The 1,135,825-nt window shown below is 38.0% G+C and overlaps 98 protein-coding genes and 3 long non-coding RNA genes across 178 annotated transcripts; 45 read left to right on the top strand and 56 right to left on the bottom strand.

The window, feature by feature from the left end:
• Positions 1–17,843: 17,843 nt before the first annotated feature.
• Positions 17,844–24,699, bottom strand: Pvf1 (PDGF- and VEGF-related factor 1). The gene is made up of 6 exons (XM_066742067.1): positions 24,218–24,699; positions 20,884–21,004; positions 19,127–19,350; positions 18,935–19,045; positions 18,457–18,641; positions 17,844–18,003 (listed from the first exon to the last, which is right to left on the bottom strand). Exons 1-6 carry the CDS (start codon positions 24,377–24,379, stop codon positions 17,844–17,846), a joined length of 963 nt encoding a protein of 320 aa, XP_066598164.1. The 5' UTR covers positions 24,380–24,699.
• Positions 24,700–27,084: 2,385 nt separating this feature from the next.
• On the bottom strand, positions 27,085–51,804 carry Pld (Phospholipase D). 3 transcript variants are annotated; one of them, XM_066741875.1, is made up of 17 exons: positions 33,061–33,119; positions 32,890–32,973; positions 32,546–32,773; positions 31,928–32,127; positions 31,460–31,820; positions 31,260–31,380; positions 30,772–31,195; positions 30,467–30,702; positions 30,030–30,297; positions 29,789–29,951; positions 29,467–29,724; positions 29,108–29,384; positions 28,823–29,043; positions 28,520–28,756; positions 28,216–28,456; positions 27,823–28,152; positions 27,085–27,736 (listed from the first exon to the last, which is right to left on the bottom strand). In XM_066741875.1, the coding sequence occupies exons 4-17, from the start codon at positions 32,103–32,105 to the stop codon at positions 27,635–27,637; spliced, it is 3,417 nt and encodes a 1,138-aa protein (XP_066597972.1). In that variant the 5' UTR covers positions 32,106–32,127; positions 32,546–32,773; positions 32,890–32,973; positions 33,061–33,119; the 3' UTR covers positions 27,085–27,634. The 3 variants fall into 3 exon arrangements, with proteins under 3 accessions (XP_066597972.1, XP_066597973.1, XP_066597975.1); XM_066741876.1 differs by lacking the exons at positions 32,890–32,973; positions 33,061–33,119 and adding an exon at positions 51,740–51,804 and having other exon boundaries at positions 32,546–32,778; XM_066741878.1 differs by lacking the exons at positions 31,460–31,820; positions 32,546–32,773; positions 32,890–32,973; positions 33,061–33,119 and having other exon boundaries at positions 31,928–32,026.
• On the top strand, positions 45,980–62,726 carry LOC136782528 (mucin-2-like). The gene is made up of 22 exons (XM_066742015.1): positions 45,980–46,084; positions 46,362–47,613; positions 47,688–48,358; positions 48,752–48,814; positions 48,976–48,981; positions 49,127–49,323; positions 49,941–50,069; positions 50,156–50,165; positions 50,270–50,553; positions 50,628–50,634; positions 50,707–52,656; positions 52,734–52,892; positions 54,737–58,299; positions 58,771–58,933; positions 59,074–59,148; positions 59,403–59,582; positions 59,691–60,062; positions 60,151–60,219; positions 60,957–61,806; positions 61,853–62,073; positions 62,302–62,583; positions 62,679–62,726. The coding sequence occupies exons 1-22, from the start codon at positions 45,980–45,982 to the stop codon at positions 62,724–62,726; spliced, it is 10,656 nt and encodes a 3,551-aa protein (XP_066598112.1).
• A 13,173-nt stretch (positions 62,727–75,899) lies between these two features.
• Positions 75,900–109,816, top strand: Ets98B (DNA-binding protein Ets98B). Its single transcript, XM_066741882.1, has 6 exons — positions 75,900–76,229; positions 100,868–101,262; positions 101,364–102,013; positions 102,644–102,798; positions 105,863–106,079; positions 106,158–109,816. Exons 1-6 carry the CDS (start codon positions 76,194–76,196, stop codon positions 106,517–106,519), a joined length of 1,815 nt encoding a protein of 604 aa, XP_066597979.1. The 5' UTR covers positions 75,900–76,193; the 3' UTR covers positions 106,520–109,816.
• Positions 109,817–141,221: 31,405 nt separating this feature from the next.
• brat (brain tumor) lies at positions 141,222–207,058 on the bottom strand. Its single transcript, XM_066741879.1, has 4 exons — positions 206,938–207,058; positions 206,010–206,087; positions 165,486–165,571; positions 141,222–143,901 (listed from the first exon to the last, which is right to left on the bottom strand). The coding sequence occupies exon 4, from the start codon at positions 143,880–143,882 to the stop codon at positions 141,459–141,461; it is 2,424 nt and encodes an 807-aa protein (XP_066597976.1). The 5' UTR covers positions 143,883–143,901; positions 165,486–165,571; positions 206,010–206,087; positions 206,938–207,058; the 3' UTR covers positions 141,222–141,458.
• Positions 207,059–285,961: 78,903 nt separating this feature from the next.
• Positions 285,962–287,853, bottom strand: LOC136782653 (odorant receptor 10-like). The gene is made up of 6 exons (XM_066742248.1): positions 287,724–287,853; positions 287,139–287,499; positions 286,835–287,065; positions 286,586–286,699; positions 286,362–286,517; positions 285,962–286,012 (listed from the first exon to the last, which is right to left on the bottom strand). Exons 1-6 carry the CDS (start codon positions 287,831–287,833, stop codon positions 285,962–285,964), a joined length of 1,023 nt encoding a protein of 340 aa, XP_066598345.1. The 5' UTR covers positions 287,834–287,853.
• Positions 287,854–288,974: 1,121 nt separating this feature from the next.
• Positions 288,975–290,137, bottom strand: LOC136782654 (odorant receptor 85b-like). Its single transcript, XM_066742249.1, has 5 exons — positions 289,976–290,137; positions 289,562–289,792; positions 289,381–289,494; positions 289,156–289,311; positions 288,975–289,093 (listed from the first exon to the last, which is right to left on the bottom strand). Exons 1-5 carry the CDS (start codon positions 290,099–290,101, stop codon positions 289,043–289,045), a joined length of 678 nt encoding a protein of 225 aa, XP_066598346.1. The 5' UTR covers positions 290,102–290,137; the 3' UTR covers positions 288,975–289,042.
• A 1,272-nt stretch (positions 290,138–291,409) lies between these two features.
• LOC136782527 (uncharacterized) lies at positions 291,410–301,245 on the bottom strand. The gene is made up of 13 exons (XM_066742014.1): positions 300,865–301,245; positions 300,430–300,778; positions 300,120–300,350; positions 299,930–300,043; positions 297,058–297,288; positions 296,873–296,986; positions 296,655–296,810; positions 296,548–296,591; positions 292,369–292,543; positions 291,963–292,193; positions 291,778–291,891; positions 291,565–291,720; positions 291,410–291,496 (listed from the first exon to the last, which is right to left on the bottom strand). The coding sequence occupies exons 1-13, from the start codon at positions 301,134–301,136 to the stop codon at positions 291,446–291,448; spliced, it is 2,238 nt and encodes a 745-aa protein (XP_066598111.1). The 5' UTR covers positions 301,137–301,245; the 3' UTR covers positions 291,410–291,445.
• On the bottom strand, positions 293,566–295,770 carry LOC136782652 (odorant receptor 13a-like). Its single transcript, XM_066742247.1, has 6 exons — positions 295,337–295,770; positions 294,904–295,240; positions 294,504–294,734; positions 294,315–294,428; positions 294,102–294,257; positions 293,566–294,037 (listed from the first exon to the last, which is right to left on the bottom strand). Exons 1-6 carry the CDS (start codon positions 295,609–295,611, stop codon positions 293,987–293,989), a joined length of 1,164 nt encoding a protein of 387 aa, XP_066598344.1. The 5' UTR covers positions 295,612–295,770; the 3' UTR covers positions 293,566–293,986.
• An 800-nt stretch (positions 301,246–302,045) lies between the features above and the next one.
• On the bottom strand, positions 302,046–304,364 carry LOC136782650 (odorant receptor 82a-like). The gene is made up of 7 exons (XM_066742243.1): positions 304,291–304,364; positions 303,921–304,214; positions 302,972–303,332; positions 302,676–302,903; positions 302,485–302,598; positions 302,261–302,416; positions 302,046–302,180 (listed from the first exon to the last, which is right to left on the bottom strand). Exons 2-7 carry the CDS (start codon positions 304,196–304,198, stop codon positions 302,127–302,129), a joined length of 1,191 nt encoding a protein of 396 aa, XP_066598340.1. The 5' UTR covers positions 304,199–304,214; positions 304,291–304,364; the 3' UTR covers positions 302,046–302,126.
• Positions 304,365–304,671: 307 nt separating this feature from the next.
• LOC136782526 (odorant receptor 13a-like) lies at positions 304,672–307,330 on the bottom strand. The gene is made up of 8 exons (XM_066742012.1): positions 307,038–307,330; positions 306,149–306,459; positions 306,036–306,114; positions 305,560–305,973; positions 305,252–305,473; positions 305,061–305,180; positions 304,843–304,998; positions 304,672–304,774 (listed from the first exon to the last, which is right to left on the bottom strand). The coding sequence occupies exons 2-8, from the start codon at positions 306,418–306,420 to the stop codon at positions 304,724–304,726; spliced, it is 1,314 nt and encodes a 437-aa protein (XP_066598109.1). The 5' UTR covers positions 306,421–306,459; positions 307,038–307,330; the 3' UTR covers positions 304,672–304,723.
• Positions 307,331–307,497: 167 nt separating this feature from the next.
• LOC136782651 (odorant receptor 13a-like) lies at positions 307,498–309,448 on the bottom strand. 2 transcript variants are annotated; one of them, XM_066742244.1, is made up of 7 exons: positions 309,330–309,448; positions 308,962–309,245; positions 308,430–308,790; positions 308,133–308,354; positions 307,932–308,051; positions 307,710–307,865; positions 307,498–307,635 (listed from the first exon to the last, which is right to left on the bottom strand). In XM_066742244.1, the coding sequence occupies exons 2-7, from the start codon at positions 309,231–309,233 to the stop codon at positions 307,585–307,587; spliced, it is 1,182 nt and encodes a 393-aa protein (XP_066598341.1). In that variant the 5' UTR covers positions 309,234–309,245; positions 309,330–309,448; the 3' UTR covers positions 307,498–307,584. The 2 variants fall into 2 exon arrangements, with proteins under 2 accessions (XP_066598341.1, XP_066598342.1); XM_066742245.1 differs by having other exon boundaries at positions 308,962–309,364.
• Positions 309,449–311,387: 1,939 nt separating this feature from the next.
• On the bottom strand, positions 311,388–317,276 carry Etf-QO (electron transfer flavoprotein-ubiquinone oxidoreductase). The gene is made up of 8 exons (XM_066742242.1): positions 316,845–317,276; positions 316,047–316,154; positions 315,638–315,986; positions 315,263–315,569; positions 314,954–315,195; positions 314,488–314,882; positions 314,194–314,415; positions 311,388–312,169 (listed from the first exon to the last, which is right to left on the bottom strand). Exons 1-8 carry the CDS (start codon positions 316,888–316,890, stop codon positions 312,006–312,008), a joined length of 1,833 nt encoding a protein of 610 aa, XP_066598339.1. The 5' UTR covers positions 316,891–317,276; the 3' UTR covers positions 311,388–312,005.
• A 2,394-nt stretch (positions 317,277–319,670) lies between these two features.
• wal (electron transfer flavoprotein subunit alpha wal) lies at positions 319,671–322,656 on the bottom strand. Its single transcript, XM_066741939.1, has 4 exons — positions 322,272–322,656; positions 320,585–320,914; positions 320,045–320,497; positions 319,671–319,959 (listed from the first exon to the last, which is right to left on the bottom strand). The coding sequence occupies exons 1-4, from the start codon at positions 322,314–322,316 to the stop codon at positions 319,783–319,785; spliced, it is 1,005 nt and encodes a 334-aa protein (XP_066598036.1). The 5' UTR covers positions 322,317–322,656; the 3' UTR covers positions 319,671–319,782.
• Positions 322,657–334,287: 11,631 nt separating this feature from the next.
• On the top strand, positions 334,288–450,778 carry LOC136782500 (cell adhesion molecule Dscam2-like). Of its 6 annotated transcripts, none has more exons than XM_066741958.1 (27): positions 334,288–334,570; positions 355,331–355,423; positions 392,031–392,351; positions 395,137–395,298; positions 404,283–404,432; positions 413,729–414,054; positions 418,117–418,366; positions 423,068–423,212; positions 424,564–424,826; positions 428,175–428,336; positions 432,692–433,048; positions 436,353–436,658; positions 437,261–437,560; positions 438,066–438,197; positions 438,440–438,579; positions 439,133–439,296; positions 441,137–441,351; positions 442,770–442,885; positions 443,065–443,542; positions 443,633–443,902; positions 444,135–444,589; positions 444,806–445,079; positions 445,507–445,644; positions 445,921–446,075; positions 448,041–448,260; positions 448,636–448,726; positions 448,812–450,778. In XM_066741958.1, exons 2-27 carry the CDS (start codon positions 355,366–355,368, stop codon positions 449,068–449,070), a joined length of 5,907 nt encoding a protein of 1,968 aa, XP_066598055.1. In that variant the 5' UTR covers positions 334,288–334,570; positions 355,331–355,365; the 3' UTR covers positions 449,071–450,778. The 6 variants fall into 6 exon arrangements, with proteins under 6 accessions (XP_066598055.1, XP_066598053.1, XP_066598054.1 ...); XM_066741956.1 differs by having other exon boundaries at positions 445,486–445,644; XM_066741957.1 differs by having other exon boundaries at positions 444,806–445,085; positions 445,486–445,644.
• Positions 450,779–451,251: 473 nt separating this feature from the next.
• On the top strand, positions 451,252–453,696 carry LOC136782535 (actin-like protein 6B). The gene is made up of 6 exons (XM_066742025.1): positions 451,252–451,285; positions 451,358–451,552; positions 451,933–452,370; positions 452,557–452,897; positions 453,077–453,172; positions 453,237–453,696. Exons 1-6 carry the CDS (start codon positions 451,261–451,263, stop codon positions 453,399–453,401), a joined length of 1,260 nt encoding a protein of 419 aa, XP_066598122.1. The 5' UTR covers positions 451,252–451,260; the 3' UTR covers positions 453,402–453,696.
• Positions 453,697–453,824: 128 nt separating this feature from the next.
• Positions 453,825–461,862, bottom strand: Cln3 (CLN3 lysosomal/endosomal transmembrane protein, battenin). Its single transcript, XM_066742024.1, has 12 exons — positions 461,610–461,862; positions 461,293–461,532; positions 460,032–460,197; positions 459,600–459,795; positions 459,079–459,516; positions 458,808–458,999; positions 457,669–457,810; positions 457,042–457,200; positions 456,117–456,453; positions 455,886–456,035; positions 455,681–455,821; positions 453,825–455,502 (listed from the first exon to the last, which is right to left on the bottom strand). The coding sequence occupies exons 6-12, from the start codon at positions 458,971–458,973 to the stop codon at positions 455,377–455,379; spliced, it is 1,221 nt and encodes a 406-aa protein (XP_066598121.1). The 5' UTR covers positions 458,974–458,999; positions 459,079–459,516; positions 459,600–459,795; positions 460,032–460,197; positions 461,293–461,532; positions 461,610–461,862; the 3' UTR covers positions 453,825–455,376.
• Positions 461,863–463,163: 1,301 nt separating this feature from the next.
• LOC136782479 (tRNA (cytidine(32)/guanosine(34)-2'-O)-methyltransferase-like) lies at positions 463,164–464,804 on the top strand. The gene is made up of 5 exons (XM_066741933.1): positions 463,164–463,422; positions 463,493–463,562; positions 463,639–463,841; positions 463,910–464,304; positions 464,380–464,804. The coding sequence occupies exons 1-5, from the start codon at positions 463,302–463,304 to the stop codon at positions 464,692–464,694; spliced, it is 1,104 nt and encodes a 367-aa protein (XP_066598030.1). The 5' UTR covers positions 463,164–463,301; the 3' UTR covers positions 464,695–464,804.
• Positions 464,805–464,807: 3 nt separating this feature from the next.
• On the top strand, positions 464,808–467,895 carry fs(1)Ya (female sterile (1) Young arrest). Of its 4 annotated transcripts, none has more exons than XM_066741930.1 (6): positions 464,809–464,964; positions 465,242–465,485; positions 465,622–466,019; positions 466,113–466,359; positions 466,424–466,993; positions 467,062–467,895. In XM_066741930.1, exons 1-6 carry the CDS (start codon positions 464,953–464,955, stop codon positions 467,394–467,396), a joined length of 1,806 nt encoding a protein of 601 aa, XP_066598027.1. In that variant the 5' UTR covers positions 464,809–464,952; the 3' UTR covers positions 467,397–467,895. The 4 variants fall into 4 exon arrangements, with proteins under 4 accessions (XP_066598028.1, XP_066598027.1, XP_066598026.1 ...); XM_066741929.1 differs by having other exon boundaries at positions 465,622–466,040; XM_066741931.1 differs by having other exon boundaries at positions 464,808–464,964; positions 465,622–466,359; positions 467,040–467,247.
• Positions 467,896–468,272: 377 nt separating this feature from the next.
• LOC136782482 (probable U3 small nucleolar RNA-associated protein 11) lies at positions 468,273–469,294 on the top strand. Its single transcript, XM_066741935.1, has 2 exons — positions 468,273–468,425; positions 468,520–469,294. Exon 2 carries the CDS (start codon positions 468,528–468,530, stop codon positions 469,275–469,277), a length of 750 nt encoding a protein of 249 aa, XP_066598032.1. The 5' UTR covers positions 468,273–468,425; positions 468,520–468,527; the 3' UTR covers positions 469,278–469,294.
• On the bottom strand, positions 469,265–470,866 carry LOC136782481 (uncharacterized). Its single transcript, XM_066741934.1, has 5 exons — positions 470,524–470,866; positions 470,317–470,451; positions 470,155–470,241; positions 469,989–470,079; positions 469,265–469,931 (listed from the first exon to the last, which is right to left on the bottom strand). Exons 1-5 carry the CDS (start codon positions 470,603–470,605, stop codon positions 469,403–469,405), a joined length of 924 nt encoding a protein of 307 aa, XP_066598031.1. The 5' UTR covers positions 470,606–470,866; the 3' UTR covers positions 469,265–469,402.
• A 777-nt stretch (positions 470,867–471,643) lies between these two features.
• LOC136782525 (uncharacterized) lies at positions 471,644–472,816 on the bottom strand. The gene is made up of 3 exons (XM_066742011.1): positions 472,492–472,816; positions 472,266–472,414; positions 471,644–471,948 (listed from the first exon to the last, which is right to left on the bottom strand). The coding sequence occupies exons 1-3, from the start codon at positions 472,814–472,816 to the stop codon at positions 471,754–471,756; spliced, it is 669 nt and encodes a 222-aa protein (XP_066598108.1). The 3' UTR covers positions 471,644–471,753.
• Positions 472,817–473,495: 679 nt separating this feature from the next.
• LOC136782483 (uncharacterized) lies at positions 473,496–474,920 on the bottom strand. The gene is made up of 5 exons (XM_066741936.1): positions 474,794–474,920; positions 474,638–474,708; positions 474,404–474,545; positions 474,029–474,316; positions 473,496–473,890 (listed from the first exon to the last, which is right to left on the bottom strand). Exons 3-5 carry the CDS (start codon positions 474,480–474,482, stop codon positions 473,544–473,546), a joined length of 714 nt encoding a protein of 237 aa, XP_066598033.1. The 5' UTR covers positions 474,483–474,545; positions 474,638–474,708; positions 474,794–474,920; the 3' UTR covers positions 473,496–473,543.
• A 455-nt stretch (positions 474,921–475,375) lies between these two features.
• On the bottom strand, positions 475,376–480,880 carry LOC136782478 (aspartic and glutamic acid-rich protein-like). Its single transcript, XM_066741932.1, has 6 exons — positions 480,751–480,880; positions 478,471–478,559; positions 478,109–478,300; positions 477,810–477,899; positions 477,127–477,295; positions 475,376–477,044 (listed from the first exon to the last, which is right to left on the bottom strand). The coding sequence occupies exons 2-6, from the start codon at positions 478,544–478,546 to the stop codon at positions 475,826–475,828; spliced, it is 1,746 nt and encodes a 581-aa protein (XP_066598029.1). The 5' UTR covers positions 478,547–478,559; positions 480,751–480,880; the 3' UTR covers positions 475,376–475,825.
• Positions 480,881–484,374: 3,494 nt separating this feature from the next.
• Positions 484,375–489,807, top strand: LOC136782664 (uncharacterized). Its single transcript, XM_066742263.1, has 4 exons — positions 484,375–484,985; positions 485,941–486,168; positions 486,284–486,491; positions 487,249–489,807. The coding sequence occupies exons 1-4, from the start codon at positions 484,910–484,912 to the stop codon at positions 487,751–487,753; spliced, it is 1,017 nt and encodes a 338-aa protein (XP_066598360.1). The 5' UTR covers positions 484,375–484,909; the 3' UTR covers positions 487,754–489,807.
• A 135-nt stretch (positions 489,808–489,942) lies between these two features.
• On the bottom strand, positions 489,943–519,939 carry LOC136782662 (uncharacterized). Of its 3 annotated transcripts, XM_066742262.1 has the most exons (8): positions 519,636–519,939; positions 515,176–515,451; positions 511,831–513,131; positions 508,070–508,072; positions 492,247–492,483; positions 491,201–492,084; positions 490,805–491,087; positions 489,943–490,689 (listed from the first exon to the last, which is right to left on the bottom strand). In XM_066742262.1, the coding sequence occupies exons 3-8, from the start codon at positions 513,041–513,043 to the stop codon at positions 490,502–490,504; spliced, it is 2,808 nt and encodes a 935-aa protein (XP_066598359.1). In that variant the 5' UTR covers positions 513,044–513,131; positions 515,176–515,451; positions 519,636–519,939; the 3' UTR covers positions 489,943–490,501. The 3 variants fall into 3 exon arrangements, with proteins under 3 accessions (XP_066598359.1, XP_066598357.1, XP_066598358.1); XM_066742260.1 differs by lacking the exon at positions 508,070–508,072; XM_066742261.1 differs by lacking the exons at positions 508,070–508,072; positions 515,176–515,451.
• Positions 519,940–525,532: 5,593 nt separating this feature from the next.
• Positions 525,533–528,479, bottom strand: LOC136782524 (glutamate receptor ionotropic, delta-2-like). Its single transcript, XM_066742010.1, has 8 exons — positions 528,394–528,479; positions 527,805–528,301; positions 527,205–527,531; positions 526,838–526,994; positions 526,527–526,735; positions 526,288–526,377; positions 526,056–526,216; positions 525,533–525,884 (listed from the first exon to the last, which is right to left on the bottom strand). The coding sequence occupies exons 2-8, from the start codon at positions 528,279–528,281 to the stop codon at positions 525,533–525,535; spliced, it is 1,773 nt and encodes a 590-aa protein (XP_066598107.1). The 5' UTR covers positions 528,282–528,301; positions 528,394–528,479.
• Positions 528,480–532,831: 4,352 nt separating this feature from the next.
• Positions 532,832–535,808, bottom strand: LOC136782522 (glutamate receptor 2-like). The gene is made up of 8 exons (XM_066742009.1): positions 535,610–535,808; positions 534,698–535,137; positions 534,153–534,479; positions 533,906–534,071; positions 533,623–533,831; positions 533,462–533,545; positions 533,211–533,371; positions 532,832–533,093 (listed from the first exon to the last, which is right to left on the bottom strand). The coding sequence occupies exons 1-8, from the start codon at positions 535,806–535,808 to the stop codon at positions 532,832–532,834; spliced, it is 1,848 nt and encodes a 615-aa protein (XP_066598106.1).
• Positions 535,809–538,848: 3,040 nt separating this feature from the next.
• On the bottom strand, positions 538,849–543,433 carry LOC136782489 (glutamate receptor ionotropic, delta-2-like). 2 transcript variants are annotated; one of them, XM_066741944.1, is made up of 9 exons: positions 543,327–543,433; positions 541,898–542,008; positions 541,330–541,829; positions 540,792–541,115; positions 540,549–540,714; positions 539,997–540,205; positions 539,724–539,813; positions 539,490–539,653; positions 538,849–539,372 (listed from the first exon to the last, which is right to left on the bottom strand). In XM_066741944.1, exons 3-9 carry the CDS (start codon positions 541,819–541,821, stop codon positions 539,045–539,047), a joined length of 1,773 nt encoding a protein of 590 aa, XP_066598041.1. In that variant the 5' UTR covers positions 541,822–541,829; positions 541,898–542,008; positions 543,327–543,433; the 3' UTR covers positions 538,849–539,044. The 2 variants fall into 2 exon arrangements, with proteins under 2 accessions (XP_066598041.1, XP_066598040.1); XM_066741943.1 differs by lacking the exon at positions 543,327–543,433 and having other exon boundaries at positions 541,898–542,533.
• A 208-nt stretch (positions 543,434–543,641) lies between these two features.
• On the top strand, positions 543,642–545,978 carry ref(2)P (refractory to sigma P). The gene is made up of 4 exons (XM_066741946.1): positions 543,642–544,040; positions 544,180–544,791; positions 544,888–545,414; positions 545,513–545,978. The coding sequence occupies exons 1-4, from the start codon at positions 543,833–543,835 to the stop codon at positions 545,738–545,740; spliced, it is 1,575 nt and encodes a 524-aa protein (XP_066598043.1). The 5' UTR covers positions 543,642–543,832; the 3' UTR covers positions 545,741–545,978.
• mRpS29 (mitochondrial ribosomal protein S29) lies at positions 545,978–548,286 on the bottom strand. Its single transcript, XM_066741947.1, has 7 exons — positions 548,161–548,286; positions 547,628–547,838; positions 547,141–547,470; positions 546,954–547,046; positions 546,748–546,884; positions 546,321–546,668; positions 545,978–546,249 (listed from the first exon to the last, which is right to left on the bottom strand). Exons 2-7 carry the CDS (start codon positions 547,641–547,643, stop codon positions 546,013–546,015), a joined length of 1,161 nt encoding a protein of 386 aa, XP_066598044.1. The 5' UTR covers positions 547,644–547,838; positions 548,161–548,286; the 3' UTR covers positions 545,978–546,012.
• A 36-nt stretch (positions 548,287–548,322) lies between these two features.
• On the top strand, positions 548,323–552,126 carry Tace (ADAM 17-like protease Tace). The gene is made up of 13 exons (XM_066741942.1): positions 548,323–548,809; positions 548,883–549,021; positions 549,095–549,195; positions 549,256–549,377; positions 549,456–549,606; positions 549,689–549,867; positions 550,105–550,299; positions 550,367–550,505; positions 550,586–550,740; positions 550,820–550,900; positions 550,972–551,419; positions 551,497–551,612; positions 551,683–552,126. The coding sequence occupies exons 1-13, from the start codon at positions 548,746–548,748 to the stop codon at positions 551,989–551,991; spliced, it is 2,199 nt and encodes a 732-aa protein (XP_066598039.1). The 5' UTR covers positions 548,323–548,745; the 3' UTR covers positions 551,992–552,126.
• A 157-nt stretch (positions 552,127–552,283) lies between these two features.
• On the top strand, positions 552,284–553,726 carry cni (protein cornichon). Its single transcript, XM_066742264.1, has 4 exons — positions 552,284–552,931; positions 553,022–553,090; positions 553,163–553,419; positions 553,493–553,726. The coding sequence occupies exons 1-4, from the start codon at positions 552,851–552,853 to the stop codon at positions 553,515–553,517; spliced, it is 432 nt and encodes a 143-aa protein (XP_066598361.1). The 5' UTR covers positions 552,284–552,850; the 3' UTR covers positions 553,518–553,726.
• Positions 553,727–555,006: 1,280 nt separating this feature from the next.
• Acf (ATP-dependent chromatin assembly factor large subunit) lies at positions 555,007–563,557 on the bottom strand. Of its 3 annotated transcripts, none has more exons than XM_066742258.1 (14): positions 563,076–563,557; positions 562,583–562,721; positions 562,286–562,500; positions 561,999–562,209; positions 561,689–561,918; positions 560,948–561,621; positions 560,401–560,877; positions 559,803–560,278; positions 558,947–559,720; positions 558,659–558,873; positions 558,395–558,573; positions 557,983–558,096; positions 556,827–557,172; positions 555,007–556,063 (listed from the first exon to the last, which is right to left on the bottom strand). In XM_066742258.1, the coding sequence occupies exons 1-14, from the start codon at positions 563,186–563,188 to the stop codon at positions 555,898–555,900; spliced, it is 4,329 nt and encodes a 1,442-aa protein (XP_066598355.1). In that variant the 5' UTR covers positions 563,189–563,557; the 3' UTR covers positions 555,007–555,897. The 3 variants fall into 3 exon arrangements, with proteins under 3 accessions (XP_066598355.1, XP_066598354.1, XP_066598356.1); XM_066742257.1 differs by having other exon boundaries at positions 555,007–556,075; positions 563,076–563,556; XM_066742259.1 differs by lacking the exon at positions 557,983–558,096 and having other exon boundaries at positions 555,007–556,075; positions 563,076–563,556.
• A 730-nt stretch (positions 563,558–564,287) lies between these two features.
• Positions 564,288–566,094, bottom strand: Polr3F (RNA polymerase III subunit F). 2 transcript variants are annotated; one of them, XM_066742086.1, is made up of 4 exons: positions 565,632–566,094; positions 564,859–565,477; positions 564,626–564,787; positions 564,288–564,530 (listed from the first exon to the last, which is right to left on the bottom strand). In XM_066742086.1, exons 1-4 carry the CDS (start codon positions 565,664–565,666, stop codon positions 564,456–564,458), a joined length of 891 nt encoding a protein of 296 aa, XP_066598183.1. In that variant the 5' UTR covers positions 565,667–566,094; the 3' UTR covers positions 564,288–564,455. The 2 variants fall into 2 exon arrangements, with proteins under 2 accessions (XP_066598183.1, XP_066598182.1); XM_066742085.1 differs by lacking the exon at positions 565,632–566,094 and having other exon boundaries at positions 564,859–565,614.
• Positions 566,095–566,184: 90 nt separating this feature from the next.
• On the top strand, positions 566,185–566,756 carry LOC136782521 (uncharacterized). The gene is made up of 2 exons (XM_066742008.1): positions 566,185–566,247; positions 566,391–566,756. The coding sequence occupies exons 1-2, from the start codon at positions 566,185–566,187 to the stop codon at positions 566,754–566,756; spliced, it is 429 nt and encodes a 142-aa protein (XP_066598105.1).
• Rpt2 (26S proteasome regulatory subunit Rpt2) lies at positions 566,747–568,814 on the bottom strand. The gene is made up of 5 exons (XM_066742082.1): positions 568,683–568,814; positions 567,897–568,458; positions 567,437–567,823; positions 567,121–567,356; positions 566,747–567,042 (listed from the first exon to the last, which is right to left on the bottom strand). Exons 1-5 carry the CDS (start codon positions 568,683–568,685, stop codon positions 566,908–566,910), a joined length of 1,323 nt encoding a protein of 440 aa, XP_066598179.1. The 5' UTR covers positions 568,686–568,814; the 3' UTR covers positions 566,747–566,907.
• A 491-nt stretch (positions 568,815–569,305) lies between these two features.
• Positions 569,306–570,894, top strand: LOC136782499 (uncharacterized). Its single transcript, XM_066741955.1, has 5 exons — positions 569,306–569,443; positions 569,517–569,857; positions 569,920–570,113; positions 570,203–570,508; positions 570,587–570,894. Exons 2-5 carry the CDS (start codon positions 569,557–569,559, stop codon positions 570,632–570,634), a joined length of 849 nt encoding a protein of 282 aa, XP_066598052.1. The 5' UTR covers positions 569,306–569,443; positions 569,517–569,556; the 3' UTR covers positions 570,635–570,894.
• Positions 570,895–570,958: 64 nt separating this feature from the next.
• Positions 570,959–573,373, bottom strand: LOC136782498 (putative nuclease HARBI1). Its single transcript, XM_066741954.1, has 5 exons — positions 573,154–573,373; positions 572,608–572,967; positions 572,176–572,462; positions 571,551–572,100; positions 570,959–571,137 (listed from the first exon to the last, which is right to left on the bottom strand). Exons 2-5 carry the CDS (start codon positions 572,952–572,954, stop codon positions 571,128–571,130), a joined length of 1,194 nt encoding a protein of 397 aa, XP_066598051.1. The 5' UTR covers positions 572,955–572,967; positions 573,154–573,373; the 3' UTR covers positions 570,959–571,127.
• A 2,169-nt stretch (positions 573,374–575,542) lies between these two features.
• On the top strand, positions 575,543–579,417 carry RNaseX25 (Ribonuclease X25). Its single transcript, XM_066742087.1, has 3 exons — positions 575,543–575,936; positions 578,275–578,815; positions 578,895–579,417. Exons 1-3 carry the CDS (start codon positions 575,848–575,850, stop codon positions 579,060–579,062), a joined length of 798 nt encoding a protein of 265 aa, XP_066598184.1. The 5' UTR covers positions 575,543–575,847; the 3' UTR covers positions 579,063–579,417.
• A 368-nt stretch (positions 579,418–579,785) lies between these two features.
• Positions 579,786–581,661, bottom strand: LOC136782574 (UBX domain-containing protein 1-A-like). The gene is made up of 7 exons (XM_066742084.1): positions 581,483–581,661; positions 581,363–581,416; positions 581,150–581,305; positions 580,839–581,090; positions 580,534–580,774; positions 580,271–580,451; positions 579,786–580,204 (listed from the first exon to the last, which is right to left on the bottom strand). Exons 1-7 carry the CDS (start codon positions 581,536–581,538, stop codon positions 580,158–580,160), a joined length of 987 nt encoding a protein of 328 aa, XP_066598181.1. The 5' UTR covers positions 581,539–581,661; the 3' UTR covers positions 579,786–580,157.
• A 179-nt stretch (positions 581,662–581,840) lies between these two features.
• LOC136782577 (histone H2A-like) lies at positions 581,841–583,347 on the bottom strand. Its single transcript, XM_066742088.1, has 4 exons — positions 583,190–583,347; positions 582,930–583,037; positions 582,654–582,861; positions 581,841–582,329 (listed from the first exon to the last, which is right to left on the bottom strand). The coding sequence occupies exons 2-4, from the start codon at positions 582,949–582,951 to the stop codon at positions 582,152–582,154; spliced, it is 408 nt and encodes a 135-aa protein (XP_066598185.1). The 5' UTR covers positions 582,952–583,037; positions 583,190–583,347; the 3' UTR covers positions 581,841–582,151.
• Positions 583,348–584,259: 912 nt separating this feature from the next.
• Positions 584,260–618,751, bottom strand: LOC136782572 (uncharacterized). The gene is made up of 16 exons (XM_066742081.1): positions 618,444–618,751; positions 616,334–617,221; positions 615,170–615,426; positions 614,714–615,101; positions 614,138–614,390; positions 613,854–614,045; positions 613,080–613,764; positions 612,909–613,008; positions 594,209–594,459; positions 593,144–593,391; positions 592,900–593,052; positions 592,603–592,748; positions 586,782–589,469; positions 586,480–586,686; positions 586,026–586,406; positions 584,260–585,935 (listed from the first exon to the last, which is right to left on the bottom strand). The coding sequence occupies exons 2-16, from the start codon at positions 617,112–617,114 to the stop codon at positions 585,736–585,738; spliced, it is 6,930 nt and encodes a 2,309-aa protein (XP_066598178.1). The 5' UTR covers positions 617,115–617,221; positions 618,444–618,751; the 3' UTR covers positions 584,260–585,735.
• Positions 618,752–619,622: 871 nt separating this feature from the next.
• Positions 619,623–622,233, top strand: atms (RNA polymerase II-associated factor 1-like protein antimeros). The gene is made up of 8 exons (XM_066741927.1): positions 619,623–620,024; positions 620,110–620,202; positions 620,272–620,596; positions 620,681–620,824; positions 620,903–621,006; positions 621,089–621,305; positions 621,387–621,630; positions 621,711–622,233. Exons 1-8 carry the CDS (start codon positions 619,951–619,953, stop codon positions 622,157–622,159), a joined length of 1,650 nt encoding a protein of 549 aa, XP_066598024.1. The 5' UTR covers positions 619,623–619,950; the 3' UTR covers positions 622,160–622,233.
• A 184-nt stretch (positions 622,234–622,417) lies between these two features.
• Positions 622,418–625,954, top strand: Sec8 (Secretory 8). 2 transcript variants are annotated; one of them, XM_066741981.1, is made up of 4 exons: positions 622,418–622,670; positions 622,788–622,949; positions 623,025–623,194; positions 625,719–625,954. In XM_066741981.1, exons 1-4 carry the CDS (start codon positions 622,575–622,577, stop codon positions 625,726–625,728), a joined length of 438 nt encoding a protein of 145 aa, XP_066598078.1. In that variant the 5' UTR covers positions 622,418–622,574; the 3' UTR covers positions 625,729–625,954. The 2 variants fall into 2 exon arrangements, 1 of the variants encoding a protein (XP_066598078.1); XR_010824129.1 differs by lacking the exons at positions 622,418–622,670; positions 622,788–622,949; positions 623,025–623,194 and adding an exon at positions 625,279–625,487.
• LOC136782509 (trans-1,2-dihydrobenzene-1,2-diol dehydrogenase-like) lies at positions 623,182–624,819 on the bottom strand. Its single transcript, XM_066741980.1, has 5 exons — positions 624,663–624,819; positions 624,359–624,560; positions 623,989–624,280; positions 623,525–623,922; positions 623,182–623,456 (listed from the first exon to the last, which is right to left on the bottom strand). The coding sequence occupies exons 2-5, from the start codon at positions 624,558–624,560 to the stop codon at positions 623,347–623,349; spliced, it is 1,002 nt and encodes a 333-aa protein (XP_066598077.1). The 5' UTR covers positions 624,663–624,819; the 3' UTR covers positions 623,182–623,346.
• Positions 625,955–626,070: 116 nt separating the features above from the next.
• mahj (LisH and WD40 domain-containing protein mahjong) lies at positions 626,071–634,339 on the bottom strand. Its single transcript, XM_066741978.1, has 16 exons — positions 634,260–634,339; positions 633,463–633,736; positions 632,025–633,377; positions 631,734–631,943; positions 631,480–631,646; positions 630,450–630,690; positions 629,652–629,774; positions 629,274–629,573; positions 628,994–629,185; positions 628,657–628,904; positions 628,320–628,583; positions 628,059–628,248; positions 627,698–627,991; positions 627,205–627,613; positions 626,889–627,125; positions 626,071–626,802 (listed from the first exon to the last, which is right to left on the bottom strand). The coding sequence occupies exons 2-16, from the start codon at positions 633,721–633,723 to the stop codon at positions 626,591–626,593; spliced, it is 4,701 nt and encodes a 1,566-aa protein (XP_066598075.1). The 5' UTR covers positions 633,724–633,736; positions 634,260–634,339; the 3' UTR covers positions 626,071–626,590.
• A 423-nt stretch (positions 634,340–634,762) lies between these two features.
• Positions 634,763–649,834, top strand: LOC136782467 (zinc finger protein 729-like). The gene is made up of 10 exons (XM_066741909.1): positions 634,763–635,813; positions 637,226–637,360; positions 637,429–637,624; positions 637,692–638,085; positions 638,445–638,905; positions 638,971–639,290; positions 639,369–639,631; positions 639,712–639,979; positions 640,066–640,251; positions 640,323–649,834. The coding sequence occupies exons 1-10, from the start codon at positions 635,679–635,681 to the stop codon at positions 644,016–644,018; spliced, it is 6,054 nt and encodes a 2,017-aa protein (XP_066598006.1). The 5' UTR covers positions 634,763–635,678; the 3' UTR covers positions 644,019–649,834.
• Positions 649,835–669,750: 19,916 nt separating this feature from the next.
• Positions 669,751–671,375, top strand: LOC136782520 (uncharacterized). Its single transcript, XM_066742007.1, has 3 exons — positions 669,751–669,901; positions 670,001–670,148; positions 670,472–671,375. Exons 1-3 carry the CDS (start codon positions 669,751–669,753, stop codon positions 671,244–671,246), a joined length of 1,074 nt encoding a protein of 357 aa, XP_066598104.1. The 3' UTR covers positions 671,247–671,375.
• Positions 671,376–675,643: 4,268 nt separating this feature from the next.
• Positions 675,644–676,903, top strand: LOC136782484 (actin-related protein 2/3 complex subunit 3-like). Its single transcript, XM_066741938.1, has 4 exons — positions 675,644–675,824; positions 676,016–676,195; positions 676,260–676,455; positions 676,525–676,903. The coding sequence occupies exons 1-4, from the start codon at positions 675,819–675,821 to the stop codon at positions 676,677–676,679; spliced, it is 537 nt and encodes a 178-aa protein (XP_066598035.1). The 5' UTR covers positions 675,644–675,818; the 3' UTR covers positions 676,680–676,903.
• Positions 676,904–678,315: 1,412 nt separating this feature from the next.
• Positions 678,316–683,523, top strand: LOC136782471 (uncharacterized). Of its 3 annotated transcripts, none has more exons than XM_066741917.1 (11): positions 678,316–678,895; positions 678,981–679,106; positions 679,175–679,414; positions 679,622–679,803; positions 679,932–680,088; positions 680,192–680,233; positions 680,359–680,500; positions 680,570–680,961; positions 682,196–682,497; positions 682,902–683,009; positions 683,073–683,523. In XM_066741917.1, exons 1-11 carry the CDS (start codon positions 678,821–678,823, stop codon positions 683,152–683,154), a joined length of 1,848 nt encoding a protein of 615 aa, XP_066598014.1. In that variant the 5' UTR covers positions 678,316–678,820; the 3' UTR covers positions 683,155–683,523. The 3 variants fall into 3 exon arrangements, with proteins under 3 accessions (XP_066598014.1, XP_066598015.1, XP_066598013.1); XM_066741918.1 differs by having other exon boundaries at positions 678,981–679,113; positions 679,188–679,414; positions 683,089–683,523; XM_066741916.1 differs by having other exon boundaries at positions 678,319–678,895; positions 678,981–679,113; positions 679,188–679,414.
• Positions 683,524–683,672: 149 nt separating this feature from the next.
• On the bottom strand, positions 683,673–685,635 carry LOC136782474 (uncharacterized). Its single transcript, XR_010824127.1, has 3 exons — positions 685,448–685,635; positions 685,290–685,370; positions 683,673–683,866 (listed from the first exon to the last, which is right to left on the bottom strand). It is a non-coding gene; the product is annotated as an uncharacterized lncRNA (long non-coding RNA).
• A 175-nt stretch (positions 685,636–685,810) lies between these two features.
• On the top strand, positions 685,811–689,869 carry Sec15 (exocyst complex component Sec15). 2 transcript variants are annotated; one of them, XM_066741915.1, is made up of 13 exons: positions 685,811–686,212; positions 686,633–686,798; positions 686,883–687,169; positions 687,233–687,335; positions 687,412–687,654; positions 687,746–687,913; positions 687,974–688,045; positions 688,139–688,273; positions 688,330–688,700; positions 688,766–689,000; positions 689,066–689,207; positions 689,274–689,460; positions 689,533–689,869. In XM_066741915.1, exons 1-13 carry the CDS (start codon positions 686,145–686,147, stop codon positions 689,654–689,656), a joined length of 2,301 nt encoding a protein of 766 aa, XP_066598012.1. In that variant the 5' UTR covers positions 685,811–686,144; the 3' UTR covers positions 689,657–689,869. The 2 variants fall into 2 exon arrangements, with proteins under 2 accessions (XP_066598012.1, XP_066598011.1); XM_066741914.1 differs by lacking the exon at positions 685,811–686,212 and adding an exon at positions 686,374–686,528.
• Positions 689,870–690,220: 351 nt separating this feature from the next.
• On the bottom strand, positions 690,221–693,369 carry LOC136782472 (eukaryotic translation initiation factor 4B-like). Of its 2 annotated transcripts, none has more exons than XM_066741919.1 (12): positions 693,215–693,369; positions 692,851–692,979; positions 692,462–692,643; positions 692,275–692,382; positions 691,995–692,202; positions 691,618–691,914; positions 691,293–691,539; positions 691,164–691,215; positions 690,957–691,083; positions 690,770–690,860; positions 690,616–690,691; positions 690,221–690,522 (listed from the first exon to the last, which is right to left on the bottom strand). In XM_066741919.1, exons 1-12 carry the CDS (start codon positions 693,222–693,224, stop codon positions 690,454–690,456), a joined length of 1,596 nt encoding a protein of 531 aa, XP_066598016.1. In that variant the 5' UTR covers positions 693,225–693,369; the 3' UTR covers positions 690,221–690,453. The 2 variants fall into 2 exon arrangements, with proteins under 2 accessions (XP_066598016.1, XP_066598017.1); XM_066741920.1 differs by having other exon boundaries at positions 692,462–692,640.
• A 374-nt stretch (positions 693,370–693,743) lies between these two features.
• On the bottom strand, positions 693,744–698,580 carry LOC136782417 (tubulin alpha-1 chain-like). Of its 2 annotated transcripts, none has more exons than XM_066741843.1 (9): positions 698,392–698,580; positions 696,185–696,407; positions 695,820–695,924; positions 695,423–695,619; positions 695,251–695,343; positions 694,987–695,172; positions 694,505–694,753; positions 694,228–694,391; positions 693,744–694,148 (listed from the first exon to the last, which is right to left on the bottom strand). In XM_066741843.1, the coding sequence occupies exons 1-9, from the start codon at positions 698,392–698,394 to the stop codon at positions 694,022–694,024; spliced, it is 1,347 nt and encodes a 448-aa protein (XP_066597940.1). In that variant the 5' UTR covers positions 698,395–698,580; the 3' UTR covers positions 693,744–694,021. The 2 variants fall into 2 exon arrangements, with proteins under 2 accessions (XP_066597940.1, XP_066597939.1); XM_066741842.1 differs by lacking the exon at positions 698,392–698,580 and adding an exon at positions 696,478–696,891.
• Positions 698,581–699,399: 819 nt separating this feature from the next.
• Positions 699,400–703,986, top strand: Msh6 (DNA mismatch repair protein Msh6). Its single transcript, XM_066741983.1, has 10 exons — positions 699,400–699,627; positions 699,847–700,002; positions 700,079–700,170; positions 700,247–700,315; positions 700,388–702,322; positions 702,401–702,619; positions 702,691–702,870; positions 702,954–703,131; positions 703,223–703,374; positions 703,453–703,986. Exons 1-10 carry the CDS (start codon positions 699,486–699,488, stop codon positions 703,714–703,716), a joined length of 3,387 nt encoding a protein of 1,128 aa, XP_066598080.1. The 5' UTR covers positions 699,400–699,485; the 3' UTR covers positions 703,717–703,986.
• Positions 703,987–704,376: 390 nt separating this feature from the next.
• Positions 704,377–746,220, bottom strand: Jupiter (microtubule-associated protein Jupiter). Of its 7 annotated transcripts, XM_066741985.1 has the most exons (6): positions 746,136–746,220; positions 745,828–746,032; positions 707,372–707,784; positions 706,570–706,593; positions 705,380–705,696; positions 704,660–704,824 (listed from the first exon to the last, which is right to left on the bottom strand). In XM_066741985.1, the coding sequence occupies exons 2-6, from the start codon at positions 745,881–745,883 to the stop codon at positions 704,810–704,812; spliced, it is 825 nt and encodes a 274-aa protein (XP_066598082.1). In that variant the 5' UTR covers positions 745,884–746,032; positions 746,136–746,220; the 3' UTR covers positions 704,660–704,809. The 7 variants fall into 7 exon arrangements, with proteins under 7 accessions (XP_066598085.1, XP_066598086.1, XP_066598087.1 ...); XM_066741988.1 differs by lacking the exons at positions 745,828–746,032; positions 746,136–746,220 and adding an exon at positions 720,823–721,281 and having other exon boundaries at positions 704,377–704,824; positions 705,380–705,466; XM_066741986.1 differs by lacking the exons at positions 745,828–746,032; positions 746,136–746,220 and adding an exon at positions 743,566–744,088.
• Positions 746,221–746,428: 208 nt separating this feature from the next.
• On the top strand, positions 746,429–754,006 carry Dcr-1 (Endoribonuclease Dcr-1). The gene is made up of 20 exons (XM_066741907.1): positions 746,429–746,650; positions 746,726–746,841; positions 746,935–747,097; positions 747,185–747,843; positions 747,912–748,090; positions 748,159–748,379; positions 748,473–748,656; positions 748,724–749,054; positions 749,126–749,267; positions 749,344–749,574; positions 749,667–749,846; positions 749,924–750,137; positions 750,223–750,398; positions 750,467–750,645; positions 750,708–752,127; positions 752,201–752,773; positions 752,853–753,084; positions 753,147–753,367; positions 753,512–753,677; positions 753,749–754,006. Exons 1-20 carry the CDS (start codon positions 746,591–746,593, stop codon positions 753,994–753,996), a joined length of 5,895 nt encoding a protein of 1,964 aa, XP_066598004.1. The 5' UTR covers positions 746,429–746,590; the 3' UTR covers positions 753,997–754,006.
• Positions 754,007–754,395: 389 nt separating this feature from the next.
• On the bottom strand, positions 754,396–756,663 carry Nprl3 (GATOR complex protein Nprl3). Its single transcript, XM_066741908.1, has 6 exons — positions 756,190–756,663; positions 755,848–756,119; positions 755,693–755,788; positions 755,074–755,626; positions 754,828–755,004; positions 754,396–754,768 (listed from the first exon to the last, which is right to left on the bottom strand). The coding sequence occupies exons 1-6, from the start codon at positions 756,349–756,351 to the stop codon at positions 754,397–754,399; spliced, it is 1,632 nt and encodes a 543-aa protein (XP_066598005.1). The 5' UTR covers positions 756,352–756,663; the 3' UTR covers position 754,396.
• Positions 756,664–757,034: 371 nt separating this feature from the next.
• wls (Wnt ligand secretion mediator) lies at positions 757,035–761,361 on the top strand. The gene is made up of 12 exons (XM_066742291.1): positions 757,035–757,370; positions 757,616–757,803; positions 757,871–757,976; positions 758,044–758,168; positions 758,246–758,401; positions 758,483–758,660; positions 758,794–758,921; positions 759,022–759,027; positions 759,104–759,265; positions 759,463–759,690; positions 759,763–759,916; positions 760,009–761,361. Exons 1-12 carry the CDS (start codon positions 757,265–757,267, stop codon positions 760,107–760,109), a joined length of 1,638 nt encoding a protein of 545 aa, XP_066598388.1. The 5' UTR covers positions 757,035–757,264; the 3' UTR covers positions 760,110–761,361.
• Positions 761,362–762,224: 863 nt separating this feature from the next.
• Positions 762,225–772,627, top strand: UbcE2H (ubiquitin conjugating enzyme E2H). Its single transcript, XM_066741851.1, has 6 exons — positions 762,225–763,438; positions 766,589–766,665; positions 766,848–767,015; positions 767,075–767,203; positions 767,273–772,140; positions 772,576–772,627. Exons 1-5 carry the CDS (start codon positions 763,386–763,388, stop codon positions 767,407–767,409), a joined length of 564 nt encoding a protein of 187 aa, XP_066597948.1. The 5' UTR covers positions 762,225–763,385; the 3' UTR covers positions 767,410–772,140; positions 772,576–772,627.
• Positions 772,576–773,216, top strand: Ssb-c31a (single stranded-binding protein c31A). Its single transcript, XM_066742270.1, has 4 exons — positions 772,576–772,626; positions 772,702–772,930; positions 773,001–773,078; positions 773,188–773,216. Exons 1-4 carry the CDS (start codon positions 772,576–772,578, stop codon positions 773,214–773,216), a joined length of 387 nt encoding a protein of 128 aa, XP_066598367.1.
• Positions 772,969–775,443, bottom strand: spict (magnesium transporter spict). The gene is made up of 4 exons (XM_066741849.1): positions 774,459–775,443; positions 774,246–774,368; positions 774,032–774,174; positions 772,969–773,966 (listed from the first exon to the last, which is right to left on the bottom strand). Exons 1-4 carry the CDS (start codon positions 774,556–774,558, stop codon positions 773,235–773,237), a joined length of 1,098 nt encoding a protein of 365 aa, XP_066597946.1. The 5' UTR covers positions 774,559–775,443; the 3' UTR covers positions 772,969–773,234.
• A 27-nt stretch (positions 775,444–775,470) lies between these two features.
• Positions 775,471–777,183, bottom strand: fy (fuzzy planar cell polarity protein-like protein). Its single transcript, XM_066741848.1, has 5 exons — positions 776,919–777,183; positions 776,451–776,843; positions 776,183–776,380; positions 775,911–776,110; positions 775,471–775,849 (listed from the first exon to the last, which is right to left on the bottom strand). Exons 1-5 carry the CDS (start codon positions 776,994–776,996, stop codon positions 775,477–775,479), a joined length of 1,242 nt encoding a protein of 413 aa, XP_066597945.1. The 5' UTR covers positions 776,997–777,183; the 3' UTR covers positions 775,471–775,476.
• Positions 777,184–777,348: 165 nt separating this feature from the next.
• On the top strand, positions 777,349–787,939 carry LOC136782669 (uncharacterized). Its single transcript, XM_066742269.1, has 17 exons — positions 777,349–777,733; positions 777,927–778,082; positions 780,516–780,769; positions 780,846–781,174; positions 781,250–781,523; positions 781,628–781,893; positions 782,000–782,095; positions 782,242–782,273; positions 782,432–782,625; positions 783,034–783,210; positions 785,815–785,959; positions 786,032–786,186; positions 786,254–786,656; positions 786,827–787,035; positions 787,097–787,271; positions 787,364–787,609; positions 787,680–787,939. Exons 1-17 carry the CDS (start codon positions 777,593–777,595, stop codon positions 787,818–787,820), a joined length of 3,393 nt encoding a protein of 1,130 aa, XP_066598366.1. The 5' UTR covers positions 777,349–777,592; the 3' UTR covers positions 787,821–787,939.
• Positions 783,085–785,606, top strand: LOC136782598 (sensory neuron membrane protein 2-like). The gene is made up of 8 exons (XM_066742128.1): positions 783,085–783,203; positions 783,328–783,482; positions 783,548–783,710; positions 783,780–784,028; positions 784,116–784,327; positions 784,395–784,569; positions 785,111–785,356; positions 785,436–785,606. Exons 2-8 carry the CDS (start codon positions 783,433–783,435, stop codon positions 785,568–785,570), a joined length of 1,230 nt encoding a protein of 409 aa, XP_066598225.1. The 5' UTR covers positions 783,085–783,203; positions 783,328–783,432; the 3' UTR covers positions 785,571–785,606.
• On the bottom strand, positions 787,859–794,029 carry LOC136782596 (proton-coupled amino acid transporter-like protein pathetic). 3 transcript variants are annotated; one of them, XM_066742126.1, is made up of 8 exons: positions 793,910–794,029; positions 793,637–793,841; positions 791,060–791,125; positions 789,726–789,818; positions 788,933–789,572; positions 788,667–788,845; positions 788,235–788,404; positions 787,859–788,155 (listed from the first exon to the last, which is right to left on the bottom strand). In XM_066742126.1, exons 3-8 carry the CDS (start codon positions 791,116–791,118, stop codon positions 787,914–787,916), a joined length of 1,383 nt encoding a protein of 460 aa, XP_066598223.1. In that variant the 5' UTR covers positions 791,119–791,125; positions 793,637–793,841; positions 793,910–794,029; the 3' UTR covers positions 787,859–787,913. The 3 variants fall into 3 exon arrangements, with proteins under 3 accessions (XP_066598223.1, XP_066598222.1, XP_066598221.1); XM_066742125.1 differs by lacking the exons at positions 793,637–793,841; positions 793,910–794,029 and adding an exon at positions 792,732–793,453 and having other exon boundaries at positions 787,860–788,155; XM_066742124.1 differs by lacking the exons at positions 793,637–793,841; positions 793,910–794,029 and adding an exon at positions 791,917–792,661 and having other exon boundaries at positions 787,860–788,155.
• A 2,287-nt stretch (positions 794,030–796,316) lies between these two features.
• jvl (javelin-like) lies at positions 796,317–806,507 on the bottom strand. Of its 6 annotated transcripts, none has more exons than XM_066742118.1 (10): positions 806,036–806,505; positions 805,803–805,958; positions 802,482–802,634; positions 801,743–802,390; positions 800,851–801,672; positions 800,683–800,781; positions 799,861–800,613; positions 799,238–799,325; positions 797,775–797,927; positions 796,317–797,713 (listed from the first exon to the last, which is right to left on the bottom strand). In XM_066742118.1, exons 2-10 carry the CDS (start codon positions 805,848–805,850, stop codon positions 797,607–797,609), a joined length of 2,871 nt encoding a protein of 956 aa, XP_066598215.1. In that variant the 5' UTR covers positions 805,851–805,958; positions 806,036–806,505; the 3' UTR covers positions 796,317–797,606. The 6 variants fall into 6 exon arrangements, 5 of the variants coding, with proteins under 5 accessions (XP_066598215.1, XP_066598216.1, XP_066598218.1 ...); XM_066742119.1 differs by having other exon boundaries at positions 806,227–806,505; XM_066742121.1 differs by having other exon boundaries at positions 796,317–797,945; positions 799,254–799,325; positions 799,798–800,613; ... (1 more) ...; positions 801,458–801,672; positions 805,803–806,507.
• A 290-nt stretch (positions 806,508–806,797) lies between these two features.
• L2HGDH (L-2-hydroxyglutarate dehydrogenase) lies at positions 806,798–809,225 on the top strand. Its single transcript, XM_066742127.1, has 8 exons — positions 806,798–806,926; positions 807,249–807,439; positions 807,521–807,719; positions 807,855–808,067; positions 808,139–808,330; positions 808,410–808,681; positions 808,771–808,950; positions 809,030–809,225. Exons 2-8 carry the CDS (start codon positions 807,351–807,353, stop codon positions 809,223–809,225), a joined length of 1,341 nt encoding a protein of 446 aa, XP_066598224.1. The 5' UTR covers positions 806,798–806,926; positions 807,249–807,350.
• Positions 809,226–809,515: 290 nt separating this feature from the next.
• Positions 809,516–811,030, bottom strand: LOC136782599 (post-GPI attachment to proteins factor 2-like). 2 transcript variants are annotated; one of them, XM_066742129.1, is made up of 4 exons: positions 810,363–811,027; positions 810,033–810,279; positions 809,725–809,940; positions 809,516–809,652 (listed from the first exon to the last, which is right to left on the bottom strand). In XM_066742129.1, exons 1-4 carry the CDS (start codon positions 810,549–810,551, stop codon positions 809,525–809,527), a joined length of 780 nt encoding a protein of 259 aa, XP_066598226.1. In that variant the 5' UTR covers positions 810,552–811,027; the 3' UTR covers positions 809,516–809,524. The 2 variants fall into 2 exon arrangements, with proteins under 2 accessions (XP_066598226.1, XP_066598227.1); XM_066742130.1 differs by having other exon boundaries at positions 809,560–809,666; positions 810,363–811,030.
• A 434-nt stretch (positions 811,031–811,464) lies between these two features.
• Gyc88E (Guanylyl cyclase at 88E) lies at positions 811,465–819,887 on the top strand. Of its 3 annotated transcripts, none has more exons than XM_066741860.1 (13): positions 811,465–812,380; positions 815,103–815,284; positions 815,362–815,575; positions 816,659–816,932; positions 816,997–817,120; positions 817,190–817,331; positions 817,414–817,540; positions 817,636–817,840; positions 817,898–818,044; positions 818,135–818,291; positions 818,353–818,580; positions 818,760–819,086; positions 819,161–819,887. In XM_066741860.1, the coding sequence occupies exons 2-13, from the start codon at positions 815,117–815,119 to the stop codon at positions 819,583–819,585; spliced, it is 2,538 nt and encodes an 845-aa protein (XP_066597957.1). In that variant the 5' UTR covers positions 811,465–812,380; positions 815,103–815,116; the 3' UTR covers positions 819,586–819,887. The 3 variants fall into 3 exon arrangements, with proteins under 3 accessions (XP_066597957.1, XP_066597958.1, XP_066597956.1); XM_066741861.1 differs by having other exon boundaries at positions 811,465–813,549; positions 818,159–818,291; XM_066741859.1 differs by having other exon boundaries at positions 811,465–813,549.
• LOC136782432 (uncharacterized) lies at positions 813,546–815,207 on the bottom strand. 2 transcript variants are annotated; one of them, XR_010824124.1, is made up of 6 exons: positions 815,076–815,207; positions 814,932–815,001; positions 814,739–814,854; positions 814,572–814,652; positions 814,084–814,183; positions 813,546–813,871 (listed from the first exon to the last, which is right to left on the bottom strand). It is a non-coding gene; the product is annotated as an uncharacterized lncRNA (long non-coding RNA). The 2 variants fall into 2 exon arrangements; XR_010824125.1 differs by lacking the exon at positions 814,084–814,183.
• A 1,098-nt stretch (positions 819,888–820,985) lies between the features above and the next one.
• LOC136782516 (FMRFamide-related peptides-like) lies at positions 820,986–823,626 on the top strand. Of its 3 annotated transcripts, none has more exons than XM_066741994.1 (4): positions 820,986–821,284; positions 822,092–822,309; positions 822,402–822,593; positions 822,678–823,626. In XM_066741994.1, exons 2-4 carry the CDS (start codon positions 822,092–822,094, stop codon positions 822,877–822,879), a joined length of 612 nt encoding a protein of 203 aa, XP_066598091.1. In that variant the 5' UTR covers positions 820,986–821,284; the 3' UTR covers positions 822,880–823,626. The 3 variants fall into 3 exon arrangements, with proteins under 3 accessions (XP_066598091.1, XP_066598090.1, XP_066598092.1); XM_066741993.1 differs by lacking the exon at positions 820,986–821,284 and adding an exon at positions 821,461–821,557; XM_066741995.1 differs by lacking the exon at positions 820,986–821,284 and adding an exon at positions 821,978–821,995.
• Positions 823,627–823,926: 300 nt separating this feature from the next.
• On the top strand, positions 823,927–830,195 carry trp (transient receptor potential). Its single transcript, XM_066741992.1, has 17 exons — positions 823,927–824,448; positions 824,530–824,674; positions 824,742–824,837; positions 824,985–825,127; positions 825,434–825,635; positions 825,818–825,988; positions 826,059–826,293; positions 826,368–826,520; positions 826,614–826,759; positions 826,838–826,944; positions 827,123–827,256; positions 827,324–827,447; positions 827,730–827,925; positions 828,001–828,165; positions 828,225–828,447; positions 828,747–829,178; positions 829,248–830,195. The coding sequence occupies exons 1-17, from the start codon at positions 824,294–824,296 to the stop codon at positions 829,847–829,849; spliced, it is 3,429 nt and encodes a 1,142-aa protein (XP_066598089.1). The 5' UTR covers positions 823,927–824,293; the 3' UTR covers positions 829,850–830,195.
• Positions 830,196–831,098: 903 nt separating this feature from the next.
• LOC136782461 (pro-resilin-like) lies at positions 831,099–832,742 on the top strand. The gene is made up of 4 exons (XM_066741901.1): positions 831,099–831,181; positions 831,594–831,794; positions 831,881–832,175; positions 832,349–832,742. The coding sequence occupies exons 1-4, from the start codon at positions 831,161–831,163 to the stop codon at positions 832,489–832,491; spliced, it is 660 nt and encodes a 219-aa protein (XP_066597998.1). The 5' UTR covers positions 831,099–831,160; the 3' UTR covers positions 832,492–832,742.
• Positions 832,743–832,827: 85 nt separating this feature from the next.
• LOC136782460 (protein-L-isoaspartate(D-aspartate) O-methyltransferase-like) lies at positions 832,828–835,058 on the bottom strand. Its single transcript, XM_066741900.1, has 6 exons — positions 834,655–835,058; positions 834,468–834,569; positions 834,196–834,335; positions 833,653–833,878; positions 833,251–833,336; positions 832,828–833,146 (listed from the first exon to the last, which is right to left on the bottom strand). Exons 2-6 carry the CDS (start codon positions 834,520–834,522, stop codon positions 832,955–832,957), a joined length of 699 nt encoding a protein of 232 aa, XP_066597997.1. The 5' UTR covers positions 834,523–834,569; positions 834,655–835,058; the 3' UTR covers positions 832,828–832,954.
• A 540-nt stretch (positions 835,059–835,598) lies between these two features.
• On the top strand, positions 835,599–837,525 carry LOC136782549 (facilitated trehalose transporter Tret1-like). Its single transcript, XM_066742054.1, has 4 exons — positions 835,599–835,912; positions 835,983–836,550; positions 836,621–836,822; positions 836,884–837,525. The coding sequence occupies exons 1-4, from the start codon at positions 835,840–835,842 to the stop codon at positions 837,523–837,525; spliced, it is 1,485 nt and encodes a 494-aa protein (XP_066598151.1). The 5' UTR covers positions 835,599–835,839.
• A 402-nt stretch (positions 837,526–837,927) lies between these two features.
• On the bottom strand, positions 837,928–844,067 carry LOC136782550 (WW domain-binding protein 4). Of its 2 annotated transcripts, none has more exons than XM_066742055.1 (7): positions 843,927–844,067; positions 839,347–839,554; positions 839,183–839,281; positions 839,011–839,091; positions 838,700–838,940; positions 838,233–838,593; positions 837,928–838,153 (listed from the first exon to the last, which is right to left on the bottom strand). In XM_066742055.1, coding segments are annotated over exons 1-7 (1,212 nt in total). In that variant the 5' UTR covers positions 843,929–844,067; the 3' UTR covers positions 837,928–837,933. The 2 variants fall into 2 exon arrangements, with proteins under 2 accessions (XP_066598152.1, XP_066598153.1); XM_066742056.1 differs by lacking the exon at positions 843,927–844,067 and adding an exon at positions 840,578–841,000.
• Positions 841,141–843,223, bottom strand: LOC136782551 (calmodulin-lysine N-methyltransferase). The gene is made up of 2 exons (XM_066742057.1): positions 842,161–843,223; positions 841,141–841,681 (listed from the first exon to the last, which is right to left on the bottom strand). Exons 1-2 carry the CDS (start codon positions 842,830–842,832, stop codon positions 841,316–841,318), a joined length of 1,038 nt encoding a protein of 345 aa, XP_066598154.1. The 5' UTR covers positions 842,833–843,223; the 3' UTR covers positions 841,141–841,315.
• Positions 844,068–844,851: 784 nt separating the features above from the next.
• On the top strand, positions 844,852–846,951 carry LOC136782552 (AN1-type zinc finger protein 2A-like). Its single transcript, XM_066742058.1, has 2 exons — positions 844,852–844,992; positions 845,057–846,951. Exon 2 carries the CDS (start codon positions 845,071–845,073, stop codon positions 845,716–845,718), a length of 648 nt encoding a protein of 215 aa, XP_066598155.1. The 5' UTR covers positions 844,852–844,992; positions 845,057–845,070; the 3' UTR covers positions 845,719–846,951.
• A 750-nt stretch (positions 846,952–847,701) lies between these two features.
• tutl (turtle) lies at positions 847,702–884,419 on the top strand. 3 transcript variants are annotated; one of them, XM_066742051.1, is made up of 17 exons: positions 847,702–848,263; positions 859,602–859,671; positions 864,443–864,574; positions 865,975–866,121; positions 866,596–866,978; positions 867,287–867,405; positions 869,057–869,282; positions 869,370–869,645; positions 869,820–870,107; positions 870,192–870,601; positions 870,824–871,095; positions 871,179–871,351; positions 871,514–871,585; positions 871,897–872,082; positions 872,168–872,395; positions 872,516–872,609; positions 877,826–884,419. In XM_066742051.1, the coding sequence occupies exons 4-17, from the start codon at positions 865,994–865,996 to the stop codon at positions 879,306–879,308; spliced, it is 4,338 nt and encodes a 1,445-aa protein (XP_066598148.1). In that variant the 5' UTR covers positions 847,702–848,263; positions 859,602–859,671; positions 864,443–864,574; positions 865,975–865,993; the 3' UTR covers positions 879,309–884,419. The 3 variants fall into 3 exon arrangements, with proteins under 3 accessions (XP_066598148.1, XP_066598147.1, XP_066598146.1); XM_066742050.1 differs by having other exon boundaries at positions 869,051–869,282; XM_066742049.1 differs by having other exon boundaries at positions 867,287–867,417.
• A 282-nt stretch (positions 884,420–884,701) lies between these two features.
• On the top strand, positions 884,702–890,006 carry bdl (borderless). Its single transcript, XM_066742053.1, has 12 exons — positions 884,702–885,399; positions 885,473–885,615; positions 886,334–886,565; positions 887,037–887,203; positions 887,386–887,530; positions 887,604–887,878; positions 887,952–888,086; positions 888,171–888,430; positions 888,535–888,710; positions 888,936–888,980; positions 889,075–889,263; positions 889,384–890,006. The coding sequence occupies exons 1-12, from the start codon at positions 885,339–885,341 to the stop codon at positions 889,608–889,610; spliced, it is 2,055 nt and encodes a 684-aa protein (XP_066598150.1). The 5' UTR covers positions 884,702–885,338; the 3' UTR covers positions 889,611–890,006.
• Positions 890,007–891,192: 1,186 nt separating this feature from the next.
• On the top strand, positions 891,193–898,917 carry LOC136782559 (protein croquemort-like). Of its 2 annotated transcripts, none has more exons than XM_066742065.1 (10): positions 891,193–891,759; positions 893,381–893,620; positions 895,081–895,247; positions 896,105–896,249; positions 896,409–896,615; positions 896,708–896,919; positions 897,073–897,484; positions 897,604–897,677; positions 897,737–897,950; positions 898,038–898,917. In XM_066742065.1, the coding sequence occupies exons 2-10, from the start codon at positions 893,504–893,506 to the stop codon at positions 898,164–898,166; spliced, it is 1,677 nt and encodes a 558-aa protein (XP_066598162.1). In that variant the 5' UTR covers positions 891,193–891,759; positions 893,381–893,503; the 3' UTR covers positions 898,167–898,917. The 2 variants fall into 2 exon arrangements, with proteins under 2 accessions (XP_066598162.1, XP_066598163.1); XM_066742066.1 differs by lacking the exon at positions 891,193–891,759 and adding an exon at positions 893,223–893,307.
• A 1,910-nt stretch (positions 898,918–900,827) lies between these two features.
• Positions 900,828–905,630, top strand: LOC136782462 (protein FAM151B). The gene is made up of 5 exons (XM_066741902.1): positions 900,828–901,111; positions 902,820–902,948; positions 903,590–903,819; positions 903,952–904,094; positions 904,186–905,630. The coding sequence occupies exons 1-5, from the start codon at positions 901,066–901,068 to the stop codon at positions 904,577–904,579; spliced, it is 942 nt and encodes a 313-aa protein (XP_066597999.1). The 5' UTR covers positions 900,828–901,065; the 3' UTR covers positions 904,580–905,630.
• Positions 905,631–907,656: 2,026 nt separating this feature from the next.
• On the top strand, positions 907,657–920,737 carry LOC136782536 (sarcoplasmic reticulum histidine-rich calcium-binding protein-like). 3 transcript variants are annotated; one of them, XM_066742028.1, is made up of 6 exons: positions 907,657–909,509; positions 915,163–915,427; positions 915,487–915,719; positions 918,992–919,188; positions 919,294–919,425; positions 919,478–919,695. In XM_066742028.1, the coding sequence occupies exons 1-6, from the start codon at positions 908,289–908,291 to the stop codon at positions 919,548–919,550; spliced, it is 2,121 nt and encodes a 706-aa protein (XP_066598125.1). In that variant the 5' UTR covers positions 907,657–908,288; the 3' UTR covers positions 919,551–919,695. The 3 variants fall into 3 exon arrangements, with proteins under 3 accessions (XP_066598125.1, XP_066598124.1, XP_066598123.1); XM_066742027.1 differs by having other exon boundaries at positions 907,667–909,509; positions 915,166–915,427; positions 919,495–920,737; XM_066742026.1 differs by having other exon boundaries at positions 907,667–909,509; positions 919,495–920,737.
• A 78-nt stretch (positions 920,738–920,815) lies between these two features.
• LOC136782533 (A-kinase anchor protein 200-like) lies at positions 920,816–952,860 on the bottom strand. Of its 3 annotated transcripts, none has more exons than XM_066742022.1 (8): positions 952,592–952,860; positions 933,131–933,424; positions 930,910–931,092; positions 930,705–930,818; positions 925,244–926,806; positions 923,760–923,921; positions 923,422–923,496; positions 920,816–923,345 (listed from the first exon to the last, which is right to left on the bottom strand). In XM_066742022.1, exons 2-8 carry the CDS (start codon positions 933,371–933,373, stop codon positions 923,298–923,300), a joined length of 2,388 nt encoding a protein of 795 aa, XP_066598119.1. In that variant the 5' UTR covers positions 933,374–933,424; positions 952,592–952,860; the 3' UTR covers positions 920,816–923,297. The 3 variants fall into 3 exon arrangements, with proteins under 3 accessions (XP_066598119.1, XP_066598118.1, XP_066598120.1); XM_066742021.1 differs by lacking the exon at positions 952,592–952,860 and adding an exon at positions 936,886–937,371; XM_066742023.1 differs by lacking the exons at positions 930,705–930,818; positions 930,910–931,092; positions 933,131–933,424; positions 952,592–952,860 and adding an exon at positions 927,454–928,127.
• Positions 952,861–953,673: 813 nt separating this feature from the next.
• On the bottom strand, positions 953,674–955,209 carry LOC136782565 (radial spoke head protein 9 homolog). The gene is made up of 3 exons (XM_066742075.1): positions 954,608–955,209; positions 954,247–954,412; positions 953,674–954,138 (listed from the first exon to the last, which is right to left on the bottom strand). Exons 1-3 carry the CDS (start codon positions 954,964–954,966, stop codon positions 953,674–953,676), a joined length of 990 nt encoding a protein of 329 aa, XP_066598172.1. The 5' UTR covers positions 954,967–955,209.
• Positions 955,210–955,384: 175 nt separating this feature from the next.
• On the top strand, positions 955,385–956,308 carry LOC136782567 (ankyrin repeat domain-containing protein 49-like). The gene is made up of 3 exons (XM_066742079.1): positions 955,385–955,657; positions 955,733–955,893; positions 955,973–956,308. Exons 1-3 carry the CDS (start codon positions 955,513–955,515, stop codon positions 956,306–956,308), a joined length of 642 nt encoding a protein of 213 aa, XP_066598176.1. The 5' UTR covers positions 955,385–955,512.
• Positions 956,309–956,852: 544 nt separating this feature from the next.
• Positions 956,853–976,317, bottom strand: mv (lysosomal-trafficking regulator mauve). Of its 3 annotated transcripts, none has more exons than XM_066742070.1 (21): positions 976,198–976,317; positions 973,049–973,342; positions 972,223–972,308; positions 971,638–971,900; positions 966,291–968,651; positions 966,150–966,215; positions 965,095–965,252; positions 964,759–965,012; positions 964,515–964,684; positions 963,909–964,445; positions 963,715–963,819; positions 962,950–963,636; positions 962,682–962,878; positions 958,977–962,586; positions 958,752–958,892; positions 958,449–958,666; positions 957,996–958,347; positions 957,776–957,912; positions 957,479–957,717; positions 957,124–957,405; positions 956,853–957,055 (listed from the first exon to the last, which is right to left on the bottom strand). In XM_066742070.1, the coding sequence occupies exons 2-21, from the start codon at positions 973,121–973,123 to the stop codon at positions 956,854–956,856; spliced, it is 10,140 nt and encodes a 3,379-aa protein (XP_066598167.1). In that variant the 5' UTR covers positions 973,124–973,342; positions 976,198–976,317; the 3' UTR covers position 956,853. The 3 variants fall into 3 exon arrangements, with proteins under 3 accessions (XP_066598167.1, XP_066598165.1, XP_066598166.1); XM_066742068.1 differs by lacking the exon at positions 976,198–976,317 and adding an exon at positions 974,208–974,764; XM_066742069.1 differs by lacking the exon at positions 976,198–976,317 and adding an exon at positions 974,208–974,764 and having other exon boundaries at positions 971,707–971,900.
• GABPI (zinc finger DHHC-type palmitoyltransferase GABPI) lies at positions 975,793–978,382 on the top strand. Of its 3 annotated transcripts, none has more exons than XM_066742077.1 (4): positions 975,793–977,099; positions 977,182–977,358; positions 977,741–977,784; positions 977,869–978,382. In XM_066742077.1, exons 1-4 carry the CDS (start codon positions 976,570–976,572, stop codon positions 977,931–977,933), a joined length of 816 nt encoding a protein of 271 aa, XP_066598174.1. In that variant the 5' UTR covers positions 975,793–976,569; the 3' UTR covers positions 977,934–978,382. The 3 variants fall into 3 exon arrangements, with proteins under 3 accessions (XP_066598174.1, XP_066598175.1, XP_066598173.1); XM_066742078.1 differs by having other exon boundaries at positions 975,794–976,836; positions 976,939–977,099; positions 977,741–978,380; XM_066742076.1 differs by having other exon boundaries at positions 975,796–977,099; positions 977,741–978,378.
• Positions 978,383–978,474: 92 nt separating this feature from the next.
• Positions 978,475–982,833, bottom strand: LOC136782564 (coiled-coil domain-containing protein 191). 2 transcript variants are annotated; one of them, XM_066742073.1, is made up of 6 exons: positions 982,776–982,833; positions 981,673–981,861; positions 980,886–981,359; positions 980,580–980,814; positions 979,387–980,364; positions 978,475–979,151 (listed from the first exon to the last, which is right to left on the bottom strand). In XM_066742073.1, the coding sequence occupies exons 3-6, from the start codon at positions 981,056–981,058 to the stop codon at positions 978,531–978,533; spliced, it is 2,007 nt and encodes a 668-aa protein (XP_066598170.1). In that variant the 5' UTR covers positions 981,059–981,359; positions 981,673–981,861; positions 982,776–982,833; the 3' UTR covers positions 978,475–978,530. The 2 variants fall into 2 exon arrangements, with proteins under 2 accessions (XP_066598170.1, XP_066598171.1); XM_066742074.1 differs by lacking the exons at positions 980,886–981,359; positions 981,673–981,861; positions 982,776–982,833 and having other exon boundaries at positions 980,580–980,618; positions 980,687–980,782.
• Positions 982,834–982,946: 113 nt separating this feature from the next.
• On the top strand, positions 982,947–1,013,988 carry Itpr (Inositol 1,4,5,-trisphosphate receptor). Its single transcript, XM_066742071.1, is given in 44 exon segments — positions 982,947–983,515; positions 988,130–988,355; positions 996,390–996,460; positions 996,534–996,649; positions 997,320–997,406; positions 997,734–998,228; positions 998,348–998,489; positions 998,716–998,927; positions 999,093–999,419; positions 999,508–999,956; positions 1,000,040–1,000,157; positions 1,000,234–1,000,409; positions 1,000,485–1,000,640; positions 1,000,726–1,000,876; positions 1,000,945–1,001,092; positions 1,001,258–1,001,284; positions 1,001,704–1,002,043; positions 1,002,129–1,002,294; positions 1,002,375–1,002,591; positions 1,002,663–1,003,204; positions 1,003,269–1,003,384; positions 1,003,469–1,003,604; positions 1,003,670–1,003,927; positions 1,004,584–1,004,598; positions 1,005,568–1,005,645; positions 1,006,591–1,006,711; positions 1,006,827–1,006,969; positions 1,007,044–1,007,231; positions 1,007,356–1,007,467; positions 1,007,888–1,007,998; positions 1,008,871–1,008,988; positions 1,009,078–1,009,310; positions 1,009,399–1,009,540; positions 1,009,613–1,009,911; positions 1,009,994–1,010,963; positions 1,011,032–1,011,204; positions 1,011,282–1,011,446; positions 1,011,507–1,011,687; positions 1,011,751–1,011,846; positions 1,011,926–1,012,083; positions 1,012,170–1,012,335; positions 1,012,413–1,012,573; positions 1,012,642–1,012,803; positions 1,012,902–1,013,988. Coding segments are annotated over 43 exon segments (8,421 nt in total). The 5' UTR covers positions 982,947–983,515; positions 988,130–988,257; the 3' UTR covers positions 1,012,983–1,013,988.
• LOC136782568 (uncharacterized) lies at positions 991,901–1,002,906 on the bottom strand. Its single transcript, XR_010824133.1, has 3 exons — positions 1,002,841–1,002,906; positions 1,001,670–1,001,817; positions 991,901–992,243 (listed from the first exon to the last, which is right to left on the bottom strand). It is a non-coding gene; the product is annotated as an uncharacterized lncRNA (long non-coding RNA).
• A 3,815-nt stretch (positions 1,013,989–1,017,803) lies between the features above and the next one.
• LOC136782519 (tolloid-like protein 1) lies at positions 1,017,804–1,032,584 on the bottom strand. 8 transcript variants are annotated; one of them, XR_010824130.1, is made up of 18 exons: positions 1,032,269–1,032,584; positions 1,031,876–1,032,188; positions 1,030,258–1,030,318; positions 1,029,870–1,029,968; positions 1,029,047–1,029,142; positions 1,027,959–1,028,136; positions 1,027,667–1,027,693; positions 1,027,333–1,027,544; positions 1,026,930–1,027,137; positions 1,026,620–1,026,828; positions 1,026,314–1,026,545; positions 1,025,785–1,026,216; positions 1,025,485–1,025,705; positions 1,025,213–1,025,395; positions 1,025,009–1,025,138; positions 1,024,732–1,024,916; positions 1,023,718–1,023,857; positions 1,022,976–1,023,117 (listed from the first exon to the last, which is right to left on the bottom strand). XR_010824130.1 is itself a non-coding variant. In XM_066741999.1 (17 exons), the coding sequence occupies exons 4-17, from the start codon at positions 1,029,958–1,029,960 to the stop codon at positions 1,022,807–1,022,809; spliced, it is 2,715 nt and encodes a 904-aa protein (XP_066598096.1). In that variant the 5' UTR covers positions 1,029,961–1,029,968; positions 1,030,258–1,030,318; positions 1,031,876–1,032,188; positions 1,032,269–1,032,584; the 3' UTR covers positions 1,017,804–1,022,806. The 8 variants fall into 8 exon arrangements, 7 of the variants coding, with proteins under 7 accessions (XP_066598096.1, XP_066598102.1, XP_066598099.1 ...); XM_066741999.1 differs by lacking the exon at positions 1,023,718–1,023,857 and having other exon boundaries at positions 1,017,804–1,023,117; XM_066742006.1 differs by having other exon boundaries at positions 1,022,989–1,023,857.
• A 1,120-nt stretch (positions 1,032,585–1,033,704) lies between these two features.
• Positions 1,033,705–1,062,634, bottom strand: Syp (Syncrip). Of its 11 annotated transcripts, none has more exons than XM_066742273.1 (13): positions 1,062,392–1,062,634; positions 1,054,701–1,055,086; positions 1,054,493–1,054,600; positions 1,054,223–1,054,399; positions 1,052,938–1,053,073; positions 1,048,134–1,048,339; positions 1,047,902–1,048,051; positions 1,047,657–1,047,802; positions 1,047,460–1,047,575; positions 1,045,743–1,045,757; positions 1,044,848–1,044,996; positions 1,040,201–1,040,366; positions 1,033,705–1,038,933 (listed from the first exon to the last, which is right to left on the bottom strand). In XM_066742273.1, the coding sequence occupies exons 2-13, from the start codon at positions 1,055,082–1,055,084 to the stop codon at positions 1,038,686–1,038,688; spliced, it is 2,001 nt and encodes a 666-aa protein (XP_066598370.1). In that variant the 5' UTR covers positions 1,055,085–1,055,086; positions 1,062,392–1,062,634; the 3' UTR covers positions 1,033,705–1,038,685. The 11 variants fall into 11 exon arrangements, with proteins under 11 accessions (XP_066598370.1, XP_066598375.1, XP_066598376.1 ...); XM_066742278.1 differs by lacking the exon at positions 1,062,392–1,062,634 and adding an exon at positions 1,057,133–1,057,578 and having other exon boundaries at positions 1,033,705–1,038,930; XM_066742279.1 differs by lacking the exon at positions 1,062,392–1,062,634 and adding an exon at positions 1,057,133–1,057,576 and having other exon boundaries at positions 1,040,210–1,040,366.
• Positions 1,062,635–1,063,523: 889 nt separating this feature from the next.
• Positions 1,063,524–1,067,629, top strand: LOC136782457 (uncharacterized). The gene is made up of 12 exons (XM_066741898.1): positions 1,063,524–1,064,571; positions 1,064,641–1,064,759; positions 1,064,845–1,064,989; positions 1,065,076–1,065,205; positions 1,065,279–1,065,444; positions 1,065,516–1,065,696; positions 1,065,780–1,066,138; positions 1,066,229–1,066,385; positions 1,066,458–1,066,589; positions 1,066,667–1,066,784; positions 1,066,869–1,067,023; positions 1,067,094–1,067,629. The coding sequence occupies exons 1-12, from the start codon at positions 1,063,889–1,063,891 to the stop codon at positions 1,067,197–1,067,199; spliced, it is 2,451 nt and encodes an 816-aa protein (XP_066597995.1). The 5' UTR covers positions 1,063,524–1,063,888; the 3' UTR covers positions 1,067,200–1,067,629.
• A 91-nt stretch (positions 1,067,630–1,067,720) lies between these two features.
• Mpc1 (mitochondrial pyruvate carrier) lies at positions 1,067,721–1,068,575 on the bottom strand. Its single transcript, XM_066741899.1, has 3 exons — positions 1,068,389–1,068,575; positions 1,068,204–1,068,304; positions 1,067,721–1,068,046 (listed from the first exon to the last, which is right to left on the bottom strand). The coding sequence occupies exons 1-3, from the start codon at positions 1,068,442–1,068,444 to the stop codon at positions 1,067,889–1,067,891; spliced, it is 315 nt and encodes a 104-aa protein (XP_066597996.1). The 5' UTR covers positions 1,068,445–1,068,575; the 3' UTR covers positions 1,067,721–1,067,888.
• Positions 1,068,576–1,068,772: 197 nt separating this feature from the next.
• On the bottom strand, positions 1,068,773–1,077,548 carry wts (serine/threonine-protein kinase warts). Of its 4 annotated transcripts, none has more exons than XM_066741894.1 (5): positions 1,076,616–1,077,548; positions 1,076,072–1,076,408; positions 1,073,698–1,075,957; positions 1,073,278–1,073,555; positions 1,068,773–1,073,197 (listed from the first exon to the last, which is right to left on the bottom strand). In XM_066741894.1, exons 2-5 carry the CDS (start codon positions 1,076,345–1,076,347, stop codon positions 1,072,766–1,072,768), a joined length of 3,246 nt encoding a protein of 1,081 aa, XP_066597991.1. In that variant the 5' UTR covers positions 1,076,348–1,076,408; positions 1,076,616–1,077,548; the 3' UTR covers positions 1,068,773–1,072,765. The 4 variants fall into 4 exon arrangements, with proteins under 4 accessions (XP_066597991.1, XP_066597992.1, XP_066597993.1 ...); XM_066741895.1 differs by having other exon boundaries at positions 1,076,636–1,077,548; XM_066741896.1 differs by having other exon boundaries at positions 1,076,774–1,077,548.
• A 915-nt stretch (positions 1,077,549–1,078,463) lies between these two features.
• LOC136782630 (serine-rich adhesin for platelets-like) lies at positions 1,078,464–1,081,428 on the top strand. 2 transcript variants are annotated; one of them, XM_066742184.1, is made up of 6 exons: positions 1,078,469–1,078,539; positions 1,078,647–1,078,913; positions 1,079,009–1,079,142; positions 1,079,227–1,079,616; positions 1,079,703–1,080,006; positions 1,080,081–1,081,428. In XM_066742184.1, coding segments are annotated over exons 1-6 (1,545 nt in total). In that variant the 5' UTR covers positions 1,078,469–1,078,538; the 3' UTR covers positions 1,080,530–1,081,428. The 2 variants fall into 2 exon arrangements, with proteins under 2 accessions (XP_066598280.1, XP_066598281.1); XM_066742183.1 differs by having other exon boundaries at positions 1,078,464–1,078,913.
• A 7-nt stretch (positions 1,081,429–1,081,435) lies between these two features.
• On the bottom strand, positions 1,081,436–1,084,522 carry CD98hc (CD98 heavy chain). Its single transcript, XM_066742268.1, has 7 exons — positions 1,084,232–1,084,522; positions 1,083,460–1,083,838; positions 1,082,775–1,083,375; positions 1,082,513–1,082,693; positions 1,082,206–1,082,432; positions 1,081,597–1,081,746; positions 1,081,436–1,081,511 (listed from the first exon to the last, which is right to left on the bottom strand). The coding sequence occupies exons 1-7, from the start codon at positions 1,084,520–1,084,522 to the stop codon at positions 1,081,436–1,081,438; spliced, it is 1,905 nt and encodes a 634-aa protein (XP_066598365.1).
• Positions 1,084,523–1,096,003: 11,481 nt separating this feature from the next.
• Positions 1,096,004–1,133,686, bottom strand: Calx (sodium/calcium exchanger 3). Of its 2 annotated transcripts, none has more exons than XM_066742179.1 (9): positions 1,130,822–1,133,686; positions 1,124,240–1,124,512; positions 1,115,688–1,115,779; positions 1,105,110–1,105,301; positions 1,104,764–1,104,940; positions 1,100,699–1,100,857; positions 1,098,206–1,098,377; positions 1,096,382–1,096,666; positions 1,096,004–1,096,139 (listed from the first exon to the last, which is right to left on the bottom strand). In XM_066742179.1, exons 1-8 carry the CDS (start codon positions 1,132,183–1,132,185, stop codon positions 1,096,462–1,096,464), a joined length of 2,634 nt encoding a protein of 877 aa, XP_066598276.1. In that variant the 5' UTR covers positions 1,132,186–1,133,686; the 3' UTR covers positions 1,096,004–1,096,139; positions 1,096,382–1,096,461. The 2 variants fall into 2 exon arrangements, with proteins under 2 accessions (XP_066598276.1, XP_066598277.1); XM_066742180.1 differs by having other exon boundaries at positions 1,105,110–1,105,292.
• Between the last annotated feature and the right edge of the window lie 2,139 nt (positions 1,133,687–1,135,825).

Raw genomic sequence — 1,135,825 nt, 5'->3', positions numbered from 1 at the left:
GGATAAGCAAAGCTTGGTCGATAAACGATCCAACTTCAAATTGATCGGGGCTGAAGTTTCAGCTTATTTTCCTGGTAAAAGACTGTTATTACTGGAGCAAATGGCGCTGCTTTACACGGGACGAACGACCGACAGAGTCTCGCCAACGAATAACTCGCATATATTCTTTTGGCTATTTGGCACTGAGAGGTAAGTCTCGACCGAGTGGCCGAAAAAGCGAGATAATTGCGACGCTGGCGCTCGTGTAGCAGCAACATAATTCGACGGCCACATTCTATTGCTATTCTTTTCTATCCTAGCAATGTCTCTTGTCGGGATGTAAGTTATCACGAAAATTCGGCAGTGAGGCAAAGCGGAAGTTGCCATGATGACGTTGCGCCACACAGATACTGTTTGGCCTCATTTCCCGAGTTGACTATCTGCCAGTCTTTCCTGGGTTATGCGCAAAGTTTTTATTGTACCAAGTACCATTCGGAGCGCTGCCAGAAACAAATTATAAGCATAAGTAGAACGGTGTTAATGCGATAATTGAAGAGCTCAACTTCAAGTTGCACCAAATGAAGATTTCAAGCGGCTATTGTACTGGCAAAGCCACGGTTAAGAAACCCACTTAACATCGAATTAAGTCGACCGTACGTCGAATATATCCAAGCGGTAATTTAAGGGCCACTCGTTAAATGAAACTTTTGCTTTTTTACTGAGAAAATCAGATCTATTCAATTGGAGCTCGCAAGGCATTGCTCGCATCATAATCGCGCGAATCTAGATTTTTTCTTCCTCTCGCTGCAGGGCGAGGTTTATTTTCGAGAGAGATTCGGAAGAATCGTGGATAAAGGTAAGTGGTTTCTGCGGTAAGCGTGCAGAGATTCGAAAAGTTTGGTATATCGTTAGGATGGCTTCCCGAAGACGCGAAGCACGGTAGCTCGTTGGAGTGACGGGGGTCTATGGGTGGAGGATGAAGAGGAGGAGGAGGAGGAGGAGGGTGGCCGTTAGGCGGAGAGGTCTTCGCCACTGTATTTTTGGTCGAGGAGCAGTGTTCCTGGAGATCTTACAAATTGCGCCACGTGTGCAACGTACCTGTTGTTTACCACAGGACGGGTTCAAAGCCCGGTCAGTGCAACGGTCCTGCGGCCGCTCATCTCTCTTCGCTCCCCCCCCCCCCCTCTTCCGCCATCTCACCAACAGAACTCGAGGACGGGCCCCGATCCATCTCATTCCTCCGCTCGTCGCCAGGAGTCGAGACTGTCGGTCGAGGCTCTCCAGAGTCGTTTCCCCCCTGTTACACTTCGACTCCAAAGGATGCGCAACACCGGCAGCACACCTGCAACACTCTCTGCAGCTTCGTGCCGGAAACGCTGAATATAAATGAGCCGCTTAATCCTGAATTTTAATAGCCACTTTTATCTCCGACATACCAAAATTTTGCCACGAGTCTTTAATGAATAACTTTGGAAAAAGGAGGTTGTGGAACGCGGATCGAGCGAACCGTATACCCGCGAGACTTCCAGTTTTCGGGAAATTTCGAGGTTGAGTTTAAGGAGAATTTTCAGAATGGGTTATCTCGGTTTTGATAAAAGCGGCAGAGGAGCATGGTACCCTGGCATTGCGAGTAAGACCTTAAAGGCCTGCTGCTTCTTTCGAGGTGATAAGGTGAAGGGCCAGCAGAGAAGAGGGAAGAGCGATGATGCAGCGCGAGAGGAGAGAGGAAAGAGGGATTATTGTTAGGCCTGTGTGTGGTGAGCCAAGGAAGCTGGACGAGGCAATCCGAACGAGTTTGTACTACGACGTAGTACTCCAAAGGGACCAGGGTTCAAAGCCCGGTCAACACCATGCCTCTGTGTTCCTCTTTCTTTAAGATGCGCGCGGCCATCTTTGTCTCTATCTGTCCCCTCCGTTCCCCCTCTACCTCTCCTCTGCGCGTTTCCCCCTCTCCCGTTTTCTCTCTTTCGCTGTCCATGTTGCTGCCACTGCCACATCCACACCAGCCAGCCAGCCACTTTCTCGCATCGCTATCTTACTCTCTATACCGACTTTTCTTCTATCTCTTTCTCCCCCCCCCCCCCCCTCTTCTCTTGCCCCTCGTATCCTCTAAGCCCTGCTACTATGTGCTCTCTCCATCACTGCGTTTCACGAAACGAGCATCGCCATCGGCGTAGCTCGTCTTGCCTTGCCTTACCTTGCTTTGCCGTTCGTCGCTCCGGTGAATCACCGGCGACTCTTCGGAGATAAGGACCCCTTCGTCCTCCCCCTCTCGCCTCCTCACCAGAAAAAAAGGAAGCGCAGGATAACTATACGTGCCTCCTCTACTCTCCTTTATTCCCCTCGAATGTTATTTCGTCTATTGACTATATCGTGTGCTCGGTTATGAACCACGAATTCACTCCTCCGCGTCACTTTCTCACATGGTCAACGAGTAATGTTGATAATATTTCATCACCTTTCAACCTCCATTAATCATTCCTCTTTCCCACATTTAGTAACTGTCAATTACTTGTAATCAACCGTGCTTCAATTTTATTCATCGAATAATAATTTGTAGTTTTTAGGGAAATGAACGAGAGATTTAAAAAGCGAAGCGTCAGCGAGTGGAATATTCAGGAGATTTCCAGTAAAAATCTTATTATGCAGATGCAGCACGTAGTAAGGCAGCGGCCTTGAGCGTAAGCAATCTGTTTACGAGAGGGACATCGACCCCTCCAGCTCCAGCACCCGCAGCCTCGGTGCAAGAGGGCCTTAGGGCTCACACGCACACGATGGCCAATTAACGTTGCCCATTGCCCGACGACCAGTTATATTTTCACTCTAACCTCACAATATAAATCTCCAAGGGGACGCCATTAAAAAGCATTCGAAAAATTCTGTTTTTACTGCAAACAATCTTTCTAACCTCAAAACGCACGATTATCTAAGCGATGCCATTTTATTCATATTATAGAGTTAGCTTTAATTCACAATAATTCTAAATTTCATTATATGTATACGCGTTTGTATTTGAAAATATAAAGAAATATCATATACTATATAAAAGAGGCTTTGTTTACCGTTCTATTCGGCGCACAATTGCTCCTTTGTACCGTTCGCTTGTGTTTATTTGTAAATGTCAACACTATTTTGTGAGACTATAATTTCTCTCTTAGAGCAGATTCGTCATATACTTTGAATATAATTTTCGTTATAGTCATCGACTGTGCCTGTGAATAATTACTACGTTCGAATATCTATCGGCTTTACTGGCATTCATTGTTCATGCTTTTAATATAATGTGATAAGTATCTAATCTCGTGTGCGTGGACGTTATCAGTGTCCTTATTGACATTAGTGTGAGGCTATGTTGATTTATTTCCCGCCAAAATCTAACCGAATAGAACATTGAGATTCAAAAGTTTATCCAGAGTGGGATGTTGTGAAATAATCGTACATTTCATTGGAAAAAAGTTTCGAGTTAATCGTAGCAGCTTCTCAGAATGCATGCACATTGTGGTATACGTTTAATTAAGATTCTTTCTTTTTACTGCTTCATCGATGAACGAGAATGTCAGCGGGTATATAGAGAGAAACCACATTGCTCGCGAACGTACGCTACGATGTAAATAGTAAACACACGATTCCAAAAATAGAACTCATATTTACTAATTCGATCGCATGACACGCGAAATATTGTTCAGCAGTATCAATACTGCTTTATTTTGAAGCTTTTACAATTGATAAATATGAGATGAGAAGTGTGCATTAAACTCTATTGAGAAGGATAGCCTTTCAGTGTCGGACTAATGCCACAAATTGTGACTTTACACGCCTTTTTCTATTCAGCTCTGTTGAGCGTGGAAAAAAAACTTTTGGTCGTACAATGTGGCTAGGTTTCACTTTTGAATCGTAACCTTGCGTGAAGTAGAGATTTTCCCCTCATGGGAATTTTGAAACCGGATTTTTAAATTGGGGGAGGCAGTGCACCATAGAAATTCTTCTAGGTTTGAATCCCTAGGCATTCACCAAACCAAGTAGAAAAAATTTTGTCCACCTGCTACGTGACTCCACATTGTTCCCTCATATTGTGGCAACGCTTCGTCCGGTTGGGACGCATCTCGATTTCAAAGTTTTTTTGTCCACGTCATCGATACTGCGCGCGGTTACCGATACTACAGATACCTATAAGTTATTTGAGAATATACACTTTTTTCAATTTTTTTTTCAGAAAAAAATAACCCTTTCAAAAGAGCAACTTTGTGCGCGCAAGATCCACATTGTTCAAATGTATCACATTTCTTGTATTAGAGAATAGAATTTTGGTGAAGAATAGAGTTGGTAACAGAGTTTTAAAAATGCTGATAGCACATTAGCTTGTTTGATAACTCGTATCAGCAACCTCGATATATAGCTAACGGGTTGCATTCTGTTTTTTCAGCTTTACAATCTATCGGACTAAACGATTTTAAATATTTACAAAAATACTGCTTTCTAAGATAAAATTAATTTTGTAATATTTTTCGAGAACTGATTTTTTCAATCGAAGAAAAATAAATTTTATTATTTTTCACAATTTAAAATTATCCTTCAAAGTATAGAAATTGCGCGTTTATCTTGAAAATAAATAAATACTATTTTGTGAATTTTTCACTATTTTTAATATTAATTTTGTTGCAACCAAATCGAATTATCGGTATTTACTAAACAGATTAAGCACGGGTATCATATTGGCCGTGGTTAATTCAGCGTGAAAGTCAAGAGAAGACAAATGCGAGCATTGACGCTGAAAATAAAAATATCAACTTAGTGAAACTTGAGAGTAGGTAGGTTTTTGGAGATCCTTGAATATTCTTTGGCGGGTCGTAAAACTAGTTTTAAGAGCCTACGGGAGGTGATTAAGGAGTTTTCCAACGCCTTTTCACTCGGGCGGTGGAGAGTTTTCATCCTCGCAACGTTGTAGAGGCAACATTTTTTGTTGCTACCCCCGAAAACCGGTCGTTGACCGGTGCTATCCGTCCTCACCCGCATAGAAAACTGGTTTCACGATGTTGCGCTCGAAAAAGCTACATTGTCGAGGGGTTAAGAAAACTCGAGTGGAATTCCAACACGATTTTTCCCAGGAAGGCTATTCAACGATTCGAGAAAAAATTCTTCGTTTCTCACTAACCTGAATCGCTCCGGCCGTATAAATTTACAATTTTTGTAAAACAAATAAAAATTTCACTGACAATTAAAACATATCGATTCTATTTCGAATGAACGAATAATTAACGAGTTTCTTTTTCCGAATAATAACATTGACAAAATTCGTCGTGGGAGATCTCTACACAATGTGGCGCGTTCGAAAGGAATACGACGTTCAGGGGTTAAGAAAACTTCAGTTGGGCAGTTCTAGAAAAGATCGTTCCCGGAAAAAGTATTGGAATGGACACGCAGGATAAAAAAAAATTCCATAAAGTCCACTATAACCTAAATGTCAGCTATCAAATACTGGGAACAATCGTAAAAATACGTGATTTATTTCCCGCCAAACTTGTATGATTTTTTTTACTCCCGAAAATAGTGGACGGCTATTTATTGCACAAAAATCAATATAACTTTTTGTACAGATAATATCTTCTCAAGCACGCAAATAACCAGCGATTATTTATTGAAATAAGAAAAATGAGATTATCTTTGCGGGAGATAATACGTTGTTTTATTTGCCTCTTTGCTCGATAAGAATCGTCCAATTTATCCTTTTTTTATTAACCATATGGTTGAGCGAGTGGAAGGGGGTAAAAAACGGTAATTGCAAGGCAGTGACTTCGCTGCAGAAATATACAGCGCTGGTGGAGGAGGTCGAGGCAGGGGGAGCGAAAGTAGAAATGATGATGAGGAACGCAGTTTCATAGGTTAGAACTCGTATGGGAGGATCAGAGCTGAGACAAAAAATAGCAGTGTTCAATTTCACAGATCATTTCTTTTCGCGCAATTTGATAGCCTAATCGGCTTTATAAAAATCCATCTCCCCCCCCCCCCTTTCTTTCTCGAGTGATTCGACCTAAGACAAGTTGCAAAAAAAACAAGATTTATATATCTATAACTTGTGTAAAAATTAAAATTGATGCTGCTACTAGAAATACAGCGCCCTCTAGAGCAGTCGGATGAAATTACGAGAGAATCGAGGATCGCGATAATTGCCAAGTTTATCGCGAAACGCTTGCTATGATTGATGAGAAACGCCATTAAAGGATCCGCGTGAAAATCAAGATTACTCGGATAAATCGCGATTATAAAGCTTAGAGCGTCTCGAGCGAGTATCGTATATATAGCCATGCACGGTTATCTCGAAAATTTTGAGGTTAGCTTTCTTTCCGTGCACGTCCGAGCGTAACTTTTTTGCTCGAATTATGCATCGCAACGATGTTTGAATTTTTTTCTGCGAAAAAAAAGCAAAGCTGGCAAGATGCACGAAAGCCAGTCGACCGTGAAAACGTGAGTCGATCTGCATCGCCATTTTTAGTCACGATTACCGGTCAATCGCCTTTGTGCGCATCCCCGGCGCATTTCAGCCTCAATAATATCGCCCTCTCTTCATCTCGACGTAGCTTGCAGCGCGCGCGAGTGAAATTTTTCTATCAATATTAATCGCTCTTATTAGCATCGAGGAATAGCGAGAAAGGCTTCCGTACCTTTTGCACCTCATCCATCATATTTCTCTCGATATAGAAAATCTATTTTTTTCTCATAGTCTCTGAAACGTTGCCAAACGTCTCATGGACTCAATCCAGATACCATTCGATGTCAGCTTTGAAATTATTAAAAAAATAACACTTTCTGCAAGAATATTTTCTTTCGTCAACCTTAACACATTTATTTTTAACGTATACTGCAATAGCCCCTATATAATTCTCTTTATAGTCAAGCAGAGTATGTGTGCACAGTTACACGATATAATTCGTATTTTCTGCGATCGTTTACCGTTAAATTGACGATATTAAGGGAGAGGGTTTTTGAAAACTCCACAAGGCACGCTAATCGGTATATGTTTCGGGGTGGGGTGAGTGAGGAAGAGAAAGGAATTAGGAAGAAAGGGTGAAGGGAAGGGAAAGCACGGGCGAGGGGTAGATAATGGCGAAGGAACGTAGAGAGAGAGAGAGAGAGAGGGAGAGAGGAGGGGGGAGGAATATTCTTTTCAAGCAGCTTAACATCCAGCGCCACTTCGCATATTTAAAATGCAAATCCGTACGCCAATAAATCTCTGGTACATGGTTCGAAGTAGTCTGAGAGCGCTAGTGGACCTCTTCCAGTCTTTCTTGTTCCTCTTTTCAACCTTCCTTCGACTCGGAGCAGCGTTATTTTTTGCTGATCCTCATGCGCGAACGTCACTTCCCCTTAATCGCTCGTGACCGTCATTAAGCAACGGTGAATTTCATCGGGCGTCCATCCACCTTCCAACCTCTTTAAAATCCTGGAAATCGACCCTTTATTATCCCATCAGAATTTTTTCTTCTTCCCCCCTCCCTCCTGACACTTCCATAATTTTAGTACTACCCAGGCAAAATCAGATTTATCAATGACTCCCCCCCCCCCCCCCCGGGACCCCACAGTCCTCTGCGATTTGACGTTAGGAAAGAGTTATAGACGGTGTGCATCAAAGTAATTAGAATGCTTTTTTTACCGCAGGTTTTTACTGCAAAAATTGCAGTATTCTTATATCGTTGTAATTCGATGGAGGAAATAAAAGAAGAATTATTGGGTGTTGGAAATTGTTGATCGCTTATGGAGGTTATGAGGCCCTTTACGAGGTGTAAATCACGAGCGCCAGCTCTAAAGTGTCCTCCTTTTACGATTCCTCGTCCATCCCACCCCCGCAAGTAGTCATTGAATTTAATTATTTCATAAATTTAGTCTCCTCGCGAAATTATTCAAATTTTTATTTTGATACTTAGCCCGTGCTATTTTTACAATATTTCCATCGAGCTATCGGAGCTTTTTTCAGATTAAATCAGGATTGTAATTATTCATGCTCAACGAATAAGGAGAGAAATTTTGATGCCTGTCGTAAATTCGAGCATAACATTAAATATATAGATAATCTTAAGAGTCACATGGGTTCGAATCTTCTTATGTAGACTTTTTTCACTTGTTTATCCTGCTTTATTACTTTGTGGAGATATTCGAAAAATTCTCCACTTTGTTGGAAAAAAAAATGAAAAGTGAAAAAGGTAACTGTTACTTTGTTATTGACGAGTGCAGGGGAGCAACATTTACCACTCGATTTTGTCGAAAAATTATAAATCACGATTATTTACGATTGACGGGAAGCGCCGGTATACATATTATCGATAGTGATCTCAATCTGAAATTCCTGGTTAATATTTTCGTGGTTATACGATTGCATCTGGCCTTCTTCTTCGAATCAAGGCCCGTGACTAATGACCGTAATACACGAACAAGTCCAAAGAGTCCTTGTGCATCGGAATCACATACTTCGAAAGATCATTTATTTCGTATCGAACATTTCTTTCGAACGCCCGAAATAATTCCAAGTTTCATCATTTTGCAAGGGAGAAACACTCGCTCAAGCCATTTTTGTTGTTTCATTTGGAAGAAAAAAAAAATGAAGGTTTGGTTTGATGAAGCGAGCAAGAAAAATATGAATAGTAAATGGAGTATAAAGCAATATCTCCACTGGTTGATTTAATCTGTTGGAGGGCCTCCACTTCTGGTCTTGGCGAATCTTCTTTTTCCAGGGCCCCTTTTCTTCGACTCACCCCCCTCTTTCAAAATGCTATTAACCGCTCTGGCTACCGATCGGACGCGAAACAGGAGGAGCTCGGAATTGCTACTAATTCTTCCGATCGGCCCCCAATCTCATATTTCATTTTGCCACCGTATGATTTTAATGGCCATCCTTCTCCCGCGCGCCTTCTCCCAAAAATCACTATTTTCTTCCGTCAATTGACAAGTTTTCGTAGATCCTTCCCGGAGATTCGTATAAGATTACGACTTACGAGGACCAAAATTGGTGAGTAAAGCGATCGCCGCAAAAGTTAGTTCGGTACAATACCACCGTGGGCACCGTGGGCTGTGGCCCGGTGGCCGCTGCGGCGGCGGCGGAGGCCAGAGTCTGCAAGGAAGGTTAGGTTAGATGCAGGTTCGTAAACTGTGGAGGCTGGTGGGGATGAGAGCTTGACATTCAGTGGATATCACCTTTGGTCCGTGCATGGAGAGAAAATGCATATAGGAGAGTTTATGCGTGCCGGAGCGAACGCACACGAGTTTAACCAACGAAATAAGAAGGTAGGGAAGAAGTCGAGAAGGCAGAGGGCGTCGTATACTACGTCTTAACGTATAGTACACGGCAAACGCCGAGGTAGGAGGGAGAAATGGAGGGAGAAAAAACAAGAATCCATGCACGAGAAGGGACAGAGATGGAGGTTTCGTTTTAACGTGCTGCTTGGCCAGTGTTGAAGAAAGAAGGTGGGAAGAGGGGCCAGAAGGGGGAAAAACGAGAATTTCACGGAGCGACGAAGATGGAGATAGGGATAGGGCTAAAGTTATGGCGTAGGGAGGAGGATGAAAGTATTGCGGGAGAAAGGGAAGATGCAAAAGGAATAAAATCGTATAGGAAGAGGAGAGAGAGAGAGAGGGAGAAGAGAGGGACGAGCAATAGTAGCTTTGCTCCTTTTTGCCAGTTTTGCCTTTTTCTCTTCCATCCTTCTGGATTCTCCTCTTCTCTCTCTCCCTTCTTCTTTTTCATCTCTCTTACCATCTATCTCTACCCATGCCTCCTCTCCCACTCTCTTTTTCCATCTCTTGCCTTCTTTGTGCGTTATACTCGGTCCAGGGACGCATCGGCTAACGGAGCTTGACCTCCAAAGAAACTCCATGAAAACCTCTTCTTCCCAGTTTACATATCTGCAAATTTGCCACTCCTTCAAATTTCTTATCAAATCGTTTACACCTTTCTTCGATTCACCATTCACACCGATTTTCTTTTATTTGCTCGACTGATAAAGCCAAATTTTCGCTAAATGTTGGTATTGCTCTTCGTGGTAACTATCAGTTTTATCGGATAAGTAACATAATCGCCTTCGTATTTCAAGCAATTTGCCTCCCCTATTACTGATAAGTCAGAAGGAAGTTGGTAAATAAACACACATATATAGCTAATGTTGGATGGTATACACAATCGTTTAACCATAATCAACTGTATTATGGTGATAGAGACTCTTCAGAGTAATTATGATATCCGATCATATAATAACTTGGTCATCGTAGCCTCGATTCTTACGGACGATAGAATTTTTATTGCATCATCCAGAAAGCCAATAGAGGACTTTTAGAATAAGGTGATTCGATGAACTCGGAGAGGATTAGGTTGCATCATCAATTTCGTGATGTTCAATGGACAGAGGGCAGTGATAATGCAACATTGTGCTGCCTCGAAAGGATCATCGCTCTTCCAGCTTTATACCGATGAAGAAAAACCTGCCTATACTCTAAGCCATCTTTATTCATCCCACTAATCCAGTTCTAGCAAGCGTGCTAAATATAGAACGTTCCAGGAACATAGCAGAGGAAAACTCTAGAGCATTAGAACACCATAGCATATATATATATATATACATTCAAAACCTGCCTTTCTCGTGCTCCTCAAAATATTTTCTTGCACTCGCAAATGCGAGCAAAGCAAAATCAAAATGTTTAGCTTGGCGAATACGTGGAGTGAGAACATAGCTTGAACGAAAAAGCGTAAATAATTATGACTATGATTTTATTACGAAATAGATAATGCGTAAGAGAGTGAGAGGTGTAAAAATGTTTTTGGGTTAAGCGTACAGTGAATTTCGAGGTATAATGTTGTGGTTAATGATTAGCGAGTCGGTGCAGAGGCAGGATGATGCCATCTTGATTAATACTGGGTAGAAGAGCAAACGATTTCACCTTGCATCCCTGGGACGCTGGGCCCCTCCCCAACGATCCCCCCCCCCCCCCCCACCTTTCTTGTCCCTACTGAGCCTCAAGGGTACGGTGCCCTTCTCCACTGCCCGAAGGGCTGCATCCTTCGTCTTTTTTTCTCCGCCCTTTGTTTTGTTCATTTTGCACGGCGTCACGGCTACTTTTGTTGCTTACCTCCTGCACCCCCTCCCCCCTACTCCTCACCCACCAACCTTCTTCTCTCTGCCCCGCTTATTCTCCACCATCCGTAAATTGCTTAAAACTCATCTAATTTTCCACTATTTATATCGCGGCATATTTCATTAAGCGAAAATCAAATAACCCTGCACTCTTCTACCGAAATAATAATTAAGATATTGGTAAGATATGGCGTATAATATTGAGATATCAGGTTATGCGGGGTTCGATGCTTTTATTATCGGACGCTCGATTTTGAGAAGGGGAGGACACAGTTTTGGGTAAACGTATAAATTTCAATGAAGTTACGGTGATCTCGCGCGGTGCATGCATGGGAAGGGACGTTGGTCGAATAATCTTATCCAATTTCAGGCCTGAGCCCATCAAGGGTGAAGCCTGAAAGTCGGCTGTGAAGAGACGCACTCGTAATTCTGCGGTGGCCATTAATGTCAAAGAGCTGGCATAATGCTGAAACCTGGACCGCTTGGAGCAAGTAACGTAGCTGTAATGAACGGTAGCAGCCGGCGAAACTTGCAAATACGAGTCTCCTCCGAGTGCCTCTGACCATTCCCATCCGCGCGCTACACTCCCATTCAATTCTTTTCTCCCTATCCTTTTTACGCAGGACCCAACACACTCCCACGGTTAAATCAATTTAGGAATAAGACTTCTTTTGGCTTATACCAATCCTTTCTGGTTCTCTCCATTCATTCATTAACATTCAATAGCGTTTATTCATTAATATTTTTCATATAACGAGTGAGTCGCGAGGCATACGCAAAGCAAAAAATGTAAAAGGCATTCCAACCCTTTTCTTTAGGTAACACATTCTTAGACTTTAGCCTATTTCTCCTGATCCCTCAAGTTTATATACAATGTGGCTTGTTTTAATATATAATAAGATAAAATGTGGTTCAATATAGTACCTATATAGATACGTGATGATGTACATATAGTGAGTGACGATGAAATTATAGATTTGTATATTATTTTGGAGAAATCAAAATAATCTTAGATATTACCTTCAAAGGATCTTTCAAGGTAAAATCAGTGCCATCATCTTACGCTCCCCTCGAAAGCACGTAACTCTTATTTCAAACCTTCTCTACCTTGCTTTCCCTACAAGATAATCGAGTTTATATATTAAAATGGGTCACCCTGTGTATTGTATAATGCATTATAAGATTATGCAAATTTATTCCACGTGTAATAAATGCGAAATTTGATCCTGCCCTTCGGGGAGTATTCGATCGACTAGTTTAAGTTTCGAAATATTTCAGATTACGATACTTAGAATTTTACTACTTATCATTGTTATATCCACTATCGATAGTTAAGCGATATTCCTCCAGCAATTTGATCTTCGAAAACCAATCGTATTCCGATTGATTATGTAGTAGGAATGAAACTTAATAGACCGTCGAGTCATAGAGTAAGCAATCCTTGGATAAATTGTTTTCCAACAGTTGCACGCTGATAGACACCTTCGTTGTCTCTCACATATATCAATATGCCATGCACGTCAAGTGCCAAACTGTTATAGAAATTTTCAATGTACATGGAAAATGTTAAATTAATAAATAATCATGGCAATTGTGCGCTCCAAATTTCTTGAGGCTTCGACAGGAAAATTCATGAGTGGCGATGGCTGATTAAATAATGAAATAGCTGCAGCGTTGATGGGCTTGGTGAGATTTTTCAGGTCGGGCTGAAAGCGCGACTCGCCTTCTTTCTCGAGCAGGCGATAATTTACAACTGGTGCGTGAGAGCCTTCAAATGCTTCGTAAACACTGCGAGCTTTGTGCCTTCTCATTTGGCTCTCTGCACTTGTAGCCTCGCGGGAGATCACGGTTTACCCCAATCCAGTTGTTTCGCATAATCCAAAGCAAACACCTCTTCCGGCTAATTATTAGCAATACCCCTATATATATATATATATATATATATATATATGCGTGTATGTATCATTTCTCCCACTTGTTATTCTCACTCGATTTAACTGTTTCACTAAGGTTTTCCAGCACTTATTTTTATTTCACGACTTCATTTCTCAAGGCAGTTGGATTTGTTGGTCCGCTCTGGGTGGACCAGGGGGTAAAGAGTTAAATTAGGTGATTTTTTGGGATAATAAAAAAGTTAGCGAGAGAACAGCAATGGTAGAGGAAGCATTCGGGGAGGAGAGCACACTCGGAATTTAATGGCATGTATTACTGGACGTCTATAACGTCTCCTTTGCACGAAACCCCTTGCGAAGGGCGGTACCGTGTTATTATCATTAGTCGCTATAGGAGAGTCGAAGAAACGCAGAGTTCGCCTTTCCACGTAGCTCCAATAATGATCGTGACTCTCTACACGTGGGATCCCGGCAATCATTGCTCGCTCTCGCTTTTTATCTCATCCGTAAATCCGCGAAGCTTAATATCACTTTAAAAAATTTCTTGCTGCAGCCTTATTTGCACTCGGAGCGAGTTAAAGGTCCGGCCGTACACCATGATGTAGTTGATTGCTGGAATTAGCGGAAGGAAGCGGCAAAAGTAGTGCGGGCTGTATTTATAAGCGTGCGGAGGACGCTCGATAGGAACGAGAAGAGTCCTTTTGGATTTTCTAGTTTGCTATTGTCGCGTGCGTTGCCACTGACAAATTATAGCTGTAGAGCGTGACGAGGCTGGGCTGGGCTGGGTCAGCATTCAATTGGCCCAACAGGAACGAATGGAGAATGACAGAACCGAGGGAGACATGGAGATAAGGGATCCAATCGTTCAGCCCAGCTTCGATAGAAACTACTAGCCTTCTTGCCTCGTCACACTCTTTCAAAACTATAGCAGCAAGGAAACCACATGCAGTTGCGATATGCAATTTCATACCGAAGAGTGATTATATCGCATTGTTTTTATATATTGGTGACAAATATTAATTGGTTAGTAGAAATACTTAGAAGGATGTTTGCGATGATGTAAAATATAGTGGCATGTTGTATTAGGATGCGTTAGCAATTTCTTAAAGCGATCGGTCTAGGACTCGAGCAGGCTGACTCGGAGCTTTGTTGGTGCCTTATCAGGTCGTATCTTGTTCAAACATGTTCCACCTGGTTCGGGGTTACGACTACCCACGCTCTGCCATTTCCAGCAAGGCTGGCCAGTGTGTTTCATAACGTCCCACAAGACCACTTTATCTCGCACGCTTCTTCTTCCATTTTGCTCCTGCCTACCCGCGCGATAGGTCTCTTTTAAACAAACCTCTACACCTGCTGGTTCGTCCTCTCTCAACCTCCAACCTGTACGAATAAGCCCAATAATTGGCTTCGATCTTTCATCATTTTTTATACTACCCACGCTCATAATTTAATGCGAGTTTTTTGTCCCCTGAAAGTTGTTTCATTTAAAAGTTAGGTTAGGTGTGTGGGTAGATCTTTGAAAGGTCCTGCAGAGTAATCTGGGCTTACCTTTGGCCGAGCTGGACGTGCTTTAATATGATTTAAACCCACCGTCACTCGCTACCGTGTTACGATCCCCTTGCCGGAGCCGGGCCAGCATCTACACAAACCTCTCTGAAAGTCCTTGAGATGCGAGCCTTGGAGGTGGAGGAGGAGGAGGAGAAAATGAAGAGTGGAAGAGGGAGAAGCGAAAGAAAAAGAAGGGTGGATGGAGAGGAGGCTGCGGAGAAGGAAGAGGTAAAAAAATGAAAACGTACGAGAGGAGGAAGACACGCGCCTCCATACGCGTAAGAAAGTGGCGTAAAATACGTAGGCGAGCCAACAGTTTTTGTCCTCACCTCTTTTGAATTTCAAATTTTTTCCACTCGCGTCAACCAGTCAATACGCCATCGTGTTTAGAGTGTGCACTCGATGCCCCGATACCAAGGTGTTTCATCTTCCCTTTCTATTTGCAGACTTTCAATGGGTCAACGCATAGAAACTTGCTGAGAAAAACATTCGTCTATAAAGTCATTTTCTGTATTGTGCACGGTTTTCACAGAGGCTTTATTATGAGGAAGCCGATTCTTTTTGGAGAAGCTGAAAGAAAATGGTCGGAAAATTTGCTTCGAGTTATTTGAGTAATTGGGCAACGAGAGACCAACGAGTCTCGCGAGTGGTCCATGAGAGGTAACGTCGACAATTTACAGTCATGGGCTTTCTTCTCCTGGCCTGTGACTTTTCCCATTTCTCATCGTCGCCATTTCCATCACGGGCCAAGATCCTTTTCTTTGAGACTGCCGCCTTAGTGACGAGGGTACCCCGCGAACGAGTTACCGCACTGTATATCGCACGGCACAAGTGACAAGGCCTCGGCGATTATAACGGGTGGCGCAAAAAAATGGCGCCACGACTCAACCGGTCGGCGGTCGGTCTCGGCTACCGTTCCTTCTCTCCTTTCATTTCTCCCCACTCCACCCGCCTTTGCACCAATATGTATCCGTTTCTCCAGTTTAATCATTCAGCTGTTACTTCGCTCCTCATTTTCTGCTACTTTCATTCCTTCCAAATTTTTTTCGCATCCTACACACCATTGCTAAAATTATTCGCGTAAATATACCTTATCTCTTTGCAGCTCAATGTTTCTTCATCAACCTTTACCAAATCCTACTCGTATGATTGTTCCCTCAATGATTATTCCTTTCTCACTAACGAATAGAATTAATTCTCCACGAAGATACGAGCCACATCAGGCTCGGATACCCGTGGATCATCATTTTGACAAAGCTTTCATGCAAATATTCTGCACCAAAAAGATGCATCCGCATCTCGAGAAGAGGCTAAATAAAATCTATATTGTCCATGGTACGAGTAGATTTTATCGATGAATGTTTACAAGCTTCGAACTATGCTAATAAGCTTGACAGATAGAGCATTAAATTGAGTTACGGACAAAAATCTATAAGCCAATACGAACATTTTGCATATTTTATTTTTAACATCCAACACTGCTTTTTATCTATTGTTGAGATTTAAGACGTAAAACTGGTCATACTCTACTCGCTTATATAATAAATAATTGTTTATTCATATTTCATTAAAGAGATCATTAACTTGCAAAATTCTTATCATCCAGCATTTCTCATGACCATGTTCTAAGCTTAAATGTATAAAGTAATAGTTTTTAACATAGTATATAATTTTAATAAAGATAAAATGCAAATATGTGTGTGTGTGGATGGGTTTCTTACATGAAGTGAGGCAACTGAAATATCAGGCATCAGTGCCATCTACTGGTAACTCAATAAAGATTTACTCAGTAGAGGGCAGCACTATTCAGAGAAATTTTTATTAGAATTTAATTCTGCGAACAAAGTGCTACAAAAATTACTATTTCGTTTTTTACTTTGAAATAGATCCAAATAAAATAAACTTAAACATTTGCTGAATCTATTTGGCTACATCTAGATAACTGAGGACATTGACATCTGTTACAAGAAATACAAATTTACATTAAATTTTTCGTTTGTTTTGACTAGTTCTGTATTTTACTACGTGAATATTTAGTCTGAGTGTCTGACCGATTGGGCATACATTTTCCCGCCATTTCTCTGTCAACTTAAGAGAACTGCTGTACGTTTCCACAAATGTAACCAAAAACAGTAGTAACTGGAGCATTATAAGCAAATTTAGATTTGTTTTGCAAGATGGAGCGGTCGGCTAAGCGACCTCAGACATCAAAATCACAATTGTCAGCAGATCCGTCAATTGATGGTAAGCAGAAACACCTGTTGTTCCTAGAATATTCCATTTTTGCCTTGTGTGAAGACTTATTATTATTTTTATATAAAAACTAGAATATCGCGTGAAACGTCGTTTCAGATAAATTGATATAATAGAATTATTCATTCTTCATGCATTGTTGTATAGCTTTGCTATACTTATTTGCTTAAAGGTGTGATGCCACTTTCTTTTATTTTGTTGAAAAAATAAGCATACTTCACTATTATGTTAGAGTGTTGGAAAAAAACTATTTTGTTAGATTTTGCACAAATTTGTATTTATATACATATTTCCTATTTAGATAAATAAAGAAGCTATTTACATTGCAATCACATAAATAAATATTCATTTCCTAGATAAATATATTATTCCTTTTTAGGTACTGCATCTATATCAGGATCCTCCTCCTCTGACCATGCTGCAGAAAAGGCAAGAACCTTGGTATCAATATCTAAATCTTTGAAGTCAATAACCGAGAATATGAAATCAATAAGTGCTAATGAAAACATTATTCTGAAAGCCAACAGAAGAATAGTCTTCTATCTAAAAACACTTGAAAGTAAGGAAGAAGAAGCTACATAAACATTCTAAACCCTCAACTGCTTAAATAAAGGAGGAGTAATCTTAAATATAAGCAATTTTTAAGAATTAACAAGTATGGACTAGAAGCTGTCAACATTCCAAAACAAATATACTTATTTAAAGATGTTCTTGAAATTTAAAATTTGTAATATTAAAGTAGCTCTAAAAAGGAATCATGTAAAGATATTATATCTAGATTACGTAATGATATTAATGCTGTAATTATGTCATTATATCACAATAGAAAGTCTTGATATGTAAAAATCTTAACAAGTGATACTAGGAAATATTTAACAATTAACATTAAAATATCTTACAAGCTAAAGAAAAACAAATTGTAATGTATGAATGTTGTTATAAATGGTAGTTTCAATTGCCTCTCATAGGATGGTTGAGAAACAGTTTGGTATTCTAATTATAAGGTATGCAAGAGGTAACCAGTGATTTTTGTATGTATGTTCAAAGTTTATCCTGATTATTTTTCAGGATCTTCTTTTGGTTTTCTTCTTGGATCTCCTGCATCAAGCGTGACTATTACAGGTGGTACACTTTCAGGTCTTTCCGTTTGTGTAAACCTATATCCAGTTCTTCTTGAATTTCCAAAAAACTTTCTGTATAATGGTACTTCTTTACAACTGAAAAAAATGTTCAAAACTTCCATTCAGTCCTTGTGAAAAGATAGCCCAATAGTTTGTCAAGGAAAAAAAGCAAATTCCCAGTCAGCCATGGAGTGCAAAAATAGAGAAGTAACCCAAGGTAATTAAATTAGCAGTTGTGTGTCAGTTAAATCCAGTATTCAATTCTCACACCCTTAGGATTACAATTTACAGGTATATTATTCATGAAGTTTTGTGATTAAAGACCAATTGTAAAAGCAAAATAGTAAAGAAGCATCCTTGTCCGTATTTGCAGATATAGAATTCATGATGACAAAAAGAAGAGAATTAAAGTTGATGAGAAGGTACACCATGCATTTTCTGCAAACGTGCCATGCGTGCATTTTATAAGATGTAAGAAAGTAAAGAAGAGGCGTGTAGTGTAAGTTGTGCCACAATCCTATTTAGTGCTCCTATTGTTTCCATTCACACCTGCACGTGTTTTGGTCAAAATAGAAGCCTGTTGTACATTCACGGTAGTTCCGACAGAGGCAAGTACACGCATCCGGTTCCCATAATTTTGTGTCATTGCTATTTTTACACTTTTCTTCCTCGTCCACGTTACTGCAGGCGCATCTGCACTCGTCCTTCAGGTACACTTGTTTTTCCGTGCAGTCCTGTGTTAAAGAAGCATCATTTTGTAAGAGGGTGATAATCAGAATAATTATATGTTCGCGATGAATTAAACGTTAACAAATATCAATGAAAAAATAATGTTAGGTATAATTTACTATATTTATTGGTACTTGAAGATCGAGATACTTCAATTTGCTTTCTTATGTTTGTTGGACAATAACGATGGAAGTAGATAGTGAAGGCGTTTGAGGCAAAGATTCGCGAGTATCTAGGACATTCTCTTAAACGGGAAGATCCTACTTATGCTAGCTATCGCAGCTCTTAAAGTAATTACCTCCTGCTTGATTCTGCAGTCACATCTGCACTTTGTGTGTTCCTCTATCGGTACAATTTCCTTCCCTCTCAGTGATAATCTCATGTCCTCGTCGACCCTCGAAACAATCACCTAATTAAAGAACGAATGAAGATTAACGTCAATTCCTTTACCAATGATTTTAAACAAAATTATATTACAGCAAAGATTTACCTCGAAATTTTTTATTTCTGTAGCAATAGGTTGGCAAGAAAGTAAAGGGTGACTGCAGCATCCACCACAGCGTTTTACGCGGGTGCAAGAAGGATAATAGATTACGGAATGATCCATGTCATGCTCACTTTTTATAGGAACTGGTTGCAATTCTGGAATACATTTTGCTGGTCTGGCTATTTCCGCATTGGAACGTTCCCCCGTTTCACCTATTCTTCCTGCAACTAAAACAATATTTAAATGAAAAGTTTCTTTTAGAATAAATTTCAACTCATAGTAATATTGTTACAAAAATATTGTAATCATAAATAAAAGAGCTGGTTACAATGCCATTGGACCGACCAACTCTCATTGCTTCAAGTTATCGTTTACGGTTTAGAACATCATCTTGCCTTAGACGTGCGGCTTCTAGATGGTTCGGAAATACTTTGAGGGAATAATTGACTTTTGCAAATTCCCTCAGAAATCACTCCTAACAGCAAAGCTTCAACGTTGTTATATCGATTAGCAATGTTGAAAAATGAGGAGAACAGTCTTATAGATTTTATAGTTTGACCTATCGTTGTCTATAAAGAGAAATGTGATTTGATTTAGCAAAGCTGCAAAGAAAGTGGTTGTTTGGCCAAACAATTATTTTCGTATGAAGGAAAAGGCTTTTAGAGAGGTCCTCCACTATCAAAGGCGAGAATGGATAGAACGATGTAATTGTCGGGAGTGAATTACGCATTGATAAAATGGATAATGGCGATGAAAGGGATCCGTGCCTGACGATGGACGACGAAATGACGTACGACCTTAACGAAGATGATCTCAGCAATCTTTTCAAAGTGGAAATGGAGCCTACGAAGATGGTGGAGTTCGAGGAGAGCATCAATAGAACCAAATTGGAGGAGGAAGTCGCACCGTCGACCATTAGAGCAGTGAAAAGGGAGAGTGGCCAAGGTGACGCATCCGAACTCGTTAAAACCGGCTCGCTCGAGTTTCTACATACTAACGGACGAATCCCGCTTTTAAAGAAACATCGCAAATCTGCCAATCGAACCTTTTCCACCTTATTATCCGTAGATTTATGCTTGTCTTCATATACAGGATGTATTATTGAAGACGCACTAGGGCACGGATGTAAAAACACTCACTTATCCCTGAGACTATGAGATATCAATTTTTTCCTTTCAAGATCCTTCACAATGTAAATTGGTAGAGTAAAACCTAAAAATTTGTTAGATCATTTGAGCGCATCTTAATATTTCCATTAATTTTAAGTTGCTAATTGCATGGTTTTGTATTGAAAAAAGCACTTTAGGTAATATCTTAAGTAATGGCTAGCTTTGAATAAGTTTGTGACAGTTTAATAATTGAAAAATAAAGTTTCCATTAAAAGAATGTTTAAATTGTGCAGGTTTGCAGGATGATATCATTCCCAGGGTGATAATTAATTGGTCGTACAAACACGTGCAATAATCCTTATCCAACTTATCTATGGTTGTAATGAGAATATTTGAGTTGGTGTATTAATTTATGTCTCATAAATTAAAAGGGGGTTAATTGTTCCGAGTAATGCAATCTACTGTAGCAGATTAGGTTTTTTTTAGAAGGTATAATGAAGTGTAAGAGATTATGTAGGAAAACACTTTAAGGCTGCAACAGTAAAAATGTTTATTTGGTTACATTATTAACATAAGAAAGCAGTGTTCGGTACGTAGAGAATTTTCTTATATAATAAACTGAGTTTATGTTAGCTTTTGATCGATACTTACAACCGGCTGTTTGTAGAGTATAGGTTACTGAAGAATCTGGATCCGTTCGACCCTGTAGCAGGTTGTAAAATTCATCGATGCTGTCAATGGAGTTTAATCTCCTGGCAAGTTCCAAGCCTACCTGAAATAATCAAAAATATATTTGTGTTAAAAAAAGACAGCATGCCAGAGAATCCGAAATTTCATATTAAGGTCATTTCGATTGGGAAAGAAATCAAAAAGTAGGAATCTTGCGCAAAGCCAGGATGACTACATTGATAAAATAATCTAATCAAGAATAATCTTATCGATTACTGCATTAAACAATAGTTATTATTTATATCTGAATTTTGGCTTAGTATCAGAATTGCCCGATTCTTCATAAAAATGATTAATAATGTTTTTCGTGCAGCGGTAATATTTCGTCGATGAATTAGTAGGATGAAATCGACTTTCTCGCAGATGCAATAACGCCTTGCTCAGGAATTCTAAAGTTGTCCCGCGAGCTGTAATTCGTAATCAGTGACGCACTTGGCGATTGCTTTACGAGACAAATTCCTGCTTGCTCATTGGAGGGTGATTGCGGTTTACCGCGCAACTCAACCTTGTTGAAAATCAGTGCAATCGGTGTCCAAAAGGAAATGAACGCTGCTGCTTATTCCTTCCTTGTATATTGAAACTGCGCAAGTTGAACGGAAGAAATAGCAACCGGCATTTCTAAACCGCGCGCTGTAGTTTCCCTAATGTCTTAGATGTTTCCTCCTTAAATCTCGTCAATTTTCATTGATCAAATTTGGAATCTTTCCATCTTAAGTAAATTTCAGTAATAATCTAATCTATGGACGTGGAAAAGAACTTTTCTGGTATATCAGAGGGATAATGCTCTCCATTAATAGATTATAAAAATAACAGATTATTGCAAATAACTATAATCCATTTGAACGACGGTTTATCAGAGCGGTGTCTCTTATTGAGAAAGAAGTTTCTGGAAATAAGGCACTGGAAGGTGTTTATATAGTCAGATACGATATTTGCGATAAAATTCTACAGGTATAAAAAGTAATTGTAAAGAACTGGCTGGTATCAGGGATTCCCGGAATCGGCCAATCATTGAATCATCGAGAGATTACGGATATAGGAGTGACTAAGGTGTTAATTATCCGAAGAACCTTAGATGGGTCAACAGTCTAATAAATTGCGGTTGATTTTATTCTAATTTTACGCAAACTGATCTTTTCACAAACGTTCAATTACAATAATTCCTATTAACCCCTTTATCGTTCTCTCCCACTCTCGTCCCCATTAGTCCCGATTCATGCTAAATTCCAACAAGTTTCACAGGAAGCAATATCATTGTCTGGCGAGAAACGTGGGTGGCTAATATATCCGAGGAATTTCTACAACGTTTAGCATTTGTCAAGTGAATTATCGCGAAAGCTCTTATATTCAATTCCACTTGAACGTTATATCATCCATCAAACCATTTCTTACCTAACTTTAATCGCTTCTTTTTCACGATTCTCACAAATCTGCATGCTGAATTCGCGAAATTTTCCGACTGTTCCACTGGCCTCGTTAATTTTGTTTACTTTGATTTAATCCAAATCTCAAGAAAAGACGCGGGGCAATTATTCGACGGTCAGTAATTAAAAAAAAATATCTCGCGTAAGATAGCACCTACTTATAAGCCAGTTTCGGTCACTGTAACTCATTAATTTTTATCTCGATGTTTCGATTAATAATTAAGACGTTTTGTTTAATGATAAACAGCGATACGATTATTATTAACATGAATCATTATTATACAGTTGGAATTGATGCTGTGGGAAAATACTTCAACGCGGCAAATTCGTCGCTCGTTTAGTTAAACTGTTATTTCAATTGAGTCTCGCAGTTGATATAATAATTGGCTGAATGCTGAACGTCTTAACGCTAAGTGTACCGGCAAATTTTTGCACACGTGTGTTTACATTTAAAAGCGGTCATTGGACCGGTAAATGGATGCTTCAGTCTTAATCTCTACGGTGATTTGATTAGATTGTTGGATGATAATTAGAAAAGAGCCAAAATGCAGGGAGAATTTTTCATAATTTGGATGCGTTTGGTTTCCAGCGAGTTTTCGAGGTCGAGGCCAAGTTTGTTTGGTAAATTTGTTCAGTATGCCGCCCATGAAATAGTTGTTGTCATCGTGGCCTTGCAGCAGCAGGCAAGGTGACGCCTTGCAGGATTCGAGGGCTCCTATATGTTTCATCAATGACCACCACATACAATTGTTCACTCAAGCTAAATGAGCTTCATTTAACACCCTTCCTCAATTCTTTAAGGATATTTAATTTTCCATTGAGAAAAAAACTTTTCATGATTTCTAAGTATAATTGGAAAAAATATCTTATGTAGAGTTGACATTTGACTGGCAGTCGATATTTCGGCCAGGCCCGTTCTTAAAGGATTAAAGAACAATCGCAGTTCCGTTAGAAATGCACCGGTGAAATGCACTTTCCGAACGTTCTCTAACAGCCTTTACAGGTTTGTCCGGTGGAAAGTGAGAATTAGGAACATCGTTGAGGGATCCTGTTTTTCATGAGCGTTACGGACGTGCGAAGCTTGATTGATTTTCAAGGCACTTAGGTTCAGTAAAAATGATAATTTGCATCGACACCTGCCAGCAGTTTTCCTGGCTCAATTGTTTTCAAGTGTACTGTACACGCACACGTAGCCTTCGGGCATTATTTCAAAACTTCTAAGGTAAACTAACACTCAATGCCATCTTATACTATATATCAGGGCTCTTGAAAATTTAATTATTTTACCTCGTAGGTAATCTAGAAACGAATTAATTTGCATATCTGGTTTTAGTCTCAAAGTAAAAAATGAGAAAAAAATACATTACAAACGTGGTCGTTTGATCGAACATCAAGGATGCTACAGTTTCAACGCAGCTACGTTATTTTCTTTCCACATTTTCATCCACAATGGCGGACGAAAATCCATTGTAGCGTGCAGTGATAAAACTATTATAATTATGCACTGTGGAGCCGCATTCCTATCTTCTTTGCACGAATGGAATGGATATAGCGGCAGCTGGAGGAATCAATGGATGGAAGGAAATTAATTCAAAGGCCCGCGCACGTAGAATTAGTCGCACAAAACCACTGATAAAAAGGTGATTAACGAGAGAAATCGTAAAGATAAGAATGGGTATATGCAGAACTGTACACTGCAAGATGCAACGATAAGATGTAGGCGATCACTGGATAGCGTAGCACAATTAAAGGTTCGTCGAGAATCGAGGAAAAAAAGCTTGCGCGTTTTCCTCTTGCTACTGTCGTCTCCCTCGTCAGACTTATTTATTTACCGAAATATTATTTTTGCAAGTGGCAGCATGGCATGCACGTCCAACGGGTCCTGGGAAAACAATGGCGTCGTCATCCTCGTATCCCGATCGGAATTGGCTAAGCACTTGAGCAAAGACCAAGCCAAAAATTAGCAGAGTGGTACCGAAGCAGAGTATATTCATGATGGCGAATTTTCGGGCCCGATCGTCTTGGCTCTCCTCCCTAGCGACTTCTTCGGGGGAACCGGAAGCTCTGCTGCCAGACCTACCTCCCTGCCCAACGAACTTACTGAGATTGATCGTCTTGGCAAATTTTCACGGCGCGCGCCGTCCTTGCATCGCACGCGGAGAAAAGAGAGTGGGGAAACGCGTGAAACACCTGGAAACAAGCTTTCCGACTGTCGCACTCGCTTGACTGCTTCGGCCGATCCCCATACGACGCCTATTTCTTCACACTCACACGGCCACAAGCCCCCCCCGTCCTCACCTACGTAAGAATCTACCAACGTGCTCGGTAAGTAGCGACCGTCCTATCAACCGACCACTGACAGCCTGCTCTTCTCTTCTCTATTCTTTTATGCCTCCCTCCCTTTCTCCCTGCACTTTTCTCCCAATCATCTCTCCTAGCAAATCACAACCTTGTTTTCCTTCGCCCTAATCTCCATCCTTATCAACCGACTTTCCCGCCAAAAGCTCCGAGACTTCCGGCAGTTAGTCATTTTCTCTCAGAGCTACCAGGAAGAATGCGTTCGAATAGACGTCTTTATTTCATTTGTTTTTTATCAAATTGTTGTCAGGATCCAATCACCGGGTGCCGTATTAAACTGCACACACGGTGCCAATGCGGGACACACACACAGCGTGGGCGTTCAGATTTGCAAGACAAATTATTCGATTTAGCACATCGACAAACTGGAACGAACATTGTCTCTTATTGCAAGTTGGAAAAGGCTCCTCGTTTTCTATTGCACCCGCATGACAACAATTTCCAGTTATTCCTCCTGAGCCTCGCGTGTGCTAGATCTTAGTATAGAAAATCAGGAGTACCGCCGCCAATGTTACCTGAAACGTATTGTTAATATTTTTGTATGGTTTTTTCAGTTTGCTGTAAAAGGATCGTGCAGTTTATTGGTTCACCATAGAGGCAGTTCCATAAGTCAGGTATCTGTAAAGTTTTCCCCAAAATTCAATATCGCGTCTTATGGGAATGAGGCAGCCGGTACTGGGACTCGTATAGTTGAAGCTCTCTATTATGAATTCTTCGCTGATCTTGGAACCGGAGCTACAGGAATCAGGTATGACGCAGCTGTCATTGCGAAATATTTGTGATGGGTCGTTGCAATAAGGTATGCACCAATCTACTTTTCTTATCACTCCGCAGCAATTGTACTAGCAATAAAATTTTGGTATCCTTTTTATTCAAATGGACTTCAAGGGTAAAGAGACTATCTTCCATATAAATAATGCTACAAGGTTATTACTGCTCTTTGAATTTCGTCCCAGCCTAATCTGGATGAATGCTTGTTGTGATAAATGCTGCACATCATGTGCTGCTGTGATTCAGCGATTATTTTCACCTCCAGAACGTTTTCATAAACAGGCAGGGATAACAAAATGACAGCAATAATAAAGGAGTATGTCGAATGCTGTATAAAAACAAGATTATGATTCGAGTGATTATCTATAATGGTCGCTTTTAACGGATTTTACTCACCGTAATTATCTTTCGTGGCTTCTGATTGATACGACAAATCGCAATAGTAGACAAATTTAACAGAGCTACTGAGGTTGCTATTAAAACAATCAAGATCACGAAGAATTTGTTGTACGTCATTATGATTATAATAATTTCCTTATAGATAAATAAAACGATATCTGCTCCTAAATGTAATAATCCGAGTATCTGAAAGAATGTGTTGTTAATTGCTGTTTTGCTGTCAAGTAATTTGTGAAAGGTCAGTTTTCATGTAGTACTAGAATGATAACGTTGAAAGCGATTAATAAGAATTTGTGAAAGTCTTCCGAAAAAATTAAGGCTATTCTTGTGCCACGATACTTGTCATACTGTGGTGGATCGTTTGGCGCGCCATTTCCATAATATTTCAGTTCCGGCGTAGACGCAGGTTTTCCAATTGGCCAGGAATGGTTAGCTGTATGAGTTTGTGTACCATTTTTTATCAAATTTTTTTTCAACTAAAGTATTTACGATTGCTCAAAAAAATTACTATCGGGAAATGTTGCTGACTTGGTTCTTCTCACTGATCGAACCGAAAGCAGATTGGCGACGTCGTGCTTAAACGAATTGAAAATTAATAATAACGAAAAAAAATTGTTCTATTTATTTACTTGTCCTCTTCGTAAACGCTTCACTATTGGAGTAGTTGGATAAGAGCGACCAATTTTCGATGTGGATTCATTGAAAAAACTGTAACATCATTTTCAAGACACTTAGAATTCTGTGAGCTCACTATTATTGAGTGATGTGACTTTACGGTTTTCTCTGTCCTTTCGGGTAAAGAGATGTCGTTGATGGAACGTTAAAGGTATTTGAGCTATTTGCTTCGTCGAAGAGCCTAACGACGGAACAGTTTTTACATAGTGTAGTGCGAATTTTTTTATTTAGATATCCGACTTTCAGACAAAATATTGTACCTTGAATGTGCATTATTTGCCACATCCTCCGGACATGACAGTTGTTTGGTTGATGAGCTCATGTTAAAAAACTAAAACTCTCTCCTCCTCTTTTATTAAATACGTAATCTTGAAAACTTTATAGGCCACTTGTTTTTTTCCTAAGGAGCAAGAAGCAATTCAGATTTCAAAAGAGACCTTTAAGGCTAGGCTAAAATAAAGGAATATCGATGTAATATCAAATGTTTTTCAATCTTTATTGGTACATTCATAATAATTATAGGTATAACATACACTATGTGATAAAAATAAATATCGTTTATAATTTTATAACAAATATCTTTTATACTTTCTATAAAAATCACGATTAAAAATATCTACAAGTCATTTAAAAAGCTTGATAGTGTGTTAAAGGAAAGTGTAAACACTTTTACATAAGTTATTTTAAGTATGTTACAATGTCATGATTAAAAGGCTTCGTTTCAGAGGTAGATAGTATCGGAATGTTACCATTGAAGTAATTTAGTTATTGAATCTCACGATCATGTTAGGCAACAGTATAATACGACTAGTATTTTAACGCATAACAATACCGCTGCCTCATTTTTTAACTGATAATTAATTCTTAACAATTAATTGGTATAAAATAAACAAATTGCACGATTAAAATGCATAGTAAAATTTGAAGTTATTTACACGATAAAATTAATTACATTTAAGATCTATTTTGTTATTAGAGAAATACTAGCATTTGGTAAATAAATCATTAAAAAGTTAAAAATATCAATACAATTATTTTAAGTACATCTATGTCCAGAGTGAAGTAGGCATCATACCTTCAACCGTACCAGCTGCCGGTTTTAATTCTTCGTTGCATAAAAATTGGAGCGGTAGGTCTACCAAGTGGCCCTATACAAAACAGAAATAACAGCGGAACTTGCATCTTGCTAATTTTAACAGGGGGAAAATAATTTGTATTATTTCAATTAATTTACCTTAATATTAGCTACCGTTTCACGGGCTAAAATTGGATCAGATGTACACAATGGAATCTCATCTTGATATTGCTTCATCATGGAAAAATTGACGACTTTATCGGTTGGAATACAATGGAAGACTTCCTCGTATATTTCTGTATTCTGCTTGCTCCTAACGCACCATATATCTTTGTAAAAGGATTTTCTAATAATATCAGTTAAATCTATTTTTTCTTTGCTTTTCAAAATTCCTAAATGTTCCTGGAAAAGCTGTTTCCTCAAAGAACCAGCAAACTTTCCGCACGGAAACCCAATTTCATTCATTCTACCGTCATCAAACTCTTCATCCTATAAAATTTATGATGCAAGTTTTGTTTTTACAAGTATTGATACGAAAAATTAAAGACTTACGTGAATAATAACTGCTATTTCACTATCTCTCGTAGCAATCATACTTCGATCATTTATGTTAGCCGATCCACAAATCACAGTCTTGTCGTCTACTATCATAAGTTTACTGTGAACGTAAATTAATTCAGTTACCATTGTCCCATTCAATAATGAATGTGTTCTCAGACCATGAAATGTTATATATTCACTAGGGTCTTCTATTCCGGAATTGATTAGTTGATTCAATATTGCATCTCTACCCCTACAATAAAATTTTTGTCTTGATTTTTCTGATATACAAAACACTCTTTTTCCCATAAGTCACCTTGATATTGATGCATAGTTCCAATGAGTGATCGCACGTAGAGCAGTACCAGAGGGGCCACCAACGTCACCTTCAAATCCTGGTAATAGAGGCATTATTACAAAAACCCTAAATACCGAGCCTTCTCTGTGCGCTCTTAAGATTCTCTTCAACAGAGTTTCACCAATTCGATTTTTAACCGAACTTCGTTCCATCGTAGCTAGAGTTATAAAGAATTGATTTTCAATGTAAATGTACCTAAAATAATGTTTTATTAGACTGGTCTGATTTATAGAGAGAAACACGCATAAGGCGGTAAAATACCTTTCAGCTTTGCTAATAGCTTGGATATAAGCTTCCTGTATACTTTGCTCTATGGTCTCGGCATCTAAAAATCCCGCAGACCACGAACTAACGGACCTTAATACCTGGCATCTGACTTTGTGCGAATTACTAGGATTTATGAAAGGTGCATGGCTTGTACAATCTTTGTACGACTTTGGTAGCAGAAATGGATAACCAATATTGAGTTTAGCTTTCTCTAACTAAAATTGTGAGTTCATCCATTGTTACAGTTTATATTTTATTCAACTAAAAAACAAAGCTAACCTTAGTTGCGTTCCACCGTTGAATGAAATGTCGTGCAACATCTCTTGCTGAAGCACCTTGAACCATAACTCCAATATCATGCCAGGGCATTCTAGGGGTAGTACTTCGATCTACTAAATCTTGATATGGTTTCTCCAAATCATTAAAATCTTTAACAATGAAATTTGTATAATCCTTTCCTAACCATAACTTAGCTGCCCCTGATAAATCATAAACCAAATCATCCTGTCTGAATAACATTCCTTCGCCATCGTCAATGGGTGTACGAAATGTGGCACTATGAATGAAAATTAATTCATCAAACTTATCGATCGATCATGATTAACGTTGAAAACAAAATTTATGCAATTTTTTCTAACTCATCAACGACGTCTTCTTCTTCGTCACTACTCCCTTCATTTGGACTATAAACCATGTTTATCCACTCCTTCCTCTTCATTTTAATATTAGTTTTTACTTTATCCACCGTTGTTTTTGCCATGTCGAACAAATTTTTTCTCTGGGAATTTGGAGTATTGCATTTTATAGTATCCATGTCATTTGGAGGTGAAATGAGGAGAGGATCTCCAGGATTTAGCTGTGGCAATGATAGTGTTGAAAAGTTTTCTACCATCGGTCTATCAAAATTCAATGATTAGCGTAATCGATTTGAATAAGCAAAATGTTAAATTAGAAACTTACAGCATTGGTATGCATTTAGTGGTTGCCATCACAATTGTATTCGTCGCTACTGCCAAAGGTAATAAGACGTGTTGCTGAGGATTAGCATTTCCCATTCTTTTACTACTGGTACTGCAAACTTTTCCTTTCGATGGTATATAAATACTGGATTGATGAACGGATCCTAGTACATTGAATTGTTTTAATCAGTCTTAGTATACACATATAAGCACACAAGACATAAATAATACATTTATATTACCTAAATCTGTTAGTCTATGTTCATTGTTATCCCATCGTCCGTAACAGAGATCGATGCCACCAACAAAAGCCAAGGACTGATCTACCACCACAATCTTTTCATGATGTGCCCAGAGGAAAACGCCGAGTCTCGCATGATCAGGATGCCGTAAAACTTTGATATTTTCCGGACATTTTTCTACTAGTTTTTGCTTACTATAGTAGCTATTAATACCCAATGCTACCTCGACCTCTTTGTAGATCATCACGAAAACTTTAACACCTTCGAACTAAATTTTGTTTACATAGTAAATGAGTAGTAAAAATAGTGATATTAATTGAAATGAATATATTTCAATTTTCTTACCAGCGGAAACAAATGATTGCATGAGTATTTTAAAATATTTATAAGTATGAAGTATTTTTCGGTTAATTTTTCTTGATATGTTTAGGTCTTACCGCTTTTCTCTGTAAAATTTTATCCAATCTCCAATAATCGCCGTCAAGGGCAGGCCTTTTCATGTATATTTCAGGCGAAAGCCACCAGTCCGCAATAAAAATTTCTTCTTTAGCACTTTCTAAAGCATCGGCCACCGCAGACATATAGCTCGCTCCATCAACAAACCAGGATGCTTGGATAGAAAATCGATATGGGGCAAACGAATTATGAGGATTAGCTTGTATAAAATCTCGTCCTATAAGAAAATAAATAGATAATTCAAAATCCAGATGAGGATGAACGTTTCTAAGCAGGCGTTAATTACCCTCGCTGCTACTGATATTTTGTATAAAATCCATCCATTCCTTAGCTTTTCTTCTTGTCCAGCATTTAATAATAATATGTCTGCTTAAATTCATAATTTGCATTCCATTTCTCAAACCAGTGGTATACATGCCAAAACTGACCCCAAAGCCATTGTCCATTAATATGACGGTTTGTAACTTGCCATCCTTTGGCCTGATGTATGCTACAAAAGTATCTTTAACAACTAGATGCCTGGAATGCCATTTGCCGCACAACGAGGAGCAAAAGTGATTACAGCGAACGCAGCACATGCCTTCTAACAATCCGCAAAAATTGCAAGTTGGCTTAGCACCTGAGCCAGTTCTCTTTAAAACTAAACCCTCCTTCCCCTTTGTACCCAAATCGGCAACGAACGATAAATGAGATAGCTCCATAAAAGTTATCTATACAAATTTATTAAAGTTATTGGTTATTGTACAATTGTAAAAATGTAAAAGACATGCTTACGGTGTCTGGATGGTGTTTATATAGATCGATTTTTAATAAATTAGTTAAATAATTTTCTAATGCTTTCATTCTGTGATGTAACTGTTCATAGGGAACTAGAACATCAGGCTTATTTGGAAACCTAAAAAAAAATATTATTATATAAAATATTTTTAATCATAATCTTTTCATTTATGAAAAAAAAAAATTGCTGAATATACCTTGGGAGAGCACCTCTACGTAATCGTTTTTCTTTTTTAAGCTCTAAGCTTTTTAAACTACTTCTTCTTTCTCTATGGCTTTTTGTAGGAAAAGGTATATTCAAGCTTGCACGATATATTTTTAATTGATTGTGTAAATGCTGAATGTGCTTATATCGTTTTCTGATTGTCCAAACAAAAGGGCCATGCTCAAACTCAATAGTATATAGATTGGGATTAAGGGGATGTGTTGTAACACTACGTTCATTATCTATGATTTTTACAACAATTTCTTCACCAGGAATAAACACATTACGGTTTTGCCCTCTTATATTAGTTTGTGTCTTGTGTAAAGTAGTGAATGGTATTACACGTAGACGCTCTATTGGAAGCAAAAAAAAATAGGATAGTTGTTAGACATTAAACATTCTAAGGAAGACTAAACAATTAAAAAACATTAAAGGCTGTTAGATATAAAAATTGATTTACCTTTGCTATCAGGAAATTCACAGCTCTCTTTAGTGATATTTATAGGATCTCCATTTTCATTAAGAGTCACTTCTAAAGAATCTGGTACTCCCAAATCATCATCATATTCTGAATCATGAGACATTGTGCGCTCCATTCCACTGTCATCCACAGGATTATTTAATGCTTCATCAGCCATTCTATCCTTAATCTTTTAAACACTAAACAACAGAAAATTAATAATCACAGTCTGTCTTTCATTTTCAAATAATGATTATTACAAAAATATTTGTTCTGAAGAAACTTGGTTATATTAGATCTAAACAAGTATTTCAACGTATTGATAATAAATTGAGCAAAACGCAATTCACTATAATAAGACTAGAGTCAGCGCTCATTAAAAACCTTTCATGATACAATACTAACTTTGCCTTGAAATCAAGGACATTGATTTTAATGAAACGAGCTTGCTGTTTACTTGAAATCTCACGACGGTACAACTAAAACTGTTTAAATAAAATACTGAATGGAACAGATATGAGAAGCATCTGTTCAAAATGTTTAAACTAACAAAAAATACTGTCTCGGATATGTAATCAGCTAATTTTGTATACTTGTCAAATGCAGTTGTCAACATACCTTGGAGGTTATGATAAACACGTAAGCACCTCGTACATCAAGACAATGGATCGTTTATTATCTTGGAAAGATCCTTTGATAAATTGTTTTTTAATCCCATATCGTAAATGACCGAATATCAACTCAACATTGCTCCGATACGACTGATGTCAATTTCTTTAGATACGTGAAATCATCTTGCCGCGGGTTGTTTAGATGACTTAAAGTTTCCTTCCGCCGGAGGGCGCGCTGCGCTGGACCAAAAATGAAAATTTTCCATAAAAAAAAAAAATTACTATACTTAAAAAAGTACATTTGAATACAAGCAAATACAAAAGATTAAATATTAAAATGTGAAAATTTACAGACGAGCCTCGATTTGAATTTTTCTCCATTTATCCCAGTTGATAAAATAAATCCCTGTTGAATTTCAATCGTTCTCTGCTAAGCTACAAGAAGGAGAGGATTTGTTGATTAGGGATTTTCGAGAATCGCTGAAGAAATAGAAGAAGAAACTAATAGAAATCGATAATTACGAGGTTTTCCTTGAAGCTTTTATTCATTAAGTATTTTCTCCATATCCGCGTGCACGAGGGGCTTTACTCTCCTTAACACAGATCAATCCACGCGTGTAATTGATCATGATCAATCGGTATTAACCGGTATTAAGAATGGACAGACCCCGGCGTATGAAAGTTACGTTATGGGTGGTTTAGTTTTTACGTAAAAAAAGGATGCGTGCATAGAATTAGGTACTGCGCACGATTATTAGTCAAGTATATTATTCTTCCTTCTTTTTTTGACCGACTTTCGAGTAGATCACATAATAATATAGTTTGCTTGATATTCTGTCCACTCTGCGATCAGAATTTTAAGAAAGCGATGCATTTCGTACGTCACGATCTTGTCAAAGTATTCGTGATCGAATATATTTTTAGGGGCTTTCGTTTTTCTACTTGTGTGTCGCGACTTTCTTAGAAATGAAGCTTGCTATATATGTATATACGAGCAACCATTTATCATAAGATAACGCGAGAGGTTTCTCCATACATGCGAATTAACAATTTTTTGAACGAAAGCAGCAAATTATGCCGATAAAATCGAATAACGCTTAATTATATTCCTTGCATATTCATGAGGATCCAGTCGCATTAAATTAACCCGAGCTTTCGTTTTCTCTATTATCTTGAAATTAATTCTGCCATATGTGTGGGGTTCCATATTTTTAAAACTGAACTCGCTTGCTGAATCAGCAATCCTCTACAACGAACAATCTTAAAATAATGATGTTAAAATGAGAAATTCAAAGTTATCGTCTATCATTTTACTAAAACTAGGCCGAGAAATAGATTAAACATATGGGAGAATTTTTATTTTTAAAACAATTCTTGCTGATTCAGACTTCATCAACGATTCTGGATAATAAAAATTAAAGAGATTTATTTCTCTCCTTTTGCAAGATGTTAAGCCGACCATACGCGAGACTATTATTTATTAAGAACGATGTTCTCTGATAGATCTCCCAATCAAAGATTCAGGGCCATACTACTGGTAGAAGGATAATAACAAAATAAATCTTTCGAATGCCCATTTCTCCATGTCATCGGAAATCAAACTAGACAAGCTTCAGACACAATTTTTGCTGATTCAATGATTTTTCCCTCGAAAGATCTCTCACCGTAGGTCACTTAACTTCGAGTTTCGCGAAACCAACTGAGTCACACGAGAAGCCACTCAGCTTCCACACTGGAAGGAATAACATTAAATCTCCAATTATTCTACACGTGCGCGCGCTGATTGGTGAACGTGCAGAAAGTTATGCACGTTTATCCCGAATTAGAAATTCGTCCAGTTCCTAAAATAAATGCACTATTAAATGTATTTTCTGTAGTATCTTGGAAACGGAAGGTGGAAGTTGTGCTTTAAATGTGGAAATGATAAGAGTTATCAGATCGCATAGTGGATATTTTTATTATTATTCTAGAGGGTGGATAAATTCTCATGGAAAAAAATTAATAAATAATATGTGAATAAAAAATTGACAGAATTGATTACTTTTTTCGTAGCGTTTTGGAAGGTGGGGGGGATAGTGGTTGAAAGGTGGAAATGACAGGAGCTGGCTGGTCCAGGAGTGGGTAATGTTGGGTAGGGATAGCGATTAGCTGTCGGCGATGGTGGTGGACCAGCGAAAGGGAAAATGCTCGAGTATTCCTTTTTTTTTTCTCCCCCTTTGCACCTGGTTTTTTGACACAGTCGACTCACGATCGACTTCCATTTGTCTTCGAGCGTTCCGCGGACCAACGTCCAACGTACTCGTGCGTGGTCATCGCAAAAATGTGCCAAAGTCTCAAATAAACTTTACACTATCGGTGCAAATCATTCGATTTTTTTCCATCCACCAGACTGCGAATTCGAGTGGTCCCTCTCGAGCATCGTTCGTGAAACTGTGAGTGGAAACGAGGGAATATCGGTTCGACGCTTGATATGACACCTGAGCTGGACTAGCAATTCCCAAGGTGAACATTATTCTTTTTTTAATAACTCATTTACACTTTTAGGAGCTCGATTGACGAGATTGCGATGCTTTAGAATAGATCAATTATTTCGAGCTTTTCTCGAGAGTAGTCCTGCTTAGCAGTTTCGCAGGATTCGTCTAAAAAATCTCAAGCATATTTCAGCAGTGTCAATCGATATAGACAAAAAAGTGTTTGAAAAAAAAGATGACGTTAGAGGGTTTACGAGATAAAAGTAGCAGAAAAGCGAGTTGCGTCGGTTTGCTCGGCTCAAACAGTCCACTTTCACGTACGAGAACCGCCAGATGTGTTTGCTCTCTTACGTAAAACTCGGCCAGCTGGTCAGTGCACCAAAATGACTGATCGAAATCCCTTCGATTCTATCAATTATTTCTTGTAGTAATTTCAAATTCACATCGGAATATATCATCTTATATTTTTAATCAATGATACAATATATCCTACCCTGCCTATAACTTTTCCTCCTATATATACACCCTCTTATACTTTCTCTCTCTATCCTACCCTTGCGTTAAAATCTCCAAAAATTTTACCGCGTAGCACTCGTATTTCCATACCATTCTGGAAAGAAAGAAATTTAAATTTCTTATTTATCTTAATTTATGATTTTGAAAAATTCCAATTTATTCTTTATGAATGAAAATTATGAGTTTTATTATGTATTATTTTAGATGGTTGGAATGCTCGAGTTGAATAATAGTTGGGATATAAAATTAAAAGTCAGTTATGGATTATCGTAAAAGCATAATTAGGGATTGGTCGATGGACGATAATTAGGAGAGAACTATTTTGTGCTATTTAATTTCCAGTGAATACGATCCAGTGTAAAATTCGTGGCAGGATCGATGAATGGTTAAAAGCTGATATGCTTCGCGGCACATAACTCGAAAAACATTCACTTTCGATCCGCGCGCGTACGAGTTTAGCATGCTCCAACGAGCTTAATCGCAACGGGAAATTAGCCGGCGGATAAATTTCCAGATGTTCCCTGCATGGAAAATTGATGGAAAATTTGTGAGCAGAAAAATTATACGAAACAACGTGCGGGATTTCCTGGATTTGCTCAACAAGGCTAATACGAGCATTTTGTTTCAATCGTATCACCATCATCATTATTATCATTTCAGAATAATTTTTATGCTAACTTATACTAGTAAATCAACAAATTAAATATATCAGAGTCACAAAGTATAATGGTTAGAAAATAAAAGATTGGATTATAATATTGCTATATTATATATTTCAGAATTATTTTATAACACATGTTTACTTTATTGTATTCTTGACACTTTGAAATGTGGGATTTTTGTTTGAAACTGTTGTTTTCTTAAAAATGATCGAATTATTGAAAATTTATTTGATTTACAGTGTAACGATGTGTCTTTTATTCTTATATGTTTGTGCAGTAAATTCATAACCATTATTAATTCTATCTGAGATCTTGATCAACCGGTGATTCATATATTGCTTTATCACGGTTGAGCGGCCCGTCATTTTCTCATACCATTCTGCCTTAAAGTTAATTTGTAAATCAGGAGTCACGCATTCTTCGGAAACAGCATCGGCCAGTCGTGACAGATCGGCTTCTGGACGTCAAAATAAAAGCAGTCTTGTAAAAATTTGCGTTTCACCGCCAACGCTATAAAGAGATAAAAACTGAAAGTCGAAAAATGGGTTCAAGGAATAAATGAATACAGAATTTGCAAAGACCGGTATATCAAGTTCGAAGTGGTTAACCGGTAGATACACACTCTGCCGAGTGGCAGAAAGCAAAACGAATAAAGTAATCAGGACACGCCTGGTTCCTGTCTAAAAAGTAAAAGTAAATCTCATTAGTGGCAGAGACACTCGGGATTCGCATGCATTTGCGCTCTTAAATTTTAAAAGTTCCTCCTCCCTCCCAAATCCCTTGTTTCCTCCTACGCTATCACTAAAAAGTACAAGGAGAATTTATTTCTTTTTTAATAAAGTTATCTACTTTAATTTTAAATTTTAAAATTATAATGTTTTAAAATACACAATGTTCTCATAAATATTGATATATTATTGAAAATTTTGTTTCAGAATGAAGCGGAGATTCTCGTGGTGTAGGATAGTGGCGGTTTTTCTGCTGCTGTTCATCGCGACAGAAGCTCTTCGTGGATCCACTCAGGCTAGTAATAAATTTTTGAAGGGCGTCAAAGAAGAGAATAATATAAGCAAAGTATACACAAGCTGCACATTTTAAGTGAAGCAAATGCATAATAATAATACTAACCATTGCAATCTATTATTTCTGTACGCTCCAAAGACTATTGCGCCAGAATCGCATTGGCAATCGTGATAACGCTGTGCACGCGCGCACACGCATATGGCTATACTATTACTCTTATTACAATTATTAACATTTAATTATAGACTCGATGCCATTTTATTGCTATACAGCGCGAAAAACTGCTCCACTCGTGCTCCTTTGTTGCTGGAAACTTGTATTATGTAAAATAGCAAATAGGAAATTTTGTTTTAGTATCACTTGACTCTTTTATTGGCTAAAATCTTGCTAGCCCATATAAAGCATACACATAAGAGGCCTCTTTTTGTTACCTGCACTTTTTGTACTGTTCAAAAAACTGCGTGTTATGTATTATCTGAAAAGTACAAACTTTTAATGAAAAATGTAGAAAGTGTATACTTTGTGTAATACATATATAGTATATTTTACAGTTTTTTAAATACAGAAAAAGCAGAAAACAAAAGCCGTCCCATAGAAACATAGTGTACCGTAACAAAGTTTGGTATGGTCGAAACAATACAGTCAAGTGCAAAGTTTTGTAATCCATGAGTATCGTTGCAAATTTAGATTTTTAATATTATAATAACCTCGTAATAATAACTATTAAATCGTTCTTTATCAGTCCAATGTAAATTTATAGCTTCAGCTGTAGGTTACGAAGCTGCTCACAATTGTTGTTGTAGTTTACAAAAAATATTTATAGTATATAATTTCCTATTTCTTACTAGCGATATAAATTCATTTGGATAGAGCCAATTAGCGTTGAGAGTTAAGAGGTAGAAATTGGAATTACTCGGCAATCGAGATGTCAATTTCCCTTGCTATATACTAACAATGATTATATATTATATCACCAAGAGATCTCTTATTTCACAATAATTGTTTCCCTCGTTTCTATTTATTTTTCTGCTTCTTCGTTTCATTTGACAAGTCGTTGAATTTCGTGTCAAGGATGAGCAACGATGAGCTTATTGTCGTAACGTAATAAGTTGTAGGAGGGGGAGGGGGGTTATATGCACATTTGTGCAGTTTCTGGTTTTTTATTTATCTCCTTTTTTATCGACGAAGGTCACCGACCCAACGGAACGAGACGATTACACGTGCAAATCGTATAATCACACATTTGAGGGAGGATGCGTTGATGATCTAAACAAATAACGGGGATTACAGGAATCTTCCTTTATTACAGGAAGAATCGTAAAAATTACACATTATTTACCCCCTCCAAGATCACGATTTTCGACACCTTTTATTATTTGAAAAAGCGAGCAATTAAGAACTATAATAAAGAAAAAAAACGAATTAAATAAATATTTATTGGAGATTTTATGGGATAAAAATTGATGTGTTTTAATACGTATAGTAAATAGTTCCAACGTTAAGGTAGCTATCTGTTCTCGAGTAAATCGCAGCAACCATGCCTTCTCCCACGAGTGTTATCTTTTTCGCGAGAGAAAAGAAAAAATTAGTGTGGAATTCTCAGCTCCTGCTGAGAGATCATAACACGTGGTTCGGAAGACATTAAAACTGCAGCTAGGGGCTAGGAAGGAAGCGTACGTGAGACCTCTAAATGGACCAGTAGAAAACTGAATGCAAGTGGGGATAGCTGGATAGAAAAGGGACGGAGAGATCGAAGTTTTGCCCGAACCACGCCTTGTCGCACGCCGTTCTCGTTTCACATTGAACACACACGTGGTGTTCATGAAATAAAATAAAATTAAATCAAACGGGTAATTTTACTGTCCAAGCAAAAACATTAAAATAATAATCATTTAACAAATATTTATTTGACAAAAACTAATGAAAAGTTTTTGCTAATATACTGGGCATTTTTTGATCGAGAAAAGTAAAAATATAAATTGCTTAGACGCACCCGGTATATATCAATATGTACAGGCTGTAACTGTTAATAGTCTTAACATGTATTATTCTCTTTCACGAGTGCGGTATAGTTATCCGGTATCTGGATTGCGTTCCGGATTGCTACAGATAGACACCGTGTGTGAAAACAGTCTCCATATCGGTTTACTTCGACACGGGTCTATCGCGAACAGTTATTATAAGAGCAAAGAATCAATTCTAAGCCAATTTCCCTTCATGGAAAATCAAGGCGTGATTAGAGCAGATTACTTATCTAATTTTCGCATCCTTGCTCGAGCCTTTTCACTTTTAATCGATGGAAAATCTGTGCTCAAATAATACTTTATTGACCAAGAAAATATTTCAGACGCCTCGCTTACGACGATCTTACAGGTCTGATCTGTATGTCTCGCTCGTTACGCGACTTGCATCTCGCGTTACGACAATTGTTCATAGCTGTAGTTTAGATTTGCGCAACGTTCAGACTTGCGCAGGTTGAAGAAACGAGGCGATGCAAATGATTTTCCAAGCTGCCAGAAGCGGGTCACGGTAAAAAAATTAATAGTATTCCGATCGAAGAAGAAACTAATTTGGTCACAAAAAAAAACATTTATTTAATATTAATAACAAGAAAAAAAGATGTTTTTCCTGTCGAATGCACGAGGATCAAATCGTCCTTGCGCCGAATAGGATCGTTCGAGGTCGAGCAGTGTCTTTCGTGATAAGGATAAAGGCGATTCGAGAATTATTCGAAACGGGAACGAGGAGAAAGGTTAAGTGCTCTGCCCCTCCTCTCTCTCTCTCTCTCTCTCTCTCTCTCTTTCAATCCTTTTTCTCCTCTTCATTACCCCTTCCCCCGCCTCGCTCGGTGCTCGTATTTTCCTCTTTGTCAGTTTGCAAATCAATGATACAATTTTAAAAAAAAATATATTCAACCAATTAAAAAATTCCATTTCGTAAATCAGTCTTGCTATTTAGCATAGAAGAAAATGTACCAGTTGCATAATAAATAGTTCATCAATTGAAAAAAATGCCGCGTTCAATTTAAATATATAATCCTTGGTGATGGCGATTCTGCAATCGGTTAAGAAAATTCTTCGGGTGTTCTGCATTAATATTCTTAGGAATTTCTCGTGGATAATTGATAGGATTTGCTGTGTGGAGAAGCAAAATAGCGTGCAAGAGCGCTGATCTTGCCGGATGACACGAATATGAAAAAAATATCGTGCGTCGCGAAGGGAAAAAATTGTCCGGCTCGTTGGCGGAAAAAATCGTCTAGTTTAAAGAAAAGAAGAGGAAGGGGGGGGGGGATTGAAAAAATCTAGAGCGAGATTTAAATGCAAGATTGCCGCGATCGGAGCGTGAAAGTGGAAGGACGATGAAAATTGTACAGTAATTATAATCATGAAAAGTCTCGTTTGTGTTGTTTTATCCGCTGAAAAGACGTCGTCGAATATTACGACGATGATTCGATCGGAAAACGATACGAAACAGTTTCGTAAACGATTTCGTTAACGAACCAATTGGCAAAAAATTCAATACCGTGAAAACATTGTCCGCATTATTGCGCAATACTATCGCAATATTCTCCAGGGAGAATTGAGATTATTTACGGTGCAAAAGGAAATTTAATATTATCGCTTTGATTAGCGAATTATAATATAATTTACACTTTTTCCTCACTTGACTCAACCGAAATGATAAATTTCTTTATATTCGTCTCTCTATGTTTATTATCTTATTTAAAGATGATCAGCAAATTAAATTTTCATCAAATTGTAGATTTATTCTGTATTGTTTTGTATAGCACGCGATTCGCTGTCTCGAAAATTGATGCGAGATCGTGGTGCTCGTTCTTTTTTATTACACCTGGAACCAAGTTTGGTAAGCTTGACTACTTAGAATATTCGCAGCTAGTTAAAGGTAGGCCATCGACTCAGGTGCTAATTTACCGGAGGACTTTCGAGCCGCGGCGTCGAGTAATTGATCGTGCAACTTTGTTGGTTTTAGACGAGATAGCTGGACGTTAGTTGGAGTCGGTCGTGAGATCGCTAACTTTCCAGTGGTTATTACGAGCCATCGAGAGTTACGGAGAGTGGTGACCAGTCCTTGCGCCTGCTGGATGCCACTGATTTGCGAAACGAGCACGACCCCGTCACGCGCCGGGTCGTTCCACGAATAAATAAAAGAAAATATAAATAAATATAAGATTGATATCTCGAAAGATAATCATGTATAGATATACTGGATGTGATCGTTTTGCCAGGTGCTACCATGCTGCACAATATTTCATTGTGCTTTGCTTCCCATCTTCTCTGGGATTCGCAAATTCAATCGTCAGTCTGACAAGCATTCAAGCCGCGCGATCCAGATATTCATCTCTTACAATGCAATCTTAACGCTTCAACACTCTCCTTCAACTTCCTCCCAAATCGATCGCTTGGACTTGTGCTGAAAAGCACCGATAATTTAATTTTAATTTGCATTTTTAATCCATTTTACTTTCTTCGCTTCTCTCGAGTGCATTTATCGTGAAACTTTGCAGATTTCTCGGAGATTCGATCGACCTATCGAGACTCCACTCATCAAAGTGTGCACAGCTGCGTCCGGTCAGCCAGTGCAATGCGTTTCAAATCTGCTTTTCCTCCGGAGAAAGCGTCTCTTTTTCATTATTCCCTTTTCCCGAGCTTCCATTGTGAGAAGAATTCAGCTCATCTTTGAGGGATGAGGGGAAGTTTGCTATGCGTGTATCATTTTAAATTCTAACTGACTGGTGCAATTTGCCAACCGGTTGTGCGTATTATTTCGTCATTTAAGGTCTCGATATGTCAGAGTATCGTGATGTAACGTGAGAAATGATCAGGTTCTTTTTATCCGTGGCGATAGCTTAGATTCCACCTTGCCTATAAATTACACGGTGTATTCTCTCTCTCTCTCTCTCTCTCTCTCTCTCTCTCTCTTCTATACACGCACGCACGCACATTCTCTTAGAAGATCATCGATTTGGACCTATATAGTGATGTGTTTGAAACGAGCTACGCGTCCAGAAGTGAAATTGTGATTTGATTTATTTGTGCTCCTATTTAATATCGTCGTTAATTAGGTTTTATTTGAAACTATTTATTGCAGTCTTATAGAGAGATTGTAAAGTTTATTGCAAGTCATCCACTGGTTGATGTTAACCTGAAATTATTAGTCATTCCAATGGAGTATTGCATCCTTTCCTTTAATCATATTTAATCATCTTTCCAGCAATAAAAACCGTTACCTCTCACCCTTTCGCTCTTTCCCACTTTCTTCGTTTGATTTTCAACTTTTAGGCTTCCTGATTTCACGAATCACACAGTATTTATTCCATTTATCTTTTTCGACTTTTTCTCTGACAGACTTCCTTGCTTATGTAAAGGGAGTGTGAGCAATTTTTCTACGATTCTTTATAAGAAAGTAGGAAGTGTCACAGGAGGAGCGCAGTTCGAACGAAAGCCACGAGCCATGCAGTGACTCTGCGCGATAAGTTGTTTAAAAAATTCAAAAGAGAATCTCCCCGTTTAGGCAATTACTAAAAATGCAACAACTTTCTCCGATCCTCCGGAAATAAAGCATCGATTGGAATCATTAATTTTACCACTGGTCATCCCAAAGGTCAAGATCAACTTTTCTCGGAGAAATCATGCATATTCAGACGAATTCACCGAATTCACCGAATTACAATTTAATTAAGCCAATTGGAAACACGCGATTTCGCTGAGAGGTGAAGAACCTTCGTCGATTCTACGTTTATCTTTCTGCATGCATTCAGAAGTGTTGTTCCGAGCAGGCAAAACGATAACTCGGCGAAAAATTGGTTAATGGTAATTAGTCGTGGTTATGATTCGGAGGTTTGATAAGTGCGCATGCACGTCGCGGATGTTGCGTCGCAGGTATTGGAGCCATTGGAGGAAACACAAGAACCGCGTTGGCCCCGAGCAAGGTAGAAAGTAGACCCTCCGCTACCGATCGAATCCTAAAGGTTACCAGGATTTTGAAGGTTAATAAATCCAGGACTAGCTTTACCTGCAGTAATAAAAAAGAGAATGCTCGTACTGAAACGATATCCTTCGCAAATTTTATCACCTCTTTCTCCGGTCAAACCATTTAAAATACATCTTTCGTCCGAACGAGAATTTCACAGTTATGAAATCGGCCGAATTTACGAGCCCGAAACATCGGTCTACTTGAAAATAATAAAGGTCAATTTACGGTAATTCAATTGTTAGCGTATAACAGAATAACGATTAAAATACGAATAATTGGAATTTCATCCAACTTGCGGTTTCACTTTTCAACGTGCGTCTTTTAATACGGCTATAGGGAGGTAGATTTTCAGTACACTTTCTTTTGTTCGTTATTACGAACGTGAAAGGATTTCGTGACTTTGGCCGAGGGGCAGACTCTGGAGTCTGGACCACGCCCGAGCAAGATTGAACCAGTTTTTTTCAGGTCGCGTCGAAGCCGTTGCGAAGCCGACTGTGGGCCCCAAAAGTAATATGCACTTCATAAAAATTTTTGTTGGTCCAATAATAGATATCGGCCGATTATTGCGTCACTCGATTCACTGGAACTATTTTATCAACCAATTCCGCCTTTGACTCCGTTCCACTTTATAAATTTAATGCCGATGTTTGTTTCATTGTTTTTTGACAGGCCATTGATCAGCCCCGGTAATTATACAATATAAACAATGCATACGTGCGAAGTACACGTCGTACGATAAATTTATTAAACTATGTTGGAGACAATGCTGCTCGAGTTGACTTAGGTTGTAACTGAAACTAAGTATACGACCTAACATATCTAATGTGTTGGAATTTAGATTTTCAAAGCTTGAAAAATTTTGTATCGGATATAGAGTGTTTTCTAGTTCCGTTCAAAGTGGACACTGTGCGTCACTAAAATGTTGCATGCGTTACGCAAACTCTACGTGGCAAGCACCGTAAACATCCGGTTCGACCGGAAAAAGATGTTTGTACACTGAAAAACTATCGAAACTCAAGCAGGAATATTAGCAGGACGTTGATAGGCTTGATGAAAAAAATCTTTTCTCACCATCGTAAGATTTTTCACAAACGCAACTCACGCACGAAGGTTAATCTCACTTGGAAATGAAACGTAATTAATATTTTGCAAAACGTGACGCTTTGTTTCCTACTCTGCATTATTTTTTCCTTACTCTCGAATCCATTTCGTATCCAAGCAACGGAACAAATTGCCACGTTCCATTTTCCCGGCCTTGAAAGACCTCGCGAAAAAGATCTCTTCGTCAGATTGGATAACCCACGCCTTTCGTTGCCTCAAACGGGGAACTCCATAAACTTACTACAATAAATAGAAATTGCAAGCTCGATAAAATTTAAATCCCCCTCCTCTCTAACACCTCCCTCGACTCCTTTAATATTTTACGACAATTAACGATTGACAAATACATTTTTTTCATGCGTGTATTCGTTTTGAAAAGAGTGAGGTTAAATCGAAAGGCTTTTCCGGTTTTCCAGTCGCTTTATCACGCATAGACGTTATTTTAAACAGTATGCACGGCTGCACGCCTCCACCGGCCAACTTTTACTTTCAGAATCGATTGTACAAACGTCTTAGGAACGATAAGGACAACGAACCGAGCCGAGTAACACGGCAAAACCGCGATCACTAGCTTATGAAAAACGATCGTTTAAAATTCAAACTCTAAAATTTCCTATGCACTAATAGGAAAAATGCTTACGGCGATATTGAAGTTACCGCCTTAAAGTAGTAATTGTAAACGAATTTCATCATCTTTATATTGGTCCATTCCTACTTAGGAATCTCAGCTATAACTATAAGTGCTGCGTGGATCGTCATATTTGGCTATTGTGCATCATAATTCACGATTGTGGGCAGTATAAAACCAGATTGTTTCCGGAAACGTCACACTAACAGAAAATAGAACAAACTAACGAAGAATGATGATGGACGAATTCTTACTTATTCTTGCTTATATTATGATATAATAATTACTCTCCTTCTATCCTTTTTTAACGATTATTTAAAGATTTTCTAATCGTCTTAAAAGAATGTTTCACCCTTGCATTACATGAAATTTTCTTTCTTCTTCTTTCGTTAAATATCGGACGAGAATCAGTGAATTATCATTTTGTTCCCAGACCTGGGAACTCGCTAATTGCGACCAGTGTAATTACTGATGGAGTCACGATGTCCAATATAATTTGCCATCCATGGAGCTGGATTTAATGGCATAGTTATAATTGTTCGGAATTATAAGCTATTGTCAACGATCGATAATTGACAGGATTATCGCGTGATCCATAGTGGATTATCTGAAAATTGCGGAGCTTCCATCTCGTTTTGCCAGAGGGACTGCCCGCAGCTTTGCCATCACAATTCTCTTTTCAGTGATCGATCGTTATAGACTTTGACTCGAGAAACCTTTGGATTTCGCAAAGATTTTAATCGTCCTCCAGTCGTCAGATCCTCGCCAATCGATTTTCTCTCAACTTTCGAACGAATTATTCAAATAAATGTTTTATTTGAGTATTATTACGAAACAATGGATAACATTTTGTAATCCGTTATGCACCAAATTTCCGTAGAGCAAACATAACCACCGTAATTCAGCAATGCGGATGGATTCGTAAGATCCGAATAAAATAATAAAAGTGTAATACAAAAGTAGATGTTAATAATATGTAAATACGGTAGTGGAACAATCGCATTCCTATTTTTTACGACAAGTGGATTTTTACAATGAGCATGTAGATGTGCTCGGGTAATAAAGTTGAGCGATTGTTATTTGAGAAGGGAATTACGATGATGCTTTCACTGCTGAATCCGTTTGGACTTCCTTCCTCCTTTCCTGTTGACGTAATAATCTGTCCAGCTCCACTTCATCGTCTCGATCGCCACACATCGTTGAAAAGTTTGATGAACGCCAGTGAAATTTAACACTTTGCTCTTAACTTGCTTACCGCATTAACCAGATCGCTTTCTTTGGATAATTTTCTAATTCTTTATGAAATTCCAAGAATTGCTTTTATATCTACAGAATACTTCGAGAAATTGCCTTAAAACTTATTTTTATTCATTATTGAATTCTACTTTTAAATCGCATCAATGATAAAATATTTTTGTTTAATTTTAGGTCGATAATGGAAAGTTACGCGTGGCTATTGGAGACCGTAGTCATTCGAGGTTCCCAGCAAGATCAGCGGAAGAGGATGTCACAACTACGATTAACCCAAACATTAGATCGAGAAGTAGTAGACAAAGGTCGTTAGGACCAAGAAGGATTCAGCCAGTACAATCCGAAGAAAAAACTCCAAGCCCTCCAATCGATTCCACCAAACCGGAATTGACAGTAGTTCGTAAATCCAGATTCCGTGCCACTACAGAAAAAATTATATCTACGACTCATCAAGGGGAAAAAATCGAAACTACGGAGAAGCCAGATGCTGCTCATTTTAGACGAAGAAATTCGAGAACGCGGATAGAGTCTAGAACGTTGAGCAATGATGAAAAATTACATACACCAGAACCGGAAGTTCTTAGGAATCGGAAGGAGGAAGAGAGTCCGGAAATTTCTCAGGAAAATTGGTCCTCGAGAAGGTCGCCATCCAGAGGATCCAGAGCGTTACCATCAGGAGAGACTTTCGATGACGGAAAAACTGCGGTACTGCCGACTTCCGGTGAGACTAAGACAAGACTGGAGAGAAAAGTACAAAAAGTATATTCTTCGGGAGAGCTGAGGTCTCGAGTGAGAACTTCCGGGAGATTTTCTGGTAGAAGTGTGGAAGAAATTTCGAGAAACCAAAAATCTGAAGATGGCGGGCTGCGTGCGGAGTCAAATGGTAGGATCGGAAGTGTGGTGGAACCAATAGCCGAAAGGAGGCAAGATTCTGCTATTGCCTTGGAAAGCGTCAGAATAAATATGAAGGCTGACGCTTCCGAGGTAGTCGTAGTCAGTGAAACTCCGGAAGTGGCCAGATCGTCGCCCCAAAGGCCATCGAGGGATCGTAGACCGAAGAGTCGCGATAGTTTGGAAATCACCACGGTACCCTCCGGGAGTTCTCGAAGGGGATCGTCGAGGTTTCAGGAAACAACAACAGATTCTTCCGAAAGGTCCACGACTCTCCGGTCGAGAGGCGAGAATCGAAACTCCCGTGAACGTACGAGGAGCCCCGAGGTGAAAAAATCCAGCGATGCACGGACCAGATCTCGAGGAAGAGCTACAACTGTAAGTAGCCTTGGAGTCACGGAACCTCCCGAGGTTAAACCAAAAACTGTAGAGGGTAGATCGAGAGGTAATCTACGAGAAGCTAGAGTCTTGGATCAGGAAACTCGAGGGCGTTCGAGGATCAGAGTTAGACCGGAAGTTACCACACCAGCATCTTCAGGTAAGGAAATTAAATTTCGCGGATCGAAGTCAAAAATAATCATTTTAATTGATTGATATCTTCTGCATTTTCAGAAGGAACTACAACCTTCATTCCTGAAACCACGTCTTCGGCACCAGTTTTAACTTCGGCTCCAGAAACATTCTCTACTTTCCGACCATTGGTACTGGAAGAGATCTCGACGACAGGAGCACCATCGACGATTATCACCACTTCTACCAGTTCGTCACGTGGAAGGGGTAGGATTCATCCAAAGACATTGGATCTTCAGGCTAGAGCCAACACTCAAAGGGAGGATTTTTTTAATCACGGGCTGGGATTTCGCGGTAGAAAATACTCAACCTCGGCTACGACCGTTCCATCGGTAAATCTCGAAACGGCGAACGAAGCACGACGTTCCAACGAATCGTCGAACAGCAGTAATCTTGGCTGGACGCTAAGAAGAAGGCACCATGCGACCAAAAAGGACGTTGGTTCAAGGTCAACAGTGGCAACTTGGATCGACGAACAGAACAACGAGATTTCCAACGAAACCACTACGACCAATTCCACACCTACTCGAAGTACATCAAATCCAAAAACGGATGACGTTACTACAACAACGGAAAGCACCACTAAGGCAAGACTCAGAGGAAATCGAAATTTTGACAAGGGCTCTGGTAGCACTGCTTCTTCCAAAAGTCACAAGGAGAATGAAGAGAGTGATAATTATCCTCCGGAATTCAAGGCTAGACTGTCGCAATTGGTGATTGAAAATTATTTTTATTTTCCAATAATATTAAATTTTAACGACAGTTGTCCGATATTTTCTTTAACGTTTTACAAAATTAGCATCAGAACGTTAAACTTAAGGTAGCCATTTTATTGCCATCACAGTAACGTTAACAACCAGTATGATTGCATAAATGATTTCTGTCGGGATTGCATAAATTGTTTTGTATTTTAATGTTTCCTAGTGAAAACCGGCGAGATTCGCTTATGAATAATATGTATATCGCTCTGTTACAACATTAACGATACTATCTCTCGAGATTTAATGTCAGCCAGTATCCTCCGCAGCCTCCTATTTAGATTACTTGCAACTTTCACTAATTCACTCAGACTAATTTTGCTTCGTTTCATAAACATACGCACTAAGATTGGAAATTTGTCCTTTCAGAAGATTCCTGTGCCCAAGAGCACCCCAAGAATACCAGTGGAGGTAAGACACTATTAATTACAATATTAAATTAATGAATGCTATTGAATTCACTTTTCACATATCGCTATTAATCAAACTTATATGCTATTAATTCTCATGCAATGTTGAAAGTTTGCTTCAAAATTTGATCTAACATGATTGATTCACAATTTCGAAAATAGTATCTTGTGAGATTTTTAACCTCACTCACTCTTAATTTGGATGAATTGGATCGGGGATACTTAATTGGAGACTACTACTTTTTTTTATTTAAATTAAAGCGTTAGGATATTTAGAATTTAAGCTTGGCATAAAAACAGGAATTGATAATAGGAACGTCTAAAGAAGCTCCTCGTCCATCCTGTAAAAACCACAACGAAGCCCAAGAGTGAGGATCTTGAAACCTCTGCATCGGGATACGTACTCCCCTTGGAATTACCTCTAATCTCCGTTTTTACTCCACTAACACCGTCAGGCCCACCCCACGTAAGAAAATCTTACATCAGGAAACAAATGCATAGCTTTTTATCGTTTTCACCTCAAATTTCTCGCCATAAATCATTCTGTTTCAACAGCAATTGATCTACGATTCATGCCATTCCAATTACAGTCAAGATAATATATGAAAAAATAAATTAAATTTTTTATATCCAAACACAAAAGCCCAAGCTAACGTTTGCTCGGTGATCGACACCCAATTGGGACTGAAAAAAGGCACTTAATTAGAGCATTTGAGTTGCGGAACAAAAAGCTAAGAAAAAACGGAGACGAGGATAGTGAGATAGGCAGAAAGTAACTAGGGCGTATTTAAAGTCCTCGAAAGGACACTCTCAAGGTCAAATGAAAGGTCGATGAAATTGGGACGAATCGTAAAACAAGAAAAAGATTATAAATCAGATTCCATCAAGCTCATTGTTCTCGTACATATCACAGAGAGTTTGAATCCTTGACGAACTGGTTTTGAACCTCACTTTCTCATTTTTTGGACAACGAGAGAGGAGAAAGCGAACCCATGCTTATACCCTGCTGCCCACCCGATGGAAAAGATGTTTCCAGAACGAGCGAGAACAGTCCACGTGACTTTTGCGAGACACGATAGACGCAGGATTAACTTGTCTATTTATCTATTTTGATTTTGTTTTCAAAGGACTGAGACGAATCGCGGCGAGATACCAGAGGTAGACCGAAGTAGAAAGTGTTGGAGATGGACGTACAGTGAATATAGGATGTGCTTAACAGTGTCCTTTTCGCAACATATAGATCTTATCACTCACTAGTAAAGCAAATTTTCACGCAATCGTAGCTATTTTGGCAATGGTAGACCTTTTCTCTAATTTCTCTTCCAATAAAACCAATTCGTAGTAAATCACGAGTAGTTTTTATAGAATTTTTCTTACTTATCGTAAAACGTTGAATTTCTTTCCTTTTAGATAGTCGCTTAACAGTAGAAGCCATTTGGTTGAAGTTTAATCCAAGAAAGATGTTATTTGTTTTTGCAAAATGATGAGAGTCATCGATCTTTCAGTTGTCGAGTGTGTGCGAATGGTTGAAGCTTGTAACGAGCCAGCTGGCCTCGTGGATCGACTCTTTTCTGCGTTACTTCCGGCTCCTTTTCGTCTAGAAGAAATTCGAGCCCTAAGCTACCTTGAAAATTCTCACGTTTCATCTGCGAGCAGGTCTGAAAATTCTATCGAGACCCAAAATTCACTCAAAACAACCCTTCCTACGCCAACGGGCCAGTCTCTATCAATTCTTCTCCAGTTTCAACGACTTCACGAATGACCTTGAGACAAAAAAGAAATATTTCTAACTTAACAACAGAACTTAACAGCAGAACATTCGCAAGCTTATCACGATTTTTAACGAAGGATAAATTTATTCTTGAGTATTGATGATTTTTGGCGATTTTTTAGGGTAAAAAATCAGCAGCCGCCCTGTTCGCTGAGAGATCTAGAATGAAGCTGGAGCAAGCTAAAAAATTAATAAAACCGGATTTGAATGCTGAGGAGAATGGTGTGGAAATCACGACAGTGATCTTCGAGGGACCTGAGCCAATCGTTAACGAAAATAAAAAGGAAAGTGGTAAGGGTGATCCACAGAATGCGGGAGTAAGAAGCAATTGGAAATTATCGAGATCTAGAAAGGGAATTGATGATAACAAGCCAAGGAGTTTGAATTTATCAACGAATAACGGAAAAGTCAAAACAGAGACGGTGACTTCGTCTTCTGATGTGGAAGGTCGATCCAGGTTCGTTCCGGTCACGAGAGTCTATGGATCTTCGGTATCGAGACGAGTGAAAACTCCGAGACTCGCATCCACTACGGAGAGCCAAGATAGAAGCGACAGAACTGAAGAAACTTCACCATCCAGCAAACCAAAATATCACAGACCAGTTTCGCGTTACGCAAAGCCACGTAAAATTGAAAATATCGCTAAACCGAAGAAAAGCGAGGGCTACTCGCGTGTATCCAGGGTGGATTTTCCGAGAAGTCAAGGACCAATTGAGGAAGAAATCGCCACGTTGAAATCTGTAAAGTCTTATGTATCGATGATAAAGGGTTTAAAGATTTCCGAAGAGGAAGCTTTGTCGAAAAAGTCCCGCGGAAGCAAAACTTACGGCGACTCGATAACTACCACTAGCACTCAGACCGATGATACCACATTAAGCCCAAACGACCTTGAGAGTCTGCCACGTTCGAATTTGAGAAGATCAAACGGTACCTCAAACAGAAAGGACGCTGAGGAAAAAGGGAAAGACTATGTATCTATTACGAAAAAGCCTAAATCATACAATAGCGCGAGTAAAACTGTTGTCAGATCGCGATACATAAATAAGAATAAAAGGAAATTAGAGAACGGAAGAGTGGATGGTGAGGATAATTTGAAATCGGTTACTCCGGGACCAACCAATAGATATTCTAGGAGGAAAAATCAGATTTTCAAACCTTTTGAGAAATCGGAAAGGAGGTACAACGAAACTTCCGGAATTTTTGTCCACAGACAAGACTTTCGGTCTAGAACATCCACTTATAGAAGACATTCGGATGGTTCCACTGTGGTACCGGAGGTTCAGAGTAGAATCACAGGATTACCACAGTCTCCTTTAATTGTAAGAACTTCAAGCAGCACACCACAGCCCACTGTGGTACCTTATGTTTTGCTGAACACTCATACAACCCAATCTGCATTGGTACCAAAAGTCTCCACCGAGAGCACGCCATTACCGGTATCTACTGTGAGGTCAGAAATTTCCACAAATAACATAGGTATAGCGGAAGTTACAACTAAACATCCAATATTGCTACGACCTACCTGGATACCGGAAATTCCGACACAATATATCGATGTCTCACAGTCACCCTTGATACCGGAAGTATCCCCAAGATATTCGGTGGTAACACAGTCTCCGTTTTTACCTGAAGTTTCCATGACGAATACAGAAGTAACAGGTACCATCTTACTGCCGGAAGTATCAACGAGTACTTCGGTAGTAACGCAGACCACTTCGGTACCGGAAGTTCGACTTAAGGATGCTGATGGAGTTGCTATAACTCCTCGGAATCAACGCTTATTTCACGCAACTATAAAATCGGCTGTTCCACAGTCGGTAACACAGGAACCGGTAGTAAGTCTGCAGATCTCTAACGATAGCAGCACGTCCCAGCAACAAGCTTCTGGAATTATCGACAGCAGTAACGGGGACAGTGGTAACAGCAACATCTTTAATCCAACCAGAAGCCTGTTCCTGAACGGAAATAGTACTCTTCTGGAGCAACTTCGCAGCACTGTGGCTCCATTACTGGAAAATCTCGCTACCAAAACACCTGTATTTGCTGGAACTTATAAAAATGTCAACAGTGCCGTAAGAATTTTTATTCTTCTTTAGTTATTAATTAATATGAAGCATCACAATTGAGGTATAAATAATGTTTCTTATAGAATTCGGCATCTAGGATAACTCCTAACGGTTCTCCGCCGAGATTCAGTGCGAGGTACAGGGGCGCTGAACTTTTTCTGAGAAGACCAACACCTGGTGGTTACCAGCCGACGGTACCAACGGTTATTAGATCATCCAGCACAACATTTCCATCAGTGGAGGTAAGAAAAAATTTTCTGTTATTAACCATATAGTTCATTTAACCAAAATTACCACCACGACTCTCCATAATCAAGAACATTAAACATTGTGTCAAAATGCATGCATACTGCTATATAATCCTCCATAGATATTTTATTGCTTCCTAATGGAATGCAAGGTTTCACAGGATGGATCTAGAAATTAATTTAGTATCAGGTCGAGAAGATAAATATGTTAATAGGATGGTATAGTAGCTTTGGTAATAGATGTGAGGTTATCTGGCAAGGTAAGAAAGATAAGTCCGTATTGTCTGATTGTCAAGGTCAACCAGGGACCTGCGGATGAACTTCCAGTTCCGCCAGCATCGTGGAACAACCATTTTGGTACCACCTCGAGATCCTCGACAGAATCAATTGATCTATCCCTCGAAACAAACAAATTATAATATATTTTACAATATCTCTCTGATTATATTTGTAATCCATGGTAATGATAAAATTTGTGATATATACATCTTATAATACCATTACGTGATATATTTCAGTGTCTTTGATTTTCAAACAGCTTTATGAATACAAAAGAAAACGATTATTTTACAGCTTTTAACACACAATCGCCAAAATTCCATTCACCAGTCTATTAACACATGATTCTCATCTCATATTATACATTTATAATATATTGTAGTGTGCAGCTTCTCGCAATTGTATTGTGCAAAGTATACATATTATATCGTTTTTAATAAATGTTTTATGAGACGCAGGTGAAGTGTCTTGAGGAGAAAAAACAAACCTTTCAAGGATTTAAAAATAAAATTACGACATTTCTTAGGTCTAAACGGGGCAGATCTGATGTGACATTGATGCCTCAAGTTTCAAGGCAATTTAGCCTTGCTCTAATTTGTTCCTGCAGCAAGCTTAATGGAATTGGTAACAGAGAGAAAGGATCAATCTGGACCATGCCTGATAGAATTGTGATGCAATAATCATCCATAAATTTAAAAATCCATCCATGTTAATCGCTCCCATCGATTTTCAATTTTTTTTTCCTAAGTAAATGATGGAGTTGAAATAGTTTTGGATTTTTTTTCATTTAAATATTTCGTCAAGTCTTGTATAGTCGATTCTTACAAGGCCTTATACTACATCCATGGTTTATGAAAAAATTGGGACAATGTCTTATTTGCGCACCCTTCGCTAAATTACTCGTATTTTTCGTCAAAACCGTAACTGTATTACGTTCAAGAAGTATGAAATGCAGAGAGTGAAAGCACAAGTTAATACGTAATAACTGCAAACTATAGTGGTTTTGGATTATTTTTAGTATCTGGAAAATTGTGGGTGGTCAGAGACTTAAAAAAATCGATTATTAAAAATCATTAAAGAAATACGTAGTATTTGTAACACTGTAGACAACTCTATGTAGAAAGTTTTGCAGATAGTTAGTTTTTATGAAGAAAAAAAACAAAAACGATCGAACATTCTACTTGGTTTCTCCTTCCTCCATTTATAACACGTGAAACGAGTTTCCTATTGCCGTTCTATCTCATTAAGATTTTAATTTATATCATTGGTTCTTGGGGGAAATTATGGTTTTCCTTTTCTTCAGGTAGTTCTTAGCCTCTCCAAGAGATGGTGCCCGATCACTGATTTAAAGCTACCAACAACCGCTTCAAAGTCGATAACAACGATTGTTTCTCTATTAGTTTATATGTTTAAATTTTTCAACAAATATATTTTTGTTCTGGATATAGGCGAGAGACAAATATCGGTAGAAATAGAATATGAAGTATATCAGGAAAATTCACGAAGCACAGACATCATTTTTGTACAGCACCTGCACGCACTTGAATTTTTGTTTCCAGAATTCCGGCTCACCGTCGTTGATCGATATCTCGAGTCCAGGCGAGCCAAAATTTTTGACCTTTTATCACGCCTTGGAATCAGCCAGTATCAAGAACGAACAGCCAGGATTGGTACCAACGAGTCAAGGACCCATGTTAACGCAGGTAGAAAATAACGCCACCAATATCGAGAGTAAGCTAAACAATGACACCACAAGTCCCACAGTACCGTTTTCAAACAACACCACCGAAAACACAGTCACCCTACTGGACACAGCATTATCGTCCGATTTATTCGGAGGAAGCCCCACCACCCTCACGAGGAAGAATCAATTGGATGAAACCCAAGAAATCAGTCCCACTCCAGAAACTCTAGATGCTGTTATAGCAAAATCCTTAAACGATGCAGACACGACTACCCTGAGAGCAGAGCCCATAATTCGTGAAAATGACAATTCCAAAATTTCAATCAGTACGACGATGGACAGTATCGAAGAGCTAGTTACAAAACCAACCGCAGAAACTGATATGGAGAGTGGAACGAAAAGTTCTTCATCATCGACGTCAGAATCCAAACCAGAAGCTGACATTTCTTCTGTGTTGGAATTCAGTGTAAATGAAACAACTGTGCAGTCTACAATTGACACAAAATCGAATGATGAAGTTTCTTCAGCACTGGAGTCAAGCTCCGATACCAGTACAAAGACTGTAACCTTAAAATTACAATCGAGTACTGTAGCTTCGTCAGAAATGCCAGAAGCCATCACTATTTCGTACGGTAAGAAAATTGCTTTAGACGAAATGATGAAGGATGAAATAACTGTTTCAAATTTATCAAAAGAGAGTTATTCGCCATCTACGACAGCTGAGAATCTCCAGGTAGTAACAGAGACTGCAGAATTCTTGGATGGAACAACAGTGGAAACTTCTGGACCAACTATTGTTTCAACCAATGAGGTAGAGAACAATGCTACTAGTGAATTCAATGAGGTTCCAGTTACAACCGAAGGATTCATCGAGACCAGCAGCTTTTTGAATAACGACAATTTTGAGAGCAACGTTATATCTGAATTAGACGATTCTGGATTCAGGAGCCCCACTGTTATCCCAGCATTGGCTGCTGTAACCGAGTCAACGACTCTGGAGTCAACTACAGAGGCTTTTGTAGGATCAACGACTCGCAGTAAACTGATTGATTTTGCCGAGGACATTCTTAATCGATTGGAAGCTACCATAGGTGAAAGCACAGAGCCAACGAAAATACAGCAGGTAACCGAATGGAGAACAGCGAAAACTACCAGTAGTCCGAATTTCACTAATAACATTGACATATCGAAAGAAGCTGTAATCAAATCTGCTAGGAATGAAACCACAAGTTTGTGGCTTAACGGTACTCATGCTACTAATGACACGTTGCTAAAGGAATTAATGTCTATCGCTAAAACACTTTTATCCGAAGCCATGAACGATACAACCGAATTGCCTCTGGGTGATGATAACTTCTCTGCTGGAATTGGGAGGGAAGGCGATGTATCGTTAACAGACACGGCTGAAATGAATATGACTTTGGAACCGGTGAAAATGGTGAACGATGAGGTAATGCCTGACTTGGTTGAAACTGTAGAGACATCGACGAACGATTTTTCGAGCGAGAATGAAATTGAACCAACTAAACCTTCTTCGAGGCAATCGGAAGGAGAGGGACAAATTGCGGATCCGAAGTCTATTAGTGTAAAAGATGAGAATGTATTCATAGTTACTGCAATCTCGATTCCGAGCACGGATGGTACAACTCAATTCCAGCCGCGAAACACGGAAAGCTCCTCCGATGCAGTAACTGAATTAATAAGTAGGTCAGGCTTTAAGGCAGAAGGCACGACTCGACAATCTATAGTAACGACTATGCAAAGCAGGGATTTATCAGTTTCTGTATCGCCTGATATTAAGTTAGAAGCTAGTACTGAGGCCCCGACACAAACAACACCGATCACGACACAATCTGATTTAGAATCAAACGAGAATCCAACAACGACACAATTTACCTTCGGAACAAACGAAAATCCAACCACGACACAATTTGGCTTAGAATCAACCGAAAACCCTACTACCTTCTTTACGCCAATGGAAAATTCAGTAAACAACGAATGGTCCACCGTAGAAATGGAATTAACCACTACGAACGTCATATCAACCCAAACAGAGATACCGGTAGCGTCTCTGACGAAAGAAAGCATGAAAACAATCATTAATCGTGTACCGGATGAATTAACAATTATTAATAGCTCCAAGAAGAATACTCCCTCGCTAATTTCCAGCTCCACCGAGCAAACGACTAAACCTGCCCCTCAGGACCCTACAAGCACCACGTTAAATTCGACTAACAACATAATCCGTTCAGAATTCAATACTGATTCCACCATTAACGTCATCCAGCCAAGGTTAAAGGTCGAATCGATCCCAAAGATTAACGAACCATTCGATAACGCTAACCCTGAAACAACCAGCACCCCGGGAAGTCCCGAAAGCACAACTGACCCAGAAACCAAGACTGCAACTGTTGCCCGTTTGCAGGATGCGACGCTACCAACCGCCCAAAGGACGGCAGGTTCAGGAACCACGAATTCCGATGAAATCATCGAATCCACGACCCTTTCGCAACCTCCGTTAACCACACCCCCGGTCCAGTTGACCGAATCCTTGCCCACAATTAGCCCAAAGTCCCAAAATGCTGATACCATCATGACTGTGACGAGAACCACGACGCTTTTGGTCGGACGAATTCCTGTGACGCCTATGGATGAACTTAGTTCCACTGAAGTACCAACAACCGTAGACCCAAACGAGAATCTGATTTTTATGGACGAGACTACTCCAGAAGTAACAACGGAGATGTTCGAAGACTCACGTTCCGATATCACCCTGGTCCCTACAATTCAGGCTGATACTACCGAGCCAACTACTATCACTGTTGGTCCAGCTACATCAACATCCACCGTTCCAATTACTACTTCCGGTAAACCAGCTCCACCAATGACAACGCCTTATCTTGGTAGATTCGGTGGTAGTCGTTTAACCCCAGCACCAAGGTTCAGCTCCAGTTCAACGACGAGGGCGCCATTACGGGATTATCACGTGTATGGGATTTACCCCAACAAGACAATAGTGAGAAAGAGACCCGAAGACAATCTGATCGACGCCAGGAACGTGGACAGCCCTTATGTGATCTTCGGTATCTTCCCCGATGGCAGACTGGTCCGGAAGTACCCGAATGGCACCGTAATTCCGGATCCTCCTAGTAATCCGGTAGAAGTTGTGTTTACTCTTAGAACTACGACGACTAACCGGCCCGTGGTACCACCGATCTATAATCAGGCTAACCAAGCTGCTTTCGATCGGCCCCCAGCCCCTATCAACAATAACAATCGTATTCCCGATTCCGGACTGGCTGATAATGGCCAAGGCACTGTTGATCCGGGCCTTTCTGCCAATGCGATTTCATCCGGAAGCGGTGATCTCGCCCCCCATGGCCCCCCTGCTAGCCTCACGACCAATCAGCAAACGGTATCGGTTTATATTTTTCTCATGTTTCGAATCTTCTATTTCTACCCCGAACATCTCTTTTAAAACTCGGCTCGCTATCGAGATCTTCTTTTATTCTCTTATATACTCGCGACTCAAGTACCAAAGATAATTTACCTGCTAATTACGCAACTAAATTGAATGCTTCAAGAATCTCACTGCTTTCTTTTCATATATCATTCGTCATATCATTGCATAATTTTCTCTCAGTTTATCGTGTTTGGTATCATTAATATTTTGTAAATTTGTAAATATAATGGCACTGCGCACTTTATTCGCACGATGCACTCTCAGTCGTGTATATTTGTAAATATATAAATGTATGTGATTATCCAGAAATAATTTAATTTGACGTGCATAAATGAGAAGTGCTATATTAGTTCATTATGAGTACGGTATTTCAACTAATGAGAGATTTTTGTTTCTTGGGGGTGGCTTGAAAAATAGATGAAGGCGGTTGGGGGTGGTGCTACGAGTAGTACAACCGAAGGCGCCGCGACGGTTGCTTCGAATTACGGAGCGCCCGTTGGGCCACCGAGCGTTGCCCAGGGCGGTCGTATCGTACAGGATCAGCAAAGGGACGAGGCCACCAGGACGAGCGAGGCCGGAGGTCAACGCAGCTCCGTGTACATCGGACAGGTAAGCGGAGAGAGGAGAAACAAAATGATTTACAACTGCCCAAGACTTTAACAGGCGCCATCTCTAAACTCTTCCTCTCTTTTCAACTCTTTCTTATTCTTCTATTTCCTTCCTTCTTCTTTCCTCTTTTTCAATTTTAGGAAAAGTTTGTCAACTACTGGAACAATGGCGCCGCGAATCCTCCAGTTCACAGTGTCAAATTGAATTCCGTTGCAGTAAGCATAACATTTAAATTATTTCAAATTATTTTTATCTAAGCAACCATTAAAGTTACACGTTTTTACTTTGTGGTTTGCGAATAGCGTGGTTTCATTTTACTGAGACTTTATCGAATACCTGAAGTGTCTGTGTATTCACAGTTTCCGGCTTCACCGTTATTCGGACAATCCCTTGTAACACAGAGCTTTAATTATTTAAAGCTATTTATAAAGAACAAATGAATGATCGGTTGTTGCTTTGTCCTTGTTAGAGTGGAATAAACGAGGGTCAACGACCATCGCCGGTACCATCTTTCAAGAATTTGTTGAGCAACCAGCCGGGTCAGGTCACAGCACCTCCAGGATTTCCTTGGGTCGATCCTTTGGATCAGATCTTTGGCATCACTACAAATTCCCCTGTGATATCCGCGTCCGTTGGCTCCAATACTCTAGTCAGTTTCCCTAAAACAAATTACAGCAATAATTAAAATCATGACTTTTTCTCAGTAAAAAGAAAAAAAAATTTAAAGTGACAAATTGTTGAAATTGGTATATTTCAGGATGATTCGAGAGAAACGAATCAAGCTATCAAGGCACAGCCAGTTAATCCATTCGTCGAAGTGTTTCCTCCAATCACGAGTACACTTAATTCAATAACAAATACAATACCACCTAGCGAAAGTCCGACAACAATGGCGGAAACAACGATTCCACCAACAATCGCTACACAGTCAGCTAGAACTACCACTACAGCTGCATCAACGACAGCAAGCACAACAACCACGGTTAAAAGCACAACTACGTCCAAAGCTACAACAACCTCGAGCCGAATAACGATACCAACTGGGCTACCAACCGACTTACCAATGAGTCTTCAGAAACAAAATCCTTTCGGTACCAGTTTCGATGACCTTGCCTTCTTAAACTCACTGGTAAACGATAATCTATCTCTCAATGATAATAAACCAATATATAGTGAGAATATGCTTTCGATTATGAAAATTTGACCATCAGTTACAGGCTCCATCCAACTCCATAAGCACGACTCCCAAAACCTTGACGGAAGTGGAACAACTACTGGCGAACAGAGTGAGTATCCGTAGAAGGCTGGAAAACGATCGAAATGATTAGTTTTTGCTCAATGGTTCGCTCGACATAAGCCAGACTTAATTAAAGGTTGTGCCACGAGCTAACGCAGATCTTTATTAATATTAAAACGACTCTGGCGGATATGGTTTTTCAGTGGATTTCGCGTGGCAAATCACGAGAATAGCTATTAAGTAACGACACGATTGTGAGCGGGAGAGCAGATAAAATTATCGGCAACGGTCTCGCTAGAACGAAAAACAAGAAACATCAAGGAGACCCCGAGCTTCCTTTCACTCTTGGCGCAAGCCAATCTCGTCGTTGCGTTTCGTATCAGCCATATTGCATTTTCCAGCTCGTAGCTCCGAGTCGAGATCTATCTCGTGCGGGTCGAGCGGAGAAAAATTGGATTTACGTCAGTAAGGCGGCTGCAGCCTTTCTTGGAAAAACTTCATGACGGATCGCCTTGCCCGATCATTGTTTTTCCACTCTTGGTGAATGAACTGTCGCAACCTTGCCAACGTCCTTACCAGCCTCCGATCAACCCTCTCGTATTTCACGATACGATAAATCTCTAAGAGATTGTCGGAGAGTGGAGCAATGCGCGTCTTATCGCTCACTTAGCGGTTTGTCTTGCTAAATGTTGCAATTGTAAAGTCTCGGCAAGGCTCGCCGGTTAATTGTTCCAGCAATAATTCAATCTCAATAGCGATCCCATTATTTTGATCTTGTATTTGCAGATTTTACATCTGGCCCTCGGTGGAACAGCTGGACCAACCAGATCACCAAAAGCGATTCAAGCAAACAATGCATCGCCCAATCTGGTTCAAGGATCTAATCCTTCGTTATCGGCACCGATCGTCATCGAATTGTCACCACAGTTTGCATCCTCCGCTCCGAACGTTGTTCGAGTCACCGAGAATCCAAACAAAACTCATACTACGTCGAAACTATCGACACCTACCACTACTTCCGCTCCAAAACAGAGCCCGGTTACAACGACAGGTATACCAACTACCACTAGTGCAGTAACTACTACAAGAGCTACCACTACAACCGCAAAACCGAGCACGAAGAAACCAGTGGCAAAGCCAGCGACGACGAAAAAACCAAAACCGAAAACAACGGTAGCGCCTCCAAGGCAAGGCTTTGGTGCAAACTTGCTCCAAGTATTGTTTGGTAATAATATCTTCTCACCCCCGACAACGCCTACCGCCATTATTAATAGGCAAACTCCAAGATCTGTTATTACTCCAAAACCAACAACAGTTAGTAAAAAACCCATAACTACGACTGCACCAGTCACCACTACGGAGAAGGTACTTCAATCTACCCCAGTTTCCCATCTGGCGCCCCTCAAGACATTCGAAACATCAACGATCGTGGCTCAAAGCTCATTTCCAGTACCAGAAGTTTCCAAGGTCTTGGATATTACTCCAAGGCCGATAAGGGACAACGTGAAATCAGCATCTACGGTGTCCTCGAGTTTGGCATCCTTCACTCAAACTCCTGCGACATATTCTCCCGAGGAGGATGTAAAATTCCTTGCAGCTTTGTTGAACGCAGCACAACAATTAGGTAAGTGCATTCGTATCTCTCGTCGTTAAAATATTTCAACAAAATGTTTGAATTGCAGAGACAAAAAGCACAGGTGTCAATGGAACACCTGGAAGTCCTTCGAGGGACGACGAGGCTTTCTTACGCTCGATTTTGGCTGGACAGGCTCGGGTGAAGACTCCATCTACGCCCACAAACCAGGAGCCAAACGAAGCTGCGTTAATGGCCGCACTCTTGAAGGCCCAAGGAATAGAGCCATCCACGCCTTCCAATGATATTCGAGAACAGCTGCGATTAGCCGTGAGTCCATTTCTTCTCAATGACAATCTTTGGTCTCGAGCTGAAACAAGATTTAATCTACAATTATTCTAGTATAACAATTTGAAACTGGTAAATTTGTGTTTAAGAGAGAGAGAGAGAGAGAGAGAGAGAGAGAGAGAGAGAGAGAGTCCTTGATGAACCTTTTTGATGAAGTCTCGAGCAATCGGTAGATTCTGCGGTTTGACAAATGTAATTTCCGCGTTGCAGAGTCAGGGCGTCACCGTGGCGACTCCAAGGTCACCGTCAAGCGCCAGGCCAAAAACCGTTACGAAGAGACCAACGTCATCAAGACCGAGACCTCGGACCACAACGTGGTCCCCCAGCTCGACCTATCCACCTCCACTCTTCAGCTCCTTTAGTTTCGGTAATTCGCCGAGAGGACCAACGGACGATTCTACCGGGGGTGGCGAAACAGTCAGGAATCAAGTGGTAAACGCTGCCATAGGCGTAACCAGAGCCTTTGGTCAATTCCTCGGAGCTGCAATTACGGTAAAAATAATTATTATTTCCCTCTACTGTATTTTAATGAATAATTTTTCCTTTTAAAAATAATACAATTTTTCACCAACTCTTCCCGAATTCAGGGTGCGGCTCGTCAACTTCAGTCCTTCGTGAGAAATGGAACGAGGTAAGTTAGACTGATGATTGATTTTGTATTGAATGAACTTTTGCTAATTACGGATTTTTCAGGTGAATGCTGTACTTTACCAGGAGTTTCCAGCAAACCAGTGCCTTACTAAGCTGTGAGCTTTCACTGTTCAAGGACGATACGAGTCAGCGAGTTTTAGCGAATTTCTGCTAATCGCTTCCTGCTACGGTTATTTAATTATCATAATGGTAGTAATAATAATGATGTGCGAGTTTTAATACGGGAGAGATAGAGAGAGAAAGAATTTTGTGGAAAAGTGAGTCATCAGGAGCTTTGCAAAGGTTTCCGTGGTAAAGCCCCGCCGGTTTACGGGCGTACCTACCGAGACATTTGTAACGTTCGTTGTAATTAATGCAATTAATGCAATTAATCGAGCGCGACGCGCCTCGTCACGATCTTCGCGGGACGAGACGATTCGCGCCAGGGCCGAGACGGGGATGCCCACCCACGTGGATCAAATTAAACAAAGAACCTTTTAGATGCAAGAAGGAGAGAGGGAGAGAAAGAGAAAATGTGTGGCTCGTAATTTCAGATATCCAAGCAAAACAAGCGAGGAGGTTTGGTAAAAATCATTCGAGTGATTAGTGATAAAGAAATAAAACGATTCTTCCTTTTTTGTCTCAATAGATATAGTAGCTTTTGTACAGTCTTGCATGCCTTTCTCGATAGGCGTACTTTGAATCTCTTTATTGTAAAACTAAAATTGTAAATAAAACATTCAAGAATTTTTGTATCATATCTGATCACGTTGGAGCTTATTAATTTACACTATTTTTACTGCAAATGTTTGTATATTGTTACACAAGGTCTAATTTAAACTAGTATAATAATAAGAATTTTTTTAGTTTTTATACCTTGAGAAACTTTGACTTGTCATCAGTTACTTCTAGTATTGGGAAATCGCATGAATTAATCAGAAGTTATCCCTTCACCAATATTTTTTTTTTCAGAGCTGCAGTAAGTGGATAATAACGATAAGGCATATTTCTATGTCCAGGTCTAACAGATTATTTATTATACTATGTGTATAGACACTTATACATTTATATATAATATGTTTAAAAGGTCACGGTACATCATGTTTATACTGCAGTAAAGAAGAAATAATATTTTTGACTCGGCCAATGGCAACGGATAATTTATTCACTATCGCGTTAGGTTTTAGCGAAGATTGGACCGAAAGAAAAATGAATATATTGGACGAGTAACGGAAGCTTTACGGCGCCAGACCACTTTTAGCAATTTAAATCAGTCATTCCAGTCAAATTAATTAGGCCCGTTTCCATCCATCTCTTTTCTTCCTTTTCGCGCAACAAATAATTTGCAACAATAATCCAATTCCACGAATCTATCTGCCAAAATCGATTTGAACGATTTTTAGAATAAGATCACTGATAATTTTGACACACACTGCGAGAGGTAGAAAAAGAAATGTCTGAAAAAGAAATATTAAGGCCCATCGCGCCAAGCCGAGATTAAACTCGATTTTACAAAATCCATATAATATGATTTACAGTTTTCAGAAAGGCTCCGGCGTCCCTCTTCTTAACGAGCTTTATACGATTCGGTAATAAAAAAATATGCGCTTCCTTCTTCATCGATACTCGGGTGCTTCGATATAAGATTGAAGGAATCCGCTGGAAAAAAGACTTTATCCCGATTTTACGATCTTATAAATTTTACAGTATCTCGTGTCAATTTACGATCCACGCTGGATATTTTCGTCTCGCTAGCAGTGACGAGAGTATAGCAATAAAAAAGATGCCTCGTGACGATCGTCCGAATGAGAAAAAATAATTGGATCGCGAGAAAGAGTCAGTAGTTGATCAACGAGGAATTCCAGGCTGAAAAATGTTGGAAGTTTGCAAGACGCAGCGTATCCGAAGAGGCGCGCGTCTCGGATTCGTTGCAAACGGCATTCGCGTCGAAATCATTGAAACGGTGTCCCGCGCCAATAAATAACAAGGGGGCTCCTGGCAATGGCGGACCGAATCGGTTTGGTCAACCACATGCCACTCGAGTGCGGCAATTTAAATAAATTAACGCAGACCAGCGTGAGTTTGTTCAGTGTCGCATTGTAAGAACAAGGGGGGAGGGGGTAAACGAGAGGGGGAACGAATGAATATTCTAGGAACCATAGGCGTCGCTAGGGGGCTTCTACATTTCCCCCCTAAGTAACTACTCCCCTTACTCCCCCACCCAGAAGCAAAACTCGAATTACTTTCTCAAAATAATCGTTATTTGCGTTAAAAGGACAAACTGGAAATAGAGCGATATTTTTTTATAAAATTAGAAAATTTAGAAGAGACACGCAAGATTTCCTCAGTGCTTCGCATTTGATTCCTTATTCGTAATTATTACCATCGGCAATTACGGTTATCCGCAAACGTCTCGCGATCGAGTATTCGCGATTCATTAGAGATTCGAATTTTCTTAATGGCGTCTCCGACAAAATCGGCGAGGCGTAATGAAAGATTTCGAGGTTACGTCTACCGCATTAAATCCCCGGGAAACCGCACGATTGCTTCGTAGCGAAACAAATTGACATTGCTTTCTTTTCAGGCTTCTCCGGCTGAGAGAGTTTCGATAAATTTGCATGGTCCTAGAATTTTAACATAGCTGTCTATACGTTTGCTTTTCTCCAAGGGGCATTACCTACCGACGCCTATGGACCGATTGTGAGAGAGCGGAACACCCACGCGTGCCGGTTCTGCCGCGATCATTTTTTTCACCGGATAATTACAGCTAATGGTAGTCATTGCGAATGCGAAATGCACACCCGCAACGAGCTATTCCTCCGTGTTTGTGCCTATGTTCCAAGGGGCGAGAGAGAGAGAGAGAGAGAGAGAGAGAGACGATCCTCGCAGTCGAGAGACGATATTTAATGCCGGCCATAATCGAATCGTGCTTCCACGGATCGAACGCGATACGATCGACCAAGGATTGAGATGTGTTTATGGAAGACACTGTCGGAATGCGAGAGAAGATCGAGGAATGGACAACAATTCTTGCCGAAACTCTCTGGAATGCCGATTGACTTTTCAACGCAATATTATAAGAACGATCGAAATATCTACAAATTTCTTTATACTCCCTTGACGAACGATAAGAAACATAAACAGATTATTATTCAGTCGTATAACCCATGCATTTATTTTTTTCTACTTTATTTTTCCTCGCATAATTCGTACAATGGTACCTGTCGACCTGCAGGTATATCCCACCGATATCAGTAAGTTACCATTTGCATATCCAGCATCACGCGGAATGATCGGGGATTTTTTCCTCGACCCTGAAGACGCAGACTCGCGCGAGTATGCGCGAAATTTCGACAGTCCGTATTTGTTCGCGGCAGGGATGGGTGCATGCCGCATGGGTAGCGCCGAGGGCCGATCAAGCGGGCTGTGCGAGATTGAAACGTAGCTGCGTAGTCTCGTTAAAAAAAATTATTGCGGTCTTTAATGGCAGCAATAGACTAGCGGTGGACGAGTAAATAACATGGATTTGGCGAATCTAGGATGATGCGCGCCGGAAGACAAAGTACAGCAATTTCACGCATGGCTCTTCGACCTGATGAACGGCGCACGCTTAATAATCGATCAGCCGCAAATTCTCGCTATCGAGACGAGCGCTTTCCACGCTGATTCACTGAAAATGTAGCAACGCGTGACTCACCCTGTCATCTTTCGATCGCGTCCATAAGGTATTCCCACGGTACACACTGTGCAACGACTCTGCCGATTCAGGCTGATCATGTTCAGCTCCCGTTGCTCCCTCTTCCTCTTTGCCCTCTGCTTCCACTAGTTTCGACACATAAGCATACGCGCCACTGGCCTCTCCAACGGGTTACTCCTTCTTTCTTACCCGAAGCCATCTAAAGAAGGAAAAAAAATTATACGTACTTTGTGCAGAGGAATGTATCTACTTTCATTGTGCCCGGTCGTGCCCTATATAACTGAGAGTTGCTCGTTTACGTCGACGAGATACGTACGTCTTTGTTCGAATTTCGTCGGGGAAATAACTGGGCTAGGGTTTCGGTGACCTTGGAAATATGAAAATACTGGAACGTCATTGATGCATCTGGCGTGACTCGTGCAAAAAGGTCGGTAAGAGTCGCTTCGTATCACGTGACATAGGAATTAAAAGCTCGTCTGCATAATTTTGATTCGGCCGCATAAGCCCCGTTCCAGGACTGATTTCCAGGAAAGCGAAACTGGTTTTACATTTGGCCGGATGGCAAATGCTCATTTTCGAAGATTTATGCAGGCGTAAAATGCGAGATCTCGCTGCTATATTGGTCACGGTATACGACCGAATGATCGATGATCAAGACGAGTGAAATATCTCACGGAATTTGTAACTGTTTAGCCTGGCGTCGCCACGTGCGATACAGTATATCGTCGTTGCAGTGAAAGTGCCAGTTGAAAACATATACATCATCGAAGCCGCGAACCAACGGGGACATCTTTATGCACAAAAAAGGAACAAGGGGGAGACCCTTTTGAAAAAGTAAATAAGCAGTGTTGTGTGCCTCAGAAATACACCGTTCCAGTACTTCCAGCTAAAAATCATGCTATGTAGAGACCTCTTTATACTCTTCATAATTTTCAGGTTAAATTTAATCTTTTCGATACACTTCTGCATTATTCTCTCAATTTGACACGAGACGCGAAATTGGAGGTATAAGTTTAATAATCGAAAATCGGATCTAGGAAGTGGAGCATGATCGACAAATCGGGCCAGTGAATTGAACCTTTCGATGATTGCCGGTCCCAGGGATCAACAAGGTTCAGGATTGGCGCGCGGGGAATAAACGTGGAACAAGAACGGGAATATCGTTAAGCGGATCGTTGCAAGATCGTTAGAAGCAGCAAGAATAATCCAAGACTATTCCATCTTAGGAAATAGCGATTCGTAGCGTCCGATATATTTTACTATTCGATATATCGCTCTTTTCTAGATCTACTCGCGCGACTCCCTGTTTTACCGACAGAGTTTCAAAAATCGGTAAAAAAGGATTACAATGTATGGAGAAAAAGATTTGCGTTTCGACGAATTTCGTTAACGTAACTTTTCGTCCGAACGACCCGTTGCGCATAGCTATATAATATAATTTCCTCGCTTATTGGTGCTTACCGATTGCTGTATATAGCCTTAATTTGCCGTTCCGTCTTAGGTATGCCCTGACGATCCCGGCAATCAGTACGTACGTTGATAAGCATCTATCTGAGAATTGACGGCAGCCAGATATCCGTCATTAGATGAATATTTCGAGGAACGCATCGGCACGCAATACGCAAAGGGTGGAGCGTATACGAAAGTTCTCGCGCCACGCTCTTCTCTTTAATTCGACGGGGCGAGAAAAAAGCAAACGGCAAAAGAATGAGAGAAAGGCGGGAGGGAGAGTGAAAGAGGAGTATAAGGTGGCGAGATAGGAGGGACAGGCGGGGTAATGCAGGAGCAAAAGGCAGAAAACACCGGTAGGCAGTTTTGTAGCTGTTTTTATCAGCTTCTGGGCATCGGGGGTCCGACCGTGCCAGGACGCATCTTGGGGGGTTCGTGTGGGAACGTACGTCTCTTTAGCGGGTGCTCTCTCTCTCTCTCTCTCTCTCATACCAGTGCGCAGTGCACTATAGCTCTTTCTCTCCGCCTATCATTCGCCTCTCTTCATCCTTCTTTCCTTCTCCCTCCTTACTCTCTCATCCCCTTCTCCCTCAGCCGAGTTTTTCATCCTACCGGCCCCTACTCTCGAGCATCTCTCAGCTCTCTTTCCCGAATTTCTCATCCTTCTCACACGAGTGCTCGTCGCAGTCGTCGCAGCTTCCTTCGCTCCGCGCTCTTCTCTCGCGCCACGTCCTTTTCTTCGCAGAGTTTTTCGTCTTTGTTCGCCTGCCCCCTTCTCCTCCTCAACCCTCGTGGCCTTCGTTTTTCCTTCGTTCGCCAGCTCGGCGACTTGTTCTTCCCTTTCCTCCTCCCCCTCCCGCACTCCACCTTCCACCACCCATCCTCCCTTCGGATCCACGGCAGCCCCAGGTACCTAAGGTCATCAGGGTCACCCTCCGCGGTGCACTCGCTACGTGGTGTGCCCTATATTTACGCACGCTAAGAGAGCCTCTCCCCCCTCTCTCTCTCTCTCTCTCTCTCCCTCTGTCTTTACTCCCTCCCCCACTCCTCGAGGCAAACTGCTCCTCAATAAGCGCCGATCGCCTTTAAGATCGACTCACAACGACGCCGATCGGTAGCACATACGTACTCTGCAAAACTGACTATTCTCTACCGTCCCCCGCGTCCCCCTCCCCTCTGAAAACCTCCCTCTCCTTTCCGTGCAAATCACACATCACCCCGAGCGACACACAATCCTTGATAAATAGTAAATGGATAATGGTGAGAGAACGTCGGTGCAATCGAGACACACTCTCGTGTCCCAATTCCTCCCATATGTATTTATTTATTCTTACTCCGCAGGTTTTCTTCACCCTCCAGCTGTAACATGTATCGCTATATTTATCACGCCATTCAAACGTCCTGATAAATCATTTATTGGGAAAATTTCTGCTCGCGCGGCGCACAAATCAATCTCGCACGGTACGGTGAAAAAGAGTCAACCGTGCATGAAGCCATGAAAAGTCTATACCACTTGTAATATTGTACCTGCAAAAAATTGCAAACAATACGTACCTTTGATATATATATATAGTATCGACATCATTAAAAGGCAGCTGTTTATTTAGCCAATGTATTTTTTCGATGCTGCTCGAATGAAATTAGAGGAGGCAGTTTTCGTATGGTAATCGCTTGTTTGTAAACGTTGTCGTTTCGGCTCGGTAGTCGGTCGTCCGCAAGTTGGCCGATTCGATTGGACGATAAATTAGAGAAGTAAGAATGTAGCGGAGGAATTAATAGCTGCGCGCGAATTAATTATCGAAGCTCAGGTCCTGCGCGGCCTGCTGAATTTTTTCCCTGATCTTGTAGCAGAGTGGGGGGGGGGGGGGGGGGAGGGGACTAAAACACAAGCGCTCGTTTCCCTTCGTTCCGTAAATCAATCGGCCGGAGAAAAGTGCGGGGCATTAATTTATGCGATAAATATAACCGGCACGGAAAGTATCGTAAAGGTTGCGAAAGTGCCTGGCAAAGGTTACGGTACGAATTGTAAAGGCGCGTTATAACCTTTACGGTACCCCCGAGCATTGCCAGCGTTTAACGCGGCCCGGCGCATTATCGCTTGGATTCTAATTAATCGACCGGCGACTCCAAGATTCGCGCCTTTTTCAGAATTTCTCCCAAACCTTTCATCGTCGCGACCGCTATCCGTAAACTATACTCCCGGGTGAGCCCTGGACAACTCCAACCTCCCCAACGACCCTGTATAACCCGGCACCTAACCTAGTCTATGCATCAGCGAAATAATCGGAGACACAAGCAGCATCGAATTTCATCGGAAGACCGAGTCTCGTCGGGACGAGGCAGCATGTGTCGTACATATCCTTTTTCTTTCTCGCCCCGTACGTATGTATATATATATATATATATATATGCTTGCGAAACAATCGACTTCTGCCACACTATATTGATGCTGAATCAAATCTCAATGGCAAAGCACAGCTCTGTGAATTATTCTAATTACTCGGAATCCACATCGGGATTCGCACCGTTTCTAGATCTCTCTCCAGTGAATTTTATCGTCGATTGTAGCGAGTGCGAAATAAATAAGTACCTACCTTGGCGAGGCACTCGTGTGCTCGCTCGTTTTTTTTTTGTATACATCGGCTAATATGGCGATATATTTATTGCCAATGTTATGGCAGACTTCGCGGAAAATCTGGAATATAATACTCGGCGCTATAATTTACCCGTTGACACAGTGGGAATTTGCAGGCTGCTGTTGTATACTCGACATAAATCATGAAATTGAACAAAAAGTCCTCATTTCCCCCCTCTTCCTCCGTTTACGCGGCTCGATCGAATTGTTGCATCGTATGTACGTAGTAAGGCATCGTGGAATGCTCGCTGGAATATTTGTCTTTCCGCTGAGAGATTCCTTCAGCGATTTCGGGAAGGCTCATTGTTCGTTTATTTTTCTGCTCGCGGAGCTACTTTTGTGCGCAGTCGCGCAGATCGTTTTCGTCGAGCTAGTGTGTACAGGGCCTAAAAGTGGCCGGGAGACCTTACGGGAGATAGCGCGGGGTGGTCGCAATACGCGAACCTTACGAAGATGCCAGATGATGAAAAATACTCGGTATCTCGAGCCAAGATCCCTCGAACAATGGGATATCTTCAGGACCGACTCGATTCCAGTGGACAATTATTACTCGATAATGTTGTGTCGGCAGCGAAAAAGTTTTACTTCAAAGGCTCGAGCTACGAGACTACAAGGACAAGATATTTCATCCCGATCCTCATAAATTTAATCTATCAAGTAACTAAATATCAGATCCCATATAAGGAGAAATTCACCCTCTTTTATTTCCTCAACGATCCGATTGCTTCTACTTTACCCTCTATCGCCACTACTCTTCAACAATAATATCGCTTGACTGATGTACAGAGGCTCATTCAAAAAAGTCATTCATTTATCTTCTCTCCTACATACTTACATATATATATGTACCATTCACATTTTATATCGACTCATTGGAGCTTGTTGTACTGGGAGGGATAAAAAATCTTTTATGAGATAATTCAAGGGTTTACGACTGTCTCTGTTAGAAAAATATTCGCTCGACACTTTGCGGCAATGTGCGTGGAAAGAAAAGTAGGGGAGGCCGGAGTATGGGGACAAATTCACATCTCTTATTTGTTTCTTCAACATAACGGGATTTGCTTGGGGGATCGGGGAGATGTTTTTTTTTTATTTCGACGTAAATGTCCCTTCCCTCTCCCTCTCCCCCACTACTTTTTCGGCAAGCTTTCTCACAGCTGAACGACATGAGTCGACGATTCGCACGAGGAGCAGCGAGCTTTTATTTTTCATTTAAAAGATCTCACACGATTTTGCACATTGCAAAACACATCGAGAGAAGTGCTGCAAAAGAAAAAGATTCAAATCCGTTCCCGGTCATCCCCTTCATCCTCTCCCTCCTCCCCAGCCTCATTGACGCAATTCGAGTAGTAATTTATCCTTCCACCCTGGGAAACAAGATTCGGAATGAAAATTTTTTGCTGAAAAATAATCAAATGATTTTATCTCTTTGCTAATTAATAATGGTATTCTGGATTGGCAAAAACAGACGGTAAACAAGATCAGCGACATTTCTCCAGCTATGAATCATGGAAAAAGCCGAATGATGCAAACGACGGATTACTTTGAGTTATGGTAAGAAAGGGAGTGGGGGTGAGGGGGCGGTACCGGGACCACGCTATAAGTTATAGAACAACTTTCGACGATTGAAAAGAGGTGGGCGTGGTCGCGGATGGCTAATTGGTTCGATTTTCCATCATAGACGATAGGTCGACACCTGCGCAGCCGCTAATTAAGAATTCGAGCCAATCGAGCAGGGTCAACAACGAGGGTAAGATTGAATTTTTGCAGGTCCGCCGAAGTCGCGCCAATGACGTCAATGGAAACTGTGTGGTTTTTCTCCCGAGTCCCAACCGGACGCAAAACTTTCGCAACTAGGAAAGATCACTGGGTTGATCCAACCATGACCATGTAAGCTTTGTAAACGTTTTTTTAATCTTTGTATTTGTGCGCGTATATTTTTGCTCGGCAAAATAGATTGTCAGCCACCGATTGTGCAACTCCCTTTACTCCGACTCGCTCGGCCGAACTGTTCGCGAACCTCTTGGAGAAATTTCAGCGATGCGTCATTCGTAAAAACATTTCCACTCCACTTCCGCTTCGCTCTATTCTACCACGATGTATATTAATTTTCACTTTTACATAATCTCTTCGTCTCTCCACAATACCATATTAGAAAAGACTTTTTTATTTTTAACTTTTCAACTTTCTGCATGAATTTTTATCACCAGTTTTTTTAAGCGAAAAGTATCCTATTACGTTGGAACTTAATTTGATTTCGGTAAAAAGAGCATTTCTTCAAGATATTAAGCTATAATCTAGCCTTTCTTCTCATTTCAGGGGATCGTGTGATATCGTTACAAAGTCGTGCGATAAGAAGGGATCTTATCAGGTCCGTGCAAAATTATTGATCAAGCATCATTGGGAGAATTGAACAACGAAAGCAGATTAAGATCTACATCGGTGGAAATAATCTTGCCAGTCCAACGCAGTACCGTCGATAAGTTGCACAAGAGGAATTCTCCCAGAGCCCGTTGACGCAATTCTTAGGGGGAACAAAAGTAGTGGGAGTGGACGATTCGAAAATACGTCAGCAAGGAATCCTTCTCGATCATCGCGCGACGAAAGAAAATGACGATCCTTCGGAGGACGTTAAATGTTGTCACAGGTGAAAAATTTGGAAGGATTCTCTATATACATATATATATATATATATACGAGGAAGGGGAAGGGATGGGTTGGATAATATCGCTATTCCGATCTAGTGACGCAATTTGCATGGAACGGATCAGCCGTATAGATGGATATATAATTCAATTTCCCATGCAGCAGGCCTATTGATTCCGCAGCGCCTTGGAGAGTTGGAGAGGCTCGAGTACGATAAAATATATCGCCGGGCTCTCCTTTTATCTCTGCTTAATCGTCCTTGCTGGCTGTTTAGACGCGTTCAAATCACCGGCATTTGCGAATGTTCGTCGACCTCGCTCGTTACGAAACTCTCCATCGAAGTCTCCGCTTCTCGCGACCAGCTGAACCAAACAATACGTTTATGCATGTATTACAGCTACGTATAAATTCTATCTATATATGTATATTTGTTGCTCCGTAAATATACAGGCTATAGCTCAACGGCGTTACATTGTATAGGCATATAGGGGGCTTTCCCGCTCGAGAGCGAAGTGAAAGATTCAACCGAGCGCTGCTTATTCCAATGGGAAAGTTTAAATGTGTAAGGAACAAAAGAGAGTTATATGTATATTTTTGCTATATAGTGTTCGATTAAAAATGTCCTGGGACCAGAGTTCAATACTGGGGAGAGAACAAAAATTAATGTGCATATTCTCTTTCGTACTTTGCAAAGCTCTGGCAAATTTAGATAAAATCTAGTAGCGGGCAGTTGAGTAATGAAATGAAAAGTTTATATATATATATAAATACTCTCTGTACAATAATTTACACATTGAAATTCATATAATTATTTTGCACATTTAATGTTTATCACAAGAAGCTCTTGTGTAATTAACCTTTAACTAGCGACGTGCTAATTTACCAGCGTAACTACAGACATGTAGTCTGTCATAGTACGACAAAACAACCTCGTATAGCTTTAGTCAATTATGTTTCGTTTGGTAATATAACATTTTTTCTCGGCGTAACTAATACGACAGCGTCACCAGATTATTCGACCGTTACGACGAGGCGATTTAAAGTAATGCACGTACATTCTACAAAAGCGCGAACCTTTTGTTTCGCGATTTTGCTTCTTTTATCCCTGCCTCTCTTCCCTTTCTTTTCAAATTTACCTCAAAGGGACAATAACGTTCCATGATGCAGCCAAAAATAAAAACCGAGTATACGCGTCGAATATTTGAGCGAAAGATGCGATGAATGAATGCAGGTGTGATTTTTTCCGTGCCGATCTCGAGTCGGGATGAAATAAGGTATGTGGAAAAGAAATCGGTCACGGATCATTTTCATTTAGGACGGCAAAATCGATACACGAAGGGGTACCAGAGATACATCCGGAAAATCGATAAGCTTGGAATTCATTGCGAAATGGCGGGGAGTGATAGACTACGGCGCCTTGGACGTGCAAACGCCATAAGTCACAAAGGACTATTGTGCGTATTTTTGCTTCGGGAGCGGATCTAATCGGTGGCTAATCGCCCACGCGCGAATAGCTGTGCGTGCTCCGTGTTGCGCAGATCGTTAAATCGGTTTCGTAGCGCGTTACGCGCACCAGGTATTTGCCGCCGGATCAAGGCTGCCGATTGTGCATTGCCAGAAGAATGCTCGTACGCCAAGTGCGATCCCATAAATTGTCACCGGCCGAATCCATGCACACAGAGAGACGCTCGTCGAATTATCCAATTTTGCGATAAGCGTGCACACACATACACAATACTTTTGTTATACCGATCGATTTTCCTCTCCCAACATTTTTTCGCGTATTAAATTTTAAGAAAGTCTTTTACAGACTAGATAAAATTTTGAATTTTAATTGCAGGTTCACCAACGCTGAGACCTTTAACGGAGAGCTCGATACGCTTAATTTTCATGGATATTTGATCTCTCGCAAAACGTCTATGACGAGAAGAATGATAGTGGTAGTTATAGGAGAGGGAATAAGAGAGATGGGAGAATGAAGATGGTGAGGAAAATTTAGCATGGCTAAAGAACAATGAGAGGAGATTGCAATTGTGTCTGAGTGAGCCGAAGGTATGTCGGACTCTCCGTTATTTGATAAATCTAGGGATGATAGGCGAGAAAAACCACGCGACGGCTGTATCGGAGGTTAAAAGGAGCAGGGATACTGCGCACGCGCGAGCATCCTTAGTAGGTCGCTCCATTCGCTGGTACCGACTCGCTTCTTAAACTCACCGCCGAGGAATATGCACATTACCATCCAACGTCTCGTCAAAAACATCCCCCGACTTTAAATTTTTATTGCAAACCAAAATCCTACTTAAAATTTTAAGTCAGAACAAGCACTCGTGTTAAAAAAAATGAAAAACAGCGTTCTACTGAGTTTATAAGTAAAAACCGGATGACTTTGGCAATTGTCTCTCAATGTTACTTGCAATCCAGGGCGGGGGTGTGGGAAAAATTTAGGAGAAATGGTTCGAGTGGCTTACGGGTACTTGAAGGTAGTATACAAGATATTTTTGATAAATTTTGAAGGCGACGAATTAGATGTAAAATGATAGAAACGATTTAGGATAAAGAGGAGTGCGTCGATGTTTGAAGAAGAGCGCATGCGCGAACGACAGTTTAGTAGGTCGCCAGTGCGGTTGAGTGGGATCGGCAGGGCTCGGTTGTCGCTCGGGTAGGCTCGTGAGGTACCGCGAACCAACGTGGCTCGCGGATCGCATTCGTAGTCAGTTAGTTAGTCAGTCAGTCAGTTGCGCGCGGCAGGGGAACCTCGGAGTACCGGAGGTTCTACTCGCTTATCGAAATTTCTTATCCAAAACGGGGAGGGAGGAGGTGGAGGTGGAGTGAAATTTTTAGTTTATTCATATCCCTTTGCGTCTCTTCTGTTTTACAAAAACTTAGTTTACCCGTTTATTCTTCTATTCCCTCGCTTCCCCGTTTCTCCCGTTTTCACTGAGTTTCTCTCCTCTTCTCTCGGCTGACCAGTCGAGAGAGTGACGAGATTCGCGAAAAAGGAGCACCGAGGCTAAGTGACACGCGTAACCAACGAGATTCGCCGAAATGGTATACGGAGGAGGTTTCGATTTGGTGGAAACGGTGAGTCCTCGACAAATTTATTTTACATACTTTTATTTCATCACTCCGATTTGCCATATATACTGTCCCAAAATGCGAGCTCTTCGACCGAACAGCGAGATCATCTCACTTCCAGAATTCTCCATTTCTCTTATCGCACCCTTTCCTAAATTGTACAATATTTTATTATCTTGCAAGAAGGGTTAAAATGTTTAGTCCCCTATCTCATGCGTTATAATTTTCTAAAATTCTTTAGTTTTGTCTCATCCATCATTTTAAACTTTTTTCACTTGAATCAGAGATTAGAATTTAAGAAGAATTGTATCGTGTCGAGTTTGATCATTCGATGATCGTCCGTAATAATTGTACCCGAGTGTATTTCCCAAGCGACAGTTGGTCAATGAGAAATTAACGGGATATCGTTTTTCCCTTAAAGCAGCATCACGAGTCAGATCACGTTTGTTCCATTCGCGTTTGAGCATATTACTCAATTTTGTTATTATCAGTTTTTGATGAATCATTGGAAACTACAACTATTAATAAGACATTTTCTAGAATTAATTCGGTGCAAATAGTCAATCCCTCCAAATAACATGCATTATTTTTGTAAAAAAAAAAAAAAAAAAAAATTGAGTTCCAGAGAACAAGAGATTACATTGATTGCCTTAAACAAAATATTCATTTAGAACAATATCGATTGATTGGCAGAAATATTAGTACTCGTTTAAGAAAAATCAAAGTACGTGGTTCCGACTGATAGTTTGGTGGGGATTGGCAATGTTGATTTTGGAGAAGAGTCTGCCTCGGCACGAGCTAGAAATAATAGTGTAATGGATATAGTAAGTGTTGGGGAGTCTCGTGAGCGTATAAAGAGAGTTAACGGGATGGTTTTGTTTCCCCGCGCGGGGAATTTCAAACGGCGTTTCGGACTTTTTACGCACCGGCACGTTTGACGAGGCGAAATCGCGCCCGCGCGCGTTCGGGGGATTCCACTTTTGCACGCTTAACGGATTAGCTTTATAGGTTCGCAGAATTTCACGCTAATCATTTGTGTATTTCGCACGTACAATGCTGGATCGACCGCTCCTTCGAATAGCAACGCGAACCGTTAATTAACAATCGTCTATTCCCGCGATGACTTTTCAGCCGAATTGCTGACTGCTATTTTTTCTTCTCTCTATCTCTTTGCCTCTCTCTCTCTCTCTTCCTTACTTTCAGCCTGCTTATATAATACTCAAGAACACCGATGAGAATCGTAAAAGCTAAGAGATATTTATGGTAATGACGATATTCTGAATTGCTAACGCTTCTTGGATCTCTTCCACTATTTTTTTTTTTTTTTTTTATTAATCCAATAAATTAGATTCTGGTACTCTTGGTCAATTATAAACTTTGAGGTAAACAATTTTATGATAATACCGATACGTACCGATGACTGGGATTGCAAGTAGCTCGTTCATTCCGTACGATCTCTGAATTACAAATCGATGCGAGTTGCCAATGAAGATTTATATACCAAAGGAAATAAAAAAATAGTGTAATTATAGCTTCTCTCATAAGTTATTGCAGAAATTTTCATAATACCGCATTTGCGAATAAAGTTTGCAAATGGGACGAAGGCTGTGCAAAGAGAAATGGATTTTCGCGTGAATTTGGTGGAGAGTTTGTCTCGCGTGGAAAACTTATTCGGGCAAGGATGAAGATTGAAAGGCAAATCCGGAGGATTATCCTGTTGCTCATTTCTTCGATGCGTTTAGCGCAGTTTTGCGTCAGGTGCAGTAGATACGGCCCTGTTGTAGAAAGACACGAGCTGTGTGGTGACTCGTTCGTACGGAAGGCTAACTTTCGAATCTACTACCACTAAAACCTCGGTGCTGTCAGTGGCGAGAAATTCACTCGGTCGGTACGTGATGGAAAATTTCGCGGTAAAAACATCCAAGATCGAAGAGGCGCGCGTTCGCTTATCGTTCTAGCAGGCTCCAACCAAATCGCCAGCTCCAATATACCAATACAACTAAATTTTCCAAATACTTTGCCACTCTACCGTGTCCTCGTAAACATTTTTCAAATGACCCACTATAAAACGCTACTACTTTTTGTCCGAGCAAACGATATTCTAACTATATCGTAAACACAAAATAATTTGCGACAAACTGAAATTTTCAAATCGCCCTCCTCTCGGTTTATTGCATTACTATATATATAAGACAGAGTGAAAAAAGCGTAATCTTTTCTTCGACTAAATCGATAGGTGAAATTTTCTCTTTTGCGCGAAACGTCAATAGACGCGATATTTACTGTTTACTTAATTTTTTCCCCTCGACTACCCAGCATTATCGACGATTTTTTATTTGGCATTGGGGAGAATGGAGTTTAAATGGTAATTTTCGATGGTAAGAAAGGTTGGCGTACAAAGTGTAATACAATAAAATCGACGTAAAATGGGAAAAGGGTGGGGAAATGGTACATCGAAGCTTATAGGTTAGGCGTTAAAGTGCGCATACTTTAAGCGGAGTGTGTACGCTTGGCTGGGGGAGTTTCGCTTTGGTGAAATCAACCGGGGTACCTTACGCGCGGGCCCTTCGAATTTACGATTCGCCTTTTTGGTATTAAAGCCTTTAGCCTTTATCCCCGAGCCGCCAAGGACAGCGACAACGTAGAATCCTGCCGTCGCTTTTGCCGTCCTGCAAATCTCGCGTCGAACGACTTTTTCCAATTACTCGTCGCGACCGACGAAAAAAGCTTTCGCTATCGCAGATTATACCGTACAGTATAAATAAATAGTATATAGCTACGAATGCTCGCTGCGACCTACACTTGAGATAAAGGACTATCTTAATGCGAGAAATGAAAATATCCACCGTATCTCGACTCGCCCTTTTTTTTCGAGGATCCCGATAGGAGGATCGACGATCGATCATCCATTATTCGCAAATAATCGACGATATAGGCGGATATCTCGAAGGGGATTTTGCGCGGGAAAGGGTTATTTGGGCGCTGCGAGATAAGTTGAGGTTAGGTTGGGTAGCTCGCTTGCTCACGCGCAATGGTTTTCGGGGTGGGAAGCGAATGAAGGGAGGGGGGAAGGTCATAGTTCTTTGTGAGTTGCGCGGGCGCAAGTTGACGTCCTTGCCAGGCTCAGATTCGAAATGCCGTCGCACATTAGCGAGGGCGTGGTAGCCCGTTGTACTGTCTCGTCGTGTTCCTTGTCTCCTCGTTCGCGAGGATAGCAACCTCGTTATAATTGCTCCCCGGAGCAGACCAGTCGTCGTCCGCACTCCGCACCCGCGTGCCACCTCTCTCGCCTCGCTCTTTTTCGCTATATACAAGCGCGCACCTACCGATTGACGTCATCGGCCGGTACAAACCTCCCAAACCCATTTTGCTGCCCCTTCTCCAATCCGTAATCTCATTGGTCCGTGGACACCGCTCCAATCCTCCGCCACTTCAAACAAACTCTCTTAAAACGGAGAAATTTTTAGACGTCATTTTTCGTCCACTAAACGAGTTTCGATTGAAAAAGTAAGAACTGATTTTATCGAATAATTAATTATTCCTATAGCGAGAAAACAAGAGACAGGGAAAATGAGGGGGCAAAGTGGCCTTTCTCGTTTTCCAAGAATCTCGAGGGATCTTTGCTCCCTGATCCCCTTTGTCCTCTGCTGCCTTACAAAAGCTGATCTGAGACCAATTAGCGTACGTCCATTATAAACTCTTACCTCTCTTCCTTTAAATTCTCAAGTAAGCAAACAATTTTTCAATTTCAAGATTTCTAGCCAAACACGAGGTAATCGTCTCTCTCCGGATTAAGAGCTTATTTTTCGGGCAGAATGAAAACTCCAATTTAACTTGAAGAGAAAATGTCATTTGGCGAGAATCTCTCTTTTGTAAGAATATAATTGCGTACATGGGCAGCCATCATCGGGTATCTATACCGACTCGTATATATTTATTTGCTAGACCCGCGTGAGCTACTAAATCTCAAGAGTTAGAAAACTGGCAATATGGCAGCGTGCAATTAGAATCGATTACCAAACTGTTTTTGATCGTGGCGTTTTTCAGGCGTGTCTTGACCTTCGACACGAGTTGCTGACCTCAGCTAGGCAGCTGTGAAAGTTGCGGTAGGTCACTGCGCTCTTTCCTCCTGGCGGAAAGTCAACGTAACTCTCCATCACGACTTGGAGAAGTAAAATAGTAAAATCTGTGCGAGAGTACTTTAAAGTACTGTAAATTTACGAAAAAGTGAGAAGCCAAAAGAATACAGCAATGAGAGAGACATATAGTGCTTCTTTCATATGTTTACTCCATAAGAGAAAAATGACTTTGCATACAGCTTTATTGATTCACGCCAATGAAATCATCATCACTCTGACATCATATCTGACCGTAAGAGAATAGTTTTTAGGGAGGAGCATGTTTTCTGAGAAAAATATTTTAACGTAATAATTACACCAATCGGACTTGTCTATCCGTCACATAGAAAATCAAGTTTTGCAATATTATAGACATGACTCTTTCCAGCGTCGTAGTGATCTTCTAAGAGTTAACACAAACCGTGAGCAAAAAGAGCAAAATTCAGTTGGTTTTTGGAAGTTTTGCAGAATAGTATATATGCTATGGGAGACCAAATTGATAGTCCCGGTCAACCAGGAATCTAAGATCAGGATCGATCGAAAATCAGGTCCATTAATCACGGAGCGGACGACCAATGGCGCACGTGGGTGGCCAGTGTTGACGCAAATCGCGCAGATTTTCGAAAGGCGATCCCGAGACGATTGCGGCTGGAAAGTGAACGCGCCGCGAACCATAATTGCTTATTGTCTAGAACGAGGAAAATTCCTTGAGAAATACCGATAACGCACGCTCCTTCAACGATACATGGCCTCACTTGCCATTGTCCGCCATTTTTTCTCCCCTTACCACCAACCCCTTCTCTCGGTACCATTATTGCTATTTATACGTATCACAACAATCGAATCGCTAAAGCAGATCACATGGTATATATATATATATACATATACCGATCAAGCCTCGCCATCTTGTCATTTGTATCGGGTACCATTGGACGATTGGATTAAAACAATGTGGGGAAAAAAGTGAAATTACGTCATGAATGTTTTGGTATTTTGGAAATGGATAGAAAAAAATATTGAAATGAGAAAATAATGAAGCGATCGAGCATGGTGCAATAAAGCAATAATAGTTTTTGAGGTTAGATATAAGAGTGAGTATAATGGAGCGGAGTTGGAAGAATTCTCGCACGTGTGTAGGCGGCTTCGATAACAAACAAGTAGGCTTGTCGATCGGTGCGGCGAGTTTGCAGACGGCGATTGTGAGAAATTGCTAGACGGGAGCGACTGGACTCACGTAATCTCGCTTTTCTCTCTCTCTCTCTCTCTCTCTGTTCTTCTTCTCTGGTTCACCCTTCCTCCCCTTTCCCTCCAATTCCATATTCTCGCTGATGGAATAGGCGCCGCAGCACGCGAGAGATCCGATAGCCTCTCGCGCGTATAGAACGGACAATATTTTTCAAGGTACGCGACGCGTTAATTTTCTCCTCGAAGGACGAGGTGAATTATCGGAAACAGCATTGAGCGTAATTAATGCTTCTGCTACGCATCCAACGCTTTTCCGCCCGCGGTGATTTCCACTCGGCTCGCCTCGCGCGTACTCTGCTATTATAATACCGCGCCTATTGTCTTTTCCATACAAAACGGAATTGCTAGGAAGAGGAGAAAAATTTAAACAAATAACAGATCTCGCCTTAGAGAATTAATAAATAGCGAAGAACAATGACGGAGATTGCGAAACCAGTCTCGGAGGCGATATATTTGATGGATATTTCTTCTGTTTATTGAATAAACACGAGCCGTCCTGAAGAACGAGCGCGCGGCCTATCGGTCAAGCTTGGAATTAGTTTTCTGAAGAAAAGTCGGAGAGGGGGGAGGTGAGGTTAGGTCATAAAGTAGCGAGACGAAGGTTGGAATGAATTTCGTAGACAAACCGTGTGTTTCGGACTGCGCAAGTTGAAATTTACAGCGGCCATTACGCCATATTCTTTGTCTTGTCGCTCAAGCTTGGGCCTCTCCGCGTGCTTGCGTTACCGGTGAGCGCGCGCGCGCCCGCGCGTTACGGCGTTAACCCGCGGATCCTGCCTGCAGATGCGCTTCTCAGCTTCTCGTCGAGGGATTCGACGACCCCTTTTCTCGCAAAGAATGCGTCAGCTCCAAACCGAGAGAATTTCGAAGTAATTGAGATTCCACCACACGCGATACGCCGCCGCTGCTCTCTTCCACTCCTGCAGCGCGTACCTTGATGCAAGAGATGCAAGATCAATCGGCCTCTAACCTAACCTAATCCGACCTATCCCTTACCCACGCTATCCATTATACTTATCGACAGTTGAAACTTATTTTTCCGATACTATACGCTTTGCAACTTCTATACGGAACGATTCCAAGGGTTTAATTCATTTGTTACATCCCTCACTGCGGTCGATTGCTGCTGAATAAGCTTCGTGAGAGGCACAACAATTTTCCGACGGCGAATGATTTTCAGAAATGACCGCTACAACCTTTCCTCGTTGTTCCATATATTTTCTTTCTATACAATTTATTTAATGGAAAATTTCGCAGTTACGTCGAATTTCTTTTCTAGCCTATTAGCCTTCCACATTTTAAAATTACACGAAATTATCGCTACACGAATTTTAAGCAATTTATTCGATCAACTTTCGAGTTTGTTTGTAAACACGATAAAGACGAAGAGAAATATTGATCGGTCCACAAGATTCCAGCGTTTCATCCTCGATCCACATATTTCATTAGGCTCCAGCTCTTACTTTCACCCGGCCGATTTTTTCCCCCGTCTCTCGTGTAAAGCGAGAAATTCTCCCGTGACATCGTCTGTGAAACGGCGCATTTCAGAAATGTCGGACCACCGTTATATCACGATAAACACTAACGAATCCATTAAGGCCCGCGCAAGTAATTACGGTTAACGTTGTGTGACGTTCGACGGATAAACCGTAAGAAGGCCATAAATTGGAAAAAATTCTATAATTTCGGTTCACAGACTCGGGTAGAAAATAAAATTTATACGTGCGCGTTACGGAGCAGACAAATAAGAAAGCATTCAAGAACAGGCATTTGATCCAATTTGTATCGCCGCACTTTCACAAAGCAACTCGAGCTTCGCTTCGATTAAAGATGCTAATTAAATCCCATTAGCGATACAACGCTACCGAATTTATTCAATTTAAGCCATTCCTTCGTAAATCATACGCGTCTTATCTTCCTTAAGGATCGTTAATATTAAATCCCGATTTATCTCGCCAATTAAATCTTACAGTTTGATCAATAAGCTCGACCGATTCGAAAAATCCATATAGCTTGGAGGGAATTCGTAATAAACTCAGTAGGCTCATTGTCGACAAGAAGGGTGCAAATTAGACATTTCCCATAGAAAGACTGCAACTCGTAGTTCTCTCAAGGACAACTACTTCCTTTACTCCAGTCTCAACAATGCAATCCACAATGGTCTGCAGGTCGTGAATTTGGCAGCGTTCCAAGAAACGTGTAACAGCAGAGGAAAGTGTTAAAGATGCAGGAGTTGAGGTTATGACTGCGCGAGACTTGCACGGATCATGTGCGCCAGGCGCGTGGACGTTTATCGTTCTGGTACAGAAGATAGTGGGCCAATAGGCGCAAGCCTCGACCCAGCAAGTTCGACAAAGAAAAAAAAGAAGCGTATAGGAGTTGGATATAGACGCGTGCGAGTGCAAAGTTTTGGATTCTTACGATCGGATAGAAGTATTTACAAGTTGGAGAAAAATACGCGACTCTGTCGAGTAGAGAGCAGCAGCGCCCCAGGAGTCGCTCGAAGAAGCAACGAGCAACTGCGTTTCTTTGGTACGTGACTTTACCGTTAACCATGTTGAATCGCGCTGCTGTTTCTGCCGAGTCGCCTACATACGAGGAGCCACCGAGTCTCCGTAACACACAACACACAGCCTTAATGGACGAGTTTCCACCTCCCCCCCCCCCCCCTCCCCATATCCATCCCCAATCGCCTACCGACCGTCTCTTCCTCTGCTATTTTAACAGTAGAGGGGGGAATGATCCGCGTCGCAATTAATTCGACATTCGTACTTGTTTGTTCGCGATATACGAAATCATTCACAATATTCGTGACCGGTTATCGATCATTGAACAATTAATCGGCTATTGGTCGAAGCCGAGAAGAAGCGAGTCGTTGGTTCTGGGGGGAAATTTTGAAGGAATTGATGCGCGTACATGTTTGTTCCGGTGCAGAATGAAAAGGATCGTTGACTGGAGAAAATGATATTTGTCGGTAAAGCGGAAGTGGGTGGAGGAAAAAAGGAAATAGGAAAATAGCGCGATTCTCTGGTCGGATGCGCGGGCAGCTCGTCTGGCGGGTGCAGTTTACCGTTTTACGAGTGGTCCCCACCGGTTAGCACCTTCCTCTACACCCTGTTATCTCGGCGGCACCCGATAAGTCAAGCGACTTTATTGCCGTCGCCGGCGTTCTCTCTGCATCTCCTCCTCCCCTCCCCCCTCTACAGGTTCCAGGAGAGGCAACCGAACGGTAATTCGAGACGATTCGGAAAAACAGCGCGGACGCGTTGAGATGGAGCATGATTTTTTGCGAGTGACTTTAATGAATTAACAGAGAGACCGAACCACCTCGGGATGAAATAGCCCCCCGAGGATAGCCTCTCCAATCCAATTACCGCCAAATATTTCGACAACCATAATCACCGCGTTAACATACCTTCCTTTTTTTCCACCTTCATATTTACCCCCCCCCCCCCCCCTCTCTCTCTCTCTCTCTCTCTATTAGCTCGTCGATAATGTCATCTTTTAAGGCTCTCATCGTTTTTATCATTACCACGATAATGATTATTGTTATTATTATTATGATAATTATTATAATTCTTCCGTTTCGAGCACACATACGCCGCACTTACCAAGGCTGGCATTTATTAATTCGTAATTTGTCCATTATCGTTTCCTGCGCAATAGCGATATAGAAGTCTCGGTGTATTTCTCAAGATCGTTCCGCACTTTATTTATCTCACATGTGTCCACTGATAATGTTATTCTTTTGGCCTAACTGTAAAATATATGCATGTATTTGTATAGGTAAACCTTTGGCATTGTTGTTTGGTTACACAGTCGCAGCCCATTAATTTGAGGGAATTTGTTCGAGCGGCGCGAGCGATCTCGTTTGTGGATTTGCCACGACAGGATTTATTTATGGCGATACGTAGAAACCTTACGGATAGAATATTTGTAAATCAAGATACAAAAGCAATTGGAATCTGGTTGCTCCTTATTGGAAAGGAATTATCCACGGTTTGTGATAGAGAGCGGGGGGAGGGGGAGGGACGTAGTATATATTCTAGTATAAAATAATTATAGCATGCGGACAAACCAGAATAAGCGGCTGTGGGCAATTAAAGTACAGTTAAAAATACAATTATACGCGCAGTGTAACGATTTATCAGGTTGGAGTTGTACAAAGTAACACTTGCATTCATAAATAGGAAGATTTTATATCGATCTCTCGGAGGAACCAGTGGATCTTAGAAAGGAAAGTTTATTGGTGGCTGATTGACATTAATGATCCTACTTGGAACTGCCGTTTCGCGCGCCAAGCTGTGAAAAGTACCGATCGATCGGGCTTTGCAGCAGCACGTGCTCGATGTAATGGAAACGCCGTTTGGTAATGGCTGAATTACCGCTCACGATTGGGAAGGGAGGGGAGCGGGAAAATACACACATGGAAATAGAAAGGAGTAGAAGTAAGATAATGCAGGCAGTGAGAGAGAAAGAGACGTGGAAGGAAAAAAAAGAAAAAGAAAAAAGAGAGACGTATGAGTCCCGAAGAACTGGAAGTTTCATTTGAATAGAATAGCTCGATACTGATTTACGATATCCAACCCTCTCACCATTCGTGACCGCAGTTTTCCATCTTATTTTTCTACTCGCAGTCTCTCGGTTCGTTTCTTTCTCAAACCTTTTTTCTTTTACTTTTTATCCACACTCGATCATGCGCCATTACTGCCCTCTAGCGGCTGCCTGAAATCGACTCTTGTCTCTTCTTCAAATTCTCCCACCGTCATGTTTTCGACCCTTCCTATATAGAGAGTCCATTATACAAAAGAAACATACGTTCTCCAAGCAAATTCTGCCAGATATCGTCGCGAATACGTCACTGCTCCCCTTCGATCTCTCACTCTGGACACTATTAATCACGTGATACGTCCGTGGAACTTGACCTCTTTGAAAATTCAGAGTCGAATGGCGCTGGTAAATTTTAGCGAGAAAGAAAATGTCTTTGGAAAATAACAACAATTACTGTTTTCTAAGAAAATAAATTACAGTCGGTTTATGCCGGAGCATAAAGTAAATATAGTTAGTAATAATGAAGAATGCATGCGCATATAGGAAGAGTTGAAAGAAAGTGAATCGGAATTGGTAGTATAGTTTTCGCGCGGTTAAGGGGAGGTGGAGAACGGACAAAGGGGAAAAAGGACGAAATGGAGAGTGTTGCGGGGAGGGGATGGAATGAGTACATTATGTAGGGACCACACGGCGTACGGGTGGCTGCATAACGCGAGAACGAGAGTGCGCGTATCTGCTCTGGATATACACAGGAGGTTCCGAGAACGAGGGGCCATTACCGGTGCTCGGGCCACATACTGATATCTCAATACAAACCCTTAGTTTGAATCCATTATAATACCGGGACCAGTCTCGTCGTGCTGCCCGCTGCCCCGTGTGCAACGCCAATGTTTATAGCGGGATTCCTCCATTGGTACTCGGAACTAGGGACCGAGTCGACGTAGACCCGAAGTCGAAGCCGAAGCCAAAGCTTTCTTTCAACCACGCTTGTCAACTCTGCACCCATACGATACTTATGAATTATTTACATCCACTCGTGTCTCATCCTCCGACTCTCGCTCCATCCAGCAAAATTAATCCATGCCCTCTATTCGTTTTTCCTTCGATGCTCGCTTTACCTTCGGCTCGAATCTCTTATTCTCATTCCCCCATCCTATACTTTTTACTAGGAAATACACTCGGCCGCAGCATCAACGAGTTTGCCAGCTTCACAGCGAGACGAAACGAACATTTTTGACCTTGCCAAAGGAGAGAGAGAGAGAGAGAGAGAGAGAGAAGTCAAACATTCTCAGCTGCCGAGAATTCTTCTCTTTTTTTCACACACTTTATTATCAACGAGTTTGCAAGGCCATGAATTTCTCGAGATTACATTTATTGACTACATTGCTCATGAGAATGCAATACGCGTGTGCGCTTGAGCGTGCGCGCTGGCTTTGATATAACGGTCTGTGTTTTGTAAGGTCTTTCACAATGCTGGTGGACCGATAGCGAGAGTATAACGATTAAAGTGCCACTTGGAAGATATTTGTCGCTACGCGGGCGCGCGCGCCAAAGGCACGCCCTGCGGAGGAGGCAATGTCTTTTCTTTCTTCTACGAGATCGCGACTGCTACACTTCGCCCACCCTATAGCTCCATCCCTTTTGCTCTTTGCAGAATAGCTAATACCAAAACCTCCAATCGACACCCACGCGCGAAATTCGGTTTTTCACGCGCGAAATGACATCTTTACCACGGCCGATCCTATATAGGTATATGCTATCCCTTGTCCAACATTGTACAAATTTTTGCACCGTTCGTATAACGAAAAAAAAAAATCTTTTGTCGATACTGACACCAAGATCGCGCTTAAATCAACGTGGAAAAACTGCATTTTACAGCTCTCCCATTCTGAAACTTGGTCTATTCTCCATTTTACAGCACCATTGCGTATTTTATACGAGCAGCCGTGGAAAAATGGTTCGGATCTCATTTGGCTGGTTCCGCTGGCTGAAATTTATCTCTTTCTTCACTTCGCCGTGGAATCTTTCAATTTTCATCCACTCGAATCTTCGCGCGAAAAACATTTTTCCTTCGTAAATTTTGTTTTGCCTCGGAAGTGTCCATCCACTCCTCTGCAACGTATATTTGCGCGCGCGTGTGTGGGAGAAGTTATGCTCCTCCCACGCGATTAAAGTTTTCTCTTCTGCTTTGGGGAATTGTGTTTAGAGTCCAAGTGCGATCCGACCGTCGCTGCGCGGAATTTTACAGAGTTTTCCATTGGCGTTAAACGTTTTTGCCGCGATTAAGGCAAATCCTCAAAGTCTAGAGATATTCTTACAACTTTCCTAGAGTCGAAAATGGCACACAACTGCACCGCGAGACTTTCTCTTTGTTCATTCATACTTTCTTTTAGCTTTGCGTTTGTCAGTTATAACTCGTCTTCTCGAATACCATAGATATAAATATACAGGGTGTCATTCGAATACCGTCTATATATTAAGATCATACCAATGATGAGCGACAGAAGCCAATTAAGAGTGTATAGAGTAAAATTTATTTGTTTTTCTAAATAATCCAAAACTATTGTATCGATGAAAATCCAGTAGGAGTATGGTGTTATATATATATATATATATATGGTTTGATTAAATTTTTCGAAAGATCGCTTATTCCTCCGTCGATATAGGAATTTTGTTGGAACATTCCAGAAATTCCTGTCTTTCCTCGATTCCCAGAGACAACGACTATATGCCAAAGCATTATTTCGATTAGCGATGACTCGTGACAAATATTCCTCGATCTTTCAACCGAGCTATTTTCATCAATTACGATTCAAGATACTACTACATAAATATGTATTTACCTTATCGACAAAAAAATCTCTTAATTAATCGAATTATCGTTCCTCATTATTCTCTTCGTCCTTATAACAAATATTACCAAGACTCTTCCACTTGTGCGTGAGTAAAAACTAAAGAAATACGCTGGGACGAATAAAGTATTCGAGTAATAAAATTGTATACGTGTGTTCAGATTTAACGAAAATGTTAATTACAGAGTTGTACGATGAGGGGGTAGGAGGTTGGAGGGGGAAATGGAGCAAGCAAGTGACGAATTTGCATTTGTGTATGTCGCGGTAATAACCGCTGGGAGGAATTAAAAGAAGGATCGTTGAATTATTGAATATTTTGAATTCGTTTCAGGGATTTTCTGCATATCGCCCCTCTCTCGGACTTGGGCCAATCTCTGCTCAATCTTCCCGCATTGGCCGTATGCGAACTGCGAATAGCACGGTGTGTTTCGCTGAATTAAACATAAGTCAGCGAGTATAAAATATGCCGTGAACGTTACCCGGCTGAAAAATAAAACGCGGACCCGTACGTGTACGTGCCACGTGCACGCAGGGCGAGTGCGTTGAGTTTTCGATTCTCGCATCTCTCTCGGCTTTCTCGCTTCGCGAGCGAGGCGTCTCGAGGAGAAGAGGGGAAAAGAGCGAAAAATAGAGAAAGAGGAAAAGAAGAGATCACGCGGTGCTTATATATGCCTCTTCAGCTTAATTCAATTTAAATTTAGGAGCGCCGTGCGCGAATCTTGCAGCTCAAATGAATATCAAGCACGATATACAGTTAGATTAAATCATTTTCATCGCTAAATCCACTTAACATATATTTCAACGTTTTTTCTTCCTTTTCCCTCCTTCGTTTTCTCTCCTCTTACCTACATCTCGGTGACTTACTCTCGCGCTCTAATCAAGTTTCAGGTTAGAATTTATTTTCGTTAAATCTCTATAGCCATGCACACATATGTATAGTTTATCCCCTTGATATTAATAAATGTCACTGTTTCTTTCTTAGACTTTTTATATGTTACGAATTCCGAATCCCTCCAATCGCACACGCACACAGAGGCAAGCAATATGGCGGCCGGGAAGAGATCGAGGAACGTTCTCCATTCAAGGTCCAGTTTTCTTCGAGCGTCTAACGTGCGCTGCCAGCCAATAATTAGCGGCAGTAAATTATCGCGAATGCGAAAGATCTTGCGGGGAGTCCGTTAATTTTCTCGTTTATCGCCTCATCGATTGACAATCGTTGCTGCTAATTCCCAATCACCATTAACGAGGCTCGCTAAAATGCTAGCGTTTATTAATCCGACCCGTTTGGTATCCGCGAAGCTTTTCATCTCAACGGTTCGGACGCGAGAGGTATACTGCAGTACCGTTAGTGCGTTTACACCGTGATTAAAATAGAAACAAATAGCGGGAAAACAATCGGAAGATTTTCTATCGACATAACCTCAAATATCTTAATAGCAATTTTCGAGCTTTTACTGCTGCAGCCTCTTGAGAAATCCCGTTAATCCTGCAGACATTTGTCAGCTTGCGTACTCCAATCCGAATTCTCGTGGATCAAACTGAAGCTGAAAAATGTTTCTATCTCGAATTCGTATTGTGTATGACGAAGCGAGTGCAAGGTAATTTAGCGTTTAATCTGGTTTTAATCCTCGACCAACGGGATGAATTATAAAGGTAACGGTGAGGCGGAGGCGAGGCGAGGCGAGGCATTTGAGAGAAAATTCAGAAAATGCGTGTAACGGGGAAAGGAAGTGGATGGCGCTGAAGATACGAGAGAAATAAAAGAAATATGGCGGATCGAGCGGGGAACGATAATGGCGGATTTCTAGCGTTATTTGCATATCGCGCCACCTGATGACCGCTCGTTACGAATAATTCCCGGATGGCTAGTAGAAATTGAACAGGGACACGTGCTCGCGTGTTGTTTTAATTACGACGCTTGCATGCGGGTCGCTTTAATTAATCACTGATGGCTGAGCAAGAAAAAGAAAGAGAGAGAGAGAGAGATAACTGAGCGAATCCCAGGATTAGCGGTCGCTCTACGGAACTAATTGTGTATATTGCAGAAAAATATTAGCCACGTCCAATAAACATTAACATTCTCCGATAAATATGCCGAGTGCACACTCGACGCTCCATCTAATTAATGTAAAAATAATAAACACGTATTCACATACGAGTGGTTCATTGATATAATAATCCAACAACGCCACTCTTCGCGTTTATCCACTATTTTTTAAGATATCGATAACGGAAAGAAAGATTTCTATACGCACGTGTTGTTTTATGGCAAGGTAACAGCTGTTACTAAATGTTTTAATCCGGCGTTTAAAGCGAACAAGTGGGCCGTTTGAGGAGCGCCAATTGTAAGGATTGCCAGGTGAGCAGGAGGCATTAATTCTCCTTGGCTTGAATTGTAGCATGAGGTGCAATGCAGGGTATGGGGGAGGGGTGAGGATTGGAGGAGAGTATCGGCTCGTTTCGCAATCCCGGCGGCAGCGGCGGTTTATTTAACGCGTCGAGCGCAATTTATCGTGCCGCTCTGGAAATCGCGAGTAGCGCGAAACCAACTCGGCACGACTTACACGCTCGGAGAACAAGCGAGAAGCGCCGGCGATGCCTAATGGCGTCCACTTTACCGCTTTCCGCGTGTCACGCCGATTTATGGGCCAGCCCTACGAGCATCCTTCCATCTCACTTTACTCTCTCAGACATCATTCTCTCCCAACGAAACTCATTTCTCACCTGCATTCGAGTAAAACGCTCCGTTTTCTCCCTTTCACCCAAACATTACCCCCCCCCCCCTCTCCTCTCACTCTCTCTCTCTCTCTCTCTCTCTCTCTCTCTCTCTCTCTCTCTCTCTCTCTCTCTCTCTCTCTCTCTCTCTCTCTCTCTCTCTCATTTAACGCAACTATCCTTCTATCTCTCCTCGACTCTCTTCCGCAACGACTTTATTTCCAATTTCAATATCTTCAAAATATCATTTTGTTATCCATGTGCCACGAAAGGTTTCGCACACAGCGTTAGCCTGTTTAACCGGTAGTTTATTATTATACTTTCATGTCCAATTTACTTTTTAACACTAATAAAGTAATTTTTGCCAATATAACAAAGTCGTCTTATTTAGGACACTTTTCGGATGGGGCTTTTAACCCATTAGTCGCTTATAATTCTCTTTAGCTGCGCAGACGTCGATTTTTCTCCTTTTTTTGTCCGATCATTGTATCTCTTTCCACTTTAACGCAGTTCTCTCATTATTCTCTCTCCCTCTCCCTCTCCCTCTCTTTCCGATATGGGCTACACTCAAGCATCTATCCTGCTCTAACGAAGATATAATTTCCTTGAATTCCCTTCCTCGTTCCGGCGCGATATACGTCAGTCCATGAAGCAAATTGCTCAATCCAATACCAATAATTTAATGTGTCTGTATACTAGATTTAGTTCCTTTTCTACTTGGCTGAATCGTTTGCCCATGGTTCGATCCACGTACGCGCGTCGCTCCAACTTTTCTACCGCAACGATTTTTTGCTCAGCGTTAACGCGTCGAAAAGCCAAGTGGTACGAGCGCGTTACTGATCAGACGTAATTTCAGAGGGATATGATAGAAGATTTTTCATCGTTTTTTACAAACGGCAATATTTCTCACGATGCAGAAACGCAAAGTGGACAAATTGCAGTTGGTGGGTGACACGTATGCGTTGCAATACAACGAAAGACGCTGCTGTATACGTTGGAACAGGTGAATCGCCGCCAATACGTTCCCCCCTCTAGCCTTTCGCTCGGAGAACGAGCTGACACTTTCAAGGTCGGCCACTTCGGGTTTTCCAAATCGCCGTGGCACATGACAGGCAACTTCCTACATTCCTCCTCGTTGCTCCTTTGGTGAGAGGATCGAGCAAGAGAGTGGGGAACAGACGGGCAAGAAGCGAGAGCAGTGGGGATAATCCAGAGGGAAAGAGCGAGATGCAAAGACGGAAATATAAAAATACACGAGAGAAAACTGGAAATACGATTGTACAATAGCTTAGAAAAACTTTAATTATCCTTCTTCGCAAATTGCTGCTGTATTTTTTTTTCTTTTTAGTGGAAATATCTTTTCGAGTCGAATAGAGAAAAGCGTTAATTACGAATAATTATTGAATAGATCGATGCTTCGTTGGGGTGGAGAAAGAAGTGAAAAGAAAATCGAGATTGCTTTTGTCTTGGCGATGCGTGAACTGGTCAACCGGAGAGTGGGGAAGGGGTATTAATCCGATACCGAATACTCGCATGGTTGACCTTGTTTCCCGTGCGAGATATACATGCGAGAGCAATATTAATTTCAAGTTTATTCCTTCGCAATTAGCCGGGCGCATTAATGGAAGCATGGAAACCATTTTAATATCTCTCGATGGAAAGATTAAAATTTCGTTTCTTTTCTTGTACACATATATTTCACCATTTAACGATTCTCGTAATCGTCTTTGTGTCCGCAGTAAAATCGTTATGATTTTTTGTCGAATTTTATCGCTTCATCTCGTCTACCAGTGTTATAAACTTTTTTCTACGGTCGTTCTTAAAAAGCAATTTGAGATGTATAGAGGAGGCACTCGACTCGGAGCCACGTGCGATCTTGTAACTTTTGCTCTTTCACTACGCGCTAATAGATCAATCGACCGTTAATCATACGATTCGAGATAAAAATCTGCGAATTTTCGCTTATTAGGCATTCATAGGTTTCCTCTTTATCTCGCCGCATCAGTTGGTACATTGTGCAAGAGACACGGGTCTGTTTGATAATTAAGGTTAACTTGACGTCATTCGATTCGCGTGCGATGCGCCATCTTTCAGATTTCTTCTTCAACATCCACCCCCCCCCCCCCTCCATTATTCTTTACTACGACTATCACCGTGTCAATATTATTTCTTCAATTAACTTGTCAACCAAAACAGTCTGATTTAAAAAAAAAAAAAAAAAAAAAAACAGAGTGGAAGGATTCAGAATTCAAGGGGAACCACGAGAGGTTAACAATGTCTTTAATCAACCAGTTAACACAAATATCGCAAAATAGAAATGAGTCGAAATTACGCAATCAGCCGTACATATTATCATCGTAAAACCGGATGCGGTCACAAGGAGTCGACAGAAATCGATCGTGAATAGAGATACATCAGTTTGAACTATTCCAGTTTGGACATTTCGCTCTGTTATTTTTGTCAGCCACTCCTATACGTGTCGTCCAGTTATTTGCTTTTTTTATCTACGATTAATTATCGTGGAGGAGAAAAAAAATTAACTCAAAAATTGAATCGAGCGATATATACAAGTCGATCGCGTATCGCTGTATCGATCGACGGAGTAGGAGAAATAAAAGTTGGAGGGAGGAGATGAAAGAGAGAGAGAGAGAGAGAGAGAGAGAGGGGGGGGGGATGTGGAGTAAAAATCCTTCGACGGCACGGACTTTATTCCGGGCGGTGGTTGATTAAAATATCGACGTAAAAAATCTCATAGGGAGAGCGGAGAAGAGGATGCTGAAAGAAAGGGCAGAGAGAAAAGTTGTCCCCGCCCCCCTTAGACGGGGAGTGGGAGATAGGGGGATGCAAGGGCAAGGCGTTATCAGCATTCCCGTGTATATATATGAACAATAGAAAGGAAGCATCGTGCTCTGTTAGTTCGTGTGGGAACAATCGAAGTCGATACGATCGAAGCCTCGTTCGATTCCTCGGAATACGCTGGTCCGACTCGAAATCGAACTTGGCCTGGATTCGAAAGGGCATCCGGATAAGATCGACCCTAAGGATCCCTTCGCGGAATTGAATCGTTCGATTATGCGGCTCCAGCTTTACCCTCCACAGGAAAACGAAGGATTCGCAGGCTTTTTTCGAAACCGTGCGTCGCTTCAGCCATTCGCATTTTGGACCAATGGGCGTGGTCATTTGTAGAAAAAAGCTTGAGTGACGACCTGCAGCTACACGCGTCATTTATTAAAATTCGCGAATCGAGTGACCAACTTTGCTGAATGTAAATAGTCGTTCAATCCGTCTGGCAAAAATTGGCCGATGTATCAATGATGCGAGTAGAATTAGCCGACTATAATTTTATCATCTGTACGATAGGATTTGAATGTCTAGAGATAGGAATGGGATAGAGAAAGAGAGAATAAGAATAGAATATTGCGAGAGAGTGAGAGATATCAAGGGTAAGAACGGAGGAAGAGGAAAGGCTGAGACTGTAAGGAGCGGGTATAGGACAAATAAATAGGGAGCCGCGATAGCGTAAATAGTAACGTGATACTGCATAATAGGACATAAAACGGCGCGTGTATCAAACGGCAAAGAGCTGCTTTTGTCCGCTGTTGGCTAGTTGAGAAAGGAGTAGGAGGGGAGGGGGGGGGGTGCATTGTTATCAAATATTTCGCTACCACTAGTCGCGCGTCCCTTCGTTCCAAAGCAAACTATAAATCTTGCGATATTCGATGTTGGAAAATGGAGAAATCGAAGGAATGTTCGACTCATATCGAAAAATCATAAATTTGTGCCTTTTCCATAATCTCTGCGTTTCTCGTTGATTTTTCCTTCTTTTGAATGATTTTACATGTAGCATGCGTATGCAACACGAAAATCACAAAGTAAAAGTGGACCTCCGGCTGCACGGACGGGTTCTCCGTGAAAAGGAGGGAAGTACGTGGGCGGAAATAGAACATTTGTAAGAAATGAAAGCTCGAGAGTTTAAGCAGCGATAAAGTCGCGATGCTATTGTTATTGCACTTGCCATTCTTGGACACGCAACACGGGATGCGTAGGACGTTATAAGCGTCGATCGATAAATTATCGCAAAAATCCAACTCGATTCCCTTTTAAACTCTCGCAGCTAGAGCTTCCATTTAAATTTGCCAACTCTCCATATATTATTCGTATAGCCATTCAAAAGTAGGCTGATCCTTTATTTGCCGCAGAGTAGCAATTTTTCAATTCCCCAAATAAATCTCCCTGTATTTTTCGATTTCCTATGACAATAATTAATGGTAATCACAGTCGTTATAAAAAATCAGTATATCGACTGTCTTTTATATTTCCCTCATTTCTCACGGAAAAAATTGGAAGGGAAAGGGATTTGCACGAGTCAGGAAGTGAAAATTTGACATTTCTCGACGATTAATCTCTCGGTCAGAGAGCGAAGGAGAATCTTTCGTAGCACACGATGCGAGTCATGTCGACTCACGGAGCAGATTCGTCCTTGTCACTGAAGATTCTTGGCATGGGAGGAGACGAGAGCGTGGAAATGGATGAATATTGGTGAGAGGGGGAGGGAGAGGCGTGGGTGGAGAGAAAAACGCATTTGTAGAGGTCGAGAGATGTTTAGTAACGGGTAAACAAGATGGATACACGCAGATATTATGAGACAACTGTCGTACGTACAGATCGAGAGATAAATGGATCAGATATCTCTATAGTTCTGTTTTTTTTTTTCTTTTCTCATTTTCAATTTATCGATAAAGAGAAAGAACGATCTCTTCCTTTGGTATAGACGACGATCATTCACCGTTCTATGAACACAAGTTAACCGATTAAACGATGGTTCTCCTGTGCGGAAATAATTTTTCTTGTATTTTCTGTCAATCAATGATTATTTTATACTTTAATTTGTGGTTTGTCCATCGTTTGATGGGCCCGAGTGGCTGGTCAATAGATAAGATTTTGGTATACTCAAAATATTGAATGAAAGGGGAAAATGTAAACTTTCACCGAGAAACAATTTTAAGATAGCCTTAAAAATTGTCTAACGAAATACTACAAAATAAATGTATATAATTCAGCAATGACCAGCAAAAATTACTAATCCTAGAACTCTTTCCTATTTCAATGACGTCAGATTTTATTTCACATGCTTATTAGAGTCAATGAACTCTCAGAGTCAGAATTCACGTACGTTTGGAATTTTGATGTGCCAGGCGAATGAAAAAGCTTGAATTATAAAGGCGATAGAGAATTTTAGGCTTTTTTTTTTAAAGAATTTTAGTTAAAGTTGCAGCAATAAGTCCTTGATTCGTCCGCTTGTAATTTGCGAGGTCAGCGAACTCGAAAACTTTCGAGCGTTACTGGCCATAGGTTCGATGTTCGCGCGTACCAGATTTTTATTGTCCTATTGTAACAAGTTCCGGTATAAGATTCGTTTGAATCAAACTGAATTTTCTAAATTGGAGTCATTTCGGCTCTCAAGCTATTTGGCACTGCGAGTGATACTCTCGGACTTTTTAACTTTCTCTGAGACGAAATTGGACAAATTAGAACATTTCAGGCTGTTTGACCCAGAGTGGCGAGACGACAGTTTGATGCTCGTGTGAAAGAATTGTCTGTTGGGCCATTGTAACATATACTCCAAATACTAGAGTCAATCGAGTCAAACAAATTTTCCGGATTAGAATCATACAAAGTGTAATTTTGCATTACAAGCGAATCTTTTGGATTTTTTTGACCTCTCGATGTGACGAAATCTGGCGAATTGAGAGATCGTAGGCTATCTTGACCTAGGGTCGCGAGACCCTGACCAGCAGTGTCAGCTGGAATGGCCATAGTCCGAAAATGTAATTATTACAAAACTGAGATAAATTAATCGCTGCGAAAGTAAACGTAGTTTTACCTCTCTCGATAAGGTCGATAATAGACTATGCTATCGTGTAACCCCTCGAGATAAAAGTATTTTTTTAACAGTCATTAAAATTAGCTGGAGCATCAAATTGTTATTTTCAAGTTTCTTTGATTCCCTCACTACTGTTCTTTCGTCTTGCATCAATCGAGCTGCTCTTGCTCTTAAGAAGTGTTTAAAAAATCAAAGAATCATCCAAAGAGAGTGTTAATCCTTTTCTAAGAAACAGTAAAATTCAAATGAGATTAAAATTGAAAAATTATTCAGGAAATATTAACATTTTCTCTCAATAAACAATTTTTGAAGCAGTCGTTCCTAGACGAAGCGTGCGGCAAGTTTGAATGAGTCTGGAAATAAGTGATAAAAATTGTACACGTGAGTCAGATTATGTTTTCCCTTTTTACCATCAATAAGCTCCGAGATAAAAGTCTGGCGCAATAATCGAATCTCTTACGAAAGCAAATTGCACAATTTCGTTAAGCGTGCAGCTTAACGACTCTAAATCAACTTAATTATCCGAACGTGCACTGTGTACATTCAGAAATCACTATATAGATTCCATCGAATACCTGGTAAATTTTCTGTACTGAAAAATGAACGGTCGGTTGAACCGATAAATTAATACAATAGAATTGATAAAGGAGCAAAAACTCGAAATTTATTTCACAGCAAAGCTGTAACGAATTAATCCAATTAAATGTTAAGCAGGGGGAAGAATGGAGTTAGCGTATAAGAAATCCTCTATACTACATTTTTGCATTCCAATACGTGTATATTCACCACATAAGACGTGTGGGCATTTCCTGAGAAACGAGCGTGCTGCACTGTCTGGCCACGTCACTCGTATGACGTCAGAGACCAATCCTACCAGTCATAAAAAAAACCACGTGATACGTGGAATGAAAAAAAAGATGGTAGAAACTCGTATTGCAACTATCTCGCTTATTACCACTACAACGCAGCAACAGCTACTACTATTATTACTACTAAACAGACATTTATTATTCGCTTAATTGTTGCTTCTCGTTATCTTCAATCACTGCCAGCCGAGTAGCATCGTTCTATTATTAGATGTAATCTTCATTAACCTACTAAACAGCCAATAAACAAGCAACGCGCTTGCAGATCTCCGTAATATCACAAAAATATGCCATCGTCTCGAAATGCGTGCCGGTTGACTCGAAAAACTCGGCAAAAAATCTTTTTTGAAGCAATAAAAAAGAGAGAAACTTTTAAAGGAAAAAAATGCTTGCGGAGATAAAACGCACGTCGGGAATAGCATTATTGCGAATGATTCCAATCGGTATTATTGGATAAATGATCGAAGTATCATTACGATGATTGGACGAGATTGGCATGATGGATTCTTTGCTGGATCTCGAAATAAAATCTCTTAGCGGAGGGAGGGAGGGCGTGCACTTTTCGGTGGCGTGAATTGGAGTGTGTAGAGTAACCTCCAGGGTCCAGTCGCCGAAATTAATAATTCATACGCGAATGCTATCGGCGCGAGTCTTTCAGCGTTCTATACCAGAAGTGGCCCGTTACCTTCTTCTCTTCTCCTTGCGAAAATGCCGTTCGCCGATTCTATCAGCATAGATAAACACTCTCTTTCTCTTGGGAAGCATCATTGGGGACTTTCGTTCTCCAGCCTGGGTTAAATGGCTTGAATAAAGAGGGGGAACTACTAGAGAAATAAAATTGCAGGGGGAAGACTCGGAGAAGAAGAAACTGGAGAGAAATCGAGCTAATATAAGAGTAACAAAATTAAGACAATGTTGGAATTTAATAGTTTTTTCGTGAACTTTGAATATTTTTTTCTCGAGGTAAATTAAAGAAAGAGGGAAAATCAGAAGTAGAAAGTGTCAGGGAAATACGAAGGTGTAATATAGACTGACAATTTTTTATAAAATTATAAGAACAATGGTGGGCAATTTTGTGGTCCATGTCTATTGTTTTTACACCGTTAAATAAAATATAGGGAAAATTTGAACGAAAATTGAATGGAATTTATTAAAAAATAATAGTAACAAATTTTTGTCAGCACAAGTCGATTGAAGTGACTCGATGTGAATGGAATAAAGAGAGAGTGAGTGACTAGTAGAAAAGCAAAAAGTTGTAGAGAGAGGGAGAATTAAAAGAAGAAAAGGGTAGGGAGATATACAAAGGTAAGGTAGAGAGAAGAGTAAGAAAAAGATGACTAGCTTTTGTGTCTACTTCGCTATCTGGCGAGACCGATCGTTTTGCTGGGCGATGGTGGGGGATAAGAGTGGGGGTACAATATTGCACGCTTACCTATCCTACCTGTGTGTATGAGTGTAATCGTTTATTTCGCGTCGACCTTTGCGGGGCACTACGTCAAAATGTCAGACGCGACCCCGCCTGGCCAAGGAAAGATGCACTGGGAACGTTGTAATGGGCTTACAAAGCGTAACAAACTGATGCGAGGTCAAACACACGACGAGCCATAAACACACGACGAGATAAATGGCCTCTTAGGTCCACCTACCCCGGGGAAAGTGACCGGGACCCCCTTGGCTGGCGAAAAAAAAATGCTCACTTTATCGGTTATAAGCCTCCCCGATCAAGGAACGCCAATTAAATCCTGCGCGGATAATCTCGTCTGTAGCAGCGATATTCCTTAAGCAATATGAAACTGGTCCACGTTATATTCGTTTCTCGAGATCTCCCTGAGCTCCTCCCCGTGAAAAGCAGAGTAAATTTCGTCCGCGTCTCCTCAGGGTCCTCCTGGAATCCTCGGAGAATCATTTGGTTGCTATTGGGGGAGAATTCAATAAGTCGATGGTTTTTCGTGGTGTTTGAGCGTGAGATCGCCCCAAGGGTCGCGCGTGGAGCGTAACTGACGCGAGGTCAAACGCACGATGGGCAATAAACGCGGCCCAAGATAAACGGGCCCTTAGGTACGCCCGTGTCTGTCCATCCAGTCGAGCAACAGCCAGTGTAGAAAGTGTTTTCTCGTATAGAGAACTCGCCCTGGGCTTTGATCTATATAGCCATTTTATGCTCCACGCCGCCAACTCCCATCAAACACCCCTCCACTCCGTGGATACACTGTATAACGTAGAAATTCTTTCCACCATCGTATTTCATTTCCTTGCATATTTATCCCCGTTCACTCGCGAGACCGGCTCAACGCTATCTTGATGAAAGAAAAGAATCCTACGGCCGGCCCCGGTCGGAACCAGTAAGAAAGACACAGAGGGTCCTGCTTTTATAAACAATTATTAATACTTTATTGTTGAATTTTTCTTCCAGATGCCACAGACAGTGCCTTCGGCAGCCGGCTTCTCGCCATCCTTCGATTACAGCACGTTCCAATTCGATTTATCACTGCTCCCGGACGATTACGGGATCTCCACGGCTCAGAGTGCTCTTAAACCCACGCAGATCAAGCAGGAAGCTCGTTCACCGAGGCCAGGATCGCCCAGCGTTTACCCAAGTCCTCCTTATCCCGGAGGAACTCCAAACGAATTGCCCCTCTCGCCTAATTACTCGCTGGACGCTTCGCCAGGATACCCCACCAGTCCCTACTACGTTCCCAGAAGTCCTCAGAGTGCGCAATTCTACCCCACCAGTCCAAATCCGGAAACAAAACAGCCCGTCAAACGCGAAAAGAGCCTCGATCTTCTCGCCATACTCCAAGAATCCAGGTAATTTTTTTTTTCCTCCTACCTATACCGGATAGCTGTAGGAAGTATAGAGTTTTATGATCGAATGGAACCTGAAGAGAGATTTTCCGAATTTATTGCAGACTTTTGGCCGAGAGTCTCGGTTATAGGGAGGACTCGACGGACTGCACGGTTCCGTGCACTCCGCCCCGGACGGAGGAGGATATTTATAACAGTTTGGATGCGGATTTCTTCGGGAAGAAGGACGAATTGGGTGGTCAGGATCATCCTTTACTGAAGGACATTTTGTTCAAGGAGGAACCACGTTCGAATAGCAGTAATAATTCATCGACGTGCTCGTCGTCGTCCTCAACGGCTTCCTCGTCACCAGCACCATTGGAATTCGAAACTACGTCACCACTGAGGGAACTCCTCTTCAAGGGGGTCCGCAAGGACTATCCAGAGACAAGGAACCAAGCCCCGAAGACGGACAGGCCTCGGAGCGAGGGTACCGTTAATCCGCTGCAGAAGGAGGAAGAATTGTTCAAGGACAACCAAAAGAGCGATCATCAACTGTTGAGAGAGGTCTTGAGAGACACGAGTTTCCAGCGGAAGTACAATCTGCGTCCGGTTGACCTGGGAGGCGTTGGCACCGGATTCGTCGAGGACATGGAGTCCGGCGAGTGCGTCGGTGACCTGGCCAGGGAACAGATAGAGTCGGTTCTCAGCTTGGCCATTCAGCAACTCCAAAAGGACTTTGACAACACCTGTGTCGCCCTTGGCATTCATCCAGGTCGGTAAATATATATTATATACCGCTCACGATCCTAGATCCGACAGGAAGCCACGAGTTACGACCGATTTTTCCACTATTAAAATCAACAAATTCAATTTTCAATCCCAGCAACGCTATACACCGACTGAACGATGACAGAACAAAAAGAACAACAACGGTTGTTCAGTCACGATTAATCATAAACTCGGAAACAATTTGTTTCGCCCATTGTAACATTTGATAAATCGCTACTGATGCTACTCGGATAAATCGTCACCGATAACATCAGCTGAACGGAATCGCTGAAAATTCTCACGAGCGTTTGCTTTTTTCCTCTCGTACAAAATTCAAGCGACGAAGAATAGCGATTTCCCTAGGCGTAATTCCCCGTTAGACCTTCTTGCTACCTTGCCGCAGGCCAGCTATATAAACGACGCTTTTTAGATGATGTCACGTACGGAATAAGTTACAAAGTCATCAAGGCGTGCTTTCACGCGGGTTACGAAATTTCGAGGCCTCTCCCAAGGTCGTTTAGAGATTTTCCATCGTGTACATCCATGTTGTTGCTGGAGATGTAATAATGTTGCATGGGAAAGTTTCCTCGATGATTTTCACGAAGAATCGCATTTGCGTTGATTTTGCTTGCAGAACCAAGGCGTTGGAGTGCTGCTGATGTGGCTGCGTGGGTCCAATGGGCCAGGCGTCAATTGCAATTGCCTTCCGTTCCGTTGGAGAGTTTTAACGTCGATGGTGCAACCTTGGCCTCCCTCACCGAGGAAGAGTTCTGCCAGAGGGCCCCGCAGGTAATCATCAATTAACATTTCTCACCCATAATCCATCTTACCCACATCACCACTGCTCCTTTTTTATGCTAATCTCCCATTATCATTCTTCCACAATAATTATGCCATTTTATTTATAGCTCATTGCTATCTATTAATAATCCCATTCTTTTCTATCATCGCCTGCCTCGTAATCTATATGCATGTATATGTATGCTGGATACAATAAAGTGTACAGTATAGTGCGTGCATTAATCGTTCCGATTAATTCGATTTATGCCGTCCATTAGCAACAGTTTTTATACATTCGCGTTTTTCTCTGTAGTTTTAATTTCATTTTATCGAGCTTTGTTGTTCTTACAACGATCTGCATTTGATCATCCAGGCCGATCTATCCCACGCGATCTGAACATTTACCGTTAACCGATTTTACCCGCGAGACAATAATTAGCCGTAAATTGGAACGCAGATTTAACGAAGCAATTAATAACTGCACGCATTCGCCAACACAATAAATCGCCGGTGCGAGGAGAGCTGTAGTATCGTGGAAACGCACAACGCGAATCTTTCATCAGCATTCTTCGTTACTTTACGAATTTCTTTTTATTCCTTCAAATCATAAAAACTTACGAATAAACAAGTTACATTTTTGTGTCTGGAAAAAAGAGTGGTGGCTGAAAAAAGTGAGAAACTTTGTTTTTCAGAATCGTAATTATCGTGCAACTAGCTTAAAAGCGACGATAACCTGAGGAATTGAAATAATAAGCGAGCGAAAATATGCGCGACAAAAATTCGAAAGCGAAGATAAAGATAAAGTTTGCTGCTTTTCTCTCGCATCGCCCACAACGTCGTCGTTTGGTTATTTTCACACTTTTCGGTATAGTGTAGTACAGTATACATAACGTGGCCATTTATTTGTATTCCTTAAAATGGGATAATATACAGTACCTACTTCTTCATTTTTTTCTTTTGCTGTTGTTTTTGGCTTACGCGTGGCTACTACCGGTTTTCGCTTATATTTCGCACAATTTCTGTAAATTTCTGAAAATGGGACATTTCGGGATCCTGAATCTGTGCTGGGAATAGCGTAACATAACGTTAGCATAAGTGTAGAGTGTGTATAGGGTAAGGCACTTACCGCACCTTGGGGAATAGACGAATAAACGTATATAAGAAAAGTGTTATCTCGCCAACTATATAAGAGATGTCAATTTTGTTTGCACATAGGACCTTTCTCAAGTTATGTATTTGCATTGAAAGGCACCTTAAGGAAAAATTGATATCTATGGAGTTACGCAAAGAAAATGAATTTTTACGTTTTGTGATTCTGGAGCGTCACAATAGTGGCTCTGCTGATACATAAGAGAGTTTTCGGTTACCGGAATTATGGCGTCTCTATCATCCGTGAAAAATATTTTATTTGGCCTTTGTCGCTGGCTCGAAGCAGTTAACGCGACAAATTGATGATCACGTCGGAACGTGTTTTGATTTACGGACGGTAGAATCGTGGGTGAAAAAAATTGTTGACGTTCCTCGACTGAAAAGTTCGAAACGAGCAGATTCGTTAAGCTCGCTGGCTCTTATCTCGATCAGCAGTCGTCAGCAACATTTTTCGGAAAGGTTATCTCCGCCCGTCTCGAGAATTTACAACTGTTCGTTCCCCGTACGAGCTACACCATACTATAATACAATATATGTATACATATGCCAGTCCAGACGTTATCAATGCTCGGAAGTTTTGTCGCGCAAATAATTCGACGCTTCGAGGTTATGTTTGTCCCCTTTCCAGCCAACTTGCAGTGTCATTCCACTATCCATGTCGTTGCATTAGATGTCTCGAATATTTACCAAACACTCGCACACCTTTTTATGGCCCGATAAAGTTTCTCAAATAAACGCTAAAACCATACAATTTTTCTCCTCCCTTTTCGTAATCGACGAAAGTTGCTGAAAGGTAAAGTGGTCGATAGGAAAGAGAAGTTTGGTTGCAAGGAGCAAACGGAAGGTTAGGGGCAAGAGAAATGTGGTGCGCAGGCGCAGACGGAGAACTGGAGTTGAGAAATGGCCGACCAGGTCCGGTGAAAGTGAATTTCCTGGAAATGATCGTGCGTCTGTCCGATTCTGCGTAATTCGCGTCGAAGGGCGTGCAAGAGAGCGGCGCCGCGGCGTGTGAGTAAGCACGCAATAATGTAATAGCCACATTGCACGCCTAACGGTACCTGCGCGGTCTCTCCAATCAAACCACTCTCGACCTTTCCAAAATTCGTCCCGGGAATTATTTCTCGCTGCGGTTTTTATCCAGCCAGACCGAAATCTGGCTCAAGGTCGGCCGGAATTCCTCGAAATCCCCTCCAAAAATTCGAATCCGTGTAAAATCTCGACGGATTTCAAAAAAGATACATATATAGATTATTGGGAGGTCGTACGCAAGCGACTTTGTTCCAGAGGAATTTTGGGGGACCGGACGGGAGAACACGTGGTCTCCGTTGGGGAAGGGAAGGAGAGGGGAGGCTACATTGCTCAAGAGCTCAGCTAGGTAGGCTCGCGCGGCTCTTTTCGTTGGCGCAGGACTCGCGTAGGATTTCGAAAGACATCTGAGACGCGCGTGGTGCACACGTGCGTCACGGAGGAGAAGCGTTTTCTCGCGAGCGATGAAGGAGTAGAAGAAGAAGAAGACGCGCGGCTGCGGGGAAGTCGCATAACTGCATCTTAAGGTGCGTTCGAGCCCGGAATCGCGCGGCTGCCGATTGGTCGACGGCTACGTGCGAGTCGACACGATTGGTCCTCCCCGACGAGCTCCGGACCAAAGTGGGTCAACGGCTACACGACTGTTGCGTCTTAACAGTCTCGAAACAGCCGCTTTCTCTTCGACCGCCGCGCCACAGGAATTCTGACAACCGACGTGTTGTTATCTACTATCCCCCACTCTACTCCTTTATTCTATTCTTCTCACCTGATCTCGAACCAATTCAAATCTGTCCCAGAATCTTTGAAAAAATAAATCAAATACTCGCACATTTTAATATATTATCGATAAATAATAAGAATCTCTATAATGCAACGCGACAAATTTGCTTTTCCGTAGTGCGGAAGTATGTTGCACGCCCAGCTGGAAATTTGGAAAGCCGCAGTGGAGGAGTCACCGAGGAACACTCTAGCTGCTTCCTGGAGCCCTGCGGGAGTCGTGCAGACTTCCGGAAATGGCGGCAACGTCGTTAACACACCTGTCACCGCAGGAGCCCTTGCTTCCGCGGCAACCCCAAGCGTGAAAGGATCCACGTGCAGCATGGAATTTTCCGATGGTACTTTTTTTTCCTTTTCATAAATTTTCACAATTTTTTTTTTTGTTCCTCGTCGAGCAACGGTGTCTCTGATTTTAGATGAGGACGAGGAGGGCGATCAAGGGCAATCCGGCACTGTTGTTGGGGGAGGAGGTGGTGGGGGAAAGATACGAAACGGTGGTGGTTCACACATACACCTGTGGCAGTTCCTGAAGGAGCTCCTGCAGAGTCCCGGGATCCATGGTTCCTGCATTCGCTGGCTGGATCGAAGCAAGGGTGTCTTCAAGATCGAAGACTCGGTCCGCGTTGCCAGACTCTGGGGCAAGCGGAAGAATCGACCAGCGATGAATTACGATAAGCTTAGTCGCAGCATCAGGCAGTACTACAAGAAGGGTATCATGAAGAAGACGGAACGCAGCCAGAGGCTCGTTTATCAGTTCTGTCATCCCTACTGCCTTTAAGAAAGCTGAACCCTTCGGCTCCGTTATTGCGCAATCCCAAAAATTCGCGATCCACGCGATTTTTGCTCCAAAGATTCCTCCAGATTAAAAAATATTTTCAAAACAGAGGCGGACGGACGAGAATCCTTTGTCCGGGATTGTGGCAGCAGCGGAGCGCGGTGGATGGTGAGTGGGGGCTTCCGTCTCTTTCCTAAAATGAGCGTCTGCGCAAGCGCGGCGGTCACGTGACCGACGCGCGTAGCTGGGAATCCCCGGCAAAGGCGGGAAAAACTGGTCGACAACGGAACCAGTGCGGTTACGGGTCTCGCGTTGGACTCAAAATGCCGCCGGCTTTTCCCAACTACTTGTGTGAATGTGAAGCGTGTCTCTTTCGCGTGTTTGAGAGTTGAGAATCAGCACGGAGGTCGGAAATCTACGAAGATCCGTCGTGGACTTCGTTATCTGTTCGGATAACGTACGGCCACCCTCGGGTATCATTACGTACGCCCGTATTGGGCGAATCTTTTTTTTCATCTTCTTCTCTTCTACTCTATTCTTTCCTATTTTTTGTTTTCAACTTTCTCTCTTTACCTGTCCGATTCTCTATTGTAATTATTGTATCGTACGCGTAAGGATGTCGAGCGCTCTCTTGTTTCACGCGAACCACCCTCCCGAGAAAAAGCAGCGGAATGGCTTTACCTGGATCAGCAATGAGACTTTCGCAGTTTAAGCATTTGGAGTGTGTTACGGAATCTAATGGGACGATGGTAATTATCGAGTGCTCGAAGATCGAGGTAAGGCTGGTCCGGATGCTTTGGACCTCTCGCTGGATGAAGAATGTAATAGGACCGGAGGGGAGGTACGTCCCCCAGAGTCCGAATCGGTAGAGGATGAGGAGAGTCTAGCGATGAAAGAAGGGAGTAGCTGCTAGAGAGAGAAAGAGGGAGAGAGAAAGAGAGAGAGAGAGAGAGGCAAACTGGCGGAACTCGAAAGGAATCACTCTTTCCTCTCTATTCTTACGATTGCTTACTGGCCACCGCCGCGAATACCTCGAGTCATTGCGATTGGTGAGATTTTGGCTCGCGGAAATCTTCGCGCTGCTTTCTTCCACCCTGTCGAATCTCGCTTGAATCGCTCGCCAAACTCCACGAATAAAGAAACCACCGATCAATCCGAAATGCATACCTACTTCTTCGAATCGTATTCGATCCTTCCTGCACGAAATTATCCATGCTTCTTCGATCCGTATCACGGATCGATTTCCATAGTTTTTAGCCACTGCCGTCAAAAATGTTGATCCTCTTGTGCTCCGTGGTGAAAGAACCGTAACTTTTGTCCTGCTTTACTTTTTAATTTCTGGCAAATCCTACATGCAAATGGGGTGTGGACGGGTTTTCAGGTTTGATTGATCGGCTGCGGAAAAAGTTTCTCGGTCCCCTTTGCTATGGATATCTCGAAGGAATGAAGAAAAAAGGAGCTGAGCGAGCTATTCGGAGAAAAATTGACGATCGCTATTAGGCCGAGGTAGCCGATTTGCGCGGTTGGTGTACGGTGAATTTGGTCCCATATATCTATGATATATTAAACTTTGTATGTTCCATGAACGACTAGCTATTAAGGATTTCTAGTTTTTTAAGAGGCTCGCGTGAGCCAACTTTATCAAGTTACTCGATTGAGATTTTACTCGCTTTCGCGATTATCTTTTTCCGTCTTTTGTCTATTATTTTTAACATTATTATTATTATTCTATTTTGTATACACACACACACATTAGAGTTGTATGGTTATTAAAAGAGGAATATTTTTATGGATATAAAATGGAGTATATTATATATATATATACAAATGATATTTAAAGCTAATTCGCGAGGTTTTAGCCAGAGGCGAAGCAAAGCTGTTAATTATGCAGTTGTAGGTAACCGTTTTGTTCTGTTTTTCACGTAAGGTTATTTATAATAGGCGCTCCGAATGCCTGTTAAGTTTATTCGAACGTTTCATTAAAAACTCCTTGGTAGTTGACCTTCCTTTCTCTACTTCAGCTCACCATACGGTTGTACACTGGCGGTGTAATCGCTCTGTACCACCGTCCTATTTATTGTTTTCCCTTACACCAATATAGCCTTATCATAGATACTAAGAGCTTCTGCCTTCTTGTAACGCTGATACCAAAAAGAAAAAATGTACGTGTGAAAATGCTGTGTAGAATTGTTAATTTTACTCCAAGAAATATCGAGACAGAGCACGAAATGTTTGATTAGCACTCTACTTTAATGCATTTTATTGCTCAATTTTTTAATGCGGAAGTTTACAATGGTTAAAGGATTTTGTTGAATGATATTATGGCTTGATTGTGCTAGACGATAATCGAATAGGATGAATAGGAGATTAATGGGATGCTGTTTTATGTAATCCAAGCACGAGGGGGAGGAGGAAATGGGGCTTTTACACCTGGCGATTTCAGCGATACAAAGAAGGCACTCGGGTTGTTCTATAACGTTTACAGGGACTTGGTAGCCGGGCTTTCCGACAGGTAATAAGAAATGTATTGCCAGTAGTACCAAAGTATCCGTAGTATTCCGAGCCACGTGAGGGCATTTCCAGCCAAGACCTCATCTATTCTCGCTGTTCGAATCCTACGGATAAAGTTGGTTGCGTATCGAGAATCGATTTCAACACGAGATCCTCTGTATTCCAATACTTTTAATACATTTCTTATCCACGAGGCTCCGACGCTCAATCCCATCCAACTCGATCGATATTTATTGCCTATCTTCTTCATTATTTTTTATTTCCATTATTATTATTTTTATTATTATTATATCATTATTATCATTATTAGTCTTACATTATACAAGCACAAGTGCAATTATACATATTTTCATGCTAGTTTTACGGGATGAACTTTCGAGAAACACTCTTTGACGTTGAGGAATTATTTTCCACGTCGTTGAAATATTTTTTATATGAAAATTTTGATAATCGGGTGCTTCCATTCGAAGAGATCGCTTTAACTGTACATATACACGCATACGATACGTGGAAAGACGGCTATATCTTTTAGATGCGAAACATTCGAACATCGCACTTCATTAACGCGACCATTCGAGATAAGAGATTGTTAAAACTATGTATATTTATAACAAAAGGCACTCCATCTGTCCTAATGAAATTAGGCTTCGTTAACAATAATTAGTAACTTTATAACAATAACTATTATTATTATAATATATAATATACATAATATATATGTTATTTTTTCAATACATATTTTATCTCTGCCAAATTTCGGAGCGAGGTACTAACAATGTGCAAATATATCGAAAAATACAAAAAAATTATTGCTGTTTTGTTTCTATCACCTAATATCCCCGTCCTCCTATATAAGCAATTAGGCTCTTTCATTCGACGCCAAATAGTCAAGACTTTCATTTTTATCAATAGCGTAATCAGGCCCGTGCATGTGTCACATCGAAAGTGGCCGGGTGATGAAAAGTGAAAGTTTTTCTGATCACCAATCGTAGATGGAAACGTGAATCACCGCGAGGATTTACGTGCGTATTTTTGTATATATATATATATATATATATATATACGGCATACGCGTGATTCAACGGGCGTTAAAAATTTCAGGGAGGATCTTACACGCCAACCGTTATTAAGATTCCAAATCTTGATATTCTCACAATTGTTCGTGCAGTATCAAATTTCGTTTGAAATAAATGCGATGGCCATTTAACAGCGATGCCTCATTTTGAGACTCACCCTGAGGTTACCAAAGAGATTCACGAGATCCTAAGGTGGCTCTCGAGTCGATTTAAGGGGACGAATGGTGAATTAGCGCAGTTTATGTATTTTATGGAGTATCGTTAATGGTGCTGAGGCAAAGAGAGGTGGACGCAAGTGAGAATAAGAAATAGAAGGAGAAAATCTCGCGGCCATAAAGATTCGTATCGGTCTGGAAACGTCGAGAGGGCTGCCACGAGCGGTGGGCGTCCCTTTTCGAGATTTACGATGATTTAATCGTACAATTAATCTAACACCTTGTTGCAACAACACCTCCGAGAGCCGCCAAGAAGAGGGTTCTGCTGAAAAGATCGAGTCCCGAGTCCGCTGGATCGCCATTGGTGATCGCTTTAAGAAAATTGCGTGCGGTCAATTATAAAAACACTCTAAACCGTATTTATATACCAATGGCTCGTCACGCATTTTCAAATCTACCACCTTCGTAAGGTCTTGAAAAAAATCCTCAGAAAAATATTACGGATATATATTTTAAATTGCAATTTTTTAATTTTTTTAAACGGAAAAGATATCTCTGAGTTGAACTGATCCACGCGATGGATGTCGAAGAGCCTATAGAGTAGGATGGATTGAAGAGGGTGGGAAGGTGTTTGATGTAGTTGCTTCTGGGTATGGAGCACGATTTTCGCGAATTCTCAGCTGGCTGGCGCTGAGGGAAGAAGGCATATCGTGATGTATCGGCCGGCAGGATCGGAGTCGATGCAAAATGAAGTGTAAACCAAGCCGCGGTAAGAGTTGCCGAAGAGGAATGGGTACTACTTATGATACCGCCGTGCCGATAACTCGCAAATATTACCGGCCTTTATTCCGCCACGCCGTTTCTGGATCTTCCATCTTAAAAGTGAATTCGTCTCTTTTGCGCAAGCCGATATATACGAGCTACCTCCCTCTCGTTGTTTGTGTTAATCAACCCAACTGCGAAGTGTGGAAAATTATACGGTTTTACCGCCTCTACTATTTTTCAACCCTACGTCTCACCCCAATTTATCATTTCTCATCTTAATTAACCAAACCTTCGCTACGAATCTCAGCTTAAGCTTACCTCCATCTCTTTACATCTATATATATACATCTCATCCGCGTTTCCCTCTTAATGTACAGTCGAAATTGATCAAGATCGGAGTTTAAATAAATTTTGAGGTACTGATTTTCTCAAGCCCTTTTCCGCAAAGTCGGTGATAGATGCTGTAATATGCAGAATATAGTGAAAATATCTGGATGTACGTGAGAGATCTCTGCTATCTACCGAGGAGATTCACGAGTCAAAAACTAAGTTAGAGGGCTGTCGTAAGCTATAAGTATAGAGGTTTATTTTTCTAAAATGTCAAGTTCTCCTAGTGCATGATTATAAAGTAATATATTGTTAGGGTAATTCGAAGCCACAGACTGACTTTCTTAAAACTATTGAAATTAATTAGCCTCGAGTAAAAAATGAGACGGTCTCTCAATAATGTATCGTTAATTTATGGTTTAGTCAGTCGGATAAAGTTTAACCTAATTTCAGCATCGGTAGCCGAGCTTATTGAATGCGATGGCAGCCGTTGTCTGTACACACATATTTATCTGACAATTAGTTTCGCGGAGAATGTTGTTGTCCTTGGCTGGCAGCGCGCGCTGGTACGCTCATCTTGCGGGGGTGTATCGTGAATAGAGATTGAGAGGAAGGAGTGTAGAGGAGGAGGGGGGGGGGGGGTGGGGTAGTTGAGGCGAGAGGCGGATGAAGAATAGAGGAAACGACACTGCAATAAGGTGGAAAAGAGTGCACGAAAGATCGTAGGCTCCGCGGAATGCGCCTTATTTTCGTTATAGAAAGCGCGCGTCAGCCGATGCGTCTAATTGTGCGTATTAAAAAGGTGGATCGCTGCAGGTCGCATGGCGGCTGCAGGCGCTACCGAAGAAAGAAAGATGGCGGTGGATGTAATGTGGCTTTTGCGGCCGCGGTCGTCGAAATGAAGTACGGATTACAGTGGTTAGAAGGGGCGAGGAATGACAAGTAATGACTGTGGCACTGCCAATCACGCTTTTTTCGCCACCCATCGGCCTCTTTGACACCCGCTTTGCACTCTCTAATCGCGATAATCTACCTTAATCATTCGTCCAATCTTCTCGTACCCACATCCCGCGTTAAATTCGCAAACCGGCCGGGTAATTGAACGCGCAGGAACAATTTCTCGGATAAATTATTTAACAGCCCTTGGATAGCAATAATTCTTGCACGCTGATTCGCGCTCGGCGCTGTATATACGTCGGAATGGGCAACGTGTGCCTCGCATGCCGGTTTGGTCAGGGTAGAAAACGTTTGAGCTCCTCTTAGGCGCTAAATTTCCAACGAAAGGAGGAAAAGGAACGATAGTGGATCTCGTCCGACGTGCGAATGCGAACATAAATCCAAATTAGCGGCAACATAACGCGACCCGACCTCCCCTTCCTCATCCCCCCCCCCCCTCCTGATGCGATGGGGGGCCACTGGTGTTGGAGAGAGCAACGAATGACAGTAAATCGCAGTCTGAGTTATCGACGCGCCCGATCGAGACAGAGCCGTCAGCGAACAAAAAATACTCGCCGACCAAACATTCTTGTCTTCAGAAATTCTCCCACTGACCAATACATTATTATGCACCTTGATGCACTTTATATCTCTCTTGCCATAAATTTACAAACATTCGTAAAGCTTCGGACTTTTTCAACATTTGGTAATCTGATAGAGCTTTCTTTCGTTGCTATATGGTCAATATTTTGTGATTATTTTCATTACGTACTTTACGTTTAAAACCCGTGCCCCCCTCACTTCTCTTCAATTAATTTAAATTAAAGTTTCTTCGACTATTATCTGCCTCCGAGAATTCATGTACCTCATTTTATCATTTTTATTTATTCTCGAATGCAAACACGAACAGAGGTTCTTTTTCGATCGTTATATTTAAATTAATTCTATTAGATATTTTTATAGCGATATTCCTAATCAGATCATGTATAGAAGGGCGTGCTTAAGATATCTTTTTTAGCACTAGTAAAAGAGAGACAAAGGACACTCGATGCTTAAGACTGTCAGTATTCAGATGGCAGAAAATTGTTTTCGCAGAACGTTATTCTCGAAGTAAAACGCTAACTGCAGGTCAATTATATCCCATTTGTAAGCTTATACCGGCATGATATATAACGAAGACTTCATCAGATTTTTCATTAATTTAGTTGATCTCACAATATATTAATCGAAAATAAAATTAGGTATAGTTTAGTTGGATATTCGCTTAAAAAGGTTTTTTTTTCGCTCGAAATGACTGCCCTTAAGACCGTACTGTGTCTCTTGATCGAGAGTTAGAAAGTGGTTGCTTGAGTTTTACGATTGACGCGACATCTAGCTAGCTGTAACAACATTGCACTGAACTTTGTTACCGGCTGAGTCGATAGATTGTAGGTAAAGTAGAATTATTGTTGGATAGCAGCTGGCACATTACCTTTCTTAAAAAGGAGAGGGAGGGGGGAGCACTTACAGCACAGCAGAGTGCGATAGGATTTACCCAAGGCGCAGCGGGGAAATGTGAAGCTCTCTCTTGAACTTTGACCGTAGTCTAAAAGAGGCCGCGCCTCACTTCGCGCGGTACAATCTTAAAATATCAATAAAATAGTATAGATATTTGTAGAAATATAAAAAAATAAATAGAGCTCATTCATATTTTATGACGGGCTAAACCTTGTTCAGGTGTTTTTCATGTATCATTTTAGGGGGAATGATAAAGAAGAGGAGCAGGAAACCGAAAAGAGAGAAAAAAGTTCGATAACCTGTGTAATTCGCATTTGTGATTTCCCAAGAGAGCCAGTCCCGCAATTTTCTTCGGCGAAATAATATTTTTCTTTCCCCGTTTCTTTCTGACCTTTCCCCCTTTGTTCGCAGTTTAAACATATTTTTATAACGGTATCGCGAGAAAATTGAAAAATAATTGCTATGGGAAAATTATGGTATATCGAGTTAAGACTCGGATATAGAATTAAGAGTGTGGGATTATTCGTGGCTCGATGGATAATTTTAGATGAGCCTGAGAAAATTCGTCTGTCGTCGAAAATCCATCACGAAATTCTGAGCGAGCTGAATAAGTGCTTTTGCGGAAAACCAGTGGCGTAAATATTTGGAGATTTGTCTGATGGAGTAGTTAGAGAGGGAAATGTAGGAGAGCGAAAGGGTTAGGGATGGGAAAACGAGCACGTGGATTATACAGAATGACACTCGAAGACGTGAGAAGAGATGCCGAGAGCGTCTCTAATAAGATTTGCGGCGTCGAAATCCTCCAATGGTACTTCCCGTCATTGATAAAGGGTAACCCGAATCTATATGAGTGTGCTTAATTCGTAAATACAAGAAAACTTTGAATCATTCATTCTTTCGCCTAAAACCTTTTTGCACTCGAACTCTATTCGATCCAACACTCGAAGCAACATTATTTTTAATACTTCAATAATATTGAATCTCGCATTAGTTTTACGAGGGGATAAAATCCCATTTCAGCGTAGACGTCAGAAGGTTAAAGCAAAACGACAATAGTATATAAGCCAGCTTGTAAGTGGCATCGATTACTTTCCGCCACGCATTAATACGTTGTATGATTCCTTTTCGATTCACTTGAATTAGAAGACATTTAACGCAACAAATTAACAGTTGGCGCTCAAAGGAGTCGCGATAAAAACTATTGCCAAGCTTTACAACAGGGAAAAAAATTATTTACTTTAATGACGAGAGCCAACTAGAAAAAGCAATTAAATTTTTAATGACAGGGGATAAGAAGAAGTGCTACCGGTGAAACCTGCGAGTTCGATATACAAGCTTAAAATGTAACTCTATAAAAAGCGCAGTATCCAAGTGGGAAAGATTGATGTATATTTCGCTGTTGCTGCATAGAAGCTTTATAAAAAGCTCGGTATCCAAGTAGTAAAAATAAGTAGTATAAAAGTGGGAAAATGGATGGGGTGTAATATCGGGCAGATAATGAGGAAAAGCGAATAATCCGGATAGGAAAAATATTACATTTCGAAAGGCTTTGGAATTCGTGGGTGTTTGAGTTGGCGTCTACATTTACAGATATTCGCCGACAGAGTCGACAGGTTACTCACCGCGGGCGACGCTCCATCGATCGCGTCGCGTGGGCCCTTGTGGGGGGTTAGGGCTTAGAGGGGCGGGGAGAGGAGAAGGGAGAGGGATATGATGCGTGGCGGCGGGATGAGGGGAAGGGGAGCGGAGCTGGGTGGAGTTGGGATACCTACCTACACCAGCCAAGCCAGTCATCCCCCCCCCCCGCCTACCCCTCACCTGCCAACGGGGGTGGCGCACCAACGTGGGAAAGCCAAGAGGATGATTAACTGAAATGAGTCAGGTTGGGGGTAAACAAATATATAGCTTGGCGTGCAGGGGCTAAGTGGCCGAGGACTATCTCTCTCTACCTCTGCTCTGCCTTCTCTCACGGAAGAAGCTAAATTTCCCTTCAACCGACGACAAAGGAATAGACTCTGCAACGCGATACCAACAACATTCATAACAATTTATTCACATTCGGTAACATCGAATCACCTCAACGTTAAAAACCATGGACTAGAAGCTGCTGATAAACGCAAAACGAGCTAGATATTTTAATAAAATAATAACCAAAAAAAAGAAAATTTAATAATCCACAGTAAGATAAGCTAGTAGCGTGACAATTGAGTGTAACGACGCTTTCTAGTCGACTAGATGTAGCTAGATAAACGATGCGATTTCATTAGAGGCGGGTAAACAATGCTTGGGGTATATTGAAAGGAGTTCTTATTTTCTATGCGATTTTTCGCGAGATACCAGTGAAAAATTAAATTAGCAAGTGGTGAGGGTCGACAATAGGTCCGGCATCTCGTGTTTCTTAGAGAAACGTTAAACGACGAGTCGTAATAACTGAGCACAGTTTTATCTCGATTAGTGATTATAACGTTGAACTATAATCCCAACACAGCAGCACGATTCGTTCGAACAATGCAAGGTTATAATCGACACTGCGCGTGCATGTGTGTATTTGGGTTTTGCACAACATATAGATATATACATATATATATATAGATGTACGTTTGTTGTCGAATTGAAAGCTGATGCTCAAATGTTTCATGCAGAAAAAGTAAATAATGGCAGATCGCGGCATAAATAAAAGCTAGCGGTCTCTGTGGATGTTGGCTGGCAAGTGTTCCACGGTAAAATTAATAATATGGAAAACTGGGTTAAAATGCTTTCCGGGCTGCACTGGCATTTTGATATTCTTTGAAAAATTTATGGCGGAGCTTAATGCACTCGTAGCCCTTTAAGGCGACGGGAAAAGAGCAGCGACAGTGGTACAAGGCCATCATTGCACCGACATCAGTGGCGCCATCAAAGGATTGCCCTTTAACCATGCTCAACTAATAAGCTATTTTAACTCTCTGAAAACTCCCATTCGTATCCACTCGAGATCTTGCAATCTGCCGTTTATTATGGAGAATCGCGCGAGACGAGTCGATTGTTTTTCAAAATAAAAACTAAAAACTAAGCAGCGGGAAAAGAGAAGAGAGGACTGAAAAATGCAAGAAAAATGTATACCATTCTTGAAAATAAAAGAAAACAGCTTTTTCCTCGGTATCTCTGTTATCCCTGCGAATAAACAAATGAAATATGGTTTTTATTCGTATTTTTATATATGCCAGAGGTTTTACCTTTAAAAGTGTGATGTTTATGAATCTGGCCGGGAATTAAGCAGGATTTTTCGAGAAATGAGACATCGCTGAAGCAAACAAAATACTTTATTGTTAGATATTATAGTACAATACGTGTAGCCCGTGACACATTAAAACAGACCATTTAGTTATATCCTAAATAAATAGCCTCCTTACTCCATAACCAACCTTGATATGACCCTTAACCTCTCTGACTCTCTCACACACAGGCGAACGCGCGCGCACAAACACACACACACACACACAGTTTCATTCCGTTCAACACGCATTTTTCCACAAGCCAATCATTAATAGCGTCTACGTGTGGCGCGTAACAAGGGACTTCTCGAAAGGGACAAGAATTTTTCGTTAGAAAAAATATTTTTCGCTCAACTTTCTCTCACGTTCACTCTCTCGCTCGCTCGCATGCCTTCTTTGTCTCTCCACCCACAACGATCATTCTTTTTCTTGCTTTCTTCTTGCATTTTCACGGACGAGAAGGCTTTCGCCGGCTGCTGCGCGTTTTTTTTCCGAGTGACGGAAGGGAAAAAGAGATTCTTACGTCCATTGACTCTATTCCTCTTTGAAACTGATCGGCTTGTGGCCAGAAGAAAGCAAAAAAAAAAGTTTGCCGAGAGCCGTCACACTTTGGTTGGCGAAGCGCGAAAGAGCATCGCTAGGGGTTAGAAATGGACTCTCTCCCCATCCTGCCCCCTCTCCCTTCCACCCCCAATAAAAATCGAAGGCTGGAAAATCGTGAAATCCACTTTACTTTATTGCCCAATTTGTTTCGTTATCGGGACTCGGTTTGCGTCACGCCAGATTCTCTCCGTGGGAGCGCCGAAACCTTTCTTTAAGCCTTATAGCGTTCGCTAAACAGTCGAAAAAGGAATAGAAAAAAAAAAAAAAAAAAGAATTGGTTGGAGCGAAGTGTGTGCGTTAAGTATTATCAATCCCTTTGACCGAGGGAACGCTCAATTTTTCTACAAAAAGCCACGAGAAATATTCTTTGAACCCATAGTCGTCGCTATTTGTTAATATTTATTGTATAATCAATATAATATATTTAGCATTATTATAATACGCAGTCTTACGAAGGTTTTGCTAAGTAAGTTTCGGAGGATCCCTTGGGAGAATATCTGGATGTAAGCTGCAAACGAGCTTTCCAAACATAACCTAACTTTCATGATTCTCGGCGTTGTCCAATGATAATGCTCACCGACAGTTTCACAGATGGCAAAACCTACATATATAGACACGTATATATATGTACGTATGCGTATGTTTTTATGCGTGTACGGTACGTATGTATAATAGCTACAAATATAGTCACAGGCCAACATTTCGTAGTACAACACAGCACAATCATTGTCGTATCATTATTTATTTATTTTATTTATTTTTTTCTTTAATTCATGTCCGATAGGTTTCACATTGTAATATTACGGTATCAAGTTAAATAATATAATTGTAATAATATATAATATATAATATATATATATAATATTAAAATTGACCAGATATATTCTATTGACTAGGCACACTTAGTTCATAACAAGAAAAAAATTGTCTTTCTTACGCACACCTTCGTTCCTTTACCAGCTCTCTCTCTCTCTCTCTCTCTCACACACACCCTTTACAATGTCCATGAATTGGCTGTCGATATTTCCGCAGGACCGCAACTCGTATCATTCAGAGTTGTGTTTTTCCTTAGTATAAATCAGCTGCGATATAATCATATAGCAATTATCGATATTGTTAATGCTGTTTCGTGTTCGCTTAAGCTAAACTGGTAAAACAAGCTTCATCCACGATACTGGTTTTTCAATATTAACCGCAACATTTTCCAATTTTTTCCTTTCTTTTGTACCATTCGCTCTCTCCCACACATTCATATATCAATAGTAAATATTATCGCCCCTTATCGTATTATGGAAAAATAGAAACTTCTGACAATAAAAACCAAACAAACATGAATCGGCGACCCGTGGGGTTCCCGATTCGTATGCACCTGCCACAAATGGGAGAACTCAACAATGTGAGATATTTATTTTTTTCTTTCTTTTATTTCTTCACATTTTTTGGACAAAGAGACAAAGAGAGTACCAAAGGTGCAGCTTAGCTCTGGCGAGGATTCGGGTTTTCGTGTGTAGCTAAGTTTAATCGCGCGTCGCTAGCTTGAAATGCTCGACATTTTCGTTGGATATTCCAATAACGGCCACGATTGGTATGCATGTATGTACGATTGCTTACTCTCTCTCTCTCTCTCTCTCTCTCTCTCTCTCTCATTAGGGGCTTTCCCTTTTGGTGCAGCTTTCTCGAAAATACGGAAGAGGTCGCTAAGAATGCTCACGCTTACCGGGAATCTCACGGCGCTTGCTTAACCGTTTACAGTATATCGTCATTATTATTATTTCATATTTTCGCCTTCTCGTCCCTTTTTCTCTCTTTATCAGTCCCTCTTCGATTCGAACAATCTCTCAAAAGCCCCGTTTTTTCTCCTTTTGTTTGCCCATTGTACACGCTATCCTTCCCAACTCGTCGCAAAAAACATGCAAATTTGATTCTTCAAAGTAGCAACCTTACGTTCTACTTCACCCTTTTGATAATAAGAAATATATGTTTTATATGTATATTATATTAAGAGTATAATAGTTATTCGTGTGTGTATACGTGCGTTCAAACTTCATATATAGTATTCGTTTGAATGCCCTCGTATGTATAGTGTCAATGTATTGGTTCTTCATACGTGAGTCTGTCGAATGTATTTTTGGATACTCAGTTCCCTTGCTAAAATATAACGTGTGCCGTATAGGTGAGATTTTTCAGGTTATATATTTATATGGAATGTATCAGAGAGAATAATACGTGGTGAGCGCGCGCGGCTATCGCAATCGCATCGAAAAAGCTTATCAATCGGATGAAATATATATATGCGAAGGGAGAAATTGATTTGGTTGTTCAGATAATTCTTGCTGAAAATACTCCGAAGGAAGATTATCATAAAAAATCCTTTTTCAAAGTTCAAGTATCGAGGTGTACCTTGAGGCTGCTGCAGTGTTAGCTTAAATGAACAATAAGTCAGAAGACATATTTGATTGGTCCTTTAATGTCGCGTGATAAACTTTTCTGATTGCAGTATACACTGAAAGTAGTATACATTATAGTCGAGCGTTACCACCGTAGTGGATTCATAAAAACTAGCCTATATTAATTTCAATCATCCAATGATATATCGTTCTCCTCGTTACTCAAATATGAAAATTTCGAGAAAAATCCGAGATTTTTTGTTGAATAATATACAATGTGTACATGTAGGTTTAAGGGTTGTGTGTGTGTGTGTGTGCATGTACGTGTGTCCAGTGTGTTTGTGCCAAATGTTACAAGAGTGTGCATTTCCTTTGGCCGATATTAAACACTAAGACTTAACAATGTCGTATATCCGCGGTATAAAAAGAATTGTCTGTGCAGTCGAGTAAATGTCGGGTTCGCGCATAGCTCGCTGGAATAGTAACGCTCTTCTTCGGGCCTGACAATTGCCATACATATATCTACATATACAGATATAGATATATACAGGAGATTCATCTGGGCCACCGACGTCTCTGCTCCTTCGTTACACACACATAACAGTACAGACAGACACTCTCTTTGCCACCTATAGCGCTAGCGTCGTCCCCGTTCCGAAGTCGTTCCTCAAGCTTAATTCGGTGCAAATGTCAACCACAACGAGTGCTTTCGCTTATTCTACGAATGGAAATTGGTGTTTCACTGCGGAATACACGAAGAATCCTATAATGAACGGTCTTCCGCCACCGCGGAAGCTTTTGATTTGTTTGTGTTTTTTACTTTTTTTTTCTTTTATTACATTTTAGAGTAAGAGTGCGTCTCACGCGAGTTCTCGCCTTGGAACTAGCCAGTAGCCACGATACAGGTTAGCTTTGTGAGGTTATGTCGCGCGGAAGGTTCCCCCCGACGCGATAATTCATTCACCGAGGTTAGAAAAAATGTATTTTCAACATGGATTTTTAGAGGAGAATAAGGGTGGGGTGGGGGATAAGAAACGTCGATCGCAAAAATGCGACCAAGTCCAATAAATTCGATCTGTGCATACACATTAGATGCTTATGAACATGACTAATACGTATAATACGTGTATGTGACAAGAGCCTTAAAAATAGTTGTGTGTATTGATAACTGGCAGATGGTAATATTACTCCGTTTCTTTGCTCTTTGGAAAACCAATCGGTTTTAAGGTGGAGCGTGATTTTTCGGCTAATAAAAGTTAACGAGGACAATTGGTTAAACGAACTAGATCTTTGGGGAGGGAGGCGTGGGAGGGACTAATGAGAAATGCAACTTTAAATACGTCCTCTAGAGTAAACTACTTTTTTTGCTCAACTGTTTTTATAAACATCCTCCCATCCGCGCGCTTTGTGAATAATCCCTTGCAGTTTTATTATTCGTTTTCCCGACTGTTTTTCTTATTACCCAGCCCCCCTCCACCGATAACACGAAAGCGCTTGGTCGTTTAGAGCTTACAATCCAACGTACAAATATAATAGAAAAATATAATCGGTAGAAGAATATAGAGATAGAATTAGAGCTAGAGTTATAATCGTTTGCTTATTAATCTTCATTTTTTTTTTCTTTTTACCCTTCGCAACAGATTCCTTAAGTCTTACCGAACATTATACATACACAGCTACGATCATTATAGTATATATGCTTAATTTTTGTAATCGCCCGACCTTTTCTCGCGTCTCAGTGTGAATTTTTTTACATTTCCACAAAATTCTACTGGAATTTCACAAGTTTCTTTATTAAACGTTGAAGAATGATGCTTTCGCCAAAATGAAAAGCTTGCCTCGTCAAACTAGGCTTTCCCCGCACGAACATATTAAAAGACGATCGCCAAGTTTTATATTAACGTTTCGAGAAAATCTTAGTCCCCGATGCGTCCGCGTGTGCGATCCTACATTTGAGTCTTTCTTTCTTTCGTGTCCGTGTACGTGTGTGAGTGTGCGTGCGGCCGGCGAAAGTGAGAATAGGATATTAATCGTTTCGATACCAACTAGTACCATTAAAGATTACACGTAACAATTTCGATCTTGAGCAAAATAAAAGATTTCTCAAAAAGTTAACCAGTTATTCGTACAATAAAACTTATTAAAGCAGCTCCATTGCGAGAGAGAGTATCGAACAGTTCATTTCTACAACATTGAAAGTTTTCTTAAGAATAACAACTGTCTCTGGAACTAACTTTGTTTCTAGAGTTTTCTTATCTTTCTTTTTTTTTCGGGGTTTCCTCTCGTCAACGTTATCTCATTTCCCTAACTTTCGATACTCGCCTTCCAACTCTTTTGTTTTTCCAAGAATATATTACAATCATTATGGGGGAAAAAATGGTTAAATCGAATAAATAATTTCTCTGGTAAGCAGAAAGAAATCGAACGGGGTTAATAACCCCTGACTAGCTTACTGTTGCGTGTAAGGTATGGACATCTCGATAAACATGTGTTTGTGTCTGTATACGAATGCGTGCTTGCGTACAAACGAGTGCATTATATAGAAAGACGCGTAGAGAGCTCGCGCGATAATATCGTGTGGTTAGAGAAAAATCAGTCTTGCAGAGTGAGAGGAGACCTTTTAAAAATCCAATCCCCCGATAACATTGTCGTTTCTTTTTGCCAATCGAAAATTTGCCTCCCGAGTCTTTGCTTACTCGTCGGAATGAGATTCGCAATTTTAATCGAGAGAGAAACGAAAAAAAGCAACCATGTCCGGAAGATTGGCAAGGGATATTTGTGATATAAGCTCCGTTACGATGAAATGAGAGAGATGGGGATGACAGGCTGGTGAAAAGTGCACACAGGGAGTAATTTATAGCGAAAAGTTTGTATTTCTTTGGTATAAGACCGAATATCTAACTGTACGAACTAGACTCCTGTTTCTACAGGTGGTCGCGTTTCCGTCTCATGGAAGATACATACATGTGTGTTTGTGTATACATGTATAGAAGAAACTTTGCGCACTGGCAAAGTAAACCATCGAGCGAGTGATTCCATCTCGATAAACGAACGTTCGAACAATATTGTACAAGCGGATGAGAAAACTCGTCCATCTCAACCCCCAGTTACAATTCATCCTCCATTCACTCGAAAGCCTCTTACTTAAATACGATCCGAGCCCTAATATTACTTAAATATTAAACGAGCATTGCCTTGTTAGTTTTATTCCTCCATCGCCTCGATCGTTAAATAACAATTGGGCGAAGAATCGTCTTTCGCAACTTGACAGGAATTTTCAAATTAATTTGCCTGATTTTCCAAGGGAATAATATACGTAATGGAGCTGGCTTTAACGTCACGTGATTTCTCAGCCTTCTTTTGTTCAATTTCTTGACAAAGCACGACGACGAAGATATCTACACACCGATTGATAAAGTGTGAGTTTTTGAGGGGGAATGGGCACTAAGCTACGAGCACTATTGCTAAGCTACACACGGGTCGAGCCTGAGAGCTACCTCCGTCTAAAAAGCTATTCCACGACGTAAATTCAAATTTCCCTCTATACCCTAACGAACCTTAAATCCTACGATTATTATTACACTATGAAAAACTACTCTACCACTAACACGACAGACAAATCGACCTTCTCATCTAAAATTACGGCTTGTTATTCGTTGATCTTTGACGAACAACAAAATGCACAGATTGCATAATCGGATACCTACTCTAAACTTTCGCAAGATGAGATCCACTTGTCGGATTTTAGATTTCTATAAAAACACTCTGAGATTTAATTTGTATATTCTCTTTCTCTCCCTCACACATTCTCTCTCTCTCTCTCTCTCTCTCTCTCTTAATTTCCAAACCCAAGACCATTCTCCTTATCGATACGATTCTTTGAAAAATATAAGTCAGTGTTCTTGCTGAATTTTCTCGCCTTTAGCATAGGTGTATCTACATGTATACTAATTATATCTCTCTCGCTCTTTTGGTTTGAATTTTCCAGAAAATGCCGTGTCGAAGGATGACAAAATGTACTGGAAGGGAGAATTTTTTTTTAGATAAATTGGAAAAATTAAATGTAGGTTTTTTTTTTCTAAAGGAAAACTCTCTTTGATAGTAGGTTAACTGAAAAAAAAGGTTAAGGGAGAGAAAGAGAGAGAGACAGAGGACAGTTTATGCAGGCGTTCCTTAAAACTTTGCCTTTCGTCAAATGTGTACTTTATCGATTTTTAAAATCACGCCATAAAAATAAAATATTGATAACGTTGGAAATATCAGTGGAGAGCTGTTCGAGTCTCTCTCCATCTCTCTTTCTCTCCTTACTCCCACCTATACCTCCCTCCCTCCCTCTCTCTCTCTCTCTCTCTCTCTCCTCAAACTAGAACAAAATCAATTAAACGTTTCCAGTCTTGAAATTCAATCGGTGAAATACACCCTAGTTGAAAGAGGAGCTGCTTTGTGCATCTTAAATTATGATGGATGAAATTTTCCAATGAGATTAATTAAGGGGATTGTACAGATACGGTCCTTATCTCCGAGGAGCACACTGCATGATTTAGCAGCGAGAAAAGAATGCTGGACTCGCGGTTTAGCACTCTCTGGGGTGAATGCAGAGAGCGTGAGGCGAAAAGCAGAAAGTGTTGGTGAGAGGATGGAAATTGGAGGGAGATTTGTTGTAAATCTCAGGAGAAAAGTGAATAATGTTTTGTGGAAGAAACGATAAACGTTGGATGGAGGGTAAATTAAGGTTGGCTGGCCTAGAAAAAAGATGTTATCGATAGTGAAGTGCGCAGCTGTCAGGTACACACTTCTCGATTACACGGCTATCGATCTATTGACATTGGCTCAGATAAAAGCTGCTTCCATGCATGTAGGTGTGGGAGGGTGTGTATGCGTGGCATAACGCAGAATCGTAGGAAATTAATAAAGCGCGGGATGAAAGCAACGAGAAAGGTGAAAGAAAGGACTCCCTTTGACTGGCGCGAGGCTCTCAAATGATCCTAGCAAATTTGCAAATTTTCATCCAACTCTCGTTTCCCCTTCCTTCTCCTCCCCCACGTATACACAAATAATTCCATAAGCAACGAATCTCCCCTGCACCTCTACGTTGATTAAATATTTGCTGAATTGTCGGATTTTCGCAATTCTTCGTTTTCTCTTTAATTCTTGTGCCTATAGCTAATCGCTATGTAAACATTAAAAAACAACGTCAGTTAATAACAAACACACTAATACTACATTCGTTCTTTGATTATTTGTTATTTTTGGTTTTTTCTTTTTGTTACGTTCCTTAATTAGTTTTATGCGTTGTACGTACGTTTTTAATTCGCAGGTTGCACAGAGAAAGCAAGGAGAGAGAAACGAGGAAAAACAGAAACGTCGATAATTTGTACAAAGTGAGAAGACAAGGGAGAAACGAGACACGAGGCGAGATGAGACACTCGTCGAGGGACTCGGATTGGTTGGATTAAAACTGTGGATATTTTTGAAGGAGAGAAGGGGTGAGGATTAAAATCGATTACAATCTACCACACCGCAGTATAAAAATTCCCTAACCTTATTGCCTAATCACTAATCAATAATTAATTATGATTGTTCGGTTCACAATTACAAAACTTATCACCTTATTAAGATTTACTTCAGCAAGAACCTTCAAGCCGAAATGCTACGTAATTCAAACAACATTTTCATTGCGTATAAAAAATAAAATTCGATGAAGAGTGCAAAGTCAACAAAAGGGATTCTCGACAAAGGGTATTTGCTGGCATTCTTTTGTTCTCTTGTCATCAAGTGTTTCATTCTACTTTTTTTCTCTTTCCTCATCGTCATCGTCATCGTCATTTTTTTTTTGTCTTTTTCATTAGTTTTGAGCAAAACGATAGACGCCCTAGTCCACTGGTGAGTAGTCTAACCGTCCTATAATAATAATATATATATATATATATATATATATATATATATTTACAGATAAGAGAGAATACGATAGGATTGTTCAATAGTTTATAGGTGGATAATTTTTAATAGGCGAGTCTCCAAGTGTGGCCAGACTCGGGTCTTTTTTTTTTCTTCAGAAAATTGTTCAACATGGCTGCCGAGTTTTGAAACTTCGAAGGACTCGCGTGGTTTACAGTTTTTGGTGTTCGGTTACAGTTTGTCTAATTGGAAAATTTGTTACTTTACTTTAAACCTCTTTCTCCGTGATTGGCGCGCGTTCCTGGTAATCGAAATCTATACGGAAAGAGGTTTTCCTCCGATGCTAATAAGCGAGGGTGGCTCTGTGTCCGCGCGCGTGTGTGTGTGTGTATGTGGGTGTGTTTTTTTGATTTATCGTTGATCTTCGTCTTTGGAAAAGCTCCGTTGAGTATCGATCATAAATCCCAGCGTAGAGTTGTCGAAAGGGGAGTCTTAGAGTTCTCGCGATGCGAAAAACTACATATTGGAGGGTAAAAGCGATATTCCAAATCGATAGCATTATATCGATAGTAACATAGAGATTAGTGTGTTCCCAGTACAGCTGCGATGGCTTAGGCGACGTATTTACACATTGCTGCGCCAGTGTGCGCGTGTGCACACGCAAGAAACCCGCGACTCGCATTTCCATACGGTCTGATAAAATTGCAAAACAAACAATGTCCCTTTATCCTCGAAGCAAAGTTCTCGCGAGGAGAGCGACGGGAGACTGAAAAACCTCGGGTGGGGACGAAAAAAAAAGTCGCGCGGAAGAAAAGTTTCAATGCGAAAATAATTGAAAAAATATATGAATTTATTGTCTTTCTCCTTACAGAAAAGTAAACAATAAAAATCCAAGAATGAACTGAGCAAAAATCAATGAATGTTTCGGTGAGGGGTAAGATTTCGTCACACGTGTAAATGCGAATTGGAGTGTCGACTGGTGCATAAGATATATCTCAGATATATAATCAGTAGAGTGTGCGTAATCGTTGTACGGTCGATCGATATTAATCGATTCCGCAGCCCTCCTGTAGATAGTACATATACATATATATATGCATACAAAAGACTATGTACACACATACACGGATAACGCTTAGCTTAATTCATAAAAAGTATAATATTTGTTTTATAATATAAATCTATATGTTACATATATCTATACATAGGTTTTAATAATAGTAATAATATATCAGTAGTATTTGTTTCGTGTTCCTGTATGTGTATGTATTAAACGTGTTTTTTATTGATGTGCGAGTCACACACTAGTTGGTATTGCAAGACTGATGATTGAATTATAATTGAAACGATCGTAATAATATATTCTGTAACCATAATATTTAGAATAATACAGTCGCGTAAGAAAAATCCTGCCATAAATCGTCAAACGAGTTTTTCTCCTCTCTCTCTCTCTCGCAACAACAAATCTTTATATCTCGATAAATATCTGAAAGGACTCATAAAACTTGTTTCTCTCTCTCTCTCTCTCTCTCTCTCTCTGCTATATCTGATTTGTTGATTTTCTGCTTATATTTCATTGTCAGCCACGTTTAACGAGAGCTGCGACTACTCTTATTTTTCCCCGTTACTTTTCTCTTTTCCACTTTTTACGTTACATTCCCCCTTGACGCAGATGGGTATCTGGTATTGTATGTGTGTGTGTGTGTGTGTGTTTTGCTGTTCCTTTTCATTGCGGAGCGACAATTTCGTTTATCCGTTGTTTTTTCCTCGCTCCTCCTCCCTACTGGATGACCCATCCTAAACGAACCGCGGGGATACATCTTCTTACAAATTTAATATCAGTTAAACTATTATTCAAACTATAACATTTTCGAGGTAATCCTTGTGGCAAACTAAAATTTACTTTTTCCTTTATCGCGTATACTTAAAACGGTGCTTCGCTTGGTTGTTTCTTGTTGGGTTTTTTTTCAATCGCGTTCCGAAGATCGAGATCGACAAATCCTCGTGGATCTCGCACATTCCGTTTAATGTCCGATTCGAGTGAAAAATACGCGCGATTCCACGAGAAGACCAGGCGACATTTCCGGTGCGAATTTTGGCTGCAGTCTCTTCTTGTTTCTTGGAATAAATACGGAAAATAGAGAATGCCTTTTTTAACACTCTGTAAAATATCACAGGTTAGACTAGTTTCCGGAGATGGTCCTGGTATATCGTCGAGAATTCGTGCGTTTCTCTATGTCCCTCTCTCTCTCTCTCTCTCTCTCTCTATCTCTCTCTCTCTTCGACTACTCTCGTGAAAAAATAATTTCCATTTATCTCGAGTATAAAACGATCAACAGTCCTTTCCGTAAATCGCACGCGCTTCTATTCCCGTCGATTTTCGACCTTCGCAGTGCAGAAAAGAGGACAATGAAAAAGCTTGAATCAGTTTTTGTTATAACGATATCGATGAAGGAGTGAAATATTGGCAAGAAATCGTACAATTTGTTTGAAATGAACAACACTCGAAAATCGGACGATTATTGGCAAAAATTTCCTTTTCAAGTTTTCAGCTTTCCGGATAGAATTCTCCCCTCCCCCTTTTCACTCTTCCTAATCGCCGTTTCTCCCGATAGAATTGGAACACCCCCTCCCCCTTCTTCTTAACATGAGCAAAACGCAGTCAATTAAAAAATACAAACACTTTACAATACATTCAATAATCAGTATATAGTATATCGTATCAATGATTCATATATTATAATAAATATGTGTCTGTGTATTAATATATATAAGTATTTATATATTATCGGACAATAAACGCTACCTTGCAAGATAATTATCAGAACTCCTGCCTCTGCCACACTATTTTACCTGCTTAAGAACGCTAATAATCAAAATGTTCTCTTTGGCTCAGGCAAGAATTCTTTTGCTTCTCGATTGAATTTTCGTAGGCCGGAACTATAGATCGCACTTCATCGGAGAGAAGTATGTTTACCCATTGCCCTTTATCGTCGATTTTTGCCGATTATAGCGACCACTTTGGAAATTGTGAATCGAGGGGATCCATCCTTCGCGATAATCTAAAACTATAGTTTTATTATTCTTCTGACGCCTTTTAGTCCCCCCCCCCTTCCCCCTCAACCCTCGCGTCACTACGAATAGCCGTAAATCAAGGAGAAAATGTACAAATCGATGAATGCAAAATTCACGCAACAAACGAAAAATCGCCGATGACGTGCTCGTATTTCCCGTCCTTCCTCTCACGCGTGAAGGATGAGTAAACGTGAAATCGTTTGGAAAAATATAAGAAAAAAAAAGAAGTTTTGAAAAAAGATTTTGTTGGATTTGTTATTTATTCATTCTCACTTTACAATCAACTTATATAAAAATATTTTATGAACAATTTTCAAAGCAATGTCAAGAATAGCTGCCGCATGGCGTTGAGTTCGATACAAATACAACGTCATTGACGATTTTTCTCTAAAACAGTTAAATTCGTTGCACGGGTCGAATCCAACAAGGAGTAATCCACCGATAACCTTGCTAAACGATGCTGTTCAAAAATTATATTCAAGTCTCCCATTCTTACAAATCTTCCTATGGATATCTCAGCGCTCCACTACGTCTATAAAAAAATACTTAAAAAGCTGCATATCTGCAATTCTAACAATAATCTCTCACGCTCTCTCTCTCTCTCTCTCTCTCTCTCTCGCTCTCTCGCAACGATGAACTATATCCGCTGGTCGACCCTAAGCCAATTCGTCGTAACATCGTCAACGCGTAAGTTCTTCCTTCGAGAAGCAGAACTCGAATTATATCGAACATGTCAAATTTCGACAATCTTCTCCACGTCGTAAAAATCATTCGAACCATCAATGAAAAATAGTACTTTGAACGAATATCGACCGTTCCCGAGAACCGGCTGCACGTTCGAAACTTTACAAAAATCCGGTGAGACAACAATGTGTTGATTTTTATTTTTACATAAAATATTTGCGATATATATTATATTCAACTGTTCGTATTTACAGAATGAACGAAATTGGAATATCGGAATACACAAATGTAACATTTCATTATTATAATTATTATTATTGTAAAAACCAGCGATCGTGCGATATTTTCATAAACGGATGAGATTGAACTGTTTAGCGTCTTCTCTCTTCTCATTCTACTCTAATTTCTCTCTTAACCCCCCCCCCCCCCTCCCTCACTCACTTTCTTCTTCCACCCCTCCGAATAATCGTGATGATTGTTGCAAGATTCGTTAAGGTTGCTTATCACACTTTACTTAACGCGATTAGCTGCTCAGATATGCAATTAAAGTCCTACTACCATTAATTACAGTAATTCGATCGTTCAACGAAGCGAGTCATTCAGATCTGAATTTCGCAAAAATTCCTGGGAGATCCGATTTCGTTAATGCGGAGTTCTCTTTGGGCTTCAACAGTAAAAATCGTCGTTATAATTGCGATATGACCGTTACGATTACGTAAGAGAATAAATTTTTAGTAACAATCGTGCCAACTGTAATTTGTCTCGGTAACAATTGCATCAATCCTGAGATTAACTGCTCTTCCGATGGCGAATCTATCTGGAAAATTCAACGTCCCTGGCGCAACGCAACCTCGAAATCGCGTCCACGCAGAGATTCGTGATTTTCCCGCTGTGGACGTTGACTTTTCGCCACAGCTTCCGTCTTTGTGTACGAGCGCAACATGATTGCGCCCGAGGGCCAAAACGGCGAATGAACGCGGGGAGAATAATCCCCGCACACCTTGGACTTTCTATCAGTAAAATGTTTTTCTGCCGAGAAGAAGCAGCAGAAGCAGTGGACGAATCGTTATACAAGAGTGGATGCTATATAGAGATAGTAGACAAGGTGATAGAAAAAAGACTTGCGGAAAAAAGATTTCCTCGGTGGTTTGCAAGGTTTGCAAGGTTCGCTTGGCCTTGATGTTCCCTAGAGTAATTGACATGAAGATACTTATACCCCCCTCCCTCTGCCACCCGCCTCGTTTCGGATGAGCCACTCGCGCGCCGCCTCCGGTTCGCGCGAAATCAAGCAAGTCGAAAGAAGAATCAAAGCAAAACAAGACTTGGCAACGCGAAGAATAAGGGAGACAAGGAGAAAAGAGACCCTTGCACGCGCACGTCTGACTAGAGAAACGCGACGTGATGTCGAGCGAGTCTCACCGACGAATTTTTCCAGAAATAAAATCACTCGAAGAATTCGATTGTCCTTCGCCCGTTCAAAAATTTGTATGACCATCGAAAAAGAGGAATATCGAGAATCGTTCCTTCCTCGCCTCTAAAACTCTGATATTTCTTGACTTTTTTTTTCGTCGTCTTTTTTATACAAGAGGGGAGGGGAAAAGGAGGAACTGGCGGCGCAAGTCGGTCAGCGAAGTGGCTCTTGGATAGAAATTTCGACCTCGTTGGTCCTGCGCGATATTATATACTTTGGTAGAGGGATGTATACGCAGTATTCTGCTAATCAGTCGTAAAAAGTGTGTGTGAATATGTTGTTTAGGCGGGGAGGGTAAAGAGGCCGGAAGTTCCGGCGCTGATAATGGTTCGCTCGATTCGCTTCTCAATTCCGAATCGAGTCTCTCTCTCTCTCTCTCTCTCTCTCTCTTGTTTTGCTTCTTTCGTGTATGCCTGTTGGTGTGCATATACAATTATTACTGTGAGAAATATCCTGCCGATATCTCTCCACTGCTAATTCCGTTTGCCGAAACTCGAAGCTCCGTCGAACTTGACTAGCCGTACGGCCGCGAGACAATTAATAAACGGTGAGTGCGCATTCGCGAGAAACAGTGGCGCCCTTCCTCTCGGTACACAGTAAATAGTTTCAATAATAACCTACAAATAGTTCTGTTCCCAGTTTTTTTTTCTTATTTATTCATCGCCGCCTGCTCTAACCTCTTTTTTTCTTCTTTGTTTGTTCAAAATTTAAAAAAATACATATATATCTCAACCGGACGTTGGATCGCGGGGCTTTGACCGCGCGATCGCGTCTCTAATTATTATTTTATTTTTTAAAACTTGTCAAACAACGCTTTTCGTCTGTGCACCCTCCCTCACTGCTCCCGTTTAACTTCATTAATAAATCCTACCTAATCTATGTAATAATAATAATTAAATATATATTTATATGTATATATGTCCATATACGAATTCGTGCATCTGCCTGTGTACGCGAGAACAGTGACCACTTGTTAGCGCGTATACAGGCAAACCCACGTATTCGGCATATATCGTGTGTAATAATTATATATATATATATATATATATATATATATATATATATATATTAATAAATATTACGTGTTTGCATTATGTCAATTAGCAAATAGATATGAGTAGGGCTATACGGAGTATAAATGACGACGTTTAATGATAATAATAATTCGTAGTCGAAACGAGCTGTAATAATAAATATATATGTATATATATATATATAAGAGCTTTTTGCTATTTTGCATATCAATATAATTACCAATGCTCGAAGCTCATCACGACAAAGTCGACGGCGCGATTGTCGACGTGGCTGAATAATATAAGGTTTTCAATAAAGACAATAATAATAATAATATATTAGCAATAATAATAATTCTCAATAATGCAATGGCAATAATCTTAATAGTGGCAATTGACAATGATAAAGATAATAATGGTCAATAATGATCAATAATAAATAGTATATCTAAATCGTATTTGGCAAATAGCGTCGATGATTGAGAATTCTCGTGCCGATATAATATTAATTAATAGTAATATAATATAATTTAATATAATAATAATAATGATAATAATAAAATATTAATAAGGAGATGACGTCACGACGATACACGAAATAGTAAAATGTTATTACTACTCTACGGTATCTTAATTGTTCGTGTATACTTTGTACGTTATTAATGTGTAAATTTGTTTGTCTGTGTGTGTGTGTGTGTGTGGATTCGTCCGTATATTATAATGTCCGCGTGTGTGTACAGGAGAGTATTTGTGTGTCCGTCGTTATAATAAATAATTGTATTATATAAATACGTTTAGTGTCTTCTTAATAACACGTAATGCGAAGTAGCAAAGGTTCGAGAGGCCATGACTAGACATTCAATCGTATGAGTTTACCTCACGTCTTACAATTAGTAATAACAAGATGGCGGGCGACATCACAAAATGGCCGACGAATAAAACACTTGACTTAAAAGTTATGGTTTCTTTTTTTTTGTATTGTTTTAAACCCTACTGCGCTACCTTACTTTCAATATTAACTTCTTAAGTACTAGGGATGATGCCTAACGCTTCGCTTAGCTCGTCTTTAAAAAAAGGTTAAGAAGAGAGAAACGACTCACGATTACGATACAGACACACCGTAGAATACTGGAGACTTCTTAACGTTTAACCATTTAGCAGGTCTCTTCTTGCCTTATCTTCTGCTCTCTTGCACTCATTAATCTCCTTACTTACTTACTTGCTTGCCTCCTTCCTTCCTTCCTTCCTTCCTCATTTACTTCTTCGACACTTTTTCCCTCTTAACGGAACGCCTTTTCTCGCGCAGAGCCAACCTTAAAAACGAAGGAGCCCTAAATCTACAAAATGTATCTTACGCTACGACAAACACACAGACTACGTGGCTTTACAATCTCGACCATTGGGTCTTGCAACTTTCCTCTCAATCATTACTCTTTATCCAACTCGATTCTCCTCGAGTCCTTTTTCCTATGAAATGCAGGCGCAGCTCTTTGAAAAAAGGACGACCGAATCTTCAACAATGTCCATGTCATTTCAACTTAACTCTTATCAATATATTTTTTCTCGCGTTTATCCATTACTCTTATAGTTTATCTCTCTTTGTTCATTGCTCGTGTACGCTCCTCGCAGCGAAAAACAACGAGGAAAAGTGAAAAGAGAGGATCGTCTCTCTCTCTTTCTCTCTCTTCCTCTCGCTTTCCCTTTTCTTCGTTTCTCTTTCGACGACTAGAATTTCGATATCAAAGATAAGCCGATCGTTCGTGAAGGACTTGGAGGGGAAAACAATATATAACAGTGATTCTGTTTTCATTCTACCAATATAACAATTCGACTTTGCTTTTTCCTGCATCACTCTCTCTCTCTCTCTCTCTCTCTCTTCATTTCCGATTGGCCTCATCTCTCTATCCCCGTATCGATATTACAGTTTAACTGCTCGCCAATTATCCATGCATCTTATACACTATGGTCAGTAACGAAACGTCGTAGCCACTGAATCTTCCATCTTCTTCTCAAAATTCTCTCACTTTCACTCTCTCACTCTCTAAACCCCTGACCAAACTTATTTTCGCAATTGGCTCTCCATATATTAACAATTTAAAAACAAATAAGATATGCTTCGCGTACAAAGGAAAACATAAACGTTCTTAATAGAAAAATACAATTAAATCTTACTATATAAATATATATATAATGTAAATTTAATTCACAAAGAGGACTAGAATGGTGAATGCTGGCTGCCCAAAGCCAAAATAAGTCTCGAGGTTCGCTTTTGCGCAAAATTAACAGAAAAAAAAAATAAATAAAAGCCGCGAGTACTTTCTTCGTTACCGACCTACGCCAATCCGCCAATTAACGTTACAAATATATAGTTTATATACCATATGTATATGTAATATAAAAAAAAGAGAAACCCTCTCGACAATTACACTCGGCCTTTTTACACTGTGAAAAATGTCCGTCAACAGCAATGGAAAGCACAAATGTCATCGCGCACTTAAAACTCGGCACGGATCGCCAGACATCGCGGAGCCGGATTGTTTCTCCCTTGGGGGGGGGGGGGGGGGGGGGGGGGAGGGGAAGAGAAAAAACAGTTTTTTCTCGCTCGAATTCAGTGGGAAACACTCGATCGAGGAAGAGAGCCGCGAACTCTGTTTTTTTTCCTCCTTCTTCTTCTTCTTATTTTTAACAGAAGCCTCACTCTCGATCCGCTAAAAGTTGGATTTTCTTCAAGAGCGATCATCCCCTCCTCGCGGAGTCTCGCAGCGATGAAAACCCATCCAGACGTCGATCAACGCACGTTACGTATACACAATGATAATCATAATACGCATGGATAGAGTAATAATGAATTGCGCGTATAACGCTTAGAGCTGGGAAAAATCATCAGTCGCGCTACAAGCGAGAATTATTCGCGATTCTTAAATTATATACATAAACACGCGTTACAGACTACTCTCATCTCCTCATACTTTCTTCCTCTCTCTTCCTATAGTCTATCGATAATCGTTTTCTCACGTTAATACGATATAACTAGGCATGCAACAATATGGAGTGGTAATCGAGTTAAAAATAGCGATTAACTGTTCGAAATACATTCTCTCTCTCTCTCTCTCTCTTCCTCTACGCGTCATTTTCTCCATCGATTGATACAACCCCTCTACCTCTACCTCTCTCTCTCTCTCTCTCTTTCTATCGAGTCTTCCTTCCTTTTTAAGTAACATTACTTGGGCCCAGGGAGAGTGTATTTTTGTTCTCTCGTAGTTTTACAAAGAGTGCCGCACGCCGCTAATATTATTTTTTGTTTGTTTTTGGAGGGGGATTAACTCTGTGGGGAATTTCGTCGTAAAGTATTTTTTTTTAATGAATACCGAAAAGCGACGAACCACCTTAGGAACGCGTCGCTCTCTTTACATCCAATCGAATCGCATTTCATTTCTCTCTCACGTTTTTCTTCCTCTTGTCGAACCCCCGTGGTTTCGGCGGCTATCAATGCGGTCGTTATACAATAACGCACACTGCGAACGTACAAAAATATAGTATATCTATAAGTCTCTAAAAAACTCGTAATTTCCTATCCTTCCTCGCTTCCTTCAATCGTTCCTGTTCCTTTTTTTGTGATTTTTTTTTACTTTTTTCGATTATCGTTTTTTCATTTGTCCACCGGCAATCGATACCGCCGACGCGATCGATTTTCAATCTCATTAAGCGCCTAAAACACGAAAGAAACGTTGGAACGTCCTCCTCTTTTTGGTCAAACGATTCAACTCTCGAATTTCTCCCACAGGACGAAGATTCTTTATCACGTCAGTCCTTATCTTTGAATTGGTAAGATTCGGCGACGGATGCATTCGTTTCTTTTTTATTCCAGTCATCTAAACCGTCCTTCCCGTGAGTCTAAATAAATAAGTGTAATTCCAGTAAGAGCATCGACTGATAGTATATGCGGAGAGGATAGTACAGGAATATTTCAATGACACAATCAAACCACTAATATATGCTTAATCTAGTTTCTAAGTAAGAAAAATAACAAAAAAAAGTAAAAGAACACAGCGCTACGATAGAGATCACGTAAATGGAATGTATACGTTGATAAGCTAGACGAGCTACGCTTAACTAAATGTTCCAATTAACCATCAACTCCATGCCAAAATGAGAGTCAAAAATAGTTGTAAATTTGTACAGTGTGAAAGCTCTGGAAGGTAGAAAAAATTGTGGAGTCTGAAGGTTTTATAAAAATTTAAAGCAAACAAGAGAGAGAGAGAGATAGATAGATAGAGAGAGAGAGAGAGAGAGAGGTTGAGCGGAATTGAGGGAGAACGTTGATTGGGATGTGGTTGGTTGGATGAGCATTCGAGAGAAAAAAAATAAAACCAAAGCTACGTCATAATGTGAACTGAAAATATTATTAAAAAGCATTTTACAACAAAAAATAACTAAAAAACAAACAAAAATACGATTTACATTTAAATTAAGAACAATCGGGTTTTATCGTTTAAAAATAATAACATAACAAACCAGTACAAAAAAGAGAGTCGCGAGGGGGAGGGTTCGGGGGGCTAATCGTGTTCATTAATTCTCAATGCAAAAAATAATGGGGTGTTGGGAGGTCTCGTGGCGCGTGATACGCCAACGCACGCGTTGAGATTTTCGTATTTCACTTATAATAATATGTACACACTTATGCACACACGCATACAGTCCGTTCCATTACTTTGGGAGTAGCAGTGCATCGTAGGAATGGGTCGTCTTGCCTTGTTCTCCCGTAAGAAGAGCTGGAAAGTAGCTATCAAAGGGGAAAGGGGTAGTAAAAAAAGAAGAAAAAAAAAAGAAAGAAATCAATCCGCGAAAATTGTATGATAAATGGCTAGCTGGCAAGGGGTTGCCTTCTACAATGAAAACTTCGTACCGCTCGAAGGACGATCGTTAATGATGTTACTCTCTAATGATAATTACGAATCAACACACTCATACGCGATGATTTAAGTGCTAATGGACAGATAGTTGAGCGATCTCGGCTCGAACAGCTGATTGGCCTGTCGCTCAAAGCGCTCTTCTGGTTTCTTTGAAACTCGAAGGGGACGTACCTACCACTATATATACCGATATTTATCATCCGCGCGCCTATCTCGAAGCAGCATTCTCTTATAGCAAGTCTATAGCGTACGTCCCTTTCGTTTTCCCTCCTACTTTGCGCCTTTTAATATCGATCAAACAATTCTCATTGCGAATCGGAAAGAAATTAATCATAGCTGTGCATAGACGCGCGAGTACACGTCGCTTCGCGTTTTCTCCACTCGTGACACGTGCTGCCGCTTCCGTTTTACAGGTCTTCCCGTGATCCGAGTAATAGTAGTAGTAATCCTTGAGAGTTCTACAGTTAAGAAAGATAGCCAACGGAAGGTAAGTACACGCGAGTCCGACACGTTAAAAAGGAACAAAATTCGGTGGAGCTGAAAAACGGAAGCGTGCGAGATGTCGAGATCGGTCGATTCAATCATAATCCTAGGACCTTGTAAATTTCTAACGATCCACCATTCGCCAATTGCCGCGGCCAGCCTCGCACCCCGTTTTCCCACGAGCGACGGCGAATCAACGTCAGAAGTCTCAATTGTTTGTCTTATTATCAAAGTCGTAAAATTGCTGCGCCGTCTTGTGGGTCGGAGCGTCGAATTGCAGGGGCAATTGGCGAACGTATCCTCGCGATGAGTCTGGCATGCGAAAAAATCTCAAGTTCAACTTAAAGGAAAATAGGGTCTACGAGAAAATTCAGTGCGATTAAAGAGTGCGAGTACAGGCAATATATAAATATATAGGTAAACCTTGCGATTATTGGATCTTTCTTAAAAAATAACAAAAACGGTGTCTTTGGAAAATGTGCAAAACTTGCGCGCGGATCTTTCTGGTAAACTGTAGGAACGATTGTCGCGTATTTTCTCGTTTAATCTCCATCGACAATTGAATACTGATGAGGCCCGGAGGTTCTGGACTGGCCTTGCGAGAGGAGCTGTCCACAACTTCCGGGGCATTTTGGGCCAACAATCGTCGTCGTCGTCGTCGTCGTCATCGTCGTCGTCGTCCACCGTCGTCCACGTCGTCGTATCGCAAGAGGACAGCACTTTTCCAAGAAAACTTTGCAGTTTCGAGTGTGGAGCAGAGATCCTTAAGATTCATGATTTCAATTGATTCTCGTCAATGCCGTGCGTTTAAACGCCTACGCGCGTATTTCTCACGCTTACACATGCACGCACACACACACACACACGCACGCACGCACGCACGCACGCACGCACATTCACACACATTCGCGCGCACTAACCGGGAGAATCGCGCGAAGCCAGCTAGCCCCGTGTGAAAGATTCTTCTCTCTGTTTGTCGATCCTGCAAGGCCTCGATATCGCCAATTTTTCGCTCCGGAATGACGAGGCTCATTCTCGTAGTGAGTTGATGAAAATAAAAAATCATAATACAATTATAATAATACATACAATAATACAATATAATAATAATATAATAATAATAATAATAATAATAATAATAATAGAATAATAATAATAGAATAATAATAATAGAATAATATAATAATAATAATAATAATGTAATAATAGTAAACATGCGTGACAACGATTTAAAACCAGGTCACACTGACTCCCAGCTTCAAAGATCGCGTCATCCAACAAAATATATTAATACTATGCGTTCTAATGGAGTAAAACACGAGTGCAATTGATTTTCAAGGTCGGATTTGTCAATAATAAAGATTAGGACGATGAATTTGGTAATTAGAGAATAACGATAATGTTTGGACGATATGTGTTCGTCGTATTGGGAGACGGGGTACGTCGGATGGAGAGGGGGGTGGTGAGCCAACAAAAATTGGCATTGGCAGGCTTCTTCTCGATTGGGCTAGGATGGAAAAAAACTGATGAGAGCACAAAAAAGTGAACACGGAATTTTTCCAGACGGACGAGAAGAAACGAAGGAAATCTTACACGGTACTACGATTCACTACGTCTACGTGCTACGTTTAATACTACTATGAGATTAAAAAAAAAGGTAGGAGAGAAAAAGAAACGAGAAACGTAGTTTTGTGTATTTTTCTCTGTATGTATTTACGTGTGCGCGTGTGTGTATGTGTTTGTATTTGTTGAACCAGGGAGTGTGCGGTGGGGTGAGTGGAAAGAATGAAGAAAGATCGGCAACGAATAGGAGGCAGAGCGCTCGAACTAATTTAGCGTAGGAGTTGATCAGCAATTTTGTTGGGATCTTTTGATTAAATCGGCGCTCTTTCCTACAAATTGGGACAATTTGTGCGTGCGTTTGTAACGGTCCATCAAGTCGAGCTTGGAGCATGCGTCTGCTGTTATCGGTCTCGACGTTCAGTCAGCTTGAGAAAAAAAAAAGCTACGATGAACCCCGAACAATCATCCATTATTTGTTTGGTCATTGATGATAATTCATCTGTCTGCGTGTGTATGTATGACGAGTTCCCCACCTTTTTTATTTCTCACTCCGCGCATATTCACCCCCCTCCCCCCGCTCCCTCTCTCTTTATTTTATTTATATATATATATATAGAAATCTCATTGTCGCTCTCTCGTCGTTATGTCACGGAGGTAACGATCATACCTGCCGATCGTCATGGACAGAAACGAAGAGCTAATAAAAGAGGAATGTGCAAGTGCTCTCCATTTTTTCCTTCTCTTATCTTTGTTTCCTTTTTCCTTCTTTTTTTCATTCAATTGATCAAGTAAAATTAGTCACCCGGCTAAACGCACGCTCCGATTCTCTACGCTCTGGCATTGAAGAATGGAGGAGGAGGAGACAGTGGGAAAGAAAGAGTAGAGTGTGGATCAAGCGAAAAACAAACGAAGCACTGTAAGAATAAAAATTGAAGAGAGGATGTATCGAGTAGACAGAGATAGAAAAAGAGAAGTTGAGAGAGGAGGAGAAAATAAAGAGAAAAAAAAAACAGGAAAGATAGAAGAAAGTCGTTGCTGTCGTACTTGAAATGCACCTCTGGGCGAGCGAATCTCCCTGGGTAGTCGTGATTGGTCGGAAAATAAACGTGAACCATCGGTGACCTTGGTTGCGAGGGTTGATTTTCCAAGGAGGAGAACGATCTCGCGTTTGTTAGGTGGGCGGGACGAGATTAAGAGTCGATCCATCTGAAATTGCGCGCGACCTTGAAGGATTGAACAGTGGGCTGTCGAAGGCCGCGCTCGGCAATCGAACTTAATGGTACGCGCGGCTGTAAAAGAAAAAAATGTGTGCGCGCTGATAGAGAGAGAGCGACGAGGCGAAAAAAGTCTGCGGACTCTCCGAAACTGCTCTCTCAAGGTGGTTCCTGGTCGATGGAAATCGCGCCTGGACTCGATCACGGTCCGAATTTCGACGAAATTCTCACTGCGAGGGAAGAAAGGAGTCCCCGTGTGCGTGAGCGGAGATTTTTCTGGAATGGAGAATGCATGGGATCAGGAATGGGGAGAGGAATTGGGGAGGAAGAGGCTGTGCTGAGGGCTTTTACAATGATGGGTCCTTGAAAAATGGATAATCTGAGAATTGCAGAGTGTTGGTGGTGTGTGGAGCTAGTAGAGGGGATGGGTGCGGTTTTCCGGAAATGGACGAGGACTCGGTCGGAGAGGGGAAAGTGACTAGCGGCGGCAGAGCTCTACAACTAAACAACAACAACAGTATTTTCAGTTATAACAACATTAACAAGTAAGTTTAGTTGCGCCTTGGCGCTTGCGATAGCAATTATTGGCGCCAAACGCGTTTTTAGCGGCTAGGAGCGGTTGCGAGCGGGTTCCGCTGGTTTCGTTCGGCCGGTGTACGCCGGGGTTTTCTTGGAGAACGAGCGTGGCTCGGCTCGCGCACGCAGACACGCACGTTCTCCCTCCCCTCCCTCTCCCTCCCTCTCTCTCTCCCTCCTCTCTCTCTCTCTCTCTCTCTCTCTCTCTCTCTCTCTCTCTCTCTCTCTCTCTCTCTCTCTCTCTCTCTCCTATCTCGTGATCGAGTGGACCTCGAAGTCGCGATGGATTTCGGCTGATCTCGAGTGGTCGAAACTGGTGGTTCGGTAGTGACGATGATGGTAGTGTTGATTGTGTTGGTGGTAGTAGTTGTAATAGTGGCAATGACAATGACGGTGATGACGATGGCGGAGCACAGAAGTGAGCACCAGCAGTGGTTGTTCCGGTGTTAGCGATACTCATGGGCGAGGAGGAGAAGATGGGCGAGTCTAGGTAAAAAAGATGCGAGGATCATCGGCGTCGCGGCGGCGCATCCTCGATGCTCTACATGCCGATCGGTGGAACCTGCACGTAACGGTAGATGTAAAGCCGGTAATCCTTGCTCGCCAGCACGACGGATCCGTCGTCCATGAGGGCAACGTCGAAGCACTGAGCGTGCTTGACCTTGGACTCCAGGGCGGAGACCAGCTGACCCTCCTGAGTGAAGATGGTCAGGTTGAAGTTATTGTGATTGTCGGCGATGAGGATCTCGCCTGCCTTGTTGATGCCCACGCCAATGGGATAGTTGGTGATGCCCTCGCCGCCGATCTGTCTGAGGTACGCACCCTCGTAGTTGAAGACCTTGACGCAGTGCGCCCGGTTGTCGCTTATGAAGATCTCCTGCTTGTCGTTGACCACCACACCGTTCGGGAACTCGAGGTGCTTGGAGCAACCGAATTTCTGGAGAACGTTGCCCGCCTGGTCGAAGATTATCACACGCATGACTTTGCACTCGACTACCACTATGCGACCCTTCGAGTCTACGGTCACGCCGCGCGGATGCTGAAGAATGTTCGCGCCGAATTTCCGCACAAACTGACCGTACTGATTGTAGATCTGTATCTGGTGCGTCGGAGAGCGTTCCGTCACGATTATGTCGCCGCTGGTGCGTACCACGGCGACCCTGTTGGGGTAGAGCAGTTGTCCATCGCGTTTGCCGCACTCGCCGAACTGAAACTTGAATCTACCCTCTTTGTCGAACATCTGGATGCGATGGTTGTTCGTGTCCGCTACTATTATGTCGTTCTGAGCGTTAACGGCGACTCCGGAGGGTTCGGTGAACTGGCCCTCCATCACGCCAAACTCGCCAAACTTGCAGTGGTAGATCATCTTCTGCCGTTTGATCTGAGACTTGAGGGGGAAGATCGAGGCGGCTGACATGAGTTTGGAGGTGAGGTCGAGGACGTTGTCGCCGGGTGCGGCGCTGGTGGCAACCGCCACGCCGGTTGGCATGGGGAAGTGGTCGTTGCTCGTGACCACGGGATAAGCGTCGTTTCCCCCGTTGCTCCACTTCTCGTAGGGGTTCGCGTTCATTCCGTTGAGGTTGAGATCACTGATGGTGGTGGAGAAGGGGCCGAGGCTGTTGGCCGAGCTGAAGCGTTTGGTGATGACGCTGCTGGTGACGTCGAAGCCCGATGGCGAGGTCGACGAGGCGCAGGTTGAATTCGACGAGGAGATGAGTCCGTTGCTGTAGGGTCTGTCGAGCAGGAGTCCACCGAGGGAAGCACCGCCGCCTCCGTTGCCAGCCGCGCTGCTACCGTTGCTGCTGGTCCCGTTGCTGTTCAAGGTCGTTGGTCTGGCTATCGGCGGCTGCTTCCCGATGGTCCCGGCGTTGCTGTCGCTGCTACTTCTCACGTAGCCAAAAGTGTTCCTAACCCCGACCTGAATGGCCTGGTAATTGCTGACGAATTCCAGATCCGCCGTGTGACTGGTGATGTCTGGCGTGTAGCTGAGCAACAATTGCAGTTTCGAGTCGAGGATCTTCTTGACCATCAGCACCTCCGTGACGGTGGTGTGCTTGGTCAGTTTGTCGACAAAGTCGCAAGTCTGTTGAATCTTGTCCGCCATCTCGTTGGCCTTCTGCGTGAGCACGCCCAGAGAGATCTGCTTGGTGGAGAAGACCGACTCCAGTTCTTTCAGCAGCTCCTGTTTCCTCTCCTCCAACATGGATCTGTAGAATTGGAAGGTGTCGTTGATCTCGTTCTGCGCCTTGTGGTACTGGACCTGGAGACGGGCCGCGCCATGGTCGGCGGCCTTGACGGCTGCCCTTACGTCGTTGGCCTTGGCCCTGCACTCCTGCACGGCCCTCGAGACGGCCTCCAACTGCTGAGGACCGACCTCCGATATGTGGGCGCAGTCGTGCAACGGACCAGGGTGATCCGTGATGGTGCACTCTTTGCATACTGGAATGGTGCACGCTCGGCAGAAGTACTTGAGCAACTCGCTCTTGTGTCTCTGGCAGACGAGTACCTTCTCGCCGTTGTTGGTACCACCGTTGATCACGAGGTTGTTCTTCGGCAGCTGATCAGCCGCGCCGGAATTGGTTCCATTCCCGTTCATGGTTGTCTCCAACTTGGATTCCGCTAGGTTGCTGAGTCTGTGTCCTTCGAAGCAGTGCATAAACTGGTGTGCCATAACACAGTTGGGGCAGAGGAAGTTGGCGCAGTCGAAGCAGCGCGCCACTGCGTCGGACTCGGTGGATTTGCAGCCGGTACAGCGGACGCCGGCGGCCTCACCTCCAAGCCGACAACGCGGGCAGGGTGCGTCACCCGGTTTCGATGAGTCCAGGCAGAGGTCGCAGCTGTCAACGTCGCAGATCGCCGAGTCGCTAGCAGGAGGCGAGCTCCCGCTCACCGTAAGCGGCGACAGCGAGGCCAGGGACCCGAGGGAATTCGCGCGCGATTCCAGCGAGGGTGTCGGCGAGGCCATTTTCAGTCAACCGGCATCCCTGCGAACAAAAATTATTCACCAATTACAATCACGCTCCGACATTCCTTCCTGCTACGCGATTCCTCCATCATCGCTCGTAAGCACACGCAACACACATGTACTACATCATATTATATATATATATATTTAACGATAAACGCTACTTTTATCGGCTTTTACTTAAAAAATCCAAAATGGCGCACAGCTTTATTACCCTTAATTCTCGCCTCACTCTCGTAATAATTACAAAGCGACTCGTTAATTCTTTTCTCGGAATCGGGTTGATGACCCAAAGAGATATCAGTTTCTCTTCCAAGCGGTGCGTCTCGAGCTAATTCGTGACGCAAGCTTGGTTGAATCTAAACTATCGTTCTCTCCTGCTGGCTAGGCGGTCCGACTCTGATCTCTCTTCATCGACTGTACATATATGACTCAGTCGTTGAAGCATATCTCTCTGGTGCGCCTCGAGAAAATCTCTCCTACTGTGACGATTTCCTTCTTTGGGAGTCAAGGTCGTCTGACGTAAGAAACTTTCCATGTCAGTCGTTCTCCGCGAACCACTGACGTCACTCGGCACTCGACAACGTCTCCCGGTCGCTCTTTTGCCACCAATTACGATGGAGCGAGTTGGCAAAAACCGTTCAATTTCGTCGGCAGACGTTTAGCCGAGTGAGTATAAAAATGGAAAAGTGATGGTAGCTTCGTGAATGAGGTGCAAAGAATGAGGAGAGCGAGGAGAACGAGATCGAGAGAGGTAGAGGGAGGGAGGGAGGGAGGGAGAGAGAGAGAGAAACCGGCATCCTGCGAGTCCAAGGTCACGAATGCGAAGGTTATCGCACTTCTCCCACCAGTCGAGCGAATTTGCCGAGCTCCACGCGGAGGCGACACGCTCGCTTTTTCCGGGGAGGACAAAGACGAACGAGCGGACTGCGCTGGGTGAGAGCCACGAGTAGGAAGGAGAGGAGAGGAGCGCAAACTCTATCTCTCTCTCTCTATATACAGTGGATGAGAGGCAAGGGGTCGCGAGAGGAGAGAACAAAGAGAATCTCGCCGCTCCAGGAAACGTTCCCGGTGTCTCGCTCGCGTTGCCCCTTCGTGCAGGAATTTCGATCGAGCCCGGAGATAAAAGGTGAACGCTCCTGAGGGAAGTTACTCGTTGCTCTCCCTCGAGGTCGTACAAAAGCTGTACTCGGATCCGCGAATCGCGCGATCGCTCTAAATGCTCCTCGTGCACTCGCTCTTCCAACGCGCACACCGATACAATCCACCCAGTGTCTCCACACGTGTGTGTGAGAGTGTGTAGCAAAGAATACTTTTGCAAAACACGATTGATCCAACGATCCCCCGTGAATACAACGTCCACCCCACGTGCGCCACCCCTCGCGCCCCAGGTAGAGTCGTCACTATACCCCACCCAACTCGATTCGTTCGGTCGAATTTAATCAGGACGAGGATGAAAAAGCTGGCTCGTTGTTGGTGGTCCCAAAAATCGATGGGAAAGCCAATTGTCGCAAAAGGGATATGCGTTTGTTTTTCTTGTCGATTCGAGATACTTTTGTCGCAATGGAAATTGATCCGCTGGCATTTTATTTTCGGGGAATTTGCACGCGGAGTCGACGGTTGAAAGCGGCGAGGCGCTCGCGCTCGCGCGCCCCAGGTTCGACAAACTCGCGTCGGACTTATTTAACAGAGAGCGGTATGCTGCTCGCAGAGAATGAGACATTGGAATGGCGCGGAGGTGGGAGGAGAGTCGATGAATTCCGGCGGAAAATGCGAGGTTAACTGTAGCTTTTGTTTAGCGTTTCCGACAAGCATCAATTATTGTCCGACAAAGGAAAGCTATTCAAGGTTTTTTTGCTTCGTCAGAGATAGTGGTTCTGGCAGCTGCAGCAGATCCTACCCGTTAACGGGCGAGCGTTTTTTCTCTCCATCCATCCATCGATACCAGAGTTCCTATCGTGACGAGTGAGCGTTGTTTCAGAGGTGAATTTAATTAGAGAAAAATCGATGGATACGAGTGTGCGATAAATGTGCGCGAGGCGTTCCGACGAAGAAGATGATCGTAATACGTGCGAGAGTCTTGCAAAGCAGCTCGGGGGAGAGGGTGCAACCCTCGATCGATGCCCGTCGTTCAAGGGTCACGCCGCTTCCCCCCCCCCCTCCCCCTCCTCTACCACCCTATCGCAGCCTTGTACTGGCGAACCAGCGGTAGGGACCAGGACAGCACACGCCGCTCGTCGTTGTGTGCTGCTTCCTCAGCTGCACGACCTTGGACGAGAAAGGTCTCGAAACCAACGCGAAAGTCGTGGGAAGCCCACCCCCCCCCCCCCCCCCACCACCCTCCCTTTCTTCGAAACTTTTTGCTTTCGATGCTCGTCACTCGATCGGGGGTAAAAAAAAATTCTTGTTTTCACAGCTTTTCCACGCTTCGTCGAATTAGCCAGCTGGTCCATCAACGAAACCCAACCTCTCTTTTTTCTCGTTCATCGTTCAGACACCAATCATCCTACTACGTTAATGAATGTACATTCCGACCTTTATTATTTTATTTTTCAGTCAGATCAATTCAAGGTTTGAGCTTCGCTCGAGTATTTGCGAAATTACAATTTTGTATTATTGGTGGATGATCGATTAGCTATTTTCGAGTATTGAGATTTCACAAATTTAACCAGCTACTTTATTAAAACATTGCATACAGTTGTTTGTTTCTGATAGCACTTTTCAGGTTGAAAAGATAATTAGTAAAATTTTATTTTTTGCATTATTTCTAGAGCAATGGATGAACTATTCTCAAATGGTAAGACTTGACAAAATTAACCGACCATCCATCAAAAACTCAATCCTCTTTTTCTCCTTTCCATGGAGGAAAATTCCTGGTAAAGCGTTTAAACTTGATTAAATATTTAACAAAATTATAATTTGGTTCAGTTTCTTCGGGTCAACGAGCTATTCTCAAATAGTAAAATGTAACAAATTAAGCCTGCGAGTGATCCATCAAAAAGCCCAAAGTTCCTCTCCACCTCCACTCCACACAGATAAATCCCGCGTAACGTTTAAGGTTGACAGAACAATTTGCAAAATTGTAATTCGCATTATTATTAGTAGAGTCAACGAGGCACTGCTAAATCGTGGGATTTAATAAATTTAACCAACCGGTGTTAGAAGTGATATCTCTGCTGACCTGCCGCAGCACGATAGTAGTATTTGCGCGTGCATGAAAACGCATACCTATACAGCTGGTATAATTAGCCCAATGTAATTCAGTCGACGAGAGAATTGCAAAACGTTGAATGGAGAAACGTTCAAATGGAAAATATCCGGTCGTGAGTCGTTCGGGATTCAATAAGCTGGGAGGAGGACTCGCGCGTTCCACGATAAACGAAGCAAGTTGCCGCTAGAAATATATTTTGGCAAATGCGAATATTCCCTGTGGTTTGGAGAACGATGAAAAGTCGAGACTTGGAGAAAGGGATGAAATAAACAAACAAAAAAACTAAAGAAATATATAAGAATACAAAGTCGAATGGTGATTAAAAAAGGTTTGTCGAAGATGAGGGAAGGATGTTTTTGGAACGTAGCTTGGTTACTATGGTGCTGCTGAGGGGTGTAAGTTATTCGGACGATGGCGGCGCCATTGCATTTTCGACGAGGGAAGATTGCAACCCGGTTGAATGCACTGTGGGGATGGAAGGGAGTGGGATGGGGGTAGGGGAGGTGGCGAACGACGCGTCTGGTTTCCATGGCGACGCTGCATCGACCGGCGTAACTCTTCTCGGCTGTTCGGCGCGGCGCGGCACCGGCGGCGGTGGTGGTGGTGGCGGCGAACGGGGTGGTTTTGCAGGGTGTAGAAGGGGAGAGGGATCGTGGCTCGGGAGATTCGCGAGGGTCGAGTTCGCTGGGGGCAGGTGGAGGGGCCGAGCAACCCTGGGGAGCGAACGACGACGGCTCGGTGCATCGGCCCCTTCGACGCACGCTCTCTTTTACCAGCTTACGTATTTCCTGCGTGTTTCCAAGCGAACCTGTGCATCTCTCTCTCTATATGTATACATAGACACGTATACGTATATGCATGCACGACGAGCGTCCAGGCCAAACGTAAAGTACCGCAGGGTAGGTCATATACTCGACTCATTTGCCATAATCCAACCCTCGCTCGATAAACTCCTCGTAAACCTAACAACCTCTTACGCTCATTGGAAAAAGCCCCATGACTATCGAGCATTCTCAAGATTTACAACTTTAATAATATAGCGATCTCACGTGTACTCGCAGTGTTTTCAAAAAGAGCCAAGCTTCATGGATTCTATATATGTGTGTGCGACGTATATATGGAATATATTTTGCAATGTCTCGTGGTAATAATTACGAGAGATTGGAAGATTGCGGAATATAATGGGACAAAGTGTTTTAAGGTGAACGTCGGGTTGGGGGTGGAATGCACAGTTTCAATGTCACTGTTGAATTATTTTCCGTGGAGGAGGAGGGGGAGGAGGAGAGAGCGTCGAATCGATAGAGTCTCGGTCTGCTGACGGGCTCTGCCCTTCGGTCGGTCGCATCCCCTCTAGAGCTTTCGTTTCATTAACGTTATTCCGGGCGAGCACGGCCATTGGCCAATCGATAACTGCGGCACACAGGCAGTGTACAACACGCGGAACCAGCGAGACGGCGCACTTTGTTTGCCAGGCCATCGGCCTGCAACACCTCCGCTCTCTCTCTCTCTCTCTCTCTCTCTCTCTCTCTCTCTCTCTCGGCTGGATATGGAAAAAGAATCGACCAAAACTTTCTATCCCATCCCTTTTCCCGTCCAGACAAATCGATCCACCCTGACGCCCCGCCGGAACTCGTAAATTCCCTCAGAAATTCACCGTCCCGCCGTCTCTCTTACTTTGCAAAATTTCCAACAGCCAACTTTATTCCAGCAACTTTGCTTCGCTCACAGTGATATTCAGCCGAAACTTCGATATCTTTATTTCTAACTAAACTCTGATCAATGCTTATATTGATCAGTGCATGAATATTTTTTTCTACAATATTCGCTATATAATCAAAGTGGAATATATAAGTATAGAGATATTATCCGTTGTGGCTCTCGCAAAAGTGAGAAAGGATAATGGATTCTTCATTATTGGACTTGAAGGAAAAACTACCAAATTTTTAGAACCGATAAAACAGATATTCGTTTAGTTTTAAGTTATTCTACATTTCAGACTACTACAAGTATTGATTCCTATAATTTTGATCCACTTTGATGCAGCTCTGGAACTTTACCAGAAATTCATCATCATTCCTATCATTTGGCAAAACTCGGAACTATTCGATCAACTTTTATTCATAAAGACTGACAAATCCAGGCGAAATTTAAGTATCTTTATTATTTTTTGCTAAAGTTTTATCAAAACTTATTGATCTATGCAAAGATCTCTTTTAGAATATTGAGTATAATTAAAATGGATGATAGAAGGGAGGAATATTATCCTTTGTTAGTTTTGCGAAAATTGAAAAATAAAAAACAAACAGTAAATCCATAATTTTTCAATTAAAATGAAAACTGCAATGCCATATTTGGCAAGGATAAAATTCATATTCGTCAGTTTCCAAAATATTCTGCGCTTGAAACTAGCGAGTATTAATCCTTGCACAATTTCACTGCTTCTCGTTTCGCACTTCCTCCCTCTCTCTCTCTCTCTCTCTATCGCACTCAATTACTACCATTAAACCATACATACACCTTCGGAACATTTCCCTGTGGCCAATCAACAATAAACTCGCGCATTCCAAAAACATTCTCAGCAAAATCCCTAAATCGTTGGCTCGCCACCGATGATGACGATTGCTCAGTTTTGCAGATTAACAAGAATTTAAAGGCACTGTACGATTCCGCATCGATTCGAGCTGGTGGATAGCGTAATTGCATAGAAACGAAAAGGCGGTACGCTCGTGCATTAAGCCGATAGAAACTGAATGGTGCGTCGCTTCGGTAAAACGCATGAAGCCACGATCGAAGTGGTATATATGGCCGGAGTGAGAGAGTGAGAAGGGGGAGGAGGAGGGGGAGGGGAAGATCTAATAATATTTGAGGCAGAATCGCTTTAGCAACGAAGCATTGGAGAGATTAATAAAAATAGCGTTACAAGTTTCTAAAGAGAATCTTGATGCGAGGTATATTGAATTTCCGCTGTAAAGAAACACAGTCGGAGGTGCTCGGAGCTATGATAGGAGGAGTTTAGTTGGGAATATGGGCTTTTGATCGTAAAGAGAGCAGAAAGAGAGAAAGAGAGGATTATACTGGATAAAAGTGGAAGTGCACGAAGTTGATGCTCGAGGTAGGAAGGAAGGCTGCTTCGGCCATGCCAGCGTGACGACTCGCGCGAGTTTCCGGAAGTGGCGGTCGTTCCGCTGCGGAGCTTTACGAGCGCCAACTTACAACGACGACAGGATTGCGCTAGAGCTAGGGCGTACTTGGGAGGGGGAGCCTCCAGAGGAGAGAGGGGGGAGGGGGTCACTGCACCCGGAGAACTTCAAACGAAGGTCGCACGATCGGTCATTTCATCTTGGAGCCTTAATCACCAAGATTACCAGCAAAATTACTCCACTTTGAAAAAATCCCTCTATACAAAACGTATCCTCCTGCTACCTACACCAATTAACAAATTAATATTCTCCGGAAACTCCTCTGGAATCGCTCGCTCGTGCCGATCGCTCCGTACACAAGTTTTTCACGCACAACACTGTATGCAAACTCGAATGATAAAATTTTCTTTCTGGCACAGACTCGTCGGGTCTTCTCGTGCAAGTTTATTGCTCTGGTCGAGCGTGTTTCGTCGTCGACAAGAGCGGCGGGCTTCGGGGCCGAACGAGGACCACGAGGATGAGAGATAAGGAGGTATATATATATAGAGTGGGTGAGAGAGGATGGTAGGAGGATGTAGGGTTCAAGCATCATTTGACCGGTCTCTGAATCATCGTTGAGCGACCGTTACGCGACGGCTGCTTAAATCGTATCGCAGTGCGAGTGGGTGGACCGATTCGCACGCTCGATCGTTGCGTCATCGCAACTTTAATTATTTTTCCAGCTACAAAGTGGCCAAGGCAGAGACTAGCGGCGGAGAAGACGCATTGTTGTATCGAAGAAAAATCGAACCTTGCTGGGTAAGCGACGAAACAGTCTGAAATATAAACGGACAGAGAGGGGGAGATTTGAACGACTAGTTTAGCTTGGCTCGGTTTGAAACCGCAGCTGTTCCCCCCCGACCAGTTGTCTCGGTTTATTCAATCAATATGAAATTACGAAGGCTAAGAATATTTTGGAATTCAATAGAGATATTCATGAGGAATGTTATGGAAAATTCCATGCTTATGTCCAAGTGCTGAAAATTGTAGGGAAGCACTTGCCATACTGGCTGATAGGAATTTCTCGCGGGTCGATGCCGAGGAATACTATATACATATATATAGGTACTGATGGGTCGCGCACGTGGGGCTGGAGATGGGGGAATAAAAAACGATTGAGAGCTTCGCACGGGGTCACGGCGAATCGCAGAAACAGGTCGAGAGTGGACATTCCCTCCGGTCGCGAGCGAGATCCTCGGACCCGGTACCTTCGCACCGGCTTAATTAACGCGTTCCGAACACGCACCGGAAGATTTTTCCAGACGGAGTCGCTGCTGCTCGACGCTATCGACCCGGGAATAGAATTATGATCGAGCCTGAGGCAAATTAGGCTAATTAGCTGCGTCATCCCTGGCAAAAAGTCGAGAATTACCCAGTCTCGAGCCCAGAAGGCTCATCCTCGCCATGCTAATAAGCGAGAAACGAGTGTAAAACGAGCAATAAACCTCTCTCTCTCTCTCTCTTGCCTTTTTTCTAATTACAATTCTTCGCCAATAGTGATTACAGGCCTCGCGCGGAACAAGACGGTCAAATTATAGCGATCCGTCGACAATGTTTTCCCTCCTCTTCCAAAGAAGCGTCCATTCAATTTTCTCTCGCTTCCGTTATTTTTTTCCACCTTTTTTTGTCCGCTTGAAATCGCCCGTATGCCTTTTCGGGAGGGGGAGGGGGTGGCGTAGGTGATAGTTGGGATGAAAAAGGTGCGAGAGTGAGTGAATGGCGGGCTTGAGAGTGGCGCGATGCAGCATTGAGAAGCGAAACAACGATATAGTATGGCGGGCGGGCGGGCGAAGAACAACGGTGAGAATGAAGTAGCGGCACACGGACGGACAGGCAGGCAGTCAGTCAGTCGGTAAGAGAAACGCAACAACGGCCTCTTTGAGAGTGGTGAATCCTTGGCTGCGATGGAGCAGGCGTTTCCATGCTTCCACCGTGTGAATGCAATTTCTTTCTCTCTCTCTCTCTCTCTCTCTCTTTGTCCACCGAAGGAAAACACCTGTGGCGTCCCGACGATTACCGACAAAGCGTCTAGCAAACTTGAAGCGACGCAAAACTCAACAGCTCCCCTGATTTCTTGTTAAAAACCTGGCGCGCACACACACACACACACACACACACACACACAGCGTCTCGACTCCTCATCCCGCCGTTCGAGCCAGACGCGCTACTCATCATCATCATCATCGTCCTGCGAGTAATCAGTAGAAAACGCCAACTCGTCCTTGTGCCAAGACACAACCACTGCGCTCTCGTTCGGACGTGAAAATTGTTGACGAAATGAGAAATTAGAGGCGAATCCTTGATTAACATCCAGCGAGATTTATCGGGGTCGACTGCTTTAATAACAACGAAGACGCGAGATTCCGTTCTGGGAAGAAGCGAGCGGCCACGGGGATTTTAATGAAAAGCTCTGACTGGAATCGAGGGACCGGAAGCCAGCTATTAAGCAATTAATAAACAACGAGACGCGATGGTGTTAACAGGAAAAAATTAGTCGCTCGCTGTGGGATGAGATTCTTGCTCGAATGAATTTCTCTAAAAGTCACTCCTTGTATATATATATATATATATATGTGCTATTTTATTATTGAACACTGCGATCCGCACCGCTCTCCTATTGGTCGAAACGTAATTAGTTTGTTCGAAAATAGCCTCGGAGGAGGCTTGGTTGATTAAAAAGTGTGCAGGAGGAAAATATGAATAAGCTGGATGCTCTCTTTGAGAATTCCAGCGATTCTCAGCAACAACTTACTCGTCACGTTTCTTCTTTTTTCCTTTTTATTACCGCTTCTATATAGGCGAACGACAAAGAGCACGTGGAAAGTGGATCTCGCCTTTGGATGGAGACAGAAATGCAATACTGCGAAATATGAGGGAACATTGTTGTTCACCCGCATGTTTGGAGGACACCCGGTACATACCGGATAAGTGTACGTGACGTGCTTATGTGCTCCTCTCCGCCGCACTATTAACATACACGACAAAAGCGTCGAGTGACGACACTATTCAAGACTCGAACAGTGAATTTGCGGCCGATATCGATTGAAAACGATCGCCAATGGATCGAAAATCTATGGAGAGCATTTATTTACCGAAAATAAATGTTTTTCTCGTACAGATGTATTAAATGTAGGAAGCGAATTAAAGCGTAATTCGATCAGTTTGATACGAGATATTGAGAAAGAAAGCAGCTCTGCTTTCAACGTTCACCTCGATACCGGAAAATCAATAGAAGCTTATAGCTCGTTTTAGAAAAGTATATACAATTTGCGATAAGATAGATAAGCCAATCGCGCAGTCGGATAGATTTGTGCGTTTTCGCGCGTTACGGGAGGAGTCCTTGAATAATTGTCTCTCGATGGGCTTCGACGATTAGCGAATGAGGGACTTTTGAGATAATTTGGGAGGGAGGCAGGGGAGAGGGTAAAAGAAGGAGAGGGAGGAAAGAGCGAAAAATCAGGCCGTGCCTTTGATTTCGGTCGACGGAGCTAGGAAAGATAATTCGAGACATTCTCCGCGCCTATATGGATGGAAGGAGAGACGGTTTGCAGGAAGTGAACCCCAGTTAACTCTAGTGTCGTCAGCGAATCAATAACTTGGCTCCTACCGCGTTCTCCTACTTTCTCCCCTATCGCCATCTTTTCCTTCAGGAAAGTTTCCCATCTCGACCTTTGCAACGCTCTTCGGGCGGAAAACTCAATCGTCAATAACCACCTTATGGAATGATCCTCTCTCAAGGGAATAAACCAAATTATCAACGCAAAACTTTAATAACGTCTAATTTAATCTCGCGTAAAACTTCCGCTCGCCTTAATAATGCTCTTTGACGAAGAGCTGGCAATTTTATAATCGGCTTTCCTCCATAAACTTCAATTCTGATTTATATGCAAACTATATAGCACGCTGCTGCTTGAAAAATCTTGCTTCTGTATATTATATATATATATATATATACAGTGTACAATACAGAGCACTCGGCGTATACCGACTGCGTCATTTATCGCCATTGTCGAACGTGATATTATCCAAGTTTTCGGTTTGGCGATGAAATATTTAGAAAGGCGGCAATTGGTCGGTCGGGGCACGGAGGGGGGGGGGGGGGGGGAGACCGTAAGTCACCGGTGCACAATGCGAAATCCGGCTAGCTATTTTCGTGGTGTAATATGCCGGTTAAATTTGCACTCGGTTAGCGCGCCATTCGAAATCTCGCGTCGAATATCTACCGCTTAATATTTATTTCTTCTTTGCTCGGCCGAAAGGCGAATTACAGGAGGGATTGTTGAGCGAAGGCGCGTTTAAAGGTGCACCGTATATAGGCAAGCTTTCATCGAGATACGCCTTGTTAAATTGGTATTAGAAATAGCCGATAAAAGTTTGTCAATATTAATATTTGATCTGTCGAGCAGCGGAAGCACCGTGCTATAAATAAGGCTTTATTGTTAAAAGTAGATGGAAAAGTTTATTAACCGGAGCAAATTCTCGTAGGTCAATCGTGGACGTCAGATAAATCTTGGGAGTATCGTTAGTCGGTGGAATTTATTGGAGCGAACTGGAGTAAGCACCGGAAAAAACGAAATGGCTGGGCGCGAAGAACATAAAGAGGGGGATGCAGCTTTAATGCATCGCGCTACATGTATAAATATATATCAATGCTGCTCGGTACATCCAGCTATATCCCCCCAACACGGACACACATATATATTTTTCCCTAAAAAATTTACTCCCAGCCACTCGCCTATTGATCTTCCATATTTCATTCGGTAATTCTTATCGATACCCAATTTTCACAAGAGCGGAATAATTTTTACCCATACATCTGGCGCGCGTATGTCTAATGAAAATTTCACAGACTTGATGGATTATAGAAATTTGCATAAAAATTGCACGAGCTTCGATAACACGCCTGATCCCTATGAACGTTATTGAGGAATAAACGCGATATCTTATATAATGATCAATTTTAAGAGGATTAAAAAATGCATGGGGACAACAATCTTCACCCTCCTCCCCCTCTTCCTCCTCCATATATAATTCCGTTTCGGTATCAAGATTTCATAGCTCGCTATATGTATACCTGGAAACTTTGAAATACCAATTCTATGCCTCTGTTTGAAAGCATCGGGGCTTGGGAAGGGGTTATGATCAAATTTTCTAATCACAATAGAATTAGTATGCATTACCAGGTAACGTAATATGCATGGTAATAGCTGCGAAGGTGCTTAACCAAAAATTACACGGTAATATAAATCCCAAACAATGTATGTAGTAGTGTCGCGGGGCGGATCGGTATTATAGCAACGTGTGCGAGTCGCGCTTAGACATCCTTGATAAAATCTCGCGTCTATGCGAGAAACCACTTAATATCGTTCATCTTTCCTAATGACACGTCAGCAGCATTGCTGCTACCGGCCATAGATTTACGAGCTTCTCGCGCTCTACCCTGGCAAAAACAATTAATGACAGCTTCATTATATCGTATATTAATTCGCGCGTAGTATCAGCTTACATCGTCGCGGAAAATTGCGTCTCCGAGATATTTCATCGATCGCCTCTTTATCGTCGGGGTTGTAATCTCAAAATTCAATATCCACGCAAAATAACGCTATCGGTCCTCTCCTGGACTCTCATACAGAGTGCGCAACACACACACACATGTATAATTCACATTTAATATATTTCCAAAGGGTAGAGATTGCGATCGTTAAATTTTGATACTGCAAACTGGGACAAAATCATTTACGTAATGAGAAAGAGTATATATTGCAATCTCTACGAGATGAATAGGTTTGGCGTTAGAGATAAGTCCTGGTGCATCGTGTTTGGGTTGGAGAGAGAGTGAGAGAGAGAGAGAGACAAAGAGGGGGAGTTGTGGATCGATGTCATTAGAGGAGTATCGACGTGCATGATCGGTCGATAAGACTCTCGGTCGATCGGAGTACCGAGTCGTGAGGGGGAGTAGGCCACTTCCGGTCTGGAGCACGACAGATGCCTTAATGAGTGGGAGGCCATTGCAAATGCTCGTTAGACGAAAAAAAAGAAGAAACACACACACACACATGGAAGAGAAGTTTTGGCGTGGCGAAGCCGTTCGATTGGCGCAACGGGCTTCTCTCCCGTGAGAAAATAATTCACTCTCTGGAATAACAATGGCCTTCCAATCCTGTATACACCACTACAGTATTAAACGCACATTGAAACAGTTACATACTGGAGTGTGTAACACACTGTAGCTCGCCCGAGATTCCCATTAATGGCGAAATTAATTCGATGAATTTTCAAGAAACGTTGAGTAACCAGCAACGTTCTTTGTTCGAGATTGTGCAACTACGTGTTCCCCTCCTCCACTCACTCTCACGCTCTCTTTGCTCGCACTAAACACGCTCGGCTATTTTCAATGGAAAACAAGTAACCTGGCTAGCTTCAACTCGAGCTGAATTCATTTTCGACTCGTGTGAAAATCGACTTTTGATAATTCCCTGCTATGCAAATCAATTATTCGTCGTAGCTGCTTGGAAGATTGTAGAAAGGTGTTTAAGAGTCTCTCGAGGTTGTCGAGGAGGAATAATTATCTTTGCTGGATCTCTTTGAGGAGAAATTGTAGCAGGGGGGGGGGGGCGGATGGTTGTGCTTAGATTCGAGACTCGCGCGCGCCAGAGAGAGAGAGAGAGAGAGAGATAGTAGGTAAATTTAGGTTGGTAGAGTGATAAGCAAGTGCGGGCAGCCCAACCGGAAACGAGATCGGCATCCTCCAATGACATCCCGTTCGAGTGGCAATAATTGATAGCGAGACTGAATGAGGGGGTGCAGCAGCAGCAACGGCAGAGTGGGAGGCTTGTATAAATACTTATTTGCGCGCGCTAGCGCTATATACTCGCCCCGTTCGCCCGCTCGCCCGCCCACACCGCCAACTCGAAGCTCCCTCCTCGACGACCCGTTCAATTGACTCATCGCGTCCACAAGATATACGTCGATCCAGACCGAGGAAATTCTCCCATCGATTTAATCACGCACCGGTAAAATTCCATTTCCAACGCTGCTTCGATGTAATAGTCACGCTTCTCGCGCCAAATCGCGCGCGGACCTTAAATAGTTAGCCTCGGGTTTACGACTCTAAAATAACCGACGTTTCGAAGCACGCGGCTAATTGTAACGCATATAGAACATTTCAGGAGTCTCCCGTTGATTTTTCTATGGAAAATTGAGAGTCTGGAGAAATTAAAAATTGGCGGAGGGGAGAAGAATTTGAGGAAAATGGTATAGTATGACGTGTATGGTTTATTTAACGATAGATGGCGATATATACGTTGGAGAGGATGATGAGTTTTGCGAATCTTACCAAAGTAAAGCGTCGAGTTTAGTAGAGTGAGAAGTGTCCACCGGTTGGAGACAAGAATTACGGAGGCAGACGCATTTGTCTTCCGTTGGGATGAGACGGCAAGGACCCCATAATTTAATGACAATTTACCGCGATTCGACCAAGAATCCCGGAACAAATCAAGCAAGAACTTGTCGAAGTAATTCTCGAAATTTTCGGCTTAAAAAATAATCGTACGAATGCAGAGTTTTTGTGTTTTTTTTTTCATGAAGCTGTAAATTAAGGAGGAGGGGGATAAAGATTAAGGTTGTTTCCTCGTTCGCAGGGAAGAATATTCGAGGCATCCTCATAAATTTTCATCAACTCTTCGGGGCATGTGTATTCTCCGCTGATGCTAAAGACTCCCTCCCCCTCCTCCTTTACACCCCTTTTAGCATGGCGTCGACGAGGCATCGGCATACTCTTTTTCAAGAAAACGCTCCGTTTCTTTATCGAGCGAGTGGAGCGCCATCTGAGCATTATTTTGAGCGAGTGTGCTGGAAATAGTGCCAAAATTGGAAAGTCAAGGGGAAGAGAAGAATTTTTATAGGGAAGATTATGTGCTACGAGAGAGAAAAAAAGTATAAGAATGATGAAACACGAATGCGCTTAAAGAGAAAATTTAATAGAAAGATGCTCGTTTTGTTTTTCGTCGAAGGAAAAATAATCTTATAATAGAAACACAGAGAGATATTGTGAAAATGGAAAATGAAGGGGGAAAAGAATTTTTATAGACGCAGACCTTCCGTTCCGAGAGAGTGAAAAAGTGTAAGCAAGATGAAACACAGGAATGAACCGAGCGAAAATTTACTAAAAAAATGCGCCTTCTGTTTCTGGTCGAAGGAAAAGTAGTCGTATAATAGAAACAAAGAGATGTAGCGAAAAAAGAATTTTTTTCAGGTACATAACGTTTGTTGCAACAGTATATAGAAAAAGTGTGAGGATGATGAAGCGCGAATGCACCGGGAGAAAAATGGCTTCGAAAATAGGTGCCTTGTTTTTGGCCGAAGGAGGAAAAATAACCTTATGATACAGAGACAAAGAGACGTATTGAAAAATGTGAGGGAGAAAGAAATTTATAGAGGCAGATCGTCTGTTGCGAGAGAGAGAGAGAGTCGAAAAAAGGAAGGATAATGAAGCGGTAGAAAATTCACTTGGAAGATGCGTCTTCTCTCTTTTGGTTAACGAAAAAATAATCTTATCGAGGTCGGAGCACGGCACAGAGTGTATGCAAAAGCGTTTTCCGAGCAGCACCTGCGTTTTACTACGACCATATTGTATACGATATTACACTATCGGTCCATCGCTGTAATCCAAGCTGTCGCGATAAATAAAGCGTCCTCTTCATCAATTAAAACTCCCGCTCTGAATATATGCGCCACACAACCACAAATATCTCTCATATTAATATCTCTCCACGGTCGAAGCGCAGATTCCTACAAACAAAGAAGAAATCTCTCGTTGCTCAACGAGTTTTCCCATCAGAAAACGAGTGTCTCGCTTATGTCACAAACGCGATGTAGAAAAAAGAAAGAAAGAGAAAAACTGGTAAGGTTTCGTTGGAAGAAAAATGGCGAGAAACGAATATCGCAGGAGATGGAGAGAAAGAAAAAGAGAGCTAATAAGCAGCACAGACGTAAGGTGAAACTTTTGAAGGTAAAGCGATCAAGCTCTAATGCGAAATAAGGATAAAGTGGCACGAGGCGGGAAAATTACAGAAATCTACGTCATACGGGAGTAAAATTACTCGTATCCTCTTTCATTTAGCAGCTGCGCTAATGGGACATATACTCCATGTGTGTATATGTACGTGCGCCGAGGAAAATTTCTTTCTGCTCGAGGAGCAAATAAAGGGAGAGAGAGAAAAGCTAATGAAAATGACGGAATGGAAGCTTAACGGGGGAATTATGGTAAGACGACTAAAATGGTCGTTAGCGGAGGTTTCCGACAGGAAAAACTTTCTCCGTGGTGACACGCGAAGCGTTGTTTGTTTTCGTGGACCTTTGTAGAGCGTGGAAAAACGATTGGCAGGTCAAAGGTTTCTTATTGAAGGTGCACGAGTCGGTAAATCTCGCTGTGCTTTTCCGAGTGGAAAGTCGCGCGCGAGAGGGAGGGGGGGGGGTGGAGGACGAGGCGGGAGAAAAGTTGCGAGCGCGTTAAGAAACTCGATTGTAAAAATAGCGAGTGTGGGGAGTAGTTTGGTTTTCTTGTTTTTACTTTGGAAATGATTTTCTCGAGCTGTGTAGGAGGGGGTGGCACACGTCAGTCGTGCAAACGATGGTTTCCCCACGGGGATTCGTGCACGCGATGGGTAAGTGCACTTTCCTTGTGTACTCGGCTCTCCTCTCCACTCCCACGTAAGCATCTGTACGTGTGTGTGTGTGAGTGCACCAGGAGGAAAATATTCGTCCCACACCCACAAGCGCAGCTTAGCAGACCACACGACGCGTCACGCGCTTCCGGACTGGCTGAAACACGTTTGAACCATTCCCATGCAGAGACTCTATATAGTATACCTGTTTATACTACCCCCACTCTTTCCAGAACATTCGCGTATATCTCACCGTCCCGCCGTTCCTCGCGCTACACCTTTGAACACACCAAAGTATCATTTTATTTTCGTCCGCGAACACGAAACAATGGAACCGAAATAACCCGACTAAGGATCTCGTGCTAAGGTCGTTTATTATTTACCAAGAAACTATATACTTTAAAAACTCGTATCAGGCCCACTTTATCATTTATGCCTTGTACATGTATATATATGGCTGCGTGATGGAAGCGTCGATTATCAATCGGATTAAAATGGTAAAAAAGTAGCAGTTGATGTAATTTCAAGGAATTTAATTGTCGCGTTTCGATTGGCCGAACGAACAGCCAGAGGCCGATAATCCGGCAAGTTTTGCTGGATCACTCGGTGTATCTAATTTTCACGAGGTGGTGGGGGTATATCTTTCCTGCGGTTAAAATAGGCCCGTATTTTTAGATGGGCAACGTATATCGCGTAGGTGCCATTTTCCACCATGCACGCGACGCCTGTCCAAGGTATGTTCACCTCCGTTTGACCTTCGCTCGTTCCAGTCGACGGCGTCGCGACGCACGTGCCCCCCGAAAATGCCTACGAGTCACGAGAAACGATCGATTTTTTACACCAGCTAACGCTGCAATATTTTTTCAAGTGACAATTTTTTGGTTGTGTTTAGCACGTATGCGAAAAGACTGCAATGTGTGTGTTCAAAATAAGAAACTTTACTGCTGGATTCTGCTATATAGTATGCACGTCTCGACTCCTTCATATTCTTATTTCACTGTCGTTGTGTTAACGTGTACAGTTCCTAAATACCACCAGCATTGTCTGTCGGTGAATGTTGACATTTTTGCAACTAAAAGCAGAATTCGTAATATTCGACTGATAGAGACGTAAACACAAATTCGCTGAGTGAGCACCAACACAGTGATAAAGTGTGTACTATCAAAGCTATTCACTAAAAAAAAGGGACTTTTTCGTACAAAAGTACACTGGGAACGAAATAATTTATACAAAATGAAATTTATACAATTAAATTGCATCAATGTAAATGAAATATTTAATTATTGATATTAAAAATCTGTAAATGATTTTTTGGTCAGAGCAGAGTGCTTCACACACGTACCTGTACACTGTAAAATTCTCGTTTCATTGTCATCGCGTTAATATTAGTAAGAAGAGAAGAAGCTCGCGTCACCACTTGGATTGCACTCGACGGTAAGGTTCAGCAATTTCTTCTTATTTTGTCGAAATACGAATGGGGAGTCGAAGAGCAGTGGGCAAGAAAAAAATCGTTAAGATTAACGAGGTAAGGAGAAGATAAAGTGCGGTTCTCGCATAGATAAATGGTAAGGAAATGTGCAGCCGCGATGAAATAAAATAGGGGAGAATGAAAATGGAGTCGGAGGATGCGAGGAAGAAATCGAAGTGTGCGCGGGGCTGGAGGAGGGGGGCGGGGAGGACGGCGAGTATCGCGCATTTCCATCGTCCCTCCGGAGTTTCAGCTTTGGATGCTGCTCGCTGGTAGCACGGCAGCGTTTCGCCTTGTTCGCCATTTACTCCTTCAGGCGATTCGTTGCTGCCGCCCGAGTCTCGCTCGCTCGCTCGTGCTGAACTCGCATAGATTTATGCATCTTGTTTGCGTGTGTACCTATAGATACGAGAAGGAAGGACAAGGGTAGGAGAGAGGGGGGGGGGGGTATCGGTTGGAGCAGCGAGGCAATAAAACACTGTTCTAAGCCTGGAACTCTCTCGGTAATAGATTGTTGCTAATGCAAACACTCGTTGGATAATTACTCGGCTGGCTTAATAATGATTTACAAGACAAGCAGTCGACTATTTTTCGTCCTGCCTGGCGATATTTCCAAGAAGACTAAATTAAATAGTAGACTGTTGGATAAAGAGAGAAGAGAGTATAGGTCGAGGCTCGGTTGATAGTCGAGCATTAATTACCGATAACAAGATATTTCGCATGCGGCCCCATTAATTATTATCGAAGGTCGAACACGGGACTCTAGCGATAAGCCAATTAATCAGGAACATCAGTCTTGATCTATGCTGTGTGAATTTCGTTGGAATAACACACACACACATATATATACATATAGGAGTTTTTATCGTAATTTATGTAATGGAGGCAGGTAAAGCGATGGTTTTGGGAAGAGAAGGGAAGTTGTTGAAAAACTGGTGGTTCGCCGGTGCGGTGGTTTCTGTCGAGGAGAAAATTCAAGTTGGCTCTCTACGGCCTCTCTGCATGTGTATAGGAGCAGAGAGGCGAGTGTATCTCTAGGCTGAAAAAAGGATCGCGTAGGTGCACCGTAGCGGCTCTGTACGTTCTCAGGGTCTTTGGGAATGCAAAAGGCTGAAAAAGGACTCTAGGCGAAGGGTTCGCAGGGCAACAGGCAACTCGCCGTGAGTCAGAGTAGGAGTGGAAGAGGAGAAATGCGGGAGGCGGGGAGTGAGAGGGGGGGGGAGACGAGAAGAAAAGGAAGAAGAAGAGGAAGAAAAAGAGGAGAGACGAGAGAGGCTTGTATGGACTGACTGCCGGGGAGTCCAGGATCCACCATCCTCCCTCTCTCTCCATATAATGCAAACTACCTGACTGAAACTCGAGTAGAGCCAATGCTACACAGCTTTGCTTCGCTTATAATAATGCTCTCTGATCCGAGCCTGGCTACAACATTTAATACTCTCAGAAATTACTCCGAGAGAGACAGAGAGAGAGAGAGAGGGAGAGAGAGTGACCTCTCTTCTCTTCAAACACAATGCTCGCTTGATATATATATATATAAAAGTTATTCCTCAAAAGAGAAAGAAAGCAATTTTGAGAATTTTTCTCGTTTAATAATTCTCCGGTTAAACTGAGTAGGTACGAGTGAATATATTCGAATTTGATATATATATATATATATATATATATATATATATTTGAAAGGAGATTAGAGTTTGCGCGGAGGAAAGTTAAGAAATGATATTGGAGGGTCCAGGTCGCTCGGAAGAGACTCGGTCACAGGCTGCCGGCCATGGGTTTCCTGGTGGTCCGTGTGTATTGTGGTCCAGCAGCATCCGTTCTACGTATTCCACACTCGGTTCCCGTATCAGAGTCGAGCTCCTTTGTTCCTTCAGGAGCGTACGACCGCTCGCCAGCAGCCTCGGGCACTCTTGGAACTCTCCTCTCCACTCTGCATGCCTGGCACGTAATAAATTTTAGGATTCACCGGGAAAAAGACCAAAGCGATCTACAATTGGATCACCGAACAAAACAGATATGCTCTTTAACCAATTCAATCGCAGATTCTAGTCTGCAGCAGTGAAAACAAGCATCGAGAACTCGTTCAAAGAAAACCGATGCGAATATATGTACACGGACGGAGGAAATCGTTTGTAATTAAAACAGATAAATTCTAATTAAAGCGTGCTATCGATTAGCAATATTGTTTCTCTCTCTCTCTGCGAGGTTTACATATTTCCTTTACTGTGTACAACTGATGGATATTTATTGGCGTACAATATTATATAGGCGATAGGAGGCGAAATTACAAGTGTAGCTCGTATTCGCGACCACCCAAGTTTGCAGCGCACGCAAAGGGCTGTTTTATACACCCACCAGAAAATTTCTTCCACCCTGATTCCCTCGTGTATACAATTTCAAGCTGGATGCATCGTGTTACCCCCACGTCAGAACGAACAAACTAACCCAATTATATTAAAGAGATGGTAAAAATATCTATCCATCTCTGAACAATTAATTCGACTTTTCACTCCAAGCTTTGTTTCGCATTTTATTATTTTTCTGTAAGCGTAAAATCGGGGCTAATCAGAGATCTTATCGAGAGTGGAATTGACTTCCGGTGAGAGTCGGTCGAAAGAAAATATAGGAGGAGGAAAAATGAAATAGCGGATGCCCGCCCGTCCGCGGCCTCGCTATATATTAATTACTGCAGCGTCTTTCAAGTCCCGAGGAGACGAGGCAGCGTGAAACCTTGTTAATTGTATTTCCACGTGTCTCCCGCAGGAATAAGCCAGAAACTCGATCCGAGTTTCACCAAAAGGGATCAGACCCTTTTATTACCTCGAAGCTTCCCCGAATATTCCCCACTAACGCTTATGCTCCCTTCATATGCGAGAAAATTACAATTTTATTCCAAAACCTTAATAAACAATTCGATTTTTAAATTGGCTCAGTCTCGCCATTGTTCTCGTAGTTTTAAGTTTATTTGCAACTGTGTGTGCAGCAACGATATTCGATAAGAGCTGAAAATAATAGGAAATGGGTAAAAACTCGCTCAACTTGCGCGACAAAATTACAATTTTATTCAAACGAGTAAAAAATTCAATTTTTGAGTTAGCAATGCAATTGTTATTTCCCATGATTGTAAGTTTATTGCGAGCTGCGACAACAGAGTATTCGATAAGAGTTAAACAAAAAAAAATAAGGTAAAAAGTTGGTTAACTTGCGAGAAAAATACAATTTCATTCAGCAAAAAAAAAATGAATTTTGAAGTTAGCAGTGTAATCGTTATTTTCATGCATGTAGGTTTATTCGGAGTTACGACAGCAGTGTTTGATAAGAGTTGGAAAAAGAGGAAATAGGTAAACTGGTGGAGTATTATCAGAGCGTTAGCAGGATAATGCGTCGTTGTCAGTTTCCTGTAGATGACGATTGAGAATAACTGGAAAGGCTAGCATATATACATATATACACACATAAACGTAGTTGAAACGGGCTATTATTAATTATTCGCGTGGCGAGAGGCACGAGAGAGGGAAAAGATGATGAAGCTGGGGCGAATTGGCGTTAATTGCGAGATTAATTGGTGGCACGTTGGGGTCTGGTGGGGCCTGAGCGATCGAGGATGGCGCACGGTGCGGCTCGTCAGCTGTTCCTGCAGGTAAAAAAGGAAATGGGAAGACGTCGAGGAGAGGAGAGGAGGTACACTGACCCGTTGGCTCGTCCTGTAATTAAAGTCCGGTACTCCGATATGAAAGTACCCGCGGAATAATCGATTATGCCGCGCACGTTGCCAGTAATGAAATGTCCGCCTAGCCAGCTCTCGGATTATTCCGAGAACGCAATATCCCTCTTCTTCATCCTCCGCAATGAAAGCTATATTGAAGCATGATTACCGCATAATATCTTCATCCTCAAAAACGTCCATTCCACGCTCTGCGGATAAATCCTTTCATATATATTAAGCACGCATATATATATATATATATATATATATATACATTGTCCGAACGTTTATTTATCGAGCTAGTCTCCTCCCTGAGAGAGCAGTAATATTTGCCTCTTTTGAAAATCTTAATAGAAGACACGTGGAAAAATTACCTTCACAGCGAAACTTTTAAAACTGCACGAGGTGCAGCGTGTCGTACCGGTGTTACCGTGTGGACCAGCAATTACACAGGACTCACCTGAAAAATAAAGAAACAACGGATTGTAATTTACCAGACGTGAGAAAATAATCACTGATGCGAGGATAAAACAGATCGACGTCGTGCATAATGCAACGAATCGACGGATCGCACTGTGTTAGTAGTAATATATATATATATATATGTATAGTTTTTGCGTCAGCCGAAACGAGGAATCATTGGAAAAGTGTCTTCGGTGCATGGACGCGGACGTTAATAAAGCGAGCGATGCACGAGAGATTGGATGGATCGTGGCAAAAAGCAGCTGCTGGAATTCCCATTGAACGCCGTTTATGGCCACTGGCATTTTCGGATTACATTTCGCGCGTCCATTACATAATTTAATTGCGAATCACAGTTTGTCGGAAAACAAAGCAAAATCCTCGGAGAGGCTGGCGTAATGTTCCTCGAATCGATGCGGTGCTCTCCTCGTTAATACGCATTTCTTGCCCCTCGCTATTTGTTCGTTCGATGGCTGAGAGAAAGAAAAGAGGGAACTGCGGCCATTCGAGCCAGTCTCGCGCTGCACGCGCGATACGGTACCGGCGCAGGCTTGGTGGATCGATAATACAAAAAAAAAAGGAAAAGGAAAGCCGTGCAAAGTTTTCGTTTGGTGGATTGGAAAGCGTCGCTGCCGTTTATGGATTTATTGATTCGGTATAGCGCGAGCAACTGTTGTACCAAGTTTTTTATACAGCAGCAGCAGGGTGCGATTCTGGTTAAGATTGATGTCGGCAATAAATCGGAGGATTACCTAAAATTAGCGCGTATCGCAGGTGGTAAGAGAAAACGATCGGCCGTAACGTGGGACAAATATAGCCAATTTAACGGAAGCGAGGGTCGATGACGTATAACGAGGAGCTTCTCGTCGTTTTTCGTGCCAATTATTAGAGGGGGGGGGGGATATACGATTACGTTCGCGCAGTTGAATAAGAAGAGCGTCGAGGTGCACGGCGTTACGCAATTACGGTGAAAGCTGCTCGCTGATTACGTTTGGCGATTATTTCGACGATCGAGCGAGTCGCGTGGTGGTCGTCGTCCCTCGTCGGTCGTCGTCGCGGGAAATCCAGCACGGAGAAAGCCGAGAATGGCCGAGCTCGTAAACTCCCATGCGGTTTGTCGCGACGGCGAACCTTATGGGTGTCAGTTTCGCCGGAAGTTGCGCTTCGCTGCGCGTTTCCGGCTATCCCGCAGGCATTCAACAACGCGAGCGTGAAGCCTCGAGAGAAAGTTCCAAGAGTGCGACGCACTTTGTGTGCCAACGTCACCACCGCGACACCAAATACAAATTTTCCCTATCGATTCCACCACGACTCGACAATGACAACGTATACACATAGACATATACATATATATAATCTGTATACGGTGCGCTATTCGATCAACGCGCTCTTCCCGCCCCACGAATATATATATATATATATATCCGAGCGAGACTTTTCGTCGGTGAAAAAACCAACGAAAAACTGACGCGTGGGTCGAAAAAGTTTTTGACGAGGGAACACTGGAAATCCATTAAACGCTCGCTAAGAGCCAACAATTTTTGCTGATTTTTTTCGGCGGGAAACTACGAAGGTAAGGGAAGAGGGGGTGAGGGGGGCTGTGCGCGCCCGGGAAACAGGATTCTGCGGGGGAAAGTGAGTCAAGGTCGTGCGATGAGCGCAGCTGCTCCAAGGTTTGCGAAAGACTCACCGGAGGCTACCACCGAGGAGAGAACCACCAAAGAGAGAGGGGGGGGGGGAGAAAAGTTCGAATCCTGCGTATTATTCCATTATATTCTATTTAATTAAACTTATACTCGTTTCGTTGAAAATATATAGCTGCGCTGCTGCTGCTTCTCTCGGGCGTGGTATACTTTTTTAAGGTCGAGTATATACAACGGACGATTTTTCTTTTTAATTGGACAGAATTTGGTTGTTTCGCGTTGGTGAATAAAAAGATGCGAGGAGTTTTTGTCGGAGTTTAAAGTCGCGGGAAGAAATTATCACGCCATACTTTTCTCTTCTCCCGCCTCTTTATGTGTGTGTGTGTGTGGTCTCCAGTGTTTTCTCGCTTTGGTAAGAGGGAAACCGACCACGTGCTGCTGCTTCGCGAGGTAAATTCACGAGTCCCGGAAGCAGTAGCCACCGTTGTACAAATGGAGAACGTATGTATAAGGTTTGCACTTTTCGAAGATGGCAGCCCCTAAGGACGAAGAATCAACGTCCAGTGGAAAAGTCGACGGTTGGAAGGGTTCCCAAGGCCCCGGTTATCGTTCCGCATTCTTTTACATCCGTTCCATCTGCTCCCTCCTTTTCCGCCTCACGCACACGACACACGCTCGCTCGTAGAGAAAAAACCAAGCGCACAAACGCCACGATCAAAGTCGACAATTTTCATAGCGAGAGTCCAGCGAATTTTGCCAGCTCGATCGAAAATGCGTCTCTTGGCGCGCGCACACACGAGGGTTTTGCACGCGTGGGCCTGAAAGACGAGCACGCACACGTAGGCGTACTCTCTGGCTTTGTTACTTTGTTCCCCGACGCCTGTAATTACCGAGCAAAGATTGCACGTTGCGTCGAAACGATGAAAACGCGAGCGCGGATGTGCCGTTTAAATTTGCAATTCGTAGCAAGAGAAAAGCGATAAGGAAGGTGATAATAATGGAGATTATATGACGACCACCGCTCTTCGAGGGTAATTTCGTTAAACGAGATGACGTCGATTGGATGCGAATGCAGAAATTCCGCCATTCTCGCGTTTCCGTTCTCTCCTCGCTTCCGCAAATCCACCAGCGCGACTCGGCCATTTATAAATCTATCGGATACACCGATCAGCGCTCCAAACTCTTCTAACAAAGTGCCTCGACTGGTTGTACTTGAATGGCAAACCTCTGCTGCTCTCGCTCTTATCGGTCAGACGATACTTTTGCTTGGCGAAAATTTTATCGAATTTTTGCAAATCAGCAGCGACTCAGCAATTTGCGAATCTATCGGATGCACCGATCGCTTCTTCCAAGTGTTTTAATAAAGTCACTCTTGTATTTCAATGATCAAAAAGTGTGGTGTTGGATCATCGCGAGACAATGCCTCGTTTTGGCGAAAATTCCATTCGACTTGCGCAAATCCAGCAATGACTCGGCAACTCGCAAACTAACCAGATGTAGCGACCAGCGTTCGACACTTTTCAACGAGGGAAAGAGCGTCCCATCTGAATTGGAACGAGGCAATTCTCCCAAGCAACTAACTTCCGAAGCACATTGTAATTGGACCGAGTGAAATTGAAAAGTATTTTGCGGCGGCGAGGAACGCAAAGGCAACCGATGCATGGGCCGTTCGCCAATTTAGCGCGAATTTCACGTTATTGCTGCGATAATGGCGAGCGACTGAGAGACAGGTGTCCATTATCGCTGCATTTTAAAGGCATTTAACGAAGGCGCGTGAGCGCGAGCGAGGCAAGAGTCGATCTATGAATATTCACACAGGCCTATACGACTACTATATATATATATATATATGCACGATAGGTCGGTGCATGGCGAGACCGCGCTTGAATTTTTTCAGCTCTCAACCCCTGCACCGGCACCGGCGGATGCGAAAAGTGCGATTCTCGCAGCTGGAAAACCGCGTCGAATCGCAGCTGCGTCACTGCGTCACTGGCGAAACGAGCCCTTCGCGTGTTAATAATAAGAAACGAACAAAACTCGAGCGATTCGAACAAACTCATTAAAGTAATACGCCAAGCAAATCCAACGTTTCAAAATGATTCTGCAATTTCTCGAGCGACCGTGTTCCACTTGCATGACTTTTTTCCTCCCAAGGAAATTGCAAAGAAAATCAGGAATTTTTTTCTAATTTGCCACTCTAATATAAATAACGACGCGGATGTGTTATATACATAACGCATTATACTATTTGGGTATGTGGGATGCCAATGAATACACGGCGCGTTGCTCGGGAAATATCGAGAGATCGAGTGTCCCGGTAAAATGCCCAAAATCGCCTGCAACACTGTAGCAGCAGCTGCGATTCGCAAACTCCGAGGCACGCGCGTGAGTTTTGCACGCGGCTACCCGAATTCCCACCTATCTTGTAAATTCACTGGGGGAAATGCGAGAATGAACTTTGGAATCTTGCAGCGCTGCGAAGTTTGCGCCAGAGTAGAGGAGAATCCGTGCCAGACGCGAGAACGATATCTTTCAATAGGAGCTCGTTCGTTAAATGTTTGCCAGCCAAAAAGTTGCGCGGAACATCCCAAAGCCATTCCAATTCAACACAGCACTGTACATACATAGCTACGCTACAAATTTTCAATTCGATCCAATTGAAACAACGGAGAATCTACGACAGAGTTGTTTCCGCTGCTCGAACACAGTTTTCTATATATATATATATTGTGAGTCTCTTTTCGCCAATCGTACGGTTCTTTGACGTCCACGACACGTACACACGCACACGAGCATTTTTCCAAACCGAATCGGTTAATTATCAAACGCACGAACGAGTGAATAAACAATATTGATGAAAGTAGTTAGACGCGCGAGTTTGTTCGTGGCTTTGTTTAAAGGGCTCACGCGTGTATCGGAGCTTTAAAATACCACAAGTAAAATTGATTGCTGTATAGACAAAGAATGGAAATAAGCTAGAATATATATTCTTTATCCTTGGGGAAATCTCTGAATATACATATACATAGCGTTCGACTTAATTCGCCCTGGAACATGAACGTGAATTTGATTTACCTTCGAAACCATGAATGATATCAATTTTTCGCGTAAAACTTTTTGACTCGGAATAAAAATTATATCGAGCAAACTCCTATAAAAAAACTCATATCTCTCGTATTACCAAGGACGAAACAATTATCAAGATCCACACACGCTCGGATTTGAATCAAATGACGGAAAAGAAGAAAAGCTTGGATAACACGTGCGCGGCGAATTAATTGAAAAGTCACGTGGGGGGGGGATCAAGCTCTTATAACATATCCCTGGGGAAAATAAGAAGAAAGAAAGGGGAGACTGCGTGGAAGGAAGGTATAAAAGCAGTAAAGATTTTAGGGGGAGGAAGATGTGGATAAAAATTGGAATAATTCTCTCTCTCTCAAGAGAAGGGCCGTATTTATTAGTTGGCCCGAGTAACGCAAGCCTCGTATATAGCCGGACAACGCTGCAGCATTAACTGGAAAGTAACTCGATACGACCAGTTAGCATAAGGCAACTATCGCCGTAATCAAGACCGGTTTATCAAGCGGCAAAATCCATAGCGCAAGAGAGTAATCAAAAAGCACGTTGTCACGCGGAACATAATTAAACAAGATTGCTACCACTTAATTCAATAATCGAGCGATCCTATGCACACACATATTTACAGCGAATTAGCAAAGCCCGTTACGCGTGTATAGAGGAGGAGGAGAAAGGACGACACGAATTTCATAATAGACGTTGGAAAATGGGTGAGAAAAGCTTCAGCGATGATTCATTCGAGTTTCTCACACCGGACGGACGGACTCTCGCTCGTTGCTTCGCGCGCGCGTCTCGAGAATATCCGCTTACGATTTAATAGCGACTCGCCGCCGACAAACGATTCCGGTACATCGAAAGGTAAACACAGGCGCGATCTTATCGCGATGGTCGAGTGAATTTCTAGCCGCGAGCCCGTGAATTCCGTTCAAAGCCCTCGGCTCGCTCTCTGCCTGTGTGCCTCTCTACCTATATATATATATATATATATATTCACCCCTATGGATCAGCACTACTTTGTATAACTGCGTGTTTTTCGCGACGCCTATCTTCTATCTTATCATTACGACGCTGATAATTCCTCGGAACAAGCGACTTTCGATCGAATAAATCACTCGAAACACAATTGGATTATTATACCCTTTTTTCAATGACCGCTGTAGCGAGAGATGAGAATTCATTTAGAAATTGTTATAGCAATATTATTTTTACGTTCTTCCGTAATTCCCGCGAGAGAAACACTACAGCGTTAATGATTTATTGGAGCAGGAAAATTTTATTAACAACTAAATAAACGCGTTAAAAAGATTGAATTATTCGTTTAATTAGTATCTATTTGAAATTAGGATTTATAAATTATGGCAAGTGCGCTATTTTATGCCGGTCGGTAATTTTATGGGTAAAAACGGTAGTATGGAAGGTTTATTTTCTTTAGCTGTAACAAAATCTGATTAACAAGTGGATAAAGGTATTAAAAATATTGGATTATACGTTGAATTAGCATTTATGCGAGATAAGAATTTCTAAATTATCTCGAGAGTATTTTTATGTTAGTCGGTATAATTAAAAAAAAACTCTGTAAGATGTTGGAAAGCTCGAGGAGCGAATAGCGGAAGTCCCAATCGCATTTCCATTAACCCCGATGAAACTGAAAATCTCTCTCCCTCTCTTTCGATGCGGATGAAGCATGAGAAACACGCGAGCTTTGCTTTACGCGACACACTTTCCTCGCTGCAAACTCGCCTCTCCACGAGATTAAAATGTGCCAAGCGAATCGTCGTAAAATCTTACACGCGTGATAAAAATAAAGATTCGTATCGTTGTAAAAGCGAATCGGTCGATCGAGGGCGCTCTTGTGACTCGTGTACATTTTTTCGTACATTTTCTTAGGTTTAATTATGCCCACGTGACCTTTCGACCTACCCCAGAGCTTTCTCGATTGGTTTTAAACGGTGCGATGCGCGAGCTTTTCGTAGAAAATACTCGGATCTCTTATCACCCGAGGGACTTTCCTTCTCCGATATATATATATATATATATATATATATAGGACCAGCTAGACTCGACGAGCAGAGAGATAACTACAGCCACACCTATTTGCACTTTAGTGACAAACCTTATTGTCAGCGAGCGCGGGGACACATTTCTAGCAAATCTTCGAGACACGTAGGCGATACGAGGCACACGACGAATGGAGCTCTCTTTCGATCGACTCTTCGCACTTGAAATATATCGATAAAGAGAGCAGTAACTTAGCTGCACATACACGAGGAGCTATTCTATTTTTCCTCTATAATCAATAATCGATATTCTTTTGCAATGGAAGAATATATCCATAAGATAATTTTGTTTCACGTTGACAAATACATTTGTCGGTACGAGGGTTAAATTGTTTAGCAAATATTATTGCATATATACATATAGGCAATAACAAGAAGGAAACAAAGTTTTCTTTACAGGGAAATACCATGGTATTTTTCGCGTTGAATAATTATATTCGCAAAACTGTTTGGCGATAGAAAATGAGAAAAATATTCGTAGGAAAATTGTTTCGCCAGAGGAATAAATTGAAGGAGTGTTTCCCAGCCTACAACTGGAGCTTCGTAACTGTTTCTCCAATGACTCTTTCAGAGAATTCCCACGATACTCCTCGGTCTTTTTCTCTTTCCCCCTGGCTTCCTATTCGCTCAACTCGAAAATCGAGTCGAGCGCGATAAATCCCTAGAATATTCCATTCTCGCTCTTTGTGATTTTCAGCTGCGTTCTCAAACGAGCCTATCCTCCACGTGCTTTCGTCACGGATCTTCGACGCTCTCGAAGCGTCTTCGCGAATCGCGTTATTATATATATATATATATATATATATATATATACAAATAAGAGAGAGAGAGAGAGAGAGAGAGAGAGAGAGAGAGAGACGAGCAGGGGCTGTTGCACCGTTTAAAGCGGTGTCGAAGGTCAGGGAAGATTTTGCAGAGTCGCGAATCCAAGTTTAAAATAATGCGATTAAATTGGCAAGTTGAGTCGGAGGAAAGTGAGTGTAAGGGGAGGGGAAGGAGGGTTCGTCCAAGCCGGAAAGGTTCTGATGGCGGAGAGTCGAAAGAATGGCCAACTGCGAAGAAGCTAAGAAAAGGGCAGAAGGGGTTGCTCGATGCTGCTGCTGTGGAGGGGTCGTTAAGCCCTCTATATATCGACCCTCCGAGACTCTGGGAGATTCGCCACCCTTCTCGTCATCGGCAAGTCCAAAAGGGAAATTGCTCCCACGCGTTTATTTATTGACGAGAAAAACTTGCAAACTCTAAAACATTACTTTCGGTAACTCGATAAACCAAGCACGACTCCGGTATAGCTACTTCCTTTCGCGAAAGGCCTCTCTGATCGATGTAGTTTGCTGAAGAAATACGCTCAGAGAAGCTAGTAAATATTAAAATCTATAGGGTGTCTCATAAATAACGGTCAACTTGGACATTTCTCATCCGAGTCGATTAAAAAATATTTACTGTAACGTATATACCGCGTGTAATAAAAATCACTTCTCAATCTCGAAATAAAAACACGAAAAATAATAAATCTAACCAATTTTGCTATACAAATTGGAATAAACAAATTCTAATACGTAAAGAAACGTGTATAGTATAGAGATGACGAGGAGAAAGGAAAATGTTGCTTATGGCCAGGGTGTCAGAGAAGCGAGTACGAAGAAAGTTGAAGGGGGCTGACTGTCTCTATCGAGATTGTAGCGGGTAGTCGTGGTTATCCATGGACTATGTGACGTAATCGTGCAAGAATTAATAGCCGCAGGCATGCGATAGAGGAGAGCAGGATTACGTGTCGTGGATACACGCATGCCGCAGTACGAGTCACGGATATCTAAAGGGATCGATGACCGGGCATGCGTTAACGTTCCTCCTAATCCTCTTCAAGCTCTCCTCCAGCTTTGCAGAATTCTCTCTCTCTCTCTCTCTCTCTCTCTCTCTCTCTCTCTCTCTCTCTCTCTCTCTCTATATATGCCGGAATTCGATTAGGCCAACATACACCGCGCGCTGATTACATTCGGACTGCCGATCGCGACTAACCTAATTAAACGCCCGTTAAAATTTAATTAGTCCACGCACCATCGCCCGTATATTAACATTTACAATTTGCGCATATATTATACAACATAATTTAACGCGACGCTTTCTACACTCTAGCGAATTTTTGGCCAATTCGCTAAAAAAGAAAAAATGAGAAAATACAGGCAACGTGGAAGCACACAAAGGAGAGATTTTACTCCGAGCGAGAAGAACGCTCGGTGATTCTTATCTCGATGAGATAATCCCAATTCTGGGATATTCTCGGTTGAGCAGTTTTAGCTACCGTGACCTTGAGGCCACTGCATTCTTTCAGGCACGAAGAAGCTCGTGAAATCCTCGTTAATGCCCAAGTGGCTGTTTACTGCAGATATATTATATGTATATAAATTGTAGGGGTTGGTAATTGCATCGAATCGATTGCATCCTTACTGAATGCACGTGTATAAGTATATGTGAGGGGGAGGGACAAAGTTGAGAATAGCGGAGTCTCGCGCTCTCCGCGAGCTTTCCCTAGCTGCTACTCGCTCCGTGCTTATGAAATATCTCTTGAAACGCTCGATTCGAAGCCTCGGGCTAAATTTATTCGCGCCTTCAAGATCCTGCAATATCATTGTAATTCTACCATGTGATTTTTTCTCCAGGAAAATTCGACAAAAATTATCAAGCTAAATCCAATGTTTTAACCGATAGAAAATTCAGTGGTACAGGAGAGGAGTGAAATTTAAGACTCGTTCGCCTCGCTCGTTGCACCAAGCTTATGTAAACGATTACAATTCATTTGGAGGAATCTTGATGGACGTGTAATAGTATATTTTCGTCGGGACCGAGTCTTATTATCCTTGTATATGATTTTTCGTCTGGGAAAATTGCACAGAAATTAAACGAGTTAATTATATAGAATGAAAATAGGGTAAATCACTATATAGTAATAATATTCGAGCATTTCCATTCGTGTTTATGGAAACAACGGGATAATTAATTCAACACTCTCTGGGTAAATTTAATAACACGATTTTGTGCAAAGACTATACATATCATTGTCCCAGTTAACTCTTTGTGGAGGGAAATTAGAGAAAAACTACAAGCAAACGAATATTTCTGATAGAATTTTCGTACGAAAGGAGAGGAAAATTCGAGACTTTGTCTCGCTCGTTACAGGACGTTTATTGAAAACGATGGCAATTAGATCGGTGATCTCTCGATGGAGACGTAATAATAATATCATTCTGCAAAATCTACATTCTATACATGTATTTGCACAATGTGATTTTTCACGAAGGAAAATTGGGGAAAATGAATGACAGCGAACGCAATATTCGGGATAAAAATTCGGGTATTAAGGGAGAAGAATAAAATTGGAGATTTTAGCTCGCCCCGGGAATTACTATGGCACGTGTCAGTGGATTTTATGACGGAGGGCTATATCCCGTGGGATAGAGCCGAGTTATATTAGATCTCGATAAATTAACGCTTACTCCGGGAAAAGTACACTTTCGCTTTTACGACGAAATTTCCCAGAAAGTATGTGACATCTGTAGCGCTCCTTGTAGCATGGCCAAACTCGCCAACGCTTTTATCTTTCGCCCAAGTTCTCTTACCAAAGTAAATAGAAGACTTGGTTTCTCATTAACGACTATATATATATATTATCGTAAGAACGAATATAGTTAAAGAATAACAACAAAGAAATATAAAAGAGACAGTTTGAGATTTTGCTCTCGAAATTTCATTCCGCGATCCCGAAAAATAGCATCGCCATCTCTCCAACGATTCTCAATAATTGATCCAACGTTGGCCAGGTTTAATTTACACGCTGTATACCAAAGTATCGGTTGAAACAAGGTATAAAAGTACGATCTTTGTGTCGATATTAAAGAATAAAAGGCTGCAGGATGAAAAAAATATTGGTAACAACGTAAAATTCTAGTGTCCAGGATAAGTCCGGCTTGTGCTCGGAGGTTAGAGGGAAAATTCAGTCTTGCTGCTAGGTGTGTGTGTGTGTGTGTGTGTGTACATACGTGTGTTTGCCAGTGAAAAACGCGGGATCGAGGGCCGAGTGGCCATTTTAGCGAAACTGACGGGAATAAAGGCGAGTTAAGGTTGCAATTACCGCTCGGTGACTTAATGAACTTTTCAAAGAAGTGGGTGACGTCAGCACGAGGCTTCAGTCCCTCACTTCATACACTGGCCACTTGGCTCCTAATTTCGCTCGTGCGGGAAAAACATAATTTTCTCTCAACGACGAGGCATTTCCGCGTGGCGGAGGAAATGCGGGAAAATTTGGAAATTTTATGGCACACGCAAACGGGTGGTGGGTCGAGCAGCATCCACACAGGCGCGTTTCTTGGAATAAAAATTCATCGTTCGGGGCGAGCATCCTCCGGTGGCGAGGAGCAGCGTCGCGCAGTTCTGCGCACCGGAAAAAATAGTTGGCGCGAGGGGCATAAATTATTTTATAGTTCTTGTTAGTCGAGAGTGCGGATAGGAAAAAATGAACGCCTCTAGCGCGCAGTTTCACCCGCTGCTTGCTTCTTCCACAGTCCAACTTCTCTCCTTCACATTCACCGCGCGGTGCTTTATAGCGCAATAAAACTTCCTATAAATTACCATTAGCCTATGGATTTTTATAAACTATCATATATTTATACGCGTATATTCACGAAGGTGCAGTTGTACGGTGAAAAAAAAATAAACAAGAAATATCACATGGAACTCTCTCTTTTTTTTACCCCGAGCAATTTTTTTATCTGCGCGGTATTATTCGTCGTTTTCTATTGATATATACAGGGTGTACGAAAAATTGTCATGGATTTCTGATACTTTGGTTATAGAAGTAGCCGCAGGAATTATTGGTGATCGAGTATCGAAGAATATTTCGTAAAGTGTCACATAGGATAAAGAAGAAGGCAGCGATTCGTGGAATGGACGATGGCCGTGGGGTCCTTCGAAAGCGGAAACGCGCGGCTCGAATCGTAAAGTGACGTTCACACGACCATCTTTGGCATGCTAATTTCGGGACAAACGCGGCTCGAAGCAATCTTACGAGCGACCCTCGGCCGGGATTCCAATTTGGTGAACTCATCCAATGGGTAGCAGTAGCAACGGCAGCAAATCTCGTTGATCAGCGTCTCTCGGAGTCTCGTGAAAGTCTCGGGAAAAAATTAGCGACACTCTCGTTTTTTATACTAAACTTTGATTAAAAATTAATTGAAAGGGAAGTAAGAGAGAGAGAGAGAGAGAGAGATGTTAGGACGGAGATAAGGAAAAAGCTTTGCTCGTGCACCTATGTAAGCAGAGTAAGGGAAGTCTATATTAGTGTGTGTGTGTGTGAGATTGAATCACGCAAGGAGTGGTATACAAAGTTTGCGTATAGCGAAAGACTTGCGTGGCCATTATGGCCCCGTGGAACGATTGTCACGAGCGCGTGGCCCAAATGATAATAATATACCAAGGTCTTAAAGCAGGAGCCCATTTCCCGTGATAGTGTCGTTTCGGCTCCTGCTGTAAACAGACCCTGACAAATAACTTGTTTGATAATCCGAAAAAAGCAGCAGGTTTAACTAATTTCTCCAATTCACGTAACGGCGAGTCACGTTTCTTTACTTCCCCGCTAAGGAAAAAATAAACAAAGAGAAAACATGCACTGCTATTTTCCATCGACGCGATAAAATCATTTTTCAAGAATGTGGCGGTCGAGGAATCAATGACGAAAGTAAAAACAACAACACCGAAGTTGCACATCTCGTTGAAAGTAATAAAATGTGCAGTTGCGAGAGAAGAATACGAAAGAAGAGATCGAGGTGTACGTGCAGTGTGCGCGCGCGAATCAATGGTATAATAAAAATAAGGTATATAAGCTACTAGCTGAAGAGCATCTAGTTGTTATAGGACGCTTATGAAAATATTGATTTTAGAGGGGAACCATCATCGTGGGATAAGTAGGGTAGTCGTTTCACCTTTTTAAACACGCTTTAGCGATTTTCCGTCAAGGAGTCGTTGACACGGTGGCGGTCCGCTCTAGCGTAGAGCTCGGCCCCTCGGTCCCTCTTCTGCTCGAGGAAGAAGAAGGTGCGAGGCTCGTGCGGCGGGCGCAGAGCGTACTTGAAATATCGACTGGGCCAACTTATCCGTTACAATAGATAGCACCGGCGAGAAGCTTAATTGACGTTTCTGTCGATACGTCGATCGCTCTAAATGGCGGATATGTTAACCACGGGGATTCGCCACCGACTAATTCGCGCTAAAATCCCATTAAAAATCACTGCCCTATCTAAATTAGATTGGATTTTAAGGCGGAAGCTCTGATGGTCGAAGAGGGAGGAGGAGGGGGGGGGGGGATGACGGACCTTTGGGCTCGGAACGATAGATCGAGTTTCCTCGCGAATAAACAAAATTTTAACCGTGCGTTCGTGTGTGTAGAGACAATGAGGAATTGGATGACGATGACCCACTTTGATGTTTGTTATCACAGATGATATATTTGGGGATCGGCTGCTATGGTAACTGTTGCAAGAGCCGGAATACGATTCTCTTCGGTGATCTTAACGCAAATGTATCACTAATACGCTGCATGCATCGCAAAGTCGGTAATGCGATTACATGGGCCCGAGGCTGTGTCGCTCTTTAGTTCAGTAATACACTAGCTATATATCTATTAATTTTCAGCCAACTCTATGGAACACGAGCTTTAACGTACACTCTGCAAAGCCCCTTTGCTCAATCTTCTCTCTCCCTCTCCCTCTCTCGTAACCGAATCGTTGCACACACTGGCCCCGAAAATCATGGTGAAATCGAGCGGAAAATTTAAGTCGATCGTTGAACAAAAATTTCAGTCCTTTTACACCCACTCGATCACATTAGCTGTATTTATATTAATTAATACAGTGGAATCAATGGAATATACGAGCGTTAACTCGCCTAATATCCAAAGCCTCTTTGTAAAGAGTATCTCCCCCCCCCCTCTCTCTTGCAAATGGATTATTCAACATCATCCAAAAATCATTGTAAAATTCCAGACCATCGGCGAGGAAAAATTTCAGCCATTCGCAGCGTCCGAATGAAAGTTTTGCTAATTATAACGAAGCTTGCGTAGTTTTCGCAGGGAAATTATCGAGGAGAAGGCGAGGTTCGTTTAATTTTCTCGTGCGCAAAGAGCTAGTCGAGCTTAATGGTATGGAGAGCACGAGCTTAGCCGTGGGTAAAGTAGCTAATGAATTTTAATGAAGTTGTTTATTATTTGCAAAAATGATTGCAATGCAAAAGTGGCTCGGTGGCGAGTGGCGTGGAGCAGGGAGACCAGGAGGAGGAGGAGGGGGAGGAGGGGGGTGGTACGAAGGCGTACTCGAGTGCGTCTGAAAATAGCAACGATTCGCAATTGCAAAGCTCGCTTTCGCCAAGTTCGCGCTACTCGCTGCGCGAAACACGCGATTTATCGCTAATGCGGCGCTTTGCTATCGCGCTATGCTTTTACAACGGGAAATTAAATTTTACCACCGAGACTCTTGCACTATCACACCGTAGTCGTTTCTTCTCCAGCGACTAATATTCGCCGTGCTCCTTTTTCTTGCGATATTTTGCGAAATTTGCAAGCCTGCAGGAGAGCGGCCGCCGTCCAAGGAGAGTCACGCGAGATGATGAATTGTCCTCGCGTTCCTTTGGAAATCTCCAATGGGGTTGATTTTGCGATAGCCGACTCCCCTATTGCTTCTATTATTTATCGTTTCTTCATTTGGTAATCCCGGATTCCCTACCCTCGCCCCTCATCGTATATTGCAGCATTGGGACGCGACACAAGAGTGATCGATGCTATACGAAGGCATTGCACAGTTGGATCGGAAGGACAAATACCATTTCTGGCGCGACCAACGCTGTATTCGTCAGAGCCGCTGACTTTCTTCGCGGTTGCGCATGCGCCGTAGATCGTTCCGCAAAGTTCATGTTCGCCCACAACGTTCCTCGGGCACGCCGGTCTTATTAGGCTGGAGTCGTAGCTTCTTCTTCTTCATCCACCGCGAGAACTCGAAAATAATCCAAGAATGGGACGTGTTTATCTCGTATCGTACCTCTTCCGACGCGAAAGGTCAAAGCGACGTCGTTTAATATAAAACATGCAAATCCCAGTGATTTACCACTTGTCAGGATCAAATTTCAGATTTGTAGAATTCGCGTGGAAAGGAGAGTGGCGAGAAATTATGCTGATTTATGATTATTAAAATTCAACTGCTTCCTATTTTATTTTTATCCGAGTTCCAGTGATACATTCAGGTGCTCTCTGGATCGGAGAGTGAAGATGTCGGGCGAAGCGTTTATTAGGCGAAAGGAGAACATCTCACTGCATGGTTTCGTAAATATTATGATTCGTTCTGCACTAGTGTGAAGTTGGCACCTCAAATTTTAAAACTGAAAAAAAGAACAAACAAACAGTTGTAGTAGCACCGGGAAAAGTTCTACAGTTTCTTGCTATTTTTGAAAAAAGTTCTGCAGATTGAACTCGAAAAACTATAAAATGATGATTTGGGGTGCCAACTTCACATTCTCTAATATTCAAATGCTCATATCTTTTAAACTAAAAGTCCTATCGATAAAAACTATTGGACATACTTATAGAACTCTTTGGGGTGCCATCAGAACTCTAGTTAAAAATCGAAAATTAGCACAAAAATGTTTTAAAAATTAAAAAATTAAAAATTGTTCTTGTTAATTTTCGATTTTTAACTAGAGTTCTGATGGCACCCCAAAGAGTTCTATAAGTATGTCCAATAGTTTTAATCGATAGGATTTTTAGTTTAAAAGATATAAGCATTTGAATATTAGAGAATGCGAAGTTGGCACCCCAAATCATCATTTTATAGTTTTTCGAGTTCAATCTGCAGAACTTTTTTCAAAAATAGCAAGGATCTGTAGAACTTATCCAAGTGCTACTAGAACTGTTTGGTTTTTTCCCAGTTTTAAAATTTGGGGTGCTAAGTTGACAGTGGTTCGTTCTGTATATACTTGGAAATACGTAGAGAACGATCTGTCCGAGTACCGAGCGCGTGTTTGCAAGTTCTTTTGAGAAAAAGGTGCCTCGAGCTCTGTTGTTGTTGTTGTTGCTGCTGTGAGCGATGCCTCGCGTTCGACGAAGCAGCGGACGACGAGAGACTAACAATGTGCAGGGAGAAAGCGTGTCAAGGTCACGTGGCACGAAGATCTCGAACATCGCGAGTATCGCAACGCGTTCGATCATCTCGATTCGAGTGTGTGAGGAATGGCGACGGGAGGCGTGTGCGGCAAAGGTGTAATAAACCTTGCGTGAATGAAACTTTGACGCAGAGCGAGGCTCGAACCATCCAATCCAACGAGTGGAAGATAAATAGCGGAGGGAAGGGTTGTGGAGCTTTGAAAGAAGCTCGTGAATTCATAGGGAGAGGGAAAGAGAGGAAAACGCGCGTGGGTTAAAAGTTATATACACACAAAGAGGCCTGGAAAAGGCACGAATTAATGTTGCAAAAATTGGGCCAAGGTTACTGAACTTGCCTCGAGCACAATATTAAAAATAGCAACATTATCGCGTTTCTTCGGTTCGTAGCAATCGAGCGGAATGCGGCGTGGAGAGATTTTTATTTCCCAACGAGAATAGCGCCTCATTCTCTCTTTCTTTCTCTCCGTCGAGTCGCTGATTAAAGCTAGCAGGATGAACCAAATTTTGTGGACCAACGCCGGCGAGAAAGGCCTGGCTGCTGGTTGCTGGCCCAGATCAAACGGACCAGCGGTGGATAAAAGCACGTAGGCCGAATAAGCTGTCTCCCAGCTGAAAATCAAAGGGAGCTTTCTCCATGATTTTTCCTCTTATTCCCACGCCTACTTAAATCCTAAAACCACGCGACTGTCGTGTTAAACGAGACCGAGGTCACCTTGGAAATTATCCGAATTCTAGTTTCGCCGCGATGACAATTATTTCTCATTAATACCGTTTAAGGCAGAGGATCGTTTCTCGCGGAGTATGAAGAGTCGATAGAATTTTCGAGCGACTGTGCTATATAATAAAAAGGCATAAGGCTATCCTTGGCACAGCGCGCGCGCAGAGGTCGCTGAGGATTTCGCGAGCGAGGCGTCTCTCTGGCACGACACGAGAAAACGCGACGCGACGTGCGTGGACGGATATGTTCGCGCGGGCTGGAAAGCAGAACGTGACTCAGTGTCGCCAACCACGCCATAATAATTATGTCTTCGCCATATTCGCCACGCCAACATCCAGCCGTGATTTTCTCGTGCCAACTACCTTCGCGACTCTGCCATTTCCACGAAAAGTCACGCTAACCGAGCCGCAAATAATTCCACCAGTTGCGATATTATTGGTAAGAGTGTTTTTCGCCTTCGTATACACGAAGGAGATTTTCAAGTGGGTATATTGTGGAGAGGACGAGAGAAATTGAACGATGATGACGCGAAAGGAGGTGACGAAGAGTCGGAAGGAAGGAAGCAACTGGCGGCCGCGACGAAGCGAGCCAGTTGTGTAATTTTATGTGTAGCTTCGTTGCGTGGCATTTTTATGCAAGAAGGTACTCGACGCGTGCGTGTTAAATTTCCGCAGGATGCATGTGGTAAGGCGAGGCTCGATTAAGGAGGACCGGTTCGCAATTAATCGATCGACCAGATCATCGCTCGCCGCTGCTAAGACCGTCGTCCTTAACCCACTTACCGTCACCGTTATCCATAAACTCTCCGATATTTCCAACTCGCTTTTTTCATCTCCCCCTCCCCTCCCCCCTCCCCCAACCCTCTCTCACACACAAAAATAACAGTCCACCTCGCAGCGGCGCGCTTGCCTTCTCCACTTTCACTTTTTCACATTTTCGTCGCGTTCCACCGGAAATGAAAGTTCGCGAATCGACGCTCGAGCCAAAAGCACAGAGGGAAACGAAAAAAAGGAGCTACGGCAAAAGCCGAAAATCCGGTTTCTTCGAGTGCGCACCGATGGAGAAGAAAAATTCGCCAATGCTATTCCGTAGGTCTTTGTGTGTGTACTGGTGCTTGCTTGCGTAGCTTGAATACGAATGGGTGGTGGGTGGATAGTAGTTGCAGTTGCATTCTCCAGTGAAATACGAGGGGGTGTGGTACTGCTGCTGTTGCTATCAATTTGGAATATCAAAGTGCTCTTCGACGATATATATATATATATATATATATATCGATAAAAGTTTCAGCTGGCGTTCGCGCGAGAGTCCAGGGAATCGGATGAATTTCGTAGTCCCTGGGGGGGCGGGGGGGGGGGGGGGAGTGAGAGAGGAGCGTGTAGCAAAGTTGAGAAGCAAATCGGCTAGGGGGGGGGGGGGGGAGGAGGACTTTCCCCACCTACCAATCCGAGATGCGTTCGATGCATTGAAAGAACCAATTGAATATTGCGAATCAGCAGAAACGCGATTCAACGCATGTTTTAACGTGAAAAAATGATGGAAAAATCGTGCTTGTTCGAGGGAGAGGCGAAACTAATATCGATAAGAGGTCATAGGTGAGAAAGTACTGTATAGGAAAGCGGAGGGTTAAAGAACCAATTGAGCGCGATTTCAATCTCGCACCCTCGAACCAACCGCCATCTATATATATACACGCTGACACGCGTGCTTTCCGTGAGAAAAGTGGAAAAAAAGACTTTGGCAAAGTACGTTTCTACGGTCCCGGCGGATGTGCGGATTCCGTGGAATGGTGTGGGCGCGTGCCGATAAGCCGTCAACATCTGCAAACATTCGCCAACTGACCCTAGCGTACGTACGACGTTCCAATCTTTTCAAACTACCAACGACACGCGTCCCCGAGTATCGCCGTCGTTCTATGCTACAATAATCTCGTGTGTTTTTAAGAAGAAAAAAAACATACACGGGAGAGCAACTAAAAAACTCGCTTGAAACGCGGGGAAAAATTTAAATACAATTATGAAAGGGGGACATTTGGATGAAGCCATTTGCGCAGGAAAACTCGAGATTAAATAATAGAATTGAGCAAAGTTGGAGCGCTAATTGGGTATTGCCGGAGGCGAGTCGAGCCGAGTCTAGCCGAGCCGAGCCGAGCCGGGGCGAGGCAAGCCGAGTCGAGTTAGGAAAGGAAAGAGAAAAGTGGAGATATGGCGAGTCAGCCGGTTATTTATGAAGGGCACATGCGAAATCGTAACAATTGCTAGACGGGTAATGGCCGGTTGCGTGGAGAACTATGTTGCGGCAGAAAAGTCTGGAATTAGAGTCGTTTGCATGATGGCACGCGAGACGATTTCTAGACGAGCGCGAGTCGGGGAGAAAACGTCGACGTACGCTGGTGAAACGTCCGGTAGAAAAGGAAATTATTTCTCTTTCTCTCTCTCTCTCTCTCTCGCTCTGCGTGGCCATTGAAGAATTCGAGGATCGAGGTCCAAGTGCAAATTTCCCATTGGATTGCGACACGGACACTCGGATGAATAATCGTTCACGATTCCGAACGGACTCTGATTTGCGAGGCAGCACGGAGCAGCGAGTTACGGGCAGGACGACGGTCGATGAGGTAAGAGCACGCATGGGAAGACATACCCTTTCACTTGGGCATTTCACTCTCGTAAGATGGAGAGCCGTTAAGAGCCGGCACGAGTCGCTTGTCAGCGAAAGTGCCGAACCCAGTCGAATCCCGAAGGAGCCTGCTTGCTTGCAGCTGCCTATCGACCACGAGCCTTATTACGATTTTACATCCAACCGACGATTCTATATTCCCTCGTATCACCGAATTATTAAGAAACTCGATAATTTCATCCTATAGAAAATCATTTATGCACGGTTAAAAGATTTTATTGAGAAAATATTCTACCCCCCCCCCCCTCTCTCTCTCTCTCTCTCTCTCTCTCTCTCTCTTGTACCAAAAATATACAATTTATTATTAATCTTCCTAAGAAGGTAAGCACACAACTTGTTCCTATAATCTCCTCAAAGGTTCTTCCTTCGAATTAAATTCTTTTAATATATTTAAACGACTTCTTGATTCGACCAATTTATATAAATTCTTCTCGATTTAATCAACTTATATTCCTCTACGTACGTGCGTACACACAATGAATGCAAAAATATATATATAGAAGGAATATAAACCTCGAGGTTCTTATTATCGATGTCCCTATAACGCAATTTAAATAGCAAGAGTAACCGAATAAGGAAAAATGCGAAGAATTGGAAGAGAAAAAATCTCATTAAAATCGCCGCGCTGCCATTTTTCTCTCTCTCTCTATCTCGTCTGCGGTTTTTGTTTATACATACACGCGTACGCGTATCGAGAGGGCCGGATCGTTGTCGCGTTTACTACAGCAGCAGGGAACACGTAATTGTGCATTGTGTGTCCGAGGGCCGTTTGCCAATGCGCAATTGTGGCCGGTCATGCGTTAAATCCTCGAGTGATCGCGCCGAAGAAATTCAGCGACCGGCTAAATACCCAATATCCGGATTGGATCACGATCGCGTTTCACGCCAAATACTTACGGGGACAAGGCTGCGCGCTGCTCTTGCGACAGAGTTCCGAACTCTCTCGATAAACCGAGCGATTGCTTTCCACGCTACGCGACGTTCTCAAGCAAATTTTTAGAGCCATAAACACCATTGCACGGCGAAACACTGTCCACCCCCTCGCCTTTCAGCCGGTGCAGCAGCATTTTGCCAGAGAGAGAGAGAGAGAGAGAGAGAGATGGTTCGATCTGCAAGTTCCGTAACAGTTCAAGTTGGCCATTACGGGCAGGTAAACGCGCCGCCGGGCCAGGTATATATGTACACTAGGTACACACGGCTCAATAGGCAGAGCCGTTAGGCTTTATTCACAACGCGTAGGCCTGCCTCTACACCGGCCTTTCCAGCCTACAAGGAGAGAAATCGCTGTGAGAAAAATTCTTCGAAATTATATATTCTTCCGAAATCAAGCGGTTTGTAAAATAATTAAAGAAACATGGAGGCAGCTGGATATAGACACGACGGTTTTATGAGAAATTCTGTAGAACCTCGTACGCCGAGAAAATTATTGTAAAGATTCGGCGCTGGGATGTCCCTGTAAGAAAGATAATATTCAGCGGGAGGAGATTTGTTATCGAAAAACGATTATCGAACATTCTCCGAGATTTTGTGGCGTTTTGAGAATTTTTTACAGCGTAAGAGCGCTCGTTTCTTGGGAAAACATTGCGCAATCTTGCAAGGAAAGTGTATTATATTAGAAATTCTCTGGAATATTGGCAAGATTCGGTGTGGCATATTTGCAGGAAAGGAAGATAATTTTGGGGAAACATTTGCTATGGAAAATTGATTATCGAAGATTCTTGGAGAGTTTTTGGTGTTTTTGACGTTAAAGAACGGTCGGTCGATGGATTTCTCGGTAAAGGATTGCGCAATCTAGCGACGACGGAAAGTGTATTTTGAAGCAAGCGAGTGTGACTGGTGCGAGATTCTTTGGTCTTTGTGCGGCGTGACGGCAAGAACCGGCGGTAGGCATTTACTTTCGCTACTTAAGGCGCGTACACACGTCACACACACCTAAATAAGGAACGCTCGGCGCTCAAACGGATTTCGCACAAGGTAATCTCGTTAATCGGATATAGTACGTTATTCTCGTTTATTCTTCGGGATACGCGTATACGTTCTCTCCGAGGTTCTCTCCGAGGTTCTCTCCGTCCATGCTCCGTAACCAAACTAGAAACTTTAACCTCGAAAATATCCATTGATTGATATTTATTCCGCTGCTCGCGGCATTTTGCCGGCTGGAAAACAGACTTGTAAAGCCGACGACGAGGAGTTTACCAGCAACTTTTCGCCATTTCCACGCCCTATCGAAGGAGCTTTCTCGGGATACAACAAGGGCTGGCCGGCCACTCCTCGACCCGGCGCGCAGCGACGGACGGAGGGCTTAATGAAAATCTCGGCAAGGTTCGACGACGAGAGGAGATTCGAGTGAGAGAGTGAATTGCTGTAGGGTGGCGCGCACGCATACGCTGGAGGGGAAAGGGAGGCTCTTTAGGACAGTGGTCCTTGGGAAACCGACCGTTCTCTTCCGAGAAAAACCGGTTTTCCTTGCCAAGCAGCGAGAGAAAAACTTGTGGAATTCAGACCTGAATATTCCGCGCGTCATTCAAGAATGCACCTTCGACTTCCTTCCACGGAGCCAACTTTTCGCCGAAAATCCAACCAACGAGCTATGGCACTCTCTCAACGATTCACCCAAAGCGTCTCAGGAATATCCAGCAGATTCCTCCCTCTGCTCGCTTTCCAACAGCCATTCATATTTTTCAACTCTGCTTTATACGGATACACATCCAGATAAACTCTAGTTCTCCACGTAAATTTACGAATTGATATCAAAGTATTACAACTCGAGTGTCACGTTAATACCTTTAATAGAAAATCTTCTCAAGAACATTTCGAAGACGCTCGTTTATTTGCCTTTGAAAAGCGGTTGATATTCTTCGAGTAAATTTAGAGATCTGTTGCAAAAGGACTAATATTTCATGCAGAAATATAAATCTTTAAATATCAAGTGAACGTACGATATAATCCTTACGCATCTTCGTGCAAACACCCCTTAACACTTTCCAATGCAATTACGAAACATAAATTTCTCTACGTAATCAAACAGCAGCAGTAGTAGCAGTGTTAACGTTAATATTTTCAATGAAAGAGCAACACGAGCTCCAGCTTGAAAGTATCAATAACTACAAAAAGTTGATACAAGCTGGATCGTCCTTGTCGCTCGAAATGTCACCGAAACTTTAGGATCGATCGAGACATTGGAAAAACAGCCTCGAATTGGGTAAACAAAGAGAATGGTACGAGGAGAGGAATAAGGCATTCGAAAGAAAGAAAGAGGTGATCGATAATCGGGCTTAGACCTGCACTACGGCTCTATTATAGCACACGCATACGAGATTTCCAGTGGCGCGTATACATATATATATATACATACACGTGTACCAACCTGTACGATCAATGTGCGTTCTTATTTCCTACTTTGTCGAGCGTTCTAATTTTTACTGGTTTCTTTTCGTGATGGAATTGCGCGGAAGTGTTGTAAGGAAAAGGAATGGCTCTAATCTAGCATACTCGAGGATAATAAGCCGGGCGAGAGAGAGAGAGAGAGAGAGAGAGAGAGAGAGAGAGAGAGAGAGAGAGATTTCAGGCTGAGACGATTGAGAGGCGAACAAATAAATCGGTCCCGTTCTCCATTGTACTCTCCCACCCCCCCCCCCCCCCTCTCCACCCACGATATTAGAGGCGAACGTGTCGTATAAATAAAAATCACCGCTGAATAGAAGTGTCGTCTCCTTTGTGAAACAAATCGGACGACCGAATCACGAGGGAGAAGAATGTCCCAGTAAATTTTCCCTTCCCATCGAACGATTTGTGCTAAAATCCTCAAAATAATACTCTTCCGTGTGATTACAAATTTTCTATTTTTTTTTTCTAACATTACAGAGCAATTAAATAAAAGAGGACAAAAGGGGCCTTCGTAAATTTTCCAGCTTTCCTTGTACTAGCCGTTTAGCTTAAAAATGAAATAACTTTTGAAACGCTGTTCCTCGTGACTATAAATTTTTAATTTGTTTTTTCTCGCGTTATAGAGCAATTAATTAAACCGAGACAAAAGGACATGCATAAATTTGTCTTTCTTTATACCGGGCGTTTAGTAGAAAAACGCTATCTCTCGCGTAATTCGACATTTGAACTTTTGTCCGACTCGATAGAGCAATTCTGTTACCGGATTTGGCTTGAGCGTAAAAAATTCTACAAGAAGCAAGCGTTTCCATTTTTAGGAAAAACCTGCCAACGACCAGTGTAATCCATTTGCGAATAATCTAAATTTGTAGGTTAGTCCCACGCTTTTGCCGTTAATACCTCGTACATCCAACCGCGTATACTCCAGCGCCGATATAATGGACGATTAAAGAAGGAAGGCAAGAAACACTAACACTGGACAAAAGAACGTTCGTAAATTTCTTTTTCCATCACATTTCCACATACGAGACTTTCAGCGCAAAAGCAAACTAACCCTAAAAACACACACAACACAATGTTATATCCGCCGCACGCAATTCCAAATTGTTACACTTTCTGACGCAACAAAACAACTCTAGCTGTTACCGGATTTAAATTCGACCAGAAATACTCGTTTGGATTTTGAAAAAAGTCGCTCGAAAACCCGCGACGTAATCCATTTGCGAATAATTCAAAATCGTAGGTTAATCCTTTTCCACTGGTTTTTGCAGGTTGGCCCGGTTTTGCTGTTAACGCCTCGTATGTACATCCGAGCGTATACTCCTGCGTCGTTATAATGGACAATTAAAGAAGGGAGGGAAAAAACTAATTTGATATTCGCGTAATCGTCGGGAAACCTGCTGAAGAAACTCGTTTGTCAACGAAGATTTTCCTCGGCTTAACAGTGCTCTCGAGTCAACTTGATCTACCGTTAATTTCAAATGTTTTTCGCGAGAAGGAACGAACAATGCATTGCGCAATGCACGAGTAACGTTTCGTTTACGGAAAATTTAATGAAACTGCTTATAGTTTGGCTGCGAGACAGAGAGACAGAGAGAGAGAGAGAGAGAGAGAGAGAGAAAGAACCTTGCGCTACGCGGGGCGGTATAATGAGAGTAATACACGTGTACTTGGCAATGGTCGTGGTTTTTTTCCCATCCAGTCTCGCGGTTTAATTTAAACGCTTGCAATTCCTGCATAAACCGTCTCGTAATCCTGGCAACGCCGACGACGACGACGACGATGACGACGACGACGACGGAAGTACACGGCTCATGCTCTATCTATCTCGATTATCATTTCTAAATCTGCTCTAGCATTTTTTTTTTGCCCTTTTCATACTCCGCTGTCTATATAGATTACAGATGGGAGATTGTTCCGTCTGCTGGAGAAGAGCCACGGCTACGTTTTCGTCGCCTTTCGAGGGAAACGTTGATCGTCAACGAGCATTTCATTGGCGCTTGAATTTTTATAAAATTTTACGGCTCGCCCGTCGATTAAAACGGCTGGCTAAATATTTCATGTGACGTAGAGCAATTAGAAGGCGTCCCGGTGGTGCATCGCGTGTACCCAATTACGCTTTAATACAGAATAAACCTTTTTACATAAACCGATCGCTTGTTTCGTAATCATTTCATTTTCCTTTTTACATCGACCACCACTCGTTTCTTTCATATTTTCTAGTTTCCTTATGCTTGTATCGTTGTTGGATTTTTCACGTAAAATTACGTAAAATGCAACGCGTGAGTTAAGGCCTATGAATTTTTAATCCAAGCATGGAGGGGGGATAGATAAGATTGTAATGATCCATTGTAAACGATAAGTACAAATAAAGCATTGGTCATAGACGCATTAACCTGTTAAAGACAAGCTATTTTAAAAGCATTTTTTTTTCGTATATTTAAAATTTAAAACTGTCGTTCGTATTACAAAATTGCGATGCGAGAATAGAGAATTTTTATAGAGTCTAAAAAATGACTGTACGTTCTGCTAAATAATTTACTAAAATTTTATAATTATTACAAAATACATTATTAAAAGATATTTAAAGAAAATCTACTAAACTCTCATAAAATCTTGACTAAAAGCAGGGCGATATAAAGTAAATAAAAGACACTTGAGAGTGGCGCTTCCCATTCCTCACAGATTAATACCGAAAAACCTGTTTACGTAAGCAAATCGCTTGTTTCACTACCCCCCCCCCCCCCTCCCCCCGTTAAATTTAAAATTAAAATGACGTAAAGTATGTAACGCGACGAGTTAAAAGCTGGGAGTTTATAATCTGTGATAGATAAGATGATCGTAATGATCCATTGTAAACGGCAAGTACAAGTAAAGCATCGGTCATACGTGAAATTGCCTTGGCGCGTGTTTATTTTGTGGACAATCAGAGGAATGAATCACCAGATGACACGTGGTGCTGCTGTAGCTAGGTATAGTATGAATGAAGTTTTCGTGGAATTCGAATAGCGAACATTCCAAGAAGAACGTCTATACGCACGTTGCTCTTTACAAATTGTCAATCGACCATTGTCCATCCGTTCTGAAACGCTGAAAATCAACGATTCGTTACGCAGTAAGAAAAAATAACACTCGGGACGTATACCTTGGGTTAAAAGAAATACAACCGTTTGGCAAAATATTGATCTATAAAATTTTGTCCATTTCTTCTAGTAAAAATGAAAAATCCTGATTTTGTGAAAAAAACAACCAATAGTGGAAAAGGAATGTAAGTCGATGATTTATTAGAGAATCGAGAATAAAGAAAGTTGAGAAAACGTCTGAGGAAAATCGACGTATATTATAGTAGACTACATAGAAAAGCGGTAGTATGATATTTGTCTTGATTATATATAAAATTTACTATAGCGATACACGAGTTTTTCTTTGTCACTCGTTGCCGTGGTTGTACTGAAAAAATATAATTTGGTGGAATAATGAAAGCGTAGAACGAATGTAATTGGACGATTCATTATAGAATTAGGAGTGAAAAATTAAAGAAATTTAGCGCGCCAGGTATGAAACATTGATCTAGATTAAATAAAATTTCCAAAAGGCGATTTTAGACTTTTCTTTGTCGATCGCTCTGCGACCGTTATGAAAAATGATAATTCTGTCAAAAATGGAAAAGCGATAAATCGAGCGAAGAGAGAGCGATATCCTATAAATTTCGCTTATCTCGAGAAGTTAGCGCGCGGTAGGGGGGATTTGCGTTATTGTTTTGCCGGAGGAGGCCGTTCGGGTGATTATAATAAGGCGGGCGAGCGCCAGAGCCCGTTGAAGAGGGAGAAGGAAAATTGAAATTGATTTGGAAAAATGCGACTCGTGGCTTTGCAGCGGAGCAGAGGACCCGGTCGTTGGTGTGGCTCGAGGTAAGCACGTAGAGAGAGAGAGAGAGAGAGAGAGAGAGAGAGAGAGAGAGAGAGAGACAGTCTTTGAAAATCCTAATAGGATGACCATTTGTCAGGCACGACGCACCAGCGATATGGTACTTTGCTTCGGGAAAGATACAAACGATGCTGAGTCTGACTTGGTGAAATCTCATCCACTGCCGCCGAATAAGTGGAAACGGTTGGCTTTGGTCCGCTCTTTTCTTTTCTCTCTCTTCTAGCACGGGAGAGAGAGAGAGAGAGAGAGAGAGAGAGAGAGAGACGAAAAGTTCGCCGACCGTTGGAAGAATCAAGGTGTCCGAGGTCGTTTCCAAGATATCTTCAAATTCAAGGTGGACGCGTCTAACGCATGGCTATTATTATAATTAACCGTCCTGAAAACTTTGCGTTCCCGTCGCCATTAAAAATAGAAATGACTGAAATAAAGTGAAAAAAAAAAGAAAAGAAAAAAAGCAATATCATTCTCTCATCTCGGACCATCTCTCTGCCGGTCCTGCTGACTTATTTTCGAGAGAACGACATTATACATTTTTCTTTTGTCACAATTGAAAATGCTTAGGCTTTTCTCAGGCTATTTCTAAATTCAGATTCTTATGATCTATGAAACGGTTAATTCTGCTTATGTAAGTGAAAGGCTTAATGGGATTAAGTCCAACAAAGAGTCTAGAAAATCAACGGACGCTAGGTAGACACGTCTGTTATAAAATCTGTGACTCGAACATGTTACACTTCCTCCATGGACGGGTTTATTTAATAGCTTGACTTTCTAATATATAATTAGCCGCTGTCGTTCTCGGCCAACAAATGTCATGAATCACCAAGCGACTTTGTCTAATTAACCTCGCGCGATCAGAAGCCTACAATTGACGAGGCAGCAATAATTTGGCCACTGTCATTTTGTCAGAATGGGACTTTGATTCGCAGCTCGAGCCCGAAAATTCGAGTTTCCGATGGAAAAACTCTGCGAGCACCGTTGGGGAAAAATTCCAGACGAATTAATCGATAATTTACCGGCGAGCGAACTTGTGTAAACAAGCTACCGCAGAGAGTCCCGAAGCTTCCACGCCGAGCTTCCAGACTCCACCGTGGCGTGTACAGCAGAGTTTCTCTAAACTAAAATATTCCACTTTATCTCGCCAGATTCGTGTGTGCGCGTCGTCCCAACTTGTTCTCCTCTTTCCAAACTATTTCACAATAGTGGCGAGGCTGCAGCTTTGCGGTACGTGAAAATTGTCGAGGTTTAACCGACGAGAGATTCTTGATACTCGGGACAATGGACCGTTTGTAGAGGGTTAGACTTACCGAAAGTACGAGGATAATCCGTGTGTAGTCGAACGGAAGAACACTCTCTCAAGGCAAAAGGGATCCTTTCCTCTCAAGTGTGCACCCAATACCCGTTGCACATTTCACAAAAACTCGAAGCAGTGAGACAAAAAAAAAACAGAGAATCGCTTCGACACAGCGACTACAATAAAACGTTCGTTATTTCACTTGGATTTTTGTTTACTCTCCGAAGAATTTCGCAGTCAGTCGCGTTGTTACGTTAGGTTAGGTCATCGGTAGTTCCGGTCTGAGGCACTGAACACGACACTCGCAGGGGCGCTCGATAGAAAAATCCCTTTCTTCCAGTAGCTCTCGACTCTCTGGAGCAGCCTCCTCCGTTCGCTTCTAGCCACAGAGTGTCGTTGGATTGGAAGAGGCCGTTCAAGCCACGAAGGCAGCGCCTCTCGTGGGATTTCTCGACACTCGGATGTAGGGGTGCGCGCCAACGCGAATGGCTGACAGGGAAAAGACCGGGAAACTCTGAAAAACCGGTCCCGATCGAGTTTCGGCTGGATAAAACTGTTTCGGCCTGTATAATTCGCAGGATCAACAGAGACACGGGATGGAATTCGAAGCTGAAAGTTTAAAAGCGTGGTGAGATGGGATAAAGCGTGTTGCAAGTTAGCACGCGCGTTTCGAGGTCTCTCGGGAAGCCTGCGTTTCTTTGTTCCTGACGGCACGGCTGCTGCTACGTGACTGACCGCTCGGTGGGCGCCTATGCCACACGAGGAGGCCCGAAGACTAACGAACGAGGAACGACGATGGTTCGTCGATCGGAAACGACCCTCGGTTAAGAGCCGAGCAGTCCAGTCGAGGGAGCCTTCCTTTGTTCAGACGAGACTGAGCGGCACGACTCGTAACATCGTTCTCTATCTCGAACCTTCTTTCTCTTCAGTTTCTTCTTCTTCTTCTTCTCCTTCTTCTTTTTAACGCTTCGCGCTATAGCTTAGTTCTCTATCTTTTTTTTTCCTATTCCCATCCGTATCCCTTCTCGCTTTCTCGCGCGCGCACGCACTGCCTCTCTCTCTCTCTCTCGCTCTCGCTCTCGCGCGCTCTCTCTCTCTCTCTCTCTCGCTTTGTCTCTCCCGATGCGAACGATCGCGCGGTCTGTTGGTAACTGAAACTGAGACGAGTCGACGCAGGAAGGCGCATTCACACATCGGCGTCCCGACGGCGGCAACGAGAGGGGAACGATGTCGTCGTCGTCGTCGCGTCGCGTCGCGTCTAACGATGGAAAGGAGGAGGAGGAGATGATAGGGCCACGGGAGTGGGGGAAACGCAACTACCCTAGCTCCACGACACCCTCCCCCCGTTCCTCCCTCCCCACTCTCTCCATGCAATTCTCCCCGCGTGTCGTCCGGGGTCTCTCCATCCCCCGGCACACGATCCCCTCCGACAAAAACCCCCTTCTCGCTCTCCCCCTTCCCCCTCTATCCACCACCTCCTCCTCCTCCTCCTCCTTCCCTCCCCTACCTCCCTTTTTCTACCAGAGTTGTTGCCTGCCTGCCACAGCCTGCCCTTGGCCACCATGCCGTGCCGGGGTAACGGGTGTCTCGCTTGAAAAATATTCGTAGCACGAACTCTCCATCTCGCCTCGACTACGTAATATTCTACTCTCTCTCGTGTACACACACACACACACACACACACACATATATATATATACAGGGTGACGCGCTCGAGACGACGCAGAGTTTTCGAACGTACAAATTCGTTTATCTGTACGCACCATCAAGAGACATCAATTTTTTGCCAAAGACCTCTTTCGATGCAAATAGAAAGGGGATTGAAAAAGTTTCTTTAGAAAAATTCATATCTCTTACAGTTAACGAGATAACCATTTATTACGTCCGTGATTCCGTAGTCTGGGACGCGCGTTAAATGGCTCACCCCGTGTACGTATATATAATACTTGGTACACACATATATACATTTAAAGAGGGAGAGAGAGAAAATTACCGGTGTCAATTTGAAAACTTTTCGCTCAGAATGGACACTTTTCAATATTATCTCCCTTTTCAGCAAAAGAGTCTCGTCAGATCTCATCCATTTCTCTGCCATTACAGCTTTTTTGCTTCTTTCAAGAAACAGAGTTTTTAGGTTATTCGAGCGAAGCTTTGGAGCGACGAATTAAAATGCTAGAGGCGAAAAGCAGTGGATGGAAAAGAAAGGTTTAGCTGGAACGGTGACTTGATTAAAAGGCAAGAGCGATTTATAGTGGGTGTGCGGGCGTCTAATATATTAAAATAAGCGAATGAACCAATAAGAGTCCGGTATAAATTACGTAGCTCGTTCTATACGTGTTTTCGAAGCCGCTGTCTCGCGCCGAGTACATTTTGGCATTCTCGCCTTCGATTATTGCAGAAAAAATTATCTCTTTTTTTAATCTACTGTGTACAGCAGGTACTTCCAGCTGGATCAATAAAACTTTACCCCTATCTCTCACACATGGAGAGATCCACTATCGTACATTGTATTCCCTAAGAAATTTTTTCGCGATTGTTGTAACTTACTCCCTTCCACGGAGAGAGGTAGGTTGGTCATTTCATTATCCGAAAGTCCGAAAGAAGTTTTCCACTCTCGTTACGTAGTCGCGAGAAATTGGATAGAAAATTATATATAATTTAGGGAGATAATAGAAAATAGTTGTCGGCCCCGGTGAATTAATACAGGATAATTAATGAAATTTATCACAGTGGCTGGCTTAAATTTGCTTTTATCTCTGTCGCTTAGTCTGGATGTATGCTGGCATTTTGCTTGTTAGCAAGCTTTAAAGTTCACCAAGTAAAATCGTTTTCCACAATAGTGATCCTGAATAGAAATTTATTCGCGTGCTGTACGAACGAGCGGGTCGGTAAAGAAAGGGACGGCTAGTTGAGCGAGCGAACGAGCGAGCGAGCGAGAGAGAGAGAGAGAGGGAGAAATTTAAAAGTCCCCTAGGCTTATGAAGCGATAAAGACTTAGGGTCGATGGAAACTAAATTAAAACTTGTTGCCACAGAGCAATAAGAATGCCTTGAGCTGCTAATAAATAATTAACTTTGGACATTCGTGCGGGAGAACCTTTGTGCAAACACTCGTTTGATTCGACTATTTAATTATTTTCATCAAACTCGGCTCTTTCCTCGCTTATCAATAAAAAGCACATAATTAAAAAACGAATTATTGAAAAAGGTGGACTCGCTTCCAAAGCTTAATATACATGTATATAGCAAAGCTTCCAGGGGCTCTCGTAGATTTAAAGTTCGTCGACTCGAAGTCAAGAATGGCATTATTCGCGAGTGTAAGGAAAATGTTTTCAGGCCAGGTGGATTATACTGCAAGAGGGTAGATACTACTTGGGAGGGGAGGAGAGAGGGCTGGGGGTGTTCGCGCGAGGAAAGAGACTCGAAAGAACAAGGGACCATGGAACAAATAGCCGTGCTTTTTGTGGATTTTAAGGGTGGCTTATCTCAACGTGAACGCGGAAAGTGTCATTTGGCCAAAATGGAACGAATTACCAAACTTGACTATAAAAGTTGACGATAGCGTAGACAGTTTTGCATAGTATAATGTGTGGAAGGAGGAGAGGGGGGGAGGGAACTTGAAACGGAATCGAAATTATACGAAATAGAATAATGGGGAGGACAAAGGAGTCACTCTTGTGCTCTGCCGATAATAAAACGTTTAGATTCTTTCGTCCCCCCCCCCCTTCCTCGACTCAACCTTTTTCCTCCTCTCCCACCTCAAGAATTCGCTTTAATTACTAAAAATGACGAGCTACCGAGCAAAAAAAAAGAGTCTACACATTTTCTACTCATTTGCAGACTTTTTGAAATCATGCTCTTGTTTATCCGCTCGTTTCGTGCTCAAAATACGTACGGTTATAACAAGGTGTTTCTGCTACTTCGTCCTGAGCCAGCTATTCAGTTTGTAATTGTTCGCACAACATCCTACGCTATTCTTAATTAGCTCGCGTAAAAACTGAAGTTTACACTCCTACCGTAGCAATTAAGCCAGATAGACGTTTAAGCATTCGTCTTGCAAGAGAAATGACGAGGATATAAGAGAAACACGGCATAAAACTAGTCGGAGAGGCAAGCTTTAAGGTCCGTGAAATTTAGCAAAATTCACAATTAAATAAAAAGAAAGAAAAGGATTGGTAATTGTAGGAGGAGAAGTTGCTCGATGCGATTTTCGACGCTCCTTCCTTTGTCGAAGAAATTGCTGCAATGTGGAGCTTAAAAATGTAGGAGAGAAGAAAGTTTGCGTCGGGGAGTGGATAAGGACAATGAGAGACCGATGGAAAAAGTGGGTAAGGGGGGGGGGGTAGTGGAAAAAGAAAAAGCAAGAAGAGAACGGTAGCTTGTTGCTCTTAAAAATAGTTGAAGCAGCAAGAGAATTTTACTCAGCATTATTACTATTCGAAGATCATTCTTTATTCCTCTCCTTCCTCCATGTCGCAGTTCTCCAACAACTCCCGTCTATACTACATCGACCACGAAGCGAAAGAGCGCGAGGGATACGAAGAAAAGAGGCGAACCAGACGAAATTCTCGAGTACCCAGTGCAACGATCACTCGACGTGCTTGAAATTTTTAAGACCGAATGCTTCTGTTCCGGATATTCTATATAAATAAAAATGTATTTCAGAGCTCGTTAAAAAAATCCCCGACAAAGGACAAACTTTCCTCCCTTTCGAGCCTTTGTCAAACGTTAAAAGTTCCTCGTTATATAATAACAATATCGATATATATATATATATAAGCGGGTCAGCGAGGGAGATTTTTCCGAGTGAAATGGTATTTGAATATGAAGGAAAAATTCCAAGTAACGTTCGGTTTAGCTTTACGAGCCGGACTGACATACGGATAGAGGGGGGGGGGGGGGGGGATAAAAGGCAGAAACGACCCCACGTGTTCTCGTACCACGGCATAAAATAAAAGCTGCGCGCCACCCAGGGAATGCAATTGACTCGTACGTACGGGCAAATACAGCGGATAAATCAGTCAAGACTCGCTACGTCATATCCTATATATATATATATATATATGTGTGTGTGTGTGTGTGTGTGTATTGCAATATTTGCCGAGCATCGCCTTTATACGTAAACCGATCGAACTTGGCAACGCGGGATAGAATCCTCCAGCAGATTCGAACGCTGCAAAAAATCATCCACGATCATCCTTTAGCAGACATTTCTAGATCACCGGTCGAAGAGGCCGGCCAATCGCAGTCATTAATTCTCCACGATGCAAGTCACTCGCCACGGTACAGCCAATCGTAAAAAAGCAACAAAATCGCTTCTGCCCTTTGAATATTCAATATTCAACGAGCTCGCTGAAACTCGGACTTGTGAATGAAAAGAAACCGTGAAAATAATTAGAATGACGAGAACGAGGTTCATCACGGAATGATACACCGAATATTCAATATTCAACAAGCTTGGTGAAAATTGAGCTTGTACGAATGAATGCAAACTGGCACGTTTATTGCAAAAATTACAGAACGACGTGCAATTGAATCGTAATCAACGTCTCGATAGGTATACTCGAAACAGACGATTACAAATTACCGGCTAATGGACAAATACGGGAAGAGTATCTCTTCGGAGAACGCTGGACATGGTGTAGGCGAAATAATTTAGAGGAGGTAGGTATATTTTTAGAGAAAAGTTTGCCAAACGCAAGCAGAGCACTTATTAAACTCGGTCTTGATAAATGGACATCGTAAAACTTGTGTCGTAAAATGGATTCAGTTGGGAGGGAAAAGTATTGGGGAGGGTGGGGTGGGAGGAGATGTATTGGCAGATAGACGGATCGTTATGCGAAAGGAGCATCGATCGGTGGAGTAACGAGGCTGCTGATCTGTGTCACCGTGGATCGATTATCGGTGATAAAGGATATAGGGGGAGGGTTGGCCGATAGGTTGGCGAAATTCGTCGAGTGGTGTTGTAAGAAGAAGAAGGAGGGGGGGGGGGGGGGGCACCTGCTCGACGAGCAAGAAGAGACGTTACGTTACGCGTAAGCAACGTACCCCATGCATTTTCTCTGGTCGGTTACGTTCCATTTCGTTCCGGGCAAGCGGATACAAAGAACAGTGGCTCTCATCTCTGGGCTCCCAGAGCGTCAATTCCCATGAACAATGGCACACGCTTGTTCGGACCAAGAGTGTACACGATACGTGCGATACAGCTCTGGGGCAAATCTACGATAAAATTGACGATAAAATTTTATTCGTTATCCATTTTGTCCTCTGGATGCTTCTCTGTCCGTAAAAAGCTTCGAAGGTTAATCGTCCAGAGGGGAATTCATTATCTGCGAGAAAGATCGAGAAATTGGAAGGTTTCCTGCCAGGAGTGCGACAATCATCGTGCTTATCTTTACGAGCTTTCCCTCGTATTTCTCACTTTCCTGCTATATCTCTTTATCGGGATGTCCGAATAGAGCGGTCGTTACGGCATGTGCCACATCGAAAAACAGCTGACTCTCCTTGATGAGCGGACAGCTGCGCGCTCCAAGCGCCTCGGACACGAATATTTTCCTCCGGACGACGCGGCACGACGCGACTCGACTTTGTCAAATTTCTCCCGAGTAACACCGACCAGCGAGTAAGGATGATATTGCCCGGGATCGATCATGTGACTCGCGGATGGGAATTATACGGGGTTTTGGCGAGATAGCATCTGCCAGTGTAATTTAGCAGTTGACCTCGAATAAATGGAGCGCATCCGATGGGAAGAATATGTCCATTATCCAGTGTGAGACCACCTACTGTATATGTACATATATATATATATATATATATATAGATCGTAGTACTATCTCAGTTGCAGGTTCTATTCATTTTCCATCTAGTTTTTGAGCTCGCTGTACATCCATGCTTGACCTATCGAGACTGCTTCTGCTTCTCGGCCCCAGCGAGTGTGGCGGCTCGTGCCGGAAAACAGCTGACTTTTATTTTTTTTCAAGCAAGAAGCAGCTGGCCTCCCAGTCCCATGGGCCAAAGGCAGTCTGCGTTCCTTATACCGGGTGCCTCGATCACCAACCACAACTTCTTCTTCTTCGTCTCCTCGTTCTTCCCTCCAACAAGCTCCACTCACACCTTTCGCAGGTTGCTCGCAAGGTGCAGGTCTGCGATCCTAACTGCCAGGGATTCTTTCGTCCTAAATACCTGGCTAATTCTCTTTCACTCTTCGGAAAAACTTTATACTGGACACCACATGTTAGTAATTTGGTAATTTTTTTAAATCGAGTAAATTCTCTGGTGTAATAAATAATAAAAGTGTGCATTCGTCTTTTTCAAAAATAAAATCAATTCTCTTTCCCTCATTCTTGAGAGAAATGTGTACTTGATACTGTACATTAGCAGCTCGTGCATTTGTACAAATCGAGTCAATGCCCTTATATAATAATAAAATTGTTTATCCATCCTCTCTCCTTCTCTTCCACTCGTCTTCCACTTATTTACAACTCAACCATATACCTAAAGCAGAATTGTGACCAAATCACCAGCAACGTTATCGATACTGAAATGTGTTGCAAAATATAGGAATGAGCTCGTGTAGGAGAAAAATATACTTATCCAAACGATAGGAGGGAATCTCTTTGGCGGAAGGTGATCGATTTGCGCTTATCGCGTAATGTGGATAGCTCGTAGCAGGATCGATTATATCGATACTTATAGCGATATAGCGATTATTATCTGGACTTGACCGAATAATAAAACGATGCTTGTAAAATGGTTTTAAACCTACGATTGACGCTGGCTATTTTTGGGCTTGGCGCAATCTTTCAATGGAGCCCTCCCCCGGGGTCAATAAACAGGAATCGAGACGAGATATAACTGAAACGAGTAACAATGAAATTGCTGCGTCCGGTGAGTCCGTAACTATGAAAGTTTCGCGCAATCGACATCAGCTATAGAGAAGAAAAAAACATTTCGAGAGAATTTACGAAGGTCCATTAGTCGCTCGAGGCTTATGGTCGGACGGGACGCTGTAACCATAAAAAAAGAAGTTGAAGCAGCTTCTTAAGTTACGCAGGGACCCCGAGACCTGCACTTTCACTTCGGACAAATTCCAAGACCATTTCCGCAGGCCGATGCGAAATCGACGAAAATCTATTAAACCGTACGATCTTTGTGGGGGGACCGGCGAGATATTTGCCAATTCCATCCTCTATATCGTCCACTTTATTCACTTTCTTTTATAATAAATCTACAATCCAGTAGATTTGCAATTATCCAAATTGATAAATTATTTGGATCCATTTTCGACTCGACCGGATAATTCTACGCGAATCAATCAATTTCTTGCGAGTTGGTAAATATTTCTAATGCAACGATAAAGGGTCAATGACCGACTGTTCTATGGACGGTTATTAAAAAAAACTTATCGAACCGCTGAATCTTTGCAGGGACCGACATGTCGTAAGAAAATTTAATCATACTGTAAAAATTTAAATTTGGCAACGTTGGTGGATAAGAGCGCCACCACTATCATGTATAATAGAATAAGCGGCAGTTGCCATTAAGGAGTCGGACAATAAAGTCGTTATTAGAAGCCTGTGAATTGGACTTTTGGTATCTTCAACCTTATTAGAGGGTACAATAAATAAGATATTCGCTAGTCTCGTAATACTTGGCTCAATATTTTTAGCCAAATTCACATTGGAGTCTCCAATCGTTATAACAATAATAATAATAATTAAAAATCAGTAATCGATGTGCAAGAGCTTTGCCATGTTTTATCCTCGAGCGAGATAACATTTTACACAAATCGATCAAACGATTTGCGCGCCATAAATTTTTATAAAATATAAATACATGTGAAAAGGCGGCATATGTATTGACCAAAAGTTAATTCTTGATATTGGATTGAATGGTTCGGAGCGTCAATCCTTGGGTCGACCGTGAGGAGGGATTTCCAAAGACAATTTTTCGATAATCTTCGCAGTCGAATGATTTACAATCAAAGAATTGCGCGTGATATCGTCGGATCGACCTTCATCCGTAACAGTCCTTATCAACAACTGGACAAACACGAGTTTCACCTTTAATTTCTCTTCTCGCCGATGGATCGGGGCGAGTGACACGACGACCACGACGACGACGAGGACGGGAGAGAGAAAAAGTTTGGGAAAAATTTAAAAACCGCGAGATGCCGTTTCATTCGTCGGAATAAAGTGCTTGATTATTTTTTAATTGAGCGGGAAACGAGGGAAATGGCCAGCACACGCGCACACACAAGAGGCGCGTGTGTGTCTACCTCTGTGTTTCCAGTGAGTTTGCAAGACCGGCGTGGATATTCTCGAGAAATATATGAATAATAAAGCGACCATCTAACGAGAACCACTTCCAAGAACAATTGCATGCACTGTTACGGTCCCTGCGTTTAATTGCGGGCGAAAAATATAAAAATGCATACGACCTTAAAAGCGTAATATGTTAAGCGAACGATAAATATCAGCGAGACGAGGCAAACTTTCTTCTCCTGCACATTGGCTCGTAAACAATTCAATTCGATTCAATTATTTCATAAGGTTAATAATCTTCTAGGTGGAGCATGCAAAGTCGGCGAAGCTTCTCCGAGCGATCCTTCGACGAGCAGAGGAGGAGGGGGAGGGGGAGGAGCAGCTGGCGAATACGAGTTTGCAGAAACCTGCCAGTTTTCGCTGGAATAATTACATCTGTCGGAGAGCGACGCATTACGTTCATATAATTATTACGTCGAAGCATTCGAGTAAAATTCGTAATTTTGCTAGCAACGCTTCCGAAATTACGCTTTGACGGAGTAAAAATGGAATTTTATTAAAATTGTATCGCAATAATACATATATAGAATCTCGTTGGTTCGAATAGCAGGCTGCGCGCAGCGCACTGCTGGATCCCAATGGAAATTCGATAAGGGATACATTATCCACGCTGCAATAAACATTTCGAACGATAAACATTATACATGCTTCGCGAGAATCGATCTCGCTTTCAAAGCGTCCGTGCAACAATGATTATCCTATTTAGGAGGAATTTTCTTGCGCGAGACGGAGAAAAATTATAGAAAATTTGTACGATTCCTCTTGAAAATGTTTTATGTAAATCTCGTTCTGGACGCGAACGACGCTGGGAAAATAAAAAAGATTTGATTCCGTTGAAAGCAGAGTTGGAAAAGTTCCTCGCGGCTGAATTTCGCACGAGTCAGCTTTATGATTATTTCAAGGGATTTATGTGTACGTGGTGCAATAATGGCGATGGCTAGCCTGACAATCTCTCACGGGCGTTTTTCAAAATTACCACACTGGTCCAGCACCATTCCCACCCCCCCCCCCCTCCCCCACGCTCGATTCTCCCCCAGGAAAATCGTAGAAAAATGCAGCCCCGAGGCTCCGGGGACGAGAGAACGCTCTTGGATTTATGAGCGCCCGCTTGGAAATCCAATTAGGGCAATAAAAGGGTAATTTAGGTTCAGCGGGGTGGACGGGGCGCGCCGATCGAAATTCGTTCGGCCCGAATTAATAATAAAGCGCTTTCTTTCCATTTTGGCGCCCCGGACGATTGAAAATCAGCGATAATCCTCCAACGCCTACCCTTCGCACGCAATCGCTTAAAATCTAGCGCAAACTCTGAATTAACCGAGCCTGCTCAATGGGACAGCAAAGGTCCTACAAAGATTTCCTCTCAAAAGTTTCACGGATAAATCCCTTGCGGGCCTAAACTGCACGATCCAGTTTTACAATTTTCTACAAATGGATTTTCCGCTCAACCAAATCGCTGAGAAACAACCGTGAAAAATCCCCAAAAGGGATAATGCTTGTAAACAAGCCCAACGCATTCTTGAATTCTCTCGGTTGTTTCTCATCGATGTACAAAAGTGAACGATCGATTGCGGAGAGCGCTGACAATTTTTGTGTGACACGCAGAGTCAAGCGAGTAGTGCGAATGAGCGAGCGTAATTGCAATAGTCGCTGGGATAAAATTACATTTGCTTCGTCGAGGGGAGTTCTTATCGAAGAATGGACAACACTGAAACGATGAATCGCAGCTACGAAGTTTGGTTGTTGTTGCAACAATCAGTTTTTCGTGCGCGATTCATCGATCGATTGCGTAAGTTGAGCTGCCAATTAAGCATGCTGCTTATCGATCGATCGTTCCATGCTGTTGATTAAGTAGGTATCTGTTCGCTCGATGCCAAGGTCGTCGCAAGAAAGGGAAGTAAAAAGGAAATCGGACCAGCAACGGTGAGAGTGACCGTGTCCTGCCTTCTTTTCATGATTGTTCTTGCGACGAAAACCAGCCAAGGCTACAATCCCTTTGTGTCACGTCGTACTTACACACTGTAATCCTTATGCAATCATTACCAAATCGTAGGAAACTCGAATGGACTGTGAATCTGTAATAGAAAACTTTACGGTTTGTTATTTTGCCAATTTCGCTGTACAATGTCATAAAAAAATCTGTAAATATTTTTACGTGCTTTTTTCGAAGGATGACATTCGAGAGTGCCCCAACGATATATATATATATATATATATATAGGTGAGAGCAATAACGTTTTCACGAATCTCTGTAATGTCTCACTTAACGTCGCAATCCTTGTACAATTAAATACTCGAATAAACTACAAATCTGCAATAGAAATCCTTGCAATTTAACATTTAACCAGTGGTGAAAATTTTCACAAGAAGCGTTACGAGTCCTATTGGTAATTTTACCAGTGAGACCATAGAAACTATATTAAGATGCTTTTTAGTCGAGTTCGTTATTTGTTTCCATTTCTAAAGGTGAGACCGATACGTCATTTTGATGAATTTTCTTATAACGAAAACCAGTCAAGGTTACAATCCCTTTGTTTAATGTCCCACTTACCATTGTATAACGATAATTCTGCTAGTATTGGCAAAAGAAAGCTGAAATAAACTGCTAATCTGCAATAAAAAATCTGCAGCTCGATATCTAGCTACCGGTGAAAATTTGGGCAAAAAAATTTACGAGTGCTGTTGGTAATTTTATCAACGAGTCGATAGAAAATATATATATATATGTATGTATACGTGTATGTAAGAGATGTATTCAAACGTCAATGCTCGGAGGGTTTTCATTGGTATAGGTGGAAGCGATAAAAAACGTGCGTTGGTAACTCGGACGAGAACCGTTGAGTTTTTGTCTTTCGACATGAACGTCGCTGGATCACGGATAGGGGAAGGATAGTAACGCGAGAAACGTTTATCGCTCCTATCCGTCACTCTTGCTGCACATACTGAAGAAATTAAAGTTTTTTGTTCGTTTCCTAGAACGAAACAGCCACCTCCATGGGCTTGCAGCAAAACGGTATGTGTATATATGTATAAATACATAGTATATATGTACACAAGATGAAAGAAGAAAAGCAAATATTTCATGGACAGGACCATGAACCCGCGAGGGTTTCGAGAGAATTCTCATGAATGAAAACTCGTACTTACCAGTAGTCGTGTATAGAGGGACGAAGCTTTCGTGACTTTGATGGCAGATAACGGCTAATAGCTTGCGCCTGTACCCACCTATAAAATGAAAACACGAAATACAAGGTAAAGCAACGAACGATAAAGATTTCACGCTTGCTGTATTTATACTTTGCTTTAAATTTTAACCCTTGCTTCAAGGGAGGGCTTACAGATTTGAAGAAATTATCGGTTATGGGAGGAAGGGGAAATGTAAGAGTGACTAAATTGTGCATGTCGCGTTGACGAATCAATCAAAAGCAGCACCGAATTTCTACGAGTGATTTGGAAGCTGGAAATTCAGCAGTTGAAATTCATGCGGTCGAAAAACAATACTAGAATAATTTCTTTCAATGTTTTCATTCCGACCTCCGAGTTCTAAAAACACCAAAACATGTGGGTTATGCCCGTACGGTATTATTGTACGAATGATAAAATTAGATCGTACTAAAAAAAATTTCACGTTCCTTCATTGGAAAAGCGGCGAAAAGCAACGACACATTTTAATATTACTGCGATAATTAAAAGGATAGAAATGCAGGAGATGTAGATTCTGATTAGTATCAAGAGGAAATTGTTGGGGCGAAAAAACAGTAAACAAAGCAAGATTTTCAAAATGGAATAAATAAGTTGAAAAGAAGCTTAACGGCAAAGTTTCGACAAGATCTTGCAGGTTTGTAGCGTCCGATATTTCTTGTAACATAGGTAGGTAAGGAAGAAACTGGAACTGAGAGATAAAAGGGATACAGCGGTTTCTAGATGAAATTAATTTAGAAACGTCGCCACGCTTGTCAACTGCAAACCGCCACGGTGTGGTTCCCACTCAAGTTTCTTAGGTTAGGATTTTGCCGGTAAGCTTTAGCGAGCACGTGTTTCCGAGAAATCATCAAAACTTTAGTAAAATACACACCGTTCTTCACTCAAAACTCTCAGCTGACTCCTGTATTAATCACTGGATAGGAAAGCACTCGCTTGGCATGTAAAACTTAATCGAGTGAACACTTTTTGACCACAATTCGTGCAACTCTTTTGCCAGGGGACACCACACATACTCGAATGTCTGACGCCACTCGCACGCCTTGCGTCGTACAGCTTCGTGCAGCTTCGGCTTTCTTCGGCCCAGCCAGGCGCGTACCACAAATTTCACAGTCGAAATCTTTACGTTCCGTACCATACATACTACTCTCTCTCTCTCTCTCTCTCTCTCTCCTTTATTCCTACATTACCGCACGCAAACTCAGTAACACAGAGACCAACTGAAATTCGTGCATCGAAAAATGCATTTTTCCTTAGACAATAAATACCAATAATAAAACAATGCAATCTGAATATTTTTCAGAAATAACATATTTTGATAATGCATCATACTTTGCTTAATATCATATCGTATGTTCTGCTTTAATTGTGGAGGTTACCGGCGATTTCATGTGGAAATTCGTAAACTGTAATAGAAGCGGGAAACTAGCGTAAGTGGTTTATCGATTGCAGAGGCCAGAAATGAGGAGAGAGAAGAACACACGAGAGTAGTTTGGTCCGTGGGCGTAGGCGGAATATAGGCGTCCTTTGACTTTAAGTTTGAGTAGCGGATGGTGCGTGATACAGAGGCACATACATGCCTGTTTCTCGACTGCGGTGCGTGTACGCAAATGTACGTTTACGCATACACGCGCACATGTACACATGTCAAGAGGCAGTAACACGAAGACAGAGCTGCCGTCGCTGTCTCTCTGTGCATCGTCAAGACAAGCTGTGCTTTAAAGAGAGCCCTCGTGGACCTCGGTGGAATGCACCGAATTCTAAAAAGAAACTTAAGAGAGAAAAGAAGAAAGAAAAAAAGAATCTCTCAAACTTCTCAGACTTTACGAGCTATATCGTTCTTTCTGACAAGTGCAGAACGGTCTCTTTGTATAAAGCTGAGTAATACAAAAACCGTGCGTAATACTCTTACCAGCGAAATAACATTCTTTCGTTGCTTTAACCACGCAGCTTTGCGTGTTTGCCCTCCAACGAGTATATATCTCCTTCCTCGAATAATCACGATAAGTGATACTGAAAACTAACGAGTTATATCGATAGGAAAAGTATTTGTTGCATAAAAATAGCAAAATAATAGGCTTACGTTTGATAAGGCAGGTTTTCCATCGACGTCGAGTTCCGCGTATGAAACGCGAATAATATTCTATAATCATTCGATCCAGTATGGCGACTGTCGCCTGTTCAGCGTAGCGTGTTTCGTATATATCTTGCGTAAAGAAATATTTACGATGACTAGTGTGGGGAAGTGCATTTGCAATATACTATGCCAAACTCGTATAAATACAAAGGCAAATGTGGAAGGCCCTATCCTGCTGTTTAAAAGCTTTCTGCTTACTGCATTACCGGCGTACCTAACCTGACCTATTTCAACAAAGAGTAGTTCAACATAAACTTTTCACGCCGGCATTTCGCCCAACGCTACTCGCTTCTTTATTTTAAAGGATCGCTTCCTACCATTGTGAAAATTTCAACTTAATCATGATTAATGGGCCAATTGTAAGAGACGAGAGTGGGGATAAGATGGAGAGCTCGCTAGAAATTATACGAGTGTAGAACGCTTGACGCGCGGCAATATGAAAGACAAAGAATCCCTCATTGGCGTTAGCGACACATAACAAACGAGTTTCCCTTTCGCGTATACAACGAGAGTAAGAGTAATCTTGCAACTTTCATTTATTCTCGTTCGGCCTCGTGATATCATAAATATAACCCCGTATCGTAATCCCAGGCAGCGATCGCATGGTGAAAGGTTCCGTTCGAGAAAAGAGGTTAGCTCCGCGAGAAACAAGAACGAATTACTTACCACCGGTGATTAAAAGTGCGTTAATCTATGCTCACGTTAAAAGCTACGATTAGCCTTTTGTGTCTCCCACCAGTTTTTCTTTCTCCCTTTCTTCCTCATCCTAACCTCTCTCACCGTTTCCTTTTGTTCCATTCACAAAAGCTCCGCAGCACAGTCTGGCTAAAAAATATTTATTCTCCAGTGTGGAATATATCAGTTGAAATTTCGTGCATTATGGAATAGACGGATCGATCTCCTGACTCGACCCTTTGAAAAAAGCATCTCTCATCTATCGAGAGACTCGAAAAGTGAGGTTATGCGATGGGAAGTTGAAGGAAGGAGATCCATCTTCCGTCGGTCGCTACGAAAATTGAGAATATTCCGTGGTACGATGTTGGGGGGGGGGGGGGGGGGGGGGAAGCAAAATAAGAGCTCCTTTATCCCGAAGAAATTGTCGAATTTATTTTATCGAATTGAAGAGAGCGCTGCACAAGTGGGAGAAGGAACTGAAGGAAGCCATTTTTCGTCGCAACTCCGTGTCATTATTCGGCATATCATGGCAGTCGGTAGCACAGATCGACTCCTCCCCCGAGTCTTCAACGATAATGGGCAAACGAAGCGCGAGGAGCAAAAGAACTTTTAATCGATAATACAGCGTTGAAAAGTGGCGGACTGCTTCGAAGCGAGTATTTTACGGCGGATCTTCCTGGATTAAATTAATCCCCTTAATTCCTTCCCGTAAAGATCGCAACGACTTTGACGAGTACCGTCTTCTCAAATCCTCGGCTTGACTCGATAATTTAATATCGACCAAATCGACTTCCCCCTTCATCTTTCTAATACAAGTCGAGTGATTCGTGGAACCAACGCGCGAGTTCCTCGCTCTCCTTCAAAATTAATACTTTCGCTCGAAACACGTTTCAGGCAAAACTACGCAAATCATTCGAAATACTTTTGACGAGAGTCGTTAACCCTAGATCGGATCCTGGCAAAATCCTCAAAAGCCAAATTATATTTCGCACAATACTGCAAAATGTATCCCACCACATGTAGAGCGAGAACGATTTCTCGGAGCACACACACACACACACACACACACAAAGCAGTATTTACGTTGACAATGAATAACAGAGGGAGGAGAATCCGGTGTTAAAAATTTCAACAGCGGGGCAGAATATCTGCTTTCGAATTCCGGTTTAATAATTTCCGGTGGCGGAAGTATGCGGTTACCGTAACGTCGATAACCAACCGGAAGCAGGTACGCAAGGCTTCGCAGAGTCGAAAAATCACAGGTGCGAGCGAAGATCGATGAATTCCTAGTGCAGCGGACAGGGAGCAGGGGGCAGGGGGTACATCGTCGTCGTTTTACCTCGCCTCTGTATTACGAGCTCGAGCCGACTGGAGGAAAGCTCGAAGCACGAATGCAACCGGTGGCTGTAAACGAGGTCACGTGCACTCGGTGCCACGTTAAAATGGAATTCATAATGTTTCTTTCGAGACGGCAAATATTTGCGGCTAACGAATCGAATCGTCCCATCTAAATACATAGCCAGGTGCAAGTTTCCGTCGTCTAGCGTGCTTTTTGACGAATTCCCAAGATACAACGAGACTCTAATTGAGTTTTCTCCCGGTTTCCGGTTCTCCGTGCAACTGGTATACCCGATCGGATCTGCGCCAAACCAAGCCCTCCTTTATACCGCGGCTATATATTCCGATGGTGAATATTTGTCGGCGTCAAATCGATGTCACGCTCGATTTGTATCTTTGACAAAAGCTGTTCGGTACTAGGATCGAGATTCGATGGTTCGTACGACATTGCTGGATAGATTGGATCCATAAATCGTAAGGATAGAGTATCGTAAACAGCTGCGAGTCACGATTCCTCAGCGTGTAAGCATGCTAACTGGGCCAAGTAAGGATGCTTACAGAATATAACCTCGTCACGACAGCTTTTCTTTCGGAAAGAGCTAAACTGGTTTGGCCTCGACGAGGCTGTCGTGTATATCGAGCGCAGATTCTCCAGAGGACAAGATCGATTATCAATAATTAAAATGTAACCATCGTTTCGTCGGGCCACTCCTCCGGCGAATCTTTTCTTTCTTTTTAATCTTAAAAAGACTTATAAAGATTAGAATCAGCCACTCGATCCTTACATGGATGTTGAAAACAATTGGAGTGCGCGATTGATCGACAATCCTCTCTCCGAGGACCCTTCTATATAAATACCCACCTCGCGTCTTATCACTCGTCGTTAATCCGTACAACCAGGAATTCCGTGGCTGCAAAGCACAGGGGACTGCGTATAGAAATTAAATATTACAGTTGTGCAGTTGAAATGCATCAACGTCTCTGATACACACGCACAGTCCGAGGGTTAATAGATAAACACTATAGCAGCAAATCCCGTTTAATAATTCATGAAATATGATCGGTAGCAGGGCAATTGGCCAATTTCATTAAATTTCAATAATTCCACGTTCCATTGGATATCGCACCGGTCTCGATGCTGATATCACCTGTTAAACCGTTACGAGAGATTTACGACTGGTTTCTCGCTGATTTTTACACGTCGATTCTCCAATCTCTGCATTTATATCTAGTTTTCATTCGACCATTGGATATTTCAAGCAGGGCGTCAAGAAAGTTGCTTCGGGTAGATTTACAAACAAGCTCGATCGAATGATGGATCGTCATCCCCACTACCAGTCGATTCTCCGGTTCCTTCAACAAATACCCACCCTTTAACTGGTACAACAGGTCCAAAGACCATTATTCAGCCTGGTCGTCTGGCGAAGGTTTCACTAGCGTTTGCCACTTGGATCCGCACGAATTTCGAGCACGCTACCTAGGAAACGATACTGGTCCAATGTCGAAGAAACATTGTCCATAAGAGCTTAAGAGAGTAATGGAGGAACGGGGAGCGAAGATACGAGACTCATGGTAGCTTATGGCCACACTAATGGATAGTAAAAATTAATTAAGGCAAGTTTATGGAAATTTCAGTTATTCCTGAGATTATTCGAATGGTCTGGTTTATCCTTGCTATACGGCACGAGTTGATTCTTGCATTGGTTTTAGCGGAGGAGTAGGAGTAGTAGAAGAAGAAGAAATGGAGGAGAGGTAGAAACGTTGAGGATGGTAGTAGTAGGAAGGGCACTGACACGTCCCGAAGGAGCCGAGTTGGCGCGGCGGCTTCAGCTCCTTCGGCAAGATTAAGCAGCCCGCGCCGTGATATACGACGAGCCTCCATATAAGGGCCACAATAATATGAAGCTAGGCCATAATATCGTCTGTTCAAGCTGCACTCTGCCCGGGCTCTTCGTAGAAGTCCCACACAACTGTGCCCCTCTCTCTCTCTCTCGCTCGATCCTTTCACTCTTCCAATGCCACCACTCCACCAGTTCTTCTCTGCCCCCTCCCCCCTCCACCTCGTCCTCCTCTATTTCCTAACCAACTCTCCTTTCTCCACCACTTCCCGTCTTTACCCATCCCAGCTCCTTTCTCCTTCTCAAACCTCGCGCGAAACAATCCCTCCAACTATCTTCCAAATCGCTATTGGTCAATTCCACCAATCCTTTGTTTCCTCGACATCTAAACCACAGTAACGTTCTCCATTGTTTCTCACTCGTCTGCTCGTTTTCCAACGACTCTCTTTATCCCTAAATGTACAAACAGAGAATTTCAATGGGAACGATAATCCTCTTTGACCTTTGCTGATTCGTGGAAAATTTTTCAGATGCTCCGTTAATCCCGTTGAAAGAGGCAAGCGGAGTGCAGAGTCCTTGGTGTGTTTCTGCGATAAATATGTAATATATGTGCGTGTACTTGTATTATAGCGTATACTATATAGTGTATATAAAGTATTATGTGTACATCTATGTCCGAGGCGGAATGGCGGCTACGTCCAGGCGTGGGTCGCATTCCGCCGAGGTCGGGCCCACGACTCACGACTGATGATGCACCGTGCTCTTTCGAGGAAGGAAGCTATTATGTCCGCAGGCAATCGGCAAAATCGTTTCTTCTGCCTGCGCTTGCCTTTTTAGAAAAACCGCACCAACGCGTGCCTGCCTCCCTAAACCCACCGAGGAATTCTACGACCGATCCCATTTGTTTACTCCCATATACCCTCTGCAAAAATCCTCTCTATTATTATATATATTTTCTATTATTTACTTTCAATAAAACAATCAGACTCGACAGAGTGCGAAAGAATTTATCGATTTCATCTCTAATCCCCAAGCTTTGCTTATCAATAATCAGTCGGGGATTAATTTCTCGTCGATGCTGGAATTAGCTCGATGGAAAATCGCACAAAAGCTTCGGAGAATCGCTTTTCGATATTATACCCGGTTTATTAAAATTCCAATAGAGCTGATTCCGCGACGTACCTTATAAATAGTACACGCAAGGTGTTGATGATATCACGAAGGAAAATATTGTATCTAGTATTTATCGAAAAACTGTATAAATTGACTAAAAATCAAAGAACCATTGTAGGACAAAGTAAATATCTGTTTGAAAGCAGTAAATGTTGATCGAATTGATCATAATTCGCTCGAGTTAAAAATTATCGTCACGCGAGGATGAAGAATAAATCCTACATAATTCAGATATTGAGGAAATTATTTTCTTTTTCAATAATGATACTTGATAAACAACTTCACACAAAAAAAAATAATATTAAAATAGTTTTCGCAACGTCAATCGATATGAATGTACAAGCGCACCTCCCTTGAATTCACTAATATCGAGAGTTTGAAAACAGTAGGTAATATCCTAGAGAGAATGCAGTAGAGGGCAACGATTATGCGCGTAGATGAATTTTGTGGATCACGTTCCATTAATTCCACTTAAGTCCAAGTTTCAGCGAGCGGTCCGTGAATTTTTCCGTTCTGGTATCGACGGTTGTGATCATAATTCACGGGGGTTTAAAGAATTCGTCTGGGGATTAATTGGCGAGTTGCTTCTTTTTCATCGTAGTGCTTCTGGTGGTATAGCTATATATATATATATATATATATATATATATATATATAGCTCATAGGAAGGAGCGAACGCGAGGAAATCTAGGAAGAAGGGTCTGAGCCGTGAGGGATCCCGTGGGCTGCGAGTATCTCGCACCGTTTCCGAGCAACAAATCCACCCCGGGACTCAACCGCCACAAAGGATCCCATTAGTTTAATTTTCCCCATCGCGTTGCACCCTCTCAAACTCGATTTGTGCGGCCGCCGGGACGACGAGCGATCAATCAGGATGCCGAGATCGCGTTTCCTTGCTCGCGCGTTCGCATCCTCGTTCTCCCCCCCCTCCCTAACCAAACTCTCCCCTTGCGACGCAGTCGTATACAGCAGCTCGAAAAACGCGTGAAACGACTGGCGCGGCCGCTGATTTTTCTCTACAGCTTCCCAAACGTGTACTACGTCGCCCGACCACTGAAATACGAGGCTCCCGGGGTGTACGGGGCTTGTCGCAAAAAATCTTAACGACAACGCTCGCATCAAGGCATATATATATATATATACATCCTCGCCGTTATGGCAGCAAATGATCGCTGCGGATCATTCGCGAGGATAAAAAATCTCCAGGGAAAATATCTACTCGCACCTCCATAAATCCACTTGATAAATAGACTTACCTATATCGATCTCGGTGCTCGCATTATATCCTATTCTTAGCCGTTCCACCTTCTTAAGCCTACACAGAAGCGACCTGTATTTTTTCCAATCCCACCTGCTACAGAGTCGAGGCGAAAAATCACGGCAATCTTTGGATACACGCTGGATCATGCACGTCACATTTTTATTCCTAGCTTATTTTCTCGAAAATTCTTAGATTTGCATGAGAAAGGGAATGCGAGATGCAAATTGCCTTCTCACTAGCTTTCAAAGAGACGCGTACACTGTACACCTATAATAACTTTCTCGTTTTCTGACAACTTCAGCTAGCGCTAAAGAGAATGAAAAATGAGAATGCTTTTCTGGCCTTTTCCAGGGATTCCCTTTTATTTCGTCATTATTTCACGATATCGTGGATAGAGAGAGAGAGAGAGAGAGAGAGAGAGAGAGAGAGAGAGATCTTTGATTTTTGTCCTCCATTCGAATATTGGGATATTCGTTAAGAGCGACGTCATTGATGGACATTGGCGCGAGACGCGTGATCGTTCGGTTCAGAGATTTTTGTCAAGCCGATCCAGATCGATCCGAATAGTTTCACGCGTGTGTGCTTATAAACTACTTTGATGGTGGTATTAGATTGAACGAGTTCAAAGGCATACGCCACCCTTAAACTATATACGCGCGGCGTTTTACCTTTGTAGCCGGGCGAAATAAAAGAGTGCTACACTCTCACCCCCTCGTATCCCTGCGAGCTCCACTGCCTCCACTGAAATATTCATCCCTGAGAATCTAACGGATAATTTGAAAGCTTCGTTAAGTTGTATTACGCTCGAGCCTTTCAATCTTCCATTCGACCAATATTCTGTTCCACTCGTATATTTCCTTTAAAGTCTCGCTGAAATTTTCATTTTGTCCGAGAATTGCACAGTGAAACATTTATTCTTCGCTCGAGTCTACGCAAAGAGGATTTTTGAAGAAACGTCGTTTTATGAATCTTTACAGAGTGGCTTGACATAGCTGCCTGCTGCCTTCTGCCTCCTGCGAGCACAGTGTATGCGTGGTGAATTACTGAAACTTATATATGTAAGAGGGTCGTTTTAGATTTTCAACTCTGCAGTATATACGCTAATGTCTATATGTACAGGGAGTCGCGGCGGAGAATCTTTTGTGAAACTCGAGGAAACATGACGTAAGAGCGGAGAGACAGCAGCTTGGATTTCGAGTTACGTTGCCAAGCTCCTCAGGGATCGATCAATCAGGGACGTTCTTCATATTATTCACCTTGGCGAGACAGCGATTCATTCGAGTACGTAGCGAGCGAATAGTCTGCACTTATCATTCATACCTCTTGAAATAAATAGCGACGCGTCTCTTTTCATCGTCTATTTTAATAAAAGGGTTGTACCACTAACGAAATTTCCATTCATGCACCTTTCATGCTGTATTCTTCGCACTTATCAAATTTCCACACACTCCAAAGTAACTTCATTTACCCTTGTATCGTCGCTCAATTTCCGCTTCAAATTAAAACAGTCCAAATATTCCATTGGATTATCCGTCAAGGTCTTTGAAATTGGGAAGTGATTTGGTTGATTCGCGAAAAATACTGCTGGATAATAAAACGTTTTAGGCTCTGTTCATTCGTATACACCGTGAATCAACTTTGGACAATCGAATGTGTTTTTATACAAGTAGCAATTTTAAATACTAGATCGATCAAGCGGAATCGTTATGACTTTGATACATAATTACAGAGAGAGCACACAATGAGAATGCGTCGAATGTGTGAAACGACCCTTAACTGACCTACGTCTCATTCGGCAGGAAGTTGAGGGAATACGGTGCGACAATTAGTATATATATCCAGCTGAGGGAGAGGGTAGGAATTCCAGGGCGAATCCTGGCAAATATTTCTTGGGCGTTGCCAAGTCGAGTCGGCCAGGTTGGAATCGAACAATGGAGACCGTTAGGCTCGGTACGACGAGTGGCACAGGGCCGGCATGGGAATCCTTGACACGGGGTGCAAGGACCCAGTACCCACCAACCAGGCCCTCTCCACCACTGCCACCAAACTGGTTTACCCCTACCTCCCTCTTTTTCTCTCTTTATCCTTCCTACCTTCCCAAAAAGCCAGTCGAGTAAAGAAGGACGATCTGCCTCTCCAACCACCAAATAGATTCCACATCCTGCGCAAATTCCTCCTCTCCTCACTTTTCTCACTCGTCAAATTTACCTAAAAAACCCATAAGCCCTTCAACCGTCTCTCGTACACTTTGCCACTACTGTGCAAGTGAATTTCACGCTGACCTCCAACATTACCCCCAGCTTTTCTACGCTCCGAGAGACCCTTTAAGCGTGACACTTTATTAAGGGCGTCCGAAACGAGCGCTATTATCAACGCTGCTCGAGTCGCATAATCCTATTTTGGCGCGTTCTAATTACCATTTGCAACGTTTTTCAGGCCGGAACGACGTCGTAAACGAGGCCGAAATTCATTCGCTCCGCCTCGCGTCTCTAACCAACTTTCAGAGCCGAAGCTGAAGCCGAAGCCGAAGCCGAAGTCGAAACCTTCTACAGTAGAGGAGATTGGCTATTTTTCCCGGGCTCAATAAAAGTCGATGGATAACCGAGAGAATTGATATTTTAATTATATTTCTCTCTCTCTCTCTCTCTCTCTCTCTTACAGACATACCAAGATCGAGTGCTGCTAAATCGTTATCCATATACCTGCCGCAAGAGAGAGGGAGGATTTTCAGAAACTTATTAGGTGGATGCTCTTTCACGAGGCTTTGAGAGCCCCGGGCATCAATGACGACGAACAAGAAGCGTCAAGTTGTGAGTTTCGGACCTCGGATTTCCGTGAAACTTGAGATTCTGCTGGTAAGAAAATCCTGCTGGTTCCTACCTGCCTTTGTCTCCCCAAAAGAAAATCCACCATTCACCACTCGCTAATAGAACAGTTTCGTAAATATTTTATTATCCTCGCATGGGGTCCAGCGTCTCACGTCGAGCTGAAAATCTCTCTCCGATGCTTCTTGCAAACTCTTCGGAAAAAGGATAACGAGGATAATCTGAGATTTTTTTCGTTGGTTCTTATACAAATTCGAAAATACATAATTTTGTTGATTAAAAATCTAATAATATTTTCTCTCGTTAGGATTGATAAAGAAGGGGTTGTGTTTAGCCTCGGTGGAGAGTGCATTTTTTACGTTATATATTTCTGGAATTTTGTCGCATAAGCGGGAAATGATTGGCGACGCGGGAAGTCCGAGGGAAAGCTGGAATGGCGAGTTGTACACGTGCAGCACTGCATATGGTGATATAGCATTGTCTGTAAAATGCATCTCATGTTTATATGCATCACTGCCACTCGTGGAGAGAGCCACCCCTTTGGTTCCCGAGGATACTTTGTATACACACTCGGATATTTATTTATCTGGACGGATGGCTTCGCATGCTGAGAACCGCTGCACGGCCACCAGTCATCGATTTACGACTGCATCTGTTTACCTGTATTCCCCTACCGATTTATAACAGGAGTACACCGCATTTAACTACCGAGAATTCATACGAAAACCACCCTAAATAACTATAATATTCCCAAGGTAAGAAAATTTCTCGAGTGCACGATGGAAATCTCTGCTGGATATTGCTGCAAGGTACGCATTACGAGATTTATCGTGCGAATCTAAGCAGAAATCATCATAAAGTAATTTATTGTTATTGAATCATATTTTTTTCAGTGGAAAAACTGAATGGTTTACGTAGTGGAATCTTTTCCAGGATAATCTCCTGATAGAGATGAGATCTCGATAAAGAAGGAGAAACCTCCAAAGACTCATCTTTCTCTCCCTCTCTCCCACTTCGATCTCAATTCTAATACTGTGAATAATTAAATTCCTCGATCCTTTTCTTTTCGTCAAACCAACTTCCTCTCCGAACGAGTAATCCTCTTACAAATTGTTCCAATAATTCATTAATGCTCGTTTCCCCACTAACAACGCTTTGGCAGATTTTTAATGGAATTTTACAGTAAAATTGATAGATGGTAATAACAACGATTACTATATGGATATTTTCAATAACGAAAATTAAATGCATTGTATAGGGGAAGATTGAACCTTACATTATTACGCTGCTTCCCCTATTTACATTCGTTATTACATAATCGAGTTGCTATTTGATGTTTGGAAAACCACAGTGCAGCGAGGTGGTTGAAAAGCTCAGGGTTCGAGTGGGTATGGCGCGTCCTCCGGTTCAAGGTCATCGAGGTGGGGTAGAGAGGGCCAAAAATAGAAGCGTCCTCGGTTGATCCGGGCAAATGGCTCGTACCATTTGCACTTGCCGAGTGCGCGAATTCTCATCGAAAGCCGCTCACCGCAGCAAGCTTACAATTAGCATCGCGCGTCTCTCTCTCTCTCTCTCTCTCTCTCTCTCTGTCTTTCTCTCAACTAAAAGCGTCGCATTGCGCAAATTTCACGACGCCATATAAATTTTCCCCATGCTAATTCCTCCTTCGCTCGTGTTTCTCTTCTGCGCGCGCAAACTACACCGTAAATCGATACATGCAATCCTATCAATCAAACTTTTCTAGTTACCTTAAAAAAAAAACACAACAAGAGCTTTATCATAGCAGGAAAAAAGGAAAAGCAAAAAAGAGGGATTATTTTTCCGAAAATCCCAAAAGTAACAAACGAGAAATTTGTTAACGATGAGGTTAGAAGGGCTTCGTATATACCGAGTGGGTTACAGATATACCGTAAGACTTTGCAGGTGCACGTGTGCGAGCGCACACGTGCGCAAAGATCACCTGCTTCCACCTCCTCTTCGATTGGAGCAAAAAAATCCTCTTACCGAAATTCAATTCCGTTAATTCTTCGGTTTGTTTACTCTTCTTTTTTCTCTCTTAAGGGAATTTGAAAGAGTGGATCGAGTGGAATTGCGAGTTTGGACCGCAGGTAGCACGGCGTGCCAAGAGGTATTGGCAGCGGAACAAAAGCGGTTTTGGCACGGCAACAAGGGAATCCCCGGATGGTCCCGGGGTTATCTAGCAAGGCGCGCTTTACAGTTGCCAGGATCCTACAAGTGGTTGACCCTGGCCGCGACAGTTCGCCGCCACTGACAGGTGTAACCGCTCGCGCAGGAATATACTATATATAGATATACTATACTGTATACCTGCAGAAAATGGATCTTTCGATCCCCCCACTCCTTTCCTCCTTCCATTAAACCTCCTCGATGCTTTTATTCCCGCACTATTTTCTCTCGTCAAACGTCTCGGTAATAAGAATTAATTACACTCGTTAACAAAGATATCCCTCGGATCGATATGGTAATCGTGTCAAAAGATATATTGCTGGAGAATAATTAATTAATACGTTATCTTTAAGAATTTTTCTTCATCGCAAACTATTTATCCAGACGGATTATTTCGCCCCAGAGATTCCTCCGTGATACTCGTATCCCGGATACCAGTTGCTCAAGGTCACCTTGTAGATCCTTTTTTAGTAGGAAATCCTTATCCGTGGGTGAGACAGGAGGAGGGGGGAGGTCGAGAACGATGCAGCCCTTCCTGCCAGGATTGCCTGCCTATACCATTTAAGTGGAGTCTCGAGAAGCATCGTTCGAGAGAGCGGAACTCTCAAAAGTAGAGCTGCGTCTACTCGCGCACCGCCTCGTTCCAAAACTTTCCACTAAAGTATAATTTAAATGGAATGTCTGGACCAACCTCCCACCATCATCCTCTGTCTCCCACGAGAAAATTGAAAAAACGTATAATCACGTGACGAGTGCTTGGGAAAAAGATGTGTATAACGAGTGTAATCACACCACCGACTGTGCTATTAAATGCATATATAATATATATATATATATATATATAGGTTGGAAGAATGCACAATTTGCCTCTCTATTGAAATATTTTGCGGCAACTCGATCGAGTTTGGACGTCCAGCAATAATTCATCCTACATGATTTATGTATCGATGGTAGATAATTTTAAAATGTAATCGATTGAATTTCCAAGAGAAGAAAATAAAATTTCCAACGAGATTGAGTTGTTGGAACCGTTTAATTTCGTTACGCTTCGTAAAACCGATGTACCTATCGGGTCGAGCGATTAATATCCGGGATAAAAGGGACCGGACATTTGTCGTATTTACCATGGTATATATAGTCTATATATATATAGTAATGTAGATGGATCGCAGTATCGATAAGGAGCGTACGTGATACGTGCTAATCGATACATCTGGGACAGAAAATCATGGGAATCATCGAAGGATACGCGATCGTGCCGAGAGAGCCAGTTTATTCCACGGTGATTGTTCGAACATCCTGGGGACTACCCTCATCCAACGATACAAATACCACCACCACCACCTTGATTAATTCACACGTACACTCCTATTACGTAACAGCGAGTTTTATAACGTTTCCCGGAACCCCCAGCTTACGTACCAGTTTATTTACATAACGATACTTGGATATTTTTCGTGTACCGGACAGCTGAAACTTTTATTTTTAGAAACATTTCCTCAAAAGATTCCCTTTTGTTTATTTACTTCACGAAATATTTCCTTTTTCACGGAATAATTTTATTTATCGTTGCGTCTGTTGGAAATATTTTGAGCGATTCTTTTGTTTATCCGATTTTTCAGACTGTTTTCCTCGGGTTTTTATTGGTCGCAATCCCTCGGCATGGGAATCCTTGGGACGAAGCGCATAAAGCGCACGTGCACGTATGCATAATATACATAAACATATGGGAGTGGGAGGTTGAAGGGGCACGATGTGCATTACACGTGATCGGCTTGGCTCGACTCGACTCGGCTCGGCTCTGTGAGAAAAGAGGCGAAAGAGCGTCGGGGAGTACGATTAAACGCTCGTTCCTTCTTTATCCCAGCGATTTACATTCCAATCGTGCCGCATTGCGATCATGGCGATCTTGTCTAGTGTAGATCGCGCTCGCCTCCCATGCAACTACCTTATCGATCTACAAAACAAACTGGCAGAAAACTCGAGCCTCGCTCGCCTTTCATTCACTCGCTCTCCACCACTTTTTTCCACCCATCTCCATCTTCCGATAGTTTTAATGAAAAATTGCATGGGTTTATCTTTTCTGAGCATCGATCCCGAAGCGAGTTTAAATGAAGCGTTATCGCTGCATGAGAGATCGAGCGTTATTATTACAGTTCGGTCCGCGCTCAGAGTCCCTCGCTCGCTCGCGCGTCCCTGCGCTATTTTACACAAAGCTCTGCGCGAGGCTTAGGGACGATCTCGAATAATTTAGCATAGAAAGGTGCAATGCAAGCAGAAACGTATAGGTATAGCGCGTGAAAGGCGTTACTTGCGTTTGCGTTCGCGGAGGGCAACAATACGAAATTCACAGACGAAGCCAGAGCATTAAGAGAGGTAATTTACATTCCGCTCTAAGTTGTGAGCAGCTCGTCAGCGTTCCGGTAGATTGTTCCGAAACATAAATCGTCCCTGCGTTCTCTTATTAATTGAGAGCTGCCGCGATGGAACTCTCAACAATCATTTTACCCTCGCTCCTTTCTAATTAGTTCAACCAAAAGTCACTACTATGAATATGTAGTTATTAAATGACTTTGTCAATCTTTCCATATTTTTATCGCCACTTGCTCGTTACATCGGATCTGTAACGGAAAATGTAATTATTATGAATTAACTTAGGGGTGCTTTTGTGTGTGTGTGACATGGTGCGCTATAAATCTATACTGTAATATTTCTATTATTTATGAACCTCTGTTGTAATGTGTATTACGAGTAATTTAATCGGTTTATAAACAAGTTTTACAACAGCTCGGAGATTAATGTTGTGAATATGACGTATGTTAGTTATAAATTTTCATATAATTTGGTAAAATAAAAAAGAGACAAATGTTCCAATTCTCTATTATAATTATTAATGAAATTACATTCCTCGTGTAAACATTTCATCTCTATTTGTTCGCTACATTGCAACTCTTGCGCGAATTTTTCTATTCCCTATTGGTTCTCGAGTGAAATCGATGCACGGACGAGGACTAACTTTAATAATGTTGGCCAAGTGGCTCGTTGGCTGAAAAGCTAGTGGGGGAGAGCATTAAAACTTGGTATTCGTGAAGAAGATCATGGGAAGAAGCATAACTGGTGGTAATGACGTCATCCCTGCCTTCGTTCAACATCTGCAGTACACCTGCACTTTAGCCCACAAGCATGTTTACACAGTGACCGCAAAACTTACACATATTCAAAACGTTTTACAGCATTGGACGCTTATCACCACCACTTACGAGATCCGTTGGCTAGAGCAAAGAAACTTATAACGTTTGGTTTTATCATCCTCCAAATTCGCAACTCGTTTCTCTGGTCGTGACAATAATTAATCCAATTAACGAGGCGTTGTTTGATTTTTCAGTTGAAATTGCAAGGAACATTGATTTTTCTATATACGTTACCAAGGTGTAGTGGTATAACCGCGCGTTAGTAGAGAGCCGGAGGGATTTATTTTCTATGTCATTAGCGTCCCTTGCAGGGATTTCATCAAAGCTGGGAGAGTTAGTCGAGGATTCCCGAGTCTAGTCGGGATTCTAATTGAGCGTTAAATTGTCAGCATCAACGGGTCATCTGCAACGTCCGGGGTACGAAACTTGTACCACCGGCAGCGGCAGCAGCAGCAGCCAGCAGCCAGCGCCTCCCCAAGATCTAATGCAATTGCACTCCTCGGTAGCAGCTTAGCGCGCCGGAAGTCATTCGCAGAGAGAAATTGCTATTTTGCCTCCTCGCCGACCTCGCAGCTCACCCATAAACCACTCGTTCGCGCGAATCATTATTTTTCTCTACACCCCCATGCCACCCCCTCCCTGATGTAATCTCCACGATATTTCGCGTGACTCTCGAATTGAATTAAAGTCACGTCCCTTGCTGAAGAGACTGTGGAGAAGACGGAAAAGAATAACGATTGAAATTTAATCTGATAAAACGAGGAAAACCTAGAAAATCTACAGATAGGATTGCTTTGAGCGATCTTACGTGAGAGTTTTGCATTTTTATCAGAAACAAATGGAACGATTGAACTTTTCCTAAATTATACAGCGTTGAACGTGAGCGGGGTGTAATTGTAAGGGCAGTTTAGTTGGGTTAGGGAATATAAAGAAATTTCTCCGCAATTATACGTTGTAGAATTTCACCGAGCTTTTTAACCCCTTGCTTTTTCCCACGTCTCTGCTTCGATTTGAACAAACCACCCCCTCCCCCCCAATTGACGAATCGCGTTTTTCGTCAGCTCCCAGTTACCAATAATTAGTATGCGTCGTCGCTTTTTTTTTATCGTCTTCGTGAGTCCAATGAACAAGTGGTTTGGAAAGTTCAGTGATTTTCTTCTCCACCCCTTTTACACTCGTTTCACGTACGCGCGCGCCATGGGACTGAGGATTTTCCACCGTTCCATTATGTATACATGTACGTGTACTATACTATATACATATACATACTATAATATACAGATTCCAACCACGTTTAATCGCTGTCTCCCTAAAGATCAACTCGAAACCCTCCACCACAGATAAAATCAAAATTATTAATTATAAAATTAACTCGAGAACTTCTATTTTATTAAACTAGTTCGTTTTACCAATATATATATATATGTATAAAGTATAACTTTTAAACGAGCTTATCTAGACTCTACCTTAGGATAGCGATGACAGTGATCGATCATTGTTGAAATTTAAAAAAATAATAGCTCCTCGAGATTTGATCTTATAATTCATAAATAGAGTATCAGAGAGATTCGACGCGTGTCGGTAAAGTTGAGGAAAATTCAAGGACGAAGGGTCGTTGGAAAATTCAACCAACGCCAGTGAGTTCGTTTAAACATTATGCGTGTTAAGAAGATAAATAACAGCAGTAATCTATATAACTAAATCGTATATAGAGAACCGTTGTTTACCATAGTGCAACTCGATTATTCTAACAGACCGTTGTAAAACATAACGTTCTCGTCAACAATGCAACTCGCTCTCGTGATTTATGCCCCTCAAAGTCCATTCACCGCTACATGCAAATTCATCCCTTTTGCACACCTCCCTCATGTTTCTTCCATGCTTCAATTAAGAACTCTACTATTCGTTAAAACCACCACGAGCTCTCTTTCCCCATCACCCCCCCCTTTTTTTTACACCTATCCACTATTATCGCTTTATCTATTATCCATCCAACGACGGAAAAATGATTTTTCATATCGATTATCAAGAAAATATCATTATCCCCTTTAGATAAATTCATCGCAGCAAAATTGTTCGTATTGTATCGATCTACCGGCAAAATGCAATAACAGTATCAACGCTCCAAAAGTTTTTATATACTTCCGCATTCGTTCGTTCTTCTGTTTAACGCACTGCTTTGGCGGAAGTATAAAAAACCTCTTGTAGCTCGGATATCGGATTTTCATCGGATAAGCCTGTAAACGGATCAAGTTCGTTTCTATACAACAGCGTATATCTGCTGGGTCAGCGAATCTTTTCTTCACTTTGCAAATCCTACATGCCTCGACTTTTTCACTCTTTTATCTTGTTCTTGACCGATACATTTTATTTCAGCAATTTATCTATAGATATATGTATAACCATCAATCGCATTCCCCATCCCTGCCTTTACGCCTACTCGTATCAAGGTGCAAATTTAATATACCACTGGTAAAAATCAATGGCGCTCCTAATGGGACAGCTACTTAAGTTTCACTGACATTTAATATGATTGATTAAATTCCATGCTACTTTTACTATACTTTGTATAAGCCTACGTCAGCAGGAAAATAGGTCGTGTAATTCAATCAATGATTACCTTATTCAGACTAATCGCTCAAATGATACGCTGAGGTTGATTAATGAATTTCCAGTGAGATAATTGCAATGTCATATATATTTATTAATATAATATTAATGATTGAACACACCTAAACAAATATACAATTAATTAGCTAAGGGCATTGAACTGGAATTTCATAAATATTTAATAATAGTTAGATGATATTTATAGAAATAACCTCAGATTGGAAAAATGGCTGGAGCTATTTGAATTTTTCTGATAACAAGAGATCTTCGGAGTAATGACATTAAATCCATTGAATGATTTTTTAATAAAGACACACGCATATTAATGATTAACCATGCAAAATTATAGATTAAAAAGTGTTAATAGTATCAATTTTTTCGAGTTTTCTTATCAGCAGGTAGCAAAAGATCTCTGCAGCAATGATAGTGAATCCCCTGCATAATAATATAGGTATATATGCGTGTATCAGTGTTGGTAAAGCGGTTAGTTAAGCTCGTCCTACATTAATCATCTACTCAGCTAACATTTCTCCCTCTACGTCTGCTTACAACCATTTCCATTGAGTCATATAGCTTCTCTTTTCTTTTCTGTTTCTTCGCGATTCTCCATTTTTAACATTCGGGGCGTTTGCCAAAACTGAGAAGGAACAACCGAGTATGCAGACACCAGCGTTTGCTCTTCCGGTCATTCATCTCCCCCCTCCCTTCAATCTCCTAACAACTATAGATATCGTATACTCAAAACATCTCATTCAGCAATAAAAATTCAGCAGGAAAAGATGCCAGAATTTTTCGAGAGAAAAATTTGATTAATTCGATCTAAGAGATAACGAAAGAGAGTCTCGAGCCAGTGAACGAAGAGTCGAAATTTCCACGTTTGAGTTTCGAAAGTCTGGAAAGTGAGAAAATATCACCAAAGTGGCAGAGAAATTTTCAGTAGGGGCTCTTCATATTCATGGAGCGCAGCATTATGACTCTGCGTCCATCGAGGGTGAAGGGAAAGGGGTAGGATTGGATGAAGAGAATAGGGTAGAAATAACAGAGCCAAGTGTTCCTTTTACCATATGTCACTTTTCACCATCTCATTTCGACTACAGTGCTTCTCGGACGTTCAATTCCTCTCTCGTTTCCTTTTCTCCATGTAGCTCTTCCTCTCTTCTCTCTCTCTCTCTCTCTCTCTCTGTCCAACTGAATCTTATACTCCTCGTGACGTTGGAGCATCTCTAAAGTACATATAGATGGAGCATCCAGTAGCACAAGAGCCACGTGGCCTCCGAAGAGAGGCTTCTCTCCTCAAACCACCATTATCGGTTACACCAGCCACCAAGTGCATTAGCTACCACCCTTCAACCCTCACTCCATGCCAACCGAAGAGAGAGAGAGGGAGAGAGAGAGAGAGACGAGTTTCATTACCATAACACATTGTCATCCATATTGCAACCTACCTCGCCAATTATTTCCAACACAAAAAAACTTTAACCATTTCATTAATCCGTGAAATATTTAACCCTAGACCTCGAATTTTCCTGAATTTTTTCCATGCGAAACGAGTGGACGTTTTATTTACGACGAATGGGAATAGTCGTTTGGGGAATAATTTCGCGATGCCAACTGGACAGAAAGCCGTTTCACTTCCACAATACGTAGTCACTTACATCCCAGCCTTGCTCGCCAATTATTACCGATGTAACAAAACTTTGACCGATTCATTAATTTCAGAAAATGTTTAACCCTAGATTTGCAATTTTCCAGAAATTTTCCATGCGAAACGAATGGACGTTTTATTTACAACGAATGGAAATAGTCGTTTGGGGAATAATTGTGCAATAGCAACCGGATAGAAACACGTTTCACTGCCATAATACATTGTCGCCTACATCCCAACCTTGCTCGTCAATTATTAGCAACACGGCAAAACATCCATTTATTTCAGCAATATTAATTTTCCACTTATTTTTTCCATGCAACACGAGTCGTAGTTTCGTTTACCGGTGGTCGTTTGGGAGATAATATAGCAGGAGGGTCGAGTGGACGAAGAAGTATGGAACTGCTATGAGCTTGCGAGCAGTGATCAGCGAGTCGCAAGGTGGCATTGGACCGTGTAAGTCGGCTCATAGAACAGTGATGCACATCACTCACTGGACGAATGGAATATGTTAGCCAGCTCGGAAAAACTCGGCCATTCAGCCACTCTTGTTAATTTACTATACACTTACGATTATTGCCAATTAATACATTTCTAATCCTTATAAAAAACACAGCTTTGTAAAATCTGGAGGAAACTCGAGAAATAATTTTATTTATTTCTTGTAATTTTGTGTAGAAAGTTCAGAAAATGTCTTCCAATGGATTATTTTTATCGTCAAGAGCATCGTAACTCGGGTCAATTAGAACGACCTAGTAGTCATCGATGAAACATATTAAAGACAGATAGAGGATCGAATGAGCTGAATCGAGAGAGAGAGAGAGAGAGAGAGAGAGCAGCTGGGATCGACATATCGGAACAACGCGGAAGAGCTGTAATAGAAGACGACCAGTCGAGCTAGCAACTCGGGGGCCAATCTATAAATACGAGTGCTGGCAAAGCATCGTCGCGAGCTTTGCTTTATTAATTCAAACTTCCTCGTGCCTCTCGAAAGCATAACTCGAGAGCTCGTCGACCGTTTGTTATTAAAACACTGCTTCGTTATAATTCGAAGCCGGATTAATCAGAGCCTGGCAAATGTTTATTAGCAAACTTTAACGCGACGCTCGAGACGAAAATTGCTGGAAATTTCTCGGAAATTTTCCGCGTCCCTCGGTGAAAATGAGAAAAATTTGATAATTATTTATTAAAAACGTCTGTTCTTCTCGTGGCGCGTTATTACAATGAAACTTGGGTGCCGAGAGTGCAGAATCGCTTCGGTTTCCTTGTGGTTTTATCTGTATCAGGGGAGGCGGGGGGGGGGGGGGGGGGGAGGGGGTGAAACGACGAAGGAAAATTGGCGGGTGGTGAACGCGCGGCGGGTCACGAGGGGCATGTGCGGGGGTGTGAGAAAACCGGAGATGAGGAATCTCTGATGAGCTTGGTAGCTGATGACGTCACTGGGACTCGGCAAGGATTCCTCGGATACCACGAAGCACGCGTCGAGTCTCATGATTGCTTCAAACTCACTCAGCTACCTGGCTCCTTCCCTCGAAACTCCGCTATGTAGACGAATTCGGTTAAAAAACAGCAGCAGCTATTTACGGGTCAATATGACAGAGTAATTATACACTACTTAACAGTTATAATTTCATTACTCCACGTGCCTCGTTTCGATACTCCACTTATAGCTCGCTTTAAAAATCTCAAACTTTTTCCTAATTAATTCTATTTATAATTCCCTCCGCGTGAAACTTTCATTATTTCATATTTCCCTTCGAGATATAATTTCGTTTATCCAGTGGACGCCAATGAGATTGCAAAGCTCCTCGAGGAAATCTGGTCTCTGGCCAATTTCTCCCATTTGAAAATCAAATCACTCATCGGCCCGCGTGAACTACGAGATAAGGTGGTGGCTCTCTTCGAGTCGTTCATTCGCGTACGTATAGGAAATTGTAGGAGCCTTGAGAATAACCCAGATTCATCGACCGGGGAGAGTTGGGAGCTGCGCTCGACGAAAAGAACCTGGAATAATTTCGCAGCAAGACTAGGAATGATTTGCGACGAAACTCCAGATTTAACAGCACGAAAATGCTCGAGGAAAAATCATCAATTCGCATTTTCCACCATTCCTCCTTACCTTATATACTCACTCGTTTATACCCCTAATCGATTTTCTTCCCACTCGAGTCTTTCGCAATTTAATCCTCAAAAAATATTGTCCTCGTTAAACTTTCGAGAACCGTTATTTAGTATTTTTTTAGGAGAGTGTTCGAGTTGATCGAAATTTATATTCAGCAAGCCTGGATCGGTAAGGAAGAATCGTATTTGTATATTTGGATTTTGACTGACATTTTCTTTCCATTATAAAATGGAATTTACCCCCAAAAAAATATTACCCTAGTTTAACCGTATTTTCTTGCTGGTAGCAAAATTCGTATCGAAGAAAGCAGATGGCTGTAATAAAGTGCGAGACACAGAACGGTATACACTCGACGTTCGACTTTGATTTTCACCTATTACCAAATCAAACTTATATGTACCTCTCAGGTCTCATGTCAACGATTGAAAACTTTCACGAATTGGAGGCTGAGCCACGCGTATAAATGTGTTATATCTCAGCGTGAGATTGCCAGGAGGGAAACAATGGATTTTGGCGTTACGTGACAAAGTTTATGGTGAGCAACGACAATACAGACGAGAAAGCTCTGTATTAGCCATTTTCTTCGTACAGTGGAAGAATGGAAAAACCTCTATATACTAATACGAACGCGCACGTTACAGGGTAGCCCCGTAAAAGCTAGTCGTTTTTATTGCGAAAACTTTCTTTTCCAGGTACGATCATAAATCATGAAAACGTTTGCCATCGCGGATAGTTTTGATGTCCACTGAACTTTATAATTTGCAAACATTTCATATATGTACCGTGCGAAACTTGTCGAGTTGATAATGAACAATTGAAAATATCCTTCGGCTCTTCGAGCGCATTAATCATTTTTATACGAAATATATGGCGTCCAGTTTCGCATTAATCAACGGGAGATAATCGATCATGAATTTTGCGAGTTTAATCAATCCTAAGACCCAGCTCCATTGATATTGGGTTTAGAAACCAATCATCCGGAAAACACTAATACATATCACTGTATACATCCGTAGAAATTGTCGGGCGGGCCCTCGAAGAATGGTCCGGTGGTTGATTAGTGCGAGCAACTTTCTCACGAGAGTTCTGTGCGCGAAATCTCATTAGGGGTCACGTGACCGTTTTCAGGAGACCCCCCCCCCCCCCCCCCCCCCGCTACCACAGCCACATCGGCATTCGGCGCGGCAGCAGCCTGGGAAAGTGTCATTTTCACGCGTTGCTCCAATCAGTCGAGCATATGTATTCGCAAAAATTGTTTAACCTCGAAAGACGCTATAATTTTACGCTCGACGAAATAAAAGCGGATTCTGCAGAAGCAGATTTAATTGCGCGAGAATCATCAAGAGGCCGAAATTAGCCATCAGTATTACGTAATTTTTCACCTTTACTCGAATCGCCGTATTAAAGCCTCGAATACTTACGCTTTGTGGGGGAGGGAGTCTCATCGTTTCACGAAGCGTTTATTTTTAATGAAATCCTCGGATAATGCAATTCTGCAGGGCTTATCAGTGATAATTAGCTCCGAAACGGGCCAATCTCAATCGAGCATCGGCTTTCGCTAGCTCCTCTCGGTCGATTTCTCAATATCGCAATTTCGCTAGTACATATGTAGATACGTAAAATCACCATTATTTCTCCACGATCCTAATGCACCTGTACTTGGTGCGTTTGGAAACTCCAATTACGCAGTTTCCGCGCCAATCGTACAATAAACTTTAACGCTGTTTCGCAATTATACAGCTTCATTTTCCTTGCGTCACTTTTCAAGCAGAATCCAACACTTTTCCGTGACGTTAATTAGATAACTTTCCGACGTTCGAAGGTCGATGGGGTCTCAATTAAAATTACGCTTAATGGGCGAAACGAGGAGAGAGAAAAAAATGTGTAAAAGAAGGAAGAAGGAGGCTGGCGATTTTGTAAAGAAACGTTGGCAGATCAAAGGGAGCTCTAACGATAGAGTTTTCACGGAAAAGGAATTTTCCGCTGCGCTACCGTAGGTCTAATTATCATCCGTATCGCGTTGGATAGTGCAGCGTGGTCGTCGTTATAACCAGAAAATGCGGCCTTTGTCTCTTGGAGCAAGCATCGAAAAACGCTCTCTAAAAAATGCCTACTTTCACCCAAGAAAAAACAGTCAATTTTTTTCTACCTCCTGACGATTTAGATAATGGACCGAGTGAAACGTTCGATTCACCACCGCGCGAGTCTCGGATAGCACATAGCACGTGGCTATAATATCGCTAAGAATAATTTTAGCTCGTGTAATTATTGGACCAATCAAACTGGCAGCTGGGTAACAGTTTTCAGAGGAACTCGATTATCGATGTAAAATTAAACGTCTGCTCTCGGTCCTGGAAAAATTCTCTCGGGACAATTTAGAAAAATCAGAGAAGCGAAGGTTATAAAAATCTCAAGAGAATTACCATTAAGAGAAACTTTTTTGTATTTTTAGAGTGTGCAGGGAAATTATGCCGAAAGTCAGTCATGGGAAAGTGGGTCCTCGGAAAATTGGAAAAAAGGGATGAAATATTATAAACTTTTCGGAATGTTTGATTGCGTCCGTGGGAATTAAGCCCTGATGGGAAAATTTTCCAAGAAAATTGGGGAAAATGGGAAATGCGAGAGAGTTAGAGTCACGGGAAAGTTTTTAGTATTTTCGTTTGTATTCGTGGAAAATGGGATGATGCGCCAGAACGAATCAGGGAGATTTGATTGATCGCACCGATGGTGCAGCATATATACTGCAGTTTTCTTGGGTAAGTTCTGGTGTTACGTCAGAGCTAGGCTGGCCTGCCCAGTTCTACGCGGTCAGCGAGCGTTGCGAGGCTCGTAAATTTCGCGGATGAAATCTTTTCGCCGTGTTTCGAGAGTACAGTGAAAGAGCCTCTTTCAGCAACGCACAGCGACGTCTTCCATTCCGCGCCGCTGCGTTTCCGTGTGCTCGCACCCCTTCCCCCCCCCCCCCCCTCCCTCCTCCTATGCAGAGTATATATTGTACTCTTTACACGCTGCACAACCGAAACACCACTGATTTATTCCACCATTTCGTCTCTCTCGTTGCATCGCCAACGAAATCAAACTCCTCGGAAATTTTTCCCCTTTGATTTTTGGCTCGGACCGATGAAAAAATTCGTGAGAATATTTAAAGCAGAAATGGATTTGAGAATTTTCGACGATTCGGTGTTTGCACAGTGGGTTTGCGTGGCAAAAAGAGCGCCGATTACAGAATTCTCGGCTCTGGCTCGCTACTCGCGTATCTTATTTTCCAGAGCGTGCGTGTTTGTGTGGGTGCGCGCTGGGTTTCTCGTAAGAGCAACTTTCTCTCCACGGCTGCCGGCCGAGAATTACGCAACGAAATAAACTCGAGCTGGCTGTTCGAACCATTGCTGATTTCAATTTTTCACCTCCAACACCGACGCCACGTTTTTCCCTCTAATTTGTGTCCCATGAAATTATAATTTATAACTTGACAATTTTATTCTGACGAAAATACCAGCGAGGCTCGTTATTTTTTAAGGGGTGTGTACATTTAGAGGGGAGGCGTTTGGAAATTGCATAATTAAAGCAAAGCTCTTTTTGTAAATTGTATAGAAAACTATAAACGAATAATTCGCGTTGGCCAAGAAAACTATATATATATATATTTACCAAAGTAGCGTTTGATTATTGCATGCGTTAAATTAAAATAACGATGACAAATTTATCGATAATCTTTTGGCAGGACAGAATTAACGAGCGATTCTGACTAATCATCGCAAGCGCGTCGGACCGAATTGGAAGCCATTGGAATCATTGATGAATTCAATTTTTCGTCTCTAAAACCAACGTTGGCGACAATTTTCCTGCTAATTTAGGTTCCATGAATTTTAATTGCCGTTATTACTCTAGAACATCGAAAATAACCCTAATGATTGATTATATTATTAGAGAGGAATCTATTATGAAATTAAAGAGGAAGCGTTTGAATATTGCAATTAAGGTAAGATTTTTTGATAAGCTCTTGGTAGGAAAGAATTAATGAGCGATTCTCGTTAATCAGGGAACACGAGTCAAGTTGAATTAGCGTTTCCAGCAAACCAAGCGAGTCTGCTGAAGCTATCCAAGTGCCATTAGATTCTACAACATGGCCTAAGTAATCTAATGGATAAGATGATCCAACCTAAAGTTGGCGAACCGAGGAGATCTAGCCTTCTCAAAGTTCCAAAGTACTTTTAGCAGGACACTTGCTCATCCGTGAACTATACACCTGTTAATTTCATGCTCACGCGAGTAAAGCAGCATTCTATCTTTTATGCAATCCTGTACGATATATACCTCGACGTCCCATTAAAATCAGCCCCTGTATACCCAACTTACATCCAAATTTCCTCTCGTCATACGAAACTTCCCGAAAGAGGGAAAATTTTCACATGGATTTTTCCATCGGGAAGAGTATTAATTTCTCGAGCTTTCCAACAAGTTACTCGATTCATCGGTTCGTTTATTAAAACCACCGGTTTAAACTTTCATTCAACTTCAATAAGAAGCTGCTTCGATTATATCAAAGAACTTTTAGCGTCCTCCATTAATTCCAAGTTCCTCTTTAACCACGAGTTTCGGATATAACCAACGGAGATCAACGCGATATCCAGCGTAAACAAAGTTTTATACATTCGTCCCTATCTCGGCACGAAAAACTTTGAAAGCTCAAAGAAAATTTATAAGAATTAAGATTTTCATTCTCTTTCAGCTTCGTTCTTTCGTTTTTGCTGAGTAATTAACGTTTCACGGATGAAACGTGCTATTGAAAAGACTCTTTGTATAATTTCTTGGGTTTTATATAATAATCGAGGCGGGAAACGAGTGGTTCGTACCTCGGATCACATTTTGATGCACCCCCTCTTTCTTTATAGTATGGCCGTCTTGCCTGGCTCCCACAGATGCAATTCTGGACGGGCTATTAATATGTAGAGCTTATTTCGAGCGTGCGCTCGTTCACTGTGTGTTTACAAGTTCGAGCTCGGTGTGCAGTTAACGGAAGTGCCGGTGAATCACTGATGCATCCAGCCGAACGATACACTCCAGAAGGCTAATGCTTCCTATGGAATCCTTCACTAAACTCCTCCCCCCTCCCAAAACCCATCCCCCTACCACCCCCTCCTCTATACAATCTCTTTAATTTTCCTTCAGAGTTTTCACTTGAAAAATCTTCCCTGAAATTCCCTTCGCTTTCTCACTATCACCTTCACTCTATAGTTTTGCAGTATTTTCTCTGCCAACTACTCGCACGTATGGACAGCCTCGCCTCTAATAATTAAGCAGCGATGTCATACAAGTTACATCCTCGCCCGTGTAAACCAGCTTCAATGTAGGCACAGCTAGCTACTGATTGGACTATAAATTATGCTGGCTCTGGCTCCCGGTCGTAGCATAAATACCAGTAGCCTTTTGATGCTGCTTGATTTTACTGCTCTAGTTCATAATCGAGTTGCTATTGATCGTGCAAGGGTGAGAGAGAGAGAGGGAGAAAGAAGTCGGTTGATTTGTTCATAAATAAATGAGCTTCGAGCGAAATTAGACAGTGGAAATCACGAGAATTCCATTAAACTTCCGAAATTTCGTGATTTATGGTCAATGAGGTAAATGTGTAATTGTAATACATGTGTGAATTAACTTTGAACTCTGCTGGATATTTCAACGCAACCCCTCATAGTCTCTCAACATCAGTCAACTTTGGCTGACAGTAAGGGCTTTCTGGGCCACCGCAAATTAGCCGGAACGATCGACGTCTTGTCAGGAAAGTCTTCACAGTCTTTCCCTTCGAGTTACAAATTGGGAAAAGATACCGTACTCTTTTTTTACTGAGTATATGCTCCAGACTTCAGCGTTGTAATTTAACTCGACTCGAAAGCTGTGAAAAACTATAACTCGTATTCTTCGATATTCAGCGATTTTCGATGTTCACGGAACGATCCATGAAGACAAATCTGGATCCGCTATCTATCTGGAATATCCCACCGAATTGCCTCTTGAATATTTATGAGTTTCGATCGATCTGACAGACTTTTCGTTATTTCGCGCAGAGAGCTTATTGCATGAAAAAATCAATCTGCTTGGTCTTGAATCCGTGTTTCTACACGAGCAGAATCATTGATAATGTTATTAGCTAATTAATTTTTGTAATTATTGAAATTTGTAAAATTTAATAATTAACCTCTTAATTTCATCTTAATCGTTTAATCAATATTTATTATTTGCAATCAGATATTTATTTATTATCAAAAACGAATCTCTTATTTTATTAATAATAGTCTACATTTCTTTCCGTGTATATATACCAAGTAACAAATTGTTTTACACCAAGTTGATCGATTTCTAATTTTTCGAGCAATTTTGTAGACTTCCCTGGTTTGAGAAATACGCTTAACGCTGGGGAGAGGGTGGATTTCTGCGAAGGAAGCTGAGAAGTTTGAAAAATCTTTTTGTCGATGGAGGATCAGCGGTGGTGGTGGATCATTGGACGATTTAAGAGAATAATATGGGATCGGAGAGAGTCTGTGGTTTGAGATGCGAAGGGTCGAGCCAGTCCTGGAGAGATGGAAACGAGGCGAGACTGCAGCGTCTGCAGCGAGTGGCTAGACTGAGAGAGAGAGAGAGAGAGAGAGGGAGAAAAATATTTGGGAAGCCAGGAGAAGCAGCAAAATCCGTCGGTCGCGTCTGGCAGCGCTCGTAAAACGTGGAAAAAAGTCTTTGACGAGTGGCGGCTTGTGTGCGGCCGTGAACTCACTCACCTTGGAGCAGCCATGCGATGACGTTTCTTCGTCACATTCGCCACGTGACGTTTTACCGCCAACTAGCGAGAATTCGAAATCTCGCCACGTGAAACTGACACAATTTTTAAGCGAATCCCACGAGACGGCAAGATGGTTCGATTAAAATAGCTGTCGAGAAAAACTTTCCACTCTGGATGGTTTCTCGTTAAAGCTGCACTTTTTCGACGACGATACAAATCTTCAAAGAATAAAGAAAGAAAAAGGATGGAAGATACTTTCGAGTGAATTAGCCAAGTAAAACGATGCACGTGTTATCGGGCCGGGTGTCGAATGGGGAAAATGTTAAATTTGCTGCGATAAGCGAGTGTGAGTGTAAGGGTAAAGTGGAGAATTAATGAGAGATGATTTTTGGTTTGATCGATAGAATCGTTTTAACGTGGCTGGATTTGTTTCTCGTGTCGTTTTCGGTGGCCGGAAACCGACTGAGGGAGAACCGGAAGTAGAAAGCTACGGTTGACGGTTCTGGGAAGGCTCTCTCGGGGGTGTCGAGTGACGTGGCCAGGCGGGCCAATGCGAGAGGGGGTTGGCTCGGAGTCTCGGAGGGTAGATCTAGGCGCAGGTTCGCGCAGCCCACATCACAGTGCTGCACGTGAATCTAGGCCACCTGTTGTGATGCAAACTGCACGGCCAGAAACTGGCACCAGCCGACTTTTTTTTTTCAATATATATATATATTAACGGCCGACTGACGAGCCTGATGAAATCTGTCCGCGTGATTATTCTCCGGGAAAATCTCACGTTCGCCCTAGCTCTTACTCGTCAGCCAGCAATTTTACGGACCATTCGTCGAGCCATAATCAAATCTCCCACGCAACGCATAAAAAGAAACTCCGACGTCCAACGAGCAAACAATAAACTGACGCTCTTTAACCCATAATTATTCGTTCACGACTTCATCCTTCGTATTTCCAGATAGTAAAAAGTTTTTTACACGCCAGATTCTACGCGCTCTCCCTTATATATATGCTTTTCTCCCGCACGTTTGAACTTTGGGAATTTATACGAATGCAGCCTCGCGACTGCACAATTTTATTTTTCCCAAAGACTGATATGCGACGGAGATTGACGAGGAGAAATAATAGCCTTGTGAATTTATAGTGTAAATTTGTCCGTTTTGAGGAATGTACCCGGTTTTCTTGGATTTTCCGGAACAAAAATTTTCACGAAACTTGCCGAGCTATTCCGACGAAGAATACCTGGTGAATTAACGCCTGCACGTTCTGCTAACGCGGTGTTAGCTAATTTCCAACATCAACTTCCACCTTAACGCAAAATATTCCCTGCTAACTTCTTCCACCTGGCGAGAATGGCAAACTTGATGATAAATATTTTGCCTCATTTGTTGCTCCAACTGCGCAAAACTAAAGCGATTGTCGAAACCGAGTAAGAATTATTCGCTCGGCAAATATTGTGCTAATTGCCTCCATTTGCGTACACATAAATTTATTATAAAAACCTTTTTTGTATTTTACATTTGGTAATTATTACTAATCGATAATCAATGTTACAGTTTTTTCTGCATTGATAAATTTCACATTACACTCTATTAACTCCATAAAGAAATTCTTTCTTTGTTCGTTCCTTACATTGTATGCATTTTTAATCAATCCAGGTTTCAATCAAATTTCTGCTTTAACGTCACGTTAAATTTGCGGTTATATAGCATAGCATTCTATGCAGCATAGAGATATTTCGTTCAAGAGAAGTTAAAATAGTTACTTTGACAAGTTTGAATTTGAAAGTTATAAGACTTGATAATTAGTTGTTAGTATTGAAACTGTTATTAATTAATTGTACAGAAAGCTCTTCCATTTTATTCCCAGCGGAAATGTTGGTATAGTCTCCCCACCGTAATTCAGTTATAGTTTATCGCGCAACGTTATAAGTATAATCAAATTAAATCTTCATTGGTACAGAGATGTATGAATGCAAAATGTCCGCGTGCTTGCCGTTCGATTGTTAAATATTTAATCGTATATATAAATAAGCTATTTGTTAATTCGGTGAAAACACGATTTACGTTTCATAATCTTCCACGGATACGGTAAAAAGCGGCAAATTTTAAGCTGATTACCAACTATAATTTTATTCATATAATTCAGGAGAGGTTTTGATGACCCTAAAGTTATTATCTCGGTGTACACACACACACACACTATACAAGTTTTACTTACGAGAGGAAAGACCAGTGAGTTAACGAAGCAGCCTAATGAAACGTTAAATTTCCGGAACATCGTCGATTATGCTTACCCTCTATGAAAAGCCAAGATAGTCAAGCAGTTAACAGTATCATCAAAACTTTTCGTGATAACGTCGACTCGAATAATTTCAACCAACGAGCAAAATTCAAACGTTAAAATCAAATTAAATTAGACAAGAATGGCAGGTCACCCATGCATGTATATTTCCGCAATTCCCGCTGCCTTTGTACTTCACAAATTACCGACTAATTATATCAAAAAGTAGGAGGGAACAAAAAACTGCGATGAAAAATTTGCCAATTTAAAATTTTCCAAAAATCGGAAATAAAAGAAAAAGTTTTTCTCGTTGCAATTAAGCGTTGCCAATATAAATTCACTAAAAAATGGCGCAGACAATAAATTCAGAAGTCTTTTGATCGTGACGATCTCCATCTAGATAGTCTGCAGTTGGTCGGGCAATTATGTTTCGCGAGTTGAATATAAAATCTCAAATATTTCAAATCTTCGTCGAGGTATAAAACATTTTTATTGCGATATGCTTCACGAAGAATTCACTAGCGAGCCGATATATTGGATATTTTCAATATACGCTCGGAAGTTTATAGGAGCCTCTGTATTTGGGAAGTCAGCTGTCGAGGATATATATCTCGATTGGTGACCAAGCAAGGCGAAGATAAACTTACCGATAAGCGACTCCAATCTGGCGCGAAATGCGATTTCGAAACCACCAATCACAGAAGAACTGCTGTCCTTTATATTCCTTTTCCTTCGGATAAGTCTTCGCGGAAAGCTCTCCATTACTTTTCATTCTACCACCTGTCGAAAGTTTCTTTATACCAACTTACTTCAGCATTCATAATTGCCAAAAATATTTACCAAAGGTAAAACGAACGGGAAGCACAGATGTTCGATTCAAAATAATAACATATGGATAAAATCAGTATTTACAGTAGAAATAAACGCGATCGAGTTGTTTGTAGAGAAATAGGGGTTGAATATAGGTATTAGTCGAAAAGCGGAATTAAAGCTATATATATATAGTAATGACATTATTTTGAATATTAGTAGGAAAATCGCGCAGAGTTGCAGAAGGTTGAGCGATTTCTAGAAGCGTATAGAGCGGAGACAGAGTTTGCGCACAGTGATGGGTGCACGTGGGGGAGGGTGGAGGGGGTGTGACGCCAGGGTCTTTTTTGGAGGGTGGCCGACGAATATTGACGTGTCGTAGGCGAGCCAGGGGTTAAGCAGGTGGCAGGAGCTTTGAGCGAGGGTTAGGAATCTGTGGGCTGCTGGCAGGTGAGGAGGGTGTAGGGGTTACCTCTTTACATCCCCATTGGGGCATATCCCGCTCGTTTACTACCCGGAAAACAGTTTCTTCTTTCCTCATCCTCCCCCTTCTCACTTTCTCTCTCTCTCTCTCTCTCTCTCTCGTCCTCCCTCCTCTCTATATAGTTGGAGCGAAAGAGAAAAGAAAAAAAAGATCCAAAGACTTCCGCGTAATTACTTTGTTCGACGCGCTTTCCTGCCTTGCCTTTCCAAGAATGAAAGCTCTACCTCCGGTAAATGCCACCCTTCTCTCCTGCACAGGCAAATTTAACTTGGGAATTATTTCTTACTTAGTGCCGCTTGCTGATTAGAAACAACGTCGCTTGGAAAAGTGCTTTTATCAAAATTATTTCGTAAACGTTTTATGTAGCTTTTCACCCTCGTTTATTTTAACCTTTATAAAAGAAATTTGTATATATATATATATAATATGCATTATAAATTCTCTTTTAATCCAATGATTCGTACGTGAAAGTTTGAGCGACGGTAGTAAATGTTTCGTTTGAAATGGAATATATATACTATAAGTAGAGGGTGGAATTTCAGAGACGTCCCGGAGGAACGATGCAAACTGCTGTGGACTTCGTTATTGTGCTGTGAATTTCTTACGAGCCTGTTGGCTAAGTACTTAGGTACAAGTGTAAATTTAAACGAACTTTCCCTGTACCAACTTTAATGCTCGCTATACCTTCAAGGATTTGCGCGTTAGACTTGCTGGGCTTACTACCCTGATTGATGCCACACTGCTATCATCATTTTGGATAAACTCTCTCTCTCTCTCTCTCTCTCTCTCTCTCTCTCTCTCTCTCTTTCTCACACACACACACACACACACACACACCATTGTATATCTACATTTCCCTCTTATCCTTTATCTCGACGAGATTGTTACGAAATCGTCGAGAAAATCTTATCGTCGCACAACATATTCTGCAGCATCTTGAAATTCAATATTAAACATCCGGAAAGAAAATGGTCTATGACGAAGTATCTCGAAAACTCATGCTTCAAGATCAAAATAAATTATCGTGTCCTATGTATAATATATCATGGAATAACGTTTCTTGTTTGCTCTGCGAAATGAGAATCGTAAAGATAGGCTCGTCGAACTGTTATTTGGCCAAACTATACTTATCGAGGAATAATTCGTACAGCTGTACTATATTATATATGTATAAGAGTTGATGGAAAAAGGGTTAAAAGGGTTCTGGCAAACACTGCAGTATATTCCCGTTGAATATTTGAGGGCTGCTCGTTGTTGCTCTCGTGGCGAATCGGTCGGAACTGTCTAGCTGGCTGTATAACTGCTAGCCGTTTGGAAATCAATGTTATAGGTTTGCTTTCGCGTGCACGTCCATCCAGAATATAGCGCGCATCGCTTTTGGCTAAACCTCGTAGCATCAATTTTGACTCTTCGAACGATGCAGCCATATAATTTTGACCCGCATCAGTATCGCCCTTGTCATTAGCCATTCGCCATTCGAGTCACTCCGAGAACCTGGTGTTAATTTCATTCGCGCCTCTCTGCTCCTGAAAATTAATTAGACGTTAATTAAATCTCCAGGATTTCCCTGAGATAATAATAAGAGGTTACGAGTTTACTCTAGTTACTATATTAGAAATTATTGTCGGTGCACTATAGGCTTCGTCGTGAGTCAGTAATGGGATGCATTTGCCTCGATCGTATGAATATTTGGTGGTTCTATATAGATGGGAGATGGTAATATGGTTGAGGGGGTGTACTTTTCTTGATTTATTATCGAGAGTAGTGGAGGAGAAAGGAATAATAATTGGCGTGGCAAATCGTCTCGAAACTCCAGCTGGTAGATGAGGTATACACTGGAAGAGAGTTTTAGTTTGGTTAATGGCAACGTTAATTGCTACTTGATGCGATTAATTTTGCGGCAAGCTTTCGTAGCGAGTCTAGCTTTGATTCTTTATTTTGCTTTTCCTCCGCTGATAATGCCCCCGGCTCGAATTTACCGTGCTGAAGAGGCTATTGTTTTGCGCATTTAATTCCCCGGTGTAAATCTGAACTATAGCCCGAGGCTTGCTGACCCAACATTAGGATAGTTTAACTGGTCTCCGACAGCTTCACGAACATACCCCGATGGTTACTCGAAAATTGATAACCACGTTAGACTGCTTTGATTGATTTAACCATGCAGCACTACCTGCAATATCACCGCGGAAATTTAACTCCTTCCAAATATCAATCTCTTCGACCAACCAGCCTATAACCTCATTGAAATCTAGCCAGTTTTTCAGCCTCGATTAAAATTTCACGTGTCAGTCCGTTTAAATGGATAAACGAGTCGAAAACGAGAATATTTCATTAAATATACTGTCAACGTCATATCGTATTCATTGAAATGTACCATAAACTGATGCAAAAATATTGGAAAAAATCGCAGCGATCGCATGATAATTACTGTAATCGCTTATTAAAATATTGAGAGAGAAAAGCAAGCGAATATTGTGAAAGCTTATACAGGTTTATCTGCATGGGATAGATAAATAAATTGCAGGGGAAAAATTGATGAAGGGTGGAAGGCAGGAAAAATTTTGGGGAAAGACGGTAATGGGGGATAATCGAAAATAGGTTTGACCCTGTTAGAAATGTGAGGGGGAGGATGGTTTATAGGTTTAATTAACCTAGATGCCTAAGCTGCTTCGATGGACGATGGAAGGACTTTCTGAAATATAGTCTGAGATCTGTTAGGATCTGCAATGCCGGCTCTGACGAATGCCTCATATTTTTCTTCCAAGCGGAAGGGACAGAGGACTCGAAGCAAAGGACTCTTTGATTTTACCAGACTCTGTTTTCTTAGGATACGTCAAGCCTACTTCTCACCTTTGACCTCCCATTTCATAAAAAATACCAAATTTCTTGTACCCACCTGTGTCTTGATTTCTCTAATATCCTTAAAACTTTACAATTCTAAACAAACAATCATCCCCTTGATACAACGTATATGAAATAAAAATTCAGCCGAATAAATAAAAAACTTATCGAGATGCATGCTCCATTTTGGGATTTAAATTTACATTGTAATCTTCGTATAAATGGTAGGGTTATAGGAATATCGAGGATAATTCTAATTCAATGAGAGATGCATGTGTATGTGTGTGAATGGGGGTAAGAAGTTTATTGGTGAATTTATCGCAGCAATAAGACAGAAATGCATTGTGCACGAGTTGGTGCTTGCACGGATTTGTGTTTAGCAGTAATACACTTGCTCCCTTCATTGTGTGTGCGAATGTACGTTTACTAGTATCGATTACTCGGTGGACCTAACGTCAATTTCGCGTGACGAAACCTCGTAGCACCACAGATCGAGCTTTAGAGAATCTGTCAGTCGGTAATCGTGCGTCTACAATGAAACCAAAACCATTCTGCCCCCTCTTTCTTCTCTCTCTCTCTCTCTCTCTATATATATATATATATATATAATACAATTTCACCCTGTTCCTATTCGACTTCAGTAATAAGCCTGTCCTCAAACAACTGCACCCAACTCTCAGCCAGCCCAACCAATACTGCGATATTAATTCGAATCAATCAACGTAATGCAATTAAATCCCAAACGTCATTTCCTGCTACATTGCAAAATCCACTAGAGAATTTCAGTGCAATTGAAACATTCGACAATTATTACAAACCTTCTTTCAATTAATATCCGTCCATATACCACAGCTAAATATATCATCGAATTCTACCTGAAACACAATAGACCGATATAAAAGTAATTTTTTGTCCTTCGTGCTGCGTCTCGATTGAACGAATTCTTACGGTAGCAATTAATTATCCCACGTTTTTATCGAGATGGCAAGTTTATCGCATGACTTTTAGCGAGTTTGTTCGAAAGGCTCGTAAATCACCGTATGTAAACTAATTAATAGGAGTTACCTCGTTATGCTAATTCGAGACGTTTATTAGCATTAAAAATATAGCGGTGATTTATCGGACGCTTTTAACTGGGCGTTTATTGCGGCTTCAATGGAAGCGCGGGGCTTATCGATCGAGCTTTATCGGAGTCGAACGAAAGTATAGAAATTAACGCTATTAGGGTCCCCCGAAAGGTATATCACGCGTATGTTGAATTGAACTTACACGGGGCGAGAGTGTGCGTGGTCGTTCAATCGATGAGGGTGAGGAAAATCGTAAAATAGAATAGGTACTTGCCCAGCTTATTACCTAATTATCTTATCCTAATCTAATCAGGAATCACCGAAAATCCTATAGTTTTTACATCGCATTGCAAAATTCTGCCACTTGTGTATGTATCTTCAGTCATCACTCAGGACAGAACTTTAACCTCTCCTCGAGTCATTCTCTCAGACAACGAGCAAAACAACTTTACTGCTCCTTTTCAGAACGCGAGTTTCGTTGTTAAAACCTAAAGGCACTTTAGTTTGTTCGCGGACTGGAAAATCTGATGCAAATTTAGCTAAATTATTCCTTGTAAAAATTGGACATTTTTGCAGTATTTTGGTCGATGAGATTCGTGAGTAATTGGGTCGAGGATGGGTCTGAGATTTAAATTTTGAAATGGTGGATCGCTGTCCTTCATCCTGGGGATGAGACAGGATCGATAACGTAACAAGGCTTGACCTTGCTTAGACGACGACGCGTCAGTCCTGACCTACGTCAATAGGAATGACGCGCTTATTCGATTAGTCGAAAGTCCTGCGTCGAGAGTTAGCAGGATCGAAAGCACTAAAAGCAGAGAAGTGCGTTTCTCGGTAAAGGAAATTCAATTACCAGCAAGGTAAAACGGATGAAGGACGAGGAGCATTTTCACGAAAATACATTTCAAAGATCACGCAGCGCGTTGGACGTTATCACTGGTATCAACCATTTCCTACGTAACCTCCGGGAAGCTAGAGTGGGAGAGAGAGCCGAAGGACGACAGAGACGGAGGAACGAATAAAAATACCAGAAAAGGACGTTGAAACCAGTCATGACGGATCTTTAGCAAAATACTTATTCGCACTCTACGCTTACCAAGCTGTTCATATAGATATACGATGGAGACTGGCGTGAATATAAAATCGAATTTCAGGAGAGAGGGAGAGAGGGAGAGAGAGAGAGAGAAAAGGAAAGCTCCAGGAGCATTCTTAAATAAGAAACTGAATCCCTAAGTAAGCCAGTTGCATTATTGAACTTTGAATTTCAGTTTGGCATCTCATCTCGCTATTCGGGAATTCTCGCTGAGAGAAAAGAAATTTACGAACATTGGGAAATTCTTGTTTAAAAGTATTTTAGCAACTGAATGAGAAATCCTATAGCGTTATATATAGTATAAAATAGAGATGGGAATAATAATTTTTGAAAATGAGGTCTTACGGAGAAGGTAGGGTGTAAATGGGATAAAGACTGTAGGGATTTTGGGGTAAATAAGAGAATAAATAGTTTATGGTACAAGGGGGAGAGGTGAATCGTGAAACGTACTGGTGGATGGAATATTGAGAATCGAAGGGAGACGATGGGATTGGAGTGTGGATGACCCCTTGGTGGAAACTCTTTTATTCTATATGTAAAAAAATGAGATGACGAGATCCTAATGGATTTAACTCCCCGTGGAGACTCGATGTTTTGGCTTTTGAAAGCCGAGAGGACTCGCTCGTTTCTGTCGATGTGGGACTCGCGATTGAAAAGTGAATAAGTAAAATCGTGGGAAATATTCCAGAAGCTGACACGAGACGTCTTTAGCCTCCCCTGTAGGCACCCAAATTACCTATGTACTATTACTTTATTTCTTTCTTTCTCCAATATATATATCGACTCACTCGTTTTCGAGCCAACATTCGAACAAAGCATACTATCTACGCTTTGCCACGATTTCTCAGATTGCCAGAAGCTGCCAGAGAACAGTAAATTTCTCGAAACTTTTGCATCGTTGAAACTTTGCACAATTAATATTGCCTCTATAGCCGTACAATTTTTATCAGCGAACATTAATGTCAATATTTCAAAGTTTAACGTTTCTCATACAGCAATAATTCGTCCACATCTATCATCCACGTCCCGCATCTAATTATATTATGGAGAATATATATATATATATATATATATAGTTAAGAAAATTCTCACGGAAGATTAATCGTAATAAATGAGATTTTTATCGCTCGACTCTTGAATAATTATGAAAAGTTATTATGTGGAATGCCAAAGAGGTTGATGCATAATTTTCACGTGTATATATAGAAAATTCGTATTCTAGCGGAGGAAATATTGTAATTGCCGAGAATAATTTGCACTGCGGGGGTGCTGTATTTAATATTTGCATGGGCTCCGACACTGTTCGCCAGCCGGAAAGGAGCTTCGTGAGCCGTATTAAGTGAAACATCGACTTTTCTCCCGCATCGTAAGATTTATCGTTCAAACAGAAACGCAACTTTCCAACCGTGATTCTCTTTCGAGGATCCTTACGCAATGATAAATCCACATCTCTATTTAAACGCCCCTTTTACACGCACCTGACAGTCGATGAATTCCTCGAGAAAGGGATTTCCTGAAATCATTTTACAAAATAACATGTCTGGGAATGTAATTAATTTCTTGGCTTTAAAATATTTCATCATCCTCGAGTAAACCCGAAATTTTCTACAAAATAATTTCAGAAATTTCGAGATTTACTATATTGGCGTGAATTCTGTTAATTCGTGAATTTCTCGGAGTAATATTTTCGTGAACGTGTGTATATACATCTTTATTAAATCGAGTGTAATTTTTCCTTGCAATCATTTTAGAGATTTCGTAACGCGTCTGACTGTGAATTTGGCTAATTTCTTGGCGTCGCGCTTGGAATAGTTGGACCAGCATAGAGTGGGTAATTCTGTGTACGGCGTAATTGCAGGTTATTGTTCGCTGGGCGGGGGCGGCAACGTGAAAGGCTTTTACGCGTGGAATTACATGGCTTGCTCTTCCGGCAGTTCAACTGGCCTACCACCAGTACAACTATATATATATATGGCGTACTGCAAAATTCAACCGTAAAGCCCTCCTTCAATTGTATCGACTGATTTTTCCCCCCATTATCCTCTCTGTCTCCTCTCTACACAATTTTCTCCTACAATCATGCTTGACTCAATTTTAAATTAAGGATATATTTTAATTGTTTTTTCGATAAAGGTGATTACGAAAAGCTGCATATTCGTAGTTTACTTATTTCTTTCACAGAATATTAATTTACTCTGAAGCTATCGCAGAGTAAAAGCTGCAGTTGGGACGTTGCAAAATCAAAAAAGGAACGAGAATGGAGGAGAGATTTTTTTAAAGTGCAAGTGCCAAGGGATAAAAATTTGTCTAAAAGGATTTTTTCCATGTCACCATGAACGAAGGGTAAAAGAGCTTTGTCGAGTGACGCGATTGAATAAATATAGCATATATCTATCTCGTATCATCTTTCAGATCACCCTTCAGCTCACGACACTCGCTGTATCATCCAGACACTTCAATCCAGTTTAACAAGAATTTTTTACCATCGTAATATACTTTATAGTTGGAGTTGTTCGACGACTTTATCTAGAAAATTCATCACGCAATTTTCCATCGACAAGGAAATTTATCACGACACAAAACAAAGTTATAAAATAATTTGCTACGTTGAACACTTTTTTTTTGTTTTTATGTAATTTTATCGAAAAACGCGAGCATCCAGAGTTTTCTCAACAGGTTCGACCAACGCGAGTTATTCGTTGCGAGGGTGTTTAGTGAAATTTTGCGGGTTGGAATAGAGGAAAGGGATGGTCGAGGGTAAATCTTGGCGGGAGCAGTGCGGGCTATTCAATTCGATTCGCTTCAAACCGGTTCTCGAAGGGGTGGTCTGATTAAATTCCTCGTCAGGGTGGAACGCGCCAAGACATCCTTGAGCCCCCTGCGATCGTCGGAATAAGGCGCCTCCGTCTGATTTCAGACAGACGTCCGGATCGATCGTGAGAATGGAATGAAACACTCCAGAATTTCCGATCGTTCGATATAAATCTGCGAAAATGGACACCTTCCGGTCTCGCGATCCACTTATTCCTTCGCTATTCCTATCTGTCTGCTTTTCAAAAAGTAAGAGAGAGAAAAAAACTCACATACACACATAGATAAAAAATTTTGAATGAAATCCCAGCGCTGACCATATTCCATCGCCACTATTCGTCGAGTCAAAATTCCTCGTAGATCCTGCTGGAATTTTTCTAAAATAATGAAAGTGAGGGGTTGAGTCGTGCTTCTCCTCGACTTTTAGCTTGATGAATTTTTTTTAGCACAGTGAAAAAGCCGAGGAGTTATCGGGGGTAGAGCGAGGTGGGCTCGTAGCTGGCAATAAGTCTGTGACCTGCAGGCAATCGTATTAGCCATCGAGTGGCCATCGGGTGTGTCTCGGTAATTACGAAACACCAGGGTCTCGACCGACCTCGTTGAGCATCTCATGTATTTAGTTGAACGAGTGTTTCTGGCAAAACGGGTCATTAACCAATTGCCGCGGAGCACACCAAACTATTGCAATTAATTCAAAAACTCGCTTGGCGAATCTGCGCGAGAACGAATCCCGTCGTCGTTTCATAATTTGCTCAACGGAATAAAGGCTTTGGCTGCGGTTTGAAATTTGAGCTTTTAGCGAATTTCCAGCGAATCACAGGCTTTCGGCTGGTCAAAGCGAGAAACTGTACTAACACTTGAATATATATATATATATATATATAGAGAGAGAGAGAGAGAGAAATATTGCGAGAATCTGCAGGAGAGGATAGCGCACACGGGGGTCAATTTAAAGACTCCTCGCTCGCGATATTCAACTTCTTTGCGCGGTAAATTCCCTGCTGCAAATATACTGCACTGCGGTAACTAAAACCGACTGCGGCTCAACGGTTAAAAATAATACGAGTTTTCTCTATATGTGCAGGGTGCCAATGCAAATCCTACCTGCAGTGTCATCCACCAATACGAAACTTTTACTCGTTGGAGCCTCGTCCCTTTGGTAAAACCACCCCACGCAAATATTTTAGCAATTAAACCAGTCTTACTATATAAATTCATTCGAACAATATTCCACCCTTTTCCTCATCGTTCCTACCTTATTCTCCAACCATTTTGATCTTTGCCAACTTTTAGCCATTTCTCTTAAATAGATCATTTATCTTATAGAATTACTCTCCCTTCCACTGCTTTTAAAGTTGGAACGCAGCTTAATTATTTTAGATTGGTCGCAAGAAGGGTGCATTAAATTTTTAATGATTTTTTTGTTGAAACTTTTTATTTCACTGGAGAAATTAGGACAATTCTGATGCAGTCCATCTCGCTGGATATCGCAAAGCAATCCGTTGCCGCAGAAAAGACTGCATTTCGTTCAATACTACCTGCATTTCTGGTTAAATTTTGACCTGTACTCCTCTCGCTGGATGACGAACGCATTCGCAATTGAACCAGTCGACAGGCGCGGTAGGCCAGGCGTTCGAAAATTAACTCTTTCCAGCCAGCTTGCTTCCTCCGACGTCCCCAGCTCCCCGGATAATTTTGAATGCGCTAGAACGTTCTTACAAATTTTAACCTCCAATTAAGATTCAATATCTTTTTAGCAGAGATAAATATTTAGAAACACGAGAAGAGCTCCGAGCCTCCTTCTCCGTCAATTATCCCACGCGAAACGAAATATCTAACGAATGTAGTTTTTGCTAGTTTATATAAATAGAGAGACTTAATTATTAATGAATAAAGTGTAATGGCAGAGAATCCGTTGGTAATAAAAGTGTGTACACTCATTCCAGAATTGACTCGTTTCTCTACTGAAGAAATAAGAAGAGGGTATCAGAGTGCTGCGTGACGCGATTGCCTTTCCCGTAGGAATTCCGATAATTGCGATCGCTCGATGAGAATTCGCTAAGAAATAAATAGCTAAATTTCGAGCTCGCTGCAGAAATTCGATTAAGGATGAGTTGTTACGTTGCGAATAAAAGGAAGACCTTGAAACGCTGACAGAATTTAGGGTCCCCGAAACTCTCGCGATATTCGATCTTACCAGCTCAGTTTCCCTTTATCCAATTATAGTTAATTGAATGATGAATTGCATGAACGACCAACCATTTGTTTGCACAAGCGTTGGAGATTTGATACACCAGTGTGCCGAAGTAAAGTATAGTATTTCTTGTGTATTTGCCCATTGTTTTGTGGAGCTTTACAATGAACGATAAAAAATATTTATAATTGCTGGTCGTTTTTCACGTAGTAGTTATAAAGTGATTCATTGGTCTGAAATAAGGAATGCTGTACTGATCGAGTTTTACTGGCTTTTTACAAAGTAAGAGAGAGAGAGAGAGAGAGAGAGAGAGTCTGCCTGACAGATAATTAAGGAAGGTTAATTCGTCGTTAACGCGAAGTAACGAGTTTGTGTACGTGGAGCAAAAGACAAGATGTAGATTGCGGGATAAACAATGGATAGTCGTTCTCCAGCTCCTGTGGAATGATGTCTTATTTCAAGGACAAGTTTGGCAAAGTACAGCAGAAAGAAAACGAAATTGCGAATTAAATTGCAATCAAGAGACGTCGCGAATTCCTCGCTCATCCTAATTGACGGGTACTATTGCCTCGTCGGTGTCCTATAAACTTGGCGGATGTTTTAAACGCTGCCAGCAGCCTTCAGGATCACTCCGGAAGCTTCAGCAAAGTCCAAGTTTAATTAACACCGACACCATTTTCGCCTCAAAGCTCCATTTCCCCTCCAATATCCTCTACGTTACAAAATCCCCCTCCCCCTCCCTATCCTTTCCCCTTTTATTCCAATATCAATTTTACGCTCAATGCTACGTACTGAATTATCAACTTCCGGCTGAATAGAAAAAATTCCAGTTTTTGATTTCGCAGTGGGAATCAGGCGAGAGAATTTTATCGAAGAAAACCAATCAATATGTTGCGTTTCTCTCCTGTATAACGTATTTGTATCCACACAATGGACAGAATGATTTCACAAACCTTTTTTTTTGTCCCTCGTAAAGGGCGCTGTGGATTTTTTTCCAGTCAACTGGATGTCCGGTGACACTCGAGAGCACCAACTTCGGGTTTGCTGTATTTCAACCTTTCCACTCGTTTGTGCGAGAAAAAATCAAGCTTCGATTGGACAGTTTATTAGACTGAATTGTTCTGATAATTCAAAGAATTAGTTAAGTGTTTTGCCCTGAAGCGATGAATTCGTCACCGGCAATTTTGTAAATCATTGCAGATCGAACCGTTTTGGAGATAATCCGAGGATCGGGGCGCGTGCTATTCGAAGCGAGGAGCTGTAAATCATCCAATTAGGATAATCTGACAGGCATTGCGTGCGCTTGCTTCCTCGCTGCTGCCTATATTGCCTACAACCGATGACTCTATAGTTACATCGTTCCAATTTTCTCTCCCTAACTACTGCGAGTGCACACTATACGAGGCCTTCATATATATACATATATATAAAACTCTGGTCGATCTCATCTGACCATTTTTTCTCGATTCCTCTTCCGTTGGATTTCATACAAAAAAAACACGATAAAGAGAGAGAGAGAGAGAGAGAGAGAGAGAGAGAGAAAGAAATATCGAGAATCGAGGCAGGGTAATTTTTAATTCCAAGAAGCCCGAAACCCGACGAGCTTCTTCACCAAAAGTACGATTGAATTTCTCGAGGTAGGTAGTCCCGGGAGATGAACCTACCAGTCTCTTCGTGTCTGGCCTGCGAAAAAACTTTCGTCCCCCTTCTATCCGGAGCTTGGAGAATTTCACGCTCGCAAAATTCTGCATTCTACGCACGAAGCACCGGAATCTTCTACTCCCCCTTTTTTTCGCTGAAATTCATATCGTGAAAAATACACGTGGCCCTTGGAACGAGCAGATCATTACAGCGAAGCTTTGACCCATCGATCCACTTGATTTCCGGTTTGAGATAAATAAGAATGGAGGGGGGAGGAATTTGAAGAGGTATTATATCGTTGAAACGATTGCGAGGAGCGTACAGTCGTGGAGATTGGTGGGAAAGTGGAAGAAAATGTTGGATGGGAAGTTTTATCGTGAAATTAAGTGATCTGTGTAAAGCGAATCCCAGTGGTGGAAGGAAGTAGGTATTCTCGGTGGAAAGTTAAATGTCCCGAGTGACGTCTGCGTTGTTGGGCCATCGAAGGAAGGGTGAGCGTGCTCGGAATGGTTCGGGGACGATCGTGAGGTGGTGGATTACCACCCGCGAGACAAATATATATAGCAGGAGGGATAAGGAGTCTCTTGTCTCAGGAAGCCTTGGCATGCAACGCTCTTCGTAAGGGTAAAAAAACCCTTCCGGGTACCTAGACCATTTTAACCGAACGCTCCCCTCGACGAGCGTCAATAAAAAAGGCACCTTTGCCTCGTCCTCTTTGACCTTCGATTAAAACTCATCCGGTTAACGAGAGCTTCGCTGTTTCTTATACTTCTCCCCCCTCATATCTCCCCCTACCATCGCCTCTGCTCTAATTAATTCTAATTCTGATCTAGTCGATATTGTACCCACGTATTGGCGCTTCATTCGAATAAGAAGCAAATGACATTAATAAAAAGCGATTTGTGATCGAGGCAGTTTGAAAATTCAGCTTGAATCGGCGTCAAACATTCTCCTCTTCGAGAATAATTTCCAGGACAACAGTTTTTATGATGATAGGCGATATTCAAAAAGCAGAATAATTCACTGGCAATTGGAGAACGCCCAAGTCGTAAAAAGAATTATTAATTGTTTAGCAGTTTTATGAGTCAGTAGGGAACGATCATCCCCTAGACATTTACGTTTCCAACCCCTCTGTAATTTCGTTCTTTTTTGCTTGGCGAGGCTCTTTTCGAGACCAGTGCGAAATCATCAGTAATTGGTTTGCAAAGTTCTAAAAAAACTTGTGCAATTAATTTTGAATGTTTATAGGAATAATTTTGGTTGGAGCGGCTAAAATCGATCGAGCTGTTAGTATATGTTGAACGGACCCTGTTCGGCGCGCGTTTCATCGTATTGTTGGACGCTTTAAAACAGATTCGAGTAACGTCAGCTGTGTCGACTGTCGTTACACTGAATGTGTCAAGTTGCGGTTTACAAAGGAGCGGAAATTTTCGGGCGGAATTACAGCGTTTAATTGGTGCACAAATCTGGAATTACAGACGACGCTCGTTAATTTGTTTACGGGAAATTAAAGTGACGAAAGGGAATTGTGAGCTGTTGAGTATATATTTTAGTACGCAAGAGAGTTTGATGTGAAGAAGAGGGGGGGGGGGGGGGAGGGGGAGAATGACGAGCGTCGACTGCTTCAATCGGATAGCTTACGTTTGGTTTAACGACGCGAAAATAACGAAACGCGAATAGCAATTTTGCAAACAAACCAGACGCTCGACGAATTTCGGCGTTGAATTTTTACAATCTCCCCTTTTCTATTCTATATAGCTGCTGCTATTTTTTTGATAGCCTCCCGATAAATTCGTTCCAACATTGTTCCCAAAATATGTTTTCCCGATAGAACGCCGCTATTCTCATTCTGCAACTTTTTCTTAAACTTTCCAGCAGCGCTATGAAAGATTTTACATGAAACTCTCTTTCCTTACGTTATATCACGAAGTGGAAATACCGAATCGGGTCTAACTTTTCGGATAAAGATACTACACTCTGTCTTTCGTGTAAGTACTTCTAAAACTGTATCTGTAAACGTTCAATTGCATCTGGAGAGAAACTCAAACTTCTCTTGAATTTTTATATGACTTTTTCGTCAGGAAGTAATATTACAATTGCTTGTAAATTGGGACGTGGTTGTTGGCTCGAGGTGAGGAATTGTTGGTTGATAGGATCGATACGTCGATGAAGATGACGAACGGTTGTTTGTGGTGGTGATATGCGGCGATGTAAAGGGATGATGGCAGTGTATGTGTAATGGAGAAAGGAAGGAGGAAGGAGGATCGAGGAGAACTTAATAACGTTCGTGAGACACTGTTCTGTCATTATCTTTAAGAGCGTATTCCCTCGAAAGTGCCACGAGCCTCTCTCTCTCTCTACAATAGCTCCATGTCAACGTTTGGGAATGGGATAGGGAGACACAATGAGTAGAGGAAAGGAAAAAGTGACCAAGAGAGAGAGAGAGAGAGAATTCATGTACCCAGCTGTAATAATCTAAAGAAAATTGTAAATTAAGCTTGTTCCTCTCTAAGCCACGTTATTTGCTTCTCCTATATAGCACAAGTCTCTGGACAATTATTCCTATTCAGACGCAATTAAAGCAAAAGCTTAAACAACCAATTATAACTTCGGTTGTGACGCGTTCACTGTGAGCATGGTGGATCTTCGAGATCAAATGCATCAGTGACTACGCCAATGGACGATTTTCCGACCAAGAACATTCTCTAATCACAGAATGAAAAGCGTGAAACCAATACTAATACCGAGCTCTCTAAATTTCATGATCAAACGCAACAGTATACCTATAATATGTTAATGGACGATGTTCCGATTAGAAAAATTGTTTAATCATAAAATATAAAGAATTCATTCAATTTTTCCTAACATATCACGTGACGATTTCCCAGCTAAGAAAATCCTTGAGTTACAGACTGATAAACCTAAAGTATAAACTGATATCGAGGAATTTTGACTTTCGCGAGGAAAAGTATTAGTATAGCTGTATACACCATCTATGATCTTTCGAAGACGAAAATTCTCTAATCACAGATTCTCTGATAAGAGAATGAAATACGTATCGATAGGAAGGAGCCATGAATTTCTTCGCAAACATTTCAGGCGACATTTGCCTCCCCCTTTTCCTATTCCCCTTTGCACGGGAGGATTCTCTCCTAGTTCCCGGGCTTCAGTCACGTCGCGTCGTTTTCTTCCCGTAACGCCGAAGAGTAACTGCCTGTCGCACGGTCCAACGCTCACGGGAAACGACGCAGTCGTAACGAAGCAGCCAGAGTTTCTTTCCCGCTCGGATAACCTCTCGACAAGACGAAATTGACATATAAACTTGCGGCTTTTCCCAACAAATAATAACCGTTCGAAATATCTACCGGAAACTTATACTTTCACCCCTCCCCTCTTCAGCATTTTTTCAACATGCTTTTTACCTTGAAAATTTCACAAACGGATTCCCAGCTCGATAACGACGATGATTGATCATAGAAACGATGCAACGATGGATCGTGCAGCCTTCGTTTTCTAAGAAGTGATTAATGTTTATGGTGGATCAAGAGCATACTTTTTCTATTAATACTTGACTAATTGGTAATTACTTCTAGCTGCTAATTAAAGGAGGATTTAATCCTGAGATAATTTTACTTGGCACATTGGCGACTTAATTATCTAGTTTGCGTCGATTTGCATATGATTGCTATTATTATTGTGATAGGGACAGAGAGAGGGAGAGAGAGAGAATGGTAATTGGCTAGCGTAATCATATTTCCACAACAGGATTGTCCCCCCCCCCCCCCTCTCTCTCTCTCTCTCTCTCTCTCTCTCTCTCACTCTCTCTAGGTAGAACGTCGTGAATCACGGGATCAAGCACTGACTGCTGACACAAGATCGCAGGGAACACCTGACGTGAAACACTCCGATGGAGTTTACTATACAAGGTATCATTTGAATAATGACCAAGCCGGAAACCATGCATAAATGGCACCGTGTTGAGTGAGAAAAACTTTCTTGCCCTTTCTTGTCTTCCTTCAATCATAAATCTGTATATCATTCTCAACCCAGAAAACTTGGATTTTTAGTTAAAAATTGAGGTTTTTTAATAATATTAATATAATAATATTTTATCATAAACTTTCTGAAAAATTCCATCCCTATTTTATATAAAATATAAAACGTTCGTAAATCGAATGCTTCGGTTTAGTAATATTCAGTCACGAGGCAAATTTTTGTGACCATGCACGGTTAACAGGATGTTAAAGGTTTAAGGGTCTGACATTCAACGACAGAAAGGAATTTCCCTTTTAATCCTTAAACAAATAATCCTCCCATTTGGACCTTGTCCTCTCAACAGTTTATTATTGCCTTGAAAAACAATGCCATGTGCCACGACGCCATTGTAAATCTTTGCGGCCGTTTCGTTATTTTCCAAATCGAGTATGCTCATATTTTATTATCTTTCGTGCATATAGCTGTATTTGGTTAATCCGTTTGACTCGTAATTAAGGTTTCACTCAGCGAGAAAAAATTGGGTTTTCAGGTGAAGCTGGTGGTGACCTCGAACGGGTAAGCAGTCCCGGTGGCACAAAAAAGGGATAACGGTTGGGTTCTCAGAGGCAGTACCAGTAACTCTTAAGTCCCTCTTATCTCAACCACCCACGAGGAGCACCACTAAACTGTGTCTCGCTGACGTAAACATCAGCACGTGTAGCCAAGCTGCTGTCACGACGCTTCTTCACTCTCCCATCTCCCTCCGAGAGTCCTCTGGACCAGTGCGTGTATACTGTACAAGATTCTATTTTTGAGATAGCCAACAGGCAGAGAGAAAAGTCCCCTGGGAAGAAGACCTCCGTGATACGATCCTGCCAAAAATTCACCAAACTCGACCGGTTCACGAACATTCAACTTTTCACGATAAATCCTGCTCGTATATATATATATACATATATCTTGAAGAAAATACAGGGAAGAAAGCCCAGGGAGAAAGAACTTTCCTTAACCTCAAAAAATCCAATCTCATGGTTTATCGTGAAATTTCTCTAATGAATTACCGACTCTCTTTTACTAAATCAGAATGATTTTTTTAGCAGCGTTAAAAATACGATTACCAGTACGGGAAGAAGAAAGAGAGCAAGGGTGCGAAGCGCAAAGTTTATTCAGGGCTGTATAAAGTTACATTATAGCGAGGACTGAGCAGATATTAAGGATTTATCGCGCACTCAGGATATTCGGCGCACGTATTGGATGGCGTGTAGGTCCGGTACCGTGGACATTACTTTCTGCTCGGTCCATTAGCCATCTAGAATTTACGCGCGACCGTTACGAACGTAATTTCTGGTCGCTTGGAGTGCGAACGCCGTCGAATTGATACGAGGCTCTCCATTGGCTAATCAACTCGGGCCAGGAATGGTCTAACAGGAAGCACGCAGTTTTGCCGTTTATCCTTCGACTGCGCTCATGGAACAACAACATTCCTTGTCGAAGCATCAATTTCACTAGGAAACGCGTTACCCTTCCTCCCAACAATTTATCCATCGTATAGTAAAAGCGGTGAATTGTCACGACATCCGATACTCGTCAGTTTAATTGGAAGAGGATTTTACAGGTCAAAGGGTCAGAGAGCCAAGCGATTTCCGGAATATTTTGACAGGTGGATAAAACAGGAGTGGAGGGCAATTGGAACGCGTGGTCGTGAAGGAGATGGAGAACGGACCGTTGAACGTCAGTGTTTGCGATCTTGCAGCTGCAATTGGGGTTCAGGAAGGTCTCGTTGGTTCATGGTGAGCGATACGCAGCGAGATATGCAACGCTGGCATTGACAGTGGCATTGGAGAATATTCGTATAGGTTTGTATCTCCGGACACACATCAAAGAGAAGACTGCGGACGCTTGTTAGCATGCCCAATGCTGGCCTTATACCTATCGTTCCCGGTCATCCACTCCTCTCCACTACATCCAAACTCCGACCCCCCACCACCCCCTCGTAGTCTGCGCGAGGCCAATTCCTGCTGACTTCTCCCGTCTCTCGCCAACCAGGGCCCACTGCCCACTCCAACAGCTGCATCTCCCGAAGATTTATTGCAAAAGCAACTTGGCTTGTTTATCATCCCGTCCTTGCACCTATCCATCCTACACTCACCAAACTCTCCCTCCTCTCCACTAATCTCATATTTTATTTTACCGAGCAATAGCACGATTGCGATGATTAATATTTCCATTGGCCCATTGTGCTCCTTGTAATATAGTATCGAGAAGATAGAAAACTGGTTATAGCGTCGAATAAAACGTTCGAGAGTAAGATGTTTTAGGAAAATAACAGTAAAATACACAGTTTATAATTGAATTATCGTGCTCTTGGTATCCTACTCCATCGGAGTAAATCTTGTGAGTTAACTTATTTATTTATTTTTTCTTCTTTTTCTCCTCCAACGCTTATGGCAGGGCTCGCAGAATTACGCAACTCTATCGAAATTGCCTTGAATATTGCCTCCCTCTTACGCCAATGGATCGATGCTTCGCGAGGCATTCTGGTGAATTTAGATCACCACGAAATTATCGAGTCTCGATTGGAATTGATTCACTGTGAAAGTTCATTCGTAAGAGGGCTTTTTACTCGCGTTTCGCATTAGCGAAAGAGCTAAGAGCAGGGATTTTTAGGATATACGATGGGAGAGAGAGAGAGAGAGAGAGAGAGAGAGAGAGACGGGAGGAAACTTATTGGAATTCTAGAGGAGGAGCACCTATGTATATCTATATGTATAGTAATACTACAAGTATTTCTCTTCTGGGTTTCTCTGGAAGGTTAATCGTAAACAAATGTAGGGGAAGGGTGTGTTTGCACAGGATAGATTGGAGAGAGTGTAAAGGTGTAATGGGAGGGGGATGGAATGGATGTTGGAGTTTACGTGCATGTAAAGTGGTGGAGAGTCTCGAGTTAACGATAACGAGTGGTTAAGTTGAAGCCTTTCCAGTCGGTTGATCAGCCATTGGCATCGATACTACCTCCCTCCCTCTCCCCTCCTCCTCCACCTCCCGCCCGCCTCCCTTACCCAAGCACCTGCACTGCTAGCAGCTTATGGCTCAAAGCTGAAGCTTTCAAGAACGCAGTCCGGAGGCCACTTGTTGCTACCTACTCGCAGTACTTGCACCGCTGATTAACGCCTAGTTGAGAAACATAGCAGCAAACTCAGAGTTTACCTTATTTATCTCCAAGCATTTGGACAAGCTGGCCATTAAATCTGCCATGCTCGTTCGAATCGATCAACTCCAATGATTCATCCATCTCGAACGTTCCGCGCTAATTAAATTGATAATTAATATGAATTCAATCCTTCGAAACATCTTGTCGATTAAATTGGAAGGAAGCCAGAAAAGTAGATCGAAAAAGCAGATTTTGCAAGGCAAGTGGAGCGTGTCAGCGATTTATTGGACTTTTTCTTTCGTTAGATTATTGTAACAGAGAAAAGTTACAATGATTTAAACTTTTATGGGACTGGCGCGAGAATGGGATGTGGAGAGAGTGGAGGGTATCGAATCTGGAAGTGTTTGCAGGAATAAGGAGATTGGGAAGAGCGCTGTGGGGGACAGCGAAGGGTGTATAGGTATGGAAAGGTACGGTGAGAGAGTAGGGGGTGGCCGCAGAATCGTAAAATCCATCAGGGAGAGGCGAGAGTAACGGTGTTTCCCTATGTTTATGGGCCACCGTAAAACCAGGATGACTTTCTTCGGAGCTTTACGGGTCCTGCTGCTTCGTACGTCCTTGCGTACTCATTTCTCCTCTTTTTTTCTTTCCTTTCCAAACCATACCCAAACATTTCTAACCATCCGTGCCTGATATGAAATGGATTTACAGCTGTTCGTGTACTTTCAGTTTTATTAAACCGTAATGACCCTGTTCAGTTTTCGAGCACACGGTTCTTCAATCCTATATAAAAACTGTAAAATTTCGCGAATTATTTTCGTCCTTCGTCACGTTTCCGCGTTTATGGGAATTTTTGCAAGCAGCTGCAGAGAGGCTGATAAAACGTTTTATACACTAGGTGGACTCGTGCGAATGGGCCGGTAGCAGGAGGTAGGAGCTGCAGGGAGCCATTGCGATTATGCATGACACTGGCGCAGGTGACCTAATCGGCCGAGTGTGAAATGGGAGACAGATCTGTAACACGAGTCGTATTATCTCGTAGCTTCGCGGTGGGCATGGGTCAGCGGATTACACCTCGTCGAGTGGAGTAAAATTTTATCGTTTCGCATAAGCAGGTTCGCCGAGTGAAATTGGGAACGGCCGGATTAATAATCTGGCCAGTGAGTGATATTTAACGAGTTTTCGCAGGAAGAATTGGCCGTTGAGTGGAAAAAAGTGGCACGAGAAAGCACGAGGCTTTTAACTCTTTTTGCGCCGAGCGGATTTAATGGAATTAATCAGGACGATAGGACGGAAGAATCAAGGGGTTGCAAGGGCTAAAAATGTCCGGAAACGAGTCTTCGGGACTAATTTACATGTCTCTGCGACAGATGTTCCTGCTCGTCCTAAAAAGCTGTCGCCACTCCTCTCTATTTTCCATTCAAGCTCCATCTCGCGCGCTAATAAAACGACGTAAACCAACATGAAAAAACGTACAGAAAAAACTGCACTATTGGAGAAGCGTGCTACTACCAATGGTCCCAATTTGATCTCGTCCTGATGAAACATTTCGTTTAAAGTTCTGTGCTCCATGCGTGCACCTTTTGTGCGAACGTATATATACCTACAACATATCGAACTCTGTGTGTTTGTTTTTAGCCTCAAAAATTGTAGAGATTTTCTCAAGTTTTTCCTAACGAGAACAAAGAGCATTGGCGTAGCAATTGAAATAATTGGAGGATTGGTAATTTAAGGACCGGGAGAGCCATTAACGATCCGGAGATTTAATTATTCAATCAGGGATTAAATTATCGATTGGATGTTGGCAAGGAGCCGTTAAACGCGAATAGACTGAGAAAATAAATTGAATGGGTTGTGGGAAAGTGGATTCCGTTGTGGTACAAGTGGAGCATGAATCGATTATTCCCCGGAAATGCAAAATGTTTACGCGCATTTGGCAGTGGGTGAGCGCTATATGGAATATGATTTGCAATTCTCCTTTAGGTTTGGGATCGAGGTGCGACGTGAAATTTAGCAGCGTCGACCATCGTATCATCGACGTGATATATCCTGACGCTTGAGAGGATACACGTAGCTCGCTTCATAGGATTGCAGTGCTCCTCTGAGAAATGATCCAATCGTGGCTAGTGCATCATGCACCATCGGACGATGCAATTATCTGCATAGATGCACCACTTGAGATATACGTCACTCGATACTCGCCATTGACCACACTGGCTCGCTGAACCTGATATCTCTTCCATAATACCTGTAAAAATCCAATCTTCCCATAAATCTCCAACCTTCTGAAATTTTCACCCATGCATTTCTGCGAGAATATTAACTTTGATAAAACGTTACGTTGACGTACGAAAATTGTTGAAAAAGAGGGAGGGAGATAAGGAGGAAGGGAGTTGAAAAATCTGATTAAATAGCAGGAAGATGATGATGATGATGTAGGTAAAGAGGGGGAGTTGTAGTGGTAGTGAGGTGGGATTATTGCTGAAGCAATTTAAGCGAGCGTAGAGATAGCGAAGGCAACTTCGTGTAGGTTCGTGCAGCGTGGTATAAGAATCTGCACTCTCAGCTCTGACAAGAGCAAGTGGGGGCCATCTTGGGGTCAAGGTAGCGAGGGCGTTAACCAGAATTATCCCATCTTCTCTTCTTCCTCTTCTTCTTTCTCCTCTCCTTCTTCCTTTTGCACCGCAACATCCGTTTCCCCTTCTATTTTCATTTGCATATACATACAATCCGCACCAACTCACACCAATCCTCCATTAATTCCATTATTTCCAAATAAATTTCTCCCCTCATTTTTTCCGAAATTCACCAAGGCCCTGCTTCCAAATTATTTATCGATGACAGGATGTAGGTCGATTCATTCGAATTTCAGATTCCGCAAAAATTTCGGATTAGCAACCAATGGAATTTGTGTATTTCGAGGAAATTTCTCATTTGTTTCACTTCGCTCGTGCTCGTCGATATATTTTCCGAGCGAACTCGATAATAATTAATCTTTCTGCTACTGTCAACGACAATACTGAATTATATTCTAACGATGTTCTATAGCCATTATTCGGTTGGAAGTGAATACTTTTAGACGCGAAAATTGCGAACAAACAGTAGGGTACATTTTTAATCACTTCGTATACATTCCGCGTCAGGTCATGCATTAATTTTATTACGTAAATATCCTTCTCTCCCTCTCAAATTATGCTTGTCGTCACTTTTCACATTGGAGTAATGTTTCGGGGAAAACACGTTAAAATGCTGATATTCTCCAGATAAAACCTTTATTTTCACTACCTTCCGTTTGTTTATCGCACCAACAATATTTTCACTACTGAAATCTACAATATTCTTTAACTATTTTATTTTCATATATATACATTTTTTTAATTCTCTTCTAGCAATTTTATTAAACATTTTAGTAGACACTTTTGAAAATACTCGAGACAAGTCCAAAAAATTATTGCACGATTATAATTCGAGACTCGGTAAACTCGGAGATCTAGCAAGTTTTGGCCGATAAAAAGCCAGGGAATACTCGACTGTATATAGGAATAATTTGTTTTTCCATTCCAGCAAGCCTGTTATTGCTCACAGTCGCCAGGCTCTCGATGCTTATACGTGGAATAATACGTGAACTAAAAGTGTCTTAAACAGGACCGATTCCTTTTACAAAGAAACCTTTAATGGAAATCTGGCAAAGTTATGTTGCGAACTCCCTTTGGAAATATATGATAAATCGAGTGTGTGCAGAAATGCAAAATAATTGGAGATGAGTTTCTTTGACTGAGAGAAAAATCAGTTAAAGAGGAGTATTGAGTTCGACGATTGGTTTTTCGAACTAAGAGACAGAATTTTTGAGCAAAGCGCGTTACTACGGAGAATTATTGGCAATGAACCAATCGATTGAAATGGAGAAAAAGGAGGAAGGAAGAAAAGATATTCCAGGAAGAGGAGCGTATATCACGCCAAGAGCAATTTTAAGTATTTTCGATGAAAGGGGCCGTGCTCATCGCTTCAAGCTGAAAGGACGAATTTCAATAACCGATCTTTTTCTACCCTCTCTGTTCTTCTCCATTCGCGCAATAGCTTCTAAGCCCCCACGATAAATATCCAACCAATGACAAAATATTCCTGTATAATTTCTCTCTGTGAAACATCATCCAACGAAATCCATTTTTCATACAATTCCACCTCCTGCCCTCCCCCTTCTTGCACGCTTCATAAAATCCCAGACTTCTTTGCAACCTTTTAAATCAAGTCACACAAAGCATTCACTATTCTGTGATTTTATTTCTTTTTCTTATCCGAGAAATTGTTATTGATGCGATTGCGTTATGGATATATAGTATTGCTGAAATTCTCAATTGTGGTGAAATTTACAGATACTCGTGAGACGATACACATTAATTATAGTCGACGAGGTTTAGCAGGAATATTAATTACTGGTAAGCATCTTATCAGGATAGTAATAAGCCTTCGTTGTAGTGCAATTCGGTCGGTTGGTTGGCGAACAAATTTCGGAGGGAAACCGAATTGGCAAATGATCTCTTCCCGGATGATATTGATGATGAGTGACGAGACAAGGAGGTGGAAGAAAGAGACTTTAGTGCTTTTGGCTCTGGATAGGATAGCTCTCGATTCGATTCACATGGATTGCGCAACATCAACTGTTATCAATCGCCATTATCTGGACTTACGTCACATTCCTCCTCAATTGCGCTCTTTCGGGAGATCTTCGATCGTCTTCTATATCCTAACACTCTTGTCACTCGTCAAACGATCTAACTGCAACAAAAATATCAAATAAAAAAATTCTGAATCCTCCTTATTATAGAAATAAAAACCATAGATAAAAAAGTTGAAAAAAAGAGGAATATTTATAAATGTGTAAAGCTTCGTTTATTATTAATGGATTTTACAATCAGGAAACTGTATTTACCTTTGTAAGTTTTTCCAACGTTAAGTCGAGTTAATAGAATTCAAATGGATTATCGAGAATCACTGCTGTTAGCAAGCGCAATATTCGATGGGAACGAGCGAGTGTTGCCTAGCGAGAAACTTTCTCCGCAGAATCCATGGTCTTTCGAAAATCTGCTGAAAATTCATGAAAGACTCGATAATTATTGTGTCCAAGCCATTGAATATCCCAACTCGCAGTGGCTCAGACTCTTGCTCGGCTACGCTCGAAATTCCCTCAGGCTGTTTTCAAGATAAAATTTGCAAATTAATTTTGCCAAGTGGACTATCGAACAGAGAATTTAGATTGAAAGAAAGTACATCATTGAAACGGGCAGTTTCGATTAAAAGCTATTTATGGGAGATTATAATTTGAGATTGCGATTGATAGATAATAAAGGATATGACAGAATAACAATTGGATGAGAGAGTTGCAGCACGTGGGAGTTGGAGATGTAAGCTTTGCCATAATCCAAGGGAGTGTGTGTATTGTATATATATATATATACGAACACCAACACAATTGAGCAAACACGTATTTACAGGCTTATTGAGCGACGTGTAAACGCATTAAAGCCACTGGCCTTATCGAAAGCGTCCTTCAGAATTAATTGATGGTATCAGTATAAGGAACAAACTCATCTAACATTACCGCCTTCTCCTCTCCCCACCTCCTCCCTTTCCCGCACCTTCACAGACGTTGTGACGTCACGTGCCTCTCGCATTGCGAATCAGTCAAGATTTCTTGCACTCTTTGAAATTTTCAGTAGCAATCTCTCAGCTATCTAGGTCTTCTCAAGAAACTACCAAGATTCTTGCTTTCAAATCAATCATTTTATTCTAATTTGGAAAAAAATTCTTCTCCAACGAACGCTCGAATTTATTTTGAAATTATTTTTTCATCAAGAACCTCCAATAACAAGTGGTTTTCATAAAAGATCGAGTATTAAGATTATTGGCTATACTATGGATAGAAAGGAGGATATGGCCAGAGTGTATTCAGGGGCGTTCTTTATCGTGTAATGGGATTTTGGATTTTGCCTTAGATCTTTAGCATGAATGGGATGGCGTTTAGAAGTCGGATAGTGGCTGGTGCAGTAAAAAAGGATATCGCGGGCAAACTGTACGCTTTTACGAGGTTTCCGTTTCTCGATCCTGGTTCCCTTCCCATTTCCAGTCGACCATCTCTAATGTATCAGACACATTCGCATTCAGAATATGCTATGCATGCGGTTAGCATACTTAACTCCGCCTTGGCTCAGGGAGATTTCGTATCTTTGGTCTCGATGCGAGCTTACGTAAGATTATTTCACTCTTCCGGCATCCCACATTGCCTGTTTCCATCCCTCGACCCTTCCTGCACCCTCCCTCCTCTCTGCTGCCACGCGATATATCAATCCTCTTCTCATTATTTCTCTCTCACCACCCCCGAGCTCCTTATCTTTATGAAATAATTGAAAAATTATCACCATTGTCACTCGAAATCCTATATATTAAGAAAAAGCATTTGAAAATGTTGCTATTAAGTGGAAAAAGACTTTTCCAATGAACCACACATTTTGGCTGGAAGCAAGATTCGGTATGGCGGAAAATAGCAAAAGCTACACTAATTCATCGAGATAATATTAATGAAGATAGATTTTGGATTAATTAAGTGACTCTATAGCGTGGCGAAACTAGCTTGATCCGTTATTACAGTTAGAGTTGCGAAAGCAGAATGCGGTTACGCAACATTATCACGAGACTAGTCGAGTTTAGATGCGGGTAGCTCTGGCTATATTTCACCGTTAAGCTAGCTGCAGTCGGATTCTCTTGTTATTATCGCTAAGACACCTAGGAAAGCCTCTCTCCACCCTCCTGTGGCAAACTAACGATAAATCGTCATTTGGTTCCACTAAATAACATTCGTTCGAAAAATTGTAATTATATATTCCAGCAATATTGAATTTATTCGTAATTCGTATGACTCTACGATTAAAGTTTTCTCAAAGATTCTCTAATTCATATGAAATATATATATATATGCAAAGAATTTTCCCTTAAGAATTAAGATAAATGGCAAGTTTTTGAAATCACAGTGAAATTGGTTGAGAATGATTTCTCAACGCTGACATTAGGAGGCTTGAAGAGCAAAGTCCCCGTAGAGTACAAGTTTTCAGGAGACTTGATGAATTTTAAATATGACAGAATCTCGACGTGTATACGGACAGAACTTACAAAGCATGGTGCAGTGCAGCTTTGCAAAAGAGCTTGCGTAGAAAGTGGGTATTTTCCTAGTAAGCTGTGTTCAGCAAAACTTTCCACAAATTCCATCGTATCTTCCTCTACGTTATTTCTCTTTTACTTTCTTGCAACGAAATCGAAGCAGCAGCACGGATCGATGGGATTTGGAGCTGAAATCACTGATATGCAGAAACTACCATCGTCGTCGTCCATGATGTGCAGTATTGGATGAAAATAATCGTAGAATTTCAAATGTACACTTTTGATAGATTTTTCGATTTGATCGAAGGACATTGAAATAAGGATAAATAAATATATAGATAGATACATGCTATTACACAGGAGAATCATTTAGCTTGTATATACAGAATAAAAGCTAGGGAAGAATGTAAATTTTAAAGTAAAATATATAAGTGGCAACATTAAAGCTGTGTGCTAGCAGCAAACGACACATTGTGACATTTCAGTAAGACAATATTAAGTATCCTTTCAGTAGAATTTATGTAGAGTAACCTATTTCTTCGGGTGAAAACGATTCGCAAAAGAGATGCAAAAAATCTGAAGGAAAAAGTTTCTTAAAAATTAATGTAAGGTAATAGGTAAGTCCAGATAACGAGAGTCAATTTAGACTAAGAAATAAATACATTCAACCATACCTCCGGTTGAAAATTGAAAATCTGAAACGATAGCTTGTGCAATAATAAAGTATATAAGAAATTTGATATATATTGATATACATCTGGAGTGGATTATCGTCGTCGCAGGCTGTTTAAACGACCACTGTAGAATTTGTACTTAAAGTAATTTTAGAAAAGTCACTGAGTCACTATTATTTTTTACGTTAAAATCTAACCGCGCTATAGTCAATTTTATTTTTGATGGACCAGGTGGTCGTGTAAATTTAACTCGAAGTAACGTAGCAATTTCATTAAGAGAGAAAGAGAGCTGAGAGGGAGAGAGATTTTTTGTTCATTGAAAATTGGTGGAATAACGCGTGAAAAATTGTCGAGTAGCAAAAGAACACACGTTGAGCGTGAAAATTTTCTTGGGCGTCTTCCGCCATGAATAGCGGTCGGGCAGTAAAATCGTGCAGTAAAAAAATAATGACCATCCACTCGTTGGAGTTTCGCCCGCTTGTCTTGTCCGCTTCTTATCCGCCATTGTGCGCGCTCAGGCGCGATCAACGGGCCTCATACTTCGTCAGAAGACAATGGGAACGACTGGCCTGAAAACCAAAGGCAATGGGCGTGAAAAAAACAATGCTGGACATGCGAGAAAATCATCGAACAACGGAATTCCTTTTCTCGCGCACGTCCAGCGAGTTCTACTACTGCCAGATAATTCGATATACTTTTATTTATAATTAAATTTCACTCCGTGGACTACACCATGTAAATTTTTCCGCTGTGTATACTCCCGTGTACACACATTTGCCTTAAACTGCTTGGCAAGAGTAGGTATAGCATTCCCTGGAAGAGCAGTTTAAAATTGCTCGACCGATAAGTTCGTTTCGCTTGAAAAGAGGAGCAAATTCCATTCTTCCAGGCTGTCAGACGGGAGACTAATGGGGAAAGAACCAACTGACAAGCGTTCTTTTACCTCGGGACTCTCCAAGAGAGTGGTACGTGTTTTAAACTAGTCAGACTCGCGGAACTTTCGCGAAATCTCCTTTGACCCTTCACATACCGAGGACTTAATCTCGCCTATCTTGCTTTTTCAACCGACTGCCCACACCAACTACTATTTTTTGCCCCTCTAGAAGAATCTTCATCCCCTAAGAGGGATCTCCGCGTTCGGCACGCCAATATGGCAAATTTCGTCGACTTTAATTTGGGATTGATTGTTTTTTTGCGGAAGATTGGAAAATTGTTTCGATTTCTCCTCAAGGTCAATGCGTTGGTCTACGGAGACAGCGAGAGAGAAAGAGAAAGAGATTCCAGTCGTGGTTCTCGAAGCAAGGGAGGATAAGGAGGTTGAAGACGGAGAGCACAAAGAAAAGCCTTGAAAGTCCAAGGACGAAAAATGTGTTGGTTGGAGGGGCAATTCGAATGGGCTGGTCTGCGAAATAATTAGATAGGAGAAAGGGAGAGGGTGATAGAGCGAGGGTAGAAAGAGAGGGAGGGGAGGGGAGGAGGTAGAGAAGAAAAGAAACGTAAATGTGGAGATCGAAAGAGAGAGAGAGAGAAGGCAGCGAGTGGGAGTTTAACGAACTCAAACAAAGAGAAGGACGAGCGAAGGGTTTGATGTAGTGGGGGTGTAAAGGGGGAGGAAAGGGAAATTGACGAATGGGGTGCTGACGGAGAGTCAGGGTGCATTGGGTGGGATAGCAACGGCCCTGTGTATTACAGAGCCACCCCCATAACACTACCCTCTTGATGCTGCTGGCTGGCTCTGCTTTCCTCTGCTTCCCTATAGATGTGTTTCGCTACTGCTACTGCTGCTGCTGCTGCTCCGCTGCTGCTCCGCTGCTGTATCGATCCACTACTCGTCACCCCTCTTCCCTTCCCCCTTAACCCCGCCAGAAACTTCGGCACGCCGCGTGTGCCTCCCGCGAACAAAGGAAACGCACAGCCAACAAAGATACGAAGCTTCGTTTCTTTGTCCCATACAGCACACCCCATGCAACAGCACTTAATTGCCTGGCAAGGCCCACTACTACCTTTATTAGCTCGGCCATCCCTACGAACATCACGCACACCGATCCTTCCTCCCTCTAATCATTATCGTCCTTTGCTCTCTATAATTAAGAAATTTTTGCCCCGATTTATTATTACAGCCGAATGCTGGCCTTCGCGTTATTATTTCATCCTACATCGTCTTGGGTTTCAATTGTCATCCTTCCAGAGGTACTATGTAGGTGGAGCAATAGAAATTTCAGAAGGTATTATCGATGGAAATAAAATTTTCAAATCTCTCTTGATTGAAATTGCCTGGCGAACAAAGGAAATCCATTGTGGACTAAGGTCATTGCTTTTCTTTCATCGTTAGTGCCTCTTGCTGAGGGAAACTTCGCTTTATAGCTGGACACTGAAGCTAATCGAAGACACAATTACTATCTACTTTTGTTCCCTGCGTCCCTTCATTGTCCATTACTCGAATTCGATTCGATCTATCGTTTCTTAATCAGTTCTTACGTAGGAAACTTTTCAATTAATCGTAATTAGTAATTTGAGGAAAAACTTTTTGGGAAAATTGTGTACCAAGATAGAACTTAGGTACGAAACAATATCGAGGTCTTTTGTTCCAATTCGAGTGATCCGGAACAACCATGTAGAATTCTCCTTGGCCTCGAGATTTCCACCCTTCTTGGTCAGTTTTGGGCTTTGATCCTGTCAGCTCGAAGCGATGAAATCTTGACGCAAGCTCGCACGAATACCCTGCCTCCAGATAAGATTCAATAATGCAATCGTATAATTGCATGGCATAATTGCCAGAATCCTGTCAATATCCTTCGAGTCTTTGTTCGAAGTTGCCAACAAGTTTACGATCGCCTTTGATTCTTCCTCCATTGTAACAGTTTGCCTTGGCCTGATGCGATTGTTCCACCCCGAGATATCTCAGCAACCCTCTAATAAAGGGATGATACTTCGCTTGGTTAAACAAAACAATTATATAAGACGATACTGTTTTTATTGAGCTCGGTACTCGAAAGAATATCGCTGACAAATTGTCAATAGGATGGTATTAATTAAAATTAAAGTGGAAGAAACCTTCGAAAGCCAAGTGCGTGTTTTGTCAACTGGGATAGCTGGATTTTGTCAAGAACAAGTCCTCGATGGATTTTGCGAATCTCATGACTCGTTAATCTTCGGCCAGACTAGGCTTTGTCACTTTTTCCCCCATTTTTGTCTCCGCGACGTCGACTACAAAGGTCAGCGTGAATCTTGCATTATTAATCATAGTCAACTAATACTCCCATTATCAATCTTGTTTTTTCTTCTGCGCACAAGCGTTAAAGATAACGCGGAGGGCGTGACAATGGACGGAATGGGTGGATAATACAGTGCAGAATGAATCTTGTTGCTGGACGTTTCGTCGTAGTTGAGGAAGAAAATGATGGAAGCTATCAGCAGAAGAAGGATATTACATGCCACGTGGTAGTTCCAGTAGGAAGAATGTTTCGTGCGAGATAAGCATAAGCAGGGGATGAAATATTGAAAGAAAAGAACGGAGGGTGCCATGTGCGCTAGGAGGAATTAACACAAAGGGAAAAATATACATCCAGTGGATACCTTCCACGTCTTAGCAGACCCATTAAAGCACCCTCATCGAGCTTAAAACCAACCAGCGATGATCAAACCTACATTCACCTAAGCGTCCCTTTATCCCTCTCCGCCTTTTTCCAATCATCCTACAGATAAGCCAAGTTCGCTAATAAAAATCACCACTCCCTGGATAACTCGCAGCCGTCCATTAAAATTCATTGCCTTCTTCCAATTGCCACTAAAGGGATGCTACTACTTTTACCAGCGTTTCGTGCAAAGCCCACTCTTTGTCCTTGACTGCTGGATCGTTTCGTTTCTTTAGTATAGGTATAGCGTGTCGCGATGATATTGGGCAAAATTTTATTCTATAGGATAGGAGAGGTGGTGTGTATTTCAAATGTTATTGATAAGAGTATGACGGGACACGTTAAATTATAAATATAGAAAAATAAAGTATTGAGTTTTGGATGTGGCAGAGTCGTGGAGTATTTGTATCTGGCGCCCGAAATTGTAGGCATTGTGGCAACGTCGCAAAAGAGGCAAGTAAGTGCGTAGCGGAAATAGATGGCGTAGTATAGGAGGAGGAGAAGACTGAGGAGACGCCACAGCGAGAACACGTGCGTCAGCGATTGATAGCAATACGCCTTTTTGTTTCTCGTCGTCTTAATTCTATTTAAAAGATTTTGTTCAATAATACAAATATTTTATATTTTCTTATTACATTTCATTTTTTTAATACGTTGAATTGTTGTAATTATAGTTTCATTGACCCCTATGTGCGTAAAAAATTTGCAATACTAATATCCAAAATTAAAATTGATGAAAAGTCTTAATAGAGTTAAATTTTTTTTAATTTTCATTTAACGTTTCCGAGCCTAAGTTTATTACGAAAAGCTCCTTTGACATGTTGTACAGAAAAAGAGAGAGAGAGAGAGAGAGAGAGAGAGGAATCAAAAAATGTTGATTCCGGCGCTGAGAACTCGATTAGTAAACTGGAAAAAACTGGCTAGCGTATTGCCAGCAATACGTGCGTCACTGCGTTCCTTTGGCTGACATTCAGACGCACTCGTGCCGAGGCAGTGTCCAAGTGCACGCATCTGTCAAATAACCATTTTAAATAATAAATCTATATACAGCGCTTCACCCGTCAAAAGCCCCAGACATGACGGTCAGAAAAATTCACTTAACAAAACCTGCACTCCAATTTTTTCCCAAATAACTGATATTTCCTAATCGAGATTCAAAGTTTTTGTAAATTGAATCGTTTTTATCAGTTTCAGCTTATCGTGCAATGTGACAAATAATATATTGTTAATATAGAAATCTTAATAAAAAGCTTTTGTTCAAATTACAGCTTTCATATGTTATAAGGATGAATCGTGTTTTGGAGATAGTTATAATTGTGAAGTGTCGAATGTTTTATGTGTATGAGGTTACAAGTGGGAAAAGTACAATGGCGTGAAATGTGTAAAATCCGGGATGGTCAAGGTTGGCCTTGACACTGACGATAAGATGCTGGTAGTGGGTCGTGCAAAGCACAATGGTGTCGTGCTCCCTGCCAAAGTGAAATCGGAACACGGTATTGCTTATGTCTCATATGGCGGTGTGGAGTATGAGAAACGTGATTTCGAGGTAATTCTCTCGCTCGACATAGCCCGGTCTAGATAAGAACTCTGTTTACATCAGCTCAGCTAACTTCTTATTTTATCAGCAGAATAATACTGCTTTACAACGAAGCATTGCTGTATCTGCAGCAAACGCAGAGTTAAGAATATCAAATTTTAAAATATTACTAGTATTTATTACATTACTTGTATCATATTACCCTGTATATTCAATATCTTATCGATGAAGAAAACTGTCGCTTCAATTATTAAACATACATATCGGTAATCCTTTAAAATTCTTCTTTCTCGATATCGTTTACTACAGATACAGCATTGTTCGTTGTATGACAGAATACTAACGTATGAATAAACAGCTGGTGTATGATAACGGTAAGACGATGACAGAAATCTGTTTTTAATTCAAAGTTATGTGGAATGCACAAACGCTTTTAAATTTGTTCCATGAAATGTTATATCAATAGCATTCAGCCTATACAAATAACTCGTATGATGAACAGATAAGAAAGAGTTCTTTGACGGTCGAATTTAGGGTTTTGGAATAATTGCTGTACTGCTTTGCTGTTATCGATATATCTTTTGGAGCTAACTCTGATGGTATAAAGAAAAAAAAATTGCATAGAAATTTTTGTGATCGTAGGTCCTTATGCCATGTACGTTCGAGTGGATTGAATGTGGGTACGAAAAGGTGCCGCAGCATGGTGTGTAGGGAGGCAGGACTTCCGGGGGGGAAGTCCTATACGTTGGTAGAGGTCATTACAACGGCGTACCTATGGTGGGAAAGGTATAGATATAATCTACCCAATCGTTTCAATTCATTTCCTATCATTTATTCATTTTGTAAAAATCGTTAAACGTTTCGTCTTATTTTATTTTTTAACTTTATCTATTACCTGGACAATCTTCGAAAGATCTTTCTGTCAAGTTAAAACAAACATTATTATATTAACGTTATAACATTCCTCTAATTGACTCAATCTACGTTAGTGTAAGTCGTGTAATACTAGTCACAAAGCTAAACATTAATAAATTATAAAATTTTTATTAGACAGTAATAAAAATATAATTAAAACTCAGGTAATTAAAAATCCATCATTGAAAATTTAGTTTGTAAACTGAAGAGGACGTGCCTGTTTTAAAACTGCTGGATCTGAAATTAATGCAAACGTCTACTTAGAGTTAGATTTAAACAAGAGTAAATTGTTTAACGACCTTGAGGAAAGGTTTAACATTGGTCTTACGAGAACTTTAAAACTCGACTGGGTAGTCTTTGTCTAATCACCACAGTGATTAAAGTGGCTCTTTATTGTTGAAGGTTTTAAATGGGAGAGGCACAGTGGTGAAAATTGTGTGAAGTCTGGAATGGTCGAGGCTGCAATTCACAGCGATTGTAAGACGACAGTTGTGGGTAGCGCAAAGCATAACGGTGATGTACTGCCTGTCAATGTGAAGCTTGAACTCGATGAAGCTTGTGTCTCCTATAATGGCCTCGAATATCAGAAAGACGATTTCGAGGTGAGATTCTGACCAATTTTACTGTACCTATGTAAATCGATCGGTACACTCCTGGTCTCAACAACAACTTTCCAACTTAAACTTGTCCCTGAAAGTTTAAAGCAATAACATTCAATTTTAATTCCAATTATCAAACTTGGCTTAGAACTTCCAATAGACAAATAAAACAAACATAAATACAAGTTTCAAATAAAGATGCCTGTTGACAATACTTCGGGTCAATGGCGATTATTAGCTTTTGTCCATATCCTGTTTCATTCGTCATCTTATTTCCATTGTCCAGAGTGTAGAAGAGAGAAAGAGAAAGAGACTTTATATTACACTAGGGCAAAGACCCTATGTATATTATCAAAAATACAAAGGGTATGACGATGTTGGTTGAGTTGCGGTAATTATTTGTAAAGTCTGGGATAATAATATCATAATAAAGAAATAAACAAACCAAACGTAGGTCATGATGGTGTCCGAGTTTATGTGGACTCCTCCCGGAGACGGGAACGTACCTGAGCATGCTGTCGAGGTAGACAAGACTTCTGATGGCGAAATTCTTTACGCTGGCAGAACTTACCACAATGGTGAAATTACAATGGGAAAGGCATGAATATTTTCGTGACTCAAACTTTTTTATCCGAAATTATAAAAACATATTTTTGCAGGTACAGAGAAGTAAGGACTACCTCTATATACCGTACAGTGGTAAAGAATTCACTTACAAGGTGTACGAGGTTCTATTACAAAAATAAAGATACATATACTGCACGGATATAAGTAAATACTGGCCTTATTCGCGTTTCATTCTTACAAAAGCTCGAAGGTAAATAAAGGAGAGTCAAGACAGGGTAGAAATCACTGGTGTTTACAATTAAGAAGTTTCCTGGTGTAAGAGTCACACACACACAATTGGAAAGAGGAGGGGAGGGGATTGGGTTGAATGGAATGGAAATGTACAAAGTGTCGAATAGCAGGGTCAGCTCGCAGATGTTTAGGAGCACGAAGCTATTCATTTACCAAGGTGAAAGTGGCAGCAGGCTGAGAAGTTGGGAGTGGGAGAGGGTGAAATAGTAGGTTGGAGCAATCGGTGGTTGGTTCCTCGCGGTACACCCGTTATTCTCGTGGCACGTGGCAACCGGCGTATTATATTCCCATGGTCGACACGTGGCCAGCTTCCCCCTATTATGCTGACTTAGGCCTCGGACCGAGAGAGAGAGAGAGAGAGAGGGAGATTGTCGCACTATTTAATATTTTGATCGAAGAAGCGCGTCTGCGAAACTGCGAGGGTTGCCCACGTGCGAGTCGTCGTTCCCTTTTGATTAATTTCAGTTCGAATGGTCTGGCACGAACACGCTCAGGGGTGGGAGGGGCTGCGAGAGGGGAGGAAGCGGAGAAAAAAAATTGCAACAGCTGGCTCAGGACCAGAAACGTTGCGAACAATGAGCTCTCGATTCGTGGGGGGCTACGCCCCCCTTTCCTCTCCTGCAGCTCTTCTATTTCTATTACCCTACTATCCTAACACCACCCCGCCTGCTTTATATCCCCTTTCATCGAGCTACAATCGCACGCCTCTCGCTTGCTGCCAAAAAAATTCCTAATTCACGTAAAAAAAATCAACTCCACCCAATTGCGATTTTCTCCCTTAGATTCCAAGTTTTCCAACGCGTTGCTGAAAAAATTGTTTGCCTGCTACAAACACGTATATAGAATAGAAAACGTTGACTCTCTTGCAACGTCGAAAAAATCGAAGCGTTTTGTGATTTTCGCACAGCGCGTACGGAAAAGGTGAGAGAGGATTGAAATCTAAAGGAAGATAGGGGGTAGAAGGGATTATTACTTGGTCGAACGAGAGGGTGCAAAGTAACAATTTAATGGACACTTTTAGCTAAAGAATAGGATTGATTCTGCCTGCTGTGTGTAAGGGGACATTGTCATTCGCAGTTCAATGATAGCTACCGGCACGCGTCATCCGAATCATGTTTTGTAGTTATCAACGTTTTTCAAAGCTTCTTTATGCATGGTTTTTCTACTCGGGGTGCTGGATAAGAGGGATAAGGGGAGGGAGGGGGGGGGGGGATGAATGGGAGAGAGAGAGAGGGATAGGGTCGAAATCCTGGTTGGTTTTGGTGCACGCGCGAATTCTGCACATGGTGGACGTGATAGGGGGAATGCCATTAACCGTGCTGTAATCGAGGCAAGGGGAGGGAGGAGAGACCCTTCGAGTCTCGACCACCCCTAGGAGCACTTCGGATACATGCAAATGATGATCCCGATTTACCAAGTCGCATCCACCTCAATGTCCACCGAGAGAATTCCCCAAAACGTCCATTGTCCTCGATCTCGTTTCATTCTCCATTCTCGCTTTCACTTTTTTTTTACCAAATCCCCACGCTCGCCTTACTCATTCATATCCATGAAAATAATATCCCAGACTCAATAATAATCTTGCAGAATCCGTACGATATAAAGTCCTCCGGAATGGAAAATTTATCAAGAAAACAAACGACGAGTTATTCTCTTGGACGGATGAGGAATAACGAAAGTCTCTGGAGCTGTACAGTTTTTCATGAATTTAGGGCCGCACGCGTCGAGTGGTCCGGTCGATTTATTTTGCGGCACGCGTTTCCTGGAACGAACGTCCATATGGCTTGTACGCTAGACACGGAAACCAGAAGCGGAGAATCAGGATCAGCCGGATTCGGCAGCCACGGGGGGACAGCTGCATCGATCCGAAAGAGACCGAGCGAGACTCTGTGCTTCCATATACTATATATACGTATATAGTGTGTACACAAGAGACACAAGGGGCGGTAGAGGGGTGGACGAGAGGGGGAATTCTGGGGTCCTGCAGCTGCCTAGAGATCTACAAATACAGTCTCTGCAGTTGAAACTGTACAACTGCGTCTGACACTCTTGGAATATGATAAGCCATTTATTAACATTTCCAAGAGTGGCCCATATACTTTGCAAACTCTGCCAATTAGCTTATGAGAATTCGCGTTGCACCGGCACGGGAGCAGCGTTTAATTAAATTTCCAATGTTGTTCCTCGACTTTGACGCTCAGTGGAGAAAGTCCGAGGAGCGCCAAATCGATAGAATATATTTGGCAGGAAAAAGCGTGCAAAGAGTATTTTCGGAGGATCGCATAGTAGGACCGATGGAGGAAACTTGTTGCTAGGGGGATAATGGAGAAAGGAAGAAACCTGTTGTTTCCCGTAGTGGAAGGTACTGGGTTTCCCGTTTTGGACGATCAAGGGCTGTTTCTGGCTGTTCTTCATTAAGCAGACGGCACGGGCCAAACCACCGACAGGCAGGTTCCCTCGTGGGGTTAGAAAAATCGTGAGGGGGGCTAGAACTATATCGTTGGGGTTCCTCTCCCTCGATACGTGCTTCGTGCCCTCCCGACTCTTTATCCCCCTCCCCCCCCCCCCCCATCTCTCTCTCCAAAATGCAGCTGCTTGGCACACGGGCCCCACACCATCTGTCATTACAGCCTAGACGCACACATACACATGGAAACCCTGAAAAGCCCGCACGCACCAAACTAATACACGAGCGTAAAAGCGCCTTCATGAGGATTTCAAGGTCCGTAATGGCCCTACAGAAATACACAGGGTGTACCGTAATTTTCATGCGGTGCCAGCGATTTGCTAAGCACCATAATGGACCGATCCGGGTCTCTCCAACGTGAAATTATTGCCGATGTACTTTGGAATGTTCTCCGGAGAGCTGTCGAATCGTAACGTTACGTCCGCTTATCCCGGCAAATTCACCGAAAGATTAATCGGCTACGACTGTTCTATTGGATATTAACGAGATGCTTCAGAATTGGCAGCGAGGCAGAAATCGATATCGATTTCACTGTTGTGCCTCCATTTTGCAAATACAGCTGTGTGTGTACCAACGGAAGAGTGCAGTGTTGTCAATGTTTTTTCTTGGTAAGAGTTATAATAGTACAGAGTCTGATAAAAAATTGGTAGGCTGCTGAATCGTCGTCGGGAAAAAAGGCGTGGACGAAAAGCAGCCGGAATAACCGGAGGCGGTTCGCCCTTGGCGCAAGTTTCGCCTGTAATTTTTGGCCGAGGGAGTTGCATAAAAATTAGCATAACGAGACGGGCATGAGGCACGCAGCCGGCACGCGACTAAGACCGAACAATGGCCCTGGCCATCGATCCTTCTTTAAAATTCCTGTCCGGATCTCCGGGACTAGTTGCACTCACGACCACTTTTCATCCAGATCCTCTCCGAACGGCTTAAATATGAATCCGTCAATCTGCAAATGCCGCCCTGAATGTTTTACAAGCGGCAAAAAACCCACCGTCCACTCTAACAGCATCATTTTTTTCTCTGACCCTATACGTATACACCTCGCTACGCAATTTCCCAAACCGTTTATTGGAAGAGACGAAAAATCAAGATCAAAATCAAACTTTCGCAGCGATAGTAATTCGCCGGTGATAGCGTTTCCAGTCATTAAAGAAATATTATTAGCGCTTCGTGCCCAGCGGATATATATCGAGGAGGAATTGGAGAATTAAATGTGTAAATATCGATGGAAAGGACGAATAATGACGAAGGGTGGATGTAACGATTATTGATTCTGCGGTTCGGAAAATTCGGAATTATCGACTGGGACGACGTATGGGTGGAAATTTACGTTGTACGTGCATTTGGGGTTGGATAATTTAGTGTCTCGGGGGGTGGAGAGTTGGAGAGTCGTGTGTTTGCCCGTAGCTACGTGTGCGTTGTGTTATAGGAGTGTAACGAGTGTCGAAGGTTCGCGTGTCAGGCGGCACTGGCGCTGGTGGGCAGTTTTGGCGGGCTTCGTATATACATCCGGCACCCACTCGAGACGCCACGTAACGTTTTTAATGTAGTGTCGAACGGCCATCCGCAAATGTCGCTGTTTCGACAGGAAACGGATAAACTGCTGGGGATCCACTGCAAGACAAAACCGCCTCCAAACGTTCGTGCGATACGCGTTTCTCGCTTCACGGAGCGCTCGGCTCCCGTGAAATTAGAATTTTCTAACCTCCACGCGTGACACCCGTGTGCTGTCAGGTTACTTCATAACCGCCACTCGTCAAAAATATGTTTGCCACGAGATACTCCGTAAAGCAACAATTTTACCACCGAACAGGAATACGATGCTAAAAACAGATACTCGTTTGAGCAACGTGGCTGGAATGTTATAAGTAACATGCAGAATATTTTGGAGGAAAGAGTGTTGGTATCTTTCGAATAGAGTAAATAACAAGATTGCGAGGAGAAAGAAAGAACGCCCGAGTCGAGCAGGTTTGTAAACGAAACGCTCGACGTGTTGTACGTTTGGGCTCGGTACTTCTGTGTGCGTGCGTGCTTGTGAAGGGCAATCGATAGGAGAAGCAGACGGCGCGCGCTACAAAAACAGAGACAGAGAGAAAGGAAGGAGGTAAAGTGAATTGCGAGAGGCGGATAATGAAGGACAGAGTCGAACGTGGCTTGGTGAGATAAGAAGAGGGAAACGTAACTTCTCTCTCTCCATCTGTTCCTGCTCTCTCTCTCTCTCTCTCTCTCTCTCTCAGTTTTTTTTTCGTTTTAACCTCCTGCTTCCCTCTGCTGGAACGTTCTGGAACTCCGTCGGTCGTTCTTCTTCAAATTCTTTGAAGAAAAGCTCAGACACCTTTGAAGCACCGCGAGTCCTGTGTCTCGCTCTTTAAAAACCCAATCTTGTTGATACTCTTGTAAAAAGATGAAGCAACAGTGGCAACTACGGCACATGGGACATGCGAGATAACAATTGCAGTTTTCGATGGTTCATGTATTTGGCTATTCGAAAATAAAATCGATGTTCCAAAAGAGGACCGTAACTTCGTTTATCAGTCTTTCTGCTTTTGATATTCGGCCTTAATTTAAACGAGGCTTCCATCCAGATGGGAGACGGATAATCGAAGTCTGTTATCGTTAGTGTCGAGGAGTCCGGGGACTCGTCGGCATCTAGCAGACAGATTTCGTCCTTGGAGGGTGACTCCCCATGTAAATTACGGAGAAATTGGCCGGGAAAGGACGATGTCTGTGCTCTCTAGCTTTATTCGCGGCTCTCCTACTTGTTCTTCAGTCTAGTTCAACTACTCCCTTCTGGAAAATCCAACGTCCGACGCTGATATTAAAATCAAATTCGTCCTGTTCTGGCCATGTTTCTATTTACCGTATACACAAATTTTTTGTTCAAATGCGACTATCTCTCTCTCTCTCTCTCTCTCTCTCTCTCTAACTTGAAACAATATTATTAGAATGCGAAAAATGCTCGAAACTCTGTGCCAAAACCAATTGAATAAAATCAACAATTGAATTATCGCCACGTTTTGTATCATCAGAGACTTGATGCATGCTGCAGTTTGTTTTCGAATATGTAGTATGTATATAGCTAATGGGGAATTGCGGTTCGTTGAACCAGGGATTAATGTTTTCTTCGGATATGTGAAAATAAGCTGAAACTTCGCAAGCTCTTCCGCGTGGCTAACTGCAGCACGTTGATTGTTTGTATAATATTCGTAGCGCACAGGGATATTGTATAAAGCAACGCACTAAGCCATTACGAATGTAAACTCAAAGCGAGTGAGAGAGGGAGAGAGAGAGGAGACGGTAGTAATATGTGCATTCTACCATGAGCTTATATGTGATATTTTAAATTTGGCTTTTTATCTATTTTCATTAAATTATATAGTTAGCTGTATCCATGGGTCTACTTGATTAAAGTGACCTGAGAATCATTAAGAAACTGGATGTGAAAGCCGATTGGTCTGTTTGGTAAAAACGGGCATCGCCAATAATTGCAACGATTCAATCAACGGCCTGTCACTCCAAGTTTTTCACTCCATTCAACCTTGAACATTACTCTGGTATGCGGATCCTCTTTTCCCATTTTCCTCTCAAGCTCGTTTTCAGCGCTGCACGGCTCACCCTTTAATTAGCACTACGTGGAAAAAAAAAGAACCTGTTGCTTGGCGATTTTTCGATTCCAGCGTCATACTCTTAATTAAAATCTGAAATTCGACTCCAATTTCATTGGAATCATTCTGAAAAAAAATCTACTGAAAAAAGTTACTCTTTTCGTGATACACGCAATAAAATTTGTTCATCCTTTCGTTCAGTCTGAAAGTTTAATTAATTATAATACATTAGTATCATAATTGTCATTACATTGTTTCAAAAACATTTGTCAGGAAAACAAGTAAAGCGAAAATTCTCACTGACCGTAATAAATTTGATTTTTCCAAGGGTTCATTCCAGTCGCAAAGCGAACTTTACGCTGACATCAAACAATTCCGTTAAAATTTAATAGAACTTTTAGTAATTAGCTTTTACCCTGATAAAACATTAACCAACAATTTTAACATTCGAAAACACGAAAGATTCAATTTAAGTGAAATGGCTATTTAAATCGCTTCGACTCGCAGTCTTCTATAAACATTAATAAAAGAATTCTACTAGCCCAAAAAAAAAAACTTTTCACTGCTTTCAATAATAAAAAAGATATCCATAGCAGTAAAAAGCATTCGGCTTTTGAAAAATTTTTACAGTTGAAAGCAAGCTAGTGAAAACGTTTGGAGTTTCGATCTCTGCGGAATATAGTGCTATAAATCCTACAAATCGTGATAAAAACAGATTAGAGTTATTTACGATACCAAAAGATCAAGTTTGAAAAGACTCTGGGCTATTTTGAGGGAGCCTTGAAAGAAAGTAGTGTTTTTTTGAAAAGGGTACATGTGATTTGATGAAATGAATAGGGGTGAAAGGAAAATATTGGAGAGTATTCGATGGTTTTGAAAGTTGGTTGCTGGATTGGACACGCAACAATGTTTGCAGGATTGCGTGCTGCCAGGCACTTGGATGCGGCAACGGCGGCAGAGCACGGCGTTTCGAGAGAAAGGTGAGGGGGTGAAGTCTCTCCTTACCCCGGGTAGCCTCGTTGCTCCTCTCGGAGCGTGAGACAGATGCGGTGGCTGTAGGGGTGGTCGAAGGGGGTGGTCTCGCTGCTCGACAGGGGTAAACGTACGTACGAATGCAGCCCGGGTCGGCTTCAGGGTGGTTTCCATGGTGACCGCTCTGCTCGGCCCGGGGAAGGCTACCACCATCGAATCCCCTTTAACCCCTCCCCCTCACCCTTCCCTCAGCCTCCATCCACCACCCTCTCATTCTCCATCACCCTCTTTCACATCACACAACCACAGTTTCCACGCGCCACGCGTCTCACCGACCAAGGATCGACGCATCTTGCGCATTCGTACAAAAACCCGCCAAAACAAACCCTTGCCTCTGTCTGCCATCGAATCCCGAATCGAACGCTTGAAACCAGAATTAAAATTGCAACCCTATTATATTCTTGAAATTTCATATCATATACTTTCACGGAGGAATCTTCCGCGATAAGAATAGTTACAAAGCTGAGAGACGAGAATGGGAATATAATATCAATTTGGTTGGCTGTACGCTGAGAATATTCCCTGCTTGCTCTTTTAACATTCGCTAGTAATGATGATTTATGAGGGGTGCAATCTAAAAATAACGGATGAGTGAATCCATGTACCTTTCGGTTTTGATACTGTATGTTCTCTGTTGACGAATAAAGATTCGTTGGATTTTACATCTTTTTCATTTGCCTCTCCCCCCCCCCCTCCCCACCATACCGACGCGCTCTGTCAATTTCCAAAAGCGAATTCTTCCTTAATCCTCTCTTTCAGTGCGATATTCATTTCGCTCGAAAGATCAACCGAACCTCGCAATTTTTAATGCCTACCCTTATCGTAAAGCGGCTATGAAACAAGCCCTAATAAAAACAGCTCGTATTTCACTTTTCACCGTATATAGCAGTCTTCTCTGATAAATATCTCACAAAGCATAAAATATTATATTACTACGCAAGGGATTTTCGAAATTCCATTCGTATAAATTCCAAAAAGTCTTACTCTAATTATTCATAAATATTCCTTTTGCTTCGAATTTTTCATTTGATGAAGAATTCGATGATATTTTAGAAATTTCGATGAATTTGAAGGTATATAGCAACATTTTTTGGCTTTATAAGTGGGGAGGAAGAAGGGACGCATGGTGGGAGGAAATGAGTGGATATGCTTGTCGTTATTGGAGTATCATCGGGAAGTGGGTAGATCAGCAAGAAGCTTGATTGGAATTGGTGTAGTTTCCTGAGAGATTGGACCGTATATACCATCTATCCACGATAACAATAAGAATTTCGCGTAACCGGATATTTAGGGAGAAGCTATAGGGAAGAAAAGGGAAAATCTGTTGGAAAGCGAGCGAAGCAGTCGAATCTCGGTGCACGTTGCTAATGAAGCAATTTTGCGGATGTCTAGTCGCTGATCCTTCGGACCCTTGCTACAGAAGGAAATGGCGCTAACTAATCCTACTGCCGTGTCAATTCGATCCTTTCCAGACCATCTGTCGACTCAATCGTGCGCCCGAAAAATATTCCAATAGTAGTAAACTCACCCTTTTACCATCAAAAACCTATTAAATTTCATTCTGCCAACCACTCTGCCTACATACAAATAAAACTGTTCACTCCAGTCCTCCTACGAAGTTAGGTTTCCTCTGAGATATACACAAATCGATTGCTATTTGAAAAAAGATTAGAGAAAATTTTCGGATAATTCTCAATGTTCTTTTGAAGGTAAAACTGCAGATATTTACTGATATTAACGCCAGAATATTTGCAATTCCCGAAGAGACGAAAGTTTTGCAAGGTTACGAATTCACTGGCTATAGAGGTACATAAAAGGGAACAGGGGATGAGGGGAAATGGGAGAATCTTGTTGAATAAGGCGAATGGAGCGAGTCATTCCCATGCATCGTCACGTCACTAACGAAGCAATTGAAGCAATTCTGTACATGTCCTTTCGTAAATTCGTAGTGAACTATTGCTCACTTGAAAGTAGCAATTATAATTTACAGCTGCAGGTGAATTGAACCTATCTTTAAATTGATCATATTTTTTGTAAGTGGAAAGGTAAATTTCATCGTAATTTGCATTTGGCTTTCGTGTGTTACTTTAATGCATTTATAAATTTCTTATTCTCTGTAAACTTATATTGAGACTTATATATTTTTACACGCTTTGAAGCCAACGTCTCTATATATATATTTAAACAAAAAAGTTAAATTGTATCATATTCATCACACAGGTCACACACACATACATCCACTATCTTAAATGTGAATTTCTCTATAAAAACTTGTGTAAATATATATTAAGTATACAATATATAATGTTATAATTAACAGAATTTATTGTATAGTAATACACATTTTTTTTCTTTCAATCACCGATAAACGTTTCAGTTTGTAAATATCAAACGCACGAAGTAACACACATTTAATCCTAATTACTACACGTTATATGTATAAAATACACACTTTTGTTTGTTACCTGATCGCTTAGTTTTGCTATATACGTGATTGGTAGAAATGAAAATTAATTATTAATAAACACCAGAGAAGAGCTACGAAATGTTTGTTCATGAAAAAATCAATGGAACGAGCGATAAGCGACAGATTATTTGGAGCGCATAAATGAGAATCAAATAAAATTGGTAATCCAGTGGGTGTTAGAGGTATTATATTCAACGGGCGGTATATTTGAATGCAAAACATTTAGATCACTTGGTAGGGAAAGTCTAAATATTATTTTCAAGGTTATACTAATGCAGAATCGTCTTCTCTAATATATTATTCCATATAAATGTTTATTTTTTTATACTAATTAGCTTGGATCAGTCATGGTGCTTATTCGAGGGTGCATTATTATTAGTTACGTGTTTAAATTTAAATGCTTACCCTAATGAATCGATGATTCAAGAATTCCGTCATCTTTCCTATGATTTTCATTAATCGTTTCTGAGATTATAGTATCTGCATAGTTGAAGCCCGTATTTTCCTCATATATCGTAACATATTTATTCGTATATACGTTGCCAGTACTTTTACCCTAAAAATTATAAAAAATTAGGAAAAAACATTTCCTATTGATAACATAAATCGTTTTAAGATTTTGAGATTTTTAAATAATAAAAATAAAAATTATTTAATTGTGTGAAAGTGATTTAGAAATAATCGAAAAAAGGTTTCAGATTAAAATGAACGATGTTAGACATTTTTTTTAGAATAGATATTAACCAATGAAGCAGAATAGAAATAATTCAAAGTTATCAGAACTTAAATTGAAACAAATTCGATCATTACCATAGGATATTCCAAAGTAGACTGATTTCATTTTTTTAATAGGTACAGGGAAAAAGGGGGATAAGGAAAAAAGTAAAACGAAATATTTATATTGGGGGTAAAGGTAGGCAGCAACATTATATTCATTTTGTTTATGATAATTAATTTAACCAGAATATAATTCCAAGAGTTATTCGCTACATTACACATTTTGGATTGTGAAATAACGGATGGTTGGGCGTTTTGTGGAATTAATTAAATTCAGATGGACAATGTTTGCAAAATTTCACTTTACCAATGTCATAATCAACACGTTGAGCGTTCCTATACTAATGACTTTCTCATATGTAAATCATATAAAGAAATCATTGTGCAAATTGTAAGTTTAAAAATGAGCTACCATAAAGTATCATTACAATGATATTTCAATTTCTTTTGCAATTCGTCGTCCATTGATTTTCCTTCGATTTATGTTTTTCCAATCTGCACCATAACTCATACAATGTGCAGAAATATTTTGTCAAGTTGCTCTTCGGTTTTTGATGATCAATAATGTTTAATAAAATTGATTTACTCCTGCGAATGAAAAAAAAACAAATATATAGACTTGAGAAATGTTAATGTATACAGGGTCTACAAATTTAAACTCCCCAAGCACAGATGCATGAATCCGCATATTCGACGTATCAAGAGACACGATACTGTCTTAATGGTGAGTACCTAGAACACAAAAAAATTGTCGAGGCACCACTTTCTCTTTTAAAAAAGATTGTCCCAACCATAAAAAAAACTTTGACCTTATTTATCTCTCATAATATTGTAAAAGATGCTATATTTATAAAATAGGCCTTCTTGAAATTTTTTATTAGTTGCATTTGATCACAGAGAGGTCTTATGGAAAATTTTCATATTTTAATTTAATAGCCACAAAAATAAAAATAAACATTTTCTTATGTGCATGATTTAAAGTAATTTAATCACTGATCCTGTACAGATACCAAGAGTATCCATGAGTACCGAAAGCTCATTGGTTGCTATTTAACTGTAAACGTAATGGTACTGACACGTTTGCACGATCAACACACATACGGCTGAGTACAAATCTGCACCAAATTGTGTATGCTGCATTTGGCTAAATCCCAACGAATCGAGATAAAGCCATTCGTTAAAATTTCGCTTTGGTGATATTTTTATTATTATATCTGTCATTGAGATCTATATTATGGATAAAAGCGCTGAAAGTTTTTTTTTTCAATTGAACGGAAAAATTAAAATTATAGTAGATTACAATATTTGCGCAGAATTGAGCAAACATGATATAACCAAATCGACCACTCATTCATTATTGGCCATCGCGAAAGCTGCTGTTCATCGACTCGAACTCAACCAATGGTAGATAGGCATAAAATAGTCATGATGGGGAAAGTCGAAGAAACTTTAATCAGACTAGCAATGATTACAGAGTTCAATAGGGGGAAATTTTACAGCAACCTCCCTTGCTCTTTCTCAATTCACTGGTGGGAAACTCTTGAAGGCTTTCTTGCATGGAAAAATCAAGTTTTTTCTACTGAGACCCTACCAATCGGAATAGGATATTAGAGAAACTCTCTTTGTAAAAATACTCCTACCTCAAACATAATTGCGACCTTTTCAAGGAGAATTTAGTACGTTTAAATTTTTATTTATTTGAGATCGTGCGAGTTTTGTTGCGCCTAAAACTAAAAGTATTTGCTTTAAATATGCAAAGGTCGCGCTACACGCAAGCTCTCTTCGAACCCACGGACTTGGGGTTGAAACATTCGAGATATATGGTATTACAGTACATATATATAGGTAAACTATATCTGCAGTCGCAGTGCTACAGCAGGATCGCACGCAACTTCCTAACATCGATCAGCAGATAATTTATAACACTGACCGATTTTTCTCATTCTCTTTCTACAACGAAACTTCATGTACGATGGTGAAAAAGATCCTAATGCATTGCTGTTTCTAGAATATCTTTAATACTTCTTTATACCTTATTTATAGGAACCTAAATTTTATTACAGTTTCAATAAAATGCGTACAAGACTGATATGTACGAAACGGAGGCTTTCAAGATCTGCAAAAGAAGATATAATATATTCAGTAGTTCAGTAAAAAAAAGACTATAACATAAGTGTCAAAATGAAAAATGGGGAGACGAGGCATGAGAGTTTAAGCAAAGAATTTATAAGCTACACTTGTGTGCTTGTAACATGAACTTTACCCATATTTTGATCATGTAAATATACTCATCTGAGAACTTTCACACTTGATCAGATAGGTGTATAGTTTTTAAAATATAAATCGTTTTTTACAAGTGTTAAATTTTAGTGTACGTTGTATTTTTATTTAAGCTCTTCGTTACTAAAATTCTTTAATTTATGAAAAGAAGAAAGATTTCATAGAGTGTCTCTGATGAATCTTACCGTGGTAAAACGTTCCAAGGATAGTTCCATAATTTTTCCTATCGTGATAGTCAGTTGCCTCTGAGATCTCAGGATCACTAGTATCAGAACGCTGGACTCTTTCGGCTTCAATTCGTACCAGAGAGATTTATATGCTGCTTCTCCTATCAATTTACTCTGAAATATTGTAAAATCCAGTAACTTTTCACACTGATTTCTAGACCGATCTGTGTAAGTGTTCGGACCTTGTTGGTGAGGTATTCACCAGCAAAGCAAAAAATGAAAGCCTCCGTAATGATGACACATATGAATCCAAAAAATTTGAATATGATCAACGTGTTTTCCATAGAACTGATAGACTGAAAAATTGAAAATCGTATAAATCGAAATGATCGCAGATAATATGTTTAATTTCGTGCTTTTTAATTTGCTGTAAAAGTATAGATTTCGCATGGCATTCGATAAGTTTTTTTGTAAAAAACGCGTTTACTAACCGTTATAATTACTAAGCCCAAAAAGCAGATTGTTAGAGTATTTATGACAAATTCCAGAAGGGCTATAAGGGTGAAGAGATTTTCCAGATTTTCTGCCATGGTGATAATTTGTTGATGCTTTCCGATTAAAGAATTAATTACAGTGAAGAACGATTGGTCGCTGTCAGAGGTAGATACAGCCGTCGACAATCTTTTTCGAATTATATCGATTTGACCACCTAGGTGAAGTATCTAAAAATTGCTATTCTTTAAAAAAGGGGGAATAATTGGATCGATTGTAGAATGATGAAATAAAAATAGATACGATCGCTAAAAGTAACGAGGTGAGAACCCCCACGACGGTGGCAGCTGCTATTTGGTGTGCAAACTGTACTGCTATGACGATTTCGTAAATTGGCGAGTGGCTGCTGTCAAATGGTAGCTCCATTTGCATGAGCAGCTGTTTTTCTCTCGAGGTAACATTGTCAGCTAGTTGATTATTCGAATTGAAAAGAATACTTGACGAGTAAAACAGAACCGATACGAAGGTAGTTAAAATCACAACTTTGACGAATTTGCCCGACGTAACTGAAGTTTCTCTCATTATATCCTTGGCCCATTCCGATTTTCTCGCAATCTGCTCGTTCCAATCCTGATTCATCGCCTCGAGAATTTCATAGAAAATTCTGCGGTATTCAATGGACCACGAAAATACACTATCAGTTCACACTTAAATCCTTCTTCCGTCTTTTCATTTTTTACGTCGAAAAAAGAATCTTTTCTTGTTTTCGAGCAAGACTTGACAAAAATATTGAAAAAGAAATCGAGCGTTCAATGATTTTTTTTAAAGAAAAAACAAGCATATAGAATAGTTTATTATACTTTTAAAAAAATTAGAATAATATCTCACCGACTATTTTTCCAGAGAATGATAAGTTTGAAATACATAAGTGTATAGGTGACGGTAACACTCAAGCCATCCATTAAATAAACAAGCTCATTGAAATTAAAATGCTTCATTACAAATCCATATTGGAAAATTTGAGCGATTCCCATTGAAATAACCCAGAACGATCTAAACCACAAACCATTTGGGGCATTCGGCCACAATCCTACGGATCGAAGTCCGATCTCGAGCCACACGTTGAAAGGTTTAAACTCGTCCATTATCAATTATAGCTTTGCAGTGTTTAGCCAAAAACATTCAACTCCAATACTATTTACCACCAATTGTACCTCGATATTAACGCATTGTTGTTATATAATATCAATTTCATACGCTTTTCACGCTCGGAGAAACTTGAAACGAGAGATTTTACAGACACTCCTTTGTACCGATTATTATATGAACGAAAAATAAGTGCTATAGTTCTTTTTGCGATAAATTGCAAAGTGAGACTGAAGGTTCGGTGGTCTTGGAAAAATGGGAAGTGCCTCTTGAGAGAAAAACTCCACCCTAAGACGATGCTTGACCAATCGTCGATCGGCATTATAAATTCTTGACAGTAATGAAGAAAGTATATAATAACAGGGTAGGGGGTAGAATTACCCTTGGATAATTGCTTCTTCTAGACGAAAGGGAAGTATGTTGCACTTTTAGCATTTAGATCGCGACTAAGTTTACGAGACAAACTTATTTATCTTAGAAATTCAAACGTCTCATCGTTCTCCCACCCCAGCATATTGCAAGCTCCCTCGATTATAACGGAACTTCGGTAAAAAAAATACAACTTTTTTTCTATTTCACGGCGAACCTTGGCAATGGGGAAACAATCTTTCACCGAGCATCTTTGGTGAAAAAAATCAATAATTTTTATTCAGTATAAAATTCTATTTTTTCTCTCTACGTTTTTATATAATTGTTGCTATTATGCTTTGCAGACGATAGGTGAATTGATCTACTGTACAATGTTAGTATCTACATCTTTCAAAATCAATTATAAATTGACCGATGAAAGTTTATGAGTTTACGCAGTGAAATTGATGGTGAGAGTTTTCAAGTTGAGAAAAAGGTTATTTACCTGAGCTTTTATTGACAGCATAGATGCTTATTGCTATTAAAGTAATTAGAGATAGAGGGGAAAGAATCAATATTACTGCCTTCAACTATCTTCCTTCTGTTTAGCTTCAGGTGTAATAATTAAAGTTTCAATATAAAATTACAATACAAAAGGAATGAAAGAACTTTGCTATATTGCAATCATCATTACAGCATTGCAATAATTAAACTTAATATACTGCTAATAATACTGATATATAAGACACCGAAAGTTTCATGATCTGAAAAAATAATTTATTTTTAATAATTAGGTTACTTTTTAGCGAAAATAAATATTGCTTACGGAGGTGAAGCGAGCGAAGGACAGATCCATAAATTTTCCGATGGTTAGACATAAGCTTTTCTGGGATCTCAATACCAGCAGTACCAGCATTCGACTTTCCTTGGCTTTTAAATTATACCATTCGGATTTGTATGCTGTGTCACCAAAACCGGAACTCTATAAGTTTATCAAGCATTAAAGTTTCGACTTTTAATGGAGAGAAAAAAGTATGTTCTTCTCTCTTACCTTATTATTGAGATATTCACCTGCATAGCAATAGATAAAGGCTTCCATAATTAACACACAATAATATGCTATTAATTTAACAACCACAACTGTTCCTTGGTTGGTGCGTAACGCCTATAATTTCAAATTAATTGTTAACAATAGAATGATTTTAACAGCAGTTTGTAATTTGGATACGAACAGCGGCTATGGCGAATCCAACAGAGCATATGATCAGTATGTTAAATAAGAAGTGCACTAGTAGAACGTATGTGAATAGGGCCTCTATGTCATCAGACATTGAAATAATCCTCTGGTGTTTGCTAATCAGAGATCTTATTTTCAGTCCAACAGATTCTGATTTTTCGCTCAAAGTGGAAATATTTTCTATGGCATGACTTATTATGTCTAACTGTCCACCAAGGTGAATTACCTGTGCAAGATCTTACGTTTACACTAATTATTATTGATAGAAGCAATTACCACAATAAAAGTTACATTTTCATAATATTAAAACAGTATTTTTGGCTGTTAACAAATATTGCTGTGTTATTATTTAAAAAATCAATTTCTTACTATGTGCGAAAAGGGAGATGAAAAGTTTACTCAAATTTACCAATGTCAGCACCAATGACATAATATTTCCGAATAATGTCGTGTCATAAAGTGTTATCCAGACATATTGAACAAGCAGAATGATTTTACGATTAGTAGATGAATTTACATCGAAAGGTAATGCCATTGCTATTATTAGCTGATCCTTTGAACTGGAAATTAAAAATCCTATTCCATAAATAATTAAGGATAATACGAAGCTAAACATGACTAGTCTTGTGCAGCGATAGCAAAGCAGAGCGTTTTTATTCATAATACAGGAAACCCAATCGAAATTGCTCGTTGCACAATCATTCCAATCTTCAGTTATTGTATTTATTATTCTTTGAAAAGTCCTAAATAAACAAAGAGCTGGTACAAACAGAATAGTACAATAGGGAAATATTTTATTATTATACGAAATAGAGCTCACCGACTTTTATACCATATAATGATTAGTTTCAAAAATCCACCAACGAAATTCAATGCAGTGCCAAAATCTTCCATAAATTCAAGTAGTTTTTTGATGCTAAAATGCATATAAAAGTAGTAAAATTCACTGGAAATTGTCAGAGTAAAAACAAATGCCCAAACGATTCTGAGACATATAGCATAATTATCATTAGGCCAGATTCCAGTTAAACGAAGACAAAAGGTATGGTAATGATTGATCGTTCTTCTCGACTTCAGCTTAATCGTACTCATTTCTGCAGTCTTGTACAAACGTTCGATTTAAATCCGATGAAAAGTTTTGTACAAATCGAGGGTAGAAATATTTTAAGTTACACTAGTTTCGATAATTAGCAAGTTCATCCATCGACGCTTAAATCGTGACTGAATGAGATTGTCGAGTTTTGAAAGTAGGAGGAGCAATAAGGAAAAACGCGGATCAATTACTGCATCGTTACAAATTTATTAGGTAGGGTGGAAAACTTACGGTTTCGTCGGCAATTATGAACTTTTTCTCCTGTATACTATTCTTTCATTCTGGTCTCGTGCAGAGGGTGCAGTAAATACCACCTAAATGAACATTGACTATTGATCTGCATAAAGCTTAAGGAAGACATGTAACAATAGGCTCTGAGAAATTTTACCGGAAGTGAAAAATAACGTGATATTCAGTAATATTTATATCTCATATATTTCTGGTAACATCTTTTAATATTTCTGAGATTATAATTTATTAAAACTCTTTAAAGGTAATGCAACCTTCAATCTTTTATTTTAACTATATTCCATTACAAATTTGAAGACAGTAAAAAACAAAGAAAATATTAATGTTGAACACTGACGTTTGCCTAGCTTTTAATACTGAAGACAATAGTAGTGCTCGATCATTATATCAACTATTCTAATAAAGAAAATGTATTTGTAGTATATATATCTTATAGAAATGATTCTAGGTAAGAAGAAGTCGGAGAATACTTAATTTATTGACTACTGATTTAACTAAATAATATTTCTACGGTGGTAAAGAATTTCATCACAAATTTTAGTACACTGCTAATAATACCGATATGTAAGACATTGATAGTTTCATGATCTGAAATCATATAAAGATATTTGTATAAAAAATAAACTTTTGCTTTTTTTTTAAGTAATAATTCTTACCGATGTGAATTGTTGTAAGGACAGATTTACAAATTTTCCAATAGTTAAATGTAGAGGTTTTTGTGATCTCATTATCAATAATATAAGCAGTCGACTGTCATTGACTTTTAAATTATACCATTCATACTCGTACACCATGTAGCTTATAGCGAAGCTCTATAATTTTATATAATATCACAAATTCTGAATATTTACTAATTTTATCCTTCATACCTTATTAATAAGATATTCTCCGGCATAACAATAGATAAAGGCTTCTAAGGTTACTGGAAAATAATATGATGCCAATTTCAGTAACATTCCTATTTCTTGATTGGTGCTTAGCGTCTGTAATGCCAAATTATTTATTAACACGAAGGGTCTTCCTTTTATCATTAATTTATAAATAGAATACGAACAACAGCTATGACGAATCCTAAACAGCAAATGATCAGTGTGCTCGATAAGAATTGCGCGAGTAGAATATAAGTGAATAGACTCTCTATATCAGCAGCCATTAAGATAACCTTTTGGTGTTTGCCGATCAAAGATCTTATTTTCATTCCAACAGATTTTGGTTTTTCGTTATTAATGGAAATGTTTTCTAATGCATGACTTATCATATCTAACTGCCCACCAATCTGAAATACCTATAAACAAATTTAACTGCATCCGTCAATGGCTAAGGCTTCTTCCAAGAAAAACCTTTACTTAGAAAATTTATAATTCTCATTATTGTTTATTGATTTTTCTATGATACTTTTTATAAAACCATACAGGTTTGCAGTTTAAAAAAAAGTAAATGAACGTTTCCCTCAAATTTACCAATGTTAGTACCAGAGTGATAATATTACCGATCCATGCAATGCCAAAGGTTAATAAATATATATATTGAAGAAACAGGACGATTTTATAATTTGACAATGATTTTACGTCAAAGGGAAATGACATTGTTATTATTAGCTGATAATCTTTTGAGCCGAATATAAAACAGCTGGTGCTGTAAGCAGTAATGGATAACGTAAACCACAAAAGAATGAATTTAGAGCAGCGATCGCAAAGTATCGCGTTTTTATTCATAATACTGGAGATCTGAGGCAAATTGCTCGATGCACATTCATTCCAATCTTTGGTTATTGTATTTATTATTCTGTGGAAAGTCCTATATAAACAAAGCAAATAATGAAAAAGTTCAGTACACAACTGTACAACATTTTTATAAATATTTTTTATTACATAGAAGGAAGAAGTACTTACTGACTCTTATAGCTAAAAATGATGATTTTTATGGAGCCTATCAGGAAACACATTGCAGTACCAAGGTTTTCCATAAATTCAGGTAGCTTATTAATACTAAAATGGTTATAAGTGTAATAAGATTCACTAATCAACGTTATCGATGCTAAAAGTAACCAGGTGAGTCTAAACCATATCGCGTTTGGATCATTGGGCCAATTTCCAGATAAACGAAGAAAAAATATTTGATATTTATTTAGCAATTTTTTCTCTTTAACCTTAATCATACTCATTTAAAAATACTAATAAATTTTTATTTTCAACCCGATAAATATATTTGTTCAAATCTCCCAGTGTATATCACAGATGAAATACAAAATAAACTAATTCGAGGGTATTAATTTCACGAGTAAATTATACTAGAAGTAACAATCAGCAAGATCATACATCGGCGATTGGATTGCAACTGACGGAGATTGTCAGGTTTAAAAAGTGGGAGGAGCAAATTGTAGAAGAGGCGTGGATGAGTCGATACTTTGTTATAAATTCATTGCTTAAGGTAGAAAACTTGTGATTTCGTCGGCAATTATGAACTTTTTTCTCCTGTACACTATTCTTTCAATCTAATCGTGCAGAGGGTGAGTAAATACCACTTAAATGATCATTGACAATTGACCTGCATAAAGCTTAAGGAAGACATGTAACAATATGCTTTGAGGAATTTTAGTGCAAGTGAAAAATACCGTGAGATTCAGTAATATTTATATCTCATATATTTCAGGTAACATCGTTTCATATTTCAGATTATAATATAATATAATGTTTTAAAGGTAGTTCAATTTTCAATCCTTTATTTTAACTATTAACGATTAAAAATTTGAAAACATTAGAAAATAAAGAAAATCATAAGGTTGAACGTTAAAGTTTGCTGATAGTTTTTAATAATGAAACGATAATAATTTAATGCTCCAGGATTAACCTTTTGCACTCGAGAGGTGATTCTCAAGCATCACTTTTCGAGGAATAAATAGTTATTTCGAGCACAAAGGGTTAAATCAAATATTCTAATAAGGAAATGTATTTTCAGTGCATATATCTTTTAAAAGTGATTGTGGGTATATAAGAAGAAGTGGGAGAATATTTGATTCATTAACTACTGGTTTGACTAAATACTATTTCTACAGTGATAAAGAATTTCGTTCCAATTTTAGTACACTGCTAATAATAGCGATATGTAAGATATTGATAGCTTCATGATCTGAAATCATATAAAGATATTGGTAAAAAATTAAAATTGTTTATTTAAAATAAATAAATCTTACTGATGTGAATTGTTGTAAGGTCAGGTTCATAAATTTTCCAACAGTTAGTTGTAAAGGTTTTTGTGATCTCATGATCAACACCATTAGCAATCGACACTCGCTGGTTTTTAAATTGTACCATTCATACTCGTATGCCATATAGCTTATGGCATTGCTCTATAGTTTTAAATAATATCAAATTCTGAATGTGTACTACAATTTGATCTCTCTTACCTTATTACTAAGATATTCGCCAATATAACAATATATAAAGGCTTCGAAGGTTGTTGGAAAATAATAAGATCCCATTTTAAGTAACATTCCTAATTCTTGATTAGTGCGTAAACCCTGTAGTAATAAATTAATTCTTAAGAATTAAAATATTTTGTGGCTGTAATATCAATTTCTATATTGAATACGAACAACAGCTATAACAAACCCTATACAGCAAATGATTAGTGAGCTACATAAGAATTGCACTAGTATGATATAAGTGAATGTCGCCTCGATGTCATTAGACATAGAAATAATTCTTTGGTGTTTCCCAATTAGAGACTTTATTTCAAATCTAACGAATTCTGAGTCTTCACTAAAATTAGACATATTTTTTAACGTTTGACTTATGACGTCGATCTGTCCGCCTATGTGTAATATCTGAAAGCAAAATTTGATTCATCATTAATTCAAGCGTTTTTCAAAAACAGCCTAAAATTAGAAAAATTGCAGAATGTTTCTTTGCTGTTTTGTAAACTTTTTTATATTATTTGCTGTAGTATATATTATAAGTTTTCGAGAGATAAATTAAAGCTTCACTCAAATTTACCAATGTTAGCATGAAGGTGGTAATATTTCCGAACCATGTAGCGGCACAAGTCGCTAAATAAATATATTGAGCTACCAGGACAATTTTATAATTTAACTGGTTATTTATGTCGAAGGGAAATACCATTGTTAATATTAGCTGATAATCTTTCGAACCGAAAATATAACAGCAGCAACCAAAAACAGTAACAGATAGCACGAAAAATACAATAATGGATTTCGTACAACGTTCGCAAAATATCGCATTTTTATTCATAATATTGTAAATCCATTCCAAATTTCTTGACACACATTCATTCCAATCTTCGATTATCATATTTACTATTCTTTTGACTTTCCTGTTTAAAGAAAGAAAGTGTAAAAAAGGAATAGCACAATTGTATATTTACAGTTTGGTGAATAATTTATTTTATATTATATGAATTAATACTCACCAATCATTACACCAAATAATGATAAGTTTTATCAAGCCAATCAGAAAGCACATAATAGTGGCGAGAGTTTCCATAAATTCGGGTAGCTTGTTTATGTTAAAATGTATATAAGCGTAGTAAAATTCATTGCTTAACATCAATGACAGCAAAAGTGTCCATGCGATTCTAAACCATATTGCATTAGGGTCATGAGGCCATATACCAGATAACCGGAGACAGAATATTTGAAAATCATTAAGCGTACTATTTTTCTCCTTCACCATAATCTTACTCATTTTTCAAAACTAGCAAATGTTTATATTAGATCCGATAAATAAGTTTATGCAAATTTCCTATTATATTTGAAGAATTCAATAAAGAGATAATTACATATATAGGTATAAATATTGCGAGTAAATTATACCTATACTAAAAGTAAAAAATAGCAAGCTCATCCCTCGACAGGTAAATCGCGACTGAGGGAAATTGTTGTTTAAAAAGTGGGAGGGGCAATTATAGGATTAGTGGGGATGACACAGTCGGCATGATTAAAAATTAATTACTTAGGGTAGAAAGCTTGTGTTTTCTTGGACAATTATAAACTTTATTTTTCTTGAATATATTATTCTTTCATTTTGATGCCGCGTAGAAGTTGCCCGGTGCAGTATAATTAACCTGCCTACATTAGCGATTGATCTGTTTGAAACTTTCAAAGGTTTCAAAACTGAAAGAAAAGAAAAAAGCAAGCAATAATTACTTCCAAGAGATCTCACGAATTCAAAAAAAAAAAATAATACAGGTATGTTACAATTTAGTTTTTACTGAATCTCCGCGTAGAAAACAACTCACCTATTCCAATCAAAATCTTGTGACATATTTAATGATAATTTAATTTAAGATTTAATAGTACTCAGAGTTTATTCAGGATCTGATCTTTTATATTAACCCTATTACTTTAAAGTATTAAAAAAAATGACGAAGCTAGCATATATATTTACCATTGACAGAGAGGTTTGCCTTGCCTTTAGTTTTAAAGTGAGCAGCATCTATTATGCTTTTTAAATTATATATTGTAGTAAAGAAAAAGAATTTTCAAGAAGTATCTGATCAAAGTGTCTAGAGAGATAAATAGAAGAAAGATGAACTTTACTTAATTTATTGACTATTAGTTTGTCTTTTCACTAAAACACTGCTTCTTAGGTGTTAAAGAATTATAGGTCAAATTTTAGTACATCGCTAGTAATACCGATATATAAGACATTGAAAGCTTCATGATCTGAAATAATGGATACATTCAAAATCAATTAGTTTCCATTCAGACAGGATAAACATTTCTTACAGATGTAAATTGTTCTAAGGACAAATCCGCAAATTTTCCAATAGTTAGACGTAGAGATTTTTGGGATCTCATGATCAGCATCATTAGCATTCTGCTCTCCCTCGTCTTTAAATTGTACCATTCACTTTCGTAGACCGTATAGCTGACAGTGAAACTCTACAATTTTAGAATAACATCAAAATCTTCACTTTATCCGAATTTAATTTTTTTTCTCTTACCTTGGTACTAAGATATTCGCCGGCATAGCAATAGATAAAAAATTCTACGGTCATTGCGACATAATATGACGCCAATTTAAGTAACATTCCTATTTCTTGATTGGTTCTTAACGTCTGCAATGCCAAATTAGTGATTAAAAAGAGGGATTCACTTTTTATTATTAATTTATCAATTGAATACGAACAACAGCTAAGACAAATCCTATAGAGCAAATGATCATTGTACTGGATAAAACTTGTACTAGTAGAATGTAAGTGAAGAGACTTTCAATATCGTTAGACATTGAAATAATTCTTTGGTGTTTTTCAATCAGAGATCTTATTTTCAATTTAACTGATTCCGATTTTTCGCTTAAAGTGGGAATATTTTCTATTGCATGACTCATCACATCTAATTGTCCACATACGTGCAATACCTATACAAAATTTTAGTATCATCTGTTTAATAGAGGAATTCACTACCAAAATGGCTTAAGATTGAAAAGTTAAGGCAAATAATTTATTTCGCTGTTTATACAATATACTGTAGCGAAAAAAGAGTATAGTTGTAAAAGAAAAAAATATTTTTTATGTTTCATATTAATTTTAAGTCTGAAAAATATGGTACAAATTAGTAATATGTAGTGATCTCTTACTCCCTCTTTCCTAACAAATAAATTCTCTTTTCAATGTTTAATACTTTTTAAAAAATTAATCTTTTCATGTGATTTTGAAATAAAAATTAGCGTTTTACTCAAGGAAGGTTATGTTAAAAGTAAGCCAATTTTGGCCAATAAGGTCGAACATAATTTAAATAAGGTTTCTTATAGCTTTCTTTAGCGTAAATTCATAAGTGATGCAGAGAATCTATATTTTACTGGAATCTGCATATGAAAAAAAAAAATGAGGAAAAATACCATTTTTGATATAAAAATTTAAAACATTTGTACATTCGATCTTTTTGATTTGTTATTCATGACGTTTGTGTAAATAATAGGCTTTTTCTCACATAAGTTCAGTATACTGAAAAGTATACAAAAAATTGTATTTTGTTATAATATTGTTTCGAATGATCTCTTAATTTTTTCCAGGATACGGGAAAAACAGATTTCACTTCGCGATTCTAAGGTAAAAAGACTATAAGAAATCTTATTTGGTTGTGGCTCCATCCTTAGCCCAAAATTGACGAATGCTTAACATCCCTCTTTACCAATGATAACATAAGTGTAATTATATTTCCGATCCATGTAACGCCAAAAGTTGTCAAACAAATAAATTGTGCAAACAGGACAATCTTGTAATTTGACGGGTCATTTATGTCGAAAGGAAATGCCATTGTTATAATTAGTTGGGATTCTTTTGAATTGAAAATGAAACAGCTGCTGCCGTAAACAGTAACGGAAAACGCGAACCACAAAAGAATGAATTTGGCGCAGCGATCGCATAGTATCGCGTTTTTAATCATAATATTGGAGACCCAATCCAAGTTGCTCGATGTGCACTCATTCCAATCTTCGGTTATCGTACATATTAATCTTTGAAAAGTCCTATAAAAATAAGGCGGGTAATGAAAAAAGATCAGTATGGTTTTATAATATTTTGACGAATGACATTTGATGTATTACATAAAAAGAAGAACATACCGACTATGAAACGTAAAAATTATAATTTTCGTCAAGCCTATCATAAAACACATTGCAGTGCCGATATTTTCCATAAATTCGGGTAGCTTATTGACACTAAAGTGCATATAAGTATAATAAAATTCACTGATCACAGTCGTTGAGAGCAAAAGTATCCAGGTGACTCTGAACAATATGGCTTTCGGGTCATTGGGCCAATTTCCGGACAGGCGGAGTAAAAATATCTGATAATTATTTAGCGTACGTTTCTCTTTCATTCTGATCGTACACATTTCACAAACTTACAAATGTTTATCTTAAACCCAATATGTACTTTTGTACAAATCTTTCAATACTGTAGCAATTAATTAAAAATGTAAAAGTTATGATACAAATATGATGAGTAAATTAATAAATACTAGAATTAATAGTCAGCAGGCTCATCCCTCGACGGGTAAATCGCGACTGAAGGGGATTTTTGCGATTGAAAAGTGGGGGAAGGAATGGTAACAGAGGCGTGGATCTGTCGACATGGTTACAAATTCATTACTTAGGGCAGAACACTCGACAATTATAAACTTTATTTTTCTTGAATATATTATTCTTTCGTTTTTGTATCGCACATAGAGGGTGTAGTATAATTAACCTGCCTGCACGGTAGATACATTTGCTTGAAAGTTTCAAAGTTTTCAAAACTGAAAGAAAGTAGAAATGGGGAGCACTAATCCCCTCCAAAAGATCTACCAGCTAAAAAAAATGCATGGGACATTTCAGTTTACACCGAATCTTCGTGTGGAAATGAACTCATCCACTAACAGTGAATTAATTTAATTTATGTTTGATTGTAATTTAATTTAAGTTTTAAAGATACTCACAGTTTGTTCAAGCTTTGATCATTTATTTGACAATGTTATGTTAAAGTTTTAGTTTTAGTTTTAAAGTTAGCTGTTGCTACTATGTTCTTTAAATTAAATCTTCTAATGAAGAAAATGTAGTTTGAAAGGACGTACTTCATAAAAGTGATTATAGATAAGTAGAAGAAATATGATCATTATTTAATTTATTGACTACTGGCTTGACTTTTTACTAAAGTCACTGCTTTTTAACTATTAGAGATTTGCAAGAGGCAAGTATCAATACATTGCTAATAATACTGATATGTAAGACATTGATAGCTTCATGATCTGAAATGATAGATGCTTGTAAAATCATTAAATTTTCTGTGAATCGGAATATATAATTCTTACAGATGTAAATCGTTCTAAGGACAGATTCACAAATTTTCCAATAGTTAGACGTAGAGGTTTCTGAGATCTCATGATCAATAATATTAACATGCGACTGTCGCTGGTTTTTAAATTGTACCATTGATAATCGTAAATCATGTAACCTATAGCAAAGCTCTAAAATTTGATTAAAAACTTATTTTTCAACTTTTTAAAATATTTTCTCTCACCTTACTAGAAAGGTATTCACCAGCGTAGCAGTAGACAAAAGCTTCCATGGTCATTACACAATAATATCCTGAAAAACGAAGGAACATCTCTGATGCATTATTCGTTACAACAGCCTGTAATGTCAAATTAATTGTTAATAAAAAATTTTTATTACAGATTATTGGTGAAGAATGAAATTTTGTTACGAACAACAGCTATGACAAATCCTACGCAACAAATGATCAACGTATTCGCAAAAAATTGTAACAATAAGACATAAGTGAATAGAGTCTCAATGTCATCCGATATGGAAATAATTCTCTGATGCTTGCCAATCAAAGATTTTATTGTCAATCCAACGGATTCAGATGTTTTACAACTAGTTGGAATATTTTCCGTTATTTGCTTTATGATTTCTATTTGTCCATCGATGTGAAAAATCTGCGTAAAATTTCACGCTGTTTGAATTCTTGATAAAACTCACATTAAAAGTAAGTAATAAAATTTTACTTAAATTTACCAATGTTAGCAAAAGTGACATAATATTGGCAGTAACCATGGTCACATAAACTAGCATGAAAATATATTGAACAATCAGGACTATTTCATAATTTGGCGATGAAATTGCATCAAAGGGTAATACCATTTTTACCAGAAGTTGAGGCTCTTCGGATTCCTTCGTGCTAAAAATTAAATAGCTGCTAAGCCCATAAATACTCACAGATACTCCAAAGCTGATGAATAAAGACTTTGTAAAGCGTAGACAGGTCGATGCCCTTTTTGTCATAATATTCAAAATCCAATTCAAATTACACGACGAACATTCCTTCCAGTCATCAGCTATAGCATTTATTATTCTCCGAAAGGTCCTGCATGAAATAGAAACTGATTGGAAAATTTTTCATTGGATAAATTTAGCAAATTGCCTGTATTAAAAATTTTGCCAAAGTCTCACCGGCGATAGTGCCATAAAATGAAGAGCTTCAGCAAGCCAATCATATAATTCATAGCAACACTGAGAACCTCTATAGAATCAGGCAAATTCTTCGAGTTAAAATTTGTGTACAAATAATAAAACTCACTGATTACTGTCAGCGAAAGTGAAAGTGTCCAAAATAATCTAATCCATATCGTATAAGGCTCCTTCGTCCAAACCCCAATTAAGCAAAGGCTAAATTTTTGCCAATTATTTAACGTGCTCTGCTCTTCATAAGCACTGGTACTCATTTTTTACGAAACACCGGAATTTTTCAATCGTAGATATTATTGAATTAAAACGTAAACAAACTATTATGAATTTTTAATAAATTTAATAATTGACAGGTTTTGCTGCCAGTGTTTCATTCGCGACTGTGGAAAATTGACTAAAGAAATTGTGTAAAGCTGGCTCTCGACTGCCATTGGCTAATGGTTACATATTGAATGGTCAGAGTGTGGGGAGCTTGCAATTATCTTAAAAAAGTTAAACTTTTTATGCTTTCTCATGTTTTTGCGGTTTGACGAACATATTAAACTCAGCAAGCATAGATTATTAATATTGCGAGTAAGGAACCGCACTTGGCAGCCTTACAGACTAAAAAGAACAATGTTCCCCTTGGTTTAAACTTAAACTTTTGTCGTAGATATCAAATTATCCAAGTCTCGAACAAATAATTACAAGAAATTAGTCCTAAAGTCAGTTTTAAGTTCTCTTAAAACTATTAACTTGGGTGCTGAAGAAGTATTCGCATTTCAGAAAAAAATTTGCGTATTATGTTGAAGCAAAGGTTTTTCAAAGATAAGGCAGTAGCGAAGAGCTCTTACATCGTCAATGGAAAGACCGATCAGCTCGTACTTTTAAAAATGCAGCAACATTTTTTCTCAGAGTGTATAAACAGTGTTTAAAATGAAAGTATGTAATAACGAAAAAATAACTTGATAAATGAGGAGACGCTTGATTTTACGATTTAGTGTGAGAACAAAATTTGCAAATTTATATTTTATCAATTGAAATCGTAAGGATACTCATGGTACTTCACGTTGTTTAACATAGGTTAGTAGTAGTTTTCTTAGCTTTTCACTGTGCGTTAAATTTTAACACTCAATTAATTAACGATCATTTAATTATTATAGAATTCTTGCACAGTGAAATATATATTTATATATGCTAATAATAATTATAGCATTGAGACCATCGAATTTTTATTGTTTTTATCAATACTTGTTAATCATTATTTCTTATGAATATATAGCGAGTAGCAATGACAGGTAGGATGCCGATGTCCTTGTTATCTGAATAATAATTATAATATGATTTCAGCGATGAATTAAGCGAGATAAGAAGAGGAAAATATTAAAGACGTATTAATAACCTTGGAGAAACACTGTAATGACAGCGTGATAAATTTTGCTGCTGTAATAACAAATTGGTGTTGAGCACGTAACGTCATAAGCAGCAAAAGCTGGTTATCACTTCGATTCAAGTTGTACCAGCAAGAATTGTAAATCGCATCAACCACTGTTAAGCTCTACAGTTTCAAAAATAGAATGGTTTCTTTGACAATATTTCAACTAGATTGTCTAATCGTTTACGTACTTTGTTACTCAGATATTCACCGGCATAGCATAAAACTAAAACTTCCAGGTTGCTGACAACGTAGTACATAGCAAATTTCATCAAAGTTATGAACGTAAAATCTGTGGTAATTGTCTGTTTATACGTGAATTTCATATTTTTATTTAAGTTTAGTAAGATAATTGCTTACCAAATAAAGGTATATTACTTACTATTATGATAATGAAACAAGAAATACAAATGGCCAATGTATTTATGATGAATTGCAACATTGCAATGTTGGAAAAAAGTGATTCAATTTTTTTCGATAAATAGATAGCCTTCTGATGTTTTTCGATAATACGTGAAATGATTCCTGTGATATCCTGTTTTGATTCACTCGATGATATATTCATCAGTTCTTCGTTGATTATTTCTATCTGACCTCCCACGTGAAGTACCTAAATTTTACAATTCAATATAGATATATGATATAGAAAACATTAGTATTATTAGTTGAAACACTCACTAAGACTAAAATCAAGCAAAAGGTAGAGGCGCTTATTGCACTCACTAGAATAGTGTTAAATATTTGAAAGACTATGATAAATTCGTAATAGGGTGATTTGTTCTTATCAAAAGGGAACGACGCTGAATAAAGAAGTAATTTTTCATTCGTACTTGAAGTCGTATGAGAACTCGTATAGTATACCGAGATGACTAGAAAAAGTAAAACGTAAAAGAATCCACATGACACAATAAAATACAGTATTAACTTGCAGCAATAATCCGATATTTCGAGTTTTTTCAATATTATGTTGACGCCACGATTAGTGGAGAAACTTTCGTGTATATCGTTTCTCATTCTTATCAAAATCTCCTGAAAGATACTGAGAAAAAATAGATTTATTCCTTTGTGCATTCTTCCATTAGTTTAATTTTAGTACACTGAGAAAAAAATACTTAATTCTATTAAAAATATGTAATTATATTCAGTTATTTGTTCCAATCATTTATTCCATTAAATTGACGAAATGAGAAATATTTAAATAAATAATAAATTAAATTCATTTATTTACTAAAATTTCATGAGTCTCGATTACAGAAAAATTTTTATTAAATACATTGAAGTTATTTTGGTATTATGTATCAAATAAATATTATTGTTTTCAAGGATAATTAATATGAAATGCAATATATTTTCGTTCAGTGAAAGTTTAATCAAAGCACCTAAATAATATATAACTAATTGCAAAATTTTACGACATTTAATTTGCTGTATCAACTATTATGTAATTTAATGAACTACATAATAAATTAGGGCAACTATTTATTTACAAATAATAAGTTTGCTAAAACAAATATTTCATTCGTCACTCGTGATAATATCATCTCTAGCTAAATCAAATAAATATCAGTTGACTTGTGTATTTTTTTCAGTGTATGAATTATTTCAGATTTTTGAGAGTAAAATTTACCTTTTGCCAAGCCAAAGTAGACATAGTTTAAGGAGGATGATGGTGAAGAGCATGAACAGACCGAATATGTCGATCCAAGTCACCCAGTCTACAACTTTAAAACACGACAGAAGAAAAGCAAATTGACTAGCTTGCATCACCAGCATATCGACAGCCCAGAATATTCGAAGTACATTTCCGTGCGGTTCATCTGGCCAAATTCCACTAATTTTTAACCAGATTTCAGTGACTTTAAATTGGTTTACCGTGGTGAGTAATTCTGTCGACTGATATTTCATTTTTCAACAAATTCTTCTGCACAGGCAAAAGTTACTAATTTGTCAAAGTGTAATAGATCGAGGCTGATGTCAGTGGGAACTATACCTACTACCTTCAGTGATAAAGGTCTAAACTGAGCCAGCCGAGAAAATTCGCCCCACCCCACCGATCGCTAACCAATCGCTGATCTGTCGTAATTACGCGGGGAGAGAGAGATATAACAAAAACGACAAGAACCATGAACTATTATCTACGCGAGACTGTGAGCAATTTTCTTTAATAATGCACGCGCATTTCATCTTTGTGCGTAGACAAAGTTTACCCTGAACAATTTACTTTGAAAAGTTTCGTCGTTCGAAACATATAATTACACGCAAAATAAAAATAAGTTACTGGAAATAAGACATGAGATAGAACTTTGAAGAAAATAGAATTTTTTATTCGGCTTAAAACAAAAAAATAAACACTTTTAAAGTTCAATATTTGTACATTTCCAGGAATCGTTCAATTTGGCATGGAAAATGAATAGTCTCACGAATGAAGATTCAATAAAGGGCGTAGAGCACTGACATGTATGATGCCGAGGCCTTCAAGATCTGTACGAATAAAAATTGAAAATTATATTCTAGAAATTATAGAAGTGTGGTGAAATTTCTATACGAACAGCTGCAAATCTTCTTAAGGATAGATCCATGAATTTTCCAATGGTGATTCTCAACTGTTTTTGAGATCTCAAAATCAAAGGTAACAAAAGACTACATTCATTTTTAGACATATTGTACCATAGGCAATTGTAAGCAGCATCCCCGATAGATTTGCTCTAGCAATTCAAAGAATTTTTTATTATTTTTTTTTATTTTACATCTCCTATTAAATTCTTACCTTTTCACTGAGATACTCGCCGGCGTAACAAATAATAAATGCCTCCATGTTCTTACAGAAATAATAACCGAATAATTTCAGTAATGTAACTGCCAAATAATCTTGCTGAGTATCCAACGACTAGAAAGTATATTTTTCATAAGAAAACTGGTAAAAATATTAGTCGTGAAACGTATGAAATATTTACGTACAATTACGAGTCGCAGTCCTATACAGCAAATGAGCAAAGTAAGCATGAGAAATTGCACGAGAGCTATGTAGGAGAAGAGACGTTCGATATTTTCAGAGAAAATAATAATTTTGTGGTGCTTGTTGACCAAAGATTTAATAATGGCTAATGTTGATTCACTACTGTTATTCATCGAAAGCAAACGTTCTCGAATAATGTCAATTTGGCCAGATATATGTAGTACCTAAAAAGAAATGATCTAGGAAGTTTAAATAAATTGAGATTCGCGTCGAAAGTTTTGTTACTTGAATGGTTAACGATTTAACTTACAAGAGTAACGACAACAGCGTTAACTGTTGCCCCAACAGCCACCATGGCTACTTCGTGTGTTAGTTGAGCCACTACTACAAGTTCGTAAATCGGAGAGGTTTGACTATCGAAAGGAAATTCCATTTTAAGGACAAAAGTTTTGGTGAAGTTGACAGAGTCAACGGTCGTCGGATAATTGATTGCCTCGGCCATGATTATCGCAACTCCGTAAAAGAATGCTGCAGACACATCAATCCCCATTATCCAATTACTGCAGATCTCCGAAAGTTTGGTCTTTTCGTAAATAATACGCCTGCTCCAATCAGTGCCAACGTTTTCCTTCCAATCCTCCTCGATCGCCCTCAGAATCCAATAGAAGATCCTGCTCATAATTACTCTATCAAATAAAATGCCAGAAATTGAAGGGGACAGTGTCTGAGATAACAAATGATTTATAGAAAGGAAATATGGCAAATAAAAGTAAATATAATTCATACTTGGCCCCAGGTCTTGATCCAGAAAGCCAATGGGGGTTTTTTGAAAGATACTCGATCAAGCCCTGAGAGTAGTAATTTGCTAGAGGTTAAATAAACAATTTTCTTTTTCTTACCTTCTATTTAGCCAGAAAAAAATCATTTTGGAAAAAACGACGACGTAGGACAAGCTAGTACTGAAGCAATCAAGAAGGTCCAGCAAATCGTCCACTTCTATTCTGACGATAATGTACGAAAACTGAAAGATCAGAGCCATAATCATCCCAATCGCCCACAAATATTGGTACAACCTGGGGAACATGGAGTCAGGCCAGACGCCAATTGAGCGGAGACCCAGCTCCACTGGTCGACTAATCATTGTCTTGTACACTTTTTCCTTTGATTTCATCCTTACGTCGTCATAGTTTTTCAGTAAAAGTTCACACCCCTGCAATATTTGTTCGAAAAGAAAACCTCCCTCTAAATATACAGTTTTTACATTCTTTATGTGAATTTTGTGTCTTATGAAATAACTGGAAAATTTGTTTCTATGAAATAAAAAATATTCTTATGGGGAGAATCTAATCAGGATATACCGCAGTCACAACAGTACAAATTTAACTGACGGAGGAAGAGAACGTTAAAAAAATGAGCTTGCGCATTGAGTTTTCTACTTTTGCACTAGGTCTGTAATCAAAGAACGTTTATCTTAATAACAATGTGCTGATACATCACGTGCAACTGCCATTAAATTTTTCACGCTGAAATTATTGTCGAAGTTTCTAACGTAAGCTATTGTTAATTTTTGTTGGTATGTACTTTTTTCATCCACCACTACCAGAGATGCTTTAAAAAAACTCTCAATGATAATTTTATTATTAGTTATACGCGCCTATTTTTGCTGAATAAAAACAAAATATATCACTTAATATTTTATATTATATATAAAAAAATAAGAAATAGAAAACAAATAGCAAAGTATATGAAAAATGAAACAGATCTGGTTAAATTTTTACAAAAACTTACACAAATTCTATTATCAAAATTAAATTTAGGAGTGGAGAAAGAAACTTGATATAAAAACTAAGAAATGTACTGGATAAAAATGAATGGTTATTGTCTAATAGTGGCTTGCTCATTGGTCAGGGAATAGAACTTACAATTGCTTGGGCTAATATAATTTGGTTTTTTCTTTTGAATAGAAGAGAAGATTCTTTGCCTTTGTTCTCTACTTCTCCCTATTATTAGATTAAATGGGTCTAGACTGGTCGACTGATTTGCTTTAATAATGCAAATACTCCATTAATACTGCAAAAGGCAAACCCTCTGCTATGCCCCTCCTAGTATTCGGAACCAGACCTAAAAATGTTATACCATAATTGACGAATAGAATTATAAAAGTTGATTTAAATACTTTGAGAGAAGCGAGGAAAATATATAAACATTGACTACACGAAAAAATAGCAGAACATTTAAAATCTCATAACTAAAATACATTTTTATTCATTATTAACATCATATTGACTGAATTTCTATTTAATTTATCAATATTTGCTGGGGTCCTAAATTGATTTCAGTACAAAGCATACAATACTGACATGTACGATAACGAAGCCTTCACGATCTGTATAGGAAAAAGTTATAACGATAAATATTATTCTATTCAAGTATTACATGTGATAAAGCTGCTTCACCCACCGATGCAAATCTTTCCAGAGTTAAATCCATGAATTTTCCGATGGTGATCTTCAATTGTTTTTGAGATCTCAATATCACAGGTAATAAAATGCTACATTCTCTTTTTGTCATGTTGTACCAAGGTATATTGTAAGCAGCTTCTCCGATAGATTTGCTCTGTCAATTAAATTTAAATTATTCTATTATATCGTTTCTTAAATTTTCATTTTATTCATTGTTTACCTGTTCACTGAGGTACTCGCCAGCATAGCATATAATAAAGGCTTCCAGATTCATTGTCAGATAATATCCGAGCAGCTGAATTAATATCATTGCCAAATAATCTGGCTTAGCATCTAAAGTCTAACTCAAAATAATTTTCTTTACGTTATTTATATGTGGGGGCAATAATATTGAATAACGATCTGTGAAATATTTACGCACAATTACGAATTGCAGTCCTAAACAGCATATAAGCAAAGTAAGAAAAAGAAATTGAACGAGAGCTATGTAGGAGAAAAGGTGCTCAATATTTTCTGAAAAAATAATAAGTTTCTGGTGTTTGCTAACCAGAGATCTAAGAATGGAAAATGTAGAGTCGCTGTTGCGGTCAAGCGAAATGAAACGTTCGCGAATTATATCAATTTGACCAGATATATGAAATATCTAAAATATAAAGTAAAAGAATGATCCTAACTTTCATTCCTTTTTTCTATTTTAGTTTCATAATAATTCACTCACGAGAGAAATGACAACGCAATTGACAGTTGCACCAACAACTACCATGGCCAATTCGTTCATGAACTGTGTAATTAGTACAAACTCGTAAATTGGCGTTGCTTGACTGTCAAACGGGAGCTCCATTCTGATAACAAAATTTCTGGTAACATTGGCTTTGTCAGCGGCAGTCCAATAATTTATAGAATCAGTGGTGATTATCGTCATTCCGTAAAAGAAACCAGTGGACATATCAATCCCCATTATCCAATTACAATATACCATCGCAAGTTTGGCTTTTCTGTAAATGATACGTCTGCTCCAATCAGCGTCAATGTTCTCTTTCCAGTCCTCGTGGATCCCCTCCAGTATCCAATAGAAGATCCTGCTTATAATTACTGTATGAAAAAAGATGCCAAATCTTGCAAGGGACAAAGTTGGTAATAACAAATAATTTATAGATAATAAGGTATGGCAGATATAAATAAGTATAATAAGAAAATGATTTATGTTCTGAGTATCGCACTACGTTAAACAGATGACCGGAACTTTGCACCTTCGATTTGCCCAGAAAAATATCAATTTGGAAAAGGCGACGATGTAGGTGAAGATGGTGCATATGCACTCAAGAAGTTCTGGTAGACTGGCCACACCAATCCTGATTATGACGTACCAGAATTGGAGGACTAGAGCCAAAATCATTGAAATTGCCCAGATAAATTGGTATAACCTGGGGAAAGTGGAGCCTGGCCAAACACCAAATGAACGGAGACCCAGCTCCAGTGGTGGACTTATAACCATTTTAAACACTTCTTCCCTCGAAATCATCTTTTTGACCCTCTACAAACCCAGTTAGAATTGAAATCTGCCTGTCTTTCGTTTAATATCTTATAGATACAAGTTAGTAAATATTTCAGATATAACCTTGTAAAAAAGAAAGATTTTTATACGTAAATATAATAGAGAAATAAATTTGGTGAAGAAAATAGAGAGGTACGGCTATGTGATATTATCTTGAGATACTAGTTAAGACATGGTGCAGCTGTGACCATGCAAACTGAACTGAATGACAATAGGAGGACGTAGAAAAAGATTATGAACCTGCGCACTGATTTTTCCGCTTTAACACTGTAATCGGAGAACGTTTATTATAATGAGAATGTAGCGGTAAATCGCGTGTACCATTAATTTTTTTTACGTCGAGATTGTAGCCAAAAGTTCTCAGTGAGTCTCGGCAAACCCACCGAATAATCTCATGATACTAAATTATTTTGAGAATAAACCACGCACGGTAAATTAATAACTTAATGCCAAAAATCGTAAGGCAGTGTTGAAAATGTGTACTATACAAATTTATAATTATGACGGGAAATAAAGATTTCATGAAATAACGTATGCACGCGCGATGAAACTATTTAAAACAAAAAACTGTTTGTTTGAACAGTCATGTAATTGTGTTAATCATGTAGTGAAATGGATAGGATGAAATAGTTGAAAGAAATATTCGACAATGTATTGTGAAAAATTGTCGCTTTGCAAAAAAATTCTGGAAAATAAAAGGTCGCGTCCGGGTGGTGCGTTGAACTGGATGAGATTTCAGCGACAGGCAGTGTTGCAAAGCCGTGGTGCTCCGACGTTGCTGATCTTTTTACGGACACTATTTTTCGGCTCGGAACAATAAATCGATGGGACTCCCTAGGCAGGAGAGAATCGTGTAAATCCCTGGAGGCAATCCTAACTGGGGGAGCTGCTTCAATATCCTTTCGTACACCCCTTGCTCCTCGGATTTTGCTTCCAGCAGCAGGTCTTTCCGTTCTCGCCCTGAAACACAGACAAAGGAAGTCGCGAAGGGATCGAAATCGAATTCCGAGCATCCGCGAATGGGGCATCTACCCCAAGTGTCTTCCTGCCAACCTGGATCCACCCCCCTGTCATGCCACATTAGCGGCTTTCTCCGAAAGACACGCGTGACACGTTCGACATTTTTAAACTTGACTCCTCCCCAATAGTCCTTAGTCCTTTGTGCGCGATCAAAGCACCTCCAGCCCATAAAGATCCAAATTAAGGAAATCAAATTTATTCGCCTCACTTATACAGTTGTCTTGTTTTATTCGGTTTGAGTACACGAGAAAATGGTTCCTGCATCAACTCGAAGGAAAGTATGATATAGAATAGGAAATCGATCGATCGATGATCGATCGATTTAACGAAAACTAATCAATAAATTGATCGATGAAAATTAATCGATCGATCAACTTTGATTGACTGGAAAAAAAATGTTTGAGAAATTTTAACAAGTTTTTTACGACTGGCGGTAAAAAGTAGAAAATATACAAGTTATGAGGAATTTTGCTTGGACTGTAATGAAAAATGTTCTATAATGTGAGAGGTAAATGAAAACGGTGATAGTAGGATTTGAATGCAAATTGCTCGACTGGTGAATAGACTGGCAATGCGCTAACGAGGCTGACATCGCCGGCCTCGGTCTATGCGTCTTTTTTTAATTTTGCATTATCAAAAGAGCGCGAGCAAGTGAGACGCAGAAATAATGCGTTCGCGTTTTCCATGTAAGCCCTAGGCCATTTTCTGCCTGTTGCAGTGCTTCCGCGTGCTGCAGTCGAGTCAAAATAATACGCGCGCTCATAAACGGCCCTGGGCACTGCAAACTTCTACTCACCTACCACTGAAAAGTAGTCCCGACAACCCGCTACTTCATCCAACCCACACAAACCCTGAATAGTTCCATTCTCGTTGTCTCAATCCTCACATTTAAAGAACAAATTAATTTTTCAAATATATCTTCTTTATATAGAGTTTTTGAAAAGAAATCGCACAATTTTACAGTAATAAATCTTTAAAGGGTAAGAATTAATATATAATCTCCTTAAATTTATCAAGTTTTATCAAATACTCTATATACTCTTCAAAACTATTTATTGGTAAGTATTTTTTCTAGGACAATTGTTCAATAATAGACATATGTGTTTATTTAACAATTTCAAATATATATTTTTTACTAAATTTTGTGTACAGAATATATATTCGGCTTATAAAAAATATTTTACTTATACATATAAGGTAAACAACAGTCACATACAAATTCCTGGCAATACAGTGTGATAATAATGAAACTCTAAACTTTTTCCGACGCTTCACGAATATATCGTATATAATATATAAAAATAGATATCTAAAAAATTTTATTGTTACGTTTTGCTTGTATAAAACTTTTTCACGTTCGGAAAATAGAGGAAATAAAACTCTTTTTATTCTCCATTTAAAAATTTGTCAATTGAAAAATATTTATCCATGATTAAAAATAAAAACTACCTTGTTTAAGCTTTGAGTTCGAGTTAATTAGTTTCGTAGAATGAAACCGGTTAATTTGGGTAATATAATAATTGCACTGAAATGTTTGCAATAAAAGATTCGCTTAAACTTAATCTGAATTATAATTCACAGCCATAAATCGCAGCTAGTGTTTTTACATTTTGTCTGCGTTCGCCAGGTTTAATATTTTCATTCAATCTTTTGTTCTCGACATGTTTATAATCATTTGCCAACAGTGAGGTAAAACAACTTTTTTCAATAGATTTTTCACTACATTCCATTGTAAGCTGGACCACCGCCACCCTCAGGCACGACCCAATTGATGTTTTGACTCGGATCTTTGATATCGCAAGTTTTGCAGTGAATGCAATTCTGTGCGTTTATTTGCAATCTTTCACCAGTTCCATCTTCCAAAGGTACGAATTCATATACACCTAAAACACATTAAAACATTTTCATCAAGTTGCCTTATAAAATTATTTTTATGAATGTTTAATTTATTGAAAAGTTTTAATTATCTAGTTTATTAAGAATACATAATTAAAAGTCAACTAATTGTAATAACTTTACTATTGTAATTAATTTTGCATACTTTGTACATTCTCTTTTGGAAAGGAAATATTTAAGTAAAGCAAAGTTATTTGGGTGGAGCCATCTTTTGGTACGTGTGCCAGGCTTTTGGTTCACGCGGAACTAAACTCCTGGATAACTATATAACTCATATCGATTTTTGGCTTCTACTCAAAGAACAAATAGAGAATACAAACTTCCATTGAAAAAAGTAATACTACTATGATTTATTTGTTATAAAAGATAACTTTGCTAAATATCAACTCTAATTTACGGATATTGTCGTTTTCATTTCTCTCCATTATGAGCTCCTGTTTTTGTTAGTATTCATACAAAGATCGACGAATCTTTTTTTTGGAGGTTGAAATGGATTTGCGTCTCTTTCGTCTCGCCGGTTAACAATCGTTCAAATTTCTTGAAGGGCTGCTGAACTTGCAAATGGATTTGGGGATAGAAACATATTTTATGGTAGAGAATAGCGAACTAAAGGAGTCCTAGCTCGAAGGTCGCGCAGTGCCCTCGGCTAGACAGTCGATAACCCGGTCCCCACCACTCTCCAGTCTTCGGAGGAGTTATCCTGTGGGGAAAACAGCCCCCTTTGTATCCCGTCTCGACGGAGATGCTAGGGAGAGCCAATGGTAGAGGCAGAATGCGAAAGCAGGAGAGTTGTGGGGAAAAGAAAGAAAGAAATAAAAGTTTCCAGGAACCAAGCGTGAAGCTGCGACTGCAAAAGCCGTCCAAAGAAAAGACGAAGAAAAGCTGATGGGGCAAAGAAAACCATGGAGAAAATTCATATTCCGAGCATAATGTGCAGGAGAAAAATGTGGAATTAAAAAGGCAAAGCTTCGTGGTAGATGCAGAGAAAAAAGACTAAATGAAAAGACGAAAAGGAAACTTGAAATAAAAGTCCGGTAGGAAAATAGCTCCAATAAAAAGAAAGACAGAAAGTTTCTTAAAATTCAAAGAAAAGGAATCAGATATAAAAATTCATTTAATTATGAACAATCTGAGTCAACAATACTGATGTCGGGGTATCAAACAAATGAAGAATTGACAAAGCTGGTAAAAACTCTTTTAATTTCCTTTGAATCCTTGCACTTTCAACTCTCCAGACATACTTTTTAACATTTTTCAAAGATCTCATTAAGACACTTTTACCAAGTTTTTCTAGATTAAAAGAAAAAAAAGGAGAAGAACGTATTTTAAATTTTAGGCAAACTAGCCAGCAAGTTATAAAGTTGGTGTTAAATTTTGCAAGTTTAACGCGTTGAATAAGAGATTGTTAGATATTTGATTAGAAAACCATAAATGTAGTCTAGACGGTAAGAAAGAGGTTTTTGGAATAGCTGTTGCGGGAAGGCAAAGTATTTCAGGGTTGATATTCGAATTCCTAAGGGTCTCCAATGTTGGTATGTATGGCGGGAGGGGGGGGGGGAGGGTGGAAAAGGGGAAAACGACCCTGCTGGAAGGTTGTTGGCCGGAGCTCCGCGCTCGGTTTTGGGGGTTGAGCTTGGTCGGGGGCTGTCTAGCCGAGCGGGGGCTATCCGGGTAGCTCAGGTTCAAGGACATATCGGTCGATAAACTTCTACGAAGGATGGAAAAAGAGGGATGAAATCTCGTCTTTGCGCTCACGGAAGAGGAAGAGCACTCACCAACCGTGGCGACCATCCGCGACTATCATTATAAAATATTTCGTTCACATTTAATAGCGGACCATTGTGATAAAAACGAGTAGAAGATAATGCGCTAAGCAGTTCGAATATAAAATGAAAGACAATTCTAAAAAGTTTATAATTTTCACGAAAACTCACCTGACTCATTAAAATTATTTATTTAGTAGTACTAATTGTGTAAATAAAATGCAAGGCAAACATATGGAAATACATACCAGCCGGACAAAATCGACCTTCTGGACCATCGTAAACGGCCAAGTTTTGTTTTACTGGAATGCTATCATCTTGTAATGTGAGATGAGGTGGCTGATCTGCTTCGTGATTTGTACCAGTTAGAGCAACCGAAGACAATAAATCAAACGAAACTTCATTGTCTGGTTTTGGGTATTCGATAGGTTTACATTGAGATGCTGGTTTTAATTTAGCATGATCAGGACCTAGATTGATAAAAGATAGATTAACATAAAATGCATTAAATTATAGGACATAGTAATTTATTTGATAATCACCTCCGTGGGACAATGTCCAAGGTTCCCTTCCTCCGAGTAACATAGAAAATCCTGAATAAACCAAACCACCATACAATCCTAAAGATGTATGGAAACTCGGCCTGAAATTTCTAACAGCCTTCAACTCCTTATACACATAACTATTTTTAATTTTATCTGTATAAGATTTCGGCTCCAAGCCTTTCGTTGATTGTGGATTACTCTCTGCTTCTACAAGAGCTTCTATAGCACTTTCCGCAGCTAGCATTCCACTTTTCATGGCATTGTGGGTACCCTTAATCTTTGGCACATTCAGAAATCCTGCAGTGCAACCAATTAAGCATCCACCAGGGAACTGCAGTTTTGGAATAGATTGAAAACCACCTTCCACTAGTGCTCTAGCCCCATATGCAATTCTGCAAAATGTTAAATTTTAAGTACGAGTTGAAATGTGTTATAATTCAATAAATAAAAATAATTTATTAACCTTTTCCCGCCTTCAAATGTTGGCCTTATAGCAGGATGCTGTTTAAATCTTTGAAATTCTTTAAAGGGACTTAAATATGGATTTGCATAGTCAAGTCCTATAACAAAGCCAACAGCAACTAGAGGAGTTTCTTCATTGAGGTGATATAAAAATGAGCCTCCGTACGTATTTCTTTGTAATGGCCATCCAACAGTATGTTCTACTGCACCAGGCCTATGTTTCTTGGCATCGATCTCCCAAATCTGGAATAGAACAATATCGAGTTATTTGGAATATAAATATTTTTTAATTTTAATTTTATGGACATACTTCTTTTAATCCAATGCCATATGATTGTGGCTCACAGTCTTTCCTAAGGTTTAATTTTTTCGTTAATTGTTTTGTCAGGTGGCCATGACAACCTTCAGCAAAAATAGTACATTTTGCATGAAGTTCCATTCCCCTTTCGAAATTATCTTTAGGAGCACCATCCTTAGCTATGCCTACATCATTTGTGGCTACTCCTTTGACTGAACCATCTTCATGATATAAAACCTCTGCAGCTGCATAGCCAGGATAAATTTCTACACCAGCAGCTTCTGCTTGCTCTCCTAGCCAAGATACAACATGTCCTAATCTGCAATTTAATATTCTATATAATATGAATATTAAAAATCAACATTAGAATTATAAAATTAATCCAACCTAACGATGTAGTTGCCATGATTATACATTGGCATTCCTTTAAAGATAGGAATGGGAATCTTGCCATTTTTGGTAAGAAAAGCAAATTTATCTTCATTTACAGGAGTATTTAGAGGTGCTCCTAATTCTTTCCAATTTGGGAATAATTCGTTTATTGCTATTGGATCTAAACAAGCTCCACTGAGAATATGTCCACCTATTGTGGATGATTTTTCTATGAGAGTAACTTTTATATCTTTTCCTAGTTTCTCAGCTATTTTTCGGGCTTGTATTGCGGCGGACAGCCCTCCAGGACCTCCTCCGATAATTAGTATATCTGTTTCGTCTGCAAATCTTTCCATATTGATATCTGCAAAAATATGTATTTATTTATTTGACAAATTAAATCATGAATGATTATATAGCATACCTTTCCATCTTGAATCCTTGTCCCTAGGATAGATAGTATAATGACTCGTAATTTTTGGGTACGTCGTGGTGGAGTTGGCTCTTTGGAAAACTTGCTGCAGCCTCTGTACTGTTAAATGGAATTGAGAAATAAATTTAATATTCGATAATAGCGTTAAGTAAAAGAGATTATATTAAATTTTTGTACAAATATGTGAATTTTAAATATTGCCACGTGTTTTGACAGAAATGGATCTTACCGACTGTAACACAGGTTGTAGTACGAGAAGATACAAACCCTCCACCGTTAATGGCATTCTCTTACAAGTTCTGAGCACAAGAGAAAGCCACCAATGGCGCTGACTGTACAGTCAATACAAAAATAAAATTCTAACCTCTCTTATTATTATCATGCTATAAAAATAAACATAAAAATAATAAATATATAAGCAATAAGCAATTTGAATTGGAAGTTATTATATTAATACTTCTCATTTTGTGAAAAGAAAAAAAAAACAAAATCCACATGTCAGGTTGTTAATGATTTCATAACAAGGGCAAAGTTCAAAATAATAATTAATATGTTAAAAGTAATGTAGAATTGAACGAAAACCATACAAAGTGAATTAATATCAAATAAAGTAAAAGTTTTGACGTATAAACTCCGCAATAGTTATATCAGATGATGCTTTAAAGAGTCGAAACATTTTTGGAGTATGAAAAATAACAGAATATTCAGTAAAAACAACTGAAATAATAAACTACAGATGGTTAGACTGAATTGTATCAAATTCTCGAATGATTAAGAGAACATTGTTACCTGCTGTTTTATGAGAATTTAATAATTGGAAGACGGAGGAGGCCATGATCTGCTAATTGTCACTGATTGTAATAACGAAAACAACAAAACGACGACTTTATTATTTTTTCTCTTTTTTTAGGTTGAGTCCAGAGGCAATTCTAGGGGCACTAGCTCACTGTAACTAGAAATGACGACTCGATGACGCTTCCAACTAAGCACAACTAGTTAAGCAATGAAGCACAAGTGCTCCTTATTCCTCAGAAACATTAAGTAGGAGAGGAGGGGGAGTACAGATGGCACACATGGACACAAGGCAGGAGGAGAATACTCTACTCACTCACAGGAGTCTCAGGAGATAGCTAGGGGAAGCTATCGTTGTGTAGGTTGACTCCGGTCCTTGGTGGGGGAATCCTCAATTCTTGAATTCTCCCTACCGCCTAGGTTTTGTACAGTACAGAAATAGTGGGAGAACCACGTGGTCTTTATTTCAGTCCTTTTAAAAGTATAATATTAAAAGTTGACTGCCTACATAAAATTATGTGAATATCAATTTTAAGCATTATTTGATAATAAATAACCTGTAGGAAAACATACTAGAAATTTAAGATTGGACATGAGATAGTTTTGAAATGCAATTTTCTAAAGTGCAGCTGCTTTTTGATTATAAATGCACTGAAGCTGTGGGGTTGAAAGGCTTTCTACCATGAAATTCTACCGGTTCTACCTGACCCTAACGATTGCAGACAGGGGACACTGGAACCTCTGGAACTGGAGAAGCAGCTGAGCTGAGCGAGACTGCTCCAAAACCGGCCTACTCATAGATTGGGATCTACGTCCTCCGCACACTATAGCGCAAGCGTAACAATTAGCATATATGGTTGACTTGGCGCGAAACTACAAACTTCTTAATGTTACAGATTCGCTAAAAATCTACATTGTTAAATATGTTTGACTATATAAAAAGTAGGGAATGATGCAATGCCTATATTATTAGGAACGCTACTGTCGCTACTACTGCTCATCAAGAAAATGTAAGAGACAGGGCATAAATAACCCAAAATTAATTCTTTTCAAACATAAAAATTACTGTCCATTCTTTAATATGATATAAATATTTCTTAAAAGTTTAAAATATATTTAATGCATTGGTTTGTTTAAGGGGGTATCCTGCTTTGGAAGGCCTAAAAAACCGTTTTTTAGGGAATTTTTTTAAGATAGAAAAAAATAACCAACTCCAGCGAACTTTCAGGAATATTTTAGTATATAATTGAATATTATAACAAAATTTTTTTAAAGAAAAATATCAAAATGCAGCCGATTATTAGACACATTTGTTGGGCAATCCGTAATCCGAGTCTTCTATTGACGGGAGTGATAGAGCTTTTAATTTTGATCTGAAACAGAAAGCCAAAAAAATATTTCATTTTCATACATGTATTTTCTATTTGAATCAAGAAAAATCCGAAGAAATTGTGAAATTTGACATTTTTTCCGAATTTGAAGCAAAAAGTGCTTTTTACGAGAAAAAAAATCTCTTCAATGTGCTGAAAAAGTCTTTTAGAAATTTATTTCCAAAAACCTTTTTGGTTCATATAGAAGAGTAGATAAAACTGAAGCTAAAAAACTTCGGATCGTTACGATAGCTTATTTTTTTTTTTGCAAACACGCCCGCCCGTTTAGAAAAAGTGGAAAAACGAAAACTCGAGAAAAAGCGCTTTGAAGTTTATGAACTGGAAAAATGTTAATTTTCGACTACTTACGGCAATAATTCGCTAATCAGCTATTCCTGCGCCATACAATAGATCTTCAGCTTCCTCATGGAACTCATTTTGTTGAAGTTGTTCAAGTCTACGGGCCGTACGAGCATCCTTACTGGAAAGAGACGAACGTCGTCTTTCTCGTTCAATCCGTTGTATATCGACGTTATCCGCAAACATTTTACATTGCTGGCCAATTTTCAAATTGAGTAATTGCATGGTATGCAGAACTGCTGAATATCCTACATTGAACATTCCTGCAGCCATATACGCAGCAATTTCTACGATTTTTTGACCAGAATTGAGATGTTTCAGAGTTATGCGCTTATATATACCGATGACACATACTAAGGTTCAAAAGACGCTTCTATGAAAGCAAAATATTATTTCGAACAGCTGCTGAACCTTTTCAGGTATATAGTTTCGAGTTTAGAGACGAGGGGAGGAGCGCGCGCGTTTCAGTCTGACCGAGCACTAGGGCACTTGCTCGATGCCTCGCTGCGTTTAGTGCTGTATCTTCGGATATATGTTCTTATACATATAAGGAATAGATTTAAGCAATAAAAAAAAATCGATTTTTTGAACGTTCTAAAGCAGGATACCCCCTTAAAGAATTTCTGAAAATCACCTTTTTTCAGGCAGTAACAATGAGGTCATCCTTAATATAATAGTTATAAACTGAGAGGATTTCTGTCAGTTACATCCACGTTACGATTACAGCAAATTACGAAAGGCATATGTGTGAAATCAGATTACGGACGCTCAGACTCACAGCAACTATGAGACTGAAGGACTTACATTAATAGACATAGCTGGATATGCGAGTATTTGCAATCTAGTATTATACACACACACGCATAGATGGTTACGAATAAATCTGTATTTTCAGTCTAGGAATGGCCATACTACGCACTTTTTTTTTTTTTTTTGAAAATATGTATTTACACTGTAAACTTTAACCTCGATTCCATATCTTATATACATTATTCCGTTCAACGTTCACTTATGCATCCATGTTTTGTATTAACTATAATAACAGTGATATTATTTTGCTCCGAAATAAATTAAGTAAAAGGCTTAAACAAAATAATGATCGGATATTAATAAATTTATTGTCCCATGTGTATATAAAAAGTGTGAATTAACAACAATATCAATAAAAAATATTCTTCTATTTACAGTATATCTTACGATTATATTTATAATTTTTCTGTAAGTTCTGGCACAGCTTTGAACAAATCAGCCACCAATCCATAATCTGCAACTTGAAATATAGGCGCATCTGGATCTTTATTTATAGCAACAATTGTTTTCGAATCTTTCATTCCAGCAAGATGCTGGATTGCTCCAGAAATTCCGACAGCTATGTATAGATCCTGAACATAATAAGGGACAATTAGTATTTGTAAATTAATACATGTGCTTGTGTGTGTGTGAAAAGCTTATGGAAAGTATACAGACCGGAGCAACAATCTTTCCAGTTTGGCCTACTTGCAAATCATTTGGCACATAACCTGCATCAACCGCAGCTCGAGAAGCACCTACTGCAGCATTAAGCTTGTCAGCAAGAGCGTACAACAATTTAAAATTGTCACCGGATTTAAGTCCTCTTCCGCCAGACACTACAACTTTGGCTGATGTTAACTCTGGCCTATCAGACTTGCTTAATTCTTGGCTGATAAATTCAACCAACTTGGACTTATAATCTCCAGCTGGAGCGGCCTCTACTTTGGCATCTCCACCCTCAGCAGCAGTTGGCTCAAAGGACGTTCCCCTTACACTTACTACTTTCACTGGATCCTTTGCTTTTAACGTTTCAACTGCATTACCAGCATAAATTGTCCGTGTAAATGTATCTGTTGACTTTATTTTGATAATATCACTTATAGGCGATACGTCTAATTTAGCTGCAACCTAAAAGAAATAACGTCTTATTATAATGTCTTTGCTTCATGTTACCTTGTTTTAATAATAAGTTGTAATTAATCAATTTCTACTAACTCTTGGCAATAACGCCTTGCCAAAAGCGCTAGCACCAGCTAAAATGTGAGAAAACTTGTGCTCCTTTTGAGCAGCTAAAATAAGAGGTGTTAAGCTTTCTGGAGTAAAACCTTTAAAGGCTTCATCTTCTGCCACTAAAATTTTTGATACACCTGCTGCTTTTTTTACAGTATCCGTAACCGGACTACAGCTGGTTCCTGCGACCAAAACTGTTACATCTCCACCAATTTGTTTGGCTGCTGTTATTGCATTGTAAGTGATCGGTAACAATTTCTCATTATTGTGTTCCGCAATTACTAAAGTTGATTCTAGTCTTCTTGCTGAACAAAACTGCAAATTAAAATGCTCTAATTAGACACTGTTTTATAGATTGATAATTAAGTGCATAATTAGTTATCGAACAAAAATTACACTGGACGGCAGTGATGAGATTCTTAACTGCTTTCGCTTGCTCGCTCAGTTGCATTACCCGTCAATTTCAGTCGAGTAAAAAAATACGGTGATGGAGCGCAGGTAGAACTAGATCCATGCCTTTATCTTTCAATCGATTAAAAGTCGGTAATGACAGGACCAAGCGAGCAAACGTAAAACATAAGTCTATTAACATGCATTGTTTTGAATTAAGTAGGTTATACATATGTAATAATCTAAAAATTTATAATATGGTAGTATAAAATATAATTGAAGTTTCTATACTAATTTACACATTAAAAATAATTATTAGCATCTTCTAAATTCAATAAAATTATACGAAACTCATGTTAAATTAATACATTTTCTGTTTGAATCAAGGGCTAATGTATAGTCAGTACTGACAATATTGATTTTTCAATTTTTATATTTCCTAAAACTGGTGAAATCTTCTAGAGGTGTTTCCCGAAAGCATATGTACTTCAAGTGAAAGTTAACGAATTGTAGTGGTTAACGGGATCCCTCACGCCTACTTTACCAACTGTTCAAGTCAATAAACAATTAGTTTAATAAAATTCAAATGCGAAGCAAATTGAACAATCGGGCGTTTGTTGGACAATGTGCCAGTCCTAACGAGTCAAACGAACTTAAAAACACTCAAATTAGTTGAGAAATAACGCTGTACAATTGTGCCGCGTTCTTGAAGAGAGGTTACTTTTGGTTATTTCCACTTCAAGAACGCGGGACAGTGGTACAGCGTTATTCTTTATCCGATTTGAGTTTTGATAAACTCGATTGACTCGTTAGAATTGGCACCTTGTCATAAAGAAGCCTGTTTTTTCAATTTGCTTCGCATTTGAATTTTATTAAACGAATTGTTTATTGACTTGTACTGTCGGTAAAGCACGCGTGAGGGATCCCGTTAATGGTTTGCAGCTCAGGTAGGTTGACCCTCGGACAGCTGCTCTCTAACTGTAAATTATTTACTGATACCTGGCGAACCTAAGGAGAGGACGAAATAAACTACGGAACCGCATTACTTGTCTGAAAATATTTTAATGAAATCGTAACAACAATTTTGTTGATTCATTTATGAAGTCTTGAGTCAACAAAATATCTGAACTGTATTTGTCGGTAAAGCAAATCACTACATTTATTCCGCCCGTAGTTCAGCAAGCTGGATTTCCTTTGATAATAAAATATTTTTGTCTCAGTGTAAGTTTTGATCGAAATTATTTTGTTAATATTGGCAACACTTAAAAGTAGATATACTTACATTATTGTGCAATTTCGAAAATGTCCTTAAACGTGAAGTAAACATTGTTAGTTTTCTCAACAATTTATTCTAAACAGACTGTATATAAAATTAATTTTTACTGATATGTACAGTGAAGTATAATCGATTTCGATTATAAAAATCCAAGATTTCTCGGATTAAGACTTCCTATAGGTCTCTTTTCTGTCGCTGCACTAGATAAATTAGAGTGATATGATAAACTCTTGTCTCTTTCACCAGTTCAATGGTATAACAATAAAAAACAGGTCCCTTTTCTATGATACACTTTGACGCTAGATTCCCGAAACACACGCACTTAAAATAATTTGCTTCTACTTCCTTTGACTGATCGTCCACTTCTTCTTCCCTGTATTAACCCGGAGCATTTACGGAGTATACTGTTGGAGGGGATAGCGATGTGTAACACAGCGCTTGCAGTGTTGGAATTATGAGTTATTCAACGTTCAAAGTACAAACATTTATATAATATGTTATGCATAAAAAATTAGATTTAAGTAATCGGATATGATTTTTGAATTTAATATTTTTTTTTATTTCTGCGTTTATTTTGTTAGGGCTTTTACAATATTAATCGTATATTTACCTACAGAGTAGCAAACGCATAAGAAAGGAAATAAAAGATTGTAGATAGATGAAGCATAGCCTGAAGTAACATATGATAGTGACGGAAAGATATCTGATTTGACTTCAAAAACAAATTTTTGACTTGCATAGTACATACAGCATCTTCCGGAGCGGACGTATATGATGATGTGGTACCATCGGTATCATTTCTGTTAGAGAGGTACCGTAGGGTGTCCCGAGATGGCTTAAGAGATTTCAACTCAGTCGGGACGTCTACTGATAAACCAACTTGAAATTCTAGTGGAAGATGAAAATAAAAAGTTTTTCTACTTTGACAGCTGAAGCTAAGGAAACTGTGATAGAATTTTGAGAGTGCGTTTGGCTCAAAATTTATGTCGGTAATTTCTTCTGCTACTACATTAAAGAAAGACAGAGATAAATTCGATAAAACAGTTGGTAACGTTATCCATGGTTGGTAAGAAGGTAACAAAAATTGTATATAGTCATAATTAGGTAATAAGAAATCACTGAAAACATCTTCAACCAATTTCATCACTGTAATATTAACTATATTCAAATTCAGTATTGGATAATTTTATAAAATCTAATTGCACTGTCAACAGCTCCTTTTCAATTGAACTAAAAATATTATTAATATTTGAGCATGCAGCAAGAATGATCGAGACGTCCACAAATGTTGAAAAACAAATTCATGGTAGAAAGATATAGGAAGACGTAAAGGGAGTAAGAATCGATGAATGGATGAAGACTGAATTTTAATGATTTTACATGGAGAATTATCTTAGGTTCAAAAAAACTTGAAGGGTTGTGGGGTGTGAATGTCAGTGTTACTTGATCCAGTTATACTCGGGGGGATTTTGTGAATGGTCAAGGGGTTTACTATCGTCACGTACGTGCATAGTGGAATTGTAAAAGATAGGGGGGAGGCTGGTGGAGTAGAATGGCAAGGATGATGGCCTTTGTGTCAGTAGCCGAAGAACAAAAAAGCTCGACTCGCGCGCTTTCACCGAGACGCTAAAATATTCATTGTCTGAAAATGGGCATTTGTTAGAGTTTATATAGGCGCTATGGTCGAGAGTGTCGAGGACTTGAATATACCCGAGCCGAGCCGGAACCAGCCGAGTTGAGTCGAGTCGAGGCTCCCAGCTATTCCATTATATCCCAAGCCACGATTGTGATGGACTGAGGTCTGGTGTTCCCAGCATCAGCGAGAAATTCAATATCTTCTTACGATGTCTGAAAATATTACCTTGGTTATCAAAAAATCCTGAGATTTTTAAACAGCAATGCATTTTTTTTTAATTTTCTCTCATTTCCTCCTTCTATTCCTCGTTTGGTTCCATGAAAAGAGTCACGGTGAAAATTAAAGATAGACCAAAGTTACGAATGTCCGAAGGAAAATGGAAGATGATTGATAATCGAGCGTGGATGAAAATGAGGATAGATTGACGATTAATGGACGAGTGCTGACAAAATTATTGCTGCATTGGATTGATGGTAAAGGGGTACTATATATAATACACTTTGATATCTTTGGGGTTATCGTGGCATAAAATTTTGCGGAAGTATAGGACGGTTGGTAAACTATAAATATGATAGAATGGGTGTGTAAACAGCAAGATAGACGTGCTTGCGCATGCAGATTCGTAGGTGCTACGTGCAACGTGTGCATCCCTTGTGCTAACGGGTTAAGGGTATAGTTAGTATATATAGTACAATACAATATATATGTATATGTATATGTATACTATAGTCATGTAGGGCCTCCTGTAGGGCATAGGGTGTAACGAACGCTTGACTCTCTTCATCTGAATTAGTCTGCACGAGGGTGAAAGTGGCAAGGCAAGGCCCTTCCCAAGGGTCCCTCTCTCCTTCGAAGAGATCCTCACTTTATTCATGCATACGATCCATATTCTTCAAAAGAATGCTCAACCCGCGCCATACTGAAAAATTAATTATCGTAGAGTGAAAAATACAGGAGAGATTTCTCGTAGTTAAGTTGAAATTCCATAAATATGCCTGGATTAGTCTTGGTGCAGGGGTAAGGGGTGGAAGAGGGGACGGGAGAAGAGTAGGGGCTGTTTTCTTTATTCATGCATAAAATCCATATTCTTCGAAGAAAACAACGTACTTCCAGAAGCTTCGTCGTGGTTCGCCAACAAAACAATCCTTTTCGTCCTAGTCGAGAATCTTGCACTCTTTTCACTCTCACCCCTTTCATCCCTTTTCATCCGTCCTCTCCTGCCTACTGCCAGGCCCCAGGCAGTTTGCTCGAGACCTAGATATATCTGGTAACCACCTCTACCTCACACCCCCTCTCACTTGCACTCCCTTGGATTTTCCTAAATATTCACGCCTACTCCACTTATTATTCATACGAATAAAATCTATTTTATGCGCCGACTACGTGCGGTACGCGAAAAACTTGAGAAACACTAGCGTAGCGATTATTCCTACCACTCTTTCATGGATCGGGGGTATCTCGCTTTATTTTTAGGGTATTCCCCGACCTACCCCATCAAGCAGCACGATCATCGATTCATGTAATTTCGTTTATCTCGATCGGTCCAATTAAAAAATACTCAAGCGCGTTTTAAGTACAAGGTGATCCTTCAGTGTCTAACGAGCGTTATCAGTTTAACGATTTTATTACGGAAAAACTTTCTCGGCGTTATTGTAAGAAATGGCGTTAATGATGAGAGGGACTCTGCAGAGAATTTTATATTAATTTCAATTGCACCTATACAAGGCTTTTTTATCTATATATACGTACATGTGCATAATATTTATAGAGGATAATGGTTTTTTATACACAATTCTTATTCCTAATCTTCTGATTCGTTCAATTTCTCATTGATTTCTCGCAATCGTCTGTTACTATTATACCAACTAATTTAGATCGACGCTGTCCCCGATACAATAAAGCTGTGTGATACACTACCAGCGAAAGCTACTGTTTAATTGCATGGATACGAGTTAATAAAAGCTTCGGAAACTTATTTCTTTTATTTAGCACAGGATCGCTTTAAATTATCTACGGTATAGGATTATGTTGAAAAAATTCTTTCAACAAATTTTTGTTTACCCAGACCCTTTTTAAGCAGGATTGCGAATAAAATTTTCTGTCAATAAATAGTTAATATGGAAACACTGGAACAAGCTTTTAATGCAATTTTAATCAATAATGGGTGATGTTTCGGTTTTATGAGCATTATAAAGGCTAAAAGCTCTTACATTTTATAAATAAATTTAGCAGCCAGTAAATATGGGGTCATTATTATAATAGGTAGTCCTTTATATCTTCCAAATCAACTGACCAAATTGTAAAACTGAAAATTTCAGGAAACTTTCGTGCAAGCCCTCACTATTTTCGGGAAATTTGAGAGGAGAAATTTCGAGAGAAGCATTTACAGATGTATGTATAGTACATCCAGTTAAAATGTATATAGGCTGTGTTCTGTGGCGAATGGTTGGTGGAAACGGAGAATTGATTTATGATTCAAAGGATTACTCTTATACAGCGGAATACGCTGTTCTCTAATCACATCTGACCCACGTTATATAGCAAATTGATAAATTGCGGCGTGGAATGTACGAGTATGAGCGATTAAATTTTTTATTTTGAGCGTCAACTATTTTGTCCAACGCCAAGAACTATCATACGCTTTTATCGTACGATTTATGAAATCGATTAATCGTAGCATTAAATCATACCACAATAATTAGTCGTTTCTTCTATAGGAAATTAATGGGTAAGTAAAAAATCTAAAAATCATAGAATTATGAAAAAGAGAATGATAGTATTACTGTTTTTCATTTACATAAAAATTGACTATATTACGAACTCACTGTGTAAAGACTGCTCTTTTCAAAAAGGTGAGACTTTACAAGAAACATAATAGCATTTAGAATTCAAAAACTGGAATTTTAAGTACGAATCTGTAAAATAGAAAATCTTCGCACGAGAGACACGTCTAAACAAGTGGCTGGCAATGATATAAAAAAATAGGAGCAGAGAAATTTCTACAAGGGAGAAAAGGAATGTTAAGACGATTGATTTGTACGATTTTTGGTTGTTGAGGAATTCTCGAGGCGCCATGGGGATATCGCGCGTGAATTTCGAGTGATTCCTCCATCGAGCAGGTATAACGTTGAATTGATTTTCGATTCAAAGAAAAGTTCTTCTTTTCTGCGGTTCACCGTGAACCTGTCGCCGGAAGGCTTCTTGGTATGGGGGTTACTGAAGATATAAGAGGAAGGATTGGTAGAGAGAGGTATGGCGGGAGGGAGGACAAGGAGTTGCAGAGTGAGAAAGGGATGAGGATGGGAGGGGGTGGAGAGTGACTAGAATAGAGTGGAAAGGGGAAGAGATTGATAAGAGGGGAGACAAAATGGAAGTAGCATCAGACTGGCAAGAAGGGATACGCTTCACGGTAGTAAAAGGAGAGGGATAGTGGGTGGGGTGCAGGTATACCGCTGAGAAATTGATTAAAAGGCTTCCGATTAAAAAATAGAATTTCCTTCTAATCGCAGGATAAAAAATATCTTCTAGTATACTGTATTAAATTATTCCCATTTGTTGATAATTTAATAATTATTACTAACTTCGAACTCCTCTCTTAAAAAGAACTCAGGTAAGGTTTGGTCATGGAATGAGATAGACTAGACCAAATATTGAAGCAAGAGTATTGAAGAGAAGATATATGCAAAGTGACATTGACTGGTAAAAAAGACACTGACAAGGCATGACAAGAAAATAAGGGAAGGTAAATTGTTTTATCAATGTAGTATATAGCTAATGCTATTGCAGTCGATTGGATCTGCCTATCTCGAGTGAATTTAATAAAAAACGATAGTTGAGAATAAAGTGTTGTCGCAAAAAATGACTTCATTTATAATATGAGGGTGTAAGAGCAGTGGAAGGACGAAGGCAAAGTAATATAAGGAATTATGAGTGCAGGGAAAAGGAATTGTTTTGTGGCAAACATGTAGAAGGATGCCTGGTGGTATTTGGGGGATAGTATAGAGGGTTGACTAGAGAGAAATCACGCAGCATGGAGCGTCTCTATTCAGAATCACGCCGCACGGCTCGTAAATGGAATAATCAGTGACACGAGGGTACATGGAATACGCTGTTGTCCCATTCTACCCCCTTCAACCCCTTACTACCGCCCTACCCAACAACGCCCCCTCCCATTCTCCGTCTTTTGCCTCTGGACCTATTCTCCACCCCCCCACCTATACCTCTCACTATGTATTCGTCACCCACCCCCCTCCCTCTTTCACCCCAATGTGGAAACCACCACCCCTCGCTTCTTGCGGTGATGAATAATCACCGGCTCTGAGCCGAGGAAATTCTAAGTTGTAAGGTTAACGAGTGAAAACGCTGGTCCGAGAGAAGCCTTGCGAAACACCGACGAAATACCAGCTTTTCCACGTTTCCCATTTACCTCCGCACCAAGAATTTCCTGTTTTGATGGAAAAATTCATCTTCTTGGGTCTTCGAGGTAAAACTAATGAAATAAAATTATACTTACCACAAGAAATTGTAATATTTGATTTTTCTTTAAGGTCGAGGGTTTGTGGGAGTGGTGCGGTTGCACAGTAAAATTCCGTGGTACTAATCGTCGGTAAATATGGTGACAGGGGAGGACGAAATGGCAGCTTAGAGCCCTAGACAAATGCGAGAGAAGGCTTGATGGTGAAATAGTGAGGGGATAGACCCACACTTTCAGACGTAAATTGCAAATGTTCCGGGAAACCGGATAATCGGGTAATCAGCTAGACTGTTCTGCCTCCGTTTGCCATTTCCAATATCGCTCTCTTCTATGAGGACCGTTTGATCATCCCGGAATGAATTACTGTCATCCTAAAAAGGATACGTATTTACGTTCGATACTCCCCCCTCCACTCATCCCCGTATAAACCGAAAGACAATAATTCTGTACAACAAACGTTCAAAGTTGAGTTTATCAGAAAGAGAAATATTTTGATCGAAGCATCGACTTAAACTGGCAATTATACTAATATCTCTTACAAATGGAGTTAATATAATTTGTTCGAGATGAAAAATATTTTTACGGGGGCAGCTAAGGGGTAATCCGGTCAGATTTTAGTTAGGTGGTCTCCTTGTTTTCTGAAGGGATCTTTTTGTTGATTGTTTGTTGGCCAAGCTGGTAGGAATCGATGGAACTCTACAGTTGTTCTCAGTCGGTAATGCAGTCAGGATTGAAGCTTTCCAAATGCAATGGAAACTCTCGAGTATTTCTACGGTTAGCCCCTGGCTTACTCTCTTTGTGAGAACAACTGTTCCGCTCTCTAATAGGAGTGAACTGGCTGCAATTAATTATAATTGCAGCCCTGGGCCAGAATTGTTCGTGTACCGCGCGCGAGAGAAGTCCTGTGTGTCAGGTAGCGCGATTGTTCGCGTTCGAGTGACGAAATAACACGCTCCACTCCCCTTCGGCCACTTTGCAACGTTTCTCAACTCACTTCAAGCTATTCTCGCGTTTCTCTGTTGTTCAATAATAATAATAATATTACCGGAAACGCTGTTCATTAAGTCCATACGATACCGACTCGGTCGGTAATCTTCAGATTTCCGACCTCCCCTGAATTCTTCGCGAAAGCTTTACATAGCATGCTACGTTTGATTTATTACCCCATAAAATATCACCACTATTTAATTCAAGCTAAACGCTGTGGGATAACGTCTTATGTTTCTAAAACTCCATAAAAGAAACGATCTTCGTTTTAATTGGAGATAATACTGCTTGACAATTGGTTATTTGTGAAGAAAATATAGATATTGACAGGTGGTGAAAAAAGAAGTCTTGCAGTAGAAATGGGAAAACGTTTTTAATCCGGAGTATTTTATAAATGTGAGAGCGACGAATCCCTTGGCGGATATTTGGCGTGGTTGTTTGAAATTGCTACCGAATAGCGCTATATACATCTGGGTCCCGGAAATTACGCGGGTGCCGTCCCGAAATGTATGCATGCCCTCGAATTATTAGCATACTAAGTAACAGTAATAATAACACACCTTCAACGCCATGAATTACCCTACATATGTAGGTATGTATACACTGCAAAATACACAAGGATATTCTAAAATATAGAAACTGTAATAAATCAAGTTTATTTTTTTCACCAATTTCAGTATGAGCTGCTACAGATTTCCTCTTCACCTTTTTCATTTGATTTCATCCAATTTATTTTTCACTCTCATTTTTCAACGACTTTCATCTCTTTCTTCTCCCGGTTGCGTTCTTCTTTAATAGGTTTGGATTCCAAACGAAATTACTTTATGTGGGTTTACAACAAATATTGACCTGTTGGCTTTTTAATTTCCAATGCGCTAGGTCTTATCGGCTAACTCGATCGGTAAATACGATTTGCATGGATGACAGTTTACAAAGTGGTCGACCGATATCTACGACGCTTTATCAATATCTCTCCTTGCATTTAATTTTTTTATCCAATTATTTTCGTTTATATTCTCTAATTTACGAGGGTGAATTTTTTTATGAACGTACAAAAATTTTGAAAGATTGCGCGTTGGCTTGTTTTGGTAGGAAAAAACAAATGATTTATATGATTAATTAAAGGGAAAGATGTTCGTTAATCCTTTCGCAGTGTAGAGCGGACATATACACTCTCGGAGAAAGTTTCTGCCACCTGTATGTGATGCATGGCTACGGCTGTGCATCGAAACTTAACAATTTAACCCTTATATCGATTTCGAATCCGACATGATATTAAATTGTCCGATCCAGAGTGTAGCGAACATTAATAAAATTAGAAAAATAAATTAACTTTTTTTCAAACTTCGTTTCACTTTTTTATTTTTAAAAGTATCCTTAAACAATTTTTAATTGTATTCGTGCATGCTTTTTTTTATTTTTTGGCATAACTGCTATAGATAAAAGTAATAATAAAATTTTATATTTACTTGTGATACCTAACCCAGGAAATATGATTCATAACATAACTTACACTAAATTCTATAAACAATTCAATAGCTTGTGTAATTGTTCATAAAGTTGCTGATTCCGAAGTATACATTTGAATTCGTTGAGATCTTGAAAAAACAATTTTAACACACTAATGATACTATTTTTTTTCTGATGCTAAAGTGTGCAGAAGGTTTTACACTCACACAATGTGGAGAAAGGCAAATTTGATAATTGATCATTCGTGTAACGTTGGTGGATTAAACGTTTATTAACAGGGAATAATAATGATACCTCCACTTTTGTCCCACGCTTCGACATTGTAAATTTCATCCAGCAATAATGAACTTGTCAGCAATTATTTTCAGAGAAAGCTGGGAGCCTCCGGTAAAGCGGAGTTTCGCCCCGACATAAATTCGTTTATCATCGATAAACAGCGAACAGCGCAATCAAAACTTCGACAGGGCTGAAGTTTATCTGGAATTGCTGAGCCCACTGCGCCAGACTGTTCAGAAATGGTTGTTGAATGAAGTTGGTATCAGTCGAGCTTGTCGCAACACAAAACTCTGTTAAAATGTCCCTAAAAACTATCTCCTTGTTTCACCCCATTCAATAAAAATACAGCTGAAAATCATAGTCATGTCGAACCTGTACGTTTTTTTTTCCTTTATTAAACTGATCTTAATGTACTGTTGAAGAAACTAAACCTTTAGGTAGGAACAAACCTATTATTACAAAATAATTGTATATTTATTCTAAGCTTAACCATGGACCTTACCATTTTAGTATACGTTATTATTCAATAACACAAACCGCAGAGACCGCACATCACAAACCAAAATAGGAAATCTCTTCCGATGCTAAATCATCGTTGATTGGATATTCGTGTATTCCAGCTGTATCTTCAATGGGTATTTGCTTAATTGTGTAAAATGGAGTGTATTTGCTGTTACACGTTGGTTATGGAACTCCTAGAGATAAAGGAAATTGACAATAAGAAGAGTTGGATAGCAGAGGACTGAAAAGCAGAAAAGTTTTAAGAGTAGAGGAGGTGGGGGTGGTTGAGGAAGTTAGAAATATCTTTTCAAAAGGGTCTGTAGGGTAATGATGAAGAGAAAAATTAGGTAATACTGCGGCGAGCCGGTTTCGTTGTCAAACAGGAAAGCGAGCATTTTTGAAGTACCTTATATTATTAAGGTTTAGAGGTAAATGGGCATACAAATGCGACCATTGGCCCTTCGAATTATAATCGACCACTTTCATGGTTCTTTGAACCGTCTTTATAAAAATGCTCGTGGCTATAACGAATAATTGTAAACAAATATTTCTCGATCCTCTGCTATTTTCTTTTACAATTTGCATACTTCAAACACCAGTGCAGTCTTATTTATATTTTTGCTATCACGTCACGTGTTTATGCAATCCTGTTTACTTTTGGAAATACCAGCATGGTAGAATAATTTTAAAATACATTCACCCTTTTCCATTCTCTTCCCCCTTAACCCCGTTTACTATCCTGTTCAGTTCGTTAATATTTTTACACTATAGAATAGCCACGTTAATTAGTGCAGGAGAAAAAATTGTTCATTAACCTCGTGTTGCTTTTGCCACTGCTTTTTGCGGAAGCTTTTGCAAGCGAAAGAGAAAAATCAGACTCCACTGAATATATGAGCTCGTTGCTTATTTCCTTGGTATGTATTTGTACAAATTTATTATTTAAAAATTTTATTAGGTTAATTACTCTTATTGTTCCTTATCAGATACTGTTAATTAATATTTTAAGCAAATAATTAAAATTTGATTCTGCCTACAGTGTTATAATGACATCAATTAAATTTGCATCGTATGTTTCATTATTGAAATCGAATTGAAAAATGATTCTGGTCACGTATACTGTAAAAGGAAAGCCTTTTCTTTTTTTAACGATTGTCTGATTTTATAGTGGAAGCTGTAAGAAAAGCACGATGGATCGTATAAGTAAAAAGGGAAAACGAGGCATGGAGACGATAAAAAGTTCTAGAAACGAATTAAGACTGGCAGTAAAGGACGTTAAAGTGGAACACACGTGAAAATCACCTCTGCGTTGGCTCGGAGTCACCCCTTTACTCGTATCAGCCTCCGCACCCTCACCTTTTCGCTTTCCCTCGCGTCAGCCAAGCCAAGGATATTAAGGGGTTAACGGGTGCACTGAACTTATTACTACTGAATCAAAAGCTCGATAGTTCAAAAAAGCCCAGCCACTCTGTATAAATAACTTTGATATTTTAATTTTCTATTAATTATATATCTCTCTTGTCTTGCAGTAAATTCAATAACATCATATTTATTATTTATTCATTCCAGAATTTTAAACCTTAATTTTCTATAATTTTACTATCGATAAATTATTTATTTATGAAAAAGCTCGGTTTTGATGAAATTTGTTAGAAGAAAAAAATCGTTGAAGAGGTAGAGCCTTTTAGCTCTACAATAGGAAAGTTCAGCGAGCCTTTAACATCTGGCAAGCACGCGCGAAATTTCACCCCCCCCCCCCCCCTACCAACTTTCGAAACTCAGGAACCTCTTTACAGCCCCATTTTACCCATACCGACACCTCGCTCCTACGACCCCATGCAAGAGGGTTGAGGGGGCATGAAACTACTCCCTGCGATAATTACCGGACTGGCCACCACACATTGTACCCACTGATGACCAAAACTCATCAAATAATTATGTGTTCAACGCAGTAGCTCATCCCTGGCCAATCTCGATTTGCTTGAATAATAGATACAATCACTTAACACCTTATAATTATTCAGTAAACTTTTCATATTCATTTCACATATTTTCTTTCTCCATATTACCACAACATAATCTGCTATTTTTTAAGTGGTTATATAATTTCGAGGTGCTTTTTAATAGGATGATATTATAATATTTTATAAAACAATTACTAAATATAAAAGACAATATTGATCCAAAATGACTAATTAATGTGGTGGAATAATTAAACGATGAATTAATTTACGTTACATAAAAAAGACATAAACTTAATCATTCAGCAAACAAATAAATAATTAATAAATTTGATTTTAAAGAATACAATTTTTGATGCTCTCTAATACAGTTAATTATTTTCGCGAAAAATAATTATAAAGATAATTAAAGTACTATATAGGAAATACTATAGCTGTAATATAGTACAGTAGGTAGAGTGTTGGGATAAATTTGAGAATAGAGAAAAAAATCAGAGGGAGATGAGAGAAATTGGCAGATTTTCAGGTAATTATCGGCAGGTTCGCTTTTCGCTTTACCTCTTGACATCCTTTTCCGGGCGACATTTGAAAGGGGTGTTTTTTGGGGAGGGGGTTGGAATTTCGCGCGTGCTCCGCTGTTTCGAAGCTCGGGGCTGGATGCTGGGGGTGGCTGGACCGCCGGAGCGCGTGAGGTGTCAGTTGTGCGCGCGTTCTCCAGCCTGAAGGTGGCAACTTACCCTTACAAAGTGCAACCCCTGACTACCCCCGTGAACGCGTGTTTTCAGTTTTTATCCCTCCATCGCCTTCATCCAGGACCGGTCGTTGTGCTTCAAATTTCCCGGGCTTAATTCTGCTGGTAACACAGGAATTTCAGCTAATATCAAATTCGAGGTTGCTCAAGGTTTTTCCATTCTGCCTACTTCGCTACGCTGAATTCTCGGCAAACACGTGACAACGACTGGTAGAGCCTGATATCGCACTCGGCATGGCCGGAAGCTACAATGTACGTTATTCCGGTCCCATATTTTTCATCTTTTCGTATATGTGTACATATGTATATCTCTTCAGCATCCACTCCTCGTTGGTTTTATTTTTCGTAAAGGACGCAAAGTTTTTTGGCGTCGCACTATACTAACTCAAATATTTCTACAAATATTTCATTAGTGTGGATTGAAGACTTTTACTGGCGAGAGCGGGGACGGCGACAGCCGTCCCCTTGATGAATGCCCAGAGTTTATTGACGTCTTAAAGCAAAAGTTCAACTATTACAGAATTTAATTCATGGAATATTGTACTTTCTAATATACATTGTCAGATTTGGTATCGTCCTTTTGAATACTTTTTTAAACTTTAAAATATGATAGATATTCGAATTTATAAATGCAAATACGAATCATGCAATAAAAATTAATTTCGTGCTAATGCTTAAAATTGTAAAATAATGAACAAATTAACTCATTTTATGTAGTAGCTTTACTATACGACATAAGATTAACCAGTAGTATTTTATTTAATTATACTTAGTGGTTTCATTTTCGTTTAAAGTTACAAACAGTAATCATTATTTTGCTTTAAATCAACTGAAATGTTAATGAAATTACAAACTGTTGAGTGTTTACTAGTGTTTCTAGTGCTAATTAAGTGTTGTAGAAGACGCAATTTCTTCCTAAAAATAAAATGAAATAATACAATTCTTCTCAATGAATACTGCGAGATTTCCATGAATTTTAAACGATAATGAGTGGATCTAAAACTAGTAAAATTTCAATCTTATTAAATATATATATATATATATATATATATAAACTATTTTCAATAATTCATTTTTAATCCTCCGTGAGTAATAAAACCAAAAGAGGAACTTGAAATGCGGATTGCTTTCCGAAACATTTGGAGGATATTAAATTTGGATTTTATCTTGATTTCTATCTTTTGGGGGAGATTTTGCCAAGTTTCAGGTGAAGTGAATGCGACTAAGAGTTTAAAACTTTCTAGTCAAGTATGATTGTGAGATTTAAAGATTCTGGCAGATTTAGTGAAACTGGTGCTTGCAAAAGAGTCTTTTGACTTTATCTTCATACGTCACTTTTACCATAGTCTAGTTGGGTAGCTGGATAACTGGATGAAACATTCTCGTCAGGATGGTTGGGAAGCATGCAATCTGCTCGAAATGCCACTTGCTAGTCCATGCATTTTATTAAAAGCTCAACTGTCCACGTGAGCCAGATTTTTCCACAATTTCTTCTTCCTCTTCCCTTCTCTTCTTTTCCTGCCTTTCATTACCTAACTCGCAATTATCTTTTGTTCACATACGATATCACGATAAGTCTCATTTTCATCAGAAGAAAGAAATTAATTTAAAATTCAACCCTAACCTCGATACATTTCTATCATTTTATATTAAATTTTTACTCAATTTGATAATATGGTAAACCAATTAATCACACAAATAAACTATTAAAGGTTAAATTTATATTTCTATTGTTAAGAAAATATTGCAATCATTTGAGATAGCTTTCCTCCTCGATTTAAGTGAAATTGCACTATTTTCCTACTTACTACTGGGTGTCTAAAATAATTCATAGCTTTCTCAAGTATCCAGACTCATTAACATTCCTCGGTGTATTTCAATCGAGTTAATCGCGAGCATTTAATCTAAATTTAGCATGGGTACTTCTAGAATTTCTGGTGAAAAAGAGAAGAGTTTACCAGGTTGACTTCTGAAATACCTGTGACTGGCAGGGTCTTAAAAAAACTGTGACTCATGAAAAACTTGGGCTCAGGTTAGATGAAGATCAGCTATTCTATTAAAAATCTTCCAGGGCAGGCTATCTAGAAAAATGTCGTCCGCTAGATGATCGCCAGTTTCGATTAAAGTAGGACACTGCGCCTTGTAAAATATTCGCTTCAGGCTTCACCACTTCGCCAAGATTTCATTAATACACTATCTACTAAAAGGTAAATGTACCAGGACTAGTAAACTTACCTTGTGCATATAATAAAGATTTACTCATACATTTTTGTATATATTTTTAAATAATATTAAATTATATAGTACCCCACACCCAAATAAATATTAGTTTATCCTAATTTAAAAAGAATATTAGATAATATTACTACACACATTGTTTATCATTTGTTTTGGAAATTTTAAACGAATTAAATTATTAAGCAATATTATTATTATTATTATACGCTATTTATTCAATATTAAGAATCATCATCAAAATACGATATTGTTTTAAAATAATAAAGCGTTGCTTTCAGATTTTATCGATTTTGCATGGACACAGATATTTATGCATATGCTTACTACGTTTTCATTAGTTAATCCCATTTAACAAAGTTTTTGTTAGTATGCTTCAAATTATAAGCAATATGTTAGGGAATATTGTTCGAATATGAATTTAATAATAAAAACCTTGTATCGATGAAACATTATTGTTTTGGAAAAATAAGTTTTACAGGATATTCTTCGCTTTACCTTGCCAGGATATTACCCGTAGCAACTCAGAATTTATTGATCCTGCACGATATTTCTAGCCAGTGTTATCGGCTTGTCTTTCACGATCTCTTTGCAGTTTCACGACGTAATCACGTTCCGGAAAATGGATTTCCTGTTTCCCCGACAGACCTGCTTAATGTTTAAGCAAGTAAATAAACAGACATTTTCATATCCTTGTGGCTTTATAGTCTAAAAGGATCGATCGTAAAGATGAGACGTCATTCTGCAAAACTCTTATTCCATTATTTCAACTTGCTGCTTCATTGTTCATCTATTCAGCTGTTTGTTTTGGTTGGCCAATCCCACAGGCTCAGCCGCCTTCCCTATCAGACCCATTCATATCTCGTAATTGCAATATTAAGTTTATTCACTTCCTGGACATTATACATTTGAAAAGCTCCGTCGTAGATAAGGATGATAAGTTTATTATTTCTCAGTCAACTCCTGTTCACTTTTATATAATTCCCTTCGCCGACTAATTTGGAATAAAAAAATGTGGTAGGATTTGAATCATTCTTTCTGCTGTACTAATCACTCAACGGTAGAACATTTATTTCTTTTCTTTCCTATTGTTAAACGGAATCCAACATTCCTTTTAATTAACTTCGATTAATTAGCTCCATAATTAAGTTCCTCATTCGATCAATAACCTGTACGTATACGAGAGTTTTTGATTTTATTTTAAAAAATAACTTTTTAATTAAAATGTAATGCGTTCGTTGTATTTATTTTTTAGAGTTATCAACAAAACTAATTTTTTCTGGTGATATCAGGACTAAGAAAAGTTTTTGTATGAAAATAGTGGGAGGGGGGGGGGGGCAGAGGGTGGTATACTCTTTATTACTGTCAGGATCAGGTGTCACGGGCCTCTTTTTTCTTGCGTCGATGATGAAGATAGCTGTTCGACGACCTTCATTGTTCCTACTAGCTTTTCCCCTATCACGATTTACGGTGCCGATATTATTTATGACTGGTTCTCAAGCTTTAACCCTCTGCCTCATCCATTTTCCACCCCCCGTACTGGATTTAGAGGAAAATACGAATGTACTCTATAAATTATATATTGCACAATTTTTAGAATCGATTTTTACGAACAAATGAAAATTTTCTAGTAGAGAATTGAAAATTAAACCCTTAGGGAATAAAGCGAAACAACGTAAAATGAAATTATTGTTCGAAAAAGATAAAATCTTTCGTATCTTTGGGTTTCGAAAACAGGGGGAAAAAGCTGGAAAACCTGGAAGTGACAATAATTAATCATCCAACTAGCCAGTTACTGGAGCCTGATGAATTATCGCCCACTGAATACCCCTTCTACCCTAGCCCCCAACTACCATACATTTCTTTCCCAGAAAAATCCTTCCGTTACCTTGAATAAAATTTAAGAGGCTGGAATTGAAAGTGGCAGAAATTTATATTTCTTCTTAATGAATTCGTATGACTCTATTTCTAGATTAATTCGTTTCAATTTCCCTGCACCAAATTCCAGTTTATTTGATCATTGAAAATTATTTACAAAAACAATTGAAAAAAATGGTTGAAAAAGGCCTATCTAATTTTAATAAGTTGATACGAATATTTAGAGATAAATTATTTATATTTAAAAAATGTAAGGGTGAGAGGGGGAGAGTTTACTTTTTGGTTACCACTTAACTCATAAGAAGCCTACCAAGCTGTTCTTTGTATATTCCCCTTTACCTCTTGTTTTAACCTCGTACAATTTCATATCCGCTTCAACTTACTCGCGCAAAAGACACTTTAATTTCATACCCATAATCTCTCTGTAAACAAAAATTTTTTAATACCAGCTCGGTTGGCTTCTACAGAGCAACTAACAAACCAACTGAGAGCTCTTTCCGGTTTAAACATTTCCAAGCCAAAATCGTTTAGAATCAGATTATTCAAACAAAATATTGTTATTGTATTTAGTTTATTTAATAACGTTTTGTAATAAAAAAATGCTGAGCATACAGTAAACAATAATAACGATGCGTTTTAACTTCACTCAAAGTTGGCAAATATTTTATAGAATATATTTGCAGTATATCGTAGAAAAATGTCAATATGACTATACAATTTTCCCTAGTTTCCTCTCATATTTAATGGCTTATTTTATAAATGAAATTTAATTATTCTGATTAATTATCACAAAGTACTTAACCTGTAATTATGGTAATTAGATATAAAAACTTTCGTTAAAGTTAGTGAAATTATTTAATTTGTATCAGGGTTTTGACTCTTACTAAAAATAATTTCATGTTTTTGGTGTAGCAGTAAGTTTACAAGTATTATTGCAGGAGTAAAAGTTGTGAGACTAGAGTGGTTTGATTGGATTTAATACAGGCCTTTTATATGAATAAATCATTGAACTATTTGCTATTTAATTATTTTCCTTTGCGTTGGAAGTCCACAGTCTGGAAGAAGGTAGAATTTGCGGGCTACGAGAAATTGGCATGGCAGAATAATACGGAATTAAGCTAGACAATTAACTGCAGGTGCGCCTTAATTACCCGACAGCTAGAGTGTTGCGCCAATATTTTCTTACTCCTCAGCAGCTAGATCGCTTTTCGGTCATTAACTATTTAAGAGCCGTTGAACGCATAGCAAATCGAAAAATCTCATTTCTGATACTGCTAATTCCATGCAAATACTAATCTCTTATAGTATATAAGTATGTAAACTAAAAATTGTCGCAACTTTTATAGAGAAAAAATCAACTAGATTTAACTGTTGATATAATTCGCAGTTTTACCACTTAAAGATAAACTTTCTAATATTTTGATAACACTTCAATTAAAGCTAGCTAGTCTATGCTGTTTCAACGATGCAGGGCAAGGGTCGATTATAGATATTGTATTCCGAAATTGAGAGTTATCAAGATTATTACGACAGAGTATATTACTAATAAATATCATTAATAAAGTCTAGTGGTTAATCGCATTATCGATTAAATTTATAATTAATTGCATTGGCTTATTACATGGCTCTGAGGAAAAGTTCTTTTAGGCGAAAGTAATTTTTAAATAAAATTAATAGAGCCTGTAAGTTAAATTAATGTAGCCCATGTAATCCAAGAGACGAAAAAGGCTAAGTTACAAAGGGTTTAAGGGGTTGGTAAGAATTCCTCTCTTAGAGCTCTGTTTAAGAAGTTTTATGAGTTTTCGGAATCCGAGGTATGCTGAAAGGTTAATCAATTTTGCATTGCTGGGTTTCTTCGGCTTTTTTCTCCAGTCTTCAGCGTTTCTCCGTTGAAAAAATTAATTTCGTTAGCTTTATCGCATTTATCTACCATTAGCTTGAATGATTAGGCTCCGTAAATTAAATAAAGTTAAACGATATAGGAAATTCGTAGCTGAATATGTTTTTTAAATAGCACAGAATTTTTTCTGAATTTTACATAACATTTTTAAAGTATTCTTGGACAGAGGTTCAACAATAAAAATGTTTATGACATACACTAATTACGAGAAAGGTCCATGGGTATGTGAAAACTACGAGTATGAAAAAATTCTAGCTGCTTGCTAATATTTGGTTTCTTCCATCTGATGTAATATAGCACAAACACACGAGAGCAATTCTGCAAAAAGTTTGAGGAAAATAGTACTATTTACAGAGAAGAAGAGGAAACTGAGTAGAGTGGTGCGTGTATAAAAGTGAACAAGTGCCGTTTTGTTAAGTTTCGAGGAAAGTGTCTTGTCTTGATCCATTCAAACAACTTTTTCCTTCCTACCACCCCTTACAGTCCCTCCCCCATTCCAGCTATCTTCATCCTTTCTGCAAGTCCACTCAATGTTGTACATCGAATTTTCTACGAGTGTGCGTTGAAAAGTTTTCCGCGTCGCACAGACTGGACACTGTTCACTTTCCGCTTAGCCCACTTGAAATTTGCATCTCTTACCCCACCCCCTTATCTCACGGGAGTATTTTTCAGCCCGTGGAGAACGGGCCAGAGTTTATCTCAGCAAGTTGTGCCATTTCCCAGTTCTTGACAGTGCATGGCATTCCTTAGTCTGGAAAGTTGGCATCTTGAAGGCATAAGTGAGAAATGTGCTCACCTCAGCCCCCTTCAAACATTTCCTTTTCTAACTGAAATCGCCTGAAATGCCCTTATATGACTTAGCAATAGCTCCTCCTAAAACAAGAATGAGGCATTTCCTTCCGATTTGACTCACTTGCCTCTCTTACAACATTATTCTATCGATACACTTTATGATATTATCCCCTCGTTTTTTATCCTCGGCCCCCATGTATTTCGATCAGTTCGTATTCACGAATGTTACGATTTTCATTTAATACAAATTTTATAATCACACAGGTTTTTTATACCTTAAAGATCGATCCGGAAATATCTACCAGCAGGAAGAGATTGTGATGCAATTCTGCCTTATCTCAAGGACTGAGACATGACTTTGCATTCCAAGGTGCCCGGAGCACTCCCTACCAACTCTTTCTCCCTGAAGGGTGCAGAATTAACAAAGTTATTCAAAAAGATACGACGAAACTTTCGTAACGGCCGGGTAGAGTTTTGTAATTTGTGTTATTGTCAAAATGCTGTGGAGAAAAGTTGCCTGCGGATACCGCTCTGTGACAGGACGAGTTAAATATTCAGATCCTCATACCCTCTACGATATACCTTAACTGCAAACTTTCGAACTTGGCCACGATTTTATTCTCCGCAATTTGACACGTAATCTTGTCGTTTTCTTATTTTACCAGATCGTCGATAGATTGACCAATATCTTCATCAAATATGTCATTTAATTTGCTAAACTTTATTTCACTCTCAAGCTAATAAGATTGGTCGATCTATTCTTTGAGTATTACTACTTACTTCACATTTTCGCAGCTATTGCGTAGCGGCGATTGAAAAGAAGAAAATTTGAGCGTATCTGTATGTTGGTTAAATAAACATCTTCAAATGGTGAACATTTGTATCTGGAATTTGCAGAATGTTAGCTATACAGCGACGAGAACTGTACAAGACAGCATAATAAACTCGGAATATCGTACGGTATGTTCGAAGTTACGTAGCAGAATAATTTCGTGCCATACTCGACGTCTATTGTAACCCTACATCTAACCTTGCCTACGCGTAAGATGCTTCAGAACAGAAAGCAATTATATCTTGTTTAATTAAATTTTATATTTATGTAAGAAATCTTTCGCTACTCTTTTAATAGGGCATATAATTTAATATATTCACTCATCGATAAAATTGATCCATCAAATATTGGAGGGTGCGTCAAATTCATCTGCTTACTTCACCATTAATCGTGTATAAAAAAATCATTTATTTGGAAGAGAAACAAATTATAAGCTTATTGTGAGCGAGAAGCCATAACTGAGTCTGGAAACATTCGATTACGATGAAACGAAACGATAGGGATGGCCATAAATCCATTATTATCAGCAATCGAACGCATGCTAAAGCTGGAATTGGAAAGAAAAGAGAACGTTACGTAATGGAGAACGATTTTGCAGAAGCTGTTACGCGTAACGGTATGCTGGTAGTTGTTGGAAAGGAGTTAATCTCGTAATATAGCATATCGCGACATAATAAAATTGGAGTTCCACTAAGCGTGTGTTAAATACCATCCTCAAAATGTATACTTCCTACAATTTTCACCCAGCATTTTTATTGAATTTTTCTCGAAGACTATATACATAGATCAATCGTTTCATTTCAGAAGAATTCTGTAATAGACTCTTTTTAATTCCATTAACACCCGGTGGATTTATTGATTTTAAAAAAGGAGTACAGCCTTAAAATTCTACTGAATCATTAAGCGAATATTGCAGCATCCTTGAATACCAGGAGTCGATCGATATCAACTCTGTTATAACCCGAATCGGGCGTTGAACAGTCTGACCCGCAAAGCTGCTATGGATTTAGAGCTCCAACGTGTCCCAGGTGTATCTATGTAAACGCGGAGCTCTGCTTATAGAGATCGAGAAAGGGAGTGGGAGGGGGTGATAAAGGAAAGAACAATAGCAGAACCAAATGCAGTAGCTCAAATTTTCATTTGGCCTAGTTGAAGCAGAAAAACCTGAACAAAATAATCTCGATAAAAATAAAGCTACGAAATTGAAGAGATTAAACTAATTCAGCGTATAAATTATCACCTTCTTGATTTTATCTTTTAATAAGTAGTTTTTGTTATATTTATCTCGACCTGTCACTCTGAAAAGATTGTTAAAAATTTAGCTCTAATACGGTTTTAATGAAACTGCTTTATCGATTATTAGCGGCTACGAGTGATATTAATGTGTTTATGAAAAGCAACATAGGGTTAAGAATTTGAAAGTTTTTAGAAAGTCTGTTGGTAAAGTAGAGCAGTTTGGCAAAACGTGGGGAGCGATTAATGGAGGCTTAGCTAGAAGATTGGCGGTGGAAGCTAGCTCGGTAGTGCAATGTAACGCGCGCTGCATGCAGCATAATGCGGCATAATAAAGCGGGTTGGAGTTCGTTGATGAGGGGGTGGCAGTGTCGGGAGGAGGGGAAGGGTAGGGTCGGCGATATTGCTAGAGGCACGCAGCTGCATGGCATCCCCTCTCCCTAGGATCCCCCTAAACTGCACGTTTTCCTCGCACACCCCCTCATTATCCGAACACAATGAACGTTCTCGTCCGGTATTGGCATTTGCGCGAATTCCAATAGAATTTAATTGGAGAAGATTGAGCCGCTATACCGTACTACCAACGTACGCTCACATCGATCGAGCAAAAAACGACTGGCTTCGTCGGTATTGAATTTTGTCTGTGTGCGGCACACAATTAAATCGCTGATTCGCAGGTGTGGTTTAATTCCAGCGTGATGGCATTAGACTGTGAGAGAAAGAGAGAAGGGAAATAGTCTTAAGGGTCTGCAGAATTGCAAGGTCTATACTTTAATGAGATCTGATAGTATGGTATTACTAACAAATCTATATTTCAATCTATATTTGATAAGTATTAGCTCTAATGTGGATATTAAGGGGATGTCGAAACTGCTCAGTCGGTAATTTATGTTAATCCCCCATTGCTCCTAAGCTTGAAAGCTTATGTACATTAATTGGGGTCGCGTGTGAATGTCGAATCTGTCTTCTCCAATAATAATTCATGGATAACGATTTTACCTATTGAGCATTGCTACGAGATCGTCTTAAACCTAAATGTTGTCATTAGTTTTTCATCGCTTTTTTTACTATTGATGTTATTTGTTGGTCCGAGATAATTGTATGCAATACGCTTTACAAGGATTTTTTTACCATTAGCGTTAATTATACCAGTCAAGCATCGAAAGGTACGATTCAATTTACTTTTAATTTACGTGTCCGGCTTAGTGCAAATAAAGGTTCGATTAAATGACAGCATATGCTCGCCTCTTGTTTATTCCGTGGAAAGCATACTGGAGCTTTAATGGATGTTGCGTGTGCTTGCGGTAAAAGCGCCTCTTTTAAAATGTAATTCCGAGGCGTGACGCTCCTAACCAGCATGGCCGAATCAATATTTCCATTCAGACGTATATATTCCAGACCATAATTCACTTTAATATGAACGGATTCCAATTTCTAAGAGAAATGAGCTTGAAATCGTAAGAGAACCAAAGTTGGTTGTGGCTGGCGTGGCGAAAGTTAAAGGAAAACTCGCACAAATGACATTTACCATTTTTCCTCTTTTTATTATTCTTAAATTAATAAATAATTTTGTTATTCTTGCTGCTGTGTATATACTTTGGCTTAAATAAAATTCTTATTTAGCTGCGAATCTATTTTAGGATTTTGCATCAAAAATATTTTTTCGTTGGCTAAAAGCTAAAACAAATTGACAAAGTAGATTTCAGCGTTACAATATTGGTCCATTAGATGATATTGGAGCACTTACATGTTTTGGGATGAAAAGAAGAAAAAATATTTAAGTCATATCTGTAATGATAAAAACACTCGTGACATGGAGTAGTCTCGGTATAATTTCGAATTATTGCTTTTCAGTAGGATAGACGTGTGTAAATTAATATCGTACATGCGTGAAAAGCGGATGTCCGCCGCAGGCTTTATTTGACTAGCAGAATCAATCTGTGATTCCAGATAATGGATTTTCATGAATTGCTATTCCACTTTATAAAATTTAAAGGGACAGACACGAAGTGTAAAACAAAGATTAGCTGTAAAACTGAATAATAAATGGGTTAATTATCGATTGATGGTAAAACAGAGTGTTTTGGAGTTTCCCTTAAGCATAAACGATAAAATGTGCATTTTTACTGAAAAAAAAAGGGAGGCTGTTGCGAAAATTCGTTATTGTAAGAGCATGATGAGAATGGATATTCAAAGCTGCTTGTCATGTTTCGTATAGAAGAGTGGATTTTTATTAGAAATATCGAAAGTAATATGCATGTTTGTCGATTTTCTGGTTTTCCGATGCTTCTAGCATAGCTAAAAGTAGTCTCGTCACGCGCACTAACCGCCTTAATGCACCTATCGCGGGGTGCCTGCATCATAGTCCTCTGCAAATGACATCTCATCCATTCAGAGCGTTTTATCCGAGCTTGCATTGTTCGCTGGGCTGCAACACAAAAGCGCAGTAACCATTTAATAGGGAAAAGGGTCTGTCTTCTCCTGACTCGGATTTTTGTTTTGCGCGCAATAACCGACGTAAATACGAACGTATTATGTCCCTTAATTAAGTGTCATGCTGCGTGCATCGATAGTTCAGCTGGAAAAGACTCTTCACTGTCATCCCCCGAACAAATTGGCTTCAGGCAAACTTTTGTTTGCTTCCACGAGCCGCGATTCTTCCATTTACACGGGATCCACTAATGATCTCGAAATATGCTGGGATTTCTGTTGACTCGGCTATTCGATCAATTAGCCTCCTTTAATGCCAAACCCGCGTTTTACTTAACTTTTAATACGTTTCCAACCCTTCATTCCTAAACGAAACTTTGCCCGGCTAGACAATTCTATAAACGCTTGATACTTAAAGCTTGAATTTAAACAAGCAAGCGACTATTACTCGAATGGCTCATAAAGGGTCTGGATAGAGAAAGGCTTGGGAAGTCTGCGTAAAGAGTGGAAGGGAAAGGACAAAAATTAAAGAAGGGGTGAAAAAGTAGTAGTGCTGGAATGGGGAAGTGAAAAAAGAGTGTGAAGTATCTGGGAAAGTAGATGAGGGGAGGGGGAGGGGGAGGTTGTTTGGTAGGAGTAAAATATCTGGTGGAGGATGGGGAAGGGAGTAAAGCTCGTAGGAGAAATGGATGGCTGAAGGTAAAATGCAATGTGAGGGAGGGAGGGTGTAGCAAATATGCAGGCTAGCAGGAAAAGGGTTTAGGGGGTGCACAAATGGGATTGGGGGTGGTGGACTGAAGGGAAGTACCGATAAAGAGAAGAGCCGTACGTGTGTTCTTCGACAATCAAGCCAGCTGAACAAAAATTCATCCCGTAGCTTGTCATGTTGGTAGTGGAAAGAAGAAATTTCTCGCGAATTGAGACGCCAAACGAGGGAAACGTATGAGATCACGCGAGAACCTGACGTTCGGGTCTTTCAACAATTCTCCGCCAAATGTTTCGTTCTTGTTTTCCACCCTGAACAACCGACTGACATTTCAATTACGAATTCTCACCCTCTTTTACGCCCCTTCGTTAAAGCTGCTTCATCTCATTGTACAATTTCTGTTTCATTCCAATTATAAGCTACGTCTTACTTCAGTAATGCGTATAATGTCTCTTATTTCATAAATATAACGATGGAGGTGATAATTTTAGTGTTAATAAATTTCTCGGTCATTAATACTAGGCTATTTAAAATAATTTTGGGAAAGGAATTCGCATGTTTCGTTTTTGTCCATTTTTTTAATTTAATATTGTGTTCTATTTACTAGATTTTTTTTTCTTTTTGAAAGTCAGATGCTTTGAATTTCGGAGACTCTTCTTTGTCAAACATATAGTACTTTACTAAGCTTGCATATTCCCGCATTGCGACCACTTAAAGCTATCGGACAATCGCTAGTCGATTTCAAGATCTCTCTTACGTCCTTTCTTCAGGCCCAATATGCTTTTAAGGGAAAAAAAGAAATATAATGTTGCATTTTATGTCAAAATCGATCATACTGGAAAGCATAAATTTATTTCTCGTCCATTAAACGTTGAACAGTTTTCACGGTAGGTATATATATATATACATAGTTTTATAGTTTACTGATACTTTACTTTATTAAATTAAAGTTTAAAGTATACATTTACACCTAAGCTAATCTGCTATAAAGATAAATAAATTATGTGCTTGTATAAACATGGTAACTGTGCTTAATTGTTAATTGCAATCTTTAATTTATTTACAACCGTAATTAGAGTTAACTGTCACTTATACCAGGTGCAGTAAATTTTTGGTGAACTTTTGTAGCGTTGTAATGAGCTAGCTAGTACAATTTAGATACATAGATAGCAGTGCAGTATGCTTGAATTTTCGTTGTACCGCTATTACAGGGACTTAACCCAGTTACAGAATCCGGTCGCGATTCACACAAACCCCACACTTACATATTACAACATTTCAAGATCCTTCAAGATTACCCGTCGCTATTTCCCCAGTTAGAATATTCTCAGTGACACTGAAGACTGACGTAGAGAGACACTATTGTCTCAATATTCGAAGAGTCTCTCGAGTAAAATATATTACTTCACTGTAAATTTATGCTATTTCTCTGTGAATAAAATAATATTCCTTCGGCTTATAACAGGAGGGTGTAGCAATGAGCCTTGTGCTATTTATAATCAAAAGAGATACGTTATAGTGTTTAACACTAATAAATTATACAATAATATATATTTAAAAAGCAAGCATTGCATAACGATTATTGTATTTTATGGGTTAATTAAATTTTTCATTATAATTATTAGAGAGATTTAAAAAATCGTTTATCGTATGTTATACTACACGTATACACGTGCTGAGATGCACTCTAGCATTTTGCACTATAGGGTGCACATCAGATAGCGGGCTCTGTTGGTAACTATCGATGGAGCCGAATTAGGAGAACCAGCTATTCACTTTATCGAGACACTGGCAGCCACTCTCAAGTAAAATTAAGCATATCGTCCCAGCTACAAAGTGCGAGCAAATTGCAACACTAATCATCTCTCTTCAGCCTCCCACTTGCACTTCCACCTTCTCGTTGAGATGGCTCACCCTTGACAATAATTTTCCTATTCAAACTGTCAAAGCACTCGAAACCTGTGGAATTTCGTTCGTTTCACATATTTATAACGCATTTTCATAATCCGATAAAAACCATTCAGGATATATCAAGGTTAGACACGCCCATTTATCTTGTTCGCAAATTACCTGATTATTTAACTACTTACACTGCGATCGGTATAAATTTTCAACAATTGTTAAAAATTGCCATGATTCTTCTCGATTGTCGAACATAGTATATGTATTAAGAAGAAATTAGTTTTAAGTGGTTGAGATGTTGGGATATTGGTTGAGTGATATCGCCTGATCCAGAGAAAGAAAAGGGGTAAAATATAGTATATCGGGCGTGTGGGTAACGCTCGGCGAGCGCAATTACTTATTCTAGTAAAGAGTCGCTAAATTGCAAAGCACTTTGCTAAAACGATTACTCGTTGGGAAATTGCTTTTAGCGCCACAATTACGTCGTGCATAGTGTCGGTAGTCGCGGGTTCGGTGGCTTCGCTATTGCAAGATCCTGCACACTTACTGCCTGCTTTTTTTACACTTATCACTTTCGAACCTTACGAATTTGCAATATTCATCTTTGTGTATAAACACTATTCACCAACAAGCCCTTTATCATGGTTTTCTCTTGTTTTATAATATTTTCTGTTAATTAACGAATCTATATTTACTAGAAAAATATCCTGTTTTTCAAATTTCTTTTTTTTTTCAATGTACTCAATTCCATACCCTTTGAAGAAATAAGTATACTTTTTACGTTCTTTTGTTTGATATAATGTATTCAACTCGACTGATATTCTTCGTGAATTTTCACATGGATATATTCTTCTTTTTCTCAATTTTATTCTTTGAATTTCTCGAAAACTAAACGACTAATTGCATTTTTTTACAATCTAGTACTTTAACACCGAAAAGTAAACTTTTGAAATAAACGTATATGATGTATAATATCCTTGTATGGTTTTCGACGAATGCTCTTCAGCGAGGCCATTCGTGCTGGATGTTCGTCTCTTTGTAAACTTAACGACGAACAGTGGAATTAACTTTTGTTTTCCACCTCACCTAACGCGGACTAGCCGATACATTCAATCATTCAACAACAAAATTGGAAAAAGATCTAAAGATCATTGTCAACGTGTTACATCGATGTATGCGTTATTGTTAAATGGAATGGTCTTGTTATTCAGATTTAAATACGAAATCGAGAAAAGTGTCTACGTTTGAGAACAATACAAATAGATTTACATTGAAAAAAAAAATGTTTTCATAAAGATTTATTGTATTCGTCTAAGAGCAGCAAGAAAAACACGTTTGGTCTATTTTCCAGAGGTAAAGAGTTTAGATAGTACGTGAGTAATTGTCAGAGATTGGCGTTGAAGCTTAATTTATATTTAGAGCATTCAACTTGTTAGTATTTTTGTTAGAGGTGAAGGTATATTTAACCGCAATGTCTTGTTCATTTGCGTGATCTTTGGGGGGCTGCAGAGTCGTTAACGCGTGATTCACCGTAATCGGGCTCATAAATCATGAAATGCGGCTGGTCGCAGTAGCGAAAAGCGTTGCAGGCCCGACCGACCCTCCTCTGCAATTTACGCGTGGCTGGAAACAAAACGACGCGGTAAACTCACCCTTTTAAATCATTTCCGTGACGGGGAACGTCTGAGGCCTGCAATGCACCAGTAAAATCCACCTAGCAGACGCCCATCCTCACTGATAAGCCGTGAGGAAATTTGCAACGTCGTAGAAGTTAAGAAAATTTTTCCACGTTCCTAACTTTAATTTAATTACCGTATAAATAACTTCTATTTCCTAAAATTCATCGTTTCCTCGATGTTAAAAATTTTTCTCTTAAGAATATAGTTATTAAAAAGTTTATAATAATATTTTATCGAAACTTAGTGATAGATATATAAAAATACATATCTTAATAGATACTCTAATATTATTACGTTTTCATTAAGCTATTTCAGATGAAATCTTTTGTTAAACAATCGAATAGATAAGAATAAATTAGTTGGGTTTACAGTCGAGCAATATTGATAGTGATAAAAATTGGATGAAAGGGAAAAAAATCTGCAGTAAAGATTTTTAAGGGGAATATTTCGCTTGGGGCTAAGGACAACATTATCCTGGAACGTCCCGAGGGATACAGTTCATCGCTGTCAAGAGCATTCTTCTCGCCGGTAGGAATTCTTATCCGGGAATATCTCCGGCTTCTTTTAACGGTCCCATTCATCCACGTTCTTCCATTTTGCTATCACGAGAATGGTGTTGCTTCTATATTCTATCACTACTGCCCCTCATAAAATGCACAGCGTGCTTGTTACTCCCAGAATTAGTATGTTCTCGTCCTTCCTTTACTACTTAATGCTAAATTCCTTCGTTTCTGTAGTTGCCCAGTCATTCACCGCGATCCCCACCAATTACACCAAATAGTACTTACTCTTCGCTTATGCTTTTTTATAATACCACATAAATAATTAACTATTTAAAAAAAGTGTGTAAACTCTGTATTAAATAACTCGACGATCGAATTGCTTGGTTTGTATGTCGTTTGGAAAATTAATTCAAGTTTTTTCTCACGAAGTTAGGAGCTTTGTACCGACGAAAGGATATATTTTTTTATTATACTTTGTTATACACTATTGCTATTCGTATGATATGTGAGTTTTTGCAGTTTATTGCCAGAGAACAAAGGTATTTTTGTAAATAGCGAGAAAGCGCCGGCGGTAAAGTGCTGTTGAAAATTTCAAGCTTATCCCCGTGATGGCACGGAATTTTCCGCAGCTACTGTTACGCCAAAGTGATACGTGACAAGAGCGTTTAAACTTGTGGGCTAAGACGGAGTAGCGTTAATTTTCACAATGGCAGTTGCTCTCTCTCTCTCTCTCTCTCTCTCTCTATCTCGACACGTTCTACCTCTCCCCTATATTTCAACTATTCCCACTCTCGAAGAAAATCATTCTTCGCAGCTTCGCATCAATTTTAAAACTCTATTCCTTTCACACTCACCAGAATATTCCTTAATGAGATTTGGAAAGAACTTATCATTATGGTAAAGGTTTAAATAGTTGCAAATAATTTTCGACGTGTATAAGCAAATTTTATTTAGTAATGAGGCCTGTAAATTCATTAGACGCAGATGATGGCAGCCGCAATAAATAAATAACCATTATAAATGACGAGAAGTGAATATAATTATACTGGAGTTTAAAGGGTCGTTAGGAAATTAGCAATTGTAAATATTTTCGTCGGAACGTAAAACAAATAATGGGGAGATATTTGCGAGAGGTTGTATAGTGTTAATATTATTGCATTAGTAATATATAGGTGGGGTAATTTTGTCCAGTGTCTCCCATTAAAATTATCAGGGAGAGTGAAAAAGAGAGAGTGAGCCAGGAAAGTCATATTGCAAATAAACGAACTAGCAAATTCTACTCATGGAATATAATACATTAAAATTAACCGTACGTTGCGTTTTCCACGTAACTTCGTTTTCCCAGAACACCGTTGACGGGGAACCGTCGAGTTTTGGTCCCGACGATAGACACTTTCATGATGCAGGAGGCAAGCACGAAATTATTGTCCTTAAGGACCTTTAATGCCAGAACATCGCGGCACAAGCCAGCCAACAGTCAGCTGCTCTTGAAACTTTTAACTTTAAACTCGAGTGACGCCCGGGGATTTTCAGTTATGCGCCTCGGAGTTTATGGTCGTATTATTTCTGCGGTGCTTTCAAGATGGCGCCTCATTTTCATCTTTCAACTAATCATCCTTTCAACAGTGTACGTTCCATGTGTACGAAATACCGATATATAAACTCCTCCGTCGTTAAACGGCTGACTAAATATTTACCTCTTCCCCTTGGTGTATTCCAAACACACAATTTTTTAAACAATTAATAAAACGAGAATAAATTAGGAACGAATAAACGAGTTTAAGATTTTCCCCTTGGAATATCGCCATACGGAAGAAATTATTTGTTTCTTTCAAGCAGCAAAATTGATCGTTCTTATTTTTGTCGAATCGTCACGCGTGTCTAGCTTTTGGACGAAAATGAAATATAGGTAGCGCATGTACGTCCCATAATGGATTTCTTTACGGGGTTGGAGCGTTATATTTATCGTACATTGAAATTCGGGGTGTGCGGACTGCAAGCGGAATTTCATTAAAATTATAACTTAGATATTGGAACGCCGGGCAACGCGCGTGAAGGATCGTTTGAAGAGAAACCTGACGAGACTCTCGCGTTAGGCTGCCTGGCCTTTCTCTGGCTTCACTACTCACGTGCGATGCACGCACGTGCATCGGGAATGTCGTGCCGGGAAGCTGCCGTCGCCGCCGCAGCGCGCCTTCGCAGCCGAGCCATTGAAAGAGATCGAAAAATACCGGGACGGAAGGAGCCCGAGAGGAAAATTCTCAGGAGAAAATGAACGCTGAGAATGAACAGAATGTGAGGAAAACTGCGTTCTAGGAATCTTCACAATTTATTAATACAAACGAAACGAAGCAAATATTACAAATTTTCAGTTATTCGAATTATTCGCGTATACGCAGGAAATTTCAATTATTTGTCTCATATATCTCGCATAATTTATCACTCCGAGCTTTAATTACTCGCGACGATAAAAATTTTAATTAACCGTATATATAATCACTGAAAATCTCGATAGTTTGTTATTCCTACTGAACTATATTTTCTTCATGCGGCAATTAACAACCATGAAGATAAAAAGTACAGATGAATAAAGCTCATCCCGCTGTCGACTACGACTGAGCTTAATAATGTTAGAAATGCATAGCGCGTTTTTATCTCGACGATGAAAAAAAAGTAGGTAGGGCGATAAAAAGCAAAGTATATATAAGAAAATGAAAAGTGACTGTAGAAGCGTAAAAGTGGATGGCTCGATATTAGAAAAAAAGAAAGGACGAAAAACAGGAGAAGAGCTGGTCGAATGTTTTACATGGAACTTGGCAAATAGTTAGCATATTTACTCATTAAGTGGAAAAGGGTTGTTGGTACACCAGCAAACGTTATTCAGCCGCATAGTGATCACGAACCATTCATGTATTTCCACCGAATCTGTTTTGCTGTTGCAAATAGCACAAACAAACACGCGAATCAAGGATTTTTTGGGGTAAAAGCTTTAACAATACAAACACAATTTAGCATTTTACATATTTATTAACATCTTTCGTTTCGCCAAATTGACCAAATCAAATTATGTAGCGCCCATAGCTAATTATTACCAAATTTCGCCTTATTAAATATTTCGATCAGCGATAAACATTTTTTTTATGCAATTCTTTATAGCATTCTTTTTGCAATTTGATATTTCGAGAGGAAGATTTTTGGATGGAATTTTTGTAGGTGGATTGAATGCTACTGCGTCATTGGCGCAATAATGATAATCGTGAAATTTGATGATGGGTGATAAAGGAGGCAAAAAGTCAGTAAAATTTATCTAGGATCGAGTCACTCGCTCGGAAAGTCGATCATTTTTTATCAGAGCGCGTAACCCGTCGACTTTTGAACTGCGGGTTCTCAAAGGGTCGGTCACGACGTGGGAGAGTTGGACAGTGGGGGAAGAGTGGACCAGGAGAGGGTAGGAGGAGGGGGGAGGGGAAGGGGCGGAATTCGATACGCGGAATACCAGCCGTTCAGCGAAAGCGAAATGGCTGTAGTTTTCGTTATTCCTCGCAGCATGCAGCGCGCAAGGTTTGATTCAAAAAGGCAAAATCTGGAGCGTGAAATCGTTTGATTCAGTTCACGCCTCCCCTTTCGTATCTCCTGCTCATTCTACTCACCCCCTCTCCGTCTACTGTTCTCCAACTGAGATTCACAGACCTCTCGCGTACAGCAGTCGCAATTTCGCGTTTCTTCAGCAACTTTCTTGAATTTCCTCCCCCTACCCCTGGAATCGGAACAAAGAACTTTGTATCAAGGGTCTCAAATTTAACAGTGCTAAATAGATAAGGCGAATTTCAAAAATTCATTCACACAGCTGAAACAGAAGTTAATGTAATTAAGCGAAAGAGGAAATAAATTTTAATGAAGTCGATGCTTAAAAATAAGGGAGACTCGTAAAGATGAAAATTGGCGAGAATTACGAGGGTTTTAAAGAAATTTAAGGAGAACGTGGTGAAGGATGTTTTAGGGGTGGGTGTGGTGGATGAAAGAAGATAGCGGAGGGATAGTGGTTTACGATGAAGGAAAATATATTTTTACAACGAAGCAGGATCACTGGCCAAATGACGCTGGCAGTAACCCGCAGTGCCATTCGCGAGGAATCCGCGTCGTTTCACTTTATCGCCACGTTGTCAAAGACCTCAAGTCCGGAAAAATCGCGCAGAAACGGCAAATCGCGCCCACGGGAACCGCCTTGCCAGCGCTCCATTCAAACCGATACGCTAAACTCTACTGTAAAATTTCAACTCCTGCCAGTCAGACATTTCGCAATTTTCATTTTATTAAATTCACCTCGATAAACGCAAGCCTAATCACCCTCAACTTTTTTATTCCATTACTATTCCAATAAAATATCTTTTACACCGAAACTTTTCAATTGCCATAGCCATTGATTCTTTAACTTGCAATGATTGAGAGTCCTCTGACTCTTTTGCAATCAAAGAAATTTTTGTGGAATGGTAGGGTAGAAATAAGGAAGAAGAAGAAGAAGAAGAAGAAAGAGAAATCCAGAGAAAAGTATATACCATTGAAAGAGAAAGAAGGAGAGTACAGGATAAAAGTATCTCGTCTCGATTCTGCAGGGTTTGATAATGCAAGTCACGCATATGTGGAGATGACTTTCATTGAGGGATAGAGAGATGGGACATGGGACTTTGGTAAAGGGTTGTAAAAGTGGTCGATACTGTTGAAAGGAAGCAGAGCGAGCAGGTTCATCGCTTGAAGCCCTGCATCGTCGAATGTGGGCAGGCTGCCAGGAAGGATGGGAAAGGGACGTTGGTGAAGGGGGTGGAAGTGGGGTTGGATGTTGAGGGGATGAAAAAGGCTAGGCTGAGCTGGCGGATTGGGACGGATAGGCGGTTGATTGATTGAGCACGCTTGTATTGTTTCAGGAGGAAGCTGAATCGACGTAACGGTCCACGTCAGGATGGCCAGTTGGCCGCTCAGAACCACCCTACTGTTCAGCGCCCTCATCCTCGTTCGCGGTGAGTATCTATTCCGCCATTTTGCCACTTCTACCCTCCCCTCTTACTACAGTTATACACCTATCCTACTTATTGTCAAAACAACCCTCTTATACCACTGCCAATTATTATAATACCGAAATATCACTCTATGTAATCACAAATATTGGTTTGTTCCACTGAACGCCAGAAAGTCTCGACAAATAACTTCAAGATTTTTAGTTGCAAACATTGTTTTTCATACGGTTTTTCATTTGGTTCAAATCGATCCTGGTTTTTATTTTCTATTGATTAGGCTCGTAAATTGCATCGTATGAGTTTATAAATAATGAAAAACAAAGCTAGCAAAGCGCACCTGCGAAATCCGCGCGAGCTCGTCTGTCGTACGATGAAACACGTAAAATTTATCGGCGCTTTAATGCCTTTCGTGACGTTTATAGGAGAGTCATAAATAAAGCCGATCGCTGCTTCGAGCAATGTCTCTCTCGCTTCTCCCTACTATTTTTATTCCTCCTTTCTTTCCTCTATTCGCTTTTTCCTTTCCCATCCTTCCCTCTCTCTTTTCTCTAATTTCGCTACAGCCAGCTCTCTCACTGCGGCGAGGCGAAATTGGCTCGGAAAATGCTTGCCAAAAATTCAAAGCAAAAATAACAGCCACGTTTAAAGACCGGCACAGCGAAAAAATATGACTTGGCACGCATTTCTTCGCCATATTGTTCTACTGCGCAAAAACGAAGATCGCAAAATTAACACCGTCGCGCTTTAAGGTATTAGAAACATTGCAAACAATTAGAGCATGATGTAATTTAATGCTAAACTTATAAACTAGATTACAGAATTCTCTAACTGCTTGAACAATCGTGAAGCATCGATCAGAGACGACTTTAATTTATTTAAATCTATGCGAGTACCCATTATGCTACACTAGTTACTTCGTAATTTGTAATTCGATTTGGGGATAAATTGCGGCTGCTTTGTGACTCGAAACGTGTTACTTATGTTCTCCAACTTTGGCCAGAGCTATCACTTTTCGATTATCTCAATAATTGATAGAAATTATATTATAAATTGTATCAGAAAATTAGTCAATGTTACACCTGATGATAGCTTCAATTTTAATCAAAATTATTTCTAAACAAAAAAAAATAGATTATGTGGTTAGCGAAATAATTGAAAATAAGAAGTAACGAGGAACTAAACTAAAAGTGACGAGTATTGGAAGAGTAGCAAGCAATTGTTGGAGTGACTCTAATAAATCAATGAGTTTTACAAATCGAAGGGAGGACTTTCTCTTTGTATCTGCAGCATTGAAGCATCTGCCAAGTGCAGAGTAGCAGTACTTGGTCCGATAGGATGAAACGCGCTTGAGACCAGTGTTTCTTGGGTGAAAAGCGTCTAGTGCAGAGAGTGGAGGGCCCATCCGAAAGCTTGAATCCATATTAATCTACTGGCAACTACGGGATCTTAGGTACAGTCAGGTGATACGCTTTGGAACTGCGTAAAGGAGCTCAAAGTGCGTACCCTTTGAATTACCAAGAACCTTACAAAAACAGTTAACCATTGAAATCATGTTGAAAAGCTGTGAGTGCTCCAACCATTCCATTTATATATGTATATGACGCCTTTAACAAATTTTCAAACTAGCCCATCCACTCTCAATTTAATTCCTCCAATTTGAATAAGTGACAACTTCTATTTAGCCGTGTGAATAAATTTAATTTCTGTGTCTTATCGTTGAATCGAAGAACCTTTCGTTATTAAAAATTATTCTAATATCAATGCGTAAGTAATATATATTTATTCAGTCTAACCGACCCAAAGAAGCCAACAAAGTATCGAACAAAAACTAGGTTCTAGAGTAAGAAGACTAAGAGAGATAAAAGAAAGAAAACAAGTGGTATAACAAATATTTGTACGAGCAATTCTTCAACATGAGCTGCAGTGTTCAGAAGTTGGAGCTCAGCTGCTGGGCGGAAATGTGGCAAAATGCGGGAGTGGTAGAGTGTTACTCGTAAGAATAAGACAAACTGGGAATAAGTAAGTAGATGGTGGGGGACAGGAGGATACAGAAGTGGAGCGAGATGCTGCATGGAGGCCGCGTCGATGGAAATTTCTGCTATGGCCACTTTCTACTCTTTTGGTGAAAAAGATAGAAAAAATAGAAGAAAGTAGCAAAAAGAGGTATAAGGATCAAGCTGGGCTCCTGTGGGAGTAGGGAAAGTCTGGGAAAGGTAGCTGACTGGTGGCTTTAGGGGGTTTTCGAGGGTGTCTTGGGGTGAGTCGGAGGGGGTTTCTTAAAGACGCGAGTGAGGCGCACTTGTTGCTCGGCAAAAGAGGAAAAGGAAGTTCTCTAGGAAGGAAGAAAGGCAGGAACGTGCCAGGTCGAACGCCCTCGTGAAACTGCGGAGGGTTGAGGTAAGGGGTGGGAGAGGTGAGGAAAAGATACGGCGCTGAGCACGGCTAGGGAATCGAATTGATTCTCTTTTATGGGCTCGCGTTACTTTCCTTTACTGCACTGCCATCCAACTCTTGACCAGAATACTCTCTTTTTCACTCTCTTACTCCACCAACAATCCACCAGCTATCCTGCTTCGCTTTCTTACTCCTCTCTCTCTCTTTCTCTTTCTTATTTATTTATCAGTGCACGTAGTCGCTACTCTTATTTCCGTTTCTCGCTCACTCTCTTAAACCTTGTACACACTTGGACAACAACACCGTGTAAATTGCACTCAACACCGCCCCCTCTCCTCTTCACTCTTAATTATCATATTAAATGGCTGCTATCAATTGGATTGACTCTCGAAACGGACTTGATTCCACGAGGTAAAATTATACGAACCGGATAAATTACACGTCTTAAATAAATTGACTGAGGTGATGAATATTTCATTAAACTGCTAAGATAAATATCAATCACTGTACGGTAATCAGATTAATTTTAATGAATTCAGACAACCATTTTGAAATCTTAGATCTAATTAATCTTGTCTGTTTTAAGCGAAATAACCAATTTTATCCCTCAAGTGCGTATGGAGCTTAAAACTCTAGTTGAGCAGAAAATCATTCGTCTGACCATTCCTAGTATTTTCTCCTTGGAGAACACTTGAAGAAAATTCGATTGGATTGGCTAGATGGAGTGGAGAGAAGGAAAGTAGAGGAGAGCTCCGTTTTCTTCGGATGTTCCTAGAAAGATTTCTGAAATGGTCACGTGATTCCCATAACGTCTGGTTACTACGTTGAATACTAGATATTAAAGGTAGCGATGAGTAACAGGTTTCTACTTTGCCAATTGAATCTCCGATTTTCTAACTTTTCATTAGTCTGAACGATCCTATTGATTTCAGCAATTGCCTTCGCCATTTCTAACCGTTTTCTGAGACTCAGATTAAATCTTTTGATTTTTCCAATTTCCTCTAGCTACGAATCTAAACTTTCTTTTATTTCATACGTCCAGAATAAATAAATCAGCTATTTAATAATAGGATAGATAAAGTTGATAGTGGACAATTAATTTAAAGTACTGCAAATGAATTGAATGAAATGGCTGCAGAGATATGAAGGGGAATGCTGCAAATTAAAGACCATGACGACGCGTAACAGGTCCTCCCAGCTCCTTCAACGAGGGTAAGATTACATTCCAAATTGGTTCCTTAAGATTAGACCGGTCGATATAAGGACACCAGCAAAAAGGTGTCTAGAGATTTGCTTTAATTTACTTTTCCTCCTTTTTTCCACTTCAACTCATTATTTATCGAAATATTGAAAAAAAAACTCTTGCAAACATTTTACCACCTTCCTTTGTCATAAGGTAAAACCAAACAACAAATTTCACACGAATTTCATTATCACTTCTTTGTAACGACTAATATAATTGTTACATGTATTTACAAACAAAAGAGGGAAAAATAGTAAAATGCATTAAATACTTGAAAAGGAAATACGGTATAAAGGTGCTGCGATTGATTTTTTATGTTCGTTTTTTAAGTAAGTGAAAAAGGATAAAGGCAGAGAGAGAGAGAGAGAGAGAGAGAGAGAGATATTAAAAAGAAGAGGTGAAGAAGCAGTGGAAGGGTTGGCAGAGTGAGAAAAAAGTCAGCATGTATGCACGATTAAGGAGATGAAGGAAGAAGAAGGCCACTCGTAGGAACGTCAAGTTGGAGAGGCTCGCAATTATCCGGTGATCCATGAATACAATGCGAACTTTATCAGACCTTTTGGGTTAGCCGAAGTCACGTGGAAAGCGGAGTGAGCGCGCTAAAAGAGTCGCGATAATCTTGAAATCAATAAAGTGTTACCACGCTAGATATCTGGCGTAAATGCGTTCTGCGCAAGTCCACGTCATCCTAATTTAGCTCTCCCGTAGCTCGGCTAATGACCCACATGCGCCATCAAACCAAAAAAACCACAACCCACTATCCTCAACGCCCCGAAATATTTTACAGGCTACTATCAAATCAAACAAATATTTCCACCAATTATGCGTCTCGTCAAAATTTTCGACGTTTGTTCCTTGTAACATATTCCACTCGTTAAATTTTACTTTACAAACATTCGAGAGTCATTCTATATTTACAAAATCGATGAATATATACCAGATAGATACATTTGGAAGACACTTTAATAAGTTATATTTCAACAGTCATTATATGAGGTTTTTATTATTCATTAATTAAATATTCACTGATAATTAACATACTCCTGCTGCAATATTATACGCAACGATGTATTTGCGATAGATTTGTTTATCAATATTTATGACATCGCTCAGTTTCTCTCACAAATAACAGAGATTTGCACAGCTGGATTCATTAATGCATTGCTCAATATATTGTAGAGCGATTAAAAGCTGATTAACCTTTGAAAATGTTGTTACAGAGATTTTTTAGTCTCGGACAATAAATAAGGGAAAGGTGTAGGAGTCTTTTAAACCCTCAAGAAAGACGGGGAAAAGAGACTAAAAGAATAGAAAAAAAAGTCTCAATAAGTTTTACTCGGAGCTTCGATTCAATCGTGGCTTCTGATGCTCTCCATTCGTGTGGGAGCGAGGATGGTCAGTCGTATCCTTTACAAGAAGGATCAGGATTTACGGCGGATACTGGTAAATAAGAAATGCGACCACTTATAAATAAGTCCTTCAAAGCTCGGATACACCACGGTTTCCACGTTTCATTTTCTTCTCAATGCATTACTGCGAGAGGAAAGAAAATTAGTACAACGTCAATATTTACGACGTTAATCAATCTAAGAATAATTATATTTGACCAAGCATTTTCAATATCCTGATAATACACGAATGGTTCATTTTCCGTTAGTGTTAGTTTATAGAGGCAGTATACAGTATATTTACCGAGTTGCTCGACATATGTTTCAATAACTTTTTCGAAGAGACAGGTCGAGAGATAAAAGTGGATTGTCACGGGATTGCAAAGGGATTTGTTGTAACTGGAAGTAGCGCGGAAGAGAAGTAGATATCCGCGTAAAATTCGACCTGTTGCGTAATTCAATTTGGTGAAATAATTAATTCTAAGCTCCCTACTACCGCGGAACTCTTGTAATTCGGTGAGCACTCAGGCTGAATGTCCGGAAATGGAAGAGGAGGACGGGGATTAAACGGCCAATTCAAGAGAGGCAGAAACGCCTAGATAGTTGGTAGGGGCTTGGTGGCGGGAGGGGAGGGGGAGTGTTGGAAAAAGTACAGGAGAGGGGATGACAGGGGGTTTGCGAGACGGAGAATCGCTGAATAATGCAAAGTCCAGCATCAAAGAGGCCAAGGAAATCGATAGTGTAAAAATAAGGCACACATCCACTCGAGGTCCGCACTTTCGAGGGACTCGAAAATTTTATCAGCCCCGCTAAATTCCTAGTGTCGGCTAATTTAAATTCTTTTATGAGCAAGTCCGCTATTGAAACTTTCCATGAAAGCTCGCCGAGCTTTTTGACCCTTTCTTATTGAATCCGAACTCGATCGCGTTTTATAATTCCAACTTCGTTTCTCGCTCCTATACGATACCATTAACGCTCTTATCGTTCTTCAGCCATAACGTCTTACGAATAATTGCTCATTACACGTTTACGTCGTCTACTCGAATCGACAATTTTATTTTTCTGAAACTTGTTCGATCCGAATAAAATTACAAGATTTAATAACGGTTCGCGAGTTTACTAATAATCGCTATTGTTGGATCGTATATATATACATGCACTATACGGAGGGATGGTTGGAAATTTCTACTCGGCTGAGTGTTCAGTGGAGGAAAAGGGAATAATTGAAAAAAATTTTGCCGTCTGTCTCGGTGCAAATGAACTCTCCGTCTGGCTTTGCGAGTCCCCGACGAGTAAGGTGCATTCGTAAGTTTGCTCCTTTTGCAGGTAAAGTGTTAAATAAACAAATTTGCCGGGGCAGTAGTTGTTTCTGAGGGCTGATGGTTTGAAGGTAGCTGGAAGAAAGGTTTTCAGGAGGGTGGGTGGTACGATGGGACGAAGTGGGGGATGGAATGCAGGGTAGAATGGGGTAAGTACACAGGTGAAGAGGGGGTGGAAAGGAATAACGAGAGTTTTGCGAAGGTAAAGGGTAGAACGGGGTAAGACAGGGGTGGAAGAGTTTTAAAGGGATGAAAGGGGTGAGAGGGACTGTGGAAGGTGACAGTATCAACATAGGGATAGGGTCTCTCCTCCCCGAGGTAACGTCGGGTGCGATCTTCGCTTTCAAGTGTCTCAGACGTTTAACGAAAGAGCTGAAAGAAACGCGACGATAAACTTGGCAAACGTTGCGCCGTCCTTAAGCCTGATACACACTCGACGAGCGAAATGGAAAAAACTCCCTACTTTTTCACGTGGAAAGTGACGTTTCCCCCTTATCTGACGTTTTACTTTGCCAAAGAAACCAAAATGCTTGATTTTACTACAATTTTTCAGCATTCCAACACGAACCCTTCAAGAAGCTTTCAATCTCTAAAATACTGTGCAGATGGTGCTAATAATATTAATTTTTATATTTGAACTCTAAGATAAAAATTTTTATTGCTTTAGATTCTAGACTTTCGTATATTAGGTACAGTGACTAATAATATTTTTCTCATTTTATTTAATTAAATATTGGTTGACTGATAAATTAATTAATTCCAGACATGAATTTTACTACAAGGAAAGGATTGAGCAAAAGAGCTCGAGCTGGTAAAATCCTTTTTTTTCGACATCCTTGGCTTGTCAAAGAATTCGAATGAATCAAAGACTCGTGGCTTTCTAGCTTGAGATTTAACATTTAATAGTCTTTTCTCGCCAGTCTCGAGCAAAGGAAGTGCTAGAGCATTTAAATCAACGCTTTAAATCTTTTTTCTTTATTTTCTTTGTAGAGTACATATAACAAATAAGTACAATATTATTATCGAAAAACAAATTCCTATAGGAATAATTCTAGAATTACAAGAAACTTTCAAGGATAAATAAAGTTTGATTTTCGATCAAAGCGGGTGAGGAAAAGGTGAAAATCACAATTTCAACATTTTTCTACGACAAGTGTGTCGATTTGTCTTTAGATATTTGGAGAAATTGTCGGGAATCCAAGTGTGTGAAAAGTTGGAATTGCTTGGTGGAAGAAATTGGGAAAGGGAAGTCGTGAAAGAAGAAGAACAAGGAAAAAAGGAAGAAGTTGGGAAAGGATAAAGAAGTGGTAGCTGAAAAAAGGGCTCGTTTTGTTTTTGAACGTAGAACCAGTGGCAGTTACAAATTGAGCCCACACGTTTATGTAAATTTCAGTAGGGAAATCTCACGCTCTCACGCCAAAGAGAATGTTCGCTTAAAAGTTTAACTTAACCGGGCACATGGGGTGAGGTAGTGGTATGTGCGCGCAGCCAAATGTACGATCGTCCAACTCGAAAAAAAGAACTTTATAAACGTCGCGCGCAGAAACCTCGGAATATCCTTCCTTATCGTTTCTGACGATCAGAAATGTGAAATTCAGTAGAAACATCATGAAAAACGTTCGTTCTGTCAAATAAAATATTTTTTTTTTCTACATCCAATTTTTGATACGTTCCAAAAAATTCTGTAAATCGTAATTGCATTAGCAAAGTTTTTATTATATAAACTTTCCATTTAAATAGAGGCACCTTTAAATATTTTACGATAATTTATCCCGTTGATTAAATGAACTCAATAATAATCTATAGGAATAATTGAACAATGGCTGGCAGCAAATAGAAAATATTGGAAAGCACAGCTTTTTGAATGATTGGGTTCTTGAGTGGAAGTGCGCTTCGTTTGTTCGTGGATCATTTAAAGTCGAAGGGGGTAGCATTTAAAAAAATTACCACACTCTTTTTAGTAGGATTTATTATTGGTTAGGCTGGGAAATTGAACTGCACGACTAGCATCGCCAATACATCAGAATACAACTATTGAATATTGTGCTTATTATATCACGTAGTCGTCCGATACCATTTAATCACCCATATTGTTTATTGAAAACCCAATAGAACGCTCTCGCACATATTTCAATAAATTTCCAATAACTCCGTTAAATGCAGGAAACCATTGAATACCACGGAATGTACCTTTTTAACGAGCCAAACAAATTCAATTGTAATAAGTAGTGTAAATTAAGCTACAAGCTAAGTCCGTTCATCGAAAGATAATTAATTAGATCAAAACTATACAAAAACTGTTTCTAGAAAAGTAAAAACTTTGAAAGAATTCAGATTTATTGTCTACAATAATAAAACTGGATGGATTAAAGTGATGACGTTATTATATTTGATAAGGTGTGGTAAATGATAATTTGTATTATAATAGATTTGAAATTGTATATAAATTAAAGCTCCACTGATAATTGTGCATATTAGAAATAAATTGTATTTGTACGCGTAGGAACAGTTGTTATAGATTCGTTAAAATATTACAGTTGAACGATCACAATGGAGCAGGTACATTGATAGTGTGAACAAGTTTTCAACTTAAATAGGATTCGTTAGGTTCACGCATTTTAGCGGAAATTTTCTCCCAGTTTCCGTGAATTGGTCCGCCGTAAAACAAGAACTTCTTGTGCGCGGTTGAGTTTGTAATGACTTATTGTAGGTAAATTAAATTTATAAGATTTGTTTACCCAATGACGAATCCCTTTCCTCATTATCTTTGCAGCAAGACTGTTACAGATACGCAGTGTGAGCGAAAAGCACAAATGTTCTGGGAGTCGTTCGATGCACATGGTGTACTGCTTGTTTCTCATGGAAACTTGTAACGCGTTAAACACGAAACTACCAATCTGGAAGATGAACACTTGCAAGCAGCTACTCGTTAGTTATTATACCATCTGTTACATTAAATTTCATCATTTACGTTTTTCACGTGAAATAGGAATTTTCCAGAAATTGTATATCTTTACCTCCTAAAATTTGATTCAAAGAACAATGAATATTGGAGCAGAATATATCATTATTAAATCATGCCAAAATTAAATCGTCTCATACTCATATAAAAGTAATTTTAGTCCCCTCGTTATTCTAGTCATTCAGTGTCGAAAAGTATGACTTATTATCGAAAATCTGTCCGATTTATTTTAAACCAACCATCATTTATTATTATTACGACACTTTTTGATAACTAACTGATTTTCCAGCATTTTACTTCTTTCCATAAAATCGCTAATTATATATTATTATTTTCTAACAACAGTTTGATTTAATTAATCTATAAATAATATTGTTATAATGAAATTACATATTATCGCGGATGGAAGCATCAAACTACCGGGGAAAAACAGTGAAATACTTTTAATTTCTTTTATGTGACTTTATGATGGACGTATTAAAATCGTTTGACCGTTCAAAGCGTATTCAAACTTTGATGCTAATAGTCCTGTAAATGTATAAGGGATAGTAGCGTGTGAAGATTATAGATTTAATCAGGTCACGTTCCTCGTACATGAAAGCTGCTAGCTGAATGCTCTCCAGGGTTTATAGAGCTACTAACTTCGGAAGCATTCATGCCGTTATCCTCTTTCGCGACTTAGGTGAAATTAATCGATAATAAAGCGCCTTGAAATTTCCATTTCGCACAGAATACCCTTACGATTTTCTAGTCCAGTCCGACAAGAACTTCATTTTACTCGGAAAATTAACGACGAAATAAAATCAAAAACAAAAAGTAGCGAAAGAAACTTGGCCGGAGAATGAGTTTTCCACGTAACGTCAAACTTCTATATACATACTAAATGAACGCAAATTTTTCCCTTGTCGGCTGGATGAAATCGGATTACACCGAAACACGCTCTCACCGTGCAGCTTTTATTTTCAAGAATTTTCCATGAAACGAATGCATTCTTTACTACTGTGTCATAGCCGTAGCTTCCATGCAATTAAAAGCCTTACCCGTGACTGGTTAAAGCGGAGTTAGCATTCATTGTTTTTACATTTCGAGGGCTACAGCCTTCCTTACCAATTAATCACGACGCAAACCCACCTGGAAGCCTTTTGACGAATTAACAAAACCCAAATCAATTTTGACTGCTGTTTCAGGAAAACACACAATTATACAAATAAACTGTATATTCCTCATTCTTCGAATTAAAGCTGTATTTCAATATGTCATTGATTTTCTCGGGTTTCCCAAATTCCCCAGCGCGGAATGCACAAAGTTGCTGGACGCTGGTGCATTTGTTGTCACATGGATTGATTAAGGGAGATGAGGGAAGAAAGATACTTGAAAATGCAAACTTTTCTCGTTAACAATTAGCCGGGTGCTCAGGGATCTCAGTTGGCTGAGCAAGAGGTATCAGAAGTGAACAGAATGCTAGAAAAGAAGGAAAAGAAGGGGGTGAGAGAGGGTGTGTAAGAGGGAGGGGGTGTAGGGAGGATGGTTAAGTGACTTGACTGGCTGGCTTGTTAATTATCGGCTCGCTCCGACGTAGCAAGGGTGACGCTCGTACTCCCCGACCTAATCACCTTCCTTTTTCACCCTTCAACCCCTTGTTTCCAACGCGTTTCATCTCCACCCCCTCCTGGTTTCCGACTCAGATCCCGCCTACCAGCCCTTTTCCAACTCTTGCTCGAATTCCAGAACATCTCCAGACGTCTCTCGGGTTCATAGCTACACAATGGCTTTAACTAGTTAACGAGCCACGCAGACGAATACGTCCCTCCCTTCAGCTGTCTCTTACCTCTTTTACCCAACACACAAATATCCATCGTTCTAAACGCTGCTCGACCTGTTCGCTCGCTAATCCGTAATAATCTCTGATTTCGCATCGTACCTTTTCCTCGTGCTCTGTTGCACCCTTCGCGCTCGTTTCTCCCTTCAATGTACTTTGTACAATGAAATCTCTCCTATAATGTGATCTTAAAGCATCTCTTAAATATTGTTACATCACCCTTTACATTAGAGGATCCATCATTCTTCAAACAACTGTGTTAAAAAATTAAATTAACGATATATATACCAGCGTAAATTCCTTGATCGCATTTCCCTCTCTCTCTCTATATATATATATATCGGTTTAATTTTCCAGTTTATTGCAATTTCCCTAAGAAATATATTGCGGAATAGTCCAAGATAGATATTTCCTGAATTTCCCTTGATTCCAAATGCTTTACTTTGTTAACGAGATTTGTAGATGTATATAAGCTTTATTACACAATAAACGAGAATGTAATATCTGTTTCTTTGAATGATGACGTAGCTAAGTCTTCATGCTCAAAGCGATCTATAAATGTACAGTTGTGAAACTCAGATAATAATCAAAATGTTTTCGTTCTCCCTTTGTTTTATTATAAAGAATCTAAATTTTCAAAATTGGTATGTTTCAACAATGTGACCTATTAATTGGTATAACGAAAAACCAATATTAACAATATCATAGAGTAATTTTTTCAAGTATTAGAGCAACTCATAATCTAGTATACATTGCATGAGATATAAATAAAAGCACGGGAAAGAGTATAGAATTTGATTATACCCGACAATTCGAGGTTTTGTGGTTTCTCCTCTTGTGCTGTTTATGACAGCGCTAAATGGCTGTTTTTATACTCTAACACGCGTCACGCATATTAACGATTACGTTAACAGCTTCAGTATTTTATAGTAAGAGGAGTTACAATATACCTCTTCATGAGATATCCTTGCTTTCCCTATTTAAATCTGGAAAAAGGCCAGCATTACTGTCCTTTCCATGCACGTATGCTAAACTATAAAATTGAACGCATCGTGAACATTTTTCCGCATGCAGAAATTCTTCTACACACGAGTAAACTTATATGATTAATAGCATACAGATTCACGAATCGCTTAACCTTTCTACAAGCATTTTTTAAAAGATCAATGACTCTTTATTTTATAATTAATATCATTAAACGAAGTAAGGTTAACACCTAATTCGAGAATAACTCAATTCGCTATTAACAAATTATTTTATTCGACGATTTTCAACAGCTTTATAATTTTTTTCATTCCCATCTTAACAAAGTTAATAAAGGTCATTGACCATCGTCCTAAAAACGAACTAGAGCCTTGCACCGGAAGTCATATTCCGCTTAGTAATTAACGCAACTCCTCTCACGGTAGCTGAACTATTTAGTCCTGCGAGAGAGGACCAACGTTATTATCCTTTTACGAGCGAAGCCATAAAATAGAACGACGTATGAAAATCTACGTACACATTTACGATACTCTCAACCACTGTGCAAATGACGTAGCGTAACAATAATACTTGGACGAACAATTTTTTATCTTCGAAAGATTCGAATCAAATATGGAATCACGTGAGTGGTATTTTGAAATTTGATTTTGTTTGTCCATATATTAATTGGCTCTCGTGAGTCGATCGATTGATTGATAGAGTGAAATTAGTGGAATTTACGAGACGTCATCTTTATTTCAATGGTATATCGCAAGGGGATTGTTAGCGTAAGCACAGAGCGGCATTCCGGTAGGAGCAATATCCCAGCATGAAATAGCACGAGTGGAAAAGGAGCAGGGATGATGATTACGCGCCAATGGAAACTCGGTGCAGCGTGGCATGGCGTCCTCTCGAAAATAATTTCACCCGCGGCTGGAATCGCGCGCTCTTCAGCCAGCAACTATCGATCGCTCGCGATTCGTCGCGAACAATAGACGAAAAACATCGAGAAGTAACAATTAGGCTTGCTTGTTTGCAGCGGAAAATATACAACAACGAGCAAAGGTTGAAACGCGACGGGCGTGGACTCGGCGAAGGATTCGTGGGTGTATAGTGGTGAAGAAGGGTGGAATGGGGTGAAAAAACGGTGGATTGTGGAAAAGGGTAGTGGCGAAGGGGTTTAAAGGGTGGGAAATGAGTGTCACGCGTTAACGAACAGCCACGACACTCGCGTGTGCTTTCGGAGATCTTTTATTTCTGGTTACTGTACCCCCTTTCATCCCTCTCCCTTATCACAATTAAACAACCCTTTGTCGCTCGCCGTTTAAGCTATCTTTGCTATACCTTTGGACTGCAATTAATTTGCTACTTTTGCTAAAAATTTAAAATACGGTCGAAATATTCAATACAAATTTTGTAGATTCTTGTTCGTTTGTTCCTTGCAACTTTCGTCAGGCATTCACTGATAACTCGATCGTCTGTTCGCGTTAGTGGAAAACATTTCAATACGCCGATAAGTTAATTAAGTATTGGTCGATTAGTAAGATTGAAAAATATCGGAGTCTTGTTTACGAACATTTACGCAACGTGACGTGACGTGACGCGATGTGACGTGACGTGATGCAATCACCACTAGCAACGATATAGATGGAATCGTTTCTAGTCCGAGCAGTGGATTCAAAAAATGAATATTCCTCTTCAAAATTGAATACACTTTTTTAAATTTCGAAATATTTGTCATTACAATGTAAAATGAACACGACTGACTTTATTAAACTCAATGATAAAAAATTGAAGGAAATTTAATTTGCGAGATTACTTTGACCAACTTCCTAGGGATATTCAATGGATTAATTCTTTTTTGTGTGTAAAATGGAACGCGACTGCTTTATCGATGACATCGTTTAAAAAGGAAAATTAAAATAAGAAATAAATACGAAGCATTTGATAATTATGAGAGATGGTTTAATCAGGTCGAGTGGGATTGATGGGTGAAAAAAGTGGATAGAGATGAGATCTAGCATGACAGGAATAGGGAGGGGAGTGAATATCGGTTCCTTTTGAGCTTTTCGGCCGAAGCTTTTACGGTGATTACTCCTCGTCGCGGTTACATTCGCGCACACAGCATCGGAAATGATTTCGCGCCCAATTAACCCATGAAAAGCTCAATTGCAACCAACCCCTCTTCACTTATACCCCTTTTCATTCATATAACCCCTCCTTGCTCACCACCTACCCTATCCCCTTCCTTTTATTCATATTCGTTATGGATATACTGTACTTGCATCGTTACACGTTTTGTTGTCGCGGTCTAATTTTCTTATTACATATCGTTCCTAGTACTTGAATAGAGTAAATTTTGCTTTCAAAGAGAATTGTCAAGTAACAAGTAGGATATCGATATATCCAGTGAATATCCTTTATCTCCATAAAAATAAGCATTGCATCCCAATTTTGGAAGTGGGTAGGATCGCGGTGAATTTTGGTGTATTTATTCGAATACTTTAATAATCCTTTCATATTTACAAAACACGTCATTATTGATAATTCGTTTGTTCGTTGCTGATTTTAAATAAATCCTATGGTTCAAAATGAAAATGGAAGCAAAATTTTACATTTACCAACGAAACTGGTCTATATTTTAATTTTTCTCCATGATTGGTTTTGTTTCTGCTTCACGTTTTTCTCTCACATTGGCTCGCCCATTTGATTCGGATGGTATTTCAGTATAAAACATTTTTATATTTTCTTTTAATATTTTGTCCCTCCCCAGTCACCCTTCTGGCCTAGATCCGCTACACGAATTCAATTCCAACGGTGCTTGAACATTTTGTTTATAAACTGCACATCTCATTTTTTGCAATCTCATCTTAAGCGACGGGTAGTTTCCACGGTTGAGCGAGCACCGAGGGATCATCTGGATTTTTGCCGGACTATCCAGCAGAGCGTTAAAAAAGTCTGTCGTTATCGGATTGCGCTTGGAGTTACAAGCAGATCCCGCAATTTCGTTATTTCACTCGACATTCTCACCCCTTGGCAAGCCTCGCCACACCACTGTGGAAATTTTCACAGGAGGAGCACAGGAAGAAAGAATTCACTGTCCTGATTGCAGAGAAAAGGAGATGTTGTTGGAATTGATTATGCTATTTGCCCCAGTCATTTCTCGTATTTGTCCTTGCATTATGGAGCAACCTGACTTATTCGAGTGCTGGAGCAAAGTATCCCATACAAGAAGCTACTTCCTGCACTTTTTAGCTGCGCCGGAAGTTGCTTCAGGAAAGCCCTACTCTCTTCCTCGATCCTTGTCCGGACTCACGTCGATACCCACCCTCCCCCTTTAAATTATCCAGGTTACTATTTATTCGATTCAACCTCTCCAACTACTGCAATTTTCATCCGCATCATCATCTTTACTCAAGTAATTCACATCCAATGTCCAAATATTGTTTCCGAAAATTCCCTTTGCCAATAACGCGAACGAGAAACGAATGAAAATTAAACCATTGTTTTCCATGAAAACCCATCGAACTAACCGAACTTAAATCGATATTTGGACAGAAGAATTTAAAAAGTAATCAGCTTCGTAGCGATTCTTTCAATTTTCGTATTTTATCACTTGAATTTTTCCTTATGCCATATTGCTGTAATTTCCTCAAAAATTTAGGAACTCAATCACGTTCGGGAAGGAAATTTTTGAGTAAATAAAGAGTAGCATGCGTCAGGAAATAAAATTATTGACCGAGAAATTGGAGACATTTCCAATCGAAATTTGGCGAGGGAAATTCTTAGGAAAAAAGAAGGAGTTTACTATAGAGGCTGAAGAAGCAATCTGCGTGGGTAAATAAGTTTAACGGGCTACAAGCAAACTCTTAGCAAAAGTTGTACGATGTCTGGGCTATTCGTTGAAGCTTTTTTCCACCTGAAATTAGGTTCTTGGCTGGTTTCATCGCTTCCATTACATCAGTTATGGCTCGACATATTTCTCACGGCTAATGGACCCCGAGAAGCAAGTATGCAAGTACTTCAAGCTAGCTTGTGCTTCTTCCGAGTTCATCGAACTTTCCTATCAACCGTAAACCCGTTCCAAAAATCCACCCTCTGCATCGTTCTCCACGATCGTTCACCATTATCGGTCTCGATCCTCGATAATATTCGTTGCCGTCAAAAAATTTGCCTGAGTGGATTAGAAAGAATCTTGCAGCTCCATTGAACTTCCAACTAATCTCTTTACGTCAATTTTGCAAATTGCATCATCTGACTATTTGCGCGTGCATTCATCATTTCAAAATATAGCTACTATCTAATACATTTGAGATACGTCAGTTTCTATCAAGAAAAACTTTCGTCTTCACTCAAGCTGCAAATGAACAATTTAACGCTACCTCTCTGCGAGAAATAACCACTTTCTTACATTTATAAATGATTTCTCGTAGTCCCTGATTATATAATCACGAAAAATTCAATTTGTTTAAAATTATTATAACATACATATAAACATGGAGACTTTGGAGGAAGAGTTTGGGACACGTGTTGGAGAAAAAGTCGGATTTGTCAAGCGAAGCGGATGCAATGAACATTTTTCGAGGCCATTGGGACTGTTTCGGTAAAACTTGTTCGGGTTAAGTTACTGGAGAACACGAAGCATGGAGCGCGAGTGGAGAAAAATATATTCAACAGACTTTTGGAAGTCCAAACAAAAGTCGTAAAATCGCGTGTGCAGCGGTAGTCGGTGGCATTTTCTACGGTCATTTTTCTCACGAGCAGTTATTTAAGGAAAATATCTGCGCTTGGTATATAAGGAAATATCTTTTATAGTTGAGTGGAGTGTGGTGTGCGCGCGCGTGGACTCCATTGAGCTATCACTGGAAAAAGTAGTTGCGTCTGGTTATCGGAATGAAATGCAGTCGTTCAACGTGGAGGGCAACTTGGTGCAGCTGCTACCTACTACCCCAAACCGTCCCTTTACCAACGACGATTTATGCTAAGTGAATTAACATTGATTCGCCCGGGAAATATGGTTCATTCCCCTTGCGTGGCTACAACTTACACTGGCCGAACCAGCTTTGCATATTATTCCTATAACTCTTCGCATTATTCCAAAATTCTTCTCATGAGAATTTCCACTCCCAGACAGCTGCGTGCATAAACTACTTCTCTCTACTTAGATCCACCGCGAGGATAATAATAACCTCCCTATTTTCCACTTTCAGTTTATCGCACTGACACATAATTTCTTTCCAGAATTCTGCTAATTACTTTCTCAAATAACAGAAATTATACGCTGAACGTCCGTCTCACCAATTATTGAGATTAATCACTGAAAATTTTCACAAAACTTTCCAGACAATTCGTTCTTTTCAAAAAGTCATTTCTCTTTATCCGACTCTACCTTCGGTATATATACGTGAGCTTTTTGAACCGTCTATTACAGTTTCACAACGAAAACAGTAAAACTTTGTTGGATTATTTCTAGTATTCATGACCAAGTCTCTCCTTGTAAACTATATAGTTACACACAAATTAAAACCTCGAAAATTTTTTTCTAACGTTCGAAATAAAGTACTCTTACCTAAGCCATATCCTCTATGACGGAGTAGTTTTGTTCTCGGTGCTCTCGCATTTGTCTCTGGGAATCCTGTTTTATTTTCATAATTACAATTTTAAACGACTTGTCAAAGATTAATATTTTCCGAGGAAACTTATTAAAGTTTTCCTTAAGATCAATTTGCGGAACGAGGAAATGTTTAAAGATAAACAGGCGCGTGCGGTAAGCGTACACCTTAAAGGGGGTGAAATTTGGGGAGAGTATGGTGGATATAGAGGAGGAGAGTAGCAAGTTATTTGGCATGGAGTTTTGGCCGTTGCGTGGATTCTCTCGCACGGAAAGCCACGTTTATCCGGATATATCCGTGGATTTCCAATTGGTGTGCATCTGCTACTCTCGCGTTCCCTGGGAACCCTTCCCCCACCCTCCATCCTTTCCAGGGTGGTTCCTGTTAGTGGATATTGATTGGTAGGTGGGTTTGACAAGGCACTATCCACCGTTGCACGTTCCTAGCCTTCGACGTGTTACGTTAACGGCCAAATCCACGCGTCCAACTACCACTCTCTACCCTCGTCTCACCACCCTCATTGTAATCTACCTGAAAAATGAGTTTTTCGCTCGATATATACAGTAATTGCACTCGAAATTAACACAAACTTATATAATTCACGGATAATTTTTTCATACACTCTCCCTTCCCACCTTTCATTACCCTAATTTGTTCACAAATCAAGTTATTGGAATAAATTTTGCAACTCTCGGTAAATTTAATCAATGCTTTCATTTGAACTCTTTTCTCTATTATAATACAAACATATATACAATATAATGCTTCTGTATAATTAGTTTTTTGTTCTCTATACTTGAATATATTTTTATAGAGTTAATTGCAATTAATTAATTTGCGACTTTATATTTATTTATTTTGAACATCAATCGTTGCATGACTTCGTTAGCAGGAGGACAAAACGAGTGGGGAAAGAAATGGGAAGATCTTATCAATCTTTTCCGCACATTTTGCATTGTCGTGGTATTTGATTCGTGGGGCAGGAGTCACTGGAATTGCAAAAGGTGCAGCTACCTCGCCGCTCAAGCGTACAACAAGAACAGGAAGCTCAATTTATTCCGTAGCTCGATTCTGGATTGGAGTGGCTTTGAGAGTGAAAGGGGTTGGAAAAAGAGTTGACAAAAAAGCGCAAGGACCTGGAGAGATAGAGATAGATAGGTAGAGGGAGGGGGGGGGGAGGTTAGGGGTGGCAACGTGCCTTTTCCAGATCAGAAAAGTATTTTTTTGCCTAGGCATTCCGCATCTGTGTTAAAATGGTGCTTTAAATCGATTCGTGCTCTTATATTCCTTTTGTACTTCACAGCTTCGTGACCAGAGGGGGGAGGCGTTGGATTTTTCTAGGGTTATGCGAAAATAATTACAAGCCGCGCTTTGACGAGCAGCCAAATGCACGTGCACGCGCTTTCTTTGCTGCTGAAAAACGTGTACCATCTTGCGTTTTCGATACGCTCCACGAGATCTGGCCTGGAATTCACGGTTCGACGCTTGTGTTTCTGCTGTTTCCACTTTTTTAACCAACACCCTCCCCCCTCCACATCTTTCTCTCATCTTCTTATACTTATTCTTTTCTTTAAGCTTTTCCTGCAACCCTGCAATATTCGGATGATCGATGGAATATAGATCTGAGTTTTAACTTTCAACGACATCCTCGATCTTAGGCAGCAGCCTAAAGTATTCGAGAAATAGAAAGCAATTAATTGGATAATTAGAATTTCATGGAGTATTTTGTGAAGAAAATAGAATGATGCAAATTACTTTTAATGTTTGTTGATATGCTCTTTTCTCAGTCCTGAATCACGAAGCTTGACATTTGAAATAAGGCATGGCATATGGTATAGAGAGAAAGAGAGGAGTCTTTTACGTGAGTGGAAAACGTGTAGTTCATGCATAGGTACTTGGAATAGATTTGGCGAACATCTTATTGACCTAACAATCACGTTCACGATATGCATTCTGCGGATTATGCGACTTGGTACGTGGAATTCTCAAGTCAACTGGGATACCTGTACCTACTCTATACTCATCCAGAATTTACGCAGCGTATATAAAATTTTCTGCAAATCTTTCTATTCTGATAAATATATTAATAAATTTTAATAATCTAATCAACCATAATCCTCTATTTTTTATGAAAAAGAATAATCTATATGTTTTTATTAAAATAAAAAGAAATACAGCTTTTTCTATAAAATACATTCAAATAGGATAGAATCCTATGGTTGAATATTGTAATGAGAAGATGCTGACATTCGATCTGTATGAAAGCTGATTTTTATATTACTAAATTTAATCAATACATTAGTTGGAATAAATAAATTGGAAAATATCATTGTATTATCTTATAAAAATTTTATAAATATTTTATGAAATCAGATTATAATGTTACTCGTAAAGTGCAAATATTGTTAATTGTGTAGAGACAAGGGGAAAACTTTTTCTTTTTACTTAAATAGCGCGAAATGTGCTACAGGGAAAATGGTAAAGTATGAAAATATTAATGGCTCTGGCGTGTCACTTAAAAATTGGATAGACGTCACTGTTAAAAAGCTGAGTAAAGGATATTAAACAGGAAATTAAGTTTCCACTTGTAGAATTTTTACGTCGTGCTTTGCAGATTCTCTAAAGAACACGTTTCTGTAAACAGCGATGCACATCGTCAATGGATTTATCACACACATGCACCTATATATTATCCTCACAAAATCGTCTCTTGGATCATCAGTCTTGGTCCAATTGATTGTAAGCATACATAATATAATTTCACCAACATCTTCTTATGCCTTTACACTTTTCGTTCAGTTAAGTTTTGAAACACTATAAGCAAAACTCTCTGATAGAAGAATCCTTTGAGCAATTTTTCTTATTCTGACACAAACAGGTAAAAGTTCTCCAAATTTTTAGAAAAGCAAGTCTATGAAGCTGCTCGAAAAGAATTTGAGTAGAACTATTCGAAGCTCTAAACTATTCAAGGAACGTTTAATTAGACGCAGTTAGTTTAAAGGTAAATTTTTGCCGTAAGTAGCTATGCAGGCGTATTTTTAAAGTGTAGTAAAAGAGATATTTAATTAAAAAAATCTTTGAAAAAATATATAGGATTCGCATAGGAAGAGAATGTTACTGTTGTTGTCGTTTAAGGGAAGGTAAATAACCGGGTGAAAGATTGAATAATGAAGTGTAGCTGATATCAGGTAAATACCGGTGTATTGATCGACCGTGTTTGAGAATGGCGTCTATAGAGAGTTCTGGTTAATGAGAGACCGTGACGTAACACCTTATAGTTGTCTACATGACACTTACACGATGCTCAAATAAATTTGGCACAAAATACTCGTGTTCCGTTCTAATTCTGTTAAACATTCATGGTATAATTTGCACCCTACTAATATTTCTCTTAAATTCACATACTCTCAGCAGTATTTCTATTAAAAAACTGTATTTTTTAAATTTATAACCTAATCCCAATATTTTTGGCTACATAAATTATGAAATGTATGAAATTATTGGAAGAAGTCCCCTAATGCTAGATGTCATCTAAAACATGTAAATACCGGACATTAGTAATATCCAAGAATTTAAAAACACATTAAGTTTCCTAAAGTTTAAGTTAAAAGCAATAATTCAGTAAAAAAACGAGAATACAAAAACATATGCTACGTGCTATGCGCCTTATCGAGAAAATCCAGTCAGCTGTATTGTTACTGTCCACTGTCTGCATCTGGTATGATTAGAAGCGCTGCAGAATTAAAGACATATAACTATATAATACGTGTTAGTTTAATTAATTACTATAATTGTGGTTAAATGTAAAATAAATAATATATCTCTGTTATTTTATTAAAAAGTAAATAATTACCATCATTTAGTTTACCTTTGACTTTACTTTAATAACTGATATTGTTAGCTACTACAAATAATGCAGCTGAATAAAAAGTGGAAGGTTTAAAATGTATAGTAACCTGGATGTATATTTGGTGTAATCTTGTCGATTTTTAAATAATAGTGAAGTCTACTTGGAAAGCACATTCATTCAGGATTGATCGATGACTGGAGAGGAAAAGAGAGTATAGCAAATACGATTTATTCACGGGGATTGGATTCGCTGAAACAGAGGATTTACCTTTGCGGTGCAGGTACTTTGATAAACCGCGTGTCCAATGAACGTCACGAAGACACCAAACCGGAACGATGATTATATATAAACGAACGAGTTTGCCGTTTGAAAGTTTTCGAAACGCCATCAACCAATGGGAAACAGGCAAAAACCGACCTCTCTGAAGTCACCTTGCGTGAAACCGTCACGGGTCTTCCTCAAACCCCTCGAACTTTGCTTCTCTCACTATTCTCTCATATTAATTAGCTTTGTTACTCTCCAAAAGTACCTCAAAACTTGAACCCGTTTGACATTACTACCACGTAGAATTCATCTATTCTACACCACTTTGTCAAGTGGTTCGACCAAAGTTTCGCGAAATACTCGGAGAATAATTGTCAAATTTCTACCGCTTGCAACGATTTATCGCAGATCTAATTTAATTATCTGTTTGGTCACAGTTATTCGTTGAGATAAATAATATGGAAGTTTGGAGGGATTCGAGGGTAAGGCGAGGTAGATTTTGAGCATTGAGCAAAAGAGAATGGTAGGCTCTGAAAAAAGCGAGGGTCCAATCAGGGAATGGGAGGATGGGGAGAAAGGGGGTGATTTGGGTGGCTGGGAGATCCAATCTGGTAGGCTAACGAAGCGCATCGGGCAATCTGGAAATTTAGGACAATCACGATAAACCTACTGACCGGTTGTGGGGGCTGGTCGATCGTAATTAAGTCAATGCGATAGGGGATGCGAACAAGCGTTACCCCTTCCAATGAATGCCGGTCAAAACCCATGAATGCAGTTGGCGTACCATAGAAATGCGTTATGGTGTTGGAATCCGATACACTCGTGATAATAGCGTATATGATTTAATTGTATTTTGATACTTTCACTGCATATGAAATTTCAAATAAAATATGATACTTCGCAACATAATAAACTCATTGTAACCCATTGCTACAGGAGCTTTATTAAATTATTCTGTTTTTATCACTACTTTGATTGGTCACTTTTGCATTCTTAATAATGTTTTTTATGAGGGTACAAACTCTGCTAAATCTTTCTATTTTTTTGCTCAATCCTACCAAAACAACAAACATTACTTTATTCAGTATTGATATAACTATTTTAGAAGCGGAAAACACATAATTAATGAAAGTAGGAAAATTTAGATGACTATAGGGAGGAAATAGAAATGTGAAGGTAGTAAAAATTTATATGACTTGATATACAATGAGGAAATAATTAATTAGAGGTGACTAGACTAGGGGAAATTCAAAATTTAGTATGTATCAATCGGCAAGTGGAGAGAAAGGACGAACGGAACGGAATCATTGCGCCTGCTTGACGGATCGATCGTAATTAAATCAATAGGACGCGACGTGGGCTTAACTCCAAATCTAGAAACGAGGTCGTTCAGACTAGAACCCGATGTATTGTGCACCAGCAAAAAGGACATTTTATCATTCTACCAAAATACCAACGTTTCTCTTCCAACCAATACTTACTCTCTGTTCAATCAGCCCAAAAAATTCCTCCCTTTGGCGAATCACCAAATGCGTTTCATTTCTAACGATATCTCTCTGCTGAACCAATTATACAGATTACTACAATTATTCGATAACGTAGTTTAGATTTATTATGTATTGGAATTGTGTTGTATTTAATTCAAATATTATTAATATCACCATCAATGAATACTGGTTAATCCATTCAGCAGCTGCTGCTTATACATATTAACAAATTAGTTTAGCTAATTATTGATGCAATCGTATACTGGCTGTGACGTAATGAATATAAACCTGGCAATTATTAATGATAAAAGTTTATCAAGTGGCAAGAGAGAAGCAGCAAACTATAAGAACGAAAAGGATTTAGCAATATCATATATATACGGATGTCGCTGGGGTTAATCGTTTACGATTTGGCTTAAATTATAAATCGTGAAATTAGGTCGAACGAAACTTCAATATTATGATTTACTAGAATATTACGTTAAGTAGTTAAAAGTGAAATGTACCAGGCGTAAGCGGCGTAGCTATAGAAGCAGCGCACTTTATGTTTTAACGCGTGAACCGTGAATCGTGGTGATTAATTAATACATAAAAAAAGCTTAAGATCATTTTAAAAGGGAAAGCCAGTTTCAAGAAGCGTGATTGGCTTCTACCTCTACGCTTCCTTCATTTTATTATCCACCAGCAGTTTGTAATTTTCCTTATCGAAAGAAATCGCTTCGTGCAGCTTTATCATTTTATTTTTATATCATCATTTTTCTTTTCTCTCGTTTCTTATTATTTCTTCCTTGTTTCTCGCATTTCTGAAATTTTCCAATGAAAATTCCCTTCGTCCTTTTGAAGTGCTAACGAGAAAATCTTCCAACTTAGGTAGCAACCGTTGATTCAACAAAGATTGTTTTTAAGTAAAGTAAGAATTTAATAGTGAATATATTACTTCGCAATATAATGTTTCATAACGTTTTCGCATTCCAACCTATATGGGAAGAAATTCTGCTCACGAAAGGCATTCTCGCGAATCGAGAAGAGGGGGAGGTTATAGCCTGAAAAAAAGGTGTTTGACACATTCATATTACGGAATATAAAATTTATTGAGCTGAGGCAAGAGTGCATTTCATTTCAATTGATGAAAAGAGTTGGTCTCTATCTCTTTTCATTCTTACCCCCACCCTTCTACTTTTTTACTCTTTCTCTCTCTCTCTCTCTCTCTCTCTCTCTCATCCTCTATTTCTACTTTCTCCACTGAATATGCTGAGATTTATTATTATTCGTGCGAAAACTCTCATGCCTTTTCTTTTGAAATGTTCATATTTCGCACGTGGATTTTTGAGAACAATGCTTGCTTTTGGAAAAAAGTATCACGTGTCAAGCTATCGAATAAACAATATATAATTATTGAATTTTGTAAAAAGGATTGAATTGTGTTTTTGTTCTTAAATTCCGTGCAACATAAACTATAAGAATTTTGAATGACGTTCGTGTAAATATTTAGGATTCTTCAGTTGGGTAAGTTTGTCCTCGTTTTCCGTCAACTGGCAGCGCATATCAGCGATAGTTCAGTTGAGAACTGACAACGTCAGGTTCAATGAACTTTCAAAGGGTAAAGTTTTGCAATTGAGTACTAGCAATGGCAATCATGGAGCTAGCTACACAAAATACTGCTTGATTGACAGTCACTGTGATAGCCTAAAGGCTTTTAGTCAACTTTTACTTAATCGATTAACCATTATATTGCAAAATGTTTAATTGTTCGACTGAGTACACTACTATAAGGGGTAATCACTGCACTATGAAATTAATTTAGTAAGAAAATTATTGTTAAAATAGTTCTAACGTTTACTTTTATATAAATCATCTATGTATGGTATACCAATGGCAGTTGCAGGTATTTACCTGCACTCTATTGTAGGAAATTTCTTGGGACAAATTGCTATTCCGTTAGGTACAGCAGTGATGTTACAAAGGAAATGACTAATTATCCTTTGGAGCATCGGTTAAGGCAAAGACAGCAGGAGTGAAACGCAACTATTTCGAAGACAGCGGTTTCCTGTAACCTGGTTAGTAGAGTAGAGATAGTGGAGGCAAGTTCTTTCCCCATTAGGGTTAAAGGGGCTTAGGAAGGGGGTGCGACAGGGTAACTTTCTTAATCTCCCTCTTAGCAGAGTTAATCGGCTCGATTAATGCTTTGCCAAGCTTCTTCCCAGTTAAGTTCAACCACCTTCTAGGGACTCAACTTTTCCAGTTAGACCGAAAATTGCGATTTACCAGAATAATCTCATTTTAAATACTTCATGAATAATATACCGGTTTATTATCCGATGTAATTAAATCTATTATATTTCGCTTGCATCGACCACCAAGCTTCTCTCTCGCTTCCATTAAATAAACTCGACTCAGCGAGTTCCAATTTTATTTCTCATTCGATTTAATATTATCGAAAGATTTCAAAATAATTCGTAGAGCGAGAAATTGTCACGACTGTAGAAAATATTTTTAAAGATCGATTTATACACTTTACTGAACAACCACTATATAGCCATCGCTACGGATATTGTGTATTGATTTAAATAACTTTCAATCACCGATAAGTTGTGTCTGCAAGTTTTATGAAAGCTTTCATCTTAAAATTATCTTACTTATTCACGATTTCCTATTTGACGAGAATTATAAATAGGTGCTCTGATATATATGTTGACTTTACGTCGCTGGTTCGTGACAGAATAAATACTGTTGCAATTTACTTTTAGCAAAATTCATTTTAATTTAATGATAAACAGGATTAAATTGGTTTGTGCTTATTAGTTTTCTCAGGTATAGTGTGGTAACTGGTGAGAAAAAGCGGTGAGAGGAATGTTGGCCAGTTGAAGTTTTGTCAGTACGGCGTTCTATTTGTGCAAGAGCCACCGGCAATTGCGGCATTGAAAATTAATTGCTTGGAAAAACGGGCTGCGTTGCAACGTGACTTGCCTTCCAAAGTGACGATACTCATAACTGCCTCCTTTTCTTCACTATTTCAACCTCAGTTGCAGCGAATGTTTAACTACTTACCCCAAACTATATGAACTTTTTACACCTAATGCTTTACATCTACTACTTAGTGGGTATACTATACCTAATTTCCATAAAGCAAATGTGAATATCACTTTAAACACTTTAACCCTTGTTTGTATTTTTTAAAATTAAATTTTAGTTAAAATTATGAGAAATCTTTGTGAAGCCAAAATAAATTAAAGATGACTTCAATTAACAGAGAATTGCATTTTTCTTTTAATAAAACTTTCAGTTTTACTATTCGACTTTTACGTTCCTGACACTTAATTTCAGCTAGTTCTACGAAAACTTTTACGACAGATATACATTTATTAGGTACCTCATGGCAATTACGTTGTCGGTTCATTAGAATTATTGATTTCTGTAACGAGAAGGCATTCGATAAAGCAGCGTTATTCTTGATTCAATAATTCGTAAATCAGACAATTCTCGGTAATTGCAATTTCTCACACCGCGGCATATGTTTCCAAATACTTCACTACTTTAGTCGTAAAAATCACCTCATAAAAAGCATTCTAATTAACTTAAAGTATAAGGCAAATAGTTAATTTTTTTTCAGTAGTTATTAATCAAATTTTGACAAAAAATCATATCAATAGGATACTATAACAGACCAGTTAATACAATAAATTGACAAATGAATTAAAATTCATCTTTTGAGAGGATTTTTTTTAAACACTGTAAGTTGATTCCACCAGATTAGAAAATAATTCTCTGTAATTATCCGAATGTATCAAGAAAAATGAAAGAATAGCAGTTTTTTTTTATTTAGAATTTATTTCTGAAATGCTCTTTGAAATCTCGAATATTCGAGATTATTTCTTTGATTTAGAAAATGGAGGGTCAAGAATTCAACGTACTTTAAATAATGCGTTGGACTAGTTTTATTTTTAGCTTTTATTTAACAAAAGCTGCATATGGTGGGAAAAATTCACAGCAGCCTGATTAAACTCGCCGTTATAATTTCGGCTGGCGAACTTTCGGCGTTTTTGGCAGTTGGCAGGAAAAAGTGTTTTTGCATTTTAATTACAGGTCGTCCACCCTCCCCCTCCTTTCAACCAGCACCCGCGCGAGTAATTGCAAATTATTTTCAACTGGCGACTAAAATATGGAGAGAAATGCTGTTGCTGCTTGCTTTAAATACATGCAGGGACGCGTATATTGCTAGTTACATCCATTATTAATTATCGTAGATGTAATTAAATAAGAGGAATGCGATTTTTCATTATTTTAGAACGCCTATTCTAATTTAAGTCTGTGCATGGCCATCATTAAAGACGTATAATGTCCATATGACTCCATTAAATATTATTTTCGTTGGAATGCAAATTACCGTTTTATGCTTGTCTCTTCGGCATTTTCGGAACTCAGCCAAGGCAATTGAAAATTTTAATTGTTCAGTTCAATTAGAGATCATAATTTCAACTAAAATGACGCTATGATATACTAAAACTTCATTCACCGAGCATCGAAAATTTTCTGCTGCTATCAACCCTTTGACGTAACGATAATTTATTTACGTATCGTGTTAATTACTAACACATATTTTAATGGTAATAAAAACTTTAATATCAGATTGATATTGATTTTTATTTATTTTTCTTTTTAATACGACGCAGGCTATATATTCATTTAGGGAAATGATTTGATATGGAAAATGTTGATAATGAGAATCACTTAAGAAAAACATTCTGATATAAATCAAGAGGAGTATTATAAATATCTATTGAAAATTAAGATCTTTTCTGTGAAGTAAAGAAAACTGAAAAATCAAATTAATAGCCTTAATTTGGAAGCGTTGAAACGTAGCAAAAGTATAATAAAACTGATAAAAGTGTTGGGGCGAAGATCTTATTGGTATAGAGCTGAAAGGGTTTCGCGCAGAATACAGTATTAAATGGTTTTAGTATCGTTTTATTGAGTTCAGTGTGGTTGGTGAAGTAAGCAATCCTGGCTAGAATTACAATAACCGTGCTGGGGGTGTGTCCATAAAGGTCGAAGGTATATATATGAGAATTGTAGGGGTCGAAGTCCCCGTGAGAAAGAGAGACCTCTCTGGCCTATAGGGTCACGTCGGTCCTTAAATAAACCAGTTTCACTTCACGCATCGATTCAATGTGTCTATGAAAAGTCACTGTCTTCTCCTGGGATTCTCGTCTCGTGTTTCATTCAACGAAAGAATCAGCTGCATACCGTTCATATTGGTTCAATATTTCAAAATAAAAAAAGCAAACGAAAAAGTAAAAATCCTAATGTCTTCAGAAAATATTACATATTATCCACAAATACACTGATTATTTAATTTATCTTAATTCTAAAAACTAATTTATTATTCGTTGATCAGACCTGTATCTAATTTTTGTCGATAAATCAGTGGAAGCTATCATCACTTGTTTTTCACTATCCGCATTTAAAATCTAAATTTCGATACCTCTGATCAAATCCATTCTCTCTCTCTCTCTCTCTCTCTCTCTCTCTCTCTGCCCCTGTGGTTGGAGTATTGGCGTGTGTGCTGTGCAGAGGGATTTCAGTTACTAACCGATGTTCTGGATTCCTGGAGCATTACGATCAATTTACGCCTAGTTGCGCGATTCAATAATTAAAATTCAAGTTGGCCAATCGCAAAATGTCAATAAGCTTTCTCTGAAAATACCCAAATCATTCAGCACCAACAACGTAAATTCACACAGGCACACTAATACGTAACAGCAAAAATATTTACACGAGTTAAATTCAAGTGGCATGTTACCTCTGATTAGCAGGATTTATTGATAGCTTTATTTTTCATCATCGATTCTTACTTATACAATATTCTCGATCATTATTTTGATCGAAAGCATCCGTTTGGAGGAAATAAGCGCACACCCACACATTACAATAATAATAATAGAGCTTTTCAAGTTGTCGTTAAAATATGATACGGATCAGACATGGAGTTGGTTTTTTTGCCAGGGGTAGATTAGATTCGATTCTCATTTCTGTTATAACGTAATAAGAAAGCGAATTGATTATTCCATCCTGTATGCATCAGCTTTCGATTTGTCAGTGGTAGGGGTGTAAGGGGGTGGAAGGTGTAGGATCGGCAGGGGTACGATTATCCGGATTCTCGCAGTATTACGATCCATTTACGTCGGGTCTCGCGATATTACGAATCGGCAAATCGATTTGGAATGATAATATGTGGTCCGTGGGCTCCGGCATGAATCCTCCTCCCCACCCTTCCCTATCATCGCTCTCTGCCTTACAGACCCGCATACGTATGTACAAGCGTGTATATATATACACGATGAAGATCAAGACGCGTACTTACGGATATAGAAGTTTGCGTGGCGAGGCCAGAAGGCACAGATCCATGGAATTGTCAGCCATTCCAGGCTCGAGGGATTAACTCGCCGAGGAATGCTACCCCAAACCCACCCTCTAACCCAACCCCTTTACCAAGCTCTATGGAAACCGCAGGAGAACTCGCAGTCATTTTCTCCATTTTGCGATTCGATTTCCGCCGATATTGCTCCGTCTAGATTCTTCCATTCGGATGAAGACGAGACGGACGATATAATAAAAAATATATAGTATACTATATGGTATATGCTATATAGTTTTCACGATTCTAGCCTGCTGCACGCGGTTCCACTGCTAAAAACGGCTCGTCTCGACCACAAAGTATAAGAGGATCTTTTTGCTTGGTTAGACTAACCTCGCACGATTCTACTGGATTCGTAATCTTTTTACTCTTCCTAAACCTTTCTCCATTCAAAAATGATTTTTAATCAATTTATTAAACATTTTGTTGATAATGTTTTTATTCTGTTCGAAGGACTAAGATATTGAAATTTGTTTAAGCATAGTATATGGTTAATAACACTAAGAATTTTTTATTTTAGAACAACAAATAGTCGAATCTGTATCCTGCCCTTTTAAAAAAAAGTTGGTAATTGTTTTGTCGATGTTTTTTTAATTAAAGGCTGATGGCATTGGAACTGCTGGAGTTTCGAGTGAGACGAATTAATTTTAGCAGGTGTTCACCGAGTGAGCCTCTGATGGGAGTTGTTAAAAAATCGATAAAGAGGATTGCTGACGGAAATTAGATGACGATCGGTAGTAGACGAGGATGAAGTTGATTATTCGGTTATGAGTACCTGATTTTAGACGAGTATGATACTCACCAACATGGTGAAGACTCTTTTAACAACGAACTAAGTAGACTAAGTCGTTGCTAGGCGATAAAAGCCTGCTCTGCATATTTTTGTTATTTGGAATTCAACATATGTTGTTAGAACAATGATGCAAAATAACAATGAAAATATTTCTGGAAAGCGCTAAGAATAAACAATGAATAACATTCATAGAAATATACGGAAGAGATTTTTATTCATAGAAGCACACTGTTTTTTCATTCGAAATTATGTTTCGGCAACAATATTTTTAAATTGAAGTTTTAGCACGTAAAATGTGAGAGCTACAGGAAGGTAAACTCAATATTCGTTTTGCACTTCAGTAAATACAATGATCATTTCATTGTAAATATACTTGCTCTGTTTGATTACGTATCACATTTCAGTTAGTTTTCAGTAAACATTCAATTGGAGATTCTGGAACACGAAGTTTATTGCTCAAGAGTAGAAAGCTTCGTAATCTTCACTTTTTTTGGTTAAACTCGTTCTTTTGAGAAATAAATCATTTCAGCCGTATTCTAAGAGAATCTCTTGAAATATCTCACTAAAGTCTATCGAAATACCAAGAATCCTTTATGTGAATTAAACACAATATTATTTTATCAATGGATTATTATACTAGATCCAGTAAGACCGTTTTGTTTACATTACATTTCCATTAAACGGGTATCAAAAACTTTATGATCCTTCGTAAATTTTCACTATGCTTTTATTTTCAAAATGTTTGAGATAGCGACTTTTCGGAGCTTATTTAAGCAAGGCGAGAGATAAAATTAAAACAACAATGGCGTAATGGCCTAATGAAGTTTCATAAATTCTGTGAAGTAACAGAACTTGTAGGACCATAAACTAAGCATGACAAACTTGGAATAATATTCAGAAGTAGACCGACATTTTCCAGCGTGACGACAATGGGTGCTAAAACGGAAGTAGTTCTAGTGGAGATGTTTCACCGAAGTTTGTGAGTTTTGGGAACATTAGATTATAATTAGCACAGTATACGTGCTGCATGCTAATTTTACGAATAAATCCCAGGTGTATTGGATTAGTCCAGTTTGAATGCTTAATTGCTGGTCAGTTTATTTAAATTGATCGTCAACCAAGATTATTTATGAACGTCTCGTATTAAGATTATAGATTAAACTATTTGCCACTAGTTATAATGCCCGGATGAATAATTTATCAGATATTATTAAATACTAATAAAGAGAAGAAGGTGATGTTTAACTTGACTTCTTTTTCGTCGAATTGGTGCCAAGATAAGCCGTTATTAAAATTCCACGTGTAAAGTTTCGTGCAGAGAAGTGGGGCATTCAGTATCGTTTCGTGATAATTCTTGGGGCAGCCCCAGGCAACGGAAGGATCAGATACTGAATAATTTAACTGGCAAGGACAAAATGGAACGGGGTTATTACATAGAAAAGGTCCAGTAATACCTGGGAACAAAATTTATAAATCGACTGTTGTTTTCTGTTCTTACATTACCATCCAGATTTAAAGTTGATTCTCGTAGCAAATATGTAATAATAATTACGAAATTGAGGGATGTTAATTCTTCAAATTCATAGACTAAGAGAAAGATAAATGGTAGCACTTGCTGAAGAGTATCTTGGGAGATGATAAGGGAAGTTGGTCCTAGCGGTATCGCGAACAAGGAAGTGAGTTTGTTAATTTGTGAGTGACGGAGGTTCGTATACCGGGTGATAATACGCCGGGAATAAGTGTGTATGTGTGTGTGTTGTGTGTAAGAGAGAGAGAGAGAGAGAGAGAGAGACAGACAGAGATGAGAACAACCGGCGTGCACCGTAACGTCGGGGCTCTGTAATTAATCAGAAGCCGGAGAATACAGGGCACTGACATACACACACACACTCGCATCCTCTCCTACCCTCTTCCAGCCTGCGTGCAACAACACAATCCCACCGGACGAAACACAGCTTCCCTTTACAAATGCACACGTGTCTATGTTCATATACTGACACGCATTTTGCTTGTGCGAGTTTAGGAACTCATCCACTGATATCATATATACTGCACCACGAAATCAGCGAGGTCAACATTTCATGTATTTCGCGAATACACGCACAATTTCCATGTGCGTTCATATAGAAATTCATGTATAAACAAAATACTAGTAAAAGCCTCATTTTTATAGATTTTATCTTACACGTTTATACGTCACTTGTTCCCTGTCCCATTAATTTTTATTATAGCGTATCACTCGCACAGATGGAGCTCCCTTACACTTCCATACGTTCTCGTAATTGATCGTACACATTTACGTTACTCCCGTGAATTTTTACTACCCTGGCAAGGCGTATGGGTGTATTCGTGTCACAGGCTGAAAAATGTTATGTCCACCCCTGTGAATTTTCAACACCTCTCTGTGTATGTGTTCCATACATATAATCACTTATTGGAGTTTATTGGATGTGAAAATACGCGTAGCGCAACGCAGCAACATTTTTCCTGTATTTTAATTACAAACAAACACACCTCGAATAACGCAGCTACAGTGCATTTTCAACAATGAATATTTGTACACCAAACATTCGTGTTTCTTGAATCTTATAATAGGTTTATTGTTTCGTACGCAACACACAAGCTGGATTCAAGAATTTGTGGATCGCACCATTATTCTCACGTGTTCAAATGAAAAGCACACAAGAAGCTCGTGGAGACTACCAACGTATGTTATACATTAACGCAGTACACTAACCTCCCTATGCGGGCTTCAACGAAAAACAACAAATTTTTACTGACAAGAAAGAAGAGCCTTCGGGCGTGAAACACTAGCGCTCTCGAATATTTCAAACTGACATTAACCAGCAGAGATCTAAAACGCATTTATTAGAACGTTCATTTCTTCATTTGGGAAGACTGCAATTTTTCATTATAATCTCGAAATCCGGATAGCCGGATTAACGAAAAATAGCGAAGTATATTGCTGGATGAGGTAACCAACTCGATGATTCTTAAATTTACTTAAATCTACACTTTTTAATTTTACGACAAGAAAATATTACGGAAATTTGCATATTCACAGATACTTTCTCAAATGAAAAGGCTTCTATTGACAATAGCATTAATCATAATATCGATGAAAGGGAGTAAAATAAAAATAAATGCACGAGCAGCGACATGCGTCATGAAAAATGTTATACGTATACTGCTTAATCATCACGAGTGACTTAGTATGATTTATTAATCGTGACCGATAATTGTGCGCTATTCGCGCACCGGTACCACTAATATCACTGGCGATAGATCAATCAGCGAAGGATGGGGATGAAAAAATGGGGTGTAAGAGTGGGCGTGAGGAGCGGATCGTGACTCGTGTGTGTCGGATAAATTGTTGAGTTGGAGGAACTCGCATTAGCATGAGAATGCATTACTACAACATGCATAGCGATGTGCATACAGACAATCGAGCTTAGTGGAGCCGGGAGGTTAAGCCGGGACGGAAATCATGGGGATGAAGGGGTTGGGGTGTTGGAGGGTTGGAAGAGGGGGTGAAAGGGGGTGCTGTATAAATGGAGGCAGTGTATAGTTGTAAAGCGGGTCGCAGGTGCAACGAGGACGTAGAACGCAGGAAGCACCGTGCATAAACGTCACTCGGACAGGCATACGTATATGTATGTGTATAGGTATAGTATACTTTACGTGTGCTATATATGCATAGCTGTGCTATAGTACAGTATAAGGGCAATGTAGCTATTAGAAACGTGGCAGAGACGATGCACCACGAAAATGTCATTTGAGGGGGTGAGGAGTGTACGATAGTGGTGCGAAAGGGGTGAGGGGGTTGAAATTGAGCCACCCCGATATGCACTCTTAGCGATCCACTCTTGCAACGCTCTGGTCCACGTTATCAAACGGTCGTTCATGCATAATGCACTGGACTTTGGCAACGCAAATGCTACCAGATCCTATCAGACCGTATCCACCCCAGCTGCACTCTTCTTCTCTCAGCCCATCCTTTTTTTCAATTATGCACCATATATCACACTCCTCCTCAAATCCTTGTAAATCATTTGTCACTGGATTCAAGGAAATATGTGTCGGTACCCTCGGTCAGGAATGATAATTATCCTTGCTTGTCTTCTATAATATTATGTCATACGTATGTGAACACTGCAGGGCAAGCACGAAGCACGAATATAGGATTTTGACCATGGAATTCGTACGTGAATTGCGAACAAGAAACTCGTCTACGACATTTGGATGTGAAATTCGGTGATGAGTTATAGCAAAGTTATAGCGCATGAAAGTTAGTTGTGAGATTTGGTTAGGTAATTTGGTCAATATAATTATGGTATACGTTATTCTGCTGTAGGTTTTCAAGTGGAAGCATATATCAGGAGATGCAATTATATATAAAATTCATATAGGTAATGTGATTTGAAAATTCAGTCATACATCGTGAAAAAATTAGGTGGAGATATTCCGTAAAATTGGGATTGAGATGGAGTGGTGGGGGTCGCTCTAGGGTGGCCGATAATACTGACGTAAGTCGTATAGTTTAATGGGGGTTGGCAGTTGGTGGCTGGTGCATTTTTATAGATGAGATGCACTTGAGCAGCTGCGATGCAAGCTCGATATCAAACCGACCGGCCCCCGCATACATAATGCGACCATATCCGCTCTGCGCATTCTACCATATCTAACCTAGCCTAACCTAACTTCACCTGACCCTGCCACGCCTCAGCATTTCTGTTCAGCCTGTTCCGAGATCGCTGGAAAACATCTTACCCACGATCTGGCGAAAGCTTCCTTTCATATACATATACCTTATGTCAGATTCCACCGTGGCAGCAGCAAGATAGGCAAAGCGGTTCCTAAAGAGCTTAGCGCACGCGAGCAATCTCCCCCACTTCCGGTTCCTATAATTCTTCAAAAATATTATATCTCATTTAGTGGCTGAGTATACACGTGGATAAATCACTTGGACGAGTTTGACGTGCCTGATCATTATACGCGAGAATGATAACTAAAGTTCGAATATTGGATATAGGGTGTATCGTAGAGAATATATCAGTAAACCGTAGGACCTTGGTGCAGAAATGATCCAATTCCATTCAGCTGGATCGTTCGATATCCTAAAGAGCTTAGCACTCACGAGCAATCTCCCCTACTTCCGGTTCCTATAACTCTTAACAAAATATTGTATCTCGTTTACTGGCTGCTTAAATATCTGGATAAATCACTTGGTGGAGTTTTCGTGACTGATGATTAGTACGAAAGTAATAATTGAATTTCGAATATTGAATGGGGTGTATGGCAGAGGATATATCAGAAAATGTAGGACCTTGGTGCAAAAATTATCCAATTTCATCCAGGTGGATCGTTCGATAAGTTTGTATTTGACGATACGCGGTAAGAATATCGGGCTAAGGAAATGGGATTGTACAAATGCAATATGTTGAGAATACCGGGTTTGGTTTTATCTGCTTAAAGTGGCGTGCGTGCTCACCGTAGAAAATATCGTTTTACCAGTAGTATAGCGATACGTTGAAAAAGCTGAGTTTTATCTTCTTAAAGCGACGCGTGCCAGCCTATATCGATCATTTTCGATCTTCCTGCTTTTTATTCAATTCCCCGAAGCCGATGACAGATGCCCGACTTGTCCACATTTCAGCCTCGAGGTATCACTCACGGTGATCCCCATTCTCCTGCGAGCTTTATCCATCTTCTACAGTCACGTGTCCCTTTTTGCCCTCGGTCGAGTGACGTTAACATTAACGTCTTGAAAATTTGTAAAATTTTTAATCCTGAAAAAGCTCTTTGCTAGCTCAACATTTATTAAAAAAGGGAGAAAACCCAGAAAATATAACGAGGAAAGCTTTAAGAATTACCGCGGAGTGTCGACGATACATAATTAAAAAGTACAAGAAACAATTTTATAATAAAAGTTTTACAAGCTCGGCTCGTCTGATATATTTCACGCTATACTACTTGTATCTTACTAGTTTTCTGTTTACAGTAAAAATTCCTTATTGTTAAGGTTATAATTGTATTTGCGATTGTAGAAATTTTATAGGAAATTAATTGGAGTGACTATATGGGTGATGTTATTGTTTCAGGACGAGGAGTGGTGCTGGACAGTCAGGGTCCAGTTTTGGTTTCGGAGCCACGTAGTTCGGTGGAGTTTTCCAACGACACCGGTGCGATGATTCACTGCGCGGCTCACGGTAGTCCAACGCCGAGGATTGATTGGCTGATGGGCGATGGTTCACCGGTCCTTCCAATTCCACACATTCGCGAGATATTGGTCAATGGATCCATGTACTTTTTGCCCTTCGGCGCCGAGAGCTACAGACACGATGTTCACTCGGCTGACTACAGGTGCCAAGCATCCAACTCTGTCGGCAGGGTACTCGGCCGTGAAATCACCGTAAAGGCTGGTCAGTTACAATCCCTTATCGTATTCACCACCTCCAACCCCTTTCAACCCCTTAACCCAAAACCACACCACGCTCCGTTACGTTCCAAGTTTAAGAAAATCCCTTTCCTTGCAGATACCCTTTCTAGAGTCTTCTTTTGACAGACTTTCCCTATTCATGCTCCATTTATCGATTACTTTGATTTCTTTGCTTTTCATCACACCTAAGATGCGAAAGGATGTATGTTTTGACCTATAACAAAAATTTACATTCTTTATATTTTTGTTAAACTTGAAAAGTTAAATTTATATAATCCTGAAATTTTAATTCTGGGGTAAAGGTTAAAAATTATCAAGGTTAGATTGAGCCAACCTCAAAAATTAAAGATCAAGAAGTTTTATTTTTTCAAAGATATCCTTCTTGAAGCTTTCTTTTAACAGATTTTTTTTCTTAGATTTTCTCACACCTAAGAAACAAGATAGACGGGTATCCCGTTATTGTCGAAACGATTTTCCAAACCTTGATTCTGGGGTAAGGGGTAAGAATTATCGTGGTTCGAGTGAGTCAAGCCAAGTACATTTATTTGTTGCATCGTACACCAGTTTTCTTCGGTATCAACGCAGATTGATGGCCCCGTACGTCCGTTCGCTAACAGCTGGCATTCACTGCCAACATCAACTTTCATCCTTTTAACCCAACACCAACCATAACTGATATTTTATAAACAAATTTTTTAATTCTTTGAGAGACTTCCATTGAAAAACATGTAATTTCTAATTTTATCCACCAAACAAATATTTCCTTTAATCTTCGACTTCCATCAGAAGGAATATTCACGTGTTTTATTTTTTTTTTATTAATAGTACTATTTTTCGGATTATCTTCCAAGCCCAGACTCGTGCTCAAAACATTTGTCGTTTCTCGCAGTCGAAAGTACGAGTAACTGTGTAGAAAAACTTAGGATAGTTTCAATTTCATACTGGTTTCTTGGTAGCTCTTTTAATAACACTTTTATCACTTTTCTTCGTCGTCGTTTCGAAGCTATACTTTAGCTTATTACTCTTGTTATTATTTTCATTTATTTTTATTACAATAAACTCCACTAATATACCTTCCACGCGAAATTGCTTTGTATTCCAAAGCAGAGTTATAATTCGTGATTGAAAAAGTTTCCAAGTTGTACGGAACCTGCTTATTTAGTAAATGTTCATTTCGAGCTTTTGTCTTCCTCAGAGTCACTGGGAGCTTTCAAACGATTTTCGGTTGGTTGTGAAGAAGAAAAGCACTAACCATAATTTTTGCAGCATATTTTTCGTCCTCTCGATTAAAATTTTCAAAAAAACCTTGGCTCTCCGCTAGGACCGTTAAACTTTCTCATCTAATTTGTTAAAGTGTGAAAGCACTCGTTGCCAGAATCAAGATTTGCGGTCGCGGTGTTTTCTGCCAACTATTTTATCTGTAAATCAAGTAGCCGTGTGGGCTCTCGCGTTAGTGTGTGTGTGTGTGTTCGTTTTTGAGGGGGACAAACGAGCCGCGAGATTCTTTCGTTCTGGTTGCGCGTCTGTAAAATCGCCAATCCCTGCCAAGAATCACTTATCGCGTTTAGCGGCTCGTGAATCGAGAACGAACGGGCCAGATAAGCTTCGTCTCAACTGGGAAAATGGCGGAGCTCGCTAATTGCCATTGGCGGAGGCTCCGTCGAGTCTGGAATTCTTTACCACTATTCCCACTGGAAAGCTACTTCCGCATAATTTCACTCTTTTCTTCTAAAGCGGTAAATACTTTTACTCTTTCTCGTAACGAAGTCTTTTAATTACTCAGTTCAGACATTTTATTTCCTAATCGATTAACGAATTTATAACTACTGCATTAAAATATTACATGGATCAATGAACCGATTGATTCGAGAGAATATTATTGCAAAAATTCGAATTTAAATATTCAGATGAATATAATTAACAAAAATCAGGTTTATATTTAGTAAATTATTGATCTCATGACTTGATTTCATTGATAAGTGAAGAGGTAAAGCTGTGGCCAGACGTCTTAGAGTTTGTAAGTAGCGTGAGTCTGGAATGGTCAGGCATAGTCAGAGAGAAACAGCAAGTGGTAGAAATTTTTTGTTTTTCAGTGCAGCTGACAATCGTTCTGCCGTTGTCTGACGAGAATCACTTATCGCATTTGCCGACTGGAGAGAATTGTGTGCCACCAAGCGCACAATAATGAACGTGGAAGGCTCTTAGGGGGGCTAAAATCGCGAGGGGAGAACTAATTACTAAAAGTACAGCCTTTCCTGACTGGTCCCGAAGCTAACACTCGAGTACTAAATTGGCTTTCTGGGGATTCCTGATATTTAATGGAAAAATCAGAAACCTCTATCACAGCTAGTAATTACATCTGTTCGTTAATTGCATGTATAGGAAAAACAATAATTTGGCCAGTAGTATGAGTCAATTTGAGAGAAATTCAGCTAGTTAATTATTGTGCCTCGTTTTTTAAATTATGATAGAAATATATATTTGATTTGTGGAGAAATGGAGAGCAAATGCTTGTTGAATAAGAATGAAAGGACCGAGATCGCACGCTAGAGATGAAAAGTGACAGTTATCGAAGTAATGATTCTTGGCGAATGCTGGGAGCCATTCTCTCCATTTGGCCCTGCCATTTTTCTCTCTCGGCCTACCCTCCTACCGACTTGCAGTTGAAGTATAATTTTTTCCTCCCCCCCCCCCCCCTAACGCTCTCACTCTTTAACAAAGCTTTCCTTTCACCGACTCAAGTGGTTCGGTCGTTTTATTGTTTTCAGTGGTTCGTCAAAAGTACGAAGTTCAAGTGAAGGACACGTACGTTTTAGCTGGGAATACCGGAGTCCTCAGGTGCGAAATTCCTGCCTTCGTCAAAGAATATGTTTCTGTTACTTCCTGGGTACAAGACTCCACCTTCAATATCTTTCCCAGACCAGAAAGCAGTAAGTACTCATTTTATGTAACATCCACCAAAGTTTAAAGATTTTGTTTTTTGTGGTTTTGCAATAAAAGTAAATTAACAGAGAATTTATTGTATTGATTAATTCTTGGGAATTTTTATGGTTTGTAATGTTGCTTCGAAATTCAACTTTGATTAGTTAAAATATAAGGTTTAAGAGGGTAGGCTTCGCATACGAAAACAAATGTGGGCGACGTGATATGCTGGTCTGGTCAATATTCGAGTTAATTAAAGTCTGAAGTGTACCTTTATATATACACGGCTTCACAGGCCCTTTTTCATCCTTTCAGCATATAAGCTTTGTATGAATTGTGGAAAATTGTACAAAAAGTTCCCTTTGAGCTTTGATTGACCTTGCGTGCATGTAGATCGCACATATCTTGATTATCTCAAAGTAAAACAAATGTGTATCAACAGAGTGTAAGAACCCTTGAGAAAAGCAATGGGATATCGACGAAGCCGGTAAGATTAGTTGATTGAGAAAATTAATTAAAGTAGATATAATTAGTAAGGCTAATCCATAAGAGTAAAGTGAAATAGATGATATTAGAGAGGAGGGAAGAAAGGTCAAGAGTGATTAGATTAGATTAGTTTGACTCGATCAAACCTGGATTAGATCTCAATTTCGAAACCAAATGATCGTCTGAATCTGCTTTTAGATCTAATGAGATCTTCCCAAATTGACCAAAGATTCGAAAGTATCTAGATTTTCGTAATCCTGAGTCACAAAATTAGGATCTTATCACACTCAATTTTCCAAGACTCTAATCGAATATAATTGATAAGACGTTAAAAATTTTATGAAAAAGTAGAAATATTTCAATTTATATAGTTTTTGTTTTTTAATGAAGGGAAGTTGGAATAATTGAGATTCTCGTTGTGAGAAAAAGAAGGAAGTTTTTGATTTTACGAGCTAATTCATTTTCTGCAAAGTTTTATTGACGTTGGCTGGCAGGGGCTTCGAGTTCAGAGTGAAAACTCGACGTAGCATAGAAAGCTAAACCCGTCTTGAAGATTGTACCAGTCGTTTTGCCAAAGACCGAATGTAACAGGGGATGGAAAGGGTGAAAGGGATGAAAAGTTTTGGAAATTTTGCTGCATGCAGTGGTAATGGGAATATTGTGCCGAGGCAGTGTCGCCTCCCCCAAGTCAGTTTCGTCGAAAACTTCACGCATTCCACGTTGTTCGAGATCCCATTTGCCATTCCCACTTTTCCCCAAAATGTAAACCCGTACACACACCAACTTACTACGTTCCTCCAGCTTTTTCCAAGTTTCATTTTTTCCGGTAAACTTGCGCAGCTCGTACCTTCCTCTGTAAAATTACACTTGAAAATGCACCAAAAGTTCCATATTTCTCTCTTTTCGCGACTAGCTCCAATTTTTCTTTCACCGCTCGTCTCATTTTACCTCCTCCTTGCAAGCATTTCCCATAAATTTTTCATCCCTTACTAATCTCTACTAGCTTTTATTTAATATTATTTTTTCCATTTATACAGATTCAATTTTATATTTTATACCACGTACTTATTCAGGTTCAATCCTATCAAAAGTTTTCTGCACTATTGTGTTTTTTAACCTACAATAATTTCTATTTATGGTTATAGTTTTTTGAATTGGTATCAACCTTTTTTTTAACTTTACTTATTCATGCACGTAGCAAGAAGTTTAGGATCGGTAGACAAAGTTTTCTCCATCGAAATTATGCCGAAGCTACAAGCTTCTCGCGTTCAGCTGATCTGCACGCATCTGAAACTTTCCGAGCGATTCGTTTCCCATTTGCCCTCCCTTTGCTACCCCCCTTTCTACCCTACCTCAGTCCCTTCGCAATGTTTGCAAGTCTGCACTTTTTCAATTGCGAGATTGAATTGCACCTGAAGTCATCCGATTTAACTAAGCTAAGAGCCACCCCTCCCCCCTTCATATCCATCCATTACTCTGTGTAACATTGTTATATTATGTAAAGTCACTCTTTTATTAAAAATAACATAAAACAAGCAAAATAGTTAAATCAGTGTCTGGCATTATATTAAGTTTACAAGTGAGTTTATTACAGAATACATAAAAAGCGAAAAAAGAGCATTACAACAAACAAATTAATCTATATACATAAATAATTCCGAGCAAAATCTTTTTCCTCCTATAAAAAGAATGTCTTTCTTAATCCAATTAAAAATGGCGAGTCTTCTCGTGCCCAACAATACTACTGAAGAATGTTTATCGTCAAACAGAGCGGAAGATTCGTCGAATTGGAAAATCGGGAAATGTCAAATATTTTTATCCCTCGATGAACAAAGTTTGATTATTTTGGCGTGGAATTAGTTTCGAACTGGAACGAACCAGAGAGGTTGAAGGTGAAACACACATATAACAATCACATCTAAGACTGGTCTATATACAAAGAAGAGCTGTAAATATTTTCAAAGTAGAAAGCTGATTGGTTTATAAAGTTTAAAGAAACATTGATATTATTCAAACGTGTGGCAACTTTTTCAAAACTTAATCGTGTCAATGCTTGGAGGAAACTTTGATAGTATTGATATCGATATACACAGCTGTTGTACATTATAATGTGTAAATTTCAGAGGTGCAGCTGAAATTGCTACATGGATAATATAGTCTATGAAAATATGGTGTTGCAAATTAGGCAAAGAACCAGGGAAACAGGTTGTTTCAGGATGATTTTGGTAGCTTATAGTGGAAATATATGTACATATAGGTATACGTAGTTTGGTCTAGACAAGGGGTGAACAGTTCGGATGAATTTCCATTGTGATCGAAAGCCCGGAAGTTATATAGTTCAGCTCTCCCTCTCCTACCCCTTACCCCCTCTTTCTGTTCTTGTGCAGCAGGTGCTTTGGCTTCTCAGTAACTTACTCAAAGCATTTTTACTCTTATTGAGACTCGGTCAAACAAATCGATTAATTAGTCTCGGAAGCCAGGTCAAAATAGTTTTAGCGAAACGAATCGATCAATCCAAACTAAAAGCTGGATGAAATTAGTTCATTGATTAATTGGAACAGTTTGGGTGCGACTCCAATTTATGATTATCGTTGTACCATTTCGTGAATCCACTTGAATTTTCCAACAGATGATACGATTGAAAACGAAAGATAATTTCTAGGAAGTTTCTGGTGGAAATAATCGAATGCAGTTTTAGCAAACTTTTCGAGCTTTTTGCCAACTGTAAAGAAACAGAAATACACGAACATTGATAGATTCTGGAATTAAGTAAAACTCCCTGAGATTAATTTCTACTTAGTTCCTTATAATCGTATTCCACAGCAACTACGCGCAATTTAATAAAACGAGGCAGTACACAGTTCTAACAGGTAAAGAATTGCGGAGTGCTGAGAGGAGTAGAAGGTGAGTCACTCGATCAAAGCGAGCTAATTCCCGGTTAACTTCTAGCGGCCCGCTTGGCGCAGATTATGAAAGTTACTTCCGGTTATCAGCTTTGGCAGCTGCCATTGGACTCGAGATGCACATTCCTATCCTCCACCTTCCTTCCTGTTTTCGAGAACGATTTAACTTCTCGAGCGCACAAGCAATTCTTAAGTCCCTCCACTGAATGACACAAAGCAGGTCTCAAATTAAATTGGATTAAACGATTTTGTTAACTTATCAGATTAATCATAACTCTTGCCAATGCTAGAATCACTCGATTGATACTGAAAATATTTTAAATTCAGATTTGGTTACTGTAATAATATTTGTCATTATTTCAGACAGCTTGAAATATATTTCCTTGAATTCTGCAACATCGTTTGCTTACATAACTACGTTATTTTTCTTTTTTACGTCAGACGATAAATCTTTGACAGGAGACTCATTTCAAGAACTTCTCTTGATCGAGATTACAACAATGATTGAATGAAATATGTGGGGAAAGACATTGCGAAGTTAGAGAAACTATGCTGTATATATAGTATACTGGATGCGCTTAAGGTGGCCCAGAACACCTTAAAACTTTCCAAGTGTCAAACTCGGATTTGCACACCCATTCCTACGTAAACTTCTCATCGAAACTTTCTGTCCATATTCCTCTCAATTTCAAGATACATTGTTTACCTTGCGTCGAATCTAACTCAATATTTAAGCCTGTCCATCATGAAAATTGGCAAAGCTGGTACAGGGATATCGCTAGAGGGTGAAATAGAAAAATTTCGATACGTATAAAGGAACGAGTGCTTTTTGTTATGTAAAAACTTTCTCGCACAGACGCTAATTTATCCATCCAACGAGAAAGGAGCACGGAGAGGAGGAGGGAACTATAAAAATTGGTCGGCTAAATTGTTGCATAATAAAGTATCCGTTTCGAGGCTGGAGATGAAAAACCGAAGAGGGAACAAGAGGAAAAAGTGGTGAGAGCGGTTATTGAATAAACGGGCGACGAACTTTGTAATTAATCCGAGATTAAAAAGGGGAGTGAAAATTGGAAAAAGCTCGGGGGAGAGATGCGCTTGGTTACGTCTAAGACTTTGCAAGAGTGTCAAAGTGGGATTTGCGCTTCGATATCGGAGGCCTAACTTCCGGCTAGACAAACCGAAAGTTCTAGGAGATGGCTAGGGGGTGAGAAAACAGCTTGGGGCTGTTATCGCTACCGCGTATAGCTATCCTGCAAAGCTTAGCAAACCTTACTTGTCACTGAGCCGTTTTCTTTCAAGCTTACAGTGAGATTTGTACAAACTACTTTTTTTTTAAGACAAGTTTCAGGCAAGATCTTATGAATCTCAAATAATAGCTATGGAGAATCAAGAGCCCACGAATTTCCATGATTTTTACCCAAGTACCATTGTTTACTAATAATAATCTATTAATTTAAGAGTTTTTAACACATTTATAATCCTACTACCTTCTCCCTGTCACAAGTAGGCAAAACAACTATTTATTTATTACACATAATATTATATGTACTACCAGCAACATAAATCCCAAGTTTTTAATGCTTGAAAAGAGAGTGATTTAATGAGAGTAGCATCGATTGTGAGAAGATATAGGCAGACAGGTACGCGAGCTCGAACAGGATTAGGATGATTTATTATTGGGAATTCTCAGGGGGTGTCGATACCAAGGAAGGATGAACGAACTTTCCTTAAAACTAGAGAATCTGAGGCTGGGAGCACGACACTCCGGAGAGCAGCTACTCCAGCTTGAAATAAATCGAGCTTGAAACATATTTCTATAATGGCCAGCGTATACATAAATCATCTGATGCTGTATTCTCGTGTTCGCATCTCCCATCGGGATAGAAATTTTCAACGTTACGCCTCGCTGTGTCTGATTAATGAAAAATCTATTTCCATATTAATCATATCTGTAATAAGCTCGTCTATGATCCAAATTTAGTCTTTTATTCATCTTAATATGTCGATAGCAATTATTCGTATGCAGATTTAAAAGCTTAACGTCAAATAATGGTGTCCACAATAATCAACGATTTTTTAAATAGTCGATTTTGTTTCGTCTATATGCTATGCTCCAATAACCCAATCTACTCGTTAATGTCAGCCTTAAATGGATAAATGTGATCTAACCTTATGGACAGAAATTTTTACGTGCAGTAATTTCTCATTTTTACTAGTGAATTTAATGAGAATTTATAAGGGCGAAATAATACAAAACCCTATTAAGCAATATTCTCTCGCGCTACATATTTCGCCTGGCAGCTCCCCTTTGAGTTTCAAATCGAACGCAATTCAATGTATATATTTATCGAACTTCTGGCCCCACGCAAATGCGGACAAAATTACTAGCGAAATTACTCTTTGTTCCACGGTTAGGCGCGCACGAGCGAAATGCGTAACGTAAAACGCATTTATCGGGCGAAAAAATACAATACCGCACATATATATATATAGTATGCATAGATACAAAAACAGACGTGAAGCATCGTTCGTCAGTCTTTTTTCCTCATCGAAAAAACGAAACACCGTATTGTTAGCTGGTTCACCAAAGTTTCAATTCGTTTGCTGCCATTTTTTGTTAATACTCGATCAAATGCAATCAATAAATAACTAAAACTAATAGTTAAACTTGAAATAGTAGACAATAAAATTTAGTTTCGATTACCGACCGAGCAATCAAAGCATCGTTTCAATGAAAAACTTTACTTTTAGTAAGTCCGAGTTTGCAGTAGAAGGATTAATCAGTACTCGTGGAAATCTTGGCGAACTTTTCGAAAAGTGATTTGGTACATTGAAGAATAAACAAAAGCTAAGAGAGATCAATGATGGAGGAGTTCCATTGCGAATTACCGATCGAGCAGTTTCGAAATCGCCTTAATGGAGGTGCTTTAATTAGAATTTTGAAAAATTGGGAGAAAAAATAAACAGTTATGTTTCCAGTTACATAGAAATTCTATGGGTAGGTTCGACGACTTCCTTTGGCCAGCATTTTGACGCGATCCTTTTCGCGTAACATAGCCATTCACGTATATTATTTCAGCGAGATGGGTAAAAATGTATGTACGTTGGTTAAATCCGGCAGCATCAGCCAAATAGATGCGTCTTTCATTATTTGCATCCACGATCCATTCACACCTCTCTCCTCTACTCGCTTTTTTACACCCGTCGACATGTTTTGTTCGCCCCTTCCACCCCCTCCCCAGTCAGCTTCAGGCTGCGGTCCATTACACTTATTAGCGCGAGCCGTCAGTCAAGCATGAATGTCGGATAAAACAAAGTTTTCACCCAGTGAGAAGGATCTTTGCCCTATCCAGGCCTTCCTGTTTTCGCATTTTTAAGTCCAACGCCAAAAGAATTGTGCCGTTTGCAATCCCTAACTTGAATATTAATAAAGCTGACGACGATGAGAGGAAAGCTCATTAGCGCCAGACTTTTATTTTCCTTTTTACGCCAAAAATTAAATAGGTCAATCATAACGCTCCTCGCTAACGAGTTGTTTAAAATTACCGTAATTAACGAAAAATTGATCATTATTAATATTAATATTTGATCGTAATGTTTTGTCTGTTTATTTTATGGGAATAATAATAATATATAGCACGAATGAAATTAAACATTAATCTACTTGATATTAGTTAGGGATAGTGATTTCGCGATAATGCAAGTAGTACGAGTCAATCGCTGCTCTGACATAAGAAAGAAATTTTTGTATTTAATTGAAAATCGGTGTATCTGGGCTATTATTAGGTAGCAATTTCAACGATGATCGATATCGATGGGGAAATTGGAAGTTTCGAGGGGCTTTGCTCTCGAATGGGCATTTCAGTGCAATATCGGTGGTAACGGAGGCATGTGGCACATCAGCCTTAAGGTAACCAGACTTAGGTGCATACTCACTCGCAGCACAGTCGACTGCATCTCACTGGGATGGAATTCCGCGCGATTTCCCTTGGAATAAAGTGCACAGGGAAATTCCCTGTCAAAATATTGACGCCGTATGCAGTTGTATCGTGCGAATACGCTCATTAGTCGCTACAATTCTGTTGATTCGTAGCTCCTATATGTACACATATATATATATACACTGTATTTATTATATACTTTATACATGTAACACGTGCTAGCTTCAAAGCCATTTCCACCGTAAAACGCGTATTTAAATTACGCTTTCCCATTTACATTAAATATTCCACGCATTACGATGATTTCTCCAACAGAATTATTAAATTACACTGCACGCCTGCTTTCAAAATACGCTTTGACGGCAGACTTTGAAGCATATTTCACAGATCTTGAAGCAAAAATGCCTATCTAATGTTAAGGCTATTCTACGTAATAACAAAGCATCAATCCACGACTCCATTCATACAGATGAACTTTGAAAAAAAATGAATTCATTTTCTTTGGAAAATTTTGCTCTCACGTTGATATATATGTATACCGCCAAAATTTGTATACTTTTTAAAGTTCGATCAATAGTTGAATACGTCTGGGTAATCTTGTTCGTGAAAATGAAATGAATATTTCAATTCTAATCGCTGATATCTCATTATTTATTATAGTTTAGGTGAAAACTTTGCTAGACTGAAATTGCCATGCGAAAATGGTACAATGCGTTTAACTGATTGCGATCCAAATATTTCAACGATATTTGGTTAAATTTATTAGATATTTATCTAATATTGCATTATACTCCAAAATCTGTGCTGTATTATTAGATTAATTATTTATAATCATGTGATAAACTATTTTATTCGTTTCTTATTTAAGAAAATCGACAAAAAAACTTGTTACATGTACTTATTTAAGTTTTTATCGATCGAAAGTTGGATTTTTCGAAGGCAAACCAAGCTCTTGCTTCTATAGTTGACACGGTTTGCTAATGGTTAGTCAGTATGGCGACTTTATTACGGTGAGAATTTTATTTTCAACGTCGATTTATACCTCGTCGGGTGAGGACAACAGGGAGAATTTTCCATTAAAAAAATTTGCATATTGATAGAAAGCGAGGTGGCCAGTGCCACCGGCAGGAGCGACTGCTAAAAATCCTCCTGAGTCACCAGTCGTGTGAAGATTTGCCCTTTTTGTTTTCCATTCTAATTAAAATTAGCTTGTTAATTGCGAGATAAAATTGTTCTAAAAATATTTTACGTTTAGTATTAAAAGGAGAATGAGCTGCATTATAATTGCGAAATTATTATAAATCGATTATGCATATATACAATATATAGATCACCTATCATACTGAATGCACTAATTACAGTCTTTCTAAAGGGAACGATACATTGTAATTTATTGATACGAAAATGGAATATGTATAATTAATGAACGCATCAATATAGATAAATTATTGTCTTAAATTGAAAATGTTTCAGATTTTTGAAATATAATGAAAGATAAGGAACAAAAATATTACAACCAATTTTAATATATTCAACTACAGTGTACAGTAAATGAAAGAGAAACGGAGAGAGATTTCTTTTTTCAAGAAAATTGGAAAGAAGAATGGAGCTTTTGTCGGGTTTATTGAAGGATTGTAACAGTTTGGTGAATTTTTGCAGGTGGGAAATACCATATGCTGCCAACTGGGGAACTTCTCATCTTCTCGGTGACTTCAACGGATGCGCATTCGACCTATCGCTGTCGTACAGTACATCACGTGACTGGCGACAACGTCGAAAGTTCCTCGTACGCCAGGCTGATGGTCACCGGTAAGTTTTCAGAATGGATGGCAACCCGTCCGTTATTCCGTCTGCCGCGTCCCACTTAACTGAATATTTAATACTTGCGAATGTCGATGAAACGTGACAGCATCGGAATAACACTGAAATATCGACCAGTAAGATTCTGAAAATTGACAGTAGTATTTGACTTTCACTTGAAATCGATTCCATTACTCTTATCGAGTCAAGAAGCCTTCTTCCAATTTCATAACATTTTAATAAGATACGGGACTCTGCAAGATGACAGTTGTCTAGGAGAACCATTATTAAATTAGACAGCCTCGATGTAATATAGCTTTGACAAAACGAATATATCGTGTAATTAATTTACATAAATATCATGCAAAAGCTATTTCCATTGATCTGGAAAACTGGCCTGATCGAAGCTTGCTTGCATCGCGTCGCGAGAAAACTTTTGTATTTTATTTTCATTAACTTCGCGAGTAGTGAAGGTAAGCCGTTAATCAGACATGTGCCGAAAATTCTTGCGTAATTGACGTTACAAGATTGTTGCCCATAAATTAAACTCGTGAGGTGGAGCAGTAATTAATGGAGAAGTGGCTTATCAGAGCAAGGGTATTAAGTGGTATGAGAAGAGAAGATGTTTGGAGGGTGGAACGAGCTTACGGGACTTTTGCTCTGACCGGAAGTAGCGAGTTTCTCACGCGTTGACCAACAAAGCCGGCGCACATTTTGTTTAGTAACGGGGTAAGAGCGTATTCCATGGCGCAACTCTCCCGGACGTTTGGCCATTAGCATTTCGGACACTCATGATTTATTCATGAAGAAGAACGACGTAGCACGAGGTGGCTACGCAACAATGCATTATGATTTACTATGCAAAAGGTATGCGCGAGATCGTTATATAAACGCGCCCGTTTAAGTAGATGTGCCTCCTGCAAGCAAAATGAACGCTACTCCGTACCCTGGCCCAGCCCACCAACTTTAATCACTATTACGCCGACGGATCCCTCCAACTTCCGCTGAATATTCGATCTTGAGATAATCTTCTAAAACTGCGAATTTTGTAGTACAAAAATAAACCATATATACATATAGCTGGACATTTTTAAATGACTCGATTCTTTATTTTCTAAACTGGATAAGTCTTTGGATATTTTAAATATTTTTTATTAGTGGGAAGATGTTGAATCAAGCGTTAAAATAGCTTACTTCCGGTCTGTTGCTACAAATTGAGTTTCTTTTTTGTGTCTGAAAAGCTTAAGAACAGCTTGAGAAAATAATTTTTTTTATCCATAGCAAAAACTCTTGTATTTTAGCCGACTCACTCTGACTGGCTAAGATTTCGTTGATAAGGCATGGAACTGCCCGATCTTGGATAAGCGCTTAAGGCACAATGGACCTAATGACGCGAGTGCTCCTTGAGATATTTTCAAGTATGAGCCCAATACTGAAATGAACATATTGTTCATCCATCATCATTAAAGCTTTGTAAGATATGTAGGTTCTCTTGCGGAGTTTATGATTTCAGCATTCACGTCTACTGATTGAAGTTGCATGTCCAGAAAATATAAATAAAAAATTCGTTAAAATCTTCCAGTATCTTTATTCGTCAAATTAATGATTAAAACTTAACAATTTTAGCTGCAGTGAACGGAAAAATTCACATGAAAAACAAAATTTTAAACGGGGCAGTGGTTTTCAATAGTTTGATATACATATATATACATGCATATTATTAGATTATTGTAGAGAACGATATTATAAGTTTTTTAATCGTCAGAAAGGGCCTGGTTCATTTATACTACTTAATTAGACCGGCTGCAAAGGAGTGGAGTTTTGCTGATGCGAACAGTATTTTTAGAAAAAGTTTCGGTTTTCAAGTGGGGCAAAATTCTGTGGGTAAAAGGTTCCTGGAGCGAACGATAATTCTATTTAACGTACAGCAATTAACTGGCACAATGTGGCAGTACAGGACTTTGTCGAAATTACAGAGTTCTCGACGTTTTTAAACGTTTGCCAGTGGTAGTGGCAAGCGATAAATCAGACTGTGGAATTTTCTCACATCGCGTTATACATTGCTGCGTGTTACATGGCTGAAATCCTTCTAATACATGTAATAATATACTCAAATAAAATAAGTTTTATAATTTGCAGGACATTTTTAAAAAATTTATATCTTTATGACAGAAAAGTTAAACTGTAAAAATTTCATATTACGTCCCAATATGTCGCTTCGTATTTCGCTTAGTACGATAAGAAGATTGCACGCTGTGTCATCATTTCCTCCTCTAAAAGAAAAATCTTTCAGCGCCATCGCCAATCTGTTTCAGCAATAAATTTGCCTCTGCAAAATATTGTTGATTTTACCTGACGATGCAAATTAAAAAAAAAGACAAGGTGCTTGTCATTTTCAACGAGGGAGATTATTCTCTTAAAATTTTTAAAGAGACTCTAAGAAAAATATTTTTTAATTATTTCTCATAGTCGTATAATGGCTTATACCTCTTATAAGCTTTGATGATACAAATTTCCTCGTTTATTTCACTTGCCAATAATTATTACAGAAAAAATAAAAGTTTCCTTATACGGGTAATGCAACTCCTTTTTTCGATCTATAAATCAATTAGAATGAAATCTATCTTAATAAAAATAATTATTGAACTCTCACACACAATTGTCAGTTTACCATGAAATTAGTAAAAGTATAAATTTTAAATTATTCACAAGTCACAGTACAAATATGTTAAAAATAGTAATAGTACCTACGCATTAATTTTCTTTGTCAACTAATATTATTTGGTCGAATTAAAAACGCTTTAAAGTTAATCGGGTAGGAGAAAGCTTAACGCTCTCGAGAAATTTGTCTATGGAGAATGATTCGGAGATAGCAGCTTGTCCGTTAAACGGAGCGTTAAATTAGTTTGAGGTCGAATAAGGCGGTTCCCAATAGTTTCTGTGGGAGTTTAGCATCTTTGGCCACCGGAAATCGATGGTTTCAATATAGGAATCAGCTTGCAGTTTGCAGTTTCCAGTTTGCGAACAAATTAAAAATTTTCACTTTTTAAAGCTTGTTTCCTGCAAGCTATAACCATGCACATACGAGAAAAGGGTATTATATAATTTTGTCATCTAAAAATTTACCATAATCGCGTAACCTTTATCTTAAATTAAAAACAATGATACTTAATCTGAAATAAACTAATTAATAATTCCCCTGCAATTCTCTTTAAAACATTTTCAAAGTCTGATTTATCTTTTACCCTAACCACTTTTCAATACTAACCTGAAAATCTATTCGGTCAACCGTTGCTTTTGTACACACTATTTAGTTAGCTAAATCATATTTTCCAATCAATAATAAAAGAAACCTTTTAAAATGCTTCACAAAGCCGTAAAAAAAAGCAATTCTTTTATTTCATCAGTGAAAATAGAAACTTCCATCGTATAAGAATCGTTAAAATAATTTTAACGATTGAAACTAATAGCGGAGTTTAGCAGAGTTCCAAGCTAGGTACGAATGATCGATTCCTTTTAGCAAACAGTTAAGAGCTGCTACATCGAAAGTTCGTTATGCAAAATTCAATGGGAGGAAGTAAGGAAGAGAAATTCCGGAGCGGATTATAGAGTTGGTTTGGCAAATAATTCCGGTCGTTTAAGCTTCCAGGCAACCGGTCCCGACACGAATTATGAATGATCGTGGGACGTGTATCTGTGTATGTAAATATAGCACCATTAATTGCGCGTTATTATCGATAGAATAGCTCGCCGTAACGTCATTTGGAAGTTCCGAAACCGATGGGGCGAATATGTAATTTAATGCTAGACCAGCTCTGATTGCCTGAGAATTCAGGTCACATCGTATTACGACCTGCTTCTCTCTGTTGCTATTTGTGTGTGCAAGCTAACACAAATTGCATACATTTGCATTATTCTCATAGACGATACCCTTTCTCCAATCATCCCCTCATCCCCCTTCTCTCATCTTTCTATCCAATTGTAATCCCAAATTTCGCATTTAAGCCAATAGTTACATTATTCTCGTATACTGCGCCTCCGCGCGTAAATTTATATCACTGACCTGTCGGTCTTCGTAAAAAAAAAGATAATCGAATACGGGTTTAAATAATATACGTTTCTTTCGAGCGTTTAATCAAAATAATCTTCGCATTTTACTTTTGTCCCGAGATTGCATAATAAATTGAATTTGCGAGCGTGATTTTTATAATATAATTTCATTGCGGTGTCTCTGCGATATTTTAGAATAGAATTTATGTAGAAATCAACGTGGGTAGGTAAAAGATTTCATTTGAAATTCTCTTTCCGAGTTCGGTCCTGTCACAACCATTATGGCCACCCTTATTTGGCGAGAGAGAGATTCTGGCTATGAGCTACAACACTTTGCAGCAGCATTTTCCAGAGAGAGAGAGAGAGAGAGAGAGAGAGAGATTACACCTTTTAGGCTTGCTCTGACCTATCCATTAGAGTGAGGCCAGCAGCACAAAGTACAAATCCGGTTAAGCCTCGAATTCCTTAAGCCGTATGCACACGTTAGACACCCCAGTACGTGACGAATGTTAATCATCCTCGACCAAGAATCTTCACCCTAAAGATATATTAATCTCCACTTGAAATAATATTTAGTTACACTTCATCTATTCCTCGATCAGACTCTCCGCATCATTTCAGTATCGTGTGCAAAAACCTGGAGTTTATATTTTCAGAGTAAATAAAAAGAAATTGCTTTTAATCTGAAGAATACATTATGTCCATTGTACCGATTTGAAATAATAGAGGAATTAATTAATCAGTCGCTTCAGCGAAGAAAATCTTAATAAAGTGGCGAGCTTGTTGCAAAAACTTTCTTGCTTCAAGATTTTCAGCAGTGTCTAGCAAAGCTTCTTGGTGAATGAAGCAAGAAGTAGATTGTCTTCGAGTCGTTTAAGTCGATGCTTTTTCGCTGGCGCTACTGCAATTCTGCATAGATCTTTTTGCAACTTTTTTAACGAGTCATCTTGTTTACCAACAGAGCACTCACGGACTCTCTTAGGATTACTTCCCCCTCATAATCCAAAATCTCAAAAATCTTTTTTTATACTCCACCTTGAAATTATTTCTGAGAAAAAAATTGTAAATCGAAATTTTAATTAGTGAAATTAGAGAGTCTGATTCGTTATGGGAGAAATGTTAATATTGAACATTGAAAATAAGGTCAAAGTGAGCTTGTTTAATGAATGGGAATTTGCGAGAGAGGGCTTTTGGGAGTGGGGTAATTAACGTGGGATGGGCGTATGAAGTCAGCTGGAAAAGGCAGCTTGGACAAGATTTGGGGGGGGGGGGGGTTGATTCGGAGGGAAATATTGTATGGCTAATTAGCGGCGACTTCATTAAGATAAAGTTGCTCGTTCTGGGAAAATTGGAAAGGGTGGGGGATTTCAGGGCTATACTGGTTGAAATCCGCTTTGATGAAGAGAATACGAACGGTGGGTGTATATTTAATAGAGTCTTAATTGGACTAGCCAACTCGAAAGGTTTAATTGGACATTGCTGTGTCTCTAATCCATATTATTCCACCCCCAGCACGCACATTCGCACACTCGGTGGATCAAAGTTGCCTTTTTCCACAAAGCTCCGCGTCTTTAAATATTAGTCCCGGATAAAAACTCTCTCGTCATAGCTAATTTAACTCTTTATTTCCCCTCATCACGAATCGTCATTTCTTTTTAACCACTTATTTCAAACTTTCATCTCACTGTTCAGACCCCGATAGCAGCTCTCGCAACATTGCACTTAAATTAATACTCGTTAAGCTTACGAACGTATGAAAATTATATTCTCATATCAATACCCGTCACTTTCAATTCAACTGAAACTCTTAAATTATTACAAGCTCCGAGCACTCGCGTTTTTTTACGAGTTATCATTCGGCAATAAAAATTTTGACTCGAATCAAGTGAAAGGAGAGGGAAAGCAAGAAATAAATTGGAAGTTCGAGGAGGGGGGAAATCATGAAAAAGCAGAGATTTCAAAGCTCACAAATTTATCGATAAACATTGGCAAGACAAATCCTATTTACAAAGGAGGGAAAGAAATGTGAGGTGTCGTGTACGTGTATTAAGGGATGAGGAAGGGGGGACGTGGGAGCATGGAGAATGCAGGTCTGGTAATGGGACGTTGGAAGGAAATCCAGAGCGAAAAAGTGAGAAATAGAAACAAAGGAAGGAGAGAAAAGAGAGAAAGGGGAATACAGCCTGCAGAGTAGAGGGAAAGTTGTTGATGCTGGGTTGTAGCAAGGGAAAGAGAGTGATATAAAGGAAAGAAGAAAGATTGGGGTAAGGGGATGAGGAGGGAAGGGAGGGAAGGGAGGGGAGGCTCGATAAGATTGCGGGGTACCGAGCGAAGGGATTGGAGCCGTGATGGCTGCATTGTTTCTTGCCGACGTTGCTCCGCAGACTGGCTCGCCGGATTACACTTTGCGTTTTCCACCAATCCCCTCCCCATCATCCCCCCCCCCCTACCACCCTTCTGCAAACCCTCGCGGCTCATTGACCGGCTAAAAACCGCGGTCTTCTCGTAAAACCTTGCTGGCTTCCCAAGCCACGGTTTTCTACCCTGTTGAAGAACTTTTGGCACCCTCCTTTGACCTTTTTAACCCGAAATAACCAACTCGTAATCCGAAATGACGAAAGATACTTTCAAATCGCACATATCCAACGAATCTTTATACTTTATAACTTAAAAATATCCCACGTCTACACGACCCTTTTAAGTTGAGATTTTTTTGTACATTTCTCTCGAGCTTTTGTTATTTTCGAGCAATGAGAAAAATGACCCTGAAACTCTATGCTTGAAATAAGATGCTTGAATCCTCTTGAAGGATGGTTGCTAGAAAGTTGATATTATTACGGTTTAAGGTTACTGTAATGTAAATGAATGAATTACATTTATTTCTTCTTTCTTGAAAAAAGATTATTTTCTTTCTGTTTTTATCTCAACTATAAGCCCCATCTGAATTACGTTGTTAATTGGGTCACAGTTACCTGGTTGAAGGAAACATCGTATCGTCGGGGAGACAGATAAAACTTTAGTAATACTTATTTTCTGCATAGTGACCAAACGTACGATAAAGATTAATCCAATTTCTTGTATTATTTGCTTAATAATACATTTTTAACGTGTAAAAAGTTTCATACCGTATTCCATTTATTATCCCACCACAAAGTTTTTTAAATTCTTCCACTTTTGTTGAGATATTTAAAAACCTTTCCTGGCTGAAACTTTTTCCCTCTTAGAAATAACGGGAATAAATTTCCCGAGATAGCTGATACAAATATTTATATTACCGGCTAATTACAAGCGAAAATTTTTAAAATATCATCCACTAAAAGTTTAATCAGAAAACTGTACGATTTCCTTGACAAAAGAAGTTGTTTAAATATTTAAAAACCAGAAATGTCTGCTTCTAACAAATATTAGCTTTTTTCTGTAATGTTACTAATTGTATTATCTATACAAAAATTTTGTTATTATTTAAAGCATCCTTAAAACAATTATTAATTAGAGTTGAAGGATAACAAAAACATTGAAATGACGATTGATTGGGGGATACAAAAAAAAAGTGGAAATGAACCGAATGTTCTTTTGAGCAAAGTGTGTCTTCTATCTCCTTCTCTCTGTTTAAATAAATATAACAAGCAACGAGACTCTTCTAGCTCCGCATGCTCGGCAAGACTCTGCGTTAACAGCACACTTGAAAATTCTACATATATAGCTTCACCATTAATTAAACTTCCCTTGCTTGCTTAACATTTTGCAGTTGACACTTATCCAATTGCTCTATTTCCCAGAGAGAGAGAGAGAGAGAAAATATAATCTCGCAATTTTTATTCGGACTTCTCACAAAGGAAACCCTTTAATCTTTTAATAGAGTTAATTCAGCTTCTCTGTAAATATGATAATAACGTACGGCATTATAATTCTTTGAATTTTTTTCCAACCTTATTTTGGCTGAGTTTTTCACGTAAGAGCTTTTTAGCGTCTCTCTGTGAAAATTTATTGTGATTATTCGTTATTTATGGCCAATTTATTTTGTCAGGAGAATGAAAGTGATGGATTTCATAAGGGAAAGAAGAAGGAATGGTCAGACGAACGTAAAATTCTGATAGGAAAAAGATCGATGTAGCGTCGGGTTAAATTGCAATAATAAAGTAAAGTGGGAGCGTGGATATAAAATAACGAAACGCTAAAAAGCATTGGCGTCGTGCTGTCCGGCCAAACACGGCTGGAAGACAAATAAAATTGCCATTTCTTCGACGGACGCCGCTCAAGAAACGCACACGACTCTTGCAAACCTCGGCAAATCTCATTTTTATTGCTCTCGACCCCCTCCCCCACCCTCCCCTTTTCTCCTCTCTCTCTCTCTCTCTCTCTCATTCACTGTTTCTTTATCAAAGTGTTAGAAGTCTGCTCGCATCTGCCTATCAAGTATGCACAATTTTATCAGTCACAAATCTTGTCGCATGCTTTAACAAATTTTCATGAAAAAATTGAACAATCTCCTCTGAGTCGTAAATGCTAGCTATCAAATATATAAAATATTATTCTTTATAATTACTACTTTTCAGAAATTCTGACACTTTAATCCCAATTAAACACACACTTTAGTCCCTCGTTGGAGTTAATTCCTTTTCTTTTACAAATTTAAAATAAATAAATATAACAACGAGAAATGAAAAAAAGAAATTAAATGGAGTATCGAACGAGTAGTTTACACAATGGTACAGTTTACAATATACGATATAAAAGCAATCAGGTTTATCAACAGAGCATATTATTTATAAAAAAAATAAACTCAAACTGTAAATATCAATATAGATATATATATTGAACCGATGAACGCTTTAGAATTCTGAAGAAAGCAGTCGTTGATTTTGCTTGCGTTAATCACTGTCACGCTGTCGTATCGTAAATTATGCAACGTATCTTTGTCCGACCACCAACAAAAGGTTAAATAGAGTATAAAGCCCAAGGATTTTCATGGATTTGTTGTTGCCAACGAAATACCGTCCTCTCGTTTCAACAATAAGAAATTTTCAGTCTCAAACTCTCTATTTTCTTCCCTTGTATTGATGATACTAAACAATTTAACCACGAAGGACCACGATCAAATTTTATCAAGAAACCCCAATCTAGGCTGAATATATCGATTAACACAATTACCGATCCTTATTTTGAGCCAAGGAATATTTTCTTGTAATTTTTAAATAAAAATGCGAGCGAGTTGTGTGTCAAAGAGAAGATAAATTGAATTAATTATTTTTCAGATCACAGGAATCCAGTGCCCCCTAGGTTTAACGAACGAGTGAGTCCAGCACCGGTTCGCACAGGAGAAACGATCGTATTATCGTGCATCTCTCAGGGTATACCACCGCCGATGTATTTGTGGTTTCGGGAATCGGTGTCGGGTACAGCGATGATCACGAATACGGAGCGCGTGCACGCAAAAGCAGGAGTGCTGATCCTGCAATCCGCTAGAGCCGAGGATGCTGGCCGCTACGTCTGCCACGCGAACAATACAGCCGGCTCGGAGAGGGTGGAGCTCGAAGTCTCCATCATCAGCAGCCTCTCCATCCATCTGGCCCCCCAACAGGTTCGTATTACCGCCGTGCAGCAGCTACCTCCTTTCCTTTAACGCCCCTCTAACTCACCACATTATTATTACCCCTATCCTACAAAATTTCCCATAATTTCACTCATACCTCATTTGCTCCCGTCAATTTTATCCCGAACGACTGATAAGACCGGGAGAATTAATTACAGCTCGATCGATTAGGCCAATCAAGGGTAGTCTAGTGTCAAACTATCTGAAATTTTCACTTTATACCTGATTTAGGCACACTCGTCTAGTAAATTACCCTCTGGGGATTGATATAAGACGTTGAAAATAAATTTCGATCGTTTATAGAGGAGATCCTGCAGGATTACTCGCAGTCGTATTACGCGATTAAGAAAATTGAATGGCGAAAATTTATTCCAGTGTCCAGGACGATTAATCTTCCAATAAGAACGCAAGCAGCAGCCTTGTGGGGAGAGCAAGTTTGCGGGAAAATCCAGTACGATTTCCATAACGTGACCAGAAGGCTTTGCACTTTGCGGTGGCATAAATCCATAATGCAACCCAGCGACGGATTAAGTGGATTTACCAAATGCACTTCTATGGCTTGCCAGACCAGATATTAATTAGAGCAATGCTGTTTTTTTCTCCTTAGCGGATTCCGCTTTATTACTTTCTGCAGCGAAAAAGTGAATTCAACAAATTTTATTATTCGCCATGAAGCTTTTATCTCATTCCTCCCCTGCACTTGATGGAAAAAACAGCTTTTTGACTAACGTCACAATTATACCATCAATTCTTTTTCCTCTCATTGTTTTATCACTCTCCTCGTTACTGGGGTCGATTTATGAAGGTTTGCAATTTTAATGAATATTTCGAAAATTTCCAAGTTTCGAAATTTCTAGAGATGAGTGAATTATGAGGTTCCCCTTCATTATGCCATTTCCCAGGGGCACAAGTCGCCAAGTAGACGTACTCCTTTAGGGATTCCTGGATCGGATTTTGCTCAAGCGTACTGAAACGCGACTGCGGCTCTTTAGTCTCCGCGGATCTTTCGACATCATTATCAGTCTTAAAGCTGTTGAGGTGGTTCCTGGGGATTTTGAGAAATATCCAGGGGTCATATTAAGTCACAGTAGTTAAAAAGTTCAGTATTCAAATTATATTTATTGATTTTATTAAGGACATTAAAAATTAAGACATAATTAAAGGGAGCCTTTAAAAGTTTCGCGACGAAGGTATATATATATATAATAAGAAAAGAATATGCAAAGTAAAAAGAGGATTATAGTAAGATGGTGCAAGGAGGTTGTTTACGTACTGAAAAATGTATAAAGAGATGTAATGGGTCGTAAGGGATTTGGCAATGGTGCAAGGAGTATAAAGTAGTGCGGTTTGTGTACCTATATCGTGTGTGTAAGGGGAAAGGGGTTCTACTAGCAAAGGTGCTAAGGTGCTGAGGTTCTTAGAAGGGTCGGGGTAAAAGTGATGGGGTGAGAGGACGGTTCGTTGGTTCGTGACTTTGTTAAGCCGAGTAGACGTTCCGGAGGCTCCAAAACGAACATGCCAAGGCTGTTGCTGCTGTCTTATAAACTACCAACGAATTCCTGTCGCGTCGAATAATTGTCAACGACGCGAGATAATCGGTCGCTTCCCGAGTAAACACTCTCTGAGAATAATCGCAGCCAGCCGGAAACTCTATTTAGCTAACAGCCGGCTGACTGTGTCCCGAAGTAGTTTCGCAAATTGACGAGAAACTCGCGTGCTGCTCTATTTACATGCCAGCCAGCTTCCATAGTATTTTACCTACTGCAGTCTGCAGATGTTTTCCAGCAAGTTTTCTGTCAGCCCAAAACAAACAGGCTCCTTACGCTCATTACGTTTCTTTTCCCATTTTCTCTCTACTTGTGTACATATAATTATTGATTATTACCACTAGTTAATTTTTCCTTGTTCTTTTGTTTTTTTTAATGTCTTTTTTTTTAAACTAGTTTGTTACCAGAAGAAAGTTTTGTAACCTCAGACGATTTTGTTAGATAGTAGTAGAAAAATTTCGTGCATTTCGTAAAATAATGGACGATACGATTGAAAATATTTTATAACCTCAACAATTTCCTAATAAATTCAACAGGAGTGAAAGTTTGAGAGTTTTTTTCCTCATATAAAAACCTACAAAAAGAAAAGAATGGGTAATGTACCGAGGTGGTCGCATCCATTTCAATTTTACTGGACAGAGTCGTGGCAAAACTTTTACAAAGCAAGATCAATGTTTGATCATAAAATATTATAGAGTATTTAAGTAAATGCAGTATGTTAAATACGATGTATTATGATATTAATATTCCACATGTAGTATATAATTAATAGAAATAAGATTTATTTGTATAGTCAAATTTTAATTCAATTTTCTTGATAGAACGTAACTGATTCGATATGCTCGAATCGAAGAGTCGTAGTTCCCTTGTTCTCGTTAACCTGTTTATGTTGAAATTCTTTAAAGGACAATGGCATTTTAGCTAGACTCGTCTGGTTTTCGTTGAAATGTTGCTTGAAATCCAAAGTTCTCCCTCGTTAAGCATTTGCCGCACGTTTCGTCTATTTGCTCGGGTCGCGCGAAAAAAGTTTGCTCTCCCTTTCAAAGGGGAAAAAATTCCTCTCGCGAATTACGTCAAATGAATAATCTTTCCAAATTCATGGAATGCTTTTAATAATGGAAATCCTTCCTCATAATACTATGTACTGTGAGCATTTTACGAATAGTTTCTGAACAGAGCAATCTTTCATTGGAATTATATTGATAAATTAATCATTTCAAAACCTTGAAAAAAATAAACAACCAACATTGACATGAAGAATAATTAAAAGAACAGAGGAGAAGAGTTTACTGAAAAGGATAAAGACTACAAATTATCAGGGAGGCAGAATATAAGAGTATTTTCAAGAACATTGTAATGATATTGGAAAGAGCAGCAGTTGTGAGAAAAATGAAAGAAGTTGATGAAAGATAGGATGAGTTTAGTGAAAAAGTTTGACGTTTGTCGCGTGACGGTTTTCACAGAATGTTTCCCATTCAATTAACAGGAGTAAGATTGAAAAGGCTGGGAAAGTTGTTTAAGGATCCTGGGGCTGTAAAGAAAAATGCACAATATGGATGCAGAGGGAACAAGTCTCATGTAGCAATAACGGCTTGTGCGTGATATTGTGAACGCACATGCAATTTACTATAATCGTTTTGCTAGGCGATATCATTCACCCCTTAACCGACTATGTATTTATTCTCTCCTCCCCCGTATTTATCCTTTAAAGAGGACGAAAAAATGAAATATTAATTCATACAAATTAAGTGTACACTTTCAAAATACAAAATAAATTGTTTTATTGAATATGCAGGGTATTTCCGGTTCGTTTACTAAAATTCTTTGTTTAATTTTTCGCAACTACGCTAGTTTTACTGACAAACCCAAAGGTTATACCTCTGAGCTTGAATTATGTAGCAGTGAGCAGTCACAGTTGAAAAAATGATGAAGATAAGGTTGACATGTTTTCTTTCGACTCGTAAAGAGTCTGCAGACTGGTCATTTCCGTTTTCCCTTTTTCTACCATTTCCTGACTATCGAAGGAGACCATATCAAAGGATGTTTAAAACTGGCATTGGTTTCGAAGAAAGTTTCGTTTAGAATATCTGAACAAAGCGTGCGGCAACTGTACAATATCCTCTTAACGATATTTAATGGCCGCCTTCGATTTCTCCAACTGTCTAGAGCTAAGGAATATCCCCTCCTCCCATTCTGAGATCCTATTCCTTTTCCTATCTCCCTCGTCTACGTCTCAATCTTCACCCTCAGACCAGACGAGATAATTTCCTATGCAAATTAAACGCTGCGCCCGAAATCTTAATCCTCCCTCGCATCCATCTCATCGATTCGTCATCGATTTAAAGGAGATCAGCAGAGAAGCGATTCTCGTCGAGCTTGAAATTCGTAAAAGCAGATGAGATTCTCCGTGAAACTCTTTGTCGAAGGCTCCTTTCGTTCCCAATAATATCATTATTTCTTCCAGATTTTTAAAATAAATATTCACTCGAATTATTTGTCGTAGGTTACGGTGGATCTGGGAAAGGACGCTGAGTTCCAATGTTCCGTCACTGGACAGCCACTTCCGGTAATTTCCTGGGCGAAAGATGGACTTCCGGTGAGGGAAGGGTCCTCCAGCCGGAGCAAAATTATTGGTATCGGAGGTTCGACCCTACATATATCGTCTATCGTCAGGGATGATAAAGGGATGTATCAGTGCTTCGCCAAGAACGACTACGAAATGGTCCAGGCAACCGCTGAGTTGAGGCTAGGAGGTAAAGATTATCCTATCAAAAATAATAGAGAGAACAAACGTAAAAAATGGTACAATTATTACAAGCTTGGTTTTTGATCAAGATCAAAATGAAGAGCATTGTCGTATTGGAATTTTTTCATCTTTATTTATTTTTTTAAATTATTCTAGTAAAAGTTAGATTTTTACGATAAAATTTAAACTAGTTTAGCATTGAGCTTTAAATAAGGGGGAGAGGGGGTATTTATCGTGCGTGATTATATGATGTAATGATATCGTTGCCAGTGGGCTCCAAGTGGGCGCGTACATGCCCTCCTCTTCTCCCAATGAATCTCTACAGCTGTATATTATTTACAGCTGCGATTCGATGCATCGTGTGCGTTTTACGAGGCAAATAAAATGGAAGTTTGCCAGGATCCAGGATAACCATAGCGAGGATAACATTGATTTATTTACCAAAAATCGCTCGAAGTAGCTATAAGATATAGAAAAATATTGTAGAATTATCGCCCATAGATTTATAAGACCGACATCTTTTGCTATTATACTGAAGAATAGATATAGTGGATTAGATTATTATTTATTACGTTAAGCAATTTATCGCATTTGTTGATTTTTGAAGATTCGATTAAAGATTCGTTATAATTACTGTAACAAAAAAAGTTTCTCGACCTTTGCGCGCAAGTTATATGACCATAACCTCAAATTTCAAAGCTTGCGGATTTCTCTCTCTCTCTCTCTCTCTCTCTCTCTCTAGTTTTTCGACAATAGTTTTTTTCTCGAGAATTTTAAGCATCCCCTTGACTGAGACAAATGGGATATATTTATTTCGCAGCGGATCTTTCCTCCCTCCTCCATTATGCAACGTTCTCGTTAAGCATTATTTTATCTGCCGTCAGAGCTTTTTCAACCGCCATTTTCTTCTCGCGCGTCTCCCGACGCAAATAAATAAAACGAGAAAGAGGTAGAGCCATAATGAAAGAATTCGGCTGCAGCCGACGTTCTGGTCGACCTTCCGGAAGCGAACTAAGAATGGTAGAATGGTTGGAAAGGACTGAAATAAGGAGCTAAGAATTCCAAGGGCGCCGCTTCATAATAGCGTCTGTTGACCCCCCAGCACTTATTAGATTCCATTAATTAATTTCATATACTAATACTCTTACACTCATTTCTTATTATTCCTATGAAAACGGTTCGCAATTGTCAGAGAAATTATCTGTTTATCACGAAATCTTATTTATTTTGTTAATTTATGTTTGCATTTAAATTGAAAAAATTAATATTAAAATAACTTGTAAAATTTATTACTCGAATCTTCAATTTACATTTATTATTCGTCGTTTGATGTATTAAATAAAATTGCTTCAAATTAATCCGTGATTAGAGATGAGGAAAATTCTTGCCGTGTGCCAGTTGGTGAAGTTCTTTTAGACGAGAAAGATAAAAATAGCGAAATGTTGGAAAAAGTGAGACAAAAGTTTTCTGATAGAGTCTTTCAAGCGTGGTTAATGGCCGACTCGTAATGGCCCTAATTTACCCTTATTATTTCCGCATAGAACTTTTGCGAAACTTTTTGAAGAAAGTTACGCATTGAATTATACAACGTAATACAGACTTATCCGCCTGGAAGCGTGTGTACCTCGCATTTTACTTCATGATTTTCCCAAAAACCAGTTCCTCAATCTTCTCATCTCTTCAGAATAGTCCTACATAGAAGTGTATGCTTTCCTTAATATAATCATTAACAAAATTCTATGTATAATATTTTTATCTAACCTTACAAGAATTTTAAAAATTGATCAAATGCTATCATTACACCCATTATTAAAAATATGCAACGACTTGAACAAAAATTCACCTCATAAATTCTTGTATACAATAAAATAGTTTCACAGTGAAAAATAGAAGGGACAGATACAGTGAAAAGAGTATTTGCTTGTTAAATTAAATATGTCAATGTTTTATGTTTATATATTTATTAAGTGGTATGATCATTACACAATATAATATAACTGCTGGTTGAAAATGGGGCGTGGCTGTGTGCAGTAGGACATTCTGATTTACGCTTTGGGCAAACACTGCATGTCGGTGCAGTTTCACCCCCCTATCCTCCCCATTTCGCAGCCCCTCTCAGCCCCCTTTCAGCCACTGCATTGTACCCCCTATCACTATCTCTCTTGTCTCTCACGTCAATGTGCAGCCTAGCTCACTTTTGCCCTGCCCTTCTGTTTCTGTCTCTTTTCCAGTTTCTTTCATTGTTTTATCACGTTTCGCCTTCTCCTTCCAAACTTTCCCTCATTGTTTTATCGCATTCTGCCTTCTTCATTGTTCATCGTTTTCCTTTCTCCTCTTCTTTCCGTTTTTCTTTTATACTTTTATTATTTTAACTTTCCCTCTGTTTCTCACCACCAAGCCCCTCCCTCACCCCACTGAATTTCCTCTCTTTCTCGCTCCAACAACCCAATCCCAATTGTACCAGCAAATATTCTATTTCTTTCCAACTTTATTTTCACAGTTTCATCACTCTCCGTTCGTTCTCCACTTTTCTTTATTGTCTCAACCTACCCTGGCCTTTTTTTGTATTTTATCTGTTCACCCAACCCACTGGTTCTTTTTCCATAATTTTATTCCTCTCGGTACTCGGTAGTATTTCTTTCCTCATTTCGTCGTCCTCTCCTCGAATCCTCCTTATTATTTTACCTTGTTAATAATCCACACCTATACACTGATATACTTGCATGCTAATCCAATAAATTGTCTCGTAAAATGTTCAAAAATTCACGCTATACACTCTCTTCTGTTTTGAATTTATACTATTCAGCGCCGCTGTCCTAACTATAAAGTATTTTTGACAAATACAATTAACTCGATGAAATTTCTCATTATTTGTAGAATTTTGAACAGGTCGCATAAAATTTATATACATATAAAAACCAATTTGCTAGTTTTCCCAAACGCTTTTCACGAGCATATTTCGCTAATCGCTTTATGCAATTTTCATTACACGACAGAGAGAAAGAGAGAGAGAGAGAGAGAATTTCACTAAACTGATGCATTACCTGCTGGATTTCCTCTACTGCATTTTTTCTCCTGCCTGGTTTTTCATTTTCACCCATTTTAAGAGGATTTGTGAGGACGGGGTGTTCACCTTGCACGGGTTATTGTCGTGGCCATAATTTGGGGTTAATTCACTAGGCGGCACTCCAGTTCAGGCGTCAAACCGCAGATCGATAGTTCTGCCCGCGTACAGAGGCTTGTCATGCAAATGTTGCGTGCATAATACCCCGCCACCCCAACCTCCTTGGTCTGTTCACCGTCATCCTCTGCGGCATGCCAGCGCCTCTCACTTAAGCAACGCCCAGACCCCTGCGTGACTACACACGCGCACCTGTGCACTTTACTCACCTGGTACGCAGCTAAGAAACCCTAAATCCCCAACCCCCTCCTGTATTTATTTAAATTTATACGTTTAACTATTACATCGCGATGCGAATCATTCTCTTTATCGTTGTGCCAATTATTCGGCCGCAGTTTCGCATCAGCAACTCCATTTTTGATCGATTCGCTTGTTCAGCATCAACCCCCTGTAACATTAATAGGCTCCTCCCCTTTTTCCCCGTAGACCTGTAGCGATACACATTCGATCAATTTTTTTTTTACTCAAATCAAAAAACGATATTTGTATCTGTTAATTGGCACTCAAGCTCTTTTTGAGGGCCATCGCCATCGTTAGTTTCAGGCGTGATACGTTCGTTTGGCAATCTATTTACGGGTGTGGAAAAAAATTGCATCTTCGGATAGGTCTAAAATTATTTTTGTTTTAGTATGGAAAGCAAATGGGTGTACGTGATAAAACTCATTGACGAATTCTGAAAAGCTTCATCAACCCAATTTCAATTCCAACCCCCAAGCACACACCCATTACCTCCTTCCCCCACTCTCACTCTCTCCTTTACCAAATAAATGACCGAATTACCAAACTCCAATATCATTCCTAATTATTTCAGATTCATTCAACTATTGATCGAATCGTCCCTGACATTATATTCGTCGTAAGATTATTATTACCAGCTTAAATGCAATCTAAAGTGATTTTAGTCGACTTAAATTAAACAAGAGATTTGATATATTTGGAAGAAATGCAAATAGGCGACCACTAGCTTGGTTACAAAAACCCGATGTGTTTAGCAGAAGGTTAACGCGAAACTCTCCAGGGATCCCATCAAGCTCTCTGCAATCCCTGAACTACAAACCGTATCCACCCCTCACCCCCCTCACTTGTCTCACTGACCCGGTAACCAAATTTTCAAATTTAAATTCCAAGTCCAGAGCACGATACCCCGTGGAGACCCTTAATCAACCCCTCTCCAATCCTCATTAACACTGTAATCAATCCTTCTCCAACACTAAAACTCTCTGATACGAAAAAGTCTTTTTTACGTCTTTGATTGGCGAATAAGTAACTTTAATTTATATCTGTTTTAAAGTTCTGGCAACTTTGAGTTTGTAAAATTTATACGAGCATTATTTTCATACTGAGTGTAGATAAGTAATTTTTTATTTCAATAATATATGATATTTATAATAAATTAATAATCATAGACAAACGCGTTACAGTAACTATATATATTAAAATTGGTTTGTTCTATGGTGGTAGTTTGAGATTTCGGTAGATTACTTCCTTGAGAACGAAATCTATAAATCTAGAGAAATTGTGTTTCAGACGCGTCGCCACAGCTTCTGTACAAATTCATTGAGCAAACGATGCAGCCTGGTCCTTCGGTTTCTCTCAAGTGCATCGCAACCGGAAATCCGACGCCGCACTTCTCCTGGACTTTGGACGGCTTTCCACTTCCAGAAAACGACAGGTATGAACATACACTTGGAATACATGTGCTAAATAAAATCACAAAACTTTCCTTTCTTTCCTGTGAACCTTAAAAATCAATAAACCCTTCTTACAGATTCAAAGTTTCGTCAACCAAAAACTAAACGTTTACACTGTCGCTCAGAGACAAATTTATTTCATTTAAATCAACATAAACCATGTCCATTTAAAATTACATTAATCCTCCATTGAAAAATTTTTAATCTCTAAGATGTTTTATCTGCCGCACTTATAAATATAAGTTATACAGACATTGTTTTCTAAGAAAATCTAAACAAGGTACAGAATCAAACCACGATTATAATTATTGTTTATTTTTCTTTAGACTCAATTTTGTTTTGTACTCAACTTTCAATAATAACAAATCATAAATTGTTGTGATTCGTGGAGAACAATTTAACAAGGTTAGCTTGGATATTGCAATATGGGGAAAATCATGGAGTACATTTCTCCTTGGCCTTGTGATTTTGCTTTTGGTGGTGGAGTCCTGCGGGAGTAGCTTGCGGGTCTTCGATTCTCTGGACCAATTGAGGGGAAAATTACCAATCGTGCAGGGACTCTATCTAAACTTTTTAACTTCCCCTCTACCTCATATCCCTTTCCAGAATTTTTCATATTTACGATAATTCAAACTGCATTTTTTTTTATACCTTATTAATTTTTTCTGCAAACCAGACACAAGATTATACCTTGATATCTCGCTGTTCGATCGATTGTCTGTACAAGCACAAAAATATCCTTAGCCTGTGATTGGTCCAATCCAGACACGACACTCTCCTATAGTATAGTAACCTCTGCTATCTTTAATCTCAACCCAACTCTATTATTCAGAACTGTTATTTTATCTTTTGTGACAGTTTTTAATAAAATTCAATTTTTTGCCTACTTGTACGTTTCAGCTTTATATAACACTAACAAAAACTACTGTTGAATCTGCTCTCTCAATTTCCCCAGTTTCAAATTTAAATAATATTTGTAGAACTAAATATTCTAGCTCTCGGTTGTATCGACCTGAAACCGAATTAAGTCGTAGTTCAATAATACTCCATCTGTGTTTGTTTCTCTTTCAAAGTAAACAGACAGCTCAGAGGTCGATGCTACGTGACCCAAATAATTCGGTTAACACTAAACCTGTCTCCTCGGGTCAAATGATCGTTTGTATTATGCCAAAAGCAAATATTATTTTCATTCCAAAAGTGCACAGGATGCCACCTTTATCGACAACAGAATTATCAGAAAAATTGGCACTGTTTCTGAGAGGAAATTCGTGTAACGCGATGATTTTGCGCGTATGGAAATGATGGGAATGATTGTTTTGGCGAATGCTGCAGGTTCATGAAAGGTCAGTACGTGACGGTGCACGGGGACGTGATATCGCACGTGAACATCAGCTCCGTACACGTGGAGGATGGCGGAGAATATCGATGCTCAGCGTCGAATCGAGTGGCGAAAACTCATCATTCCGCGAGACTCAATATTTATGGACCCCCGCGAGTTCGACCCATGGACAAATACGCAGCGGTCGCTGGAGAAACGACCGTCATCAAGTGCCCTGTTGCTGGATTTCCCATAACCAGTATCACCTGGGAAAAGGGTACGCGATGAACTAACTATTTTATTTTCTTTCGCCTCTCTCGATCCACCCCAGCCCATTTATTTCCAATTTCACCTCCCTCTGATACAAATTGCTTAAATATACAACCTTGTCTCGGTTATTGTAATGTACTGTAATTATTGCCAACTGGTAACTCGTACAATTTTTTTCTACTATTCATTTATTTCTGCACAGTAATTTTCTTTTATTCGTCGAAATATTTCCAAGGTCGACGAGTGGTAGATCGATCGCCCTATTTTATCCAGCTCCATTCTGTGATTCTTGAAATTTTAAATTCGACAATGATTTTTCTGCGCTTGTGACCAAAAAGCTTGATCTTCTTGCAAAATTTATCATTTTTAAATATTCTTAATTATACTTTTGGTAATTTTATTTCATACTGGTTCATTAGCATAAATGCTGCCATAATTCAGCGTATATCAAGTCGATATTGTTCGAATGTAATTTTGATAGTCGCGGGGTTTCTTGAAATTTATGAAAGACGAGCTTTGGACGCGCTAGGTAGAAACTATAAGGTTTCCTCATCCTGACAAAGGTACGTTGCGCCCGTTGCAAAGTTCGAGATATCATTATCTCGAGACAGATGCGGCGCTGCAAAACTTTGCTAAGCGATACAAGTACCTACACTATTTTATACAACTGTCGCACGTCTATTATAAAACCAATAAACTCACTTTAAAATTCCCCTCGACAAATAGAAATAAAAATTGTGAAATCTTGATTTTTCAATAACGAAACTAGATCAAATATTACTTTAAATCTCAACACTCTGTTGCTTCTTTTCTTTAAACTGTAATAAGAGTTGAAATATTGTTTTTCTTGTTATTATTTTTTTAGGATTTAAAATTACTTATATTTACATCGTGAAAATTATTTTTTTGTCTTTTATTATATTAGTCTTTTAATCGGTTTTAGGCAGACATTGGTTAATTTGATAGTTTTATTAAATTAAGCTTCAACATAAAAACAATGAAGCTTACATGATGTGATATGAAAGTCCTTGACACTTTTGTCTTTGACCGTTGCTACCAAGAACCCAACACAAACACACGCATTTATCACTGTCAAGATTCATTAGTATTTCATTTATTACACTAATTTTTAGAGAAATAAACTTTTTTGACATCGCTAGACACTGCACCTCACTGTTATAACAAATTTTTACCGAAATAAACGCTTTTGATAGCACTTTGCACCTAACTTCGATATTCTACCGTATTTCACGAGATTTTTCACTTATTATTGGAGAAAAATGCGAATCGCAGTGAAATAATGAGGAGATCATAGCGACGAAAATACGCTCGCGCGCGAAAAAAGTGAAAATTCGGGACCACTCTTCACTCGCGGGCGCGTAAAGATTTCGAAAAACCGTCGCGACGTCCGCGGTTCGAAAAAAGGTAAACAAACATGGCGGAGGGATATCCGGGAGAACCTGCTCGAGCAAATCCGAAGATGGAAATTTTTAACTTCACTATATACGCACTGCACCTCAATATTCAATGGAATTTTTACAAATATAAACTTTTTTAACATCATTATACACACTGCACTGCAATACGATGTGAAGATTTTGGAGAATTAAGCGCTTCCGGTAGCACTTGACACTTTACCTGGACCAGTTTTCGGATTTGTGTGTGTGTGCGAGCAGGTTCTACCCTCTCCCCGCTTCGGCGCCATTTTTTTCTCCAACATAGCGGCCGCGGCGAACTTTCGAAATCCCTAACCGCGCGCCAGCGAGAGTGACCGGACTTTTCGCTTTTTTTACTTTTTTTTTCACTTTTCTCACGCGCGAGTGCAATCTCATCGTTTTACGTCGAATACATTCGATGGAATTCGCATTTCTCTTCGTTTTTAATTAGAATATAGCTTGAAATACGGTAGAATATCGAAGTTAGGTGCAAAGTGCTATCAAAAGCGTTTATTTCGGTAAAAATTTGTTATAACAGTGAGGTGCAGTGTCTAGCGATGTCAAAAAAGTTTATTTCTCTAAAGATTAGTGTAATAAATGAAATACTAATGAATCTTGCCAGTGACAAACGCGTGTGCTATGTTTGTGTTTTGTTTATGTTGTCTTCCTGTGCTTGCAACGGCCAAAGACAAAAGGGTCAAGGACTCCCATGGCCTGTAAGTTTCAGTACAATGTATTTAACCCCATTTTCCAAAATAAAATTATAACTCATTGAAAAATAGTCTAGAAATTTTCATATTTTTAAGATTTAAATGGTCATATTGATAAAATACGTTGGGATAAATAAAAATTTAAATATCAACAAATATTGAAAGAGCACGTTCCAAAATCGTACGACTACATGCGACAAAAAGATCCATTTATACTTTCTGTCATTTTGAGTAATGCAAAAAGTAAATAAAATTGTTGTCGTATTGAGCCAAAACGGATTAATATTAAAGAAAATAAACAAGTTATCGTGAGTCGGTAAGCTATCAATGGATAGCACCGTAAATTTCAATTTTCGCTTATCGTCGCTGAGACGAGCTGTTTCGGTGGAGAAAATGAAAGTTGTAAAGTTTTTCAAGGGCTTGCTTCATTTTCCGGACAGAGGGTTGAACTTAACTCGCTCCTTTTCGCTTTAATGACGTGCCCAACTTCTGAACGACTAACTTTATCTCGCAACAATATAGTGTACTGCTCGGTACTCTCTCTCTCTCTCTCTCTCTCTCTCTCTCTCTCTCTCTCTCTCTCTCTCTCTCTCTCTCTCTGTCTTTTTTTTTTCCAAAAGGAATTGAAAACTTGCGCCAAAAGCTTCCAAGCGCCAAATACGCGTTAACTCATTCCTATATATTTACGAAAACAGAGAAAAAAATCAGTTTCGCTCTTTATTGAGAAGAAAAGTTCACTGAAAAATAACAAATCAGATATAGTTTTTACTAATTAATATTTACATATATTGAATACGTGGAATGAACAATGCCTGCATGCGCAACTTAATTTCACATGCCTAGGATGGCTTTTTTAATAATACTGTTCCATAAAGGATTGTTAGGATTTCACAACCAGTTCCAATAACAGAGATTTTCCATAATGTTAGGTTCCATCGAATATTATATCACAAATGAGAACATTTCAACTAATGAAAATTTTCTCCAATTTCTGACATAAAAACTACAGTTACACGTAACGCGAATTATAGAATCTTTTCAGAGAATGTTGGAAATTTTATTTCCTGGAAAGTTTCGAATAATAAAAAGTTTAAATAACGAGTTACCAGCGGAATAAAGTCTGTGAGTCATCAAGAAACTTTGTTGTTGTGTAAGTAAAATGATGGACCAAATAGAATGAAAGAATTATTTAATGAATTTTGTCGTTAGATGGCCAAGTGTTACCAACTAGTCGTAGACAGGAAGTTTCGTCAAATGGAACTTTGGTTTTACATCGAGTTGATAGTGCCATCGACCGTGGTGCTTACACATGTACAGCGAAAAATCAACAAGGACGATCGGACTCTCAAACAGTTCACATTGAAGTTAAAGGTAACTGACGTTATATTTTTAAAATTTCACGAAACGAACGTATGCAAAACTCGCTTGTAAAATAATTTATGTGACAAATTTTACCATCAAATCAACAAACGTATAGAATCCAAAACATAAAATAAGAAAAATGTAATAATATCTAATGTGTACAATAATCAAAGGTTATTTGATTAAAAATAGATTTCAGATATTACACTAATAATGTTATTGATAGGCAGGATTTTCGCGTGACACATTAAGAAATAATTAACAAGTTGTGTTTTAAATAAAATATTAGAATTTTAAAGGAAGGTATATGAGAATTATACAAGTTTGAGTTTTAGAGGGGTGAGAAGGAATGAGTTTTCCTTTTTGTCGAGTATCGCAAAGCACAAACAAATCGTTGAACGCCCCGGAGACGTTATGTAAATTTAATATTCCGGGAGTTCGTCAGTGGCCTTTGGTCGTTTTAATAATTGCCAAGTCGAGTATATTGTTGAGGATCTGTTGCCTCAGCAGCCAATTGCATCTTGAAAAGTGCCATGAAGTTTCTTCATCACGGTGTCAACGATTTATCCATATTTTAATTAACTACGATCCCTGGAGGTTCTCTTTATTTTCAGAACATCAGCAGGTACAGTATTTACTAAGGAAATACCACGCAAATGAAAACGGACGCTGGACAAATACCATTCACCATCCCTGACGTTTCAGAGTTGAACTTTGCAAATGACTCCTTGGGGATCTCGCTGGTGCATATAGGAGTCCTAAAAAAAATTGACATTTTAGTTGTTTTCATACGAACGAATTGTCTCCTTTGATTATACTTTCCTTCTATATATATATATATATATATATTTGTCCAATTTCTTCGTCAAAGCAAAAGTAACTTTGAAAAAACTTTTACATCCAAAAAAATGTATCGTTGCAATTTCGAGGTGGGACAGGAGTGAAAAATCGGGAAAAATTGGCATGAATTTGCAAAAAACGCGAGAAGGTGGAAAGGTGTCAATCGCATTATTATTCGGTACGGTTGGTTGGTCCCGAGTGCAGCTTAACGAAGCAGACTAAAGCCAAGCGTTGTTGGGAAAAAATGGACGCTGGATGAGAGTGGGGGGAGGGAGGGGGTGGGCATTGCAGCAAACCACGCGAACTGGCAAAGATTTACGAGCAATTTTAAAAACGAAGCCGCGTATTTTATGGAGGAAAGATTAAAAGATTTTGAAAAGTTGCGTCGTCGTTCCTGTGCGAAACGCGTGAACGTTAAAGGTTGGATAGTGATTATTGGATAGTTGGAAATTTTAAGGGTTGGAAGGGCTCGTAGGGGTGGGATATATCGATTTTTGTAGAGAAAGGTGGTTGATTGGCTCCGGAGTTGGAATAAATAGGTGATTTGGTGTAATTTGCAGTACCGCCTAGAATCGATCCATTTAGTTTTCCCGAGGATATCCAGGAAGGTACGCGAGTCCACGTGACCTGCGTGGTTCGAGTGGGCGATGACCCGCTACATCTAGCCTGGTTAAAGGACGGGCGACCTCTGGAACCATCGGAAGCAACAACCAACGAAATCATCGAGTTCCATGCCATTGCACTTATGATCAAAAACGCAACCACTGCCCATAATGGAAACTACACTTGCATCGCCAGCAACGCAGCAGCCAAAACTTCTTACACAGCCTCCTTGCTGGTCCATGGTACTTTCTTCTAAAATCCCCTTTCATCCAAATCTCTTCTTTTTCCTCCCCCCCCCCCCCCTCTCCTCAATTACTACTTATTATTGAATATCTATACATCAACTTGTGCAAAATTAACAATAAAATATCACTTTTCAAGCTTTAACTTGAATTTCGATTTCTTAATCGAAGTCCAATTATTATTGATTCTCTCAATTTTTCTTCGAGATTAAGAACTATGTCGTTGAATGATAAGTATTTTATTAGAAGATTTAGGTAGGAAGGTTTTTAAGAATTGATAAACTCTTCGTTTTTGGGTAAAGAATTGGATTAGGAAAGGGTGGAAGGGGGTAGGTTTTACGATTGTCGCATTTGAAACATGTTATTCGCGTATGGCGAATCCTTTCATTCTGAATTTGGGCTTTTATAGCAAGAAGGAGAGAGAGGGTCATGGGATGCCGCAAAGCGCCTTTACTGACTTGTGGCCTCGCGATAAAGGTTGCCAGGAGTTTCCGAAACTTCTCCCACAGGACTTCGAGTTTAGTTTCGAGCAACGCCAAAATCCTCGATGGAATGAACCAGCCAGAACTGATTCCCCAGGCCACTCAATTTATAAATCATTGGCTATTTGACCAGAACAATAAAGATCATTGAAGGAATTTCAAATAGAAACGTGATAGTTATTTATTACAAAAATTTAAACAGTAGAAGCATATTAATATTAGACTTTCGAGATGAAAATTAGGTTAGATAAGGTTACTAATTCCAATTATCATGAAATTTGTAACGAGAAAATTAGTGGTATCGATTATACTGAAGCAGGTTTGAGCCTGTGCCCTCGAGGGGCAACTTTCAAGCTCCATTTATCGAAGCGTAAACAATTTTCTCGGGGCCAAAGGGTTAAAGAAGATTAAAAGTCGAGTAACTTTAGTAAAATTCGAGACAGGTTCGATTTGATCAATTAAGTTGGTTGAAGGATTTAGGGAAAAGTTGTGAATAGTAGAATGGGTATAGTGATTTTGCATGTGAAGCTCGCGTATAAACAGTTTATGAATATTGAGCGAGAAAGTCGCTGACGTGAAAAATTTCTACTTTCAAAACTCGATCGTTAAGATAGAACACTCGTCTTCGTTAGTCTGAAAGTTGGAGCGAATGAAAAAAGTCTGTCTGAGGGGTGCACGCACATGGGGTGCCTCAGGGCATTTTTCATACGATGCATTATTCGAAAAGTTTATACAGCACCATTGAGAACTACGTGTTAAAAGCTTAAAATTATCCTCGATAGTTTTGCAATAAAAAACATTAGGATTTATTACGACAAACCTGAGAAAAAACGTACGAGAATTATAAGCTTGAATTAAAACTAGTTTTCCCTTTTAATCTTTCAAGCTTTAGCAATATTAAAATACATTGTGCTCTTTACTCTTTCATCCGGGAGGTTTGGTTAGACCATTTAATCGCAACGTCCATCGCAATTCCTGTCCCGTTTAGCAGAAAGTACTGACAGCTGCTAATGGATCCGCCAGAAGTGAAAATTCGCGAGACACGAATGTCATTTCCCGCGGTTACTGTCACGTTTCATTGAAGCGCCGCAAGATTTTCCAGCAAATTCAATGATTTTTCCAGCGAATTTCGTTGAAATGACAATCTCCCGTGCAGAGAAAAAAAACAATCTGTATAAATTAAAAAAATTGTTTTAAAATGATTTTTAATTGAGAGAATCAATCACAAGCTAAATTATAATTAAATCAATTTATAAAGATAGTATACACTCCTGTGTTACATTTTTTGGAAGCTTAAAGGAATCGTAAAAATGAAAGATTCGATCTTTTCTGTGAATAAGATTTTTTTTCCAAGAAAGATTAAATGTAAAGGGCAAAGAAAGCAATAAAGTAACCACTTCGTACATTCTTCAAACTCCAAAACTCTGTAGAGTCGTTCGATCCCCTTATACCCACTTCTATTCACTCTCATACACAGACTCACATATCACAAAACCTAGTACACTTACAATGTACATCCCGAGGACCTGTTGGGTCAAAATAAACATACATTTTTTCCATTGGAATATGATAAAGGACGACTTTTACACACTGTAAAACGTTGACACGAATGAAATATTTTGTCCCTATTTTGACGTATCATTTCGACATCAGTTCAATACTATTCTAACATGCAAACAAAAATCAAAAATTGATGATAATAATTCGACTTTAACAGGAAAAAATATTTTTAGAAGTAATACTAACGAAATTTAATTCATATCAAACCAAACAGGAACTTTAATCACTGGGCCCAATCTACACTGTTAAAAAACTAATTCTCTTAATTCTTTCTCAACAAATTCTCAGTTATAGGAATTGGGCAGTTTAGAGATTATAGAAAAATGTATATAAAATACTTATGAAGATATAATCATTTATTTAAATTCCTTTTATCAGGTGTAAAAAAATGGTGTATGTAGGAGCTGTTTCACGAATAGTTCCCACAGGACATAGCGGTTATCAAGACGAAATAATGTTGAGATTACAATAAGAAGTAAATAATAGATAATCTATTTATAATTTGAAAATGATTTCTTCCACAGAGTTATACCAGATGCAGCAGAAGAAAAATTTGAAGCGATGTGGATGAATAGAGAAATTTTCATGTAGAAGACTAAGGACTGGATATGAAATTTGGTTATTTTTTTAATTTCAGTTCCACCAATGATAGCCCCATTTAGCTCAAACATGACGCTATCGGAGGGCGTTCGTGCGCAGGTTCACTGCGTTATTGAGAAGGGGGACGCACCGTTCACAATTTTGTGGTTTAAGGATGGAGAACAAATTGGTCCCCCTGGTAGCAGCGGCCTAGTTGGAGGGGGGGCCAATTTCGGAGCTCCCCAAACACGAAGGAACCCGATACCACCGGGACTTCGGGTTACCAGCATTGACGCCCATTATTCCAGCACTATCGCCATTGATAACGTGACCGCAGCACATACCGGAAATTATACGTGCGTCGCGCGAAATTCCGTTGCCGAGGTTCACAGAACGGCAGAGATTGTCGTTCACGGTAAAGTAGTCATTTCCACGTGATTATGTCAATTTTCGCCGAGCACCAGCACCACCACCACCAAGCACCAATTCTTTAAGCTGCATCTCGTTCCGCACTCGTTATTTCAATCGCACCGACGCACAACGTCTTGCAAACGACCACAATAATGTCATTCTCTCACTCTCCCTGCGACAGTCTAGCTCGCATTTAACAATTCAAATCACGTCTCTCTTTTGCAACAACTGTTTTGTGGATCCATCAAAGTCTCTTCATTTGAAAAACACAAAGAGAGTCCTTGACTACACCATTATTCTGGTCGAGCTCTTTTCCAACTGTACTTCAATGTTTATGTTATTAAATTAAGCTATTTGTTGATTAAGCTCAGCGATTCGGCAGCCTCAGCAGCCAGCAGCCAGCACCATCGCACTTCGGCACAGCAATCACTGTATTTCTTATTATTCTATAGATAGACAGATATGTAATTCACTATCAGTTTAGCACCATTTGTTTTTGTGTAAGCCTGATTGTGTGTGCAATCGGATCATTTGTAGTTTTTAAATACTCGAATCATCATTGCTCCTGCTGTTTATTATTTAAGAAAATTACACAAAATGAAAAACAGGGTAATGCAATAAAATTACGAGAAATGAATCGATTGTAACATACACGCACAGCAATCAGTGCATTTTTTATAGCATTTTTGTGTATTCGTTATAAGTTTCACGCTGTTTGTATTATTAAAACCTTTCAATCGGATCTAAAAGTGTTTGAAAATTTTCGAAAAGAGTAAATTATTGATTGTAAACTGGGATAATACGTTGGTTGTATTATTGAATAAATTTGTAAATTTCATAAATGATGGTTGATAATTCAGAGACGACTGTAAGGTATATGCGCACCGCAAGATCTGCATGTCATATAAAAATAACCACCATTTTGGTGAAGCTTTCACGCTGCACCATATAATTTTGCACCGAGTAGGTCAGCAATCTGGATGTGCTCACTTTGGAGCTCGCGTCACTTTTCATTCAGCACACGCATACTAGATCAGCACACTTTATTTTATTTTCTACCTTCCACTAAGCACCCCCACCCCCTGTCACCGTTTTGCACCACACAAATTCAATTTACAAATATTCACTTCACATATAATTTATATATAATTAAATATTTATTGGTGATAAAGATTTGTTCACTCTGTGAAATTTATATGTACGAGCAAAACGTGGTACGATGCTTGGGTTAAACTAAACCATGCACATACATTTACCAGCGCCTAAATTGTAAAAGCTTCACTTTTGTATTATATTAAAGTAATATCTGGGACTCTGAAAACCATCGATCACTGAAAATTATCAAGCTTTTATCATATATTCGCAAATCAAGATGTATGTATGTACCTTTCACCTTCCACATACCTTTAAACATAGAAGCAAAGTTACAATATTTAGGCATTTGGTACAGTGTGCAAACTAACTTTAACTGTACACATGTTTACATGGTATAATAAACTTTATAGAAAGTATTTTATCCGCGTATTCGTGGGAGTATTATAAGTCGAAAAGTCCTTTGCAAACACGTGGTCAAAATATTTCCTATCGAGTTTGTTACAACCTGCATAGTACATACAGCATTAACAAACTGTACAGGACGCTTCAAAATTATAACACTGCGTTAAAAGGTTGTACCACTGAAGTTATTTTACGATTAAAATTGCTTTTGTTACTGTGAACTCCGAACCTTAATTCTCGCGCTTTAAAGCTTTTGGCTTACGAAATATGTGACAGAAAAGGCAATGACGACGGAATTAAACTTTTTTGTAGCAAATAGACGAATAGTGCGGGAAACATACACGCGCAACAAACGCGCATCTACGCGGGAACGTGATTGTGTTTTCCTGCAAAAAAGTTCAATTCTCGCATCACTGATAAAAGGTCGCGTTTGACGTCACGCTCCGCGAATGACGTTGAGTGCGCAGTATCGTAGCAACCAAAAATTAGCAAAAGTTATCGATAAATAATTTTCATACCTCCCGACGAAATTAAATACTAGTGATTTCGTACAAGAGCGTCCTTTAATAACGAATCGGACTGCAAAGTTTTAACGGTCATTTGCTTATACAGTGTAACAACTAAAGTACAGTGCTTTATCGTTGCGTTGAAATTCTGCAACGTCCTGTATATCACATGATTCATCTCGTAAGGATTTCTAAAATGTCTCTCCAACTTTTGCATATAATATTTTGCAAAGTGACAAATTCTTTTTAATTACCAAGTACAGTAGGGATGTAATTTGGGAGAAAATATTGCAGATGAATATATGCCCATATTATGTGTACTTTATGATACGAAATACAGCACTTTACACTTTGGTTACTGCACTGGTGACCGCACAGCACTAAATATAACAAATATGGCAAGATTAATACCAGTAAAGTCTTATTGTGGTTATTATCTTTTTCGAGGCAAATAGAAACTCACGCGATTAATGGCGCCATCTGTTTCTCTCGACCTATCTATTTCAAATGTCTCACCCCCCACTCCACCTTTTTCTTTTTTCTCTCTGATATCTTTCCCTATCTTTTTCTCTACGACCTTGCCCTTCCTTTTCTCCCTCTCCATCCAAACTTTTCGCGCTAACTATAAATTACGAGGGAGAGGGCAATTCGCCAATGGCTTTTGCAGGATCTGTCCACAATATTTATCGTTTGCAGTTTCCACTTATTTCTTAATGGAAATACATAGAAAGCCACTCGATCAACAGCTTCGTTAAATTAACTTTACCAAATTTATTGGTCACTCGGATCGTCAATTAACATATGCAATACGTATTATTTGTCCTTTCCATGAATTTTCTTCAGCCCTGAAAAACGAAGCAGAAGCTATATATTCGCGTTTCAATAAATAATTAATAAAAACAGAACTGCTCTCTCCCATATAGTAGTCGGCTTTTATTCAGCTAAAGTAGGAAGTTGCAGTAGAGCAATCGAAGAAATTCGCTGTGAGCGCGCAATAAACGTATATAGAGGAGCGAGAAGCATTACTATTGTCGTCCGAACGGTGTCTCCTGTTAAAAATAGAAAAACCTAGAAACTAATGCAATATTTTTACGCTATAAAATCCAAACTTGTCTTAAATTCGTGGGAAATTATTAATCAGTATAAATTAATGAATTATCATTTATTATTTTGATCGTTTCGCGAAGATTTGTAATTATATATTACGCTTGGTTTAGAGCGAAAGTAGATTTTTCGGAGACAGCGTTTGGAAATTTAACGGTGTGGAAATATAGAAGAATTAACGTTGCTGGTTTGGGGAATTAGTTCCACCGAGATGGGTGACGGAACCTCAGGATGTTAGAGCATCGGAGGGGATGTCGAGGGTGGTGTTGCACTGCGACGCTGAAGGATTTCCAACGCCTGGCGTCACGTGGCGCAGATCCAGCGGGAAGAAGCCCGGAAATTATCAGGACATAGCCAGTCACAGCCACGGCAAGGATCTCAGCATCCACCCAAATGGATCGCTCATTTTTGGCAGAGTTCAGGAAGGGCACGAGGGTTTCTACATCTGCGAGGCTGTCAATGGAATTGGCGCTGGACTTAGCAAAAGGGTCCACCTTACCGTTAATGGTCAGTTTTATTTTTCTTCTTTGATGTCGAGACAAGGAACATTAATTTGCAAAAATAATAAATTAAGGTATTTCTTGCTCAACCGACATTTGATAATTTCTTGATATTTGTCTACTTAGTGGAAAACCACGTAAAGTGAATAATATTTGTCAAAGAATAATTTTTGTTAATAATTGTGGGAATTTGGTGACAGGTTCTGAATTTGATGGCTCGTATAGTCGATGGTATGAGATGTCTGTGCATTAGAGGCTTCTAGGAAGCACCTAACGTTTCAGGCAGCAAGTTTCCAAATGGTTAATTGAGTTCGAGTCAGTTCGCTTGTAGCAGTTAAGAAATTTGACGGAACTCCATGGAGAGACACGAATGTCACGTAACTGAAATCGTTCATTCAAATAATTCGTTTGTGAAAAGATTCGAAGGAATAAAGTTTGCAGTAAATTCAATCAACGAGATTCGTTAAAATTGTTTAATTAATTGAGTAATGGTTATTTTTTACGAAGCAAATGGTACTTTGTTTATATTCTTGATCAAGTAAAATAATTTAGAATTGTATTCGGGTTGAAATAGTGAAAGGGAATAAAAAATAATTGGTGGAATTGCAGTGCCTGCACATTTCGTGGAGAAGCATCGGAATCAAACAGCGAGACTCGGATCGAACGCATCGTTGCGTTGCGAGGCAAAGGGCGATCATCCATTAAAAATTGCGTGGAGAAAAGCTGGCTCGCCATTGGAGCCAGCACTCTCGGATTATCGTTACACAGTGAAGGAAGAAAATATTACCGATGGAGTAGCGAGCATCCTCGGTTTTACGAGCACATCCAGAAAGGACAGTGGAAAATATTACTGCACTGCTTCCAATCCCTATGGGAGGGACGAGACGACTATTCATTTATACATACAAGGTACTACATTAATTAATTTTCAAACTAATCATTCAAATATCCTCTCCGCCGAATAACCAAATAAGAAAAAAATACAAATAACCACCCATTAAAAATATTCATGATTTTTTTTTTGTAAAACTAAAAATCAATAATTTCTATATTTTCCTTCGTTCGTTCCAATAATTGAATTTAAACAATGGAGAGTTTAGCATTGATCGATTAGAATTCCAAGGCTTGGAAATACATATATTAAATGGGATTAATTGCATGAATTAAGACGCTTCGATTCCCAAGTTAATTCCTTGATACGGAGGTTACGTCAGGCTTGTATTATTTCGACAATTGGAGGCAGAAAGCAATTCTCTCGACGGTGTCGCGTACAACCAAGGCGTAAGCACGAATTCCAACTTGAATATCAAACGCTCCGAGCTGAATTTCAATATCAAACGTTGCGAATGTGATTATAACCCCGGCGGCTGAATCAATCGGCTGAAATTCATGACTATATTTCGCATTCGTTCAGAGCCACCGGATTTTCCGCGGGATCTCCACGTGATCGAGAAAGGAAGTCGCTACATCAATATCGGATGGACCACCAGTCAAGACGGAAATAGTCCCATTACTCAATACATCATTGAGTACAAAACTGATTCCGGTGAGTCTCGTTCCTTCCACACTTTCTCCATTGTCCACTGGAGGCAATTTTAATTTCTCTCTTCGTGCATGAATTATTTCGCAAGTTTTCAAAGTATTAGAGAATTATTTGAGAATTTAATGTGCGAGAAAAATTGATTTTTGTGGAGAATTCATGCAAGAACATTATTTTTATTCTATATAAAAATAAAATATGGTAATAATAACTTTGAGAGCGTTGTAATGGATTGATTTCTTTTGTAGAGGTCTGGCACGATCATACTTTCCAGACGATAGTACCCGGAAACCGAGCATACGGTCACGTGAGCACTCTGAGACCTGCGGTCACATATCAATTTCGGATTTACGCCGAGAACGAGCTGGGTCGAAGTCAAGCAAGCGACGTGGGTATCGCACTTCATCAAACTAGCTTCTCTACTTACCTTTCACCATCATTTCTATCCCTATCCCTTTCTTTCTTAGGCCAGCCTCCGACCCTTCCACTTCAACTGAATTTTCCTTTCGAATTAAAATATAACACTTTTTCTCGATACATTCTTCCCACAATCATTATCCAAACAGCAGCGACAATTTATACGTCAAAACTTTAATAAACAAATCTTCCCTCTATTTTCCAATTTAAATCTCCCATTTTGTTGCGTCCTGAGATAAAATAACTTTGGTTCGGATGAAACTTTCCTTAACAGCATAAAAAGTTGCAGATACAATTCTGCACTGTTCTTCTATAACTTTGTAATATTGTAGAGAGCAATTAAAAAGAAAGTAGTTTTTTGTGCTGCCAGTGATAAGCAGTAGTTTGCAATTATGACGAACGAATCGAAGTTGAGGCTAAAAGGAAGTTATACGGTACTACTTATAGGAGTTTGATAAGAGAATGGCTGAGATCAGGTGAGATTGTCAAAGGGATTGATGAGAGATGGATGATGACGTTCACAGATTTTGGAGGCCACGACGGAGGGTGAGAAGCCAGGTGGACCACCGCGAAATCTCAAAGTGGATCCTGTCAGCTCGACTGAGTTCAATATCACATGGGATCCGCCTGATGATGATTTATGGAACGGGGAGATCCTCGGTTACCATATCGGATACAAGGAACACAGGTAACTACCAAACTGTACCACTTTTTATCGACGCTAACCTTTCGTCCTTATCGCCAAGCCCTGCAAGACATACCCCATTAAGCCTCTCAACTTTTCACCCTAAAAAATGTTACTTCTCTCAAAATGAATTTCCAAACTTTATTTAAATACCAATTTATCCAAGCCATCGCCTCCCTGTGCACTCGAGACTCTCGAAGCTTCGTTCTTCCACCTTCTCGCACCCCAAGGTCTCTCCTGTAACTCCAATAAGGTACGTAATATTCCAAGCCCCAGTGGAATTTCAAATCGCGAAACGCAATAATCTCACTGATTGATTTCTCCTAACTACAAAAAAGATATTAAAAATACATTGCCATCGATTGCTCGGTATATTATCTGATTTTATATCACGTCAGGGAGAAATACTGCTGCGGGTTATATCGACAAACTCTCCGAACGATAAATCGTCGTTAATTTCGGTGGAGTAATATTAATATATCATTGGTTGGCTCCTGGAGGTCATTTGACAATCATCGACAGCCGTTTAAAAATTGTTTGGATGGGTTTTAAAAATTTTACGAGCAATATTGAAATGCGTGTGGCAGTTAAGCTCTCTCTCTCTCTCTCTCTCTCTCTAGCGAGGTGCATCCTTTTTCAATAAGGCTGCACCTTTGTATTATTATCGAAGTGAATTAATTCTTGGGTTATTGTGAGGGTGGCGGGTCCAGACCGGTGCCATTGCTCTTTTTACCTGCGGAACGCCGCTGGATTCATGGAAAATATTGACGCAATGAAATTTATGGAACGCTTTGTCACGCCAGTGTTGTGCAGCGCAACGCTGCACATTTGCATGGCTGCTTTCGCCTGTTTGTATGGGAGCCTGTATAATGGGCCGAGTTTCTGCATACGCGAACTTGTGTGCGTTAGGGGAGCAAAGGTTTGTATTTGCTCCCATACTATCGAATGAACTCTGCGCAGAAATCGATACGCATATTCGAATATGCTCGATCCACACCCACACTGCAACGCCACTTTCGGCCGGTTCGCCAGTTTCGAATAAATAGAAACCTCATTCCTATACTACTACCCTTTATTCGCCCTCTCTCTCTCTCCCTCTGATCTTCCAAATTCCCGATCGATAATATTGTGAACCACCCGTGTGAACTTATGAAACTAAAGCCTTCGCCTAATTTAAACGATACTCACCCGATACCCAATAACACAAACTGTCAAATATTGAATTTTTCCTCTAGTTTCGTAATTAACGGCACTGCTTTATTTATCCCCCAAAATACTTTAAAAAGATACTCGTGATATTGGATTTTTTACGCGAATAAATGGATTTAGTAGAAATTTTAATTAGTTTTTATTATTGAGTTCTATTCTGCGTTTAATTTAAGGTTAAATTTGTATTACGCAATATTCAATAATATAGAAGAGCTATTCGGAAAAACTAAAATATTAAATATTATTCGTAAATATTTCACGTTTAGATATGTAGAGCGCATATTTTGATTTACCAGCTCGTGGGTAATAAAATTCATTTATCTTTCGTACTATCAGAAATATATTACATTTTTCATAAGATTTTTTCCAAATTTCTTTCTAGTTAATTTCAGACTGCAAGATAATGATATTCCACATAACTTTCGAATTAAGTGAATATTTATATCTGTACTTTGACACGTACGATTTTTAATCCTTTCCGCATTATTCAATTTGTATTCATCAAGCAAACCATGAGTTTGACTCTTCACATTTATAGAAATTGATTCTCACTAATTATTTTGAGATATGAAATAAATTTATCCCCTCTGAGTTTGCGGAGAATGATTAAAGGAGGATTTCCTATTAATTTCAGATTGGCTGCAGAGCAGTACACTTACAGAACGGTGGAGAGACGAATTTCTACAGCAAGTGTCGTTTTGGGGCTAGCCAGAACTTCTATGCCAGGTCGGCAATACCTACTAACAAACTTGAAGAAGTTCACCAGGTACAACGTGGTTGTTCAAGCGTATAACTCTTTAGGTCCTGGCCCAATGACGCCTGAAATTGTAGCAACGACCCTCGAAGATGGTAAATATTCATCCATCTCTTATTCAATTTCCAAAATTCGCTTCTCCTTCATGTCAGTGATCAATTAGAGGAAAATACAATTTATCTCTTACTCGTCAAATTATATAATTGATATAATTTATATATATATATTTACCTTAAGAGTAAATGTTGGCACGTTAGTGCATAAGAATTTTCCCCGAAGCTCGGAAAGCGCCACTTCCTGTTACGTTAAACTTCCGTTTACTATGGGATAGCAGTGAGCTCTCCATATTGAAGCTCCTATCGCGGCAAATATTCGCATTTCAGTATAAAAATTCACGAAGCGAATAATGCCGGAAGCCTATTGCATATTGCGCCATGAATGCAAACTGGTTTCGTTCGGCTTTCGAATAAATAATAAATTCAACGTTAGATCCACGCGGAGAAACTGATCTCTGTGCAAATAACATCTTGCTTCCGTTTCGTCTAGTCTCGTCCGGTATCTCAGACTCTCGAAACCCTGTTAATACCTGAGCCCAAATAGCTTCTTGAGTTTTTCATCATCATTTTTCATTCGTAATTCTCTCTCTCTCTCTCTCTCTCTCTCTCTCTCTCTCTCTCTCTCTCTCTCTCTCTCTCGCTTTCTCCTAACTGGTTTTTATTATACGGAAATTTAACGATACGACATGAATGTTAAAAGATATTTTTTGGTTTTCATAATTTTAATAATATTTTATAAAGTGACTTTGTCCAGGTTTTATTACATTTTTACCGAAAATTAATAGTGATTTGTTATGTTATACGAACATGCTTTTGTCAATTTTCCATTCTCAAAAGTAATGAATCTTTCTGTTTCATTCCAATTTATCTCTATAAATTCAACAGATAGAACTAATAAATAAATATGTCCAATTACACAGAGAAACGAATTATTTCACGAATGCAAGCGGAATTCGATTGATTTTGAATAAATATAATAAACTTTAAGCATGGTTTATAACCTGAAAACTGATTTTCGTGCAAATAATTTTCTTCTTAAATCTCTTCTGTAATCCGTTAAAATTGAGTGCTTTTCTACTCTTTCCGAATGTTACCAACGTTTCGAATCATTTTACATTCACAGTTCCAAGTGAATTTTCCCACCTCTGAAAGCTCCAGCGCCCTATTTTCCTTTTCCTGCCACTACGTCTCATTAAATGAAACGCGCGTACAAAATCAAATATTATATACTATTAATAAAATTTGCCTACCAGCAGTAACACAATTGTAATACATTGGAAAACCTATCTTTTATTATTGATCATCATAATTATAGCAAATATTTAGTAATAATGACTCAGAAGTGAGAAGAGATAAACGAAACGTTGAAAATGATAAATAAGACAATATCTCTGGAGCATTGGAGGAATTTAAATAAGCAGCAAGCTGTATCAGATTTTGGCATGTAAATTTTTTAGTTCCAAGCAGCCCACCTCAAGACGTAAGATGCACCGCGCTGTCTTCCCAGTCCCTCCAGATTTCCTGGGACGCCCCGTTGGAATCCACTCTTAACGGGAACCTAAAAGGATACAAGGTAATACTACTACTTATTTATAAACTCTATTCGATTCTCTTGCTTCGTCAGTTTCATCCAATGCGCATTATTCATGCATTCCTCTCGAATTAAACACCAATACCTCTTCCACTCCGCATCATTCTACTCCAATGAAAAATCTCACGATTATTCGACGATTGATTTTTCCTCGTCAAAAGGTAATGTGGGAGAGCATGGACAGCCTGACAGAGTTTGCCAAATCGGAAACAAAGGTGACCTCGGCCTTGACGATGGTGATCCACGGTCTGGAGAAGTTCACCAACTATTCGGTACAAGTGTCAGCATTCACGAGGGCCGGTGACGGGGTGGCCAGCTCCCCGCTGTTCTGCGTGACCAAGGAGGATTACCCGGAAGCACCAGCCGGTGTCAAGGCCGTCGCAAGCTCGGCGAATTCCATTATCGTCTCGTGGCAGCCACCCCTCAGGACCAACGGCAATATCACATCGTACAGCGTGCATATTCGCAGTCTGGGATCCGAGGGGAAATTCTACAGGAGGACCCTGCCGAGTCATCAGACCAGCTACCAAGCCGACAATCTTCACAAGAAGAACCAGTACGAGTTCAGTATCGCTGCTGTCACCTCGGTTGGCGAGGGACCACAAACTCCACCCATCATTGTCTCACCGTCCAGTGAAGGTAAAAATCTTACCCCCTCCTCGACCCAATTAAACTCTTTTATGCTTTATTCTCCCTCGTAAAAAAATGTACGAGAGAATTTCTCAACAGTTCGTGCAGCCATTTATTCCTTCGGAATGACCCTGGTTGTACCATGGAAACAAGACGTATCTTTGCCTTGCCAAAGCGTGGGAAAACCAGAGCCCACAGTTATCTGGAAACAATGGGGCCAGATGGTCAAGCAATCCGCTAGGGTTTCCACGCAACCCGACGCTTCTTTACAGATTACAGATTTGCACAGGGAAGACAGTGGAAATTACACTTGCTTCGTGGAGAATCGCCATGGTACTGATCAAATCACTCACCGTCTGACCGTTCAAGGTGAGCCAATTCAACTTCACAAATCTTTATCCAGACTTTTCAACAATTTATCCTTGCATCCTAATTCAACTTTAAGGTGGAATAAAAAATAGCATTATTCTATAAGTTTATGGAATAATTCATATACAAGAGGCTGATGAGGAATATACAATGGGATTAATTTTTCAGAATAATACTGTGGTAAAGTTTAGTGGAACGAACGTAGTATAGGAGAACGTTTATTTGTTTGTAGTGCCACCAGCAGCTCCATTATTACATGCTCCAAGTACAACTAGTAACTCCATAAATGTACAATGGAAGAGCGGAGACGATGGGGGTGCCCCCATAAGAGGCTATATTCTCCACTACAAACGAGAGGCTGGCGAATGGGAGGAAGTAAAAATATCCAATAAAATGAGTAGTTTCCTGTTAACTCGTTTATGGTGCGGCACGGATTACCACATGTACCTGACGGCGTACAATCGGATTGGGATGGGATCACCCAGTGAAATTGTCAAGGCCACCACAGAGGGCTCCAAACCGGAAGAGTCACCGTCCAGCGGTGATAAATTCATAACGGTCAATGTTTCCTGGATCACTCTTCACCTGGGAACCTGGAACGATGGCGGATGCCCTATAACGTACTTCGAGCTGGAATACAGAAAGAGTGGGGAGAGCATCTGGACGCTGGTCTCCAACAACATTGAGGTAATCTTCTCGTATAATATTTTTCACGATCGAATCAAACTAAAATTCAACAAATTCTTTTTCTTTAAATATAATACTATAAAAATCATGAAATGTCGATATAAACTACTGTGTCTCTTATACCTAATACGAGATTTGTAGATTTTTTAACGTTGGAAAAAACATTCACTGCAACTCTGAAAAAGGACGTTGAATAAATTCTCTACAATTTTGTAGGTTCAAAGGACGTATACTTTGAGCGAACTCCAGCCAGGGTCAACTTACGATATTCGTATACGAGCACACAACAATGCGGGCTCGTCAGTGGCGGAGTATAAAATTACAATGTTACAGCAGCACAGCAGCTCAACAGTGCCGGCAATAGAAATCGATCACTACATTCCACAGCACACGCCGGTTTACTCCGACTTGAAACTGATCGTTCCGTTGATACTCAGCTCGCTGGCGGTTATCGCAGCTGCAGGCGCTGTCTTTTACTGCTTCCGCAAACGTGAGTGTCTTTTACCGTCCTTTACCTCTCCTCCGACGCTTGATTGCTTCGCCGAACAGTTTATTTTTTCTAGAAAACCCCCCAGGAAATCTTCAACTTCCTCTCCAAACCCTATCATACCATGACTCGCTTGGACGTTTCGATCCTTCCCCCCATTCGGACAATCTCTCTCCGTTCTCTTATAAATTTTACTTTAAACAAAAACATACAGCTTTGATTCTCAACCATCTGCAATAGTCAATACATTGTTTTCCCCTTGTGTGGATTTTCTCAATATTGTATTAAGCAATAATTTCTCTACGTACGAGCTTAACTCGATAGGGATAAGTTCATGTTCATCATTCGTGAATGAAGTATTGAATGAACATAAATGAATCCATGGAGTGATCTCATTATGACTTATTAGGTCCTTTTATGGGTGACATAGGAAGTTTACACGATGCACAAACGGCGGCGGCTTTAGACAATAAACAAAATATGAAGCAGCGTGAACAGTATTACGCAACCGTCAGGAAGCCACTGCGTTCGCCTATTCACGAAGTGGCAATGTTAGAAAAAATTCCAGGTAAGATTTTACCATTGCTTAAATCAACATAATTAAAACCTTTAATTTGTATGCAAATATGCAATGTTTTTCCAAATTAACTTAATTGATATGAAGTAAATTTATAAAATTTTTTAAAAGTTCTATATTTATTTAAAAATCTTCAATGCAATCATCATTTGGCGTAATAACAATTAAACATATTTTGTTGTATAGTCTGTTGAATGTAGTATTGGAATAAAAAATGGTTGTAGATCGTATAGCAGTAGTTTAACAGAATTTTATGTTTGATCGCAGAATATTCGGAGGACATCTATCCCTACGCTACGTTCCAGTTGGAGGAAAGTGTTCCCCCGGGAGGAGACAATCGTTGCAACTCGGCAGCTCCTCTCCAGACTTTTGTTTATCACGACCCCAGGCTTTCCGCTGCCGATACGCTTCAACTACGAGAGGTAGCGCATCTTCAGCTTCAACTTCACAACTTTATATTCCCTTGCCTCGTACCATCACTGCTACCCACCCCCCTCTTCACGCACCCTTGTCAAACTTCACGCACTGCACGCTTCTTTATCCCAATGAATCTCTGCATTTCTTCCTACGACCTTTCAATCTTCGCTCGAATGTCAAAACGACCTTAATTAAGTTTCGATCGACGATACGAGCACTACACCGGAAACGACCCCTCGTCGGCTATGCATCAGCGACCTGAAAATTCCTCAATTTTTTATCAATACACTCGAGAGATGAGAAAACCTTACCAAGATTCATACTCACTATGCGCATTTGCTGAGATAAGCAGAAGAAAGAGCTCGAGGATTGGTAAAAATTCGCATGTTTGCCTTGGAGCTTTCTCGTGTCAGCACATATATAGTATCGCTTCGATCTTAGATCTCACGAATTTTACGATTTTCTCTCTTTTTTTTTTCGCCCATATTTTTTTTCTGGTCAAAAGAGTGGTTTCGGGGAGGTGGAACTATCGAAACGCGAGGATAGTCTCATATAGCTGAGGAATAGAGGGGGGTCGAAGTGTAGAATTTCGGGTTTGTATAACGAATCGAACTGCTGGTCCCGGCTTGCTTCGTTTGGCTCTCCGTTGGTAAATCAAAAAACCCTTTCCCCCTCCATCGAGCAATAAAAACACACACTTGTCTCCGTGTTCGTGCTCTCTCGCCATTTTTTCACGTATTTCGCCATAGTAGAATAAGTATGTCATTCCAAAATAGCGTGAAATAACGGCCAATCAGCCTTGCAACGATGTACACAGGATTTCTGGTCTAAACCAGTTAAAAAAAATATAGAAAGAGAGGAGTGTCTGTGTGTGGGTTTTAAGAAAACTTATTTTATAAATTATTAGGTCAAACTCGTAAAAAAGACATTAGGGATTAAAAATTCTTTGTTTCGAGGCGTTTTATTGGTCGAACAATTCAGTAACTCTGCTCTACTTGTCAAGTATCTTCAGCAACAATTCTTTAACTAATGGGAAGCCTCGAATCAAGAAAGTTTCAAACCTTAATAACTTTTTAATTAAACAATAAACCTAAAAAATTTATAACAATTGCTTTCTTAAACCCTCCCTATTTTCCATCTCGGTGCCTCTCAATCGAACACTCTGTATAGTATATTCAGATTTACATCCACGCTCTTCAATAATTACGGAGAACCGATGAAGAGCTGCATTCATAAATTCACGCCAGTTCCACAAACACAAACAAACGTACAATGTAACATAATACACACACGTAGAGAAATAAAAATCTGGCAGTGTCTGTAAGAACGCAGCTCGTGCCAAGGTGAGATTGGTCGAAAACACGATTCGAGCATTTGTAAATCCATCAAAGTAGAGAAAGAGACAATCAGTAGAGACCCAGACTGCATCAGCATCGAATTTGCTCAGATCTAGCTTGAGGAAAATGTGTAATTTTGTCGAACGAAAGAAAACTGGAAAAATGATTAAACGAAGCTGATGCGGTGTGTGACACTTTCCACCGGAAGTCGTTACTTTTTGCATAACGTCAAAGAGGAATGAGTCGAGTCGATACACGAGCAATAGCTGCGAATTATCGGTGTAGATTTTTCCTGCTCGCACAGCACGGTAATCGTAGGAGGTCGATTAAGGGACGATAGCGTTAGTCCGATCAATCGCATCAAAGTTGAGAGTGAAAAGCTATTGGATGCTGCAATTGCAATTGATAAATTATATTTGCATAGAGAGCTCAATAATAATAATAGGTAAAGCATCAGTCTGTCTTCTGCTTTATCGATATGAGGTTGTTGGTGCGATTGGTGTATCGCGAGGGTATAGAGGGCGTTTGGACATTGGACCAACGAACCGGATGAATACCGCGGCGAGTTGGTTGAATGTTGAAAGTTCCTCGTGCGCAAGTGCCATTGATCGAATCAATTCCGTCTGATTGCAGTCGGATTGCAACCGGTACACTAAGGTGCGCGGAGGCCGTTCGACCTCTGCGCCTTTGCACAAAACGCACAAGGTCAGTCAGGGCAAGTCCGAGTCGGAGGAATACGACACCCTGGGCTCGGACAGCGACACGGAAGTCGGGACCAGCAGCCGAACCGAGTCTTCCAATCACCTCGTCGATTCGCACCACTCGCAATCTGCGGCTGACTCGCGCGTTCACAGTATGCAGCCTTTTTCTTTCATTCTCTTAAACTTTCTCTATTTTCTCACATTTCTTAATTCTATACTTGTCTATTCTCTTTCTTTATTTTATTTTTATTATTATTTTCTCTCTCTCTCTCTCTCTCTCTCTCTCTCTCTTAATCTTCTTATTTTCTCCTTTTTCGTTGCTATTTTCAATGATTAAATCTATATCTGTCTCTGTCTTTCGCTCACGTTAAACGCACGAAACACTCTGTACAACGCGTCGTTATAATGTGATCGGTGCAGAAACTGAGTTGTATTTACGAAATTCACTGCCAGATTGAAAATCGAGCATAGATTCGATAGAGCGAGCGTCGATGCATGACTGAAAATTGTTTAATTGGTAATTGCAGACTTCCTGTACCATGGACCAGAATCTAGCACGTCTACAGAACCCTCACCGATTTTTGAGAGAAAATCGTTTCCTGGAAGGGGACGACTCAAGTAAGAGCATCGTTAGCTACGAGTGGTTTTCTTTATTCTTTCTTTGTTGGAGAGAGCGATTGTGATGGGAGAATTTTTCCTTCAGGATGTTACAGTTGGCGCGTTATAGCGAGGAGACCCGTGCCCACTTCGGGGCAATCCCAGGGTTTGGCCATTCCAAGCACCAGTCGAGCAATCCCTGTGCCAATCGGGAGCAGGAACGTGACGGATCGGGAAACCTGTTCGTCCCCAAGCTGGACCCACCCTCGGGTTTCTCCGACGCATTTGAGCTAAGCGAGGCTGAGTGCGACATCGATCGCGGCCGCAGCCAACGAAACGTCCGTGACTTCGTAATAGCGGTGTAAATATACTGTATGCCAGACTGTGCGATAATCGTGGCGAACGAGGAAACTTTACCGAGACTCATCGGCAAATACCTGAAGATCAACGCGAGAACGCGCGGCGTACCAATGATCCAGTTTATAGGTTAGGTTCTATTAGGCTCCGCCATTTTTGGCAACCCCTGCCACTGCGAAAAACTGATATTGCGCGCGCAGTAAGAGCAACTGCAAGAAACAATCGATATCTGCCAGATCCGTCAATCGTTAACGCCATCCGCTTCCCCGGGAGACTCACTTCGATAAATAGATTCGCTCGATTGCACCTTTGCACTTTCCGAAATGAGGGAGTGTGTTTTGGAAGAAGATAAAAGAGGCTTGAGCGAATTAAAGCGACGCGACGACTCTCTCGGATTGTATTCAGGAAATTTTAATCCAGTTCGAAAAACTGCCACATTGAAATCAATCGAGGAACGCGAGCGTGCGTTCTGCGAACTGCCATTTTCTCTAGCGTCACGTGACCATTATTTGCCAACATGGCGACGGCCAGGTTGTGTATCGAGAGTCCATCTCGACTTTTCTTTGGCGAATAAAAATCAATCGGTGGACTTTTCCGATTGGAACCCGACTATTTTCAAATCCTTACATTGGCAAGTTTCTAATAAAAATCTGTCCCGTGCCAAAATGAGTTTTAATTCGTTGATTGAATTCCGTCTTCCAGTGCGCGACCACGATCGCTGTTTCGCGTGATGCGCAGTCGCGAACTTTTACGCGGTTACCGATTATTGAAATCACGCGATTTCTTCACTGTGATGATCCCTTGGAGAATAAAATTCCACGCCCAGACGATTCCTGTCCCACTGGACTAGAATGGTCATCGACTGCTACCATACATATATATGTTATATTGCCATCACAGTATCCCGATAGCCGAGGCTATCGTTATCACTTGTTATCGAGAGCTGTTAAATTATGTCTAAATTGATTTAAGACCGCAGCGTTATATATCAATCAATTTTTATTGGCTGAACTGCCTGCATTTACGATGCGAGAAATGAATAGAGTTGGGTTAAACTTGACTCTGTGTATATATTATACTATAAATGTATTGTTTAAGGAGTTTTCTGTGTATAAATAAGATACAAAAATTAGAGAAGAAGCCATTTATCCTTGTCGATCGCTGTCATCGGTGTCGTTTTAACTGCGAGAGACTGAAACGTTAGCAGAGAATTTTAATTAACATGATTCAAATAAACAAAGTATTGTCTATGAACTGTCTATACTGTATCTATACCGTAATAACTCTTCCGCCCGTACGTTAAGGGCTCGGAAGAAAACCGATCGATACACAAATTATTTCGTTTCACAGTTAACGATCGACGGACCCAGCGTTGAAAAATTTTAGAGCGCATCAAGCTCTCGAAAGCCATTGCGAAGCTCCCTATCTATATGTTTATCACTAAAAAAAAAAACAAGCAAAACGAATAAAAGATCGGTTAGCATTGTCATTAACTCGACCACGTGGCGATGATTTTTGTCAACCATAATCGTTATATTTCGATCTTCGAATTTAGTCACGCGATGAGTGAGAGAGAACGCCGTGTGAGAAGTTACCCTGTTGATATATCGTCTACTTTATAATATAAAATGATTTACCACGAAATTCGTACTATTGCGTTTTAGATAACTTTAGATTGTTTATATTCTATTTACTTTGTAAAATATACAAATACCAATTCCACATTGGAATTTTCATTACGCCCCAACCGAGTAAGAGCACTTGTAGGAATTTTCTTCGGAGTATCGATCGAGCAAGGACGAGAAAAAACTTGATGAAGGACCACTGTCAGCAGGTAGAGGTAAGAGAAAAACTCTTTGATACCGATAGGCTCGAGTGAAATGTATCGACAGAGTAAAGCCAGGGATAATTCTGATGCTGTGACGGAGAGAGGGGATGATAGTACAGCGAGCTTGGGGTCTTCGTATCGGTAGAGCAGAAATTTGGGAGGCTGTATGCATCACAGGCTTTCAAGGTGTGGGGTTTGAGAGGAGGAAGGAGGGGGGGGAGTAGGTGGAAAGAATAGAATTTTAGGGGTTGACTGAGGGTTGGTGGAGCATTGGTAGATGTTTAGGGGAGGATGATGGTAGGGTAGGGTGAATGGACCCGAGGAGGAGGCAAATGGGACATGCGCCCAGAGTCGATTCCTCTCAGATACTATGAGCGGTGGTGTCTACGGTGGTGGTGAGTGCTGCTCAATCAACTAATTTCAGGGAAAAACCTTCTCTCATTAATCGCAAACTCTCCTTACTCCAGACGAAGTCGGTGCTATTATCTTCGACGCTGGACACGAGAGCCTTCGCGTTGGATATGGCGGCGAGGATACTCCGAAAGCGGAAATCCCAACGAACCTCGGGGTGTGGGAGGACCCCGCGGAACCGCCGGATTCCAACAATGTCCCCAGGAAGCACTACAACATCGACGTCAATGCGATACAAGTGCGAAAGAAAGGTACACACTTCTTATTCTTTTTTACTTCTCGGACGATCACCATACATTTTATTGCAAAAATCAACAATTGTTTCCTTTCGCATTTAAAATTAATACATAGTCTTAAATGTGTTCCGAAGAATTTTTATTTTTATAATTCAATATTATTTATTTACACGAGTTCTTTTACACGATAAACAATACGTAGATATAATTTTTATATAAAATAACTTGCTTAACAAATTATTCAATGAATATATAATAAAAGGATAACTGTATTAATGTTAAAATATTTATTGAAAAGTCCATATATTGCGTGATCATGACTTATTTTATAATAATTTTTAAACGCTTATTATCAATTGAGTTGTAAAAAGATGTAAACATTTGATCGAACACAGATATGGAGATAGTGAGTCTGATGAAAGACGGGATGATAGAGGATTGGGACATGTTCGAGCGTCTGACGGAATACACATACAAGCAAAGATTGCACGCCCTATCGGAGCACCATCCAATCCTATTGACGGAGTGTCCTTGGAATACCAGGCTAAAGAGGGAGAAGCTTTTGGAGCTGATGTTCGAAAAGTTCAATGTACCAGCGATGTACATTTGCAAGAACGCGGTTCTGGCAGCCTACGCCAATGGGAGATCAACAGCGATGGTCGTGGACAGCGGGGCTACACACACAAGCGCAGTTCCGGTTCACGATGGATACGTCATCACTCAGGGAATCGTCAAGAGTCCTTTGGGAGGAGATTTCCTTACTATGCAGTGCAGACAATTCTTCGAGGAAAGGGACGTGGAATTGCTTCCTGCTTGTTTAGTTGCGAGCAAAGGCAAGTATTTTGCAACATTAAAATAATTTTCACATCCTTGAAAATTCATAAAAAAAATAACACTATATTGATACCCATTGAAATAAATATTGTTTAATATTATTTTTACAAATAGAATTGAATTTCTTCCATTGATGGAAAAACTAATATTTTTGGTATCGAGATGAAATGTCAATGTTTACATAGATGCTGTGAGAGAGAGGGATCCACCCCGTTGGACAAGACGACCTGGACCTACCCCAACTTCATCTTGGCTTAGTTACATGGTACGAGAGGTACTTCAGGACTTCCAAATGAATTGCTTGCAAGTATCCGATAGCCCGTACGACGAGGATATCGCTAATACCTTGCCAATGAAGCATTACGAATTTCCCACTGGATACAATGACGACTTTGGATCGATAAGACTGATGATTCCCGAGGCTCTCTTTGATCCCAGTAACGTGAAAGGGGTTGGAGCAAGTATTCTTGGAGTTGGGCCTCTAGTCACAACCAGTGTTGGAATGTGTGACATGGATATCAGACCTGTAAGTGTGCCATCTCTCTACTATTTTTCTGTATTATCTATAATCGTTATTTCAACAATTTCTGTACTTTATAAAATATCATAACGCGACCTTGATCTGGTCTATTTGATATTGCTCGTTTATGTATATATATATAGGAATAATGATAAAACGACTGATAATAATATCTTTTTTATCAGAGTTTATACGGAAGCGTTGTTGTTACGGGAGGAAATTCCTGTCTTCAAGGTTTCAGTGAAAGACTAAACCGTGATTTGGCTAGCAAAACTCCACCGGTAAGTTGATTCTTTTTAAATTTTGATCGTTATTGAATTTTTCTAAAGTTGAACGTTTTTTCAGAGTATGAGACTGAAAATAATAAGTGCGAACAGCTCCAGTGAGAGGCGTTATGGTGCTTGGATCGGTGGGTCCATCTTAAGCTCTCTGGGGTCTTTTCAACAAATGTGGCTGTCGCGACAAGAGTACGAAGAATCGGGAAAACTCATCTTGGAACGATGCGCCTAACCTTTGTAAAGCTCTATGTAGAGTATATCAAAAATTTTAGTCCAATTCCTTTTCCAATTTTTCATATTCATCACGCGAATTGTCAAATTATCATTAGATTTCTATTTAAAAAAATAAGAAATATCAAATGTGGAATATTAAACAATATTTCCAGAAGACTAAATCAAAAAAGTAACAATAATTTTATAGTAAGACAAGCAGCCTTATGCTGTATGCTTCCAGAATAAATCAAAAAGAGATTTTACGCAGCAAGAGTAATAAAGTATAAGTTCCTAATCACATCATTTTGGCTGAAAAATGTTAGATTTAGCAGCAGTTAAAATTCAAACGTAAATAATTATTTTGAATGTCGTGAAGTTGCTTGATCAGATCACAAATGATGAGTGGAAAATTTACTTTTGATATCATGTAGTAGTATAAGTCTATACATAATCATTTTTTATTGAATCAACAAGAAAAAAATAATTACTTTTATTTCAAATAACATTTTTATAAATATCACTATGTATCATAGGAAACTTTGATATCTGATATCTCTAGATCTTGTCATATAATTAATAACCATAATTTAGCAAAATATATTTCACTTAGGATAAGAAATAAATTGCTAAAGATAAGACTAACGAGTAATTATTAATACTGGAATCGCTCTGAGTCTGTTAAGTAAGCTCAGATTCGCTAATTATATTACGACCTTCTCAAAATATGCGTTTTTGCTTTATATCGAAAGTAATCGCGTGACTTGCGAACAACGCTCAGCGATATTTGATGCTCGCAATGACTCATTGACACTTACTTTTCAGAATAGCTGTTTTTTACAGCTCTCGATAAAAATTTACGACAACGAGAAATGTAGAAAAATATTGTTCCTAATTTTTTAAGTATTTGTACAAAAATAAATGGTCAAGTATTAACACCCACGTTTATCCTCAATTAACTTATCCCTTCAGAATTTTCCTTAATTACAAAAGAATTCGTTAATTTTTACCGGCGAATTTTGTTAAAATTTTAAAATATCACATTAACTATCACTCAATTATTCTAATTCTTTTGTAACTTTTTTAAACGGAAAGAAAATTATAACATCTCATGCCTGCCTGCTCATTAAAATTTAGATGAACTGCAAATATATGGAATACACACCTTATAATTCCAACACACACACACACACACACAGCATCCATTATTATTATTATCATTTTATGAAACAATAAGACTGAACCACACATTTTTACTCTCATATCAAGCTACCAGTGATTGCTACCAATCACTGGTGTAACAAAGCTAGAGAATTCTTAATCATTATCTACTTTGCTTTCATATTCAATAGCAAATCGATTATACTATTTAATTGAAAAATACTAGTGGAATGTGACGATTTATTTTTAACTCCGTAAAGTCATTCGGACAAGTATGCATAATTTGTACTTCCAAAGTCTCGTAAATAATAATCATTAAATATATTGAACGAAAAATATTTGCACGAAGACTTAACTAAGGATTGCAATCTCATTATAAAAATAAATTGTCTCTTTAGTTTTCAAGCACTTAAAATAAAGTCGTTGATGTAGATTGCTTACACTTGCCTTCTTTTGCGGGTAAATATACACACACTAGAGGCATAAATGTACACATCGAGATAAATTCTATGTAGATGACTAAAAGTAAACTAGCATCGATCATAGATTTAAACTTTTTGAAGGGTATTATTTTCTCGAACGAGTTACCAATATAAAAAAATAATTAATCCTATTTATCGCATTAAAAAAACTGCTCTAGGAAGAATTAGTTTCGATTTTTGTGATAAAAGATAAAAATGCCAAGTAACTCGTTACTTTTGTTTACCTAAAATCATTTCTCTATCTAGCTCGTTTGACCTGCACTAGTTGGACACTGTGCTTCTTCCTTCGTTCGAAGAAATAAGGAATGTGCACACTTAACCATGGGTCATATATACCCTATGACGCTGTGGTCGTTAGGGCTTTGGCAATTTGCAAATGGCATTGTGGACTGGCATAGATATCCATCCTGCCAATGCTATACCGATTGAGTCTGCCATAGTTGTAATTCCTAGAGAAGCCTGTCGTTCTGCTAGTGGAACCTGAAACAAGATTTTATTTAATCTTGTAGTAAGAAATATTCATTTTTATTTTAAAGTTATAATTGTCTCCTTAAAATGTAAAATTAAGAACCATTTGTAATTTATAAAATTGATAAGTTAAACTCTTTAAAAGTCATATGAATTATGCGTGAGAATAAAAAATAGTAAAGAATCTCACCTCTTTGGAAATTCTATAAAACGTATTGACATATGCCGCACCACCTAACAGGCCTTCCCACAGAACCAGAGCCAAAACTATCCATGCATTGTGCATAAAATAAAAAACTGATTCGCAGGTTAGGATAATCACATTGATCAGCTGGAAAAGAGATGAAAGGTTGAAGGTAATAAAGAAAAAAATAGTATAATAATTAATCAATTACCTGCAGCACAGACATGATCCAAATTTTATTGATAGTAATCAAATTAACAGACGACCTTGAAATGAATACTCCTATTTGATAATCTAGATTAAGCCAGCGATATAGGTTCTGGCCTTTAAGCCAGTCAACTTTCACATCAAGTAGCTCGAACTGTAATTAGAAAACAATAAAAATGTTTATCGATTTACCAGAAGTCACTTATTTCAATTTTGATCTCGATTTGCCACTCACCAATCCTTGGTTGATAAAATACTCGAACAAATATACAAGGCCAAGTGGTACCATGAATTTTAAGAGTTTTGGGACCAGCCTCAATTTTTCAACAAAGGTCATTTCACGAGTTTCAATAATTTGCTCTTGACTGTCTACATCATTTTTGGTAATAGAGTGTCTTCCTGGACTTGGATGTACCAGCAATAACCAGAATGTTGCTGCTTCCACAAAAGGAACTATCAACATTAGCATTAACGTATCCTCGTCCGACATCAATAATGTTAATCCTGCGTATGATCCTGCGCCAATCACGCCTGCTCCACCTGTACCCGAGGACCATGTGGATATCACATCTCTGTAAATAAAAAAATATGACACTATAGTATAAATTAACTAATTTTATAAACATATATTATACTAAAGGAGATGTATCGATGATAGTATGTTATTATCAATTAGTTAATTTTCAATCAGATTCCACAATATAAATTGATAAATGCTCTCGTACTTCAGTTTTGACGTTTACATTTTTCTTGTTAACGAGCTAAGCGAGTTTATTACATTTTCCTACTTTGAACTACAAGGTCTTCTGGGAACATTTATCTTATCTATATTACTTTAGTACAACTGTCTAAACGCCAATAACTCTTACCAAGCTAAAGATACCTGCATTGATCGTACACATGGTCCTTCAGAATTTTTTGCACGGTTACAAATGCAAAAAGTAAAACGAATTGAATCATAAATCACAAGCCTTTGCATTGATTGAAAAACTATCGACTGTACCATACAATTATTTATTCAATCAAATATTTTTAATGCAATTAATATCTAATATGACAATTAAATTCCTTTTAATTATTTTCAGCATAAATTTTTAAATGTGCAATATTGCAATAAGTTACAAGCTGAAAGCAGTTGAAACTGTACTTGAAATACTTACTTGGAAAATTGATGAGAATATGCCAGAAGTGTAACTTCACCTAAACCGGAAGAAAGGGACGTTAGAACCACGCCAAGGAGTGCCATCCATTGAGCAGTGCCCAACGCTACCAAAATTAGTCCTGCAGCGGAAAATATCACACAGGTAGCCAGTCGTGCGCTGCAATTAATTTTCGATTAATCAACCAGCATTAACAACATACGCAAGAATAAATGAAGGATTTTCGCGTGAAAACTTACGCTAAGTCCCATTCTCCATTGCACTCGCGATTAATCAAACTTTTTGGAGGATGATAATTATTTAGAATAAATCGTTAGCTCACTGCAAAAACAATCCAAAACATACTAAACTTCCTATATACTCATACTGTTTTTGCAGTAATCCGACGAAATATGGAAATTAAGAAAGAATTAAAAATTTCCTACTTCAGAATTTAATTACTTTAAATGTGCAATTTTTTGGCTACTAATCCCAATACTTAGTTTGGTAATTAATAAAATAAAAATCACTTATTAATCATTTAAAAAATCCTGAGCAGAACGTAGTACATTTATCTTTTCTTGTTCTGCAGAAAATATTGCCACGTGTTCTTTTTTCTCTTGCAAATTGATCATAATTTAAACTTACTGTATTAGGTATGGTAGAAATGGTGCTACAAATTTTATTAACAAAGCTGGCAAAATATCAGCCAGTAAAATAGCCCCTGTCGATACTGGATTGCAGTCTCGTATTGTTGAATTGTTCGATATGTCTGATACATCAGTGTTATCTGCTTCTTTCTGCGCAAAAAAATCATTACGAAATTTGAGTAACAATGATCATCTTTGCTTAAAAAAATTAAGTAACTAGAGTTTTACTATTTTTATTTTCCATTTTCAATTTATGATTTCTGATAATAATTGTATCAAGAATTCATACGTAAGTGCTTATACGAGCTACTTCTAGTCCCTTATTAATATTGTTTATTTCTTCAACGAACATAATTGCAACATTCTACAATTTAAAGTAGTAAACTTTAACATTCCATTCGTATCTTTCGTGCTAATTGTTTCGTTACCTATCAAGAAAAATACATTTTTGTCTGCTCCACCACGAATTGTGTATTTTAAACTCAGCTAATTTCCTCTATCACGCAACATATACAAGTTTTATCATTACGTAAAATGTATTATTCTATCAATATTGCATTGAATAAATTATTTTGACTCATCATTGACAAAACAATTATCTTCAATAGTCTAGACTAGAAAAACGCGACCATTCAACAAGCCCAATTAATTGACTCTGTCTCCGATAAAATATACTAATCTTCCCATTGTTTCTGCTAAACTTTAGCTCGGTGATTTCAATAAAATTTTATCTATTTTTGGTAAAGTTAATTAATTACTCGATTTCAAATAGTAAATATATTTTATTGGTAGCATAAACATTTCAATCCCAAATTCACTTAAAAGGAAATTAACTTCGAGAGGAAAAATACAATGAATCTTACGATGTTACTTTACTGATAATCTATGTTTGCCTTAAGATAAGCAATTAATTCCGCTAAACTCATTTCCAAATAATTAATTGAGCTAATCACTCGTAATTTGAGAAAAATTCAACCACTTTTACGATGTTTCATCTTTAATAATGGAAATTATTATAAATATATTCAATAAAAATATAAAGCAAAAAATATTTTAATAAGGAAACAAAATTAAAAATCGAAAAATGGAAAATAATGAATACGAAAAAATTGTAGCTCGGAAAATAAAAAATGATACTTGCAGCACCAAATCTGTTTGACAAAATAGTGTGAGCTGCACTAAGCATAACTACATATCCATAATTATTGCAAAGTCCAAGGATCCAAAACGCTGCAAGATTCCTCCATTTGGTTCTTTTCGTGGAAATATCGTCTTCGTCGGTAATTGGCAAGCTTTTCGTCATTTTCCAAACAGATTAAGAGGGCTAATCTGTGTAACATTTTCAAAAATTTAATTTTTTGCATATTTCTATCATCTGAAACATGTGATAATGACATTGTGAAATAACTTTTATTTATCCGGCTTAGCTTCTGGCCCACAAGTTCTGAAAAACGCCCACGCTTCGTTTCTTGCATCTCGTGGTTAATCTTTAAACGCATTTTTCACTCAACATTTTTTTTTTTAATTGATTTGCATAATTGTAAAAAATATATTCAACAAATCAAGTTGAAATTTTTTGTGTTCAATTTTCACTTGATACTTGAGGTACTGACTTAGTGAATTTTTTAACTTATTCCCCTACGTTTTATTAATTTATCCAAAGCTTTGTTCAGATTCTGACTTTAAATTACCAGCTTTATCTTCCACTAAGTACCAATTCCATTCACCTATACTCTAATCTTGTATCTACTTTAAAAAGGATTTCTTCGCATATTCACTCACTTCTTATATCTGCATTTTCGTCACACCATAGTTACCCAAACAAATATTTTCTTTATTACACAATCTAGAAAATCATTATTTTCGCCTTTTATTTTCGATTTAAAGTATTTTTATGTTTTTATTCATATACTATCAAACGCGTCTCACCTCAAAAATGATCATACGTAGACCACTAAATCAATTTTTTCTACCGACTATTCGAGTAAGTAATTGCTCGTTGATAACACATTTTTCAGTATCCTGTTTCACTTCTCAACTCTGACGTTTCAAGAATCTTCCTTTGCTACTCTCACACCACCTCAAGCAACTTTAAATCTTTTTCCATCCACGTCACTGACAGAATCTGCTAAAAACACACGTTGCTATTTCACAAATTGATAAAAATTAATAGTTTTTAATTTTAGTCCTAGTTTATCCATAAATTATTAATTCCTCCGTTAAAAACACATCGTACAGAGTAATTTAGTAAATAATTCGTGTAAGTTATTAATTTATCGATCTACATATTTATCAGATTTGATAACTTTGTTTAAAAAGCTATTCTCATGAAATATTGTTATGATTCGTGTGGATACTAACGGTAAAACTGTGGCGTTGTTGACGATCGATGACAGAGTCGATAATAGTATTCCACTTTGTCCAGCAAGGTCCAATTCGTTCTGCACGATGAAGTAGAAACTTGGCGATACCTTAATTCCCCCCACCTTCCATTCGAATGATAAGAGTCAGCTATTCTCGAATCTCCCTGAAATAAAAGACGATTCAATTTCCAACAGGCCTTCATTATTATTATACTTTTCAAATCAGCTGATTTGTTTTCTATATATATTATTTTATTAACTTCTTTTTTTACAATTATAAAAGGATACGCCAATTTTCCGCTTTAAACATTCAAAATTTAATTTATTAGTATTTATCTAATAATTATTAAATATAAAAACACAAGCTCGTCAAAACTTTGTTTTGAAAAATGTTCTGATGAAACTTTTATATAGGAGAGCTCTTATTTAGAAGCTGGGATCTTAAGATAAGTTATCTTAGTTTTCCATTATGAAAAGTGCTAACAGTCTCTGAGTAAATTGAATAACTGACATTTCATAATGAAACAGTTATTGAGTATTGTCATACTCCAAATGTAAATTAACCTCAACGCTCGTCAATGATGCAATATTATTTATGTTATGTTCCTCCAAGTTCTGTTTCTGCTTTCGTCATTAAAGACCAGCGCACGAACTCTTATCGCATAGCTTCCCTTTAGCTACGTGTGAAATCACTCGTTTATTTTTGGCGGCCTCCGACAATTTTTAAACTAGATACCCGATAGAATATAAAGTGCGAACGTACTATCTCAAAAAATCAAATCGAATTTTCCAAACTTTCGCTTAATCGATTGATCGAAACTGTCATTTAAATATTCGTCCATTATTTCATCCCACTTTAAATACAAATGATGTGATTATTATGCAAAGTTTACCATAAACACTATTTGCATGCTAAACTGAAAAGACGATTGAAATTTAAAAAAAAGAACTCAAGTCCATAAATAGGTAATTTAAGTCATTACAAAAGTGTTAACATGGTATAAAAAATTAGAAGCACTATTTTTGGTTCTATGGTTTTTCGAAACAAGGGTAATCTATTTTGAAAAAATTCACAGGATATCATTGGCCTTGTGCAGTCAATATTATTTTTACGATAAATAAGTGAATTTTTCTACTGAACGACCTTCTACGCAGCGTATTTTAAATTGAAAATACAAGAAAAGTGAGAATACTTTTAAGTTTCTGAAATTAATTAGCGTACTCCTCTTTAACTATTTATATCACAATATTCGTGTTACCATATTATTTATAGAAAGGTTAATGCGCTTCATTATAATCGCAGCCTATCTTTGGAGAGAAGAAAACCATCACGCCATATCACGCTTCAGTTTGTCCACATTCTTATGTCAAGCGCTTTGAATTTTCTTATTCCCTCAACTTTGTACACGAGCACGTGTCACGATCAACAGCAATTATATGTGTACAAACAACGATGCATCCCAGTCGACTACATAACACAGGTGAATACATCTCCATCACTTAAAAAAGGCAACGTAAAAATAAATTCAACAATAATTATTTGCTCTCAATATCACTCGATCAAAAACAAACTCACATCTCTATAAAATTTCTTCAGGGTAAGTCGCAGTGGAGGTTCTCCAAGTTAAATTTGTGGAAACTTTTGACAGATTTGTTAAATATACATATCAGCGAGTTTAGTGATTGCTTCGAAGAAGGCTAAAACTTATATTGAGGAATAAAAGTTGAACTCCGCGCATTGAAAAAATAATGTGGAAGGTAATTAAGTGTTATTGGGAGATAATGGTTGAACCAGTATAGGAAATTGACGATTGGAGAGAATTGAATGGTAACACGTGTTAAACGGTGCAAATGTCTGGATATAAATAAACAAGAAAGAGGCAAATGTGCGAGTTATAATGCGATACGGACTATCAACTACCCCCTTCCCCCACTAAATTCGTCCCTGGAAAGTGTCGATTAGATTTTCTCGTGCAAATTGCTCACAATTTTCTTTTATATTACTTAAATAATATAATTTTCTTTTTCTTAAATTTCAACTCTAAACACGTAAAAATTGCATCACCTAATCACTGTGGAATAATTTTACTAATCTACTTTAACGTCTTTGGTAATATGTATAATCAATTTCAAGATAACTCCTTGCAATCCTCAAAACTATCTTCACTAACCTCGTTTGCACCAGCTAAAACAATTATTGATAGAAATATTGTCCAATTGCGAGAAATTGAATAAATCCTTGATGATTCCCTTTTGGCGAATCTTGAAGGATACACATTGCAAGGTCATTACTGTGACACTGCTGGCGTAAGGCTTTGTTGCGTAGGTATATACGCTTCGAATTTTAATAGTTCGACCTTCCAAGTAAACTAATGCTATTGCAGATTTTTAAATTTACCTCTAAAATAAATAATGTGGAACAGATTTAATATTTTTTTTTCATTGTCTATGCCCAACGAAATCATATTCGCATTTTTTATTGTACCAAAGATGTACAGGGTGAATTGAAAATAATCAATCTCTATGTAGCTGTGGTCACCATAAAAAGATCTTTCTGTTATAACGATTTGTTGCACCGTGGTCGATTAAGGCCAAAGTGGTTAAGAAATATTAAGCCAATATGTATAGCTTAAAAGATCTTTATATTTAGAATGTTGGATGAAAGACAGCAAGAGATCTATTCATCAAAATGTGTGAAACGAGATTTATGTCAGTATAGCATCTGTTCTACTTCTGTCCTTTTATGTTGGCATTGAATCGAACATTCTAAGGTCAGAAGTGAAATTGGCTTTAGAATTTCTAATATCAATAAATAAAATCTGTCTCTCTAATTATTATTGTATTAAGAGTTTCGGGCAAATAGATCAATCTTCAGTAATAATAAAAATCAGTTCTTGAATAATCAATTCTGACAAACTATCCTAAAAAATTATAACAAAATTTAGGAATTTTTTATAAAATTTAAACTATTTAATTGTATATATTTTTAATTAGATTCATACTTTAAATTTAAATAACTTTATGAAGCGATTTAATTTAGGATTTTTTATCATTATTTAATCGGGAAGATTCAATTGTCCCGCGCGCGCGCAGTCGCGGAAACTCGCTGAGGCACGTGGTGCTAGCAACGTCTTGTGTTATCATATAATTTCACATTTTAAATTTTAACCTCGATAAGTTACCAGAGATTAACTTATTTTAAACTACATTTACTTTTTATAATCTTAAAGAAATCAAACTAAGTTGTTGTTGATTGATAAAGAAGAATATGGGAAAAACATCCAAAGACAAACGTGATATTTATTATAGACGAGCAAAAGAGGAAGGTTGGAGGGCAAGAAGTGCATTCAAATTATTACAAATTGACAATGAATGTCACATATTTGATGGTAGACACAATATTTAATATAAATAAAATCATGATATAGATTGTTGAATTATTATATTGAAACTTCTCAGGTGTAACCAAAGCAGTAGACTTGTGTGCTGCGCCAGGAAGCTGGAGTCAAGTTTTATCTAGAAAGTTGCAGTATGTAGAAGTAAAATGATGTTTTAATGCAATATTTCATCAAGTATTAATATCATAGAGGTTGTTGTTTTTTCAGTGAAAATTACACAAAGGCACTTCAACATAAAGATACAGCAATTAAACCAAAAATTGTTGCTGTTGATTTGCAAGCGATGGCACCTCTGGATGGAGTGATACAAATTCAAGGTGATATCACAAGCTCTGATACAGCAGAAAAAATTATTTCATATTTTGATAATGAGCAAGCTGATTTAGTGGTATGCGATGGAGCACCAGATGGTAAAAGTTATTATTGATTCTGATTGATAAAATTGAGTATCATTCTAGTGTAAATTAATTGTTTTTAGTTACTGGACTTCATGATATGGACATTTATATTCAGTCACAATTATTATTAGCTGCTTTAAATATTACAACACATATTTTAAAACCTGGAGGATGTTTTGTGGCAAAAATTTTTAGGGCTAAAGATGTTTCTCTTTTATACTCACAATTGAAAATATTTTTTCCATATGTATATTGTGCAAAACCAAGTAGCTCACGTAATTCTAGTATAGAAGCATTTGTAGTATGTAAAGATTATTCTCCTCCTGAGGGATACATACCTCACATGCTTAATCCTTTATTAACACATCAACCATGTAAGTTTAATGAACTGACAGGAGTCAATAGGGTCATTGTTCCATTTGTTGTTTGTGGAGACCTTAATCAATTAGACTCTGATACTTCGTATCCGTTAAATGTAAGTAATTTATAAATTTTTATATCTTTGTAAGCAGTATTTTGCACCAAGTAAAAAATTTTGTCTTTTTTATAGTTTGATGGTAAAGAATATAAGTACCATGAACCAGTTCAAACACCAATATCTCCACCCTATGCAGAAGCTTTGGCACTACTTGAAACTCAAAGTACAGATTTCAGGAGATCTGACAAATGTGTAGTGATCGATAATTCTCTACCTAAGAGTTTATCAGATTTCAAGAGCTCATCAAAACGAAACAATGATAAAGAAAAAGAGATAAACCTTGAAACAAAACCAAAAGATCAAAATACTGAAACTGATGCTTATTTAATCAATGAAATGACTAGTTTAAATATAAGTGAACCATCAACCAGTACCGAGAATCATTAATTACTTCAGTTTTCTTATCATTTGTAAGATTAGTTAAAAACTCTTTTAATACGTTAAAGATTTTAAATTTATGTATAAATAGAAAATAAAATATTTACAAAATAGCGAAATATCCTGTTAAACAAATAATATTTACATTTAAGTTTATGTAATAGATGATTTGAAACTACCGCGTTAATTCGATGGAGATGGCTCCATCCATTTGTTTGACACCTGAAATGGTAAACAATAAGTGAAAATAGAGTACGCGGTTGAAGCATGTCTTCTCAGGTAACGAAAATTATAATTAATTATTAAGAAACAACCGTTAAGTTTTCAAGAAAATAGTTATTTAATAAAAATTTGTAAAAGCAAGTAAGTAGTATCATAAAAAATCGTTTTAATACCTAGAATTTATTATGAAAAAAAAAACAAATTAAGAGTTTAATAAGAAAAGAATTTTTGTGATGAGCAAAATGTTTATTCCTTAACGAGTATTTAGAAATCTTATACGCGATCAACAAGAATATGTGAAAGTGATCTTAACAAAAAATGAACTTTTTCGTAGGTCAGCTGTCGCTCGTGCTCCATATGCAAAAAAATATTTTGCTGCGTTGAATGTCGCATCCGTCACGAGGAAAACAAACATTCGAAGCGACAGTTAAATTGCCCTTTCTGTGCGTCGGAAAAGCTACCGTTTAAAGTTTTTGAAGATAAGAATTTACTGTGTCATGTAGTGTTCAACCATCTGCCTTTGTTTTGCTGTTTGTGTGGAAAGATTTTCGAGAAAAGTGAAGATCTGGAAAAATTTGGTAAAGAAAAAATGTGCATATTTCATGTTCTTCATTAAACTATTTTTCATACATATTACAATAGAAATATTCCATTGATACATTGAAGCAAATCTCTCTGATCGAATAATAAGATTGTGTAAATTTCGCCCTACAGAACTTTGCAAGTGGTGGTCGATATCAACAAAAACAAAGTCAGTTCTATCGAGCGTAAAAGCAGGGGAAGAGGGGGAAGAGGTAAAAACGCCATCGCCTGTGTCTTCAGGAATAAACATCAACTCAAAGATAATTTCACAACGTTTGTCCATTGACGGAGCAGATTATAACAACAGTAGTGTGTTTATCAGCTTTACATCTCCACCGGAATATAACAGGAACACGAGTACGCCCATGCACGTGGACTTAGGGCACCAGAAACCCTTGGCATTCGAATTTAAAACTCCCAGTTTCGTAGCCTTGAAGACTCCAAAAACGACCTTGGCTGCCTCTAGTAAGAGTCTAAAGCCTCACTGGCCAACGTCCTTGGACTCCAAGGATAGCAATTTCCATGAATTCGTGAGCTTTCCTTCATCTATGGTGGATACGGATAGCTCTAACAATACTTCGTTCAAATCGATGGAATACGTAAAGTCTTACGTGGAATTTCAGGAGTCCAAAAGAAACTTTAGTCAGAAGCTTGATGTTATGACCGAGATAGATGAAAATGAATTATCAAGCGAAGCTCGACACACCGATGCGAGGAGTACCGTAGACCCGGACGAGGATGTTGGCAGAGCATCCCCTAATCCCATAAAGATGACCCATAATGTGCAGAGCGATGACATGGAGTTAACCAACGTCAACGATGAATACTCCTCTCATAAAAAAGACTCTCCTGATTCTAAGAATAACGAAGGTATGCGGGCTGCGTGCAAGCTATTTATGTAAACAATAATAATGCAATGCTTCCATTTTTTTAGCTTTTAAAACTCCCACGACAATGGAAAAAATAAAGATGAGTACGTTGATAAGCACGACCAGAAGCATCGAGAGGCGATCGGTCTACACCCGCAAGTGCAGATCGACTGCAGGTTTGTGCGAAGATTTTACGACCCCGGATTCTCAGAAGATTGAGGTTCTATCAGAAAAAATGGAGAAACGCACAGATTCTGTGAAAAGGGTCAGGTTCTCCGATAATTTCGACGATGATACTTTTTATGAAGCACTTGATACTTTGAACGAGGTGCCAATGATCGAGATGAAACCTCAGGAGAAACTGGAGAACGTAGAGGAGGAAAGAGGTAATTCCGAGAAATCAACCAATTCTCAGCAGCAGCAGCAAGTGGGGTCATCGAGAGTTGTGATGGTCTTGGTTGCGGAAACTACTAATGCAGCTTCGCCATTGGAGGACCTGAAGCCCTTGATAAGTTCGAGTTTGAGACAGTTGAGTCTGGATGAATCGTCCATTGATAATAAGGAAAATGCCAATAGCAGCGGAATCTTTTCTAGCGTCGCTCAAGCTGTAAGACAGGCCTTTAGAAATTTAGCAGGTAAGTTCTCCAACGTTTATAGCATATATTTAATTAGAAAAATAAGATTTTTGCTGTTTCTTGATTAGGAGGCAGCAGCCCGAAGAGCTTGACGACTCAGCAAACAGTTCTTAATACTCATGTAAGCTCAAATTCAAGCTCAACTGTGAGTAGGCCGAATAATAAACGATCGAGGGAAATTGAAACACAGGACGTTGCAACGAGCAGCCCGATCGCTAAACGTCCACGAGCATGGCCTAAAATTAAAGGAAGACCACCAATCTCCAGAATGAGGCATGAAAATCCGACCACCTCCAGAGGCGTTTCCTCTGATACCCAAGTCTTCAGCCGTGGTTGTTTATCAGTGGGCGATACCGTTTTACCAATCCCGTCGAGAGCTCATAAATCAACTCAAACACAATGAAGTATCAAAGTTTTTACCAGTATTAACAACAATTAATTCATTCCTACCTGTTATTTATTTCACTTATTTAAAATTGTCGTTTAGTTAGCTTCATTTCTCATAAGGAAAAGACTCGTTAATTTAGTTCTATTAAGAAAGTTTTATGAATAAACTCATCATGTAATTACAAACAATTTTATAGACGAATAATGAAGAGGGGTAAATTTTTTGAAGCTTATCTCACTTTTATTTTATTCGAATTGTATAATTGATAATTTACAAGTGACGATGAATGCTCGTTTCTTGAATGCAAATACCCTCGATATGTGTTAATTGATTAAAGAGTGTCGCATTTAATTGTTTCGTTAATCACATATTTCTTTACATAATTTGAAGACAGTGATATAGTATTTAAATTTTGTAAATATTTATTGATATTATACTGTGTAAACTCAAAAAGCTTTAATGAGCAAAGTAAAAAATACTGTTTTATCATTTCACAAATACAATAGAAAATTGTACAATCGTTTGTTCTTGGTGATTTGTTATAAATCATACATAATGCACTAATTTCCTTAAATAATTTCTGAATACAATCTATCTTCAAATTCATGCACTTAATTTGCTGGATTTTATAACTTAAAAATGTAAACTGGTAAAAGATATAGCTTGTTTATCAATTTTTTAAAATTACTATGGGCTTTCAGTTTTATTAGTAATGACCAATAATGACAATGCCTTTATGTAGAGGTATAATTAAATCAATTAACGTGGTTACATAAATAATGCACTCAGAATTCAAAGGATCATTATTATTTTCAACCATTTTGTTCTCTCTCTTAAATATTGCAAACTTTTCAAAATACGGTAAGCGCGCGGCACGCGTATCAGCAATCGAATTATATCGATCTTGTATCGATCATCTTTCAAGTCTCGATGGAACGGATCGGTTTATTATTGTCATGTCAGCTATAGTTAGGACTTAGGATAGAGAGGTTAGGTTGGCGACGTTGGCGTGTACTTAACGACCACAAGGAAGGCAAATATTATGTACGTATTCAAACAAAAACATCAAATATTACATTAATAAAAGTAGAAGATAAATAAATAAAAAATCTGTTAATTATTAATTTTATTTTTTTAGAAATAAAAATGTCATCCTGGAAAACGTCTCAAAAAACGCATCGAGAACGACATCAGCCCGAGTCAAGAAGGCATTTAGGAATATTAGAGAAAAAGAAAGATTACAAGTGTAGAGCAAATAACTATCATGAAAAGCAAGCAACACTTAAGCTTTTACGAAAACGTGCTCTTAACAAAAATCCTGACGAATTTTACTTTCATATGATTAATTCTAAACTGGAAAAAGGAATTCACAGGGAAAAGGTTAAAGATGATGAACATACTCCTGAACAACTCAAATTGATGCAGACACAGGACATGAAATATGTGTCTTACAAAAGGAATATTGAGGCAAGAAAGGTTGAGAAGTTACAAAGTAGGCTTCATTTAATAGATGCAGCCAATGAAACAACTAATCAACATATTTTTTTTGTGGATGATAAAAAGGAATTTAAAAAGTTTGATCTAGCAAAGAAATTAGACACTCATCCTGCTTTATTATCAAGGCGTACAAATAGACTAAGATTAAGTAAATTAAAAGAATTAAAACTTCCAGAAGTTAATGAACGTACAATAGCTAAAATCGAGCAACAAAAACACATGGCTTATACTGAATTAAGTAAAAGAATAGATAGGGAACATGAATTGACTGTTGTACAACAAAAATTAGAAATGGAAAATGCTTTGAAGGATACAAAAGTAATAAAACCAAAACAGATTAAGCCTGGTTCAAAAACTTCAGCTCCAATTTATAAATGGAAGTTTGAACGAAAAAAATAAAATAATAATTTACTATATACTGCTGTTATATTAATAAACATTTTTATAGTTACTATAATATTCTTATTAATAATACTTATAACATCCAATCTTTAATTTATTTAGCTATTTTATCAGACATTATTTTAATTAATTGACAATACAGATTCTGTTCCAGTTGCTCTTATTACCGATAATTCAGTTGATAATACTGCCTCTGAAGGAATAGTTGTCAATGTTAATGGCTTTATAGGAATTTTTATTAGTCCAGAGGTTACACACCCTACTGGTTTTACAGTTGTTGATTTAATTTGTTCAGATATTACTGGTGTCACCAATTCACTTAATGTTGTTGGGGGCTGTAAGCTTGCTGCTCTAATTTCTCCAGACGAAACTTTTTCCTCTGATCCTGAAGATACTTTAGCTTGCTCTTCTAATAAGGTTTTCCTAGTTGTTGAAAGTTTTAACTTTTCTAGTTGTTCTGAAGGCATAGCAGGTGGCATTGCTGGTGTAGGTGGCATAGATGATGGCATTGCTGTCATAGCAGATGACATTGTTGGTGACGTGTTTGCATTCAGTAGTGATAATTCAGTCGATATACTAATACAAGTATAGTTTATGTACCACTTTTCCTTCTTTGCTAAGATATCCATTCTCAAACAGGCAGTGATCGATCTAAAAAATGACTATTTAAAAGTACCCAGATTCTACAAAACTATATAAAATAATTACCTAGGAAACTGATTAAGTTCTAAAATATTCATACAAGCTATAGAAAAAAGACATCCTGGGACTGGGGCACACATTTTCACTGGCTTGTAATCTATAAAATTATAATTCCATTAAAACAATAATGTATATATTAAAGTTTAAAAGATATTGTAAAAAATTGTCTTACTCATAATAGTCATTGTTTTAAATGAATTTGAATTTAACGAAATATCCACATTTAAGCCGCTCACATTGTATACAAAATTGACACACACTAAAATTAAAAATTATTATTGGATATGCTTTTGATAAATTAATAAAAATAATTGATTAATAGCTTGAAACTCACATTTTTTTCGTATACTTTGATAAATTATAAGAACATTTTCACAACAGGAACAAACAGAGGGCATACTGCAAGTGCAAACCCTTTGATTGATCATGTTAGTCCTATATACAATAAATGACTTTGATGGATCATTTCCTAAAAAGTTAATATTATAAGAAAAATTAATTTATTTGTCTTTCATCCCTTAATAATTAAAAAAGAACTCACTTTTGCGTCCTTCAGCTTCGGGCCAAATAAGAATAATAAGCAACCAAGGCAAAACTAATAAACTGGGTACTCGAAAATTCATTTTAGCTTAAGTGTAATTTAAGTCATGGTATAATGAACGATATAGATCCTCTGCACAGCTCTGCACAACTGTTTAGTGACCACTGGTGCCTGTGCTGCAAACGGAAAACAATACACCCGATCTATGCAACTTTCTTTCAGGAAATACTAATTGTTATTGTTAAATAGGGTGGTAAAGAACATCCGGAACGTTTGTCCAGTTCAACAATTAATTTCGTTCAAAATGTGTTACAGATAATGTACTTTTGTGCATTTGCCATTATTCGACGTTGTTTACCTATTATATTTCCTGTAAAAATTTCACTTCAAAAAAGTAGGACAAGAAGAAATAAACTGAGAACAACGGGATATATACAGGATTTGACAATATTTTATTTAGAAACTATCTTAAAGAGAATAAATCTTCACATATCGACTATAGCTTTCAATATCTCAACTCATTATATTCATTGACTATAATACATATAAAATTTAAAAATTATGTTAGACACATTATTAATTTAGATTGGATATTTGCACTTAAAGTGGAGTGGCTCAATAAAATCTTATCAGTGGAACGCGTTATTCATTACACCGAGGTCACCGATCATTCGATGAGCAAAACGAAATAGCGGCAACTACACAATTTTATCATTCGACTTCAACAATTCTCAGCATGATTTGTTACCAGCTGAAGAACACGAACAACGGTTTATATATTTTTAACTTCAGTATTTCTCAATGTGCAGAATATTTTGTGAAATTTTGCAAATTCTGGGAAAACATCGTTCTGAGACAATTCATCGTTGATCTTCTGGAAATTGATTATATTTAAGGGTATGGTAGACCACAGCTCGAATAATATATTAACTATTGCATGAAGAAATAAACTCATTTTAAGTCGTAAAATTTCATGCAAGAGTGTGAACATTCTGTGTATCGAACTATAATGCACACCTCCTAGTGAGAATACTCTTTAACATTGATATTATATCAATATCGAATTGACAATATTTTTTTGTTGGAATTCTTACTGTACGTTACAAAGGAAACTAATAATAGGACAATTTTTTTTAATCTTCAGGTAAATAAATATTTATATTTTTCTTATCAATACAAATAAATAAAAAATTTTAAATAAAGCAGACTTTACATATCCGATGTATTATTTTAAAAATAATCATCATCGTCATCGTCATCGTCGTCATCATCATCATCGTAGTCATCATAGTCATCGTCATTCTGATTATTGCTGTCCCCACCTATTCCTTCTGGCAAAAGTTCTATAGCACCTAGTCCACCACCGTCTTCCGGTTTGACCACTGCAAAGCCTCTGTCACCAAATCGAAGACAATCCAAACCAACCTTTAAGCATTATTATTAAACAAAACTTATTATAATTCCAGGAATCGCTCTAGGAAATCTTTAATAAAAACAATGACAGTTTTCCACAAGTAAAAACTTTCAACTAGGAAGTATAAACTTCTCAGCACAACTTCGTACCAAGCGCACAGATAATAAAATACATATCACTGTATATATTTTATCTTCTCAGATCTCTTTTAGCTATTGCAATAAATGATATTTAATAGATAAAAAAGATGTGAATTAATATTTGATTGGCAAACTAAGGTAAATCAAATTTTTATATTTAAACAAATACAATTAATTAACAAATTTACCTTGAATAGGGTAGTATCGCTAAATTTCCCTTCCATGCTAACACAAATATGCATGTTCCTCCCTTGAAAATAAATATTGTAGAATCTAACGCAAGCTTTAGCTATTGGTATTTGTGGAACTGGTACACATATTGGTCTGGGATTTTTTCCTAGTACAGAAAGTAAATGTTGATCAACGAACGAAAAATATTTATTCACATAGAAAATTCAATAAAAGTTTTCTCACCAGAGTAAGTTCTTGTAAACAAAATTCTGTTGTTCATGTGTACGTTGGCAGTGAAGCTAAACTCGTCAGGATCGTAAGATATATTGACACAGCCTTTTTGCTTGAAGGTTTCATAGAGAATCCTAGAGCAGCATCCACAAACACCACCCCCACATTGACAAGGTCTTTTATTTTCAACACTAGTACTATTTGTTGTTTCTTGAACCGTAGTACCATTCTGTCTGGCCAAAGGATTCAGCGCTCTGAGAAATCCGTGGAACCTTTTGAAATTCGGTACACCGGAAGTGGCCGCTACCAGTAGGAGCAATACTATAAGGAATCTCATTTTCTTCTCTCGGCCAGGGTCCTCCAATCTTATTGTATATGTGTGTGTGTGTGAAAGAGAGAGAGTGAGAGAGAGAGAGAGAGAGAGAATTGGAAGGATTATTAGCTTAAGGTTGATTCCTTCGGGTGTTCCTTACTGAACGAACGAAACTCGACTGGTAGGTTCACGTTTGTCCGAGACTGACCTCGTTTCGCGGAGAAATTTAGGTTCTCGAGCTGCTCTTCCACGTTTTGTCTTCGATTAGATCGATCTTCTTAGCGAAGAAGAGAATGATTTACCTTTGCAAAGATAACGTCGCGACGTATTTAAAACTCGTCCTTACCGTTAAAAACTTCGTATTCCTTTATATAGTGCACGAGACTCTCAACCAAGAACCGACCATAGAAATAAATCATTTTTTCTTGACACACAACTTGTCAGTATTTTTGGCAATTTCTCCCGCATTCCTGTTCATCGAAACGATATGATTTACGTATGACTTACCAGTCTTATCATGAATAAATTATAAACTATATATACCAAATAAATTCAACGCTTGGAACCTATTCAATGTACAGTAATTATTTAATGAGTAAATGAACTATAAATGTATAATACATAGTAATTGCTGCATGAAATAAATTAAAGAAAATATATTAATTAAGATCTACTTGATCAATAGCTAGCTAAGAGGTAAATATTTACAATTATAAATCGCTAACGATAAAGTCTCAAGAATTCATGTTACTTATCGTAACTTCAATTGGCCAATCATAGCTTCTTGTTCCGGTGTGAGAGTAGTGGTATCGTTGATGGGTTCGTGATCCTCGTTCTCAAACTCAACGTGGTCATAGACGACGACTTCACTGATTTGTGGTTTTTCGCCGTTTTCCGGTCTGAGCCATTGAAACCCATCGTTGCCCATTTTCACACAGTCAAAGTGTAAAATTAGAATTGGGTTCTGAATTACTCTCGTTTCGAAGTCAATGCAGGCATGGAGATTCTTTCCTGGCATGTAAATATCGAAGAAACGAATGCAAAAGCTTACGAATGGCAAATATGGCATTGGCATACAAATTGGGGGTGGATTTTTTGCTGAAAAAAATTCCACACAAATATTAATCGTTTAGAAGATAAATCAGTGGCTCTTTTAAATCAATGAATTATAATTTATTCTACGACCGATTTCTGAAATATTTAATTTTTCAAAAGTGTTCAATATGTGCGTCTTACCAGACAAAGAATTGCTGAATATTTCTCTCTCGTTCATGGACACTTGCATCTTGATAGCGAAATCCAAAGGATCGTATGTAAAATTGGTGCAAGCGCGGCGATCAAAATTCACCATGGTAATGTTGACTCCTGCACAACAGCCACAACTTAATCCCGAGCAATCGCATGGTAGCCCTCTAAACGCAATTTTAGGGGAAGATAACGGATCTCTTCCGGAATCCTCGAGCTCTGGTCTCAACCCAACTCCAGTTTGGGGATTGTAATATGCGGAATAGTATTGAGACACGTCTAAAGTTCAATATTTTATTTGTATTAATTTTTTTAAATAATAATAATTTTATTATTACACTGAAATTTTGAAGAAAAAACTTTTACCAATAAAATATGAATCAGTGCTGTTAGCGCCATGAATGACGATGGCCACTAGTCCCAAAATAGCCACTTTTAAAATCATGGCTACGTCCGATTAATGGTGCTTCACTGTTCGCTTCCTGAACTGTACTGAAATTGGGCGTGCCTTGGACCAGAACGTGGTATGGTGTCGAATCATTAATTATGCATAAACTTTCGATAGAAAGTTAAAGATCAACGCACCCAAAATTATCCTACCTTTGCTTTTGCAATTGTGACTTGTCCCCAGAATTTTGATTGACGCAATGGTCCCACCAAGTTGTTAAGAGCTAGCACCGAAAGTTCATTGGATTAATTGAAATTAAAGTGAGATACTGAGAAACGAGCAACAGTAAACGGCAAAGAAATATTAACCAGAAAAATGACGGAAGTTGTTCCGTTTCGCGTTCGATCGATACTTTTTGTAATTCTAAGTTGATGGAAGCGCGTGAAAAGTCGTTACGTGCTTAACTTTTTGATGCGAGAAAGCTGAGCCGTGAAGAGACATTACAATGACTACTCGGGGTCTACTGGCTCCTAATTTAAATTGTAGGAACAATAAAAACTTGTTTAATCATCCACATATGCTGGATTACTCAACGAATGGAACATGCTTGGGGCAATTTATGGCGACATGCATATAATGGCTAACAAAAGATAGATAAGAACTCTACGCATCTAGATAGATAAATAATATCATACCCCAGATGCCATAGCTTACTCAATAAAATAGAAATATTTGAAGTAAAAGTGATAAGTCGTGTAGAAGAAGAATAGAACAACTATGAGGAAATATCTCGATGAATTCCAGAACTTCAGCATGTGTAGCTGCATTTCTTAACGTAAAAAAATCTTGCAGCCTACAGCTACTACAAATTTAATAAAATGAAATTTGAAGAATAAAAGAACGATAAAAAGAGATGCTCATCTCAATAATAAAGTTTGTATATTTATTCAATAAACTTAATTATACAATCAATAAATTACTTAAATAATAATGTTGAGAATAAATATTTGATTTACTTTAAATAATGCTTTATGCTATTAGAGCAACTGTTTATGGCTGAGGTCGTAGACTCCTACAATCCAACTTGCAATATTAATTTGGACAATTTAATTAATGAGCAATACTCAATCTAATAATTTCCAATCAGTCTCGTTTTAAACATCCGGCACGAAGAGTCCTCTGCTGAAATAATGGATAGATCAAAATGAGTAACGTTTCACTGGATCAGCAGTCAGGAATCGTTTAACGCAAAAACGTCCAAACATCTTTTCGATGGAGAAGTTTTTGGAATTAAAGGATTCAATGGTTTTTCAGTTCTTGCAAAGAACTCGTTTCATTGATGCAGGATGCAAAGGACCTCTTCTGAAATTCAATCTACTCTATTGACTGACATTGGATTATCAAAGCCTCATGATTCTGCTCTGACGATTACTCGGGGTCTGTGCAAGTTTCCTCGTATGCCTGTTTCTAGCCAGTAACTCGGACAATCCATCATCATAATCGGAGTCATCTTCATCACTCGCATTATGGTTGTTGACAACATCCTTTTTCGCTTCCTCCTTTTCATCATCCACCAAAGCACTCAAAACAACCTCCTCATCATCCTCATCTTCGTCATCGTCATCATCGAGACTTACGAGCTCCTCGGATTTCTCATCATCGTCATCGTTCTCGGTATCCTTGTGCTGATCTTGCTCCTGATGCGGCTGCTTGTCGTTCTGGATTTTATCACCATCCTCTTCATCATCGTCGTCTTCGTCATCATCTTCCTCGTCGTCGTCTTCATCGTCATCTTCATTCTCCTGCGAAGTCTCTTCATCATCATCTTCGTCGTCCAAATCATCCGCTCCCAAAATATCGTCATCATCGTCATCTTCTTCATTATCGTCATTGATCGGTTTTGTCACTGGTTTGTTCTTATCTTCGGTGTCCTCGATCAAGTTGATGTTAGATGATGTAATAGCAGGCTTCTTATTGGTCGTAGTAGTCTTCTTTACCTTGTTGACCGTTTGTTTGCTGGGTTTAACGATAGGAGTAATTTGATTGGTTACTTTTTTTAATTGTTCATCGTTCTCAGGAATTTCCTCTTCTTCATCGTTTGGTACGACCTCTGCAGGAGAATCCGTGTAAGACTCTTCAGATTCTGTGGCAGTATCCTGTAACTCTGACTCTTCGGTAGTTTCAGAGTCTTCAGCTTCAAGGTCGTGCTGTAGAGGCTCGGTGGTTGATTGATCGTGACCTTCTAGGAATTGGTCGGACGACGTTGGCCTGTTCAGTAGGGGAATGGTGAACTGCAGCAGAGGTGCTTGAGTAGTGGCCTTGGGTTTCTTCGTAGTGGTGTCTTCCTCGCCAGTGATAATGTCCAAGAGTGCTCCGAGTCCAAGGACGTCATCATCCTCTTCGTCGTCATCATCGGCGTCTTCGGCTTCTTCGGAAGTGTCGGATGATCCTGGTACGGAATTTCCTACAGGTGTATCTTCAGCCTCTTCCTCCTCATCTTCATCCTCGTCGGATCCCAAACCGAACAAATCATCATCGTCATCATCCTCTTCGGATACTTCCGCTTCTACTACCGGAAGTGGTTCTGATGGTCGCAATTTCAATCCATCAGGGCCAAACCTAAAATCAGTTTCAAAATTATTTTACAACACAGAACGTATTACATATTTAAATAACAGCATTGACTTCGCTGTATTCTTACCTGAAGCAGCTCACTCTCAAACTGGCTTCAAGCTCGGTAGCGGACTGAAGCTCCAATCCTAGGCACGCCTTAAAGTGCTTGTTGGCGTCTCGTTGAATCGAGTAAATTCGTCCACAGAATTTCGTGTGCCCACCAGGAAGAGGCACGCAAACTGGTTTAGGACTTTTACCTGAGGCCAATGAGAAGACGAGCGTCAAAGTAAATTATGCTAATCAATTTAAACACGGATTAACCTAAATCCTATTTTATCTAAGGAGCCCCGACCTCTCAGAACTATAATATACTCCTAATAGTCGGTACGAGATTCTCAAAGAATTTTGTTTTCTGCCTGTGATGGTTTAGAAAAAAAAAGAGTGAATGTAGCACTCGAATAAGTCATTAAATATAAGAGCGATCCCTTTCGTTAAAAATCACAGCGAGATTCAAAGTGACATACGGTGAAAGTTGCTTCGAGCTTCCCGACGTGGTATTAAAATAGATCCGAGTGTGCCTAACACACTTTTACATCAATTAGCACACTTTTCTCGACAATAGTTTTCGATACGGTAGCATAAACTCGACAGTTCTTATCTTGCGTTACAAATTGACAATTGCTTTATTTAAACCAATATTGAATAGTAGAAAAAATCTTTGATAAAAATGGAAAAAATGTGAAAAAGAATGGCAAAACTTGCCTTACTTACCGTTAACAACTGTGCTTGTTAAAATGTTGTCACCGAAACTCAATTGTACTGCCAAATTGTCTTCTTGCATATACTGAAGCGAAGCACATCCTGAAGAAAAATTCTTCGTGAAAATCAATCAGAAATTTTATAACAAGTTTAAAAGACATTTGAAAATAACTAATAAATCTCCCATAATATATTATATTATCGCAAGAAAAGTATCAAAGATATAAGTAAAAATTGAGTTGCTTTTGAATACTTAGATTATTATACTACAATTTATATAAAATTGTTGGGATCCAGAAGCAAAGAATTACCTGGGCCTTTGAGTTGAACAAGCGGTATATGGAAATCTCTGCAGCAATTGCAAATAATTTCATTGCAAGTGCAGTATTTGTTTACGCTGTCAGTAGCTTGTTTCAAAGATATCGATGACATGCCCGGGAAAGCTGAGACAATTTTTGCTGCCCTAACAGCCCGGTGTTTGATCTCGCTGATTTCATCTCGATCTGCAAATATTTTGAGAAAAATAATGGCGACTGGTCAAAATAGAAAGAAGAACCCTGTTTAATTAACTATATTTTCAAATGAAACGATCTTGTCCAGTGAATTATCTATTAAAATTCATTCGAACGAATGAATAATGGAGTATGCATATTAGAGGGAATAAATTTCTTACCAATGACTCTTCCATAAGCAGCAAAAGCCACCAGCAAGAGAATAAGTAAAAGCTCTATGACTGTTGAAAGCCGCATCCTCCTTGCTGTTCTAAAAAAAATTGAAGAGACAATGTGATTAACATGTCTACTAATAGGCCGAGGAAAGGCATAATATGTTTCATTTGGTATGCACCAGCACGCATATTCCATTTTATTCCTGTGATCTTACAAACAGAACCAACGACCATTTGCAATTATAGCCATGAACGAACAATAGTCCTCTTCGTGCCCGTAGAATGCCACTTTGAGCACCTTGAATAATACGCTAAATAGCTTCAATGATCGCGATAAAACCCGTAATTCACTATAACGTCGTAAAAAGAGAATATATGTTGGAGCTTGAAAATGACACATGTATATGCATAGAAATAACTCTGGAACACGCCTCGAAACGCAACAACTGATCAAATAAGAGTCGAAGGTTTATTATTCGAAGCCAAGGAGCTATCTGGAAACGTTTTTGCAAAATTGACATATTGCCTAGATAAATGAGAAATATTTTTTCTGCATTTATCATCTATGCATATCTTATCAGAACGCTTTGAAAAAACGTGTCAGTGTGAAGCTTTGCTTCGTTAATAATCCTTTGTTTGGATCATGTTTGGACTGGAGAAAATTTAAAACCGTTCGTAAAACCAGCATCTAATTTGCTTGTAGAAATTTTTGAAGGTAAGCGAGCATTTTAATTGCTTCTCGGTATACTATTGTTTTATTCATAAAAAAAGTGAAGATGGAAAGATGGACAATTTTCTGCTCTGTAATTTGCTTGCAACGTCGAGTGAATAAAATAACGAGGGCCAGACTAGGCTTGGTCAATCCTTGAATGATTGTCTCGATGTTTTCTCAAGTGGAAAAAATAGACCAATCCTTGTCTCTATTTATATATTCGCCGACAGAAATTCTTGCTTATTCTTCTTTTTAAGTTAGGCCCCTTTTAAATGAAAGGGGTTTATGTTGAACGTATAAAATAGTGTGATGCTAAATTATTTGTCATTTGGTGCTTGAAAATGTGTTGAAAATTTTCCATCGCCTCACTATAATAATATTTGAAGCTGCAGTAGGAAAATAGTGTAAGACAAAGAAAAACAAGAAAAATGCGACTCGATCAGTTACACGTGCATAAAATATTTTCTCAAGCTTCTGAGTTATTAATGCAGATCCACTCTGTTGGCCAACTTCATCCGGCAATCAAATTTACAGCGTTGGAGACCAAGCAGTGATATTTCGACTATTAGAGCGTGGACTCGGCTTTTGAGAAGGAAAGCGTAAAAAAAAGAAAGGGGTCGTTGTGAGTGAACGTTCGAATGTGGTTTTATTGTTTTCTAGTAATCAAATTTTCCGATTCTAAAAAGCAAAAAAGTAGCACTAATAATGGAGGCGCGGAAGACGTGTACGTGCACTCGCACAGACGTGACTCACGCACACACAAAGAAGCCTCGGAAATCTTCAAGTTCTCGGCTGCGACCGGTTGACCTAAATCCCGGTCACGGTCAAAGGCATCTGCGGCTATACCACATGCCTCCTCGCACTCGAGCAAGTGATGAAATTGCGTCCTCTTCCCATAAACTCTTTTAAAAAACGCCAACCGGAAGGAACAATAAAAAATACATCAAACGTCGAAAAGACTCTAATTTTGCAAGTTACGATTTTTGAAGAATTTTTAATTGAAACTTTCGTAGATTACAATTACAGTAAATTAAGAATTAGTTGATTTATAAATAACTGAATATTCATATGAACTATTTCGTAAATAAAATGAGGAACAGAATTCTACATCAAATTTCAAAGTGAAAGATATAACAATAGAGACCACAAATAGTTGTCTTCTGTTTTTCTATTATAAAAATACTAGATAGTATTTTACCATTTGTTCAACATAGTCACGATTATTCCATATTTAACTTACTTGAAATAAAGAAAGGTTAATGACTCTAAAAATTGTAAAATTCACAATTTTAGCTTCTAGAAATATCGCGTATCTCATAACCTTACAAACTTGCATATATAAGCATCTATGAAATTCCTATTTGACACAAACTACATGAATCTAAGTGAAATAGTCAAGCAAATTTCATGAAACTAAAATAACTTTCAAAATTTGTTCCTTGTTAAAGAAAAATTGGTAAGTGAGTGTCATTAAAAGGGAGGCAAAACATTAACGAAATGACAGAAAGAAGGAAAGAAAATGAAGTAAAGTGTGCGAAAAAGCAGTAGAGAGTAGTGATAGAAAAGATGCTCACCTTGCAATCGATCCAAAATTATAGCGATTGGTTCGATGGAGTCGTTGAACAATTCAATCTCCTTTGCACCCTTCGGTTCTTTTCCGGACTCTTCGTCTTACGGAGGCCAATGTCCAACTGAAGATGCCGCCCAACTCCCCCCAAGGTTTCTTTAAAAGTCGGTCAAGCCACCTCCACCTGCCTGTCGAGGCTGCTGTGCTAGGATTATTAAGCATTCTAATGCCTTCTAGGTAAATAAAACTGGATATCGACACTATCCCCACTCATTTCCTAGCTCTCCTTACAATTAAGGAAGGGGACCTTGCTTCAACCAGTATCACAGGGTCAAGTACGACATCGAATCCTCTCTATAGGGTCATCACTCCCCCCCCCCCCCCTCTCCCCCTATCACTCTCTCTCTCTCTCTCTCTCAAATTTCGATCGTTCCTAGTCTTTCAGTCCCTCGCGGTACCGCTCGAAAAACACGTTGCTTCTCATTTGTATACTATATATAACTATAAATAAAGAAAAAACCACACGTCTATTAAAAATTCCTCCAATTCATAGAAAATTCGATTTAAATTCTTGCGTAAGGTCATTGACCCTTCGTTTCGGTGCCAATGCCGCTGGCGATCCTCCACTTCCGGTAGACCAAGGGGAACCAGCGTAACCGGAAGTTGCCCCGTTTTATCGAAAGTTATACGGTGCAAGGAGCGACAATAGGAGTGACAGGATAAACGCATCTGATTTTTTTGTACTGCTTTTCCGAGGCATAAACACAATTTCCTTTTCTTATATGGTATGTAGGTGAATTAATTACGGTGAAATTGCTGGACGTTTGTCATCATACTTTTAGCATGATTCGTCACTCAGCTCTAGCAACTGGATTTAATGCGTTTTGTATTACGGGAAGTAATAAGATTGATTGGAAAAATTATGCTCCAGCTTCTCATTCATTCCACTTGATAAGGAGTGAAACAATTGGTTGGTAATGACGTTTGGATCATTGAATGATTTGGCGAATTTCTTTGTTCAAGGATATCGTCAAAGTTATTTAGAATCATGGTACTTCGATAGAGCAAAATATAAAAATGAAATTCATATTATACTTTTTAGTTGAATTCATCAGAACCGTTACAAGAGTGTAACGACCAAACATTGTTAATAACGAACGATCGTGAGGGCATGCACTCTGTTCTTCTTCATCCTACTGCTTCTTCTTTGTTATGCATAAGAAGTCGTTGCACCTACACACCTGTCGCTCGAAATCTCGGCCACGTACACTTATTAAATAAACTCATGTTTCAGCCTTATCTACAATGCCAATCATACTTAATTACAGCTAATAAATTAATTCGAGCAATCTTACCATTAAGTTCAGTGGAAGCGGTATAAAATAAAATAGTTAATAATTTATTAACGCATGCCGCATTGAAACTCATCAATGAATTTAGTCAATAATTACCAAGCAACGTGAAATAATTGCTGGAAGCGTATAAACGAAGAATGAATTACCAAGGAAGAAATTGAGTTGGGTAATATGTAAATACAGCTGGTGTAATTGCAATTAGTTAAGAATTAGTTGGGAAGGAAAGAGTGCGGTTAAAATATAATAAGTTGAGTAAAACTTAATGCATCTCTCATCCTTTCAAATCCTATCCGGGATGGCCTGACCGAGCTGGACAATTATTAACCAAGGCAAACCACTCGTGGCCACAACTTTCTTCGACCCACTAACCGGAGAAAGGCCCCTCCTTAACCACCAAAACACGATTCTCCACGGATTTGCTCGCTCCGTGCCAGTGAAAACGGCCCATTCTGTCTTTACCGCTTCGACGCCATTATAAAAGTTGTCATTTTATAAAAATAATCGCCACTAACGATAGACTCTCTATACATTAATCGCCGCGAACTACTTCGTTAATTGTAGAAAACTAAAATCGATCCATCTTCCAGAAAAAAATGATTTCCTCGCTTTTCCAGATATCGCCATTCTTACCTAATGAGAAAATTATGCAGTCGCCTTATATACATTTAATCGTATATTATTGATCATTTTCCAATCGTGCTTGGTTCATCTGCAATTTCATCATTGTCGAGTCATTGAATAACCGAGAAGCCAGCACCTTATTTCTAACTGTGCAAATTCATTTGTTTCGCGTTAAATAAATAAACTGGCGTATCGCGTCAATAACTTTACGTGCTCAAATCAGAGTGTTAGAAAACTGATCCACGGCAATTTTAAAATGAATCATTCGTTTGATCGAGCGAGTGATCCAATTTTAGGGTGCTAGAGAGAAATGGGAGCATTTCTTCGGTTCTTTTCCACGAAATTTCGTATCAGGATGTGGACGAAAGATTTCACATTTCGTGGTAAACATCATATTCTCACAAAGGATCCAATATGGCGCCTAAGATGAGATAAATGACGCAGATGTGGGTCATTGGGGATAACGAGTTTTTACGTAACGTCATTCGGATCTTCTGCTCAAGTTTATTTCCCCCCTGCCAGGCTCCTTTTTTCAACTTTGCTTCTCTGCACCAGTATGCTGCTATTCGGCCAGCTATTGGTTCCTGCCAGACACATAACAATTTTATAGACTAACTTATTCTCATACAGTTATAAATTACAAGAACCAATTCTCTTTCAAACTCGTAAAGATTAACGGGTTCCTAAATTGTTCTCCCTTCTTACACCCATACAATTACTCGCTATTAGTGCAATAACATACTTTTACAAAATTTTCACCATTTTTTTAAACGCTTTATTTTTACTGGGAATTAACGTTAACGGGATTACGATTATAAAGATTGATGCGAATCGATTAAACGGCACCTATCTTTCATGATCGAATGACGATTGAACTTTTCTCGATGATTGCGGTGAAAGGAGGCGACGCAATAGAAATATTCGTGCGTGTCTAACCAAGAGAAAAGTTCGACCTTGAAGGAGGTACTCCATTTCGGTTTCAGAGCAAGTGTCCGGTAGTGGAGTGACGAGTGCACGGATACGAGTATTTTCACTGAACGATCGATCGATCCTCCAAATGATTTCGATAGCAAAATCAACTTACGTCGAAGCTGGAATTACAGAAAAAAAAAACAAGATCGTACCGCGAAATACTATTAAAGAAAGTTAATCGACACGACTTGAAAAGTAAATTTGAATAACGACGTTGTAAAAAAAAGGGAAAAGAGAGTTTTGGGAGAATGCTTTTTTTATGGACAAAGAGATCGAAGAGTGGAAGAAAGGACAAAGGAAAGGAAAGGTACAAGTAAGAGTTGGAAAGGTTTACATGAAGTTCAGGGTTAGTCATGTGGAAAGATAGACTCAGAGCGAGCGAGAGAGAGAGAGAGAGAGAGAGAGAGAGAGAGGTGGACATCAGTAGGGGGCAAGGTAAAGCAAAGTGGAGGGGAGGTTCTTCGGCGCCAGGGGACCGTCTGGTATGAAACTCAAAAGTTGGTCACCCGGTGACCCAGATGAAGTTCCTTAACTCCTGCTGCGAGCTCTCCTACAGCGACTGGCGCTGCTGCTCGTGAATGTTCGGCCGATCAAACTCGGCAGTTTCCGCTGTTCGGCCCTCGCGAACACCGAGTCGACTTCGAATCGACGTCTTGTCCAGATTTAAGCCTCTTCCTTCGCGGGCAGGATCCTCCGGCGCACCGGCAAGGCCTTTGTCCTTCAAAAGCTACGCTGAAGCTTCCGCGGCTCTTCCGGTACCCGCCGGTCTCCGGCCGAGAGACATCCGTGTAAACGCATCTCGGACACACCAAAACAGAGGGAGAGAGAGAAAGAGATTCGTAAACACGGAAAAAAGGCGAACTAAGACAAATCCAAGCGAGGACAAAGAAGCCAAGGTGCCTTATAAGCCAAGGGATCTACTGGATTCGATCAGACACTGGGCTATTCGTTAAAAGGACGACCCGAGATACGTCATCGGAATCAGAAGCTCCTCGACGAACAAGTTTTCATCAAGGTCAAAGGGACTACAGGCTTCGCGCAGGAAGAACCAGTTTGACTAAAGTTATCATTCGGTTGGAAGTTCAAGGTCATCGAGCATCACCAACGTCTACTTCTACCACTTGTTTCTCTTCTTATTATTAATCTTCTCCTTCTACATCCTTATCTTCTATTCTTCTTCTTCTTCTACTACTACTACTACTACTACTACTCACAAAAATGGCGACTCACCTCCAACGCAGCTTCCTGGTGCTAGTGGCACTTTTCGCAGCTGCCAATTCCGCAGGATTGCTCGGTGAGCGATTTTCAGCCCGTTCCGAGCTAATAACTCCTCCTCTTCGTCATCTTCTTCCACGATGTCTTGTTGTTTTCCTCAACACGCACGATCGCGCACAGTGAAAGTTTCCGGATGCACGCGAAATTGCGAGTTATCCTTCCCAGGAATAGCCTGGATGGAAAGGGGCGCCTTGAGACTCCTTTTCTTCCTTCCGGTCTCTTCAACATCCGATTTTTTCTACAACTCGTGAAGTCCTGTGTGTTTGTTTCTTTTTCTTTCTACCTAAGTGCCACGATTTTTTATAAATTCAAATCGAAGAATTTTTTTTTATAAGTTTGTCGAGGAAAATTCGGACCTCTGTGCATCGTTCAGTGTCCTGAGTCATGGCTATTTTTTATCGGTAGATTCGTCAGTTAATCTCGTGAATCGTAACGACTTTAACATTTTTATTTCAACGTTTTACAGAGATTTTAGAATTTATAAGTAAATCGATGAGTTTGACCGTGTTTTTTTTTTTTTTTTTTTATTGAAATTGTCAGATTTAGTGAGAGTGGAGAGTTGGCAGGATTCGAATTGAATGAGAGAAACAATGAAAGAGGAGGAAGTGTTAATTTGACAGAGCGATACTTGTTATGCATCGAGAAGAACGAAGGTGTCGTACGAGTCTTGCTCCAGTAATTTAAGAAAGTCCGTCGATAGAAATCCTGCAGTTGGCACACTTATTATGCTATAGCTTTTAGCGCGCCTCGAGCTCCGCCAATTTTCTATACTGATGAATCGCGCGTGCATCCGCTGAAACATCCGAATTCGTGAACGAACGTTAAGCAATTCTTATTTTGCAAGATTTTTCCAAATATTTTAATCATCACTTTCAGTCACTAATCCCTCATTAATTAAATCATAAAATATATTACAATTATTTTAATAACAGTCGATGCATCCCTCTTACGATTTATCAACGAATACTTTTCAGAGACTTTGCTCTCGTGGAATCTGCCAGAATCGGAGGGCAGATCGACTTCACCGCAGTCCCAGTGTCAGTGTCAAAATCTCAGCTGTTTCTGCTGCATCGATCTGAATCTGACCACGACCATCGAACTGGATGGTCCTGCCTGTCTGCACGTTCAGCAAAAGGAACAAAATGTTTCCTTAAATTTCAGATATAAAAGCAGCCTTCGTCATCAAGCCACCATAAAGATTGGTGAGTTAATAATATTAATTCATTCGTGAATAATTAAAATAATTCTTAAGCAAAAAAAACATTTATACGACTTAAAATGATGTTCAAAGTTTTAATTTTGTTTTGCACGTTTCAGTCGACGCCGCAAATAAGCCGACTTGTATGAATTTATTGGCGGATCTGGCGCAAATGTGCGCCAAATTCATTTCGATGAAACAGGTGGACAACGGATTCGATGGTTGCTTGGTCCTGGAGCCCGTTCTGCTTAGCTCGCCTCAAGAGACTTATCACATGGGCTGCTTCAACTTCAACGGTGGTCGCGTTAGTGAAATAGAAGCATCCGCGTAAGTTTAACAAATTTCTTATAAAAATTAGAACATTAGACGAATATAAATAGAATTGTAGAATAAACGTATACAGAGGGAAACTAAATCATAATGAAAACAAATTTAAAATAGGCTGCTTGAAATCTAACGATACTATCATTGATACTAAATAAAAGCTGTTGCATAATTCAATTCTTTCGCTATGCATAAACTAGAAATTTATAATTGACACGAAATGATGATCAGTCTAACGATAAAAAAAATATAAAAAAAATGAATGGAGAAACATGTATTTACTATAAGGAAATAAACGTGTGTTGAAGGAAAAGCATTACGATAGGTATGGGAATGAGACTTTCATTAGGATCGAGTTAAACAGGAAAGGAAGCTCGTGGAGAATTTTCTCTTTGACCAAGAAACAGCGAACGGGGCCACAGCAAGCACCGAGAAAGTTGAAAGAATCAGCTCGATTTTTCTTTCACGAAGAATGAAAGTTATTTGAGCGGGCGTCGTATAATTTTCTCGTATCTATGAACCCGCGTGTCCCAGATGAATAGCGAGGCCTCTATATAGGCACGAAAATACTGCGAAACCGTTAGTGAAAGCCCGGCTTATCGGCGCCCTCCATTGAGTCCCAAAATCATATTCCACTTGGATCCATCATAAATTATTCATGCTATATCCAGATCAACATATCTCTAAATTAATCCTGACTAGAGATATTTGAAAATCGACTGGTCGATAATTGGATTATATACAGACTGTCCATTCGCAGGATTCCTGAAACGACGGAGGGAGCCGAAGCTGCGGACGAAGAGGAGGAGGAGGATGGTCTGAACACCGAGGACCTGATAGCAGCTGTATCAGCTGGTGCAGAGCAGGGAATCGCTCTGTTCTCCGAATGGCTTGGCTTGAGCCTCAATCCGAGGCTGAACTTCACGAGCACCACTCCCTCTCCCCCAACGGAAGCTCCTACCAGCTCAAGGTCATCCCGAAAAATGCAGGATCTGCAGGACGAGAGGAACGACGAGCGTTTCAAGCAACTGCTGAGTGCACAGGACAACATCCAGAAGGGCTCGGCGACCATTGGCAGATCCCCAGGGACCCCAACGACGTTCATCTATTCCAGTCCGAGCCTCTCGGAGAATCCTTCGGCCACTTCCGGTACCGAGATCCCGCAAGCTCAACCGGTGGTCCCGTCCCACTTGGTCGTCGTTCCCAAGGAGTCTAGAAGGGGTGGTAGGGCTTACAACATACACCAACACGTCAACGAAATCTGAAGTATCTTCCGATGATACCCTTCGAGATGGATTTCTTAGAGTTAGGATACCGCGCACGTAGACTGAACTCAGCAGCAGAGTTGGACCCTTTCCTTACCTCATCCAGAACACGCAGAGATCCTTTCGAAAATTCCCGATGATTCGTTGACCCTCCCAGCATCAGAATCCCTGCCGAAAATCTCTGTAACTTCTTCATGATTTATCCTCTAACTGTGACGTTTCTACCGGAAGTCTCATCATCAGATCTTTCAGCGATTATCGAAAGGGAAGCGAGCATCGTTATCGTTCAACGCCGCATTTAATCTAAATGACGTCTTGCCGAGATTAAGTACAATTGACAATATAAATACGAGCCATGAGTTTTCTCGTCCAGCTCTGCCCGATCTCTCGAAATTGTGATCGCCGTAAAAAGAAAGTTAGTCAAATTCTTTGATTTCATTGACCGGATGTAGCAAGGAACCAAGGGAGTACACGCAGTTGGTAAAAAAGGATAATTATACTACTAAGCTAGGCTTTGGGAAGACCAAAATTTTACCCCTTGATCACTTCCATTGATTCGTTATCGGAAATTATGCTTTTTTTTCTATACATAATTAGCTTATTTCATTTAAAAAGTAAAAGGCTTTTATGCAGTTACTCGGGGGCTTCCCGGCTACTCATGTTTTTATTTCGAGTTTATGTACTTGTATAAAAGTACCAGACAATTCATCGTTTCTTTTTTTTTTTAAGGGGAGTTTCGCTTTTTCGAATATTCTAAGATTGCCAGTAAAAAATTTTTATTTAGCAGTAGAGATAGCGCGAATTTTTTGTACATCATCGGAAAATAATCGTGCGGAAGTAGAAACAGAACGTGCAATTGTCCACTTCTAAGTCCCACTGATCCCCGGCTTCGAGTAGAGTTGAAAAAAAAAACTACGTATAAGTTCCTTTTCTCCATTGATTTGTGTAAAATACTTATTTATGCTGAATGCTCGACTTTGTAGTGTATAACGTTAGAGTAGTGAAACCAAACGCATTAACTTTGCACCACAGGTAGCCTGGGCATTGACAAAAAAAAAGCAATAAAATTTTTATTCAAACCACTTCCTCTCATTTGCATTTCCATTATTCGTATATATGTATAACCGTCACATCATCTTTCCCGCGAGGTTCTTGTCATTCTCATTTTCATTTATCAGTTGCACATTTTATTTTGCCTAGAAATTCATACAAAATGAGTTTTAGTTAAAACAGGGTGAAAAAAACGTGGATTTGTTGAAAAAGTTCTCTCCTGTTTATTATTTTATTACAAAATGGAATGTTTTTCCAAGGACGCTCTTATTGCATAATTAATTCTGATTAGTGCAACGACACCTTAATTCTGATCAGGTTTTACAGGAATAATTAAATTTACTGGAAGACAAAATCACTCCTTGCTGTATTACTTGTAAAAAAATGCATTAAAAATAGCTGTTCCGTTTTTTGCAGGATTAATTATCGAAATTATTTAGAATAATTTCACCACTCGTTCTATATGATATTACGAGCGGAAAACTAACTTTAATTTATTTATAAATGGATTATATCTCGCTAATTCAAAAGCAGATATAAGATATATTATATATCGTTATGTTTATCACCTTGTATATTATATAAATTTTTCGCTCTTATATTTATAAAAACAAATGCAGAAAAGAAATATGATGTGGACTAGATACTAGCAACATTTTATCTTAAAGTAAAATTAATCAGAATATATAATATACAGATATATAATATATGCTTCTTTTTACTTTTTTTTCCATTGTAAAAATATTTTTGGATTTCATCTTTGGGCGGTCTCCGTTAGTCTATGGTTAAAAGATAACTGATTCTTTCTGGAAGAAGCACGGGCACTCTGACAAATTTTGCCCGGAGATACTTTAATTCTATAAAACGGGGTTTGGTTCATTGATTTGAAGCACGTTTTAAAATTTGTCTTATGATACGATAAATACCTGTACTATAAGTTTCAAAATTATTAAAATTTTTGCAAAATCCTAACAATCTTCACTCCAATAGCACTGTGATCTTTGAAACCGATCTGGAAGATATGCAATTTTTTGATAAAGCTACAGATCTCGCTGTTAATACTAATCTAAGGTAATGATAGATGATAAATAGCACTAGTAAATATGTAAATGGTATTATAAACGTAAAAAGTCGATAAATTACGAAAAGATTGCGAGAATTTATTTTGTTTCGTCCTTTGATTATTTTCGATCTTTCTACTCGTCACTTTGGCAACATTGAAAATGTTTCATTCCCTTCGATGTCTTATTCATCTTAGATAAGTGCTAAAAATCACTTTAAAGCTTTCACGTTATTGTCCAACTTTCTATTTGCACTGTAAGTACCCCTCAAAGTATATTATTCAACGACTGATATATCATCGTGAAAATAGAATTCTTTCAGAGAGTTCAAGGTCGTTTTTGTTTGAACGACAGCCTCTTATAAATATAAATTAATGTATTCCAATAACGTTGCAAATTTACATGAAATTTGCAGTGTCCCAGCCTGCGATACACTCGCTTCCGGTGATATCATCACATTCAAGTCTTATTATTGCCAGCAATAATAAATGATATATTGCCCGAAGATTTCAAGCTCCGCCTATCATTTATTTCTCGAAGAGCTGAAGCTGGAAGTCGATTCTTTCCATATTTGAGGGAAAACCAAGATTCGGTTATTAGGAAAACTGAAAAGTCTCAAGTTTCAAGGCCGAACAGTTCACTTGACGGGTTGTCGAGGCGCCGGAGCAGTTGGGGGTAAAGTCAGAGAGTCTCTTTTCTTCTTGTTAATTCGACGCCCAACGTGCAACACCACTTCACCCATTTTCACAGCCTTGAACTCTGCTATTGCCTCCGCATGTGTCATACCATGAAGAGGTTTCGAATTTATGGACAAAATTTCATCCCCTAAACCAAAAAAAAAAAATATTATTCGTAAAAATCCTTGCATCAAGTACTATACCAGTGATAGCACGTATCAAGAAACATCCAGGGGCAAAGCATTTTTAATATCTGCACGCACCTTCTTTAACAGTTCCAAGGTCAGCAGCTTGGCCGTTAGGAAAAACCGTCTTTACGTAAATTCCCATGGTCCCTCTGGGACTATCCGTGCCACCGACTATACTGAAACCTAAACCTTTCTGTCCAGGACCCTTGGAGAATCTCGCTGTTAGTATCGTAAAAGAAACACCATTTTTCCCCGGTCTTGGCAAGGTGCAGAACCTGGACTCCTCCCCCTCGTTCGCCTCATCAATGTCCTCCAGTTCTGAATCGGTATTCAACCCTTCATCTGCATCTTGCGTGCCCTAAAATTAATTCTTCGCGTTAGTTTTGAACAAATATCAAAGAGCCATTATCAAACAAATACTTAACTCTTGAAAAAAAAATTATTTACATTAAGAAATAAATACAAATTTACCTGCCAAACTTTCAGATGAGTCCCAGAGGAACTGGGAATATTGGCAACACTGCGACTGGCTACTTTTCTCGTGGTCTTCTTACCAGGACTCCTTTCAGAGCCGAGACTCGAAGGCCCGTCCTCTTTCTTGATCGTAGAGTCAGACACAGGATAATTGGCCACCTGACCACCAACCTTGAAGTCAGTCGACCTTCTTCTGGGCACGATCCTGGGGATGTGAATCTCCTCGAAAGACGACTCCGAGTGGGTTTTGGTCCTGTGATTCTTTTGAAAGTGGACATTTTCGTAAGAATGACAATCCCTGTTCTCCGAATTGCTTCTGGCCAAGTGTCTCTCGTGGTAGGGGTTCTCCTGAGTGTTTATCTCGCCACCATGACCCCTATAGTACTTGAGGTTTTCGTAGGGGCTCTCCTGTATCCTCGAGGTCTCCCTGTTCTCGGAATTGCTCCTCTGGAGTATCCCCCGAGGTCTGTTGCAGCGATTGGGCGAGGAGCTTGCAAAGATTACGTTTTCGTAGACATCGGAGCACTCTTCACCAGGAGACGCCACCTCGTAGCTGCTTTGGTAGGAGAAATTCGGTTGGCTCGTTACGGGAGCTTTGAAGTTGGGCGAGTTTGGCACGGATCCCTCCGCCAAGGTCTCCAGATTGTTCTGATAAGGGAATGGTGGCAGTGATGCTGGCTCGCTCGAGTCGTAACAGCTCCCTTCGAAGGGCTGACTCGTCGATGAAGTCAGTGGACTCGGTACGTAGAAATTCGACGCGTTGTCCTTCGGAGGAAACACTTCAGCTACGCTGAGAGCTTTCCGCTTTCTTATGCCTGCGTTTATTTTGTTGAACTTGCTACGAAGCACGTGTTGAATGTCGGCTATGCCTTTCGTGGTTCCTGTAAAAATTCACTCTCGTTACAATTCGTCGTTCATTTCTTTTATTTATATATACACTTTTCATTCATCAGGTTAAATTATTTTTAGTTATACCGGGAGAATAAAAGGACTGTTTGGTGAATTTTAAAAAAAAATAAAAATTCATTGAAATTTTAACGAACCTGGTAGTCTGAGTGAACTTGTCTGCAGTAGCTTCTTCGGCGAGTTATTCTCCTGAAGACTTTTGGCCGCTGGCGATGCCTCCCTGCTCGCTGGGGTCGATCTAACGGCGTGAATTATCCCGTGAGTCGTTCCACCTTGTATGAGTGCTTCCTGAGGCTCCGATGATTCCTGCACGGAACATCGCCTCCTTAATTTCCTCCAGCGTTGACTTATGCTCTTGTTCCACAAGTTTAGATCTGAAATTGAAAAAGAAACAAAATTTTAGAGTTTTTCCAATTAGTTTGATTCTTCCTTAACAATAACAAGCAAAGTAAAGAAAAATTGAGATAACTGTTTCTTAGTTTGTAGATTTAAAAAAAACAAATAGAATTTTATCATTACATTTTGGAAACAATTCACTAATGGTAAGAGAGAAACTCATGATGTACGAAACGTTTGGCAAATGTTGCTCTAGTAAAGACAGTTTTTCCAGGATCAGTTTAAAAGGCGTAGAAGATAAGCCGGAAACGTTTATCTGGCTTAAGATGGAGTTGTTTAAAAGTTGATAAGATTGCGAGAGGAGTTAGAGAGTAGACGAGAGAGAAAGAAAGATAGCTAGTATATTATAGATGGGTGTGTGCATTATATGTATATATATATATATATATATAGTATATCCTTATCAAATTATCAGAAATCAAACGAGTCTTTGATTACAATTGAGAATGGTCTCCATGTTGTTGTGGGGCTTCCAACACGCGACTGTCAAGGTCAGGTATGGGGTCGATGTTAAGAACCTGCGCTTCACCCCCTTTTTCCGGAAATTTCTGCTGGGATGACCTTGAGGAAAACGCATGCATCACCGGCTGAATTGACGTTTCACCAGACGAAAAGTCACCGTTATGAATTATTAATGCACATTAAGAACCATTCGTGACGGATGTAGGTGTCAGGCCATCAAGTTCACCAACTATAACTTCGTTTCAGTAATTAAGCCAGTGTCTCGTGTACACGTATCATTATATACACCCAGCTAATTGACACATCAAAACACCTTAGACGTAAATTGGCTACACACAATTAACCGATAGACACCGTACCTTCGGAGCCAATTAAAAAGACCAATTATTCCCTCCTTTTTAGATTGATAAATTTATCTCGTTTAACGGTAAGTTGCACTTGAAACTTCCATTAACCATGTCCTATTTAACAATTCGAATTTTTCGAATTCCCTTCCCATCACTCGAATCCATGAATAATTATGAAGCAACTCTATTCGAATTCATTGTCAAAATGGTAAATAACAACAATATAATGACGCAAGGCAATCGACGATTCGATACATTCATCCATAGTCTTGAATATAGAATTCGTCTATTGTAATGTTGCTAATAGGACTTCCTCGTTTCTATGTAACGACGAAAAATGATAGTGACAATGTTATTACGTAAAGTTAACGTAATGTTATAAATTTGACATTAAGTACCGATAAATATTTAGATCGCTACGAACCTCCGATTGTGGACGAGACCGATTTTTCATTTGAATATTGATAAATGTCCTACACTCAGTTATTCACTCCCAAAATTTCCACATTAAAGATTTTTTCAGAGTTTTTCCTCAATGTTTACAGAAAAATGTCTATAATTATACGCAATTTTTGATCAAACGAATATTTATCATTCAGATTCACAATCTCCTTGAAACTGTTACAAAATTCATGAGAATATCTATATCGAATAAAGCTGCTCATTCTGAATAATCCAGATTAATAACAAGTTTTGTTTTATCAAAGATTCGTTGTTATACCGATCGGTATGCATCGCTCCTTCGTCGGGTGTAGGCAATGACGTCATCGGCCGTGTCCAACTAGACTATTTATGAACACTTTGTGAAACCGTCCAAGTAGTAAATTCCCAAGACAACGGCTGCTTTTTCTCAAAGATTTTTTATAATATCGATATAAATCTTCTATAATTCTTCGGCAGCTGTGATGACGTCATCGGTCTCCCGACACTGGAGAACGTTCCGAGGGAACGAGTCTGTTAGACCTGACCCAGTTTGTGTTTGTTTCATCGAATAAACAACAGGTTTCTAAGGAGCGTGCTCTCTTTGACGAGTACCATGTCCGCACAGATGTTTATCAGCCTAGGAATGTGGAGAGACTCTTTCTTATTGTCCACTGTCTTGTATATACATATATAAAAATTCCCCAATGAAAAGCTTCGAAAATGTCTGCACTGGATACACCACGAGACCTTGTTCCTCGAGATGGCTGTGGGAACGGTATAGTTGATTATTCAGATTTTCAAGGAGAGTCTGCTGAAGCAAAATTGACAAGGCTCATTGTTACCAGAAGTCTACAGTGGCAAAGTACATCCTGTGGTATCCGTAATGGTCCGATTGCAAAATACACTTTCACTCCTCGTTTAACGCACCATCCCATGCAACGATACGCCCGATTTTGTAGATTCCTCCTCGCATTCCAGAATTTCTGCCAGAGACATTACCAACTAATTACCTCGTTCACTCGTAATCTTTAGAACCCTCGCCAAGCAACATTGGACAATTTAATTGATTTTTTAAGAGATAAACATTGCGTCGTTTCTATACAAGCGATTTATCAAAGTTCTCCATCGATATAAAATCTATCCTCCACAGGGAATGGTCTATCTAGGATTTTACATTGGATGAAGAGAGTATAAATTAATCCTTACGAGACTAGCTTGAGAACGCTATATTGTCTGTTACGAAAGACGATTCTGGCTCGTATTAGCAGCTTTGACGTTTTTTTTCCTATTTAACGGTGTTAAATAATGATCTATTGTGCGGAGTTTTCACGCGAGGTGGAGGATAATATAATAGCAGCCCGTATTCGTGGTGCCACGTGCGCCAAGCCCTGTTTTATGTCGCAGGAAGCTCTGTAATCCCGTGAAGCTGGCGAGGTTGGCGATAAACATCCAAAAGTCTGCATTCTCACTGCACGTTCAGGCCAGGTCAACGCCGGAAGCAATAAAAAGAGCCAATTCCCCTTCAGCTTAGAACTCGTCTCACCAGCGCAAAACCGCGTCTCTAGCCACACTGCGGGACCTTGTCATTTGCTTTTTATATCATGAATTTGGCCAGCTTGTATTCTTTCGGATGAATGAACATTTGGATCTCCAGGCGAAGCATCTCGGCGTAAAAGTAGAAAAATCCAACGATGTAAGCTAGCATTATCAGATTTACGAAACTCTTCACTGATGTAAATCCTGCAGATGTATACAAGCTTCTCGGAGATGCAACAATTTCTTGATTCCTCTCAAGGAAAACTCTTGATTCGATTCCAGTCCTTATATTGCACGGATAATCCTTAATAAGAGGATACAATTTTTAGACAACTATAAATCTTCGAATTTCTGGTGAAAGAATCGTGGAAAGCGAGGTGGAGGAGAACGAGATGCAGCGTTGCACAAGTGTCTGTCGACTGAATAAAAATCGCGCGGGCAAAAAGTGGAATGCAAGAAACGTTGAGCAAAAAGCGAGGGAAAATTTCAGTAGACGAATAAAAAACTATGCAATTTCGCGTGATAAATTAATAATCGCAGCGAGGCGTGGTATAATTTTGGTGGACGAACGCGAGGTGGAAATAAGGTTGGGCGAGTTGTTGTCGAGTGGAAAAAAATTCTGCTAGCAAAAACTACGTGCAAGAAATCTCGAGCGGAGGAAAGTCCCGAGCGAATGAAATTCGGTGTTGTTGTCCGATAAGGTGATAATTGTATCGAGGCGTTTTAACGCTGATAAATAAAGTCGAAGAGTCTTGTAGCACGAGCGAGGTAGAAATAAGGTTGCACAAGTTTCTGCCCACTGGAGACACTAAGCTAGCGAGGTAGCACGTTGTATGCGCCGAAGAATTAAGCGGTATTTTGAAAAGCATCGAGTCTACACGGTACGCGGTCTCGACAAGGACTGAAACTGAAAGACCCGGCGAGGTTTTACTGTTGTTCGTGTGTGTGTGTGTGTGTGTGTGTTAACCTACGTGAACGCTGGTGTGCGTAAAGCGTAGAGACTCGCATACTCTTTCGTCGTACCTGTGCATACAGGGTGTTCCTCAAGCAAGCGAGTACTATTGTAGCGTGAGTCACCCGAGAACTCTCAAATCAATTCTCTCCATTTGCATTCCGATACGATCTGCCAGTACCAATCTAATAAAAATACTTTCAACTATTTGTCATGCCAAGTCTGCGAAGAAGCTCCTTCTGTACATTTAAATGGCCACTTTTGCTTTTTTAATTGCGAAAGCACCCTTTAACCCTTCGTTCCATTCTAACTATACATATATTTTTAATGGAACAATCCTGTTAGAGAATTTTGGTCCAAATACTTTTGTCATTTTGATTTTTATTGCTTTATTAAAATAATTGTAAAATATTTTATTTCGACGTTAAATTTTGCAGATTTTTAGCGAAAGGAAAAAACTAGTAAATTATTAAGTAGATTTAGATCGAGACGAGTCTCGACTCGAAGAAGGTTTCAGCTGTCTTCTCGTTAATTCGTTTGAACGGGATTTAATATACCGTTTAGAACAATAAAGGGCCTTCATGAAATCATATCACGAGCATAGATCAGCTCATTTCGCAGATTCGATATGAACGGCGTTCACTTAATTAAGCGCTCAGTCGGAGAAATGGGCCATTCGTATTTTTTCCCTCGCACACCATGTATGTGCCTCGAGTGCGATTGTATAGCAACGGTGGGAACCTTTCGCTACGTATTAGTGAGCAGCGCACGTGTACAATAACTCACACGTATCAACCAACAGCATTGGAGCGAGAGTACACGCATGCACGAAAAATAAGTGTATAAGTTGGGCTGCACAATTAAGCACGTGTCTGTGTAAATAAAATCCAGCGTAGAGTATCGGTAAAAGCAAACATTAAACCAATCTGCCTTCGTCCATACAAATTACACAATTTCATTCAATTCCATTTGCAATCTTTCCATCAATTTTCTCCCCTTTCACCCTTTCCATGCACCGCGAGGTTCTGCAATTACTCAAATTTTTCATCTCGTCCCATTAATTTTCATTTCTATCCCTTCGTTTATTTATCAATCGACCTGGCCTTCGTTACCAATTATTAACTACCCCCTCCCTTCCCCCACCTCATAGTCATTAATAATCCGATATTCCTATCAACTTCTCCACTGGCGAATTCCTCGCTTGAAATTGCAAAGAGGGTCTATTTCTCGGTTTGCAGTTTTGCTAGGAATTGCGAGTAATGGGGAGTAATACCGTACGTAAACGCGCAATAAGATGGTGGTACTGTGTATGTGTGTGTGTGTGTGTGTGGGGCATCACGGCTGCTTGCACACCCTACAGGAGAGCCTCATGGTCAGGGCGGGTCGTATTATTTTCTGCCATAATGCCACTGTCCTTTGTTGAATGTTGAATCGTCACGCGGACAACGCACTGGACACGCACACACTCATACGAACACAGTCGCGCACTCGGACTTCTTTGCAGACCGAGCAGGACTAGACTGAAATCGCTGTGATTTTCTGACGCCAGTTTAAACTTCTGACGATTGGCCCACCGCCAATCTAATTGCCCTCTGCACACACACACACACACACGCTCGCGTGCAGTTAGTTTTCAATATTGATAAATTCACCCACGTATAATTCCATCCTTCTCACTCCTATACCTTTCATTTCGTTCCTATACCTCTTCGCAACGTTTTGCTTCATTCTGCAAATTATACCGTCCATTGGGTTAATTTAATTAACACCTGTTCCTTTCACCCACGTGAGGGAATTTTTGTTTAATTTTAAATAAGTTTTTGCTGCATTTTTTGTATTTAGCAGATTCAACTGTTATTTGCTTACCGTCTGCGTTCGAAAAAGTCGTAATGGCCATTCCATGTGAAAATACAAATTTTTAATACAAATTTTCTAGTTTCAATTCAGTTACTTTTATAATATTTTTTAGAAGGGTAAATTAAAAAACAAAATAAGTGTATGAAAACTTCAAAGAACTTTGAAAATTTTCAAAAATTATAATTTAGAAAGTAAAAGGGCCAAGTTATTAAAATTAGTATTAAAATAAAAAAGAAGACGATGATGTTTGATAAAAATGAATAAATAAACAAATATTTTTTATCTCCATCTGATTAAAATTTCGGCTCCCTTCATCGTACACTTTGTCCAATTCAATTCAGCGTTTTATTGCGGTTTTAATATCTTCCTACTTCGTCCCTCGGTTTCATTCTCGTTTTACGTCTTCATCAAATCGAAAGGTACGCGTGTATTTGGTTGGTGGGTGGTTGTAGAAGATAACTTGTAACTAAAGAGAGATAAAGGTAGGGAGGGAGGGAGAGAGAGAGAGAGAGAGAGAGAGCTAGCAAAACTCACAATGAGCAATGGAAGAAACATTCTCCAGGCTTTTGACTTGACCTCACGCGCGACGTGTCATTTAGTCACGCACACAAACACGCGTGCACGCACGTGCTACGCCGGGAATTTCGTGCGGTAAGCGTGAATGCGTCTGGGAGCGTGTGTATATCTCTCGCGCGCTACGTGTTTGTATATTGTTGCCCGACCACCAAGAAGCAAAGAAGAAAAAGGGAAGAAACGATATTGAAAGTGGTTGAGGAGCGCGACGTGATATGCACGAGCGTGCATCACAATCATCATCCAACAATGTAGCTTCCTTGTGTGTAAACTGGTATTTCTATTTACTCCGTGAATTGGTAGCCTACGTCTCATTTTTCGTAATGGCTTACACTCTGCTTCGTTTGGCTGAAGAAACTGGAGCACTTGCACGGCGATAGCGTGGATAATCGAAAAGACGAGCGAGCAAACTGAGCCAGCGAAGATACACCAGAGACGCGAAATAATACCAGCGAGGAAAATCAAGAAGTTACATGAGATAGCTGAGAAAGAATGCAAGGTCGAGACAAGGGATGAAGCTGCAGATAATAAATCAACAACGTTCGTAGATCTTTTTATACTTTAAAACTAAGTGTGAGTCAAATATTTAAAGATAAACTAATTGTTTTATTGGAACAATTGAGTGACTAAATGAAGCAATCATGATTTTTTCAAATTGATTCTCCTCGGTCGGGAATCTTATCTCAAAACATTACTCCACGTTTACAGTCTCGGATTCCAATGAGAAAATGCGTAATGAAATTGGTTAAAATAAAGAGGAAAGAAAATAACTTGATTGAGAAGATAATAAACGAAAGGTCGAATAAATTAAATGACAAGATTGAGAGATAAAACGACGAGCCGCTTCAGCAATAACAAATAATATTGAAGAGAAGAATTTGAGGATAAAGAAATTGTGAAATATAGTAATTAGTAGGCGAAACAGAGGAAAGCTTGAGTTGAGAAAAATAAGGATAAGAGAGGCAGTTCCATGTTTTGTAGGATCCGTACATGGCGAGTGGCATACAAATTTTGTATCTATGCCCGGAAGTATCGTCGACTGCGTTCTCCAACTAACGGTACGTGAATTAAAAATCCTCTCTCGGGCGCAATTTCTGCGTTAAAGCGAGCGTGGAAAAGATTCCGCGTGGATTTTGATAAAAAATCGAAAATTGTAAGAAGCGAGGTGAGTTGGCAACTGTGGTGGCTGCGAGGAAGCATGAATGATGAAACGGTAGCAAGAAAATTCAGTCGTGGAATGTTGTTGATGGATTTAGCAGTTTCAGTGTTGCCGGATAGTTCCGAGAATCCGCGCGAGAGATGGCCAAATTTCACCGTCAAAGGGAATTCTGAATTCTCGTTGGATATCCATATTCGTTTGTTGCTCGATGCTCGAAAAATCCATGAGAGATGCAGTTGTCCTTATATAGATCGGCTGGTTGTGTTGCAGAGCGTTAAGAGTGGCTGGGGCTGTTGGCTGTTGCCTGGCTGGTTGGCCTGTACTGGCATTCTTCTTGCCTAAGTCAGCGAGCGAGGACAAGGAGAGGAGTTTACTCGACTCTGCTGAAAGCCTGCCTGTGGTTGGACGCTATAGTCTCTCGAAGAAGGACGGAATATAAACAACTCCCAGCTTTGGTGCGAGAGAGACGCAAATAATGACAGAGCGAAGAACGCAAAGTGACGGGAGATTAGACAGAAAAACGTTTTGCCTGACTGTCTAGTTTTCCTTGCTTCTATATACACGCGCTCACCACCTATTGTCCACTTACTTCTAACCAAAGATATAACCTCGGCGATCCGTCAAAAATACGCAAATATATCATTATAACGATATTTACCTTCGTAACTGGAAGATCATGCTAAAGGTGAAATCTCCATTTGAAGGATGTAGAAAGAAGGAACGATTTATCAAATAAGAAGAACTCGTAAATAAATGTCTTAACGCAAAGACGGAAGAAAACAAAATATATTTAAATGTTTGTAGCGGCATGTAAGAAACTGATTAGGTAATGTTCCAGCAAAATTTATATACTACGCGCTACAGAGTACGTAGAAAACGATTCAATTTCCCACATTGCAGGAGAAAAAAAGTGATAGAGTGGAGTGTTAACAATTATGAACGGTGGAGGTTAACGGGGGATGGAAGTAGAAGCGAGTTTTTATCATTGGGAAAGAAAATCGAAATTAGCGTCGATTAGATCTGGAAAGGAGTCGTTGGGCGGTTCGACTATAACGTTATTGCATTATAGGAGCCGGTGTGTCTAACAGTTATTATAGTATAGCAAAACCCCCGGTAGCGTCAGTGGCTGTGTAGTCGACACAGGCGGGGAGGAGAAAGGAAACAGGCATGCATTGCCAACAAAAGTGCCGTTGCTGCATTCCCCCTACCCCCTTTTTTTTCACATTTTCTCCCCCTGACCCCCCACCGATTGTCGGGGAAAATGATACTCTTCCGCAGATCTCCATCAATTTTTTTTTCTTCTCCACTCTGATTATTACTCTTTCTTTTTTTCTCTCCTCAATCGATTACGTGCTCTATTCTTATATCCATATACACAAATCATAACGTATTTTTTTTTTATAAAGCTGTTTTCAACCAAGTCCTTAGAGTGCGGAAAGCGTGACGTAATATTGGAACGGCATAAAAGGGGTGGAAATTTTTGATTCTAGCGAGATTAACGGTTTGTTTGGATAATTTATTGCTGTTTTCGGACAAGGTCAACTATACACAGCCAATCACGCGTGTTTGTACAGATCGTTGCACCGTCGATAAGAGTATCGCGTGTCCCACTCACGTTTGTTATGCTCGATTCACGCTGGGCTCGCCGTGATACGACCGTTCCCAGAGGAGCTTCCTATTTCCTAATACGCACGTTGCATTTACGTCGCGCACAATCGCAAGTATTACTGATATTACTATCACGCCCACCCCCTCCCTCCTTTCGATTTAAGAGTGCGAGAAACACTGCGACCTCCTTTTACCTCCGATCGTCGCAAATTTTACGACAATGTTCTTCAACATACTATCGCAGCAAATCTAAATAATCTTTCCGACAGATTTTTAATTTCAATCATAACCTAATTTTTCATTCAATTATTTAATCGTCGATTTGATTCGAAGAGTCAACACGAATATCGAGTTTTTTAAAATTTGCTCATTGAAAATCAATATATTACCAAATGAAATTCAATGTAGTTTATGGAAAATTATGAGAGATTGAAATGTGTCGCCCTGAAGAATGACGTATAATTTTCGCGTTGGAAAACGGGTTTAGTGAAAAGTTAAATTATTGGGGATGTGTCAGGAATGAGTTTGAAAATAAATCAACTGAGAATAAAATATATAGTTGAGTAGAAAGAAACTGCTGTGGCGAATGGTTGAAAACGTGTCCGCTGAATAATCGACTAACTGTATGCAGACAATGGCTGAGGTTACTCGGTACGCATCGTTGACTCCAATTATGCAAGGAGTTCTCAACTTGGCGCCGCAGCATTCATCGCCATTTCCATTTGGTTGGCATTAACCTTATCACGACGACCACTACCCCTTATCTTCTCTTTACGTAATAAATCTCGAATTATTTCACAACATAAATTTTATTTCCACTCAACATTTAATTTTCGACGAAAATACATTTTTTAATTTTTTCTTAAAGTCCTCGGTGTAAAAGAAAATTGTTCAAGTATTCAAGATTATTGCAAGAAACCATTCGTTTTATTATTGCGTTTTCTTTCGTTAAATCAATCTTCCTACACTCGCCTCTTTTCTTCTTTCTCATCAATAACAAGTAGCGTTTGCTTTTGATATTTCATAATTAATTTATTTGCGATAAACGACCTCATTTATGGCGCAATCCTGCTGATGTTATTTCTCCGGGAATATATTGGAGATTTTACGAAAACGCGTGGTTCGAAACGTACACGAAAAGGAACTTGAAATTGTAGTAATAATAACGGTAAATATCTGGTTTATACATCGAATGGCATTATGACGATAAATGTGTATGCATGGGATAAATTATGGTATCGGAAGAAATGACCTTTGCGAATCATATTTATTGACTATTGAAAGTGCAATGTAAGGCAAAAAATTTCGTGATTTGTTGTTGGGAAAGCAGAAAAGCAAAGTATAAGTTCGTGGTTGCGCTTGGTTAGCTTTGTATTCTCCAAGTTAAGCTGGTGTGAAATGCGTGAATGTGTTTGGTTCCTGTAAGAATGAATGACTCGATGCATATGTATAGTAAACTAAAAATTTATCAACAAAATTATTCTGTTATTTATAAACTGGAAAAAACATAATTTACTAATATTTATTTTGTAAGATAATGATAAATTCTTTGCAATTAAATCACAAAAATAAGGGGCATTTGGATAAGATATATTGACTAGAATATAAAAAGCTTAACATTGGTATTTAAAAATTTAAAGGAATAAGTTAGGATATCCTGAAGACCTAAAATTGAAACTGCGATAAGGAGTGCTGATGCACACAACACAATAGTAAAGCGAGTCGAGTCGGTAAGTCGGTGTCAACGATCGCTAAGTATAAGAACATTCAGCAGGAAGCTCTATCTTTACGCTGAATTTCAATCGGATAAACTACCGTTTGACTGTTCAATAATCCCTCTTGAAGAATTCAATTACTTAACTTCGTCCTTAACATTCCTCTTGCATAAAATAATAATGACACAGATTTTTAAATTTTATAATTTACAACACTAAATGTTAAAATATATTAATTCCTATCAACAATGTAAAAATAATAACGTGTAAATCTCCTGAATTATATTCCTTGCTTCATTAGAGCAATGATAAAACAAGTGATTAAGTTGACATTAATTAACTTTCAGAAAAATAAATAGTAATACCAGTTTTTATGAAATTATTTTTTGTAGGGAATAAAATAAATATATTAAATTTGTCATTTATATATAATAAAGGAATAATAGCCGTAAGAGAATGTTAGTTTTTTATAACATATAACTACCTGACGATTCGCTCTCACCGAATGTCATGCACAGAGCAAATTGTCACGCACAATAGGGATGAGTCCATCCCATGAAACCATCGTGAGAATTTTATTGTCCATCTTCCCGGAATCTCGCCACATATACGCTGCGGGAATATTGTGTGCAGACCATTATTCCCCATATTTTCCCCATGAATAAATACTCTCATGGATTAATAAAGATATACTACCCGTTCAAGTGACACGAAAATCTCAATAAGTTTCAATAAAACACTGACAAGTTCAATTCCAAATCGATCTTTATATAGCAGTTTTTTAATAAGATAGTCAAGGTTTTTTAATTGAAAAAAACTAATTTACAATTTATAAATTATATGTTAAAAGAAAATTTAAATTGAATGCTGCAAAGGGACTATCGAATAAAGCTTGATATTTTTTTAAATGATAAAACATTTTTCCTATGGGATAAATCGTGATAAGCAGGCGCCTGTCTGCTGTTTAAAGTACATTCATCGACAAAAGTTCATTGTCTACCGAAATTCGCAAGAATTACCACGCATACATTTCTATATTAATTTTTTTACTCGAAATAAACTAAAAAATCGTTCAAACGATTTATGCAAATTTTCAATGGCAAACATTATTTTTAAAATCTAAAAAAATATTGAATTCCGATCGATAGGCGTTCCGAAATGAAAGAACCTTTGGTGAACTTTATATTTGACTTTGACTGATATTCTTGTTGAAAGATTCGTCGAGTTAATGTACGCCGGAATGGCACCATAAATTCCGTTCTGAGAAGAGTCAGATTAAAACGACAGACTAAGCTGCTCTCCGTAGATTACGACGACTGACTTGGCGTAAACAAGCCTCGTTATGCACTTAATTAGGGATCGTCTGCGCTGCACGTGCTCAAAAACTTTTTTATCCCTTTTTCTCAATTAATTTGCCATTTTTTAATTTCAACAAACTCTCTCGTCAATCGATTTTCATCTCATTTTTGAAAAACAATAAAAAAGCAATCGAGATTAATGTTTAAAAAAGTATAGTAATAGGTACAAACTGGGTGGATATAAGGTTTTAAAAATGGAGCATGGACAGCTAAAATAACTGTACGACTTGAACGAGTTTCCGGTGAAAAAAAGAGGAAAGGAAAGTGTTACATGGGAAATTATTCACGTAAGGAAACTATGAGACCATTTAAGTTGTGAGCAAAGTCCAGCTACGGCAAAATCACTCCAGACTATTTATACTTGTACGTGATAATGTTAGTTTAATCGTGAAACAGATTCTTTGTGAGTATACCATGCACCATGGCGGAAGGCCTTCTTCTCCAAGCAAGCATTCGTAATTCTAATTATCGCTCAACGTCAATCTGCGAATTTGATTCATGACATTTCCTCGATGCATCACAATACTGAAATGAAACTCGATCTTTCCGCACCGAATCTCGAAACTTCATTAAAAACCTACAATAATCTCCCAATAAATAAATCTCAACATTCTTATTCGCATAGCAATTTTTATTAATAAAACTAAATCAAATTTAAAGTTTAATTTTCAAGTGAATTTTTATAGCGTAATTTTAACAGTATAATAATAAGGGTGCGAGGCAAATGATATTTAGACACGAAACGAAGGGAATGAGGAGATTACAGTGTAGTGTGATGGGAAAAGTGGTCTAAAATGAAAGTAAACAAGAAAATGATTGGTGTTCGATTTTCGAGTAAGAAATCGATGGGACAGGAGAGAGGAGAGGGGAAGTAGATGAGGTGTAGAAAATCGTGTTACTATAGCGTGGAGAACGTGAGCTTGGTATTTTACGTAACGGTAATTCATTAGAGGAAGCGATTTCACGTGGTAAATTCGCCAGATGCACACACGCTAGACACGCATTGGATTCCACGTGAAACGATGCAATAAAGCGTGTCCCAGTCCCTGTCCCACCCCGGTCTGGCCTGGCTTTGACTGTTGCCTTTTGAGCCGAGACTGCCCTGACACGAGAAATTCAATACAGTATCGGATTAAAAAAGCACGGAGCCCCCACAAAACTTCGACTCCTCTTTCATTCTTCCAAACAAAAAATGGTCCGTAGAAATTCACTAAATCAATTTTTTTATCGCAGCGATGAAATCACTGATTAAACTCGTCAAATAAAGTCAGCAGGGGACGAAGAAATACTCGTCATTTAAAATACAAAAATTTAGCACGATCTTCTATGTAAAAATTCTAAAAAATTATTTTATTCGTAATGTGGATTAATTTTTGAGTATGTGTCGTGGTTAAAATCTTCTCTATTAAAAAACAAGAGTATTTTAAATTATTTGATTATAACGCTTTATAGTATAGACTGAATCTCATGAATCAAACGTGCCAGCACAAGCAAAGTTATTTCGCGCTGAATAATCGCAAAGTCAGAGAAATTCTTAAGAAGAGTAATATGATTGCTGCATTCTTGTTTGCCATTTAACTGATAATTATTAGTGCATCGCTCCTATTACGAATAATTTTCTTTTACTTTTCATACAATTTAACATTTTCTTTCATGAGGCTAATAGCTCTTGTTACACCACACGATAAACAGGTCTAATCTATAAAAGATTTTGAAACAGCATGAGTAAATTGAATGTCGAACAGTCTTTATCGATTTCTCACAGATTTTTTCAGAATCGTGGCGTTAAAGGTGAGAGAGAAATCTTGCAGTGGTCGCTCTTACGTATAGAATGCCTGACATTTTCACCCCAGTCCAGGAAGAGAATCTAACAAGTTAAAGACCCAGCTTGTGTATAGTGATTAATCCATTAAATAATGCAGAGGTTAATTTCTATTTAATTATCCTACTGTACTATAGTTTTATCAATTCCTACTGTAATTTCAGCATTCAAAAACTTTTCCGCATAATAAAAGAGTTTAAAAATTAATCTCGTAATCAAATATCTATTTATGAATCAATATGAGCACTGGAATCAATCAGACGATTTTTTAGATCGACAATTTTAGATGCAAAATCTATTCTAAGGTCTTGCGACTCGGTGGCGATTTTCCAGAAAAACGATCAGAGAAAATGCAGCGGCAAACGTTAACGAAGAAAACCTTGCAGCATATCGATATTCGATTTGAATTTCAAACACTCGATAGACCGTAGAAAAAAAGCACAAAGCTACCAATAATTTCACCGTTCTACTTTTAGCAGAAGAAAATATTTTTTTATCCAAGAATACTATTGGAATATTTAAAATTTAAATAAATTGGAAGTGAGATGGATGAATTTTCATAATTATGATATTATTGGTTGATTTTGCTTAGCAATAACTCAATCTTTGACAGAGTGCTTGGCGTATGAAAGGTAGAGTTGAAAAGGTGTGACAGTGAGGACAGCGTAACGAGGGTGGGGTGGGGGAATAGTAGGGGTGAGAAATAAGCCTGCTTCGGAGGCAACCCGTTGTGTACGTGAATACACGTGCTTATTGCACGCATAAAAGCAACGATCAACTTCCGTCCATCCGTGCGAAAAGACGCCGCCGCCCACGTTGACCAAGCAAAATCCCACCAAACTGGCTCCACTGTACTCTCTAACACCAATCTTTCTTCACGCTCCGCTTAACGAGATCTGGTTCCGAGCAATTGATAGGCCAAGATTGACCAAACGGGAATGACAATTTTTTCGGGGATTCGCGACTAGTTCGGTAAGAATCAAACACCCCCTCCCCCTAAAATATTGAGAAACATTTGTAACGAAAAATAAACCAGCGAATATAAAACAACTAAACTTTAAACGAGAAATAAAATGTCACTTTTTAAATAAAAAATATACTGCACGATTACAGTCGATACGAATACACTTATATCAAGTATAGATTAGAATTTCACTTCACAAATTACCCCCTCTCCTACCAGAAAAATAAAAAAAAATCAAAAAATATTTTTTTTTGAGTGAGTAAAGCGTCAAAATCATTTTTTTTTCTTTTGTTTGACACTCACCTTTGTTATCGCAGACGTCGCACAGGACCATTTCTAAGGTCACCAGAATTCAGGGTCGGTGAGGGTTATGAGTCTTCATGGATGGTTTTCATGAACTTGGCGAGATAATTTGAATGGAGTTTCTGTGGGAAAATTTGGCGATGACAGAGAGAGTGAAGTGTCGTCGGTTTGACAGCTTAGATTGAACTGGCTAGTGGCGGATCGTGGCATATGGGCAAACGCGGGGGGAAGGAACAGGGGAGGTCTGTATGGGGGGAGACGTCTGCTGGTATAGAGGGATAAAAGAGGGGTAGAGAGAGAGAAAGAAAGAGAGAGAGAGAAGATATGGTTCATTGTAGCAATGGGCCGCGCACGAATGAGGGAGAGGGGGGGGGGGGGGAGCATCGTAGGACCCGGGATCAATATTAGGGCGTAGACTCAAGGGCAAGGGCCCCTCGTGCCAATGTATATACACCATAACATTTTACCATTCTGCACCATAGAACCCTCTACGTGCCTTCCTTCGGTCTGCCTGCGATCTCTCATGGCATATACACTCTCATTTGTATGTCGTATCTCCTCCTATGACGTCACGTATGTACGTATTTTTCCGCGAGAAATACGCCCCACCGTCACGACAGAAAATAACCTCGTACTTTAATCATCGTTGAAAATTTCACAAAATTTTCTAAAGGGACTATTCAGCTACCCTGTTTCCTATTTGATCTCGACATATTCGGAATGTGATTGTTGTCTGATTAATTATTGACCGATGTTAAATTTTGAGCTAGTTCCTTGCATCGAATTTTTTTTTTTTTGGGGTAACAGTTAAAATAAAGATAAAAGAATACGGGCAGATTAACGAACCAACAGTAGGGAGGCTCGCAAAGTTCAATGGACCCGATTAGTCAGGCGTTTTACGTATTTCCTCCAACGTCGAATTGAAATTCACGACTCCTCGGATGACGATCGTTCATTTTCCAGCGGGATCCGGGGAAATAAATGCGAATGAGGTTTTTGAACCTGAAACTGGGATAGACGGTTAGTGCCCTTGGCCTTGAGACTACGCCCTGATATCGATCAGCAAGGTATTCTAAAAATATTGGGGGAAATCAGGAGCCGATGCTGGAGGATAAATTTATTCCTGTCGTTTATGGTTATATTTTGAAGTCAGTCCTGATAGTTAACATATTCTTCGTTAGTTCGCCCATTAACTTCGTCTTATTGCCTTATCGGGTCCCCGTATCGTATTACTGTTAATCTCGTTCAGCTGTATGTAAGTTATATACAAGGTGTCCTGTTAAATCTTGCTAAGCTGATAACTTCGTACAAAGCTAATTATTTTATATATAAAATTCTTAGGTCGTATTATTGCAACTATTTATCCGGTAATTAGAAAAATATTAGGGAATAAAAATTCCATTTTAAAAATTATTCATCCTGTTTGAAATTATCAGTTTGGCAGAAACTAATTAGACACCTTGTACATGTAAGCTTATTTTCAGATCTGTCATCGAAATTTCATCCGAAACCTTAATCAATGATCACCAAAGAAACTGCATTGTTTGCTTCGATAAGACAAAATGGAAGATTTATAATTTTATAGGAAATTATGATATTTAATTTATTACATTTATCGATTAATATGTTTAATATAATATAATCAATGAATTTGACTAAAATTGCAATGGGGAATTAAGTTTTAATAATTGATTGTAAATTTTGTTTTAATGAAAAAAGTAAATTGATTTTAAATGGTGGAAGCTAAATGAGATCAGTCAAAATCGGAAGTGAAGGGCCATTCAGGAAATGGGAAACTCCCTTTTGGTTAGAGCTGAGGGTGGGAACAGAGGGAAAGGAAGAAAGAAAGGTTAATGAAGCGTGAATCAAATGGATTCGTCTCCATGCATGAGGAATTTCCGGATTCACCATAGATGGTAAGCAAAACTATGGTGTATCGCGCGTGTATAAGGTAAGCAACACAACAAAAATTCTTCAATCCTTGAATTATTCATTCAATTATTTCAGTTTCTCGACAATGCCATTTGTTCGATTTTTTATAATGCAAGTACATCCATTCGCATTGTTTATTTTAATTTTTCATCTACAAATCCATCAATTGTAAAAATTCATTTTTCAAAAATTTGTGGATTTTTAATGTGTAAAATTACAATAAATGAAACGAATTAATTATACTAATACATACAGTAGGAATAAATGTTATTCTCTCTGCTAGATTTTTATAACGAAGAATGTGACGTTCCTGGTAGATTCCTAGGTGTTTCAATAAAATGCTCTATGTAGTTTTCTAACGGATAATTTTCTATCGTAGAAAGTTATAGCGAAATAATGAAAGGGAAAAAATATTAAATCTGCTGGCAAGGTTTGCTAATAATATAAAGGGAAAATATTGGAAGGAAAAATGATTGTGCGCGTCATCGATTCTGCAATGCCCACATATAATTTCTTATAAACTCAATCCACTACGCGTTCTTCGTACATTATTTGATTATCGAACTTTCCCTTTCGACTTCCGTGAGAATTTGCATACGATGACTTTCGCACTATATTTCTGCGCTTCTTATACATTAAAATTATTCCATTATCAAATATTAGGTTATAATATATATTATTTTATACACTCTAGAATTAATTTTAATAATTTACTGAATAATATTTAATTAAACAATTATTTTGATGCTTCAGATTCATCATTATCTTAACCATCTCTTAAGTTTTACTTTTTTCTACTTCCTTGAATAAAATAATTTTGTTGATAGTTTTCCTTTTTTAATTATTATTTAATGATAATTATTTTTCTGTAGAGACTCGACGCAAATATTACAGATGCGCATAGAAACGGTAAAACTTTCATCGCTGAATTGCCAAGTGAGAAAAATATTTATAGGAGGAAAGAAAAAGAAGATGCATAAAATTTCTGTTCCTGCGAGTGAGCTTCGTGTTTGCACTTGAAAGAAGGAGAGAGAGAAGGTGGCAAAACAGTAGCGTGTAGGCAGCTACCAGCATGAATATCAAGAGTCTTGCAACCCGCTATTATTTAACGAATGCATCAAGCTGCTCACCAAATGCGCTTCTAATTCTAATTAATGATAATTCTTATTACGCTTTATTTTCCAGGTCTATAAATAGAATCAATTGCTGAATTATACGAAATTAAACTCTAGCACCGGAAACTAAGCTCGGACTCGTTAATTCTGCAATAATGCAATTGTACTAAATTTTCCAAAACGAGATGATTCAGCGTAAAACAAATTATAGGAAGAGAGAAACTACATATATCCTCTTGGCAGAGTCCTTTCTATTATACATAGAAAATGCAAATTTCGATGGCACTTTATTATAGAGGGTGAACATCGACAATCGGTTAAATAAGAGGGGACGAAGAAAGTGTTGCTTTCAGATCGAGTTAATAATTCTGATTTTAATATAGGGTTAAATTAATATCACTTGAAGGCGTTAATTAGGCTTGGACAATTAAGATTGATGGTAATCTTTTTAATCGTTAAAATTGCTCATTTTATCTCAATCGTTAAATTGAAATCGACGAGAATTAGATGGGCATTCTGGAAAATAAAAGGATGATTAATGAACTCTGATTGAACAGTCATCACTGACATATTTCAAAATGCATCTGCTGAGGTCGTTCAACGCGGTTGACCGTTTAGTTTTTGGGGGAGGATTTTTGTGATGTTTTGCGGTGGAGCTGATGGGTGCATTCGATTAGCAACATTTACAACGAGCTTTTTAAAATTTCAGACCAACTGGTGTGACGTAGGCACCCCTATTTTTAGAAGCTTCTTCCCTTTCTCCCCTTCATTACATCCCTCTCCTCCCTCGTAACACACACTGCTAGTGCAGGTCAGGGTAACACGAGCAACATATGCTCACCCTACACGTGTATTTACTCACCAACCAGTCCTACTCCCTCTTCACTCTCTTTTTCTCCCCTTCCTAATAAATCCCCCTAAAATAACCCTTAAAAACTATATACCCTACATTTCTTTGGGATTTAATTCCCCACTACAGCTTTTAAATAAAATATTTCTCACATACTCCCCCTGATTACTTAAAAAAACATTGTTAACATATATTTATCCACTCTTGAAGCATCATATGTATTTCATTAAATTTTCAAGCCATCCTCTTTTATGCCATAGGCTTTGAAATGCCTTCGGTAATATTGTATTAAAATTCGAGAACCAATGGTTAATGTAATTTTGTTGAATTACTTAAAATATCCACTTACTTTTTTGATCCTCGCTGTCGGAATGTAATTCGACATCGTGTAATCTCATGGATTGTACGAGTCCCCTCCAATGACTCCTGGATCTCCCCACACCGGAAGTATCCTGCTTGAGGTCCTCCAATTGTTTATCGGACTCCTTCAAGAGGCCATCGAGAATATCAGGCCTAACCAATCTGGTTCCATTCTCGTTGCTCCTCGTCGATTCTCTCGATACTCGTTCGGATTCGAAAAATTCGCACTCGCTGCTCCTTCGCGAGTCCTTTCTGTCATTATCCTCATTCTTCGCGCGATTCCTCGACTCCCTCCTCTTCCTAACCGGTGGCCTCGGCCTTGAATCCTCCAAAGCCTCCTTCCTAACATCCTCAGCCTCGATCTTCCTGTCCAACTCGTACTTCTCATCCCTCCCACTACTCTTAACGTCCTGCTTCCTACCAGTCGCCTTGCTGCTCCTTCCACAATTGACCTTTGACCCTGAATATTTGTCCTTCAAAGCTTCGCGATTGTTCCTCGAAGCCTCCAGCAGTTTCTGAGCGATCAGTTTCGTCCTGTTTATTTCCGGAGTCCTCTTCTTGTCGTCCTTGGTCTCGCCCCTCGTTCTCCCATCGACGATCCTGCTGCTCTTCGGCGAGTCCTGGAAGATCTGTTGGATCTTCATGATGTCCGATTTGATTTTCGCAGGATTCGTCACACTGGTCCTCCTGTTGCTGGCCAGTTTTACCTCGGGCTTGTCGACTCTACTGGATCTCGAGGTCCTCTCGACTCGGGGTGTGTTCCTCAGCCTCTCGAGGTCCTTGAGATCCGCCAGCATCGAGCTGGAGACCCTGGACGACCTTCCCAGGACCTCTTCGTGGGTGATTGCGATGGTCCTTGGCCTGTGCCTCGCTTCAACTCTATGACTGACCGGTGTAGCCATGGTTTCTCGTATCTGACTGATGTTCCTCAGCCTCGGGGCTTCGATCTTGATCCCGGTGGTCCTCATGATGACCTTCTCCACCGATTCTATATCACGCTCGCGGTTCAGTCGACGCTCCTCGATTATTCTCGCTCGTTGAGCGTCTATCTGACCACCGTAGGACGAGTACATGGAATTGTTGACGGAAATGGGCCGTTGTGACACCTGAGCGCAGCCTCTGCTCGTTCTCAACGGCGAAATTCTCACCAGCTTTGGGGCGTCCAGTGGATCGTCCGTCTGTAAACTTCCTCGATACACCATTTTTTTCTTCGATCAACCAAGGATTTGATCTAATTTCACGACCTTTCGATTCTCGATTCTCCCTTTTCAATCATTATTTCTCCCCTACCTGAAGCAAAAATCATCAAATTTTTCGTTAAACGAATTTCCAGTAATGATTCTTTTTAAGAATTATTATCGTTCATACTTTGGATTAGTATATAGAAATCATTATGATTTTGTTTGGTTAGTAGAGATGCAACGAATTAATGCTATTTCCGCATGTTTGCTTGTTACTCGTAGATTTAATAAAATTTGTATTCATAGGAGCTGTAATTGTATTATAATGAGATTTTTATGTTCTTCTTTGCACGACTGTGCTTGAAGGAACAATTTTACAGCCCCTTAAAAGTAAGGTTGTTTAAACGCCTTTAATTGGCAGAGAACCAGACCAGAAGCGATTTCTCCTTAAAAGCTTTTCCGAGTCATCACAGAGCGTATTCCCTTCCTGGAAAAGTAGTCTCGTTATCTCATCCAGACATTTCGATACTCAGATCAAGATCAGACATAAACATTGATTTATCCCAATTAAATGCATTCATCGATCAAATTTATTCAATAATTTCTCCAATCTACTACCTTATACCTCAATCTTAAAAAAATATTTATCAATGAACAAGAGTGAACAAAATTTTCCTATATAAAACGAGTAATTCCATAAATCTCCGGCATCATTAAAAAATAACCCAAGTAAAAATAAAATAATCAAGCAACGACGTTAAGTAAATTAATTACTGTATTTGATGAAACAGTCGCTAGGAAATGAATAATTCAATGAATCTATGAGAGATGACGAAAAGAATGAAAAGTGATTGTTTAGGACGAGTATGGAAATTGGGATGTTATTAATGGACAGGAGGATAAAATTTGGAGATTTTGTAGGTTATTGCGTGATTTTGGAAAAGTCGATTGGGTCATCGAGGCTAATGGGCTATCGTGATAAGTTTTATGAATGGATGGAGAGTGTTTAGCGATGCAAGTCTGTCTCGTAACTCGTAATTCGAGGTGGTAAGTGGTAAGTAACGTTCCGAGCGATTGCTCGTGGCCCATTTATGGCGGTTCGATCACGGCAATGATTAGAATAATTCCAATACACAGCGAGGCAGGTAGCTGGCACAGGGACGAACACACCTACACGAAACGTTTGCGTGTGTCGCAAGATGGCCAGGTCGCACAACCCACGCATCATTCGACACCCACTAGATTCGCTAGCCTTCGCAGCCACATGTCACTTTCAGTCGTAATTCACCACGATTAACGATTATGCCAATAAAGTGCACCTCCTCTTTGCCAACCACCAGCGATGACTACCTCGCAAAATTCACACCTTTTTTCTACCCTTCCATTTACAACTTTATTAAATCCACCCCATTAAATGGTAATCCACTCGATGACAAAAAACGTCCAATTTATAATTCAGAAATTGATTAGGTATTTCTTTGAAAATAATAAATACAAATTTATTATACAATTCTAAAGCTTTCTTTGACTCTTGATACTGAAAGTGACAAGCACGTTGAAAGCATCGACATTTTTCTTTCGAGCACCAGACACTTCTTGTACTTTTATCCAGTTCTTTTCTAAACGTCAAACTTGGATCCAACACTCACAATTTTCTTGATTGTCGAAACAAACGGAGGACCATTTTAACCATTATAATCGAGCCTCCCAAAGAATCTCACCGATTCCCAAACAAAAGCATCGAATGGAGAACGGAGAGATCTGTTGTATGGGATTTTAGCACAAGAAAGCTAATTTGTAGCGCATGCAAAGATTCACAGGCTGAAACGAAAGTCGAACGTAAAGAAAGTGAAACTCGTGTTCAGAGACGAGCCTCCGAAATCAAACGTGTGGCACAGGGGAAGTAATAACTTTGAGAAAAAAAAACAGAAACATCGAATGATGAATCATCGCGAGGAGCGAGCTAATAGAGGATTTTACACAGAAAAAAAAATCAAGCAACGAGTAAGATTGAGTAAAGATTTTTTGTGTATTAAAATGATGAAAACTGATATCGAGTGGGTCGTTTGATTGCGTGAAAAATGTGAGGATTAAAAGAGGAATAAAATGTTTGTAAGGAAATTGTGTTGGATGATGGGTTGATTGCGACGTACCTCGTGGTTCCTGGGGCGATATCGAGAGAGCGAAAGAAAGAAGAAGAGAGAGAGAGAGAGAGAGAGAGAGAGAGAGATGGGAAGAGGGGGTGAAGAAGAGGTGGCGAAAGGCAGGATAGCGCGAAAACACGTCAAGTGCGATTATCCGCGATATCCCGAGGTCGACTGAACGTTCTTGCCGCTTTGTAGGATCCTAATAACGGAAATCGTTCCCCTCCCTCGGAACAGGACGCCCCCCAGCATAGCCAGCAGCAGCTCACTCGTAACTCGTTGGATCTGCAACAAAAAAGTCATGCATTTTCCATCGAAAGGAGCGCGCGCGTTGGCAAACCGCTATACACGCACACACCTCTCTCTCTCTCTCTCTCTCTCTACATGCTTCCTTTTCTTCTATCCCATTTTACTCTATCTCCCTCTGTACTCTCCACCCATTAACGTCTTTTATTCACGCAAAGCCAGTTTTCCACGAACGATAACATAATTTTACAACCTCTCCCTATCGAACATCACTGGTTTAGTCCTTTAATGGAAGACTCATCGTTAATTTTCATGCGATCGACGCTACCACGTGATTTTCCTGTTTTTCCCACCACAGCTACAGTTACCTCCACCAGCGTTTTGCACCATTACCATTCCTCCTCTCGAAAAGAACGCAATTTTCTAAACCTCCGCACCTCTTCGACAAATCGCACAACTTGTAATTTCAGAAGTTATCACTCGCTTGGATCATCTGGAGTTTTGCGAAACCGTTATGATGTGTGGAAACAGGTATAGGGATCGCTGTCATATGATGGGATTTTTCTTCCCCTGCTATGACTCCCAGATGCTATACTGGTAAACGTAAGAGAGACATAGGGAGGGGGAACGAAAATCCCTTGATACGACAATTTTGCGTAGGGGTGGATTTACAGTGAGAAACGAGCGAGGAGATCGCATCGCGAAAGTTCCAAGCTGATTCGTAGTACATGATCGGGGGGGGGGGGGGGGGGGAGTTTTTAAGTCGAACGAGTCACGAAACGGAATGGAATTGTTAAGGATCGAGCTGGGAGAAGGTTCTTGGATGAATCGATAACTCCCCCGCGTAATAGCAGGGAAAGATTATCGAATCGTGATCGGTGAATCGTCGTTGAATGATTCGAACAAGAGAGAAATGTACGATCTCTCTCTCTCTCTCTCTCTCTCTCTCTCTCTCTCTCTCTCTCTCTCTCTCTCTCTCTCTCTCTCTCTCTCTCTCTCTCTTACACGGATCGTTCGCTCGTTACAGCTCCGCTCGAATAATGTTTCTCCCCTTTTTCAATCTCCTTCCATTTTTATCTCACCTAATTCTTCAGCAGTTTCTCTCGCGGGAAGTCACGAATACTGATAAATAATTTCTTCCATATAATTACTTTGAACCCACTGACACAATTATATAGTTTTCCTCGTTGCCTTTAACTTGTTCCATAAAATTAAATCCCATAGTGAAAAAGAAAAGAGCGCGACTGTCTCACGTAATTCAATCGCTTCATTTTCAGCTCATTTAATTAAACATTCTCTTCAATTAATGCATACGAATAATTGTAGCTAATATTACAAATAAAAAATTCCAAAGCATAATTACGAGTGAAATATACAAAATTTTATCAAATAAATACATATTAGACCTGTCCAGAACTAAACGTGTTGCAAGGACGATAACAAAATTATTTCGTTGCGTTCAAAGTAAAAGAAATACTTAAATTGATTATTCAACGGATCGTTGCAATAAATTTATAGCGTTGAGGTTTGAGTAAATGTCCGAGGATTCGAAAATGAAAGAAATCGCGACGAATCGGATGCCGAAGACACGGTTGATCGGACCAGAAGTTTTTAGGGGGCTGGGGGATGAATTTGTACCAATAGAATCTCAGCATCCGATGAGATCTCGGCAAAAGAACGTTTCATCATTGCAGACGATGAGTCGCGTCGATCGTGGATTCTCACGGCTTCGCACTGTCATAAAGCTCTAGCATGGATCAAGTAGTTGTTGTCTTTTCGCACAGCCAGCGCTGTTCCACCGTGACGGTAAGTCTGCCTAAGCGCACCCAAGGTCAACCGCAGAACCAGGGACACCGTCGTTTCAATTCCAAATGCATTTGTCTCTTTTTTTCACTCTTTCTTCCTTCTCATCGCATCGCACAATTATTTTAACAACATCGATCGCACCTCTCTTCAACAACTCCTAGTTTATTTTCATCCTGAAAACCTCTCCTTCGCGAGTGTGCGTCCATGATATACCAGTTTTCTACCAAATATGACGTATGCAATTTTTTATTCGCACACGTGCGCGCGATCCTTCATCAAAATTGTGTAACTCCAAGATTGAACGTAAACTGGTGTGAGAGAATCGTTACGCTAGATTGTTACGGCCTTTTTACCAATTTTATTCCGCAACCTAATTATATATACGAACATCGCGATGTTTTATGGTTTTATCCTTCTCGTCCATTTTTTGCAATTTCTCGTCAAACCTTTCTTGAAGCAACTTTTCGGTGGCAGAAAGTACAGTTTTTCTGAGTGTGGGACTCTTGGTGAAAATTTTAGTAATGTTCGAACTGTGGTAAAAGATTGTTACGCTTGATTATTTATCGTGTTATTACGCAAATAATAATTCTTCAAATTATCACAGTAGGCAATGGAGTGCGTGGTCAAGTTTTTATTGCAAGGATCAAAGACCGAGGGTATAAACGAAAGCTTGTGATTTTTTTATTGAATCTTTCTGTTCTAGTGATGAATAGGGGTGAGAAGAATACTTTGTGTACTTGACTATTATTATTATTATTGTCTTTCCACTAATTTTATGCTAGAGGTTAATTAATTTTATTGTGCTGTCGTATTAATTCTGTTCTTTTCTCACATATCATTTTCCATGCTGTATTTTAAACTCGTTCTTTTTATGCCTAACAATTTGGTTTGTTCGTGTGAAGAAAACTCGATTATACTTGACTTCGTTTAGTTTTTACGTCTAAAAACTAATTATACTTCAAGCAAATTACCCCTGCTTATTTATATATACAATAATTATAATATTTCTTGCAATTTTATTTTGTTCTCTTAAATGAAGATATACTTTGTGTACATCTTCCCATATTATTGCAATCATCGAATCGTGGATTTTTATTCGAATGTCTAGAAAATTTTCAAAGTTTACGGAGAAACGGAACAAACTTGTGGAAAGACTGGCGTTTGTTGAAAGGTGTTCCGCAAGGTAGCCTCTTATGGCATCGAACGGCAAATTTTATTAAGCGTGACTGCATCATATACGAGGAAATAGCAAATTCGCAGCAGACTCGATATTCACTGCAACATTTTCGATGAGATTTCTCTGTTATTGCACAACTCCATCGTTAAATTTGGCAATGGGACTTCAATAATTCACCGAGAAAATAGCTCATTAATTACCACTTACACCAGTATAAATTTTACTGTTACCAATAATCTCATTGGCAACCTAAATACTTAAAATCGATTCGTTCCCAATTTGCCAATAAATCTCGATTCAAATAAAATTTATCATTCGTACTATAAAAATGCAAAAAACTTAATTAATCAATTTTTTATTTCTTTTCACTGTGACCATAATTTACATTTTTGTTTAAAATAATTCTGTATGAATTTTAACTTTGAATCGAGGAGAAGCAGATCGAGGAAGTGATACTACACAAAAATGTGAAAAATAAGCACGTTTACATAAAACGAAGCATCGAACGTGTGTGGCGAGGACTTTTAATCGATGGCGGAATTGGCGAGCATGTTATTTCCAGGTTGAACGTTTCTCACATAGTCGGAGAATTTCGCTGGTTCGATGACATAACGCGATGGAAAGTACTCGGAGTATCACGAATTCATCTCTTTCAGCCAATTACTTTCGAGCGGTCATGCCTCCCGATTTAAATCACGTCTATCACGACTCCTGCCACACGAAGTACCATTAAAACGCTGCATTTATTTACATTTAACATTTCTTTCGATCGGTCGCCCCATTCACCCCCCCCCCCCCCCCCCACCTCCTCGTCCCTCGCAAAACTTCACTTTTCTCACCACCGATCGATCTCTCCGCTGGACGATCAAATCGCTGTCCAAACTATATGCCATTCTCACCCTTCGCTTCCCTCTACAATTCCCTCCCCTTTTACTCAAACAAACCTCCCCCTCTCGTAAAACTGAATCTTTATCGCGAAGATTAACTCGCTTATCTCCGGCAACACACAAAATTTCATAAAATATTTATTTTACACACGTAGTTTCTCTTATCAAAACCAGAAATCGTCGCATAAAATGCCTCTTTTTATTCAGCACCTCGCAGCTTAAAATCAACGAGCTTATCTCGCCTCGAGTGACGTAACTCGCGATACCTCTCCAATAATAATAAAAAACACAAAATACTGAAAATTCGGATTCGAGCGCGTTACGGAAGAGGAAACGTCAAAGATGGTTCTCACCACTTCCGGTTGTTCAGCGTCCACTTCCGTCCTGAGTATTCCACAGGCAGATTGCAGAGGGCAAAAACACAGAATGGGGTGTTTGTTTCTCAGCTTTGATTTTTTCGAGGATTTGATTTTGGTATAAATAAATAAATAAAAAAAAATAAAGACAAGGAGTGGGAGTCAGATGACGCAGATTAGACTCGCGAAAGCACGTGGCGTTTGTCAGGAGCTTCGCGTCGCGTCGTGTCGTCTCGTACAGTGGCGTGAGAAGCACTGAATCTCAATGGTATCGTTCCAGCCAGCGAAGAACGAGCAAACGTACAGCTGGTCTCTCTCACCTCTACACAGGCCACACAGCTCTGTCTCTGATCTACCGCGGCCTGCTGCCTTTTCCTTTCAGCGGTGGGGTGCACCACTACCTATACAATCGCAACACTCGTACATACACGTATCTCACGCTCACAAATAACTTGTGCGTTGCGTTCATCCGTGTCTATTGTGCCTCCTCCCCCTCTCTCTCTCTCTCTCTCTCTCTCTCTCGTACATACCACACAAAATCCTCGCAATATATTTCCTTTCCGAACAATCTCTCTCTCTCTCTCTCTCTCTCTCTCTCTCCAAGCGTTCCAAACATTTCACTACCGTACGTGTAAAGGGTATAGATATATATAGTATGCACACGCGCGTGCCACGTTTCCTTTCGCCTCTCTCAAAGCCTCTGCGTGGGCAGAACCTGCCATTGGACTCTGTCAACCCCCCACCCTCACTCCAGATCATCCTTATTTCGTAAAAGTAAAAAATGTGAAATTTTAATCGTTTGTGTCATCGATGTTATATAGGCAATTTGCTCTTAGTTTTCTATTTTTATGTTATCTTTGCTATTTTTTTGATAATAAAGTTAATTTCATGAAGAATTGTAATTTGAATATTTTTTTTAAATTAACTCAGCGAAGGATTCCACTGATCTGAACTTTTTAATATTTCTTTGGTTTTTAAATTTGTATAGTACTTTTTTTTGTGAAAGGGAGGTTCGAGGATTATTTATATAGAGATTAATGCATTCTTTGGTCCTCGCTTCCTCCACTTTTTCTTACGAACGTGCTTGGTTAAAGCTGGATTATTCCTGGCCTCCGCCTAGTGCATCCCGGACAGATAAGGTGGAATTCGGGCCTGGACCCTTTCGCTTAGGATCGGCTTGGGAAAGTTTTATGTCTTTCACAGGATGGAACTACCACATGGGGTTGTATTTTTTCTATTTTATCGTCGGATATTTTCAGGTTTGATTTATTCCTCACTATTTCCCTGCTGATTTATCTCACTCCCTTGCTCCATGTCAAGATTTCCTTTTTTCACGATGATTCTATTTTTATTCCGATGCATGTTTATCGTTTATGCATTATATACCCATAAGCAATGCATTTATTATGCGAGAAAAAAAATGTTGAAGAATAATGCATAATTTTTTTTGGCAAGCAAAAGACTTTTGTGCCATAAACTCTCTCTCGGTGAATTTGGAGAATCCGAGTCGATTGGTTTTACGTTGAAGAACAATCGACGCGTGTCCAAATTTCAATTTAGCGAAGGTTCAATTTGCCGTTGCGAAAGTCGAGCGAGCGACGACGATTCCGAAGAAAATTGAGAGCTGGTAGAAAATTACCAGCGTGCAAATGAGAATTATGCGAAGGAATTACTGTAACAATCACTTCTGTCCGGATCGGTGACCCATTAAAGTCGACACGCCCATTCATATTCCCCTTCCTTGCAAACGTTAATCATATATATATTGCAATATGAACTGTGAAATCATAATTGAACCAAATTCAAGTACACTAAGGCAATTAAATACGTTTACCATAAATGATAATCCCACGTTCAATCACCGTCATACTATATGTTTTCTTATTCGGTATTTATAACAATGCAAGTCATAAACGCTAATCACACAGCAATGTACGAACTGTGAAATTATTATTAAACCAAATTTAAGTAAAATGAGGTAATTAAATTATTTAGTTATATATAGCTTCAACTTCAATTAACTTGACACTACATTTTTTTTTAATATTTAACAATTCGACCATAACTTCTAGTCATACACTGCAATATCAACCGTGCAATAATAATCGAACCAAATTCAAGGACCCAAAGGCTATATTAAATACATTTATTATAAATTATAGTATCACGTTCAATTACCTATCTATATATTATATATTTTTCTCCAACTCACTATTTTTTATAATAAATAATTCTTTATTGTTTGTAACCATCGAGTGACCTAAAAATAAACGCATGCGATCTAAATCCGGATTATTGATTAAAAATGATTCATAAAAATCTATTGTTTCCTCGGTCTGTTAAATTAATTACGAGTGATAATAATTGGAAGATCATTAGTTGCAGTCCAATTGCATTAAGCTTTAAGTTGAGAACCACTGAAACAGATTGACACATTAGCCAGTTTATGGGGTTTGTAAGAAATTGACTATTAAAGGATAGGTGACAAAAACGATCGACAGGGTATATACACAAGACAGTGTGGTAGAAACGTATATGTATAAAGGAGAGTATTACCTACACACGCAGTAGAAAGTTCTTGCCAACATTCGGCTTCTCCTTTGAGAATTCAATCAAGCCTCGCCTGTCAGCATCAATTGTTTGTTCAATCCTTCCATGGACTTTATCTATCATTATCGCCGAGTATAATTGTCGCTGCCACGGTCTCATTGTTTCTTGGCAATAATTATTGGCGATTGTTGTTACAAGACTAGTCAGTCTCGTCCCGTGAAAAGCGTCAGTGAAATGACTATAACTACGATGACAATAATGACATTTTAAGGCGAGCCCAGACAGTGGTATACCTATACACTTAGTGGGTGCCAGATACAAAGTGCATTTCACTTGTTTCGTATCGTACTCTGATAAGTGCCAGTCACTTTTATTCCCCTTTCAAAAAAAATCAAGAGGGTGTCCTGTCATAATTTTTATAAAACTCGATATTTTTCAAATATAAATAATTAGTACGTTATTTATAGAATGCTTTGATATTATTAGCACTAATTAAAGTAAACAATTTATGTTACAATAGAAACTGGCATTATTGAAACATAAATTATCTTTATTTAAGAATCAACATTTTGAAAAGTTTGATTTCTTCGACGTTTAATGACGTCATACTCGGTTTTGGTTTATTAAAAAAATTTTGTAATCAAGCGTTTGCTGCACCAAGGCGATTCTCGTTAATTTTGTGAATTTTTGACAAAGATAAAGCGAAAATTACATCACAGCGTTATTATCGCTCGGCGATTATCGGTGTAAACGTTCGCGTCGTTTCCGAATGACTGTTAAAGGAGAAGAAGAGGATAAAAAGTTATGTCGCAGCCAGCTAAGTAAGAAAGATATTTCTCGCACGAACGATTTAGACTCGCCAAACCTGCAATTACCGTTATTATTATTGCGACAGGATACGATATATTCAATCGCGAGTAATGACTCGCGTCATGAACAATAATATTCGCTGAGTAACGGTACTCGTGAAAAATCAAGCAGTGCATCAAGATTGATTTTTATAATTCTATTAACAATTAATCCTTGAGGACCGATCGACGTGGAATCGATCGACGTATCGAATCACATTGCTAATCGATTTTTAATGATCTTTTTTATACCACTATAAACTTATACAAGCTGGATCTTTTTATAGATCAACAATAATGCTCTTAAATTCATGAAATTGCAGAATTAATGATGAAAAATATTGACTAATTAATCACTGATGCATTTAGAATTTTTTTAGTCAACTAAATCATTTTACAATCCTATTCCTCCCCTTTCAATGATTCTTAACACACGCAAATGGCTTATTAGTGTCGAGACTCTGCTGAATAGCTTGGCACTGATTACAGTTCACTTTCCTGGATCGAAGCGTTAACCTTTGACCCATTATCAAGTCGGTTGATTTTCAATAAAAAAAAAAAAAAAAAAAAAACTATATTATAGGTCAAGCGCTCGTAACAGCTCGTGGAACAACGTTTTTGTTTATAATTTTATCAACGAGTGTCCGATGAATGTGCGAGACACTCAGACTAATCGCTGTGATAAAAATATAAATAGCTACGCAATGTTACACAGGTGTACAGCCAATCAAAGGATTAAAATTATATGGAATTAAGCGATAGTTGATCGATGGTAACAAAAATTGCGTTTTATCTCGAATTTGCAATATTCAGCTTTCTTATATTTGCTTAGGCTAAAGAACTCGGTACGTGTGTTTACCCGCACGATGCTAGCAAATTAATGGCTGTACGTGAGAGTTTTTTCCAATTAAGCAAAGGTCACTTCCGGTCGTACAGAAACCGGAAGTACAGCGCGTGCTCAGCCGTTTCCGGTCTCCGCAGTAGTAGCTGCAGCGCAGCCCCATACAAGACTCTCATTCGTGCTTCCCTTATCGATAATCAACCATGCGTTTTTACCATCACCGTAATTTGCTTGCTTTTTATCCATTTGATCAATTCGCACTTTGCAATCTATCTCCATATTTTATTACGATTTATCTCCCGAAAGGAGAGGGGGTAGTGATTGATCAAACTTTCATAACAATCCTCAGCCACTTTCACCAATTCCAATTTCCATAAATCTAAACGTATATTATTGCCATCGTAATTTATTAATTAGCAAAATTATTTCGCGAGTATTTTGCCCAATACAACGAGGTGTGAGTATATATTTGTTAATTTTACTGATAAACATCGATGAATGGGGGGGTTGAAGGAAATTGCATCGCGTAATTGCATTGGCCCCAAGGAAATAGTTTAGTGGCACAAAAGTGATATTGCATATCTGATTTATTTTATGTAGTTATAAATGTATGCGTGCTTGTTGTATACGCACGATAAGATCGACTCGAGTTGAGTGATTTGGGAGTCTGTTTGAGAAACGGCACGCGTTGCTATGTCTCGATTTGGCTGAACTTGACTGAACCAATGAAACGAAAGGAAACGTTATTGTAAATCAGATAGCTGCCACGCCTCATTGCACCCACGTGGGTAACAATCACGTGGGCGAATTTCTCCAAAGGTCACGGGTCAATCTTACCTTTTTCATTTCACCGTCTCTTCGAAATCCGACACCTTCGCAAGAATCTTCCTCTCCCCTTTTTTTCTCCCCTCTTGGATCACTCAATTTGTCAATCAGCCTCTAAATTGTTTCATTTATGGCTCGAATTTTACTTTACTTACACGACTATCGTATCCTCGAGAAATTATCTGAATTCTATATTTCACTCACTTTTTCACTCTTTTGTTTTCACTTTATCTTCTAATTTATCATTAACTCGATCATTTTCACTTTCATAGTTTCTTTATGGGACACGTGTACTCTCGGTGCAGAAACTTAAATAATTTATTAGGCTTCATTGAACTGTGTCGAGTGCACAAACGTGATAATAAATTTATGGACTATGACTCGATACAGAATTATATATTAAACATCTAAACGGTTCTATCGTGAAGAAATATTAATTAAATATACTCACCCTCGTATTTACACACAGTTATTTACCCTCACAAACAAAGGTAGAATTTTATGTGTGGTTTACCTAATAAAAATTGTGGTTACTTTGTCCCTAAGAAGTAAATACATGTAAATAGGTTCAGAGTTTTTTGATTACTCACTTCTATTTAACCTGCTTTAGTTTATTTACAATTTATGTACAACATACTTACTATTATTCATAGAGAAATTCATAAGAGAGACCACCAAGGAGAAAAATAATTTATCTGCCATAAAAGAAACTTTACATGGTGAAAGTTTTTACAAGCAAAAATTATTAGACAGCTTCTTGCTTCAAAGTTAAATAAATTCAATGATAAATAAACTGGCGAATGAAATTTTAATTCTACGCTTACACAAAATTATGGCCAATATCCTATTGAATGTTTTTCGAAAATATCATGTTTTGTTGCATGCAATTCTGTCAAAGCTTCTATCTTTGTTTTTTTCTTAATCAAGAAATCTGGATGGTTTGTGTATTGATTATCAGGATCTGAAACGCGAGTCTTTTTTCTCTCTTCCCCACATAAATAATGAAGCTTCTCTAGAAGCAACAAAAATATTCCTAGAATAATTCCACCTGCCAGTACAGCCAAAATCGGTGCTATTCCCCACAATCCAACTGCGTCATGGCGTGATTCAGCCATTGCAGCTTTCGAATGATGATTACCTTTTAATTTGTTGAGCATCCCATTATCTCGAAACCTTTGTAAACTAAAAGCAAAGGACAATTCAATCTATTAACTCGATTTAGAAAGAAATGCCATATATAATTTTAGCATAGATGAAAAAATAATTATCTCCAATTTTAATATAGGTGATATATTCGAGAAAATAATAAGTGATTAGAAGAAAAGTTTTTTGATCATATTATAGAATTCTTACTGATAATTGATCAATCCTGTGTAAGGACTTCCCTTTACCAATGCCATAGCTAAACTATCTATTCTTCCAGATTCGATATAATAAATCTTGCATGGCAATTGACGATTGATCGTTTTTAACATGACTTCCGTAGTGTAGAATGCCACTTTCTTTGTGCAAGCCTAAAAATATTAAAATTTAATTGTACAGAAATGATAATTATTGAATTTTTTCTATAGCTCCTTAAACTCACATATTTAAATCCACCAAAGAGCATTATTGGCAATTCGTCACGTGGCATCAATAAATTTGACATTTCTTGCAAAACTTTATCTTGTGTATTCTTCAAAAATATATATTAAAATCAATAGCTAAACTTAAAAAGGTAAATTTTCCTGCATATAATTCTTAAGTCATAATCTCAAAATATTTCATTCTGGACAAAATCATATTACAATCATGTTCACAGCAAAGAAATTGAATTATACTCACCATAAACATATCATACTCAGCACTATGCTTGTATACCGCCAGTTTGTAGGAACGCGCTGCTGCAAATTCTTCCAATGTGTTAAATGGCAGAGTGGTGGTGGTGACTGTTAGAAAACTAATTAGCGAGGCCGAGTAAGCCGACGAGACTATCAAGGCGGAAATAAAAATGGAAAAATATGCAAGACGTAGCGAGGAGTTTGTGGGGAACTCTGAAAAAAGTGGTAGGAGAGAAGACGAATGGCATATTGCGCCGTGAACAAAATTAAGGAGCAGCCAAGAAATTTTTATGGCCAACCTAAATTGAGCCTTACCGGATAAACCTTGTTGACAATAAATACCCCAAACGAGAATATAATTTTCTGATATGATCCTAGCAGCTATTACACCCCTCGTCTTCATGACGGTTAACAAAATTGGTGTTGTTATTATTAGAACCACTATCACCGACCAAATGTCTGACTTAAAAGCCTGCAAGACAAACCATTACGAATGTATATGTGTATATATATACACAGAGACAAAAAAGTATTAAATCACTGTGTATAGAATTACTCCAAATATACTACAGATTCGTTTTAATACTAGTGAGAGGGTAAAATAAAATAAAAAAAAATAATGATAGTTATTAAAGAAAAAATTAAAGAAGAATAATTGGGTAATGAATAACATATTGTTTACTTGGAAATAAGCAGACCACTGAACAGAAGCATTACTATGGCCACGTATATACAATCGATTTTTTGAGAGCAAAAGTGGCAAAGTAAAATCGACGACGTCTAGTCGACTGGTGGTCATCGTAAATTCGGCGACTCCAACGTCAGCCTGACCGGAAACCAATTCACCAATCACTCCGGTCCATTTCCCCATTTCTTTATTATAGCTGCCATAACCTTCCACTGATGGCATAATTTCCATCTTGAAGTTCATCCCTCTGCTCAACTCCCCCAGAACTTCACCGAAAAGATCAAACAGCTTCCCGTCCTTTACCGTAGAGAATGGAGAATACTACAAATCAAATATAATCCAATTTTCCAAAATCCAAAAAAACCAAACTGTGACAAAAATAAAAAAATTACATTTTATTGCAATAAAGAAATTTTTCGAAATGTATATTAACCGAGCCATAAAATTATTCATCGACTCAGCAAAATAATATATCAATTTTCAACATGTTTTCAGACGTATATATTTGATGAATGATTTATGAAAGCTTGAGCAATTATTGGTAACTTTTAAAATTTTGATTGCATGGTTTTTGCATAATTCTAGGAAACTCACAGCGACAGTGGCGATTTTTAAAGTGTCACCAAACATATTGTCCCTCCTATGGTACAAGCTTTCATTCGTTGTGAGTTGCAGTCCAGTTGTAGGTGTCCAGTGAGCCAATTCGAAGGTTCTCGTAAGATTATCCCTCACAGCATACCATTCCTTCAAGGACGTATGACCATAGCAAAACACTAGCATTTCTGTACTAAATTTCACGTTGAAAATGTTCTCCTTTGGATATTCGCAGAAATCGTGGAAAGGATTGTCAAGATAAGGCATGAAAATTATTAACCAAATGGGAAAGGACATGTCTACGTTTTGAGTGGTGTAAATAAATTGGTCGAAGGATTCAGGCGAGGTTATCAGAACAACGAACAGTGGTCTTACAATCCTCCTCTTGTACTTGTTAGCATGCTTCGTTATATCAGGAAAATCCATCGTTAAGGACAACACGTTCTTCTTGGAAAATTGCAACTGCCACGAGTGCATCAGTGTCGATGCTGCAATGTCTATATACAGATTCCCATCGAGTTATTCATGCACAAAAACCTATTCTTTTTGCATAAAAATAAAATCCATCAAAACCAAACCGATCTCTTACCGTCGTATTTTCCAACCTCGATGAAGACAACGCAAGAGGTCCTGTAGTAGGCATGGACGTCCAATATCAGATATATATGTTGATTCGCTTCGACAGCTACAATCTCACTGGAGGATACGAGAACCAAAGGAAAGAGAAATATCATGAGACGCACGATCATTATTGTTCCAAAGCACCGTTCTTCCACTCGATTCCCACGAAAGGTGCAATTTGACACTGTACGAAGAGAATGCAGCGATTTTTGGGAATTTCAGGAGGAAAATAAAGAAACAATGAGAGAATTGTGGTAGAAACGTGACGATAATCTCGAAAGATTTTCCTGAACTGGGCGTAAATGATAAAGAGAATCGTCGAAGGGAGGGGTGAGTGGCGAGCAGCCCTTAAGGGGGCAGGGCAGCGAATGGAAAAAAAGGCATAGGCGCCCAGCGTAAACAGAAGATGACTGAAAGGTAATTGTCGCGGTAGTTCCGTTCCGATTTATCGTTCCTGGTGGATCTGCAAATGTCGGGGGGTGATTTTTCCTAGGTAGGAGGGGATTGGAACGGGAGCTTTTTGCATTATGCATCGCGCCATCCTAACCTCCCTTCCCCGTCCTTCGAATTATGACGGAAGCCAACGATTCCAATCGCTTTACGACAAACACCCGTGCAGAAACCGAGCTCTCTCGCTCAATTAGGTCCGGAAACCGTCAATTATTTTCTAGCTCGCGGCAGACCAGTATATAGAAATTCACCCTGATACACATGACGTTTAGGAAAATGCATCGTTATCTAGCTCTCTCGCTCAATTATGCACGGGAATTGTGAATTATTTTCCAGCAAAGCAGCAGAAATTCACCCTAAAATCATCGTTCTTCGCCAACTTAGTCCTCTGGCATTGTGCTCTAATGGAACAAATTGGAAAAATGGTAAAATGACTCGGCGATAAAACGACGAAGGTAGAAATGAAAACGATCGTGCGGATAAGCCGTGTGGAATGGGGGAATTTAAACAAATAGACGACGGAACGTGTAAACAAAATGACGAAGCGGTGTAAGGTAGGCATTAATTCAATTACCACCTTTACTTTATTCAAACTTTTCCTTGTAATTTGGATTCGATCCACGTTCGAGACAATTTGTTTGCTGTATAGTTAGGTTCTCGATCGTTTCCCTGCTGCCTCGTTGCTCCAAATTGTTCTTCGGAATTTTCGTGGACAATTTACGTCGTTATTGTTATGGAAATGCTTGTAGAACCATCTCTCTATCAATAGTGCTGCGAGGCTCGTGAAAAAACTGCCGAACGCTATCGTCAGAATCGGCGTGACCGTTGTCAGGTCGACGGTTATTACACGATTTTCTGAATTTCTGAATTTAGTTATTTTGTACTTTTTTATGTAACGATCGAGCATCCCGCTATTTCGAAGCTTCTGTATACTGCAACACATGGAAGCACGATGAAATTAATATTTAAATCTGCAATGGTAGCAGTGTTACAAGCATGATCATTTTCGTGTAATTATTTGTTGATAATATTACGTACTGATGATTAAAAGCGTCTTTATAAGGACTATCTTTGGATAAACCAATCGATATATTCTCGATCGTACCACCATCGATTTTCGAAATATCACATTGCAGAAATGGATATATATTTATAAACGTTCCAACTGATGTATAAAATGCTACTTTCTCTTTACAAATCTACGAAAAATTAAATTTTGATCACAGTGAGGAGACTATATAAAATATTTGTTATATTGCTTACAACTTTCTAAATTCAATTATATTTTCGTACCCTGGAAAAAGCATCTTCCACAGTGAATGGCAAATCTCGTCTCAGCTGCTTCCTAATTTTTATGGAAAACGGATCCGGAGAATACTGTGTAATTGTTAATTTAAAAAAATATTTTAGACTTGCATAATTCTAATAATGTAATAATTGAAAAAACAGATTTTTTAGAATTTAAAGCAATTACTTTGAAAAAATCCAGATCCACGTTGTTTACAAGGGTGATAAATCCGTAAGTTCCATCCTCGACAAAGCCGTTCATAGAATGAAAAGGTAGGTTGACAATATTAACTGTTAGGTAACCAATCAACGTGGCTGAGTATGCAATGTTCGTGACAACTGATGATAATATAACAGCCATGTAAGCCAATCTCACCGAAGAACAATAAGAAAAATCTACAGATGAAACAAGTTAGCGTTGTGACAAAACTCAAATTAAAATAAGTACTCTAAAGAGTACCTGGAAGACCTTGCAGACAAAATATTCCCCAGATGTAAGTATAATTATCGCATAAAATTGTGTAAGTATTTTGCGAATATTTTATCACCCTCATCATCAGTGTTATTAACAAAGGCACGAGGAACAATATAGACCCCAGTAAAAGCCAAATTTTCGTGTGAAAAATCTGTAAAAAAAATGCTATAATTTACCAAAAAAAAAAAAACTGCTTTGATAAGTTGACAAAAGACCTTGAAATAATGGTGCCAATGAATATGCACAGCGTCTGGTTCTCTGATATACAGGGAATGCTTCGACGTGAGGAATGGTGAGGTAAAATCAACGACTTGCATTCTCATTGTGGACATTGACAGCGCCGAGGCAATAAGGTCAGCCTTGTTCTCCAAAAGTTTACCAATCGCACCATTCCATTCCAATTTTTTCGAATCCCAAATCCCATGAAAAGTCGTCTCCTCTACAATCTCCACCGTAAAGTTCAAAGTTTTACTCAACTCCTTCAAAACACATTGACAAACATCATTCGCAGCATTGCGCGTTCCTTTCCACAAATAGTTGGGCTGAAAATTTTTAAACTGATTTATTTACTGAAAAAAGTTAAATTGTAATACTGAGAAAATTAAATTTTTGGGGGAATTTACGTTTATAGCGATTGCTCGAAGAACAGTTCCATTGAGATCCGTTCTTCTTTCATGAATTTTCAATGGAGTGACGATTCTCAGTCCCGTTTCCGGTTTCCAAATTGCGTGATCCCTGATCACGAGAGATTTTTTATCGATGGAGTACCATTCCCTCAAAACGTAATCGTCGTTGCACAGAACCAACATCTGCGTGTCGAAGGCTACGTGAAAAATATTCTCGCTCTGTTCGTGGCAAGAATTTGTCATGCCGTTTATTTCTTTTGACATAAAAATCACGAGCCATCCCGAAAAACTCATATCGAAATACGATGTACACCTCTTGAATTCCTCCAGTGCATTTTCACTGTGCATTAAAGCCACGAACAACGGTTTTACTGTCAGGCTGTAAGAGTATTTTGTCTTTGAGATATCGTCGAAGAAAATGTTACTGGAGGATGTCCCATTTCTCGAGAATTTCGACAGAAAATTATGCAGAATCGTGTTCACTGTCAAGTCTAAAAGATTATTCAAAAACAAAAAAGGCAATTTTCTGCTCAGCGGATAATCATTGACATGTTAATGATATGTAAAAGGAGTCTCACTTGGATTTTCACGTGCAACCAATCAACTTACCTTCCCGATTTTCTCGAGAATTTAAGAAAACCACCGTTGGAGAATCAAAGTATTCTCGTACACTTTGAATAATTGAAAAATGCTCTTCTGGACTGTACAATTCAGCAGGATGTACCAAAATCGATAATAAAATGCACGCAGGTATCATAATTAAAAAGAATTCGTTTTAATTATTATAGTAAGGTATTTGATGTAAAAATATAATTTAAAAAGTTCAGTGCAATAATCTATAGTTACACAAGTATTTTTACAATGGGAATTGAAGTAAAATTCAGGAGATATTCTGTTCCGTTACGAACGCATTACTTTAGAAGAAGACTAATATATAACGTAAACCATCACACACGAGTATACCTTTATGATGGAATAGTTCATCAAGCTGCAAATAATTGATGAAGCTTCCATTATAAAAATTAGTGAACGTCAGTAATGACAAATTTCTCTATAAGTAAAAATTGCTAATTTCATGCCACATTTAATAGACCTGTCAGTTAAATACATGGATATTTGAACATTAAATTGAATTTACGAAATTATTAAGCAGTACATCATACTTCGGCATGTCATCATTCACTGATAAAGCCTCGAAGGCAAAATAATTTAAAAAGCGAAAATTCTATGCCAGATACTACCAACTTTGACTCCAAATTGGGCTTGGATATAATTATGAAATAAGCAGAGACATCTGAAAATATCAAATACTTATTAACCATGCAGGAGTAATATGCAGATTAGAGGCCTTTTTCTTGTTCCTGCTACAAGTCTCAATTTACGATGGGACTAGTCATGTTTTTTTGAAAGCCGAGGCGAATCTCGTCGTTTCGAGTCTGAATTTTTAAATCCAATGATTGTCATTCACAACTATCGATTGAAAAAGACTTTTGAATAAAATCAAACAAAATTTGCATGACAATTGTTTTATAGTTTATAATTTTTTAGATTGAAAGTTTAATAAATTCTCATGATATGTATTGATGCTGACAGGAAAAGTGCTTCAAGAGTTTTTGCTCTTTGCAAACGTCGTTGTTAAAGCGTTTGTAAAATTGTTTCTCTATCAATAGGGCTATGAAGCTTATAACAAAACTGCCAACTGCTATTGCCAAAATTGGAGCAACAGTTGGCAAATCAACAGTTATATGATTCTCAAAATTCCTCAAATCATATCTTTTGTGCAATTTTATGAAACGTTTCAATACTCCAGTATTTAGGATTTTTTGTATGCTAGAAAAATAGTATCTATGTTAGGTCAGTGAATTTTTGTAAATTAATCATTCGTTTCCAACTGTATTTTAAATATTATAAAGAATAAGTGGAGACTAAGACAATAAAATTACGTACTGATAATCAAATGCTTCTTTGTATGGACTACCCTTTGACAAACCAATTGACAGGTTCTCAACTTTTCCACCGTCAATTCTTGACACTGCACAGCGAAGGTATGGAGAAATATTTACAACTTCACCAGTTGATAAATAAAAAGCTAGCTTCTCTTTGCAAATCTTAAAACAAACATTATTACGAAATGTATAACAATTTTATTATTATATAGAACTATATATACTTTTCTAACTTTATTTTAATTTTCGTACCCTGGAAAAAGCCACTGCCAAAGATGAAGGTAGATCCTTTCTTAAATGTCGTTTTATTTCCATAGACAATAAATCCTTCGAGTTCTGCACTCGCATATTTATTGAAAATTAGAGCAAAAGTTTTTAACAGATTCTATGTAAATAATAAATTCGAGTTTTACCTTGAAAGTTTCAGAATCCACGTGATTTTCCAGTACGATTAAACCGTATGTTCCATCTTTTACGAAACCTTCCATGGAATAAAAAGGAAGATTAACAATATTAACTGTTAGATAGCCAATTAACGTCGCTGAGTAAGCAGTGTTGGTAACAAATGATGAGAAAATAACGGCCATGTAAGCCAGTCTCACCGAGGAGCAATAAGAAAAATCTAAACGACGAATAAACATGGATTTTTAGTATAATTTAAAGTTGGGAAAGTTTATTATAATATTCGATTATTACTTGGAAGACCCTGTAGGCAAAAAATTCCCCAGATGTAAGTATAATTGTCGCATAAAATTCGATAGGTACTTTGTGGACTTTTCGTAATTCTCATCATTAGCGTTATTATGAAAGGTGTAAAAAGTAGTATGAATCCTAACAGAAGCCAAATTTTGAAGTGAAAAATCTGTAAAAATTAATAATCGATCAGTAAGGTATATTATTTTTTAATAAAACTGGAAGAATTATTTTTATACGAAAGAGAAACCTTGAAGTAATTGCGCCAATAAATATTGGAGGCTCTTGGTTTTCTAATGTACAGCACATTTCTCGATTTAAGAATCGGCAAAGTATAATCGACGACATTCATTCTCATTGTTGACATTGATAATTCCGAACCGATTAGATCAGCTTTTTTCTCTAACAATTTTCCAACTGCACCGGTCCATACAGATTTTCTCGAATCCCACGTCCCATGACTTTGCGACTCGCCCACGATTTCAATTGTAAAATTTAAATTCTTACCCAATTCTCCCAAAACTGAATCAATAATTTCTTGACAATAGTGTCTTGCCCCTTTCCACAAATAAGATGACTAAAATATCACATTAATCTATTAATAAAAATAAATAAATGTATAAAAACGCATTGTTCAATTTCTATTAAATATTTAACAACTTAAACAAAGGTCCATATATTTTTTTAAAATTCTACCTAAGGATTTTCAACTTTTATAAACTTTTACTAAGTATAGATACACCCCTTTTGGAAATAAAAAAGATAATATAGTATATTATTATAATTTTGTTATACTTTTAAAGTAACAGCTCGAAGAGCAATCCCATTGAGATTCCTTCTCTCGTAAATGCTCAAAGGAGTAAGAATTTTCAGACCCGTTTCCAGTCCCCAAGTAGCATGGTTCCCGATAATCAAAGATTTCTTATTAGTTGAGTACCATTCCTTTAAAATATAATCATCGTAACACAAAACCAGCATTTGCGTATCGAACGCCACATGAAAGATATTTTCCTCTGGATTATGGCAAGGATCCTTGGCACCATTCGGTTTAGAAACAAAGATCACTAACCATTTAGAAATATTCATATTGATGGACGATGTAACGTTCTTAAATTCCATCAAAGCATCATCTCCATACAAAAAAGTTACGAACAAAGGCTTTGCTATCCGACTATAATAGACTTTTATCTTTGAGATGTCTTCGAATAAAATATGACAAGAAGCTATGCCCTTTTCTGACAGATTCATTAGATAATTATGTAGAATTGTGTTAAATGCCAAATCTACAAACTCAAGGAAATAAAGTGGTAAATTAGTTATTTAATGATAAAGATCTGTGTGGATGAAGGTTAAAAGGTGGATAATCTTGCAGAAATGTTAATTACGAATCTTTATCATACCTTCCTGGTATCTTCGATTGCTCAAAAAAAATACAGTGGTTGTTTTGAAGTAATGCCTGACGCTTTGGATAATAGGAAAGTACTCTTTTAGCGAGTGAACTTGAGTACAACTTACCAGAGTCAATAAAAGGAACCATACAAGTATCATTTTTATGATGAATTTGGTCCTTCTCTTATGTATACAAGTAGTATTATTTGTGACTGCGCCCAATGAATATTTACAATAGATTCACGTTGAGAGAATAGAAAAAATTTCAGGAATACATTGAATAGTCTCTATAATGTCCCCATTAGGGAAAAAGCATACCTATATGATTGCCAAGGACATCACATATCAAATCTTGATGGGCAAATTCAATAAATTGCTTACAAATAATCAATGTGTTTTCCATTAGATAATTAATGTGCACTCTAGTATTTTTTTCATTTAACAATTTCAGTATTTCTAATGAAATGATTCCCACAAGGACTACTCTTAAAATTATAGTATTTTCTTTATAGGCCATTTTTTCTCACTACTGCATATATATTTATTTTGTATAATCTCATAACTATTATAGACATTATACTATTAATTTTTAGTGTACACATGGGCTCACTTTGACTTCCAAATTTTATTCAAATTTAGCAATGAATTATCTATTTCTAGGATGTTTCTTGATAATAATAAAATTTGTATTATTTTAAAATCTCGTCAGTTGCCTTTTTTATAGTTTAATAGATTTTTACGAATTAAGACATTTTTTCGAAAGAAGGTAGTCACAACTATGTGAGTTATTTTAATCCCATGTGTACACTTAAAGATACGCTATAGAGGTTTGTTTAGTAAGGACTAATAAATCTTATTGAGTAAAGTAATTAAAAATTGTTTTTAGTGGATATTAAGTCAGTTCGAAACTAACATCTTGCTGATCAGAAGCTTCGGATGGAAGAATAGATTCATTTAAATTATTATTCTTATGGAAACGTTTGTAAAATAGTTTTTCCAGTAAAAGTAGAGTGAGACTAATGATGAAACTGCTAAATGCAATGGCCAAGATTGGAGCAATTGTAAGCAAATCCACAGTTATATGATTTTCCAAATTTATTATTTCAGTTTTTCTGTGCAAATTTATAAAACGGTCCAGCACTCCACTATTCAAAAGTTTTTGTATACTATAAAAATAGTAATAAATTATATTTTTCTAGTAAGCATCAATTTGTTATTACTGTTAATTGTTACAGGTACTTACTGATGGTTAAATGCTTCCTTGTATGGACTTCCTTTTGATAGACCAATTGACAAATTATCAAACATTCCACCATTAATTTTTGATATATCACATCGAATATATGGAGATAAATTTAAATAAGTCCCAGTGGAAAAATAAAAGGCTAGTTTCTCTTTACAAATCTAAAAAGTATCAAATATTGCAATTTATTAAAATTATTTAGCCCGTTAAATAAAAAGTATTGGTACTTTTTTTTTAATATAACTATTTGTTCATATTTGCTTTCTCAAATTTCACATACAACTTCATTTAATTATCATACCATGGCAAAAGCATCTTCCAGGGTTAGAGGTAATCTTTTTCTCAAACGTTTGTTGATTTCTATGGACATTACATCTTGGACATCCTACATCATTAAATTTGTACGATGTCATTCAAGTCTTTCAAAAACTTCCACACTCACACAATAATTTTTAATTTTACCTTGAAATTTTCAAAATCCACATGATTTTCAAGAATAATTAGACCGAACGTTCTATCCTTCATGAAACCTTCCATCGAATAGAAAGGTAAATTAACAATGTTAACAGTTAGATAGCCAATTAAAGTTGCTGAGTAAGCAGTGTTGGTCACAAATGATGAGAAAATAACGGCCATGTAAGCCAATCTTACTGAGGAACAATAAGAAAAATCTAAACGACAAATCAACGTGGATATTTGGTGCAATTTAAAACTGGAAAAGTTTATTATAATATTCGATTATTACCTGGAAGACCCTGTAGGCAAAAAATTCCCCAGATGTAAGTATAATTGTCGCATAAAATTCGATAAGTACTTTGTGAACTTTTCGTAATTCTCATCATTAGCGTTATTATGAAAGGTGCAAAAAGTAATATAGACCCTAACAAAATCCAAATTTTGAAGTGAAAAATCTGTAAAAAGAATAATCGATCAGTAAGATATATTATTTCTTAATTAAACTGAAAGAATTAATTTTAAATGAGGAAAAAACGAAGAAAGAGAAACCTTGAAGTAACTGTGCCAATAAATATTAGTGGAAGTCGGTTTTTTTATGTAAAGCATACTTTTCGATATAAGAATAGGCAAAGTAAAGTCTAAGACTCTCGTTCTCTGCGTGGTCATTGAAAGTTCTGAAACAACTAAATCAGCCTTCTTCTTCAACATTTCTGCAACTGCACCGTTCCACTCAGATTTCCTTGAATCCCAAATCCCATGGCACTTTGATTTACCCACAATCTCTACTGTAAAGTTCAATTTCCTGCTTAATTCTGCCAAAACCAAATCGAAGGTGGACTGAAGAAAATTCCGTGCTTTTTTCCATAATTTTGAGGGCTAAAATTGTCAATTTATTAATTATTTACCGATTTTTTAAGGAAAACTAAATAAAGAGGTATAGTTATTGTTATACGTCAATAGCAATTCCTCGTAGAACAACTCCATTGAGATCTCTCCTTCTTTCGTAAATGGTAAGTGGAGTGACGATTTTCAGGCCTGTTTCCGGTCTCCAATTAGCGTGATCCCTTATAATCAAAGATTTCTTGTCAGTAGAGTACCATTCCTTCAAAATGTAATCATCATAGCACAAAACCAGCATTTGGGTATCGAACGCTACATTAAAGATATTTTCCTCAGGATCTTGGCAAGGATCCTTAGTATCATTAGGTCTTGAAAGAAAGATCACTAGCCACTTTGAAATATTCATATTGATGGACGATGTAACGTTCTTAAAATCAACCAAATCATCATCGCTATAAAAAAGAACTACAAACAGAGGCTTGACTATCTGACTATTATAATAGGCTGACATCTTTGAAACGTCTTCGAACAAAATGTTGCACGAAGCTATGCTCTTTTCTGACAGTTTCGTTAAATAATTATGCAGAATCGTGCTTGATGCCAAATCTACAAATTCAGGTAAGTAAGCGATAAATTAATTATTTAATGATAAAGATATGAGTAAATGTGGAAGGTTGCTAATTTAGAACAATGGTCAATAACGAACATGTAACATACTTTCCTGGTATCTTCGATTGTGCAAGAAAAATACAGTGGTTGTCTTGAAATACTGCCTGACGCTCTTGATAAGGGAAAAATACTCTTCTGGAGAGTAAAAGTGAGCAGAGCTCACGAACATTAATAGAATTATACATGCTAGAATCATGTTTATGAAAAGTATACTTTTATTATATTAATTTACTATTAGAACGTGTGTATATATTTTTAATTTATCGAACTTTTTGAATGAATATTTACAAAACGTTTTACGATAGAAGCGGAAGGAAGGTTAAAGAGACATTGAGTGACTGCAGTTCCATTAGAAGAGAAACGTGTATTATTATCAAGAACATCTCACATATCAGCTTGTATTCTTGATGGACATGCTAATTCAATTACAAACAATCGATGCACTTTCCATTAGAAAATTAATAAATACCAATTTCTACGTGTATAGGTACCAAATTTTATGTTTTTTAAATATGTTAATTTATTTGAGCCAGCTAAATATAACTTTACAATGCAAATTGATAATGATTGGAGGATTTCAATTTGTCCGATTTCCCATTTTTGCTTACCAATCTTACAGGATTCTTTCGCAATGATTCTTTCATGATCGAAGAATCAATCAATATGCTTTTTCTCCAGTAGCTCTCGTATATATATTTCTCCATTATATAAATGGTTGCACCGAAAAAAATACCGCCAGCGAGAATCGCTAAAAGGGGACTAATGTCTGGAAACTGCACTTCGTGGTAGTTGTAAGTTTGTAAAGTTTGCTTCCTTCTTGTTTTGGTATACAGTAAACGAATCAAGACACCGTTGTCCAAGAATTTCTGCAAACTATTAAAATCGAAGATTTATATTAAATTCTCGACAAGCCAATCATACTTATCTCTATCATTTATATATATTGTTCACTCGTTAATATACATTTTAATAATTTTTCAAAATACTTACTGAAAATTAATGATACCAGTAAACTGATTTCTCTTGGACAAAGCTATTGCTAAGCTGTCGATACGACCTGCATCCACTGATGAGATCTTACAAGGAATCAACCAAGAGTCGATCGATTTCCTCACCTCTTCAGAAGTATAAAATACTAATCTTCCCTCGCATACCTTGGAAAATCAATATTTTATAAGCGATTGTCTTATCAAAGCTGCATTATTGTGTCATTGAAGATGTTACCATTTTGAATCCCTCAAGATCACTTGTTGGTAAAGAATTAGAAGGGAGCATCAGTGACTTCATTTTTTGCGCCAGTGTATCCTTTGAGTACTAAAAAATATCGTTTCCATTCTAAAAATGTACTATTTTCTGTTTTTCTCTGCATCTATTTTAAAATGATAAATCAACTTATTTGTATATAAAGATTTGTAAAATTGAAACAGCCTTTGTTTTAACAATCTCGAATAGTGTTAATCGAAAATAAATTTTGTTAGTTTATTTATATTTTATTACACGAAACATGTCGTAATCTGCGGTGCCTCGAACTACGATAAGCTTATAAGTGCCATCTTTGACAAAGCCTTCCAAAGTTGTGAAGGGATGAGTGATGTAGGGAACCGTCAAAAAGCTTATTAAACGTGCCGAATAATACGTAGACGTGCTGAACGCAGCAATGCACAACGAAAAATATGCCAGACGCAAGGAAAATTTCATAGGAAATTCTGAAATATTTTAAATTTTGCATATTATTTTGTTATCTTAAATAATCATAATTTTATATCGTTATTATACAGGCTGTACCAATTAATTCGCTTCGAAGAGTAAAAATGTAAAACTTCGTTTATCTTCACAAATATAAAAGACATCGATTTTTTTCAGAAAACCTTTTTAAAAGTTTTTTCCGCTTAGACCCAAAGAGACAAAATGCAAAAAATTGATATCTCTTATAATTGCAAAAATAAATGAAGTTCTACGTCCATTATATCTGAGGCGAATTAAGCAATAAGCCCTATATAATATAAAATTTATCAATATATTCTATAAATCCAATAAAAATTCAAGAACCTGATACACCCTGTTGACAAAATATACCCCAGACATTGAGATATATATCGGAAATTAAACGTGTCAATTTGACGTCTGATCGACGTGTAACTTGCATAAATGCGAGCAGTAAAGGTGTCGTAATTATCAATATTAAGATACTCAACCAAACATCTGTCTCGAAAACCTTAAAATTAAACATAATATAATAATTAGCATTATTTCAGAAAAATAAACGTGCAACAGAGTAAATATGAAATTGACCTTGAAATAGGAGGACCACTTTATTCCAAAACTAGGTTGCTTATAATAAATGCGATTGGGCGACATTTTTAACGGAAATGTGAAATCCACAACGTCCATCCTGTAACTGGTCATAGAAAAATCACCTATTCCAATATCAGCGCGTTTTTCCACTATTTCACCTATAGCACCGGACCATTTGTCCCGTTTCCAATCGTACCGACCGTATTCCGACACTTGGCTAACAATTTTTACTGTAAAATTCAGCAGCTCGCACAAATCCTTTATAATTGTACCAAAACTACCGTTCAACACACCATTTGACACTTCCACGAATAATCCACCCTAAAAAATTAAATTCGTACGCTGGTCAAACATTTGTTTTTCCTTATAATTATTATTGTTAAATAATTTTGCTATACCGAGTACTTAAGCAATTTTATAAAACTTTATGATGATCGAGTCACAATCGTCAGTATATCCTGAGTGACTCATCAGTGAAAATGAGGATCAAAAATCGAATAAAATAAATTTAAAAAATTGAAATAATTCCAATTACCTGCACTACGACAGCACGAAGTACCCTGCCACGCAAATTTCTTCTTCTTTCGTTAAGATCTCGAGAGATATTTCTAAAGAGATCAAAGTCCCCTGTAGGTTTCCAAATGGCCATCTTTATCCTCTCCGTTTTGTTCTCGAAAATAGAATACCATTCGTTCAAAACTCTCTCGTTCTCGCACAGTACCATCATCTCCGTGTTGAACCTCAAACGAAGAGGATTTCCCATTGGATGTTTGCAAACAAAGTCAATTTGACCATGAGGGAATTTCCAGAATAGGACTAGCCAAGCACCAAAAGCTAGGTCGTAAGTCCTCAAGGCTTTGGAGAACTCTTCAAAGTCTTCTCTAGATGTTATAAGAACTACGAACAAAGGTCTCACGATTTTATTGAAATATCGCGTGGATTTGTCCATGCTTGCGAATACTAAGTCGAGGACCACCACACCATACCGAGATAAATCCCGGGTCCAGCCGTGTATCAAGGTCATCATTGGAACATCTGTGACAATCGTTGATTTTAATTATTTCATTCTTTTTAGGTGAAAATTAATTCAAAATGGAACCTACCTTCGTATCCGCTACCCTTGTGCAGAAAGATTACGGAAGATGCGCTGTAAAGACTCCTGGTGTGTCTTATTAAAGTAATATTGTCATCTCCTGCAGTCCCATCACTCCCATCTAGTACGAAAAGTGTGCATAGTGACATAGCAAAAATTCTATTTAGCATTTTCTCGTGTAACATCGCTGTACGATCACTGATGCTAAATTTTCTGTTGCTCGATTATAATAGAATTTGTTTTATTGAATTGGACAAAAAAAATCTGTCAAATCATATATTTTTTAGAAATTGAACGCGCGATATTAAAAAGACTTTGATGCGAAGTTGTCTAGTTTCCAATATTGCTCGAAGCTTCCTACTGGTCTTTGTATAAATTATAACAATAAAAACATTTTTACATCATTCCTATTCAATAATTTGTGTAATTTCGTTAGAAAATTATTTATGTAATTCTTCACCGTCAAATGCATAATTTTTTATATAATTGTTTATCAATTTTCGATCGTATCTTTTTTGTCTTTGCACCGATATTAATCATATCGGGTAGATCTGTTTTCTGTTGATGCATTGCTGAACTAGTGCAATAAGTTGGAACGAGAAAAGAAATGATTAGTTCAATTTAATGCACTAGTGTGGTACTAGAAAATAGACCTTAGGTCTACCAGGGGTATAATATGCATAGTATAGTATAAGGTATGCGCGTGGATTAATCTAAAATCATCCATTTTCGCTGTGTAATCGCTATTGCATTATTAATGAAGGATCGTAAAATGTGAGAGCAACTTGTAGTGAAGAGAATTAAGCAAGGCATAATATTAACTCATATAACAAGAGCTAATTTTATCAAATAATATTATTTTATGTCTTTCCACAGGCATATATATATATATATAAATGTATAAAAAATACCGCGTAAATTATTTTGTTTTTTATTTTTTTTTAATTTAAATTTTGAATAGTTGAAATATGAGCTAATTTAATTGAATATACAATATAACGTAACACATAAAATGTTACATAATTTATTTGTGTGTATTTGAAAACATCGAGTGTCAGATAGAGAAGCTTCTGAACTGCAAAAGCTGTAAATACTACTGGAAACTTCAAGTAATTTCTAGATAGTTCCGTCATTACCCATCTAACATAAAGGCAATATAAAAACATATGTTAAATAAAGCACAGCTAGCCAGCTCTTGTACTGCATTAAAAATTTACTTTATAATCTTTAATATAAGGAATATAATTTTTTACAATTAATTACTATTTTTTATGTATATTTGTCGAATTTAAATTTTGAATAATTAACTAATTTACAAAATATTTTAATAAATATATATAGACCACTTGTTTTATACCATCAGACTAATATACATATATTTATCTAATTTTAAAGAGAAAGCGCATTGTATATTATGATGCAATCAAAAATTAAATTACCACAAAATGTATACACGGAATGTTATGATTCATCATAAGGTATATGTATACAAAACGTCACGTGACCAACTGTCAAAAATCACATCTCATTCAAGAATGGCCGCCCGCAATGACTTCTTAAATTGGAACTATTGATATTACGAGAAAGCTTTAAACTCTATATTTCGTTATTCCACAAGTATAAACGATCAACCGGTTGAAAGTGTATCATTACGAGGAATTCCTAGGTAATTTTATGCAAGCAATATAACTACTTGGCATCATAGCTCAGCAAATTTCTATGGCCGCCATTTTGGATATAACAGCAACGCAACGACAAGTAACAACGTAATGACGCATCAGGCAAGATAAGCTGGTGGTTCACTTCAGTTAACAGTATAAAAGGATTCTCCGTCTTCGACTTGATTGCAATCGCTTGTATCACTTGTATCAACAAGAAGTCCGCATCTGAAAGAGAAAGTACTTATTCACAAGTAATCAAAGGTTTTTGCAGTGAATAAACAGTGATGTACGATCCAGCAAATCAATTGATAAATACAATGGACTCCAAGTCCATTTATTTTAAAATATATTTAACCAAGGATAATTTCAAGACTACAGTGGAAACACGTCGCTTTAAATATATAATATTACCACGTTATGACGAACTCCTTGGAAATATAGAAACATATTTCCCTTCGCTAAAGAGTCCTGAATTTGCCATTTACTACAAAGGTAATGATTTTTCTTTTAATTATTAATGTCTCCCTCTCTCTCTCTCTCTCTCTCTGTTTTGAAGTTTACACTATTCTTCTTTATCATTAAAATCAGGTCAATTATACGATTTCAATTTAATTCATTTTAATTATTCTAGATTCGGATGATGATTTCATTGCAATTTCAAGTAACATTGAACTACAAACATTTTACGAGTTTTGTTTACAAGAGCAAAGTCAACCAATAGTTAAAATATATTTGAAGCGACTTTCAAAAAAATCAGAGAATCCTAAGCATGTACATCCTGGCATAATGTGCGATGGTTGTGACAAAAGTGTAGTGGGCTTCAGGTACAAATGCCTGGAATGTCCAGATTTTGATTTGTGTCAAAAATGTGAGTCTGATGGCTTACATCAGGACCATCTCATGCTCAGATTTGCAACACCACAGACCATTTTCTGCTATCCTTGTATATCTTCTGCCTTAAATCGACTTTTGAGAAAAAATATGATCCATGCATGCAAAATGCGTGGAAGAAGATGTCCTTATGCTGAGAAACATAGAGGCAAATACAAGCACTTAATTAATCTGCTTCCATCATTCAATGAATTTACTTTATTCCCTGAGTACACAGAAGCAGCATCAGAATGCCCAATGGATCAAGAAAATATGGAATGTGTGCCTGAAACAGCCACTGAGGCTGTACCAACATCTACTCAAGTACACAAAGATTTCTGTTCTTCATCATATGGCTTTCGATCCGCAAAAGGTAGCACATTTAAAATATTTCTATCTAAACAATTTATTTGGAACTAACCAATATAAAATTTAAACCCCATATATTCAATTATAATTCATGTTTTAGAAGCCCAATCTGCTACTGAAAATGCAACAAATAATGGCTCTGCCACAACTGAAGAAAAGCAACAGAAAACTCCCATTCATTTTGCAGAAAATTTGATAAAACACGTCCTCGCAAATTTTGAGCAATATATTAATATACTTCCCATGAATGTTGATGAAGAAACTAGTAATGGAGCCTCATCCACACCAGCAAATAAAGAAAACTCTACAGAGAAACAACAAAATAATACAGCTTCACCATCTCCAAGTGTAGGTAAACACTTTATAAATGAGGGAGATTTGAATGCACCATCAACGTCTGCGCAACATTCAATGGAAACTAAAATTGAGAAACCACAAGATGCTCAAGTAAATCAAAGACAAGAACAAAACATTGCAAATATACCAATGGAATCATTGTCAATATCTAGCCAAGACAGCGAAAAATCAGTAGAAGGAGGGGAATGGACAATGCTGAACAGTGTCATTAATACCAATGCTTCTACTAACAATACTGCTAATACTTTTGGTTTAACAAGTGTTAAACCGGTAAGGCCTGCTAATTATCATCTTAAAAAATCTCAGATAATAAATGCTGTTTCCAAAAGCAATCTAACATTATAAATATTTTGTTACTTTTGTTATAGAAAAATCCTTCTGCACCAACTGTAGAGCCTCCCATTGAATCTGTATACCCATGTTTACCAAAAACGGATCAAGTATTCTTTCATCCTAATCCAAAAATACAAAGAGCCGTTGATGCCATGATGCAGATGGGATTTTCAAATGAGGGAGGTTGGCTAACACATCTATTAGTTTCAAAGAATGGAGATATCAGTCGAGCGCTTGACGAACTTCAACCAGTACGTCCCTGAAGTGACATCTCATTATTATTCTTATACAAATGATTTAATTATATTAAAAACTCATTAAATATCTATATCCACTTATTCCAGTTAAATTTTAGTGGTTTTGAAAGGTTGTGTAGACTTACGTATATAGTTATCTATATATCACTTTAAAAATATTGACAAATTATGTAGTATTAAATGTATTATGTTATGATTAAGGTATATAAAAATCCATAAAAATATATTTGTTTTAACTTAAAAAGTTGTTTATTACAATCATTTCTAACACTAAAAATTTATAAAGATTTGCACAAATCCATCAATGTGTAAGGGTTACCGTTAGATAACATTTGCAATTCTTGCTGTCCCTCTACAGAAATCTCTCTTACCCATTTTCTATCCTTATAATAATCCATCATAGCCTCAAATTCATCATTTGTGAAATCTTCAACAGCAACAGGTAAATAGGGATCAACAAATTCAAATCCTTCTTTACCAAGTAGATATCTTGGAAGATTTGAATCCCTCCTTTCCTATAATTATAATATTTTAAATTTTGAATAACATAAAAAAAAAGATAAATTTGACTAAAAATCACACTTACTTTATTAGCATAACAATCTACTGTTAAAACTATGGATCCATTACACCAATCGTAATTAGTAATATCCAAAAAAGCTGTAGTTAAAGTTATTTTCCTTGGAGAAACCATTTTCTTGTTTTCATCTTTAACCATTGTAACATTTGACATAAATGCATTATATCCATCTATTACAACCATAGCTTTACACTTTCCTGCTATACAGTTTATTTTTAACTCTTGCATTAATATATTTATTACATTGCAAGCATATTTAATTCTAGTTATCCCAAACTCTATTAAGCCCAACAATGTAGAGTCTTTGTCATTCCTTTCTCTTTGATTCCACACATAATCTTTGGAAATTCTCAACTATAAACATTTAAAATAATAAGATATCATACAATTATCATTACAATATATACAATTAAAATAATAGAAGCAAACGAACATCAAGAGCTTTTAGAAGCTCTAAATTTTTATGTTTAAATTGCATTAGCCACACTCCAGCATCCACTGGCAAATCTATATAACCTTCCATAAATGTTGAGTTTGCTACTTCTTTGGGAAATTTGAACCATTGAGATGCTAAAGGGAATACAGATAAAATATTAATATAGTAGTAGGAATAATGTGTTGTTAAGATATTATACTGACGTGAAGGAACATGCACAAGAATAAATTTATTTTCCACAGCATAATGAATAATGTGAATTAATGTTAATGATTTTCCTGCTCCAGTTTTTCCATCTGTTATTAGAATTAAGAGAATAGATTAAGCAAAATATTATTATTATATTTTTTAAAAACCAAGACGATATAAACTATATTTTTAAAAGGATACATAATATATATTTATTGACAGATTTTGAATAATCTGTTTGATTAAGATAAGATATTATTTCAACAGCAGGTTTTCTAATCATTATTGAACATTCCTTAAATGTTTTTATTTGCTTTAGAAAAGATTTTGGTATACCATCAAATTTAAAAGTATGATTCACTATTTCTGAGGGTACTGTATAAAACCTAGATAAATATTTTTCAGTATGATTACTAGGATTTGTTTCATTAGTTCTAAAAGACTGTAAAGGCTCTACGTGATCAATTTTTGGCTGAGCTGCTGTTACAAAACTACGAGCATGTCTTCTGCATAACACTGTTAAAATAAACTCTGAAAAAAAGATATTTTTTAAAAAACTTTAATGTTCAATGTTGTTATTCTTCCTATAAAAAAATAATGCAATAAATTGTAAGTTAGCCGATAACCTGTTTTATAGGGTTTACTTGTTAATAACAAAAAAAATATAACAATGAGCTATATTACTTACGGGCAGGCAAAGCCATTTTACAATCTTTTATTTGTGACGTTTTGCTTATTTAAGTTTTTAAACTAAAATCTGCTGAAGAGAGCCTTAATTGCTCAAGCCTCAAGCCAGCTCAAGGGCTCAAGGCGCTCAAGCTATGGTATGTATGATATATAACATACCATTGGTATGGTACTGTCCGGAGTCCGGACGTCCGGTATGATCAATCAGCTGGCTGTGAAAATTGTAATTCAATTCGTCACATTTGCGAACAAACTTTGTAAATACCCAATCATTGCTTTCCTTTTACACCTAAAGTGAGTCTGATCGAGACTCATTTGCATACAGTTTAAGTTACATAAACTGTACTCAACTGAATCACATAACTGAGATTTAACTGAGATTTCGTGAAAAAGGAAAGCACCTAATGTAAATACAACCCTAGACATAAATGAAACTTCAAAATTGCAAGAGGTTACTGCCTCTCACTGCCTATTGCCTAACTGGTCTGATAAATGTAATTCTGGTGTATGTAGAACTACATACTATATACATACATATGTAAACGGTGTTAACGTAAAATAGAGAGAGAGAGAGAGGGAACTAGGGAGGGGGCGCTCCTCTGGACTCTGGACTCTGGAGCTGGACTGGAGATTCCGCGGATTGCAGTGGATTGACACTTGACACCATCACTGAGCTGGGAGTAGTGGGAGTTCGGACGATGGGGTGGACCGTGGAAGTGGAAGGGATTTAGGTAGATTTACAGGTTGTGTTAAAGGCAATTTTCAGTTTTTCAAGTTTAATAAAGACATTTTTACGATTCCCGCGAGGTTGAGCAAGACTAAAATAATCTTTTCATATTGAATGAAATAATTATATTTAATAATTATAAATAAAAAGGAATCTGTAAGCTTGATTCGTTTTAATGCAAGTTTTAGTTATCTACAAAGACAAGAATGTCTACCATTTATTTGTCAAGTGCTAGAGTTAGTATTTGACTAGTAAAAGTATTTTAATATTTGATAGCATTATTGCAGTATGATTTTTGCTTGAATGATTTGATGTATAAAAAAAATTTTAAAAACAGCTTAAAATGAAAAATTATTTAAAGTAACAGCATAAAGTATTATATATCACGCAATATGAATAGGAGCTGCTATTCTAAGCTGGTTCTGTATTTGGTTTATCTCTTTATTCATCACACAAGTATGTAACCCTTTGACAACCTTTTCTTGAAAAGTTATATTAGTTATGAAATGCCTTTTAAATGTTCTTATAGATGGGTTACATAGAAACCTGAAGTATTATGAAACCATTCATGCATCAGACTTTCAACATAAGATTGTTAAAAGAGGAGTTCAACATAGCCACCATCCAAATAATAGAATAAGTGAATTAGAATTTTATTCTCATAGAAGGTTGAGAATTTTTTCCTTGTTTTATAGATTTTATTTTTATCACACCAATATTTCATCATAAGTTTGTCTTCAGATATTTCCGGTTAATATTGACACCTAAAAGAGAAGTAATACATTCCAATTTTAAAGCATACGAAATAACTGGGGATGGTAGAGAAAAAACGATCCATATGGGTATGAATTGAAGGTTTTATACTTTTTAGGGGTATTAATTAATTTAATGTTTGATTTTAGATCATGAAAGTTTTTATCATGGCCGTGTATTTGGAGAAATTGATTCTCATGTACAAATACATATAGACAATGAAATTATCACTGCCAGTATAGCAATCTCAAATGAAACTTTTCATATTGAGGTAAGTGATATGAATTTTTGTTATAATGATAGTTATCTAACAATTGTTATAATTCATACTCTACAATTTTGATTTTAGCCCTCTTGGAGGCATCTTCCACATCTAGGTAATAAAACCATGATTGTATATAAATCATCAGATGTTAAATTTAGTTGGGAGCATTATCAGGATGGCCAAGGTCATACTCATGGAGCTCCCAAAACCTGTGGATATGTGAAGGAAGATACATGTAACATACTTTCATATATTTTAACTAACTCCACAAGTATTTTCTGATAATGTTCTATCTAACATAATAAATCTTTCTTTAGATGGGGATGAAGACAATTCAAATTTTATAAGAGAAAAGGAACATAACAGAGTAAAACGACAAACTGAAACTTATGAATATACTCCTACAAAAACACGCTGTCCTCTATTACTTGTAGCTGATTACCGCTTTTATCAAGAAATGGGCTCAAGTAGTACAAAAACTACAATCAATTATTTGGTATTCAAATAATATTTTTAATAAGTTTGGTAAAGTTGGGTATTTACTGGCAAGCACGAATCGAATTGAATAGCTCGAGTCACATGCCGAGATTGCGTTTTCTCGATTTGAGCGGATTCATCTGAGTCAAAATGCGCAGTTTCGTGTGCGAACCGAGACATTTAACTTGATCGATCAATGCTCGCAAGTAGAAACCCACCTGAATAAAAGCTTTATATAATGTTTGTAAATTTACAGATTAGTTTAATCGATAGAGTCCATAAGATTTATAATGATACGTTATGGCAAGAACGTCAAGATCAAGATGGATTTAAAGGTATGGGTTTTGTAATTAAAAAGATTGTTGTTCACAGCGAACCGACACGTGTTCGAGGAGGAGAAACCCATTATAATATGGTTAGAGAAAAATGGGATGTTCGTACTTTATTAGAGGTAATTTACTAGTTTATTTCAATGTTCGATTTTTGTAGTCCATAATATATAACAAAAAATTTTGTAGGTTTTTAGCAGAGAATACAGCCATAAAGACTTTTGTTTAGCACACTTATTTACAGATCTAAAATTTGAGGGTGGTATTCTGGGCTTGGCTTATGTAGGATCTCCGCGTAGAAATTCTGTCGGTGGTATATGTACACCAGGTATTTTAAAAGATGATTCACAAAAGAAAATACTAGTTAATGTCTAGTTTGTCATTTATATCATAAACAAATTTTTCCAGAATATTTCAAAAATGGGTATACTCTTTACCTTAATTCAGGATTAAGTTCAAGCAGAAATCATTATGGACAGAGAGTTATTACACGAGAGGCTGATCTTGTAACAGCGCATGAATTTGGACATAATTGGGGCTCGGAGCATGATCCGGATATTACAGTATATTTTACATTATTATAAATAATTCTTCATTTAATCCAACCATACTACCTTTAACACAAAAATACTATAATTGTAGGAATGTAGTCCTAGTGCAAGTCAAGGTGGTTCTTATTTAATGTACACATACAGCGTCAGTGGGTATGACGTCAACAATAAGGTACGCTTATATCGTAAAGTAATATTAAAGTAGGAGTAGGATAATTAACAGTAATATAATTTGAATTCCAGCGTTTCTCTCCATGTAGTCTACGATCGATTAGAAAAGTATTACAAGCAAAATCTGGTCGTTGTTTCTCAGAGCCAGAAGAATCATTCTGCGGAAACTTAAGAGTTGAAGGTGACGAGGAATGTGACGCTGGTTTATTAGGAACTGAAGATAATGATGCATGCTGCGACAAAAATTGCAAATTACGACGAAACCAAGGCGCAGTTTGTAGTGATAAAAATTCTCCGTGCTGTCAGGGTTGCGTATATATGACACAGGGTATTAAGTGCAGAGATGCACAATATGCAACGTGTGAACAGGAATCACGCTGTACTGGTGCATCTAGTGAATGCCCTCGATCTCCTCCTATGAAAGATGGTACAGACTGTTTGGAGCGTGGACAATGTCGTTTAGGCAAATGCGTTCCTTATTGCGAAACACAGGGATTACAAAGCTGCATGTGTGATACTAGTATGTTATATTTATTAGTCTCACTTCAAGAGCTGGTTTCGAAAGATTCAATAATTATTTAATCAAATATCTTTCAGTTGGGGATGCCTGCAAGAGATGTTGTAGAATGAGTTTGAATGAAACTTGTTTCCCTATTGATCCCCAAGACATACTACCAGATGGAACTCCTTGCATTCAAGGATTCTGCAACAAGGTATTACATTCTTCAAAAATAAATCATACTTTCCAATTATTATTTATTTAAACCTTTAAAATTCTTTAAGGGTGTATGTGAGAAAACAATACAAGATGTAGTTGAACGCTTCTGGGATATTATTGAAGAAATCAATATTAATAAAGTAATGCGATTTTTGAAAGATAACATAATTGGGGTAATGTTAATTAACACAATTCTTCTATGGATACCAACTGGTTGTGTTATAAGTTATATAGATCACCGACGTGAAAAACAAATTGAAAAAAAGTGGCGTTGGAAACAAATTGATGATCTCATTCATCCAGATGTACAGAAACAAGTAATTCGTATTGGAGCACAGAGACAAATCGTACAACAACAATCTATGCAGCAATAGAATAATTAAACTATCATTCCATTTACATTATCAGTATAGCATAAACATGTCTAGTCAAAATACATTAATACAAATTATATATTATTCTTTTAATTGATATTTATAAAGAATAAACTTATAGTAACAGTTTTATAATAAAAAATTGAGTTACTATTTATTTCAATCTTTATTTCCTATATAATCTAATTCAATGCTTTTATAATACATTAGAAAAATGCCCGAAAAAGATTCAAATAAATGTTCTCTTTCATTAATTAATAATTAGGAAGCTAAAACTAGTTATAACAGCAGTCCACGATATACATATACCATGTTTACCAAAACAAAATTTATAGGTATGAGTAAAGAGAAAGGGAGGAAAGGGACGAGTAGTTCTTTGCTGCTAGCAGCTGTTAGCCATGAAATAGTATATATGTCATTCATGATATCATGATCTTGATTTATGACGACATGATGTTTATTCGGTCACATTTGATACCCGGTGAATCCGGTAGTCGATAGTCGGTACTAGTTAGCGTCGTTGATTTGGCGGTACTTCGCGCCACTACGGGCTAGACTACGTTAGACCTTACTAAGCATTAACTTATATTTCACTTGAAAAAGAAATTCGTTATTTAATTTTCTTTCCCAGATGCCGGGCCTCCCTTAATTTGTTTTTCAGAACAAAAATAAAAAGTGAGTGCTCTGATAAACGATTAGATTCATTGCGAGAATAAATTGAATTGAATAGTCGTCATTGTCGGGTTAGAATAATCACTAACCTGACAATATTACTCCAGTGGGGTTAAGAAATGTGTGGAAGAAGATTAATTTATATTTAAAAACACGCAAGCGTATATTAATTGTAATAGTGTTCAAAATGGCGTTCAGTTTAGCCGCTTTTTCATACATTGTAGCTTTAATAATTGATGCTTTCTTAATATTTTTTGCCACATTTCATGTAAGTTTAAAAATCTCACTTATAATGAAAAGATAGCAACTATAATTGTTATTGATTTTTATGAAAATATAACCTCAAATTTTATTTTAGATAATTGCTTTTGATGAATTAAAAAATGGATATAAAAATCCTATTGAACAATGTAACGGATTAAATCCAGTAAGTTAGTCTTAAACTTAAATCTTTATTAAAAAAAGATTTTGAAAATTCATTAGTCATTATATATTACAGCTCGTCATGCCAGAATATGGATTGCACATTTTCATTAACATATTATTTTTAATGAGTGGACAATTTTTCTCATTATTTTTAAATGCTCCTTTAATAATATACCATGTTTGGAGGTACTCAAAAAGGCCTGTCATGACTGGACCAGGTTTATATGATCCTACAAGTATAATGAATGCACATGATTTACAAATGTATCAAAGGGAAGGCTGGATCAAATTAGCTTTTTATTTACTTTCATTCTTTTATTATTTGTATGGGTAAGTCAATTCTATAATTTATTTACTCCAAAGCAATATGTTATCATTTTTTCTAATTAGAACTTTCTTTCAGAATGATCAGTTCGCTTATCCATTGAAACCGTTTATTATCAATATTTATATATGTATATATAGTAATGTATGTATACATAGTAAGTTTATTTTTATTCAAATCCTACTTAAATTTTCATCCTATGACAATAATATTTTAATTTCAAATCTATGTAATAAACTTGATTAACAAAATTTTTCATCAAATTTGTCATAATACCATATTCATTTTTAATAAAGTTTAAAATAAAGGAAATTTTGTATTTGTATATAACATTATAAAAAGATTTATTTAAAGGAAACTTTGTTTCGACAAGAAAATAATCCACTCGAGCATAATTTATCAACCCAGTTCCCATTTGAAACAAGTCAACTGGACAAATTATTTTGAAAGAAGGCTATTATATGAATGAACTATCATGTTGCTGTGAAGTGCGAATCTTTTGTGGAACGCGCCCAATGCCCAATGTCCATACGAAAGTGGCGCCGAAATAAAAGAATTCTTTCCGAATTTCCGACTTTCGACTTTCGAGCTTTATTGTAAAGTATCGATACTGTGAATACATATATGACAAATCTGTGATCGATATATACATACATATACATACTATGGCCGTGTTCCAGAATTGACTGCCAGTACATACAATGACATACATATCATGTTATATCTTTGTCAAGAATGAAGCATTGAAAGAAGACAGAAGGATATTCGCAGTACTGGCAGTAAATTCTGGTACACGGCCTATATATATATATAATTTAGCTTGGAAAACTATATAGATCGAACAACTTCCAAGTACTTCCAACCACTTCCAACTTTGTATTGAATGTTACGTAAAATGTAAGTGATCAAAACTGTTTTAAATTTATTATATACTTTTCCACCTTACAAATATAAATCGTAAAATATGCAACCACAATTTAATTCCTCCATTCACAAATTTACGTATCTTGAATTTTAGTCATCAATAAACGTCATTAATTTATTAATTAATTTTGATATTCTGCAAATCCAAATAATATTATTTTTTGTTCTATCTTGTATAATCTTTAATAATGCAATAAATTTTATTAATTAACCATTAAAAAGTTAATTATTTTATTGCGAAATCTAACCTCTAAATAAAATGACCATGATTTGAGATATTTGATTATTCTTATTTTATTGAAGAAATATTCATCTACACATATAATGGCTGATTCTGGTACGAGCAGGAGGATGTTGTATCCTTACACATGGTCGGCAAAGCTTGTGCAGTTTCCTCATAAATATATTTATAAGCACAGTTGGTTGTACAGATGGTTTCCAATAGGTCTTCTGGTAACTTTCCCAATCTTTTACAAAATTCAAAAACTATGTAAGTATTATATTACTCTTAAAACAAGTTTTCATTTTGTTTATATAACTATTACATTGATTTTTTTTTACATTCAGCATATGCCCCAGAGAATGTTAAGAAATGGAGGGATATTGATTACAAAACATTCTATGGAGGTGATCACCATTAAGCTTAACAAGATTAATGTAGTATAAACAATATTCTATGGATCAAAAATTGTATTGCAAAATAAAATTATAAATAAATGACTGTAAAATAATAATTTTTTATATTTTAGTAGACAATCTGCATTATTATAGATAAAGACTATTTATTTTAAAGGTATTTATTACCAAATTAATTGTATAAAACATACATGGTTACAAAGAAATGTATTCGATAACAGCTGTACAATGTAATGAGAGTTGCAATAATTTGTACCATAGCTTTGTGTATAATAGGCCCAGCTATAAATTTAATTTGGGCAAATATTGGTAAGCAAAATAAGTACTATTGACATCTACAGCTCAGATATACGTAAATATTAAATTAAATATCTTCAACAACATAATTTTTTACACAAAAAATGTTTTAAAATCTGGAAAAATAATTTATTTGAGATTTTTCTTAATCTTGTACTAGCCCATGCAACGAAAACCGCTCCATTGCTCATAAGTTACACTAAATATTAGATGTTTAAATAGGTCATTATCGAAAAAGTATATTATAAGAATAACTAGTAGAGTGCAAGAAATCGTGAGTATAATACTGTAAAGCTTTTTGCTTTAATAAACATTTGAGAACAAACTAGAACGTTGTATGAAAAGTGAATGTCACTCGTTCCGTTTAAATTAAAACTGAAGCGAAATAAGACATCCATTTTTTGCCATTGCTGACAATTTCAGTACACTGATGAAAAAACTGTATTAATGCTTAACAGTGAAATCTATGATTTACAAGATGCTACTACTCCTTAAAAATGAGCTACAAAATATCCTTATTCAACTGCATACTATCTATTATGCGAATTAATTTTCTGTTTTTTGCATCCACTCAAATACGACACTGCATTGACAAGTTAAAGACGCATCTATTTAATCGCTGACTTTTATCTTCCTTCATCAGAATCCTCTTCTTCTTCACTATCCGTTATTCCATTCTCATTCTCCGTACCGATCTTTGCTTTCTTCGCATCTGGTTCTTTTGTTTCACTGCTTTCTATCCTGAGCTCTTTGCATCTTTTCTCGAAATATTTCAGAAGCCTCATACCTGCCCTGTAGACGTAACTGCATTTAAAAAATTATAGAATTTCATTCTCCAAATGCATTACCGTATTTGTTCGGAGGCCAAAGATTTTACTTTCGGTTAAGCATTCTTGTAATTTTATTATTAAAAAAGTGCAGAAGATTTAGGCCGCATTTATTTATAGAAAAAGTAACTTGTGCATTACGATAAGTTAGTATTTATAAAATTTTATAAAATATTAAAGCATTTTGTCATAACAATGATCATGCATTACTATAGTTTAAATCAAAATAATGGTCATCCTAGTTTTTCCAAGAATTGCATGCAAGATAGTTTTCTAGGTTCAAGATGTTATGTAAAAGATATTATTCTGCAGTAAGAAATATAAACAATATACTTTCTATCATTTTTATAATTTTTTTCTAATAATTATTTAACGATTCAAGTAGAATATTTTAGAGACTGTTTAAGAGGACATCACCGTTTATCAAGTGAAAATTTTAATAATTTTTATAGGATTGATAAATCAATAAAAATCGTTTTTTGTGTCAAGCCATTTGAAAAAATTGTCTTACATTCAAGGTTTAAAACATGCATCACAAGAATTATATACTAAAAAAATATTATCTTTTACTTTTTTCAGTCCTATAAAAGTGATTAAAATTTTAGATTGAAAAACTGTTATGGTCCATGAAAAGGCAAATTCAAATCCGTCGTTGTTAGGATATACTTTGTATCTCTGGCATCCGAACCTTCATACAGCTAATAAAATTCCTACTGATAAATACATACTTGTACACAGAACTGTGTTCTGTATTATAAGTCTGACAATTATCAAATATCAATCGGCAATCGCTATGAAATTGTTCAATGGTCTCGTACAGACCATTTGCAAGTTTCTCTTTAACCGTGCCAAAATCCATGGGGCTGGTAATGATATCATGGTAATCAGGAACCTCGTCCTTGGTAACTGGTGACAGGAATGGCCAAGAATCTCTGTGATGTCTGATGTCAGTAAGAAGATCCTGCACTTTTGGTACAAATGATTTGATCCCGGTTTTGTCTTGCAATACTTCTGCTGCTCTTTTCGATGATCTTCTTGTCTGTCTTGGCTCTGTCTCCTCAGAATTGCTACTATCTGTAGATTAGAACAAAATCACGGTCAAGCTCATCTCAAACTGTCCACAAAAATTTATCATTAAATTTCTAAACTATTCGCTGTTTAAAACAAGCTTTTCGTCGTTATGGTTTCTAAAACTTAATCCTCCAACTGAACACTGGGTCTCTTTGAGCACCAGTGAAAATTTAAATCGAAATGTTTAATATGGTTTAAATTATTATAAATAATGTATCTTTTTTTCGGTTATCGACGTAATTCTGGAACCAGCAAATAGAAGTATCATGGTATGCATCGTAATTTTTAGATTTTTACAATGATTTTTTAATAGAAGATTTAACAAATTGTGGGCCTAATGTATATACGATGCCGGAAAAGTGTAATGTACAGACGGAGGATTAAAGTAATTCAGACATGTTTCTTTTTTTCCGAACTTTCATTCCTTTTTGTACTTCTAAAGAATGAAAAGTACAGATAAGAGTAAAAAATTAACACTAGACGCCATGCCACTCATGCATGGCGAATATGATGGGAAAAACATGAATTTATTCTAGGCAACCAGCATATTAAATGCAACAACTGTTAAGCAGAATCTCCTTCCTTTTCTCTGTCGCAAAACCTATAAAAATTTTGAACCAATTAATAGCCAGCATGCAGCGAAGCATTAATTACAAATCCGCTAAAAATTACACAGCAAATGCATTTGCGGATTTTTGTAATAAAATTAGAGCTAAGATGTTTATGGATAATTATAATTAGTGAAATTGTGAAGGACAATGATTTAATTATTGAAAAATTTTTTATGAAATAAAGGGGAATATTTATACAGACCGTCCCAGTCTGTGGACTCTGTAGTAAGAAGACTCTTGGCAAAACCGTGGATGCGCGAGCGTGCCGCAGCCGCGCACGGCCTCTCCGTCTCTCTTTCCCTTTCACGCCCCCTCACTACCAACACAATCAAAACTAAACCTCTCTTTCTTTTATTATACCATTTCTTTCATTGTAAGGCACTGCGAAACGTATTCTAACAAATAACGAATTTCAACAAATCTAATTTTTTAATGTAATTTCGCAAAGCCTTAATCTTTTCTGATCCACGTTTTTTGGTGCCAATGTAGTTTCTTGATTTAAATCATTTCGATGACCTGTTGACTCAGGGGTAGAGTTATATATCTAATAATTTAGTTTCGTGGATCGTTAAAAAGATTACCACAGCTTCTCAATAATAATTTGTTTTGCTTACCATGCTTTGTTGTGTTTCTTTTGCGACCTTTGCACTTTTGACAAACCCACGTGCCACGAGGAGCTCTTGACAATGGAGGTTCTATGCACTCTAAGTGAAGGTGATTGGTACAGATGTCACAGCTTATCAGTTTTCCACCGCTTTTACAAGCTGAGCACAAACGAATGGATTTACTCGATCTATTGAAATTATTATAAAATTAACATGTATCGTAATAAAAACCTAAGTAATTATTATGTATAATAATAATAATAGAAATAGTACAAATCATCGGAGCTGTGAGGACTATCAACATCCTCATCCATATATTCATCTCCACTTTCTGGAACACGCCTGGCTCGATTATGTCTAGTTTCCTTGGTAAGTACAACTTCCTCCTCTGCCTCATCCTCAAATCTTTTTCTCTTTCTCACCTTTTCCTTTGGCTTCGTCTCTCGAGGTTTACACGTTAAACAGAACCAGTCTCCTTCGGGTACAGACTGTAAATACAGTTATAACTACAGTTTTTTGTAACTTACAATGAATATTGAAAATAAAAATTGATAAAATTACAGTTAATTTTGGTTTTAAGCAATAGAGATGATGTCCTTTGTTGCAACCATCGCACAAAAGCATATTTTCTCCGTCCCTTCGTCTTTTGCAGATACGACATTGAGCATTGTATGCACTTTTTCCCCAGGCAACGCTATTTTCGAGAGTACTCAGATGTACAAAGAGTTGAGACCAACTCGTCGAAGCCATCAATGATTGTTCCCATCTTTCTCTCACCTCCTCACCAGACCATTTCTTGTCCTTATCGTCGCCTCCCAATGGTTTCTTCAAATATTTCTGCTCTACTGCATGTAATAGTTGTACAATGGCGCATGCCATATCTTTTATAGCAGCTTGCTGTTCTGCGTTCGTCGTTTCCTCGCTATCCCCTGGTGGACCTAGGTAAATTCCCGGATCTCTGTATGTCTTTATATTAAGACTTCCAGCTTCGGAATCTGGTGTACCTGGCCTGCTATGCTTGAATTCACTCTTAATTTTGTCTAGTGTTATGTTCGACGCTGATTCACCGTCCATTTCATTTTTAATCTTCAGAACAGATTTGTCTTGTTTCTCAGTGCTTTTATTTACTACGTGCCTCCAAACTTCGCGGTCTACATCTTTTAAACAGCCCAGACCACCAACCTTTATCTTATCTTCAAAATCTAATATGTAATCCCTCAAAGTCAGTTCGAATGCTAAGTCCACTGATATACCTTGTGGGAAACTTAAATTCGAGTTCTCATATTTGTTCTTCTTCTGACTTTTATTTGGCGGTCCCTTTGGAGGCTCTTTAAACTGAAAGTTTTAATTGCAATACAAGTTATATAATGTCTTATTCATTAAAATTTAGTGATTTAAATATAGAATTTCTTCTTACTATTTCAGGATTAAGTTTGTTCTTTGGACATTCCTCAAGGATTGCAGTTAAAGTAGACATTTCGTTAACTAAATTATTTTTAAGTTCCCCTTCCCTAATACCCCTTGTACTTAAACCATTCAGCAAGGCTTCTATATCTTCCTGCGTTCCGTAAAAGTTCCATTTTGGTCCTGACCTCTTCCAGTGAACGGGACAGTCCTTGTCGCTTGTACAAGCCATCAAGGATCGTCTCACATCGACATGGTCGTGCTTAAAGTCTTTTCTAGGCGACTTCAGTCCATTCTTGTCCGATATGTTACCTTTCTTCGGTGACTTCTTGGCTTTTTTGAAACTGTTCTCCTTATCGCTAAATTCATCCTCGAATTTATTTCTCAAGTATGCGTAAGTAGATTCCCTATCTTCCAATCCAGGTTGATAAGGAGTTCCTTCAGGAAGGCAAGTTCCAGGCCACCATTCGTCATTTTCCACAAAAATTCCTGAAGACACATTCCAAACATAATAAATTATTATTGTATAAATAAATTTAATATTAAAAAATACTGCCACTAGCTACATTTTATTTCAATCATTAAATTATATGCATTAACGAGAAATTTACCTGGTATAGAGAGAAACCTCCAGTATCTTCGATGTGCTCGATCAGCTCCTAAATACAACATCATAGTATCATCTTTAGAAGCAAGCTGCAACTCCTTTAACCTCTGTTCAACCTCCTCCCTTTTCTTTTCCTCTTCACAATTACCACGAGTAATTTTTTTCGGTCTCTGAACCTCTTCCTCAGCTTTTCCATCTTTTTCTTTTTCCTTCAGTTTTTCCTTCTCCTCTTTTTCCTTCCTCTGTTCAGCTATGAGAAACGATTTCAACTCTCTTTTCGCTTGCTGTACTCTTTCATACCTTTCCTCGATAATGTCCCGTACTGACGCGAATGTCAACAATTGATTGATGAGACACGTTGTCAATGTTAACTTCTCGTCCAAATTAAATTCACAAACGCTGCGATGCCCTAACAATCTTAAGATGTGTGTACTATTTATTCTTAACAGTAACGCTGGATCATCATGATTAGTGTAACCACCTAAAAAAATATTTTCATTAAAGTTTCTTTAGTTTTGTAGCTATTTGGCTAAGTGAAGCGATTTTCTCACCTCTCTGAGAATAACGCCATTTGGAAGCAGCCTCACTGATTCTACCACCGGAGCTTAACAAGTGCTGTCGTAAAATTTCACTTAACGTGAAAGGATCCAATGTTAACTCCGATAATTTGCAATTTTGATGGGTCTGAGACCAGCCAGACGCTATTGTAGCTAATTTTACTGCCTTGGCCATGGACGACGCACCTTCATACATGTTAATATCATTCGCTAAATTTGATGCATCTGCGTGAATTTCGTCCTCCTCGTCAGCCTGGTATTTAAAAATATTCGACAGTAACAACTGTAAAAGATCACTCCAAGGACCAGTGGTTTCTTTTATCAAGAGTGCACGCTCCAGTATGTCCAATGTCAGACCTCCTGGGAAATATGTATTGACCTCTAGTTCTTCATTAAAGGATAATAGAAATTCTAAAATCATTACAGCATCCCCAAATTTATTGTTTGGTATAGGACAATTTATAGGCGTTGGTGTTGGAATAGGACACAAATCCTCGCATTCCAAGTCTTCTCTTGGCTTATTCCACTGTCGTACAAACGCCGCTAATGCAGCCAATTTTTGTTTCTCTTCCTTCTTTCTCTCTCGTTTCAAAACTCTCTCCTCCTTACGCTTTTCCTTTTCCTCTTGCACCTTGGCCATGTTATCTTTTTTGATTTTCCCATTCATCCTGTTTTAAAAAATACAAAATTAATTTCAAGAATTATCAAATTTTGTTGTTAACTTGAGAAGCTTACTTAGGCTGCCTATATTTTTTTACTATCACTCCAGTTTCGTTTACTTTTCTGAGAGGATCTGGCTTTTCAAAAGTCCTATGTTTACTTGGATCTGAAGTTAAAAATTTATCAATACTCTCTTGCTTATGTTTTATTACTTTTTTTGGACGCGATGTAAAATCTGGTGAAGGCCCCGCAAATATTGAATCGAATCTAACTTTAGCAATGCCATATTTTTGAAGTACACTTTCCTAAAATAAAATAATACCATCAGCTCTATCATTTAATACCATAAAAAAGTACTAAAAATCTTTATTGTAATAATACCAACCTTAATTACCCAAATACCATTTTGACTTTGTTCACAAAGCTGACGAAGGAAAATTTTATTTCTTTCTCGACTGTAGTGCTGTTTTCTTCTTCTTACTTGAGTTGCTTCTACAACCATTAGTTGACTAACATCAGAGTCCCCACTATCTAATTGTTCTACCTCATAACGAAATAGTTTAGCTGGTGGATGATACTGTCTATCCTGAGGACTCCTAATATACAAAATTTAGTAATGAATAATGATAATAAAATTTGTTTTAGTTAAAAATATACTTTTGACAAAATTACTTTGCATTTTCCTTAAGATATGCTTTAATTTGTAGATCAGTGGGTGGTATTACTTGAAGTACATGACAGTCGCTCCAAGAATCTTCAGTAAAACTTGCTTCAACCATTTCTCCCACAAAATATCTATCCCTTGCAAATTGGTATACATCTTCTACAACCTCATTAAAAGCTGACCTATTTGTTTTACTGGCTAGATATAATATAGGTATACGCAACTGTAAACAAAAATAATAGTAAATAAACAATCTAAATTTTGAGATAATCTTTCCTCAATAAAAATATAAAAAAGACTCATACTTCCATAGGAAATTCTTTAAGGCTCTTTTTAGCATTTTCTTCGCACTGTAAGGCTTCCTCATAAGTCATGTTAGTTCTTCCTGTGATGCTACATGACCAAATAAGAGAGTTGCATAAAATAATTCTTTCACAAAATTCACTGAAACAGAAAAAATTAGCTTAAATAAACTGGCATTTTACCTAATCCTAACATTAAAAATAAAACTTAAAAAAAAAATAAACTGACAAAAGAAAGAGAATACTGAAATTATCATTCTTTTAAAGCTGACATTTAACATAATATTGAAGATAACGTAAGAATAAGCTTTGAAAGTTCGTGCTAGAATAAATTTGGGTTATTTTTTACCACTACATCTAATATTAAAAGGTTAAACTATCTAAAAATATAAGCAAGTAAAAAAGTTGAGAGACTATTAATGCTCAGGAATTAGTAATCAAAAATAGAACTTTCTAGGTTAGGCATAGTGTTTTTGAAGATTATCAAAAAGCTTACTTGTAATCTTTGAAGATTTCATTGGTAACCTCGCAAAGAAAGACTTCGTCGTCATCCCTGTAGTCCGAGGAGACGTGGAGACGTTGAAAAGGCGACTTCCTCAAAAGCGGCATTGTCAGTCTTGATATATCTTCAAAAAAGACTTTAAGACTCTCGAGGAATTTTAAAGATAAGTTTGATCACTTGGAAAGCAATCGTCCTATTCGCCACTGGCCTCAGTAGTAGCGTAGTATTCGCTTCGTAGTCGATTCGTAGATCCAGTCACACGCGAGTCCACACTCCACGGACCAACGGGATACGCAGAACGGAATTTTTACAACCTTACTAGAAATGCCGGACCTAACCTTATCAACCACTGATGCTTTTCCCTATCGCCCGATCTTTACCAGGTATCGGGGCAGCATCTTAATTGACATTTCTCCATAAAAATCACAAACTCATGACAAAGCACGATTTTTAACAGAACTGTGAAAGCGCGCATTCACACCTGCCACTAAGAAACCGGAAGTGGAGCCAACGATTCTGCCAATATAATAAATTGTATAAACGACAGTTCCTTCGGTCTCGATCCATTAGCTTATCTTTTACTCGCCATCTGATGACAAATTGTAAATTTATATATTAATTTTTTAGCTTCTTTCTTATTCTTATCTTAATTCTCTTCTACTCTAGAAAGTCAAAAGTTGGAGCTTTGATTATTCAACTATAGTTACGCATGAATGCCTATACAATACAATAAACTTATCATAAAATATTCAAATTTCCATGAATGTTTTGTCTTTCATTGATTATATACTTTTGTCTGTTTTTGTCCGTAGACGAAATTTTTCCTTGCAGCACTTACTCGACACTCGATGCAATCGTTTTTTTTTATTTTTTTTTTTTTTTTTGATGGAAAATAAATACTACATTTACATGCTCTTGTGAGCCACTGTGAGCTAAAATTGGGCGCGAACAAACAAACAGCTTCATATAATTTTTACATAATTCTTTTTCTTCGCTACCTTCCTATCATCGTATTCGATATGAACCGTTTCCATCTTCTTTTTAAATAGTTATATATTTAGTTTTTTCTTTTGATTTTTATTTTAACCAAGATAAACGTTGAAAGAGCATTTTACGCTTGAAGCATTTTGTCGCCACATCCGGTTTTTCCAATAGGGATAACTAAATTGGCGGGAAATAAAGCACGAATCATCGCAAGCTGGACAGCATAACACGATATTTGCATTTATTTAATAATAATTAAATAAGCTTATCCTTTATATTTTAAAGATGCAACAAATATAACGACTATATATGTAATCTTTCTTAAAAATATATTTACAAAAATATTATAAATTAAAATATTACATATGAAAACATGTCTACTTATACACTTTATTCTAGCCATTCTGTTATATATTGACATTTTATTGGCGTAACATCTCCAAGATCACAGCAATTCTTTCTTACCTGAAAAAAAACTAACTAGATGAGAAAAATTCAATTCACTGCTGAAATAGAATAAAATTCATTGATAAAATGATGTTTAGAAGTTTTTAACTTACTGGACATACTCCGCATGGAGTAGCAATTAAACCTGGTGGAACTAATAAAGGCTGTACAGCTCTGTATAAAGTATTTCCATCTTCTGTCAATGTTTTTTCCACTTTACCATCATAAACCAAAGTATTTAGTATCATTTCCAAGTCTTCTACAGATAGTTTTACCTTAAAAAAATAAATTATTTTAACTTTAAAAGTTTAGAACATATAAAGACACATTACTAAAAACCAATTACCTTACTGATTCCTAGATCTGAAATGAACTTCCAGACTTCTTTTGAAGACGCATATGCAATGTCTCTAGCAGCTATTGGTCCAGCTCTACAATTTTTTGTTCCTTCCTTCTTTTGTTCCAAAAAACGGTAGCACTGCTGATTTAAAACATCTACAAATTCTGCTTCAAAATCTTGATCCTGATACCAAGCGCCACCAGTTACTGATCTATCTGGTTCTAAGTTGTATAGCATGTACACTTTCTTTTTACTTGCAGCCACAGATTTGACTGCTTTTATAAATTTCTTAGTTTCTAAGCTCTTTAAAATTTTATTCAGTTGAGTAAGCATCAGATTTGACTTAAATCTGATGTCTCTAATCCATATACCCTTGTTCCCTGCTTCTTCTATTATACTATAAACTATTTTTTCCTCATTATCAGCTCCTTTTGCTACTTTTGCTTTAGAAGGGTCTTTCAACCTGTAGAGCAATGATCCTCCTTGTTTAAATAAATCAAAATATCCCTGAGATAACAGCTTGTTTATATACTGTGCTCTTTGCACTGGTTGTATATCTGGAAATTCAGCTGTTAAATCCTTATCAGATATGCCTTTTGGATGAGCTTGGGCTAAATTAATTATCCTATGGAAAAAAACATTATTCTTATACCGACATACAATGAAATTATGAAATACTAGTTTAATATACGAAGTATTGGTAAACATGCAAAATATAACCTAAAAATAAGTGTTAGTTTTAATTAAAAAGTCATTTTATAAAAGAACACAAAATATACTTTTGCTCCATTGTCATCGTTGCCAAGTCCGCCATTCTAAATTATAGGCTGCTAACTGCTTCTGTCAGACACTCAGACTCCCAGAGACTCGACCTAGCACTGCGGCGTGCACACTAACACAATGACAGTGAGATAAGAATGTATATTGGTGAATATGCATACTATCAGCGCAAACTATCGGTCAATTTTCGCAGTTTTTGAGTGTAATTTATTTATACGTATATAGTTAAACATTGACACTTCGCTATCATTGTGTTGGTGTGCACGGTCTCTATAGGCAGTCTTAAAGTCCTAACTCCTAACTCCTCACGCTGTCCACCGGTCACCGTCCACGGCGCCCACTGCCCAGTCCACTAGGAGTTAGGACTAGGAGAAGTAGGAGACACTGACAGTAGGAAGGACGAAGAAGACAGGAGAACCAAGAGGACCTAGATAAGTTAGTTAGAGGATGATTGATTGACTCTTAAAAGTTTGTATTATTCTATCGAATATATAATATGAAAAGTTTATCAAAATAAGTCATAACTCTTAATTTTGTTTATCAATAATAGAGATGGATGAATCGCTAAAAATAGCTTCAAAAAACTGGGATAATATTGTCAATTCAGCATCTAAGGTATACAAAATTTTATAGTACACGTAATTTCCACTCGTATAAGAACTGTCATCAAATAAGAATATATTTTCTGAACGCGTGTTGTACAAACAAAAAAATGATTTTATTCACGAACTTTCTCCTTTTTTTTAATTTATTTGTAGATAGGTTATAGTAATGGTGTATTAGATGGATCAAATGAAGTCTTTCAAGAAGGATTTGACATTGGATACAAAGAAGCATTTAACTCAGCTTTTACTGTGGGAATATATAAGAGCTGTCTTACTAAATTGCCCAAAAATCATCCAGATAATATAAGAGATATCATAAAGAAAATTAATCAGGAAGAATGTTACATATGTGTTAATAATTTAGAAGATGAATTAAATTTAAGCTCAATGAATTTAGAAAATATTATAGAGGAACAACGGAAATTATCTGTTAAAACTATAAAGGAATTACACCAATATTTTGAACCTTTTATGAAACAACAGGGCATCGACATAAGCACATTCAACAGTTCAAGTTGACTTGGTCTAAGAAGCATTTTTATTATTATCCACGTGATTTCTAAATAAAGTTTGGCTAATGCCAATAATTTGTTAATTTAGGAATTTATATTTTCCTTTAAAAGTACATAGCATGTATGCATCAATATTGAATAAAGAATATGACAAAAGCTTATAAATATAATCCTTCTGGGGATCCTTCCTTTTTTCGGTATAAAACGCTTTCTTTAGACTTTTTGAAATCGTCGCTAGTAACTTTCATACGGCGCTCACGGAGTGCCATTAAACCAGCTTCAGTACAAATTGCCTAAAATATAATATTTGAATACAGTAAAACTAATTTCTGTTGGATTGCATATTTTCTTTAAATTAAAAGTTTACATACCTTAATATCAGCACCAGATAAATCGTCCTTAGCCATAATTAATTCAGCCAAATTTACATCAGGTGCTAATGTCATCCTACTTGTATGAATGCTGAAAATACGTCTTTTAGTTTTTTCATCAGGTAATGGGAATTCAATTTTTCTATCAATACGACCAGGTCTTATAAGGGCTGGATCTAAAGTTTCTATTCTGTTTGTTGCCATTACAACTTTGACATCTCCTCTACTATCAAAGCCTAAAAATAAAATGAAATATTTCATATTCAATTATGATATTTTTAATTCTTCTCAAAATAGAAATTAATACTTTTCATACCATCTAATTGATTAAGTAATTCTAGCATAGTTCTTTGAATTTCACGCTCTCCTCCACTATTACTATCATATCGTTTAGTCCCTACTGCATCAATTTCATCAATGAAAACAATTGATGGAGCATGCTCTTCTGCTACTCTGAAAATTTCTCTAACCAGTTTTGGACCATCACCTAAATATTTCTGGATAAGCTCAGAGCCTACAACTCTCAGGAAAGTAGCAGAAGTTTGATTAGCTACAGCTTTTGCCAAAAGTGTTTTTCCTGTTCCAGGAGGACCATACAAAATAACACCTTTTGGAGGTTTGATGCCCATTTCTTCATAATATTCTGGATGGGTCAGTGGCAGCTCAACAGATTCCTTGATTTCCTGAATCTGAGTATCCAAACCTTGATGAAGAAATACTTATTAATGAATGAGAAAAGTTATAATTTCCAAAATGTATCTCTGATAAAACTGTACCACCAATATCAGCATATGTTTCTTGGGGTGCTTTTTCCAATTTCATTACTGTTACCATTGGATCTGTATCATCCCCTAGTACACCTACTACTGCATGAACTTTGTGATTCAGCAGTACAGAGCACCCAGGCTCCAATTGATCTTTATCAACAAACGATAAAATTGACACATAATGTTCTGAACCAACAGACGTTGATACAATTGCATGATTATCATCAATTATTTCCTCTAAGGTTCCTACTGACATTGGAGTTCCTCTAAGATCATCAACTTTAGACCTCTCTTCTTCATTTTTTTCTTCCTGCGGTTTCAGTCGTTCTTGATTCCTAATAAACTCTTCTTCCATAAGCAGATAATCCTTTATCCTTTCTAATTTTAAAAGCTTTAGTCTACAGCGTGTATGAGGAGTAACTTGAGGTAATTTCAAAGCTGCATCCGGTCCTTTGGTCCTTCTCTTCTTCTTACCAACTCTAGTAGGAATTGGTGGTTCATACTTTTTCTTTTTGTCTTTGTCATCTTTCTTGTCCCCTCCTGTACCACCTGCACCAGACTGTTGCTGACCCTAATTGCAAATATTGAACACTATCAATGAAGTTTATTAAAATAATTTCTAATAAATAAAAACCTCATTAGTACTATAGTAATACTCTACTAGGAATTTAACCTATACAAGAAAATTTCCACATGCATAGATATACTTTTTTAAATAATATAAATTAATATAATACAACGATGTTTAATTTATTATTCTCTAATTAGTAATTTATTGTATTTTATAGGATTTACCATTTTTAGTTTCGTTTGTTATAAAACTACGAAACGGCAGAGTCACTTAATTCAGGTTGACCAACTTGTGAAAGTTGTGAAGTGTAATTGTGACGTGAACGACGTGAACGTCCGTGATTGTCGTGAACCATTCTGAAATACTCACGAAGATAGTCACTAATCACATAAATTTCAATTCGTCGATTGTAGTACAGTTCGTTCTAATATAATTGATGGATGGTAAAAAAGATTGTCAAATGATATAAGAATATAGATTTTATCTTTTAATTATCTCCGGAATTTATAAACAAAACTTAAGTTCAAGTTAAAGTTTAAGACCGGAAAAATCTATGTATGACTTAGGGTGAGATTCACCAAGTCCGGCTTGAAGGCTAGCCGGGCTAATATGGTATACTTTCGGGCTAAAGTAGTATAGTTTCCGCTACATGAGCTGTATGAGTTTAGCCCGGCTAGCCCCAAGTGGCCCCAAGCTGGGCTTGGTGAACCTCACCCTTAAGGTGAACCCTACCAAGTCGGGTTAACTTAGGGTGAGTCCGACCAACTCATTTTAATTTAAAGGGACATTAAAAAGTATCACCAACCTTAGAAAAGGAAAATAATTTTTTGTTTTAACGTTTCCAGCTTGCACAGGTTATAGCATAATGAATAAGGAATAAAGGAATACAAAAATTGGACCAAAATACCAAATTACCATAGAGGGAAACTTCAACAAGTTATCACTAACTCCGAACCTCGTAATTCCAAATAGTTTTGCTTTTAAGGTAAGTTTTTTATTTTGCGTTATATTCTAAAAATAATATTTGTCAACAATGATAATTTTTTATTATACATAAGGACTTTGGTGAAGTAAATAAAACTGGATGTGCTAGTAGTGATGGAACTTAATGAACAGCTAAGAACAAAATATGAAAGCAAGAAAAAAGAATACTTAACGTTTGATAAGAAACTGACAATAATAGAGTTAATAAAAGAATTTTCGGCGGTTATAGAAAACAAGAAAACAGATGCTGTAAGCACATCTATGAAAAATAAATCGTGGGATGAAATCAGTACAAAATTTTATAGAATGCATGGACAACACATAAACAGTGAGTCATTAAGAACATTCTGGGTAAATACAAAAACGAATACCAGAAAACATTATGCAAAACTAAAGCAAGAGTTATATAAAACAGGTAATTAAAATGTTTAAACAATTATAATATTTTTCTTAGTTTACGTATAACAATTCTTTCAGGTGGTGGTAGAAATGAAGTGAAGCCAAACATACTATATGAGAAAGCATATGAAATAATACAAAAATCAGTAGATGGTTTATATAACCCATTTGACTCGGATACTAGTTTTTCGTCTTCTATTAATACTCCAGTTGAAAATTATTTTGAAGAAGAGGCTGATGATCCAGATGATGCGGATAATGCAGTTTTTCAAGTAAGACAAAACTTATTATTTCGTAGTATAAATTAGCATATGTAAATTAATAAATCTTTTTATTAAAACATGTTTAATTTCATTTTTAGTTTTTAATTGATGAAAATGAAGTGAATCAGTGGGATAAATGGTCTCCAAATCAATTAAAGAAGCCTATAAGTCCACCATTGAGCAATAAAATAGCTGTTAATTCAACGATTAAGAAGAAGAAAATAAAAGGAGACCTGCTATTAGAAAGCAAACTAGAGCTAGCTCATTTAATGAAACAGCATTTACTAGAAAAAGCAAATTATGAGAAAAAAATTCTAAATATGCAATTGAAAAAGGAAGAATTGCAAGTAAAATTGTTAGAGGTCAAACTAAAAGAATCAGCAAACATGCATTCAACTACACTGGTAATAGTTTTTTGTTTATAATTTTAGTAATTGAAGACAGGTGTTTATGTATTTTTCATCTTAAGTTTTGTGTTTTAGACTGCATTTCCCAGAGATGAATATCACGAAAAGTTACATGTTGAATAGGACGAAGGAGTATAGGTTATGACTGATATCGATTAAAATTTGTTTGCATGTGACATTTACTCTCGTTGTTACCAAAGTCCAGTGATATTAATAATGTTTACTATGTTAATTAATTATATGATCTAAAGTTTAAACCCTGTGATATTATAAATACTTAATATGTTAATTATATCAAGTGAAGGTTAAGCTCTGTGATATTATAGTTAATATTTAAAATTAATAATGTTATTCAAAGTTTCATATTCTCTTGTTTAATGATTAAAGAACTGATTTAGATTAAAATATTAATAATTTTATTTCGTTATTCATACAATTATTGCATATTTTACCATTCAACATCTGCATTTATCTTTTCATATATACAGCGAACAGTAGTCTATTTCACTTTAATTAACTGTTCCATCCTTCAGCTAAAATTCTCATTCATTTTTGTTCTTTGTAATCTGAAAGTTCCCTTCACTCATCTGCATGAATTTGGTTCAACAATATTTTCTTACAACAGCCTGCAATTTCAAATGTTTTGTTACATTGGCTATAGAAGATTAAATTTAATCCTTAGTTCTCTTTACATTTTAATATATGAGACTTCCATTTAATATAGATATTAAAACAAGAGATACAGGGTTTTTCTCTAACAGCGGAACATAGGATTGTTATTTAACTATAGCAATGAAGCACTTACTATACATTATTATAATTAATAAAAGCGTAGATAGTTACAATTTAATAGTTATTTTAGTTTAATTGCTTTTATTATTCATTATAAATGTCATTTTACTCAATTAATCTTGGTTACTACGTTTAATATTTAAATTAAATGGAAAACAGTAATTTCACTATAGTAAAATTTACTATAGTCAAATAACACGAAATCTCCTATGTTCCGCTGTTAGAGAAAAACCCTGTATACTAATACCTTTGAAAATAATTATGAATGAAATATTCTCTTTCGTTTTCAGTAAGATTCTGATGTAGCTCTCTCTCTATATTATTATAAGCATCAACATTAATATCCTTCACATCTTCCTCGTTTGATCTCGTTATATTGAATAATACTACGCAAGCAGTTATCAAAGGTAAAGTGTTTTCAGGTGTACGAAAACGTGATCCAAGTGTAAGGACAGGAAACTGTTTACCAAGAATCCCAAACGCTCTCTCCACCATCGATCGAGTTCGGATTTGTGCTTCGTTATATAATGTCTCTGCTGCTGTTTGTGGGTTTTGCAGAGGTGTTAATAAAAACGGTAACGATGGATAGCCCGAATCCCCTAACAATACTCCATTACCAAATTCGCCATTTTCTAAACGCATTTTTATAAATGAATTATTAAAAATTGTAGCGTCGTGTGTCGATCCTGGCCAGTGAGCGACCAAATCAAGTATTTTTAAACTAGAGTCTACTATTGCCTGTACGTTAATAGAAAAGAAGCCTTTCCTATTTCTATAGATCTCACCGTCCTCACCACCTGAAATAAAACGAGCATATTTTAAGCATTATTCGTTTTTACATACAATGTGTATAATAGAATGCATTATTTTACCATAAGATTTTATTCTTATATGTATGCAGTCAATAGCACCAATGACTCGGGGGAATCCAGATAGATTAAAATTTTTTGCTTTACTTTTTAAAATATCATTAGACTTATTAGGGAACTTGATGAATTTTGTATGAAGCGCTGCAATTGCGGCGGTAACTTTGTGTACAATCATTTGAGCACTACTTACACTAATACCGCAAAAATCGGCAACTGTCATTAAAAAAGAACCAGTTGCTGCGAATCTAAGCATTAGTAGAAGCTGAATTATCGGTGGGATTGCATTATTCCTGAAAATATTAAATTTCATTAATTGAGAATGTTCGAAAATTACGTTGCAATCACAAAACAGAAAAAGTATAAACTTTCTTATTCTTCGCTTGGGTGATATCAATAAGCAGAACCTATCTATAAGTTAACATCATATTTACTTACCGTTCTGTTCTATTAAGTAATTTTTGTCCAATTACTGATAACAAATTACATACATTTTCTTTTGATAAGCGGAATCTTTTTTTAAAATCAACATCATCATATATTTCTAAATAATTAACTCTTTCTCTTATTACTCTGGGTCTTCGAAATGTCTGAGCATAAGTAAATTCCTCATCATCATCTTCAAATATAAATCTTGAAATGTATTGTTCAAAATTTTCGATTCTGCTACAATATAAATCTCTTATCATCTCTCTATGTATTTGAAATGTTTCAACGCTAGAATATTCTTCTGCATTGTCATTTTCGAATAAGAATCTTGAAACATATTCTCTGAAATCGTCCATTCTTCATACAACTCTGAAAAATTCAAAAAATCAATTTTTAACCAATTTCTAGATAGAATTGCTTCAAATTGGAATCCTATGAAATATTCTCAAAGATAAGCTTATATTTCTGACGTAAACTTGTTTTACATTTATTTTAAAAAATTATCATTGTTGACAAATATTATTTTTAGAATATAACGCAAAATAAAAAACTTACCTTAAAAGCAAAACTATTTGGAATGACGAGGTTCGGAGTTAGTGATAACTTGTTGAAGTTTACCTCTATGGTAATTTGGTATTTTGGTCCAATTTTTGTATTCCTTTATTCCTTATTCATTATACTATAACCTGTGCAAGCTGGAAACGTTAAAACATAAAATTATTTTCCTTTTCTAAGGTTGGTGATACTTTTTAATGTCCCTTTAAATTAAAATGAGTTGGTCGGACTCACCCTTAATCCAGAGTTAAAGTGGTATAGTTCCCGTAACATTAACTATACCATTTTAACTCTGGGTTAAGTTAACCCGACTTGGTAGGGTTCACCCTTAAGCCGAAATCAGACGATGCTTTTTCTCGTGCTGGATTGTTTGCTGAATTTATAATGATGACTGCTGATTGGATATTTGCATTATTATAACCAATCAGCAAACAATATTTCAATTCAGCAAGCAATCCAGCACGAGAAAAAGCATCGTCTGATTTCGGCTTTATATGTAGGCTTCAAGGGGAGCTTGAACCGCTTGAACTCAAGTTCAGTTTATATGGTCGTGTCGATAGATGAAACTAAGCTTAAGGACTTTCTTCGATACTATCAATCAAGTTGTCTCACTCTAACCTTTAATACTTGCATATCCTCGGTCTTTGTCTTAAGTAAATGCTAAGCTTAATTCCAAGCTTAGTTTCATCCAGTTTCATCTATCGATCCGACCCTATAAATTCCAGGATTCCCAGGCCCAGATTATGATAATGTAAATACAACATTCTTTTCGTGGTCTATGTCAATAGTGGCGCAATCGGCGGTATCTAAGGTCTGTTCTTTTTTGCTGCATTGTATTGCTGCACTAGTGCAATAAATTAGAGGAGATTAGAATGAGAAAACATATGTTTGTCTTATTTCAACTAATTGTACCAGTTCGACAGTGCAGTGAAAAAGAACAGACCCCCCTCTCTACTGTTATGAAGGACGAATTAATTGTTTACAAGCGGTAGCGCCACCGTCGAAAATGAAATAAAAAAATATACACGATAAGGATATTCATTGTTTATATTATTCTCAATGGACAAACATTTTGGTGTATCGAAAAGGGGGTGAACGACAAATTTGATTTACCTCTTTTGACAAAAGACAGCATATACGGTCAACATATATGGGTAGAAATAATTATACTAGAGAAAAAATCCGGAATTTTCAAGTTACCATACACTAGAATAATTTAATAGTTTAAAACTGAATTCCTAAAATTATAACATTTTTTATTTGCACAATACATCAATACAATAAAGGATTAAAAGTAATTAACGAAGGGATGCCCTAAAACAATTTAAAAATAAAATTATAATAAAATATATTAGGTTTAACAAATCTAACTAAAATATAAAATCCTGATTCTGCAGGCTCTTAAAGCTACTAAAATATTTACTTTTCAAGAATTACAAAAATTTCCTACTGTTAGAAAAACTACGATGAAACAAAGAGCTACACTTTTTCACGTTCGTTAATAAACAATGAAAAATAATTCGAGTGTTAAAGGATCTATTCTGTAAATTCCGTATTAAAGAAATTATTATACAAAAAATTGAAAAATCCTGTCTTTTAAAACATTATGTTTTGAAAGTTTGTGGGTAAGCATGATTTTGGAGTACCTTCATCTTGTATTTTATATTCCAAATATTTTCAATTTCTTGAAAAAGATTAAAAAGATATTCTTTTAATTAAATTTTATTATTCCATCTATTTTCCCCTCATATGAACTTAAAGTCTAGTTGTATGTAAATATTCGAATTTACAAATTTTATGCAAACTAGCTTCACACACACACACACACACAAATTATCTAGTATTACATTAAGAACTGCAATAAATGGCAGTAATATTTATCATTTTAACTTTATATGAATATAGCAATCTTAGATGAATCTTCAGATGTGTTAAGTATAATTCAATTTTTAATCAATTTTAATCAATATATTATCGAGGCTTCACCGTTAATAAATATTTACGACATAGTAAACTTAATTTAAACTAATATTATTTCAATATTTTTATAATATTCCAAATTGGTTATGTTTCCAATCTATTGTTGATCTATTGTTTAAATTATTTCACTTCACTTATTATGACTCAGTTTGTAAGAAAAATAAAATATTTTATTAATTCCACTAGGTTGAAACTAGAAAAGAAACAATATCCTAACACCACATAAAGTTGATCTATATTGTAATATTTTACTCTATACGTAACTAATTACAGTATGATAGGTATATTAATATTTATATAGAAATAATCGTGGATATAACTAAACGAAGTCATTTATAGAAAATAATGAAGCTCGAATAGAAAATGAAAGTAAGAATGTATTGGAGCAAGTAGAGCAAAGTAGAGGGAGAAAAAAGATGTAGAGAGGGAGATGAAATAAGATAGGTGCGAGTCATAAGTTGCAGGTGATGATAAGTGCCCGAGCGAGACATTTTATGTTGGCGTCGTAGTTTTTTAGACGGGTTTCATACAGCTGCTCGCACAGCTTCAGAAAATAAGAGAGAGAGAGAGAGAAAGAGTGTGCACGAAAAATCATCTGTCAGCTTCAATTCAATGTATTAGTGTAGTGAAAATAAAATATTGGATTTCGGGTGACTAGAGGCTTGTACGTGCTATTAATTTTCATTCTTTGTGTTGACTTTACAGTCTTAAACAATGTTAAATTTCAACCAAATGCCATCGATTCGTAACATCGTCTCTTTATATTTTTCTTGTTTTTGTTTGATCTGGCCGACGTATGGATGGTATGTATAATATATATATATATATATATATATATATAAATATATGTATTTTAATCAGTCTTCCGTTTGAATGGCGTATCTCTTTTTTCTTCTCAAAACATAAAGACAAATAATTAATTGAGAATCAGTTATCTTAATATTATTGGGTCCGGTAACCGTAACTGCCTTAAACATGATTTCATTACCAAACATGAGAGATAAAATATGAAACAGCTGATTTTATTTACATAACATCTATTCGCTGTCGCACGCAAAGGTCAGCGGCAATTGGTGATGAATTCAGAACTGACTTAGAAAGGAAAACATTGAACAAATTTTTCACAGAAATTAATATTTAGTATGTCGAACATATTGCACAAAAGTAATTCCATTAATGGTGACCTAATAATTATAATTATTCTATTTTTTCTAACTTGCACTATCTCTTTTTCTCTAATGTTTTCCTTTTTAAGCGGCCATTTTTATCACGATTCGATGCGCTATTACAACACTCACTAGGTGGCGCATCAAATCGTGATAAAAATGGCCGCTTAAAAAGGAAACGTTAGAGAAAAAGAGATAGTGCAAGTTAGAAAAAATAGAATAAATATAATTATTAGGTCACCATTAATGGAATTACTTTTGTGCAATATGTTCGACATACTAAATATTAATTTCTGTGAAAAATTTGTTCAATGTTTTCCTTTCTAAGTCAGTTCTGAATTCACCACCAATTGCCGCTGACCTTTGCGTGCGACAGCGAATAGTTGTTGTGTAAATAAAATCAGCTGTTTCATATTTTATCTCTCATGTTTGGTAATGAAATCATGTTTAATAAGGCCGGTATTCATAGTCGTTACTTATATTTAAGACCGACTTAAGCATAGGTTATCTTTTTCTATTACTGTTAGGTGAAAAAAGACAATCGATACTTTAAGTCAGACTTAAATATAAGCAACGTCTATGAATACCGGCCTAAGGCAGTTACGGTTACCGAACCCGATAATATTATAACTGATTCTCCATTAATTATTTGTCTTTATGTTTCGAGGAGAAAAGAGAGAAGGGAAGAGGGATTTAAATAATATTTTTGACTCATTTTAAATCGGTATTTAGAAATCCACACAACTAAAATAACAGCACTACTTTATCTAAAACTTTTTTAAATTGTTCATTTAATAAACATATAAGTGAAATTGCTGTTGAAAAGATTCCTTCTCTAAAAGCCTTTCAAGTTACCAATTTGTAAATTTGGGATACGGGCACTAACATTTTCACACTACGTTACTGATGGCACTTTACCACTATTGCTAGTGAGAGCATAGCATTATCACATGTTTATACCTCAGATTTGTTTAAATTGATAAATAGATCTCTACTGTTTCTACTGCAAGTTCATTCAATAAGAATGCTATATTTCTAGTATAAGCAGTAAGCACAGAATTTAGCATGTGTTGACAATAGGCGCTTTCCTTTCAGCCAAAATCTCAGTTAAATCTCAGTTGAGCGACTCGATTTAGTATAGTTAATGTGACTTAAACTGTACATAACTGTCACTTATCTGAGATTTAACTGAGATTTTGGCTGAAAGGAAAGCGCCTAATATTAATATAACCAATTTATGACGCATCACGTTTTGCATATGCGCATTACATTACACCAAGCTAATGAACAATGAAGCCACCAATATGTACCAAAACACAGGGACCCTAGACGAAGCTTTAGGGAATTATAGTCATATAGTAGGTCTTCTCAACTTTAAATAACTTTTATATATACATACTTAAATATGCAGGGTTGAAAGTTAAATTAATATTTTGATACAATTGAAATATAGAAAAATCAACGTTTATAGAAGCTCTAATTGTTAAGGTTAAGTTTTATATTATCATTGTTTGTTTAGTGATTTCACTTTCCCCTACACAATATTTTGGCTTTTAAACTTGAAATTTATGAAAATATAATCTGATATTTCCTACTCCGTTATTATTAATAAAAGTTACTTAAATTACGCAATTAAGTTTTGTATCACTTCAATGACCTGACTTTTTAAAGTTAGGCCTAAATAAAATGACAGCGCGACCATAATTTATTATTTTTTAATTGGAAACATTAATAAATTAAAAATGAGATTCGAGAATAAAAGTTCTTAATTATGTTTTCAGCTATAACCTATTGAAATATGTTTGTACATTGTATTAAAATGGTTAATGCTAAATTGGTATATATTTTGTATTTTATCACAAGCATTATTCACAAGTTTATTTGTTTTTAATAATTCAAACACATTGATACTAATATAGCTATGCTATAAACCTATCCTCTTTTTTTACATTTCTATTTACAACTTTTCTTCCAGGAAATATATTGGACAGCAAGCAAACAAAAGATTAACAAATTCAACTGATTTTGATGTTTTTGTATTTACTCAACACTGGCCACCAACAGTTTGCTATCTATGGAGAGAGAAAGTATCAAACCATAGCTGTTCTTTGTCAACAAGTGAAGAATGGACAATACATGGATTGTGGCCTACACAAAATCATAAAGTGGGGCCACAATTCTGTGATAAGTCCTTACCATTTGATGTAAATGCTTTAAATGAAATTAGAAGTGAATTAGAATTGAAATGGACTGATGTTGAAAATAGAAAACCACGTTCTTCCTTTTGGCGCCATGAATGGGAAAAACATGGTACATGTGCAGCTGCATTAGAAAGTTTAAATACTGAATTGAAATATTTCAAAAAAGGTCTAGAGTTATTAGATACTTATGATATGAAGCATGTTTTGGCAAAAGCAAGTATTGTTCCTGGACAAAATTATACTATACAATCTTTGCTAGAAGGTGTGCAAAAAATACTTGGAAAAAAACCTGAAATACTCTGTGTGGTTAGCAAGGCAAGTATATCATTATACATTAGAAAAATCGTTTTTCTTACAGATGGTTTAGCTTACTATTTTAATTGATTTTTTATAGGACAAAAAAATATCATATATTTTTGAGATCAGAATATGTTTAGATAAAAAATTTCAATTGGTTGATTGTGATAATATTACTCAATTCCCTACCAATTGCAAGCTTTCTACAAGTTTACTGTATCCTACTAATACTCCTGAGGACTACCAAGTAATACAAATCTTGTGACATAGATAAACTATTAGTTATGTAATTACTTAAGTTTAAGTAATATGAGAATATTTAGACCAAAATTATTGTACATGTAAATTTTACAAAAGCTAACATTTTTGAAATTTTCTCAATATTTGAGAAATCATTTCAGAATTAAGATTGTTTAAAATTTAAATAATAAGATTATGGCAAATTTTATAAGCTTAATCGTGTGATATTTTTTAGCATTAAGCTACTTAGACTTTCAAAAAACAAATTAATTATGTATATGTAAACAGTATTGACTATACAGAAAATTATTTTTAAATTTACCCAAATTCCCTGAATCTTAGTTATTCATCAGGAATTGCTCTGTGAAACACCTACTATATTAAGCCTATAATTAAATAAAAGATTATGTACGATATAAACAAAATAAAAAACAGTTTAGAATTTTCAAAATATAACAAAAACGCATAATTCCCATAATTTTTGGACTCATTCGACGTTTTTTCAGATCTTTAACAGCAATAAACTATATTCTTTTATAGAGATGTGCTTTATTCTTAAAATGAATAGTTTCTTAATTATTATTTTTAATTTCTAAGGATTTTTATTCAAAAAATGAAACAGAAGAAATTGTTGTTTCTTAAAATTTGTGGATCAGAATGGGTCGAACACGTTGAGTGTCATTGATATGTTTTTTTTCTTAGCTTTTAAAAATTAATTTTGACCAGAAATTAGCCTTTTAAAAAGTTTATTTAGGTTTTAAATTTTTATACAAAAAGTCGTCGTTTTCCACTATCTTTATATTTAATTAATAGCTTCATAAATTAATAAGTGTTCCTTTGTTATTAAAAATCTTATCATTCTAAATAGTTTCAAATAAATTAGCAATGGTTAAAATAAAATTAAGCTAGCAGCATTTGCTTATCTGCACCTTTTTACTTTACACCTTAACAAAGAGAAACTTGAAAAAACAAGAATAAATTTGAAAAATGTGCATATTTCATAAAAAGAATAACAGATGTTAAAGGTACGAAGATAAGTGGAATTTTTTAAAAAGATCTATTGTAAAAATTAGTTAGAAAACTAAAGTATTAGTTGATGATACGGTAATTAAATTTAATATTATTCCAATTTCTTCTGGACAATGATAACAGCCGAGGGTACTAAACCTAAAATTAAAAATTGTATAAGATCTTACCTTTTAACCATATTTTCCTTATAAAATCAGAGCATACCTAAAATATTTAGTGGTGTATCATAATCATCTTCTGTAAATACTTTTTTGGGGAAATTAGTCATTAAAGTAAAGGTTCCTGATCCATCTGTCCTATTCATATCTATAAATAATCTTACTGCTGAAAGCTGTTCTTTACTCCCAAAACTTTGTGTTAAAATTTGTCCATTTGTAAGACGTATCTAAAAGAATTAGGATTATTTGACTAATAAATTTTTAACACATAGAGCTTTGCTCAAAAAAGAAAACTAATGTAAATATTACCTGAAGTCTAGTTTCAGTATAGTTTTTACTATGATGAGCAGTGGAAGATGAAGAAACAGGCGAAAGCTGTGTCTGATCTTTTGGAGTTTCACATAATTTACCACTTTCACTAGCTGCCTTAGCCTGTCTTGCTGCTTTGTCTTCAGCAATTTTAGCCATAATTCTTTGTCTGGCCTCTTTCTCTTCTTGCTTTTCTCTTTTCCTTTGTTCTAAAAGTTTCTTTATTTCTAACTCCTGCATTCTATAAAGTTTTAGTATAAAGGACACAATAGAACAGATATTTATATAAGTGTCTTAAACCTTACTTTTTCTTAGCTTCATTCATTTCTTTTCCAGAACGTATCCTATTTTTTTCTCTTTCAAATGCTTCCTTCTTTTCTTGTTCCTCTCGTTCAATTCTTTTTTGCTTCAGTTTATCACTTAACAATTTTAATTGTGCCTGTTTCTCTTCTTCAGTAAGGGGCTTCTTCTCCTCTGTACTTTCTGAAAATTGATCATGCCCAGATTTATCAGCGTGAAATTCAACCATTAACTGGTTTGAAAATAGTTGTCCACATCTAAAAGAAAACAGGCATAAGACTGTTTGCTGCAACAGCTTGCAATTGTGATTACTTACATATCACATTTTATAGATTTTGCAGTTTCTGTTGTCACTTGGCTACTCCCACCAGCATTACTGTTTTGTGTTGGCGTATCAGCTATAGCTGCTGGAGCACTTTCAGCAACAGGGGGCTCAAGACAGGGTTCGGTTTCATCATTGTGTGCCAAAAGCCTAATGACAAATGAATATGTATAATTTGGAAAAAAATAAGAGCATGGAGCATCTTACCACTCCATAGCTGGTTCAACACCTTTATGACCTGTAGCTTGCAATGCTTTCTCACTGAAAAGAACAATTTTGTCGTTATTTGAGGTTATTTCAGCAAATTACTTAATTGATCGAACTTACGCTTTTGTAGCACTGAACCCCATTTCGATTAACATAGCTATGTGTGGAGATGACATTATTTTTTGGTTGTTAATATAAAAAGTATGTTGTTTTTGTTCAAAAAACTGGTTTATGCGTCTCTATACTCTATATAATGAAAAAAATAAATATCACGTTGATCCCACAATTCGACGAACCGACGCGCCTCCTATACCGTTTTATATTAAGCATTGACATTAGACACGCCGCACACTAAAATATGAACAAAGGTAAGAAAAAAATAAACTAATACCTTTGTTAATTTTTTAGCTTAATGCATTTTGCCCTTTTATTTCATCATACCATTTTCAATTTTATCAATTATTCAATTAACAATAGAACTTACAAACAAACTTTAATGGAGCATTGTTTTTATTTTTATATTAAATATTGTTACAGAATGTCATATTGAACAGGAATAAGTAACACAAACATGAAATCTTTGTCATTTCTAAAATCTAACACTCAAAAATTGAACTTGTCAATTTTTACTAAATTATTTTATCTTATAAACGAAATGAACAAATATACAGATTCAAAAATATACTGAGAAATATTAGTTGTTTTCTTATATTATTAATGAAAAAAAATCTCATCAAATTAGTGAAAAGCAAAAAAATTTTTGAAATACTGTTGGTGATAAATGTTATCTTAATATTCTTGAGATGATTTGTCGCCTTTTCCAGTACCAGTGGTGCCAGTCTTTTTGGGCAAAAGTACAGCTTGAATGTTTGGTAAAACACCACCTTGAGCAATTGTTACTCCAGATAATAGTTTATTCAGCTCTTCATCATTGCGAATAGCCAATTGTAAATGACGAGGAATTATCCTGTAATAAACACAAATTAATAGAATGATGTTAATTCCAAAAAGAAACATAACACTTATTAATATTTATATAGCGGCATATAAATGATAAAGTTAAATATTTCTAAATTAAACTAGAAAAATATTTCAGATTTGTGGAAATATTTTTTCTGAAAGAAATCTAAGTTAAAGATCAATATAAACACATAAGCCAAAGGGGAAAAAATATAAGATGCTTATTATAAATATTAATATATATATATATATATATATATATATATACATAAAGGGTGAAAGAGCAAGAGATAAAGACAAAAAATGTGTTTTTAATTAAAGCGTTTTAAACCTTGTCTTTTTGTTGTCTCTTGCGGCATTTCCTGCCAATTCAAGAACCTCAGCAGCTAGATATTCCATAACCGCAGCAAGATACACCGGAGCACCGGCTCCAACGCGTTCTGCATAATTTCCATTTCTTAAAAGTCGGTGGATTCTTCCAACAGGGAATTGAAGTCCAGCTCTGCTGCTGCGTGTCTTTGCCTTTCCCTTTGTTTTTCCTAGTAATGTTCTTTACATTATCACTTTACCCTAGCGAAAATTAAAAGAAGACATATAAAATACTTACCTCCCTTGCCACGACCAGACATTTTTTGTGATTCTTTAGATTTTATTTAGAAATTAAAAGCAAGAACGTTAATTCACCTCTGGTAACGAAAGCCCGGGAACAAATGACCTGTGGCAAAGCAAGGAAGAAGAAGCGATTAAAAACTGAATTGAACGAGAAAAACAAGAGATCAAACTAAACGCTACTACAGCCACAGAGCTAAATGAAACTATGTATCCAAATTAAGAGTACAAAATTAAGTAAACCCTACGTAATTTTACCTTTACAAGTTCTGGCACGCTCTCGTAAACTCTCTTATTCTCTTACTTTCACACTAATGTAGCCAATAGCCATGCCAGGCAGTAAGTAATCCACTATGAGCCGGAAGCTGAAATGACCGTCAACGACCGTTGAACTAGACCGGCGCCATCAACGGCATCAACAGAAACAGCCACACAAATCAAACAATTCCAAATCGTGTTCCTATTTTTGGCGCGAGAAATTCCATGCCATTCCTATCATTTAAGTCCCACCCTACTTATCCCTTCCCCCTCCCTGGCACACGGCTGTTTACTTTTTTTATCGCATCCTGATTCATCCACAAAAAATATTTTTCAATTACTTTAATTTCAATCATTGTTCTTGATTTGAAATTAATGCATACTTGACCGGATTAAAGCTTTCCGTAGCAAAAATATCAATTTATTTTTATTTACACGTGATTTTGTCTACTTATTACAAAAACAACGCATTAATTAAAAACCAACTGTAATAAATTATTGCTAAAGTAGAATTTACTAGTCAACTGCTAGTTATGCTAAAAAAATTTAATTATGAACTGTACAAAGATCAGTTTTCTATCATTAGTAAAATTGATCTACTTGGCAAAAATTGCAAACTGTAGTAGTAAACTCTATTCGATTTTAAGCTTTACCAAATAGATAAATATAACAACGTGTTTAATAATAGGTGGATAAATGCTGGAAGATATAAATTAGCTAGTCACTTTACTGTTTTAGCAACTTGAGAAATCTAAATGATAATTCTTTTTTGGGATATTTGCAAAGTTTCATAATTAATCTTCTGTTGCTATTAAAATTACCTTTTTAAAAGTAAAGTTGGTAAAAGAAAGTTACTTAACTTTAATTATATTTATTCTCATTACGTTTTTTTGACTTATGACATTGTATTTAATGATCAAAAAATATATGATGAAAGCCTAAACTAAAAGCCATGAAACACTGCTATCCTTTCATTTCTTTCATTTTTCATGTTAGTACTGTCGCAATTGTATACTGGATAGATGAAAATATGCAATGTGGGATAAAGGGTCTACTGAAAAGATAAGACATTCAAGTTTTCAACAATTTTACTCCTAGACTGTTCCCCACGACTTTCCTTTTGGCCAGACTGACATGAAGCTTGTAGCTAGGCTTACGGTTTTTTTGTTACACAAATACATAAAAATAATGATATGTACAAATGTTGAATAATGTTTGACACTCAATGGACGAAATAATGAAATTGTGAATGATTGGTCTTAATGTACAAACTGTAGTTATGATTGATGGTCAATCAATACAAGTTAAGAGAGCAAAGCTAGATAAGTTAGGTAGTTAGAAGGTATACAAAATTAATATATTAATAATGACCTAAGAAAACCAAAAATGTTAGTCTTATTGCAAAATTACTCGTATTCAGGGACATTATGCAGATCTGATTGTTATGTTTATGGAATGTTGGAGATCGGCTAATAAGTAGTAAGCACATGAAATGTGCTGCTCAAAATTCTCATATATTTATTTAAGTCACTTTTACCTAAGTACCTCACTTTTCTTGACTTCTTATTTACTGGCCTTTGTGTCTCTTAAAATAATCATTGGACATTGAATGGAAGGATTTCTCATTAATTTGATCATCTTCGGTTATGAATAACTACTTGCTTACTATAATAAAGTTCACGGACTAGAGTAATATTCAGATATTGTAAATGAAAAAGTTATGCTAATCAAATATTAAAGACTATTTGATGCTTCTCCTTCTTTTGTTTATTGAACTTATACAAAGCATTTTATACCTTTGACGTAGATAATAACTTGAAGGCCAAGTTTATCCTTAAATAACAAAATTCACGAATCAAAAGAGTAAATAGATTGTTGTCCTTCAATCCTATGTCTCCTTTTGTTATTGGCTAACATTATTATTAGTCAGTAGAGATACAAATTGTATGATATACCGTTATCTCAAATAACTTGACATTAAAGTCCACATTACTTAGAATAAAATAAGTTACATGATTTTTCTATTTTTCAGTAAAATATTATGATACAAATTAGTGTTACTTATGTATACACTAGGGTTTAAGAGCCATCAGTCCAGACTATAAGATACTAAATTATTATTAATATAGTTATTATCAATTTTTGAATAGTAATGTTATACCCTTTATCTTTAGCTTTCTTTGTACAAATACCTTTATACAAGATACATTTATAATATTGATATGGTCTTAATTATAATCATTTGTTGAGTACACATTTTCAAAAAAGATGTCGCTCAACAGAAAAAATATTACTTTCTTTTTCATATAAACATTGAATTTAGTTGAAAGTAGTTTTTGAGCTCAAGATTACTGATAGTTTTTAAGAAAAGGAATAAATCAGTTAAAAGTTATCGATAATTATTGTACATTTGGTCAAGTTAGATATTGATTTTACCCAGCTAATGTACTATAAGCATTATTCTGCAGAATACCATGCACCAAGGGCTCTTAACCCGTCGATAATATCACAGACGAATGAGTTTCCGTGTTGTGCGTTACGTGTTGCTATCTAAAAGTGCTAACAAGTGCGTTAATACGCTCAATTTTTTCGCTAAGAGCTCGTCGTTCAGAGTCAAGCACTGTTCTAACGGATAAGAGCTCGTAAATTCGTCGCTCCAATTGCATAGTCTCCGACCGCAGATTATTTGAATGTGCTATCAATTTTGATGTTTCGCTCGTCAAAATACTTTTCTCCAGCGTTTTTTCTGTAATTATAAGTGGACAATGCATATCTCCGTTTGAGAATACGAAAAATTAAATATCAATGTTAATTGTTTATAATCGGTCGTACGTACCTTTGGAATACTCCTTATAGGCCAATATAATATTTTCTATTCCAGTCCACTTAAGACTATCCGTAGAATTACCAACGTCTTCCGTGGCCTCGGTTATATCCACTATTTTACAATGCTTTACACCATTTTCACCAGGCATAGGCAATGTGGGATAATACATAGAAACAATATTTGGAACTAATGGAGATAATGGAGGTGGCCGTACCGGTATGTGTTTAATTTTGGTTCTATCCAATAGACGTATTTTTTGTGGAGGTTTTGGTAAAGACGGTGGATACTTCGAATAAACCTTTGCAATTCTCTCGCAATAAGCAGTAACAGAATTGATGCTTTTTCTCTTTTTTCGATCTTGCAATATTCGTTGCCATGTCACCTCGGCTTCTAATGGTATATAAATAAAAAATTATTTATCTTATTCTTCAAATTATTACAAGGATAAAACTCAAGTGCTTACCATCTCTTTTGTTCGGAGGCATTATATCTAGACCGAAAGTTCGAAGAAAACCAACTTTTGGTTCGAAATCTGGCGTATAGAGCAAAACATCAGGATGCTCTCTTGGAATGGGTAGCGCCGACTCTATTATAGCTTCAGAGTCAATAGGTGGATCCGGCGGATCTGGATTTAATTTGTATCTTTTTTCGACTTTGAAAAGCTCCAAATCTGTGAACAATTAATTTAAAATTAACAATTATATTCCAAATCAGGGCAATTTTGCCCCTGTACGGTGTACACAAGTAGTGACAGTTTGATCTTACCGTTTCTTTTGCTGAGGGTGGTCAAACCGAACATGGCGAGAAAAGATAATTTCTTCTTGGAGTATTGCAATTTTGCTGGTGGTCCTTTGGTTATCCAAAGATCTACGTCTCTGGTATCATCTTCCGCTTCGGAGTCGGAGCTGCATGCAAGAACGGAGCTTCTCTCTCTTTTTCGTTTCCGTCTCTTTTCAGCCAAGTCTAACGAGGACGTGACCTCGTTCGACTTGTTGGTCGTTACAAGAGCTTTTTCGTTGTTAACATGATCTTGCCTTATCAAAGCTTTGCTGAGGTCAGGCACATTTAGCACAGCGGGCTCGCACTTAACGGAAATCTCAGTCAAATTATTGCACTTGTCAGTAAAGCAGAATGCGGTTTTCAGCTCATTGGCCGAGAAATTCAGTAGCTTCTCTTGATACTTTGGTATCTGCAAAAGTACATTGGACACATTCTGACAGGTGCGTAACACTTCCTCAGATTTAATGCTCTGCATCAATTGTGCCGTATCTATCGGCGATTTTAATGTAATCTCATTAATACTAAACTTAAAACTCGGTTGACCAGGTAATGTGGACAAAATGTTCTGATCGTTTTGCGTTTTAACCTCGGTTTCGTTCTTATGATCCTTCTCGGTTGATTGGACAGTCGCAGAAACGTTTTGCACTGCCGGAATTTTGTTCGGCTCGGAGACTAAAGGGCCAAGTAAAGTTTTCTCCTTTAGTAAATTATTATTCGTTGATACATGATTCTGTTGACTCACTGCCGTCGATTGCTGCTGCAACAATTTATTCTGATTTTCAGCAATTGTTTTTTCGTTGCACAAATTAATCTTGCTGTCCTTCACGACGTTCTCCGCGCTACTTTTGTGGTAAGAGTTCGCATGATTCACAACCTTATTAGATAACGAGATATGATTATTCGCGTTACAATTGGCACTGATCATTCCTTTATCGCTAACGACAGGATTATTAGGGGCGTTCTGGATGCCATTGTCGCTTCGTTGCGAGTTTGGCGTTGTTACGTTAATTTCGATGTCGTGATAAGAGCTCGGCTGTTTGCTATTGAGCATCGATGTAGCGCCGATACTATTACTGCTAGAATTATTGGTAGTGATGAGCGTTGGCACAGATAGCTTGGATTGAGAATGATGCTGCTGAAATTGGTGCGTCGAAGAAGACAAATGGACCATTGGTTTGTACAAACTAGATACATGCGAAACGGAGATGTGGGGATGATGAAATTGCTGGGAAGGATAAGTAATGGCTTGCTGTTGCGGCGTCAATGGTGTCTGTTGGCTCAACGACTTGTTATTGGTATCCACCGGTGAATTTTCTTTGGCTTGACCAGCGATACCGTGCGAGCCAGAGGACAGGCTTCCGGGTGGCTTCGAGCAGTCCTGATGGTTAATCTGGCTCGCTATGCTGTGACTGTGACCAGTTTGCGCAGGCCTCGGTGGCTGAGGCTTGTTGGAGGACCTGAAGGAGTCTTCGAAGGGCCTGACGAAGGTCTGCTGCTGCGTGACTATCGTCGAGCTGGTTACAGTGGTTGCTGATGTAGCGGTGGAAAATATCACCGGACTCGCGCTAGTTATGACTATAGCCTCTTTGCTCTTCGAGGGATAATTTTGAGAGAGCGGCGGGGGTGACTTTCGAAGCGTAGTTATATGACTGGTAGCGTTCAAGCTGGACGAGATGGAATCTCCTGTCGCCATTAGACTGTGCGGTCCTAAGGTACTGCTGTTGCTGTTAATGTTACTGGCGTTCATGTTGCTGCCGCCTAGGCTGGCGGCGGCGTTAGTGTTGCTGAAGGAGGAAGTTGTTCCATGATTTGTTGGAAGAAACCTTTGATGCTGAATGGATGTCGATGGAAGCTGCTGCTGTGGCGTTGGTAGCTGCTGATGATATATGGAGGTGGTAATGGTGCTTGCCGCATTACTTATTATCGTGGCGGTGTGCTGACTAGAATGAATGGTACTTGATGCTGCTGGAGTTAAGTGAAGAGAAGGTATAGATATTATTGGGGTCAAAGGTAGAGAGAGAGTGGAAGGGGAGAGGGGAGGCGGGGGCGGAGGAGGAGGAAGAGGAGGAGGAGGCGGCGGCGGCGGCGGCGGAGGCGGAGGGCCAATGGTAGCGGAAGTTAGCGATGGTATGGAAGGAATCGAAGGTGGACAGAGTGGTGCCGCTGAACTTATAATTGGTGGGGGAGGTGGTGGTTGCGGCGGAGGCGGAAGTGGCGGCGGCGGGGGTGGTGGACCTAAGCTCAGGGGGGCCAGACCGGAGCCCAAAGGGGGTGGCAGACCTGAGGAATTGATGGAGCATATGGACGCAGCGGATCCCAAGGTCGGAGGTCCGGTCGGACCAACCGGGCTGGGAAAAGGAGGCAGTCGTGGGTGGTAGATACCAGCTGCTACGACCGACGAAGGCACCGTTGATGGATCGGTCGATACCACTGCGGAGGATGGGGCTGTTATCGATTGCTGGATGTTCTGTGCAACCGCCAGTGGATCCTCCTTCCGGTTCGCTTGCTGCAGCTGGTTATGGTGGCTGGCACTACTGCTGCTACCAGAAACTACTCCAATATTATTATTGATGCTGCTGTTGCTGTTGCTGCTCGGACGGTCCCTACTGCTCTCACGCTCCCGATCGCGTTCCCGGTCGCTGTGCATTTGAGCAGCTATGGTCGGCTTCCTAGCTGAAACAAATCCCGAAGACAGTGCTTGGTAATCCTCGACTGATCTCACTGCTTATCAGCTAATGTACCGTGGCAAGCAAACTGTACAAGAACAATATTTCCGGTGGACGCGTTTGACTCTTAAACTATTAAGATTTAGGCACGAGGAGAAGCGTTAAAGAAGTACACTTGAAAGAAAGTGCGAGATAAAGGCGGTTTGCTAAATTAAGGCCTGATAGTTAATCGCTTTGTTTAATCAACTGTTTTTTTTTTTTTTTTTTACTGTCAATGGATTCATGCTGTGACTTGCAGTTTTTTAGCCTGCTGCATGGTGATTTTACGAAATGCAAAACAATCGTGACCTGTTTAGTATATAAGTAGTAGGTTCTTCTTTTTTTTAATAGCGAGACTGGATGTAACTGCAATTTGCTTGAGGTTTTTCATCTAATGACTTACACTTACCTCCCAATACGCGTAATCCTCACGTCACCTTTTCTAAGTCTATACAAATTATTTCAACTAATGTTATCGAAGTATTGGGGATGATTTTTCTCTCGAATGAAACAAACTACGCTATAATATTTTATGAAAATCGATATGAAATTATTGATATTGTTGCAAGTTCGTGCTACCTGCTTCATTATGATTGATGAGAGTATACGATTTTGGTCTTTTCGTAATGATACTATCAGTGATGATGATAACAATGATGGTCATAATAGCATGATCGTATAATTATGAAATTAAATGAGTGAAATAAAACCTGATTGTTATGCTAAAGTTGAAATGAAAGAAATTACCGAATCTTCCCCAAAACTGTTTCAGAAAATGATTCGAGGGTCAAGAATTCCAAGGCAATCAGAATTTTGATCACGTTTTCAATATTTATTTTCAATTATAGTCGAAATATACATGTTTACATAATAAATTATATAAAAATGGTATAATTTTGACAAAAAAAACATGTGTGACAAAGTTATTTACATCGGTGGATATCAGGAAAAACATGTTCGCTATAAATAGGAGAAATTAATTTGACATTAAAAGATTAATTGAAAATTTCTAAAACAGTTGCGGGAATTAACGCAAGAGTGCATTTACGCCTATAAATTCAATGTATATTTATATATATAAATATATATATACATATACATACACACATCTACACACACACATGCCCCGTTTTTCATTTGCCTAATTATATATTAACTTTCTGTTGGTTAGTATTGTAACCTTCGAAAAGCAAATAGTAAAACAAATAATATTGAAAATATAAAATGTTAAAAAAATACGAATATTCTAATTACTGAATTTAACAAACAATAATTTCTCAGACATATTAAGTGATAACTGGTTGCCACTGATTAGTCAATGTAACAAATATTTTCTACAGCATACTAGTGAGCGAAAAATTAGAAAATTGAATTACTTGTCTTAAAAGGCGTATTTAACCCTGATAAAAATAGCGTCTTTCTACGCAAATAACCATATACATAAGTATATAAAATAAGTAGGAAAATCAGTTTAAATAAAATAGACCGATGTGTAAACGGCGTGCACTCTTATGTTAAAGCTTCGCCGTACGAGGACGTATTAATAATTATAGACAATTAACTAAATAACGAACTTGTCATTTTACATCATTAGATCTCCTAGTCTCATTTTATTAATACAAAATAGATTTAGGACAGGCATTTCTTGATCGAGAAATTATATAAACAGATAGTAAAATGACCGACCGAAGGTCGACTTACTTCTTTCCGTTTACCTTATCTTTTCCTAATACTAGCTACTGCAGTTAAGTCCGACTTCGGTCCGCAGGTAAATAAAACAATTAGCTAAATCGGGCCTCAGAAAACTGATTATATTTGGAGTGTTGCAATCCCAATAAATCTTGGGATAATGCTAAAAAGTATTAGTCTTTCTTTTCTGAAAAGAGCTAGAGCTCTTCGATCATTCCCTAATATTGATCAAGCGCGGAAAGTGTCGCGAGTTCATGCTAACTTCGCCACTTTACAACGAATTTTGGCAGTCCTCGACTGTTCACTTGCTTAAAAAATACCATTCCTATTTTCATAAGAAATGATTATCTAATTCTATAACTTCCGTTAGATCTAGGTTAAGATTAAAAGCGTAGTATGTTTATTTCCTCAATTTTTTCACAGTCAGGTATTTCTATAACGACTTCTCCTCGCTCGCCTCATCGGCTGGTCTTTAAACCTGGAAGAAGTTTTTTCGCAGTACATCTCATTCGTGACTCGTTCTAAGAAGATTCGTTACCGGAAAATGCTTGCTAAAAGCTAATTTGATTTACCTTTTCCTTTATAATACGAAGCAATAATCACAAGTAAACCAACGTGAAACGAGTACTCGTGGATGTAAATCATTTACGAGCGTAAAACATTGGTAAATCATTCACTGATACAGTTATATCGAAAAATTGTTATATCGTCAACTTTTAGTCTTATGGCAACTTGCAAAACTAATGTAAACGTTTTTATAATTACAGGAAAGATTAGCCAGAGGTGGGACGAAGTAAAAATTCAATCGTGATATTGAAATTAGTAGCCTTTCAAATGTAACAGTTTTAGTGACAACTAAAGAATCTCGAAGACACGATGTGTGTGTGAAATGAATGTAGAACACAATTGAAAACATTCGTACTCTTAAAAGGATTACAACACAGTAATACTGTCTTTATACAATTTGAATAATTTTTCGTACTTTATTATCATTGTAACACCACGGTGATTTAATTCTTTAGTATTATTTTAACTTATCTACTACGTTTTATTATTGTACAATAATAACTAATCACGTCGAGTAAAAAATCGTTTCCACAAACAATTACTCTTGATAATTTCTTTAATTATATATGTTGTGAATGGCGTTAAAGAAAATTACATGAGAAAACAATACCAAAATCTTGGTATTTCCTAGTCTTCGCTTTTCTTTAGTTGTCTCATTTTACTCTTCATATATAGGATAAAAATAAATGATAAAGAGAGATTCTAAGAGATTATATCCATGGAAAAGAAAAGAAACAAAGAGGTAGAAGATTGCGCGTGATCCATGTGATCCGGTATATATCGTGATTGGCGCGTGGCGATTTTCTTTTAATGAAAGGCAGTTGGGGGTGGAGCGACTCGCTCACCTGCAGTATCGGCGGATGCAGGTGCGGGCGCTGCTACCGGGCCGCTAGGACCAGAATTTCGTGCTGCTCTTCTCCTTTCCTCGTCCTCTCTTATAGCAGCTTGTTCCCTTGCTTGTCTCAACCTGTGCTCTTCCTCTAGTTTCAGTCTGAAATGAAAATTCGCACAGGCCAAAGTTAATTTTACAGGATCGACAGATCTATTAAAATTATGGATCGCTATCATCGGTTAAACTAAATTTTAAACGATAGACGCAACAGCAAAATAAAACACATATGTTTTCTTTTCCACGATCTTACCGTTCGTGCATCACAGGGGACATGAGTCCGAGAGACGCTGGTGGCAGCATATCAGGACTGTACCTCAACCCGTAAAGTGGGTATGACGGTAAACCAGGAAATAATGGTGGTCTCAACATTCCACACCGTTCCAAGTACAATTGTTCCTCTAATCTGTGGGTGACGAGAAAATAAAAGAAAATTACAAAATTTGAAGCATTTCCCTCTCACATTTTGATGAAAAATAACTCAGGGTCGAAATTACCTGTAAGCATGTTGCAGATGTGGAGGTGGATAAAGGCCATGATGATAAGGACTGTAGGCCGCAGGGTCCAAGGCAAAAGCCGGTGGTGCATGAGCGGTATGATGCTCGGGCCGGTATGGTTGAAAACCGGAACGAGCCAATAATTCAGAAGCTGCGGCAGTCACGCTATGTTTGCTAACTTCAGTAGGTCTGGCAGTCGTATATAAGGAAGGAATTTCTTCTGGTCTTCGCTCATGCGTAGATCGTTCCTAAAATAAAAAAACCATATGTTTATTGAAAATCTCATCTCAGCGACTAGATTAGCATCGATCTAACAAATGGCTGATGCGTTCTTTGATATTTGCTTGTAATAAAGTCATGTATATCCTCCCCCCTCTTCTTTTTTAAATGAAGACTTCTCTTAGCCGTAGATAAACACTTATTAGCAAGGCTTGTAATGAACTCGAGTAAAGAGCCGGCAATGAGTTGCCGGTTGGATGATCTCGCCATGAAAATTGGCAGGAAGGACGTACCTCCGGTCGAGTCAAGATAGCAACGGATCAGAACTTGGCACTTTGCAAGCCAAAGAAGGCTCCGCTGCCGGGAATAGGAAGCCTCTTTGATCTTTCGATTATCGCGAGTGAGCCAACTTCCTGCTTTCCGGCAGACCGAGTTTCTTTTTCATTTATCCGCTACTTGGATTAGCAATTCTTTTTTTGTCCTCGTAACCCTTATATTTCCGTTAAGTCTTCCGTAAGTAATTACCCTATGCAATCGTTACATTTTTATACAACACACGAGTCTCGTAGACTCTGCATCCAGGTACACTTTAACATTTTACCATAAATTGAAAGTTTTAAATACTTTTATCTTTTAAAATTACTCTTCATTTTCATTATCTTGAATAAAATCTTTGCGGTGGATGTATAATGGGGAGGGGTAGAGGGGGGGGGGATGAAACGAAAGAAAGCAAATTAAGGTTTGTACTTAGCAAAACGATCGTCATTTTTCCGTTATTATACGAGAGGCGTAGCAAAGAAGGAGAGATAAAGGAGAGATATGTAAATTTAATGAGAGCATTTTTACCTTGGCAGGAGAAGGTCCTCGAACCAGAGGAGGAGGTGCTCGGTTTTTTGGACTGGCTCGTGGTTCTTCTTCCGTAGAAGCTGGCCCTGCCTGTTTAGCAAGGTTTCTTAAAGCTGCGGCAAAACTTCGACTATTTGTTTGGCTACCGGGCCCAGGTCCTGGGGTATGACCTTGAGGTAGAACGCTGCTACTGGGTCTGTGGGATTTGCCGATCGAGGTTGGTTGCGCTTTGGTGCTAGCGGGTTGAAGTCCTGCAAATAAATATTAACAAGATTTTTAATTACGTATTTGATTACAAAATTTTTGTCATTTACTATAACTAATAATATTAATTTTATCGAGTATTTTTCAAGAATTTATATATATACATAAATCATGCGTTTCTTACACATTAAGACTATTTATTTAAACATGTATATATCAATCATAATTAATCATTAAAAAAGTTGTTCTTTCGATATTTATTATTTCCATGCTCGACAATTTTTGCAATCTTTAAATAGTAAAAAATTGAAGTAGTGTGCGAGCTTATATGACTGGATTCATTAAAATAGTACTATTGATTGTGTTTCAGTATTGGCAGTAGCTGTAGCAGCAGCTAGTGTCAAAGGATGATTGGATATACCACATCTGTGAGGTATCGATTTTTATACTAGAGCTAGTATGTAAAGACAGCGTCCATCCATAAGAAATGCATTGGTATTCGCTGCTCAATTATCGAACATTGTTAATACTCAACATTCCACTCGAATTTTAACGAAAAATACACTAACATTGTTTTATTAAATTGTTGAAACAGTGCTTAACGTACACATGTTCGAATAAAGTCTCACGTAACAAACTACAAAAACGATCTATGAACAAATAAAAACGAGCGAATAAAAACACTGCAGTAAGATTTCGTCTCAACCAAACACGATATCAATCTACATTACTCATAATCCGCCATGTAAATAAGTTCAAGGATCAACAAGCGCACAGTACTCGCATTCACCGGTTGAAATTTGTAATAATCTACAAAGATCAGAATCCAGGAGCATTAAATCACTATTTATTTTGGAAAAACATATTGACATAAATAGGAAAAGCATCGTGAAAAGCATCAATTTATCCGATTGAAGAAATATCCTCGAGGTGAGTTATGGGCGTAGAGAGACGGCTGAATGGAAAATTTCGTAAAAAGATGGATTTTTTTTCACATACAGCGCATTGGCAGTGAAAAGGGTGAAATTTGTTGAGAGAGGTTGGTATCTTTGTAGAGTTTCGTCGAGCCGTTATAAAGACGAGGGGGGGGGGGGGGGGTGCGAAGGCTTGCATGTGGAGGTTTTGGTTGTAGGAGAGGAGGGGGAGGAAGGGGGGGGGGAGTGGTGGGAAGGCAGACAGGCGGATAGTGGAGGGAGGAGAAGTTAAGGGGAGGGGATTGGGTTGACTGCGCGTCAGAGGCAGGATTTTGAAGGGTGGAGGATGGTGTTAAGCGGCTTACAGTCTGTTACCATGGTGACGCTACACCACTAAGACAGGAAGAGGCTGAATCCAACAGGAGCAGAGTTCCCGCGACCCTCGGTATCCCATCAACGACACCCCAACGACGCAGTCAATCCTCTCTCTCTCTCCTTCTTGCGCAACCTTCCACCCTATCCTTTCTCCTAGCTCCCCCCACCCCCCCCCCCCCCCCACGCTGCGCCACTGTTCTTCCACTCGGGAAAAAGCAGAAACCGACGCACAATGCTTTTCGACCAGCGATTCTTCGACCAAATCAAATGGCAAAACCGCTCGTTTACTGATTTGACATTTGGATTACGTCGTTAATTCCTTTTTACAACAACACACTTTCATCATCACTTTTTTATTCCTAGTCTAATTTATTTTCTTGTTTATAGCGACGATGGGTAAACACTTTGAGGATTTTAAATTAGTCTTCCTGGTTGCTAAATGTATCCAATATTCATTTATATATGGGATAAAGTTTAAATAATTTTTTTTTTAGACAGTACTAAATTCTTTAAGGCTACTTTTCATTTATTTCTCTTCCTGATGAGAATTCGTCTTTATTTTTCCTCCTTAGTGTAATTATAAACGTGAGATAATTAATAATTGTATCGTTGAAGAAATAGTATGGATAAAAAACTAATCTACTGGTGCAAGATTCTTTTATTTAGAATATAACGAAGCTATTGAATTGCGAGGTATTTTACAATCCACGTAAAAAGAGTGATTCGTTAACAGTATTCTTCCCATTATGCAAGATTGAAGTAAGATCTCAGGGTTTTCGAGTGTTAAACGAAAAAGTTATTGCAAAACGTTCGTGGAAACGTAAAATTGAAGCTGGTTGGTGCGAGCGTTGGATTTGGTTGGATAAGCATTTTCTTGGTAAGTCTGATTGAATCCTTCGATTTATGAATGCAACAACTGTGCCAGCTGCTTAAGTTGTGTGGGTGTGATTCGTGTTTAGTATCCTATATTATTTTAACCACGTGAAACATTCGTAAAGGGTATAGAATTTAAAGGCATTGGGAGTTGGGTGAAACTCTTCTATTTTACCAAAAAGCACTCTCAGTTATAATTATACTCCAAATATGATTTTTGAATTTTACGAGTGTAATTAAGAGAGAAAGATTGAGTTTTAGCATTGGAATCTTTTTGCAAGCTTCCTGCCTCGTTCATTATTCTCTGTACGTTCCCTTTTCACAAATTCTTGTATGTATATCTCGTGTCTAAAAAGATGTAAACAATTTTGTCCCCATTTGGTGGCTACGACTTCAAGCTGGAGACCTCCCCTTTTATTCCTTGAAAATGACTTTTTCTACTTACCAATCCCTCAAGAAACGTCTCGTTTCATGCTCGACTTATAAATTACGTCACTACTATTTTTATTTTCCCCTTATTCTCTAAACTATAATCTTTAACACATTATTTCTTACTTAACACAGCTCAACGGGTATCATGCAAAAATTAATCAAAAAAAGCTTAAAAAATAGAAAAGCAATTATAATAATTATTTGCAGAAAATCCCAGTCTCTAATTTATGCTTACTTTCAAACTAATCAAGAGACATGAAAACTAAAACCATAAAATCATTAATGACGTAACATAGTTTTTTACAGAAAAAAAATACAAGATATTTAACCATTTTTAGATAAAAAAAAAATATTCTGAAAATCAGAAAGAGTACAACAAAGTGTTCCTTTATCACCCATGTTTCCTCCCTCCCCAAAACAGTTAAAATTACAAGTATCGTATATCGTGTTTCTCATTCAACACTGGTCGTTGTTCCAGCCATTGGTAAACTTCTTGGCAAATTTATCTGTTTGGTAAAGCTTGAAATTGAATAGAGTTTAGCAGAGTTTGTAATTTTTACCAAGCCGATAAATTTTGCCAATAGGTAGAGAGCAGCCAACCTATTCAACTTATCCTTTCTCTCGAACAACGCTACCAACATCGCCAACTCTTACACTATATAGCTAACTATGTTGGTACTCTCGAGACTCGACTGAATACATTATTCGCTGTGTACTTCTTGCAAACCCGTGAGAGTGATTAACCGGAAGATTGATCGCGATTGCACGACCATCATAAATTCAATTTACGACTAAACGAGCAAGTTCCCGCCAACCTCTAGAAAATACTTTCTACAGTATTAAATACTTCCTTGAAACTCCTTCGCGTTAAAATTCTTCCATCTACACTTTTCCCAAAAGACTTTACGGCGCTGTGTTTTAGTACAGCGATAAATTTCTATTATTATCTTTTCTATCGTGATATCTTCGAAACGAAAGCAATACGTCAATTATTCCTGCCAACTTTTGATGTCCATCATGGCGTTGCTGTCAACGTCGTCAAATCTTCTTTCTCCTTAAACTGCACTGCGCGGTCTCTGCATTAAGGATTCAATTTTAAACCAGTGTCCCTGGGACAATTTACGTAACGTGGATGTAGGGATAAGAATTGGACCAGTGCTGATTTCCAAATAATATCTTTTTTACGTGAAATTATTTGACAAAATTAGCTAAGAGTTTGTTTAACGAACAGTCCTTATCCTGGCAGTTATATACACGAGTATCGTAAAAGTTTAATTTTTTTTCCATTTAAGTGAAGTTTTTTCGATTTCTCAACGAAATGACTAGTTACAATTTCTTTCTTTTTGCAGTTTCTCTCGAACGATTCGAGTGATTTAACGTTCACCTATAATGCTTCCTGCAGTGTTTGGCATAAGCGCTTTGGAGTGTCACCCTGTTAAATAGCGCACAATAGTGCAATCCCTATCGAATGTACACTTTCTTCGTTGGCCCTTTTGTGCGACCAGTCCGGCTGCTTCCTGTTCCGCGAGGATACGCGCATGCGTAAATCAACATCTGTCTGTCAAACAATTCGATCATCTTGCTTGGCAAATTACGTCCGAGGGCCGGAGAGACTCTTACCTTTGTCCAATCAACCCCCCCCCCCCCCCCCACCCTCCTCTCCTTAGTATTACTACTCTGTTCTCATCACAAACGTAAACAAACACTGCTATTCGAGTAATGACTTTCCAAGGTCAAACTCTTAAAGATGTTTTTAAACACTCCATTATATCTGCACAAACCGATACATACATATGTATATATTTCTCCGATGAACGCATGAAAAAAAGAAAACCAATAAAACAATAGCCCTCTGGGAAAGATTAATTTTTAACTGGAATAAAATGATAGACTTTTGTAGTTTATATTTCCGGTGAGATGGTAGTCGTAAAAGTTGAGATTTTATTTGATGAAAAATGAAAGCTGTTTCGGGAGAAAGATATTTTTCCACTTGAATTGGAAACGAAGTTGGCCGATGGCGTCAAACCGAGGGGTTACAGGAGGAACGTAGATCGATTTCCGTTGATTGCCAGCACGCAGACAGCTTGTGGCGAACCACCGAAATGAATACTGAAAGAATTCATCTTTGCAGACAGCCATCGTCAGCGAGGAGCTGCTGAAAAGCTTATAAAACTTATTTTCGCGAGGTTTATGCTGTGTAAACTTTTCGCGATAAGCAATAATTTTGGCGATATGCGAGAAATTTGAATCCAACTTGGCAGCAGCAGCACGGGAGATAAAGAATATTTTGATGAAGCTGTAATACGTGGTGCGAGAGAAGACGAGCATGAAATTTTCGAACCAACGACGAACATTGGGAAGAGAGTCGAAGGGGCTGGAACTCGGGTTACCCTTACGAGTCCCTTGACGTTTTGCCAAGCACCCCCATTGAATCACCATATAAACGACTCAAGCCCTACCACGCTCAGCCCCTGATCCGCCCTAACCTCAAATATACGTTTCATTTTAGTATATTTACCCCGCACTAGTCCAGACTAAAAAACATAGGCGTAGATCAATACATTTTCTCTATTCCAATATTTTTCTACGCTGCACTTTTTTCTAATCATTCCTGCATAGCACGTTGCATCTCTCTCTCTCTTTTTCAATTATTTTCTATTAAAACTTTCCATCGCAAGAATAATACTGGTTTTTTCTCTTGTTTTTCTTATAATTTTATTTTGCCGTCACTCGTAACTGTTGATACGGACGATAATGTGCGAATAAAATTGAGGGATTTTTATGCATTAAAAATATACTGAACAGTTGCATTGATTTTGTTGGAAAATTTGTATTACAATTTTTTATCCCAGGAAAATAATTAGAGAGAGAGAGAGAGAGAGAGAGAGAGAGAAAGAGGGAATAGAAAATTGAACTGGTTCCGCAGTGGAAAGAATAACAGGTGAGTTTGCGGATGATAGAGAGAATAGTCGCAAGATCGAACAAAGAATTTAGTTGGCGCGGAGAGGAATCAGCGAACAAGGGGAAAACGGAAAATAGAGACGGCGACGCCAATGCCAGTCGATCCACTCTTGGCATCAATGCCGCCATTTTGCAGCAACGTCGACACCAACACCGTTCGTTCGCGTTCACAAGGCGCTTTGGAATTTCCATATTAATTCGTTAGATCGTGAAACGTGACGGGAATTTTCGATTTAATAATATTTTGTCTTGCAATCTCACCCCCACCCCTATCTCCCTCTCCCCGAACCCTAATAGCGATCTTAAGAATGTACACGATGAGTACAAAAGGTCGAAAGGTCGATAGATTAAGAAAAGACCATTTAATAACTTCGAAATGAATTCTTTTATCATCCAATAATCTCAATTAAACTATCGCGTTACTCCGATTATCGTCTCTTCATCCCCCCTCCATTTTTTTACTCTGCCAACCAAGCGTTAACAATCCCCGAGTAGTTTTCCTTTTTCTCTCGATACTCGAACTTGATTTATGAAAGAAAGCGAGGGAAGATTAATAGCGAACCGAAAAATCTCTACTGGCATTTAGCCTGCGCCGTGAAAATACAAGTCCTCATTAATTCGGACCACCGTCATAAAGCCCTAGGACAGAGCGGTACATACCGATGCACCCCCTCACCCCCCCCCCCCCCACTCCCTCTTCCATCCTACTCCCCCTCGCAGACACTTTTTCGACCATGCGTTAATACAACCCTTTTCTAGCCCCCCTCTACTATACGCCCAGCCGCTAAAACCATTGCCGTGCGCGGTATACGTTCACCCCCTCCCCCTCTCCCCTCCTCTCTACCCCCTCTCGCCCCTTACTAACTACACAAAAGCTGCGTATTCAATTACCCAACATCGACCAGTCGGATAATGAATGTGCATGGCATGAAAAATATTTCTCACACACTACCTCCACGCGCAAAGCTGCTGCCTTTTACTTCTTTCCTTCGAAGCAGAGATCGCACGATACGAGCTTCCGTATGGAAAATATCAAATAAAAGCAATTTTTCAATTTTTGGCAATCTTCGTGGAAAGAGAAATGGAATTTTTGTAAAGGTCGTATAGTGCAGCTATCGATATTTTTCGATACTCCTACACATTCGATGGAACATCGTAGAAAGAAAAATATATTTGTGAGATTTGCATTGTTGACGCCGACTACTGATGAAAACAACGGGAGGTCTGATAACGGATCTCAATTATCAGTTACACTCGGTGATCTCTCCCTTTTTTCATACTCCCTTTGAACGTTGATCCTTCTTTTCAAACTGGCGCCAATTTACAAAAGCCGTCCTTTTAAAATAGAGAGCTTAACTGTATACGATACACCTCGCGTGTACTCGAAATTGAAAGGAGTAATTGAATTTGTTTCAAAGTCGCAGTTATTTTCCAATGCTTTTGTACATTCCATTGTGCGAATCGCAGAGGAAAATAATTATTAAGATTTACGCTATTGAGGATTAGCGATAACGCGTCTGCGAGAGTCATGATAAAAGAGGGATCTCGCGTTTAATAATGCACGCCTCTGAAAATCTTTCATTTTGTCCCAAAAATAACGACTAATTATCGCTCGAGCGTTTTGATCCTCCTTCTTTTTAAAAACACGCTAATTCCCTAAAATTGTCCTTGCAAAACTGTGCAAAATTTAGAACACGCTCTTTGCATTCAAACACGCACTTGAATTCAATTAAATTGCAGAAAAAATAATTGTTAAAATGACGACCGTCCAAAAGTCGATCCTCCTGTTTGAAATTAACGGCAATTCGCAAAGTGATCCTTGCAAACCGGGTGCGTAACTGAGGACACACCCCGTGTACTGGAAATGGGAGAGGGAGTTGGCTCGAAGTACGGTAACTTATGGCGGTTGTGGCTCTGATGTACTAATACGGCTTTGCTGGTTGGTAGGGGGGGAGGGGAAAATGAGAGGCAACGAGGAGTGAGAAAATCGCTATAGGGCGATTTCACCCACCTCGTCCCAATCCCACTTCAGCTTCCAGTTTCATCCCTAACCGAGCCAAGCACACCCGGTGTTCCCCAGGGATCGTCGTGTACCTGTTGGAGGCGACTGCTCAACATGTTTTCCGAAAACCCGCAAGTCACTGCGTCTCACTTTTTTTACTTTCCCAACTATTCGCTTCGTGCATACCAGTATGGTTGCATCGAGGTGAGAATGTGTGAAAGACATGTGCACACAATCACTGTTATTTTTTTTTTATTTACGTATATACTTTATATATATATATATATAATTACAAATTCTCACTTCGCTATGTTTGCGTTGGTGAAAATATGATCGCATTGGTATACACACTAACGTAAACTTTTTTTTATTTTGAGGAGAATAATTAATTTAATATCGCAAATACTGATGGACGTTCCACGTGTAGGAGTATAATCCTGCTTATTTTTACAATTATTTTTCCATAGCTCTAATCCTGTGTATACTATAAATACAAAGTTTTAAAATGTATTTCGAATGGAGATTTAAATTGATTTTCCGTCTTTTGTATTTTCATGATACAGAGTCACATGGCAAGCTTACATAGCTGTATAAAGTGCTTTTCTGTTAAAATATTTTTACATTAGTTGGTAAGTTTACGGAAGAGGAAAGTAGGGTGCGGCATTTCGTATCTTTGCCACACGTGTGAACACTTAATTTGCAGTCTCTAGAAAAGCTGTTTGGTATTCGCGACGCCATGACAAAAATAACTCTGTAGAAATTAGTGGATGTGCTAAAGAGAAAATAAATCGCAAACGTCACCGGTTGAATAAAGGTGCCCTCGAAAAAATAAATTGAGAGAGATGACGGGGACTCGACGATGAGTGCATAAAAAAATACTGCTGTCAAGGCTCTATTATCTTATAAACATCAGACATCAGTCTAGAATAACTGTGCGATCGAAGATCTTATTCCAGGGGTTAAAAAATATTTCAGAAATAAATTGTGATTTATTTTTAGTCGAAAAATTTATCAAATATTTCATACATTCGAGCCGGGGAATTTTTTAAACGTGGTATTTTCAACTAGTCGTCAGCCACACTGATGGTACACGTCAGTGTGAACGTGTTAATAACGCGAGAGATTATGTCTGTATTTCCTTTCCTCGCTTTAGAAATAGCCGAGTTTTTCGAGTAAAAATGAAAGCCAGTGGAAGGGGCGGAAGATAATTTTACGCTTTTGGATTAGATCCGTCTTTTACGAGGAGCCACCGGAGGAAGGAAATGTTCTTTGATAAAGCTAACAGCGTTGAGAGTTAAAAAAATAAAAGAATTTTGCTTTTTCTTTTTTACCCTCTGTATCTTTTATATCTATATATACATTTATCGATCTCCTTTTCTTTTTTACGAGGTTTCACATATTCCGAAATAGACTCAGTATCAACAATTTTACCAGTTGGAGAAGCTAGGACTAATTTGAACCGTTTAAAGATTCGATGATAACTTCATGGTATAATTATCAGTTTTAGAATTCAACCATTAATCTTCCAATTTCCCCACCCCTATTTCCTTTTACCTAGCTTCAATAATATGCAGTAACAATGAATATTTCAAAAATTGATCGACTCTATTATCAATTAATTTTTTAGTAAAATATTTTTTTTAGTCTACACATATAATAAAAAATTAGACAAAAAAAGCTCATTAATAATTCTATCTTTAACAATAACAAACAAGCGATCAATCATTTTCAGTAGCAACGATGATAAGCCTTCGTTGGCAAAATAATGATGAAAAGTCAATCTTATAATAAATCAGTTATAAAATGCAATGTTTGTGAAACGTTAATCCATAAAAAAAGGCAAATTACAAAAATACAATAAAGAGAATTGAACAAGCAGTAACCCCCAGTATTGCACAAGTGCTTCCTTGTATCATACAGGATGCAACAAATCAACAGCACTTATTCGGAGGAAGCAGTTACTAAGGGTTTACTTATAAATCCGCAAATCCCATTAACATTGTTGCAGGAGAAGTTATCAAGTTGCTATTTCATTTTACATACCGGTTATTATAACTCAATGATAGTATTAAGCTGCTATACACGCTTATTAAACATAAAACTCGAAACTAATGCACAAGCAATGTTCACGTGTCTCCTAAATGGGCACTGAAAGGGTTAAGTGTCTTGGATCAGTATATAACGAAGAATGAAGATTTGATGGTGAAATATATTCATGGTTAAAATACAATTTATCGATTCTTACTCGCAGTAGTTAAACTCAACAATAACAAGAACTTTATTAGACTGGGACGAGACTGAAATATGCCATCGAACGTGTCCATGTATGAAAATTATGCGACTCTTCGCGTATTTTCATAGTGATTGAATTACCATCGATGCATCAATACAAGCTGCGCGTTCTTCGGACGGTGACACTTGGCAATGTTCCTGGAACGTGTTTATCGTCTGGATGTATCGAGGTTTGTTGGGAAGAATTTTTTTTTTAAATAAAATCGATGGTAACTTTTCAGGAAAAAATTGTTGAATAAATGCAATGGTGAAACTGCAGGCGTGGAAAAAATGTTACACCATAGAAAGTGCGTTGGCAAGAGGCAGGCTTTGAACGAGGTAAAATGAAAGTAACAAGGAGAGTCGAGAAGCGATATTTTAAAATTGACGTCAGGGCGGAAATAGAGCATAATTCGAGATACCGAGCAATGCAAGCATGGCGAATAGAAGCACGGTGCGTACGGAACGCTATGCCATGCTATATCGTAACAGTATGGCACATGCACATCTTGATAAATATAGCTTTGTGTATATGTAGAGTTAAATATAGCTTTTTCCGCGAGTACGCAAGTATTCCACTATGCATTTATCATGGCACGAGTATTCTCTGCGACTGTAACCGTCGATTCGAGTGTTTGTCCTTTTCCACGTCCCATCCCCACTATCTATTAGCCCCATCTTTAGGCTTCAACACACACACACACACACACACACACACACACACACACATTTATTCTTACACTTTATTTAATTCATAAAATAAACTTGTTATCAAGAGAGTACCCCTTGTAACACTACTGAGAAATTTTAAAATACATTTTTATCGATTCTATTATCAAATCTCGTTTCTCTACAAGGCATTAAAGACTTTCTATAAATAAATCGCAAAATTCTTGCTCTTTGATATTCAATGTTCTTTTATTTTTTACTTTGTGTAATATCAAGGACAGAATTGAAAAATTGTAATTTTCAATTCATAATAAAGCTGAATATTTCTTTCCTTCCTTAATTCAAAATTACCAATTCTATTACTTAACATCGTACAACTCGATTTTACATAACAATAACAAAGTTCAATTTAAACAATCTATACAATTTCACTAAAATAAAATTTCCCGAATAAAAAAACCCTTTAGCTAAATTCTCATTGTACACAAATTTAAAGAAATATTCAATAGAGATAAATAGCTGTGAAAGAGTATAACAAGCTTGTGATCAATGTGGATTATTCGATGATGAAAACGAGTATCCCAAAGGTCCCAAAAGTTAATCATTTACGCGTACGAATACACGAGGAATCAGAAGGCAAATGGTACGCACAAGCGAGGCGTGAGAGGAGAGCTAGGATAATAGAGCAAAGCAGAAGAAGAAGAAGAAGAAGAAGAAGAAGGACGACAGAGTCGAAGAGCATACCAGTGTGCAAGTGGTATGTGCTACGTTTCGTGATAGAGAAATTGTAGTGGAATGAGCGTGGTACACAGTGCATGGTAGCGCACACGCTAGCATTAGATGATTATGGATTCAGTGAGATCAGGGGGCAAGCTCAACAGGCTGGTAAGCCAGTGACTTGAAGTCATGACAACGGGTGCCGTAGGGTCAATAAGTGTCAATTGGGGCTATCCAAGTCAAATGATGTCAATAGTCTGTTGGAGAACAAATGCGGTGTGGTACATGTTTCTCTTGCTCGCTTCTTTTTTTCTCTCGTCAACTTTTTCCTCCTGCATTTATGTTTCTCTGCTCTCTTACAGCTATGCCACACCCCTTATCTTCACCCACGTACTATACATATATAACACGTACCCCCAACCTCCCACACTTTCTTTTATTCCCCTCCAATGACTCGGCACTCTTTCCGAATACAAACAAAATCTTAAAAAAAAAAAAGAAAATAGAGAAGAACCATCTCTTGCATGGAGATTCCACTTTTAGTGGTTCATTGTATTCGCTTGACACGCTCCGATTCTTCTACTCTGTTGATTTTCTTAATTAATTTAACACGTTTTGTTTATTCGTGATTTTAAGGCGATTTGGATATTTGTAATTCTTTTATTTTTTTTTTACCGTATGCAGCAAAAGCTTCGTAGTCTTAAGCGGATCTGAAAGCGAAACTTTTTTTGATAGAAAATTCGTAGTTTAATGGCAACGTGCGAATCACTTGTCCTCGTTGTTTTCTTAGTTGATTGTATTGTTATGGGTGAGTTGCTGTGTGTGCGACGAGTCTCTTTATAATGCGAAATTTAACAAGAGTAGAGTTTTCTACAAGGTTTCCTCGGGACTATTGTTGCACGAGGAATCGTACGGATGATATCGAGCGCGTTGAGTAAAAAAAAACTCATGTACCACTTTGCAGTAAGGGTATTTATTTGTTTAAATAGCAGGGCAGGGGTCAAGCAATGAGCGAGGGCTCAGCGATAGTGCACGAAACACGACTAAGATTTGTATGTGTGTTCCGTTTGTTTTTTTAATCAGCTGATTCCTCTTCTTCTCGATGTAGATCTCATCTCACTGTTTAATTCCAAACTTTCTTCCTTCTTGAAATTCCTCGAACTTAATATCCACGAGATAACACTGATAACGTTCGGTAAACAGTGGAGTACTACAGGTGTAATTAAATTTGTGCTAAAAATAAGTTTTTAGCAAAAAATAACTGACGTACGAGGCATTGATCGCATCAGCACCAAAAGTGTACGCAGATGTGCACAGCTGGAAAGTCAACTGTACTGCACTTGATCCGAATTAATGCTATACATAAAGCTAATGAGAGTATGCATTATGTAGTAATTTATCATCGCTTTAATTGTTTAATTTTTCATTTTACGGAGCCTTATTTAACATTAGTTTGAGTTAAATTGAAACGGAATCAACAAGCTTGTATTGGTACGCTTTACGTTTTAATCGGTATCAGATGTTGAGTAGTGTGACGAAGCTCATGACTTTATCGACCGTGGCATTAATCGCGGGGCGTGGCTACGTAAATCGATCTACTTCTCACCCGGTTGACGCGGTTAAAGAAATGGAAGTAGAAACAGAAAAAAAGTATAGATTGAAAGTAGAATCAAGTATTTTTAGTCATTCAAAAGTGTATGATGCAAAAATTCTATTTTTTGAAAATTCGAAATTGAGGGTAATAAAAATGGACTGATTAGTCATAAACGAGATAAAACGAAAAATAATAATAGTTAAAAAAATTCTGTTGCGAATAACTTTGAGTTTAACTGATAAATTAAAATAACTATCATTGCTTGCATCAGTGTTTCAGATCATGGAAGTTTGGAGAAAGTATGGATCCTACGATAGAGAGAAAGAAAAAAAGAGTGTGAAGCGCTTATACACGTTTGTTCCGAGTATTGATCGGAATCAAACGAGAGAAAATCTGTTGTAAGATACTTCGTTCATAATTATTTCAGCCACGTACACTGAAAAAAAGTTGTACATAATTATTCAACCTGTTAACAGTTGTCCATAATATCAATCAACTAAATTTATTGATATTAAAAATAATCATTAATAGGCTGAAAAATTATATACTATTTTTCTCAGTGTAGTAATAAATGATGCCTGCTAGAATAGAGCATAAAGAAAATCTAGGTAAAGTAATAATTATGTTGATTATATCAACATAAAATATCGGTATCAGATAAATATATAGATATGTTGTACATTAGGGAATAAAGTTTGACACCAATCTGACTGTAAAAATATTTTACTCATAGGTCAATTATAGAAATAAAAAATAAATGCAGGTATCGATATATAGCAACAGCTATATATACTAATGGATAAAAATGTTGCAAAGGCCCAGTCACGCAGAGCTCCGCATGTAAACAAATAAATATAATACTGAATTTATTTTTTAATATTTTCATAACCATGTGAAATTTAAAAAAAAATTGACAGGTAATCTACGCTTTACGCGCCTGATCAACACTGAAAGATGCGCGAGAAACATGTGAATCGTCACCTATAGCAACAATGTGGATTACATCACTGCGACACACTACGCTCTAAGCAGCCGAAACTTGAAATTCTTAAAACGATTCTGCTTTCACTTGCCCTTCTTGGTCAAACCCTTAAACTAAAAACGTAAACTAGTAAATTAGTAATTTTCATAAAATAAATGATAGTGAAAAATAATCACTTGGCCTAGGCAAATCAAGGGAAAATAAAAGAATATATATAAATTATAAGATTTGATAATTTAGTACAAGAAATTACGTATAGTTATAAGAAATCCAGAGGGTGTATAAATTTTCAAAGGAAATTATCCTCCCAAAAATAATTTAAACTGTAAATGTTTTTAATTTTAATTTTTAAATAGTGTAGAGCAATAATGTTTTGTGTGATTTAAAAATGAAGCTTCTTGCGAAGAAAGTATTACGTAAGAATGTTCGAAGCTGAGGAGCTACATTGAATGTGGGTTAAAGTACCTGGGTAGTAGTAAGGGTGGCCCGCATGTGAAGGATGAACGAGCGGATGTGGAGCCCGGAAATCCATTCTGGCTAGCGAGGAAGCGTTCCACTCGATTCTCAAGTTGGTAGGGGGGATGGTAGTGGTGGTTTACTACTGTGTCCGTATCTAAGCCAAAGCCGAAGGCTTGGTTAGGTACGCACGCGAGTCTCGAAAGCTACGAGGAAGCTATTTTGACGCAAAACTGATGACTTTTCTTCGTGGACACGGCTGACAAATCGAGGAGCATTTTATAAGCACCCACTAGTAATCCTCTATCGATCCTCGCAACAACAACAACCTTATCTATATTTCTCCTACCACTCTTCGTCGTGTCGCACAACCAATAACAATTACACTTGCCACTGGCGCACAGATTTTACATTATACTTCTTCACAATTTACATTTTCAGACACCTCACAATAGTTTAATTGTTTCCTTCAAAATAAAAAGAATACATAGAATCTACTCAACATCGAGCAAGCACGCTTTTTACAAGGTTAAACAGGGAAAAGAGTAAACAAGAGTTTGGGAAAATACCGAAGAAACAAACTTATTTCGCAGAAAACGATTGTTTTGACTTCATCGGGTTTCGAGAAGTAACACGATACGAATGTATTTGTATGGAACAAAATATTATTCCGTTTTAGTCTCATTGTTAAAGCGGAGACGGCTGATAAAACGCAGAGTTTTGATATAACGGGTCGACAAGTTCTTTCATCGTGCGCGCATAAGGATGTAGACGCGAAAATGAGGAGGTACGAAATAGGATGGGGTGAGAAGAGGGAGGGCAGGGGGGGGGGGAGATTGGAAAGAGACAAGATGAAAGTAGCCCGATTACCATAGGTACCCTGTGGCTTATGATTCTGCGCGCGTGTCTCTCTGACTCTCTGTGAAGTGTAGCAAGTGAGCGTTAAGTTAGCGAGCTAAAGCTGAAGCACGCACTTGACATACCGACGCGTCGTTCAAAATCATTGTCCAATTATATAACTTTTGCCGATGCAGGAGCAATGTCGCCGCGCTACTATGCTTAATATTGATAATACCGCTCAAAATCCTTCGGTAGAAATTTTCCTACATCGAAATCTTAAAGGAGCCAGAAAGATTAGTTAAAATTATTTTGAAGCTAAAATCTTTAGCAACTGATCTGATACACTTTTGTGATTTAATGCACTACCCTGTGTTATTAAAGTAGCAAAGTTTTAATGCAAATGATGAAGATAAGCTTCTTCTTTAAAGAAGGAGGGGCTGTGTATTTGATAGATACAAATGAGAGTCAGGACAAATGTGCGAGGTAAGAAAGTAAGGAGGAGTGGTGAGAGTAAGGAGAAGAGTGTCGATGAAAGGAAAAAGATAAGGTGAAGTGAAGGGATAAGAACGCGGTAGATGCAGAGAAACGTTCACTAATCATCACTTAATTGGTCAAGAGTGAAGAGAAAGCAGATCATGCCACTACTGCCAATTGAAAGAGTGATTCTGCATTTGATCCGCCAGTAGATTCCGCAAAAATATTTTCATTCCGCACATCGTAGAAACACGCTAAGCGTCTCGGCCTTTGTGCGCCAAATAACTACGCTTATACGTTGCACGTAAATATTCAATAAACCTTCCGCTAAATTTACCAATATATTCCTTTCACTAAAACGAACGATTTCAGTTTACGATTTAGAACCACTGCAAGTACTCGCCTTCTTTTTCTACAATTACCGAAAGAGTAAGCACGTAATGCAGAGAAAATTTCAAGAAGTCGTTAAAACTAAAGCTATAAATGTTCATTGTAATTTGAAGCGCGGAATAGGTCGAAATTATAGTAGGAAATTTAACGGAGGAGAAAATTGAAAAATATACATTAAGTTTTAAAGCATCAGCCCACCAAGAAGAATTAACAAAGGTGTGGAATTGGTTTGAGGCAATGTTTGCATAGCGAAACTATGAAAGATTCTATGCATCTTTTTTCGTGGAATTTGTCTCACTCACGTGATTCGTCATTCGCAAAACACTTGTAAACACGACGCAACACCGGCAACGGCCGATACTCGACTATTCTTAATAAGCCATCGCCAGACCGCCTGCGCTGGCTGACTCAGCGCTGCAGCGCTGAAAGAGACAGCGGGAAAGCCGAGTACAGCCGAAGTCCATTGGCGCGCTTCGGTTTCTTTCGTCAGCGCAGTCAATCCCCCTCTTATATGTGATCCCCTTTATTCTTTTCAATCCGCACCAAACCTCCCTAGTTCAACTATACCATCATCTCCACCACTGCCACCATATGACAAATAAGAATCGTTGTGACGACCAAATAGGAAACTTATGGCAAAACATCCTAATATGGAAAAACTACCTTGAGGAAAGACTCGTTACTCGGTGTTTAGAGGCAGTCTTAAAAAGGTCCGGTGATACCAAAACAATTAGAAAATATTTATAATGTAACACATACAAGATTTTTGGAGTACATAGTTCTTAAATCTAATTGATCCTTCAAGATCAGCGTACGAATGGTAACATCAATTCTTTTTTCTTGGAAGAAAATATATTTTATAATATATTTTTCTGTTTATTAAATGCAGTCTGATCATCAATGTGATAAGGAGACGTTATAGTGTAGATTAATTCTCGTGATAAGAAAATAGATCTGATATAAGGAGAAACAAAGAACGCAAAAGATGTATAAACAAGTAAACTGAAAAAAATATACAAGAGAATATTAAGCACAAGAGTATCACTGGTCGAATTTGCACAGAAAGGATTATCTTCAACCAATAGTGTTCTTACGTTTAAAATTCATTTCCTTATATTTTCATCAATCGGAGTCCTTAACAAATATTACAATGCAATAAAAAGATGTAGGAATAAAGACGAAGGCAGCATTAGTTGACGCAGAATCAGTAACTAACGGAAAGGCCGGAAAAGTAAGACCAACCGGTTGTCGAGTAAAATCAATGCGAGATGGCGACAGACATACCCCAACCAGACATTCAGCTAGTCAGCTCCCTCCGACCCTAGTTTTTCATTGGGCGCTGTCACTCGTATTCGTTCTTCGCTTCTTCTCTCTTTTTTCACGTCCAAAGCTACCCATCATCTTTTACATTTGCCTTTATTTTCAACGACAATTGGACTTATCCATTTACCTTCATGTTATTTTTACCACCTGTCCATCACTTCTCCTATTTATTTATTAAAATCACATCGGTAATAGCATACTGTTACTGTTACAAAATAAGTTCTGTAGTTTACTTGTCAATACTATAAGAAGCACTTTAATAATTTAGAAAGTATTCGATAGAACTGAAAAATAATTAACAGATTACTTCTTCTGTTCCCAATGATGACCAGTTTCAAATAGGTATGATTTTTTAAAAGGGCTTATTGATTATGTTCTAAGAAAAATCGTTAAAATAGAAGGAAACGACTACATCTACGTAACTTTTGATTGTATCCTTTAAAATAATCATCAAATTCTAATCAATATAATCAGTTAATTGCCCTCTGCAAATGTATTTTTACATTTTTACTAAAAATTTCTTTAAATCGAAAAAATGGTGAGTTTAATTTTCGTATTTTAATAAAAAATATTGTGAAAAGTTTAAAGCAAATAATTAAGCATTCTAACGTCACTCTTTTGTATAATCAATTCTTTACATTATTTATAGATACTTAATTGAATCAAAGTGATAAGAACATATATGTTAAAATAAGAACGCGTAGTAAAAAATATAATTTATGAAATCAGACTGAAATTTATTTTAAAGTTAGGATAACTGAACTTGTTGTATAAAATGCGGTAGTGCCTCCTCTACGGTCACATGCGTATGTATATATGTAGTTGCCATCGAGACACTACCATGTCTCTTGGTGCCCCAGATTTATTCATCCACCAAGAATGACACAAATCTATGCGCAAAATATTAGAAGTTAAAAACCGTGCATTCGAAGTTATCCCTTTCCTCGCTTGTTAGTCCTTACTTTATTTACATTCGTGAATTTGGTCAATCATTAAAAATACTTAAAGTAATGATTCAAAGTATTCTGCAATGAAACAAAATGGACGAGATATTTTTCATGAAAAGAGGATAATGGGAGACAAAGATAGCCTTTTGTAACGAGTAATTTTATGTGATAAATTATTACGTTAATTTATGTTTAAAGCAAGACTTAGCTAGCTAAAAAACTAGAAATTTATTGATGCTAGTTCTAATGTTATGTTGGTGAAAAAACTTAACTTACCTTGATCTTTTTCAGGAATTTTTGTTAGAGCTGCTTTTTTTTCCGGAGCTTTAGGGGAGCAGTTTTTTCGAACAGGTTTAACAGTAATTGGTGGTGGAACCTTTTGAATAGACATACAAGTGTTAAATTCAAATAGTAAAGCAGAAGTAATATATTTAAGCAGTGACTTACCACTTTCTCGGATCTTTCACCAGAAGGCAATCTTGCGATAGCTGCATCAGGACTATCTTCTGGTGGCGGCGGCTGGACAATCCAATTATATTCACGTTTCTCTACAGGTAAGCCCCACCTCTCATATTCTAAGCTTTGAGTTCTCAGCGTTTCGTAACAGTCTAAGCAAACTACAGCAAAATCACCGTTTTCCAATAGCAAACTTTTTTCTTGCTGTCGATGATATCGTAAAAATGGGAAATCTTTGACAGGTAGAGCTCGAACCCGTTTTCGATAAGTTGTTATTCCACAGACATAACAGCAATAATCGTGTGTATTATATTGCCTGTCAGCAGCATTAACTTGTTGACCGTCTGGCAAAGATTCGTATCGACGCCACTGTGCAAGTAGAGAGTGATAACAAAACGTGCACACAAGAGCAGATCCACCTTCTCTAAGCTGCTCGGCATTCGGTGGAGACTGATGTCGTAAAAGTTCGGGGAAAAATGGGGCATTCCGACCTTGTGGACGACCGTATAGCACTCTCGCGAGTGTCAAGTCGCTATGTAGCCCGCACAAAAAGCAATAAATGGAACTGCTTGATGTACCTGGATTACTAATGAATGTTCTATCGGAACTAGAGCTTGGTGGAGTGGCAATAGACCTATTAACATCACCGTTTGGATGTGGACTAGGAATATCATACCTAAAAATAATTTATATTCAAAAATTAATCTTGTTTATAAAAATATGTACAAAGCAAAGCATATTTAAACGAATAAAAATAAAATTTACCTCCGACGCTCTAAGGGAACTCTTTCGGCATCCATGCTTTCCCATTGTTGTGCAAGATGACTAACGCAATGACTACAAGCCAATACTCTTCCATGACTGTCCATACAAGCGTTCTCGGATGTTCGAGCCATTCCTCTTAAGCAAGGAAAATGCATAGCATGTGAATTCATTCCCTCTGGACTCGTAGATAGCCTAGATCAATTAAGTACATAAAAATTAAAAAAGAATTACTGAACTATAAATTTTGTTTTCGTCGTAACTATTTGAGACCAAAGCTATCGTACCATTCCATATTTGTACGAGGGTATAATCTCTCACAAATATAGCACCTGTAATTTTGACCAAGTGCAATGGTACCATTTTCAGAAGGTCCATTGCTGGGTGAATTACGTTGCCCCGACGTAGGAGCTTTAACAGTGGCACTACGATGCTTATTACCAACAGCAGTTGATTTATTTAAATCATATGGCTTGAAGCGAATATCACTACCAGCAGAGTTTGCTGGAGATTTTGCTACAGCTGGTCGAGGCGAAGGACCTAAGAATAATATCTCTAATATGATATACTATTTATTTTCAGGCTGATCCATCACGAAACTTCTACTCACGTTATTACTTTATTTATAAATTAAACAAAAATTGTTCAAATAAGTGAGTTACACATTTTTGAGTAAAAATAAAAAATTATTTTAATGTCTCCCGCTCCCTTTAATTAATATATTTAATTCGACAATTTATTCTTAATTTATATAAAAATAGTAAATTCATGGGTAGATATTTTTCGACGGATTGCGCTATTTATACTAGCTGTACATCTTAATAATACAACTTCTCAATCTTTTTAGTCTAATCAAATCATACCTTGCTGACGAAAATCGGCATTCTGTCCAATAGGCTGACTTTCATGATTTTCACCACCAAATACTTGTTGCTTCTGCGGAATTGCTTTATAACATATGGAGCAAACTTGCACCATTCCCTGAGGACTGATAGGACTAGCTCCTGGAGGAGGTCTCAATGAACAAATAAACGGAAAGTACGCCTCCTTCTCGGGATTAGGACAACAATATAGCAGTCTAATACTGGATGAAGGATACTCGAGAGCGCAAGTGTAACAGATAAACGTTGTTGTATCCATCGCTGGTGCTTGTCTTTTTCTAAGTGTATAATTTCTATCACCATGTGCTACGCCTTGTCGTGTATACGCTTTCCATTGAAGCAACAAATGATTTTGGCATGCCAAACAAGCCTTAAAAATAAAAACAAGTTTCATAAAATTGATGCAATTTATTTTCTTAGATTATTTGATTTCCTTACCTGTACACGACCTGCACTATCCATTGGTCTACTTCTGCTAGGTCTGGGATGAAGCATAAGGGATGGAAAGAATGGTGGGGGACTGGAAGAAGGATGTGGTGAAGTTGGCAGTGGCTTTGCTGCAATATGACTGAGAGATCCCCTCTTGAATTCATCCCCGCATACATAACAGACTTCAGTGACTGAATTCTTATCAGGCATGGATAAATCCAAAATATCAGTACCAGTACTAGATGATGAGCCACTCCCATAAATAGCTGTAAGACACACGTAAGGATTACCTACAAATGAGTAGTTAATGGAAAACAATTACTTTAATGACTGTCATAAATATTACTATTGGCCATACACAAGACTCTCTTTGAGTTTCTGTTCCTTTATAATTATAAATTTGCCTTTACCTATTAGTACACCTTTGTGTCTCACAAACTGTGAAACAAACAATCTACATACAATATACTTTATTCACTTTTTTACCATAAGAAGAATATTAAAAAAATAGATTTCTTTTAGTTTTAAAAAGATCAAGCTGTATATATACCAGGAGCTTCTACCTCTCAGTACTGTAATATTTTATCCAAGTAACAGTATTGTCTGGATTGCAAGCATATATAAGACAAAGAACAATTGATCGAAATACTGCTCTCTCATACAGCAAATTTTTTTATAACAGCCTCAAACAAATCTCCAATTTGATATATTTAAATGCAGCATTGATTGCCGTATGTTAATTATGGATTTATCTAAATTTATTTTGGCACAGGAGCCTACATGACCTTAGTTTTATGCAAAAATAACATCTTAAATTATATGTAAAATCCTATTTAATTCAGCTTTACTTTATAAAAGATTTTATAACTCTATCATTATTTAGAAAACATTAACCATAACTACAAAAATAAACTTAATATTAAAAATATTCATTGATTATCAGTCTTGTTAATAAGAATAAATGTCTTATTCAAATCTCTCATATTTTTTGTGAAAAAACAATGTTTAGTTGAAACATGCTATATGATTTATTTATCAGTGTTAAACTATTTTATATGTATAGTGAAACTACCACTGATTAATTAACTCCTAAATTGAAATTATTAACTTTAAAAGAAAAATAATTTAAATCTGAAATAATACAGACATTAAAAAAGGTAAATTAGACTTTACCTGGAGCCTGTGGTGGTAAGGCAGGTTGAGGTGGAGAATTACGAGGAGCATGTCTTAAATCCAATGCAGCTTCGTTAGATATTCTAGAATCCTCAATAGGTTGCCGAGGACTCTGTAGTTTCTGATGAGGCGATTGTAACCTTTGATGAGGTGATTCCATTGTAAGCCTTAATTGCTCAATATGTCTTGGTGTTTCTGCTGTGTTAGAATGAGGTCTTGGCAGTTCAACAGAATTTGAAGGCGGCCTAGTTTGTTCTACTCTAGATGAAGGGGAGTTTGGTGTAAGGCGTGGTGACATTCCAACAGGCCGATTTTCTTGCCTTAGTTGTTGAGGCTGGTCATTTGTCAAGCCTAATATCTGTGCAGCATATTCACCTTGCAATGCCATCTCAGCTCCAGTGAATGGGCCTCCATCACATCTTTTTAACCAATAAATTCGTTGGCTATGTGGCCTAGCATCTTGTTCATAACTTTCCCATTGCTGCAGCAATAGAGCATAGCAAAGACTACAAGCCTTAACAGCTCCGCTTCTAGCATCATCTCCATGATAACCTGCTGGAGATTCATGAGACTCAAGAAATGGAAAATATGGCTCATTTATGGGGCCACCAATGCTTGGTTTAACTCTAAGCCAATATTGCTCACTATGGCCTACAGTTCCACAAACAAAGCATATTTTAGTTCCCCCACTATCTTCAGTAGAAGCAAGTGGCTGTGAATTTGTATATGATTGCCCATCACATCCCGGCTCATTTTTCACATACAGTTTGCTTTCCATCATGTCAGGAAACCATTGGGTCTTCTCAAAGTCTTATTCCTTTTTTGTTTGACACGTGAATTTAATTAGAGATTACTATGGCTTATACAATTCTTAATACTTTTATATATCTGAAAAGGAAAAACACAATATTAATAAAATTAGAAAACAAATCAGTATCAATAAGTATCTCTTAATAAAGCATTGATAAACTAATTGAATTACTCTCAAATTAAAAGCTTGTTAAGAACTCTATTAAAAGCAGCCTTATTGCATGCAAATGAGTTTATTTGGGTGCAGCTGTGGCCTCATTTTCTTATAAATGATCATAAAGCATATTTTTTTACTATGTAAAAAATAAATTAAACTTTTAATATAACAAAAAAGAAATAGAAAGACTGATCTACTCTAGTAGGATAGGTAAATTAAAGGAAAAATGAATAAAATTAATAAACTAATTCCATTAAAAAAAAATAGAGAGTTTGGTTAATTATTACATTTTCATATCATAATAAATGCTTTAACTTCTATCCATACAGCATATTTTGAGATCTTGTAAGGTATGATGTGAAATTCAAGATACACATTTGAGCTTCTATGGAAGAATTGAATTACAAATCCTAAACATCTCTAATTATAAACTTTGGTAAGTTGAAACTTAATAAGATCTAAAGCATTCTTATTTCTTTGGTAATTCACCTTATTAAGATTCAACTGTACTGCTAAAGTGCAGTTTATAAATGGCACTCATGAAAACTTGCTTAGTATATTAATTGTTAACTTTTCATCAATACCACCTAAATATTATTCTAGATATATTAGTTAAAATATGATTATAAGTATCCTGAAATATTATAGATTTAACAATTGTAGAAGAAAATCTAATTATAATAAAAATTTGTAATACTGAACCATTGTATCTTGTTTCACTGAAGGGTGCAAATTTATAATATTTACAAGAAGGCGTTTATTTGGTAAAGGTGAAAATATGAGCTAAAAGCTATTCTTGGCAAATGCAAATTAAAATATGTATTTTTTTTCACAATAACCAGAAAAACTTGATCTCCTAACGATCGCTGGTATAATGGAGGTTCATTTTAAGATGTCTATTCGTGAATTACGATTTCGGTGATCACGAATGAGTTTAAAGAAAGCGGTAAGAGGTCATAGGTTAAAGCAGCATACTACGAGGTCGAGGTTATCTTAGGGTTAAAAGCATTAGGGTAAACGTGAGAAATGGAACTTGCAGATCGCACCCAAGAAAAATCCACATATTGCCTTTGACTACCGAAATACGCGCCTACACGATACGTTGATTTTCGCAGAATGCATTTATTTTCATGGAAAACTTACGTTTTCACTGTTAAGGTGACGTGACCAAAACATCACTACTTTGTCGTGGTAAGTTCAATTGGTATTACTTATCGCTTAAGAGCAGCGGAATTCCCTTATCTTCGATTCTAGTCTCTGCCATACGTGCTTAAACACCACAGGAAGCTACAAAGTGTCACCTTTGATACAACAATGTGTGTCGTTACACTCATATTTACATCTAATGTGTACAGTCCGGAGTAGCTCGAATATATATTACTGTCGTGTTAATTAAAATTATAGTAAAAAGGCTTGTGCGACTAATAAAAGTACATTTTCTTAGAGTACTATACCGCGACTTTGGTTCACTTCACCGCCATGATGCAAAATTGCAATCCGTTTCCCATGATGCCACGCAGCTTCGTCATATGACAGTGCCGCTCTATTCACCAATCAGGTTTCTCTGCGCAACCGATTGACTCCTAACTCCAACTCCTATAAGTCGCCGCTGTTTTTATTCCGCGTAATTCAAATATGGCTATAATTTATCTTAGAAACTACAAACAAACGTTTCGCATCCTTTGTCTTTTATAAGCAAATCTCCTTGCCTTTTTCCCTAATTCGTATATACATATAATTAAATCGTACTTTGTTAATAATAAATAAATCACTTGTAAACACAAATTGTATGCATTAAAATAACACACAAATGATAAACACAATAATTATATAATATACATTACGGATATAATTTTCATTTTAGGATTTTGAAAAAATCAATTTTTCCTACGCTGTTTTAACATTACTGTTGCAAGTGTCTATATTAAAATATGTAACTTAATTTTTACATGAAAACTGAAAATAATAATTCATAATTGTTTTTGCCGATTTTTGAAATGTTTTAAAGTTAATGTAAAAATTGAGTCCTGAAGAAGTTTTATAGAATATTGTATCATTCGCTGCTTCCTTTTATCAATATTATTTTAAACCATGCATTTTCTACCGATAAAATCAATAAAAGACCTCAAAAATAAAGAAAATATTAATAAATATACTTTACAAAATTTATTCACCACTTCAATAGGTTTAAGAATGTTAGGATTATAGGAGTAGCATATGTATAACTAGTAGCATTCTCCTCCCACCCACTAGTCCCATCCGGTCCCACTCCCACTACTCCCACTGTCAACGGCAACCCTGTCCCTAACGTCCCTAACCCTCTACCGACGGCGACTACCCGGACTACCATCTCTCAACCTCAGCATATTCAAGTAGTGCGTGGAATCTTTACATAGTTTACATCATAGTGGCATCACTGGCATCACTTAATTGGTGTTGGATTTCGATAGTTGGATACTTTTGGATCTTTCTCTCTCCCTCTAGTTGAGTGGGTGCCATTTTGAGAATTATTTTTATGTGTACTATATTATGCATGTGTTTGTCTATATGCATATGTGTATGCTGGACAGCCTGTCAGTGCGCTGTGATATGGTGATGGAGGGCGGTAGTTATTTTACTATATCAAATCATTTTTAATAAAGCTTTAATAATGGCTCCTACAATTCAAACAAATGGAAATCAATCAGATAGGGATAAACGTGGCGTAAGGCCAACCGAAAAAAGGTAAATAAAAAGATTATACACACCTAACCTAATTTCTGCAATGTGCAGTTTTCCAGTATTTAAGTTAGTAATTACTTATTTTCAGATCTGAGCTAATATGCAGAGTTAAATATTGTAACACTCTACCAGATATACCATTTGATCCAAAATTCATAGCATATCCATTTGAATCTACTAGGTAAGTTTTAAGCCTCAATGGCTATAATTTACTTTTCTGAAAAATCTATAAAATAAATAATCTTTTTAGATTTATTCAATATAATCCAACATCTTTGGAAAGAAATTATAAATATGATGTATTAACTGAACATGATTTGGGAGTAGAAATTGATTTGATCAACAAAGATACATATGCATGTGACCTAAATGCTCAGCTGGATCCAGCTGATGAAAAGTTACTTGAGGAGGATGTTCTTACTCCACAGGACTCAAAAAGATCTCGCCATCATGCTAGAAGTGTTTCTTGGCTTAGACGTACAGAATATATTTCTACAGAACAGACTAGATTTCAGCCGCAAACTGTGGATAAGGTTGAAGCTAAAGTTGGTTTCAGTATTAAGAAGAACTTTAAGGTAAGTAATATATAATTTGGTTGAAAATTGGTCAAACAAATGAATTAATGGATACTAAGTTATATAAGGAAATACCTATTTTAGGAAGAAACATTATATATGGATCGTGATAGCCAAATAAAGGCAATTGAAAAAACATTTGAGGATAATAAAAAAGATATTACAAAGCATTACAGCAAACCTAATGTAGTACCTGTTGAAGTTTTACCAGTTTATCCTGACTTCAAGGTAATTCTTTTTGCTTTCTTTATTTTTATAAGCAAAATCGTTTTTTTTTTTTTTTTAATCAAATAATATTGTTTTTAGCTTTGGAAATACCCATGTGCACAAGTAATATTTGACTCGGATCCTGCACCAGCAGGACGCTCAGTACCAGCCCAAATAGAGGAAATGTCACAGGCTATGATTAGGTAGATTTAATTAATAGTTGAGCTGTAGGAAAATTAATATTTTAATTTGAACATAATATACTCTAAAAACTTAATTTTTTAGAGGAGTTATGGATGAAAGTGGGGAGCAGTTTGTTGCTTACTTTTTGCCATTGGAAGAAACATTAGAAAAGCGGCGGCGAGACTTTACTGCAGGAATTTTTTATGCGGATGACGAAGAATATGAGTATAAAATGGCAAGAGAATATAATTGGAATGTAAAAAGTAAAGCATCAAAAGGATATGAAGAAAATTACTTCCTTGTTATGCGTCAAGATGGAGTATGTATTATGTACATGATAGGGAAATAGTAATATTAACAGTATAAAAATAAATTAGTTACATAATGTTTAAACTTTTAGGTCTATTATAATGAACTGGAGACTCGAGTACGACTTAGTAAACGTCGTCAGAAAGCAGGGCAACAACCGAACAATACACGGCTTATAGTTAGGCATCGACCGCTTAACGCCAACGAATATAGATTACAAAGATACAGGGAGAAGCAGCTTGAACCTCCTGGTGAAGAAGATGAAGATGAAGAAGAGGATGAAGAAGAAGAAGAAGAAGAAACTCAGCAAGAAGCTGAAAAAGCAGATGAAAAAGGTTTCAATCAATTAATGATATTTTCATGTTTTAATTTATTATTCGATTTTATTGTTTTTATGTTGCCAACCTATTTTCAGCTGGATCAGAAAATGAAGCTGAATCTCGGCCATCTTCCAGAGCTTCCTCACATGCTTCCAGTAGAAAATCTGGTTCCAGGTCAAAATCTAAATCCAAATCTCGATCAAGATCTAGATCTAGATCTCGCTCAGCGTCACACTCTCCATCTAGATCTCCTGATAAATCTCGTAGCAAATCGCATAGTAAATCAAGATCCAGATCTGGCAGCCCACAATCGAGAAATTCCTCTAAATCCCGTTCACGTTCAAAATCACTCTCACGATCTAGATCAGCTTCTCCTGTCAAATCACCGTCTAGGTCAAGATCTAGGTCAAAATCTAGATCTAAGTCAAAATCTCGCTCTCGTTCCGCTAGTCCTAGTGGAAGCGGAAGTGGAAGTGGAAGCGGTAGTGGTAGTGGAAGTGGCAGTGGTAGCGGAAGTGGCGACAGCGGTTCTGAAAGTGAATAATATCTGTAAATTACATGTAGCTTTAGTTTATATTGAAATTTATAATTATTATCAATAAAATGACGTATGCCCACTTTAAATTAGTCTTAAGTCTTGATATAAATTTTAATGACAATTTGTTTAATTAAGAATACCCTATACTCTTTCCAGTCACTCAATGTAGACACTAGTCCAGGCGGGGAAAAATCCATGGGGAGGTATGGTTCTTAAACCCATCAAAAAAATCTTGCAGGCCATTTAGTGGCGGTCATTGTACTATACATATGTATAAATTTGACGTTGCTTGTGACTGTGCCACTGAACATTGTTGTTTTTAGGATAACCTTAAAATCATAACCTGAACAATGTCAAAATAGTGCAAAATGCAGAATCTGTGAAAGAGAGAAGGAGCCTTTTATTTTTTCCATTAAGTCTTATGTTTATAGTCTTACAATTATTAGAAGTTGATAAAAGAATGAATGCAACGCCTCCTATTAAACCTCCGAGAGGAATAAAATCAGCTAAAGAAACAGTGCGTGTTATTTTTTGTTATTGCTACAAAAAAATATTTGAATTATATGTTAATGTTTTGTATTAATTAAATTTATCTTTAGCCTAAAATCTTTTGTATAATTTCATATTATTTTAGAGTGGACTTTTAATATCAGTAATTAGAGCACTTTCTGCTAGTGAAACTAATGAACAAAGGGAAGTAGAAAAAGCTAAGCTTGAAAAGGAATATAAACGCAGTGATTTACGATTAGATGAATTAGTATCTTATCATGATCAAGATCTTACTGAGGTCATGCATGTAAGTTTTGTCTTTATGTTAAGATATATCATCTATACAAATAGCTAATATAAAACCATTATTACATCCTCTTAGATATTCAGTACACTCTCTGGAAGAGTTACTGCAGCCAGAGAAAAGATTCATGAAGTGAAAGAAAACTTAAATGCATGCAAACAGTTGCTTAGATGTAAACATGAAGAATTGATGAAATTATGGCTTGAAGGAATAGAACATAAACATACACTTGAGCTCTTAAATAATCTGTGAGTATGCTTTATATTAATCAACTATTTATTTGTAGATATATTGTTTAATAGATAACAAATGGTGCTAAATGGCAATATTTTTCAAAAAAGATAATACAGTTATAGAAATAATTTTTATATTTGTGATATCATTCTTTGCTGCTACATCTTTAATATTTATCCTCTGGATATTCAACTCCTAACTGTTTACGAAGCTCATCTTCTAATTTGGCAATTAATAAAGAAGTTTCATGTGACACTTTTGGACTTTCAAGTAGACCTTTAAGAAATGAAGAATTAAACAAAACTTATTTATTAATAACATTCAAAAGAGGAATGTTAAAATACCTTTCCTAATACAAGCACGAACTTCACTGGCTTCATAACATAATCCAGCACTATTTACAAAATTCATAGACAGTCCAGGTTTTGGAAGTGGTTTATTAATGGTACCACTTGGTAGTTCTACTTTTGGAGGACACCAGAAAAGTGGTACTTTGATTATTCCTTTAGTTCCTATCACTATTGCTTCATTAGGAAGATTAACCAAAGAATGAGTCAGCACAGTAGCAGTTCGGTTTCCTTTAAATAAAAGAGTAGCAGAAGTAGATACATCTACTCCATCATTGTTAACAAAGCCTGTTGCTTTAATCTTCTCAGGTTCTTCATTACCAAAAACCAAGAGCAAAAATTGTAAACAGTATACACCAAGATCTAAAATTGTACCACCTCCTAATTTTTTCTGACTAAAAATTAAATAATTAATGTTTGATTCATAGAATTATAGTTTAAATTAATTAATCATTACATACTTAAGTCTTTGGACTTCAGTCATAGCAAATCCAAATGAGGCTATTACTTGATGAACATCTCCAATATTGCCAGACTCAATTTCTCTCTTAATAATATCATATGTCGGAAAGCATCTGCTCCATATAGCTTCCATCAAAAATAATTTTTTCTCTTTTGCTATTTTTATCAATTCACTAGTTTGTTTGTAATTCATAGTCATCGGTTTTTCACAAAGAACATGTTTTCCACTATTTAACATCATTTTTACAACTTCAAAATGCTGTGGATTTAAATTTCCAATATAAACAATCTCTGAAAACAATAAAACATAAATGGTAAGAAATTGTTCATTATAATTGAATATTTTAAATGTCATAATATAAAGCTTACCAATATCTTTGTCCTTGGCTAATTTGGTATATTGGTCATACGCTCGTTTTATCTTATGAAGTTTAGCAAATTCTTCTGATCTTGCCAGTTGCTGAGCTGCTACAGCTATTACTTCATGTTCTTCTTTAGGTAATATATGTACAGCAGTCACAAAATCATGTGAGATTTTTCCTGCTCCTACAATACCCCATTGCAAAGTCATCTAACAAGAAAATAGATAATGAGAAATAAATATTATGATTCTTTATAACAATATCATTTATTTGTTACTGAACAAAAATTAAATCAGAAAAAAAGAACCTACTTTAAAATAAGAAAAAAAGGTTTCTTATTTGTTTAAATTCTGTTCCTTGTGAGCAAGATATGGTATAAGAGTTTCTACTGATAATGTTTAAAGCTACACTTATATAAAGTATTTTATCTTTCTCTCTCTCTCAGATATCCATATCTTTAAAACCAATTAAATTTTTAAAAGTAAATACAATAAGAGTAATTTAGAAACTTTAAATTTTTATTTGAATCCTTCCATTATGTAATTGGAAATAATAAACAAAATTAAATTTTTAATCTAGTTTTATTTATAAATTATGAACTAAAGTAATAACAAAATAAATCAAAAGAAAATGTAGAAAGTAATTAAAATGGAAAATGGAAAATGAGAAAGTTTAATTTAAGAACACATCAATTGATATGGCTTTGGGTAGGGATGAAGAGATGGGAGCCAGTGATGCCAGAATTGGCTTTTTTGCAGCCAAACAGCCGAGTGGAGAGGGATACATGCACGAACTACAAGCCCACATCTACATGAGATAAGTGATTGTGTTTTAACTGCAAAAGAGCCAACTCTGGCAACATTGGTGGAATCCGGGAGGAGAAGGAGCCTGGAGCATGCGTAAAACAATAGTTTAATACGATAGTCAATTTGCGACCGTAGTTACGGATAATACATTTTGTTAAAAAAATATTTGCTACAACGTGAAGGGCGAAAAAATCAGAAACTAGAATGTTCGTAACACGAAATGTAATTAAGAAAACTACACTTGTAGGGAAAAATATGCTTGCCCTACAAGTTAGGCATAACAACGGTAGTAGTATTTGGGCTTACCCAAGAGAAAGAGTTTCATTTCCCGTAAGTAACCTAAAAGCTAGTAAAATTATGTAATAAAAAATTTATTTTTTTTTTCTAAACTTTATAAAATATCTCATTATCTGTTTATTAACTACTGACTTATGATTCTTTTACCAAACTAAATTGTTCAGATAATTATATAATTTATCTGTTAGCACCTATGGTAGATTAGGATTTTTTTTGTATAATGACATTTAAAATAAATAATAATTAATATTTGTTATATTGCAGGAAAAAGTAGTACATGCAATATTTATAACTGTTGGAATTTTGGCTACTCCTACTTATGTTTTGTGTAATTTGAAGCATTACTCACCACCACCAACTGAAGATGAATAAAGCTTATACCAATGAAAAATCAGTATAAGTTTATAGAAAAATACATACAATTTTTGTTAGAATAAATAAAGTTAAAGAAAAAATATGTAATACTATCTCTTCTATCCAATAAATCTGTGTGAAAATAATTGTTTTTTTAGCAGAATCTATGTGTAATTTAGTTTCCAACATAGTAAGAACTAATTTTTGAAAGATGTTGGTAAATATTTACGAAGGTATTTAATTACATATTCATCTTTATATATATTGTAAATAATTTTTTATTTAAACATACATTATGAGTTAAGAAACCAAACAAAAGCAAAGTTAAAAATTATAATATGAAGATGTGTTCTACTTAAAGCACATTTTGTTAAAATGATTAAATATTACAAATATATAATTTTTAAGTAAGTTTTCCACAGAACTTATTTCAAAATCGCATTGTTCAGTGAAAGAACTACCTTTTTGGAATACTAGGAATAAGACAGTAGCCATACTAGCATATGATCAACAATTAAAATACATACAATTCTTTTATTTGTTCTTACTTATATATATGTATATATATCTCCAAATCGCTGTTGTAAATTAACATAAATTTGTTTCTACATAACGCTTGTATAAGACTTTAACATGAAAAAAGCATTTTCTTGTCTTTATATAATACGTCGTTACAGTAGCGATTGAGATAAGATGACGAATGCTTCATTTTTCATCGATAAATTCTAGATGAACTTGTTGTTTTTTTGTAAAAACCCGTACATTTATAATGTAAGCTACTCTTATGAAAATAAGATTTCAATGTCTTCCAAATCTGAAAGTGAGGGATCAGAATAATCATATGGAGTAACACTAACATCGCTGATATCATCATCATTGAAGTCGTCTCCATCTACACCATCATCATCATCATCATCATCATCGTTGTCATCATGACCATTTTGGTCATTATCTCCTTCATTATCCTCAGCTGCAGCATCAGCGGTATCACCATCTAAGGATTTACACCACCATTTATAATAAAAATTTTGAAATTAATTAATTAATCATATGTATGTATATATTAAAACTATTCGATACCATCAGCGTTATTATCGTCAGATCCAGAGTTCGACCCATCATCACTTGCATCCAAATCTTCCTCATCATCATCTTCTTCAGCTTCATCTTCATCATCCCTTTTGCGACCTACATCGTATAATCTCACGCAAGATTCTTGTATACTATCAAAATCTCCTTGGTTTTCTACAATTGCGATTTGCGTATCAAATTTATTACAAGCAAGATCATAAATTCCTCTTTTCACATCGAAGGTCGCTAAAATTGTATTTATCGTTTAAATTATTAAGCTATTCATTAATTTAAACTTCCTTAAATGTGTATAATATCTTATTACCAATATTATTATAATCTAATGCATCCAGTGTTTTGAAAGACGTAATATAATGAGATCCATCATCGCTTTCCTGATCCAGCGGGACAGCATAAATTATATTGTTAATAGGTGAGAAAATAACTTCCATCTGATCCAGAGTCGGTACCGTTTTTAATAAGTGAAAAGTTCGCAGGTCCCAAACTTCCGTATTTGATACGACTTCCGTACCATTTGGATGGAAAACTCCATTTAAAGTCTGATTGAGCTTGTCGAACTTGTGAACTTCTTTTCCTGAATTTACATCCCATAATATACCATCGCTAAGTACTAGCTCATCGTTCATACTAAAAGTAGCGCGGTTTTTCGTATATTGATTGGAAATTGAAGGTGTGAGAGTTGTTAACAATGTTCCAGTTGGTATATCATAAATCTGCAAAATAAAATTATTTATTGATAAAGAGCCAAATAGCTTAAGAGAAATCTACAAACATTAATTAATGATATAATAACTTACAGTGGCACTTTCATTTTGAGTACCAATTATTCTATCTTGCAATTTACCAAATTCAACATAATCTTCATTTTCTAAAGGCAATCTCATATCAAAGAAAGGTCCTATACTCCAGAGAGCAGACATTGGGGTTCTCCAAGAAGTTGATGTTAAAAGCAATGTTCCCTTCTGATTACATTCCATGTGATGCAAATAAGATTCATGGCACTGATAAGTAGCCTCTTCCATTCCAGTATGAGTATTAAACATTTTCACATCGCCAGCATATGTACCCAATAAGAGGTATTGTTGGCAATGCTGAAATTCAAATCAGTTAAACAACAAAAATAATGTAGTGGGTTAAGTAATTTGTTTTATTACGTACTGAAAACGTGCAACAGGTGAAGGAGCCATCCACATCTGTCGGACGGAAAGTTTTAATTGGGCAAAAACGACTATAAATATATCTCCTATCTAATCTTCGTCCATCCATTCCTAATGATCTTCTCGATAATCTTACAGTTAAATTTGTAGGTATAGAATTCTTTGTACATGGATCTGGACACTTATGAGGCCTTTTTTGCACAAAATGTAAGTTTAAAAAAAATGGAAAATATTGACGGATTTATAATATTATTATACTTACTCAAAAAGATTAAACTGTGGACATGTTACCATAGGATTTTTACAGAGAGCATGTTGATTGGTTAGGTATTCAGTTATGATAGAATCGAGAGTAATTGTGGATAAATTTGAAGTAGCTACTCCTCCAGAAGACTGCGTACCCCCAGACCCTCCAGGATCCCTTGAAATTTGTTTCTGCAATGATCTACAACTCATTTGCTGCAACGTTGTTTGGCAATTTGTTGAAAAATTTGACGTAGGTGTCTTATCTAATTGACTTGATTTTCTGTATAAAAGGAAAAGAAAAAATTCAATAAAAATTTGCAAATTCAAACTATTTTTATAAAAAAATAATATACTTTTGATTGATCTGTAGTTTAATTGGCTGATTCATAGTGTTAGCATTAGCATTAAGGCAGTCTCCCAGCTTCAGTCGGATATTATTGGTACTATTTGATAAAGCTGGGCCAGAACCAGAACCGGAATGTGAAATAAACCTAGGCGAAGAAGTTGGTGTGGTATTATTTCTACAAACACTTTCTCTTTGATTGCACCTGTTCGTATTATATAAATTAACTGGAGCTCCAGGTGAAAAGCCATTTCTTATCTATTAACAAAAGCAATTGATTATTTATTTAATACAATTAACAGTACTCACTCCTGTTATTATTTTCAGTTATTTTAATATGAACTTACGGATGGCGCTGGGCTTCTGTACGTGAACGGTTGATATGTTATTAGAGGCTTCATAACTGCAGAATCCAAATTAGCCTCTCTGTGTAATGTCGCTGCTGTTTCAGTCATTCCCTTTGAAACTAAATGTTGATAAATTAATTGATTTAGCTGTTGTTCATTATATTGTATTCTAGTTTGAGCTACAACGTTTGCCTGTAAATGAAGATTATTACGATTAAAAATATTACATTAAATAAGTGATTTATATGATAAAGTGTTAGTTATAAAAATTTGATTTTACTCTGTGCAAGCTAACTAAAGAAATTTCATATTCAGCTCCGGTAGGTTTAGCTTTACCGGAAACTCTCTCCATTAATTCCAAAGCATATTTTTGAAACATTACGTGTTCTTGTCTTTTTTCTTGTAAAATAGGATCTTTCATCAATGATTGGATTTGACCATCAGTAAACATAGGGAGTTTACTGATTATTTGTCGGACTTTTTCGCTGCGAGCAAGTCCGGCTAAAGCGCGACAAGCTAAAGCTCTTATACTGTCAGCATCAGTTATAGGCGTTTTCACCATCATTAATTGTAATAAGATCTATAAGAAAAAAAGTATACATAATTATTCAGTTTTTATAAATTAACCAAGCTGATTAAAACAAAACAATATACTTACCATAATTCCATTATTCGATCGAACACTTTCCCATACTTTTTCAATCAACTCTTCACTACTTTGAAGACAGGCTTTTTTCTTAGCTGATCCTGTTATTGAATACCGTGCCACGTTGCCTCCAACCTATATACAATAATAAACCAATACATAACGTGTATCAAAAAGATCCTTACATTTCTATATTTTGAAAACTTAGCGTTTAAAAAAAATTGTCTAGATAAATAAATGTAATTTTTAAAAAACTTCATAAATTGCAACTTTGATCTAATTTTTAGTGGAATATTGGCACGTAAAGGTCACAAGGAGTATTTTAAATGAAATATTTTTTAAAGCATATTATTGTAGCACATCGCTATCGACGTTTTCGTTTCGGCGTACTTTCTGCACTTTTCACTGTGTGTAAACATATAGAAAAAATAAATATTAATATACCAAAAATGTAAAAAGTTTAACTAAAACGATTCTACTCAATCAGTTCCTAAATATACAGCTTTAAATTGGTTAATAGATGTCAATTTACTGAAATAATTTTGTGATTTAGTTAGAAATAAGCTACATGACTATACAAGAGAAGATACATCATTGCAAAATAAAAAATTAAGGTAACCTGTGAGTGTTTTACAACAAACATCTTAAAGACAAATCAATGAAACACGAGAGAGCTTTCTAAAAGTACTAAATTTATATTCAAAACAGGATCTCTAAACTTTTCAATTTTTATAATATATCTTTTCGGGACTTTTTGGAATTTGCTCTGTATATTTAACACACACACTAAAATTATGTTATGATTAATACCCTGTTTATTGGCGCACAGACACAATTAATAACTGCCCTGAGAGCTGCCCTTTGAACATCAGCATCTGCTATAATTTCACATTCGGCAGCTGCCAGTAAAAGATTAATTGCCATTGTCATTGACATATCTGGCATGTCGAGTCTTTCACAAAGCAATAACATTACTTTTGGAACTACTGAACAAATTGCTATTACATCCAAACAGGAACGAACAGTTTCTGCACTTGATGAAGCATTAATTCTGTAAAAATTGATGTTATAATTACGCATGAAACATTTTATAAACAGATATAGGGTCCGGAAAAGTATTCGAGTCGGTCAAATAGCTCAAAAACTATGCATTTAGAAACAAAAGGGCTGTAAGTGACTTGTACAGATCTCGATCCCAAAAAATTAAAGATCGCGATTAGAAAGAAATATGCTATTGGTCAAGCAAGACTCTCTCTCTTTAAATGATGATCATTAGTTTGCGTTGCCGGATAATGTGACGGATTTGTAAAATGTGCTTTTCAGATGGCGTTTTTGGATTAACATTGATTGGACACTGAAAGATCATTTGGACATTAACTTAAGTTTTTTAAATAGGAATCCCCATTTTGATTATCTACTTCTGCAAATTATTTCACGAATTTTCTAAAATATTTTATCTGCATGTGTCATTTAATCAAGGCATCTTTCAATTTGAAATTTTACAGATTTTGCTGAACTATTTGTGCGACCGTTAGTATAATCATACGGATTTTACCAGCTACTTCTAGTTTTACAATCAAATGCTTCATGAATGATTTAATAAAATTATAAACTCATAAAGTATTTTGGGAAACTCTTGATATAGATTATAATAATATGTAATAAAATATAGGAGGCTCCTTTTGAAAAATTCAAGGTGAGCTTCATTATGACATTCAACACCCATCCTTAAGGTTAATCCAAAAACATCTGAAAGATTCCTAAAATGCATATTTAGCGAGATATTTCACTGTCCCGAGACTTTTGTCGAATTTTAAATATATAATTATAATATACCTACCTTGCACTGTAATTCCATTCACGAGCAAAAGCTATGATTTGCAATAAAAGAGTTATTCCTCCTAGCCTATGAAGTTCTTCAACTGGTGCCCAAACAGTTCTTATTGACATTAATTCTTGTAGAATCTCAACTTTGGCTTGAACCTCTTCAGTGCTCAATTTACAGGCCTATATGATAAATAAAATATTTATAAATAAATTAAAAAAATTTTAATAATTTACAATAGCAGCCCAAGACGCTGATATGAGACTAACCTTATAAGGTGGTAATGAAGGTTGCCACGTATCTTTTTCTGCTCTTACATTCTCAGCTCTTTGGAGTTGCTCGGTTTTTAAATGTAAATGTGCTTCCATATAACGCTTTAAAGCCACAGCTACATGTCTTACAATTTGTCTGGAAGCACATTCCTCGTCATCGTTTAAGGCAGGTTCCTCTTCGATATTTAGAATAGGTAAAGTTGATATCTGAAAAAATTGATAAATATTAAACCAGCATTTTTAAAATACATTAATCACTTCACAATCAATGAACACTTTAGTACTTACAACATTGAACAATTTTCTTAGACCATCTTGGACATCAAATTCTTCTAAAATGGCTTTAAATGGAAAAGAAAAGCCAAAGAACATGGTTGCGTGACATCTTCCCGAGTCGTGACTTCTTTCAAGAAGCCATAAGGCGTAAGTTACTAAATCAGATATTATATGTTTTGGTAATAAACAAACTCTTTCCATAGCATCCTCGCAATACGCAAGGTAATATAGACAAATAGAAACACCAGTTGCGGCTATACTAGGCCTAGGTACATCCAACAACCTCTGCAAGCCACCCATATTTAAAAATTCAATAGAAAATTTTTTATGACAAAGCAAGGATGCCAGGTATTTCAAAGTTTCAAAAGCTAATCTACTTTCCTTATTTTCGCGAACATTAATATATTTAAGTATTAAATCCAAGGCATTTTGCTCGAAAACGTGTCCCAGGAATTCTTGATACTCCCCCATTGGTGTTAAATATCTCAATATGAGCATCTGACGTGTTGCTAAAGTAGGTGGATGTATTTGAACATTTCCAATAACATAAGACTCTAATTCAGCCCAGGATGAATTAGAGTTTCCTTCCAACAATGACGAAGACATCATATTATTTTGGGAAAGAGTTTTCGAAAGATTGGCTTTGGCGCTCGTACTAAAATTACGCGTAGGTATAGAATTTTTAGATGGAGTTATTTGATTAGAGCTATTAACCGTTTTGGGAATAGACAATGGTGGAGACATAATTTCGGGATATGAGCTTTCATTATTTTTTATTGGAGTATTAGGCTCTGTATCTGAATCAATTTTTATCTTTTTACTCAATGGTATATCTTCAGTATTTTGACCAAAATCCTCTTCATCTGAATAGAATAATTCTTTAAGAGGGCTCTTCAATAATCCATTTTCTTTTTTTTTGTCTCTGGCTTTTCTTTTTCCAGGGATAATTTTATTATCATTTTCACCACAGTTGCTTCTGCTCTGTCCAAAATGTGCAAATGGACGACAATTGGCAACTGCTTGTCGATCTTCATGTGCTTTTTCTTGTAACTTATGCAACCTCTTTAGCATCAAAGGAACCATTTTACCATTTTGTTCTCTAAAGCCAGTGGCTATGTCTTGCACTTCCATAGCAGCAGCTAAAAGACCAGTAGCATAGCTTTGTAAGGGTTCTACACTTTTCTCTGCCCATGAGAATAACCTGTGAATAAGACCATCCATATCAGGTTGAAATACAGCTGAAGTTTCTAAGCCTGGGAGTATATCCAGCATTAAACGGCAAGCAGCAATGTTTAACTTTCTAACATCTCTTCCTGCTATTCCTGCTCTAGACCAATAAGTGTCCCTCAGGTAATCATTTATTAGCTACAAAAAGACAAAACTTAGACTAAAAATAAAAAATTATATCTAATCTAATACATAGCGAAAAAAAGATCTTTTATCCTCATACCTTTGTCATAAAATTATCTTTCCTAAACAGTACTTTTAGAACATGACCAAAATTACATTCTGGATCACTTCTAGAGGGATGTCTCTCATCAAATGGGTCTGGATCCATTTTTAGATAATTCTCAGTTTCTAATTCTATGATTTCAGCCAGTCTTGTCAGAGTAGGAATAGGATCATAAGTTGGTAAATTGTGTTCCTCCTCCCATTGTCTTAGAATCTGCGCTACATCTGTTATGTCCGCAAGTGATTCAACAGTTGCCATGGCTTATATCTATCTACAAATAAAAAACTAACATAATAATGAAAATTGGTTTTATCTTCCTTCATTAACATTTACTAAGTATTACAACTTAAAAAATAGTACTATATAGGGATAATAATAATATAATGAAAAAGACAATAATTGCATAGCTTTATAAGTCAAGTAATTAAATTGAGTTATAATTACTTATTAATGCAATGTCTTAACCTTATTTTTAGGAAAATAAAGTACTATTAAGGATGTATACTAGGTATGACGATATGTTTCACAGACGGAACAACGTTACTAAATTGTCTTTGTAATCTAGCGAATATAATAAAAAAACATTTTAAAGTAAATGAAATTCAATATTATAAGAAAGCAATCTTTTGTTGTAAGACTGTATGTCGCGCGTGTTCCGTATAGGTTATAGCCGACACAATAGTATCGAAACACTGATATGACAGCTTCTTTAATTATTTTGTTTAAGCTAAATGATCTATTGTTCATTATGCGGATATTGTTAAATAGTGTTAAATAAAAATTAAAACCCTCACAATCAAATTATATCCAGTAGTTTATATTACAACTGAACAGGTTTATTAAACTATCAATACGAAATGCAACTTACTTAAAAACAATAATGGTAACCCCGTTAATTTGACGATCCCTATATCCCTATCATACATATGGCTTAAGTTAGCAGGGTAATATAGGGAATTTCCATTGAAACTGATTTTTTTATCTCCCAAGGTCATTCAGGTTGGCAAGGTCGCTTTTTGAATCAAGATTTAATTTTTAATTACAATAAATTTTATAATCCTACAACACAAGTAGAAAGGAATTTGTGGAAAACTTGATGAATTTTTAAAATAATTTAATAAAGAAAGCCACATAATGTGGAGAAATATCCAGAAGGAACGAATTTACGAACACATATACTAAATAAGTTGGTATTAATTCCCCTGAATCTCCTGGAAGTGAAATTATGTAGGGGGCGGAGGGGGGGGGGAGAACAAGTGTCGCAGTACTCGCAGTGTCTGTATACAAGATGGCGGCGCCCGGGGCTTTCACGGTGTTCACTGTCATGAAATTAGTAAGAGGGATAAGAGGGCAGGCTTGAAGAAGAGAAGCGTCGGGTCGAGGTCGTGGAAATCGGGAAATCGCGATACGCCCCTAGAAGCGGTATCGCTGTGCAAGGAAGAACCGGTGATCTTGAAGGATGTGACCAAGACGGACATTGGCTGACCGGCATCATAGGCGAGAAGAGGAGGAGGAGGTAGATGGAGGCCTCGAGAGCAGCCTCTTGAGAGACCAGGGGTCGGACTACGGTCACTCAAGGAAGTGGTGATTCCACTGGACGTCTTACGCCACTGCGCGACAACGCCAACCGCTTGGGCTCGGAGAAGTCATCGACAGTATCTGCGTCCGCGTCTTGTCTTTGATCGTTGGCTACTCCATTGCAGTCCCGCTGCCCCGCACCGCACTAACGACGTCTCCAGACCGATTCAAGGACGTCGAACGTGCTCAGCTTTTCGTTTCGTCAAGAGGAGCACCGTACTCATCGACGACGCCTTCTTTTACGACACTCGGAACGTACTCGTCACGAATCACACTACATAAAATTCTCAAAGCAACATCCAAGGAATCAGGCAGTATCAGGGACAAGAAGTTTACGGTTCCGAATCATTCCTTACGCCGCTGCACGAGTTTCTCGTGGAGGTTTGACAAATTTAGATAAACCGTGTCAGTTACGTTAGGCTTATACGACGTAAGGAAAATCCAAGTTGAAAGAATTTGGTGGAGTCAGTTGCAGTAAACGGCAGTTTTCAGCGTTACATTTGTTTCTTTGTGCGTGTGTTTGTGTGGGTGTGTGCGCGCGCGCGTGTTTGTGTGCGCGTCGAGGAGGCGTCAACAACGACGGCGTCGAGCGTTGCCAGAAGCTGCTATCGACGTGGACATCGTAGGCGACGACTATGGAGTCGAGAGAACGCTATCACGAGCTTTGCAGACTTTGTGCCTCCTACGATGCGATTAAGATGGATATTTTCGGGCAAGAAGGCAAAAACAGGCAGCTCGTCGATAAAATTCAGACCTGCCTGCCCTTCAAGGTGAGTTGCAGCCTCTCTATCTGTCTCTTCTCTCACTCTCTCTCTCCCTCTCTCTCTCCTTTTTCTCTATCTCTTTCCACACCGACCCTGCACCTAACAACCACTAACAACTTTATCTCAAACTTCCTTTTATCCGATACTCCAATTTTCTCCTTTAAACTTACATGTCATGCTTCAATTTACTTTTTACCAAGTTATCATTTTTCCCCTTTTTCACCACTGATAATAACTTTCCCTACGATTTCAACTTTTCGACCGAAAGTTTCGCATATGTTTCTTTGACGTTCTTAACGAGGGTTACTCTTAAGCTTATCAATGAAACAATTTCTTCTTTGTTGTTTTTATATGTAATTTTGCCATGCCTTACGTTAATTGAAAATTCTTTCTTTTTTCTCACTGCTTGCAAAATTGTGCAAATTACTAGTTTTATTTGGTCGTTTGCAAATTCTGGATTGTTAGGAAATTGACGAGGATCCGTAAAAGTTTGGTAACATAGAAGTACGTTATCGCAATGGGTATTTATCGCCATTGCGAGCCCAGAGAGATTTAACACATTTATTCGCCCGTGTCCTCGTGGACGTCCTCGTCCCCAATGTTCTCAGCATTTTCAACGGTGAGCGTGACACCAGAAGCCGATCCGGCTAGCCTCCAACTGATGATGCTCGTCTTTTAGCCTTGCAGCCTCCGCCAACGCTTTTACCTATCAAGTCCTCTTCGAAACTCTTTGAGAGACGTTTCTATGTGCGCCCTCGCATGCTTCTGTGTATGTATGTGAAAGAGAGAGATAGAGATAGAAAGAACCTTGTCCGTCTCTTGTATCTTCTCACCCTCCCCGAAGTCTCCTCAAGCAAAAGGAAGCCGCTCTTTGCGGAAGACATTTTGTTTTGCTCGACTTATTTACCTGTCTATCTACTCATTTTCTTATTTTGCTCCAAAAGTCTATTTCAAAATACACTTCTTCTTTGCACGTTCGAAACTTTGAAATTATGTAGCAATGACTCACAAACGTACACAAAAATCTTCTTTCCCAGGTTTTGCGCAAATTTGCTCCTCTGATGAACCTTTTCAAAATTTGAATGAAACCTAATTAAATTTTCTCGTTGTAATCGTTAAACAATTTTTTTTAAATATGAAATATTTTTAAAAAATGTACAATCCTAACTTTGATAAAAAAAATCTTTGTTTACTTTTTAAAATGTTTTGCTTCCAGTATTTATCTTTTCAAGTAAGCAATTTTTCCTGTGCATAACAGGTGTATCTGTTATTTAATTAACAGCTGTAACAATTTAATCTTGTTTACATAATACTTATTTTAAATTATTTTGTTTTGATCAATAATAGATAATTAATCAAATTTAAGCATTTTTGTTTCATAGGTATCTCTATTTAACAATATCTATTTACATTTCCAGATAGATGAAGATGATCGACTTCCAAAATGTTTATGCTATAGGTGCATGTATAATCTGGAAAATTTCTATGACTTTAGGACAGCATGTGTTAATGCAGTTGCTTTGTTAGAACGGTGTTTACCACCAAGTGAGACTGTAAGTTTATATTTGAATTTTTAATTCTAATTTATAAAATACTATTGTACTTTTGTTTGTTACAATAGGTAAATGATAATGTCAACAGTAATAATAAAAGCTGTTCAGAACTTTTGAAAGAGAAGGAGAGTATGCCAGTTTTAATTCCAGAAGCTCCTATAGTAAATCCTAATGCAGCTTTGGGTACTCCACCAAGATTATGTTCAGATGGAGAAGTGGATAATGAAATTGAAGAAATTCTTCATAATAGTGGCACAGAAGAAGGTATTTTTATAGTTTTATAAATTTTTAGATTTCTTATTAAATAATATTAATTAATAATATTTAACAGGTATGGATGAAGTCGACGAAAGGAATTCTGATGAGTATGAGATGGATATGGAGATGAATCCAAGTGACTTTTTAGAAATGACATCAATAGTAACAGGTGAAAATGAAGAGAATGAATCAAAAGCCACTTTAGTGTCCCCAAGAGAATCTGGTGTTTTCCAACATACATCAGAACAACATGAAGTTTATGTATGCTCTCTGTGTAACAAAGCTTTCAGCTCGAAAGGTCACTTATCTCTCCATGCAAGAATTCATGTTGGTGCTGGTGACGTGATTGGTGAAAAAGTTATAACCGACGACCATACCTCTTATAAGAGGCCTTACCAATGTGATCTTTGTAATAAGTCGTATTCAACAGCAAAACATCGATGGGGCCATGTTTCTACGACACACAGGTAAAAAAAATAACAATTTTTAGTTTCGCAAAAGCTTCGGTGCAAGACGTAACACCAATGTAATAGCGAAAGAAAAAGTGAGATAAACGGAGTGCTAGGTGACAGAAAGAAATAATCTCTTCTAATCACATACGTTGTCCTTACTGCCTGTAATGCCGCGGCATTTGTTAAACTAGAAATTGTTAAGTCTTAATGCTCAGGAGGAACAAAAAAGTTTATGATATTTTTTCATTTTTAATGCTTTAAAATATATATGATTGTAAAGATGATAGTTCTCGCTTGACGATCTGTGGTGAATAGTGTGTTTTTTTTTTAAATAATTGTTTTAATTAATATGCAAAATCGCTATTCATTTTCAGGGGTCACCCTGCTGTTACATGTGGATATTGTTCAAGAATTTATTCGACTCGAACAAACTTAGAAGAACATGTAAAGTCACGGCATGCCGGATTACCAGCTTTGCCAGATGTACCTATATCTTTTACGCGACTGGATAACAAATTCCAGTGTAAGAACTGTCCAAAAATGTACACAAATATCACAGATTTAAATAAACATATTCGAGTTTGCGCGGCTGTTGATCAACAAAATGAATCTATCAGTAAAAATCTACAAAGGAGTAAAGAAATGCCAGAAATGTCAGATTTATCAAGTATGGATTCTGATGGAGATAACAAGGATTATAAGAGCGCAGAAGCAAAACTGTCTAAAAATCCACAACTAACTATACTTAAGCAAGCACTTACCAAAGGAATCAGCATAAGGCATGATTTGGAAGAAAAAAGAAAAATTACAAAAGCACATAACTTAGCTAAAACAGGTAATTTCTTTCAATCATTGCTTTGTGTACAAAAAATGTAACTAACGCATGAACAATATTCACAGATTATTCTGATGAAAACGACCCTTCTAAAATATGGTATTGCGAGATTTGTCAACAGAATTTTTTTTCATTTGCATCATTCCAAAAACATGAAGCGTTGCACAATGGGGATAAATCTTTTACCTGTATACTTTGTAAAAAAGAATTTACGCTAAAGTCTTCGTTAAGCAGACACATTCTCACATATCACGGTGTCGATCCTAGTCCCATACTGGAAAGCTTACTGAAAAAAAGCTTAGACCATAGTTGGTCGGAAAATAAAGAACTTACGGTTTTTAAAGAAAGTGAATGTCCAATAGCTGAAACTTCTGTGTCGCCTGAGGTAGGAATTAAGAAACCATATTTAGTAAATTACTTTCATCCATAAAAATTTTATATTATTTTTTTATTATTACTCTAGGTGCAACTAAAAACTGAGGACGAAGATAGTAGAAGTAATCATGAAAATATGATTGAAATAGAAACCGTATTCGTTTGTGAAATTTGTACAAGGGATTTTAATGATCGAGCAAGCTTATGGCTTCACATTAGAGCGACTCATAAAGAATTTGCAGCTTTCGCGTGTGGTGTTTGTTTAAAAATTTGTTCTGATAATGCACAATTGTTAAATCATGTTAATATGTATCACGGAGGATCCAAACTTTTAGTATCTGAACAAAGACGGTATGAAGTAGTTTGCGCTAAATTGTCATTTTAAATAAAGTTTAAACAATCATTTTAATTATATTTAATAAAAACTTTAGGTACAGCTGTACAATTTGTGGTCGACAACACGATTCAAGGAAAAAGCTGATTGCACACGTTTCGATACACAATGTAGATCCTCGGTATGATCCTGCTAGTTTCGTGCAATTGAATAGCAGTTATTACAACGAAACAGTGAATAACGTCGAGGGAGGTGATCAGATAGATTTTGATGGAGAAGAAGGAGATAAAGTTGATTGTCACATATGTTACAAATCATTCCCTAATGAAGATCATTTAATTCGTCATCAAAGAAATGCTCATAAGGTTTGTAAAGTAAAATAATTATAAAAAGGTGCAATATATATTAAATATTTCACTAGAAAACTTATAAGCAAATGCATTACGTTTAGTCCGAACAAATAACGATGGGTGGAGACTGCAGTGGAAATAGTAATTCCTTAAACACAAACGGAAGTGGAAATAAAGCTCAATATCATTTATTCTTTGTATGTGAGCTATGTGGTAGCTCACATCCCAGTAAGTGGGAGCGATGGTTGCACGTTAGTAGTATGCATAGTCAAGAGCCTTCCATTAAAGTAAGTCAAATTAAAAAATGAATTATTTATTATTTAACCCACTATGCCTAATCTTGCATAAATTAATTTAGTGTGATCGAGATGACTGTGGAAAGATTTTCGCAACCAAGTCCCTTCGCAATGATCACCTTCAGCATCACGTAATCCAAGGTGTTTCGCCAAATACTTGTGAAATTTGCGGCAAATTGTGGGGTAGTCGTGTGGATTATTGGAAACACGTGATGGGAGTGCATTCGGATACTGTTCCTTTGATTTGTGGTGTTTGCCTGAAAGTTTTCCCAGATGTAATTCAGCTCAGTAGCCATGTAAAAACAAAACATTGGCCATTAACGAACGGCGACTTTAGCTGCGACATATGTGGTCGGCCCTATTCGAATAAGTCAAAAATGTCTCGACACAGGAAAATTCATGGATTAGAAGTTAATGGGTACGAAAATAATAGCATTAATGAGACGTTTAATGAATCAGCTAAAGTGGATCCTGCTGGGCCTGTGAACGATGCTGAATTAAGCTGTGGGCTGTGCGTCAATATGATATTCTCCAGCTTAGATGATCTATGCAATCATCGAAGATTGGCACACGGTCTCTTCCCTTGTGATCTTTGCAACAAATGTTACGGCAGAACTTCACATTTGTGGAAGCACGTGAATAGAGTGCACAAAGGTCACGAGGATGTTACTTGTAGATTCTGCTTGAAGACCAGTGCGTCCAAGGATCATTTAGCTGCGCATATTGCCAAAATTCATAGATACGAACCTGAAGTGAGAAAAAACACCAAGGAATCTACGAAATTTAAGGTGACAAAAACCGAGGACGGCTTCTTACATTATTGTGAAAAATGTAATAAAGGATTTCATAAAAGGTATTTACTAAGACGTCATATAAAGGGGTGCCAAAATTATAGAAAAGATCCTGGCGCACTACTCACCCGTTGTAGAGCCTGTGAAAGAATATTCAAAGATCGGGCGAGTCTTCAAAAACATATTGAGAATCATCATAGCACTTATACCTGTCATTTATGTAATGAAACAATTACTTCAAAGTTAGGAATCATGACGCATAACAGAATTAAACACATGAACCATCCTGATTTGACCTGTGACCACAGTGGCTGTAACAAACTTTTTAGAACTAAGGAAGATTTAGAATCTCATAGAAAAGATCATAAATATCATAACAATCCAAACGTTTGCGATTTCTGCGGTGATACGGTAGAAAATAAATTAAAACTTAAAATGCATGTGTTGTCCCTACATAGAAACGAGATTGGCGTATCTTGTGGTGTTTGTCTTATCCCGATGAAAGATCCTAAGGATTTAAAGAAACACGTGGCGGACGTTCATGGAAGCATTCTGTCTAATCCAAATACCTGTCAAGTTTGTGGAAAACAATATGCTTCCAAATGGAAAGCTTTCGATCATACGAAAAAATGTCATGGTAAGGTTTTCAGAACTTGCAAACAATGTTTGGCTGTTTTTACCAATGATGCTGATATCAGACAGCATTACGAACAGGTACATAATGTTCCCAATGATCAGCTAGCTGCATTTGAGTACAGGATGGATATTGGCTCGAAGAATGAAAGTTACGATGGAGGGGACGCTCAAGATAATATAGACACTCCAGGGGCTCCTCAAGTCGTTGTCAAACAAGAGCCAGAAGATTTTGTTTACGATGAAAATCCTTGTGACGAAAGTTCTAATCAAGCTGTTAAACACAAGAGGTCAATTCTCGACACTTATGATTGCGAAATTTGTCCAGAAATCTTCTTGAACTACTCTACCTTAACAGAGCATTATCAAAACGTGCATAATACAGATCCAGCACGAATGTTTAAAAAAAGGAAGTTGGATAATAACTCGACAAAGAGAAAAATGAGGAATAGAAAGAATTTTGAATGCAAGAGTTGCCAAAAACAATTCTGTACAAAGACTTTATTTTGGAATCACATTAATAACTGTACGAAGAGGAATGTGTATAACAAGGACACCCATAACTCAGTAACTTCAATATTGGAAACTCATTTGAAGAATAATAATCAAATTAAAAAGGAGGAAGACGTATCAATGAATGAGACCAATTTGAACATTCCAGATTTTAATTTATTTGAGGATATTAACATGCAGTTGGCTGGACAAAAGCCAGTACCAAATCTCGTTGCTTTGCCTCACGTGAAAAGCAGTACTGGCGTTAAGTGTTCGAGAAAGGATTCCAGAAAAGTTTACGACGAATCGACAAATACCGAATGTGCCTGTGAAGTATGCGGCAAACAGTGGCCCGCAAAGAAACATTTATGGCAACATTTGATTCGTTTTCATCGAGCTGAAGCTGCAGTAACTTGTGGAGTTTGTTTGAAACTTTGTAAAAACTATGAGCACTTAGCGGATCATCTTAAAGCCAGTCACGCAGCAATTTTATCGTGTGAAGGCAATAATTTCACTTGTAAAACTTGTGGTAGGTATCACAATGCAAGAAGCAAACTAGTTTTACATATGAGTATTCATATCAATTACAACGGAAATTATTGGTGCCAAACATGCCAAAAGAGTTATGATAACGAGGACAGATTCAGCGAGCATTTGAAGAGCTGTACGGGTAAATTAGCTATGATGAAGGATACGATTGAAAGTATTGCTAAGCCTGATAATGATGAGAAGGGGAGCTTGATTGGAGATGGTGAAGACATGGCTGAAGTCGAAGAAGAAATCGAAGATTTTGAATCTCAGGCTGATGTGGATGCTGATGGTGAAGGTGAGGGTGAAAGAGAAGGGGACGCGGATACACAGGAAGATAGTGATAGCGAAAACAGCGAAGATTCCGATTCAAATAGTAGCTCCAGCGACGACAGCGAAGAAGAGGAAGGTGATAACTCAAGATCGGAAGCTGATCCTGAAGAGTCCAGATCTAATAGTAGGGCAACTGGTGAAGTCATGTGTAATTCCGATTCGGATTCTGATTTTGAAAATGAAAAGAAGACCCTATCTGGTACAGAAGAGAGAACAATGGATTCTGAATGCTCCAATATTATTGAAGCCAGAGTATCTCCTCAAAGAGCGAAGAGTTCTGAGGAAATATCGGTAAAAGTAGAAAAAAGCGATAGTGAATTGTCGGATGATGAAGGTCCACCTGTCCTTAGTCCAATGATGCCTTTGTTGATGGGAGACGAGTCCCAGGGATGTGAAATAAAAACGAAACATCGGTTAAGTCCAATGGTTACGCTGAACAAACACAGTCAAAAATATGTTGAAGATGGGAAGGAAAGCAGTGCTCCAGAATCGGACTTTGGGAATGAGAGAAACAATGAAGAAAATTTCGACAATAATAGAATGGAGGTTTTGGAAGAAAATGATGATTGCGACTCAATGAATAGGTATGAACGAATTGACAAGGAAAATTTGGATGACGAAGAGAACTCTTTTGACGGTAATCTCGAAGAATCCATTGATAGGAGCAATGAAATTGAAATTCATAATTTGGATGGAAGAGTTTTGATGGTTTCAAATGATGATGATGGTAATCAGATTCTGATTGAACAAAATTTACTCGTGTCCAATGAAGACTCGATTGCCGAAGCAGAATATGGATATCATGAAGAAAACGAAGATGAGGATGAATATATAGAAAAACAAGACTCCAATGATGAGTACCGCGAATACAATCAAAATTCGGAGAATTCTACAGCAAGCTCTGAGGAAGAGGAAGACGAAACTGATGGAGTTAGCGACGATGAAAACACTAGTGCCAAAATCGATGAGTCTATAACGTGAGTTTGTAAGAGGATGTAAAATAGGGAGGCAAGGGGCCATAATCAGGGTCACTCCAAATTTCATATGTACCTTCAACGAAATATTGTGTACAGTAAAATATAGGCAGCATAACCTTAAGAATCACATCAATTAGGTTCCTTTGCAATCATCATGCTAACACCAATATGAAGATTTGCAAACGGTTGGAAAAATATACTAATATCATATTTTAGTATAAAATCCAAATTACAATAAAATTAGTTATATCTTTTAGAATTAAATTTATTATGGGCATTGTGGCTACGATTTTTCACTTGTTATTTTTGCCCTTGCTTTTAGAGTCATATTATTATCATTAACATTACTACCACACTGCTATTATTATTATTACTATTATTATTAGCAAGCGATTCTTTGAGAATTGCAGAATGTAAAATTGTATATTACAGATCAGAATTTTTCCACTTCAAGACTGTTTGAATGTAAAGCGCACGAATCTCTGGAAGTTGTAAAATAGAAAGTTGAGAATGTGATTTCAGATAATATTCAATTTCGAGTGTTATCGCAAAACTATACCGTAGTATATATTGTAAATTAAACAATTTGAAATTCCTATGTACAATATTCAAATGCCAATCATACAAGCGAGTTTTCAATATCAACGTTTGGATAAAGCGAATGAGTAAAAATTATGAAAGTAATTTATTATCAAATTACATTTCCCGATTGCGTGACTGATATGTTATTGAAATAATTTGCATAATTTAAAAATATTCATTCCAATTTAGTTTATAGTATTCTTGTTGCGAATGTTTATATATAGATTAAAAATTTATTGTTATTATTAATGATTATTTCTTGCCTTTATGGGTGGTTTACAATTTAATTTCTTTAGGTCTATTTCATCAATTACAATAATTATGTATCACATGAAATATTGAAAATTTTAAATCTTTTCCAGTCAGCACTATTATTGCCTACTAAAAATGACTCGTTCTTAAAAATATTTTACTCTTATACAAGGAACAATGTTTTTTTACATATCGTGTCATTTTTCAGCCTATTATGAAGATTACATTTCAGTATTAATGATGTAGATAATACAATCGAAGTGGTAATTGTGACAAAAACCAAAAAATAATCATCACTTTATAGTGTGAGGCACTTAAGAGACGCTCCAGAGTTAAAATATAAAATTTCATCTATTTCCATAACATAAAAAATATTGTTTTATAAAGGACATATTTGAATGCAAATACAAAAGAATTTCCTAAGGTTCTATAAAATAAATTGATATTTGCTACTATTACGTAGATAAACGTTCTTTTATGCCTATGCTCTAGCCTCTGGATTTTCTTAAGCTTAAGTGCCTCACATAGTTATACACAGGAGTGTATGGATTCTGCTCTCGAAAAATTGACAATCGAGGTGATTTATCTAACATGGCCTCTCGATTCTCTTGCTACTCTCGGAAGCAAAATCGATGCAAATCAATGTCCATTTACACTTCCTCTCTTTTTTTGGAACCGCTCTGCTCTTCCCTTTTAACTTTTAGTGTGTCGACGATCTCACCAACGTGAAATCAAATGCTTATGACTTATACGCTGCCTCTACCCTAAATTTTTGTTTGCTAATTTATATCGCGCGAGTTTAGTACTACTTCGCTACATCATTGATTGCCTTTGCTAAACTGTTAGCTACTTTAAACTACTTTGTGCCAATTTCTACTCTAAGTTTTACAATCTTGCGTAATTAATTACTTTATATTATTTAATCTAAGGGTTTTGTCCCCAAGTAAGTTTATGATATCTCTTTGGTGAATTGTAGTCTGTTTAATTGGTTTCTTATCAACCGCGGTATCGAAATCAGTCCATATATTTCAAGCCTTTATAAAGGCTTCAAAGAAAGCGTTTTATCATATGGTATATAACGATTAATATCATGTAAAATGCAATAACTTACAAAAAAATTTGTAAAATTGCTATCCCAGCAGATAATGTTAGGCTGTGAAATCTCCATTAAGAGTACAAATTTAAACTTTAATATAAGATTTTCACACTAGGTTTAATTTTACAATTATGATCCGTTAAGACACATTGAATTTTTTAAATTGGTCATATATTTAATGTTGTTCGCTTCATAAATCAAGTTCAGAGCCCTTAGTCCAGTTTGGCTATCTCTTCAATAATCTACTTTTCTACCTTGATAATTATCTTTCCAATGTATTTCATTATCTCCTGTCATGGAAGTCAGTGAATAAATATAATTATCTTCTAGCTCTCATATTTGGATACAAAAGTTAATAAGGTCTTTGATTTCGTTATCGTTGCACCTTCATTTTCTCTATCATCAGTTAAGTTTCATTTTGCTGTGTTTACCTTCAAGGTCAATCTCATTTTTAAGATTATATCCGCCGACCATCGTCCGTGAGTTTCGCTGTAAGAACCACGTACTGTTTATAAATTAGAGAGTATCACTAATAAATTTTTCATCTGTTCTATAATTCTCGATATTTTCATTGCTTCAGACCCCATCACATAGCTTCGAAAGAATGGCTACAAAAATGGAGTTCTTCAAGAAGATAGTACTCTCTCGTGTCGGACACACTGTCAGTTTTTACGTTTTTGAATTAAGCAGACTTTGCTATAAATAATTCGTCGTTAACACCAGTTAATTAAGAAAATTATGTTAATTCAGTTGTCTTCAACCTGTCACTCAGGAATGTCAGTTACAGCGATTTTACAGTCAAAAAACACTCTCGTATCCTGCCAAAACCATATAGGCCACGACTTTGCTTTGATCATTGAAGAACGTTAGATCCTATAGATACTGGTAGATTCTTTAGTTTCGAGTAACTCCTCTAACATGTCTTTGTAGCTCACATCTAGGATCACACAAACAGTTGTCATGTCATTGTGGGATGACAATTAATCCACTTTTTTCTTGCATTAAATTCTGACTACTCGGGTTTAAAATCGAATCTTGAAAATCTGTTTAATGTTCTACATCGATCATAGTCAGTCTCAATACTATAAATTAACTTTGTAGAAACTACCATGGATATTCCTGTGTTTTAGACTTTAGTGATAATAGAGATTTTTTAATTTAATAGTTAGTTTTTAAAATAACTTGTAAATCTTATCTCATAAAAATATCAAGATGGGTTCTGGGCATGAGTTCCACTTTTGAAATATGTAGGAAGTATAATCGCGAATAGGCAGTTGTGACCAAATCAAAATTTTACTCATCACTTTGTACATGTCCCAATCTCTCTCTCTCTCTCTCTCTCTCTCTTCAGAGCTATTTTTTCTTTATATCATATACAGGTGTGGCCATTAGCTTCACCTAAGATCTGACAGTTCAAATGCCGAGAGACTACAATGAAAAAGTCATTAGAAAACCAATTCAATTAAGTTCGTTTACATCAAGTAACTATAAGCATTTTTATAATTACATAATCATAATTGAAAAATCTTCCATTCCAAATTGTAATTCTAAATATTGATTAATAATATCCATATTTTAATGAATTATAATTATCGTTTTACTATTTTTAGTACTGATATTTTAATTTAAATAATTAAATTTTATAATAATAATTTTGATCATAAAATCCTTCAATTATTTCTGCAAAAAAATTAGAGGAAGAAAATCTGTAACTATATTCATGAAAGAATTGGTTTATTTTTGGGTATGTAAATTATTATAATTTATTATTATTATAACAAATTTTGTAATATTAACTATACCGTTTCTCTCTCATTACACTACCATAAGGACCACTAATACCCATATCAATCACCAATCATTTGACTTGGTCGTTGGTAGCTTTTATCATTTATACTACAAAGCAAACACGTTTATGAGTCTCAATGACTACTTCAATTGATATATATATATATTAACTTCTTGCATCTTCCAGTAATTGAGTTGACAAATGTCCAAAGCGTTTCGAACAAACCTCCATCTTTTGTATTTTGTGAATTTATTTTTAAAAATATCATATCTGGTTTTTCCTTATATTTTTTCGATTGCCATACATCAATGATCGACCGAAATCTACCGAGTGAATTATAAGATCTGTTAAATAAAACGCCCCAGAGAGCAGTTTTAATAAGACGTGTATATATCTCTTCCCCTCTCTCTTTCTGTAACTATATCAGGGGTATTCAAGTTTTGTATCAGGCATTTATGAAACCATTTATTATTTGCATTTACAGAGGTTCTATATAAAGATTTAAAAAAATTTGATTTTTAATAGTTACAGAGCTAAAATACAAATTTTCTTACATGGATGCTTTTAGAGCGATTTAAGTGGCAGACCCTACAGATGCTACTTATTTTAACCTCACACAGAAATATCCAAATATCTTATTAAGATTTACTTATTTATGTATATTTTATTCAAAATTATATACTTTACTTTAATTTTTATTTTCAACTAGAATGATGATTCGGTTTAGTAGCATCCGTTATACGCTTTTATCTTTTTACTAGAACTTTAATTATTATATTTAACTTTTCAAGCTGACTGACCATTGATTTGAATAATTAAATTAGTGTACTATGCACAGTTTTAACAGTAAGCCACATTACTTTGCCAATAACAGAATGATCATGAAATCTTTAAATATTAGATTTTGTAAGTAATAGAGCATGTTTCTGTAAGCAATTTTGATTAAGATAACATTTTTAAGTTATTAATACTTTTACTTTATGGAAGTATCGTGTAAAAATTTCTTTTTAACAATTTATTTTAATGAAAATACTTTAGCAAGGTGTAAACATATCAATGAGTTTTCACTTATTTATATAAAAAATGTACACACTTTAAACAAAACAAACAAGAACACTTAGCATTTTGATTTTTGTAAATGTGCTGCATAAATCAGCTTATTGCTTTAATAAAGCATATTTACAAAAGTATAATTCTTTACAGTTTTGAATGCTTAATTAAGTAGAAGAATAAACTGTTATTTTTTCATTATGAGATTCCATTGTTTTAAATTATTATAATTTATCTTTAAATTATATTTAAGTAAATGTACCTTTTAGTAAGTGATTTTCTTAAGTCATATATATACACATCTAGGATTTGCCATTTAAAACAACTCAAGGCATGGAGATAAGAAAATGCATTTGTCTATCTATTAACTATCAAAGACATCAAGATCTTGCATAAGAGCTATTTGAATTTAAATAGCAAAAGATTTCAAAAAAACCCATGGAAAAATTTAATATCTCTTATAGTTACAGAGATACACGCTTCTTGCATCTTTGCTCTGGGGTATTTTAAGTGGTGAGCTCTGTATATACTATATACATAAACAAATATATTATATATCAAATAAAAATAATATTTGTAAAAGAAAATGGAATAGGTACAATTTTTTTACAGGTTAGAAGTTAAAATATCACAACTTCAAAATATAAAAAAGATATATAGTTTCAAAGAGACAAGGCTGCAGTTGTTATATTAAATAAATTTTTAAAATAAATGTCCAAAGTGATTTACATTTTTCACTCAATTTGTATCATTATTTATACACCGCTAATACATAGAATATATACAGATCTTTCGTTTTATTCTTTAAATTAATCTTGATTATAATCTATTTGTCATGATTTTAACATATAATGAATATGCAATTATTCTTATGCCATATGACAGAATATCCAGAAATATTCATCTAATAATTAAAGAAACAGGGATTCTAAATATAATACATATTATATATATATATAATTACTTTATAATAGGATTTTGCCACAAATAACACTCTCATATCATCAGACTGCTATGATTTTTTGCATCAACAAGTATATCAAGGTAGGCATTTATATTATTTCATTCTAATGAATTTAACATTAACAGCTGTTTCAATACTTTTGTTTGACTGGTCTCCCTTATTTCTCCAGCCAAGAACATCTCATCCACGACAGTGTAAACCTAAATTAAAAATTATATTTTGGCATTAATAATAAAAGTTTTTCTTACCTTAAACTAATTAATTGACAATTGACTTGGATGTATTCACCTTGTAAAAGTTAAAGACTAAGTCCAACTCGCATACATTATGGAAATATTCGTTTAACACCTCAACAAAGTTGTGAATAGCTTCTAAATAACAAAGGTTATTGTCATTAACATCCACGCAAATACAAAAATAGAGTCCTGCGTATCTCCTATACACAATTTTAAAATTTCGGAACTAACATAAAGAAAAATGACATACATAAGTAGAAGGATTGGAATTATTTTTAATGCAAAGTTATTATATTTACTGCTTACCTCTACAAAATTTGTATGCTTAGCATCCCTAACAGTTACAACTGCATGAACTTCTTCAATTAATTTCTGTTTCTCATCATCATCAAAATTCATATACCATTTTGCAAGTCGGGTCTTACCCGCCCTGTTTTGTATTAAAATAAAGCGTATCTAAAAGAAATCAATTCTTTAATATTTCTTTCTTAAATGCGATATAATTGGATTAGCGAGGAATCAAAGATAGCCATTAATCAAAATTATATTAATACATAAATGATTAGCCGATTTTCTTCGGAATAGACAAAACTTATTGATAACTTGCTGTGAATCATTCATTCATAACACATCTTAACCTATTTGTAACGTAATTTATCCCGCTCTATTTAAAAATATAAATAAATGATTATTTTATTTTTAATTCATAACAATTATATATACTATGCAATATTAAATTAAATGTTTGAAAGTATATTGACCACTCACCATTCTTTATTTTTTCAAGTAACTGACAGGTAGTTAAAAAGCAGGGGGTGGATACTCTTATGGAAGATTTACGCCCGAATTCATAAGTTGAGTTCGGAATTAAACTCTTTTCACTCCGACGGAGCTTTCCCTAGAATTCCCTATTCACTCCGTCTAGTAATTCTGTGTAGGGATGGGCGATGTTAGAAAAAAGTATCGATGTTTAATAAATCGACTTTTGAATAAATCGATAAAAAAGATCGATTATTCTTAAAAATAATCGATTTAAATCTATGTTTAAAATTTTATATTTTTCTCAATTATATATTGAATTATTATTATAAAACACTTAGGATAAACTGATAAAAAAATATAATAAATAAAGAATTATTCATTAATTTTATTTACCATTATCATCGCGTGAACAAAACAAATATATTATTTTCATATAATATAGTATATGTATAAATACTATATAGTAATAATATCTGAAATACATTTGTTTTCCATTTCTATTCTGTGGAAATAATTAAATACAAAAATACTTACAAGTTGTTGATGTAATCATTATTACAAATTAATATATGCGTAGCCAGGCTCTGTACTGCTACATAGTCGATTTTCAAAAAAATATAATGGCCAAGTCAATGTATAGTTAACGAATTTAAAAATCACTTATCTATAATTTATGTAACGTGTATTATACATTTTGCTGCTAGGAGCAATTACGCTCCGCTTCACAAAACATCGAAGAGAAGGTATCTAAAAATCGATGTAAAGTCGATTAATCGGATTTGGAAAGATCGATTTTAAATAATCAATTTTGCAAAAAAATACATCGATTTTTCCATAATCGGCGTAACATCGCCCATCACTAATTCTGTGTCCGGGAGCAAGTTAGGCCGAGTCCTACCAAAGTATAATTAATTAAAGTGGTATAGTATCCGTTACGTGAACTATACTACTTTAAGTAGTTACTGGTTGTTAGTGATACAGTTCATGTTACGTGTACTATATTAATTTAATTAATTAAACTTTGGTAGGACTCGGCCTTAGAGAGTGAATAGGGAATATGGAAGAGCTGTGATAGCTAATTGCTATTCTATCCCCACTTCTAAAAGGAAAATAGGGGTAAGGATAAATAAGAAATATTGGCACTAATTGGGAGCTCCGTCTGACTAGTTTAAGCGGGAAAGAAGCAAAATTGACAAATGTTGGTTTCATTATTTTGGAATTAAATTTCAAACGTTTGTTTATATAAATCTAAGGCCCTGATAAAGTAAGTGAAATAAAATTTAAAATAATACAATATCGTGTATAGTTAAAAAATTAATCTTTTATTTCTTTTTAACAGTTGTTATGAATAATGAATTTAGTTCGTGTAGACTCTACCAATTTTAATTTAATTTATTTTGATAAAATAAAAATGGATGTCCTACTGCAAGAAAAAAGTAGTGAGTAGTTTATAAAATTATATTAAAAACATATGGAGGGATAAAGTTGCTATTGGAATTTTTCATTTTTGCTGTACTACTAAATTATTGCAATTAATTGAAAGAAGACAGTTATCAAAATAAATTAAATTAAAATTGGTAGAGTCTACACGAACTATATTCATTATTCATAACAACTGTTAAAAAGAAATAAAAGATTAATTTTTTAACTATACACGATATTGTATTATTTTAAATTTTATTTCACTTACTTTATCAGGCCCTTAGATTTATATAAACAAACGTTTGAAATTTAATTCCAAAATAATGAAACCAACATTTGTCAATTTTGCTTCTTTCCCGCTTAAACTAGTCACACGGAGCTCCCAATTAGTGCCAATATTTCTTATTTATCCTTCCTTACCCCTATTTTCCTTTTAGAAGTGGGGATAGAATAGCAATTAGCTATCACAGCTCTTCCATATTCCCTATTCACTCTCTAACTTGCTCCCGGACACAGAATGATTAGACGGAGTGAATAGGGAATTCTAGGGAAAGCTCCGTCGGAGTGAAAAGGAGTTTAATTCCGAACTCAACTTGTATGTACATACATACTAGAACGCCATCTCGGGCCATCTCCTGCTATTATACGTAAGAGTATACGTTGACTACGTTGAGCCCAATCAGCGTTGCCAAGTGTAGTATAATTATAGTACTACCGTAGTATAATTTTCCTATAGCGTAGTATCCTTAGGATACTACGCTACAGTTTCTGTTCCCTGCGGGATCCTACGCTATAGTTTCTGTTCACTGCGGGATCCTACGCTACAGTTTCTGTCCTTGCGGGATACAACCAATGCCAGGTATGGCTTTTTCTAATGTTTCGATGCATTTAGGAACTGCTTTAAAAAGACACCAGCGCTCTTACTATGTAGTACTAATACGCGCGCCTATGTATAACTCATCCTCGCTTATCTCGTATATACACAATGGGAAATTAAATCATATGTAGCTCAGGCATCAGATAGTGTAGTAATGAATTAAATAATATAATTCAACCCGGGAAAGAAAACTATAGTATAATTAACGGGAATCCATATACCGACATTACAGGGCGAAAACTATTTCGCATGCAGTGTCGTCATTTGTTGACGGATTGTAAAGTTATTACAGGTTTTTGGGAATGCCAGAAGCTTATCTACTAAGTTACGTTAGGAAAATTAACAAAAAATGAAAAAAAATTTTTGTTTAAATAAATATATTAACATTATTGAGAAACAACAATTAAATCGCAAAATCCCCCAAGGTACTTTACTAGATAATGTTCATACGTTTCCAAAAAGTCCACAAAAATGCAAATCTGTCAAGAAATGACGATGCTGCATGCAAAATAAATAATTGAAGAATTTCGTGTTGGCGACTTCCCGAACACGAAATTCTTCCATTATTTATTTTGCATGCAGCATCGTCATTTCTTGACAGATTTGCATTTTTGTGGACTTTTTGGAAACGTATGAACATTATCTAGTAAAGTACGTTGGGGGATTTTGCGATTTAAATGTTGTTTCTCAATAATGTTAATATATTTATTTAAACAAAAAATTTTTTTCATTTTTTTTTTAATTTTCCTAACGTAACTTAGTAGATAAGCTTCTGGCATTTCCAAAAACCTGTAATAACTTTACAATCCGTCAACAAATGACGACGCTGCATGCGAAATAGTTTTCGCCCTGTAATGTTGGTATATGGATTCCCGTTAAGGTGTGGTGTGCTCTTGGCACTTCTACAAGATTCCCAAAGATCAGAAAATTAATTCGAATCATTTACTAATCGGAAGGGATCTTGTAGAAGTGAGCCCCCCCACCACGACAAGGTGGCACACCGTCGGGGAGGGAGGCGGCGCCGCCTCACCTGAAACAAAAAGAAAACAAAAATATACTTGAAAAAACGAGTATTTAACCCGAAATGTGGAAGGATTTTCAAAGAAAATATTTCCACATTTCAGATTCTAATTAGGAATTTCAAAGACAGACAAAGATATAAATTAATAAAGCATGCTACAAAAAGTGAATGAATAGAGAAACTAACTGAATTGTTACTTCTTTCTAGCTGTTAATTGAAAAGCTTCCTCCTCTCGAGCGTGAATGTTAATTCACACAAAGGTCAACCAGATCATGACTGATACTCTCCTCAGTGACTAATTACCCTTACATTCTTTGTCCCTTGGTGTGGATCCGAGTTGTCACACGAAGAACTACTACGTCGAGGAAACGATTTACACATCAATAAAGATGGACCCCTATTAGGTGAACTTAATGAGCCAACGTCGAGAGTCCACAAGGACAAAGTAAGTAAGGGTTGATAGTCGCTGAAGGAGGATCAGCCCGAGCCAGTTGACACTCGAGAGTCCACTTCTCAATAAACACCTGTACTTGAATTAACAATGAATGAAAGTAATAAAAGTAAATTTGCCTATCCTTGAAATTATTTAAATAAATGTGGACTTAAGTAAACGGAGAGTGTTTACTTCCTACTCCTTGGTAGCCTTGTCCTATAAGCGTCCTTCCTAAAACATAAAATAAATTAAACAAGTATGAGAAATAAGAAAAGAATGTATTTGCCTGTACGTCTTCCTCCAACGACGGCTCGATTCCGAATGATGGTTTGACTCACTCCAACCCAGGATGGCAATGGCGCATGATTGGTGTCGATTCGTTATAGGGTTTATATCGTTATTGGATACGGGGTCACTATCCATGGTCCTCTAGCGCTCGACCTGAAACAAACAAAAAAATTAGAATAAATTTGGAAAAAAACGAGAATTCAACCCGAAATGTGGAAGTATTTTCAAGGAAAATATTCCCACATTTCAGATTCTAATTAGGAATTTCAAAGACAGACAAAGATATAAATTAATAAAGCATGCTAAAAAAAGTGAATGAACAGAGAAGCTAACGAAATTGTTACTTCTTTCCAGCGGTTAGTTGAGAAGCTTCCTCCTCTCGAGCGTGAATGTTAATTCACACAAAGGTCGACCAGATCACGGCTGATACTCTCCTCAGTGACTAATAACCCTTACTTTCTTTGTCCCTTGGTGTGGATCCGAGTTGTCACACGAAGAACTACTACGTCGAGGAAACGATTTACACATCAATAAAGATGGACCCCTATTAGGTGAACTTAATGAGCCAACATCGAGAGTCCACAAGGACAAAGTAAGTAAGGGTTGATAGTCGCTGAAGGAGGATCAGCCCGAGCCAGTTGACACTCGAGAGTCCACTTCTCAATAAACACCTGTACTTGAATTAACAATGAATGAAAATAATAAGATTAAATTTATCTATCCTTGAAATTATTTAAATAAATGTGGACTTAAGTAAACAGATTGGTAATTAAGCCCTACTCGTTGACAGCCTTGTCCTACAAGAGTCCTTCCTAAAACATAAAATAAATTAAACAAGTATGAGAAATAAAAAAATAGATTATTTGCCAGTACGTCCTCTCCCGATGATGTCCCGATTCCAAGTGAGGGTTTGACTTGGTCCAACCCAGGATGGCAATGGCGCATGATTAGTGTTGGATTTATGTCGATATTGGGAAAATGCGGTCACTATCCATGGCTCTCTCCCGCTCCAACTGAAACAGAAAGAAAACAAAAATAAAATTGAAAAAACGAGTATTCAACCCGAAATGTGGAAGGATTTTCAAGGAAAATATTTCCACATTTCAGATTCTAATTGGGAATTTCAAGGACAGACAAAGATATAAATTAATGAAGCATGCTACAAAAAGTGAATGAACAGAGAAGCTAACGAAATTGTTACATCTTTCCAGCGGTTAGTTGAGAAGCTTCCTCCTCTCGAGCGTGAATGTTAATTCACACAAAGGTCGACCAGATCACGGCTGATACTCTCCTCAGTGACTAATAACCCTTACTTTCTTTGTCCCTTGGTGTGGATCCGAGTTGTCACACGAAGAACTACTACGTCGAGGAAACGATTTACACATCAATAAAGATGGACCCCTATTAGGTGAACTTAATGAGCCAACATCGAGAGTCCACAAGGACAAAGTAAGTAAGAGTTGATAGTCACTGAAGGAGGATCAGCCCGAGCCAGTTGACACTCGAGAGTCCACTTCTCAATAAACACCTGTACTTGAATTAACAATGAATGAAAATAATAAGATTAAATTTATCTATCCTTGAAATTATTTAAATAAATGTGGACTTAAGTAAACGGAGAGTGTTTACTTCCTACTCCTTGGTAGCCTTGTCCTATAAGCGTCCTTCCTAAAACATAAAATAAATTAAACAAGTATGAGAAATAAGAAAAGAATGTATTTGCCTGTACGTCTTCCTCCAACGACGGCTCGATTCCGAATGATGGTTTGACTCACTCCAACCCAGGATGGTAATGGCGCATGATTGGTGTCGATTCGTTATAGGGTTTATGTCGTTATTGGATACGGGGTCACTATCCATGGTCCTCTAGCGCTCGACCTGAAACAAACAAAAAAATTAGAATAAATTTGGAAAAAAACGAGAATTCAACCCGAAATGTGGAAGGATTTTCAAGGAAAATATTCCCACATTTCAGATTCTAATTAGGAATTTCAAAGACAGACAAAGATATAAATTAATAAAGCATGCTACAAAAAGTGAATGAAAACAGAAGCTAACGAAATTGTTACTTCTTTCCAGCGGTTAATTGAAAAGCTTCCTCCTCTCGAGCGTGAATGTTAATTCACACAAAGGTCAACTAGATCATGACTGATACTCTCCTCAGTGACTAATTACCCTTACTTTCTTTGTCCCTTGGTGTGGATCCGAGTTGTCACACGAAGAACTACTACGTCGAGGAAACGATTTACACATCAATAAAGATGGACCCCTATTAGGTGAACTTAATGAGCCAACGTCGAGAGTCCACAAGGACAAAGTAAGTAAGGGTTGATAGTCGCTGAAGGAGGATCAGCCCGAGCCAGTTGACACTCGAGAGTCCACTTCTCAATAAACACCTGTACTTGAATTAACAATGAATGAAAGTAATAAAAGTAAATTTGCCTATCCTTGAAATTATTTAAATAAATGTGGACTTAAGTAAACGGAGAGTGTTTACTTCCTACTCCTTGGTAGCCTTGTCCTATAAGCGTCCTTCCTAAAACATAAAATAAATTAAACAAGTATGAGAAATAAGAAAAGAATGTATTTGCCTGTACGTCTTCCTCCAACGACGGCTCGATTCCGAATGATGGTTTGACTCACTCCAACCCAGGATGGTAATGGCGCATGATTGGTGTCGATTCGTTATAGGGTTTATGTCGTTATTGGATACGGGGTCACTATCCATGGTCCTCTAGCGCTCGACCTGAAACAAACAAAAAAATTAGAATAAATTTGGAAAAAAACGAGAATTCAACCCGAAATGTGGAAGTATTTTCAAGGAAAATATTCCCACATTTCAGATTCTAATTAGGAATTTCAAAGACAGACAAAGATATAAATTAATAAAGCATGCTAAAAAAAGTGAATGAACAGAGAAGCTAACGAAATTGTTACTTCTTTCCAGCGGTTAGTTGAGAAGCTTCCTCCTCTCGAGCGTGAATGTTAATTCACACATAGGTCGACCAGATCACGGCTGATACTCTCCTCAGTGACTAATAACCCTTACTTTCTTTGTCCCTTGGTGTGGATCCGAGTTGTCACACGAAGAACTACTACGTCGAGGAAACGATTTACACATCAATAAAGATGGACCCCTATTAGGTGAACTTAATGAGCCAACATCGAGAGTCCACAAGGACAAAGTAAGTAAGGGTTGATAGTCGCTGAAGGAGGATCAGCCCGAGCCAGTTGACACTCGAGAGTCCACTTCTCAATAAACACCTGTACTTGAATTAACAATGAATGAAAATAATAAGATTAAATTTATCTATCCTTGAAATTATTTAAATAAATGTGGACTTAAGTAAACAGACTGGTAATTAAGCCCTACTCGTTGACAGCCTTGTCCTACAAGAGTCCTTCCTAAAACATAAAATAAATTAAACAAGTATGAGAAATAAAAAAATAGATTATTTGCCAGTACGTCCTCTCCCGATGATGTCCCGATTCCAAGTGAGGGTTTGACTTGGTCCAACCCAGGATGGCAATGGCGCATGATTAGTGTTGGATTTATGTCGATATTGGGAAAATGCGGTCACTATCCATGGCTCTCTCCCGCTCCAACTGAAACAGAAAGAAAACAAAAATAAAATTGAAAAAACGAGTATTCAACCCGAAATGTGGAAGGATTTTCAAGGAAAATATTTCCACATTTCAGATTCTAATTGGGAATTTCAAGGACAGACAAAGATATAAATTAATGAAGCATGCTACAAAAAGTGAATGAACAGAGAAGCTAACGAAATTGTTACATCTTTCCAGCGGTTAGTTGAGAAGCTTCCTCCTCTCGAGCGTGAATGTTAATTCACACAAAGGTCGACCAGATCACGGCTGATACTCTCCTCAGTGACTAATAACCCTTACTTTCTTTGTCCCTTGGTGTGGATCCGAGTTGTCACACGAAGAACTACTACGTCGAGGAAACGATTTACACATCAATAAAGATGGACCCCTATTAGGTGAACTTAATGAGCCAACATCGAGAGTCCACAAGGACAAAGTAAGTAAGAGTTGATAGTCACTGAAGGAGGATCAGCCCGAGCCAGTTGACACTCGAGAGTCCACTTCTCAATAAACACCTGTACTTGAATTAACAATGAATGAAAATAATAAGATTAAATTTATCTATCCTTGAAATTATTTAAATAAATGTGGACTTAAGTAAACGGACAGGTAATTAAGCCTTACTCGTTGACAGCCTTGCCCTATACTTGTCCCTCTTAAAACTTAAAAAAATTAAGCAAGTATGAAAAGTAGAAAAATAATTAGGATATTTGTCAGTACGTCCTCCTCTGATGACGGTTTGACTCCAAATAATGGTTTGTCTTTCTCCAACTGATGGAGAAAAGGGTACAGGGTTGGTATGAATTCCATATCGAATATATATCGATATTGGACTGTTTTGCCACTAGGAATAGTCCGCTTCCACTCCACCTGAAAATAAGAAATGTTAATAAAATTTGAAAAAACGAGTATTTAACCTGAAATATGGAAGGTTTTTCAAACAAAATATTTCCATATTTCATTTTATAATTTGGAATTTCAAGAACTGGCAAAAATGGTATTTAATACGAAGATTCTACCAAAAACATACGATTTTAAAAAAAAAGGGAAAATGGTATTTGATTCTAGTTATTAATTGAGATGCATCTTTCTCTCGAGAGAGTGAACGTTAATTCAATTAAGATGTGCCTTTATTAGTTGAACTGGACGTGTGGGAAGATAGAATCTCCGTGGAAAATGAAGTTGAGGTGATTCCCTTTATTTTAAAAGGAATTAAGAAACCTGAAAATGATACCCTACCTAATACCGAAAACTATAATGACTATCTAATTCACAAAGCTAAAGAGCCTACATATAACGCCAATCTAAACCTAATGAAAAACAGAAAATAAGCGCAAAATAGAAATAGACGATACGGAGGATCTGAAAAACATTAAAAACAAAACAAGAAATGATTTTAACCGAAGAATGGCCAACTGTAACCTACTGATAGGTTTTTGGTCATTCTTTAGTTAATAAAAAAAATTTCCACGGTTTTACCCGTGGGACTCACTCATTCAGCGAATTCCCAGCCATAATTCATACATATTCTGCGATAATACCGAAGATGGGAATGGTGATGTTGATGGCGATGATAATGGCGTTTATGATGACGATGGAGATGAGGACGCTGACGTTATGCACTCGCGAAAAAATGATTTTTAAACGGCACTGCGCGAATTCTTTTTAAGGTACACTTCTCGCGACAACCGCACTACGCGACGAGCAGCTCACGACTGACACTACGAGACGCGGATTTTTAAATCAGCAGTGCGCAACGCGATTTCTTTTTAACGAACACTACGCAGGAGAACCGCACTACGCGACGAGCACTTCACGACTGACACTACAGACTCGGATTTTTGAAGTAGCAGTGCGCTACGCGATTTCTTTTTAACGAACACTACGCGGAAGAACCGCATTACGCGACGAGCAGTTCACGACTATCACTCCAGATTCTGATTTTTAAATCAGCAGTGCGCGACGCGATTTTTTTTAACGTGTCCTATGCGGGACAACCGCACTCCGCGACAAACACTTATCGACTGACACTACGAAACTCGGATTATTCAAAAGGCACTACGCGACGCGATTTCTTTTTAACGTACACTACCGGGACAACCGCACTACGCGACGAGCAGTTCACGACTGACACTACAGACTCGGATTTTTAAAGTAGCAGTGCGCTACGCGATTTCTTTTTAACGTACACTACGCAGGAAAACCGCACTACGCGACGAGCAGTTCACGACTGACACTACAGACTCGGATTTTTAAAGTAGCAGTGCGCTACGCGATTTCTTTTTAACGTACACTACCGGGACAACCGCACTACGCGACGAGCAGTTCACGACTGACACTACAGACTCGGATTTTTGAAGCAGCTGTGCGCTACGCGATTTCTTTTTAACGAACACTACGCAGGAGAACCGCACTACGCGACGAGCAGTTCACGACTGACACTACAGACTCGGATTTTTGAAGCAGCTGTGCGCTACGCGATTTCTTTTTAACGAACACTACGCGAGAGAACCGCACTACGCGACGACCACTTCACAACTGACACTTCGAGACTTGGATTTTTAAAGTAGCAGTGCGCTACGCGATTACTTTTTAACGTACACTACCGGGACAACCGCACTACGCGACGAGCAGTTCACGACTGACACTACAGACTCGGATTTTTAAATCAGCAGTGCGCTACGCGATTTCTTTTTAACGTACACTACGCAGGAAAACCGCACTACGCGACGAGCAGTTCACGACTGACACTACAGACCCGGATTTTTAAAGTAGCAGTGCGCTACGCGATTTCTTTTAAACGTACACTACCGGGACAACCGCACTACGCGACGAGCAGTTCACGACTGACACTACAGACTCGGATTTTTGAAGCAGCTGTGCGCTACGCGATTTCTTTTTAACGAACACTACGCAGGAGAACCGCACTACGCGACGAGCACTTCACGACTGACACTACAGACTCGGATTTTTAAAGTAGCATTGAGCTACGCGATTTCTTTTTAACGAACACTACGCGAGAGAACCGCATTACGCGACGAGCACTACACAACTGACACTTCGAGACTTGGATTTTTAAAGTAGCAGTGCGCTACGCGATTTCTTTTTAACGTACACTACCGGGACAACCGCACTACGCGACGAGCAGTTCACGACTGACACTACAGACTCGGATTTTTGAAGCAGCTGTGCGCTACGCGATTTCTTTTTAACGAACACTACGCGAGAGAACCGCACTACACGACGATCACTTCACAACTGACACTACGAGACTTGGATTTTTAAAGTAGCAGTGCGCTACGCGATTACTTTTTAACGTACACTACCGGGACAACCGCACTACGCGACGAGCAGTTCACGACTGACACTACAGACTCGGATTTTTAAATCAGCAGTGCGCTACGCGATTTCTTTTTAACGTACACTACGCAGGAAAACCGCACTACGCGACGAGCAGTTCACGACTGACACTACAGACTCGGATTTTTAAAGTAGCAGTGCGCTACGCTATTTCTTTTAAACGTACACTACAGGGACAACCGCACTACGCGACGAGCAGTTCACGACTGACACTACAGACTCGGATTTTTGAAGCAGCTGTGCGCTACGTGATCTCTTTTTAACGAACACTACGCAGGAGAACCGCACTACGCGACGAGCACTTCACGACTGACACTACAGACTCGGATTTTTAAAGTAGCATTGCGCTACGCGATTTCTTTTTAACGAACACTACGCGAGAGAACCGCATTACGCGACGAGCACTACACAACTGACACTTCGAGACTTGGATTTTTAAAGTAGCAGTGCGCTACGCGATTTCTTTTTAACGTACACTACCGGGACAACCGCACTACGCGACGAGCAGTTCACGACTGACACTACAGACTCGGATTTTTGAAGCAGCTGTGCGCTACGCGATTTCTTTTTAACGAACACTACGCGAGAGAACCGCACTACGCGACGAGCACTTCACAACTGACACTTCGAGACTTGGATTTTTAAAGTAGCAGTGCGCTACGCGATTACTTTTTAACGTACACTACCGGGACAACCGCACTACGCGACGAGCAGTTCACGACTGACACTACAGACTCGGATTTTTAAAATAGCATTGCGCTACGCGATTTCTTTTTAACGAACACTACGCGAGAGAACCGCATTACGCGACGAGCACTACACAACTGACACTTCGAGACTTGGATTTTTAAAGTAGCAGTGCGCTACGCGATTTCTTTTAAACGTACACTACCGGGACAACCGCACTACGCGACGAGCAGTTCACGACTGACACTACAGACTCGGATTTTTGAAGCAGATGTGCGCTACGCGATTTCTTTTTAACGAACACTACGCGAGAGAACCGCACTACGTGACGAGCACTTCACAACTGACACTTCGAGACTTGGATTTTTAAAGTAGCAGTGCGCTACGCGATTACTTTTTAACGTACACTACCGGGACAACCGCACTACGCGACGAGCAGTTCACGACTGACACTACAGACTCGGATTTTTAAATCAGCAGTGCGCTACGCGATTTCTTTTTAACGTACACTACGCAGGAAAACCGCACTACGCGACGAGCAGTTCACGACTGACACTACAGACTCGGATTTTTAAAGTAGCAGTGCGCTACGCTATTTCTTTTAAACGTACACTACAGGGACAACCGCACTACGCGACGAGCAGTTCACGACTGACACTACAGACTCGGATTTTTGAAGCAGCTGTGCGCTACGTGATCTCTTTTTAACGAACACTACGCAGGAGAACCGCACTACGCGACGAGCACTTCACGACTGACACTACAGACTCGGATTTTTAAAGTAGCATTGCGCTACGCGATTTCTTTTTAACGAACACTACGCGAGAGAACCGCATTACGCGACGAGCACTACACAACTGACACTTCGAGACTTGGATTTTTAAAGTAGCAGTGCGCAACGCGATTTCTTTTTAACGAACACTACGCAGGAGAACCGCACTACGCGACGAGCACTTCACGACTGACACTACAGACTCGGATTTTTGAAGTAGCAGTGCGCTACGCGATTTCTTTTTAACGAACACTACGCGGAAGAACCGCATTACGCGACGAGCAGTTCACGACTATCACTCCAGATTCTGATTTTTAAATCAGCAGTGCGCGACGCGATTTTTTTTAACGTGTCCTATGCGGGACAACCGCACTCCGCGACAAACACTTATCGACTGACACTACGAAACTCGGATTATTCAAAAGGCACTACGCGACGCGATTTCTTTTTAACGTACACTACCGGGACAACCGCACTACGCGACGAGCAGTTCACGACTGACACTACAGACTCGGATTTTTAAAGTAGCAGTGCGCTACGCGATTTCTTTTTAACGTACACTACGCAGGAAAACCGCACTACGCGACGAGCAGTTCACGACTGACACTACAGACTCGGATTTTTAAAGTAGCAGTGCGCTACGCGATTTCTTTTTAACGTACACTACCGGGACAACCGCACTACGCGACGAGCAGTTCACGACTGACACTACAGACTCGGATTTTTGAAGCAGCTGTGCGCTACGCGATTTCTTTTTAACGAACACTACGCAGGAGAACCGCACTACGCGACGAGCAGTTCACGACTGACACTACAGACTCGGATTTTTGAAGCAGCTGTGCGCTACGCGATTTCTTTTTAACGAACACTACGCGAGAGAACCGCACTACGCGACGACCACTTCACAACTGACACTTCGAGACTTGGATTTTTAAAGTAGCAGTGCGCTACGCGATTACTTTTTAACGTACACTACCGGGACAACCGCACTACGCGACGAGCAGTTCACGACTGACACTACAGACTCGGATTTTTAAATCAGCAGTGCGCTACGCGATTTCTTTTTAACGTACACTACGCAGGAAAACCGCACTACGCGACGAGCAGTTCACGACTGACACTACAGACCCGGATTTTTAAAGTAGCAGTGCGCTACGCGATTTCTTTTAAACGTACACTACCGGGACAACCGCACTACGCGACGAGCAGTTCACGACTGACACTACAGACTCGGATTTTTGAAGCAGCTGTGCGCTACGCGATTTCTTTTTAACGAACACTACGCAGGAGAACCGCACTACGCGACGAGCACTTCACGACTGACACTACAGACTCGGATTTTTAAAGTAGCATTGAGCTACGCGATTTCTTTTTAACGAACACTACGCGAGAGAACCGCATTACGCGACGAGCACTACACAACTGACACTTCGAGACTTGGATTTTTAAAGTAGCAGTGCGCTACGCGATTTCTTTTTAACGTACACTACCGGGACAACCGCACTACGCGACGAGCAGTTCACGACTGACACTACAGACTCGGATTTTTGAAGCAGCTGTGCGCTACGCGATTTCTTTTTAACGAACACTACGCGAGAGAACCGCACTACACGACGATCACTTCACAACTGACACTACGAGACTTGGATTTTTAAAGTAGCAGTGCGCTACGCGATTACTTTTTAACGTACACTACCGGGACAACCGCACTACGCGACGAGCAGTTCACGACTGACACTACAGACTCGGATTTTTAAATCAGCAGTGCGCTACGCGATTTCTTTTTAACGTACACTACGCAGGAAAACCGCACTACGCGACGAGCAGTTCACGACTGACACTACAGACTCGGATTTTTAAAGTAGCAGTGCGCTACGCTATTTCTTTTAAACGTACACTACAGGGACAACCGCACTACGCGACGAGCAGTTCACGACTGACACTACAGACTCGGATTTTTGAAGCAGCTGTGCGCTACGTGATCTCTTTTTAACGAACACTACGCAGGAGAACCGCACTACGCGACGAGCACTTCACGACTGACACTACAGACTCGGATTTTTAAAGTAGCATTGCGCTACGCGATTTCTTTTTAACGAACACTACGCGAGAGAACCGCATTACGCGACGAGCACTACACAACTGACACTTCGAGACTTGGATTTTTAAAGTAGCAGTGCGCTACGCGATTTCTTTTTAACGTACACTACCGGGACAACCGCACTACGCGACGAGCAGTTCACGACTGACACTACAGACTCGGATTTTTGAAGCAGCTGTGCGCTACGCGATTTCTTTTTAACGAACACTACGCGAGAGAACCGCACTACGCGACGAGCACTTCACAACTGACACTTCGAGACTTGGATTTTTAAAGTAGCAGTGCGCTACGCGATTACTTTTTAACGTACACTACCGGGACAACCGCACTACGCGACGAGCAGTTCACGACTGACACTACAGACTCGGATTTTTAAAATAGCATTGCGCTACGCGATTTCTTTTTAACGAACACTACGCGAGAGAACCGCATTACGCGACGAGCACTACACAACTGACACTTCGAGACTTGGATTTTTAAAGTAGCAGTGCGCTACGCGATTTCTTTTAAACGTACACTACCGGGACAACCGCACTACGCGACGAGCAGTTCACGACTGACACTACAGACTCGGATTTTTGAAGCAGATGTGCGCTACGCGATTTCTTTTTAACGAACACTACGCGAGAGAACCGCACTACGTGACGAGCACTTCACAACTGACACTTCGAGACTTGGATTTTTAAAGTAGCAGTGCGCTACGCGATTACTTTTTAACGTACACTACCGGGACAACCGCACTACGCGACGAGCAGTTCACGACTGACACTACAGACTCGGATTTTTAAATCAGCAGTGCGCTACGCGATTTCTTTTTAACGTACACTACGCAGGAAAACCGCACTACGCGACGAGCAGTTCACGACTGACACTACAGACTCGGATTTTTAAAGTAGCAGTGCGCTACGCGATTTCTTTTAAACGTACACTACCGGGACAACCGCACTACGCGACGAGCAGTTCACGACTGACACTACAGACTCGGATTTTTGAAGCAGCTGTGCGCTACGCGATTTCTTTTTAACGAACACTACGCAGGAGAACCGCACTACGCGACGAGCACTTCACGACTGACACTAAAAGACTCGGATTTTTCAAACTGCACTACACTAGCGACAGAATATGCAGTTTATCTCTCCTATGTTTTCACTTGTCGCTTGTCGCTCGTCGCTAGCAGCGACATATTCTGAGGCGGGTTCTGAATGTAGGAACGAAGGAAACGGGTAATCGCTAGCAGCAATCGCATAATGGTTTCTTAGGGGTAGTGACTGTGGTGTCGTGTTATGGTGTATGACATTTGAATTTAATTTGCATGTATAAAAAAATTGTGAATATTCAAATAATAATCAAAAGTTATGAGGTATGCACATATATTGAATGAGGAATTAATAAAGGTTTCATATATATTTGAAATGAATGTGTTTTCTTAAATCCTTGTTATGAAAATATTTCCTTCATTTTCCTATATAGCATGAGAGGATGAAAATTATATAGTTCATATATCAGAAAATAATAATTTACATTAGTAAAGTTATAATTATCCTTAGTTTGATAATTTTATTAGTAAAATTCATTGTTGCTACATGTTACTCATAATAAAACTTAATTGAATTTATTTTGTAATAAAAATGTTACAATTTAAGATTCTGTTTTTAGTAAGAAATCTGTACAGGGTGAGGAACTTAAACCGCCCCTAAACATTAGTAGAAAAAGATGCATATCTTTTTAACTATAAGAGATATTCAATTTTTTTATATGACCTTTGCGAAAGCAAATAACAAGAGGATTCGAGAATGTCCTATGCACAAATTGAATATCTTTTATAATTAAAGAGATACTCGTCTTTCCGCATCTATATTCTAGGGCGGTATAACAGCTTCACTCTGTATATATGCCGTATTATTTTACAAGCAAAGCCTGTTTTTTGGGTTAATTATATTCAACGTTTTTTATATATTAATTACAATAATTATTCATTATATTATTTTAGCTTCATATGTATCGGCTTGCTATAATTGTGACAAATGTATTTTCAATTTGAATTTCCATCCATTTTTCAAATTTAAAATTCACACGATCCACCTGTTCCGTTCCGTTGAATACATAGTATACAGAGCAGCGATACAGGCGATACGGGCGATACCAGAGATGAAACGGGAGATTGCTCATGCGAGGTCCCGAGGCAATCCCTACCGGTAGGCGGCGCTGGTGTTGGCAAACGCGTGTCTCAGGTCCATCTAACCCCTAACGCCATCTATCGGAAGAGACCACGAAGCACGAGCGTTAAGCTTAGAATAGGGTAAAACATATATGCATTGTTGCCAGAAAGCGGAATAAAGAGAGAGCGGAGATATTTTCTCGGACCTCTCTGTCTTTCTCGCTGTTAGCTTCTAGCAGAAGAGTCGAGGCAAAATCTTTCCGTTTCGCTTTGCCGAAAATCTACCAATATTCGATGTCATTTATATTTGCAGGCCAATGCCTTTATACATGATTTTTTCAGCATATTTATTTATCAGCATTGACTTATTTAAATCAATAATAAATTAAGGAAATGCGTATTTGATATATAATAATTATTTTAACTATAATTTCATCGTTATATTTCGCCTATTTCCGTAAAATCTGCATTTCTTTAGTTTATTATTGATTATTGTAAGTCAATGGCAATTTAAAAAAATTTAATCTTAAAAAAAAAAGAAAAGTACCGATCAGGAATCGAACCCGGACCCACGAATCGCCACGCGATTGCCTTACCTCTTAGACCACGAGGCTTCTTCAGTGCACCGTAAACAGATAGTCTTTTTAAGGGCTTGAAATCTTCTATTGAACCATATAAATAAACGAAGAACCGACATCTTTATTCATTATTATTCTATCATAATGGTACACAAATTAAAGAATAATTATATAATGTAGATTTTCAAAAGCTTTTCCAATAACCAAGAACGGAAACTGCGAGCGTTGATTATTTATCTTCGTTCTTGGCTATTGGAAAAGCTTTTGAAAACTATTCAAAATATAATTATTCCTTAATTTGTGTACCATTATGACAGAATAATAATGAATAAAGCTGTCGGTTGCTCGTTTATTTATATGGTTTAAAAGAAGATTTCAAGCCCTTAAAAAGACTATCTGTTTACGGTGCACTGAAGAAGCCTCGTGGTCTAGGCGGTAAGGTAATAGCGTGGCGATTTGTGGGTCCGGGTTCGATTCCTGAACGGTACTTTTCTTTTTTTTTTTAAGATTAAATTTTTTTTAATGGCCATTGACTTACAATAATCAATAATAAACTAAAGAAATTCAGATTTTACGGAAATAAGCGAAATATAACGATGAAATTATAGTTAAAATAATTATTATATATCAAATACGCATTTCCTTAATTTATTATTGATTTAAATAAATCAATGCTGATAAATAAATATGCTGAAAAAATCATGTATAAAGGCATTGGCCTGCAAATATAAATGACATCGAATATTGGTAGATTTTCGGCAAAGCGAAACGGAAAGATTTTGCCTCGACTCTTCTGCTAGAAGCTAACAGCGAGAAAGACAGAGAGGTCCGAGAAAATATCTCCGCTCTCTCTTTATTCCGCTTTCTGGCAACAATGCATATATGTTTTACCCTATTCTAAGCTTAACGCTCGTGCTTCGTGGTCTCTTCCGATAGATGGCGTTAGGGGTTAGATGGACCTGAGACACGCGTTTGCCAACACCAGCGCCGCCTACCGGTAGGGATTGCCTCGGGACCTCGCATGAGCAATCTCCCGTTTCATCTCTGGCGATACTAGCGATGTCGCTGAAAAGTTGGATAAATTCAACTTTATTTCAGTGTCGCAGAAAGTGTATACTTTATCCCACGTGACCATTTGTCGCTAGCGACGAGCGACAAGTGAAATCGTACCTTTAATGGCCTAAACACGTCCGAAAGCACTGAGAGCTTATTATACCTAAAACACTATACTTCGTTTGTTCTCTGTGAATCACACTTACTATACATTTTGCGTGGTACATAGGATGTTTCCGATAATGAATCCGATTGGTATTCAGATTTATGAAAGCGCAGAAATGCAACCCAACAAAAATAAAACACTAAAGTCACTATACTAATCCGATTTAGTGAATTGTGTCTCAACCGAGTGGACTTAAAGATGACTCAAGGCTAGTCGCATCTGTATATATCTATATAGTGCTGATTATTTTGACAGCTGTCATTTCGAAAATTCGCATGTTTGCAGATTAAGCTGCAGCATTTTAATTGTCTGTCGTAGTATAACATTTTTGTTATTATTTGAATAATTAATTAATTTTATCACGATAAGATTTTTTTCCAAATTGTACGGTTCTAGGTTTTATTTATTTTAAACTTACACTATTTTATAGTACAAATAATTTAAAATAGTTATTTTTAGGAATATTACAATAAGAGTAAAAATATGGAAAGAGAGTTAATACAGATATTTATCCTCTGGAATCAAATAGCTGAAAATGAAGATAGTAATAATTTTTTATTACCCATAAACAGAGAGAGCCACATCAAAATTAACAATTATTTTGAAAATATTTGCTTGCAATATTCTTTAAGTGGTAAGATATATGAGGAATATTGATTATTATATGTAATATGCTGATTAAAATAAGTGACGTGTTTCATCTCAAATTCATACTAATTTATCATTTTTATAGATTTCAAAACACATTTCCGCGTTACAAAAGAAACATTTGAAATGTTAGTTGAAGATATTGGATCGCTTCTATTGGAAAATAGACACATGAATCCTGCTAAGCAAATTGCAGAAACTCTGTGGTTTCTTGGTAATCAAGAAGTTTACAGGTTTGTTGGAATTATATGGATATTTACTAAACAGGGTATCTGATTAATTTGTGCCAACATTAGAGCAATATTTAAATATTTTCTTTAGCAATGACAAGCTTTACACAATTTATTTATATCTATACTGAGTTGCATTTAAATTATGCAGACTCTAGGCCTAAATAAACTGTTGTGTAAATAAATTTTAGTATTATCTAATAAATTTAAGAAATATCAGTTATTGCTAATTTAAAAATCTAAATACTGTTTTGTAGATGCGACATCTAAGTCAGATACCCTGTATAATTTAAATTTGTATTAAAAAGTAACTTGTTTTTATCCAGATCTGTAGCAGATCGTTTTGGGATGAGTAAAGACACAGTTTGGAATGTGGTTTTTAATGTTTGTTTTGCTCTAGAAAGCAATATTAGAAAGTATATGAAATGGCCTCACCGTAATCAACTATTACAAATTGAGGAAAGATTTCGCGCCATTTGTAATTTCCCAGGAGTAGTGGGTGCAATTGATGGTACCCATATACCAATAAGTGCTCCGACTCAATATAGTAATAGTTATATTAATAGGAAGGGATTTCACTCCATTCATCTGCAGAGTATTTGCGATCACAAATTGCGGTTTATAGATGTCTATACTGGAATGTGCGGCAGCGTGAATGATGCAAGAGTATGGCGTTTAAGCGACATAAGGGAATTAATAAACCAAGATTCTCAGAGATACTTTCCCAACAATACTCATATAATAGGAGATTCAGCATATCCCCTTACACAATATTTGATTAAACCATATTCTGATAATGGACATTTAAATGAAATCCAAATAAATTTTAACAGAAAATTATCAGCTACACGTATGACCATTGAAAGAGCGTTTGGTATTTTAAAAGGAAGATTTCGGAAACTAAAATTCATATATATGTACCGAACAGATATGATTCCACTTGTAATTTTATGTTGCTGTATTCTTCATAATATTTGCATAAACAATGATGACGAGCCATTTAATATTGAGGAAGTTGAAGATGATGAAGACGAAGATAATAATGATTACAATTTTATAGATGCTGCGGATAAAAGAGATATTATCTCTCGCTTGATATAATATGAATGCAGAATACATATATATCTTTTTGTTTATAACTTAAAGTAAACATTTCTTGATATGTGGAAGAACTGATATTATTACATATCGTATAATTATATAAACCATGATTATATTATGGAATACAGATATGAAATTATTTGTGAATACTTTTTAATTTTTCATATTTTTTCAAAAGAATAAATACCTTTTAATATAAGTAAAATTACTTTATTACCCTTTGTATCTTTTAAAAAATAATTTATGCATGTTATAAAGGAACTAAATTGAGAACAATGAAACATTAGTAATAAATGAATAAAATACTAACAAACTTAACGATACATACTTTTTTCATAACTAAAATAAAAATTATAGGTTATAAATTAAAGCTTTTTCATCATTACCAAACGTAGTAACTATAACATAATACTATTTTTATCACAATGACGTTTTTCTTTAAATCATCTTAATCTTAGTCAGTCAAATAAAATTTTTAATTCCCTGAAAATAAAAAAACCAATCATGACATAATTAATATTTCATTTTATACTTTAGAATTCTATAAGAAACAAGTCCAAAATTACGAATATACTACTAAAATGAACAATTAAAAGTATAATAAAGTTAATTCTATAGCAGCCGCTTCATTCAATGTAATTAATCGGTATATACAGTATAAAAAGTAGTACATTTTCATTATTTTCAAAGAAATTACTAACATGCTTACTATCTGCTACTTTTACTATACGTAAAGTACTTTAAGCAGTAAATGCTCTTTATTAAAGTGCTTTTCTACAAAATACAATTATTTAATTACTACTTTTTACATATTATTTATCATTGGATCACAAGTACCTATATTGTTAATTGTGAAAATAAGATTAATTTAATTTCACTGAATTCTAAAATCTCTCTAATGACTGTTTAAATTAAAGATACATTACTTATTATTTTACCAAAATCCATTTTCAATTATAATACAAGTTAGCTGTAAATTGTCTCTTACCTTCATATTTTATTTTTCTACATATTTTTCTAATATGTTCAAAAATTTTTCCTGCATAACCATCCTTTCTTTGTGGTGTTTTTCATTTTGATCAAATAATTTTGAGTATGGCGAAGCTCTCTCATTTTTACCTTTTGCATTTCGCCTTATTATACCGGACATCCCTAGTTGACTGCTTTTTTCAAACTGCTCTTCTGAACATCCATCAAAGGTATTCATCTGAAAGCCTTTGCTACAGGAAGCAATTGATAATGGGCTTATTTCAGGCAAAGGTTGTAATAAGTCTTTCAACGCATCAAAATATTCCTAATACACTGGTGAGCCTCCAGTTTGCTTTCGAGCATCATTAATTGCTCTACATTTTATTTTTAAGTTTTTCCATTTTAAGCTACATTGATTTGCATCAATCGTGTAACCTTTATCTTTAAAATGTTTACTTATTAGAATCCAAAATTTCTTTTCTATTGTCTTCTTTTTATAAACAAGTGGAATATTTTGTCTAATTTCGTCAATTAGTAGTTTTATTGTTTGTGGAGTCCATTGAAATCTAGTTGATTGTGATGGTAAATCTATAAATAAAACCATTCCTCTAAGTTATGATTTTTCGATGCTTATGACATATAAATTGTAAAGTATTCAATGAAATTAATGTTTTATGGCTGGGTATCTATTAATTTCCATGCCAACAAGAATTTTAATTTTGCATCAGTATATAATCTACTTACTTTTTTCGTCCAAATCATCTATTTCCATTTTCAAAATTTGACCACACCAAACTAGGTAAGACTGACAAGAATGCCGACTATTGCCGACTGACAAATGACGAAACGAAGGTGTGACAGGCGACTAAAGCTAAGTCAAGTTCGCTGATCGCTCGGTTAGACACAATTCACTAAATCGGATTAGTATAGTGACTTTAGTGTTTTATTTTTGTTGGGTTGCATTTCTGCGCTTTCATAAATCTGATTACCAATCGGATTCATTATCGGAAACACCCATATATTCAATTCTCGCCAACAAACTATACAGCGTAGTATCTTCCAACATGGCGGACTTGGCAACGCTGAGCCCAATAATCTGGCGATAGGCGAGGGGAAGTAGGAATCTGAGGGGCGAAGGGATTTCTAGGGAGTTTGTCGGTAGCTGTCAAATGGCGCGATTAACCCTTAATTTTGGATCGTAAACAAAAATAATACTTTCGGAAAACGATTACGAAAAAGAAGGAAGGATTTTAATACATAACAGAGAAGACAAAATATATCAGATGAGTATAAATTAATAACACAAAATGAAAATTATTGTGAATTTATAAAGAAATATACTTTGTGGTTATTTTATTTCTGTTACAGGCTAAATCCAATTCTTCATGAATTTAAATCGCAGGAAAGAAATACTTAAAGAACAATGAATGAAAAGGACTAATTTATAAAGCATTTCTGTGTGGCCCAATAGTTTCAATAATTGTGACATAATGTTATAGTAGTGAATGCGTAAGAAAGATTGCTGAGTAAACAAAGAAATTTTATTATAAGATAATAATGATGTTTAATAATGTTTTGATTCCTATTATTATAAATTAAAGTTAGTTCAATAAAAATATTATTTTAATTTCTTCCTTAATCATACACAATTTCTATACGTACATAGTAATTACATATTCTTGTGGAACCTATCTTTAAGCTATTCTAACCAAATTGCAACTATTTTAAATCCACAGCTCATAACTATTTACTTCAATGATTTTTATTATTCAATGTGAGATTATTTGTATAAAGTTTCTGCTAATTTCTTATTCATCCGTACTTCACATGCTTGCACATCTCGTATGACATTTATTTGCCTTGATTATTCCTTCTTCTTCTAGTTTTGAACACATATACCAATAATTCTCTAAATATTTTCAAATATGCTCAGATATGCTTATTCTGCTGTATAATTATTTCTATAATAATTAGGATAATTGGTAAACTACTGCTGTATTAAATTTGAAGAATGGACACTGGACTTATTGTACTTAAATATGTTTGGCACCTCATCCACATGATATCTTTCCCTTCCATTTGAGAGGATATTGTCGACCAATACGTTTATATATACTGCTGAGTTCATCTTGTTTTTAGCTTCAAATTATATTTTCAAGCTACATATTTGGATATCCATTCCCAACATGCAATACTTATTTTATTATTCCTATTTGTTCATGAGACTTATCTGTCCTAAAACCTTAATTTATCCAGTAGCCATATGTATATCCTATCATTTTCAGATGAATAACATTTCTTTCTATCAATCCTGACAACACTATAATAAGAGCCTAGTAAGGACATGAGTATTCTATATTCAAACACGTAGCTGGAAAACTACTTGAAGCTAAAAAATAAGATGAACTCTGTATTATACACATAACTTTTAAGGAACTTTATCTATCCAAACATGAGAAAAGAACATATCTCACAGAAGAGAGGCCCAATTTAAATAGCATCATTCAAACGCCCATTTTCCAAATTTAATAAGGCAATGGTTTAACAATCATTCCAATATTTATAACATTAATTACAAATCAGCATAATCATCTTATCTGCGTGTATTTAAAAATGATAATAAAATTATTGTTATATGTTATAGACTAGAAGAAAATAGTGCAAAGGAGGCATATAAATATCATACAAGGTAATATGTCAAAGGATGTGACAGACTAATAAGAAATTAGCAGAAATTTTTACACAATTTGTCTCACATTGAATAATAAAAATCATTGAAATAAATAGTTATGACCCACAGATTTAAAATAGTTGCAATTTAGTTAGAGTAGCTTAAAGATAGGTTCTACAAGAATACATAATTACTATTTACGTATAGAATTTGTGTGTGGTTAAGGAAGAAATTAAAATAATAAATTTTAATTGAACTAGCTTTAATTTATAATAATAGGAATCAAAACATTATCCTACATTATTATTATTTTGTAATAAAATTTCTTTGTATACACAGCATTCGCTTATACATTCACTATTACAACATTATGTCACAATTATTGAAATCACTGGGTCACACAGAAATGCTTTATAAATTAGTCCTTTTTCATTCATCGTTCTTTAAGTATTTCTTTCCTGCGATTTAAACTCATGAAGAATAGGATTTAGCCTGTAACAGAAATAAAATAACCACAAAGTATATATTTCCTTATAAATTCACAATAATTTTCATTTTTTGGTATTAATTTATACTCATCTGATATATGTTTTCTTCTCTGTTATGTATTAAAATCCTTCCTTCTTTTCCGCAATCATTTTCCGAAAATATTATTTTTGTTTACGATCCAAAATTGAGGGTTAATCGCGCCATTTGACAGCTACGGACAAACTCCCTAGAAATCCCTTCGCCCCTCAGATTCCTACTTCCCCTCGCCAGCCGCCAGATTATTGGGCTCAACGCGTACTACAATTGTGTCATTTGTGTCCTATCTAACCTCTCCTGTCACAATCAGTCATCAAATTTATAATTCACAATTAACATAAATTTTACAAACAAGCTGCATAGGATTTTAAAATTAATTGTATATATCAAAATAAATATTGATTAAGATGCCGGTAACTATTCTTTAAATCCTACAAAAGAAATGAATTTTAGTAACTGAACTTAATTCAAAGGGTGTTGTCCAAATTATCTTATTAATTTTGTCATGATAACAGACCACAGTTTATTCCTTTTTAATAAATATACTTATTAGTCTAACTATCTAAAGTCTTATATTTCCTACTGCTTAAACAACTTTTTACAGGCATACCATTCTAGTTTTGAAAAAACAGAGTCTTCTATAGGTAACATGGCTCTATTGCCTATAAGGACTAATTTTAGAGGCCCTGCACCTTCATTAAATACCAAAGATACTATGGATATAATTGATGAAGCATTGTACTTTTTTAGAGCTAATGTATTTTTTAGAACTTATGAAATTAAGGTATTTTTTACTGTACTTTCATATATTGCAAAGAGACAAAAATATGATTTATTATATTTCTCAGAGTGATGCTGACAGAGTTTTAATTTATATCACATTATATATAACTGAGTGTTTAAAAAAACTTCAGAAATGCGCAAATGAAAATCAAGCAGTTAGTGTTGTCAATTGTCTTGCTATAACAAAGTTCGATATTCCTGGTGATTCTGGCTTTCCATTAAATTCTGTATATGCAAGGCCAGCTGATGCTGATGAAGCAGGTAAAATTTATTTTAACATTGATATTATACTCCAATTTATGTATAATCTAATACTTTTAATTTATTTAGATTTAATGAGGCAATATTTGCAACAAATTAGGCAAGAAACTGCTGTAAGGCTTGTTGAAAAAGTATATGGGAAAGATAAGAAGCCCAGTAAATGGTGGCTTTGTTTTGCTAAAAGGAAGTTTATGGATAAATCATTATCTGGGCCTGGACAGTAAAATATAAATATTATTATAAAATTTTCAAGTATAAATGAAAAAGTCAATTGAAAATTATGATGGTATAAATAATCATTTTACAGTTTGCATATTTTTAATTTGTATTTATTTAGAATTGCTTATATATATATACTAATCAATATTATCCATAAGATTGTTTTATGTCTTTTGTAAAAAGTGTTCAGTTTCTCTTGACAATGAAAACAAACTCTAAGCAAAATATAAAATTTTGTTAAATTAATTACTAATTCATGTAACTTTTAAAATATTAAAATATAATAAATATTAACTTAAGAAGAGTACTTTGATGACAGAACCTGAAATAAGATAGGTAACATATTATCACTTATCTAAAATATTGGTTTAATGTGACTTGTGGATTTTCTTTCTTCTCTTTAGAATATTGACAATTGTATTTTTTGGGTTATCGCACTGCTTACCAAACTATCACCATTGATACGACGACTTATACTCTCATTATCATTGCCATCATCAATTACAAAAAGATTTTGAAAAGTTTAACACATTGACTGCCGCGGGAATTAACACACTAGTAGCAAATGCCACCAGTTTGACGTCGTAACGCTAATCGATTTGACATCATTATGACTAATGATCGGCAAGCCTATATATGCTTTATGTTATAAGAAATGCAATGCGACGGCCAATATGTTAATGAAGACTTGTTATTTTGCCTCATGTGTTTCAGGGACCTTTTCTTTCTTCCTTATCTTTGTTTTTTCCTCTGCTGTTAATCTAGTTTCAACTAATGGTTCTAGCAAAGTTATTTTTACTTCAGCTATGGCCTATACATTATACATGCCATACTTTTGTATTTTCATTTCCTCTAATGTTTTATATTCCTGAAATTATTACAATTATATTTCACTATTTTCAAGTAAACAAAAAACTATATTTATATCGATCATTAAAAATTAATTTAGTAATGTATTACTTTCCTTAAAATCTTTATTCTTACGACGTAAATATGTAAAAGATTCTATTTCCTAAAGAATATCTGTTATCAGGCTTAAATCTTTTATATTTTAAAAATTATACAATTTTATTCATTTGGTATTTAAATATTAATATCATAATCATAATCGTGTATAGCCACATATCTTTATAATGCTTTATTTCATGTTGTCAATAATAAAATGAGAAAACTTGTTATATTTTTTGAATGTGTGAAACTTATTTATTTCATCTTTAACTGTAATGTTTTGGGTACCTATAGGGATAGGTCCCGATAGGTACTTTTAAGAAGAATCTGTACATATATCGATATTACAGAGCGAAATTTGCGCCAAACGAAACGACCTCATTTCTTAACCGATTTTAACGTTTATACTTATACATCTTTTTCAAAACGCCAGAAGATTATCTAGCGATCTTCGTTGGTCGATTTTTTAAATTTCACTTTTTTTCTAGTTTTTTATTTTTTTAAAAATCTGCTAACGAAGATCGCTAAATAATCTTCTGGCGTTTTCAAAAAGGTGTATAAGTATAAACGTTAAAATCGGTTAAGAAATGAGGCCGTTTCGTTTGGCGCAAATTTCGCTCTGTAATGTCGATATACAGATTCCCTTTAATTAAGTACCGTCATGTCTAACCGGGTGCAAAATACAATAAAGTAGGGAAGTCGAGTGCACTGCTGTGTATGTATATGTATGTATGTATATATCGGTATACATTTCGTTATCCTTAAAAGTGCGGGTACGTTGTATGTGAGATGGTTTTAATGGAATACCGTCCAGTATAAGTTTTTTAATAAATATTAGTTAACTTTCATGGTTGATTTGATTTTGGAAAGGCAAATGTTTTTTTTTCCTGACTATGAATCAATCAAACCATGGATTCAAACGATGGATTTATCAATTATTATTAAAGAACAAAAAATTAAAAGTTAGTCAGCCAACTTCATGTAGGTGCACATTAGAGCAACATGAAAATAGTCGACAAAAAGTCTTATTCTGTCTTATATAGTCAAAGCTGTCAAAGTAGTCAAATGTTAAAGTATATTAAATAGGTTATGTGTGTTTGAATTAAGCTTAAATGTCAAATCCATGTCGACCTAGTCGAAAAATTATTTTATTGTATATGAAATGATTTTACAATGATGATACAGAATAATTTTAAAAATGATACGACGTAATATCTTAATAACTTATATTCTGTGTAGCAGCATTTTCAACTTTGCAATAAACTCACTTCATGTAATAAATAAAATTATACTATTTATTTACACATATTTATTACATATGTAAGTTTTTAATTTTATTAAAAATATTCTGCTTTTAGTGTGCAAATACTTCAGTATGTGAGACTTCAAAATTCAATAGTAATATGTCAAACATAAGATTATGTACAATGAATGATATTCCAAATGTTATTAATTTTACTGCAATGCTAAATGAGAATCATACAGCAACAGGTATAAAATAATTTAAATTATAATTTGCAATTATGTATATAGATTAAGAATACTGTATAAGTTACATTTCTCAGGACTTATTAAGGTTGAATATGTACCTCCTAAGATGGATTGTCAATATAGAATATCTTTATTGGTAAATTCATTATTAGATGAAGCCACGTGCAAAAGCCAAGAATTTCAACAAGATAACTACTTAAATATTTTCAAAATACATACAGCAGAAAAGAATATATGTGCTTTTCTAGAAATAAATAATTCTTTAAATTATAATTTAGCTACATCAAATTATATTTGCCAGGTAAATAAAAATATGTATTCCATATGTCAAACTTACTACTTAATACAATATGTTTATATATAATATTTATACTATCTCAAGTAGCAAAATAGGTTATAATGACATTAAATTAACAAAAATTTAATTACTTTGTCCAATTTTGCTATCAGGGATTGTAAAGATAAAATAATTCATTTTTAAAATATGAGTTATTTATTTTTTTATTAGGAGAACGTTGTTTTATGGTTTCAAAATGTGTTTACTGGTTGTTACATTTTAAGATTTCATACTGATAATAATGAATTTATATTAAGGGGCCAAAGTTTCTTAAAAACTGATTACCAACATAACGGAATAGTCAGGCCTGAATTCCAATGCAGTTTTTACACTATGTCTACCACAAATGTGAGGTATAAAAGTTTTATTTCTTGTAGACCACTTAATAGCTTTATAACTTGAAATAATATAGTTACTATTGTAATAAAACAATTCAGTTATTTGTAATTAGTAATAGTTTAATAGTTTTTTACATTTGTAGCAAAGACACAGCACATGTTATGATGAGTTTTTCAGCTATAACAAGTGCATTAGCCTTTATTATTGAAATGACATGGATACCTGTAAGTTATAAAACTGAACAAAAAGCATGTACTTTATACAGTTTACCACCAATTTATGCTTGGAATATTAATATGGTAATTGCTCTTTTTAATAGTAATATAAAAACTTTTAATATAAGATATATTATACAGACTATTCAATCATATAAAGATATTTTAGTGGTAATATTATTTTCAGGAAAATAATACTTTAATCAACAACAACTGTTCCAGAAATATAGTAAGTTGATTAAAAAGCAATTTTTAAATGCTTAAATAATGAATTTGTATGTAAAATTTGTTACCTGAAGTACTATACTTAAGTTAAATATATAATTATTGAATAATTTGATTTTTGCAAAATAGATACAAACTGGTACGGGTAACTTCTTAAAAAATCTTGAATGCAATTTTGCTGTCGAAACTCCACCAGAATCTGAATATTGTTTTACAATTCATCTAATAGATGATAGATGCCAAAAACAAACTGCTTGTACATGGATGCAACGTGAGTAAAATGGTAAAAGATCAAAACATATTATTTTTAAAACATCTATTTTTTTCCTGTTTTATAAAGGTTGTGCAAAAGTACTTGAAAATCCACTTGATCTTGGATACTCTAATAATGTACAGACAGACAATTTGAACACTAGCGAATATATCATGTTTCCTCTTATTGTTATTGCAATTTTAATCATTATAATTTTTGGTGCTGCATATTTGTCACATTATTTACGTAAACAAGGATATTCGTGCCTCAACCTAATAGCACATAAAGACAGCTTTGTAACAGTAATTCGTACTAAATTAGATGAATTTGCAATTAACGAAAAAAATGAGTTGAAGTCAGGGGAACAGGATAATATAATTAACAAAGATATTGTTTTGTTATATGGAAAAGGCTCTCCTTTGTTTATGGCCCTTATGTCAGATCTTCGTGAAATATTAGCAAAGTTTTGTCAATGTACGGTAAGTAAACTAATATAGTGTTTCATTTAATGCTAGAAGACAACATCAGACTTAAATGTAACCTATTTCATTTTTAGTATCGAAGACTGTTCAGTAATTAATGTTATACTTTACAATAAAACTTTCATATGAGTTTAATCATTTAAAAAAAATTTATTTACTCTACAGGATCCAGCATTTTTGATTTTTAAATTTTTATACCAAATTTCAATTTATTAACAACAAAAACTTTTACTATTATATAAGTAAAATCTGAAAATATAAATCTCCAATACAAACATAGCATGATAATCCATTTATACATTAACAGTTAAATATGTAACATTTACATAATTAACTTATCATCTATTAAATTTTTCAAATAAAGGGTACAGGTTCATAAGTGTGTTTTTTAGCTATGAAAATGAAAGAAATATTAGTTAGATTGATTGTGCATATGAAATTATTGCATTTAATTATTTTAGAACATAGATAGTTTATGTTTTCATCGGTATTACTTACACTATTTTAGTAATTGCATATTTCACAGGTGTCCAAAAATGAAACAATTCGCATTTTTTATAAAAATTCCCTAATTCGTTTTAGAATTAACCTACTATTTATGTGAGACTATTGCCTTAACACTTCTGTCTTTTAGTAAAATTTATATCATAGTATATTATATATTAAATTTCAAATAGAAGATGTTGCAACCTTGCACTTATAGAAAAGAAGTCAGTAAAATCTAAAAAATTGGGATATGTTTGCTAAAACTGCAAAATTGTGACTCTTTGTACACTAGGGGAATATACCCACCTAGCTTAAACAATTCATTTATAAGTTTTAGTACTATATACATATTATCTTAATAAAAAAGAATTCTTTCCTAAACTCTTTATGATTTCCAAGATATTTTTGAAGATTCAAAAGTTTTAGAAAGTACTCGTTTTTACTGTCATAAATTGGGACTAAAAAAGAATCTGATTGCTAACTGAGTAAATAATATTATTAAAAACTTAAAATATGTGCTCTAAAATTGTAAATGGATGGATTTCATATGTGTTATCAATCTGATATTAATATAATTTTCAAGGTCACAAAACCCTTTTATGGATTTTCATTTTATCTAGATTTAAGTATTTTAATAACATACTTTTATAAGTCAGTAATAATTAATTCTCATAATTTGGTAATTGCTGGCTATTTTGAAAATAAAAAAAATTTAAGTTAAATTTTTTCTATTTTGCCCTTATAGGTGCATGATTTATATGTTGGGAATGCTTGGAATGCAGTTGCAAAAAGTGGCTGCTCTGCATGGTTTATTGATATTCTAAAAAGTGGATGTAGAGTAATTTGGATAGATACGCCTATTACCAGAAATCTTGTACAACAAAGGCCAAATCATCGTACTTGGCTAAAACAAAATTGCAGAAACAATGAAATACACCAATTGAATACTTCAGACTTTCGTGATGCAGCCTTATCTTCACTATTGTACATAGCTAAGAACAATATGAATAACACTAGTTTACAATACAATAACCATTTTATTGTAAGGTAAGTAAAATTCGAACCTTACTATATTATATGAAAACAGGGTGCCCAGTTAACTAAGGTCAAACTAAAAAATTCAGATAGGGGAGGAAATCTTGAAAAAAAAGTAATTCAATTTTTATTCATTTTGTCTATAGCTTAAGGGGTTATTCAGTATTTTAGAGGAAACCATTCCATTTTAGATATGATGTAACTCACAAACTATTGAGGATTCTTAGAATTTTAGATAAAACCAGACTACTTAGAATTTTGTACCCTACAACATTTGAAAAATTATCAAAATCGGAAGTAAAAAATATACTCCGAAATTCTTGCGTTTTCACGTGGACTTGATTAGATATTTTCAATTTAACATTCAAATGAGCCCCTCTGTACATACACATGTTGATATTTCTTAAATTTTGTAGATTGAAAGGTATGGAAACTGTAAACGGACGAGATGATCCGTTTAATGAGCTTTCTCCATATGTACGCTATCTACTACCTCAGCATATTGACGAATTATGCACACATTTGTAAATATCGATCTTTATTTTTCTTTCTGTGTTATAAAACTGTCTGAACTTATTTTGTTGCAGGTGCATACCTAAACAGAAGGATTTTAAAAAAGATATAAACAAGGCAGATCTGCTGCACAATTATCTGATAAATATGGAGTAAGACTGATTGCAATCAGGAGTTTTTAATATTGGTTACATTCAGTAAAAAAACAAATATTGAGATGCTACTGAACTAATGATTGATAAAACAATCAGTGCCTTATATAATTGATCAATTATATTGAATATTTTGGTAGCAGTTCTGTAGCTGCTACTTCTACTGAATACAACCATTAAGACTTCGGTTTTCTACCTCAAAAGTTAAATAAAACTTTATAATACCTCTTGCATAACTTTCTACAGGGGAGAGTCAAATTTTATTTTTAAATATTTCTAAGGTTTAATTATTGTGATAATGCAAATATTTTTTCAATATTGTAAATATTTCTTTCAATAATTATATACTTCAATAATAAATCTTTTATCAAGATATTGGACAAATTACATGGTTAAAATATTTTAATTATGTCTGTATTTTATCTTTTCTTTATAAAAAAATTATTATTTATTATTTCAACATTAATATTTCAATTCACCAGTCTCAGAAGATATTGCTCAAATTAAAATTAACAAAATGGAAACACTAATACAACAAATCTTTTATTTAACATATGTACTACATTATTAAATATAATTTACAGCTTTAAAACAATTATTCTTAAATTATTTAGCTGATGATGCTGCTCTAAGTTTTATTTGACAATGTACAACCCATGCAGCTATTCCCAAAGCTGCTCCTAGACCTAATGGATGTTCTACTTGTACACGTTTCACTTTGTAGAGAAAAAAGAAATAAAAATTCATTAGAACATTATGTTTCATAAGGAAGATAGTAGTATTTTCATGTGTTTTAACAATTTGGTATAAATATATTAAATATACAGAAACTACCATTTTTAGTTGAAGCTTTACACAAGTTGAAAAGATAACTTTCTGTAGTAAAAGTCAAGATAAAAACAACAATTTCTGATATAGTAGTTAAAAAGAAAATAAGTTTTTGCAAAGCTTCGATAAAAATATGGAGTATGTAGGTTTGTTTGTTTCTTGATGTTGGTTTTACATTATCATATTAATAGTAAGCTAGATACTTTGATTGGTCAAAATAAAACTGGATCAGCTTGCAAACCATTCAGTCTAATTTGACAAAATTTTCTTCCTTACTATTTTTATTACAGTAATGCAAAAAGTTGCAATAAATATTTACAGTTTAACATTTAAACTACTTCATCAAGTCTAATGCATTAGCTTTTAACATCTTGCCAAATAATAATGCCCAACATTAGGTTTCTGATGTAGTTATCAAAGAAGATTAACATTGTAGAAAAGTTCTTTATTTAACAAATTACCCTTTAAATTGCTATGAATAATGCTCAGAATTTGAATTTTTTGCTTATTATTGGAATATGGCAAAATTCTTGTAACTATAAGTTTTCCATAATCATAATGGTTAGACTGAACAAAAGCTTGAATTTTATGTAGCCTTATAGTTTAAGATAATCTTATTGTATAGTATTTCTATCAGATATAAGAGTAGTAATAAATTAATGTATAGATCAGATATTAACTGTACTTGTTGTACATCACATGTACCTTTTATAATCATTATTTACTTTAAAAAAAACATTTATTTACTATTGCCATACTGCTCAAATGTACAAAGTGTTTGGTTAACTCTTATCAAATTGATAACTCAATATAGGTCAATCAATTTAAGAATTCAATTCTTATGCTATTTTGTTATGTAGATCTTAATAAAAAAGTTATGAAGAATTAAAATATGCTTACTTCAAAACTTCTTATTAGTCCATGGATAATCAAAGCAATATTTAACCAAAAGAAATTCAATGGTTTGCTTTATCAATAACATGATTTGAACCAAAAAAATTATAATCCTTGTTAACTTTTTAATTAAGGGCTGTATAAAAAGTGACATTAGAATTTCATTTTCAAAACTGTTTGCTGTATACTAACTTATGAATTTAGTATGAATTTACTACTATATAATCTTTACTTGTTTTAGTTCAATTTACTGCACCAGCTGAACATTGTAACAATCAAAAACTGACCTAAAATCACAAGCATAGGTCGAAAATGCTGAGACTAAGTACAAAACGAACAAACCTAGTATATGTACATTTCAATAAGTATTTACCTAATTTTAATTATTTTTTTTATTTTAAATTGACAAGGACTTACAATACCAGCGTCGTGTATCAAGACCAAATTGGCCAGTGGTTAAAAATGAGAAGAAAAGTTTAGAGAGAATTGCCCCTGTAACTAAAATATTCTACATTAATTGAAGTAAGTTAAAAGAAAAATTAAGTAATAAGAATAAAAACAAAATATATAAATACATCCGTAAGGTATTATATCTTGATGACATTGCTCATATGGCAGAAGTTCCTTAGGATTTGTATCTAAAAAACTAGTTTTTTTATATTCACCCATGATAAAGTTTCGGAATTGATAAAACTAAACAACTGAGCAAATTGGAGCAAACGATGAACGTTTACGGTTTTGTAATCAGATTTGTTCGAATTTGATCGCGAGCCCACAGCTCAGCTGAAGCTACGTTCTTTTTTGGTGCATTCAGCTCAAAGGTTCAGTAGCCGGTTCAGATAATAGTGAACGATCAGTAATTCTATCATTTGATTGGATATTTCTTGGCTTTAGCCGAACTTTAACCAATCACATAAAATCTTTACCCCGACCATTCGACTTTTGTAAAGAGTATAGTGATTGTTGCCTATACTTTTATTAAAAGTGTATAATACGTAACATGTATGTAATATGGTATTTTTTAAAAAAGTGTAGAACAGGGAATAAAAACACAGACACCACAGCTATACTGTTCCATTTATATTTTCTTGTTAAATTGGGTGTGATTTAACGCGTTCACCCGTGAGACCGAGACGGGGACAGCGACAGCGGCGACAGCTGAAAAAAAGGGGAAGGGTCTCAAGGGTTTCAAGCACATGTATAGAGCGACTTGTCAATTTTTATAATATTATTTAATCATTTTTACGAGAAACCGCAGTCAAATTTGGAAAAATGGATAAATATGACTTACTGATTCAAGAAATCGAAGGCATTGATGATTATTTAGGACCTACCTTTAGGTATGTAAAAGGGTAAAATTTGTCATTTTAATTTCTTAAAGGTTATGCACCCCTCATTTAAATCCCCGCGTTCGAAAACAACCCTTACACGCAGATGCGACTAACGGTGCATATGCGCACTAAAGGGGTTGAAAAAGAATATTACTGTATATACAGCAGAATTAAAAATATTTATAGGACCCTTTTAAGTTCTCAATATGTCCAGATTATCTACTACACAATTTCAAAATATTTTGTTAAGCGTAGCTCCAAAACATGAACATTTGCTTCATGAAATAGAAGATTCAGGAACTAATAGCGTAGGTCTTGTTATTAGGTATTATCCCTTTTATGACACTTGTTAAATATGTACTTATTTATGTTATGTATTTAATGGTTTCTTTTTCTCTATTGTGTATATTGTAATATCAATGATTTCAGAGCTATCTACAATGGCAACGAACACAAGAAATTTATGGAAAAACTTGATGAGCGCATTAAAGCTCATGATAAAGACATTGAGCGAATGTGCAACCATCACTATCAAGGATTCATTGATTCCATTCGTGAATTGTTACAAGTTAGAACTCAGGCACAGCAACTTAATGTAACTTTCTTATATTTGCTTTAATAGAATCACAAATAGTCCTGTAACAGAGATAGTAATTTAGTAATATTAATTTTTAAATAGAATGAAATATTAGATCTGGATAAACGAATTACTGCCACATCAACTAAACTCATTGAAAAAGGTGAGGAATTGGTGAAAGCACGAAAGGTGGAAAGCAATATGGCTGCAGCAGTAGATAGTCTTACTATGTGCCTTCCAGTCCTGGCTGCATATGCCAAATTGCAAAAGCAATTAAAAGACAAACGTTACTATCCTGCTTTAAAAACTTTGGAGCAATTGGAATATAATGATCTACCAAAAGTCACAAACTACAGATTCTCCACTCAAATTACACAACAAATCCCACAGTATGTAAATATTGTTATCTATATACAATAAAACATAAATGTAAATTTTTATTCATTTTCCAGATTGAGGGAAAACATAAAAGATGCATCTATGTCTGATTTACGAGATTTTCTAGAAAATATAAGAAAATATTCACAAAAAATAGGAGATGTTGCTATGAGACATGTAAACTCAATATTTTCTTTTGATTTTACAATAAAATTAAGGAAAGTTTTATTAATATCTTTACTTTTAATCTTAGACCGCAGAGCAATTAGCAAGTGAAGCTGAAATTATAGGCTGGAAGAAAAAAAAAGCACAGCTGAGCTCTTTATCAGGAGAAGCAGAAGAAGAGTTGAGTGCACAAGACCTTATGGATTTTAGTCCTGTATATAGATGTATGCACATTTATACTGTATTGCGTGAAGGAGAGACATTTAAAACATATTACAGACAACAGAGAAAGGAGCAAGCTAGATTGGTATTACAGCCCCCTATTAATATGGTAAGGAAGAAATTAAGAGTATAGCATTTTTTTTATTGTCATTTACTTAAATTATTCACCTTATACTACCATATTCTGTTTTCGTTTATAGCACGAAAGCATAATCTGCTACCAATCTTATCTACAGAATATTGTTGGCTTTTTTGTAGTCGAAGATCATATTTTAAATACAGGTAATGGATTGGCTACACGATCGTATTTGGATGAGCTTTGGTCCATGGCTCTTTCTAAAATAGTGAACGCCTTAAGAACACATTCGGTAAATATCTTTTTATATATTTGAAACATGTTTTGCATTACTCAAGTTTTAATTTTTTAGGCATATTGCACAGATGCAACGCTTATATTGAAAATTAAGAATCTCATAATGTTGTTTAATACCACTTTAAGAGTAAGTAGAAAGTATAATACTAATACTCTTAATTTGACGCTATTTTCAATTCGATTATTGAATAATACAAATGCATTTAATAAATTTCAAAAGAACTATGGATATTCGGTGGGACAATTATGGGACCTATTGCAAGAAATACGAGTACATTACAATGAGGTTCTTATGCAACACTGGGTTCAGGTTTTTAGAGATATCCTAGATGAGGATAGCTTTTTACCGATTCAGGTATTTTTCATACCCTTCACTTACTTTGAAAATTTTTTATTAATTGATAACTACAGGTCACAACTCAGAAAGAATACGAAGAAGTTCTAGACTTATTTCCATATCACGATGAGACATTGCAAAAGTCAGATTTTCCAAAAAAATTTCCGTTTTCTTATATGGTTCCAAAAGTATATCAGCAAGTCAAAGAATTTATTTATGCCTGCTTAAAATTTTCCGAAGATCTAAATTTTACACAAACAGAGATTGATGATATGATATGTAAATCTACAAATTTGTTATTAACAAGAACATTCAGCGGTTGTTTATCATCCTTATTCAATAAACCTTCACTGGCACTGCTTCAAGTTGTACAAATAATAATTAATACGGGATACCTCGAACAATCGACCGAATACTTAGGAGAGTTTCTCTCAAATATAACAGGGTAACTAGGATTTTCAAATTTGAATTAATATTTATATAGTAAAAACTAATATCTAAGATTTGCAGCACTTTGCATAAAGATCAGTTAAATTGTACAAATGATAAATCAGCAATGTTCAGAGTAGCTAGAGACGATGCTGAAAAGCAAATATGTGAAAAATTGAAACAAAAGCTAGATGAATTTTTAGAATTGGAAAACTATGATTGGAATTTGACCGAGCCACAAGGTCATGCTTCGGGGTTCATTACAGACCTCATAGCATTTTTACAAAGTACTTTCACGTGTTTTACTAATTTACCGGTAAGCTCTTATTTTCTTACAATAATAAAAATATTATAAAATGCTGTCTAAATTTTCTAATTTAGGATGAAGTTGCACAAGTAGCATGTAAATCAGCTTGCTCTCATATAGCTCAATCTATATTGGAGATTTTAATTTGTGAAGATGTAAAACAAATATCAATGGGTGCACTTCAACAAGTGAATCTAGATACGATACAATGCGAACGTATGTAGATTTATTTGGTTCATAGATTGGTATCAACATATTCATTTAATATCAAACTTTTTATAGAATTTGCAGCATCAGAGCCTGTTACTGGCTTAGCCGAAGGTACACTTTTACAGTATTTTGCACAACTACGACAATTATTAGATCTGTTTATGAGTTGGGATTGGCCTACTTATTTTCACGATTACGGTCATGAATCCAGCAAATATCATTTAGTAACACCAAACATGGCTGTTATATTATTAGAAAAGTGAGGAAGAGTTACATTAGACTTTTAATGGTAATTTTGTGCATAGAATGTTAATAATCGTTAATTTCACAGGTTAAGGGAGTCTGATAAAAAAACTGTATTTTCAGTATTGAAAAAAAGTGAGCGAGACAAAAAAAAACTTTTAGAAACGGTATTAAAACAATTGCGTCAACTAGCACAAACGACTCAACAATAAATAAATAATTAAAATTAATAACAATGTATATATTCTTAAAAACCTTGTATATATTTAATTTAATCTTGTACATACATTTACCATTAGTGATTAGCAAATGTACTATAATCATGATGTAAAAGTATATAAATAGTTGTAAAATAATTATTGACAAAATTCAACATAAATTGTTATATATATATTATTAAATAAAATATGCTAATTAAATTATAAGTTTTATCATTGAAATTACTGTATCATAGTGTTCATCGTTGAATAATTAATAAAGGTAATTTAATATATACATTGCGTATGGCTCTATTTACTTTTAATTTGTCTTTTTCTGCATTAGTATTATTATATTACATGAAATCCAGCCGTGTAATGCACAATACCTGTACAGCAGATAAAATATATGTATATTGTATAAAGTCACAATTCCTATAAGTTAATGCTTTTTATGTATATATGTATATATGCCTTTATAAATTAACATAGTCAACCCCTTTTAGAGAGTTATGAAAATTTTTTCGTGTTGATTTAATGATACTGAACATTCATACCGAAATATAAAGTAGATACATAGATAAGCTGATAGATATAATAAGAGTAATAAAATAGATTAAATACAAATCAACAATAATTCCAGTTATGTATTACCATGCAGGTAAGGTTTAAATACGAATTAATTAGATAAGTATTTAATTGGGATAAAACAAAGTATCAATAGCATGTATATATATATATATATATGTATAGACCAATTGTGTGTGTGATGCATCTGGCACAATTTAATTGGTAACATATATTGTACGAGGTTAATCATCGATATTATCAGGATCCACGTCGTCGGGTAGCATGGAATATTTGTTGGAAGCTACAAAATTCTGAAAAAAAAAATTCGAACGCCTAAATATAGAAGTATTGTATAACAAGCGATATTTGAATGATTCGTTGCATGAAATTGAAGTTTTACTTACCGGAGCTTGATCATCTTTAGCTTTCGGCATTCTACTTATTTCGGCTTCTTCATCTTTCTCTCTGTCTCTGCGTTCTCTGTAAGAATGATCAATTTTTACAATGTTTCTGTTTTTTTTTAATATTATAATATACTTATATTGCTTAATAAAATACCTGTGAGGACCGCGAGATTCGCTTGGTTTATGTGGAGCTTTTGAAACACCCAAACGAGATTGAGGCGGACCTCTTGAATCACCACGCTGATCTATGAACCCAAATAAAAAGCGAAAATTATTATAAAGCAACCCATTAAAATGTAAACAACACAGAGGCCTAAAATTAAATAGTCGATTAAGTCTACCTGAGCGAGCGGGAGGATGTCTTTCAGATCGCCGATCCTTATCTTCTTCCGATGATCTCCACGTTTGCATTCCTCTATCTCTATCTCTATCTCTATCTCTATCTTTGTCTCTTTCATCGCGCCCTTCCTAATAATTGTATTACATGATTTTATGAAAAACAAGAAATAAGCAAAATCAACAAAAGATATTTATAATATGTTACTTACTCCATTTCTACGACCCCATGTACCTGTCTCCCGTGAGGTACGTTTTTCTTCCCTGAAATAAAAAGAACGAACAGTTTACAAATATACACTATTAAAAAAATAGATTGGTTTGATAAAAAATTGTCTTACTCTTCTTCCTTTGATTTTGCAAGACGTTCTTCAATTTCTCTTTCTCTAGCAGTCGTATCCACGGGCTTTGCTTCTCCAAATATATTCACTGCTGGAACTGGTGGCTGTGGTGCAAGTGCTGTTGCTGCTACTTCAGTTGCAGATATCTCTCTCTCTTCATTGGCTGATTCATCCTTGGTAACAACTGTCTCTACAGGTTTAGTGCGTGGCTGCAAATTCAATTTTGGCCTGGTTCTTGGTTCGGAAGCTGAAAAGAATTTAAAATCTAATATAATTTACAGAGAATTGAAACTTTTGTTAAAACAAAAATAGAATGCATTTTTACGCTTTGAATCAACAGGACCAGGCTTAAAACTTCGTGATGGGCCATCACGGGACCAATCAGAATCACCGCCGAAATTACGTCGTGGTCCAAAAGTACTACCTCGATCTCGGCTGCCTCCTCTATCTCCTCTGTCACCCCCCCTATCACCACCATAGCGCCACTCCCTTTCTCCCCTGTCTCTACCTTCATCATTACTTGAGAATTTCATTGCGGATCGACCTCTGTCAGCTCCCGTATCTCTGTCGGATACTGGATCTCTGTTACGCCACGCACCTGGCTTATTATCATATTCTGAACCTATTTAAAAGTGTTTATTAGTTTTCATTATCTTTTATAAGGATTAGAATATTCATAACAATTTTCCAGTATATACATACTCTCATGATCTCTGTTATCAAAGCGGCTACGGTAGCGATCATTATCCATAGCTGAAGTATCTTCTCGAGTACCACTCCTCCAATCGCCAGAAGTACGTTCGGGATCGTCATATCCATCTCTACGGTTGTCTCTGCCCATGCGTCCACCACGACGATCATCGTTACTGCTGTTGGAAACATCAATGCGTATTGGCCTATTTTTGATGGTCTAAAAAAAATGAGGTTGTAAAAAATAATGCTTCGATGTATTGTCTATGTGTATTCCCTTAAGAATACTCACAGTGTTTGAAATAGAAAGAGCATCAATTAAACTCTGACGATCTTCGAATTCAACATAACCATAACCCCTAAGTTTGTTAGAATCTCTTGGAAGTCGCATATTTGATACCTAAAATAAAATATAAATATCAATACTCTTTAATACAAATATTTATAATTTACATTCAATGTATAATGCAATTACGAACTTTCATATTTCCAAAAAATTCTACCAAATCGTCATCATCTACATCATATGGCAGATTAGATATGTAAGCGACGTATGGTGGATTTGTTGGTATATTTTCTTCATTAACACCAGGCCCTCTAGCAGCTCTAGGAGCAGTAGGTAATATAACTGGTTCTCGGTTGCTTCTTGTCGAGAATCCTTCTATTGCAAAGCAGGCATGTATGAAGACAGCAATCACATTATATGAAAAGAAAAGGGAAAGAAACAATAAATAAAAGCCAAATACATAACAAAACAAGAGAATGTAAGAAATTCAATGAAATAGGGACATGAGAAAAGAAATTTGCAAAAAAAATTAATTTTTATGAAGATTATGAAAATTGCAAGAAAATTTATTTTCAGACTCACCGTGTTCATCATCCACATCATCAGCCCAGCTTGATGTTTTTATTACTATGCCAGTGGTGGGTCCACCATTTTCGGATAAAAATGAATTCAAGTCTAGGGTTTTACCCTTCTTCTTTTTACCTTTCTTACCTACGAACAGATATGATTGCTGAAAATTTCTCGATCTATATTTAATGCTGCACGTTAAAGATAATCAAGTAAGCACTACAATCTCAATATTGAAAGCATGGTCAAATGCTGTGATAAGTTTGGTTAGGTGGAGCATGAAATGGAGCAACTAGTCTATCAAAATGATTTATAACTGGTTTCCGAACACCAATCGAGTCTCGAGTAAAAGATGTTTGTATTTTATCGTTAATCTTACCTGCAGACATGATTCCGACTTAAAAATATATGAAAAAGCAAGCAGCTCGTTTCCAAGCAGCCCACACGATCAACCTCGAAATCCGTGAGGCATGAATCGTCTTTTACAAAGAGTGACCACCGGCAACGGCTTTGATTCCCGTCGTCACTCTTTTACGGTGGTTGGAGTTTGGACCTTTCTGCTTTATAGTTTTGCCTTCAGCGTTACCACGCACACCACACCACGCATAAGAATCAGAGGAGGTAACCCAATAAAATTAAACGTCAATTCAAGCGGCAGAATGTCAAGCGCGTTCGCCAAGCCATTAATATTTGTCCAATTTAATATCTCGGCAATCAATTTTCAAATTAGAGATTACTCAAATTTCTTCAAAAATGAACAAATTGTATTAATAAACAAAACAATTTTCCTAAAAAATTTTGATAATTAGCCAAAATTTACGAAATAGTAAAAATATACAAGAACTGAAATTTAGAAATCAATAAAAACTCTTTTGTTTAATTATATATATTTTATACTTCTAATTTTTTTAAAATCTACAATGGATGCATAAAACATTATTACGCAGCTATATGATAAGTCCCTCTCGTGCACTTAAGAAATTATGAAAATGCATGCATTCAATTATGCGAAATATATATATATATATATATATATATGTTTTCCGATGATAAGTTTAAAATTATGAATAATAACCACAAATTCAACAGTCTATACATATATAACGTGTTACAAAGGTGAGTGCAACTATGTCCTTTATAAATATATTTAATATTTGTCTATACGTATTAGGAACTTGTATCTCAATCAGTATTCATCCTCCTCCTCGGTATTGGCCGCGTCTTCTTGAACCTCGCGATAATCCATTTCGAGCGCTGCCAGATCTTCTCGGGCCTCGGAAAACTCCCCTTCCTCCATGCCCTCTCCAACGAACCTATGCGAATACGGAAGCGAAACGTTAAAATTAAGAAGAAGAATAGCGATTAATAATTGAAACATTTAGGTAAACGGACCAGTGGACGAAAGCTCTTTTGGCGTACATCAAATCGAACTTGTGATCGATCCTGGCCCAAGCCTCGACAATCGCAGTTGTATTACAAAGGCAACAAACAGCTCTTTCAACTTTTGCAAGGTCACCGCCTGGTACCACGGTCGGCGGTTGGTAGTTAATGCCAACCTAGAAAAAAATTGATTTTCCAGCACGAAATAAGCATCCGCTCCGATTCCTTGGACAAAGCGAGGAATATTTATTATTTTTCTTAAATATATGAAAATCAAATAAAATGATACCTTGAAGCCCGTGGGGCACCATTCCACAAATTGAACGTGTTTTTGCTTCTTGATCATAGCGATCGCTGCATTCACATCTTTTGGTACCACGTCGCCCCTGTAGAGCATACAAACCGCCATATATTTCCCTCTTCGTGGATCGCAGTTCACCATTTGATGATTTGGCTCGAAACAGGAATTCGTAATCTCCGAAACTGTGATCCTCTCGTGGCCGGCCTTTTCGGCCGACAAAACTGGAGCGTACGTTGCCTTTCATAGAAATATTATTCCGTGAGAAAATGTCTTCGGCTGGGGGTCGATTGTGTATATAGCTTAACGTGAAAATGTCTACTTCCGGTCAAAACGAACCGATATTAAAATGAATCTAATTTTATAAATAAACGCGTGTGATTGTGGTTAATCCTTGATGAAGATTTTCACGAGAAGATATATACGATTGACCCCCTTGCCATAGTATTTTATCATAGGCGAAGTGGGCTCACGAGTGGAAAGTGAATTCTAGGGTAAGGCACGAGATTAGTTTGGAATTCCGTGAGGTCCACGTTGAGAGCTCCGTCGAATCTCAAACTGGCAGTTATGGATGAGACTATTTGTCCTATAAGACGATTTAAATTTGTGTAGGTCGGCCGATCGATGTTCAGATTTCTCCTGCACAGCTCGTAAATTGCCTATTGAAATCACCAGCACGGACAATGAGCGATCCTCTTATTTATTTTGGAATGTCGATGAAAGAAAATGAGTCTTGCCTGATTATCGACTATGAATGCAACTTCGCAGTGCTCCAACGTAGGATGAGTGTATAAAATCGCGTTGTACGGTTCGACCACTGCTGTTGACACCTGAGGAACATGTTTTAATTGAGCAATTTAGAAAATGATTAATTGAGCAGAAGTTATAAATTGGGAAAGAGAGGCTCACCTGTGGAGCAGGATAAATGCTAAAAGTGAGTTTACTTTTCTTGGGATAGTCAACCGATAATCTTTCCATAAGCAAACTGGAGAATCCTGATCCCGTGCCACCACCAAACGAGTGAAAGATCAAAAATCCTTGCAGACCCTTGCACTGTTCGGATATTTTACGTATTCGATCCATCGTGAGATCAATGATCTCTTTACCTACATTGGAATAGAAAAACATCTGCATGCACGAGCAAACAATCTCATTTTCGAATATGCACAATATACACTTTTCGAAAACATGTAATGTCCATATATACAAATGATCACTCGGATAATTATATAATTAAAATATTATTGTGAAATTCCAGTTATTGTAGTTATACGCTATATTTTGTATAGTGTATGTATATACTAACCTATCGTATAGTGGCCTCTCGCATAATTATTCGCAGCATCTTCCTTTCCAGTTATCAGCTGTTCCGGATGAAAAAGTTGTCTGTAGGTACCAGTGCGAACCTCGTCTGAGGCAAAAACCACGTTTCCTCGTTTATTTTCTCAGATAAAATTTTTAATAGAAATTTTTCTAAATTAACATGTGTAAATAAACCCTTTTAACACGAACTGCACGAAAAACGTTATTTTTACTAATCTCGGAAAAAACTGCGGAATAAAATTATTTCTCCTCAAATTTTTCACAGCATATGGATATAAATTGTAACAATGTTTGGTATAGGTTTAAAAAATAAAGTTCAAAGGTTTGAAGGAAGAAATAATAACGTACCTACGACGGTTGGTTCGAGATCGACGAAAACAGCTCGTGGCACATGCTTGCCAAGGCCAGTTTCAGAAAAAAAGGTGTTAAAGGAGTCATCACCATAACCCACAGTCTTGTCACTGGGCATTTGGCCATCGGGGTGAATTCCGTGCTCGAGGCAGTAAAGCTCCCAGCACGCGTTTCCCATTTGAACCCCGGCTTGACCGATATGGATTGATATGCATTCCCGCTAAACCAATAGTAAACGATAAAATCTCAACGTATAAAAAAAGTAACTATACATTTGACGAAAAACCCACCCTCTTCGCCATTACTGACAATTTAGCACAACAATGTTTGTTTCCAAATTTTCATTTATTCGCAAACTCGTATAAATATTAAATATAACTATCATTTCTTCATTGCAAGAATAGAAAATTTGCAGTAAAAATTAAGATAAAAACATTTTTTATTGTAAAAATCAAATGTTTATATTAATTGTCTCTTATATATATAGAATTAATATTTTAATAAAAGTATAAGCATTATATTTATCTAAATTATCAAACGATAAACCAATAATTCAGCACCATAATTTTTCATATAAATTTCCATTTTTTCATAAGATTATATAAATTGAACAATCTTTTGCATTATTGCAAAATTTTTAAATTTGCAAGATATCAAAATACGGTTTTGGAGTAAAAGTTTTGAAGATTGCAAATCGCGACGACAGGCGAGTGGGAACTGGCGGACTATGACAAAAGCTGGGTAATTTAAGTCTGAAACGATGTGTCTGTCGGTGGCTCGTAAATCGGACGGACATACTAATACCATCGTGTAGATATGCACCTTGACCTATCAGCCAATTCATAATTTAACGACGATCCAGAAGAAAGAACTTCGATGCTATCGCGGTGGCTTCTTATAGCTCCTTTCATTTCCGGTTTTTATGCACATGGTGTACTATATATAGGTATGAATGTCTAAAGGTAGAATATAAGATATAACGAATAAATGCAGTCAATTATCGTGACATCCTATTTGATCTCTGTCAAACATTTCAATAAAATTAAAAGTCAATCTAAAACGATATAATGTCAAGTGTGTTCCAAAAGCCATCAATACTTGTCTCGTCTCGTTTAATCATGATGAACTAAATTTGAAGCTAATGCTCATTTAAGTATAACAAAAATTATATTAACAAACAAAATAATCATTGCAATCATTTTTACTAATACTACTGTGCATTCTCCTTCATTATTTGCCAATTTATAATTTAACGACGATCCATAAGAAAGGAATTCGATATTATCGCGTTAGCTTCTGGTAGCGCCATCCACTTCCGGTTCTTATGTACATATAATACATACATATATAGTTAAAGGTATGCATGTTGGTAGGATATAATGCATAATTGTAGTCAGTTATTGTGACATCCTAGCCGGGCTCTTGCAAAAATCGATTGCTAAAGGGTTACTCGCGGTGTAACCATAGCAGCTATATCGAACTTAAACTTTAGAAACTCACTGTTGGAATTTCCTCCCCCATTCCTAGTCGATTAAACACTTGTAAAATTTTCGCTTCAAATTCTTTCAAACAAAATCTATGGCTATTAGTCTCCATTAACGCGAGATGGAAAAATTGAACAATTCTTATTGGCTAAAATTTAAACATCTTCAAAAATATTGTATCAATTATATTAAATTATATAAGTTTTTAAAAGTTGCGACTTTTATAAATATTATACTCTAATCTTTCTTTCGCACCTATTAATATTTCGCAGGGATTCAGTGTGTTAGTAACGTATGAATTTTAAAAGAGCGAAGAATCGATGCGTATGAAAAAAAACGTGGGAGTTTTTAAGGGAAATAAACTAATTGGAGTAAGCGGTAATTATAGGTTTACAGCTCGTTAGACTTTGGAGACCGGTTGGACCGCACATTGTTGTAAAATATACGAAACTCTGCTTAAAGAAAAAGAAAAGTTTATCGCAATGTAAAGTTATTCATGTATAGCAAGCATGATTCTCATATTAAAAAATTAATCAAAAGACGTCCCAGTTGGCCGACAAATTCCTTGAGCGAAACGGGAAATTATAAGTACCGCTTTGCATTTTAAATTTCAAAGCAAAGGCAAGCTAGCTTTTTAATAAATTACAAGACAAAATCGGGTGAGTAGTAATGGAATATGGAAATGAAAACGAGTGACGTTAAAAAGCAAGTGAGACGTACCATTATATCGTCCAATATTTATTAATGTAAAGAGGAAACGGCGCGCGTCTGATCACAGCACGCCTCTACTACTGCAGCACCTGACTTACTGAATACTTTTACCACTGCGACGTTTTCATATTCATAGTAACCGCGTGCGACGCGTTTATCCGACGCTTAAACTTCTCTTTCCTGTCTCACACTCCACCCTCCAACCCCTACTCTATTTCATACACACAATATTTTCGTAGAAATGTAGGATACTGCTAAATTGTGCTGCCAGTCGTGATAAATGTTCTATGTAATATTTACTCAACCTATACCTGAATATCGATTATTAACATTTAGCTTCAAAGATTGCTTTGAAAGCTATACTTTACCTCCATCCCTATGCACTTTCTCAGAAATGTGTCAAATGGCAATGGTAACATTTTAATAAAAAACTATGTAATTTGTACCTGTATATATATATTTGAAAAAAGATTCTTGGTATCTACTTAGACCGTGTTATAAATAGGTATGCTTATTCCTATGGGTAATCATTCATTATTATTATGGCAGTATAATATGATTAAATAATAAATTATTTAATTTTTAAAGTGGCAAACTTATCTGTTGTTCTCTTTGGCAATTTCAATGTTTAGCGCCATTAGATAAATTTATCGTACCCTTCTTCTCTACTGATGGTAAGTGAGTGAGTTAGCGGCATTGTTATCGCTCTTTACTCTTTATTCTTTGCTTAAGCAATTTAATAATCCTTTCATTTCTCTCTTTCAAAGTGGTTGTGTTTTATTGATTCGCTATGTTACGCTAAATAAAATATAGAATATTGTTGGTTGAGAACTCAGCGCTTCTTGAAATTTACCAATCCCATTGAGACTTTTACTTAGATCAGCTTAGCATAGTGCAACTCCGTGGTCTTCTTGGGACTGTGCTGCCAGTGCTGCCACCGTACTTATCTAGGGCATAATAGGATAGTTTTAAGAAAGCGAAATTCAAAGAGATTTTTGCCGGGATTTTGTACTAGTGAACGTATCGAAAAATCTGCTTAGTTAGTCTGTCATATATATGATTGTAATATATTTAATATAATTGTTTGAATAATTTATTCTGCAATGCCTAAAGTTAATACGTTGTTTAATTACTTTTCATCGCCGAAAGGCTCAAATACTCCAAAGTCGGAAAAATCGACAGATGTAAAATCATCCCCAGCACGATCCAAATCTGAAACACCGAAAAGGAAACAAAGGGACAAAGGTTTGTTTGATAATAAGTCTGTACATAATGAAGCACGTAAATATTATTGTAGTACGTGTTCTTAAATTTAATATCTTTACCTTGCACTGTCATTAAGATTAAACATTTAAAAATTGACAATTTTTAATGTTTGGAAAATTTGTGTATATACTTTATCATTCTCTTACAATTTAAACATTTTTTGTTTAAAAAAACATTTTTGATGTACTATATCCTTAGTGGAGGTGAAAAAGGGAAAAGAAAACCGCAATGTTGGAGAAAAGAAAAGAGCTTTGAAGAGTGATGAGGATGAAGAATCTTCGGTTAAACCAAAGAAAAGAAGAATTATTATTCCTTCAGATAACAGTGACGATTCTGGAGAAGATTTTAAGCCAGGTCAGCTTAAAAAATAATTTAATTAAAAGATGATATTAAATATTGTATAAGTCTATATTTTTTTATGATTTAACAGGATCTGATGATGAAATGGATGAATCTGATTCTGTTTCCGAAGGTATATCTGAGAGTGAGCTAGGAACAGAAAGTGAGGAGGAAACTCCAAAGGTAACTTTTTTTTCATCTCTATAATTCATACAAACATTAAAAAAATAATACCATACGATCAAACCAATTTTTGCAGAAAAAGGGAAAAGTATTTGCTACTCCTAAGAGGACACCAAGAGGAACATCTAAAAATGTGAAAGCTGCAGTATGCTTTTATAAATTATTGTTTATTGTTATAATTGATTGATTAAACTACACTATTCATAATGATTTGTAGGTTGCTACTGACAATCCGTCACAATCGAGTGGAAGTACTGCTGCTAAAAATCCAGACACTTGGCCACATTTGAAGTATGATTTTCTGCAACCAGACAAAATAAGGGATATAGAGAAACGAAAAACCAGTGATGAGAACTATGATCCTAGAACTCTATTTGTACCTTCAGACTTTTTAAGTCAACAAACTCCAGCAATGAGGCAATGGTGGGAGATAAAAAGTCGTCATTTCGATTGCATTCTCTTCTTCAAATTGGGCAAGTTCTATGAGCTATACCATATGGATGCTGTTGTTGGAGTCAATGAATTGAATTTAACTTATATGAGAGGAGAATTTGCTCATTCTGGTTTCCCAGAAATTGGGTTTGGTCGTTTTTCTGCTAGCTTAATCGAAAGAGGTTACAAGATTGCTAGAATTGAACAAACTGAAAATCCAGAAATGATGAAACAGCGCGTTGATAAAATGCATAAGCCTACAAAATATGACAAAGTTGTAAAACGTGAGGTATGTCAAATTAGTACAAAAGGTACTAGGGTATACTCAGCTTTGGATGTTGAGGCTTCCACTCCCAACTCCAGCTACTTATTATCGTTAGTCGAGGGACAAAGCTCTAACGATGCATTATCTACATTTGGAGTTTGCTTTGTAGATACGACAATTGGGGATTTCTACTTAGGACAATTTCAAGATGATCGCTCCAATTCAAGATTACTAACGTTACTCGCTCATAATCCTCCTGTGCATGTAGTTTATGAGCGTGGAAATTTATCGCAAGCAACAATGCAAATTTTAAATAGTATGTTAGCTTCGTCATTGAAAGACCCATTACAACGTGAAGTACAGTTCTGGTCAGCAGCAACAACTCTAAAAAAATTGCATGAAGGAGAATATTTCAAAGGCGAAAAAGATGAAAATTTCGAATGGCCTGAAGGCTTGCGTCCTTATCTCAACAAAGGAGATACTCTTGGTTTAACACCTGCTGAGGACAAAGAACTAGCGGTACATGCCCTAGGAGGCTGCGTATACTTATTAAAAGATTTTCTGTTGGAACAACAATTACTAGCACAAGGAAGATTCAAGTCTTATGTGCCTCCCGATGTTTATAGCGAAAATAAATCTCAGCAATCGAAATTTCCTAACTGCATGGTTATAGACGCGGTGACAATAAAAAATCTAAACATTTTTGGAGAAGGATCTTTAATAAAAGCATTGGACCATTGTTGTACTGCATTTGGCAAGAGATTACTGCGCGAATGGATTTGCCGGCCTTCTTGCCGTAAAGCAGTCATTATTGAACGACAAAAAGCTGTACAAGAATTGATTGATCAACACGAAATTGTTCAGAGTGCAAGGAGTTCGCTGGCTAATCTTCCAGATCTCGAACGATTAATAAGCAAGATACACCACCAAGGAAATGCAAAAAAAATGTTTAATCATCCAGATGGTCGAGCCATTATGTTTGAAGGCCATATTTATAGCAAACGCAAAATTAACGACTTTATTTCTGCTCTCAATGGATTTGAGCAGATGATCAAGATCGTAGATGAATTTCAAGGTTTTGAAAGTACTCTTATAAAGCAGTGTGTGAGGTTTGATTCTAAGGATATTTTTGAAGAGATGCAAAAGACTTTGGATTACTTTAAAACTGCGTTTGATCATGAAGAGGCCAAGAGTAAGGGAAACATAGTTCCTAAAAAAGGAGTGGATAGTGAATATGATGTAGTGCTAAAAGAAATTGCTCATATCAATCAAGACCTAAATGATTATTTAACCGAACAAAGCCGACATTTTGGTGTAAAAATAAAATTTCATGGTACCGATAAAAAACGTTTTCAAATTGAAGTTCCTGATTCGCAAGTTAAGAAGGTGGGGCATGGATATGAGCTTCAATCACAAAGAAAAGGCTTTAAGCGTTACTACACGGCTGAGGCAAAAGTACATTTATCAATGTTTTTTTTTTATATAATTCCACTCTTCATTTAATACTTAATTAAAATACATTAATATTTGCAGGAACTTCTGGCTCGCCAAATTAATGCTGAAGATACTAGGACTAAAGTACTTAACGATCTGAATCGAAGAATATTTGCTCAGTTTAGTGATAAATATGATATGTGGAGTACCGCGGTTTATAAATTTGCCGTATTGGATGTGCTTATTTCCTTCGCGGAGTATGCCAAAGGTGGTGAATTTTGTTTACCAGAAATTTTCGACGATACTGATGAAAAAGAGGTAATTTGAAGCTTCATCTTTTATTTTTAAAGAAAAACAAGTGCTACTTTAATAACATTATAAATACGCAGATCTTGATTGATATAAAAGAAGGACGTCATCCATGTATCGCGTCTGATAATTTTATACCAAACGACACTGTCATTAACACTGATGACTCTGCTTCACTTTTGATTCTAACTGGTCCAAACATGGGAGGTAAATCCACTCTAATGAGACAAGTTGGACTGCTTACAATTATGTCACAAATAGTATGTATACATTTGATATCGATCCCCATTTGCATTATTTAATAATATTGTGGAGTTTTTTAAATAAATTTTTCATTATTTAGGGAAGCTATATTCCAGCTAGCTCGTGTCGTTTGACCATAGCTGATCGTATATTCACTAGATTAGGGGCTAATGACGATATTCTGGCAGGCCAGAGTACATTCCTTGTTGAGTTAAGCGAAACTGCTACAATCTTAAAGCATGCAACACTATATTCACTGGTTCTGTCGGACGAATTAGGTAACATTTAGATTTTCCTTGTTCTATAGACATGTCAATACCATTTCATCATCAATTTTAGTTAATCGCATTTTTAAAATTTTCATTATAGGACGCGGTACTTCAACTTACGATGGAACAGCTATTGCTGCCGCAGTAGTTGATGCTCTCGCAAAGATAAAATGCCGAACTCTGTTCTCTACTCATTATCATTCTTTGGTAGAGGATTACAAGACTAATAAAGATGTTACATTAGCTCATATGGTAAAAATCATAAATGCATAAATAAGAATATGAATGTCATTAAGTTTAAAAGTATATTAACTCCACGATTTGATACAGGCATGTATGGTAGAAACTGAAGAAGAGGACGAAGTTTCACAGGAAACCGTGACTTTCTTATACAAGCTCAGCAAAGGAGCTTGTCCCAAATCATATGGATTTAATGCAGCCAGATTGGCTGGTGTACCACCTATTATCACAAAAAGAGCACACGAAATAGCAAATAAAGTAGAACAAGACAGTAATCAGAAACACATATTTACTTCTCTTTTCAAAGCCGATAATGGTGCTGCTATAAGAAATATCCTTGCTGGTTTAAATTAAATCGTGTTCCTCCATTATATCATATTTAAGAGTATTTTATAATTTTGTTTGTACCGACACTATTCGTTATTTTATACGTATTTAATATTTTTCGTAAATAAATTATGTTTATGACAATGTTGTAACTATTTCTCGATTCATTGATGATTACACGCTAATCAATTTTCTTTTGCTCAAGAAGGGAGACGGGAATAGACTGTGTGGAGATAAATGAGTTGTCCTGTATTGCTTACAAAATTTTATTTAGTGATTACTGAAGTATAAAAAAGCTATATATGAATACGATGCATTACAAAGTAATATCATTTTACTCACACCAAACGATGAGAAACTTTAAATGGTAAAAATGATACAAAGTGCATTGAAAATCATTGTGAAATAAATACATCCGTTACACGCGTACCATATAATAGGAAAAAGCATTAGAATTTTATTAAACTATATTGCATTGCCGTGTTATTGGCTACAATTGGTGTTACATTTTATATGGAGAATATTATCTCAGCTATTTAGTAAATACACAACTAATAGTACAATTAAATACTAGTAGTTTAGTCAATGTATCAAATAGTGAAAAGATGAACAGAAGAAAAATTAATAAACGATTTAACTACGATTTACTGGTTTATTAATTTAGGCATTATTTCATTGGGCGGGATGTGTCATGAATGTATTAAATTTATTTGCAAGAAAGGAAGAATTACAATTTTGAAAAATTCTTATCTCTCTCTGTTTCTCTCTCTCTCTCTTTTTCTCTCATCACATTAGAGCCAATAAATATATTTTAGTTACAATTCTAGACGTACATTCAATAATAAATATTTTTCACGAGTAATTTTAATTTCGAAGAAAAAACAATGTGTAACTCTTAAAAATTTTCTGAAGATTTTGATGAGGATTTCTGTTTGATCGATTCCACAGGTCAGAGATTACCAAAGGCCTGATGAATATCCACCAGGTGGTACACGGCTACGCGCCGCTGCTTTGGATTGTGGTGAAGAAGCCTCGCTAGATTTCTCGCCGCTGCTCGTGGAGCTTGGGCTCACGGTGCCATTTGTGACGCCATTGTCCAGTTGATCATACGTAGCTCCCGTTACGGGATTGACATCTAGGAAAATGATAGAAATTGTCAAGTATTACCGGTTACAAAGTTTTCAGTTAATACACTTATATATTTGTTTTTAATCATTTATAGAGACGTGAAACTGCAGTGAACCTTAAAAGATTGGCGAAGAATGGATTTATGTGACTGGAGACCTGCCAAACTTATGTAAATGAATACAAAAACTGAAAACTGAAAACTGAAAACAAAAAGAAAAAAGAAAACACAATAGCAGTCCAATGATCCAAAGGTCTACTGTCAAACCATAACATCAAATTATAGTAGAAAGAATGAAAAGCATACTGAAATCTAACTAAGACCTCTACGAGAATCAAATTCAGGACTACTTCATTTAAAACGCATTTCATAAATTAACAAAGGCTGAGAATAAATAAAGAAGAAAAGAAAAAATCTTTAAACTTACAAATAAGCGACGAGAGCCTATAACTGAGAAAAAAAAGGATAGAGTGTGTGGGTGATGCTGGGGAAAATGGGAAGGGAGAGAGGCGAGATGGAATGGTTGAAGAACGGGATAAGTTGTGTAGAATAAAAAAATGTTACCTCTGCACCTTCTCGGGGTGCGTCTTGGCGGGGTGATCTCGATTCCGAATCCGGTGACCGGGTTCCGAGTGATGCAGGTATTTCCTCCTGCAGAGGATTGGAAGATGATCCGCCAACCGACGCCAGGCAGAGCCAGCCAGGGCCGGGCCCGGGCGGCGGCGACGACACAAAGCGTAGCGTAGCGTAATACGCACACCAGCAGAGACACACAAACAGGAAGGGCAAGAAAGAGACACCACGTACCCAATACGGCCATGCATCGATACCATCGCGAAAAAAGCGTAAACAAACCCAGCAACCCAACCAACCACACATATCTGTTATTAGAGTAGACACACACGAATTACTTGGCGGGCGAATTCAAGGTGTTCAATTGCGATATACACACATACTCACTCACACACAATTTCTAATATTACTATTATTATTATCAAAACATTTTAATAATTAAAAATCGTTGTTTCCTCTCGTCAAATCAACCTAGATTTTCTTCTTAGAGCAGTATGTACAAAACATTGGACAAAATTCAATGCACGATCAATAATTAAATACCTTACATTCGCCCATATGAGGAAATTAATGGTACAGTGAAAGATGTACCTTGTATGTACTGTGTACTTAAATTTTATGACAAAAAAACGAAAAGCTCGTATGAGATTTATAGGGAGAAAGTTACAAGTATATTTATACCCGTTCTATTAGCAGAAACGACTCTGCGCTTGAAACAAAAAAGAAGCATGTCATAGAAATTAGCGAGGAAGCAAAATAAGCATTGAAGCAAGATGTAGAACTAAAAGATAATTGTTAAAAGGAATATAGTACTTGGTGTAAAATTGCAGACCAAACTCAGAGGGAAAAGGTCAAATGGATAGCCTTATTTTTTAATATTTTTTTTTTTAATAGAGAAGCTGTATTTCGAAGAAAGATTTTGGGCATGAAGTAATACACGTAAACAATAAGGAATAGAAATGAGAAAAATTGCATCTAATTTAAAATATTTGTTTACACTATTCTATGTTGAAAGATTTACAAATGTCATGTGAGAAAAAAAACTAATTCGACACAGAAATGAAACATAGAATTTTGGTGATAAATCATAATTAGGGGGCCGAAACCAAACTTCATGTATGTATGTCGAGAAAAAATGGAAGTGTCGTGTCATCTAATCGAGTATCTCGTTGTCAACTTACGAAATCGCTTTATTCTCCTAAAAGCTGCTTGCGAAAAGTTAAAGCCATAATGACATAAACACAAATAACATCATTATTCATTATTAAACATTTCACAATTTCGTGTCTCGCTAATTTGCAGTCGGATAAAATGAAAGGTGGGAGTTAAGAATTGTCCTAAAATGCAGTTAGAAAAATACTCTAAAACGTGACAAATCGTTATTATTAAACGAGCCGGCGATAGACACAATTCAAGGTAGAGACGTGAACAAAGGATAAAATCCATTAAGTGCACTTTTGAAGCGAGGGCTTAGTTTTCGTGTAAAGAGCACTGAATCTTAACCGAATCTCTTCTTCGAATTTAACAACAAGTGCATGAACAGTTTCAAAACATTTATATCGTTGTAACCTGAGCTTTGGCAGTGGAGATCCTTGAAAATGATCAAGTCTCGCAAGGAGAGTTCGTTCAACCGAAGTTGAGAAATGGCAGGTAGGCCACGACATTAAATCCCAAAAGTTTATGTAACGTGGAAACAATAGAATAGTAGGTCTGAGAAAATAGAGGAAAGAGAGTCTATATTGTACAGGTTATAAAGAGACTATTTCTACTACTCGGTTGAGGATAAGCTTTGGATTCCGTTCATGTGCAATGAGAGCTTCATTTTCTTTTATTTACACAGAGTAAAAAATGTCCATCGAGCAATCAAGAAATCAGAATGAAGTAGATGACAGAGCACATGAACGATGTTCCAGGAAAAAAGCGTGTATAGGTTAGAAAAGGAAACTAAAAAGGGGGGAAGAAAATCGAAGCTGCCTGTCCTACCTGTAATATCGTTGTAGCAGGCATTGCTGCTGGCATGACCATTAAGACATCCATTGCTGGACGAGGAAATAATCGTACTACTGGAGCTTCTCCTGGTTGATTTTTCAGGCGAGGATAAGTCGCCTCCTCCACTGAGGGAGATATTGCTGCGCATGTGATTTTTCGAGTTTGGGCTTACAGCTGGGGCATCAGGGGGGCCAAACAGACGTTTGTATGAATCATTACCGGGCTTGGTGCGTGCTGCCACCTTCTCTGGTCCGTTACTGCCAGCGTTGTTTTGATTTGTCGCATCGCTACCGAATAGCGTAGAGCTTAGCTGGGATTGGTTATGTTGCTTTACGCGTCTGGCGCTGGTCTCTTCCGGCCCTGTTCCAAAGATGTCGCTACTTCCACCACCAGGAGGCTTCAGCACTCTGCGAAAGAAAACAACAAGGAATTAGTCAATTGTATTAGTCTCCGTATCTCTCTTAATTTAACGGTATAACTCGATCTTTGCCATTTGCATTAACCAAGAAAAATCACTGTTTAATTGACTATCGGCGCAGAGATTTCCACAATAAAACGTATTCTCGCGCAGAGACCACCCGGAAATAATTAGAAAGTATTTAATTAAAGCTTGCTAACGGGCTTTAAGGATCGACCGAGCACATGTATATAGATGCACACAGGCCCCTCGCTACTCTCTCACACACGTATGTATGTACCATATGGCGTCATTTTGCGGGGCAAATTGATGTCTCGGTCGTTAAAATGGAATACTATACTAAAAATGACTATATGTCTGCCTTCTGCCATTCAGTCCCATAAATATCACGCGGTCATTTCTCCTATTATCTTATACGACGTTTTTGTGCCCCGGCGTTGGATACTCAGGCCGCGTTTACACTTTGGAATGTTGAACACAGAGGCTTATTTAAAGGAGGGCAAAAATATACTAGACTAACCAGCGCAGACTTCCCAAACGTGCTTACCGAGCAAAGCACACATTCGTCATTATAAAGGGGACCTCTTGACGAAATCTTCGCTGGAGAAACAGTCCAGTTACCAGTAATGTCTCGCAATGCTTTCGTGTATTTCGAGCATAACGGTATAAACAAACGTGTGTAAAGAATGATATAAACTGAATAGATAAAAAATAACAATATCACCTTGAACGTATATAGTAATCTTATAAATTGATAAATTCCAGTGACTCACACACACGGATAGCAAACAATATCACTCGCGCGCAAATATCGTATACATAAACAGTGTATACTTTAATTCGCCCTGAAGTGTGAATACAAAAATCGACTTAACTCTGTAATTATAAAAAATATCACTTTCTCCCTAATAACTTTTTCGATCCAAATATAAAGCAGCTTCTAAAAGGCATCTGTAGTAGAAAATTAATATCTCTCGTATTAACGAAAACAAATGAATTTTATGTACAGACCTCGGTGCGAATAAAGTACAAATCCAGTATAAATAAGATTAAATGTAGAAAGGGAGTAATTGGACAAAAATAGAGAGAGTCGAGGGGCAAGTGCGACGTGTCAAAAAGGTACGAGCGATTGAAAAGGAATTCTCGAGGAGGAATCAATGGGAGCGAGGGGAGTTGGGGTCAAGATGGTACGTGGAGCTGGTCCAATTTATTCGGGACGGGAGAGTAGCGATTACCACGAGGGAGTAGCAAGTTGGAGCGTGCGTGGCACGCGTTTAGTCGCGTGCCGCGTGCTCCAATACGATTCCGAGAAGCTTCCACGAAGTCGACTCGCCAATTACAAACAGCTCCCTCGTTTTCTTTTCCCATACCAAACCTGAATTACCCCCTCCACCCCCCCCCCCTCCCTCACAACTCTGAAACGAGCGCTTTTCCCCCCCTATAAAACAACGGGACCACACGTGTTTCCACGCAGCGTTCATTAGCAAGCAATTAACAAGCCAACTAACGCGTGCAGTTCCTAAAAATCTTGCAAGCCGCGATTGCCGCAAAATCATCGTGAATTCCTTTCGTCTATCCACTGCACAACCCATGAATATACATGTACATATATATACTCGTGGAAACTGCTCAAGAGCCGTTTAATTAAATTTCATTGTTTATCGATGTTTAATCAGATATACCTGAAGACATTTCTATGTATCCGCCTATCGACTCGATATATCAATGCTTTATTATTTTTTAATGTTTCCTGTAGCCGCCGAGGACTTTGGATTAGAAAGTTGCGCCAAATTGAATTCAACCGCTGAATCGTTAAAACGTTTCGCAAACTCCTAAAGCGCGAAACGTTGGTAACGATATTGGACGTAAAAACAAAACAAACGATACTTCATTATCCCTGGTTTAACGACGACTCATCGGGATTATGTCACGAAAACAGCCGGTTTTGGACAACGAGGATTAGCATTCTTGAAATATTCATGATTTTCAGTTCAAACTCTTATTTTCACGTTTGGCCGTGATGATAATTCGCGAGCTCTCGAGCAAAACCGAGTAAATCCATTATTGTGAAAACTTGTACTAGTTAGAATTATCAATCACTCTGTACAAAATACATTATACCAATAAAATAATAAAAAAAAAAAAGAAATAAAATTTAACTAATCAATTTCCTTTAAAATTTCCACTTTACTCCTTTAACCATGCAGTTAACAGGTAAACCTTACCGATACAACATTTCTCAACAAAATTTATTTATTCAGATTCGCTCTAAAAATTCCTTAATCCTGATCACGAGTAATCAACACGGGTATATCCAGAGTACCGAACGAGATCTTCGGAAGGAAATTCTATGGTTTTTGTCGATGATCGAGGAGAGCGAGAGTGTTGGCTAGGTGGATCTTACGGGTGAGAACAATGGTGCGTTTGGTCGTGGTGGCAAGGGACAGGATGGGTGTGTCGGGAAATATCGGGACGTGACGTAGCTCGATCTGCGTGATCTTAGTCTCGGTTACTCTGCCTACTTGGAACGATCCCGGGCTAATTGGACCATCAACCTGCCTAGCGAGCAGCACACCTTTCGAGAAGCCAACGTCGATCTCTTAAGGACAAACGCCGCTGTAATTGGTACAGTCGATGCGATGAATTTTCACGGTGCAACGCGGTAATCGAAGGAGAGAGACACGACTCTCGGGCACAGAAATCGTAATCGGAGACTCGCTTTGAATGCGAGATTATGCAGCGGGCGTTTACAAACATGGACAAAGTGTTGGAGAGTGGGAACGCGTTGCTTCATCGAATATAATTATGATTCTATAATGCGCACGATTTACAATGTAAATTCGTGGTTATTTCTGGTGAATGGAGCGAGCTATTCAGGTATTGTGTCTGATCCAAGATAGATCGCGGGAGGCAGCCTCTTTGAATGGATCAATCGCTGCCTCGCGATACGGTTAATAATCAAATGGAATGGTAGGAGGATTTAAAGATTTGTTTAATTAGGAGCGGTTGTATAAATAAATAAATTATTTAAATTGTAGAATATATATAATTTTTTCGAGTTAATTTACAACAGCAAAATATATGAATCTTCCACAACCAGAAGAATCTACAGTTTTTATGCAATAGTTTATAAATCTGATCATAGTTTACGGATCATTTTTCCGTATCTCGAAAATAATCGGTTAACGTCAGCCATCAATTGCGTACAAATTACAACACAACTTAGGATGATGAATGGCCAATGACTATAACTATTTACACGAGCAAAACTTAATCCTGTCAATGATGTGTATCGGTATTTTTACTGCCGATAAAATTCCCTTTCACTCAATCTGTGATAACAGTGCCAAGTTTATTAACTGGAAGCGATTTAGATGTAAAATGCAGTTTCATCCTAAGGATGACAATAGTATACATATACTATATATAGTTCAACAGAGCAATGACTGATGGGGTTATAAGTAAGAAATAAATCGGCGAGCAGCTTCGAAAAGTCGGGAAAGAGTTAGGGAAACCAACTCGAGTCTACTCGAACTCTGAGTTGCGCATACTTGCCGCAGTGGCGCTGCTACAAAATTTTGGCGGGAAATTCAATAACCGAGTCTCTAGCGTCTCGTTCGACCAAAGCTACTCGTTAAATTTCCACAAGACTCATCATTCCAGCAAACTTAAACTCACACGCGTACAACGTTAATACCTCCAACACGCGCAAAATTGATTAACAAACAAATAAAATGGAAAAGAAGGGAGTAAGCGCAAAGTATCGAATAGTCTGAGGAAAAAAGCGAGCAGGTGAACGACCCGCGTGTCTTGGGCTGGGAGTTACGTGTATTTTCACGTTGAAAATTGCTGTAGGTGGTCGTAAGCAGCGCGGTTGGCGTAAAAAGCGTGGAGGAACGTATCTGGCGCGTACCACGGCAAGATAAAGAGGATGGGACGAGTCGGTTGGGGCGCTATAGCTGACTTTTATTGCTACTCGGCGCAATTCGTCTTGTTTGCAGCAGCGCTCGGTACCGATTTTCCTTCTGTGCAGCTTCGCTTCTAATCACGCGCTTACCCCCCCCCCCTCCTCCTCATCCCAACAATCCCCGGATCCCTCTTCCTCGTTTCTTCTCCATCCCCGTGGCCGTCGGCTGGACGGAAAAAGAACGTCCGAGAATCCCGGGAGCTGTGATCCTGACAGTTGCTCGACCGTTATGAAGCTTGCATCCTGTTTAAACTGACAGTAACGAGTATCGGCAACGCATTAAGCCCGAGAATCGAGCGTTGCTCCCCATCGATCAAACGATAACGAATCCAACGTACTTATGCGCTATTGAAAATGCGCCTCGTAATAAATAATGCCCGCTGGTTTATTCAGGTCGTTTTACTGTTATTCCTATATATATATATATATATATATATATATGTATCGAACTGTTCGGTCAAAGCACGGGGCCCACAACTCCGATGAATTTTCCAATGGAGTCGCGCCAATTAAAGCTGTCCAGTCAAGAGAGTAGCTCCTCTTATTCATGGCGCGAGAGAGTTTCTTCCAAAAGGACCACTGGTGTCGGCTCTCGATTATAAATTGACCCGATCGTTAGCCTTCCAGGTGGAAAGCAAGTTGGAAAATTTTCAAGCATTCGCGTGAGTAAACGCTGGGAGCGAGGAGTAAAAGCCGCGCGGAGTGTATAGCATAAATAGTAGCGTGGATGGCTATTAGGCATTCCGCGGAAGTGAATATGATAAATTGATCGTAAAGCGAGCCATTCGGGAAGTAAAGGAGCGCTTGGAACGCGAGAAAGCGTTTTTAAATAAACTTGGGAATGATCGGCTGTCGCGGATTGTTATATAGTACGCTATGGCCTGACACGAATTCTATTTGGAAGGAATACAAAAAGCGGAAGGGGTCGTACCATACCGGCTTGTGTGTCACTCTCGATAACGGTACAGACTGTCACGGTATTTCTGCCTGCAACACCCAGAAGAAGCAAAATTGTGAAAACGAGATGTACACGTGGGAATAGTCGTACGATTTTTACCAAACTGATCTATCCTGGTGTGAATCGGATGATCGCGAAATGCGAGATTTTTATTTTTAATTTTCTTGTTCTTTCCAAGGTGCATCGATGAGGGAAGCAATCTTCGAGGTGAGCGGAGTAATTGAGGTTGGGTAAATACTGACCTAGCCTAACGTGAATCAGATGTTCGTAGTGTATCAACCGAAAGAAGCTGAAGTGTCGAGATATTGGCGAGGATAAACGTCTGGATCTTGTACGAATATTAATCTGCTGTTACGTGAATTAATGATTCGTGCTGTAAGATAATTTTGTGCAAAATATAAATTATGCATTTGCATCTGTGTCGATAAGAAAAAAGTTAAAGTAGTAAGAAGCCAAGGACATTAACATCTGGATCTTACCAGCATTGACCTAGCCTAACGTGAATCAGATGTTCGTAAGTACTATATCAGTCAAAAGAAGCTGAAGTGGTGAGAAATTGGCAAGAATAAACATCTGAATCTCACGAACATTAATCTACTCTTACCTGAATCGATTATTCATGCTATATATAAGGTAATTTTGTGCAAAATACAAATCATTCGTTTGTATCTGTGTCGATAAAAAAAAAATTAAATTAGTGAGAAGCCAAGGGGATTAACACTTGGAGCTCACCAGCACTGACCTACACTAACATGAATCAGCCGATCGAACACGAAGAAATATTCGAATGAAAGAAAATTCTGCTGCATATGAAAATAAGTTTGCGATGATAACCGATAAAATTTTCTTGCTCTCCGCCACTGCTTCATAATCCAATTTCAACGAAGCGGATATCGATTGGCAATTGTGTCCGACGATAAGCGAAATGGCTAAAGTTAGACGTCGGAATGGAATGGATACCAGTCACCGAGAGTCACCGATGAGCAATCCCAACGACAAAGCAGCTAAGCCTGCTCACGCGACGACACGATCCTCTTGCGGAACGGGAAATCAAACGAAAATAGCGTAACGCTGGATCATATCGATTCTCAAGGTTATCGGTGTCACTTTTCCATCTGGTCTCAACCGATATTCATACTTCTGACCTTGACACACTACCAGCACCATATATACATAAACCACCAACACAACAATGAAGAATCCAAAACCTACAAATAAATTTTCCTCTACCCTCGCAACAATTTCCCAAAAATTTCTAAAAAAAAGAAAATTCTTATAACGTCGATGCACCAAGGTCGACGATTTTAATCATTCATCCAGGCGACAGGCGAGTTTCCCAGACGACGATGACGAAAGAGAAAACAAAATGGAGAGAGAAAAAAAAGAGGAGGGCTAAGTCACACAGAAGGGGAAAACGAGTAAAATCGGTGTTTCCTCGTCTGGAGTGGATATAATTACTAACATTAACCGAAAGACGCGCGCGCGCGCGCGGGCTCTTCGCCGTTGATCCACTCGTGGGAGTCCCCTGGCTATGCACGTCGATACCTGTTATTTCACGAAAGGCCATTTTTTTACCCAGTTTCTCGAATCTCTTGACACGCGAATACTTTCTGCTGGAAAGCTCGCTTGAACGAGTTTAATGAGAGTGAAGAGGACGGGGAGGAGGGGGGAGGAGGGGGGGGGGGGTAAACAATAAAGCGGTCGGCAGTGGTTAAGCGAGCGGTTCTCGCCGCGCGGCAACTCTCGAAGCGAATGCGCGCGCGACTCTTCTTCGGAAAGCTCGTAAAGCGAAACGCGCTCGCTTCTCTCTTCCCAGGACTGAACGGGAGCGTGAAAAATATTTTTACGAGCCCCCCTCCCCCCCCCCCCCCCCCCCCGATTCGGTACATTGAATTCCGGAAAGAGATATGAAAATAGTGGCGTTTGTTGGGACTCGGGAGGCAGGAGCGTCGACTCGGCGCACGATCGGACGTGCCAATTACGCTTGTCGACACTCTCCAGTCTCGAGTGGGGTTACGCGAGTTGGCTTTAATGGCCGAAGCTGCGCGACTCGTCTGTGTAAACCGGCACGTGTGAATAGGCGAGTGAAACAGCGAGAAATCCTGCGGGTTTTAACCCTTTCTCTATTTGTCTCGTTCCTAGCTTATTTCTCTCTCTCTCTCTCTCTCTCGCGCGCGCGCGCGCGTGTGTTGAATACGACTCTTAATCACTTTACGCAGTCTCTAATTGCGATTGACTCGCGGATGATAAACGCTGAATCGCGAGAAATTCTCTCTCGTCCCTCGATTCGCGACTTGGACTCCGAGATAATTATCTTGCTTCGAGTGTTTGCGACAGGAATTGCGAAAAAAATACCCAAAGCACAGGGAACAACCTTGCAAACTCTCGATTTTTACGCTGGGTAATACTGGCGAGATAAAGCATCGATGGGAGAGAAGGAAAATGTCGTAAAGAAATCTGTAAAAGCGTGTAATTCGATGGATGGATGGATGGGAATCGTGTGGTGGGTCGAGGGACTGTGAATGTTTATTGTTTTTCGAAAGGATTTTCAGGTTAAAGATCGAAGGTTGGGATGTTAAAAGAATGTTCTAAAATCCCATTGGTTATCGATGTTTGATATGGTATTATTTGTTCTTAATTAAGATTTAATTGTCTTCCGCGAGTCGATGCAAAGAAGTTTATTTATTATCATGAGCAAACGAGGAAGAAGCTGAAGAGAACGAAATTCAAACGAGTCCTTTTCAATATCGATGACGATGATATACGAGAATTTTGATCGATTAATGTGAAAATTCTATTGCTGAGAGAAGAAAGGTCGGTAAATTTTATTGCGTTTTGTGGGAAACGATCTCACCGATAAAAATTGAGGTTTACGACGCGCGGAATCGCAATTCTCATTGTGAATATATAAACAATACTTTTGAGTCGAAAGGACGTTCAATAGAGTTGCATCTCTTTAATTGCGACTGACTCGTCTGCGTCGGGATGACACACACTCTTTCGTGTTTACTATATAGCGATACACGTGTGCGTCCGTGTTAAATATAGGAAAATTAAATAACACTGGAACAATTGTGCGGGGTGTGTAAATTCAGACGAGTCGCTTTCGCGCGAGATGTTGATTTTCCATAATAATGATGATAAGCGAACTTTTGGTCGATTGATGAAACGTTTGCGGGTAAAGGTCAACGACCTTTATTGTACCCGATGGGAAACGATCTTAGCGATAACAATTGAAGTTTGCGACGCACCAGAATGGCGAAGCTCGGTGCGAATGTAGACAATGCTTTTGAATCGATGCAACGTTCAATCGTTTTGCATCCGAAAGACAAACTAGCTTCTCATGTTTAATATGCGTGCACGAAAGGAGAGAAATAACACTGGGATGTTTGCGAAGTCTGATTCAGACGTGTCAGGTTTCCAATCACTATGATTATGGATTATAACGAGAGATCTTTGAACCGATCGATGAAAATTTGCAACGAATGCTACGAAGGTCAATGAACTTTGCTGCACTTAGCAAGGAACGACTTCTGTGAAGCTAAAAAAGTCAATGAATTTTATTGCATTTGATATATAGGAAATTATCTTTAACAAAATAAAACGATTAAATTTGGTGATTCGTTAGAAAATGGGAAGACTCTTTAAAAATAAAAACAATTTTTATTAATAGAACTACGTTTAATTATGCCACATTTTTCGAGAAAAAAATAACAACCTCTGTCTTTAACACGCGTGCAGCATGAAATGACAAAAAACACTAGGTCATCCAGGGACTCTGCTAAATTTTAATGGAACGTTTCCATAGAAGGTTCAGTTAGGACGAGGACGAGGAAAATGATGATAGTAGCAAGTGGTGGGCTTTTCATCGAGCGGCAAAGGAAAATCGTAATTAAGCCTTTTGTCTCTTGTGGGACGCGATTACTGCAAAGGAGCGAAGAGACTGAACGAGAGAGGCTGGTCGATTAGAGACGGGATTTACCCTATGGTCGAGCTTAGCGAGTGTGATTACGGTTAAGAATTTATTTCTTCCAATGGGGCAGAAGACTGTCGTTCGATGGAAAAATTTACAAGAAATTAACAAATCGGTCCGTGATTGGCTGATCAGAGGCTCGATTGCCTTACGTCGAAAAATATAAAAGAGTTGAGTTTTATTTGCGTCGGTGTGTACTTAGGAGGAGACTTGCGTAACAGTAATAATGATAATCATAATAAGGAATAATGGAACCATCCAAGCCTACGAGAAGCTCGATGGCAAAATTGACGAGAAATTAAGAAATTGGACCGTAATTAGCTGACTAGAGGCTCGATTGCCTTACGCCGGACTTATAAAGAAGAAGCGGCTTTTACCGTGTCAGGATGTACTTAGAAGGAGACTTATATAATAATAATAATATAACAATAAAGAATGGCAGAATCATCCAAGCCTACGAAAGGCTCGCGATGGCAAAGTTTACGAGAAATTAACTAATTGGACTGTAATTACGCCTCTGCCTGGCCGATCGAGCGGGATAATCGAGCGTGTTCCAGTTCCTTCCAGAGAAATCGTTAATTTATCTCCCAATGCCTCGATATCTTCCCCCCTGCAATTTAACGAGCAAACTCTATCGCTCGCTCAATGATTTTCAGACATATCCGACGACACGAAATTTACAACAGTTTGCTAGAGAAATTGAACCAATTACTGTCTACACACTCGTTTATTTACTCAGTGCTCCCTACCCTATTTATGATTCGGTCTGTTTGGGAAAACTCTGCAATTTTCTTTCTATAGATATAGATACGCTTCGATGAAAAAAATGCATGTTATTATGTTTTCTCTCTTCTTTTTTTATTTCCTCTGATGAGCTTTTTTCCTTAATTGTACGATTTTTTGTTTCTTTATTTACTTAGTCACCCCCACCCCTATTTATCATTCGGATTTTTTGGGAAAACTCTGCAATTTTCGTTAATTTTATATTTTCGATACTCGTTTATCTCCATTCAATTTTCCCCCCATATTCACGAATCAATCCTTTTGTTAAAACTCAACGGTTCATCGATACAAAAGTACATCGACGAAATGAAAATCCACAAAATTCCATTTTCCCTGAATTTCTCTCATTAATCTCACATTCGTCATTACTCAGCGTCTACAAAAACGAGGTATTTCGTTTGGAGTCAGCTCGGTAATTAGAGAACGCTCGAGTTTATCAAAGTCGATTTGAGATCCGAGGCAAGTAGCACGAGGCTTCCTGCAGCGTGACACTATTAAAATTATTTTAGCGGAAAACGTGGCAAAAGAAAGTAAAAAAAAAGAAAAACTCTCAAGACCTGTGCTAAAGAGTCTCTCGGTGCAATTATTTTGAATTTTTAACGTGGCTCGAAACAAGCGTTTATCGAGGCAAACTTGGAAAACGCGAGTCTATAGGGAAAATGGGGCATAAACGCTCCACTTGAAAAACTTTTGAATCGATTGACAGTCATTCGTGCATGGATAAACAAAGTTGGGGGATAATTTAGAGTGTGTATCCTTGGATTTCTAAATGCAGAAAATGGAGTAAAATGTCGAGGAGGCACAGGGCCAGCGCGATTACTTACCGTGCGAACTTTCCGCCCAGTCAGACCTTGGATCCTTTCTCCATTCGGTAATCGTTATGATTATCGACCATTTGCCAATTAGCGTGGCTCGGACTTTTTATCGACCACTCGTAAACGCGTTTCGCGAGGAAGAATTTACTCGATTGCTCAATCGACGATAAACCGTGGAGGCAGAACCTTGCGATTAATCAATTGTCAATGTCTCTTGGCTGGAAAAGTTAATTGAAGAAATTCACTCAATTACTTGATTTAGGAATTATTATCTAATTAGCGAGGCGATTAGAGAGAGAGAGAGAGAGAGAGAGAGAGCAAAAAATCTATGGTATTCTCTTAGGAGAATCGTAATTCAACGAAGAAATTAGAGAATTTTGTTCTTTAATGAAATTCATTAGAAATCTTTTTTTCAACTTGCCTATTTATACGCGTCGATTGATGTTTAAATGATTAAACACTGCGAAGTGATTTTTTATCCAATTGGAGGGAGGAGGAAGCGTGGATTTAAGACTCTGGAGCAAAACGCGAGCAAAATGCAAATTGGTCGAAAGAGGTCGCGAAATAACTCGCCGCGAGTTGGACGCACATTTTTTTAATCACTTAAGGACAAAGACCCTGTTGTTGTGTCGAGGCTGATAGAGAAAGCTTTGTGATTTCTTTGAAAGTAGTTCGTAAACCAAAAAAATGAAGATACTGCGAGAAATTCTTGTTTTTCAGCTGCAGCTACCCTTGAGAGAGAGAGAGAGAGAGAGCGAGGTGCTGGAAGAGGCCATTAGTGAATTCGAGCGATATATACAGGGTGGCTCAGAAGTCGTAGCACAACTAATGGGTGATTTTATATTGAAAAATAAAATAACAAGAGGAAATTGTGACGTAACATTTTTTCACACAGAGTTCAATTTTCGAGATATTCCAGTTTAAAGTTCGTTCAACTGCCGAGCGATTTAGTACCATTTGCACATGGCGCGTCTATTTACAGCTGTAACATTATAGTCACATGCTGCCAAAACAAAAAATACATATCAAAGTAGACTCAATTTGAACATTTAGAAACAATTAAGCGAAGATAGAGATTAGACACATTCTGAATAAATAATTATTGGAGTATTTAAATTTAATGCTGACTAATGTTAATAATAATAATTAACTGGGTCATAAATTCTTTGTGATTAATTTGATTTATATTAATAAAAGTAGATATGTAATGCAGAATCCGTCGAGGCGTTAAATATTACAACACTTTGTTCGCAAACGCAAATTGCTTTTACCTATTATCTTTGAAGCAAATCATAATAGGATGTCCAGTGTTCTATCTCTTTAAGAACATTAAAAGCTCTCCCTGGCGTAAACCCATAATTTCAAACGCAAACCTGATACAACTCTAAAATTACGGATTCTGCACTTAGTTTTATTAATTAACACAAAGACCACACTAATAAAAAAAACTAGGACTCGCATTACAGTTATAAACAGTTACTATTTTTAAATACGAATACCGTATACATTTAACCAAACCTAACCTTAAGATTACATATCCACCTGAAAGCTAAGAGAAAACTAGAGAATTAAAAATGTAAAAATATAATCATTGGTAAAATATTTAAAGCAGCTCTGACTGAACGACGCACCCTGTATAAGCGTCACAATTAACGCCATAATTTCTTCAATCCTCTTTGCAATAAATATTTGGTTACGAAGAGAAACAAAAATAGATTGAAAAAAATTCTAAGAGAAATTTTATCACTCCATTAGGGATAGCCGCAACGAGCGAGCATATTTTGAGGGAAAGTGTCCCGAGGGAAACTGCGGAAAGACCGCAGTGCGTCACTGAGAGCACAAGAGTTTACCACTTTTTGCTACAGCCAACGATGTTCTAGTTCTATAAACGTCTGTAGGCTTCGTTAAAAGACTATGATCTTTGTTGACAAAATTCTACATTCTCTCAGAGAAGAATAAAATCAACCGATGCGTCGAAAAAATCGACAAAGTGTAAATAAGCTGGCATTGTGCACGTTGGGGTCTCGAGTGACCATGATCTTTGTTGACAAAATTCTTCATTCTCTCAGAGGAGAGAATAAAATCAGCTGATGGGTCGAGAAAACCGATGGAGAGTAACTGAGCCGGCGCAGTGCACGATTGGGGGAATAGCACAGATTCTTTTTCAAGAATTTTTCATGTTAAATCTTGATCAAATTGAATGTTTAACACAATGTTCGTGTTACTAACAAAATTACGAATTTCCTCTTTTTGCTATAGATAACACGTTGTCCAGTTTGAAACGTGTATGTAAGTCTTATGAGAGACCATGATCTTTGTTGAGAATATTCTAAATTCTCTGAGAAAAGAATAAAATCAGCTGATAGGGGTCGGGAAAATCGACGGATAATAATTGAGCCGGCGCAGTGCACGTTGGAGGATTAGCACAGGTTCCTCTTCAAGAATGTTTAAAGTTAAATCGCGATCCAGTCGACTGGTTAAAACAGTACCGATGCTGAGCAAATTCTTGTAAGATAATTCTAAGAGTTTACCTCTTTTTGCCGTAGCCAACGTTGTCTAGTTCTACGTGTCTGTAAGCTGCATAAGTGGCCATGACGTTGGTTGATAAAAATCCGGGTTCTCTCTCGATGGTGAATAAAATCAGCTGATTATTCGAGAAAACCGACGGGGAGTGTAACTGAGCCGGCGCAGTGCACGATGGAGGTTACAAGATCCTTCTTCAAGAATTTTTAACGACAATTTCGATCCAGTTGGAAGGTTGACACAATACTGATGCTGAGCAGATGCTAGTAAAATAATTGTCTGTAACGTCCTTGACCCGCGGGAGAGCGGAGATAAATGGGGCGGGAGAGGGAGGAGGCAGCCACCCTCTGCAGCGGCTGGATCGAACTAAATTTTCCAACGCGCGAGAGAAGCCAAACCGACCGACGGTTCTAACCTCGACTCGTCAAGGTCCGCAGCGCGCAACGTCCGGACGAGAAACTGGCAGCCGTGGCAAGATCCAGCCGGTATATAATGCCTCCTCCTCCAATGATGCTTCCTTCCGCGCTCCCGCTCCTTCCCTCACCACACCGCTATTTCCCCTACTCCTCCCACCAACATCTATTCATTCCCTAATTCCAATTTTTTATCCATTCGATTGCTGTAATATCGTCCTCAACGATATTTGCTCCAAACGTTACAATGGTCTTCTCATTGTCCCCCTCAAAGACACTACTTTATTGGTAGAATTGTAAAAATATGTTTACAAAGTAACAAAACTCTAAGAATTAGATTCTATAGATTGTGTTTTGGGTAAATTCAAGGAATAATGCCTTCTCGCGCGCTGATGTTTTTCTTTCTTTCTGGCTTGTTCCCCCCTCACCCCTCCCCCAACATTCATCATCTTTCTCCATTTTAATTTAAAAAGTTTCATTCTTCCAAACGCTCTTACATTGCCCCAATTGTATCACAGCAGTCTTTTAGTTTTCCCTTCAAAACATTAGACTGTTCTCAGAATCGCAAAAACATGTTTACATTCGAGTCGTACTCTAAGAATTGGATTGTGGAACTCGTATTTTTGAATAATGCTCGGTAAGCCTGCGGTTCCACGGAACGATACCACGATAGTTTCTACAGGGTCAAGTTTTCAAAGCTGCAACAAAGAATGAGTATAATCGTTGCTTACACTTCTTTCTCGCTTGCTCCTAAATCTCTCACTCCCACGAGCTGTCAATTTTTTTCCATACAGGCGTAAAAGCTGTCTCCAGCGATGGTCTTTCTTTGTCCGGGCTTTTCCCCCCTGTTAACCAGCGCAGCGCGCACGGCCTCTCCACAATCAGGCGCATAGAGAAGTCGCATTGGTTTTCCTGGTTTGCCTGGCAGCAGAGGATATGCTTGGCTCGCAGTTCGCACACCCACGACACATCGGCTCGTCAATTTCTTCCCCGGAGGCGGCGGTTCTTGCCCGGCAACTCGTTTAGTCGGCGCCGTACATTTTCACCCCTTTCCCCCCACTTTTTTCTCCCCCTCTCCATTATTATTCCATTTACCATTTAGCAGTTATTCAGACTCCATATTCCTACAGCTTTATTAATTTTTCACGCTCATAAATCTATCACTTCCTCCAAATATCATTTCTATTGTTTTCAACCGATTCCAAGTTGACTCCTCGAGTGGCACATTCATATATTCAAACCTCTCGAACACTGTCCCTACATATTATTTTGTTTTTAGTACGATTGTAATCGTCGATCTTCGTTCTCACCCTTTTCCCCTATTTTTTTCTCTCCCCCCCCCCCCCCCCTTAATATTTCATTTACCATCAAGCAGTTATTCAAACTCCATATTCGTACAATTTCATTCATTTTTCACACTCACAAATCTACCCACCCCCTCTATTCTCTTCCACTATCCTACGTGTAGTATATTCAGTCCTTTCCAAATTGACTCGTCTACTAGCATTCGTGGTGGATTTTAACCCCTTCGCGCTCCGTCCCCCCTCCAGAGTGTGGGATTATTTTGTTTGTAGTAGGTTTGTCTGGCGATCGGTCCCGTCTAGCGACGCCAGGCGTCGTCGTGCATTCACCTCGATCGATAGGCAGACAGACACGAACACGAATGTGCAATGGTGCAGTATAGTACACGCTGCAGCACGTGCTGGTAAGGATAATGAGCGCCGCCCATCGGACACGCCAGCAACAATGGGTACTCTTCGCTGAGCAAAAGCTGCAACGAAAAAGAAGGGAGGCAAACTCCATGCTCGCTTTTCCGAGGCTTAAAACGCTGAGGGCTTTGCGAGAGAAATTTTGCGAACGTGCTATATCGCGTAGTCGAGCCTCGTTGCTCAATATAGATCCTTTTCAGAAGAGGTCGACGCGCCAGTAAGAGCAAAACTTAACCCACTGAGCCATTGTACTCACCAACCTGTCAATTAAAATGAATTTATCGATTCGCCTTGATATCTTCGTACGCTTAATTTTACTTAGCAATTACGCCAATTATCCGAGGAACGCCTTTTCACCTCTCCAACGTTTTCCTCGAAACCGCTTTATTCCACGTTTTCCCGCAGTTTCTCGCAGTGCGATATCCGCTTTAAGCGTAATTTTACCTACGATCTTGTTCTATCACATCGTGCATAGTCTCTTTCTCTTTCTATTGACAAATCTAGTTCAGCAGATCGCTCGATTGACGTACAGTGTACACAGTTTTATCCAGAATTTCTCCGTTGAATTATTTCTGTCTCGTTTATGGGACTAGGACGAAAAATGACTAATGTAAATATTGTGTTTGTTATTGTTATGCGAAGGCACACAGGGTGCAGCATGGTAAGACCTTTTGTTGGTTTCGCGTTATCCTATACAAACAAATTCGTTTGTTATTGTTTGTACTAAGAACTGCTACTGTGCATTCGATTACTGAACTCATCGGTGATGCGTTGTTTACATTATACAACTTTATCCAGATTCTTCCTATTGAAATATTTCTCTTTGATTCGTAACACTGAGTGTTGTTGTCACACGTATTTACACTACATAAGATAGTACAAGAATGTTTACCAGTTTCATATAATCGAATACAAACAATTCCGTTTGTTTTTGTTGATACTGAGAACTGCCTCTGCTTTAGTTGTATGAAAACAATGAAGTTCTCTTTTAAAATATTTTCACTCTATTCACATATAACTCTAGATGAATGTTATCGTCACAAGATTCCGTAATGCGCATAGTAGCACAAAAATATTTACCAGTTTCACTTTATCGAATACAAATAATTTCGATTGTCTTTGTTGATTCTAACAACCGCTCCTATTTTGGTCGTCCAAATTCAATCAAGTATCAGAATTCTGATGAAACCGGATGACCGATCACAGGATTGGTCGAGTCGCAGTTTTTTTAGCGTGACGCTGTTTTTCTTGATAACGACAGCTACGCAATTTAAATAGGAGGTTTCGATTGCTCAAGCTCTTCCGCTCCAATGAACCATTGCGAAGGCCACTCTGGAACGATTCTTCCAGGTGCGTCCTCCTCTACACGCCTTCTTTCCACGTGATCGTCAGCACACTGACGAAAGGACTCGCGCCCATTTTTATATTGTCAATACGCATCCATCGAAAAACAAGGAGGACGTTGGTTAGACTCGTTCATAAAGACTTCCTTTGATACACACTTTTGCGTCCAGACGTAATCACTTGTGCAGAAACTTCCTTGAAATCTGGCGGTCTCGAGCATCCCGGAAGTCTGCTTTGGGATTTATCGTGGATTACCGCTCTTCGAGTTCTCATTGGCCCATTGAGAACCGACCGACTCGTCGGTATTAAAGCTTATCGCACGCGGTCTACACTATTTTTGCTAATATTCATAGACCCTCTCTCTCTCTCTCTCTCTCTCTTTACACTCTCTTCCTCTCTTGTTCTCCATCGAGTGACCCTCGAGAAAATCTTGAAAGCGAAACCCTTTTAAAACATTACAAGCGCAGCGTATTCCAGCTTCTCCGAGTCAAGTTGAAGCTCGGCTGATAGAAACTGGATATTTATAGGAGAATCCAATCTTTGTCAGTGCTCTCGATAAAACCTCTGCGAGCTTTATAAAAAAAAAAAAAGGGAGAGAAATCTTCTGGTTCCCCTATTATTTTCGAACGTTTCCTTTTCAAGCGTTGCTCGAGCTCGCGCTAAAACTCGCTCTTGATCTTGCTTTATCGCTTTGCGGAAACGCGGTTGGCCACGCACGTTAAATGACCGCACACCGCCTCGGCACGATGCACCGCTCCAAGATACCAAGCCACTTAATGAAAAGCTGCTTCGCGGAGATAAACCCGAGAATTGCTAGGAGAGAATTCGAAAATGCTTGTTACAAGAGCTTCGACCATGAAAAACTCCAATTACAGCTGCCTCTTACAAACAGTTTGAACTTTCAAAGTACTTGTATACAAAAGAGTCGATTTCCTCGATACGAAGTAGAAGATGATGAAGAAGAAAAAGAAGAAGAGTAGTAATGCTGGTGAATTAGGTAAATTTGAAGAAACGCTTTCGGTCTGTCGAGTTTTGCGACGAAAGGAGGAAATGGACGGGGGACACGAGCGTCACCCTCGTGTCCGGCACGCAGAGGGACATCACCCCTCGTGGTGGACACCCCTTTCGGATAAAGTATCGAAGCCCTGCAAGTTCGCTACCCCCGCCACCCTCGACCAGTCACGTTCACGATACAGAAGCCATGCCACGTTCCAGATGCATTCGTGCTTCTTCCAAAGCTGCCAATGCCACTACCAACCAGTCGAATGAATATCTCGTCAAACTAAGAGAGTTTCTATTCTATGGGAGAGATATTGAGAACTTGGTTGCGTTTCGACACGATTAGAATCGTCTCAAGAATAGTGCACTCCGGGAAGTGATATTGTTTAATTGCAAACGTTTCTATTAGATAATATATTTTGTCCAATTGGCGTTGCATAGTAGTTACAAATTTTTTCATATAAAACAGTGTCCTCCTTATCATAAATATTCACCGATACAATAAAATACTCCTACAACAAAATCAAATAGAATTTCAGAAAAAACTGACATCTTGCGAAGAATATTTAAAATTTGTGTAATACAATTGTCCACAGATGTTTAAAAGAGGATATCGTGCGAGTGTTGGAAAGGGGTCATTTTGGTCACGTGACCCGAAGCAGAGTGGAGGACCACTCGCATGCAGGCACGCACCACTCCGGCGGAAATCTTCTCGATGAAAGTCATTAGGATTATTCGTGCATTCGAGACGTGCCGTTGGATATATAGGTTGCAACGCCTGACAAACGACGAAATTACCAATGGACTCTGAGAACTCGCAGGGTCTCACACCGACGAGGCACCGTTATCAGAAAACACGCGACGCTATAGGACACATTCGCACGAATTTATCACGCTCCCATGCATGAACGACCAAAATCGAAAAGCGCAGCGCCCGATGATTCGCGTCCAAGAGGAGCTGATATCTGGGACAAAGCCCGTTTCCTCCTCGTGCTCGAGATGATGAACTTCCAGAGATGTTTTATATATATATATATATATATATATATATATAACGATATAGCGTTATTATTATTATTTACCAAACTCGAGGATTAATCGTTTCGTCCAAACAGGCGATTTATATTCCAGGCTAGATGGATTATAATTGCCACGGGGTATGGAGTATATTTCTTAATTTCCACTGAATACGCGGTTGACAGCCCGTAACATCTCGTTTAGTTGGCTGAGCCAGCGTTTCTTTTCTAGAATGCGCATACATTGGCAAACCGCGAGGTTTGATTAACACCGAGCGAGTTAGTTGTAGATTCCAATTGGCACAGCGTGGTAAATATTTTACTCGACATCCTGAAGAAAATTGTTGGAAGACTCCTATAGTCCTTCAAACGAGGTTCCAGCCGATATAAAATAGAAACGAACTCGTTACACTGAAATACCACAATAGTCTCGTCCCTGGTACCACGTAATATCCAACGTGGATATTCCTGGGGGGGGGGGGGGGGGGGGACGTTCCCAGCATTTTCCCGATATCAAGGACAGAGATGCTGTCGCGAGAGATCGCAGGATAGCATAAATGAGGATAGATGAATCCGTATTACTTCGTAGTTGCGAGTTGAGAGCATAACGAATGTTAGTGAGCGTTGGGGAGGGGGTAGACTCGGCAGATAAGTAAATATATACGAAGGAAGAGCGTCTGGACAAATGAATTCTCGGATTGGTATGGAAAGCAATATAAATCATCGAAGCTGCTCAAACGTTCCTGTACCGTTACAGCAGTTGGATTGGAAACAGAGAGCTCAACGCGGACTTTTCTGAAATCCAGCGTGACGGCAAAGTTGCAAGTGCGCTCGCGAGCCACTCGTCCTCTTAACAGCTGACGGGATCTCCCGGCACTCGAGATGAGAATTTCGCGCTCCTCCGGTCTACGGTGGAGATAGTCCAGGCTCGAGTCGCAGATCCTGACGCTCCGCAACGCTTTATGCCTTCCAACAGCCAATTTATCACAACAAAGATAATTTCTTCTCTCTCTCTCTCTCTCTCTCTCTCTCTCTCTCTTGAAATTAACTCTTTCTCGGACATTGCAACGGAATCTGAACTCCAGTATGCACATCGGTCCAATTAAATGAGGAATTCAACAGTTGAAGAAGAAGCTTCAATTTTTCTTCAAATCAACGCAAATCTTGAAATTTCCTCGATCGTCTGCGAGAATCCAAGAATTCTCTGCAGAAAAGAAACTTGGCAGAGCAGTGGTGAGTTTCTAGACGAGTTGATGAGACGAGAACCGACAGGATCCGCAAGGTGGAATCGAGGATTCTCACTGGGTGCGTGGAGGTTCCTTCGGGTGAAACCGCGGAACGTCGGGACGAGTTAAAGGATGATGGATCGGTGCGATGCATCCTTGCCTTTTTTCTTCCAACGCATATACACTTACATACACGTGTACCATAAATTATAAGATTAATTAAGGCCCACCTAGATCATGCGAAAGCCAGCTGAATCAACTTGGCTGATGCGATCTTTGCAGAATCGCACGAAAATCCTCGAGCGATTCCTACGTACGAAAATCAGCAACGTGTAACGAGTGTGTAACCGGCTTAATTAGGAAACGGAATTAATCGACTGAGCGTAGACCAAAAAGCCCCTGAAACCTTCGAATCCTGCGATATCCGCCGTGGCCCTCGAATTTCACGCCTCGCTTTTTTTTTCACTCTCCGAGCGTATCTCGATAATACCGCAGACGTTCGTTACGTCACAATGGGAATTACGGCGTTTCCATGCGTCTGCCTTAAGAAAGAGCATTGAAAGGCCCGAGAAGGATGAAAATGCGAGTAAATTGAGATAAATGGTGAGCCGGTGGATCGCGTTAAAGCGCATAAATTGGTTTTATCGAAAGGTGAAAAGTGAGACTGATGGTGAATTGTTCTTATATATATATATATATATATATAAACTGGCGCAATCGTAATGCGGAAAAGCGCGGGAGAAATTGACGAGGGAAAAGCGGCGGGCCTCGAATGCTGGCCGGAAGTATCATGGGAGCATCGCAGCGTCGGGGTTACGAGTGTAACAGCGATTTATCGTTGTGTTGTGTCGGCGCTTCAGGAAACGGTCAGTGAAAGTCATTAGAATTCGTGGGATGCGCCGTGGCCATTGCACGTGTATATTTGACCAACGGTACCAGCGTCCGTTGCAGCGAAAACCACCTGGTAAACCTCTCTACGTGATCCTAACGACCAGCATACCAATTCATACGCGCACTCCGCCGACGTGCTTTTAATCGGACAACGCGACGGTTTTTCACACTGGTAATATGTTGCTGAATCCTCCTAACTCTGCAGAGTAACGATTCAATGATATTGGCCCAAATGTTTGCTGGTCGAAGCATCAATTTATGATAATTATCTGTGAATGCAATCATTGAAGAGATTCTTATTGAAAATCGAGAGAATTTGCAGTACTCTTTGCATTTTACCAAATTTATATCAATCAGAAACTTTTGCAATTTTAATGTAACCTCGTGACTGACCCAAGTCATCGATCTATATCTTAGGTCCAAAGCTCTATTTACTGCAGCAGCATTTATCACGATCTCTAATATGATCGTTGATGATATTGATACGGACAATCGAGAACATTTTGCAAAACTTTCTACAATAGAATCAATATTAATTATAATTTTTCTCAGTACCACCATAACCTTAGCACTGCCCCGAGTCATCATTCAATATCCTCGGTCCAAAGTTGCAGTTACTGCAGCAACATTTATGATAATAATCTCTGGAATCAGCGAGGAGATTGATATCGACAGTGGAGAGCATTTCACGATACTCTTCGTAATAGAGTCGATATTAATTATAATTTTTCAGCACCGTTGTTCGAGGAGCGTGACTCCACGAGGTCCCTCGTTGGATTATTGCCATTCCACGTGCACTCCGAGTCGAGTATACACGGGATGTTGAGGATTTCAGCGGTGTAAATCGAAGATTTCACCAGATTCATTGTTGGGATTGCAAAGTTCAAATATATATTTTTCCCTCGTACGAGCGAAGCGTATATACGAAGAAAGTTGAGCGTTTCATCAGTCCTGGCAGCGTGCGCAGTGCACTGGCTAAATACCACGTGCGATTGTTTAGGATCGAAGGAGAATAAAACGCTTTATCGAGCGATCTCATCCTTTGCACGTCCTATCGGAGAGCCTTGCGCCTCCCGTGTGAACGTGTTCGATGCTTAACTCAGCCGCGAACCACTCGCTTTCATCGACAACTCGGTAACAACGTACTTCTTCTCATGGTCCAGTTTAGCTTTCGCAGTTTCAACGATACCATGCAAAATTCTAGTATTATCGTTTAATCGTATTAATAAGTTTCAAAGTTTGAATAATCGACTCATATGGAATTGTATCAAAATAAAAAGTGTAAATTTTGTTGTATTAGAATTATATGCATGGAAAAATTTATTCAATTTAGTAATTGAAACAAATATCAAAATTTTGCAAAGTCTTCTTCAAGTGTAAAGCCTCCTAGTAATTTTTTAAACAATTGTATCTTGAAAAAATGACACTTTTCGTCTTAAAAAATGAGCATCTGCCGGAAGCCAAAAATTCTGGTGCTGATCATGTTAGTATACTGTACAATACAAAAAGTTCCCAAGAGATCTGTCAAGATTTCTTAAAATTTAGATTGGAGAAAAGGTTCTCTACTAAAAATTACATTCTCTCATAATTACAAAGTTTGACGAATGTTTATGTCGACATTTGGAAAGAATCAAAGTATAAACCTTGGACACTCAATATACATGTAGTAACTACAATAACACGAAACAGAACTGTAGAGTATTGACACATGTACGAAATGGAAATAACATAATGTAACGTATCTTATGAAAGTTGATATTAATAAGAGTGTTACACCGCGGAAAGAAGCAAGTCCTGATATACAGATTTGGCCTGAAACTAAACGAAAGCCTCGTAACCGCTAATTCCACCAATGAAAGCACTCTCTCGATCCAGTTTACTTGTGCTATTCACTACAATAAATTCCTGAAACTCGTATATTATATTGGAGAAAGAACGTTCTAGGTCAGAGCGAGCTGGATCCGTGAATTTATAATGAAGGAAAGGATAGATACGTATGCAAAGAGGGGAAAAAAAGAAGAGTGATTTGAGAAATACGGGAGGCGTAATGCGCGTGAAAAGTATATAATATGAAAGTTAGGTACGTCCATGGGTTTAACAGAGGTCGTTCAAGAGGCTCGTTGAGGAAAATTGATGGAAAGTCGTGTAACGCTGCACTTGACCCGGAAGTCCTAGACGAGTCTGAATGTACTAGCATCTCGAGCAGGTTTGGGTCCGGAATCAGAATATTCGCTCACTAGTGACTAGTTCGTGAATGAGGATGAAGGATTAAAGTGACAGAGTGGAAGAATCTTTTGTCAAATCATTTAAATTGCGCAAGAGTGGGAGCGAGAGAAATTTAAAGAGTTGGAATGAATTTATGAAGTATGGAAAGTGTAGCAAGTGTGAAACGTATACGAACGTTAAGTGCATCGCAAGTTTAACAGAGGTCGTCCGAAAGACTTATCGAGGAAAATTGATGGAAAGTCGTGTGATGTTGATTTTGACCCGGAAGTACCAAATATATAATTCCACCTCGATGAAGCTTTGAATTCAGAATTTTAATACCAGTTTACGAGCATCTATCAGGTGGACGAAGACAAGCGTGGCGGAATAGAGCGATCTTCGATTACAGCCTCGAAGCTGAGCAAAAGTGGGAGCGAGAGAAAAACAAAGGGCCAGCATGACTGGTCGATGCAATAACATCCGGTAGAGTTTCGTGCGTGTTTGCTCAAGAGCGACCGTGCGAGGCCAGCCACAGCATTGGTCAAGTAGCGACGAATCATCAACTTGGACCGGTCAATTTCATCGTTGACCCTCCCTAATATATGCAAACTTAACCCTAATTATATCACAAATATAAACTCTTCTTTCCAACGCTCACGAAGCAACTCTCAATCTATAGCTACTTCAGCAGTGTCAATTTCTTTGACCTCTTCCACTGATCCACGTAAATTCGATTGTAATTATGTAAGATATACGTAATAAGAACTGGTTTGTTCCTGACGACCCTCTTGTTTCTAGGAAAAAGTAGCTTCGAGTGAAACTAGCTGTATGTATGGATAATTTCATAATAAAGCAACTTTGTATTTATATACAAATTTTAGTTGTGTGAATGTCGTTGACCTCTTCCACTGATCCACGTAAAATAGTTTGTAATTAGGTTAAATATACTTAATACGAATTAGTTTGTTCTTGCCGATCCTCTTGTTTCTAGGAAAAGATAGTTTCGAAAGAAACTAGTCATATGCATGGATAATTTTTTTAATAAAGCAATTTTGTATCTGTAAATTCCAGTAGTACGAATGTCGTTGATCTATTCCACTGATCCACCTGAATCGACTCGTAATCATATTAAAATATCAAAACAATCTACTGATCCCTGACGACCCTCTTAATTTCAGGAATGAATCCGATCAACTTACAGCTATTCATACTCATGGATTACCTTTCAACAAAGCAGCTCTTAATCCACAACTTTTTCAACAGTATCAATTTCGTTGACCTCTTCCACTGATCCACCTGCTTCGACTCATAATCATATAAAATATTAAAACGATCTTGCTGTTCCCTGACGACCCTCTTCCTTCCAGGAAAGAAACCGCTTAACGTACAACTAGCCATACCCACGGCCAACCTTTTACCATCCCTCTTATCATTTTACGACTAGCCGATCTCACGCAATCTCTGCGTATCTAACCATAATTTCTGTCCTACACTTTTTTTGCCTTTCTCTAATAAAATACACGCTAGCCTCGATCGACTCTGGGCGCGATCGTGCGAAAATTGCACTCTCGCTTTATGACTCAGCATAAAAGACGAAAATACAGCGTTTGTTTGATCGTAGGACGGGTTTTTGCCAGTGGATTCCGCGCGGAATCTTCAACGTTTAATTTTCCTTCTTTATGGATAATGAAGACGATGTAACGAGTTTCATAAACGCTTTGGAAAAAGCAGCAGGAGCAGCAGGCACATTGGAGGTGGGATCGACGACGGTGATTTGCCGGGAGCAACGTCACGTCGGTGCATGGGATTGACGGTGTGGCGAAGCAGGAAATGACGAAGACAAGCCGTTAATAGCCAGTGTCTCGATACGGATTCCCGGCCAAGCATCCAATAAAGAGCGGAGCGTGCAATACCGTGACTCATTCGCCCTTCCGTCTCTTTCTTCGTCATCGGTTCACGCCGAAACCTCCATTCCGTTTTCCGAGTGTCCCAATGACGATTACGAGACTCTTCTAACACCGAGCAAGGAGGGTCAAGAGAGAACGGGACAAATGGGTAAGTAGGTACGGACAACTCGGAGAGCTCTCTCGGAGAAAAAATTCAAATCGATCCTGAGAGGTGAACGCTTCAACTCTGACACTATTTTCTATGTACGCTACTCTCGGAAAATTCCGAGTAGAGTGATGCGTGTACAGAGTCTAAACATTCGTTGAAACTGCACGAGCAAGAGGGAAAAAAGGATCGAAGTTATCCGATATGAAAAAATATTGGAAATGATTCTGCAGTGTGTGGAAACTTCAACTCTGACACTGTTTTCTACGAAACTCTCGGGAAATTCCAAATAGAGTGCTATGTGCCAAGCCTAAACGGCATTAATCAGCGCTGTGCGTGGAAAAAGAAAATATTGTGGAATGAGATAGAGGAGGAGGGGGGGGGGGGAGAAAGAGAAAGAAAGAAAGGAGAATAGCTATGAAGTGTCGTACTGAAAATCGTTAATCGCCTTAATCCGATTGAAAACTATTAGCAGCCATGCAGCGTATCGAAAAGGAAAGGAGAAAGGCGAGAGACGAGTACCGTTATGCTATATAAACGAGCAGCGGATGAAGACGGAGGAATTTACCGTACGAAATCTTGCGCGCCACGCAAGTTCTCTTGATTCGTGCAGTGTGAACCAGCAACGACAATTGGACCACTCACGGAATCCAAAGCGACCAAATTCAATGACAATGTACTTGTGAAATGAAAACACCAATTATCCAACATGTATTTACAGTTCACTCGAGACTGTCGATAAAAATTGTTGGAAAGTATAGAAACACCGGAAGACTGTTTTTATTGGAAGGAGGTATAAAATAATGGTACCCAAGAGCTGTTACCAATAAAGCATACGTGGCAGTGGCTCCGAGAGGATTGAAAGAAGAAGATCGTGGGGTGGTCGGACAGTAAAAGAGCGTTTTCACGCAAAGGCATTTAGTCGTAATAGGAATGTTGGTGGAGTGGGGTGGTCGAGCCGAGTAACAAGCGATAGCTTGTGGCAATCGGTGTAATTTCGAGTCGTTTCATCGATGTATATGTTAGAATTAATCTTTTTTACGGACTGGCCGGGACGTAATGGAGCTCGCTGGTCCGCTGGCAGCATGGAACTCGGTGCAATTAGTATCGGGGAAAAAGGAACCTCGAAGAAAAGCGGGAGAAGCAGCCGCGCATGACCGCTGTGTCCGCCAATATGACTGAAAAAAGCAAAAGTAGCGCGAAACTACGTGCTTTCACGATGAACCCAGAAAGAAGCCTTAAAACTAAACCCACCGCCTTCCGTTAGGTGTGTGCCTTCCACGCTCTGCCTCTATAACATAATACTTTGGAATTACATCCGAAGGATATCGATGCCTCATTACGCCAGTTATACCCCGAGCTAGTTTACCATTTTCTTATAAAACCAACTGGAGAACGATGTACAAAGAGATGTATTAATTCCTCGTTAAACTTGCCTCTTCGACTTTGGAATTATCAAGCTATTATCTTTAGGAAACAATTATCTCGAAGCATACCAAAAACATGGAATTCCTAATCTTCTCAAAACAATAATTATCCTTTTGATCCTCAACCTTGACTCTTCTGAATTTACGCGAATCATCATTCCATTTATACAGTATTCCTAGTTAAATATAAACTTGGTTCTAAATTATTCTTCTACTCGATTAAACTAAGAATTCTTTTGATTATTAATATTGGCTTACATTTTTCTCTTTATATTCTCGAGATTAATTTTGTTACTTCGATTATTGAAGGATTTTAAAGGATCGTTATGGTTCGAAGAAATCTTTGTTGGTTGGAATATGGTATATATATATATATATATATATATATATATATATATATATATATATATGTATTGAATTTTCTATAGCATACCCAACGCCAGATCTTAACGTAACGAGATTTGGTTTCCTTCCGACAAGTAAGTTCGCGTGTGGGACGTTGATCAGCGAGCATTGTGCTTAGAAAGCAATTGGTGAGTGGAAGGTTGAAAAGGTGAAAATGGACATTGAGTGTGGAGAGTCGATGAGCAATAACAGAATTCAATCTCGACTGATCCACTCCGTACAACTATTTGCATTGTGGTATTTTATTTCGTTCAGGAAACTTTAGTCGGCTTCGCTCGACGCATCTTCCTCCTCGATAACAAGAAGAGGAGAACGATTGTTTCCAGCGCAATATAAACTGTCGTCCATTTTCAGGCGAGAAGGAAATTGATTGTTTTGCAAAATTTGTAGCTGGTAATACCAGTGGAGGCTTCACCTTTTTCTCTTGGATCGAGGAAGTGTCTGCGGTTTGTCGAATAATAATAATAATAATAATAATAAAGATGAAGAGAGTAGGTGGAAGCCCCCGAAGAGAAAGACGAAGAAGGAGGAGGAGGAGAAGAACGTTTCGGTCAGTGCACAGCTTTGCTCACGCACGAACCGAGGAACAAATATTGAATCTCCTGCACGCAGTTTGCCAGCGTTAATGCTACTCCATTTTTCGCGGTCGATCCTCCTGTTTTTTTATCTCCCCATCGAAAAAACGTATATATATATATATATATTGCGGAGCTCAATTTTGGTGAAAAGATTTATTTTAATTTGTAGAAGCAATATTTATTCGTGCAATCAATAACAATTTTTCCTTTTTTCAATCATTCGAATATATATTGTTTATTTTTTATTTTACTAGAACATAATTAATCCACTCGCTCTTGATCTCGCGCAACGAGAAAAATGCATTTCGATCGGCAAGTCTCGCTTTATTGGAATGTGAAGCGTTTTAATATTTCCGGTACATCCTGGATGTGAACCAGACACCATCTTAATGAAAGGTATAGTTATTCAGGTATAAAGACTTTAGGTAACAAGGTTGAAATGTTTAAATATGAACCAAACAATAGAATTTGCAACTAAGCATCTGTAAAGGGTGCTGAAATTAAGATAAAGATGAAGAAGATGTAGGAGTAATCGACGTGGATCATCCGAGGAACGTTTGCACAGGTGCAGCAGAGCCTCGGCTTGAAATGATCCGCTCCGGAAAAGAGCGAAACCGCTCGATGACGTCGAGGGGACGTCGTGATGATAGGGAGATAGAAAGATAAAATCTTTCGTTGAATGTTGATGGATGAATAGAGAAGAGGCAATCGGGATTTACGAGAGCCGAACAAAAAGCGTGGATGCTTCCGTAGAAAGATTTCAGGTAATAATGTTGAAAAAATGTCAACATAAACTTACTTCAGATAAAATGATGAAGAATTTTCAATATGAATTTAACGCTAAAATTAGCGAAGAATGTTGAAATTAAGTTAAAGACGAAGAAGAAGAAACAAAATCGATCAACGTGGATCATCCATGGAACGTTTGCACAGGTGCATCGTAACCTCAGCTTGAAATGGTCCGCTCTGGAGAAGAGCGAAACTGCTCGATATCGAGGGGAACGCGGCGATAGGAAGAGAGAGAGAGAGAGAGAGAGAGAGAGAGAGAGAGAGAGAGAAAGATAGGATCTTTCGTTGAATTGTGATGGATGAATAGAGAAGAGGCAATCGAGGTTTACCAGAGCCGAACATAAAGCATGGATGCCGTAATAGCTGGCATTAATTTAACGGTACCGGAAGACCAACGTAAAAGGGACAATTGCCATCGACCCTTGGCCCCCGCAAGAAACCCGATATACAACCGAGATATACCACATTCTTCCCAGTCGAGATAACAATATATACGAAATGGAAAACCTTCGTTCCAGCTTCGATTTCGAGACTGACGCGCGCTCCAAAACCATATAACATCCTCCGTAAATTGATTCAGACGCTTCAACGACTGCTACTTGGCAGTTCCCTCTTTCCACCAACCAACTCTCACTCCTACAGCCTCGTCTCTTCTTCTCCTTTCCATTCCAGGTCTCTTCAGACCAGCAATACCACGCGAAAGTACATTTTACGAATAACCATTAAACGCTTTTCACCGTTTACCCTGAATCCTGGACTCGCGCGACCAATAATTAACACTACTCATCGACCTCTTTCTCTATTTCACTTCCATTCATCGTTGCACCTCGTGGGCAACACGACTGAAGAATATTTGACGTCGTTGAATATTCGACGAACGAGAAAAAGAGGTTCGTTGAACTCTTTCTACGATTTATTCTCATTCGTCGTTACTACAGGTAACGTCTTAAATGCAAAACTACATTCTTGACTCCTGATGAATCAATAAATCTGCTGACATTGATCATCGTAGGATATTCTATCGATGAGAGAGGGACAAAATGAACGAATAGGACTGTACGGCCTGTTTCTACATTTTATTTCCATTCATCATTGCCACACCTAACGTCTTAAGTGCGTTCTTTATTCTTCGTTCTTGATGGATCAATGAATCAGCGGACATTGATCATGAGCATATTCAATTGACTAAAAAGGCGCGTAAAAGTCTTTATTACACCATAAAAGAGGAACGAATTGTCTAGTATCGTTAGCATTTAGCAGAATCATCGACTCCTTAGCCGATATCAAAATACTCAATGTGATGTCGATTTGCGAAAGCAAATCATCGACCAATCATATCGAACATTTCAGTAGCACCTTCGTATAGCTGCTACTTTTCCTAAATGCTATCATTGAAGCCACCCTAGTTTATTCCACATATGAGAAAGAGCGAGGATGAACCTCGGACAATTATTGTCGAGTAAAGCTTAATAACGCAAAACAAACGAAGCACTACGTTTCGAAATCGCGCGAAACGGTCGACGCTGTTTTTGTTCTGTCTCATTCCACTCGATTAAATACGAGAGAAGATGAGAAGGATCGCTCGCGCGCGTTCGCCATCAGGGAAATCTGACTGGCGAGCACACTGGGCCCATTGCCAATTACAACGTTTCCCGTCATTACGACGCAGGTAAGCGAAACCGATGTTCACGCGACTTCCGGTCGACCATGCGTCGCCCAAGTCGCGTTTTAGCGAATCGTCTCGAAACATCTCTCCTCGTCTCTCGCACTTTTAATCTCAAACACGATTTTTTTCTAACAAACTCCCGTCGGTAACAACGTTACTAACGGAGTCTCGAATTAAAAGCGAATATTATAGCACTAACGGAGCATTTTTTAACACTGCCAATGCCAATTAAGTACTATTTTCTAGCGTTGTTCACTTCTGTCGAAAGAATTTCTCAAGACTGAAGATAATTGTGCGTACGCTACTCCAGTTTCAGATTGCGTCACCTTATATATATCTATATATATATATATATATACATACATATAGGAAACGTATCTTTTCTGGCCGAGAGACATCGCTCCCGATTTAGTAACTCCTGTGAAGAATAGCATCCTTGGTAGACGACGAAGAAAACTTTGGTAGAATTACGAGCGTAACGATGGATTTTTTCGACCTGGAGAGGCCAAAGTACCATCCTAGATTCTTCTGTGAAACCACTTTTTGTCTCTCCACCTTTTCTTCTTCATCCTCTTCTTGCGGTACGCGTCCGATTCGCCTCACTTTCCAGTGAAACGCCGCAACGGCTCTCACAAAGAAATTTGTTATAAATATTCGATATCAATTAGACTTTTTCACAGTCAAATCTCGATAACGATTAATCAACTCGGATTCGATCATTCTGAAAAAAAAAGGAAAAAAAATATTATGAAAATGATGAATATTATCAAGTGGAGCGAATGGTTGAATAAATATCTCGAATAATCGAAGATACGCAGTTACGGAAGAAGTGTATCATTTGCGACGCGCTAGAGATTTGGCCTTGATTTCGCCAATAAGAAATTCAGTTTGCGATTAATTGCAGTTTAATTGTATCGGAGAGCCGAGAGGATCGAGGATAAAGGTGTCAAGGCGAAAGTCGGAAGACAGATAGCATTTCACGATCGGCGTGTCCTCGTGGTTTTGTACGGGGCGAGAAACGTGGCTGGTATCGCCAGGCCAGTCAGCTCAGTAAGCTCAGTCAGCCAAGCAATAAACCAACCGAGGCAGCGCGAGCCGTACGATAATCGCGTGCCTGGCACTAATGCAAAAAGCAACCGAATAATAGCCAGCTCGCTTCTTAAACAAGAACGCCTCTTTCTCGGTGAGAAAACGTGACTCCTGGCTCGACCGCGGATTTTCGAAGAAGCGATAAAAAGTACAAGCACGAAATTCCACCACTCGTGAAAGAGTCTAGCGTGTTTGTTTTTATCTCCCTATTACTTAAGGCACACCAAACGTTTTTTTCCAATGCGCGACATCTCAATCTCTCAGGCTTCTCCAGACGAACTCATAAATCACGACTCCAAATTGGGACAAAAAGATTCGTCGAAACATCTACTTTGATAGAATAACAAACACGCTTTGCTGATGTTTACAAACATTGCTATGTATCGAGTTGTAGCATACGTACAAGTGTCGAGAAATTCAATACTCATCCTGAAATTTAATCTCGTGCAAAAAAAGGATTCTTCTCAGTTAATAGGGTGTTTTTTATTCTGAGAATTTCCAAGGTTTCGTAGAATTAAAGTAAACAGACTTTTCTGCTTACCCGAAAGTTTTCTTCGTATAGGCTCTCGAAGCTTGTTATTGGAACGATCATAGGGTCGTTTATTGATAAACAAAGCTGTACGAGATCTTAATAGAGTCCGGAAGGGACGAGCGAGCTGTGCTTGATTCTTCCAATTAGAGCTCGTAATGCATCGGAAGCCTCGAGCAGCGCGAATACGTTCATTTACACTCGTGTTGCTGCCCTTGCACCAAGTGTAATCTTTGCCAATCTCTCCGTATAAAAGTTTCAAAACCAACCGTATTAAAAGAAAAATGCTAATTATCAGATAAAGTCAGTCTCAAGAATTAACCTCTCGAGAAAAGCTATATACAAACGCTAATAATAAGAAAACCTGTAAATAGATAAGTATCTAAGATTTTTATTAGGGACTTTAGAGTAACTCGGAATAAATGTTTAGCGAGTCAAATGAGTCGGCTATATAAAACTTTTACCAACGAGTGTCAAATGCAAAAAAACACTGGAGATAAAAGTCGTTGATCAGTACATATTATAACAATACTCGCCACAACAATTTTTCATACGCGTTTGTTTACATTCGAAACCGGTCATCCGGCTGGTGAATGCTAGAGCGTTAATGTTAATTTTGCAGGTGCATCGGAGTAAAGCACCGGCACGCCGCAAGAAGGAGTGGCGACTGGAATGCAAGCGAGGAGACTGAAAAATCCTGGAGGAGTATGCATGCCGTAGCGTGATTCCGGCCTCGCGTAGTCTTTAGCCGATCACACTCGGTCAAGATATCCATGCCTAATCGCGTGTGAGCTCAATGCTCCTTTCTTCGTAGCACCGGCGGCGCGACGCCCCATTCGCAATTCCGCAGGTGACAAAGTCGCAAATTTGCATGGAGCACACAAACGCTCGCTCTAAAACCAATCACACAATTTGCCACGCTGATCGTCCAAGTAAACGGATCCTGAGAATCGCAATCTTAACGAGATTTCTCGCTAAGAGCTAGTCGAGAACCAATCAAGACCAGCTCCAGCGCGCAAGTGTAAACAAACTCGTGTCCCGCGGAGATTCCCCGTAACGCCTAGTGTATACATTCAGTTCAACTGAAAACTAAACGCTTGGGAATTAAAATTCTTGTATCGACGGGTTTTCTCGTACTTACTCAACTGTAAATAGGACGATGAAGACTGCACTGTGATATCGGGTAAAATAGTGGAGCTTTCCATCAAAACGAAATAAATTTAATTTTGTGAGAATAGGAATCAGAGGCGGCTGTCGGTTGATTGTTTAAGATACATCATATTAAACGATTACATCAAAACCGATTTTATAAAATTGAGGTATTTGGTTTTTCTGAAAATTCTTCAGTTTATAATGATGTTCTTTTATAAATCAACTGGCAACCACCAGTGATGCAAACTTTCTAAAAAACGATTTTTTCGATTTTGACCCAAACTCTTCAATTAAAGGGGGAGGCTCATTTAAAAGGTTGAAAAATAACCTACTTTTGTCATTTTCTTTATTATTAGAATTATTTTGTTATCTTGCCGCTATCATAAAAGTATTACGTAGTATACAATAATACCTGTTTATTATTATTATAATGGAAGTGTAGATTAATTATAACTCAGAGATCAATACCTTTTACATTTATTTTTCAGTTTCTTTTAATTGGCGTGTCTTTTTTCATGGGCGACATTGCATGCACACGAAGATTCGCTTAATGCTTAGTGAATGAAAACAAAGGTGAGGTAAGAATATATGTTGCTGTGTATGTATTCGAAAAGTCAGTGAAAAACTTGATACAACACTCTGTCAACAATTAATTTCTCGCAATTTTTCACTCTATGCGTTCTATATATACATATAAAAATCAACGCATTCCCACTCGGACACTATTGTTGTATTTCCTACAAACGGTGTGCTTACTATTTAACTTATTATCATCCCTTCTGTTTATCGCTGACAATATCAGGGGGCCAATTTTTAACAACGATCAGTGTCGAAATTTATAAAACGAAAATCGATGCTCTTCTGTTTCGTTTAGCACGAGTTGGCTGTTTTTTTGTTTTCTGATTTGCTACAATGATTCCAACTACTGGGTCGCCCTCCTTATACCCAGAAGCCGACCAATAACAATACAAAGGTTACAAAAATTTCAACCGTTAATAACTTTTTATCTAAAGGCTATCGGAGTAATATTTATAAGGACTATCTTTTCAGCATCGGTCCTTGCATTTAGAGTTTCCGGTTCCGCCCATAAGACATCTTTTACATCATTATTCTTACTTCTTATACCATCATCCACTTATTAATAAAGTTTAATATTACATTTTTTTAATGTTACGACCGTAACAATTTTTATTCTATGTGCACAACTACCTGAAAAGAAAAAGTTCCATTTCGCAATATAGAAAAATGATCAAATGCGTTACAATAGGGGAGAATCCTAAAAAAAAATACAAACTTAACATATTAAGTGGAGTTCTTTGGCTCGTGTTCCGCAGTGCGAGTCTTAGCGAAGAGATTAAAAAGGAAGAAAAAATCTAGGGGGAGGGGGGGGGGGGGGGGAGCGTAGGATCTCTCATTTCGCAGATCGACACTTCATTTGCATAAATAGCAGATTCCACACACGGATCGTACCACCCGTATTTTCCTCGTCATTCTCCTTCGACGTGCGACCATCTCGTATCGAGTTACTACTGGTCTCTCTCGGAACAAAAAGAAAATCATCGAGGGAGCATAATTGCATTGTATGCATATACCCCTCCCAGAAAATTAATTCTTTGTCGGCACTTTTTCCCGCACCAAGGTGGAGGAGATAATCGCCCAGAGATCGCGCAAGGATTTCGATTTTTACCTCGTTCGGGAAAATTGAAGAAGCCAACGTTAATTGTGGCGAGCTTTCGCGATTCGGTTGTTTGACGCGTCCAGAGTGAGCGGCGGCGAGGCGTTTAAAACCGGTTGGTCGGGAACGAAACGCGAGAATACGCGAGGTACGGGTGTGCGCAGGCTAAAAAGCTACGTTCCCAGCGCAACGGGACACCGTGGCTCGCGTACGTGTGCCTACGTGCAAGTGTATTTGCATGAAACGGTGCGCTCGCGTGCTCCAACTTCCTTTCTTTCCGCACCGTGCACGCGTATCGACTTCTGAGTCCCTCGCTCGGCTCCCACCAAAACTTCCTTACCCCCCCCCCCCCCCACCGCCAATCCGCTCGCCAATAACGATAACGAACAAAAATAGGTGGCGCTGTGAACCACAATACGATCCATTGTGCACCGCGAAATTCCATCCAACGCGTCTAATGTCACTCGCGCTGGAATAATCGATAATCGAAGGATCACTCTGCGCTAGGCGTTGCCTGTTGAAAATAGAAGAAAGACAACATCCGTTTGGAAAGCGCAATTAAACTCAGAGTCTTCGTTAGTAGAGACGCGGGTATCTCGTATTTCAATTAGCGCTGGTTTCATCGTCCAACGACGAGTGGACTTTGAGGCTGAGCTGGAGTTTTCGAGCTCTTTTTATCGGGATAATTGTGGGTTGTGGGAGTGATTAAAATTTAAGTATTGAAGGAGAGGGAGGAGGGGGTGGCTTGTCCGCACCGATAAGCCGCCGACAGCGCAGGATAATTGAGGGAAAAGCGACGAAGGAGAAACAAGGAATTTGAGAGTTTGGAAAAATGGAGGAATCGGTGAGAGTCTGGAGAGACACCCACGTGGGCTTTGTCCGTGGCGGATGCGTTGGCGTTGCAAACGGCAAATCACCAGACGTCACCTATCGTCTCGAGTGCTTTGTTGCAACGCGAGAGGTTAGCGTCGTCGAATTGACGGTAATTAACATTAAACGAATGTTATCTAGCAGTCTGACTGAAGGGGAAAAAACTTGGCGAGAGGGTCAACGACCGATAGACGAGAAACCGGGAGGGAAAAAAATCACGATGAGGAGACGCCAGGACCACCAGAGGAATTAGCCTTTCGTGCATTCGAGCAACTATAACTAACCGAGCAGTCCAACAAACTTTTCCTACCCATCAATCCGTTAGCTTTTACCCGTAACGAACCGCACGCCGTTGCACGGAAATCTAATCGAGCGTGAACGCTGAAATTCCACTTATTGCACAGCAACAAAGTAACGCGTCAACCCTTCTCCCCTCCTACCTCGGAGAATTCTTATTGCACAACCGAACGCTCGGCAATATAATTTAGATCCGATCATTCCAGCGCGATGCTCTCCTTTACCGCAAACTCATTAAGATTTTAACGGCTTTCTTTTTTCATTCTTCGCGACTCGCGTTAGACCGGTCGAGATTGGACCGCACTGCGCACGCGCCAAAAAATATTCGACTTGTAGGTTATAATGGCTGGGTAGTGAGTGGGGAGGGGGCTCGCGAAGACCCGAACAATTCAAAACATTAAGTGGAGCCTGGCACGAACCTGGTTTTGAATTTCTGCGTGTCGTCCTGGCCGGCCCACATATTTTCTTCCTCCGTCGTTGTTGCGTCGACCGCAATTTGTCCGTTTCTCGCGTCACGTGGCCGGATAACTTCTTCCACAGTGCTTGATGCAGCGCTTCTTGGTTGGCGTTTCGAACAGGCTGAGTGAGTGGTAGGGGGGAGAGGGAGGTGTGGAGTCGCCGGTTATTACGAAGCAACGAATTTTAGGATCTACCGGTAAGCGAGCGCGACCGGCGACAGATCGCAGCACGTCGGGGTCAAACAGTGTCCTGTCGTGTCCCGTTCGGCTCTCCGTGTGTCACACACACGTCGCGTTCCGTTCCAACCATCTCGCTACCGCGTTCCTCCACTCCCATTCACTCGCGATCGTTCCCTTTTCATCGATACTCGATTCCTGCGTTCCCGAGGTTAAAGCTGCAACCGGATAGGCTGGCTGGACCGAATCCTCTCGAACCATTGGCTCTTTCGTTACCGGCACGTTATTTCGTTCGTTTATGCCACTTATATACACGATTCTAACCTTACCCGATTACTGTCAAACCTCGTAATTTTTTACTCAGACTATACTCGTATTTCTTGTCTCTTCCTGTTTTTTTTAGCTACAAGTGTACTTTCGTCAATTAATAATTCGAATGTATCTGGTATCAATACAATTCTCCAATAATGATTCATTTGTTTTTTTTTTACAAAAAAAATACCTGATCGTCTTTAGTTCACTGTACTGAATCGGTCAAGCGTCTATTACGATCGATAGGATACTTTGATAAACTTTCGTTGAATGATTCAGTGTGAAAGTGCGATTAATATAGGGTTAGAGGCCAGCCGGACAGATGGCAAATTTTACTTTTGTTACTGTATGTACAAACACTGCTCGTGTTTGCGATTTGAACAAAAGAGAAAATTACTGGCCAGTTCCTGCCATCTGCTACAAATAGTTTGGTCTCCTGTAGTCATGGAAAACGACGCATTGCATACTAAATGTGTCTACAATGTTCGACAGGATGATCTAAGCATTGCGTGAGGTGTTTGGCAAGCCAAATATAGAGTGCTGCTAAATACAACATGAACGTCATAAATGCCTTCCTTTAAAAATTTCTACTTTTCTTAAACACTAATACTACTTTATTTACTATTGTTCTGAATATAATTAAAATTAAATTATTTCCACCTGAATGAAATTTTTTACATTTTGGAAATTTATATTACTGTTAAAACAATTTCCATGTTGTGTATGTGTATACTTTAAAAGAGTCTTTTGAAATTGGCCAACAAGTTTTGTTAGGTATAAGTGACCACTCCAAAATTCAAAACAACTGCAGCGCGCTATCTATCGTCAGAATCACGAATTAACTTGACTCATATGATGTGTTTCTGACATACGTTTTACCGGCGTTTGCCAAATTACACTTGTTTTATCAGCAAATATTATCAAAATGTCATTTTAATGCTTTTCTTTAACATTTTCAAATATTAGTTTGGCCTTAAACAACAGTTAACGAATTATCTTCATAATAATATATACTTGAGGAAATAATTTAGAGCTGTGCAATTTACGATTAGCACTATTATTCATGCGGTTGATGATAATTTCATTTAACAGTAGCTGTGTGACGTAGTATACAAATATAATATTTATTAAAAATTATTATTTTTATCGTGTTTTACAAAAAATTTAACATCTTAGTTCATTCATCATTTCTAAATCATCAAAATGATAGTGAAGTAAAATGTCTAACTTTTCAATGTAAAATATTTTAAATAATACCGCCAGTAAAAGTGCAGATCCATCCAGTTTTATCCAGTTTAAACCGCCGCGCAACACAAAGAAAGTATAAACGCTTAGCTATATATATATGTATAAGACAACTGATACTTAGCAAATCGAAAATGAATAAAGAAATCTTAGAAAATAAAGAAACAAAAGAGGTTATAATCAAAATTAATACAGCCCCAATCGTTTAGAGTTCCCATAATAACCAAATATAAGAAATATACTTTACGTGATTTTTTTATTCACGAATATGCAAGAGCATTATTTTGCACAATTATTTACAAGAAAATAAAAGTTCCAGTATAAATTGCCTTTCATTTAATCGTGGTTTTCTTATATATAAATTTTTGTCACTAAAGCCTGAGACTAAAATTTGTAATGCATTGGCGTCTAGGTATTTTTCAAAGCGAGCAATTATGCTGGATACCAACTAGATTTACCTCGTGAAAAACATTGAAATGGGTTACTCACTTGCTGGAATTACGGCTTTGATCTACCAGTCCTTGGAAAGTTCCTGTCGAAGTCATTGTGAACGCTGGGATAAAACACTTTTTTCCTTTCCTTAGACTTCACTGATTTTCCGGTGCATGTGAGTGCACGAGAACAGAGAGCATCAAACAAGACTGTTCTGTCGAACAAAATCAAATTCACGAGAGAAGCTGATTGGTGGGTCGTCCTGTGAATTCAATGACGTCAGAAAACTAGTCAGTGGATCGTCTAAATTCTATTTACGAATTACTAAACTGAAGGATTTTCTACTACTGATAAACTTTATGCACCTTATACTCCAATAATAAATAGTAAAAAAAGCTGTTAATGATGATACTATAATTTTATGCGTCTTTTAAAATGACATCAGCAACAAGATATTCAACTTCACTAGGGATGTCACTGAATTATAATAAGGAAACAGATACGAAACGAAATACAATTCTGATCCATTTGCAGAGCCATCTGGATGTAGACTGGTAGTACTACAGTGAAATTGCATGTATTAAAAATTTATGTTAGGTGATGCAGAAATCTGCATTTTTCAGTGATACCCTTGTTGTTGATGGTGTGTGATCCTTCATAACCTTAGCTCGAAATTTAAACTAGTAAAAATTGTAGTATGGACACCAGGTGAATTTAGTAAAAAACGAAAAATCATCATGATAAAAAAATAAGTGTGATTTAATAAGTGACTAAATATTATAACTTGTAAAATACATCAATAATATATTCTGTAGTTTCCATGGCCTTTTCACTAAATGATCATGTTTATACCAAATCATTTACACCTAGAGAATATCAAGTAAATTTAATTTTTATAAATTTAATATGCATATTATTTAACATTATTGTAATTTTTAACTTGTTTACTTTATAGGTTGAGCTACTTTATTCGGCCAAAGAAAAAAATATTATAGTCTGCTTAGGTAAAAATTTTGAGCAGACCTTTCTTGTCATCAAGCTAATTCAAGAATTTGCGACAAATAACAGAAAGTAGTACTAATTAAATATCTTAGTATTGCATGCATTAAATAATATATAATATAACAAAATAAGTTCATAATGTATGTTCTTCTAATTTTTCAGGCTTTTGAAAGAAGGTGGACAAAAAGCAATTTATATATTAAATGATATAGAAAAATCTGCAATTAAAGCTAGTTGTATAAAACAATTAACAGATTTAAATGTATTATCTGTATGTGATAAAAATGCAGCTACAGAATTTCAAGATGAATTTGAAGATTCATATGTAAGTTTGTTATTAGAGCTTAATCAGTACAAGTTTATGATGATATAAAAGACTTTTGTTTATAATCATTTTCATGTTAATTTATAGGTTTTGGTAGCAAATACCAATTATTGTGCTCAGTTATTATGTGAAAAGAAGATTTTACCATGTCAAGTAAATCTTGTGATAGTTGACGAATGCCACAAATTAGTAGATGATAGCAATTTAAATTTTATTTTACAATCATTTTTATCTATTAATGAAGTTCCAAGAATAATAGGTATTGCTGTTCCTTTATTTAATTTAATGAAGTCACCTGGACGACTAGGACTGGAAATTGAGAAAATAGAAAATATTTTCCAATGTGAAGTAGATACTGCTAGTGATATTTTGTCTATTCTTCGTTATAGTCCTAAGCCAAAAGAGTTTGTTATAGAATATGATTCTTTTGAAAAGGGAGAGCTTTATGAGGCTTTAAAAAATTCTGCCCTACATGCTATTGAATTTTTAAAGGATCATCGCTATGATCCAACAGAAATTTATACAGAAGAATTTCTTGAAGAAATTCAAAAGATTCCAGATCCTACAGAAAAACCTCGTGAGATGATGCGAGATTTTCTTGAGGTATTAGAGACCTTAGGACCCTGGTGCGCCGATCGTGCTGCCCTATCGCTTCTAATGCTAACTGAGAAGCTCAAAGTAAAAACTCCATATGAAAGGCATTATTTATTGTTAAATTTAGTAGCATCAGTATTCATTAAGATTCGGTATGAAATTAATTTAAAACTCGAACCTTTTAAATATAAATTTATATGTAATAAAAGACTTCTTGCAGTGCAATTTGTGGTAATACATTTGATCATTTATCAGAGAAAGAAAAAATATACAATTTTTCTACTCCAAAAGTTCATAGGCTGCTAAATGTTCTTAAGACTTATACACCTTTCTACAAGAAAGAAACAGAAGCTACCACTAAGATAGAAAATGATGAAAATATAACTGCTTTTGATAATGGTAATTTCAGTTTTAGTTTTTAACAAGCTAAATGATTATTTAACACTAATATACTTTTGTTTTTCTAGGAATTTCTAAAAATACCACCGCAGATAATAAAGAAGTACTAAATAAAGAACAAAATATTCCATTTAGAAGAGTAGGCAATAATTTTAAGGCTAGTGAGGATAATCCTAGAAAACCAAAATTTCAGCGTTTCAATCGTGGCGTTACCGATCCGGATTTGCTTTGCGGTATTATATTCGTTGAAAAAGGATTTACGGCAAAAATCGTATTCTATTTATTAAATGTGCGTACTTATCTTACAATTGAATTTCATAAAATTTTAAACATATGCTTTTTAATTAATTTTATAACAAAAATTGAAATTTATGTTTCACAGGAAGTAAGCAAGCATGACGAAGATTTGCGCTTTTTGTCGCCGCTTTATACAATCGAAAAAACTCCAGAAGAATTAAGCTACACAAGAGATTTAGAGCTGGAGCACAGAAAGCAAGAGGAAGTCTTAAAACGGTTTAGAATACACGAATGTAACTTGCTAGTATCAACGTCTATTCTAGAAGAAGGTTTGTATAAATTAATAATATGTTATATGAAAGCATTGTGTAATTCTTAATAATTTTTATTGTGCAGGCATTGACATACCAAAATGCAATTTTGTAATGAGATACGATTTTCCTAAAAATTATCAATCGTACGTGCAATGTAAAAGTAGGGCGAGAGCTGTGGACGCATTACACATACTTCTAGTACCTAAGGATATATCAAAAGAATGTGTATGGCTGTTAGCACAATACCAGTATATAGAAAAATCTTTGTTAACAAAATCTTCTAATAGAGAACCATCCAAGGACGAAGAAATAATAGCCGACTCCTATGCATCAATGATACCACATTACAAGCCTCTTGATGCAGAAGATGCTCCCAAAGTAACTTTCAATTCTGCTATATCTTTGGTGAATAGGTAAATTATTTTATTTTTTTACAAAAATATTAATTTACCTGTCTATGAAATACAATTTATATTTTATTCAGATATTGCGCAAAACTACCCAGTGATACGTTTACCAGGCTGACCCCAGAATGGTCGGTTGAACTAGTTGAAGTAAAAAATGAGATAATGTATATTTGTTCTTTGAGACTACCCATTAATTCTCCATTAAAATACAGTGTATCCGTAAGCGTTACTTTTTTTTATATCAACTGATGTTGCCTGATGAGGATGAATACCACAGCACTTTTTTATTTTCTAGTCTTATCCTATGCCGAATAGAGCTATGGCCAGGCGTATGGCTGCATTACAGTTATGTATAGATTTACATAAACAAAATGAAATTGATGACAATCTTTTACCTATTGGTAAAGAAAATTTTAAAGCCAAACCAGAAGATGCTGAAGTACCAGCTTTGCCAGATGAAAGCAGAGCTGATTTTTCTGAAGCAAGGCCTGGTACCACAAAGCGTAGGCAGTATTATTATAAAAAGGTATTTTGTGTTGTAGAAATTAGAATGCTTTTTGAGTCTTGATTCTGGAATTTATTTTACGCATAAAAACGATTATTCATTGTAATTTCCAGACAGCAGAGGCATTAACTGACTGCAGACCAATAGTTGGTGTTCCTTCTTATTTATATCATATAAATATGGTATTGACCTGCCCACTGCCTGAAGAACAAAATACTCGGGGCCGTCGTATATATCCACCGGAAGAATCTGCTATTGGCTTTGGTATTCTTACTTTAAAAAAAATTCCAGAGGTATTGTTTAGAAACATTTCAGTTTCGTATACAAATATGCTTAAAACAAATTACACAATGGAGAAATATGTTTTTAGTTATGTCCATTTCCAATTTATACAAGATCAGGAGAAGTTCATGTACAGCTAAAACTTAGTGGAGAAACTGTTATAATGAATGAGATTCAGATAGAACGAGTAGCAACATTTCTGAATTATACTTTTACTAATGTTTTAAGACTGCAAAAATATTTAATGCTTTTCGATCCAAATGCCTCGGAAAACTCCTATATCATAGTGCCTGTAAAAATTGGTAATTTATTACGAAATGCCGATAATCATTTAAAATAAGTTAAGATATTTATTTGGCAATATTTTATTCTTCAATATTGTTTTAGATAACGAAGCTTCAGATGTAAAAGTGGATTGGAATTTTCTCGAGTGTATTTACGAAAATCGTAATACTGTTCCGGTAGAAGTACCAGAAGAAGATAGGAAGGAATACAAATTCGAAGCGTCAAAATATCATGACGCAGTTATTATGCCTTGGTATAGAAGTCAAGATCAGCCTCAGGTAAATTAATATAAGTTTGTATTCAATTTGTTTTTATACACAATATTTAAATATTTATTTTTTTACAGTATTTCTATGTGGCTGAAATCTGTAATAATCTAAATCCTAAATCGTCATTCCCTGGTGATGACTATAATACGTTTGAAGAGTATTATTTAAAGAAATATAATATCCAAATACAAAATTTGGAGCAACCTTTGTTAGATGTGGATCACACGTCTGCTAGATTAAATTTTTTAACTCCTAGGTAAATTATTATATATTATTTTTATACATTGTTTTAATATTGATAGTGACTTTGTTACACAGATATGTTAATCGAAAAGGGGTAGCTTTGCCCACAAGTAGCGAGGAAACAAAACGTGCAAAACGTGAGAACTTGGAGCAAAAACAAATTCTAGTCGCTGAATTATGTGCCATTCATCCCTTTCCTGCTTCCTTGTGGAGACAAGCCGTTTGCCTGCCTTGTATTTTATATAGAATTAATGCTTTGCTTCTTGCCAATCAGATTCGATGCCAGGTCGCTCAAATGATCAATTTAGGTCAAGAAAACTTAGATTCTCATTTTGAATGGCCTCCTCTAGATTTTGGCTGGAGTCTTGCTGAAGTTTTGAGAAAATCTAAAGAGGTTGATAAAGTTAAACAATTAAAAATTGAAAGTCTTCAAAACTATTCCTCAATTGAATCAAGTGATAGATTACCTAAAAGTGCCGGCAATAATTGGGAAGATGGAATTCCTCATAAAGAAGTTACTTTTAAGTCTATAGATAAATCAAAGAAAATCGAGGAGGACAAAAAAGAATCTAGCGGAGAAGAAGAGTCAGGGAAAAGTTCCGTTAATGATGACAATGATTTAGAAATTGGAACTTGGTCTAATGACATGGCAAGTTCGATGGTTTTCTCAACAGAATTGAATTTGCCTATGAACGTAACAGTGCTGGAGCCTAATTTTGGATGGAATGTTAGATATGGTTCACCTACGTGCGAGTCAGATATGGATAATTATGACTCTGATGAGACTTACAGCGAATTTGCCGAATCCTCGGATGACAACGAAGATGAAAATCGTGGTTTGAAAATCTCCTATATGGGAGAAAACGTTGCCGAAGCTGTAGAAAACGAAACACAGATTACCAAGCAAGAGATAAATAAAAAGATTATTGATTTGTTAGAAACTGAGAAGAACAGTGACGGTCTCTGGGAAGTGAACGAAACAGCTGATGAAGCTTTACTTAAAAAGCATGAAAATGCGCATTTTGAGTTTGCTAAGCACAAAGAAGAAGAAATCTTGAGTAGTCCTAATTTTATTTCTTCTCAATCGGAAATAAAAATAAAACGTAAAAATTCAGTGAGCAATGTCAATGGGATCACCGAGCTTCATTCTCTATACAAGGATTATATGGAAAATATAGTGGAGCGTTTTAAGAAGGACACCATAGAGAAAAATAAATTATTACCAAAAGAAAAAACCCATTTCCCTAAAAAACATTTTAACAGAGACAATAGTTTATTTAGCTTTGACTATCAGCCAGAATTGAATGGGCATTCGGGTCCAAGTCCAAGTTTAATTTTACAGGCTTTAACAATGTCCAATGCCAACGATGGTATAAATTTGGAACGATTAGAAACTATCGGTGATTCTTTCTTAAAATATGCAATCACAACATATTTATATTGTACATACGAAAATATTCACGAAGGCAAGCTCAGCCACTTGCGATCTAAACAGGTAATCATTCAACTAGTTCGATTGATGATCTAATCTAAGAATTTTTATATAACAATGCGGAGTTCTTTTTTAGGTGAGTAATCTCAATTTATATCGCTTGGGAAGACAAAAGATGTTGGGGGAGAGTATGATAGCAACAAAATTTGAGCCTCACGATAATTGGTTACCTCCTTGCTATTATGTTCCTAAAGAACTGGAGCAAGCCCTAATAGAGTCTGGGGTACCATCAAACTTATGGAATCAAGCTGACATTCCAACATTACAAGCGGTAGACCCAACAGAAATAACACAATTAGTAAAAGAAACGGAACAAAAGCTTGGCATTATGAAAATTGAATTAGATCGAAACGAGAGTAAGCTCCTGAGTACTCTTGATAGTTTCCGCTGTTTCATTCCTTATAATTTAATTACTCAACACAGTATTCCTGATAAAAGTATAGCAGATTGCGTGGAAGCTCTCATTGGAGCTTATTTAATTGCCTGCGGGCCGAGGGGTGCTTTGCTCTTTATGACTTGGCTAGGAATTCACGTTTTACCCACCGAAGAGATTCGATTGATCCAAAATGATGAACCTCAGGAAAGAGCACCTGGTAGCACACCTTTCATAAAAATAATTACTGAGGATAATCAAATTACTTGGACTCAGGTCAGCAAATTTCCCTCTTGTCACTATTTTCAATTATTTTAGAAATAGTACATTTTAAATAAGTTTTTATTTGTATTAGATACAGTATGGTAAACTGGAGGAACCACAGAATCCACTTCTTCGACATGTACCTGATCCTGACGGGGAATTAGCCATGATGCTGGACGGATATGAAAAATTAGAGAAGAGTATAGGATACAAATTCAACGATATTAGTTATCTTCTGCAAGCTTTTACACATGCCTCTTACCAACCAAATCGATTAACAGATTGTTACCAACGATTGGAATTTCTTGGAGATGCTGTTTTGGGTATAGATTCAAAATAAGCAAAATCACAATTTGTTTCTATAATGATACAATATTACTTTTAGATTATTTGATAACGAGGCATTTATACGAGGACAGTCGGCAACATTCACCGGGTGAATTAACGGATCTTAGATCAGCTTTAGTAAATAACACAATCTTTGCTTCTTTAGCAGTGAGATGTGGATTCCACAAATATTTTAGGCATCTTTCTCCAGGCTTAAGTGTTGTTATTAATCGCTTCGTCAGAATTCAAGAAGAAAATGGCCATTCCATCAGTGAAGAGGTCTGACTTTTGTTAAATTATTGTATTTTCAGAGGACTCGTGTGCCTCTCTAGAAAATACAAAATTCTTAATATTCAATATGTTATATCATTGAGTCAATTTGATGACTTTCTTGTTTTCAAAATTAGTATTTTTTTATTACAGTATTATTTAATTGGAGAAGAAGAGTGCGAGGAAGCCGAGGATGTTGAAGTACCTAAAGCTTTGGGAGATGTTTTTGAATCGCTTGCAGGTGCGGTATATTTAGATAGTGGAATGTCGTTAGATGCTGTATGGAGTGTTTATTACGCCATCATGAAGTCAGAGATAGGTAATTGATGATTAAATTAGAAATTTCCGTCGCTTTTTAAATAATTGTTTATGGTTCAAATATTTTTGCAGAACAATTTAGTACCAATGTTCCAAAATCACCAATTCGAGAATTATTAGAATTAGAACCGGAAACAGCCAAGTTTGGAAAACCCGAAAAATTGGCAGATGGTCGTCGGGTACGAGTAACTGTAGACGTATTCGGCAAAGGTTCTTTCAAGGGAATAGGGAGAAATTACAGAATTGCGAAATGTACAGCTGCGAAATGTGCTTTAAAAAAATTGAAAAGAATGCAGAGTTTTCCAAGAGAAAAATTATAATCTTTATAATTTATAAAATTCTGTTTTACTCATTTTAAATTTCTGAAATTTTTAATGATATTTTCAGAGATTGGGATGCATTTAAAACAATGTTACACCAAAAAATATTGATAAGACCAATGAGCTATCCATAATCTTTTTTTATCAAATTGGATCATGTGTTTTATAAATAATACGTTTTTGTATATAGACATATATAGCCTTAGTCAAATATATTAGAAGCTGCAATATTTTGTATTTATTAAAATTTTTTCTTTGTTTATATTACAAAAATCATTAACGACTTATAGTGTTTGTGATTAAGGCTGTATATTATTAATGTTAAAGAAATCTATGTATTATAAATCTCTTCATCTTTAGAAGGGGATCTTTAAAATATACGTGAATGTATGACTGAAATTTAAAAGTTTGTTCGATTATAGAAAAGGGCAATTGCCGGATCTTCACATTCACATGTGATTAAAATGTCACGAAATTTGTCCAATATTTGAAGTAGTTGGGATCTCCGAATATTCTCCAAGTACATAATTTCTTCAAGGTGGTGACCTCCATTGAAATACCCAAGTCTACAAAGTTTATCTAATAAGATAATATCATCTGAAGGTATATCAAAATTCTCAGACTGATAATCATAAATTCTATCATCAATCTGAATCTGTAATTCAACATCATCCTTTTCATCAGAATTGGATTTTGCAGAATCGTTCAAATTCCACGTACTGCCGTTTTCCGAAATTTCCATAGCAGTATTTTTAATATGCTCCTTTGATTCCTTAGAAAAAAAAATATTGCTATACTAATACATCACACGATTTAATTAATAAAACTTACCAATGAAATTCTACCATGAACAGTTGGCATATACTGTACATAAGTATGTAATTGCAATAACAGATGATTCTTTAATAACCAAATTATAATTTGTACTAGTTCCGTTTGATGTTGTGGTTGACTCAAAGGATTTAGTTTCTGGCTTATTGAAGTTGGTAAAGAAAATTCACTAATGACCTGAGAAATACGAATTTCTTAATACTAATAATTAACTTCCTGTATTGTAATTATAAAAATTATTTTTACTTGTAAAAGGCAATTTCCTGGAAATTTTTTAGAGAAAGACTCTAATAACTGATTTGTTAAAACTGCATCAGGGGAAACCACATAAACATTATTTTCACACAATGGATAAATAATAGTTGCTTTAGCCCAGTAGACTAAATGGCCTGTCAGTTGAAACACTTGTGCCAGAGTAAGATCAGAATCAGCAGCTAGTGTTTGAAGGCTTTTTAATGGATTGTACATTTGAATCATTCTTATTAATGCTGGAGAAGAATCTATTGGCAATGACTTCAATAATTCTTGAGGCTCAATTAATAACAATAAACCATGGTAGGGCCTTAAACTATTCAAACATCTATCTATTATTTCAGGATTAATAATGCATCCTTTTTTATGAGATTGATGAACTTTTTGAGGAAGACAAAATCTCACTTGTATCCATTTGTTAATTGCAATATTAATAATTCCTGTACTACTAAGGCTACTAAAGACAGACTTTAAGTCTTGTGCCAATAAACTTTTATGTAGGATTAATTCATAAGGAGATTCATCACAATCGCTTTCTCCTTCAGATCTAAAAATATTGAATAATCAAAAATCTTGAAAATTATAAAAGTAACATTTTAATCTTTCATAAAACCTGGCAGCTATCTCATCATGTGTTGATACCATAACTTTGATCTCTTCTGTAAAAAATCCACATCTTTTCTCCTCATGTCTTAATGCTAATCCTAATCTAAAATAATTAGTAATTGTATTTTAATTTTTAGATTCAACCATAAATATATTTCCAACCTTTTACTCAAATCATAGTAGCACTTTACTATGGAATAACTAGCCTGCGCGTGTAGAGCAAAAACTATATTAAAAAGCATTGAGGAATTGACTTCTTTTAATCCACGAGATGGAATCAGGGTAGGGTGGCCCACAAAACGTACATCATTAACTTTTAATTCAAACTTTTGGTCACAGAGTTCTGGTTTAACAACAAATAATGTAGATAAAACTTCATCTGATAGACCAATAAGGTTTCCATTCCTTATGTTTGAAACTGGGCATGGTGTTGACTGTTAAACACCAAAGTATTAATAAAACATTAAAATCAAATCAAGCTTAATTATTTATATTATAACAAACCTGTAATAAATCTTCAGTATTAATTAAAGAATAAGGATTTTTTCTTTTTGCATTTTGATTTGAATCTCGAGTAGACTTTGTTGTATAAGGATACCTAAATAACATTCTGTCACCTTTGCTATCGCTTTTGACAAGGATTATGCTTAAAGGATTAATCTCCATCTTAATTATTGTATTTAATATTACAGATCAAAGAAAAACAATTAATTTATCTTAAAAAAGCAATTACATTACTTCTACTATTCGACATAAAAGAACCCGGTAAAATTATTAGAGAATAGTATGATATTTCACTATAAGGAAATAGCCGAAATGGGCAAAAAAGAGAGGTGTCATACAAAACAAATGCAACTAGTAACAGTAACAATAGCAAATTGTTTATCTTTTCATTAAATCTCCCATCGCCCACTTTCCCAGTGCCCAAACACAACTACATAAGTAACCAATACCCACAGCATCCACAGCCGTGCACACTTAAAAGCAGTTAAAAGGGTGGTTATCTTGTCGATATATATAGAGACCGTGCACATCAACACAATGATAACGAAGTGTCAATGTATAACTGTATACGTATAAATAAATTACACTGAAAAACTGCGAAAATTGACCGATAGTTTGCGCTGATAGTATGCATATACATCAATATACATTCTTATCTCACTGTCATTGTGTTGGTGTGTACGGTCTCTATACTGACTCGATACTCGAATTGTAAACTCATGGGTATATGGCTGCGTTCGGGAATATATTGTCAGACTCGCGCGTCATCATTCTATCTGTGTTTATAACTAGCCGATTAACAAAGATAAAATGATGCTAAAAATCCTGGCAGTAAATTCCCGAACGCGGCCCATATGGTCTCCATTGTGAGCCGAATAAAGCCGAAGAAGTAAGGAGCGGAAGCAGCCGAACATCAACGAGCGCGGAGGCCTGCAAGCCTGCAACGAGCTAGTTGTTTGGCTAGGGTTGTTCTAATCGTTCAGTGTTATTGGAATTATTAATTCTCTTTGTCATAAGTTTTTCAAAAATTTTAAACGTTTTTATAGCCATCGAGCAATATATAAACTCTCTAATTATGCAGGGTACCATTATAGAGAATTTAAGCGGCAAAAAGCTTTCTGTTCTTGTTATACTGCTCATTATCGCACAAATTGTTTGTTTTCTTATAGGCGGCTTGATTGGTAAGTAATATGTCAAATTACACAATTTTAGCAAAACACAAAAGGAAAGAATGGATTATTATTAATTTAACTAAGAAAATTTGCAATTGATTTAAGGGGTTCAATAGAATCACATTAAATTGTAGTTTTATTCGTTACTTTGTTTATAATGGTTATACGATTACCGGCATTTTTCGAACTCGAAGCGCATTTTGTTTACCGTGTTGCTGCAACAAAGAAAAACTATTTATCTGTTTTTTAAATAGCACCTACACCAGCCAGTAGTCAAAATATTCTTGCTATACCGTGTAAAGATATTCGTGTCAATGGAACAGAACCAGGAGGAGGACAATGGTTTTACTCCAGGGGGAAAGGAGCTTGTGCCAAGGTAAACATGAATCGTTTCAGTTTCGACGATCAGCATGAGGCATATCAAGTGGTTTATACATTTCAGGTATTTTTTGCAAAACTAATTTTATTCATAAAAACTTTGCACAATGTCAAAACATAATTTTTTATAGATGCCTGTTCCACGTAACAGTATGATACTGGATTATTCCAGATGGCAACAAAATCTCATTGGAGTATTGCAAGTAGATATAGCTTATCATAGCCAAATTGAAATTGGTAAGTATGTTAACTACAGTATTTCTTTCCATTAATCTGTGTTATTAAAGCTTTTTCTTATTACCAGCACCAAGAAATAAAATTACATTGGATGCTAGACTTGCCTACAGAAACAAGGGAGATCCAGATGATGCATGGAAACCATATGCATCTTCTGTAATAGAAAGAATTTTGGACTGTAGTATAGACAATGTATTTATATCAAATATTAATCATTGAATTTAATAGTAGTAATATGAAATATGTCAATGGTCAACATTACTTTACAGCCCATGGAACAGTACAATTACAATTGCAGTGTTGTACCTCTATTTGAGCTGGGATCATTATTTCATGATTATTATCTCTTAAATGTACGCCTTCCTGCTGATACTGATAGAAACATAAACCAGGGACTAGGACATATTGTTGATTTGTGGCTTACAGTAATTATTACATTTAATTTAATATATGTTATGTAAATATCCTCTAAGATACCTTTATATTATATTCTATGAACTTTATAGGCTATTCATCAAAATGGAGGATTTACTAAAGTATGGGTGTCATTAAAATCTGTGTTCTTCCCAATTGTATTATGTGTGCTGTTTTGGTACTGGAGAAGAGTGCACATGCTTTCCCGATCTCCTGCACTTTTGGAATATATGCTTCTGGGTCTAGGATGTGCTTTATCAGTTCTAAATTGTATGTTCACTAAAAGGAATTTATGTTTTATTTGAAATCAAATTTTATTTAGGATTTTTAAAAATATTCATACAGAAAAGATAATCTAGAAACAATAATTAGATAGTTTTCTAAAAAATTCTATTTTTTTTAGTGCCTTTGGAGTATTTTACACTGGCTTTTAATATGCCCTACATGCTTTTGTTGGGAGATATACGACAAGGATTTTTTTATGCTATTCTTTTATCTTTTTGGCTTGTCTTTGCTGGTGAACATCTTATGGTAAGAACTCATATTACTACATACAACAAACTTGAAACTTGATACTAATATTTTTTCAAAAATTGTATGGCCTCGTTTTGTATGACGTTCCTGATTTTAGATACAGGTAAACATCGAGTTTAGTTGAATACATATGTGGCACACTACATAAAGTATTAATCATATATAATTTAATTTGGCAGGAAGGCGATCAAAGAAATTCATTAAAATGTTATTGGCGTCATCTTTCTGCTGTGGGAACTGGATGCTTATCACTATTCGTATTTGATATGTGCGAGCGCGGTGTGCAATTAAGAAATCCATTTTATTCGATTTGGGTTACAGACCTTGGAACAAAAATGGCAGTATCCTTTAATAAAATTTTACTTTCTCACTATTAATAATGTTATTTTTTTTATAAATATATTTCTTTTAAATGGCAAAGTCTTAAAGCCATTTATAACAACTTGACTTAGAAGCACGATTTATTTTTTAAGTCGAATTGGCGAAACAAATTTTTGATAATTTAATTACACAACTTTCCTGAACAAAAAGTTCCTAGTTATCGTTTATAATATTGGCTGGTGTTTCGGCTGTAATTTATTTATTATTCTTGTCGTACATGATATGGAAAGTATTTATGAATATCAGTGCCAAGAGAGCTGCGCTTCCTAGTATGAGCTCCGCTCGGCGTTTGCATTACGAAGGCATTATATATCGATTTAAGTTTTTAATGATGGCTACTCTCTTGTGTGCTTCATTAACAGTTATAGGATTTATATTGGGACAGGTGATAGTTTTTACTAGAAAAATATATATTATTTTTAACAATTATAATATTTTACCAAATTCTCTGCTCTAGGTTGCCGAGGGTCAGTGGAAATGGGACGAAGACCTTGAATTAGAAATGACGTCTGCTTTCTTTACCGGAGTTTATGGTATGTGGAATATTTACATCCTAGCTTTATTATGTCTTTACGCTCCGTCTCATAAACAATGGCCCATTGAACCATCAGGTAAGCATTTCATCAAAGCTTATATTGTTGCCAACAGTAAAGTAAATAATTAAAAAAAATAATAATAATTTATGTAAAATTCTATGATACAGAAAATAGTATGAGTGAAGAAATCGAATTTTCACGTTTATCGACGGACCCCAACGAAATGTTATCATTGACAGCGTTTACGAAGAAAACTGCTGTTGATTAAAACAAAAGTATTAACTTGCCGACGATTGACTGAAGACGATCAAACTTTTTATATGTATGTACTTAAGACTTCCAGAGCAGTGTAAGCAATAGTTATGTATTTATTATTGTATATTTTTTCATCTCTCTTAATTTGTACAATTGACAAAGTAGATAAATCAGCTCTTAGTGTTTGTAGTATAAATTTACGACTGATATTGTTCTTAAGACGAGGCAATTTTATACAATAGGATTATTGTCTATTACTAGCGTTAAAATTTATTATAGGTATTTTTTATACAATTACAAATCATGATAGAATTTTTGATAATTTTTTCTTTTATAAATGTTTATTGATGATTCATTGTTTAAGTGTTACATTGTATCGTGATTAATGTATAAAGCCACTTCATCTTATTATTCAATAAATTCTAAGGGAACAATGACAAATTAACAATCAAAACTACAGACTAAATAAATACATTGGAACGTTTTTAGCTGATATCGTAAAATTTTTATTCTAAAAGAGCAAGACAATCACAAAATAGTGTAGAACAGATCACAGATAGTTAAAAGGATGAAGTGACTTTTTCTTCTGAGACAGATGTAATTTTAAGCTTGATAATTTTACAAGCATATTTAGGACAAGTTTTCTTTCACACATAGCATTCATTTATTCCAAAATTTATTATGCAGAATAGCAGCGTATTTTTTTTTTTTTATATATTCTTTAGTGCAATTTTTTAGTAAGTTGCGCGACGGTTACTGAATTTAATCTGTATTTTTAGAAATCATATCATTATTGGGCATTTGATTAAAAACGCGCATTTGCTGATTACTCCGTATTAATTATTATATATATTGTAAAATGCATGAAATGTAGCGTTCCGTGAAAGATTTAATTCTTCGACGAAAGGAAAAGTAAAAATTGTGATTTTAATAGTTTAGCTTTAGATGCTGGCCAAGAAAAGTTTAAGTTAAAATAGTGAGCACAAGTGCTGAAGTTCTTTTTCTTATTTAAGACCGTGCCATTTTACTAGTAGATATTTATCCTTCTCAAAAACCATAAGGCTGATAGACTTCCGAATTTTCCTTATACGTCCTAGACCAATATAGAGTTTGAAGATTACTCACGCACCAAATATTTAACTATCTATTTAAAACAATTTTTGTATTTATATACCATCAGTGTCATCATTAAATAGAGAAAAAAAACAGTTTCTCTTATTTTTTTATTAAACCCAAAATTGAATGCTTTTCAATGAATATTCAATGATTATAAAGAACAAACTACTTAAAATTTGTTCAGATGACTTAATTAATTTTGCATTTTCAAAAATTCATTATTTATTTGCATATTTAGATAGTTTACTATGGGCAGAATAAAGTTTTAAAGTATTAAAGCTGAATTTTAAATATTTTTGAAACGGTGGGTTCTTAGAGCGATCTAATCTGAAAGGTATACGAGTAAAAATTTTAACGTAAAATAACAAGGAAAATTATATCGGTTTCTCCGGCATTTTGCTCTAAAACATGTGTACTCTGACTTTAAAAATGACAGTTCAAATTATATTACTATTGGCAACATTTTTATAAAGATTTTCAAGCAACTTTAAATATTTTTCAAACCATAGGTGTATTCATTGAACTAAATATGCCAGACAGGAAAACGACATCATTAACACAGTCGGTACAGTGAAGAAAGGATCAGGAGGAAGCTGTAATAGATTAGCAATAATGTTTTAAGCAAGAGGAAAGCAAATTATACATATGTGTGCTTGGAATACTATAGTAGTTATGAGTATGATAAATTTAAACCAAAATAATGAGTTTATAACAAAAATTAAATATAATTTAACTGTTTTTGAAAATTTAACTAATAGTTATTATTTCTTAAAAATCTAAAAAAGATTTCACCTCTATTTCAAAGCAAGAAACATTATTTAATTCTTCTTAAAAATGGATACTATAGAAGAGATAGAGGAGTTTCAAATTTTCGCGCCGCTGGGAAAAGTAACTAGGAACCTAGTAATTTTCTGTTTATCTGATGAAAGAGCATGCTCTAACTGTACTAGATGTATGCGTGTTGAGAGAGAGAGAGTGAGTCGTACTCAATACCCATGCGTGACTGGTGCGAATCAGTGTGAGAGAGTTAGATCGGACAGTTCACTGAGTACACTCCAGGTTGCTCCAGGTGATACGGTGCGCTGAGGCTGAAGTGGAGGAGTCCAGAGTGGAGTGTGCGAGGATGAAAGTTGGGAATGAGCAGTATTATCAGTCGGTTGGATTGGTTGTGTCGAGGCTTGTGGATTGACAGCTTGTGTGTGGCTGGCAAGCACAAGGGCATAAGTAGTGGAGTGGAGGCTTCCGTGGTCCGTAGGCCCGTTGGTTCATTTCGTGTGCAGTATAAGAGCTTGGTATTGGGGTGAGAAAGATAGAAGATTGTGCGCTGTGTGGGTCTAGGACTGAGATAGCCAGTAGAGCGAGCGAGCGTGGAAGAGAACCGGGAAGAAGGAGAGAGACGGCTATAATTCGACAGTGTATGGAGGGAGGGGTAAGGCAAAAAAAACAAAGCAAGATAGACACAGGGACGTGAAAGACGGAGTGCACATTTTTTCTTTGTGCGCGTGCGGGTAAAGAATTGTACACGGGGAGTCGCTAATTCGCGATTCGTGACGAAACAGTCCTCTAGAGCGAAGGATCCCCGTCTTTCGGACATCATTGCAATCAAACGGCCATACACCAGGGGATCTTCGTGTCATCGAAAGTTCATCTCGTTCAATCGCTATCAACTCCAAAGAACAATCTTCCAAAGAAAATCATCGCAGTTGCCTCTTCCATATCTCTTTCTCTACTGCTAATCTTCTATCACGAGCTTAAACTCGTATGTATATACACTGCTGCGATTGTATGCGTGCGTGTTTTTCTTTTTTTCCACGACACGACACTACACGAATACACGATACCAATTGGCAGTCGCAGTTGTTGAACTGCGTTGTCCCTGGCAAAGATCTTCGTGTGTCAGCGGGAAATTGGCCCCGTCGGAATCGATGCTGCTGAATTTCGATTCGGTCCACATTGAAAAACTGAAAACAACCAGCAGAATAAGATTACAGCGATCCAAAAACCATCGTGCTTCGCCACTCGGGATCGAGGAATAATTTGTTTTGCGCGCGTGTGTCTGTCGTTGTGTACTGGTGATTTATAAAAGAGGATCGTATTGGTAGTGCGTGAAAGTGGACTTCCCAGCTGATCCCGGGACTGGAAAGGGCTCAGCTGTTAAACAAAACTGATAAACATGTCGTCTCCCAGTGCTGGCAAACGACGTATGGACACGGACGTTATCAAGCTGTATCCTTACAAAAGTCGAGTCTTATACTTATAACCTATAAATATCATCATGTTTATTTCTTCTTTGAAACTTGAATTCTAGTCATTTATACGTCGATCGCTTGGAAACTGCAGGTCTTTGGAATGCGAGATCGAAACGATGTTTTGTCAGAGAACCGACCACGGATATACAGCTGCTTTCAACCAGCTGACTGTACGTGCGTGCGTGTGTCGTGCTCTATCGCGAGCACAACTTTTCCTCTCTCGATCATTCAAAAATCAGTTGATCACACGCAAAGCTTGTTGGGAACAGGTTTTTTATTATTGATAAGTCACTTCCAATGTATCGTTAAACCTCCATAATTTTCATTCGTAATATTATTAGCATTATTCATGGGAATTCTTATCGATGCGGGATTCGCAGTGTTATAATTGGTCGGAGGAGCGCAGTGGGAAATTTCAGGAAGTCGTGTAAACAAAGGCAAGGGGGGCTCTCTCACTAGGACTGACTCTAACCTCTCTATCGAGTCGTGAGCGTTGCTCGTACTTGAATCCTACGATCAATATTTTTCACAAAAGTTTGTATATTGTCATCTAACATGTATTAGCACGATAACGCGACCATTACGCTACGTTCAATGATATTATGACGTAGAAAGTGGAACAGAATAGAAGGTACAGTATATGGAATGCTAGCTCTACGGGTCGCGGGATGTTTATTAAAAGCTTTTCATGCAGCTCCCTCTGCGGTTCTATTGTTTCATATAAACAAATGGCTTTAAAAATTATTCATCGTTCCGTAAAAGTAACCGTCATCTGGCAGGGATGCCATATTTTTCTATTAACATAATTAAGATCGAGTCAACAACGACGTAAATATGATTGTTGCCAACGTCTTTGTAAAACACTGCGAGATACATACTTCCCATAATTAGCGATAATTAACATCGATACAAGGCTGCAAATATCATTGCTGCGCGACTTTAAAGTAAAATTAACGAGTCTCACTAATAAATTTTAGGAGAACAGTCTCACCATGGCGTAGCAACGTGCTTGTTTCGCCAAAGTGAAAATAGGTTGTTGTTGGTCATTACTTTCCCGTATCGTGCGCAACGTATTAGCGCCATATTTACCTTCTTCATGCAACAGCGATTGTGATTTTCACCTGCGACTCCACAATTCGATTCCTTCTTTCGTACGTCTTTACCTATCGCTTTGCAGCGTTTTCCTAATATTTTTCATTTTCTACACGTGCGACGTTGTGTTGCGCACGCCAGCTGATCGACCTTCGAGAGAGACGACGATTCTTTCGTTTCGATTCTCCCTACCATTCCTTTCTTCACCAATCCCATCGCTTCCCCCGCCGTTCTTCCCGAACTGTGCGTTTCGCGCCTATATTAACCTTCTTCTTCCTTTGTTCCCTACCCACGCCTCGCCTCTTATATTTATCTCGACAGTCGAAAGGAAAAATAGCAACTAAATTAACATTGTTTTTTCCTTTTTCCTTTCCAACGGAGAGCAATAATTACAGCTCCGCGTAGACATAACCTATCCGCTTTCTATTTTTCAAAAGTTCCGATAACGACGTGGTAATTGATACGTCTGGTTCATTGCTATACCAACTAAGTAATATCGTCGGAATTCCACATTTATAAACGCGCGAAACAATTTCAATTGTTCCATGTGGAAATAATTAGGCAAAACAGCTCGACAAGGAACGACGTGGCAGCAGAACCAACCGCAAAATACGTGGGATAATCGTGAATAACAAGATGCGTAGTCTGTTGTTGATGGAAAGCTGCTTTTGGAAAATGTATTTATTCTTTCGGTTTCTTTTTTCGAGGAAACGGAATAGTAAACAAGAATGCAGGCGTTTACGCTGCAAAATACTTTGCGATATAACGGTCCCTGGGCCTTGGGGCCTTTATTTCTACTATTGAGCAATCGCTTCCGTTCCCTCCCGTTCCTCTCTCATCCCCTCTTCTCTCCCCCTTCCCCTACACCTTTTACATGATGCTCTTGTCCCGTTTCTCCCGCTATTCCACATGGTGCACCGTGTTCCATCCTAGCCACGCACGACCTTGTTTACCTCAATATTCTGCCCATTTCCTCCTCCCTCCCCCTCCCCCATTTTTTACTACCCCACCACTACCATTCTCATTTTTATTTTCGTTATCTTTCTCTTTCGAAATATCGCCCATAATCTTCGATTTCAGATTGTTCTTATCTCCTTTAGTACATTTTCTTTTTTAACTCTGTTAATATAAAAAAAATCTTTTACTGCTTATTCTCAGTTGCACCAGCCATGAAGTTGCTCACTTACCGCCAGGGAATGCTTTCTAACTTGTGCAATGAAAGTTCTTTGACTTTGATGTACTTATCGATATTTGTGTGAATCCTTTATGTTGCTCAAATATCCAAACATCCAACTCGTTTTACTCCATTGAGATTTACGACTATTCGTACTTATGAACTTAGGGCCGCGGTGTCAGTACGAAAAGCAGGCAAGCCTTATGTCCAACATAACTGCAAAAATCTGAAAGTACACATTTTGATTGGCAGTTTTTCAGATTTTTACTTCTTATGTTGGATATGAGGCTTGCCTGATTACTACTGACACCGGCCCTTAATCTATAAACCCGACACATGTATGTCTGCCTTTGTTTATGTTGAAGGAACAAATATATGTTCAACCGTGGATCAACTTAACCTAAAAAGTCCTAAATACAAAATTTTATAGGTCTGTTTATAATTACTACATCTTATTTCTCCTAATTGCACCAGTTGGCTAGTGCAGCAAAAAAGAAGAATCCTTATAATTCTTCCCAAAGAATTAAGAATCCTCCAACTATCTCTATACTATTTCTGTTTACTTTCCAATTCTGTAAATCAGCAGAAGCTTCGAAGTACAATCCATCGCCAAGTTTATCCTTGATGTTAATTCTATTTTTATGCTTTGTACGCGTCCTTTGTATGTTTCATGGTTGGTAGGGTTTCCTTCACTATAAAAGGCGTAATATCGGTTGGCAATGTGATATTGCACCAAGGTGCCACCTGTTATATAAAGATACTACTATGTAACATTAGCCGTGAACCTTTAAAAATCCGTTAAAAAATTTTAGCAATAAGAAATTCGTAGGTTCGCTGATTTCCTTAACAAAGAGCTATTAGAATCGAGAGCAAACACGAAGTCACGATTCTCGGAGGTCTCAACGAATTCTCCGTAAAATTTTATGGACCACGAGGGAGTAAGTATGATTTTGTGAAGTAAACAAATAAAATAAAAGGATATAGAAAATAGTTTTTTAGAAAAGAATTTAATTTTTCTTTTGTAAAATTGAAATTAGAGCTCGGCGAAGCTCTTTTGAAGATTTCTCCAATGCAACAGCAGGGTGAGTGCTTGTGTATGATGAACTTGTTCTATTTGCAGCACCATACGAGGGTGGAATATGGAAGGTGAGGGTTCATTTGCCCGAGCACTACCCGTTCAAATCTCCTTCGATCGGCTTCATGAACAAAGTGTACCACCCTAACATCGACGAGGTTTCGGGTACTGTGTGCCTCGACGTTATTAATCAAGCCTGGACTGCTCTATACGGTAGAGATTCAAAAACTAATCTAAAAATCATCAAATTAGCTTGAATTTTATTCTTTCAGATTTGTCGAATATTTTCGAGTCGTTTCTACCGCAGTTATTGACATATCCAAATCCAATCGACCCTCTGAACGGTGATGCCGCAGCCATGTACCTTCACAAACCTGAAGAGTACAAGAAGAAAGTGGCAGGTAAGTGGAAATTTTGCCAGTGGGAAGAAACGATTGCGAGGTTCTAACGATAACGATAAAACTTTGCAGATTACGTGAAGAAATATGCGACGGAGGAGGCGCTGAGGGACCAGGAGAACGGCGGGACCGGAAACGGGATGTCGTCGGACAGTGAGTCTTCGATGAGTGACTTCAGCGAGGACGAGGCGCAAGACATGGAGTTGTAACCAAATATTTTACGATCCGTATCCGTATCCTTAATCTCGATTTCCTGCAATGCCCGATCGCTCATCGCGCCGAGGCCAGCATCGACCTTAAGCGTCAACGTCGCCAACGCCTCCGCGCACTACCGGGCATCTTGCAATCGCGTCATTCCTCATCATCCACGCGCCAACTGCGCAAGGAACTCCATCCGAAAAATCCGAGCTTTCCCGATTCGTCCGATTCGGCGGTAATCCCGTCAAATCTCATCGACAAAACTAACGACGCTCTCTTTATGGAGAGAGAGAGAAAGAGATAAAGAAAAGGAAGCAAAGGTCGATAGGAGTGCGAAGCAACACGAAACTCTCTTATGGGTCTGCAAAGACCTTCCAAATCCACTGTGTGATATTCTCATATTCTAGGGCAGACTAAACATTGTGATATATGTAGCGCGAAAACGCTCTCTTTCATTCGCAAAACACCCAAATCCAATATCACTCCATTATCGTCTAATTGATCTTCGAGATATCCTTTTTCATCCATCCTGTTCAATCCCCCTTTCTGTAATCATGTTTTTAAAGAAAGTTTACTTTATTTCAATGGTGCTAGCTCAGATTTATATAATCCTTCATTGGAGAAGATAATTAATTGTCAATTAAGTTTTTACCCCGTTTTACTTGAGAATGGTGAACTCCTTTTTAATTGGGAGAGGGAGATTGAATAATTTTTTCCCTGATTCCTAAAGATTCTTTTTATTACTATTCCTTAATATTTTCCCTGCAGGGTGGAACGACGTGTGAGAATGAGCGACGGAGCGTTGACAGAGAGAAATTTTGTAAGGAAGACGACGAGGTGCAAGCGTCGTTACAGTTGCGATTTCTCGCAGCCTGTTGTGTGTGTGAAATCACCAAGACTGGCGCTGTTTGAAATGAGCGAAGGCTTCGATCCATCCGCCGACTCGACCAATAAACAATGACTTCGTTGCCCTTGGAATTTTACATGGACACTCTTTCCTGACCTGCTCACGAATCGCAAAGCAGCCAGAGAATTATCACATCCGAAAAACTCGAAGAACTATATTCTCTTTAAGTGAACGAAAAATTTTACAGAGAAGCGCACTCTCCTATTTGTGATCTTATTGGCTGGATATGTTTCTTCTGGTGAAACGTTGCTTCCACGCCATTCATGGTCGATGGACGGACAGCGTTAAATTCTTGTCGCAGCAATGCTAAATTGCCTAAGCAACTGTTTGGAAAAAGTATGGATAATACACAGAAATTCATATAACGTAGTTGTATTATTTGTATATCGACGGTGTAAATGTAATTCACTCGTACGGTAGGATGGCTGCTGGCCGATCGCTGAGGAAATTAATTGCTTCCCTTTTTCAGGCTTCTCCCTGTTTCTTCATCGTCGTCACATTATCGTACTTAGCTCGCAAGAGTACAGTAATCTTGCTACGATCGGTCAGAAACTTAAGTTACAACTATTAAATATGAGAAATGGATTAATCGCGCGAGTGCCATGAGGACCTTTCTCAACGATCGCCAAATGCCAGTTTTCTTTTCATAGTACCAGATGTTATTGTAATTCGGGGCAGTCGTATTTTACTTTTTAACGATCTCGGGGATTCGTAGCGCAAAGCTTGATTAAAAATCCGCTTCGACAACGATGCGAGAGATACGAAAAGGCAGTATAAATAAAATAAATTGATTTGACGACCATCCAGTCAATCGTTATATTTTCAGATCTCGTCTATTGCTATTATATTTGTAATATACTACTATAAAATAGTTGTGTCGCTTTATCGTTCGTGTTCACGTACATTAGATATATAATTCTACTAACGAATTGTTTATCACAAGCTAAAGATTTCATTTTAATAATTATCTTTTTATTTTTGCCAAATGACGCTTTCTACTTCATTTTTTAATATTATTTTAGAATTTCTTTTATTATTAAGATCCTTCCGAATAAGCGCGTAGCTAATACTTAATAACTTATGTAATGTGTAATGAATTCAGAAAGCAATCGGGATTAAAACAGTGCTGGAAGGTTTCATTAATTCGCATGTTTCTTTTTTCTTTTTATTTAAGAGCATGAAGCGTAAGTATCTCCGAGTTAAAAAAGATTCGAAAGCTGCCAGCAATGAGTAACGTTATTCATTGCTAATATATATATATATATACATATATAAATAAATATTAGTATAGGTAAGAAGATTGATATTATTTTATTGATTCAACAAGGAACGTCGCATATTTTAAATTAGATTTCATACCGGCATTATAAATCATGTATAAGTTTCGTAGCGGATTAACCATTTAACCATTGTGTTTTTTGTAAATAGGCATCGTGCTCCGGACTTTAAAGTTGGATTTTAAAACTGCGTTACCTGTTAGTAGAGAACACACCAAACTCGCCATATCCCCATTGCATAATGATTGAATCAATTGATAAAGTTCTATTTGAAATGTTACTCTTAAGTTTCCTATACTTTGTACGGAGCGACAACAACAGGAAGAAGAAAAAAAAACAAAGAAATAGCAATATTTTTGCTACTTGTTCTTGATATTAAATCACCAATGTTATATAATGTGTTAATAATATTATAAGATTAATCGCTATTTTAGAATTGTAGACTCTAGTCTGACGTTCGATACTCCTTTTCTATTTTCTAAATTGAAATTGTCATATAAATCCCACATCAGCTCAAACGTCATTAATGCTTGGCTAGTTTACATTGTTTGTCTTTCGATTATACCAAATGTTATAAGTAAGTAAAAATAGGACAAGAAACAATTAATTGTTTGTCTATAAGAATCGAAAGTTCCAAAACCAGACGATCATCAGGCCACTGCAATTTTAAAGTAGCGCAATCTCGATATATTCGCAACATTAAAAACGATTACATTTGTAAAAATATATGATATTAACGTCTTTTTTTTATCCAATCTCAAAAATGCAGTTGTATTCCCGTGTCATCTTTGTGATTATCAAAGTCTGTTTTAGAACACAAACTAGAGCTGGTTTTTGCTTCAATCTTTATGTTACATTTTATTTATTCTTTTTTCTCAATCCTTATAAGAATAGTAGCAGTAGCGAGAGCTCATCCTGGCTCCACAAAGTTGTAAGAAATGTTTCTGATTATTAGCGAAGAATGCATATTTAAAATGTATTATACATATATTGAACAATTTTATGGCGGTTAACCCTAGGCCGTATAATTTTTTTAAGTAGTTATGCAAAGTGTTCATTTGAGCTCTATATGTACATTGAAGTATAGGATGAAGTCGTAAAAATGATGTTAAACGTCGCTGTGCACGTGCAGTACATAATTAATTAAACACATACAGTGATAAACGTACGCATGCATATACATACACAGGTATAGTATATATACATTTAAGTGAAGCACACGTCGAGCGTGATTTTAAAGTTCAGAAGTGAATCATTGATTTTCCTAGATTTTAGGAAATTCAGAAGTCGACATTCAGAGGCGAATAAATTACTAACAAAATTTCATTAGGCTTAGGTATTCAAAACACTCGCTTTGCCAACATCGAGATTAATGTGGGATATAATTTTCATGTCTTTGGATAAATATTTCTCTGTGTATCTCTTATCTTAGATAGAATCGGATCTTGCGTACTCACACACAACATACATATATAAAAACATATTTTCTTATTACAATGAACTCGTGTGTATACTAATATACATATACAAATATATATTCGCGAACAAATGTTTTTCATACAAATTATAATATATGAGAAATTGAGAGCTGCAATGTACAAAGAATGGCACAAGTCAAAACTATGCCTGTTCATTAAATATTTATCTCAAATCTTTCTTTATTTTTTCTTGTTAAAGTTTCTTGCCAACTTTTCTGCTTCTAATACATTCAGGATAATTTAAGTTTTTACTGAACCAAGACAAAGAAATACCGGCTCCAACTTCTATAACGATGCTTTAATTAGAATTACCCGTATCTTGATATATTTTCTACTTATTTTTGTTTCTGTTTCAACAAGACAATTTTATATCTAGTGAGCTCGCCACTTAAGACGCTTCACAGTATATAGATACAAGAAAACGTTGTATATATGTAACCTTACAGTTATCAATATTTTGTGTAAGACCTTCCTGAATGCAAACAGTAAGAAATCCCCAAAAAAGTCCTACTTAAAAATTTCATACCTCTTACAGTTACAAAGACATACATTTTCTTGAATCTATACTTTGGGGCGTTTCAATTGGCGAACTTTGTACGTGAACCTTCAAAATGAAGAAAAAAACATTAGCAATGAACATTACACTAATTACAAATATAATTATAAATATTTTAATATAGTTAAGATATATTAAACATAAATGATATTATATATTAACAATGATTGAATATTAGATTGAAATTTTTGGTACAATAAATCCAAAGGAAATCACTTAGTATATTTTTTCATTGAAAATATAAAATGGAATGTATCTCGTTTCTTCTCCTCAATTTGTTACATTTTAACTTTCCTGTTCGAAACTTACATCATCAGAGAAACTTGATTTTCATTGGCTGATGTGCCGAAACATATACGTTATAACCAGTTTCCACTTTCACGATTGGATGGTTTGGACTTTGGATGCTTATATTACGATTTCTGTAATTATTTTATGGACATTAAGGTTAGAAGAGAAGGAAAACGACAAGAATACCGGCAGGTCCCGGCACTTTAGAACGTATTTTAAAATTGGATCGCAAGGTAAGAATTATTGTAGAAATAAAAAGAAATCTTCTTTTTTATATGTTTTTTACTATTTAACATTTGTAGGGAAGTTTGGTTAAATAGAAAATAATATACCCTATTAAAATCTTTTTGTTCTTAAAAAAATATTGTTTTGAATATTAAGTGCTATTCCAAATAACATTGAAGACGAAAGTGCAGATAAAAAGTTTACACAAATCTTGAAATTATTAATAAAAATTAGTACTTCTAGAAACATTTCGTTTTGCATAAAATTTTAGGTTTTGTTACCAATCGATTTAAATTTGCCATTGCTTTAACCTGATGAGCACTATACATATATTTTTGTAAATATATTTATACCCTTGACCGTTAACCTTACTTTAATAATCTTATTATTTATTGCTGGTAAAACTTAACTATCAGATTATAATTTTTGTACACTTTTTTAAGATGCCTAAATCGAAGGAGTATATCTCTGATGAAGAGTCAAACAGTAGTGAGGTAATTAAATTTTGCAATATAACATATAAATAAAATATTATTATAGGCAGAGTATAATTAAATCTTATTTAAAAGGAAGAAAAACCTAAGGAAAAGAAAAGTAAAAAGAGGTTACCAAAGGAAAAAGAAGATAGTGAAAAACCTAGCAAGAAACAGAAACATGGTTCGGATGAAGAATTGGATACTTCTTGGGATATAGGAAATAATCGACAAGTATCTGTCAGAGAATTTAAAGGAAAAGTTTTGATAGATATTAGAGAAATGTATTTTGATAAAGCTGGAGATCTGAAGCCTGGCAAAAAGGGTAATGAATTTTAAGTTATTATAAATAAGTAAGAAATATCATAAGTCACATTTCTTTATTAATTTTCTAGGTATAAGTCTAAGCACACAACAATGGAGAAAATTTGTTTCGCTCATTGATGATGTTGATAAAGCAGTGAAAGCTAAATGTTAATTACTATTTGTAATCAACTTAAATAAGTAAAATCTTTTATAACAAGAAAGCACAGGAACATTGATATTTATTTATTATACTTAAAATGTTTATATCACTTGAAGTCTATTACAGTAATACTTTGTTGCCTTAAGTCTTGTATTGAATATTATTATATTGTCCTGGCTGCATCAGGGCTACCATAGTTACGTTCAAGTTCTGAATTCACCCTAGATAGTAGCCTTTCTTCGTCAATATTGTTTCTTCTACCAAGTGAATTTAACAACTCCCTCTTTGGCCTCAGCATATGGCTAATATTATTGTATCCAATATCTAATTCTTTAAAGGCATTTAAAAGGAAAATGGCTACAATCACAGTAAAAAATCCACAAAGAGATCCTAATATATCTTCAGTAGTCATTTCTTTCCATTCCTTAAATAGTATTGCTGATGCTATTATTACAAAAGTAGTAAAAAATACATAATAAATAGGTGTCACAATGCTAGTTTCAAATAAGTCTAAAGATTTATTCAGAAAATTCATTTGTATCATGATGCAAAAAATAACGTTAAATAAAAATGCCCAAGTGAGCCAAGATAGGAAAGCATTTTCTACCCCATTAATAGTTTCTTTTAAAGCTAGTCCCAAGCCTTTGCAGCTCATGACTGTCAAGGATCCAACAGATGAGCATAGAAGAATATAAACAATGATATTACTTTTTCCATAAGCTGGACCAATGTGGAAGACAATAAGCATACTTAAAAAAATTACACAGGATACATAAATAAGAAATCCAGGCTCCTCAATCTTTTGTAGAAGTTCCCTTATGCTGCTCACTTCTTCATCTTTTGGGGAATGAAGTACTATTACTGTTGAACCCAAGATACAAAGAAGGCAGCCAATCTATCATTTATAAAATATTTGTGAATTATTATTATTTATTGTTAAGATAGTTATTTGCAGCTTACTTTGCCTAATAAATTCAACTTCTCATTTAAATATTTTGATGCTAGAATAGCTGATATTAACACGCTTAATGCACCCAGGGGTGTAACTAATGATGCTGGTGCAAAAGCATAGGCAGCGAAATTTGCTGCTTCACCAATTCCCACTAAAAATAAAGTGATAGTATAGGTTATGCAAATAATAACTTTTTATTTCAATATCAAATGATAAGCTTACTACAAAGGAAACCAGCCCACCAAAGCCATTCTCTCAAGTAGCCAAAGCCACCAGCCCCTGCACGTAATGCTCCATATCGTTGAAGACGAATGAGAGCTTTCTTTTTAATGATAAAACTTGTTCCTGTAGATGAAAATTGTTTATTAACATAAAATTAAAGTTAAACCTATTACTGAACCACTGTTACTAAACAATGACCTTTAGAAAACTAACCTATGAAACCACTAGAGCTAATTGCTAAACCCAAACCAATATAAAAATTTGTAGTATTATAATTTGTTGAATAACTTTCCATATCTACACCTGTTGTCATATTTCACAACAGTTGGTTATCACAATTAAAATTAACTGTGCATGAACAATAGGATAGAATTTTATCTTTCTTCACTTATTTCAATATTTAATTATGATTATTTTATATGAATAGATAACAATCAAAGGTAGATCATCATTAAGTTGGATTTCTTCTGGGAGCACTGACAAAGATTTCCACTCTGTTTATTACATTTAATATGTTAGTTAAAGATTAATTTATATAAATGAAGCAAATTATTTTTTTAGTTTATTATTAAAAATATAAATACAAATATTTAGACATAACAAAAATATTCGAATGTCAGTAAGTTTAGTATTCTTATAAATGAGAGCTTTGTCATCTTTTTAAGTGCGTTCGAAAATGGTACTTGCTAGCGCTGTCAATTCTAAATGTGTTCACGTAACTGCGTGTATGTATTGAATTGGTGGGCAATGGGCATTTTCTTTCATGAAGAATTACCCCTGGTCCCCTTACTCCCTTTCCTGTAGGGCAATTCTGTAACTCTTATCGACAAATTTCAATATCGTTAAGCCAAAGTTAACGATAAACATATCGGAACGTGTTATGATAAATGTTTATCTATATATATCATTTTTGGTCCGTACCCTGAATAACCGAAAATGTTCGCCAATTACAGAATAAGGGATCCGGAGCTGATCATACAACAGTATTACCGTTTTAACTTACATACAATTTTCTAATTAATCTTATCACGGCGTTCCACACTCTTATTCTTTCTATCTGCAGCTAATGTAACACGAAATACCGATAGGCATCCTGTTTTTCAAGGAACCTCCGTGCTTTAAATGGTCCGTGGTACTGCTTTTAACTGGCGCATAATTTCTTGAGTAAATACTTTTACCGTGACATCCCACATCATTCTTCTCTATCACAAATAAACACAATATTTATTATTTACCAGCAAGTTTGTTTATCTGCTAAGAGTGTTTTTAAAATTTTTTGAGAAATTAATCTCATTGTGTGAGCAGGCACTGTGGATGTATATAATACAGATAATACATGATTGCCATCTTTTACAGCATGACATTTATGATATTCTGAACACCAATATGTTTCTTTAGCACCAGTAAAGGTGCAAGTTGATTTCTTTGTTTCTTCCTCATTACTCTTTTCAGAATCATCATTTAAATCTATAAATGTCTCTACTGCTTGATGGTAAAAGGTTCTTAAAATGTCTAATCGATGTGTCCCAGTAATTCTGTGATTTGCAGATTGTGAATTCTTTGCCAATACAAATTTATTTACCTTGTAATTAACTAATAGAAATCTAAAGCAAAAAAAATATTCTTATCATGCAATACAGCATTATTAAATATTATGTTAATTACCCCAACACAGCAGAATCCAATGATATAGTTGATGAAATATTTCTAGGGTAGCATTGCTCTGAGCTACGCAGAGCTTCAATACTATTTTTCCAACATTGTGAAGATAATCTTTCAATTTCTGTCAAATCTGGACTTGGACCACATAAGGCTAATACTTCAACATTGCTTATCAAAGTAACAGAAACTAATCTAAATGCTACCTGCAGTTAAATGGAATAAAACATTAATTAACCAGTTAAAAATGGCTGTTTATAATTACTAAAAAGTCTTACATTTGGGCTTTTACATGGCAAAAATACTGGCAAATCTCTAACAGTGTAATCGCCTTCTGTTGATACTGCTATAATAAGTAATTTTCTTTCAACAGGATCTAAAGACCACCATCCTGTAGTAGCCACAGCTAAGCAACCATGTATCAATATACAACCATACATAGAGTCCAAGCACTCTACATATCCATCCAAGCAAGTCTTATAATATGTAATAATATCAGTTTAGTATATAAAACTATTGCCTATATTTATATTATGTAAAATATACCTGAAGGAGATGATTTTCGCTTGGCATAACACATTCTATCATATTTACAAAATCAGTTCTGGCACTTATTTTTTCTCCAACATCCAAACATTCTAGAAATCTATCAATAATTGGATTACAAAATCTCAAATCTTTCTTCAGTTTCTCCACATTCTTCAAGTTTCTTATTTCATCAATGCCAACAAAAAAAACCATTGCGCTGAATACTGAATTTAGAAACTTATCAAGAACATATTTGGTAGCACCGCTGGCAATAATAATCAATATAATTGAATTCTCAAATTCTTTCCATACAACTGTTGTATCGGGAAGGTCAGTACAAAATAAATTAATGTTCTGAGATTTTAAGAACATATGAACTCCATTAAGAGATGCCATTTTTGAGAAAGTTATCTGAAAATTAGTTATTTCATATTAATTGGGTTTTACGTTATTGCCACTGAATTTAATTGATTACATTATACTTACCGCATCTCCGTCCCCTTTTTGCCGGGCAAAAATTGGAATTCCTCCGGCTGAAGTTAAGCACATAAGATGCGCTGACATTTTTCTACCTTGTCTTTTAGTTAATTAAAATATTTTAACAATTAAAAAACAAATAAGTTATGAAATGATTTTATTACAGATATTTCCTTTAAACATTGCACTTGTAGCGTAATAATTACATGCAAATGTGTGATTTTTTCAACAAATATTTTATATGTCACCTTTGTTTATATTTTTCAGACATACATACATACATATGTATTGCTATTTACTAGTAAATTGTGTACAGTTTCAGGAATTATAGTACATTTTGTTGTTTGTTTGAAGTTAAGGCCGATTCACATTGCTGGCTAGAGCTCTATATGGGAACTCTCTTTAGGTTAGTGCGTAAACAGAGTTGAGTTGAGCCGAGCGAGAGTAGGCATATAAATAAATACATTTATATGTATTATATACTATATATTTATATATATATAACTGAAATATTTTATTTTGCATTATGAGAATTTGATTAGTCAATCATTATTAAATTGAACAATGTTTTATGTAAAGTGTTATTCATTTTAAGTTCGAAACGTCATTAGATTTGCACGTTTCTTTGGTTAGGCTTGGTATAACCTTACACGTTTTCTTTTCGTACCACCGCCGTAGAAACAATGGCAATGAATGAAGACTTTAATTTAGCCGAGCTTTGTAGACTTTGTTCGTTAAAAAGTAGCCATCAGTTACATATATTCGACAAGGAAGGGGAGCAGAGACAATTACTTTTTAAAATTCGTTCCTGTATTCCGGCTGTGGTAAGAAAGATGCCTGAACAATTCTTATAACTTTTCTCTTAGGCTATGCAAACAAATTTAAGTATTTATATTAATGTTAATTAAAGCTGAATATTGTTGGAAATAGGATATCAAATGTGTAACCGTAGTAAACATATAACAAAATCAATCAAGTTTATTCATTGTAATAATATATTTCTTGCTATTGATTCAGATTACAAAGGAGGATGCACTGCCAAAAAATATCTGTCAGAGATGTGTCTACAAATTAGATATGTTTTATGAATTTCGCGTAAGCTGTTTGTCCACCGATACTGTATTGAAAAACTATGCGGATAGCTTGAAACATCTAGCAGCTTCTGTAAGTCAGGTAAGTCTCTTACATTAGTGTGGGGAAGGTAAATTTCATTGTCATACATGTTAAACCATAATGCATTAAATTCAAATGCTATTCTAGCTTGCAATTTTAATTTTCACCTGTATACTTATGACTCGAAGAATCAGTTATTCAAATAATTAGCTTGATTAACATTAAGCATTCATAAAGAGAGATTGCAAGCTTGTAATTAATTATACTTAATCAGAATTTTTTTACTATTACTCTATTATATTATTAGCTTCATTGACTCTGCGTGTTTGGAAAAAGTGGCGTGTTTGTGTACTACGCGCATTTTTAAGTGTGCGTGTTTGTACGCGCATGTGTGCGAATGTATGTATGATTTTGCGTGCGAACAAGAAGCGAGGGAGAGGAGGAGAGGTACTGACGGTGGTATCGTCTCGTAGCTATTGATCGGTTCTGGGATGAAACGATAAGAAGTAAATAGAAAGCATAAGTCGGTTTTTTTTTTCATTTACCGTTTTTTTATTCAGTTACGTATACTGTGTACAAAACGCAAACGCTTGATTTTCTTCTTCGCGTTACGCCTCTTACATTTTCAACTTGGAGCTCATTAATTCTTTTAAAAGTACACAGGTGCACATATCTTCAATATTTCTATTTAGTTATTTGCCCATCTCACTCCTTCACCTGTTTTCTTCTTTCTTTACCAATAAAACTCCATATACTTCTCTTCATCACCCCATCCATTTTCTTTTTTCCTTTTTATCCCAAAACCTGTTTCAAATACAAGGATACTCCATTTTTTGTATTTCAATAGCCTTTTCTTCAAACCATAATTTCCTACGTAATTCTTAAGATGCCTACGTTTCGTACTTCAGTTTTAACAATATTAGTGCTTTTATAATTAATTGATTTACCCTTTTTTTAATGAAAATGTAATAAGGAGTGGGGAGCAAATCACAGCAGTTTAGAATATAGCGATTTGACTATCCTCATACGTTTTCCACATTCATGAGTCCTGGCTACTACTCTTTTAACGATACTTGGTATTCCCCAGTATTCCCTTATTCAATGTCAGTGTCAAGGTCAGCAGGCCGACGCACTGCAATTCTGCGATTCGACACCGTCTCTTTCGCCATTGTTGTCGCCGTCGCTGCTACCGTTGTCGCCACAGTCTTCTCCTACTTCTCTCTCTCTCTCTCTCTCTCTCTCTCTATCTCTCTATCTCTCTATCTTTCCATAAAAATATACTCTTCCAAAGCTCTCATATAGATTTCAAATACCAAAATCCTTCATTTTCTTTATACATCACTCTTATATTCCGCACAGAAGGGTTTCAGTCGAGCTCTATTCCCTAGTAGTTTTATCAGTCATGGTAAAGCACACTTTACGATTGTTTTGATTTCTTTTTGCGATCTTTACCAACCTTTTTCCTTCAAATTTCACGTTGCCCCGTGCTCCCTCTGTTGACGTTCTTTTTCCAATCGCTAACAAGGTATTCCAGTTTGGTAGGGTTGCAAGGGGGGGGGGGGGGGAGACTGTGGAGCGTTGTGTAGCATGCTTCGTGAACAAAATTATCCGATATCGTTACGTTCAAGTGCATCAGTGTGTGCCTGTTGGCTATCTGGATTGTGGTCTGTCTGTACGTCTGTATTTTCCCTGGGCTCGCTCGGTTTGTTGTGTTGCGTTTTGTACGTATGCACCATCTTCACACAGAGCCCTCGGCTTCTGCCTGCCTCTGCTTGCCTGTCTGTCCGTGTTTGTCTGTCTCGGTTTCTCCTCTCGCGCTTTGCTTCTGTCTCTCTCTCTCTTTCCAGCCACCTCTCCCCTCCACCGCCGTTCCACCGCTCTCGTTCTCTCTTTCCGTCCGTCTACATTGCCTCCTTTTCGTCCATTCTCTGCTTCTCTCTTTTGCTCAAGTTCTCCCGCCAGCGCCCCTACCCTGCCGCCGACGCTACCACTACCGCTGCTCTTCACGTTTTTTCCTCTCTTTGTCCTTGCATCCTCCCGCGCCGGGAATCGACGGCCGACCAGCATCGTGAAACTCTCACGAATCGTGAGCAAGATTCTATCGTCGAGTACATCTCGTTGTTTGCCAAAACTACGCGAGTTTCATTCTTGTTACCGAGGTAAAACTTTGAAAGTGCGATGCTAGATCTGGTAGAGTGCCGATTTCAATTATTCCTTTTATAATTGCTTCTCGCTAGGGGAACGAATTTCTTCCTCCGAAACTGTAGCGAATGAAAGGAAAGACGTTATGACTATAGGACGATCAGACTGTATGCTTGATTTTTTCGCTGGTTCATTTGTGCCGCTGTTTATACGTGCCAGACTCGGCAATCTCCTTTTTTAATACCTTGATTTTTCTTAATTTCATTGGTAATTTCAAATTAATCGATATAATATGTGTAATGAGTATTATAGTAAAAATAGCCATTCTAATAGGATGTAAAATTTGCGCAGGGCAACGAGAAGGAGAAAATGTCAAGTGGAGGTCAGCAGCAACAGCAGCAGCAACGTTCGGCATACGTCGATGCACATGCAGCAGCACACGCGGCGGTGCAACAGCATATGGCACAGCAGGCTGCACAGGCAAGACTAGCTGCTCCCGTACCACCATCAGCGGCACCTCAACCACCTAATCCCACTTTTACATTGCCGGATGATGGCCTTGGCTATGACGACGGTGTCCGTGTACTTCGTTCAATTGGTACTTGGTAAGTCAGTGGCACAGAATTATTATTTGCATTTGAGTATCACTGGTTCCTAAACGAGATCAACAATTTTATTCAGGTCACCGGATTATTCGAGTGCTATGAGGCCTAGTGGTATAATTCCCACCTTTGCCGCCAGCAGCGCGGATCATCAGTTTTCCAACAGTAGACCTCCCAATATTAATCAACATTTGCGAACTACCAGTGCTACCAATGCCACTAATACTGTCAACACGAACAATGTAGCAGCACGCCCTTGCTCCGTGTCCAAAGCCACTAATACAGGAGAGCCAGCTACAAAAGCATTTGCCTGCACTGTATGCGGAAAGGGTCTTGCTCGTAAAGATAAGCTTGTCATTCATATGCGCATACATACGGGAGAAAAGCCGTATTCTTGTGAAGTTTGCGGTGAGTATTTTATTCTAGCGATGTATTAGTAGAGCTGAAACATACCGACAAGCATTATCAATGGTGATTTTGTAGGAAAAGCATTTGCTCGACGGGACAAACTGGTTATACATATGAACAAATTGAGGCATAGGCCTGGAGTCACGCCTCTCTCTACTCCTACTATATCTAGCTCGGATCAGCAGCAACAGCAACAGCAACAAGCACCGCCTCAGCAACAGCAGCAGCAGCAAGCCCCGCCACCTCGACAAGATATCATACATAAATTGAAAGAAGAGCCTGTTAGTTGGGCTTGCGAATTGTGTGGTCGAGCACTAGCAACGAGGGAAGAATGGATGCAACATGCTAGGCAAGTTTGTTAATTTAAAACAAAAATAAATTTGAAAAATTAGCTATAAGTTACCTTGATTTGCAAGGTCATCGTGTTTTATGTACAATGTATTTAATTTCCAGATCACATTTAGAAGCTTCCGCGCCGCCTCAACATGCTGCTCCTTATTTCCCAGGATCAGCACCGCCACCACAGCCATATGCATCTGAGAGGCATTTTTGCCTCATGTGCAGAACTGATTTTACCGATAAAGCGGAATTTATGTTTCATGTACGTTCACATTTTGATTCTCATGCCCAGCAAGCTCCGTCTCAGCATTCTAATAGTAAACAAAGCAGCGATCCAGCTACGGCGGAGCTAATTGCACGTGGTCTTGTCGATACTTCGGGCTTGTGCAGCTAGAACATTGCAGCTGTTCACGATATATCATTGATTCGTGTCTTACTATAGTACACTTATCTCTGTCTCTCTCAGTCTCTATCTCTTTTAAATAGGATATTACACGTTATACACAACGACCTTTCTTCTTTATCAATATTGCTTACTATTCTATATTGATCGACCCTGCGAGATATATGACTTTTTATATTGTATTCGTTTTAAATCCTAATTATATTTACGTATCCGTATGTTCCTAAATAATCCATTTCTTATCTATGTTTTTTTTGTTTATAACTACACAATTAAATTTATGCAAATATTATATAAGCGACATTTTTCTTTATATACTTATTAGGTGGAAAAACATTATGTTTGTCATTAGAGCTTGTAAATAATTAAAAGGCAAATGTACATCATTTTTATGGAAGCAATGTAAATTGTCACGATGGAATTCAAAGCGTGAAAACAACATTTGAAACATGTAATAAATATTGTAATCCTCTAGCGACAATAATTATGTATGTATTAACTATTTATTCATACAGGGACACAATGCATATAAGTTTCTTAAAGTAGAACATTTTTTTGTTAAAATTCTAAGTTATAAATATTTCATTTATTCACACTGCCATCAAATCATGAGAACCGAGTCAATTTCTACAGATGTACTATCTTTCACAATGAAAATCTTTATATTTTCAAATGCCATTACTATAATACGTATAACTACTTTATTAAGGTTAGTAGTGAGCCTGATAGTCTGATAAGTATAAAAAGTTATAGAAACAAATATAAGATCTGAACAGTAAAATCTGATCGTTTTTTAACGCCCTCTAGTTTTATGATTTTATACCAGCGCACATGCTCTAATCGATTTCTACTACCACTTTGTTCTGCTTTATCGCTCAGCAAAAAGGAAGAAATGTAATAGAAAACAGAAATGGAGCTACTTTATAAATTTAAAGTTATGATTTATTGTAATAAAGTGCATAAGCGTTGTCATCGATTACGAAAGTCATGGAATAACAATTATATCCTACCCGAATGAATAAATGTATAATTTATGAAAATTCTCCAGAGCGTTAATAATTAATAGAAGATTTTGCATTATTTAGTGGAGTTGATAATATTGCAGCGGCGCTTAAAGAGAAGCAATAATTTGTGAAATTTCTAGCAGTGTTAGATATAGTTTTAAAAATGCGCTTCGCTTGTGCCTCACTGGTTTCTTGCGTTTGCGGTATTGTGATACTAGTCACTGGCCTATTGCTAATAATATATCAACCATTGATTTCTTATGCTATCAGCGAGATACGCAAGGTAATCTGTAAAATACACGTAAAATATGTTAATAATCTATTACTTGCACATTACACGAATCGATTTTCGTACGTCACTCGAACAAATGTATAAATAAGTATAAAACTATTCTATTATATTTAAGCAATTAGTACTTTTGGAAGGAACTTTTGGATATGAGAATTGGAAGAATCCAGCTGATCTGGATTTTGGCGTTTACCTTTTCGAAGTTACCAATCCAGATGAAATTATGCAAGGTGCGAAACCGATTTTTGTAGAGCGCGGACCTTACATTTATGAGTAAGTCTATGCCTCTGTCATTGATGTATTTACATCATCGATAATTTTTTAAATTAAAATTTCAGTGATCATATGACAAAAGTGGTAAATCGGATAGACGAGGAATTGGATGAAATAGAATACAATATTATACGCAGCTTCCGGTTTAATGGAGAAAAAAGCGACCCTTTGTCTGATAAGGATCAAATCACGATTATGAATGTGGCTTATTTGGGAGCAATTAATACGGTAATATCAATATAAGTTTTAATCCTGCATTAATTTACATTTTTAAAATTATCTCTCTCATTTTTCCAGATTGCAACAGTTGCTCCTTCTTTCTTGCCAGATGTGGGGAATGATTTATACAAATTATTTCCACTATTCAAGAATATTTTTGTTAAAGGTAAAGTGAAAGATATACTGTTCGATGGTTTATCTCTCAACTGCAACAAAAAAAAATATCCAGAACTGGCAATGATCTGTAATGTTTTAAAAACAAAAAAACCGCCGATAATGAGAGATACCGATAGAGAGGGAATATACAAATATAGTTATTTAGCAAAGGTAGTTATTATATATATATATATATATATATATATATATAAAGCTTAAGCAGAGGAATGATTATAAAAATTTATTTCTGTATTTTAGCTAAATGGTACTGTGCAAGGGCCTTTTACGGCGAACCGAGGTGTCAGAAATCTGTCTCTGTTGGGAGAATTGACTTCTATTGAAGGTAAAAGGAATAGAAAAATGTGGGAAGTTGATGAATGTAACCAAGTATCCGGTTCAGATTCTATAACTTGGTCTCCGATGGATTTTAGAAAACCACGTTTGTATCCCTATGTTCTGGATGCTTGCAGGTATAAATTTGCAGATTCGAATAGCTTTATTCTAGATTCGGCTGCTTAGCGTTTTCCCTTGTTGCAGAAATGTGTTCATATCGTATGAGGAAGATATAATAGTGTCTGGAATAAATGGCTGGAAGTACCAATTTACAGAGGATCTTTGGGATTACGTAAATATGGAGTGCTATTGTCCACGTGACGATCAAAATAATATTCAATGTTTGCCAAAAGGTCTGCAGGACATTTCAAAGTGTCAGGTACATGTATTCCTGCTTACGAGGAAATATGTCCCAATCATAGAGAAGAGCTTACGTGCTAACGGAATGGATTATTGAGTGGAGAGGGGTCTGTCAAGGGATATAACAATGTTATTGGTCCAATAGTGGATTAACTTTTTAATTGCCCTACATGTTTCCCCTTTTGCGAATACTAACACAAGTATAATTAAATAAGAGTGTGTGACAATATAAATATAAGACAATAATCGGCCTAAGATGACAAATGTTTGAGATAGATAACGCTGATAGTATGTATATGCACGATTACATTCCCATCAAAACGTTACTGTGTTGGTGTGTGCACAGAGCAAATACATTTAACATTTAATTTATTTCATATTAATTAATTGTATATAGTGCGAAAATGAAGCTATTTGTTTTATTTATTATATGTAAGAATTGAAACTAGCTCTCGGGTAGCATTTATGTTTCTTAAACTGAGAGTGAAAGAGTTAAAAAAAGTGCTATATATTTCACAGTGTTGATAAATATATCCTAATAAATGTAATTAAATCCGCAGGAAGCTCCAGTAATTATGTCAGAGCCTCACTTCTTGAACGCCGATCCGATTGTTTTAGCTGAGTCCGTGGGATTGACTCCTAACAAGAAGATGCACAGTACATACTTGATTGTAGATCCTGTCACTGGCGTCCCAGTAGCCGGTCAGAAAAGATTGCAATTAAATATGCGACTGATCAAGATGTCAGAAGTGGATTATCTCAATAACGTCAGCGACACATATTTCCCCTTATTATGGATGGATCAAGTGAAAATTCTTTCATATTCTTAAAAAATAAATGCGAGCACGACTATGATTTTTTTTATTAAAGCTAGATTGTTTTTAGGGTGGTGTAGCGAATATTCAGCAACTGTCCGTATCCCATCAAGCGCATCGAACTCTACACCTATTGAAGTTTCTTCAAGCACTACCGATCTTCATTGGTCTGTATATTCTGTCTGCTGCATTTTTTCTACTGTGATACAACACTTCAACAGGAAATCAATCAGAAATAATCTCATCGACGAGTAAAATGATCATCTGAAAATAATTGGAGCGTCGAATAAATATTAAATGAGTGACACTTGTTCGTTGTTCTTGCTCGCTGTAATCGATATCGCTGCGAATCGCGAATAGGACGGAATAAAAAGACTCGGGAGACTAGACGAAGTGTCAGTAAGATTTGCACGCATAGAACATTTTTATTCCGTCGTAAATTCTTGAAGAAAAATGCGTGGCTTTCCTCGTGAAACTGTTATTAACGAGAGAAGCGTAAAAATATTCGTATTTGCTGTAATAACTATTTCGTTGGGTATATTAATAACCATATACCGACCTCACGTTTCCTTCGCAACGAACAGATTGCACGAGGTAAGTCTACTGATTACACATATATTGTGTACTAGTAAATCTCTCTCAGAATGATGAAATTGAGTCGCGCAGGAAATTGTTTTGTCGGATTATGCGGATGGTTATGAAAGTTGGAAAAGTCCTCGAATGTCGACTCTTGGCGTGTACTTGTTCAACGTCACCAATCCAGATGACGTAATGAGAGGTGAAACTCCTAAATTTGCCGAATGCGGGCCGTACGTTTACGAGTGAGTATCGAGGCATTTTCTTTGTTTTCGTTGTGCGATCTGCTTTGCGACAATGATTGAATTATAGCGAAATAGCGATAAAGACAGTGCTAGGCAGAAGCGATGATATTCGGTACAACGAGACCCATATGTATCATTTTAACGCTAAGGCGAGTGGCAATAGGACCGAGGACGATCGGATAACGATTATAAACGTCGCCTATGTAGGAACGATGAACACTGTAGCGACGAGATTTCCCACCTTTCTCGACGAAATTGGTGAAGACCTGATCAAGCTGTTTCCAACTGGCAAAAATATATTCGTGAGTGGACGAGTGAAGGACATTTTATTTGAAGGTCTCGCTTTGAGTTGCAACGTGAAAAAGTATCCGGAATTAGCGATGATGTGTAAATATTTGAAAGGGCAGAGGCCAGCGCTGGTTAGAGAAACAGACAGGGAAGGAATGTACAAATTCAGCCTTTTGAGGAAGGTAAATAGCAGATGCATGGAGAATATTTATCGATGCTCGCCCTTGCAATCGTTTGGACAGGCTAGGTCAAGCGTGCTAGCCTTGTCCGCTTTATGCTCATTCCCCCATACCCCCTCCCCCGCCTCCTTCTCTCGTTTCTGTCATCACTTTCTGAAATTTATTCATTGCAGGAGAACGGAACTAGTCAAGGGCCCTTTACCATGGACAGAGGATTGCGAGAATTATCCCACCTCGGACAATTAACATCTATAAACGACAAGGGCACAGTTAAACACTGGCTAACTACACTGTGCAATCAAATATCCGGTGCTAATTTTGTATGGCCCCCGATCTACGATCGAGCTACGCCAATGGATTTCTACAATCCATATATCTGTCGGTAAGTGAGAAAGCAAGGATTATCTCCTCGATAGCCTTTTTTCTACTTAGTCGCTTTTCAGATCCATGGACATCCTCTATCTCGACGATATTATTATGAATGGATTGATTGGCTGGCGATATAAAATGGACGAGGACATTTGGAGCTTGGAGAGGATGCAATGTTTTTGCCCAGTGGATTCGGAGGATGAACCAGACTGTTTGCCAAGAGGCTTGATAGACCTTGGCAAATGTCAGGTGAGCAATTACATGCCATAAATCATTCCGCGGTAGGTTTTATCATTTAGAGAAGAAAAACAATGTATATTATTCGTTTCCTGTTTGTCTAGGAAGTGCCAGTAGTGGCATCAGAGCCTCATTTCCTGCACGGCGATCCAGAACTTTTGAATTATGCTCGTGGCCTTAAGCCAAATGACCAGCTCCATGCTACCTTTATCGTCATTGAACCATTAACAGGGACAATGTTACATTGGCATAACAGACTACAGCTTAATATAAAATTGTTGAGAATAGAGGTCATCAGCATGTTCTCCAACGTCAGCGAAGGCTACTTTCCCATCATTTGGCTCGACAGGGTAAGAGGGAGGTTGGAAGGTGGCAAGTTTCCCTTTAAATCACACTGTTTTTTGCTAATTATTGTTTTAGACCGGAGCGATAAGCTCGTCGGAAAGACCGATTCTCCAACAAGCCCATCGACTCTTCCATCTGCTAAGCTTTATCGAATGGTTGCCAATCAGTATTGGAGCTGTCACAATATTGGCATTCCTTTTTTTATACGTCAGCTAACGATAAGCTTTTGTCTGTACGGTGAGAGCTATTTTTAAAAATGTAATAAGAGCGTTTTCGTTTTTCTAAAAAGTTATTTTATTAAAACTATAGCTACCTATAAAGATCGATGATTTCTAGAATAGATACATGAGCGCCGAATGCAAGGGCGAATAATGAAAATATAACTAATAAAATGTTTTTGTACAATCTCCATTTGAACATGCCCAAATGTCCTTCCCAACAAGAAATAGTTTCAATAACAGCGGGAATGGTGATTCCAAGAATGGAGAAGAACACTGCACCGACCAGAGAGATAAATGGATCCAACTTTGGCACGAGGCATGCCACGCTCACTAAAAACGATAACAATTTTTTATGTCTGTTCCATTGTAATAACAGCAATCATAAAAACGACCAAAATGGAGTAGAAACCTGTCATTAGCACCATAAAAATCCTCATTATAGTTTCAGCCAAACCTTCGTATTTGTGGCTGAACATGTGCTTTATGCTATCCCAGATAATTTGTAATGGCACGAAGAATTGTAGTCCATAGGTGAAAAGTACCGACAGAGCAATCAACAGATTGACGGCCTGACCGAGACTGAAAATTCATTTAAAATTGAAAACTATCGAATGGGTAAAACATAATAATAAGTACCTATCTAGCAAAAAAAATCTTTCAAGACTTTCATTTTATCAGACACAAAATGAGTTCTTTTTAAAATCTCACAATATCAGAAAACGTTATAAAAATTATTAAAGAGTTTGAGAATAAATATTTTTTTTGTTTCATAAAAAGAACTCTACAACTGTTTTAAAAAAATTGTTGTTGCTAGTTGGGTATAATAAAGAAAAATACTCACACATCCTTCGGGGGAATATTCAAAGTTATACTGGCATGGGTACCCTCTCCATACTTGACATATCCAAACACTCCCATAGTTGCATATAGAGCAACGACGATTGTCATAGTTATATTCAAAACACTAGGACATCCAAGAAAGTGTTGAGGCTTTTTCATGCTATTTTCGATTGGCATTACCTTTGAGCAAAAGATGAGTCACAAAAGAGAAATTAATAAATAGTCTTTAACACGTATCACATAATATACATAAATAAATAAACTCACAGTTCCAATGCCCTCAATGGCAAATATAACAGTAGCAAAAAATTTAGGCAACTGCCCAACTGACGAAAACATTTTGACGTTGTCGAAGGATTTCTGACCGAGGTCGCTGAAGATATAGTAAAGAGTAATAGCGAAACTAATCATCATGCTGATGTTGGCGACTACCGAGAATGGTACGAGGTACTTGAGATTTCGAAGTTGACCCAGGAGTATAACCGCTGGTATGAGTGCAACGATGTAGGTCCTAATAGGTATGTCCATTCCGGTGTAATGATCAGCGGCTTGTTTAATGGATGTGGAGATGAAGACGATGTAAACGCAAGCACCTCCAACGTAGGTAGCGCAAAGCGCTGAATTCACAAAGATTCTGCTGGCATTGGCATAGGGCCTGGTGGATGTTGGGCCACATAGAAGAGCGTTGTAAGCGGTCTCCGCGTACGTCATCTGGGGCGTCTTGGTACGACGGCAGAGTATCTGAGATGTGCGTACCAATATGTGAACGCAATGAGCGCAGACGATACCAATAACTATCGTCCCGATACTACCAAATATTAATCCACCGTTCTTCACAGCGCTCGGCATCGCCAAGATACCCGTGCCTAACGACGACTTCAGAAGATGGGCCAATGAACCCAAGTCCCTGTAAAAAATTGTTAAGCGTTAATCTCTATTACATAGCAGCGTACACTATCATAGATAAAAAGAAGTTTACACGTGAGCAAGCAAAGCGTGCCTGGAATCTTTCAAAATGACGAAAGATACAGTTTACCAATGTAAATCAAATTTAACTCACGAATTAGTATTCTTCTTGTCTCGATGGTCGAAAGGATCGTAAAGCTCGTCCTTCTCATGGTATTCACCTATCACGCCTGGCGCTATTTTTGTGCTAGAAATATTCAAACAAATACATTTCAGACATTGGCAAGTTTTGTAATTACTATTCTGTGTATTAGAGCGGTAAATAGTAGAGTGACCGGAAGCTCTCAAGTATTTCAATTTCCGAGCACTTGACAAAACTGTTTAGTTCACTGTTGATCTATTTATCAAGAGGAAATTCATAATCTAAAATCTTTCAATCATGCTGATAGTTAACTATTGCACAAAACTCTTGTAAGAAACTTAATCTCTATCAGTTTTTTTAATCTATAGTGTAGAGAATTGATTTTTGCTTGGTTCGGCTGTATTGTTGTTTATGTATTTTAGTGAGAAAGTACAAAGTGAAGTTGGCTGATGTAAACACGAGTCAATATTTTGCAGTGTACATAATGATTAATCAAAGTAGTGTTGATATCTACTGTTTTAGTCAGACGTGTCTAAAAATTGAAATAAACAATATTCTGTTGTATAATTAAATCATTAATGATGAAATATCAAATAATAGTTGAAGCAGAATGTAAAATAGAATATTTTTACTTTTATATTTGCATCTGATATCTGACACACATTTTATTATCTCTATATTTTTTCATTTTTCTTTTAGAACTTAATTTTTTCACAGGAAATTTTTATTTTTCTTTCTGTTACATTTTTTAAAAGAAGTTGTTCCAATCGTTAAAATAAACACTATTTTAATGATTAAAACATGACTTCTCAAAAAATACAAACGAATAAAAAATAAAATTTTCTTACAGAAAAATTAAGTTGAAGAAGAAAAATAAACAACAATAAACAAATTATAGAATGACATCAGATGCAAATTGAAAATGAAAAATTATGCTTTACATTGTGTGTTTTCAACTATTACCCAGATAACCAGTAGATGCAAAATGATACCAAATTGACTTCAATTTGGCGTCATTTTACATCTATCGATTATCCTGATATTTTGTATTTTAGTATTATTAGTTCAATTACAAAACAGAATTTTGTTGGTTTCAATTTTTAACCACAAGTCTGACTAGTACAATGGATATCAATCGCGAAAACACTTTAATTACAGCTAGTCAGAAAAAGTCCGACGCCGCTAAATTTTTCTAAAAAAACGAATCTTGTACGACTACAGTTTTTGATTACAATTTTATAAGCTTCTTTCAATTATTAGGAAGTCCGATAATAAAAAACAATTTGAACGTTTTTTTTGTCATAAAATAAGTCTCGCTATCAGAAATTGTAAATCATTCTGCTTACCTGCTGCTAAACTCTGTCATTTGACTACCAACATCGCTGTTTTTCTCTTTCTTTCCCATTTTGAGTCTGCGAACAAAGAAAGAATGACGATTGTTTGGATTTAAGCGTTCCGAGAAAAAAAGGTAGTAGAAGCCGGATTAGGCTTCTTGGTACGAACAGACCAAAACAACTATAATTGGCTTATTCGAAGGAGTCGATTTTTGCTAATGCGCTTCGTACGACACATTCTTTAAAATAGGACAAGGAGTCGCAATTAATTATCAAGGTGCGCCGATAAGATTATTATGACAAATACGATTGTGTTTGCCAACAGAATATTCAACATTTAACCAACGCGAATACAGTGCTACCTGCGCGACCTCCTGTCTCCTAAATCCTATTTTTTCCAAAATCCTCGCAATTTCATGCCACAAAAATATCTCACTACCACTGGAGATGCTATCGAGATTCATCTGAATTTCTTCTTGGTTTTATTTCACGTGGATAAAGTCGTGTGAGTCGATAAAAGCACGTGTTTTTCATCCACAAATCAAAGTGATAGTATGTAGAAATGAGCTCGTGCCAGATAACGATTCTATTAGGGAGATAGCAATCTATATATCGATCGCATTAAAATCTCTGATTAATTAAGGACATCTTAGGTAACGCGTGCCGGTTAAAAAGAAGCAAACTCCATCTATCCGCTTTCCCTGAACTTGTGTGTGTATATACATATATGTATATATACTATGTGCAGTGAGCGTGAGTCGATATGATAAATATCGAGCGCGAGTACATACGTACGAGAAAAGTGAAAGTTTAATTGTGCGTCGATGATGCAATGATAATGAAACGAAAACGTAAACGCAAATACTTACATGATCTCTCCCCGTTGATACAAAAAGTATTTAAAAACTCCGAAGGTACGGTATATATTAAATATACATATAAAAGTATATACAAACGCGCAGCGATAGCGATAATACTACGGAATGACAAATCGAAAGATGTTATTTCATCGAAAGTATTCGTGTCTCTAGTCATTCGTGGATTCTCAGTTGATTCACTCAAACGGACCTGTTCTTAATCGACCAAAGTGACGGGTGAGACTAGGAAAGATTGAAAAGTTTGCTGCGCCAGCCACAAAGGCTATTTCGATAATTGGATTTCTGAACGGAGACATTTATACTTTAAGCGAGATAATGATTTATCGCGAGATTACAACAGGTAGCTTCGCGACACACGAATATTGTAGTTTTGAAAAAAAGAAATCGACCAATCGATCATCAGGCCGTTTCTGCGATTGACCAGAGCGCCAACCGTCGATGCACCGGTACTACGAGATTTAGGAGGAGCTAGAGTGCAGACTCAGCAGACTCCTTCACTCTTGTCGAATTTAATAACGATGCTAGCGTATGTAGATGGCAATGATGATCCGTGACGAAAGTTGAGAAACGAAGCAGATTGGACGGTAAGTGGCGATATGCAACTGTGAATGTCTGTTAGAAATGCAGCTCTAGAAAGCCTGCGCAGTTACGCAACACTCTATCCTTTGAGCGCGGTTCGACAGGAGGCGCAGGTGTTTGGAAACCGAAATTTTTGTATCGCACAAGAAGCTACTGTTGTTGTTCCATTTGTAAGGGTTGGAGAGAGGGAGAGTTGTATTTATTGGTCTCTTCGTGGAAATGCTTACTTGCGAGAAACAAGATTCTTAAATGTGCTGTAGGTAAACACTGGTATAAAAACACTGATACAACTGAACTGAACTGAACCAAAGTGCAATGTAAGAGAGCGAGGTGAACTGAAAGTATAAGTTGGGCCAAATGAGCCAAGTCGAACTAGTAAACTAAAGTTGAACGTTACAGGGACATGCCATGTGAGTTGAGCAAAGCCCCGAGAGGAAATGTGCTTCTGTGAGCTATATATGTACAATATATAGATATACAATGTATGTAGCACACGGCACTCGACAGGAGCAACGCGCAGATTGTGTATTCGCGTGAATGTAGTGGGAGTCTAGTGATAGAACAAGAACGATTTAACACGTGCTCTCAGCGATTCCATCAATCCACACATTATGATGTTTCATCCTTACGAATCACTATTGTTCGCACGCCTGTCCACCGAAAGATGGACAATTCTTTGCATCTCCACACATTCTCCTATACACTGCCTTGCTACGACGTCACGCCAATATTTCTTTTCCTTTCACATTCACCAGTCCCGAGTGCCTGTCACGTGCTAAACCTCCACGTGCGATTTATCCTGTCCAGATCTTGCCAATTCTCTCTGTCTCTCTCCCCCTTCTCTTTCTCTCTCTCTCTTTCTCTTCCTCTCTCTCTTTTCCTCTTACTCACTTTCCTTTTCTTCGTCTAGCTTCACTTTTTTACTGCTTGTAACTACAGCCTCCTCCAGAATTCTCAATAAAAACTTTTTCAAGTGCAATGTTCTGCGTATTATTATTAACAAATTCCAAACCTGAATATACAAAAATTTGATGTCCATCTTTTAAGCTCACTGTCGTTAAAACATAATCTTATCTTGCTTTACATTACTTTAAACTCAGCTTTATTAAATTCTTTAATCGATAATAAGTACCTTGGTATATAAACATAAGTTTGTGTATGATCGAGCGTGTGGACGATAACTGCTTGATAAATTTTTAATAATGACGGATACTTGATCGATATCGATATTTTGTCGACTTCCTTTATTTCAGTGGAATGTTTACGTGATAAAGGTTCTATTGGTTTTTCCACTTTTCTACCGTCATGCTCGTTCCAAGTCTGCGGAGGTTTACACTCTGAAATATACATGACATACATTTATACATACATATTCGAATATCGTTACTAGTTTTGCCAAACTAACCTATGTAACGACGTGCGTCATTTTTGCCTTGAGGTCGCCGAGATGAGGAGATAAGAAAATTAAAGCGAGCTCGTATTGCAAGATCTCGGCGATGAAATGGCACATAAAAACGAGATATACGTTCTAAAAATGCGTGCCGAGAATGAATGAAGGTAACAATAAGAAATACGATATGAAACAATTGAAGAGGTATGCAGAACTTTTTAATAGGTCTAATTGGTACTGTAACGATAATGTTTCTAATCAGTCATCCTTAAAAATCATAATTGTCGACTAACCTTGAGTCCCTAACTGTTCTCTTCTTTTAATTTGTCTTTGAAAGTATTCGGCAACGATTCTCTCGCGCTTCGCATTTTCTTACCCTTTTCACTATTGCTTCTCACTGATCGTTTGTATAGATGCATCTTTGTCAACAAAAGCATGTAACCAACTCACAAGTTGATCGAATATACGGGTGTACGCACGATACGTATCAAGAAGCGTAGTGCCATAAACGTTTCAGGCCCTGTATTCTACAACTTTAATGAAATTTCTCAGTTTGGTAAGAACAGAAAACGTTATATATATATATATATATATATATATATCAATACACGTAACGATATTTCTTGTTAAATTCATTCTAACAATACAAAAATATGTCGGTTACAGAGTTACGGAATTGCCATTTAGGAATCATTTTGATACGTTCGCGCGTTGTAGGAGCTTTCTTGACAATGTGGTGTACAACGATTTTTATCGATTCTTCTCCAGGAAAATTAATGATCGATATGTCTCAACCACTAGCATCTCTCTATTTCAAATCTTCGAGCAAAATCGATGAATGTAGCGTTTATGTGTTTACAGTCCAGGGGATAAGTATGCTTCACTTGCACATGTAGCTGATGTAGTATCAGAAACGTTCCACAACTTATTCTGTTACATCGCCACGTTTTAAGAACCTTTCTAACACTCTAATAGAGCAAAGCTATCATTTCAATCCAAAGGTGACACAATCATTCTGTAATCCTTAAAATAAACAATTCTTGTATCATCTTGAAAACTACTGTCAATTATTTTATATCAACGCATCATTGGGAAGATTCAGAAATTTTCTGACATTTCATTTTTTCTTACTCTTTTCACCAATACCCCTCAATGATCATCACATACGGAAGCAGAACTTATCAACAAAAAGCATAGTTCTTACATTCCATTGTAGGCAATAAACAGCTGACCATATAGTTACGCGTTAATTACGCACAACGTCACAGGAACATTCCTAAAATGTTCCATGAATCAATTCGACACAGTATGTGTATTGTTTATTCAGTGTAGCGAAGCTATAGCTGTTCGATAACACTATACTGTAATCACACATCCTTAAAAATCAACATTGTCGAATCACCTCGCAAGGCTCTGTGGCAGCTATTTTTTCCATTATTTATCCTTGAGAGAACTCGGTGTGATTCTCTCGCGTTTCGTCATATCGTTTCTTACCCTTTTCACTCGTACCCCTCAAATAGCGTCGCATGGACGCATAGTTTATCAGGAAAAGCATATTTCGTATTTACACACGCTCGTGTGTAACTTGCCACTGCTACTTTTGCTACCTACACGATCAGCATAAATCGAGTTACCTTCTCATGGTCAACTGTCAAGGATACTGGTTTAATTCAACCTAGCCTACCTGCCTATACTTACTGCTTGCCGCGTTTTCTCCTCAAAGCAATCTCTTCTTGTCTATTGCGCTGTTTGCCTTTTTTTCTTCATTTCTTTTTTTTCTCAAGGTAAATCAGGCTATCTTCGTATTGTCACGTATTTACATAGTATGCGACATTGCATTCACACACTTATACAACAATAGGATTAGATTCCCACAATCGGATCGCTCGGACCAAGTGATACAGACGGATGAAATATTTTCCTTACACTTCATCACGTACCTTCTATACTTTCAATGAATCGATAAGGTGTTAGCAGTACTGCGGGATCTTCTTTTTCAATGCGAAAGTATCTTGGAATGAGTGAATAATTGCTTGTAATGAAATTGCAAGAGAATAAATAATGCTAATTTAGTAAGCAATACGTTTGCAGGCTAAGAATTAATTAAGATAAGAAGCGATAGGATTCTCATAGCTAAAGTGATTACAGTGTTTTCAGAAATTGATATTGCACAGGAAATCTCTGTCTGCACAAGAATTGACCTCGTTTTCAAAACGGAATTATTGTACATGCACGTTGAATCGATCAGGAATGTACATATTGGAAATTTTCCTAAAACGTTACTGCTTCTTGATTGCAGGATCTGGCATCAATTGAGCCTTGCGATGAAAATTCAATCGCGGTTGCATGCGAAAGATACGCTTCTTCGTCGATCATTATAAAAATTACTGTTGAAGGAAAGATAAAATAACAGCTGTGTTTGTTTTTTTTTTCGATCGATCACATTATTGCAGCTTTAATACATAATTATTTACACTAACGCTATTCGAATAATTTAATATGCCGCTTATATACAAATGTATCATAATGCAGTGTCAATAAAGTAATAACAATATTCGCACGGATCCCTACACTTCATCGTAGAGATAAAGCGTTTAATACAACGAGATTGTATAAACCGTTAGAGCTAGGATCTGTTGAAACGATGCAACGCTTTATAATTTTACGCTGACAATTATGGTATAAAAATAATAGCCTCGACTCATCGGTACGAAACACTACCGGATGCATCAGGATTCATTAATCTCGTCACGAATGAATAATATTATACAATCTTAGGACAAAAGCATCTCCCTAAGAGAATCGTGAAGGTAAGATGACGTGTAAGTATTTTGTTTAGATGTCGCGTAAAAATAATAGGCATTAAACTAAAGTATATATATTATATTAACATATAAAATTCTTAATCAGTCCTACTGTTCATTTACGCATGAGTTCAATCACAAAGTTTCACTTTTACATAGCTAAATCACAGGCTCCGTATCCGTGATTGTATTTGAGTCGCTGTTGTAATTAGTATTATAAATAAAATATTGGTTTAAGAGAGGAACTGTGGAGCTCGTACCATAACGGTGTACTATAGCAGTATACCAACGCTTTCTGCAAACACTGGTATAAACTACAATAATTAATGAAGGAATAATCGATTTCTGTTAGGCCCCTTACTCTTTCTTTTTCTACCTGATATGTGTGATTATTTTTAGGATTTTTTTCACATAAACTGATCGAGTACAAAATTAATCACTCGCGCAGAGTGAAAGGAAATAAAAGATTACAATTAAGTTTATAGTTAGGAATGTGCCGCGCGCCGACTTCACGTGACGAGAAATTTATTACAACTAAAATGCTTTCTGTCGCAACCACGTTGTAGCTGGTGTGAACATGATTGAACCGTTAAATGCTTTACTCTAACTAACATTTACTGATAGCTCTGAGCTCTGTAACATGATTAATATCAGATCTCAATAATCGTCTTCATGATTATTATAGCAGTGCTTGAAAAAAGTCTTTGAATATTCAACGTTTCCTGCAATTTCTTCACAGCTATGCTTTTATTTATAAAGCGAATGCAAATTTCTTGTCACTGTTTAGTGATCGTCGGACATAAAGAAATGCTATATATTGGAACAATAAGATTGAACAAGTTAGAAAATCAGGAAAATTGACCAATTTTTGTTTGCACATTTGCAATGAGGAGAAGTGGTAAAAGTTTTCATCCCTCGCTTGAAATTGGATGATAGTCGAGAGAATCACATTCGGCGAGAGCTTCACCATCTCTAAGGGACGAATCATCCGTCAAAAGACTCTCCTGTACCAGACCTGTGGAATCAATGCTATCGTAATAGCACTTTGGTCGTAATTTCATAAAGCTAGTTTTTACTGGATGTGTAGGCGAGCCGAGGATAAATTCTATGCGCGTCGACCCAGTCACGGATGATGTTTCTTGATTCAAAGAATCCGGATAAAGAGACAGATCGTTGTGTGGAAAATTGTCGCTTGCAGTGCACCCAGAAGTCGACAGATCCGTATAAGTCTGAAAGCATAACTTTTTCTTCTTAAAGAGGGACTACTTTAAAATATTTCTGCGCTCAATTCACCTAACAAACCGTTTCTCTCTTTAAACAGTTCAACTGTCATTATCCATAGATTTCTGTCTAAAGACGATGCTTTTGTATATGTATAAGAACTATACAATACAGTGTTGTCATTTAAATAAACGAGAACCATGGATAAGCGAGACCAGCATGTGTGAACACTTTTCTTGCCATATTTCAGATTTATTTAAAAATTATTAGTAGCATGAGTTCCTGCATAGTTTTAGTATCTTTTTCTGTTGTTTCAGAAACAGTGTTCTACGATTTCCGATCAGAAGACTGGGATTAATATTTTGTTATTTACTTTTATTGGTATATCCCTAAAAAAACCAGCTCTACGAAATGGTAAATCTTTCCTTAGTCAGCATGATCTCATCTATCCATGGTTCCAAGTGGTATTCACAAATGACATTTCATATATAATCCTCACTGAAGCTGCATCAAATTTCTCTAAAATCAAGAACTATTTGGAAATAACGAGCTATTCTGGCAAGCATAGCAAACGAAGCTCGATAAAAATATTGAAATCAATGACATTCTCTGTGAAAAAAAAAATTGATGCAAAGCAATGAAGCAAATGTATAATACATATTTGTGTTTTGTGATACTCATCGGTGAAATGACAAAAAAGTAAATGTTACTTATGCATTATTGAGTGCAGGTAGTATTACAAAAAATTCAAACGTTACTGTAATGATTACGTAATTCTTGGAAAACGTGTATGTATACTGTATATACGAAATTATGAAGTTGAGATCATACAGGCGAGGTGAGTATTTATTGTTCTTGTGATCTTTACTTATCATAAATTAACAATGTAATTGTAGATGTTACTACAGCGGGAAGCTGCAGCTACGAGTTATCAAAACTAATTCAGTATAAAGAAGAACAAAAATAGAAAAGGATGATCCGTTGACGTTAACTAAGCAAGAAAATGTTTTAAGAAGCAATGATAGTGAAAGAGAAAAGTATGAAATTACCTACAATTGAGAGGAAAATTGTCGTGTCATTCCTTGTCGGAAGTATAAAAAAAAGCATAAAATATAAGCAACGAAAGCACAAGCGCTGGTGTGATATTAATAGCAAATTATTAGAAATCTTTTCTCACTACAGATGCGTGCAGATGCTGAAGGGTGACAAAATAAATGGTATATATATTGCTTGGTGCACCGAGGGCAATGAAAGGCTAGAGCTCACCACATTCAGATGAAGCATCGAAGCAAATAATAATAAAAGAAGCATAACTTACTAGAAAACCAGCGGACGCGAGAAGGGGCCAGTTTCTTTATTGGGCTGCCGGGTACAGACTCGAGCTCACACTCGCCTGCCTTCCAGATCTGATTTCGGTAGTGGATGATGAGACATTTAATAATTGATGATATAAGAAAGATACCAGTGAAACGCATTCGATTGTTAGAGATTGGATTAGCTGCCAGAGCAACTTACTTAAATTGCAAAAGATTTAGCTGTTAAAGCCATTTAAAGGAAGACGCTTTTTAGAAGATTACTGACATTATGTATGATGATGACGTAATTCTAATCGGCTAACGGTGATCTCAACTGAATAAGGTCAACGATGCAAAAACCGCACGTGAAATGTTGTAGCGTTAAATGGATGAAGAAACGGAATAATAACGTGTGAAAGAAAAGTGAAGAAAGAGAATTTTCCGTGTAGGTGTGTATGTGGGTAGGAAGGAAACTTTGGGAAGAAACGAATGCTGATAAGTCTTTTCGAGCGTGACGAACGATGATTGAATTGTTAGAAGAAAGATTTGTTGTAGCGAGACGTGTGTAGTGTTTTGCTTAGACCGGGCCGTTTGATAACGGTGATCTTAGCCAGTTGCTCCAAAAGAATTGCTTTACGAGTCGTACCTTGCCGTTGTCAGTGTCAACGGTAGATGTTGCGCGAGCCAGACTGTGGGAACGACGAGCAGGAGCTAATGGCCGCCGGGGTAGAGTATGCCCCGGGGATGAGGATGTACCATGATCGCCGGACTCTAACGAGTCCCGTGTACGCGACAATGAAGAGGATTTGTTCAAACAGTCTCGATTGGAATTATTACGCGGCAAAGACTTGTTCAAAGAGTCCCTATTGGTCTCTTTACCGGTACTGCAAACGCTGCTCGCATTGCAATTGCCGCTTTTCGAAAGACTTTTGTTACTCGGAGATTCGCGACTAGAGTCACGCTGTTGTGGTTGCTGTTGCTTCGACGAAGACTTCCCATGGTGACTATCGCGACTAGAATCTCTTGGTAGCCTCAGGATCGATTTAAACGATTCTTTGCTATCGTTTCGACTGTGACCAGGAGGCTTCGGCGCCGTTGGTTTAGCCGCTGCGCCTGGTAATGGTATACGACTAGGGCGCCGGCGTGGTGAAGGCTTCACTTCCATTTGTTGTTGTTGTTGCTGGGAGCGATTATGTTGCTGATGATGATGGTGATGATGATGATCGCGAGCAGATTCCGTACTGCTACCAGGTTCGATGTAATTCTGCTCGCATCTAGGCTGCTCGTTTTCTTCAGTGTCAACATCAATCTCGACTTCCGACGAGACTCTCTGTTGCAACCTTTCTAGAACACGAACGCGTGCTCGTGTACCCTCCAACTCGATATTCCTTTCCTCCAACTGTGGCAAAAACGAATTTAAAATATCTCGCATGGAATAAGATTTTGTGAAAACTACTCGAGTACTTACTTGAAATCTAAGATCGTCGTTTTCCTCGCGCGCTTTATCCAGTCTTTCGGAGAGAGTTTCGGTGCTCTTTTCAACCTCGTTCAATCTCTTCTGAAGGACCTGCGACAATAAAGAGCATACATGTGTAAGTAGGACGAGCTCAGTCGTAACAGACTCACGTCCACTTACCTGATTATGGACGGTAGTGGTTATTAAATGTCGTTGAAGTTCGAGCGGGGACTTTTCTCGAAGAATAGCGGCAATTTTTGTCTTTGAGTCAACATCTTTAACGTTTGCGCTAGCGACGCGACTCGGTGAAATTAGGACGGAATCAAGAGCTCCGAGACGAGCTCTTTTTTCATTAACATTAGCTTCTACGTCGATATCGCGCAGTTCGTAATTTCCTTGGGAGAAATTAGTCGCAATATCGGTCATGACATTTTTCTCGATGGTTCTCGTTCGAAACCGACTCTTGTGGCCTTTGACAGCGTTACTGGCTGGAACGACGGAGGCAAAGGCGGATGATTTGCTCTGAATATTGTTGATACCATGTGGAATTGGTTTCTTTGGCAAAGATTCCTTATCCTTTCCTTCATCGGTGCTTATCGAGGTGGACGCAGCAGGCTGCAACCTCTGCGCGCCTGGACTGAGAATCTCTTGCGAAGCTGGCAAGGGGGACGATTGCCTCGGTATCGAGGGTGTCGACGTAAGAGGTAGAGGTAATGGGAGTGCTGGAGACGAAGGTGAGGCTAGTAACGTTGGTGGTTTAGTTTCTATCGTAGGTACATGATGATACCCAGCACGCAGTCTATCTTCCAATCCAGAACGAATGGTGGACAAGGCAGCCAACTCATTTTGTAGTTCCTGAGCTCTCGCCTTGCTGGATATAGTTTCCGCCTCGAGCTCGGCTACTTTATCCAACAACTGCTCCTTTTCCCTCTGCAGAATCAACAACTGACTATCTTTCCCCTCCTCGCCTGCATCCTCCCTCTCCCTACTCAGTATCTTAACCTGAAAACATGAAAGGCGTTAGAAAAACTCGGTCCCCCGGAAGACGAGAAAAAGAGAAACTGCGACCAACTTTTTTCACAGTCTCCAGAAGGTCCGAGGACGCATCCAGCTCCTCGCTGGTGACGCTCTCCAGTCTACCTTGCAGACACTCGACCTCATCGCGCAGTTTGATGCCTTTACGGTGTATAACGTCCAAAAGGTTCCACAGCTCATCCTCCGCTTCATCGAGGACGATGCTGGGACGAGGGCTGGCCGCCCTAGCTGTGGAAATGATGGCGGCTGAGGTCGTGGCGCTGTCCTTGGAGGACGTTTCGGTGCTGAATCCGGAATCTTGGACAGTGGCGCTGGCGCATTGCTTGGTTTGGCCGCTCTGGGAGTTGCTGCGACTTCTCGGCAACGAGGACGAGGAGGAAGATTCGTTTGCCGCCGAGTCTCGGGCGATGCGTCGTCTGACCTTGCCTGGCTCCCATTCGGCTATTCGCCTTCTGCTCGATGGGCTCGTGGAAAGCGGCAGAGGAATGTGGGAGCTGTGAGCGCAGGATGGTGACATCACGGTTGCGCCCACTGATGCAGATGCAGAAGCTGATGCGGATGCTGATGCAGAAGCGGATGTCGATACCGACGCCGATGTCGCGGCCATCTTGTGCCGGAGGTTTGGGAATGTCTCGATGACGAGGTCCCGAAACTCGAGTAAAGCACCGACCTCATTCTGCAATTCCTGTATTTTTACGAATGGATTTAGTATACGGTGGACTTGTTTAAAGATAATTAAGAAATAAAAGAAAGAATTGTTCTTTGGTGGGATATACCTGTAGGGCGACCAGCGACTTGGCCTGTTCGTTGATCAAGTAATGAAACGGACCTGGACGCAAAGGCATACAGTCCATACCAGAGCTATCGCTGCCTCCTGCGCTAGCTGCATTCGAAGCACCTTCCGTCGATCCACCGCTATTGCCGCCGCACTGAAAACATTTTCAAACGTTATTATCTCTTTTCTTTCTCTCTTTCTCATTCTCATTCTGTCTTTCTCCCTCTCTCTCTCTCTCTCTCTCTTTGTACACAAAATAACGCTACGAGTCTACTGATGAGATAGGGGAGGATGCTCATGTTTGTTTGTTTTTTTGAAAGAACTCTCGTTAACCTTGGGGGGGTTCAACACTGAGGCGATCGCCCATGTATGCACAATAAAGAACCAGCGTTAAATCGTTGTTAGAGCAGCAGAATGACGACTCTAGATGACCGTGAAATCGTCTTGAAAAATCCAGACTTATCTCTCTATAATTTCTCGAGAGATTAGAAACTTTATTCGTGTATCCAAGTTATTCATGCGTGCAATTTAAAATTAACACATTAACGCATAACTCTCCTCTCAAAAGTAGGACTACAAACGACTTTCCATTCCAATCGATTTTCTAAGAAGCGACTTGTACATGTACACATGTCGCGTGTTGTAAGTTTCTTGCCGTGTTTGGTAAACAAAGCCAAAAGGAGGAGCAGAAAATAACCAAATCAATTCATGGAATTCACAGAGTTTTCTTGGAACCTAAAGCAGTGCGATGAAGTCTGTATACACGAAACTTTACAAATGTTTGATCAATATTCTAATTTGCCGAGTTTCAATATTGACCTACATTGTTCTCATCTTTTTTATACTCGTGTGTATATAACATTCATACAGACACAGTATTACGTGCTTTCTTATCGTCATGCTAACGTTACCAGCAATGTTTTATGAATCGCAAAACAGCGATCACTTTTATTTTTCATATTTAATCCGAAGAATAGCTTTCAATATAATGCATGTACCACTCTGCATCGTACAAAGAGACGTATAATGTGTCTGTACCACTCGGTGCTACTTTTACTCGTTACCTTTGAAATTTCGACGCTTCGTCGAATCGATTAATATTACTTCGATAAACTCTAGCTTTCTACCGTTAACAAAAACTTTCAAATACATGCACTGAGTTGTGCTTACAAATCGGTACATATTTCCCCTCGAACCAATAATCCTTCATATTCTTCCAGTTAAGGAATATTAATTGATAAAATTCGCTGAATCGATCGTTGGTTAAGAACGACTCTTAAATGCGAGGCGATTTTCTTAGTACGCGATTTTTTGTTTGGCGCGCTGCGAGCAAAGCAAAGAGAGCTAATTTCTCCAATGATTTGTAGAGCGCAGCAAAGTACGTGGTTTTTATTCGCACTAATGTAACACGGCCTTACACGTATATATAAATACACGTATAATTTAATTGGAGCAGAGGGCGTTGATTTTAGAGGTTAGAAAAATCGAGAAAAAGAGTCAAATTTGCGCGGGCTTTTTTCAACAGTCATTTATATAGAGCGTGTCAATTTGAAAACATACCACTCTCCATATTCCATTCCATACAGTAAATACGGAAATTGATCTTAACACGTTGATTTTATTTCCAACGGTGACACTTTTTAAGCTAGCTTTCTGTCGAGTTATATGAGTCTTCTAGGAAGGGTGGAAAGAGTCAATGAAATTTTAAGTGGAAAAGATTAAAACATCGAGGGTGGTACACATTTTTAAATATACACATTGTACATATAACAAGATGCGGAAATGATGCTGCACCCATTAGGCGGTTCATGATTGGTCGTGCGCATTTTATGTAATACAAACATTACAAACGAATAACAGCTTACAGAAAAGCCACTTTGCGATGGATGCGACGTTGCCGGGGTGAGGAAACGTTGGAAATACCTAGCGAAGCGTGTCATCATGCATCCGCTTCCGCGGGAGACCCAATTGTTATTTTTTCATTTTTTTTCAGCCTGTTTATTGTTTTTCCTTTGATACCTCTTCCTCCCAACGTCCTAATTCTTACGGCCCCCTTTACCCTTCCTGTTATGCTTGACGAATGGCGACTTTAGAAGATGTGAGAGAGCACCGTGAAAACAAACAGAAATGTATAATACTATATACATGAGAAAAAAGAATGCTTTCTGAAAATATATAATGCTTCTTGCGAGTTTCTCCAGCGTGAAATGCCGGCCCAAGGTTTCTTATTATATGTGCTCGGCCACTGGAAGTTATCGATGAAAACCTACAAGCTGCCGCTAATAAACATTACGAATAATTACCTATGTTGGATTGCTGATAAGTTGAGTCTCACAACGCTAAGCTTTGTTTCCGAAGAATAAAAATGATGGAGGAATGTCTGAATTTTTCAACTGTATTTTTCGAATAAAAAACTTGACATGCACAGGTCGTTGAAGCAAGCTTCAACTCTCTCTCTCTCTCTCTCTCTCTTTCTCTGTCAGTGTCTCGAGTGAGAGAGCAGAGCCAGTAGTATGAAAGGTATACACGAACACATGAATCTACAAATACATACAAGTCTTGAATGACTCATCATTGAATGTAATCAACGCTCTCAAGGGGTATGGTGTGTACATGCATGAAGGATACGGGAGCACAGTATACACGACTTGTTGTAATCAAGTTGATGAGCCTACCACATGATGAACCAGAATTAAGAAGACTCTTTAGGGCAGCAATAAAAACTAAAATAGGATTTGGTAGGTGTAATAAAAACTCAGCAGGCATCGATTGAATTTATTTCGTCATTTCCGCCAAGTTTTGAGTGCACGAGGTCCGCGCTAAATGAATGTAAAGTAAGCAAATGGAGTGTCTGGCGATACCGTTACTAACAATTTTTAACGCGGTTACCACGCAAGCTTACTCGTCCTAACTTTCCTCTCGAGTAAAACAGTTATACGTTTCTTATATCCTTCAATTGTAGTAATTTTAGTCCAATTAACTGGAAAGCTGAATTTATAGTAATCGTGCTTCCATCCTCCTTTAAACGTACTGTCATTTGATTATAACGATGGAGCAGATTTTCATTTTCATTTTCGTCACTCATGCTTATCAGCGAAAAAGGTATTTTATCGCTTGGCACAACCTTCTGTCACGCAGTATACTAGGAATCAATGTATATGTATGTGGTGTGTGTTTCCACAAGATACGATTGCGTATTGGTGAGAAGGAAAGTTTACCTAAAAGGAAAGTATTCGTACGATCGACTGATAATGGGTGGTGCGGATATGATGGTTGTGATATCAACGGAAGAAGCTGAAACTGCCAAAGTAGTAAAACTTACCGTATAAGCGTAAGGTGTGCAAGAAGGCACGAAAAACTCTCTACTCATAATAAATTGTAGCCCAAAGCTCCAAAAAAATCCAGCTGACGGATTTTGGCCGAGTGTCAAAACGCCGGTAGCGCCATCTTGAATTTGTCCCAAGTCAGGTCAGTCAAGCTGTCACGAGGAAGAATTTTCTCTAATATTTGGTAGTAGTGGTAGTAATATAAAATACTACAGGAGACAAAAAGCACCTATCGCATTATCATGATTTTCACAGCCATGTAACGATCGATAGTGTATTATATGATAATGGAAAAAGCGTTCAATCGTAGAAAAGCCCAGATTTAAGCAGAATTGGGAATGGCATGCATGGCAAGCACTCCCTGTCAAATCACTAAACAAGCCATTGTCGTGCTCTTCGTGGTCGTACAATGCTCTTTACATTGAATAGAGCGAGCAATCCGATCCATGGAATGCTCGTACACTTCGTTTAATTCCATTTGTCCATTTGATGCACGCTTAAAACTGAAACATACTCCAATCTTGATCAATTTACACCACCAACTGATATTGACGATTCACCATTCGAATAGTATTATAATATTTCACTAAACACTACGCCATTTTCGTTTCGTTTCGTTTCGTCTCGTTACGTTACAGTGTTCTTGAGTCATTCACTTCACAAGCAAAAGCACCATTCGTAACCATTAGCAGGCAAGTAGGCTCATACACACACAGACAGACAGGCAGGACAGACGCACGGACAGACAGACAGCTCTCCTCGCTTCCCCCGACCATCATGTTCAATCAAAAACATGAAAAACGTGAAACATAGTAGATCTACGCGCACGCGCAAGCGCAATATGAGAAGCAGCGCTACTCTATATTTGCACATAAACAAATGAATCTTTTTCCCTATTTTACCGACTACCGTTTATCATGATTTCTACTCGCCGCCCGGCGCGCTAAGAAATTGTTTTTTACGGCGCGTGACTTACATAATTTATTTTACAATTTGTCAAATACCCTTCTCTGTTAATTGAACAACTATCATACGATAATGGGCAAGAGCAAGAAGTTTGATACTGATACGCCTAGTAAATATGTTAATTTACTGTAAATTTATTAAAAAATTTACTCGGGTAAGCAAACATTTTTTTACATTTTTAAAAATTTATTTATGTATGATTTATGCAGTACAATTGCACATGCCTATACCTATACTACAACAAATAATTCAAATCTCTCTTTTTTGTTTTTGTTTTCCATTCCTTTTATATCGTGATTTCTCTCCCAAATCGCTAATATTCTCCATCCTGATATTCATGGGATGATTCATTTATAAAATAAGATACAGTCTTTAGTAAATTATAAGTCTCGCTTTAGATTTTTAGTATAAAAATTTAAAAAAAGCCTGACTATAAAAATTGTATCCCTACCCATGAAAATACATCACAATTACAGCAACACGCACAAAATTTGGAAACGTCTGTAGCTCGCAAACAAATCTTTTATTAGATTAGATAATATATCTGGAAAAAGCAAATTTAGAGTGGATTTAGAATCATGTCTACAGCACTGACGATGAGAATTTTAAAGTATAAATTTTCACGCATCGAGTTATTAAATTTGTATCGATGTGGATCGAGTTTAAGGTTAATATTACGTTAAAATTGTTTAATTGATCAGAATTGGTCAAAAAGTAGATTGGATTAAATTTATTGAATATTTTTCAGTCATGAAAATGTGACGTACGATCTAGTCGTTGTGGGAGGTGGTATCGTTGGATGCGCCACTGCCCGAGAAATGCTTTTGAGGCATCCTGATTTAAAAATTGCAATTGTTGAAAAGGAAAATGCTTTAGCTAAACATCAGACCGGCCACAACAGCGGTGTGGTACATGCTGGAATATACTACAAGCCTGGTAGTGTGAAGGTAATAATTTAATTTATGATTATATTTCTAATGAAAATAGTTTTTTCCTTTTTTGCTTACTTTAATAGTACATTAAAGTAAAGCTAAATTACCTAGTGTATAAGTAATTTTTTATTCAACAGTGAATAATTGCAGGCCAAACTTTGCGTAGAAGGTCTCAAAATGTCGTATGACTATTTCTGTGAAAATGATATACCTCATAAAAAAGTAGGAAAGTTGATCGTTGCGAAAAATGTACAACAATTATCAAAATTACATGACTTGTTCGCCAGAGGATTAAAGAATAATGTTCCAGAACTAGAACTTGTTGAAAAGGAATCTATAACAAAATATGAGCCAAAATGTCAAGTAAATGGATCTCATTTCTTTGGCTTTAACAAATAGACTAATTTCTAATTAAATAAAATATTTTCCTTTAGGGAGAAAAAGCAGTTTGGTCACCATGGACAGGAATTGTTGATTGGGCTCTTGTATGCCGTCATTTTGCACATGATTTTGTTAAAATGGGAGGACAGATTTATTTAAATTTTGAAGTAATTGGTTTTGCTGAGGGGATCGAATCAACTGGAATAAATGAGCTGCCACCTATTCTTGTTCAGTCTAAACACAAGGTTTACAACAAACTTCTTTAATTCCAATTTGCAAAAGACAAATAGAGGGTGCAGAAACTATTGCAAAAATCATTTTCAGACCTTAAATGCAAAGTATGTGCTTACATGTGCTGGGTTGCATTCAGATCGTTTGGCAGTTATGACAGGATGTGATCTCAGCCCACGAATAGTGCCATTCCGTGGAGAGTATCTTCTTCTACAAGATAATAAACGACATCTTTGCACAACTAATATTTACCCAGTACCAGATCCTAGATTTCCATTTCTAGGTGTTCATTTTACTCCTAGAATGACTGGAGATATATGGCTTGGCCCTAATGCTGTTCTGGCATTTGCCAGAGAAGGCTACAAGTAAAGTATTATTTAAAAAAAAAATAATTAATTGAGAGAAAAAAAGTAATAGCACTAATGCCCAATAATTACATTGACAATGATGTCAGATGGACAGATGTGAATATAAAGGATTGTATAGAGATGGCTAAATTTCCTGGACTATATAAACTGTGCCTTAAATATTGTATACCTGGAACGATCGAAGTTATAAAATCGTTATTCCCTTCTCTCGTAGTTAGAGATCTTCGCAAATATATTCCTGAAATCACGTCCAAAGATATTAGAAGGTCAGTGGTTTCTTTGACAGCCATAAGTATAGTTAAAATACAATAATAAGTAAACTAATTAATTCTGAAACACACACAGAGGTCCTGCTGGCGTCAGAGCACAAGCGCTGGACAATAACGGAAATCTTGTGGATGATTTTATCTTTGATAATGGTCAAGGAGCCATTGGCAAGAGAGTTATACATTGTCGAAATGCTCCATCTCCAGCTGCTACAAGTAGTATGGCAATAGCAAAGCATATTGCTGATAAACTGGAAAATGACTTTAAATTTTAAGAAAAGTAAAAAATAATTTTCTATAACTGAAAATTTTTTTATATTCTTGATAAAATGGCATATATAAAGATTTATTACAAAAGAAATATACGTATATATACATATATAAGCACTTGCCTTATAACAAACGTGTTTTTATACAATCTTATAATTAATATTTTATTTATTAAGGACACAAGTTATGTTTGATACAAACTCTTTCGTACAAAAAGCTTCTTGAAATTGTCCCTAATTTGCTTTCCTTAAAAATAGTATTGGCACAATTGATGTTAAGCAAGTAAAAAGTTCCCAAATCCCTTTTAAATAATTCTGCATCCATTTGATGATATTAAAATACGCGATAACGGATAGTCCCAAATTATAGTCAAGTGGAATCCCATGTTGGACAGCACAACAATGTACTCACTCAATGCAAACAGTGAATATACTGCAATTACAGATCTATTTTTTATTACAATAAATTTTTTTATGTGATCATTCATATTTTGTATATACTTACCAAATGGCTCACAATATTTATTATGTCTGTAAAAAAAATATACTGCAGCCAAAATAGCTCCTACATTACACATCATTAGCCTCCATTTCCATTTCAAAGATTTAATTTCTGATATATCCTTTGTACTGTTGCGACAATTAGATAAAAGATAGTAAAGGATAAACATATGAATAAATGAAGTAAGTAAAAATGTTATAAATGATAATTTATGAAATGCTGGAACAAAAAATTGGATCTTACTTTCTATTCTTTTTCAATTTTCTAGAAGTGTTTAAAAGATTTTTAATAATGTAAGTATTTTTATTTACCATAGCTTTCGTTTGATGTCCAAAAACTTAGTGTTACAAGAGATATATTTTCTAAAGCATAAGTCAGCAAAACAATCCGACTAATAAATTGGGCCCATTGATAGACATGTTCTCTGTAATAACGAAAATTGAATAGTAGAATACTGCTTCTCATAATCGCTTGTACAGCTATAGCAAACTTCCAAACATCCTTCTGTGGTTTATAATGTCCAATAGCTGCTGATACTGATGGTAAAAAATTATATACCTAAGTTTAAGAAAAGATTCTTATATTTGAACAATTTTAAGTTTTATATTTACTTATATGATATTTTATATAATTTAATGTACCTTACAATGTGTTGAATTGGAGTGTTCAAAATTATAAATTATTGACCAAACAATACAGAATAAGAAAGCTGTAAAGGGTAAACTGACAGTGCATAGTGCTACCTTTGAAAAAGGTAACACAAGCCGTACTTTAGTCATGTCTTCGCCCACAAGTGGGATATATTCTGATCCCATACGTTGCTTACTCATATTATAATTAAAATTTTAAAATCTTTTTGACTTGAACTTTAGTGTTTCATGATATACATTGATAACGATATTAAACACACTAGTAAAATTCATCCTATCTAATTAAATAGATATCGTTTATTTTTTATTTTAACACCGGCTTCTTTCTGAGTGCATGTAGAGGTTAAGCCTAACCAGAAAGCCCTCTTTAGCTTGTTACGTCACAGCAGCTGATTTATGATGACTCGAACAAATTCTATACAATCGGTTTTGCCTGCTGTTGATATATGATTCTATTCGAATAAAATATTATATAATGAATAATAACTCATGATTTGACATTTCTACACGAAGACTGTTAACGTTAATGAATAATATTATAAGATATTATAAAGTTATAAAATAGGCTGAATTGAGTTACGAAAAATTGTTGTGACTGTGTGCGAGGACGGATGTTTATTTTAATTTTCATTTACAGAAATGCATACTTACTATTGCTGTGTATAGACTGCACTCTGCAGAGTGGAGAGTACAACTATTGTCTTGCGATGTTATATACATGTACAAAATATTTTCATCTCGCGTTTTTGTATTGTATAAACAGCGCACTGATATATTTAATTAGTAAATGCTTCATAAAATTTAAATTCTAAAAATCTTCGTCTGCTGGGATTATTAACAAAATTATTAATAATTTTACATTGTTTATATTGCAGGAAAGGGCATGGAATATTTACATTTTGATATCATCTAAATTATATTTTTGAAAGCAAGAGAGAGAGGGAAAGATGAAAACTGGTTGTTATTTCTACGTCGTCTTGTTCATCTAGATATTCAAATGATCTGGAAAAAAAATAAATAAAAATACTAGCAGATAGCAGACGAACTGGAAAAGAGTTGAAAGGATACGAGAAAATCTTGTTTCGGTTTAAAATAAGTTTAATTCAATTGTTGGTATTCAAGAGAGGTATAAGCATAAAACGTCTTCAGTTTTGACGATGACCAATGATGACTAACTGAGCGCAGGAAGTATCGGCCTTGCACATCGCACTGGTGCTTACAATGTTTCCGGCTTAACCTGCAGTATCTCGCGTCAGTTTGATCGAAAAAGACTGGATTATTTGCTATCCTGATAGTAGCAATAAACAACCAAAGCTAAGTCAGTCGTAAAATTATACGATTAATCATGAAAATTTAGCTATATAATAGTACAGAAAATGCAGTTTGCGTGCCCGTGGCAACTCAGTAATTATAGATTCTTATCAAGAAAATAGAATTTTGGTTAGGCTTTCTGGTATAAATAAATATGTATGTTAATTACAATATTTCTAAGCAATCTATGCTTGTATTCTGCTGTCTCAGAGTAAGATGTAATTGGCAGAACTGGCAGGGAAATGCGGCAAGTGGCAGATGCAGAATGATCAGAATCCAAATCCTCCGAGTTTTGTGGCTTGCGCAGTTCTGTTCACCGCCTCGTCCAATGTCAATTGAGTATTTTTTCCAGAGATGAGAAAAGGATCTGCTCTGCTAGCTGACCGATGATGAGAGGATGAGAATCGAAGCATATACATTGATAGTTTTAGGTGTTAACACGAATAATTTCTTTGATACTTAGACCGAGTTTTTCTCCTCTTTCTTTCTCGTTTCTTGAAAGATGTCATTGTGCTCTAGTGGAGGGTGCTTCGCAGTGTCAATTTGCTTGTTATTTTCTCCAGTGATTCTAGTCAATTCGACTTATCCTAGTCCGTGGTGAGATCCGTCAATCGACACGTGTTAGTGTGTAGTAGAAGCGCGCGCGTGCGTGCGTCAACGTAGTACGTGTATTTTCATCTCTTCTTTACCGCCAGGAAGTAAGTTCAACAAGTCTATTGCTACAACTTATTAATAATACTGTACTACCTATATTTTATTACTATAATTACAATTGTTATTCTTTTTCCGCTGTCGATGTTAGAATAATCGTTCAGTAAGTAAGATAACATACGCGGAAGGAGAAAATATGTGAATAGGCAAAGAAGAGAATTTTTTTTCCCCAGTGCCAGAAATGATATGGCGGGGAGTTACATCGATCGGCTGTAAAGGGCCAACAGTATCTATAACGAGGGACCGGCACTTAAATTAAGCCTAATTTCAATTTCCAGGTTGAATACGGCCGGTACAATTAATGAAATGGTCGTAGCGTCTTCCGCTTTGTTTATATGCGGCGATAAATAACGTGTCCAACGCTCGGAGAAAAGAGCTTGCGCAATGTTGATGGTAGGACTGCACGCGTCTTCGTATACTACTACATATAATCTAGATATATATAGATGCTTATTAGCTAACAGGATAAACTTTGATACTGGGGAGGGATATCCTCCATCAGAGAGAAAATATTTCCTTATTTCTTTTTCTGTTGCTCGTAGAGAAGCAGAGCTTTACCGAGAGGTGAGATTATTAAACATTAATTTCAGTTTTCATAGAATCGAGTAAATTGAAGTATGGAGAAACGATTGGAAACGTACAGTTGAAAATGAAGAAGAAGGGAAAGATATAGGAGGGTGGAGAAGTAGTATGGGTAAGGAATAAGGAAGGAGATGGTAAGTAGTAAGTCGTAAGAGGATGGGAAAGAGAAGAGAAGAGGTAAAATGTGCGATGAGCTGGGTTTGGGGTCGGGCAGGGGAGCGAAGAATGAGAGGAAGGGATGGGAGGGGTAGAAAGAGACGTAAAGATCGACCCGCACTCGACTATTCTGTATACGCTCTTTCGAACTCGCTAGTCGAGCAAGTTTTACCAAATGTATAAAGCGCCATGTGACTTTAGCTAGTCTGGTCTATCATTATTCCTTTTCGTGCACGCATAATTTTTTTATAACACGCGTCACAGCGAGGGCTTTTCATGTTATTCGATCAAACGTTCGAGTGCGTCGTCGTTGCTTCGCCGCGCCAAAATTAACACCCTATCGTCCTTCGACCAATCGTCAGATTTCTATCGAAAGTTTCTCGATCGATCACTTTACGCCAGGAATCATTCGTCAAAGGTAAGTATCAATGCGAGAATAATTTTTTCTCCTGGTATCCTCAAAACTCAGCCGATTCTCTCTTCAAGCTGTCTTTCATTCCTCTTGAGCTTCACTCTTGCGTTTCCACTGCTGCTTTTCTATCCGAGTATTTTTTATCTTCTCTTTTATAAGGCAGAACGTCGCGCATGTGTATGTGTGTTTTGTTTTGAACAATACCCCTGTGAGATATATCATCCAGGAAGTGTAGGTGGGAAATGTATAGTCTGCAAACCCACTGCTTCTTTCACGGATCAGTCGTAAGCCCCTCAATTACTATCTATATAACGCGTCGGCGTTGGTCCTACAAAAAAAAGTCGAGGGATGAGAAAAATAGAGTTAAGAAGAAAGGGAAGACATCAATAAAAAAATTATGTAGGATAAAGAGATAATAAAAAAAAAGACTAGACCAGGGGTTAATTAATAAGTATCCAGATGATGTAAAAATTGAATTAATCTCAGAATTGTGTAAAACTTAGTATCGTTAAATGTTTTTCGTACACATTAGGAACATACCGAGGTATATACTCAGGAGATTCTAGGTATCCATCGAGGAGATTTGTGCTATCTGGGAAATAATTCACGTTATTTCATCTTGAAGCCTCCACGGTGCTCTCTATGAAGCAAAAGATGTGTTTATTTCAGGATATTTTTCTAATGACTCTGCGGCCGATTTGTGAGAGTTACAGTTACGTTTTCATATAAATAGACTTCTGGATGCTAACGTATCGAGTGCCATGCAGCGTGTGACATCAATGCCAGCCGTATGATAATTAATTTGTAAAAAGTGGATGGTTTGTTTAAAAAATTGGAAAAATTAAATAATTGAGGATAAGATGAAAAATGAACGTGCGGAAGAGGGCAAAAGTAGGTGGTTCTAGCGAGTAGAGCTGGATGCGTCTCGTTTTCGAGTCTCGCGTCGCGGCATATACGCACGTACCTATATCGCAAAGAGCCATACGTGAGCGAAATCGCGAACGTTCTAATAATAACCGGTCTCTTACCTATATGGACGTACGATTTTAATTCAAGCAAAAGCAAGCTCGTTCCGTCCTTTGGCTATCCTGGGGTCAGTGATCATTTTTCTGGAAATACGAATAATAGTGCTATACTTATGCCATACCCATATCCATCAAATCACTAAAACAGGCAAGGACCAAACTTTGCTTACCTTTGGGCAATTGTAAATTACAGCAAGATCAGTTTTCCTCCTTTATTTTCTCTTCTTGTTCTCCTTCCACGATGACAGTGCTATATACTTGTGCCATATCCACGTCCACCAAATCACTAAAACCGAAGTGAATCAAATTTTGCTTACCTTTGGAAAATTGTAAATTATATCAAGATTAATTTTTCTCCTTTACTTTCTCTGCTCGTTCTCTTTCCACGATTATAGTGCTATATACTTGTGCCATATTTATGCCCATCTAATTACTAAAAAGGAATAAGAGAATCAAACTTTGCTAATCTATGGACAATTGTACATAATATCATAATTGGTTCTTCACCTTTATTTTCTCCTCTCTACTATCTAGGAGAACTACTCAAGATGTATGGACTGATTTTGGAAAACATGTCCGAGTTCATCAGGCAGGTTTACGGAGAGGATCGATGGGAAGAGATCCGACGGCAGGCATCCGTCGAGCAGCCAAGTTTCAGCGTTCACCAAGTCTACCCCGAGAATCTTATTCCCAGGCTGGCCAAGAAAGCGATCCAGGTGAAGCAAAGCTTCTATTATTTAGGCCTCATAGAATTTCCAGTGTACCTAAAATCCATCAAAACTGTTTACTCCAGGTGCTAGGCGTAACGGAACGGGATTTCTTTGATCAAATGGGCGTTCACTTTGTCGGATTCGTTGGACAATACGGATACGACAGAGTTTTATCAGTTTTGGGGAGACACGTAAGAGACTTTCTCAACGGTTTGGACAACTTGCACGAGTATCTGAAATTTTCTTATCCACGAATGAGAGCACCTTCCTTTATATGCGAGAACGAAACGCGTCAAGGTAAAGTTCAGACGTGATAATATCAAATGTGGTATTGGAATTTAGATTAAAATTAATATCTATCTGACTGTCTGATTATTGGAGAACGTCAATATGGACTGGATGGAGTATAAACGAGAAGAAAGAGAAAAAGGAGGAGAGGTCGCCAACTCTTACTGTAGCGCGCGTATATTTTCATCGCGAGAGTCCGAACGTTTAACATTTATCTTACATTCGCGTGTCTTCCGACTCTTGACCAACTCACTGAATCTTCTCGTCAGGAACATGTCCATTTTTTACGTCATCCAATAATCGTCGGTGTACAATTATTATATAATAATGATATTGATAATAAAGCTAATTGAAGAAAAACAATTTGAAAGGGGTAATAGACTCTAGAAATTCAAAGATGTTTATTTCTCTTTCTTTTATAGATTAAATGAGTTATTTTTTATGCTTGTTTTAAACACAATCTGATTAAAAAATTAAGTTGTCACTGTTTTAACAATAATATTTTAGCCATTAAAGTATCAGAGAGATGACTTATTGACTCAGTTTATCTTGAAGCAATCTTTTTTAAACAATATAGCTGTTTTTGAATGTAATTTTATTTTATCCACGTTTGCTTTCTGGAATAATAAAAAACACGCGTTAATGCAACAATTTTCATTATTGCTTTATCCGTTTGTTAACAACTAAAAAGACGTTGACTTTTTTGTCATAAAAGGCGCTTTTTTCCGAAAAATGTCATATTTTTAATGCTTTTACGTCAACATGTTGATAATAAGTTTAAATTTAATATCTACTTTTATTTTATATTCCAGGCAAATTATGTAGGAAAAATATCTTAAATAGTTTTGATAATAGCGTTCCAGTATAACGCTTATCTCACTAGATTTGTTGGTATTTTTAAATGAAAAAATAAGTTTCTCTTTACTGATACAGACAGTTAAAAATACTTTATATCAGAAACGTGATTGATTTTATAATTTGTTAAAAGAAAATTTCTGACAATGATTTTTTTTAAGCATCCGGAGTGTGTATCACCCCCCCCTCCCTAAGGAAGTAACTTTTCAACCAACTAACCTACAGTATTATTTTTAGGCCTAACTCTTCATTACAGAAGTAAAAGACGCGGTTTCGTTTATTATACGATGGGCCAGATACGAGAAGTGGCTCGTCACTTTTATCACAAAGAGTTGAAAATTGAATTGGTGCGCGAGGAGGTGCTTTTTGACACGGTTCACGTCACCTTTCAACTCACATTCGATAATCGAGCTTTCACGCTAGCTTCGCTCGCTATGACACGCGAAGAAAAACACCTGCCTATAGGTGCCTCTGTTTTATTCGAGATTTTCCCATTCTGCATTGTTTTCGGGTAAGAGTACAGCTTGCAAATCGATCCTCCAACCGTTATCATTCTTTGCGTTTCCACTTTTAAGGTCTGACATGATTGTACGAAGCATCGGGAACTCCTTAATGGTCATCTTGCCAGATCTGGTTGGCAAAAAAATTACACACTGGTTCGATTTGGTCAGACCATTAATCGCATTTAAATTTCACTCTGTAAGTTAAAATTGCATTAATGATCGAGCGATAATCGACTCTGCTGCTTTGATGGTTCTCTTATTTTAGATTTTGAACAGAACGAACAATATATTCGAACTTGTAACGGTAGAGCCTGTACTTACGGAACGCCCAGCGGATCGTCAGAGGCACGAAATTGTGATGAGCGATGAGTTGGGTGCAGTAGACGAAAAAACTTTAAGATTGAAAGGTATCTGTGGTACCCACGACAAACTCGCATTTGTCGTCGTAATTATTGTTGTTCTATAGTTGATGTTATTCCTCGTCCTCAGGCCAAATGATATATATGGATAACTGGAAAATGATGATGTATTTGGGAACACCAGTGATGCCTGATTTGAACGCTCTCATAGCGACTGGTCTTTACATAAACGATCTTTCCATGCACGATTTCAGCAGGTAATCTAAAAATCAATAACATCATTAATCCTTTCATAAATTCGATCAATAATCAATTGAATGTCTCGATAAAAAACAAATGAAAACAATCAAAGAGATTTGATGTTGGCCGGGACTCAGCAGTCTGTCGAATTAAAATTGGCACTGGACCAGGAGCAGTTGAAAAGTAAAAAGTTGGAGGAGTCAATGAGAAAATTGGACGAGGAAATGAAACGCACCGACGAGCTTCTTTATCAGATGATACCGAAACAGGTGGCGGATCGTTTGAGAAATGGCGAAAGTCCCATAGACACTTGTGAAGTATGACACTGTTCAAGCGACGTAAAATATATCTAAATACACAGAGCAATTTTGCAGATGTTCGACAGCGTTTCTATCCTCTTCTCGGATGTAGTGAAGTTTACGGAGATCTGCAGTAGAATCACCCCAATGGAGGTCGTATCTATGCTAAACGCGATGTATTCCTTGTTCGATACGTTGACAGAACGAAATCGCGTGTACAAGGTATTCTTAGGTATTCGAAATTTAGGTTATTGTTTTGTTTCGATCTTCTTTCCGTTTGTTGAGTAACAGCAAAGATATAATCATAAAAAGTATTCCACGTTTACGATGTGCAAGGTCGAGACGATAGGGGACGCCTACATGGTGGTTTCCGGTGCACCAGTCAAGGAGAACGATCATGCCGATCGTGTTTGTGACATGGCCCTCGACATGGTAGAAGCAATAACGGATCTTAAGGATCGATCGACAGGTATATTTACACACCGAAAAATGAAGAACGATAGATAAGAATTGTACGTGTTGCTCAACAGGGCAGCATCTGCAGATTCGAGTTGGCGTTCACAGTGGTGCTGTAGTCGCCGGAATCGTCGGCTTAAAAATGCCGCGATATTGTTTATTCGGAGATTCGGTGAATACAGCATCAAGAATGGAAGCTACTAGCCAAGCGATGCAGATTCATATATCACATTCCACACGAGAGTTGTTATCGTTGAGCTACAAAGTTAAGGAACGCGGAGAGATCGACATCAAGGGAAAAGGTACGCTGTTCTATCAGTTTGTTTACTCGATTTTATTTACCTCTCTCTCTCTCTCTCTCTCTCTCTCTCTTTCTGTCTCTTGCTTTTATTTATTATTATGCTTTTTCACCCCTTACCTTTTTCTCGCTCGCTCAATCTTTCATATTCTGTCCCCTTCCTTCTCTCCCCACTCTATTTAGGTACTATGAAAACGTATTGGCTAGAAAAAAGAGAATACCGTTCGTTCTCGACTCGAGGCATTACGATACAGGAACCCCATCAGTGGCACACGAGAAGCACGGAGAAGAGAAATTCATCCACGAATGAGTCGATAAACGCAGCTTTGGAAAAGCCAAACTTTGCGGAATCGTCGTCGAGGAGAGAGTCAAAGATTTCTTCCCCCACTCCGCTAGGCTCGTGTGGCTTCCTCAATGATGAGCGGAGAATCTATTCGCCAATCACGTTTCAGGACGTCGCTAGACGGTCCGTAGCGAATTCGCCGACGAAAAGCAATTGTGATATTAGAGGTTAGTAGACGATCAATTTGTCATGTATGAATTTTAGTGATGGTAACGCAACTGTCTGATCTTCCCCAACGCAGAGTTACGGTCAAACTCGGTAGGTGCAGTTTCTCTCAGGAATCCGACGGACATGTTCAGTTTATTACTGAGCGACACTGAAGAACATTTCAGACAGCACAGGAACAGTCTATCCATACGTAACGAGAGCCAATCGGCAAAAATTCATGCAAAACCGGAGCTAAAAGTGAGCGCTGGCAGCAATGCTTCGTCGTCCGACGATTCCCAAAATGGTGTTAATGCAGCATGTTCCCTCGAGATAGCAACGGTTCACTCGAAAATCCCAGATGTCGCGCAAGCGAAAAATCCACTGGACCGATTCCCACCGACTCACAGCGATCTTGGCAATTCGCAAATCTTATCACGCCACGACCAGTGCTGTCCAGGATTCTCTATACAGAAGTCTGGCAAAACTCGACATCACAATAATGCTTGCGCTCTATCCTAAAGGGTATTGTAAACGTTGTTTGCCATTTGCAAATCAACCATAGTTTCATCCGGGAGAGGAAGATTGAAGATTTAGGTAGAATTATGGATGAAGTGTCTGGATCTCTTGTGAAATAATGCAGCTTCATGAAAAATGCGCTCGACTTGTTTTCACTTCCGCTTACAATTAACTCGCGAAACGAGATGCTGAAAACACTTGTCGGAACTACTCACCAATTAAAATGCATTGTACGCGCAGTAAACGGATGATTACATTACGCGTCTAATACTTTATATGTAAACTGTACAATAATAATAATGATAATAAAGTTGTTGTAATAAAGAAATGGATCTTTAAATTATTCATGATATATTCTATTCTACTTTTCTTTTCTTATTTTCAGTTTGATATTGTTGCGAGCGCAATGGTACGATTCTGTCAACGAGTAGAATTTCAGTCGTTGAGCTTTTCTCGAAGTGTCAAGCGTATGTATAGATAACGCGCACGATGGAACAATATAGCTTCTTATCTTGAAAAATGTTTGGTTTCTGAGCCAGGAGACTCTATTGTATACGTTTATTCTCTCTCTCTCTCTCTCTCTCTCTCTCTCTCTCTCTCTCTCTCTCTCTCTCTTTCTCTCTATTTCTCTCTATTTCTCTCTCACTCCTTGTATAGAAAAGTAGATAATCTGATTTTAAGCCGACCGGTGGGAGACACTGGTCCTTCTCGCGCAAGTTGAATTGCACCTCGCAATCGTTACGCGATAACCGTGTACTGTTTGATTTTAGTACGCTTCGCGTGAACAAGCAAATTAAAAATTGCCCTTATAAGACGAAGAATGAAACTCCGAAGTTTCAGCTTGCCTAACAAAAGCTGACATTTTCTATAGAACGTATTTATATATCAAGGCGAGAAGAATCATGTTCCAGGTTACGTAATAATTCCATCCAATCTATAAGGGCGGGCGATACGAAGTATAATTGTGCTATTGGCACTTCGCATGTATAATCGTGGATAGTGGATGAAAGGATCGGGTTGCAAGGGTGAGAGAGGACAGGGGAAGAGAGGTTAAGAAAAAGACGAGGAAGCGAAGAGGATGCATCTTCTTCATTGGGACTGTCGCAAGATTGGACGGTCGAAGATTGTTATTTGCCGACAGTAATAAATAATAAAGGAGATTACGTAGGTCGGTAGCCGTTGGTGTAATTGAATCAAAATAATGTAGAGGTATCGTGTTTTACCCTCGGCCAATCATAATTCAGGTGAATCAACTTGAGCTTCCACCACCTCTAGCGTCCATCCGCCAAGTTGCGCGCTACGAAAACCACCAGTCAGCGTCCACCACACCACCTCTCGTCTCCGCGATTCTCCAGGCTCCAGCAACAGCAGCTAGCGATCCTATATAAAGCCTGTCATCGCTAACTCCCAACGCTCATTCTACCACCAACCACCATCAACACTGAGCGCAAAAATATTTACAGTGACACGCAACTTTTTTCATTCTATCGGTCGCACTCTGCTCTTCTGCGAACTTTTCCCATTGAGCTTTCCTCGAATTCGCGTCCTCTCGATCTAATGAGCGTGCGAGAGCACGACGTAAACACGACGTGCAGCTTGAACGACTAACAATCAAAATAAAGAAATATTGCACCTACTACTATTGTAATACGATCCATTATTATACAGATAGGTGCGTTGCACACGCGTCGTCTACGTAGTGGTAAGTAAGAAATTCTGAGAAATGTGATGTTTATGTCATTTTTGGCAAAAAAAGGAATTATTTTCTAACCGTGAAAGTGCAAGTTTCTACATTCGTGTATAGTATGTACTTTATAAGAATACAGCGTAGCAATTATTTACATATAGTGTTACTGTAACGTTGCGGAAACGTTCCCGGTACTACATTAACACGTTGGAACGTTTCAGGAACGTTTTCGATACTATGAGTGTTATGTTGGTTTTGTCGGCGCTAAGGAATATTTCATCTGTCAAGGTTTAGCTGTGTTTTTGTAGCATAAGTAAATAAGTAGTAAAACGTAATATAAGAGACTGCATGCAGATTGTGTCGCGAGGTCGTTGTGGGGGCGACACAACTCGTATATCGTTATAATGAAGGGTAGTCGCGCGCTCGGGATTAATTAAAGCAAGGTAAGATGCGGTATTAATCTTGCTCGTTGCCGCTTCGTGGTCTTGTTAAAGGTGACGACGTTCTGACAAATAATGCTAATGAGTAACAATACTCCGTTGTTTTTTGTCGCAACACTTTCTAACTCTAATAATTCAATATCGTTGGAAGAAAAACATTTATGAACATTAAAAGCTTCTTGTAAGCAGGCATCATTGTAAATACTTCTTGATCCCCCGTCTTCTGGCGTGACGACAAAATAAAGAGCCTAATGGAAATAAAGCAGATTTACGCCGAAGGATCAGTGTGAGAAATTTGTTAGAATTAGGCGTCGGCTTATATAGGTTATATCCTATTTTCTTCTCCCTACCCAATCCCTCTTTTAGCTAATATTTGTTTCAGATGTCATATTTGCTATTTTACGGGACTGTGGTGTTCAGCTCCTGCGTCCTTGTTTCATCGTCAATCTTGCCATCTTTGAGAGAAAACGACAACCTGAATGAGAGAACTTTTCAAAATCCGACGAACGATCTCGAGTACGTATTGAAACGACGCGTTGTTGATGCACGGGATGAGGCTGATTCTAAGGAGCGGCGGAGCAGTGGATCGTCTTTCATCAGGTAAAACGATTATTGGTCGATATACAGGACCGACAAATAACATCTTTAATTCGTGAAAAAATAATAAATCGTCTCTTCCGTTACTACTTTAGATTTGGTCGGTCTGAGAGTGGGGCTATAGACACCAACGCTTTTTTCCCGCCAGATTCCGATTCTAAGGTTAGTCGGCATACAAGATGGAAGACACCGGATATCATCATCACGTTTGGCAGATCGGGAATCAAAACGGCTTCAACGTTTGACGAGCTAGTAAATAAACGTGGCAAAGGTGATCAATTTATCAGGTAAAATCATTCTAGTTTCGTTCAGAGATTCTCTAACTATATATTCGTGAAATTGTCTTTATTGATACTTGAAAATGAAAATAGGTTCGGTAGGAGCGTGCAGATACTACCAAATGAAATGGACTTGCTGGAATTGTGCTGGGATGTGCAAACGGGCAATGTGATTATTAAAAGTAAACCTCTACGTATTTATTTATCAAGGCTGTGCAGCCTTTTGAGAAATATTGATGGGGAACGCTCGGACTCTAACTTGTTGGGGAGCAACTCTGACGGGAGGAACGAATGAATGTGGTGCGAAGAGAACTATTCGTCACTTCCGTCATCATCAGAAGAGTTATAGGTGGAAGAAGCAGATGGAGGACAGCGATATGCGTGTTTTGGACTTTTTCAAGCGTTGATTTTGAGGTGACACCTCAACCAGTCAACATTTTACTTTCCCTCTTCATTGAATCTTTCAATATCCGGCGATCCTGATTTTATTAATTTCTGATATCGTTCTTTACATTTAAAAACAGCAGCTAATGTTTAGAAATATTTAACACGCCTACGTACTTGCATACATTCATGTGTCGTGTATTACTCTCCATCTCTAGTTTCCATCCATAATGACTATAATAATTGTAAAATTAACTGGTACATAGTTGTGCATCTACCGAAATATTTATTGGTTATAATGAAAAAAGCTTGTAATTACATTAAAAAAAAACAAAAAAAAATACGAAGACAATTATTAATCGGGAGAAGCGTTCATCCGTCGATTTTCACATTTTCAATGTAATTTCTTCTGATATTAATACTAAGAGAAGCAGCAACAACTGAAACCTAGTGAAAAAAATGGAATATTAGAGTCATCTGTAATATATGTATAAAATTCTAAATGTTTGTAGCGTGCAAAAGAAAATCAAACGAGATAGCCTTGATTATTTTTAACGAAGTTTTGCTGATCAGTTTATTTTCTTTTATGCTTTGACATTTTCCTTTTATAATTAAGAGAAACTGTTTTACCAAAACACCTTGTGTAAAATTAAATATGCAAAAATATATGCAATTTATTTAATGAAAGTGCGTTAAGAGTTCCTCATTTCTTTTCATTTAATCTTGAAAATTCATTATCTTGTTTCTTATACAGTACTGCAAAATTCTTGTGTTGGTACGAAGAGGGGGATGCAAAATTCATGGTAGGAGGAACTCGGGCAAGGTAGGAACGATTATTAATCTGTCAACGCGTAAGAAGCCGTTAAGGCTGAAAATATTGGTTGAAAAAGTGGAAAGACTCCTTACTTAAGGTTCCTTGGTCTCGGTAAGTGACAACAAAATGAATAAATTCCACAAAGAAAAAAGTGCTCTCATACAAGCGTAAATCGTGAAGAATAGAGTGGTAAATAGAAATTCCTAGCAATCCAGAGAGGAGAAAAGGACTCATAAAAATGACAGCGTACATAAAAGTATATACAAGGCACGTGGCACGTGAATTATACACCCTTTTTTCCAGGCCTAGCTCTCCTATCTGCTTTTGGATTTGTACTTAATCCATTAGCCCGTGGCACAGTCTCTTTCCAGGCGTCGTAAGGCTTCCAGCGAGTTCATCGTTGTCCCGGTTACCCTCGTCTACCTTCAGTTGGAGTCAGCTCTCTCTTTGGAAGAGGTCTTACTACAAAAAGGAGGAGAGGAAAGAAAATGCTGAAGGAGAGCTGTGAAAAATGAATCCATCCGAGTCACGACAAAATTTACTGAACAATGAAGGAAGGGCGTCTTCGGTACAGTCCCTTACTCCCCCCAGTGAATATTCACTTGGCGCAGTGGAAAAACATTTCTTACTTAGCGCGGAAAGAGGTGATTGCGCCACGGTCAAACGGTGAGACAGGTCTTTCTTCTCCACTTTGATCGTCGAATAATATCCTATCGTTTCTTCTTCGCTTTTTCCATAACTTTACAGATTGTTGGAAGAGCACAAGGATCATCCGGAAATCTTAAACATAAATTGCGTCGATCCGTTGAATAGGTCAGCACTGATAGCTGCTATTGAAAATGAAAATATCGAGCTTATCAGGCTACTCCTTGAGTTAGGGATCCAAGTTAAGGTACGTGAACTGATGAAACAGCTAATGGACGGTGTTAAGTCTCGAGTCTTATTTTCCTTTTCCTTAGGATGCCCTTTTGCACGCCATTAAAGAAGAATATGTGGAGGCGGTAGAGATATTGCTCGAGTGGGAAGAAAGAATACATACGTCTGGCCAGCCATACGTGAGTACATCGTTATTCTATTCCAATTAACTACGCTCTTATTCGTATACACTATATATGCATGCCTTGTTTGCGACGGTTAATGTCGAAACTTGAATTTGCACAATTTTACATTCCATAATAACTTGCTCTTTCTTTGACACTTAGAGCTGGGAAGCTGTCGATAGGTCGTCCTCAAATTTCACACCTGACATAACACCTTTGATTTTGGCAGCTCATAAGAATAACTATGAAATTTTGAAGATATTGCTGGATCGTGGAGCTACACTTCCAACTCCTCACGACGCAAGGTGAGCTCGCATTTTTGTTAAATTATAATATATATTAGAGAATAACTTTATATTTGATGAGCGTCAAAACGTTTGAAAATCGACATCGATTGAAGAATGGAGATTTGATTGGCTTCTCGTTCACCGCAGTAATCCCCTACACGTATTAAAGTTATTAGATTAAGGTGTATGTACAAGGTGGAATGACACATGGCACGATTGCCAGGTATAGGCCAGCTTTATCCCCACTCTTCCATGATTTCCCTTCAACGTTCAATATGAAATTGAATTTTTTAACTTTTAGGGGATTAATGCTGGATTTTTCAGATGCGGTTGCGACGAGTGCGTTACGTCGAGCGAGCAAGATTCTCTTCGGCATTCTCAGGCACGAATAAATGCCTATCGTGCTCTCACGTCACCCTCGCTCATCGCTCTCTCGTCCAGAGATCCACTGTTAACAGCTTTTGAGTTATCCTGGGAATTGCGACATCTCAGTCGCATGGAACAGGAATTTCGTGCCGAATATAACGTAAGCACTTCCTTTCACATTAAGCTCGGACATTTCACCTGTACTCCCTCTCTCTCTCTCTCTCTCTCTCTCTCTCTCTCTATTTTACAAAAATTGTTGATATATACAAGTTTACCTAAAACAAAAGACATGAAATATTATTAATTTTAAAAAAATTGTAATAATTAAAATTGAAAATATAGGAGATGCGAGAATTGACCCAGACCTTTGCAACCTCTTTACTGGATCATGCGCGAACTTCCTACGAGCTGGAAATTATGTTGAATTACAATCCAACGGGGGAAAACTGGGAACCAGGCGAACGACAGACTCTCGATAGACTGAAACTAGCGATAAAGTACAAGCAAAAACAGGTGGGTGATTTTGCACAATTTTCAGTCTATCCTATCTCTTAACACTACATCATGTTTTATCGTACAAAAGTTCGTGGCCCATCCAAACGTTCAACAATTATTGGCTGCTATTTGGTACGACGGTCTTCCAGGATTTCGAAGAAAAAGCATGATAGGCCAGTTGGTTGAAGTTGGAAAATTGGGAGCAATGTTCCCTGTTTACAGCTCGATTTACATGGTTTCTCCAACATCGCAAATGGGACTGTTCATGAAGAAGCCTTTTGTCAAGTTTATCTGTCATTCGGCTTCCTATGCTTTTTTCTTAAGTAAGCATAATGCCAGATAGCTTTTAAAAATACTTTATTACTTTACTCCTATTTTCGATCCTTGTTGCCAACAGTGCTCCTTGGCATGGCCTCACAACGTATCGAATATCTGGCTATCGAGTTATTTGGAAACGCATGGATGAGAGAAATTTTGGCTGGATGGAAACGAAGAGAACGTGGCTGTATTCCTGGCTTCGTAGAATCTGGAGTGATTCTTTACGTTATAAGTAAATTGTCGATAAAATAAACTTATAATAATGTAATACGTCCCCCCCCCCTTGTTTCTCTTCTTAATACATCTTAACTGTATTGCCAAAAAGGTTTGATAGCTGGTGAAGTAAAGTCACTGTGGTCATCTGGTTTGCTGGAGTACGTCTCAGATTTGTGGAATATCGTGGATTTTGTGCAAAATGTGTTCTACGTGATTTGGATAAGCTTAAGATTGACGGCGTGGATAGTGGTCCAAGTAAGTATTTGGTGAATCATTGAAAAAAAATAATGTCTGCTCCAAGTTTCTCTCTTGACTCGTCGTTTTATCTCGTAGCGAGAATATTGGAGTGGAGAGGATCCATGGTACCCTCGAGACCAATGGGATGCATATGATCCAATGCTTTTGTCAGAAGGAGCCTTCGCAGCCGGAATGATATTTAGGTAAGTTTCATCTGAAATCATATTCAAAAATCAATGCTTTATACTCGTACTCTGTATACATATGCCAAGTATATCATATCTAAAAGTTTACTGTTGCAGTCACTTTTCATTAACACGTGTTAAATTAACACACTGGATATTTGCATATATATTGTACCTACACTGTATCGTGTTTTAGTTTCCTGAAACTCGTCCACATATTCAGCGTGAATCCACATCTCGGACCGTTGCAGATATCTCTGGGGAGAATGATAATCGACATTATAAAATTCTTCTTCATTTACACACTTGTACTTTTTGCCTTCGGATGTGGCAAGTATTACACTGTGTGGGTACAGATGCAGGATTGCAAAACGTATAATACTTTTTGTTCGCATAGGTATGAATCAGCTAATGTGGTACTATGCGGATTTGGAAAAGATGAAGTGTTACCATTTGCCTAATGGATTACCGGATTTTGACAATAATGAGAAGGCCTGTGCCATTTGGAGACGTTTTGCCAAGTACGCGTTGCTTCCTTTTTTAGTAATAGGCAGCTGCACAGGGCTTGAACGTAACTCGTAGCGCCTTGCACTTGCCATTTCGTTCTACCGCTACCATCGTAAAGCTAATAAGTGATTACGGTTATCGTAGTACTAGGTTGATGGAGAAAAAAAATCATTGTCCTTTAGCCAAAGTGCTTGTGCAGTAGAGTGCATGGATGGTTAAAATTTTATAGCACTGCTTCTTAATGAGAATGGAGTTTGCATTACCATTACCATTAATCGTGTCACTGTTGCTTTCAGTCTCTTCGAAACTTCCCAGTCTTTGTTCTGGGCGAGTTTTGGTATGGTGGATTTGCTCTCTTTCGATTTGACTGGGATTAAAAGCTTCACTCGATTCTGGGCACTTTTAATGTTTGGCTCTTACTCAGTGATAAACGTTATAGTCTTACTGAATATGCTAATTGCCATGATGTCGAACTCATATCAAATCATTTCGGTAATTACACTGCTATTCAATAACAATTTACATCAATATAATGTTTTTAACAATGCATATATAAATTCGCATTAGGAACGTGCTGATACAGAATGGAAATTTGCCAGGAGTCATTTGTGGATGAGCTATTTCGAAGATGGAGATACCGTTCCTCCACCGTTCAATATGGTACCAACTGGCAAGACTTTCAACAAGATTTTAAAATGTGGTGGATCTGGACGTCCCACAAGATCCCTCATCGTAAGTGAATCTTTGTTCTCCATGCATTGCTCTTTATAAAACGCTTCTCGTTGCTTCAGAAAAAGTCACGAGAGAAGGCCCAAGCCAGGCACGACACAGTGATGCGCTTATTGATTCGACGATACGTAACAGCAGAGCAGAGGAAACGCGATGAGTTTGGTATCACCGAGGACGACGTCATGGAAATTCGTCAAGACATATCCACCTTGCGTTACGAGCTGATAGACATACTCAGGCAAAATGGCATGAGGACTCCATCTATCGATAAGCAAGAAGCTGCGTGTAAGTGCTGCTTCAACACTATCATACACTCATCTTCTTTTTTTCTCAAATTAATTCCCAGCCACGAATCGCTTCCTCGCCATACGCTTTATCCAATGTAAATCTCTTCTAGTTCCCATATGAAATCAACCAGTTCCCCAGCTGGGAAAAGAGATCGCTCCAAGTGATAAGTCCCTCCCTTTGAACCATTTGTCTTGGGACACAGTTTCCTCGTGTCATCAAAAACCTGAAAAATAAACCAAAATTAGAAAAAAATCAAAGATATTAATCGAGATTATTAATCTGTTTTATTGATTCAGTGTCGGGTAAGAAAGGTCGAGTGATGGAACGAAGGCTGCAGAAGGATTTCCAGATTGGAATAGTGGAGGGTATAGTGAGTGCTGTGATTCAGAGCGACAACCAGCCAAAGGACGTTTTTAGTCAAATTGCTCGAGCTATCGGTCGCAGGAGCAGTGGAGGCTCCAAGAAAAAGGATTGGAATGCAATGGTGAGAAAGAATACGATAGCAAGGGATCCTATAGGAAGCACGAGTGAAGCTACCATGAAGCAAACCAGAAGGAGTCTTCGCAGACACATGCAGAATAACCCTGATTTGGATATTTCCACGATGGACCCTGAAAAACTCGTGGAATTCAATCCTAATTTATCAGAAGTTACACCAACTACGAGAGTTGCCTATGCCAAGTTTATGATGCGCAGGGGCAAAGCGGGCAACGAAGGTGATGCAAGAGGTAAGAATTTCAGTGTTGCGTTTACAAGGGTGCGATTAAAAATTTATAATGATAAAATAAATATTTCAGAAGCCATCGAGGAAGGAGAGAGTAGTGGTAAACAAACTGAAGGAAAAATTTTACTATCCTCGAAGACGTCTAGCTCGAAGGTGAGGATCAACGAGAATCTTCAGCGTCAAGGGACACAGGCCAGTGGAACAGCAGCATTGAAGAAGAGTTTGTTGAAGTCCATCAGTACCAGTAGCATGGATCGCAGTGGAGATAAGCTTGCAACAGAGGATGGTAAAAGTACTGGTGAACATCAAGCTCCATCACCAATTCCTGAGGAGCCGAAGGAATCCGAAGCTGCTGGGAAAACGCCAAAACCAAGAACTTTGTCGAAGAGGCAAAAGTCTGTGATTGAAGGTAAGGGACCAGCTGGTGGCGAGGACTCCACGCAGGGGAAGGAGGAGAAGAGAGGGGATGACGTCGCAGAATCGAAAAAGACGAGGGACGAACCTAAGAGCTCCGTTAGTGGACCGAGCGGAGTCACAGGTGGATCGATCAAGAAACCAAAACCACAAGCCGTACCTGAGGGAAAAGTCGATAGAGAGCCAGCTGAACCAGTTGCAACGACTAAATTAAGAGGAAAGTCGAAGGCCACGGGACAAATAATGGGCGGATGGATCTAACCATTTCCCATTTCAACAGCGTGCATTATACAATTTCTTCAGTTTAGCCATCTTATTATTATAATTGTGTGCCACGGTCAGCAGTTGTGTTTGGTAAGAATGCGTATATATGTATGAAGTACGTGTACGCTAAAAAAACTCGTAATACCTTACGTAATGCAACGAGAAAATAAATAGAGGAACCCTTTCCCCCCGACTCCCTCATTCATCCATCCCATTTCTTTGCATCTCAATTAGTTTTTTATTAAGAGCAATTTTACTCTGTAAACGAAGACACAAATAAAGAATTGCCATATGTATACTGTAAATGTCATGTACACACAGGTTTTGATATGCCAAAGTTGAGAATGGAGCGAAGAATATTAAAAAAAGAGAAAGGGATGAGACAAGAATATTCCCATTAATTCATATAGTTTAACCGTGAAAGTACAAATTTGTATATTCATGTAGTAGATTATAAAGTAAGCATAGAGATTATTCTGCTCACTATGGAGAACAGATCTTCGTTCAAGTTATACACACACGTTACAGGTGTATTCTCAATGTTAAAGCAAAGGTGCGAGTGCAGAAAATTAGAAAAAGAGGTAAGGGTGGGTAAAAAGCAAATTTGTTAATGCATATGCTATATACTGTATAATAACAGTGCGAAGATTATTCTACTGACGATGAAGAATAATTATCCTTTAAATTATACTACGCACATACTTTCAATGTCCTCGGTACGTCGAAGCAAGAGTGAAGAAAATTAGTTAGAGAAGGAGGGATTTCAGATGGGACGAATAGTCCGATGGCTGATGCTCGCAAGTTGGACGAATCTGACTTAATTAAGGCTGAAGAGGCTAATTAGTTGGTATAAAAAAGTCAGACGATGATGTTACACAGCGACGATTGCGGCTATCTCACGAGGTGAAGTAATCAGCTTTCTCCACATGGTTCATGCAGACCTGCCAGAGACGTCGAGTACCAAAATCGCACGTACAATACAATGAGAAATAAAGCGCGAGTTTTCCACACATCGAGTCTTCTTATGTGAACTGGAGTAAATATACGCCCATTTTACTTGCTCGTAGCTCGCTTGGAATGTAGGCGGTATTACATATGTACATTACAGTGGAACGAACACCACTACCATCACCCACCGCTTATTCTCTTTGCTCCCCGTTGCAGTTCTTCTTCATTGTGGAAGTAGAGTCTCGCTTTCTATATAAACCAGAAGCACCCTTCTGTTTCCTGCAGTTCAGTGCTTCAGAAAAAAGGTGCTCGTCAAGATCTCTCTCCCTCTCTCTATTCGTCTTTCTCTCTTTCTGAAATATGTATATGTTAGTGCGTCAGGTAAAATTATATCAAATTATCCAAGCAAAGAAGCTATATATATATATAAATATTCTTATAGTATACCTTAGACATATTTTAATACTACCCTTGAAAAACGAGCCAAGAAAAGTAATGGTGATAACAATGTGTGCCTCCTGATCAATTAAAAGCAGTATTGGGTTTTTCCAATGAGAAGCGTGCAAATTTGAATTAATATTTGTAGTGCCAATAATATCTATTCTACGCTCTCGTTTTTACAGAAAAAATATAATTGCGTACATATTGTGAGAATTTTTCGCACGTCAACGCGATGCAATAATTAATAATAGGCTGATGTTAAGCGAGAGATTGCGTTTTGTAGTATATCTAAGTGCCCCTGTTATTTTTATATTCATGGTTCTCTTCTTCAAGTTTTCTTAACTCTCGACAGATATTGCTCGTATTAATCGCGAGTGAATGCTACGTACTTTCCGAGCCAGTCCTCAACAATCAGTATGGAGTACCCGGTAACTACGCCGGGAACAACAATTTTGGAAATGGAAATAATAACTTTGGTGGAAATGGATATAACAATTATAATGGGAATGACGTGGATTATGACAGAGAGCATCAAGAACATATTGATAGTCAGGTGAGAGTGAGAAAGTGAGCTGAGGACGAAGACGAGGTTGTTGAGGGTCGTTGCCATGGGGGATGCTACATTATTATTTCTTTCAGCCGAAGTCTTACGAGTTCGGATATTCCGTCAAAGACGCGGCAACGGGAAATGATTTTGGGAGACAAGAAACGAGCGATGGTGAAACTGTCAGAGGAGAGTATCGTGTTCAGCTTCCTGATGGTAGAACCCAAATTGTAACGTATACTGCTGATTGGAGGACTGGATTCCATGCGGATGTACGTTACGAAGGCGTTGCAACTTATCCTGATCAGTACAACACGAACAATGGATATAATCGAGGCAATTCAGGATACGATTATCAGAGTAACAACATAGGCATCGGTTACAATCCAGGTAACATAATTCAATCATCAAATCTTCCGCTGGTAGTAAAATTCGTAATTTGAATGTCATTGGAACAAATTTTGCTACTGAGACCAACGCTCTGTTCTGTTAAACAAATAGAAATACAAATTAATTATTAATTTCTTAATAGATCAAAGTTATCTTTATCATGTCTTATATAGGTAACAATGGTGGGAACTATTACAATAACGGCAATAATTACAACCAGTATCAATCAGGTGCGAGTAACTATAATAACTTTGGCGCTAGAAATGGTTACAACACTGGCACTCCTTCTCCTGTGTATGGTCCGTCGTTTCGATAACTCTCCCCAACTCAAAACTAAAAAAAATATATAAATACAAAATAAAAAAGAATAGTATTGATTTATAGTGATAGCAAGATCTTGTACAAAGTGACTTATATGTAAATCTGGCCATACATCTTTGGTTCTTTTTGTTTACGAACTTTCTCGTTTGCAGCCATGTGGGTAATATTGCGTAGAATAATCCAAAGGTTTAAGGTCAATTTAAGATTTTCGATAAATTAAAATGATATTTTGTAATTCCCTTTTATCCTTTACTCCTTCTATCACTCAAAGATCATTTAATTTCGAAAGAAGGTAATGTTATATAGATCTGAAGAACGCGACATTGAAAAATATATTTAAAATATATTTTATTAATATATATATATATATATTATTTATATGTATAATGAAGTAGGACAGGTAAGGTAAACGTAAAAAAAATATGTTAATTTAGCAGCTTTTCTTATCTGGTCTTCTTTTAGACATTGGAATCTCGTAACTGAGTATTCGGATCCGTTAAGGGTACGTATGAAACTTGCATTAGTTTCTCTGTCTTGATGGTACCATCAGGATTCTTGTCTACTTGAAGTAAATCTTGAAACCGTTGAAAGCCTTCAATAGCGACCACTGGGCAGACAAGTCGACCTCCAGGGCACAGCTGATCAAATAGCTGCAATGAAATTGGAAGTTTTAATTTTTACTTCATCCCTAGATTTGTTTTTATATAGTGTACTTTTGTAATTTACTTAATAATGGTTGACTCAATTGATATACCTGTTCTGGCAATTTTTCGGCGGCCGCTCCTACGTGTATAGCGTTGTAAGGACCATCATCAGGATATCCCAGTCTGCCATCTGCCACTAGGCGCATTCACAATGACTTGCTGTTAATCATCAGTTTATCTTTTATGTTTACAGCAATCCCACACAGTTAGCAGATACAGGTTCATGTCATTCCACACATGGCAATCTATTTATACCTACTCCACATGAATGGATCATGAGAAGCCTTTGTATAAATTAGGTTTATTATCTATCATTTTAAGAAAATATTTTTTTTTTGATAATACTTCTTTGGAAAAATTTTTTCCCACCCTTCTCTTCTCTATTGATTCCCAACCTTAACCAAACCTTAGTCCCCCCTTTTCTGTTTCCGCTAGCTCATCCATACACTTACCAACAAATTTCAACCGGCCATCTTTTAGGAAATGTGAACAGTCCTCTTGAACATTCTTCTCAGAAATATCCTTTAATTCAGGAATATGTTCAACACCAATAACTTTTCCACGGGGACCAACCATGAATGCCATACAGGCTGAAAGATAGCCAGACCCTGAACCAATGTCAAGTGCTTTTGCTCCATCGAAAAGTTGATCAGAGAGAATAGACAATGCATGAGCATGCTGCAAAAATAACAGAGACTCTTTTATAATGCAGAAATTTCATATATATGTGCAATAAGAGAAAGGTATAAGTTAATTGCAAATGAATAAATATATTAGCTTGAAAAGTCTCAGTCCTTTACTAAACACCTTCACACAAAATAAAACTTAAAGGGATTAGAAAGACACCCTACTTAACTGCATGGTTTTAAATCATCTATTAATTTCACTGAACTTTCTCTAATATTTCTATAAATTCTCAACACTGAACTAAGCTTATTTATTCTGCATAAGACTATGTACATATTTCTTACATTAAATGGAAATTAAGTGCTTACCATATGAGGTGCACTAATAGTTACATTATATCCAATCCTTCTAGGTCGATCTAGATAAGGATCAGATTCGTGACAGTATTTTGCTCTATCTACTGCAATCATCGCAGCTTCAGCCCTATCTGTTGTCAAGATTTTTGCCTCTAGATAATATAAAAGGTTTATTGAAGGAAACAAAATTATATGTTAAATAATAAATGTAGAATAAAAATATGTACAAAGACTGGAATTTTCAGATCAATGATTGAACTTGAAAAAAATGATATTGATGTTACCTCTCAATTTTGTAATCATTTCATGATTTGTTGAGCCACTGCAATGCCATGCCATTATCAGCTGATAGGATGCAGAGAGACAATTGACACATATACTAAGACCTAATTAAAAAGCTTTAGGATTATTATCTTTTAATACTCAACTTTAGATGCTTTAGCAAAAGAAAATTAGAGAATCATTATTAACCTGAATCAAATGGATAAATCCACTTAAATCCGTTTCAGAATGTCATCAGGAAATTTTTAGTTCTCAAATAATACTGTGACAAGTAAACTATGGAGATACATACATCGGTTATTAAGAGATCTTTTCCTTCTGATTATTTGGGTTCGAGGTAACAACACTCATTCGCCCACTAGATGTTATTATGAGATTATGACAAAAAGCAGGGCAATATTGGGCAATACTAACCCAACCCCCATCCTTTACCAGTACTGCACTTAATATATTTAAATATATAAGTAGTCGTTCTACTCGTTCGATTATACTGTGTTCTACGTCTCTACCAGTCTCTATACGACGTCTACTACTCTATAATTTGAATTTAAGTTAGGGTTAGATACGGAAGTAGGGAGGGAGATAAGAGAACAGCTGTTCAGACTGCGATCTGATGAAATCTGATCCTGACCAATGGCAAAGCAAATCTAGCATATAAAATGAAACTCACATATACGCGCAAATGCGCTTTAAACTGAAGGAAGATTATATGTTTTAAGATCTTCTAATTACGCGAATGAGCGTTATTTACAGCGAATTATAAATCAGATGTCCATATCGCTTTTAACGCAAATGAATTTTGCTTATGTCAACTCAGGAGTGATTTAGGTCGGCGAAAATCATACAAAATGACGATAAGATGATAAAATGATAAAATCCAAACGATATGCCACATAAGAATATCCGAAGTACTTATTTATGCCCCGTAGAAAGACAGAAGAAATGATCCAGCCATATCTATAAGCGATAAGATTGAACTATTTGTCATTAAACTCTGATGAGAATAATGTTAATATCAGTAATCAGATGAGAGACTTCAGGAAGGATGACGGGGACAAGTCGTTATAAATTTAATTTATTTCTTCAACTCCTTCGTCAATTTCATCAGTATCCACGCTCTCTAGTTATTTCTCCTTCGTCGTTTACTTTTTACACGCATATTTACCAAGAGCAAATGCATAGCTTCACAATAAATGTACCACAAGAAACGATAAGCTTTATGTTCTCTGATATTGAGCTCTCTCAGGGGGTAGTGTACGTCGCTTACTACTTATATATTGAATTAAATTCATCTATCTGGTGCAGATTGGTTGAAATTTTGCCATCATTAGACAACGGGAGGCTTGGTCAATTATTGAATAACGAAACATCACAATGGAAAAAAAGAAGGCGATAACTGATCCTGACGAATCTGGAAAGATGAGACAGCTTTTAGCAACACTGATAGGTAAAAGAAAAAATATAATTTCGCATTCCAATTTTGAATACTATAATTTTGTATAAATATGACATTTTAGTAAACTTGTCAGCATTGTCTTACGGCACAATAGCTGGCTGGACCTCACCGGTGACTCCTCAACTTCAAAGTAATGGTTCACCAGTTGGCAAAACGGCCATGTCGGACGAAGCTGCTTCCTGGTTGACAGGGGCATTATGCTTGGGAGGCATTCTAGGCACTTTACTGTATAACAATATAACAGAGAGATTTGGCAGGAAATTAACCGGATACTTGATGTCGCTTCCATTAGGAATCTCTTGGACGATTATAATATTTGCCACCGAACACTCGCACCTTTACATTGCAAGATTTTTGGCTGGAATTGGAGGAGCTGGCTCCTTATTCCTCGTACCATTATACGTCTCTGAAATTTCCAGTATCGGAATACGAGGCATGTTAGGCAGTCTATTGGTCTTCATATTGAATCTTGGTCTTTTATTGTCATACGTGCTGGGACCCATTCTGTCGTTTCGTGTATTTGCTACTTGTGCGCTGCTTCTACCTCTGTTGTTTTTTGGAACGTTTCTTTTCTTACCAGAGAGTCCAGTTTATCTTGTACGACAGAATCGTTTACTCGAAGCGACTAGGTAGTATTACATTACTTCATCAGGTAAGAAACAGAAACTACAAAATAATTACTAAATATTGATTCATTAGGTCCTTATTATGGCTGAGAGGGGACGACAAATCTATCGTTGATAGTGAAATAGCTTCGCTTCAAATCCAAGCGAAAGAGTTGAGAGCCTCAAGCAAATCCATTGGCATCTCAGATTTATTTCGAGATAGAGGAACCATCAAAGGTCTCATTATTGCTCTGGGGTTGTTCATGGGTCAGCAACTTTGTGGCATCTTTGCTATGGTAAGTAGTCTTCCCCCTAAATCATTAAAATTACATTATCTCTTTATTCTTCTTGTAACAGATGAGTTATACTGAAAGTATATTCAAGACTTCTGGAAGCTCTTTTTCACCAAGCACAGCAGTAATAATAGTTGGAGCAATTCAGTTGATTGGATCCTACATTTCAACATCACTGATAGAAAGAATGGGCAGGCGACCATTAATATTGATATCTTGCTCCGGAATGTGCCTCTGTCATTATATCCTGGGTACATTTTGCTTCTTTCAAGATATTCAAATTGACGTATCTTCTTTTCGATGGGTTCCAGTTGTCGCGTTGTCGACTTACGTTATTGTATATAGCCTAGGAATGGGTCCGGGACCATTCATAGTTACTTCTGAAATTTTCCCCAGAGATATTTCAAGTTTAACAACAACAATCGGTTTGCTTAGTGTATGGATCACAGCTTTTCTAATTACTAAATTCTTCCCTAATCTTATCGCTCTATTAGGGATGTATGGATGTTTCTATCTCTTGGGTAGCTTTTGCGCTTTGACTTTTATATTCAGTTTTCTTCTTTTGCCAGAAACGAAAGGCCGTACCTTAGACTCTATTCTCAATGAGTTGAACGGTGCACCGCATTTTTTAAGCGATGAAAAAGATCATATGGCTGCCCCTTGTACTAGCTCAAGGGATAGCACACTAAATCCACAAGAAGTATAGAAATTACAGCGATTTTTGTATATTTTAACGAACATAAAGAGGTAAATCGGCCGGACCGATCTCTTTGCCACCGCGACAATATTGTACGTTTCATTAAAATTGTAAAATTATATAAACTATTTATTGTTTTCAAATATAAGATTATTTCAATAATGCATCGTTTTCTATCATTGAATGGATAAAGCTTCAGAGTATCCATATAATTTATGATATATACATTAATATACTATATATAAATATATATACACTATAATAACAGTTACATAAACCATGATCTTTCATAGAATGACAAAAATTCTTCGCCTTCAAACAAATCGAATTGTTTGCTTTTGTCAATGAAACTATTTTTATATTTTTCCTTACTTACGGTAACGGAAAGAATTTATCTATAGTTTATTAAAAAAAAAACTATTCATCGGAAACCCTTTGTCTAACACTTCTATTGCCAAATTTACGTTTTTTAAATGTCGTCGGAGCTCCCTCATCGTCACTACCATCAGTTTTCAATCGAGTTACAGTTTTTTCTACAAAAGTCTTTTGAGTAGTGGGACGCTCAGCTTTTCCAAACACAGGTAATTCAGTCTTCTTTTTTTGTTCTGGTAATTGAAGATCAACCGATTTCTTTTTGCTGAAAGATTGAAAGATGATTAATGTTTGAAATGGATGTGTGCTGCGCTAAGTCAGAATAATCACGTCGATGTGCTTACACATTCTGCACAGTCTGCCAAACACCGTAAGGATCTGGTTTTTCTGGTACACTATAGTCTCTTCGATACGGTCTTTCTTCCTCGTCGGGAATTACATTATTAATACCATTATTGTCGTCACTACCAACATTATTATCTTCACTCCTCTGTTCCTGTTGCTTTTGTGTAAAACGCTTCCTGATTTCTTTAAGCTTCTCCCTTTCTGCATTAGCTTCTTGCTCTTGTTGAATCAAGGCCTTTTCGGCTGCTCCCTCTTGCTCAATTTGCTGTAAAAATTCTTCCTGCAAGGCTCGTTCTTTTTCCTCTTCTTCCTGCTCTGCAAAAGACATGTAGCCTTCTTCTGGAGGCTCCCAGACAGATTCTGTTTAAAATACTCACAAAAATAATTTTAATGCGTTACATGTGTATTATAATTAGTGCTTGTAATACGAAAAGGAAGCTTTGACGTTAGACAACATTAAGCATACCATTGGTTTCAATGTGCCAATAATAGGTATATCCTTCTGGACTCCGAGCTTGGTACCAAAGTTTTCTGATGGGCATGCTGGGCCGATCCTCTTCCTGATTCTTCTTTCCTTTACCCTTCCCTTTGCCAACTTTGCCTGATTTTGCCTGGCCTTTACTCTCACCAGCATTAACTTGATGAACTCGTGGTGGTTGTAATTCTCGTGGTGGAGCCATAGGATCGCATGGGTCAGACCTATGGGACTTTGATACTCACATGTATCAATCAAATTTAAATACAATCTACTATAAATCTTCTAAACTCATTAATTACTTGTCGCTGCTGAGGTCTGTCCCTGAACTTTGGTACCGTATCTCGAGTAGTTGTTGGCAGGGTGCTCGAGCTCTTCGATGCCTGAAATTAGAGCGTTAATTGTAGGTTTTAAAAATAATGTTTGGCTGTTAGATTTGGCAACATAAAAAGTTACAATATTTTGAAAACAAACCCAAGACTCCGGATTGTTATATTTTTCTTTGATAATCGTATCCGCCGTCATGTCTCTGGTATTATTTTCTACATCCTTTAAATATGCTGCCATTGCCGCCTATAACATAAACAAAAATTAGTGTGAAATCTCCAAAATCTCTAGAAGTAAAAAGAAATACTAACATTTTCCATTTTTTTCAAATCACTCTCAAATTTCTTATTCTGTTTCGCTTGCTTGGCGCTGCTCTTATGAATCTCTTTAAGCCGTTTACTGACATTTTCTTTGTGCTTCTTTCCACCTTCATGAAATTCAATGCTTGGCTTATTGTCTGCAATCCAACATTTGCAAAAATCGCAATACTTTCGTCCTTGAGATTTCCAGTAATCGGCCCTGCGACAAAGAGAGAGTAATTAAGATGAAGAACAATCGCAATTTAACAGCGCTCTACCCTTAAAAGTGAAGATGCGAAAGCAGTAATTGCATTTGAGACAAAATAAAAAATCTTTTGGTGTGAATACTACAGTAGGTATATGTTGATCGGTAAGTTATGCGCGTAGCTTAGTTCGAAGCGTATTAATGTTGCATCCATAATTAGTTCGAAGACAAGGCAGGAGACGTGCTATTTATAGAACGGTGTATCCCTATTAATACTAGTCATTATTAATAGGTCATGAATGTATAAGGAACAAAGCTTTTTATCGTACTACAGACACTGTCGAGCCAAGCCAATAAGTAAAAGAACGCTTGTTTGCAAAGACACGAGGAACGATTAGAAGGATTGCAATGTAACTTGCTTAAGATATCGCTCGGCCTTGTTAAGTAAGGCTTCGAGTAAAAGCTGTCGATACGATTGCAATCTGTCTAGTAGTTGGTCGTGTCAGTTATTTGTTGTTCCTTCTCATAAGCACCGCTAATCAAACAGATACAGTCAACCCTCCCCACGCAAAACACTATGTATGCAAAAGCAAACTTATTAACTCATCGTCAGCCAGGATAGTGTGTATCTATTTCCGTGCTCCGGCTCTTGGCATTTGTCTTCGATTAAGCTCGCGCCTTACATTCTCAAATATCCAAGATTTTATTATAACCCTTAATAACTATTTTTCCTTCTCCTTGCTACATATTACTAGTCTGTCCTTTGCTACATTGCCAATGTTAAAATTAAGCTAAATTATTGTTATTAATAGAGCATTTGGAGAAAAAGAGCAAGGGGAAGAAGAAAACGAAGAAAAAGGCAGAAGGAAAATAAGCTACAGTGGTAAGTAAATCAGTAAGTAGCTGCTTTTAGCAATGGAGCCCGCTCTGCATCGGCCACGTGCGCTACCACGTGAGAAAGAGCATGGAGAGGCCAGACTAATAAGCTCATTAAACTTCGTGCCTTTCTTCTAGTTTTTACAATTTACTTATATTTACATAATTTGATACGAGAGAATTGATATTTTCAGACACTCTTTTACAATCGTTAATGTCGCAGATGACTGCTTTCTTTGGCAGTTGGCTAAACACAGCTTAGCTTGGCGCTTCGAATTCCCCTCCACCGTCCTTCGGTAGATATTTTTGACGGATCATTATGTCTCGGTGTGTTTTCACCGTGACTTCATTCCTTCATATTATCATAATTTTGCTCCACCGAGGGTAACTCTGTAACTTTCATCAACACGTGATATATTACTGTCAAACGGGCCACGAAAGAAAAGGAGAGTGGCGAGATAGAACGTGATGCTAATGAAAAAGGGATCGCTCTTTGTTCTAATTTTAACTTGGACAATCGAGTACGTTTCTCCATTTCCGAGCGATGCAGCCTCGCCAGACGTACAATATTGGCAGAGCCAGTGGTTTGCAATAACAATAAAGCTACAGCTGTTACAATTCTTTCCTATGTTTTCAATCTCGTGCCAAAGTAAAACGATTTAAAGAGAATATCGTTGAAACATTTTCTTGCTCGGTATAAAAAGCGTCAAGTACTTTCGCCTCATTTTCTTTATAAATATATTTTATTGGTCCTGGAAGAATGATATCGAGTACAATAATATTTCTGCGTGTATCCTCCTCTTTGGAAAGCTGAGAATAATCTATTTCGAGGGGAGGGAATGTGGAAAGTGGAGATGCAGAGACGACGATTTTGGATACGGAAATTAGGAGAGGAAAATACTATCCGGTTGGAGTTTGGTAGGGTTGCTTGGTGAGTTCCAAGAGGAGAGGATAGTGCAAATCAGGCGAGTACTCTCGATGACGATTGTTCAGGAGGTCCAGATGCCTGGTCCAGACATCACTGTCGTAACATTCGGTTTGTCTCACGAAGAATCCTCGATTGATGGCTGCTTCGGCGAATTTGTCAAAGGTAGTACCTCGTCTTGGAGCAAGAATTAGGGCTACTCCATTATCTGCCAGCCATCCATAGATCGTTTCCACCAGGTCGAGTCGTGTCTCGTCGAAGAATAGGCAATCGGCGCACAATATCACGTCGTAGAGATCGTTGTAAATGATGCATTCCCATTCTCTCTTCGTCATCCAACTCTAAATATCAAGTTTTCCTCTTTAAGTCAGGTCATTACCAATAATTATTCTCGCACAAGCAGTATCTGATAAATACAACGAGATCGTTGTAACGAAGTGATAAATGAAATGAAATATACTAGTATGACTTGATGAATTAGGTAGCCGATGGTCAACGTACCATCTATCATACATACATGTTAGCATACACACATGCACACAAGCAAAGGTACAGCAAGGTAAAGTACGCGAGCTCGAGCACTCGTCTACACTTGACAAACTGCTGCACTTGACATTGCAGAGTTTAACCATGTTGACATTGGCCCAAATGGTAATGACACACTGCACATGTATTTAAGCTATCTCTCCCTCTCTCTTTCTTTCTCCCGATTTTTCTTAAGCAAGTAAATGAAAACTCTAAAAAAAAGGATGATAAATGAATGAATAGTGGAAATTAAACGAGTCGTACAATTTTGGAAAAAGATAAAATACTATATCACCTGGTTACGATTATCATTGAGCGCTGCTAATCTAAGGGCACGAGCAGCCCTGGCCCACTGAACAACTCCGCATCTCACCAAATCACTCATATTATTCCTCAGAACAATGCAGCGTACGTTGTCCACACTGGTTACGTTCCCATCCGTTAAAGTAACGAAACTTGGATCGCAATACTTGGCAGCAAATAAACCAGCCAAGCAACTCATGCCACCCCCAAGTTCCAGGACTCTTTTCTCTTTGCAGATCCTTGGATTCTTCAGCAAATAATAAGCCAGGCATTCTTCGGAAGGCCAAACGCAAACGTTACCAGTATTATTGAAGCCAATTAATTCGTTTGCGGTAAAACATTTATCAATTTTTCGTATCTCTATACTGAACACTCGATCCTTCAAAACAACCGAATATTCTTGCCAAATAGAATCAGTATCAAGGTTCCTTTCCAATGGGAAACTCGTTAATAAGCCAAAACTAGTGAATCTTCTCACCGAGATTTCATCCTCTTTCTCGTCACCCGAGTCAGATTCCATAGAACCAACCAGAGCCTTTGCTAAGATTTTCCATCGTTTTTTCGCAGTTGTTACACTCTCCTGCGTCCTACTCATGTATTTTCTAACGTCTCTCTTTACCATAGATTCTCCCTTTTGGCAAACCACTGTTTCTTCAGTTGTCATTTCTCAATCTTATTTCTCTCTTCGAATGACTTTTTGTACTTTTTCCTCCTTTTCTTTTTCTCCTCTCTTCGTTCTTCTTTGGTCTCTGTGCAACAGTACATGCTACTTTCTCACACCAATTTGTTTTTAAGATTTGTCGGAGAGGGACAGATATTTAAATATAAAGAGGGAAAATTGGAGGATTAGAATGGTTTGTAGATTACATATATGCAATTCAGGTTTTGACTTTTATAAAGGATAATTGACAAAGAGTAGAGAGCATAAGGAAATGAGAATTAAAGTAAGAACAGGTAGGGTGGCAGAGGAAGAATAAAATAGATGAGTGCTGCGCGCAACAAGCAGACTTGAAATCTCCATCGGTGTCGCGCGTTAGCTACGTTGTGACGCTACTACGCTGTCTACGCTACCACGCGTGCTCGAGAGGCTTGCGCTGCTCCAAATTATTCCCAACTTCTTTTCTTCCCTCCTCACCGTCCATCGATCAGAAGCTGCCATTCTCGCGCGCTTTCTATTATTTACTAAACTTGTCCTGATTTAAATAATCATAAGTAAGGTTAGAAACTCCAATTATTTTTGAAAGTATGAAAAATTAATAATAAGCTTGTAGCATCAGTAGTAATAAAGAATGGAAAATACTTATGGTCTATTATACTATTGGAAGAGGAGTTTGAATCACTGCATGTATCAAGGCTTAACCTTGTTTATGGATACAATGTATGTCGGGGCTAGTATGAGCCAAGTTGCATATAATATTTTTGGCATCAATTGTATTAATCTTATTTCAAGTAACAGTCATGTGTGAAGAGTTATTACTGAGCACTGGATAACAAAGCATCATAGTATTTTAAACATTGTACTGTCAACGTTGATAGCCTACCTATTGGATGAATTATTATCGTCTAAGAAAGAATATTAGTATTCATTTGAATAAATCAAAGAATACTACTTGCTTTTGGATTGTCTTAGACTTTGTTGTGAAATACTTCTATATAATGCTTATTATAGATTTGTTTATTTTGTCAAATGCACTACCTTACTGCCTTTAAAATAACATTCATAGTGAACATTTAAAATTATCTTTTTTGAATACTTACATTTTGAGTAATTAATGATTATATATATGTTGTGGAGAAATAAAATATGAATATGCTTCATATAGGAAAAATTAAACATAACCTCTTAACCACATTTTTAACATCTTTACAGTACGTTCACGGAGACGATATCAACGCTACTGCGCATAGAGCAAGCAAGGATACTTTCAGCAATGAGAATATTGAGAATAAATTATATTGCAATTGTTTATTGAATTGTTTATCCACTCAATTATTATTATAATAACTTTAAGCACCACTATATTACTGACGTTAAAGTTAATTTTATTTATCTTTCTTTTATTTACATTTACAAATTGCTTACTGTTACTCACTGTTACTGACTACACTTACCTACCGATTTTTGGCCGTTGGCGCACTAGTCGGAGCAGTACTCCGATATTGATATGATTGGCTGAATAGTTTGCGCTTTTTCAAATTGACCAATCAAATATCCGACTGAGTCTGCTGACGTTTTAAGCGGCCATAGAAAAAATAATACCTGTAGAGGGGCTCTACACCAAATGTTTACCTCATCTGTCAAATACTATCAAAAAATATATTGCAACTATCGAAGAGAGAATTGCGAATTTTTCTGTAATGTTTGCTGTTATTCCTCGGTTGTGTCACAATTGAGTACAATTTTGTTAGCTGTTACAAATAACAGTGTATACTAATAATCAAATATATATCTTATTTAAAAACTTTTTGGTGTGTAGTTGTTTTGTATTTAGAGCAATGACATGACATTTTCGATACTACGTTTTCCCCTTTTATATTGTTCCAGCGGTTTCTAGCATATACACGAAAACATTTCCATAATATGACGTGGAGCTTTGGAATAGTATATAAAGATTCGTGAAATCATAATATTTCATTCAGTTCTTGGATACATGACTTTTAAATCTTTCACAAGGAAGTATTGTACAAAATTTTTAAAAATCGTGAGACTTTTAATTGAAAGTTTGAAATACCTGAGAGGTTAAGAAAGTATTGATATTGTTACATCGCTTTAATGGCAAAGTGTTAATTGAAAATTTATCTTATCTTTATCTACATTATTAAGGTAATTAAAAATTAAAGCTTCAACTAAAATAATGGTACCTAACGTTTCTTATAATTTTTTTTAGTAAACGATAAAAATATGGAGTTTCCAAATTTAGGAGAGCACTGTAGCGAAAATAGTTGTAACCGCTTAGATTTCTTACCTTTAAAATGTGACGCGTGCAAATCAATTTTTTGCGCAAATCATATAACTTATAAAGATCATTCTTGTCCCAGTGCTTACAAAAAAGATATACAAGTACCTGTTTGCCCATTATGCAACGCTCCAATACCTTCAAAGAGGGGAGATCCACCAGATTTAGCTGTGGGTTTGCATATGGATAATGACTGCCAATCAGACTTTGGAAAAGATCGTAGAAGAATATTTTTAAACAAATGTTCATCAAAACGCTGCAAAGTCAAGGAAATAGTAAAAGTACTATGTAGTGATTGTGGGGAAACCTTTTGTCTCAAACATAGACATCCAACAGATCATGATTGTATTGGAAAAGAAGAGGCTACTAGACGAAAAAGACTTGAATCTATAAACAGACAAGCAAATAGTAGAAAATTAAAACGTAGTTCTAGCAATAGCAGCCACACATTTATGAACATTCAAGGATCGATAAGTGAAGATGAGGCATTGGCCAGAGCACTTCAAGCTTCATTGCAAGAGGAAGAAAGAAGTCAGAGACAGGAATTGCAAGCAGTACCTTCGGGAAATAAAGACAGGTGTAGGCTATCATAGCTAAAAAATAAGATTAATGAATAAACATCATCTCAAATAATTTCTATTTTCTTATTCTGCAACAAGAATACATGTAGAATTATTAATATTTGCATGACAAGTTATTTAAAAAAATTACTTCAATAGAATTTAATAGAAATTTTCCACATTCCAAACAATGTAAAATAGCTTTGTATTTATGATAACCTTACTACTGAATTTTCTTTTAAAAATATTTAAACAAAAAATGATAAACAAAAAAAAAAAGAAAACTGTCAAAAGTGTATAGCCAATTCATTTAATTTATTTAATAGCTGTTTGACTTGTTAAATTTAAGCTATAATTTTATTGCTGTGCAATCTTGCTGTCAAGTGCCTTAAAAAGTTTTAAAAAGTTGTATTAAGGTGTCAGTTTGAATCTATTATTTATCAAATTATTCAGTTAAACTGTAAATTTTATGATAAAGATTATAAATTTAAAAAATTGTCAATTATCATAATTATTAATATAAAAAAAAAATTACAGGAATAAAAAAGAAGTATTGTATACTTTGATGAATAGTAAAATTACAAATATATTTCAGAATCAACGAGAAAGGCTATGCAGTTTAAAAGTTAAAACTTGAAACAATATGTTATAATCCTTTTATGGAAAAAGCATGCACAAAACAATCTTCTTTTTAAATAAAAATAAAATATATATTCATTGAAAATTTAAAAAAAGTTCTACTTCTCAAACAATTGTAATAATAACGAGTACCTGTATTATAACAAAATATGTAAAATGTATTACTTTTTAAATTATAAAAAATTGAAGTTAAAGTAGAAATCCATTTTACCCGTCGACAAAAATGCTGTTTTCGTCCTTACAAGAGATTCAAGCTTTTCTCGAGCTCGGAACGTATAGTGTGAATGAGACTGATTCGCGTCATGATAAAAATCAAGATTTTAATTAAATTAAAAAAGGATACTTCATTTTTATTGGTTCAAATTATACAAAAAACTAAATATCATCTTAAAAAATGGAAAGAGGTCTTTCTTGGATCCAATGATCATCTTTTTTTCTAGCCATATACGTGCTACCAGCATTGAGATCCTTTGTCCTTCAACATAAAGCATTGACCTCGGTTCGTTGAATCTCTCTCTCTCTCTCTCCTTCACCCGATCTGTCACTCTCATTCGCTATCTTTGCCGGTATTCTCCCTTTCCCTCTTTCTCATTAACTCCATCGCGTACTCACCTAAATAACATTCGATCTCTTTACAAGCAGTTGAACACTCGTCGAACAAAATGTATACATTAAACAAATAAAAGCTAAATAAAAAATGTAGCTGAATCTCTGCGCTTTTTACAGACTGTACAAACGAATGGATAAAAATAATAATTTTTACAGATAAAGTATAAAAGCAATGAAGGTGGTCGATAAAAATGGACAAGCTGTACTTGGTCCATGGAGGGATTATGCTTAAAAATATCGCAGTAATGGTACAAATATTACAGATTCGATTTTGATGTGATGAACAAATGTACCACTGACGAGGATACAAATGCTTAAATATAATACTTTTCTTTAGTTTAAAGCATACAAGTGTGTAAAATACTTCGGTGTATTCCGGTACTAATATTAGAAACCCGCTGATCTCTTGCCGAGCGGAATATACCTGGAGGGAGAGAGAGAGATACCTGGTATCCCTAGTATGGTATAATACCTACCTATAGAAGAGAGTTTATACCTTATACACTATATAATATACCTTTGACTAGTGCAAAGTTTGCTTGGTTCACGGTTGGCACAGTCGTGCACGGTCGGCAAGGCAAATTGTTGGAACACTTGGGACTTTCTCGGACGGAAAGGCGGCAGACTGTGGATCGCGAAATTCGGACTTGCGGAATACGAGAGTACGTACGAGTGTACGACCCCGGCACCGGCGTGCGGCGTCCAATCCGGCACCCCGGCACGGCGTCCCCGGCCCGGTCCGATAGCAGCGCGGGCAGTCAACGGCGGACACTCGTACGAGCCGTTACGTTTTATCCCTTCTCAGTTGCCGCTACTGCTGCTTCCGCGCTCACCTGCCACCTCTCTTTTGCGTGTGCGTTATCTTACACTCACGTATTTTAATATCAATTATCCTTTTCTATTATATTTCTATAATTTGTTTTTCTTCTTCACCTGCCCCCCTCCCTCTTTCTCTCTCTCTCTCTCTCTCTTTCTCTCTCTATCGATCTCTCCAACTTTTTCTTTTTCTAATTTCCCTTTCTCCTTGCATTTCCCATTCTTCATTCATTCTTCATTAATGTCGATCCGTCAATCTCCAGCTTCTAGAAGAAAATCATTCTTAGCACCAATGTCCATGACAGCTTTAGCCACTCGCGTTTCGGTTTGAGATGCTACGTGCGTGATTCCGACCAAGATAGAGTGTTAAAAGAAATATAAATTTGTGTTTTTACTTGATATACAGAGTGTGTGCGTTTGTGACTCATCAGATAGTTGGAGCACATTCAGGATTTGCAATTTCATCTCGACTAAGAACGGTGGAATTTGACAATCGGCAATCTGTCTCAAAACGGTAAGTCTGAAAATGAAGATGTGTATTTAGAATAGGGGTAGTAGTTAGTGTTAGGTACGGTAAGTCAGCATCAGTGAGCTGGTGAAGCGGGATGAGCTTGGGAGTTGGGAGTAAGGTGTGAGAATTGAGAACGAGCGCATCTCCACCTTCACCTCTTGCATATTCAGCGTATTTGTGCTTGAAGTCTGAAGAGCCGGTTAACTACTCATTGATTGTACTGAAGCACACTTGTCTCCCTGCAGTCCAAGAAGGAGCATCGTCTTAAAATGGCCTATATACGTAGACCATCGTATAGTCTTTGACTTTTAATTAAATCTGCTATGAGGATGCTAACTTCAGTTTTTATTGTGAAGGAATTTTCAATCATAGGTAGATTTTAGGAAGATTGATCAAGCGAAAAGTATAAAAGTGAAATTAAATAGAGTGTGGTTTCCGACGACGGCTTTGCTATGCTTGTCCTTCTGCTGTCGGGCCTGAGAGATGAGAGAGGAGAGGCAGAGAAGAAGAAAGGAAGAGAGAATGGGAGTAAAGAGTAGGAAGGAAAGAAGAAGGGGTCGAGGGAGGTGGCGGTGGTCGCATTGATTCTCTCTACCGAAGGCTGGAGGCTGCTGCGGGGCGCCGTTGGCTGAAACTTTGCTCTCTCTCTCTCTCTCTCTCTCTCTCTCTCTCTCTCTCTCTCTCTCTCTCTCTCTCTCTCCCTCCCTCCCTCCCTCCCTCCCTCTCTCTCTTGTTCGATAATGGAAGCTTGTACCGAGATACCTATTCGCGAGCACCATATACCAGTTACAACACACCGTAGCATCCCATGGAACCTATGCTACACATACATGTTAGATATTTCCGGGTGCGTGTCTCTCAATACGTATCTATGGCTGGTGTACGGTTTATCCCTGATGTTCATCACCGAAGCATCATTCTAAAATCAATTGGCGATATACTAGATGTATTTCCTGTAGCTTTCAGTGTTGTTGTGTACATACAAAAGAAAAGTCCGTCTCTGTCTCTCGCTATGCTTCCTCTCAGCCGTTCCTGGGCCAAAAAGGACCGCGAGTATAATGGTCAAAAGCCACAGGTAAAACCTTGATTTAGCTGCATTCCACAGAGATCGTTAAGCGAGAATAACTCATTGTCAGTGAATTTCGTTTTCTTCACTGCTATATCTATGACGATTTATCCTGTAAAAGAAAAGAATTTCTCAGATATTTTCTCGGGCCTGTATATTTTGTTATCTAATAACGTTAGTTAGTATAATTAACGTAAAGCTGAGTAACCCTTCAGTAAATAATAGTAGCAACTTTTGATTTGTTTCAGATGCGTGAGTATCTCGCTAGAATCGTTTTAAAGGAGGATGGAAATTCTCTTTTCGTGAGTTGAATTTTTCTCACTTGATGTTATTTCAATGAAGAAGTAACCGGTATGTGTGCGAACGTTGTGCAGTATGACACTTGATCGTAATAAAATCGCACAAGTTTTACCGAGGCACTCTTTAGAAAATTCCTAGCTGCTTTAACTCACTTGTCTCACTATTCGACGTACTTGTTTGGGGATAAAAGACTCAGGATTTTCAAAGCGTAAGTTAAACGCCTTTGGATGAGTTTTTTCCGATTGCAGTTATTCAGACTCGACGAGATTTTCCATAAGCCCGGCAGAGGTCAGAGCTTGAAGGGGGCAGGCTAACCTGACTAACTGAGTTTCGTGAAGTTGGTAGCGAGTAGCGATACTTGGTTTGGTAGTGGTAATTGGTATTGGTACAAAAACACAGCAGAGATGGATAGAGAGATAATTAGAGCAGCGTTGTAGCAATCGAACGCAAAATTGGCTATACGCGCGCTGCGTTTTTTGAAACGCCCATGTTTTTATTTCCAATGTGAGCTTGATAAATGGGTAATTAATCGAAATGTGCGCGAGTTCGTGTTCTAGCCAAAGTAAAAAGGAAGAGAGTGAGAGGGGAAAAGGGAGGATGATGCGAAGAGAAATAAGTTGTGTAAAGAGTCGGGTGAAGGCCCTTAGCGTAGGAAGCGGAAAAGAAGGGGAAGGAGGAGGAGGAAGGGGAGAGGGAAAGAGAGAGAGAGAGGGGGGGGGCAGGGCTACAGCAGTACAGCTACAACAAGCGAGCTGCCGCGCGCCATGCTGACTCTAGACACTCTTCTGACTGGATATGCCCAAGGGGCCAAGAGGTAAAGAGAGAAGATCTTGGTTCCGCCATGGTGGAAGGGATGGAACGTGGTTCGTTCACTTTCCCGAACGATCAGGTCGACTGTTGAGGCTGTTGAGGGCGCGGTTACGACTTCCTAACATTTACTCGACTCTACTTTGCTTCAACATTTATCCTTTTCATCCCATTATTCCTCTCTATACTTCCATTTTGCATAAATTTGCAGAATTCTTTCAATCCTATCCAAAATTAAACCGATACTTGGACTTTAACGTTCCATTGCATTTCAATTAACGAAGAGCGTCGTTGGATTCACCAGTTCTACAAATATCAATTAGCGGACGTATCGATGCTCGATGCAATTAACGCGGTGCAAATATTTTAGCAATTTTCACATTGCAAGGATTTTTAGCAGTTAATTTGGAAGGGACTTGTTTTTAAATTGAGGCTATATAGGTTTGTTTCACGTATGAGTGAAATAGTTGTGTATCGATCTTGAGGACAGTTGGAGGAATCGTTGAACGATCGATTGGTAATATTGTAGGTGAGATACTGATTGGTAGGTTTTGAAGAATTCTCACGTTGCAAGGACTTTTAGGGAACTGTTTAGCAATTGAAAGACTATAGGTTTTTTATTTATTATACGTAACGTATTGATTAGAAGACGATTGGAGGAATTGTTGAACGATTCATTAGTGGTATTGTAGGTTAGGTACGAGTTTTTGGTGGGTTAGCTTTGAAGAATTTTCACACTCAAAGGATTTTTTATTTGCAACTGAAAATTTTTGATTATGTTGATTAACATAAATTGAAAAAAATTTGAAGTACCAATTGCGCCATCTATAGGAGTATTATACACTTGTAGGGTCAGTTTTCCACCTATTGGTTAAATTTATCCGTTTGGTAAAAATTACAAACTCTTGTAAATTCGATTAACTTCAGAGCTTTATCAAACGGATAAACTTACCAAAACGTTTTTCAGTACGTGAATAAACCAGCTCTTATCGTATATAGAAGCAGTAAAAACCATTTTAAGGAAAGCACAACACTTTTCAAACTGCGTGACTCTTTTCATCGTGTACTTATAGCTATAACGAAAGTGTATTATATCCAAGTATCAACAGTACATTATAAATCCATGAGAGGGCAGTATATGTACATCCACCAGGGGTGTAAACAGTCAACGGCTTTCAAATTTGCGTACTGAACCGGAAGATAACCTAAAAAAGTTGAAATTTACATGAAAAATAAATGGAGAAAGAAACTTGTGTATATGTGTTAATACATTCAGGGGTAATGTAACCAGTAAACTAATTTTTGTTCCCTGTAACGTAGTGTCGATCGTGAGGACGGTTGGAGGCAGTGATGCCAGAAATGAGATGTCAACAATCGTATATACGCGTAATACAAATGCACATGTACAGACGATTCTTGACAATGTGTGGGTTACTGTATCTTTTTCTGGCGTTGAATGATCGATTGGGGAGATTGGAGGTTAGGTTGGCAACTAGCTGAGCACAGGTGAATCGAGCTATTCGTGAATAAAGAAAGTCGTGGCGTGTGTCGATATGCATGTCAGTGGTAGTTTAATTTCTTTTTATTGCAATTCAGGCGACATAGCGAAGGCAGTTGGTGGGGTAAACCGTCGATTGGCCTGGACAATTGCGAAAGCTTTGAGAGAGATGGGAGTAAGAGAGATGCCGTTGGAAAATTTGCTATCTTGGCTGCCAAAGGGTGCCACTATTGGATAATATGATTATTCTGCTCTGGCTGGCACGATGCAAAGTTTTGGAGAGTTGCGCGAACGAGCACCACTCCAAGATAATGAAACGATCCACAAGTTGTGCTGTCGAGTGCTTCAGTCTGCCTTCCTTATTTCAAATTCGACCCCCTCCCCCCTCCCCCTACTATTTCGTTCATTCTTCATTCCTTCCTTCCTTCCTTCCCGTCTTCTTTTATATAGTCACTCCCACTGTGCTCTTTATACAATCCAGCAATGTAAAACTATTCACAAGTTGTGCTTTTGAGTTTCACTGTGCACTTCTTATTTTTGATGCGTCCCTTTAGTCCTTTTTCATCAATTTTTCTCCCATTTATTTATTCAAACTATTCTTTAAAAAAATGTAAAAATGTTAAACGATTCCCACGTTGCACTTTAGAACGTCAATCTGCTCCTCATATTTATAATTCAGCTCTTCTTTCCCATTTTTCGTTCATTCTTCCTTTCATCTTTCCTTTATATATTTACTGAAAAAAAAACACCTGATTCAAATAAATCCTTGCTTTGAATAGACCCATTGAAAATATTAACTTGATAGTAATCAAATTTAATTTAAATGGATTAAATTTCCTTTGAATCAATTAATATATTTTTTAATTTAATTACTTCTTTATCAAAACTAAGTAAATTAATCTATTGAGACTATTCAATGCAAGGATTTATTTCAATGAAGTAATTTTTTCCTATGCTGCCACTTTTCTTATAGAATCAAATAATGTAAAATGATTCACACAAATTGTACTTTTCTTGCTTCATATTTCTTCCTTCAGTCTCTTTTTACTTTTTCTCTTGCATTTCTCCCTAATTCTTCCTTCCTTCCTTCCTTTCATTCTCACCGTTCCCCTTTGTAGTGCAATCGAGCAGCTTGAAACGATCCAAAAGTTGTGCTGTCGAGTACTTCAGTGAGTCTTGCTTACTTCAAATTCTCTTCTCCACCCTTTTTACGTTTATTCTCAGTCCTCTCCTTCGTGGTATTATTTCTTTATGAATTTTTCTCTTTGTTAATTTCTTCCTTTGTTCGATCCTCACTGTTTCTCTCCAGTCCAATAGATCACCACTCAAGGATCTAAAATTTGCACCATCGAGTACTCCAGTCAGTTTTCTTTATTTCAAATTCCCCCCACCTGTTCACTTTTACCAAGTCCATACCTTTCTTCGTCCACATTTCCCCTTCATACTTTCCTCCCTTCGTTCAATTCCCACTTCCCTCTCCTGCACAGTATTCTCCTTCCTCCTGAAAACAGCCTTAAAATATTCACAACTGAATATCAACTGCTCCGCTGACTGTGCACAATAAACAATGAATTAATATACAGAAGACGAAGCAATTATTTGCACTGTTTTACAAGATATGATAATTTGGAAGAAAGCAGGTGGCTTGGAAGATGTATCGTATTTCTCGAGGAAAAAACTGAAAAGCGATCCTTTCGTGGGAAACGAAACTGGAGATATCGAAGGTAAGAAGCCGCAAAGTGCATACCGGAAGTGGCAAAGGACCGAGCGTTAATACGGCTTGCTAGACGAATGACGAAGAGTTGGTCGGGAGGATCCTGACGATTCTTATATATAAAGTGTAAAAACAACAGGTAGGTTTAAAAGTGCAAAATCGTTTGGAATGGTCATGAATGATTGATAAGAATTTTTGCAGAGTGGTGGGAATTGCTAGATGGGAATTTCCGGCGGATTTAGACGAGGCCTTTGGGAATAAGGGACGTAACACGCGTGGCTGGCCTCGCTAATCGTGAGAGCGGCTGCCAGGGTAAACAAGTAAGGGAGAAGAAGGGGAAAAAGAGGCCACCTTCCGGAAGACGTTATCCACGATGCGACCAGCAACACGCGATTAACAGCAAATGCAACTTTTCCCCTTCGGTTTTCCCAGAGAGATGCCACTATTATCTCTTTGTTCGATCTAACCAACTTCTTTTAATTTCCATTCTTGCAGACGCCAATTCCCATTTTCTTCAATATCACACGAGTCGTCGATAATTCGACAGAAATGCAAAATTCAGCAGCTGAATGGGGTATTAGCTCGGTAAAGGCGAGGATGGAAAGAGCTAAACTTGTGTTATTTCGTGGAATGGAACTTTCGAACGATGTGTTTTCGTAACGGAACTTTAAAGAAGCGAGAAACACGGTTTGTTATTAAATACTTTCTTGGTAACATCATTTTTCTCACTTTTCATCTCCGAACGGTGAAAAGATACCGAACGAGAAAAATTGATCCTGCTATGCTTAGCATACGAAGTGTCAAAAACGTTCCTGGAACGTTCCAGTGAGTCGAATTGAATGGTAGAATGTGTTACAAGTGTAAGTATTGGAATGAAAGAAGTGGAGGATATTAGAGTTCAGTTGGGATAGAGATAGCAAGCATTAAACTTATTATATCGTTGGATGAAAGTTTCCGAACGATGTGTTTTCGAGATGTAACTTTAAGAAAGCGTTAAACATCGTTGTTGTTAAACACTTTCTCGATAACATCATTTATCTCACTCTCCATCTCGAGACAGTAGAAAGAAATTGAAGAAGAAAAATTGATAGCATAGTGTCAAAAATGTTCCTGAAACGTTCCAACTAGTCAAATTGAGTCCAGCAACGTGTTAGGAGCTTAACTATTGAAAGAAGAAAGAAACAAAAGATATTATACCTCGGGTAAGACAAAGAAGGTATAAGAATTAAACTTATTTCATTGGATGAAACTTTTCAACTCGAAGTAGCGCTGTATCTTCGAGATGTTACTTTAAGGAAGCATTAAACATCGTAGTTGTTAAACGCTTTCTCGATAACACCATTTTTCTCACTCTCCATCTACGCGGTAGAAGGAGAATGAATGGAAAAATTGATGGCACGAGTACTGTCAAAACGTTCCTGGAACATTCCTGGAACCTTCCAAAGAGTAGAATTGACTCGAGCAACGCGTTAATAGTTGAAGAATTTCAAAGAAAAGAAACAAAAGATATTAGATCAAGTAAGAGAGAAAGATAATAAGGATTAAAATTATTATTACTTTCAATGGAGATTTCCAGCTGAAAACTGTAATGTATTTTAGAGATGTAGCTTTAAACCTTTGCACTTGAGGGGTGACTCTCAGTCACCGTTTATCGGGGAGTAAATAGTTATCTCGAGTGCAAAGGGTTAAAGAAGCATTAAACGCGATTGTTATTATAAAGACTCTCTCCATTAAAACAACTTTTTCATTATCAATCTGCATAAAGTAGAAAGAGGTATTGTTAACGCATAGTGTCAGAAACGTAGCTAAAACGTTCCAACGAGTGAAATGTAATTCAGCAACGTATTAAGAATTTAAACACTTGGAAAAAATAGAAGATACTACAGTTCAGGTAAGACAAGATGATAATAAGAGTTAAAATGATTATTTCATTGGATCGAAGTTTCCTACTAAAAATACAACGCTGTATTTTAGCGATGTAACATTAAAGAAGCATTCATTAAACATCATTGTTGTTAAATATTTTCTCAGTATAAAACGGTTTTCCTCACCTCCCATCTGCACAGGACTTGAAGGGAATAAAGGTGAAAAATTGATCGAATAAGTAGAACGTAATATCGTTAAAATAAGTTGTATACGTTGGTTATTGAATTTGGTGGTTTTAGCCGGTGGCCCGCCTTTTCGTTTGGTAAGAATCAGTTGAAGGGTATACGAGAGGAGATAGATAATAACCGTCTGACCTTTGGCATCGGCCCTTTGGGGTTAGCTTCCGCTCACTTCCATTTTCGTTCCTTTTCGCTGTTTCGCGAAGCGTGAAAACGTCATAAAACTGGATGATTAGATTATTGTCATTAAATCTTCGTAGAAAGATAGAGAGGGGGAGAAGAGCGAGCGTTTGATTGAAAAAGAATGAGAGAGGAGATTCTGGGGATATACGTGGGACGTTAGAGGTATAGGTTATGTCTGTAGGTATGTTCGGGCGCGGTCGGCCGGTTTCGTGGATTCTCGGCGGTCGATAGAGCAAACACGGCCGCGCCCCAACCCCTGGGGGTTACTAAAGAGAATGTGTGAGTGAAAAAGAGAGCAGGGGAGGAGTAAAATTACGAGAGCAGATATGAAAACGCATCTTTCTTTTATTCCACCGCAATTATTAGCATTTGCGTCGCTCGATTCAGACTCGTACCTCTCGTCTCTTATCGCTTATCGTATCGCGGAATCGAGGGTGGCGTTGGAATTTGCTATATATAGGTATCCCAAAAAACCCCTGGATCCCTCCGTTGCGAATAACCTTCTCCAAATCTCACCCACCTCTTTCCAATTCTTTTGCGTGAAAAAAATTGCAGAGATTCGACCTTGTTTTCACACAGAGAGACGCCTCTCGATATTGAGACAAGGAAAATTAAGTTTCCCTCGAGGAAAATTCGCTTTCCTCGCGCGATTCCGAGTAATCCAGTTTGATCTTAATTGGAACCAAAACTCATTGATTTTGACATAGATCTTTATCGATATGCCGCAAACGGTTTAATTATTTTTATCGATTATCTTTCCACGAATTTCTCTCTACACGGTAAGAGTTCTAGTTTTTCGGATCTGTTATTCGAGAATACTGTTTATATGTAGGTTTGAGTGGTGGGGGGGGGGGGGGGGGGGGAGGGTGGAACGTGACAAGACAGAGTAGTAAGCAGGTAAACGGGCTGGTAAGCACGCCTTCGATTGAAAGCGAACCAAGTATCGATCTTCACCTTGGAGTTCCTCAGCATGACTTATATTTAATTTGACCCTTCTGATTTTTCTTGTAATAAACAGATGTAATAATAAAGTTAGACAAGATATTTTTGAATCACCTTCGATCAAAAGTTTCAATTTTCACCTTGCTGTTCCTCCGCTCAACTTTCTTTTATATATATAGCTTTAATTTAACCTCAAGATTCTTCGCTCAATATGGAACTTTAGGAATAAAGTTAAATAAACAATTTTCAATTTTTTTATATTATAAGTCGGTGGGGCTTTAATGTTCATCAGCCTTTGACGAGTGAATTAAACTAGCCTGGAAAATAGTTGGCTACAGAGTAGCAAGCAGGTAAACGAGCAGGCAAACACGCCGTCGATTGAAAGCGAACCAAGTATCGATCTTCACCTTGCAGTTACTCAACAACACTTTTCTTATATAGTTTTAATTTGACCCTCCTGATTGTTTAACTAATAAACAGTTACGAAAGCAAAGTTGAATAAAGAATTTTCAATTTTTTGCTGTTAACTAAATGGAGCTTTTATATTTATTAATCTGACGAGTGAATTAAATTAATAAAATATTATCCTCTATTTTGACAACCTTCAACACCATTTTCCTCTTTCATTTGATTTATCTAAATATTCTTTATATAATAAACAGTTGTAAAAATCATGCTAAATAAAGAATTAAACATTTTTAGTCATAACTCGGCGAAGCTTTGATATTCATCAGTCTCTCACGAGTGTGAATTAAATAAATAGTATTATTTATTTTAATAAACCTTCAACACCACTTTCCTCTTTCAATTTGATTCTTCTAATTATTATTCTCGTAATAAACAGTTATAAAAATCATATAAAGAATTTAACACTTTTAGTGATAACTCGACGAGGCTTTGATATTCATCACTCTCTCACGAGTGAATTACAAAAAATATTATACTTTATCTTAATAAAACTTCAACGCCACTTTTCTCTTTCAATTTGATTACTCTATTTATCATTCTCATTATAAACAGTTATAAAAATAATATTGAATAAAGAATTTTTAAACACCTTCTTTCCATACACCACGCATCCTCTTAAAGTCGAATTTTGGTAATTAGCATCGTATGGGTAATCAAGTCTACGATGTTTTGAAATTTGTAAACTCGACGATTGAATGAAACTAAGAGAGAAGATTATTCCGTATATTAATAATCTTAGGAATGCAGTTGGCAGTGAAGGAGGTGAGGTTGTTTAAGAACAGAGAGAGAGAGAGAGGATGGCGTGGCAGAGTTTGAAAACGGCAAGGGTGGCGATGGCGTCTGACAGCGGGTGCGGCCCTGGCAACGACCCCTGACCTGCGCCAGCAGCCACCAACAGGCGGTGCAGTGACGTTGCGGCCTGACGTCATCAGTGCATTTCTGTGACGTCAAGCCGCTGCGGATGGTCGCCACTCTGCACCGTTGCTCCTCATCCTCCGACTCCTCCTCATTCTCATTTCATCTCATCTCGGCTCATCTCATCCGCGTCCATCCAACCATACGTCTAATCAACCCTCTTTCCGACACAAATTCTTCCTCTTAGCTCAGATTTACACCGAGCCTCTGATTTCAATAGCTCTCTGTCTGCGAATACATTAAATAATCTGCTTTTTGTTAATTAAAATTTTCCCAAGAATCAAATAATAGATTAAAGCTGTATACGTCTATAAGAAGTCTCCTTTCTGACACACACTATTACCCTCTTTGCTGAGATTTGCATCAAGATCCTGATTTAAATAACTCGTTGTTCGAGAACTCTAATTAATTTACTTTTTATTAGCTTAACATTTTTTTAAGAATAAAAAATTCTAATTGAACCATAAGTCTAATCCCTTTTCCGATACACATTTCCCCTCTTAGCTCAGATTTACATGAAGCCACCGATTTGAATAACTCTTTGTTCGAAAACTAAATAACTTACTTTTTATTAGATTAGAAGTCTTTTATTTTAATTCACCCATAAACCTAATGAATCCTCTTTCCAATACACACACACACACATATTCTTCCTCTTAGCTCAGATTTACACAGAGACCCTGATTTAAATAACTCTTTCTTCAATAAAGCCCAAATAGTTTGCTTTGTATAATTTTAGAATTTTTTTATGAACAAAAAATTCCAATTCATGCTTTTTCCTCTGACATAATCGAGAAGAGGTTCTCCGCGATACTTTGCAATTTTATTATTGTTCAGCAGTGACCAATGAGTACTGTTGAGTTTTCCCGTTGTGTCCAACGCAAGTGGATGCAAGTAAATGTAAGCTGAATGGATTTCTCGAGCGCCGTGTCTGTCAGCTTTCATTGCCATTCGAAATGTAGCAGGGGGACGAACCCCCCCCCCCCATCCTCCACTTGTATACTTTGGATAACCGCGACCGAGATTGATCGTGTTAGCGCTATGCTATTAATAATTCTCGATAGCTGCCACCGTTGTACCTCCTCCTGGAGCCACCATGCAACATTCTATACGTATATATGTATACGATAGCAATCATGAACGAATAAAGTTTGAATTTGCATGTTTCTGAAAAAATTTAATAGCTTCGTGTAATCGCTTAGTTATCGTATCATTATTTATCCATTCAATTGACCAAATTACGTTATTCGCTGATTCTATTTTAATATTAGTTTTACCGTAACGCATCGTTCTGAATATTGGGCTTATTTATTTACGCAATGTTTTTTCTTTATGTCTTTCAGCTGGAAAACTAAGACCCATGCGCTCGTCTATCATCGAACCAACGTCTCTTGAAAAGAACTTCTGGGAACGGTGAGTTTTTCTTCTTATTGTTATTATTATCATTATTATTATCAAGATATACAGTTACCGGAAGCTGCTGAAGTTAAAGAAGGAAAGATTTTTGAGAAATTTTCGTAAGATGCGTTCGTACAGATTTGTAGACCGGGCAAATAATAAAATTGCTGGACACTGTGCAACTTACACTGGAAGAATAAAATTGGATCAGTCCGATTTTCCGGCTCAGCGGGGTGAACAACCGCTTCTCGAGTTTCCGTGATGCGCGATCAACACGCATTCTATCGAAAATAATCTTTTTTCAATTTTTCCTGTACCGTATAAGCATCAAGAATAATTCTGACCATTACCAAAACAGAGGTTAACCTTTGATCTCTGATTTTCCTCGAGTAGGTTTTCGATCGCATATTTTTTGTGCGTGGCGTACTGGCAGCTTTGGTAATTGCTCGGTTCGCGACCACTCGTGTGCATGAACTTGCGTCAGATAGGAAAAAAGCTTCTCGAGTCAAATACTCACTTTGGTAGAGATCGAGAGGTACGCTCGCTAGAACGGGAGTATCGGGCGTTTCTATATAGGAATCTCATCAGTCGTTGCGAGAGAAAAAAAAACAAAAACAAGGAGAGCTGTAGCATTAAGCCCCTGAATGAATTCCATCTGGTTATTTCATTAATTCGCACAAATCATCGCGTTAACCACCCAAGAACCACGCATAGTGTCAAGAACGTTCCTAAAACGTTCCTGAAACATTCCAACGTGTCAGATTGATTCCGTTTACATTTCGGAAGGTTTCTGACGCTAGTTGCGTTATGCGGGACTTTCCCGAGGCATTTTGGCGGGAAAATGTTCATTGATAGACGATTTAATCGGTTGTCGATCGTGTGGGGGTATCGATTGTTTGATAAAAAACGTTGAGACACGAATATGAAAGGCTGTTGATAGAGAAAGATGGCCCTAGTAAAGCAGCCGCGGGTCGGCACGCTCCTGGCAGCCGCCCTTCCGGACGATCAATATTGCGCGTCGGTGGGGTCTTGGGCGAACGCGCGCTACCCTGTTTGTGTGCGTGTGCGCGCGTTGACGGCAGTTGCAAATGGCAAGTGGTGGGGGCGAAGCGCAAGAGGCCTAAAGCCAAGGAGGTGGGGGAAGACTCGGTTGCGTCGGTAAATGCGCGTTGCGAGCATTCGAGAGCTTTTGGCTTCGTGGGGGGGTTGGGGGAGGAGGGATGGTGTGTGTACGTGGGTAAAGGGAGGGGGGTATAGGGTAAGCTAGTGAACGGTGAGCCGGTGGTATCGAAACTCGAAAGCAGCAGCGGCACTAGCGTCGTTCCGTAGCAGCTCTGTCATGGCGCCGTGCATCCACAACACACTCTGACGTTTTCTTCGTTTTCTCGCAAACTTTCCTCCTTTACCCTCCCCTCCTTTTCCTTCGTTCAACAATCCTTCATCAGTTGTCCCAGTCATGACACGATTCTAACGAAAAACTCTTCTCTTATCTGTGAAAAAACCTGCCTCGCATATCCCTATTCCGCAGCAATATCGCCCTAACTTACGAATTCCGACCGTAAGAGCGATCGCCAAACTCGAGCCACCTGTTCCCGTTTGATCGGGAGACATTCAACGCTGTGGCGTGTTCGTTGTGTCTTTCCTAGCATCGATGCCCTCAACTCAACAACGAGGATGCAAAATTCAAAAGTGACGAGTATAAAGAGGTGAAAATGCTCTCTGTTCTATTGTCGCGGTGCAGTGTAGTGTAGTGCTGTAGTATGAGTTGTAGTTATAGCGGTAAAAGTAGTAATAGTATGTATTTGACAGATACGATTCGTTGCACTTGTTTCTTCTCTCAGTCCTGACTCCTGTCAAAGGTTTATTTGTACGTAGGGTAATACGAGTTTTATACGCAATGCAAAGAGTGCGTTCTTTTGGAAAAGAATAATAATCAATTTTGAATGCAATGAAGGATCAAAAGTCAAAGTGGTACTTTTTGGAAGATTTGTAAGATATAGTTAATCGATAGGTATATCACAGGAGACAAAGCAGACGGCGGAAAGTCTTTTTAATCCCGCGAGCTGAGTCGGACCCCGCCCGAGACCGAAGGAACCACACCCTGACGTGTACCAGCCAACATTCGTATTTCATCCGGTTCCAGCTAATTGTAGCTCCTTCGACTACCCACAGCCAAGTTTTCCCTTCCCCTTCTCTGTTTCCCCAATCATCGATAAACTCGATATTCCCGCGCCAAGTAGTACAAGTAAAGCTATGCCACCACGCAGTATCGTGTCGAGCGCCAATCAACGATATGGAAAGATCATAATCGAATGGAATCTGACGCCGAAGAAAGTTCACTTGACTCCGTTGAACACGCGACAATCCGCGTGGTACATACTAGTAAGGTCGAACCTCCCCTCCCCCTCTCGCTGTCTTTTCCTCAACATAACCTCTTTCTTCATCCAATTAAACAACCGTTAAGCCCGAACATTAATCTTTTTCTTACTCGTTCAATTCCCCTCCTTAATTTTTTCCCGTTTTCTTCAATCGCTTCCTCCCTAACTTTCGTGAGATTTCATCGTTAAGCATGAAAAAGAAGCGAATACAATCAGGACGATCCCTCATCATCCAAACCACGCGATTGTTTATCGAACACGAACGCCTCGATCGATAATAGGTCGATTATTTGGCACAGTTTTCATTGGAGCTTTTGACGTTCTAATTATAGTTCCAAAATTTGGCGCCATCGTCGCGACAGTATCGTTGATCGAGATAAATACATTGCGCGGGAGAAACGTAGAGACGAAAAGGAATCGTTCGAAGTTTTGAGCCCGGTCACAATAACGACGAGGAGTCGATGATTTATTCATGTTGCAGTGGATGAAACGAGAAAGGCCGAGGTTTGCCAAGCACGGAAAGCGCCGAAAACCGATCGATGGATCTCCGTTGCACCAGCGGCTGTTTCGCGCGTGTTTAACCTAACTCGAGTCCGATAGACGCTGTAAGCGAGAGCCAAGCCTATCCTAACCATCAAGAAGACATTTTTCGAGCTGCATTGTAAGAGATTAAAAATTGGATCTTTCCGAACTCTCCTAATGTATTAGAATTCTTAGAGGATAAAACAGAATTCTTTTTTCTTTGATAAAATGGAACTCCACAACTATCTAAAAGAGAATTCTTCTCACTAGCTGGGTGTGGAAGATTCCACTGAGCATTATGGGACTCTGGTAAACATAGAGGGTGGTAATAATGATTAGCATGAGCTTACCGCTGTGGAAAAATCGTTTAATGACATTGTGATTCAAATGTGGAAGGAAAAAGTGTTGGTAAAAAGGGGTCGTGGTCAGTGAATAATCTTGAAGCAAGTTTTAGGTTATTTTACGGAGCTTCTCAGGACTTTAGCAAATATAGAGGGTATTATTAATGATTAGCATGAAGCTACGGCAATCCGAATGATTGAATGACGTTGTAATTCGAATGTAAAATGAAATAATGACATAAATATGGTCTTTAGAAGGTTTCTTGGAGTTTCTTGAGACGTTAGAAAAATCAACGAGAGCGTTATTAACGATTAGCACGAAACTGCAAGACTCGAGAACTACGAAAATAGCTGAATGGCGTTGTAATTCAAATGTGAAACAAAAGAATTGCATGAAACGAGTCTGCGGGATGCTCACAGAGCTTCCTGCTATGGAAATGGTTGAGAAATTGTAATTCAAATGCAAAACGAAAGAATGGCACAAACCGAGTGTCGAGGATGTTCCTCGAAGCTTCCTCAGACGTTAGAAACATTAACTAGAACGTTATTAACGATTAGTACGAATTCTAGGAACCGAAAGTTTCGGAAATGGTTGAATGACGTTATAATTGAAATGCAAAGTAAAAGAAACATACAAACCGAGTATTCAGGATATTCCACGAAGTTTTCTAGGACGTTACAAACATCAAGAAGAACGTTTTTAACGATTAAACCGAAAGCTATATAGAATCGGTTGAATCACGTTGTAATTCAAATGCAAAATAAAGAAAAGATGCAAACCGAATGTACAGAATATATTCCACGGATCTTTCTAGACATTAAAAACATCAACGAGAACGTGATTAACGATTAGCACGAAGTTCCGCGAGCCTAAAAACAACAGTATCGTTCGAATGTCTTTGTAATTTAAATGCAAAATAAAAAGAAGATAAAAACCGAGTCTTTAGGATGTTCCACGGAGCTTCCTAGGACGTTATAAACATCAACAAGGACGTTTTTAACGATTAAGCCGAAAGCTATATAGAATCGGTTGAATGACGTTGTAATTCAAATGCAAAATAAAAGGAAGATAAAAACCGAGTCTTTAGGATGTTCCCTAGAGCTTCCTAGAACGTTATAAACATGAACGAGAGCGTTATTAACGACTAGCGAGGAGCTTCGCGAGCCTAGAGCGATGAAAACGGTTGAATGACGTTGTAATTGAGACGCGAAACGAAAGAAAGGTAGAAACCCAGTGTTCGTGATATTCGACGGAACTTCATAGGACGTTGGAAACATCAACGAGAACGTTTTTAACGATTAGTACGAAATTCCACGAGTGGAGAGGTATGGAAATGGTTGAATGACGTTGTAATTCAAATGTGAAGCGAAAAAGTGTTGGTAAAGGGGGTCGAGGTCAGTGGCTATTGCGGCCCGGGAACCTTGACGAAAGGTCAAAGGGCCTATCTCGCTGAAAATTGCTATAGCAATTTCCTCAGTCCACGCGAGAAATAATGCAAAGGGGTTGCTTTCTGCGATGTTAAGGAATCCGTTGAATGCTTTCAGGTGATGGCAACGACGGTCCGTATTGGCGGATAAGCGGAGGACGTTTTGAAGAAACGAAGGTGGCGATTTTTGGGAGACTGGAAATCGGGGCTGGACGATCCGGGCAGCGGTAGTGGCGGCGGACCGGCAGGGGTAAGCCCCAAAAACTTTCAATTTTTATACTAACCTTGCCTACTGCATTCATCCAGCACGCTACATATATATTTGCGTCTTAAACTCCTGTGTACTTGAACATATACCACTGTACCAGTCAAACAAGTTTTAAATTGAAAATAAATAAAATCCTGCTCTTATAATTGAATAAATAATACTAAAATACCAAATAATAGTCGAAACACAATGTTAAACAAATTAATCCACTTTTATATTTGCATTGCAAGCAATTTTATTACCTCCGGATTTTTTCACTCTTTTGTTTGAACTTGTTAGTCCTTACGGTAAGAATCCTTTATTTTACAAGGAGCGAATTTAAACATTAAAATCTACTCTACGAATTCCTTGTTTGCACTTTCTAGAGTAGATTTTAATTATGCAACTGATTTTAGACAAAGTAGAATGCAAGGAAAATTGAATATTTTTTAGTGAAAATAAGTAAATAAACTAATAAGCTCGAACAGAAAAATGAAGTCAAACATGGTATTCTCGATATAAATATAAAAGTGAATTAATTTGTTTCGGATTGTGCTTAATCTATTCCTCGATATTTTACCATTATTTATTCATTTATAAAGCAGGATTTTGCTTAGTTCCAATTTAAAACATGTCTGAACAGTACAATCAGCATTAAACTACACGAAAAAAATAAAAATCCGCCCAAACGTCAAATGACAATTATTACCCATTTTACTGACAATTTTTTAGAATTTTAAAACAGAATTCTTAAATTTACTAATTTTAAAGAATAATATTTACAATATTACTAAATATTATAAATATCACAGTATGATACCAATGAATTTAACGACTCTAAGTGTTAATTATTAAAAAATTGTCTCTAACATTAAATAATTGCCATTTTTGCGATTGAGGGGATTGAATGCAATGCACAATTTTTGCTATTTAATTTTTTCCGTGTACAAAGTCTCCTTAAGAGAGAAGGCAGAGTTGTCTTTACTCTTTTGCAGTTTTCATTTTAATTATAGACTTCTTATATTAATTATTACTCGGTAGCTTGTAGAGGTAAAAACTCGTAATTGCACTTCTCCTGATATCAGGTGAAGTTATAAAAATTGCACTAAGTAAGTCCAGCTGTCTGTAAGCTAAATGCAATTTTTATAAGTAAAAAGTGTCGAGATACTGCATTCTCTCATTTAAAGCTTTAGTGTATCATTGTAGAGCTTGTGCAAGTGTGTTAAATTGGCTGTAATACACCGGGAAGCGTGACCTTGACTGTTATAATATCCTGGTGGCTCGCACACCGAATTAATCACACTTAGATTAGCTGCTTTTTGAGAAAACGTTCAAATTATATATTATCTCAGTAAAATGGTTGTTCAATGATCATAATTTAATTTCAATATGAATTTTTTTAGGTACTATGGGAACGGGGGTATGGGGGGCGGAGGAGGGCTACGTGCCACGGACCTCCGGCGAAGGTTAGAGTCCCGGTGTTCCAGACTGGATGCCCGCACCATTGCTAGTATACCAGAAGAGGATGCTGACCGCACACCGGAGAACGGGTATTAAAAATAGCTAATAATACACGGAAAGAACTATTAAGCTATTAAGAAGAAAATTTCTTCAACACATATACAAAGAGGAAACAACAATCCCGTTATAAAAAGACAATGCCTAATTTTTAAAAACAAAATTTTAATTTTTCCAATGTGAATGTGTCAGTTCTTAATATACACATATCGAAGTATTTTTATATCACTAAAATTATAGAATACCTTGGTAGTTGGTGTGTATATGAAAGCTTTAAGAAAAGTAGCCAGATGGGAATGTGTAAAATATGTATAGGATTTAATATTTGATTGAATGAATTGGTAATTAACCTTTTAATTTAATTTTACATGTTCTTAATTCGTTTAATCAATATTCGTCATATTTATTTAATATAGTATAAAATTATTCCTTGATTTCATTAATATGAGCTAACAATTGTCTATATATAATACATCTGTAGTAAGTATAGAAATGTTCTTTTGTAGATTTGGATACGAGGCGATTCCAGCTTCTGGTCAGCCCACCTGTGCTTCGGCACTGTACGGTAGATTTAACAGGAAACGCTATGATCGTTACCAGCGAGACCACTGTCGTCTCCACGAGCATCATCAAAAGCGGAAGTATAAAACGGAGGAAGAAGCGAAGGAGACTGAAAATCCGGCGCACGATGTTGCTCTGAGGAGGGGGTGGTCTTGGTCCAGTGGCCGAGATGTGGACGTGCAGGAAGAGTGGGACGAAGAAGAAGAAGAGGAAAAAGAAGAAGAAAGAAAAAATGTACTTGGATGCTTTCGACGGAGGGATTTTCAATGGATCGGCAAGCTCCTCACGAGGATCATGCTACTCGGAATCAGCATGTTCGTCACGCCAGGTTCGTCCAGGGCGAACGCCTCGTCAGCCATGGTTTTTTGCTCGAATCTCTGCAGCCGTGACTAGCCTAGCAATCAGTCCAATTTCGTGGCTTTCCTGCTTCAATTAACGAGCCCGCGCCAACTAGTCAGAGTCTACCGAATCGCCCTAATAGCTTTCCACCGTCTTCCGAGTGGGATCGATCCACCACTCGTCTGCACGCTTCGAGCACCCTCTAATCACTTCCATTGAGAATATTGAGCACTTCCGTTACTACATAGTCCACCAATCCATCTGTAATCTCCATCTGATTGCAATGTTTTATTGCAGGGCTTTGTCATCAGGACGCCATGCACATAACAGCCATACTCGGACAGAGCGTAGTTTTCAATTGTCACGTGGAGTTTCCCGGTGAGCCTGTGCCGTACGTTCTTCAGTGGGAGAAGAAGGTAGGCGATACGGTACGATTTCGGGCGACACCCTCTGCTCTCTATATTCGTGAGTTTCAAAAAATGGGGCTCCGCTGAAACAACCTTCGAATCGAGCCTCGTTTAAGCTCGTTCTACCAACGTGATAATACTACTCTCTTATCAATTTTTATCAACTATAACAATCGTTATCTCTATCGAACATCAACGTTGTATTATATTGCGATATATCACTCTACTGCTAACGAAAATGTCGAGCGGAGCCCCGTGCGAACTGCAACTGCAATTTTCACAGTTTTCAACATTATTTATGCAGATTAATATCGTAGAGCTTGCGCGCGTTACTCGGACTATAATTTATATATATACTATGTATTGCGCAAAATTTTCGCTCTTGCATTGAATTATTTGCAAATTTAACAGCAATTGTAAATGTATTGTATTCGGACTGAAGAGGGCAGGGACTAAGTTTCTTTTATTATTTTTGCAATTTTACCTAATTTTATCAAGATTTTATATTGATATCTTTGAAATTTTTTTGTATTTTTAGTATTTTCCAATTTTGCCTCTAAATCAATCTCTCAAAGTTTTAATATCTCTGTCCCTCTAAACTCTGAGATTTTTTGCATGCTCTCTTGGCCTGAAAGCTTTAGAGTGTACATGGTCCGTCGGTTAAAATGCCTTAAAGCAGAGACACGAGAAGATGCGTATTTCTGTAACTATTAAAAATATCAAAATTTTGTTTAGGATCTTTCTGAAGGTAATTAATAAAACATTTTGAAAGGAGCTTATAAAATATGTTGATATGCCTAATAATTATAGACATACGCGTCTTCTTGAATTTATGCTTTAGGGCGTGTTAACTGATCAACCTTGTATATATATATATATAGCGTAGCAATCGGTGCTAAAAATCAGTGTAGTAGGCAAGATAGAGCAATAAAATGCAGTATAATATTTAGATTTAAGTTGTCGTTTGGAGGAAAAATTGAAGAAGATTGTAAATGAAATTTTGTAATTGTAAAGAAAATATGTTACTCCACTTGGCAGCAATTTTTCTATATTAAACAGTTTGAAGCTAGAGAGTTGGCCATATGCCTGGCTCATCCGAGATGCATTACTCGTGAATTCAATATTGACTAGAGCAAACCGGTGTATCCATAGGCTACGATTAATTAATCCACGCTGGAACTTGGATCGATCAAGCCACGCGTTATTACCAAAGTTTTCATGCAGTGATAGTCTTGCGCACACGTTTTGTTCAACGTAAATATAATTATGCATGAATCTGTCTATACTTTAATCATTTATACTATCACCGTCTACTCTGTAGTGGTTCCAACCAACGAGATAATTAGGGATAATGATTCTTCTATTTTTCCTTCCTTCTAAGTGATATACGTGTACGTGTATGCATGAGAGCTACAAAGCTGTGACGTAGCATGTCATTTTCCTCGAGAGGAAAAAGAGCTTTTTGTAATTCGCTTAAAAGTCATTAGACTAGATCTGTAACTAGCGCGAGGTGTGTAAATCCAAACTGCGAAAGAACGATGATTAATAATTTGGTGTAAATGAGACCAAGAGTCGAGGAAAGACACCTCGTGTCAGTTCAGGAATAATAACTGCGAGATCCCTCGTTTATGTTGCGTGTTGGTGTTGATGCAAGGGGCAGGAGATACCAATATACATATGGTACGAGTCGTATCCAACCCACAGTGCAGAAGGGTACGAAGGACGAGTTTCAAAAGTGAGCCCAAATTCACCATATGGCGTGGCCAGCCTCAATCTGACCGATATTCGTGAGAGCGATCAAGGATGGTACGAGTGCAAGGTCCAGTTTCTCAATAGGCTACCCAACAGCCACAAGAATGGCACGTGGTTCCACTTGGACGTTCACGGTGAGCAAATAGAAAAGCGAGAAAAGTTTCCATGAGTGGAACCAACTCGACACAATAATTTAACGTTTATTTGTCAAACCTTTGCAGCGCCACCCAGGTTCAGCATTACTCCTGAAGAGATGATCTACGTGAACTTGGGCGACGCGATAATATTAAACTGCCAAGCCGAAGGTACCCCTACGCCAGAAATTTTGTGGTACAAGGATGCCAGCCCTGTGGAGCCGTCGTCTACCATTGGGATCTTTAATGACGGTACTGAGCTGAGAATCGCTACTATTAAGAGCGAGGACATTGGTGATTATACATGCATCGCTAGGAACGGAGAGGGCCAGATAAGTCACACTGCCCGCGTTGTTATAGCAGGTATATTTGTCTTACATCAAAACTGATCATGGTAATGGCTCTTGTTTGTGATCTATCAAGATATTGTTACAGAAAATTGATTCACAAACTGGAGCATTAGCTTTATCAGAATAATTTGAAAATCTTGCGAATTAGAATTTTATGATAAATACTGATCAATTCAACGATACCTAGGAGGTGCGGTCATTATTAATCCACCGACGAATCAGACGAAGCTGGAGGGTGAGAAAGCTCAGTTTTCCTGCGAAGCCAAAGCTCTGCCTGGTAACGTAACGGTGCGCTGGTTTCGCGAGCAACGGCCTGTATCGGAAGTTTCAGCGCTTTACACCAGGGCCTCCATCAAGTTGGACGGCAGTCTTGTTATTAATCCCGTAAGCGCCGATGACTCGGGTCAATATCTCTGCGAGGTGACGAATGGTATTGGCGAACCACAAACGGCCTTTGCCTATCTCAATGTCGAATGTAAGTGAAAAGTGGAGAGTCGTCTCTCTTTGCAGTAAATTTCCTATTTCTAATTTTCACTGGAACTTCTATGCCCCCTGGCAGATCCAGCAAAGATCACGATGACGCCAACGGTACAGTATTTACCGTTCAGGCAACAGGGCGTTGTACTCTGTCACGTGAAAGCGAATCCTCCGCTGCAATACGTCACCTGGACAAAGGACAAACGTCTATTGGAGCCTTATCAGACTCAAGGTATACTCGTCATGGGCAACGGGTCTCTGCTGATTACACGCGTCAGCGAGAACCATCAAGGGAGGTATACCTGCACGCCTTACAACGCTCAAGGAACGCAGGGAAGTTCCGGTCCCATGGAGGTACTCGTGAGGAATCCTCCAACTTTCACCATCGAGCCAGAACAAATTTACACGAGGAAAATTGGTGAAACTGTGGAACTGCCCTGCGATGCTCAGGAGGGGGAAGGAACGCAAAAGCCAACGATTCAATGGCACAGGGTGATTTATCATTGTCTTCTGTCTCTCGTACAAAATAATCAATGCATTCGGTCCAGAACTAACAATTGTTCAACTGCCTACTACTGCTTGTTAAAAAGCCATATAGCCATTAGTGGATATTTTACCATTTAAAAATAATAGTGTATAATAGCAAGCTCAATTGTATCTCTGCTGAATGTACCTAAATCTATATTGTTTTCTAACTCGAATTTCTCCTTCCAGAGAGACGGAGCTGCTCTACCGCGCAATCGAGCTAAAATCATCTCTGGAAATCTCACTATTGAAGGCCTTCGACCAACCGACTTTGGTTACTACGAATGCGTGGCGTCCAATGAGGTGGCTGGTATATATACTCAAACACAAATCATAATTGAAGGGACTCAACCACAGGCACCTAGAAACGTCACGGGTCATGCTACGCAGTTCTCTGTTAAGATCGACTGGTTGCCAGGTTACTCGGGTGGACCTGATTATCAGCAGGATTATATTATATGGTAGGACTCTCTCTCCCTCTCTCCCTTGCTGAAGATTTGCGAGAATAATGCCAGCTGACCCTTGCTTCTTTCTCTATGCGCAGGTATAGAGAAAGTGGTACGTCGGAATGGACGAGTTTGGTAGCAACTCCACCGGGCACTAACACCATGACGATAAGTGGTCTTCGACCTGGCACTCTTTACGAATTCAAAGTAATTGGGAAAAATAGCCTTGGAGAAGGAATGTCAAGCAGCGTCATCACAGTCAGAACACTCGGTATTACACACAGTGCATTCTTTCTTAAATCGTAATACTATATTTAGTAATAAAACGTCTCCTTCGATATAAATCTTATAATTCGTTTCTTTCTATCCGGCCTTCTTAAGACTGTCTTCTTAACTTTTCCTTCTTCTCAATTATCTTCCTGCTGCTCTAAAGACGTGGCCTTAACTCATTCGGCAACTCCAGCTTCGAGCGCTGATCAAGCAGCACAAGAATCGGATCAAAGCGGTAAGCTCTTGACTGACAAAACAAAAACCACCAATTCAGCAGGAAACCAACCCAGCCATTCTCTCCTCTCAATCTTTCCTTTTTATTTTATCCCATCCTCCTGCAATTTTTCCGTCTCAAGCAATCTTTTCTTCTCTCTTCTGTTCTCGTTTTTCAACACAGGTAATCCTATATACTCCCCTAAGTTATACACAATCGAAAATTCGACGCTCATTTTTCTTGATTTATTTTTCATTTGAATGATTGATAATGTAGCTAGCTATAGTTTTCCAGCACGTAGTGACAAAGATGAATTTCTTTGATGTTCGTAGGACCAAAGCCAGGTCAGCCTAGAAATCTAACTGTAACAGAAATCAGCAATGGTTTTCTGATAACCTGGCAAGCACCCTTGGAACGTAGCCATCTAATTCAGTATTACAATATCGAGTACAGAACTGATGGACCATGGAAGGTACTTAACAAGGGACAAATCCGGCCTGAGGAAACCAGCTATCTGGGTAATTACCAGTTGATTGGTTGATTGAAGCACGAGAGAAAGGGTCTAATGTCTCTGTTAATTTGCAATTCGTATGAAACGAGCAGTGAAGAATCTGGTCGGTGGTAGGACGTATCAATTCAGAGTGTGCGGTTATTCAGCGACTAATTACGAGAGAAGTATAGAAGTCAAGTATCCAGTACCAGCACGCGTCAAGCACAAGGCCATCACGGCTGGTGTCGTCGGTGGTATTCTCTTCTTCATCGTGGCCATTATCCTCAGCATATGCGCTGTAAAGATTTGCAACAAACGGAAGAGACGAAAGCAGGAGAAAGGTGAGCTATAATATAAAATTTATCAAATTAATCTAATCTGCATGTATCATTGAAAATCCTGATGTATCTATAGATTCTTACGTTTCCCACAATTTAACAAAATCTTTTTTAATATTGTAGAACTCATTTCAGCGTATAAGCTGGTGGCCAGCAGAACTACCGACGTTAGAAATGGTGCAGGGCAAGGACCCCAAGGAACAGTGCCTTTGAAAAAGTGAGTTTTTCCTACCATGGAAGGAAGCTTCTGAAGAAAACCTTAATTATCTCACACTTTTACTAGGAAAATTCAGAATCTATTGTCCCTGAAGGTTCTCTATCGTAGAATCGATGTCGTATTCGCATCGAAAATCAAGATCATAATTGTAAAGTGTTCCACACAAGCATCGATTCTATTGAGAATCTTTAAGCATAAGAGGATATCTTTGAAGAATTGATACGATACGATACGAGTACGACCTCGAGGAGGCAAAAACAATTTTAGGCAACACATTTGGTACCTCTATAGCTAGCCACCAACGTACGAATTCGATGAGCAATAGGCGATCGCTGCACAGCATTTGTTCAATTTCTCTCTCACAAGCGATCTACGTACAAATTCTATACTTGGTAGATGACGGATGTCACACAATTCCTTCAGTATGCATTACAACGTGTGCATCATTAGCTCGTCTCTCACGCACATATACGTATGCGTACAAAAGCCTCAGCTCCACATCCATACGTACATGTACGTGTGCAGTTCTCGATTGAAAAGAACACAGCAGCGTGTCCCATTGAGAATCCACCTGGTCGATCAATTCCTTTCTGTTCACTTGGCAACTCTCATCGAAGAGAAACAAAATCACACAGCCTATTGGAAACCTGTTGAATTTCAAGGGACACTCTGCCTAGCGATGTTATCTATAGATATCGTTACAAATTGCAAAATCACCAAAGAGAGGAGAAAATTCACTCGGTTCTCTCTGCGCGAATCAAATTCGCCTTTCCATCGTTCCAAACAACATTGCTGTAAAATTGCGAATTTCTGGTAAAATTGTCCGATGAGAAAGAAGCATCAACAACCTCTTTTTTGATCTTCCTTTAACCATAGCACAGTAGCGCTATACCGGTCGATTTTTAGCGTGGCCAAGACTGAAAAACCGCAGCGGCAGAGGTATTTTGGACACGACTTCCTCAGATTCTTGGGGCGACCCTCGCTCTTTTCGCTCTTACAGCACATCTGTTCATAGGTACTCCGAGTCGAGGAAATTATTGACTTTTCTCCTTTTTTTTTCTCTATTTTTTTTTCAATCGCCTCTTAACTCATTGGACGAGCAACGGACGTATTTACAGTCTCATTTCGGCATCCAAAACGGTCCACAATACGACTGCAGCGATGCCTCTTCTGGATCAAATTTTTCCACCGCGATAACTTTAGAATTCTGCCGGCGCATTTGTTATTCATCTGTACCACTAGTTCACTTTACAGAATTTATCACGAGGGTATTCGATCGTCCGATAAATTTTCCAAGTTATTCGACTCGTGTTAAGCAGCTAATCAAATGTTTGCTTACCTCCACGTAGGTTGGAGAACTACTGACAAGCCAAACGTGCATAAATCATAGGACGAATTTGCACAGACAGATAAAACCTGAAGTAATTATACGTGCGTGAAAGCAATTAAATTAAATTAAGCACTAGTCCAAATTCGTATATTGTGACCAAGCATGCGCTTTTCAAGTGACTCAACCTTTATGATAAGTTTCCTGATTGGCGCGTAACGAAGGCACTCGGTCTGATTAATTTCGCGTCTCTTCCACTGAATTTTTCTATTCCCTCACCGAGACCACTCGCAGTAACGCGTTTGTTTATCCAGAACGGGCTGAACGGTTCGGTCACGGCTATACCGTCGTCCTACATCCACCTTTAACCGAATTCACACGACCCTCCAAATACCATCAACCTCCCTTTGAATCCTCGATTACCGATCACGGAAAAAATCGCTGAAACAGGGTGCCGTTTGAACATTGATCGAGCCTGGAATCATTGACCGCTCGAGCACTCTCGTGGCACGAATACGAAGAAACCTAAAATGAGCTAAAAGCAGCAGTACACATAGATACATATATAAAAAAAAAATAAAACTCGTCAAAAGACATATAATACACAACTCGCAATAAACTCACCAATTGCCAAACGAAATTACACGAACCAAGTTAACAGTACTTTTTCCGTAGAAATAAAACCACCACTCCATCGTTCGATCCACTTTTTAGTGCTGTGCAAAAAAGTCACGTGACCAGAGCCAGAGAATTATTGCACACGCGTCGATACTTTTGTGCTCTTCGGGGTCTGTAATCAAGCCTCGTCATTTTTGAAATTGCACTCTGTACTCTGTAAGAAAGTGAAATAAAAAAAAAAACAGAAGATAAAAGGATTAGAAAATAAAAATCGATAATCACACAGGACTCTCCCTCTCTGGTCCCATAATTTTGTTGATAAAAAAAAGTATAGCAAATTGGTTCCCTTTTCCGTTCGATCGTTTCTTTCTCTCTCTGTATTTTCTGTAGGTCGACAAATCTAAACGTTCGCGGCGAGTCAGTTTCGACGCTGACCCGTTGCAGCCCGTTGAATCCGCAACTACCACCACCACCACCACCATCACAACCTCTTCATCAACCACCACTTCCTACGCAAGTAACCACCCCCGCCACTGCCACCTCGGAGCTGGCCCACGAGCAGGCCCCCTCGAATCGTGACCGTGACCATCACGCTCTCCACCTCGATAATCGAGATTACGAGAGCGTGTTTATCATAGAGAGGCGGAACAGTAAGCCCAACCTCCGCTAGTCGCAATCTGTCAGTCAACAAAATATCAACTATCAACCATTACTGCTACTACTACTACTACTACTACAATTACCACTACTAGTACTGCTACTGCTACTACTACTACTACTACTACTGCTACTGCTACTATTACTACTATTAACGTCACATCACCATCACCATCACCACTACATTGAATTATCATACTACTACTACTACGTACCCAAGACCAAGTTGCTACCGAGACCACGCATTAAATCATTCACGGTATATATTCTACGTGTCTGTATAAGCGTGTGATAAGAGAAACCCTGATCCCTTGACTCTTGCGTGTGCGCACATTCACTGGCATAAATGTCTCTTTCACCCACTCGTGTATCTCTAAAAGAGTCTCGATGTCTCTTCGGGGAAAGCTCATTTATGCTGGTCCCTGTACGCTATGTGTATCTCTATATACTATATTTTTTCATACGTTCTATATTATATTGTATATATATATGGTATTTATACATATATATATTATATAGATATATACAGAATAGTTTATGTAGTACAACAACTCGATGGATGAATCGATGGTATCGATCCATCCATCGATTTGCCTGACAGTAGAATTATTATTCAGTGGTTAACGATATTGTTGATCGGTACACCATCTTAGCCTATTTTATTATCGCTTCTATCAATCACGACAAGAAAACTGACCGAGCACACCAATTATTGAGATTCTCTCTGATACTCTTAACGCTATCTTTTTTCTACTGCTCTACCACTATTAACTGCTACTGCTACTGCTACTGCAACTACTGTTACTACTATAATATACTTGCTGATACTTTAATGACTACAATTACCATCATTCGTCATGAGAAGCTATTGCTCTGCAGTGTTATATTTCGCTAGGAATTCATTATTTGCCAGTATCGTATCTATACTCTACTGTTACTACTTTTTTTTTAGGATTATTGTCATGACTGTAGATCAGATAAGCGATATATATATACTTATATATTATGTATATATATATATACCGGTTATATAAACAGCTAGGAATTGTTATATTATTAGTGAATCCAATCAGTATCCCCACAGTACAACTATTCGATGGTTTTAGGGAGTACATAGATTTCTCTTGGAAATGCGAGAGTAGCTCGAATGTCCAGCTCGTATACCTTCGCTTCTATCATTGTTGCTTCTTTAACAAAGGATCTCTAAAATTATTTCAAATTCCATTTTTTTCTCTCGATCTATTTTCTAATTATACCAATGACCATCTCTCTCATAATCATTACAAAAGAATTTTTTCCACAATTCATACATAGTTTTATCGATCAAAGGATCAGCAACTAGATTATCACTTTTACTTTATCTCCACACGACTCGTAAATTCGAGCATCGCTAGAGTTATTTAGATTAAAATCTTAGATCGGCTACGTTACACGTTTAGAGATTTTTATCACTATTCTCTATTATTTCATTCACTCTACACTAAATTGTACCTATACGAGCATGCAACTCTCGCACACATACATACAATTACAGCGTGTTTAATCTAATATAATTAACTATCAATTTTGATTAATAAATTTTGTTGTTTCGTACAGTACGAGGAACACTATAGTGATATTAAGATTTTTGTCGAGAACAAGTACAAAGAGCTTGCTTTTTTCTAGAGATTTCGCGGTCGATCTATTTGCTCCCTAATCCCAGCAGCTAAAAGTAACGTTCGATCATTTAGCATTATATTTCTTATCGTTTTATCGCTATAATATTATTTTCTTTGAATGTAATCGTTGTGTTACAACATTCTCTCTCCCTCATCTTTCCTTGCTGCCGGACCCGAAGGAGGAAAAAAGGTGACGAATTACGGAGCACCTAAATTCACGATTGCTAACACAGAATTGATTTATTTCGAAAGAATGTCTATCTTTTCTAAATTCTAACGAAACGAAAACGTTCGCATCCTATGCTGATATACTATATCTATAATACATATAGTATATTTCTCATGAAAAGATAAAGAACAACAAGCAAAAATTCAAGATTTGTTCACTGCCACCCAAGACCCCCCTCCACGACCCCAATTTCGCCAGATTTTTCACACATGCACCGGAATGCGCATGCGCATGTTTTTCCTGCCTGTTACTCTTGTCCAGCATCGTTTTTCTCTTTTTACAATTGATCCGATATGATCGATAGTGATCGATATAATATTATCAAGAAACAATTTGATGCAAGAAACAAATGGTACAGCAGTAAATTCTAAATTCTCTCTGCTAGAAAATTTTAACAACGGATTGATCAATTTCTTTAGAGATTATTGTTCTTTTTTTTTTCTTTATTATAAACGTGAACGTTTCTAAATTTGTTCGTTGTTGCACGCACGCCTCTGTGTAATCGGTAATCGATCGAGTCGCATTGGCCCTCTCGAGCAACCTCAGATTTCTCAAGAATTTACATTTTCTTCAACGTGTCATGTAGAGAGACAAACATTAAGCTGGTTGCACCCTGAAGAAAGGGCCAGTGTGACCGATAGCATGCAGATTTGCCATGTATAAGCTGTACAACATCTTAGATCACTGATGAAACATACTAATCGTTTTTTTTAATTCCCCTATATAGATCTAGAAAAGGCAGAGTACCAGGTTTAAATCTACTGCGCGAGATTCTCAGTCCGGACAGTCCGGATTTATTTCGAGAGCGACCTCTGGGCAAGATCTCGAGGGCCGCGGATGGTAGATTCGTCGTGGCTGATTCGGTATTGAGCTCGGCGAACAACAGCATCCTGGACGCCTCGAGCAGCGACGACGGTGGTTTCCTGCCAAAGAGTCGTCTCAAGTCATCCTGGAGGCGACCCTTGGTGGGGATTGGCAACAGCCAGCTGAGCCTGAGGTCGGATGGTAGTGGAGTCTCCATCGGAGGCATCCCGGTGGGTCACCTGAGACACCTGAGAGCAGCAACGGCCAATCACTTGTCGAGAATCCAGCCAGCCTCCATCTGCACAATATCCTCGCCGAGGTTCCTGGCCAGCTCACCCAGTGGTATCCAAATCCCGTGGACGCCGCTTTACTTGAGCGAGCTGAGCTCGGTGAGACAGCCATCTTCTTCGGCGGAGAAATCCTTCCCGACTCCACCGATGGTCCATCCGCATCCGTCGCCAGGCTACCTGCAGCTGAAGAGCATTCATCAGCGTTACAGTCAAGAACTACCCTCGCTGAAAGCCATCCACGCCGAATCCAGCAGAAGATTCGTACCCGTTCAGCCACTGGCTACCTCGTCCCCACCGCAGGTCATCGTGGGAGGTCGAGCGGTACCGGTACCACTTCCGGTACCAATGCCGGTGAACGCAAACACGGTACCGGGTCACGTGGTGAGTCGTGGTGCCAGGCTGCCACCGAGGCACGCTAGGCACGCCAGGTCTGCACCCGAACTGGCCGCCTCACCGGATCTCGAGACCTCCCCCGAGAGCAGATCCAGCAGTTCCGGTTTTGGTGGTAGCAAGAACACCTCGCAGCAGAATCAGAGCTCCAGGAGTGGTAGCACGGTGGCTGAGTGGAGGCCACCGCCGTACAGACCGCCTCCGCCTCCACTCGTTGGTCGCTGGTTGGCTGGTTCCATGCAGGACTCTGCCAACTACCATCAGACTGTTCACCTGAGGAACGGAATTAATCATAAGAACCTTGCTAATGGCCACAATCATCATCTCAGTTACATCCTAGATATTAACAATCATCCTTACAGCCACGGTACCAGCAACCTGAACCATCACAGCAGCAACAACAACCACAGTAGCAGTAACAGCAACGCTATAGACGCAGGTAGCGTCGATGGCCACTACGAGTTTGATCCAGTTTCCTGTACGCCGACTCCAACGTCCGCCTCGACACCGACGAGGGAGGAGAGGCCACCGACCGTTCACCAGATCCATCACGCCATTCACCTGCCGCACCTGCACCAGGTGCACACCGTGCACCAGCAGCAGAGCCCTAGATACAGCAGGGACAACATAGAGGCTAGGGTTCAGGCCATGAAGGCTGAATTTCATCAGTTTCGTCAGAGGCAGGCTAGAAGGAAGCAAAGTGTGCATTTGGAAAGTGCCTGTTGATATCTGCTATATTTATACAAATACGGCATATTCTATAGGCATCCCGATCTAGTTTTTCTGTCCATTCCTTGGCATCGTCAAAATAGTGCAGCCATGTATCAGGAATATTGCTGAAAGATGTCTGTCGCTTTGTAATATTTTCTTACTGAAATGTATCTGCAAGTTTGACGCTGTTAGGGTCGTAGCTCTGCTAGAGCAGGAGAACGTCTATGCTTGCTTGGAGAATCCAACGACGAGCAAGAACGAGCGGTGAATACACACGCTATACTATATGTATATCTATAAAAGCGCCTTCTGTGATCAAGCTATCTGGTACACGCTTTAAATTACTAAAAACGGGGAGATTATCAATCAGTTTTTCCAGCTGACAGTACCGAGAGGCAAGAGTAGAGTAGAGTAGAGGGACAGAAATATATATATATGTAGAAAGAGAAAAAGAGAGAGAGAAGGAAAGAGAGATAGAGAAGTATCCAAGTCAATTTTAGCGGCTGGACGGACAAAAATCTCCGGACGAAAGCTGTTATTCAGCGTCAGCTCAGGATAAATATATTTCGCACGATTTACCCTCCTCCTATTCACCCCCTTAAGCAGCCAACCGAGCAAACAGCTTAAAAAGTAAAATCCGAACAATCCTACGAGAGAATAATGGGAGAGAAAGAGAGAAAGATAATTAAAAACCTGTTGAACCGAGTATTATATATATATATATAGTATATAAAATACTACCATAATGTGAAATTGAAGAATCTCATTTTTCATTGACCGTTCCCCGACCGAACTTTGGAGTATAAGATAAAATATGCCATATATATATACATACAGAATCTCCCTCTTATACCAGAGAAAAGAACAGGAGCAATTTGTCGAGAGGTACGAAACGAATTGTCAGTACCATTTTAGCGTGGAAGCTTCTGAAAGGGACAAATTTTGAGCGCCTCTCGACAACGGCATGGTACTCCAAAGAGAGAAACCGTACGTAGTACGTGCTCCGTATACCTTTTAAACGAGACTTAAGGTTAAATTAATTGTACACTGTAAGTAATAACTAAAATTATAAAAACGAAAGCAACAAGAAATGTAAGATAATCGATAAACACCGCACACAAGCGTGATAAACGCGACAATGTAACATGCGAGCAAACCAATACGCGCACAAACAGTAAAACATACACACACACATACACACCTGCGTAATATAATTATATATCGAAGAGCAATGGACTCGAAACGTGATATTAGGCCGAAGCTTGCCTCGAGTTTGCTTAAGGACACACTCACGAATTGCACTGCCTGTTTAGGGTCTTGCCATGTAGTGGCAACCCAACGTATTATCGGCACAATAATTTTTCTCGACACAAAAACCACAGGTTTGTCGATATAAAGTTCATCGAACATTTTGCGCACGGACCCGCCGTTTTCCAAATCTACCAATCGTCAACTTGTTTCGACACATGTATACACACACACACACACACACACACACACACTCATCACACATTATTTATAAATATGTATAACACACACTTACAGCTATCCCGTCATAAGTAATACAAAACGAAAAAAAGCGATGTAATCTCGCGCTGGCACACACGTTATTCTAAGCGAAATTCAGAAGGCAGAGTAGTAAAACGTTATTAGGCCAATTAGTCGTGAGATGACTGCTATAACTCACCCCTTAAACTGTACACCCCCTACCCAAACGGGCTAATTCGATTAGGAGAACGAGAGAGAGAGAGAGAGAGAGAGGGAAGGAGGGAGGGAGGGAGAAAAAGTGTAAGGAGAGAGGGGGAAAAATTATTCTAAAAGAGGAAGGAAGGACGGTCTAATTGTAATGAATCTCCGTTTAGATGGGACTAAACGCCTCGATATGTGAACAAAAATGGTCCTAGTTTATACGATTCACTTGTAATAATAAAAACTAGCTTAACACTAAGAAGTGAGATGAACGGGCTTAACAGGGGTGTTCGAATGCTCTGCTGGCATGATTTCGTTGTAACGTTTGTGCTGTAACGTGAGAAGCGAGACAGTGAAAGCGAGAGAGATAGAGAGAAAATAAAAAAATATGCAGCCAGAGAGGAAACGGTCGAAGGGATTAAAAAAATACAAAGGTGATGCGAAAGAGTACCAATATTCTAAAGTAATTCTAATGTTTGAATTAATAATTTGATAATTAATTGATATTGTATATCGTAATGATGTAGCGTGTAGCGTATTAATCAACGAGAGCGCGACGAGCATTAAATATAAACTCGAGTATAATGGAAAGGAAGTATAAGTATCTAAGTAAATAATTACGAGTACATAAGAAAGGCCGGAAGGAAAAAAGGATGAAGCAAGAGAAGAGAGAAAGAGTGAGAGAGAGGGGGGGGGGAGAGTGATATAATAGATAGATATATGTAGATTGGTGGAAAGAGTCATGCAAAAATGGTAAAAGAAGTAAATAAGGCTAATGATGAAAAATTATACGGAATTTTTAGTAATGGATAATCGATCGTCAGTCGACCGATGCATTGTTGTATCATAAAAATTACTGTTAAAAGCGTGGCGTAACGTAAATATAAATAAATTGACGATACGCCAAGTGTTCTCAGTGGTCCGAGTGGTTTCGATACGATCAGCTAGCTTCAGCTCCCTGAAAATTTCAGTCCGAGCAAAATAACGTTCTTTCAGCGTTCGCCTATAATAATCCACTCTATAATACTTATAGTAATTTCGCACTCGTGTCGCACAGTAAGAGATCAAGTGTGTGTGTGCGTGTGTGTGCGTGTGTATGTATGTGGATGTGGATGTTAAGGTGAGGTTGGGTGGATGTGTGCATGTGTGACCTGGTACGAAAGGTGAAGCGTGATAGGAGTGTGCGTGATCATATCGTTTTGTTTGCATTCACTTGTAACTGTATAGAGGCAGATTTTATGATACATTTATGGCAGCATGTTTAAAAATAAGCTATACGTTTCTAGCGTATAACACTCGCATCGAGAGCGCTCGATCTTATCGGCCGAGACATTTGAAGTGCGATTCTTACCGTTTCTACCGTAAAATAAAAGTTTATAATGTATTTTCACGATGCCGAGAGAGATCAGCGAGAACACGTACGAAATACATACATACATATACATCAATGAAAAAGTTACTAACCGAATGATATATGATGAAAAGCAGAGTATAGAAAAGCGAGGAATATTACGGACCACGAAGGCACAATTTTGGTGAAAGCGTTGAAATCGATGGAGTAAAAAATTCTATTGTAGGAGAATATGGCGAGGATTCGATTTCTCGAGGAAAAAATTGAATCGTTGCCCGTCCAACGTTATTAGCGTACCTCTATACTAGTGTACTGTTCCGACATCGTTACTAGCGGTTTGCGGTACGAGCGGAAACAAACACAGGGACGAAGAGAAAAACGATGCGAATTGAAATGAGATTGGCAGGCATGGGAGAATCGAGCAACCAAGCAAACAAACCGACATAGGCGTTTAAGCATAACGTGTAGATATATCATAGTTAGATACAACGATCTCAAGAGAACTTGTAAAGTGGGGCGATCGCTAAAAAACTTTGACTGATCATGCACCGCATTTTAAGATACTCTCTCAAGCGTACGCATTTGCACGCATTCTCAGCGCGTTATCTGTAACAAAAATCATTCGTTTATTTTAAAAAATTACTCTAACGAAGAAAAGAAAAAAAGAACGATAAGAATTTCATGCTTACATCTTCGATCATTATAGTTCATTTTGCAGCGTTATTTATTTATTCATCCGCATCCTCTCCTTTTCACCACCATCACCATTTTCCTTCCTCTTTTTTATTTATTTATCCTAGCTTTTCTTCCTGTACCTGAAAACCATCCGATAGACGGATGATGATGATGTACTTCTTCATTTATAACGCCAATAGACAACTTTTTGCAAGACTGCTCGATTGAAATGTGATAGAATAATTTTTAAGCGTATGTTATGTATGTATGATATCGATAGGGATGAAGTCAAAATGGGACGTGCAAGCGGGATCTGAAAAATAATCATGTAGTATTAAATAGCTTGTTAATGGTTTTCAGGTATATTTCTTAAATTTCTCTGCGACCTTCCGCGTTTCTTTGTTTTTTTTTGTTTATAAAGAACCACCGAATTATAATTAATTAGTTGTAAGCTTCAACTTATATGATTTTTTTATATTATTCTTAGTAGGAAGCACGACGAGAAATCATTTCCGGTTTAGGTATTGTAATATGCAATATGTATAAATATCAATATTTTTGTTCTTTTTCTTTCTTTCTCTCTTTCTTTCTTTCTGTGATCTATGGTCAAGAATGAAGGAACTCGGAAATTCTCATTATTATGTTACTTTTAAGGATCGTCTCTATATAACTATAAATTTAACGAGCGTCGAGTTTGTAAATTTTTTAAGTACCTATATAACGATTGACTGCACTCGAATAATTTATAAATATAAGAGTAAGGAATAAATCGTCGACTTTCTTGCCAGACTAATTTTGTTCAATCGTCCGTCGCCCGAAATGAGCATTTTTTTTCACCGAAGCGTAGCAACTATTAATGCGATTGATAAATTATTATATATACTACATATAGTATACCATATACCCGATAAAACTGTCAAATCGCTTCAGCACGCGTATTATTGTTCTGTACCCCTGCATCCCTCTATTTTCTCACCTGTTTCAAGAACACTGGCTTAAAATAATTAGTCATACGTCACATTTCTGTCATACGAATAAATAACGATGATTCAACTTTAATTGAATTTTTCGTCGCGACTAATCGTATCTCTTGTTTTGTACCTTCTTTGTTGGAGAAAGAAAAACAACAATAACCAGAAACATAAGGGGACGGGAGCAGAAAAGCCTGATAAACAAACAAACCAAGCTACGAACGAAGAAAGCAACGCTTCCTCACTCATACACATCCAAATACACACACAGATATCACAGACAAAATTCATATTCTCTTCATTCGATCGATGAATCTATCTACGCTTTCTTGCGAATACTCCCATCCTCCACAAACTGCAAGACGTACTAACATAGGAAAAATTGTAGACAATTTATTATTAAATAAAATACAAGAAAATAAAGCGAAATTTGAAACGAACGCTTCCTCTTTCTTCTATTGAAACATTCATAATGGTAGAATAATGACAATAATAAGTATATATTAGAAAACACAATGGTCAACAATGGTTAAGTTGTTTGGTAGTTGTATATAGGGAGAGAGGGGGATGGCAGCAGCAGTAAAGCACTCAGGTGATCATCAAGGGGAGAAAACCAAAAGCGGACGATTCGATTATGCACGCATTTATTTCCAGTGTGTGCAGACCACGTCCATTCCTGAATCGTGAAACACGCGAATGGATCCATTATCTCAACAGTGCTGCAAGGCTATAGGAGGTTCGCTTAAATGTGCCAGCCAAGGGACGGAAGTGACGTAATCCGAGGCCACCAACGCAAATGCGACGACTGCGCCTCTTTGATTCTTTCGCGTCTTTCCCCCAATCAGGACCACCGAATTGGTTTTTCGGTGGAAGGTTGTCGCTTCCGTTGAAGAAATCCAGAAAGTACGTCCCGCCTTATGAGGGATTTAGATTCTTGTGGTGTTTGTGCTTGCAGCATCCATAAGACGGTTAGACGGTAGGCTGGAGCTCCTTCCCCACCTTCCAGATTCCACCTCCCACCGTCCATAAATCCAACGAATGTACGTGATACATTCGGGGCTAACGACGGCCGGCAGTGGATGTGGACTGCGTGGTCGACACTCGCGTATCCGCTCGGATTGAGCCTACGCCACGGCAACGGCGACGGCACCAATTACACGGTTGTCACGATCCTGCTCTCCTTCTCTTTGTCAATTTTTACACGAGCAAGCGAAGCCTCCGCAAGAAAATAGTGCAATGTGCCAGTCGAGGTAAGCAGATGTGCATCTTTCTTCGATCGCTGCCGATTTTTAGGTTATTCGCGCCAATCGCAACGTTCGCAACTTGTCACAGTAGTTCGAAAATCTACCACCGACGAAAATGATCGATTCTACCGCATCGAGGATCATCCTATTCATCATCCTACTCCTAACTGCCAAAGGTATTCCAGTCTCGGTTAAAAAAGAAAATATAATATATTTACAAACAAAGAAGTGAAAACTGAGTGTTTTCAGCACGAGGCTTCAACTTGTTATTGGATGAGGAGAAAGAGCCAACGTATTTGACAGCAGGAGTCGGGGAGTATGCGGTTTTCAACTGCGATCTCGATTTTCCTCACGAAACACCGATACCCTACGTTCTTCAATGGAATCGCGACGTGAGTAAAGATATAAAAACTCTTCTCTCCTTGCGTAACATTGGTCAAGTAAAGTAATATTGATCAACAAGTAACTAGAGTTATATCTGTGGTCGACGAATTCTTTATATCCGGTTTCATTCGAGAAATCGAATGCAATATTGAGTTATGTCTCGCTCTCTTTCTCTCTCTCTGCAGTTGGGACGCAGTATGTAATGCATTATATTTAGCAACGCGAGTCTGCGAGGGGAGCAATCGTACACGAGTGGGTCAGTGTTAACGCATTGTCGAATAATTAAGGATGATTATAGGAAGCGTCGAATCGTGGAGTGAAATTTTGGATTTAGCAGTGGGCGGGACGAGCAATATATGTATACCTATAGCAATCTTTGATTAATTCTTGCAACGACCGTGCAATATCGGGTTACCCACTTTAGCTTCTCGCAGGATGTGACCGTTTTGAATGTTCTCGAATCAATTAGAATTGCCGAAGAACCCCCCACTCACTACCATTTAATGAGTAGCTATATGAGATGCAGAAAAGCTGACCGCGTCTGGCCGCTACTTGAAAGACTCGAGCAACGTGATTAAGCTAAATCTTGCCGTTTTATCGGATGCTTCTCGAGCCTCTCCTATTCCTAACAATATCCTAATTTAGTCTAATCCCGTGGCGGATGCACGCCTCGCGCCTCTCGTGCCAGCCTTAATTGCTTCTTCTCTTCTGTACAAATGATTTCAGGGCCGCACAATATTTTCCTGGTACGACGGTGTCTTCTCGATTGATGGACGCTACAAAAGCAGATTGAACCTTTTGCAAGACGCGGAACATTCCTCTGGCTACGGACAGGGTAGCGTAAACTTAACCAATATTCGCGAGAGCGATCAGGGCTGGTACGAATGCAGAGTCATTTTTCCGAACCGAAGTCCAAACTCCAGAAACAACGGCACGTGGTTCCATCTTGGAATTGATGGTGAGACTATTCAGCTTTCTTCTCCCATTCAATTTTTCACATATATCTAATCCACAATGCTGTGTCTATTTTTCCATAATCAATCCTATTTAACTACAGCTCGGTTTTTGCACGAACTCTCCCTGGTACGTACTTCTGCAATTTATCACTAATACACTACACATGAACAGCTGCTATTTCTCTCCTAACCTTTTCTCTTGCCTCTATCCCCCCCAAAAAGATTCGGATCGACTTTACGAGAAGAGACAATAAACATGGGGCGACAAAAGCGTCACTGCAATGTTTACAAAACACTCCACTCCTTTTTATCCGGTGAATTGTTCGAAAACCTGCGTAAAATACTCACCAACTCGGCGTGCGTTCTGCACGTCCGGCTAGAAACAAATAAACAAACAAAGAGACCATGAGAAAGAATGTCAGTGTTGCTTACTAACAGAAAATCGGGCAGATTTGTTAAATCGTTCAACGTAGGTGCGTCGCCGTTTCCGACGAATGTTACAGGGGAGACGCTGTTGGCTGTTCCCCCGGTCAACAAGACCGTTATGGAGGGGGAAATGGCATCTTTCGAGTGCCAAGCTAAACACAACACGTCGAGTCTCTCGTGGCTGCACGAGGGTGTGCAGATCTCCGAACTAGAGGTGAATCCACATTCACAATTCTCCGTGAGATCTTCTCGACAAATCTTCGGTTTTGCATGATGTTTACCATTGTAGTGTCAGTAACGTTCCTGGAATCAGCTCCATATATTGCCATGTTTCAAGAACGTTTCTGACACATTGTGCTTCTATTATTTTTAACACGTTTGATTTACGTTGCACAGAGTCTTCATAGAAGAGGAAACATCGACGAGGATGGCACGCTCACCATCAAATCATCCGCCATGGGTGATCTTGGAGAGTACACGTGTGTGGTGACGAGCGATACTGGCGATCAACAAAGTGCATCAGCGTTCCTCAATGTACAATGTATGAATGTTCGACATTGCATTTAATATTTTGAAATTTCAATAATCTCTACAAGTTATTAAATCATTTCTAGATAAGGCCAAGGTTATTTATGCACCTCGAGAAGTTTATCTGCCTTATGGAAAATCTGCTCTTCTAGATTGTCACTTCAGGGCTAATCCACCCTTGACAAATCTGAGATGGGAAAAAGATGGTTTCCTGTTTGATCCTTACAATGTTCAAGGAGTCTTTTACAGGAGAAATGGATCTCTCTACTTCAGCAAAGTAGACGAAACCCATTCCGGAAGTTACACATGCACACCGTACAATGCTCTTGGCACGGAAGGACCTAGTCCTGCGATATCTGTGGTAACTAGTTAACTTGTGTATTTTAGCATGCAATATTGTACTGAATGGATTTCACAGTATAGAATAATTTCAGATTGTTCAAAGACCACCGGTGTTCACGGTCACACCTCAGCATCTGTACATGAGGAAACTTGGTGAGAGTCTCGAAATTCCTTGCGATGCTCGAGACGGTGACGAACAACATCGACCGACTATCCTGTGGTTCAAGGTATTTAGATGCTACCTTGCTGTAATGGTGCACATTGAAAAATGGAATTCTCTTCGATGAAAATTTGTCATTTTTGTTGGATAGGACGGAGCACCTTTGTCACCTGATAGAACCATCCTGACCGGTGGAAATCTGACGATAGAACGAATTCAAGAAAGCGATCGTGGCTTGTATCAATGTGCGGCCAGCAACGAGGCAGCGACCGTTGTTGCCGACGCTGAGCTCATGGTCCTCAACGTACCACCGAGAGCACCTTACAATCTCAATGCAAATTCTAGCAAAAACGCTGTTACGTTGACTTGGATACCGGGTTACGTGAGACCCAAAATGGAATATTCCGTCTGGTGAATAAATTAATGTTCTCTAATCAAATAATATCTTCTATGTTATTAAAAGCGAAGAAACCGAAGCGAACGTTCATGCCTATATTGCGTTATGTATCCCTCAGGTACAGGCCTACAGATACTTCTGAATGGAGAACCATGAAGATCTTGTCGAGAAGGATTACTGAGGCAACTGTGAATAATCTTACACCTGGAAGAGAGTACGAGTTCATGGTCCTCAGTCAGGATAAACATGGAGATGGGATGTTCAGTAAAACTGTTCGGATCTTTACGGAACCTAGTACGGAACCTGATGATAATTCCATAGTGAATACTCTTTTATTGTAGTCTTATGTAGCGTTTCTTTAGTTAGATTCAAAGTTTATAAAGGCACGTTATTTCCTTATTAATGCTTCTTCTGCAATTTGCAAGGAACGACAAAAAAATTGCGAAAAGGGAATAAAGTAATTGCTGATCTAGTCGATTTGAATTATCCACAATACCCTAGTGTGTTATTATCTTTCAGTTCCAATTGACGAGAACTCTGCTTCAGAGTTCCGAAGTCCGCAAGGTGAGTGTACTGTTGAAATAGCAGGTAGACAAGCGAAATGGAGAATTAAATATAAGTTAGGCTAGGCTCATACGAAGATTCTGCTCCTTTCAAGTTTCAGAGAATGAGGCCATGGGTCCACCCAGGAACGTAAGGGTTCAGCCGACAGTAGAAGGTTACCTGGTTACATGGGAGCCACCTTCTTATGGCACAAATCAAGTCAGGCTTTACACCGTCAGATGGTACAGGGGACCCACCAATAATCTTTACGGCAGAGCGGATACCACGGACACTTATTATCTAGGTGCGTAACGAGAAACCCAACGTTCCTTATCATACTAATGATTCTCAAAACTAAACTAATCATTATTTTCTCTCCGCCACTCATTCTCGTTCTTTGTTCCCCCATTTACATTTTCATCAGTGAAAACTTTGGAAGAGGAAAGCCACTACACGTTCGAAGTAGCTGCCACTTCACTCACCAATTACGTGGCCAATAGTGAGCGTGTCAATCTTCAAGTGCCTGCTTATCGTAGAAATCGAGCAATTTCTATGGGTATCGTCGCAGGGATAGGATTTTTGGCAGCAGCATTAGCAGCCGTCTGGTGGGCTAGAAAAAGATTCTGCCAATCTTCCCAGGGGGTCAAATGACCGGGGACAAAATAAAAAGAACGCAACGCCAACAACAATTCAAAGCCTATAACTGTAACGGAAATGCGATATTATTATTTTCGAATCGACACTTGAAAGAAGAAAGGAGTATAAATGCTCTCTCGTATTGACTATGAACTGACTATACATGTACAACTAAAACTATTCAACCGTCCGCCTACGCATTGTGCGTCGTTTAAAAGGTTGATTAAGTAAGTGCACATTATTGAATGCTCTTTCTCAAGGTCTTTGACCTAGAGACATGAAAACTCACCAATACCTACATATGATAAGTAGATTTGCTCGATTATGCCCCCACTACTATTAACATACTCGATTATTTTGTATCACAGTGCCTTCGACACTTGATGTCTTTGTAAATAAAATTTTCTGGCTACTAAAGATTCTGTTGATTTATTATTGAAGTTTCGAGTGTAAAGGGTAAAAGTAGGAAAATGTATAGAATAGAGATGGAACATTGAGGGTGGATAGAAAAATTTTCATAATGAGAGGAGGACTTAACGTGGGTCGATAAAACTGGTGAGAGTAGTTATCTACTGCCCGCGGGGTTTTACACATAAAGCCCTCTACTAATGTGCTTATGTCACTAACGTCATTATTTTCCACGTGCGACAGCTTATCTGCTTTAAATCTATTGGCGTGACACGTGTAACAGTATCGGCTCGTATTTCAAGCAGGAGAGAAATTGATCAGATGATATTTGACCAGAGTCCGAGACACGAATGTTTAAATTTAATAAAGAATACTTATTTTCCCGCCTCTCTCTTTTCTTCCCTCTTCTTTATCATGGATAGTTATACTTGCATCGGGTCAATACAGTGTCATGATCGATGACATTTTTCTCTTTCGTAATTCCAAACACAATATAATAATACAACCAAGCATTATTGCGCAGGTCTCGAACGTCGCGTGCGGCCGGTAAGCTTCGGAAGTCCACAACGCTTTGCCCTATTTTATAGCAAACACGTGTCTACCTCGTGCAGTCATCTGTTGAAGCAAGTAGACTGAGGTAGTTTCACCCAGCAGTAGACCTCTGCCCTATCAAAACTATTTATATTAGTGGACCGGTATCGAGAGAGAGAGAGAGAGAGAGAGGGTGACAGAGATGAGATCGCATATTTTTATCAAGTGTTCCTCCTCCTACCTCTTTCTCACTCTTTATAACAGGAAAATATTGTGCGTGGACCATGTGCTCGTCGAATCCTTGCGCAATTTCAGTGCACGACGATTTAAAAGATTGCTGCAGTTAGCCTTGAAGGTGTGATTTTAAACTTTATGCCATGGATGCTCGTTTCAAGGTTATATAACAACCGTGCCAAATGGTCCATGAGAATTTGTCAATTGACACAGATTCCACTTACTTTCAGCTCATTTCCAATCTTACTCTCTCCTACAATATTATTACGATACTTCTCAAGTGTAGATTTTCCTCAATTTTTCAAAGATCATAATGCGTAATGATATCGAAACATTTCGTGTACCGAGACAAAAATTAATCTTAATATTGAATCGATCGTCTGTTCTTGAAATTAGGTCATATCGTGTGCTGCGTGATTAATGTTGTTGGCCAGTTAACCTTGCTGTTGGCAAACTTTTTCCTCTCGTGGATGGACCAAATAACAAACAAAGATCCCATTCACCAAAAGCAGCCGATGCTATGTATAAACTCTCACTTGACAGATTTCTAAACGCTAAGTTGGAAGTGTTTCCTGGGTGTTTTGGAGAGAAGAAATATGATGAACGGAGACGAATACCGTTCGGGTCGTAGGCTCAGGTATATTCCCCAAACAGATCTCGTTGTGAGAGGTTATGGGGATGGTAGTGAGTAACGTTGCGGTAGAGAGGTTAAGGCAGGCAGGTCGCGACGGAGACTCGGGCGGGCCAGCCAAGTAAGCAAACAATATGGAGAAAATAAAGGGGAGGAAAAATCTTTGAATGGTGGGAGGGAGAGTCTTGGTAGAGCAGTAGAGTAAGCAAAGTGCTGCTGCGTTGAGTGTTGTGCTCGTTCTGCAGGCTCTGTAGCTGGCTGCGTGCTGCGTAAGCTGTGTTGCCTGTTGATTCCCAAGCGTCATCAGTCAACAATCGGCATTCGGCGCTACGTTACTTTCTACGCGTCACTAGAAAAAGTGTAAGTTCACACTCCTTTCTTATTTCACTTCTTTGTCTACCCTTCTGTTTTCTTTATCTTTTTTACAAATTTTCACTTTCCTCGAATTAGATAGAAGCTTCGAATGTCAGAAAAACGTGAGTTTCGTCTGCTACAGAATCACCGTCAAGTGGTCAAGTGCGTGATTGCATACGCGCGTGCGTATATTTTCAATTCATGTAACTTCGTAACCTAACAGTGATGACGCGCTTGACCATGAAACTTGCTCTTTCGATAAAAATTCAAGCGATAACTTATACTGGTATTTGATAGAGGAACAATGACTTATAAATGAAAATAAATACATATTTAGAAGAAAGCAATCATCACTGACACGATTGATCACGGTTAAAGCGATCGGTGACCAATGAGATAGTGCGTGCCAGAGGAAGAGCGTTTTTATTCGCCGATTTCACGCGATCTTTGTACGTTCCGATAAATTCGCTTGAAGAGGTTAAAGGTCGGTTCTCGCGGCATCTTTGAAAATCACCAAACATTCATAAGGACTTGTTAACACAATAGATTTACATTTATATACAAGAAACCTAAATATTATTGTTTCAATAAACTTGTGGCTTTTTACTTATGCCATTAAATATATGTAAATATTAATTCCTCCTCTTTGTCGTCCCATTCTTGAATATAAGTAAACATAAAGGTTTCAAATAAGGAACATCCGTAAAACTACTGTTAATATACAAGATACATGTATAACACGTGGCGTACGTTGCCATAGCACCAAAGAGATGATACGATGAACCATCCGGACTATCCAGCTAGCCCCATTGACGTATACAATATTCCTCATACTATACTTTCATGCATCCGTGCTACTTTAATAAATTATCAAACAAAAATAAAAATCATTAGAAACCAATCGAGCATAAAAAAATATACACGATTCGAATATTTATCAGTGTCTGCGACAACTCAATATACTGTAAACAAATACCAAACTCATTCCCCAATTACGCACTAATATCAGTTATCTCGATGCATTAACTTTTATTAATTCCATACGAATATCAACGTGCTTCCGTATTTTACTTTTTTCGTGGATTTATCGTTCAACGACAAATAGGTAAATGTGCTCACTCCCCTACGTATGGGAATTGCGAGGTCGTCAGACGTTAATCAGCTTAGTTGGGATGCACAGTGCACGTACCTACGTACACCCGATTGAAGGAAAGCCGAGGCACGGCTTGGCCTGGTAACTTGGCATAGCCAATATTCGTTACGTAAAAAATATCAACGAAAAGGATCGAAATAGACGAGTTAAAGAGCAGTGTGAGAAGTGAGTCACGCGAGAGTGTATCGTCGCCGAGTCGGTGAGGTGGGGAATTCTGTTGGAGGCGGGGGGGGGGGGGTGGAGAAGAGGAAGACGATGATAAAGATAGGGATAGCAACGGGTGGAAAGAGACAGAGATAAAGAGAGCGAGAGAGATGGGGGAATAAAAGCAAATTGTAATAACACTCTCGGCTACTTCCTCTCGAGCGAAGAAGAATAGCACGTGTTTTATATAGAGACAGGTCCGTGCTCCCACAGCTGTAGTCTAAGCTTGACTCGGCGACTGGACGATTAGATATAAATTTTATCTTACAGAGATTGTCGTTGGAACGTGAGAGACCGAGAAGCCGGCAGCTCGATATAGTCGATCCAATAATAAGGTTGCACATGCAGATTTAAAGAAATTTCCCTGCATTCGGCCAAGTCCGAACTATCGCCATGAGACCCTGGACCAACAAGACCCTAGGATTCGGTGTCCTTGGGCTACTCCTAGTCGTTGGTGGTATCAGCCTTTGCTTCTTTGGACCGAGTCTATTTCAATTCATTTTAGAATCCGTAAGTACCACTTTCTTTCTTCTACAAAAAAAATGGTAATTTTTTTAAAATTCTTTAATTATCGGAATGGGATTGATTCATATAATTCGGTGTCCTTTGTGGTATCAACCTTTACTTCTTTGGATCGAGTCTCTTTTAATTCATTTTAGAATTTGTAAGTATCTTTGTCTTCCTTCTCCAAAAGGGGATGGTTTTCTTTATGAACTTTTAATTATCAACATGAAATGGAACAATAAAATTCAGTGTCCTTTGTAGTATTAACCTTTGCTTCCTTCACTCGAGTTTCTTCTAATTCAGTTTACTATCTGTAAGTACCTTTATCTTCCCTCTCCAAAAGGAATGTTTTTGTTTATAAACTTCTATTTATGGCCATGAGACAAAACCCTAAAGTTCTCGGTGCTTTCGGTGTCGAGTACTCATCGTTATTCTTTACACCAGTTTTCCTATGTTTTTGCTTTCTTGGCTCCTCTCCTCCGACGCCTTCAAAACTCCCATCCTTTTCTTAAATCCCAGCTGTAGCCATTAGTCTCTCGACCAACATAGGGCCTCGGTATCATCCGAACTAATCGGCGTCATTCTTAGTACCTATATCTTTGCTCCCTTGGCTCAGCTCTTCCACTTTCCTTAAACCTTGTAAAAGTTTTTTTAAGTCCTGGCTATCACCATATGTCTCTGAAACAAAAAATCCGTAAGATTTAGAGTCCCTAACTTATTTTTCTTTATTTTTCGTACAAAATTTTTTACATATTTTACTGCTTTAAGCAAACTAGTTTTTCGTGCCCAAACCTCCTATCGTTTCTTTTTTCTAAGGACCTAGCTATCGTCATAAATATCTGGACATGAAAAAACTCCCATGGGATATGACATCATAGAGGTACTCTTGGTCATTTTCTGTACGAATCTCTGCTTCCTTGACTGCCGTTCATTTTCGAAAAAGCTCAGGGCTTTTTCTTTTATCTTTCAATAATAATATAAGACTTCTACATCCATTACTACTATAACAAAATTCATTCCTGATGTTAAAATCCCCTATCGCTTATTTCCTAAATTCCTAACAACACATTTTTCTGTCCAAGAAAGTTAATGGAAAATGCATCTTCGAATTTCCTGTTTAATTTCCCAACCATACTTCTTTTTCTTTAACTACTGCTCATCCACAGAAAACACATAGGTTTTCTCTTCTATCCAAAAAGATAATTGGTACTCGATCCACCATTGCGCACCAATAAAGCGCCGCTGTCCATTATCGTCACGTTTCTTTCCCTGATAATACAGCCTCCCTTCCACGCCGGGTTATCAATAGTCGACTTCTCGCTCATCGGACAAATCTTTCTTGTTTTTGTAACGCTAAAGAAAATTGACGTCTCATGGTTATTATTATGCTGACTGAAAACGCACATTGTTTTTACAAAGCCTTCTCACCTCGAGGAATAGGTTAAATTCCAATTGTAATTTTTCAGGAAATGAAGCTGTCACCAAACTCTAGGAGCTTCGAGGTCTGGAAGGATACCAGCAAACTGCCACCGATGCACCTCAAATTTTATTTCTTCAACTGGACGAATCCTGAGGAGCTGCGGATACCAGGAAAGAAACCGAATCTGGTTGAAGTTGGACCTTACAGTTTTAGGTGGGTCTTCCTGGTGAAGATGTTGGCTCGGTCAATTGCCTGAAATGTTCGAAGCGCAATTACTTGTAATATCTGGGCCCAGGAGGGGGATGGACTTTGTTAGACGAGGATGTATTATAATCAATTATTCAAAGTAGAGAAGACCGCTTATTGTATACGGTGAATTTGACTGGTAAACTTAATAAGCAAGAATTAAGCTCGTAATATCGGCGTCTTAATGAGCAATAAAACGTTTCAATGTAGTAGCCCTCTCTCTATAAAGTGTGGAGCTAAGGAGCGCGTGGGCGATGATAAAGGACGTATTACTTATTGCCGTTAAGTAATAGTATTATTAATTACTTTCTTTGCGACCTCGTCGCTCGCACTGCTTGGTCACAGACATTTCTGATAATGCAATCAAGCGCGATTCTGTTACAATAATGTCGGCCAATTAAATAGAAGATTCATTTATCAGTGGTCGAGAGAAAAATAGTTGGGGAGAAATAAGGACTTAGGGGTCGTATATTATTGAAATTAAGGTCTTGGACCTTGTATGGAGAATTGACGAACTAATTTTAAGAATCGTAGTTTGTAAGATCTAAGATCACAATTTTTCTAGAATTTATAATTATCCATAGACGATAAAAATATAGTTTAAGGGAAATAAGCGAATAGGGTCTTTACGTCTTTGAAATTAAGAGCTTAGATATTGTAGAATGAATTTAAAAACAATTTATGCAATTCCTCGCTTGTAAGATCTATATAGGATCATAGTTTTTTTAGAATTAAGTGAGCAGGTTTTGAATACATTGGCGAACATTGCAAGGTTATTGTTTTAACGAGAGGTTTTTTGCTGATTTTCTACTTACTCATTGCAGAGAAGTAAAGAAAAAATTTAACATCACGTTCCATCCGGAAAACAGCACAGTTAGCTACTTTCAGAGGAGATTCTGGACTTTTGATCCGAGTGCCAGTAACGGAAGTCTCAATGACAAAGTTATACAATTAAACGTAGTGGCAGTTGTGAGTATATTTTCCATTTATTCTTCTCTCTTTTGTTTTCTCTCTTTCTTCCTTCCTTTCCTCCCTATCTCTCCATACTTGCTCACTTTATTTTCTCTTTCCATTTTTCTCTCAAACAAATATCTCTCTTCACCCTCTCACTCTTACTCGACATTTTAGTCAGCCGCGCATAAAACGAGATATTGGTCGATTTTCATGCAAAATTCATTATCGTACGTGCTAAGCTCATCGTCACAGTTATACATAGTGAAGAGCATAGACGAGCTATTATTCACTGGATACGATGACACCGTTATCAAAATGGGCAAACTAGCCGTGGCGGAGGATGACATACCACCATTTGATCGTTTTGGCTGGTTTTACAAGGTACGACTATACATTTATATTATTCTATTTATTTATCCACATTAAAACCAATCACGTGGAGCATAATTTTTCAATTTGAATTTTCCTTGCAGAGGAATGGATCCTACGAGATCGATGGTCATTTCAATATGGCCACTGGTGAGGACGATATCAAGAATTTAGGTGTGATAAAGAACTGGAATTATAGAGATACGACAAAGTTCTTCAGAAGTCCATGCAACGTTATTGAAGGTAGTGCTGGTGAATTCTGGCCACCTCATAGAACGAAAGACGACGTTACTATGTTCAGCGTGGACTTGTGCAGGTTGGTATACAGTCATGGATACCTTATATTGGTGCCTGCAATAAAAAACAAACTTATAGTATTTTATTCTTTCTGAGTAGATTCTAAGATCGTTTTAAGAACGTTATACTCTTGATATAGGATGTGGCATTAATCTGTAATATACATTTACAGGCCTATAACCTATGAATATACCGAAACTGCGGAGTATTTGGGCGTGAAGGGATATAAGTTTAGCCTTGGTGGTAAAACTTTTGGTAACGATACACGTAGACGTTACCCCCATGATCAGGCTAAATATTTTGAAGCCGTCACTACGACGGAGGACTTCTTCAATGCTGAGCACTCGGCCGAAGCGAATACTAAATCTCTATTGGAAGATGACCCTGACACTGTCAACTTAGGTTATTGTTATTGCAACGGAGAGTGCACTCCGTCTGGCTTGATCAACATAACAGCGTGTCGTTACGGTGCGCCTGCATTCGTTAGTCTTCCACACTTTTATAAAGGCGACCCAGTTCTCCTGGATCAAGTCCATGGTCTTCGTCCAAGCAGCGATCATGATTTCTACATTATCTTAGAGCCAGTCAGTATAGGTTTTTGATATTTTTGCATCAGTCATTTTTCTGGAAAATATTTCTACCATAACAATCAATGATAAAACAGAACAAGAATTTTGAGTAAGAAACAATTATTATATTACAGACCACCGGAGTACCACTTAGGGTGGCTGCCAGATTCCAAGTGAATATTCTTCTGCAACCTTCAAAAACTATAAGGTATATTAATTTCAGTGCATTTTTAGTGGCAAATGTTTTATACATGGAATTGTTTTCAGTCTCTTCAAAGATGTACCTAAAATTTTCTTTCCAATATTATGGTTCTCCATGGACGTTGCTTTAACCGAGGATGTAGTTTCCAATATAAGCATGTTCCTTCTTCTTCCAGACATTTGTCTGTACACTAGTGCAGCAATGGCCCTCGTTGGTTCGTTAATGCTCCTCGCGATTGCTGTGCTCCATTATGTTAATGGCAGATCTCGAGTTCCATTGGTAAGTCCTTGCTAGTCTCCCTTTCTCTCTTGCAAACATAAAGTATTTTGCATAATGGTCTCTGTAATTTGAAACATTTTCACGCAGAATTCAAAACTGGATTATCCCGATTCAACCTCCATCGAGAAAGAGGAAATTGTATATATGGACAAAGTAAATACGAACGATGATTCAAATGCCAGGACGGATCGACAACTATATCCAAAGCTTTATTAATCGAGAAAAAAAGCTATTGCAACTATTAAGGTCTAACGGTCAAGATATATCGCCAATTAACGATAGAAGATTTTAAATGCCTTATCTAGTTTTAATTGAAAATTTTGTGATAAATCACACCGAATTATCGTATGAGACATTGAATCTTTTCAATGGTATATACAGATCATGAAATGACTATTGTCGGTTCATAGAAGAAGAGAGATGTTATCTACCAGAGTGCCAAGTTGATAGTTGCTATAATTTTGTAGAAAATAATAGATTTAAGTGCTAGGTCGTATCTTTAATTCTTTATGTAAATTTTTCAGTCGGACGGTTGGAGAAACTTATTGTGAATATTACTAGAGAATTTGTCCAACAAATTAGGAATTAGCTCATGAACATGTGCCATTATTATACTTGATCAATGAATGCCTAGGTATATTAAAAGCGATAGCGATCGACGGTGCACTTTTTATACTGTTGAAAAAAAGATCGTTTTTTTAATATCGCTTGTTCATACATTCCTATGTTAATGTACAAAAATACGTATATTTTAAATAATGAGCGTCGATAAATTATATGCGTTAAGACTGTACGCAGGGTACTATATATGACTCTAATTATCGCAATTTACTAATTAAGTGATTACCATAATGTTACTAGCAACATATATTTAGTACACACAGCAGTCTACAACGTAATACAAGTGGTTGAAAAATTGTATGTGAAAACGATACCTTTTTTAAAGAATATATGTGTATATTTGAAATTGTAGTGACCGACGGAGAAACGTAACCTTTTTTGACGAAGATTGAAGCGTTTCTTTACAGATGGCGCAAAGTGCAAGAACTGCCGAAGTGAGTGGGACGTGGAGCGATTATAATAAAAAAGAAGATAGAGAGATAAGAAATCATTCGTAATTGTTTGATTTGAATATTACATTTCAATAGAAAAGTGTATAATTTAGACCAGAAATCTTAATCAAAGTGGAGGAAAAAACTAGCTGCCGTATCCATTTATAACATTTTTTCTCTGCTACATTTTTCTACCGTAGGTAAATAGGCACCTGATAATTCGAATAAATCAAATTAATGCAACAATTAAAACTTTCTTGTTGCTAAGCTTGCCCTAACCTACAAAATTGTGTATCTACTTAGATCAGGTGTTTTATTTTATTCTCTTAATTAACCAGCTGATATAATGTTTGAGAATGTGAACAAAGTTTCTGTTAGTCAAGAAAGCTTAGAATTAGAAGGAAAAATCGAGTGTTTTGTTAAAAGTTCAAGTACAAGAATACGTAATCGTTTTACTCGAATGCCTAGCTAGTCACTGTAAGAGACTCTAGAAACTATAGAATTCCTTGCATTTGCTGTGGCGAGAGAGATGAGTCAAAGAACAAAAGTACCGCGATTAGAGCGTTAAATAAATAAGACAGCAAGTTTGACCTATTAAACACTCTCGGTACTGACCCGTCATTCCATCTGGCGTTGGGGATGGCCTGACTACCCTTTCCACATTGCAGTGCTCTTTTAAAGCAGATAGTTCGCTCATTATTTAATTGAGGTTATTAGAAGTTAAATTTCTCTTCATCTAATTAACACGATCGAGTTGAAACGGAACAAGAATTTATATATGTTTTGCTCTAAAGTTCAATCATTAATGATTCGATAAAAAACTTAAATTATAATACACACGTATACCTTGCAAATCTTTCTCCGTTACGAATTGCGAACCGGTAATTGAGAATAGGCATGACCCTTGATGGCAGAGCCCCCTTCTGGAGTCTGGACCGTTCTATATCCCTCCCCCCTCCTCCAAACTCCAATTGGCAGATGTTTAAGGCTTTACCCCCACCCTTTTCTTTCAGTATTCTCCTTCCTCTCATTTTGCACCCCATTACAACGTAGGTTTAGGTAGCCTACTACAAGCTTTTCATCGAACCCTTCTCTCGTTTAGGGTGGGACACATTGGTACACGTGTACCAAACATGTGTGTCCTTTTTCTCTCCCTCTGCATTTAGTTATGGGAAAAGCACACGAGATAAGCTGTAAAAATTTAAAAATATTATGGCTTTTCGTTTTACACAACGAACGCAAGAGAGACTTACCTTGAGTTTTACCTTTCGGTCTATAGGACCGGATGGGTTAAGCGAATGAAACACGTGGTGAAGGATAAGTACACGCACGCGAGAGACCTCGACGAACGGCGCATACGGATTTTTACGTTTCCGTTTCTACGTACCACTATTACCAGTCAGTTCAGCCTTCGAAGCTTCACCCTCGGTCCGAGTCCAATTGTTCGCTGCTGCTGGCCTTGCTATGCTCGCATACGTGAACACCTTACAAATATTCCCGCCTAATTCCGGTCGTCAGCGTTCTTTGAAAAATGTCGAAAATTTCCGTTTCGAGGTTAAGTTTACCTTGCTAAAACGAGAGAAATGGGAATTGGCTACTCTCGGTAAAAATAATTACCGCTTATTATGCGTTATTAATAAGAAAAAGAAGGGGAGAAAGTGGGATGGCGGAGGGGACTATAGGTACTATCGAGAAAGGGCACGGTAGAGGTGGTCGGTCGGTAGCTTCGTGATTCGTGGCTCCGTCGTGGGTCCCGCGCGAACATAAGCAGTAAGCGCGCAAGGGAGATTGCCATTGGCTCTTGGGATTTAGTGGTACGCCAGACAAGTCACGGTACAGTCGACTCTAAACCGCCGGGTCGTTCGGGTCTTGACAATTTTCAATTCGGTTCGTTTATCCAATCGTTAACTCTAAAAACAGTCGACCGGTGTAAAGTGCATGCGCCACTGATATATATGTGCAAAAGCAGAAACCGCGCAGCCGAACCCGCATCCGCCCATTATTGCACGTGCTGCTTTACGACTCAAGCTTTATTAGCCTTCTCTCCCTCAAAGTGAGAAAACATGCCGCGATCTACGTTCACGTCGATTTTAGTCCTGGCACTGATCCGTAAGTCTAACCAATCAGCTATAATACCTATTCAAATCTCTCCCCTTCGGACGTGATCTCCTTGTCAAGAGCTTTTTTCCCCTTTGAAAGTACATTTTCTTCCTAACAAATTGTATTCATGATCATGATGTGAAAGAGAGAAAGAGGAGAGAGGGAAAGGGAGATTTCGTTCAAGGCGGCACCCAAAATTTGGGCCGAGTATCGATTTGAACTTAAAGCCTGCCTACCGAAACAACCAGTCCAAACATTTGCTGATTGACAAACGTCTCTCTCTCTTGTCTCCTTATCTCTTCCAAATTCAAAGATTCTTCGGTATTGAATCGATCTTCCTGACACATGGTTTGATACCAGCAATTACAACTGTGGGACCATAAAGAGCAAATAATACATTTCCATAATTTGAACTCATTTGAAAATGATCAATGCGTGACTGCTAAGAGAATTCCTAGTTCCACCCCTTTATCGGTACATTTTCCGCAGCTCTAAACGTATAAAACGGTTTACAAGTACGAGGTCGGTAATTCTTAAAAATAGAACAATAAACAGTCATCCATGAGGCGTATCGATGAAAATCTCATGCCGCTTAACGGATAAAATTGCTGAAATTCTATCTTCCAGCGTCATAATAAATTGTGGAAAGGTTAGGAGTTCCGTCATCCGATACATATCCCTTTAATTAATACCTTTATTATAACGAGACTGTTATTGTTATCCTGCCACGTATTATCATAGGGGCCATTGACTTTATAATGTACAATGTACCAACACTGATATGGGACTGTATCGTTTGGGATATTAAACGTAGACTGGCAATGCGTTGCAAAACAATAATGCTAATATAAGAGTAATCGCTACTGTATATATACATCAAATGAAATAAGATACGTTATTGAAAGAGAAAATATAAATTCTAAGGAAAAAATGTTAACCGTCCGACCAAGTGTAAACAAACGTACACACAAAGATTCCTTCGCGAAAGTCATGAAAAATAATCATTACAATGATACAAAGTTTGATTTCGCCTTACTGACAAATAAATACGTTAAACTTAATTTCTAATGTAATTGTGTATTTTCGGAACGAGGTAGGGAAATTTCTTTTTCCCTTTTATCGCTTCACTTGACCCAGCTCGAGGCAAGGCCAGAGATTCGTTTGTGCAAAATAGAGGAAACTCTGTTTACCGACCAGTGAAGTACAAAAAAGTGCAGAAAAGAAAGGATAACCGTCGCAACACACATTCTTTGCGACTTTTGATGCTAACTAAAATCTTGTTTGACCGATGAACGTTTGCTTGTTCGTGTTCGACTAACCGTCACCCCCCCCCCCCCCTCCCCCTTCGACGTCCATTCTAGAACGTTTGTCAGCGTACAAGACTCGAGTTTTTGTCGGAGAAGAAATGCCATGTATATTGCGATATGAAAATATCGCAATAATTTGTCAGTTGAACAAAGTTCGAGCAGACTGGCTTTGAATTACAAATACGTAATAAAACTTGTCCCGACTGAGGTTATGGTCCGACGGCATCGAGCGAAACTCACGTTTTTTTGAAGGTTTTTCAATTCTAGTCGGGCCAAAAACTTTCAGCCTCGAGTCTTGTAACATTCTAGTCTTAACGAGTTACATACGACCTTCAATCGGAAATTCGAATGTGCAGTGGAGTTATTAGACCGAAGGACAATTTCTAATCAAACCCTTTTTATGTTTGCAGAGGTCGCTATGTGTGCAGTAGCTCCGGATCCAATAACCTTCTTCTCGAAAATCAATGGGAATCTGACGAAAATTGTTTGGGCACATGCTGTGAACAATCAAATTCTTCTGAGTAAAGCTTTGTCTTCGAGTAAGTTTGCCTATAATGTTTACGTTTTGACTGTTTAGTGGGAAAAAAAGTCTACGGTAAGGTCTACGTTTAGAAAAGGTATTTTTATTGTTTTCTAGTACTGCATGACGTTAAATCTCGCTCGACTATCGATTATCGGCGAGTATGGTGTGTAAAAACAATCCTTCGGTTGAACAGCTAATTGCCTATAGAATCTAAAAAAAAACATACACTGAAGAAAATAAAGAACGGGAGTCCTCGAGAGGATTAGAAAATTCCACTGCCTTAAAGCATGAGAGAGTTGGTCGTGCCAGATTTGTCGTAGTTGCAACTAGAATTAAAGTATAACGTGGTATTTACGATTGTCGGTGAAAAGAATCAATTATCGTAGAGCCGTAAAGTATTTGAGCAAAGCTGGAAATAAAATGGATTTTTCTGAGGAATAATGGAATGTGTGGTAGAGGAAAAGTCATCGCGAGGCTCGTCCAACCTCTTTAAAGCATGATCGATATTCGGTGCACGTGTGTGCACGTGACTAAAACTTGAGCAGCATCCCTTCCTTCGTCCTCCTGCTACTCCGTTGAGCTCCGGCTGATTCCACGAACCGAGGCTGACGAGCCAAAGCTACATGACTGAATAGAACATTTACTTCCTTTTTAAAGGTGATATTATGATGCTGGAGGCCGACGTATCGATAGGTAACATCACTGGATCCTCAAAAAACTTGAGCCTAATACCGATAATGGCCCATCCACCTGACAGCGAGAGTGATCTTTCTCTTGAGGAGTTTCTTAACAAAACTCATAATGGCACCAAAGGCATTAAACTTGACTTCAAATCTATCGACGCTTTCGAAAGCAGCAGACCCATCATTGAAAAGTTTCGTACAAAGGTAATCCCTTCTTATGTTCGCTTCTTTCTTCTTTTCTAGATGATATTTAGCCCGTTCTCGGCATATCCATGTTAACGTCAGTCGTCACTGTCACCAACAATATCCTACAGTGCGAGCATTTATTGATTTCAGATTGGTGTGCCAGTATTCCTCAACGCGGACATTCTCCCTGGACCAATAAATGCAACGAATACGCCATTGAATGCTAAAACTTTCCTCAAAGGAGCCAAAGTGTCATTTCCGGAGAGTATAATTTCCGCTGGTTGGACTACCAGGTAATGAGTGACTTCTCAAATAATTAGTGATTGTGACATCTGTTATTCTTAATATTATTGAAATATTAAAATTCGCGTTTAATTGTTGTAGCCTAGGTAAAGAGCCAAATAGTACCGATAGTCGGTACAGTGGGGAGCAGCTGAAAAAAATGGTCGAGGTTTTAAAAGAGAACAACATTACTCAATCGGTAACTTACCCTGTGAGGGCAGGTTTTGCAGCAAACGATGCCGAGGGCATCAAAAGTCTTTTCAAGGATACCACGGGCTTCAAAAATGTCACCCTTACAATATGGTCCCACGAGAAGGACCCAGTTGACACCGACAAGCTCTCGCGTTTGATTAAAGACGTCGGAGTTGGCAGGGTTTACATCGACGTTCCTCAAGATGTTATGAATAAGCTCAATATTTCCGGTGCATTGCAAGTCACTTCTGCATTCTCCTTGATCGCTATGGCTGTAACTCTTTGTCTAGCCAGAATCTTTTAAAATCAAAGTATTCATAATTTTATTGCCATACGAAGTTTACGAATATCGCAAAGCAGTGCGGCATTTTTAATATTGATCCGTTGAAACGCAGGCGGACCCTTTCTTTTTCTTTCATATTCAAGTATTAGGAGACAAAAAAATAATTGAGAGGGGATGTCTGACTTTCATTTCCTTTATCAATGACTAAGCTTTGAGTAGAATTGAAAATTGTTTGTTACGATCCTATCTGCTTATTACTACAGCGTTGCTAAATGAAGAATTTTCGCGCTTGGTGCACCGATAGCTCATTTGTCTGAGCTGAACTATATGGTTTACCCAGCACTTAAACACTGTTCTCATTGTAAGAGTAACGATTAACTATTAATATAATCCTTTATTCCCTTAAGCTTAAATTACTTACCATGAGCTTAAAATAGCATTTAACATAGTACACACAGTTGTATGTAAAAAGAATATCTCTGCAAAGTAGCAATTGAAAATTCGACGTGACAACAATCTCGCTTTTATTCGCTAAAAGCTTAGTTCCTTTCCTTCAAGATTATAACAGCGTAGTTCTGTGTTTACTTTTGTTATTTAATGGAAAAAATCTACTTTTGAGAATACTACTAACAAAAATGTAATTGACTGTAAGTCCACTTTTGTTCGTTCCGTGTTGGTAAGAAAGGATTTTTGATGCGTCGTCGCTTTAAAAATGATTAAAAGAGAAAAAAAAAATAAAAACGGAGGAACGATAAGCAGAAAAAGTATATAGCCTTATACCAAAGTGTGCCGAACGCCCAGCATGAAATACAAGTAAAATGTATTTTCAACGCAGTTACGTGTCGTCCGAAGGTTCATCCCTAGTGTCTTACAACGCATGTTATTCTTAGTGTTCACACGGTATATCCTGTACCTGCGTTCGACATATCTTTAATAGAGGTGCAGTCAACAAGGTATAATTAGTCTTGTATGTACTACGTAAGCCATATACTTTAAGATTAGGCCAAAGGATACTAATGTAAAAAACGGCTGCGTTATATTAAATTTCATAATAAAATCCTGAGAAAAAGAAGGAAGAATGAAATCTTTCTTATACTTTTACTCCGTACTCGTGGCAATTCATTCATATGTCGTTTGCCACTTTGTGATATCTAACAATGCGCGTACAGTGACATCCCGAGCGTCCCACTCGGTCTGTCATTATTTAAGATTCTTCTCGGAGAAATTCAAAACATCTCAGTTTTCTCGTCTCGGAGGACACAAATGAAAGAAAAAATCTACACAACTATGCGGAGAGAATCTTGATTATTTTCGCAAATGGTTGACTCATCGAGCTCGTGGCTATTTATTAGGAAGCGCGGAGGTTAAAAAGCAAGGAAACGATCAATTTTCTATAACTGTTATAGAAATTCACAAGTGGCGAAATTGCTCGTTGGCTCGGAGCGATGGCTCTCATGTAGGTTTACTGTCTGGTCGATTCAAGCGAGGGGAGGTCCGTTTCACAGAAGCTCTTTCCTAGATCGTTCCCTCACTTATATATACTTACACACTTGCTTTTGCTGCAGGAGATGCGGTCAATCATCCGTACACGTTGATGCATGCTAATATGCAGCTACGACAACTTGCAGTTTACTGCTACATGGTAGAAAGCGACAATTTCTAGTTTCTATTTGTACTTAACGGAAGCAATTATCTCTTTAGGTTAGTTCAACATGGACTCGTGCCTCTGATTAATCCCCGTCTCGTGTACCCTGTCAAATTGTAATTGACTCGTGCATGGCCAGAAACGATGCTGCGTTTTCCCTCGATCACTCGGACGCTTGACTCTTACCAAGAAAATTATCGATGGAACTATATCGCGACTCGGTTCAGTGGATCATGAAACGCGCACAAATTATTCGAAGGATTTCGTAGAACGAGAGCAGAGTTCAAGATGAATTCTATCAGAGTCTATTCGCATATATGGTAATTATATAAATGCTAAATTCCTATCGCTCGTAGCCTTTACAATATGTTTACTTTGTAACGCGAGTTGGTAAACACATAGATACGGGTTCCCACGAGCCATGTTGATTTTCTCGTTTCACGCGTCATCTCTAAGCCCGGTAGCGTCTTTTTCATCTCTCGCGCTCTGTAGATAACCAGCTTTACTTTAATCTTACAAATTTATATTGCTGTACTCGTTTTCCTAACGCTTTTCTCCCTGGTTCTATCTGGTCTCTATTCTGGTCAAGACCGGATAGTTCTCCCGTTCGTGTGCATACAGCGCGCTTAAAAATAATTCGCCCGAGAAGCACAGTGAAAGTACGTCGATAAATAATCGAGATGAAGCATCGATCTACCAATGGAAAGCTTTCCAATGTTCCCACTGGTATTTTAATTTCTGTAACACGAGAAAAATTTGCGTAGTAAAAACACGAGTTATCTGTGCAAATTGATAATGCGACCCACAACAAGCCGAATCGCCAATGAACGCGAGATAACCTATCCGCTCGATCGTGTCACTTGCTGTTTGCTTCGATCATCGGCGTCGCCATCTATTTACGAATGAGAGAGGCGAAACTTCAAATCTTGAGAGAAAGATACATATAGTATATATGTATACGTTAATGCCCGATAACCTGAAATTCCACTCTGGAATGTCGCCGCACACGCAAAAAGATTCGAAATGAAATTCAGATCCTGCTCGGGTGAAAAAGCAGATTCCGCGGAATCTAGAGAAATCGGCAAAGCATGGCAAAAATACGAAAGAAGAGTCAAGTTGGAATTAAGGATTCCAGGCAGGCGGAATCGTTGGGCTAAAGCGAGCGTGAGAGTGGTTAAAAATGCCTAGGCGAAAGTGAGTGATACGCGACGGTCACCTCTCGTGGTATGGTAAAGCAAGAGACAAGCCAAGAGAAGACAAGACAATACGAAAGGAGGCGAGCACGGAGCAGTCAGGGTTTTGAGAGAAAGAGGGAGAGAGGGAGCGGGAGAGCGGGAGTGGGACAGGGAGCAAAGCAAAGCAAAGGCAAAGCAATAAGCAGCGTAAAGATCGCGCATGCGTCGTGCGGTGAATCGCGGCAGGCAAGCAAGAGGCGCGAGACCGGCGAACGCAACGACCCCGGCGAGACGCACGAAGAAGCGTGGAGAGGAGAGGTGAGGAGAGATATTCGAGAAGCCGCCGAAGCCGGAGAGCTGGGAAGCGAGGAGAAGCGAGAGAAGCACACGGTACGGACACCGCCAGCCAGCCACGGGTGACGGGCCACGGTTCAGTCAGTGAGCCGCACGACGCGTTCATACTGCGATACATTTACACGCGTCGATCGCTGTCGGCCTGCGATACATGTGATTTCCACGCAACTCTCGATTCCTCCTCCTCCTTCTCCTCATCCTTCTCCTCATCTTCTTTTTCCTTCGTCGGCCAATCGCGATTAATCGAGACTCCAACGCCCCCACCCCCCCATGCAAACCAACTTTTGAGAGATTCGAAATTCGTTGATTTGGCGCCTCGACCTATCGCCCATTCGACACCGCAGGAATCCAAACAGCCGGACAATGTGAAGTTCGCGCAGGGTGGTTCGGGGAGAGTCGTGGGTGTGTGGGTGCGTGTGTGAGTGAGTGCAAGTGCCGGCGAAAAGTTCAGAAAGTTAAAGTTAGACGTGTGGGACAGAGGGACAGACGGAATGATGTAACTGGGCGGGCGAGCAAGTTCAGCTTCGACTGGTGTTGTTTCGTGTCGCGGGAAACAATGTTCGAGAAAGGCTTTGCGTTTGGTAGGCTACTGTTGTTGCTCGCTGCGTTTGCCAGTTTGAGCCTGGTGGCCCTGGCGGATAGTAGGTACCGTTCGGAGAGCTGGGCCCTGGGACATCGACATCGCCATGGCCATGGACATCGGCATCGTTATAGTCACGAAGAATCGTTACATGGAATACGTGAACAGGAACGATCGAGGGATAGACGGCGCTATTTCCTAACGTCGGACAGCACCGATCTCGATTACAGCTCGGAACGTTATTCGAAGGAGCTGGACGACGATACTCCCCCCTTATTTCTACCGTCTCGTCGCGGAGGTTACGCGCCAAAACGTAATCATCACTTTCCACATCGCGACGTCGGCCATTATCGGAAATCTCGTTACCGAACAGGCCATCGTTCCTCTTCCGTCGCTAACAAGTTCAAGCAGGTTTGGTCAACGAAGGGCCACTTGGATCGCTCGTCCCTCGTCAACCACGACGATCTCTATGATTACGACGATGAGAATCATCGACAGGAGAGCGATAACGATGCCGATGATGATGGTGCTGATGACGGTGATGACGAGGACGACGATGAAGACGATTACAACAATGATTATGAACAGGTGGACAAGGAGGAGAAGGCGGAGGGGGGTCACAATTATTACGGATCGAAGAGATACGACGATAAGGAGTACGGATCCAGTAGATGGAGAAGAAAGAATTGGCGTCAGGACCTTTGGCGGAGAAAACACGAAGGTTACGGCGACACGAGGAAAGCACGTCGCTTCGGTAAGGAATTCCAGCGTTTTGACAATGATCCCGAGGAAGATGTTGACGAGAGGGACGAAGCTTCTCACATGACTTACGACGATATAATCAGGAGGTTGACGTTCGACGATTCCGAGAAAACTAGAAATTCGAAACAAGGTACTTTCGCTAATTTGAAGTACGAACCGAAGCGCAGCAACGACTCCAACGATGATTCGGTTGGTCCGACGGACTGGAAGAATGGGATTTTCTTCAAAATGGAACGGCTGGAAGATGGGAAATCCGCGAAGAAGGATCTCGACGGAAGGAACGAGAGCCTTGAGGCGGATTACCGGGAGTATGCTAAAGGGAATGACGACGAAAAGAAAGATGGGGTGGAGGGGGAGGGGGAGGTGGAGGAGGACCTTGCGAAAGCCGGGGTTCAAGAGGATTCCGCCGACATGCAAGCGGACGTCACGAACGCGGTAAGTAGGGAGCTTGGATGCTTTCCTTATCGCGATGATAAGCATTCTCCCCCGTGCGGCTACTTCAGATTCGTCGAGTACTCTAATTCTGAGAACGGTTTCTGCGCCACGTCAGACTGCTGATGCACCAACGCGCTATTAATGCTGCCGTGCCAGTCAGCCGTTAGCATCCGCTGTTCTTTCTCCTTAGGAACGACCGCTCATTCTCCTCGGTCTATTGGCCAAGATTAAATGCGACCTTGGCAATGTGGTTCGATTCAATTTCGAGCATCACCGATGATTTGCGAACGTTCTTTGGCCAAGTTGCAAACGCCACCGTCAGGGGGTTGTCGGTCGATTGGGGAAAAATTGGCGCCACCGTATCTCGCGCGAAGGCGTCCCGCCAAATTTTCCTAACCTCCGTGGTATTCGTGGCGCCGATCGAGCGAGAGGGACGGCCAACTCTGGACTCGTTAATCAAGAACTGCTGAAATTTCGCGAATTACATTCATGCACCGATTCGAGAGCTGGGACATAAAATTTTTTCATAGCCGGCGGTATCGAGCGGGAATCCTTGCGAGAAACGAATTGCATCGTTTACTAGCTGGCGAAACTCTCACGAAAGTCGAACGACCGGTTTGGATTCTATTAATTGATTACGCGATCCTTTCTCGAGATCCAGACAAACATTTCACATTTATCTATATAGTATATACGAAATATACACTGTGGGAAATTGATTCGTCGATCTTCCAGCTAATTTCGCTTGGTACTTTTTCGGCAAAATTTGTATAGAGTGAGGTATTTATGATGCCCAGGATGTGGAATGTAAAACTCATTTGTCTACGTAACTCTTAAGAGATATCAATTTTTCACACAGGATCTCTCTAAAAACATATAAAACGAAGTTTCGAAACGATTCTATTCTAATAATGTACCTCGCTTTTAGTAAACGGAAGATAAATATTATCCTATATCTATACTTCTATATTCCCCAACGCGTGTTAAGTGACTCATCCGTATACCACACTATAGCACGAAGAGGACGAATCAATTTCCCACAGTGTATATAGTACCATTACCTTCTGAATTGCCTCCTCTTCAGTCTTCTTTTTCTGCGCTTATGCTGTTTTTCACGACCAAATCCAAGAAAAGCAATAAACTCGAGTGAGATAAGAATGGTAGAGGTAGAGAGGGCGGCTCTTTTGCGAACTTCAGCGACGGGAGCAGGAGGGAGAAAGAAGAAAAAGGTTCGGAAAGGGTTTTGATTAATGACCCTGCTGAGGTTATCCCACACAGCCCCTACTACATTGTTCTTTAAAACTGCCAGAATTATCCGGCCAGTCGACACATTTTAAAATACCTACGAAATGAGTAACGCCACTCATCGATTGATAAGCCGAGAGCGACGGGTCTCGGGAATTTTCCTCGCAGCGGTTATTCTTAATTAGGCTCAACAATTAGTGTACGGAGGAGGAATCCCTCTCCAACTTCGACACTGTAGAATGCTTCAATCGCGTTGACGGTTCTGCAGTCTCCTTTCGTATTAAGAGCCTCGGTTCTACAAGCCGCCAACTGTACGGGATTGTCGAGCGCGTAATTGCATTAGCTAGAGACTGCAGTTGTACAAAGTAGCATTAGAAGCAGCAGCGATTCAATTTGATTTGTAACAGATCACCACTTTCGCGTCAGATAGTTTTCTCGAAGCGAGCTTTGCTGAAGAGAAGATTTTTATCGGAGCGCGTTAACCAGCTGGCAAGGAGGAGAAGGTAAACTCGCTTAAGCCGGGTTATATCTTTTGTCTGCAAACAGAAGCTTGCTTCTTTGCTAATAATTTTGTGCTTTGCGTGGGAAGAAGAGAGAAGTGCATCCGGTTACTCTCCCCTTTCCAAGGGGTCTCCTCATGTTTCTCCTCAAAAGATATCGAGAGAGAAAGAGCAGGTGACCGCATGGTTCGTTAACGAAATAACGGCCCAGCCAGAGAGAGAGAGAACGATAACGGTAGGGTATAAGTGTTAATGGCCGATAAAGGCACGAATAACAATTTAGCACGCTCGTCTCGTAAGCTTCGCTTCTATGTTACCTTTTTTTAACCTCCATCCGCCAGACATTAATTTATACTGTACGTTGAGCATACGTAAGTCGTATGTAACGTTGCAACAGTCGACACAAGTGCTGTGGCACACACAACTTTAGCTGTACAGATATAAAGAGGTACAATGTTTTTGTTGTGGTAGCGCGTTTCTTTTTCCACGAGCTCTGTCTGTGTGTGCGTGTGCTGGTTTGTATACTTTTGATGGAACAACGAGAGAGTGTTGCGCCTTCTGCACGACAGGCTAAACATTCGATAGAATTCGAGGAAGCTGGGTTTGCACGAAACGCTCTTAATCTTCCCTGATAAACACCTCGAGGAGCTGAAGTCTCTCGCTATTTGTTTTCTCGATTTCTTACTTGTTCCCTCGCTAGCGTGCTGTGCCCCTCGTTGGACTCATTTTGCAAAGTCACGCGCCATTCAATGTTAGCCAAAATCATAAATAAATGAGGTGGTTTTGTGGGCAAAATGGGCTTGCATCCAGGTGTTGCCTATAATTAGCTTTTCTATTATATTCTATTTATTCCATTCCATTCCGCACCATCGTAGACTTTTCTTACCGTCAACCATGGTAGGATCTTGGATCGCTACAGAGACTTGCGAGAGACTGATGGAATAAATGGTAAGTATAGTAGCGATTTATAGCCTTCTTCCTTTTCGAAGTTTTTCTTTTATTCGTGCAAAAGCTGGAGGAAGAAGAAAAATGTGTTTCATCGGCTGGAAATTGGTAGGTACAAAAAGGAAAATTGGCAATGTTCGGTCAGGTAGATCGAAGAATGAATGAACGAAGGTATGAATGGGTCGAGGTGCGTGATCTTTCCTCCCCTCGAGGGATAACTCGGATGATTTCATTAAGAATCTTAACACGTTTCGAGCGCGCCGACAAAAAGAATAACGAACGAGCTGGCCAAAGGAAGTTGAAGGAATTTTTGCAGTGGCAATTTGTTTGAGCAGCACGTGAGGACACGATCGGTTAACGGATAACGAATCTCGACCGAGATATATATATATATATAGGTATGTCTTTACTTGTTTATATTTCTTTCAGTCAATTTTGAATTTCGTAATGGCGGTGGCTACTCTCTATTTCAAAGATGGAACAAATAAAGCCTAAGTCAACTTCCGACTGTTTGACTGATCACACAGAAACACACACACACACACACACACACACACACACACACACACACACACACACACACACACGCTCATACATAATCTGTTCCCACGGCACGAGCAAAGCACACTTTATTATGCTCCGTATAAAAGTGTCGGTGTGTGAAATAAGAATAGCAACAGTAGCGCGACAATCAAATGTAGGGTGCGTGGCGCTGTTTTATAGATTTACGACTGCAGGGCTGTTTCTATTGGTAAGCTCCCTTCTATGCAGCAGACTGCCTGGCCAGATCTTCTTTCTACTGCCATTGGACCACCATCGACGCTCGAAACTAGCTCTCCAGTATATCACCGCCAATTGCACCACGCAGCCACGATTAACAGTTTGGCCCAAATCTCCTAAAAGCGTGAGAATTGCTTGATACATGTGTGGATGTGGCTGTCAATTAATTAATGGCTTTATTTAACATGCCAGTGAGGGAGAGTATAAAGTTTCCAAGCAAGAATTTCATCGACCCATTTCGCGACGGAAGAAAGAAAGCAGCAAATTTGCAAAGCGAGTCTTAAGTCAAATCGAGTCGACACTGTCTAGTCATACAATTTTCCCGCATCGTGTTTCATCATTATGAAGATTACTTTTCTCTCAGCGTAATTTGATAGTCTTGATATTTCAAACTTACCTCTCCTCTAACCCCTGACAAATATTACTGCTGACTCTAGTGCGTGTGAGTTACAGCTCGCTTGGCAAACACGCGCGATAAGGTTAGGAACGAGAAAATTCGTCAATTTCAGCGGACCCACAATTTATATTCACTGGCATAATTTGAACAAGTGGCAGAAGTGTCATCGCCAAGTGCACGATCGCTCGTATATTAAGGCATAAGTGGTATACTCTGTCACGAGCTAAATTACAATTACAGCTTGGCAAGAGACAGAAAAAGAGCTTCGAAATTCGAGCGATTCGTTTTTACCGAACGTGTTCTTTCCCTACGAACCAGAGGGCTCTGCGGGTTTGCTCACACAGCTCGCACAAACCAATTGCATATTTCTCTGATTGTTGGACGTGCGTGAGGTTATTCCGACTATTCGACGGATCAACGTTATGATAAACTTGTATTTTAGCGTTTAAGCACGGATCGAATGTGTCTAGGAACGGTAAATGCAAAACTTTAACAAACCACTCTCAAAGTATTACGTTCGCGTACGAACGAGCGGGAAATGTTTTGATTTTAGCCACCTAGCGGCAGATGCAAAAAAGGCAAGAATCGTAGCACCTCGTATACGGAGATTGACATATCTCTGTATAATACCTTTGAACGCTGGCATTTGCTGGAACAAGCGACAGGCTTCATTCGAGCGTAGAAAATAAGTGTACAACGGGTTAAGGTCGCTTCTGGTCTCTAGTTTCTACCTTCTTACATCTTGCTCCATTGCTCGTGAATAGTGGCACTAACCTTCGAATCTCCAACAAACCCTCCTATTGTTCCATAACAATATTAATAAGGACCTTGCGAAACGAAAGCTGCACGATTTCTGGATGAGCACGATTGTAGCGTGCGACTCGAATTTTTTTTGGTTATGCGCCGCTTACGTCGCGACGATCGCCTGACTAATTTCCGAAGAAGATGCAGATTCGCGGCGCCACTTGCTCATTGCGATTTCATTATTCCGTTGTTTTTTTTTTCATCGTGGATTAATGGTTCGCAGGAATGAGTAAACGCTGATGAATATTCACGATGACACATTCTCAATGGCGAAAAACGGTAAAGGCTGTACTGAAAAGGGTATGGGGGGTATTATTTGCCTTTGGAAACGAATGCTCATTATGACAGTGTCTATCGACAAACAATTAGATCCGCGTCACGTAGGCGCTGTCTGTCTCCCGCGTCGAGGGTAAATTAATATTTATACCGAGTAGACAATTCGAGCAAAACTCGTTAACCTTGCGATAGAGGCGCTAGCTGCATAGGAGAATTCTCTATTAAGTCATCTAGCTAAGCTTGAACGACCGAGATTAACGACGCTAGATCATCCCGATAAAAAGAACAATCGTTCACACTAGTAACGTGTTAATTCACCGACATTCCAGTTTTTGAATAAATATTTTTATCGTTGTCGTGGCCGAAAATACAGTAATCCCTAAGCTCGCGATGAAAATTGGCGGGCTTCCAAAGGGGTAGCGGTTAGGTTGGCAAACGCAAGTGCATTTGGCTATAGGAACCGGAGGGAAATATGCACGGAATATGGTAAAACGAACGAGAGCCAGAAGATGAAGAAGAAGAAGACGAGCAAAAGTTTCTCGTCAGTCGTTAATAAGGAAAAGGTGCAACGTCTGCATGACATCACCTCTTATTCACGCCTAGCGGAATACTAATAATATTGGAGTGGTGGCAGCAGCATCGACGCGACGCCATTTTTTAGAAAGTATCCAATCCGTTCCCTCTTTCATAAAATATATGTTTTCAGCAGGACTATATCGATGATGGTGGTACGTTGGACGAAAAAGACGAGGAGGAGGAGGTAACAGGAAAAAGGACTACCAGTGGAGATTCCAGAAGGGTATTGGATGAGATCGATGATCATCGTTCGGTGGATTATCGAGATGCTGGCTCGAGCAGTAGCTATCCTCCCATGTCGGCCCATAGCGTACACAAATGGCAGTCCCTTGGTACTAGAGAGGCCGTTCAACAAACCAGAAATAATATGCAACGTTATCATCAGAATGGCAAAAGTATATTTATAAACTGATGGAGGTAGATTGAAAAAGTAAAAATCCCTTTTTTTTCTTAGGTAACGAAATCAAAGAGGCTCTTCAGCATGCGATAAGGGTGTCGAAAGAGGGCAGTTGTCAGTGGCCAAGAGCACGAGTGATTCCTGTGCGGGAAGTCTACCCCAGCCCGTCGACCACCTACATTCCACACTGTGCGATTTTGCACAGGTGCTCAGACGACACCGGATGTTGCCGTTCCGAATCTTTGACCTGCGTACCTAAACAATCGCACCGGGTCGAGCTCTATTTTTACGTAAGCCGATTATTTATCGCACTGGTTGTTCACCCATCTCTATATAGCACACTGGCTGATTAATAGGTGTCTAGTAATTTATTCCCCCCCCCCTCTCTCTCTCTCATTACGAGTTATTATCTCATCGCATTGGAATCATATTGCTCGATGGAAGTTTACGAGAAGACTTAATGAATCAACGCACCGCCAATTTATCTTCTCAATAACTTGTGTGCGTATGTGTGTGTGTGTGTAAGTAAGACGTGCCTTCATCGACAATGTATTTCTTCGAGGGATCAGGTTTGCAAAATAACGCACCTTATCTCCTCTCGCAAACTAAGTCTCTCCGATCGTGTCAACGTTTAGCACGTCGACTTTAATTTCTTCTCGTAGAAGTTGTCGAGTTTTGACCCCTGAGGGATATAAGAAAAGAATTTGTGATTGTGCAATAGATCACAATTACCTGATTAAGTATCGTAATGCGTGGGTGTGCTTTTTCAACCGAGTTCTCGTGAGCGCTCCATTGCCTAGATAAGAACATGGAGAGAGAGAGAGAGAGAGAGAGAGAGAAAGGGAGAGCGAATATTCTACAATTGCCCTGCAGACGATGTAAACGTGCTACATAGTTCACCGATGAGAACTGTAAGATTTTCAGCAATTAAAACTCATCTCGCAACTGTATAATAAAATTTGAATTTTTCCATGCAACTCGAATTCTCTCGAGGTTTATAGCCAGGCGCATAAAAGAGGAATCGTATTACTGGCGAGTAGACAGTGCAGCTTCTGTTGCTAAAGTGTCATTCATGGCCCTCCAAGCACGGACCGCAAAAAATCCTGGAGTTTTTATTCGCCTAAAGGACCGAAGAAGAGGCAGAAGAACGCAGTAGCAGAACATTGAAATACTATCGACAGCGTCATCTCGGCATCGCTCCCCCAACAAGACCATCTGTCCAAGCGAGCGACCAGCGAGGCTAGAAATGGACAGAAGAATTAGCAGATCACAGAGATAGTCCAGATTCATTGTCAGCATCATTCGTCAATCTCAAGCCTCTGACAGATATTGCCAGCTGTCAGGACCAATGCGACGTGGACACTTTTGTCTTTTAATCATGGCGTTTCTGGAAATTTCGCTTCGTAGAATAAAGGATCTCCTCTTGGGACGCTTGAACCACGCGTCTACTTAAGTTATATATAAGTACGATGCTGTGTTGCTGCCGCTATTACTTCCGCGGTACCGAAATACGCTGATCCCAGTCGACCCGCGTGTGTGGATGCTTTGGAGGAAGAACCGCGCGAAACTGGGTTAATAATATACGACCGGCCGGGGCCGTAAATCTAATAGAAATCCACTTTATCGAATTTGGTATTTATAAGCTCGTCCAATGGCAGCTGCGTCAAGCCTGCTTATTTTGCTGTATGGATATTATTGGAAGTGTAGTCGTCGATGTGGTTCAAGCGTTCCATGAACATCCTAGCAATGTCCGGAGGAAAATTGCGTCACTCGAGTTGCTCGATCATCCCTTCAAATTCCAACGGTGATCCGTGCACGATATGGGAATAGCTCTCGATTGTCTCTAGCAATTCCTCCTCGGACATTGGCCAGCGCTCGTAGAGAGGAGGCCTCGACCACCTGCGCGGATTCAACATCCCGCGTTTCCTCCTCTCGCGTAGCTCGTAATTTACCGTCGGATTCCTATCCCTCAGCGGTTCTCAATCGACTCTTGTTTTCGCCTGCGAAACCGTCAAGCTCCACACCCCTAAGGGATATCGAGCAATGTACAATTTACTAAATATTTTCAAATTCAATATTGGCGAACGAAGCGCGGCTTCAAGATCTTTCTATTTTACGCGTAAAACGCCGCCTACTGCATACCGATCTGCTGCCTCGCCACGGCACGCCATGGCATTTCATGTTTTATGAATAAATCATGCGTCTCTCATGACTCATCTCGAAAAGATGAGCAAGAGCTTGCTCGGGGCTACGGTTTACGGGAAACTCTGATAATTCTGTATCTTTCCACAAATTCTACTATGTTCACCCGTGTACATGTATACGCGCTCTTAGAACGGATTACACCCTCGCGCCTTTGCGGCGAATGCGACTGGGACTGCTTCTTTGTTGCTCGCTCGGATTATTCAGCATTCGACTCGACCGTTATTCAGATGACAGGCCTATAGCGTGTACCGTGCTGTTAACGGTGTGGTACCGGTCGCTGGTTAATCGATCGCTCGTTCGATAATCGCTAATTCTTGGTAACGAACGTTGCGAAATCAATTGTTCGAGCGAGTAAATCACCGCGCGCTTTTGCGGACAGAGTTGGATGGACGTTAATCGATTAGCCAGCGCCGCGTATCGATGGAATATTTTATCTCAGCGAACTTGGCCAACCGTATGCAGTGACCGAGAGAACGTGGGTGTTCGCCATTATGTACCTGACAGCGTGACTTTAGGGCCGAGGGAAGAATCGCTGGTGGATATGGTCTACGTGGGTGTGATCACCGATCTATTCACTGCCAGAAGTGTCTTTCAGGGAGATTATCTCTACGGCCTTTTTTCAGAACGTCGCTGACTAAAGGCCTCGAAGAAAAACTCTCGGAGATTATTTCATAAACGCTACGCATAAATTACCATAAAATGTCTAATGACCTGTAATTCCGTCGCTACTGCTGTATTATCAATCCGTTGCCTTCGATCGAGCGAGTTTTCTTCAGGAGAAACTGGCAGAGATGGTTATTCTTTCGGTCGCTAACATGTAAATGCGAGTCAATGCAAGGGAGGAGCGTTCCAGCTTGCAAGTACAAATCAGAAGGCACTTATCGCTCTCGAGCTCCCTTTCACCGCGCCCACGTTGGGCATAATTGGGCAATTAACATGAGAATTAATTGAGCATGAATGAAGGTTTTGGCGCAATATATGTTGAATGTAAAAAAAGAGGGTATGGAAGGGTACGTGAGATGAGACGAGAAGAGAGATGCGAGGAAGAGAGAAGGAAGGAAGGAAGTGGGCGATGCCCCTGTGTCCGCCTTGCCTCTCCTAACGCACAATTACGCATCCCCGGGCAATCGCGTTGGCGTAACGTTCATCTCTCTCCTTTAATTACCGCCCGATAGTACTGAGAATCGATGTTCCCTTCTACCTCTTCCGGCTTCTTCAACTCCACAAATGTCTGCACTCGCTTGAATCGGTTCGAGCTTGCCCAACGCAGTAGCGAGCCTCTCTCAGCCTTTCTCCGTATCACAGCTGGATTTCAGCTTATCCGACCTTGTATCACTGACTCTTTCGCATTTTCCAGACAACGAGCATCGGCGGGTCTAGCATCGTAGAGAAGCTATCGTTTTACAACCACACGGAATGCGAGTGCAGGGAAAGAACCACCGAAAATGACTCGAACGAGAGAAATTCCGAGCAGAGATTTTCAAGACATTACAGCCCGACTACTGCGATTGGACAACCGCTCAACATAAGACGGCCATTGTCTACGGTTAAAGCGTAAGCGAGTGATAGATTTTATCGTAACGAATCAATCGCTTTCTCTATTATAGCTGTGCTCTCTCTCTCTCTCTCTCTCTCTCTCTCTCTCTCTCTCTTTCACAGGTGTAAATGTCCATCGGAATTTTCGTCAAGAGTCACGGCGGACGGTGAATGCCAGTGCAATTGTTTCGAAAATGAAGAGGCCTGTATTAAGACGCGTCGTGGAAAAGCATATTTTTCCCTGCGAGATAGGATGTGAGTAAAGAGAGATTTGATTGTGGTATGGATGGATAGAATTTGAGAAAAGTTTGCCTCGATTCGCAGGTGTATCCAGAGTGGAGAATGCACGGCACCTACTTGCGAGTTTGGGGAGTACATGAAGCGACAGGGTAAATGTCCTCGAAAAAAGGATAAATTCGACGCTATTACAAATTATAGGACGAGTCTCAATCAACGATACGGAGGAAGGAGCTAGAGTCTGGTAGGGCTTGTGTACTGGTGCCACGTAAGAGTGAGAGGGATATGTGCGCATCTCTCGTGAACGTACCCGAGACCGATGTGCTTGGTGCCATTTTACTCTGTCGAGTGCCTACTCGCGTGAACGCGAGATTTTCTTCCAATTGTGCGTGTGTCAAACGCGATTACGTATTAAAATAAATCCGGATCATTTTACGACCCAATTCATGTATCTTAACACGGATGGAAAACTAGTCGAATCGCGTAAACTTGAGAGTATCTTATGTATAAGAAGGCAGTTTTTAATTAAGGCTTTTCAGTAATAATAATCGCCTGAATCGTCGCCAGATTCATGGAAAATCGAAATCGTAACTGTAAATGATTTTTTAATCGGACTATTCAATTTCTTCTAGATAATATATCATTGTAGCACAATAGTATTGTATATTTAACCACAAGCTCCATGATGAAAAATTCGTTCAACTTTTGTTCCCACGCTTCATCGCGCGTAGTATGTAACTGTACTTACAAATAGAAATGACAAGAAACGCGCACACGCGTAGTATAATTACCCACTCAGCGACGCAAGAAAAACAAGAATAAATAGTAAAAAAAGCCTTAGGAATCAATACACTTACCAACGGGCACTTAATACATACATGCTACGCAAAATAAAACCATCCTTACTCGTGTGGTATACACACATTTTTACACGAAAAAGAAAATATGGATGATCAGCCGATATTTGATTATATAAATATCGTATATTGTAACAATAGAAATTCATTCTAATCTGTCCCAATGAGATATTTGCACCTTCTATGGCTAGTCAATTATATAATTTATCTTATTGACTTGATGCTAGATTATATATGATAATCATTCTTCCATCATATATTTTCTCAAAAATATTAATTATTAATATAAAAATTAAATGTATATTTATATTAGCGGTAAATGAAATGTAGCATAGTATGAAATTAGTTTTATACAACGCAGCTATAGCCAGCAGCTAATCAGCTATAGCTAGGAGCCAACAGTCTTGTATACATATGTATTTTTTCCAGCTATTTCTTTTGTAATGAAAATTAAAGAATATATGCTTCTGAAATGGTTGTAGACTTTTTAACCCTGACATGAGTCAGCGCTGCAGGAAGGATTGGGATGTAAATATAATAAGACACATACACTTGTTTCATAGTTTATTATAGGTTATAGATAAATGTAGAATAGTTTAGTCACTATCATAACTGCTGATCAAAGATACCGAAAACTGTGTATCCGTGCCTGAGAAGCTTTCAAATCATTTCACATGTCCAATTTTACAATAGAACGTAAACGAGGCAAATGCTATAATTAATTCGACGTCATCTCAGTAATCGATCAACCTCGTCATCACTTGGCATCGAATTTGGTACCGTAATACATTTTCTACGATTCGATACTATTTCTTTTTTTTTCCTCTTTCCTCCTATTTATAATATCATTTTATCTTTCCACCATCCCCTCCCTCCTTTACAACTTCAGCGCTCCATTTTTTCTTTATTATATCCTTTTTAAAAATTTGTAATTCAATAAAAAATAATTGTGCTCAAAATAAATCACGCAATGACTTAAGACTAAAAAACTGCAACTTTTCATAGGACTCTAAATGATAAAACGGTACTCTACCTTTATCACGATTACCCTTGTTAAGAATTACGCGTTTATTAATATCGTTGGCGTTATGATTCTACGTAAAAACATTAAAAAGATCGATTGTAATCAGTTCCCAGATCATTTGGGTCTTTGAAATTTCAGTGAAGAATTTTCGTTGCCGAAGCGTTTTATCTCAAAAAGGCGGTAAATTTTTCGTTGTAAACAATTCCATTTCATCGAAGTAAATTTTACTGTACAACTTTTAATTTTTACTTCATTCTTATTACTCTCGTTCGTATAATATTGTTTCTTAAAAAACAAAAAAAAACAAAACAAAAAACAATGCCGCTCGTGGGCATTGCGTGCGTTAAGATTCTCTTTTTCTAACACATAGAGAGATATTCTATTATATTCGAAGGGGATACACCCACTTATGCGCATCTCTTCCCCTATTCTTTTACTGCAACTTTTTCATTCCGTATATTCTTCGTCTATAGTTAGTCACGACCTACGCTATGGACCTTAAATTGAAATATTCTTTCACAGATAAATTACTCTTGGAGATCCGTATAAACGTAGAAACATCGTATGAAAACTTGAAAAAGGTTATATCGTTTCTCATAGATGGTAATTGTGCAAGTCTTGTGATTAGGCGATATTTTTCTTGTTTCTCAACGATTATTATAAAATTACGGTAGGCTTTTTCGTAGGTGCTCTCGTATAACGAAAGCTTTGGTATTTCGAGCAAACGTCGAATTTACACAAACGCATTGTCTATTTCTAGATTATAGTATGTATATCCATATCACTTACACTGCTCGACTTACTGTAGTATTTTATTTTGTTTTCAGTGGTACGTATCTAAATTTATGCACACGTCGTTGTATGTTCTGTGCGCAATTGTATTTACGTGTTAATTAATGGTTTTTACCTTTTTTCCTCTTTTTTTTTTTATGTTGTGTACTTGAGTTTTCAGTCTGCGTAATATGTGCGGCATCAAATTAAGGGTGTGGAATTTTTTTGTCGTGCAGTTCCTCGTTACAAAGCAAAAGGAAATATCGATGGTACAAACGTAAAGAGATAAACAAGGACCGCGAAAGAAAAAACGAGCAAACCAATCAATTTTTCTTTCGAACAAATCACGTGGTAATATTCATACGATGATTTCATTCATTAGGTAATTTTACATCAATTCTTTCCTAACCTCTCATTACCACAATGTTTATTTCTTCCTAGACATTCTCCCTTTGTGCATTCCATTAAAAAGCATACATTCCATACTGCTAGTGCTCTCTAAAGCCTGTCATTTTTCGCTCTCTTCCTCCCCCTTCTTCCACATTTCTTCCCACTTTTGTCTCACTCAGTCTCCATTATCGTTTTCTTTCAACGAGTCTTACACTATTTTATCTCGCTCTCTCCTTACATATACATTTGCAACCCCCTTTACAGAATACAATGATATTCTAATTACAATCCACTTTTAAGATCTTGTGCATCGCACGACGATAATGACTTCTCTATTCCCAGCCAGCGGTTCTAGACAGCATGATCGTTCTAAACGCCCGATTGTCGCCCATATAATCCTGGCGGCATATAAAATACAATTATAATGAAGAATTTACACCCGTGAGCAGATGTATGAGAATGAGCTACATAGAGCGACCATGCGCGTGCGTTCTTTCCACCAGTACTTCGTGTTTATCAACTGTCTACGTAATCCGGCTCTTAAATAATACAATCTTGGCCTTTGTTAATCATCTGTCACCCTGTCATCGAATACCATTTAACAATTAATAGGCCTACTATAAAATCTATAATGTTCTCGCGATGCCGCGGTAACATCGTCGTCGCTCTTAATTTACTCATTTACTTATTATTTTTTTTTTTTGTTGTTACTCGTAACGAAAGAACATTATTTTCTGTTTAGTTGCAGGAATGGTCCAAATATACATATCTATATAATATATTTTTTTGGTTTTAACGAGAGAAAAGAACTTTCTTCTTCCCAAATTACAATTTGAATAGTAACGTTTTTATTCGTTCAAGTTGTTTTGGTGATTTGCATCGGCAACAATCATTTCCTGAAAAAGGAAAATATTTGGTTTTAGAATGGCTATTATTGTGCATATTCGGTATAACAGCATTAATAATACTCACATTTGTGTTACATTCAATAGCGTCGTTAACCGCTGCTGCGATAGCCTTATCACTTATGTCGTTCCCTTCCAGTATCTGAATGACATAAAATTTAATTATAGTCTATCCTACAAAATTCTCTGCGATTTAATATTAAATTCTTTCATTTATTGATTAATCAGATGGCCCCTCACACTATTGTCTTCAGAAATCATTATTCAATGATCCTCAGGATTACCTAATCTTCAACGAGATTGGATAATCCATTGGCGATCATCATTCTATTATCAATGTCGGATTTCGCAGATATACTAAACTGATCAAGAGCTAAAATATTAAAAGAGAACTCTCTCGCTAACCTTCGTGACAGATGTAACGTCTTCGGTAATGGCTGGGGCAGTTGGTTTTTCTGGCTCGGATGGTATGGCAGGAGGTGCCACTTTTGGAGCTTCTTCCAAACTCTCCGTCGTTACGATATTTTTCGTCACTTCTTCCACCGTAGCTTCAGCTTCGAGGACGCTCTGCAACATACGCAACGTATCACGATATTAGAGCCAAATAAATGTCTTCTAGAAGGATGTCAATTGCCAACATGCCGTACAAGAAACATAATGAAAATATAAAAGTCTTTTACATAACACGACTCGTGTAAAAATAATTCTGATTCTTATTATAAACATCTTTGTTTGCATGTATGTATGTATAGATGTATCGCTGTATCTTTTTCTTTCTACCGAATTTTGTTGTACAAATTTAACGCCATGCCTGGAGAAACCATATTCCTCTCATCCCTCCTCTTATACCTGAAGCTTAGGACAAACTGATCAACATGCGGCAAACAATATCCGTATACGATAATCACATAAGCAGTTCTGTTATAGTTTTTGAAGAGAAGTCGTACTGCGAGATCTCAAGCGGTCAGCTACGCGCATAAATGAGTAAGTGAGTTAGAAAAAGATAGATAGAAAGAGTGCGTCTATCAGTGAGTTTTTTATCGAATGTTCAAAATCGTACGTCTACATTGAAAATAGCAAAGGCTTCAATTGCAAGACAAACTGGCTACTGATACTGAATGCCTTCAAGCGCTTATATTCCAACAATCTCATACATAAATTGTAATTCTACTTTCGCGTAGATTCTTTTTAATTAATTTTAGTATCAATGTTAATATTGTCAAGAAAACCAAGAGGCGTTTATATATACATATATATATACATATATATGTATAAAATGGTAGTGATACGTGGGAGCACAAGATGGAATGGATTAAAACGAGCAACTAAACGAATTGGTTACATGAGTTTGTTAATAACGATTAAACGGGTGACATGATGGATACTGACGTGACCCTTTGGACAGTTAATACACAGGTACTATAGTAAGGTATAGGGAAAAGATGGCAGGATTACAGGATCCGATTAAAACATTCTCTTTCCCGCAAGGTGCGACAGTGTTTTTAGACAAATCACGTGCAAAGAGACTTTGCAAAAGTCACGTGTGAAATCTCTATCGATATAACCCTCTTCTTTAGCATAATCAGACTGGCTAGCAGGCATACGAATGAGCGTGTGCTCAGCAGATCGGCAGGAAATGAAGAAACTGGTAAGGAGATTCACTTTTGAATTTTGGAATGTGTGTGTATGTATAGTATATGGATGGATAAATAGGAAGCTCTGTTTGTATGTCGTGTATGTGTATGCATTGATGTATGCGACAAGGAGCGTTGAAGAGGTATTTATAATTGATATGGCTATACGTGGACCATAAAAGACGAAGATACGCGGGCCAAAATATATTGGCCAACCAAAACTCATGCCAGGAATTGTTGTTTCTTGGTAGTCACCTTGGGCTCGTCCTGATGACCAGTACCGTTCGACAACTGTGTCTTCTCTTGGTCCGCCAGCCTCTCCTTCAATTCGATCTCCGAGTCGGCGTAGGAGTTCAAACTGAGCGATATCGATTCAGTCTTAAACTCCTGATTGCTTTGATCGTCAGCAAGGCTCTCGTAGAATTGTCCCTGCGAACGTTCTTTGGCCATACTTGCGGACGTGAAACTTTGGCTGGACTGAGGACTGAGACTCTGAGGTGGTGTTAAAAGAACCTCCGTGGAGTTCATGGGTTTGGCAGGATTGGGAGGTAGCTCTGCATCGCTGTTAATCGAGCAAAGCTCCTCGGGAGGAAGAGGATACTCGTTAAAGTCCAAGGAGTTCCCTTCGAATGGCGCCGGTGGTAACTCGCCATCGGATTTGATGGAAACATCGTTCTCGGAATTATCGTAATACGTACAATTCCTCGAGAGTTGGTCTTCTGGTACCGGAGGTGCCGGTGGTAGATCCAAAGAGTCCTCGTCGGCTTCCTTCAACGACGAATCTTCCACCTCAGCAATCTCAATAATCTCCTTCTCTCCTTTATCCAACTTCTCCACTATTACTATAGTCTCTGCTGCAACGAGCGATTGGTCGTTTGGAATGACTAGGGTAGGTTTCGCGGTTACTAGGTCGTCCGAGATTAACAACGGGGTGGCTTGTTCAGGATTGGGGAATGCCTCTGCCGGATCCGCGACTATCTCTATATTCTCTACTACTTCCGAGGGCACGTCAGTAGGCTCGATCACGACCTCTTTAACATTGTCCAGCTGCAAGTCAGCCGGCAGCTGTTCGCTATCGTCTACAGGCTCTATCGAGATTTCTTCCTTCACTATATTATTATCTTCTAGCTTCGGTTCTGGGTCGGATGAGTTAAGAGTATTGTTCGAGGGCTCGTCTGCGGATGGAGGGACGTTACTAGTGGGGATAGGTGTGATGTTTGGTGTGACAGGTGACGTCTGATCTTCGAGGAGGTATGAAGAAGCGAGAGTTTGGTTCTCCTTTTCCCTGGCAGTCTCGGCAGGCAGTTTGAGTGCTTCCGCGAGTGCGGTCGCGCTCGCCGCAGCCTGACGAGCCTGCTGCAGTGGAGATGGATCGATGGGAGTGGGTGGGGGACTGGAGGGAAGGAGAGGCGGGTGATCCTCACTGGTTTTCCTCTCAATGATAGACGGCGTCGCGATTGGCTGCACCCGCCTGACCTCTAAGGGCTCCGCAACTCCACTGACCTCGACTGCTTTCTTCTCCACACTCCTCTCCACTTCGACTTCTTGCTGCTGTTTCTTTTCCTCGACGTTCGGTACCGCTACTGGAGGAGCTACTACGTCAGCCACTTCGGCTGTCGCTGTCGTTGTCACTCCTCCTGCCAACGGGGCAGCGCTAGAGCATTTCTTCTCCTCCTTCTCTTCTGTCGCTGCTTTCTTCTCCTCGGCTACTTCCGTCTTCGTCGCCGTCGTGGTTGCTGCTACTTCTGATGGACTGCTCGCGCTGGATTTCTCATCTACTGGACTCGTTACCGCTGCGCTCTCCGCTTCCTCGCCATTCTACGAATAACACAAATGCATTAGAATCTCGTACTCTCCAACTAGAAGAAAATAGCGCAAAGGAATGCTAGCGAGATGACTCTGCGAGCCACCGTGCTTTACTGTGTCACCGCGGTATACATATTTCTTCCCAGAAACCAGTCATTGCTTCATCAGTCATTTAACAGGCGTCGGGCGTAGTAAGAAATCTGTTCTTTGCATCGCTCTCTCCAACTAAGCGTGATCTATTTTAAGTTCCCACTCGAGAGTGTATATTAGAAGCTCCCGCGAAGCATTTTGTTACTTTCGCTTGGGCGAAACTATTTTCGCAGGCTACGGGTGTCGACTTACTAATAGACTATAATTAAACCTATACACCCCATAGCTCCGATCGCTTTCTTTGGCACCGCTCAAGTTCAACTCTCTCAATTATTCTCCACTGTATTATGCACAAGAGCGTTTGAAATTTAAAGAGTCCCCTCTCGTTGGTGGCTATAGAGATTCGAAGGAGGATCCTGCTATTTTTGGCCAGTTCCTAAGTTACTCTTACTCACTCTCTCTCTCTCTCTCTCTATCCTTCATGCGAGATTGAGACGAACAAAACGCGTTTCTATTTCGATCCAGCAATAATATTGCACGACCTTGAGCCGAAATTTGGTAGGTACTACCTGATCGAATGGACGAAAACCGAAGAAAGGAATCCAACTGAAGATCCTGCGTGTTCCACGTGCCAAAGAACCGGCGATTCTGCAAACGCCTCCTGCCACCGATCTTCCAGCATTTCCAATCGAATCCATATTAATAGCTTTGATCAATTTTTGCACTGTCTCATACGTTATCGCTCGACGCGTGCTCTGATACTGACAAACGCTGAATCACGAGACGAAGTACAATTGAGATCTACCAGAGGAACTTTGGTAACATTATAACGAGGAAGATATTAGAAACTGCGAACTTTCAGAGACCACGTATGGCACAGTGGTGGGTAGTGAGGCTGCAGCTGCACTGATCGAACGCGGGGACGTCTCTGCGTTCTGATCTCTGGCGCTAGTGCCGCGTTCATACGTACTCGAGCAGTTTATAGAGACTGAGTGCGAAAGAGGGAGAGGAAAGCAACCACGGAATCCTCGAGATAAAAGTAGAATGTGATATTATCAATAGGAATCCCTTTTTCTCTTCATTGATCAATTTTAAATAGCGAACATCTATCTCTCTCTTCCTCCCTCTCTTCAACTACGGCTACTAATCCTCTTCTTGTAATTGCATGTAGAAAGCCACGCATAGTACAGAGACCATTCGACCTTTCGCGTCCTCGCCACTGACTCATGCCGGAAGACAACCAGTTAAAATTAAACCATCCTCCGTCTGCTATTTTCAGGGACGCCCTTTATCCTAAAAACAGACAATTAATATTTTTTTATATCATTCTACGTTCCATTTATCAACGGTATAGAAGGATGTTGATCCGTTATACATTGGTATGGAAAAAAGAGGTTTTGATAGCAGCAGAGTAAAAATTATCGGAACCAACAGACCTTTGATTTACCCACTAGCCAAGATTTAATTATTCCACCACGAGTAGACAGTTTTTTCAAGATTGACGAGTTTTTATCACGAAAGATGAATTTTATTTTTGAGAAGAAAGAAAAACGAAAGTCGTCTCGTGTTTCACTGGCGTGTCTTCGGTTTTGTGGTGTGTACGTGTGTTGTAATTGGAGCGTACGCGGAGTACACTGACAATGAGAGGCGTGAACCCCAGGGACGAAAATATATCGACAATGCGATCGTTATCTGCCCATAAATTACTGCTATTCGCTTTTCTCAGCTTCAGCTTTTTCTTCGCTCTTTATTGGATAAATGGACGAGTCGAAATTGGACAACGGGTCGAATCGAGAGAAAAAGAGAGTGCAATGGGCATTGCGTGACGAGAAATCGTTCGCTCCTCCTCCTCTTCCATCCTTTTCTTCAGGGAGTCCCTAAAAGCAGCAAGGGTGCGTGTATCGAGGGCCGCGGAAGACCGAGTATCGATTTTAACCCTCGTCCATGAATTTCGCAAAGCAAACCTTATTAGGGAGAGAGGAGAAAGCAGTCGTGTAGTTCTGTATGTACAAAAGTTAATCTTGTCTTTTGTTAATTATTTAAAGGATTTTCATCGTAGCTTTAGTAATGATTTATGTATCATTATTTCTAGTGTTTTAATTATTAAAGTGTACTATTATAAAATCATTACAAAAGAATGTAACTAATTTCCCTATTAATAAAGTTTGAGCTACTCTAGTAAAATTATAATTAAACTTTATTTAATTCTCGTTTAGCTTAATTACTGCAAATATGAATGAATAAATTCTAATATTTCAATTATTAAATTGAAAATTTAGAAATTCAGTTCGCAAAGATGCAGCTGTCTTTAGGATTAATAAAATTTGGGTTAACCTGGCTGGAAGACTACTACTATAGGAAATGATGATCCTGTCGGTCGGCATGGCAACAGTTCCTCGCGCGTCCCGGTGTCGGCACACGCTCGATACCAGACAGCTGCTTTTACTACCGCAAAAATTCGAGTCGAAGCCGGTGATACATTGGACGTACAAGCAAGAAAATTCTTTGAACCAAATGACAAATTTACTACCCATATTGTAGCTGACTATTCTTATAAATAAATTCCTTCGAAACAGCCAAGCATCTCCAATATTTTCCTCGTATTCACTGAATTAATATTACTCTCGTGACTGTTGCACGTGTATGGGAGAGAACAGTCCACGCGCGTTGTAAATACAATATATCTAGTTTATCGGGTTGTATAACATCGAAGATTTGTTAAATAATGAATATAAGCGTACGAAGCTAGTATACTCGTGACGATATAAATCTACAAGATTTTATCTGCAGCATCGGCGACACGAAAGATCCGTATCACGATTTTCAACACCGTCGAGGAACAGCGCGTAACCACGTTGTCTGGAGAGTAGGAGAACCTGAAGAGCGATAAAACGCGTCAGCTACTCCGAGATGCAAGTGTGGCAGCGGAGAGCCTTTTGTGCTTGCAAGCCCTTCCTGACATCTTGAAATAATAGCCAGTGAAGAGCCTTGAAAATGACTCTGCTCTTATCTCTGGAACGAGGTCAAAAGTTCAATCGGTCGTAACGAGTGAGGAATCCGTCGAAAAGAGATATTTAGAAGCCGAGGAGGAAAAAAGTATCGACAACCAGTTGAGTTATCATCCGTGAGAAATTCCCGTGATTAACGAGCCCAATAATTAAGTAGAAGCAATAAATTAGCGAGCGCTATTAAATTCTCGCTTAATTTTAGAATGATTTTCGACCAGGTACGTGCATTTAAATGAGGGATAGGGGAAGTAAAACTGGCTGGCTTTTCGCGACAGAATGCTCAGCTGGCAGGTAAGTGTGCATCCGGGAAGTTTGGGCCATTGAACCGTGTCGGCTGGCACGATGGACGGCCAACTATCCATGGGGACTAGGTCCGCGCGGCTCATTACCGATTCCCCGGCCAGATAGTCTTGCTCGCACCCTTTTCACCAACCGAATTATCGCCGAGCTTAGAATCGCCAGCGCGAAACCACACCGGATAAGATTTCTTTGTTCGTCAACGAGCAGGAGAAAACTACCGGTGCTCGTTCATGGGAAATCAAACAAAGCAGATGAAAAACAAGAAGAAGACGGATAAGGAGGTACGAAGAGTCGACAAAAATGACGAAACAGCTGCGAGAGAGTCGGTCAACGCCCACGCGTCTTTCACGCGAATTTCGTGATTGGAGCAGAACCAAGCAGGACATCCAATGGCATATTTCGGTGAAGTAACAGTAACGGAGCTGTTTTGGTAGCAGCCTAAGTGTTGCTCCGCTTAAGGGTGTCAATGAGAGTGCCCATCGTCAGAAAGCAACGACGCAGGACACACTCACCTCTGTCACAGGCTCTTCCTTCGTCACGTCCCCATTTTTGGGCGTTTCCTCGCGTACTGGTTTGCTCTTGTCCTTCCTAAAGCTGATCGACCTGAAGGACCATTTCTTCTTCATCTGAAAAACGACGAAAAGTTAGAATCCAATACTCTTTAGAATATTCGGTTCCCTCGAATACTCAACCGAACCAACGTAGTCCTATTCATACCTTATCTTTCTTCTTGGCCTCTTTGCTATTTTTGCTCTCCTTAGTGTCCGGCGAAGGAGCAGCTTCGGCAGCAGGAGCGTTGGGGCTAGCAGGACTTGCAACTGTAGGTGTCGTGACCTCCGCATTCTCTGCTGGAGACTCTCCACTGGATTCCTTCTTTTCATCCTCAGCCTTTACCTCTTGCTGCACATGGAAAGAATGATCGCGTTATTATAGCAAATACTAATTCTGCTAATATTCTTAATATAAAATTAACAATTTTTTTCCTGGTATAATATAATCAACTTCCTCATTTAATCTTCTATATTCTCAATTCACGTGAAATATGATTCATTAGATAAAAATCTATTGCAATGATAAATTTAACGGTACCAAAAGACTCTTTCATTGGACTAATTTATCAACTTTTTTCATAATTTTAAACTAATATTTCTTTTCGTGCATGCACACAAAATGCATCGTGTTTTAAACTTCCGGCATAGCATGCTCGATCGAGCTTTATCGCGTCGTGTAGCTCTTTCCTTCGGTATATACAGGACCAAAAAGTGATCTATCCAAACGGGACTCGACCGCTGTAGGAAAACCGCGAGAATATCGAATTACGAAGATCCATCGAGTCTCTTCCCCGTTGGATTCCTAATGAAACGAGACGCTGCTCTCTTTTTTGCACTATTTTTTCCAACGAAAGAAAACGAGCAGTCCGACCATCGTTCGGCGTTAAATTTACTGTGCTCGGACGAGTGAAACGATGGACTCTCTTGGCGCGTGCATCGTGTGTCGTAGCGCTCGTATCTGGTGCATGACACTTGTCGGATGGGGTGGGCTTGCCCAATGGAGGAAATATCGAGTTTCGCGCGTATGTTTCGTAATTCCTCCCCCCCCCCCCCCTCCCCCTCTCACTCTTTCCTCTTTTCCCGAAGAGAGGAGTAGCCTTTGAGATGATTCACACGAGCCAACTGATAATTTATACCTTTCATGAGAGATTTTTCAAGATATCTTTTGTTTCATCCAACTCGCGCAGAACATTTTAGTTTAACGAGCCATACAATGACAATGACGAGCGAATTGTTGAAAACAGACCTTGTCCTTTTTTTAAAACAGATAAATTATCGTTATCGCGTACGTGTTCATAGATGAGGAAGAATTATGATTCACTCGCTTCGCGCGAATCACGAGTGAATGTTGTTACCGCTATTCACTTTTACATATAATAACGAAGCATTAATCTGAAGAATTGGGTTAACGCGATTGGACACGAAAAAATTGAACGAACAACTTTGAAAGAGCAAAAAATTAACTTGCAATATTTCGACCTTTACAAATAAATTTTCAAGATCCATTTACTTCATGAGCAAGTTTTAACATTCCTTTGGTTCACTATACCAGAATAGGCTGTTAAAAACTATCCATATCTACGTTTGAAACAGATCATTAGCGTTATCTCTTTACAGTATTCGTAAATGAAAAGAAGCTATGATTCAATTTCATATCGCGAGTTACAAATTACACTGGTGCTATTATTACTTTTACAGTTTAACAAACTATTAATAAACCAAGAAATGGGTTACCCCAATTCGATACGATAAAGTCGAAGGTTTATCCAGGTGTATCAAGGCATTTTGCTGGACCGAAAAACAAGTTTATACACTCATTAGACCATCCCGAACGAATTTCCAAGATTTCTTTCACCTAAAACTCTCCAACAGTGACTAGACAATTTTACGAGCAACAAGGACAACGTAAAAGCAATCATTAAAAATAAACCATGTCCATCTACAGAAAAATACCATTAACACCTGTGTATTCACAAATGAGAAAATACTATGATTCACCATTGTCTCGTGAAATACAAATTAACACTGTTCTTCTTATTACTTCAGAAATATAATAAAGCATTTGTACGAAGAAACGTTAACCCAATTCGACGTGAAATTGTGAAACGAAAGCGTTTGTTGGTCCAAAAACTCAACAATGAAGTGTTATGTCCTCGCTAAGCGAACATTTTCAATCGTCTATCGAGACTTTATACAAATTGAAAATTACATTTCAAATAATACACGACAAAGTTTATTTCGAATATCGACTTAGCGAGGACGCAATTACAGATTTTTCGGTAGAGTTTGACCACCAAGAAGAACAGCGTGCACCCAGTTGTTAATGAGTGAGTGAAAGAGAGAGAGAGAGAGAGAGAGAGAGAGAGAGAGAGAGAGCAAGGGCAGACCTTGTCCTTTTCTTTGTCGTTGTCCTTCTCGGTGGTTTCATCTTTATCATTGTTCTCCGCTGCTTCCGTGCGAGGTGCAACGCCGTTGACGGTGGGTTTGGCATCGGCTTCCTCGATCCTTTCGAGTTTTCCATCTGGTGCAGCTGCTACGTCACCGATCGCGACATCACCTTCGGCTGGTAATGCCTCCTTCTTCGGTGTTGTCGTTATGTCGACCGAACGTTTGCTCTGTCTTGCTCCCATCGTCGATGAATCCTGGTCTCTCCCGTGTGCTGACGACCCTCGACTGCGTGCCTGAAAAAAAGAACTCCTTGAGAATCGCAATAACAACTTATATGTTTTCACGAAGGCAGAGTAACGCGTTGCTCGGTCAGCTGCGTAGCCAAGGGCAGCGATGCGTGTACACGTGACTAAAGTGCGTGTCAAGCGAGAGTACACACGTGTGTGGCACGCGACTTTTCTTAGAATTTCCGTAGAAAATTACAACGGAAAAACGACCAACTGGCTAACGTGCAAACAAGGCTACGCTTCAAGGTGGTTCTAGTCAAATTATAAAGTCTCTGGATGATAAGGATCTTGAAGAATTATTCTCGAAACTTCCATAAAGAAATTACCTTTTTTTTTCATTGAATATGCTTAAACGACTTTGGTCTCTATAGGACCACTTTAAAGTTAAATCAGATTAGAGCCTGTGCTGCGATTGTTCTTCGACTAATCTTCAGCATCGAAACGACGAAAATTCTTGGGGTGAATCGATTTTTAAGAATTTGTAATGCTATATATCGCGAGGAATATATCAGATTTTACAACCAGATCATGATGAAATTTGGTGTATGGTCAAATAAAAATATTATTATTATTAAAGAGCAAAATTAGTGGTTTTTAAATGACGTTAAATATATATTGCATTAGAAAATAGTCCTGTAGTTCTTGAAACTATGTAAAATTTAACCACGTGACATAATGACGGTTTTAATTAACAATACATAAAATTTCATCAAAGTTTAATCGTTAAAGTTAATAAATTATAAGCTCCCTTAAAATTCTAGGAAAACTCGTACGTGTATGTGACACGCGATTTTTGCACGAATACGCGTAGAAAAGTGCGAACGATGGCGGAAGGAACTGGCCAGCTGGTGAACGTGTAATTTGTGGGGTTCCGAGTTACATGGCTGATTCACGGTACACCGTGAGGGGTCTTGTTTCCTTCTATGACCTTTAACCCGTCGTCTTTCCTTTTTATCTTCCCGCACTAAAATTCTTATTTATATAAAGCAAGGAAGAGATTTTATTAAGGCTATTTAATTCAGTATCATTGATAAAGCACGTGATTTATGATGGGAATATAAATTGTTTAGAGGACTATAAACAAATTCTTTAGATATATTCATATTATATGGCTAACATAGACAAAGAATGTTGAAAAGAAGTTAAAAAATAATACAAATTTGAATAAACTTCACTATTGTAGAAAATAAAATCCGTGCACGTTCTTGTAAATTGCGAAATACCGAGAATTTACTCGGAAATCTATTTGACACGTTTTAGGAACGTATCCTGCGCTTCTTCGATCGATCAGACATCGTCCTAGCGACACTCGTGTCCCCCGTGGACACACGGTCTACGCGCGAATCTCGCCGCTTTTGTTCGACAAAATTCTGCGAAAGGACACGAATATTTCCGCTATTTCTGGCCCCCGAGTGGGTCGAGTAAAGAATAGCGTAAATAGGCTGCGCCGCGGAACGGTCTTCTTTGCGCTTCGATAATTCATGCAAACCTCGCGCGTAAAATTTTAATTGATCCGTAAAGCTACGATAGCGGGGGATCGGAGGGTGAATCATTGATGCGTTCAATTGTTTACTTTGGGAGGGTCGACGACTCCCAGCCAACAACGAGATTTTCTCTCGGTGGATGTGTGAGATGAAGACGAAGGATCGTGACGTCATCGCATTCCAAGCACCGAGCCGGGCAGCGGTACAAATGTAACGATGCGCAGTTGTCAGGCTCGGTGACCAATCATCAATCACGATCAGTAACGATCGTGCGCGGATATCTCGTGGCCAATGGGCTTCTCTCCCTATATGTGCGGGCACTCGTGCAGCAGGCGGAATAGAGACTATAAAGTCGATCTACCCGTATGGAAACACACTCGTGTCCCGCATTCTTTCTATCTCGATATCGAGCAGATCTAATTAGAGAGAGAGAGAGAGAGAGAGAGAAGCGAACGTTGTAACGATGAGCCGCTGGAAAATCATCGAAACGACATCGTACCACGAAATGAATCGTTAATTCTATTGTTCCATCGAGACATCCGGTCGATTGGATTATTTCCAGAGGCACGTGCTGCACTTGCAGCTCCCGCGAGTCGAGAAAATCCAGAGACGACAAATTCAGGCAGGAGATGTGACAACGTTGCATTTTGCGGAAAACCGGTTGATGAGAGTGGCGAGATGCCGTGGAGAGTATGGGAAATGGGGATTTATGGGAGAAAACTTGTTAATTGGGAGTACGGGAGAGATTGGGATGGAAGGCAAAAGTGTATTCGAAGCCGGGGCCTAGTAGCGTCCATTGTGCGTGACGTAGTTTACCTGGCCGCTCGAGCTACGATTCGATCCATTCGCCGCAAAATTGCTACAAAGAAGGTGGAAAAAGAACCCAGGACTAGACTGGGACGGGAGAGATAGGCGATAGGCCGGTTTAGGTTCTTTTAAAGTTTCTTTCTTCCTCTCTCACTCTGTCTTCCTCGTATATTCCACCCCCTCCCCTCTTTCACTGTAATCCCTTCCAGGCAGCCTACCTACCTACCTACCAACCTTCTACCTTCCTTTCCTACCTCTCTAGCCCCCACCGTTTTACCTACCTAGCCTTTCTACAAATCCTATAATGTTCCAACTGTAAAGAGCAAATCCACGATTGGACAAAACACCGCAGTGAAATCTCACGCGAACAAAGATACAGCTCGATGTCGATTTCAAGGCTGACCGAGAATATTCATATCCGAGGAAACAAAACAAGAACAAACAGGATCCTATGGGGTGGTGTCAAAAAACAAGATGGCGTAGCCGGCTTCTATCAGATCGTTCGATGTTCGAATCGTCGAAAATTCACAATACGTATAGCGAACGTTGCGAAGCTTCTGCGAACGGCGTGATGAAAGATTCGTGTGAATTCATGTGCCTCCTTTGTTCGAAAAGAGAGGTACTGCGGGTATAGATCTCGTTCCATTCCTTTCTTTTTCCAAGGGAGCTCACTCTCGCACGGATCGCTATTCGCTATATCGATTAGTGCGCCCAATTTCAAAATGGCGCGGGGGGCACGGCCGAAATCCCGCCTGACTGACCCTGCATCTAGAACGTGCCCCGATTCAGGAATAGCGGCTAACGTCAATTGGCGAAAAACTGTTTACTGAGGCACAAAGAGGGGAGGGACACAAAGAGGAAGAGAAAAAAAGTGAAGGGAGAAACACGCAATGTTAGCGTGTAATCAACGTAGATAGAGATGGTACAGTCATCGGCTCTGAGTGATAAGAGAGAGGCTGGAGACGTTCGCCCTATCGGCACACTGAAATATCACAATGCAACACCAAGCACGTTTCTCTCACGAAAAACTGCACTTTTTCTTTGTCAGATGGTGAGGAATCCTCGACACTGCACATCGCGAATGGCCGGCCACGCATCGAGTACCCCGAATACCGTGACTCGAGGACCGATGAAAGGTAAGATTTTCAATGGTAATGCACTGGCACTTATACTCACCCAGTACGTTGGCCGGCGTGAAAAAAGACGAAAGTTTAAAGGAGCGTCGGAAAATTCGAGCGCGTCCCTTGTGCACACTGAAGCGAAGCAATCGAAGAATCGACGTAACACAATATTAATCCGAGTGGAGGCAGCGAGAGCACGGACGTGCGCGAAGGGATGGGATACGGAAAGAATAAAGGAAAAGAAAAAAAAGCTGGGGAGATTGCAGCGGTAAAAGTGGAATAGGTTACTTTTAGCGGGAGCGCGTTCGCGAACTCATCCAGTTGATACGGTAACGCGCGACCGACTGGCGGTGGCGACTGGCGTTGTACTGTGAGGCGTCTGTCTGTCGGTCTGGCGAGGGCTCTACGGGCTCTACGGCTCACTTCTACAGAGAACCAACACCATCAGATTCTATACACTGGCTAGTCTGCTTGCCGTTGCCTCCTGTACTGATGTTAGCGTTAGTAGCGGCAGTATAGAGTTGAGCCCCGTAGCGCTGTAGCACCGAGACTACCGCCGCTCCATTCTACTGTCCCGCCCTAAAACCAAGCAACCGAGTCGAGCCGAGTCGAGTCGAATCGAGCCGAGCCACTCCGATCCGGAGCCGACCGAATCACTCGAGCAAGCAGAGTCTGCTTTCGTGCATTCGCACCGCAGCGTCATCGGCCTTTCTCCGTTTTAACAGTTTTCTGCTCTCTGTCCGACCGACGCGACTCACCAATGTCCATTTTTCCCCTTTTTCTCTTCGTTCTCAGCAGCATTTTTCGTAAATTGCAGCGAATTACCTTGCCGAATTCAGACGGGTCTCAGGCAAGATAACTAGAAGAAGGAGAGGGGGTGGGGGATGAGGGAGATGAATCGATTGGTCTTCGGACGTATAGAGGGAGAGAGCGAGAGGGAGGGAGACCCTCCTTTGTTCCGCTCGCGTGTTTTGGCTGGTCGGAGCTAGGCTTCCCTTTGTCCCGGGCAACTCGAGCGTGAGTATGATGACGGTAGGACTCTGTTTTCTCTTGCTTTGGAAAAAGACAAAGTCAGACAGAAGAGAGTCAGTTAGCTATCGGCTGCAAAAGGAAGATTAGTTAGAGGTAAATGCTGGAGAAAAAGAGAAATATCTTACTCCTAACTTGTGAGATATACCCGAGAAGCACGCATAGTGTCAAAAACGTTCCTAAAATGTTTCTCAAACGTTCCAACATGTAGAATTGATTCCAGGAATGTTTTTAATGATGCTTCACGTGATAAACACTCTCTTACGTCTAGAATTGAACGTACAAAGCAGTGAGAACTTTGCTAAGTCGACGTTCGCCATAGAAATAAAGATTTAAGGAGGGAGCTGGTGGCCTGGCTAGCGGGAAAAACCGAGCACCGTGTATTTCACTCAGCTAAGAGCTCCTCTCCTGCTTTCTCTGTCGCTCTCTCCTTCATTGGGCCAATCCTGCGCTAGAGGGATGATGCGCTTGCCGCTCTGGGTGTGTCGCTCTACGCTCCTAGCGGCTAGCTCTCCGGGCGTGGAGTCTGCTTGCTCCATAGATCCGGAAGAGGAACCTTCGCGGGACTTTGTCTCAACCTTGCGCAATTAACGGATCGATTCGTTCCAAAGCGACGCTTTATCCGAATCGTTAAAATTCTTATTACCTGTCGACTATTGTCACCACTGACTTTACAATCAATCCAAGGTCGTTCTTCTCTTAAAAATATCTACTGCTTCAAGCTTCTCTCGTTCCCCCTTCCTTCCGCATATTTTTTACCACCAAATATCACCGCGCTCTGAACACATATTCGCTTCTTCATTCCAATCTCCCACGGGCGAATCAGCAGCAAGATAAAACTTGTTTTGCAGCGAATCATATTTCGTGACTAATGTGAAACCGAAGATTCGCTTGAATAATCAGAAGACGCGGAGAAGAGTTAGAAACGGGACGGAATGGAAGGAAGCTCGAGCACGCCAGTCACTGCTTTGGAATTCATGCGGAATCAGCCGATCAACGAGTCGTTGTACGCATCACTGACTTGCGATAATAGTCATTCGCTATCGTATTAAAAAACAAGATCTCTTTCACTGTTTTTGCTTCCGATTATAGATAAATAATCGTTATCGCGATGACGAAAGAGAAAAAAACTTGTGATTCACTTTCTTCAGGGCGAACGCTTTTCCTGCAGCTAATCCCGCACCAAAAGGAAGCGTTAGTTCGAAGAACCGAGTAAACTCACGTGTTTTGTCAACTGAAAAATAACACAAGCGTGTGAAGCTGGAGATGCTAACGCCAATAATTATAGACGCGAATTGGCAAACCCACGTATTGGCCGGGTATTCGGTTACTCTTAACGACAATTGTCGCAATCGTTAAGGCTCGAAATCGATGTACAGGGTGTCGGATCAACTTTTGCAAAAACGATGGATTCGTACAGAGGGAACGATTCTAAGAATAAAATTCCTCTACCATTTTGTAATTCAGCCACTAATTAAAAAGTTATTAAGAATTAAAAATTACATCTTTTGAGACTTCCCACTACGAGAATCATTTGACGACTTTGTCTATTGGCCAGGCATATGACTTAGGCATTCCGGGGACTAATAAGAGGTATTCTTAATAACTTTTAAATTAAAGCCTACGTAGGAAAATGGTAGAAGTATATTATTTTTAAACTCGTTTGCTCCGCATGAATTTATCGGCTTGTCACGACTTGCTCGGACACCTCATAATTTATCACTATACATTTAGCAATTTTCCTCGTTAACGCGCTTATACCGAACGAAAAAATTTCGGTGAAATCCAGCAGAATAGAATCACTAGTTTCATTAACCGCTGAATGTCGAGGTCGTTTAAAGCAATGACGTCATCGACTGTGCCAAGAACAGCTCTGACCTCTTAAGGTCGCAATATGTGCAGCACAGTGAGGAAACATATGGCGAATTCCTTTGAATAAATGCGAGAGGGACGACGATAAGCAAGAATTCTCACCATGCGTGAGAGTATGGCGAACGCGGTATCTGGAAAACGACGAAAGAGCCGATGAAATTTTCCACGTGATCCTTGAAACGCTGCGCCATTGCGCGAGCATCGCCGACTCGAGTTATCAGTCACTTCTCGAGCCAAGGTGGAGCTTCCGTTTCCGTTGCTGCTGGACGGCTCTTCATGATGCAGCGCACGCTTCTTCTTCTTCTTCTCATTACGATTACCACTTTGTTCTTCGACCGTCTTAAGGTTTTCAGCCCACCAACCTACCATGGTCAGACTCGACAGCCCAAAACCAAATTAGAGATTCAATTGGTAATTGAATGAATTGTCGAGTCGGTGCGCTCGTTAATTCGTTAATTGAATTAGATCGTTAAATTTAAGTGGAGATAACGTTAAGGGAGAATTTGAAGAATTCTCACGTTCCGAAGTAGGCGAATTGCTGGGTACCAATGGCTTTGCCAATGATTCGACGTTACAACAACTATCGCCGATCTTTGATCCCGCTAAATCTCCACTTCCGGTATTGCGCGGTGGGACGGCTCAAAGTGGGGACAGATTGAGCGAGCCGAGTGTTTGATGTAACGTTACACATGTGTAATCTCTGAGGTTGTGACTTAACATAAACATTATATTCCGGTTTAGGAGTAACGTTGGGTTACACACTCGCCTTATTCTTCGACCTAAGAAATTGTAACATTTAACTATTCGCTCGGTTATTCAAGTTTATCTCCGGACGAACACAAATTTTCCATTAAAAATTCGATCAACGTATTTTTCAACCTAAGAAGCCACTTTACACTTTCGACATGTACCCATGCATACGATCTGTTCTCGGATTAACACGCAGCATATATATATGCAATCCCCGCTTAAATGCATCCTCCGACGGAACTGCGGCTTGCCGAGTCCGGCACTGGCCAAATAATCATTTTATTCCCATGTTCGCGAAGCAGCCAGGGGTGGAACCCTTTTCGTGGTTGGAAATGTTTTATTACACTATAGGTTGGCGCGTCGCGTGCCTACGGTTTATGAATTATTCAAGGCCACCTGGAACTACGAGTCTACAAATACACGCAACTCTCTCTTTTTAGCAGACTGAGCGTATATCATTGGCGTACAACGAACGCTTCATTGACCATTTGTAAATCCAATCCAGATCCCAGCGTTTTATCAATGGTGTTGACCTTGTCTTCCGGAAGTCGCGCCGACGGACCGTGAACATTCATCCGTCTCGCGTAAAGTATAATAAAGTGTAATTGGAAATTCCATAGGACCGACGTATTCATTAGAGATTTGTGTGTATATATATATATATATATATATATATATATATAATAAACTGTATATATTTGAAATTCGTGGCGCGTCAGAGTCGCCCAGGTATTCTCGGAATGCTATTGTTTATATAGAAACGGTCTGCGAGAGTGTAAGAGCCATGAGTAATTTGGTGAAACTATGGTAGCAGGTTGGTCGCTCGAGCATTCATCGCCGTTGGAGAATTCAATGGAGAAGCCCTTATCAGTGTTTATCGTAACGAGCAGTCTCCAGTTGCCGCAGGCTGTTGTTACGCGCAATGCGATACAGCCTACATGAATTTCCAATAGTTTCGGTCGGGAACGGTGAAAGAGGAGAGGATGTGTCGGGTGTGAACTTGATTTGTCCGAGAGCGAGGAGGCTAATGGTGATAAACACGAGAGTGATTGCGGAGGGACGTGGAGGAAAGCGATTGGGCCTGAAGAATTGATTTTTTTGTTCGCGCTACTCGATGTAGGACACGTGTGATGCCAGAAACGTTCCTGGAACATTGCAACGTGTCAAAATGGTTCCTGGAACGTTCCTGAAACGTGGAAACGCGTTAAATTGGTTAAAAAGAGGTTTTTGATATCAGGAACGTTTTTAACACTGTGTGGCTAATTATTATAAGACAAAATGAAAGCGAAGATGGATTTCCAAAAATCCAAGCCGAGGAACGAAAGTAGATCGAGCGTGAACTTGATTCGGACACGAGGTCGAGGAGGCCAATAGAGATAAATGTGAGAGTGACTATAGGTGCGAGGGGGGAGCGATCCAGTCTGGAAGTAATAAAATTATCTTTGAACAACTCCGTATGGAACAAGCACAGCGCCAAAATCATTCCCGAATATCTTGCAACGTGTCTGCTTGGTTCCTGGAACGTTCCTGGAACATTTCTCACAATAGAACGAATCTACGATGAATTTCGAAAGATCCACGTCTACTGATTAACGTGCGGAGATCGAGCGTGAACTTATTCCAAAGCTGAGGTCGAGGATGCTAATGGAGGTAAATAGGAGGAGTGTGAGAATGGGCCGTAGGGAAGAAGCAAGGTACCTTTCTTTAAAGCAATCTACACTGCTGCTGTGTATAATGATATAACGGGAGAGTCTCTGAAGAGAGTCATTGTCGCTTCGTCAAAGCTCGAGTCGGAGAGCAATTTATTGTGGGTTAAGCCAGAGGATAGGGGACCTCTCCTAAAGGATATGCAGAGAGAGTCCGATCGTTTTCGAATGACGCGAAAGAAACGGGAATAAACCGAAGGTGAGAGTGTACAACGCCCTTAATTCGTGGTAATACGTGGCACCAGGGGGGCTCGCTCGCTTTCTTTCCTATCGATTCTCTCGATGATTCATGGGGCTTTCTCTCCACTCACTACACCTCTCTCCCTCTCATCCCCTTTCTACAACATACACCCGCGCTCTATTCCCAGTAAGCGTGCAAACCTCCCCTCTACAGTCTGTCGCCATAAGCCTCTATACACTCGGAACACCCCATTTCCCTCTCGTCAAGGCCTCTGCTTCACCGTGGACGCAAAAGAATGCAAAACCAGATTCCGATCACAGTTTTTCCAAATTTTCTCAACGAACCTCGTGAATTTTAACAAATCTCGTTGCGATTACGTTGAAATGGTTAAAGCGATTTGCCAATAAGTGGAACACAGAGACGAAGATAGGATGAAGGTGGATCTTTACGAAACCAACTCGCAGCGTCTCCGTTGGTCCTCGCGAAATCTATTTTCGAGAATCTATACTCTCCTAACGGTTAACGCTCGTTCTTTCTTTCGGTCGATTCGAAAATAGCGAGTCTTGCAACTTTTTGGCACTGATCTCTCTCTCTCTCACACACACACACACACACACGTATACGCAAGTCGTTTCCTACACACATTTAGCATTTACAATACAACCCTGAGGTACATCTGGACCGGTCCCGTACATTCAAGGACGGACAATCAACTCTGTGTGCCACCCTCGACCACCGCGTCATTTTTTGCTCTCCCCGCAGAGCAAACGCGTTTTCTCCAACAATATTTTCAAGGACGATCTGGGAAAGCGTAATTAAAGCCTCGTGCACAGGAACTTTTCGTCAATATCGTTAACGTTGTTTCAATAATCGATATAGAAGAATATAATTTAAAAAATAAGAAGGCTAATTAACTTTTCAGCATAAATCAATAAATCAAACTCTCGGCTTATCCGTCTTCTTCTTCAGATTTACAAATCAATCTCGAACATCCGAGTCCGGACAATCAACTCTGCAGCACCCTCGGCCACCGCGTCGCTCTCCCCACCGAGCAATCTCGCTCGCTATAGCACAATGTTTTCAAGGACGGTATTCTTCGAGAGAGTTTCATTGATATCGCGTTAATTGAACAGTGGACAGTGGAATAAATAAAAAAAAAATTGCGATTCTTGCTACTTTTTGCTAGTAATCCCCCCCCCCCCACCCTCTTTATTTTATTATAAACTAAATATTTTATATAAATTAATTACTGATAAAAAAATTTGCCTCTTAAAAGTGATAATTTTCTTTTTTTCCTAGACTTAAAATGTGAAAATACCAAATCCTGTAGGATGAAAATCCGGACAATGAAGTTTGCAGCACCCTAGGTCACCGCATCATTCTCCCAACCGAGCAATCTCGTGTTATTCGCCATAGCGCAATATTTTCAAGGACAGCTTCCTTCGAGGAAATTTCACCGGTCATTAACGTTAATCCAACAGTCGATAAGAAGGTCGATGGGAGGAAGGAGCGCGCGGTTGAACGGCTCGCAGTCAGGAGAGAAACCGACCGAGACTCAATTCGACGAGCAATAATAAAATAACGCTTTCGAGTGGGAAGCTGCAGAGATAAGAGACTCTCGGGGTAAGTATGTGTGTATATGTGTGAGAGAGAGAACTGGCCGGGCATTAGTCATCGATTCTGAAAAGCTGCTCGAAGGAAAACGAGGTGAGAAGAAGAGAGAAAAAATGTCCATTCTGATGCACGACTCGAGGAGACACTCCAAGCAAGAAACAATGGCAAGCCGAATGAATCTTAATTAGCGTTTTTTCTTTAGAGCGTCTCTTCGAAGCAGCAACAAGACTGGAGGAACGAGCCACGTGCTAAAGGAATCCGCATAGGCGTCAACTACTTTTCCAAATATTCCCCAAATTTATGTCCATTATTGACTCGAGGCAGGAAATAACGAAAAGCAAAATGAATCTTAATTAGTGTTTTCTGCTTGATTATCAAAGCAGCAACGAGATTGGAGGAACGAGCCACGTGCTGGAGGAATCCGCATAGGCGTCGCCTCCTTTTCCAAATATTCCCCAAATTTATGTCCATTATTGACTCGAGGCAGGAAATAATGAAAAGCAAAATAAATCTTAATTAACATTGTTTACTTGATTACAGGAAGCCGGGGAAGAAGCCACGTGCTGAAAGAATCCGCATAGTCGTCACCTCCTACCTCCAATCTTCCAAAAATTTCTGTCAATTCTGATACACGACTCGAGAAAATATTCGAGGCAAGAAACAACAAAAAGGAACATAAATCTCAATGAGCATTTTCTGCTTGATTATCAAAGCAACAGTATCGAGACTGGACGAATGAGCCACGTGCTGTAGGAATCCCCATAGGCGTTACCTCCTCCCTCCACTCAAAATAACTCTCGAGTTTCATTTTCAATAAAGATTTTGCAAAGTGCTTTTCCGCGTGACTCACTTCCACTCTTTAGTCTAGCGTGCTGCCTCGTTACGAAAGCGTTACTCAGAGAGAGCCTTGTAGTATTTCCCTCGATATCTTGTTCGATGAACCTTATAGGCAGCTGGCAGAATTTTTTACTTTCATAACTATATATATATATATATATATGTATATAAGCGAGTCTAGCCAATGGGAGCTGACTTGTTTGTGAGATACTTCTTCGTCACGATCTGGCGAATGTTGCAAAAGAGACACACGTAAAGAGAGAGAGAGAGAGAGAGAGAGAGAGAGAGAGAAGTGAACGTTCGTTTGAATCGAAAAAGTAGTGGAGATAGGGCCTGTAGCCTTAACGGACGTATCTTAACGACCGTAGGGTCACGAGGGCCAAGAAACAGTCCATTGAATCTCTCGTATCTCTCCGAAAGAATTATATTCTTTCTCTCTCTCTCTCTCTCTCTTCCATGTTTGTACAAGAAAATTACGTAGGTTTATTCATTTTACCAAAGAAAACGTTTACATCCTAGCTTTTACTCTACGAGTTAACGTTTTTCTCTCTCTCACTCTCTTAGTCCTACTGAAATATAAATAGAGAGAGAGAGAGAGAGAGAGAGAGAACGAGGATCGTGCTTCTGCATTATTTATGTTAAAACCAATCGAAAAGATCGGATAAAAACAAGAGAGATAAGTTTGTCAGGATCGAGATGAGAGATGCGATAAGGGGCAAATCCAAACACTCGATCCTTCCAATCCTTTTGCAAACTCTCGCAGCAACGGTCGATCTTTCCATATTTATGACTGGGTTTGTTATAAATGGAACTTGAAAACGTTTTGAAAAGTAAACGAGGTGAGGTAAGTGCGGGTGGCAGTGAGCGGCCTGGCCTGCACATTAGGCGTGTCTCCCCTATGATTCCAGTAATCAACCGAGCATAGCGAAACCGGAACTCTACTGTGTGTATATGTATAAACTATTTATATACAAAATGTATACAGGGTGTAACAGGAATGGTACCAGACAGAGCTAAATTTTTGTTAAAAATCTTGAATCTCTCGTCTGTGCGACAGATGCCCTTCCCTGCTTGCGCACGTTACTTCGAGTGAACTCGCATTTATACAGGGTGTGTTGTTTGGTTGTTCGAACCAGAGCGTGAAGGTAAAAATTCGATATACGAATAAATGTAAGAGATTAGAATTTTTTGTTCAGATCATTTAGATAGCAATTTTTATTTGGATTGGAAAAAGTAATGTGTGAGAAATTTGTATTCGTGTGGTTAAGAAGATTATTTAAGAGTTACGTACAGTTCGTGGAAAAAATTTGGTGACACACCCTGTATATATACAGGATGTACTTTGGATATGGCTAGGCCCACTTGTATTTGTGTAAAAAATCCAGAATCTCTTAGCAGTGCAATAATACCTTTCCTCGGTGAGTATATACAGTGCTTCAGTTAAACCCACACCTGTGCAGGCTGGAAACGCTAAAAACGCGATAGGAGAGGGGATAAGCATGTCGATAAGCATATCATTGGTTAACTATAGACAGAGAAAGAGAGAGAGAGAGAGAGAAGGAGAAGGAGAAGGAGAAGGAGAGAGAGAGAGAGAGAGAGAGAGAGAGAGTGATTTACTGCCTCTCAGTCTGCTACTCTTGTTGCACCAGCTGTGCGATTAACAAATAAAATCAGTTTATTATTTGTATTTCTATTAAAAGAGAAGGAACAGATAGGAGTGATAGAGAAAGCCAGTGAGTCACTTGTTCGTCCCTCTTTCTCTCTAATCGTCAACCAATGTTATGCTTATCGGGCTGCTTATCCCCTCCAATGGTATTTTTAGCATTTGCAGCTACCGAGACGATTTAAGTGACGGACCCTGTACATGCAATTATCAAAATAAAAAGCAAACGATCGGATGAACGATAAAATCATACAAAATTTTAGAAAGTTCTTGAAACAAGCTACAAGAATATGCGAGAAAAATAGTTGGATCCATTGAAAAAATTCTACGTGACCTTCAAATTACGTTTCAAGGTCGAAGCAAGGGTAGTGTTTTATGTTAAACTCGAAATTGATTAACTTTTGTCTGAAACACTTTTCCTAAAAATGCTTTTCCAAAGAATTATAGAGTTACGTTTATTTTCATCAAGACACTCTGTATATATACAGGGTGTTCTCGGCGTATGACTAGACGGAGTTGTAAATTTGGTAAAAAAATCCAGAATCTCTTGCGGGGCAACAGACTCCCCCTCCCCCCCCCCCCCCCCACTCTTCTTCCAGTCTCGTATAACTCTAGCGCGACTCGTGTTTATCTTTCAACACTTTTCTCCACCGTAGCGCGATTGCTTCAGCTTCGTGAGAGAAGAGACGAGCATTAATGAGATATTTCTCAAGAAAATTCCATTGAAACAGCGTGAACTTTTTCGTTGGCCTTAACCCTCGCTGGTGTTTGAAAATGACGGACAAAAAGTCACGTATAAAAACGCTTGGAGAAATTAGAGCGATAATAAGATGCGTAAGACGTGGCGTCGACAGTGAGATAGCATTAGTTGCGTCAATTAACGTAATTAGGCGCAATTAACGAAGCTCGTCTGTCGAGCTACAAAGTTGCGAGTCGCCGCCCGTTTGGCGTTTACTCGTTCAGTGAGGAAAAACACATCTTGCGCCCACTTATAGTGGCAGAAACGTTCCTGGAACGTTCCAACGTGCCAAATTGATCCCAGGAACGTTCCAGGAACGTTCCTGACACTATGCGTTCCTAACGGATGGATTCGAGAGCGCTCGTTCAGAATGTAAACACTGTCGTCGTGGCGGGGGGAAAGGGGGGGGGCGCTCCCTTATGTTTTTCTTTCGCGTTTCACGAAATCGTCCGTTGAAGGGTTTCTCGAACGAAATCGTCCAAGAATTCCGTATTATGTTCCAAGAGAGCGATAAGAGACAAAAGAGCACGGCGTTTGCCACATTTCTTTCCTTCTCTCTTCCATCCTCGTCAGTGGTTTTGACATTCTAGAAGCGTTCGATACACGCTCGACTGAAGAATGCGCTCGGCTTCGCGAAGATAAACATTACCGAGGCTTATTGCGCTATCGAGTGGATCGGATTCAGCAATTTGTACGTCGTAATCGTACAATGCAAACTGAAACAGTTGTTTAGTCTTTTCCTCTAAAAACAATGACTCATCGATAAGGAGAAGCGTATTATCTACAGTTTCAATGTACGAGTCGAATGGTCGAAAAATATCTCAATGAAATTTGTCTAGCTTGATAGGGAGGGTGGTGGTGGTGGTGAAAGAATGCGAAGACTGAAAGAGGAGAATAAGAGCAGCGGGGTGAACGAATAGCGAACAGCTGCGCCGCAAGACTCGTGAATTTTAAGAAAAAATTTTATTGAGTAATATTTTCGTAAAATTAGACATCAACTGGTCTCGGATTTGCTTTTAGAACGGAATTGAATTACTGAAGTAGAATTGTAAGAGAAATATGAACAAATAACAAATTGCTCTATAACTCTTTGAGATACTTTTTAATTTTCAGAAGTTTTTTAAGAAACAATTTAATTGAGACGTATATTTCGATAGAATTAGATGGCTAGTGTTTATAAATGTGATTCTGGGAAAACGCTGAAGGATCCAAGTGGAACAACGATAAAAGGACGAATAAGTAACAAAAACTATAAAAATTTTATTGGCATATACATATTTTAACAAAATCAGATACTATTCGTGTGCAAATTTACTTGCATGGAAAAACTAGAAGACCGAGAAAGAAGACTGAGAAGTAGCAGGATGGATAAACAGCAAACAGCTGCATCATAAAACTCGTAAATTTTAAGACAATTTTCAAGCAACAATTTGCTACAGAGATACATATTTTAAGAGAATTAGATACTATTTGATTGCAAATTTGCTTGCAGTGAAAGACTGGAGGACCAAGGGAGAAGAATAAGTGCAGCAGGATGAACGAATGGTAAACAGCTGCTTGGTATCATATGTAAATTTCAAGAAACTTTTGGTAAAAAATTTTTATTAAGTTACAGTTTAATCAAGCAACAGATAATAGTTCACTCTTAGCGGTTTTTTGAATTATTCGCCGTGGAGATACCACCGTGCCTCTTGAAAACTTAATTATTGAATAATTATATAAACATACATATATGTCGATTTAGAAATTTGCTTTGCAGAAAAACTGCAATAAAACTATTAAACGTTGAAATCCGAAGGTCCAATCGTGTCCCTTGAGAGACTTTTTTGTTTTAGATGGAAAATACTCTCGATGGTTGGTATACCAACTGGAAAATTCCTGCTGATTCAACCTCTATCGACTCCTCGGCCTTGCTTCTTAACGCGCGTACGGCTTTTTCTTGACTTTTTACATTTTTCCCTTGCTTCGAGGAGGAGGTGGCTTCGCAAAAGTCGATATAATAACTCTAACCATGAAGGGGAATCGGAGAAACGGACAAAGTTTGCAACGCAATGCCAAACGATAATAATAATAATAAATTACAATGAGATAACCGAGAACTAGAGGGAACGTCGCTCTCCCTACTCTGGATTCCCTATAAATCGCTACTTTGTCTCATTGCTTACATTCCTGTAATTTGAAGAAAAAAATCCTCTGGAATAATTCTTTCAACACGTGGCAACACGCATTTTGTAAAATTACAACGACAGCTAGTAATCTGTTTTTTCAATCACCAAACATTTTTTTATGGTACAATGTAAATTCACAAGGACAACTATGGGTTACAAAATTGCCAGACATTGCCCTTGTAATTTTACAGTAATATTTACTACAAATTCTTACATACCTAGTTTCGAACTTAAGGGGATTAAAAAAAATTAGAAATGCTATTGAACACTGCGAACATCCCCGAAATCTCTGTAAACCAGTACATTTGTCTGAACGCTCACGTAGCTGTAACTCGAACCCTCGAGGAGAATCATTCTGTAAGCACGTGGCAGACTTTCGCAGACTATCGTTATACACTGTGTGAGAGGATTAAAAGAAAAAGAAAACGTTGGCAGTCGCGTGAATATCTCGACTAAATCGAATTAAAATTAAAAACGTATTATAATCTGAAGCGTGTGCATCTGTGCGCGTATGTGTATGAGTGAGAAAGAGAAAGAGAGAGAGAGAGAGAGAGAGAGAGAGAGAGGGATGTTGGTAACTGGAATCCCGTTTATCGCTCGTGAAACTGCGGCTAGTGCTGGGAGGATTTCGTAATGTCGAGTGGAGAGACAGGTGGTGGTCGGTTAATGCGAGAGAGGAATAGGCAGAGATGAGTTTATGGTAGAGGTAAGGGAAAACGATGAGGGAGAAGCAGAAGAAAAAGAAGACGAGAGAGAGAGAGAGAGACCAGTATAGTGTAGCTGGCAACACGCGATAATGCAGCATCGCCACTACCACCGTTCCACCACCGTCACCAATAAGAGAAAGGTCCTTGGAAAGAAGACGATGCTGTCAAGAGGCTAGTTCACAGAACCTGTTCTCGCGCCTTAAACGGGTTGCTCTCACGCATTACCTACCCTGCTCGCGTTTCCATTTCATCTAATTGCAGCTCTTGCGCAGCGTAAAGCTCGGAAATACAATTTACCAATATATTTCTTTAATATATCTCGTATAATCGTTACTCTTGTGCAGTCTTAAGCTCAAAACTCGCCTTTGACAATTTTATGAAGTACGCACAGCCTGAAAAATGCTCCAGAATGTCATTTTCAGTCTGCGGACACGTTGGAACGTTTTAGGAACGTTCCTGACACCAAGCGTATTATGTGGGATATAACAAACGCATCATATATCCCGTTCGTACTTCTAATTTATCGAATTTGCGATTGCCGCGCAGAGCGAAGCTCAGAGCAATCTCATAATATATACGTGTAGTGTCAAACATGTTTCTAAAATGTTCCAGCACGTCCGCAGAATCTGTTGGACACGTTGAAACGTTCCTGACGCTACATGTTTTATTAACCACGCGATAAAAAGCGTCACTTACTCGTCTTTCAACCGTAACCAGTTGCAACTTCGTAGTCTAAAACTCAGAAGTAGATTTTGAAAATATAATCATTCGCAGAAGTGTCCTGGACCGCCTACCAACATAACACACGCAGAGAAGCGTTCCTAAAACGTTCTAGAACTTAATCGGTCATGTTGGAACGTTTTAGGAACGTTTTTGGCACTGTGCGCATTATTTGCGTGAAGTAAATACGGTCGAAATATTTCTCGGCTAGGCTACCGTCAGACACGCACAATAAACAATAATTTTTCTGTCAACGATCTTCCAAAGGAATTTAATTACAAATGAAAATATTTACATTGTAATTTTCCAACGTAGCACTAACGCGGTGCGAGTCGAGATTGAAAGGTCACGATACTTAGGGGTTACGCAAGTGGAACAAAGAGACCCATTTGCGCAACGTTTCCAGCCTGTGTTTTTCTGCTTTACTCCAAATCCCGTTAGAGGATTTCACCTCAACCGTTGCCGAGCGTTGAAAAGAAAAGAAACGACAAAGCGTATCGGCCGAGGTCGATAACCACGGTGTTTCGATATCTCGAATCCGAGAAGCCAATGCCTTGGGCGAGGCTAGCGCTGCTTAGCTGGGAGAGCCCAGCCTCTCTTTTCCATTCGACTTAAACTGATTTTTCTCTTCTGTCGACGATAAACTTCTTATTTACACCTGAAAAAATTAATTCAACTATAATAACTTTTTATTTTCTATCAACGATCTTGAGCGAGAAAACCGCCTGTTTAACTCTGTTGATGTAGAAAAAATACGAGTCATAGGGGGGGGGGGGGGGTAGCCAGGAGAGAATCATCACACAAATAGGAACCGGAACCTGTATAGTCCGTGTTCAGAATTTGCTATGTCAGCCCCATCCTATGGCATTGCACACATCTTGCATATAAATAAGACAATAGATTTCGAAACGCTGCTTTTAACATTGATATAATATCACTGGAATGAAAAAATGTAAGGAGATATATAGCGTTTATGAACAACCTGACGAGGCAGCCTCGCTAGAATTGCAATCGGCCTTTCTTCGTTAGGACAGATTTAAAAATTAAACTATTATTCGTCTCTCTATAACATCGACATGTTTATAATCCTCCTTAACCCTGCTGACCTTCAAACTAGTTTGTCCACCGAATAAAACATATTTAAATACGATCAAAAATTTGCGTAAAACTTAACAATGAATATTATGCAGATTGATATTCTCGCATAATATCTAAATGCAATCTTCGAGTCACGATATTTCAGTCGGGATTATGTTAGCATCGGTACACTCCCACTTACCAGAGAAAGAGCTCGATACTCAAAATGCTGAGAAAAAAAAACGATCAATATTCAATATGTCCAGTGTAATATTAAAAATGTCGGAAATTCCATAATAAATCAATTAATGATTAAAAGTATGATGCGTAAATTGTAATAAATTTAATATATTGATATGCGATAGCTGTATTGATTGTCCAGAGCGAATAAGATTTTTAACCTATAATTTTTGGAGTACACTTTGGTGGAAGAATATCGTTGTTGCATTGAAAATCAAAGCAAAGAGTGTGAAGGAATCAAACGTTAAGCAGTAGTAGTATTCTGCTGTATTTTCGCGTTCTCAAATATATTTAAAAAGAAATTGATTGTTCGATAAGCCGGTATAAAGCCCGGCCGGCACACGCTCGGACGTTTTTATCTTTCAGCATTTGCACTCGAAGTAAACACATTTCAAACTGAATTTAACCAACCTGCTTAATGAAATGCGAATAGATTGCATTTAATAAAGCTTACTCACGGATTAGAGTTGAATATTCCTAGGTGATCAGTTGATTTACCGAGTCGAAGCACTTCTTTCAACTTTCATACACACATATAGTACAACACTTCACTTTTCTGAATCTTCTGCAATCTGTTCTCAGTGGGTTCCAGGTACTGGTGACTGTATATTTTAGTGGTAGCGAATAATGTTGTTTGGATAGATTCGTGGGTTTGGTAGAGCTTGGAGGCATGGAAGCTTGGTCTAGTCTTGGTTTGGTCGTTTGGTGTCTGCCGGCTTGGTCTGGTCGTGAATCGTCACCAATCGACTGTGCGCACGGCGGAGTGCGGCGGAGTCTGAACTCTGAAGCGACGCCGTAAGGCGGCGTGGCATTAGCATGATTCCAAAACCATCCACACCCTCTCACTTCCCTTTCCTATTCCCAGTTCCCTACCGTTAGTATAATAGATTTTGACCTTTATTGAGGGAGCACGGAAGGCTGTAAAATAATGTACAATATACTCGTAACTTCATTATCCTTAAAGTTCAGGAAAGCTACATTTCTTGCATGTTTGAATAAAATAATTTAATTCAAGATTATTATATGATAAAGAAACAAATCTCATTTGGAGCCACTGGTCCGAATCCTCTGGAAAATTGGAAAACCAGCTTGCGGAAAAGTGGAATTATACAATCGTATAGTAGTGGAATGCTGTATCACAAGCAAACAGGAAACCTAAAATAATAAACTTTAAATTATATGTAACTAATATTCAGGAAAATGCCGGCAACTCCTAAGCTCCAATCCTAATTATAAGATCCAGAAATAGGAAAATTACGTGTGTTAATACTAATTTAAAATAAGTTAGTAATAATTTAAATTTACATTTTTAAGTGTTTACTCTACATATGGCATTCTTACATTGTACGGCAGTTTAGCACCATCTGCCAGTTGCTGGCCCTATCAATTCTTCTTACAACAGCAATATGCAGATTTTACTAAAATATTCTTATTACTGTTAAGCACGTAATAAAAGTTCGAGTGCGAAAGAAAAATATAGCAGTTTGTCTTCATTCCTAATTTTATTATACATTTTTATTTACTACTACTCATATGACAATCATACCATAAAAAGTAAATCCATATTTTTTTTACCACTACCAAAATACAAAAATCCGTAATGAGGTGTGTTTATTTTATGGTAAAAGGTCATTCCTGGCCAGTAGAGATTTTGCAAAATAACGAGTTGTCCAGCCAATCCAGCACCTTGTAATAATTGTAAGTTCCAGCATTTACGAGGAACGTCCCAATCAAGACTATCCAGAAAATCTGTTGCGTAATTGTAATCCTCCATGAGTAATAAATTAGTAATCCATTTCTTCTGAGGAGGGCGAGCGTGTAAATAAAACTTCAATTGAGCAGCATTTGCCCTATTTAATCCTTCAAAAGCAGAATTTTCAATGACATCACCGTTTAGGCATTTGAACCAGCCGCCACGTGGAATTACCGCAGCGTCCTCATTAATCAATTGAACAGTCGACGCCAGCCGGTCTTCCTCTTTCAGTCCTTTTGCTAAAGCTTCCTCCTAATGACCACACAATGCAATAGTTTTTAACCTTCTCTTTCTTCATAAATAAAAATATATTTCTATGTTTATCATATTACACATGAGCCTCTATTTTTCACTATTTACTTTGTATAACTGATCATTATCCTCGTTTGGAGCAAATGGTGGATTCGCCTCGTAAACGTTTGTCACAATGGAAGGATCACCTTCAAATTGATTGATTGCTAGTGGTGTTAAAAATCGTGCGCATTTTGTACTGTCTGGTAATAGCAGCCAATTCATTCCATCGATGCTGTTAACAGAAAGGAAAATATAGAAATAATTTCAATTGCACCCTTAACATACTGATGAAAGATTGTGGGAATTCAAAACCTCTACTTTGATTCCCTTGGTCTTACGAAAATAGAGTAGGATCATAGTGGGGATTCCAAATTCCTACAATTTCTCACCAAAAAGTCTCAATGTTCTTTAAACAAGAACAACTCACCTATAATAAAACTTCTTCCCATTCATACAATCTCTCTCAAATCCGTATGCTACGTGATAATCATTATGAATACCATTGATTTTCCCCCAATAATAGCATTTTTTAAAATGGTTCTCTTGTTGCAAGATTAATAAAGAATTTTGCAAAACTTGCGAATTTTCGACTCCTACGCAAATACCAGCATAACCTAAAATATCTAAGCTTTCTATTAATTTACCGCAATCCATTTGGAGTGCAAAGAAACACGAGAAACTAAAAAAAGTGTTTTTGATATGCAAGTTTATCTGGATTGGTCTAAATCTTTCTAAAGCCTTTGTATCGTAAGCCGTACCACCGTGCCCTTGGTACGTTTGAAACATTTGAACCGTGGTACGAACTACGAAGTGGAAGTAGTTCCGTTGCGCATTAACGAGCTACTCATTGATAATAAAAAGGTTAGGCTGATTTAGCATTTGTTTTATGTCTTCTAGGGTTTATCATTGCACGTGGTCCTTATTGTGGTATATATTTGTGGTTCTGGTTATTGTTATGGTGCAGCAAATAACCAATCATATGATCAAGACAGATCTGCATTCATAGTGGCGTCTTGATGTCATATATTTTGCATCTGCAATAATCTGCATCTACCTTTACCTGCTCCTACAAGATTCCTCTTATGTCCTAGCGTCCTGGCTAGTTTGTCACTTGATTGATTACGATTACTTCTACTCCGAGTCTTCTCTTTGACGTATACACTACACAGTGGGAAATTTGAATCGAGTGTGGTTCAGCTAGCTTCACTCTGTACTTTCACATAGAAAATAATACAACTACATTACTACAGCTGAACCACACACGATTCAATTTCCCACTGTGTACTACTTGTCAAATCGAAGAAAGAGACACAAAGTGAAAACGAAAAAACAATGTCATCCGATGAAGAAAATGATTGTATGACAGATCTTGAAACAATACGAGACAACATTTTGAACATGCCGCGGAACGAGCGAATGCAAGTGAGCGCATGGGACGATGATAACGAAGGAATAGAGGAAAATCGTAATCCGAAAGGTTAGGATTACCAAAACATAAGAATTTCTTATCTGGATACATTTTTGAATTAGCCTATAAATATTTTATTCACAGAACCAGATAAAAAGGCGATTCTTGATGCTGCTGAGAAAGGCGACTTACAAAAAATCAAATTATTATTGATAAAAGATAAATCATTACTGTATGCTACTGACCAGGATGGATATACACCTCTTCACAGGGCTTGTTATGGGAACCATCCAGAAGTTATCAAGGTTAAATAATTAATTTTCTTATTTTATACAGTTATCAACTTATTTGTCTTCTAAATTGAAATGAAATGCTTTATTCCAGTGGTTGATAGATCAGGGAGCAGATATTAGTGCTAAAACCAACGATGGATGGCAACCACTGCATTCGGCCTGCTACTGGAATAACATAGAATGCATCTCACTTTTACTTTCGTATGGTGCTGATATTAATGCTACAAGTAAAGGGGATCAAACTCCATTACATTTAGTTTCAGCAAACTCACATAACTCTCCTGCCTTACAGTTATTATTAATGCATCCAGAGATCAATGCAAACTTGAAAAATGCCAGTGGCGATACAGCATTTGACATTGCAAAAAGAACTGGAAAGTATTATCCAATGTTTGAAATAGTAGAGCCTTGTTTAAATGAGATCTAAATATTACTTTTAGGTTCTAAGCTGACAAAGACAGAATATCATTTTATAAAAATTTTTATCAATATATTCATTGTATATATACATCATTTTTTAATACAGAAGAAATTTATGAAAAACAGTATTATAAACGCAATCTCAGAGATTACTTATTCAATGAGGCATAAATTTTAATAGGCTATATAATTGAGTATCTTATGAGATATAATATAGAAATAATGTAAATATAAAAATATCAGTATTGTTTAAAGAGTATTATATGTTAAGCAAAACATGATAAAATAATACTTCGGTATTTTATCGCTTTAATGGACTTGATGATCAGAAGAAATTCAAAATGTTAAATTTTCTTAAATGAGCTGTAAGATACAGCCAATATTTTTCATTAAAAATATTTTAAAGATCACACTTTAGCTTCCTTTAATCAAAAAGGTTACTTTGCAAAAATGCAGAATAATGATAAATATTTAATATATGACATCTTTATGGAAGACAATGAATAAATCCTAGCTCACTATTTATTTAGATCCAACTTTGCGGATCCCTGACTAAAGAGAAGTCAAATTGACAAATTTTGGTGTTCCATTGCTTAAACGTTTTGAACCTTCCCAAGTTACGACGGTAGAATCTTCCGTAGCAGCATATAAGTAATGCTGATCCAAAGACCATGTAATGGCAATTATTGCACCACATCCTTTAGTTCCATTCACAATTTCTCTGACAAGCCTCAAATCCCAGCTACTCCACAGTCTAATGTAAAAAAGATATACGTAAATTGAGCTACCTAAGATTGTATGTTAAGTACAAGATATAAATACCTTATAATTCCATTATCCAGTCCTGTCGCAATGACATTGACAGAGACACCTTCAGGAGCATTGCTGTAACAAAGCGCTGTGATTTTCCTTCTCGACGTAACACAGCCTACAGGTCTTGCATTTATGGTATGAACACTTAATTCTGAGTGAGTGAAACAAATATTGTCCTCGTTATTATGAGGAAGTTCGTATGTGACCGCAATATCTCCTAAAGTTTCGCTTATCGATACAAGATTAACAGGGTATGGTTGATCGCGAATAACTGATCTAATGTAGGTCAAACTGTAATGAAAAAGGAATTTTATCGAAAAATCATAATATTTGTATGCTCTTTATACTTTTAAAGAAATTATACCTATTCAAATCCCAAATTACGACCACACCAATACTATCTCCTGAAACAGCTATGCTAAAAACTCTGGAGAGAGAGATTGTCGTTACTCTGCCCCCATGAGCCAATAGCACAGATACTGGAGTAGAGCTAAATTCTATCTTTCCAGTATTTCCTATGTTATATGAGTATACTGTGATTCTTCCTGACAAATGACCAGCCCATAGTTGATTACAATCTGGAGCTGACCCGAGTATGGTGATCTGTAGGTAATCAGAAATTACTGCACTTATTTGAAAAATCATGTATTTTTTTACTTACGGGATCGAGACCAGATGATTTAATTAGAGGCCTTGGTGGCTGTTCTTTTTTACATTTCAACCTTGCAACTCCATCGCTATTTCCCCAAGAAGCAAGAGCTGCTCCCAAGACGGACATTCCACTCAGCATGGTTGTTCCTTAAATTTATACCTTTAGTTGTATTACACTAAATACAGTACATTGTCTCCCCCTCCCACACTTTAAAAAAATAAAATAGTACCCTTTTCCTTGGTGTAACTCAGTAAAAGCGTAGTATAACTAGGCAGGCCATAAACGTCTCCAGTAATTGTAGGAACGAGAAGAGCCAATGGAACTCTATGCTTGTGTTTCCAGCAAGTAATAGGTTCGTTACCAGGTGCACCAACGTAGTTGCCCCATTTTATACCATCAACACCATCGATGACCTGTGGATAAGTTCCTGGAGATACAGAGTTTCCAATACTTAGAACGGGCATAGGATGGGCAGCTCTAAAAAGCTGAGCTGGTGTCTGTCCATATGTTCGAACCATTGTTTCCCACGCCTGTCTTTCCAGCGGATCAGCTATTTGTTCCACGTTGAATCCGTAATAGGTCTGCAAGAACGTAATAGCTGATAATGGCACAATAAATAATAAAATAAATAAAAAAGAAATTATGAATAGAGACAAAACAAAAAATATTATGGAAATCATACCGCAGGATGAAATACATTTATAGCTTCTACAGCGGGTCTACCAGTCTGCCTAAAGCCAAATACAAGGTCGATCCAATACGGTAAAACTTCTCTCACTAAATCCGATTCAAGAGCTGCTCTATGAGCAAGTATAAAAATGCGGGCATCATCGCCACACCATTTGGGTAATTCAACGTCGCCTACCCGGTTACCATTTTGTCTCACGCCAAAATTAAAACCTATTTTCATCGTATATAATTGTATATTAATTAAATATTCTTCTATTATATTAATTAAAAATAAAGGTTCGTTAGAAAACCTCACCTTCTGCATTCAATAAAAATTCTGGCAAATAGAAAAATTCAGGTATGAGTTCTTTCACGTCTGTAGTAGAGTCGCAACTGGTCAGTCGCCATGTAGTGGCGAGAGCATGAAACGTTCGGTCAGGAATATCAAAATTGTCATCTGTAAACAATAATAAAATAAATAGTTTGAAAAGACTTTGCTATATCCATGCTTTTGTACAGTTCCCTTACTACTGAGTAATACCTTGATAGCACAGGAACATACTGGTGAAAGGGGGTAATCGGACCAAGAAGTGCAATACCGTTCCAGAATTGCTATAATGAGATCCATAATGAAAAGGTTCTTGATTCAAAGCAATTAAATTCAAGCCTTCCGACAATGCCTGTTTTAAATAATTGTAATTATTGATATAATGCTGCTCGTTCTTTTTGTCCTGCACGGCCATAGGTCGTTTGAAATTTCTATAAATCTTCGGATCGTTGAGATCAATGGACTCGCTGGTGTAATCTGCAAGTACAAAGGGGAAAACTGGGTACTGCATGAGGTCGTTGTAGGAACGACCAGCGAGTTTGTTGAGACAAATAATGTATTCCCAATTGGTGAGTGCTCCAGTGCGCCATAACGAAAGAGCTTCACCCAGGTCATCGCCAGGGACTCTCCTTGGTAAGTTACAAGCGGATAGTTCAATAGCGAACTCGTCTCTCTCCTTGGAGGAGTTGAAGGCCAACAAGTAGGTTCTGCCAGACACCAGAAATATCTCGATCGCTCGTTCTTGCAATTGGTACCTTCTACGGTGCAATTCTCGAATGTCCTCGAGTCGCCAAGCAGTACCACCAACCATGGCCAGGTCCAAACCACCAAGAGCAATATCTGTGTGCAGCGGAGCATCAGGATTGTCAGGTACAAAATAGAGACAAGCCTCCCCTATCAGAGCTTCCCCTGCTAACTCAGCCCTCGGTGTCACTACCTTCGCCTGAGACATCTTACGTATTCTTTCACTGGTGTGAAGTCTTTCGATCAAAGCAGAAGCATTTGCATCCTGACGATTTCCAGTAAACAAATAGGACAATGGTGGCTCGATACGGGCTGCTTCCAATTTCTCACGATGTTCATTCATGAAGAATCTCTCGTCGATGTTCAAGTGACACCTCTGCAGTCTTATCCTTACCCTGCTTGGTCCCTCAGTAGGGTCCAACTCCCAGCTATTTGGATAACTCTCCGGAAAATGCCACGGGCCTCTTTCGTGAGTCAACCGTCTGGCTAGTTCCCTCCATCTGGCTACCGCCTGTGCCTCCATCGCTCGAGAATGCTTCAGCCTCTCCATGAAGGCCTTGCGCTCCCGATTCTGTTCTTCAACGACGACACGCGTTATCGCCATGGCACTCTCGCTCAATTGTTTGGCCAAAGAGTCAAATCGATTACCAACTCTCTGCAAAGCTGGAATACTGCTTTCGACCCACATGTCCTTGTCTCTGGTGAGTTCTCGCCTCAACAGGGTCAATTCTTCATTCCACAACTCTGAACTGGCCTGTTCCAATCCTTTGGCCAAATCCCATATGACCAATGCTTCCCTCAGGTCAGCGCATATTCGAGAATCAGCACTTGGCATCTCGTCCCTCCTGCGTAGCAGGTCCCAAAGGAATACTATGAACTTTTGTTCCACTTGAGGATGTACTTCCAACAAAGAAGCTAGAATTTCTCTCGCCTTTGGTTCTTCCATCAGAGACCTTACCGCGTAAACCCTGGTATTATTGCTTTGATGAGGGGCCAGCAGCCAAACCATAATTCTGGAAGTATAATTTCTCAACGACGCCCTCGAGGACCATCCAGCTCCCCAATGGATTTTCCTTTCGGACGGATTGTACAAGCCATGCAACAGAATGGAGAACAATCTCCTGGCCAATTGCAATTCCGTTGGTGGTGGTGATTCGTCGAGCATTGTGACGAACTCCACCGCGCGTACGAGGATCGTTCGAAAACGCTCGTGCAACTCTGCCTTGCCGGGCTCTCGAAAGCTCGTGCTGGGGGCACCACCTGGTAAGCTTCCATAGCTCGATGACCTTGAGCCGTGATCGCTTTGCTCGCTGGATGTCGTGAGAGCAGATGCTAAATAAGAAGCTGAAGCCAAATAGGAAGTGGTGCTCCTTAATCGAAAGCCCGAATGGCTGGATACTTTAGTTGTGAGGGCATCCAGCTCTCCGTCGAACAAGGCTACCTGGGCGTCCCTCGCAGCTGTCACGCAGCCAGTGTTCCTCGTGCACTGGAATCGTTCCTTCAGCTCCACGTAATTCAGTGTCAAGTGGATGTCTATAATAGCCTGGATTTGGTGGTTACCCGGTGACTCCAATAATTTTGTGGCTATTGCTATCAGCAAGACATGAATATCACGATACAGGGAGCTCGAGCTGCTCTTATGGCCAACTCCTATCAATGCCTGAGCCAAGCTTTCGACCAATCCTTGCTCCAGTAGGAATTTCAAGGAGTTAGGATTCTTAGCAATGAGATCTGTTATGAAAGAGACTATTGGTCTGGCTATATTTGGCTCGGTAGCAGCTGCTTTTACCATCATGGCCATCAAAGGTGGCATCGCTGCCAGAGTAGGTCCTCTTAGAGCCAAATTCTCCAGTGCCACGACTAGTGGCTCGCTTCCAGGATAAAGAGAAACCTGGTTGGCCAAGTGAATGAAGTATTTCTGCTTAATAAACCTGTTGACTTCATCGTCAGTAGCGCGCTGAAGGTATGTTTGAACGACTTTTATCAACGCTGTTCTTACCCTGGCATCAGAGTTGTTTGCCAGTACCAGGAGAAGCTCGGCTCTCAACACGTGCTTCAGGACGGAGCCTACTTGGCTGTCGGGTAAGACTCTCACAGCGTCCCTCATCAATAGCAATAGTCCTTCGCAGACCAATCCTTGGCAAGCACGTCTCTCGTCTGTCCAAGACGCTTGTTTTTCGCCACTGCGAGGATTCGAGCCATCACTGGCTGCGATTCCAGAATCCTCCCCAGCACTCGTGTCCTTGGAAGCTTCGCCGCTTCGTCGCTCCCTCCACTTCGGTATTCTGGTCTTCTGAATCTGCTCGTTTGTCAGTGCTTTGTCCAATTTGCGCATTTCAACGGCTCCTATGGATTCTTCCGAGGAGCTTCGTGTTCTATCAGTCACTGTAGAATTTATCTTAACAATTTTTTTCTTGTCAGCTAACGGTAGTAAGAGGAAATAAATATTGTGCTTCGAATGAGTGACATATGTCTCTGATGCTTGATGAACCAGTATCAAGTAATCTGTGATGGCTACCAAATGAACAAATTCCGGGGGAGCTCCCATCAACGCTCGAACCAATTCCACTACAGCGTTTCCAGTAGTAAGGTCTAGAGCTGCCCCGAGCTCTTCGTACATGAAGTGCTCTTTGCACAGAGTCAGTACCGAGTCAACGATACCTATTCTGTTCAATTGCGATGCGTTGAATTCTCGTTGCGAATGCTGATCCTTTAACAATAGCAACAACGCTTGCAGAAGCAAGCTCAAAGTGTCAAATTTGGACCAAGTCCTCCATGCGTTTAGAGCTGCATTTATCAATTCTGGATCCGTGATGACAGCTTCAGAATTTTGGGCCAATAAGTGATTTCCGCTGGTGATGTCTTTGATGAGAATAGAGCTGTCACAAGCTGCATCCAGAATGGCCTTTAGAATTTTTCGACCAGCGTGACATTTGGGAGATTCTAGAACTCGCAACAGCAAAGAAGGACCACCCTCCGATCGATATTGATTCAGCAATTCCACGTCACTTTTTGCCAGATGTAAAACTATTGAAAGGGCCAGTGCCTGTTCTTCCTCGGTTGAATTCAACTCGACTACCTGGGTAATATTGATTAAACAGTTTATAATGGCAAAGAGAGAGAGAGAGAGAGAGAGAGAGAGAGAGAGACGTTTACCAAAAAATTTATACTCACTCTTGCAAAGAGATAGAGAAATACTGGCATACCACCTACTAAACTGGCTGCTGGTACCAGACCTCTGTATTGCTGACATTCCAGGTAACACGACTTGATTGGTGTTATCGACAACGGTGGCTGCTGTGAAACTCTGTGCTCTGGTGCTGAAACTACCCTGAATCCTGGTTGCCCCGGAAAGAAATTTCTTACCACAGCTGAAAACAATTTCCAGTATATGTTAGTATGAATATTGATCATGAGACTCACACTTGCACCATTTACATACCAGAAGGATTAGCAATAGCTTGTGGATACAGATGAACGATATTCGGATTTTGCGCTTCATAGCTTAGCAATAAATTATCTTGCAATTCACCTAGATGCGAATTTTTCGCGTCCATTACAGAGTCCCAGTCTATCTTAGCTTCCGAAACTTTCGTTTCAACAGCGTGACGTAAATAAGTGCCTCCGTAAGACTTTCTTCGACTAACGTCAAACTTTCCACCTTCGAATTTGATTTCTCGAATGCCGTTCAATGCACCTGAGGCGATCAACGGTGCAAAATCAGGTTTTAAGTTGTTTAAGATGCACTCTGCAAGATTTGTATAATTGGGCCCCAAGCCAGCAAGATAGAGGGCTCTTTCCTTCGTAAATACGGGACACCTGAAAACCATGAGATTTCCAAGATACCATGCCCCGATGTTGCTCGATCCAATTTGCCCCAGTAAGACGCATGTCGTTCCTGGCTTTCTCACTAATAATCCATCGAATGGAAGTTGTGCGCTAATCTCCCTCCAACCGTCAACCCATAACACAACTTGGACTACTGCGCTACGCTTATTCAAAACGGTATCCTTAAAATTAATTGAAAGATGATGCCAGCGTCCCGAAGGTAACATTCCACTGATTGAAGTTTCTGATATCGTTCGATTCGTTTTGTCATCTGGACGAGTGAGGCGTAAAATTAATTTATCTGCAATTAGTAAATAAATGGATGAGTGAAACATGTGGCATAATCATAAATGACAATATTGTTTTATTTCTTTCTTACCTGTTCTGAGATCGAGCCAGGTTTCTAAGATCAAAGATTCGAATCCAATGGACATTAGATGGACGATAGATACTGGAGCTGGAGGCGACGATGAACCAGCCAAAACTGTGTCAAGCAAAATACAATTAATTAGTATTATTTCTGGACGGTGTTTTTTAATCAGGGGTCACCACTGACTGTCTACATTCTTATACCTTCGCGGCTCCAGTTATCTGATAAAACTCCCCAATCGGAGAGGCTCTCGTTATCAGAGTCCAATAGAGGAGAGGCACTAGCCAAAACTGTTCCCCTACCATTCGCTGGTAGTCCACGTTCAACTCTCAACCACATGGAAATAGAACAGCCATGCAGCCAAATTGGCCAGGACAATTCTGGACCGATAGGCAAACACGTAGCGTGGACTGACCACGGACTACAAATCCCTGCTGCCAAATGTCTCCTTCTAAAATTGCTAACTAACGTCTCAACTTTTTCTAAGTTCTTGTTGCTCTCTTCCGAATGGAGCTTTGATTTGGCCAGCGACTGAGACGACGTATCCCGATGCACAGGAAACGAAATAATAAAGTGTGGCTGTGGTCGTGAATTGAGAACAAGACGGAATAGTGGTTCGAGTAATTCTCGAAGAGGTGGTTCCTTATTTTTGAAGAGCGACAGGTATGTTACCAGCTCGACGGGGGATACGGATTGCGCCGCAAGAAGCGTCAGAACCTCCAACGCAGCATTCTGCAAATCTACAATGACACGTTTAATTATACAGTAACGATTCACCGTTATTAACAAAAATAGACTATATAATTTACCTGTATATTGGGAGTCCCTGGAGATGAAAATATCTTTAAACCCATTCAGAATCCGAGTTATTGCACCTGTCCCAGCAAGTGCGGCACAACTGGACGTGCTTTCTCTGCACGTGACCGATGCCTTACGCAATCCACTAGTAACGACTGTAGCTCTTTCTACATTTAAACCCCTGTTAAATGCATTATCAGTAAATTTATGAACACCATTCGAAGACTAATTGCAATATAATAATTATGTACTAACTGTTCAGCAAAGTGAATTAAAAGATCAACAGCCAATGAACATAAAGCAGGATGAGCATTCGCTTGACCCCTCGTTGGCTCATTCATCGCATTAATCGGATTGTTTTTCTTGCTGCTACTGCTTCCATTTCGAGGACTGTTGTGTCCCGGAACTTCCACGTCAGCCTCGTAACCATCATCAGCTGTCACGTATTCCCCAGTGCTACTATCCTCCGCTGTGCAATCCGGCAAAGCATCCAACGTTATTGTAGGCAACTGCATAATTATTAAACGTTTTATCAACGAACAAGGGAAACACACCAAATACAACTGTTTAACGAGTTTCTAATAAAGTTACCCTAGGCCGAAGCTGTTGCGGAGGCCTCTGCTCATGGGCTGGCTTCAGCATAGAAACCCTTAGTAAAGCCTCCACTATCGATGCTATTCCTTGACCCAGCTTTATCCCAGTATCTTTTAGGACCTTCCTCACTTGTAGTACAATGTCAAAGTCTCCACCTATGACACAATTCATGTTACATGGTTGTAAGATCTTCGGTCCCCCGTCGTGCACAACGGGAGAATCACCAATCATATAAATTTTTGCGCTTTCCTATTAACTAGATTCTTTCACAACGATGAACTACTTATGTCTTTGCGAGATGTTTACGCACTGAACTATTTTCACCATGGATTTAGCGCAGAAGCGTCTTTTCGGATAATCCGCAGCTGTGTACGACGAATTCTCTTATACACCATGTGTTCGAGATTTTAGGTCTGTTATTGTGAGCGGTTTGAGACTCGAGCCGACTCGCTCTAGCACACTCTATGACCGGTATTCATAGTCATTATTTATATTTAAGACCGAATTAAACATAGATTATCTTTTTCTATTACTATTAAATGAGAAAGGATAATCGAAACTTTAAGTCAGACTTAAATATAAGTAACGACTATGAATTCCAGCCTATGTCTCTCTTCCTCCTCATAGTTCAGCACAACGCCGCCAGGTGGCTGACTCGCGTAGCGGCTTTCTCGCTGGTAAGGTTTTGCCTGTGAGATACTTAATTCCGTGAGTTGCACTTGCTCACTCTCTATCTCGATTACGTCGAAACCCTAGAGACTCTGCTCTCTAGTTCCGCTTTGGAGTGCAACAGCACGGTCTTTCATATACCTAGGAGTTTTGTTCCTATCCTCTTCAGTGCTTATAGGATCATCGTATTACATACGATTTTTCGGAACCTTGCTTCCCTTAACTTAATTGTTAACCAATCTGCGTATATCACTGTGGTTTCGCAGTCTTCTTTCTATCCTTTTTTCCTTAACCATACTTGACTTCTTTGAAAGCCATAACGGATCAAATCTCTCACACTACGTTTAATGATTCATTATTTAAATGGAGATAAAGGCACTTACCAAACGAAGCTGTTAAACAGCACGTGATCAATGCTTCGAGAAGCCTGTACGCTGATTTACCTGGACCTGCAAGAGTAACCAGAATAGAATCAGATCAAGGAGCGAGAGAGAAAGAACTTAAATGTGAAAAGTTTTATTTACCTTTTATACTATTGTTTGTACCTATTCGCACGATTAATAGTTTAATTAGACGAGAACCTTGTTCCGATACTCTATGATTAGAGAATCGAGTTCGAAAATTTGGACAATACAATGATAAGCTGGCTACTGCTCTCCATGCGGCACTGTTTTGGTACAGTATCGTTCTCCCAATATCAGTTGTTTCCTCAGAGTCAGTTTTCTTCTCAGTCGAATCTTCCAGTTTTTCCTCATTATTATCAAGAATACTTAGTAATTCAATGGTTTGTTTCTCCAGCAGATCAAAGAAATAATTGGTAACCGCATTATCACCAAGGTCATCGCTGCTGTTACAATCAATCCTAGTGTTAACACTGACACTAATGCTACAGTTCTCCGAATACGTTTTCCATATTTCCATAGAAACGGCCACTTCCAGCAGAGCATAAGCGCTTCTGGTAAAATTCAAATCTGGCAACAGATTCAGGACTCTGTCGAGTCCGTTCATTTCGATAAAGCTCTCGTAGATTGGCAAATTTCCCAGTAGATTCGACAACACTGACAAACAGGATTGTAGGAGAAATTTGGCTACAGCATTATCGATGTCAATCTCGTAGGAGATTTTTGCTTTTGAAAGCAAAGGGTAGAATACCTTGAGAAACAACTGTTGCTTCACGCAAAATCTGGCATTAGGTGTAACTTTAAGCAAATGAGCCATGGTCGCGTATGACAATTTTAAATCATTGACGGTTAAGAGTTCATTGTAAGATTGTACAAAGTCCCAGGTATAATTTGCGGGTCTGACGCATGTCGAGCAAGTATCGGAAATCGGATAAGCGCCAAGCTCCTTGAACAAGATTTTCTCCAGTAGGCCGATCGCTGGTCCATACGTGATGTTAGTTCCTTTTTTGAGAAAAGCAACGATAGATGAGACTAGAACAGTTGGTGGGAAGCAACAGCAGGTGCCAGCCGACGTAGTAACTCTTAATAATCGAACTTGCAGGTCGTCGGTGAAGTAGCAGGATTCCTGCAGTAAACCAATAAGCGTCATAAACAAAGAAGCGATACAGCAGGCTTTACGAGCCTTCTGATCATGACTTATCCCCTGGTAGTGAGCGGGTGTTCCTAGAATGTCCGAATGATGAAAATTGTGAGTTGACCCTGTATCGTCGATGGAGCAAGACTTGTGTTTCGACCTGCGACAGCGCACGGCGTGGGCCAAATCCCGCCTGACCCTCTTTAATCCGTTCGTCAACGCACCGATCGTATCGATTATTTTTTTGACTCGAGTCATGGAGATGGCAGCATTGATGCTGGGCAACCTCAGCATCGTTATAATAATCCTTTGTACCAGTTTTCCATCCTGGCTATCGGAGAAGAGCTGAAATAGCTCGATGAAATCCGAGATCCGTTCTGCATTCGTAGCACGTTGGTGTAGAATGCAATATAAAAATGTCAGGATGCCATAAATGGTGGCAAAGATGAACTCTTGCAGTAAAGATCCTTCTTCTGGTGACAGGAGCACGACGACTGGCTTGGAGCACGCATCCTCCAGAATTGTCAGACTCATCGGTAACAATCCATTGTGGTTGACAGCTGCGATTGGCTGATCGGCTCGCAACGCACGCTCCAAGGCTGTTAGCATCAATCTGCTAGCTGCAGCTTTCAGGGTGACAGATTCTAACGGGGACAAGCGTCTGATTTCTGAGAGATTGAACTGCAAGGACCACAGAGTGTCAAGTGCGAATTTCAGAACCTGGACAGCTGGCGTTTGCTCGCTTGGATTATCGTATTCCCTCAATCCCTGCAGTAGTTCGATTATCAACAAACTGATCTCGAAACTGCTGATTCTACTGTTTAATACTCTCTCGATCCTAGCGTCCACGTAGTCCTTCGCAGTTTTTTTCGCAGGACGACTTGGCATTTCGTAGAGAGCTGTCTGCCATCGTTGCTCATCATCGCTACGCACCACCGATGTGAAGTACTCAAAATCCATAGGATTCTGGCGGAATTTTAGGGTAAGCGAACGACTTTGATCTATAGCATCCGTCAGGAGGTCGGATTCACTGCTGGCTTCATTTTCCGGGGGACGCAGCGACAGTTTTTCAGCAGCTGCGCTCTGCCTTCTACTCGTCGTTGTCGTCCTCCTCCTTGCCGGCGACGCACCATTTCCTTCGCAATTTATCAAAGAGCTACGCACTGACGATTTCTCTTTTCGCCTCACGTGGGCTACGATGTTCACCGTATCTACGGTATCCTCGTTGTCCCGGTGAAACCTTATGTACGGATTCTTCTCGGATTCACCCTTCTTTTCTCTTAATTTCTCCTTTCCCTCCTCTTTCTTCTCGACCGCTTCCGTTCGGCTACTCCCCCTCTTCCGCAACGCTGCAAAAATTCCCAAAATTACTATTCTATTCAGCTTACATTTCCACACATAAAAATCCTACATATTCATTAACCCTTAGACTGCCACAGTTATTTCCCAATCAATTTTATAATCTCACCTAAGACTATTTTGACCGTTAGCGTTATAATTGTTAATCCTTCCTAGATAGCACATGATATCCTCGGGATCGTCCCGAAAATGTCCCGCTTGTTCTAAAGATATTTCGGTAATTCACGGGATAGCCTAAGGACGATTCATGTGTACTGTAGTTCACAGGTAATTTATGGGATATTCGTAAAATATCCTAGGGATCATTCATAGGATTACAATATAAGACATCCATAGGTTAGCCGATGGATATCCTATTCCATTTACATGGGACATTCGTAGGATAATCGAAGGATTTTTAAACAGGCACTTTGCACTTTTTATCCCAGCTAGCATATAAACGTTTTAGGTTTATCCACAGGATGTATATTTATATTTGGACTATCCTAAAATAATCAACGAGGATTGAATTTGCTCCGTTTACTATTATTTATATTTATAATGCAATACCGCCCGGATACCAGTGCAGAAAACATCCTAGAGAACTCCTGAGGATAACAATAGGACGCTGGATATCCTCAGGAGTTCCTCAGGATGTTTCCTGCAGCCATTGTGCTATCTGGGTAGCATATTATATCGTAATATATATATATATACACGCAATAAATAAAACAACTAAGTAATTACTCATGTACAGTTATTTTAAGGATTATAAAATATTTCAGAAGTGATAAACACGTTTTCCAGATTTCTGTTCTTTCTCGCTAGTGGCCTTCATACTACCCAGTTAACATATAAGAGAGAGACAGATACACTGAACTATCCATTAATTGCGTAAACTTGTCAATTTATCAATGCGATTTGTATATATATACTTCCCCAAACCCTCCCTAGAAAGTATACATAGATTTCTTCCAATTTGTTAGGTTTAATTGTTTATGTTCGTTAATACAATGCTGACACTGATAAAAATATGTTGAATTATCAAAGGAAATGCAGTAGTCCGACCTGTGCCGTGAGGTTAAATACGGTGTAATTCAGCCAACCACATTTCGTCCGATAATGTATGTTTCTGTCAGTGCATAAATGTCTTTAATTCTGTTACGATTTTGAATATAAAATGACGTCCTTCTAGCTATACAATAAATTCTTTGTATATATATATATTCTTTATTATATTTAAGTTATAATAAGTAACACAGCTTCACATCTTTATTCTTCAGCTACCATTAACGGACTAACTGTTACCACTACGGTGTTGCCATCTCATACTAAAAGATGGCGCTCATATTTGAATCGCCCAATCATAAGTTGACGTTGCCATTCTCAACAAATTCGATAATTAATTGCAATTTTAATATTTAAGAAAGCAATTTGTCAAATAAATAATTGTAGTTATTACATACTAAAAATTGATTTTAATATCCATAAAATCAGTTTATGAAATTAATAATTGACGCTATAATATTTATAAACAATGTTCATGAAAGTAATATATGCATTCATAAAACTCATAAAATCTGTTTCTGAAGTCTATAAAAGTAGTTTTGAAATACATAACGTTTGTTGTAATATTCAGGAGTGTACCCTATTATAATCCTCAAAATCTCCAAAGAATAAATTTATGGATATCCCAAGGATAGAAATAGAATGGTAAGGAGGCGGTAATAGTGCAGTTCTTGGGATATCCTCAGAACTGCCCAGGAGTAAATTGGATAATCCTTGGGATATCTCAAAAATCCTACAAATATATCCATGGGATAGTCCGTGGAAGTACCTGTGTTGTCTGGGTTATGTGCACAACCGGGTACCCGTGTACCCACTAGACTAAAAAAGATGTTTTGATTCAGTTATTCATTATTAACTCTTAAAAATGTTTCATTGGTATAACAGGTATACAGAAATTTTCATGACATTGTTATCCCTTTTAGCAATTTACTCATCACACAAATATAACTATGGGTTAAAATCGATCGCGCGCTACCCGAGTAATACTCAGACCCTAACTTTTTCCTGTTTCATGGCCATCATAATATATACTAAAAGTCTTAGACACATTTTAAAAATTTGTATTTTTGTTATTTATTTAACTAACGAAATAATTTAAATCGTTTCCGTTTGCACAAGAACTTAAAAAATAAAAAAAGGGAAAATGGGTACATGGGTACCTCGGTTGTGTAACAACGTATACATATAAAGCTAGTTATATACATAAGGGTTAAAGTAAATGTACTATTTTCTCTATATTATATGTTTCTTGGTGGCGCCACCTGGTATATCTCTGTTAGGACTTCATGCGGATTCACCACAGTCTAGTTTTTTAGCTTCTCCCTTCCAATCTGTTCCGGTGGCGTCCCTTCTCGAAAGATCTCATTTATAACATACGGTTGTGTACATATACAATAAAAATTGTATTATCAGTAAGGAATTCTTATTCTAACCCGAACAATAATTACACTAAAAAATCTCCACAAACATTTTTTGCTATACTTAACACGTTCGCTGCCACTGCACTGTCGGTTTGTGCCACTAAACCTCTTTCGAGTTTCGTATTTGTAAAATATAAGATAATACCGTTCCCGAGCGCCTACGGTAACGAGAACACCGAATTACAGTGCGTATGATATAGACTGACCCTGAAACTCCGTCTGTAATTTAGACGCTCTGGCGCGTCGAAGGCATGCTAGCACAGTTAAATAAGACGCCCCAGCGTGTCGCGTCGCTGGCAGCGAACGTGTTAACTAAGTCCTGGCAGTCTAAAGGTTAAACTGCTAACTGTGCATTAAAAGGCAATTTTTAAGAAATGCAGCTAAAACAATTTTCCTCTAATGGAAGAAAGAGTATATATAGTAGTTGATCAGAATTGAGTGTTACTGAAAAAAATGACTTGTAATATTGTACATTGGTTAGCTCTCAAAGATGCTGTTCAATGAGTACCTGGTGATTGATGAGCGACTGGATAAAGAGCTATCAGCAAAGCGACCAATTTTCTTCCATAGGACAAACCTCTGACACCCAGGAGATGAAGCACAGCCAAGCATCGCCAGCCACGATCCTCCAGGAGATAATTCCTCAGGGGCAAAAGCTCGGAGCCGCAACAGTCAGCCCCAATTCCTTGTTTCTCTTTCTCGCACAGTTCATGAACGTCCGACAATAATTCGCAGGCGACCAAAGCAGAAACTCCACCACCGCCGACCGAACTGCAAAACAATAATCAGTCTTATTCAGTGTGACAGAGTTTCTATTCTTATCGCTCTTCTTATCTCTATCTCTATCCCTGTCTCGATCTCGATCTGCATTCATCCTTCTCTCTCTCTCGTCAATTTTTATTCTCTCCAAAAAATAAGGAAAAATTTTACATGGTAAACGCAACGCCGTGAGTAAATCAGTGAACAAACCACACGAAGCTGTAACACAATCTTCCTTCTCATATTTCAATCTAGCTCTACTAGCCGACTATGTACACTCGTTATTGCGATCCTCATCCTTATTTCGTCGAGCATTCGTTCCTCGAATACTCACCAGAATGAAAGAGCATCTTTGGCATCCTTGCCTTCTTTCACCTGAGCGAGTAGTTCGGCAAGAAAAACGTCCAGCCAGGAGGATTTCTGAAAAACGATAGTGTCTTCAAATAACTGACAAATAAGATCCTAATAATCATAATAATACAGCAGTGAGAAAACAAAAGACGAATTCCCAAGATGCAAAGAAAGATATATCGTTATTAGTAATATTTTCAAGCGTGGCTGATAAGATAATACATGTAGGATGAATCTCGTTGCACACGGTACGTGGTACGCGTCGTATTGAGGCAAACGTTTGCGTCTGCACGTGCTCATGATTTTCATCTGGACGTGTAGCAGTCTCTGGTCTAGAATCTCGTGGTTGCAACACGAGGATGATAGTTTTTTCAAGAAAATTCTTCATGTCCATAGGCTGACGAGCCTCTAACGGATCTTCCATCTTATTTACAATGGCAATGCTACGTGCTGAACGTCACGTAGACTCACCACTACCACTACAGTCAGTGAGAGATCCTCGTGCAAAAGTGTAGGTGAAAGTGGCGTCTTGCTTCTTCATTCTAATCCAACCTCGATCCTTGTCATTGAGTATTTTCTTCTTCCCTTCAGCAAATGTTATGTAATATTTGGTGTAATATTTATCGTGGTTGGTAAACGGGTAAACTGAGTATGGTGAGGCATCACTGTACTTGTGTATGTGTACGTACGAACGATACTTGTATGTCATCGCTCTCCAACTGCTCTCACTTACGGTCTACTATGGTTCATCGAGTAGTATACATACAGTGTTTACAATTTTTACTGCGTAATACAAAAAAGTTGTATACCTCGTAACTTTGAGGCTCTGCATGGATAAAGTTGTCCCAGAGGATCTGCAGTTTGTTCACGGGAGCCGAAGACATCCCTAAGTGCTCGCCAGAGTCATGCGTTCTACCGTCGCTATCCTCTTCCTCTTCTTCTTTTTCCTCCTCCTCCTCCTCCTCCTCCTCTTCCCCCTCCCCTTCTGTAGACTCGATCACGTCGACCTCATAGCTGGTTGCCTCGTAGTTGCAAGCAAAAGCTCGTAAACCCCTTTCGAGGACAATATTTGTGGAAGCGTTCTTGGCCCATCCGATTATTGCCTGAAAATTCAAAAAAAAAATTAGATGCTATACACAAAACATTTCAGTTCAGTTCTGTTCAATGAAACTTGAAAAAAATATTCTAGAAATGTTTAATCGGATAATGATGTAAGGGAATACGATATTTGTTTTGAAGCTGTACAACAAATTTATTTAAGAGTATTATTATAGTTTGAATATTGAGGAAAATGTTCCAGCATCGTTCTTGGAACATTTGAATAATGTTAGGAGATGCGGTGATTGTTTTGAAGCTATAGGAAAAATATAATAAGTAATAGTGTTGTTAATTTGAATCTTTTGAGGAAAATATTCCAAGAATATTCTTGGAGCGTATGAATAATATAGGGGAATTCGATGATTATTTTGAAGCTATGGAAAAATATATTGATAAAGAGAATTATTAATTTTTTAATCTTGGGGAAATATTCTAGGAAGGTTCTTGAGACACATTCATGTCGCCTGAGAATTCGACCAATATTTTGATGCAAAAAAATCGAATAGCGTTCGATCAACTCGAAGAACGGAGAAAGAGATTGTAGTTGGTTAGATGTCTTACGTAACAAGGCTCAAAGCCAGCAAAAGCTTCCCGTCATCGAGTTACGGATGCTGCTATATATTCTATTATGGTATAAATGAAAATAAATAAAAAGAAATTTGACAAAAAATTTAGCGGCTTGCGATTAACTCGAAAAAGGGAGATATAGGAGACTGCAGTCGATCAGCTGGATTACGTAAAGAGTCACGAAGCCTGCTAAAGCTTGTCGTTATCGGGTTACGGGCGCTGCTATTCTATTATAGTATATATACATATTATGTACATATTAAAATAAATACATTCCATATAAACATATTATACGTTACTTACAGTCGATGAATCTGAAATACCGTCCTTATCTATTCGAGGAAGACCGCGCGCTTTGTTTTTAAGTACAGGCGAAGCTGCCGGCTGGTTCACCGTCAATCTGCCTCCTGCACTCTCGGACCAAGGAACGATCATCTCAATCTTCCCTTCCAAAAATCTTAGCCTGTATCATCCATAGCAAATCGTAATCTTGCTGTTTTTTTCGATCGAATTTTTCCAGAAACCTCATTTTTCTGACTATTATTATTTCTAACGAAAGCTTCTACTCGGATAGAAATCGAACTAATAGAACACACACTTCAATCAAGGTCGAAGCACGATTCGCACGAACCAAACTATTTTTCATTGTTCAATCAGGGTATTTTTGCTTCAGTGTGGCTCGATAAGGACTGATCGGATTGGTGCATCGATTCCGAGGACTCGAGAGCACTCGAGACTCAGGACCGGAACTGACTGAGCAAAGAGCATGGCCGAGTCGAAACGCACGCACGTACGCACTAACGCACACACACAACTTGGACGAGCCCCCTAGTTTGCAAGTCGTCGTCTACAATATATATATCTTTCTCTCGATGATTCATTTGATAACGGTGTCGTCTCTTTCGTAGGACTCAATCATAGCTCAATCACTTTAGGGTGCGAAAAAAAAGGCGGGAAGATCCTTCGAGATTTCTCTTAACCTCAACCAATGAATAATTATTAACCAGTGGAATACGCAGCATGTGTAACCTTATTATCAACTGCAAAGCAAAGAGGAAAACTTCGATTAATATATGAATAATTGACGGGACTTTGCAAGAGTCTCGTAAAAAGGAAGAAGAGAAGGAGGAGGTGGTGGTGGAGGAGAGGGGAGATAAGAACTGGGGAACACGTGCAAGAGGGGAAAAATCAAAAGCCCCCTGTTACCCCCAAGCTTCGATCGGTAAAGACGAAGCAAGACGAGTCAACCCGACCGTTTCAACTATTTTTCTTTTTTTCTTTCTTTCATTATACTTTCCAATACTTATAACTCGAGCTTTAGTTCTCTCTCAAATTAGAAACGAAACTATTTAAAAACCAAAAGAAACATGTAAACAGCTACGTTATGTTTTATTTCGTATACATTATGTAAGATTGATTAATTCCTATATAATTCGATTGCGTCCGATAATTATAGAGACCCTCTCTTCCTTACCTCATCCCTTAGACACTCTTATACACCAATAAGTGGATTATCGTGAGACAATTTTCACCATGCGTGCACTGGCCGATAAACAGCGAAACGACAGTGATAACGTCTGACCTTCGCTATGCTTGCCTCCGATTATAATTACAGAGACTCCAACCAGATTTTATACCCATACTTTTTTTTGATAAAATGCTTCACGTCCGTAAAGTAACCACTGATTCAGCTTACATCACATTCCCGCCTTTTTTCAGTTTAAACGAAGCACATTCTAATATCAACCAATAAACTGAATTCCCTTTTCCCCTCTCTCTTCATTATCTTTTGTCTTACATTCTCCTATAATTCATTACAAATCTTAGAAAAAGCAACTAGAATTGAATCATTCTATTTCATATTATTCGACACTTATCAGTTTCTACTCTATAGCGACAAAAATCGATCGATTATCGTATCCTAGTCGGTCATTCTACCAAAGATAAGCTTCTCCGGCTAAAAATGCTGGTCTAGTGAAATCCCTATATACCAACATATATCAGTCGTCGATTATCTCTGTTCCTCAAAATGTCTTGTGACATGACTTCCTACTCCGAATTCCGACTGATAAAATGATTCATTGAAAAGAATGCAGTAAAAGATACTGTATGTGAGTAGAGTCTACAAATTATACGTAATGCATTTCGTGTACCATCCCAAATTTAAAAATGCTATTAATAAAAATATTCGTGGTAAAACTAAAAGATTATAAATCAAGGATTCAATTCTGATAAACTACAAATAGTTTATCTGGCTGTTTCAAACTATTAGACTGGTCATTAAATTTCTAACCTGAAAAGAAGAAGCTAGTGTGTTTATGAAGTTGTCCGGCTCTGCTCCTTTACTGACTGATCTCGCTGATCCTGTTCTTGTATCCTTTTGATCCTTTTGCTCGGTTATAGTTAGCCCTATAGTGCAGTGGTATAATATTGTGGACTATGTGACTGTGGTTGGTTTGGTTATTCGTTCGTGGTATAGGCTGGCCAGCAGAAGATATACGCTATATAGGGGTTAGGGAGTATAAGTATAAGTTGTATAAACGGTGAAGACTGTCAAAGTTATTGCTTGATTTGGATTTGATCGTTTACCCATTCAACCGTTCACCTGTCCACCACAGGAAGAATACAGCACAATCCACCGATTGTCAAAGAGACAAAGAGGACGATGAGCTTCTGGGAGAAGCTTCGAAAACCATGCAGCCTCAGAGGCGGTGCTAAACAGATTTCGGTGGACGCTGTGATACCGCTTTTTGCAATTCCAACATTGGCGGTTATAGCGGCTCAGGCTTTTCTATGGACCCTTTTTATTTTCCTCGCGACGCCAATACTAGTTTATTATCTCCATCACAATTTTCTCAGGTTCCTCCTTCGGACTAAATTCTTTCTCATGTGGACCATTACTAGTGTTCTATTCTTGATGATAATTTTCGAGGTTAGTGTTGTTCCTTTGCTTGAAATTCTACCTGAGGAAAATTTAATTTTCATAGTCTGTGTTGTTGGGGGCATATGGTGTGGTTACGAGACAAAACTCAAGGCTGATTGTGGAACGCAAGAGAGTGCACTGATTCAAGGCTTGGAGCTTGGGGAAGGAAGCGGAGAATTATGCACTACCTGCAGAAGAAGAGCACCATCCAGAGCTTACCACTGCAGGTTATGCCAGACATGTATTCTCAATAGAGAATATCATTGTAGATGGTAATAGTTCTTTCCTCCATTTTTGTTTCCTTACTTGATTCTTTTCTTTTATAAAACTAACTAAGACATAAATTTTGCATAGGTTGGATTGCTGTATAGGCTCCAGTAATCTACGATGGTACTTATTCTGCTTATTTTTCTCAGCATTTGCATTTATTTATGGGTCGAATCTAACTATGACCAGTGTTTGCCATCCATTTATTCTTATTGGAACAATTCTACTGCCAGATGATTGCAGTGATGTATATTATGAACTGGAGTATGTATTATGTGTTACTTATACTTAAAACCAACAACTTGCTGCAGACATATTAAAGATGCCAACATTTTCTCCGGAAGTTAAATTGTAAAAGTGTAGAAGATCCATAAGTTGAAGTATCTAGAATGAACAAAACTTAATTGGTTATTACTGATGCATAAGCAAAAGGAATGAAGCCAGAGATATACAGAAAATTTATAATGCAAACGTTAATAATCGAAAGATAATGATAATTGTCGAGACTGCCTGTTAATGTCGTAAATATAGTAATATCTCTTATTTGCTTTCGGACAATATAAAAGTTGGATAGATAATATGTCACGCAACTGTTTGCTTGAAATACTTAATGTACACACATGAAATAATGTATATATTGTTTCAGCATAGCCCTGTGTTTTGTCTCCTCGCTGTATAGTCTACTAGTAGGTATGGTGCTGCTCTGTTATTTCCTTTATCATCTATGGCTCATTTACCTCGGTACAACGTCTAACGAAAGACGTCTCCTTCTAGCTGAAAGTCCGTACGACCATGAAATGGTTAAAAACGTATCGAGATTATTTTGCTGTAAGACTTAGTTACCAATTTAAGATTAGGAATACTCAATTATTGTGCACAAGACGTTTTCATCTTGTTGCAAAATTTACTACTGAACAAATCAAGTGAAATTGTAAGGCCAAAACTTCAAAACAATCTTTGACATGTAACTGTACAAACCCATTGAACAATTTCATCATGAAGACTCGCGTGATATATTTTGACGCTCCAATAATAGGATAATGGATTATCTTGTTTAATAGAGCACAATTGATAGGTTTGTAAAAGATTTGCTCATAATATACAAATAGCGACATCAATGTATCATCTCCATCAAATTCTTGATTCTTTTTACTCAGATCTCACGCACCGTTTGTATATACATATATATATAAGTTAAACAGACATGAATGAATATATGTGTATATATATATATATATTGTAACTGTGATAAAATGGCCATTGCGCAATGATTATTCTAATAAACAATATTATTTAATTCGTAATTATGCTGATTAAAATCTTATTTGTATTTATATACATCGGATATTGATAGTATTACACTTTGCGACGAGCTAAGAATGTGAAAATCATCTATTTTTGGTATTTATATCTCAATCATCCAGTGTAAAACCTCATTACTTAGGTGCAAAGTCTGGAATTATCTCTCGAACGATTTGCCTCAATTTATTCGTTCTCCTTTCACTCTCATTAATTTCTTCTGCCAGTAATACATATTTTTTCCACAATTCCATATATTTCTTTTTCAATCTTTTCACATAAAATTTATTAGCTGACTCTTCCTTTACCAAGTCCTGTAACCGAATCTCTACAACCTCCGATCTCCATCCCTTAAAAAATTGATCTAACAATTTTGTATCGTAGAAATCCTGCGATACTTGAAGCTTTTTACGCTCGCACTGCCAGGTTTTCTTCCAATTTGCATAGCAGCGCCAAAGTAAGTTTCTATCGTATACTACAGAAGCTAAATCATATTTTACTTTCAGCCGCCGCTCGATTTCTGATCTCCAAACATCAAGAATCCTTTTCATTACTGTTCTCCTATAATGCTCATCGGCCATAGTCCTTCGCCTATATTTTACCTCCACGAGGGTTTTGAGTGGTATCATGATGTATCGTTGTAAAAGATACCTCCGATAAAAAGCATCGGCTTGTTCTCTTAGCTTGCGAGCCCTCTCAATTTCCCTTAACTTTAATTTCTCCTGTTCAATGCGAAGCTTTTTAGCTTTTTTCAGTACCTATAAATAAAACATAGGGAGAATTGTATATTTCCATGGTAAAGGTCTCTTTGTTTATAAATATATATATATATCGCGTTCTGAGAGTGATAGAGCGAAAACATTTGCAGTAAGCAATACAAGGTAAGAGCAAAAAATAAAGTGACCAATTGTACATTATAGGAAGAGCAAGGGTGAGAGCTGAGAATATTCCAATATGTCATTAATATACTTTGACCTTTTCGCATTATCTAACCTCTTGCTGTAATCTGCGTCTCTGTTCCTCCTCCTCCCTCCTGGCGTCCTCCTCCTTCCTTTTTTGTTCTTCCAGTTTCATCCGGCGAGCTTCCTTCGTCCTTTTCACCCTTTCTTTCCTCGCCTCGGCTCGCTCTTCCATCCTTATCAGAAACAGTGGAGGACTCGGTACTCGGGGAGACGATATTGAATCTTTATCCTTCCGAAGACTCTCTTCCCGCTTCATCATCCGTATCAACGTTTCCCGCGTCCTCTGACTGCAATTGGTCAAAACATCCTTAGTTAAGCTGACCGTGCTTTCCTTCGTCTGTCTCAATTCGTTCTGTAGTTGCTTTATCTTCAACTCCTCTATCGTCTTATTTTGTTCAGCCAGCTTTAATTTCTGCTGCTCTATTATTTTCTTCTGAGCGTTCAATCTGCATTGTGCCGGTGATTGGACAATCACCCGTTTTCCCACCCTGCACTTCCCTCCTTCCGTATTTTGTATTATCTCTTTCGTAGCGCTACTTCTGTTGCTGCTACTAGTACTGTGAAGATCATTCATCAATAACGAATCAATCTTATCTCTTCTCTTGGGTAGTTCTTTTTGCTTTCTAGCGATCGTATCGATAAACATCTCGATCCTCTTCTCATCCGATATTACGTTTTCGATCGCTCCTGTAACGTTCTTATTTTTAATATGCTGATTAACCGCCAATTTTTCTCCCCTCTCAACACATAACCTCCAAATATCAAAACATTTTCGCAACCTCTCCTCGTACTTTTTCAAACGAAATTTTGCCAATGTATCCCGAAGCCTAATTTTTTCATTGGTATAACTTTTCAGTATAAAAAAAGCTTTTCTCAGTATTTCAATTTCTTCTTCCTCGGTCTCATGACCTGATTTTTCAACAATCGTAACTTTAATTCCCGCAGGGAAATTCACTTCCTCGGTATCGCTCATTACTGACTCCAAGGACTTATTTCGACAGAAGCTTATCTGCAAACAAATATTTTTAAATCACGAGTTTATAAAGTAATATCTAATAATTTTCAAGGTTATTTTTTCTACGTCGAGTGGCGTGCACGCTTTCGGTGGACAGGGCGTGCAAAGAAAAAAGCCGAACAAGCTAGAAGATCTTGCTAAAAATGGCTCATTACTTTTTATCGTGCTAACGGTTAAATGATAAAAATTGTCTTTAATTGGACATTCACCTTATCGTTGACCTTGACCTTAGACGAAATTGTGTCTCTCTGCAAAAAGCCTTCGTCAATCAAGCTAGGACAAATTTTTTTAACATGATAAGAAAAAGTAGGATTACTACTGATTGAAAGCTTGATCCGCGTGTTTTGCAGATCATTCTTAAGCTTAAATAGGTCCAATTGCAATGATTTTTCGTATCCCTTCAGTAATGACGATTCTATCCTCCTTCTGCTCCACTCGCGAGTACTGTGTTGATAAACAACAAGTCAGAAAAAAATTCTATTGAGTAGAGTATTCACATGAACGCATTTACCTACTTGCTTGGTTCGTTGGAAGAACTATTCTTGACAGATTTAATTGTCGAGCTTTCCTTGATCGCTCTGTGTCTGGCATCCATAATTAAATTAGGATCCAATGGGTTCTGAACTTGACCCTCCAGTAGTAGTGAAGAAATCGATGGCACGGCTAAATTCATCGTTTCGCATATCATATTAAGATGTACCGTTCAGTGGAAGAACAACAAAAGAGATAAGGTGAATAATATGCTGTATATAGATACAACCAGTACAACTGTAGGACGGAACAACAGCTCGTTCAATGGACTCAGTTTGTTTTGCGTCCCCTCGCTAATCGACAGTTCCTGTTGTTAAGGAGGGTAACGCCTTAGAGATGGTGTATTGTTGTGCTAAAGTGCAGAATATAAGGGGAAATGTGCACGGGGATAACATTTCCCATAAGTCTCTGTATGTTTTCACTCATTCTGATATTTGTTAATAATTATTTTCTTATTCCTAGAAAAAGAAAAAACATTGTTTTTAATTTCTCAGTGAAATTATGTCGAATGCGTATGTTATAACGAATAACTCTATAGCTATAACGTGATGAAGTAATTATGCTTATCGATTTCCCCTTGATACTAAGTATACGGAGTTTAAGATTTTAGCGCCATTACAGTGGTCGGTGCACGGGGTCAGCGTTTCGAGAAAGCTTGTGAAAATAATGACAGCACATTACGACACCGAACGACAAATACCGGTACCAGTAGAGTGTACCAACTAGTAGTAAAGTAGTAGAGGTGTATACCGACTGGTACTGATTACTGACCCGATGATGATTTTGCGTCCTATTGATTCTATTCTTGTCATTGGCAGCAGCAGCGGTAGTATAGAAATAGAAGATTACCAAGCTTACGTTCGGATACACCATTTGGCCGAGTGTATTCGTGGGACCTCGATATAGGCGGTATATCTATCTCTGCGAGTCATAACGTGCTCTCCCGACACCCGAGTGCACCTAGGTGGTATTTCCGAACGTACCGCAAATGATAAAATGACCTTGTTGGAGATTATGACCCAAAAATGCTAACTTTATTTTTTCAAAAGTCGGCATTGCAGATTACCGACCGAATTATTTAAAATCTTGAGGTCACCTTGGAATCTATAAGATATGTCACATAGACTGTAGATTTTACCAGTCTTCTGCTGCAGCTTCAGCTTCAGTTTCGATCTACATATGGTTTCCGACTGATTCTGACTTAAATTCTTCAATTTAAGAAGCTGGCAGCACTGGACTGAATGTGGGTATCATATAGGTGTGTGTATGTGTGAGGTAGAAATGTCAAAATATAAAATCAGTATGAGGTTTTATACAGGAACTTCAATTGTGAATTTATCAGATAAGTTATTTTGTTGTATTATTAACAATAAAAAGAATAAATTGCTTTGTGTGTGATTTTTTATTTCTTGTAGATGTGCAATTCCCTGCATAAAATAATTAAACGCAGAAAATTGGACATAGCATATGCTACCAGCAAATTGACATAACAAATAAAGATTTAAAATTAATAGACCAGAGGCATTAATTTTTGGATACAATATCAATTCCATCTATGGTGTAAGATTCAAGAAATGCAATCCGTAGGTACAGCTTATTAAAATTTAATATGTCCGTAACTAGAGTTACACTATTGTATAACCTCTGATACTGTTTATATTTTAACACTTTTTACATTTCCACCTCACACGAAACACACATGTCACATTAGTCACATACCCATATGATACTCTTATCCCGCCCAGCATTGCCAACTCTTCAAATTTAGATGATTCGGTCGGTAATCTGCAATGCCGACTCTCGAGAAACGTGAAGTTAGCGTTTTTCGGTCATAATCTGACTTGGCCGGTCAATTTTCAAGCGATCTTCTTTACCACCAGGAAAGCGGGAAAAGAGGGAGTGAGAAAATAGAGATGGAAAAGAGAGATACATTGACTGACACGACACCGACACAAGAGCGAAGACGAAACTGAGAGTACTGAGACTGAGTACTGACGACACGGTCGACACGTTTAGTCGGTCAGTGCGGGTTTATCCTGTTGCTGTGGAGGAAGGTGAGCTGGAGTTGGAGTTGTTTTAACGTAAAGAGGAGAGACGAGAGTGATCTACACGGCAAGTACTGATCATTCGACCAATACTAGAGTAGCAGAAGAGAACAAGTGGCTAAAATAGGAAAGTCAACAGACTGAACTATAGAAATAGATAAAAGGAGAAGAAAGTATTCAGAATTCTGGAACCACGGAATAAGATTGTCGATCGAGTCGATTCAAGTGTAAGTTAAATGTGAGATAGTCAGTGATAGAAGCTCGTCAAGAGGCAATTGGAGCGCGTGTCGTGAACGATACACGACTATACATATAACTATTTCATTTACATTCGTCTCTATGTAAACCTTGGTAAGAGAGCGAGTGAGAAAGAGAGAGGAGGACGAGGGACTGCGTGTGACATTAATTAAAAACGAGTGTTCTTGTTTCTGAAGTTCGTCAGATAAAGATTAACAGAAAATATGACGGAGAATGAAACAGGAGGAACGAACGAATAATAAGTGCAATTAATGGTCAACGACTTCTTGTCAAACGAAAAAAGAATTGCTCTCACAAGAATTTTTTGACACGTACGTATTCTATAACGTGTATCCTACGTTCTTCTTCCACTTCTTTTATTTTTTCTTATCTTTTCGTTTGCTGGCTGTCCGTGGCTCAATTTTTTTAGGTTTGACACCAGAAGAATTAAGTTACGAGAACGTAATTTTGTTACTTCTAGTTATACTTGCATGTATCTTTTAATTTCTATAAAGAGATATAACGTGAAACTAATTCCCAATTTAATTACTAATATTTATAAGTCTAATCGGTACCGCCGAAGGAGGATAATCGTGAGAGTAGTTTCGGTCTCTGACGTAAAACGCGTTTGTAAATCGATTCTTTTCCGGGAAGAATTTGAAAGCTAAACATTATGGATGTTGACGAATATCTTGAAGATTTTCGCTGTAAACAAACCGGACGTTTTATTTTTTATAAACCCTTAAATGCATAGTTTATCAAAAGTGGCACACAATCCGCCTTTATATGATAAAATTTCTATAAATTTGCGAATAATTCCATAATTAGAATTTTTTCGTTTCTTTTTTTTTATGTTAGAATATAATTAAACCAAAAATATTTATTAACGTGTAATATCAAACATTGAACTGATAGCAAGTAGATAAAAAAAGACAAATACATCTATGCCTAAAATTTTATGTAGCAAGTTCTTCCGCCGTATGGTATAAATAAATTAAAATTAATTATATCAGTAATTATGCTAGATTATTAGGAAATTTAAAGTTGGTTCTTGTACAGTATTTATAATTTTGTAATGGAAAGTAAGAAATAAATATCATATTTTTTTTAAGGATCAACGCCGTCCGATTCTTTGTATCCATTTCTTGGTCCGCTATTTAAAAATGAATTTTGAAAGAGCACAGCGTTGCATAATTTGATCTTCCGTGGCCATAACTAAGAAGTTATAATATCTCTGGGGTGTTTCGCAATATGCTTCTTTTCTACTATGGTCGTTTATTCTATGTGTACATATATGTATAATATACCGCATCTATCATTGTATATAGAGTATTATGTGTAATTTTCTGTAATACCAGCGATACATAGTAAACATTAATAATTCCTATTAGGCTATATAAATATATACGAAATATTTGCGGATTGAATCGTGCAGTTTTAATAAAAAAAAACGATTGAAACGGCAGTGGGCGTTATTTTTCTAGAATCTCTCTTAAAATAAAGCAGTAAGTTTTGCATACGCACGCATACACCTACAGTTTGTTTTCATGGCAAGTAGCTGCTATTGGCTGGATCACTCGAAGCACTCGAATACGGACGTCCGGCTTCGGCTTAAATTATCATCCGTACTTCTATTTGTCCTTTTCTTTATTAATGTTTTCTTTTCACTCTAATATAGAAAATTTGATGTTTATTTTTCCAGAATTTATATTAAAATAAAATAATAATTGTTTTATACATAGATAATATTTTTTTATGGCAAGTATATAGTTGCTATTGGTTAGATCACTCGAAGCACTCGAATACGGACATCCGTCTCCGGTTTAAATTATCATCCGTGCTTTTATTTGCCTTTTTCTTTATTAATGTTTTCTTTTCACCTCAATATGAAAAATTCCATGTTCGTTTTCCTAGAATCTGTCTTAAAATAAAACTAGTTTTGTGTACATAAACAGTTTTTTGTTTTTATGGCAAGTTGCTGCCATTGGTTGGATCGCTCGAATATGGACGTTCGACTCGACGGACTTAAATTATTATACGTTGTTCTCTTCGTCCTCCTCTTCAATGTTTTATTTACATTCTAAAATGGAAAAAATGATATTCTTACAAAACGCAATAACATACATATTGATTATAAACAATAAAGACACCCATGGTTAGATGCACGTGTTTTCGGTGTTTATAAAAAAAAGAATGAGAAAAATAAAGATGGAAATGTGTATTTTCCGGCCTATCTGACAATCAGAATGCGTTCAAGGTCCACTCATCCACTTGGTTGAGTATGTGTTAATTTCAAGCGAGAATCATTTTCAGTCACAGTCTTCTATGCATTAAAACGACAATGACAATCCATTAACAAAAGCAAATTTCATTGCGAAAAAGTAAACTAAATTAATTATAGCTACGAAGGATATGTTTCAGAGAGCGGACTCTTCTCTTCTTCGTGTTTGTTGATGATTGGTAATATAATAAATATTATCACATATATATTCTTTATTAATCTTGTCTCGAGTCTCTTTTTCTGGCCCAGAAAGATTATACAAATTAATAAGGCATCATTTTCCAGCTACTCTAATGTTTAACATATCACGTTGCAATGTTTATAATGGATTCATTAAAAGTATTGTGTACATTACGCTATAATTATTGTATTGCGTCGATTCTGCGGTCAAAGATAAGCAGCAGAGGACAAGCTTACATATGAGCGACACTGATACACATTTCTATGGATTAATTTTTCAAACGTTCAAGATTGAAACGTTTGAAAGCGCTAAGAATAGTCTAATCCAGCGTATTCTTAACATAAGTAATCTTTGCCTATTCAGCTCAAGCGTGTTATTATTTTTCTTTCACTAATACTTTCTATTTATCTGTATTGTACACACTATTCAATTTTTCAATTCTCAGAAGAAACTCGAAAAGGACTTCTCCAGGAACTCTTCAAATATTAACACTAAAGCTACCATTCAGTCATCAAACGATCGACCCTTTCTGAATGTAAACACGCGTGTAAAAAATTCATTGTGTTACATATTGTGTTCGTATCTGAATTATTTTTCCCGTAAAACTGAGCCTACAGTATTAAAAGATAAAATAGAATAACGTCTGGTATACAAGGAGTTAAATTGAATATTTATTGTATACTGTTATACATAGACAGGTATATTGGGTATTTTTTTTAACGGCGGTATATACAAGATTTAGTGCTGCTTGAGTGTAGCACTCAGTATTAATATATTCCGTTTAAATTTAGTATTTTCAAGTTAGCGAATTTTATTGGAGAATATTTATATTTATAACTCCAATAGCAAAATTTATTCTACAGTGACGTCAAAATGACCAATTATGTTACCGGGAAATGAACGGTGAAAGTTGCTAAATTAAAAAAAGGATTGCAAATCAACTCGTTATGATTTTTTTAAATAAGATAATGAATTATGATAAGCCCACAAGTGTTACTGTCAACTCTAGCAGGATTCTATGCATGGTAAAGCACCCTTTATGGACACAGTTCCTACCAACACAATAACATTAAAGTGAGAAACAGATTTTGCTATAATGTATGAATATAGTACCACAGTGCAATTTATTATTAATTTGTCCAAGCTTTGAAACATATTTTTCGTAAACTTATGAAGCTACGCGTTCTCGCTTCAGTTCTTTATGTTGGTGTGCACGGTGTTTATACGCTTCTAGGAAGCAATGAAAACATGCACGAACTGAAATCTCATGGCAGGCTCATTGAATTTAGACCTGCGTTTTTGCTTCTCCCTCTGGACACTTTGTAAAATAAAGCGTCAACATTGGATTCAGTTTCACGGAAACGATCACGTGTCTGTATTTTCACTATTCTTCGTGGATCAGCCGGTGTACGTTACAAAGCTTCGCTAAAAACAGCGTTTTTCAAGGTTTTCCCCTTCGCGTGAACAGAAGATGTTTTTGTAAGTTTCTTGCTACTTCAAAAGTGTTTTATGATTTCTTGGTACGGAAAATTCGACACTAGCTTTTAACAAAACATTTCCTCCTTCTCGAATAACTGCAAATTTCAAGTCACTCGTGTTGCAAAATTTGTTGAAACGTTTATAGTTTTATTTTGTAATGAAAATATTATTCTAATTCGGTAATCGAATAAGTTCGAGTAAAATATTTTATAAAACTATTCACTGCCCAACTTTAAAGCCCAATTACACGAAACTTCTCAGCACGTTTCTATTGACTCAATCCTGAAGTGCTTGGAATGCCTATATATAATATATTTATTTGTAGAATTTTTGGCGAAGAATTTATTAGTAGCTGTGCGAAATGAACGCAGACGTAAGCGCATAAATAACGCTCGATTAAATAGGGACAATTTAAAAGATTTATAGTATATACTGGAGGCTGGAAATAGTTTAGCGAAGAAATTGACTCCGATTTGTATTTATTAGAGCTGCGGATGACGAGTCGAAATTGTTGAATCGTTTTAAGAACAGTTAATTTTCAATAAAAAAGTATCTAAGAGTCAATTGCAAATTATTATACCCCTTAGTAGAAAAATAAAAAAATTGTTTTATTCACAGAAATGTTGCTTTGAATATTCACAAGAAAATATTTTATTGTGAATATCTCAAGATTTATTTAAATTAAATAATTATATTATCCCTACACGTATACACGAGATGTGAGTGTATCAAATTAATGTAATATTTTTTGTTTTTCAAATTTTAATAGTCACACCATAATTCCTTCTCTATATACGAGCAGAATACATAATGTATTTTAAGATCGGTTTAACGAGTTGCCATCTTATTCCTTTGCGTTTCCTCCACCTTTTCAAATGTTTCTCCGACTTGTCGTAACCAAGAATCAAGCAATCAAACTTTGCTCGTGGTGTAGATCAAACAAAACGATACAAGAAGAGTTATAATATTGCAATGTTAATTGACATTTCAATTTGTTTTTTTCAGGTGTGTAAACACGATGATTCCAGGGAAGTGAAGGGGTGCCAGAAAAAGAATCGAGTACCATAAAAATCTGAAAGTGATCGTGAGAGAGAAAGAGAGAGAGAGAATTAAGAATTTTTGAGGGAAACAAAATGGGTGAAATACTAGGATCAGCCAGCTTCCTCCACCTCGGCGACATCGTAAGCCTCTACGCCGAGGGAAATGTTTCCGGATTTCTGTCCACATTGGGGTGAGTTTCTAACCAAACAAATGACTTTCACGTTATAAGCCTTCTGCTTAAATACAAGCTTAAAGCGGTTTAGTCCAACACCAGCTAAATCCAAATCTCCCAAGGTTTAACAATTTATCATTTATTTTTCCTCGTTGAGACTCTGGATCTTTATGCAAATTAAAACTTTAATTTAAAATTTATTAACTGGAAATAATCTATTGAATTGTTATTATATACAATTTTTTTATTTAACTACAACAGTTTGTAAAATTTTTATAAAATGTTTACATGGATTAAATTAATTTTTAAAAAGTTTTATATTTTCATAAATATCCATAGAGTTCAATTATAACATTTTCATGTGCTATTGTTACAAGTGCATTTAATAATAATTTTTCTTACAATTTCTTTATTATTAATTTGAAACAAAACATTTTTTTAAATTATTATTTATGTAAACAAGAACTATTATCTGGCTACTTCGTCATAACGTTTCTAACGAATCCAATAACGAGCCATTGTTATTAAACGTCAGAAGAATTGCATACACGTTCAATCTAATAGCTAGCAGTGAACGTTTACACAACATCAAATAAACAAAACAAACAAACTCTATAGAAATTAATAGAAATCTCTATTCCCAACTCGTGATCCAATTTTCTAACGCACCAATGAACCTGCGTGCTATTATCATCGCATTAAACCAGTTATTATTATAATAACCAGATTATTGATTCCACGCAGATTATGCTGGACGTACTTTTGCACATAAACAATAAGTCTGTTATTTCAAAAAGTGACATAAAAAATGCTCGAAGGTTGCAGTAAGCACGATTTAATTGCGATTGTTCAAAGATCGGAATAATTTATAATTATATAAAATCGAATGATAATTGTTTACGTTGTTCCTCGTGTGTAAATTATACATAGTATACACAAATGCGTGCGCTTGTATGGGTGATTCATAATCGAGTCGAAGAATAGTTTAGTTAATCGAGCAGAAAGCTGTTGGTTTTTTTGTCCACGTATGATTAAATCTCCTTGGCAGAGTTTCAAACATTTTCCATTCAGCTCTCTCGCGTTTACGATTTCAAGTACACTCGAGTGGAGATGCTTTCGCGGCTTATTTTCGGCTTCCGTTTTAAGAGACAGTGGATGGACAGACGCGAGAACTGAATTTTCAAGATTGCAGCCAAATCATTTGTGTTGGCTGATGATGTAGATGGATGAAAGTTTCATTGTTTTTTTTTTTTTTTTTTTTTTATACAAGATCGTTTTAATTGACTAGTTGCCTGCTTACTTGTATTATATTCCATACTCTCGTCGCGCTGCAGCTAGAAATAACGTAATATCGGTTTTTGCGCTTATCTTCCTTCCATGCTATACGTGTTTCCATCTCTCCCAGCCAATATCCAGTCGCTTTTACCATTATTATCGTTCTTTCAAACTCAAGGTCTCGGAAAATCACCCCAATACACTATTCTCTACCTCGACATCTTCGGCTTCAATTTTACAGATATTTTCCTCTATTGTAAAAAGTAATCGTGTGTTTATATTTTTTTTTAATATGGGAATTGTATCCCGATTTTTTGTTTATTTGGCATTGGATGAAGTTTTGATTAGAGTAAATATGATTTTTTTTGTGTATTTATACAGTTGAAAGTTTTTTATTTATTGTTATAATAAATTATTGTGAAAATTAATTTTTGGTTGATCAATCGAAGAAAGGAATGAGATACATTTTTATATTTATCAATTTGGAAAATAGTGTTAGGTTGGAATTTCATTGAAATCATCGATGTTCAGTGGGAAAGAGATTATGGTATTGTTTTCTTATCGCTTGCCCGGAAGTAGCTGCTTCACGGCTTATATCAGGGGTCACAGCAAGAGATTTGTTCAACTTGCATAGAAAACTGAGAGGTCAAATATGGAAAAATAGCAGAAGCACATTGGTAATAATTATGTGCTATCAATCGGCCGCACGGGTCAACCTTTATAATCTCAATTGTAGTTTCAAATACCTGCAAGCTTTAATGAGCACAATACACAGGCCAATTCACCCAGCTAATGCTAGTAATGTTTTACTTGAAAATTAGATTTCATGCTAAACAACTATACAATAAAGTTATTAATGTTCACACAGTAAATTCTAATTTAATAAACCAGTATATACTCGATTAATTTGATAGTTTTAGTAAGCTTTAAAATAAAAACCATAAACAAACAGGCCATGAGAGTCCTTGACACTTTTGCCTTTGGCCGTAGCAAGCACAGGAAAACAACAACAAAAAAACGCGTTTTCCACCGGCCACAGTGACTAGACTTTCAATTATTACACGAATTTTTACAAATATTAATATTTTTAATTTCACCACACACTGCATTTAAAAATTAAATCGTTTTTTTTTTACAAATATAAGCGTTTTTAATTTAATCACACTGCACTACATTTAAATATGAAACCGATTTTTAACAAATATAAGCATTTTTATTTTCACCACACATTGCACTTCACTATTATGTAAAATTGTTAGATAAATAAACTCTTTTGACATCGCCAGACACTGCGCTTCACTGTTATAAGAAATTTTTACCGAAATAAACGCTTTTGAAAGCACTTTGCACCTAACTTGGATACTCTACCGTATTTTACGAGATTTTTCACTTATTATTGGAGAAAAATGCGAATCGCGGTGCAATAATGAGGAGATCATAGCGACGAGAGTGGAGTCGCGCGCGAAAAAAGTGAAAATTCGGGGCCACTCCTGACTCGCGGACGCGTAACGATTTCGAAAAACCGTCGCGACGTCCGCGCCGCAGGGTTGCCAGCTCCGCCATTTTGATTATGCTACGCTGTACAGTGATGCCAGAAACAAGCTTTTACCAACGAAAATGAAGTTAACTGCTGCTGACTAGCGGTTAACTTCATTTTCGTTGGTAAAAGCTTGTTTCTGGCATCACTGTACAGCGTAGCATAATCAAAATGGCGGAGCTGGCAACCCTGCGGCGCGGACGTCGCGACGGTTTTTCGAAATCGTTACGCGTCCGCGAGTCAGGAGTGGCCCCGAATTTTCACTTTTTTCGCGCGCGACTCCACTCTCGTCGCTATGATCTCCTCATTATTGCACCGCGATTCGCATTTTTCTCCAATAATAAGTGAAAAATCTCGTAAAATACGGTAGAGTATCCAAGTTAGGTGCAAAGTGCTTTCAAAAGCATTTATTTCGGTAAAAATTTCTTATAACAGTGAAGCGCAGTGTCTGGCGATGTCAAAAGAGTTTATTTACCTAACAATTTTACATAATAGTGAAGTGCAATGTGTGGTGAAAATAAAAATGCTTATATTTGTTAAAAATCGGTTTCATATTTAAATGTAGTGTCTAGTGCAATTAAATACGTTTATACTCTTTTCGTGTATATTATTTAATTTGTTTTTTAATAAAATCAACTGCAAAATATATTTCCCTTTTTTATTTTTATTATTTTCAATCTGTCTACAACAATTAATTCTTACAATTAAATCTTTACAAATACTGCAGAAACCCTTAATAGATACAAAAAAAGGCAAAAGTTATTTTATTTTAAATAATTTTGATTTACGGAAATGAAGTTGAAATGAAAAATAAAACATTACGTAATTTTCTTTTTATCAAAGAATATAGATAATTTTGTTTGCGGAAATTACAGATTATCTCGGTAGTAGATAAATCCTTGAGTTATAAGTTTTCATTTGTCGGAAATAAAGTGGCAGTCAGCGTTGAGTTAAAGTCGTTGGTTGTGTGTTGGTGGTATCCTATGAGTGAGAGAGCCTAGTTCGGTTGACAATTTTTCCTGCATCTCGGAATAGAAACGGCACTCCCACTCCCCTGTAGTCCATTTAACTAGCTCGCCATTTGATTCCTTTTCCTGGAAAATCATTAATAACATTTCTAATTCCCAGTCACCTCAAAAACTCTCTCAAACTTCTAAAAATCTACACAAATAATATTTTTAATTATTATTCAAACGCTGAACAGCTATTATTCATTACAACAATCAACAAAATTTATTGATATAACGAATAATTTATTATATATGTATAATAAATTATTCATTAATAAATTTGTTGAGATTATTATAATGAAAAATTGCTCATCGCTTGAAGAGTGTTTCAGAAATTATTTTAAGTACCGAAAAAAATGTCGAATTCAAGAAATTTTTAGTTGATTCAAGAATTTTTCATTACGAATAGTTTCAATTAAAAACAGTGTTCAGACAAATTGTATAGTCTTGAATGAATAGTATGCACAATCAATTAATTCAATCATCCGCAATTTAAATCAACACTTTTCATATTAGAACAATTAATTTCTATTAAATTTCATCAGCCATGTATATTCAACAATATTTTTATCACTGTTTGTATATTTCTTTTGTAAATTCAATAGAGATTTGTCAAAGTGAGAAAATCGCATAGTTTTCTTAATGTGAGAAAACAAAATTGATTTATATATTTTCTCATTTTATGAGATCTTTATTGCGATTGTCAAGTCAACAGTGCGTGAAAAGGGGGACTTTGTGATGATTCCGAATGACGAGATATCGCTTTCGTTGTTTTATTTTATTTTCAGATGCTACTCGTGTCTTTTGGCACGTGCGATTGATGATTTTGAGCCAAGTCACGCTACGTCACACCATGCCATGCCACGCCATGCTTTGTCAGGCACAATTATACCGTTTAACCTCTAGCATCAATCCCCCCCTCTCTTTTTCCATTAAAACCTTCAAGCAAAACATCAAGTCTAAAATATAATTTTTGTAATAATACGACGTAGCACGTGTCTCTCTCTCTAAATTTCTCTCCAATTCTTGAACATCGATTTTTCATTGGAATTTGCATTTTTCCATTCAACTTTATTTACAGAACGGATTGATAAAGAATTTTTGTTTAGCGTGCGTAAAGAGACTCTGTTGCAGTACACGATGTGCCTTATTATTGATGAGTTGCCCACTGAACGTTTGTCACGGTGCAAATTAATGAGAACCAAGTGTCACTATTCGTTTTCATTCGATAGCTGTCTAGTTCGTTGTGCTATCTCCGTTGAATAGGGCTTCAATTGAACAGTCTGTTTATCTTTTTTAACACCAATTAATCGCCTCGACCGTGATGTTGTTGTTCCTCTTTAGTATGGAACATGACAGAGAAACTATTTTTTTTTGCCATAATATAAACAAATCGTTTGTTATGAACAGATTAATTTACTGTTCAGTTTCAAAATTTCTAATTTGATTCTTTATGATTAATTGATGTTTTGTATAATTTTAAAGAGTTGGTCAAAATTTTTAAAAATCTGAAATACAAATAGAAGTTGACGTATTTATTTTTTGCAATATTTATTGAAGATATCAACTTTTTGCACACAAGTTTATATTAAAAGATCTTACTATTTACTTTCATAAAGGTCTTATGCTAAATTTGTTGGTATCTTTAATAATTGCAGAGATAAATATAAACGTTTTGTTAAACGTGTGTATAGTTATGAGAGTGTTAATTGGTGGGAGTTAATCTGCCACACTTAATGAAGATCTAAAGAGGCCCTCAATAGATATATTGCAGTGTTTAGTTTTTCTTTTTTGTCTTAAGAAGGTTTCATCAAACGTACAACCCCATTGTTTTTCGTCCATTTATCATCCTACTGAAATCACATCTTTATCTCCCCTTTCCCACAGGACACACTACATTCCTTTACTTCTCTCCTAGTAGTTGTCTCGTTTACTTCGCTTCTGTTACAGAAACACATTTTTATCTTTCACTCATCGTATTATCTCCCCTATTTTCTCTAGTATATTTTATTTTATTTTTTTATTCTCCATCTTATTTTCAAAAAACAAAAATCTTGCCCTTACGTGATTTGGTACGAAATGTATATATAACCGAATAATTATATTGAAACTGCAAGCAACGATCACAGTTGATTAATTGATTTATAATTAGATAAAAAACCAAGTAATAATTTGCCTCTTAAGAGGTGTGTCTGATAGTAACAAATCGTCTCGTTTTGTTTGGTTAATGAATAAGAGTGGGTTGATGAGGTCATTTTCGCAGTTTTTCCTTCGTCCACGCCACAAGACTCTTTCAGCAAATAACTTTGATCTCGAAGGAATTCCACCTGAAAACACTACTCTATTTCCATAAGCTCTCCCTACCCCCACCATCGTTCGAGTTGACCTGATTTCTCGAACGCTCCTTCTCTTTGCTCTCAATCGCCAATATCCAAACAAGTTTATTGTTATTTCAAAAAATGTCCAAGCCTTTAAGTAAAAATAAAAGAAAAAATAAAACCACGTTGTAAAATGAATTATTAAACCTAAACTTTGTTGTACGTGTGTTTGGTGATATTTTTTAAAATGGTTAATTTTAAAAGAAAATTGAGTTCAGGAATAATTAAAACTTTGTTACATCGTTGGTATTTCCACTGGTATATCGGTAGTGGAACAACGTAGCTGTTGAAAGAAGAGCCATCGAACGAGTTTTCTCAAGTTGTGGAGTCTTTATTTAAGCTACTATTGGTTATCAATAACCTATTATAATTTCATAAATAAAACGTCGTTCCACAGCATCGTCATTATTATTATTATTATTCACGTGTACTCCTCGTCTATAACCTGCATTAACGCACGCAAGACTTATATTCTTATTTGCAAACAGCAATTAAGTTTTATTACAGTGGAATATGTTTAACAGCTATCGATTAGATGATAAGAATTACTATTTTTAATCGTTAGTGCCTAAATGGATTTACTTTGTTGTAATATTGATTAAATTAAAGATGAGAGTAGAGATACCCTGAAGATAAGATAAAAGATGCATTATAGCTGAAATGCTTTATTTGATAAGGAATATTAATTACAGGATTGTCGGATGATCTCACGCTTGTTAGAATATAATTTTTATAGCATGGGTAAACGTCAAGGAGCATTTTATTAAAATTATAATACGTTTCCTTATTATATAAGATTATTTATTTTTAATCCAGTGGAGAGATTGCTCACTACTATGAAGAATGATATTATATCGTGCAGATAATTTTTAGTTTTGCTTGGTTTTTTACTATTACAAGTTTTGCATCGTTGTAGATTCTCTTTAATTAATTATAATTTACCACGATAGATTGTAAAAATATTTGATTTGACAAGGAATATTAATTAAGAGATTTTCTGCTGATCCAACATTCGTTACAATATTATATCTATGTGTAGTGTATGTAAACATGAAAAAGAATTTTGTTAAAATTAAATTAAAAAGAAACAATACATGGTTTATTATGATTAATTATTTTTAACGAAGTGCAGAGATTGATGATTGTCACGATAAATAGTAGTATATATCGTGTAGATAATTGTTAGGTATATCAGCTTTTTGCTATTGTAAGCTTTATACGTTTTCGCCGATCCCCTTTAATGAATGTAGTTTACCACGATGGACTATACATGATCGATTGGCTTGCAGCAGTATAGACTTAAGATTATATTTTTTTTTCTTCTTCCTCTTTTTAATTAGCTATATACATATATGTATACAACAATAATACTTATATATTTCTTGCACGTACATTTTGTATGCAGAATGAGTTAACACTAACATCTTTCTGAGAAAAATTACATCTTATTACATTCGTTTTCTTAAGAATCCATACTTGCATAACAATAATATAATTGTGTACCTACTGACTATTTTACTACTACTAGCACCCAATGGTAAACCACACAGAGGAATTTTAAAAGCAACAAACAAAGTCTTACACGTATAGTTAAACTTTGTTTTTCTCTGAACACTTAAATCTAGCTCGTAGATGTTTTTTTATTATAATTTTCCTCGCGTTACAATTTTCCCTTTTCCACTCAATTTTCTCGTGTATTTTTACTCCTACTACAAAAATAACTGCTCGCTCGGTAGGGATGAAAAGGTGGAAGAGAGACTTTTAAATCTATAATACCTGTGATATTTTATTGTGCTATGGAATTTTGTAAACAAATAACTGTTTTAATTAAAATTTATTATCTTTTTTCCAGTTTGGTGGACGATCGGTGCGTGGTATGTCCAGAAGCTGGAGACTTGACGAATCCACCAAAAAAGTTTCGAGGTATTTGTTAGAAAGATTGAAAATTACTTTAAATCGTAGAGTAATTAATCGATTCTTGATTATTTCTTTTCAGACTGTTTGTTCAAAATCTGTCCTATGAATCGTTACTCCGCTCAAAAACAATTTTGGAAAGCAGCGAAGCAAAGTGCCAATTCCAGTACAGATGCTGTATTGCTCAAAAGACTACACGTAAGTTGGATTGCTTTTACTTCTACTATTAGCTTCTCCATCTGTGAGCTACTGCAAGAATACAAATTTCGTTCGAGCTAACACCGTCTCAACGACAGCCACAACAAAAACTATATAGAGAAACTCCGTAGCTAATTTTAGCTTCAGCGTAATCAGTTAAGGCTGCAGCAGAAACACCAAAGAAATAAAATTGAAAAATCAATAGTATTTTGAAAAATAAAATCTCTTTTTTATGAATTCCTCTGTAAAAAATTTTGATGTCGATGAGGGACTTTAAAAATAGTTCTTTATCGCAATAAAATGACAAGTGTGAAATTAGTACCCCAAATTTTAGAAATGGAATAAAACCAAAGAGTTCTAGTAGCACCCGGACAAGTTCTACATTTCCTTGCTATGTTTTAAAAAAGTTCTGCAGATTGAACTCGAAAAGCTATAAAAAGATGATTTGGGGTGTCAACTTCACTTTTTCTAATATTCAAACGCTTTTATCCTTTAAACTAAAGGTTCTATCAATAAAAACTAATAGACATAGTTATAGAACTCTTTAGGGTGCCATAGGAACTCTTGTTAAAAATCGAAAATTAACGAACAATTTTTTTTTAATTTTTGTGATTTTATCTTATTTATCGTGAGTTTCTAAATAGATTTTAAATTTACCCATTTTTTACAGCATGCAGCGGAGATTGAGAAGAAACAAAATGAGACTGAAAATAAAAAACTACTGGGCAGCGTGGTTTCGTATGGAAATGTTGTACAGGTAGAGCTTTAATTTTTTATTATAAAGATTATCTCTTAGAGATTTTTATTTTAAATGCTTTAACAAGGTAATGCAATTAATAATAATAATAATAATAATAACAATGAAGTGATATGGTAAATTAATGAAAAGCTAAAATATTACGTAGAAAACTAATTATACAATAAGACAATACTTTTCAGCTTAAAAAGCTTGTCTAAAAATAAAAGTGAGTTTAGATGTCTATCATCTTAGAATCTAATACTATACAGTAGTTTGTTTTAAAGCATTTGTTCTACGTATAAAGTATGCACAGTGTCTAACTATCCTATTTATGAATGTTTCTAGCTGCTGCATTTAAAATCCAATAAATTCTTAACGGTGAACAAGCGGCTGCCAGCTTTATTGGAAAAGAACGCGATGAGGGTATACTTGGATGCGAATGGGAACGAGGGGTCCTGGATGTACATAATGCCATTTTATAAATTACGAAGCGACGGAGATAGCGTTGTCGTTGGGGACAAAGTAATTTTGGAGCCTGTGAACGCTGGCAGGCAAGGATTACACGTTGCGGCCAATTATGAATTAAGCGACAACCCTGGATGTAAGGAGGTCAACGTTGTAAATTCATCTACCTCTTGGAAAGTCACACTTTTCATGGAGCACCGAGAAAATCAAGAAGAAATCTTAAAAGGTGGTGACGTAGTCAGACTATTCCATGCTGAACAAGAGAAATTTTTAACAATGGACGAGTACAAGAAAAAACAACACGTTTTCCTTAGAACAACTGGAAGAACCAGTGCTACAGCAGCTACTAGTAGCAAAGCTCTTTGGGAGGTTGAGGTAAAGATTATTGATTTCTTTTTTATATATGCTTATACTACGTAAGGTTTTAATGTAGTGAATGTTATTATATTTGAAAAAACATTCAAGAATCAGAAATGTTGTTTACCTCGTTATAGGTTGTACAACACGATCCATGTAGAGGTGGAGCTGGTCATTGGAACTCACTTTTCAGATTTAAGCATTTAGCAACTGGTCAATATCTGGCTGCAGAGATTGATACGGATGAACCACCGGAAAGTGGAAAAGGCAAGTTTTAAGGCAAAATAATTTGCATATTGTTTATGACAAGCTACAAATTAAATGATTATCGAGCGCTTGTTAGAAGTAACATTTCTATAGAGCGCTTATTAAGATGATCCAAGGTGAGTAGCTATTGAGATCTCTGTATAGATCATTTGATATTTAATTATAAGTTAGGAGAGTAGATAATTTGTATGATCATATATAGGTATGATTTAATTAATAGGAATAAATTATTGTTTAGATCTCCAAGGACCCATGTACAGATTGGTCTCGGTACCGCACAGTAATGAGATTAGCTCTTTATTTGAACTGGATCCAACCACACTGACGAGAGGCGACAGCTTAGTTCCACAGTCCTCGTTTGTCAGATTGCACCATATTTGCACTAATACGTGGGTTCATTCGACAAGCGTGCCAATCGATAAGGACGATGAGAAGCCTGTAATGTCAAAGGTATAGCTGATAGAGATTTAACAATGATAATAAAGCCAAATTGCAAATTAATCGGATATTAGACAAATCTAATTATTTTCTCTGTTTTGAAGTATCAATAATTCGTATTTAATGTCAACATGCTATAATTAATAATACAGTATTACAATTATTACTTTTGTAAAGGTTGGATGTGCCATTAACAAAGAAGATAAGGAAGCTTTTGCCTTGAGATCTGTCTCTCCTGTGGAAGTTCGCGACTTGGATTTCGCTAACGATGCGTGCAAAGTTTTAGCATCGATTAGCGGTAAATTGGAAAAAGGGACCATATCACACAATGAACGTAGAGCAGTGACCAGTTTACTGCAAGATATAGTGTACTTTATAGCCGGCTTGGAAAATGAGCAGAACAAATCTGAGGCATTAGAACTAGTGGTCATAAATGCAGTTAGAGATCGTCAGAAATTACTGCGTGAACAATATATTTTGGGCCAGCTATTTAAGATATTACAGGTATATGATAATTGAAATTTTAGTATTTAAAATAACAAAGTTTATTTTTGAATAGATGACGAATATTTTTATATTAATATCTGTACAGGCACCATTTTTGGAATCAGCTGAAGGTGAAGGACCGTTTCTTAGAATAGAAGAACTCAATGATCCTAGACACGCACCTTACAAATATATGTTTCGTTTATGCTACCGAATACTCAGATTGTCTCAGCAAGATTATAGAAAAAATCAGGAATATATCGCTAAGCACTTTGCTTTTATGCAAAAGCAAATCGGTTATGACATTCTTGCGGAAGATACGATTACTGCACTCCTGCACAATAACAGGAAATTGTTGGAAAAACATATCACAGCAGCAGAAATCGAAACATTCGTTGGACTAGTAAGAAAGAATATGTACAATTGGGAATCAAGATTTCTTGACTACTTGTCAGACTTATGTATCTCAAATAAAAAAGCGATTGCTGTAACTCAAGAATTAATTTGTAAAAGCGTACTTAGTGAGAAGAATAAGGACATACTATTAGAAACTAGGTAAAAATTGAAAAAATATTTTGTTTTATTATTGCTTTATTTATCAAGGGTAGCAGCTTCAATTGATATTTGGTTTCTTTCAGAATGATGAACACTCAAGTAGAAGTGGAGGAAGTCGATGAAAAGCAAGAAAATGAAGAAGAGCCCAGGATTACTGTAATAGAAGAGCCTGAAGTATTCCTCTTCTGGGACAACGGAATGGCAAGTTTACAATATAATAGTATACACAGTGAATATAATATTAATTAATTAATAACTTTCTCTACAATTTATTTAGAAATCAATGTCTTTGAATGAACTTTCAAGGGAAGCGAAAATGGGCAACGTTACGGACATAGCAATATTAGATTATTATAGGCATCAATTGAATCTATTTAGCAATATGTGTCTTAATCGTCAATATTTAGCATTAAACAATTTATCTCCTCACTTGGATATTGATCTGATACTCAAGTAAGCAATATCCAAAATGAATTTTAACCCTTAAAATAAATATTTTCAAGTAATATTTATTTAATCTTTCTTCAGATGCATGGAAGACGAAACTGTGCCGTATGAACTGCGTGCTTCATTTTGTAGACTTATGTTACATCTTCATGTAGACCGTGATCCACAAGAGCAAGTGACTCCTGTTAAATATGCACGCCTTTGGTCAGAAATACCCTCTAAAATGAGTATCAATGAGTAAGGAAGTCGTACCCATTATGAAAAATATTGTTTTTTTTTTTATTTTCCATGACAACCTTAAAGAGCGTATTCCACTTTCCAGTTATGATACAAACAAAACACCTGACCAAAATAAAGAAGCCGTTCGTGCGAAATTTAGTTCAACTATTATGTTTGTCGAAGACTATTTGTGCAATGTTGTTGCAAAAATGTGGTTGTTTGCTGATCAAGAACAAAATAAATTAACGTTTGAAGTAAGATCATTACATTCTTTTGTAAAGTAGAAAATGTAATAGCATAAGTAACTACGTCTTTATTTCAGGTGGTAAAATTAGCACGCGATTTAATTTATTTTGGATTCTACAGCTTCAGCGATTTATTAAGATTAACAAAAACACTATTAAGCATATTGGATTGTGTTTCCGATAATGATCTTCCCGACGGAAAAATTCCAACCGGCGATATTGATTGTAAGTGTGTTTTATTTCCTTTTTATTTTATTTTTCAGTACTTGAAATTTCTCCCCAATGGTAAATCTTTCGATTTATTAGTTAATTTATGCTATATCTGAAAACCTAATTAAGTAAAGTTAGTTGAATAAAATAAATTGTTGTTAATATCAACATTTTTGGTAGCTGAGTCCGTGGATGTAGAAGATACAGGTAAAATAAGTGTAGTAAAGGTAGAAAAGTCAGTGGCACAAGTGGGAACTATGCCAAGCATGTTGCAAGCACTAGTAACACGCTTTTTCCTAAGATTAGAATAAAAGCACATGGATATAAATGCAATATATTTTAATTAGAAGAATGTGTGATTATAGTATTATCAGTGTAACATGTAGAGAGCAAAAGGTTTAAGTTTAGTGCAAAGAAATATCGCAGAATAAAGCAAACCGTAATTTCAACAATAGGACGCATGTCTAGCAAGATAATGCAATTTTTAAATTGATTTGCTGCTTTGACGATTATAATTTCACTGCTGTGATAAAATATAAGATAAAATTATAATAATAACATCGTTAACGTTACTTATTCAGCATTTTCTTACCTATTGGACTAATTGAGTGTTTTCTTTTACTTAGCCGAGGGTGGAGTTCTGAGATGCATAGGCGACATGGGAGCTGTGATGACTAGTCTAACTTTGGGTCCTGCTGGTCAAGTTATAGCTGGCGGTTCTTCTCCAAGACCAAAGCCATCTATGAAAAAGGAATATCCTTTGGTCATGGATACGAAGCTAAAAATTATCGAAATCTTACAATTCATTCTGGACGTTCGATTGGATTATAGAATCTCTTGCTTACTCAGCATTTTCAAACAGGAATTTGACGAAACTGAGAAAGCTTCGGGAGACTTGAATCTCGGACAAAAGGGTATCGATTTAGAATCAATTGGTACGCAAGCTGAAGGTATATTTGGTAGCAGGTGTGTACATGTGATATTATTACCAAATTATAGTTAATGTTAGATACGTAATAAATATAAAATAAAACATTCTAATCGATTGTAGCGAGGAGTGCATTGCATTAGATCTGGATGGACAAGGTGGAAGAACCTTTTTACGTGTTTTGCTGCATTTGGCAATGCACGATTATCCCCCCTTAGTATCTGGAGCATTGCATCTTTTATTCAGGCATTTTAGTCAACGACAGGAAGTGTTACAAGCTTTTAAGCAGGTAAATAATGTTTAGCGCAGGGTGTTATCCATTAATGTCTAAGGTAATATTAATTTTACCTGTTATTTACATTTATTTAGGTTCAACTGTTAGTCTCGGATAGCGACGTAGAATCGTATAAGCAAATTAAAGCTGACCTGGATGTTTTGCGTCAGTCAGTAGAAAAATCAGAGCTTTGGGTTTACAAATCTAAAGCAGCAGAAGAGCACGCGAATAAGAAAAAAGGCAAAGACGAAGAGGAAGAGGGTGTGACACCAAGAAAAACACCCCCACAATTGTCAGCGACGGATAAACGAGGTATTTTGAAAAATAATTATAGTTTGTAGTATTTGGACGTTGAATGCTTAAGATTAAAAAATGCTTAACAGGGTCAGCAATCGATCTGGATATTGGCCCACCGTTGCACTCCGATCAAGCTGAAGAGTATAGAAAAATTCAACAAATTTTAATCAGAATGAATAAACTTTGCATACAACCCATTGGAGGAGGACAAATAAAGCCACGAAAACACGAGCAAAGACTATTAAGAAATGTTGGAGTACACACGGTAGTTTTGGATCTACTGCAAGTTCCATTCGATGCCAAAGAAGATATTCGAATGAACGAATTAATGCGTTTGGCTCACGACTTTCTGCAAAATTTCTGCTTAGGAAATCAGCAGAATCAGGTTCTACTTCACAAACAATTAGATCTATTCTTGAATCCCGGTATACGAGAAGCGCAAACAGTATGTAGTATTTTTCAAGATAACTCAACGCTTTGCAATGAAGTGAGCGCCAAGGTTATACAACACTTTGTACATTGCATAGAGACGCATGGCAAGCATGTGCAGTATTTGAAGTTTCTTCAAACCATAGTGAAGGCAGAAAATCAATTTATTCGAAAATGTCAAGAGATGGTTATGCAAGAGGTAAATAAGTCTTTGCACTGGTCTCGTACCTTTGTACCGTCTGTAAAACTTTGTTTATTTTTAGTTGGTTCAAGCAGGAGAGGATGTCTTGGTATTTTACAACGATAGAGCATCGTTCAATCACTTTGTTGAAATGATGCGATCCGAGAGGCATCGAATGGACGAAAGTAGCCCATTAAAGTAAATGCAGAATAATCTGATAAAATGAATTCTGATTAGTCAATTTAAAGCTGGCTCTTATTTTAATGCTGATCACAATTTTAGGTATCACGTGGAGCTAGTTAAATTATTGGCTTGTTGCACTATGGGTAAAAATGTAAATACAGAAATCAAGTGTCACAGCCTTTTACCTCTAGATGATATTGTTGCGATGGTTTCACATCCAGATTGTATACCAGAGGTGAATAAAAAAAAATTCTCTTTTGGATTTAACTGGTATTTGTATTAATTTGATTCAAAATTTAGGTAAAAGAGGCATACATAAATTTCTTGAATCACTGTTACATCGATACAGAGGTGGAAATGAAAGAAATCTACACGTCAAATCATATGTGGTCCTTATTTGACAAATCTTTCATAGTCGATATGGGTTTGATAGCAACATCAACGCATGACAGGCAGCACGCGGATACTGTTTTAGAAAATTACGTGACCAGCTGCTTAATGAATATAATCACAACATTCTTTAGCAGCCCATTTTCAGATCAAAGTACTACAGTCCAGGTACATCTTATTAAATTCTTAACTCTTTGGGAAAAATGATCATTATTACTTTCTTTTCCTGCTGAACACTCATAATTTCTTTGTTAAAAAATATTTATGTAACAATGGTCTCTGGACTTACTCGGATGAAAAAACGCAATTGAAAACACGATTATTCAATATTCATAAATCTATGTTGTGTTATGCTGCTATTGCACTTTACGCTTTTTAAGAATGATGATGGCAATATTATTATGGAGGAATTCAAAATTATTCGCCTAACTTGAATGCATAATTAACTCTCTTTTCTTTTCATAATAAAAGATATCTATGGAGCCAAATATAATATCTTTAGTGTAGTTGCTTTTCTCATATGACGCACGTATTAAATAACGAAGGTGATAGTAGATGCAGGAAATGTAGTCTTTTTAAAATTGGAATACGAATCAAAAGCAAGCCATGAAATAATCGCGGTTAAAGTTAACAGATTTCGTAGTCTTTATTTTTCATTCACTTAATTCTCCAAATGAATAAAATTGCAAGGCAGAGACCAACTGTCATAATTGTACTTACGCAAAGTGCATAATAAATACGTTATAATCAGCGCTTAATACTAATATCTTGAAAACGCCATTACTAAAAATAAATATTTATTGTTTCTTAACAACAAACTGAAGTGTGACATTATAGAGGTAATTTATAAACGCAAAGTGGACTAATAATTTTAATGCTTTGAGCAAACAGTTGATTTGCCTATATTATTGTAAATAGCACATTTAGCGTGGCTAGTGATGTGATCTCATTAGCTGCAGCGTGGATCACCTGGTAATAGATCAATCTTGATTGACTAGTTATTAATCATTAATCGAGTAATCTAGATTAGGATAGAGTAGAAAGAGAGAGGAGAGAGAGAGAGAGAGAGAGAGAGAGAGAGAGAGAGAGAGAGAGAGAGAGAGAGAGAGAGAGAGAGCACTGTTGCAATAAAATTATAGTGAGCAGAATTGATTAAATTTCAACAGTAACGATATTTAATGATATAAATAAGATGTACAAAGTAATATTGATTCTGCTTTCATTTATGTTAAAAATCAGGCTTATCTAAATATCTATCACCAATATTAATGAAAATCTTTACTTCTGCAAAATAGATATTGATTTAGATGAGCTTACTAAAAATGATCTTAAAACATGCATTTATGTAGAAGAGATGAACTAAGAGAAAAATTTTATTATTTTTTCAATCGGAAGCAGAGCAAGCGCAATTAGAAAACAATTAGCTAGATAATGAGTTTTCTTGCTTTGCATGACAATTAAGTTGATTAAATCTTTTTTTAAACCAAGTACATATCATTTAAAGATATGAAATTAGTTAAATATTTAATTTGTACCTATTTTTGTTTAATTTCCTATACTTTTACATTGTTTCCAGTGATTTCCAACACTGATTATTTCAATAGATTTTTGTTTTGTCTATAATTTTGTTGAACATTTTTACTTATTTTTTGATAAATCTATTTTTTGATGTGTGCTTGGTCACTGCCGATTGCATCAGTGGCATGTTCTGTGTTTTTGGCATGCAACATCTGACCTTTGATTCAACGACGTTCGTTTACTGGGTCTGGGTGCTGATTCTATATGGTGGTGGGTTGGTTTACTAATAGAAACATCTGCACGAGGCTAGACTATATTGGAGCATCAAGGATGGTGACCGGAATATTGACGATAATCTTGCTGTCGATGTGAGTATAACTGATAGGGATGCTCTCTTAGCTTCGAGGACCCTCAAGCGCTTCAGCGGACTCTAGGTCCCAATATTTCAAGTCGCAAAATAGAGTTTTTAGTGTTCTTATTTTGCACAAAGCAATACACACGCACCTACTTTTAATTTATTTTATTTTTTTTTTACATCTCTTTCTTCCATTCGTAATCAGGCACACATACTCCACTGCTCTCAGGTGGCTCAACTTGTTTTTCTTGCGGCAGAATCTAGTCTCTTATTAATAATTTTAAACTCAAGCATGAGAATCTAGACTTCGACTAATTATATGTAATTGTGGTATACAAAAAGCAAAATTGAATCATTTGAACATTCGTGTTTCTGTAAATTCATGCCTTGTTTTTGGCTATTTATTATTTATCCGACTATAAATCGACAAAAGAATAATTTTGTGTTATTAAACCTTTTATGTTCTATGTCTTTTTTTTTTTAAATAATTTCTGTACTAATATGTAGCACAGTTTAACATATAAATACACCCTTAATTTTTTCTTTATTTATTTACAGAAATTACGACTAAGTTCACTAATTACTTATCGGTTTAAAATTTATTTTAATACTGGGTACATTTATAAATAAGAGGTTTTAATATGGTGAATACTAATATGAATAAAACTAAAGAAGCTTAAGATTTTAATTGAATAATCAATCAGTCTTAGTTATTTTTATATATCGAATCTAGTCGTTCAGTTTAAAATCTTAAGTTTTTTTAAAGTGTTCAAATAGCATATTTTAAAATTAACTATAAATTTTTCTCGTAAACGATGGATGAAGAAGTGATTTGAAATGAATAGGGCACATAAGTCCATAAAAGCTAAGATTTTACAAGTTACAAGAAGTAGAATTAATAACTACCTCGTGTAAAAGAATAAAAAATAACATAATATTTCTTTCTATCACAAAATAGACACGGCAACCAATTTTTGTTGAATTACTTCATGCGGCGTTCAAAGTTTCTCAATGCGCCTGGCTGAATGCTGGACAAAGGTTTAATGTGGAGAACTGCATACGGACTTTGTCAGATGTGGGTAAGTAGTCAGGAGCTGTAAATTATACTCGTTAAATAGCTCTGTATTTTTAATGATATATTTTTTAATAAATAATAATAATAATAAATTAAAATAACATCAATATTTATTCCAGCCAAAGGAAGAGGAATAGCTATACCCATAGACCTTGAAACTCAAGTGGCAACTATGTTCAATAAAGCAGCAATGCTCAGCAGACAAACCAGTAAATGGCTTCAAGCTGCAAAACAGCCGAAGATTGAACGAAGTCAAAGTCAGGTAGATTTTCTTATTTACAATAAAATAGAATACATAAGAATCATTGTATTACAAATCATCTCATTTTTTATCAGTTAATGCGATTGGATCGGAGTATCATTGAAGGATTGCAAGACATCGTATCATTATTGGAAGAACAATTAAAGCCTCTGGTACAATCCGAGCTATCATTGCTCGTAGATATTTTGTATCGTCCCGAATTACTGTTCCCAGCTGCTACTGATGCTCGAAAGAAATGTGAAAATGGTGGCTTTATTAGAAGGTAATTCAACGCCTCTATCGAGTCTTCAACTTCAGGATGTATTTCGGAGGGCGTCGCGGCATACAAATACTACTTAGATTAGTTTGGTAGCAATTGCAGCCATTTAACTAGTTGAATGTTTCAGATTGATTAAACATACGGGAAAACTTCTCGAAGAAAAAGAAGAGAAGTTATGCGTGAAGATATTGCGGACGCTACGAGAAATGATGGCCATCGATCCAGAATATGGTGAAAAAGTAGGTGTTGTTCACTTTCTCCATGCATGACAGTCGAGTTATGAAATTCATTATTATACCTTGCGAGAGAATTTCTCATTGTCATTGCTAAAAAAGGGCAGTCAGTTTACCCTGACTATTTTATTTAAATATTATAGAGAAGTATAGATTTGTTTGTAAAGAAAGCAGTTAATGATCAAAAGCAAAAAAATATTATTTTTAATTGAATTGATAACTGAATGCCCAGAGATTTTCGCATCTATAGGCAATATACTCGCTTAATTTGTTACAACAATAAAACTACGAGATTAATGCACGATCAATGAAGATCCTCATAAACTAGAGCATAGTTACTATTGGGGTATTGGGGTATAAATTTATACGGGTGAGTAGCACTCGTAGAATAGATCTGTAGGTAAAGATGTTTTCATGCTGCGAAAGGAAATCAAGGATGTTTTGGAACAGGGAGATTCAGAAAGGAAGATCGAATCACGTGTCGGAACAGGTTCCATTGATACAGCTGACAATCGACATTTAACTCAGCAGCAGCGGGTAAAGATAACAAAAATAGATAGAGCAGACTATAATCCTTGGCACAATGTATATGTACAAAAAGTCTCGGTGTAGCTTTAAACATATTGGAGCACATTCACCGCATATTAAAACACTTTGCCAACTAATTATACTGAATCATTTTCACATGACTCTTGGAAGATAATGTATGGATATTTCTGCTGTGAGCGTGTTAATTAATCAAAATTAATATCTTAATTCCTTGCCAATTGTAGATATCTTACCGATATTTGAAAATTACTTACCTCTACTTTATATCTAACTTTAAAATTTATCAAATCATGTACATTGTGTAAGTACTTGTGCATGCGCTTATTCAGGTAACGTTATTATCATCTTTTTACATTAAATTCAGTAAATCAGATAACTGAAAATGGCTTAAATATGACTCATCATTCATAGTAGTGGATCTATTTCACTGTTTCACGGATATCTTTTAACTCTACATTTTTTCTTAAAATTTCTAATACAATTAGGTATAACCACAGCTCGAATATTTCCTAGATTTTTACTTTAATACTTGGTACAATATTTCTTTATGATATAAAATAATAGTTATTTAAGTTTCTAAATATATATTTTTTGTTTTTAGTAGAGCTATATATACAAAATGATATTTACTATTTTACTTGATAGCACATTTGCATTAAATTTTTTGAAATATTCAAATTTTATATTTTAATAATATAAATGCTTATATTTATTGATTTCTGTACGTATAAATAATCTCAAATTTATTTATCCTTAATCCAGGATGTGCAATTTTTTACAATTGGCATCCTCAACAAGTATTTGAAAAATAAATTCAACCAAGTGCGACCAAAATAGATTTACTTGTTCTTTTTTCACAGGGTGATGCACTTAGGAATAATCTTTTGACCCGTTATTTTGGAAAGACTTTCGTTCAAAAGCCAGAGAACGTTGAAATTGGCGTTCCTGTTACCAAAGCCGTGACGCACGGTCCAGGAGGTAAGCTAGATAAATTATTGTGCTGCAAAAATTAAAATATTGTAATAGAACTGTAAAAAACTAACAATTTTATTTATGCAATGTTACAGCTAAAATTTTGATTCGCGCCGGCAGAACTTTGCACGATGTACAAAGTCACTTGGATCGAGAAGGAGCCTCAGATTTAGTCGTCGAGCTCGTAATAAAAAGCGTCCACTCACCTAGCATTTTTGTCGAAGCAGTAGAGCTGGGCATCGCTTTACTAGAGGGTGGTAATCCAATAATCCAGAAAAGTGTCTTCAATAAATTGATGGGTGGTGATTTAAGTCAATCTTTCTTCAAGGTAAAACATGGGATAATTAATTAAATATATTATTACTGCACATAAATGTCGAGTAAAAATTGTTTTTTAATGCAATGAATCATTAAAGGTATTTTACGACAAAATGAAAGATTCGCAGCAGGAAATTAAATCAACTGTGACTGTAAATACATCAGATATAGCTGCAAAGGCCCACGAAGATAAAGAGCAGTGTAAAGAAATACAGAAGATATCAAGGAAGCGTAATTCAGGTATGAAAAGATGGTTGAAGTTAAATATTATTTAGCTATAGGATGGGTCTTTGAAATCTTACGTTTTTGTAGGAAAGCCAAACGGTATAGTAATTACTGATGAATTGCGAGAAGAGCTTAATCAAGCGGCTGCTTCGACCGTTCAAGCATATGCTAATGTTCGGAATCTTGCATCTGGTGAGGATAATGGAAATAACGCTGCTCTCGGTTATGCACTGGAAGATATGCTAGCAGAGAAATTGGAACGACACCGTAGTGGAAATTCTAGCAGCGATAGAGACGAAGCTCAGTTGAGCGCAAAAGTGTTGGTAATGCAACCAATTTTAAGATTTTTACAACTGCTTTGTGAAAATCACAATCGTGAATTACAGGTATTTTTTCATTACTAACTTAAAAGAATGAAAATTCATTAATGCCCACCTGCAACTAATCCAATTTTAAATATCTTTGTAGAATTTCTTACGAAATCAAAACAACAAAACAAATTTTAATTTAGTGTCAGAAACTCTCATGTTCTTGGATTGCATTTGTGGCTCCACTACCGGTGGATTAGGACTATTGGGTCTATATATAAATGAATATAACGTGGCTTTGATCAATCAGACATTAGAAACGTTAACGGAATATTGCCAAGGACCGTGTCACGATAATCAGAATTGCATTGCAACACATGAATCGAATGGCTTGGACATTATCACGGCTTTGATCTTAAATGATATCAATCCACTTGGAAAAACTAGAATGGATTTGGTTTTGGAACTGAAAAATAACGCGAGTAAATTGCTGTTAGCTATTATGGAGAGTAGGGGAGACAGTGAGAACGCTGAAAGAATTTTGTATAATATGAATCCGAAACAATTGGTAGACGTAGCTTGTAGAGCATTCCATCAGGAGTCGTTGGATGATAATGATGATGATGATTCGTCGGATGGTGATGAAGGAGTTTCCCCTAAAGAGGTTGGTCACAACATTTACATCCTATGCCATCAGCTTGCACAGCACAACAAAGAATTAGCAACAATGCTGAAACCATCTGAACAAAATAACACGGATCCTAAGATCAATAAAGCTTTGAAATATTACGCGACTCATACTGCTCAAATAGAAATTGTAAGGCACGATAGGACATTGGAACAAATAGTCTTTCCCATACCAGAGATCTGTGAGCTGATAACATTGGATACTAAGATTAGAGTTTTAAATACCACAGAACGGGACGACCAAGGTTCTAAGGTTTCCGATTTCTTTGAAAGAACTGAAGACATGTTTAACGAAATGAAATGGCAAAAGAAACTTAGAGGGCAGTCGATGTTGTTCTGGATGAGCAGCTATATGTCTCTTTGGAGCAATATTTTATTTAATTGTGCCGTTTTAATTAATCTTATTGTAGCATTTTTTTACCCATTTGTGGATAACGTACCCAGTAAGTTTTTAATATGTACGTGTCACTGCAAGATATGAATGGAATAATAAGCTTTTTGTGTTTATCAGAACTCAGCTCCCATTTGTCTGGTCTGATTTGGACAGTGATGCTTGCCTCGTCAGCAATTGTAATTACTTTACCAAGAGAATCTGGCATACGTACATTAGTAGCATCGACTATATTACGATTAATTTTTTCGGTAGGACCGGAACCAACACTATGGCTACTTGGTTTTTTGACGGTATAGAAATTGTAGACTATTAATATCGATTAAAATCAAGTTATAGTATATTTATATAAGAGATTTTTTAATTTTAGGTGGTATTGAAGGTTGTACATCTGATTAGTATTATAGGAAATCAAGGTACGCTGACAAAAAGTTTGGAGCAAATAGTAACAAATGTTGAAATACTGTACCATATATCCTATCTTGTTTTCTGTGTTCTTGGAATCTGCATGCATCCGTTCTTCTTTTCGGTTCTTGTAAGTATAAAAAATGATTTTTTTAGTAATATTAAAATGATACATCATTTCGCTTTATAGCTCTTTGATGTTGTTTACCGTGAAGAGACCTTGCTCAATGTTATAAGATCTGTTACAAGAAATGGACGATCCATTATACTTACAGCAGTTTTAGCATTAATTCTGGTTTATATGTTCTCAATTATTGGATTCATGTTCTTTAAAGATGACTTTTTGGTCAGTGTCGATGAAGAATTTATACGTAAGTATCTAAGTTTTAATGTTTAAATCGTTTTTTCAAATAATTGCTAAAATTATATTTTAGCCGTGGCTGAGAAAGCAGCTAGTACTGGCACATGTACCATTGAGGGTAAAGAAAATTGCGAAGCCACCGAGACTGTGTCTAGGTACACTCAGGAAGGTAAACTTTATTTTTTCTTTGCCAAGACCAAACTTTATATGATTAAAAGAAATAATATCATCTTATGAAATTTCTGTAGGCAATTCGAAGGAAAATTTAGCAGAATTTGTTAATGTTGGAGGAGAATTTAAAGAGCGAGCCTGTGATTCTTTAGTTATGTGTATTGTGACAACACTGAATCAAGGCTTGAGAAACGGCGGTGGAATTGGAGACATATTACGGGCACCCTCCAGTACTGTAAGCAAACTGAATGCTATTTGAAAATAGTTACTATTATTCACGGAGAATCTCTAGCCTCTCATGTATTTGTTTTTTTGTTATAGGAGCCTTTATTTGTAGCAAGGGTAGTATACGATTTACTATTCTTCTTCATCGTGATAATTATAGTACTGAATCTGATTTTCGGTGTGATTATTGATACATTTGCCGATCTTAGATCGGAAAAACAGCAGAAGGAATTGATTCTGAAAAATACTTGTTTCATATGTGGTAAAAGAAATAATTAATCAATTTGAAATTACTTTATTTTCAAATGTAATTTTCATTCATAAATCATATCTTTATAGGATTGAATAGATCAGCTTTTGATAATAAAACTGTATCCTTCGAGGAGCATGTAAAGCACGAGCACAATATGTGGCATTATCTATACTTCATTGTTCTTGTAAAAGTAAAAGACCCTACAGAATTTACTGGGCCCGAATCTTACGTTTACGCAATGGTTAAGGTAATAGTTCATAGAGTTTTAAACATTTCAACGATACTCATTTCTTTAAGCTCTATGTACTTTCACAGGATAGAAATCTTGAGTGGTTCCCACGATTAAGAGCAAAATCATTGGCAGCGGATGAAGGTGAAGGCGAACAAGTTGAATTGCGAAGCTTGCAGTCTCAATTGGAGTCTACACAACTATTGGTCAAGTGCTTATCTCAGCAGCTTACAGAACTACGTGATCAGGTAAGAAATTTTAAAGCCTATAACGTTAATATCTGGATAGAAAATTGTTAAATTTATATTTATTACAATACCTCTTATTTTATGTTATATCATTTTAGATGACTGAGCAACGAAAGCAAAAACAGCGATTGGGTCTTTTAAATTCTGCAACTACATTTTTACATAATGTTACCTCATAAATCTTATTAAAGTGCACAAAGTACGTAGGTTACATAGTCACAGGAAGAAGAATCTCAATTTCGTACCCCATGGAAAGTAATTACTGTATGAAATATTATAAATGTGTATGTGTTCTCGACAAGCATTTAAAGACATGCAGGCATAATTTTGATTATAGATGGTGAGACATTTCTACGGTTTTGTTCCTAACTAAAGAAGTGATTTAGAATAATTTTATTATAATTTACAAGTCGTTGTAGACTTTTATTCAATTGTTTTAATATACGTTCCAATGCCTCAGGATTATTATTTCACTTGAATTTACTCATACATTCACGTTCTTCTACTAAATGTGTATATCTTTAGGGGGCCAACGCACACAATGGATAAGTGGCAAATCTTGCCGATGTTGAGTGAGACACGGAAAATAGAACGAAGAACTAAAATCTTAAATTATCGGTTAATTGCATTTGTTGGCCCTTTTAAATGTTTATATCTATATATGTATAATTAGATGTGAAAGTAATGATACGAATTTGGGGTATAGTATCTTGCGGTAAGTGTAGATATTAACATAAAGATATTATTATTAGGAAAATGGTTTTAACTGAAATTATAGTTTATTAATTACATTTTAAGCGGAGTTGACATTTGACGGGTCTCGAATGTGAAAGGTTTATAGAGAATTTTAATATCTCACAGAAAGATAGTTTTATTTATGAAAGACTTATATTTACAATTTGTTATAATTCGATCCATTAAATGGATACTAAGAAAGAAACGAAATTTTTAAATATATACACTATATATGTATGTATATACGTAAACATACTCTTTTACAAATGTTGAGTGAGTCTTATGATATGTTTTAATGAAATTGTTTTTGGATCGTAATAGAATTCTCAAGTCGTTTAACGTACTTTCTATTTTTATAGGACATTAATGTTTGCGATCGATAAAAGCTGTAATTATTTAGTTAACCATGTTGTACAACATATGTACAGAATAAATCTCATCTAAACATAATTATATTATTATCATTTTTGGCTGTATTTGCAAATAAATCTTTTTAAAAACTACCCTATATCCTTAGAATTACATTAAAATAGAAAGTTGTCCTAAAGAGGCTTAGATTAGAGGTATAAAATAATTTCTGTCAGGCAACACGTCTCCAGTACTCCAGACCAGACAATCCAGACTACTCCGGGTCCGGAGTCCGGACGGTGGGTAGGAGAATGACCTAAAGATAAAATGTCCTAACGATAAAATGACCTAAAAACGCCAGCTTCACATTGGTTAAAAGCCGGTATTGCAGATTACCGACCGAATCGTCCGAATTTCCTAAATTTGAGTAGCTGTTGACTCCGGGGTGGGTAGGAGAATGACCTAAAGATAAAATGTCCTAACGATAAAATGACCTAAAAACGCTAACTTCACGTTGGTTAAAAGCCGGTATTGCAGATTACCGACCGAAACGTCCGAATTTCCTAAATTTGAGTAGCTGGCAACGCTGGACTGTCAAACGTCAGTAAATAGAGACAGAGGTTATGCACAGTAGGGAAAAATTCTGGACCTGTCAGATAAGTATTTTAAATGAATAAATGAAAATGAATGAATTACTTTGTGGGTATTTCTTACATTTTACAGAAGAGCTACGAGAGGAAACATTTAAAATATTATGATGTCATGGAAGATGAGGATGTATTCATAGAATTTGCTAAGCAACATATTTTGAAATATTTAAGAGCCGACCCACAATAGGATTATTTGTTATCCACACTGACAGTCTTTGGATAAACGAGAGAAAGAAGGTTATGCTGCTCGAATAATGTTAGGATATTAATACTGTGCCTGGATTGCATATTGCTGCCAAACAGTTTTTGCTTTAGCAACCTTTGTGTTGAATAATGCCTATAAAGAAGGCATGTTTTCAAGAGGTCTAGTATATAGGGGAGATCGTTTTTCTCGTGTAATTTTGGTAGTGAGTATAAACTTAAAACTTTTCAATCTGGAACAAGCTTATGCAGGATTAACGCAAATTACTTGTATAGTTATTTGAGCAAATAAATTATTTTTAGAAGCTCTATTAAACATATACCTTTTGCTTGGATATAATGTTATATGTTTTTTGTAGATTTGTTGAGAAGAAAAGATGTGAGATTACCTTTCGAACAGTCTTTGGAAACTGCAGAAGCTACCTGACAAATATGGTTGCAATCTCACTGAGGTAAAAGAATGAGATATCTTGGTGAATTTTGTAAAATACAATTCTATAGAAATGTCCCAGTTACTTTTGATAAGAAGAAAGACCAATTAATTTTATTGAAACAATCTGTGTATGTGCTATAATATTTATTACTTTTCTTAGATACAATGATGAAATAAATTTCTGATTGCCTGGCCTGTATTGTGGAGAACCTGATTCAGAAATAACTACTACTAGACTCGAGGAATCGAATATAAACCTTACTAGAAGAAATTGGAATATTAATGTAAAGCATTGCATGCTGTGCATTTCTCTCAAATAGAAATTATTCTTTCTATCATGATAAATACTTCATAATTTTAACTGAACTTTGTTAAATGACTGTTTCAATTTTTCATATTATTCTGTAGATTTCACAATTTACCTGATGGAAGAAAAATATGATTAGAGGAATTCTAAACTACTAATAGAAGCATTATAAATTTCCAGTGCTATTATTACACGAATTTCCTGAAATAGCTGCCTATAATTGGGGATATACAGAGTGTCCACATTTTAAATGTTGAAAAATCAGGAATTTTTGGTTCTAAAGTAATGACTTAAAAAGACCCTCGATTAAAAAATACATTTTGTGCATTAAGTGGAACTTAGAAGAGTGTTTGCAGATTAAATTTAAAAAACGCATGTTCCAATATTTATAATTGCGGTGTGGCAAATTTATGGTCAGATATATATGAAGGTAAAAGACACAAAGGTTCTTATATATCTGACCATAAATTTGCCACACCACAATTATAAATATTGGAACATGCGTTTTTTAAATTTAATCTGCAAACACTCTTCTAAGTTCCACTTAATGCACAAAATGTATTTTTTAATCGAGGGTCTTTTTAAGTCATTACTTTAGAACCAAAAATTCCTGATTTTTCAACATTTAAAATGTGGACACTCTGTATATCCCCAATTATAGGCAGCTATTTCAGGAAATTCGTGTAATAATAGCACTGGAAATTTATAATGCTTCTATTAGTAGTTTAGAATTCCTCTAATCATATTTTTCTTCCATCAGGTAAATTGTGAAATCTACAGAATAATATGAAAAATTGAAACAGTCATTTAACAAAGTTCAGTTAAAATTATGAAGTATTTATCATGATAGAAAGAATAATTTCTATTTGAGAGAAATGCACAGCATGCAATGCTTTACATTAATATTCCAATTTCTTCTAGTAAGGTTTATATTCGATTCCTCGAGTCTAGTAGTAGTTATTTCTGAATCAGGTTCTCCACAATACAGGCCAGGCAATCAGAAATTTATTTCATCATTGTATCTAAGAAAAGTAATAAATATTATAGCACATACACAGATTGTTTCAATAAAATTAATTGGTCTTTCTTCTTATCAAAAGTAACTGGGACATTTCTATAGAATTGTATTTTACAAAATTCACCAAGATATCTCATTCTTTTACCTCAGTGAGATTGCAACCATATTTGTCAGGTAGCTTCTGCAGTTTCCAAAGACTGTTCGAAAGGTAATCTCACATCTTTTCTTCTCAACAAATCTACAAAAAACATATAACATTATATCCAAGCAAAAGGTATATGTTTAATAGAGCTTCTAAAAATAATTTATTTGCTCAAATAACTATACAAGTAATTTGCGTTAATCCTGCATAAGCTTGTTCCAGATTGAAAAGTTTTAAGTTTATACTCACTACCAAAATTACACGAGAAAAACGATCTCCCCTATATACTAGACCTCTTGAAAACATGCCTTCTTTATAGGCATTATTCAACACAAAGGTTGCTAAAGCAAAAACTGTTTGGCAGCAATATGCAATCCAGGCACAGTATTAATATCCTAACATTATTCGAGCAGCATAACCTTCTTTCTCTCGTTTATCCAAAGACTGTCAGTGTGGATAACAAATAATCCTATTGTGGGTCGGCTCTTAAATATTTCAAAATATGTTGCTTAGCAAATTCTATGAATACATCCTCATCTTCCATGACATCATAATATTTTAAATGTTTCCTCTCGTAGCTCTTCTGTAAAATGTAAGAAATACCCACAAAGTAATTCATTCATTTTCATTTATTCATTTAAAATACTTATCTGACAGGTCCAGAATTTTTCCCTACTGTGCATAACCTCTGTCTCTATTTACTGACGTTTGACAGTCCAGCGTTGCCAGCTACTCAAATTTAGGAAATTCGGACGTTTCGGTCGGTAATCTGCAATACCGGCTTTTAACCAACGTGAAGTTAGCGTTTTTAGGTCATTTTATCGTTAGGACATTTTATCTTTAGGTCATTCTCCTACCCACCGACTCCGGATTAAAGTCCCAACAGAGCTGTTTCATACCATTTACTCCTATTACTTTGTCGATAAGAGCGCTGATTCTCTTATCAGCTCTTCAATCAAATTGGGTGGTAATGAAAATTTGCAAATGATATATAAATTGACCAAAATTAAATTTAGAAGATTAATGACGTCGGTACTTACATTGAACAATGATAATCACTGTACTTGATGGATGTCAACGCGAAATTTAAAATATATTTAACTATAAATATTGGAGCCATAATGATATATATATATATATTTAATCCGATGTTGATTAAGTTTGAGAATTGGAAACAGTAATTAAGACGATAATAATAAATTATTCGGAATTGAAAGAGGAAAAATTAGAAATACATTGTACTACAAATAAAACTGCAAATTGTATATTTCTACCTTTCTTATGCCACAATTAAAACTACAATAAATTTGCAACAAGCGTTTATTATATAATACTCCTTTAATTTCGTGCAGGATTTTAATATTCGCTTGCAATAAGTTTGCATATTTTCTATTATTAAATATCGTATCTCAACATTATTAATGATGTCACACCAATTAAAAGAATTTTCCACTCAATTTCCAACACAAGAATAATATCCCAATTTGTTCGCCATATGTTAAATAGAATTATTACAGTTTTCTTAAAATTCATTAATGTAAAAATATTAAAGTCGATAATTAATTGTTACTAGGATATAATATAAAATAAACAAACGATACGCAGTCATAGACAAATATATATAGTATCATTCCCTTATAGTTCCTTTTATCGGCGATATCGTGACCAATATTAAAATATTTATGTTTATCACTAAAGAACACCGAACGTTAATGCATTTATAAACAATTCACCTAAGTCATCTATAAAACATCTCTAAACGTTTTAATATTAAATGGAAGATTTCTCTCAGTTTCCTAAATGATATAAGTTTTAATATTTCTTTCTTGAATCTAACTATCTTACAATATTCACTTTAATGTCAAATATTCAGCTCTGATTGATTAGCTTTTACGAGCAGTATTTAAAAGCCGTGAAAAAATAAAATTAATATAATAGGCGATTTAATGAAAACAATATTAATAAAGCATATTTTCGTTTTGCTGAATTAATATCAACAAAAATGCTTATAAGTACGTTTATAATTACATGAATGTCTATGCTTTAAAATTAATTCACATTATCTCAATTGTTTTCATCAATCCATGAAGCTTTCCCTATGGATGGAATTAATAATATTATTTTTCCACGAAAGTTTTACCTAACTACACGTATGTTTGTTTAACATTTATATACACACACTTATTTTATCATCGTCGTTGTAATCAGACTAGGATTATTTTACGAGTGGGTATAAATGTTGACTTTTCATGTTTTTTATTTTTGTCCATAAAATACGATTATATCATTTGTCTATACAGGGTGGTCCAGTAACTCTTACCATCTAAAATATATAATATTTTGCTTATTTATAACAATAAAAATTTAAGAGGGTATAGCTATAATGCAGAAAATGTACAATATTCTGATAGAAATAGTTTTGCCCTCAAGATCCATGATATTGTTTTAAATAAAGCACCCTAATCTTTATTGCATATTCTTGTAAGTTATTTGCAGAGTTTCTCAAATTACTCAATCAATATATTATTTAAACTAAGCGTTTATGAGCTATTTGTATTAAAAATTGCACCATTCGCTCTTCTGCCTATAATTTCAATTCCAATAATCTCGTAAAAGCCTATAGTTTAAATGGTACATTATTATATACTGCTGCATAATGGAAGAAAAATGTTTCAGCAGTAAATATCCAATTAAAAGAATTGAAAGTTAAATCCTGATAAAAATTGATTACAATGTTAGTTACACTTGCGCTTCATGAACGAGATCTTAAAAACGAAAAAATACGTATTACCAACAATTTAATAAATTTTAGTAGTAATTTAAATTTTGATCTTTTGGAGCAAGTGTTTACTGCTGATATGAAGTTCTCCCATTGTACGACAGTATCGTATTTTGGAAAGCACTTAAGATAAAGTATTAGAATATACATGCAATAAAAACGGAGCATTTCACTTAAATAAGATCGATGACCCTGAGAGACAAAATACCACTCCTAACATAATATCAATTTATTCTATATTATAAGGATTACAATCGTATCACCTTTGCCGCTTTACCGTAACAGATAAACAAGATATTACAGGTGGTCAGAGTTACTTGTTTTCCTTGTACAAATAGTTTAAATATATATATATTTAATTATCTTTCAAGCTGCGATTATCTTATTAAAATTAAAATTCGACCACAAATTCAGTAAAATAATTTAGTAATGCAGTTTTATGATTAACATTCACTTTTTTATACGCTCCTTTATTGGAAAACTTTAACAATTTTATCAATAAAAGCCTCAGATCACTTTGATTTTAATTCTTATGTAGTTTTTGAATCTGTGATCGAACATATTTGTGTTGGTCTCATTGCGAATGCATGCTATATATATATTATTCTAACTTTTACACTTACAACAATTTTTGTTTCTTTAAATATTAGTTAGCAAAGAAGCGTAGCGTGTGAGGGGTTAACGATATTATTCAAAATTCATTGAATATTATAGACTGGTTGGCTGAATTTTAATTAACAACTAGATATTTTTTACCAAAGCTATTTAATAGTTGTTAAACACATTTTATCGAAACTTGACATTTACTTTTCCCTCCACACCTACTTTTCCTTGCCTTTAATGATTCGCTTCAAAAATGTCCGTCATAATTATATACATTAAGGATAACGCAGGCAACTAGTAATAACTTATTTATAAAATGTGCGCCTATATACTTTGATGATTCGATGCACCATGAATTGGTTTACCAGAATATTTTTTTTTTATCATAACGTATTATATTATGTTACCAAAATCTGATATTTTTCCAAATATAAATGATCTGTATAACGTTCGCAATAAAAACAATGAAATAATTGTTATTGAAAATAAATATATTATAAAGTACAATATTCATTATAATATCAACTAAATCCAGTCACTCAGTTTGTGAAATCAAATTAAAAATTATATATTGCTTCATGATCCGGATAAATTGAGCGTCGACTTTATCCTGCGCTATGTTTACAGCTAGAATATTGTATACAATAGATGGAAAATTAATCAATAGAAATAAATCTATCGCAATTTAGCGAGGGTGACATTTCATTTATCGTTATGCCCTTTGGCGTAGTAATCGCCTGTTTTCTGGTATGCGATCTATTTATTCCTAAATTACTTTTCATGTGCATAAATTTATCACAAAAGTTCACATTTGACATTCAAAGAAATTGAACACAGTTCTTGATACTTCATTGATTATCTATATCATTGTAAAATTATATATACGCTATTTTCATATAGTAAGATTATTACAGTTCGATGCAAAATGAAAACTTTACAAAATGTGAAAAGTGAGCAACTTATTAAATTACGTCTTGTATCTTTTAATAGGAATTCTTAGCATTACTTTTCAAAGTATTTGTGATTTTTTAAAATAATTTACCGCGTAATCCCTTTCATATCATGTGTATACGTGGTTTTTATAGTATAGTAATAATTTAGGGTAGTTTAGAATATATATTTTGTCGTGATTCCCGTGGCAGTATTTATCTTGAGACATATTATGTATATATATTAATTGCTCTATACATATAATATATAATTATAGTACAACGTATATATAGCATACCCGATACGTATGGATATACGTACATTTATAAATATATATTATATATTAGTTAATTTATACATACAATTTTGTTATACATATGAATATATTTATGTTCATATATGCAAATATTATATATTTTTATTACAAGATATCCATTGGCACAACTAGCTGCGATTTATATATAAAAGAAATATCATTATAAATCATAAATAATAATCCTTTTTTTCTAAAACAGCAACTGCCTCACGTAAATGCAAATACTTCAATTATCGACAATATTAGCAAAACTATCTTAATGCGAATCTCAGTATTATTACATTTTTTCGATAACCAATCAGCTAGTATACGATTTCTCCCACTCGATTATGCCATGTAATAAATAATTAACTTACGTCTTATACTGGAAGCATTATATTATACACGTAACATTCTTATAAATCTGTATTTAATCAATAAGTTAATTATATAACTATCGCTTTGAGAAAGTGATTTCATTTTCTTAGACTAACATTGGATGTATTTCTTCATTTATAAACTAACATTATAATAGCTCTCGATATTTATTAAATGTTCCACTTCTAGACCCTTTACGATTAGACCAACGTTTAATAAACTTATCTATAATTTAGTTAAGTACGTATATATCTACGTGCTGCTTTAGTTGGGTACGATTTTTATTAAATAAATAAATAAGATCGATATAAAGTTATATTTTGAATTTTTCTAACCTGAATACGGAAAAATGAGGAATACCGATCCAAGCGTATTGTACCCACCTTATTTATACTTGTAACAAACGTATGTATGGTATTAACAGGAAATACCAAAATGAAATATTTATAATTTATAATATCCGTTAATTATATTTAATAAAGAAACGTCATTCTACTATTAAATTTAATATAATTAAAATATATAGATTCTAATAATGACCTAGCATATACTTTAGCAATAAGATTTTTCATAATTTTGCTTAGTGAAATTCTGTTACGTTTCGATTATCATTATGCATGCGTCGTTATAAATAATGAAACTGTAACAATATTAATCAACACGCGCCAGCGCATATTTAATGTTGAAAACTATTAAGTAATGGTAATTATTAAATATATTTTGGAGTAGAATCGAGAGAGTGTGCATGGAACAAAATTAAGCAACATTTCTATATGTATAGTGAATAAAAATGTTTAAAATGTTTTCCGTGGCACATTTCCGCTCAGTTTATCCAAAGTCTATTTATAAAATGAATAACTAACATGAGCTTTCTATCTATAAAACATTGTTTAAACGTGTTTGCTACAAAATGATCGTCATGATTGAATTCGCTCGTTAAAATATGAATAACCATCGCGAGAAATTTGTATTAATTTGTAGCTCTCTTGCTTATAAGCACTGCTCGGCCTTAATTGCTTCCCTAAGATTGTTCATTTTTACTTTAATTTTTAATACGAATGTTTTTGTAGCTGTTATTGATAATATTCATGCTTATGTTAATATTGATATTCGTTAGGTTCATGAATAATATCATCTAGTTGGTGCAAAAAGTGATGGTGATATTATTATAATATGTGATATTATTAAACACTGTCTGGACTGCTGGGTTCGTCTCCTTGATACTGTTCAGCTTCACTGTCACTCGGCGGACTTGGATGTTGAAGTTGATACTGATTAAAGCCATGGGTATGATCTGGATGATGTAAGAAGCTATGATGATGATAGCAGTGTCTTCTATCATCAACACGTTGTTGAAGATCATCTATGTGTACCTCTGGCTCTCTTCGTTTAAATTTTCTCCGGCAAATGAAACAAAGAACCAATGCCAGTCCTACTGCTACTGCAGTGTAACTTGCTGGGACCACATAGTTCACCGAGGATACTGCTACAACACCTGAAATATACAAACTCAATTTAATAAGATATATTTCATAGCATTTATCTCCTGCATACTTACTGCATGTTAATCTTATCCTAACGTTCTTCTGTAAATACTCTTTTTACAGGGAGCTTGTTTTTGCTTAATTTAGTTGATCATTAATCAAATAAAAAACTATGCGTTGCAATTAGGCAGATAGTCGTTATAGGAAAAGAAGGAGAAAAGAAAGGAAATTTTAGATGTTTCACGTATAGGTAATACAAGCCACATGCAATTATATGGAATTGCGAAAAATGCAATTATTTTTGGCATGCTTCTTGTGTAACAAAAGCTTTCTTTATTAGTCGCGTGAAAACAGAGTCCTAAAAATTTATCCATTATAATAAACGTATATTCCTATTTGAAAAAATTATTTAAATTAGTTTCTACAAATGCTGATCAAAACAGATAAAGATAATAATTAGCAAGATTATTAAAACAGGTAGCTACAAAATATATAGGCAGAGGTGTGAAGCTTATAATACAAGGTGAATCTTGCTGGTTGAAGGGGTGGTCTATATATACAGAAAATTTGTTGGAGTACGAATGCAAGTGCAATACTGTGAGTGAACTCACGTGATAAGGGAGATCATAACATGCCGGATCGTCGGAAGCTTCATGAAGGGCTCAGATGGCCACGAACACAAAACACAGAGAGAGAAGAAGCATGGCAGAGACCCCAGCCAGTGCTGGTGACAAGGGGGCTGATGCTGCACCTGCGACACCACACAACCATTCACCCACCCAATCTCACCATATTCTCTCACTTGTACGCACATAGCACTGTTTGTACGTACTCACGGAGGTAAATTACTTTCCAAGATATATTTTGGTGACAAATATATTTGGAGCATCTTCGCTTAAACTATAAGTATACAATTTCTTATAATAAATACTGCATATTATAAATTATCTGATTACAATGGTCTATCATTGTTCCATCAAAAAGTATAAATAACATTAAAATTCCAACGCTCTTCTTTACTGCTCGATAGAAGGGATAGTTGTATTTTGAAGATTTCAGTGTGGACATGACTATAAATCACTGCTCTAAATATATAACAAACCGATAATACATGCTTCGTGCAGTATCTACCATTTACATATTTTGCTACAAATATTTTGTAAACTGTCGGTGCTCAGTAGTACCTAATGAAAAAAATCTGTTCAATTTAATCCTTAGTAATATTAAAAATTACAGAGTATATTTTTGTTTTTTCTTGATATAATGTTTTAGCTATACTGAACGAATCATGTATTTTTCAGTATGCATGCTGTATGTTACAGAGTCATGATATATTGAGAGTGAATAACAAAAAGATAAGTGTATGGACGTAGTAAAATTACAGGTTCAGTTTGCAGTCTTGCGGTTACTTGCAATATACAAAAATAGTACAATAGAGAATGTATAGAGAACAGTTCTACTAAGCAATTGAAAGGAATGACACAGAGTAATTTGTAATAAAAAGAATAAAGTTGACTTTTAGAAGGGAGATCATGTGAGTTGAGAAAGCAAAGAGAATAATGAAATATACATTGAGGTGACCAGAGGTTTGACCCGAAAGCTAACTGAAAACAGTTGTAACTTACAGTTTTCTTCATCCGACGAGTCTTCAGGGCCACAGTTATCAATATTATTACACCGAAGAGAGTCCTCGATGCAGTATTTGCTTTTACCACAAAGAAATTGGTCAGGACAATCAGGGTCCTTGTTGACTTCTGTCCAAACTGCCCTGAAGCCTTGTTGCCCTACGGCTTTATCAGCTGAGGTAAAGCTGTGAAAAGAAATTGGTGAACTTTATATACTAGATCAAAATATATTCTGGCATATAAATTGTAACCTTTACTCATTTGCGAATTAACGAACCTCAAACGCATATTGTTATCCTCCGAAAGATAATGCCACTTTGTATCCGGTGTTTTGACGCCACATAATTCCATAGGCGTTGATGCCAGGGATTGCCACAATCTTAAGACTGCTGCTGAGCAGCCACGAACTAAAAATACGATAATGAATTATATAATTAAATGTAAAAGTTTTTTATATAAAAATCTATGACTTATTAAATACCGCTTTGATCACCCTCGACTGAAAATAATTCGAAATTCAAAAGAATCTGATGATTCGGACGAACCCTGATGAACCAATTGCACGATTTACTGGCGAGATTTTTCGCTGGGCCATCGTATTTATTTGGAAAATTCGGAGTTGTGATTATTCCAGAGTGTAAACTACTTAAGTTAGAGCCGCAATCTAACAATATAAAGCATTTTTTATAGCAATAATTACAAATGATAAATAAAAGATAAAGAAAAAGACTGCAGTTTGCAGAAGAAAATCACCTCCAAGGATTGACTTGGCAGCCTCAAAAGTATAACGAGCTTTGAAGCCACTATAGACTAATTCCGAGTCGGAATGTAAAATTACTTTTAATCCAATAGCACCAAAACTTGACTCTACTGGACCTGGTGCTGACAAATCGCAATATCTTCCTATTAACTTTTCAGTTTCATCTCCATACATGTTGTAAATCTCTAACCAATCGTCCTGACAAATATCAATCCTGAAACATGCAAATAAAAATTGTAATATCCACCAAGGCTGTTTAATTTTGTTGTATAACTTCAATTTCGAATATTTACCCATAATGGCCAGTTGTAACATTAGCACTCTTAGTTCTGACCTTGAAGCTGTCAAAGATCAGAGTTACCTGTTCATCGCGCGTAGCTAGGAAAAAGTACGTGCAATTCGTGTCACTGGGATAATTGCTAGGATACCTCGGGGAATTGAACTCCCCTCGCTTTCTGGAGGAACTACGATAAGTGAAGGTGCAGCTACCATCCGGGGCAGCCGTGCCAGGTATCTTATATTCGGTTTCGAAGCTGTACTTGGCCTTGAAACCTTGTCCCGGTAGTTCGCCACTGCTAAACACCATAACGAGCCTTGGTCCATCGCTAACTATATGGGTCGGATTGTTCTCGGATCCACACAATTCATAATCAAATTTATCATAAGAGTCCGTAGCCTCCTGACCTTTTAAATACAACTTTAAATAACCGTCCGTGCATGCTGAACTAAAAGCAAAAACAATTATTAGTCGAGAATTGCCCAATTAAAAATTGTTCTCCAAATTTGTATCGTTCTTCAATTATTCAATATTCAACCACTTACTCTCCCTTAGTCTCGCTTTTTGGTATGGTGAACTTGAGAAATTCAAGGCGAACTCGTTCGAGATGCTGGGAATCCTGCATGCCATATATAAAATAGCGGCATACCACTTTTGGAAAGTAGGGGAAGGGAAAGTTTGGACTAACTACAAATCCGGACGACTCTTTCCTGCTGAGAATCTTTTGATCGCACTCCGAGCCACGGATATGCTCACCCTCATAGCCGGTTATGAAATCTGCCGGAAAGATGAATCAGGATCATTAGAAGAACTCGTAAGAAGTTTAAAAAATCATTATTGCATAAATTTACCTAATTTTACAAAGCTCTCCGAGAACTCGAAGATTCCCTTGAAACCTCGATTCTGCGTATTTGCTGTACGTTGCAACGTGACGAATAATACGTATAAACTGGAATTTGAGGAATAAAGCACTAAATTTCTTTGTTGTCCGCAATATGTACCGATTACGGCTGACGTGTTATCGATCCCATCATAGACCTTTACGTAATCCAATGGGCAACTAAAAAAAAAAAAATTTAAATGAAAATTACGTTGATAAGAGAATTTGCTAACATCTCTAATAAAATTATGTATTTTAGCATTAAGTTTAAATGAACTTACTGAGGTCCTCCAAAAAAGAGATCAAAATCTCTGAATTCCAAGCGTACCCTCTGAGTCGGTTGCCCGATGAACTGATAACTGCACGCGAGGTCTTTGGGGTAGGTACCCGGATAGGTTGGTGAAATTATGTTACCAGTGCGCTTGATTTCAGCATCCACAGTGAAGGAGCAAGGCGTGCTTGGAGCTGGAGTACCAACTTCGTATTCGGCTGAAAAGTAAATTTACCAACAATTAGTCAATTTTACACAACTGTTTCAATGTATGACAAATGCACAGTGTCAAAAAAACGTTCCTAAAATATTCTTCAAACGTTCCATGCATAATGGAGTACTGGAACGTTTCAGGAACGTTTCTGACACTATACATGCTATATACATGATTGGAATATCAATTACAAACTTACATGCATTGATAAAGGTATAAATGCCGCTGAAGAGATTGGGCAAAGTGATATTTTTGTCTGTATAAAAACTCAGTGCGATTCCCTGATAGAGGGAGACACGCTTTCGAGGTGGAATGGGGCCACAGTATCGGCCCCCAAAAGGCGTATCTATCAGCTTTGTCGTATTCTCCGATCGTATCTCCGTGTATACGTCCATGTACTCGTGAAAACAGCTGAAAAAAAGCATATAAAAAATATAGAATCATCAAACACAACATGGAAATAACATGTACTATATACTATGCATATCTATCTATCTATCTCATTCATCGCTCTAAGAGAATTCTAAGCTTACGCGGGTAATTCTCCAACAGCTGCTCCACTGGAAACAAAAGAGAAAGGCATTTGCTTAAAATTAGTCATTGTTTTGATCTTTTTTCTTCATATTGTAAAAGTTTGATAAAAAAAGAAAAAAAAATAGTAGGGCTTAGGGGGGCCGGTGTAAATTGGAATTTTCGGTAATTAGAATTTATGAGATATTTGTTACTCGTTATTTCAGCAATATGCATCGAGAAACTTTAGCGCAGATTAAAATTCCGGCCCTTCGCAAGCTCAAAGATAAATTGGATGACATCGGGGAGACTCACTCTGGTGGGGTTCCTCGGAGACCAAAGGAAGTGAAAATTAACTCCACGCGTTGCCGCGGCCCTGCGAGGAACGTGTAGACGCACTGCCGGGATTCCCCGTCAGGATTAATCAGCGTTGGAGCTTGGAAAGTCCCGTTTGTTGGCCCGTCAGGAGTGCTCACAAACTTTTGGTCGCATCCTGCGTTAATTCAACGTATATTTTTTTAACAATTCACTCTCACTGACATACGAGTAGAAATAGTTTCATAAGCGTTACATGCAGATTGCGCGATAAATTTAATAGGAATTTGTGAGAAACATGGATGAAGATTTCGTCACTATTCGGTTGACATCTTCGTGGTGAACACTGGACGACCAGGTGAATTTAAGGCCATGGTGCACGAAAAAACCTAAGCAAGATTTAAGTAGAAAGATGAAAATAAATCAAAGTTGAGAATTTTGGCATTGACTAAACTCTGATTTGTCTTTTTTTAACTTAATGCTTAGGTTTTCCTTCATTGGTTTTGCGAACCATGGCCCTTACTTACGACGATGGGAAAAGCGAGACTGAGAGAAATATAAGAAAGAGAGAAGATCGATCCAATTAACGAACGCGATTTTATATATGAAAAATACTCGACTGGTCTCTCGTCAGGTTGACTCGTGGTCGACTTGAAGCTTTGTGCCAGTCAATAACTACATCCTTATTGTATGTTTGTTCCTTTTAATTGAGCAAAAGCAAACCAATTTGGATAGAGGCAGACTTAACTTGGGATTCTTCCTGTTTTGCATGGCAGAAGATATATTACAGAGAAAATATTGAAAAGGTTTCGAATTGACGAGCTACATATACGTGGCCTATTGTATAATAGAGAAAAAGAAGAGTTAAGAAGGGGGGTGGCTCTTTATACTTTTTTTTAATGATAGAACAAATTCATGCGAAAAGCTTTTCATTCGTTACTGAGAGAATCGGTGAGGTAGGGTTGAAAATTAAAATGTGGGAGGGGGGAGGAGGGGTGTTATACTATAGAAAAACAGAGAGAAAGAATAGACAAGAGATTAGAGTTAGAGTTAGAGTTAGAGAGAGAGAGAGAGAAGGATAAACGTACTTGGCGTTCTGGCAGTGGTGAAACGTCCCGGTGGTGGTGGTGGCAGTGATGAATCCAAGTCTCGCTGTGGCAGTGGTGCATCAATTACCTCACGCGCTGAGAGAGTTCAGGGATGCCGACCGCCACCGGGAATACACCACATCGTATTGTTAATATTATTTTGTTGCTATTCTCAAGAATTATTATTTGACATTCTAAGATTAAGTCCAGTAAATCACAATAACTCTAAGAGCTACTTTTCCACGAGAAAAACCTTCGGTCAGGTTAAAATCCGTGTGAATGAATTTCGAAAGAAAGTTTAAGTACCTTTTGGTAAGAATAAATGTAGAGAAAACTACTGAAGCTGTAGGTATATCGTTTGGAAGAAACAGTGGAAAAATTTAAGATGAATCAGACGCTAGCGGTGGCTATACTACTTGCATGATCAGACTTTGGTCGTAAGTAGAAAAGTATGTATAAGTCAGACACACATGCTGTAGAGTCGAGAACCCTCTGTAGCTATTCGTTTAATTTTCTCTGCTCTCAATTTAATAGAATTAAATTGTGTGTTGGATAGGTATATAAAATATGAATATCGGTGGAAAAAAATAAGCTAAAGCCAGATGCAATCTCTGCTGGATTAACAAATGATTTTGCAGAGGAGATTGGGTCGAAAACTTGCCCTATTTTCCTGGGGGGCTGTGCGAATGAGTATAGTCTATATAAATGTATATGTGGAGAATTTGTTTTGGCACATGCTATGCTGCACGACGGAAAGTATAAAAGGAGCTGGGCAAACGCATAGAGGTAGTGTAAAGTGTGGATTAATAATTCTCATACTAACCTGTGGTATTGTACGGACAGAGCAGTAGGAGGAAAATGAAGGCAGACCAAACGAAACTATACCCAGAGGCATGCCCGAGTACCGAAGCCATACTGCATCCTAAGAATATATCATTTTAATGCTATGTACTTATGCATTAAAACAAATTTATTTACCAACGAGTCATTTCAATTTTTACGATAATTTTTGTGTCTTAATACATGAGCTCTAATTATAACTTTATTTCAATAGATACAGTAGAAATGAAGATTTAATGGAGCAAGGCTTTTGATATTTTTAGTCCATGTCGATACAGCGGCAAAAATTGAAACAAGGCCAAGTTTCTTTTCTTTAGGACACGGTTAAAAGAATAATGGAATAAGAATTTTCGATGGATATTTAGCTTTACCATATCGTCAGTGTCTCCTCCGTGCACAGGAAGAGCAAGGAAAAGCAATTCTGAAGATCATCTGCAATGCACAATGAAATATTAATGGATATAGATTTTAGTTTCAATCGTAAATTCAAACTTATTGTGTTATTTAAACATGGAAATATAACTTTTAAACTTTATTTGCCACGCCCTTCATTGTAATAGGTCCTTCGCCTCCTTAATTTTAACTTTTTTCATGAGTCAATTAAAATTTATTGTGATAATACTGATTTAGTTAAAATTAAAGAAAAACGAAATTAATATTAATAATATTACTGATCGACAAACAATGGCATCGATTAGAATTTACTTTTTCCGTAATATTTTCAATAATAATTCACCTTTTTAACAAAACTTCGCATTACTTCAATGATTCTCCGAAGCTGATTGTTTCTTAAAAGTTAGAATGACTTAGAATTGTATGTAAAGTAAACTTTTACGCTATTTGACTGTGGTAACTTCACCAGCGTCTTTTTTTAGAAACTTGTTCAAATACGATTCATAGTTCTTTACATAAAAAATAATTTTTTTACACAATTGATATGAAAATATATTTCTACATCTTTTTGAATTATATGTATTCATAAGCACTAGTATCTTTGCTCGTTATTCCCTCCATTCAACTATATCCTACAATAATCGTGTTTCGCAAATAATCAAATAAGACTGAAAATGACTAATTAAGTTGAAATAAACAATTAAATGATTCATCACGAGTTTTGCGAAAAAGGTGAATATCACAGCATTGTTCTTTGAGTGTGCGTTTATTGTGAAAATGCTGTCTATTTTATCCTAATATGAGAGGGTTTGGTTTGCTCAGGGGGAAAAGGAATGAATAGGGAGGGAGTGAAGCGATAAGCAGAAAAATGCAACGAAGCGAGGATATCCAAGAAGGAGAGAAAACATATCGGAGCCGCGCCCATGCGCTCGGCAAAGGATAGTAAGATGGTCAATAGCGTCGCTTCTCAGGTGATAAACAAAAATCCTTGTTAAAAAATTCCCTTTAAAATACTCCGTAAGCTTTTCCACGAGCTGAAAGAAAACAAAAGTGACCATCGTATGAAAAGACGCAGCAAGAAATTTCAGTGAATTGTTAAAAAAGAAAAAAATAATACAAACATATACAATTTTCTAATGTTAACAGGAATATACTTATGTTTCTCACACGTAGATTCGTTACTTCCTGACTTTCGTTAAAATCGTTTTTTGCTTTATCGTTAACTCCTCCACGACTAATCCACGAATCATCTTTTCCTTCTTAAACAGCATACTCGTTATCTAATATAATTAAAAAAAAAAAAATAAAGGAGAAATAATAATTTTTATTAAATATAGATTTTATTGCATTAATTATTGATAAAGAATTGTAAAAATTAGGAGGGTTGGAAGGCTACGAAAACTACGGGAAAAGAATATAAAAAGAAAAGTGTAGATTGACGCAGAAAAGTTTTGTATAGATTTGTGAGTTTATTGAGGGTGGAGAAGTTTGGAACATGTGAGTAAGAGTGAGAGAGAAGTATGGTCGCGGAGGGGAGTGGGGTGAAAATTGGATACGAGATAGGGAGAAGAGAAAAAAGATGAAAATAAAACTTACGGGAAGCTCGGAACGCAGCAGGAGGACGAGGACAGTGAGAAGGAGGAGGCACGTTGAAATAGTGATTATATCCTGAGCAAGAGTGGCAAGGCTCGTTTATCCTTTGATTATCTGTATTTCCGATCCGGGCGAATGGGAAGAAAGTACAGAAAGGGTGAATCGAGCACGCATAGGGTGTAACCCACGTCGGGTCACCACCCTTCTGTCCCGCGTGGCGCGTAATCGATGCATGTCATTATAAAACTGCAGCACAACACTCTCCAATGCAACAAAGTAGATCTCTGACAGCAGAGAAATTCAGGAGATTGATAATCTGAAAGATTAATAGCTTTTCTTTATCAAGCACCGTCCAATTTTCCACGATGAAATATACGCCAGAACCGTTTAACAGACTTGTGCCAGATGAAAGGAAGCTTGCAGCTTTAACGCTATCGACTCGTCAAATGAGATTTGCCTTTCCAATGAATTTATCTAAAGCTGATCGTGTCACTGCACTGATCCTCACTCGATAGCCTCACGATAAAAGCCGACAGTTTTTCTTATACTTGCAGGTCTCTCGGTGGTTTTCAAGGATCTCCTTAGTTTAACTCGTTCCGGTTGATTGGCGAAAGGTTAGGTTGTTAGTTTCTGCTCCTTAATGCGTTATTTAGGGCTTGTACGGTCAAGTCCAACGAGATCGCACGGTGGACAGATCCAGCCATCCAACCCTTACTTCGTTACTAGTCGAACTCGAAATGATGTGGATAGAAGGATAACGCGAAATAAAGCCAACAGAGGTCGCCCTGTGATTCCTGTGAACGCTTGAGAAAATTATCGAGAGGGGGAGGCTGAGTTGTGGGGTGTGTGCCTAGATGCGCGCGCATCACCTCCTTTCAGACAAACGTGGGATGATCGGTGATGCAGTAGTAGGCGCAGTGGCGACAAAATACGCCAAATCTAAAGACCTTTTTTACAAACAATAATTCATCCTTCTGTATATCTATCAACTAATTCGATTGTATTTTTTATAATATATTCATTTTAATTGACGAATTCTCCACTTTTAAAATAAATGCTCTACATTTCGATCTTCCTTTAATTGTAAAAACTCTTTAATTGGGTAGATTACTGACAACATTGTGCACTCTAAATATAGGGCACTTTACACGTGTAGCAATTTTTGGATAATTTTCTGTCAAATTGTTAAAGATACTAACTATTCTTATAAACCAAGTAATATCTCAAAGAATTATTTTAGAAGAACAAAATTCAATGCTCTATTGATCACAATAAATATTTTCAGTTATTTGATAGAAAAGGAATAACCAATTGATTAAAATATACTTAGTCCTTTAGTACTTTTGAGAACAAGACAACACTGTGCGGTACTTAATGAAAGGAGGTACTTTAAAACTTCCTTACGAAAATGTTACATATAGCTAAGATTAAATTTATTTTAAGCTATTATAGAAAAAGATACATGATTTACTTAGTACTGAAACTTTCCAAGTGTATTAAATCTGAAATGGTTTATCTATTACTGCTAAGAGCATAATAAAACATTATTTTTAAATTTAGATATTTTGCGTCGAAATTTCAAGCTTCGTCTTATAGCTCGATAGTAATAGTTATAAATACCTAGAATGGTATACAGGTGACCCGTGACCTCGAGCCACCGGATATCACGTATAAAATAATAGAATTTAAAAACCGATACAGTTCATACGACTGTCCTCTGTGTGTATTTTTGTACTTACCATCAAAAGGGAAAAAGAGAGAGAGAGAGGCAGCTGGGGGAAGAAACCTGAAAAGGTGAAGATTAAGGTCACGAAAGAAAGTACAAAGACGAATTAAGAAAGGTAATTCACATACAACTGTTTATTGAGACATGTAGAATACATCTGATCATACACAAAAATCTTTGATACTTTAAATCAAGCTCCTAGCCCGAAAAAGGAACCATTTCAACATATTTTTTCTTTGAAATTCATTATCAGAATATCGTTTTAACTACGTCACACTAAAATTAGGGGGGAAACTTTAATAGAAAAGATTAGTAATTGCGGGGAAACTTTAAAAAGCAAAGCAATCGGTAGGGGATTTGTTGAAATAGAATTTTTTTTAGAACGCAATTAGTAATAATATAAAAAGAATTTCTCATCAAATTTTAACCGTCTCTCTATCTCTCTTTCTCCCTTTCGCAAAATGGACATAATATAATCGTTTGTTGAAAGAATTAAAAATTAAAAAAAAATAATTAAAAATAAAATAAAGAGAAACTAAAAACGGAGCTGACATGTGGCGCGAAACACAAGAATAAATCCAATGTTTTGGGTCATTTTTATTCGTATCATTGTTTCCTTTTCTCGTTACTGCTAAATAACATCACGTCACAAAATGCATATTCGTAGGAATATAATATATATATATTTATATTTAATTAAAAAAAACACGTCTTTGGGCCGTAATTAACGTGAATTGATCGGCCCAAAAATCACACAACATACGCCTGACGCGGGCCAACCAAAAATATAAAAAAAAAAGAGAAGAGTCAAATTACCCAAGGATGTGATTTCCACATGTGTGTAAAAATAAACTGGGCATGTGGGCATATATTGGCCATTGTGGGTAAAAGGGCGCTTTTGGCTTTGTAGCATCGCCAGCCACAGTGGTGCATTATCCTAAATGCGACCTTGAAATCCCCGCAAAGAACACATCCCAGCTGCTTTGCACCCAACGAAGGAGATGAGGACGAGGATAATCAGCAGGAAGATAGGAGGGTAGTAGGAACAGATGCTGGAAAAGAAGAGGGAGGAGGACAAGGAGAGTAACAAGAAAGTGTCTAGCACACAGCGACTGGTGTAAAGGTAATTCGTTGAAGAGATGATAATAGCACCTTGGGCTGTTTACATATTTGAATTTGCGGGGGGATTCGGGGCCAATATCATAACGCTAGTACCTAGATCAGTCTAAAGTCTCGTCACCGTGAACTGCCTCCGCTTTTTGCCGGTTATGCTTCCTTGCCCCCGTAAGCCGAACTTAATCTGTGTTGTTCCTTTGATCTTTTTTTTCTGTTTCTTTTCTCTTTACATTCCTTTTTTATTTACTGCCTTGTTTTACTCTTTCTTTGCTTTTTTTTATCCAATGTATCTTTATTATTATTATTATTATTGTTATATCTCCTTTGTTTACCTTACAATTTTGTGTCTCTGCGAGATAAAAACCAGATTCGTGTTTATATTGAAATATTATCATGTCACAAAAACCCACTCAGTATGATTAGCAATATCATCCTTATTTATATTGTTAATATTAATATTATTATATCCTCGATATTATGCTTTTATAAATAGGGTGTGTAGGTAGGTAAGTAAGGTAGATAGGTAATGAATTATGGTAGGTGTATAATGAATAAAAAGGGAACAAAAGTAGCATAATTATTATAAACGTAAGATTTTCGACCTTGAGTCTATAGAACAATAATTAGTGTGTTCGGAGACAAGAATTAAGATTGGGATCATTTAACCATTATTATACTAGATGCTTCTATTTCATCGTGACACCAAAACAGCGTGTTACGATGACAGAAAAATTAGACTTAAGTAAAACATGAATAAAAATTAACAAAATGCTCATAAATACGAGGGTTTTCCGAGCAATCGATCGTCATTCAAATATTTTTTATCATGGTACGACTATCATTTCATATCTTTTTTTTCTTCGTTACATGTTAAGATTAACTTTTCGTGTTTTCTGTTTGTTGCACAACGTAAGCCATTTTTTACTTTATTTTATCATCTTCTTGCTTCCTTCCTTCTTCCATTTTCTTCTGACTTTCTTCAACATTCTTCTGATACAATATTTGCTTTTGTTATCTTCTTTCAGGGGTGATACTGATGACATTAGCATAATTATGTTTATTTTTTATCATCTTTAAAATTGCTTTTTTTTCATCGATTTTTTATTTTCAGGTGGTGTGGCCAACATTGCGTGGTATTTTTGCTAACAATCTTTCTCTCTATGCATATCAACATCATGTTAACGATGTAAAATAAACAAGAGCCGGATATGCAGCCGTTCCATTACAATTTCTTTGTTTTTCGTTTTTCATACTCGGGGGGTGCGTGTAAAATATATATAAATGATTTGCGTACGCTTTTTCCACTTCGAATAATCTCCAGAACAGGGGGTGTCTGGGCTCCAGGGACAGGGACCAACTACAGCCCGCACTTACAACTCTTACTAATTAACTAACAGGCTAACAATAACAACAAGTCAACGCTCAAAAAAGTGTGTGCTGTATGTGTTTCATGCATATCTGTAAACTTTTGTGTAGATTCGCTCTCTCTCTCTCTCTCTCTCTCCCTCTCCCTCTCCCTCTCTCACTCTCACTTTCACGCCACCTCTCTCTCTCTCTCTCTCTCTCCCTCTCACGCTCTTTAACATTCACTTTTCTATTTTATCTATTTCTCATTCTATTTCAATGCGTGACTATCATCATCTCTTGATCATCATCATTCTCATATCTCAGCATTCTTCTCACCAGTATCGTCATTATCATAATATAAAAAGAAGTATTTCAATTGACTACAAATTTTTCACGCGCCAATTACACAAAGAGACAATAAGCGTGGATTTGCTATGTTCTCGATTTTTTTAAAACCTTAATCAACAGATAATTTTTTGACTTTTTCCTCTTTAACTCTTCATAAAAAAACGCATCAACAAATAAATACTATATATAATTTAGAACCGAGTAGTTTTGCTCCAGTCGAGTTTTAGTTAGCTGACTGTCATGGAAAGATGACTGTACAAGTGGGCTTACTTTATCTTTTCCTTCTCTTTCTCTTTCTCTTTCCCTCTCTCTCTCTCTCACTCTTTTTCAAACTTTCTCTCTTTTGCCTCTCTTCCTTTCCTTCCTCGACCCAATAAAAAACGCCTCGTTCACCATAATCGAACAAAGTTGAACACGCGGAGCCATTAGATGGCAGCGCTTCACATTATAACCTGTCGTGAAACGCACGCGGGCGCACGTCTTACTCTTAAAAATAATAGATTCACTGACTGTACACATTTATAGACCAACAATAGAAGGTCTAGACGCGCTTGGCGCGTATCACGCACACATACACACACAGACACACCCCATTTGACACCTCACACCATTTATCATAATCTCTCATTCACTAACTTATTTGCGCATTTTCCCCTCACCCGTCTACTAGTCAAACGTGTGTATTAAATTTATCCCTTTTTCTCAATCTTTTTTTCAATACACAGACGCTAAACGTGTTTATGAAGCTACGATCTTCTTTTTTCCTTTCCCGCTTCTTTTCAAGAGAACAATCCTCGCTATTCACCGAGAGTGGTTGTTAACCCTTTATTTAATACACGGACGTTAAATTTTGTAAACTTAATTCTGATCCAGGCTTATAGCCATTTTTTGTCCTCGAATTTTTAATACGTAACAAAAATTTTTTAACCTCTAATAAAGCCAATGCGCGATTATATGTGAGTATAAAATATTACCCTCGGATTTTACCACTTTCTCTGTCTCTCACTCTCTCATACAAATATTCACTCATTCTCTCCCTCTCTCTCTCTCTCTCTCTCTCTCGCTATCTGTAATTCCGCGTAGTTACTCTGCACTCTTTCATATTTAACACACAAACGTTAAACGAGTGTATCAAAAATTGTTTTCTTACAGCCTATCATCGTTTGAAATTTTTTATATGTTTCAAACGTGAATATTAAAATCTTTTCTCTCTAAAATCCCGCGTTAGATCGTCATAAACTAAATAATACACATGTTTTAAACTTGCGTATTAAACCTATTCCTCATACAATTGCCCTTTCAACTTTCGTAATCTAATACACATATTTTTAACCTGTATATTAAATTGACCTATACCCCTTTTCCCATCAGCAGCATTGTCCCTTCCCTTAATAATCTAATAAACATGTTTTGAACATGCCTATTAGATTCGACCCTTTCTGCCAAAACATTTGACATTCGTAATCTAATACACAAGCTTGTACATTCACATCCAGAGACTGTGAAAAATCTAATTATCGCGTGATAAACTGCAGGCTGGAGGTTTTTCTTAATCAATACATTCCATCACAATCCAAAAAGTCAACATCGCTGATATATCATCGTCATCGCTTGGCAGTAAACAATGTGACAATGCAGTAGTGGTACTTAGATTAATTATCGTAATATAATAATAGTACGGTGTGGGTGGGTGGTCACTTTCTCCGATGTAAGAATTTGTCCCAGTGGCACATCACTGTACATAATCACAACAGCAGTGGGTGATGGTGGTGGCGTGGATTAAAGTACGCGGTTCATAGGTTATAAAATCTTAACACTCGGGAGAACTCTTGAGTTTACCCTCACAGACTTTCTACGATCATTTCGAGGCCTTTTTTCAATCAAGAGCTCAGCTTTCCCTGACTCTTTATCTCTCTCTTTCTCTCTCCCGCTATTTCTGTTCATATATGTAAAATATATGAAGCAACGTTTTACAGATCATTGATGGTATCCAAACAGAAGCTCTTTCTCGTTCATTCTTTATCTCTTTTTCTCGCTTTCCCCCCTCTCACACTCTTTCCGTCTGTTCCTCTCTTTTTCTCTCTCTCTCTACTTCTCTCTTACGATGAACCTCAAACTACCAAGTCGAGTTAAGTCGAGTTTATGACTTTTAACTCATTGTGTTTTTCAGGAGTTTTCACAGTACTTGTTTTTTTTTAATCTCGCACCCCCTTCTCCCAACATTTACACATTTTTAGGTTTTCTTTCCGTGCTGGTCACTCACGTAGTTGCAGAAGTTAGCCCCACGACTGATAGGAGTCTTGGTACCATTCGGGATCGTCACCAGGAACGCTGAGAAGCGGAGCGGCAATACCTCCGAAACCCATATCACCGCCACCACCACCGCTGCCACCGTTCACACTCGCCAATCCGTACGCATTGCCCAGTGGTTGTTGGGCGAAGGGTTGGTTTCCCCAGTTGCTCTGGAAGCGACGCTTAGATTCCCCCTGGTTCTGGTGACCCCCGTCAAACTTTCGTTTACCTGCTGTAAGGCAAATCATATATTAAATAATGACCTTTGATAAACTGACAATATTTTTACAATAATAATTAAGATTAAGATTATCTCCAGTTTTCAAAAGTAGCATCAAAGCTAAGAGTAACGACAATTGGAAAAATTATCTTAACTTAATAAAATAGCAATTAGGAGAAAAACATTGAAATTAACGGTATGTGCAAACCCATAAACAATTATTTGTAAACTGAAAAATAGATCATCTTTCATGGGTTTGCTGGCCGATAATCGTTAATTCTAAGTAGAAAGGTATTTCTCATCCAGGATTTTTCTTTTTGCTATATATGTATACTACGGGAGTACTGATACCTATAATATTTTGCAATGATGAATAAGTTCTTATGGAAAATCTAAGAAACTAATTCCAATAGTAAAAATAGTAAGGTACACGTATGATACTGGTTAGAAGACTGAGGAGGAGATTCAATGTGTCAATTTTGTTCAACAGACATGATTTTTCATAGACTCTTATAACATCATAGAATCTGCGAGTAATTAGAACAAAATCATTTCTTAAATTATGGTTAGGAAAGAACTACTAAAAAAATTACGTTGGTTAGTGATTTTTAGCTTACTCTAGTGTCGAAAGGGGGACATTGAATTAAACTATCAGCGAAAATTCTAGCTTAATTATGTGTTACAAAGTTTGAGGTTTTTAATATTTGAAAGAGGTAAGCTGCACTACCATGTTTTAAATTTAGTCGGAAAGAAGCTATTAGTCGTTCTGTAATGTGAAAAAGGGCATTTTAAACGATCTCTTTAAACATAGGGAATTCGAACGATTAAATCTATTTTAAAAAACTCATTATAGTCCCTTGTATACATATATAAAAAAGTCCCAAACATATTTATGCCCAATATAGCATAATTAATTAAAATAAATAAATGAAAAAACTAATGATACACGATCGACGTTAATCAGAAAATCGTTATCGGAGTTTAGTAAAAACGTCGATTGATTCGATAAATATGTATACAAGGATATTCTTAAAATTCTAATAGTAGAAGGAAAACTACATTAGGTAGAGTAAAGAGAGGAATTAATTGGTAGCGAAAGATGTTATAACATATAAGGCAAAATAGATTTTTTTCGACAAGGACAATTAATTTTTGATAGAGAGGCTTAAAAAGGGCGTGTTAGAGCAGTTGATAAAGAGAGGAAAGGGTTGATGGATCATTAACGTAAACAATAAAGAGCAAAGGGATATAAAAGATGATTCATTGTGGAGATACAGACCATCCTCACCTGGTAAACTTCCCTTGGCGCGGACCCCCCCACGAGCGGCCACTCGCTGGACCCCACGGGCCCCTGAAGTTGCGGGGTTGCGTCCCCCCCTGACTGGCCCACGGGGTTGCGTGCCACCGACTCGGCCACGCGCCACTACTCCACGGCCACGACCAGCCTGACCAAACAACACACACCCAATCGTTACCCCTTCTGCACTTTTACCTTCTCCATCTGCTTCTTATCATCTTAACCATCATTTTTTCTTATTCTTACTCTTATTCTATTGTCATATTTATTATTATTATTATTATCCTAAAAGTCCTGCCTAACGTTAGCAATTCAACTGCTGTCTCTCATCAAGGTTAGCAAGGGCCCATTGGTCAAGGTCAGAATCATTCGTCTAAACTTCAATAAGGACTCTGCGTGTCTGGCTGTGTATAGTGTATTCGGGTCTAATATTTTTTTTAAATTAATTTTTTTACCCTGTATAGTCTGATATAAAACTCTCCTTTGTTATACCGTAATTCTCAGTCTTTTTTGTTCCTTCGTCTTGTTATTTTTTTTTCGTCGCTACCGTGTCTCGATCGTTCGTAACAATACAAGAGTCTTTTGTTTATTTTTTGTATTTTGGTACATTACAATCCGTCCAGCCATCCGGTTCTTTGTTACTCGGAGTATCGTCGATGAATAGATTCGACAAACGTGTTCGTGGAAACGGACTGTTGTTATTTTTTTGGAAACCAAACACTGTGTACTGCGCGCCAGTCAATATTGAGTGTAAACAAAGATTCGACACGAGCAATGATTCAGCCTGGCTGCTACCTGTTCTCAGAACTGACTTTTTCTCTAAATTTAATATAATTTACAAAAACACAATTGAGCAGTTCAGAAGCGTAAGTTTATATGAAAATTAAGCAGTTAAACTGCTATCTGGTCAGTGCGAACCTATTTTAACAAGATTAATGATAGCCATCAGCTGTTGCTGAATTTGCTCGTCTTACGTGTTCCTGCTTGCATGATTAATCGTGTGACGAGAGAGAGAGAGAGAGAGAGAGAGAGAGAGAGAGAGAGAGAGAGAGATAGAAAGAGGAGGGAAAAAAAGGTAAGCGAGAAATAGAATGAGAGGAGGTGAATTTTAAAATCTGTGAAAGCGAGATAAAGAAAGTGTGTGCTCGCACAGGGATCTTACTGACCAAATGTTTGCATACAGCGGGTAGAGTTAGCAGAGTTATCCAATGTAGTAAAGCGAAAACTTGTTTATGTAGTTGGCGAGGAAACATTTTAAGCGACACAACCTAAAGCACTGATAGCTAGAACAAAATTCAATCAAGGCACGTGTTATAAGCGATCTTGCAGCGTGGTTTTGCAAAGCGTAGTAGAAGCGCAAGGTATTTACAAAATCGAAGCAAGCGTGTGAGTTGCCATGATCGGCGCGCTACCAATGCTGCTCAGGCTTTTCCTTCTCGAGCTAAAAAAGCTTTGCTTTCTAATTTTGCCAATATACAACACACAACACAATTTACAGCTTTTCAACACACACAGGAGACGCGTTATTTTCTATGTACAGTGTACAACGCTCTGTCATGTACAAGGTACGTTAAATTTGCTCTAATACGTTAATTGGCAGCTCGAGCTTTCATGGTCCAACTGGCTTTTCTCATCCGTTCCTGACAATACCGATGTAGCAGTAGCCTTGCGTAAAACTTTTCTTCCTCCTAGCAAATTGGCACATTGAATCTAAACGCATATTAGCTAATGGCTAAAAGCTTTCGCTCGAACTAGTTAATTTATCCATTAGTTTCCTCTCCTTTTCTCTCATATTCATTCATTGCTCGCTTTCCGCTCGTCTCGAATTAGCTAATTCATTGAAAATTTATTCAACTCAAAGATTCATCGGTGTTATTGTCCTTGAGTTCAATAAACCTTCTCGGACGGGTTTTTTCATAGCATTCGATCTAAGGTTCCTGTAAAAAACGGTATTAGCAGACATTGCAAAGAAACTCAAAATGCTTGATAACCAAGAGGGCGTCCTGTTTGACTTTAACTCGTTCCGTGAATCTAGTGTAACGTGATGCTGCTATACGAGGCTTTTATGAATGTACGTACACCACTGGTACTACGCTCAAAAATGCCAGGACAACTAAAAACTAGAATGTATATAGAAAAAGCAAGAGAAGAACTGGCACAATCTCCTGAAAAATAATCTAATACAATTTTAAACATCTTGCAGTGACAAACTTAATAAGACATTGACAATGTACCAAGGCAATTTTGGAAAAAACGTTGGAACTATAATATAAGACGAACAAAGCAAAATTCGTCTATGATGATTCCTTTGGATACTTTACTGATGCATAAATAAACGACACAGGTGCAGAAATGAAGTAACAAAGGAACAAACGAACGAATAAAAAAGTAAACAAGTGCATTGACAAAAGAACGAATAACTCAAAAGACTTTTTATATGAAATGGATCTACGTTCTGCTAAACATGAATAAACAAATAAATAAAAGAGAAGGAAAAATATATGATCTAGAAATAAATAAGAATTACGTAACATTAATCATCGCCATCGTTACTGGTATTTCCAAATGTTCTAAAAATATTCGACAATGAAGATATCTAGCTACGTTGATACACCATGTCACGATTACAGCCATACAGGTAAACTGGATAATGATATATATGTATATATATCTATATATATAGAATTAAAAAAATATAGTTTAATAGTGTCGAGTAGCAAGAAAGATAGACAGATTGAGGAGTGGTATGTATATATATACTATAATAAAAATATTTGTAAATATAGAAATAGCTGCCAAGGGAAAAAGTTGATCGCAATCGATAAGAAAGATAAAATGATGGCAAAGATGTTACGTTGTTCACAGGGTGTGCCCAGTGTGCTCCCTTTATTTGGATAACCCTGCAACTTGAGATACAGAAAAGTTTATCATATCCGAGCCACGAGACGCAACGTCGCTCTAAAAACACACAACTTAGCCAAGAGGCCAAACGTATATTAATAAGAGAAAATAAGCATCGCAGCAATAAAAAAAAAAAGGAATAAAAATAGCTGTCATCGACCATGGATGATAACGAAATGAGTTCCTCTAGTCCAAGTGGAATTCTTCGGCTGTAAATGAGCGTTAGAGTGTCGGGGGCCTGCAAAATGCAAAGTTTGTCTTCCCAAGACGGAGAAGATTAGGATCGGACCACGTTTGGACAATCCGAAGCATTTGGATCGCACATCGTCCTGCTCCTTCCTGATTTTTTTCCACTTCAATTTTCCACCTTTTTTTCCTCCTATAACTCACTTTCCTTTGAACGCTTTTCCCGGCTTGGTTAAATTTTGGAATGGGTCTACCATGGCTCAGATATGATTGGCAAGCAATTTGACAGTGGCAATGTGTTCGATTCTTGGGTTTTTGTTAGTATCGTGTCAAGTGGGATTAGTTAGCACATAACTCAAGACCTACAGGAGTTAACACAAGGCAGTCACAGTTTGAACCAACTAACAGCGTCAGTTACAGCAATCCAAGTTAGTTTTGCTTCTCAATACCGTATATAACGAGAATTAAATACAAGAGTCTATCAATTTTCTCCATAACGATCCAGTACATTTAATTTAATGTGCAAATAATTGATCTCCTCACGTTTTTCCTCGTTTACTGAATCGACTCGCTGTAATCCCGTACACATACCACAGTCGCGTTTACGCTACAAAAAAAATCAAAACAATCTTCGAGAAAGAGATTCGAAGCATGGATATTGCTCGTTTCAACAAGCTGCATTTTTAACATTGCTCTAACGACGCCTCTTGCTGTGCTCCTGAAGCTCAACTTTCGCTCATTCACAGCTCGATATCACCATATTTTCTTCTGCCGTTAGTACCAAACTGCGAGCACATTGCGTTAACGATGCTGTAAGTTATAGGATTACAATGAAAAAATGTGCATATCCCTGGCGTTAATAGTGTTTACATAAAAGCTAGCGCATGACCATTAGCAAAAGTTAATTGCACGCTCGGAAAGTGATGTCAGGCTATCGTCTCGTTTGCAGAACGTAGAATTATTGTACGAAAAATTGCGCAATTTGCAAATTTTACACGACCAATCCTCGCTTGACAAACGTTACGATCGACACTCTGAATTCCTATTCTCAATTTTACGATCGCACCTCGATATGTCGATTTTTTTCTGGGAATAAGGCAAAGTCATTGATTTACTGATATCATTCCCGTGGATGATTTTTACGTTTGTTTCGTTCCATGATTAATTTGTTACGAGGGAAACGCATAAAAATCATCCACAGGACGATCGCTGATTCGATGCGTCGCAAGATTCTTGTAAATTTTCGCACGAGTCTCGGGCGAAATTTATCGACAGGTCATTGACCTCTGATGCGATAATCTTTGAGAATCGGTATTCAGTTGTCTAGACGGAGCGAAGAAGAGCAGCGGATAATGACGTAGGAGTTGAATTTGCGCGAACACTGTGCCACAATCAAACTACCGCTGGTATATCAAAGTAATGATGAGTCAACAAGATATATAAATATATATATATATATATATATGTATATAGAAAATATTTAAAAAAATATATAAAGAAAACGAAAACGACTTCTTAAAACCATTAAAAAAGGCGACCCACCGGTTGAGGCTGCCTGCCCCTCCCTCTGGCAGGTGGCGGAGGCGGTGAATAATAGAAATAGTAATCTTCGTATCGATAAAAGTCATCATAATATGGATCACTGTAGCCACCTCGATAATCCCCATAATCGTAATAGTCGTAATCATAATCTATAAAAACACACATTACAAATAGACCCAAATTTTGCCACGATTCATGTCCAATTGGCATCTTACTTTCAATTAATACTGATTTTACAATTTACTCATCTTTTTTTTTTTTTTTTTTTTTTAATTAAATGCATGCCGGGAAAAGATAACTTCGAAATGCCAATAAAGGAAACAAAACTCGCTGGCATTGCGACTCTTTACAAAGGAATTTAGAGATGATATTTTGCAATATATATATATATAAATAAACTAAAGACAACTTAGCTCGTTATATGCTAGTGAAAGAAACATTGAAAGATTACCCTACCACCATCACGTGTCCTAATTGTGGATACTAGAAAGATTGTAGAAAAATGATTTTGATGAGTTTTGAAAACTTAAGTTTTTTTTTTTAGAAATAATGGAAAGCAATCGTACTTAAATGCTGTTAAAAATTCATAAGCCTTAGAAAAAATTGCATAACGATGGAAGTTATGAAAATCTAAAAAGGAATGAGAAATAATTGTTTTGTACGTAATGATTTTAAGATTATTGCGTGGTATAGATTTGTATTAATAAATATTAATGGTTTATCTTCTTTTTTCTTAAGAGGGTAAGTGAAATTACACATATTTTTCTACAATCATGTAGTACTCACACACGAGAAAAAAAAACGAATAAATCTCAACAAAAATGGGCACAATACAACAAGACTACCAAATAATATGCTACAACGTTGCATTCATCATTCAATCGATCGCGCTTACCTGTTTCCTTGAGAGCTGTAAACAGATTTTTGAATTGATGATGCATACACGATTTGTAAGATATCAACGAAAAATTAATAAAAAATAAATAAATAACACACGTCACATAAAATATCAGAATTTTCGAGTTTCCCTGGCAAAATTCGCTACATCTTTTAGGGCACCATTATACGTACAAAAAAAAACAAACAATACACATGCAATTAATTTTAGTGGGAGAAAATTAATTGGGTGGCGTAGGAAGGTGGTAGTGGTAGTGATAATGACAATGGTAAGGCAAAAAGGTGCTTTCATTGCGATGCTAAGCACACATTTGTATATTATTTAGCAAAATTCTAAAGAGTCTCAAGCTGCAAAATTGATAAAATTTGCTCCGTATAATTGAGGTTTCTACTTTTACAGAGCTATTATAAAATAATTTTATATTTCTTTAATTATTCTATTTTTTTCTTATCGCGTTACGAAGCAATAAGCAAATAGGCTCAGACCAAATAATTTCGATAATAATTACTTTCTGACATTTCAAACTTGGGAATTTTTTCACTATATGCTTAATTACCAAGAATTTACAGTTTACATGTAAAGTCTATGTAAATCTCTCACGTGATAAAAGTTTGCAAAAATATTCGAACGTTACATTGCCTATCAAAAAATTCAACTGACTGTTACTGTAAATTTGTAAGGAAAAGGGTCAAGGTAATGATTTTGATATAGGATGAAAAGTTTTAAAAAAATGACTAAACCACCACACGTATCACGTTCGATAAACAATAATAAAAATAACATTAACAAACGTAATAATAATTTCAAAAATCAATAAAAAGTAAAATAACAAAGACACTCTGCATTTGTAAATATTGATTTTAAGGGTATGGATCAAATGGTGTCAATTTAATTGTATATCATTGATTACAATTGATCAATTCTGTTGAAGAAAGTTTCTATCCATCGATTCGATAGTGATACTGTGGTAAAATTTAATTTATTATTTCACGCATTGAAATAGCCTATCATGCGCGTTAAGCGAAGGACTATGATGAGAAAGTGAAAAAATCCCAAAAAGCATGCAGGATATCTGTAAAATTTATCATATAATTGAAAAAATGTTTTCCTTTTAATCTTTTGACAATCTTAAACCATAGAATTATTTAAAGGGACGTTATTAAACAATTTCTTTAAAATGATAAGAAAAAAAAACACGAGACGATTAAGAATTCAGTCCGTGATAAATTAAAAAAAAAAGAATCTAAATAATTCTATCGTAATGATTCTCCGAAAGTTATTTACTGCATGAAGATAAATATATTTGTGTTTTGTAATATTTTGTAAAGACGAATTTTTTTTTCTATACATAAATATTATGCAATAATTACACGAACTAATTAAAGAAAGCTGATCTGACCCGAGAATCATAGTATTATTAACTCTGGTCTAAGCCTAATGTAAGTGAAAATTTATACGACGTAATGCGTGATTTACTTAAGGTAATTGAGTGCTACAACTATTATTAGTAATTAATACGATATGCCATTGCTTAACAACAATGAAAACGTTTATGTATTGCAACAGTAATAACGTTATTGCAGAGTATTATATCGTGTGGACGTTAGAAACAAATCAAAATAAAATGTTTTAATCACGAAAGAAAAAACTATTGATGTTAATAATAATTCAATAAAACTAAATTTCGAAAGAAGACACGTTTGAGAGTACTTACCGTAATCACCACGTCCCATAGGTCCACGCATACCTGCACCCGTGCCTCTCGGACCTTGGCCAGGTCCACGAACTGTTATTGGACCGGCCATCATACTGGGATGCGATGGTGAGCCACTAAAAATTTTATTAAATATGTTATTAAGTTCTACATTAATCGAACGTCGAATTGTTATAATCCATGCATCGTAATCTCACCCTCCACGTCCTTGTAACATTTGCATCATTCTTCTTTCCCTGGCACGTAACATTTCTTCTTTCTTCTTTTTATCCGATGGTGGCTTTGCCAATGAGACTTCTATTTGAGATCCTCCCATTTCTTTTCCGTTTAGTTCGTGCATTGCCTAAAATAAAGAATTTGCGATTAATGTCAAAAATTAATTTACACAATCATTTTGCGAATTTGTCTAATCTGTGGATCAAGTCCCACGTAATCGTCTTACCTTAACAGCGTTGTCCCTATCTTCGAAATGTATAAACGCATAATCTTTGATTTTCTTTACTCTTTCGATTTTGCCGTATTTCTCGAAACATTCCTTTAGTTTCTCCTCTGTGCAGTCTTGTGTCAAATTTCTTACGTAAAGAACCCGTACCTGGAAATTTTAAGACATTATTAGTATAATTGATCGTGGAGGAATTTTTTGAAATAATCAAATGGTAGGGATATTTCATTACCTTAGACATGGTTTGCTCGTCAGGCTCTTCTTGAGGATCTGCCCAGTCAACGATAATATCACAACCCCATACTTTAGTGCGTCCGGTTCCTAATCTTCGCTTAGCCAAAGAAGCCGATTTGTGAGATTCGTATTCCAAAAAACAAAATCCCCTGTTCTTCTTTTTGTCGTCCGGTGAACTGTAGATAATCACTTCTGTCAGGCCCGCTATTAATGTAAAATAATAAGAAAAAGTTAAGTTAAAATTCGTCTTTATTCGTTGCTGGGGATTTTTTGTTTCATACTAAAGAATCACTACTGATAAGGACTAGAAATTTTATGAAAATAGAAGAGAATTGAATTTGTTCGGTATGCATATGACTAAGATGGAAACAATGCTTTGCCTTTCAACTACTATTAATAAAGAAACAATGTAATTTCTTATCTCGAGTATCAAAAGGAAGGGAGCGGTATATTGCTTTCGCATAGAAGAATTACTTGATTTTTATCGAAATTTTCAAAAGAATTTATGCTTTAATTTTAATCGATAAATTACCGTTGGATAGAGAATTTAATAATGGTATACGTCAAATGCGAAATGGCCTGCTTTAAATAAGTAGAAATTAGCGTTTGGATATCAAAGAAGCACCACAACGTGAAAAATATAATACAATAAACCTTCATTAACCCATAATACTTAACTACTTTTCCTCAACAAGAAATATCGCACACATTCTATTCTTACCAAGTCTTGAGTAGCCTTAACAATGTTAAGTATCCTAAAGTTGCTTGTCTTCAAAGCAACCAGGAATCCTTAAATGTAGTATATAACCAGACTATATTTATATACCTTTACTTACACATTAAATACATGTTAAGATAAATTAAATATTTCTTATATATTTATGTTCTACTCTCGAAACTTCAAAGTTTCCTGTATATTTTCAAAAAATATCATCTGAAAGCTGTACGTGAGCGACTTGATGAACAATTTGTACTAAATTTACTTCGTGTAAACAAATAAAACGAGATTTAGAAAAAATAATTTAAAAAAATAAAGTAAATTTTAAAAAATTCCTGGTTCAACTTTGTACAAAATTTTGCATTCTTATAATTTTCTTAAAAGGAAATAAAAGAGATATTTGAATGAGAATATGAAAATAAAGAGCAAATTCAGAACTACGAAGAAATGCAAGCTTTTAAATCCTCCTCAGAGATACTTAGTCTTCAAACAAATGCTCAGTACGATTTTTGTTCATCTGCAAATCCAAAATTCCGAAAACCAAATAATTCGCATCATGAAAAGTGAATACGAATTTCAGTGAAAAATAGCTGCCATGCTATTAGAATTTTTCATGCAATTGCGATCACCGAATGACTATAAAATAACACTGGTTAAAAACTGATTTATTAATGTAATTATTTTCATAATTAATTAATAAATCATATACTTCTCATAGTAATTCAACAAAAACTAATTTATCTTCTTCATGAAATTCATAAAAAGAGAGAAAATGGAAAAAAGAAACAAAAAACAAAAAGAAAACTTGCATATACATTTCTATGTACATACATGTACATTCTTAATGATTTATTTTTATTTGTTGAAACGGATATATACGTGCGTACGTATACATTATACAGGGTGGACGAGTAATTCTGAGCACACATGCAATATCTTTCTTATAATTGATGTTACGACAAATTTGCTATAAATAAATCTGACAATTTCTATTGAGTCGTAATAAGGATAGCACAATTTTTTTTAGATCAAGATAGTTGGATTTTAGAATCACGATTTCTTTTAAATAAAAAACAATATTCTTAATTGCATATTGTGCCAATAGCTTTTCTCAACAGCTTTTCAAAAAAACATTTCATAATGTATACGAATTAGTAAAGGCAATTAGGTAATAATTGGATTTGAAATTGCACATGCGTTCACCTACCTACAATTTCAAGTCCAAAATCTCATAAACTTTGAATTAAATGTTACATTGATACAAGATTTAAAAAGCTATTGAGAGAAGCTAAATAAAAATGCAGTGAAAAATATAGATTTTTCATTTAAAGAACTCAAGATGACCTTTGAAGCTCCTAACTAGCCTAATCCAGAAAATATATGTTATATTCTTGTTATAACTCAATCGAACAGTGTGACAAACTCGTATATAGAATTTTTTATCTAGCATCAAGAATAAAAAGGATATTGAAGTTGGTGTAAAAATTAATGGACCACCCTGTGCATGATGATAATTGTTATTATCTGCTTCTTATATTATTAATAATGAAAGTAACAGAGAGCTTGTGGCAGACTGATCAATGGTTCTTTTAATTACGGTTTCCTCCTTCCTCTCAGTTTAAGAGCTTTGATGCAAATGATTTATAAGGCACCGGGTATTATGAAGAAGCAATTTAAGTGAGCAATCAGGAAATTAACTAATAATTAAACAAAATTTGAGATATTTTAATGGCGGTTTCACGGTTCAAGACGCATTGTTATCTTTCGTTGCTACTCAATTATACATTTGATTTCCTAATAATTTAATAAATTCTTTCATCAATCAATAATGCTACTTAACTTGGAATGATATTGTTTTCAACGTTTACAGACGTCCCGAATCATTGATGAATCGTTATTAAATTTACCTTTCTATACAGTGTGAAGTAAATAATGAATAATTATCTGTAACTATATTCTCTAAAGGTGCCTCCTCCTATCTTTCAAAATTGTGAATTCTTTGTCGATGAACCTTCCTCTCTGTGTCCAGACTGTGAAATCACATGCAAGAGTTCTGCACCAACACACCCACAGGATTTAATGATGAATTAAAGACGCACACGACAATCATTCGTTTCACATTTACACCACACGATATTTTAGCTTAATATTCGTTACATATTTTTTTTATGTCACAATACGTCTATATATACCGCCAGATTTTTAATGAACTTTTCTACTTGGAAATCAATCGTTATCATTATCACAGAACTTTTCACAAATTCTCAACAGGGGGACAAATTGCCACAGTCGATATTAAAAAAAAAATAAAAAAAATATACACATAAAAAAAACAGATATGAAAACTGAATTTCAAATAAGTTGAAATAAATTGTTCTTGTTCTTCTTATATAAAATTTTGCGTATAATTTTGTCAACTTGCACGTCAGCTATAAAAAAAATCACAGTTCACATTATGAAGAGTTCACATGAGACTCGATAAATTTAGATTTTCTGAAAATATACCAATTCTTCAAGAATTTTGGACTGTCAAATTTGGCTGCTCCAAATTTTACGAGGCGAGAGATAGAGAGCTTAAAAAAATTTAATAATTTTATGCATTTTAGTACGAATACATCTCTGCCTTTTTCTCTATAATCAATTTTTTGTTTTATTTGCCAGCTGATTTAAGGACAATTGTCAACTTACGTGCGTGTTTTGTAAACTCTTCGAACAAGTCATCTCGGTCTCGATTCTTTGGAATATTTCCCACAAACAAGCGGTGATTGTTATAAGATACGGTAACACCAATCTTTTTCCCTTTCCGAATCTCATAATCATTCAGCTGTAAGAATAATGTGGAAGGAGAATGCCAATTAAGCTTGCCTTTGATAATTTCACCTGCTTATTGGCTGTCTGAACTTGGGTATCGTGAACAAATCTTCAAGGGACATCATGGGACTATACAATGAATTGGGTGTGATAGCATGATTTTTTTATGGGAAAAAGATGAATTTCTTTAATGGTGTTGATGCTTTATGAATTGGTTTTTCGGTTTGTGTTCTTTCATATCTTTCTTTTTTTTTTTCCTTTTTTGCTTGTGATAGGACTAGGAACAATCGGGATGAGCAGGAAGTGAGACTTGTGTGTATGGGCGGGCGGGAGTGCCTGTCCGTTTGTTAGCGAGCCAAACGCCCCAGCGGTCCACGCAGGTCTCCCATACCCCATGCTCGATCACTTTGATCAGTTTTTCATAATTTCATGATAATAATGAACAGCAAGTTTCTCAAAATCTTTAGCTTCCACATTTTCTCTTATGATTGACTAGTCATTCTCTCGAGAGCAAAAGAGTCGAAGAAGCACCGATAGTGGAGAGTGACAGAGATAAAGACATAAAGATATAAAGAGTGAGAAAATGAATTTATGATATATAGGCTGAGACAAAATAAGAGAGAAAGAGGGAAAGATAGAAAGAGATAGAAAAAGATTTAGAGAGAGAGAGAGAGAGAGAGAGAAACAGATAGAGAGCAAAAGAAACACGAAAGAAAGTATTTTATGAATGAGGCAAAGATTGGATACAGCCTTTGGCAATGGTAGGATGCAGAAGGTGATATATGTATATATATATATATATCGTGATGAGGTATTGGTTTCGACTTGGAAAAGTCAAATGGCTGCGATAAAAAAAGGATGCTGAAGCCTCTTACGTATACAGGACCTTTGAATATCAAGCTCAAAGGCCCACGTGGCAGGTAGATAAGAGGATCCAGCATCCTTTTTGCAGATAATCATTGCAACCTGGTGGTTTGATAGGAAGCAAAAACATATAGAGTAAAGAACCTATTATGTATATATGCGAGGAAAGAAGACTTGGACCAGAGAGGTGTTACTGTTCACTAATAAACCGAGAGGCAAGGAGACTGACCAGAACTGAGAAGGTACCGCAGGTTTTTGCCTCGATTGAAGCAATCGAGTTTGGATGCTCCATAGTTTTTTCATACCAGCTACAACCACTACTTAAAAGCTACCACTCTTATGTTACAATACAGGTAGACAGGTAGGTGTAGGTAGGTAGGTAGGTACACACGCCTCGAATTCACTTTACCTGCTATTTTACCAAATTCCTCCAAGATCTCCTCTTTGCCTTTTGACTTTGGTATGTTCCCCACGAAAAGTCGTAGATTAGGAACGCTAATGTTTACTTTCAGACTCTTGCCGGGTTTTATTTCGTGATTATCGAGCTGTGGGATGAAGAAAAACACACACATGCCTAATTTTGTTCCAATGAGAGATTTTCAAAGTTTTGTTTAAGTTATGACAAATAGTTAAATTTAGCAAACAAATTTCTAATGGTATAATTTAGTAATGCAATTTTCAAAAATGATTTTGAATTTTGTTCTTAGTTAAAAGCGAGAAAGTGGCATGCGCTTTATCGCTCGAGTCTTCACAATATATGAAACCGGCTATCACGTATCATGTGTTTCCTGGAAACAAATTTTAAGCCTGCCAATTTTTCAAATTTTGTTACAAAAATTGTCACTGTCCAATAAGGCTCAACCAATTCAGTAAATATTCCCCTAACCAATTAGATCACACAAGATACATTGTTTGTCTTTTTTTTTCTTTTTCTTTTATTCAGGAAGGTTCTCCACTCCCAATTTTGCCCACTGAGCAAAGAGGAGAGCTGGAAAAAGAAACTCATCCATAGGATATTAATAAATAATATTCAGTGTTATTTGAATATTAGGGAGACACTGGATACTTGTATACTAAGACATGAATCAATGGTCAGGGACATTTACATATAATACATTAATTATGTGGATTGTTCCTAAACTATTTCTTAAAAAAAAAAAAAAAAATGCTGCTCTTAAGGATTCAGGAAATGATACATTCTTAGCAATGATACTGCAAGAAAAATCAGACAACTTAAATAAGAAGGTAGAACAAGCCACATAGGGACGTAATAAAAGTCGTTCGAAATGTTTAATAAACAACTAAATATTTCTAAAAAATAATTATGCTACTTATAAAAAAAAAAAGTAAAATCAAATGAATAGGTAAAAATCAGAAATAAAAGTGAAGATTTACAAGACTTAAAAAGCTTACTACAGAAATGCTTCAAGTATCGTCTAAATAATTAAACTGCACATTTAGAGCAATAAACATGAGCTGCCAGTGATAAACATTTCGAAAGAACGCATTTTTGGTAGCAATAACAATTTTGTAACATTTCTAAACTTTAATTGAAAAAAATAAATCTCAAAATATTGGAGAATTGAAATAAAAAAAAATGATAATAATAAAAGGTAATTAATAAAAATTTGAATATTTTACACAACATAAGCTTAGATAACGAGTGGTGGACAAGCAGAAATGAACAAACATACCTCTTTAACTGCTTGCTGTGCTGCTTCCCTGTTGGTAAATGTGATAAACGCGTATCCTCTGTTGGAACCTGTCATAGGGTCCATCATCAGTCTCAAGTCCCAAATCTTTCCACATTTTTCGAATAGTGGTATCAGTTCATCTTCATACATGTCTTTAGGAATTTTGCCACAAAAAACCTTTACGCAAAATTTAAAATATGCATTAATGTATATTATGTTAGAAATCAAATTTCATAATATTAAAATTTAAAATGTGGAAAAATCATTTACTTCGCAGCCAGTTCCTGGGGTTGGTCCTTCCCAATTTGGAGGGGGTCCGCCATATTTTCTTTGTCCAGTAGTAACATCCAAAGGATAGCCTGTTCTTTCAAGAATCATCTGAAAATATTGAAAAAAAAAAATAATAATAATAAAATTATTTCTTCTAAATGACACATATATTTGATTTTCCACATAAATACAAAAGGCATTTAACTACCTTAATTTTGTCTTCGTCTGGTGCTTTAGGTGTTGTGCTGGTTCCAGTTCCTTGTCCAGCACGACTTTTTTGCCTATAGGTCTTCATAACACCACAGAGGTATGCAGATTTGTTGGATACATGTTCCAAATTGGATTCAAGGAATTGTGTGAGTACAATTAATGCACCATCAACTGGAAATTCCTTTAAAGCGTCAAGTGCCCGTTCATCTAAATCTACATGAGCTAATTTTCCAGTTTTGTAAATTTCGTCCAGCTTGGCAGCCACTTTTTCGTCCAGTCCATATTGGATAAGTTTCTGAAAGTCCTCTGTTCGGTCCACATACTCCATATCTTCTTTTGACTGCTTTTCTTCCATTTTTATTTCCCCATTTCCCTCTGCCATAGCTAAAATCATAATTACAAAACAGTCATTTCAATTGCAATTACAGTCATGAAACAATATCTTTATACAAGTTGAATAATTTAAGAAGTCATAACTAGGCAAATGTTGCAGAAAAAACTAACGCCATTTGTCCGACTATACCGAGTAAAATCTCGTGCACAAAAATAATAACAGTTCACAAACGCGGTTAACGTTAAAACGTACTTGGATGGAAAATTACAAAACATGGAGAAGCTAAGACTTTGATCGAAACAAAAAGCATACGTAAAGACTGAATAACATTATTTGAATTGAATTGATAAAAACATGTGTTGATATATTTAGCAAAAATGAAGTACACCATGGCTTTAAGCGCGCAACAGAATTCCCGCGCGAATTTATTGCCTAGATCAAGCGCCTATTGGGTGTAATTGAACGGTCAAGTGAAATCCATTTGTAAATAGTACAATTGCGGAGATCCAGAGAGATAAGAGCGTATTGTACTTGACGTTTAGCTTTGATAGCAGAGAGGAGGTAAGTAATAGATAAGACCGGCCGTAGGCTGGGAAAGATTGAAAAATAGTAAGTAAGTGGAAAACACATAAAAAAGATCAGACTAACTGGTGCGCAAGGAGGGAAGGAAATTAATAGGAAGTGATACCGTCGGATAAGGATGGTAGAATTTTCTTGTTGCCGGCCGGCAATGGAGTTGAAACCTTTACGAGAAATTATTGCACCTTTACACTTTAGAGCACTCGCACTTGTCCCGATAAGCACATTATATTTTTCCCGTCCACACTTCAGGGATTAACGATCATTACACGTTGAACGTAATAATCGTAGTCTCGACGCTGAAATGTACGCATTGAATTTACCTGATAAAATAAATGAACGGAAGCCTCTTGCGAGGAAATGGCGACAGACGTCAACGTGATTGCGAACTACGGGGTTCACAAAACGACGCGCAAAGATACGCTCGAACCCAGCAACGCAAGTTGGCCATTTTCTTTTGGCGAATCGCGAATTCTGATTGGTCCATGCAAAAACTGAGAAGAAAAAGTCGTAGACTAAAGAATTGTTTAGCGAAGACCCGGACGATGCATATTGCAAACTTTTCGCGATATTTTCTTATTGGCCGGTGTCAGCCTCGATTTGCAAACAATGCGATTATTAATAAATGTGACAAAGACCGGTGAAATTTAACTTATAATCCGCATTCTTAACCCTTTTCGTGCGAAAAACTTTTTTAGCTGTCGAGACAAAGGCAATGTGCAATTGAACACGATTAATTATCAATACTGTCTAATATAATTTTCTATAATTCTCATGCTTTTTCTGTTCCTTCGGACAATTTAGTGTGAGATAAGACTTCAAAGGGTTAATTAAGATAAGCTTTAATTTTCGAAAAAATATAGAAAGAACGTGCGTTGTGCAAATGTTTACAATATAGATATGCTAAATTTTATCAAAATTCGTGAAATTATAGAAATATTCAATATATCATTTCTTAACATGTTATAGGCATGAATTTAAAGTTTTCCCAAACTCATTTTTACGAGTAAAGTAACAGCACATTCTGGTTTTATAAACAAACAATAAACAGACTCGTGTAAGTATATATATATATATATATATGTCTCTCGTATTTTGTTACTCCACTATGTAAAATAAAAAAATTTAATAAGCGTTAAAGAAACATTCAACCGAAACAGTTTGACCGACGCTTTTTCCAGTTGATATTTAACTCGGGTAGTTTAATTTTTATTTAAAGAAGCACTTGAACCTCACTATAATTTTACACTTCTATGCATAAATCAAAAGACTATATATGAACAAACACACAAAACTCTTAAAGCCCCTTCCGTCTTGGGCAAAAATAGTCACAATAGCACAAGACTGATAAAAATCCAGCGAGAAGCAGTATACTCGGTGTGCCATAACCTTGTGAATCACCAAAAAATATACACGAGCATATACATATAAATATGATAACTATCAATGATGGGTAAAAATCCTGCTATTATAGATGGCATATAACAAAACATTGAAAAGAAAAATAGTAATGGTACCTGTATTTAATAAGAATTCCTCACTATTGTCAAAAAATTAAAGCAGTGAATTTCAACACAACAGTAACACAAAATCACAATCTTTTTGATAAATAATTCATATTATTAATTATCGGTGGCATGAAAAATCACGTCTTCAGGATTCTTTTTCCTTTTTTTTTGTACAAAGCACTGGTGTAATAACGTTTGAAGCGCGACGCGTAATTCGATATTTCGTAGAATTTTAAGTTTTGTTTGAAAGGTGTAAACTAAAAACGAGCCGTGTTGATGTTGCAAAAAATAGCTGCGACGGAATGGTTTCTGAGTGTGTGAATTTAGTGTTGTAGGCACTTGCGAAATTCTGATAATATTGCAATGATGGTGAATAAAGGCCCGGGCACAGCGTTTTGATATCGTGTAGTGCCTACATAGCCGTAATGCATAAATTGGACTGCCTCGCTGAAACAGCGGTGCAGTGGTGCAAGCCCCACAAAACCAAACCAGTTTGCTTGCTTTCCTACGAGTTGCGCCCCAATCCAATCCGATTCAACCGCTTACCTCTCTTCGCGGTATATCCGAGCCCCGCCTTACCCAGGAGCGGCTCAACAATCTCAAGGCCACCGACCCTGTCAATTCCTTGTTTAATCTTTTTCTTCCTCTTAATATTTTGTTTCTTACACACTTTTATCACCCCATTTGCAATATATCCTATTCAAATGTTTCTTCCTCTCTATTTTCCTGCATTTTATTCATTGTAAACTTTATCTTCTAGCGTCACAAGCCCTTGAATACTCTGGAGCCACTGAACCAGTCAATTTGACTGGTTGTAAGTTTTTTGTTTTTGGATTGCACACTAACACAAAGGTATGATTGCAATAATTAATAAGTTCTTATCTCGGATAGTTCCTAACTAAACAAATAATAAAAACCTGATAAATTATTAGTTTTTAGCTTATTCGACTGTACACGTTAAACTGAGTTTAAGAAATTTCTGCTAATGTTGAACTCTAATTTTACACTTTGCTTCGTCTGGTATTTGAACGCTCAACTCTTTTACTGCTGTTTTAGGGGAACTTAAAAAATCTGTACACGCACGTACTTATAATTAGAAATTCTATTTTCTTGGTAAGTATTTTTAAAAACATTTTGTAGCCCGAGATACTCGAAAATGAGAGTTATGAGACTCTGTGCTGTTGAGATCGTCGTGATTCTCTCTCTCTCTCTCCCTCAATTTAGTCAATTTGTTTCAATCTGTTTTACAACGTATTCGAGTCTATAGCATTATAGCGAGCTCGGCAAAAGCGATTATTTTACTTTCGAAGAAGAAAAGAACTCGCTCTTTTTCAACTTGAATTTCGGAATCACTAACAAAACCTCGCAGAATCCAGTAATGTTCTCCTCGGTAAATCCTAATAACATCACTGAAATTTCCAGTTGCGTGGTCTTAAGCAATTTTGAACTCTATTTTTAGCATTTAAGTAAGACGTCTTTGAAGCAATAAAGATTTACTCTCAAGACGTGGCCTACTGTACCACGATTCCAAGCCAATTACAAATTAAACAAACATTAATAATTTCAAACAGAATCAACGAGATAACATTGCAAACAAAAAAAATTAACCATTTGATTAAAAAAAACTGCCCAAACCACTAAACTCACCTAGCAAAATTTCCAGTAGAAAAAACCGAAATTTTGATAATTTCCACAAAGAGAGCGAGAGTGAGAGAGGGAAAAAGAGTGAGAATGAGGAGATTGAATAGGAGTTTCGTGAAATGCGAGCACGTGTGTCGCAGGAAAAGTGCGCAGACAGAGAGAAACGGGGGGCGGAAGGTTATTAAAATTCGCAGTGTGGATCGGGTTAGGTTAGCGACCGAGGGAGACATCTGCCTAGTTACGCTCCTGGATGGAACCGGAGGTCGTCCGTCTGGTCAAGCATGCACCCGCGTCCCTCTGACAAGCGCGAAAGGGATGGCGGCCAGTGCTTGCTTGCCTGCAGAAACCTGTTCCCTCGGAATTTTTCTACTTTCTTGACAATTATTTTTATCTGTTGAATATCAAGCCGGGTGCTCTACCGGAAGCGAATCGAAAAATATCCACGACACCGAGCAAAAATTTCATTCTAGCAGTTGGGGAGAGGGGAGGAGGTCCGGGAGGCTTTCCTTACTTTCTCACTCACTCCCCCCTTGAGAGTGGCCTCCTTCTTTCTCCCAGCCGCGTTTTCCTTCTCTCTCTCTCTCTCTCTCTCTCTCTCTCTCTCCCGCATCGAGAGTCTCCCGTTGCTCGCCTGTCTGTCTGCGACGTCCAGACAATGCACTTTTTGCGCGACCCTCGCGCCATTGTCGTGGGAGGTTCAACTCCAACTGGTCAGGCCTTCCAACTCTCCACTTTTTTCCCTTTACCATTAAGCTCTCTCTCTCTCTCTCTCTCTCTATGCTCGACTGCCGATTTACTTCAACCGTCTACTCCTTCTTACGCATTTCCATCCAATTCACCATTCAATTCCCATAACGATTTTATTATTCCTACAACTGCATGTGCTTCTTTATGCTTCGTTATGTATGTGTACATATATATATATATATATATATATATATATATGCATAATGTCTCTGATCCCTTTACCATTATCAATTAACACAGAACGCTGAAGCTTCCTACAAAATTCAAGCGATTATTTCCAATCCGTATCGAGATAACGCGATATCTTAACAAAATTGTTATAAGCGCTGCAAAAAAACATGTGTCGCGATGGCAACCAAATAAATACAATCATTACGATTAACACCTGTTAGAGAGTAAGACGGTAAACTTTGCTTGCAGCAAATACATCATTTATAAGCAAAGAGTATTAAGCGGGAAAACTTTTAATCACGGCTTAAAATGCTTTGTTTATTCAACTCGTACGAAAACGGTTATAATCGAGAAATCTCGCGTGTATATTATTTGAATTTCAGGCGCGGAGGATATTCGAAGAAAATTTGTGTAAGAGGAGGCGAGCTTTGTTAAATAAAAAGGATATGGTGAGATTTTTTGCAGCAAAAGCGTTTTAGTCCCGTGTACAATGGATTGCAGTATTTTTCAGCCAAGCTTATTGTTCCGGACAGGAAAGAGTGCGAAATGCAAAAGCCGAAAATGCTGGAAGGTAGCTGGGTGTTATGTATATACTGGTACATAGCGGAGTGTTAGTATATATATATATATATATAGTTCTTGGGACAATCCAAGGTGGCAGAGGATAATAAACGTGAGGACGAGCGAGCGAGCAAGAGAGAGAGAGAGAGAGAGAGAGAGAGGGAGGGAGTACCTGGAGCAGGAGGAGTGGGCATGCAAATGATGCGCAATTGAAATTTCACGTGATCCAGCACCTTGAAGCAGGAGAGTATTCCTAATGATCAACCGCACCCTTGTTTCCCACGTTAATATCGAGATACAAATGGGCAGATTGCACTGCGACGATTTTCTCAGGATAGCCAGCTAGCATAAACAGCGGTATTAGTAGTACAGACCCCCAGCGAGTTGTCTCCTCACCTTAGAAACTTGTCTGGCTATGAGAAATCTCCTTTTTTTCGCGGATAAACAGGGGTGAACCTGTATTGCAACAATAATGCCGCTCCGAGCGAAGTACTTATATACTCCTAGGGGAACTGGATCTCTAGGGGGTCGTTGGACCAGGGCGCTATGTAAATTACCATAATAAAGCCTACCTAAATGTTATGTCGTATTAAGTCACAGTTTTGTTTTCCTTCTTCCTCTGGGAATATTGGTGCGTTAAGTTCACCGCAAGATGGAAAATATCCAACTAATTGCGCTATTCTTTCAATCAATTCTACCCCATCGCCAATATTCCTTTAATTACCTATCAAAGATTCTCCCCCCTCCCGTCCCTCTTCTGCTCCTCCTCTAGCTCTATCTAGAGTATTCTAATTTTGCACCTGTTCGCCCCATCTTCCCCCCCCCCCTCCACCCCTACTTTTCCCTCTTTCTTTCTCCCTCCCTATTCAATCAACTTTTCAATCTAACAACCTACAGATATTACTGTATTATTTTAATCAAATGTATAACTCGTGTTATTTATCTCGATAGGTACGAGCGTCTCAAAGTGCACTTTTCATCGGTAGACACAATCAATCTTGTAAGTACTAGGAATTTCAGAGGTCGACTCAACGGTGCAATGCTAAAACTCTTGTTTACGTTTTTTTTTCTACTCAGAAAACGCAATTTTAGAGCATTTCTTTCGTACGACGAATTATACCAAATCTTGCGTCTTATCTCTCTAATTGAAAACATCAGAAAAAGTTTAATTGCGATAATCAGGTTATTCGAGATCTCTAGATTTATTGTGCATCTTAACTCTTGTAAATAGGCTCTCCGATTCCACTGTCTTATCGATTTATCGCGTTAAGAATTTTTTTATTATTATTTTCATCAGTCATTCGGTATTTGCCTACCATTGCGATTCAATGTTTTCGTTCGTTGAATTTATCAATAAAACTGCTCTGTTCTTACATAGATCGTGCATAATAATATATATATATATATATATATATATTTACGATGTCCCCTCCGATCTTGGAAAAAATTATCTCCATAACTTGTTGCTTTCCCATGCGAAATCACTGGAGCATCCTTTACGATTGAAGTTCGGCCAAGTTCGAGGGACTTCGGTAAAGGGCGCGAGCAGCTGTGCCTGCTGATCGGCGATTGGCCAAATTCAAATCTTTCGCCAATCACAACGCGTGAGTGCAACTGCATAAAGAAGAATGCACGTTGAACGTTGTGCATTGCGAATGATAACAAAAGCTGCACCGTTTCTCCCCTTTCAGCACTTCTATATTATACTCTGCACGCAGTGCTTTTCAACATTTTTCTCCTTTTTTTCCCTTCCCCATTATCATTGTCATGCATATCGCGCGTTTTCCTCTCCCAGATTAACCTGCCTCCCTTAAAAATAAAGTACAACAAGTTGTTGAATTATCGACATAATTCGCGCAATAACCAACGATATTTCAAATGGGGATAATATTGAAAATTCACAACGCTCTCTCGATCCATTAAACTCTTACAATTTTCTAAAAAATATATTCATTCCAAAAGTTTGATAATTCTAATAAACAATTGTTTCATGTTTCAAAATTCAAACAATTTCTCCTTTTTTTGCATTATCTTAATACTTCAAGAGATAAAGAATTAATTAAGATATCTATAAAAGATTATTCGCAATGTCCTTTAACCTTTTCGCGATTACGAAAAGTTCAATTGAAACGTGAAATGTTTACTCACCAAATTTTGCATGCTCCCAGGGCCTGTCTGATGAAGTTTTTTGCGCTGCTGCTGTTTGGTTTTTCTCAAAGTCGGCTTGAGAACCAGTCCTTTTTACGCTTGCTTGTGTTCATGGATGTCTGGTGTGTTGTTGGAATTTCGATTTGAAAAAGATATGTAAGAAGATGAAGTGCCGATACCCCCGATGTGTGCCGATGTGCAGTCCTTCAGGTTTTAGAACAGAGTAAATTTTGCATCCAGTCCATCCGCCAGCGATCTCCAAACTCCACTCTCCAGCTGATGATTCTTGCGCGACGCCAGCGCCAATCGTAGCGCTAACCTTTTTGAGGAACTAACATTTTTTCGACAGCTTAATTCATTTGTATTGCTCGATTTTCTTTTTCTTTTCACAACAGTTTCTACAAATTTACTATAGGTTTATACTTCTATTTTCATAATTACTGTAAATATGTTATACTATTGTTATCTAATATATAAACGTTTTTATTAAATATATTAATTTTGCTAATTGTTATTTAAACTTCAAATCATTTTTTTCTTATAATTTTATATAAGCGTTTTGAATAACATTGAATTAAATTGTAGCTTTAAATTATCATATTTCGCCCCAATGAATATCAAATTTATTTTAATGACGGATCTATTTGTAAAAGATCAATATATGAATTACGGATCATTGAAACGCCGCATGTTAAAGCTACTATGTTTATTTTTATATTATACCGCTAGTATCATCAGAGGTATCATTCTTTATCAATCATTGACAATTAAACGAAGATAGAATGACAGTCTCGCACTAATGCCAGTATAAAACCAAACGCCGCAGCCACGCTGGCGTGGCATTGACGGTTTTGGCATTTTGCTTGACTATCGCATTTTAGGTGGTTGGGAACTTGGGAGTGGTGAGACTTATAGAAGGTTAGGAATCACAGGCCAGGGCGCCAGGATGGCGATGAAAGATTGTGGGAATTTAAGACCCCTACCATGATCCTCATTCCTTATACTGGCAAACGCTTCATAGGTAAGTGTGAATGTGTCAAAGTGGGGGTCAAAAATTCCCACAATCTTACTCCATATTCCTGTAGTGTGAGTGGGTTTGAGAGTGTGTTTGCCCACTCTCATTACTTTAGTGCCAAATGTCGATGTGTTGATGTGTAGGCAACGTTCACATAATACTTCGTACGTATTCGTTAACCTTCGACTGAATTCGGTACCTATGACGATTGCTACCTAACCATTCATGATTCAACTATTTTACGCCCTTCTTTTACTTTACACTATTCTATTCACCGACTGTAGTATGTGTACGTACATACACACATGGACGTGAGGGTTACTAAACTATACTGTAATTACTGTAAACTTTCAAACCAACCACTTTAAAGCCATGCTTTGATGGGCGCGGGTGTGATTGTGTGATTCACTTGTTGAAGTGCGTAAATTTGAAAAAACGAATGAAAATTAATTTTTAAGGGAAATTTAATATTTTGAGTCGGAATGGCAACTCCAACGATAATTGTTAATGGAGGGAGATTCGGAGTTAATGTAAAAATGATTTATTCGGTGATTATCGCACTTTGTCTGTGTTTGGGCGTAGTCGGTCAATTTGAATGGCAGTCAAGAGACGCTTTCGATGAAATTCGAATGAGAATGGATAAAGTTAACGCTTATAATTGTCCGATTCAGCACCTTGGTGATCTTTATTTGCCAGAAGACTCCGTTTCTCATTTACCTGATATCAAAGACATCAACATTAACCCTATTTTCCCTAATAGAACTGCTCTGCTACATTTGCACAACATGGCTTTAAGTAGATCTTTTTACTGGAGTTATATTTTACAGTCTCGTTTTATTAGACCTGCAATCAATGACACTTATGACCCTGGTATGATGTATTATTTTCTATCAACGGTGGCTGATGTATCTGCCAATCCCTACATCAATGCTTCAGCCATATATTTCTCCCCAAATACTTCTTATTCACCTTCATACAGAGGATTCTTCAATAAAACTATGCCAAGATTTGCACCCAGAACATTTAGGTCTGATGATTTTAATGACCCTGTTCATTTGGAAAGAATATCTACTAGAAACACATTTATTGTGCAAGATCTTGGTGCATTTCCAGCTGCTAGCCTTAGCGAAGATTATTCAACTGATTACTATCGCATAAATGAATGGTTTGGAACATTTTACTGATCAATAATAACTTAAAACATATTTCTCCAAAAATTAACTGTTTGTCATAGGTATAAAAAATGGTTACCGGATAACGTGGAGAAAAGACATGATACAAAAACTACGTATCAAGTTGAAATTAGATATGCTAATAATACTAATGAGACAGTTCCCTTTCATGGTCCACCAGGTATAAAATTTATTTTTAAACTTTCAAAACAGCAATAAATTTATTGTATTAAGAAATTTTCATGTCTTTATTTATTTTTTTTAAGGTGCTGATGAATATCCGGGTCCAGTAAAATGGACAAGGCCATATTTTGATTGTGGTAGATCTAATCGCTGGATGGTAGCTGCTGTTGTACCTATTGCTGATATTTATCCGAGACACACTGGTTTTAGACATATTGAATATCCTACGTAAGTAAATACATATATATATATATATGTATTGCTAATATCTTTATATTCAACAAAATCATTTAACATGTTATAAATTTTTATAGTTACACTGCAGTTTCTGTTCTTGAAATGGATTTTGACAGAATAGATATTAATCAGTGTCCTAAAGGAAAAGGTAATAGTGGTCCTAATAGGTTTGCTAATACAGCTAGATGTAAAACAGATACAACAGAGGTAAAAATAAACAATGTGAAACAATTAATCAAATTTCTCAGCGTCCTATAATATATGAAAATTTAACGTTTAGTGTGAACCATTACATGGATGGGGCTATCGAAGAGGAGGCTATCAATGTAGATGTAAACCAGGGTATCGGTTACCAACTGTAGTTAGACGTCCCTACCTTGGAGAAATTGTTGAACGAGCATCACAAGAGCAGTATTATAATGGATTTGATTGCACCAAAATTGGCTGTATGTAGAATATTTTTGAGAAATATTGTTTTATCAAATAAGATTTTATTTAAATATCATTTATTTTACAGGGATTCAAAAAATGCCTGTGCAATGGGAAAAAGCAAAGCCTTATATCAAAGACAAATATCTTGAAGAGTTTTACCAATATCAAAATTACACTGTAGGACCAGAATCTATACATCTGGAAAAAATAAATATTGATCAAGTTCTGAAATTTATTTTAGGAGTAAATGCAAAAACTTGTAAAAAGTATTAATATTGCTCTCTTTGTCATTTAAGTTATAAGCATTGACTTGAAACAGTATATAAATAGCGGAAATTATCCCTTTCAGGTATAAACCACAACAGTTAAAATTAAATAGTGATATCAGTTTTGGAGCAAGTGACTTCTTTGAAAATGAAGCGAAAATGGCAACTAGACTCTCAAACTTTATCAGTGCTTTCTTACAAATTTCTGATCCCAAAGAGGTTTATTCTGGAAAAAGGGTTGCAGATAAGCCATTGACAGAAGATCAAATGATTGGCGAAACTTTAGCCTTAATTCTCGGTGATACGAAAATTTGGTCGGCTGGGATGTATTGGGATCGCAATAAATTTACGAACAGAACTTTATTTGCACCTTTTGCATATAAAACTCAGTTAAATACACGAAAGTTCAAATTGGAGGATTTAGCTCGTCTCAATGATACAGGTAAATGAAATGTTTTGAAGGATTTGTAATTTTTTATTAGGATAATTTTGTTTCTAGTTTAAATAAACTTGACTTATTGTTAATTTACAGAACAAATCTATACGAAAAAAGATTATTTCCAGTCACTGAAACAAAGATGGGCTGCAAATTTTGATGATTTAGAAAAATATTATATGAAAATTAAAATTCGATTTAACGAAACTGGAGAATTTTTAAAAAAATATGAACATTACCCAAATTTTTACAGGTATGAAAGTATGAGATACCTTATTTAATGCTTTCTAATAATATATTGAGAATCATTTTGTTACTACTTTAGAGCAGCAAATTTGAATCATGGTCATTGGACAACTCCATATTTTGATTGTGATGGTAAAGTAAAAAAATGGGTAATAACTTATGCTTCACCATTCTTTGGCTGGGATTCATTAAAAGAAAAACTAGAATTCAAGTAAGTTTTTCTTAATTTACAAAAGGAAAATGCAATGCTTTGAATATATGTTTATTAATGTAGATTTGGATTTTCAGAGGAATTGTAGCTGTTACAATGAATTTATTGCAATTAGATATAAATCAATGTGATGAAAATTTCTATGAACCAAATGCTTTTAAAAATACGCACAAGTGTGATAAAAAAACGTCTTACGTACGTTTTTATTCTATATTTATTATATATTTTATATTTTAACTGTACAAATCTTTTATTAGTTTTTCATAAATTTTTTTGTAGTGTGTGCCTATACTTGGTAGAGGTTATGAAACTGGAGGTTACAAATGTGAATGTAAACAAGGCTTTGAATATCCATTTGAAGATTTGATAACATATTATGATGGTCAATTAGTTGAAGCAGAATTTGCTAATATAGTAAATGAGAAGGAAACGAGGTAGAGGTTTTAATTACTGTTTTAAAAAGCTATTGGTAAATCTCTAGTACAATTTTATACTTCATTTTAGGTATGACATGTTCAAATGTCGAGTAGCAGGTGCTTCGTCTGTACAAGCAAGTTGGATTCTATTGTTATCAATAGTTTTAATTTTTATCCGAATTCAAGGCAGATAAATATTAATTGAAGTGCCTAACTTATATTGGGTCTGAGCTATTCCATCCTTAATGAAAACTTATCCGTCCAATATTATTAAGGTACATTTTACTATTTTAATTAGACTTTTATACAAAATTTATAAAGTATAAGTGAAATATATTCTAAGAGCTTTTTTATAATTATTAGTAAGTTTTATCTAACTATACCAAATGAGATATAGTTTATATTATGTAAACAAGATATTTCTATTGCTGCCACTATTTGCAAGTTTTAATTATTTTTTGTAATAATTGTAAACAGAAATTCTGAAGTTTTTATGATAAAAATGAAAAGAGCATATCATTATATATTATTAAATATTTTTAATCTAATGTTCTTAAAGTGTTTTTATACTGTTCAGCATTGCACAATGCTAAATTGGAAATATGTTAATTCTATATCTTTTATATAGAGATAAAATAAAATGTTTTGTAAGTATTGCTTCTGTAAAAAAATTTGTTTACTTTGAATGTAGGTAACAATAAAATCATAGTGTTGATAAATTGTGTATATATTTATTATTTATTGGATAAAACAAATATTAATATAACTATGAATAACAAAGACATAGACTCTTACAAATTTAAACAAGTTTATCTATGATATGATAAACATGCAGTAACAAATAGTTAAAAGGCTGTACTTTTTGGCTGTTACATGTATAAATCTAGTTTGTTTGCGTTGTAAAGTAATGATAATTGATAAATCTATATCCTTGCGTAAGTTGAGCTCCTTCATTTACAAAATGACAACCAAAAAGCAATAAATTGCGTGGCTGTACTTTAATAGCAAATCTCATAAACATTGCTGAGTATATACATAATGCTGAAAATAAAGTTACTTTAGTATCTTTCATAAATGATCAAACAAAAACCTAAAGAATGTTGCTTTGAAATTTCAGAGCTAAGAAAGATAAACTTGAATCTTTTCATATAGCCCAAATAATTAATACTCTTTACATGCAGTACATTATAAAACTAACCTAAAGTCATTTTCCCACTAATATATTTTGGATCTCGTTGAATGTCATAAAGAGCAGCTATAGGAATTCCCCAATTGGCAACAGGACCCCAAAAATGAGTACTATAAGAAAAAGGTATAATTGAATATAGTAATAACAAAGTCAAAACAAATAAGTGATTTGTAAATAAACACGATTCCACTGACCTCATAAAATAATCTCGCGTTTCCTTACTTCTAAGTTTGCTTAGTACACGATTCATCTTGAAAGAGAAGAAATTGGGATCTAACTAAATTTTACGATAAAATCTTATGATTTTAAAGAATATGCTAATAGTGGACTAGAAAGTTCTAGCCTGGTTACGTTACGCAGATTATTACATACACAAACGATTCACATATATACACAGGAGTGAGTGGAACGATGTTATGTATCTATAGCTTTTTTCGAAAGTGAATAAATAATTATATGATCTTATTAAAAAGTCACAAGTCCATAAGTAGCATTGCTACGACATAATTTAGATTTTCAAATAAGTTTTTATATTTTTATTTATCGTCTTTTATTAAATAAAATAAAATATTTAATATTGACTTGTGTATGTTATTTAATTTACACATATTAAACAATAAATTTATTTTAGATTTCTAATTAAAAATCTGTAATATATTATTTATTAAATGTACTTTGGCCTTTCATTAAAATTGTTCGCTGCCCTATATAATTTAGTCTAATCGCTAACGCGCCCTAAAATTTGATGAAAAACTTGCGAGCCTAATATTATAAACACATAAAATTGAATAACAATTAAAAATTATAATTAGCACTAAATCTGTAACCTGTAAAAGAAATTTGGATTGGTATGATAAGCATAAAAATTCTGAGATCATGTAAGCATTAAACATAATTTTAATTTAAAACACGCGCCTAAAATATATACAATGTTTTATATATAATATATATTTATATATTATATATTATACGACCTTAAAAAATTAACTTATCATTTCTTACCGTCAAAATATAATTACAAGGCAAAGAGAGAAATTACAAAATGTACAAGTATAGCTCAAAATCACATTCTTAATCTGCAGGCACAATGAACAGATCTAGATTGTGTTTTAATAGACATAACATATAAATCAATGTATAAACTGAATTCATTATTCGTTTACAGCAATATAATGTTGTATTAACTGAGCTGGACTTAATTTGATACTTATATATAAAATGATGTATTATTATTAGGTGTTTAATAATATTGTTAGGTGCACACTTTGTGTGCAAAACATAAATAATGTATTGTTGCTGTAGCAAAGAATACTATAATGATCGCTCATTATATTCGGACTTATCAAAAGCAAATAGGACGAAGTACATACAGTACATGCAGTACTTTTATAACATATAACACACATGAACAAATGATATAAATACATTATGGTTGCATTTTCATGGACATTGTCTTGGAAAATTATAGCATAGACTAATACTGCTATCACCGTTTAACACATTTAATGTTGTATCTGCCATGGTAATAACATTGCTTTATTTAGAGTACTTTTACAAATCTTGTGCTATGCAGTTTATGTAATATAATACATGCAAAAACAAGATGTACTTTAAAGAAACTTGAACTATTTGTACAAAGTAAGAGTGACAGATTAATAGCCATGAAAGAATTAGTTTTATGTTTAAAATAATAACAAACCCCTTTGGTATCCCTTTTTGTGAAGCGTGATGTAAGGGAAATGTCCCTTAATAATTTGAATCCCTTTTAACATAAATAAATAAAAGTTAAATGTGCAAAATCCCTATTTTTTTCTTTATATGACTATACAAACGTATTTTTTTTATCCTAGGACTTACAGAAATGTTTATAGGTAGGTAATGCACCCATTGTCAATTTTGTCATTTTTCCGAAAAATACTCAATTGTAACTACTTTTGTTAAGTCAGGAACTACCCCTTAATACCTAATACTCCTTGCATATACAAGGTTCGTTACTTAAAACGCTCCTAAGTACGCACGTGATGCTTCTCTCTCTCTTTTACACACACACACACACACATGCACTGTATAACTAAAATTATTAAAGATATTACACTTTTGCATAAAGCTTCTTTGAATGCAAATAGTAAGAGATTTCCAAAAATTCCAATGTAAAAATTTAATACCTTACAGACACGGAGATGTAAATCTTCTTACACCTATATTGTGAGACGTTTTAAGTGGCGGACCCTGTATATTTTTATTTATGTTTTCACAAGATATATCAAAAATATTCATTTTACCCATAAAATCATTATGATATGCGATTAATGTATGCTAGAAGTTTCCACGAAAATTTAAAATCGAGCTTTTTCGAGTAACATTGCAAGTGGTAAATAAACGAATTTTAAATTTAATGTTATATGCAAAAAGAAATATGCATTGAAATGACGAAAAAAATTATTACCGTTTAAAGATAAATATTCTATTTTTTGTTTACACATTGAAACTGGTAGTACGAGTTATTTGTTTAGTCTTTACTTTGTACATAGTACATACATTGATAATTAAATAATATGGTAGGACATACAATGTTCCACTTTCAAAGAAATAATTGGTATTGATTAAATTTTTATATTCTTCGCATACTTAAAAAATTCTTTTTAAATATTTAATTTTTGAATATTTTATCATTCATCTCCTGAAAATGAAACTTTAAATACTGTGAATAGTTCACTTAGTAATTTTTCATATGAAAATATGAGTTATAGATAAATTACAAAATTTTCTCTACCATTATCTAGTATGTAGCGATTTAAAAGGTTCAGTTTTAGATAAAACTCATTATTGATATTTTAGGAAGACTGGGTAAAAGGATTTTTATAAAAATATTCTTAATCTAAAAATTGCATGTTACCCGATTTTCACTACTACTACTATCACTACTACTACAGGGTATAGAGATGTTCTTATTGTTGCTTTTACTTCTTTGTTGAAAACGTAAAATTTCATATTTTGGAACATGTATGCTTTCAATGTATTATAAGAATAATAATTCATATAGAAATAGATTTATCAGTTCTATTGTTGAGCTTATTGCTTTATAATTATGAATGGCAACATAACTATGAAATACAAAAAAAAACAATACTAAAAACAATCTAGTACTGAGTGTTTAATAAATATATATAGTATGTATATATATATATATATATATATATATATATATATATATATATCTGAAATTACAATTCCTTTGAAACTTTTCAAGTTAATATTGCTAACTGAGAAGTTACGAAGTATTTCACATAGTCTTTCTATAGTAGTTTCATCCATTTTTGTAATTTAGTCAATCATTAGAGGTGCATTCATGCATATATATTCTAAGGATAAATTCATAATGCTACTTATCTTAAAGGGGTATTATATTTTAAACTTTTAAAAGCTGCATAATACGCAATGAACACATTACATTCGTTCAGAATACTATACAGTGTAATTATTATTTATAATAATATCCGTCGTAGCGTTTGATATAAAAGAAATGTTAAATAAGACCGATATATTTAAAAGCCATATTATTCTAATTATCTGCAATATCACAGTATACTTGCTGAATCATGCTAAATACGTACTTCCTGATATGAAAGCCAATTGAAACCAATGAAAGTGGCAAGCAAAAAATAAAAATGCTACTCCACAATAGCTTAGCCACCAATCATTCTGATTTTTCTTCCTTTCATAGTTTAGGATCATCACATTTGTAGTTACTCTCAAATTGGTATATCTCTTAACTTTCTCATACTAATATGGTCTATAATAGTTTTTGATCGGATAATGTATAAAAGATTATATGTATAACAAAAACACAAACATACACCGTATATAGAGTACCAATTTTAATTGATTATAATTGATAATTCATTTTAGTTCGGCATTTGCGATTCAAAAATTCTAAAGAATATTATACTTTCTGAAATAATTTAAGTGTCAAAAAAAAAAAAGAAAAGAAGGGACATAAGTTTCTTCTATATGTAAAATAGGTCTCATTTAAATAACATTATAAAATAGTCACTTTGATCTTGAGACCGTAATATTGTACTTTTTTTGCATAAATCATTAATCATATTTTACTAATGTAGTTACAATATGTGCACTTGGATAAAAGGCACAAGTGAAGCATATACAAATTTCAATGGTACAAAAACTTGTGTTGCTTTACCAATATCTTTGATAACTTTCTTCTATTTTTGGCGTAACGTCAATAGCTGATACTGCAGCAATAAGTGCGGCGCTTTCATAGAACATGCATAGTCGAGTAAGTGTCAGAGATAACAAGCAGTGAAACCCGTAGCGAATAAATCAATTTACTTAAATTAATTTACTTTCATCAAATAACTTCTCTTTTTAAGTTAATTAATTTATTTAAATTAATGCATTTAAGTGAATTTCTTATTTGTTATCTGGTAAAAGAAATTAATTAATTTAAATTAATTCACTTCGTTTTCATAGCTCGTTACTGTACATTTTTATTCCAATCAAGTGCAAGGCCGATCGTCTAATCGGGTAAAGCTAGTATATCTAGTCTAATGTCATACATAAACTGGACCTTGATTGTCATTATCATCCAAGCTGATACGACTAGGATATGCAGGGCCGCCACCATCATCAAAAAAACGCCTGAAGGTGAATTCGAAAAATCCATGAAACGGTTTCCCGTTATCTAACAATTCGTCGGATTTATTTGAATCCGAAGATTCCGAATTTCGGAGTTTTTCAGGGTCTACAGGATCAAAGTTGCTCGTGTCAGTTGGATACTGTATGCGAGGTATATGAGGAGCAACTTGTCTTCTGAGACCCTTCCCAAAATCAATACTCGCAAAAAACGGATGACTTTTTACTTCATTCGCATTTTTGCCTAATCGTCGGTCAGCACCGACACAAAGTTTAAGGATTAAATCCATACCTTCTGGCGATAGGTTTGCCTCTTTTGGGATGTTCAGAGTCGTCTCCCAGTTTATTACCTGTAACATAATATCGTAGTAAAATGATTCATTAAATGTAATTAAATCATTGATAATTTCTACAAGGCTCAGTAGGCAACCTTAAACTGTGTTTCAGCTGGCGTATTGGCAAGAAATGGTGGAGAACCAACAAGCATCTCATAGAGAATGACTCCTACGCTCCACCAATCGCAAAGCTGCGTGTATCCCGTACGCTGCAGTACTTCCGGTGCAATGTAGTTTGGTGTACCGACTAGCGAATGTGCTAAGCATCTCTGGTGCTCTCTGTGCCTCCTGCGCTCCAGCGGCTTAAGCTGGATACATCTGCATTCATTATTCCAATCATCAGATGGATCCATTGAATCCTGCTTACCATGACCTGAAACAATGTTTATCTTATTATTTTGTCACTTATAGTAAATACTTGTTGTTGTCAATATAGGTTAAGGTATTTGTAAAAATTATTATCATTAACCTGATATCAATGAATATTACTATCGATTGTTAAGAAAACATCATACCATTTTGCTGGTAATACTTGGAGTTATGGGTCCACCGAAATCCAGTACACAATCCAAAATCTGTTAACTTGATATGTCCATCGCGATCAATTAAAATATTATCAGGTTTAATGTCTCTATGAATAAATCCCATTTTATGTACACTCTCCACAGCACACGTAAGTTCGGCAATGTAAAATCTTGCCAAAGGCTCTTTAAATATCCCAAACTTGATAAGCAAGGACATTAAATCTCCACCAGGTATGTAGTCCATGACGAAGTATAAATTGTCCTTATCTTGAAAGGAATAATAGAGTTTAACTACCCATTCGTTATCAGCCTCGGCCAAAATATCTCTCTCAGCTTTAACATGAGCTACTTGATTCCGATTGAGAACATCCGCCTTCCTCAAAGTTTTCATCGCATAAAACTGATTGGTGTCGAGTTTTCTAACAAGAGTAACTTCACCAAAGGCACCTACTCCAATGGGCTTAATCTTTGTGAACATTGACTTATCCATTTTTGCCCGTTTCAGTCGAATATAATTTGACTCTTTTTGCGACAACATCTTTCTCATTTGACATTGAGCTTCACTGCTTAGACCAATTTTTGCCATTTCGGTTTCCAATTGTAGTCTCCTGTACAAGCGCTGTTTATGAGACTTCAAAACGTTTTCTATGTGCTGCTCCATGAAAAATTTGAAAGCTTGTGGTGAATAATTGCGAACCTTGCAGTCCCTTCGTTCCTCTTCTTTCTCCTTACTCATATGTTTTCGTTCGGGTATAGGGGATTGGTGCTTAATCTTATACTGCGAAGGAGTGTTTCCTTTACTACTGCCATCGGGTAACGACGAATGATTATTGCTATTTCTAGTTATGGAGGATGACGCTATAGGAGGTAATGAAGGAGTTTCTTGATTATCAGCCGGAGAAAACTTCCTTTGTAAAGGAGGATGATGTGTAACTGGTGACGAACGAGGGGCTGCTCCACTCTCCACTGTGGAAATGCAGCCAGAGTCTTCTGTAGGGGTTCCATAAGGAGGTGGAGGCAATGGATGGTGCATTCCACGCTGAGCAGCCAAAGCTTGCATCGTTGTGGCGTAACTAGGTGGTTCCGTGGTTGGCACACCGATGGAAACACCCATATTCATAGAATTGGTTGGTGCTGGACTTGCGCTGTTTACAGGAGGGTAGGCAGGAGGTGGTTGTTGTTGCTGCTGTTGCTTTTGTTGTATAGACGATGCGTAGGAAGGCGGCGGAGGCGGAGTGTTGCTACTGGGGCCGATTGGCTGAGGAGAAGTTGGTGCTATTGCTGTCTGCAGGACTGGTTTCTGCACTTGTGTACTTTTCACCGATTGCATAATAATTGGCGGTTGAGTTTTGGCTTGTCGAGCTCCCCAAGCTTGAAGTGGTGTCGGCCTAGCCATAGAAGTTTGCGTGCTAGGAGACACTGTTGAAACTGTAATGGGACTCGGAGAGCCGGCAGAAGTTGGCCCGGAATAAATACCAGAGGAAGGACTCTTACGGTAGTCCTGCTGTGATTGTGTTGGACTCTGTCTATTCTGCATAGACGCACTATAAGAAGGTGGCTGTACCGGCCCGGATGATGAGGAAGGCACGATAGGATACGGAGGAGGAGGTTCCTGGCTACTGGAATTGCTACTATTCGTCTGGTAAATGCTCAATGCTTGCATCTGTTGCGACAATTGTTGTTGAACCTGGGGTCCATTCTGAACTATCATGGGCTGTCGACTATTAGAACTTGAATTGTTTACTGCAACAGGACTGGTCCCTCTCTGAGGAGGGTTTACCGAGCCCGAGGTTGATCCTGAACTTCCAGGAGCTGAAGGAGGTGGCCTCGTGGGAACTACAGGGGCTGGTGACATTCTTTTGAGCATTTGCTGCATGTTTGTCGGTACACTCGGTTGATTGTAAGGCACATGAGGTGGTGGCGGAGGTGGAGGTGTAGAACTGCATCTTGGTGGTGGTGGAGGTGGAGGCTCCCGCTCAACAAAATTACTTGGAGAATATTGTCGACTTAGTTGAGGATGTGGACTCAATTCCGCCAAACGTGGACTGTCAGATCGAGAACTTCCTGCTCCACTATCCAATGCTGGACTTCCTCTCTGCAAACTCAGCTCTCTTTCCAAGCTCGGCTTTCTTATAAGTTTCGTATTTAATTTTCCTAGCCCATTTAGAGATTCACTCTGAGTTTGCTTCAAAACTTCAATCGCGGCATCTACGCGCCATCCTGCAAGTTTCAGAGCGCGTAGGCCGATTTCCTTAAAAGCAAAAAAAGGGTTAATTAATTCTTTTTCCTTGTTTGAAAGACTAATATGTTTGCAAGAGGATTTTTCTGTTATACTACAATTTATTTCAATAAACTGTTATTTTACCTCCGAGTATCCCATGGCAAGAAGTTGAGTTAAAGCTTGTCTCTGATCAGATTTGTCAGCAGAGCCAGATGCACCAGACAGACCACTTAATCCAGAAGCTGAGCTTATACCACTTGTTGTGGATAATGTTGATATTGTACTTGCTGCACTAGAGCCTACTTCACCTGCGCTTCCACTGTTAGCGAATGGTAGCAATGAATTACGGATCTCAGCCAATGCTTTCTGATGGTACCCAGAGCCACGGGTGCTCGATTTGCTAACCACAGGTGGATTCATAGTGGCCCATGCTAGGTCCCTTAGGACCTAGCTTCAATCTGGCTGTGACATATATATTTGTCTGAAATATATCATTATAATTAATTTTCATTCTTTAAAAATGAAGTAATTATTTTTAGCATTTAGTTAGGTATATGTAAGCGCTTGTATTAAATCATGGAAATATGAATTACTCATTAGTTTCTGAAACAAATTCTTAGAATTTCTTGTTATTTTTAGAAATGAAAAGAGATGCAAGATTAAGATTTAACACAATAAAAATTCATACGGGATAAGCGTGATGCTAACAGGTTGCAAGACAGATGGTAATCATTGCGGTAGCAACCTTATGTAATGTTTTTTTTAGCAACATTCAATCCATATACATGACTTTTGTAATATCAAAGGCACTATTTTAAGGACACTTTATGAAGTGCTTGACTACACCTTTTCATGGATGCTGCAACTTTTCAATAAATTTAGTGTAATATGTATAGCTCGTTAAGCTTCTTTGAAACACTATTGAAGAGATCTTGAATTTTTGAAAGCAACAATTCCTTCTACAATTATTCCACACATAATTGATGGATGACTAAATAGGTATAGTGGACTGAGATTAATTTGTAAAACCTCAGAAAGTGTTATCCATTCGTACACACGAGAGAATTTCTCGTAAATCTAACCTATTTCATAGATTTACTGTTTGTAAAATTCATCAGATTTTGGATAACCAAAGCAATCCATTTAGTTACTTGTTTCGGACGAAACAATATTTTTATAATGCAATAATTCTTTCTATAAATTCCTGTAATCCGATTGTGATACGATTTTGATTATCGAGCATATTCCATCCTCACGTCTGCTTTGGACGCATAGGAAGATATTGAGGTATTTGTAGATCGTTCGAACCACTATTTTTTGACAAACTTAATAGTTTCGTGTGTGGACCACAATGTTAATTACGCGAGCGACAACAAAGAGAGATACAGGCGTAAATTACTAAAGTAACTGGCAGCCATTTTGAAGTGCCACATTCCTACACTGACTTGACACTCTTTTTCGTAATTTACGGTGTGCATGAAATTTATGTATAGGAAAATTAATCATTTTCCCATCAATAATGGTGTACGGATATACATATGTGCTTTTTATACGCCTAGTTGAATCTGTAAAACATTTCTTTTAATCCCTCTTTTAATTTGAGCGTTAACAATTGTGGATTTGCAGTGCATTTCTCCCATCTCCCCTACCTGCCCCTACCCGAGTATCCAACCCCCGTCCCTTCCCTTCCAGACTTCAATATGTATTTGTGTGTATCACCGTATCGGTATTTGGATATGTATAATGTAGTAACTACAAACTACCCAGGACATACAGATGGGATGTCAACAATCTGCTACATCTGCCCTGCAATACGAATATACCTTATATATATGTCCTAAAAAGTAGCCTCTTTTCTTTAAATTCTAGGAAAATATCAATGATTCTTTTTTAAATTTATGTCTATCATAATTGAATACCTTTTTGTTCTTTATTATCACATTTAAATTTTAAATAACTTTGGTACGTTAGAAATTCAACGAATTTGAAAAATTGCACAATATATTTTACAGAGAATTATAAAATCCAAAATGTACCAATTTTTTAAAGTGATTAGGAGCAATGTTGTATAAACAATCAGCTGTTTCATCGTGAAAGATCTTTAAATGGACGGCAAGATTTTTAAAATTAAGGTTCGTTCATAATGTTTACGTATCACTTGAGGATAGTATGAAACGAGTACAAATTTTTTGAGAATATAAAAACAATTGACAAAATATTTTGTATTTTTTAAACCGAATTAATGCTGATGGAGATCGAAGGTGTATCGCGCGGTGTGAGCGGTCCACTGTCCAGGATTATCGGGCCGCCTCGCTCCGGTGCGCAGGCGCGCTCTCCGTCTCTTTTCATCACTTCCCACTTTGGCACAATGCCGCCAGATGGCTGCCTCGTGTAGCGTTCTCACTGGAGAAAAGTTGCCCGTACAGTGTACAGTGTGTACACTATACATACGTTAGTATACGTACTATATTTGACATTCGAGATAAACATTGAGAGCGACAGTTGATCTTTCGCTGGTTATATGAACGTAGTTCGAAAAACAGTACATTCGAGTAAACTTAATTTCCTGTGCATCATATATAATAAAAATCGGACATTTCCACATCCCTACAGTAATATCTCTGATATGTAACATTTTACTGTTATATATTAAAGATGTTTCAGGGATGTGCAAATGTCCGCTTTTTCTTATATATGCTGTACGAATTACCATGTCTAGTGCGGATTTTAAATAAAGCTAGGAAAAGGCTCTTTATTCAAAAGTTAGATGACATAACAGAGTTGGATGAAAACGAAATTAGCGAGATATTGTGCGAAAGCCCTAAATGTACTATTGAGTTCAAGAACGATATGAATGCTGTGTCTTCCTCAGCCATGGATGCGAGTAACACGACCAATTTAGTCACTGAAATGGAATGGACCAACTATCAAAATACAGTATATAGTTCCGATGAAAACTTATCTGACTGTATAATGATAGACGACGGTACGGTATTTGAAATCACTTAAATAACAATTTTGTTATAAATCCTGTTTGTTTGTATTTATATATTAATAAGTATGTTATTTAAATTTTTGAAGTTTCAAAGAATCTCGGTTTATTGCTGATGGATGAAAGAAAAAAAGAAGGGGAGGTTGAGTCAACGATTGACTCTAAGAAAAGAGGGGGACAAAATCGGCTTTCCGATAATTGCGGCTATCAGAAGCTATCGAAGGTATACAGCACTGCTTCAAATCAAAATAAAAACAAGCAATGCAGCGACGATTATAGTGATTTTAAGGAGACAACTAATTTTCAGGAAGAGCAAGACTTATCCAGAATTGTAGCCGTATTGGTATTAGAAACATATTCAGCCTCGCTATCGAACATAACTCCGTTGATATACCCGGTTTTGGAAGAAACAAAGAAAGCACTTTCAGATAAAATTAAAATAGAGAGGAGCGTTTCTTACATGGAAGTTTATGAAAATTTGTCTCTCCATTTCAAGCAAAATAATGCAGTAGAAAGAACGGGTGACTGTAGTAGGAGCAAACATAGTAACAGTGAAATAGTGAAAAATGTTTCTAATGCTATTATGTACGGTTTTAAACATTTGTCAAACAAATCTTTGAATGTAACATTTATGTCTGAGAAAACGGGGGGAAAAGTACAATCGTCCGGTAATTGCGGTGATAAAAGGCATTTAAAGGTATGTAACGCTAACTTAAATCTCAAGTAGAACTAAAAAATGTGGCGTGGAACAATGGTAATTTTTATAAGACAATTGATATTCAGGAACAGCAGAAATGCTTATCAAGCATTGTAGTGGTGATGGTGGTAGAAGTTAATTTAATTTCGACAAGGAATATAATGGAATCGATATATTCGGGTTTGAGAAAAATAACGAACGCATTCTCGGATAAAGTTAAAATTGAGAAAAGCACTACTGTCGTGGAGGTTTATAAGTGTCCATCTCTCCATGCCTCCGAAATCGATTCGGCAGGATCGTCTTTCCACAACACGAGCAAATCTATATTAAAACATGAGAGATTTAGAACTATTTCTCAAACTATTTTGCACGCTTTAACATATTTACCAGGCAAGTATTTGAACGTAACATTTATATTTTAATGACACTACAGTTTTTGTTATTTATTTATAAATAAAATATAGGTATTTCAAAACCCCGAACAATCCAGTTTTCTGTGAAAAGCAATCGCATTTTTTCGGACTCAAGCTCGAATCAAGATTATTTAACAGACTCAAAGAGCTTGAGTTTTTCATGCAGCTCTGACTTTTCAACGGATTGTTCAAGCATGACTCAAGATAATTTAACAAACTCAACGAGCCATCTTCTTAGAAGCAGAAATTGTATTTTTTTGAATTCAAGCTTAATTCAGGACAGTAAAGCAAATTCAGCTGATACGGAGTCAACAGTCGCTGGAGGAACAGATTATATAAAAAGTATCGAAACGTTAAGTCCAATTAAGAAATATGCGTGTCAGATGCCTAAGGTTACTGCAAGAGCGCCAATTTCCCGATGGAGGGATCAACACTCTCCCCCTCACACAAAGTCTTACAACAGCACGTGCTGTTTTAGTACAGGTGTTATAAGTTCGTAATAGGAAACTTCGATGTCATTAAGAGAAGCACAGCGCCTAGAATTCGAGATCGGACGGCTATTTCCTAAATTAGGAGTAAAGATATCACTTGAACTATAAGATAGTCGTGAATCAAGATCTAACATAAAAAAAGAAATGATACAGAAATGAAGTTCTATTGTAAAATGTATGGGGGCGTAGCCTAGGATCACAGAAAGAGTACTAACTTCCCGATAGGGAGATAAATCTTTTGCCTGCAGGTGGAAAAGTTAAATGAAATATTGAAGCTTTGAATTATTAAAATCAGTTTAAAGGTTTCTGTATTCTTATGCTATTTATTTATAATTTTTTTTATACTCTTAAGTTTTTATTATATTTTATTCTATTGCATTAATAAGAGCTTATTAATTTATATGGTTGACAAACTTTTAATTTGTTTGCAATGTAGGAGATCAATATCGTTTTTACAAAAAGTCCACGATTTTTTTTTCATTCTAATGTATACAACAAATTTTAATAAATTATTCTTTTTAAGTGGTTTTAAATAAAACTTTCTGTATATTATTTTAAATATACAAAATTAAGCGGAAACTTTACTGTAGCGATAATGAAGCTTGAAACATAAGACTATTCTATTTTTTATTTTAAAATCTTTACATCAAATCTGAGATCTACAGTTTTGGTTAACCCTGCAATCACAGTCCTTTTGGAATTTTTGGGATCAAATTATTATACAATTTTAATTCTAATCGCAAAAAACCGTTATTTTGTACATTAACAAAAAATGATGGAAATAGGATTAGATTTAATCAAATATTATTCATTCAATTGATATATTTATGCCACATTGAATTTCTATGCTTTTTACATTGCATAGTAACATGTAAATTAATTTTCACAGACATTTATTATTATCATCAGGTTGCATTAAGCTTTGGGCACAAATGTGAGTACTACTGTACTCTTTGGTGAAATTGGAACTTCATTTGCAGGCAGCTTAGTCCTGCAATAATATAATATTTGTTAAACTAAATTAAATAAAATACAAATAATTATTTTAATGTAAAATTTATAAAGTAAATAGTAACCTCATGATATTGTTCCCTTGAATGTAATTAGGGCTGTACGCGAATACATTGACCTCATCAGCGACTTGTGATAATACTGATAAATCAATTATTTTACTGTTCCTCCCAGTGTTGTAAGCAACTATATATCCTGGGTTTCCACTCTTTAGCCTAAACAATTAATTTTTTATGAGTTCAGTTATTAAAGAAAAATAAATATAAACCTTTTTTTTTACTAGCGTGAGAATGATTACTATATTAGTAAAAACTGAAAAAGTTATGTATTAGTGAACTTACCAATTTCTGAATTTAATAGAAGGAAGCGTGCAACAAGTTAAATTAATTGGATTATTAGTTTAAAGAGAATTCATAGAGCATAATAGAATATACAAGATTATCTGTTGAATATAGTAAAAGCTATTCAATATGTACTCAATGATTTTTTGATGGGCCAAGTTATATTTCTCATTGGATTAATATAAACTTTGAAGAATAATATTTTTCAACTAATAAGGTATTAATCCCCGTTAATGCAACACGAACAATAATAGTCTGTTAGTTACTAAAATAAAACCACCAAAAATCTATTTTTTGCAATTTTAGTTAATCAATAGCTTTTAAACACTTTACCTTGTGTAGACAAATACAGAGCCATTCACAGTCTTCAGTGTAGTTTCTCCATAAAGGAATGTTAAGCCACTCCTTGCTTTGGAAAGGAGTGTAAAAGCTTCTTTGGCTGATGTTGTGTCATTCAATTTAAGAATTGGTGTTCCTGGTAATAATAATGTCATGAGAGTTAAACTATCTGCAACATCTGTTGGCACACGTTTCCTCAAAGGACGCTCCTTTCCATTCAACTAAAAATATCGATTAAATACAATATTTTGACAATATCATACAATGTAATGTAGATAGAAGAATCTTTTTATTCACGTACATCCCAAGTAGGCCAAGAGGAAATATTCAACCACTCGCCGATATTCTTCTGCAATACAGTTGCATTAATATTGATATCTGCATTTGCTAAAAATTGCGAGCTTTGCGGAAGATGAATTATTTTTTTCTCATTAAAAACAGCTAAAATGTCAGCTCCAATATTGTCTTGCCAAGCAAATAGTCTATATAAAAAAATAAAATTTTTACTAAAATTCTTTCAAATTTATGTTTGTATCTTTAATATTAAATAAAATAAACATTACCCTGTGCCTTCTGTCTCGTTTTGAACAACTTCAAACCATTTCTGTAACACAGCGACGTTTTCTGGACGGTCACGTGTATAAACGTGAACCAATGAATTATAATCACTGTCACCTATTGTAGGTAAACTACTCACTGATTCAGAGCGCAGGGCAGGATCTTCTGTTAAGAATGGAATATTTGCTAATCTAAAGCCAGAGATTCCAAGTTTCAACCAATGTTTTAACACATCAGAAAATTCAGCAACTACTACAGTATTATTATAATTTAAGTCAGGCTGGGTTTTGTTAAATGCATGATAATAGTATTGGCCCCTTTCTTCATTCCATTCCCAAGCAGACTCATTGTTCTTGCTTAACCAGTTATTCGGAGGATTCTTCTGACCATTTTCATCAATTCTAGCATCTGCCCAAACATAATAATCTGTATAGGGATCTTTTCGTTGAACAGATAGCTTAAACCATGGGTGAGTGACAGACGAGTGATTAGGATCCAGGTCTAAAATAATGTGCTGATCTCGTTCTTTTGCAGCTTTAACAAGTTCTTTTAAGTTTTCAATGCTGCCCAGTGATACTTTGACTTCTTGAAAATCTTCGTAATGACCTTCAAAAATATTAAATCATAAATAAATATTTTGTTTATTAAAATAAGCAAAACAAAGCAGAAATCGACTGAGATATAATCTACCTGATGAAGAATCTTTTATAATAGATGTCAAGGAAATAGCTTTAATATTTTTTTCTTGCAAATCATCCAGTAGTGTAATGAAACCTTTCAAATCTTTAGTGGGCGAATCTTTGGCATCTAACTGAATAATAGGGCTCTCCTCCCACCATTTCTTAGGCTGTGGTGCCGAGCATTTCGGCGCCATTACAATTATAGCAATAGCTCCAGCCAGCATCAGCAACCAGATCATCCAAAATCCCACAAATAACACCCATCTAAGCTTTATCCAGAATGGATCATTGGCAAATTTCATCAACTCTTCTTTTCCCATCCCAGAGAATGTTTGCTTGATAGTCTCAATATCGATTTTTGCGTCACCATTTTCCGAGATAAATTTGACCTAAAATTTTAATCGATATTTTCTTTATTTTTTTTTGTCACGTGCATTTTTATGTGCCGATATAAAATCTTGTTAAAAACAACACAAACAAAAAAATGAAAAAATACAGTACATGATAAAGATTTATGGTAAAACGTACAGAAATATTAAGAACAAAAAGCCAGATACAAATTTGTAGCTATTCAGTGCAGGACGTACATCGAGGGGTTATTGCATCATTGTAAGTTTAAAATGGGCGTGTGTTCCAGTATTAAAAATGAATAAGAGCTTAGAAAAGCAATTATCAATTTTCAACAAAAGATTCATTAGATAAATTATAGCACGATATAAACTAGAAATATTTATTCTGGTAGGAATAAAATGGCTGTATGCTGGACAGATAAGGAAAATTACCTCGGTGGCGTCCTTAATCGATATTTTAGCTTCATCTTTGAGCATTTTCTCAGCTGCTCCATCGTCGATTTCATTTTCACCATTTTGCTTACCCATGATCTCTTTTTCTGGGCCGTTGGCCTCTTTGATCGGTTGTTTGCTAGTCGCGTTAATTGGTTTTTCCTGCTTCTCCTGCCAATTAATGTCGGCGTCCGGCAAAGTTTTGTATGTGGCCACTACTGCAGGGGCAGGGACTACTGTACCTACCGTACTCCCGTTCACTTCACCGTTATCGCACCTCCCACTATCCATCTTCAAAATTCCCAAGGTTACGGAGGTTCTCTATATTAGTCTTGCGCGTAAGCAAGCAAAATGGCTTCAGTTGAACCGACTGAGCGCGAAAACTTGAATTGAATCACGATGTTTTTATACGCTCAACTGAAGGGAATACAGCGATTGAAACTATCTGAATTAACGCAACTGGTCCAACCTCTTTTTGGTCCGTGCCTGCAGCACTCCTGCACCGCTTGCAAGTAACTAAAGTGACTGCTCTGCTTCTCTTCCACTCGTCTACTGCCATACATTCGACCACCACATTTTACTCACTACTGTTCACTCTTCACTGTTCTCAATGTTCTCCTCCTGCCCCATACTCATACAATAAAACGAGCTACCACTACTACCGCTACCACGTAGTATTTCAGCTAATTGTCTTTCACCCCTCCTGTTTCGTGTGTCTCGTCCCCATCCAACACATAAAAGGTTTCTCCCTCTCTCCTCCCCTTTTTACACTCCACACAGTCTGTCTTCCATGAGAATTCTTAGCATCAGCAGCGATAAAACGTGACGAAATTCAGGGGCGAACCCTCCAAGTAGCGTCCACAAGTCCCGCCTTTTAGTTTCCTACTTAAATCAAATGAAACTTTTAAATACACATCATCGCACACGCGCGTTGTTCAATTGATTGTAAATAATTTTTAAATAAACCTACGCACCCCGGGAGTCTAGCTATTTCTGTCGAGTCACCGACAAACCGTAGCGTGTAGTAGACTAAAGGAGAGATCTCTCGTTAAAAAAACTGTGTGAACAATTGTCACGCTTAGCTGGACTGAAGTATCGTTAAATCAATATATTAATTCCAAGGTTATTTATTAATAAGAGAAATTGGAAAACCTTTGACGTCACCAAGTCCAAAATTAATATCACACAAGGCAAGACGAAGAACGGGGTGAAGAATTCAAGTGAAAACAGGGGAAACTCTGAATTAAAGCATTTCCTACGTGCATCAAATTTGTACGTTGATCGAGGCGTTACGCGAGACAGTGAAAATTTATTCAAAGAAAGATGAAAGAGAAAAAGATCGAGTTGGAACGCGCACTGTTATGTTAAAAGAAACGAGTGAATTGAAGTGGAGTGCAAATTAAAAATGAACTTGAGATACAGTCAGCACTTTTTTGACGAGGATAATTTGAAAACAAATGTATAGAAATACAGTATATCGTACCGGTATAGTTGACAAGCACTCGTTTGACTTTAGCCCGGGGGCCCTTAACTGTATAGAAGACGAAACTGATATGAAATATGCGATGACGAATCGGTCTGTTTTATTGACAAAAACAGACGAATCAGAACGCTTCACTGATTGTCTGATTAATGGTGCGTAAGTCACGGATTATATTGACACATTCCAAAAGTAGATATACTTAAATGTGGATTATTAATAAGCTCACAAATTACTATATAAATACTACTTATACAATCAGGTCTGTAATCATTCTCAACGAAATTACCATCACTATTATCAACGACCAGTTATGCTCTATTTCAATCATTCGATATTTTTACTAAATTAATATGATTAATAACTCGACTGATTCGTTGCATTAAAAAAACCGTTTTGACGCAAACAGCTTGATAATTATAATGAGCATAGTGAATAAACTGCTGTTCTCAGTAAACCGTCGAACGCAAAAAGGAAAAACATTGAAGATTTTCAAAGGAAACCAAAAAGAATCAACCATATGTATTGTTAGAATGAAAACAAAGTCAAAACATAATACAGAGATGAAATCTTGCTGATCGAGTAGATCGATTGGAAATGTTCAGACGACAAAAAGCAGCTCTCGTTGTAGAACAGTTGTAACGTGATTACAGCACAAAGCGGATTGTTAATCGGACTGAAGTGAAAGCTTTGTCACGTGTACGGTGTAAATCACTTGATAAAGAAAGGCATAACGAGAAGAATTAGAGGCGTATCAGGAAATGACAATTTTTGCTACTGACTACCAAAACTTTATTCGAAATTATAAATCATTTTTTATACAGAGTGATTTAAAACCGTCGTATCTAGAATTTTGATATCCCGTTTTTTCCAATCGGGACTATAATATCACATATACATGTAGTCTATATGTATATAATAGTGAGTATCAGTATTATTAATATATAATTCTTAGCACATAATATAAAAAAATTCTGCTGTTCGTTGAAGATTTACATTCGGCAGGAGGCGACATATTCGAAGGGAAACAACAAAATTCTGCTTTTTTCTATTTAAGTCAGACATTCTTCGTTCGTTGTTAATGCTGTGTCCAATGAAATTCTTTAATCGTATAGTAAATGTACGTATGCATTCGGTAGAAGCAGTATAAGTGGTACGACGAATGTTACGGATCTACAGTGCTGAAGTAGCGTTTCTGCGCGAGAAACTCGTCGTGTATGTTTACCAATACAAACTTTTCAAAGTATATATATGTATATATATGTATACATATATGAGACCAACACAAGCTATTGAAATTCCTTTTGACTCAAAGAATTTTATACTGTCTCACGTATAATCTACCAACGAATAACTGCCATGTTGTGAAAAATTGCAGTTGTGATGAACGAGCTTATAAAAAATAAGTGTAAGGTGACAAAATATTTCTGCTCTACTAACGAGTCAAACACATATCGGACGTCATGGTAAATTAAAAAAATAAAAATCATCTTTATCTCTTGGAACTTCTACTGTACAATCATAGTATATGTATATATATATATGGAAATTAAATAGTAATATATTTTCTAATAATTTGTTACAGCAAACAATTTGGAAATGAAAGAAAAGCAGTAGTTTAAAGAAAAATTCTGAAGGAGGACAAGGAGTGGAGGGGATAAAATTTTATTACCATTTAATTTGTGGAGGATAAGAAGAAAAGTAACTACGAAATACGAAATTTTTAAGCTGTTTGTTGTGCTTCTAAAAACCCCAACCTCTGAGAAACCATGTTTATGAATGCGTATTGGTAGATACACACGAGCGCACACATATGCATTATAGTATATAAGTATATACCGATACGGAAGAACACAAGCAGCAGGTACACAACGCACACGCTGCACTGTCGTCTATTATTATTTATAAACTGAATACCGTCGGTTAGGCACAGTTAACATTTCTTTGTCACATTTTTTGTTGCGAACGTCGAAAGAAATGTTGACATATTTACTGCAGCAATGACAATATTATTTCTTATATATTATAGGGGTGACAGTTTATCGTTTATTGGCAAAATATATATGTCGCACAAACTCTCTCGGGGCGAGAAAGCTCATTGTTTACTTACACCCGGCCTGGTATGGACTATAGGGAAAAACAACGGCGCTCTTAAACTTAATCCTTTTTGTCATGTGTGACCGACACATTATAAATGTATACTATATGTATATGTACATAGTATAATACGTATACTATTAATTACTCGCAACAATCTATTCGGACAGATTAATTTAACAACGAGGAAGAGGAGGGAACGTGGAAACAACGCGTATAACGCACTTATATCTCGTCTAGTTTTCTTTCTTTTATTAATAACATTAGGCAACAACGTAACATTATCAATTCGCACGCACACGGGACAAACCAAACGACGAAAAACTGTCGAGTATTTGGTTTCCGATGTTAACCGACCTCTTCTGGGAAACAAGACTTCTCTGTTATTTACGTTCCTTGTATAACATTGAGTATTCGATAGTTTTTCGTCCAGGATTTAATTTATTCCGGGCAGGAATAATTTTCTATAATATTTCTACTATAGTATAGTATAGCAATTAGCATTAAGTAGTTCTTTTTTTACCATATCATCCGCGATACAAATCCCTCAAGTGCAATGTTTTTCTTTCGTAGGTATTTTATTCTTCATGGCTTCGTCACGCGGAAAAATCGCTAGAAAACTACAATCTTCGAATATCTTGGAGAGTTTTGCTCACCGCTGGCTGAGAGCACGTTACCATATATTAAGGCCGTTTTATAATGAAATTACCATCGAGTAAAGTTGAAATAGCTTTTTCGTCCAATCAGAGTTTTTAAAATTAGACATTACGTTGAAATAAAAATGCGTTATTGTGATTGGCTTAAGAGCAGGTTAAGCTTGTTCGTGTTTTCTTCGATTTTTCTCGGTTTATCAAAAAAATGATAATCTACGTTTGCGTCAACTTAAAAGTTTTTCGTAAAGGTGCGGGTAAACAGCGCGTGAATTCACGCGCGGCTCGTTTGTTCCACGCGTGTGACGTGTGTTTTCACAGGTTAGGCAGCGCTTCTCAAACTGCAAGGGGGAACTTGTTCGTGTCTCTCCTTGGGGGTTGCCAGAGCTTCGTAGGGGACACTCTAAATAAACAAACAACATCGTTCTCATTGAAGTTAAATTCTAAGAATTGCGGTATAAGAAATTTCAACATGCTTAGGTCTAAAAAGTAAGCGTTGGAAAAATAACAATTTTATAGAAACACTGTATCGAATCGAGCTGTTCGTAACGAGTTTTACCAATTAATATTAGACGAGCATATTACTTTACTGCGAAAATCCCTATTTACACTTTTCATTACCCTCTTCTGCTCTTTGTATTTGACTAAAACCGCATTCGCAATCATTCGTGGACTCGTAACTCTTTCATTCCCTCCCCCCTTCTCCCTACTTAACGGAAATGTCATGAGCAAACGTAAACACTGCACTCGCGATCGCTGTGGAATTACTGAGAAGTTTGCAATTTTACTGGTAGCGCGGAACAACAACTCTTAAAATAATAATCCAGAAAATCTTGTTTTTCTCTCGTGTGTATCAGTCTCTCCGGCGCGGTCGCTGTTCTTATTGTTACGTTGTTTCGATCGACCTGGCGCATTGCTCTTTTCCCAGGAATGAAATTTTTCTCGCAACAGAAGAAAACAATATTTATTTACATTCCCAAGAGTCTTCTTGAAAATCCTTCGAGTACCTATTGGAGATGATACACAACCTATATATGTACAATGTAAAACTTGTTGGATATAAATAAACATAACTTCTTTCTTTTCTTCTTTTTTATATACGCGGGAAAAGACAAAATAAATAGCGCGCGCAGTCGTATTTGCGAGCGGAATCATATATCGATTGAAGATTTCACAGCTAACCTATTCGACTTCCGGAAGTAGTAAATATTCTTTCTTGGAACTTTTCAAAAGAGAGAATCACATGAGAAAGCTGGCAATAAAATTGTAAAACGTTGCAGGAATGATTTTCACGTTTGTTATCGTCGAAAGGTGAATCCCTCAATGGTGGATGGACAAAAACTATACGGTCGATTGGACCAATTTATCGCGATCACGGTAAGATTCAAGGGTGGATGAGGAAAAACGTGAGGATTTCCGTGTGGCTGTGAGTAAATCTTTTAGTTGGATACGCTTGTGAAAACGAGGATGACCCTTCAAGATCTTTCCTCGTTTTCAAACGGAAGGTGGGAAGTTATGGACAATTGGAATGTGATACTGAGAGAGACGACGAAAGCCTGGGGTGAAGGTTTAGGGGGAGAGAAAAATGTGCTAGCTTGACGAAGGAGGGGGGGGGGGGGGGGGGAAGGCTGCCTGTTACAGAGCAACCCTAGGTTTTCGCTCATATATATCAAAGTTTAAGGAGCGATTAGAATCGAGTTTAGTCTTAAAACGCGTTAGTTCGCTATATCTAAAGATATTTCTTAAAATCTAGAAATACAGTAATGACGAGAGTATAAGAGAGATAAGATAGAGTGAGATAGCTAGTATAGTATATATGTATATTTGTATTTTGATAGAATATAGATATTTCTATATAATAGTGTACGTATCGGTTAAATACGTATAAAACATTGATAGGTATTGTACATGAATATAGTATAAACGGAGAGAGAGAGAGAGAGAGAGAGAGAGAGAGAGAGAGAGAGAGAGAGAGAGAGAAGGAGGGGATGAAAACAGAGCGATGATTAGATAGAAAAAGAGAGATGGAGGGTAGGGGGGGGAGGGGGAGATGCGTAAAAATCTAGTGGAATTTGAAGAAATTTCCGAGTCCCGTGATTACGTGATAAAATATACTATATTGCACGAATGATCTAAAAAAAATGTACTTTCTCTAGATATGCCAAAAGATCTCTCTCGCGTACAAAAAATCCATCGTCAGCCCTGTCTACACATTTCTCACTTACAATAAGTTTGATTTTTCTCTTACATAGTGGAACAAAATATTAAAAACGAGTATCCAGTACCCTAATCGCTTATTTGTTGAACTATATTTGATTTCCTTTTTTCTCTCGTTGAACAACGTAGCTTTAACGAATAATCGTCGATCGTTGAGCCGATGACGTCATCGGGACTCGCGATTAGGGATTATCCGCGAGATCCCAATCTTTTAGCAATTCGAGCATTGCTTTTGATATTGTAATCTTTTGACTGAAAATCTTGCTTGCCTCATCGCGCCGATGTTTTTCACGCAAATGGCAGAATCTGCTGATCTAAGCTTGCCGGAATATCCGTTTTGAAGAGAACGCGTTTATTTTGTACGATTTCTTTGAAATAAACGTATATCTCTGAATTAATTTGCATTCTTTTCTTCGAATTCTTCTATTTTTGTTTACATTCGGGACTTTTGCTTTCTTGCAAATGTACGCGTACTATTGAGAGAAGCGTGTGAATACAGAGAGATATATATAATAGAGATGGATGGGTTTCTTGTTGTGTTTGTTTTTTGCTAGTCTTTCGTATTCTGCATAGGGCTTAGCAGTAGCAATGGTAATGTTCGTAAACATACAGAGTGGTATTTATGGGTACGCATAGCAGAGTGGAGGAAAGTCGTTGGTTAGACTGGAACAGCTTGGGACTGGAGTTTACACCTGGATGAACAGTGAAGGTTAAAAGTGTCGCGTTGATGGGAGAGAATTTTGGTAAGCTAGCACGAGGATGCATCGCCCATTCGCTCTACACCTACCGCGCTACTACATCCCCACCAAACGATTACAGTAAGATTTCTTTGAAGAGATAAAAGTTGCTTCGGACGACCCGCGCATCGAATACTGATTACTTGAAAAATTGGTTCCTTGCGATTTTGCCCGATGGAAATGGTTTCGAAGAAATTTTCACGAAATTTTCACGAAATTCATCCGAAGAATTGCTTCGTTAAAGTTTCCTGGGCCGAGTTACTCTCCGAGAAACTGCTCCTGATCAATCGAGTCCCGAAAATCAGTTTTAACGATTCAATTAGGTCCTACGGGAAAAATTGCTTCGATTCGATCAAGTAATACCGTTATTTTATTAGCGAGTTTCACCGACCTCTTCTCGCAAGAAGAAGGCTCGCTTGCCCGGGAAACCGGAAGTTACCGACGGGCTGGCCATTCAAGGAAATTCGTTTTATTAGATTTCCCGGAAAATGGGTATTGATCGATTAATAAATTGGAGTGGTGCAGGAGAAAACTTTGCACTAATCGATTAACTGAATTTCTTTTATGGGGATTTTCAGTCCAGCTTTTGAGGAGCGGAAGTCTCGTCGGGGACGCCGAAGCTTGGTCCAAATAGTTTAGTATTAGTTTTAGCACGATAAGTTGGTCTGATTTTCGAAAAATCGTCTGTCTAAATAGAACGATGCTTCTCGTCAAGGTTCTCCTTGAGTCTCGCTATGTAAATCGAACATTTGATATTTTAAAGGGTCCACTGTGAGAGGATTGATAAAGACCATTAGACCAAGATAACTTGGACTTGTGGAGGGTAGAAATACAATTTTTCCTATTCGCAACCATCGCCTTCGCAATTAAGTTTTTCTTCTCACAAATCCAAAGTATCTGCGATAGCCAATTAAATTCACGTGCTTGGAGTTTTTAGAAAATCCAATGAAATTTTTTTCAATTATAATATAATGGTCGCTATACTGCTTTTCTCTGAAAACTGTAAAACCTGCTGAAATATAAAAAAATATGCGAGCTACTGCTGTTATTATAGATGCTAATCGATATATTGATAATGGGAACTTATAAAAATTGGTCGATCTATTTTAATTCTTCTTTACAATTACAGTATATACCGCTAGAAATGAAGAACCAAGATGGCGTAATAATAAGTATAATAATTGTTAAATATCACAATCGCTGTTTGGCAAACGCTTATTCGCGTCTTTTCATTTGATATCTGTTTCTTCTTCTTCTTGTTACTACTAGTGACTTCCAAATGGAGGATACAAGATTGCACGTAAAAAATCTTTTTTATATCGATTCCTCTATGGGGAATCCTAATATTTTGCATCGTTACTGACAAATTGTTTATACGTGGTATTATAAATCCGCGTACTTTCGATTCTTTCAGTTTATTTCTAAAACTGTATGGTTATTATTCTCATTTCTACTACTTTGTCGCTAAATTAATCCACTAATATAAGACACATCGTTATAAATTTTCGCAATCCCTATTCGGATACTTTCAAAATTTCGATTGTGCGAATTTCAATGTAGAGCTTAATTCCGTCAGGCTACCGTTTGCTGTCGACGATTTTCACGGGAAATCTCGTAGTCGTTGCTGAATTCTGTTTCTCGCTTTTTAATCCGGGATAAACAATGAAGGTAGGTACGAGACATTACAATTACATTACGCGTAACAATAATATTAAAATTTTAGTTTGCCAAAACTCAATGAGGATATTCAATGAAGTTGGGGACTTAGTATTTTTATACACAGACACACATACACACATGCAAAAAAACCTGTCGAATTAATGAAATTCGACGGACTCGAAAAATGCATGAAAATTTTCAATTCGTCTTAAACATTGTTTTTATTATTGATTTTTCATTAACTTCGCTTCATCGACGAAGTTGATAATTTTATTTGAATAATGAATAACATTTGACAGTTAAAGGGGACTAAATTATATTTTTGAAAAAGGAAGATGCGTTCGTTCTAATCCCCCTTAACTTGGTAACAATAAATAATAAATAAACTTTAATTATCGTCTGTCGTACTATGATATTGTTAATATAAACTATATAAATGACCGAGAGGCGTAAATTTATGAATATTGGTATTCACGCTTGTTGAATACATAAATTTTGATGTTCTTTAAAGGGACGCTAAAACGCCCTCTCTTCTCTTCCAAAGGCAGCGAAGATCAGAGCTGAAATCTTTCATACCATCGAACAGGAGGAAAGCTTATATACTCTCGAAACTCGCATTATTTATAAACCACTGACGCTTTTCACATACACCCTATTAATTTTTTTCAACAATACCTTCTCCCTACTCTTGCAAACTCGAATTGGATTGGCCGTTTCCACCGATACGGTTTCCAGCTACACGCAACGATGCTTCCCTTCATGAATTTCACTCTGAAGAGTACCCAATCCAATTGACAAAAAAATGCACATTATTTTGAAAATTCTACATTGGTTTTAGCTGGGACAAATATGGTCGAGATGCAACAATTTCGATGAGTATCGATTTTTCTCGAGAAGATTTGTTAATTTCCGCAAGGCTGTTTCCTTTCACTCGAGCGTGCATGATTGGGAGTCGGATACATTCGCACACAAATATACTGTACAGAAACATTCTCACACATGTATGTAGAGGGTTAACGTGAGGGGAAATGAAAGTTGGGCGTTACAATCTAAATCTGGGGCAGTGTTAGCGACCCACCACGTAATTGACACGCTGGACAGTGACGTGGAGGGTTTTGACAGGTCTCAGTGGGGTCCATGCTTCACTCGACGACGGTGTACCGGATGCTCTCAAGCTGCGCCATTAAATTCTCAGCAATGGAAGATCCAAAACAACTGTTTCCCTCTACACTATCAATTATTCCCAATATCGTTCATCGCAATTTCAAGAATCTACCGTTAAATTTACTCGTGTCATCTTCACCCAAGGAACTCCATTATACAATCTCTCACTGTTTTGCAAATCTTCCATTCCTTTACAATAATAAGTTTATCAAGTGTGTCATTCAAAGTATATAATACAATAATATGAACTACGCACAGAGATTCACTAGGAACTGTCATAAATTTGAATAAGATTAGCGACGATAGGATCTCCGTGCTATCTAATCGATATTCGCTAGTCGATTAAGATCAGCAATGAATTTGTCATTTTAATCTGATCAGTTCGAGCACGATAATGATTTCTGGCCGAGTAAATAACGTTGCATCCCGTGTATAGAGACTGCTGGATATAATATTTCTTCGTGCTAACGTATCGACAACTATACTATAGTATGTATACTGATCCGAACATGATGCGCAAACACAAAGCGTCTGGATTGGTACAACATTAGCAAAACAGGAACCGATGAGCTCGTATAAAAGTCAGGTAAGTAGACGTTCTCCCTTTTTCAACAGACACAAACGAACTCTATATAAGTACATTATCATTAATCCTTCAGTTTTTCTCTGCCTATTACAATAACAATCAACAAACATACTTTACAGAATGTTCAATACAATTTTCCCTGTGTTAGTACTATTACAGCTATTATAATAATTATATCATACTATATTCTTTTCCTTCATATTTATAATATGAGCGACACTCAGTAATCACTTATCGAAACATTTTAACAGCTTATTTACGTAATATTCTCTCATCTATACCGGCAGTCTTTGCCCCTTCAATTGGCTCGAACGATCCTTTAATCGGACGAATCAATCTGCTGCACAAACAGACCGGTTCACCCTTACCGATTTCAAACGTAAACATCGTGTTCGTCGTTAATTTTCTTCAGCTTTATCTTCAAACACAAACGGTTCAACCCTCGTCCCACGTGTAAACAATTTATGTGGGAACCTTTGCTCCGGTCACCTTTGACCGGCCAAACCAGTGCTTCTCAATGCTCGGAGCTTCTCTCTGAAGTTTGCAGCAGTAGCCTCTTTCGTGACGTCACTATCGGTCAAATCGTCTCATCGAACGCATAACGACTCGCAGGAACGAAGAACTGACAAAAAAAAAATGGCACCGTAACAATATTAGAATATCTTCTCACCTATATATTATTTAATTTATATATATATATATAATAGAAAATTAGCACAACACCGTGTTTGATTCGTGCGATGACGTATATATAGAATTCTCGATGAAATTAACCGCGCAGAATCTTGAAGGAAAAACTCTGAGAATCAGCTACGAATAATAACTCTAATATTATTTAATACGTACGTATGTGTTAGATGGTATTCTCACGGTGTATCCGTCTCTTCGTGTATGTGGGTATATATGTGTGAGTGTTTCACTTGTATCATTCTTTTCCTTTAAGTACTCTCGCTTGAACCAGTTTGTTTGTTTACTGGTTCGCAAAGTGTTCGTTACATGACTAGAACGCATTTTCTTATTTTTACCGTTAATTTAAGGCAACATTCTGTCAGCTCTTTCTCTCTCCCTCTCTCGCATACATACGCACACGTATACAGACCACTCGTCCTTCCCTTCCATTCCATACTGTCTCAGTACCCTCGGTATATGCTCTCTCTCTCTCTCTCTCTCTCCATATATTCGCTCGCGATTCATTCGTACCGACCGTTTACCAAACAAAAAACAAAAAAGACATCCAACACGAACGCTACAAACTTCGCGTGGTCGTTTTCGTTGTGTTCTCCTCCAGAGCAACCAAAGTTTCATGTTCCATGATGCCCTGCAAAAAAAAGAAAAACTTTCATAAACCTCTGAACGTTTGTTAGGAACCACGCGATAATGGAAAATCACAATTTATTAGCGAGTTAATTTTCTCCGCTGCAAGACGCAATTCGAAATGAGATTCTCATCTCGACAATTAATTCGCTCGCTCTCTTATAATCGGGAAGGAGACGGGTGAAAAGCGAGGATTGTATTAAGTGGGAATTACGAAGAAGAGGGGTGAGGGGGTTAATAGATTACCTGGAGAGGCATAAATTGAGCATCGGGCTTGGTGCAAGTTGGAAAGAAGCACGCAGCCAGCGCCATCTCGGCGAGGCAAATTAGAAGCCCTGGATAACACCGTAGGCCTCTAGGGTTGACATGACGAGGTAGAAGAGCCAGAGGGAGAAGAGAAAGGCTGACGTTAAGATCTTCGGAAGGAACGGGCCCCCTAATTCACCCCCGATGCTCTTCGCACGCCTCACAAGAAGGACCAATATCACCAGGCAGGCTTCCGTGCAGAACAACGTCACCGAGAACGCCAAACTGTTCGAAATAAAAAGTTAACCTCTTTTAGTTCTTCTGTATCTGCAACAATGTAGCATTATTTCACCATCAATTTTCCATATCTCTGTCACCCGTAACAATATTAAATTCCTTTGATGTGACAAAATAACTTTATTCCTTAATTGTAACCAACTATTTGTTATTACAGAACATTTGATGATATTTTTAATCGATGCACCTAGACCAATTTCGCCAATCTCGTTAGTATAAAGAAATATAAGAATGATGTGCGGAGGGCAAGTTGGTATAAATTATTCCGGATGAAGAAGAATAGGGAGCGTTCGTTTCTTATCCGATAGCCGTTTGCATCCCTTATTATTGCAGCGTGACGCGTGGACAATTGGTAAATGTGTAAGGCGCAACAATAGCTATTCGCGCGAGCAGAATGAGGACAATGTAGCATAGTATAGTGGTATAATAGGTTCGGAAGCGAAATTTCTCATCGTTGTAACGACTATGACCTCTCGCGGCAATCGCGATAAGCTATGCTTTAACGTATAGAGCAGGGGAGAGGAGGGGAAGAGTAGTTATACCAAAAATCTCTTTCATCAAAATGTATAACTTGAAAGACTATCTTTTTTCCGTTCTTTTCGGTGTAACAACAAAATGCACCTTGCCGCGAGCAGTAAAAAAATCATTAAGCTGTAATAAATCACGCGTGTCGCTCACTGTCGTAGCTTGTGATACGGAACTTAACGTTTTATTTATCCAATCCATTAAATCTGTGCCAATCGCATCATTTTTTATATAGCGTTAAAATACTATAGAGGCCAGATTAACGAGCAATATAAACTTATTGATACATAACGAAGCACCAGAGCTATAACAAGTACATTGAATTCTTATAATTTTCCCATTTGTCAAGCTTTGATCACGTGCGATTTGAAACGTTCCAAAATACAATTTTGAATTCGCATAAAACGCATTTCTCATGTGTTCGATTGGTTTAAATAATACTTCTATTTTCGAGTAAATTGTAATAATCAAATGTCAATTTCGTTTTAACCTTGTAGAAAATAGTTTCACAGAGCTTGAAATGCGCTTCGACTACATTCCCGTTACTGCAAAACATTAAAAATACCACTGAAGGAACAATTTTAACCTTTAAACAACAAAATTCTACCCAGAAAGAAGCTCTGTGTAAAAAAAATACTAACTGTTGAAAACCAACACATATAAGATTGGTTCACGGATTTGCCAGGTCTCTGCTCACCCTTGCTTTTACAGAAAATTAAAACCACCCCTAAGTGCCATTTATGACCTTTACACACTACCATCCTACTCGGGAATGAGCTCCGGGTGGAAAAAGTTCTGGTTGCTCAAAATCAGTGCTTGAAAGATAGTCCCACGAAGTTCCGGGGTGGCCCGACCATTCTCACTGTCATCAACAATCACAAACATCTTAAAAATGCCTCATTTTCGTTACAACTTCACACTGGTATAAGTGGTGTTTGTCTTTTTCCTTTTCCTAAAATCACTTAAGATGGAATATTTCGGTTAGAAAAGAGGTATACTTACTTGCCGGGCTCGACGACGAACTGTCGACCATGGAGAGCATGGTAAATAGCAGCAATGCTCCAAGCTATGCCAATTCCTAGGAAGACGTTAACCGCGTTGCTCCCGGTCACATTGCCCACGCTTGCATCCGCGTATTTGTCCTGGCAAGCGGCTACTTTGCTCGCGAATGTATCTGCAACACACGACATACAATTCCCCCCTCTCTCCATTTTTTGAACTCTTCTCCTGCTACCTATCTACCAATCCTACCAATAGCTCTCATCCCTTCCAACTCGAGCCAATTGGAGCGTTTTCAGTCTTTTCAATTCGCCTCGCGGTCGACCATGAATTTCATAGACAAATCGCTGTCAGCGGCTTCAACGGTTTTATTCTGGCTTTTTCATTGATACCACAAAGCCTCTCTGTCGTTCGGTGTATGTATTTACATACATTAACACGTGCTAGACGTACCTCTGTATCGCAGAAAAAGCCTGTCGAAATCCGATCGATAAACCCTGGGAGAATTATATATTTTTGCGAGTTCTCGGCTCTCCAGTTTTTTAACGCATCGAATGCAATGGCGTCACAGGTCACCGACGCAGTGCGAGCTTACAAACGTGTGTAAAAGACATTTCTAAGGGACGATCAATTTCATGGTATTCGAAGCGTTAATAATAAAATTCCATTTAAGTGCAAAAACCTTCTTCAAGATTTAGATCCCGCGACACACACGCACACTAACCTTACCCTAATCGACACGACTACGCAATCCACGCGATCTTCCCCCTAACCTAACGCAACCTGGCTTAACCTAACTAACCTATCGTAGACCACTGTTTACGCACGCAAGCCAAATTATTTATGAGAAACTCATCTTTTTATTTATATAATAATAATGCTTTATGAATACTCTCGATTGTTTACAAATATTCCTGTTATATGTATACAATACAAATAGTATATCAGATTCTCAATTGAATTTGTCAAAGTTTCAAGTTTTCGCGAGTTTTTTAGTGTTTATTTCTTTGGTTAACAATCAATAAACGGAGAAATTATTATCGTTGCGTGTGAAAATTGACTTCGCAGTGCTTCACTTATTCGGAAAGTGCAGGGTTCGATGCTAATCTGTTTGGTTATAACTTACTTCCTTTCATGCGCTATAGTTATACAGTATACATAAAAACACATAAGAGAAGAGAGAAATGGAAAACAAGGTTTACGTCAAACATAATGCACCGGTTGCTTTCTTCTCGTGCAATTATTCGTATTTTGACCAATCAGTGCTACTACCGCCATTACTTTTAAAACTGTTCTAAATTCTAGGAAGAGATGAATGGGCAAAAAAGAAAATTACATCCATCGTGTCTCTTTCCTCCTCGAGGTAACGATATTTGACATTTTTTTATCCATATCTCCAACAATTTTTTTTTATCATTATAACCTCTATATTTTCAGTTTTTACTGGGGACGTTTGGAAACATCCGCTTTCATCCTTGCTTATATGCCATGTGTATAGGACTGACTGATCATATGTAGATTTAGACAACAGCAGAAAATGAAAAAAAAGATAGAGGGCATAAAAGAAGGATGAAAACTGCAATTTAACCGTCACTTTGAAAAAGATTGATACGTTAATCTTTCAATAATTCGTCGGTTAGTCGGTTGCATAAATTTTTAATAGAAGACCGTGCTCTAATGATTCCGTGCACTATACAGAATTTATATTTCCGTTTAATCAGTTTTAAGTAGAGGGTCGCAGCTGTTGGACGATACAACGAGAAAGTTTCATTTGGCAGTCCAGTTTAATAACGGAAAACAAAGTGAGAAAATACGTTTTTCATTTTAGTCTATGCAAAATCAATCTGGAAGATACAATAGTGAATAGAAAAGTCATTATTTAGTCGTCACTCTATTTACAGTTGACGTTGAAAAAACCTTTTCATTCTGGTGTACTATACTATAATAGGTGAGTTTCAAAATACGATCCATCTAGTTTCGTGTCAAAAGCAATATTTTCGCTTCGCTCGCACCATTTTCCTAATAGGTTTGAAAACAAACACTTATCCGCTCGAAAACCCTAATATACTTTTACCTTTCAACTCCGGCATTTGCAAGTTTTTTTTTCTTCGCACGAGCATCGCCAGCAATTAAACTTCGTTATCAATGAGGATTGGTTTTGCATAAAATTGTAAATGTTCACAGCGGATAGGGTAAGAAGCCGAGGGGTGAATATAAATATAAGGGTGAGTATTATCCGGAGCTCTATTAGCTTCCACTATAATTCTTACATATTTTATACATACATATGTTACCTATACAAGGTATTATTTTTAGTATAAAAGAGTCTTTCATCCTAAGAATATTACTGATATAATTTTTCTTTCTCAGGTATTCCGATCAGACTGATATCAGGGGATGCTCCAAGCCACGAATGGAATCGATCGTATTATATTAGATATTTGGGTTTTGGTGTGGACGCAATGGTGAACGTAGCTGGTGGTTGCGGAAGCTTACCCGGAATGCTGGTACCAAGTGCTACGAAGACCACTGCAGTGACAGAGTCCTTGATACCAAGTGTGCATCCGAAATAAGACGCGACGTCCCCAATAACGGCCGTCACCACACCGATACCAAATATGCTAATGACGAAGCACAAATATCCACCGGCGATATCTGAAAAAATTCAATAGAACAGATTTTAAAGTTTTATCAGGGTCATAGACAGTTCTTCTTCTTCGTATTTTCTTTGTACTCGAAAACCAACGAGAAGCGCGTCGCCCATGTCTTTATCGATCCGATTAATAATTTTCAACGTCCAAACGCTGAAAGTTTCACGAACCTTTGCATCAGATATACACATGTACATACGCGCTGTAAAACTCGCAATTTTTTTTATCTTTCGTTCCTCGCGATTCTCGATTCTACTCTTTCACCCTTTTTTGCGTATTTCCTCGAGCTTCGAGAATTTTCCCGCGCAAAATATTCTTTGCTGAAGAACGGGCCAAATACACTCTAATCATACGCTTTTCGGTCAAATCGAATACGGCCCAGCCAGCGCGCTCGTAAAAATTCCTCCACAATTTTCAATGTTTGTATATATATATATATATATATCTATATCTATACAGAGGAAAAACAGAAAAATTTCCATACAGCGTTCTCGCTAGTTTTTCACGTGCCTCGAATATCGCGTGCTTTGTTTAAAGCTTGTAAAAAGCGTGCTAAAGTTTAAGGTGGGAGTTTTATTGTCGCGTATGGGAAAAAGAGGACTCTTTAATCGCAGATTTTCATTGGGATTGCTGTTCCGCAAAACCAATTGGGAAGCTCGAGGAAAAACAGTTTTTTGCACTCGAAAAAGTTTTGTCCCATTTCGAGCGCCAAGTGAGTTTGCGGATGTCAGCGAGACAAATCCAATTCTGGCTATTGATAAATAAAATTTAATATTTTATACTTCATATTTGAGGTACTCCGCGAGTTTGCACAATTTTTGTTGCTTTATCTCCACTATATAAGAGAGGGAAATACGATCGATTTTTAATTACGAGTCGTGCGGGATTCGATCATAAAGATTTGGAAATGCGTTGATCCAGGAGAAAGAGGGAATTTTATGGAGGAGCTCTGTCCTCCTATCCGAATAGATTTCGGCGAGGCTGTAAAGTTACCGCTCGTGAAATTGGAGAATTAGTCCCGGTGGAATCGAAGCGTGGGTCGGCACTCGATATAAACGCGTGCTCGTTGTTTAATAACGAAGCTTGTGCGAAAGAATCCGCCGGGAAAAGAGCGAGCGTGCGGCTTATGACGCTGGAAAAATTCTTCTTTGAATCGGAGAGTCTTGAACGAGTGCGAAAGGTGTTCTCGCAACCTTATTAGTGGAGAAAAATATTTGAAACGAGCATGGAAGACCAAATGGCATTTTTAATGGCGGAGTAAAATGACGCAGGAACATCGTAAAACGTGCGTAATATTGTTCTTCAGCGGTAATCACTCGTGCAACAATAGTAATTTGCTCGATCGGTAAATAAACTCGCATTTTTACGAGAATTTTTCGCAATAAAACGAATGATTTTTCTCGATATAGAGAGGAAAACTGAGAGCCTCGAAGGCTCGGAGACTTGCAATGTTTTCAGGAAACACAAAGCGTTTCTTGACAAAGGCTGCTAAAAGAACAGAAGTGAAACGGTAGGTGTCGTTTTCTGGTAAAGGACAGATACTAAATGGGTCGGAGGAAGGTTATAAAAATATACGTAAAAATGCTATACTTTAGACATATATATATATATATAGAAAATAAAATAGAGGTGAAGGTGAAGGTGGACATAAAGATGAGAGGACATTAGAAAAAAGAGCTTTAAGAGCCGGTAAAAGTGGTGGATGGTGTAGTAAAAATATCAGAGAGAAAGAGGGGGGAGATTAAAAATGAATGAAAAAGGTAAACTTTACAATGTAATTTGGAAAGAAGGTAGGTATACTACAAGGTCCCTGTCTCTATCTCCCTTTTTTTTCTCTCTCTCTATCTCATTCTTCGTCTCTATATCCATCGAGGTCGGGAAGATAAAAGCTAAATTAAAAATGCAATTCTCAAACGCTCCGCTGAATCATATCGAGTGTTTCTCAGTTTTAATTCATCACGCAATCTCATATTTCAGGGGAGAATTGCAGTTTCATTTTCGGTGATGGAATTTTCCATTTATATACCTCCTTTTTACCGGCTCCTTTAAATGATCATCCACGAAGAAGAAGCCTCGTTAACTCGATTCGAGAGATTAGCAACGAAAGGAAATCTTGATAGGGCGACTTGGAGCAAACGTGGTAATGATAGTATTTTGCAAAAAAGTAACCTAATCTAGTGTGCCTTTCGCGTAAAATTTTTTGTTCAAAGTCCTCGACAGTTTTTTTTATATTAGTTGCAATCTATTCCACTGTTGACTGAGCAGTGACGCTGGAATATCACGTATTGGTTGTTTGCATATACTATATAGTTATATTAAGATGTGAGTGTGTAATGGAGCATATGCGTACTATCGGCACTTATTATCGGGAAATTTTGTCATTTTTCCTGCAAGTTTCGTGCTCGAAAACAGTTATTTTCAGGTTTTTTTATCTTTACATTGATATATACGTATAAAGCGAATCTATATTATTCGGAACATGCGTTTAATTGTTTTTAATCAGACAGGTAAGTATCAGAATTTAATTTAAATTAATTTTACTGTTTTTTCTTCATCCACTGCAATTTCGAAGTTAAAATTTTAATAAAAACTGTACTTTTCGATCTGGGCGAAATAGAGTAGCAAGATTGACGTTTGTTTTTGTAATTTTTAATTTCTTACCTCTATTTGTACTTTCTGTCGAAGCAGGAAAATTGAAAAAAAAAACAGCTTCGATTGTGGATCCTAGCTACCACGAAAAAACGCATGAAAAAATACAACTCCTGATGTTTACAATTAATTGTAAATAAAGTGTCCATTTAATTACCGAAGATTTATCGATTGATATTTTACTTTAATTATATCCTCGTGAAGTTTTACTTAGCATGACTTTTTGTTGTTATTTTAATGGAATACTTCATTCTGCCCCAGGAATATTTGGGGTAAAACCGAGCACGTGCAATTTAACGAAAAAAGGTAATGAATTAACATGCCGAAAAATAAAAAAAAAACAAATGTTTCGATTGTGAGATAGTATTCGGTAGATACACAACAGCTACATATTTATCATCATAATTAAATATTGTTTATTACACGAGAACCTTAATAGCCGATCGTGACCCCGTTTTGCCCCATGTTCCCCTAATGATTTCCTGTCATTAATCCAATCTCGCAATTGTTTAATACGACGCGTTGGAGGTAATCCGATAGGTCGAGAGAAAAATTGGATAGATTTTTTCAAATGATGTAAAAGAAAAAAATTATTACCCCAACAGTTGAGAAAGCGATACGACGTATAATAATTATAGGGGAAAAGTGCTATTTTTAAATAAAAGCAACTATACCTCAAATTACGTCGATTCTTAGAGGAAGGCATTAACCTCATTGCTGAAGGTCACACTACCTCCACTGAAATTTTCTAATTTACCCTACAGCATAATTATTTCATACTACGCGTTGTAGGAGATTTGTAAGAAAAGTGAAGAGAAAAATTGGATAAAGATTTTTTCAAATAATATAAAAGAGAAAAATTATTACTCAAAGAGTAAAAAAATCGACATAATATATAATAATTATAAGGTAAAATTGCTATTTTGAAACAAAAGCAAGTACGCTCCAAATTACGTAAATTCCTAGAGGAAGGCGTTGACCTCGTTATTCAAGGTCACTCAACCTCCACAGAAATTTACTAATTCCTCTTACAGCAAACGGCATAATTGTTTAATACCACGCGTGGGAAGAAATTTGCAAAATGATTGAGAGAAAAATTAGAATAATTTGCAAGCTCCACGCGAAAGAAGAGGAATTGCTACAGTTACAGAAACCCGATACGACACAATTGACGAAGAAGAATGGTAATTTAAAAGATCAGAAAAATCGGTAGAAATTAAACAAAAAGTGTATATCGCAATTTTCAATGGTAGACGTTTACCCGTTGGTGGAACGAAGGCGAAGAGAACTTTCCAGAAGATAGTGAGCGAATGCATGAGATAATCCATGGCAGAGGGTGGAGCCGCCCTTGAATCGCCGGCGGCGTCCTCTTCATCGTCGCCACCTCCTCCACTCACCGTCAAAGCCTCCGTGAATTGTTCCTTCCACGAGCTGGTACCTGAGACCAATGAAAAACCCTTGTCATTGCTTCACCCCCTCGCTTTTACCACCCACGCTCCCCTCCCGCGCAAACGCCTTTAGCCAAATCTCCCCTTGACCTTGAACCAATGAAGTTCACCGGAAGTGGAGCTGCAAAATAAGGACGGAGAACACGCGGTGATATTTACCGAGAATTATCGAAGCATTGGCTCTCTGGACGAGTTTGTCGACGGTGTTCTTGAACTCCTTGGACTCCTTGATCCTGATTTGGGCCCGGAAGACCTCGCCGAGTCTGGGTTTGCCCAAAAGTGCCATTTTTTCCTCGTCGGTCCTCTCCTCGGGTTGCTTCATCTCTGCGGCCACTGCCAGTCCTGCCTCCGCTGGGAATACAAAAAAACTCCACTTTATTTCTCCACAGTGACCCTCTCACCTGGCCCATAGAAAAGCGTACATCTATATAGCAACTATAGGTCCTCTCCACTTTGGGAGATTCACACTTATCGAACGATCGCTCGATCACTGCTCGGTCGCCCCATTCAAATTTTTAGCTGCAGAGCCAAAGCAAACATTTATCTAATTAATTTTTCAACCCCTCTATATTTTTTTTCTCTCTCTTTTTTCAATAAATTATTTTTTCTATAAATAGCGTACTATGATCATTATGGAATTCTATAACCTTCGACTAAGAAAGCAAATATCAATCAAGCAGCAGATTCTCTTAGACCGTAGAGTCACTCTGCCTCGACTGATCTCTCGCAGCAACAGATAATTCGATAGAGGAGCGTGGTCGATAAATATTGCAAACCAGCTAATTTACGGATGGAAATGGATCGATGAATTATTCAAATCTAATCGGTACGTGATTTGCCAACCAAAGCATTGTAACATTAATTATTATCAATATTGGAACTTTTTTCATTGCATTTGCTCAACACACACATACACATATTCATCGGTGATAATGGAGTGATAAATATTGATGCTTCGAAGGTCAGACAGGTTAGTTATGTTAAAAGCCAGGGACTCGGATTCTCGCAGGTATAATTTCAGTCGAAGCCACGGAAACGACGACGAAGATGCTCGATTAAGATCGAAATGGAGAACCGGGAAAAAAGCTTCTGCAGAACCGTCGCGAATAGTCTCTTATCAGGGTTCGTATATATATAGGAGAATTCCAGAAAAACCGGAGGGTGAGGTTTTACAAATTAACATGAGCGGTGACTGTAGGGAGAGAATAAGAGCACTCGTGGCGATGTTCGAGGACGCACGGTGGAGGAGCAGGATTGGGGAAAATTCAGGGAAAATATCTGCGTTGAGAAAAATTTAAGTGGGGAAACTGACGATGTAGATAAAATTAAACGTTTGCTCGATACACAGAGAGGAGGATTTTTGAAAATATAGGGTTAACGAGGTAAATGAGAAAATAAACTATTTTACAGATTGATAAGAATTGTATAACTATATATTCTATATTTTATAGGAAGAAAATGAGAGCACTCGTGGTGGTATTCGAGGACATAAAATGGAGGAACAAGATTCGATAAAATAGAGGAAAAATTCGTTGAGAAAAAATCAAAAGTGAGAATTGAGAAAATAACTGATAAAATTGAACGTTTGCTCGATAAATAAAGAGGAGGTTTTTTTAAAATAAATAATTTTACAGACTGATGATAACTACATAACTATATATTTTATAGGAAGAAAAGAACGGCACTCTTAGTGGTACTCGAGGACAAAAAGTGGAGGAACGAGATTCGATAAAATAAAGGAAAAATTAGTTGAGGAAAAATCAAAAGTGAAAATCGAGAACAAAAATGGAAACCTTCGCACGATACACTGGAAGAAGGAGGAGGGAATCATAAAAGTATATACAGAACTAACGAGGCATAAACAAGAGAAAGGAGAGTTTGGCAGTTATTGACGAGAAGTTATCAGAGAATCAAAGTGGACTAGATCGAGTTGATTGGAAGACGGTGCGAGGCGGTGTTTGCTGTTTCGCGTGGGTTTTCAGCGGAAAAAGGCCAACTGGGCCATGGCAAAGTTGACGCGGAGCGGGGGGGGGGGGGGGAGGGGGGGATGAAGCAGCGGTAAAGCTCGGCTGAAGGAAGTGACGACGACGGTGGTTTGGTAGCACGCTAGCAATTTGCCAGCCACTTCGGAAACTGGCGTTCTTCACACGCGACTCTTAATCGCACGAAGGCGGCCCCCTATTAGCTACTGTTTCATCGATTTCTTTAACAAATTACACCTGGCTGACTACCTACCGACCAATTCCACTTAACACACACGCCTCTTTTGTTATATACATATATACGCAGCCTGAATTATCGTACGTGTGTGTAAATATTTATACGCGTGCACAGAGTACACAGCAAATCCACCGTAAACCTAATAAACATTTCGTTCCTTTTATACAAATAGCTCTGTGCTCGCACCATTAATATTTATTCTCATTCTGATTTTCACTCGCGATTGTTTTTCATTAAAGTTTCATTCCACTCGCTCATTACTATGCCCACTATTCCAGCAGTCCCCCCCCCCCCCCCCTCCATTTCTATAGACTCTGACCCCGCCTCTCTCTCTAATTACGCTGTTTAATCTATCAATCACACTCATCCGCCAAATACAACCAACATTTCGATGCGAGCGAATTTAAAGCTTACACGAGTTTGCTTTGCTTCTATGCTTCGCGGCTTATTACAATTTTATTCATCCCCCCCAGTGCATTCCAGTTTATCGAAACACGCGAATAAATTTTATACACACCGTTCGCTAATTATTTATTCATTTACACGCGTCGATTTTCTAGCGAATGTTCATTCGTGTTGCTGGAATCAATCGTTCTTCTCGTTCGATTTTAATTCTCAGACTGCATGGATCAGAGTTTCTGGAAGAAAGTGGTCGATACAGATTTAAATGAGACTCGATGGGAAATCTTTCCCATCAATTTTCATATTCAATTTGTTAATCGATTCGCTCATCTATGACAGCTCGCGATAAACTCTGAATTTTTCTCGTACTACTCATTTCCATATACGTCAGATCGGAGCTTTAATCGAGTCTTAAAGTCGATCGAGGTTTCTCTCTGGTTCTTTCCATGAGATTTTATTTTTTTTTTTAATGTCAAAATTGAATGAAAATCAGAAATGACTCCTCGGTCAGTTCCAATTCGTTCGATGATCCAGTGGAGCGTCCACTCTAACCAAACTGCGTTATATTTAGACTATCAATCATTCTGTATCAATGGATCCAATCAAGACCCTATTGATCTTAAATTTAAAGCTTGCACGCACTTGGAGAGTTACATTTTCAGCTTGACCCTCATATAGAATTTACACAGTCACTCTTGTTTCTCCTCCAATTAATCCTTCGACAAATTTTAAAATTCCCTCATTAACCAGATCCTTCTTGAAAAAAATCATCTCGTTCCTATAACATATTTCGTAAAATAAAATCATCATCAAAACTCTGTATAAAATTTCACGAATCTTTTGATATTAAATTGATCGTTTTAACGATAGTTTTTATCATAGAGTTTCTGGAAAAATTAGTCGTGGTGCATAAATAAAAGACAAGCTCATTTTCCGATATATATATACACATACCTAGGTGGTTCTCGATTAAAAATCTTTGATTAATCGATCCGATCGAAGTTACAGCGATACGTTATTATCCCGAGGGAGCATCTGGTCCGGTCGATCGCGTTATTCACACTTGCGGTTGTGCTGGGTTCTAATGAAGATTTCATCGATTTTCGAATACATATTATATTTATACATCCGTTACAGTTATGAGATGCGGGTACCCTCGTAGATTATATTGGCTAAAATTGGGGAGGGAAGTTCGATCTAAAAATCAGCTCTCCTTTCCAGCAGCCGACGTGCTCAACTCTTCCAATGCTTTTAGCCTTCGGACTTTTGAATAAATTACAAAAACCTGGTCAATAAGTAATTCAAGCCACGTATATAGGAACAGCTGCTCCACCGACCTACTCCTTCCCGTTGTTCGCCGTGGCGCGGCGCTCCCACACGGTTAACCGTGAAAAAGCTTTTATTGGTTTCGTTTTCGTCTCTCGCTCTTCATTTATTAAACAATAAAGTCCTTTCGCGGAGGAAAAAGCTTCGGGCAAATCGATCGATCGCACTGTGACGAGGCAAAATCTTTTATATACATAGATTAATCTTTGTTGAAATGTAGCGACGATTAAACTTTTCTTTAAATATTAACCGAGATTTAATTAATTAATTTAATTTCATCGCTCCACAGTTCTATGTCTAAATAACGTTAAATTGGAATAAACTATATTTATGTGAAATGATTTTTCTTACCTATTTATTTATATATTAACCGCCATTTAATTAAACAATAATTACTCCAATGAAATCAATTCAATTTCATCGCTCGCCCTACTTCCATATTTAAATAACGTTATTGGAACGAACAATTTATTCACCCCGAATGATTTTTGTTTTCAGTGTAGAGTTTTACGTGTGGAGAGTATTGGAGTCGATAGTTTTAACTCGATTGTTGATCGTACACCGTAACGCGCAGTTTCGGATCGGTGAGACTCGCTGGAAATGGAAACTGGATTAATAATTGGAGCTATTATTAGAGAAAACGGGAAGGGCAGATTCGCTATTATCTTTGCCAACATTTCAGTTCAAGGACCGCGGTCAGACTGTTTTATGCGCGCGTTATATCTGTCCCGCGTGACTCACCGAACGACATAATGCAAATTTGATCCCCAATCGTTGCCCGACATTTACGTGCAACGGATCTAATTATTATTAACGTGCTGTATTTGTACACATGCGTGCCCATGTAACTCTGGTGCACGCTCGTTGTCAAACAACCTCTTAACGTGTTTCATCAACAACAAATCTCATAAAGGCCATCTGGCACTCGCCAAACACCTAATCTACCTTTTTACGTCGTAATTATTTCCCTAGCTGGAGCTGCTTTTTCTCCCTCGAGCTTGTTTCGCGTTGACAAATTACGAAATCCTGCTCATTGCGATTATTTGTCTCGTGGTATATATATATATATATTTTTTTTTTTGTATATGGTTGTATAAAGAACAGAGGATGGATAATGGAATTTTTTAATTAAAATAATTGTTACGTTACTAAAATTGAAAACGATAATCGAGAAGAGATCATTTTTATCTCTCTATTTATTTTTGCACATTTTTTGTCTCGCAGGATTATATTGTATTATATGACTGAGTAAAAAATCACTCGATTCTAATAATTGTTTGTACACGAATAGCTGCCAATAAAATACGTAATTGGTTTTGATAAATTATTGTGATTCGATTGATAAAAATTGTTCGAATCGAATAAAATTTAATCCATTTTGATCAAATTTCATTGTTGTCTCGAGCTAATGTTAATTGGCAATATTCCGAGCAAAGATTTACCGAATCGAATGATTTTTCTCGGTGGATCGACGTTAAATTAGCGCGAGGGTATAAAAATAAATTATCCACGAGTTTGGTATCCTTCGTTCCGATAATTTGGTTCGTCTGAAAAACCCTCGGTTAAAATAATTCTTGGGTAACGCAGAGTTTCGTATATAGCCAATTCTAATTATTATTATTGTTATTATTAGTCAGCGTACATTATGGAATCTGATGTAAAACATTGAAATTTATTCGCAAGTACACTTGGTACGCGTCTAATGACGAAAGTTCGCTAGAAATTTTTGGCTTGACAACGTTTTTCTCCTAGCTCGTTAGAATTTAGAGGAGACTCGTTAATTTTAATAAGGCAATCCTCGTTAATTAGCACTTAATTAGTCAGAACACAGGAATCTGTCATATGTAGAGCTTTATGCTAATTCGGGTGGATCCGATTGAAGCGTCCTAGTAGAAAAGAAGGTAAAGAAAACATTTTTATCGTAAGTATATCGTATACTCTGTACAAGTGCACTATAAAAAATATTTTTATTTGCAACGACAGTGGCGAGCCATTTTGCAACCTTCGTCTCTGTCGTTGTGATTTTGCAAAGAAATTCAAGATAAAGTATAATCGCAAAATTGATTTTCATAATAATTTCTAATTATTTAATTGCAAAAACTTATGTAAACTGCCATTCGAAGCTAAAAATAAAAAAATATTGAAAAAAAGCTGAAACAAATGTGTACCGATTGATCCTCGTCCCTATTGAATATTTCAGGGTTGGTTTCTACATTTCTTTAAAGGCAGAAACAGCTGGTATTTTATAGGCCATCCTCCAAACTAAGCATTCAGACGTATTTCTCAGCTTGAAAATCATGTGAAAACTCCAAGTGGATACCTTTGAGTAGCTTACCCTAAAGTGTAAAGTATATATATATATAGGTATACCACTATATAACTCTGCACAGTATATATTGCAGCTCCCCCTATTATTAGAAATCAGAATTTGCTTTATTTCCGTCAGCCACCAGAAGCAGAAAATGCAGTTCTGTCCATCGCGCTGTTATTCGCTTATTTCGACGAGAAACATCAGACTACAATCTGCAGAGAGAGAGAGAGAGAGAGAGAGAGAGAGAGAAAGAAAAGTCTCTTTATTCTCCTTTCTACAAAAATTCAAATTGCTCGCTGTTATACTTTTTACAGTTTTTACCAAGCGTTTTACCAAGAACTCTTGCGTTTCTTGATCGTTTTAACAAGCGATTGCACTTTTACCATAGCATTTCAAACTTTTCTTCTCTACCTGCACATTGAGTGAATGCGAAAAGAAAGGCTCATCCGTGGTAAAAGAGAGAAATAAATAAAAAAAATGTAAGATAATTCTGTGAAATTTCATGAAAAGATTTGCAAGGTATTTGCAGAAGCGTTTAAACGTTGTTATTTATTTCATGGAAAATGGGCAAGTTGTATATATACGTGCATCGGAAAAACAGAGTTTTCTGCACCAATGCAACGTTTATTAAGTGGTATATTCGCTGGTTTAAACACAGGGACACACAGTCGAGACCCTGCTTGGCATCTTACAACAGTTTTCATTATAATAGTTTCTCAGTTACAAGGCACTTTCCGCTTAACTTGATATTTTCACGACTTTCATTATAATAATAAAGCAGCCCCATCGTTAATTTCAGCTTGTATAAACCGATGGAAATAGGCTTTCCTCGAGCTTCCTTATATTCCATTAAGTTTTCAGGAGTAACGTCAGTTTTTACAACCACAAAATGGACCAATTAAGGTCCTCGATTATTACAAAGAAGCTCGTTTCCGCTTTTATCCAGGCTAAGACGAATTTCGACCTAATGTAGCAATTTCCCCACATTTATCTGCCAGATAACCAATATTGAAATTGCCTACCCTTTATATATATATGTATGTATACGTTATCCTCGTCATCCTTTTTTATCGCAGCGTTGTTTTATCAGACCTCTTTTTTGCTCCTGCTCTATATATCTTCTATTATTAACCCCTTTACGACAATAGGGTCTTTAAACGACGTCTGGCCGATGTTATTTGTCAATTTCGGCTTTCGAGTCTCTCTTTTCTATTTCCACTCACTTTTTTTTCTTTGACATTCGTAATATCGTTATTTTTCTCATCGACGGTCCTGTTAAGACATTCTTGTATACAGCCACGCGTGATCATTTTTATCGCAATGTTTCCAATATTTATCGCTCTCTCTCTCTCTCTCTCTCTCTCTCTCTCTCTCTCTCTCTCGCCCAAACTGCGAAAATACACAACTTTGGGAATTTCCTGGCAAAGTGTATCGTGTTTTTACTCGACCCTTCTCGTTAGCCCTTTGTATTATAAATTATTGATAATTCAATGCTTTTCCAATTTAAGTTTTGAGGCGTTGATCGATTTTCTTATATGATTTACAACTACGTTATATTATATTTCTTTTGCTAGTTAATTTTTTTCATAAATAATTACAATAGTTTTTTTGTAATATTTCAATATTTGTGCAAATATCTAATCGACCAGTGGATAAGCCAGGGAATCGTTATCACCAGGTTGAAATAAATTCAGGTATAGCATAAACGCTTCTAACGACTCGTATAATTCGGACCCACTAAACAGTCGCAGAGTACTCGTTTGTATCGCACACATTCAATCGCGAGTTTTATATTCAAAGTCTCGAGAGAGAGAGAGAGAGAGAGAGAGAGAGAGAGAGAGAGACCAAGCCTGGCTAGCCATTAAGCGAGAAGCACCCTTTAACCCCAGTGTTAAATAAAACTCGCGACTACATAAATTCCATTCATACTCTCTTATCCCGCGGGTTGGACAATTTTACATTTTGATCCGCGTTTCGATGGGATAATTCAGCCGATAAAACGGAGCTTCGTATATATATAGGCGGAGTCATTCGTTAAACGCGATAATCCACAGCGAAATGGACAATTGGGTAAAAAAAGAGGAAAGTAGTAAATTTTCCCTAATTTATTAATTATAATGATCAAACACGAGACTAGTCTCACGTGCAAAATAATCATTTCCCGTAATGGACGCCTCGTGGGAAAATAAATGTTTGTTTATCGGTGAAATTAGCGCAAAATGTGCATTAGTCTATTATTACTACGGTGGTACCGTGTTATCCGTTTTAAATGCAACGCGGTAATTCATGATTCATTCGAATCGATTAATGTCCAAACAGAGAATTTTTACGCGAATTCTTTTCTTCCACTTGCAAAATCGATGTACTCCTTTTTTAATATATATAAGAATTTGCAAAATTCCATTTGCAATTTTTATCCAGAACTAGTCCTACTACACCCCCACCGTGTTATCCGTTTCAAATTCAAGGTGACATTCCACCATCCATTCGAATCGATTAATTTCCCAACAAAAAAATTTTAACACGATTTTCTTTTCGTAACCTGCAAAATCGAAACTTTCCTTCTTTGTCCTTTTTAAACATATCCACGAATTTGGTAAATTTCCATTTGCAAAATTCCATTTGCAATTTTTATCCAGAAGTAGCCCAGATCCAAGTTTCCCAGCTTTTCTTCAGCTGGAACTTCTCGCGTTTGGCGCAATGTTAGGGAAACGGGGTTACCACGTATATAGAGGAGAACGAAAATAAGAAAAGAACATGGAGAGAGATAAGTGGGAAAAAGTGCATTAAAGAATAATAGTATAACGACAAGTTTTATTCTTCATCGATCATATTTCCAGATTTTTGCACATTTTACGTTACAGGGACATAGTATAGTCCCGATTGATGGGGAAATGATTAATGTAAGAAGAGAACAGGTGACTGTGGTACTTATAGTTATGCAAGGGCTGCTTACGAAACTTTGTTAAAAGCTTGTTATTGATTCCCCCCACCCTCTCTCCGTTAAACTTGGTCAGAATGCAGATTATACCGTACATTGTCACTAGACTCTTTAATTTTTACAGTTTTTTTCCCTTGGTTCCTTCGAAATACGTGTTAGTATATATATATATATATATGTATATAAAGGTTGTTAAAAAGTCAGGAACGTTATTGATTCTCTTTTTTTCATGATGATTATGGAGGCTTCGGTTGGGGATACTCGAAGAAAATGCTCTATGTAGCTATGGTTATTTTTAAGTACATTTGAAACTAGCACTACTTTGTGTTACGGAAAACTGGGTTGACACTTGGTTGGCTGGCAATCGCTAATCATTGCCGGAAGCTCCCGGCAAAATAACTTACATTCGATCGCAGCAAGCCCACGCCGTCATCCAGCGTAGAGATTCGTGAAAAAATTCAGTTTGCCAAATTAGAAAGATTCACTGGGTTCACTCTTGGCTGACTAATAAGTTCAACGAACCAGCTCAACTCAAATTGCTCCCTCGCCCTTCTAACTTTTTTTATGTATATCCTGTATTTTTCATACCAACGCTGTATTTCGTAAGTCGACTCGAAGAACAGTTTGAAAATTCATACAAATAATTTATAAGGTGATTTTTGTGTTCCAAGGAAAATAGTGGTGATTATAATTTTGTATATATAATGAGAAAAAAAAGGTTCTTTTTATTTAAAAATTTGCTATTGACCTTCAAACGACCTTGGAAACGTTCATCGGACAAAAATCCAAACAATTTTCTTACGAATGATTAATTTTCAAAATGTTCATTGGAGGGAGCTTAAAAAATACAGCATGTTTTTTTCAATTAATTTAAGCAACGACTCGCCGTGGACTCTCTTGAAAATCATTGATCTATTCTGCACCGGAAGTGCAAAAAGTATCGAAAGCTTTTAGCATTTTTCGCCAATTTTTCCGGGGCTGATTTATTTAGCAAAATAATTGAACTAATTGGTTGAACAAATCGAAACTAATAAGGAAGACTTAACCAAGTGAATTGACGCGAGAATTTAATTGACCGATGATTCGATGACAGAGTGGCTTTGACGAATCAAGTAGTGAATGTATCGTTGTGAAGGGTGGAAATCTGATTGGACGAAAAAGTGGCAAAATTTCTTCTCGTTGGACTGAGATGCATTTAGAGATTAACGACAAAAAGCAAAAACCTCGTGAAACCGAGAACCGAGTGAAATACTGTAAAGTGTAATGTATATATATATATATATTGCGTAAAATTGCTGTAGCTCGAAGTGAGAGAATTTTTTTCGCAGAACAGAAACGAAAGCTGTTATCAGTGTTTTTAGGGAGGCAGAAAAAAATAGGGGAGGAAGAGTGTAGTTGAATAAGTGAGATATGTCGTCGCGTGAGATCTTGGCGGTTTATTGTTACTGTTGTAGGCGTAGGGGTGGAGTGAGTTGTCGTCAGTTGCTCGAGGTGCTTTTGCTCGAAAAGGGGGAAAGAAAATGGAACACCAGCTTACCTCCTTGTAGCAAAGGCTCGCCCAGTTCAACGTAGAAAAGTGCATCCTTCTCGTAAGAATCTTCCTCGATTATTTCCAAGTCGATGAATTTCCTGAAAATAACAATTAAGCCTCGAAATAATTAGATTGATTAAAAATTCACGCTGCGAGGGTGGAATTTTAAAAATCCTCTTTGCTCTTTCATAACATTTTCAACTCACCCTCCCCCTCCCCCCCCCCCCCCCTTCTAACTTTACACGAGTGATTGAATATCGTCTTCCTCGTTACACACTAACCGGACTTGAAATTCGAGGAAGAAAAACAATGGGTCGATCCATCGAATATTGAGACATTTAACCGAGGGTAGGATAACAGGTTGAGGGTCTTCTTCCTTATTTACATTGGGTAATCGGCAATCGGAGGGAAGTGCGGGGGAAATTATCGAAGGGGGGAGATTGGAATATTCGTGAAATTACAAGTGGCGAGCGTGGTGGTTTGGCACGGTCGAGGGGGGGAGGTTATAATTAGAAAGCCAAGGAGGGTGGCACAGCTGGTCGAAGGGTTTGGTTTTCGTTGGCAAAACTTTTTAGTTGCAACCTATAGTACATTTAGTAGGAAGAGTTTGCTCGAGGAGGGTAGTGGTGGTGTCTCGGGACGAAACGGTGCTTTTTAACGTCGAAGCAAAATAGATAGAGGGGGTGGTATTTTTTTTAGGCAAAAGCTGTCATTTTTCGAGGATCGATGTAACCATAAGAGGGGGAGGGGGGTTGTCCCTGTACTCCAACACGAATATAATGGCGAGTTGGTGGTAGTGACGTTTCGTGCTTGTGTAGAGGTTCGATCCCCCACGTCTATACAGTATACACATACACAGTACACGTATAGGCGATGCGTGTCGACTCGGTATAGATACAGAATTTCTCTAGGTGTGTATGTGTGTGTGTGCGAGGCAGAGCGAGCTCCACCGGGCGATCGATACAACTTAAACGACATTAAGAACTCGTTGCAAAGTCCGTGCAGGTATACATCGACTGGCTCTAAAATAACTCTAGGGCCATACCGAGACTCGTCGTCGACGCTAAACGCCGATGAATCCCGAGCCGAACACTGCCTTTCCCCGTTAAATCCTCTACCACCCCCCCCCCCTTCCCTCTTTCTCTTTTTGTCCCCTTTAGAATTTTTTATGGATTCCTCTTTAAACGTATAGACGTAGCCTCTAGAATGCCTCCCATTCCTTCCCATTTCTCCCTTGCTGTGCTATATATATATATATATATATATCCTCCACTTGGCTCTACTCTTTTCTATATATATATATATATACACACACACAAACACACACCGCACAACCACCTGACCCACCGATTCTAATGAAAAGACTCGCCAACGATCCCAAAATAAAGCCATTCCAGACGCTCGTTCGAACAAAGCATCCGGCAAGTTTATTGAAATTATTGGATTTTTTTCCATGCCTCATTAGGATCAAGGTCATCCGATGAAAAGACCAAGCAACTCGTTCGCAAAATCGCTTTGCAGCTTATTATGCACGGATCACGATAAGCAACCCCTCCCCCCACTCCCTCCTACATTGATCTGTTCTCCGATTCAACGCGAGAGCCTCTCGAGCTTTACAAGCGTGACGTAATCGTTCTTATTGCTGTTACGTGTGCTGACCTACCCTTCGTGTTCTTCCATAATGCGACGTGGAAAATAGCGCGTCGCGATTTTAATCAAAAACAATCGCTCGTGTCCCTCAAATTTTTACGCCTTTTCCCAGACCCTTTTAGCATTGGGAATCGTTATGAGAATGGGCTTGGTGATTCGGTACATCGATTGCCTCGATTGGATACATTTTCAATGGCTCTCTCAGCAGGGCTACAAAAGGGAACAGTCGTTGGTGCAATACGGCAATTGGCATGGAAACTACAGGTACACGCAGAGTTTCGCTGGACTTTCGACGTTTCCTTTCCCCTCGATGATCAAACGGCTAACAACATCCCCGCGCAAACTCCACCCTCCATTCATGACCGTCTCGAATCAATCCTGAATCTCCTATGGTTCTGTGTACAGGGTGTTTAGTTTAATTTGATTCTGGGCTTGAATTTAAAGATTTGTTTGTTTTGGTTTATTTATGAGGGATGGGGAGTTTTTTTGTTGAGGATTCTGGGGAATTTTTTTAAGGCTGAGGGGAAAATGTTGATTTCTTTTGCAGTTACAGCGTCGAGTGAATTTTTAAGCCCTCGACCTGGGACGAATTAAAACATACTCGACGTGTGAGCCACTTACGATGCCCCAGAGTTGGCACGTAAAAATTCATTTGCCCACGTATGCCTCTGAAACTTATCAATTTCTCGAGTAAGAGCACTTTGAATGCTAATAGAAATGTGCTTTTAAGAAGATCTGTTCGACTAATTAACTTATCTTGTTTTTAAGTGGATTTCATAGTATTGTTCTGGATACATTTATTCTATTGGTATAGGACAAGTTTAAAATTCTGCTTGTAATAATTAATTATTTATAACGTACTTTAAAGCAATAAAAAATTAAATTATAAAAGTAAATTAATTTATTGCTTTCTATTCGTTTTATTTCAATTTTAAATAATGTCTGATTAATACAACACGTATCCACTTGCAGGATCTCCTCAACGAAAAAATTTCTTACGTCTATGCACTGATGCGTGTTAAATGCCACACCCTCTACATTTATCCAAAATTATTCATCTATGATCACGGAAAATATTCAGTCAGGAATAAATGAAGCAAGAAACAAAACGATTAATAAAGCCAATGATAAAATAAGGCATTCGTGTACGTGCGTGTAAAGCCTCACGAAACGTTGCATACAGCAGAGTAACGCAGTAGTGGTGGTATCTCCAATCAGAAAGGGCAGAGCATTTAAAAGGATTGAACGAGAGGTAAAACCGCGGCGAAATCAATGAAAGAAATTACCGTTTCGAGTTAATCGACAGAGATTTCCATTAACCGACAAAATTATTCCATTGCGCAAAACGCAGGAAGCAGAGGGATTAAGAGTCCTGAATGGAAGCCGCACCGATTCGTATCTAATTTGCTTCTCGAATTATAAGACACTCGACTTAATCACTCGATAAATTACACGGTATATACTTGGAAATCAATTTTTCCTTTCTGCCTGCATTAAATTCTGTGAAAGGAAGTATAATCGAGGAGAGACGAGAGAATTTGTGCAAAATTATTGAAAGGGGGATCAATTAAGGGGATGAAGTTAAGTATATATAGGGGGGATAAGGACGAGGAAGAATCGATAGGCGATAAAATTAATGGGGAGCTAATGGGATAAATTTGAAATAAAGTTAGGTCGAGTGAAGTATTTTAATGGGGGGGGGGGGGGGGGGAGAGGGTGGTTAATTTTCATCGATAGAGTCGTGCAAGGAGTTTAACGTCCGTCGAGAGCGAATCTCCTAAAAGATTCCTAGCTCGTTTCGCAGCATGTCATAAAAGATGCGGAATAAGTCTAGAAACTACCGATATCAATCCTGCCGGGGAGACGACTCCAGCTTGATCTTCTTTCCCAGTAAATGCCGCAAGATTATCCTTTGAACCAAGTTTTCCGTCGCCTACAATCGCCTTTTCGCATTTTCAGATTTTCCACGCGACGGTTCCTCCATAAATTTCCATCCCTCTAACACCGCGAGATTTCGATCCCGTAGTTAGTCTTCGCATTCGTAGCTTCGAAAATATTACACGTGCTGGAATAAAGGCGTGTTTTATTTTTTGAATTTATTGCAAAGAGTCTTTATTTTTTATTCAGTAAAATATTGCAAATGCACAAATTTCTTAGAATTTCCTTGAAAGAGGACGGTTTTTGGGGGAAAGAGGACGCGGTGGTAAAAATGCCTGCGCGTTGTGAATCTAAAGCGATTTATACAATTTTAAAGAGTGGATGAAAATAGACTCGATTGGGAAATTCATCGGTTCATTTGTGAATCGAAGAAATAAATGAATAAATACGAGAAAAATCTGACAAATGGTAAATGTTTGATCAATTATTGTTTTTTTAATTATTACATAAACAGTGTAATTAGGCTTGACATTGTATTTAAAGCAATATATACAATTTTAAAAAGCAGATGAAAATAGCCTCGATGGGGAAATTCATCGGTTCATTTGTAAATCATTGAAATAAATTGATAAATACGAGGAAAAGTTTAACGAACGCTAATTTAAATGTTCGAGCAATTATTGTCATATTTTGTCATTATTACATGGACCCATAATTAGATTTGACCTCGCGTCCTTTTTTCCTGTACACCCCATCCTCTTTCACACAAATTCTAAGAAAACACTTAAAATTCGTACCTTTGCATAATATTATCAAAATAAACTCTATTTAATAACATCAGCCTTTATTTCAACACACCTAATATATCCAGGGTTATGAATGGTGACCTTACGTGTGGTAGTATGCCCTTTGGCAAAGATAAACACGATCAAAGGTAAATACTACACGAGAGACGAGAGTAAGTGTCTCCCAGAAAATTGTTACTTTTTTTGTTGCACGTCGAAAATAAATATAGCAGGCTTGTGTTTGTGGATGAATAAAAGCGTGACTGATAAGTAGAAAGGGGAGAGATTTTGATTAAAGAGGACTGGTATATAGAATGTAAACGAGGTTGCAGTCGTCGAGTAAAAGCTGTTTTTCGTTGAGAGTTGTGTGTGTGCATTTAGGGGGACAAAACTGGGGTGAGGTGGAAGTAGAGGGGGGAGGGGGAATAGAAGGGGTATTGGTACAAAGAAAATGTCAAGGACTGGTTGGTCGTGCAGCCGTTTATCGAAAGGTCTAACGATGCACGTGCAACAGTCCTGTTGATGCATCCAACCGGAAGAATCCCCCCCCCCCCCCCCAAACTAATTTCTCTCGAAGAGCAGATAGTTCACTTCCGCGCCTATTTTTCTCCGAAACCCATCAACTATCGTAAAACTAAACATCGAAAGTCCCAAACGTACCATTACGGACCTCGTCGTAGAGGAGATAAACTAGCGACGCTATTTTTGCACCCTAAACCACTCTGGCTCGTTATATCTTGTCCCAGAAAGAATCCAACTGCGGAGAATAAACTTTTCCATTGTTCTCCCTCTCCGACGACGTTTGAAAATTTTCAAACGAACAATCGCCAAATGTCATTGCACGGTCTACTGCTAAATAAGCCAGCTGTGCAAGTGCGGACGTAGGGAGGGGGGAGGAGGAAGCAATTTGAAAAATGTGTGCCGAAAATGAAAAGCATCTGCCTGGGAGATGCAGCTTCACCGTTAGGTGAAAAAAGTCGAGCTATACGTCACTTCATTTACAGAGAGCGGAAGAAAAAGTTCACTTAAGCCCACGGAGGAGAAATAAGGCTCGCGTGCTCCAAGGAAAGAAGTAATTCACATTTGAGAAAACGTGTAGCTCGTTTTATAAGGCCGGCAAGCGGAATGAAATAATGGATGGGCTTCGGGCCTCCATATATATATATATATATATATATATATACTTTTTACTCGTTATTTCCTCCGAGTTTCCACCACCCCTTCCTAAACCCATCACTGCTGCAACCGTCTCACTCGAATACTCGTTTCATATTTCTTCATATGTGTTTCGATGACAGAGATATTTGATTGTTGGGGTCTTGAGAGAAAATGTCTCTGACTATCGAGGGATGGAGGAGAATATCGTGTTCTCTTGGTGTGGAAGAAAGGGGAGAGCTGTTTGTATAGGAGGAAGTGGTTATTTTTTAGAGAGAGAGAGAGAGAGAGAGAGATGTGGAGGGACGTAGTTGGTGCGTGTGTATTAGTTGGAAAAAGAGAAAGAGGGGGGGGGGGAGATAGAGAAAAAGAAGAAGGCCAAATGTAAGTAGGCCGATACAGGGGTGGGAAGCCCCGAGGGTGCTGACCATCCCCCCTCTATGCCACTTCGGCCCCATTAGCTTCTCGAGCACTAAACGCCTTTTCGTCCACCGAGCCTATATACGTAAAAATGTGTATGCACTCTTGCTTGAACCAACACCCTCGACAAAACCCTATTTCTATACCTTCCCAGCAATAAATTCACCAACGACTAACCCAAAGTCTATTCGATGCTTGCCTTTTCCACTTCAGGACTATTTCTCCTCCCCCGATAAATTCACCTGCTGTTTTTACGCTCCTCGTAAAATCCTCCCGTGTAGTAGCCTATGTACTTTCGGCATAATTTTAAATGGACCAACGAGATCGAGTAAATCTAACGGTGACGTTGCAATAGGACTGGAGAACCTGAAAAGCGACTCGAATGGTTAAAGCAAACGTGCCTCTTTTACAGGTAATGTATATATATAATATATATTAATACTAGTAAAATCCAAAGGAAATTGAACCAATATTACACGGGAGACCAATTAGCCTTGGGATGAATTATTTCAAATTATTTTGGGTCAAGGTTAATCAGTAAGAAAAATGCATTAAATTTGTAGTCTTAATTTAAAAATTTATAAATATATATTATGAGAGAATAACAAGAATGCTGAGAAACCCTAGTGAATTTTCGTTCGACCCAACGAGCCGTCCGATTCCTCAGGGTGGTCGCTGGAAGACGAAGTCACGTAACGGAAGCGTGAAGGGGAGCCGGATAAATGGGAGGAGTGAATTTTTCAGGAAGAGAAAAAGTTGGCCCACGCAATACCAGCCAGCAGATTTATCGTAGGAATATATATACGAGGTGCGAGATAAGGTCCGCAGAGATACAAATCGGTTGATCGTTTCGCAACTGGGAGAATCAACGTCCGGAACACCCCTGAAGACTACCGATGAGATTTTGATAATTCTCTCGACACAGAATTTCGGTGAGAGGTTTGGCACCCCAGGAAATTTCCTGAGAAATTCCCGCGATGCTTCGCGACGAATTTCAGGAGTTCTTCGGGTGTCGGGTCGAATTGGGTGACGCGGCGAAGAAGAAATCGGCGAAGATGAGGGTGGAGGGGGACGGAAGAGCAGGTGGCGGTGCGTGGAAGGGGGAAACAAAGGTTTATTGCACCGGGGCAATAAAGAGGGTGAGAGAGGCTATAGGAAATGAGAGAAGGAAGGCGCGCTAATTAAATGAGTCGAGTAGGGAGCAGCATTGATTTTTCATTAGATCGCACGATCATCCCCTACGGATGTACGAGGAACATTTTTTTTTCTTTTCTCAAAAGGAACGGGAAAATTGTCACGCGAGGACCTTTCATTTTTACCTTCATCGTGCATGTATATATATATATATATATATATATATATATATAGAGAGAGAGAGAGAGAGAGAGAGGATTTTTATATCGCAGTTTACTGAGAGATCCAGTCGATTACATTAAATTAATGGAGAGAAGAGCCCAACGGCTAGGAGTTCATATTGCGTATTCCGTGAATGTTTTCCATCGCAAAAACCGTACAAGTTTCTTCAGCGTCGGTGATATTAGAGTTCTTGTCGATATTCGGCTCACCGAGGTTAATGAATTTTCTTATTGGGACAGCGAAGCAAGGTTTTTCCACAATTTTTCCTCTCCATTAAATTGGACGCTCGGATATCCGCAAATCTCGATCAAAATCGTAACTACTGTCGGATATAACGAAGCCTTAGCGAATTTCACTGGTAAAGGAAACATTATAAGTGTTAGGAGCAGCAAATCTTTTTAAGTGGGAAAAGTTGCCTGGATAATTAAAGAAAGTGGGATGGAGGTGAGTGTGGTTGGAGATTGGGAGGATGTAGTTGGGGAAGGATGATATGCAGAAGAGTTTTCGGTTATTAGTGCCAGTAAAGTTTTATGATTCGAGGAAAAAAAAATAGGCACAAGGATGAAAGAATTAGGAAATTATCATAGTGTAACATTTCAATAATTAACTTAATTATTATTTCCCGTGTGAATATTATCGCGAACATCGATGCAATTTTTTCTATGAAAAATACACACTTGGATAACGCAAAACAAATTTTTTCTCGCGTATATATATACGTTTAAGAGCGATTTAAAAAACATGAACGAAAAATTATTGCTGGCGTGGATATATTCAGCGCTATGGGTGGTCCGAAAGCAAAATTTCAAAAAGTTTATAAATTTATAAAAGCATCGCTATCGTGGAAACTAGGACTGTTAAAAAATTTCCTTCGAGCTTTTTTTTGTTCTCAGATAATGCCAAAACAAATACTTCATTTTTGAATTTCTACTTTACTCAAACGCCGGCACTTACTAAAATTAGAATATTAATTAATTAATTCTACTTCCGATTGTAACGATACATTTATAAATTAAACATCTTTTAAATATTATCTTTTAAACTACACCCGAAACATTAAAAATATCGCTACGCCAGTAAAAAATTTTTTGTCGTGTGCATTTTCTATTTACCCAACTCTTAAATAAATTTATATTTTTAAGTAATTAAAAAATTAATTTTTACTCTCCACAAGTGTATATTTAAAAAAAACTTTATATATTCCTTCGTGCAGTTGGTACTTTTTCCACAAAAAACTAATAACACCCTCGTGATATTTTCAATGTCATATCGCAATAAGAGCCCTCTAACGAACAAGAGTAAAAACCAACTTACTCGGTTTGATTGTCCTCGAAGACAAGAGAACCTTCGATGTGCATATATTGCTTGCCAGGTTTGGCTGTTCCTTCGATGGTCCTGTAGGGTATCTGCACTCTTCCACGAGCACCGCTGTATCTCACCACTCGAAGCGGATATTGGCCAACGCTTTCCACCAGCTCCACGTCTCGCTCCGGAAATCCAAATATTCCACTGTGGTCGTCATCCAGAATCATCACCGTCGCCAAACTGGGCGACACGAGCATCGCTGGATGCGAACAGTTGCTCAACCTGAAAGATACAACATTTTCCATTTCATTTCCTACGAGATCATTCCCCAACCCCTCTTCATCCCCCAAACCACCATAGGATAGTCTGTCTATCACGAGTATCATCATCCGAGTCGTTACAATTCTTCCTTCCTCGCATAATTCAATTTCAATTAACATTCTGTACTAATTAAATTTCCATCTCTCGCGAGCATTAATTCCCTTCACTGATATTTTTCATTTCTCAAGACTGGCGCATTTTAGCTGATTAAAAATCAGTTTATTTTGCCTTATTCCTTACAGTGGCTTGTTCTAATAGTGTGCTATATATATAGAATAATTATGGAGCGAGAGAAAAAAAGAGAGACGATGATGATGATGATGATGATGATGATGATGATGATGAATCTGATCCTTCGTGAATCCTGATATGATTCGTGAATTCATGCTTTAATAAAGAATCTCGAGGCTCGTAAATATGGATGAGCGTAATCTAGCAAGACTGATCGATGGGCCAGGACCACTGGGCGTGTAAAAATGTCGGATAAACGAAAAATGGTCCGTTTTCCCATAGCAGTAAAAACAAAGTCGATAGGTGGATGATGAGCTTTCTCGACTGATGAGAATCGAGTTCGATGAGAAAATAGAGACGGTGGTGGATGGACGTAAATAGACTTGCCGCTTGCATCACTCCTCGTTACTTCGATACGTTTTAATTTACGTCACGGCTCCCTCGCTCATTACATCACCCGATGACCCCCACTATGACTAACCCTGACATCTTAACCTTCGCTGACAAATCGCCTCATTTTCAGAACCTGCTTCATCCTCGTATCCGAGCCTCCGGAAACATTTCAATAACGAAACTCCTTTGGAAAACTTTGTTATGATTTATCATCCCCCCCCCCCTTTTCTATATTAAATAACCACTGGATGTATTTTTCATTTTTTGGGAAAATTATTAAATTTTGGAAATCTACATTTTTTTGTTAATATTTAACAAATTATTCTGATAAATCATACTTCTGGGTCATGATTGAAGCAGAAGTTCTAACGAGTTACTGTATTCTATATATATATATATATAAACACGAGCTCTATTATATTCTCTCTAAATGTTGAGTAACGTTTCAAGGACGAAATTCTGTTACAGAATCATGTAATTAGACTAGGAAACATGAAGGTTTTCACGAACGTAACTAATAATTATAAACACGAGGATCCACTTAATTCTAGTCGAAGTTTAAGACACAATTCAATCTGTTCACTGCACAATTTTTGAAAAGCCAGGAAATGAGCTCAACTGGACAGGATTATAATTTATGTAATTAGATTCAGGGCTTCAATTTTACATCAGAGTTTTCGTGCAACTAAATTAACGCTGGTTTTAATATAATTTTATTGTGGATTTACAGCGAGGCTTCTACTCAGTTAAATGTCAAATCGTAACATGTTATGCTACTTCATTTAATTAAAAGCTAATCAAACCAATTTCTGACTATCTTCAAGTATTTGCAAACCTCGTCTCTTCATCCCCAAAGATTCAAATATTCACTGATGAAGTTCTCTTATACAGGGTGTACCATTTAAAATGATCCAGAGCATGGACGTAAAATTATTATTATCCTCGTAACTTTAATTAGGAAAAACACTCATTTCTGTGTTAAGACCTTTTCGAGTTTAAGTCTAAAGATGCTTTAAGAGAATTTTACCCTAAAAATTAATACATCTCTTATAGAATAAAACGAAGATAAACAGAATTTTATATCCATGGTCTTCATAAATTTAAATATTATACTATGTACAGAGCTCTCGATAGATTCAAGAATTCTCGCTCATATATCATCCCACGCGCGGTATTTTATTAATCACAATTAAATACGATTTAATCATCCACAAGCTATTACCAGAAAGAGTGTTTACAAAAATGACTAAACTATTCCTCTAGCCAACTGGAATCGAGGCAACAACTGATCGCAGAAGCTATTGGAAAACTAATTAGAATAGTTGGGTAACCAATACAATAGATTGGATTGAGATGGACGAAAAAGAAGCAGAAGAAGAAGTCGAAGAGGAGGATGAGAAGGGGGAGGAGGAGAATTTAATGTGCTTGTCAAACGAACTCGAGCAACAACTGATCAAGTTTCAGTGATCGTGAAATTGGAGATATTTGAGAGTTTAAAGGAGCGAGGATTGATTCAAGTGCATAGACGAGAGTTTTCGCGCGGGAGTTTTGAGAAATGGCTGAAATCGCATCGGTATTTTTTCTACTTCCTGGGAGAGTAGAGTGGCGAACGGGAAATGGTGGGAATCGAGGCTGGACTCGGGAGGGTTGGATCCCGATGGATGAAATTTTCGATGGAAAGCTATAAATCCCGAAGAGCTTTAGGCCACGGGGCAGGCGCAGTGATCAGCCCGTTGGGAAATTGGGATGAGGTGAATTTCCTATTTAACCCCCTCCCCCTCCCCCCTCCTACTCTCCTCGTTCACCTATTTTCTCCCAGTACTTCTTCGCCCCTTCCACCATAGTCGAGAGACACCTTAACCCTTTTCGCAGGCCTATTGTTGCTCCTCTTCTTCTTCTTCTTCTTCTTCGTTATTCCTCGAACTCACCGTCACCCTCGAACCTTGCCTCCTACTTGCCCTCGACCCTCTTCCTTCCAGCAATATTCTCTGTCCTTTAACCAAAACCCTCTATGTAACAAGCTCTTTGATTTTCCTGTCCACCATTTGTCTCTCGAATCTCCATTATCTGCATATTTGCCCCACTTCTTTGTCCTTCGATTATATTTCTCTCAACCCTACCCTCTCCTGCTTCTCCCCTAACCCTATTCCTTCCAGCAATATCCTTTGTCCTTTAAGGACACTCTGGCTTTTAATAACGTATCAAATGGGAGTATTTTAAATGCCTCGTATTCCTTCTTGATTAAACTATATTATAATTTAAATTATAATTCCTGTACCTAATTACTCGATCGATGACATATGCAATTATCTATAGATCATTTTGATCTATGTTTTTCATAAAAAATTTTGTTTTTCAATAATTTTGTATACTATATACCCTTCGAGACTTAACACGTTCATCCCATTAGTAAAAGTTTGAAGTAAATTGCTCAAAATTTCAACGTGTCTTTATTTTTATAAAAAAAAGATTCTATAATCATTAACCGAATCTTAATTACTTTGATTTTCCCTTCGAACATCTCTCTCCCGAATCTGCATTATCCACACATATTTGTCCCACTTCCTTCTCCTCCAATAATAATTCTGCTTTCGTCATTTTAAACGACTGACACCCTAACACCCTTTTCGAACTTCCTCCCCCCACTCTACACTATCGTTCCACGTTTCGCTCGTTCTCTTTTCAATGCATACCGACCGACAACGACGGGAAAAACCCAAGAAGAACCCAAGAGGAAGCAATTTGGCCCCGTTGAACTCGTGCGCTCGCCAACCAACAAACCAGCCAGCCAACCACTTCATTCGAGTATCACACAGAGTATCTCAAGCGTTATTCTTCCGCGCCCTTTCCTTTCACAGATGTACTATAGCGTGTACGGTATATAGAGTATAGTATATATAAGCTCGAGTTTACACTTTAGAAAATGTCAACAGGCCGCGGAAAAGAATAATTTGCCTGCACTGCGTTTTTTCCGATACCATCGAACCCATCCAATATATATATATAGCAAGTGCCTCCACTCCCATTTATCTTAATTTACCAAAAATGTCTTGGAAATTAAAGCGATAAATTTCACCCACTGAGATATCGCACCGAAAAATCGATATTTTCACACAATACTATATATACAAGACGCGTCATCGATCTCTCCCACGGGACTCTTCGACGTTCGCTTCGAACCACTACGTGACCATTCTGCTGTCTCACGTATCGGGGTCACCGCGCGAATCTGCATTATTGCGTTGTTGTTTCCAGGAGAAATCCAGCAAGCTCCGTTATTCATCCAGCTTCCGCGGTTATTCGCGTTCATCGATCGCTCCCACGGGAACCGACCCTTACGCACCGTTCCGCTTCTTCGCCCGCCCCCCGCATTTTTACCGAAATTCTTGTCCTTGCCAAATTCCTTACTGCGAAACTCGCATAATTACACTTCGCTCCCTGATGTTCCATGTGTATTTTGTGTGTGTACTATACACACATGTACGCCACGCGAAGAAAAGCAGAAAAGTGTCCGTCGGAATCGAAAGTACGCAGTTCCGTAAAATGTTTTTAGCGCATCGATCCGTCAAGTTTTATTGACAAAAAGTTGGCGCCGTTGCTTTTATTTGATAAACTTGGGCTAATGAAATAATAAAGAAAATTCTGAGCTTGGTCGACGCCAAGTGCAGAGTTTTATTAAATTTTTTACAAGTATCGATCATTCGGGAAGGAGTCGGGGGATCGATAAAGGAGACAAACGGTTGGAATGTAATCCTTGTGTGGTTAACGGTGCTACAATCTGTTTCTGTATGGTTCCGTGTGTATGTGCAGCATAGGCATGTTCGAAGGGATGATATGACAAGAGACACGCGTGGTAAATGGCGAATAAAACAGAGGAAGCGGACGGGCAAACGCAGTTCCGGCATTGCTTCGTTCATCGATCGTTATACCCATGGGACCCCATTCCGCCGATTATTGCGGTCCTTTTTGACGAAACACGGTAAAAATAAATTCCCTCTGCGGTGCACTCTTCTGGATCCTATATATATATATATATATATATATATAGGGTATATACTGTATCGAAGGGCCATCGTCAAAGAACGAACGCAAAAACTAACTATCTTTAAAACTATTAAAATATCAATTTTTTGTCTCGACTCCTCGCCTCGCAAAAAGGGACTAGCTTCCAAAAGAGATACCAAGGAAAAAATTGTGTATCTACAACAGTGTGACGATGAAGAGACACCGGAGCATTGACGTAAGAACTTGTTTATATTTAAAACTTTTATATAGATATCAATTTTTTCTGTATTTTTCAGCTTAAGAGAAGGGAGTGGCTTTGAAATGGTTTTGAGGGAAAAATTGCATATATAGTGTGTACCATTGTAAAAGCCTAGGGGATTACCAGAGGATAGATATATAATTTATCTTCAAAACTGTGGCAGATAAGAATTTTTTTTTTTTAATACCTTTGAATTATAATAAGGGGTAGTTTCAAAAAGGTTCCATACGATAAAAATCCCATCTCTTCCAGTTTGAAAGATGAATATGGGTTCTTGTATGCTATGGTGCATCTTTGCAATGGTACACCCTGCATACCAGAACTATCCAGACGGATCAGTACGATCGCTAAATAAAGTTGCCAGTGTATACCATGTAGTAGCATGAAAGCCTTCTTGCCAGGATAAAGAGAGCCCTTATTTATTTGCCTTTCCCATCAAAGCAAACACACCGCAACCCCTAATACCATCCAGAGTCTCCCCACCCCCCTATTCAGCTTCTTTTACGAAATAACAAGGCTAATGGCATTAAGGAACAAACAAGCCACGATAAATCTATCGGTAGTAAAATTTCAACGATCTCAAACGATTTCTTCGTTTCCACTTTCTGTGAAAACGTTCCTCGTTATATATCTACTATATATATAGTAGAGTTAATTCGGGGCGGTATTAATTATCGAGACAACTCGAGAACGTCCCTTCATCCGAGCCAATTAATCGATCGACGAGTGCATTTATCAGAGCCATCTATATGTACACCAGAGCTTGATTAATTATAGTACGAGGTCAGAGAGATTTTCGATAATTCGCTAGAAGCAATAAGATCACGACAATTATTTATGTAATTTATAACTCTAATCGCTCATACCTATATGAAAAATCATATGCATTCCTCGTACACGCGGGAATTTCGTTTGTTCCATGATCAATGGTATATGCACAATTTTATAACTTTTCAAAAATTCTAATATAAAAAAAGGAATGAAATTTTCATAGTGCATTTTTAGATATCAAATTTTTCTATTGATTTGTAAGAAATTTTAAAAATGACACATTCTCATCACTAGATGAACAGTATATAATCAAAATTACAATAATTTTCATTGAAATAAAAAACGCAATAAAAATTGTAATGGTATAGAAAAATTATTGAGATTTTTATCGATTAGCCAAAAGTGGCATAGTTGTCGTCAGACTCAACGACAATAGTTGCACTATGTGCCTATAAATCAGTACTGTATACATGGAATACAACTAAAGTCCCCCCTAACAAATATACGTCTCGGTAAAATGTTGTTAAAAAATAAAATTTAACGCATCACTAATGAGAAAAAATCCGAATCGTCAATAATTTAAGTATTCGTGGAATTCCGATTTTAATTACCTGACGTAAAAATGTTCATCCTCCTCGAAGAGTTCGTCGTCGATGACGGCGAGTTCGATGAGCTTTCTGGTCTCACCGGGTTGAAAGGTCAAGGTGCCCTTGGCAGGAACGTAATCAGAGCCAGCCTCGGCGGAGCCATCCTCCGTGCAGTAGTCGACGGTGCAACTGGTGTCAAGGTCACCACCGGTCCTGGTGACACCGACCTCGAAGGTGCCAACGTTCTCCATGACGGTATAGTGTCCAGGCTCGAAGAAGACCCTGGTGGCATTAACGCTGTCGATGTCGATGCTTTCGGCCTCGGCCCTCTGCAGCTCGGCCTTGACCTCGCTGAGGTCACTCTGGGCCCTCTCGCTGATCTTCCTGCTGAGGTTACCAGCCCCGACCATCTTCCTAGTGGCCTGAACCCTGTAGAAGGCTCTGCTCTTCGGGCCCTTACCCAGAACCTCCTCGTGCGCCATAACCTCCAACTGCTCCAACGGCAAGGTCGGATACTTCTTCCTCAAGTCCCTCAGGGTATTTATGTAATCCCTACGAGTCTGCTCGAACTCCCTAGCCTCCTGACTGTCGGCATCCGCCAAACGATCCGCCATGGCCCCAAACCCATTGGGACTGTCGTACTGCTGTGGCTTTATCTCCAACTCGACCCCCGCCGAATCCGAGTCAGCAGCCTCGGCCTGGACAATGACCCCGCGTTTGTTCATACGGTAGCCCTTGTGCAGGTACTTGTAGATGAGCAGCCGACGATCGGCCACGTAGGCGGTGAGCACCGTCGCCGGGAAGAAGGAGAACGTCAGGATTCCCTCCCATACCTCGAGGACACCCGGACTCGACACTGCCAGGATCACGTAGAGCCACACGTAGGCGAAGATGCTCCACGTGGCTGTCACGAAGAACACTCTCAAGTGCTTGATCTTCCTGGTCTCGCCGTTGGGGATCACGAAGACGCAGAGGGAAATTATGACGAAGAGGTTGTAGGCTGCAGAACCGACTATGGTACCAGGTCCCAGTTCTCCAGCCTGGAAATTCTTGGCCCAGATCTCGATGATCGACAGGAGGATCTCCGGGGCGCTACTGCCCAAGGCCATCAGGGTCAAATTGGCCACCGTCTCGTTCCACACCCGCACCACGATGATCTGCGGCTCCCTACCCTGTCGTTTCACCACCAGCTCCTTCTCCTGGGACGTGATGACCTCGATGGCGGCCATGAAACGATCGCTGATTATCGACACCCCAATGAACAGGTAGAGCAACAGCAGGAAGTACACCAATCCTCGGAAGATCGTTTCACCGAGGCTCAGGTTCTCCAGCGGACTCCAAAGCGGCACGACCAACCCTGGCTCGCATTTCAACGAAATGTTTGACATGATTTCTCCTTCTTCTGCTATGCGATCAACCCTCGCCGCAACCTACCTCTTCCTATTTCTCTCTCTCTCTCTCTCTCTCTCTCTCTCTCTCTCTCTGTACCTTTCGACTACCCGATATCCGCCTGGCTAACCAGCTTCTTCCTGCATCTACTCCTCAACATTCACAACATCATCAACATCCGTTTGTCCTAACGATTTTTCTGTAAATCGATCATTGCACTTTTGTCAATTTTTTAACATTCTCTCTCTCTCTCTCTCTTTCTCTGGATGAGAGAAATTTCTCTTTTCTTCCCTCTCGTCTTTTCTCTCCAAGACAGGATGAAATTTACATAAAGGAGGAACGCTGAGCATCCCTCGTCAGAGCCAGTTTAGCTAGTTCTGTAGGGCTTTCTCTCTCTCTCTCTCTCTCTCCCTCTGTCCCTTCGGACCTTATCGATTTTGACACCTTGCCGCTGCTTGGAGCAATCCTGCCCAAGCACGGATTTTCAAAGAGGCCGCGCGAAAACTCGTCGATCGATTCTATTAATTCACCCCTCCACCCTCTGTCTCTCGGGCAGTCCTTCGAACGTTAGGAGGAAGAAGGACGAGAGCTCGGCTCGGAACGCAGGAAAGAAGAAAAACTGTTAACGAGAATGAAACTCGAGGAGCGTGTGGTTACTTCTGGAGATTGGCCATTGAAATTGCAAATTTGCCATTTTCACAGCGACGGAAAATTGGTGAAAAATTGCTGGAAAGGGTTCGCACGGAACATACGCAGATTGAGGTTGTTTTTGTTGTTGTAGTTAGGGGTGTCGAGGACTCGTCGGGAGGGGAGAGGAGGTGGAAGAGCCGGCCGGCAAACCGCTGGATCTTTGTGCATTCCCTTGAGAATATCCGTTCAGAGAGTGGCGCGAGTCCCCTCCCCGAGTTGTCCGCCACCAGCGTCAGCGTTAGCAGCACCAGCTCCCTCGACGAGCTGGTTACTCCACTCGCGTTCACTCACGCACATATCACGCTAAATATTGCCCCCACTCGAGCCTTCCGGCTCTCTCTCTCTCTCTCTCTCTCTCCTGTATATTCTTTATTCTACTCCTTACCTCCCCCCACTCTCCCCCAGCCACAAAATAATCTCAGCGACCACCACGAGTCCCATCTCACCGGAGGAGATTTTCGAAAAACTGGGTAGGCGTCGGTGCAGGTACGCGGCGGCGGCTTTTGGGCTGCGTCCAGAAGAAGAATGCGAGGGGCTGGTGCGGAGGAAGGATCTGAGGAAAAAGAGACGCGAAGAAGAGGAGTCGAGGATTTACCGGGTGGGACCGGCCAGTTTCCGAGGAGATTCCATCTTCGGGATGACGAACGAGCGGCTGGATCGAAGACTCCCGAGGAGAAACTAAGATGGAGAGTGAGACGCGGGGTTCGAGTAGAGAAAGTTTTTACCGGGCGGACCCGGCTAGAGTCTGAGTGTCCCGGCAAAGTGTCATGTCAGGAAAGAGAAGAAGGGGAACGGGAAGAACCGCGTGGGGCCGCGTTCGAACGAGCACTGACGAGTAGACTAGACCTCGCTCCTCGTATATCACTAAAGAGAGGGTGGGGTGTAGTGCATTGGGGTGGGGGGAGAGGGAGACCAAGAGCCAGCAGCCCCGAGCTTAACGTATATATATATACATTACTACTGTGCGAGTGGAAAAGCCGCGGAAGGTCTCCGCGCACCTCTCCCATCACCCTCCCACTCGTGCTTCTCCTATACCAGTCTTCCCCCTACCAACCCACCCCTTTAACCCCTTTTTCCACCCCTACGACGCCCAACCCTCCCACCAGCCTGCACGAACCTGGCTACAGCCGACACCCCTCTGATTCCTCTCTACTTCCTCTTCATCCACTTCCTCTTCTTCCACTCCTAATCAACCAACAATTTTTTCTCCCTCCCTCTCACCTCCCTCCCCCCTTTTCCAATCTCGAATAATCTCCATTTTTCAAAATTTACTCATCTTCCTTTCCCTCTCCCAAAATCCGTCTACGCCCATTTTCCTCTCCCTCTTGCCAATTTCCCCCGAAAAAACCCTTCAACATCCATTTCTCTTTTCTTCGGTCTCCCCCCCCCCCCCTGTTCTTGTTCACACTCTTTCAGATCCATCAACATCTTTCTTTCAAATGATTTATTTCGTAAGAGACTCTCGATTGCTTTCTTCTCTTTCTCCTATAAAACGTTATCGCACGTAACCGACACGTTTTGTCGCGTAATTTCATCGAGTTTCTTTTTCCTTCATTCGGTATCTTCCGTCCAGCGTCGAACTTCCGCAATGGCCCATAGCTATCCTGTTTATCTGTATTTACCTTCTTATCCTTTATCATTCGCAATTGTCGACTTCGAGCTTTGGCACGTTTCACCCCATTGATTCAGCCCCTAACGCAAACCAGTTTACTTCTCTCTTCTATTTTCATTAATTTATATATACTTCTATTTTACCTTGTTTATTTTCACCAGTACTTCTCCTTAAGCCTCCGAGCACACATTTTCTTTTTAAGCGAAACTATTTGTTTAAATTTATTACTCGAGCATTTTTGCAATGATTCCTGATCACGCGTCTCGAGTCAAATTTTAAATGCCAAAATGTTGGCTCCAAACTGACACAAAAAAATATTGTAATTTAATTAGATATTTTTTAATAACAACACAATTTCTCCAATATATCAGAGTCTTCATTTTAAGTTTTTAACAATAAAATCAGGTACGTAACCAGCAATCACAGAAACTGTACTATACTAGCTCCAAATATTTATTTCAAAAAATCTCACCGTTGGTAAATTTGTTTAGCAAAATTCTTATTTTTTTGTTAGCTTCTGTATTTTCAATATTCGTGCAATAAAAATTTGTGCTTTTGCACCACTGTTTCTATATTTAAATTTATATTATTACAGGACGAGGATAATGCAACAAAACTTCGACCCAAATACGTCAGGCAGGAATTAAAAAAATTAAAAATTGAAGAAACCAAGATAGCCACGTACCCACGTTACCACCATGCTTCAAAGGGTTAACCCGACTCTCATTTACCCCCCCCCCCCCCTCCCTTATCATGCCTCACAACCATCTTCGATATCAAGATCAATCCACGATAATCCTGCGAGAAGAAAATGAAATCTTGAAAAACTTCTAAATTGCTGGAGCGTTTCTCGCGCCAAGTTTTTATTATCATATATTGGCTCGGTTCTTGTATCACTAGATGAGCGGATAGTACAGATCCCTCTGCGCAGATTTCACATTTCATCCTTTCCCGCTTTGCCAAGTCTCTTTTTCACCAGCGCGACTTTCCATTCCCGCACGATTAACGTCTTTTGCCCTCGGTGTTCTTTTCGAGTCGAAATAGTAGAAAAGTCAAATCTTTTGGCAAAGGCCTCTGGTGAGCCTCCATCCCACTCGGATCAGGAGGGATCTCGTCCTATCTCTCGTTCTTCGAGCTTTCCCGGCTCTTTTTCACCCCCTCCCCTCTCTCTCCATTCTTTCTTCACTTTGCCCTGCCAAACTCTCGCGGTCTTTGTTGCTCGATCAACGTGTCTCCATTCGCCCCGTTTCCACCCCCCCCCCCTCTACGCTTTTCCTACCACCCTTTTTCCAAGAAAGAATTCCTGTCTATCCAGTACCACATTATTCAATAGGGGA

Source organism: Prorops nasuta, unplaced genomic scaffold (assembly GCF_024137725.1).
Source record: "Prorops nasuta isolate Cenicafe-Biocafe unplaced genomic scaffold, Cenicafe_Pnas_1.2 PNAS00027, whole genome shotgun sequence".
Classification (NCBI taxonomy): Eukaryota; Metazoa; Arthropoda; class Insecta; order Hymenoptera; family Bethylidae; genus Prorops; species Prorops nasuta.
This window is presented reverse-complemented; position numbering and strand designations above follow the sequence as displayed.

Coding starts and splice junctions, on each gene's coding strand:
- Pvf1 (XM_066742067.1), bottom strand. CDS start 24,379: ATGAATATACTCTGCTTCGGTACCACTCTGCTAATTTTTGGCTTGGTC. Junction 21,005..24,217: donor CTTGCAAAAATAATATTTCG/GTAAATAAATAA, acceptor TGATTATTTCAG/GTAGGCTTGGAACTTGCCAG. Junction 18,642..18,934: donor ACTGCAGAATCAAGCAGGAG/GTAATTACTTTA, acceptor TCTTTAACACAG/GACTGCACGGAAAAACAAGT.
- Pld (XM_066741876.1), bottom strand. CDS start 32,105: ATGGCTGATGAAGCATTAAATAATCCTGTGGATGACAGTGGAATGGAG. Junction 31,821..31,927: donor TGAATTTCCTGATAGCAAAG/GTAAATCAATTT, acceptor TGCTTCCAATAG/AGCGTCTACGTGTAATACCA. Junction 28,757..28,822: donor GCTATTAGCAAAGCTGAAAG/GTATTTTACCGC, acceptor ACATTATTTTAG/GTACATTTACATTGAAAATC.
- LOC136782528 (XM_066742015.1), top strand. CDS start 45,980: ATGTGCTCGGGTAATAAAGTTGAGCGATTGTTATTTGAGAAGGGAATT. Junction 58,934..59,073: donor GCTCCGTGTACATCGGACAG/GTAAGCGGAGAG, acceptor TTTCAATTTTAG/GAAAAGTTTGTCAACTACTG. Junction 60,220..60,956: donor AACAACTACTGGCGAACAGA/GTGAGTATCCGT, acceptor TTGTATTTGCAG/ATTTTACATCTGGCCCTCGG.
- Ets98B (XM_066741882.1), top strand. CDS start 76,194: ATGGTATACGGAGGAGGTTTCGATTTGGTGGAAACG. Junction 102,014..102,643: donor CGCCCTTGGCATTCATCCAG/GTCGGTAAATAT, acceptor TTTTGCTTGCAG/AACCAAGGCGTTGGAGTGCT. Junction 102,799..105,862: donor TCTGCCAGAGGGCCCCGCAG/GTAATCATCAAT, acceptor GCTTTTCCGTAG/TGCGGAAGTATGTTGCACGC.
- brat (XM_066741879.1), bottom strand. CDS start 143,882: ATGGCCTCGCCGACACCCTCGCTGGAATCGCGCGCGAATTCCCTCGGG.
- LOC136782653 (XM_066742248.1), bottom strand. CDS start 287,833: ATGAAGCATTTTAATTTCAATGAGCTTGTTTATTTAATGGATGGCTTG. Junction 287,066..287,138: donor CCTCGTTACTTTTAGCGATC/GTATCTATTTTT, acceptor AGCAATTTTTAG/ATACTTCACCTAGGTGGTCA. Junction 286,013..286,361: donor CCTTGGAACGTTTTACCACG/GTAAGATTCATC, acceptor CTTCTTTTGCAG/ATCTTGAAAGCCTCCGTTTC.
- LOC136782654 (XM_066742249.1), bottom strand. CDS start 290,101: ATGGCATTACCTTTCGATGTAAATTCATCTACTAATCGTAAAATCATT. Junction 289,312..289,380: donor GTGAATATCTCAATAATAAG/GTAAGAGAGAAG, acceptor ATAAACTTATAG/AGTTCCGGTTTTGGTGACAC. Junction 289,094..289,155: donor CCTTCGCTCGCTTCACCTCC/GTAAGCAATATT, acceptor TTATTTTTTCAG/ATCATGAAACTTTCGGTGTC.
- LOC136782652 (XM_066742247.1), bottom strand. CDS start 295,611: ATGAGTAAGATTATGGTGAAGGAGAAAAATAGTACGCTTAATGATTTT. Junction 294,258..294,314: donor GCGAATATCTTAGTAATAAG/GTAAGAGAGATC, acceptor TTAAAACTATAG/AGCAATGCCATAAGCTATAT. Junction 294,038..294,101: donor CCTTACAACAATTCACATCA/GTAAGATTTATT, acceptor ATATGATTTCAG/ATCATGAAGCTATCAATATC.
- LOC136782527 (XM_066742014.1), bottom strand. CDS start 301,136: ATGAGTACCAGTGCTTATGAAGAGCAGAGCACGTTAAATAATTGGCAA. Junction 296,811..296,872: donor GCGAATATCTTAGTACCAAG/GTAAGAGAAAAA, acceptor CTAAAATTGTAG/AGTTTCACTGTCAGCTATAC. Junction 291,721..291,777: donor GAGAATATCTTATTAATAAG/GTATGAAGGATA, acceptor ATAAAATTATAG/AGCTTCGCTATAAGCTACAT.
- LOC136782650 (XM_066742243.1), bottom strand. CDS start 304,198: ATGAAATATCAGTCGACAGAATTACTCACCACGGTAAACCAATTTAAA. Junction 302,904..302,971: donor TTTGCTTGATTTTAGTCTTA/GTGAGTGTTTCA, acceptor TGTAAAATTTAG/GTACTTCACGTGGGAGGTCA. Junction 302,181..302,260: donor CATTACAGTGTTTCTCCAAG/GTTATTAATACG, acceptor ATTATTATTCAG/ATAACAAGGACATCGGCATC.
- LOC136782526 (XM_066742012.1), bottom strand. CDS start 306,420: ATGAAATCAAAGGAAAAAGTGTACAAGACAATGATTAGTCGACCAGTG. Junction 304,999..305,060: donor GCGAGTATCTCAGTGAAAAG/GTAAGAATTTAA, acceptor TTGAATTGCTAG/AGCAAATCTATCGGGGATGC. Junction 304,775..304,842: donor CCTTAAGAAGATTTGCAGCT/GTTCGTATAGAA, acceptor TTATTCGTACAG/ATCTTGAAGGCCTCGGCATC.
- LOC136782651 (XM_066742244.1), bottom strand. CDS start 309,233: ATGATTTCGAGGGAAGAAGTGTTTAAAATGGTTATAAGTCCACCACTG. Junction 307,866..307,931: donor GCGAGTACCTCAGTGAACAG/GTAAACAATGAA, acceptor TTTAATTGACAG/AGCAAATCTATCGGAGAAGC. Junction 307,636..307,709: donor CTCTGGAAAGATTTGCATCG/GTGGGTGAAGCA, acceptor TTTCCTATACAG/ATCGTGAAGGCTTCGTTATC.
- Etf-QO (XM_066742242.1), bottom strand. CDS start 316,890: ATGGCCTCCTCCGTCTTCCAATTATTAAATTCTCATAAAACAGCAG. Junction 315,196..315,262: donor ATGGCATTGGATTAAAAGAA/GTATGTCCATAA, acceptor GTTCTATTCCAG/ATTTGGGAGATCGATGCCAA. Junction 314,883..314,953: donor ACATTTGAAGGCGGGAAAAG/GTTAATAAATTA, acceptor AACATTTTGCAG/AATTGCATATGGGGCTAGAG.
- wal (XM_066741939.1), bottom strand. CDS start 322,316: ATGTTTACTTCACGTTTAAGGACATTTTCGAAATTGCACAATAAT. Junction 320,498..320,584: donor GCAAGGCGTTATTGCCAAGA/GTTAGTAGAAAT, acceptor TATTTCTTTTAG/GTTGCAGCTAAATTAGACGT. Junction 319,960..320,044: donor CTGGAAAGATTGTTGCTCCG/GTCTGTATACTT, acceptor TATTATGTTCAG/GATCTATACATAGCTGTCGG.
- LOC136782500 (XM_066741957.1), top strand. CDS start 355,366: ATGGCCAGTTGGCCGCTCAGAACCACCCTACTGTTCAGCGCCCTCATC. Junction 443,903..444,134: donor TCACCGTCTGACCGTTCAAG/GTGAGCCAATTC, acceptor ATTTGTTTGTAG/TGCCACCAGCAGCTCCATTA. Junction 448,727..448,811: donor CCTGGAAGGGGACGACTCAA/GTAAGAGCATCG, acceptor TTTTTCCTTCAG/GATGTTACAGTTGGCGCGTT.
- LOC136782535 (XM_066742025.1), top strand. CDS start 451,261: ATGAGCGGTGGTGTCTACGGTGGTG. Junction 451,553..451,932: donor GATACAAGTGCGAAAGAAAG/GTACACACTTCT, acceptor GATCGAACACAG/ATATGGAGATAGTGAGTCTG. Junction 452,898..453,076: donor GTGACATGGATATCAGACCT/GTAAGTGTGCCA, acceptor CTTTTTTATCAG/AGTTTATACGGAAGCGTTGT.
- Cln3 (XM_066742024.1), bottom strand. CDS start 458,973: ATGACGAAAAGCTTGCCAATTACCGACGAAGACGATATTTCCACGAAA. Junction 456,454..457,041: donor TATTCTCATCAATTTTCCAA/GTAAGTATTTCA, acceptor TTTTATTTACAG/AGATGTGATATCCACATGGT. Junction 455,503..455,680: donor TTTATAGAATTTCCAAAGAG/GTGAGATTCTTT, acceptor ATCTTGTTTCAG/GTTCCACTAGCAGAACGACA.
- LOC136782479 (XM_066741933.1), top strand. CDS start 463,302: ATGGGAAAAACATCCAAAGACAAACGTGATATTTATTATAGACGAGCA. Junction 463,563..463,638: donor GTTTTATCTAGAAAGTTGCA/GTATGTAGAAGT, acceptor TTGTTTTTTCAG/TGAAAATTACACAAAGGCAC. Junction 463,842..463,909: donor ATGCGATGGAGCACCAGATG/GTAAAAGTTATT, acceptor AATTGTTTTTAG/TTACTGGACTTCATGATATG.
- LOC136782482 (XM_066741935.1), top strand. CDS start 468,528: ATGTCATCCTGGAAAACGTCTCAAAAAACGCATCGAGAACGACATCAG.
- LOC136782481 (XM_066741934.1), bottom strand. CDS start 470,605: ATGAATTTTCGAGTACCCAGTTTATTAGTTTTGCCTTGGTTGCTTATT. Junction 470,452..470,523: donor CGAAGCTGAAGGACGCAAAA/GTGAGTTCTTTT, acceptor TTAACTTTTTAG/GAAATGATCCATCAAAGTCA. Junction 470,080..470,154: donor TAAAACAATGACTATTATGA/GTAAGACAATTT, acceptor ATAATTTTATAG/ATTACAAGCCAGTGAAAATG.
- LOC136782525 (XM_066742011.1), bottom strand. CDS start 472,816: ATGAGATTCCTTATAGTATTGCTCCTACTGGTAGCGGCCACTTCCGGT. Junction 472,415..472,491: donor GTTTACAAGAACTTACTCTG/GTGAGAAAACTT, acceptor TTTCTGTACTAG/GAAAAAATCCCAGACCAATA. Junction 471,949..472,265: donor GCGATACTACCCTATTCAAG/GTAAATTTGTTA, acceptor TAATGCTTAAAG/GTTGGTTTGGATTGTCTTCG.
- LOC136782483 (XM_066741936.1), bottom strand. CDS start 474,482: ATGATTTTAAAAGTGGCTATTTTGGGACTAGTGGCCATCGTCATTCAT. Junction 474,317..474,403: donor CACTGATTCATATTTTATTG/GTAAAAGTTTTT, acceptor ATTGAACTTTAG/ACGTGTCTCAATACTATTCC. Junction 473,891..474,028: donor ATTCAGCAATTCTTTGTCTG/GTAAGACGCACA, acceptor AATTTTTTTCAG/CAAAAAATCCACCCCCAATT.
- LOC136782478 (XM_066741932.1), bottom strand. CDS start 478,546: ATGCGGCTTTCAACAGTCATAGAGCTTTTACTTATTCTCTTGCTGGTG. Junction 477,900..478,108: donor TGTTCAACTCAAAGGCCCAG/GTAATTCTTTGC, acceptor ATTTTTCTTCAG/GATGTGCTTCGCTTCAGTAT. Junction 477,045..477,126: donor TTGAGAGTGAGCTGCTTCAG/GTAAGAATACAG, acceptor AACTGATTTTAG/GTTTGGCCCTGATGGATTGA.
- LOC136782664 (XM_066742263.1), top strand. CDS start 484,910: ATGGCGACTCACCTCCAACGCAGCTTCCTGGTGCTAGTGGCACTTTTC. Junction 484,986..485,940: donor CAATTCCGCAGGATTGCTCG/GTGAGCGATTTT, acceptor AATACTTTTCAG/AGACTTTGCTCTCGTGGAAT. Junction 486,492..487,248: donor AGTGAAATAGAAGCATCCGC/GTAAGTTTAACA, acceptor GTCCATTCGCAG/GATTCCTGAAACGACGGAGG.
- LOC136782662 (XM_066742262.1), bottom strand. CDS start 513,043: ATGGTGTATCGAGGAAGTTTACAGACGGACGATCCACTGGACGCCCCA. Junction 491,088..491,200: donor CTCATCTGAAAGTTTGGCAG/GTAAATTTGTAT, acceptor AATTAATTTTAG/GGCACGCAAGATGCAGATGA. Junction 490,690..490,804: donor CCTTGGAACTGTTAAAGAAG/GTGCGTGCAGAT, acceptor TTTTTGGTTTAG/GGGATGAAATTTTGTCCATA.
- LOC136782524 (XM_066742010.1), bottom strand. CDS start 528,281: ATGCACTCGTGGCAGTTGCAATTTTCCAAGAAGAACGTGTTGTCCTTA. Junction 527,532..527,804: donor TAAAAATCGCCACTGTCGCT/GTGAGTTTCCTA, acceptor TTTGATTTGTAG/TATTCTCCATTCTCTACGGT. Junction 525,885..526,055: donor ACAGGATTGATCAATTATCA/GTAAGAATTCTA, acceptor CTTTGCTTTTAG/TTTACAAAGGTTTCGAGATA.
- LOC136782522 (XM_066742009.1), bottom strand. CDS start 535,808: ATGGCCTATAAAGAAAATACTATAATTTTAAGAGTAGTCCTTGTGGGA. Junction 533,546..533,622: donor TGGATTCTGAAACTTTCAAG/GTAAAACTCGAA, acceptor ATGCGAGTGCAG/AACTCGAAGGATTTATTGTC. Junction 533,372..533,461: donor TGGCAGTGGCTTTTTCCAGG/GTACGAAAATTA, acceptor GTTTGTTTTAAG/ATTTGCAAAGAGAAGCTAGC.
- LOC136782489 (XM_066741943.1), bottom strand. CDS start 542,072: ATGTTACACGAGAAAATGCTAAATAGAATTTTTGCTATGTCACTATGC. Junction 540,715..540,791: donor AGTGGTCCTCCTATTTCAAG/GTCAATTTCATA, acceptor TTTAATTTTAAG/GTTTTCGAGACAGATGTTTG. Junction 540,206..540,548: donor TTGTCAACAGGGTGTATCAG/GTTCTTGAATTT, acceptor AAAATATTTCAG/AATTTCCTATGAAATTTTCC.
- mRpS29 (XM_066741947.1), bottom strand. Junction 546,669..546,747: donor AGCTTCTAAAAGCTCTTGAT/GTTCGTTTGCTT, acceptor AAATGTTTATAG/TTGAGAATTTCCAAAGATTA. Junction 546,250..546,320: donor TAGATTGTTATGCTAATAAA/GTAAGTGTGATT, acceptor TTATAATTATAG/GAAAGGAGGGATTCAAATCT.
- Tace (XM_066741942.1), top strand. CDS start 548,746: ATGAATAGGAGCTGCTATTCTAAGCTGGTTCTGTATTTGGTTTATCTC. Junction 549,378..549,455: donor ATGAAACTTTTCATATTGAG/GTAAGTGATATG, acceptor TTTTGATTTTAG/CCCTCTTGGAGGCATCTTCC. Junction 550,901..550,971: donor GGTATGACGTCAACAATAAG/GTACGCTTATAT, acceptor TTTGAATTCCAG/CGTTTCTCTCCATGTAGTCT.
- cni (XM_066742264.1), top strand. CDS start 552,851: ATGGCGTTCAGTTTAGCCGCTTTTTCATACATTGTAGCTTTAATAATT. Junction 553,091..553,162: donor AATGTAACGGATTAAATCCA/GTAAGTTAGTCT, acceptor TATATATTACAG/CTCGTCATGCCAGAATATGG. Junction 553,420..553,492: donor TTCTTTTATTATTTGTATGG/GTAAGTCAATTC, acceptor ACTTTCTTTCAG/AATGATCAGTTCGCTTATCC.
- Acf (XM_066742257.1), bottom strand. CDS start 563,188: ATGCCGCTTTTGAGGAAGTCGCCTTTTCAACGTCTCCACGTCTCCTCG. Junction 560,878..560,947: donor ATGGCGTTATTCTCAGAGAG/GTGAGAAAATCG, acceptor ATATTTTTTTAG/GTGGTTACACTAATCATGAT. Junction 558,874..558,946: donor GCTTAAAACCAAAATTAACT/GTAATTTTATCA, acceptor CTGTATTTACAG/TCTGTACCCGAAGGAGACTG.
- Polr3F (XM_066742085.1), bottom strand. CDS start 565,560: ATGTTTACCAATACTTCGTATATTAAACTAGTATTTCATAATTTCATT. Junction 564,788..564,858: donor CAGATCTAGGAATCAGTAAG/GTAATTGGTTTT, acceptor TATTTTTTTAAG/GTAAAACTATCTGTAGAAGA. Junction 564,531..564,625: donor CTCCATGCGGAGTATGTCCA/GTAAGTTAAAAA, acceptor GTTTTTTTTCAG/GTAAGAAAGAATTGCTGTGA.
- LOC136782521 (XM_066742008.1), top strand. CDS start 566,185: ATGGATGAATCGCTAAAAATAGCTTCAAAAAACTGGGATAATATTGTC. Junction 566,248..566,390: donor TTGTCAATTCAGCATCTAAG/GTATACAAAATT, acceptor ATTTATTTGTAG/ATAGGTTATAGTAATGGTGT.
- Rpt2 (XM_066742082.1), bottom strand. Junction 567,824..567,896: donor AACATATGCTGATATTGGTG/GTACAGTTTTAT, acceptor TTCTTCATCAAG/GTTTGGATACTCAGATTCAG. Junction 567,043..567,120: donor TATCTGGTGCTGATATTAAG/GTATGTAAACTT, acceptor ATTATATTTTAG/GCAATTTGTACTGAAGCTGG.
- LOC136782499 (XM_066741955.1), top strand. CDS start 569,557: ATGGAACTTAATGAACAGCTAAGAACAAAATATGAAAGCAAGAAAAAA. Junction 569,858..569,919: donor GCAAGAGTTATATAAAACAG/GTAATTAAAATG, acceptor CAATTCTTTCAG/GTGGTGGTAGAAATGAAGTG. Junction 570,114..570,202: donor CGGATAATGCAGTTTTTCAA/GTAAGACAAAAC, acceptor TTTCATTTTTAG/TTTTTAATTGATGAAAATGA.
- LOC136782498 (XM_066741954.1), bottom strand. CDS start 572,954: ATGGACGATTTCAGAGAATATGTTTCAAGATTCTTATTCGAAAATGAC. Junction 572,463..572,607: donor TTACTTAATAGAACAGAACG/GTAAGTAAATAT, acceptor TAATATTTTCAG/GAATAATGCAATCCCACCGA. Junction 572,101..572,175: donor TATAAGAATAAAATCTTATG/GTAAAATAATGC, acceptor GTTTTATTTCAG/GTGGTGAGGACGGTGAGATC.
- RNaseX25 (XM_066742087.1), top strand. CDS start 575,848: ATGTTAAATTTCAACCAAATGCCATCGATTCGTAACATCGTCTCTTTA. Junction 575,937..578,274: donor ATCTGGCCGACGTATGGATG/GTATGTATAATA, acceptor CTTTTCTTCCAG/GAAATATATTGGACAGCAAG. Junction 578,816..578,894: donor TACTCTGTGTGGTTAGCAAG/GCAAGTATATCA, acceptor GATTTTTTATAG/GACAAAAAAATATCATATAT.
- LOC136782574 (XM_066742084.1), bottom strand. CDS start 581,538: ATGTCATCTCCACACATAGCTATGTTAATCGAAATGGGGTTCAGTGCT. Junction 581,091..581,149: donor AAATCTATAAAATGTGATAT/GTAAGTAATCAC, acceptor GTTTTCTTTTAG/ATGTGGACAACTATTTTCAA. Junction 580,452..580,533: donor ATACTGAAACTAGACTTCAG/GTAATATTTACA, acceptor TAATTCTTTTAG/ATACGTCTTACAAATGGACA.
- LOC136782577 (XM_066742088.1), bottom strand. CDS start 582,951: ATGTCTGGTCGTGGCAAGGGAG. Junction 582,862..582,929: donor GTCTGGTCGTGGCAAGGGAG/GTAAGTATTTTA, acceptor GAACATTACTAG/GAAAAACAAAGGGAAAGGCA. Junction 582,330..582,653: donor AGAGACAACAAAAAGACAAG/GTTTAAAACGCT, acceptor TGTTTATTACAG/GATAATTCCTCGTCATTTAC.
- LOC136782572 (XM_066742081.1), bottom strand. CDS start 617,114: ATGATGGAAAGCAAACTGTATGTGAAAAATGAGCCGGGATGTGATGGG. Junction 586,687..586,781: donor CACCCTCAGCAAAAGAAACG/GTAAGATCAAAC, acceptor AATTGTTCACAG/ATTTGGAGCTTTTCAAAGTC. Junction 586,407..586,479: donor GCCTCCGAACAAAAGAGATG/GTAAGCACTTGA, acceptor ATATACCATTAG/AAGCCGAGGTGACATGGCAA.
- atms (XM_066741927.1), top strand. CDS start 619,951: ATGGCTCCTACAATTCAAACAAATGGAAATCAATCAGATAGGGATAAA. Junction 620,825..620,902: donor CAGTTTATCCTGACTTCAAG/GTAATTCTTTTT, acceptor TATTGTTTTTAG/CTTTGGAAATACCCATGTGC. Junction 621,306..621,386: donor TTGTTATGCGTCAAGATGGA/GTATGTATTATG, acceptor TTAAACTTTTAG/GTCTATTATAATGAACTGGA.
- Sec8 (XM_066741981.1), top strand. CDS start 622,575: ATGTTTATAGTCTTACAATTATTAGAAGTTGATAAAAGAATGAATGCA. Junction 622,671..622,787: donor TAAAATCAGCTAAAGAAACA/GTGCGTGTTATT, acceptor ATATTATTTTAG/AGTGGACTTTTAATATCAGT. Junction 622,950..623,024: donor ATCTTACTGAGGTCATGCAT/GTAAGTTTTGTC, acceptor ACATCCTCTTAG/ATATTCAGTACACTCTCTGG.
- LOC136782509 (XM_066741980.1), bottom strand. CDS start 624,560: ATGACTTTGCAATGGGGTATTGTAGGAGCAGGAAAAATCTCACATGAT. Junction 624,281..624,358: donor AGCCAAGGACAAAGATATTG/GTAAGCTTTATA, acceptor TATTGTTTTCAG/AGATTGTTTATATTGGAAAT. Junction 623,923..623,988: donor ACTGAAGTCCAAAGACTTAA/GTATGTAATGAT, acceptor TTTAATTTTTAG/TCAGAAAAAATTAGGAGGTG.
- mahj (XM_066741978.1), bottom strand. CDS start 633,723: ATGGCAACTGTTGAATCACTTGCGGACATAACAGATGTAGCGCAGATT. Junction 629,186..629,273: donor CTTTAGTTAGCTTGCACAGA/GTAAAATCAAAT, acceptor CTTCATTTACAG/GCAAACGTTGTAGCTCAAAC. Junction 626,803..626,888: donor TGACGATAATAACGCTGATG/GTATCGAATAGT, acceptor GTAAATCCTTAG/ATGGTGATACCGCTGATGCT.
- LOC136782467 (XM_066741909.1), top strand. CDS start 635,679: ATGGAGTCGAGAGAACGCTATCACGAGCTTTGCAGACTTTGTGCCTCC. Junction 639,632..639,711: donor TTAGTATCTGAACAAAGACG/GTATGAAGTAGT, acceptor TAAAAACTTTAG/GTACAGCTGTACAATTTGTG. Junction 639,980..640,065: donor ATCAAAGAAATGCTCATAAG/GTTTGTAAAGTA, acceptor CATTACGTTTAG/TCCGAACAAATAACGATGGG.
- LOC136782520 (XM_066742007.1), top strand. CDS start 669,751: ATGGAAAGAGAGTTAATACAGATATTTATCCTCTGGAATCAAATAGCT. Junction 669,902..670,000: donor CTTGCAATATTCTTTAAGTG/GTAAGATATATG, acceptor TCATTTTTATAG/ATTTCAAAACACATTTCCGC. Junction 670,149..670,471: donor GGTAATCAAGAAGTTTACAG/GTTTGTTGGAAT, acceptor GTTTTTATCCAG/ATCTGTAGCAGATCGTTTTG.
- LOC136782484 (XM_066741938.1), top strand. Junction 676,196..676,259: donor TTAGAACTTATGAAATTAAG/GTATTTTTTACT, acceptor TATATTTCTCAG/AGTGATGCTGACAGAGTTTT. Junction 676,456..676,524: donor AGCTGATGCTGATGAAGCAG/GTAAAATTTATT, acceptor TAATTTATTTAG/ATTTAATGAGGCAATATTTG.
- LOC136782471 (XM_066741917.1), top strand. CDS start 678,821: ATGATACGACGTAATATCTTAATAACTTATATTCTGTGTAGCAGCATT. Junction 679,107..679,174: donor TGCTAAATGAGAATCATACA/GCAACAGGTATA, acceptor ATACTGTATAAG/TTACATTTCTCAGGACTTAT. Junction 680,501..680,569: donor TGCTTGTACATGGATGCAAC/GTGAGTAAAATG, acceptor TGTTTTATAAAG/GTTGTGCAAAAGTACTTGAA.
- Sec15 (XM_066741914.1), top strand. CDS start 686,410: ATGTCCAGATTATCTACTACACAATTTCAAAATATTTTGTTAAGCGTA. Junction 688,274..688,329: donor ATAGCTTTTTACCGATTCAG/GTATTTTTCATA, acceptor TGATAACTACAG/GTCACAACTCAGAAAGAATA. Junction 689,461..689,532: donor GCTGTTATATTATTAGAAAA/GTGAGGAAGAGT, acceptor TTAATTTCACAG/GTTAAGGGAGTCTGATAAAA.
- LOC136782472 (XM_066741919.1), bottom strand. Junction 692,203..692,274: donor CTCTTTCTATTTCAAACACT/GTGAGTATTCTT, acceptor CATTTTTTTTAG/ACCATCAAAAATAGGCCAAT. Junction 690,692..690,769: donor GAATCTCGCGGTCCTCACAG/GTATTTTATTAA, acceptor TCATTCTTACAG/AGAACGCAGAGACAGAGAGA.
- LOC136782417 (XM_066741842.1), bottom strand. Junction 694,392..694,504: donor GGTGCCCCACGGGCTTCAAG/GTATCATTTTAT, acceptor ATTTTTTTCTAG/GTTGGCATTAACTACCAACC. Junction 694,149..694,227: donor AAAAGAGCTTTCGTCCACTG/GTCCGTTTACCT, acceptor GTATTCGCATAG/GTTCGTTGGAGAGGGCATGG.
- Msh6 (XM_066741983.1), top strand. CDS start 699,486: ATGCCTAAAGTTAATACGTTGTTTAATTACTTTTCATCGCCGAAAGGC. Junction 699,628..699,846: donor AAGGAAACAAAGGGACAAAG/GTTTGTTTGATA, acceptor CTATATCCTTAG/TGGAGGTGAAAAAGGGAAAA. Junction 700,171..700,246: donor GTGAGGAGGAAACTCCAAAG/GTAACTTTTTTT, acceptor CAATTTTTGCAG/AAAAAGGGAAAAGTATTTGC.
- Jupiter (XM_066741984.1), bottom strand. CDS start 720,884: ATGGCCACTTATGCAGCTTACAGACACGTAGAACTAGACAACGTTGGC. Junction 707,785..720,822: donor GTTGGCTACGGCAAAAAGAG/GTAAACTCTTAG, acceptor TTTCTTTCGCAG/AGTGCTGAAGCCTCCTGGTG. Junction 706,594..707,371: donor CTGCTACAACGATATTACAG/GTAGGACAGGCA, acceptor TTTCGCAAGCAG/CTTTTAGGAGAATAAAGCGA.
- Dcr-1 (XM_066741907.1), top strand. CDS start 746,591: ATGGCCTTTTCACTAAATGATCATGTTTATACCAAATCATTTACACCT. Junction 748,091..748,158: donor TATAACTGCTTTTGATAATG/GTAATTTCAGTT, acceptor TTGTTTTTCTAG/GAATTTCTAAAAATACCACC. Junction 753,368..753,511: donor GCCATTCCATCAGTGAAGAG/GTCTGACTTTTG, acceptor TTTTTATTACAG/TATTATTTAATTGGAGAAGA.
- Nprl3 (XM_066741908.1), bottom strand. CDS start 756,351: ATGGAGATTAATCCTTTAAGCATAATCCTTGTCAAAAGCGATAGCAAA. Junction 755,627..755,692: donor CATGATGAGATAGCTGCCAG/GTTTTATGAAAG, acceptor CAATATTTTTAG/ATCTGAAGGAGAAAGCGATT. Junction 754,769..754,827: donor TTCATGGTAGAATTTCATTG/GTAAGTTTTATT, acceptor TTTTTTTCTAAG/GAATCAAAGGAGCATATTAA.
- wls (XM_066742291.1), top strand. CDS start 757,265: ATGCAGGGTACCATTATAGAGAATTTAAGCGGCAAAAAGCTTTCTGTT. Junction 758,169..758,245: donor TGGACTGTAGTATAGACAAT/GTATTTATATCA, acceptor ATTACTTTACAG/CCCATGGAACAGTACAATTA. Junction 758,402..758,482: donor TTGTTGATTTGTGGCTTACA/GTAATTATTACA, acceptor TGAACTTTATAG/GCTATTCATCAAAATGGAGG.
- UbcE2H (XM_066741851.1), top strand. CDS start 763,386: ATGTCGTCTCCCAGTGCTGGCAAACGACGTATGGACACGGACGTTATC. Junction 763,439..766,588: donor GACACGGACGTTATCAAGCT/GTATCCTTACAA, acceptor AAGAGCTATTAG/AATCGAGAGCAAACACGAAG. Junction 767,016..767,074: donor AGCCTGGACTGCTCTATACG/GTAGAGATTCAA, acceptor TTATTCTTTCAG/ATTTGTCGAATATTTTCGAG.
- Ssb-c31a (XM_066742270.1), top strand. CDS start 772,576: ATGCCTAAATCGAAGGAGTATATCTCTGATGAAGAGTCAAACAGTAGT. Junction 772,931..773,000: donor TCTGAAGCCTGGCAAAAAGG/GTAATGAATTTT, acceptor TTAATTTTCTAG/GTATAAGTCTAAGCACACAA. Junction 773,079..773,187: donor TAAAGCAGTGAAAGCTAAAT/GTTAATTACTAT, acceptor TATCACTTGAAG/TCTATTACAGTAATACTTTG.
- spict (XM_066741849.1), bottom strand. CDS start 774,558: ATGACAACAGGTGTAGATATGGAAAGTTATTCAACAAATTATAATACT. Junction 774,175..774,245: donor GTGGGCTGGTTTCCTTTGTA/GTAAGCTTATCA, acceptor CTTTATTTTTAG/TGGGAATTGGTGAAGCAGCA. Junction 773,967..774,031: donor AGTTGAATTTATTAGGCAAA/GTAAGCTGCAAA, acceptor TATAAATGATAG/ATTGGCTGCCTTCTTTGTAT.
- fy (XM_066741848.1), bottom strand. CDS start 776,996: ATGTCAGCGCATCTTATGTGCTTAACTTCAGCCGGAGGAATTCCAATT. Junction 776,381..776,450: donor GCGAAAATCATCTCCTTCAG/GTATATTTTACA, acceptor ACATATTATAAG/ACTTGCTTGGATGGATATGT. Junction 776,111..776,182: donor TGCCATGTAAAAGCCCAAAT/GTAAGACTTTTT, acceptor ATTTAACTGCAG/GTAGCATTTAGATTAGTTTC.
- LOC136782669 (XM_066742269.1), top strand. CDS start 777,593: ATGGCAATGAATGAAGACTTTAATTTAGCCGAGCTTTGTAGACTTTGT. Junction 782,096..782,241: donor GATATATGACTTTTTATATT/GTATTCGTTTTA, acceptor TATACTTATTAG/GTGGAAAAACATTATGTTTG. Junction 786,187..786,253: donor TGCGGGCCGTACGTTTACGA/GTGAGTATCGAG, acceptor ATTGAATTATAG/CGAAATAGCGATAAAGACAG.
- LOC136782598 (XM_066742128.1), top strand. CDS start 783,433: ATGCAAGGTGCGAAACCGATTTTTGTAGAGCGCGGACCTTACATTTAT. Junction 784,029..784,115: donor AATATAGTTATTTAGCAAAG/GTAGTTATTATA, acceptor TCTGTATTTTAG/CTAAATGGTACTGTGCAAGG. Junction 785,357..785,435: donor CCTTATTATGGATGGATCAA/GTGAAAATTCTT, acceptor GATTGTTTTTAG/GGTGGTGTAGCGAATATTCA.
- LOC136782596 (XM_066742126.1), bottom strand. CDS start 791,118: ATGGGAAAGAAAGAGAAAAACAGCGATGTTGGTAGTCAAATGACAGAG. Junction 788,405..788,666: donor AATATTCCCCCGAAGGATGT/GTGAGTATTTTT, acceptor ATGAATTTTCAG/TCTCGGTCAGGCCGTCAATC. Junction 788,156..788,234: donor TTTTATGGTGCTAATGACAG/GTTTCTACTCCA, acceptor TATCGTTTTTAG/TGAGCGTGGCATGCCTCGTG.
- jvl (XM_066742121.1), bottom strand. CDS start 805,850: ATGAGTAGAGAGTTTTTCGTGCCTTCTTGCACACCTTACGCTTATACG. Junction 801,347..801,457: donor GAAGATAGACTGCGTGCTGG/GTATCATCATGT, acceptor CTCGATACCGAG/GCAATCGTCCCCCTTGCCAG. Junction 799,326..799,797: donor CACCGTTATCAAACGGCCCG/GTCTAAGCAAAA, acceptor TACCGAAATCAG/ATCTGGAAGGCAGGCGAGTG.
- L2HGDH (XM_066742127.1), top strand. CDS start 807,351: ATGTCTACAGCACTGACGATGAGAATTTTAAAGTATAAATTTTCACGC. Junction 807,720..807,854: donor ACAAGCCTGGTAGTGTGAAG/GTAATAATTTAA, acceptor GAATAATTGCAG/GCCAAACTTTGCGTAGAAGG. Junction 808,068..808,138: donor AATATGAGCCAAAATGTCAA/GTAAATGGATCT, acceptor ATTTTCCTTTAG/GGAGAAAAAGCAGTTTGGTC.
- LOC136782599 (XM_066742129.1), bottom strand. CDS start 810,551: ATGAGTAAGCAACGTATGGGATCAGAATATATCCCACTTGTGGGCGAA. Junction 809,941..810,032: donor GACATCAAACGAAAGCTATG/GTAAATAAAAAT, acceptor TTTTTGTTCCAG/CATTTCATAAATTATCATTT. Junction 809,653..809,724: donor TAAATATTGTGAGCCATTTG/GTAAGTATATAC, acceptor CTGTAATTGCAG/TATATTCACTGTTTGCATTG.
- Gyc88E (XM_066741860.1), top strand. CDS start 815,117: ATGTATGGACTGATTTTGGAAAACATGTCCGAGTTCATCAGGCAGGTT. Junction 817,541..817,635: donor TCCATGCACGATTTCAGCAG/GTAATCTAAAAA, acceptor AAACAATCAAAG/AGATTTGATGTTGGCCGGGA. Junction 818,581..818,759: donor GATCGACATCAAGGGAAAAG/GTACGCTGTTCT, acceptor CACTCTATTTAG/GTACTATGAAAACGTATTGG.
- LOC136782516 (XM_066741993.1), top strand. CDS start 821,507: ATGAGTGTTATGTTGGTTTTGTCGGCGCTAAGGAATATTTCATCTGTC. Junction 821,558..822,091: donor GGAATATTTCATCTGTCAAG/GTTTAGCTGTGT, acceptor TATTTGTTTCAG/ATGTCATATTTGCTATTTTA. Junction 822,594..822,677: donor AAAGGTGATCAATTTATCAG/GTAAAATCATTC, acceptor AAATGAAAATAG/GTTCGGTAGGAGCGTGCAGA.
- trp (XM_066741992.1), top strand. CDS start 824,294: ATGAATCCATCCGAGTCACGACAAAATTTACTGAACAATGAAGGAAGG. Junction 826,760..826,837: donor CGGCGTGGATAGTGGTCCAA/GTAAGTATTTGG, acceptor TTTATCTCGTAG/CGAGAATATTGGAGTGGAGA. Junction 827,257..827,323: donor ACTTTTTGCCTTCGGATGTG/GCAAGTATTACA, acceptor TTGTTCGCATAG/GTATGAATCAGCTAATGTGG.
- LOC136782461 (XM_066741901.1), top strand. CDS start 831,161: ATGTATATGTTAGTGCGTCAG. Junction 831,795..831,880: donor AAGAACATATTGATAGTCAG/GTGAGAGTGAGA, acceptor TATTTCTTTCAG/CCGAAGTCTTACGAGTTCGG. Junction 832,176..832,348: donor AGGCATCGGTTACAATCCAG/GTAACATAATTC, acceptor TGTCTTATATAG/GTAACAATGGTGGGAACTAT.
- LOC136782460 (XM_066741900.1), bottom strand. CDS start 834,522: ATGGCATGGCATTGCAGTGGCTCAACAAATCATGAAATGATTACAAAA. Junction 833,879..834,195: donor CTATTAGTGCACCTCATATG/GTAAGCACTTAA, acceptor TTATTTTTGCAG/CATGCTCATGCATTGTCTAT. Junction 833,147..833,250: donor CCGAAAAATTGCCAGAACAG/GTATATCAATTG, acceptor ATTTCATTGCAG/CTATTTGATCAGCTGTGCCC.
- LOC136782549 (XM_066742054.1), top strand. CDS start 835,840: ATGGAAAAAAAGAAGGCGATAACTGATCCTGACGAATCTGGAAAGATG. Junction 836,551..836,620: donor CGTTTACTCGAAGCGACTAG/GTAGTATTACAT, acceptor TTGATTCATTAG/GTCCTTATTATGGCTGAGAG. Junction 836,823..836,883: donor TTTGTGGCATCTTTGCTATG/GTAAGTAGTCTT, acceptor TTCTTGTAACAG/ATGAGTTATACTGAAAGTAT.
- LOC136782551 (XM_066742057.1), bottom strand. CDS start 842,832: ATGACAACTGAAGAAACAGTGGTTTGCCAAAAGGGAGAATCTATGGTA. Junction 841,682..842,160: donor TCAATGATAATCGTAACCAG/GTGATATAGTAT, acceptor CTTGATATTTAG/AGTTGGATGACGAAGAGAGA.
- LOC136782550 (XM_066742055.1), bottom strand. Junction 838,594..838,699: donor TTGGCACATTGAAACCAATG/GTATGCTTAATG, acceptor TATTTTAAACAG/AATCTGTCTGGGAGCCTCCA. Junction 838,154..838,232: donor TGGCAGACTGTGCAGAATGT/GTAAGCACATCG, acceptor TCAATCTTTCAG/CAAAAAGAAATCGGTTGATC.
- LOC136782552 (XM_066742058.1), top strand. CDS start 845,071: ATGGAGTTTCCAAATTTAGGAGAGCACTGTAGCGAAAATAGTTGTAAC.
- tutl (XM_066742049.1), top strand. CDS start 865,994: ATGGGGGGCGGAGGAGGGCTACGTGCCACGGACCTCCGGCGAAGGTTA. Junction 869,646..869,819: donor TGCCCGCGTTGTTATAGCAG/GTATATTTGTCT, acceptor AACGATACCTAG/GAGGTGCGGTCATTATTAAT. Junction 871,586..871,896: donor ACAAGAATCGGATCAAAGCG/GTAAGCTCTTGA, acceptor TGATGTTCGTAG/GACCAAAGCCAGGTCAGCCT.
- bdl (XM_066742053.1), top strand. CDS start 885,339: ATGATCGATTCTACCGCATCGAGGATCATCCTATTCATCATCCTACTC. Junction 887,531..887,603: donor AGCGTTCCTCAATGTACAAT/GTATGAATGTTC, acceptor AATCATTTCTAG/ATAAGGCCAAGGTTATTTAT. Junction 888,711..888,935: donor TCGGATCTTTACGGAACCTA/GTACGGAACCTG, acceptor ATTATCTTTCAG/TTCCAATTGACGAGAACTCT.
- LOC136782559 (XM_066742065.1), top strand. CDS start 893,504: ATGAGACCCTGGACCAACAAGACCCTAGGATTCGGTGTCCTTGGGCTA. Junction 893,621..895,080: donor TTCAATTCATTTTAGAATCC/GTAAGTACCACT, acceptor GTAATTTTTCAG/GAAATGAAGCTGTCACCAAA. Junction 897,485..897,603: donor TCTACATTATCTTAGAGCCA/GTCAGTATAGGT, acceptor ATTATATTACAG/ACCACCGGAGTACCACTTAG.
- LOC136782462 (XM_066741902.1), top strand. CDS start 901,066: ATGCCGCGATCTACGTTCACGTCGATTTTAGTCCTGGCACTGATCC. Junction 901,112..902,819: donor TTTAGTCCTGGCACTGATCC/GTAAGTCTAACC, acceptor TTATGTTTGCAG/AGGTCGCTATGTGTGCAGTA. Junction 903,820..903,951: donor TTGAAAAGTTTCGTACAAAG/GTAATCCCTTCT, acceptor TATTGATTTCAG/ATTGGTGTGCCAGTATTCCT.
- LOC136782536 (XM_066742026.1), top strand. CDS start 908,289: ATGTTCGAGAAAGGCTTTGCGTTTGGTAGGCTACTGTTGTTGCTCGCT. Junction 909,510..915,162: donor AAGCGGACGTCACGAACGCG/GTAAGTAGGGAG, acceptor ATATGTTTTCAG/CAGGACTATATCGATGATGG. Junction 915,720..918,991: donor GGGTCGAGCTCTATTTTTAC/GTAAGCCGATTA, acceptor CGCATTTTCCAG/ACAACGAGCATCGGCGGGTC.
- LOC136782533 (XM_066742022.1), bottom strand. CDS start 933,373: ATGGGAGCAAGACAGAGCAAACGTTCGGTCGACATAACGACAACACCG. Junction 930,819..930,909: donor AGGCCAAGAAGAAAGATAAG/GTATGAATAGGA, acceptor GTCGTTTTTCAG/ATGAAGAAGAAATGGTCCTT. Junction 923,497..923,759: donor ACGTTACATCTGTCACGAAG/GTTAGCGAGAGA, acceptor TATGTCATTCAG/ATACTGGAAGGGAACGACAT.
- LOC136782565 (XM_066742075.1), bottom strand. CDS start 954,966: ATGTTTCAAACGTACCAAGGGCACGGTGGTACGGCTTACGATACAAAG. Junction 954,413..954,607: donor GGGAAGAAGTTTTATTATAG/GTGAGTTGTTCT, acceptor TTCTGTTAACAG/CATCGATGGAATGAATTGGC. Junction 954,139..954,246: donor ATAATGATCAGTTATACAAA/GTAAATAGTGAA, acceptor TGTGGTCATTAG/GAGGAAGCTTTAGCAAAAGG.
- LOC136782567 (XM_066742079.1), top strand. CDS start 955,513: ATGTCATCCGATGAAGAAAATGATTGTATGACAGATCTTGAAACAATA. Junction 955,658..955,732: donor GGAAAATCGTAATCCGAAAG/GTTAGGATTACC, acceptor TTTTATTCACAG/AACCAGATAAAAAGGCGATT. Junction 955,894..955,972: donor ACCATCCAGAAGTTATCAAG/GTTAAATAATTA, acceptor GCTTTATTCCAG/TGGTTGATAGATCAGGGAGC.
- mv (XM_066742068.1), bottom strand. CDS start 974,339: ATGATCGTTCCTTGGTCCGAGAGTGCAGGAGGCAGATTGACGGTGAAC. Junction 965,253..966,149: donor CTGTTTAACAGCTTCGTTTG/GTAAGTGCCTTT, acceptor ATTGTGTCATAG/GTGGAGACTTTGACATTGTA. Junction 958,893..958,976: donor TATGTTCCTGTGCTATCAAG/GTATTACTCAGT, acceptor TATTGTTTACAG/ATGACAATTTTGATATTCCT.
- GABPI (XM_066742076.1), top strand. CDS start 976,570: ATGAGCTTCTGGGAGAAGCTTCGAAAACCATGCAGCCTCAGAGGCGGT. Junction 977,100..977,181: donor AGAGAATATCATTGTAGATG/GTAATAGTTCTT, acceptor AATTTTGCATAG/GTTGGATTGCTGTATAGGCT. Junction 977,359..977,740: donor GATGTATATTATGAACTGGA/GTATGTATTATG, acceptor ATATTGTTTCAG/CATAGCCCTGTGTTTTGTCT.
- LOC136782564 (XM_066742073.1), bottom strand. CDS start 981,058: ATGATATGCGAAACGATGAATTTAGCCGTGCCATCGATTTCTTCACTA. Junction 980,365..980,579: donor AGGTCAAGGTCAACGATAAG/GTGAATGTCCAA, acceptor ATTTGTTTGCAG/ATAAGCTTCTGTCGAAATAA. Junction 979,152..979,386: donor GACGCAGATTACAGCAAGAG/GTTAGATAATGC, acceptor TTTTATTTATAG/GTACTGAAAAAAGCTAAAAA.
- LOC136782519 (XM_066741999.1), bottom strand. CDS start 1,029,960: ATGGCTTCGGTACTCGGGCATGCCTCTGGGTATAGTTTCGTTTGGTCT. Junction 1,029,143..1,029,869: donor CTGTCCGTACAATACCACAG/GTTAGTATGAGA, acceptor GAACTCTCTCAG/CGCGTGAGGTAATTGATGCA. Junction 1,025,139..1,025,212: donor AGTCGAGGGTGATCAAAGCG/GTATTTAATAAG, acceptor TCGTATTTTTAG/TTCGTGGCTGCTCAGCAGCA.
- Syp (XM_066742273.1), bottom strand. CDS start 1,055,084: ATGGCAGAGGGAAATGGGGAAATAAAAATGGAAGAAAAGCAGTCAAAA. Junction 1,048,052..1,048,133: donor ACGAGCAAACCATGTCTAAG/GTAATGAAATAT, acceptor TAAAATTTCCAG/GTACGGGTTCTTTACGTAAG. Junction 1,038,934..1,040,200: donor AAGTTTACCAGGTGAGGATG/GTCTGTATCTCC, acceptor TTTGCCTTACAG/CAGGTAAACGAAAGTTTGAC.
- LOC136782457 (XM_066741898.1), top strand. CDS start 1,063,889: ATGGCAACTCCAACGATAATTGTTAATGGAGGGAGATTCGGAGTTAAT. Junction 1,065,697..1,065,779: donor AATGCAAAAACTTGTAAAAA/GTATTAATATTG, acceptor TATCCCTTTCAG/GTATAAACCACAACAGTTAA. Junction 1,067,024..1,067,093: donor GTAAATGAGAAGGAAACGAG/GTAGAGGTTTTA, acceptor ACTTCATTTTAG/GTATGACATGTTCAAATGTC.
- Mpc1 (XM_066741899.1), bottom strand. CDS start 1,068,444: ATGAATCGTGTACTAAGCAAACTTAGAAGTAAGGAAACGCGAGATTAT. Junction 1,068,305..1,068,388: donor ACGCGAGATTATTTTATGAG/GTCAGTGGAATC, acceptor TTTTTCTTATAG/TACTCATTTTTGGGGTCCTG. Junction 1,068,047..1,068,203: donor TAGTGGGAAAATGACTTTAG/GTTAGTTTTATA, acceptor CTTTATTTTCAG/CATTATGTATATACTCAGCA.
- wts (XM_066741894.1), bottom strand. CDS start 1,076,347: ATGAATCCACCTGTGGTTAGCAAATCGAGCACCCGTGGCTCTGGGTAC. Junction 1,075,958..1,076,071: donor TTGCCATGGGATACTCGGAG/GTAAAATAACAG, acceptor TTTGCTTTTAAG/GAAATCGGCCTACGCGCTCT. Junction 1,073,198..1,073,277: donor CAGCTGAAACACAGTTTAAG/GTTGCCTACTGA, acceptor ATTATGTTACAG/GTAATAAACTGGGAGACGAC.
- LOC136782630 (XM_066742183.1), top strand. CDS start 1,078,583: ATGTTTCAGGGATGTGCAAATGTCCGCTTTTTCTTATATATGCTGTAC. Junction 1,078,914..1,079,008: donor CTGTATAATGATAGACGACG/GTACGGTATTTG, acceptor AAATTTTTGAAG/TTTCAAAGAATCTCGGTTTA. Junction 1,079,143..1,079,226: donor GCTATCAGAAGCTATCGAAG/GTATACAGCACT, acceptor ACTAATTTTCAG/GAAGAGCAAGACTTATCCAG.
- CD98hc (XM_066742268.1), bottom strand. CDS start 1,084,522: ATGGATAGTGGGAGGTGCGATAACGGTGAAGTGAACGGGAGTACGGTA. Junction 1,083,839..1,084,231: donor CGATTAAGGACGCCACCGAG/GTAATTTTCCTT, acceptor TTAAAATTTTAG/GTCAAATTTATCTCGGAAAA. Junction 1,083,376..1,083,459: donor TATAAAAGATTCTTCATCAG/GTAGATTATATC, acceptor ATATTTTTGAAG/GTCATTACGAAGATTTTCAA.
- Calx (XM_066742179.1), bottom strand. CDS start 1,132,185: ATGTCAAACATTTCGTTGAAATGCGAGCCAGGGTTGGTCGTGCCGCTT. Junction 1,105,302..1,115,687: donor CGAGCCTTTGCTACAAGGAG/GTAAGCTGGTGT, acceptor TTGTATTCCCAG/CGGAGGCAGGACTGGCAGTG. Junction 1,100,858..1,104,763: donor CGCCTTCGTTCCACCAACGG/GTAAACGTCTAC, acceptor GAATTTTTTCAG/ATATCGCCGGTGGATATTTG.